Genomic DNA, 1100955 nt, shown 5'->3' with positions numbered 1-1100955 from the left:
GCTTTCTACCAGGATTATTGCCTTTTCAGACTTTCAAGAATCGTAGCTGGCCCTGGTTGGGAGCATACACCATGGCAAACATGAACCTCCTATTCCTAATGTACCCGAGACCATTAGGGCTCTCCCCTCAACATCCGACCAGACTTTATTAACTTCCATTTGAAGACCTTTCTTTACCAGAATGCCCACCCCAGCCTTTCTCAAGGGGCCGGAGCCCCAGAACTCTCGGCTGACCTTCCCGTATGGGACCTCGCCCTCCCCCGTTGGAGTACTTTGTTTCCTGGAGGAACAAAACGACCAATTCTGCCCTTACAAATTCCCTTGCCACCAGGGATCTGTTGGTGGGTGAGTTCAAACCTTTCACGTTTAGGGTGCCTACTCGTAGGTGCCTGTCCGCGAACATATTGCCCCTTGACGTGATCATGTTATCCCTATCCGGGGGTGCCCTGCACTCCCTCTGGGACCTCAATGCGTCAGCCTGAACCATACTCAAACCTCTCTACTGCCAGTACCAGTTGGGGGAGGGGGGGGGGCGGCCCATCCCAAACCCTCCCTCTGGCGTTCAGCTCCTCCCTGTTGACATCAATGGGGGAGCACCAAACCACCTATGGGGATCCCCCCGCCCCTGGGGAGGGCCCCTTCTTTCCACACCACATATTCTTGAGCCCCCTACTTTCCCCCATGCCCTTCACTTGCCCCCCCTACGGTTACCTAATCCTCCACACTCCACCCCCATACCACTAGCCTCTTAACACATCCAACTGCCCCCTGAAAACGTAACGTAAGATGCCCTCACCAATGGCGAGGGACTGAAACAATTACATGGGCCCTAGGTCCGGGCACCAATAGGACACTTCAACAATTGCTCTGTGTCATGGGCACAGGCCCGAAAACACAAAAACCAGACCATCTAGTGATGGGGCAATGGGTCACTTGACTCACTTATGTCCCTTTGGCACCTATAAACACAGGGGCCCTGGCGCCAGACTCATAGAGATGTGAGCAGGAACACTTTATTTCAGTGCTGGAGTGCTTTTTTTTTTTTTTTGCAAGAACTTTCCAGGAGTTGAAAGCCTTTATTCCAGATAACATTCTCATGTGCTGACTCATCGGGTGTGGCAGGCAGGCTGAACCTGGTGGGAGTGGCTTCAGAAGCTCAGCTATATAAGCTGCTCCATCCTCAAGGCCGGTGCTTTGCGTTACTGTGCACTCGCGTGCAACGTGATGCTCACCGCCGCTTGGACCAGTTTACTTATGTTTGGAAACCAGGTGTTCTCCTGCATACTCACCTCCAGGAAACCAGTGCTTCATTACTTCATCTGCAGACTCATCTCCTGACATCCAGTGATCTTGATCCCGGCAATGCACTCCGCATCCACGAAGTCGGACCCTGTGAAGAAGAAAGACAAGGTTAGAACATCCGTCCTTGGGCTGTGCCGCATTTGAACCCCACGCACCCCCTAGTTTTTTAAAAACTTTATTTATTGCCGCACAGAACATGCCTTCACATGTTCAAAAGTTACAAAGTATTGTACACAGTTATTCATTATCCGAATCTGGTCCATCTGTTGCGGCTTTATCTGTTGGGTACTACTTGTACCGGGCCCATATATTTCTGGGTCTGGCGGTGGGAAGCACAGAATCTATATACATTTCTTCCGTATCGTTTGTCCATAACATATCTCTGTCCCAATCTGCCTTAGTTGGGGGTGTTACACTTTTCCACTTCATCAATATTACCCTTTTGGCAAGCAATTATCAAGCTCAAATTCAGTAGCTTTCGCCACGTTGGGTTCATTTTCCCCACCGCACCCAACAAACATAGCCTTGGTGACCACTTGACAGGTTGATCTGCCATTTCATCAAGTGCTGTACAGACCTCCAGTACTGTTTTATGCATGCCCAAAGCATATGATATATATTCGCGTCCCCAGTGTGACATCTCGGGCATCTTACCGATGTGGAGGGGTAGATTTGTTTAAGCCTTGCGGGAGTATAATGCAACCTGTGTACTATTTTATAGTGTATTAGCTTATATCTGAAGTTGCATGAATTTAATTTGGTTAGTGTGTATATTTGTGTCCATTCATGGTCATCTATTTGTTGCCCCAGGTCTAGTTCCCAGTTGGTTTTAGCCAAGTGGATCACAGCTGGGCGTGTCTGGATTATGATTTTTATATAGTGCAGAGGCTGTGATTTTCTGAGGTCCGCCTGTGAACATATAGCCCAGCCCCATATTTATCTCTGGTTCTTCTGGGAAGGAGGGGCAAGCAATTTTTATTACGGCTTTGATATGGTTGTATTGCTGTTTCTGTATATTTGTGTTCCCCACCGTATCTCTAAGATCATCCCATGTAGCAAAGAGCCCTTCCCGGAATAACTGCCTCCATTGAGCGATGCCTTTGGAATTCCAGTCTATGGCCACTTCCCCATCTAGGGCGAAAGGTGATTGCGGGTCACCCAATATAGGCATACTCGGATGATATAACCTATCTTGACCAAATATATCCACAATTTTGGCCCAAGCTGTGGTTTTCACCTTTGCAAGGTCTAATGAGCAATGGAGTTTAGGGGTCGGTCTTGTTATCTTATGTAATGCCACTATCGATTCCCTTGCTAGCTGGTCAGGTGGTGGGAGCCCTGTGTTAAGGAAGTTCGTGGCCCACTGGGCTTCGTAATATGCCTGCGCTGAAAGGTATTAAAGCTCCAGATCTGGCGCCGCTAGCCTTCCCCGTTGGTATGTGTCAGTTGGTATCCTCCAGATGAGACTGGGCTGCCCGCCCCACACGAACATTATGCAAGCACTTTTCATTTTGGCAAACAGTGTGCGCCCAGGCCATACCGGGACTGTATGGAACAGAAAGAAAAGTTATGGTAGTATGATCATCTTAATGAGGGCTATTCTCCCCATCAACGAGATAGGAAGGGCGCTCCAGCGTTTCATTTTCGTGCACAAGGAGTCAGCCAAAGCCTTATCATTTAGTGCTTGAGACAGTTGGGTCGTTCTAGCTATATGTGCTCCCAAATAAAGTATGTGTGTAGGGCTCCACAAGAGACCATGCAAGTCCTGGGGTTCTGTTGTATTTTTCGTGAGTGGGGAATAAGCCGGAGTACCCGCCAAACTTTTTCACTCTGTCAGAAACTTGCCCAGTGTGCGGTCAGGATTCCGAAGATATAGTAAAATATTGTTGGTATACAAAGTAATAATCTGCTGCTTGCCTTCTAGCCATATCCCATATGCACTGTAGCGTGCCCTGAGAATGTCAGTCAGGGGTTCTGTTACTAAGGCAAATAGTAATGGCGAAAGGGGGCAGCCCTGACGGGTGCTGCCCAGTAACTCCAAGACATCCGTTAGAGTGCTGTTGGTTCTAAACTTGGCATAGGGGCGAGCATATAATGTATGAATCCACTTGATATTAGGGCCAAATCCATAATTGCGTATTACACCAAATAAAAAGGGCCAAAAGACTGTATCAAACGCCTTTTGCATATCTAGAGAGACCGCAATGCCTTGGGTCTCAGGGGGGATCGTTGCCAGAATTTTGTGGCATTGTCTAATATTGGTTGCTGTGGATCTGCCCATAATAAACCTTAACTGGTCTTCATGGACCATGTATGGCATCAGTGGTGTCAATCTGGTTGCCAACATATCAGCGAAAATCTTCGGGTCTGTGTTTATTAGTGATCTATATGATCCACATTCCTCTGGGGGTTTTCCCTGTTTAAGCAATAGTGTGATTTACTGCTTCCCTCATAGTTTTTGGTAGTTCCCCTTTATTCAAAGCCCCCATCCAAACTGCGTACAGCCTGGGTACAAGGAGATCGCTGAATTCTTTATAGAATTCTGCTCCAAGTCCATCTGTGCCAGGGGCTTTCCCATTAGGCAGTGTTATTATTGCTTCTGCTATCTCTGCTACAGTGATCGGGCTCTCGAGGGATTCTCTGGTGGCATCAGCCAAGAGTGTTGTTGGTATTTGGGAGAGATAGTGATCAATCTCTTCCTCCGTTATGTCACACTGGGGGGAAAACAATTTCTTATAGAAGTCATAGAACGTCTCCTTCACCTTTGTGTTCTCCGTGGTCACTGTACCATCTGGTAGCTTTATACAGGGTATGGTTGTCGTGCCTCTCACCCCTTACAATTCTAGCCAGGAGTCTCTCTGGTCGTTCACTCTCCCCATATCTATGTGCTGCCGCTTGCTTGACAAAGTAACGGATCACTTGTTCCGCCGCTTCCTTGTATTCGTCTAGCCTAGTTTGAAGTTGGGTGCTTGTCTGCGCTAGAGGGGAGTGTGCGTATTGAGTTTGTAAAGTGGCTATTTGTGTTTCTAAGCGCGCCAGTCTACCCCGGATGTCCTTTGGGACTCCACATTCAGCGGATATGGAACTGCCTCTGATGCAGACCTTGAATGCCTGCCACAGTATTGCCTGACTGGAGACCGTGCCCTCGTTGATTTCGAAATACTCCTGAATTTGCCGGGCCATTGCGGTTTTATAGATCAGGTCTTGCAAAGCCTGGGGCTTGAATTTCCACGGTGGCCTAGTTATCGTAACGTCGGGTATCTGTATTGTTAGCTGTATTGGGGAATGATCTGAGTACATTCTAGGATAGATGAGTATCTGTAACCCAGCCCAACACCTCACTGTCCACCAGCCACAGATCTATTCTGGAGTGCATGTTTTGGACTGAGGAGTAAAATGTGTATTCCCTTTTGGACAGATTTAGCATCCTCCATGCATCTTTCAGGTTTAGATCAGACATGTCGAAGTATTTTCTCTGCGCCTTGAGTGTTCTTGTTTGTGTTGATGTGCGATCTAAGTTTACATCTAGGATGGTATTAAAATTCCCCCCCCCCGCCCGATCAAATGGGCCGTCGGGTAGTTTGCCAGCTTTTCAAATATCCCGCATTAAAATTCTGGGTCATCAATGTTCCGCCCATACACATTAAGGAGGACTATTTCCCTGTCGCAAAGGGTGCTGTGGAGTAACACATATCTACCTTCGGGGTCACATTCTGAGGTATTATAGGAAAATGGGAGAGTCCTATGAATAAGGATCGCTGCCCCCCTTGCCCTCCGCGAATAAATTGTATAATATTGATGTGACACCCCAGTTCGGGATCAGCTGTCCTATTTGCTGTGGCCCTAAGTGCGCTTCCTGCAAGAAAACTATTTTTGGGCCCAGCCTGTTTATATATGCTAGTATCTTTTCTTCATTTGGGTCCCCAAGCCGCGTACATTCCAGCTCAGTATTTTCATGCAGTCCATGCCTTGTTTAGCCATTAATAGTTGGTTACGACCATATCTGTGAAATGTATATTTCGACTGTGTACTCAATAGCGGTAGTGCTTTAAGCCTTTGTGCTTTTCATTTTAACCTCTTTCCTTTTATAACTGGAGGCCCACTACTTCTGCCTCCCCCCCCCTCCCTCCTAGTTCCCCGAACTTCAACTATGTGTGTTAATCCCCCCCCCCCCCCCTTTCCCCACCCAACATTTTTACGTGCACCTGCTACAGGGGGGTGCTGTAGCGACCACCAGTGCCTATGCCGCTCATTGTCATTCACAATATGGCTGGTTCTATATTGTTGCTCTAACTCGTGTTGACATATGTGGGGTTGGACTCGCCTATTTGATTTGCAAATTTAGTAATCACCCTGCATGTGGGCTGCCCGGAGGGGGGGGGGGCTTCACTTTCTGCAATCTATTCTTTATCGTTACTGTGCTAGCAAAATGTCACCTTGATGTTTCATGAGTCTTCCCCGGTTCTTGGCAGCCCTGCCGGAGCGGGGATGTGTGTTTCGATGAAGTTTGCCGCCTCCTCAGGGAACGTGAAGTTTTGATGTATCTTAAATCTCGCCAGGTAGAGCATGGCGTATTTCACCTGATGTTCAAGCAGTAACATCTTAACCCCGGTGAAGAGTTTCCTTTCTTGCTGTACCGCCAGAGTGAAATCCGGAAAGATGCAAATTGTGTTAGCCTCCCACCTCAGTTCCCGTTTTTCTCTGGCCGTTTTCAGTATCGGGTCTCTGTCTCTGATCAGGCGTGCTATAAAAGGTCTGGGGTATGCTCCAGGCTTCGGTTTGGGGGCGAGTGATCTGTGTGCTCTCTCCATGGTAAACATCGCCGACCATCTAGTGTCTCCCAGGAAGCTTCGCAGGAGATCTTCCGCTGCCTTTTCCATTGACCCCTTCAGTGCTTCCTCCGGAACTCTGATTTATATGGATGTTATTTCGCCGAGATCTAGCTTCTAAATCTTCACATTTGGACTTCACCGTCCCCAGTTCAATTGCCATCGTGGACCCTGTGGTCTGCAAGGCCTCTAATGCGTCCTCCGCTCCCGATATTCTCGTCTCGGCCTCTGTAATGTGTGATCTAGTTTTGTCTAGCTGTGCTTTATTGGATGTGACATTAGATGTTATTCCATTCAGTTTTACGTTGAGTGCAGAAAAACCCTATTGCATAGCCAAGAAGACCGCTTGTGGTTCCATCATTGACACTGGTAAAGCCGGTTGCTCTTGTGGGGGTGTTTCTTCAGACATCTCGGGATCCGTTTCCTTGCTTATCGTTGTTGTAAATCTTTCAATGGTTCCTTTTCCTTTCTTGGGGCCAAAACTCCTGGGCATTGTTTATACAGAGTTGGTATACCTGGCGGCGGCCCGGCAGTTTTCCTCTTCATACGTCTTTTGCTTGACAGATGTTCCGTGACGATTATTCAGGGCTTATGAATGGTGCTTCTAGGTCGTCTGGGCTGATCTTATGGGCTCACTGGTATATCCTTACTTGCCTCCTGCTCTTCTGTGCCCTCTTGGAGCCGGTCTGTTTCCCTGGGTAGTGGCAATGTGGCCTGCAGTTGTGGGGAGCAGGGGAAATGTCTGTCTTTGAAATCCGCTACACCTACTGGGCTGTTGACCCCCTTATTCCACGTGCGGCGTGATTGCTGGTGGTGATGTTAGGGCATTCACCACCTGGATGCAGGGCTCCTACTCTTGCTGAGGGGGTCCGAAGTCACCGCGATTGCCAATAATTCTTAGTGTTGGTGGTGTCTAAGGTGCACCAGACCTGAAGCCTCCGAGGGCCGTTTGCCGTCTCCTCCTCTGGAGGGTCCTTAAAGGTACTGCCCAATCTGTGCAAAGTTGCAGGGCCAGCCTGTATTACTCTGGTGCTGGGCCACCCAGTTGTGGGGTGTCTCAGGGGGGAGCGGACTCATCGGCTCATGAATGTCCCGGGGAGGCGTGGGCCCCAGCTTTATGTGGGCGAGGGACTGGGGTTGGGGGGAATGCAGATCGCCGCCTCAGTCCTGTGGCCGTTGCAGCAGGGTCTCTAGGCGTTTGCCGGAAGGTGAGGGAGGGGGGGAAATGACCCCTGCACCAGTCCCCGGGGCACCAGTGTTTACTGCCTCTTATGGGGGCCTCTCCAGAGCCTCTACTCCGTTCCAGTCATGGGAGGCTCGCCATCTGGGTGGGGAGGCCTCAGCGCCAGGGGAGGGGACCAACCGGGCACAAGCGCCCTCCTACCTATGGGGCCGTGCCCCCCCCCCCCGCAAGAGCAGCCCGCTCCTCAAGGGATACGCCGCTGCACGCCCAGGGAGGTCAGCAGGCACTCGACGGCCTCCGGGGCACCCGTGACTTTCACCCGGCTCTGCTGGACTACGTCAGTGTCTTCCACTGCTCGCGTTGGTCAACGCGGGCTCCTCCTCCTTCCCCCAGTGGCACGCCCCCAGGCTGACTTGGCCCTCGGATGTATGATCTCTTCTGTGCCGCAGCTCAGGCAGCCTTGCTCGATTTCCTCCCGAAACTTCATATGCTGCTTCCAGGGATGTTGGTGCATGTTTGTAGCTATTTCTTCATGCAAACCGGGTCTGAAGTGCTATTTTCCCGGCATTATGGCCTTGGCCGTCGCAGGAGCTCACACGAGTGCAACCATTCCATCTTGTGTGCAACAGCGCCCCCCCTAGTTAACAATTTACCAGCTACTGTACTGCTGCAGCTTCGTTCCTCATTCCCTCCGGCTGTCGCCTCGAGCTCTGCAGCTTCTGCCGGGCCGGCAACATCACCTGCAAGGGAAGAAAGCCAAAGAGCAAACATCAAAAGTGGAACGGACAGCAATACAAGACAACAAACTTTACAATACAACAAAAACAGACAAGGAAAAAACAAAAGCAAACAGGGACACTTACCTGAAGTATAGTGGCTTAGTCACCGCAGGACTGGACTACCACGTCCAAGGGACCAGTGAAGCAACTCGCTCGAGATCATACAAGTGCCCCAGCCAGAAGCAGCAGGACGGCGTGCTCGCCAAAACTAATCAACAGGAGCAGTATCACCTATTACTACCAGTCACCACATAAGCACAGAGGGCGAAGTCAGACCCGAGGGACCTCGCCCCTGGAGGGCTGCAAGCGTGCCCTAACGCCTCTGCAGAGACCAGGTGAGCGTAACAGAACGCAGAGCCTCTTTGAATATCCGGCTGGGCGTTATGGAAACTTCTGAAACTGACTAGTTGGCCCGATTACTGGGAGAGTTACGGGCTGAAGTTCATGCCTCAAGATAGGAAACCAATGCCCTTAGGAGGGATCTAATTGTGAACCGGGAGCAGACAGATGAACTAGCAAGGCAAATGCTCCAGGCACAGGCAGGCCAGGCCCTACTGCCGGGATATGCCCCTCCTGCCGCGCCTCCACAGCCCATGCCAGTACAGGTGGTTCTTCCAGGGGGGTTCCCCTTGCCTCACCAGAACGCTTCACAGGCGATCCGAAGAAGTACACCAACTTTATGAATCCATGTCGCCTACATTTCTTGTGCAGACCTGGAGCAGTCCCCAACGATCAAGCAAAAGAGTGGCATTTGTACTCTCATATTTGGGAGGCAGTGCAGCGGATTGGTCAATACCCTTGGTAAACCAGGATCATCCTTTGCTTCGAGACTTCGGAGGTGTCAAATGTGAAATGGAGTAACTATTTGCACGGCATACTCAAGGGGTGGGCTCTGGACAATAAATGTATCACTACAGCAGGGTAATCAAGACCTACTAACATGTATCGCTTCCTTCAATCGTCTGATAACACAAACTAACTGGGCAGAGGAGAAAAGAACTACGCTCTTGTACCGAGACTTGCGAGGGGAACTTAAGGATGTATTAGCCCAAGTAGTAAATCCCGGAGAAAGATGTACTGAATACATCGACCTGACAGTGCAGCTTGATCACAGATTGCAGGATCGGAAGATGGATCGGTCCAAGGGCGAGGGCAGGTTGGTCTACGTGCGAGCCCCGTGAGAATCAAACCAAATCACGCGATCAGTCCGAGCCAATACAAATCGGAGGCTTGCGGAGCCCACTCACCAAGGCAGAAAGGGAGTAAAGGAGACAGCAGCAGTTTTGTTTGTACTGTGGTAAGGCAGGTCACTATCTCCGAAAATGCCCGTTGAAACCACCCAGGAAAGCAGTTGGAGCAACTGACAAGGGTGAAGAACAACCGGACTCTGGGGAAACTCCAACGCCCCCGGCAAGCGTAGCGGTCCACTTGTCGAGCGGTGAGAAGGAACCTATACAGACCTCACATCTAGTCATCCCTGTGCGCCTGGTAAACCACAAGCAACCGGCGAAAATACGTGCCTTGGAGGCATACATTGACAGTGGGCCTGTGGGAAATTACATGGCCAAGATCTGGCTACCCGGATAGGCCTTCCTCTCCGACAGAAGCAGGTTTCGGAAAACATCACAGCAGTTGATGGATCTCAGCTGTCATCAGGCCCAGTGACACATTACACCGAGAAGGTCACGCTTCTGTGTCAGGATGGTCACCAAGAGGACATTACCTTCGATCTCATTGGTGCTCCTCAGTTCTAGATAATATTGGGAATGCCCTGGCTGGAGACCCACAATCCCAGGATTGACTGGCGTGAACGAGTTCTGACCTTTATCCAAGACTGTGCCGACAGCTGTTATAGCAGGGAATTCTCATTAAAAGGTCTTAACAACCCAGGTTTGTCGAAGAAAGAAACCATACTGGGCCTCACCAGTTCACTACCACCTGAATACCTGCATTACTAAGATGTCTTTCAAAAAGAGCAAGCGAACACCCTACCTCCGCACTGACCGTATGACTGCCAAATTGATCTGGTACCTGGAGCTCAAGTTCCCTGCAGCTGGATTTACGTCCAAACGGAACAGGAAAACCAGTATCGGAAAACCTACCTTGATCAGTATCTGGCAAATGGCTTCATTCGTCCGTCCAAGTCCCCTGCATCCTCGCCCCTCTTTTTTTTGTGCCTGAAAAGGAGGGAGACCTGAGAACTTGCATTGACTACAGAGCACTTAACCAGATCACGGTAAAAAACTGGTACCCGTTGCCGCTTATCCCCGAGCTCTTGGATCAAGTAAAAAAATGCTCAGATCTATACAAAACTAGACTCACGAGGGGCCTACCATCTAGTAAGAGTCAAAAAAGACTACTAGTGGAAGACAGCCTTTTGCACAAAATATGGCCTTTATGAATATCAGGTTATTCCCTTTTGGATTATGTAATGCCCCGGCAGAGTTCCAATTTTTCATGAATGACATGCTCCGCGAACTGTTGGCTGTCTGCGCTCTTGTCTATATTGCTGATATTCTTATCTATTCGACCACCAAGGAGGACCACGTCAACCATGTCTGGGCAGTTTTTGAGATACTGCGGCAACACCAGCAATATGCCAAATTAGAGAAATGCTTCTTTCATGTGACAGAGGTAGAATCCCTCGGCTTTATTCTCACACCACGGGGAATACGCATGGACACGCGCAAGGTAGACGCTATCCTTAACTGGCCCTCACCGACATCCATAAAGGGAGTACAGAGTGTATTTGGGTTCGCCAACTTTTATCGCCTTTAGAAATACCCCCAGAACCTTGGCATACGATGTTAATGGATATTATTACAGACCTTACCTCCTGTAACTGATACAATACCATCTTAGTCGTCGTAGATCTGTTTTCCAAAATGGCCACTTTATTCCCCTGAAAGGTCTCCCAACTGCTTCTACACTGGCTACCGTGTTTTTGGAACACATTGTCTGGCTACATGTGTTCCCATCAATATTGATATCAGACCGAGCAACTCAGTTTGTCTCTTCGTTCTGGAAAAGGTGTTGTAAAATTGCCAAAATTGACCTCCGGTTATCTGCAAGTGAACACCCCCAAACCGACAGCCAGACCGGACTAACCAGACCCTCGAGCAATACAGAAGGTGTATGCTGCAACAAACCGAGGATACCTGGAAGGACATACTTTGGTTAGCAGAATAGGCATATAACAACTCCATTCACACCAGTACGGGACAAATCCCATTCTTCATAGTGTACGGTCGACATCCACGGACATCCATTTTCGACCCACTCGAATCCTTAGAAATGCCTGCTGTAACGACCTTACACAAAACCATCACCCAGGTTTTTAAGGAAGTAGCAGAGCATCTTTCCAGAGCCAAAGAGAAACAGAAGCTGTTTGCGGATCGACACCAAAAGGAAGCTCCCAACTACCAAGTCGGAGACAAGGTTTGGTCAGCATCCAAAAACATCCCCCTGAAAGGACCACAGGCGTTCCGTCCCAGATATCTGGGACCCTACACTATCAAGGCTGTGATCAACCCTGCGGCCATGAAATTAAGTTACCGGCTCACATGCGGATCCACCTGGTGTTTCATGTCTCCCTCCTAAAACCATTGCGACCAGGTACGCAGATCGATACGCCACCGGATACTGAAATAGTTGAAGGAGAACCAGAATACAAAGTTAAAAGGATCCTGGACTCTAAGATGGTCTGGTCCAAGTTATACTACCTTATAGACTAGAAAGGTTATGGACCCCAAGATCTGACGTGGGAACCCAGTGAGCATGCCACGATTAATCAGACCGTTCCACCGCAATAACCCCACTAAACCAGGGCCAGGGGGGATACCACCCATGAGAGGGGCCTTGAGGGGGGAGTGCTGTCATGGCCACAGGCCCCAGAACACAAAAACCACACCATCTAGTGATGGGACAATGGGTCACTTGACTCACTTATGTCCCTTTTGGGATCTATAGACACAGGGACCCTGGCTGGACTCAGTCCTGGTGCCTTTGGTGCCACACACATACAGAGATGTGAGCAGGAACACTATATTTCAGTGCAGGAGTGCTTTTATTTTACAAGAACTTTCCAGGAGCTGAAAACCTTTATTCCAGAGAATATCCTCATGTGCTGACTCATCGGGTGTGGCAGGCAGGCAGGCTGAACCTGGTGGGCGTGGCTTCAGAAGCTCAGCTATATAAGCTGCTCCATCCACAAGGCCGGTGCTTCACGTGCAACGTGACGCTCACCGCCGCTTGGACCAGTTTACTTACCTTTGAAACCAGGCATTCCCCTGCATACTCGCCTGCAGGAAACAAGTGCTTCATCGCTTCATCTACAGACTCATCTCCTGACATCCAGTGATCTTGATCCTGACGCTGCAGCACCGCACTCTGCATCCACAAACTTGGACCCTGTGAAGAAGAAGAAAGACAAGGTTAGAACATCCGTTCTAGGGCTATGCCGCATTTGAACCCTACGCGCCCCCTAGTTAGCAACTTACCAGCTACTGTACCGCTGCAGCTTCGTTCCTCATTCCCTCTGGCTGTTTCCTCGAGCTCTGCAGCTTCTGCTGGGCTGGCAACATCACCTGCAAGGGAAGAAAGCAAACAAACAAAGATCAAAAATGGAACGGACAGCAATACAAGACAACAAACTTTACAATACAACAAAAACAGATGAGGAAAGGCAAACAGGAACACTTACCTAAAGTATAGTGGCTTAGTTGCAGCAGGACTGGACTACCACGTGCAAGGGACCAGTATAGGAACTCTGTCCAGATCATACAAGCGCCCCAGCCAGAAGCAGCAGGAAGGAGTGCTTGCCAAAACTAATCAACAGGAGCAGTCCCGAGCAGCATCACCGATTACCACAAGTCACCACATAAGCGCAGAGGGCAAAGTCAGACCTGAGTGACCTCACCCCGGGAGGGCTGCAACCGTGCCCCAAAGCCTCCGCAGAGACCAGGTGAGTGTAACACTCTGCCACCTCATGGCGGCCTGCCGTTCCACGCTACATCAGGTCCCATCTGCTGGTAGAGTGTTCAGCTTCCTGAACTTCCATAAGCCCATGATGCGCCTTTTCCTTTATCCCTGTTTGCCACTGCCTTCTGTCCTGCTTCCGTTCCCTTGATGTGTGAGGGGTCTCTCCTTCCCCCACAATTCACTCATTGCCCTCTTAATCTCCTGTTTTGAGGTCTCCTGCCTCAAACAATATGGAGAAGGGGAACCCCCACCTGTATCAGATTCCTTTTTCGTTCAACCATCTGATGAGGAGAGCGCAGAGCCTTATCTTCGAGAGGGTGAGGGAAGACGGTGTTAAGATGGATTTCTGAACTCTGTCCTGGAGGGGCAGAGGTTCAGAAGGCCAGCCTAGTTTCTTGGAACAGGGTAACCTCTGGACAAGCCAGACCAATCAGGGTAGCTATGGCGGCGGTCAAGACTAGGTCTCGAGGGGTGAGGGTGACTGAAAGCCCGCAATGAGCACACAAATCAAGGACGCTTACAAATTACTCCAGTCAGGTGTTATATTAAAAATATAGGCACATTTATTACAAGGCCTTTGTAACATTGACCATAGTAAAGAATCACGTTAAAACTCCAATAAACCAACACATCACAAGCAATACAATATATATACAAGACTAAGGGGTCTAAAGAGTTAGAAGCACAAAATATGCAGACAACCTAGATGGGGGGGGGGGGGACGAACGAGCAGTGCAAGGAATCGTTAGACCCAGTTCAACATCAGAGGCCACCTAACTAGAAGGAAGTCCGAGCCCTACGAAGAGTGGAGCCTTGTGCTCAAAAGTACCTGCACACGCGGGTGCCAACGGCAAAGGGGAGTCTCTTCAGGGAAATCGGGCAGTTCAGAGAGGTGAATAAAACAATGATTAACTGATCCTTGCTACTCCAGCGCGGCCTCCACTTGTGGGCAGAAGCAGGGCGAGAGTGCGGAAAAGGGTTGCTGTTTACGACCGCGATGGAGAGCCACAGGCTCTTGCGGGAGGGCGACCGGTTAGGGTATTGACTACTCACCGGTCCCCGATGCAGGCAGACCCAGGCTTCTCTGGTTCTGTTTCGGCACTGGCAGGTTCAGATGCGATCAGCGGGATGTCTCACCGCTGTGTAGATTCCGCGACAGCAGGAGTCGGTGTCGAGGATGTCCCAAATGCAGCGAACACGCACAGGTTTGTTACCACAGCAGGGCAACTCGGCAACTGCGTGTATTCCGGTCCCAAAGCACACGTCTCACTTCAGACCTCGTGTGAGAGTGCCGAGGACTCGGAATTCAGCAGCAGCCAGACGGCGGTGACAGAGCAAGGTTCCTTTGTAGGCTGGTCAGTCCACTGGATGGCCCAGGGACGCTTCCGAAGCCTTACGTACAGGATTTGGTGAAGATGCCGAGAATAGTTGTTCCCACTATTTTAAAGGGTCGAAGCGCTTTTTCAGACCTTCTCGTTCGATCAGAGGCCGAGTGGTCTCACAGGACGACAGCAGTGCATGATGCCAAACCTTCAGCGGGTCACCAGCGATTCCTCGACTCAGCTTCTTAGTTGCAGGATACTTGGCTCCTTATCCTTTGTTCGTGAGAACTCGGGAGATCTACCTGGTAGTGGGGTGTTCAGCCTCCTCTTATCCAGAGTTCCCTTTGCGCCAAAACGGAGAGGGCCCAATGGTAGATCTGCTCACAAACACTCACACCATACGTGGACCTATCACGCACCACGGTGGTCCCAGGCATTCAGGACACTCTAGACTCTCTGGCACCCAGGATGTGTATTGGGAACAGACATCCCAGCCCACATCCTGGAGGCACACACAAGGCATGCATTAGCCCGCGAAAGCATTGTTTCGCGGGAAAGTGCATGACCAAATAAGGACTGCCCTGGGGGAAAGTGAAGGGGCAAGACGGTCAGCGGACAGGATAAAGAACCTCGTGGCATGGCCATTTTGGAGGCCAGGCCACCCATTTGTGCCAAACGCGGGAGGTGCGGTTAACATGGTAAAAAGGGGTTCAAAACACAAAAACGAGTTTCTAGGGCCATTGGAATAACTAGAGACCCAAGAGCGCGCTAATGTAAATTACGGTGCACTCTTATTTCATGTTGCTCAAAAGCTGCAACATGAGGAAAGGACTAAGGGAAACAAAGTCTCCCGGTACTGACTGTCTTAAGGGCATGTCAGTTTCCCCGTAAGAATGGAGCGAAAGCCCAGAGGAGTGCGGCGGAAGGCTGCGCTTCTCTGGCAAAGTCTAGATCAGGGTGTAAAACAGCAAAAAGTTTGGGGGTTGCCACATGGAAGGAAAATTACCTACAATTATGAAATCTTTCCTAACACTCGCCCCTCCCAGACTAAGGACCGGGGGAACTAATCCACCCCTGGATGAGTTTCTTGTTCAGGTCGGTTAAACATTCTGCACAACCCATCAGCATTGCTATGTTGGACACCTGGCCTATGCTCAATAGTGAAGTCAAAGCCTTGCAGACTTATGGACAACCTAAGCAACTTTGGATTCTCTCCCTTCATGTTCATTTGCCACTTTTAAGGGCTTATGGTCAGTTTGCAACAGTGAAGTGGATCCCATAGAGATAGGGCCTCAGCTTCCGTAGGGCCCACACAACAGAGAAACATTCTTTCTCTACTGTGGAACATCTGAGCTCTCTGTCCTTAAACTGGCGACTAATGAAACCAATAGGATGTTCCTTACCCTTCTCATCTACTTGTGATAGTACAGCTCCTATCCCAGTGTCAGAGGCATCTGTCTGCACAATAAAAGGTCTTTGGTAATCAGGGGCCCTGAGGACAGGGGCCTGGCACAAGGAGTCTTTTAAGCCATTGAAGGCCTTCTCACACTCGTCGGTCCAAGTTACCTTCTTGGGTTTCTTCGAGTGGTGACAGTAGTCAGAGGGGCAGCTATGGTACCATAGTCTGCCACAAAGTTGTGGTAATACCCTGTGAGCCTTAAGAAGGCTCTCACTTGGGTCTGTGTAGTGGGGGTAGGCCAGTCTTGTACTGCTTGTACTTTACTGGGTAGAGGCTGTATCCTCCCTCCACCTGCTTGATGTCCAAGGTAACCATACCAGGAACAGCCTCAGATGAGAACAGTGATGCAGACCCACTGGCTGAACATTGCAGTTTTGAATTTCAGATGTCTTGGAACCTCACAGAAATACAGCTTCAAGGTTGGCACCTGTGTTTTATATATTTGTAAGTGCTATCCTTTTGAGGTTGAAGTTCTGTGAAATAAACAACAACTCTGGAAGTGTATGTTATAATATTTAGGGATGGATTGCATTTGAGCATCAGGTGCTCACCTAACGGGAGTTCTTTCTATTTTTCTTTGTTTAGTAAGTGCTTCAATGTTAGGTGAGCAATTGTTGCATATATCTCCACAACAGAAAACCATCTTCAAAATCTTCACTAAGCAAGGTCAGAAAAGAGCAGGAAAATGTGGGAGGAGCTACTTAATGGTTTGGTGCCTTGAGGACCATTCAAGGGATAAAAAGGCGGCACTTCTTCCACAGTGCCCATAACAAGAACAGCCTCAGATGGGAACAGTGATGCAGACCCACTCGCTGAACATTGCAGTTTTGAATTTCAGATGTCTTGGAACCTCACAGAAATACAGCTTCAAGGTTGGCACATGCGTTTTTTTATGCTGCCCCCTTCCCAGCACTTGTCTGCACTTATACTGCACTTGCCACCAGCTGGCCCTTATTATTTATCTTGTATTTTACTAATCACTTTGTACTGCACTTTCCCCTCTCCCTTTCCCCCTTGCACTTTTCCTATCCCCTCTACCCATGCACTTGCGCGATCTGAATGACACCTGGCCTAGTAGGATCGTTTGTCTGTCTCCCCTTGTTCCCCCCTCCCTGCCTCGTCGCGCCTTGAAACACTTGTGTATAGGTGCGTTACAAATGCCATATCATATCATAACCACGGAGCCTTGTCCAATCTGGCATTTACTAGCCTTTATAGTCAAGTGTGCTTTCTGAAGAGCCTGTAGCACAATCCCGAGGTGTTTCACATGGTCTTCTCAGGTGGCGCTGAAAACTGCTATATCATCCAGTTATGCAAGACAGAATTCATCCAACGCGTTTAACACATGATTCACAAGCCTCTGAAAAGTGGCAGGTGTATTCTTCAACCCAAACGGCATTACCCTGAACTTGTAAAGACCGTCTGGAGTTGAGAATGCTGTCTTCTCCTTGGCATGTTCTGCTAGGGCTATTTGCCAATAACCTGCAGTGAGGTTAAACATGCTGATATACTTGGAGGCACCCAAGGTATCCACCAGCTTGTCTGTTCAAGGCAAGGGGTGTGCATCTGTCTTGACAGCATTCAGAGCCCTGTAATCCACGCAGAACCTCGATTCAGAAGTACCTGCCTTTGGAACCAACACCACAGGGCTGGACCAAGGACTACTAGAGGGTTCAATCACCCCATGATGTAACATTTTGTTGACCTCTGTCTTAATGTAAGACCGTACTTTGTCTGACATTCTGTATCCTCTGCTTTTGGTAGGTACGCTGTCTCCTGTGTCTGTTATGTTTGCACCAAGGTGTCAAACCAGGGGACTGCGAAAACATGGGGGAAAATTGCCTAAGCAAACTTTTCACCTCAGCCTGCTGATCAGAAGTCAGGTGAGGGCCCACTCGGACACTGTCAAAGGAGCTATCTGAAGGACTGCTTTGGAACAAGTCGGGGAGAGGTTCAGACTCCTCTTCCTCAACATCTGAAGCCAGTAGCAGTGCTGCAATTTCGACTCTTGGGACGAAAGCCTTCAGCCTATTTACATGGAACACTTTTGGAGCCTGTCCAGGCCTTCCATGGTCCACTAAATAGTTGACCTAACCCAGGGGCTCCACCACTGTGTAAGGGCCTGACCATTTATCCTGTAAAGCTCTAGGCCTTATGGGGATTCATGATCAGGGCTTGCTGACCAGGTGTGAAGTTGATGAGGCAAGCTTTCTGGTCATACCAATGTTTTACCAGGGCTTGTCCTGCCTTCAACTTGTCACTAGCCAGACTCATCAGGAGTACCATCCGTTTTCTGAGCCCTAACACATAGTCTACTATGTTGGTAGTAATAGGGGGAGTGGGCATCTCCCATCCCTCCTTGACTATGGCTAAGGGTCCCCACACAGGGTGACCAAACAGAAGTTCGTAGGGGCTGAAGCCAACACCCTCCTGTGGTACCTCTCGGTAGGCAAACAGTAAGCATGGTAAAAGAAGATCCCATTTTCCTCTTTGGGGGTATTCCAGAGCCCTAATCATACCCTTTAACGTTCTGTTGAACCGTTCCACCAGACCATTGGTCTGGGGGTGGTATGCGGAAGAGAACTTGTAGGTGACCCCACATTCGTTCCACATAGCCTGCATATACTTTGACATAAAGTTGCTGCCTCTGTCAGACACAACTTCTTTAGGGAAGCCAACCCTAGTAAAGATGCCAAGTAACGCTTTTGCAACTGACTTGGCAGTTACAGTTTTTAATGGGATGGCCTCAGGATATCTGTTAGCATGGTCGACCAGCACCAGGATAAACCTATTGCCTGAGGATGTTTGCGGGTCAAGGGGACCAACGATGTCGATCCCTACCCTTTCAAATGGTATTCCCACAACTGGGAGTGGTACCAATGGAGCTTGGATTGTTGAGCCACTCTTACCAGATAACTAGCAGGAGGCACAACTCCTGCAGTGACTTTCTACTTGCACCCCCATCTTGGGCCAGTAGAAGTGCATGGATAACCTTTGCTTGGTCCTCTTAATACCAAGGTGACCCGCAAGGGGCACTTCATGCGCCAGCTGCAGGAGGAAGGGTTTATAGCAAGGGGAACCACCAACCTCCTATGGTCTCCTTCTGTAGACTCTGTGGGCTCGCTATACAGGAGTCCACCTTCCCAATAAATCCGATGCTTCCCAGGAGGTTCACCCTCAAGCTTGGAGCAGGCCTGTCTCCTTAGGCCTTCCAGAGATGGGCACTCACGTTGGCCTTTACTGAATTCTTCCCTGTCAGGACCACCTTCTACTAACGCGGTAATGTAAGTTACGGTGCACTCTTGTTTCATGTTGCTCAAAAGCTGCAACATGAGGAAAGGACTAAGGGAAACGAAGTCTCCCAGTACTGACTGTCTTAAGGGCATGTCAGTTTCCCCGTAAGAATGGAGCAAAAGCCCAGAGGAGTGAGGCGGAAGGCTGCGCTTCTCTGGCAAAGTCTAGATCAGGGTGTAAAACAGCAAAAAGTTTGGGGGTTGCCACATGGAAGGAAAATTACCTACAATTACGAAATCTTTCCTAACAGACGGGTCCTGGAAGACCGTCAACCTTACAGAGCCATACATTACTGAGTCCTTCTTTCTTGCCTGTTCCAGAATTTGGAGTCTGTCACTATAGTTGTGAAAGCAGACAAAAACAGATATAGGGCCTTCAGCAGCACCCCTGGCTCTTTGTACCCGCTCAATCTTGACCTTGTTGATGGCATCATTATCAAAGATGAGTTTGGTGAGGTGAAAGGGCACTTTGCAAGTCTTTCTCGGTCTCCCCATCTTTCCCAGGGACCCCAAATAACCAGAGGTTGTTGCGCCTCTCGTGATTTTCTAGGTCATCCATCTTCAGGACAAATTCTTACTCCCTTCTACCTCCCTGAGACGCGCATCCATTTGGGTCTCCAAAGTATCCATGAAGGATTGGTTATGCTCTTACTCCACTAACCTTCCCTCCCCCCTCCAATGTCCGCCCTCCTACTTCTGATCTCCTCTAGGAGGGCTGCTACATCCTTTTTGGTGGCGCTGGTGTCCTCTCCCACCTTCCACTCTTTGGCCCCGGTCAGGCATTTTCTCCTCTGCGATTTGTGGGGTGTACACAAAGGTGGCCAGCTTCTTCCCTGCGTCCATGTACCTCAACTTCTCCCCACCCGAGAGGGGGAGGGGGCATGAGTCCAGGGCCCCGATATCAGACCCAAGCACCTTCTTGAACTCAATTACTGCTGGGGTCGGGGACCCCTTATGATATACAGGTGAGCGTCCTTTGTCCCGGACCCAGCTTAAGCATGGTGCGCTCCAGATGGCCCTACGTGGCTCAACATCCGACACAAGAGGAAACCTCTGTTTTTCCAAGCTTTTACTCCTCTGGGTCCAACCCTTGGCAGGGGGAATCTGTTGTAGTGGGGCAGGAACACACCCCGTCACGTGGGGGGGGGGCCCTCACACCACCTCCTCACCTATTTGACTGGATATAGCCTTTTCTCGTTACTGTTGGCGGCTCTGTGTACCAAATGTATTCCTCTGGGCGCAGAGTGTGATCAGATTCCCATCCGGGTGGGGCAGGCGGGCACATGCACCTGTGTACTCTCAGGGGGCCCACACCTCACCCCCCCAGTCCTGCTCCTCTTTGAAAGCTGCCCGTACTGATCGACCACTGCCTCCATATATGCTGGTGCCCCTCACCCCCCCCCTCTCCTTAGTCTGGGCCACTCCACCTGGCTGGGTCAGCAACTTCTGCAGGGTTCTCACCCAACCCTCCGGGGGGTTTCTGACTATTCCTCCTCCCCATAGACTGCACGTGTCTCCGGGTGCACTCCCCGGCCAAGGATAGGCAGGACTTCTACTCTGTAAGGTTCCTGCTGTGTCCCCCACGCCTCCCTTGCTCCTGGCACCTCTTATCCCGAGCAAGGGAAGTGAGGGAGAGCTCCATATGGGGCAGCAGCGCTATGCTGAGAGAGGGGAGGGCTGGTGCTGTCGTGTCCCACCGGTGGTCCCCCACTATGTTTGGGTGGGGGGGGGGGGGGGTTAGGGGACTGGTACATACTGTCCTGCGGCTCCAGGCATCTCCCTCTGTTAGAAGTTTTCTGCAGGTCATTCTAGTAGGGCTGAAGGGGGCTGCTATTCTAGGCAAGGCTAGGTCCTGTAACCTTCACTTGGCTCACCGGTTGTTAGCTGTCTGTAGTCCTTTCTTCAATGCCAAGCTTTGGGCAAACATCATAACATGTTACGGTTTTGAATAAAGAAGAGTGTACACCAGGATGCCTACAAGTGTACATCCCATTGGAGGTATGTGCCTATTTATATAGATTAAAAGTAACTTCTGGAGGTTCCAGTCAGTCGGTCTATGGATGGTGTGTTCTTGAGTTCCTCTTAGCTTTTTTATTGTTAAGGTTCAATCTGGGACAAGTTTGCTTTAGGTTAATCAGGGTTCAGTTGAGTCACTGTGCTTAATAGGAGCCCTTGGAGGGTAGCAAAAGTACTTGATTAATACCTGCTTAACCATGGTACAGGTCTCCCTTAGGTTAAAGATTGTGAAGGGGACTGAAATCAGATTGAGCAGGATATGGACCTGATTCAGCACAATTGGGGTAGGGTTTGGCGAGAACTTGTGGTTTGGAACTATTCCAGATACCTTGGGAGAAAGTAATTTTTTTTTCCCAGCTATCCAGTGCTTGAGACTGTGATTTGGACTTCTTTACAAGACTATAAAATGTTGAGGTATGTTGCAATGGGAGATATTCTGGGGCTATCCAATGCGCCGCTTGTGTTAAGGTACGATGTTGCCGAAGCTTCTGGCAGTCTTCAAACTCATTAATGTTATGTGGTTATGGCTGCAGATCGATCTTCAAGCGAAAAGGAGCAGCCGGGAGCCCCTGCATAATGAGCATGAAGGCCGGAGTTCAGTATAGACTGCTCTGGTCCAGTGGTGATCGAGTTACTTTGATGAAAGGTTGTAGGAGGACTACAGTGATGGCACTCGTGTAATGTGCACTCCTCGGATTACAGCCACTTTGGCCATTTGTGAGACCTGCAGCTGTTGATGATAACAATCAACTTCCTGGGCGTTTTGGTCCAGGTGCTCTCCTTTCTGCATTCATTTCTGCACAGAGAACAGGCAAGCAAGTGAAACTGTGTGGGTCCTTTAAGACAACGTAATGGTTTCTGAGATGGATGGGGATGCAGATCATACTTGGACATCAATAATCAGACTGACTCAGGAAGTTGGCAAACAGTATCTGTTTTAATAATTATTTAAAACCGGGAGTACAGCTGACAGAGCTTGCTCAACGAGTTCTCAAACATTTTAATAAAAAACCCACCTTTATACTAAAAATTCATCATAAGTGACGTCATACTACATGGCAAAATAATAAAATCTACTAGGGGATATGATGGGCTTAATAGGAACATCTACATATACTTTCTATGGGGTATGGTGTTGTGATTGTGTCTCTAAAGTCCGGTGGACAACTAAGCCCACCCCAAGTGCAAGTCATCTTCCATGTTAGACTAATACACAATGTTCTATTGGCTTCTCAAACTATAGGGCTCCTTGCTACATGGCCCTCTACAATTGGTTGGCATGCGTGTGCCCTTCTGGAATATTCCACTCGCTAGCAGCACGCATGCTGCTACCCCAGGTGCTGGGGGGTTGGTCTGGTCATGCCTCCCCACCCAATTAGCCCAACATCCATCATCACTCCTGTGGTCTGCCATTCAATTAAATGGCCCGCATTATGAGTTTGCCGGTAAAAAAAAGAAAATTACCGGCATGCAGGTGCTACCGTTTCTGTGTAGCACTGCTGCCGGAATCTACAGTAGATTCTGAATCAGCGTGCATGCGCATTCTGGCATGCTGGAAACGGTAGCAGCGGCATGCCTGTAACGGCCCCAAAACCCCTGATACTGGAATTGTCGATGCCACAGACACCGACTCTGGCACTGACAATGCCATAATTACCAGTGCCGGTATTACCGGCACCGGAAACATCATCGCATTGGTATGGGAAATGCACCGGCGCCCATCATTAAAATCAATCCATTGCAATCCTCATTGTACAAGAGTGTTACCCGAAAACCAAGTACATACCGATACAGAGGAACATGTCAGCTAGACAAGCTGCCGTCCATCGCCACAAACCACGGTTCAGTGAACAGGAAATGAACATGCTGGCAGACACACTTGTGGAGCATGCTGATGTGGTGTTCTGTGCTGATCTGCAGCACCCAGTACAACTAAGAAAAATTGCCATTTGGGAGGATGTGGCCCGCAAAGTCTTGGCAGTGGGGACAACAACCCAGATGGTCCGAGATTGTAGGAAGAGGTGGGATGACCTCCGTCTCCATGTCCGCAACCACCTCGCCGCAGAGCGCAGCCAGGGGCTGGCCACAGGAGGTGGTGCGCCATCCCCCATCAAACTGCTGGTGTGAGAGGAGACCTGCAGCACCGTCCTCCACATGGAGAGCATAGAGGTTGTTGGAGATGCGCACACGGGAGCAGTGACTGCCGATTATGCCGGTGACTGTAATCCCAAAAGTCACATCACACACCTTGTATCCCCAATGCCAATGCCAATGGTCAAGTCCAAATGTCAAGTAAGTGGCACAAGATCCCCGTTGCCATTCCACCCACCAACGACCTCCTTCCACACGTACAATGTACCTGGCAGGAAGACAAGAAACAAACCCCACTGACGCACCCCACATGTCCCCTGTATTGCCCACACAAGTACCATCTGCATTCACACAGACACACATCACTGTCCAACTGCTGGTGTCACCGCCATGCCACCACATGGCCAAATGTTAAGGATTCCAATCAGGCGTCACACATATAGGACACTTAGTCTTATACTGGGATGTGGCGCTCAATATGAATGCTTTTTCTTTAATTTCATTAATTCAAATTGAGCCTATACCCGACCCATCTCACACCCACTTTTACAAATACCCTGGGTCACAATGTACCATAAACCAGGGCGGTTGGTGAAAATATAGTATTTATATATTTAAATATTCACAGAAATCGCACACATTTTAATATTGGGCAGCAATCGCCAATGGGGTAAAATGAAAGCAATGCACTTGGTTAACCTTCTAGTAGACTATATCCAAAACACAATTGAATAGGAACACTTTTTGAATAAGGATAGATAGCACCCAAGTTAAGGTTTCCCGCTGCAATATTCCCTCAACCCCCACAAATAATCGAATTCTGAGTGGATAGAAAGAAGCAGCAGGTAATCGGGAGTAAGAGGCAGCAAAGGCCTAAAATGCCACTCTGATTTTGATAAATAATTAATTATATGTGTGTGTAAATAATGCTATGCATGTTGTATCACAGTATCAGGGTTGTTATATCACTAGCAACTATAAGGTAAGGTGTCACAGAAGCATATAGTTCACAAAACAGGTTGAAATTGAAAACACAGTGCAGCTGGATTTACACGTGGAAAAGTTGCATTTACACTTTTTTAGCTTTAAATGTCAAAATGTTTTGTTTTAAAAAAAACAGGTGAAAAACAATTAATTGGAATGCGGTTTTTGGGCTGGGGATAGAAGTATATCAAAGGGACAATATATAGGTGAAATTAGGTCTCTAGCTACAGAATTGGATGAGATTTGCAAGATAGAAGAAGGTTCGCTTTTGGTAAAATAAAGCTGTGGAAGAGAAAATCAGTTTAGAAACTGGACAGGTTTCACTTAAACTAGATTATTAAGGCTATATTGTTAAAGAGGGACACAGTAAGATCCAAGGTTGATTGGTGACGTCAACCTTGTCACCCCAGCATTCAACTTTATGTGGAAATTAGTTTGATTACTCAAAATATGACTATGGGCTTATGATCTACACAAGACAGAATTAATAGAGAGATGGCGCTAGCACTTAGAAAGTCAAGGACACGGTGCACAGAGAATTCTAACAGTTTTAACAAGTTACTAGGGTATGGGTAGGATTGCTTAGAAATGGGAATAAAGACAAAAGGGTCAAGATGGGGAGACTGTGTTTCTCTGGGATGGGGAAATACTCACAGTCCACGCTTTAGTTTTGGGATTTTGGAACAGTGAGGGTTCTGCTCACCGGATAGCGGGCTCTGCTGGCAAAAGACAGCCGGGCAAAGGTTTGGTCACCGGATAACAAGGACAGTTGGCTGGCAGGGTTGCAGCGGGCATGCAGATAGTGGGCAAAATGCCAGGCTGGTCTCAGAATGCTTCCCAAAAGAATACCACCGCTTTTCCCTTTGGTTATTGGGATTTTATAGTGGGATTTCAGAATTGAGGCCTTGCTGGAGATAGGATCAGCAATGCTTTGGCCTTGCAGTGGAATCCGCTATGCTTTGGCTTTTCAGTGGGATCTGGAATCAGCTATGCTTTGGCAGGATGAATTTAGAAGTTCAGGAACGCAGGCGCAGGAAATTCAGGAAAGAGTGTGTGGAGTTTTGTCAGCCATCCTTTTTATAGTGCATGGTGACATCATCGAATTATACGGCAGGGCAGGCTTAGCTAAGCATGCCTCTAAACAACTATATTGGTCAGGGGAAATGGTGACCGCCTTCCTCCCAGCTGGCTGGGTTTCAAGAGCATGATGTCAGATTTATGATGTGAGTTTTACAATGTCCAGACCCTCCCACAGTTACTTTTGCTAAAATCCAGTTTTGACATAAATGGCACATTTGTACAGCGGTAGCATTTTAACAAATTACATGAGCAGATTACATATTTTATGTGGCACATGCCAGTCCAACTCTGCAGTTTGTAAGACATTGGGCCTCATTACGACCCTGGCGGTAAGGGGTTAGCGCCAGCGTTAGCTGCGCCGACCCCTTACCGCCAATTACGGGGTCCCTTAGCGCCATGGCGCTTTTAACACCTGCTTTTAGCGGGTGTTAAAATCCATGGCGCTAAGGGACCATGGAGTTAATTACGCCACCGTAATTTACGGTGGCGTAATTAACGCCTTCCCCACTCCCATTATGCCCTATGGGGCAAAAATGGGAATGGGGAAGGGTAAATGGGGATTGGGGACTTACCGCCCCGCCGACCTCGGAATGGGGCGGTAAGTCCGCCAACCACCATGGCGTAAACGTAGTTTACGCCATGGTGGTAAAGTCACGGCCCAGGCGGTAACTTACCGCCTGGGTCGTAATGAGGCCCATTGTTTTGCCCTTCTAATCATTTTAGTTCATTTTTAGTGTGAAATAGTCTGCCTAAAATTTTATACGTGTGTGGATTATCATTAGGCATGTCAGCATTGAAATTCACGATGGAATCATGGAATACCCAATTCTCTGCTATTTCAGTTCCCAAGGTGGCAGTGAATGCTACAACATCTTAAATTATAAACCACAAAAATTACATTCACCCTGCTAACTTGGAGGCAAATGTTCAGTATTGTTCCCCATAAATGGGCATAGCTTCCAAGGCTGCTCTTGAGTTGGCTCTGAAACTCCCAGCAAAAGTCACGGGGAGGTGTGATTTCTCACTTCACACATCCGTGTACAAGATCTCCATTGTAAGAGGGCTCAGCCCAGACCCAAGTCTGCCAAGTTAGCAATTATCACTTGTGTGTTCTAGGATCTACTGTGAGGGGCCTTCTGTTGCTAGCATCCCCCGAAGCAGAAACCTGTTTGGGTGGTTTTCCCACCTGTAGCCACTGCCTTATAATTCCTTACTTTATTTATTTTTGTTATAAATCAAAATAAAGCTTGTTGAATAAGATCTCTCCTATTTCATTCAAAGCAAAAACCCCTTCCCATTGCTAGATCAGGGCAGGGCCTTATCCAACATACACTTTTAAACAAGTATTTTTCTTTATTTTTCAAAAGCACATTTAAACATGTAGTGTTGCTGGCCTTTTTCTTGCCAATTCGGTTTGTCTCTTCCCGCTGCATTTCCACATTGTGTTGTGGCCATATTTAGTTCCTTGTAGGCAGCAATTTGTTTGAAACACAGATGCACTGAAATTGACATGGACCTAGAGAGCTGGAGTTTCTTTGAATTATTGATCTTTGACACTTTGGGCCTCATTACGGGAGGGACGGTAAGGGGTTAACAGCATCGGTAAAGGTTCTGGCACCGTTAACCCCTTACCGCCCCATTATGAGGTGCCCTCGCGGGACCCGCTCTGGATACCTGGTTTCACCAGACGTCCTTACCGGGTCCCGCAAGGGGACCAGCATGCTAACAACGGGCCTGTCATTAACGGGGCCGTTGTTGGCATGCTCCCCATTCCTATTGAGCCCGGATGGTCCGGGTCCGGGTTCCCTGAAGGGGGAAATACTGGGCCCTCCAAGGTCAGAATGGCCCGGTATTTCCCCATTCAGGGAACCCGGACCCGAGTTTGGAGTCAGCCATGCCCTTAATAAGGGCATGGCTGCCTCCAAACTCATAATGAGGCCCTTTGTAACTCAAAAGTCCAGCGTTTCCCGTGCGGCTGAAAATGAAGTTTTTTATTTTCCCAGGTTTGGCTTGATAGAGCCTGTCATTCAGGGATACTGCTCTTTTCTGATGGAGCACAATGTGGATATGGATGGGCATTGCAAGGCCTTATTAATAAAAGTAGTTTGATGACAAACAGATGAAAATAGTGCCAGAGAAGCACCCTTTTCAATGTGAAATATTCCCTTTTTCAATGGGAACTTTGGGCTTGCAGCAAAGCAGCGCTGCTTTTTCAATCCCCTTATTTTTTTACATGTAAGCAACACACTGAGAGGCTTTTTCAGTGTGCCCCCTTGTTCCATCCTGCCCAATATGCCAATATGTGCTTGGCAAGATGGTGCAGCCATCTTTTTGTAGTTCCAAAACGCAGTTTTGGTGTGAGGCAGTGGTGCTCAAAGGAGCCAGCGCAGCCATTCTGCTGTTTCTGCACAAATGCAGCTTTGTTATGGATGGGAGTACTGCTGAGTAGGTCAAAGTAGCCCACACAAACCCACCTCATGTCCAGATGCACACATCAATGACACCAGTCGCACACTTGTCACACCCACGATGTCCCTTCCCACAAAGTCAACATCGACGCAGCAACATCCACAAGTGAAACACATCCGTTTCACAATCAAACTCTACATGTCACACAGCCCCTGTGTCATGGCCACAACACCCAACCCACTAGACACCAGTACCCAAGACAACACACTGCGCAAACCATGGCCGCACCACAAAGATGCTCCCACACTGCAGCCCCCACACATTCATGTGTGTACCATGCCATGCCCTCCACCATGTCCATGACTGTACTAGCATTGATGTCTGTCAGATGGATTCACACCCATTACTGATGCTCTGGCTCACTGTCCCCCACAGGCACATCATACGAAAGCGAGGGTGAACATGCCACCACACCCAGGTCTACTGGTGCATGCTGCTACCGCAGCAAATCCACAGCCTCTAGCCAGGAGCCAAGCACCTCCATAGCAAGAGCGGAGTGTGCCACAACATCTTCCGCACAGCCCCTCCCCCTGCCACCAGGAAACACCTGCTGCCCAGCAGCTGCCAACACCTGCCGGCAAGCAGCCCCGGCAGCTGCCAGCAACCAGGCCCATCAGCCAACAACACCTGCGGCCAAGCAGGCCCATCAGCAAACAGCGCCTGCGGCTAAGCAGGCCCATCAACAGGAAGAGCCTGAATGCCCAGACCACAAGCTTCAACAAGAGCCTGAATCCCTGCCATCCAGCCAGGCGCCCGAACCTGCAACACCAACAGAATACTCTGGAGCACACAGCACTGTAGAGGCCAGTGGGCTCGACACAGAGCGGCAGTGGCCATGAGGACGAAGCTGTGTTAACTCCCCCAGGCCCTCTGAGCCCACCTCCCTTGCCACTACCTGGACTCCGGGACATTCAGGGGGCCTCAATAGAATGTAAGAGCGGCACATGCAATGCACGCCTTGGTCACCCAGTACCTCACTGAGGCCCAACTGACATGGCAGACTATGCAGGACACCTCGCGTAACACAGGACGAATGCTCGGCAGAGCCACGGAGGGTGTGTACCACCTGGCGAGGCGTGTGTGGGAGGGAAATGGAGTGATGTCTGCTATGGCTAAGTCAATTAACATATTGTTGAACGCTATAGCCGAACAACGCACATCACCACCCCACTCAGCCCATCCTCTAGCACAACACCAACCAGTTCCATTCAGAGTACCCCTGTGCACCAGTCACAGCGACTCAATCGCCCGCCAGAGGCTCACCCCATCCTCCAAAAAAGGGGACGCAAATAGGCCATGTTACTAGTGCATGTGGAGAGGGAGTTAGTTGGGAAGGGTTTGTGGCGGTAATGGGAGAGTGGGTAGTGTGTGTGGGGGTAGTGGGTGTGGGGTTGTTGGGTGTGGTAGGGGAGGGGATGTGGGGGAGAGGGTAGTAGGGGACAGTGTGTGGGGTAAATAAAATGGGACGGTAGTGTTAGGCAATATAATTCACATCTGTACATAGTTCATCTTTATGCAATACACCTGGTGTTCCAAACAAACATGACTGGACATTGCTTATTCAATGTGAGTCTACTTAATCGTTTAGTGTCCAGTGCCCAGTGTGACCCATGACCAGTGCCGTGTCTTAAACAGTCCATCAAAAGTAGTGGTCAATTAATGCTTGCTGTGTCGCACGTCCATCATTGCCATTGTGGCGCGGAGGATTTCCCCCATCTTCCTCATCCTGTGGTGGCATCATGTCCATGTCAGGGGCAGGGGGACATTGCGCCGGAAGCACATGTGTAGCATGGCACATACCAGCACGATTTTGCCAACCGTCTCTGGCCCGTAAATGAGGCCCCCCCCCCCCGACCTACTGAGGCACCGGAATCGGGCCTTCAACAGGCCAAATGTCTGCTCGATGGTGACGCGCATGCGTACATGTGCACAGTTGTAGGCCTCTTTGTGCCTGTTGTGTGGTTGCCTGATTGGGGTCCTGAGCCAGCCCATCAGAGGATACCCGGCATCACCTGCATGGGAGTGAGGGAAAGGGTACTTGTGATTAATTTGGTCATTCCATGTTAGCACTGGCTGTATAGTGTTCATTGGAAAAGGCAACTAAGCACAGGAAATCATAACTGTACATGGCATGTGTCATTGTCTATGAACCCGGTAAGTGAACTTAGGACTGATCCATTGGGGAGAGGGGGAGTGCAGTTGCTGTCCCAATCAATGTGAAGCTGCACTCTCACAACTCAACCACAACAGACCAAAATGCACTAAATTTTCATTATTGTGTTACCAATGGAAATGGACTGTGCATATACAGTGGCAACTCACACATTTACCTAATTAGCTTTTTGTGATATGGTGGTATCCCCGGTATGCATTCAACACATACAGGTCTTAATGTGCATATACATCGACACCTTCGCCCACATGACTAGGTCAGATATTCTTTGGTAGTATGTGACACGGGTGAGGGGCTACGTTAAAAGAATACGGCTGGGTGGGTGTTAGCATGGTGGAATGAAGCTAAATTGGATGAGTTCTGCACCTCTCAATCAAATATTGGTGGTAGTCAATAATTGTGGTTTGCTTCTTTTTCATCCTTGACCCATTCTATTTGAAGGTGTCCCTTGAGGAGACATGACAGGTGTACCTGCGGTATACCTGTGGACTGAGTGCAGTGAGTATTTTCTTTTAGTGTGGCTGATGATTTTCTCTCTGACTGAGCATCAGGACTTGTGAATTTCTTTACTGGGTTCATGCATTGTCACTACAAAGTGGTGCATTGTGGTACATGTGGTTTATGTTTTGTGATGTTCCTAATACATGCGCTGATGTGAGCACTTTGTTAAATGCATGGAGACACGGCTGTGAAGACCTTGCACTTCTGCATGCATTTGCTGTGTTGCACATTCTATTGAATTTACATAAGTCACAGTACAAGGCACCCATTACGCTGTACCTGGTCTTCCATTCAATGTGTGAGGTTTTATGTTGTGCAGGTTGGTTATGATGAGGTTGCTTGATGTAATTCCTCATCTTACTTGGCCTTCTATTGGCCTACCCAGTCTCTCTGCACTTCAATGGATACTTTACGAGCATTTTGCAGGAGTGATGATGGATTAATGCAAGCAGTGTGCACATGTGCTCCTCATGCAAGCTATGCTATGTTTGTTTGGACACCCCTCATGGACCTGTGGTTTCACTCCCCCAGCAGACAAGTTGCCTATGCTGTTAACTGCCCTCCTCCCCAGTTCAACACCCCTCATGACCCTGTGGTTTCACTCCTCCAGCAGACAGGTTGCCTATGCTGTTAACTGCCCTCCCCAAATTCAACACCCCTCATGGCCCTGTAGTTTCACTCACCCAACATCCAGGTACGATGTCCAGCGTGTCGTGCCATGTAGCAGTGCAGTGGGGAGTTGCGCAGCACCATGGAGTCATGTGTGAAGCCAGAGAATCTTGCACAGCAATGCGTAATTATTTTGTGGGCATTGCACACCATCTGTACATTGAGGGAATGGTACAGCTTCCTGTTGCGGTACACTACCTCCACCGCATGCCAGACAACCAGCTCCACATTTGTACAGTTGAGCGCACCTATTACATTAGGCATGCCTGCAAGTGCATGGAATGCTATTTTGGTTGCATTCACCTTCTCTGCAGTCCGTGGTAAGCTAATGTGGTTACGTACTTGGGACAGGAGTACATCTAGCACCTGGGTGAACACATGGAAGAAACAGGGTTGGGAGATTCCGTGCAGCTGCCCACTGTGTGCTGATAAGTGCCCGTGGCAAAGTTGTGTAGCACACAAACTACCTTCAGCAAGGGGGGGTTAGGGGTGGCTGTCCGGATATTGATTAGGCACACCAGGTCATCATGTATGAGGTCCACTATAGTGGTGATGGTGTCCCTGTCCAGCTGGTACAGGTTGTGGATCTGAGCAGGGGTTAGATTGAATGGGCTGGCCCTTAGGCGAGGGATTGGAGGCTGCCTGCGGGGTACAACTGGCTGCACATTGGGTATCTGCTGGCCCATTATCGCCCTCCTTCTCCTCCTGCGCCTCCACTGCATCCGTGACTCCTCAATGAGTAGCTGTGCAGGCATGTCCTCCAGCTCCAGTACTGCTAGTGCTAATGGTAGCATTGTGGATTTGGAAGGAGTGTGTTATGCTGGAGTGCTCCTTTTGTGCTGTGCCACACTCCATTCCCTCCACCTGTGCTGATTGTGTGCACCTGTGGTAGGTTTGTACACACCAGATTCCTATTACTGCTTGGTCCGCAATGCTGGTGTTTCTGTAATCATTTTATCCCTTATTAATGGCATCTCCATGCCCATATTTGCATGTCCGTACACCTCTTAATGTGGATTTACTTGCGGCATGCCAATGTCACTGGCACGGCTGCCACGTGTGAACACTGATACCGGCAACGGTGTGGACGGCCACAGTGGGTCCCTGCCGGTGACACCGGCATCGCGACTCAGACTACTCCAGTCCGGTAAAAGATGCTGGTACCATAATACCGGCATCGATTTTACTGCAACAGCATACTTGAAATGAGGCCCAATGTGTTTGAACTCTGCCTTGTGAAGGCTCACTGTGCCTGAGAATAAAAGGGAGTGAAGGCATGGCCTTGTCCTCTGGTCTCTGTGTAGCTTGCCCCAAAGTCTATTTTCATCTGACCATGTGACTTAAGACCACATTTTGAGCTACTTCATTGCTTTTAATACTATTAAATGAAGAAACCTTGGCACTTCTAGTTTTTTCATTACACCCCACACAGAAGCTCAGCTCCCTTCTCACGTTATTCTATCTTCTTGAGTATATAACGGACTCTCGTTATATACTCGGGCAGCCCCGACTCTTGACACTGGGCCAGGCAAGTCTTTTCGAATCTTCCTTCGCAGTCAGCTATTCTATTCAGCTGCACCACACTTCCATCCCTTTCATTCACGGGGTCCAGGTTTGCTAAAGTGTGTCATGAAACATCCAGATTTATACATTCGGATATATATATATATATATATATATATATATATATATATATACATACATACATACATACATTGGCGCATCACCTGTACTCTATTCACTCTCCGCATGTGCAATCTTCACTTCGCTCCTGAAATGTTGCTTAATTCACTATTTTGTCATCCGATTCTGTAAGGTCTATATTCTTTCTTCATTGGCATCTCGTGTTCCTGTCTCTGCGCCCCGAAGCTTGCGAGCTACCGGCGCAATATAAATAAATAAATAAATCTCTTCTGGGTGCAGCATTTTTGCTCCATGTGACGTCACCAGTCTTCTCTTTCAGTCATTTTCACACTTCTTCCGGAATTTTCTCCAGAAGACAATAATTTCTCTCCAGATACAAATGTTTTCTCAATGGATTTCTTGTTTCAAAGATTCTTCGCAGTATAGGTACCATTACTGGCCTTGCGCATGTTGCAATTTCCGGGTGTCAACAAATAGGAAGGATGGGGGTGGGACTTCCGGTAGGGGTGCTTGGCTTCTCCTCTACAGTCCTCCCCAGGGTTGATTTATTGACCACTCTCCCACCAGTCTTCACATCTAGACATCCTTTTCTCAAGAAGTGCTTCTTGGGAGTCCATATCTTTACCACTCATTTCAGACATCCTGCTGATTTCACATGTTCGTCAACACTCCAGGTCATAAAACTGCATTGCCCTTTCGGGTTGAAGTAAATCCATCTTCCCACATAGTTCTTGTGGTTCTTCGGATATATGAACTTTGTTCCCTAAGGTGCATGAATACTGGCTTTTACAAAGTCTCTGATTTCTTCATCTGTCAGCTCTTTGGTTTCAAACCCAGACTCAACATCAATCATGATCTTCATTCCTGTCGCTTTCTTTGCGCTCTTCTTGTACTGCGATTATTATTCTGACCACACAGAATCCAAACATGATCATCACCAACAGGGCTCCAAGAAACTTGAAAATATTCCCCATCCATTGTGGAACCCATGAGAAGATTGACGCAAACCAGCTGTCATCAGCAATGTCTTCCACTTCATCTTCCATCTTGATGTGCAAGTTTCTCAACACCGTTATGGCCTCTGTCAAGGTCCTATTCTCTTAATCATGTTAAGGTATGAATGTGCAACATGATTCTCCGATTTTGGCACAAACACCTCCATCTATAGCTGTAATCATGTCCAGGACATATCTGTTCTGAAGAGTCATCAGTCGTATGGCTCTCAGCTCTTTCTTGATAGCATTGAATCCCTTTATGGTAGTGTTGATCGGCTGTCGAAGCTCCCATCTGGTTATCTGTAACCATATGGCATTTGCCATCATCTGGATCCCTGCCATGAAGATTGTTGCAAATGCTGCTGACGTCTGGCTAAACAACCTGTGTTCATATGGAATAGAATTGAAGGCTTCTATCAATTTAGCTGAGAAATAATTCTCCCTCCTTCGATTGAGGAATCCCCTTGATCTCCTCTTCCTTAAATGAGCATCTGCTTTTGGAAAATCACCAATGTTCAGGTCACTTTTTGGAATTACTAATACTGGAATATGAACAAGCACTATAGAACACAGTCCTCCCCAGTGTCTAGGCAGCTTCATGTATGCCCTGGATCCACAGGCCCAGTAGTAATCCATTATCGCTACTGTCCCATCCTTCATTCCTGGTAAATGGAAGATTCGACCTCACTACTGATTTTTTCCAACTTTTCTTGTGCCATTATTTCTGAAGCATAGCTCTGCACTAGCCAGAGGCACCCACTGCAATGGGCCTCCTTTGTCTTCGACCCATGTCGGCAACTTTGCAAGCCTCGGCCATAGAGGTTTGCATCCTTTTTCCACACAATCTATAACCAGTGGGTGATGTCCTGTTCCTGCCACAGCTCTGCATACGACTATGCTTTCTTCCCAGCCATCTGGAGAAAGTACTGTCCCCCAGATCTGCGTCTGGCCTCTTTCCTTGCATCTTCGTATTTCTTAATCAGTCTTTCCTTGGCAATTGAGCTTCTTGTTTATCTCCCATCAGATTCCTGCTCCCTTCATTCCAGGCTGTTCGTATCTTATCACATGATCTCTGGTGTGTGCTCTTGTCTTCAAATCTTGGACATAATCTTCTTCTGGGGCCGACCATTCCGTCACCCATTCAAAGGATGCTGTTCAACACTGGAACTGACCTCGTGTATGGCAGAGTGCAAGGTTAGTCGGGCAATTAGCTGTTTGGACGTCTATCTCTATAGCTATGAATATCATAGATTTCCCCATAGCATAAGGTAGGAGAGCACAAACATGGCAATCCTCCTCAGAGGTTCTGTTTCCTACCTCCTTCATGCGTTGATACCACATGTTGTTCCTCAAATGTGCTGTACTGTCTAGATAATTATTTAACTCATAATCATCCTCCCTTGCACTTCTCTTGGGGTCTCTTTCTTGTATAATGAGTGTGTACAAAATGATCATGCAGTTTGTCAAAAACAGACCTTCCTACAGGGAGAATCGTAGGAACACTTGTCAAAGAAATAGGTGACCTTACATGTGTTACTGGTGTAAGGATGATCGCATTTGGCCTCAGTCTCCTTACAACATCTAACTCTGCATACGTCACTGGAGTGGGGGCGAATCAAAGGGACTTCTACTTTTCTGCAACCAAAAAGGTAAGCAGCATGGATTAGCAGAAACGAAAAATGATAAATGCTGAGCATGCATATATTATGCACCAATACCTGAGAACCCACCACTATATGAGACTCCACCACTGGCGTCTGTGTACATGACGTTGAGTCTGTTCATTTTCTGGAACAGTATCATTCTCAATGGACCAAATTGTGCCTGTGTATTACTTTTTAAGGAAGGAAAACATCTTTTTAAACAGGCAGCCTCCTTAGATGCTCAGGTAGCTGCCGAATTTGCTCAATTATCGATGCCAACAAGCTAATCGCAGGGCCATTCTTGGGATCCTGCACAAAAGTATGAATGTCAGTGCTACGCCCAACAAGAGTAGGGAAAGCTCTGAGTATAAAAACAAAGACCGCGAGAAGCAGTCTATGGACATCGATGTCAGATAGGACCATGAATCTGACCAAAGAGAAACTCAGTAAGGAAAGAATCTGGAAACTGCTCCCTCTTGCATACGTCAAAGATAAAATCAAGATCTGGCATTTTTTAGCACATCTGTACTTTCTAAAGTCCCATAGAAAGGATTTCTGTGGCTCAAGAACAGTTACTTTCTGCACTCCTGCTAAAATATCTATAAAGAGTGTTTGAGGTGAGCCACAGTCCAAATGCACACTTGCATTTTTTTAATCAGCAATCTTAGCGTCCTTCTTTCTCGATCGAGTCTGTACGTGCTGAACTGCTTCTTCTTGTCTTGCTTCCGAATCGGGCGGGGGTGTATTTGTCTCACCAGCATATGGTTTCACGTCGCCCAATTGAATCCAGGCACGCCTTTCTTGAACGTTTACTGTGGAGGGAGTGACATTCTCCACAATGTATGGTCCACTGAAACGGGGCTCATGCCACTTCCTAGTGAAGTTCTGTATCAGTACAGAATCTCCAGAAAACAATATAGGTACTGGTAATCCCTTAGGTCCGGTTGCGGAATGGTCTTCTGTGTCCTAAGACTAACACCCCTTCTGCTTGATTCTTCTGCTTGATTTGATCTGAAATGACAGATATTAGCGGTCATACATGTCAACTACGCACAGCACTAACAATTCTGTAGTTGTCTGGGCATCACTTCTAATCCTTGAAGGAGGAGACAGGGGCGTTCTCATTTGTCTTCCTGTCACTAACTCATGGGGTGTGAGGTGGTGGCCCGACCCAGGCTGATTCCTTAATGCATATAATACAAGGGGCAGGCAGTACAGTCATTCCTTTTTCAGTGTCAGTTTGAGTTTTGCGATGCTTTCCTTGAGAAGACCGTTGAGTATCTCATAATTCCTGTTCACTTGCGGCTGATGTGCAGAAGAAAACTTGTGTTTTAAGGGAAGCAACAGGCTAATCTGTTTGAATACTTTATTAACAAAATGGAGCCCATTGTTGGATCACAGCACCTCACATACACCCCATCTAGGAAAGACTTTTTGGACTAAAAACTTTGCAGTGCTAGTGGCATCAGGGCATGTACATGGACTAGCTTCAATCCATCTCAAAAAGGGGTACACCACCATCATATACCTACATCCACTACATACTTGCAGCATGTCGGCATAGTCGATATGTAAATGCTGAAAAGGGCCATCCGGTCAAGGAATAACTCCTCTGATTGTTCGCAGTGTATGCCCAGCGGTAAAGCTTTGACCTACGGTGCAATTTACTACATAAAAGGTAACATGTTCTAACGAATTTGGTACGAACCAGTCCTTAGCAATAGCTGCTGCAAGGCTTTCCCTAGTTACATGAGCAAGGTAGTATAACTGTTCTAGCACTAGCCTTCATAAGGCTACAGGCATCACAGTGCTGTCCTGTTGCCACAATGCTTCAGAGGGGGATAAAGAACACCCCCCTCCGTGTCCATAGCTCTTTCTCTTCCTGGGAGCCCTTCTAGACAAATGATTAAATCCTTCCTTTACAATCACAATTGTGACAATTTCTTTCTTTACGTCTGGAGTATCAAAACTAGAAATATCTGGAGAATATGCAACCCTTTTGGCCTCTTAAGCTGCGGCTTTGTTACCGCGTGAGATAAAATCAGTTCTCTTAGTATGTGCTACGCATTTAACTATTGCGATGGCTACTGGGAGTTGTAGTGCTTTAATAAGCCTGTCCAATAATGCAGCATTTTGCACAGGAGTGCCGTCCGCTCTGAGGTAGCCCCTCCTTTTCCAACATGCTATCCCTGCGTCCATGGTTGACGTCACATAGGTGGAGTCACTGTACACCGTCACTTCTTGCCCTGCGTGTTTCTCGAGTGTGACAATAAGTGCCACCAATTCTGCAGCCGGTAGTCTTGCACTTGCTACCACTTTGAATTCCCCATTAGCTCTGTGCCTTACCACAACTGACCCTGAATGCCTTTCCCCATCAGTTTGATCAATTTTTTAAGACCCGTGAATAAAGGGAATACCCCTCCCTCCTGCTAGAGCATTCTCCTTCATCCTTGGGATCTCATCATAGAACTCCTCGTAATTGGAGCAATCATGCACTTGCTCATCCACTGTCACAAACGTGGCAGGATTCACTATTTTGCACCCAACTATTTTAATTGCTGGATTCGATATAACTACCTCATCTGCAGAAGCCCTCTGAGATGTGAGTGTATCCTTAGGTTTCTCCAAAACGGAAACAATGCATGCTCAACAAATAGTCATGCAACACGCCATCACAATGCTTCGCAAGGAAAGTGTCCTCTCATAACTGGATCTAGAATCCCACTATTATATGCCAGAGGTTTGTACCCTAATTTAGTCCTCTGTGTAAGCACTGCTGTCATAACTGTTCCATTCATGTGTGAAAACAGGAAGAACTCCTCAGAATAATTGGGAATTCCTAAAACTGGAGCAGTACAAATAGCTTTTTTCAGTTCTTCAAACCCTTCCTTCATTTCCTCAGACCATTCTATTTTCTCCTTGTTTACTTGGGCTTTCTTTAAAGCCTGCAAAAGGGTTCTTGTGTATGAACTATAATCAAATACCCATGCTCTAACATAGTTACACAATCCCAGAAACTGCTGCATTTGCTTTATCGTGTGCGGTTTTGGTGTTTTGATAATTGCCTCAGCCCTTTCAGGTGTAACCTTCTTTCCTTCATGCAAAATTAACTGGCCTATGTACAACACCTTTTCCTGTTAATATTGCAATTTCTCCTTGTCTACTTTATATCCCTTATCTGCAAGGATAGTCATGAACTGAATCGAATCTTACCTGCACTCTCCTGTCATGCTTCACACTAAAATGCACTTACGTACTGCAGCACAACACTTGGCAAATCAATCATTCTTAGGTCCATCTGCAGGACCCTATTAAATATCGTTGGAGACTCCCAATACCCCTGGGGCAAATGAATATTCTTCAGTTTAGTCTGATGAAACGTAAATGGCGTGAGGTCTTGAGAATGCTCATGCAACGGGATTGAGAAAAACTCATTTTTCAAATCAATCGCTGTGAAATATCGTGCCTATCTGGGGACAGTACATAAAATCGTCGCAGGATTCGGAACTAGAGGAAACTCTGCCTCTACAATCTGGTTAATTGGTCTCATGTCCTGAATGAATCTCCACGACCCCCCTTTTGATTTTTTTCACAGGGTACACAGCAGTATTACAGAGTGACTCTGACGTCAGCAAGATACCTTGTTCCATCAGTCCCTCATACCCTCATCCGCCTCTCGAGACATCGGGTAATGCATTGCTCGAGGTAAAATTGCTCCTGGTTTAAGCTTAATCTTAACTTCTCCCTTCCCCCCCTCAATACGTCAGTCAATCTATACCCTTCCCCAATGGCAAATACTGTTCTCCATGGCCTGCCTTCGTCATCAAATCCTTAGAGCGTGGCCAGTACCCCTCGTACTATGGCTGCCTGCAGCTGTAAGGGAATAATCTGTCCCCGCCCCCTCTTCGTCCATAGGTATCTGTGGCCTCAACAAAAACTCATCAGGTATTCTCATAATCTTTCCCACTAAACCAGGTAGCCATGTCAACAAAATGCATACCCCATAAAGAAAGACTTCTGGCTCCAATGGCATTCCTCGCAGAGCTATTTGCCCTGTAAATTTGCTCAAGTTTAAATGTATCCCTGGAGTGGAACACACTTAGGACCCTGGCGTTAAGGGGTTAACGGCACCGTAAAAGGTGTCGGCGCTGTTAATCCCTTAACGCCTTACTACGAGGTCCCTTTACGGGACCCAACCTTAATGGCTGGTCTAGACCAGCCGTTAAAGTAGGGGCCCGCCAATGGACTCTCGAGGTAAGTACGGTACCGCAATTTGCAGTACCGTACTTACCGCCTTCCCCATTCCGCCCTATGGGGCAAAAATGGGAATGGGGAAGGGCCATGGTGGCATGGGGAATTATCGCCCCGCCAACCTCGGAATGAGGTCGTAATTCCCCATTCCGCCATGGCGGACTCCGGCATCGACCATGGTGCTAATAGCATCATGGTTTTCCGCCGGAGTCCTAATGAGGGCCAATGCCTTCATCAGTAAAGGAAATCGTCATATATAGCTTAGTCATTAAATCTTGGCCCAGAATATTAACCAGTGTCTGCCTTGAATACAATAATGGAACAGACCTGTCACACTCTCCTATTGTGACTGGTAATTCATCAGTAAAAGGAACTCTACTTGTAGCTCCAGAGAAGCCCTGAGCATTCATGGCATTTCCTGATAACGGATATTCTCCAGCATGGGGTCTTGCATGGATTGACATGCTCATGAATATTCCCCATCGCCAGGCTTGGAATCCTCGGTAAAAAAATAAAACAGTTTCAGTTTCGTTTCTAAACTGTCTTTCTCCTATAAACCAATCACTGAGCTCTCGGTCATACTGCCCCCAGCCAATGACTGCCCTCTACCTAAGACCCTCCTCTGGCAGCCATCTTCAGATTTTTACTGCACGTTCAAGTTTTGGGAGTCCTCGCATTTCGCGCTTCAAGCTTTTGTGCGTTTATTTTCTCACTATTTTGTGTAAAAAAAACTCAATATTTCGGTCAATCGAGCCCGTGTGCTCCATCGATCATCCTTCTGATTAATGGGGACCTGTTTTTCGGTATCGTTCATGCCTCTCAAGGGCAGAAATCGTCGAGTGTTCTTCCTGGAACCTTCCAGAAGTTCTTCATGCCTACACCGCACAGATCATGTCGGATGAGAAGGACTGTGCTTCCCGCTTCAAGATGTGCACGAACTGCGACTTGCGGAATGTTCACAGATGACAAGCATTCCCAGTGTCTGTATTGCCTACACCCGACGAATACAAAAAGAAGATGGTGAGATCTGCTGTGGCTTCACCAAGCGCACAATGAAGCATCGACCCGTCCGGTTGGTGACGTGGCTCAAGACCAGGGCCTCTACCCCGGGTGATTCACAGGGGCATACCTCTTACAGATCCAGCCAACCTGAGCAGGCTTCTAAGTCCTTTGAAGGTGCTCCATCTGTGGGGGTCCAACACAAGGCCAAGCACTGCAAATCTGCTTCCTGCGGGTCCTGCGACGGTCAGGGAACGTTTGTCGTCTGCCTCGATCTCCAGTCACTGCTCTAGCTCTTCGTCCAAGAGGAAGCTGTGGGAGACGCCGGAGAAGGCCAAGCAGGAGAAGACCAAGCTGGACAAGGTATCCGGCCTGCCTGTGAAGGTCCAGGTGGCCGAGGCCAAATCGTCGTCCTCAATCGAGTTGGTGGTAGCCTCCCTTTCGAAGGCAAAAGGGGCTGACCCGATACAGGGTTCCCCTGTGGCGGCCAGATTGTGTCTTACTCCCAGGAGGGAGGCTTCGGTCAAGATGTTGAGAAGACTCCTGAGAGAGGATGCCATACAGCAGTCTGAGATGACCCCCCTCAGGACCCGAAGAAAGGGGGGGTGCAGAAGAACTCTGAGGAACAGGCATCTCTTTGTTGGACGAGGAGATACTTTCTGTCCACACCATTCAGGGTGGTGACAATGAAGCCGGGACCACACCCGCCAGAGGCGAGGGCGACGATGACCACAACACTGTTGACTGGGATGACATGGGAGCTGGGCCCAGTGACCCTGTCCCCCAGGTGCCTCCGAGAGACGTCTCGCAGGATATCTACTCAACACTCCACATGCTGGTGTTGGAGATTCAGAGGAGGATGACGACTGCACCACGAGCAGCACCATCACCGGTGACCCTGTTGACACCGGGGCAACTACCAGCGAAGAAGAGGATACATCCTATACCTGCATTCTAACCATCGCTGCCTCCCCGTAGCCCGCTAGGGGGACGGGGACGGACATGGCAGCAACAGACATGGACAACGACGGCGGCATGGGAGATCTTCTGCCGCCACAACCGAGAGCGTCTCCACCGGACAAAGTGGGATCCTTCCATTCCATGATCGCCCATGCATTGGGGCTTTTCCAGCTCACCACGGAAGAGAAGGAGGGCTTCCTGTACCAGCGCTGGGAGGCTAAGAGGAAGACCATCCTGTCGGTTACGCTCCTGGGCGATGTTTGGGATGAGGTTCTGGCCCTGCTGAGGAACCCCACTTCAGCCCTAGCAAAGAGAGACCGCCTTGAAAAGAAATACAGGGTGCAAGGGTCTGCACCCAAGTGTCTGCTGTCTCAACCATTGGTGGTCTCTGTTAGGGAGAATTCTCTGTTTAGGCTGAATTTCCTAACCTAGTGAGTCCCCCAGCAGCTTTGCTGGATTTCTGGAGTTTGTTTTTTCCATCCTGCCAAGAGTGAGACTCTTTTCCTCCCACTCTTGGACATGAATGTGTGTAATTCCTTTGAATATCAATGTGTTCTATGGGCTATGGGGTCTTTTACTCCATAGGGTCTCATATGTTTTTCTACGTGTGTTACACCGCACCCTACATGCCGTAACACTAGGGCGTCCTAGCGGAACTCCACCATAGACTCCATACCCGGGGACTGACTACTGTCTCCCCGGGCATGTAAAGTCACCATTGGCTTTACTAGACCTAAATTTACTAACAGAACTAGTACAAACCATCTTATTGTGGACGTGCTAGTAGGGGTAATTCGATTACTCCTGGGTCTGTTACTCGAGGGGGCACTGTCCTGTCCCCCGTCGTCGAGTTTTGGCTGGTGGCAGTGGAAACTACTTGTTATGTTCGACCCCGAACATAACCCTATGGGATTCGTCCCATTGTTGGAGATTGATATTTTTCCTCGTTAATCTCTAACGTACCACCGGTCTACTTATCTTAAATAAATTAAATTAAATTCAATTAAAAATAAATTAAAAATAAATTATCGGATGGTATTTTCTGCCAGAACTCGGTTTTTAAAATGGCGTCTCTGTGACTCCTAAACCAAAGGTTGAGCCCTTTGTTCCACTTTTGGCGGGCCTCTGTACAGAGAACCTCCAAAGTGGTGCCATTATGTCTGGGTTACCACAGGGGTGTGGGAGGGGGTTTAGGCACCCTGGACCGAGTTGCCTTGCCAACTCCGGTCGCACTCTGGAGTGATTGGCCCAAGTGGTGAGCCTCCCCGCTCACCACTTAGCGAGTGTTGATTGACAGCTAGGCTGAATGAATGGGGGTTTTCTGCATAAAAGCAGGGCTTTTGGGACTGGATCTTCAGAAGTCGCGACAGGACCTAAGAATCCGACGAGGGTAACGCTGAGCTGACCTGCAACGACGACACCTCCGGTGGAGCCCTGCTGAACCGACTCACCACTTACCGACGACAGAGGAGATCTCCCTGCCGGAGAGCCTCTTCCCCTGACTGGTGGGAACAACCAGTCCCCTTTGCTTTTTCTTCGCCTCAGGACGCGGTGGTCGAATTGCCCGTGCAGAGCACCCCGGCAACCGGATAGCCACTACCCCTGTACCGCGACCAAAGGGTGGTGCCTTGTGACGGAGCACTCCGCGGCTGGTCTCTTCCCTGGTGGTGCACCGGACTTCACTTTTCTTCGACGATGAGATCATCTCTACTCTTGGCAAAGACCCGACGTGCATCCACCACCAGGAACAACTGCCCCGGCCGGAGCTGTCTCTCCACAAACAAGGTACCGTGTCTGCCTGGCTTCCCTTTTGATCGGTTCGAGTGAGGTGTCTTAATCCTCGCCTTTCCATTGGGTCGCCTCCAAGCTTTCTCTAGCGTGTTGTTCTGAACTGGTTCAATCTGCCGATAACAATTTGCTACAAAGATTCAAACGCATTTCCACTAGAGACTTTTTGGGACATATCGCCTTGCCTCTCTCCGAGTGGGCCTAGCCTCTGAACTTTATGATCTATTGTGGTTCTTGCCTTCTTGCCCTGCATTTTACCCGTGAAGTATTGAACTGTGTTGATTTCGTAACCTGCCTATTTTTCTCTCCCGTCCTAACTAATATTAGAGTGCCATCTAGGTTGAGGCATACACCTCTGTCTGTAAATAAGTGATGCCGGTAGAACCTAGACTTGTCGAAATATTGTTAGGGGGTTTGATCGTTTCTTCTTCGTAGAGTAATTGTAGTTGAAGTGTTTGACGTGATAGTGCCATAGTGTTTTCTATAGATGTTCCTTTATAAATAAATACCTTAATATCTTTACACTGAAGCCGTGTTGCGTGTTTGCTTGTCTTACTGTGAAGAATTGTCCTATATTGTATACTCCACATTCTGCTTAACTCTTCTTGAGAGAAGTCTGACTGCTCAGCCACAGCTACCAAGTGAATCTGTGTGGTACAGACTGCTACCAAGTGGGTTTACTGCCAAACACCTGTACTCCTAAATCTTTTGCAGTGGTCCCAGAGGGAACTGCACAGGTTTCCGCCTAACACTCGTGTACAGCGGTGGGATTTGTATCGAGTATACAGTTTAGAGTGCTTTTCAACACTTTAGGATAACTAACCACAAAGCTTAGCACTAAAAAGCAACTTTCACAAACATGTCTACGATGGAAACTTACAGTCAAGAATCCTTGTCAGGTGAAAATACTGAGAGTTTGCGAGCTCTCTGTAGGCAAGAGAATCTTTCTGTAAGAGGCAAGAAGTTAGAACTAATAGAGAGATTGCTGGCGAACCAAAGTCTGGGTACTGGTTCAGAGGAACCAATTTCTCCAGCAAATGTAGATAACAGTGATGATGTTGATCTAAATCGTAATTCTGATGATAGCGATGAAGAGGCTGACGAGGACGGAGAGGCTAACGAAACTGTCTCCCCTGCTCCTCTACCTGCCTTACCAGCTGTACCTACGGGGCCCATACCAGGTCCCACAAGTAACCCTGCTTATTTTGAACTTGAAAAAATGAAGCTCGAATTAGAATACAAACGGTTCTTGGCTCAATCTGAACGAAACCAAGAGCTCGAGTTCAGACGGATGAATGCCCAGGCTGAGCAGAAGCAAGCTGAGTTAAGACTCAGGGAAATAGAACTTAATCAAGAGTTAGAAATGAAAAAGTTGTCTATAGAAAATGCTTCTCTCTCCTCTGGTTCCTCTAGGAGCTCCAGTCCCAAAAGACCCCGGATGCCGAAGGAATTAGTGGGTATGTAAGAACCGAGATTGGATGTGTTCGATTGGTTAAAACTGTTTGAGTACAATCATGGGCTCCAGGACATCACCGGGAATGATTTACTTCCCTGGTTGTTCTCTAGGCTCCCTCCTGTTGCGACTGATGTGGTAATGGAGTTGGGGGAGGCGGATAAGACGGATTACGAAAGTGTGAAACTAGCTTTGATAGCTAGATTCGGGAAGACCCCTTCCCAGTATCTTAAGAGGTTTAGAACCCTCAAAAAGCATGATGGTACCCCTTGGGCTACCTTGGTGAGTGAAGGGTTGAAAAACTTAGAGGGATGGATTAAGGGTTACAAAGTGAACACTTATGAGGGTATGAAGAATCTTTTTATGTTGGAATCGATTTATGATGCCTGTTCTCCTGAGCTCAGACATCACTTGGCTGATTCGAAGGAATTGGATTCCCGGATGCTAGCTAAGGCCGCTGACTTGTGGGTTGCCAAGAGGGCTACTCATAAGGATTCTGGGGCAACTCAGAAAAAGGACGAGGGAAAACAGCCTAAAAAAGACTCAAAAGAGAATTTGAATAACTCAAATTCCAAAGAGGGCCCCAAACAAAACCAGAAGGGTAAGCCACCAGGAAAACCACAGCAGAATAGTGTGCCTTCTGGTGCCAAACCGGAAGGAGGTCAGAACAAGCCACCATTCCAAAAAGCGTTCGGTAAATGCTTTGTTTGTGGCTCGACTGACCACGTGAAAGGAGATCCCAGATGTAAGGGTAAACCTTCAGGGGTCCAGCTTTTCTCCTTAGCCTTCGCTCCAGAGGAGGAAGTCCAAATGGCAAGTGGAAACTTTCTACTGCTAGCTGACAAACCCATTGGAGACTCAGCCAGTGTTTCTTTAGTATCTTTGGGGTTGTGGGAACAACAGAATTTAGATGTCTATAATTCTATCCCCGATAATACTAAAGAGTATTATAAGGACAGTGTCCAGGTGAATGGCCAGGAGACTCCTGCCATTAGGGACACTGGGGCCAGCATAACTGTGGTGGATAAATTGTTTTTTCAGGCTGAGGATGTTGCTAAGGCACCGAAACGCCTCACCAAGTTAGCTGGAGGGCCTGTGCAGATGCTTCCCCAATTACCAGATCTCATCCAGTGTAACGACATGACTGTAAAGGTACCTTTCAGCATACAGAGTGAGGTACCAGGACGCGTACTGTTGGTTATCGCATACTCCCAGACCTCCTAGTAAACGGTTACAGGAGCTGACCAGACCCGCGAGAGAGAGGACCATGCGCGGTACTCTCCAGGAGATGATGAAGACAGAAATCACTCCTGCTCCACTAGAATTGTCGGCAGCTGTCTCCAAGAAATCAGAAGCGAAAGGGAAACCTAAGACTTCTATCCCGAAACCAGCAGCCAGCATTTCAGTGCAGCCAACATGGACTTCCCCGCGGTTGTCCAAAGTTACACCCGTAACTCCACCTCCAGCTAAGGCTGAGAGGGAGGTACAACCCTGTGTCGTAGAATTAGACTCTGAAGAAGAGCTAATGGAAGGCCAGGAACTCATTGGAGATCTGGATCCTGTTGACCATCCTGAGCTGCAGTCTTTACTGGCAGAAGGTGGACCCAGCAGGGCAGACTTCAGTAAGGGACAGAGAGAATGTCCAACTCTGGAAGGTCTTCGCCACCAGGCAGAAGCTCAGGCTGAAGGGCAAGAGCCTGTGAAGTACAGGTTGCACTGGGAAGATGGCCTCTTCTACAGTGAACCGACCAAGTCTGCACCTGGAGACTACAAACGACTTGTAGTACCCCAAGAGAACAGACCACAGTTCTAGCAGTTAGCCCACGAGATTCCTTTGGCTGGTCACTTGAGTTTCAAGAAGACTAAGGAAAGGCTCTCTCTCTACTTCTATTGGCCAAAGATGGGGGCCGAAGTAGAAAAACACTGCAGGAGCTGCCACACCTGCCAGACATCTGGCAAGGTTGGCTCCAAGAATGTGGCACCTTTAGTGCCTCTCCCAGTTGTGGGAGTCCCATTTGAGAGAGTAGGGATTGACATTGTTGGTCCCCTTGATCCTCCAACCTCCTCAGGCAACAGGTTTATACTTGTTGTAGTAGAACATGCTACTAGGTATCCTGAGGCAATTCCTATGAGGACTGTTACAGCTCCGGCTGTGGCTAAGGCCCTCCTTGGTATTTTTACTAGGGTCGGGTTTCCTAAGGAAGTAATCTCTGACAGGGGGTCAAACTTTATGTCCCACTACATGAAAGCCATGTGGAAAACCTGTGGAGTTACTTACAAGTTCTCAACAGCTTACCACCCCCAAACCAATGGGTTGGTAGAACGGTTCCACCAAACCATGAAGAGCATGATAGGTGCTTTAGAAGAACCCCTTAAGCGTAAGTGGGACCTTCTACTGCCATGCCTTCTCTTTGCTTATAGAGAAGTCCCTCAGGAGGGATTAGTTACTCTCCCTTCGAACTTCTCTATGTTCATCCCGTCAGAGGTACATTGGCCCTGATTAAGGAGGGGTTGGAGAGTGCTCCTTCCCCCAAGCTAGTCAGAGTGACTAACTACATGATAGGTCTCCAGAGGAGAATGTCGCACATGATGACGGAAGAGAGTGATAACTTGAAAGCTGGACAAGCATTGGTCAAGCACTGCCACGATCAAAAGGCTAACATGGTTGAGTTTCCTCAATACCAGCTCGTTCTCGTTATGATCCCAACAAGGCAGAGGGCCTTGCAAGATAAATGGATGGGACCCCTCAGAGTTGTGGGTAAACTCGGAGAGGTTAACTATCTGGTGGACTTGGGCAATCCCAAGGAGGCTCTGACCGTCTTCCACACAACTGCCTCAAAGCGTATGTCTCACGACCTGATGTAGGAGCGTTGCTTCTAGCATCATCCGAGGAAGAAGAAGAGAGTGAAGCTCTTCCGGATCTCCTCAGAGGCTTACCTTTAGACGAACAAATTGAAGGAGTAAATCTCTCCTCCAATCTGACACCTGAGCAACAAGAAGAGTGCAAATCCATGTTGAATCCGTTTGCCTCCCTGTTCTCGCTTTCACCAGGCTTGACCCCTTGGGGCCAGCATGACATACTCACTGGTGACTGTCTGCCAGTCAAAAGCAGAGGATACAGAATTTCAGAAAACGTACGAACCCACATCAAAGGTGAGGTCAGCAAGATGCTTGATCTCGGGGTAATAGAGCCCTTTACTAGTCCATGGTCTAGCCCAGTTGTGTTAGTACCGAAGGCCGGATCTAAAGAGCTTAGATTCTGCGTGGATTATAGAGCTCTTAATGCAGTCACCAAGACTGATGGCCACCCTTTGCCAAGAACAGATGAGTTGGTGGATAAACTTGGCGCCGCCAAGTTCCTCAGCACATTTGACTTGACGTCAGGCTATTGGCAAATAGCCCTGACAGACCATGCCAAGGAGAAAACTGCATTTTCTACCCCCGTTGGCTTATACCAGTTTAAGGTAATGCCTTTCGGATTGAAGAATGCACCTGCTACGTTTCAACGGATGGTAAACCAGGTTCTGAATGGGATGGAGGACTTCTGCATGGCATACTTGGATGACATCGCAGTGTTCAGCAATTCCTGGGAAGAACATGTAACCCACCTAAGAGATGTTTTGCAGGCTCTTGGACGAGCCAATCTGACCATAAAGGCGAGTAAATGCCAAATTGGACAGAGTAAGGTAGTCTATCTTGGACATGAGGTAGGAGATGGAGAAATAAGCCCTTTGCTCAGCAAGATTGAAGCTGTGCAAAAATGGACAACACCTACTACTGAAACCCAAGTGAGAGCCTTCCTAGGCCTCACTGGGTACTACAGGAATTTCATAGAGAACTATGGGACCATAGCTTCTCCACTGAATGTCACCTCCTCGCCCAAATTTCCTAAGAAGGTTTAATGGAACGAGGAGTGCAATCAGGCTTTTGAAAACCTGAAAAAGGCTCTTTGCCAAGCCCCAGTACTCAGAGCTCCTGATTACCGCCAACACTTCATTGTGCAGACAGATGCTTCAAATGTAGGGATAGGTGCCGTACTCAGTCAACTGGATGGGAAAGGTAGGGAGCACCCCGTTTGCTTCATCAGCCGCAAGCTGAAGGATCCTGAAACAAGGTGGGCAACAATCGAAAGAGAGTGCTTTGCTATCGTGTGGGCTCTGAAGAAGTTTAGGTCGTACTTGTATGGTTCTACTTTTGTCATTCAGACTGACCACCAACCCTTGAGATGGTTAATGCAAATGAAAGAGGAAAACCCAAAACTATTGAGATGGTCGATCTGCCTGCAAGGGTTTGATTTCACCATTGAGCACAGGTCAGGATGTCACCACCAAAATGCTGATGGTCTCTCTAGGATGTATGTCATCGACTAGAGGTATGAGATTCATCCAGGAGTGGATTAAATCCTCCTGTCCCTTACTCTGGGGGGGGGCGAGTGTTAGGGAGAATTCTCTGTTTAGGCTGAATTTCCTAACCTAGTGAGTCCCCCAGCAGCTTTGCTGGATTTCTGGAGTTTGTTTTTTCCATCCTGCCAAGAGTGAGACTCTTTTCCTCCCACTCTTGGACATGAATGTGTGTAATTCCTTTAAATATCAATGTGTTCTATGGGGTCTTTTACTCCATAGGGTCTCATATGTGTTTCTATGTGTGTTACACCGCACCCTACGTGCCGTAACACTGGGGCGTCCTAGCGGACCTCCACCATAGACTCCATTCCCGGGGACTGACTACTGTCTCCCCGGGCATGTAAAGTCACCATTGGCTTTACTAGACCTAAATTTACTAACAGAACTAGTACAAACCATCTTGTGGTGGACGTGCTAGTAGGGGTAATTCGATTACTCCTGGGTCTGTTACTCGAGGGGGCACTGTCCCGTCCCCCCTTGTCGAGTTTTGGCTGGTGGCAGTGGAAACTACTTGTTATGTTCGACCCCGAACATAACCCTATGGGATTCGTCCCATTGTTGGAGATTGATACTTTTCCTCGTTAATCTCTAACGTACCACCGGTCTACATATCTTAAATAAGTTTATCGGATGGTATTTTCTGCCAGAACTCGGTTTTTAAAATGGCGTCTGTGTTCGTCTCTGTGACTCCTAAACCAAAGGTTGAGCCCTTTGTTCCACTTTTGGCGGGCCTCTGTACAGAGACCCTCCAAAGTGGTACCATTCTGTCTGGGTTACCATAAGGGAGTGGGAGGGGGTTTAGGCACCCTGGACCGAGTTGCCTTGCCAACTCCGGTCGCACTCTGGAGTGATTGGCCCAAGTGGTGAGCCTCCCCGCTCACCACTTAGCGAGTGTTGATTGACAGCTAGGCTGAATGAATGGGGGTTTTCTGCATAAAAGCAAGGCTTTTGGGACTGGATCTTCAGAAGTCGCCACAGGACCTAAGAATCCGACGAGGGTAACGCTGAGCCGACCTGCAACGACGACACCTCCGGTGGAGCCCTGCTGAACCGACTCACCACTTCCCGACGACAGAGGAGATCTCCCTGCCGGAGAGTCTCTTCCCCTGACTGGTGGGAACAACCAGTCCCCTTTGCTTTTTCTTCACCTCAGGACGCGGTGGTCGAATTGCCCGTGCAGAGCACCCCGGCAACCGGATAGCCACTACCCCTGTACCACGACCAAAAGGTGGTGCCTTGTGACGGAGCACTCCGCGGCTGGTCTCTTCCCTGGTGGTGCACCGGACTTCACTTCGACGAGATCATCTCTACTCTTGGCAAAGACCCGACGTGCATCCACCACCAGGAACAACTGCCCCCACCGGAGCTGTCTCTCCACAAACAAGGTACCGTGTCCGCCTGGCTTCCCTTTTGATCGGTTCGAGTGAGGTGTCTTAATCCTCGCCTTTCCGTTGGGTCGCCTCCAAGCTTTCTCTAGCGTGTTGTTCTGAACTGGTTCAATCTGCCGATAACAATTTGCTACAAAGACTCGAACGCATTTCCAGTAGAGACTTTTTGGGACATATCGCCTTGCCTCTCTCCGAGTGGGCCTGGCCTCTGAACTTTGTGATCTATTGTGGTTCTTGCCTTCTTGCCTTGCATTTTACCCGTGAAGTATTGAACTGTGTTGATTTCGTAACCTGCCTATTTTTCTCTCCCATCCTAACTAATATTAGAGTGCCATCTAGGTTGAGGCATACACCTCTGTCTGTAAATAAGTGATGCCGGTAGAACCTAGACTTGTCGAAATATTGTTAGGGGGTTTGATCGTTTCTTCTTCGTAGAGTAATTGTAGTTGAAGTGTTTGACGTGATAGTGCCATAGTGTTTTCTATAGATGTTCCGTTATAAATAAATACCTTAATATCTTTACACTGAAGCCTTGTTGCGTGTTTGCTTGTCTTACTGTGAAGAATTGTCCTATATTGTATACTCCACATACTGCTTAACTCTTCTTGAGAGAAGTCTGACTGCTCAGCCACAGCTACCAAGTGAATCTGTGTGGTACAGACTGCTACCAAGTGGGTTTACTGCCAAACACCTGTAGTCCTAAATCTTTTGCAGTGGTCCCAGAGGGAACTGCACAGGTTTCCGCCTAACAGTCTCGGCGGCCAACAGGAAGAAATTGTCGAGTTTGGTGTCCTCATCAGCCCCTCCAGACAACGAGGGGAAGAAATTGGATTCCATGGGTAGAAAGGTCATCTTTTCTGTGGTGACAGCGGTCAAGGCGGCCAAAGCCTTAGCTATCGTGGCCAGGTACGACCGGGAGTTTTGGTGCAAAATGACTCCTCTCCTGGATGTCCTCCCCGACGACAAAGGGGTTGAGGATTTGGAGATCCTCCAGGAAGGCGAGTTGGCGTCGGACCACGCAGTCACGGTGGCAATTGACATCGCAGACATGGGTTTCCGCCAGATGGGCAACAGGGTTTGCATTCACTGTCGTGGCTGGCTCAAGGCCACCAACTTCAGGCAGAAGGTCCAGACGAGGGTCCTGGGCATGCCATTCAACGGAGACAACCTGTTCGGGAAGGCTGTCGATGAATCCCTCCATGCCATCAAGACCGACATGGAGACGGCCCGTGCCTTGGGCACTCTGCAACAACACTGGCAGTCGTTTTGTTCCTCAGAAGGGAAGTCTAGCAGGTCTTTGAAGGGTTTCGGCAGGGGCTCATCCTCTAACCACCAAATCTCCCATTCCTCGACCCAGGAAGACAACCAAGGTCGCTCCAAGGCCTTCGGAGGTGGCTGTCGTCAAGACTCCCAGGGCAGCCCGCCTACCGCCAAGCAGGACTGAACTGGCCAAGACGTCAGGCTCCCACCCATGCACCCCGGTGGGAGGCTGGCTGACTAACTTTGTCAGCGTGTGGGAGACCATCTCCACCGATCAATGGATGCTAGACGCTCTTGCGCACACTTTAGAGTTTCAACCGAAGTGTCAGCGAATACCATTGGTGGCCCGAAAGGAACAACACATACCTCAGCTGGTGCTGGAAGTTTGGGCCATGTTAAAAAAAAGGGGCGATAGAGCTGGTTCCAAAGCAACTCTGGGGGCTCCAGAGTTTACTTAAGGTATTTTCTCGTAAGAAAGAAGACCGGGGCTAGAGGCCCATCCTTGATCTACGACGACTCAACAAGTACATACATTCCCAGAAGTTCAGGATGGTCACGCTGCAGCATGTGCTCGGCCAGCTGGAGGGCGGGGGACCTTGTCGTTGGATCTAGAGGACTTGTATTTCCATGTCCCCATATGCAAAGGACACCGCAAGTTTCTGCGCTTCGCCGTTCAAGGGAAGCATTACCAGTTCAATGCTCTTCCCTTCGGACTGAAGTCAGCGCCCAGAGTCTTCACCAAGTGCCTGGCTCCGGTGGCAGCCCATCTACAACTGCAAGGGATCCAAGTGTACTCTTACCTGTATGACTGGCTCATCCAGGCTAGGTCAAAGGACCTCGCCGTCAACCACACGGCAAAGACCATCTGACCGCTGGTAGAACTGTGGTTCTCTGTGAATTATGCAAAATCCTGCTTGACTCCATTGCAGGACGCGCTGTTCTTGGGATCCAGGCCCGTCATGGTGTACTGCCTGGTGTCACTGTTGGAGGAGAGGATATCGACCATCTTGGGCGAAGTGCAACGGCTGTTAGCACTGAGGGTCGCCATGGTGAGGACCAGCAAGTCGCTACTAGGCATGATGTTGTCATGCATATACCTGATTCAGCTCTGCAGGTTGCGGATGCGCCCTCTACAGGAATTCCTCAACGCCTGTTGGGTCCAGGAGTCGGGAGAGTTCCAGGACAGGATTGCACTTGAGGAGGAGTTCCGTCGAGCGATAAGGTGGTGGGGCGTGCGCTCCAAAAATGCCGGAGGCATGGATTTCCAGAGCCCCCCATACCAGGAGACAGTCATGCCGGGCGCTTCCCTGGAAGGATGGGGAGCCCATACCAGACATCTTCACGCCAGAGGCCTGTGGCTGTGGTAGAAGACACTACACATCAATGTTCTGGAACTACAGGTGGTGTTTTAGGCCCTTGGGTCATTTCAGTCGTCCCTCAAGGGCAAAATGGGGAGTCTTCAAAGACAATACCACCACAATGTTTTAAATCTGGAAACAGGGGGGTACCAGATCCCCAGCACTCTCCAAAGAGGGTCCTTGTGGCACTGGGCCGTCACCGAGGGGATGTTCCTCATTTTGTTTCACCTGGCAGGAGTAACGAACACCGTCGCCGACTCTCTCAGCAGGAAGCTGCGCTTTTGCCCTGAGTTGTCACATACCGGGTGGTATTTCTGGTGATGCTGCAGAAATCTGGCCCGTGACTTGATAGTAGAGCCCTTAGTTAGACCTAATCCAGGGCCTCGTCTCTGTTGAGGGAAAGAAAAACTCTTTTTAGCAATATGCCCCCAGACTGTTCAGAACAGACAGTCAAAGGAGACCAAACACCCAAAAGAGCGGGAACACACACCGCTATGGACGCTGGCTGTAAAGAAAACAACAATGTTTTAATATCAGGTAATGGTGATAGGTTAAGCACTGTTAGATTGCTATAAGTAATACCTACACTAAATAGCAGCTAAGTGTTCCTCTAGGTAACCTGACCCTGGTGACAGAGTGGACAATGGAGTAAGTGTTAAGCTCAAATAAACAGAACAAGGACAATGAGATAACTGGTATCTAGAAATGAGCCTCGATTCTTACCATGTTTGAAAGACAAATACATTTTAAAGAAGAAAAGAGAAAGTCCACAATGACTGGTACAAAACAACAAATAGGTATTGTTAGTAGGGGTACTAACCCCGACGTCACGCGGAACACACTAGAGTCAGGGTGGGGCACATCCCTGCAGAGCGTCCTTGTGTGCACATGAGGAAAGGTAATGTTTCATGAGGGTCAGAGGATGCAACCAGACTTGTAGGTAACGAAGACAACAGTAAGGTAATTTGTAAGTACTGGAAAACAACAGTAAGGTATACCCAGGTAAATAACAAAATATTTGCAGTGTTTCTTTAAGCCGCTGCAGAGAGGGAATGTCCAATGTCAATCCATATAGTAGTAAGCAAGGTCCGGTACACAGGAGGTAAGAGCAAAGACCATTTCAGATCCAATTAGGATGGTCCTAAGGCAGGCCGAAGATCCGGTACACAGGATGTAGAGACCAAGTACAAAATCAGTTCCAAAAGAGGGCAGTCTGTAAGCAAGCGAAAGGTCCGGTACACAGATAGATCAATATAAGCAAGGGAGTCCAAGATGAAGTCTAAGGACGAACAAGGTTAGAAAACCGGTAGTTGGAAAGGAATTAGGAGCCAAAGGAGTCCAAAATAACAGGCAAGGTTCAATGCAAGGTACGAGGTTCTGATTGTAATTGAAGACGGGACTTCAGAGGAAACAAAACCGTCGTAGTAACTTCAATATGAAGCGAACGTCCGCATTCCTTCGAGCGTGAAATACAGTTCAATGTGAGGCTCCATGTTTCCTATTGGAGGAAACAGAACGGAAACCCAACGATGATGGGAATCGTGGTTCTGCCGCACTACAGCTCATATTACTGCAACTTCCAGCGTCTATGCAAAGGGGCTGCAAAGCGCTGTATTCTCTGGAATAGAAATGTGCCATGCTTGGCTGAATGTCTCCGGACATTGTAACGGGTAAGTGTAGATGTACCAGGAGGGGCCGGCGCCTCCCGCATCATAACACGAGTGGGAGCTTCGGCAGGCTGATGCCCCATTCCTCAAATGCCCCATTCCTCAAATGGGGCAGTCCCCAGATCGATCTGCTTGCAACAGCGATGAACACCAAGTGCCGGAGATTTGCCAGCAGATTCTCCCAGCCGGGGAGCATGGGGGATGCATTCTCCTTCCCTTGGGAAGGCATGTTTCTGTATGCATTCCCTCCGTTGCCATTACTTCTTCGAGTCATCAGTCAACTCAGACGGTACTGGTGCAGGATGATCCTCGTCGCACCAGCGTGGCTGAAGCAGGTGTGGTACCCAGACCTCCTCAGTATGTCAGCGTCCCCTCCAGTGAAACTGCCAGTGGTCGCAGAGCTTCTCGCCAGGGAAGGGGGTGCAATTCTGCACCACATCCCGAGTTTGGTGGCTACGATCTTCCGTTGGACTACAGAGAGGTACTCGCCAAGGCCAGGGCTTAGTCTACTTTGAAGTGCTATGGACACAAATGCAAGTGCTTTGCGACTTGGTGCTGGTCGCTGAAGATCAACCCTCTGAGGGTCACAGCCCCTCAAGTGCTTCTGTATTTACTGTCATTAGCTAAATCGGGACTTGCTCATGCCTCCATCAAGGTACATCTGACAGCTATCTCCCGCTACACCAGATCTCCGGGACGGTTTTCACTGTGGTCGCACAGTCTAGTTAAGGAGTTCATCAAGGGATTGTTCCGCTCGTTCCTGCCGGTGAAGGCTCCAGCCCCGGCTTGGGAACTCAATGTGGTGCTGACTAGGCACATGGGGGCCCCATTCGAACCTATGCATTTCAGCTCTGCTCAAGATTCTGTCGTGGAAGACCACGTTCCTCATGGCCATCACCTCTTCAAGAAGAGTAGGTGAGATCCAGGCCCTGTCATGCAATCAGCCTTACTTGACGCACCCCTCCTTCATGCCGAAGGTTCCGTCGGAATTTCGTCTCAACAAGCCCTTCGTGTTACCTGTGTATTTTCTGACGCCTTTGTCGCTGGCTAAAAGGAGTTTGCACTCGCTAAATTACCCTGAATTTGCTAGATTCATCCTTAGATTTGTTTTAAAGTTTTTAGAAATAAATCGTGTATCATTTTACGGTTTTAACAGGCTGCCTTGTATATTTTTAGGAGTTTGATCTAATTTGTTTGTTGGGGTAGAAATTGCATTTCTAACATTCTAAATAACGACGTGAATGCCACGCGCTTTGCATTAGTTAACTTTTGTGTTTACATGGCACTCTTGCTTCCACGAGACGTGTAACCGCTCTGAACTACATTTTCCATCTATTCTGTAGTTCGGGTGTGTATTTCTTCACACGTCAGTCGCATAAGCGCTCCGGTTTGCGCCGGTGAGTGCTCTGCCCTCTCTTTTTTATTTTTATTTTAATCATCTTTATAGTACAATCTAGCGACCTGATATTAAAAATGCATACCGAGAAAAATAACGAGTGTGACCTAGTTTCCTCTATCCAAAGGAATTGTAGAGCACGCTTCTGATTAGAAGCAGATGAGTCAAGCTCTAGAAACATGGATAATGACTTGCTCTGCGCCAAAAATCGGGACGGGCATGATTTAACTCTTCTACCTGTCCTGATCAATGCTTGTATAAAGAGCACAGATCTAAACCTTGTAGTTGCACCACTAACAGTGAAATCTGTGGAAAATGTGTAGAGAATTCAAAACATACCAAACTGTCTATAGATGAAAACAATACTACCAATAAATGTGGACTCTTGAATACACGTTCTATGTTAATGCATGCTATTGAAATCGGTGACTGCATCACAGAGAATCATTTTGACATTCTCATTTTAATGGAGACATGGCTCCATGATGCAGCATTACACTCCATATCACTTGCAACACATGATGGATATAAATGCCTGCACACTGATCTAAAACCGGACTAGGGGATGGGGTGGATATGATTTTTAGACAAACTTTCAGATTTTTATATTTACACACCTCTTCATCTGGATTCGTGTGAGGCACTTCAACTTAAACTCAATATTGACTCATCACATTCATTAAGCATAATTTTACATAGGCCGCCACGAAGCACTCCTCTTTTTGAAGAACAACTGTTTCCACTTATTGGAGGCTTGTGTAAAATGAATACCGCAGTAACCATCCTGGGGGATTTTAATTTATGGGCCAATAATCTGCAGGATTTGGAAGTGCAATCTTTATTGCAAACACTGACATCTCTTGGGTTTTCATAACTGATGGACAACCCGACACAGAAAGCAGGAAATACACTTGATTGGATATTGGCCAAAAATCTGGCACTAACTCTACAGAATGTAGAACTATGTCCTGGTCAGACAATTGTTTGGTACATTTTAGCCTGCCATTAAAACTTGAGAATGTGCCGAAAGAACTAACGCCATGAAGGGAAATGCGCAACCTAAAGAAATATCACGTCCAAAGCTTTTCTATCAACTGTACGACCTTTACTACCACCCCTAGATGGTGGATTGTCTTTGGAGGAATTTACTGCTGCCTTTAGGTATGCGACTAACAAAGCGCTCGATATTCTTGCTTCTCTTCGCCCTTCTAAGAATAAGAAACATAAAGGCTACAAACTTTGTTTCTCTACTGAGCTAATTTTGGCCAGGAAGAATAAGAGGACATCTGAACGCCATTGGCGAAATCATCCCTCTCCTCTCACTCTGACTGCATGCAAACTATCAGTCAAGGAATATAAGGACCTGACACTGGAAGCTAAACGTTAATCTCTTAATACTAGAATTGAAAGAGCCTCTTTGAAATCCAAGGAACTCTTTACAGTTCTTATATAACTTAAAGGTCCTACTACAGAATCAAGAGTTAGCATTGATGATGACTGGTGTCGAGACATACGGAACAGTTTGTCAGAAAACTCAACTTAATTAAACACGCATTAAGAAAACAATAGAATCACAATGCCTAGTAGAGGATTCAGTGATTTCAAGCTTGGATGGCTGTGCTCAAACTATAAATCTATTTTCCTTCACTAAAATGACGGAACAAGAGGTTCTAAAGATTATAGAAGGGCTCAAGCCAACATCTTGCAAAGGGGACATGTTCCCCACTACGCTCTTGAAGAAATTTGAAAGTACTCTTACACCGTGGGTCACAGAACTTGTTAATCAGTCCTTTTCTGAGACTTTGATTCCACTGGGCCTCATTAGGACCCTGGCGGTAAGGGGTTTACGCTAGCGTTAGCTGCGCCGACCCCTTACCGCCAATTCCGAGTTCCCAGAGCGCCATGGTCATTTTTCCGGCCGCTTTTTGCGGGCGTAAAAATCTATGGCGCTATGGGACCTTGGTGTTAATTACGCCACCGTAATTTACGGTGGCGTAATTAACTCCTTCCCCACTCCCATTATACCCTATGGGGCCGAAATGGGAAGGGTAAATGGGTCAATGGGGACTTACCGCCCCGCCGACCTCGGAATGGGGCGGTAAGTCCACCATCCGCCATGGCGTAAACGGACTTTACGCCATGGCGGAAAAGTCCGCTGATGGCGGAAAAAATCCGCCAGGGTCGTAATGAGGGCCACTGTTATCAAGGAAGTCTGGATTGTCCCACTGTAAAAAAAAGGTTAATCTAGACCCCTTGGTAACGGAAAACTACCGCCCTATTAAAAACATTTTGTTTATACTAAAAATTCTCGACAAAATAGCCTATTCACAACTTCAAGCATTTGTCGAGACAAATAACATCTTGGAAAACGAACAGTCCGGTTTCCGAACCAATCATGGAACCGAGACGGCTCTGTTGGACCTGAAAGCCAATGTAACAGAAATGATAGAAGAGGGAAGTTCTGCATTATTGCTTTTGTTGGACTTGTCCTCTGCTGTCGACTTGGTCGACCACAACCTATTAGCAGAGTGACTTAAAAACATAGGCTTATGTTCTCCAGAAGCAGTATCTTGTCTAAAATCCTTCTTGGGCCCTAGAACTGCCTGTGTTGCTAAGGGAACCTCAGTCTCAAAAGGTTCCTGTTACTTGGGGTGTCCCCCAGGGATCGTGTCTGTCCCCACTGCTGTTCAAAATATATTTCGAATGCCTGTGTGACCTTCTTAAGTCTATGAGTGTGCAATTTGCCAACTATGCCGATGATACCCAGATAGTTCTTAAACTATGTGGGATCTAAGAGGAGGACCTGGTTACCATCAATGAGATGTTTGGGGCAATCCAGAAATGGATGGCCCTGAACTCTTTAGCTCTTGATGATAAGAAGACAGAGCTGCTTATCGTTAGCACACCGTACAGAATGCAGAACCTGGATACTTGTTACAAAGCCTTTGAGATAAATGGCAAAACTATCCTAGAGTCTGACCATGTTAAAACTCTGTGAGTGTTTTTTGATGCCCACCTCTCTTTCCAGAAGCATGTATCCTATCTCAAATCATCATGGGCTTTCTTCATACATCTTCTGTAGCAAATTCATCCTTACCTGTCAATTGCAGCAGCTGTAGTTAACACAAGTTAGACTACTGCAATAGCCTCCTCATGGGACCAACTAAGGGCAATATCAGGAGACTTCAGGTCATACAGAACGGCGCGGTTCGGGCTGTCTGTGGGCTGAGTCACCAAACACACATTACAGAATATCGGAAGAAACTACATTGGCTCTCCATAGAGCAATGGCTTAACTTTAAAGGGTTAGTCATTGTTTGGCTTTCAGGTGAAGCAACGGATTATCTTAAAGCTAGATTTAAAAAAGCCACACCAAAGAGGACTCTGCGATCGAATAATCAGATGTTATTGATCCAACCTCGCATAACCATGAAGAAACGGGGTGGAGCAAGCTTTACTGCATGGGCCCCTAATAATTGGAATTTGATCCTGCTACAAATAAAACCGTGTACGACATTGCAGCAGTTTAGAAAACGCCTTAAGACATTTCTCTTCGGCCTTTGATGCCTAGGTTCAACAACAAATAAACTACTCCTGACACCCTGAAACGACTGTCAGACACTATCTTTAGTGACTTTTTCTTACTCCCCCACTACCTCGGCCTGTTTGTTTTCTGTTGTCTGTCTATGTGAGCGCCACAAGACCTTTGGGTTAGTGTTGCGCTATATAAGAATTTATTTAGTTAGCTGGATGTGGCTAGAGTGCTGAAGTTTTATGTGGCCCACACGAAGAGTTTCTGGAAAACATCTCAGCTTTTTGTGAACTTTGGTCCTGTGAACCATGGGAAGGCCCTGTGCAAGACTTCCATTTCCAGGTGGCTCTCTGGCTGTATCACTCACTGTCACTGGTTGGCAAACCGACCGCTGCCTAGCCGTCCGATTGCCCATTCTACCAGAGTGATGGCTGCTCCAATGGCATTCCTGTCTGGTGTGCCCCTGCTGGATATTTTCAGGGCTGCTACGTGGAGGTCGACGCACACCTTGACGAAATTCTACTGCATCGACAGGGATTCCAGGGAAGAGTCCAGAGTCGGCCAAGCAGTACTGCGCAACATGTTCACCTGAAGGTGATCCTGGTGAGGAGGTAAGAGATTGCTTCTGTTGAGCCTTGCCACCTCCCGTGATTGTGCATGTATGTACCTCTATGTATTCTTTATTTATAAGCATGTGAATCCATGCCAGACCCCATGCTGGAGAAGGAACAAGTTACTTACCTGTAACTGTTGTTCTCCAGCATGGGTCTGGCATGGATTCACATGCGAACCCTCTCACCTGCCCCTCTGCGGCTCTTTTCTTGGTCCTATTGCCACTTTACGTGCTACCAAATCTGAAGATGGCTGCCAGAGGAGGGGCTTAGGTAGAGGGCAGTCATTGGCTTGGGGCAGTATGAATACTAACACACTGAAGGGTGCAGACTTTGAATGAACAGGATTTTGCCCTTACTCATCAGTGATTTAACATAAAAATAGGCAAAACGCATCTGTTTATAGTTTATCTGCAACAAAACATCTCAGTCACTAAGGGGCCTTCAGAGGCTTAGGTTATCAGAAAGACACAAGGATGGAGTGATTTTCTTACTAAGACTGCCTACTTGGTGACTAATGCTAGAAAGAGCTGGTGTGCCGCTTATCTAAAAGTGGACAGTATAAGAAAGGAAAGGGTTCTTATTACAACAATTTGTCCAGTGCTTTCACAAATGGTCAAAGCTCTAGGCAAGTATTCAACCTTGTCCGTCCTAGGCCACTATTTTACATGTATATGAATACATGAAGAAAAAATGTTAAAGAACACCTGTGGCATATAATCAGTAATCTATTATGGGTACATAGCAATTTAATAGCCTGTAGACTTACTGAATGAACCTAGGGTTACTTGGATTGAAAGAGAAAACCCAGTATGGAACAATGTTACGTTAGATTAGCAATACCTATTGTGGGGGAAAAGAAGACAAAACACTCCTCACTCTCTGTTCTTAAGTACTGTTTCTTAACAGGGAGCGTGAAGAATTGCAGGTTACTCAAAGTAGGGGTAGGCAAACTTTGGCCTCCCATATGTAGCAACCACTGTCTACCGGTTTCAGTGCTATTAGTGTTGTTATAGCCACTTTCTTCAGGACAGTCTTCACACATATCTGGTGCTATAGGACATTAGATAGCTAGATAAAGTGCTTTGTGGGATATACGTTACCACACTTCTAGTGCCATAGACTGGAGAGGCTCGAGAAAGAGACCTCTAAGCAAAAAAAGCATAATCCCGAGTCACTAATCTGCTGCAGCCCCAAATGAATTGGCTAAAGTCAATGCACTTGATTTTATGCATTCCCAGAGTGTACAATGTCTATGTTAAAAACACACAATTCTCAAATACAGAAGGACTGGAAAGCACTGGACAAATTGTTATAAGATCTCTTTTCTTTCTTTTACTGTCTACTTTTAGATAAGCGGCACACCACCGCTTTCTAGTATTAGTCACCAAGTAGGCAGTCTTAGTAAGAAAATCGCTCTATCCTTGTGTCTTTCTGATAACCTAAGCCGCCGAAAGCCACTTAGTGACTGAGAAGTTTTGTTGCAGATACACAATACATAGATGTGTTTTGCCTATTATTGTGTTAAATCATGGGGGCAGTATGACCCAGAGCTCAGTGATTGGTTGATAGCAGAAAGACAGTTTAGAAATGAAACTGTTTTTTCTTTTACCATGGATCCCCAGCCTGACGACGGTCAGGGAATATTCATGAGCATGTGAATCCATGCCAGACCCATTCTGGAGAACAACAGTTACAGGTAAGTAACGTGTTCCCTTTCCCTTTCGTATACATGAGCGAGTTGCCCCAGTGTCTTCTAAAAAGGTAAATGATTTGTCTCCTATGGTAACATCAACCCTTGGTTCCTCTTAAGGATTCAGTGTCACCGATAGTGCTGAACACATCAAGTCACCCTGTGAGCTGTCCTATTGTGGATACATGCTTATTCCCGTGCCTGTAAAAGGACTTCCTCCTATGACAGTGACACCCCCTACTCTAGGTGTCAATAACTGTCCCGTGTTTGCACTCTGCTGTATCTGCATGGGTGTGTGCTATGACTGCCTTTGCAGCGGATTCAAAGGTGCTTGCTGTGGTTGCAAAGCCTGTTGCATTTGCGGCGCTTGTGCTTGAAACACTGTCTGATATTGGGCAAACCCATCCCTATTTTGTGAGCTGTATGCTGGAGTATAAGATGCCCCCCCCCACTTGAGAATTGCCCATTTTGTACATACCTTTGGCTTCCACATGTCCTCGCAATGTGCCCTGTCATTCCACATGCCCAATATATGGGAGGGAGCCTTCTAATTTGCCCTCCTTGCATACTTTGTCATTCTGCATATTCTGAAATCCACCTTGGTTATTTTGAAAACCACCCTGATTACTCTGAAAACTGCCTCTTCCTCTGAAAGCCGTTCCTCTGCCTCGCGGCGAGAACCCATTCCCTCCCTGGTGCTGATTATTCGCCTGTGACATACCCACTGCTTGCTGCATTCCCAACCCTTCTCTTCTTGTCAGTACTGCTCCTTCTATGGCATACTTTGACAATTTCATCTGTATTAACTCCTCCTTCTTATTTTTCTCTTGCAGCAGCCTGCAATGATGCATGATAGTCCACTGTATTCTTGCCCATGGCTTTGCTTCCATTCCCACTAGTTTCTTGAGCTGTCTTTGTACTTGCTCTGGCAATCCCTGACACAGAATGTGGTAAAATACTGGCACTGATTTCCCATACAGCTCACTCGTTTCCAAGGTCCACCGTTCCTGAATACTTTGAAAATAAGCAAGCAGATCTTTCATTTTATGTGCCACAATTGCACCCATATCTGACGGATCTGGATTCTGTACCCTGAACACTTTCCAAACAGCCGCCTGACAATTATTAAATGGCGATCTGTCATGTGCTGTATTCTGTGCCATGATGCTTTAATAACCTATTCTCGTCCAAATGTCATCAGCCCTTTCCCCAAGAATGGCTGCTAGGAGACCCTTAATGTCCCCTATGGCTAGAGTATTTCCTCCTGTCATCTTTTCTTTAGCTCATAAATCAATTTTCCCGCACCTGCCGTTAAACTAGGGAGTTTACACCTTAAATTATCCTTGTCCATCTGAGGCCAAGGGATATACTGCAGTCTGGCCCCTCCTTTCTCCAATAAGGGTAACTGCGTGAACCCAAATCTGCAATCGGCTCCCATCCTATCCATAGTAGGGACAATGGTTCTGGATTTCCTTCTACCTGACAATGAGCTCAGCCTGTTCACATATGGTGGTGACTCCCCCCTCTCACTATGCGATCTTTAGGTTGCTCTGAGTAGGCCATGGGGTCTGGTGTCCTATCTTTAGGTTGGTCTAAATCCAACCATCTCACTTCCTTGTTTGTCTGCAGACATCCCTTAGGACGGGATGCACTCTCGCCTTCCTCCCCATGGAAGGTTTCTCTGTCTTGGTCTGACATATCTAGTCCCCAACTAGTATGGCTTTCATCTTTCTCATCCCTATTTAAAGTCAGCATGTCTAAAGACAAGGCTCTGCGCTCAAGACTAAACAGGCTTTCTTCTTTGCCTGGTGACTGGGTAACTATAGATCGATCTTCTTTTCCCCTGCTTCCCGATTCACCTTTTATCCTCATCTCCAGATAAGCTGTATCGATCCTATCTCCGATGCTTCCTATCTCAGAATTCTCATCTATGTTTACCCTAGACGGTCCTGGCGCTCCTTGCCACGGGAGAAACTCCTCTGTCGCCCCATGATATTACTGGACTCTGTTCCATCAGCTCTTTCTGAATACGATCAATGTTGCATGCCCTCTCTCCTTTTTCGTTCCATTGCTTCTTCTAATTCCCTTCGCTTCCCATCTAACTCTTTCCTCCTCCTGTCCTTTCTCTTCCCTTCTTTTGTTTGCCCTACGCATCTTCTCGTTTTCTCATCTTTGTCTTTGCATTCTTTTATCTTGTAATTTCTGTTCTTCTTCCTCTTCTTTTCTAGCCTGTCTCGTTCTTCGATTGTGCTCTACCTGTTGTCATACTTCTGCCCTTTCTTCCTTTCTTAGTTGCTCCTCCTAACATATTTCTTCTCGCCTTTGTCTATCCTTCCTTTTATGCTCATCTTTAAATTGTTTCTCTCGTTCCCTGTCTTTTCTGTCTTGTTTGTCTTGATCTTCCCCTTGCCTTACTTCTTCGATACTCCTCCCAACGAGCTTGAGCAATATCTGTCCACCCATCCATTCATTCTGTATGAGCATAACCTCGCCAGCATTATCTTTTTCTCCTTTCCATCTCTTAATCTCTCGGTCTATCTAAGGATACGTTTGGTTGTTTACTTTTCTCCTCATTGTCTTGTAAGACCTTAAAGATCACCTCCTTTCCTTTAGTCCCTTCTGGGCTCTCGTCACTGCTATAAGTAGGTGGTTCATGTATCGGATTACTATATCCTGTTGCTGCTTTTACTTCCCTTAATGATACATTCCTTCACATTTTGTACTATCGCCATTTACTTTGGGCGTGGTAGGGGGAGCAGAAAGCTCAACACCTTCTTCCCTACACTGATTAAGCATCCAATCCTCAGGAGGCAAATCTTCTCGTTCCTCCTGGTACATTTTCCAGAGCTCTAAACTAGCTAACTTTTTTCCAATTTCTTTCCTGTGTATGCAGCGTGCAGGTATGTGGTCATGTGTTGCAAAAACGCCTTTGACACTGCTTCCCCCTTGTGGCCACAGCATTAACATTTTGTCTGCGGTACCCTTAACCCATTCTGCACTATACTGGTTGAGTTTTGGTGTGTGTTTTGGCAGTTGCTTGTAAAGATGCATCAGTGGAGTAACATCCCCCATTATGACAAGTCTCAATTGAATGTCTATACTTACCGTTGATCTACACAAAATATGTTTCAGAAAAATAACAAATGAGCGTGCACCAACAGTCGCCGCTCAAAGCCTCTACTTCTCAGTTTACTCCAATCTACCTATTTCAGTCAGCGCTGACAATGACTAAAAAGATAGATATTCACTTTTGATCTCTACTCCAAACAGCCTCTCTTTGTCGCTCTTTGACACTTCACTTTTTTTAATACACAGACAAACTAGTTGACTTCAACATGTCCTCAGCGCTCCTGGCTGCTATCTCTTGCCCCTAAAATACTGCAATGAGTTTGAATCATTCCCTCTCACATACCTTGTCTGTGTGCCCCCTGAGTACCCACTGTGGGTTTTGAAATGACTCCTTCTAGAAGCTCCTTGAGCTTAGGATTTTGGGCTCTATATAGACACTCCTAGTCGTATATTAACCAACTAACCCCTCTTACCTTACACTTTTACAACAATCCCCATTCTCATTTTTTGCCAGTCCCCTCCATCTAATCACCATTCGCCTTTTGGCTCCTGACACTCTGGATCATCTCCTCCTCCAAATGGCCACTGTCTCCTTCGGTCCGCTCAGAGCCTGTAGAAACCAGGAGGTATTTCGTGAAAGAGTGACCCGTCCCAACTGTATCAGTCTTCTTGCAAGAGTTCTATATCGGCTGCTCTCCACAGGAAGCCTTACGATCCTCCAGCTAAATGGTGGAGGACGCCCGATGTTCCGAAATTTTAAAAGCCTACTAATCGATGGGTCTTTGAAACCATCCTCTGCTACCAAGCGAACCCGTGTGGGTCCTTAAGATGAGGTTACAGTATCTGAGATGGATGGGGATGCAGATCCTACGCACACCAATAATCAGACCGAATCAGGAAGTTGGCAAACATTAGCTGTTTTAATAACAATTCTTTAAAACAGGTAGTACTACAGACATCTACGGACGGCACACAGCTCGATCAACGATATATTTGTCATAAGTGACGTCATACTACGTGGCAAAATGAGAAAACCTACTAGGGCATATAATAGGATTAATAGGAACATCTACATATACTTTCTATGGTCTATGGTGGTGTGATTAGGTCTCTAAAGTTAGGAGGACAACTAAACCCACCCCAAGTTCAAGTCATCTTCCGTGTCAGACTAATACATGATGTTTTATTGGCTTCTCAAACTATAGGCCTCCTTGCTACGTGGCCCTCTACAATTGGTTGGCATGCATGCTTGTACCCTTCTGGAATTTGCCACTTGCTAGCAGCACGCAAGCTGGTACCCCAGGTGCTGGGGGTGGGCCTGGTCATGCCTCCCCACGCCTCCCCACACAATTAGCCCAACATCCAGCATCAATCCTATGGTCTGCCATTCAATTAAGTGTTTTTGAACTCAGCCTTTTGAAGGCTCACTGTGCCTGAGAATAGAAGGGAGTGAAGCCATGGCCTTATCTTCTGGTCTCGGTGCAGCTTGCCCCAAAGTCTATTTTCATCTGACCATGTGACTAGAGACCACCTTTTGAGCTCCGTAGTTGCTTTTAATACTATTGAATGAAGAAACCTTGGCACTTCTAGCGTTTTTCCATTACACCTCACACAGGAGCTCAGCTCACTTCTCACGTTATTGTATCTTCTTGAGTAGATAACCAGGCTCTCGGCGGCCCCAGCTCTTACTGGGCCAGGCAAGCCTTCTCGAATCTGCCTTCACCGTCAGCTATTCTATTCAGCTGCGCCTCACTTCCAGCCCTTTCATTCACGATGTCCAAGTTTGCTACAGTGCATAGTGGAACATCCAGATTCTATATATTCCTATGTGTGTATATATATATATATATATATATATAATAGGTGCATCGCCTGCAGTCTATTTGCTACGTAGCCAGCCTCAGGATTACTTTGTCTACTTGCGTTACTGCATTGTTACAATTGTAAAATGGTTTGGCATTTTCTTCTGTGCTTCTCCGGTCTGTATTCTTTCTTCATTGGCATCTCTTCTGTGTGCGTCAATTCTGTTTCATGTGACATCACAAGTCTTCTCTTTCACTAACTTTCACAGTCCTTCCAGAATTTCTTTCAGAAGACCGTCATTTCTCTGCGGATACATATAGGGGTTTCTCAATGGATACCTTGTTTCAAGGACTCTTCCTGGTATAGGTTCCATTGCTGGCCTTGCGCATGTCGCAATTTTCGCTGCCGACATATAGGCAGGATGGGGGCGGGACTTCTGGTAGGGGTACTTTGCTTCTCATCTACACAAGTCTTCCCTTAGGGCCAAGGTTTCAACAGGGCTTTTCTGCTCAATCTGAGTCATGCAGTCTTATTTTATTTATGCAGTGTTTTGTAATTAATTAAGTAATTAACCATGTGAATAGACGGTATGTCAAAGCATAGAGGTAGCAGTGGGCGGTGAAGAGTGGTGGGGGTTGCACAGGGGTGTGAAGTTGAGGAACTGACGCAGCCAAAAGAAATCAGACACATTACTTAGACCGGAAACATAAAACTGGCTCCCATCTCTGTTACAAAACGTAAAGAGGCCAGAAGACCTTAAAGGATGGGTTAACTCTTTGGAGTAGGGATAGTGTTTAATGGATATAACTTTGGAAATGAAGAAAACTGCCATCTTTTCTCTAGTGTAGAGTCTTGCTTCTCGATCCAACAGAGAGGTAGTTCGGTCAGTGTTTAACCCTTTCTTATAGATGGAGAAAACGGTTTTAGAATTGATTATGTTGCTTGGTTGCTGTAATGGTGAGTGATTGTAGCTTTTTCAGATTTATGGTGAGTATTGTTAGTGGCATGCTCAATGTTTTTCTTTTATCTGGGTGTTGTCCTCGAAGAGCCCTCCAATTTCCATACCTGTTTTATGTTTCAATAGTCTTTTGTCTTTACTGCCATCTTTGGGTTTTTGGAAAGCGGAATGACTAGGCTAGGATGTGGAGGCTCCAATGTCTGACATACTTACGGTCAAGTGAATAAAAGAAGAAAATGTTGCCGATGGATGCTTGAGAAACTTTTTCTAGTATGTAGGGGGGACTGTGCCTTGGGCATATAGCATATTTTTTAAAAATGTTTTATAAAAAGTGTATAATAGACTTGCCACTACAATATATATTTTTGTTTTATATGAGAACATAAGAAGTAAGAACATCATCGGAGTACAAACATATGGGTAACTGGCACAACACACCACAGTCTTCATGACAACTGGCAGGGACCATATAGTTACTATCGAAAAATAATTTTGCACCCGACGAAGGGAGCTCAGCCAATTAGGTGGCCGGAAACCTGGGTTTAACGACCACATTTTTCTGGCCACAAATATCTTTTTTTTTGGGTGCCTCCGCACCTTGATCCCCTCCACTTCTTAGTGAGGCGCTTAACAAGTCAGATTAATCGCTTGTACCGCCTGACAGGGGTTTGAATCTGGCATCTGCAAATTGCCCCAAATGTCACTAGGCACAGGTGGCACCTTCTATAAAAACGTGTGGCCTGTCTGTGGATAGTCCCACCAGTATGAAGTGTATCAGGTGTGAGCAATTCGGTAATCTTAATCAAAATCTGAAACACCCAATCCGCCTTCCCGCCTCTTCCTTCTCAAAATCCCCCCTTTCTCCCCCCACCCCGCATAACTTCAGGTTGCCTACCTGCCCACATACATTTTTTTAATTGAACGCAGCATGGGGAGGAGTACCTTGGAACAGTAAGAATTAAGGTAATCTGGGCAGTACAACCATTTGTATTGAAATGCCACCAATCTGGGACAAGTGCAGTTTTGTCCTGTGCTGTCCCTGGATTGAAGTGTAAACCGCTCGTCTGGATGCCACACCACCACAAAACTCTGTTGCCTGAGTTCTCTGTGAGGGGAAGAGGCTCAGATTTGTGTTTGTTAGTCTATAAACTGTAATGTTTACCAAATTTCCCCATCTCTTGTCAGCCTAGCACAATCTGCTCTGGGTCGCACACAAATGGTAGATGAACATATGAGGAGAGCATCAGCTTATGAAAAAGAATCTGCAACCCCCTATTAGGGTGTTCCCTAGAACATGGCTGCTGGAAGCGCAATCACTGCAAAAAGCAGGGGAGAAAGGAGACCTGCTTGTTGAGTCCTATATGGCCAAAAGCTCTACTATTTTTGATTTTCAAAAGGAGCTTGGTTCCTATAGTCAAAATTACTTTAACATTCTGAGATAAGGATGTGCCCTCTTTAGGTGCAGCATTAAAGAGATGGCTCTACACAAGGGCGTTGAAACAGACCACAACACACTAATGGAGATGGCTTATGAAGATGTTTTAAACCCGTTTTAACACGTCACATCACCGTGTGCATATCTATGTACCGGAAGATATTTTTAAAACCGGAGACCATTGCTTTTGTACATTCAGATGTGTACCAGGGTTGTCAAAAATGTTACTCAACGCTGTCCATACAATGATTAATGTACATAGAAGGGCGTGTGGGTATTTTCATAGAAGCAGCCTTACAAAGGGATGGCAAGCATAAGGTGGGCCAGGTACATTGGATCGTGGTTCAAATGCCGAGAACAAAAGGTTGACCTTGCAGATTCCAGGCAGAAAAGGCCGGCCTTTTGTTCCTGGCCCTCCCCAATCCCTTTCAGATGGTACTTGCCACACCTCCCCACCGCTACTCTGCCCTGCCCTCTCCGACTCCTACCCCCCGCCCCCCACCCCCTGCACTTACTTGCTTCTTGCTCTGGCTACTCCCATTAGCAGTCCGTAAACTAGGAACCAGAAGCCTGATGCACAGCATAGGGTGACCAGACGACCCGGTATTTTTGCCGGGACTGTCTGGAATTTTGAGCTCTATCACCTTTTGTCAAGGTTATGTTTCCATTGGAAACTGCAGTGATCCCGGTTTTTTGTAGTAGGTCTTCATAGCTGGCAGGCAGGAAGGCACAATGTCGCACAGAAAAAATGCTGCATTTTACAACTTAAGATAGTGTTAGTTTGTGATAAATGAATTATAATATGTGCTTATCTGTACAGTAACACTTAAACCCCCTTCTCCTCCAACCGCTACTGAAGTGTAGTGCCTTGACAGCCACTTTCAAGAGTTAGTCCTACTTTTATGTTATTTGCACTGCCCCAGTTTTTTACTTTTTACATCCGGACACCCTAGCACAGCAGGACATGCTTCTATGGACTGCTTTTTGTGACTTGGGCTCCCTGGTTCTTGGTCTACAGACAACCAATGGATACATTAGTTTGAGTTACAAATCTACATCTTGTCATTAACAAAACCGATATATCCTGTAGGCCCCTCTGGTATGAACCACAAGGATGTCAAAGCCATTGATCAGTAATTTTGTCTAATAAAATGAATGGTGTTTCGTCTGAGACAGTATTACTATCCTGTTTTACCAATGTGGATGGATGGTGAATTGCTTTTGTCACTGTCATGCCTGTAGAGAGTAAGGACATGTATTGTTGTAGACATACTGATAGTGGAAGTGTTCTTAGCTGCACGTGGTGTACACTCGGTGTATAATCGAGTTGCAGGTATTCTTAATAAAGGAGACTGCATAGATAAGATTGATTAACCTAGAATTTCAAGGAAATATCTTTGGAATTCTTTTTCCAGCATCCCAAGCTACATCTCCCTGAGAAACTTGAGGCCTTGGAGTACCCCGGTTGGTGTATCAGTGATGTCACAGAGGCACTGTACATTCAAAGATACCACAAAAAGGAGGTTGTACTTTTAAAAGCACAAGCGATAGAATGGTATCCCGCCAGAGCCATAATCACTAAAATCTATTTTGAATTCTTTCTGGGTAAAATGTGCGCGATTAACTAATTTTCAAAACACAACCATTATTACTGGTCCTAATACTCTGTACTAATACCTATATGATATGGCCTATGTGGTGTGTAGTTTTGATATCTTAGGCGATGAGGCCATATGCATGTGTTGAAAATATTGTAAATAAAGACCCACGACTTCCACAACGTCCACATATTCATTGGGTGCTTCACAACCACCTATGAGCGCTTGTATAACTATGCAATGTTAGGGGCCAGGTCGCCCGATAGAGACTGAGTTTTGTGGTGCCTGAGGGTGATCCGGAGGGCGATTTAGGAGCAAATCTCTGTGAACCTTCTAGGGGACTATCCCACAGTGAGCACATTGTCAAATTTGTATGGGAGGCCCCAAAGACATATGCCTATAGTACTTCTAATGGTAAGACATCTATGAAGACTGAAGGGATCACTTTAAACATTTGTAACAGCATTAAGATATCGTTTGCCAGACAGTTTAAAACAGGTGATCAGCAAGTACACTGGAGCTAAGGCCCCGGTCTTACAAACTCTAAGTATTGAAAATTCTAACATCATCAGAGTTATGAAGCAAAGGCAGATAACCACACAACTCTTACACAAGACCCTATGTGTTGTGTGTGATAAAATATTTCTCATACACGACTATAAAACGCTGCATTACCGGGATTGATGACGTTCGTATTGGGCATGTTATCAACCTCTTAACGGGCACTGCTGTTTACAGCATAATTCCTTGTGCGTCCTTGTGGGGGCATCTAAATGAAGTCAATCTTATTTTATCAAAAATATATCAAAATATTAAAAAGGGCTGCGGAAACACTGTCGCACCCGCTAACGGACACGGTTTGCATACACACATGTTGCAAAAAGGCAATACCCGACACTTTAAACAAGGACCGTCTTTTTCCGATGGCCCTTGTGAACCCAGTGATAGTAACTAACCTGATGGGTGAGGCCTGCGATAACGCAGATACTGGAACAATGTTCACACAATATGTAACAATAGAAACATGTGCACCTTCTATATGTCACAGAATTAACTTCAGAAGGGACTTTGCTCTAGATCTAGGAACCTTGGCTGCTCCTAATCTATATTGTTTGAGATCCGAATGTATTTCGTGGGTAGATGCATCCTGTACCCCTCAGCACTCCAGTTCTATTTAACAGCATTTGTGGAGACCACAAAAATCCCTTACACTTATCTTTTAGTTGAGAAAAACGCTCCCTTGTTCCACCTGTGATGACTTCGTGAACACCACTGCAGAGATCTCCCTCAATATCCTTAAAGTAAATGTACTGTTATCTCCCAAGCAGTTACACAGTATGCCAAAGAAAACCTCTGTGATCAAGAAGTTAATTCACTTTATTTATTTATTTTGCATTTGTTTCAGTGCACAAAACCCAGAGGCATCTAGGCGCTAGTTACAGAAAGTGCTTAGTACATTAGAGAAGTGCAAGATTTCTCATATTGCTTACAGACAGAATAGTTAGGTGTGTACAAACTATTGAGGCCTTGCCTCATGGGGGGAGGGGGGGTTTACATCAAGTGTACAGGTACAAATATGCATATACAGTATTGGGCTGCCTCACCTCATGGTGCAAGGGGCTACACAAATATGCATGGTCAAATAGGTAAAATACAGTATTGGGCTGCCTCACCTCATGGTGCAGGGGGCTACACAAATATGCATGGTTAAGTAGGGAAAATAGAGTATTCGGCTGCCTCAACTCATGGTATGGTGCAAGGGTCTATGTAAATATGTATGGTCAGGTAGGTAAAATGCAGTATTGGACTGCCTCACCTCATGGTGCAAGGGGCTATGTAAAAATGCATGGTGAGTAGGTAAAATACAGCGTAGGGTGATTGTCGATGAACAACCAGCGGGAAGGAAAAGATAAGTGTGAGTGCAAGTACTGGCAAATCCTCGCCTCCTGGTGCAGGGGCTACAACAGGCATGCAGACAAATAAAAATGAAAAGATCAGTGTGAGTTACAGTTGGGTAATACAAATGAAGCACACAGCTCAGTAACAAAAGAACCAATGTGTTATCTACAGAGAAATTGATAAAACAGTCTGTATAGGTGGTCTGCATGGCGTTTCCTCTATTCATCACTCTTTTACTGAACATGAGATGGAGCACAAGGAAAAGCAATAACTGCTGCCCAGACATCAGGTGGAACATCTAAGTTGTTTAATGATGCAGTGGCGTAGCAGGCTTTTGGTGGGGGGTGGGTGGCGGATAATAGGGCACCAGCGGGAAGCTGGCGGCGCACTATGCACCAGGGTTAATCAAGGGGGGGGCGCTCCCCTTACCCGCCTGGCTCTGCCACTGCCCTGATGATGACTGGGGCATTCGTAAAATGATGACCAATAACTTAAATTCCACATGGCTACAGTCTTCAACTGCATAGATATGTCAGAACGTGACAAGCTGTTTCTTTATAATGTTATTATTCAGAAGTATCTGGCCTACTTGTGCCACGACGAGGGAAGACCCTTGACTCATATCAATCTGGAGACTAAAGCCGCCCGGGACTATCCACACCACCTGCACTGCCTATACATGTTTATTGCATGTTTGAGAAGTATAGGACAATATTAACTCTTGCTACAAAAAAACTACACAGTTCCAACATTCTTGATTTATCATGCAGCCGGACACGGGCACGCCTCACCTAGACAGAGGACTACTACAGGGTAGGATTTGTCCACGAGGGTGGTCACTGAACTGAATCTATCTTCCACATTGGTGAGTAATGCTGGCATTGTGAACACCTGGATGAACTCTTTAAATCCAAGGTCACTGTCAGAACAATGTATACATTGCCGCAAATGTCTTCAATGGAAGATGGTCCTATTACCTGAGCATCCACGGGGAAAATAGGCCTTTAAACTTGGCTGGTGGTTGGCTCCGTTATGATGTAGATTGTTGTATTTCGGAGTGAATATGGAATTTTGGGAGTCGCAATTCTGGAGGTGACATTTTCGTGCATTTCCCTTACAGTTTAAAAGATGTCAGGCATGCAACAATAAACACATGTTTTCATATATCGTCATAATGACTCTTCCCTGGTCTATGCTCAAGTGTAAAGTCTAGCCCTTGCAGGCTAATAGACCACCTGAGCAGTTTAGGGTTTTCACCCTTCATCTGCATAAACCACTTTAAGGGCTTATGGTCAGTTTGGACCTTGAAGGTAGACCTCATATGGTAAGGCCTAAAATGCCTAAGGCTCCAAACTATACTGAAACATTCCTTTTAAACAGTAGACCACCTAAGTTCTCTACCTTTGAGTTGCCTCCTGATGAAGATGATAGGATGTTCCCTCCCTTTGTCATCTAAATGGGACAAGACAGCTCCAATTCCGGTGTCACAGGCATCCATCTGAACAATAAAGACTTTGCTGCAATCAGGAGCACACAACACAGGTGCCCTACATAGACTTTCCTTCAAGCCAACAAAGGCCCTCTGTGTCATGATCACTAAGGGAGTGCCATTGTTAAATCAACCCTCACATGGCATGAGTTGTTATACCCACGTGGGGGCTAAATGGGTTCTTTCCTGGCATTCCAGACATTCTTCACTATTGCAGGCACACAATGCCATTGCAACTCTAAGAAGGAGCAGGACTGCCTTGTTCACTCAAAATGGCTGCGCAGAGGGTCGTAGCTCTCATTCAGAGGAGGTCTAGTCTCTGGGTGTGGCTGCCTACTTAAGCCACGCCCAGAATCTCACTCGCACTTCGCGTTGAGACTCTAGACTGCAGCACAACGCGTACCAGCGCTCCGGCAACCTGTAAAGAAAGAAGACAAAGAATATCAGTTTAACTCGAACCTCAGCGAGCAACGAGTGTTAGGGAGAATTCTCAGAAGTGTGCAAATTCCCTCCACCTTAGAGACCCCCAGCAACTTTGCTGGATTTTGAGGACTTGATTTTTTACCTGGAGAGAGCGTGACCCTTTTTTTCCCCACTCTCTCATGTATTTTTGTGTACATTTTATCTCTGTGTTTCTTTTGGTTATGGAGTCTGACAAACTCCATAGGCATCATCGTTTACAATTGTGTCACAGAGCACCTTCAGTGCAGTGGCAAAGGGAAGTCTTTTAGAATTCCCAAGGTTTCCAAGGTAACCTACTTTTTCCCAAAGCAGTAAACTGAAATTGACTTTACTTAGCATTATACTTGCTATACCCAGCACACCCTATCTTACAATAGAGTGCTGGGGGGGGATTACTTAGTATCCCCTGTGTCTAAATGCTCATGTTACATATTTTATGTTACCCTTTCCTCACAGAATGGCTGGTGGCAGTGGTTTCATTCCAAACTACCAGGGTTTGCATTTAGCACGGCTGTTCACAGCTACGGTAACGCTAACTTCGGGGGCCCTCTTTTTCAAAATGGCACTGGGCCATCTTTGACAAAATGGTCCCCGGTCTTTGTTTTTCGCCATGTCTTTGTGGAAAGGTCCTTCTAGAGATTTTCTCTGCGCGTCAAACCAGGTTTGGTCTCTTTGTTCATTTCACATTTGGCGGGCTTCAGGAGTGAAACCCTCCTCTGGCTCCAGGGTGTCTGTGGTAGGCAGGAAGTGAGGGAGGTGCCGAAACTCCCTGTGCTTAGTCTCCTAGGAGACCCAAATGCACTCTGTGGTGGCTGGCTGACTATCCGGCAAGGACAGCCACCCTGCTGGCTCAGTGACAGCTATGCTGGAATGAATGGGAGAGAACAGAATAAAAGGCGAGTCTTTTGGTTTGGAAGGCAGAGTCGACCACTGGACGAAGGAACCGAAGAAGAGCTTGAAGAGGACGCCTGCTGCAACTCCTGGACCGTTGGTTTGCCCGGTGAAGCCCTGCTGCAGTGACTACTTGCCAAGTTCGCATCGACAGAGAAGCCCCTGCAAGGACGACTTCTCCCTTTGAGTTGGTGGGATCAATCAACTCCAAAGTAAGCCACCTGGACACCCATCTCGGAGCTGGTTGAATTTCCTCAGAGTTGCTGCAGGAAACCATTTAGCCAGGGAGAGGGACACCAGATTGTGTGCGTTATTTATAAGCTGGCCTAAAGCTTTTGGAAGATCCTTTGGACTCCCATGAAGCTGGACTGACCAAGCCTTAGCCCTCTCAGCAGAGAGCGGGACCCTAGAAGCAAAGACAGTCCATCTTGACAGCCAGGAGCCACGCTTATTGCTATTTGCTGTACCGCAAGGAGCTGAAACGCGAAACAGCCACTGGAAGTGAAGTTTGCCGGTTGCAGGTATTGACAATGCCAGTGCAGTGCAGGAGTCCCCCAAAGTCCTCCCTCTTGTCCCCACGACTGAGGCCCAGAAACAGTGATGTCTGCAGAGCTGCACAGGAACAGGAGTCATCAGCTGAATCTTTTCTTCTTTAACATGGTACTGTAAAACAAGTCTAAGAGAACTTACCTCTTACTGTAGAAGTGCTTGTAAATTCCACAACTCACAAGTCTAATCAGCTTGTGGCCCAACTTTTGATTCTTCTTTTCATCAAAGACTCCTAAGAACTTGTGCAAAGACTTTTCCATTACTTACCAGAAGTGCTTTATCCTATCCAAGACTTTTGCCCATTGACTTTGGCTTAGCCTATTGAATTGAATGACCCTTCTAGTGAACCCTAAAAGTATCTGAACTGCTTTGGAATATTTGTGGTCTCTTGTGTTCTAATAACCTTTTCCTTTTACCAACTTTTAAAGAGTATTCTGAATGCCAACAGTAAGGTATTAATGTCCCCAGCAATCTTGTTACTGAAGTCACCTGTGGGTGTAGGTTGTGTCTGTGGGCCATCCCAAACGGGCCTTTTCTGATTCAGAAACTCGGAGTGTACAGTATTGAAGTATATTTGTGTGTTACTATTCTATTGCTCTTTTCTGAAGAAGGCTTTATAACTGACTGATAAATAAATTATTAATTGTTTATGCAAGAAACCTTCAGTATAAGAGTTTATTTGAATACCTGTAACTGTGAATCTTTGTGTAACTCCACTACAGCTCACATTTCCCCTCTTGAGATAAGCCTGGCTGCTCAACACGCTACCAACACTGTGTAGTACAAGCTTATAGCAAAGGTTGGGCTGTCTATACCTGTAGTCGTAGTTGTCTGTAGTGTTCCCAGAGGGTACTGCATTCAAACTTTGCCTAACAGCAAGCAACAGATCTTAATAAGGACTTACCAGTCATGTCACGAACGTTCCGCATTGCCGCACAGCTGGGCTCCTCATTCTTCAGCTTCAAACTCCCGGCTCCTGTTTCGGACTCCAGTCGCCGAACATCCGCGCCTGTGGAAGAACAAAGAAAGAAGTAAGAATTATTGCATAAGCTTACTCTACTTGCGCTTTGAAAGAACAGCGCAAGCATTCCCTGATAGAACTTACCGGCACTGGCTTCACTGAGCGCGCACACTCGTGCGGATTCAGCAGGGCAGCGAACGCTACGCTAGATGCTGCTAACGGCTTCTGCCCTCGCCTGCATTAGGTGTGAGACAAAGACAAGTTAAGGACCGCAAATTCGTACCTGGCAACACACAAGCATTTCATACCACAAAGCTCAAGTAAGTACAATCAAACCCCTCACTCAACCTAAGGGGCAGAGACAAATCAAGACACAAGCTCCTAAATGAGTAGGAACCACAGGGGGAGGTGAGGGGACACGACAATTGGGTTCCATAAGGTAGTGATCCGTATCTCTTATTTGCAAGGGCCACCCTCCCAGAAAGCATCCAGTGAAACTGACCACAGCATCTGTTGATCCGAGGCTCTCAACGCTCCCGCAGACGTCAGGCAAGCATTACACTCTGGCATTCTTCCGTCCAATTAACCTTCCAAGGTTGTTTGGGCGATGTCAGACTTGTGCGAGGGGCAGCTATGGTGCCATAATCTGCCATGAAGTTACGTTAATACCCAGTGAGGCCCAAAACAGCTCTCACCTTCCCCTGAGCTATCTGGCACTTGGTGGCCTTGATAGGGAGGTTAACCCTTTTCAAGGCCTGCAACACCTTATCCAAATGAGTGAAATGCTCATCCCAGGTAGAACTGTAGACAGCAATGTCATCTATGTAGGCCACACAAAAGGCCTCCAGCCCACTGAGTGAATTATTGACCAACCTTTGGAAGGTGGCAGGTGCATTCTTCAACCCAAAAGGTATGACTCTAAACTAGTAGAGCCCATCAGGTGTTGAAAACGCAGTTTTTTCCTTGGCCTGGTCCACCAGTGCTATTTGCCAATAGCCTGAGGTGAGGTCAAAGGTGCTTACAAATTTGGCAGCACCAATAGTATCCACAAGCTCATTAGCCCTTAGCAATGGGTGCACATCAGTCCTGGTGATGCCATTGACTCCTCTGTAGTCCACATAGAACCCTCCAATCCTTGGTGCCTGCCTGAGAACCTGCTTTGGGGACAAGGACCATGGGGCACGACCAGGGATTGGTTGAGGGTTCTATTACACCCAGATCCAACATCTTGGCCACCCCTGCCTGGATGTGGTTCTTAACAGTATCTGACATCTGATAGCATCTGCTTTTGACAGGTACACTGTCGCCAGTGTCAATTTCATGCCTACACCACGTGGCGAGGCCTGGTGTCAGTGAGAACAGAGGGGCATACTGCTGGAACAAAGCCCTGCAGGCCCTCTGGTGTCAGATCTGGAGAGAGATGTACTCCCTCCACTGAGCCATCCTGAGGGTTGCTATGCAGCAAATCAGGAAGGTGCTCACTCTCATCCTCCTCTTGCTCTGAAGCTAGCAGAAGACATGGGGCGTCCTCTCCTGTGGAAAGGCTTGAGCCTGTTAACATGGAATAGCTGAGGGACTGCCCCAGGGACTCCCATGTCAACCAGATAGTTGACTTTGACCATCTTGGAGATTATCTGGAAGGGTCCAGTCCACTTCTCTGCTAGAGCTCGAGGCTTGGTAGGCTCCATCACAAGGATCTCCTGTCCTGTAGTCCAATCCACTTGTGAGGCCTTAAGGTCATGCCAGTACTTGTTAAATTCTTGGCTTGCCTTATGATTTGCTGATGATTTGCCCACCATCTGTGCATCCTTCTGAGGCCGAACACATAGCCCCGCCCCCACTTTCTTGACGGGACCTGGAAGGGTGGCTTCCAAACCTTGTTATGCTCACCTGGTCTCTGCGAGGACTTTGGGGCACAGTTGCAGCCCTCCCTGGAACTGGCTCCCCTTAGTCAGACTTCTTCCCCAGCTCCTGTGTTGTGGACTGCGCTGGTTGTTGGTACTGCGCCTGCGAGAATACGAGAGGCCGTGAGAATGCTGTGACATGACTGTGGTCGCCCTCGAACCCTTCTTCCCAGAATGTGGTGAGCATTCGCCGACCCATATAGTCTCACCTGTTTAATTATGATGGCGGATGGCGAGCTCTCCGTCCTGCTTCTCACTGCAAGGGCGCTTTTAGATAGACCGAGTTTCTTCACTGGTCCATGTGCATGCCAGCCCAGACCGGCTGTGGCTGAGCCAATTCAAAGGTAAGTATCCTTCAATGATTATTGTCCGTATCCTTTTGTAATGTCTTTTCCTTGATTATTGTCCATATCTCTTGTAATGTCTTTCCTTTTCCCCAATAGGTGATATGAGGCCCAGCGGTAGTTGCGATGCAAGAAGTGAGCCTCAATGGAAGAAAAGAGGGGGTTCACGATGTCCCAATAGGTGGTAAGTTTGGTTTTTAGGTCAAACGCGAGGATTGGTCTGAGCGTGACCTTAGCGTAATGTCTTTATAGTTTTTCTAACCTTATTTTGTCCTTTTCTCTTGCAGGGATTGTCTGGCGAAGTCAGACTGGAATGCTGTTATCCGAAGATCTGCCAGTGGATGAAGGATGCCTGGATCTGTGATGAAGCTGGCCGAAAGTGGACTCCCGAGTAAGTGTTGTGGCTGGGAGCCGGAATCAGGTAAGGATGCGCTCCAACTGCGGTTGCTGCTGGAATCAGGTAAGGATGCGCTCCTACTGCGGTTGCTGCTGGAATCAGGTAAGGATGCGCTCCGACTGTGGTTGCTGCTGGAATCAGGTAAGGATGTGCTTCAGGCGGCGGTGAGCGTTACGCTGCTATAAGCAGACTAACGCGAAGCACCTGCATGCGGGCGGGGCAGGCTTAAATAGCCTAGTCCCAGCCACGCCCATTTGTTCCGACTTGTGGCCCCACCCTGACACTCCTAGAGGATGCTGCACGTGCAGCCCAATAAACTCCTATGGCCATGCCAGACCTGGAGGCGCGTGGAGGCCCTGCAGGGAAAAAAAAGCATGTGCACCAGAATAAAGTGTGCAGAGCACACTTACTCATGAGCCTGGTGCCAAAGGCCCAGGACTGGGTCCAACTGGACCTTTTATGTAGTGGAGCTTGTGGTTCTTGCCCAGTGGCCATGACAGCACTCCCCCTCAAGGCCCCTCTCACAGATGCTCTTCCTCCTGCTCCTGGCATGGAAGCGGTTGTTGCGATGGAATTGTCTGATTATTCATGGAGCATGGACGAATTCACTAGGTTCCCATGTACGGTCTTGAGGTCCATAACCTTTCCAGTCTATAAGGTAGTACAGTTTAGATCATACTATCTTGGAATCCAGAATAGTCTTGACCTCGTATTCCGGTTCTCCTTCTATGATGTCGGACTTGGGTGGTGCCTCAATCCGAGTACCTGGTTTAATTGGTTTCAAGAGAGAAACATGGAACACCAGATGGATCCGCATATTAGATGATAAATCTAATTTCATGGCAGCAGAGTTAATTATGGCTTTGATGGATGATGCCCCAGGTACCTGGGCCGGAAGGCTCGTGGTCCTTTCAAGGGAATCTTCTTGGATGCCAACCAAACTTTTTCTTCGACCTGATAATATGGAGCCTCTCTTCGGTGTCGATCTGCACATTTTTTCTGTTGTTCTTTGGCTCTGGTCAGATTTTCAACTGCTTCTTCAAGGGTTCGAGTGATAGTTTTTTGCAAGGTTGCAACTGCTGGCATTTCAAATTCGTCAAGTGAATCAAAAGTGGACGTTCGAGGATGTCGACCATGCACTGTGTAGAATGGGGTCTGTCCGGTGCTAGTGTGGATGGAATTATTGTAGGCAAATTCGGTCAACCAAAGGATGTTTTTCCAGGACTACTCAGTTTGTTGTAACATACACCTCGGGTATTGCTCCAAGGTCTGGTTGGTCCGTTCGGTTTGGCCATCGGTTTGGGGATGATGACTTGTGGATAACCGGAGGTTCATTTTGGCTATTTTGCAGCACCTCCTCCAAAGTGCTGGGACGAATTGTGTTCCGCGATCTGAGATCAATATCGATGGGAAACCGTGTAACTTGACAATTTGCTCCAAAAACAAGGTGGCAAAGGCGGAAGCAGTGGGAAGCCTCTTCAATGGAATAAAATGGGCCATCTTTGAGAATAAGTCTACAATAACCAGGATCGTGTTAAACCCGTTGCAGGGAGGAAGATCGGTGATAAAGTCCATAGACAGTGTATGCCATGGTGCTGGTGGTACAGTCAAGGGATGTAGTAACCCTGCTGGACTTAACTTCTGAGATTTGTGTTGCGCGCAGACACCACAGGTCGCAAGTAATTGGGCAATGTCTTTTCTCCAGGTTGGCCACCAATAGCCCTTTTGTATTTGAGCTCAAGTCTTGGCAATCCCTGGGTGTCCTTCCACTAATGATTCATGGTAATTTGCTATTATCTGGCCTTGTAATTTCTTGTCCGGAATATATAGTCTCCCTTGAACAAAGGGTAGATGATTTTTGATAGTGTATTGGTCTCCGCTAGCTAGCCACGCCTGTTGTGCTGTTTGGTTCATCCGAGATTGGAGATTGGTTTTCAAGTCATCCAAACAGGCGGTTGCAGTGATTTGGTTTTGAATCCGTTCTTCAGGAATGATGGCCACAGGCTCAGATGTGGTGAAAGCTTCTTTGTCCTCACCCATGCGTGAAAGAGCGTCTGCTTTCCCATTGCATACTCCTGGTTTGTAAGTAATGACAAAATCGTATTCAGCAAAGAAGAGAGTCCAGCGAAGCTGGCGTGAGGATTGGGCCTTGGCAGTCTTCAAGTATTGTAGATTACAGTGATCTGTGATAACTGTGACCGTGTATCTTGCTCCCAGAAGATAGTGTCTCCATGTTTTGAAGACTCCCTTAATCGCTATTAGTTCCTTGTCAGTGATTTCATAGTTCAATTCTGGCGCAGAAAACATACAGGACCAAAACGCTATGGGATGTAATTGTCCCGTGTCATAATACTGCTTCCATGGCTACGTTGGAGGCGTCTGTTTCGACCAGGTATGGCAGGTCTGGTCGAGGGTGTTGAAGAACTGGTGCTGTGGTGAAGGCAAGTTTCAGCTCCTGGAAGGCATTCTTCGCTTCGGGAGACCAGAAGAATGTCTTATTTTTTCTCAGTAGGGAGGTTATTGGATGAACTATTTGCGAAAACCTTGGAATAAACCGATGATAAAAATGGGCAAATCCGAGCACACTCTGTACTCCTTTTATGGATGTTGGTGATGGCCATTGAAGGATAGCATCCACCTTGCGTGTGTCCATGTGTACCTCTCGTGGTGTGAGCATTAAGCCCAAAAATTCAACTTCCATAACATGGGAGAAACACTTTTCGAATTTGGCAAACAGCTGACGCTGTCGTAGCTTTTCCAAAACTGCTCTTACATGGCGGACGTGGTCCTCCTTGGAAGCCAAGTAAATAAGAATTTCATCTATGTAGAGGAGTGCGCAAACGTCCAATAATACATCGTTCATGAAGAATTGAAATGCAGCCGGTTCATTACATAATCCAAAAGGCATGACCTGATACTCGAAAAGCCCCTTTTTAACTCTCACAAGGTGATTGTAATACTCACCTTATTTCCGTGGGGGAGCTGACCCGTCAGGAGGGCTACTTCTGCTGAGGCGTCTGGAATTCCCTGCTACTATGGTTCCCCTAGCAGAGGAAGGTGTACCTGCAATATGAGGGTTCCGGATCAGTTCAAGCCACTGTTGTAACCCTGGGCCCGCCTCCCTTCTGCCCTTGTACGTGACTTTATTGCTCGGAATACTTCTTCTTACCTTCTTTATAGTGAAGGCGAGCTCTCCATCCTGCTTAATTCAGCAGGGGCGCTGTTTGTCCAGTAACGTCACTGGAGCTTTGTGTGGTGTAAGGTGCCCAGACCTGCTGTGACTCTTCTCAGGTATTAGTTTTTTATCTTGTAAAGTCTTTCTTGTATTGTCTTTCTCACTTCCACGTTCCTCTCACGTGTTGTGTTTTTTGAGTCTTTTCCCTGCCAATCTTTATTGTACTAATGTCTTTCTCATTTCCTTTGACAGTTGTTGCTGCAGTACCAACATGTATGACTGCTGTTGCTGTGATACCAATACGTGTGTCAACTGTTACTGTAGTACCAATACGTGTGAAGCACTTGGTGGGATCGAGACTTCAATACGCGGTAAGTATAGCTTTTCGTTACGAGCGTTAGCGAGTATTTTCCATGCTCACTAACCTTTTTCTTTTGTCTTGCAGGCACCAGTTTCAGAGCCGTGTTCTGGACCGGATCACAGATGAGCGAGGATGCGGACAGGTAAACGTGTGCAAAATGGAGCGGCCGCTCTATCGGGTGACTCTGGTAAATTGATCCGGATTGTGAAGATGTTGCGGTCGTGCAGAAGTAATCCTGATCAAGGTAAGCTGGTCCAGGTAGATGCAGAGATGGCGGTCGTTGCAGCGGGCGTTCCTGATCAAGGTAAGCTGGTCCGGGTTGGTGAAGAGATGATGGTCGTTGGAGCGGGCGTTCCTGATCAAGGTAAGCTGGTCCGGGTTGATGAAGAGATGATGGTCATTGCAGGTCATTGCAGTGAGCGTTACTGATCAAGGTAAGCTGGTCAGGAGTTGCTGGATCTTGGATGCTGAGCGGTGGTGAGCATGTGCTGCTGCTTGGAAGCAGAACAACGCGAAGCACGGATTTCTGGAAGGGTGTGGCTTATATAGACGGCCCCGCCCAAGGATGCAGCCACACCCTGAACAGTGGACCGCATGAAGGAGTTTATGCAGCTCTCTACCTGCCATGTTGGATCACCAAGAGTGTACTGGGTCCAGGTGGGTCCTTTTCCATTCCTAAAGGGGCTTATACCTTGGCTATATTCCTATTGTCGTGCCATGACCCCTAGTGTTGTCTTGGGGCAACACTGAGTCGTGACAGCACTCTCCCCCAAGGCCCCTCTCAAAGGTGACCTCCTCTCAGGTCCGGGTTTAGATGGGTTATTATGGTGATAGCGCTTGATTAACCGTGGCGCATGGATATGGTCACTGGGCTCCCATAACCTATCCTGGGGTCCGTATCCTTTCCAATCGAAGAGATAAAATACCTTGTTCCTGACGATTTTTGAGTCCTTAACCTTGTATTCGTGCTCGCCATCCATCATTACAGGAGCGTTTTCTTTTTTTTTTAACCTGAGTTCCAGGTTGTACTGGTTTAAGAAGGGAAACGTGCAATACTGGGTGAATCCGCATGTTAGGGGGTAAGGCTAGCTTCATTGCAACTGGATTTATAATTGCCTTGATGGTATATGGTCCCAGGTATCTGGGACGGAAGGTTCGAGGTCCTTTTAGAGCAATGTGCTTGGATGCCAACCGGACTGCGTCCCTATTAGGCAGAATTATATGCAGTACCCTTTGGGAACTCTACACACAATTAGGACTACAAGTGACAGTACAATTTCACCTTTGGTACAAGCATGTACTACACAGTTGTAACGGTAGCGGTAGCAGAGCAGCCAGAAGACTTATCTCAAGAGTAAGTGAGCAGTACAAATAGTTACACAAAGGACAGCAATTACTATGATTCAGGCAAACACTGACTCAAGGTTTCTAAGTAAAAGAATATATATTTATTTACTCAACAGTTGTATAACATTTCACTATTCTAAGCAAGTTAAAAATCACAATCATAAATACACCACACCACTTCCCTTAAATTCCAGACAAGTTAAGCTCACAAAATGAAGTGGGAGCAAAATGGCACTCCAGCAATTTAAAAGGGAGGGAAAGACAAAGTTATTAAAAATTAGGCAACACCAACAGGTAAGTACTCTGAGCAATTTGAGCAAGAGAGACTACATTGAGGGGATCAGCTAGAAAAGACTTAGGGCCAAAGTAATGGGTCAAAAGTCTTTTGCTCAAGATCACACGGTTCAGGGTAGTTCACGGAAAAGTTTGTGGCACAGATTCCGGACGAGGTTGGTTGGTAGAAAAGTTAGTTCAAAGAGAAGAGAAGAGCAAGCCCTCGGAGAAAGATTTCAAACACTTTCACCGCGGTTGAACGAAACGGACAACCGGATTTTCACAGTACCTTAAAACGGAGAGGGAGCTGTAGCTGAGGCAGACGTTCCTGGCGGTTCCTGCAGGCTCACGGTTCCTGAAGCGACTGTCGTACTGATCAGAAGTAGGTAGACTGGAGTTTCCTGTGCCACCCAGCGAAGAAGCCTACAGCAGATCCAAAAATGTCTTATGTCTTTCTTTAGCTCCGATCAATTGTGTTGTAGCTTCCTTTAAAACTCGAGCAATTGTAGTGTATAGAGTTGTCACTGCTGGCATATCTAGGACTTCAGGTGGATCGAAGTTGGAAGTGCGCGGATGATGTCCAAAAAGTACATAGAATGAGCTTTGTTTGGTGCTAGTATGAATTGAGTTGTTATATGCATATTCCGCTATCCATAATATGTCCTTCTAGGTGTTTTCTGCTTGGTCTAGCATGCATCTCAAATATTGTTCCAGCGTATGGTTTGTTCTTTCCGTCTGACCATTGGTCTGTGGGTGATGACTACTTGAGAGCTGAATGTCAATTTGAGCCAGCTCACAGCTTCTTTTCTAGAACTTTGAGATGAATTGGCTGCCCCGGTCAGAAATCAAGATTGACAAGAATCCGTCTAACCAGACAATTTGTTCAAGAAAAACCTTGGCTAGTGTGAGAGCAGTGGATAACCCTTTCAATGGGATGAAATGGGCCATTTTTGAGAATAAATCCACCACCACGAGAATGGTATTGTAGCCATTACAATAGGAAGATCTGTGATGAAATCAAGAGACAACGTGCGCCAGGGTGCAGGTGGTACCATTAACGGAGGTAACAATCCTGTTGATTTTTGTTTCTGGGATGTGTTCTGGGCACAGATCCCCCATGTTAATACGTGCTGGATTACGTCCTTTCGCCAAGTAGGGCACCAGTAGTATCTTTTAACCTTATCCAAGGTTTTGGCAGTTCCTGGATGACCTTCTACTAAGGAGTAACTGGTAATGACTTGATTCTGCAGTTCCTTACTTGGAAGATAGAGGTGCCCTTGGAAATACGGAAGCCCATCAGAGACTGTATGATGACTGCTCTTAGCCGTCCATGTTTGAGGTGTTTTCTCATTAAAACATTTTCACACGGTGGTTTGCACGTTTTCCAAGGCCGACGTTTTCTCCAGGACCCCTAGGATTATTTCTTCTGGGATAATTGACACGGGGTCAGGAGTTGCATATGCTGCTTCCCTTCTCCCATACGCGAGAGAGCGTCTGCTTTTCCGTTACAGACTCTTGGTCGATAAGTGATTATGTAATCGTATTCCGCAAAAAACAATGTCCAATGAAGTTGGCGAGATGACTGGGCCTTGGCTGATTTTAAGTACTGCAAGTTGCGGTGATCGGTGATTACTGTGATTGTATGTCTGGCCAACAGGAGGTAATGTCTCCATGCCTTGAATGCTGATTTTATTGCCAGGAGTTCCTTGTCTGTAATCGCATAGTTGAGCTCTGGAGCTGAAAACTTGCGGGACCAGAACGCCACTGGGTGTAATTGACCGGTATAAGGGTTGCGTTGAGAGAGGACTGCTCCCATGGCGATGCTGGAAGCATCAGTTCCTACTACATATGGTAAGTCTGGCCGGGGATGTCGTAGGATCGGGGCTGAGGTGAATTCTTATTTTAAACGCTGGAAGGCTTCTTCTGCTTCAGCTGAACAACTGAAGCATTTGTTCTTGCGTAACAAGGTTGTTATTGGATGGACAATCTGCGAAAACCCAGGAATAAAGGGTCAGTACAAATATGGGGAACCTAATTCACTTTGAACTCCTTTCACTGAGGAAGGGGATGGCCAGTTGAGTATGGCAGCATCCACTTTACGAGTGTCCATTCTGATCCCTTGTGATGTGAGGATGAAGCCCAAAAACTCCACTTCCGACACATGGAAAAAACATTTTTCCAACTTGGCGTATAGCCGATGTTCCCTGAGTTTTTCTAACACTGCCCGCACATGGATGATATGATCCTCCCTCGTGGCTTGTGGCTGAGTATATCAAGATGTCATCGATATATACCAATGTACACACATCCAATACTTCTCGAAGAACATCGTTCATGAAAAACTGAAATGCGGCAGGGGCATTACAGAGCCCAAAGGGCATGACCTGGTACTCATAGAGACCATACTTTGTACGGAAGGCGGTCTTCCATTCATCTCCCATTTTCACCCATACCACGTCGTAACCTCGGAGGTCCAGTTTTGTGTATATTTGAGCATCCTTGATCTGATCCAGAAGTTCTGAGATAAGTGGCAATGGATACCGATTTTTTACCGTGATTTGATTTAATGCCCGGTAATCGATGCATGTTCTCAAATCCCCCTCCTTCTTGGGTACGAAGAAGAGGGGGGAAGATACGGGTGACTTAGCAGACGGATGAAACTGTTGGCCAGGTATTGTTCCAGATAGGTTTTCAAGTGTGAGTTCTCTTGTTCTGTAAGGGCATAAATCCAACTGCATGGTAGCTGTGCGCCTGGGACAAGATCAATTTGGCAGTGGTAGGGTCTGTGTGGTGGTAGGGGTTTGCTTGTTCTTTCTCAAAGACGTCCTGGTAATCGTGGTATTCCGATGGTAGCATGCCAGATAACCCCAACATCTTCTCATTCCCTTGCCCTGGTTTAACTGATTGTTCCGAACATGAGTCTGGCTTGAAACATGAACCAAGACATTCTTCAGAGAAGGTCAGCCTCTTGGTGCGCCAGTCAATTTGCAGATTGTGTGTCTCCAACCATGGTATTCCCAGGATCAACCGAAACTGGGGTGCTCCAATTAGATCGAAGACGATGTCTTCCCGATGGCCGTCCTGACAAAGAAGAGTCACTACTTCAGTACAGTGTGTTACCGGGTCCAAGACCAACGGAGTACCATCAACAGCTGTGTGGTCGTTTTCTATCGGAGGGAGAGACCCATCCTACTTGCCAGGTCCTGGTCGATGTAGTTCCCGATTGCACCACTGTCTATGTACGCTTCCAAAGAATGCATTTTAGACTGTTGTTTGGCATTAACCAAGGTCACCGGTATGACTAGATGCGAGGCCTGTGATTCCTTCCTACTGCTCGGCAAGCGGACCTCTACTCTTGCCGGGCCCGGGAGTTTTCAGAGTCAAGTTTTGTGTCTTTATTGGTGGCTCCTACTGTTTTTCTAGGGGGTTTCACTGGACATTCGCAGAGGAAATGACCGGATTTACCGCAATACAAACACAGCTGCTGCTGGCTCCTTTTTTCCCTCTCTGCCTTCGTGACATGTAAATGAAGACATGCTAGTCAGTCAAAAACGATTTCTACATCTAAAATGCAAACAGTTTTTACATGTAAAATGCACATTTTTTTTCTCATCTGAAATGCCTCTGTTGCAGGAGACACATTAGAGAATTAACACCATTAACAGTACTAACATAATTTTAACTTTTAATATTGTAATGTGTTCTCCAGTGTAAAATGAGGCAGAAAAGACAGGCTCATTTTAAACGTGCATCCCGATTTTTTTTTCTTTTTGCTTCTCTCTGTGCTCTGTCCACAGTATTTGCAGGAAGCAAAAACTCGAATAAGCAGGAAATCAGTTTTGTTACAGTTGCTTGCTGTAAAAGTAAGCCATTGTTTTAAAAAGGAGGGTAGGACATGATAGAATTTTATTGGTTGAATGTCATCATGTAGGCGGTAACAGAGGTCTTCTGATGAATCTCGGAGAGAAAGAAAGGAAGAAGGCATTTGGCACAGCGGGGAGAATGACTCGGCTATTGTGGCTGGGGAGTTTCCTGATTGAGAAGAAGGTCCCAGTGCACTGCTACACAGGTTGGGAAATTCCAGTCAATAAATCCTGGCTTGAGTGACGGCAGATGCATATCCTCGCTGGGGTGATTTAAGAGGGGACACTGAGCCATTTCCAGAAGGCGACCAGCCTGAGGAATTCGCCTGCAGCTCAAGCTCGGTAAATATATTGCAGAGTGCGGGGGCGGTGTGTGTGTGTGCGCGAAACCTATTCAGGCAGAGTAGAAGAGGAAATTCCTGGATTTAATCAACATGTCTAATGTTGCAAATTGAGTGTTCTCTTGCTGTATTCCTTTTCATTTTGTTACAGATAAAGTAAAGTGAATATTGCTACTGCTGTGAAACTTCCAGTTATTTCTGTAAAAAGGGTAAGATGGTGTTGAAATGCAATTGTTTATAATACACTAAAATATCTGAAAACAGACGGGTAGTGTGTTTTTCTTTTTTTTTCTTTTCTTGGTGCATATATCATTATTGCACTGGTAATATGGGGAAGATTTTAGACAGTACATTTGTCAATTTTCATGTAGATAAAACAGAAAGAACAAGGTAGCTAAAAATCAAACTTGGCAGTGAAATAGCTGTGCGCATGGTTCCACTCAGTATACGTGTGTGTGACATTTGAGTGGGACATAATGGAATAGTCTGCTGGAGGTAAATGAGTCAGCAGAAAGAGAGACTTCTGGATATAGTTCACTAATGTAATAAATTAGTGATATACCACATGATTTAGCTCGCTGGTGTAGATAAGTCATGGAGAACAGCCCAAGGTGGCACTCCATATGAAAATGTGGTGTTTCTGAAATGTAGGCCAGAGGTCTCTCTAGTGATCACACGAACAATCTAAAGAAAAATAAGGGGATCTGGATGTTGGGGCCACAAATAAAACAAAGAAATCAGGCCCACAAGTAAAAATGCACACCAACTAAATATATCTGTGTACTGAAATAATGCTCACTACCATAATACCAACCCAATCTAAATGTAAGGAGTGATTATTGCTAAATTACTTTTATTTTGGCGGTAAGAAAATACCGCTAGGCCCCAAATCTACACAAAATACCCACCATATTTATGGTGCGTTGCAGGCCGGGAAAGTGATCACAGAGCACCTACTGGGTGTGGCAAGTGTGCTTCACACTGCCATCTGTACATAAAAGGGAATCCATTTCATAATAGCAGTGTGTCACTAAAAACGAATTTCAGAATGTCACAAAGGGAAACCACATTCTCAGACCTAGTGCAATATTTAGAGGCAAAGTTATTTGCACATGGGACGTGGTCATCGAATAGTACCTCAGAATGGCATGACCGCATTCAGGGTGAGGTGCAGAAAGAAAAACTAGACAATATTTTTGCAGAAGGCAGCATAATTCAGGTCTGCCTTACAAGGTTATTGAATGCAGCCGATAAAAATGCAGAGAAAGATTGTCTAATACGGCTATGCGCCAAGATCTGGTTTATTTTGAATAGGTCCCTGCGAATGCAGGAAAATGATACTCAGCTAATTAACAGGTTAAAGACTGACTTAGATGGGGCAAGTAAGAAAGAGGAAATGTTAAGAACAGAGTTGGATGTATGCCAAAAAGACATGCAGTTAAAATGCAGAGATTTTGATGCTCAATTGTCCAAAAGCAAGAAACAGTTTGAGGACAGTGAGCAAGAATTGGTACACTTAAAAGCATTAGTGGACCACATTAGACAAGATAAAGATGAGGTGGTTTCAGAGATGCAAGTTTTACAAAAAGAACATTTTGAAAAAGAAAGTGCCCTCCAAAATGTAGACAACAGGTGATTAAAATGCTTCAAGAAAGAGACAAGCGAAATACAGAATTTAATGAATGCCAAATGCAAATGTGCGACATGCATGAGGTAATTCATAAAATGAGTGACGAAAACAACTATTTGCAAAACGAAGCCGACAGGCTGCTTAAAAAGTGTAAGGACTTAGAACAGCAAATGTGCATTCCCAGGTCCCAGGAGAGGCGGCAGGGTACAACATTCAATGGAATGGAGGTGAATTCTATTTCTACCCAAAGAGCTAGTGCTCCAGTGATTGGGCCGGTGACTGAACTTGGTTGCAGCGCCCTTGGGGGATTTGATACTCCCTTTGGGGGCCGCCACCAATCCCATACACCTGGAACCAGGATTGAGTCACCAGGTAGTGCAATTCTATGCATTGCAACCAGTAGCCCCATAAAGATAATGAAATCTATTAAAGCCCTGATCAAACCATTTAAAAAAGGAGGGGAGTGCTGCATTGAGGATCACTTAGAAGAGGTTCATGACATCTTTAAAGCCCTCCAGATCCCTAAGGAACAGTACAGGCAATATTTTCATTTAACTTTAGATGCTCCGACGGCCAGCATCATAAGGGGATTAAATGAACAGCAGAATATGACATGGGCGGAGTTTGAAAAAGAAATTAGGCGTCATTATAGGAGGCAAAGAAAGTTGCTTACACAATCACTGCCGGGCCTAATACATCCCCTCGCCAGTTTTTACAAGACTTAAAAAGAGCATTTTCTCGCTTTGATGTATCTTTTGACCGCAATTCTAATTCATTTAAAACTGCCTACTTCTATGGGCTACAGAAATACATCATATCTCAATTGGTCCGTGCATTTGATCGTGACAAGTCCCTTGAGTGGATTGTGCATCAAAGCACAAAACTATATGAGGTACTCTATTGTCAGGGTAGAGAAAGTGATAAAATGAAAGATACTAGACCTAAATCTAAAGAACCCTCAGCAACAGTGATGGAAATCAGGTCAGCCAAAATGTCCCTTGAGTCTGCTCAAAGTCTAGATAAAAATAATTTGGCACCTGAACAAAGGATTAATCAACAAAGGTCATCACACTCTGCACCAATGTTTCAATCACATGATCCTAGTAATAGGGAGAGCTACATCAGCCCTAGGTATTTAGGAGATAGGCCCCGGGCAGGCTATCGGCCTGATATGTCCAATATGAACAATAACCAGAGACAAAATCAAGATCAAAGAAATGATGGTCCCTACCAGACATTGGGGACACAGAGCAAATTTGATCCCAACACCATGTTATATGGTAATCAGGATAGACCCCGATATGTGGATCGATTTGCTGATAATGGGAATCAACATAGGAGCCAGTACCCACAACATGGGAGACAGGACATGAGACAGAAGAACAAGTTACTACTTACTTCTTTCGACGGGATGTTCCGCCGACGTATTCCTTATCTTTGATAATATGTTTCCAGCTTGCTGGCCTCGGACATTTTTTCTGTAGAGGGCGCTGCGCGTCGACATCTGCCGAGTCGATGTCCCTCGACGGCCACCATATCGGCACCGACGTCACCATGCCCATAAATAGACACGCGCTGCGTACGTTGCTCAGTTCCGTTTTGTAGCAGAAGAAAAGATATGCCTGAATCGGTTAGTAACATTGAAGGAGCGAAAGCTGCAACCACAAGGGAAGTTATCACTGCGGGGATGGATAGGAGGGGCGATAAGGAATACGTCGGAGGAACATCCCGTCGAAAGAACGTTACCAGGTAAGAAGTAACTTGTTCTTCGAAGGGATTGTGTCCTCTGACGTATTCCTTATCTTTGATAGACTCCCATAGCAGTGGTATGTAATTGGAGGAGGGAGTGATAGTGTTATGTATCCCTTAGGGATAGACCGAATGTAATACGGCCTTGCCAAATCTGGTCTCTTGAGCAGTGGAGGAATCCAGATTGTAAAATTTTGTGAATGTATGAGCGGACGACCATGTGGCAGCCGCACATATGTCCCGGACCGGTACCCCTCTCTGGAGAGCCGAAGAGGCTGCGATACCCCTGGTTGAATGAGCCCTGAGATTTTGGGGTGGCTCTTTCCCTGCTAGTCTATAACATTCTAGGATGGCCAAAATAATCCACCTGGAGATGGTTTGTTTTGTTATGGGTAGTCCCAACTTGTGACCTGAGTATCCTACAAACAGTTGGTCTGCTTGCCTGATCCTAGACATTCTGCTGATGTAAAAGCTGAGAGGTCGCCTAGGGTCCAGCCTGTGTAGCCTTCCCTCCTCTTTCCCCGGATGGGGAGGAGGGTAGAATGAAGGCAAGGTAATTTTCTGAGTAATATGGAATTCAGAAACCACCTTTGGGAGGAAATTAGGCTTCACCTGTAGGACAACCTTGTCCTTGTGGAAGATTGTATGTGGGGGTTTACAGGAGAGAGCTTGTAGCTCACTCACCCTCCTAGCAGATGTTAGTGCTACCAGTAGGACAGTTTTAAGTGTGAGAAATCTCAATGCGCAAGAGTGAAGTGGTTCGAATGGAGTACCCATTAAGAAGTTTAAGACTAAATTTAAGTCCCATAATGCAACCTGGAATGGTTTTGGAGGGTAAACATTAGTTAGACCCTTGAGAAATTGTACCACTAGAGGAATTTTGAAATACGATGGTTCCTCCACAGTGCGCTTGAAGATAGAAAGCGCTGCGAGATAGCCTTTTACAGTGCCAACTTGAAGGCCTGAGTTTGCCAAGTAGAGTAGAAACGATAACACTGTTGGTGTACCACATGAAAAAGGGTTGATATTCTCTTCCCTACACCAGCTGCAAAACTTGTTCCAACGGCAGCGGTATAAAGACTTTGTTGCTGGTCTTCTGGCCGAAAGCAACACCTCCATGACGTCATCAGGGAGATCCCAATCCTTGTACCTCAACCTTTCAGAAGCCAAGCGTGAAGGTTGAGGGTTCTGGTGTCTGGATGGAGAACCTGACCTCCCTTCTGCGAGAGAAGATTCTCTTTGAGTGGAAGACGGATTGGAGGGCAGATGGACATATCTAAAAGGTCCGGGTACCACGTTCTCCTGGTCCAATCCGGGACAATTAGGATCATGGTTTTCCAGAATCTTCTCAACCTCCTGATCATTTGAGGAATAACAGGGACTGGTGGGAATGCGTAAAGGAGTGGAAACTCCCAGTCCACTACGAACGCATCTCCTAGAGCTCCTCTCGGGGGAAATTCCCTTGAACAGAACAGATCGCACTTCCTGTTGGTGCTTGTGGCGAACAGATCCACGTGAGGGGTTCCCCAAAGGGCGAAGATCTCTTGAAGGACTTCCTGAGCTGGCTCCCACTCGTGGGAGACTGTGCTCTGCCTGCTCAGAGTGTCCGCTGTCAAATTCTTCTCTCCGGCTAGGTGGACTGCCGATAGAGAGATTCCTTCCTGAATTGCCCAAAACCAGAGCTGCATTGCCTCTCTGCACAGTGGCAGTGATCCTACGCCTCCTCTTTTGTTGAGGTAGTGCATGGCCACCGTGTTGTCCGTCATTATCAGGACAGTTCTCCCCTGTACTGATGGCAGGAAAGCTTCCAGCGCTAGTCTGATAGCTCTCAGCTCTAATAGGTTGATATGTAGTCTGGACTCCGATGGAGACCAACGACCGCTGATGGTCAAGTCGTTGGCATGGGCTCCCCACCCTGTGAGCGAGGCGTCTGTGACTACTGTTATCTCCGGCCATGGTTGCCAAAACAGTTCTCCTTTCAAGATGTTCTCTGGATAGGCCCACCATTGAAGGCCGTGGGCTACCTTGTCCGGAATCCGGAGGAGGTCTGTCATTCTCCCTGAGAATTGTGACCACTGACTTCTCAGTGCCCACTGAAGAGATCTCATTCTCAGGTGAGCCTCTGGCACAAGGAAGATGCAGGATGCCATGAGGCCTAGCAACCTCAAAAAGTCGAAGGCTGGGAGACACTGGGCATTTTGGAACTTGGTGACCATCTGTAGAATATCTTGAGCCCTCCCCTCTGGTGGCGAGGCTTTTCCCAGGGAAGTGTCCAGGACCGCTCCGATGAACTGGAGTCTCTGAGATGGTATCATCTGTGACTTCTTTAAATTGAGGGAGAAGCCCAGTCTGTGAAGGAAGAGGCAGACATAATCTAGCTGGGTCTGGGCCTGTTCCGAAGATACGGCCCTGATCAGCCAATCGTCCAGGAAGGGATAGACGTGGATCCCTTCCCTCCTTAGACTCGCCGCCACTACTGACATCAGCTTGGTGAAGACCCTCGGGGCGGAGGTCAGCCCAAATGGCAGAACTCAAAATTGATAATGAGAGTTTCCAATTGCGAACCTCAGGTATTTCCTGTGCTTGAGATGGATTGGCACATGGAAATAAGCATCCTGAAGGTCCAGAGATACCAGCCAGTCCTGGAGCTGGAGGGCCTGAAGGATCTGAGAAAGAGTTACCATCTTGAACTTGTCCTTCCTGAGGAACTTGTTCAATTCTCGTAAGTCCAGGATGGGTCTCAGTCCTCCGTCCTTCTTTGGTATGAGAAAGTAGGGGGAGTACCAGCCCTTGTTCCTGTCCGCTACAGGTACCGGTTCCATGGCACCTTTCTCTAGCAGGTCCATAATTTCCTGCAAGAGGAGCGGATCTGGAACCTTTAGGGAGCTGTTCCCCGGTGGATGACTCTGAGGGATGTGTAGAAAGTGTAGGCAGTAACCTTGGGCAACTGTCTCCAATGCCCAAGCATCTGAGGTTATAGACTGCCATTCCGTCAGATGGTGAGTTAACCTGCCCCCTACAGGTGTCTTGTGTGTGAAGGCCTCAGAGTGGTTTGGGGGCGGCTGATGCAGATGCCGAGGGTAAAGAGGCACCTGCTGCGGTCTTAGTACCTTTGACCCGTCCACCTCGGGTGGATCTCCTTTGGCCTCTGTGAGCCGGCTGTCCTCTGCCTTTTCCGAATGCGGAATAATAGCGAAAGGACTTTCCTCTCCCAGAGGTTCCTGAGGGGCGAAAAGGAGTTTGGCGGATAGCAGCTCCTAAGGATTTTGCTGCTGCTTTAGAAGTCTGTAACTTTTCCAGACTGTCATCAGCCTTTTTCCCGAATAATGAAGAGCCGTCAAAGGGCATATTCAAAAGTCTGGCCTGTACATCAGGGGCAAAGCCCGACTTTCGCAACCACGCATGCCTGCGGATTGTTGTACTTGCCGCCATGGCCCTGCTGATACTGTCAGCGGAATCGATGCCCGTTTGAAGTGATTCGCACATGGCATCTTTGCCATCTTTAATGGTGTTAAGGAAGGCTTCCTTTTCCTCTCCATCAGGTATGCAGTCAGTCGCTGATGAAGCACACTCCCATTGTGTGTGACTGAACCTGGCGAGTGTACAGGTGGCGTTGATGGACTTCAACGCCATACTACAGGCAGAGAAGACTTTCTTTGCCATAGAGTCGTACCTCTTGTCATCCCTATCCTGCGGGACAGTAGGGTAAGCAGTCCTACTGCTGGATGAAGTAGCCGCTTGAACCACCAGGCTCTCTGGGGTCGGGTGTTTTGACAGGTATTCAGGGTCAGCAGCCGCTACCCTATACTTTGTCGACAATCTTTTATTGACTGCTGGGATAACTTCGGGAGTTTCCCAATTGGATGCAATTTTTCTTTGTAGGGCTGCATGGAAGGGGACCACCGGGTCCTCCTGTGGGCCTTTGTCCAATATATCTGTTAGATCATCCTGTTGGAAAACAGGTGAAGGTGCAGACCAACCCATAAACTCAATTATTCTTGTCATCAGGGTTCTATATGGTGTTTCGGCATGTTCCCCAGGGTCTGGCTTTACAAATTCCACTTCTGGGGAAGTGTCAAGTCCACTTGCCTCATGAAGTGACTCCTGTAGTTCCTTCAGCCTTCTTTCTTCAGAGGTGAAATCCTCTGCAGTAGGCAGTGTGGATCTCTGTAAACCAAATGTTTCCTGGTCAGAGTCTTCCCCTTCTTCATAAATTGAAGAAAGACCAGGGTATTCTGATCTTTGGAATGGAGTAAAGCCCATCTCTAGGGCCGAAGGAGCCAAACTCGTCGTTATTGGACGAGAAAATGTCGAAGTCATCGACGCCGATGTAACAGGCTTTGAAGGCGCTGAAAATGGCGTCGAAAAAACTGGAAGGGGTCTCGAAGAACTCGAGAGGATCGGGATCCTACTCGAGGGCATCGACGACAGTCTCAGCGTCTTGCCAGAGGCCCTTGAAAACACCGTTGGCTGTGGAGCCTTGGTCCTCTCTTTCATTGGCATCGACGTCGACGATGGCGTCGAGTCGATCGACCGATGCGTCGAGGAACCCTTCGACAGCGGCGTCGTGTCGCTGACCCGTGCGTCGAAGGAATCTTCGATGACGTCGTCGAAGACGGTGCCTTCTTACCCGATGGCTCATGACGCTCTCAGATGGAATGTTTCGCCGGGTGCTGCGACTCGCAGCGTTTTGATTTTTTGGGTTTTTCATCCGGGGTATCACCCTTCGCTGTCTACGAGGGGGTCGAGGCCGCATTCTCGAAGACGCTTAACATTTTCTTTCTGAATTCCTCCCTCTCAGCTTGAGAACTGTGTTTGGTGGGACAGGAAACTCTTTCTGGGGACACCGAAGACGACGAGGAATGGGACCTTCGACGTCTCTTTTTTGAGTGTCTAGATCTCGATGAATGGTGGGAGCTGCTTCGAGATCTAGAGTGGGAGGGTTTTCGACGGCGAGGAGACGAATGCCTCGACTCAGCCGACGAAACCTTCGAGGAGGATTTAGCTGACTTACCTCTCTCGAGCTTCCCCTTTCGCTCCTTCAGGGCTTTCAGCGTCATGGAAATGCAGTCCTCACACTCCGAACAATGGTGCTCGGACCCCAAGCACCATAAACAGACCCTGTGTGGATCCGTTATTGACATTTTTTTACCACAGTCTCGACATTTCGTGAAGCTGGATCGTGGCATCGTCGGTTCTGATGAAGAAGCCATCGAGACGATAAGGAATATTCGAGTCGAAATAGATAGATAAACCTGACTGAACTGAGCAACGACGCTCCGAGGCCCCACGAAGCGCCGAAAAACGGAACTGAACAACGGACGCAGCGCCTGTCTATTTATGGGCATGGTGACGTCGGCGCTGATACGGTGGCCGTCGAGGGACATCGACTCGGCGGACATCGACGCGCAGCGCCCTCTACAGAAAAGATTTCCGAGGCCAGCAAGCTGGAAACGTATTATCAAAGATAAGGAATACGTCGGAGGACACAATCCCTTCGAACATGAATTACACCCCACGGCAGTACAATGATTCCCCACCAGGGGACTATAACCAAAGGATGGGCGCACCCTGCTCCCCTCCACAAATGAATCAAGAGTTCAGAAACCATCCCAATAGAAATCACTCACCTGAAAGGTATCAGAATAGATCCAATCAGGGAGAAAACAACCAATATCGATCTAGGCCACAGAGAGAGGATTCTAGAGAGATGGAAAGATTCCAGTGTCTCAAGGCCCAAGTGAAGATGTTGGCTGAACAAATAGGAAGGCTCTGTACAGTACAAAAACAGTCATCAAAGGAGGGGGCAGATGGCCATAGCAATGACCGGGGAGCTTCTGAAAAGTGACTAAGTACTCAGGATACATACAGCGCCGAAAAGACAGATTGCTCTGATGTAATTTCGTATAATGACTCTGAGATGTTTAATGATTTAAAAGTGAAAATGCCAGTAAATTAACATGTAACAGAAAGTGCAAATACTTCTAAAAGAGAGGTACGGTTTAACCTAGAGCTAAATCAAACATTGAAGATTTGTACAAATGAAATAAGAAAACCTGAAACTCCAAAAGAACAAAGAGACAGATTTAAGAAAAATGACTCATCCATGAGGAATACCAGTAAACAGGGAGTAAGTGGGGATGCTATAATTTCTTCCCTGGACACTCAGAACAATGACCAACCACAGGCAGAAAAAGGAAATACTCAAAAGGAGGGTACAGGTCAATCACCTGAAGAATTCTTTGAGCCACATATTTTTGAAGTGGCTGAAAGGGCTGGTACCACACTAACTGATCACAAATGCACAGAATTAAACAATGACAGATTGCTGAGTGATGTTGTTACACATGTTCAGTTGGAGGGTTGTAATGTGGCCTCTGATGATACCTGGATGGATAGGCGAACAGTGGCCACACTCCAAAAAACCTCTGAACATAGAGAAATGAATAAAGTCTATCGCGCCGAAATGGACAAAAAGGAAGGAAAATTGTCTTTCCTTTTACCAATGTGTTAAGACAAAAGTGAAAAAGGCCTGAGGAATGTGAGCCCCGAAATCAGTAAGAATTCACACTTCTTATGTGTGTTAGAGGAAATTGAAGACAGGTATTGTGCTCCCATCACTGTAGAAGAAAAATGCCAAACATTTGCCACTGGCGCATAGGCCACAATTATGTCTAAGGAGCTGGTAAAGAGTATCAATGAAGGGAGATCCCCACAGAATCAGATCACGGTGAAGGAAAATCAAGGTCCAGTGCATAACTTTAACGAGGAGGAGGTGCCCATTATAGGTAGAACTGAGGTTGACATAAAAATAGGAAAACACAGAATGAAACAAGAGGTATTAATCACATCTCTTTGTGAAATTCCATTTCTGATGGGGACAGATTGCCTGAAAAGATTGTCTCCTCTCATAGATGGGGTGAATGGAGTGCTGTGGTCCTTAACCAAAAAACCATTGAGACCTAAGAAACTAAAATCACAAAACAGCAACATAAATGAATGTCACACCGTTGCCAAAACAAATGATGCAGTGGAGGTGTATCTCCAGAATAGTTGCATACCTAGTGTCACTGTTATATTAATGTGTCAAGACAAAATGCAGAGTGACAATGAAAAACTACCTGTACAAATATACTTGGACCCAAGGAAAAAATGGCAGACTGCCATAGATGAGCACACCTTACGTTTTTATTTAAAGGAAAAGACATACAAACAGGATACTGCTCCCAAAGTAGGTTCAGAAAAACACATTACCACTCTTGCTGAAATACACATGGAAGATGAGCAACCATGGGTTCATGTTGGTATAAATGACTGTTTTAAAACAATAAAAGCCACTTTAACGCTTGAATAGGAAAGGAGCTTCATTAATGAGAAATTGTTGCAAAAAATAATGGAGTGGGAGGAGATTCCGAAATTTAGGATTAAAAACCAGTATGTTTCTGGGTTGGACAGTCCAGACTTTGAAAACCGAATTGCAGGAAGATGCATGCTGAAAATTAGAAATTAGTATTGGGCAGAAAACAATTTACCATAATGTATGGATAGTGAGTGGAGCACAAGATGACTTTTACATGGGCAATGACATCATGCACAGAATGTGTATGGTGTTAGATTTTCTTAATCAAAAAATATGGTCACGCCTAGGTGGGCCGGTACCTGAATTTGAAGACAAAAGAAGGGCTTATCACTGTGCACAACTGGTCCCTTATGCAATTGAATTACAAATGTGGAAAGATACTATTATCCCTGCATTTACCAAACAGTTTGCAATAACACTGAAATGCAAAAATGGACAGCAGATAAAAGATTCTGATGCATTTGTGTGCCTGAATGAATCCATAAAACAGCAAGGCCTGGATTATGAATACATTCCATTGGTAGATATTGGTGAAGGGTTTGTAAAAATTATGATTAATAATAAAAGTTGCCAAGATATTCATTTAGAGGAAAATTCCCCATTAGGAATGGCCATACAAAAATCACATTATACTGCAGATCTAAATAACATGGTGATTGGAAATATCTGTCATGATCACTGCTTCCAAGGAGCTAGGACCAGCCCAACGTCCTTGGAAGCAGGCCCCTAACCTTCATCCTAGGCACCAGCCGGTCCCCACTGGGACCTTTTGGACCTTGTCCTGGCGCCGGTTGCACCAGGCTCATCAAAGTCACTGGTCCCGGCACTGGAAGCGCCAGGCTCATAATTTGTATGAAGATGCTTGGGTGGATTTACCTGCAGCAGACCATGCTGCTTACTTACCAGCCACATAGGAATCCTCTGTGAGCCGGGACTACTTTCTTACCTGGGTGGGGCAAGCTCCACTCCCTGGATACAACACTGGAACTCTTCTGGAACAGGAACTCTTTTCTTACCTAGGCGAGGCCGTGGAGGAAGACGCCTCATCACTCCAAGGCTATTTAAACCACACCCGATTGATGAAACGTGCTTCGCGTTATTCTGCATCTGCAGCAGAACGCTCACCGTGTCTGTTCCAGTTTTCTTCTTTCCGATCCTGAACCTGCAAGAACAAACGCTTACCATTCCTGTATCCAGCCTTCGGTAGCACCTGCAAAGACAAGAAACAACAGGTTAGCACGGCAACCTTCACGCGCAGCGCTTTCCTCACCTGATCCATCGGCAGCTACCATCTCTTCACGCTGCTCCTCCGCCTGTGAAGACAAAAGCATAGTTATTCCTGTGTGGAATTACTTACCGGCACTACGCGAATTCCGGTTTTCTTCAACGCTGCAATCCTGCACCTGAAAGACAAAAGAAGAGACATTAGACAGGTATTTTACTTACGCGCCATCGCGCCCGCCACAATAGGGCTCCTGCAAATACTCCGGCGTTTCCAGCGTCTCTTCGACACCCGAACTCACAACTGCAAGGGAAAAGAGACAGTTAGCGAACTTTTGAAAAGCAGGCAACTGGCATTTACTTACGCATTTCCAAGCGCTTCATTCCAAGACTCTGGCTCGAACTTCGGCTTTCTTCACACCATCTTCTACCTCAAGAGCCCTGCAAGACAAATAGAAAAAGCATTATACAGAGCCCTGTTCCACATTAACGTGCCCACGCACCTAAAGACTGTAAGGACTTAAAAGGTGTCCGGAAACTCACCGTTCGTGCAGTTAAGGACAGTAGCAATCCTCTGATGTCAAGAGGCCTACGTTTCACCCAGTGAAGGAACTGGCAACGGCACCCTGCACCAGACGCAGATGGAGAGTCCAGCATTCACCTATCTAAGGTGAGCACGTTGACCTTGGGGCTCCACGGAAAAGCGAGGAAGGGAAAGGGAGAGAGATACCCGACAACCCCAGATCATTAACCCCATATTCTTTCACCTGCAGATATCTCACTCTTCGAGTTAGACACACAGTGCGAAGAGGCTCAGCCCCGGAAGCCAACCGAGTCCTGCACTTCACTTTTCGAGTCACAGACACCATCCTGCCAAGACCGGCGCCTCCGTGGGAATCAGGTGAGCGTTACAGAACACGAAGCCCACCGCAAAACTCCTACCCAGGCGCAATGGAAACCTTGGATAATGATCACTTGGCCCAGTTGCTTGGGGAACTAAGAGCAGAAGTACATGCAGCTCGTCAGGAAACAAACGCTCTAAGAAGAGAGCTGATAATATCCAAGGAGCGAACAGAGGACCTCGCTAGGCAATTGCTACAAACGCAGGCAGGACAAACACCTTTGCCCGCTCCAGGAGGAAATTATCCTTCAGCATCCTCCTCAAATCCAGTGCAAATCAATCTACCCGGTAATGTGCCCTTGGCTCCGCCCGAACGCTTTTCTGGTGACCCAAAGAGATTTGCAGTGTTCATTAACCAGTGCAGCCTACACTTCTTATGTAGACCAGCTGCCTTCCCAACAGATCAGGCCAAGGTGGCTTTTGTGCTTTCTTATCTCAGTGGCAGTGCCGCAGATTGGTTGATCCCTTTAGTCACTCAGGATGATCCGGTTCTTCATGATTTCCAGGCCTTCCAGTCCAGCATGGAGAAACTGTTCGCAAGACATGCACAAGGACAGGCCTTGGACAATGAACTCCTTTCGTTACGACAGGGTAATCAAGACCTCTTGACTTACATTGCCTCATTCAACAGACTTATAGTGGAAACTCAATGGCCTGAGGATAAAAGAATAACGCTTTTCTACAGAGGCCTGCGTGGAGAGCTCAAGGATGTGTTAGCTCAAGTTGTGAATCCTCCACAAGAATGTTCAGACTATATTGACTTAGTTGTTCAATTGGACCACAGATTACAGAACAGAAAGGCTGATCGTACCAAATTTGATACCCGAGTGTTTTCTAAACCGCAGACCTCTACTAGGGGAGCTGACACCGTGGAACCCATGCAAATAGGGGGCATGAAAGGACCTTTAACCCAAAAAGAGCGAGAAAGGAGAAGACAGCTGCAATTATGCCTCTATTGCGGATACTCGGGGCACTTTCTTCGAGACTGTCCAGTGAAACCAGCTAAGAAGGCTGTAGGAGCCGCAGATACCTGTACCACAAATTCTGAGCAGGGAAACGACCTAGCCCGACAAGTGTAGAGGTCCTCTTGCCGAGCGTTAAAATCTGTTCCATGACCTCGCATTTCGTGGTGCCTATGGTCCTCATTAGCCCTGAACGTCCGGATCGTTTGCATGCAATTGAAGCTTACATCGACAGCGGAGCAATCGGTAATTATGTGGACCGTGAAATGGTATCAAGGATGAATCTACCTCTTGTCCCTAAGGCAGTAAAAGACGTCATTACTACAGTGGATGGCACAGAGATAGCCTCCGGACCAGGAACTCACGCCACCCAAGAAGTGACGTTAGTGAGCCAAGAGGGACACCGGGAGAAAATTGTGTTCGTTGTGATCGAGGCCCCTCAGTTCCAGATCATTCTGGGAATTCCTTGGTTAGAGAAGCACAATCCTCAGATCGATTGGCGAGCAAAGACGGTTCAGTTTCCAGAATGTATCTCCACTTGTTATCCTCGGCCTGATGTTTCACTGGCGGCAATCTCTTCTGAGGTTCCCAAACTACCTGCCGAATACCAGGAATTCCAAGACGTCTTTCGGAAGGACCAAGCTAACACCCTGCCTCCTCATAGGTCTTACGACTGTCAAATAGATCTGTTACCCGGAACAATTCCTCCTTGCAGTAGGATTTATGCCCTCACCGAGCCAGAGAATCTTCACCTCTGACAATATCTGGACCAATACCTAGCTAACGGATTTATCCGTCCTTCAAAATCTCCAGCTTCCTTGGCTTTGTTCTTCGTTCCGAAAAAGGAAGGAGACCTTAGGACTTGTATAGATTACCGCGCCCTGAATCAAATCACTGTTAAAAACAGATACCCGTTACCTTTGATCCCTGAACTCCTGGACCAAGTCAAAGACGCATTTATATATACAAAGTTGGATCTCAGAGGAGCCTACCACTTGGTACGAATAAAAGAGGGCGATGAATGGAAGACGGCCTTCCGCACCAAGTATGGGCTGTTTGAATATCAAGTTATGCCCTTTGGACTATGCAACGCTCCTGCCGCCTTCCAGTATTTTATGAATGATGTCCTTAGAGAACTCATAGATGTGTGTGTTGTTGTCTACATTGATGACATCCTCGTCTATTCATCATCTGAAGAGGAACATCAGAAACACGTTAAAGAGGTCCTCGAGAGATTACGTCAACATAACCTTTTTGATAAGCTTGAAAAATGCGTTTTCAACGTAACTGAAGTTGAGTTCCTGGGATTCATATTGTCACCAAACGGAGTCCATATGGATTCAAAGAAAGTCGATGCAATCATCAAGTGGCCTTCACCAACCTCTGTAAAAGGAGTTCAAAGCATGTTAGGCTTCGCTAACTTTTACCGCAGGTTCATTCCTGAATTCTCTCGAATAGTCCAGCCCATCACCGCTCTATTAAAGAAAAACAAACGTTTTGAGTGGTCTACCGAGGCGGAACAAGCTTTTCAGGACTTAAAAGCTAAATTCATCTCTGCACCTGTTCTAACACACCCTCGCCCAGAACTCCCCTACATCGTAGAAACAGATGCTTCTAGTCTTGTTATGGGGGCAGTTTTATCACAAAGAGATCCGGTCACACACCAATTACATCCTGTAGCCTTTTGGTCCCGCAAATTCTCGGCTCCCGAGATCAACTATTCAATTACAGACAAGGAACTTTTAGCTATCAGATCAGCCTTTAAAGCCTGGCGGCATTATCTTTTGGGAGCCAGACACACAGTCACCGTAATGACAGATCACCGCAACTTACAATATCTGAAGACGGCCAAAGCTCAGTCTTCCAGGCAGCTCCGCTGGGCTCTGTTTTTGGATGAGTTTGACTTTATAATTACTTATCGACCAGGCAGTAAAAACGGAAAAGCAGATGCCCTCTCCCGGATGGGAATAGATGAACACTTGACCAATCCTGAACCAATACCCGTAATCCCAGAACAAAGGATTTTGGGCTTGGTCAGCGCTCAATCCTTTGAAGACATCGAGACTACAGTCAAATCACCCCTAACTCCGGCAGAATTACAGGACTGGCAATTCAAGGGGAAGGATTTCTCAGTGGACCAAGACCTACCATATTTCCGAGGACGATTGTACTTGCCCTGTGAGAAAATACAAAAACAGGTAATCTCCTGTTATCACGACTCATTAATGGAGGGTCACCCTGGCATTACCAAAACCATGGAAAAGGTCAAAAGACATTTCTGGTGGCCATCATGGAAGAAGGATATTAGAGACTTTGTAATCTCCTGCGGTGTGTGTGCTCAGAATAAAAGTCAGAAGGAGAAACCAGCCGGCCTCTTACACCCACTGGACATCCCTCCCTGTCCATGGCATACCCTGTCCATGGATTTCATCACGGATTTACCTCCATGCTCAGGGTATAATACCATTTTAGTAGTCGTGGATCTATTCTCCAAGATGGCTCACTTCATTCCCCTGAAGGGCCTACCTTCAGCTTCAGTATTAGCCCGAGAATTCTTAGAAAACATCGTTCGGTTACACGGTTTTCCCTCGGTTTTGGTCTCCGATAGGGGAAGTCAATTCATCTCCCACTTTTGGCAAAGTTGCTGTCGCTTAGCCCAAATTGATGTGAGACTTTCAACCAGTCACCATCCCCAAACTGACGGACAAACCGAGAGGACAAATCAAACTCTGGAGAAATATTTACGTTGCATGCTCCAACAAACTGAAAACCCTTGGAAGGATATCCTTTGGATCGCTGAATACGCTTATAACAATTCGACCCATTCTGGAACCGGGAAGACTCCCTTCTTCCTATTATACGGAAACCATCCTAGGACCTCTAACCTGGATCCTCCCCAAGAATTCGAAACACCTGCTCTGGATCACTTGCACTCGGTGATCACTCGTACTTTTAAAGAAGCCACTGCCCATCTGCAAAGAGCTAAAGCTCTATACAAGAAAGGAGCGGATCAACACCGTAAAGAGGCCCCTCACTACGCAGTGGGAGATCAGGTCTGGTTATCCACTAAGCACCTGCCTCTAAAAGGACCCCGCACCTAAATCCCGAGAAACTTAGGACCCTATCTCATCTCTGCCATAATTAATCCGGTGGCTGTCAAATTGGAATTGCCTTCGCATATGAAAATACATCCAGTATTCCATGTCTCCTTACTAAAACCAGTACAAACAGAAACCCGATTGATCGAACTCCCAGAACCTGTTCTAGTGGATGGAGAACTTGAGTTCTAAGTAAAGAACATCCTAGACTCCAAAATCTCCAAATCTAAATTATATTACCTGGTTGATTGGAAAGGATACGGCCCCCAGGAAAGGTCTTGGGAACCCTCAGAACATGTCCACGCACCTCGTCTGGTCAAGAAATTCCATCTGAATCACCCCGACAAGCCAAAACCCCCGGAGAAGACACGCTTAGGAGGGGCCTTGAGGGGGGTGCTGTCATGATCACTGCTTCCAAGGAGCTAGGACCAGCCCAACGTCCTTGGAAGCAGGCCCCTAACCTTCATCCTAGGCACCAGCCAGTCCCCACTGGGACCTTTTGGACCTTGTCCTGGCGCCGGTGGCACCAGGCTCATCAAAGTCACTGGTCCCGGCACTGGAAGCGCCGGGCTCATAATTTGTATGAAGATGCTTGGGTGGACTTACCTGCAGCAGACCATGCTGCTTACTTACCAGCCACATATGAATCCTCTGTGAGCCGGGACTACTTTCTTACCTGGGTGGGGCAAGCTCCACTCCCTGGATACAACACTGGAACTCTTCTGGAACAGGAACTCTTTTCTTACCTAGGCGAGGCCGTGGAGGAAGACGCCTCATCACTCCAAGGCTATTTAAACCACACCCGATTGATGAAACGTGCTTCGCGTTATTCTGCATCTGCAGCAGAACGCTCACCGTGTCTGTTCCAGTTTTCTTCTTTCCGATCCTGAACCTGCAAGAACAAACGCTTACCATTCCTGTATCCAGCCTTCGGTAGCACCTGCAAAGACAAGAAATAACAGGTTAGCACGGCAACCTTCACGCGCAGCGCTTTCCTCACCTGATCCATCGGCAGCTACCATCTCTTCACGCTGCTCCTCCGCCTGTGAAGACAAAAGCATAGTTATTCCTGTGTGGAATTACTTACCGGCACTCCGCGAATTCCGGTTTTCTTCAACGCTGCAATCCTGCACCTGAAAGACAAAAGAAGAGACATTAGACAGGCATTTTACTTACGCGCCATCGCGCCTACCACAATAGGGCGCCTGCAAATACTCCGGCGTTTCCAGCGTCTCTTCGACACCCGAACTCACAACTGCAAGGGAAAAGAGACAGTTAGCGAACTTTTGAAAAGAAGGCAACCGGCATTTACTTACGCATTTCCAAGCGCTTCATTCCAAGACTCTGGCTCGAACTTCGGCTTTCTTCACACCATCTTCTACCTCAAGAGCTCTGCAAGACAAATAGAAAAAGCATTATACAGAGCCCTGTTCCACATTAACGTGCCCACGCACCTAAAGACTGTAAGGACTTAAAAGGTGTCCGGAAACTCACAGTTCGTGCAGTTAACGACGGTAGCAATCCTCTGATGTCAAGAGGCCTACGTTTCACCCAGTGAAGGAACTGGCAACGGCACCCTGCACCAGACGCAGATGGAGAGTCCAGCATTCACCTATCTAAGGTGAGCACGTTGACCTTGGGGCTCCACGGAAAAGCGAGGAAGGGAAAGGGAGAGAGATACCCGACAACCCCAGATCATTAACCCCATATTCTTTCACCTGCAGATATCTCACTCTTCGAGTTAGACACACAGTGCGAAGAGGCTCAGCCCCGGAAGCCAACCGAGTCCTGCACTTCACTTTTCGAGTCACATACACCATCCTGCCAAGACCGGCGCCTCCGTGGGAATCAGGTGAGCGTTACAATATCCCTGAAAAGTATGTAGATGCCAAGGGTGAGTTGCCAGAATACCTGGACTCTCAGCCCAAAGGAATATTTAAAATTCATTCTGTGTACCCTTATGATTCAAGTGAGACAGTGTGCTGTTATCAAGAGAATTGTATAACATTTGACTTAAGTGAAAATGAAATGGAAAATCAGCCCATTGAAATGGAAGCTGACATGCCAAAACATGTAAAAGTGGCAGCTTTACAAAGAGACACAGCCACACAGCTAGAGGAAAGCGCCGAGATTTCCCTACCAGAACATTTTCCGGAATTTTCCAAAATGGTAAAAGAGCAGATCTTATTAGCGGATGCGTGTGACAACGATGAGGATAGAAATGAATTGAGGAAGATATTTATGGAATTTAAAGATGTATTTGCCAAAGACACTTATGATTGCGGGCTAACTAATTTACATGTGGCCACACTTCCGGAAGGGTGTAGCAGAAGTCCAGTATTTGTATGCCAGTATAGACTACTGCTGGCATGTTTAGAATCATTGGCAGAGATTATTAAAAATTTAGAATCGTGAGGAATCGTTAGGCCTATCCATAGCACATCCAACACACCCATTTTAGGTGTGTTAAAGCCAAATGGTCAATGGCGGCTATGTGCAGATTTGAGGGAGTTAAATAAAAGAGTACCAGTGTCCAGATGGCCACTGCCATTCATTGATCAGGGCCTAGCTCAGGTACATGGTTCAAAAGTGTTTACCACATTAGATCTCACCTCTGGATATTGGTGCATGCCATTGGCAGAGGAGATACAGAATTTATTTTCCTTTACATTTGACAGGACTCAATACGCATGGGTTAGAACTCTGTTCGGGTACGTTAATAATGGAAGTGAATTTGGAATATTTTTGAGGAAGGCCATGCCTGATGCAGTGGAAATAGGAACCATAGTTTATGTGGATGATGTCCTGATAAAAAATAAAAGCTTAAAAAACCACTTTGATGAAATAAGACATGTTCTTGGCCAATTGCAGAAAGCAGGCGCCAAAGTATCTTTACAAAAAGCACAATGGTGCAAGAAAAAAGTGAATTTTCTAGGCCATGAAGTAACGGAACATGGACTAAATCCACAAAAGAAGAAAATAGAGGCCATACAAAAACTAAAAGACCCTAAAAATGTGAACGGGGTGAACAGTTTATTAGGAATGACAGGCTATAACAGAAAGTTCATTGAAAATTATGCTGAAATCACTCAACCATTGACTAAACTGCTAAAACTAAATACTTCCTGGAAATGGGAGAAAGAGCAGTCTGAGGCAGTAGCCAAATTGAAGGAATGTATTGTAAAGGCACCATGTTTAGCATACCCCATAAAGGATAGGGATTTCTTTATAGAAATAGGTTTCTCTGAACATTGTATGTCAGCAGTATTATCGCAAAAACATGATTTGAATCACAAAACCATTGCCTATGCAAGTAAGGCATTTTCCCAAGTTGAAATGAAATTTAATGAATGTGAAAAAGCCCTATTAACCACTGTGTGGGCGCTACAGCATTTCCGCCCCATTGTTTAGGGAGAAAAGGTGATTATTGAAACAAATCATCAACCTTTGCAATTTTTAGAGACTAAAAGAATTAGGTCAGGTAATCTAGCGCAGTCCAGAATCACTTCATGGACGCTGGCATTACAGGGTTTTCCTGTAGAAGTGAGATATGGGCAAAATAAAAAGAGCCCAATCGCTCAGGGTTTAGCAGATTTATATGACTGTGCAGCTGAACAAGTATCAAACGAACTAGAAGTGGAACCTAATTTACAGGAATTTGAACAATCATCACACAAAGCTTTTGATGAAAATACATGCAGTGAGTTGTCAACTGTATATGTTGATGGTTGTGCTTTTCACATTGAAAATGACAGTAATAAACAATTAGTGTCAGGCATAGGAAATGTCTGGTTGAAATGTGAAGGCATTCCCAGCATTGGGATGAGAATTGGAGCTAGGAGTAGTCAAATATCAGAATTGGCAGCCATTTATGAAGCAATTGCTACTGCAGTTGATAATAAATTCAGTGAACTTGTCCTAGTGACTGATTCTGACTATGCACAAAATAGTTTACCTGGCTGGAAAGAGAGAGGCATGATTACATACAACAAAAAGCCACTTAAACATGGGAAAATGATACAAGCCATAGATAAATTGGTGTCAGAAAATGATTTGACAATATACTGGAGAAAAATGTGTGGCCATTTAAAAACTCCAGAAGAGGATAAGGAGGGAAATGATAAGGCAGATCACCTGGCTAAAATTGGGGCTGTGATGGGAGAATTACTACCTATTGAACATTTACTGGGTGAAATACAGATTGATGCAGTAACACATTCTAAAGCACCAAAGGAGACAGAGCAACCAAGGGTACAATGGAGTTACAATACACCAGACCAAGATTTGATTGAGGCACAAAAGAATGATCGAATTTTGGGAATCTATTATAATCATTTGCTTGATCCTGAACAAAATCCTTTAACAGAAATGATTGTGTGGGAAAAGAAGAATTTAGGGTGCTATTAAAAGATAAAAAATGAATTAGATTACAGGATGGACTCATGGTTAGAGAGTCCATAACAGGACAGATACAATGGGTGGTACCCCTTTCATTCAGAGAGTTAATGCTACACCATGCACATGATGCTATAACTGCAGGCCACAGAGGTTCACAGAAAACATTGGAAATACTAAAAGATTATGCTTATTGGCCACATATGTCCCAAGATGTAGAATTATATACTAGACAATGTCTAGTATGCGCCCAATTCAAACCTGCTTAACCAATGCATAGAGCCCCATTCATGAAAAGAGGCCTAACTCTTGCATGGTCAGATTTGCAAATAGACTATGTATGGCCTGTGAAGAGGTCGAGCAGAGGGAACCGTTACATTTTAAGTGTGGTGTGTTTGATGAGCCACATTGCTAGTGAATCATGTGTTTTCGAGGTTCGGGTTGCCACAAAGAATTGAATCAGACAGAGGAAGTCATTTCACTAGTGCTCTAATGAGTAAGGTATGGCAAATACTGGGTGTGAAAAGAAAACTACATATTGCATATCTGGCGGCTTCTTCAGGTGGAGTTTAACGGGGCAATAGGTCTGTTATGGACATATTATAGAAATTTGTGGCAGAGGCAGGTTCCAGCTGGGATTTACGTTTACCTTTGGTTTTGATGGCAATCAGATCAACTCCTGCCAAAGCAACAGGTATTAGCCCCATGAGGTCTTGATAGGTAGGAAAATGGTGTTGCCACAACACCTGCTATACAGAACACATGAGCAGACACGTGTGAGTGCATCCACAGTTCATGAATACATTGATGAACTGAGGAAGCATTTACAACATGCATTTGCTTTTGTACAGAGAAATCTAGAAAGAGCTGCTGACAGTGCCAAATCATATTATGATCAAAAGTCAACAGTAAAGGAATATTGTGTAGGGGATCAGGTGTATAAATTTCATTTTGGAAAAAGTAAACAGAAAAATTCCAAATTCCTAGCAGCCTGGAAGGGGCCATTCCGAATTATAGATAAAATCTCTCCTGTAGTTTATACAATTTTAAAGACTGAAGGTGAAACAGCAACAGAACAGTTTGTGCATGTGAATCAGATTAAGCCATGCCATCCCAGACATGAAGTTAAACGCCTTGAGCGTGTAGAAACAGATAAAGTCCCTTGAACATAAAAAGTGAAATAAGTGAATCCAGACAGAAGGTAGCGACGGAGAAGTTAAATAAAGATGGTTGATTATTATAATGGCACATAAAGACTGTAATATATGTATATATATATTTAAAAAAAAAAAAATAAGAAGCTGATGTTTATGGAGTTGGTGTGCAGAATGAAAATGTATTAAATATTGAATGCTGTTTTATGTATGATTGTTTTCTTTTTAACCTGTGCTTAATTTCAGAAGGTGAAAGAAAAAGGGCGAAATGTTTTACAAAGCATGTTTTATTTTTGGCAAAAGGGTGAAATTAGTATTGTGCTATATACTTAATTTGTTTCTTTTCTATTTGATTTAAAATATTAACATATTTGTACCGGAGGTCACGGGAGACGATGGAGTCCTGGAGTCCCCTGGATGAAGACCGAATGATGCCTGCCTCCGGGTGGAGGTAAAAACAAAATTACCGGAATGCCAAAGAAAAGATGACTTCTATGGAAAAGGATTCAAGAGTACCAAGATGGAAGAGCACCCGAATGAACCAAATGGTGTGACATCGCCGGTCGGGACACGTATTTATTATTTTAATTAGTTATTTTAATCTGTTATATTAATTCTTTATTTTAGCTATTTGTTTTATTTTATTATTTTGTGACTGAACTCAAGTGCAAAGTAAGACACTGAACTATGGACACTTCCATTGGGAAGAAAGGTGTAGAACATTTTATAAGAACTAATGGATTCAAAAATGAGTTTTAATATTATGATGATTGAACAGTGATTTTTCGATTTTCATTTTTCACATATGGATATTCATTTCGTTGGATTGTATACATTTTAAAGGAATAAAAAGAGCAAGTTGGTTTTTTTCTCCAATTGGCTTGGATCATAGCCGAATTCTCAACAAAAAAAAAAGGAGGGAATATGTAAGATTATTTTATTTAGCATTTTTATGCAGCGCCACTGCATGGGTTTAATGCATTGCTATAATGTGGTACAGCAAGGCATGTGTTGCCAGTGTGACATGGACATGTAAATGAAGACAGGCTATTCAGTCGAAAACGATTTCTACATCTAAAATGCAAACAATTTTTACATGTAAAATGCACATTTTTTTTTCTCATCTGAAATGCCTCTGTTGCAGGAGGCACATTAGAGAATTAATGAACTAACACCATTAACAGTACTAACATAATTCTAACTTTTAATATTGTAATGTGTTCTCCAGTGTAAAATGAGGCAGAAAAGACAGGCTCATTTTAAACGTGCATCCCGATTTCTTTTTCTTTTTGCTTCTCTCTGTGCTCTGTCCACAGTATTTGCAGGAAACAAAAACTTGAATAAGCAGGAAATTAGTTTTGTTACAGTTGCTTGCTGTAAAAGTAAGCCATTGTTTTAAAAAGGAGGGTAGGACATGATAGAATTTTATTGGTTGAATGTCATCATGTAGGCGGTAACAGAGGTCTTCTGATGAATCTCGAATAGAAAGAAAGGAGGAAGGCATTTGGCACAGCGGGGAGAAAGACTCGGCTGGTGTGGCTGGGGAGTTTCCTGATTGAGAAGAAGGTCCCAGTGCACTGCTACACAGGTTGGGAAATTCCAGTCACTAAATCCTGGCTTGAGTGACGGCAGATGCATGTCCTCGCTGGGGTGATTTAAGAGGGGGCACTGAGCCATTTCCAGAAGGCACCAGCCTGAGGAATTCGCCTGCAGCACAAGCTCGGTAAATATATTGCAGAGTGCGGGGGCGGTGAGTGTGTGCGAAACCTATTCAGGCAGAGTAGAAGAGGAAATTCCTGGATTTAATTAACATGTCTAATGTTGCAAATTGAGTGTTCTCTTGCTGTATTCCTTTTCATTTTGTTACAGATAAAGTAAAGTGAATATTTCTACTGCTGTGAAACTTCCAGTTATTTCTGTTAAAAGGGTAAGATGGGGTTGAAATGCAATTGTTTATAATACACTAAAATATCTGAAAACAGACAGGTAGTGTGTTTTTCTTTTTTTTTATTTTCTTGGTGCATATATCATTATAGCTCTGGTAATATGGGGAAGATTTTAGACAGTGCATTTGTCAATTTTCATGTAGATAAAACAGAAAGAAGAAGGTAGCTAAAAATCAGACTTGGCTGTGAAATAGCTGTGTGCATGGTTCCACTCAGTATATGTGTGTGTGACATTTGAGTGGGACATAATGAAATAGTCTGCTGGAGGTAAATGAGTCAGCAGAAAGAGAGACTTCTGGATATAGTTCACTAATGTAATAAATTAGTGATATACCACATGATTTAGCTCGCTGGTGTAGATAAGTCAGTGAGAACATCCCAAGGTGGCACTCCATATGAAAATGTGGTGTTTCTGAAATGTAGGCCTGAGGTCTCTCTAGTGATCACACGAACAATCTAAACAAAAATAAGGGGATCTGGATGTTGGGGCCACAAATAAAACAAAGAAATCATGCCCACAAGTAAAAATGCACACCAACTAAATATATCTGTGTTCTGAAATAATGCTCACCACTATACTACCATAATACCGTGATTATTGCTAAATTACTTTTATTTTGGCGGTAAGAAAATACCGCTAGGCCCCAAATCTACACAAAATACCCAACAGGACAGAGTCAGGGCTTCCCAGGACTTTGGGAAAACAAGGTAACAGGCAATAGAAACTAAGAGGTCCCAGAGGTCATCTTGCCTTCTATCAGGAATCCATTGATTCCTATGGTAGGGCCTGGGTATACCAAAATGGAGAATACTCAGAGCACCTGTCACATCAGCATGAAGCTGCCACCAGCCCATACCCTGCTCTGTGGGCAACACACAGGTGGCAACAACATACACTAGAGGTACAGGGTTGTACCCCCACCCATCCTGCTCAACCGTCTCCGTGATAACCTGGGTATCACTGGTCAGGCTCTGGCGTGGCTGACTTCTTTCCTCTCTGACCGACCCTCCCAGGTCCAACTTGGGTCCTTCCGCTCCACTATCTTCTTCGCTACCTGTGGTGTCCCCCAGGGGTCTAACCTCTCTCCCTGGCTGTTCAACCAATACCTGGCACTCTTTGCCCACCGCATCGCTGCTGTCTGCCCCAACTTTCAGTGCTATGCGGATGACATCCAACTCATTTTTAGGTTACCCTCGGCCTCCTCCTCTCCTTCCCTCATCTCTGACTGTCTGTCTGCTATCCAGGAGTGGTGTGCCGCCAATGGCCTCTGCCTTAATGCCAGTAAGACTAAGATTCTCCTCATCAGCACACCCACTCCCTCCTTTCCTTTAGCTCTCTGGCTGGCCTCTTTGGGCCCTCTTCCTGCTCCCACCTGCAAGGCTAAAAACCTTCTTCGACTCCACACTCTCCTTCTCTCCTCACATCTCTGACATCTCTAAGTCACTCTACCAGCTGCACCTCCTCAGAGACATTCTTCCTTTCCTCTCCTTCCCCCAGAAGCTCACTGTCTCCAGAGCTCTGGTTCTCCCTGTGCTGGACTATTGCAACAGCCTCTTTCTAAATCTGCCTGCTTTTACTCTCTGCCCTCTGCAACTCATCCAGAACAGGACTGCGACACTTGTCCTTGGCCTCAAGCCCAGGGATCGTTATCTCCCCAGGACTGAAATCCCTGCACTGGCTCCCAGTGGCTGCGAGGATTAAGTTAAAAACCCTCTGCATCGTCCACAAGGCCTTCTGGGGCCTCAGTACTTTCAATTCCCTCTTCCTAAATATCTTCCTTCTCGAGCTCTTCGCTCATCCGCCTCCAACTCCCTCAGGGTCAGTCGTTTCTCCAAGCAACAAGTTGGTGGTAGATCTCTTTCTTCAGCTGGTGCCTCCCTCTGGAACAGCCTCCCTGCCTCCCTTAAACTTGAGGAGAACCATCTCCGTTTCCGGAAGCACCTCAAAACCTTTCTCTTTGCTTCTGCTTTTTCTCCTCCTCTCCTCAGCTGACCTCCTGGCTGTAACCGGAACTGCACTGGCTACCTGGACACACTCTGATCTCGGGGCCAGGACCCTCCCCCGCCAGTGTCACACACCTGCACTGCCCGCCTGGCAACACCCACACTTGGGCACTGTTTCTGTATCCCTACAGTCTCCCTACCAGCCCTTGACACCTGGTGCTGCACTTACCCATGCACTTGCCACATGCTGGCCATTACTTTACTTATTGTTATTATCTATTACCATGTACTGCACTGTCCCTGCCCCCTTCCCACGCACTTGCGTGATCTGAATGACACCTGGCCTAGTATGATCGCTGTGTGTCCTCCCTTTGTTCCCCTCCCTTGCCTCGTCGCGCCTTGAAACACTTGTGTATAGACGTGTTATAAATGCCATATCATATCATGGGTGACATAAGGGTATCCCAAGCGTCTCTGTTCACCATGACCAAATAAAGGAAGAGCTGCACGGCCAGTGGTCCCAATTGGACTCCTGTGCAGAAAAAAACACAGAACACACATGGCCCTGTCCCTCCAATGCATTTCCAGCATCACACCATGGGAGCCAGTCGCAGTGCTCCAGATGACTTCCACACTTGCAGGTAGCGCCCTGGTTGTTGTATGCCCAGGGTGCTTCATTTTGTAGGCAGGACCCTCAGATGGGTCTTCTGGCAAAGGAAGATCTGGCCATTGGGATAACAACCTTTATTGAAAAACAAACCTCCATACAGTCACATCTCCCTCTGGGAGGCAGTCACACTGTTCCAGATGGCTTACACACTTGCAGGCAGTCCTGGGTGTTGTAGGCCTAGCGAGCTGTTAGGGCGAATTCTCCAGAATGGCTAATTTTCCTTACCTACTGAGTCCCTCAGCAGCTTTGCTGGATTTCAAGATTTATTTTTTTTTTACCTTGTAAGAGTGTGAGTTTTTTTTCCCACTCTTACATGTGTTTTGCTGTGTGTGTTTAACATTTTTGTGTTCATAGACTGTGAAGCTTCACCTACTCCATAGGCATCATCCTTTTACTGTGTGTCCCACAGCATCTTTAGTGCAGTGACACAGGGTTGTCTTTTTCAGACTTCCCACTTTAAACTCCATATTCTGGGACTGACTACTGTCTCCCAGAACATGTAAAGTTACCATTGACTTTATTAGTCTTTTTAAATTCACAGACCCAGTACAAACTATCTTCCATAGAGTACCGGAAAGGGTTAATACTTATCCCTTTTTGTCTGTCTCTCGTGGAAAATTATTTAGTTCCCCTTTCATTAAGATTTGGCTGGTGGCAGTGGTATCTACACTATTTTTCCTACCGCGGTCTATTTAAATAGCCTTGGTACTGTTTTAGGCTAAGTTAGTATCCTCGAACTTAAATCCACCAGACCCCATTTACTTTTATTTGGTTCCGGCTGGGTGTATTCGCCATTTGTTTTTCTAAAGGTCTTTCTCGTGTTTTACTCTGCATGCAAAACCATGTTTGGTTCCTTTGTTCGCCGTCCTTTGGCAGGCTTCTGCACAGAAGCCCTCCTTAGGCGCCTGAATGTCTGAGGGGGACAGTATGTGAAGGAGGGGTTTGAGACTCCCTGCACAGGGTTCCCTTGGAGACTCATGTCGCACTCTGTATGACTGGCTGTGGTGACTGTCCCGCCAGGACAGCCACCCTGCTGTGTGATTGACAGCCAGGCTGTGTGAATGGGGGAAAACTGCATAAAAAGCAGGTCTCTGGTTCTAGGAAGGCAGAGTCGCCATTGGATCGAGAGAACCGAAGAGAAGCTGAAAGAAGAGGACCACTACCATGAGTGAACCTCCCGGTGGAGCCCTGTTGCGGGTCTGAATCTCCAAACTTTGATGACAGGGAAGATCTGCAAGGAATCTTCTCCCCTTGAGCTGGTGGGACCAACCAGTTTGCCAAACTGCAAGCCAGGCCTCCCTCCTCTGGTCGAATTTGCTGTGCACAGCTACAGTGAACCGGATAGCCAGGAGGATCGGACCCTGCTTGGGTTTTAAGGAGCGCACCTTTTATTTGTTGCTTTGCTCTGCTGCTGGTTTCTTCCCTGGGCAGTGCAGGACCCTCCAGTCTTACTACTTTGTGTCAGTCCGACAGTCATTCAGGAACCGTGAGCCTGAAGGATCTGCCAGGAACGTCTGCCTCAGCTACAGCCTTCTTCTTCATTTAAGGTACTGTTCAAACCCGGTTGTTCGTTCCGTCCGACCGCGGAGAAAGTGTTTGAAATCCTTTGCCAATCCAAGGGCGTTTCCTTCTCTACTCTTTTAAGTAATGTTTCTTCCGACCAACTTCGTTTCGAACTCTTGGCAAAGACTTAACCGCTAACTACTCTGAACTGTGTGATCCTCTGCAAAGACTCTGTACCATTAACATTGGCCCAGGCCGACTGATTTCAATCCTCATTGTAGCAAGCCTTTTCTAGATTGCACTCCCTACTTAATTGTTGGTGCTGGTTAATTTTGTATAACCTTGTATTTCCCTCCCTTTTAAATTGCTGGAGTGCCATTTTGCTCACACTTCATTTTGAGCTTAACCTGTCCAGAATTTCATCAGGTGTTGTGTAGTATATTAAGAGTGTGATTTTTCTGCTGCTTTACTTAGTGAATTATTTTACAAGTGATGTGTAAATAAATGTATATTCTTTTACTCAGAAACCTTGAGTCAGTGTTTGTTTGAACCATAGTAATTGTTGTCCTTTGTGTAACTATTGATACTGTTCACTTTACTCTTGAGATAAGTCTGGCTGCTCAGCCATCGCTACCACTTTACTGTGTAGTACAGGCTTGTACCAAAGGTGAATTTGTACTGTCACTTGTAGTCTTAATTGTGTGTGGTGTTCCCAAAGGGTACTGCATATGAGAGTGCCTAACAGGAGCTTCATTCTGTAGGCAGAACCCTCAGATTGTGCATAGAGTCTTTTGGCAAAGGTGGATGTGGCCATGGTAAAAAGGTTATTGAAAACTGAACCTCCAGACAGTCATATTAACATATGTCCCTGAATTTTGAAGAATGTACATAGCACTGAGTTACCTGGCAGAATAAACTGCATCTGGGTGCAGATGGAAACACAAAACACTTCATCACCAAAGAATGTTCATCAGCAATGCTCTGACCCTTATAGTGGCAGAGGAAAAGGAGAAATTACTTACTGGTTATGTTCTTTCTATGGATTTTTCTCCCGTAGATTCCTCATCAGATAGATATCCCTCTTTACTGTGCCACTCATTGGCTCCGGACATGACATTGGTCGCCATATGTACTATGTCACTAAACCCCCCACCTCAGTTCCTCACCTTTTTCCCCACGATCTCAGCAGCCACAGAGGAAGAATCCAAGGAGTTGGGCTGAAACAGCCAAAACAAAAAAACTTTTTTTTTTAAATGAGGAACTTGATTGCACTGAAAGTCATTGGCCCTCATTATATGTTTGGGGGTATCCTGCCAGTTACCGGCAAAGAGACCTACCGTTACCGGCGCCATACATCCCAGAATTTCTCGAATATAATAGATGCTGACACCAGTAGGTAAATCCACATTCCATGTAGTCCAGAGGTCTTCATGGGGGGGTTGCTAGTATTTCTGGCACGGGTTAAACCGGTGCCGGAAATATTGGCTGTTTTTTGACAATGGGGGCCTGATTTACCTCCAACTCTTGGTAAATCAGTCAACCACCACAGGCAAACTTTTAGTTTGGCAGTGCATAATTACTGCCACTTTTTTCCTGCACCGCCAAACTTGTGATGAAGGCCATTGACTGACAGCATTACCAAAGATAGGCCTCAAGCTCTGCCTAGAATACAACTATTCCAAAACCTCATCCCACCAGAAGAGGATAACCACCTATAGATTGCAGACCACTTTTATAGTGGGTCGGATGTTGAGGTGATGAGGAATCTGCAGGAGAAGAATCCATAGAAAGAAAATGACTAATAACTAATTTTTCCTTCAGTGGATTGCGTTCCACCGCAGATTCCTCATCAGATAGACTCCCAAAGCAGTACAGAGTGCGGAGGCGGGATGAAAGCCCTAAATCAAGGAAGCTCAACAAAACAGTCCTACCAAAACGGGCATTCGCACCACAAGCTACATTCAAGCAGTAAACTTGGTGAACGTGTGGAGCGTTGCTGCTTACCGTAATCTTTCTAAGGATTCTTCTCCTGCAGATTCCTCATCTTGATAGATATCCATCATCCAGCTCTGCTGCTCGGAAACGTTTCGACAGGGGGCGTAGTGGACCTCGACTCGGCCATTGAATCGCCTTGCTCGGTGCTCGATTGTCGGCTCCAGAAGTGACGCCAGGCGTTGTATATATAACACGTCACTACGCCCTATGTTTCAGTTCCTTCCTTTATTCCCCCGTGCCTGAACGCTGCAGTGGAAAACCAACAGGAGGAGGCTAATCAGCCTGTAAAAAACATAACAAAGGATGTCGGTGTCTCGGATGTATTGGGATGTGAAAGTAGGCGTCTTTCAGGTCTAAAGCCGCAAGATGTTCGTGAGGCTGTACAGCCTTTATGACGTCCTGTAGTGTGACCATTTTGAACTTTTGTTTCTTGATGTTTTGCTTTAATTTTCTTAAGTCCAGGATTGGACGCCACTTCCCGTCTGGCTTCTTTACTACGAAGTATCTTGAGCATACCACTTTTCCCCTCTCTATGAAGGAGAAACTCTTTCTATTGCCCATTTTTTTAAACATTTGACACACTTCTTGTTGGAGAATTCGAAGGTGAGGATGTAACACCGTTACGGGAGGTAAGTCTTCTGCGTGCGTTTGAACTCCAACAGATGGCTGTGTTGGATGGCATCTAGCACCCATCTGTCCTTTGTAATTGCTCACCATCTATCGAAATGAAACGTCACATTTCCTCCCACTGGTGTGCCTTTGAGGCAGTCATTGCTGGGCTTTGTTCTGCCTACCTCTTTACGAGGTGGCCGATCTGCATTTGCATTGTACTTGGTGGTAATCCCTGCTGCATTGGGAGGACTGGTAGTTCCTTCTATATCCCTGGGAGTAGTAGACCGATCTTCTGTGGTTTTTGTTGTCCCTTGTGGACAACTACCTGGTTTGATCTAAAGCTCCTCGAAAGGGACGAAAAGACCTTCTGCCCTGTAAGACAGTTAATAATCTAGCAGTATTGGAGTCTGCCTTCACTGCCTTAAGGGCCTCATCGATTCGGTCACCAAAAACGCGCTCTCCCTCCAATGGCATGTCAACAACCTTATGTTGCACCTCCTGTCTAAAGTTGGTGCAACATAGCCATCCTTTACGTCTCAGGATGACCCCATTACCAATTTGCTTGTATCCCGTCTCTGCGAGATCCACTGCAATGATGATAATGTGGTTTGAGGCCTCCTCACCTTCACGTACAACTGTCATGGCCTCCTTGCGCTGTTGTTCTGGCAAATGCCCTAATACGGGAGCCAGCCGGTGCCACATTTCGGGGTCATAGCAAGCCACTATTGCCAGGGCGTTGGCCGCTATAACTGTTGTTGCCCCGATGGTTAGCACTTTCTTGCCGAAATCAATGATTCTTCTGCCCTCATTCTCCAATGGTGTAGCGTATTTGTGCTGTGTACGTACTTTGGCACTTGCTGACACTACCAACTCTGGAGAGGGTTGAGAGGATAGACATTTTGGGGTCGTGTCTGGTGCCTTGGATTTCTTGTCTAGTCTTCCTTTTACTGCATGTTCAGAGAAAGGATGTTTTCGGGGTTCGCAACCCCTCTTGCAAAACATGATCTAGGATGGGTATTTCAAATACAGCCTTTCTCCGCTTACCCATGTGATGAAAAAGAAAACTGTCTTTCTTTTCCTCTGCAGGAGTTAGTCAAAATTCTTGGCATGCCTTTGATACCATGGCGTGGAAAGCACCAATGGCGTCTGTTGGAGAGGGATGTGCTGGGCTACCCTGTGTTTCCTGGTCCGGGTCATCTGTATCCAACGTATCATGTTGGTGAGGAGAGTTGGAAGAGGTGGTAGAGCTTGTGTCCCTTGGACCTGTGTCCTGATCTGTATCCACTAGCTCCCCTTCTTCTTGCTCGCCTATTAACGGGCTATCTCTTCTTGGAGGTGGAGGCCTGGGTGGAGATTGCGACCTCTGTGCCGAATGTGACCGTTTGGCTTGGTCCCTGGACGATTGCCCTTGATCTCTTTCTTGTACTGTTTGCCTGGTCTTTCCTGTATTGATGGATCCCCTGAGGCTGAAGAGGTGGGAGCCTAGCATTGAGTTGCCCTAGTAGACTTTGCAGAGTTGAAAGTACTTGTAGGGATAGTAGATATTGTGGATTTATAAGAGGGCATGTTGGTGCCATACCTCCTGTTTCCGATGGTGTAGAGGGAAACCCAAGGAGTGCACTCTTACTGGTGCTTCTTCCAGTCTTGATTGGAGCCGACTGGAAGAACTGTCCTGTACATGGGGTTGGATCCTGCATTCTTTGGAATCGGAATCATTGACCTCTGGACACTCCTCTCTTGGAGGTTCAAAGTCAGATGTTATCTCATGCTGTAGGATTTCATCAGGCATGATTTTGGTGCAGTTTATGGGTGACACACCTAGAGGGAGTAGCCTGGGCTCCGCTGGTTTCTCCGTTGGAGTTCTCAGTATTCCTTTACTACAGGATAGCATATTTTCCTGTTGTAGCTGTAGGATAGGTTGTCCAGTATGAACCATGGCTTGAGCCGTGGTAGAAGTTGTTGATGGGGGAGTGTGAACTACTGCTTCACTCCCTGGAGATTTTAATTTTTTTGTCGTTGACGAGTGGGTCATCGACGAGTGATGTCCCGATTTCATCGTCAGAGTATTTACCATCTACGATTTTGTCGGATGTCTCGTGGAGGACTCTTGTCTAGAGGAGGATCTATGCCCTTCTCTAGAAGTACAAGACTGACAAGTGATGTTTCTTCTTTGTCGATGAAGGTGGAGTCTTCGTGGACGATTTGGTCTTATGCTTCTCCTTCGTCGGAGAGGATGTTCTTGACGAATAGGAGGTTGACTTAATTGATGGGCGTCAGCCCTTATCCGTCTATTTTGATGGTATTTTCGACTACTGTTTAGACGTGGACTGGAATCCTTCGCTGCTAACCAGTTTCTTTTTAGTAGGAGACTGGGGTTGTGAGGCAGTCTTATCCTGGCTCCTCAGCGATTTTGGCTCACCTGTTTTTTATTTCTTCGTAGGTCTTTCTTCCGACCTGGACCTGTGGCTTGATGGTAAATGCCTATCAGAGTGGGTGGTAGCTCTCCCACTCCTTGATGAGCCCCCCTCCGACGCTGGGTATGCCCCTTCATTTGGCCAACAAATTTGTCAATGCTTCCTGTCTTTGAGGGTTTTCTGAGAGAAACCCTGACAGATCTCACATTCTTTAGAGGAATGGTTGCGGTATACGCACTATATACAGTCTACATGCCTGTCACCTTCATGGACATTTTTTAGGCGGCACGTCCCACAGGGCCTCAACAAGGATTTTTTAGATCCAACCGTCTCCATGGTCATAGCCGACACCGTAGCAGAGTAATCGGTTGCTCAGGTTTGAATGTAGTGTGAAAAAATATATTGTTTTTGTGTGTAAAGATAATTTCTTCTTGAAGAGAAGAACTCGAGGAATCCCAGCAGCTAGAAAGACGGTTTAAATCTCAGGGGAAGCTGCTGGGGCGGAGCTATACATTCAACGTCCTATTGGTGGGGACCAAAAGCACCCACAACAACGTCGATGGGACACTCAAGGTATCAAAGTTTTTCCAAAGGAAAAGTACTAAATCAAAGTAACCGGAAATTCCCAGCCTGATGACAGGGAATATTCACAGCATGTGAATCCATGAAAGATCCAATGCTGGAGAAGAATATTTTGCGAACCTGCAATCTATGTTTGTGGCCTTGAGTGCCATGCTGCCAGAAGTGAAAACTTTCTTGGCCAAAGCGTCTAACTTGTTTCCCTCCCTATCCGGAGGGAGATTTGACATGGATGCCGCGGGTATGGTGGATATCGTGGCAGCTTGCACCATAAGCCCTTCTGGGGAAGGATGTGTAGAGAGGAAAAAAGGATCAACTCTTGATAGTCTGTACTTCCCAGTGAAATTGGCATACAAGATGTTCGTGAGGCTGTACAGCCTTTATGACGTCCTGTAGTGTGACCATTTTGAACTTTTGTTTCTTGATGTTTTGCTTTAATTTTCTTAAGTCCAGGATTGGACGCCACTTCCCGTCTGGCTTCTTTACTACAAAGTATCTTGAGCATACCACTTTTCCCCTCTCTAGGAAGGAGAAACTCTTTCTATTGCCCATTTTTTTAAACATTTGACACACTTCTTGTTGGAGAATTTGAAGGTGAGGATGTAACACCGTTACGGGAGGTAAGTCTTTCTGCGTGCGTTTGAACTCCAACAGATGGCTGTGTTGGATGGCATCTAGCACCCATCTGTCCTTTGTAATTGCTCACCATCTATCGAAATGAAACGTCACATTTCCTCCCACTGGTGTGCCTTTGAGGCAGTCATTGCTGGGCTTTGTTCTGCCTACCTCTTTACGAGGTGGCCGATCTGCATTTGCATTGTACTTGGTGGTAATCCCTGCTGCATTGGGAGGACTGGTAGTTCCTTCTATATCCCTGGGAGTAGTAGACCGATCTTCTGTGGTTTTTGTTGTCCCTTGTGGACAACTACCTGGTTTGATCTAAAGCTCCTCGAAAGGGACGAAAAGACCTTCTGCCCTGTAAGACAGTTAATAATCTAGCAGTATTGGAGTCTGCCTTCACTGCCTTAAGGGCCTCATCGATTCGGTCACCAAAAACGCGCTCTCCCTCCAATGGCATGTCAACAACCTTATGTTGCACCTCCTGTCTAAAGTTGGTGCAACATAGCCATCCTTTACGTCTCAGGATGACCCCATTACCAATTTGCTTGTATCCCGTCTCTGCGAGATCCACTGCAATGTTGATAATGTGGTTTGAGGCCTCCTCACCTTCACGTACAACTGTCATGGCCTCCTTGCGCTGTTGTTCTGGCAAATGCTCTAATACGGGAGCCAGCCGGTGCCACATTTCGGGGTCATAGCAAGCCACTATTGCCAGGGCGTTGGCCGCTATAACTGTTGTTGCCCCGATGGTTAGCACTTTCTTGCCGAAATCAATGATTCTTCTGCCCTCATTCTCCAATGGTGTAGCGTATTTGTGCTGTGTACGTACTTTGGCACTTGCTGACACTACCAACTCTGGAGAGGGTTGAGAGGATAGACATTTTGGGGTCGTGTCTGGTGCCTTGGATTTCTTGTCTAGTCTTCCTTTTACTGCATGTTCAGAGAAAGGATGTTTTCGGGGTTCGCAACCCCTCTTGCAAAACATGATCTAGGATGGGTATTTCAAATACAGCCTTTCTCCGCTTACCCATGTGATGAAAAAGAAAACTGTCTTTCTTTTCCTCTACAGGAGTTAGTCAAAATTCTTGGCATGCCTTTGATACCATGGCGTGGAAAGCACCAATGGCGTCTGTTGGAGAGGGATGTGCTGGGCTACCCTGTGTTTCCTGGTCCGGGTCATCTGTATCCAACGTATCATGTTGGTGAGGAGAGTTGGAAGAGGTGGTAGAGCTCGTGTCCCTTGGACCTGTGTCCTGATCTGTATCCACTAGCTCCCCTTCTTCTTGCTCGCCTATTAACGGGCTATCTCTTCTTGGAGGTGGAGGCCTGGGTGGAGATTGCGACCTGTGTGCCGAATGTGACCGTTTGGCTTGGTCCCTGGACGATTGCCCTTGATCTCTTTCTTGTACTGTTTGCCTGGTCTTTCCTGTATTGATGGATCCCCTGAGGCTGAAGAGGTGGGAGCCTAGCATTGAGTTGCCCTAGTAGACTTTGCAGAGTTGAAAGTACTTGTAGGGATAGTAGATATTGTGGATTTATAAGAGGGCATGTTGGTGCCATACCTCCTGTTCCCGATGGTGTAGAGGGAAACCCAAGGAGTGCACTCCGACTGGAAGAACTGTCCTGTACATGGGGTTGGATCCTGCATTCTTTGGAATCGGAATCATTGACCTCTGGACACTCCTCTCTTGGAGGTTCAAAGTCAGATGTTATCTCATGTTGTAGGATTTCATCAGGCATGATTTTGGTGCAGTTTATGGGTGACACACCTAGAGGGAGTAGCCTGGGCTCCGCTGGTTTCTCCGTTGGAGTTCTCAGTATTCCTTTACTACAGGATAGCATATTTTCCTGTTGTAGCTGTAGGATAGGTTGTCCAGTATGAACCATGGCTTGAGCCGTGGTAGAAGTTGTTGATGGGGGAGTGTGAACTACTGCTTCACTCCCTGGAGATTTTAATTTTTTTGTCGTTGACGAGTGGGTCATCGACGAGTGATGTCCCGATTTCATCGTCAGAGTATTTACCATCTACGATTTTGTCGGATGTCTCGTGGAGGACTCTTGTCTAGAGGAGGATCTATGCCCTTCTCTAGAAGTACAAGACTGACAAGTGATGTTTCTTCTTTGTCGATGAAGGTGGAGTCTTCGTGGACGATTTGGTCTTATGCTTCTCCTCCGTCGGAGAGGATGTTCTTGACGAATAGGAGGTTGACTTAATTGATGGGCGTCAGCCCTTATCCGTCTATTTTGATGGTATTTTCGACTACTGTTTAGACGTGGACTGGAATCCTTCGCTGCTAACCAGTTTCTTTTTAGTAGGAGACTGGGGTTGTGAGGCAGTCTTATCCTGGCTCCTCAGCGATTTTGGCTCACCTGTTTTTTATTTCTTCGTAGGTCGTTCTTCCGACCTGTACCTGTGGCTTGATGGTAAATGCCTATCAGAGTGGGTGGTAGCTCTCCCACTCCTTGATGAGCCCCCCTCCGACGCCGGGTATGCCCCTTCATTTGGCCAACAAATTTGTCAATGCTTCCTGTCTTTGAGGGTTTTCTGAGAGAAACCCTGACAGATCTCACATTCTTTAGAGGAATGGTTGCGGTATACGCACTATATACAGTCTACATGCCTGTCACCTTCATGGACATTTTTTAGGCGGCACGTCCCACAGGGCCTGAACAAGGATTTTTTAGATCCAACCGTCTCCATGGTCATAGCCGACACCGTAGCAGAGTAATCGGTTGCTCAGGTTTGAATGTAGTGTGAAAAAATATATTTTTTTTGTGTGTAAAGATAATTTCTTCTTGAAGAGAAGAACTCGAGGAATCCCAGCAGCTAGAAAGACGGTTTAAATCTCAGGGGAAGCTGCTGGGGCGGAGCTATACATTCAACGTCCTATTGGTGGGGACCAAAAGCACCCACAACAACGTCGATGGGACACTCAAGGTATCAAAGTTTTTCCAAAGGAAAAGTACTAAATCAAAGTAACCGGCAATTCCCAGCCTGATGACAGGGAATATTCACAGCATGTGAATCCATGAAAGATCCAATGCTGGAGAAGAATATTTTGCGAACCTGCAATCTATGTTTGTGGCCTTGAGTGCCATGCTGCCAGAAGTGAAAACTTTCTTGGCCAAAGCGTCTAACTTGTTTCCCTCCCTATCCGGAGGGAGATTTGACATGGATGCCGCGGGTATGGTGGATATTGTGGCAGCTTGCACCATAAGCCCTTCTGGGGAAGGATGTGTAGAGAGGAAAAAAGGATCAACTCTTGATAGTCTGTACTTCCCAGTGAAATTGGCATACACGGGGAAGATGTGCAAGGGTGTTGCCATAAAGAGGCTAAGGGATCTGCAGTGGCCTGATTGACAGACACTTTATGGTCAACTGCCAGACCCTCATCTAAGATGTCTGTCAGGTTGTACCCCTGAAGGGGTGTGGTGGATGACTTCAGCCCAAAGGTGTCTACAACCTTCTCTACCAATGCCCTATACTTAACACTAGCATGAGTGTAGGGTTGGCTTTGCTGCATGTCAAGGTCTGGAGATGTGTCTAGACCACTGGCATCCTGGAGCCCTTGGGCCAGTGCCAATATATTAGCCTGATCACCAAACTGAACAACACCGTCGGCTGCCGCGAAAATGGGGTCAACATCATCATGGACATCGGGTTGGTCTCGCCGAAGATCGACCGCATAGAATTGAAAAACCCTGACCTCGATAGAGACTGAAAAGAACTGTCATCAGTAGTCAACGTCAAGAGTGTGTCCCCCTATGCAATAGTCTTGGTTGCCGATGTAGGGGGCTTTAGCGCTTGCAGTGCAGCTTTCGAGGCCGACGCATAGCTACCAGCGCCGATTGCTCTGATGGACGAAGGTCGTTGTGGGAGGCAGCCTTTAGCTGGCTTTCCGAAGGCAACTTTCCCGCCTTTTTTGGCGTTGACCCCGAAGGCTTTGACCACCTCGATTCGGGGGCTAGCGTGGGGTCCTGGGTCCTGAGTGCCGCTTTCGCTGCCAAGGCTTGCTGGCCGGGGGGGGGGCGGGGAACAGCACAGACAGCAGGCTGTTGTTTAAACATGTTAAGCATTCGTTTTTTTTTAAATCTCCCACTCTTCGCGAGTGGTGTGTAAGGAACTCAAGGTGGCAACAGTAAAGACAGACACAAGTGATCATAGTCCATGGGTGTTTATTAAACTGTATAGGTAGGTTGGAAAACACCTAATCTAAACCTAACCCTAAGATGGGAGCAAGCTACAACCATCAAATAATAATAAGGCAGTCCTAGTGGCGTCTTGTCAAATAAAAAAAACAATTGCCTATCCTTACGCTAAATACAAAAAGAAGTATGGGATAATGTTCTTAAGAAAGAAGGAAGTGTTCACAAATAATAGGTCAGGATGCAGTACTTGGGGTCTCCCATCCCCACGTTTTCAGCACGGGACAAGGTAGGACTTTTGGAGAAGAGCACATGCTTGAGCTTACCCAGCACAAGCTAACAGTACTGCTCTCAGCAATCAGGGCCTTTGGTGGTTAAGTCTCTTTTCTACAAAACCTCTCTTGCCGCCGTGGGCCTGATGTATTCAAAATTATAAACAAAAAGTTCCTCTCTGCTTGCACGTTGGGTGATGTCCTTTACCCCTGGGTCACCACTTCTGGGCTCAGACCATTCTCAATTGTTAGCCTCCCTCTGCAGGGTTCACTATGGCTTTCAACACAATCTTCTTTGTGTCATTCACAAATCTTAATGTCTTTTTAAACACTTCATTTTGGACATCCCTCGGCCGGGTTCACTCTTGTCAACACACTGGGCCTCATTACACGGATGGCGCTAAGGGATTACCGGCACCGGTAAGGGCATCGGTGCCGGTAATCTCTTAGCGCCATACTACGAGGTCCCTCAGCGGGTCCCGTCCTTAACGTGTGGCAGGACCACACGTTAAGGAAGGGACCCGCTGAGGGACTTCAGGGCAAATAATGGTACCGCTAATAGCGGTGTCGTTATTTGCTCCTTCCCCATTCCCATTGAGCCCTATGGGGGCTCAAATGGGAATGGGGAAGGGCCTTGGTGAATGGGGAATTACTGCCCCGCCAACCTTGGAATGGGGCGGTAATTCCCCCATTCACCAAGGCGGAATCGGTAAAATACCGGCGGCAACCATGGCGGTAATAGCACCATGGTTACCGCCGTCCGTGTAATGAGGCCCACTGTATTTTGAGACTTTAGACTTTGCTCCCTTTTATCTGCATCCCTCAATCTCGTCAATCGTGTCTTTCTCATTCAACTCTTACAATGCCGGATTCACTTCCCTTAGCTTCACAATCATCTGTCGGTCAAAGTTTTTCGACTGTACAGAGGATTTCACAAGACCCCTGTATGACCACTTTGACCCCTTCTCGCCTTTCCCAAGGCCTTCTGATTATGGTACTTTCAACAATTGGGTAATCGCCCAGAGTTTCCTGAGTGAGCAACCATGTGGTGCTGGACTTTTCTGTTGCTGGTTTCCCCTCTTTCTCATCAATAGCTCTTTTAATGGTTCACAGTTCAATTAGCTGTTTGCTACTTCTCGTTCGACACAGTTCGGTTTTTTATCGACTCTCCGCTCGACTCACCGACTGTGATGAACCTCTTGGCTTTCTTTCTGCTCGGAGTTAAGGTTGCTACCACGGAGACAAGCGTCTCTCCCCGGCTTGGTTATCAGCAGAGGAGGGTCTCGTGTACCGTTGGCATCTGCTGCGACACACGCTGGCTATTGTTCGTCGACTTACGATTCCTTCTACTGAGGTTTCACAGGCCTTGGTCGGAAAAAGCAAGGTTGCTTCTCTCCCTGTCACCCTCTCAGTAGGCACTGTCTTTCTCCTCCTCTTGAACTGGTGTGCTGAGTTAGCTCTCACGTTGTGTGGTCTGCTTTGCTCGTATTGCGCTCTTGTGCTCCACCTTTTATCCATGTGGGGCAGGGAAACGGCCATCAGGTGTGTGCGGTTTTGTCAAGTGCCTGACTTTGCCTGACCCTGGTGTTGGGACATGTCAGGTGAATGGCTCGAGTGTTAGTCCATCCTTCGTCATGTGCGAAAGTGTTTGCGTTGAAAAAACAGGGGGTAAAGTGTTTGTGTATCCTATGTGGAAGGTTGGGGAAAAGTTGTCATGAGAAGGGGGACACCGCGTCTCACCCGTCGGTGTCCCACTTCCACTCCGCAAGGACCCCCCATCCAGGTGATCCTCCCTCACTGGTCCACCCCCAGGAACTGGATCCAATAGCGATGGCCATGTACTGGCAACCTGGATGACAGACCCGCTGGGACTAGTTAGGGAGACACCTTCGGGTTTCTCACAGGTGGTGGCGTCGCTTCTTCTTCCGAGAGGAAAACAAAGAGGAATGGCTCCTGGAGTGAGACTGTTTCTTTGTTTTCTTTTGATGTCTTTCTTCACCCTTCTTGGGGTGGGCTCCTATTTCTCTGACCGGACGAGAGACCACGCTGCAGATTTCAAGGAAGGTCAGCCCAGAACCAATTTCCCGGCTCTCTCACACAGGGACTTCGGTTGCATCTTCGCACACTACGCACAGGCCTCCGTGTTGTGAGTCGTATCCAAACACTACAGACAGACATCGTGAGGGTCGGTCACCGACATTTTGGCCTTGCAATCAGTGTACTGTTTAAAGTCTGAGACCCGGTGGGTGGAAATCGTGTCGAGGTTCTACAAAAACAAACAATTTTGTGAGAAAAAATGTTGAGTAAACTCGAGTCGTGTTCCCGATGCAGTGTGCAAGCATGCAGGGAAAAGGAACTGAAGCATGGGTTGTAGTGAAGTGTTATATATACGATGCCTCATGCTACTTCCGGAGCCGACGATCGAGCACCGAGCAAGGCGGATTAACAGCCAAGTCAAGGTCCACTACGTTCCCTGTCAAAATGTTTCCGAGCAGCAGAGCTGGACGATGGATGTCTATCAAAATGAGGAATCTGCGTGAGAAAAGCAATCTATTTCCTTTAATTTCCTTTACTGGAATGCCCCTTTGTAAAGCAGATGATGATGCCATGTCCCTGGTGGAGTGCGCCCTGATGCCAGGTGTCATATCTTTCCCTGCTTCCTGGTAACACTGCAATACAGAGAGTTATCCACTGAGAGACTGTCTGTTTTGACACAGCCAACCCCTTTCTGGACAGAGAGAAAGCCACAAAGAGTTGGTAATTGCGTCTGAATTCCGCCATCGTTGCCACATAAAAAGCTGAGAGCCCTCTCGGGATCCAGCCTATGCAGCCTCTCCTCAACTTTGGAAGGATGAAGGGGGGGATAAAACGCTGGCAAATCGATGCTGTCACGTGGAATTCAGAGACCACTTAAGGCAGGAATCATGGCCGCACCTTGAGTGTGATTTTCTCCTTAAAGAACAGGTGGAAGGGTGGCTTACAGGATAAAGTCTGCAGCTCACTTACACGTCTTGCAGGCGTGATTGCCACCGTGAAGGCAGTTTTCAAGGTAAATAGCCTGATCGAACATGAACGCATGGACTCAAATTGAGATGTCATCAAAAATGTGAGCACCAAGTTTAGTGCCCAGCCCAGAACCACAAATGGGTTAGGCGGAAACCTATAGTCAAGGCCCTTCAGGAATATCTGGTATCATGAAGAAGGATCCTTGATCCAGAGAATTCTTAAAAACAAAAGCAAATCTGCCAAGTAGCTTTTGACTGTATCAACCTGAAAGTCTGAGGAGGCCAGTGACAAAAGGAACTCCATCACTGAAGTAGTGGGACAAGCGATAGGATCTATCCTGCGGTCCCTGCACCACACCTCAAATCTTCTCCATCTGCACATGTACAGAGATCTGGTAGATGGTCTATGTGCAGCTAATAGAACCTCAAGTACCATTTCTGAGAGGTACCAGTCATCGTATCTCATCCTCTCAAGAGCCATGAATGTAGGTTGAGGGATTCTGGGTTTGAGTGGAGTACTCAACCTCCCACCTGAGATAGGAGGTCCAGCCATCGAGGCAACCAGAGAGGTGGGCATGTGGTCAATTCTAGGAGTTCCGAGTACCATGTTCTCCTCGCCCAATACGGGGCAATCAAGATCCTGGTGGCTCAAAATCGCCTCAACCTCCTGCAAACCTATGGGATGACAGGTATCGGAGGGAAAACAAAGTGGACGTTGAAGACCCACTCCACTAGGAATGCATCCCCCCAGTGGGCCTTTCACTGGGAATTCTATTGAGCAAAAGTGTCTGAGCTTTGATTTGGCTCTCGCGGCAAACAGATCTACCGTCGGGGTATCCCACTGAGTGAAGATCTCCTCGAGAATTTCTGGCACACTTCACACTCCTGTGAGACCGTGCTCTGCCTGCTTAGAGCGTCCACCAGCCCGTTCTCTGTTCCTGCTAAATGGACAGCTGAAGCGGAGATCTGGTTCTCCAGCAACAAGAACCATAGTGCAGTGCCTCCTTGCAAAGGGGTAGAGACCGAACACCCCCATTTGTTGAGGTAGTGCATGGCCACCGAATTGTCCGTTCCATCTGTTAGGCATAAACCTGTGCAGTTCCCTTAGGGACCACTGCAAACGATTTAAGACTACAGGTGTTTGGCAGTAAACCCACTTGGTAGCAGTCTGTACCACACAGATTCACTTGGTAGCTGTGGCTGAGCAGTCAGACTTCCCTCAAGAAGAGTTGGGCAGTATATAGAGTATACACAATAGGTACAGAAATACAGTAGCACAAACAAACACTGACCAGAGCTTTGGTGTAAAAGTATATAGTTATTTATTTAAAGACACACTTGTAGATTACACTAGCACAAAGAGGTAAGTAAATTCAACACACAGTCACTATTATATATATACAACCCTAATTACTGATTAGAAAAGTCTTAATGAGAAACACCACTTATTTTCAAACAGAGGTGAGCGCTTAACATAAGATGGCACTCTAATAAGTTATTAAAAAGGGAGGGAAACAGGCAGAGTTATGGAAGCACACACATTTCAATACTTTTTAAAAGAACCACAGTAAGGCAGGATAGGCAGAGTTCTACTGGAGAGCAAGGAAGTCAGTTGCAAGGCCCACTCTTGGAGAGAGCAAGCAGAAGGAGTCCAGGTTCACCCAGTGGGGTTATGCCCAAAGAGTCTTGTAGATAGTTTGCACACAAAGAATGAAATTAAATTCAGGAAAAGTTAGCTAGGTTGTCCCAGGCCAGCCCAGGTTAGAAAGTCGAGGCTTTACTGTCACCCCGAACGATCTGTCGCAAGGGAAGCCAGGCGGGACACAGTACCTTAAGTGGGAAGGAAGCTTCAGCGGGGGCAGTTGTTCCTGGCAGCGGGTGCAAGTCGGTGTTTCGTCCAGAGGAAGAGGAGGTCTCGCCATGGCGGAAAGATGAAGGTCGTTGCACTGCCAGGGAAGAAACCAGCCGCTGAGTTCTCCGGTTAAAAGGTACTACTCTTCTCTTCGCGGTAGTGGTAAACCGTGGTATTCCGGCGGTTGCTGGGGTGCTTGGCACGGGCAAGGCGGACACGAGATGCTCCAGGAAGGTGAAAAGAAGGCAAAACTCGTTATCCCCACCAGTCAAAGGAAGAAGACTCTCCGGACTGGAGATCTCCTCTGTCGTCGGGAAAAGTGGTGAGACGGTTCAGCAGGGCTCCACCGGTGTGTCGTCTATGCAGGTCGGCTCAGCTTCTCCCTCCTCGGATTCTTCGGTCCTGTGGCGACTTCTGAAGTTCCAGTCCCCAAAGCCCTGCTTTTATGCAGCAAACCCCCATTCATTCAGCCTAGCTGTCAATCAAACATGCTAAGTGGTGAGCCGGCCAATCACACAAGAGTGCGACTTGAGTTGCCAAGGCAACTCAGTCCAGGGTGCCTAAACCCCTCCCACAGCCCCTGTGGTACCCAGACAGAGTGGGACCACTTTTGGAGGCTTCTGTAGAGAAGCCCGCCAAAAAGTGGAACAAAGGGCTCGACTTGGGTTGGAGTCACAGAAGAGAACACAAACGCCATTTTAGAATCGAGTTCTGGCAAAAAATACCAACCAGTGAATTCATATTAAATAAATTAACTGGCGGTATGTTCGAGGCTATAGGAATTAAATAATTAAAGTTGGTAGCCTCGAACAATGGGAAAATCCCATAGAGATATATTCGCGGTCGAATATAAAAAGTAGTATCCACTGCCACCAGCCAAAACTCGATCAGGGGGGGACGAAGACGTGCCCCCTTGAACAACAGACCCTGGGGCAATCGAATTGCCCGACCAGTACGTCCACAATATGATGGTTTGTACTGGTTTCTGTTCATAATTTGGGACTAGTAAAGCCAATGGTGACTTTACATGCCCTGGGAGACAGTAGTCAGTCCCAGGGTATGGAGTCTATGTTTGGGCGTTGCTACGACACCCCTGGGTTACGGCACGGAGGGTGCTGTGTAACCCACATCAAAAACACATGAGACCCTATGGAGTAAAAGACCCCATAGCCCATAAAGCACATGGAAAGACAAAGGAACACCTCAAATCATGTCTAAGAGTGGGAGTAAAAAGAGTCTCACTCTTAGCAGGAGAAAAAAAATAAACCCCAAAAATCCAGCAAAGCTGCTGGGGGACTCACTAGGTTTGGGAAATTAGCCTTTACAGAGAATTCTCCCTAACACCCTCATCCTCATGTTTTCGATGTTGGCCCACCAACCCACGTAGCTGGCCATTGACTTTGACACTTTGAGGATGTCCTTCATAGCATCGAAGTACTGGGACCCAGGGTCGGACTGGGACAAGAAATAGGCCCGGACACCCAAAAAAAGTGGCCCACCCCTCGCCTCACGACCCTTGACCTCTGATGGCATCACCAGAAGTTATGTCATTTGACCCCACCCGAAAGTGACATCCCGGGAAGCGATAAAACACGACCTTTCACCCCTTGACAAAACAGGAAGTGGCATCAAATAGCAGTGTTTCTAAGTACACTACGAAAAATATGGTTATGATTTCACTAATGTGATATACATTTCATACAATAATGGATGGATCACCATATGTATCATTAATATCTGTGTGTATAGATCCATATTGTCAAATTACTCTGAGACCCACAATGCATACAAATCAGATGCGCATTGGAAACTAAAATAAGGAAGAAAGAAACATCACCAGAAAAGGTCAATAACATTAAAATCCATTTTTATGTATGAAAATGAATTGTGTGTTTGAGGCTTGCTTATTTGTTTAGCAATTATTTAAATTAGACACTAAGCAATTTTAATTGCCTGCTCCACTGGTAAGACACATTTGCCGATGTATACGTCTGACCGGATGCTTCCAAGCACCTGTAACACCCTACATGCGCCATTAATCGATGGCTAGCTACTACATGATGCACTTGACTACACAATCAAATATTTATTAGAGGCTCCGAGCAGAACGCTCCCTGCATCTGAATCATGTCAGCTGCTATTTAGGCAAGTGGCGTGCATATCCTCCAGACCAACGAGCTCTTTGTAGCAAGATACTCTAAAAACTAAATATTTTCATCGCCCACGACAAGGCGTGTTTGCTTCAGGTTCAGTCAGAACACATGACTATGCAGAGCTAGGATGTCGTCAATTATGAAAGTAAGTGATGGCTGAAAGTTCACTTTACCGGTCCGAGACTCCCTTTAAATCCTCCCATGGCGAGAGTGGTCGGAAAAGCAAGGACGTAGGATCGGGCGGGGACGGTTTTAAGGGTTGTTTCATCATAAGCCCCTTTGTTTACACAGATGTCGGGTGAAGACCCTATGATCAGGTTTGAACGCTTACATGGAGACCAGAGCTGCCATGAATGGGGTCAATTAAAGCTTCATGGTGTGCTCTTAGTGGGAATGCAAGCAGACGTCCAAGGCCAAATGATAATATGTTATTGTATAACACTTAAGGTTAAGCTCTTTTTTATAGAACAAATATGCATACAATATCACCCAACCTGTGTTGGTACTCATTTATCGACCTCAAAAGGATGAACAGCTGAGATGTTCTTGCTGGGATGCGAACCTGCAAATCACACACACATCGCAGCAGTGAACGCTCAACCCACTGAGCTATCATATCGGCTATAGTAAAATGAGCAATTATTCTGTAGTGGATACAATTAAACTGGTAACTGAGATTTAACAGCAGACCTGTTAAATTCATTTGCAGGCCTGGTGCAAAGTTGGCCGCATGTCAACTACTTTCTATCTACTTTCAGGCTTCAGAGGTTGGCAAAATAGGGAAAGCAGCACACTCACAGGACATCCCATACTCAGAGCACTCGTTACCTCATACATGCAAACAAACATCCTGAAAAGCATGCCAGGGAGATGGGAAAGATAGGCACATTGCAACAAAGCATTCATTGTGGCACAATGAAGTCAATGGCCACTTGATGTTCTATGGTCAAATATTTCTACACTGCACAGAAGTTTTTAGGCACAAGGATTTTGTCAAGTGACCGAGGACACCGAGATGGAATGTCTTGTGATGATCGTAAGAGACAACGGCAGAAAAAAACATGCTATTAATGCAACTTGCGAAAAGCAAAATACATAGTCGAAATTGATGCTTATTCTACTCTAAAAGTGGTAGTTTATCAATAATACAACAGCACAGCTGGGGGTGGCTGGACAATACATACCCAAAGATGTCTTCTTACATCAGCTCTCAGGGCCAGGCTCCTAGAATGTCTCTGTCTCCGCTGACAGGCTGTGGCGCCTGTGGGTGGCCGGGCCGGCTGGCTGCTGGGCTGGCTGCCTGCCTGTGTGCCCTGGGCTGGCCTCAGCCTGGCCGCTGCCGGTGCTCCACTGCTGGCTGGCCTCCTCCAATTCATGGAGCCATTTAATGGGTTGATGGAGAAGGCTGCACATTCCCTGCTAAAGCTGCCCTTGCTGCAGTGTTCTTCAGGTGAAAGCTGTGTCTGCTCCAGAGGACAAAGCAGTGCCCGGCTGCCAATGTCACCCTGGTGAGTTGCTTTCTTCCAGCCCCTTCCATGCAATGGAGGGCACACATGACAATGAAATGGAGATAGCACTATCTGTTCCACCCAATGGGGACCAAGGGGTACTGCAGAAGGGACGGGTGCTTAGGGATAACAGCGAGATATATGCACAGCAACCTAGGCGAACGGGCCTGCGCCTTCTCTGTGTGTGTATGCTGGGCCCAGCTGGTAGAGCGGGTCACTGACTAGATGAAAGGCATGTACAAGGGGCGGCTGCAGAGCCCGCATACAGGTCTGTGCACCGTCCAGCATACTGTGCTCTGAAGCAATAAGTGCCGAGCTGGCTACAGAGGCTGGGCGCAAGTGGCCTGTGCACCTCCCAGCCAGCGTGTGCAGTCCTGGCTGCAGAGCTCGGATGCCCGTGGCCTGTGTATGGCCTCTGTAGCCTGCTCTGAAACATTGTATGTGGCAAAGAGCTTGATGGGACATGATCCCAGAGACAGCCCTGATGCCAACCTGGGATGGCTGGATTACAGGGGGTCCATTCCGACACAGGCCGGAAGTTCTTCCATCTCCTACTGCGTGTGCCATTGACCAGTGAACTGGCAAAAGCTCTTGCGAGCCTCTAAAGTCATCTTAACTTGTTGATGTAAAGCTCGCTAATGCCTGCCCTCCTCCTTTCTAGCAAGGTATCTGCCCCACCTTCGTGAAACTCTCTGAACATGATCATCGGCTCTCCTACCGCCTCCCCCATTGCTGTCACTTTCTATCTCTCCACGTCTTAATTGCCCTTTCATCCTCTACTCTGCAGCTGCATTTTCATTGGCCCAATGGCCCGCCTTTTGTTCCGGTGGCCCCCAGGCACACCAACAAGTTGCTTTCAACTTTGCAAAGTGCAACTAATTTGTTGCTTCCTGCAAAGTTGAAAGCAACTTAATGTGCGCGCTGGCGCCACTGTGCCGTGGTCCCAGCCAGGCCCAGCCCTGCCCTGCAGGCAGCATCCAAACTCCTGCTGCCCACACAGCCTGGTGTTACTAATTATGCTGTTGCGAGTTGTGGGTGCTGCGGGTGCTTTTTGCTTTTTTTTTTCTCACCAGCCCAGGCGTGGGCAGAAACCGGCCGCCAGGGACTCGCCTGCACATAAATGATTCGGCCCGGCCACAAGGAGAAACCAAAAAGCAGAGCAAAAATGAAAAGAGACATGCAGCTTTTCGAACAGACCTCGGAACTAATGTGATAATGAAGCTCCATTTCAACAAAACAATCAATACAACAGGACAGAAGTCCGGAAAAGAAACAATAGGAGGGGAGAGGGGAGAGGAGACATATGGAGCATCAATTTGCACAATGAGCTGTATCGGGAGTCTTTTTTACTGCGCAGTCTTAGGGCGGGAGGGAGGCCACCCCCTAGGTTCAGGTACGCCCTGCGGGCCGGGAGGTTGGGGGATGGACAGTGCTGGGCTCCGGCCTGGTCTCGGGAGAGGGTCTCCGCTTTGCCTCCGTCGATTGTCCTCAGTCGAGCTTCTCCATCCATCGCAGGGTTGGGGGCGGCCTTGCTACGCCCGGGAATTGCTGCGTATAATCTAGGAATGGGGCCCATGTTTGGTAAAATTTGCTTCTGTTGTCGAAGCGCACGGCCGTGATTTTCTCTGCTGCAACTATGTCCCAACATTTGGCCCACCACATTGGGATTGAAGGACCCTCGGGGTGTTTCCATAGCCTGGCGATAGATATTTTTGCTGCCGTTAGGAGGTGCAAGCAGAGGTCTGCCAGGCGACCTGTTAGCAGAAATTGACCATCGCCTGTCGTTCCCAGCAGGACTATTCCGGGGTCCCACGGGATTGTGAGGCCTGTGATAAATTTGATTTGGTCCAGGACATTCCACCAGAATTGGGTCGCTTTTGGGCATGCCGGTGATGCTCTCTTTGGGGGAAAAGCCGTCCCAACCCTCGTTTCCAGGACTGCTCAGATGAACTGGAGCTTCTGTGTTGGTGTGACGTGGGACTTACGGGCGTTTAGGGAGAAGCCCAACCTGTGACGCAGTGAGCAGGTGTCCCCGAGCTGAGCCAATACTCACTCTGGCGACCTCCCTTGGATCAGACAGTTGTCAAGGTGTGGGAATTAATGGAATTTATGGACACCGGATCTCCTGAGGTGTGCTGCCACCACTGCCATCAACTTGGTGAAGACCCTGGGTGCGGAGTCTAGCCCAAAGGGGAGCACCTTGAATTGGTAATGAGTGTCCCCTATGACGAATCTTAGGAAACGCCTATGCTTCCGATGGATCGGCACATGAAAATAAGTGTCCTGAAGATCCAGCGACACCAACCAGTCCCGAAGTTGCAGAGCCTGGAGAATTTCTTTCAACGTCACCATTTTGAACTTGTCCTTCCTCAGGAACTTGTTCATGTACCTGAGGTCCAACATGGGGCAAAGTCCTCCTCCGTTCTTGGGTACAAGAAAATAACGGGAATACCAGCCCGATCCTCGCTGCTCGGGTGGTACCTCTTCCACGGCACCCTTCAATAACAGGGCCCTCAGTTCTTCCTGGATCTCCTGAGCCGGTTGTTGGTGAGGGGGAGGTGGTCTGTATGAGGTTTGCTTAAAAATGGTAGACAGTACCCTCATTCGACGAGCTGTAATGCCTAGGTGTCGGAGATTATCTCCTTCTACTGGGGCAAATGCTCACAAATTCTCCCTCTAGCCAGAAAAACATGAGGCGTGCCACCTCCCCTGCTGCAGGATGCCTTCTTGCGAGTGAGACCGGAGTACTGGACTGCTCTGCAGACCTTCACCAAGTCTGGACCCTCAGGTTTCGATCTTCGATTCGGAATGGCGGGAGACCATACCAGCTGCCACTTCTCTGCAGGTGCCGACTCTGGACTTCCTCAGCCGTGCAAAAGTGGACAGATGTCGTGGTCGCAGTGCCCCTTGAAGATTTCTTCAGCTGGTTGGAACTTGGCAAGCGCTGGGCGTCGGGCAGCACTTTGCCAGTGTACCCCCTCTTCTGGGTGATACTCAGAAATCTGGCTTCCGAGCGGTCACAAACAGCCCCCAGACCCTGGATGATGCTGGTGGACTTTTTGGGCTCAAGATATCTGGACACTCCTCTACAACCCATAAAGATACTTCTGCAGGACAGCAGGCACAGGACTGGCTTCCAAGCCACTTCGGATGAAGAGCAGCAGTTGCACGATGTCCCCTCTCCATGTGCTCGCTGGTTCAGTCCTTGAATCAGCAAAGCAGCCTTTGGATTTGTTGAAGAGTTGTAGCCACATACTTCTTCCTCCAGCAGTATTCAGGATACAAGCTTCAGGAATACTCCAGGTTTCTGCTTCTGGTTTCTGACTTCAGCTTCTGACCAGGATGTGGGTGAGGGGTCCCTTGTTATACACAAATGTCCCCCATTCACTCGGGAGGAGCTAGGGTCAGCCAGCCAATCACGCTCTAGTGAATTCAGAAGGCAGCATGCAACCAGGTTCACAGGCATTTAGGCCATTCACCCAAATCAGTGAATGTGTATTGGTGAAACTCCCAACCTTTCAGAGCACACACTGCATTCATTCCAGTTTCAGTCAGGGCTGGCTCAGGCAGACCACGAGCATTGTGTCACACAGCCCAAACCAGACACCCACAACACAGAATGCAAATTGACTCTTCTCCCCATTCATACAGATTCCACCCCTAGGGTGTACCCATAACAAGCAGTCCGTGGGAAGGTCCTAGCCAGTCTAGCAGGGGCAGCCCCAGAGCCATATATGGTCCTTTCACCCATCATCCAATCAGGGGAAGCGAATAGAGCCAGGGCTTCTGAGGACTTTGAGAAACAGGAAGGAAAAGACAGAAAGAAAGGTGACCTCTTGCCTTTGTTTAGGAATCCATTGATTCCTATGGCAGGGACTGGGTGTCCAAAAATGGGGGAAACCCAGAGCCACTGCAGAATCTATCTGCATGTAGCTTCCACCAGCCTATGCCCTGCTCTGTGGGTATCAATCTTCTTAGTCTCCCTGTCTGTTGACAAGTTGGAGGTAGATGTGTCTGGTCTGGAGCTCACCGTAGCAGCTTACACTACTAGACCACCAGGAGCAGGGTGAGTAGAGAAAAACGGCAAGTCCCTCCTTGCCGATTTGTACTTTTTGGTGAGCCCCGAATCCACAGCTGTAGTGGAGCAAGGTTTTAGCCACATTGAAGAGCAACACCCTTTCTGTTGGGGGGCCTTTGTCTAGAATATCTGTCAGGTTATAGGCTGACAGGGGCTTTGCATGGGTGCCTGTTAGGCAGAATCCTGGGCAGTGCCCTTAGGGACCACTACACAAGATTAAGACTACAGGTGGTAGTACAATTTCACCTTTGGTACAAGCCTGTACTACACAGTTAGAGTGGTAGCAGTAGCGGAGCAGCCAGACTTATCTCAAGAGCAAATGAGCAGTAGTAGAGATTACACAAAGGACTACAATTACTGTGACTCAAGCAACCACTGACTCAAGGTTTTTGGTTAAAAAGTAAAAGTACATTTATTTTTAGACCATCTGTTTACAAAACACTTCACTTCTATTAAATTAAAACCACACTTCAAATACACTACACCCGACCAATTCCCCTTGTGCAGAACGATTCAAGGTAAGTACCTGTGGTTTTGACAGACCGGTGTTGTGAAACAAAGACGTTACCGGGTGTTGCTACGCAATCACTTTTTAACAGTTATGACAGTTCGGTCTTATGAAAGAGAAGCGTACCCGCGAGAAGAAATGTTACCGTAGTCAAAAACACTTAGCACATGAATTAACACAAGAGAGTTGGGGATAAAAATCATGGGCAATACTTTTGTCAAGGCAGATAGAATCAAGAGACACTTTCTAAAACGTAGATAAAAGTCAATAGGCCTCCGCCAGTGCCAATCGGACAGGGGTCCTGTTGTCGAGGATCACAAGGTTAGAACAGTTCACGATTCGAGATTCCCAGGAGTACTTAGATATTGTCAAACGAGGAAGCAAAAGCTATAAGAGGGAAGGAAGATAAGGGCAAGCTCAGGACTGCAGCAGGGCTTCACCGGGACTCGGGAGTTGCAGCAGCCGTCTTCTTCTCTGCTTCTCTTCGGTTCCTTGCAGTTCCAGTGGCGACTCTGACTTCCAGCCCAAGAGTCCTGCCTTTTATGCCAAAATCCCCCATTCACACAGTCTGGCAGTCAATCACTCAGCAGGGGGGTTGTCCGGCCCGGACAACCACCTCAGCCAATCGACACAAAGTGCGACTCGGGTCTCCAAGGAGACCCTGTGCAGGGGGTGACTAAACCCCTCCCTCACATTCAGCCCACCTAGACACCCAGACGCCAAAGGAGGGCTTCTGGACAGAAGCCCGCCAAAAGTCGGCGAACAAAGGAGGCAAACCTGGTTTGCCGCGCAAAGTAAAACACAAGTAGGACATTAGCAAAAAGAAATGGCAATAAAACCCAACCGGAGCCGAAATAAAAAGTATTTGGTCAAGCGGGTTTAAGTTCGCGGCTAATACAATACCCTAAAACAGTACCATGTTTATATAGTATAATCGCGGTAGAAAAGATAGGGTAGGTACCACTGCCACCAGCCAAGTATTAGTATTAAGAGAGCAAAATAAAGCTCAGAGAGGCAGAGACGAAAACGGATAGGAATTAACCCTTTCCAGTACTCCATCTAAGATGGGGTGTACTGGGTCTGTAGTTTAAATGACTACATAAAGTTAATGGCAACTTTACAGGTTTCCGGGGGACAGTAGTCAGCCCCGGAAAAATTGAGTCGGTGGGAAGTCTCAAAGACAACCCTGTGTCACTGCACTGAAGGTGCTGTGTAACATACACCAAAGTGGGGCTCATGGAGTGGTATAGCTCCAGAGCCCAAGATCACACAACAGTAGAAATACACATGGCAAAACATATGTAAGAGTGGGAAAAAAGGTTCACACTCTTACCAGGTGGAAAAATAAACCCCAGAAATCCAGCAAAGCTGCTGAGGGACTCACTAGGTGAGGGAAATTAGCCATAATTGAGAATTCTCCCGAACAGTGCCCAGACCCAATGCTTCCACCACCCTCTCAACTGGCCTGCGGTATTAGGCATCACCATGCCCATATGGTACGGCTTGTTGCATGTCTAGGTCGGGAGATGTGCCCAGGCCACTTGCATCATGGAGCCCTTCTGCAATAGCGGCCAAATCAGCCTGTTTGGCAAAGTAGTCATCCCCACTGCCCCTTCACCCAGATGCCCAAAGCCAAAAGGTACTTGGTTCCCGTCGGCTTCGAAAATTGGCCACATAGTATCGAAGAACATTGATCGAGACTCGCAAACAAAGGAACGTTTGTCCACCGTCGCCTATGTCGTAGTTCCCAGGCCTAATGGCACCAATGACATCAGGCCCTTAAGCGGTATGGCAGACTTCCCGGTAGTCGTGGTTGAGCACCAGGGTGTCAGACCAGACTTGGCTTCATTGGTGTCGGAACCTCCAGGCACAATTCAATTGGAGCAGTGTGAGCCTGCATCGAGACTGGAGTTGTACCGGTTCTGGCCGTTTGAAACATTTGTAGCATTTGCTCCTTGAAAGCCTCCCACCCTGCTTTCAACACACCTGGGCTAGTATAGGTCTTACTGTGTCCCTCCGACACATTGGAGTTGTGGCTGTATCAGTGGCAATGGATCTTTTTATGGGAAGATAAGGACAAGGAATGGCTCAGAGAATGGAACCTTTTCTTGGTCTTCTTCAGATACCTGTCCTTCTTCTCGGGCGTAGGGCCCTCTGTCTCTTGCCCCGATGACCTGGCGGTCGAACGAGCCAGTGATTTCGACAGAAGTCACATGAGCGTTAGCTTTCCTGACCGTTCCTTCAACGACTTGGGGTTTATCTGCTGACAAGAACCACAATCCTCGATGACAAGATCTTTACCCAGGTACCACACGCAGATTCCATGCGGGTCAGTGATCGACATCTTGGTGTTGCAGTTTTCACACCGTTTGAGCCCGGTTGCCTTAGGAGCAGACATATCGATAATAAGCAGTCAAAAAATGACAATTTTAGATTCATTTAATCGAATTAGCAATTTCTCCAAAAAGCGTAAAAATGAAATGAGGTCTAGGGCGTAGTGACATAGTATTTATGGCAGCTGACGTCACGTCCGTAGCCGACGAGTGGCAAAGTGGAGTCAAGAGGGATCAATGGTCGAGTCGAGTCGTACTATGCCCCCTGTCGAAAAGGTTTCCGAGCAGCTGGCGCTGGAATGGATATCTATCTGATCAGGAATCGGCAGGAGAATGCAATTCATTGAAAAGTTTATTTAAACAAAAATGTTTTAAGGGATGTTCAAAAGCATGTTAAATCTGTCATTTTACATGGATGCAAAAGTAAGGTGGTCCACAGTCTAGGGCCATAGATTTAGGACCACCGATCTCCCCTGGAAGAACAACGAGAGGGTGGCACCACCAGCAACAGCTTATCTGCTGACTGAAGAGGTTGGCTTGGTTGGTAAGAAATCAATTTGTCTGCAAGATAATGTGGTGCAAGGTTGTGAAGGCACCTGAAAACCAAAAATAGAATCTTAAAACTGATTATTTTCTTTTCCCGGGAGCCAATTTAAAGATCTGCAAAGGGCTGAAATGGCTGTGCACTTTAAAAACAAGCCAAACTGTGGCATTCTATGCTCTCTGGAGTCTAGTCAATTGTTTCTCCGGACTGCCTGCAAGCAGACTATTACCATAGTCCAGGTGGGAGTTGACTAATGCTCCCACTACCGTAGCATGATTCTTTTGTGGTGTAAAAGGGAGACCAAGACGAAACAGATGTAAAGAATAAAAAACAGACTGCACCTTGGCACTGACCTGGTTTCAAACCTGCGGTTCACTTGCCAAATACAGTCCCAAGTTTTTTAAATCTTGGATGCATAAACAAAGCTTGAGCCCAAAAAGCTGAGACGGGAAGGTAGTTTGGAAGCATCTGTAAGCAGATGTTTAGGTCCAAACAAGGCCACTTCCATTTTGTTTGCATTCAGCTACAACCAGTTATGGGACATCCAGAGATTAACTTAATTGAGACAGTCGTCAATTCTCTGGAAAAAATCATCAGTATTGCCCAGTTCTAACAAATCGGAGCATCATCTGCACCTGAATGGAAACTTAAATTGAATTGCCTGAAAATAATCGATAGGGGTTTCATATAAAGATTGAAAAGGAGAGGCAAGAGAGAAGAGCGCTGGGGAACGTCACAACTCAATAGGAGAGTATCCTAAAGGTAACCATTGCATTTAACTTGTTGATAACGGTTAGACAAAAAGGAGTTGTACCTTAACAAGTCCTTCTCCATAACTCCTCTATTGTTCTTAAGAGAGAGAATAAAATACTGTAGTCTACTGCATCAAATGCTGCTGAAAGATCCAGCATTACCAAAAGGGAAAGTTCACCCTTATCTGAACAATCAAGAAGACCATCCCACTCTGCCACCAGTGCCGATTCCAGTCCATGTTTCGGGAGGAAGCCGGACTGGAAAGTGTCCAGGAATTAATATTTCTCCCCATGGTCTTGGAGCTGCTTAGTCACCATTTTCTCCAGGATCTTTCCTGGCCATAAAGGCCTGCAACCGTTCCCTCTGGGAACCAGTCACAGTGGTTCAGATGGCTTCCACACTTGCAGGCAGAGTCATGGGTGTTGTAGGCCCACAGAGCTTTGTTTTCGAGGCAGTACCCCCAGAAGGTGTTCAATGAGCAGGGCCTGGTAAAAAACGTTCTAAAATGTATGTTTAATAAAGGCTGTGTACCGATCACTGGAGGCATTAACAGATGCATACAATTAATATTTCCATCGAGCAATGCATAAGACATCTCTGTAAGCAAGATCGTTCTCAACAATTTGATCTTTCTCAAAAAATGTTGTGATTTTGCATGCACGGATATTGATGTAGCTTTTAGGGGTCCCTTAACAAAATGGCTCAGAGGTGGATAAACATACCTCAAACTTTTTCTTTAATTTTTAGACACACCTGGGCCATTAACCAGCCACAAGAACTTGAGGACCTTAGACGAAAATCCCCTTTTTAAAATGGTCAAAATGATGGAGTGAAGGACATGGTATATGATAACATTCTTTGTACAAGACTGGTTGGAGGATGGATAATGAATTTCTACCTCCAACTGCCATTGCCATTGAATTCAAATGTGCTGGAGGAGGTGGGGAAAATGAAAGATAAGAGGAATGTATGCCTTAGATAAACCCAGAATGAATTGTACCTTAGAATGGGGAAAGTAGCCTTCTGTATTATTTCACAAAGGTCACAGTGCTAAATGGCCTTCTCCATGGTAAGTTCTTGATTTTAAGACATTTCACATTTGTAACTGAGGCAAAGGAAGTAGCGTTTGTGAAGATGATCTGTGAAGAAGAGTTAGTGAAACCACAAAGAATGTCAATCCCAGTTCTAACATGGTGCTAGTGCTGTCATTATAAGCTATTTGTGTGCAGTGTTTTTGGAGCAAGGCTGTCTCCTTATTGAGGGCAATGCATTTGTAGTCCCTTTAGGAATGTTATGTTATGTTATGTTATTTTGCATTTATATAGCGCCTTATATACCATTGGTATGGTCTGAAGGCGCTGGTAGGTTGAACGCCCTTGGGAACCGAAGTTCATATCAGTAGAGGGAGTAGAGAGGGTCAAAAGGTGCGTGTGAGCACCGGGTATGTGTGCAGCTCGTGCGGTATCCGTGTAATAGCTGCTTTCTAGCGGTAGGTGTGATGGTTTAGAGGTCAGGAGTATGTGTTCGTTCTGGCAGGATTTATCCAGATCGGATGTGGCTGCGTTAGGCCTGAGGAGAACGCCTGGCTGGGGGGTGTGTAACCAGCAGTGTTTACTTAGAATGATGTGGAGTGAGCGGCGGATGTTGATATGAGAACAGTTATACCGAATGGTGTCATAGTATCCCTGTGTTCTAGTTGAGTGGTGATGTAAAGGAGAGAGTAAGCATGATGGTGTGATATGATGGGTTATATGCTCTTTCAAACGTTATCTGCATTTCAGACCATAGTATACACGTCACGCAATTCTATGCGCTCCTGTCCGTTCCATGCACTCCTATCTACTCCATGCACCCCAGTTTGCTCTATACATTCCGGTCCGCTCCATGCACTCATGCATTCCAGCCCACCCTGCACGCTCGGGTCCGCCCTGCGTACTCTAGTCTGCCCCAACATTCACAATTCTGTCTAAGTGTGGACATGCTAATATTCACCTTTCTGTCTAAGTGTGGACATGCTAACATTCAAGGTCCTATCTAGATGCAACGCAGGCCAATATTCACAATTTTGTCTAAGAGTGGACATGCTAGTATTCACAATTCTGTCTGGGTGTGGACATGCTAATATTCACAATTCTGTCTGGGTGTGGACATGCTAATATTCACAATTCTGTCTAGGAGTGGACATGCTAATATTCAAAGTCCTATCTAGATGCAACGCAGGCCAATATTCACAATTCTGTCCAACTGTGGCCATGCTAATACTCACAATTCTGTCCAAGTGTGGATATGCTAATATTCACAACTCTGTCTAGGTGTGGACATGCTAATATTCACAATTCTGTGTGAGTGTGGACAAGCTAATATTCACAATTCTGTCTAAGTGTGGACATGTTAACATTCACAATTCCATCTACATGCGACGCAGGCCAATGTTCACAATTCTATCTAAGAGTGGGCATGCTAATATTCACAATTCTATCTAAGAGTGGACATTCTAAGTATCACAATTCAATCTAAATGCGACGCAGGCCAATGTTCACAATTCTATCTAAGAGTGGGCATGGAAGTATTATGGCACTCTATGTTATTGGTAGGTAAGATAGAGTGGCAGGGGTTTTCTGGAGTAGAGTGATTGCTCTACTCCCCACCCATGCCACACTCACGGTTTTTGTTGGTGTCTGTTGGCTGCTGGCTTCCTTGGCGTCCCCTTGCGGACACCTGCTGACACTTCCTGGAGCCGCCTCTGTTGGAGCCACCCTTGGCCTTGGGGCCCTTAGCCGGGGGCTGCATGGGCAGAGGGCTGCCCTGGGAGGACCAGTGATGAAGGGTGAGAGGACCAATGAGAACGGGCCTGAGCGGGTTGGGAGCCGGGAGGGAACGGAGAGAAGGAAGAGGGTGCGGAGTGGGAGCGGGCTGCTGGGGGATCAGAAAGGCCTCTGGATATGGGGTCAGCCACAAAAGCCTGCTGCCTCTGGGTGTGAAGGAGGCAGGCAGGGGGCACTGCGGCCGCTAGGCCCAACGAGGAGTCAGGCTCCACCAAACACGGGAGGGGGTGGGCCAGGAGGCGGGAGAAGGGACGCGGGAAAAAGGCAGGGGAAGCAGGATGGCGATCGGGGGCAGGGGGTCAGCCACACAGGCCGAGATGTTGCTCCCCAGGGCCCAGGAGGGTCCTGGGGGGGTGCACTCACCTGCTGCCTCTGGGTGTGAAGGAGGCAGGCAGGGGGCACTGCGGCCGCTAGGCCCAACGAGGAGTCAGGCTCCACCAATCACGGGAGGGGGTGGGCCAGGAGGCGGGAGGAGGGAGAAGGGATGCGGGAAAAAGGCAGGGGAAGCAGGATGGCGATCGGGGGCAGGGAGTCAGCCACACAGGCCGAGATGTTGCTCCCCAGGGTCCAGGAGGGTCCTGCGGGGGGTGCACTCACCTGCTGCCTCTGGGTGCGAAGGAGGCAGGCAGGGGGCACTGCGGCCGCTAGGCCCAACGAGGAGTCAGGCTCCACCAATCACGGGAGGGGGTGGGCCAGGAGGCGGGAGGAGGGACGCGGGAAAAAGGCAGGGGAAGCAGGATGGCGATCGGGGGCAGGGAGTCAGCCACACAGGCCGAGATGTTGCTCCCCAGGGCCCAGGAGGGTCCTGGGGGGGGGGTGCACTCACCTGCTGCCTCTGGGTGTGAAGGAGGCGGGCAGGGGGCACTGCGGCCGCTAGGCCCAACGAGGAGTCAGGCTCCACCAATCACGGGAGGGGGTGGCCAGGAGGCGGGAGCAGGGAGAAGGGACGCGGGAAGAAAGGGGAAGCAGGATGGCGATCGGGGCAGGGGGTCAGCCACATAGGCCGAGATGTTGCTCCCCAGGGCCCAGGAGGGTCCTGGGGGGGGGGTGCACTCACCTGCTGCCTCTGGGTGTGAAGGAGGCAGGCAGGGGGCACTGCGGCCGCTAGGCCCAACGAGGAGTCAGGCTCCACCAATCACGGGAGGGGTGGGCCAGGAGGCGGGAGGAGGGAGAAGGGACGCGGGAAAAAGGCAGGGGAAGCAGGATGGCGATCGGGGGCAGGGAGTCAGCCACATAGGCCGAGATGTTGCTCCCCAGGGCCCAGGAGGGTCCTGGGGGGGGGGTGCACTCACCTGCTGCCTCTGGGTGTGAAGGAGGCAGGCAGGGGGCACTGCGGCCGCTAGGCCCAACGAGGAGTCAGGCTCCACCAATCACGGGAGGGGTGGGCCAGGAGGCGGGAGGAGGGAGAAGGGACGCGGGAAAAAGGCAGGGGAAGCAGGATGGCGATCGGGGGCAGGGAGTCAGCCACACAGGCCGAGATGTTGCTCCCCAGGGCCCAGGAGGGTCCTGGGGGGGGGGGTGCACTCACCTGCTGCCTCTGGGTGTGAAGGAGGCGGGCAGGGGGCACTGCGGCCGCTAGGCCCAACGAGGAGTCAGGCTCCACCAATCACGGGAGGGGGTGGGCCAGGAGGCGGGAGCAGGGAGAAGGGACGCGGGAAGAAAGGGGAAGCAGGATGGTGATCGGGGGCAGGGGGTCAGCCACATAGGCCGAGATGTTGCTCCCCAGGGCCCAGGAGGGTCCTGGGAGGGGGGGGTGCACTCACCTGCTGCCTCTGGGTGTGAATTGTATACAGTCCAGAACTAGCAAACATGTTATGTCATTTGTAAGATATCCAGAATTTGTACAGCTGTCATTTAAAGGCAAGGGCATCGCTTTGCTGTAAAAAGAAAAAATGAAATGGAAGATAACTGTCCCAACACCATATAGTGAAAATCTGGTAAGAGAGATAATTATGAAACTCCTAAAAAGTTAGGATATTAGTTAAACTCCTTTAAATAAAATAAATGATAGACTTGCTTGGGTGGCAAATGTATATTATGTACAGCACACATTTTCCATGTATGATAATTTTAGAATTTTGTAAAACATCTTGGAAGGACACATGGCATCATGTAGTTTTGTATAAACAAGATCACTGCAGTCCCTAAATTTAACTTGAACATGTTTTTATATTATTTTTTCAACTCCATCATTCATTTTGCTTTCATTTTAGAATTCAAGTACAATCGTAAACCTTCAATTTACTGTGAGTTGCTCTCAATATGCTATAAGATATGTTTTTCGTAAAAACATGTGTGTGCCAGTTCTGCATTCTTTCTTCTAGATGTAAACACATTTACACTGAAAAGGTTTTTGCTGTAGTTGGCAATATTGTGAGAATGCCTGGTGATCACAGCACTGAGAAATGTATTTAATTGGACGTGGAGTTAGAATGGTCAACAATGGCAAGCATATTATCACAAATCCTTACGAACTGCCTATTGGGAGTTAAGAAAATGCATCTCTGGTGACGGTCCCAAATGTCCTAGGTTGGAGCTCAAAGGAAGATAGTGAGTATTCTGGAATCTTCGGTTACTCTAGGCAAAGTAAATTCCAAGGGTCTCAGTTGCCATCTACAGGCAGTACATTGCTGAAGCTGCTGCAGTCTGAAGATTTACAATTGAGTGCCAGTACATAGCATACTGCACAAATGAAATTAATATATTCTCACTAACTCGGTTAGCACACACGAGACAGTAAGAACCTGACTCTTAAGTGCACACTTACATTGTATGTTTAGTGATATAACTAAATGTAATGCAAATAATATGCAATAACCAACTTCACTAATTGTTAATTCATGGTGATTAATAATAGTTCTTAAAACAAAGTTTGTTTTATAATAATGATAATAAATAATATGCATTTTGTAAACGCTCATCAAAAACCTCAGGAGAGGCTTTTTACTAGTCTTATTTTTGGATGGAAACTACTCATCTCAATTATCTTTCAGCATTTATGAATTATCTTCTTTGAGTTTATACCAATATATGATCTCTTATCTTAGCTGTATTTTTGACACGGTTTTAGTGAATAATTCTTCTTCAGGAGGGAATGTGCCAAAAAATTATTATTTTCTATGGAATCAAAAAGGGTACATGATAGCAGCTTTCCTGGACTGCTTTTGGAGATAGTCTGGAATGCCACACTTGATGTTGTTCTTTAATTGTCACATAACAGAGTTTAAATATTCAATGGTGGCAGTGAACAGAGCAAATAAAACAATATGGGTACAGGCATGTCTTTTTGTGTTCTTACCAGTTACTCTTGTCTGCCTCCAGGCACGGTAGAGATTGATCAGGTACTCCTCTCCCGTGTGTGGTGTAAGTCGCAGCATTCTGGGATCCACACTGGTTTCTGTGCCCTGCATCGCACGCACACACATATCTTCAATACTGTGTGCATGCTGCCCTGCGTGCAGCCAAGATCTCCAATGGTGGCTACCGTAGAACATGTGGAGGGCTACCAGAGAACACATGGAGCCATCTTTGCCCCTATAATTTATGTGGATTGAGCCAGGTTCCTGCTTGCATAATACAACCTAACTGTTTGAAGTATTTGCAAAGGGAGTATAAACTCAACATCGTTATTCTTACCTATTAATTAATTAAATCAAGCAATGTGTATAAGATACTCATCGAATCAATACATGTTTATTTCATTATTAGAAAAACAATTTGTATGTGTACATTTTATTCAGTCATGAATCAATAAACAATCATACCTAAAAGTTAAAAACTGCTTAGTTCCATTTTCATCATATGTCACATTCATATTCTAAACTTATTTCACTAATCTACTTTCATACATTGAATTATTTTAATAAACCTATTTTCCAATATTCAGTGTCACTAACAATCCCATGAATTGATTAGCTTTAATTTTATTCCTGTTAGAGATTTAATGCCATCAATGTAATATTTTCCTTTTTATCTTGTTAGTCGTGAGCTTAACAATATGCTAGCATCTGGTTTGGAATGAAGGTTTATTGATGTGATTAGTATCTCAGTAATATAGACCTTGCTTGATTTAATGGGGGAAAAGATAGGGGTCATGTGGTATAGATTTTATACCCCTTTAGGAATATGTCTAAGGAATTGATCATTTTACCCAAGTTCCCAGTTGGGTTAGTTAGACCCTCTTGTTGCTTAAGAGCCATAGCAAAACTTTGCACCATCCATATACATATACATTCATTCCATACAATCACTGCTGTGCATGCACTTATTGGAGATCATCAAAATACAAAACATTGGCTCTTAATTGTACCATTGGTGTGTTACAAATGAAATATTTGTATTAATTACAGAATGGCTAAAATTATCGCTATCTTCTCACAAACCATGAGATCGTTTCTGTCCTTCCACCATGCAGAAGCTATCCCTGTGTGGTCTATGCATATCTGAAATAGGTTGGAATTTCTGTTGTATGTGTTATTGGGAATTTCTATAACATGATGAACACTCATTTTGACAGATACAGGGGGAAAAACTGTAGAAAATGTCCTCTATGCTTTACCACTGCATTATCATAGTACAATTTCAGGCTGCAAGAGCGGTACAGGAACACTACACTTAAGTTTCTACGCAGAAAGGTTATGATGATTTCAGGCATTGGGCCTCATTCCGAGTACGGCGCTAACCAATGGCGCTATTAACGCCTTGGTTGACGCCGTACCCGGACCGGCAGCGCCTTGGTGGATGGCGGAATCACCGCCCCATTCCAAGGTTGGCGGGGCGGTGATTCCCCATTCACCAAGGCTCTTCCCCATTCCCAAATGAGCCCTCATAGGGCTCAATGGGAATGGGGAAGATGCAAATAACGGTGACCGTTCATTACGGTCACCGTTATTGGCTTGCAGGCCCCTTTGCGCCCTCGACTTTAACACCTGCTCAAAGCAGGCGTTAAGGGCGAGGGCGCAGAGGGAACTCGGAGTATGGCGGTAAGGGAATACCGCCACCGGTCTCGTTACCGGTGGCCGCTATCCCTTACCGCCATACTCGGAATGAGGCCCATTGTATCATTATGATTATTAACCATTTTATCCAGCAATAGAAGAGATACTCTCTTATTGAGGTTTTTAATGAACCCTTAAACAGAGAAGATTACAAAAACAAATACTCACCTTGGATTACCACATAGAAAAGCTTATTGGTTAATATTTTTTTATTGAATGCTATTACTGTGGACAACAATAGAACATGGACAATAGGAAATGGGCATCACATATGTGTGCACTATGGCAAGGAAAAGATTCTCACTGTGATTGTGTAGTGTGTGTTTTTATCCCTAGCAGTTAGAGTGGTGAGAAGACAGCGCATGTGTTTGGAAGATAACAGTGTGAAATTGTTGCAGGGTACATTTGCTCTAAAAATATGATGTTCAAATATAGTGTTGGGATGTTAAGAAGGATATTGTTCTGAAAGATAGTACAGATTACTCACAATGCATACATTTCTAACAAGATAGTGATGTGAAGGTGCTCCTTTTGCTCCCTTTTTTAGAGACTGTTCCAATGAGAAATGCACCAGAAGAATGAATCTTAAAAATGAACATGGTATGAGCGTCAGTATGCGATTCATTCTTTCAAATGAGTCGCACTCCCATACGTTTGGTCTATTACCATGTTTTTTACACTGTCAGAGGTTATTCCTGTTACACTGGCGGGGGCCTTAGATAACGCAGCTGGATGTGAGGCCAGACCGTCATCTTCATTGATGTCCACATGTGCTCTCGGCCTGACTGTGGAACAGAGATGAGTAGCAGCAATATCCCAAACAGCAGAAGCAGCAGAAGTCCAGCAGCCAGCCAACTAAGGCATTGTCGCAAGTTAAAGATATGACAACTTGTCCAATTCCTGGAGCAGGAAAGAAAGACAATAGAGGTAGACCTTACAAAGTGACATTCTTTCACTTCGCCATTAACAGTCTATTCCAGACATACCTAAAATACTAATTACTGTATCAATCATATATTTATTTCTTTTGTTTATTATACATCCCAGTGGAAGGTGCATCTTAGTATGTTAGTATGGTGATGAAGGAGTGCTGTAAACAAAAAATAAAGGTTTTTAGCTTGTGGCTATCTAGAACAGAGATGCACTGCATGCTTCTAACCCTGGCCTAATAGGTACGTTCTTTGCAATGGGTATCTGCCCACATCCCCACTACATCACTCATTGAATTAATCAATGATTCTCCGGATATGGACCATGTACCCTTCTTCTTGACCAACACCATGTCTCGGATCAATTGACGCTTACCAAGGAACTGTGGTATCTCTGCACCTTTGGGTACTCAGAGGCACTAGTCGATTGTTTACAGGTACTAAGGACATGTCACAGTGGCTCCTGTGGAGAGAAACAGTAACACTTAAAAGAGAACAATGGATTAGAACTCATGACTGGGTGTTCCAAAATCTACTGAGAATCTTGCACTGCTGATAAGGCTTGGTATATTTTGTAAACACAGTAAGGAATACGTTACTTAGCTGTAATTTCCTGGTCTCCAGAATTGATATCTTTCATAGATTCACATGTAGTTTGAATATTCCCTGCTGTCAGGCTGGGAATCCTCAGTAAGATTAAAGCAGTTTACCTTTACGTTTTTTTAAAACTGCTTGTCGCTTTAGTGGTCTATTAGAGTAATTCTGGGTCATATTGCACAAAGACAATTAGACAAGTCTCCCTTAGCACCACCACTGGTGACCATCTTCAGATTTATTTACTGCACATTATTTGTTGAGAGTCCTCAAAAAATCTCTGTTCAATCTTTGATGATTTTGTCTCCTTTACTTAATTTTCATTTCAAGATTCTTGCATCATTTGTTGCCAAATTGTCTCCTCGCCGGCAGGTGTGGAAATTCGGCCCGTTCTGTTGCTTCCAGGGTTGTTGTCCTGCTTCTATCTGCTGAGGCCTTAAAGGGTCAGTTGACTGGAACATCATGGCTTCTATTATCTTGGTGACGGCTATGGCATCCAGAGCGTTCTCGGCAACAAAGCGCTCTACTTCTGAGAAGCAACGATCGTCCACGGCAACGACTGCTCCACCCACGTCATCCTCATCGACAACCTTGTCGATGGCCCAAGTCCACTTCATCGATGACCACCACCACCTTGGCGATGGCCACATCCATTCCATTGATGACCACGTCCACTCCGTCGACAATTACTACCTCATCGACGACCAGATCCACCCCTTTGACAACAAACATCTTGTCTGCCACCAAGACTTTGGTCTCTCCATCTACAGCTCAGAGAAGGGTTGAAGGGGATCGAGACTCTGTCAACACTGTTTGGCCTCCCGAGGCGGACTTGTTCTAACTGGCCCCATATGTGCCACCTGCCTGCCCGGCTATGACTCCTCCTAAAGAACTGTTGAAACAAGGGGCTGAGTCAGGCATGGACATTCAAGATAGGTTTTTTCCATATGATGATGACGGCAGTATGCTCCCGCCTACAAACATACTGCCTCCACATGCTCCATTGGCATCTACTGAGCTATCTACTAAGCATGTTCCTGTTTAGCTGGAACCCTCTCCCAGTGCAGATCCCAAGCAGACAACTGCTCAGCCAGACACCCCTTCAAGACCAGTTCAAGTCCCTATTCCTTCACGCTCACGGGTTGTATCCATATATATCTTGTCCACATTGCAGATGCTGGTCCCGGACCTTGATCAAAACTCTTCCTACTCCATCTTTGCCTGTTCCTTCAGAGCCTTGTGCTTTTCCTATAGAACAAGGCCTAGTTCCTCTGCCACCATCCGGATGCCCCTCACAGAAAAAGAAACATCCCTTCAGTCAAACATGTCTCCTGGTCATGAACCCTAAAATGTATGGTCCCCATTATAATTGGCGTGCAACTCAACTCTTCAAGGAGCCCACTGAACCATTAGGGATGAGTTCACTCCATCTTCCTAATCCTTCCCCTTTTTCTTACCGGCCACCATCCATACTGATGTACCCATGCTGTGAAATTCTGGTTGCCCAAAACACTGTCATACCTCATAGCTTGCAGTGCCCCTTTGAGAAACAGACATGGGACACGCTGCAAATTTGTATAGAGAGCATTTTACCAAGTGGGATTTGGCATCAGCATCGTTTACAAGAAGAGCAGCATGAGACAGCGGGACCTGAGAAGGAATACTCAACCTAATGGTCCTGCTGATTTCGGCAACAAACAATTCACAATGGCTTATGTAAGAAGAACCAGTAAGTGCATCCTGTGGTCAAATCTTGACTGATGTAGAAAAGAAAATTCAGCCTTGACATTGTATCACAATCAGCGATTAACAATAGCACATCTGGAATGATGTGACCTGCAAAGGCAGAGTAGTATCCAGCACGGTGTAATCAACGCGCAAATAGCTTGAATTTGCTAACGCGTAGTCCTTCACGCAAACTCTGCAGCAAAGCCCAAACGGATCGATACAATGTCGAGGCTGAATTTTATTCTATCCTGTTTACTAGCATTCAGTTCTACTTTGTAGAGAACTTGCTTTGTTGGTCCATATTCATTTCCCAGGATTTATATTCGGGAAGAGGTGACCAGCTCAAGGTTGAGATAATGGTACAACTACGGACTCAGTTTGCATCATTTTTATAGTTGAATGTATTATTGCCCTATATATATCATATATATTAAATTTTCTGCTGGCAAATACGCTGATGTGAGTGCGCCGTCCTGAAGAAGATGGGCATCAACTGAGAAATAGCTTAGATGCTTCGCACCATCAAAACTACCTCCTTCTTACATGTCAGACCTAGTGTACATAGTAGGTCATGACAGTTTAGTAGTTGACGTACGGCACCCCTTTTAGTTCTAGAAGAAACCATCATTGTTTTGTTTATATATTTATGGTTGTTTCTAAACTGGTAAATGTATCCGTAGCCTCTGACCACCTGTCAGATGATCCCTTTCATCCGGTTTGGCGTCCAGACAGTTCGGTATCATTTAGTTAGCATTGACTGAATTATCAGTCTCTTTTTTACATAAGCATTTCGTTTTTATCATGTATTATATTCTCATTTAACAAAATGCTGTTATTAGATATGAGCTCGAAATAAGATTTAATATGTATATGTTAAACCAATAATGAAATTTAAATAAAATATTCATGTTTTCTAACAAATTATTATTCTTTTGGTTGGTTTGATTTGTGATTCCGAATTTGGGGGCCCCTCTCCCTGTTTTCTTGCCGGTTTCCTTTATAATTTGTGTTTTGATTCCGCTGACACATTTTGTGTTTTCTACATTTGTTACTTCCTCTCTGTCAGCGAAGTAGAGGTCTACCCATTTTCTGTTTTGCTTCAAAATCTTGACTGATGGCCACAAAAGAGGCTGACAACAGTAAATACCAGACCCAAGTGAAATTCAAATTGGTGGACAACCCTTTTAAGGGTTCAGTCTGGTGAGCCATACTCAGAGGTGCAGAGCAACCCAAACCAGCTGTGAAGAACTTTTGGAAATATGGCAACCCATCCCCGTGCTCAGTCTTTGGGGCACCACAGATTAGCGTGGTTCCGAATGTGGGTATGCTCTCTATAAAACCAACCATCAGTTATTGTCGGGTATAAGGCATTGAAAGTGCAAAGTGAAAAGGGGAAAGTGTAAGGTTGATCGTGAGAAGAGAGGATGAGAGAGTGTCCTACCCACCTGCTAAACTTTTGGCACTCTTTTTGGTGCTCTTTTTGTTTGGCCTCCCCTCTCTTTGCCTTCTTAAAGGGATACTCTAGTAAAAAATTTTATTTCAAAAATAGATAGGCCACATTAAAAAAAAGAAAAATCGCATCCTCCGTTTTAAAACTTCCTATGTAAAATTTTGAGCTATTCAAGCGCAAAATTCGAAAAAGCAAGCACAGGGGGGCCGCCATTTTGTGAAATGGAGGCCCTCCTGTGCTGGCTTTTGCTTTTGCGGCACTAATGAAGGAAAAGCCAGCCAGCTGTAGTACACAAAGTCTACCGCTGGGTGGCTTTCCCTTCATTAGTGCCGGGACTCGGAGGACGCGGACCGGAGACCAGAGCAGGAAAGCTGGAGCTGAATCTCGGTAAGTGCTATTTTTTTTTTACAAAAAATAAGCACTAGCTACGGTTTTTTTTCTAAGTTTTCCGGGCTGGAGGAGCCCGGAAAACTTAGAAATAAAACCGCAGCTTTAAAAACGTTGTATTTATGTTTGCGGTCGCTTTTGAAGCGACCGCAAACATAAATACAACGTTATTGTGGTGGAAAACGCTGCGGTTTTAAAACCGCAGCGTTTTCCAACACAACCGTGTTGTGTCTGCCTGAATCTGCTTTTCCATTTGGGGCTCTCGGGAGCCCCAAATGGAAAAGCAGATTCAGGCAGACACAACGCGGCATGGCGGAAAACAACCGCGTTGTGTCTACTTGAATCTGCTTTTGCTTTTCCATTTGGGGCTCTCGGGCTCCCCGTGGGGAGCCCGGGAGCCCCAAATGGAAAAGCAGATTCAGGCAGACAACGTAGCATTTCCCATTTGGGGCTCTCGGGCTCCCCACGGGGAGCCCGAGAGCCCCAAATGGGAAATCAGCTGCAGGTAGAAACACTAAGCGGCATGTAAACATAACCGCGTGTGTTTCTGCCTGCTGTGGCTTTCACTTTGGGTCTCCGGTGCTGAGCACCGGAGACCCAAAGTGATAGCCACAGCAGGCAGAAACACACGCGGTTGTGTTGGAAAACGCTGCGGTTTTTCTTTCCAAGTTTCTCAGGCTCCTCCGAGCCGGAGCCCAGGCCCAGCCACACCCAAAACACTAGACCGCATGGCTTGGTTCTAAAGAACTGAGCTGTGTAATGGAACTATTTGGCCTGGAACTACTTTACCTGGGCTATTTAAACCGCACCGAAACAGCAGAACACGCTTCCCATTATTCTGCACTCCTGCAGCGTAACGCTCACCATGTCCAGCTCCTGCTCATCTGCTTCTCCGGCGGCCCGATCCTGAAGCCCTAGATCCGGATTCCATTAATATCCTGGAAGAACAAGAAAAGCATTAGCGAGCAAGAACACTTACCTGTGAAGTAACCGGTCTTGAATCCATCCTGCGCTTCACTTACTTCGCCGCAACCTGCAAAGGTAAAGAAACAAGGACAGCATTAATAACAATTCTTACCTGGGCAAGCAGCGAGTCCTGCCAGCACCCTGCGCTTCCCTTACCTCGCCCATCTCCGGGTTTCACCGCAACCTGCAAGGGAGAAGGAACAAGGTCAGCATTAACAAAGCACTTACCTGGGCTTCAATCGCTCATCACTCCGGAACATTACTGCAGCCTGTACAAAGAGAAGAGAACACAGGTTAGCAATTAACACCAATAAACAGCGCAGTGCTCCGCGCATCAATATCTCACCGTGGTCTTCGCCATCGGCGCGGCAACTCCGAGATCGCAACCATCCCCGTGAAAACAAAAAGAGACATTGTTAGGGAACAGCGTAGTGGAGCAAGACGCAGAGAAGACAGAAAATGGAGGGAAAGAAAGACATAATAAAGACAGAAAAGACATTATAACTCATCTGGAAGACAGCAAGCAAAGTCGGAGTCACAGCATGTCTGGACCCGACATAAGGGCACACGGACCAGTAAAGCAACTAGGTCCACGGAACGCGCACCAATCACGCGCCCCTGCACAGAGACGCAGGATAGAGAGTTCCATGCACAAAAACCTAAGGTGAGCTATAACCCCATGGGAGGGGATTTGGACCAGAGGGAGGTGGCAGTCCACCCATCACTGAACCAGTATCTTAACCCTCCACTCTCCTGTTGTAGGCTCTACCCAACGTCTGGCACATAACCAAGCAGAGAGGGGTCCGGGATAGCGCTTAGACCTCCATCCAGTATTGTGTGGTGCCCCCGTGGATACCAGGTGAGCCTAACAGATCCCAGGGGCAAATATTTGGAAGGAAGCACTTAAATATCATACTGGACAATCATGACAAGATCTGCATGCAGTGGAAGGAGCCTGACATAATCTCCCTTCCAAGGTTCATGAGAAAGTTATACACTTTTCAGAGAGAGGCCTACCTCTCTAGAAGTAGACTTACTTCTGTCTAGCCTTACAGGGTGTCCCTTTAAGCCCCCTGAGGAGGCTATCCTCCATAGACAAGTGTAACGCTCACCTGATTCCCGTAGAGGCGCCGGTCTTGACTGGGCGTATACCGTATCTTCAAAGGTGATGTGTAACACACGGCTGGCTCTTTGGGCTGGACCTCTGTGCACTGTATGTCTGACTCGAAGGGTAAGATGTCTGCAGATAGAAAATATGGGATTAATGAACTGGGTTATTGAATGTCTCTCTCTTCTTCCTTTTCTCTTCTCCTGTAGAACCCCGAAGGTTAACGCTCTCACCTTAGGTAAGTGAACGCCGTGCTCTCCATCTGCCTCGGGGCAGGGTGCTGTAACCAGTTTCTTCGCTGGATAAGGGGAGCAGGCCTCTTGACTTCAGAGGACTGCTGTCCGTCGTTTACTGCACGAACGGTAAGTTTCGAGTAATTCTAATGTCTTTAAAGTCTTTAGTAATGATGTCTCTTGTTTTGCAGGGTTCCGGCGATGGTGGATGACGGGCTGAAGTGAGTTGAAGATGGAGCCCGTGTGATGAATAGAAGCGCCTGGAAGCACGTAAGTAAGCGCTTGTTGCCTGCTTCACGATGCGCTCTAACTGTCTTTTTATTTTGCAGGTACCAGTTCGGAGTGGCTGCAGGGTGCCGGAATACCCACTGGGTTAGATGTGGAAAGGAGTAATGGCACGTGAGTATTAAAGTTCCCCAATGTCTTTAAACGCACCTTGTTTTGTCTTTCAGATGCGGGATGCAGCGCCGAAGGCCTCCGGAGCGTGCGAAGAGTTGGTAAGCTTTTGTCTTTCAGATGCCGGAATGCAGTGTGAAGACCTCCGGAGCGCACGAAGAGTAGGTAAGCCTTTGTCTTTCTGATGTCGGAATGCAGCGCGAGGCGTTGGTGACAGCCGATGGACCAGGTAAGTGAAGAGCTGTCACTGAAGACCGTAATGCTAACCTGTTCTTTCTTGTCTTTATAGGTGTTGCTGAAGACTGGATTCAGGATGGTAAGCCTTTTTCCTTAGGCCCAGGATCAGATGCAGAAGACACGATGAGCGTTCTGCTGCAGGGGATGCAGAATAACGCAAAGCAAGATTCATCCATCGGGTGTGGTTTAAATAGCCTCCTGTAGTGCTTAGGTGTCTCCTTCCACAGCCACGCCTAGGTAAGAAAAGAGTTCCTGCTTTCCAGAAGAGTTCCAGTGTTCTGAACCTAGGGAGTGGCTCCTCCCCCACCCAACAGGAAAAGTAGTTCCAAACAGAAGAGGATCAGAGGCTCAACTGGCAGGCAAGTAAGCAGCATGGTCTGCTGCAGGTAAGTCCACCCAAGCATTATGAGCCCGGCGCTTCCAGCGCTGGGACTGGGCATATTTATGAGCCTGGTGCCACGGGCGCCAGGACTGGGTCCAAAAGGTCCCAATTGGGACTGGCTGGCACTCGGAACCTGGGTTATGGATCTGCTTCCAAGGGAGTTGGGAAAACCCTGACCTTTTGGAAGCAGAGATCATGACAACAAGAAGGCTGACAGTGCCCTGAGGAAGACCTACGCTAGGTTCCACCTGTCCCTGCAAGCCTTTACCACTACCTCCTACCATCCCAATGCACTCATGGAGACTTTTGTGCTTTATTTGCCTGCATGTAATAGGGAGTTGATTGTCAGGCCATACTTGACACCATGCATAGGGAGGCTGACTTTCTCTCATGTTTAGCATTTGATGGGTTGATTGCCACCTCTCTCACCATGGGCACAGCTGTCCCAGCCAGACGACACATACATGTTAAGAGATTGGCAGACCGAATCAGTGCAGAAGTCGGTTGCACTACACTTACCTTTCCTGGAGGCAAAATTGTTTGAGCAGGAATAGATCCACTGAGTACACAAGGTAAGAAAACACTCAGGTACCCCCATGGAAAGCATGAATCCAAGCCTACAAGATAAAGGACAAAGGGCTAAAAGGCTCTAAATCAACTAAGCGTCCTTCTCAAGCATCTTCTTGATGTCGTTGCTTTAGGGGGAAGCCAAGGATATTGACGCAGAAATTGTCTCCTCCTCCCAAGACAGCTCCTTCCTAACTAGTCTAGCTCTCTCACCCGGGGCCCTGGGGGAGGTAGACTCGCTCAATGTGTGCCCCAATTGCCACTTTGCACGTCAGACACATGGATCCTGGACACTATAAGAAAGGGGCATGTCATGAATTCTCCTCTCCTCCTACAGGTCAGGAACATGGAACACTGCATGGCCAGGTAATGTGAGGAGGAGAGAGGGCTTGCATCAATAGAACCTCACTCTGTTTCAGAACAGGGCTACCAACTGGATGCATCTGGATGAAAGATCTGTGTTTCTGGTGCCCAAGGCATCTGGGGGTTTCTGTTTGGTAATCAACCTCACAGTGGTCAATCTGTCTGTTCTTATCAACAATATGGTGATTTTTCAATTAATCATTCCCCTGGTCTCCATTGAGTACTGGCTGCATCACTGTTTCTCAGCTAGACAGATCTCCATGTGCCCTTCAGGCCAGCACAGCCATAATATCTGAGGTTCACCAATGAGAGCCAGCATTTACATTGTATGCATTTGGCCTGCAATCCATCCACCAAGACTCTTTAGCAAAATCCAGACCCCTATGATGGGGAGGCACCGAATACGGGATAAACGTTTTTCCTGGATGACCTTCTGATTCTTGGTCCTACCCCAAAGCTGTCACAATGGTGTGTGCAGAAATCCCAATTGCTTAACCTCCCCTGGATTCCTAAGCAACAGCAGGAAGTCACACCCTTCACCCACAATAGATATCCAATAATTGGTGCACACTTTCTGACCAAACAGGGCTTGTTCTCCTGCCCTTTAGACAAGAGCATTTAAATAATTTGGGAAGTGACAAGCTTGTGTCAGCCCCAGAGTATATTGGCCTACCGTTTGTTAAGAACTCAGGGTCTCATGGCAGCTACAGTCTTCATCATGCCTTGGGTTCATCTTACTCTCACCACCTGCTCTTTCACCTCTACTGGCATTAAACTCTGCCATCAGGAAATTATGAGTTCCAGATTTCCCTCATCTCTCAAATTAGGCAGGCTCTACCTGAGAGGTTTTCCCCTTCGTCCCATAAACCTATCCTTTTACCACCAATGTAAGTGCCAAGGGCTGGAGTGCCTTCTCTCTGAGCATGACTATGTAGGGACTTTGGGCTCCCAGAAGTCGCTCAGATCGTCCAATTGGAGGGAATTGGAAGCAACCAGGAGATTAGGGACAGCCTGGTGTGAATCCTTATGGGCAACACAACTACTGTGGTTTATGTCAACCATAAGGGGGCATGGGTTCTCTCCAGCTAGCAATAATAGTCTCTCCTGTTTGGGCCTCGATGGAACAGAACCATCTGTCCCTGGAGGCATCTCACTTCCAAGGAGCTGGCACAACTCTAGCAGACTCCCTCAGCAAAGTGTTCCCTTCCGTTCAGGACCTGTCCACCTACCTGACAGCATTCTGGAAGATCACAGAGCACTTTGAAACGCCATCTCTGGACTTGTTTGCAACAACATCCACTGCAAAAGCCCCCCTCTACTTCTCGAGGTTCCCGGATGTCAGAGCTTGAGGAGCAGATGCTCTCTCCAGCAGATAGTAGAAAGTCCTTCTCTATTATGACTTTCTGCCCACTCCTCTACTCACAACTTCCCGGATGGATCAAGTACAGCAATACCAGAGTCCTCCTAATTGCCCCATAGCAGACAAGGCTATTGCGCTTCTCTCTGCTTCTCTTCTCTTCCACCTTCTCAGTTCCCTAGCTTTCCATCCTCAAGGGCCATTAAACAAATGAAGCTTGGTGGCCTGACTAGTGAGCGGGCAGTACTCCTGTGACAGGTACTTTCAGGAGCCCTCTTCTTAACAATCCAGGACTACCATACACATGCCCCATCTCTGCCAGGTAATGATCCCTGTCTGCTGCAAAAATCAGGTAAGGGAAGAGGAATGTATGTACCCTTTAGCACTGTTGTAGGTCTGTATTTTGAGCCTAGCTACTGTTTAGTACCATTGGCCTGTGTTTTGGGTCCAGCTGCATTTTGATTCTAGCTACTGTTTTTCTGCCACAACTTTGCATCTCTTTCTACAGGTATAGTGATGTAGGCCTGCCTTTTGAATCTAGCTGTATTTTGAATCTAGCTACTGTTCTGTGCCACTACTTTGCCTCCTTTTCCACAGGGATAGTGCCATGGGCATGTACTTTGGGTATGTATGCATTTTGAATCTAGCTGTATTTTGAATCTAGCTACTGTTTCCTGCCACTACCTTGCACCTTTTTCCACAGGGATAGTGTGGTAGGCTTGCACTTTGAATCTTGCTGCTGTTTTGTGCCTCTATCCTGCATCTTTTCCCACAGGGACAGTTTTGTAGGCTTGCATTTTTAATCTCGCTGCTGTCAAGTGCCCCTACCCTATATCTTTTCCCACAGGGATAGTGCTGTAAGCTTGCATTTCAAAGCCTACAGGGACTCTCTGGTACGTATAGCACTCCATCTCAATGGAATATAGCCATATCCCCCCTGGGGAACGGCCACTCACCCACATACATCTGCAGCAATTCACTACTCGATTTCATAACGCCCATTGCCTCTGCCATTAGAATGCAGCTTAGTCCCACAACAGAAATTAGGTCGAGTTGGGCACATAATCAGTCTCCTTAACTCGCCTACTCTCCTGATAGTCTATCACAGCACCCATCCACTAGCCAGATCCCCATGGGTCGCTATCAGGGACTTAGTAACACCTCCCTACCTTTGTGATGGCTAAAATGCACACACGCATTCTAAACATCCTCATACCTCGGGCTTTGGTCCTCCAAGGGCATTCACCCCAAAAAGCTTTCAGGCTATACCAATGGCATTGGGTGCTATACAAATGCCATATAACATAACATAACGCGCTTATGCACTTCATTGGCAGTCCTTCGTCGCTTGGTGTGGACAGAATGATTTACTACAGATAGATTGTGGTCCTCCCGTTTGCCCAGTTTCTCCAAGAATGTTTCAACATGTGCTTGACCAACTCATCCCTGCAGGCCCAGTAGGCAGCTATTCAAGAATTCTCAACCCCCTGGGTTCTCCTGTCCCCAGCTGATTACGTTGTCAAGCTCCTTGAGGGTTGTGCCATTTCACACCACATTGTGAAGAACCTGACACCTCTTTGGAATCTTCCCTACATTCTCAGAGCCCTACAGGCCCTTCCCTTTGAGCCTCTAATATCTGCAGCCGATAGCTACCTGACCAGAAAAAACATATTTCTGGGGGCTATCACTTCAGCAAGAAGAATTGGCCAGCTAGGTGCCTTACTATGCACTCTCCCTACCTTGTTATCACGCCTGAGGCAGTCATCCTCCGATTTGATCCCTTCTTCCACCCCAAAGTAGTGTTCACATTTCAAATGTGTGAGGACATTGGGGGTCATCATGAGTTTGCCATTAATGCATGCAGTAATTCTGCTCTGGTGGTATTACTGTTCCCACTGGGATTATCGTCAGATTTTCTGCTGTATCATGACCTGGTGGGCATGAGCACACCCCCCGGCAGAAACAGTAATACCTTCTGGTGGTATTACCCGGCGGCAATGGCCATTGCGTGGTAATAGTGCTAAACTCATGCCAGTATTACCATTACTGCAGACACACTGGCCGGTATTATCGTTACCACAGGCACACCGGCTGGTTTTTCCACCATTACCACCATGAGTATTACCGGTGGCGGAAATAACGTCACCACCGGAATAGGTAGTACAGCAGTGGCCATCTTTAAAAACTCAATCCACTCCGAATATCCCATTTCCTGTTGCCATCCAGTCCCCATACTTGTGGTAGCATCATGTCACAGGGGAAAAAGGCACTTCTCCCAGAACTCCGGCTGCAGAAGCCCAGGTTTACTTAGGCACATCTCACTGCACTGGCAGATGCAGTATGTGGAGCATGCAGAGGAGGTCTTTGGGAGTAGGCAAAGGAAGACCTTGGCACAGAGGAAGATGGCCATATGGGACGACATCATGGCAAGGGTGACAGCAGTGGGCACAGTAACCCGTCACACTAAGGAATGCCACAAGAGTTGGGATGACCTCTGGACGAGGGTGCACAACCTCATTGCCAGACACAGGAGGGAGAGTGCTGCCACAGGAGGTGGCATGGTGGAACCCCTCCAACTCATGCCTTGCGAGGAGACGGTCAGCTCCCTCCTCCACATGGAGCGCACTGAGGGGATTGGAAGCGCAGAGGCCGGAGCAGGGTCCCACAAAGAAGGCGGTATCTCTATCTGACCCCATGTACATGTGAATGTAGTGTCCAAAAGCATGCATCCCCAAGGAGAGATGTGCAAAATGGGCAATACAATGGGTCAACACATGGCAATCACAGCAAATGCTCAGTGAGTACACACATGTGCCATGGGAGGTGGAATCGTTTAGCAATGCACATGTACTGTAGGTGAAACGTGCATGCCAACATATGGACACATGTAACGCTCACCTGATTCTCGCAGAGGCGCCGGTCTTGACTGGGCGACTACCGTATCTTCAAAGGTGATGTGTAGCACCCGGTTGGCTCTTTGGGCTGGACCTCTGTGCACTGTATGCCTGACGTGTAGAGTAAGATGTCTGCAGATAGAAAATATGGGGTTAATGAACTGGGGTTATTGGGGTGTCCCTATCTCTTTCCTCTTCTCCTCTCCTGTAGACCCCCAAAGGTTAATGCTCTCACCTTAGGTAAGTGAATGCCGAGCTCTCCATCTGCCTCGGGGCAGGGTGCTGTAACCAGTTTCTTCACTGGATAGGTAGCGCAGGCCTCTTGACTTCAGAGAACTGCTGTCCGTCGTTTACTGCACAAACGGTAAGTTTCGAGTCATTCAAATGTCTTTAAAGTCTTTAGTAATGATGTCTCTTGTTTTGCAGGGTTCTGGCGATGGCGGATGACGGGCTGAAGTGAGTTGAAGATGGAGCCCGTGTGATGAATAGAAGCGCCTGGAAGCACGTAAGTAAGCGCTTGTTGCCTGCTTCACGATGCGCTCTAACTGTCTTTTTATTTTGCAGGTACGAGTTCGGAGCGGCTGCAGGGTGCCGGAATACCCACTGGATTAGATGTGGAAAGGAGTAATGGCACGTGAGTATTAAAGTTCCCCAATGTCTTTAAACGCACCTTGTTTTGTCTTTCAGATGCGGGATGCAGCGCCGAAGGCCTCCGGAGCGTGCGAAGAGTTGGTAAGCTTTTGTCTTTCAGATCCCGGAATGCAGTATGAAGACCTCCGGAGCGCACGAAGAGTAGGTAAGCCTTTGCCTTTCAGATGCCGCAATGCTAACCTGTTCTTTCTTGTCTTTATAGGTGTTGCTGAAGACTGGATTCAGGACTTAGGCCCAGGACCGGATGCAGAAGACACGATGAGCGTTCTGCTGCAGAGGGTGCAGAATAACGCAAAGCAAGATTCATCCACCGGGTGTGGTTTAAATAGCCTCCTGTAGTGCTTAGGTGTCTCCTTCCACAGCCACGCCTAAGTAAGAAAAGAGTTCCTGGTAAGAAAAGAGTTCCTGCCTTCCAGAAGAGTTCCAGTGTTCTGAATCTAGGGAGTAGCTCCAGCCCCACCCAACAGGAAAAGTAGTTCCAAACAGAAGAGGATCAGAGGCTCAACTGGCAGGCAAGTAAGCAGCATGGTCTGCTGCAGGTAAGTCCACCCAAGCATTATGAGCCCGGCGCTTCCAGCGCTGGGACTGGGCATATTTATGAGCCTGGCGCCACTGGCGCCAGGACTGGGTCCAAAAGGTCCCAATTGGGACTGGTTGGCACTCGGAACCTGGGTTATGGATCTGCTTCCAAGGGAGTTGGGAAAACCCTGACCTTTTGGAAGCAGAGATCATGACAACACATGAGCAGCACCCATGTGTGCCATAATAGTCCATGTCGGCAAGTGACACCCCACCTCACCCACAAAAACAAACCACCTGGCAGGCTAACAGGCAATGTGCACATGCATGCACCGCGTAAACCCTCATCAGGCATTACCACCACCTAGTAGTAGCAGCACTCACTGGACCGATATCACCCATTCCAACTATGCAAAATGTGCATCTCTGGAACACACACAATGTTGCATGAGCGTCTTGCAAGCCCACAGACATGCCTGCAAGATGAATGACAGCAGGTTATTTTAATCCCAACAGGTACAGAGTCCACGGACAGCAACATGGCAGGTCCCTCCACTGCAGGCACATCATCCACCTCCAGCCCTGCTCAGGCCAGATCCCTTGCCAGCAGGAGCAAGCAGCAGAGCAGGGCAGAAAGGCCACCACCTCCACCACTACCACCTACCACTGCAATGGATACACCAGCAAGTATGTAGGATGTCATCATTCACACAGCGGCGTTCAGTGCCCTCTCCACCAGCCAGGCAGGTGGCATGGCTGTCACTGAAGCTGTCACTGCCATGCCACAGCCAGCACCTGTTGTGGTACATACTGCTGCCGTCCCTGCCCTGGCTGGAAGTCATCATGGATCCAGCATGCCTTACTCACCATCATGGGCAGTGTAGGGACCTGTCCATCGTGGCAGGGCCCATGTCGAATACCACCGACAAGGATGAGGGGGATGAGGAGGAGTATGGCATGGGATTTGCATCAGTTTGCTTCAGCCCAGGCCCTCCACACAGCCCACCACCTGTGCATGTGCCCACTATGTCAGCAGTATGGGCGAGGCTGGATGCAATAAAGCAGCGGCAGGAATCCAGTGAGGCTATGGCCAGCAGCTTCAACAAATGCAGCCCATGCGTGACTGCCTGTAGGGGTGTAGCCACAGGATGTCCCGGTCAATCGTCCATGCCACCGCCACCATGACCTCAGTGGGACAGAGGGTGCGGGAGCTCACAGAGACATCCTCAACCTCTGCCGAGATCCTCAACCAATGCATGCAGCTCATCCTGCAGCTCATCTGAGCCCAGGAGTCAGAGCCCTCCACCTCTGTTACTCCCACAGAGGGCTCCCTACCCAGCACCCCAAGGCGCTATACACAACGCCACCTCACAGGCAAGTAGCCAGAGAAGGCCCCCATGCCCAAGAGGGACAGAAAGTAACTGTTGGACACAAGGAGGGTGTTTTTGGGGAGTATATTTTAGTGGAGGGTTTTTGAGGAGAGGGGATGGTGCTTTGGGGTTGTTAAACATTCCAACATTAAATTGTTTTTCACTTGAAGCAATGCTACGACATTCCTTATTGTGTGCAAGTTTTAATTAATTATGTGAATATGTACTTAGGTGCAGGGCAAGTGAATAACAATGGTGATAAACAAATGGCAATGAGTTATTGGCGAACCAGGCATCCGTCCATGCCCTCTTCCCGCTCAGTGCCTGCCAGCACAGCACCCGAAGGTACTGAGCCGTCTTCATCAGGTGGTGGAATGTCCTCATCCGGGGTAGGGGAACATTCTGCTTGATGCAAATGTAGTGCAACATTGCACAGGCAAGGACAGTTTGTCGCACCTTATTGAGCCTGTACATGAGGGGCCCTTCATAGCGGTGTAATCACTGGGAGCGAGCCGTCAACAGGCCAAAGGTACGCTCAATACAGACCCTAATCCAGACATGTGTCAGGTTGTAGGCGACCTCCTGTGGCGTCTGTGGATTCCTCAGTGGTGTCATAAGCCATGGAAGCTGGGGGTATCCAGAGTCACCGACAATGACAAAGGTCATAGGTGTCAGTCACAGTGCATTTTGGATGTGTTGCCTATTACAACAGCATGTTGATAGACAGTCTGTGCATGCATTTCAAAAGTAATGTCACACAACATGATTTCCAACACTAGTCCTTGCATATGGAATCATCTACTTAGGTGGTGCATTTGCTCTGTCGTGGTAAATCAACCACATAGCTCACAGCCAGCACTCATTACTTTCAGGTCTGTGACTGACAGGGCAGCATGCCAGTGTGCGTGTGTTGGGCCTGTGAGTTGCTCCCATGATGGGAGTTTGTTTTAACTTGTGCAGGTTGTCTTTGTCTATTCCATGATGGATTTCAATCCATGGTGACCTGCGTACATGGCATGTCATCTGCCAGTGTCAAATTTCTTAGTTGCAGTTTAGAAGCATCTCATTCCACGCATAGCACTGGTCTTTAAACCTTTTCATACCGAGACCCACTGGAGATCTAATTGTGCTTGTGGCCCTCCACCCAGGGTTTAGTCCCCTCCCTTAGGAGAGCCAAAGGATGTCTAGGGGGGCCCAAGCTCTTCAAATAAAGGCCTTGTTTTTGTACCTCTTCTATATTGTATATGATATGGCATTTGTAACGTGCCTATACACAAGTGTTTCAAGGCGCAATGAGGCAAGTAAAGAGGGATAGAGGAGGACAGAGACAATAATCTTACTAGGCCAAGTGACATTGAGATCGCGCAAGTGCAGTGGAGGGGAAGGGGAAACGTGCTAGGGGAAAGGGGAGGGGACAGTGCTGTACATGGGATCAAAACAATAACAAGAAGTGCGGCCAGCAGGTGGCAGGTGAAAGGGTAAGTGCAGACAGCAGGTGTCGAAAAGTGCAGGTAGGGGGCCTGTAGGGTTACAGATACAGACTCAGGTGCAAGGGTTGCCGGGAGGCAGTGCAGGTATGCAAATGGGCGGGCAGGGACCTGACCCCCTCACATTGCATGTCAACTGTGCTGTGAGAATAGTGAAACGGCAATTGTGCTCATCCAATATCCAGGTCCATTGCCCTCTGTGCCTCTCCATGTATCCCAGCAGCATGCTGTTCCGCAGAACCATGGCATCATGGGTGGAACCAGGGAAGTGGGTACAGAAGTGCGTGATGATGAGGTCTGGATCACAGGTGACCTGGACATTGACATTAAGGAAGTGGTACTGCTTCCGGTAGACCTCTTCCGATGCCTGGGATACCACCAACTCCAGATGGGTGCAGTCCAGAGTTGCAATGATATTGGGCATGTGGGCAAAGGTGTAAAAACATGCCGGGGTGGTGGGTAGGGAGATGTACTGTGACACATGGCGCAGGAGTGCTTCTAGCACCTGCATGACAACAGAAGAAAATGTGGTCTGCGACATGTAATGCAGTGTGCCCACGGTGTGCTGGAATGTGCCAGTTGCCAGGAAGCACAGGACCAACACAAGTTTCACCAGCGGTGGCATGGCTGTTCTTATGTTGATCCTGCTTCCAATGTCATCCTGGATCAGGAACAGCAGCTCAGCAATTGTCTCCCTGTTCAGCCCGTACAGGGTAAGTAGCTGGCTGTCAGTCAGGGTCCAGGGTGAGGGCCTGACCCGGGGTATGGGCGCTCGCCTTGCATGCCCCTCCGCTCCTCTACTTCTTTTACCCTATGTTGGTCCTCCAGCACCTGCAGCTAAATGCGGAGCTCCAGCAGCTGCATGTCAGCATGCACAGAAACCAGTGGCAGCATGACGTTGGAAAGTGTGTTTGGGGAAGGTGTTGCCCTTATGTACCCTTCCTGAATCCATTTATTTATTGTGCATCTGTAAGGCGCTTTTACATCAAGAAATTGTGTTGCAAAGCACACACAGGGCAAAGGGGGGGGGGTACAAGGGAAAAAGACAAGACAATGGAATAAAATAACAATGATGAGCCAAAGGCAGAGGCGGTCTTACTAGGCCTTGGGAACATTCGGAACATGCAAGTGGGGGGGGGGGGGAGAGAGAGAGAGAGAGAAGGGGGGGGGGAGAGAGAGAGAGAGAGAGAGACAGACAGACAGACAGAGAGAGAGAGAGAGGTGCCAGGCAGTGACCACGTGGAAGGAGAGTGGTCACATGCAAGTACAATAAGTGAAGGCCTGTGAGACAACACAGGCTAGTGGATGCCCTAAGGCAAGTGCAGGGGGAGGACAGAGACTGCAGGCAATTGAACAGAAGGCCAGGACCAAGAAGGACACTTGAGAGCCCAGACCACCAATCTCAGGAGGAGGAGGAGAAAAGGAAAATTTTGAGGAGCTTGCAGAATTTGAGGAGATCCAGCTCAAGACGGAGAGGAAGGGGGAGGCTGTTCCAGAGGAGGGAGCCAGCCGAGGAAAGAAATCAGCCACCTGCTCGCTGCTTAGAGAAGCGCTTGACAAGCAGAGAGTTGGAGCCAGAGTATCGGAGAGATCTGGAGGGAGAGTATTTGGTGAGAGCAAGTTGTAGGTAGCGTGGTCCCAGGCCCCAGACAGCCTTATGGATGATGCAGAGGGATTTGAATTTGATCCTTGCAGCAACTGGGAGCCAGTGGAGAGATTCTAGGGCAGGAGAGATACAGTCCCTGGGCTTTAGGCCAAGGATATGTCTTGCAAGCCCTATTCTGGATTAGTTGGACGGTGGGAAAGAGGAAGAGGGTAGATTAAGGAAGCAACTGTTGAAAAAGTCCAGCCTAGAGAGTACCAAGGCTCTTGAGACATTGAGTTTCTGGGGAAAAGTGAGGAAAGAGATGGTACCTCTGAGGAGGTATAGTTGGAAATGGGCCTTCTTGACAAGGTCCAGGATGTGAGGAAGGAAAGAGGGAAAGAAGAGTCGAAGATGACACCAAGGATTCTGGTTACAGAGGAAGGAGAGGGGGGAGAGCCCATAGAGGGTGGCAAGAGTGAATGCCTTGCTGGCATTGAGACAGAAATCATTAGAGGCGCACCAAGACTGGATAGCAGACAGGCTGTCGAGAATGCTAGAGGAGGTTCAGAGGGAAGTTTGAAAAAGAGTTGGGTGTCATCTGCATAACACTGGAAGTGGAGAAGGTGGAGATAAGGTGAGCAAGTGGGGCAAGATAGATGTTAAAGAGCCAGGGCGAAAGGGTAGAGCGCTGGGGAATGCAACAAGTGGAGATAGAGGTGGGAGAGGAGAAAGAACCTAGGATAAACTGGCAGGGACGGTCAGTGAGGAAAGAGGTCAGCCAGTCCAGTGATGCTCGGAGATACCCAGGGTATCATGGAGCCGTTTTATGAGATGGAGTGGTTGACCGTAACGAAAGCAGAGGAGAGCTCGAGTAGAATGAGAACAGTGGGTGAGTTAGATTCAAGAGATGCAAGCAGTTCTCCACAGGTGGTCAGGAGAGCAGTTTCCGTGCCTCTGGATGCTCGGAATCCAGATTGATGGTTGTGTAGGGAACCAACAAGCTCAGTATGCTGGGTTAGCTGCGGGAAGGCCAACTTCTCCAGATGTTTCCCAAGGAAGGGAGTGATAGAGATCAGGCGGTAGTTAGCCAGACACGAGGGGTCGGCGGAGGGCTTTTTCAGAACAGGGAGCACAAGGGAGTGCTTGAGGGATGAGGGGAAAGACCTGGTAGCAAGAGAATGATTACTGAAATCGGCAAGTGAAGGGGCAAGGGAGCCGATGTTGTCCTTAATAGTTCTGAAAGATCAGGGGGAGACCTGTTTGGAGGAGACCTTGATAGAGCAAACAACTCTAGTGAACTCATCCAATGTGATAGGAGAGAGGGTGGATGAGGGAGGATGAGAGGCCACAGATGGCTGGGGGATGGGAGGAAGAGCAGGGGACAGGGAGGAAGAAGGAGTATTCAGGATGTCCTAAGTTTTTGCAATGAAGTGGGTTGCCCGTGCTGTGCAGAGGGCCTGGGAGGGAAGAGGCGAAGTGGAAACTGCAGAAGGATTGGCTAGTTCCTTGCAGATTTTAAAGAGTTCAGCCGTGTTGATGGATGCTTCAGGGACACGAGCCTGGATGTGGGCCCTCTTCTTGGAACAAATGGAGAGATGATATTGCCTTTGAAGAAGGAGGCAGGCCAGTTTGTCAGAGGATGAACTCGAGGTCTGCCACTTCTGTTCAGCAGCTCTGCACTTGCGTTTCAGGGCTGCTAGATCAGAAACGTACCAGGTTTTAACGCTTGGTGGCAGGTTTCAAGCGGATCCTCATGACAGGGCAAGAATGTCGAGAGTGTTATTGATGGCGAGATGAAGGTTGTTGTGAGCCTAGTCAGAAGTAGAGTCAGCAGTGGGAGGAGAGGCGGGGATGAAGGTGGAAGCAAAGGCAACAACTGACACTCGTTTCATTGGACAAATGTCCACGAACGAGGCTGGCAGAGCTGGGGAAGGTGCGGTCAGATGGCAGAGAGTAACAAGGTGGGAGGAGAGGAGGGAGTTGCCTGACCAGGGGAGCACGTGGAGAGTGGAGCAGAGAGTAACAGATCAGTATGGATGAAGGCATCAAGAGTGTGTCCAGCCGAGTGGGTAGGACCAGAGGGGAGAATAGAGAGGGGGAGAGAGGTGCAGATGTCATGGAAGAGAGTGGAAGCCACAATTGAGGAGTCAAGGTGGATTTTGAAGTCACCTAGGAGGAGGAGTTTAGAGGTGGATGTCAGGATAGAGGAGGAGAAATCGGCCCATTCTGATAGGAACGGGGAGATAGGGCCAGGCAGCCTGTAGATAGTGGTAAAGGTCAGAGAGGAAGTAGGAGAGATGCTAAGCTAGCAGACCAGGCTTTCGAAGGAGGAGTAGGGCTGGGTGGGTATGAGGGAAGAAGGGACCCACTCAGGGAAGATCAAGGCAACCCCACTGCCAGCATGGTTACGTTGAGGCTTAGAGATGGGGCCTCATTTCGAGGTCGGCGGAAACACTAAATCTGCCGCCAGACTTCCCAGTGCCACTGGGACATTAGAAGTCCTGGCGGCACGGGAAGTCAGGCGGCAGGTTTGGTAACTCCCCATTCACGTGGAGTCCCATAGGACTCCGTGGGAATAGGGAGACGGAAGCACTGGCACCGTTGCTAACGGTGCTGATGCTTCAGTGAAAAGTCTGTCTGAAAGGGCCATTGTGCCCGGCAGGTCTGACCCTGCCGGGCGCAACGGCCCCTGCAGGCAGACTCGTAGTGTGGCGATCCGGAAACAAGGGTGCCGGTAGGTTTACCGGCACCCTTGTTTCAGGACCTCCACACTCGGAATGAGGCCCATGATCTTGTGTCATCAGGCAGAAGGGAGTCAAAAGCAGTGACTGAGCTGGCACTGAACCATGTCTCGGTAAGAGCAAAGACGTTGAGATCAAAGTCTTCAAGGAGGAGGCAGATGTCAGAAGAATGTTTGATAGCAGAGTATTTGATTTTTTGAATGTTTGATTTTTTAGTGCATTCGGTTTACCTTTGGCTTCATTTCCATCACTTGTATGCATTTACCTCCACCTTCTAGGTGGAGGTATCTCTGCTGTGTTTTTGGCAGTATTACTGCCCAATTTTGGCTGTGTTATCGCCATATACCAACTTGTAATAAGCCGGTAATATCGGCTTTCGCATTTCAACAGTATTACCATCGCCGGTAATACTGCCGACTATAATACATTCGACGGATTTTGCGCTGATGGTATTACCGGCGACGGTATTACCGGCGACTCATGATTCCGAGGTATAGTAAAAGTGGCAATCATTCTGGTTACTGCCACTTTTATCATACACCACAAAACTCATAATGACCCCTAATAGATTGCTCTTCCTTCCCCCCTCGCAGACCTCATGCAAGGGGAGGGAGAACCTTTCACCACACTAAATGTCTGATCGGTCCTTTCTTACCTTTCTTGTCCACATGGCCTCCTTCCAAACCTCCAAAAGCCTGTTGGGGGGCCAGAATGGGTCACAAGGCATACTCCTTCTACATCAGTCACTGACTGGAGGATGCTATCTCTTGAGCTTATTCCCTCATAGGATCTCCTGCCCCTGAACACAACCTGGGCACACTACCTAGGAACCTGGTGGCATCCTGGGCTGATCCAAAAAGGCCCACACTTATGTACATTTGTAAAGCTGCATCCTGGGCTACTCCAGATACATGCATCATTATCAGCTTCAGTTACCAGGCCAGGCTGACATTAACATTGCTGCTTCTGTCTTATGCAGAAGCTATTCCGTAAGAGTTCTCAGCTTCATTGAATAAAGTTGCCTGTTGCAACAAATTTGAGTCTTGCTTGTTTGAAGTAATCAAGGCGATCAACCAATTATTTGGTGTACTTGTTTATTACTTAGACAAGGAAGAGAGGACAAGGGGTAGTGCTCTGATTATTACCTCTTAATTTGTAACATATAGGCCGTTCCTTCATTAAGGAATTTAATGATGCAATCCAATTCCAGAGCTGATTTCGAGGTGTGTTTGCAGAGGGTTGGTCAAAAGAAAGATGGGTGCTTTATGTACATTGATATTTTAATGCAGACACTAGGTGTGGGAAAGCAATCACAATTTCCTCACTTTCAGCTTAAGGGTGTTATTCCCCAAGAAAAGTGGAAACAGAAGATTTCAGGACAATTGACAGGGTTCAAACAGACTTTGAACCAGCACATGACAGGGGCTTCATATCTAAAATTGTAAAGATACTGATTGCAGGTCTAACCCCATGCTTGATTGGGGCTTAAGCCACATGGCAGAAGCACTTTTAGTTCACTTTGTCAGATAACTTCTGGAACACAATTTGTGAAAAAAAAACGTCTGGTCCACCTTCACCAATCAATATAAACTATTTGCCATCAAGGATCTCCATAGGCGGCAACTCCCTCCGATCAGATTGGCCAAGATGTATTTGGGGCAGTGTGATAGATGTTAGATGGACTGCAGTGCCAGGGCTTCTTACTGGCATGTTTTGTAGGAGTGAAAATGTGTACAGCATTACTGGTCAGAAGTCCTTCGATGGATCCAAGATTTAGATCGCCTTGTGAGGGACCTTGATCCAGTGTTATTTCACTTTGGTCTTCTAATCAAGGAATAGTGGACCTTTGCCCTTTCCCAAATGGTTCACCATGGCGGGTCTGATCACAGTTTGGAGATGTCAGAGGACTCCCCACTAAATGAGAAAGATCCAGAAAGGATTGGAGCTCTGCCATATGGAGACATCCACTGCCCAATTTAAGGAATGTCCCCTAACCCTGGAGGCCACAAAGTTCCCCTTCTGGGAAGCTTATGGGCCTTTGTTCGCATCTTCACAGCTCACTATTGAGGTCAGCACATGATTAGATTCCTGTAATCTACCTTTGTTAATGTTTTTCAATTTTACTGTGAGTCCTGCAAGCTGGATGGAAAGGGGGAAGAAGGCAGGAAGGGGGGAAATGGTGTGGGAAGAGGATCTGGATGGAATTGATTTGGTTATGGTTTACGGATGTTCTTCTAGTATTTATATGGGTTTAATATGAAACCTATAGTTGTAGGAACTGTGACGAATCCAATGATGTTGTCACAGCCTCCGAAGGGAGAACCCCTTCCCATGAGGCCAGGGTGGTGAGGCTCTACCCGATGGTCCCCCTGGGGCTGGTACTCAGCGGGTGGATTTCATGGAAGAGGAGACCCCCTTTGGGACTAGTGATGACCACATTGGGAGAACATGGACCCACAGAACGCATGACCCAGATGTCCTTTTCCAGAGTCACCATGCCTTTCCTTCCTCCCCTCACTCCTCTTCATACTTCATCCCACTCCAGTACAGTATACTGAGACTAGGAGGAGCACTAGTGGGTTAGCATCCCAATACTCACTCAGTACTGAGACGAGGAAGAGGACTAGTGAGTTACCATCTCAATACTCTCGTGGGACTGAGACGAGGAGGGAATGCAGAGCAATACCGAATCCGCATTGGAACCACTTTCAGCAGTCTAGTGGTTCATGGTCAGTGATTGGCAGAAGCAAGATACAAACCGGCGAAGGAGTACAGTATCAAGCCCTGCCAGGAGGAACCACGTGAGCAAGGAGATGGGTGCTGACCGGGATGCTGTGCAGAGAAGGAGAGAATGTGGGGCTAGTCCAGGAAGGGAGGACCGCGCAGCCCAGAAGCGGAACGAGACGGCAGGCGTCCCAGAGATCGGGGGCTGTGAGGGCACAGCAGCACGCCATCACCGAAGGGAAGATACCGGCAGAGCCGCTGCAGGGGAGAGAAGCTGCAGGAAGCTACTGGAGTACAGTGAGGGAGTCCAGCTACATAAAGGGAGCAAGCACTTGCATGTACCACGTAATAAGGTATGCAGGAAGTCACAGGAGATCGGATACCTGAAAGAGGTCATCGTAGAAGCCGGAAAGGCAAGTCTGGGACTCGCACCCAAATAGTACACAGACTTGCACTAAGGTTTGGCAGGAGAGTGAACCAAGTCTACAGAAAGTGAGAAAGCAACTGGACAGGCAAGTCTGGGACCCAAATCATATATGGAACTATGCTTAGGCAGCAAAAGAATAAACCAAGTTTGCAGAAAAATGAAAATACAGCCAGAAAGACTCACACCCAAATCGTACATGTAACGGTATTAAGGCTTGGCAGGAGAATGAACCAGGTCTACAGCTTGGAGAGAGCGTCCAGGCAGTGGTGGACTGGCCTATAGGGAACTCTGGAAATAATCCCGGTAGGCCTCTGCACCCTGCGCCTCTTTTGTGTCGTATTCCCAGGAAAAGGGTTGGGCTTGCTGAAAATGTGTAACATGGGGCCACTTCCAATTTCTTTTGCAGGGCTTCTTTCGGTTCAAATTCCACCCCTGCGTCCTGGCAACGTTTTCAAAGTGCATCACTCTGTGGGAGGAAACCAGACCTGCATCAATGGGTCAGGGCCCCATTCAGCTTGGAGGAAGCATTCAGGCCACATTTTTACAGTGCATCACTTGGTGAAAGGAGACCAGGTGTACACCCAACGGTCAAAGACTCATCCAGCTTGGCGAGAGCGTCCAGGCCAGGCGTTTCTAGTGCATCACTTGGTGAAGGCAAACCAGGTCTACACCCAAGGGTCAGAGAACCAGCCAGCTTGCAGAGGGCATACAGGTAAGGCTTTCAGCGCAGTAGCTGCCGAGGCTAAGCCAAAGCTACCAACCAGGGTCTGGGACCCCAAAGGAAGGAATTTTAAGCCTGAGAAAGGCTGAGGAAAGACAGACATTTCTCCAACAGCCAAAGAGTGGCTGGAGTTAGGGGAAGAGAATCTGACATAACTACAACCCCATGGAGCGGCCAACACAGTCAGCAATATCCAGGCCTGTTTCCAAGGACTGCTTGGCAGTTTCCATCCCATCACCCACCAGCTGTATAAATCCGTCCCACATATGACCTTCCGGGACGTATTCTGCTGCATGATCTACTGCTTTGCACAAACCGTAAGAAAACTTTGTGAAACCGCAAGCTATGTTTGTGGCCTTAAGAGCCAGGTTGCTGGAGGTAAACACCTTTTTGGCCAAAGCGGCAATCCTTTTCCCTGCCCTGTCTATAGGTATATTCGACGTGGATGCCGCAGGCCTGGAGGATATAGTGGCAGCCTGAACTTCCAGCCCTTCTGGGGAACGGTGTGTTGAGAGGAAGGAGGGATCCCCTCTTGCCGGCCTGTACTTCCCAGTGACATTGGTACTCGCTGGGGCAAAGTGCATGGGGTCTGCCGGATCGAAGCCAAAGGGTCAGCAATGGCCTGATTGAAGGGCATGTTGTATTCAAAAGCCGGGCCCTCATCCAGGATGTCCGTCAGATCATACCCTTGATGGGGAATGGCAGACAACTTGAGGCTGAGTGTGTCAACCACTTTTTCGACCAATGTCCTGGATTTGACATGAGAGTGAGTGTAGGGTTGTTTCTGTTGCATCTAAAGATCTGGAGATGTGTCCAACCCACTGGCATACTGAAGGCCTTGAGGCAGTGCCATCAAGTTGTCTTGGTCCTCAAAATAGTTGATGCTGTCAGATCCCACAAAGATGGGGTCGACCTCTTCACATTCTTCGGCTTGATCAGCGCTGAAAATCGACCTCATTGAGTTGAAAAACCCTGTCCGTGACAGTGGTTGAAAAGTGCTGACGTTGATGGTCGACGTCGAAGGCTTATCTTTTGGCTCCACAGGTCCGGATGCCGAGGGCTTAGCTTGCAGCGTTGCCTTAGAGGCCGAAGGGTTAGATATCGACACCAGTGGCTCCGATGGGCGATGGGTGCTGTGGGAGAGGCTTCTAGAGGGCGATGTCCTGGCCTCGTAGGCCACGGAGCTCGAAAGCTCAGTGGGCACCGAAAGCATCGACTTTTTGGCGAGCATGGAGTCGGGGGTACCGAACGCCGCTTTTGCTGCTGAGGCCTGCTTGTCAGGGGTGGGAACTGCGGTGACAGCTGCCTGTTGATGAAACATGGCAAGCATTTCTTTTATAAACAAATCTCACTCTTCCCGAGTGGTCGGTCCCATAGAGGGCTTACCTCGCTCGTAGGAAGAATCTGACTCTTGCCGATGGTGGTGTTGCTTCTTCTTCCGCGAGGAAGAGGACGAGGAATGGCTTCTGGAGTGGGACCTCTTTTTCGTTTTCTTGCGGTGCCGGCTCTCTTCAGGATAAGTGGGCTCCTCAGCCACAGACGACTGGACGAGAGACCGTGCCGGAGACTTCAGCGACGGTCGTCCCAGGGCCAGTTTACCGACTCTGTCTCGCAGGGACTTGGGTTGCATCTTGGAACACGATACGCAGGCCCTCCATGTGGTGAGTGGAACCCAGACAACATAAACGGACGTTATGTGGGTCCGTCACTGACATTTTGGCCTTGCAATCTGAGCACCGCTTGAAACCCGAGAGCCGATGTGAAGACATCATCGAGGTAATCAAAAAAAATGTACTGAAAACCGTAGAGTGAAACTCAAGCAAGTTCCTGATGCAGCGTGTGAGCCTGCGGAAAAAAGGAACTGAGGCATGGGGCGCAGTGACGTGGTATATGTATGGCGCCTGTCGTCACTTTCGGAGCTGATCATCGACCACCGTGCAAGACGGATCAATGATCGACAGCCGAGTCAAGGTCCACTACGCCCCCTGTGGAAAAAGTTTAAGAACAGCAGAGCAATGGAGGGATATCTAACAAGATGAGGAATCTGCGGGAGAAAAGCAATCCATTGAAAGCGTTTTTTAGAATATTTAATGCATCCTGTTGGATAAATGTCCAACAAAAGGGAACTGCAGGATTTGTAAGTTTGGTCAAAGGAGCAGCAATGGTAGAGAATCCCAGAATAAAGCAATGCTAAACGTTAGCAAAACCAATAAAGGATTGCAAGGCCTTGACTGAGGTTGGTATCGGCCAGTCAAGTATGGTTTTCACTTGGGAGGTATTCATAGAAAGACCATCTGCGGCTATTAGGAAACCTAAAAATTCAATCTCTTGGACATGAAAAACGCACTTCTCTGCTTTGGCGAAAAGAGCGTTCTGACATAGTCGTAATAGTACTTCAGTCACATGAGGGACTTGTGTCTAGTATGATGGGGAGAATATCAATATATTGTCGAGGTATGCAACAACATAAGAATCCAGGATGTCATAAAAGATGTAGTTCATGAAATGCTGAAATGTCACAGACGCGTTACATAGAATGAAAGGCATGACGGTGTATTCAAACAGGCCAAAACCTGTGCAGAAAGCCGTCTTCCACTCTTCACCCTTTCCAATATGGATCAGATTGTATGCTCCTCTTAAGTCTAGCTTTGTAAATATAACAGCTCCCTGGAGTGGATCCAATAGGGCAGAGATCAGAGGGATAGGATACCTGTTTTTGATTGTGATTTGGTTCACCAGCCTGTAATCTGCACATGGTCAGAGGTCTCCTTCCTTCTTGGGAACGAAGAATATAGGACTTGCAGCGGGGCACTGGGATGGCCTGATATGCCTGTTGCGCAAGGCCAAGTCAACTCTTTCAATGCGTTGTCTTCTGTTGGAGTTAATGAATAAATACGACCACAAGGTATTTCGGCACCTTGGATAGGATCGATGGGGCAGTCGTACGAACAATGTGGTGGTAAAGACTCAGCCTGTGTTTATCAAAAACATCTAAGAAGGACGTGTATTCCTCTGGTACACCTGAGGTTATGGTGCACACCAGGTGTCTGACTGTAACCAAGGCTTGACAAGGTGATTGATGTGCATTGATAATGGTCTGACAGTGTTCATGGCAATAAGCAGTATTAAGGAACTGTGCTCCTAATCGATGACAGGTTTGTGCTTTTTCAGCCAGGGAATCCCTAATATCATACCAAATTGGGGAGCCGCAATGATATCAAATGTTATTTGCTCAGAGTGTTTCCCTTGTATGACGAGAAGCAAGAGTCTCGTGTCTGCCTTGAAATGAGTGTCGAAGATTTAGTCATCTGTGCTACTAAGAGGTCAAAATAAAAAAAGAACAGGACTATTGCCTTCCAATAAGGGATTAGCCCAGGTGGCCGCTATCCCACCCAGATGTGGCAATGTTAAGGCAGCCTTAGTAGTAGAATCAGGAAAGGCCTGGGGTCTGCAAAAGAAATGTAGCTTGCACTTGTTGATAAACGTTCAGAATTTGGGTGACTCTCCAAATGCTCTGGAGGAGTCAAAGGAAAGGAGTAGGTACATAAATCGGAGCCTGAGGGATTGGCACTGGAGCAACCCCAGATTGTGGGGGTGCTCCCTTCCCAAATTCATCATCTAGAGGTAATGGGTACCGGCCACTCTGGATTGCATCTAATCGTTGATGTAATACCATACAGGCAGCAGTCATGTCTGTCTTGAGTGCAGAAATGGCCTTAATCAAAGCCGCTATCGGGTCCTCAGCAGCCTCCATAAGTTCAAATGGGTAGCAAGGCTTCTCAGTCTGTCATGAACTGAGGTCCCAGGTGAACTTATGCCTTCTCCCACAAGTACCAGCCAGAGAAAAGCAAGCAAAATCTCTGGCCAGAAATTGAGGCAAAAGGTGAGACAGGATACAGCACTGCCAGGCACTCGGTAGTTAGAAGAAAACAGGGGTTAGTTGAACAGGCTGCTAACTTATAGAATTATGTAAACCCCCCATTATACATAACATACCTGGTGCGGGAATAGGCAGGCTTTGAAGAAATGATCCAGCCATATGTCGTCAGCACTCCAGATCAAGAAAACCTAACCCGTACGACAAGAGGGCGCAAGCTAATGAGGGAAGTATGTTCACTGTATTAGTCTCACCCAAGTTCCAGAAAAGAAGAACCTCCACAGGGTCCAATGTAAAAAGTACCAAATCCAGGTAAAATCCATAAGTAATCCAAAGTCAGGTACACAGTCCAAGTTATTGAAAAGCCAGTAAATATCCGGATTCACCAAATCCAGCAGGGAAAAGACAGTAGCAATCTAGGAAACGCCAAAGCCAGAAGTCCAAAAAGCCAGTGAAAATCCAGTTTGACAAATCCAGCAGGGAAAAGACAGTAGCAAACCAGGAAATGCCAAAGCCAGAAGTCCAAAAAGCCGGGCATGATAATAAATGCAAAAAGACAAGGGGCCACCCACAACACAGCTGAGAAGCACTGCCGTCCTAAAGCGCAGCGCTTAAATAGAGCAGAAAGTAATTCCTTCCTGCTACATCAGAAGACACATTACGTGATATGGCATTGCCGTGGGACTGCTTCGTGTTGCGTCGTTGCTGTGCACGTTGTTTTGCGTCTCAAAGGCGCATTGGCAACCTCCAGGAGCGCCATCGTGGAAGACCGGGCAGAGAAGAAAAGCATGGCTGTGGTCACGGCAGGACCCCCCGTGGCACAGAGGAGGTCCGCTTGGACCACTGCACTGTGGGTAAGAGCATGACACGAGGTATGCCCCTATGGTTGGGACTGCCTGGGTCCTGTATACCGCCATTGTTGAGGACATTGATCTGCCTCCAAAGCGAGCTGAAAAGGTGGTTACTGCACCAGTCTGTCTGCCAGCTGTTAAATTGCTCTTTTCAAGCAGTTTGGTCCATTTCAGGTCCCTCGCAAATGATATCCCCAAATGCTCAAAAATCTCCACAGAAGATAGTGGAGAGTTGTTCAGGTAGAATTTTTGTTTGGGTCTGCCCGGACCAGTCAGCAGACAACACACCATAGACTTTGTTTTTGATAGGTTAATAGTAAAATGTGTGGCCATGCAAAGCAGTCTAAAGGATGTGAGTTGTTGTTGATGGCCCTTAGGGCTTTTGGCCAAAAGCACAGAGTCGTCAGCAAATAGGAGGAGACTCCACTTGACAGAACCCAACCTTGGTGCATCCAGCGATAGTATTTGCATATCAGCAGCAAAGCTGTTGATATACAATAAAAACAGGAGGGGTGCCAGGACACAGCCCTTTCTTACCCCTATCTCTACTGGAAATTGATTTGATAGTTCTCCCCTTTCATTCCATTCAACAGAGTATGAATGTGTGTTTGTGGGTATGAATGTGTGTCTCTATCCGGTGAACAGTTAGATATCATTTTTTGTCACCAAACCTTTCCTAGATAGGCAAGACACTACCACCCACTAGGGAAATGCACCACACATAGAGATAGTTAGCTCTTTCTGGGAGATATAGCTAGTGTTAGCTTGAATGACGAATTGTTCATTTGAAGTGGGTTCCTTGTCCACTGTGTTTATAAAGTTTATCAAGGGAAGGTAGGGCTGCTTTGCAGAATCCTGTGCAGTTCCCTTAGGGAGCATTACAGAAGATTAAGACTACAGGCATGAGCAATAAATCCCCTTTGGTATCAGTCTGTACCACAAAGATTTAGTTGGTAGCTGTGGCTAAGCAGTCAGACTTATCTCAAGAGGGAGATTAGCAGTATTCAGGGTTTACACAATAGGGCTACAGTACTATGGTACAAGGAAACACTGACCAAAGCTTTGTATTAAAAAGAATATATATATTTATTTTACACACTTCTAGTTCAACACATTAATCACAGTTATTAAAGCAAGTTAAAATCAGTCAAGAAAAGTATACACAACTCCCTGGTTAAATTGTAGACAAGTTTGAGCAAGAGTGAAAACTGAGCAAAACGGCACAGTGAAAACCAAACACAAATGGCACTCTAGCAATTTCTCACAAGGGAGAGAAGGAACAAGTTATACAGGAATATACTCTTAGACACCCTAGCAACACTTCCCAATAAGTTTAGGCAAGGCAGTACTTTAGCATGTAGAATACTTAAATGAAAACCGAGCAAAATGGCACTTCACAAGTTTTAAAAGTGAGAAGGAAAAGGTGGCTATAAGAGTAAGGTGCACCAACACAGTTCTAGTTGAGAAGCAATCTAGAGAAGGCAGTTCTAACAAATTCAGCCAGAGTCAATAGGCCTGTGCCAGAGTCAGTGGTACAGGGCCAAGAGCCCAGGAGCAAAATTTTCTTGTAGCTGCAGTCAAGTCTTTGTTAAATGATTCGAAAAGGTGGTTGCAGAAGGTGAAAGACAATGTTAGACGATAGGGGCGGCCAACCCAACAGGTAGGTAAAGGATTTAAAATACCTTTAGCGCTACCAAACGAAATGGGAGGCCTGGCGGAACAAAGTACCTTGAAATGTAGAAGAGGCTCCTGCGATGGCGGTTGTTCCTGGCAGTTCCTGCAGTTCGGGAGATCCAGCAGAGGAACAGAGGCTCTCGTCGTGGAGGAAGGTTGGAGTTACTGCACTGCCCAGGGATGAAACCAGCCACGGTGCTGCCAAACAAATAAAAGGTACGCTCCTTTAAATCACGGTCTGGGTGGACGGGTGCCTGGCTATCCGGTCTCCGAGTGCAGGGCACTGGCGATTCGACCAAGGCAGGTCCGGGAAGGCGATTGGCAAACTGGTTAGGCCCACCAGCTCAAGGGAAGAAGGCGCTTGCAGATGAAGATCTTCTCTCGTCGTGTGGAGAAAAGTGGTGAGACACTGCAGCAGGGCTTCACCGGTGGTTTAGTTGATGCAGAGGTCTTTGGTTTCTCTCCTCTTTGGCTTTTTAGTTCCAGTGGCGACGTCTTGCTCTTCCAGTCCTCAGGACCATGCTTTTATGCAAAAAGATCCCCATTCATACAGCCTAGCTGTCACTCACACAGTGGAGTGGTCATCCTGGCGGGAGACCCTCCAGCCTATCAGGGCAGAGTGCGACATGGGTTGCTGAGGCATCCCTGTCCAGGGGTCCTACTCCCCCTCCCACACAATGGTTCCACCCCAGACTCAGTGGCACCGAAAGGAGGGCTTCTTGGCAGAAGCCCGCCAAAAGGATGAAGAAAGGCTCCCCGACCTGGGTTAGGAGTTTAGAGAAAGACACGAGAAAGAATTTATATAAAAGTTCGGGCAATAAAAACCTACCGGAGTAAAGTTAATATAAAAATAAACCGGCGGTATGTTATAGGCAGTCAGTAAATGTGGTAGCCTCGAACAATGGGAAAATCCCATAGGGAAATATTCGCGGTCGAATATTTTTGGTAGTAAACAGTGCCACCAGCCAGAAACTTTTTTTTTTTAATATCATTTTTATTGGTTTGTTACAAACCTTTAAAAAAAAGAAAACAACAAAGGGCCGAAACTAGAAGACAAGTTTGACAATGAAATGAAGTTCCGCCAAGAATGTACAAATGGGAAGGAACAAGGCATACTCTTGGAATTTGGCAGAGGTAAAGGACTAGCTTAGGCAAAACTAACTAATATTGCCAGTGCCCAAACTATATCGAGACGCTTTCATTATTAGAGTTCAGACTTTGCTTCTGCCTTTCACAATTTTTTCTCCAATGATTCCACGAAAAACGTGAGCTCAATTGTTAAACTACGATCCGAGTCTTGAAAGGATTGTCTCCACCATTCATCAATGGTCAATGATGGTTTTGCTGATATGAACGTTCCCAAATGTTTTGTGCATTCTTGCCTCAAGTTGGAACATAGTAATGTTAGATATTTCAAGGTTTCAGTATCTTCTCCACAGAGTCTGCATGACAAGTATCTTGTACCTGCTATTTCCCGTATACTCAAATTTTCCCAAGTGAGAAATTGATTTAGGCGATATTTCATAAAGATCGCTCTGCGCTTTGTATCTGGAAATTTTTGTAGGTATGGCTGAATCTCGTTCAATTTTCTCTCTTCACTGGGTATCAGCTTCATGATTCTATGTTTTTTACACAAATCACCAGTGTCTATCCAGTCTTGAGCCCAAAGCATTGATTTGACCTTGTTTGGATTTTCTTGTAGCAGGCTTCTGTCCGCTCCTATGTCATTTAAGAGTTGTTTGCAACGTTGAACCCACAAGGATAGTACAGTATCACAAGGCCCCTTGGCAAGATCTTTAAGGATGTTATATTGGGGTTGCGGTTTCTCTGCAGTTGCTTTGCAGTATTCATTTAGCGTGTTCCACGCTATCCTTCCATTAATGGATAGAAGACTGAGTTCATGTCTTATACAGTCGGTAGGAACGCCTAATGGTAATCGCAGCACTTTGGACCACAATGAATGTTCCAGTGAGGCCCACACTTCTGCAGGGCATCCAAAAGCACATTCGGCTCCATGGATTAAAGCCGCAATTACTTTCGTTTTATAGAAGGTCAGGACAGGTTTTAGTGAATGTTTACCATATTTCGTGTTCACAATACAGGTTTGCGCTGTCAATTGCTTGCCTTTGTCCTTTACTTTTTCAACCCATGGGGCGTCATTGATACTTGAACTCAGCAACATGCCCAAATACATCGACTGTTTTGTTAGCTCAATCTTTCCTTCACCCAGTTTCCAAGTAAACTTTTTTTTCCCGATAGGATCTTTGTTCTTTTGCAGGTCTTGAAGAATTAATATTTCTGATTTTTGTGTGCTGACATTCAGACCATTTTGTTGGATATAATGATCTAGGATGCAGAGTTTGCGTGGTAGACCTATTGGAGTGAGATCCAAAAGGACTAGATCATCCGCATACAGTATCCAGTTGATGTCTTTTCTTTTCCGTTGACTTTTGGAGGGAATATGTTTGCGTTTTCATATGCGTCACCTAAGTCTGAGATGAATAAATTGAAAATGATCGAGGCAAGAGGGCAACCTTGTTTTAGTCCTCTATAAGTTTTTATTTGATTGGATAAGGAGCCCCTTTTATCCATCCTTATTTTTATCTTAGTATCGGTGTGCAAAGCTTTTATTGCCAATAGTAGACTAATTGGGCACTTCCAGTCGAACATTTTCTTCCAAAGTAATTCCCTATCAATACTGTCAAAAGCTTGTGACAAGTCCACAAATGCAAGATAGATTTTTCTGTTCCTTTTTATTGCATCCATTTTCAGTATGTTCTGCAAAAAAAGATTTAGGCCACACCCTACACCTTTGACGAAGCCTGATTGTCGGTAATCCATATGGTTTGAAACTTGGATCCACTTGAGAAGTTGTTTCTGTAGTTGGGTGGCAAAGATTTTTCCCAAAACATCTAATAGGGCAATTGGCCTATAGTTTTCCGGTTCAGCTCTATTGCCTTTTTTGAAAATTGGAATAACAATCGCTGTTTTCCAGCTTGTGGGAATTGTTCCTTCGTTGGTGATTGAGGATAACAATTTTACTAGAAAGTCGACCCACTCTTCAGGGTTTTGTTTAATAACAAAGTTAGTTAAACGATTGGGTCCTGGAGCCCTTGAAGAGGAGAATTGTTGGATAGTCAGTAAAATGTCCTCTCTCTCAAACTGCAAATCCCATTTTGCAAGTTGTGGAAGTGGTGGGTCAATGGAGGTACTTTTTTTTTCATACACTGAATGGTAATGTTTAATCCACTCACATTCGCTCACCATGTTAGCTTGGATTGCATCTTGTCGACACTCAATGTTGTTTATCAACTTCCAGAACTCAGAAGAGTTCTTATTATTAAGGCTGGCCAGCATAGATTCGCTGTCGTGCTGGTACATGATTGCTTTATGGGAAATTTGCCAATTTTTGTACTTTTGTTTGCTGATTTTATTTGCCTGCGTACTTGTTCGTCAAAATGGTGTGTCGGTTGGAAAGATGGTTTTTTGGCTCCGTTGTCCTTGATTATGAACTGTTCCAGAAGGCAGGTATATTCTACTTTTTTATGTGTCGCATCACTTATATACTTATCGTATGTTTCTATAAGAATCTTAACTTCCTGCGGTTTTATTCTTAGCCGAGATCTGTTGGGTTCAACTGTGACTTGATTATTCCATTGCTGAGGCTTCGTAATGTTTGATGTCTGCAGCGATAATTTAAGTTGGCTGTGATCACTGGCTGAGACAGCTGTAATTTGTAGTGACACGGCTCGTTGTTGTAGGTTATCTGATATGAAGAAGTAATCTATAGTTGACGATTGCTTCATGCATCTCCATGTTTTCTCTGGAGGAATGTCACCTGTAATGTTTCCGTTGACGATGGTTAAGTTTCTTTCGTCAAGATCGGTACACCATTTCTTAACCAATTTTCGAAGTGAATTTTGGAGACCGGAAACATTTTTGCTGTCATTCAAACATTCTAGATTGAGATCACCACAGCAGATAATATTCTGTTTTTGGTGGACACTATTTATTTCATCAATCAAGTCGCACACCATTTTGATAAATGTAAATCTTCCAGAGTTTTTGTGATGCCAGTAGAGATTAATGATGTGGATTTGATTAATGATGTTGTTCATCTCATTTTTAGCAGCAACCACTGTATGCTGTATGAACGGTGAGTGGCTTGACGATTTTACCAGTTTCCAGCCAGAGTTTTTTCTGATCATAGTCAGAAGGCCAGCAGACGGCGTCCTTTAGTTCTTGTTATAGCTGGATTTATTGCCAGCTCATAATCATCAGAAATTGGGCAAGTTGCCATCCATGTTTCCTGAAAACAGATTGCAGTTAAATCGTCACTCCAACTTTTTGTATAATTGAACAGGTGTGCAAATCCTCTAGTGTTCCAGGATAGGATGTTTATGGTAGGACCAAATGGCCCTTGTTGGCATTAGCTTGAATTGCCACCCAAAACGCCAGCCAGCCAATTGCAGTTTGAGTTCTTACTTAAATCCTCTGTGGCTTTTGCTGCACTATTTTCATTTCTCACGGTGTTGACATTTCCATTTATCGTGATTTTGATTTGTTCACCGGGTGTGAAGTGTGCTTGACTTTTGGCGCTTTTATCTATTTCAGGTTGCTGCCTATCACTCTGGGTGGCTATCTGTACCATCACACTCGATGCATGGGAAGCACAATTCTCTGAACGTTTTTTGTTTGATTTCTGTCTGCTTCTTCACACTCTCTTAGTGACTCTTCTGAAGTTGTGGTTTGCAAGGATGCTACGACTTCCTCATGAATGTCAAACCCTAGAGATAGCAAGAACTGGATTGCATTCAAAAGGAGGTCACATAGTAGTCTAGAGTCTATGTGGAGTCTGACTTTGTCATTCTGTTGATCATTGACAAACTCAACTGTTTGGATGTCATTTGATTCTATGGAGCAAAGACCAGGCACGTGGTGCAATAGGCGTAGTACGTTGTTTATGTTTAGCGTTAAGCCATCCTTTGTGTCTAAAATTCGTTCGAGAATCAAGATATATCTTCCCGACTTTTTGTGTTTTTCATCTCGTGGGCTGTTTTTTGGATTTGAACATCTTCGTGTTCCATCATTTCTGTTAAGTGTTGTTTTTGGTGCGAGATCTCTTGGGCAAGATTGTGTAGAGGTGGAACAAAAAGGAATGTTAGGACTGTGAGTTTCTGCGACGTCCTTCACATTCACTTAATTAAATAAGGTTTTTAAAGAGTTTCTGTCATGTGATGTTTTTGCCAAACCACTTGATACTCCTTGCCGCTTTCTTTTCTCATCCATAGTCTCAAACTTTGCTTCTGGTTGTGTTGTATTTTGTGGTTTAGAGTCAACCAAGGGCAGTATCAATTGGCAGATTCTTCCACACTTAGTCAAATCTTCATGTGGTTTTGCCGTTTGGTTCTCTTCAGATGGTGCTACAGTGGGTTTAGCACAGTTTTCAACTATTTGCTCAACTTATCTTCATAGCAAGACTCTTCTTCATATGTAGATAGATTAAGAAGCTCGCTCTGTGAGGTTTCCACAATTTTAACCACTATAATTGTTTCTTTGGTGATTGTCTTATAATTTACTTTTGGTTTTGTGACATCTTTCTTATGATTTTCAATGCTCTGCTCAGTGTTTACAAAGACATTTACAGCCTTTAAATGTCTAAGAAATATTCATGAGCCCAGATTGTTTTGTTTCCTTTTACATTTTTGATTTTTTTTTTCCTGAGCTTGATTTGAGTTGGCTAGCAACGGCTTTTGAAAAATTTCATAGGTTTTGTCCTTACTTGTATTTTGCTCGGGTAAGGTTTCAGTGCTAGATCCATGACAGCCATCTCCATTTTTTGAAGTTGGAGAGAGCATATCGATCACGATTGGATCCTTGGGAGCGCCTGAAATCTTTTCCTTTTCACGTTGGTCAGTAAAATTTGATTTAGGCTGTAAACCCTGCGAGTTGACTTCGCCTATGATGCCATCAGCGTTTGGATGAGGTGGATGGTAGAGCCTCGATGAGGAGTGAGGCACTGGGGCCCTCAGCGGATTTCTTCTTTTCTTGATGGTTGATGTTAATTTGTATTGAAGGTGAAGCCTGTGAGCGATGGTCATTGATCAGGGAAATGAGGGGAAGGCCAGAGGAAGGTGGTTGAAGGGCCTGTGTCAACCGCGATTTTCCAGATTAAACAAAGCAATAACTTGTGCTTCTTCTGGACGTGCTTGTGCCGGTTCCTTCCCAATTTGAATGGGGAATGCTGTTATGGATCTTTCTATGTGTCTCTCATTCTGTAGACTCTGACCATTCTCAAATAGATTTTTGTTTTGAGCTGCTCTCAAGGGCAAGTGCGAGGTAAAGAGTGCAGCTAATTCAGCTTTGTCTCTTCTCAACTTTTGATTTATTTTCAGCAATCCCAAGGCTTCTCTTGTCACCTCAGCCAATACTCTCTTATCCTCAGAGCTGACACGCTTTTGATCTACTAAGTCCTTCAGTGACTGATCTATTCTTTGCATATTTCCCCATATTTTGGCTGTTTCGAAAGCTCCTTGGGGATCGACCGAAGGCATTTTGGAATTCAGGAGGGCAGACAAGGTTGAAAGGTCTTTTATGTTATCATTGATTTGCTCATACATCTTGAGCATAGGAGCCATCGCTATTGTCAATGAAGACATGACAAATGGTTTTAGGTCATTTATCGCTTCCTTAATTAGCTTCTGCACATGAGCATCTCTCATGATTTGGTTTGAAGAGGCTCTGTGAAGCATCCGTTTTGGTTTTGAATCAATCCGTTGTTTCTCTGGCTGGTTCAATATGGATTCATCATTGGAGGACAAGTCTGACCTCTCATCTGGGCTCCAGATGACATGAGACTTAGAAGGAGATCTTACACTCTGTTTATTATGCATTGATTTAGGTGGAGGAGTTTTATGATTTGACCTGGCTCTGTTTTGTGAGCATTCGAAGGGAGGTGAAGTGCTTGAAGCAACATGTCTCCTTTTTCTGGAGTCCATTGGCCAGTAGTTCAATGGCATAGATTCTTTAACTGGAAAAAATAGTTGCTGTGGTCTCCCTGGCTCCTTCTTGTGCTCCTCTCTGTCGAATTTCAGTTCACTGGAGGAGGGTGGTTTTGAGATTAATGACCCATTTAATTCTGTTAGGTCTAGCAATAGTGTGTTAACAATGGCCAAGGAATTGCCTTTTAGCTGGCAATTGTGAGGTTTCCCTCAATGTGATATTGTTTGTGAGAGGTGAGGGATCTACATTTTCCTGTAGACTCACACTCACCACCTCATCTTGACACAAGCCCACTTTGTGTATGTCTGTGTTTTCTGACGGGGCACTTTTCTTTCCACATTTTTATCCAGCACTTGCGCCACTAGCTGATCCTCAGTGGTTTCCTTATCATTTTCAAATTGCTCTGAGAAGCGTGTGGGGACAGCTGTATTTGTGGAATCCATCACACACTCCAACCATGCGCCGGTACTCTCAGAAGTTAGACGCCTCTCTCTGGGATCAGGCACGCCGTGCTCCGGGCCAGCAACTAGACTGGATGTCTGCGCGACACGCGCAGCCAACATACGGAGCTGAGGCAAGGAAGCCACTGTAGCGACTCCTTCGAACGCCACGAGGGGGACATCCACCCTCCCCCGTCCACCTAGATTACCGCCAACTGTATCCACTGGACAGGAACGGAACCCCAATTCCGGTACGGCAGACCAGCGGTCGGTAGCGGCAGCAACACTAGCCCCTGCAGTACTCAAAAACCCCAACCCCACAGATAAGTGCTCATAAGGGCACAAGGGCTCATGATTTTTTGAGGTGAGATGTGGGGTGAGATCTGTGTTGGCTGAATGGGGATTTATATGAAGCATGTGTAAACAGTCATCAGCATTATCAGAAATGTCTAATTCACTTAAATTGTTTTTGTGTGTTACTTTATGAGGTAAGAAAATTGTACGAGGCGTGGGGGAAGAATTACAAAGTGTTTTCCTTACTTGGGGAGCCCCGCATGCCACTTCTGGCCGGCTCATGATGTCGGACTACTGTTCTGAACCTCCTCGCTCAGTACGTCGTAGTTGCAGCCGCGTTAACGGATGATGGGATTTTCGCTGAGGGAACTTCTGACAAATCATGCCGGAGAAGGTGTTTGAAAATTGCCTGGTGCCTGCCAAGCCTCGTGAGCCTCCAGAGACTCACAAGACTCTGCACCGACTCTGTGCCGCTCCGCGGGTTGCAGGGGGTTTTATGAGCTCCACACTCCTTGCAAATTGATGGAAATAGAAAGAGGACAATAGACAGTCCACTAGGCAGCAGCTCCAGGAAACTTGAAAACAGAGTGACAGAGACTCACGAGACTCTGCATCGACTCCTCCAGCCAGAAACTTTTGAGAGAGGGACTGTACGGTACCCTCTCGAAAACGAACATAAGGGAAAAATGATGAACCCTTGCCAGTACCTCCATAGTAAGATGGGTTGTACTGGTTTTGTTCATAAAGATGGACTAGTAAAGTCAATGGGGACTTTACATGCCCTGGGAGACAGTAGTCAGTCCCGGGGTATGGAGTCTATGTTTGGGGGTCGCCACGACCCTCCTGTATCACTGCACGGAAGGTGCTGTGTAACACATGTGGATAAAGATGGTTCCTATGAGAGTGAGATAAACCCCATAGACATTAAACACAAAAAAATAGCCTAGAACACACATAGCAAATATGCCTAAGAGTGGGAAAAAGAGTCTCACTCTTAGCAGGAGAAAAAAACAAACCCTTTAAATCCAGCAAAGCTGCTGGGGGACTCTATAGGTAAGGGAAATTAGCCATAGAATGAGAATTCTCCCTAACACTCGCCCCTCCCACCCACAGACTAAGGGACAGAAGGATCTAATCCACTCCTGGATGAGTCGCTTACCTCTAGTTGGGTATAAACATCCTAGAGAGACCATCAGCATTTTGGTAGTGACATCCTGACCTGTGCTCAATGGTAAAATCAAAGGTTTTCCTTTGTAAGCTATATGACCTACAAGCCCTTTGAGAAACACCTTTCTTTTTAAATCTATAGGGGATCTGGTTGACCAGTCCCTCAGAAGTTGGTACAACTCCTTAACCTGTGATAGGCTTTTTCAAGGGGTCCTTATCAAGGATTCCCTTAAATCTAAAGGGTCCTCCAGGGTTCCTCCCCATCTCTCTGTTGGGAGCAGGTTGGGTCTTAGGCATCTTGGTTGGAGGGGCTGGGGAATAAGAAAGGTACATGCTTCCCCTTCCTCTCAGATCTCACCTTACCTACTTTAGGAGTTTAGCTCCTTATACTAGGATTTGGGTTGGAATCTTCTGTCGAAGGTCCAACAGACTGAAGGTTTTTGGCCTTAGACTTTTATTGAGAATTACCAGTTCTCTTAGGCCTAGAGAGGGGCCCAGTTGGTCTATCCACCTCTTCCTCAGAAGCAGGGGGAGTCAGAGACTTTAAAACTGGGGGAACAATGATGGAGCTTGGTTGGGGCTCCCATTTCCCTAATATACTAGCCTGAAATGTGCCTGGGTTAGAGGTCAACTTACTAACACCAGGGCTTGTAGTGGGGTTCTCTGTAGAGGTTCCCACAGGCTTAGAGTGGTCCCTTAAGGTGGCCTCTCTAGCCAATTTGGTTTGGTTCTGCTTCTCCATACTGGGAGGCCTGGGGGTACTGGATAGTACTCCTAGAATTTTTAGATCATTCCCCAACAGGACTCTCCCAGGCCCCTCAGTCTGAACACTGACAGGAATCCTTACTGTCATGTTATTACACTGAATGAGGGCTGGTAGAATAGGAACCAGCTGGACAGGACCTCTAGAAAACTTAGTGGGACCTTTGGGTGACTTAGCAACATCCTCAGGTTTGAAAAAGCTTTCATCCACTACTGTCCTGCTGGCCTCAGTGTCCCTCCTGGCAGGAGTATCCTGGCCATTGACAAGAACACTGTCCATGTAATATACTTTAGAATTTTCTGGTAGGGAGTCATACACACCCCTATTCTGTTTGCTAACCGGACCCATGGACTCTAAGGATGCAGTTGCTTGAAGACCCAAGGGTTCTTCAGCAAACAATTCATAATGGGCACTAGCCATTTGCACTTCCTCCTCAGGAGCGAAGGCTAAGGAGACTATGCTGATCCCTGTAGGTTTACCCTTGCATCTGGGATCACCCTTTATATGGTCAGTAGACCCACACACATAGCATTTTCCAAATGCTCTCTAGAATGGGGGTTTCTGCTGACCTGCCTCTGGTTGGGCCCCAGAGGGTTCACTAGCCCTATTTGGTTTCCCAGGTGGCTTACCCTGGCTATTTTGTTGTTTGTGGCCCTCTTTGGGATGGGAGGTATTAGAATTCTCTTGGTTCTCTGGTGGTGGCTGCTTCCCCTCATCCTTCTTCTGAGTTGCCCCAGATTCCTTGTGAGTAGACCTGTTGGCAACCCACAAGTCAGCAGCCTTCCCTAACTTCCTAGGATCCATTTCCTTAGAATCAGCCAAGTGCTGTCTGTGCTCAGGAGAGCAGGCATCATGAATAGACTCCAACATTACAAGATTTCTCATTCCTTCATAAGTGTTCACTACACTCGGTAACCCTTAATCCATCCCTCTAAGTTCTTCAAACACTCATTCACCCAAGTAGCCCAAGGGGTACTATCATGCTTTTGGAGGGTCCTAAACCTCTTAAGGTACTGGGAAGGAGTCTTCCCAAATCTAGCTATTAAAGCTAGCTTCACACATTCATAATCCATTCTTTCCACCTCCCCCAACTCCATTACCACATCAGATGCAACAGGGGGGGCCTGGAGAATAACCAGGGGATCAACTGATTCCCTGTGATATCCTGGAGCCCATGATTGTATTCAAACATAGCTAACCAATCTAATACATCCAACTTAGGTTCATACATACCCACAATCTCTTTAGGCATCCGGGGTCTTTTTGGACTGGAAGATCTAGAGGATTCGGGGAGAGAACTGCCTCACCATCGATCGCCAGGGCAATAATCGGATCAAGGCTAGACTACTGCAATGCTCTTCTTGTTGGGACCTCCAATAAAAACATTGGCAAACTCCAACTAGTCCAAAATAACACACTTAGGGCAGCCACTGGCACCGCAAGAAGAGATCACATCTCCGAAATCAGAAGACAGGCCCATTGGCTCCCTGTCAGAGAAAGAATTGTTTTTAAAACACTCGCACTCACCCACAAATGCCTCCATGAACTTGCTCCTCCTTATCTGACCCAAAGAATTACCAAGCACACTGCCACTAGACCCTTAAGAATGTGCTACTCCAACACGATTGTCACCCCTAAAACGTGCAAAATGCGCGCCGGGGGGTCTAGCCTTCCCACACAGGCAGCTACCCACTGGAACGCACTCCCATCTCACGTTAGAATGATTGAGTCCCACCAAGCCTTCTGCAAAGCCATAAAGACTAAACTATTTGTATGAAATGCTCCTTACGTCAGTATGGATCTGTATAACTCGTGTCATGCATCCTTTGTATCCCTGCCTGTATCTGTGTAACCAAGAGACCTTTGGTTAAATGTATACCCTCCGTATATCCCCTGAATAATGAGTCCTACATCTTCTTGTAACAGTGCCTCGATGCCCCTGGGCTGCAAGTGTGCTATACAAATGCAAATAAATAAATAAATAGAAGCATTTTCCAAAGACAATTTCTTCATCTCTAGCTCGTGATTGAGCTCAAATTCTTTGAGCCTTAGTTCTTGATGTCTCTGTTCAGTTTGTGCACTAATTCCTTTGAATTCTAGCTCAAGTCTCATTTTTCTAGTGTGATAAATTCAGGACTTAATGTGGGACCTGACAATGGTCCAGGAGCCACAGGTTGAGGCCTTTGAGCAGGCAGGGGGCCAGAGGGGGTGACATTGTTATCCTCCTCTTCCTCATCTGCTTCAATAATAACATCATTAACATTATCACCCTCAATGTTTGCTACATTTGCTGGAGTAGTGGGCACTACAGCACCACCATCCAGACTTTGTTTTTCTAACAGTCTATCAATCATTTCTAATTTCTTGCCTTTGACAGGAAGACCTTTCTGTCTACACAGATCCCTTAGATAATTAGCAGTATTAGTAAGGAGGATCTCCTGGCTGTAACTTTCCATACTTTTGCTTTGTTTAAAATCGACTTTTTGTGATTGTTAGCCTTGTGGTTAACTGAACCAAGGTACTAGCAGCACACTAAAATGTAAATCTAATACTTTTATCCTTGCCGCTGTACACCAATGTTAGGCAGAATCATGTGCAGTTCCCTTAGGGAGCACTGCAGAAGATTAAGACTATAGGTATGAGCAATAAATCCTCTTCGGTATCAGTCTGTACCACAAAGATTTAGTTGGTAGCTGTGGCTAAGCAGTCAGACTTATCTCAAGAGGGGGATGAGCAGTAGTCAGGGTTTACACAATAGGGCTACAGTACTATGGTAAACACTGACCAAAGCTTTGTATTAAAAAGAATATATATATTTATTTTACACACTTCTAGTTCAACACATTAATCACGGTTATTAAAGCAAGTTAAAATCAGTCAAGGAAAGTATACACAACTCCCTGGTTAAATTGTAGACAAGTTTGAGCAAGAGTGAAAACTGAGCAAAACCAAACACAAATGGCACTCTAGCAATTTCTCACAAGGGAGGGAAGGAACAAGTTATACAGGAATATACTCTTAGCCATCCTAGCAACACTTCCTAATAGGTTTGTGAACAAGTTTAGGCAAGGCAGTTCTTTAGCATGTAGAATACTTAAATGAAAACCGAGCAAAATGGCACTTCACAAGTTTTAAAAGTGGGAAGGAAAAGGAGGTTATAAGAGTTAGGTGCACCAACACAGTTCTAGTTGAGAAGCAATCTAGAGAAGGCAGTTCTAACAAATTCAGCCAGAGTCAATAGGCCTGTGCCAGAGTCAGTGGTACAGGGCCAAGAGCCCAGGAGCAAAATGTTCTTGTAGCTGCAGTCAAGTCTTTGTTAAACGATTCGAAAAGGTGGTTGCAGAAGGTGAAAGACAATGTTAGACGATAGGGGCGGCCAACCCAACAGGTAGGTAAAGGATTTAAAACACCTTTAGCGCTACCAAACGAAAAGGGAGGCCTGGCGGAACAAAGTACCTTGAAATGTAGAAGAGGCTCCTGTGGGGGCGGTTGTTCCTGGCAGTTCCTGCAGTTCGGGAGATCCAGCAGAGGAAGAGAGACTCTCGTCGTGGAGGAAGGTTTGAGTTACTGCACTGCCCAAGGATGAAACCAGCCACGGTGCTGCCAAACAAATGAAAGGTACGCTCCTTTAAATCGCGGTCCGGGTGGACGGGTGCCTGGCGGGGCGCTGACGATTCGACCAAGGCAGGTCAGGGAAGGCGATTGGCAAACTGGTTGGCCCCACCAGCTCAAGGGAAGAAGGCTCTTGCAGATGAATATCTTCTCTCGTTGTGTGGAGAAAAGTGGTGAGACGCTGCAGCAGGGCTTCACCAGTGGTTCAGCTGAGGCAGATGTCTTTGGCTTCTCTCCTCTTCGGCTTCTTAGTTCCAGTGGCGACGTCTTGCTCTTCCAGTCCTCAGGACCCTGCTCTTATGCAAAAAGATCCCTATTCATGCAGCCTAGCTGTCACTAACACAGTGGAGTGGTCATCCTGGCGGGAGACCCTCCAGCCTATCAGGGCAGAGTGCGACATGGGTTGCTGAGGCAACCCTGTCCAGGGGTCCTACTACACCTCCCACACAATGGTTCCACCCCAGAATCAGTGGCGCCGAAAGGAGGGCTTCTTGGCAGAAGCCCGCCAAAAGGACAAAGAAAGGATCCCCGACCTGGGTTAGGAGTTTAGAGAAAGACACGAGAAAGAATTTATATAAAAGTTCTGGCAATAAAAACCTACTGGAGTAAAGTTAATATAAAAATAAACCGTCAGTATGTTAGAGGCTGTCAGTAAATGTGGTCGCCTCGAACAATGGGAAAATCCCATAGGGAAATATTTGCGGTCGAATATTTTTGGTAGTAACCACTGCCACCAGCCAGAAACTTTTGAGAGAGGGACTGTACGGTACCCTCTCGAAAATAAACATAAGGGAAACATTATTAACCCTTGCCAGTACCTCCATAGTAAGATGGGTTGTACTGGTTTTGTTCATAAAGACTGACTAGTAAAGTCAATGGGGACTTTACATGCCCTGGGAGACAGTAGTCAGTCCCAGGGTATGGAGTCTATGTTTGGGGGTCGCTACGACACCCCTGTGTGACTGCACGGAGGGTGCTGTGTAACACATGTGGATAAAGATGGTTCCTATGAGGGTGAGATAAACCCCTTATACATTAAACACACAAAAATAGCCTAGAACACACATAGCAAATATGGCTAACAGTGGGAAAAAGAGTCTCACTCTTAGCAGGAGAAAAACACAAACCCTTCAAATCCAGCAAAGCTGCTGGGGGACTCTATAGGTAAGGGAAATTAGCCATAGAATGAGAATTCTCCCTAACCAGGGCTCAGAAAAGACTTAACCTAATCCACATCACCCAAAAAAGGGGAGGAGACATACCTGGCCTCCTTGGACACAGAGAAGGCATTTGATTGCGTGGAGTGGGAGTTTATGTGTGTTCTCTTTGAAAATCTGTATTTGGGTAAAAAATGTTTAAATGGGTTGCATCCCTCTATGACGGTCCTATGGCTAAAGTTATGGTCAACAGAGTTATGTCCAGCTCTTTTTCCCTGTTCAGGAGCACCAGACAGGGTGATCCCTGGTCTCTACTCTTTTTTGCCCTGGTGATAGAACCCCTGGTGGCGGCCATTGGGAGGAACACACATATTAAAGGAATCAAATGTGGTGAAGTAGAGTTTAAACTCACCCTTTTCACTTATGGCATCTTGGGATATTTGAGGAACCCAAAGGAATCGCTTTGAGAGATGATGGCTGCTTTTTCTGTTTATGGCAAACTAGCGGGTCTTAAAATTAATCTGGCAACATCAAGTATTCTACCAATAGGTGAAGAAGCGAATGAACATGTGGCGGCAAGTGAAAGCTTTGGGATGACCATAGAAGAACATGCAATAGTATACCTGGGTATTTAGGTGCCTCGACACCTTTGATTCCTTGATAATCTCTGCAGGCTTAATTTTGATCCCATAGAAGAAGTTTTAAAGATTTAAAGAACGACTTACAAAGATGAATTGGTCTTACCCTGTCATTGTTTGACCAGATGACAGCTGTCATCAGACAGCAGATGTTCAAGATGAACATCCTCTCACGACTCCTATTCTAGTTTACCATGCTCCTTATACTCCTTTCTGACATTTTATTTAAGGAAACAAACTTTCTGATCTATAGATTTATTTGGCCAGGCAAAAGAGCGATAGTTGGGTGATCCACCCTGACCCTCCATAAGGATTCCCGGATTCATTCAATTACTATAAGTCAGCCCAACTAAGGGTCATGGTGGAGCATATTTGAGATGACTTAAGGACCTACTGGACCTACCTCGAAGACTTTGTAGTCCATCCAAGAAAGGTCAGAGACCTTCTGTGGACACTTGAGAAACTAGTCCTCTTGGGAATCTGAGGCGATCCCACCTTGGGGGTGATATAGATGCAGTGGAAGGATAACAAGATGAACGAGGAATCTGTCTACCTCACCATCCCCTTTGAGCTCTATATGGGGTCCCCCTTTAGATTTGGAACAACTAGGGCTAAGAGCAACGCAAGCATGGTCTGATTTAGGGCATGAGCAAGTTGGACAGTTGCTATCAGGAGCGAGATTTAAGGGATTTGAGGTAGTCCAAGAGTTGTTGGTAGGTGATACCATAGGTATTTTTGACTACCTTAGGCTAAAGGAATGTGCGTTGGACCCCAAATGGAAAATGAATATTATGAGGGACCTTACACCATTTGAAAAGGTTTTGATGAAGTCGGGACAAGAAAAGGTATTATATCAAAAATATACAAAACACTTGTCATAAACAGTTTAGAAGATAGACAGAAGTTTAAAGCTTATTGGGAACTAATCAAAGGGGATATGGTCGCAGATGCTGTCTTGAGGAATATACATAAGGTTACATTCCATGGCAATCTTTCAACCCATGCTACGGAACACAACCTTAAAGTCCTTCATGGATGACATAGAGACCCAGTGAGGATATCTGAGATGTTTATGGGATCCACGCCATTTTGTAGTCGAAGATGTGACCTGGTGGGTACCCCAATTCATATGTGGTAGACGTGCCCTGTTATAAAGATATTTTGGGCAGAATTGTATTCAGCTGGACATTACAAGGTTCCCTCTTCTCCTGGAAACATTGACAACATTGCTGGGGATACACCTGAAACAATATGACACTTATAGACTACCCAGGATGTGTAATGCACTTCTGAGTGCGGGGATACTTGCGATTGCTCAAAAGTGGAGACAGCCTACCACACCAGATATACTAGATTGGCTACAAAAAGCTTGGAATATTTATACTCTTTGGAGAAATTAACTTACATGATTCACAAGGATTTATCTACATTTAACAAGGAATGAGGGGCGTTTATAGAGAATTTTAATACACGCTACTATCACACATCGGAAATTCAGTAAAAGAAATAGGTGGGATATTGAGTAAGTCTTGAGGTAACGCCTCGGCACACTTCAAATGTAGAAATACAGCCCTCAATCTTATAGCTAGAATATATACTGAAGGGAAAAGAAAAAATAACTTTCCCTTGGTAATGTTTCTTCTCATGGATGTTCCTCCCACGATTCCTCATCCTAGATATAATTTGCGGCAGCAGCACAAATTCAGACCCATTTCTGTCCACCAAAGGCCGCTGTGTGGCTTTGACATTGACAGCCCTCGACACTCATCTTCCTCGGGTCCGGACGTGATGTTGACGCTGATACAAATATCCGGCACCGCACCCCGTGACCTCAGTTCTCTCATTTCTTCCCATTACTCAGTTGTGCTGGGGAATTGTGTTTTGTACTTCTCAGAGACCATAGCCTAATTACAAGTTTGCCGTTGCGGCAAGATAATGGCAGTAATTCCATTACCGCCACTTTTCCTGTACCACCAAATTATAATTTTGGACGGGATTACCACCGGTGGAAATACCGTGCAGTAAATCCACTGATTTTCGGAGGAAAAGTGGCAGACTTACCTCCAGCTTTTTGCTGGAGGTAAATCCTCCACTTTATCTCAAAAGAATCACTGTATTTATGGCACAGTAATTCAGCCCATGGTTAATCCACCTGAAATTCCTATGGAGTCCTATGGACTCAAAAAATGGGGAATTACCAACACTTGTATTCCCGTGGTAACTCCACAGTACCAAATGGCAGTAACGGTAATTGAGTTTGGTGTGATTTCAGTGAATATTGCACTGGAATACTGCCAAACGTGGAATGAAGCCCATGTCTTATGCAGACCAGCATGGGCCTTCCGGCAGATAAGGAGAGATTTATTTGAGCAGTTAACTCTTTGATCGAGGGAAAGGTTGGGAGGGTGATGGGGAATCCGTGGGAGGAACATCCATCAGAAAGAACATTACCAGGGGTAAGTCATTTGCTCTTCTAATGGATTGTGTCCTTCCACAGATTCCTCATCTTAGATAAACTCCCATAGCAGTGTTCTTTCAGGAGGTAGGAAAGACAGTCACTCTTGTCATAATCCCATTACGAAGTATTCTGTAATGCTGCTGCGCCAAAACGGCATTGTGACCGTTCCAGGTGTCCAGGCAATAATGCTTAGTGAACGTGTGGAGAGAAGACCATGGGCCTCATTACGAGCTTGCCGGTCTGGATACAGCAGTACCGGTAAGCTTGCCGGTACTGTTGTATCCGGACCGGCAAACTCTGAGTTGTGCTCGCTGGTGCCTTTCATTCCACCAGGTCTGACCTGGCGGAATGAAAGGCACCCGCGAGCACAGCATTTCGGATGCACAGGCACTGTTGATAACGGTGCCTGTGCATCCGGCTTCCCTATTCCCATTGAGCCCTACGGGCTCAAATGGGAATGATGAAGAATTTTTTCCGGTGCCCAGGAATGGGCAAATACCGCATCCGGCAAGGCTGTAATGACCCGGTAATTGCCCATTTCTGGGCGCCGGAAGAAATGCAACTCCGGCGGCAGCCATGCCTGTTTTATAGGCACGGCTCCTGCCAGCGTTGTAATGAGGCCCCATGTCACTGCTTGGCAAATGTCTGTGGTAGGTACTCCCCTCTACAGAGCTGAGGAAGTTGCCACTCCCCTTATGGAGTGTGCCTTCAGTCCTTCCGGGACTGATTGGCACACTATATTGTAACATTCCAAAATTGCCACTACAGTCCAATCCACTGAGAACGCGTCTCCTACTGACTGACTCTCTGGGTACCTGGAGGCAAACCTTTCGCATTTCTTGTTGGCTTTGTTGGCAAAAAGATTGAGATGTGGATGGCCCCATAAGGCGAAAATCCGTTGGGCTTCCTTCTCGTCCAGCTCCCTTTCGTGAGAAGACGTGGGGGGTCATTCCGAGGTTGGAGGTAAGGAATTACGGGCACCGGTAAGGGTGCCGATGCCGGTAATCCCTTACCTCCGTATTCCGAGGTCCCTTTGCGGGTCCTTCCTTACCTCCTGCTTTTAGCAGGAGTTAAGTACGGGACCCGCAAAGGTACTTCGGAGGTAATTACGGTACCGTAATTTACGGTGCCGTAATTACCTCCTTCCCCATTCCTATTGAGCCCTATGGGGCAGAAATGGGAATGGGGAAGGGCAAAAGGTGAATGGGGAATTACCGGTCCCTCCAACCCTGGAATGGACCGGTAATTACTCCATTCACCATGCCGGATTTGGGACAGTTTCGGAGGCAACCATGGAGCTAATTACTCCATGGTTAGCTCCAAACCCGGAATGAGGCCCATTGTCCACTCCCGGAAGATGTTCCGCCTTGATCTGGACTCTGTGGTACAGGGCCCATGCACATAGTAGTTGAGCTTCTTGAGACAAGATCTCTGACCTTGTGCCTCCTTGCTTGTTTGTGTAGTGCATGGAGGTCGTGTTGTCTGTCTGCACAGTGAGTACCTGCCCCGCTACTACCGGGAGGAAAGCTTTCCGTGCCCACCGAATGGCCCTGAGTTCCAGCTCGTTGATGTGGAGTTGTGACTCTTGGGGTGACCAGGAGCCCTTGGTTTGTAGGCCCGCAAGATGAGCGCCCTAACCCCAAAGAGACACGTCCGTCCTCAAGAGAAGGGTTGACGTTGGTGCCTGAAACGGCGTTCTCTGTAAAAGGTTCTGCGGAGTGTTCTACCGTCGAAGAGCCCTGTGCATAGACGTAGGAATCTGGACGATGTCCTCCCACAAACCAAGAGCTTGTTCACATTGGTGGTCCAGTGCCTCCTGAACGGGCCTCATGCGAAGTCTGCAATTTGGAATATACATGAGGACATCATGCCCAGGAGGGACTTGTAAGAGCGCATCAATGTTGTTTCTCTCTTTAAGAAACAAGAAGTCAAGTGGAGAATTGCTGATGCTCCTTCTGCCGACGGTCTCACTCTGGGAATGTTGGTGTTGAGATCGGCTCCTAGGAAAGAAACTGTCTTGCTGGGAACTGGACAGGACTTTGCTTTGTTTATGGTGAAACCTCTTAGGAGATTTGTTGTCCTTGAAACCGCCAAGCGCGCGCTTGAGGCGGAACTCACGCTTATCAACCAGTCGTCCAGATATGGAAAGACTTCTGTTCCTGTCCTCCTGAGTTTTGCAGCCACTGGTGCTAGGCACCCTCGGTGCTGAGCTCAGACCGAACAGGACCACTCAGAACTGAAAATGAAGATCGCCCACAGTGAATCTGAGGAATTTTCTGTGTGCTGGATGGACGGTACGTGGAATAATACGTACTCCAAGTCTAGAGTGGCCAAGAAATCGTGCATGTTTAGCAAAGGGAGCACTCCTTGCAGAGTTGTCATCTTGAATTTGATGTGCTTGATATATTTGTTTAGCGCTCTCAGGTCCAAGATGGGTCGCCATTGACCATTCATCTTTTTGACAAGGAAGAAACGGGAGTAGAAACCCTTTAGAGAGTAAGGTACTGGCTCTATCGCTGCTTTGTGCAGCAGTTTCTGGATTTCAGACATGACTTGCTTTAACATATGTACCCTGCACGGAGCTGGGGGTAAGGAAGGGGGCTGGTCTAGAAATTCCAAGGTGTGTCCCTCACGCACCACCTGTAACACCCATTTGTCTGATGTTATTGACTGCCAGCATTGTAAGAACTGGCTCACCCTTCCCCCCACCGGGGTGTGACGTTGAGGGGGAGGAGCTAGACTGTCAGTTTTGCTTGCTCTGCGACTTCCCTTGAGCGGCGCCCCGCCTTCCTCTCTGGGCATACATATTGGAAGAATGGTATTTGGAGTCCTGGTATGAACTACCTTGCGACTTCTGGCTGTAGGATGGGTGGTTGAAACCTCTGTACTTCTAGGATGAACCTCGAAAGGGACGAAACGACCAGCGATCCTTGTCTTTCTCTTTTCAAGGAGCTGATGGCACGTGCCGTGTCTGTATCCATTTTGATCCCTTTGCGGCGGTCATCAATCTTTTTCCCAAAGAGTTCTTGACTGTCAAAAGGCATATCCAAAATCTGCGCTTGGACCTCAGGTCTGAAATTGGTAGCCTTCATCCAAGCCTGTCTTTTCAGGACTGTACCGTGGGCCATCTGCCGGAAACCTGACTCCGCCACATCGACTGCAGCGTCAATCATATGATCCGAAGCTGCTGCCCCATCGGCGATAATCGACCTGGCTTCCTCATGGAGTTCTACAGGTAGCTGTTTGGCTAGCTTGGACATACGGAGCCAAAGCTCGCGGTCGAATCTCGCCATCATGGCCAGCGCATTGCCCGCCCTGATGGTAAGCGATGCTGCTGCGGACACTTTCCTGCCCATAGCCTCTAGTTTGCGACTGTCCTTGTCCGGTGGGGCTGATAGAGGTGATGCTGGATTAGCCAACTTTTTCCTAGCTGCTACTGTGATAACCGAATCTGGTTTTGTATGACCTCGAAGACAAAGAGGAGCAGACTCTGGTGCCTTGTACTTTTTCTCTGGCCTGGAAACTAGAGCCGGAGTGGATAAGGGTGCGGCCAATATCTTGGAAGCGGACTCCCAAATGGTGTTGAGGAGAGGAATGGTAGTAACAGTTCTCCTACGGTTGTCCCTGTGCTCATAGAGCACCAACTTCTTTTCCTCCGATGTGCCCTGTAATTGGAACAATTCTGCGGCTTTGCCGATGATAGTATGAAAAGAGACTAGATCATCCGGTGGTGAAGAACCACCCAGAGAATCTTTCTTTCTGGGGTTTTCGACAATGTAATCGTCCCATTCACTAGTGTCCGGTTCTTGTGTGATCTCGCCTTCTTCCGGTTCAGAAAACTCTCTGAAAGGATCTTCTTGCCAGTCTGAGACCGAGACAGAGGATGGTACAACCGTTGGATCTCTAGGTGGAGACCTTGTCCTGTGCGACGATGCCGGAGAAGGGACCCTTGTCGGTGAAGCACTGCGTGTCCTGCTCCTAGACCTGCGCAGTGGCTCGGGTGAACGCACCCTTTTCTGTGGCCTACTCCTGGAAGGCGAATGTCTTGGCGTGCTTTGTCGAGCTTTGTGCTTTGGCGTGCATTGTCGAGGTGAAAACTCTGTCTGCGGAAGGTTAGACTCTCTCGGTACAGTTGTCTTGTTTTTTCATTCTGTCTGTTGAACTCTTCAATGATCCTTTGCATTGATAACATTAGCACAGGATCATAAGGATCAGCAGGCATCTCTGTAGTAGGTTGCCAAGGAGGACTGTGTTCCTTAGGTGTAAGACAGTGTTGTTCTTCAACAAACTCAGTGTCTGAAAATTGCTCTTGCAGGATGACGTCCGGCATTTCTCCTAAAGGAGATAATTGCATTCCCTGTGGTTCAAGAGTGTCCACAAACTGAGGCGGCGCTTCTAATGACTCAGGGAGACTGTCTTCATTGGTTGGCCTAACAGTGGCGTCAGCGAGGGGTGTTTTGGGCCCTACTTCCTCTGTCTGTAACAGCCTAGTCGAGGGTGAATCTTTGGACCAGGATTTCGTGGACGGTGGCTTGCCCTTATCCGTCGACGAGTGCAAGGAAGAAGATTTCGTGGACGGTAACTTCTCTGTCGACGAGTGCTTCGTGGACGAATGTCTCGTGGACGAATGCTACGTGGACGAGTGATGAGCCTCCTTCGTCGACGATTGTTTTGTGGACGATAAACGCGCTGACGAAGACTTAGTCGTGGACGATGCGGTTTGCGTGATGGTCGTCGATGAGGATGCCGTCAACGGCTTGGTGGACGACGGGCCTCTCCCGTTATTGCCGCTCGTAGACGGCCTCTCTGTTGACGACTCCCCCCCCGGTTTTTTGCAAACTCCTCCTTACCGTTGGAGGTAGTTTTTGCTGTAGAATGCTTCATCTTATGGCTTGTAGAGTCCAGGGGAGGAGGGAAATGTATAATTACCAGCTTCCTCTTGCTCTTGGGAGTGGGAGAGGAGCTCCTTAACACTGAAGAAGCCCTTCTTTTAGAAGTTTGCTTCTCAGCCAACTTGCTGGAGTGAACAGGGGCTGTCTTCGCAGATTCCTCAACAGAAGAAAGTTCCTTAGCTTCCAAATGAAGGAGAAGTCTTCTATGCCTGTCTTGTAGGGTTTTAGTTGAAAAAGACTTGCACATGTGACATTTTCTGGATGTCATGAGGATAAAGATAGTATATACAATGATCATAGGGATTTTTCATGTAAACCACCTTTCTCTTGCACCTACTGCAATCCCTGAAGAGGGAAGGCTTCTTGGTAGTCTGATGTCAGCCATCTGAAGAGAAAGTTCACTCGACGAATTCTGGGTCAAAACAAAGTTTTTTAACACCCCAAAAAGCAGTGGTGATAGCCTCTAGCCAGGGGAATGTGGTAGAGTATATCAAAAATATACACTACTGTGAAATTTGAAGTAAATTCGAAAAAGCTCAGAGAGCTTGAGAATTCCCTGTGTCAATTAGACAGCAGTGAAAAATCGGAAGATGGCTGCCGGGGGCAGAGCATAAGCCCTGCCACTCATTGGTTGGGGCCATAAAGGACCAAAGTGAGGTGGAGGTACTACACAATAGAATGGCTCATAGGCCATAATGGGCTATGTACATGCATTGCTATGTAGCAATGTGTGTATATTAAAACATTTGAATAATTATTTTTATCACTGAGGATTCCCAGTCTGACGACGGGGAATATTCAAGCATCTGAATCTATGAAAGATCCATTGCTGGAGAAACAACAATTAACTGCTAACCAAGAAAATAAAATTCAGAAGTTAAATCAAATCACTGTGCCAGTCTCGAAACATATTCTTTCGAGAAATTGAACGAGTGCAATTACGTTTTTAGTTCTCAGTCCGTCTATCAATAGGTTCCACCAAACCAAAGGGTCTGAGGCTATAGAATCAGAGAAGAGAGGTCTAAAATAAGTTGTGCGAACGTCTCTTAGCGCTGCGCACCTCGTCACGATATGGACCAATGTTTCAGTCTCATCAGTATTTCTGCATAACCGACAGTAGTTTTCTTTGGACAATCCCCAGATCCTTTGAATTTCATACGTGGGAAATAAGTTCAAACAGGCTCGAAGAAATTGGTCCCTTACTTTCTTGTCCGGGAATTGTTTCAAGTAGGGACATACGTTGTTCAATTTCCAACCCTCCAGAGGCAAGTGCGTCACTAATTTATACCTACTTGCTGCTTCAAGAGTTTGAATCCACTCAAAGGTTTTCAGTTTTATTTTCACTCGAGTAGGATTGGTCACCAGTTGCTCGAAGCGACTGCCAATGACGTTCAGGCAACTGGTCATATCTTGGAACCAGACTTGCAGGAATGGATTGCCGTTCTGCTTTGTTTCTGTTTCATTATAGATCAGGTCCAAGGTTGAAGATCTTGAGGTGGCGAAACATTTGCCAAAGGAAGCTAATCTATTCCAAGTGACTGAACACTTCAAGGATGAAAGGCCCAGTTCTCGGCGGAGGATCACAATTGGTGTGGATTGTGGGACTCCCAGCACTCGCTTCCAGAAGATTCCCTCAAGGTTTGACCAAAAGGGCTCTGAAATAGACAGCATAGCGTCCGCTCCATAGGTTACCGTTGGAATTACTTTTTTCTTGTAGAATCGGACAGCTGGAAGGATAGAAAAGTGCCAAAATTTCCTGTTTATCACACATGCCTGGCAAGTTAATGTTTTCATTTTACCAACGAGGTGGGATAGCATGGGTGCTTCTGATCTTAGGTTGCTTAACCAGACTCCCAGGTATTTGAAAGATTCGACCTGCTCGATGTTCTCACCACCAATGTGCCATGATGGTCGATTCTTGGTGTTTATAAAAAGGCTAAAGCTCATGGTTTTAGTCTTCCCTTAGTTAATCTCAAGCCTGTTTTGAGTGATGTAGTTTTGGAGGCATCGAGTTGCCTCTGTAGGCCCACCGGAGTATGGTCGATGAGCATTACGTCACTGGCATATAATAATCGGGGAAGATAGACACCACCCACCTTGGGGGGAAATGATCTTATAAACTGGAAAACGTCGGGCATATCTGGCAGGTAAAAATTAAAGAGTGGCAGGGCCATTGGGTACCTCTGTTTCACACCTCTGATTTCTTTGGACAAAAGCCCCACTTCATTTAGTCTGACTCTCAGGGAGGTGTCAGAGTGCATGGCCTTGATAGGTTCCAGTATAGCTGGTGGACATTGCTTCTTCTCCATTTTAGACCAAAGCAAGCCTCTGTCTACCTGATCAAAGGCGGGAACAAGGTCCACAAACACCATGTTCATTTTTGCCTTTCTTCGCCGGGAAGTTTCCTTCAAAACGTGCAGCAGAAAGATGTTCACGGCCATTCCCAAGCCCTTCACAAAGCCACTTTGAAAAAAATCGTAACCGTCAATGGACGTACACCAACCATGAAAGTAGTCCAGGAGAAGCGAACCAAACAGTTTGCCAATAACGTCAAAGAGAGCGATAGGGTGGTAGTTCTTTGGATCCTTCCGATCCCCTTTTTTCTGGCTCGGAACCACTATCACACTCCTCCAAGAACTCTGCACTTGGCTTTTAGGGATCTGACCAAATAAGGTGGCTATGAAGGAAGCCCAATCTTCTGGGTACTCCCGGAGCATAGCATTCGTTAGGCCGTTGGGGCCCAGGGCACGGGAGATCTTTAATTTCTTAATCCGATTTATAATGTCATTGATGTTAGAGGTCGTAACCCATGAACCCGAGATCTTTAAGTAGGGCTATGCGGCCTCTCTTGCCAGGGTCAAGGTGTATAACTTAGCACAATGGTTAATCCACGTGGTCACACTTATGGGGTTAGATTGGTCTGCCATCGAAGAGGCTGCGTCCATTGTAATAAGTGACCAGAAAGCACAGGCATCTTTTCCGACAATGTTTTCAACATTGACTCAGCGTCGTGCTGGTACATTTGATGTTCAGATGAGCGAAGTGAATTTTTGTAGCTAAGCTGGGTCAACTGGACCTCACTGACGTCCCTGGTTCAGTTGGTTTTCTTTGCGATCCGCCACAGTTTTCGGACCTGTCTTCTTTTGGTTACCAGAGCTAGGTCGAATGAGTGATTACCGGTGTTAGTAGCTAACCCTTTGGGTTTGGGTTGATGCTAAATTCTTCCAACAGCTGCGAATATTCGACCATAGATGTAATTTTTGCAAAGGTGGAGGATAAAGGTGGAATTTTTACCGAAGCCATTTTAAGGAGTAATCAGTGGATAATTCCAATCTACTACAAATGCGTCCTCCAGTGCACCTCTGGGGGAAATTCCCTGGAGCAGAACAGCTCCTACTTCTTGCTAGAGAGGGATGTGAACAGATCTACTCGAAGGGTTCCCCAGATACCGAACCCTGCCTGCTCATGGTGTCCGCCAACTTGTTCTCCTCCCCAGCCAGATAGATTGCAAACAAGGGCATTTTTCTTTGCAACACCCAAACCAAAGTTGCATTGCCTCTCTGTGCAGTCGTAGTGACCCTACGCCGCCTCTCTTGTTGAAAAAGTGAATGGCCACTTTGTTGTTTGTCATGATCAGGACCGTCTTCCCCTGTATCGAGGGCAAAATGGCTATCAAGCTAGTCTGATTGCCCTCAAGTCCAGATGATTTACATGGAGTTTTGCTTCTGCTGGGGACCACTGTCTGCAACCTTGAGTTCATTCAGGTGCACACCTCAGCTCTTCAGTGTGGCATCCGTCACTAATGCCACATCCGGCCAGGGTTGCCAAAAGGGTTCTATTTTTATCTACTTCTCCTTGCTGGACCACCACAGGAGGTCCTGTGAGATCCCGGTCGGGAGCTGCACCAGGTCCGTCATGTTGCCCGAGAACTGCGACCACTGCGATCTGAGGGTCCATTGAAGGGATCTCTTCCTCAGTCTGGCCTCAACACAGAGAACCCACAGGAATAGCCTGTGAAGATAGTTTAGCAACATGTTTTAATCATAATCTTCACAGCACTTAAAGCCTGAATGCTTCAGCGACAACATTGTGTCGAATAGTTCAGGTGTTTTTCAGAAAAACAAAGCTATCTTAAGGTGTGAGGTATTCAAATCGTAGCGTGCGGAGCATGTGGAAAAAAAGGAACTGAGGCCACGGGCGCAGCGCCAGCTACTTGTATCACGTCCGGACCTGATGCTGATGAGAGTCGAGGGCTCTTAAAGTTGAAGTCTCACAGCGCCCCGCCCCACACCCCCCCCTCTTGTGGAAGAAAAAAGTTTCTGAAATTGTGCTGCTGCCACAGACTATATCTAAAATGAGGAATCCGTGGGAGGACACAATCCATTAGAAAATGGGGGTGCACCCATGCAACCCCAAAGCATGTACCTTCTGTTCCTTCTCTTGTAATGATCCTTAATGTTAATAGACAATTTTTGTGAGAATTCTTTGTATTAGATCACTTGAATATTGCTGATATTCCAGGGTTGTTTGACTAATCCTAGAATTACACACTGAGTAATAACTGAAGCATTATACATATTTGTTTTGTTTATGTATGATGGGGAATTGTTTTATGTGCATCTTGATTTGCTGATGTATTTTTCTTTTTTGATAGTGTTAAAAAACATAATAAACAGTAATTAACAAAAAAGATAGACATGTATTTGTATTTAGTATTGCTATTGAGCTTTTATAGTGCTTGATGTCTAAGTGCTCTACAGAGTAATCAAAAAGGTACAATGTCTACACTTAAAAAGGAGTACAAGTTAATTAGAAAGAAGATAGAATTTCAAGTGAGATTTGAAGAGGCGAAAAGAGGAAATAGAGCGTAAAGACAGTGGGAGAATATTCCAGTGCTTAAGAGCGAAAACGAGAAGAAGAACAAAGGGGGCGAGGAATGAACAAAAGAAAAAGGGACTATGAACAAACGGCAAGGGCCGGGGAGTAGAAAGAGGCCAGAGAAGACAGATAGGAAGAGGCTAGACCATATAGACACTTAAAAACAAGACAAAAAAAATTAAAATGCAGATTGTATTAAAAAAAATAACCAACGCAGAGAAAGTAAAGCAGCAGAGATGGAAGCACAAGGGGACAGACTACAAAGAGTGTGACTCGAAGAGTGATAGATGAAATGGAGAGGGGTGTGTTGATAGGCAGGAAGACCAAGAAGGAGAGAAGAGCAGTAAAAAAGGCAGTAACAGACTACAAAAGAAATACAGAGCTCGGCCGCCTTGATGGTGAGAAATCGGCGAGATTAGTGAATGTTTTTAACGAGATGAAACCAGCAGGAATGGGAAATAGTCCAAATGTGAGTGGAGAAAGAAAGGGGTGAACGAAAAATGAAAAATGACACCCAGATTATGAGCAGAAGAAGAAATGGGTATGATGGAGGGGGAAAGGATAAAGAAGAGGGCGGGGAATAGTCGGAGCAGGAAAGAAAAGAAACTCAGTTTTAGTAAAATTGAGGTAAAGATAGTGGTTTGATGTCCAGGTCTTAATAGAGAGCAAACAAGCAGTGAGGAAAGACTGCAGTGAGACTGAGTGTGAAGAAAAGGAGAAAAAGATTTGAGAGTCATCTGCATATAGGTGATAAGAAAAAACAAAGGAAGAGATAATAGTCGCAAGCAGAGCCGTGTAAAGGGAAAAAAGGAGAGGACCCAGAACAGATCCTTGGGAGGACACCGTAAGAGAGAGGATAAGTAGAAGATGCGTGACCAGCCCAAGAGACAGAGTAGGAGCGATTAGAAAGGTAACAGTGGAACCATTCGAGAACACAATCATGAAAACCGAGTTGGTGCAAACAAGAAAGAAGAATAGTGTGGTTGACCATGTCGAAGGTGGCCGACAAGTCGAGAAGAACAAGAGAGGTGAGTGGGGAGTAGTGTGCAGATAGAAAATAATCAAGAGACAGCTAGAAGGAGGTCTGGGCAGCCTTTTACAAAACCAGCTACGCTGCAATACCATATACCCAAATATATAAGGGCAAAAGAACCGCCTCTTTAGAATGTATGAGTTTTGATATAGAAGATATATTATACTATATTTCAAAGTTAAGTGTTTCGCGTGCCCCGTGCCCTGATGGCCTCTCCAATTTTGTGATTAAGCAGCACTCGCTAGCATGGGCCAAAATACTAATGGTCATTTTTTAGCAAGCAATTGAATCTAGAAGTTTGCCTACGTCATGGAAAAAATCCATATTACTCCCTATCTACAAAAAAGGGGACATGTTAAACCCAGCAAATTACAGGCCCATCGCCCTGCTCGCTTTGCCAAAGTAGAGAAGGAACTGGAGAGAGCACCAGCGGAGAAAACTACTCCGGAGCAACAGAACCCGAGGCGGCTGTAAGACAGCGCAGCCGAAGGTAATACAGAGAAGGCGGGTGCGGAGGGGCCGCGCGCCGCAGGAGAAAACAAGCCGAGAGGTAAGGAGAAAGCGGGAAGGAGAGGCAAGGCAGAGGTAGGAGGGGAGAGAAATGGATAGGTGGTCCGAGGAAGGCAGACCGAAGAAACAAGGAAGTGACCGGGGCGGTCGAGGCTGGAAAACTAGCGTGCAGACCCAAAGATGCGAGCTAGCGCAATGAAGGGGGTTGCAACGTGGCGATCGCTGGGAGAGGAGGAAAGAAATACTTTCCAGCGGCGCCATGTTGGAAAACCACTAGACCGTAGGGTGCGCTGAGGAGAAATCACGTAGCGAAAACTCTGCTCGCCCTTCCAGCGCGTAGCCGCCAACGCAGATACAAACGCCAAACAGGACGGCGGATGACAGTATGCCCCCTCCTAGAGCGCAGAACCCCTGGTTTAAAGGGGAAGCGGGCATGAAACCGAGCCAACAATCGAGGGGCATGAATGTTGGAAGCTGGTTCCCACGAGTCCTCCGACCTAGGGTAACCCTTCCAGGACACCAAATATTCCAACCTACCACGGTAGTGGCGGGAGTCACGCAAAGTGGAGACCTCATATTCTATAGAGGATTCCACCTGAGGAAAAGGCTGTTCGGAGACAGCTCTCTGGTGGACGTCCCGAATGAAAGGTTTGAGAAGAGAAGCATGGAAGACAGGATGAATGCGGCTGAGGTAAGAAGGTAGTTTAAGCCGAAAGGTAACAGGATTTATTTTGGAAAGAATGGGAAAAGGACCCAAAAAGCGAGGGGAAAGTTTAGAAGGGTGAACCCATCGCGGAAACAATCTGGTGGACAGCCAAACCTTGTCCCCTTCCTTCCAATCAGGGCAAAGCCTACGATGTTTGTCCGCTTGGATTTTGTTGTATTGACGACTCTTCTCCAAGCACCTTCTGGCAGTGATGTGTGCATCAGAAATAGACTGCAGAACCTCTTCAGCCGTCGGGGAATTGGTGGGCGACGGAATGTAGGGAAGAAGTGATCTTGGGTGTACCTCATAGGTGCAAAAGAAAGGAGAGAGTCCAATGGCTGTATGAGATGAGTTATTACGTGTGCATCAGAAATAGACTGCAGAACCTCTTCAGCCGTCGGGGAATTGGTGGGCGACGGAATGTGGGGAAGAAGTGATCTTGGGTGTACCTCATAGGTGCAAAAGAAAGGAGAGAGTCCAATGGCTGTATGAGATGAGTTATTATAGGTAAACTCCGCCGTAGGAAGCAAAGAAACCCAATTGTCCTGAAGACGATTGCTGTAGCATCTAAGGTACTGTTCTAAGGTGGCGTTAAGGCGCTCAGTTTGACCGTTAGTCTGTGGGTGGAAACCAGAAGACAGGGCACGTTCCATACCTAGGCGAGAACAAAGAGCCTTCCAAAACTTCGAGATGAATTGGCTGCCACGATCAGAGATGATCTTGTCAGGGAGACCATGAAGACGGAAAATATCCTGGGCGAAAACCTCAGCCATCTCGGTTGCGGTAGGTAGACCAGGCAATGGGGAAAAATGAGCCAGTTTGGTCATGGTGTCAATTGTAACCATAATACATGTGCAGGAGTTGGAAACAGGGAGTGCCACGATGAAATCAGTAGAAATCAATCCCCAAGGCCAAGAGGGTACCTCAGGTTGGGTGAGAAGGCCCAAGGGTTTGCCAGTTATGGATTTAGTCATGGCACAAACAGGGCAACTGAGTATGTATTCCTCAATATTCCTTCTTGAGTTCTGGCCAAAAAAAAGAACGAGTGATAGATTCAGTGGTATTAAGCTTTCCTCGATGGCCTGCAGTGAGTGAATCATGACACCAATTTATGATCTTGAGACGTAATGGACCGGAAGGTATGTATAACCGATGGTTGAGGTATAGCAAACCCTCCTTTTTGGTGTAGGGTGTCTCTCCTCTGGGTTGTGGAACAGTACCTTCCGAAGCCACACCAGCTCGAACCTCTTGCAAAAAGGTATTGGTAACATTCAGGATCCTATTCCTGTGGAACATCGGCTCTGGGGTATGTCTTTTCTCCTCACATTTGGAACCCTTCCGAGAGAGAGCATCCGCAAGCGTATTGTTGGTACCAGGCAAGTAAGTAATTTGCAGATCATATTGGGCAAAGAAATATGCCCAACGGGCCTGCCTGGAGTTGACACACTCCATATTCTGCAAAACCTTGAGATTCTTATGGTCCGTTCTGATGATAACGGTCTGCCTAGCTCCCATCAGTAGATGTCGCCAAGTCTCACATGCTTGTTTAATGGCCAGCAATTCTTTTTCCAGTATGGAGTAGTTGAGTTGGCTGGGAGTCAACGTCTTAGAGAGGTAACAAATGGGGTGCTCCCGTCCCTCAAAAACTTGTAGCAGAACAGCTCCAATGGCCATGGCCGAGGCGTCAGCCTCGACGATGAACTGTCTGCTCTGGTCATGATGGCGCAAAATGGGAGCAGTACAGAAGAGGTTCTTGAGATCGTGAAAACTCTGTTCTGCTTCGGAAGTCCAGCGAAAGGGATTGTTGACTTTCTTGAGTAGACGAGTTATAGGGAGGACTGCTTCAGAGAAGTTTGAAATGAATGTGCGGTAGAAATTAGAGAGCCCGAGAAACCTTTGGACCTCTTTGATCGATGTCGGAGAAGGCCAGTAGGCCAGTCCAGAATAGCTGCTACCTTGCTGGGATCCATGGAGATACCTTTTTCAGAAAGGTGATACCCTAGATAGGGCACTGAAGTAGCAGCAAAAACACACTTCTCTGGTTTGACAAGGAGTTGGTTGTCTTTAAGCCTTTCCAGAACTTGTTGGACATGGGTTTTGTGATCCTCTAGATTGCCGGAATATATCAGGATGTCGTCCAGGTATATGATCATGGAGACAGACAATAAGTCAGAAAACATCCGGTCCATAAACCGTTGAAAAACAGCAGGAGCATTCACCAAACCGAACGGCATGACTCGGTACTCAAATAAGCCGAACGGAGTGCGAAAGGCAGTCTTCCATTCATCTCCTTTGGCGATGCCTAACAAATGATATGCATTTCTGAGGTCTAATTTCGTGAACCAACGTGCACCTTGAACAGCTTTGATGATCTCATGTATTAATGGCATGGGATACCGATCCCGGGTGGTAACCTTGTTGAGGCCTCGGTAATCGATACAAGGGTGCAAGTCAGTAGAGTCTCTCTTCTTGACAAAGAACAAAGAAACCCCGGCAGGAGACTTGGAAGGTTGAATGAGCCCATTCTGAACATTGGCATCAAGATAATCTCTTAGAACCTTTCTTTCTGCTTGAGTTAAAAAGAACATCCTACAGAAGGGAACCAGAGCATTAGGTTCTAGGTCTATGGTACAGTCTTCTGGCCTATGGGGAGGTAAGGTCGCTGGCTTTCTTTCAACGAACACCTCCAAGTAAGGGGAACAGTACAGAGGTACAGCATGAAACCCAGCCAGCTGTTTGGTAGACCCTGTAACAATCTGAGGAAGAACGTTGTCAGAAAAACAGTTAAGCTTGCAGTAGGAGGAACAAAAATTTAGCTGATTGTCCGCCCAATTGACATGAGGGTTATGCTTTCTGAGCCATGTGATGCCAAGAATAACCGGAAAATGAGCAGCTTGAATAATGTCGAACCGGATTGTCTCGGAATGTTGAAAAATGGTAACCGATAGGTCCTCGGTGGTGTGAGTAATGGGTCCTGAAGAGAGAGGAGAACCATCGACCCCTTCAACCTTTTGATCTTCTTTGCGAGGCAGTGTGCGGGGACCCATCTTTTTGGTCCAGATGATGTCGACAAAATTTCCGGCGGCCCCGCAGTCCAGAAGTGCAAGGCACTCAACTGCCCTGCCGTTGACCTCAATAAGAACAGGTAGGACCATAAGCCTGGAATCCTCGGGGATGTAAGGAGCCGAAATTGAGAGAGAAACATAGGGACTGGTGGATGAATCAGAAGTCCCTCGGAACCAGGTCCCTACTGGCGCCGAGGGAAACCGTTTCCCTGCCGTTTCTGAGGAAGTTTGGTACATTCTTTGAGGAGATGTTGATCCGACCCACAATAGGCACATAGACCCTTCTCCTTCCTTCTTCTTCTTTCAGCAGCGGATAGAGGTCGTCCAGTAGATCCAATCTGCATGGGTTCGTCTGAAGTATGGGAAGGAGAGGAAAAGACGGTGGAGGATGGGGCGGGATCGGCAAAATGAACAGTAGGTTGTTGTTTCCGACGCTCTGATCGTCGCTCCTGCAGTCTATATTCAATTTGTAAGGCTGCGGAGAGCAAATCCGGAAAAGAAGGCGGTCTGGATGCTCTGGCGAGTTCGTCCTTAATTTCCTCCTTGAGGCCTCGCTGGACTATGGCAAATTGTGCCTGTTCAGACCACCCAGCACCCGAAGCCAATCTCTTGAACTCAGAAATGTACGATAGGACATCCGATGACCCTTGTCGGATATCCAACAGGTCCTCACAGGCGGTGTAAGTCACTCGGGCCTCTCAAAGGTTTGCTTCAACAGGTTCTAAAAACCAGCAAAATCGTGTAAGATGGGGTTAGCCCCGGTAACCAGGGGAGTAACCCATGCCAGGGCATTGCCGGTCATGTTCGATATCATGAACCCGATCTTAGTCTGATCAGTGGCAAACAGCCGGGGCCTGAAAGTAAAATATACTATGCAGGCCTCCAAAAACTCTTTGACTCTTTTAGGAGTTCCATCGAACTTCCCTGCTGAAAGAGTCATGACAGGAAGTTCTGGGGATAGTGGTTTGCGGGCTGTAATCATCTGTTTCAAGACCACGTTCTCTGCCTTAACAGTTTGTAGCTCTTGGGACATTCCCTGAATGGCCTTCCATAGTTCTTGTATCTGCTCTTCTGACGACATTTCTTCTGATTGGCGTTGCAATCTGTCCCGTCTGGATGATTCCGCCAACTCCCGTTCCTCCCCACTCTCCTCACCTGATTCCAAGTCCTCTGGTTGCAGTTGCCTGTGAGAGAGATAGTCCTTCTTCTTTTTGTGTAGAACATATCTGTCTCGAGAAGAAGCCACAGTGAGCACTAAAGTGTAGCAAACCTGGGGCCTCCTTCCCGCGATCAGACAGTAGCGAAGGGAAAAAGCCTGTTCAGGCAGAAAAAAACCCTCCGATGAGTGAAGCAGCTTGAGAAGGTCCGGAGCAAGCAGCTGAAGTGGCATTCTTGAGGTAGGTAGCTGATGGGAGCAGGCGAAGCCGGATATCCAAAGTAGAGAAGGAACCGGAGAGAGGGAGAGCCACCGGAAAGAACACCAGCGGAGAAAACTATTCCGGAGCAACAGAACCCGAGGCGGCTGGAAGACAGCGCAGCCGAAGGTAAGGCAGAGAAGGCGGGCGCGGAGGGGCCACGCGCCGCAGGAGAAAACAAGCCGAGAGGTAAGGAGAAAGCGGGAAGGAGAGGCAAGGCAGAGGTAGGAGGGGAGAGAAATGGATAGGTGGTCCGAGGAAGGCAGACCGAAGAAACAAGGAAGTGACCGGGGCGGTCGAGGCTGGAAAACTAGCGTGTAGACCCAAAGATGCGAGCTAGCGCAGTGAAGGGGGTTGCAACGCGGCGATCGTTGGGAGAGGAGGAAAGAAATACTTCCCAGCGGCGCCATGTTGACCGTAGGGTGCGCTGAGGAGAAATCACGTAGCGGAACCTCCGCTCGCCCTTCAAGCGCGTAGCCGCCAACGCGGATACAAACGCCAAACAGGACGGCGGATGACAGCAACTTTGTATTATTCCTATGTCTCTTCCCCTATGTCTCTTCCCCTTTCCTCCATACTAATGGGTGATTTCCAAGCACTGGCGAACAGATATTGGGTGGAGGTATAAAACAGAGCCTACTTAAAGAGGTTTCTGAGTACAGCTTCACCAAACTGAGCATTCCCTCTAGAACTTAGATCATGACAATAATGCTTACAAAAAGCCAAAGCCGAAGTCCATGTAGCTGCTTTAGCGATGGATTATTTTTGGAAAGCCACTGAAACAGCCTTTCCTTGCAAAAGATGAGCGTGAAGACCCTTGAGTGTGGATATGCCTTGAATGGTATGAGCTTCTATGATGCAGGAAACAATCCAAGGGGAAATGGTAGCTTTAGAAGCTTGAGCTCCTTTTTTTTTTAATGTATTTATTTATTTATTAACTTTATTTCCATTTTCAACAATAATGAAAATATTACATATGTATAAACAGCAGATGAATCAGTAATACACTGTCAAATACATGTCATTAAAGCTTCGATCAAAGAAACTATCACATATCCGTTAAACCCTATTCACAAATAACAACCCCACATTCACAACCACACAGAACAAAACACAAACACCCACCCTCACAATATCATTCTTGAGACAAGATACAACACCTATAGACCCCATCAAACCAAACAACCTTCACCCATAAAGATCATTAAATGTCCCCCATTGTTCATCATAACATGTTTCCTTGTGCAATTTACAGAACATAGTCTTTTCGTAGGCAGAATGAACTTGCACATCAAAAATCCAGTCCTCTACCGAAGGTTTCTTCCTCGTCTTCCAGACTTTCAATATCTGTTTTGTAGCCACCAACAAAACCTTGGCGATCCAACTCGATGTTACCCAATCAATTTTATAACCCGCGGTCAATAATTGCGATGAGTTCCTTGGATAAGTAATTTCCCAGACCCGATCAATCCTATCAACCACATCACACCAAAAGTTCTTGACTCTCTCACAGCTCCATAACATATGGATTAACGTATCCTTCTCCTTCCCACAACCCCAACAACTATCATTATCAGTCATACCTAGAGTACACATACGAGACGGAGTCCAATAGATTCTACCCAAAATCCTCTGATGAATATATCGCAGTTGCATATCTACTTTCACCCTAATCGGGATCTTCCCAACCCTTTCCGATTCAACTGGGGTCAATTCTCTACCCAGTTCCTCTGTCGATGTAAACCTCAATTTATCCCACGAATCGGTCAACCGCACATCTAACTTCATGAATTTCAAAATGTCAGACACGTTACGCAGTCCACAGACTAATAGGTTAAGAACCTCAGGCTCCTGCAATATCGGCACTTCCAACATTCGAACCCTTTCCAATACCAAATCCACCAATATATTATATCTCCTCAACTCTCTATTTTGTAACCCAAACTTTTCCACCAGCCTCTCAAATGAAACTATTCCAGTCTTCCCCCTAACGTCTCCAACCTTCAAAATGCCTCTACTAATCCAGCCTCTCCAATTCAAAGGTCTATTATTAATCTGGAGACCTGGGTTGAGCCAAAGAGAGGCCCCTTTGTATACAAATAATCCCTGATCATTTCCCCCTATTAGCGATGTCAGTGCCGCCTTTGTCACCAGAATTGTTTTCGGTGACCTCAATCTCCCAGGCAACTTTCCAAATGAATACAAACATGTATTGTCAAAAGGTAGTAGTTTCTGCGACTCAATCTGCACCCACCAAGGCGCCTGGTTCCAAAATGTTACGAATAGGTTGGAGGACGACTTGAAGTTCTTTCTCCTATCTAGGTAGAACTTGAGGGGCCCTTCTCACATTCAAATTATATAGGACTCGTTCCACTTCAGATGATGGATTCGGAGAGAATACTGGTAAAACAATAGATTCATTGATATGAACATCTGATACAATTTTGGGAAGGGAAGAAGGATGTGTGCAAATACCAACTTTATCCTTGTGAAAGGACTTAAATGATTCTTCAGTGCAAAGAGCTTGAAATTCACTAATCTTCCTTAATGAGGTGATGGTGACCAGGTGAAAGAAATATTATTAATTGAAGATAACAGAGGGTTGAAACCCTTGTCCAAACACCAATGGCAGAACCTGGGCCATTTGCTCCTATACTAAGTACGTGTAGATTGAAGATAACAGAGGGTTGACACCCTTGTCTAAACACCAATGGCAGAATCTGAGCCCTTTGCTCCTATTCTGAGTATGTATAGATGACTTGCATGCTGCCTGTATGATGCCAAGATTATCCTCGGAAAGGTCCATGTCTGCTAGGGACCTGATTTCAGGAACCAGGCTGCCATGTTCAGTGATTGTGGGAAGGGATGCCACGCCTGTTTGTTGCTTTGATGGAGGAGGTTCAGGATCTCTGGCAATTGAATCGGAGGTTGGACTGAGAGGCTAGTCAGGTCTGAGAACAGAACCTGTCTGGCCACCGTGGGGCTATAAACGCCATTGTGCAGTTCTTTGACTCCCTTAGTTTCAGAAGAGCACAAAATAATCATGGTCATTGGTGGAAAAGCAAGCAGTGGCACATCGTCCCAGGAGATCTCCAGAGCGTCTCCCAGCTATGTGGACCTGGACCATCTCTGGAGGCATAAAAGGGGAACTTTTTGTTGCTGTATGTTGCAAATAAGTATATTTGAGGAAATTCCTTTTTACAGAAAATGTGGGAAAGGACTTTGTTGTTCAGTTCTCATTCGTGGTTTTCTGTTGCCAACTGGCTGTGAGTGTCCGCCACTGACTTATCCTAGACCGGGATGTGGACAACATATAGCCATATCCCTTTCTGAATGGCCCATTCCCACAACTGAAGGGACAGTAGGATTAAGAGGGGCATGGGGGTCGTGTTCTGGTGTGAACCACCTTGCTCATGATGCTTAATTGAAAAGCCTTGAAGTCCAGAAACATGGCAAACCGTTCTAGGTAATTTATGTGATATTTTCTTTTTGCTGGGACCAGAGGTCGCACACTTCTCGGTTCATACTTCTGGTGGTATTGGGATCAAGAGAGAATGGGGAACCGTTGCCTGGGACCAAGCTTGCCTTAAGGCCAGCTGAGTGCGTCCCTTCTTGAGCGTTGGTAATGGGACTGCAAACCTGTAGGAAGCCATCAGACCCAGGAGCCTCTGAAACCGCCATGCTGTCATGAGGGTGAACATTAGGAAGAGAGTACAAGCTTGAAGAAGATCTTTCCTCCGTTCCTCTGTAATATAATTTTATAAACTATAATTGGTTATTTATAACACGCTTAATACCCAGAGGTTTCTAAACGCTGACACAGGGATCGAACCTGTGTTGCTCCTCACTGTCTTGCTTCCAAGACAAGTACGTTGCCTCTGAGCTATCCTCCCAAAACAAAACGTTGTCCGTTATTGTGTTCCAGCGAAATCCAATCAAAATCAGGTCCTTAGTTACCCCTCATAGAGTACTTCCTCCAGTTCACTGATAAACCAAGGCGGAACAGAAGATGAAGTAAGGTTTGCCATTTGGAAATAGCCTTCTGTGGACAATGGGATCTGAGGAGCCAATCGTCCAGATATGGATACAAATTGACTCCTCACTGCCTGTGGAAGGCTGCTATGACTGACATCATTTTTGTAAAGACCTGCTGCGCTGAGCTCAGACCGATGGGCAAGACTCAGATCTGGAAATGATTGTTCCCGATAGAGAAACAAAGACATTTCCAGTGCTGTGGCCCTATTGTTATTTGGAGATATGCATCTTGAAGATCCACTACACAGACCCAGTCCTTCCTCTGCACAGAAGAGCAGATCTCTGCTGGGGTGATCATCTTGAACCTCTGCTATGGAAGATGGAGGTTGAGGTCTGACAGGTCTAGGATAGTGCGCAGGCCGGTCTGGCTGGGTTTGGGTACTGTGAATAGGCGGGAATAGAACCCACTCACCACTTCACCCAGAAGAACTCTCTCTATTGCAATCATAGCAAGGAGTTTTTGAATCTCTGAGCAGAGAGAGGGAGATCCTGAATGAGCCCGAGGGGGCAGTGATGGAAATAAAGACAGATAAGGAAGGCGGTAGCCCATGCGGACAACCAAAACGACCCAAAGATCTTTTATTGTGCTCCACAAAGCCTCCAGATGTAGAGAAATGCATCCCCCAACTGGAGTGGTCACTCCTGATAAGGAACTAGCTAAGTAGGGGAAAAACTCTCGCACTGCAGCCGTTTGCTGTTTGCGGCGGTGACCACTAGGGGAGTGGTTCGGCTGTCAGGACTTCTGGTCCTGAAAGCCACAAAATCCAGCTAAGTTTCTAAAACCGACCTCTGAGGGTACGAAGACTTTATGGTGGGGAGTTTTGCACAATCTTAAATTGGCGGCAGCTGGAACAGTTTCGGTGTTGGCCTGTCTAACCTTTGAAATTCTGTGAAAGTAGTTAGAACATAGTTAAGATAATTCCAACCATCGTAACAAAAAAAACATGAAATTCAATGGGTGTGGGAAGTGGTAACCATATTAACCCAGAGTCTTCCCCCAGTCGCTCAACCCATGAACAATGAGAATGAGATCACAGCAGGGATCAATAATGAGATACAAAAATAAGATGAATGAGGCATTTCACTGAAATATATAAACGAAACAGAAATGCTGGGAAAAGCAGACAGACCGCACTCCAAGGTCTGCGGGTGCTAAAAAACCACAAAAGTCTGTGAATGAATAACACGTAAATGTTATTGTTTAAAAACTTCATGAAGCAGGGTGCACCGAGACAGAATGTCCTGGGTGACGCGTTTTGCACTCAAAAGTGCTTGTTCACACAACGATTCATGTGGCCACAGTGTTATAATACAACGTTGTCCCTTTTCTCTTTTCTCTTTTGGCAACGTGGTAATGGAACCTTTAGAACAGGTAATGCAGGCAGACATGTTGGAATGGAGAGCTGCACAGGGCAGTAATCCATCTACAAGCAAGATCGTAAATATGCCAGACAGTCTAAATCAAACATAACAGTCTTAGTGAGTTGCTTGGTAACACAACATTACAAAGAAAGGTATGTGCATAGGAAATCTGAAAAAAGCAATAATTAAACAGACACCCTTACATAAAATGCAATAACTTAAGGCAAAAGTGCAAGTGCCACCAGCAGTAAACATTATTTTGAATGCATAAATACACATAATAAAGTGCATGTGCCTGCAGCTGCCAATATACGAAGTGCAAATGCCTAAATAGCTAATAAATCCACTATAATGCATAGATATGCATCATAAAGTACAAGTGCTAACAGCTGCCAATATATAAAATGCAAACGCATGAAAGGCTGGCAAATCCACAAATATGAGTACATAAAGCAAAAAGAATAAGATAGTAAAAGTACTACTTGCAAAAATCACTTAATAAAGTGCACGTGCTTCAGATGGCAATGTATTAAGGTGCATGTGCAAAAATAACTGGCAATAACACAAGGCTGAGCGCATACTACAATAAAACATGAGAATATAAAACATGTTGGTAAAAAATGTTGGTAAAAAATGTTGATATAAAAAACAATAGCAACTACCAGTCAAATATAGGCAATAGTGCCTTGCCAGGATAACTATGTGTACTAAGAGTAGGGGGGTCCATTCAAATAAATTGACACTGTACCAGTAAAGATATCTAGTCAATGTTATAGTAATAAAGTCCAATGCCTTTATGTACTGATATAATGCAAACATGCATCATCAGTGCTTAATTTGTAAAAAAAAATAAGTGCCAGGGCCCACAAAATCTGGGCTCACTAATGCTGCCCCGGCGGCGCTGCCCTCGCGGCTCAGTGCTAGATCGGCCCACCACCAGCCCATCACACTGCTGCTGCTCCATGTCACGTGTTTGACGCTGCAGCAACTGCTGGCAAGGGCTAGTAATGGGACGAGGAAGCATAATGCTCTAAAGTTGGAAAACAATTGTTATGATAGGTTTAGTGGCCCCCTTACACATCACCAGCCGACCCTGATTTGATCATTAGTAATGGGCGCATGTGGGCCACTTGAATTGGTGCCCGGGACAATGTTACGTGCCAGTCCGACTCTGGCTCCCGCACTGCTCACTAGACACTGAGCTACTTAGACCAAACACTGCTCGTACACTGAGCTACTTAGCTCGCACACTGCTCACAAAACACTTAGCTACTTAGCTCCTGCACTGCTCACGACACAGGGCTACTTAGCTCCAACACTGCATACAAGAGACTGAGTTATTTAGCTCCTGCACTGCTCACGACACTGAAGTACTTGGTCCAAACACTGCTCATACACCGAGCTATTTATATCACGCACTGCTCAAAATGCACTGCGCTAATAAGCCACACTATGTATGTGCTTTCACACACAGATACACAGAACTACAAGTACCATAATGTTAGTGGAAAACCAGGGACTGGATGAGCTAATGACTATCTCTAACTCCCACCTGCCTCTCCCCACCCAGACTCTATTCGGCGCCAATGGCATCCACTCGTCTTTAGTCTGCACACTGAGCACCCCGGGGGTCCTGAGTGGCCAACTGCTGCTAAGCAGGGGAACACTAAAACACGCCGATGGCACAGACCCCAGGGCACCCATTGACCGGCCAGAGAATATTCATCTATCAATAGTGACGCAAAGCAAGACATCAACTCCCGGGATGCATCAGTGTATTACAGAAAAGCTCTGAACTGGAGACCGGACGTCTCTGTGATCTCGAGCCCCCGTGTCTGTCCCTGCTGTGCCACTGATTCTTTGCGTGCTACATTAAGCGCAAGAAGTCAACTCGGGCTGCTCAAATGGCAACATCTTGCGCAGCTGAATAGATAACGCATTGACATTCCACTTACTGCAAAGTAGCTAAGTGGATCAATGCACGTGCTGCGGAAATCTGCAGGGCGAATCTCGCAGAAACAATAGCTCAGACTTTTAGAGGGCGATAATAGAAGTGTAAAAGCCACAGCTGTGTAGTCGTATTACTACAAAATCACTTCAATGCGACAGCAGCGACTATATAAAAATAAGTCACTTTCCATTTTTAGTCAGTAAAAAAAATGGTGCATCCTACCTACTGAGCCGCTCCTTCCTCTGTGTCCCCAGACAGCAAACTTCACACGGTTGCAGCTCGAATTCTCCACAGGTCCTTACACGGGTTGGGCCCATTCTCTGGGGGTCGGGCCCTGGGTATACCGGTTCACCTAGCATGGTTCTCAACAATGCCCAGTAGGCACAGTGCCCGAGGCAAGGCCTTTGACATGCCCCAAGCACCCTTGGACTGGGCTGTTTCCTCCAAAAAGGTTGAGTATCCAAGGAGGAGATAAGCCCAGATCTACCGCCCCCAAACCCCCACACACACACTACCCCGGGAGAGTCGCGTGGGCAGACAGGGTCTCGTCATTATATATACCCGCTTGTGGGTATTTATATTCCCCCAACCGCCATCAGGAGGAGGGGAGACAAGGAAAATGTAGGGGTCGCTGTTGAGCCCGGATGGGCCCTCACAATAAAGACAGGCACACCGAGGGTCTGGAAACACGTCTTCTTTATTCTCTTACAACTTTCGAACTGCCCGTAAGAACTCCCTCCCCCCAGCGTCACGCGTCACGTGTCGGGACCACGTGACACAGTCCGTGTCTCTTAAAGAGACAAGCCCGGCGTAACATCACCCCCGGACAAATGTCCTTGCAACAACAACATTAACATTCTTCAACTAGGCGTGACGGTTTCTTCACGACACGATGGGGTCGACCATTGGTGGCTTCTCCTGAATCATCTTCTGGCCCTTGCGCTCTCTTCATTCCTGGGCGAGGTAAAAATCTCGGTGGCGACCACAGTGAGTCTCTCGGGTCCAAAGGCATCGGTTCCGGATCCGGGGGTTCTTGCTCCTGCTGGCCCTGGATGGCAGTGAGCTTGAATTGCGAACAATTCCGGGTTATTTCCCGCTCTTCATTTTCAGCTGTCACCATGGTTCCTTTTGTGGCCGTCACGAGGAGCGGCTGTGGGGAGAACCTTGGGTCAGTCTTTTTGACCATCGTCTGTTGGACCAGTACTTCGTCTCCAACCTGGATCTCTTTTGGGCGAGCACCTCTTTTCTCATCTGTTTGGATGCGGGCCCGTTCCTTCCGTTCTGCATCTCTCGCTAGGACTTCCGGGTCTACTTCCGGTTTGTTGGTGGGATGTCTTATGATACGTGTGCGAACTTGGTATTTCACCATCATCTCAGCCGGTGTCCTGTTCGTTGCCTCATGTGGCGTGTTTCGATAGTCCCGAAGCATCCTGCACAGGGCCTGGTGAGGGTCAACATTTTCTAGTCTGGCTCTTTGTAGGGTCTTCTTGATAGACGACATGAACCTCTCGGCCATCCCGTTGGCTTGTGGCCACCTTGGTGTTATTTTCTGGTGTTTGAATCCCAGATGCTTGGCGAAGGTTGCAAAGTTGTGGCCACAAAACGGCGGGCCGTTGTCCGACTTGATGACTTCTGGTATGCCCCACTCACTCACAACTTCGTCAAATACAGCTGCTATGTGGGCGAAGGCTGTTGACGGCGACTTCTTCACGATTGGGAAGCGAGAGTGCTCATCAATGAACAAGAGCAGGTACTCCCCGGACTCGAGGGGCCCATAAAAATCTATTGCCACTCTTTCCCACGGGTGTTCAGGGATCTGAGTTGACTGTAGCGGTGCTGGAGCTTCGGCCCTGGCTGTGCATTGACATGCCATGCAATTTCGTACCCAACGGTCTACTAGCGCATCAAGGAATGGGAACCATACGTGGCACCGAAGTTGCCGTTTGGTGTTGTCCGCCCCGCGATGGCCTTCATGGGCCGTCTTTATAATGTCTGACCGCAGGGCTGCAGGGATTATTATTCTGCACCCTCGGAGGAGTATGGACTTGTCCTTGACAGCCAGCTCCGTATGAACTTTTGCCAGCCTTTCCAGTTCATCTCGATTTGCGTCTGGATGTTCCGTCAGAAACTTCCTGTATGTCTTCCATCTGTTGTGCTCCGTGAGGTTGATAGCCAGTGCTATGGACGGATTGGCAGCTGACGCCTCTGCGACAGTCTCCAGTGATATTGCAGGAGGCAGTGCGTTCGTGGTGACGTAACTAATGTATTCTACACCTCCCTTTTTCGGCGTGGCTTCTCCTGTGGGGTGTCTCGACAGGTAATCCGCTGGGTTGTGTTCCCCCCCCGGACGATGTATTATCTGATAGTCATATTCTTGCAGGCGGATGCCCCAACGTTCAATTCTTGGCGGCATCTTGGTTCGTGGGTTGCCGAACAGTGAGAGCAGGGCTTGGTGGTCCGTTATTAGGGTAAATTCTTTTCCTATGACGAAATTGTGAAAGTGTTCACATGCCCAGACTGCTGCTAGACTTTCTTTTTCCGCCTGCGAGTATGCGGACTCAGGTTTTGAGAGAGCTCTGCTGGCATAGGCCACCACATGTCTCGGGTGGGTGTCTGCTCCATTTGTTTGGGCAAGGATGGCACCCAGCCCGACTGGACTTGCATCGACCACGATTTCAGTGTGCCAGTTGGGGTCAAAGTAGGCAAGTTTTCTGGCTTCCGCTAGATATTGCTTGATAGAGTCGAATGCATCTTGGCATTCTGCCGTCCAGGCGAAAAGCATGTCTTTCTGAAGGAGTTTCCTGAGCGGTTCCGTGATTGTGGCATAATGTGGTATGTATCTCGCGCAGTATCCTGCCATCCCCAGGAACGATCGCACGTCTGCTATTTGCCTTGGTTCTTGTAGGCTGAAGATTGTCACCACTTTGTCGGGATCTGGTGTCATTCCATCCGCAGAGAATATGTGGCCAAAGAACTTCAGCTTGGTCTTGCTGAATCGACACTTGTCGACGTTGAGGGTGAGACCAGCGTCTTGAATGGCTTTGCAGGTGGCGCGGAGAGCTACATCGTGTTCCTCCTTCGACTTCCCGAATACTAGGATGTCGTCGCTGTAGTTAAGTGCCCCTCTGATTGGGCGAATGATTTGTCTGATGGTTTCATGAAAAATCTCTGCGGCCGACGAAATGCCAAAGTTGAGGCGCTTATAACGGAATAGTCCATCATGCGTGGCGAACGTGGTTATGCCTCTGGATTCTGGATGGAGAACCAACTGGTGGTAACCCTCATTAAGGTCCAGTTTTGAGAAGAGAGTGGACTTGTTTATCTGAACGATCATGTCCTCGATTCGGGGCCCGGGGTGTCACTCACGCTGGATCGCGGTGTTGGCGACACGCATGTCAACGCAGAGTCTGAGCTGTCCCACCTCTTTTGGCACGATGACCAGTGGGGAGACGCATGGGGTCGGACCCGTCGCTGGTTCGATTATATCATTTTCTAGGAGTTGTCCGAGTTCGGCTGACACTGCAGCTTGGAGATGGAACCCAACTCTCCTCGGGTGCTGGGGGATGGGCCGAACTGTGGAGTCAATATGTAGTTTAACTGAGGGTCCTTTCAATTTTCCTAGGCCTTTGCAGATGAGGGGGAATTCTTCCACGATGGTGTCTTTTGATATCACGTCCATCTCCCTGGGTTCCGCTTGGACGTTTGACACGCTCTCTTTCGCTACTTGAGTTGGCTTTGATGAATAGATCTTGTCACTGTCTCGGACGTGTATGTCTATGAGTCCCAGGGAGGAGGCCGTCCTGTAGCTGATGAGGCACCTTCCTTTCGTTGGACTGCGAATTACGTGTATGCTTGTCGTTATGGCACGGTTGCCGTGGATGAGGTGACGGGCGAAGAAGCCAATTGATTGTAGTGGAGTGTCGGCGCCCCATTGGTATATTTTGGATTCAGACGGCACTAAGGCTGGTTTCTTGGGAATTTGGTGGAACTCCTTTTCACCCATTATGTTGACCGTAGCTCCTGAGTCAACCAGGAAACAGAATTGGTGGCCTCCTATTTCCATTGGTATCTTGGGTGCTTCACGTGCTTGTTCTTCGTCCATGATGAGGTTGACGTACTCATCTTGCCGATAGTGATAGTATTGATAACCTTCATCTTCGAGGCGCTGTTGGTCTGCCTCGTAGTGAGAGATGGAAGCTGGGGGCCCGTCGTATTCATCTCTTATGCTGGATATTTCTTCATATTCTTCATTGCCTTGGGGTTCTTCCGATGGGTAGACGTCTTCAACTACTCTGACGTACCTTCTCGGGTTTTGTTGAAAAGGGCGCGATGGGTAGCTTTGGCCTTGTGGATTCCTGTAGGGTATTTTGAACTGCGGGGCGACTGGTGGTCTTTGGGTCGGGAATGGTTTGCCCTCTCTGCAGACCGATTGGAAATGTCCCTCTCTCCCGCAGTTGCCGCATTTCTGGGGCAATGCGGGGCATGTCCCTGCATGGGGATACAGCATTCCACAGCGGTAACACTGGCGTTGTGTTCTTGGGGTCGTTGAGTAGTTGAGATTGGGTCCTCTATCTGTTGTTCTGGCATTATTGGCCTGCATTGCTGCGATCGTCTCGTTTTTGTCATGTTTGGAGGAGGCGGTGCCAGTTATCTGCGTCACTTGTTTTTCGACTCTCTCCAGAATCCTTGCCATCTGGCTAACTTCATCAATCGTGACAGGTTTTTTTAAAAGTTGCTTCTTTAGTGTTTGGGATACACACCCTTCAATCACTCTCAACCTTATGGCCTCATCTAGGGAGAAAGCGTGGAACTGGCAGTTTGCGCCTTTTATTCGTAGGCGGGTGATGAACTCGTCGACCGTTTCGTCTACCCTCTGCGTGCACTGATTGAAAATGTATCTTTCATAGTCCCTGTTGGGTTCAATCACCAACCGTCTGTTCAGTGCTGCGATAAGGGCTGGGAAGTCAGCTTGTTCTGCTGATGGAATGGTTTTCAACAGTATTTTAATGTCGTTCCCCGCAAGGTTCAGAAACATGCTGCGTAGTCTTGGGGATTTCTCTTCTCCCGCGGCGTCAATGAAGGTGTTGAAGTCTTCCATCCAATCGACCCACCTTGGGCCTTTGTCTGCTGCGGCATCATGGAGAAGGGGGGCATGCGCCATGCCGTGGTTGCTGTGCTCCCCGCTGGGGCGGGGGGGGGGCCAGGGCCTGCTGATCTTGGGGTGCGCTCATTGTGACAGTGAGCGGTGCGGTTCACCTGTGGGCGTCTGTCTCTGGGGGTCCGTTGCCTGTCGATACAGGACAGAGGGTTAATGCACCTGCTTCAGCTATCGGTGTGTGACTCAAAGGCCAGGCGGCATTAGAGACACTTCCCTGTGGCCTGGCCCGTTCCCGGGGGTTCGACCCAACCCCCCCCTCCACTGTATCATCACTCCGAACATGAGATCGTAAAGACCAAGTGGTCAGAAACGGAATGTAAGGTCAAAGAGAGGCCAGGGGAAAATGCTGAATGTGGCACAAATGTGGGAGACAAGGCTATACAAATGGAGCCATGGTATAGCAATGGTGGCAGAAGGCCAGGGAGAGGAGGCATATCACACAATGCCAACATGAGGGCATCGGGACTGAATAACAAAAATCAATGACCAAATGGTTCAAAATACCTTTCAAAATTGATGGCAAAAATGAATACACGACAGGGACCTGAAATAAGGGTTGCCAGGAAAGAGATCAACTAACTAAAAAAATTAAAAAAAAAAAAACATAGGACATCATGATGGAAGCAACAGCAAACCATGCAACTTGGACAAATACATCAAGAATTGTTAAAAACAAAATGGGAAAGCAGTAATAAATGAGCAGCAAACCTACCAACGCAAAAACATGAGGTGACATAGTACAGATAAGATCATATGGACAGAAACCCCCTAATATAAATCATTGCTGAAGTCCAATATTAATTTAGTCTCTGCTGACATAGTTTTCGAGTTTAATATCGGCCTATTGGATGAATGGTCATGTGGGCAACACCAACAGAAGTAACAGCTGAGAATTGTTGTCATACTGTTCCTTAAAATGTTTAGCTATGAGATAAAACAGATGAGAGGTTTTAATAGCGTTGGCATGTTGAAGAATCCTAATCTTAAACTTGCAAGTGGTGCGGCCCATGTACCATTTATTACAAGGGAAACAGAGTACATAAACCACAAATGTACTGTCACATGTGATCAACTGTTGATGGCATGAGCATACACCTTGCATTTGTAACATTTCAGAAAAAACCCACAGGAAACACGGACAGCCATGCACTCTGTACAGGTGTTTTGGTAGTGGTCTGAAGAAAACTAGACACGAATGAATGTAAGGACAGGCCGTGGTGAAAGCAATGGCAATAAATCCTTATCCACTCTGAGGACATGCCAATGCCTCTGAATGATCTTCCTTACACTCTGAGATGAGGTGCTATAAGTGACAAGGCCACAAGGCCTTGACAACAAGAGACGGTGAGGCCCTAATGACAGGGGCGGGCGAAAGATAATTGCCCTCTGTGTCCCTGGGCGCATAAGGTGAAAGACCCCAGAACATTTGGCAAGCAAGCAGTGGGCCCAGAGACTAAAGCCTTGCACTGACTGGGAACAGCAAGGAAGTTGTGGGATCCCACCCTGCATGCCACGGGCGAGTTTCCCCACCGCGAGAGGCACGAAAACTCTCTCATAGCCACATTCCATACTCGCCCCAAAGCATACCGATCCCAAAACTGTTGTGGAAACCCCAGCCAAGGGAAAGCAGCAAGCTGGAAACAAGGACAAGGGAGGCAAGGAGTAAACACAATGAGCATGGACATTGATCTAAGAGAAGAAGAAATCACGCTCAAGCTGGATGACATGGAGAACAAGAAACGGAGGTGGAACCTGCAGATCCTGGTCCTAGCAGAGAAAGACGGGGAGACCCCTCAGGAAGTGGAAAGATAGGTTCAGGACATAATTAACCACCTATTCGAGGATGGAGGAAAGGTGGTAACAATTGAAAGAGCCCACAGGGGAGGCAGGGCATTCGGAAGTGGTCCGTGTTCAATTGTGGTCAAGTTCCTCTGTTACAAGGAAAAAACAGAAATCCTCACCAAAGCAAAGCAGAAACATGACATAGACTTCCAAGGCTCCAAAATAAAAAAATGTCAAGATCTCTCAAGCCTGACGTTGTCAAAAAGAAGGGCAAGCGGGCCACTCACCTTGTGGATCACAGAGCAGGCAATTCAATACAGATGGGGGTATCCATTTGACCTAACCTTTGAATTCAAAAGGGGAGGATTATAGCATTACCACACCTGAAGAAGCAAAACAGGTCGTCAATAGTTTAACGGACCAGATGAGCACCAGTTCTCAATTGGCAGAGCAAGAAGGCACCCCGCGCAGACAAAGGAGGGCGAAGGTGGGGAGGAAATACTGTAAACCGAATCCTCTGTCGCCATCAAAGCCGCCATGAAAAAGGTATGAAAGTGGATGTTGCAAGAGACGTGTGTAGCTGAACCTCAAGAACAATTTCGGAACACAGAAATAGAGATCTGAGGGGGGAAAAATGAGAAGTAAGGACAGGATAACTAATTGTGTCCCCAGGGGAGGGCGGTGTACAAACCCTGATGGCCCTCAGTTTAAGGAGGGCGTCAAAAACCCTGGGACCAGTGCAGCCATCTGGGGCACCGATTCAGTTTACACAGTTAACCAAGTTTATTGTTATGGGGGAAACATGGGGAGGAATCAGACGGGTAAGCAACACCAACGGGATACCATGGAGGGTGAAGATGCTTTGGCAATCACGGAACAGGGGCGAGAAGGGCAGAAGGCGACAATGGGACCCAACATTAAAAATGGCGGAACGAACTGACCAAGTGTCAGGGAGGCCTATCTTAAGGGTGGGTACTTTGAATGTCAAGGGGCTCAACTCGCCAACAAAGAGATCCCTACTAATAAGGGAATTTGCAAGAGCAGAATTAGACGTCCTCTATATGCTACAGACTAGATTTAAAGCAGGGGAGGAGAGACCATTGAGGGGTAGAGGACTGGGGCAAGTGTTCTGGGCATCAGGAAACCAAAAAAAAAGGTGGAGTGGGGATCCCGCTGAGTGAAAGGTTAAGGGTGGAAAACCCAGTAGTGGAACGGTCGGCAGATGGTAGACGGATAATAGTTTGGGGGGAATGGGAAACTGCACAAATCTCTCTAGTAGGGGTATACGCGCCCAATCAAGGCCAAGCCCCCTTTAACCAAGCAGCCCTGGCATCCCTGGGAAGAAGCAACAGAGAACTTGTGGTGGTAGGGGGCGATTTTAACACCTGGGCAGATCCCCAAATGGACAGGAAGCAGACAAAGATTCAGAAAAAGAGCACCCCTCGAGTGGAGGTCAGTAAGTTCGCAACCATCTTGCAGGGGGAGGGTTTGGTTGATCTCTGGAGGGCATGCAACCCGGGGAGAAAAGGCTATGGGCCTCATTACGACCCTGGCGCTAAGTGAAAAACGATGGCGGTGAACGGTTACCCCCATCGTTTTCCGCCAGGTCCGATCATGACCCGTGACCGTTAACTACGATGCCATTAGCGGCATCGTAGTTAACGCTGCCGCTAACTGCGCTAAGGGTGCACGCACGCGACCGCCCACACCGTACTTAGCGCCATGGCGGAAAGGTACGCAAATGCCGACCCAAGCGGACATGCACCTAACGCCATCACCCAGCCCGTTAAGTACCTTACCGCCATGGTGCTAATAACGCCATCGCGAACCAACCGTAAAGGGCCATGTCAAGTGAATGCAGCTGCCAAAGGTGCACAGAAACAGCCCAGATGAAGGCAATACAGACTCAGGAAGTACAAAAAGAGCACACCCCACCCCTTCCCACACCCAGTCACACTCCACAATGATACCAATACGACTAGCAATGTTGGGGCTGGAGGACCTGATAGCAATGCATGTGCTACAACAGCAACTACAACAACAACAACAACAACAACAACAGGCAGCACAGAGGAGACGCAGGAGGAGAAGGAGGGCAAGGCAGGCCCAGCAAGCCCCACCAGCACAGCCAGTGCCACCACGCAGGCAGCCCCCAATCCCACGCATCAGAGCCAATCCATTCAACCTCACTGCTGAGCAGATCCACACCCTGTACCGTTTGGACCGGGACACCATCACCGCCATCGTAGACATGACACACAACGACATCATCAGCATGATAGAAACTCCAACCGCCATCCCCCCCCTACTGAAGGTAGTGTCTGTACTCCACTTCCTGGCCACAGGCACCTACCAGCACACAGTGGGGCACCTGCATGGCATTTCACAACCATTATTCTCACGAACACTCATCCAAGTGCTCGATGCCCTCCTCAAGCACACAGACGACCACATCTCATTACCACGGACTGGCCAGGAGATTGCAAACACCAAAGTGGGTTTCCATGCACTAGCCGGCATACCCGGTTGCATTGGTGCCATCGACTGCACCCATGTGGAATTGGTGGTTCCACGTGCCATGGAGGTACCGTACCGCAACCGGAAACAGTTCCACTCAATCAACGTGCAAATGGTCTGTGACTCCAACAAGATCATCACGCATTGTTGTGCCCGATTCCCCGGATCAACCCATGATTCTATGGTCCTGAGGAACTCCACAATACCACGCTACATGGAGCGACATGCAGGGCCAAGATCCTGGCTACTCGGTGAGTCCAATGTCATGGAAGTGGGCAGGTGAATGACGTACCGATGCATACTCCACCTGGCAGAAAGGGGGGGGGGGATGCATACTCCACCTGGCTGAAAGGGGGGGATGCATACTCCACCTGGCAGAAAGGGGGGGATGCATACTCCACCTGGCTGAAAGGGCGGGGGATGCATACTCCACCTGGCTGAAAGGGGGGGGATGCATACTCCACCTGGCTGAAAGGGGGGGATGCATACTCCACCTGGCTGAAAGGGGGGGGGATGCATACTCCACCTGGCTGAAAGGGGGGGGGATGCATACTCCACCTGGCTGAAAGGGGGGGATGCATACTCCACCTGGCTGTGAGTAACACAGAGAACGGAGACAGAGGACGGGCACTCACAATGCACACAACCCCTCTGCATACATTGGGTGATGGCATGCAAAACAGGCCATGGGAGCCATGAGCATATACTGGTAGCATTGTGTGAATCAATTAGTGCATGTAGAAGTGATCCAAAGCAACAGTTGGATGCAAGCCATGGGGGAACATCATGTTCTTGATCAGACAACATGACTGACACATACATTCTCGCCTACATACAGGTGATGCAGGCTATCCCCTGAAGAGGTGGCTCCTTACACCAGTCCGGAACCCGCAGAACCAGCACGAGGAGGACTTCAACCGTGCACATACACGTACTCGTGTGGTCATAGAGCAGACATTCGGCCTATTGAAGGCACGGTTCCGAAGCCTCAGCAGGTCTGGTGGGGCACTCCTGTATGGCCATGAGAAGGTGGCAAAGATCGTCATGGCATGTGTCATGCTACACAATATGTGCGTCAGACGGAATGTGCCCCTGCCCCCTGACGCAGAACTGCAACCACCTGACGATGAGGATGGTGCAGATGGGGCGGCACCCCATGGAGGAGGCGATGCACAGGAGGGGCGTGTAATGCGCCAAAGTATCATCGACCATTGCTTCTAGCACACACGGCTGGTGTGTATCACATGGTGACTGCACTTGGGGCACTGTGTGGCTCTGGGACATGCACACTGTGGACAGTACACCAATAAAGCACACATACGCAATGAAAATGTCCACACAATTCTTTTTCGGAAAGAAAAAAGTGTATTCAAACTATGAAACGTCGTGACACACCCCCTCCCACCTCCCCCCTGCACACCCCAACACACCCCCCCACCTCCCCTCTGCACACCCCAACACACCCCCCCACCTCCCCCCTGCGCACCCCAACACACCGCCCCCACCTCCCCCCTGCACACCCCAACACCCCCCCCACCTCCCCCCTGCACACCCCAGCACCCCCCCACCTCCCCCCTGCACACCCCAACACACCCCCCCCACCTCCCCCCTGCACACCCCAACACACCCCCCCACCTCCCCCCTGCACACCCCAACACACCCCATGTAGGTGTCAACAGATGCCTGTGACAGTGGCCACAGGCTGTTACAAGCCCCCTCTCCCGGCCCCCGGGGCACCCCTGGCTGTGGAGCGCAGGTTACGTCCGGAACGTCGCACGGGGCTGCTCTGTGCAGAACTGGCAGTGGAGGTTGTCCCTGCCTGCCCCCGTGCATGCACGTCCTGTAGGGTGTGGGTGTGCTCAGTGAGCGCACGACGCAATCCGGCAAGTTCAGCACAGATGTCCCTGGACATGGCCTGCATGGCATCCCTCAGGGTGGCAGTGCTCTGCGCTACTTCTGCCCTTAGGGTCTCCGTGGCCTGTTCAATGGTTGCCCTAGCCCCCACACATTCCGCGGCATGCTCAGTCAGCATCGTGGACAGTTGTTGCTGCCGTTCTGTGATGTCCTCGAGGGACTGCTGCCCCTGCTGGCCCATGGCCAGTGCTGGTGGTGTGATGGAGGGGCTGCTCCCCTCCTGTGGAGTGAGGACTGGGCATGGGGTGGAAGGCCACTCCTCTACCTCTGTGTGCCCCTGTGTGTGATCCTCATGGGGGCTGGCGTCTGAGAAACAGGGGGAATGTAGTAGGTCAGTGGGGCTTCTGACCTCGTGCTCCATGTCCGAGTCTGAACATGCAGCTATTGCAGCTGTCTCACCGATGTTGCTGCTGGCCGCTGACCCCGGTGCCTTCTGTGGCAAGCAATGTCGGTAGAGGTGGAGCAGCTGCTGCTGGCCTGCTGCCTACAGGGGTGCTTGCCGGTGGGACGTCCGGTATGCTCGCAGTGGGTCCTGCTTGTTGTGGGGTCTGCCTCACTGCAGCTGAGGTTGAGGGTGCGGGGACGGTATTGATGGCCTTCTTGGCTCTCTTCGTCGCAGGGGTGTCCTGGTCCTCGGGGTGTGAATCTGTGCCTGTGATGGAGCAAAGGAGGGAGGGCGTTATTGATGGGTCTGCGGACTTTGGAATGACAATGATTGACATTATTCTGGTCAGTAGATGAGGCAGATTTCAGGCAGGGCCATGCAGGTTGTCTCCTTTTAGTGTGGAATGTGGATGCAGGTATGCGGGTGCCAGCAGTGTATACAGGGTGGTGCTCGCATGTGGCTATGGGCAGTGTTGAAATGTGTTGCATTTACACTGTAGGGCAACCTTGTGCTACACATGAATGGACTGCAGTGACTATGGCATGTCTTGTTTGAGGCACCTACCTTCATCGCCTGATGTCGGAGCTCCCCTTTCCATCCCTCCAACGCCTTCAATGGATTCCATGCCAATCGTGGTTGCACAGACCTCCTCCCACGGTTGGAGTTTTAGTGGGGATTCCGACCCTCCACCGGTACCCAGGGCAAGGTTGCGGTTTGCAGAGATGACGGCTCTGACCCGTATGCGTAGGTCATCCCAGCGCTTCCTGCACTGCTATGGGGTGCGGGGTACGGTCCCCACCGCGCTGACGCGCTCGGCCACCAGGGCCCAGATGGCCTTCTTCTTCGCTATCGCTGTCCTGGTCATTTCCGGGGAGAAAACGACACCTGCGTTGTCTTGCAGGGTCTCCGCAAGCATGCAGAGTTCCTCCCGGCTGAATCTCTCCTGGCGCTGCCGGTCACATGCCTTCTTTACAACTTTTGGCATTTTCGGGTACTTGGATGGGTGGCTGATTGGTTGGGACAGGTGTCAGGGTTGGGTCTGGTGTTGTTCGGTAGGATGGCAATGGATTGTGCTTTTAAAGATGGCCGACGTGCTGTTTCCCGTTCCGGCGCGATGACGCTATTTCCGGTTCTGCTTTTTACGGCCACCGCAAATTACAGTGACCGCTAATTACGGTGGCCGCTAATTACGGTGGCGGAAGTGCACCTTGCTCGCTTTACGATGCCGGTAGGGGCCTTTTCCGCCATGGCGTTAATTGCATTACCGCCATGGCGTAATGCTCGTGCGCGATGGGTCGTAATGTGGCGCTCTTTACGCCATCGGCCCACGGCGTAAACGCTCATTACGCCATGGCGGTAATGACGGAAGATTACCGCCTGGGTCGTAATGAGGCCCTATATGTTTAAATCAGAGGTTCATGATACCTTCACACGGATTGTCTACTTGTTGATCAATAAAGTAAAACAGATCCAGGGTGCAACGCACTATAATCCGACCAGTGACATGGACAGATCACAATATGGTCATAGCCACAATAGAGATAGATGGGGTGGGCCACAGAGACACCAGGTGGAAATGTAACGACTCCTTATGGTTGGATAAGCTATATGCCAGGAACTTAAGGAAGCAGTGGAGGAGTACTTCCAGATTAATAACAATGGAGAGGTAGGCATGGCCACGATATGTGAGGCGGGTAAGGCGGTGTGGAGAGGTCACCTTATGAGAGAAGGCTCTAGACGTAAGAGGGAACGTAAGCTAATGGAGGGCAAACTAAGGGGGGAAATTATGGAACTAGAGGGGAAGGGAATAGTTTCTTACCTGTACCTCCATTTTTCCAGCATTGGTATCTTTCATGGATTCACATGCTTAGAATATTCCCCGTCGACAGACTGGGAACCCTCGGTAAGCTTATTAAGCCTTTTCCCGTAGGAAAACGTTCAACACTTTTGTGTCCTATCTACGTCGTTTTGGGCCATGCACGCCCCACTAGGACGTAGTGGTATAAATGCCCCGCCCTCGCGGCTCCCTTCAGATTTCGACCCCTCCAAAGTGGAACGGGGTGAAACAAAAATTACAAAATGATTGCATTTTGGGGAGGCCGGAGGGCGCATGTGAATCCATGAAAGATACCAATGCTGGAGAAATGGAGTTGCAGGTAAGAAACTATTCCCTTCTCCAGCATTGGATCTTTCATGTATTCATATGCTTAGAATAGAATGCACAGCAGTGAACTTGAAACAATGGAGGAGGTGTAAATGCAATCCAGCATCCACCCCATCCTGCAAAAGGCGAATCATGATCACATAAGATTCGAAACTAACAACATGCCACAGTACTGCACCGAGTAACATTTATATAAGCCAAAAAAGCATACATAAAACACACACGTTTACCTCCATGCATATATTCGTACATATATCTATATACAAATACATATCCAAACCAGCATAGACCCTTCTCGAAGAGAAAGGGCTTACCTTATTGAAAAAGATGTCGCAAGACTGCTCGTCCCATTTTGTATCTCGTCCGCATGCTGTCGTTCGAGGCAGTAGTGGCGGGTGAATGTATGGGGCACTGACCATGCTGCCGCCCTGCAAATGTCTGTCAGTGGAATCCCCGGCCACAACGCCGTCGACGACTGGTCGAGTGAGCTCTCGGACGTCCTTGTAGCGGTTTTCCCGCTTTTGAGTGACAGAAGGCAATCGTCGACGAGACCCATCGGGCCAGTCCTTGTTTTGAAATTGCCTTCCCCTTTGCCGAAGGCCCATATGCAACGAAGAGTTGCTGCGTAGATCGAAGTTGCTGAGTTCGAAGAAGGTAAAATTTTAGAGCTCTCTTGACATCCAGGGTATGCAAGACCTTTTCCGCAGCTGATGAGGGAGTCGCGAAGAAGGTGGGCAGGACAATGGATGAATGTTTCTGATAAGTCGTAGGAACTTTCGGGATGAAACAAGGACTCGTTGACAAGATCACTTTGTCTTTGAAAAATCCGAGATATGGAGGGTCTATGACCAATGCCTGTAACTCTTAGATCCGTCTATCCGATGTTATGGCTATTAGAAAAGCCACTTTCCATGATAAAAACTTCATCGACGACGTGGCCATCAGCTCAAAGGGTGGTTTCATTAACTACTAAATACCTTCAACTCTCTCTTCCTAAATATCTTACTTCCCAAGCCCTACGCTCATCCGTCTCCAACTCCCTCAGGGTCAGCCGCTTCTTGAAGCAACGAGCTGGGGGTAGATCCCTCTCCGCGGCAGGGGCCTCCCTCTGGAACAGCCTTCCTGCCTCCCTGAAACTTGAGGAGAACCATCTCCGGTTCCGGAAGCACCTCAAAACCTTCCTCTTCACTTCTGCTTTCTCTCTCCCTCTCCCCTGCTAAATTCTTCACCAATACTGCACTGATTCTGCAACTGGGCCACTCTCACCGACCTCGGTCCTGGGCCCAGTCACTCTTCACTTGCACTGCCACCCTGGCAACCCCTGCACTGCGGGACTGTCTCTGTATCACTACAGCCCCCCCCCCCCTCGGCACTTGTCTGCACTTACCTTGCACTTGCCACCAGCTGGCCCTATTTATTTATTATTTTATTTCTATTCTACTTATTTGTACTGCACTCCCCCCCTCCCCCTTCCCCTTGCACTTTTTCCCTTCCCCCTACCCCTGCACTTGCGCGGTCTGAATGACACCTGGCCTAGTAGGATCGTTGTCTGTCTTCCCCTTGTTCCCCCCTCCCTGCCTCGTCGCGCCTTGAAACACTTGTGTATAGGTGCGTTACAAATGCCTTATCATATCATATCATATCATAACCCTGCAAGTACCATGTTAAGGCTCCATGTCGGTGGAAACCGCTTAACCGGGGGAAACGTCCGGAATAGACCTCTCATGAAGTGTTTCACTAACCTGTCACTAAACAAGGGCGTTGATTTCCTCCCTCTTGTGAACCTAGAGATGGCCGCCAGGTGAACCTTTAGTGATGAAAAAGACAAACCACTCTTTGCCAAATGTAGTAGGTACGGGAGAAGCTGTTCCGGAGTACCCCTCAGAGGTTCCACTCCTGCCTGTCCTTGGCATCACATACAGAATCTCCTCCACTTACACCTGTAGGACTTGTTGGTGGACGGGGCCCGCGCAACCTGTAATATCTTCCGACAGTCCGAGGGAATGTTCAAGGCACCAAATTCTGAAAAGTCAGGAGCCAAGCTGTGAGGTTGAGGCTGCTCGGGTTGTGATGCCACACTGTTCCTTCCTCCCGGGACAAGAGGTTGGGCACCTTCGGGAACGTTATCAGGCGATCCGCTGACAGATGAAGCAGGTCGGAAAACCATGGTTGCCTCGGCCAACACGGCGCTATCAAGATGACACGGCACCTGTACCTGCGTATCCACTGCAGAGTCCTCCGTATCAGAGGGAACGGAGGGAAGGCGTAGAGGAACTTGCCCGTCCACGGGAAGGAAAACTCTTCTCCCACCGAATCTTCCTGTGGCCACCTGCTGGCGTACATCTCGCACTTCTTGTTCGCCGTCGTGGCGAAGAGATCCAGGGGAGGTCGCCCCCATTTTTCGAAGACTTTCGACAATTCATCAGTGCCTATTTCCCACTCGTGAATCTGGTCCATATTTCTGCTGAGCGAGTCCGCCTGCTCGTTCCTCACTCCTGGCAGGTGATGAGCTACGATGGATATATTGTGTTTTCTGGATCGCGTGCCGCCTTGCTTCCTTAAGTAAAACACTGCCGTGGTGTTGTCCGTCAGAACTCTCACTGTGGATCCCTTGATGTGAGGCAGGAACGCCCACAGGGCCCAGCGGACTGCTCTCAATTCCAGAACATTGATGTTCAGGAGAGATTCCTTCTGAGACCAACGGCCTTGTGTCTGCAGAGTGCCCATGTGCGCTCCCCAGCCAGTTAGGGACGCGTCCGTCACCACGGTGAACCGGAACTCCGGCTCCTGTAGGGGTACTCCTTTGGAAATATTCTGAACTCTCTTCCACCACCGAAGAGTTGATAGGAGCTTGTCGTTGTCGACGCTCAGCCTGTCTGACCAAAGGCCCTGAGTCTGCATCCAACGATCCGCCAAAAACTGTTGCACTGGCCTCATGAAAAGGCGGCAGTTGGACACCAGAGGAATGCAGGACGCCATAGCTCCCAGGATTGATGTATATTTTCTCACCGACAGCCTGGAATTGATTTTCAACTGACTTGCCAATCGACTGAGCCTGGTGATCCTGTCGAGGGATGGTCTGACTAACCCCAACTGGGTCTCGAACTGTGCACCCAGAAACACCAAGCTTTTGGACGGCGTTAGCGAGGATTTTTCAAAGTTTATCGCAAACCCCAATCGTTGCAAGAGGCTCATGGTGTCCTGTAGACTCCTGTGCGTCGACGCCGGGGAGGACACCCTCACCAACCAGTCGTCGAGATACGGGTATACATGGTGGCCTTGCCTTCTCAGCCAGGCTGCCACCGGAGCCAGGCATTTCGTGAACGTTCTGGGGGAAGATTTCAGTCCAAAGGGAAGAACTGTGAACTGGTAGTGAGTCCACCCTACCACAAACCTTAGGTACTTCTTGTGTCGCTGACACATCGGTATGTGGAAGTACGCGTCCTGCAGGTCCAGAGACGCCAGAAAATCCCCTTCTTGAACTGACCTGATCACCTCCTGGAGCGTGAGCATCTTGAACTTTATGATTTTCAGCGACTTGTTTAGCTCGCGCAGGTCTAGGATGGGACGCCACTTTCCATTTGGCTTTTTCACCACAAAGTATCGGGAATAAACCCCTTGACCCCTTTGTGACGACGGGACCAGTTCTATAGCCCCTTTTTGTAGCATAAGTGCTACTTCCTGCAGCAACACACTCAGATGGGATTGAGCTACACACGCGGGTGGAATATGCGGAGGGTTGCTCTTGAATTGCAGGGAATGACCATATTTTACAGTGTCCAGCACTCATTGATCTGTTGTTATTAGCTCCCATTCGTTGATGTAACATGATACTCTGCCCCCCAGAACGTTCCGATGCCCGTCATTGCTGGTCCTTACTCTGTTTATCCCTCGTCGGCAACGAGTAACCTGCTCTCTTCTTGGGGGCCTGGTAGTCCCGGCGACATTTAGCCGCTTGAGAAGCTTGCCTGTATCCCTGAGAGGAATATGCTGGCCTACCGAAGGGTCGGTCCCTCGATGAAAATCTGGAATTCCCCGATGCCCCTCTGAAGGGACGAAAAGACCGGAAACTCCGACCACTCTGGAGGGCCCCCAAGGAACGCGCCGTGTCCGAGTCCTCCTTTATGCCCTTCAGGGCTTCGTCGATCTTCTCGCCGAAGAGGAGGTCTCCTTCAAAAGGCATATCCAGTACCTTGTACTGCACCTCCGGTCGGAAGTTGGTGCATTTTAGCCATGCCTGTCGTCGGAGAACTACGCCGTTGTTCACCTGCTTAAACCCCGACTCCGCAAGGTCTACTGCGATGTTAATGGCGTGATTTGAAGCCTCCTCACCTTCCCTGACCAGCAACATAGCTGCTTTTCGATGTTCATCCAGAAGGTGTTTGAGTATGGGCGCCAACCAATGCCACATCTCCCTGTCGTATCTAGCAACTATGGCGAGAGAAATGGCCGCCTTCACTGTGGTAGCACCTACCGACAGGACTTTTTTGCCAAATGCATCCTGGCGTCTAGCATCACTTTCCGGAGGGGTCGTACACTTGTGTTGAGCCCTTGCCTTTCTCGCCACCGCCGCCGATACCACAGAGTCAGGTGTTGGTTGTGAGGAAAGGCACTTGGGAGTAGAGTCCGGGGCTTTGAATTTTTTCTCTAGGCGACCCTTCATCGCTGGCTCTGAGAAAGGGTGACGCATGGTTTGAAGACCTTCCTTCCACACATGATCCAGGATGGGCACTGAAAACACCGACCTCCTCCTTTTACCCATGTGGTCGAAAAGAAAACAGTCCTTCTTTTCTTCTTCTTGGGCCAAGCCAAATTCCGTGCAAGCCCTGGCCATCATGTTGTGGAATGACACGATATCGTCTGGGGGAGACGGCTGAGCCGGGCTCCTCGGGGTTTCCAATTCTGCATTGGACTCCCAGGTCGGATACCTGGAGGGGGACAGGGAGACCACTGACGACGCTCTGCTACCTGATTTCGAATCCAACAGTTCCCCTTCCTCGCGGCGTGGGGCCGAGAGATTTGCTTCCGGAGGCTCTGCCGCGGGGGTTGAAGGTGGAGGGCGGCGAGAAGGGCCCGGGTCGTCGACGACCGACCTGGCCGGAGTTGTTCGGGGCAGTCTGTCATCCAGTATTTTCAGCAGCGTTTGCAGGTGGACAAAACCTCCAATGATAAAAACGATTGCGGATTGAGCAGGGGGGCAGAACCCGGAATTCTCCCAGAGAAAGGTGTGGTAACTTGTAACCCCAGGTCTACAGGGGCAGCTATCCTTTCACCCTCGTCTCCCGAGGACACCGACAAGGCCTCCTGCTGTAGAAGTGTGTCTGGCAAAATTGGGTCATAGACCTCTGGATGCCAGGCCTCTTGCGGGATATCCGTCGACGAAGCAATAGTCGGCCCCGTCGTCGACGTCATCGTCGCCTGCAATCCAGGAACGGTTGATGTCAACTGCGTCAGCGGCAGAGAAGTAGTTGACGACTGCCCAACCGTCGACGACGGTGGTGGTCGCGCAGGCTTATGCATTGCTCCCGCCTTTTCTGAACTCGTCCTGCGTTTTTCTGTCTCTCGACTCAAGGTCGATCTATGATGATCGCCCAAGGAGGATTTAGATTTTTCTTTGTCTTTCCTTGCTGAAGATGAGGACGAAGAGGGCTTCTTCGAAGAAGAGTCCCTGGAATGGCCTACCGACGATTCCTTGTCCACTGGTCGCGATTTCTTTACCGGGGGTTCCGATGATGATTAGCGGCGCGGGGCCCCTGAAGATTTTGACACCGAGGCTGCGCTGCGTGTGGAGCCCACTTCCGAAGGCGGGTATGCCCCCCCTCCGTCGTTCAACCATGCGACAAGTCTGCGACTCCGATCCTTAAGAGTCTTCTGGGAGAAGCCCTTACATATGTCGCACTTGTCAGCCGAGTGATGAGGGTGCAGACAGTAAATGCAGTCCATATGTCCGTCCCCCTCGTAGAACTTCTTTAGTCTGCACGTAGCGCACGGGGGGAACAGTGCTTTCCCCGACATTAGGAGAAAAACCACAACAGCACAACCTAACCAAGTAGAAAATACACAAGGTGTTCCCACTTTGGAGACGGTTGAAATGTGAAGGGAGCCGCGGGGGCGGGGCATTTATACCACTACGTCCTAGAGGGGCGTGCGTGCGCGGCCCAAAACGACATAGATAGGACACAAAAGTGTTGAACGTATTCCTATGGGAAAAGGCTTTATAAGCTTACCGAGGGTTCCCAGTCTGTCAACGGGGAATATTCTAAGCATGTGAATCCATGAAAGATCCAATGCTGGAGAAATTACATGCTCAGGGATCATACCGCAGAGAACACCTGGCAACTCTCAAAGGAAAACAGGAAGAATTGAAGGCGCTGGGGAATGGGGAGGTAATAAGAAAGCTCCAATTCTTAAGACAAAAATGTTATGAAAAAGGGGACAAGGCCGACAAGATGCTGGCCACTAGACTCCGGGCTCAGAAAGCAGAAAGATGGGTGGATGGGATACAAACAGAGGGGAAAGGGCTGGTGAGGTCACCAGAAGAAATAGTAGGGCAATTTGCAAAATACTATGAAACTCTCTATACCTCGGAGGTGGTCTGACGGGGAGGTGAGATGGAGGATTATATCAAAGCAGCTGGCTTAGCACATCTGACTGACGCAGAGCAGTCCTTTATGGAGTGAGACATCACTGCAGAAGAGGTGCAGGCAACCATAAAAAGGCTCCCACCGGGGGGGGCTCCTAGAGAGGATGGTTATAGCATGAGGTTCTATAAACAACTTGTAGACACTCTGGCCCCACACCTAGCAAGTCTGTTCAATCACATACAAGAGAAGGGTTTGGCACCACCGTCATTTTCAGTAGCACACATAGCAGCAATCCCTAAGGGGAGAAGGGACCCCACGAGCTGTAAATCGTACAGGCCCATATCGCTCCTGAACACAGAAGCCAAGGTTTATAAGAGAGTGCTGGACTCACGCCTGGAGGACGTTATGCCACGGCTGTTCCATCCAGACCAGGTAGGCTTCATAAAAGATAGACAGGGAGCTAACGCAATAAGGAAGACCCTGGATATCATGGAACATACAGGAGGAATCGAGGGAAACCATGCTCTCCCCAGCATGGACTCGGAGAAGGCGTTTGATAGAGTCGAGTGGGATTTTCTCTGGGCTGTGCTAAGGAACATGGGATTTGGGGAAACATTCACAAGAGGGGTCCAAGCCCTGATAGATTTCCAAAAGGAAGGGTGGTGATAAACAACAAAGTGTCGGACAAGATTGTTATGAATAGAGGGACTAGACAAGGGTGCCCCCTTTCGCCACTCCTGTACACTTTGTCCATGGAGCTGCTGGGGAACAATATTAGCAGAGTATAAATTGGCCATGTTTGCGGACGATATTCTGCTATATTTGCCAAAACCCTAGGAAGATATTTCGAATGTCCTACAAGCAATCTAGGAATACGGGAAGTGGGCGGGACTTAAAGTGAATAACGACAAATCTAATCTCTTTCTGTACAAGGCCTCCGAATGTGAGGGTGGGAACGCCTCAGTCATAGAGGGAATACCGGTGAACTACCAGCGTCTTAGGTATTTGGGAGTCAACATCACGAGAACCACTGATAAACTTTACGAGGCAAACCTGCCCCCCCATCTAAAGGAAATAGCCAACGATCTGGAGAGGTGGGCCAAGCTTACTATATCGTGGCTGGGCCGAGTGAATGCTTTAAAAATGGTGGTGCTCCCAAAGTTTATGTACCTATACCAAATGCTCCCGAATAGTATGCCAGGTCACCTCTTCACTGACGTAAAAGGGATGATCCGTACATTTCTATGGCAGGGAAAAAGGCAGAGGGTAGCGTACGAGGTGTTGACACAGCCAAATGAGAAGGGAGGGGTGAGTCTACTGGAAATGTGTACGTATTACGAGCCGCCCAGTTCAGAGCACTGGTGCCGCACTTGAGGGGAGACAAGCAAAAGCAATGGGTGGGCATCGAGAACCATCGATTGAGACCAGTCTCGTTAGTGGAATCGTTATGGGCCCCAAGGAAAGCCTACCCGAAAAGTGCCATCAATCATTTTGCAATGGGTTCCCTCCTAAAGTTGTGGTGGAGCAAGGGGGAAATGCGCAGACTTACAACTTGGCCATCTCCCATGAGCTGTGTATGGGCGCCACCGATTCAGGATGACATCGAAGACCCGATACGGTTCCAGGAATGGTATGAGGCAGGGCTAGAAAGGGCAGGTCAGATGATAAAACCAAGCAGGTGCATAACAATTCAATAGCTGGAAACAGGCTTGCAAATCGGGCCATTGGATGTGTTCAAATTCATGCAGCTCAAGGGGATTTTGTTGTCTGGTAAATGGAAGGAAAAGCTGGAGAGAGAACTTACCACCATGGAAAGAACCCTAAGCAAGTCCACCCTTACTAAAGGCCTCATCTCGACGATATACAGGGCCCTGCTTGAGGTGAAAGGAAACAAGATGGAGGGCCTCAAAAAGAGATGGGAGAGAGACATGGGCCCAATGATGACAGATGCCGTTTGGGTGCAAATTTGCACTGCAACGCACAAAACATCTATCTCTTCCCAATACAAGTCGCACGGACTGGAACTACTACATAGGTGGCAATTTGACCCCAAAAGACTTTTGAAAATGTTCACCCAAACAAGCCCAATGTGCTGGAGAGACTACTGGCATATGTGGTGGGCATGCCCTAAGTCACAAGCATACTGGAAGGAAGTCCTGGGCTGGATCAGAACGATTGAGGGGATCCCTAGAGACAGCGACCCCAGACTGGTCTTATTCGGCCTAGAATTACAAGACGATAGGTGGAAAAGGGTGCCCCATATAATACACCTCCTACTCATGGCAGCAAGTGCATGCTTAACGATATGCTGGAAATCTGAAACGCTCCTGACGGAAACAACTTGGGCTAGAAAGGCTAAGGACCTCTATGAGATTGAAAATATAACGGCCTTCCTACATGATATTACACCAAGCAGAGAAATGGAATGGGCTCCTTTAATTGAGGCCTACAAATAATCGAGAGGAACACTGTTCCGTGCCAGTCGCAAATGTACTTTCCCGATTAGCCATCAAGGCTCCCAATGGTGCCCCGTTTGAACATTGGAGACGGGGGGTGGGGGGGGAAATTTGGAATGTACTCTCTTGTGTTTCATGTTAAAGTTTTTGATTACGCTTTTGTTGCTGTATGAAACTCTTATCTGAACAATCTCTTGGCCTCTAATCCTGGCCTACCTATTGCTGACACCTACGTTAGTGCCACTTCCAGACAGACTATTACTCTACCACCCTGTTCCTATCACATTGGGCTGATTTCTCTCCCTCTCTCCTCACAACCACCTCTAAATTCCATTTCTTGGGTGATTTCAACATTCACCTGGACTCATCAATCACGGCATCCACTCTCTTCCGTGACCTCTGCTCCTCGCTCTCCCTCTCCATTCTCCCTTCTGGTCCTACCCACATGGCTGGACATACTCTTGATGCCTTCATCCACACTGATCTCTCACTCTCCTCCCCACTGATCACCCCACTCTCATGGTCAGACCACTCCCTCCTCTCTTCTCATCTGGGTCCTCTCGGCCCTCTGACAGCACCTCTCCCAGTCCTGCCAACCTAGTTCACGAACATCCGTCTGATGAAATGAGTGCCAGTTGCTGGCTCCGCATCTACCTTCATCCCCCCTCTCTCCCCACTACAGACTCTACCTATGACTATGCCCTCAGCAACCTCCATCTTGCCATTACTAATACCCCTGATATTCTTTCCCCAGTCATGAGGATCCGCCTGAAACATGCCTCCAAGCGTAACACCTGGAACAACTCCGAACTTGCATGGCTTGAAACGCAAGTGCATAGCTGCGGAACGGAAGTGGCAGACCTCAGGCTCACCGCTGACAAACTGGCCTGTTGCTTGCTCCAAAGGCAATATAGACTTTCCACCCACACCAAGAAAAGAGCCCACATTCAGGCTTGCGTCACTGGTGCATCCAACAACACGGCTGAACTCTTTCAAATCTGCAGGGAACTATCCAACCCTTCTGCAGTCTCCTCCTCCCCTCTTCCCTCACAGGCCCTCTGCAAAGCATTGGCCACACACTTCACTGCAAAAACTCAGGACATCCTGAGCACCCTTGAAGCCCTTTCCCCTTTCCACAACCCCCTGCCTCCTATGGCCTCCCACCCTCCCTCGGCCTTTCTCTCCTCTTTCTCTCCTATCACACCTGATGAGGTCACCGAACCTCCAAACAGGTATCCCCCTGCTCTTCCAGAACCATTAAGCAATATTGGCTGTCTTGCACCTGCACTGGCTGATTTCTGCAACCATTCTTTTGCCACTGGATCTTTCCCCTGTTCCCTCAAGCACTCACTTGTGCGCCCCCTGCTGAAAAAACCTTCTGCAGACCCCTCTTGTCCAGCCAACTAATGCCCCATATCTATCACCACCTTCCTTGGGAAAATCTTGGTGAAGCTCGTCTTCCCCCAATTTACACAGCATACTGAACATGTTGGTTGCCTCCACGACCATCAATCTGGATTCCCAGCATCCAGAGGCACGGAAACTGCTTGTCTGAACACCTGTGAGGAACTGTTTGCATCTCTTGATTCCAACTCTCCAACTGTTCTCATTCTACATGATCTCTTTTCTTTATTTGATACGGTCAACTACTCCACCCTCATAGAACGGCTCCAGGACACCCTAGTTATCTCCTTCTTCACTGACCGTCTGTCCCAGGTTACTCTGGGCTCTTTCTCCTCTCCCACCACTATCTCCACCTGCAGTGTCCCCAAGGGTTGCAACCTCTCACCCGGGCTCTTTAACACCTATCTTGCTCTGCATACCTCATCTCCACCTTCTCCCCTAGCTTCCAGTGTTACGCAGATGACACACAACTCTTCTCCAAACTTCCCTCTTATCCTCTCCTTACTTCCTCCATCATTCCTGATTGCCTATCTGCCATCCAGTCCTGGTGCACTTCCAATGATCTTTACCTCAATATCAGCAAGACTTAGATCCTTCCGATTGGGACTCCTGCTCCTTCTTTCTTCCCCCCACTCCGACTGTCTTCTATGGGCTCTCCCCCTTCTCCATCATCTAAAGCCAGAAACCTGGGAGTCATATTTGACTCCTCTCTTGCCTTCCTCGCTCACATTTTGGACCTTGCCAAGAAGGCCCACTTTCAACTCTACCACCTCAAAGAAATTCTTCCTTTCCTCACTTCCCCCAGAAGCTTAATGCCTCTTGAGCTCTGGTTCTGTCTAGGCTAGACTACTGCAATAGCCTTTTCCGTAACCTACCCTCCTCGTCTATATGACCCCTCCAGCTAATCCAGAATAGGCTGCAAGACGTATCCTTGGCCTCAAGCTCAGGGACCACATCTCTCCAGCCCTAAAAACTCTCCACTGGCTCCTTGGTGCTGCAATGATCAAATTCAAATCCTCTGCATCATCCATAAGGGTAACAGGGGGGCCGAAGACCATGCTGTCTACAACCTGCTCTCACTAAATACTCTCCCTCCAGATCCTTACGTTGCTCCAGCACCAACTCTTTGTGTGTCAAGCGCTTCGCTAAACATCGAGCTGGTGGCCAATCTCTTTCCTCAGTACACTCCCTCCTATGGAATAGCCTCCCCCTTCCTCTTCGTCTTGGCCGGATCTCCTCAAATTCCAGAAGCTCCTCAAGACTTTCCTTTTCACCTCATCCTTCCCTTCCTCCCTCCTCTGCTAAACCCCACAGCTGTTGAGATTGGTGACCAGGGCCCTTATGTGTCTTCATGGGCCCTGGCCTCCCTCACGCCCAATCGTCTTCAGTCTCCGCCCTCTCCCAGCACTTGCCTTTGCACCCACTGGCCTATGCCACCACAGGCTTCCACTTATTTATTGGCAGCTGACCACTCACCTAGGCACTTAGAGCTGCTCACTCCCTAGCACTTCCCTCCTGGTGCACCCTGCACTTATATCCCTCACCCCTCACCCCTTCTCTCTCTCTCTCTCTCTGCACTTGCACGTTCTGAATGCTCACAAGGCCTAGTAGGTCCGCCTCTATCTTTGTGATTGCTATATTTGATTTTCACTACCATGTTCCCTCCCTGTTGCGCTGTGGGTGCTTTCAAACACAATTTACTTGATGTATAAGTGCCTTACAAATGCACAATAATTCACTATTCACTATTCTCCCTCACATAATTCACTACTCACTATTCTCCCTCACAGGGACCACATCTCTCCAGCCCTAAAACCTCTACACTGGCTCCCGGGTGCTGCAATGATCAAATTCAAATCCCTCTGCATCATCCATTAGGCTGTCCGGGGCCAAGGACCACGCTATTTACAACTTGCTCTCACAAAATATCCTTCCTACAGATCCTTACGTTCCTCCGGCACCAACTCTTTGTGTGTGAAGCGCTTCACTAAACAGCGAGCCAGTGGCCAATCTATTTCCTCAGCAGGCTCCCTCCTATGGAACAGCCTCCCCTTTCCTCTTCGTCTCGTCAAATTATGGAAGCTCCTCAAGACTTTCCTTTTCACCTCATCCTGTAACGCTTACCTCAGTTGCCCTGCCGGAGCACCTGTTCTGGACTGTCAGAAGCATTGCCCTCAACAAATGGACTTGATATGATGAATTCCCAAACCACTCCTTTCCAACTGTACCACTGAAGAGCTATAGCCCAGTGACCAGTGTAGTTGGGAGTGGCCAGGTAGGATTTGGAGCCACTAGCAAGGATTATGAGGAGCCTGGATGAGGACATTTGGGTAAACAAGCAAGAGGATTTAGTATGTTTTCCCCTGCTTCCTTCCACCTCCCTCCTATTCTCCCCCAAGGTTTGCTGGCTGGCGCGCAGGCAGACTGGCTCACCTTTTGGTATGGAGCTGAAGACTGAAGGTGCCAGGTAAGCATACAATCCAGTTCCTTCACTGGAATTAGTGGCCCAGGCCAGCTGCAACGCACCAGATGCCCTGGAAGTGTGGAGGTAAGTGTTCATATATCGCTGCATGTGTAAGGAGTTCTAGCAGCTTGCAGCGCGAAGATCGTCTAGATTTGTATTGTTCTTGTCTCTTGTTAGTATTGTTCTTCTGTCTTTGTCTGTTGGTGGCGTGGAGCGCGATTAATGCAAATAATGTCTTGTCTCCTTTTATCCCTGAAGGTGCGTGATGCGGCGAAATGCCGTGCCAGATTGGAGCTGCTGCGCTTGGGATGATCGAAGCAACAGCTGATGAGAGTCCTGGCTGACCGGCAACATGCGCAGGTAAGCGAGTTCACAGGGAGAGGTTCAAGTGGGTGTTGTTGACTATTGAGCTCTTACTGCATGTCTTTCTCATTTTCAGGAGCTGGAGCTGCTGCAGAGCCCGATTGGTGAAGAGTCTCGCTGGTCGAGTAAGTATTGCAATAGGAACGGTTCCGGAGCACAGAAGTGCTTCAGGAGTTTACTGGATACCAGGTAAGAAAGATTGCAGGAAACAGTGTAAAGGTTGAAATCCTCCATGCACATGGAAATGGGATCGGTAAGCATTAGACTGCTCACACAGGTAGCAGAAGAAACGCTAAGCACCGGATGTGGCCCAAGGCGTGGCTTTGTAGTCTCGGGTTGCACCCTGCAACACTAGACCACCAGAGATCCCAGAAACATAGGCCAAATGGGGGCCATCTTGAGTTCTGCTCCAAGTCCTGCCTTTGTGGCCATGTTGGGGGGAGTTGAGACTCCCAATACTCTTCAATGAATGCCTGCGCCAGCCACCTTCAATGTCCAGTTCTTCCCCACGCTGCTATGTGAAGGTGTGACCTGTGTTCCAAGTGGGTTCATGACACATCCTTCCCTTCCTCCCATGTTCCCTCCATGTTGCCCTGTGGGAGCTTTGAAACACAATTTACTTGATGTATAAGCGCCTTACAAATGCACAATAAATAAAATAAATAAATACATTCTCTTCTCTGTCCCCTCTCCAGAGCTATGGACCTCCCATCTCATCTCTACCCTCTCCCTTTTTTCCTCTTCACCCATTAATGGTGACACTAGATGGGAAGTACTCTTGGTGCACTTCTCATCCTCTAGGTGCATCATTAATGTCTATCACAATGGCACTGTCATGGCCCAGGGTCCTCAACCCAATCTTTTTCTCTTCAACTTCCTACCTTCCTACCTTCTCCTGCTACTCCTCCTTCCTCTCCCTCTGCACATCCTTCACCACCTCTGACGGGTGTACCACCTCCATGTACCCTTCCTCAGAAAACTTTCAAAGGTGGTGACCGGCTACACTTAGCCACTCTGAACGCTCGTTCTGCTATCAAACATTCTTCTGACATCTGCCTCCTTCTTGAAGACTTTGATCTCAACATCCTCGCTCTCACGGAGACGTTGTTCAATGCCAGCTCAGTCACTGCTTTTGACTCCCTTCTCCCTGACGGCTCCAAGATACTCTCCAAGCCTCGGCTCAATCGACCTGGTGGTGGAAGAGGGGCAAGAGAGGAGGGTCAAACCTTTCAAAGGCAATACCCTCAGGGAATGCAAACACGATCAAAACAAAGAGGAAACACAAGGTAGACCTGATTCTTAATATCTCAGATCTGGAAATTAACCAACACCTAACCTCAGCATTAAACAAGGGACTTTCTTTTAGCCCCTCATGTCACCTAGACTATTTTCAAACACAACCAGATCTCTATAAATTCTGTAGATGGTTGAAACTTGAGAAATTCTTCGAAAAAACACCTAGAAGGCCTAATAATAAATCTGCAAAAGAGTTCCCATCTGCCCTTATAGTGAAACTCACAGAACAGACCATTGATCTCCTTAATCTAGCTGGGGAGAAAGTATTTACAGCTGAGCAATTTCTTGAAGAACAACAAATTGATACTTTTCTGTCAGAGGAAACATCACTCAAACTGAAGTCAAGATTTACTCCATTATTTAACTCTGACAATGTGATAGATCTGTTTCATAAGGCAATCCGAAAGGAATTACGAACCAACTATCTTTTGAACAAAAAAGGAAAAATCCTCCATAACCTCACACTGAAAAAAAGGCAAGCAGGACAAGATCTAGCTAAGAATGAGAACATTATAATGAAGATGGTAGACAAAGGCGGAAAGGTAGTGCTAATGAATAGATTGGGCTATGTTGAAGAAGGCAGAAAACACCTGAATGATCCAAACTGCTATGAAAAACTTAAACATGATCCTCTACCGGAATTAGCAATCAAATGGAAAGAAGTTTTAGTTACTTACCTGTAACTGTATTTCTCCAGCATTGGTATCTTTCATAGATTCAGATGCTTGAATATTCCCCGTCGTCATACTGGAAATCCTCAGTGATTTAAATAATTATTAAAAATTAAATATATATACATTATTTCCATAGTTAAAAATTCCCAGTACTTATTTCCACGTCAGGCGCGTAAGAGGTGCCCTGCTGCCTTCTCACCTTCATTTCATTGAATTTGCTTAGTTTTAGAACGCTGCTGCCATATGCCATTTGTATTCTATTTTTAATTGATTTTAGCAAGCTTTGTCTAGAAATTCTACTTTACTTTTAAATACCTTTTTTAGACCTTTTGGACTGTTAGAAATATTTGTGTAACACACGCCTCTGCTATAGTGTGGTTTATACTTAGTTTGTAGGAAACACTCTGCATTCTGCTGGACTTCGGTGCTAATCTACTGGTCGCAAACTACATTACCCAGAATCATTGTAGTTCCACGCCAGTACTTATTTCCACGTCAGGCGCGGAAGCGCCGGCAAGTTGGGGCCGGTGTACTACGGTTTCGTTCCGGTGAGTGCTCTGCTCTGCTAACTCTGTTTATTTTCTATTATCTACCTGTTTTTAAGTTCTACATAATATCTTTTCAGTAGACCTATTATGTATACATATGGATCCACTAACTGTGACCTTGTATCCTCAATACAGAGGAATCGTAGAACACGTTTACGACTTCTAGCAGATGAAGCTAAATATGCTAACCAAGACCTTGATCCATCCCTAGTAACAGTTCGGGGTATGCCTGACTCTACTCTATTGTATACTATACAGGAGTAAAATGCAAATATTGCACCCACCAAAGTCGAAATTATCATACCACTACCAAATTGTGGAAAAAATGTCTTGACAAAACAAAATATATCAATGCCATCTAATAAGGAAACCACTATTAAATGTGGTCTCCTGAACACACGCTCTATGGTAATGCACGCAGTGGAGATTAGTGATAGTATTGTGGAAAATAATTTTGATCTCCTTATACTAACCGAGACCTAGCTTCACGACACAGCACTACATGCTATAGCACTCGCTACACCCAAAGGCAACAAATGCCTACACTCTGACCGTAAATCGGGACATGATGGAGGAGTTGCAATGATTTTTAAAACCTCATTTGATCTTTATGTATCAACACCCCCTCAATTGGACTTATGCGAAGCAATCCAACTCAAACTCAATGTTGATGCAATGCATTCACTGAGTATAATAATTATATACAGGCCACCACGAGATAACCCTCTCTTTGAGGAACAGTTATTAGCACTCATTGAAGGCTCATGTAAAAAGAGCAGGGCTATTGTTATTTTAGGAGATTTTAACCTCTGGGCTAATAACCAGCAAGATATTGATTTACAATCTCTTTTACAAACACTCTCCTCCCTAGTACAAATAGTGGATAAACCAACCCACAAAGCAGGAAATACACTTGATTGGGTACTCACTAAGGATATTAATTCCTCTTTGAAGAATGTAAAACTATGTCCATGGTCAGATCATTCTCTGATAGATTTTGACATATCATTAGAACTTGACAAGGCTCTTAACAAAACAAATGCCCCTAGTAAAATGCGCAATATAAAAAGGCCTTCCAAACAACTATTCAACCTCTATTACCACCATTAGGTGGCAAGTTGTCATTGGAAGAATTTACTGTTGCCTTCAGAAATGCTATGAATAATGCATTTGACATTCTTGCTCCCTCTCGCCCGGTCAAAAATAAAAACGCAAAGGATATAAACATTGTTTTTCTCCTGAGCTAATTTGTATTAAGAAAAACAAAAGAAAATGTGAACGCCAGTGGCATAACCACCCCTCTCCTATCACTCTAGCAGCCTATAAAGCAGCTGCTAGGAAATATAAGGATTCTACATTAGAAGCAAAAGAACTATTTCTTAATGAAAGAATTGAGAATGCTTCTATTAAATCCAAATAACTTTTCTCAGTTCCTCTTAAGGAACTTAAAGGCCCCGTTATAGAATCTAGAATAAATATTAACAACGATTGCTGTCAGGATATACTTGATAGTTTTTTATTAAAAAAACACAGCTTCATCAATTGCACATCAAGGAAAAAATGGTATCACAATCTCTAGTTGAAGATACAATGACCCATACTTTGAGAGGATATGCTCAAGAGATAGACTCCTTTTCCTTTACTAAAATGTCAGAACAGGAGATCATGGCGATTATAGAAGGGCTCAAACCAACATCGTGCAATGGGGACATATTTCCCTCTACACTTTTCAAAGAATTTGCTATAATTCTCACACCATGGGTTACAGAACTTGTAAACCGTTCTGTTGATTAGGCAGTTGTTCGTAATGCTATTAAGGAGGCCTGGATTACTCCACTTTTGAAGAAGGATAATTTAGATCCCATGGCCCCAGAAAATTCTCAACCCTTTACCAATGTTTCGTTTATTCTTAAGATTTTGGACAAAATTGCTTACATTCAGTTCCAGAAATTTGTTGAAACTAATAAGATTTTGGCTAATGAGCAGTCTGGATTCAGGATTAATCATGGAACAGAAACAGCGCTCCTGGATCTGAAGGCCAGTATCATAGAAATCTAGAGGAAGGTAGTCCTGCTCTTTTGCTTTTGCTGGATTAATGCTCTGCATTTGATTTATTTGACCATAATCTCAGGGCAGACAGACTTCTGAATATAGACCACTGCTCTCCAGAAGCACTATTATGGCTAAAGTCATTTCTTGGTCCTAGATGCGCTTGTGTAGCCAAGGGCTCCCCGCAATCCCAGAAAGTTCCTTTTGATTGTGGTGTCCCTCAGGGATCATGCTTATCACCACTATTATTTAATATATAGGGTGGGATGACAGACCTGCGGAGAATGAACTTTAGAACCCTTGCAACATCAAGCGAGTGTAAGGATCTCTCCGCATCAGATGAGTGATTCATGAAGAAGGTTGGAAGTACGATGCGCTCGGTGAGGGTCATTTCTGACAGCACCTTGGGTACGAATTTCGGATGTGTCCTCAGTATGACGCAGTTTTTAAGAAACAAGGTGAATGGAGGTTCTCTTGCTCGCTAATCCTCCTGGCTGACGTGATAGCTGCTAAGAAAGCTGCTTTCCAGGATAAAAATGTTATGTCACACCTGTGAATAGGTTCGTATTGTGGCTCCATGAGCGCTGCCAGGACCGTGTTCAGGCTCCATGCAGGAACCGGTGTAGGAGATGGCGGGAAAGTACGCATCAATCCTTTTCAGAATTTTTGATAGCCTGTTTGGTGAGCAAGGATTATTGACCTGGGTTAGTCGTGTATGCTGATATGGTGGACAAATGCACCTTGATGGATGAAAGGGACAGCCCTGCCTTCGCTAGGTGCAACAGGTATGGTAGTATTTGTTCGATGGACACAGAGAGCGGGTTCACTGAAGATGTTTCGCACCACTTGGTAAAACAAGTCCATTTCCGAAATGTAAGTTGTTCGTGTAGAAGGGGCCCTAGAGGTCTTGATTTTGTCCCAGCATTATGCAGGAAGATTCAGGTTAATTAATGTTTGCTGCTCAGGAACCACGCATAGAGTGATAGGCTTGCTGGGTCGTGGTGGAAAACCTTTCGATCATGTTGCGTTAAGAGGCTCTGATGAACTTTGAAGCGAATCAAGGGCTATAGAGACAGGTGATGCAGGGCTGGGTACCAAACCAGGCAAGCCCAATCTGGCGCTATCAGGATCATCGAGCAGGCCTGTTCTTTCAGTCTGCGTAGCACTCTCGCTATGAGCGGGATCGGAGGGAAGGCATAAAGGAACTTGCCTGTCCAGTCCACTGAGAAGGTGTCCCCCATCGAGAGGTGTTCCGGATACCTGGAGGTGAACCTGTGGTATTTTTTGTTGGCCTTGGTGGCAAAAAGGTCGATCTATGGATGTCCCCACTTGTGAAAAATCCATCAGGCTTCTGCTTCGTCCAGCTCCCATTCGTGGGATGCTGAATAATCTCTGCTTAACTTGTCTGCCACGACATTGCCCACTCCTGGTAGGTGTTCTGCCTTGATGTGGACCTTGTGATGTAAAGCCCATGTCCACAGCTTTTGAGCTTCTTGAGTCAACAACTTCGACCTTGTTCCCCCTTTGTTTGTTCGTGTAGTGCATCAAGGTTGTGTTGTCTGTTTGAACCTCTGGTCTAAAGTTATTAGCCTTCATCCAGGCTTGTCTCCTCAAGGCTGTACCATGGGCCATTTGTCTGAAACCCGACTCTGTTATGTCCACAGTTGTGTCGATCATATGGTCGGAGGTAGCCTCACCATCCAATATGATTGCTTTGGCCTCCTCTTGCAGATCCGTAGGTAAGTGCTTGGTCAGCTTGGACATACGGAGCTACAGCTCATGGTCCAGCCGTGCAGTCATGGCAAGAGCATTTCCAGCCCTAATGGGGGAGAGGCTGACGATGATACCTTCCTGCCTATGGCTTCCAATTTACGCCCTTCTTTGTCAGGTGGAGCTGAAAGGGGTGATGATGGATTAGCCAACCTTTTTCTGGCTGCAACCTTTATGACGGAATCCGGTTTAGTATGCCCCTTAGACATAATGGTGCTGTGTCCGGTGCCTTATACTTCTTCTCCGGTCTTGAAACGAGTGCCGGTGTGGACAATGGAGTGGCCAAAATCTTCGCTCCAGTGTCCCATATCGTGTCCAAAAGAGGTATCGTAGTGACTGTCCTTCTACGTTTGTTTCTATGTTCATCGAGCACCGATTTTTTCTCTTGTGATGCAACTTGCAAATAAAAGAGGTCCGCTCTACCAATTATGGTATGAAAGGACACTAGATTGTCGGGTGCCGAAGCGTCTCCTGGGGAGTCCTTCTTCTTAGGCTTTTCTACAATGTAATCGTCCCACTCACTCTGCGTGTCTGGCTCATGGGTAATCGCCCCTTCTTCAGGGTTTGAAAAATTCTGCCAGTCGGAAACTGATACGGTGGATAGAACTATCGTGGGATCGATCCCTTGTGGGAGGTCTCCTGGGATCCCTTCTGGGAGGTCTTGGCATAGGCGATGATCTAGGAGGGGAGACTCTTGTCAGCGAAGCACTGAGCGTCCTGCTTCTGGACCTGCATGAAGGTTCAGGTGAGCGTGCTCTCTTATGAGGTCTGCTCCTGTTAGGAGAGCTTCTTGGAGAATTACGGGGTGGTGAAATCTGCCTTCGAGGAGATCTTTCAATCAGTGTAGAAGAATGATGCCTTTGTCTCTGACTCCTATTAAATTTGTCAATGATCCTCTGCATTGAAAGCATGAGTTCTGGATCATATCTGTCTGTGGGTTCGTCCGCTGTGGGATGGCAGGGAGGACTGTTCTTCTTGGGAGTGAGGATCGGTTGCTCAGGAAGGAGTTCGGAATCAGAGAAATCCTCCTGTAGGATGATGTCAGGAAGTTCTGTCATCTCTTTTAAGGGAGACAGTTGGGATCCTATTGGCAGATTGAGGGCTTCCGGTGTGGAGGTCTGTGTCCATTGGTTTTAACGACTCACTTTCCTTGGAAGGCGTGCTTGAAATATCCGTGGATGGTGTCTTGGACTTATTCTTCTCCGTCGACAAGGGGTCAATATTCGTCGAAGGTGCTTTCGTCAACGGTGGTTTGGGTGCTGGCTTTGTCAACGAGGATGCCGTCGACGAGGATTTCTTGGACGATGAAGGCTTCGTGGATGGGGGATACTCCTTCTCCGTTGACAATAGCTTTGTTGACTAGTGGTGAGATTCTTTCATCGCCGGTTGCTTAGTTTTGGCCGATTTCGACTGCGATGACTAAGTCGTGGACGACGAGGTTTGGAGCGTCGTCGTTGATGTCTTGGGTTTCGTCGACGGCTTGCTCGTCGACGGGCCTCTATTGCCGGTGCCGCTATTAAACAGAGTTTTCGATGTCGATTGCCCCCCCCGGAATGTTTGAAAACGTCTCCTTACCTTTGGAGAAGATTTTCTCGTCCAGGTGATTTTTGTTTTGGTCTCCAGAACCAAGGGAAGGTGATAGAGATGTTAATTCCATAATTTTCGTGCTCCTATGTGAATGAGAGGAGCCTCTTTCCACAGAGGAGACCCTTCTTTTTGAAGTTTACCTCTCTGAAGGCTTCATAGACAGCACAGGGGCTGTTTTAGCTGATTCTTCATTAGAAGAGTGTCCTCTAGATTCCAAATGCAACATGAGTCTTATATGTCTGTCCTAGAGAGTTTTGTTAGAAAAAGTCTTACAAATATCACATTTGTGAATGTCATGTGGATAGAGACAGTATATGCACTGCTCATGAGGGTCTTTCATGTAGACAAGCTTTGTCTTGCATCTTACCCAGTCCCTCAAAAGAAGGTGTCTTGGTAGTAGGTTCCCCTGACATGGTGTGAAGAGAGGATTCACTCGATTAATTTCGAGTGAAAACAAGTGTTTTCTGAGCACAGAAACACTGTGCAGGAAGAGTTTGATCAGGAGATCAAGATATAGTGGTTTTCTGAGAAAAATATTAAAGTTAACAATAAAGAAAATTCGAAAAGCTCAGAGAGCTGAGGAGTCCCTCTATTCTGTTAGACGGCGGTGAAAAATCTGAAGATGGCTGCCTGGGGCAAAGCTTAAACCCGCCACCTCATTGGTTAGGGCCATAAAGGACCAAACTAAGGTGGAGGGACTACACAATTGAATGGCTCATAGGCCATAATGGGAAATCTACATTCTTATTCCTATGGAAATAATGTATATATATATTTAATTTTTAATAATTATTTAAATCACTGAGGATTCCCAGTCTGACGACGGGGAATATTCAAGCATTTGAATCTATGAAAGATCCAATGCTGGAGAAATTAGCAATAACTGGCTGGACCAAGGCCTACTCCTGGAAGAAGAGTTTAATGATATGAACATACAGTTCCCAATAAAGACAACTATGTATTTACTGCCCAAAATACATAAGCAATACAATAAATGTCCCCATGTCGCCCCATCATTAATGGCAGAGGTTCACTCTCAGAAAGAATTTCCCAGTACATTGATATTCATATTCTACCCCTAACAACACATCTGGCCTCATTTATCCGTGACACTAAACACATAATCCAACAGCTGGATTCTCTACCTTGACAAGATAATTACAGATTTGTCACGTTGTCTCACTGTACACCAGTATTAAACATGATTTAGGCATCAAAAGCACAGAATTCTTTCTAAAATCCCGGTCAATATCTTACAAAAAGCAAAACAATATGATATTATTATTATTTATTATATTACAGATGTTAAGCTTCGCTCTCAGTAATAACACATTTTGCTTTGAAAAATCCATTTACAAACAGTTTCAAGGAACAGCTATGGGCTCACAATTTGCCCCAATGTACGCAATCCTTTTGATGGGCTTTTTTTAACTCAATTATGTCTGGAAACATGCGGCCTTCAACGACTCCAGAAACATTGTTTTCTGGGTTCTTTATATCAATGACATCATCATGATTTGGGAAGGAGGTATTTTAGAGTTAAACTCGTATGTGAAGTACCTCAATGATAATACTTACAACTTACAATTTACCATGAATGAGAGTACAGATAGAATACAATTTCTAGATCTGGAACTTTATGCAGACCAAAACAAAATTCTTACAAACCTCTTCACAAAACCCACAGCAGGTAACATCATTTTACATGCTAGTAGTAATCATCCGAGACATGTGACTGCCAACATTCCGTATGGAGAAATCTTAAGGCCGAAGAGAAAGTACTGTACACAAACAGCATATGAGGCCAATATTGCAAGAACAATAAAGAAATTCAGTCAAGGAAGATACAAACCCTGCAAACTCATAGAATCAATAACCAAAGCTGAGAATATCACAAGAGAATTCCTATTGACAGACAAGCCTAAAAATACTAAGCAAATACCAACTACCAAATTCATTACTAATTACAGTTCAGATGCACCAACCATCTGCAAAATTCTAAATAAGTATTGGAGAATACTGAAACTAGACGATAACGTTGGAAAACATATAGATGAAGCACCACGCATATCTTATCGGAAAGCACCGACTTTGAAAAACATAATTAGCCCAAGTCATCTGAAACCTCTAAAAACAAAAGATCTCAGAAGCTTGCTAAACCAGAACCCTTTATGTGGAATCTGCAGATGTGGAAATTGCAAGCTATGTCTGCAAATTGCAAATGGAACAAAGAATATCACCCTACCCAATGGAAAAGAGAAGCCAATTTTAAAGCTCATGAACTGTAATAGTACATTTGTAATATACGGCATAAAGTTTTTAAACATCTTTGGGCAATTAGGAATAATGACTCAAGATACCCCCTTGCAATCCACTGCAACACGGAGCATCCTGGCCTAAATGTAGAACAGATGACAATATATGGGCTAGAACAAATTAATGACCTACCTAGAGGTGCTAATAAAGAGTTAGTATTGAGCCATAAAGAAGCCAAATGGCTATACCTAATGGACACTTGTGAAACAGGTTTAAATTCTGACAATTAGATTTTTAACTGGCTGTGAATGTATGCAAAATCGCCCTGGCATTATACGTATTTTCTCTACCTTTATATTTTGTTGTCAGATGAGTAATGAGCAAGTGACTTAAAAAAACTTGGGAAATATACCCGCATTAGATCTAATCGGCAAACTGCTATAACAGTATAAATTGTAAATCTTCACAGCAAGTAAGAAATTGTTTGGTCTAAATCCTTATATGCTGACAATAGACTAAAATAACGTCTCTTTAAAATATAGATAAAAATCAAAACAATTTCATCTAAAATGGCCGCAATGCTCTAACGCGATGATGTCATCGCACACACACCGTACGAGCGTGATGATGTCATCGCGGCATCTACCGGCACTATAAAAGCCTGCAAATTGGTTTGGGCCTTATGCATCAAATCTGATGCATCAAAGGACAATCAGATCCCTTTAAAAAAAGCTGCCATTTGTGTTCTAAAGGTAAGTGCTCTGCATCCTAATCCTTGCAATAGCCAGCCTTAAAGATAGGAGAATTTACTTTGAGGTAATCAGAATTTAAGTTGTTCAGTTCGCTTACAACAGTCAAAATTTTGCTGTTTTTTTTCCTTTCTGACTTAGTTCCAGCCACTGAAAAGACCTGGAATTTTAAAAAGACATTTGATTATGAAATTGAAGAAAGATTATTACACTAGTGAAAGTGTACACTAGGATTCCCAAGTGTGTAGAAATAGGTGAGTAGCCCTCTCATAAAACTAATGCTTCTAGCAACTTTCTAGCTTTAAATAAGCCAAATAGTAAATTTTAACTGGTAAAGCTTGACAATGAAGTCTATAAGATCAAAAAGAAATTAGACTCTATGGTATCAAGATAGTTTGTTGTGTTTGAAATATGTAAACAGGATTTTATTTAGGTTTTTTTTCGTTTTCCATCTAAGCCTTATTGCATAAACAAATTACTTTATGTTTCCTTATCTTTGCTTTCACTTTGTTTAATTTCAATGTATGCTTAAATACATCAAGGTCTAAGAATGTGAAACTTCTTTTATTCACTAGATACTCTCCTGATGAGCCCTTTGACTCTAAAAGGGTGAAACACGTGTAGAGAGTTTTGAGAGTTCTGAAAATGTTAAACAATAAAGGATGTGCATATGAAAAATAAAAGAAGCAAAATAATGATTATTTGGCTCTCACCACTAAAGAATGTATTAAACTGATGGTTTGGTGCAACCAGGAGTATACTTACATTTGAAATCTGGTGGTGGAGTAGCCCTGCTCTTCCCTGGGAGGGTCTCTAACCATCCGACTCACCCAGCCCTACTCCTCCTTTGAAAGTCTTGTCTGCAAGCTTGGTGTCTCTCCGACTCTCTCTCTCACCATTGCTACTATCTACAGGCCCCCTGGTCCTGTGTCTGTATTCCTTTCAGAATGGGATGACTTGACCTCCTCTCTTCTGACCTCTACCTCTAAACTCCTCCTCCTTGGAGACTTCAACATCAACCTTGATTCCACTGTTCCTGCCTCTTCACTCTTCTATGATCTCTGTACCTCTCTCTCCCTCACTATTCTCCCCTCTGGCCCTACCAACTCCGTCGGACACACTCTTGATGTCCTCATCCCTGCTGATGTCCCGTTCTCCAACCCTCTCACTCTCTCCTCTCCTCTCTTCTCATCCTCCATTCCTCCCTCTGTCCCCCTGCCTCCCTTGGCCTCTCTTCCACCCTCACCCACTCTCTCCTTCTAACTATCACAACAGATGAGATTTCTATAGTAGTCTGCTCTATGAAGGTCTCATCCAAACAGGTGCCCCCTGCTCTTCTAGAAACATCAAGGACATTTCCTCCCTCGCTTCAGCTCTTGCTGACTTCTGTGACCACTCATTAGCATCTGGCTCTTTCCCTTCTTCTCTCAAGCACTCACTTGTGCACTCCCTCCTAAAAAAGCCTTCAGACGACCCATTGTGTACTGCCAACTACCGCCCTATCTCTACTACACCCTTCCTTGGGATACTCCTGGAGAAGTTGGCCTTCCCCCAACTGACTCAACACACTGAGCTCGTTGGTTGTTTATATAACTATCAATCTGGATTCGAGCATCCAGAGGCACGGAAACTGCTCTCCTGAACATCCGTGAAGAACTGTGTGCAAGTCTTGACTCTAACTCTCCTGCTGTTCTCATTTTCCTTGACCTCTCTTACGCCTTTGACACGGTTAACCATTCTATCCTCATAAAGCGGCTACAAGATACTCTTTATATCTCCGACCGGGCACTGGATTGGTTGACCTCCTTCCTCACTGACCGCCCTTCCCAGGTGATCCTGGGCTCCTTCACCTCCTCTAACACTCACTCTACATGTGGTGTTCCCCAGGGCTCTATCCTCTCACCTTGGCCTTCAACATTTACCTTGCACCTCGTGCGCACCTGATCTTTGCATTCTCTCATTTCCAGTGTTACACAGATGGCACACAACTCTTCTTAAAGCTCCCCTCTTCAGCCTCCTCTTCCTCCTTTATCATCCCTGACTGCCTCTTGTCTGATATTCAGTCTTGGTGCACCTCCAATGATCTCTGTCTTAATGCCGGTAAGACCAAGATCGTTCCTATCGGGACACCTGCTCCCCTTTCCCCTCCTGTACTCTGGCCACCCTCTATGGACTCACCTCCCTCTCTTTCCACTGAGGCCAGATACTTTGGGGTCATCTTTAACTCCTCTTTCTCCTTTACTCATCACACCTTGGACCTTGCCAGGAAGGCCCACTTTCAACTTCATCTCCTTAGAGTCATTCTCCATCTTTCCTTACCTTCCCCCAGAAGCTCAATGGGCCTCATTACAAGTCTGACAGTCAAAAAATAAGGGTGCTGGTAGCAGCGTACTGACACCCTTTGCGGACTGCCGGACTACAACTATGCCTGCTGGGGCCGTTGCTGGCATAGTTTTCACAGAAGCACTGTGCTTCTGTGTCCCCATTCCTGTGGAGTCCTATGGGATTTATCCTTGGCCTCAAGCCGTGGGGCTGTATCTCTTCAGCTCCAAGATCTCTTCACTGGCTCCCAGTTGTTGCAAGGATCAAATTAAAGACCCTTTGCATCATCCACAAGGCTGTCTTGGGCCTGGGACCACGCTACCTGCAACTCTTCCTTACTATATACTCTTCTTCCAGATCCCTTCAATCTTCTTGCTCCAATTCTCTGCTGATCAAACGCTTCTCCAAGCAGAGAGCTGGGGCAGATCTCCCTCCTCAGATGGCTCCCTCCTATATATCATGGAAGGAAACTTTCCACTACTAGGAAAATATCTTGACGCACAGGGATTCTCTGGGGCTATTGCCAAGGTTCCATGGAGTCATCTTGGACTCCTCTCTCTCCTTCCTCTCTTACACTCCGGACATTGCCAAGAAGTCTCACTTTCAGCTCTTCCTTCTCAAAGGAATTCTCCATTTTCTCACTTTCCCCCAGAGGCTCAATGTGACCCAAGCCCTGGTTCTCTCTAGGCTTGACTATTGCAATAGCCTCCTCCTGAATCTACCATCTTCCACTCTACGACCCCTCCAGCTAATCCAGATTATGTCAGCAAGACTTATCCTTGGCCTTAAGCCCAGGGACCACATCTCTCCTGCACCAAAAAGTCTTCACTGGCTGCACAGATTAAATTGAAATCCCTCTGCATCATCCAGAAGGCGGGCTGGGCCCGGGAACCACACTATATTCAACCTTATCTTATTAAATACTCCCCCTCTAGACTACTACGCTCCTCTGGCTCTAACTCTCTCTGTGTAAAGCGTTTTGCTAAACAGAGGGCTGTTGTTTGTTCACTTTCCTCAGCTGGCTCCCTCCTATGGAACAGCCTCTTCCTCCCTCTGCGCCTTAAATTCTGGAAGCTTAAAACTCTCCTCTTTATCTCCTCCTTCCCTCCTTCTCTCCCCTGCTAATCCCACAGTTGCTGCGATTGGTGTTCTGGGCCCTTAAATCCTCGGGGCCCTGACCACCCGCACCCAGTCGGCCCTGCTCCAGTCTATCTACATTTGCACTTACACCATCCGCCCTGGTGGCTCGCACTTACACCCCTCGCGGGTCCTGGCTGTGTAGCACTCAACATTCCTAACACTTCATCTTTGGCTCACCCATGAGCTCAGACTCCACAGCACTGACCCCCTGCCTTCTTTCTTGCTGCATGTGCAAGTCCTGAATACTCACAAGGCATAGTAGGTTCGTCCTGTTTTCCTCTTCCCCCCACTACTCTTATATATTGGGCCTCATTATAAGTTTGTCGGTCCGGGATCTAAGGTACGGTAAGCATGCCGGTACCGTAGTTCCCGGACCGGCAAACTACGAGTTGTGCTCGCGGGGGCCTTTCTGCCCGCCAGGTCTGACCTGGCGGGCAGAAAGGCACCCGCGAGTACAGCATGTCGGATGCACCGGCACCATTATAAACGGTGTCGGTGCATCCAACCTCCCCATTCCCACTGAGCCCTATGGGGCTCGAATGGGAATGGGGAGTAATGGATTCTGGCCCCTGGCAATGGGAACATACAGGGTCCGCCAAGGTCGGAATGGCCCTGTACGTCCCCATTTCCAGAGGCCTGAGAAAATGCAACTCCGGCAGCAGCTGTGCCTGTGTGACAGGCACGGCTACCGCCAGGGTTGTAATGAGGCCCATTGTGTTTTTAATGTATTTTAATGTATTTCCCACTACTGCTCCCTTCCTTGCCGTGTGGGCGCTTTGAAACAGTATTTTCTTACTGTATAAGCGCATAACAAGCAAACAATAAATACAATAAATACAAATACACTGAGGAGTTGGACGTAAAGGTAGGAGGGAAGTTAGTATGGGCACCCTTACTATATTCCGAGAGTTCCCCAGTCAATTTACTGGGTAAGCGCCTGCTCAGTAAGTTAAACATGACTATGGCCCTCATTACAATTTCCGGCGGTAGCCGTGTTGGTAAATCCGGCAACAGTTACCAGCGTCTGGCTTGCCGGTAACACTGGGTTATTACAACCCTGGCTGCCGGTAAGTCAGGTGCTGGTAACTATGTTGTTCGCCCTTCACACAGAGTCCCACAGAACTCTATGGGAGTGGGATCACTGAAACACTGGCACCGTTAATAATGGTGCCGGTCTTTCAGTGAAAGTCTGCAGGCGGGTGCCATTCCGCCCTCCAGAGCAGACCTGGCAGGCGGGAAGTCAACCCGCCCGCAGACTCGTCGTTTGTTTGGCAAACTTGTAATGAGGCCCTATATTGTTTACAGATCATGGAGTAGTCTGTTCCACGCCTGGGATGTGCACTGTACAGGCAATGTTGATAATACATACAATGACAAGGGAGGTGGTAGTCCGCGGGATTCCCGTAGACACGGACATGTTCATTTATGGTATTACAGTGCTTGTGAAGGCGGTGCCCCAGATTGCCAAAAAGTGTTGGCGAGTGCCTACTGATTTTCATTTTTCAGCCAGAGGTGTCACCTGAGGTGGTAGCAAGAACAATATTATCATTGGATCTCCAGGGGTTGTTGGTGTCAGACAAGAGGGTTGTCCTATTGGGAATGGACAAGGACGGGTGTGAGTGGCACACAGTGCTCTGCATAGATTCAATAGTGCAGCTAAAAGAGATGATGGATGACAAATTGTTTGAAAATAAAGACAGAGGGGGACATATTCATAGAGATCTGCATCCCATGTGACATAATGATACAGTACCGAAGAGTGCAGTGTCCCTGAATGGCAGCATTAACCCCATCTCTATTTTTCGATGAAGATCTGCAACACGTGCCTTTACAGTTGTGGACTACAAATCCACATGATGTAGGATTATTGAAAGATGTAACACCTGTGTGTATAACATTGAAGCCAGTTGCGGTGCTGCCCAGCGTAAGACAATATCCACTATCGAGAGAGGCAGAGGAGGGAGTTAGAAAAAACACAATACAGGCCCTACGGGGGATTATCGTGCCATCTACGTCCCCGTGTAACACAGCAATATACCATGTTAAAAAATCAACGGGGTTAATTGGAGAATGATTTAGGACTTGTGCTTCCTAGATGATGTGGTGCAGAAAGAATTTCCAGTAGTTCCAAATACTGCAACAATTTTATGCAGCATCCCCAAGGAAGCTATGCATATTACTGTAGTGGATTTGAAAAATGTATTTTTCTCGATTCCATTCCATCCGGAGTTGAGGTACCTTCTGTCATGTACACAGGGCCAGATGTGGTTTGAACACACTAGATTACATCAGGGGTACTGCGAGAGCCTGAGTATATGTAACAGAACACTGAATGCCGATGCTGGAAATATTCAAGTGCCTTGCATGATTATCCAGTATGTATACGAACTGCTAGTGTGTAGTGACTGTGTGTAGTGACAGTGAAGGGACTCCATTGGACTCTTACAATTGCTGGCCTATAAGGTCGACAAGGCCAAATTGTAATATTGTCAACAGGAAGCAATCTATTTGGGTCAGTTCATATCAGCGAATGGTAAGAGAATATTACCCGACAGGGCAGCATCCGTACGTGCCACCCCCAGACACGCCTCAATTAAAGAGATGCAGAAGTTTCTGGGCCTGCGTAATTACTGCAGGGCGTGGATCCTAGATTACACAGCATACACAAGACCACTTCTACAGGCCCTTAGGGAAGCACAAAAAACAAAGGACCACAAGTTACAGTGGACGGCTGAAATGATCAGACAATTTGACGACTTAAAATAAGTGATTAGCTCGGCACCCGTACTAGCCACCCCAGATTATACAAAGACATTTTATTTGTTTTCACATTGTGATGGTCAACCTATGACAGCAGTTTTGACGCAAAAAAGCACTATGGACCACAAACCATTGTCCTATTGTAGCAGCACTTTGGATGCAGTGATGCAAGGGCAGTTCGCGTGTGAACAGGCTTTAGCAGCTGCTGCCTTTGCAATAGAGAACAGTTTTATGATCAGTAACATTGTATGTGGAGCATTCTTTGTTTGTCAGTCTAGAAAGGTAAAAATCTACCCTGACTACGCAAAGGTCATCGGCATATGAGATCATTATTTCTAGTTCCCATATTCATGTGGTTAGGTGTAAAACAGTGAACCCTGCTACCTTTTTGACGGACATGCCTACTACAGAAGATTTGACGGTGCACGACTGTGCCACATATGAGGGGGAGGAGTTTGAGCATTGACAGAGGGTGAGATACTTTTTGTTGATGGATCTTCCACAATTGATCCGGAGGATGGGCAGAGGCGGACAGGGGCAGAGGTGGTACGACTTGAGGAAGGGGAGTACAAGACGGTGGTCATGAAAATGTTGCCTCCGCATTATTCTGCACAAGCGGCAGAAGTCTTAGTTACTTACCTGTAACTGTATTTCTCCAGCATTGGTATCTTTCATAGATTCAGATGCTTGAATATTCCCCGTCGTCAGACTGGGAAACCTCGGTGATAAATTAAATAATAATAACAATAATAATTTTTTTAAAAATATATATATATATATATATATATATATATATATACACTGCCACCTAGCAGTGCATGTACATAGCCCATCATAGCCTATGAGCCACTCCATTATGCAGTCCCTCCACCTCACTTTGGTCCTTTATGGCCCCAGCCAATGAGGTGGCAGGGCTTAAGCTCCGCCCCCGGCAGCCATCTTCAGATTTTGAACCGTAGAGATTACAGTATGATGGATGCCGAGCATAGGAGCAGCCTCTCAGGGGAGGCGGGCGGGCGCATGTGAATCTATGAAAGATACCAATGCTGGAGAAATACAGTTACAGGTAAGTAACTAAGACTTCTCCAGCATTGGATCTTTTATAGATTCAGATGCTTGAATAGAATACCAAGCAGTTAAAACATGCCACCATTATGAACAGATATGCATAATTACAGAAAAACATATTTCTGATCAAACCTTTACCATGCAGCAACACAACTGTTACATATTTCGGGAAAGGTGAGAAAGGAGGCTGGTCCTACCTTATACAAAGAGATGGCGGAGCACTGCCTGTCCAACTGCAGTTTCTTTGTTGGTATCTTCAGTCAGGCAGTAGTGTTTCGCGAAAGTATGCAGAGTGCTCCATGTGGCAGCTCTGCATATGTCTTTCAAGGCCACCCCTGCGTGGAATGCTGTTGACGCCGCCCTTCCTCTGGTGGAGTGCGCAGACGGCGGTCTAGTTAAAGGGTCGCCTTTCAAATGATGACAGTGGGTGATGCAGGACGATACCCACCGTGCCAAGCTTTGTTTGGATATATGTTGGCCCTTGGTACGGCCAGAGAAGGAAATGAATAGCCGGTTTGAGGAGCGGAACTCCTTGGTTCTTTGCAAGTAAAACTTCAACACCCTAGAAACGTCTAGAGAGTGTAATGTCCTTTCCGCTTCCGAAGCGTGATTCTGGAAGAAGGTTGGTAAAACAATGCGCTCAGTGAACGACATCTCCGAAAGTACCTTGGAGAGGAACTTCGGGTGAGGCCTTAAGATGACGCGGTCCTTCTGGAACAAGGTAAATGGAGGTTCCGAAGACAAAGCTTGCAACTCACTGATCCTTCTGGCCGATGTGATGGCTACCAGGAAGGAAGTCTTCCAGGACAAGAATTTAATATCGCATCTATGTATGGGCTCGAAGGGAGGTTGCATGAGGGCTGTTAAGACGGTGTTGAGGCTCCAGTCCGGAACTGGTGTAGGTGTAGGCGGATAAGTACGCATCAGCCCTTTCAGGAAGATCTTGATCGCTGGTAAGGAGAGTAAGGCTTGCGTCTCCGCGGTTACTGTGTAGGCCGCTATGGCTGACAGATGGACCTTGATAGAGGACAGTGAGAGCTCTGATTTAGCCAGGTGCAACAAGTAAGGCAGAATTTGATCAACCGAGGCCGTGAGGGGATCGATCGCAGAGGTCTCGCACCATTTGGAAAACCTGGTCCATTTTCTGGTGTAGGTGAGTTGCGTGGACGGGGCTCTAGCGGCCCTGATGATATCCCAGCATTCTGATGGTAACTTTAGGTGCATTAGTTTACGCTGCTCAGGAACCATGCTTTGAGGGACAGGCTCCTCGGGTCGTGGTGGAGGACCTTGCGCTTCTGTTGTGTCAGTAGATATTGATGTGATTTGAGACGAATCGGGGTTTTGCAGGATAGATGTCTCAGCGTCGGGTACCAGACTTGCCGTGCCCAATCGGGTGCAATAAGAATCAAGGAACAATCCTGTTCTTTCACCCTGCGAAGTACCCTCGACATGAGGGGAATGGGTGGGAAGGCGTAGAGGAGCTTCCCCGACCAATCCACTGAGAACGCGTCTCCCAGCGATTGGTGCTCGGGGTATCTTGATGCAAATCTCTTGCATTTTTTGTTGTTCCTGGTGGCGAAAAGGTCGATCTGCGGATGGCCCCATAAGGCAAATATCCGTCGGGTTTCTCTGTCGTCCAACTCCCACTCGTGTGACGCTGTGTATTCTCTGCTTAATCTGTCCGCTAGGACATTGTCTACTCCTGGAAGGTGCTCTGCCCTGATCTGTATCCCGTAGCGCAAGGCCCATGCCCATAGCTGTTGGGCTTCTTGCGACAGAATCGGAGATCTCGTGCCTCCCTGCTTGTTTGTATAGTGCATGGAGGTCGTGTTGTCTGTCTGGACCGTAAGAACTTGACCAGCTATAACCGGTAGGAAGGCTTTCAGCGCCAACCTTACGGCCCTGAGCTCCAACACGTTGATGTGGAGCTGGGACTCTTGTGCCGACCAAGATCCCTTGGTTTGGAGGTCCGCAAGATGAGCGCCCCAGTCTGATAGGGAAGCGTCCGTCCGCAGCAGGAGGGTCGATGTCGGTGCTTGAAACGGCATTCCCTGTAGAAGATTCCTCGGAACGTTCCACCATCGAAGGGCCTTGTGCAACGTCGATGGAATCTGGACAATGTCTTCCCAGCATCCGAAAGCTTGTTTCCATTGGTGGTCCAGAGCTTCCTGAATCGGCCTCATGCGAAGCCTGCAGTTCGGTATGAGGAATATGCATGATGACATCATGCCCAATAGGGATTTGTAAGAGCGTACAGATGTTGTCTCTTTCTGTAGGAAGTTCGAAGTTGAGCGTAGAATCGCTTCTATTCTCTCTGTGGATGGTCTCACTCTGGGAATGCTGGAGTCGAGCTCGGCTCCCAGGAAGAGAGCTACCTTGCTGGGAACGAGGCAGGACTTTGTCTGGTTGATGGAGAAACCTAACTCTTTTAGAAGGTTGACCGTCCTCGACACTGCCGAACGAGCCTTTGCAGCTGAACTTGCCTTTATCAGCCAATCGTCCAGGTATGGAAAAACGTCCCTTCCTGCTCTCCTGAGACTTGCCGCTACCGGTGCCAGGCACTTTGTGAAAACTCTTGGCGCCGATTTTAGACCGAACTGAAGCACTTGAAACTGAAAGTGGAGCCCTCCCACTGTGAACCTGAGGAACTGCCTGTGTGCTGGATGGATCGGAATGTGGAAGTATGCATCCTCCAAGTCTAAAGTGGCCAAGAAGTCGTGCTTGTTTAACCAAGGTAGCACCCCTTGTAGAGCTACCATCTTGAAAGTTATGCGCTTGATGAACTTGTTGAGAGCCCTCAGGTCCAAGATGGGCCTCCATTGACCGTTTTTCTTTCTGACGAGGAAAAATCGGGAGTAGAAACCTTTTCCCCTCTGAGAATAGGGTACTGGCTCTACTGCTGCCTTCTGGAGCAGTTTTTGCACTTCGGACATGACCTGTCTTAGCATATGCACTCTGCGGGGAGTTGGAGGCAGGGAAGGAGGTTGGTCCAGAAATTCCAAGGTGTGACCCTTTCGGATCACCTGTAACACCCATTTGTCCGACGTAATTGACCACCAGCGTTGGAAAAACTGGCTCACCCTTCCCCCCACCGGGGCGTGGCGAAGGGGGGGGGGAGATTGGTCGTCAGTTCTGCTTGCCTTGCGACTTCCCTTGGGCGGAGCCACGTCTGCCTCTCTGTTGGATGACTGATATTTATTGCCTTGGTACGTGCCGCCTTGTGCTTTCTGACCATAGGAGGAGGAACGACTGTATCCCCTGAATTTGGAAGATGAACCTCTAAAGGGCCGAAAAGACCGATGGTCCTTACTTTTGTCCTTTAAAGAACTGATGGCTCTGGCTGTGTCAGTGTCTGTCTTGATTGCTTTCAAATGGTCGTCTATCTTTTTCCCAAAGAGATCTTGACCATCAAATGGCATGTCCAGAATCTGCGCCTGAACTTCAGGTCTAAAGTTAGTAGCCTTCATCCAGGCCTGCCTTCTGAGCACTGTACCGTGCGCCATCTGCCTGAAGCCTGATTCGGCCACATCAACTGCCGCGTCGATCATGTGATCCGATGTTGCTTCACCATCCGCGATAATGGATTTTGCCTCCTCCTGGAGCTCCGGTGGTAATTGTTTCGCCAAGTTAGACATGCGGAGCCAAAGCTCGCGATCGAATCGTGCGGTCATGGCCAGTGCATTACCCGCTCTGATTGTAAGTGATGCAGAAGATGAAACTTTCCTGCCCATGGCTTCCAATTTGCGTCCGTCCTTATCCGGTGGTGCCGACAAAGGTGAGGAGGGGTTGGCGAGTTTCTTTCTGGCCGCCACTGTAATAACTGAGTCCGGTTTCGTATGACCCCTTAAACAAAGCAGTGCCGAATCCGGAGCTTTATATTTCTTTTCTGGCCTGGACACCAACGCCGGAGTCGATAAGGGCGTAGATAGGATCTTGGATCCGGAATCCCAGATGGTATCGAGGAGGGGAATTGTGGTCACTGTCCTCCTTCGTTTGTCCCTGTGCTCATAGAGCACTGATTGCCTTTCCTCCGAAGAAACCTGAATTTTAAACAGTTCTGCGGCTTTACCTATTATGGTGTGGAAAGAAACGAGATCATCCGGTGGTGAGGCCTTGCCCGGCGAGTCTCTCCTCCTGGGCTTCTCGACGACGTAGTCATCCCAATCACTGTGTGCGTCTGGCTCCTGAGTTATTTCTCCTTCTTCTGGTTCCTAAAATTCACCAAAAGGATCCTCCTGCCAGTCTGATACCGAGATGGTGGACGGTACCATGGTGGGATCTACGTCCGGAGATCGCGGTCTGTGCGATGACTGTGGTGACGGGACTCTTGTAGGTGAAGCACTGTGGGTGCTGCTCCTCAGTCTTCGAGCAGGTGATCTCATCCGTTTTTGCGGTTTACTCCTGTAAGGAGAGCAACCCGATGTGCCTGGAATCGGGGATGACTCTCTAGGAATGGGATTAATCGGAACTTGCTTCTCCCTTTGCCGTTTGTAAAATTCTTCTACATTCCTCTGCACGGATAACATGAGCACCGGGTCATGAGGATATTCGGATTCTCCCATGGACGGGTGCCAAGGAGGGCTGTATTGTTTCGGTAAGGGACCGCTGGACTCTTCCGCCACTTCTGCATCAGAGAATTCTTCCTGAAGAATTATATCCGGAAGTTCTGCCATGTGCCCCAAAGGTGAAAATTGTTGCACCAGAGGTTCAGTTACAGTATTCTTCTAAATGATATTGCTTGTAATGACAGGAGCTTCCAGAGTAAGAGGCAGTAATTCCTCTGTAACTGCCGAAATTTGCGGTGCCTCTGAAGGCGTTATGGATGGTGTTATTCTCGTCGACGACTGAGATTTTCCCGTCGACGAGGGCTTCGCCGACGACTGAGATTTTCCCGTCGACGACTGAGATTTTCCCGTCCACGAGGGCTTCGCTGTCGACTGAGATTTTCCCGTCGACGACTGAGATTTTCCAGTCGACGAGGGATTCGTCGTCGACGACTGACATTTTCCCGTTGACGAGGGCTTCGTTGACGAATGTGGAGTGTGCTCCGTGGACGACTGTGTCATGGATGAATGCTTTGTGGACGAGTGGTGTTTCTTGCTCGTCGACGATTGCTTCGTGGTCGACACGTCCGATGACAATGATCTAACTGTCGACGATGTCTTAAGCGTCGTCGTCGTCGACGGGCCTTTACCTTTCCCTTCATTCGTGGGCGGTTTACCCGCCAACGACTGCCCCCCCCCCGTTTTTTGCAAACTCCTCCTTACCTCTGGAGGCAGATTTTGCTGACTTTTTCTGGCTTGAAAGGTCAACTGGAGGCAGAAAGGGTATCAATTCCAGCTTCCTCTTTTTGGATTTGGGAGAGGAACTCCTTTCCACTGAAGAGGCCCTTCTCTTTGAAGCTTGCCTCTCAGATGGAGTGCTGGATTGGACAGGAGCTGTTCTGACAGACTCTTCGTCCGAAGATTGATCCCTGGATTCCAGGTATGAAAGGAGTCTTCTATGCCTGTCATGAAGGGTCTTGGTGGAAAAAGTTTTACAAATCTCGCATTTTTTAATGTCATGTGGGTACAGACAATAAATGCAATGCTCGTGGGGGTCCTTGTAGTAAACCAATTTCTTCTTGCACCTCGTGCAGTCCCTGAACAGGGAAGGCTTCCTGACAGCCTGAGGTGCCTCCATTTCTGAAGAGAAGTTCAGTCGACGATTTTGAGAGGAAAACAACAAGTTTTGCCACCAAGGTTAATTGGAAAGAAAGCCCCTAGGAAGGGGAACAAGATGGAATATATTTTACAAATATATTCCACACAAAAGTAGAAAGAATTTGGAAAAGCTCAGAGAGCGTGAGGATTCCCTGTGTCTGATAGACTGCGGTGAAAAATCTGAAGATGGCTGCCGGGGGCGGAGCTTAAGCCCTGCCACCTCATTGGCTGGGGCCATAAAGGACCAAAGTGAGGTGGAGGGACTGCATAATGGAGTGGCTCATAGGCTATGATGGGCTATGTACATGCATTGCTAGGTGGCAGTGTATATATATATATATATATATATATATATATATATATATATATATATATATATATATATATATATATATATATATATATTAAAAAAAAAATTATTATTGTTATTATTATTTAATTTATCACCGAGGATTCCCAGTCTGACGACGGGGAATATTCAAGCATCTGAATCTATGAAAGATCCAATGCTGGAGAACTTGTGGCGCTCATCGAAGCACTGGGAATGTCACAAGGGTGTCATGTCAAAATATATTCTGACTCGGCGTAGGTTACGACAACGGTACACACTGGTCTATCCCGCTGGAAGAGGAGGGGGTTTCAGAGGGCGATTGGATCCCCTGTGCAGCATTGTTAGAAATGATGATGGAAGCGTTAGTGCAGCCCTCTGCTGCTGCGGTCGTTAAGTGCGCAGTCCACACTAATGGGACAGACAAAATATCAATGGGAACGCAGCTGCCGATGCAGCAGCCAAAATGGCGACGTATCTGCCAAATGAAATACTGACTGAGTATGTTGTGACTGCCCCGCCCGCAAGCGAACTTCCAGTACCTTACACAGCGTTGCCTATCTCTCAGATTATCAAGCTATAAGGAAGGGCACCTGAAAGTGAGAAAGAGTTGTGGTTCCCGAGAGGTTGCAAGCAATCCCCGACAGATCTGTTATGGAGGCAGGTGACCTCTGGGAAGACAGTAATGCCCCAGGGGCTGCTGGCAGTAGCTTTTGAACAGCTACATTAACCATCCCACAGTTCGAATACATACAGGAGAACTGGCTTATACCAAACATCCAGGAAAGCATTACAGAAATCGTCCTAAATTCCACCACATGTCAGAGTTTCAGTGCAGGGATGACACTACAGATGTTATGGGGCACCTTGCCCCGCCCTACTGGGCCATTCCGTGAATTACACATAGACTGTGCTGATATGGGTGAGCGTTGTAATGGATCAAGGTACCCCATTGTGGTGGTCTGTCCTTTCTCTAGGTGGGTGGAAGCAGGGCTGTGTGCACATCTGGATACCAAGTGTGCTGCAAGATTCTTAGTGCGGGAAGTATTCCTGCGATGGGGGGTGTGCGAGATTTTGAGGTCAGACAACGGCACACATTATTCAATGCATTATTTCAACAGGTTACAGCACTACTTGGCATCAAGCACTGGATGTGGTTGATTTATCACCCACAGGCAAATGGTGTTGTGGAGAGAATAAATGGGCTCCTTAAAAGTAAAGTATCTAAACTGTGTACCACGTTGAAGAAAAAATGGGTGCACTGTATGCCACTGGCCCTATTCAGTTTATGCATGCAGCCAAGCAAAGACCACCATTTGTCACCCCACGAAGTGATCCTTGGCCGGCGTATGCATACTCCCATATCCCCTGTAAGGAGGGCTTCTGACGCACATAGGGCTGCAGCGGGGCTAGGGGAGGAGTTCAACGAATATTTGACTACACTAACTCGGGCCATTAAATGTGTCTCCCGACAGATTGCATCTCCCAGGATTGTGACGACAGAGACGCCAGGTGCCAAGACTACTACAGTGCAGATCCAGAGCATATGATCACGCAACCACTGCTGCCTGGGGACCGTGTTTATGTCCGCAATTTTGTACATAGGTGGAACAATCCTCGGTTCCAAGGCCCTTACGAGGTGGTGTTTTGTACTCCCCTCACAGATAAAGTGAAGGAATTGCGCTACTGGGTCCACCTCTCTGATGTCTGTAGGGCACCTCCAGAAAACACACTGGTGCATCAGTTATCTAAAAACGAGGGGTAGCAGTACTTGTACCCCAACTATTCCATCGGCCTGTCCATGGGCAATATGGGTGTGATGGCATGCTCAGGTGGCAGGCCATAGCTCAGCTGCTAGCTCCATATTTTTCTTTTTCAAGGAGCTCTTTCTTATCTCTCTCTCATTCTTTATCTCTCTTTCTCACATTTCTCTTTTTCCTGCACACTCTCTCTTTCTCTCTCTCTCTCTCTCTCTCCCTGTCTCTCTCTCTCCCTCTCTCTCTTCCTCTCTCTCTCTCGTTTCGTCTTCTTTTGTGCATGAAGTACATCTTGTACATTTTCCGCTTTTCGTTGTCTTGTGTGTCTGTGCTTCTATTTCAGGAAAGAAGAAGATGTACTACTGTAAATAATTCGTTAAATAGGGACCCGAGGCATAGACCCACGAATCAGAGATTATGGACCTATATCTATTATTGTGGGTGTGATATTGCTAGTACTACTGGGAGTGTATTGGGGAGGGTATTATAGGGGGAGGTCCTATAAATGGGGAGTGGGGGAAGTAGGATTGTATATTATCCAAATGGAACAATACACATAAATGTTAACAATACGAGTGGATTTACACATATCAGCACTAATGTGAAAACTAACAATAATAATGGAAATGTACTTAATGATTCTTATATATATAATACATCCGTGGGGTAAGAATAGAATAGGTTGTTTACAACAAGTAGGGGAGTGTCTACCACTATGAAATGGTATAATGTTATATTTGACAGTACTGCTAAAGTGGCCATCCTTGATAAGGTGTATAGCAGAATAAAAAGAGAAGTACGACACGTAACAAGGGCTGGGTTTTGATGTGATTGAGGATATTCATTACCTCGAGTTCACTAATTCATGGTACTCTGATACGAGTGGTTTGGCGAGAAATGCTGTGAATGGGAGCTGTTATATGTGTTCCCTCATTTTGCACGTGTCAGGTGCTCCCAAGGAGTTACTACCACAAGCAGTCCCAATTATAGAGGTACAATGCCTAGTTAATCTTGCATTATGCAGAATAAAAGGAACGTTCCAAGCACATAGTGTGCAATAGCAAATGGCCCAGACTTTGTGAAATGCAATGAAGACGCGAAAAACAACAAGTGTGTGGAGTTACCCTATCTGATGGCGAAAGGGCAGAAACATGTCAATAACAACTGGCAGGACATCACACTACCTTGCTTGGCAGAGGGACTAGTAACATATAGCAAGGAAAGGATAGCACGAGTGGTCACTTTCTTATTTTTTTTAAACTTTCTTTATTAAAGCACGTGATGTTACACAACAGTGCAGTAGGATGTCATTTACAGCGTTATTGAAGATGAGAGGACAGCAGTGTACAAAGACAGGTCTTACATAGTTCAGTAGTGGGAACAGGTGTATGCCGAGAGGGTGTTCCAATATAATCTCTGTGCATCCGGGGCATGGCTTCAAGGAGACAATTTAAGCCAGCTACAGCGACAGAGTCCCATCTGCGTTTGTCGCAGAGTGCAAGAGGTACAGTCTAAGGGGGTTCCAAATATCACTCAGTCTTGACTCAGGTGGCTGCATGTGTGCCCAATGTTCCTCCATGTCATTTGCCCATGTCACATCCCTCAACCAATGATCTTTATTAGAAGCATGAGTACCAGTCCAACGCAGAAGAATACAGTGCTTGGCCAGGAGAAGACAGAGCCATATAAGTTTACTGACAGTGCCAGGTGGTGATTTCGGGATGTGAAATAGACAGAGCAATGGGGTCGGGGGGACATCTGTATCAGTCATTTCGGACAGTATCGTGCACACATCACCGCAAAAGGTTGCAAGACGCGGGCAGTCCCACAACATATGGAAATATCCAGCATGAGCAAGATTACACCATGGGCATGCCCCAGCATCTTCATTTGAAAATATATGTATTCAATCCGGAATGTAGTGGTACCGGTGTAACACTTTAAGCTGTATTAGTCAAAAGCGGGAATTGAATGACACCCTCTAGGTCTGTGCGCACATATCGGCCCAGAGGTCATCAGTTATATCCAGTTGAAGATCCCTCACCCATTTAATGAGTGTTTTATGATGTGTCACATTCGAGCATGTTTGAATTGAGCGGTATAAGGACGACACTAGTTTTCGACTGTCGCCAGCTGTCAGAGCGAACCCCAGTAGTGTGCAGTTCTCGGGTTTAATTGGGAAACAACTCCACAGTTTCTTACATGCTCTGCGCAGGCCAGCATACTGCAGCCACTGGGAGGACGTGCCCCGTGTCAGCACTGGGATGGCAGAGAATTGAATGAAGTTATCTTCCGGGTATAATGATTCCAGTGTGTGTAATCCCTATCGTATCCATGTCACCCGCACACCTGGGTCAGCATGGGGCAGGGACGGGACAATTCCGTAAAGGAAAATCCTCATAAAATGGGGCATGTACATCAATTACCCTCCAGATTTAGCACCAGACCAGTTCTGTGATGCTAACAGGGTTGAAACAGCAATCATCAGCGAATACCTCAGGGAAAACCAGTGAGTACAGGTCTCTGCCTACAACCGAATGTCTCTCCATCAGTACATGAGGGGGTTGGGAGTGAGTTATCACTACACCACAGGGCTGCATACAGTATAACTCGAAGTCAGGAGCAGCAAACCCACCCCTGTCAAATGGTTGTGTTAGTGTGCCCCATTTGAGTCGTACCGCCCCAGAATGCCATATGAATTTGCTGATCTCGCTCTCCAATTCCTGAAAGAAGGGTCGGCCGGGCCACATAGGTATATTAAGGAAAAGATAGTTTAGGATGGACTGTCATTTTCTTTGTTTTCAAATATATTTGATTAGTGAATTTGTGCAGTCAAAACAGATATGAATGTTTTCACGCCATGTGTCATTCACTGTTATTTTTCTCCCCCCAACTTTTATTCTCCCACCCCCCCTCTATCCCTACACAAACCCCCCACTTCCCTTTCCTGCACACACGGTCCCAGGATGGCTGAGTCAGGTATCACGTTGGAGCCTTCTTTTCGAGCTCCTTCAATCATTTGCTCCACCTTTTGACAATAGACTTTCTTCCATATTCACTTTATGATTTTTCAAATGTCCTTCCTGGGTCTGGTCTAGGACACCCCTGTGCTGTTCGTTCCCCCTTCCCGCTATCACCAGTTCATGTTGCCTCTCACCACTTCTTTTCTTGTCGGTTGTGGCCTTTGTCCACGTTCTATTCCCTCCCCGCGAGGCTTTCTGTAATCACAAGGTCCCCAGTCCTGACATTTGTATGAGACCTCTCTGGGTCATACTTCTCAAGAAAGGCTGCCCAGTCCATCTCCCTTGTTGGGGTCAGTTCATGTATTTGCCTTGTCAGCTGTTCCATTCTATACATATCCAAGGATTTCAGGGCTCATTGTCGTTCACTCAGGAAGTTCTCTCTCTTCGATCCCCCTGCCAAGCAAGCCCTGGCCACCAACAGTAGGTCGTGAGGCATGTGCAGGAGTTTCACCCAATGCCCCTCCACCGTCTCCATTCCAAACGGGACAAGCAGGGGGTCCTGACGTCTCTCCACCCCATCCAGGGCCTTTATCCTTCCCAAAACCTCTTTACAATATTCCTGTACCTTCCCACATGCCCACCACATATGCCAGTAGTCTGCTAATTGCCCACACTTCCTCCAGCAGTGGGGGTCGGTCCACGGGTACATTTTAGATAGTCTTATTGGATCCCACTGCCACCTGTATAAGAGTTTAATTCTGTGCAACTTATACTGACAGGCCACTGATGTGTGTTCACGCATAACTTTCTCCACTAGTCAACTTCCATTTCTATCCCACTATCCTGCTCCCATTTCCTCCTGAATGTTCCTGTCTCTCCTCCCTGTGCCTCCAGTAGAGCCTGGTACAGTTTGGATAGTAGCCCCCTTGTTCCACTCGTCGTGTTCAATACCATTTCGGTATCCGTCAATTCCCTTTTTAATTCATCCTTCCATCTACTTGGCACAACACCCCTTTGAGCTGCAAGTATTTAAATACAGAGATCTTACCTATGCTCACATACTCTTCAAGTTCTGCCACGCTTATAGATTCATCTTTCTTGAGGACTTGTACTATTCTTTCCAACCCCGCTTCGAACCAATCTTGGAATCTCGCATGGTCCGGGATATGATCCCGTATTGGGGGCGCCCATATATGGCTCAGTGGGGATGGCCATGTTGTAACTCATGCCATTTCCCTTTTGGCCTTCCACAGTTTCCAGAGTGTGCCCAGAATTGTGTGTACCTTTACCCTTCTCTAGACATCTTTCTGTGGCGCCCATAGCAACTCCCCCAGAGTGACCGGTGGAAGGACTGTCATTTTAAGAAGCGAGATCCTACCTACTATTGTGATGGGGAGGTGAGCCCAGCCCGTGAGCACGTGTATGGGGTTGCTGGTGGCACTCTCGTTCAGATTGGAATTGCCATTGTATTTCGGTGCTGGACTGAACCTGGGCAGGACAAAGACTGATATGCAAATGGATATTTCCTATCTGTGAAAGGCACAGTGAGTAAAAGCAGTGGCTGCGAACTCTCAAGTGGTTAATAACCACTGAACAGGTTATCATGTCTGTTCTTGCGAGAGAGGGGCGCCCGCTACCTTTGTAAAACCAGCCCGTGAGCTTAGTTTGCAATTGGGTCATATAGGTGTTGTAGTTGTGGTCATGTAACATGGGGCCTTGTCTGGCTACCATCACGTCCAGGTAGTGCATCGTCGCCACAGCCCATTGGAATCCCTTTAGGTCTGTGGGAGGAGGAGTGCTATCTGTTAGTGGGAAAAGCTTGGATTTACTACAGTTTACTCGGACATCCGACACCTCTACAAACCTTACAACATCTTGCATTTATGGGCCTTAAGTGTTCCTGTGGGTTCTGTAAGTATATTAACGCATCATGTGCATAAAGGGAGATGATTTGCGGTTCGGCTGTCAACTGGACCCCTCAATGTTTGTGTTTGAGTCATATTAAGTTTGTCAGGGGTTCAATTATAATAGCAAATATTAGGGGCGATAGGGGACAGCCTTGACGGGTGCCATTTCTTATCACAAATGGGGCAGAGAGTAGCCCATTTGTATTAACCCTGGTTACTGGGTCAGCATAGAGGAGGCGTAAGGCCCAGAGGAACCCCGGACCGAACCCACACTTCAATAACACAGTGTACATGAACCACAAGGAGACCGAGTCGAACGCCTTTTGAATATCTAACGTAGCTGCTACCGTGTGAGCTTTGGGCTCGATCTGCACCAGTATATTAAAGAGGCGTTTGAAGGTTGAGTGCCGCGGATCTGCCGGGGATGAATCCCGATTGATCATGATGGATAATGTACGGCATAACTGGCATCAACCGGGTGGCCAATATCTTCGCAAATATTTTAACATCAGTATTAATTAAGGACAGAGGGCAGTATGAGCCGCACTGATCTGTGGATTCACCTTGTTTCAACAGGACCGTAATGACTGCCTCTCGCATAGTGCCCGGAAGTAATTGAGACTCGAGAAATTCGAGCCAGACCTGAAGGAGATATGGGGTGACAGTCTCCTTGTAACGTTTATAAAATTCAGCGGTTAGCCCATCCGTACCCGGGGCCTTCTCGGATGGGAGTTGTTCAATTTCTTGAGTAATAGGGAGATCTAGAAGGGCCCAGGCCTCCCGTGACATTTGACTAAGTGGTAATTTATCAAGAAACCCATCGATTTCCCCCTGCATGCACATGTCTTTATTGGCGTAGTGGTCTTGATAGAACCCAGCGAACACCCTGTTGATAGCTGCAGGCATGTGGGCTAGGTCACCCGATCTCGCACGAGTGGGATACAGCCACTACCTTCATCCTGTCGTGCCATACATGCAAGTAATCTGCCAGGTCTATCTCCCTCTCCGTATTTCCAAGCAGCCATGGGAGCATTAAAAAATGTCACCTCACGTTCTGGATGGATTCTAGAAGTGTCTACAGCCTCCTTAATCGGTGCAAGTGTGGTCATAGGGTGGTCGCCTGTCAGTTCCCATTCCAGCTCTTGCAAAGTACCCTCCCATTGTGTTATATTGTATCGAATTGTCTTGAGAACACTAAATTACGTGGACATTGCGATTCCTCGAATGTAAAATTTGAAGGCTTCCCAGAGTGTGCTAGGTTAGGGAACTGAGCCTACATTCATCTAAAAACACAGGCGTACGTGGTCATCCACAGTGGATGCAAATGCAACATCTTGCAGGGCTGATGATTTAAAGCGCCAGCTGCTTCGAGGTCTGGAGAGTGTAGGTAGACTCAGGGAGATACTGATCAGAGAGTGGTCAGAGTAGGTGCGAGGGAGCATGGAGATATCTACAACCCCTACCAAGTAGCGTATGAGAGATAACCCACATGTCGATGCGGGAGAAGGAGTCGTGGACAGAGGAGTAGAAAGTATATGCACGGTCAGAGGGGTGCAGTGCGTGCCAAGCGTCCACAAGTACAAGGGAGTTCATACCCTCTTTTATAGTAGAGGCGGCTCAGAAAGGGGCTCTGTGAGTGCATGTGAACCTATCTAGTTCTAAATCTAAAATGGTGTTGAAGTCGCCCCCCCCATGAAACAGGGACCAGTGGGTACTGAGCAAGTGTCTGTAAAATATCGGTATAAAATTGAGGATCGTCCACATTCATCAACAGCATCTCCCTACCTGCAAGGGTCCCATACAGCACTACATATCTGCCCAGTGGGTCTGCACGCATGTGGCTGCATTGAAACAGAACAGACCGATGTATCAATATCATCGCCCTCCTAGAATGTGTGTAGTAGGATTTATAGAATCAATTCTTCCCCCAGTTTCAGGCAAACTCTTCACAAATCGGCGAGAGGGCATGTGTCTCCTGCAAGTACAGGATTTTGACTTTGTGTCTCTTGTCGTACAGGTGTATTTACCGTTGTTTAATTGGGCAACCCAAGTCCCGGACGTTCCAACTTAGGCTGGTTATATCCCCCATCTGAATACAAGAGGATTCACATTGCCTGCCCACACAGTATCAAAACCTGTTCCTCCCCTGACCGTCAATTCGCCCCTCCTATCCACCTTTCCATTGTGTGTAAGCATCATGTGCACCAAGTGCAATTTTGTACATTTTAACAACCCCAACCATCCCTGGCCCCCCCCACCCCCACCCCACTGGGGCCATGGGGGATGTATTCCCACAAACACAACCCCAACTTAACAATTCAACATTGCATAGGGGAAGCTGTCACATGGACCCGCCGGGTCGATTAGGACTTAAGTACAGACAGAAGGATAATTGTTCACATGCTATTCATAAAATTGGCCCCATTCGGGGTAATCCACATATCGCCAGTTGAAGACATAGAAAAGCAGAAAAGCGTATACTTTCACCATCTCCAGGAACACCAACATGAGGAGGAAATATGCACTTTGCCATGCAGAGTAACCCCTAGAGTGTGTAAACCAAGAGGAGAGCAGGGCCCACCCGCAAGGATCAGTCTGGTCATTGCCCCCATTGTTCAGGGAGTCGGTAAGGCTTCATGCAGAAATTTCATAGCCTCGTCTGGCAGCGTGAAAAAGTATGTCTTGTTGTTCCTCTCAATGTGCAGTTTCGTTGGCTATAGCATTGCATATTTCAGGTTGCCATCACAAAGTCACTTCTTGACCGCTAAAAAGGATTTCCTTTCCTGCTGGACAGCCACACAGAAGACAAGATAAATATGGATCCTGTTCGAGCCCAGCATCAAGTCCCCTTGCTCTTGGGCTGCATGAAGGAGCATGTCGCGGTTGCGGTAGTTAAGGATGCGAGTTATGATAGGCCGCAGAGGCACACCCGGCCTAGGGTTAGGTGCTAGAGATATGCGGTCCCATTCCACCGCAAATTGCGGTGATAATGCCGGATTTCCCAAGAGTGGGAGTAGGGTAGACTGTTCTAGCGATGTTTCCGTGTTGCTTTAAGGGAACCCGATGATACGTATGTTGTTGCAGCGGAAGCGTGACTCGAGATCCTCGTTCTTCTTCTCCACTTGTAGCACCCGCCTGGCCAGAGCAGCAAATTCACCCCTCACAGCAGACAGGTCGTCCTCCACAGTGCCCACATAGGTTTCAGCCTCCGTGAGCCGAAGGTCAGTTTAGTCCATACGCGTTTTTATGGAATCAATAGTGGTAGTCATGTCATCCAACTTAGAGTGCACCTTGGCAAACCCCTACTGCATGCATGCCAACATGCGTTGGGAATTGGTGGGTTCCGCCGGGAGCGGTACGACATCCATGTCTGCCGACGATCCACCAACTAACAATGGTTTAGGAGCAGATTTGGTACATTAGTTTATTGTGCATTGGTTTTTGGCACCTCCTTTAGCCATGTTGTAAAAAAAGGGACTTTAGGACAACAATCCCCAGGTCGGGAGTGCTCCCTAGATGGTAAATAACTTGGACTGGCTGTTGTCCACCTGTGACGTGAGCCCCGTCTGAGGGGTGCTATATCGCCCGGTGGCAGCGGTGTGAAGGAGTCGTAACAGTGCAGGGCAAGGCTTGATTAACAACACAAGGGCGGGCGGAGTGGGGGCGGGAGCGAGCCCCGGGCCCGGCTGCCAGCAATGGAGTGAGTCGCTACGCTGCCAGTAGAGAAGTGGACGTCCAAGCTCCAGAACAATAGGTAGGCTGTAAGGTGGTCATGGTGCGCTGAAGCAAAAGAGCAGCGACAGTCCAAGGGGCCTAGGTACTCCACGTGGAGCACCAAGGCACTCCCAGAGTGCAAGGAGGTGCAGTACTCATATAGATGGGCGGGTGGGTGGGGAGGCCCATGAAGTGCAATGGACAGAGGCCCCAGGGTAGCTCAGGTGAATCCAGGCCCGGAGCAAAGTGATGCACCACAGACCCAGCTTTAATGGTATAATAGCGAGCCACCTAGTGACTGCCCCCAGGGCACTGGCTGGTGTAGTACGCAGCTCCCGACCAACAAGGATAGTCCCTAATAGTCAACTGTGCACTGGGGCAGTGCAACAAGCCTACTGAGGGGAGAGGTGATCCAGTCAGGGGACCGCAGCTTTCAATTTGAGGTGGTGGAAGGGCCCAGGGTTAATCTGCAAGGTGGGCAAAACCTAGGAGTGAGAGGTGCCGAAATGATAAGGAGAAGCGGGAGCTGCAGAAATCACTCCCAGTTAGGAAGAAACCGCACAACACGCCCCGCATTGTGAAGCTCCCACCTCTGCAGGACTCTGTAGATCACCTGTCCATGTTCAGTGCAGTAGCAGGAGGTAATTGTCCCGCCGGCATAGTGAGGTTCCAGTGTTCCTCGATCTGGCCGCAGTCACAGCAGCAGGGAAGTTGCAGGGCCTCAGGACACAGAGGGGGTGCCGTAGCGGGCAGCGAGATCCAGCCCTGTGGTTTGACGGCCAGGAACTCGTATTGATCACTGGGGAGCCGCCCAGGGCGCAATGAGGCTGACAGCGCTTTCAAGCGGAAAAAAGTAGAAAGGCAGCAGTATTTGGAATGATCGAGGCCGCCGCAGCACGTATGGGAATCTATTGCCCGATCTTCAAAGTCAGTCGTGGCGTAGCTCGTTTCAGGGTGCAGAGTCACAGGGAGCCCCTCAAGGCACAGGGGCACACTGCAGCGGGCTGTGCTGCCCACGGTGGGGGAGGGGGGGTAGAAATCAGTAGTACCTTGGCATTGCAGGGCACGTCGCACATGCTATGTTGTTAGTGCCGGCCGATCCACACGGCTAGCCGAGGCACTGCAACCACATAAATACGTGCAGTCCCTCACACGCGCCGGAGCACCAAGCTCCTGTTTCAAGCACCCCAGCCACCGATCAGGGGCGTGAAAGGGCTGCAGCATTGGCACAGGTATCAGAATCCCAATATATATATTTTCAACTGCAGCAGGATAGTTTAAAGCAGGAAAACCTCTGTCCCAATCGATCACGGGCACAGGAGCTCTAGACTAGAGCCGCCATCTAGGTCGCGGTGCAATCCGAGTGGCCACTTTCTATGCGCAAATCTGGACAGAGCATATCACAAAGTTGACATGAATTGTGACAATGGAAAAACAGGTGGGAGTGCACAAGGAAGAAGAATATAGACTGTGTTTCCGCAGCAAGGCTACAGGCTTTGTCGGCACAAATGAACACTGCAATAAAACTCTCTTGATCACATACATGAAGAAAGGAACGGCAGTGCTGATGGATTACTACTGGATCTGCAGCCGACAAGCTTAATTATACCTCCCACCATCATGGAGGGGCTGTTGTTCGATGGCCACGCTGCACTCAGCGCTATTACTAATCCCAGAAGAACACCTGAAGGGGGGAGCACTGACTGCAAAGGGACCCACGAATGTCCCCACAGTCGAAAATGAAGATAAGAGCATGGTACCCATACCAGAGCCCCACATTCAGCTAGGAAAAGGACAGTTTCAACAACCGCAGAGGATGAAAAGATGGAATTACATATTCAAAGACTCTTCAACATTGCTTTCTGAAATACCAGGAGAATTCACGCTTTTCAGCTCAGCAAAATCCTTTTTCGCATCTTTACTCTTGCCGGGAGTGCAGGCTGCAGCCAGTGCCGAATGGCTGCAAATATTGAGGTGGTAACTGGTCCAGCTCGCGAACGACACAGAGAATGGGTTCAACGTGATCAAGGTCACGTTGCAAGCAATGAGACTTATGAAAATGCAAAATCGCTACGTGCTGGACATGGAAGGTGGGGTTTGCAAAAAATGTGGCGATTCCTGCTGTGCATTCGTGCCTCCAGAGAACGCAGACAACACATCATTATCTAATATCATTGCAGCTGTCCATGGCCTGGGTGTTCGCATGAAGGAGGAGGGTGGAATACAGGACAGTGATTGGCTAACTGTGGCTTTTAACTGGGCCCTGTCATGGTTAGGAGCAATTGTGAAGATGTTAATGCCCATCATTGTGTTCATCCTGGTTATTTTCTGCACCTGTCAGCTGGTCCTTTGATGCTGTGCCACTGTGGCACCTGATAGCGTAAGAAGGATGGTATCAATTGGGGTTCTAAAAGCACCTCGCGAAACAAAAAATATTGAAGTGCAAACTGATGTCCCACAGGGTGGCCCGAAGTATGAAATGTTCCCCATCCCATATGGCGATGAAGTTGATACTCTATACCATACTATCATTTCCCCTCCCCCTGATCCAGAAAATTACACAGAGGTTTGGGTAGACCTGGCGGGGGAGGGGGATGCATTCCTGAAGAGTTTGCAATCAGTGTGTAGGGCTTGGGTGCCAATAAAGGGGACTCAGCCATCTGTGAACACAGCGGGAGCGCAGAAGCATTCCATAATTAGTTACTGTAGAAGTAACAAAAGGGGGAATGTTGGGAAGGGGACAGCCCCGCCCCCCAGGCGCTCTAGAGTGAGGCAAGCTGCATTCAAATCACTATGATGGGCAAGTGGGGACGGCAAGAGGGATGCCCTCCTATTTAACAGGGCCTTACTTCAGTATAACTAAATATAGTTTAACTACATAGTATAGTATAAGGCGCCAGCAGCATCGCTATTTTGTGTAGTTTTTAGTAATCATAGGTCAAAGGGAAGGCCTGAGCGGTAAATGCGGCATTGCATGCACTAGGCCCAAATTCGCGAGACCTCAGAAATCCCCAGCCATGCCCGCGTTTCCGGAAGGACAGTTAACACCCCCAACCGCCACAAGTCTATTCATTGTTCCAAAAGTGTTGCTAAGAGGCGTTCTTTCACCCAAGAAGAATGTGCGCTACAAGGCCACAATCACAGACCGGTGCCTGGTGTGCATGATATCTCATACTGGCCAAAGAATGACCCGGCTCACTCCCGGGTGACCATGAATTATAGCCCATTTAACTGACTAAACCCTAAGACCCCTGAATTCCATGGCACCAGGTGCCCTTTGACCACCAACCCCAAAGTAACAAGTCCTGAAATGTTCAAAGAGGACTGACAGGGAAATCGGCAAAGTGACAATTGTATGATTTGTTTTGCGAGGTGCTGGGAGGGATACAGTATAGATCAAAACGAGGCTGGAGACCTTGGAGCCGGATGGCGTGGAGGGAGTGAGTGAAATGTGTGTGTGAAGGTTAGAGTGCCCCAGAACCTCCTGTGTGTCTGTCTTAAGGCCTGCCAAGTGTACAGTATGAGTGATAAAACAAGCTGTATAGTAGGAGTATAATTAATTTGTTTTCTGACCTTTGACGTGAGAAGGTGAGCCCCGCAGGATCCACGTGATGGAAGACGGGCGGACTGGGCTGGGACCAATAAACTGCCATTCTTATGGATAAAGGTGGTACCTGTATAGGGTCCATTCAATCAGCCACGTGGGTTTTCACTGTATGTATTGCGTCATCTTTGACGATGTTTTCCTTTATAAGATTCTGCTTGTACTACTTTTCGGAAGAACGTTCTTAGCAGCAGAGTTCTTTGCTGTTGCTCTCCTCTGCGTGTGAGATTAAAACTTGTTATCCCTACAAGATCGACTTGGGCCTTTCTTCCCTAGCAGGTTGTATTCTCTCTGGTGTGAATGTTCAGCGGCGTGCCTTCAATTCTGCCTATGTTCTAATTATTATCTGTCTTTCTACAGTCATGTTTTATGAAGTAACCCATGCCTAATATTTTAAATGCTTTTTAATAACTGTCAGCAGTTGGTGCATTACAATTGAATTGAAAGGTAACAGTGGTACCACATAGAATTGTATATATTAGATTACCTGTTTAGGTTTCTAGCACAAAGTTAGTCTTATTTGTTTGTGTATATCTATCTGACTTTTATCCTTTAATAAAAGTACTGTGTTATCACCTAACACAGTGTGTGGCAATTCCATTGGGGGAGCTTGGAGATTCACTTTACCTAAGAACCAGACCACATCACCTCCCTTGAGTGTAAGGGCCGTATTATAAGTTTGGCGGTGCAAGTAAAATGTAGCAGTAATTCCATGACCACCACTTTTCCTGTACTGCCAAACTACAAGTTTGCCGGTGGGGGTTCACTGATTTATCTCCAGCCAAGAGCTGGTGCTGGAAATACCAGAAATCGGATTTTACCTACCGTCACCGGAAATGCCAGGATATCAGGCACCGGTAACGGTAGGTCTGTTTACCGGTATCCTGCTGGAATTACCGGCGGGATACCAACAAACTCCTAATGAGCCTCCAAGCCTTAGTTGCTCCTCCATAGCTACCATTAGAGAACCTTTGCTGGGGTGCTCTGTGATTCTACCCCAACTATTTAGTGGGCAGAAGTACAGATACCCACCTCCAGTCTTTATAGTAATTACGCCAGGCAGAATAACAGTTACTGCAATTGTGTCCGGAGGAATGTCCACCAAATCATGAGTAGGCAGGCGTACGCACCACACATCAGCAGTAACGTTAATTCTGCCAGCGGAATTACCGCCAAAAAACTGTAATTCCATGAAAAATCAGCCAAATTACCATTACAAGCACACATTCGGTGTTCTTCCGCCAGTGGAATTACAGCCGGCAGAATTAACACTGGCGGAATTACTGCCAGCTGAAATAGTGCCATCGCCGGAATGGAAAGCACGACAGCGGCCATCTTTAAAGATACAATCTACTGAAAATTTACTGGAAAGGAGTGTCATCCACCCCCAGAATAAAGCCAAATCATGTTAGGTGGTAAAGGCAAGTGGAAGGTCACCAAAATGCGGCAACGGAAACCAGCATTTATGGAAAAGGAGCTCACTGTTCTTGCAGAGCAGGTGTTGGTCCATTCAGGGGAGCCTGTATGGGTCACAACCCCGCAAGACGAGTCAGCTGCGCAAGAACACCATTTGGGCAGAGATCAGGGACATGGTGGTGGCTGTTGTGCATGCCCGACGGGACAGTGAGGACACTCGGAATGAGGTGGAACGACCTCAAAGCACGAGTCTGCACTGTGAGAAACCAAAGGGTGTCTCACCCGCTAGTCCTCGGGGGCTTGTCATCCAGATGGCCAGGACATGGCCATCGCTTTTGGATCCAGTTCCTGTAGGTGGACCAGTGTGGGAGGATCACCTGGGTGTGAGGTCTTTGGGGAGTGGGGGTGAGGCAACCGATAGTGAGATGCAGTATTCCCCCCTTTCCCGTACCCATGCCCTATCCTACCAGGTAAGATATCTTGAGACTTCAACTCCCCCACCCCTTTTCCTACATGAACACTTTCACACAGACAGTGCGCTCTGGGAAAAGACAGACTCACATCTGAGACTCTCATTGGACATGTCCCGCTAATCGGGTCAGGCAAAGTCAGGCACTCTACTTTAATCACGTACATCTGATACCCATCAGCTCTCCACACACAGATAAAAGGAGGAACATAGAGACACATTCTGAGCAAGGTAGAACACGAGAAGGAGCAGAACTTCTGGGGTGAAGGCGAACCTACTGGAGCAGAGCCACCGACAGTGGGACCAGAGCAAAGGGTAGAGAAACCCAGGAGATCCCTGCAGAAGGTTGTTGCTTTCAAAGAGCCGTGAAAGACATGTGGAGAAGGCCAACTCCCAGACAAGAAGACTGCATTGTGAATTAAAACTGCAAAGACAAGAAAGGAATACATACAGCCAGTGAGTTGGCGAGCGACATGAAAGACCAGTGTGTGTTAAGGAAAGATTGAAGTTGCAACAGTATACCTCACAATTGAAGGCTGCACGCGTGTGGTTGAGACGCAAAGGAAGGCAGACTTGTGGTGAACTTTAAATCACTGATAACTGTGAATGCAGTGATAAAGAGTAGCGGAGTGGTCTGGTGAAAGGAAGTAGTAAACTCGAAAGTCTCTGCGAAAGGTGACATTTTTTGTTATAAAGCAAGAATGTGAATGAACTTTAAAATGCGTGATGATCAAGATTAACCCTGGAGAAAAGGGGAAGTCAAAAGGCGATTATTGAACTGTTGTGCTTATGATACTGAACTACCCAGACCAAGAGATACTGGGGCAAATAACACAAGAGTGTGAGCTGAAGGGAAAGTCGAAGTGGTGCTGCGGAGGTCTATAGTAAAAGCCTCACACATTCGAAAGGCTTCGACATCAGGAAAAGGTCTGAGCTGACTGAGGGAGACCGGAAGTATGATAAGTTAGGGGAAGGGAACCCCTGAAGAATGTGAATTAAGGTTGGGGAAGGGAACCCCTGCAAGTGCTGTGATTAAGAGATCCGAGCCCAACAGAGTGAGACCTACGTGAACTTTTTGCTTTGAGAGGTCTGAGCCCGATCGAGGGAGACCTGCATGAACTTTGTTGAACTGTGAAATAACTTTTGAAAGCTGGAATTAGAGACTTTAACATGGAAGGCCAGGCATGCCTCGATCCACTTTTTGAACTGCCTTTGTTTTGAGAAGCTGAGCGTGTCATCCTGTTTACGGGGGACTGCCTTACTCCGTGCTGTCCAACGTGGGAAGGAGAGCTGTCTCAGCCACATTGGGCCTCATTACGAGGTTGGAGGTAGCCATGCCGTTTATACCGGCATGACTACCCCCAAACTCGTGTCCGGCTCCGGGTCCCGCAAAAAGGGTATTACCGGGCCATTCCAACCTTGGTGGGCGCGGTAATTCCCCTTGCTCGGAACCCAGAGCTATTACGTCCCCATTCCCATTTGAGCACCCAAAGGGCTCAATGGGAATAGGGAGGATGGTAGCATCGGTACCGTTCATAATGGTACCGTTGCTACCATCCAGTTCTGCTCGCGGGTGCCGCTTTGCACGCCTGGTCTGACCAGGCATCCAGAGAGCCACCGCGAGCAGAGCTTGTAATGTGGCGGCATGGTAACAACAGCGCCGGTAGCACTACCGGCGCCATTGTTGCCTTACCTCCACTATTGTAATGAGGCCCATTGATTCTTTTTGTTATAACACTAATTTTCCTTTATATACATATTCCCCTTTACACACTGTTTTGTATAAGAGATAGGGCAGGCATTAGGTTTTGTTAGTATAGGCCATCTTTTATTTGACATAGACTGACTAGGATTGCGTTTTCTTTATTATTTGATGGTAGAGGCTACTCCCATCATAGCTATAGGGCAAAGTACGAGTTTTTTCAAACCCCCAAAATTGAATAACGGTTTTGAAATTGTATCTCTTGCGTCAGTGTCATACTTGTGATACCATGCCTCCCTTACAGCACCCTCATCGCCAACCACTGTTGGACGACAGCAGCCACAGGTGGAAGAATAGTCGACCCGCTGCAGCTGACCCTGTGGGAGGAGACAGTGATCAGCATCCTCCATATGGCATGCCTGGAGGGTGTGGGCTCGGCAGAATTTGGAACCAGTAACCAGAAAGTACCCAGTGAGTACATGAGTGAATGATGTGGCCATTGCACAGCAATCCCAATAGCATGTTGACATACACACACTTCCATGCATCCAGGCGAGATTAACACAGACAATGCATGAGCCATCAATGAGACATCGCGGGCTATTATATCATGTGTCATGGAAGGCGTGAACCCCCTGACACACCCACCAAGTAGGATGATGATGGCATGAGGTTGGACACAACTACCATGGAACAGAAAGTAACAAGGACTGCCACCGATTCGCATGGCACATCACCACCACTCCTTGCCGGCATGCTGAGCACTCATGTACAGACACATCAGCCAAACTGACGGCACACATGTAGCGCATGTCAAGCAATGAACACCACTAGAAGTGTGTCTCTAACTAACAACCACAGCAACAGACCAGTAGCTGCAAGGTCTCCATGTATGTTGTGTCCCACTTAATGCCGCAATCACACCACCATAGCTAGCAGGGCACCTCTCCGCTGACAGTCAAAAAAGTAACAACCTTCTGCCACAGAGAACGTTATTTACAGCATCAAATGGCTATGTGGGATATATTACATTGGAGAAACATTGAGGAAAGTGAGACTTCAAATGAATGAGCATAACTCCTGCATCAGGAACAACAACCAAGTTTCATCAGTAGCCAGACATTTTGTAGAAAAGGGGCACACCGTGTCCCAGCAGAGATTCCAGATACTCGAAATCGTACACACTAAAGGTCATCATGTTAATGCCAAGAAAAAAAGAACCCAACGTGAAGAGTATTGGATTGAAGGACTAGACGCTCTATCTCCAGGGGGCATAAATGAGGAATGGGATTTAAATAGTTTTTTTATAATTATCCATATCACCTTCAGGATGATTAACAGTACACATGGACGTATTCCACTGATTGATGGTACCAAGTATCAACGATCTTCATGATATCCACAACATAGTTCAACTGGTTTCTTGGAATACTGTTCTTCCGAACTATAGAACCACACATACCCATATCATATATGGATTGACTTATAATGGTTGATGTATATGTTAACAGTGGATGTCTTCATAACAATGATTGATGTATATGCTAACAGAGAGTGTCTTCACAGTCTGGCTGATGAACAAGTTACTCACCAACTGTAACGTTCTTTCGACTGGATGTTCCTCCCACGTATTCCTTATCTTTCATAAAACCACTTCCAGCTTGCTGGCCTCGGAAAAAAAAAATTCAGTAGAGGGCACTGCGCGCCAACGTCTCTCGAGTCAGTGTCCCTCGAAGGCCTCTGTATCGGCGCCGACATCACCATAGGTATAAATAGTCTCGCGCAGCTTCCGTTACTCAGTTCCGTTTTGGGGTGCTGTGTTTGTCCAGTATGATATGGTTAGTACCCTTGAGGGAGCGTAGGCTGCAACTACAAGGGAAGTTTTACTGCGGGGAAGGATGGGAGGGGCGATAAGGAATACGTGGGAGGAACATCCAGTCGAAAGAACGTTACAATTGGTAAGTAACTTGTTCTTCGAATGGATTGTGTCCTCCCACGTATTCCTTATCTTTGATAGACTCCCAAAGGAGTAATGGAAATTGGAGTGGGAGTAAAATTAATATGGTTTAATTGTGCACAGAGTGCAATACAGCTTTCCCAAATTTAGTCTCCTGGCTAGTGGAGGAATCTAGGCTGTAGAATTTGGTGAAGGTATGTTCAGACGACCATGTGGCAGCCGCATAGATGTCTTTAATTGGAACTCCTCCCTGGACAACTGTCGAGGCTGCAATACCCCTGGTTGAATGAGCCCTGGGGTCTTGAGGAGGGTCTTTTCCTGCCAATTTATAGCACTCTATGATAGTTAGAATTATCCATCTTGAGATGGTCTGTTTCGTGATAGCTAGGCTTAGTTTATGTCCCGCATAACCCACAAACAACTGGTCTGCTTGCCTAATTTTTGCAAGTCTGCTGATGTAAAAACTCAAAGCACGCTTTGGATCCAGCCTGTGCAATCTCTATTCCTCTTTCCCTGGATGAGGAGGAGGATAAAATGAAGGCAAGATTATTTTTTGAGTGATATGGAATTCTGAGACAACCTTTGGGAGGAAATTAGGATTCACTTGAAGAACTACTTTATCCTTGTGGAAAATAGTGTGTGGAGGTTTGCAAGATAAAGCTTGTAGCTCGCTCATTCTTCTGGCAGAAGTTATAGCCACTAGGAAAACTGTTTTGAGAGTGAGAAACCTTAATGGACAGGAATGAAGAGGCTCAAAGGGAGTGCCCATTAGACATTTTAAAACTAGATTTAAATCCCACAGGGGAACTTGAAAAGGAGTCGGGGGAAGACATTAGTCAACCCTTTCAGAAACTGAATGACTAGAGGCATTTTGAAATATGAAGGTTCCTCAGCTGTGCGTTTGAAGATTGATAGCGCGGCGAGGTAACCCTTGATTGTGCCAACTTGAAGTCCTAAATTTGCTAAGTATAGCAGGAAAGATAACACCATCAGTGTATTGCATGAAAAGGGGTCAATATTTTTATCTCTACACCAGCTGCAGAATTTGTTCCAACCGCAGCAGTATAATGATTTGTTGCTGGTCTTCTGGCCGAAAGCAACACCTCCATTATGTCATCCGGGAGGTCCCAATCTTTGTATCTCAACCTTTCAGAAACCAAGCGTGAAGGTTGAGAGTCCTGATATCTGGATGGAGAACCTGACCCTCTTCTTGCGAGAGAAGATCCTCTCTTTGTGGAAGACGAATCGGAGGACAGATGGGCATGTCTAGAAGATCTGGGTACCATGTCCTCCTGGCCCAATCCGGGGCAATTAGTATCATGGGTTTCCGGAATCTTCTCATCCTCCTTATTAAGTGAGGAATGACGGGGACTGGAGGAAACGCGTACAGAAGTGGAAACTCCCAGTCCACCACAAACGCATCTCCCAGAGCTCCTCTCGGGGGAAATTCCCTTGAGCAGTATCATTCGCATTTCTTGTTGACACTCGTTGTGAACAGATCCACCTGAGGGGTTCCCCAAAGGGTGAAGATCTCTTGAAGGACTTCCTGAGCAAGTTCCCACTCATGGGAGACTGAGGTCTGCCTGCTCAGAGCGTCCGCCGCTGTGTTCTTCTCTCCGGCTAGGTGAACTGCCGATAGAGAGATTCCTTCCTGTATTGCCCTGAACCAGAGCTGTATTGCCTCTCTGCACAGTGGCAGTGACTCTACACCTCCTCTTTTGTTGAGGTAGTGCATGGCCACTGTGTTGTCCGTCATTATCAGACATTATTTTTCCTATACTGATGGCAGAAAAGCTTTCAGTGCTAGCCTGATTGCTCTTAGCTCTAATAGGTTGATGTGTAGTCTGGACTCTGATGGAGACCAATGACCGCTGATGGTTAAGTCGTTGGTATGGGCTCCCCACCCCGTGAGTGAGGCGTCCGTCACTACTGTTATCTCTGGCCATGGTTGCCAAAACAGTTCTCCTTTCAAGATGTTCTCCCGACAGGCCCACCACTGGAGGTCTCGTGCTACTCTGTTCAGGATTTGTAGGAGATCTGACATCTTCCCTGAGAATTGCGCCCATTGGGTCCTTTGAGCCCACTGGAGAGATCTCATTCTCAGGCGAGCCACTGGCACTAGAAAAATGCAGGATGTCATGAGGCCGAGCAACCTCAAAAAGTCGAAGGCTGGTAGACGCTGGGCATTTTGAAATCTGGTCACCATCTGTAGAATATTTTGAGCCCTCAACTCTGGTGGCAAGGCTTTTCCCAGGGATATGTCCAGAACTGCTCCAATGTACTGGAGTTTCTGTGATGGTATCATATGTGACTTCTTTAAGCTGAGGGAGAATCCCAGCTTGTGGAGGAAGTGGCGAGCATAATCTAGATGAATCTGAGCTTGTTCCGGGGAAACTGCTCTGATCAACCAGTCGTCCAGATAGGGGTAGACATGAATCCCTCCCCTCCTTAGACCTGCTGCCACAACCGCCATTAGCTTGGTGAAGATCCTCGGGCAGAGGTTAGCCCGAATCGCAGAACTCGAAATTGATAGTGAGAACTGCCAATGGCGAACCTCAGATACTTTCTGTGCTTGAGATGGATAGGCACATGAAAGTAAGCATCCTGAAGGTCCAGAGATACCAACCAATCCTGAAACTGGAGGGCCCGGAAGGATCTGAGAAAGTGTGACCATCTTGAACTTGTCCTTACTGAGGAACTTGCTCAAGCATCTCAAGTCCAAGATGGGTCTCAATCCTCCGTCCTTCTTGGGGATTAGAAAATAATGAGATTACCATGCGTTGTGCCTTTCCGTCACAGGTACTGGTTCTATAGCACCTTTCTCTAGCAGGCTCAAACTTTCCTGCACAAGGAACGGATTTGGTACCTTTAAACGGTGGCTCCCCAGTACTCTGTTAAAAGCACTCTCCTGACTATACTCCCTTTCACCATTTTACCGCACTCTGTGAACATCTAGTCCATACAGTCCCCCGTCCTGAAGAAGGCTGTATCAGACACGAGGCACATCCAGCCCATGTAGACGGCTGAAACACCCTGTTGTAGACAAACTTTTGTAATCATAGTGTTACCAATGCAGTAACGCTGGCATGTATATTTGTCCTTTTGTATTTTTTGTTTTTAAATGTTCACATGTTGTTTTTTGACACTGTCCGTTAGATGTTGACAGTAGAGAATTTGTACTCTGTTAAATGCACAAGAACTGGTGTTGATCTGTTTTTATGTTCTTGTTCGACTGTATGAAAAGATTTGATATCTCTGAGACGTGAGATGTTTTATACTGTACCTTACCTTATAACAAAAGAAATAACGATATAAAATACTAAAGATCACTATACTTAGGTACAGGTTCTCTGTGTGCTATTTTTGTGGTGATTGAATAGAAGGAGAGTCATTCAGTAAACCATTGACCCTTTAATTTGCACTTTTGTTTTTCCACAGTGGATGGTCCTAAGGCCTTTTTAGAAACCCTGGGCTACTGTTTCCAATGCCTATACATCTGAAATAATGCCTCGCCATTCTTGCAGATGCAGTGAGAGTCTGCCTCCCAACGGGGTCTAGTGGGCTAAGGCCTCAGAGAGGTTTTGTGGCGGCTGAAGCACCGGCTGATGGTAAAGTAGTCGTTGCTTGGGCAGGCTTTGCACCTCTCCCTCGTCTACCATGAGGGAATCTTCTCGGACCCCTTTGACCAGCCAGTCCTTTTGCTCTTCCAACTGAGGAGTAGAAGCGAAAGGACCTACCTCTACAAGACGATTCACTGGGATGAGAGGGTTGAGGCTGTCTGATAGTTGCTCCAAGGGACTTGGCCGCTGCCTTTGAGGTCTGTAGATTCTCCAGGCTTTCGTCAGCCATCCTGCCAAACAGCTGGGTGCCGTCAAAGGGCATGTTGATGAGCCTGGACTGAACGTCCAGTGCGAAACCTGACTTCCTCAACCACGCAAATTTGTATATTACTGTGCTTTCCGCCATGGCTCTGCTGATGTTATCAGCTGAGGCCAATCCTGACTGCAGAGACTCACACATTGCCTCCTTGCCTTTCTTACAATGCTCAGGAAGCCGTCCCTCTCTTCCATCACCTGTATGCATTTATCTCCACCTAAAAGGTGAAGGTAACTGCACTGTGTTTTTGGCTGAATTAGCACCAATTTCTGGCGGTATTTCAGCTGTATTTACACTTGTATTATGGTCAAAATACCATTTTTGTTTCTGGTGCTAATTCCACCAGGTCTCGACTGTAAATCGGCCGGTGGTAATTCTGCCAGGACTAACAGAGAATTATCCAGCGAGAGATTGTGTGTTTGGACACAGCCAAACCCTTCCTTCCAAATTAGAAAGCCACAAAGAGCTGGTTGTCACGCCTATACTCCGCCATCCTAGCTACATAGAAACTGAGTGTCCTCTGAGGGCCCAGTCTGTGGAACCTTTCCTCGTCCTTAGAGGGAAGTGGTGGTGGATATATGATTGGCAAATCAATGCTCTGGGACACGTGGAATTCAGAAACCACTTTTGGGAGAAATTTAGGACACATATTGAGAGAAGCCTTCTCCCTGAAAGGGCGGCTTGTGGGATAGAGGCGGAAGCTCATGTACATGTCTCGCTGATGTGATTGCACCAGGAAAGCTGTTTTTAGGGTTAGCAACCTGATTGAGCATGAATGCATGGACTCAAATGGAGCCGCCATCAAACATTTTAAAACCAAATTTAAGTCCCAAAATCGGAGTAGGCGGCAATCTATTTACAAGGCCTTTCAGAAATTGGGTCATTGCCGGGACCGTGAAGAAGGATTCCTGATCCGGTGACCTCTTGAATACAGACAAAGCCGACAAGTAGCCCTTGACTGTGCCTATTTGAAGACATGAAGAGGCCAGTGACAGAAGGAACTCCATCACTGTAGTGGTGGGACAAGCGATAGGGTCTATCCTGGGTTCACCTACAGCCCGCCTCCAATTTTCTCCACTTGTACAATGATCTTGTAGAAGGCTTGCATGCAGCCAGTAGCACCTCAAAAACCTGTTCTGAGAAGTCCCAGTCATCATACCTCATCCTCTCAAAAGACACGCATGTAGGTTGATGGGATCTGGGTTCAGGTCGAGCACCTGACCTTCTGACTGGGATAGGAGGTCTGGCCGTGGAGGAGAGGTGGCCGATGGTCAAGTCCAGGAACTCTGAGTACCATGTTCTCTTTTCACAATCCAGGGCGATCAAGATCATGGTGGTTCGAAACTTCCTCAACCTCCTGAGAACCCACAGGGTGAAAGGTATCAGAGGAAACACATAGTGGAGGTTGAAGATCCAATCCACCATGACTGGGTCTCCTAGTGTACCCTTCAATGGAAATTCCCTTGAGCAAAACTGTTTGCACTTTGCGTTGGACCTCAAGGCAAACATATCCACCAGTGGAGTACCCCACCAGGCTGAAATCCCTTTGATAACTGCCTGGCAATCTCCCACTCATGTGAGACCGTGCTCTGCGTACTCAGAGCGTCTGCTAGCCAGTTCTCTGCTCCCACCACACGGGCAGCTGAAGCAGAAATTCAGTTCTCCAGAAACTAGAACCATAATTGCAGCCCCTCCCTGCATAGGGGCAGTGACTGTACACCCTACTGCTTGTTGAGTTAGTGCATGGACACTGTGTTGTCTGGTATGTTATGTTATCAGTTTTTATAAAGCGCTAGTCCTGTAGGCATCTTGGCGCTAAAGACATGTGACAGGGCAAGCCCAATCCAGTATTTAAAAAAGTAGTTTTCAAAAAACGTCTAAATTGCAAATGATTAGCAGTGTCTCCAGGGTTGTTGCTAGGTCTGGAAAAGATCCAGGGATACACTAATGTCGGGAGTGTCAGGACCTCAGGCTAGCTAGCCTTTGGTTGTAGCTCCAGGGGGCTAAAACCAAATGATCCGGGGCTATAACCCCCGCAGGCCCACCACCTAGCAACACCTCTGAGTGCATCTAAGAGCAAGAGGGAGTACATTCCAGAGTCTGCCTGCTGCCACAGAGAAGGCACGACCGCCAATTCTGGAAAGGCGAAACCTAGGGACAGAAACTAGACATGCGCTCCCAGAATGTAGGGCTCGAGCCGGAAGGTAAGGGGGAACTCACCACAGAGATAGTCTGCACCATGAAGATAGAAAGCCTGATGGACTAAACAAAGGATATAAAACTTCACACACCTGGACACTGGAAGCCAGTGGAGAGAATGCAGAATAGGGGTGATATGGGCACCATTGTGGAAATAGCAATTTCTATGTTCCCTTTCATTTGCAATGTAGTACATGACTTTTAATTTCCCCACTGTATTCAATGTATTGCACAACTTCATTTTCCAAGGTATTGGGTGATTTTTGTTTTTCCCAAATGTATTTTCATCTGTGTCCCCTACAATGTGTCGGTGGGGGTTGTGGCCATGATCCCACCAAAGAACCAGTTCTATCTGTTGCTCAGTTGCAGCCTGTAACCCCATTCAACTCTTCCTCCCACTTGCCCCATCCTATAATTAATCTCCACTTTGTTTTGGCGTGAAGCCTCTCTGAACCCTGCAAAACCAGTTCCACTTGTGTCCATCATGGGTGAGGTGCTCTGGAAAGCAACTTCTCCACACAATGTAATTCTTGTGAGTCACCAAGCTAGCCCCTGTTCTGGGAACCCCCTCTATTCCCTAGTCCAACAAGTAACCTCCCTTTTGGCCCCAACTGCCCTCCACTGTATAATCTAATCTCCCCATGCCCCACAATTAACATCCCCTCTGGGATCAAACTCCCAACTCCCCTGACCTGGAAATCACACAGACTACCTGAAAGTGTGTGTGCCACTCTGCATCCCATCGCCCCTGGAACCGACCCTGGCAACACTTCCCATAATAAACAATTGCCTGGGTGAGAGGCCGGCCCTGCAGTCGATGGTTACAACAGCCTTATATAACTCTGTGGAGGGAGGACTGGGCTCTCTTTCTTTTTCCTTGGCTGCTGGCGGTGTGGTGTGCTCATGTGAGTTGAGGGCAGAGGCTGTAGAGGCCCATCTGGCAGGTAACCTTCCCCCTGTCTGGCCTTATCCTTTTCCCCTTCCACCCCAACCCTGCTTTATTTTTTCACCAGTGGGTCGCCTGGCCTCTCTTTCTCTTCTTCACCTGCTTCTGTACGCATGTGCCCCTGTCCCCCCTGTGCCCCTGTTCCCTCGGTCCCCTATACCTCTGTCGCCATGTGCCTCTGTACCCCTGTGACCCTGTGTGTCTGTCCCTGTTACACTCACCTGGTCTCTGCTGAGGCGTTGGGGCACAGTTGCAGCCCTCCCTGAACTTGAATCACCCCCTTCAGGCTTCTCCCTCAGTAGAAAAGCTGTGAGAGGTGGTACGTGGTGATACTGCTCCTGTGAATTATATAAGATAAGCCCACGTCCTGCTACTTCTGGCAGGGGCGCGTCGAATGGGATCTAGTTCCTTCACTGATCCCTGATAAGGATTAGTCCAATCCAGCTGCGACTATGCTTCTCCTTATGATTGGTAAGTCTTTCTTGAGCTCTTGTGATGCCGTTCGTTCTGTTTAATGTCTTTATATGTTGCTCCTATTTATGCCTGCAATAATGTCTCTCTTCTGTTTTCTTCCCTTAGATGGAAATGCGGCCTCAATGCAGCTGTGAGACGTGAGATGCGGCCGGATGGAAGATGGATGCTACCGCAATGTTCGACAGCAGGTAAGTGATGGTTTAAGGAAAAGCGCGAAGTATGGCGAAGTGCAACCTTGAACGGTCTGTTTTTTCGATGTCTAACCTTGTCTTCTGTTTTTCCTTGCAGGCGCTGCTGTCGACGATGGAGTGTGTCGTTCTGCGGTGCCAAGATGAAGATTTTGGCGTTACGGAAAGTGTAAAGATGAATACTTGGTTCGCTGAAGAGATGTACAGGTAAGAACAGCTTCCCCCAGTTGGTAAGTATGCCGGCAGGAAGCAGGATGTCCAGGAAGCAGGCTCTTCAAAGGTAAGTCTGACCGCAGGCGACGGGGAGCGTTACGCTGCTTGCAAGTGCAGAATAACGCGAAGCGTCTGTCTTGAGGATCGGGGCAGCTTATATAGCTGAGATCGTGGGCACGCCCATTAGGGCCGGCTTACCAGCCACACCCTGCCACTCCTAGAGAGTGAGCACGTGCAAAGGCAATCCATTAGCAGCCACACCCAAGAATACACTTGGGGCTGCTTAATGGATGGAATGTTCAAGGTTAATGCATCCTGCTTAATGGATGGAATGTTCAAGGTTAATGCATCTGAAGTGCTATGTCCATAATAAAAGCTTTTTGGTGTTAAATGGATGTTCTTGTTTACTTTTGTGCATGAGCCTGGCGCCCAAGGCGCCAGGACAGTCTCCACACAGGTCTCCTATGCATGCGACCCCTGCGTGCCTGTGCCCCTAACTTCATGACCATGACAGTCCCCCTGTGTGTCTCTCTCCCTGTGTGTCTCTCTGTGCCTCTCTGCGCCGGACTCTCTCTCATTTTCCCCCTAACCATCTCTACCAGCCCCCCCTTCTCCAACCCTTCCCTTTCTCCCTTGGTGTTCCTTCCCCCCTTTGCATCCAAGGGTAATCCCCAGGCCCCGGGTTCCATGTCAGTGGGTGTGTCTAGCAAGTCCAGTGTGTCAAAGGTATCCTGCTGGCAATGAGTTTACTCCTCTTCCTGTATTAAATCTGTTCTTGGTTTCTACAAAGACTTTGGTGCGTGCCTTCATTGTGTTCACACTTTTCAATGTAGCCTGCCTGTTATTGCCAGAGGGGGGGACTCAGTCCGTCTGCATACACAACGCATCCTCACTGGGTCTGTTGACTCCCTGGTCCAAAACTGTGGCCCTGTCTGGGGTCTCCCCCGCGGCCTCCCCATTTTGGCCGGCCTCCCACTTCCACACCATAGGGTGTGTTAGTGGCCACCCGGTCCACCAGATTCTGCAACAACTGAAGCCGGCGGATAAGCCCTGCTGGCTGAGCCAAAAACAAAGAGTTGCAATAATCTATATGGCTCAAAATTAGTGAGTCCACCACCAAAGGTCTAAGATGAAAGGGTAAGAACGGCAGAACCCGGCGCAGAATCCTTAGATGAAAATGTCCGACCTTACAAACTGCCTGAAGCTGAGGGGCCATAGACAGTGTCAAGGATAGAGTAACACCAAGATTCCAACCAGCTGTCAATGGAAGAGGAAAATCACCAAGTGCAACAGGCCAAAAGGATAGAATCCAAAGAGCAGGGTTAGGAGGACAGCCCACAACCAGAAACTCAGTCTTGTCCCCATTCAACTTCAGCCAATTCCTCCCCATCCAGTCCCACACGGCTGTCAGGCACTGACTCAGGCATGATGACACCTCCGCCTGGCTCAGATCTAAATTTGCCAGCATCTGGGTGTCATCGGCATATGAGTAGCACCTGATGCCAAAGGAGCGGATGACACAGACAAGAGGCTGAATATAGATATTAAAAAGCATAGGGGACAAGGTGGAGCTCTGAGGGACCCCGCAAGACAGAGAACAAGAAGCAGAAGAAAAAGGGGAAGAGAGAGAGATTGACACCTATCAGTCAGGAAGGAGTTAAACCAGGCCAGGACAGACCCAGAGAGGCCCACCGCGGCCAGGCGAGATAACAAAATAGGGTGGTCGGCGGTGTCGAAGGCCACCGAAATATCTAACAATATCATCGCAACCACTCCATCGCCGTCCACCAGCCTGGCCAAATCATCAACAACAGATATTAAGACACTCTCTGTGCCACACCCTCGATAGAAACCTGACTGAAAGGGGTCAAAGAACCCAGTGGTTTCCAGAAAGAACGAGAGAGGAGGGCACACCAAGGATTCCAAGAGTTTCATAAAAAGAAGTAAAAGAGAAATGGGACAAAAATTAGCAAGCACTGTAGGATCCAGTTATGGTTTCTTAAGGAGGGAGATTACTACAGCCCGTTTAAGCTCCAAGGGGATATAGCCAGATTGAAATGAAGAATTCATAACTTGGGAAACCCAAGTAACCAGGAAAAATATCCTTGAAGACCACCAAAGGAACAGGGTCAGAAGGACAGAAGGAGACGCCGATTAAAGCTGAAGAAGGAACAAGTTACTTACCTGTAACTGTTGTTCTCCAGCATGGGTCTGGCATGGATTCACATGCTCATGAATATTCCCCGTCGTCAGGCCGGGAATCCTCGGTATAGAAAAAATCAGTATCAGTTTCGTTTCTGATCTGTCTTTCTCAGTAGTAACCAATCACTGGTCTCTGGGTCATACTGCCCCCAGCCAATGACTGCCCTCTCCCTAAGACCCGCCCCTGGCAGCCATCCTCAGATTTGGTAGCACGTGAAGTGGCAGTATGACCAAGTGAAGAGCCGCAGAGGGGTAGGCAGGAGGGTTCGCATGTGAATCCATGCCAGACCCATGCTGGAGAACAAAAGTTACAGGTAAGTAACTTGTTCCTTCTCCAGCATGGGGTCTGGCATGGATTCACATGCTCATGAATATAAGAATACATAGCAGTATACATATGCACAACCACGGGAGGTGGCAAAAGGCTCAATATCAAGCAATACAACAACTCAACATTAAGCAACTCTTACCTCCTCATCAGGCTCACCTTAGGCGAACAGGTTGCGCAGCACTGCCTGGCCGACTCTGGACTCCGCCCTGGAATCCCGGTCGACGCAGTAGAATCTCGTGAAGGTGTGCATCGACCTCCACGTAGCAGCCCTGCAGATGTCGAGCAGGGGCACACCAGACAGGATCGCCGTAGTAGCAGCGATCGTTCTGGTCGAATGGGCCCTCGGACGGCCTGGCAACGGTCGGTTTGCCAACCGGTGACAGTGCATGATGCAGCCGGAGAGCCATCTGGAAATGGAAGTCTTCGAGAGAGCCTTCCCTTGATTCACAGGTCCAAAGTTCACAAACAGCTGTGATGTCTTCCGAAAACTCTTTGTGCGGACCACGTAGAACTTCAACGCTCTAGCTACATCCAGCGAGTGCAGAGTCCTCTCAGCCGGCGACGAAGGCGACGGGAAGAAAACTGGCAACACCAAGGGCTCGTTGAGGTGGAAGTCCGACGGCACCTTGGGCATGAAGGAGGGGTGCGTCCTCAGCACCACCCTCGTGTCATGAAAAGTCAAGTATGGAGGCTTGCACGACAGGGCCTGGATCTCTCCCACTCGTCGTGCAGAGGTGATGGCCACGAGGAATGCTGTCTTCCACGACAGAAACTTCAACGGCACTGAATGCATAGGCTCGAATGGGGCCCCCATGAGCCTAGTCAGCACCACGTTGAGCTCCCACGCCAGGGCAGGGCCCTTCACCGGCGGGAATGATCGGAACAGTCCTTTCATAAATTCCTTCACCAGTCGATGAGACCACAAGGACGCCCGTCCTGTAGTTCTGGTGTAACATGAGACGGCAGCCAGATGTACCTTGATGGAAGCATGAGACAGGCCAGCCTTGGCCAAGGACAATAGGTACAGCAATACTTGAGGGCAGGGGAGTTGGTAGGTCTGGAAAAGACCCGGGGCTAAGCTGATGTCGGAGCTGTTGGGACTGGGGGCTAGCTGGCTTTTTGGCTGTACCTCCTGAGATTCTATCCGGGGCTACAACCAAAAGATCAGGGGCTATAGCCCCCTTAGCCACCCCCTAGCAATGCCCCTGCTTGAGGGGCCGTAATCCGCAGAGGGTTAATCTTCTGTGCACGGCACCAGACAGAGAACCTCTTCCATTTGTGTCCGTAGCACTTGAGAGTTGAGGATGCCCTGGCCTTCGCAAGAACCTCTCTGCAGTCGGTCGGGATGTCGTATCCTCCAAACTCTAGTGCTGCAGGAGCCAGGCCTGCAAGTTCAGCGACTCTGGTTCGTGATGAAGAATGGCACCTCCTTCTCTGGAGAGAAGATCCGCGTCCGTCGGCAGCTTGACCGGTGTGGACGCTGACAAGTCCAGAAGGTCCGGGAACCAGATCTGCCTCGGCCACGCTGGTGCGACGAGGATCATCCTGCACTGGGACCTCTTGAGCTGGTTGACGAGCCGGAGTAGCAACAGCAACGGCGGGAACGCAGAAAGGAACAGGCCGTCCCAAGGGAACGAGAAAGCATCGCCCATGCTCCTCGGTTGGGGAAACCTGCTGGCGAAACTCCGGCACTTGGAGTTCGCCGCCGTCGCAAAGAGATCGATCTGGGGTTCGCCCCATCATTGGAAGAGTCGGTCCACTTGATCCTGGCGCAGTTCCCGCTCGTGGCACGAGTGCAGCTCTCTGCTGAGTGAGTTGGCGATGGTGTTTTTTATCCCTGCCAGATGAAAGGATACCAGAAACATCCCCTGGGCGACGGCCCAATGCCACAGATCCTGGGCTTCCTTGGATAGGGCAGGGGATCTGGTTCCGCCCTGCTTCCGAATGTAAAACATCGTGGTGGTGTTGTCGGTGAAGATCCTCACCACCTTGCCCTTGAGGGACGGAAGGAAGGACCTGAGGGCCCAGAACACTGCACGGAGCTCCAAGATGTTGATGTGGAGAGTCTTCTCCTCCGGGAGCCAAAGGCCTCTCGCGTGGAGACCCCCGGTGTGCGCTCCCCAACCTTCCAGGGAGGCATCCGTCGTCACCGTCACCTGGTGGGCCGGGGCTAGGAAACCTGTTCCCGCCGTCAGATGAGAGCGGACACCCCACCATCGTATCGCCTAACGGAAGGCTTCGTCGAGCGGGATCCTGTCCTCGAAGCTGCCCGTCGTCTGGATCCAGTGGGCGTCGAGGAATTCTTGCAAGGGCCGCATCCGAAGTCTGCAGTGGTGCACCAGATAAATGCAGAAGGACATCATTCCGAGGAGGGACTTGATAGACCTCACTCTGGCCACGTCTGTGGCCAGCAGACGTTGCACCTTTCCCAGGATGGTCCTTATCCTTTCCTCCGACGGTGAGGCCCGCCGCGCCACTGTGTCGAGCTGTGTTCCCAGAAACAGGGCGACTTGCGACGGGACCAGGTGGGATTTTGGAAAGTTGATGGAGAACCCCAGGTCCGTGAGCAGCTGGACGGTCTTCGCAGTGTGTTCCACGGCGAGCTCCTTTGTCCTTGCCCGTATGAGCCAGTCATCCAGGTAGGGGTAGAGGTGGATCCCCTGCAGGTGCAGCTGCGCCGCCACCGGTGCTAGGCACTTGGTGAACACCCTGGGCGCCGATTTTAATCCGAAAGGGAGGGCCTTGAACTGGTAGTGCCGCCCTTTGACCACGAACCTGAGGAACTTTCGGTGTCTCTTTAGAATAGGGATGTGGAAGTATGCATCCTCCAATTCCAACGACGACAGGAAATCGCCCTCCTCCAGCTGTCCCAGCACGTGCTGGAGGGTGACCATCCGGAACTTCTGTGCCTTGATGTATTTGTTCAGTTGTCGCAGGTCCACAATGGGACGCCATCCTCCTGTCTTCTTCTTTACAAGGAAGTATCTTGAGTAAACTCCAGAACCCCGAAGCCTCTTTGGAAGGAGCTTGATGGCACCTTTCCTGAGCATCGCTCTTACTTCCAACAGCAGTTGAGGGACGTGATTTTCCTTCCTGGCCACGGGAGGAATGCGGTGGCACCTCTTGTGGAACTCGAGGGCGTGCCCCAGGGCCAGGGCGTCCAGCACCCAACGGTCAGTGGAGATGGGCTCCCACATGCTGACGAACTTCGTCAGCCAGCCTCACACCGGGGTGCTTCGGCGGGGGCCCGACCCGACGGTCGGTTCAATCTGGCTTGGAGGCCGCTTTGCCTCCTTGACCACCTTGGCGACGACGGCGGGATCCACCTGACTTGCCGCGTCCCCTGTAGGCCTCCTGCGACGAAGATCTTGCCGCTTGACGGTACGTAGAGGAGCTGCTGCCGGCTCCCTTGGAGGCACCCTGTCTGCCTCCAGAACTCCGAAAGGACGGCCGTCGCTGTTGGAGCACACCCAGTGCACGGGCCGTCTCCGTGTCCGTCTTGATCGCCTGAAGGGACTCATCAACCACCTTGCCAAAAAGGTTGTCCCCATCGAAGGGCATGTCCAAAACCTTGGTCTGTACGTCCTGGCGGAAATCCGTCGCCTTGAGCCATCCTCGTCGTCTCAGGCAAACGCCGTTGCCCAACTGACGGAAACCGGTGTCGGCGATGTCCGTAGCCACCGTAATGGCATGGTCCGAGGCAATCTCACCTCCCTGTAAGATTTCCAGGCCCTCAGCCCTCTTGGCGTCCAGAAGGAAGTCCAACAGAGGGGCGATCTTGAACCACAACTACCTGTCGTAGCGGGCTACGATGGCCAGGGCGTTGGCCGCCTTGATGGTCGTCGCTGCAGATGAGATGACCCGTCGTCCCATCGCATCCAGCTTCCTACCCTCGCCGTCCGGCGGGGAGGTTGAAGTCGAGGCCAATGCCCCCCCTGCTTTCTTCTTGGTCGCCGCCAAAACGACCGAATCCGGGGTAGGTTGCGCCCTAAGGCACAAGGGGGCAGCGTCGGGGACCCGGTACTTCTTCTCGTACCGGTCCCTCTTCGCAGGAGCCGTGGCAGGGTTCTTGAGGAGGGCGAGCCCCTCATCCCAGATGTCATCAAGAAGCGGTACAGCGAGGACCGTCTTCCTTTTAGCCTCGCGCCGTTGGTAAAGGAACCCTTCCTTCTTCTTTTCTTCGAGGAAGAGCTGGACGAGCTTGGATGCCCTGGAAACCATGGCATGGAAGGATCCAATCTCGTCGGGCGGGGACACCCGGGCAGGGGGCGACGGGGGACACGTCCCGTCGTCGCCTCCGTCGTCATCCGTACCCGTCGTAGTCGTGTCCATGCCTGTATCATCCCCGTGGGTAGTGGACCGGGGGGAAGGCAGAGAAGGCCGCAGAGGTGGGAGAGGAGGCCTAGGATGCGTCCTCCTCCTCTTAAGTGGTGGGCTCTCCGAAGGTCCTGGCTCCGGTTCCCCCGTCGGGTCTGGCTCAGGTACCTCCGTCGGGGGAAGGGGCAACCTAGTCCTTATCTCCGAGCATAAGGACTGGATGGCTGACAAAATGGCCGCCGAGGTGTCCTGCGGCGTCGGAAACGACGGGAGCGGGGGCTCTTGAGGAGCCTCGTCTGCGTCACCGTCGCCCTCGTCGTCGCCCTCGTCGGGATCCCTCCCGATGGGCTGGGCCTCCTCCACGACTTGGATGAGCTCCTCTTCAGAGGTCGTGTCCGTATCCACGATGGCCACCAGCCCCTCCCCCACCCTTTCCAACGAGGACTTTGTGGGGGTCTTCTCGATGGGCCTGAAAGACGACTCCCTCCGCGGTGGCAGGGAGACTCTGGTACCTGAGGGCGCCTCCACTGGGGTAGCCTCCACAGGCTGAGCCAGGGCCGCGGCGACATCCTCAATCGAGGTCTTAGCAGGGTGAATTAAGGCCAACGTCACCTTCTGTACGCCTGGGGCCTTCACCTTGGGGGGAGGGTCCGAGCATCGCTCCCCCTCTGCCGGAATCTTCGAGATCGACCGGGGCCTCTCCAGAAGCTTCACCTGGGATTCTGATGGATTGGCACATGGAAATAAGCGTCCTGAAGGTCCAGCGACACCAGAGTTGCAGAGCCTAGAGAGTTTCTTTTAACATCACCATCCTGGTCTTGTCCTTCCTCAGGAACTTGTTCAAGGCCCTGAGGTTGAACAGCCCGATTTGTTCTGCTCAGTTGGCACCTCTTCTACTGCACCCTTCAATGGAGCACATTGTAAGTCTGATGGTATAAGTTAAAAGAGGTGGTAACAGTATTACTGCCATTTTACCATTCCATCAAATTAGGAGGCAACTGTATTACCATCGGCGGTAATACCATTGGAGGAATTAACGCTGGCGGATTTAATGTTGGTGGTATTACTGCTGAAATCACAAAATGGTATTACTGTTGTAATACAAGTTAGAAAATGGCAGTAATACCGTTGAAAATTGGTGCTAATACCGTCAAAAAAATCACACCTCCACCTAAAATGCATACAGAGGATGGAAATGAAGCGACAGGTGCACTCAATCTACCCAGGAAGGGTGCATAAGACACACACCTTCCCCAAACACACTTTCAACACCATCATGTTGCCACTGGCTTCTGTGCACATGGACATGCATCCAGGGGTTTTGCTAAGTCTTGAAACGATCTGGGGCAACGCTAATGTGAGGGCCACAACCAAACGACCCGGGCCTATAGCCCCCCTAGCAACGCCTCTGCATGCAGCTACTTCAGCTCCACATTGAACTGCAGAGGCTGGAAGAGCAGGATGCAGAGAACAGGAGGGGGAGGAAGAGTTGCCATGCAAGGCAAGCTAACATAACCATGTCTCCCAGCACATCTCCTTGCCTACCGCCCCGACACAGGAGAATGCCATAAAGGCACGTTTGTATGCAGCAGCTCGCATGCCCAACATCATTGCTGCTCTGGACTGCGCCCATGTGGAGTTGGTGGCACCCCAAGCATCTGAAGAGGTATACAGGCAACCAGAAGCAGTGCCACTCCCTGAATGTGCAGGTCACCTGTGATCCGGACCTCCTCATTACAAGCTGTGCCCGCTTTCCTGGTTCCGCCCATGAGGCCATGGTCCTGTAGAACAGCACACTGCCAGGATACATGAGTGGTACAAAAGGCAACAGACGTGGATATTGGGTGAGTACAAATGCCATCACACAGACTATTCCCGCAGCACAATTAACATGCCATGTGAGAGGGAGGGGATTAGCACAACTGAAGAATGCATGCCCTGTCAAGGCCCTGTACATGTAGGATCTGCCCTCTGACCCCACACATGACAGACTACAACCCACAGGACTAGGAAATTAGTGACAATGCTGCAGTAAATGGCCAAGGCTAGCAACACATACATTGGACTACAGGAACTACAATGCAACATTACACATCCCTATACATGGAACGACATGCTTCAAGACTGCAACTAAGTAATGCGACACTGGCAGATGTAATTCCATGTACTCAGGTGACCATGGATGTGAATCCATCATGAAATAGATGTAAACAACCTAAACAAGTACAACTAAACACCCATCAGGGCGAATGCATGGGAGCAACGCACAGGCCCAACACAGGCACCATGGCATGCAGCACTGTCAATAGCAGACCCTGAAAGCGACGAATGATGGCTGTGAGCTGTGTGCATGATGTTCCATGACAGGGCAAATTTACCCACTAAGTGAAATTCTCCATATACTTGTGAAATACATGCAGAGAGTATCAACATGCCGTTGTAATGAGCGATACATCCACAATGCTCTGTGACTGACACCTATGACCTTTTCCCTTGCAGGTGACTCTGAATACCCCCAGCTACCATGGCTGATGACACTAGTGCGGAAAGCACAGACGCCACAGGAGGTGGCCTACAATGGGGCACATGTCCGGACCAGGCTGTGCATTGAATGGACCTTTGACCCGTTTAAGGCTTGTTTCCTGTGCCTAGTCCAGTCTGGAGGGGCCCTACTGTACAGGCCAGAGAATGTGGGACAAATTGTTCTTGCCTGTGCCATGCTGCACAAGATTTGCATCAGACAGAATGCTCCCCTGCCCCCTGATGAGGACATGCCACTGCCGAACAGGAGGACTTACTACCTGCGGGTGCTGTGCTGCCACGCAGTGAGCAGGAAGAGGGTAGGGATGGATGTCTGGTTCAGCAAGAACTGATTGACAATTTATATATTTTATTATATATATTATTATATAGTGACATTATTAATTGAACACTTGCACACAATATGGAATGTCCTAGCATTGCTTTAAGTGAACAACCATTTCATGTGCAAATGTCAAACAACCCTCCCCATGACCCTTCCTAAAACACCATCTCCAAAACACTGTTGCAGTGTCACACAGTTGGCAGTTACTTCCGGTGCCTCTTGTGCATGGATGCCTGTTGCAGCACCTTGGGAGTCAGGTGAGGCTGTGAGTGGCATATTGGGGCTGGGTGGTGAACCCTCTTTGGTGGTAGCAGAGGTGGAAGGCTCTGACCCCCAGATATGCTGCAGGGTCAATAGCATACATGCATTGAGGGACTCAGCATAGGCTGACATTCCCTCAGTGTGTTCACGTATTAGTTGGCCAACTGTGGTCATAGTGGAGGTGGTCTAGTCGCGCGAACGGGACATCCGGCATCTAAACCCCTGCAGGCAGTCCCTCATGGCCTGCATATGTTGTACCTGCTGGCCCGCCATCATCTCTAGTGCTGCCTACCGCCGCTCAATAGCATCTAGCCATGACCATATGGGAGATATATTTCGCACATTCAGAAGTGGTGGTCTGTGGGGAGGGTTTGGGCTGAAACATGGGGAGCCGAAGCACATGTCCTGCACCTGCTCCTCTTCCTCCTCCTCCTCCTCCTCCTCTTCCTCAGTGGTGTCGACCGGGCCTGTGCCATGATGGTGTTGGGGCGGCACAACCTGTGATGGTGAGGAGGGTGTGCTGATGTCCTGACGAAAGAGAGGCAGAGCAGGGCCTGCAGCTGTCTGGATTGCCACAGGTGCCGGCTGTGGGAATTTCAGTGGCAGCCATGCCACCTGCATGGCTGGTGGAGGGGCCACTGGGCACCGCTGTGGATATGGTGCTAGCCTCCGGACCTGCGAGTGATTCCACTGCAGTGGAAGGTTGTGGCCTTGCTGGCTTGCTCTGCCGCATACTCACGCTGCCAACGGGTCCGACCTGTGCAGGGGGAGAGGTGGATGGTGTGGCAGCAGTGGAGGGACCAGCCTCGTCACTGTCAGTAGACTGTGTACCTGTTGGGAATACAATGACATGCTGTCAGTCATCTTGCAGACATGTCAGCAGACTTGCAAGACACTCATGTGACAGCGTGTGTGTTCTACATATACACATGTTGCATGATTGACATGGGTGGTATCAGGCCAATGAGTGCTACTACTACTAGGAGGTGGTAGTGCCTGCTGAGGGTGTACACGGGGCATGGTGCAAGCATGTGCATGTTGCCTGTTGGCCTGCCCAGGTCACTTGTTATTGTGGATGCGCTGGGGCTCCACTTGCCAACATGGACTGTCATGGCACACATGGGTACTTCTCATGTTTACATGTGTTGGCATGTGCATTTCACCTACTGTGCATTTCTACATTTCCCTGCCTCCCCTGGCACATGCATGTACTCACTGTGCATTTGCTGTGATTGCCATGTGTTTGCCCATTCCCTTGCCCATTTTGCTCATCTATGCTGGGGGACTCATGCTATTGACCATTGGATTCACATGTACGTGGTGTCTGATAGACTTACAGCCATAGCCGTGGCTTTCTGCCCTGGTCTCTGCGCTCCCAATGCCCTCTATGCCCTCCATGTGGAGGATGGAGCTGGCCTTCTCCTCCCACAGCATGAGGGTGTGTGGTTTCACTGTGCGATCTCATGTGGCAGCACTCTCCCTCCTGTGGCATGAGATCAGGCTGCAGACCATCCCCTTCAAATTGTTCCAACTCTTGCGGCAGTCCTCTGCATCATGTAGAATGGTGCCCACTGCTGTCACCTTGTCCATGATGTTGGCCCATATAGCTGCCTTCCTCTGAGCAGAGGTCTTTCTCTGCCTACTCCCGAACAGCTCGTCTACAAGGTCAACAACTGCATCAGCTAGAGCAGTGAGCTCTGATTCTGTGAACTTAGGCTTACGCAGCCTATGTTCTGAGAGCCGAGTCTTTCCCTTTTCCTGTGACATGTTGAATCCCCAAGTATCGTGGCCGGATGGCAACAGGAAATGGGAGATTCAGAGTGGATTCAGTTTTTCCAAGATGGCCACTGCTGTGATTCCCATTCCAACAGTGACGTTATTTCCGCCTGCAGTAATATCGCTCATACTGGCTGTAATGGTCTTACCGCTGAGGCAGAATTACCACTGTATTACAGTCAAACTCATAATGAGCCCGAATAACAGGGCCCTAATTTCCTCCTGGATCGCCTCACCCGTTTGTTGTGCAAGGGGGATCTGTTTGGTGGTTTTCTTAAGATTTGTAAACAGTGCCTCCATTCAACGAGCTACAAGGCCCAGATGTCCGGGGTTATCTCCTTCCACCTGTCCCAGTGCTCGGAAATTCTCCCTCCAATTGGAGAAACGTGTGGCGAGAACTCAAATCGGCTTGCCGCAGTCTGCTGGCCCTTAGAGGTCCCTCTGCCATGCCGGAACGGAGAAACGCCTATGCCCTTGCCTGCTTGTGGGATCTGCAACCTCTTTCCAAACAGAATATACCGTCTGTTATATCTGCCCCTAGAGGAGAAGCTAAAAGATTGTTTTGCTGGTTGCTGCACAGCTAGACCCAGTGACTTGGCAACTAACCTGGAGTCTTTCAAATTTCTCCAAGGACTCATCATCCTCTGGGCCGAACAGGTGATCACCATCAAAAGCTATGTCCAGAAATGTACATTCAATGAGACATTCAATGAGAATCTTGAGCTGTGGAGGTATGCTGACCTCCGTAGTACTGTGGGCGTCCCCATTGCCCGGCCTACACAATCTGCCGCGCCCAGGCCTGACTGCAGTTCTTGGCATACCACCTCTTTGCCATCGTCAATGATGCGTAGGAACCCATCCCTCATGTCACTAGCCGGGATGTTCTCTGCCGCTTCTGCTATTATTCTCCGCAGCCCATGAGAATACTTCAGGGCCATACTTCCGGAAGCAAAGCTTCTCTTGACCAGGGCATCCGCTTTCATGTATTCCCTGTCTGTAGCAAAGTTAGAGGTGGACGTGGCTGTCCTAGGGGTCACTAGAGCGGCTTGTACCACTAGGCCTTCTGACGGTGGGTGAGATGATAAAAAGGGTAGATCTGCTGTAGCCAATTTATATTTCTTGGTGAGTTCGGCCTCCACAACTGGCAGGGAAAATGGCATTTGCCACAGTGTGGTAATGGGTTCAGAGATATCCACATTAAATGGCAATGCCCTTTCAGTTTGCGGTTTCTTATGCAGGATATCCATCAATTCATATGCCGACAGGGGATTAGCTGGGGTGCACAGACCCAAGGCATTGGCCACTTTTTAATAGTCCTTCTAAACTGAGCATCAGAGTGGCCACAGGGGGGGCCTGTTGTAGATCAAGATCGGGAGGCGCATCTAACCTGCTTGCGTCATGCAAACCTTCAGCTAGGGCAAGCAAATATGCTGTAAAGAAATCATCCCCTTAAGCTCCCCCGCCCCTTGGTTCAAAGCCAAAAGGCACTTGATCCCCATCCTCATTATAAATCGACCTCATAGAGTAAAAAAACACTGACAGAAACTCTGGGTGAAAGCAACGTTCGACTGTCGGCACCAACATCGATATCAATGGAACTGTCCCTAAATGGCCTCTCAGCGCAGGTGCCTCATGGCTTCTCTGCGCCAGAATCGGTTTTTCGGTTGCTGTGGTCATGCATGAGGGTGTAGGACCAGACATAGTCACCTTGATGCCGGAACCTCCAGCGCAACTGGTGCCATATTTGCTTGTTGTTCCGCGACACGCCTGGAGTCGGGCATGTCTTACACTGTTCCTCCGACTAACTGGAGTCATGTCTGCACAATGGCATCTCTTCTTCTTGTAGGCGGATGAGGAGGACGAATGGCTTCGGGAGTGCAAATGTTTCTTCACCTTCTTATGGTGCCTGTCCTCCTTTTCAGGCGTGGGGCCTTGGGTGTCTTGGCCCAACAACCTGATAGTTGAACGTGCCGAGGACTTTGATGGAGGCCGCCCGAGCGCTAATTTCACTGATCGCTTTCTAATAGACATCTGGCTCATTTGTTCACAGGAACCGCATTGCTCGATATCGTGGTCTTTCGCAAGCCACCACACGCAGAAGCCGTGCGGGTCAGTGACCGACATCTTCGAGTTACAGTCCTGACAATGTTTGAAATCCGAAGCCTTAGGGCCCGACATCTCGACTAATTTTATCGAAGACATCTCGACTAATTTTATCGAATTGAACATTTCTCTCATGAGAACATTAAGAAAAGCAGTGTGCTGAGCATGTGGAAAAAAGTATGGGGGCGTAATGACGTAATATATGTACGGCCAACTCGAGGAGTGGCACAGTCGAATCAAGAGGAGTCAACCCTTGATGTCGGGTTGTAATACGCCCCCTGTCGAAAAGGTTTTGGAGCAGCTAGCACTGGAAAGATATCTATGATGAGGTATCTGTGGTAGAATGCAATCCATTGAAAGGGAGTTTATGGTCTCTGTGTACATCGTGTATAAAGGAGGTATTACTTAATCACTGCCCTGCCAGGGAGATAGTCTTGGTTTAGGGACAGGGGCCTGCTTCCTCCTCTGGACCATTTGCCAGCTCTAGTCCTCCCTTCAGTCTGCTCCGGCTCCCTCAAATATCAGCATTAGCTCCTGTGCACGCCTGTCAATAAGGCCAGCCACAAACATGCTGCCCCATGCTATACTTATTGTGCTGTAGCATTGTATTCCTTATTTCATGTGAATGCATGCAACTTGACCTTGTTGGGTTTTAACACTCAGTCATTGGCCTGTTGCTTTATGTATTTAATTTATACCGTGTGCAGTTTTATTTTTAACTCTGAACGAGGAAACATCTGCAACTGGAACTCACCCTATAATCAAGTAAGAACGTGCATTATTACAAATGCTTCATGTTGTTACTGTTACCGACAGACTAATAATGTTAGAATCACGAAAAACATGCAGTATTTCAAATGCTGTATGATGTTACTGTTACCGCCAGACTCATAATCAGAGCAATAATGCAACAGCAAATCTTTTTCAAAATAAATTGCGCATGTGGGCTGTGCACTACCTGCTTTAAAACTGCAATGTCCTTGGACTTAATTTGTTTCCGATTATATGTCTCAGTGGTGGGCAGTGCACAAAGCAGGAAGGGGTTCTTATGAGTAATGGTGACACTCTTGTGCACTCACCTTGTTGCTCCACTGGATCCTTGAGATCCCTGCCACCCGGCCTGCAGAAAGAAAGGAAACCGGACCATTAAGACATCAGCCAAGCATTGGATATTGTGGGAATAAGAAATGCTGGCAATAATGTATTTCTTATCCATACGGTGCAGTAAAGCATTTGCAGACACAAATGAAAGAAAGTTACTTACCTGTAATTTTACTTCTCTGGCATGGTTATGGTTATAATGCCTCGATACATATGCTTTACAATTCTCTGTAGAAGTAAAACCCAGAAAATACTTTCCTTTTAACCAGATGTAATTTAAAATGTAACTTTGAATGTGGTCATGGATCTTGACTCCCATGACCAATTCCGAGCTGCATCACTTTAAGAGAAATAATGTAATGCTGGTGAATAAGGGGCACCCAGAACGCTGTGCGCTAACTGTGCAGTCCTCAGATTACATTTTACAATGTAAGCGATGAGCACATACAGACAAACGCATGAATGGCTGAGTGGGTCACAAACTGTTATCCATGCTACAAAACTTCTATTACTTTTAAGTATTGTGGGAATAGGAAATAGGAAATAGCCCTCTTCAAAGCGGTCAAGGACTGCGTCAACCCGCTAACCAACCCTGCCATGCCACACTTCATCAAAAAATCCACCACCATCAACACCTTCTTCATTGACAAAATCAGCAAGATTCACCAGCACATAGACACCAGCTCTACATCCACAGACCCACCTCACGTCCCGCCTCGCAAAATCTCCACACCCTGGACAACATTCAAGACACTCTCTACAGAGGTCCTCGTAGAAACCCTGGCCGCCCTCAAAGCCACATCGTATACAGAAGACATCCTCCCAGCATCCATCCTCAAGACCTTCCCATCAGAAGCTCTCTTTCCCTACCTGGAGATCATCAACAGCTCCCTAACTCAAGGCACCTTCCCATCGACCCTAAAGACAGGACAAATCCTCCCTCTACTAAACAAACACATTCTGGATCCCGCGCAACTGCAGCAACACATCGACACCAACAATCTCATCCAAACCTACCAATGCAGGTTCAGACCCAGATGCAGCACAGAGACAGCAACCATACAAGTGGTCGACAACGCCCTCAACATCCTTGACGATGGCCACCCCGGACTCCCGGTTCTACTCAACCACTCTGCTGCTGTCGACACAGTAGACCACCAGGCGCTCACGGACCCCCTACATCGGCGCTTGGGGATCAGCAACCTTGTCCTATGCTGGTTCAATGCCTACCTTGCCAACTGCCAACAGTTTGTTCAGATGGACTCTTCTAGATCACCAATGCTACCCTTCACCTGTGGAGTGCCGCAGGGTTTCATCCCCTCCCGAGTGATCTTCAATGTATCAATGTAGCCGCTGGGAGCTCTCCTAGCTACACACAACATCCACATCCACCAATATGCCGATGACACACAGCTATACCTCAAGATCGACTCCATCAAGGACATCCACAGGCTCAAAACCTGCCTCTCACTAATCCAGTCTTAGGTGTCCAGTGCATACTTGGAGCTCAACCCCTTCAAGACCGAAATCCTACTCTTCACCAACATCACCGAACACCCAGACATATGGACCTGGCTATCAAACATGAACTCTGAGGGCTTCGCCTACTGTGCCAAGTCCCTTGGATTCCAAATCAACAAGCACCTCTCCTTCAAGATACACATAGATAAGAAAACTCAGACAGCTTGGTATTAGCTCTCCCTCCTGCGGAAAGTCACGCCCTTCCTCCCTCCGGACAGCTTTAGATCCACTGTTCAAGCACTGGTCCTATCCCACCTGCATGGGGGCAATGGCCTCCTCAAAGCCTCCCATCGTCCTCCCTTGTGTCCCTGAGAAGTGTCCTACGCGCAGCTGTGTGCCTCATCAAGGGTCTACACAGATACGACCACATCACCCTGGCCCTCATCGACCTTCACTGGCTCCCATTGCATGCGCAGATCACATCCAAGTCTTGCTACATCATCTATAAGGCAGTCGCCCTCAAGTCACCGAGCTACCTCGCAGAGAAACTCAGCATCTCCGGCACACAGCACACCGGTAGAAGCCAGGACACATGCAGACTTGAAATCTGTTGCTGCAAAAAGGAAAGTACCAGAAAAAAAGCCTTCTCTGCCTACGACTCAAGACTATGGAACCTCCTCCCATCAGCATCAGATTCGCCCCCACACTCCTACAATTCAGAAAAGAACTCAAGACCACCTCTTCAAGGAGTCTCTCCTCCTCAACACCTAGGCCATCACATCGCCCCTGCGCCACCTGACTCACTATGATTTCATAGTTTTTTAGTAGCACAACTTAACAATAATAACTTTTACTTTATGTACATGTAATATGGAACATACTGAACCCTTTCTACTGAATTTGACGGTCCGCGGACATGTTCGGACAACAGTACCAGCACCTAAAAACTCTGGGAGGGTATGTGTAATTGTTATATCATAACATAGGAACATTTAACAAATTCACAAAGCAGCACACATACAAAGTATTTGTAGTAATACTTAAGAAATGTAACCCATATATGTAACACACTAACCATTCATTTAAATACAATATGTTCTAAAATGGAATACACCAAAAGAAGATAAAGTGGCTTCCAACATAATTACCTCACAGACACTCCACAACTAACAGCAAGACCAGACGTATAGACTACTGATTACATATTTTACCAGAAATAGTAAGGGCAATTCATTTTACTCACATATTTATAAACTTTCTATATTAGAAAAAAAAACATATTACTTTTTTGTTTTCTCACAGAAATGTGTAGTACTCTGGACTGGCTAGTGGAGCATTTCCCACGAGGCGAAATGTTAGAAGATAGTCCACCTAATGGTACACACTTTACTATATAAACCAATTAATAAATATTATTTTGTATACATTCAACATGATCAAACAAAATTACATGCACACTCTATCATCAAATCTCAAAGAATAATATTTGTACAAACACATACTTGGTTTTAATTTTTTTAGTTTATATAATTACTTACATTTATATAGGACAAGCAGGCTATGACATAGCCTGCTTTTCCACATAAGAGGGAGTCAATCACATGGACTCACTATTACGTGGAAAAGCTTAGTTACATGAATAGTGGTATGCAGTGGTATATTATGATTTTGACAAGCCATAGTAAAGATATTTTCTTTCCTACAGTTAGTCATAAGATAGTTTTAATGGTTTTGAGGAAGGCGCTGAGCATTTCAATTCAAAAAATCTATGTCTAAATTAAAAACAGTGCTATATACAAACTGAATTACTAATTTCTTTCTTTTACCATTGCAGTGAAGACCATTGTCCTGAAAGTAAGCAGCCGAATTTCAATTACAAAGAACAACTAAGAAGCAAACTGCTCATTTTGGAAAAAAATGAAGTAGATTGTTACCATAATATTTGAATTATTACTCAAACACACTCTAAGGTTAATTCATGCTACTTCTGTGCCTAAAAATAGAGATTCTGCACCATTCTGACCAAAAATCCTCCTGTCTTAAACAGTGATTTACTGTCAGAATGGCCCACAAATTCCTATTTTTCACCACACAAATTACCCAACTCAGCCGCTAGAATTTAGATGTAGAAGAAACAACTGTTTTAATTGTATAGCTTTAGATATACTATTTATACTTCTCCACACCACTGGCTTACCTTTTTCTGTCATCTGAACCCCAGTTTATTAACACATTAATTCAAGAATACCCATCCCTAGTAGTTGTACTTCCCAATGCACAATCACACACCATTACATACATCTTTATCATCTCACTCAAACACTCATGCACACAACACACATGCATTGCAGAACACTCCAACCCATACCTTCTCTATTTTTTTCAACAGACCCTAAAGCATGCCTACCAAAAAGCAACTCCGTAGAAAGGAACGCAGAAGTAGAGCAAATGAAAAGAAATGTCTCCAACATAAACATCCATCTATAGCAGAATTTGTAAAAGAAAGTTGAAACACAACAGCTAATACAGTCATGTAGTGAAACAGAAGAAGTTTCTAGTACAAAAACTTTGCCTCCTCTATCAAAAAGTAAAACAAACCAAAAAACAATTAACTGAAAATCAACTATCACTGCAAATAAAACTTCTTCTATAAATCTTGATATAGTACAAAGTAAGCATACCAAGAAAAGTATTTTAGCCAAAATGTTCTGTCACAAAGTCCTTCAAAATCTTATAAAAACATGAGAGAAACCAGGTTTAACACTTCAAACCTATCGTAGGAAAGTAATCTTAGAAGCGTTGATAGACAGTGCACTTCTTCTCAAAAGAAAGTTATTTATTTTAGTGGTAAACAGAATGAAACCACTAACAAAACTAATAACTAAATTACAAAAAAGACTTCTCAATAAACGAAATGTCAACAGAAATAACTTCTTAAATATCTGTGGAGGTGAATGGAGTCACACTACAAGCACAGAACCATACTTTAATGAAGAAGCCTACAAACAAAAGCAAACAAATACAATTGCCATACATAGCAGTGGTCGAGATTATGAAAAAGTTAATGATACCATAATGGAACAAGAAGTACTCCTTACAAAAATATGCCCTGAAAACGTAGATTTACCCCTCCATTCAACTGAATCAGAACATCTAGTGTACAAATGGCCATGCACGTCAATGTGTAACATTCCCAAAAAATGTTCAAGTCTTTATGCCAATTCCTCAATCAATATGTTAAAAGCAAAAACAAAATCAAAATGAAACTACTGCAAAATATGGATGCTTGTCCAGTACGCAAGTACACAGGACTACAAGGACATTCATTGGCCTGCATTACAGGACCTACATGCAAAACACACTTCCATGATATCAAAAGGATATCAACACATCATGCAAGTATAAGAAATCTAGTTTATGAACTGTACTATGCTAAAAGTCCTGCTTTAGCACTAGCCAATTTAAATAACATTCTTCTACATGGTACAGCAAAAGACCTACTAGAAGGAATCGACTATATCCAGGCAAAATATTTTGGAAGTGAAACCCACTTACAAGATGAATTAGCTGTAAACCAACTTCGAAACAAATCTGCACATGGCAACCTTTCACTACACACATACAAAAAAGAAATACTAACATTTGAAAGTACTTCAGCTGAAGTACCAAACCAATCCTTGTACCTCAACCTTTCAGAAGCCAAGCGTGAAGGTTGAGGGTTTTGTTGCCGCAGAACTTTTTATAAAAGTAACATAAAAACTGTAGACCTATCATACAAAATAGAAGACAATGAAGATTCTAAATGGTTTGAATTAGCTCTCTACCTTATAGCAGAAAACAAATACGAAATAACTGACCCCATAATACTTTGCAGTTACTGCACTACAGAACTTGACAACAACCAAACTCCTTCACGTGCTATCACAAATAACTTGGAATTATATCCACTACCAAAACCCCTTCAACAACCTAATTTATATGAGAGCATCATAATTCAAACAGTGCACCCATTTCCAGCAATAATACGCCTTCAACCAAAAACTGCAAAATGACCTCCCTCTGAATTAGTAAAAGGTATTAGTGGAAAAGTAGTGTATTTCCCACTAGATCTAAAAGAAAATGTGCACACTCTAGGAGTGCAACGTCCAATGCCGCAATCTTTAATTAGCTTGGTAAATGGAGTACCTACAAAAGACGAAACAAATTGGCAACAACTGGTAGATTTACATAAAGTTAGAGAAGCGCTGCAATATCTTAAAGAGAATAATGAATATTACAAAGAAATTAATATTGAAGAAAACTTGAAAGATACAACTGAAATAATTCAAGAGACACAAGAAGCTGGTCAATTTGAGCTCCTAGATCCTGCAACAATATCAAACACTTTAGACCATTATACAATTCATCCATTGCACTCTAATGACAGCATAGAAGATGCATTGGAAACGTACCATATGTGTCAAACAAAAGGATCACCATTCAGCATATGGGAAAAAAGTATAGAAGCACGTGCTTTTCCTCTACTCTTTCCTATTGGCAAAGGAGGAAGATATGTGATAGACCTATTCAATTATCAGCATCAGAATATCGTTAATTACGAATGTATTCTGAAGATCCCAGATTTCGACAAAATGTGGAATACATATTCCACCTACTCTTTGATGAAAGTGAACTAGCAACTTTATGTTACGGAGTTGCACACATTATAATCAGGATCACACTTTCAAAATATGACAGCTACACAATTATTACAAAAAGTTCAACAAAAAGATGAGGTTTTACAAGCAAATCTTACAAATCTATTAGCAAATATGCGTGGTACTAAAGGGTACTGGTTTCGACGTCATGGAGATGTACGTTGTATGATCAGAAACCTTGGCCCACCCACTTGGTTTGTTACATTAAGTTGTGCAGAATATGCATGGGAAGATTTACATGCTTTCCTACGCATATCAAACGAAACAAACATAGATATACTAACACCTGGAGAACTTTGTTCACAGGATCCTGTTAATGTTTCAAGATATTTTCACCATTGCTTCATTGCTATGCTACATTTTATTTGTAACAAAACTGTTGCTCCCTTTGGAGAAGTGCAACACTTCTTTTGGAGAAAAGAATATCAAGCCAGAGGAGCACCACATGTCCACATGCTTTTATGGATTAAAGATGTTCCTAAATTTGGTCAAGACAGTGATGCCACTGTTTTACAGTTTATTGAAAAATATGTCACATGTGAAATTCCATCAGAATCCACAAATAGTGATCTTCACGCAAAAATGTTACAATTCCAAAGACAAAAATGTGGCAAATATCCTTGTCGCAAATACAAAAACAAAGGGAAATACTACACCAAATGCCGATTTGGTTTCCCTAGACCAGTTACAAATACAGGTCAAGTGAACAACCTCATGTCTTCAGTTAGACATAGTGTTAAAGGTAAGTCACCTAAAAATACATATTGCATAAAAAGAAAAGAAGAAGAAACATATATCAATGATTACAATGCAATCATTGCCCATTTATGGAATGCAAACATAGAAGTGCAGTACATTGCAGACAATTCTACTGCAGTTGCACGATATGTCACAGCATACTTAACCAAATCAGAAAAGACAGAGCTCCAAGATCTCTGGAATGACCTGTCATCAGATAAAACAGTGTCTCAGAAATTATACAGCTTGGGCATAACAATGCTGCCCCATAGAGAATGTGGATCCTATGAAGCAGCTGATCGATTAACTGGTACTGCATTGTATGGTAAATTTGCAAATATAGTATGGCTAAGTCTTGGTCCAGCTAAATCTAGAAAAAGAGTTCTAAAATCATACGAAGATATAGAAACAATAGCCAAACATGATCCCAACAGCCAAGACATTTTAAAAAACAATTTATTGGACACATACTACCCAGACAGGAGTACCACTTTGGAAACCATGTGTCTATACTGCATAGCCCAAAACTACACATAGAAAAATAATATAAAACCTGATGAACAAAACCGTAAATACAAAGTGCCAAACTGTGAAGGCAGCTTAGTAAAACTCACCAAACCAAATTTAATTAATCATATCAAATTGTCATTAAAGACTCCTGAACATAAAGAAGTATATTACATGTCCCTGCTACAACTCTTTAAACCATGGAGAAAAGAAGAACAAGTTACTTCTTATTTCCTTGTAACGTTCTTTCGACGGGATGTTCCTCCGACGTATTCCTCATCTTAGATATCTCCTTCCAGCTCTGCTGGCCTCGTAAAATTTTTCTCTAGAGGGCGCTGCGCGTCGACGTCCTCCGAGTCGATGTCCCTCGACACCCGCCGTATCGACGTCGACGTCATCCTGCCTATAAAGGCCGCGCGCAGCGTCCGTTGCTCAGTTCCGTTTTGTAGCCCACAATAATACTTTCTGGACTAGACTAATCACCCTGAAGGAGCGTAAGATGCAACCACAAGGGAAGTAGAACTGCGGGGATGGATGGGAGGGTCGATGAGGAATACGTCGGAGGAACATACCGTCGAAAGAACGTTACAAGGTAAGAAGTAACTTGTTCTTCGAAGGGATTGTGTCCTCCGACGTATTCCTCATTTTAGATAGGCTCCCATAGCAGTATTCTATTATTGTAGGAGGGAGTACTGACTTCACGCTGTCTTCTATTGATGAATAGAATGCAGTACAGCCCTTCCAAACCTAGTCTCTTGACTGGAGGAGGAATCCAAATTGTAAAATCGTGTAAAGGTATGGACAGACGACCATGTAGCGGCCGCACAGATGTCTTTAACCGGCACACCTCTTTTGAGGGCCGAAGAAGCTGCGATACCTCTGGTCGAATGGGCCCTAAGGTTTTGAGGTGGCTCTTTCCCTGCCAGTTTATAACATTCCAGAATGGCTAGAATGATCCATCTGGAAATGGTCTGCTTAGTTATAGGTAACCCCAGCTTGTGACCTGTGTAACCTACAAACAGCTGGTCTGCCTGTCTTATCCTGGCTAGTCTACTGATGTACAAACTTAAAGCCCTTCTAGGGTCTAGCCTGTGTAACCTCTCTTCCTCTTTCCCCGGATGAGGAGGAGGATAGAAAGATGGTAGGGTAATCTTCTGAGTGATATGGAATTCAGAAACCACCTTTGGGAGGAAATTAGGCTTCACTTGCAGGACAACTTTGTCTTTGTGAAATATTGTGTGAGGGGGTTTACAAGAAAGAGCTTGTAATTCGCTCACCCTTCTAGCAGATGTAAGTGCTATTAATAAAACAGTTTTAAGGGTAAGGAACCTTAGTGAACAAGAATGGAGTGGTTCGAAAGGTGTGCCCATCAGGAAAGTTAGTACTAAGTTTAAATCCCATAGTGGAACTTGGAATGGTCTTGGGGGATAAACATTGGTTAACCCCTTTAGAAACTGTATTACCAAGGGTAACTTGAAATAGGATGGTTCTTCCGCAGTGCACTTAAAGATGGATAGCTCTGCGAGATAGCCCTTAATGGTGCCAACTTGAAGGCCTGAATTCGCCAAATATAGAAGGAAGGACAAAACCATTGGTGTACCACATGAAAAAGGGTCGATATTCTGTTCTCTACACCAGCTGCAAAATCTGTTCCAACGGCAGCGGTATAAAGACTTTGTTGCTGGCCTCCTTGCCGAAAGCAACACCTCCATAACATCATTAGGGAGGTCCCAATCCTTGTACCTCAACCTTTCAGAAGCCAAGCGTGAAGGTTGAGGGTTTTGATGTCTGGATGGAGAACCTGACCTCCCTTCTGTGAGAGTAGGTTCTCTCTGAGTGGAAGTCGAATTGGAGGGCAGATGGACAAGTCTAGAAGGTCCGGGTACCACGTTCTCCTGGCCCAATCCGGGGCAATTAGGATCATGGTTCTCCGGAATCTTCTCAACCTCCTGATCATTTGAGGAATGACAGGGACCAGTGGGAACGCGTACAGAAGCGGAAACTCCCAGTCCACTATGAACGCGTCTCCCAGAGCTCCTCTCGGGGGAAATTCCCTTGAGCAAAACAGATCGCATTTCCTGTTGACGCTGGTGGCGAACAGATCCACCTGAGGGGTTCCCCAAAGGGTGAAGATCTCTTGAAGGACTTCCTGAGCTAGTTCCCACTCGTGGGAGACTGTGCTCTGCCTGCTCAGAGCGTCCGCTGTCAAGTTCTTCTCTCCGGCTAAGTGAACTGCCGATAGAGAGATTCCTTCTTGGATTGCCCAAAACCAGAGCTGCATCGCCTCTCTGCACAGGGGTAGTGATCCTACGCCTCCTCTTTTGTTGAGGTAATGCATGGCCACCGTGTTGTCCGTCATTATCAGGACGTTTTTCCCTTGTACAGCTGGCAGGAACGCCTTCAGCGCAAGTCTGATGGCTCTCAGCTCTAACAGGTTGATATGTAGTCTGGACTCCGATGGAGACCAACGACCGCTGATGGTCAAGTCGTTGGCGTGGGCTCCCCACCCCGTGAGTGAGGCATCCGTGACTACTGTAATCTCCGGCCAGGGTTGCCAAAACTGTTCTCCTTTCAGAATGTTCTCCTGACAGGCCCACCACTGAAGGTCTCGAGCCACCCTGTCGGGAACCTGAAGAAGATCTGTCATTTTCCCTGAGAATTGTGACCACTGAATCCTCAGTGCCCACTGGAGGGATCTCATTCTCAGGCGAGCCTCTGGCACTAGGAAAATGCAGGATGCCATGAGGCCTAGCAACCTCAAAAAGTCGAAGGCTGGGAGATGTTGGGCATCTTGGAACTTGGTAACCATCTGTAGAATATCTTGAGCCCTCACCTCTGGTGGCGAGGCTTTTCCCAGGGAAGTGTCCAGGGTCGCTCCTATGAATTGGAGTCTCTGTGATGGTATCATTTGTGACTTCTTTAAATTGAGGGAGAAGCCCAGTCTGTGAAGGGAGTGGCACACGTGATTTAGCTGGATCTGAGCTTGTTCCGAAGAGACAGCCCTGATCAACCAATCATCCAGGTAGGGGTAGACGTGAATCCCTTCCCTCCTTAGACTTGCCGCCACTACCGACATTAACTTGGTGAAGACCCTCGGGGCGGAGGTCAGCCCAAATGGCAGCACTCGAAATTGATAGTGAGAGTTGCCAATTGCGAACCTCAGGTATTTCCTGTGTTTGAGATGGATAGGCACATGGAAATAAGCATCCTGAAGGTCCAGAGATACCAACCAGTCCTGGAACTGAAGGGCCTGGAGGATCTGAGAAAGAGTGACCATCTTGAATTTGTCTTTCCTGAGGAATTTGTTCAATTCTCGCAAGTCCAAGATGGGTCTCAGTCCTCCGTCTTTCTTTGGAATGAGAAAATAAGGGGAGTACCAGCCCTTGTTCCTCTCCGCTACAGGTACTGGTTCTATGGCACCTTTCTCTAGCAGGTCGAAAATTTCCTGCAAGAGGAGCGGATCTGGAGCTTTCTGAGAGCTGATCCCCGGTGGATGACTCTGAGGTATGCGTAGGAGAGGCAGGCAGTAACCTTGGGCAACTGTTTCCACTGCCCAAGCATCTGACGTGATAGCCTGCCATTCCGCCAGATGTTGAGTCAACCTGCCTCCTACAGGTGTCCTTTGAGGGAAGTCCTCAGAGTGGTTTTGGAGCGGCTGATGCGGATGCCGATGGTAAAGAGGCACCTGCTGTTGCTGCGGCTTTTGAATATCTACCCCGTCTACCTCGGGTAGTTCTTCTTTGTCCCCTTTGAGCCGGACGTCCTCTACCTCTTCCGAATGCGGAGTAGAAGCGAAAGGACTTGCCCCTCGCAGAGGTTCCTGTGGGACGAAAAGGTGTCTGACGAATTGCAGCGCCTAGGGATTTTGCTGCTGCTTTTGAAGTTTGCAGTTCCTCTAAACTGTCATCTGCCTTTTTCCCGAACAAAGAAGAGCCATCGAATGGCATGTTCAAGAGCCTGGCTTGCACATCAGGGGCAAAACCAGACTTTCTCAACCAAGCAAATCTCCTGGTTGTTGTACTTGCCGCCATTGCTCTGCTGATACTGTCAGCCGAATCAATGCCCGTCTGGAGGGATTCGCACATAGCGTCTTTACCGTCCTGTATGATATTCAGGAACGCCTCCCTTTCTTCTCCTTCCGGGATGCAGTCAGCCGCTGTAGAAGCACACTCCCAAAGTGTATGGCTGAATCTAGCAAGGGTGCAAGTAGCATTAACAGATTTTAACGCCATGCTACATGCCGAAAAAACTTTCTTTGCCATAGCATCATATTTTTTATCGTCCCTGTCCTGTGGGACGGTAGGATAAGCCGTCTTGACATCGGTAGAAGATGCTGCCTGTACGACCAGACTTTCTGGGGATGGGTGTTTTGACAAAAATTCCGGGTCTGTAGAGGATACCCTATATTTTGTAGACAGTTTTTTATTTACTGCCGGGACGACATCTGGGGTTTCCCAGTTCGTCATAATCTTCCTCTGAAGAGCTTTATGAAAAGGCACCACAGGGTCCTCCTGTGGGCCCTTGTCAAGAATATCCGTAAGGTCATCCTGTTGGAAAGATTGTGAGGGTGCAGACCACCCCATAAACTCTGTGATCCTGGCCATTAAGGCTCTATAGGGGGTTTCAGCATGCTCCCCCGTGTCTGGCCTAGCAAACTCCACCTCAGGGGAAGTATCTAACCCACTTGCCTCATGTAAGGAATCATGAAGATCCTTTAACCTGCGTTCTTCAGAGGAAATTTCCTCTCTAATTGGGGTTACAGGTCCCTGCAACTCAAATGTGTCATCCTGTTCAGACAATTCACCCTCTTCCATAATTGAGGACATAGTTCTCAATTGTTCTGAACTCATAAAGGGTGTAAATCCCATTTCCAGGGCAGAGGGTGCCGAACTTGTCATAATCGGCCTCGAAAACGTCGATGTTGTCGACGCCGACGTCGAAGGCTTCGAGCGTGGCGTCGAAAACAAAGGCGGAGGCCTCGATGACCTCGACAGAATTGGGATTCTACTCGACAATCTCGAAGCCATCGACATCGAGGACCTGGGGATAGTCACTGGGTGTGTCGTGACCGTGACTTTTCTTGGCGTCGAAGACACCGACCTCGGCGTCGACGGAACCTTTGTCGACAGCATCGACGGGACCTTCGAGGAAGGTTTGGAGGTCATAGTCCTACTCGAGGGTTCGAGACACGCTCGGGAGGTTTCCTTCGCCGGGTACTGCGACTCGCTGCGTTTTTGACCTTCGGGTCTTTCGACCAGAGCATCGCTCTCGGCAGTCTTCGAGGGGGTCGAGGCCGCTTTCTCGAAGACGCTCATCATATTTTTACGGATTCATTCAGCCTGGGAACTATGTTTCGTGGGGCAAGGGATTCTTTTAGGCGAAACAGAGGAAGAGGAAGACGGAGAAGGGGATCTTCGCCGTCTCCTCTTCGAGTGCTTCGATCTCGAGGAGTGATGGGACCCACTCCGAGACCTGGAGCGCGAATGGTGACGAGGAGTCGAATGTCTCGACTTCGTCGACAAAGAAGAAGCTTTAAAAGTCTTACCTTTCTCCAGCTTCCCCCTACGCTCCTTCAGGGCCTTAGCTGTCATGGACATACAGTCCTCGCACTCCGAACAATGGTGCTCAGCTCCCAAACACCACAGACAAACTCTGTGAGGGTCAGTCAGCGACATCTTTTTCCCACAATCTCAGCATTTTTTGAAGCCGGATCGAGGAGTTGTCGGTTCCGACGAAGAAGCCATCGAGTACGGATCGAATAACTCGAGGTAAATAGATTAAATCCTGACAAAAAACTGAGCAACGGTATTCCGAGGCACTGAGTAAGCGCGGAAAAACGGAACTGAGCAACGGACGCTGTGCGCGGCCTTTATAGGCAGGATGACGTCGATACGGCGGCTGTCGAGGGACATCGACTCGGAGGACGTCGACGCGCAGCGCCCTCTAGAGAAAAATTTTCCGAGGCCAGCACAGCTGGAAGGAGATATCTAAGATGAGGAATACGTCGGAGGACACAATCCCTTCGAAGAAGAAATACTAGATAACTATGACTCATATGAAGACGCTTTCAAAGCAAATGAAAGCAGTATAACTGATGTAAACTTTGCACAGTACAAAACAATGTTGCACAATGAACAGCAACACGAAGATAAGGACACTCCTGACAGTAGTCAACCTTCTGTCACAGGAAGCCAAGAACCACTGGGAGACCCACTAATAACAAATGAGGCATAATTAGCTATGATAGAAGTAGAAAACACCATGTGTCAGTATGAAGAAAAAGAAGACTTAACTATACTACAATCAAAGCTAAACAATGAGCAATGTAGCATTTTTCAAGAAGTAAAAAAAGAAATTGCACATGGTGTACAACATGAAAACAAAGAATGCACCTGTCAAAATTACAAACCTATACTATTGTATGTCAGGGATGAAGCTGGCTCTGGCAAAACAGGTTTAGCTGCCTACAACATAGGTGGTGTCACTTTACACTGATTACTACTCCTGCCAGTAGAACACCAAAATAAATTAGATTATTACAAACTTTCTGAAGAAGCTGCAATGGAACTACGCAGAGTATTGAGACAAATGAAAATGTAATAATAGATGAAGTGAGCATGGTGTCCAACCTAATGTTGGCTTTGATTGACCTCAGATAACAAGAAGTACTCAAAACAACTATGAAGAGCTCTTTGCAGGAAAACACATTATTGTTTTCGGAGATCTTCTTCAGTTGACACCAGTAAAAGGTGAGCCTATTTTTAAAACATTAGGACACAAACTTTGCCGTAAAACTGCTGGCAGAATTGCAAAAATCAACCTTTGGCAACATTTCCAATACAGAGAATTAACAGAAAACACGCGCCAATCTGCAGATCTCACTTATGCCAACATCTTAAAAAGTATCAGAGTTGGTATACTTTCTAAAGCAGCAGAACTAATATTGAAAACCCGGCACATTCATGCACTTTATGGTGATAATGCATGTACTACAGATGTTATGGAACAATTAGCCCGCAGAAATGTCAATTGTATGGCCTTAATGCCAACTCTTGCAAGCTGTTTCAAATTCAATGAAATAATGTTAAGTAAAGAAATGCAACCAATAATGGAAATTAGCGCCACAGACAAACTAGATGTACATGGAATGACACTACCCATGTGTGACCAAGCCACAACAAGACTAAATAGTTTAGAAAAATCAATCTCAAACACACCAGGCTTGGAAAAGATATTAAAATTATCCTTAAATTGCAGAGTAATGCTGAAACGTAACCTTGACGTGGACCAAGGACTAGTTAATGGAGCACTGGGTACAGTTGTTGGCTTTCAAACATACCCACGTGACAACAAAATTCAGTTTGTCAATATTCTCTTTGACAAACTTTCAGAAGTAAAAAGAATAGGACGCTCAACAGCTCGATTCCTTCTCTTCAAAGACATGTGTGACATGTGTGTACGCAGAGAACAATTTTCTCTAACTCTTGCATACGCAGTCACCATTCATAAATCACAAGGTTTTACCCTAGACAAAGCAATGATAGACATTGGTAACACAGTCTTTAAAGAAGGCATGAGCTACGTAGCGCTATCACGCTTATGTACACTCGACGGTCTATTTCTAATCAACTTTGATGCAAGTAAAATAAACGCTGATATTCCTTGCATTTTAGAATACAATAGACTTCGTTCACTATACACTTCCCATCTAAACACATATTCTGTTCCACAAAAAGTAAAACATTATAAAAGAAAAATAAATCAAACAGAAAAGCAATAGGATGTCACTGCAAATCCTCCAAAGCGAGTAAAAGAAAGTAATACTTCATCAAGCGCCACAAGCAAAAAAGAATCAATTAGGGAAAGTAAACCAGGTACTTCTTCAAAGAAGGAAGACAAACTCCAAAAAAAGCAGTCAGATACAGAACTACCTGGTCCATTTAAACTCTCAAATATAGTTGGTGTAAGTTGCTACGCAAATGTAGCAATGAATATTCTATTTCAATTACCACCAATTGTTGAGAACATTTATTTACACAGTACAGACCCATTGTGTTTGCAAATGTTAGTACTTCACAGAAATGCAGCAAACAATCCTGACAACACGTATAGTGTTTATGGGATAAGACAACAATTGGACTACTGTGCTGGAATGGTGAAATTCACTATAAACTCACAGGAAGATCCACACGAATTTCTAATGTACTTACTATTAGTACTGGAAAACAAAAACATACCTATAAATGAAATCTTCTAGATTTCATACATGTGGAAACATACATGCACTCTCTGCAACAATGTGACACAAGAACAAATCCCCAATGAGCGCTTTGTGTACATATCAATACCTAATTGTAAATCCGTTCCATTTCAGCAACTTGTACAAAATGCAAACCACGGTAGATTATGTTCGACCTGCAATTCAGATAATCGCTCCACGTTAGTAATACAAACACATAGTAAATACGTAATACTAATGCTTCTACGTTACAATGCAGATGGTACCAAAAACAACTGCAAGCTGACTGGATTCACACATGGTCAAATATCACTTGGTAGGAAAACCTTCACAACAATAGGTATAATCTACCACGCAGGAACCACAACTAACTCAGGGCACTACACTGCATATATAAAAAAGAAATGTGGATGGTTTGAATGTAATGATAGTACCGTTACTCTAAAGCAGAGATTACCAGCAAATCTTACAAACACTTATTTAATGTTCTTAAAACCAACATTTTATAACTAAACTGTACTTAAACCTTAAGTACACTTGTAGTAAAAAAATATAAACTGTCACAATATTCCAAAAGCTACCTAACTGCCCAAAGATGCTACAACAACTAATCAGATAAATTAATAGTACTCAAATAGAGCAAAAAATAGACAGTTTGAATACGCCAATTGGTATCTAACTGTCCCAAAATTTAGAAATATCCAAATAAGAGCAAAAAATAGACAGTTAGAATACACCAATTGGTATCTAACTGTCCCAAAATTTAGAAATATCCAAATAGATAAAGCAATACCACGAAATTATATAAAAAAATAAACAGTTAGAATACGCCTACTGGTATCTAAATGCTCCAAAGTTTTACAATATCCAAACAAATACCTAATATCTTACTGCTCCCAAAAACTGGAACACTCCAATGTATAAAGCATTAGCCAGAAACAACAAGTAAACACTGAAAACAAACAAACAAATAAACTGTAGCATAACAGAAAAAGTTTTTTTTTTAATCCAACATGGATCTTTTTTCTCCTACCGACCCAATGATTTTAGCAACAAACACAGAAACTGAAAAAAAATTGCACAGCACTCTGGTTTGTCATCTACTAAATATGAGGGTCAAAAAAATGAAAAAATTGTGATTGTACAATGTAATAAGCCTTTATAAAATACTAATACTAACATGCTATTTTCTTTTATCACAGAAATGAACAAGAAAAACATGGACACCGGTTACTAAACCAAATAGTAAGTATAACATGATAAATACAACCATCGCAGCATATCACACCCATACTGGCTTATAACATTGTTCCTTATAAATTTGTTTTTGACCCAAAGTTATAAGTCACTATGAGTGTGATATGCTGCAGTGCTTGTGGCCAGGGTATAGACTCTTGGGTGCATGGCATATGAGTGTGATACGCTGCGGTGGTTGTGGCCAGGGCATAGAGTCTTGGGTGCATGACCAAATGGCCATGTACCCAACATTCTATACCCTGGCCACAACCACCACAGCATATCACACCCATAGATTCAAGCATTTCAACCATTTTAATGTCCGCGGACACAAGGAAGTTCCTAGAACACATTCAACTTGCCAGAGGATGATATGGACAGCGTCATCAGGACACCCCCATTTTCTTTATGTACGAACATTTCAGGACACCGCAAGTGTTCTTAGAACACTGTCAGCTTGCCAACAAACAATACAGACAACGTCTTTAGGACACCCCCTGCGAACATTCCAGGACCCCACGCGTCTTCTTAGAACACGTTCAACTTGACACCGAATCCATTCTGTTTATTTACGAACATTTCAGAACAGCCGTGTTGTCCGCAGACAAATCGAACACAACAAAGGCGTCTAGCACATAAAAAAAATACAACATTGCACCTATCTCATAGTCCCCCACCCTCCCCAAACACTCTTACACACCAACACACTCCACTAAATACAATTTTTAAACCAAGTTTCATCTCGCTGTCTGCGGTCGTCCGCGAATGCAAGATGGCGAGCGCCACCAAAAATCTGACGCGCTCCACGCCCCACGCCGTCCAATCAGCGAACACGTCGGATGTCCGCGGACGTCGCGCAAGCCGCTTGGCAAATCAGGGCACTGTCCGCGGGGCGAACAGGGTAGTCCGTCCGCGAAGCGAACGGAGATATCACTAATTTTTTTGCCTTACATTTTGGTCATTTTAAAAAAAACTACTGGACGGATTTACACCAAATTTGCAAAAGCACGCTTTCGGGACCAAGCCCCCGCTCCTGCCGCAAATTTAGTGTAAATCCGTCCAGCGGTTTGGGCTGTAGGCGTGCACAAAGTTTTTTCCCATTATGTCTATGGGAAAAAACACAAGTTTTGGGACCCCCCCTATAACTTTGCCCCCCCTGGACCAAACCTCTACAAACTTTGCAAAATAATTCAGAGTGGGCCATATACGTTTTTTGCAAAGTTTGGTGAGGATTCGTCCAGAGGGAGCGAAGTTATAAGCCACCCAAAAAATGCTCTTCCTATGGAAACACCAACTTAACCATAACTACATGGACGCTACCGCGTCCATGTAATATATATATATATACATATATATATATATATATATATATATATATATATATGTTCCAAAGGTAAAACGGTCAAGCCCTCGTTATGTGGAGCTGCACTCCCATCAGACTAGGATTTCACCAAACAACTTCTCCAATTGCCGCAAACATCAAAGGCTTCAGGAACACCAAATACTGCCCAACAAAGTTGTAGAAAAATAGAAAAAAAAAATGATTAAATCGTAGCAGTATTAAAAAAAAGGCTTCCCAGTGTCAGAGAGGCTGACTGACGCGTTTCGGCACACTCCTGTGGCTTGTTCACAGTAACTCCTCCCTGTAGTGGGAGCCCACTTTAAACACACAGAATCAATTGATAAACAGTAAAGAGGTGACTTACAGGCTGTTGTAATTGCAGTCAGCCATTTTGGAAAGGGTTCGTAAAACTTGCAGCATATGTGCGCATATAATTCACCGGACAAAGATAATAAATTCAGCTTTCACATTCGAAAATACATGCATTAAATATATATGCACACTTAACGGCGATGTAAAAGACTACCCCAACAATAATGAGAAAATTCCCAAATTGTTTCTGTTTATATCCGTAGTGGATTCTAAATATTCAAAATATTAAGAAACAGTACTTTTAATCAACCACATCATTCGAGCCGTCATGTAAAGTGTCAGTGCATAGTGCAAAAGAGAAAAAACCCATCGTCATCATTTTGCTTTAAGCATATGCCTATAACATATAACAAGATGCAAGTGCCTTGCATCACAATGATAGTCATATGCATGATATGAACAGCCGATGATAGAATACTTATATGGTCCCTCCGATGAATCAATAACAATGACAACAATATTCCTTGCATATGGATTGAATAGCACAATCTGTTGATAAAATAACAAGGCATAATTCAAAGCAAATCATCATGTTTGTACAGCTGAATACAAGTGTATCCATTGAAAAATATGGCACTGGCACCCCATGGACTCAAAATAGTCTTGTACAAGATACCCATAGCCCATGTTCAAATATTGATACTGTTTGTGCAAGAGATTAAACATCACCATTTTTATGAGAATTGATGCTGATGTGTCCATCGAGGACTAAAGTGCATGTGCATAATTCAACAACGATACAACAAAAATGGGTTTAGGCTGTTGAATGCAGCTAAGTCTACCAAGCTGTGACTGAATGCACACATGATAGTAGCAATTCTGTCATCATCTCTTAATATTATAATCACCATGGTAATATACAATATGTTCAAACCCATATCCAAAATGATAGTATCAATGTAAGTCACCAAAATGAAAATAAAAATGGGGGGGGGGGTATGAAGGATCAAGAACCCTCGAAAAATCTGTTAGGTAATCAACAAACAGATTTACAGAAAATTACTTAAAGGAACAAGCTGAAGGTGTCACAAAGTCAGGAATAGAGAAAAGCAGTGGAAGGTGATATAGTGTAAATTGCCTAAACTCCTAGAAAAGTACACAATTCCTGATCTATGTTATGCCCTGTCGGGTATTTACTTTCAAAGTCAATTATGTATTTCGTTTCTTCTTGTCTCAGTAGTTTTTCACTGTCACCTCCTCTTGGGCCAGTTACAACTTCATAGATACCAAACAGTGTAAGAGTATTTTGGTCGCAATCGTGGAACTCAAAGAAATGTTTGGCCATTGGATATGCATTGTCCTTGTTGATGATAGCTCCAATGTGTTGCAAATGCGCACTTTTAGTTTACATATGGGGGCCAATTCATAGAATTCGGCGCACAAGTGGCGCACGCGGCTGGCGCACAGTGTGCGCATGCGGTAGTCTGCGCCAGCCGCGTGCGCCGAAACACATTCAGGCGCACAGCGTATTCATGGATTCCAACATCCACAACCAGCCGTGGCGCAGAGTGGCGCAGCGACCCTGCAGCAGCGTCAGTTACGCCCCCAAGAACGCCCCTCGCGCAGGGAAAAGCCATCAAAATCCCCAATCCAGCGCAAAGGGCAGCAGCAAACGCAGAGCGGGGAGCGTGTATTTCAGGGGTGTGCGGGTGTCGCCACACGCGATAGGCCTGGGTACGTGTATTACAGGGGTGCGCGAGAAAATCTACACGCGATTGGCCTGGGTACGTGGATTTCTGGGGTGCGCGAGAAATTCTACACGCGATTGGCCTGGGTACGTGGATTACAAGGGTGCGCGAGAAATTCTACACGCGATTGGCCTGGGTACGTGTATTACAGGGGTGCGCGAGAAAATCTACACGCGATTGGCCTGGGTACGTGGATTTCAGGGGTGCGGGAGAAATTCTACACGCGATTGGCCTGGGTACGTGGATTTCAGGGGTGCGCGAGAAAATCTACACGCGATTGGGCTGGGTACGTGGATTTCAGGGGTGCGCGAGAAATTCTACACGCGATTGGCCTGGGTACGTGGATTTCAGGGGTGCGCGAGAAAATCTACACGCGATTGGCCTGGGTACGTGTATTACAGGGGTGCGCGAGAAATCCTACACGCGATTGGGCCTGTGCGAGTGGGGCAGTGTATTACGTGGGTGTGCGGGAAGTTGAAGAGGTGAATTGCCAGTGTGGGTCCTCCCAGGTCTCCCTTCTACCCCCTTCACGACCTCTGCAGGCAGCCCACACCACAGGGGACTACCCTGCACCCCTGGTCATGTCCTGCAGGCAGCCCATCCACCATGGGCATGCCCCCCAGCCAAGCCACATGTCCCCTTGCACCCCCACCCCCCAGCACCGTGGGGCACCTGCAAGCAGGCCCCCAACCATGTCCCATTCATGTCCCCTTCCACCCCCACCCCCCAGTCACCAGGGGCAGCCTCCACCAGGCCCCCACCCATGTCTCCCACCACCCCCACCCCTCCAGTCACCAGGGGCAGCCTCCACCAGGCCCCCACCCATGTCTCCCACCACCCCTACCCCTCCAGTCACCAGGGGCAGCCTCCACAAGGCCCCCACCCATGTCTCCCACCACCCCCACCACCCAGTCACCAGGGGCAGCCTCCACAAGGCCCCCACCCATGTCTCACACCACCCCCACCCCTCCAGTCACCAGGGGCAGCCTCCACCAGGCCCCCACCCATGTCTCCCACCACCCCCATCCCCCACTCCCCAGGGGCAGCCTCCACCAGGCCCCCACTCATGTCTCCCAGCACCCCCACCCCCCAGGGGCAGCCTCCACCAGGCCCCCACCCATGTCTCCCACCACCCCCACCCCCCAGTCACCAGGGGCAGCCTCCACCAGGCCCCCCACCCATGTCTCCCACCACCCCACCCCCCCAGTCACCAGGGGCAGCCTCCACCAGGCCCCCACCCATGTCTCCCACCCCTCCACCCCCCACTCCCCAGGGGCAGCCTCCACTAGGCCCCCACCCATGTCTCCCACCACCCCCACCCACCAGCCACCATGGGCAGCCTCTACCAGGCCCCCACTCATGTCTCCCACCCCCCCACCCTCCAGCAGTGCAGGGGCAGCCTCCACCAGGCCCCCACCCATGTCTCCCACCACCCCCATCCCCCACTCCCCAGGGGCAGCCTCCACCAGGCCCCCACCCATGTATCCCAGCACCCCCACCCCCCAGCCACCAGGGGCAGCCTCCACCAGGCCCCCACCCATGTCTCCCACCACCCCCACCCCCCCAGTCACCAGGGGCAGCCTCCACCAGGCCCCCCACCCATGTCTCCCACCACCCCACCCCCCCAGTCACCAGGGGCAGCCTCAACCAGGCCCCCACCCATGTCTCCCACCCCTCCACCCCCCACTCCCCAGGGGCAGCCTCCACTAGGCCCCCACCCATGTCTCCCACCACCCCCACCCACCAGCCACCATGGGCAGCCTCTACCAGGCCCCCACTCATGTCTCCCACCACCCCCACCCCCCCAGCAGTGTGGGGCATCCTCCACCAGGCCCCCACCCATGTCTCCCACCACCCCCACCCCCCAGCCACCATGGCCAGCCCCCACCAGGCCTCCACTCATGTCCCCTATCACCCCCACACCCCAGCCACCATGAGCAGCCTCCACCAGGTCCTCACAATCCCCAATCATGTGCGTTATGGTCAGCCTCCAAAGCCAAAAAGCCCTACCAAGTAACCCATTCACCCACATGGAAATTGAAATTACATGTTACACGCCCAAAGTTCATAAAGCAAATGAACCCATGTCCGTCACACACAATGGTTGCAATTGAATGGGAAAACACCCAACATGACATGCATGAAACCAATGAGATGATACCACACAGTGAAGTATGAAAACAAAATTGTATTAAAAAAAAAGAATGCAAATGAAATGAAACAAACTACAATGGCAATGAAAAAAAGAGAAGCTGCATGTCCGTCTAAAAAAATAAAAACTACAAATCCAAATCCAAAAAAATGTTGTCCAAAGTCACATTAAAAATATAATCAATCCAATGAAGAACTATGTATAAAACATCCAAGGGTCCATGAGCCCAACTGAACAAAGGAAACCTACAAAAAACCCTAACTAAAATGCATCTATATACAAAAAGTGGAGCAGTGTCCGTCGATTCCAAATCATAATAAGAAACAAAGGAAACCTAAAACTAAAGAACTATATACAAAGGGGGCGGGCAAGTCCAGCGGCTCACTCCGTGGTGTTCCGGGCCAGGGCATCATCGAACTCCTGTTCGATGTCCCGGAGGCGGTCCTGTTCCATGGCCCCGAGGGTCCGCAGGGATGACGCCGTCTCCTCCTCCAACCGCCTGCGGATTGCCTCGAGGCACTCGGCCCGCCTCAGGGCCCTCCGCATGGAGTTCTCCGCCCTGACCATTGTGAGCCGTTCCTCTTCCGCCCGCCGCCGCTCCGCACCTATCTGCTGGCCCAACCGCTGCCACACAGAAGACACACCCCGTCCTGGGTCAACCTGCCCTCCGGCCGATGCCTGCCCCTCCAATGTTGAAAGCCCCGAGCCTTCATGGCTCCCACCACATTGCTGTTGCTGCTGTGCCGATGCCCGTGCACTGCCTCCTGCTGCCTGCACATCCTCCGCGGGCTGGGGTGCAGTTGTTGATGTGGCCTCCCCTGCTGGACGTCCGACTCCCGACTGTGGCAGGGATGCCTCCTCCACCAGCCTGGCCGCACTGTCAGAGGCAGCTCCACAGGGCACCCAGGTGACTGATGGGTGGGAAGATGGCACAGAGGACGACTGGCGCGTAGGGGGTCCAGTTGAGGAGGGGTTCGGAGCAAGCCCCATCAGACGGAGGAATCCGGCCTGGGTGACCTGTCCCAGCAGGCTGACGTGGTCAACGAGCCATTCGAGATGACGTGCAGTCTCTCCATGAAAAGACTGCAGGTCACCTCGCATGGCCCGTTGACGCAACGCCACACCAGCCAGGACAGGCTCAACCCGGACCTGGATAGCCACGTCCGCAGGCAGAGGAAGGCCAGTTGACATCAGCTCATCCCCTGCCTGAAAACGGGTCTGGACGTAGGCATCCCTGCTGGTGCAAGATGATGCAGGGACATGATCGGGGACAGGATTGCACACAGGCACCTCCGCGGCGGCCTGTGCTGCCTCCTGTCCCTGGTCCTGCACTGCACCACTAGCACCAGTGGGATCCCCACCTCCAGACCCCGTCTCTGGTGCTTGCACGGCCTCCTCCTCCACCAAACCCCCCACCAACCTGGATGACTCCGTGCCATCTTCCCCTGTTGGGCCCTGTGGGGTCCCAGATGCCCCTTCTGCTGCCGAGGAGTCCAACTCCAACCTCCGCCTCTTGGACCTCCCCCCGGCAGCTGCGGCCTGGGACGCGGCACCGGACTCCTCACTCCCCGACGAGATGACAACCTGGGAGGGGAGCCGGGCCTTGCGTCTCCGGCCGGCGGTGGGATCCCTGCCGCTGTGCTCCACAGCACCTTCTCCGCCCTCTTCATCAGTTGACGCTGCAGACAGGGAGAAACAAAACACAGGCATCAGGGCACTGTACAATGGACACATACACACATGACAGTTGTACATGAGTGGCATTGGCAAACCTCAGACATGTCATCACAATCCCCAACACACATGTCATTACAACTCGCACACATGAGCCATACCACAGCCATATCGCAACTGCCACCACCATCCATACACATACAACAGCATGAGCAGCCAAACGTGAGCCAGACATCACATGCAACACAGGAAGTGCACCACACATGTTCACACACCACCACACTTGCATGCATGTGTACACCTCTGCCAAGTGTCGCACTCAGGCCCTCCGCATGGAGTTCTCCGCCCTGACCATTGTGAGCCGTTCCTCTTCCGCCCGCCGCCGCTCCGCACCTATCTGCTGGCCCAACCGCTGCCACACAGAAGACACACCCCGTCCTGGGTCAACCTGCCCTCCGGCCGATGCCTGCCCCTCCAATGTTGAAAGCCCCGAGCCTTCATGGCTCCCACCACATTGCTGCTGCTGCTGTGCCTCTGCCCGTGCACTGCCTCCTGCTGCCTGCACATCCTCCGCGGGCTGGGGTGCAGTTGTTGATGTGGCCTCCCCTGCTGGACGTCCGACTCCCGACTGTGGCAGGGATGCCTCCTCCACCAGCCTGGCCGCACTGTCAGAGGCAGCTCCACAGGGCACCCAGGTGACTGATGGGTGGGAAGATGGCACAGAGGACGACTGGCGCGTAGGGGGTCCAGTTGAGGAGGGGTTCGGAGCAAGCCCCATCAGACGGAGGAATCCGGCCTGGGTGACCTGTCCCAGCAGGCTGACGTGGTCAACGAGCCATTCGAGATGACGTGCAGTCTCTCCATGAAAAGACTGCAGGTCACCTCGCATGGCCCGTTGACGCAACGCCACACCAGCCAGGACAGGCTCAACCCGGACCTGGATAGCCACGTCCGCAGGCAGAGGAAGGCCAGTTGACGTCAGCTCATCCCCTGCCTGAAAACGGGTCTGGACGTAGGCATCCCTGCTGGTGCAAGATGATGCAGGGACATGATCGGGGACAGGATTGCACACAGGCACCTCCGCGGCGGCCTGTGCTGCCTCCTGTCCCTGGTCCTGCACTGCACCACTAGCACCAGTGGGATCCCCACCTCCAGACCCCGTCTCTGGTGCTTGCACGGCCTCCTCCTCCACCAAACCCCCCACCAACCTGGATGACTCCGTGCCATCTTCCCCTGTTGGGCCCTGTGGGGTCCCAGATGCCCCTTCTGCTGCCGAGGAGTCCAACTCCAACCTCCGCCTCTTGGACCTCCCCCCGGCAGCTGCGGCCTGGGACGCGGCACCGGACTCCTCACTCCCCGACGAGATGACAACCTGGGAGGGGAGCCGGGCCTTGCGTCTCCGGCCGGCGGTGGGATCCCCGCCGCTGTGCTCCACAGCACCTTCTCCGCCCTCTTCATCAGTTGACGCTGCAGACAGGGAGAAACAAAACACAGGCATCAGGGCACTGTACAATGGACACATACACACATGACAGTTGTACATGAGTGGCATTGGCAAACCTCAGACATGTCATCACAATCCCCAACACACATGTCATTACAACTCGCACACATGAGCCATACCACAGCCATATCGCAACTGCCACCACCATCCATACACATACAACAGCATGAGCAGCCAAACGTGAGCCAGACATCACATGCAACACAGGAAGTGCACCACACATGTTCACACACCACCACACTTGCATGCATGTGTACACCTCTGCCAAGTGTCGCACTGTTCAGACGGGCATCCATGTCACATCTGCCAATCAGGCTTCCACATACCGCTGTCACATGCATTCATGTTGCATCACTGTTGCACCCTTGTCAAATACACACACATGCACATGTACACAGTGCTGATACATGCAGCCGAAAACAACATACATGCGTGACATCACGGACATGTCTACTTACATACACATTCATCCAAACATGTGTGCCCACACAACTGCATTTGGCATGCAAGCCTACACACACAAGCACCATCCATGTCTCACACATCACAGCCCTCGCATGTGTCAGCCCCACGGCCCTGTACACCCCCACCCATACTCGACCCCATACAAACAGATGTGCAACCTGCACACTACCGAATAATCACCAAACGCACTGCTCACAATCAGGATGCATGTACACTCACCGCTCGACTCCAGACGGGTCTGCTTCTCTAGGACCTGGATGTGGAGCGCTGGGGATATGCGTTCCAGGACCCTCATCTGTTCTTCGGACAAGTGGCCCCGGCGCCCCTTGGCATCTGCTGCCTTCAAGAAGCGCCGGGCCTTGTTCAGGGTCCTGGACCTGAAGTCCTCCCAGCACTTCCTGACATGTTGTAAGTCGCGGACTGCCACCCCCTCCACGTTGATGGCAGTCACGATGTCAGTCCAGATCCGAGTCCGTCCTTCCTTGTCGGCGTGGGAACCTCCGAAGAGGGCATCATACTGCCCCAGGACTTGCTCCACCAGGACACCAACTTCGGTGGCACTGAAGCTGGCACTCTGCCTCTCTGGCCGGGGGTTGTCAGTGGTCACAGATGGTGTTTGGCCCGGCATGACAACCCCAGAGGCAGGAGTGGGTGGGCAACTGGGTCCTGGGGCTGGGCTGTGGGGCGATGGAAAAGCAGTCGGGAGTCTTCGGTTCCAGCAGGGGTGGTCACAGCAACAGCACCCCTGGCTGATGTGCAGGCAGCAAATGGCAGTGCACGTGGGCAGCAGGCAGTCAGGCAGCAGCAGATGGCAGGTGGGAGCGTGCTCGGGGCTCTGGGGGGCAGTAGTTCGGCCTTCTGGGCAGTAGCGTGGTCTTCCGTGTGCATACGCGTGGCCAGCTTGATACGGAGTGATTTGGCACGTGAAAAATCTGCACGTCAGCGTGTAATTCGAGGAAAGGCCCTTAGCGCGTAAGCGCGTCTGCACGCATACGCATTTTCATTGGAGGCCATGCAAGCACCAGAGACGGGGTCTGGAGGTGGGGATCCCACTGGTGCTAGTGGTGCAGTGCAGGACCAGGGACAGGAGGCAGCACAGGCCGCCGCGGAGGTGCCTGTGTGCAATCCTGTCCCCGATCCTGTCCCTGCATCATCTTGCACCAGCAGGGATGCCTACGTCCAGACCCGTTTTCAGGCAGGGGATGAGCTGACGTCAACTGGCCTTCCTCTGCCTGCGGACGTGGCTATCCAGGTCCGGGTTGAGCCTGTCCTGGCTGGTGTGGCGTTGCGTCAACGGGCCATGCGAGGTGACCTGCAGTCTTTTCATGGAGAGACTGCACGTCATCTCGAATGGCTCGTTGACCACGTCAGCCTGCTGGGACAGGTCACCCAGGCCGGATTCCTCCGTCTGATGGGGCTTGCTCCGACCCCCTCCTCAACTGGACCCCCTACGCGCCAGTCGTCCTCTGTGCCATCTTCCCACCCATCAGTCACCTGGGTGCCCTGTGGAGCTGCCTCTGACGGTGCGGCCAGGCTGGTGGAGGAGGCATCCCTGCCACAGTCGGGAGTCGGACGTCCAGCAGGGGTGGCCACATCAACAACTGCACCCCAGCCGGCGGAGGATGTGCAGGCAGCAGGAGGCAGTGCACCGGCAGAGGCACAGCAGCAGCAGCAACGTGGTGGGAGCCATGAAGGCTCGGGGCCTTCAACATCGGAGGGGCAGGCATCGGCCGGAGGGCAGGTTGACCCAGGACGGGGTGTGTCTTCTGTGTGGCAGCGGTTGGGCCAGCAGATAGGTGCAGAGCGGCGGCGGGCGGAAGAGGCACGGCTCACAATGGTCAGGGCGGAGAACTCCATGCGGAGGGCCCTGAGGCGGGCTGAGTGCCTCGAGGCAATCCGCAGGGGGTTGGAGGAGGAGACGGCGTCGTCCCTGCGGACCCTCAGGGCCATGTAACAGGACCGCCTCCGGGACATCGAACAGGAGTTCGATGATGCCCTGGCCCGAAACACCTGGGAGTGAGCCGCTGGACTTGCCCGCCGCCATGGTATATAGTTCTTTAGTTTTAGGTTTCCTTTGTTTCTTATTATGATTTGGAGTCGACAGACACTGCTCCACTTTTTGTATATAGTTGCATTTTAGTTAGGGTTTTTTGTAGGTTTCCTTTGTTCAGTTGGGCTCATGGACCCTTGGATGTTTTGTACATAGTTCTTCATTGGATTGATTTTATTTTTAATGTGACTTTGGACAACATTTTTTTGGATTTGGATTTGTAGTTTTTATTTTTTTAGACGGACATGCAGCTTCCATTTTTTCATTGCCATTGTAGTTTGTTTCATTTCATTTGCATTCTTTATTTTTTTTTTAATACAATTTTGTTTTCATACTTCACTGTGTGGTATCATCTCATTGGTTTCATGCATGTCATGTTGAGTGTTTTCCCATTCAATTGCAACCATTGTGTGTGACGGACATGGGTTCATTTGCTTTATGAACATTGGGGGTGTAACATGTAATTTCAATTTCCATGTGGGTGAATGGGTTACTTGGTAGGGCTTTTTGGCTGTGGAGGCTGACCATAACGCACATGATTGGGGATTGTGAGGACCTGGTGGAGGCTGCCCATGGTGGCTGGGGGGTGGGGGTGATAGGGGACATGAGTTGGACATCGGTGGGGGCCTGCTGGCAGGTGCCCCACAGTGCTGGGGGGTGGGGGTGGTGGGAGACATCTGTGGGGGCCTGCTGGCAGGTGCCCCACAGTGCTGGTGGGTGGGGGTGGTGGGGAACATGAGTTGGACATGGGTGGGGGCCTGCTGGCAGGTGCACCTGGTGACTGGGGGGTGGGGGTGTTGGGAGACATGGGTGGGGGCCTGGTGGAGGCTGACCCTGGTGGCTGGTGGGTGGGGGTGGTGGGGAACATGAGTTGGACATGGGTGGGGGCCTGCTGGCAGGTGCCCCACAGTGCTGGGGGCTGGGGGTGGTGGGGAACATGAGTTGGACATGGGTGGGGGCCTGCTGGCAGGTGCCCCACAGTGCTGGGGGGTGGGGGTGGTGGGGAACATGAGTTGGACATGGGTGTGGGCCTGGTGGATGCTGACCCTGGGGGGTGGGGGTGGTGGGAGACATGGGTGGGGGCCTGGTGGTGGGTGCCCCTGCACTGCTGGGGGGTTGGGGTGGTGGGAGACATGGGGGGGCCTGGTGGAGGCTGCTCCTGCACTGCTGGGGGGTGGGGGTGGTGTGAGACATGGGTGTGGGCCTGGTGGATGCTGCCCCTGGTGGCTGGGGGGTGGGGGTGGTGGGAGACATGGGTGGGGGCCTGTTGGTGGGTGCCCCTGCACTGCTGGGGGGTGGGGGTGGTGGGAGACATGGGGGGGCCTGGTGGGGGCTGGCCATGGTGGCTGGGGGGTGGGGGTGGTGGGAGACATGGGTGGGGCCTGCTGGCAGGTGCCCCACAGTGCTGGGGGGTGGGGGTGGTGGGGAACATGAGTTGGACATGGGTGTGGGCCTGGTGGATGCTGCCCCTGGTGGCTGGGGGGTGGGGGTGGTGGGAGACATGGGTGGGGGCCTGGTGGAGGCTGCCCCAGGTGGCTGGGGGTGCAGGGGGACATGAGTGGGGGCCTGGTGGAGGCTGCCCCTGGTGACTGGAGGGGTGGGGGTGGTGTGAGACATGGGTGGGGGCCTTGTGGAGGCTGCCCCTGGTGACTGGGGGGTGGGGGTGGTGGGAGACATGGGTGGGGGCCTGCTGGGGGGTGGGGGTGCAAGGGGACATGGTTGGGGGCCTGCTGGCAGGTGCCCCACAGTGCTGGGGGGTGGGGGTGCAGGGGGGCATGAGTGGGGGCCTGGTGGAGGCTGCCCCTGGTGACTGGAGGGGTGGGGGTGCAAGGGGACATGAGTGGGACATGGTTGGGGGCCTGCTGGCAGGTGCCCCACAGTGCTGGGGGGTGGGGGTGCAAGGGGACATGAGTGGGGGCCTGCTGGGGGGTGGGGGTGCAAGGGGACATGGGTGGGGGCCTTGTGGAGGCTGCCCCTGGTGACTGGAGGGGTGGGGGTGGTGGGAGACATGGGTGGGGGCCTGGTGGAGGCTGCCCCTGGTGACTGGAGGGGTGGGGGTGGTGGGAGACATGGGTGGGGGCCTTGTGGAGGCTGCCCCTGGTGACTGGGTGGTGAGGGTGGTGGGAGACATGGGTGGGGGCCTTGTGGAGGCTGCCCCTGGTGACTGGAGGGGTGGGGGTGGTGGGAGACATGGGTGGGGGCCTGGTGGAGGCTGCCCCTGGTGACTGGAGGGGTGGGGGTGGTGGGAGACATGGGTGGGGGCCTGGTGGAGGCTGCCCCTGGTGACTGGAGGGGTGGGGGTGGTGGGAGACATGGGTGGGGGCCTGGTGGAGGCTGCCCCTGGTGACTGGAGGGGTGGGGGTGGTGGGAGACATGGGTGGGGGCCTTGTGGAGGCTGCCCCTGGTGACTGGAGGGGTGGGGGTTGTGTGAGACATGGGTGGGGGCCTTGTGGAGGCTGCCCCTGGTGACTGGGTGGTGGGAGACATGGGTGGGGGCCTTGTGGAGGCTGCCCCTGGTGACTGGAGGGGTGGGGGTGGTGGGAGACATGGGTGGGGGCCTGGTGGAGGCTGCCCCTGGTGACTGGAGGGGTGGGGGTGGTGTGAGACATGGGTGGGGGCCTTGTGGAGGCTGCCCCTGGTGACTGGGTGGTGGGAGACATGGGTGGGGGCCTTGTGGAGGCTGCCCCTGGTGACTGGGGGGTGGGGGTGGTGGGAGACATGGGTGGGGGCCTTGTGGAGGCTGCCCCTGGTGACTGGAGGGGTGGGGGTGGTGGGAGACATGGGTGGGGGCCTGGTGGAGGCTGCCCCTGGTGACTGGGGGTGGGGGTGCAAGGGGACATGAGTGGGGGCCTGCTGGGGGGTGGGGGTGGTGGGAGACATGGTTGGGGGCCTGGTGGAGGCTGCCCCTGGTGACTGGAGGGGTGGGGGTGGTGGGAGACATGGTTGGGGGCCTGGTGGAGGCTGCCCCTGGTGACTGGGTGGTGGGGGTGGTGGGAGACATGGGTGGGGGCCTTGTGGAGGCTGCCCCTGGTGACTGGAGGGGTGGGGGTGGTGGGAGACATGGGTGGGGGCCTGGTGGAGGCTGCCCCTGGTGACTGGGGGTGGGGGTGCAAGGGGACATGAGTGGGGGCCTGCTGGGGGGTGGGGGTGGTGGGAGACATGGTTGGGGGCCTGGTGGAGGCTGCCCCTGGTGGCTGGAGGGGTGGGGGTGGTGGGAGACATGGTTGGGGGCCTGGTGGAGGCTGCCCCTGGTGACTGGGTGGTGGGGGTGGTGGGAGACATGGGTGGGGGCCTTGTGGAGGCTGCCCCTGGTGACTGGAGGGGTGGGGGTGGTGGGAGACATGGGTGGGGGCCTGGTGGAGGCTGCCCCTGGTGACTGGAGGGGTGGGGGTGGTGTGAGACATGGGTGGGGGCCTTGTGGAGGCTGCCCCTGGTGACTGGGGGGTGGGGGTGGTGGGAGACATGGGTGGGGGCCTGGTGGAGGCTGCCCCTGGTGACTGGAGAGGTGGGGGTGGTGTGAGACATGGGTGCGGGCCTTGTGGAGGCTGCCCCTGGTGACTGGGGGGTGGGGGTGGTGGGAGACATGGGTGGGGGCCTGGTGGAGGCTGCCCCTGGTGACTGGAGGGGTGGGGGTGGTGGGAGACATGGGTGGGGGCCTTGTGGAGGCTGCCTCTGGTGACTGGAGGGGTGGGGGTGGTGGGAGACATGGGTGGGGGCCTGGTGGAGGCTGCCCCTGGTGACTGGAGGGGTGGGGGTGGTGTGAGACATGGGTAGGGGCCTTGTGGAGGCTGCCCCTGGTGACTGGGGGGTGGGGGTGGTGGGAGACATGGGTGGGGGCCTTGTGGAGGCTGCCCCTGGTGACTGGAGGGGTGGGGGTGGTGGGAGACATGGTTGGGGGCCTGCTGGGGGGTGGGGGTGCAAGGGGACATGGTTGGGGGCCTGCTGGGGGGTGGGGGTGCAAGGGGACATGGTTGGGGGCCTGCTGGCAGGTGCCCCACAGTGCTGGGGGGTGGGGGTGCAGGGGGACATGAGTGGGGGCCTGCTGGGGGGTGGGGGTGCAAGGGGACATGGTTGGGGGCCTGCTGGCAGGTGCCCCACAGTGCTGGGGGGTGGGGGTGCAGGGGGACATGAGTGGGGGCCTGGTGGAGGCTGCCCCTGGTGACTGGAGGGGTGGGGGTGGTGGGAGACATGGGTGGGGGCCTGGTGGAGGCTGCCCCTGGTGACTGGGGGGTGGGGGTGCAAGGGGACATGAGTGGGACATGGTTGGGGGCCTGCTGGCAGGTGCCCCACGGTGCTGGGGGGTGGGGGTGCAAGGGGACATGTGGCTTGGCTGGGGGGCATGCCCATGGTGGATGGGCTGCCTGCGGGACATGATCAGGGGTGCAGGGTAGTCCCCTGTGGTGTGGGCTGCCTGCAGAGGTCGTGGAGGGGGTAGAGGGGAGACCTGGGAGGACCCACACTGGCAATTCACCTCTTCAACTTCCCGCACACCCAGGTAATACACTGCCCCACTCGCACAGGCCCAATCGCGTGTAGATTTTCTCGCGCACCCCTGTAATACAAGTACCCAGGCCAATCGCGTGTAGATTTTCTCGCGCACCCCTGTAATACACGTACACAGGCCAATCGCGTGTAGATTTTCTCGCGCACCCCTGAAATCCACGTACCCAGGCCAATCGCGTGTAGCATTTCTCGCGCACCCCTGTAATACACGTACCCAGGCCAATCGCGTGTAGATTTTCTCGCGCACCCCTGTAATACACGTACCCAGGCCAATCGCGTGTAGCATTTCTCGCGCACCCCTGAAATCCACGTACCCAGGCCAATCGCGTGTAGATTTTCTCGCGCACCCCTGTAATACACGTACCCAGGCCAATCGCGTGTAGCATTTCTCGCGCACCCCTGAAATCCACGTACCCAGGCCAATCGCGTGTAGCATTTCTCGCGCACCCCTGTAATACACGTACCCAGGCCAATCGCGTGTAGATTTTCTCGCGCACCCCTGTAATACACGTACCCAGGCCAATCGCGTGTAGCATTTCTCGCGCACCCCTGAAATCCACGTACCCAGGCCAATCGCGTGTAGATTTTCTCGCGCACCCCTGTAATACACGTACCCAGGCCAATCGCGTGTAGCATTTCTCGCGCACCCCTGAAATCCACGTACCCAGGCCAATCGCGTGTAGATTTTCTCGCGCACCCCTGAAATCCACGTACCCAGGTCAATCGCGTGTAGATTTTCTCGCGCACCCCTGTAATACACGTACCCAGGCCAATCGCGTGCAGAATTTCTCGTGCACCCCTGAAATCCACGTACCCCGCTCAATCGCGTATTTAACTTCCCGCGCGCCACTTTTTTGATGCGCTGGGACTCTACCGCCTGCCTTCGTGTGGCGGCCGTGTTTCAGCTTGTGCGTGTCTTTGGCTGTGCGTGGCTTTGCCCTATTCGATTCAATGAATACGTGTGGTTCGAGTGCGTGTGGTCGTTCCGTCTGCTTCCCTGCAGTACATCCCCAGTTACGCCCTTATTTTCGCGTGTTGTTCCCCATTCCGCGCGTTACGCCCCATGTCCCGCCCACTTTCTGGTGTGTGCGCTGAGGTTGTGCGCTTTCACTGTGCGCGTCGCGCACGCCTTTCGCGATGTTGCAGTGACGTGTGCGCCATGCACGGGTTTGGCGCACATCCCGAGGAAGACACGCGCAGGGACTTCCATGAATCGCACGCGTGCGCCTCTTTTTTTCTGCTTGCGCCTGCTTGCGCCTGCTTGCGCCTGCTTGCGCGTAGATTTTCGGCGCACGTTTGTTCCATGAATCGGCCCCTTAGTGCTGCCTACATACCACTTAAGGCATGGGCATGTCAGGACATATACAACTGACTCAGACTCACAAGTGATTTTACCCTTGATTTTCATAGGTGTCTTGAGAATTGGGTGAGTATAACTGTTACAGTTAAAAGCATATTTACAAACTTTGCATGTACTGCACTTAAAAAAGCCATCTCGTCCCCCTGAGAGCCAATTACTGCCCTTATGAATGTTGTCTGAGACCATATAGCTTTGTACTACTAGATCTTTGATAGACATACTTTTTCGGAAGGTTATATCAGGGCATTCGTGTAATACTTTGCCTAAATCATTATCCACTGTCAAAACTTTCCAGTATTTATTGATGATATTCTGTATGATCGGTGAATGACTTCCAAAAGTTAGAATGAGTCTAGTAGTACTCTCTTCTGTTGTGTCCTTGAGATCTGATTTAGATGTCATCAACAGGTCCTGTCTATTCATATCCCGGACTTTGAGATACGATCTTTCGATGACTTTTTTCGGGTATCTGTGTTGTAAAAAGTTTTGGGCTGTGACTTGGCTCGCTGTGACGAAGTCTTCAACATTGCTACAATTTCGTCTTATGCGAATAAATTTGCCATAAGGAATGGACCACAGAAGGCTTTTAGGGTGAGCACTGTTCACATGTAACGGAACATTGGCGCCTGTGATTTTTCTATGAAGTTCGCACCCTAGTTTTTGTTCCACAATTTTGACTTTTACATCAAGAAATACGATATCATGTGCACTGTGCTGTTCAGTGAATTGTAAATTCAAGTTGTTAATGTTAAGAAATTTAACAAATTCTTGCCATAGTTGTACTGTACCATTCCAAATAATGAACAAGAAATCGATATAGTGTAGCCATAATATTATTTTGTCAGTGAAGATTTCATTCACTTCCGTCCAAACCACTGATTTTTCCGAGTTGCCCATCATAAAGTTTGCATACAATGGCGCAAATGTAGCATCCATGGCGGTGCCCTGGATTTGACGAAATAACTCATTGTTAAAGAGAAAGAAATTGTTTTCTAGGCAGAGTCTCACCATTTCAAGGATCATGGTAGAATGTTCAAAATAATTGAGAGATCGAGTTTTCAGAAAGGTTTCACAAGCCCTTATGCCATCCTCATGTTGTATTGATGTATACAGTGACACCACATCCATGGTAGCCAATAAGTATGTAGGTTCTCAAGGCAATTAGTTGATTTTACATAAAAAGTCTGTGGTGTCTCTAATATATGAGGGTAGGGTGGAGACAAAGGTACAGAGAACTTCATCTACAAATGTGGACATATTTTCAAGGAGTGAGCCACATAGTGTCACTATAGGTCTCCCTGGGGGTCTAGTGGGATGCTTATGGACCTTTGGAAGAAAGTATATAGTAGGAATGACTGAATGTTTTGTGAAAAGGAATTTCAGCATTTCTTCCTCCAGAATTACCTGCATTTTGCCATTTTATTAAGAAATCCCAAACTTTATTTTCCATTCATTGAATGGGATTTTTTGCAAGTCTCTCATAGCATTTGATGTCATTAAGCTGCCTATAAGCTTCATTTACATAGTCTTGCTTATTCATTAAGACAATATTGCAACCCTTATCCGCTGGTTTTACTATATACTTATCCATTTTGCATATGTCAGACAGAGCTCTTTGTTGTTTCCAAGAGAGATTACTTTTAATGTTTTTTTATTTTTCCTTCTTTCTTGTTTGAGGTTGTCAATCACTACATTGGAGAACGCTTCAATGTGGATGTTCTGGGCACTCAATGGATTAAACTCTAATACCTAGTGTTTCCAAACCAGGAGTCTCTGAAATTGTAGATGCATCATCCAAAATCTGGTCACTTTCATGTTGTAAGGTGACTAGAGTGCAAAGAGTGTTTATATCAGCTATGATGATATCTGTCTGACCTGCCAGCGTTACTTTAGGTTTCTTTTTATATGTATATATAAAAAAGAACTTTTTCAAACGCAATTTGCGTATAAAACTGTCCAAATTCAGTCTTGTCTGCACATAGTCGTAACCTGCCAGTGGACAAAAGTTTAAACCCAGCTTGAAAACCTTGGTCTTTTCCAGGGTTAAGACATGATCAGATAAAATGACAATTTGTTGCTCATTTAGACTTTTCTTAATGTTTTCATTCATTTGCCAGAGCGCAATGATCTTGGCGCAGGGTTGCTGTTTATACTTGTTGCCCCTCTGCACCCTCCTTGTGGTTTTCTCCCTCCTCTTCCTCGTCCTCTTGTTGCGGCTGCGGATCCTCGGGTCTTTTTGTTGTTTGAGCGACCATCTTGACATAACAGCCTCATTTCCTCTAAATAATTGAGGCGCACTCTTGGTTCGTCATCTTCATTTTCCGTGATGTCTGAATCGGAAGTGGAGGCGGTTGATTCTTGGTTTGCTTCATTTTCTGACCCTGATGGAACTACTGTCTCCTTTGCCTTTTGTCTCATGTGATCAAAATGTGATCAAAGCGGCCACGTTAGTGGCCGTGTAGTTATGGTTAAGTTGCTGTTTCCATAGGAAGAGCACTTGTTGGACGGCTTACAACTTCGCTCCTCCTGGACGAATCCTCACCAAACTGTGCAATAAAAGTATATGGGCCACTCTGAATTGTTTTGCAAAGTTTGGAGATGTTTGGTCCAGGGGGGCAAAAGTTATAGGGGGGGTCCCAAAATATCTTTTTTTCCCCTAGACTGAATGGGTGAAAAACTTTGAGCACGGCTACAGTTCAAACCGCTGGACGGATTTTCACGAAATCTGCGGCAGGTACAGGGGCTTGGTCTAGAAAGTGTGCTTTTGTAAATTTGGTGACCTTCCGTGCAGTACTTTTCTTTAAAATTATCAAAAAGTAGGTCTGGAAAAATTAGTGAAATCTATGTCCGATTCGCGGTCACACTTCCCTGTTCGGTCCACGGACAAGACACCGATTGGCTAAGGGGCTGGCGTCATGACCGCGGACATGCGACGTCTCTGCCCATTGGCTGCTGCGAGACGTGTTCTGCGTCAGATTGTTTGGATGCGCCCGACATCTTGGATCCGCTGAAAGCGGAGCAACAACTAGCGTACATATGCTCTATTTATAAAACTCTTTTGCTGTGTCACAGACCGTTGGGAAAGGTTCAGACAGTAAGACATGGGTGATCAATGCATTTGTTCTGGGGGTCGGTCTTCATGATGTACTTTCCATGGACAGCTTGTACGCACAGAAAATGAGGGGTGTAATAACGATAGCACTTCAGTCCATTCAGTGGAGATGAAACTTCTAACTGTTGAAGGCACACGCATAGTGGTAGCCAACATTGAAATTGACAACATGCCGTGATTGCATTACATTTCCCAATGGCTATTACTATATTCATTAGTACGCTGCCATGGGTGTCACATGCTACAGTGGTTGTGGCCGGGGCCTAGAGTCTTGGATGCATGGCCATCGGCCCGAAGGCCGAAGGCCTTACTTCCGAGACTGTAGGCCTTGGCCACAACCACCGCAGCATGTCACACCCATGGATACACCCGTAGTATTGCGTTTCGAGTGCGTGCAGTCTTGGGTGCATGGCCGAAGGCATGCACCCAAGAACGAAGTTATAAGTACTAGACGTGGAAGCCACTGCACACCCATCACATCTAAGATGTATGGACATACAGCTAGGAGTGAAGCCTCTGGCCAGAAGCACTGAAGGATACTACACCTATAGAAAAAAAACCACTACCACACATCACTGAGGTGGTTGTGGAGAGACCCTGCACACATCACTGGGGTGGTTGTGGAGAGACCCTGCACTCAATAGCAAGTTATAATCTCTTCATGATGTATTTCCAATGCCCACCTTGTACGCACAGAAAATGTGGGGTCCAATAAGGGCAGTATTTCAGTCCATGCAGTGGGCAGGAAACTTCTAACTGTTGAAAGCACACGCGTATTGCTAGTCAACATTGAAATTGACAACATGCCGGGATTGCATTACTTTTCCCGATGGCTATTATTATATTCATTAGTACGCCGCCATGGGTGTCACATTCTACAGTGGTTGTGGCCAGGGCCTACAGTCGCGGATGCATGGCTGTCGGCCGAAGGCCCGAAGGCCTTACTTCCAAGACTGTAGGCTCTGGCCACAACCACCGCAGCATGTCACACCCATGGATACATCCGTAGTATTGCGTTTTGATTGGCAAGTTGTGGGGAGTGCGTGCAGTCTTGGGTGCATGGCCGAAGCCCATGCACCCAAGAACAAAGTTATAAGTACTAGACGTGGAAGCCACTGCACACCCATCCCATGTAAGATCTATGGACATACAGCTAGGAGTGATGCCTCTGGCCAGATGCACTGAAGGATACCACACCTATAGAAAACCCCCCACTACCACACATCACTGCGGTGGTTGTGGCGAGAGTCTGCAGTCATATGTAGTGTACTTACAAGGCACAATGGGTACAATATGGTGTGGTAGTGCATCACTCTGGCGGCTGTGGGGAGGGGCTGCAATCATGGGTGCATGGCCGAAGGCCATGCCCCCAAAAGTACATTTGCTCGTAGTGTACTTATATGCCACAATGGATGTCATATGGTGTGGTAGTAGTGGCCAGGATGCAGAGTATTTGAACAAAGTAATAAGCACTGCAGTTGTAAGTAACTATGCATTTTAAATACTGTATACCCATACATTCATAATGCTATGGCCTCAAACTCACCTCTGTAGCCTACGGCTACAAACTACTGCACCATATCACAGCTATTGATACACTTGTACTATGCAACATCATTAAGATGGTTGTGGGGAGGGTGTAGCGTTTTGGGAGCATGGCCAAAGGCCATGCTCCCAAAACCAAGTTTGTACATAGTAAAATGACAAGGCACAATTGTTCCGATATGCTGTGGTGTTTCTAGCCAGTACCCAGACTCTTGACTGCATGCCCAAAGGCCATGCACCCAAGACTGAAGTCATAAACAGTGGAGTTACAAGTGAATATGGGTGTGGTGTAATGCGCCATCTGCATTATAACGTAGAAGCATAAGTATTATGAAGGCACTATGTGTTTGTATTATTAAGGTGGAGTGATTGTCTGAATTGCAAATAGTACATAATCTGCCATGGTTTGAATTTTGTACAAGTTGCTAAAATGGAATGCTCTCACAATTTGGTATGGAAACATACACAAATTGCTCATTTGGGATTTCTTCCCGTATCACTTTGCTACAGAGAGTGCATGTATGTTTCCACATGTACGAAATGTGGAATATTTCATTTACAGGTATGCTTTTGTTTTCCAATACTAATAGTATGTGCATTAGAAATTCTTGTGGATCTTCTTGTGAGTTCATAGTGAATCTCACCATTCCAGCACAGTCGGCCAATTGTTGCCTTACTCTATGAACACTGTATGTGTTTTCAGGATTGCTTGTTGCATTTCTATGCAGCACTAACATTTGCAAACACAATTGGTCTGTACTGTGCAGGTAAATATTGTTAACAATTGGTGGCAATTGAAATAGAATATTCATTGCTACATTTGCATAGCAACTTACCCCACTTTCATTTGCAAATTTGAATGGTCCAGCAAGTTCTGTATCTGAGTGCATTTTTTGGATTTTCTGTTGCTTCTTTGCCGACGTCCCTGGTTTACATTCCCTAATAGGTTCTTCTATGTTTACGGTAATTGATGAAACTTTAGCTTCTTTTCTTTTCTTTCCGGCATTTGCTGTTGGATTCTGTTGCATTTCTGTTTCATTTAGTTTTCTTTTACCACGTTTTACTTTATCTGGAACAGGGTATTGTTTCAGATGAGGGGTGTACAGTGAACGCAATCTATTGTATTCTAGAATGCAAGGAATATCAGCCTTGACTTTACTTGCATCAAAGTTCGCTAGCAATAGACTGTCAAGTGTACGTAAGCGTGATAATGCTACGTAGCTCATGCCTTCCTTAAAGACTGTGTTTCCTATATCTATCAATGCTTTGTCTAGGGTAAGACCTTGGGAATTATGAATGGTAACTGCATATGCAAGAGTTAGAGAAAATTGCTCTCTACGTACATACATGTCTTTGAAGAGAAGGAATTGAGCAATTGAGCGCCCCTTCCTTTTCACTTCTGAAACTTTATCAAAGCGAATATTGACAAACTGAATGGTGCTATCACGTGGGTATGACTGAAAGCCAACAACTGTGCCCAGTGCTCCATTAACTAGCCCTTGCTCTATGTCAAAGTTACGTTTAAGCATTACTCTACAATTTAAGGATAATTTCAATATTTTTTCCAACCCAGCTGCATTGGAGATTGAATTTTCTAAACTATTTAGTCTTGTTGTAGCTTGCTCACACGAGGGTACTGTCATACCGTGTACGTCTAGTTTGTCTGTGGCGCTAATTTCCAGTATTGGTTGCATTTCTTTATTTAACATTGTTTCATTGAATTTGAAACAGCTTGCAAGAGTTGGCATTAAGGCCATACAATTGACATTTTTGTGAGCTATTTGTTCTATAACATCAGTTGCACATGCATTGTCGCCATAAAGTGCATGTATGTGCCGGTTTTTCAATACGACTTGTGCTTCTTGCGATAATACACCAACTCTAATACTTTTTAAGATGTTGGCATAAGTGAGATCTGCAGATTGCCACATGTTCTCAGTTAATTCTCTATTTGGAAATGTTGCCAAAGGTTAACATTACCTATGCTACCAACAGTTTTCCGGCAGAGTTTGTGGCCCAAGGTTTTAAAAATCGGTTCACCTTTCACTGGTGTCAATTGTAGAAGATCTCCGAAAACGATAATGTGTTTCACTGCAAAGAGTTCTTCGTTGTTACTTTTAAGTACTTCTTGCAATCTGAGATGAATCAAAGCCAACATTAGGTTGGAAACCATGCTCACTTCATCTATTAGTAGCATTTTCATTTGTTTCAATACTCTGCGTAATTCCATTGCAGCTTCTTCAGAAAGTTTGTAGTAGTCTCATTTATTTTGATGCTCTACTGGAAGCAGTAGTAATCGGTGTAAAGTGACACCGCCTATGGTGTAGGCAGCTAAACCTGTGGGGGCTGTTACAACAGCTGACAGTTTGTTATTTGTCAATTGTTGAAGGAACTTTCTGATGATTAAGAATGTTTTCCCTGATCCAGCTTCACCACAGACGTACAGCAGTATAGGTTTGTAATTTTGGGAGGTACATTCTTTATTTTCGTGTTGTACACCATGTACAATTGGTTTTGTTACGTCTTCAAAAATGGTGCACTGATCGTTGTTAAGTTTTGCTTGTTGTACAGTTAACTCTTCTGTATCTTCTTGATACTGATACATGGTGTTTTCTACTTCTGCCATAGCTACTTCAGCCTCATTTGCTATTAGTGGTTGTCCTAGTGGTTCTTGACTTCCTGTTACAGAAGGTTGACTACTGTCGGAAGAGTCCTTATCTAGTTGGGCCTGAAGTTCTTCTTCCTGTTGCTGCTCATTGTGTAACATTGTTTTGTATTGGGTAAAGTTCACATCAGTGATAGCGCTTTCATTTGCATTGAAAGCATCTTCATAGCAGTCATAGTTATCTAGTATGTCTTCCTCTTTTCTCCATGGTTTGAAAAGTTGTAACAGAGACATGTAATATAGTTCTTTCTGTTGAGGAGTTTTTAATGACAATTTTACGAGATTAATTAAGCTTTGATTGGTAAGTTTAACTAAGCTCCCTTCACAATCGGTCACTCTACATCTACGTTTGCTTTCATCGGGTTTTAAATTATTTTTGTATGCAAAGTTTTGAGCTATGTGGTATAGACACATGCTTTCCAGAGTGCTACTCCTGTTCGGATAGTATGTGTCCAGTAAATTGTTTTTTAGAATGTCTTGGCTGTTGGGATCATTTCTGGCAATTGTTCCTATGTCCTCAAATTTTAGCACTCTTTGTCTAGATTTTGCAGGACCAAGACTGAGCCATACTATGTTGTCTGATTTTCCATACAAAGCAGTACCGGTTAAACTATCTGCTGCTTCATAGGCTCCACATTCTCTATGAGAGAGCATTGTTATACCTAGGCTGTACAATTTCTTTGATAATGTTGTGTCTGATGCTAGGTCATCCCAGAGGTTTTGAAGCTTTGTTTTTTCTGCTTTTGTTAAGTAGGCTGTAACATATTGTGCAACAGTAGTTGAATTGTCTGCAATCTACTGCACATCTATGTTTGCATTCCATAAGAGGGCAATGATTGCATTGTAATCATTGATATATTTTGATTCTTCCCTTCTTTTTATGTAATACGTGTTCTTAGGTGATTTACCTTTAACACTATGTCGAACTGAAGACATGAAGTTGTTTACTTCACCTGTTTCTGTAACTGGTCTAGGGAAACCAAAGCGGCATTTGGTGTAGTATTTACCTTTGTTTTTGTATTTGCGGCGACAATATTTGCCACATTTGTATCCTTGAAATTGTAAAATCTGCCCATGCAGCTCACTATGTGTCTGTTGAGAAGGCATTTCATAAGTGACATATTTTTGGATAAACTGCAAAACAGTGCTGTCACTGTCGTGACCAAATTTCGGTGCACCTTTGATCCATAACAGCATGTGAATATGTGGTGCTCCTCTCGCTTGATATTCTTTTCTCCCCAAAAAGTTTTTCACTTCTCGAAGGGGAGGAACAGTGTTATTGCAAATAAAGTGTAGCATGGCAATGAAACAATGATGGAAATAGCTTGACACATTAACTGGATCTAGAGAGCAAAGTTCTCCAGGTGTTAATATATCTATGTTGTTTTTGTTGCTGTTTGCTATGCGTAGGAACTCATGTAAATCTTCCCATGCATATTCGGCACAATTTAGCGTAACAAACCAAGTCGGTGGTCCAAGATTTCTGATCATACAATGCACGTCTCCGTGCCGTCGGAACCAGTATTCCTTTGTACCACGCATGTTTGCAAACAAATTTGTTATACTTGATTGTAAAACCTCATCTTTTTCCTGTACTTTTTGTATTAACTACATAGCTGACATATTTTGAAAGTGGGTACCAGATTAAAGAATGTGTGCAACTCCGTAACATAGTGTTGCTAATACACTTTCATATAGTATGTGGAATATGTATTCCATATTTTGTCTAAATATGGGATCTTGCGAATACATTCGTAATGAACAGTATTGTGATGCCCCAATCTGAGTGGGTCTATCATCGTATCTTCCACCTTTGCCAGTAGGAAATAGCAGTGGAAAAGCACATGCTTCTATACTTTTTTTCCCATATACTCATTGGTGACCCTTTGGTTTGTCGCATTTGGTAAGTTTCATGTGCATCATATATGCTTTCATTGGAATGCAATGGATGAATTGTGTAATGGTCCAAAAGAGTGGGTACTGTAGCAGGATCCAGAAGTTCGAATTGTCCAGTTTCTGATGGATCTTGAATTATTTCAGTTGTTTCCCTTAAGCTTTCATCAATATTTATTTCCTTGTAGTACTCATTATTGTCTTTTTTTATTTTTATTTTTTTTATTTCATTTGTTTATACAAACTGTGAAATGTAATAAAAAAAACTCCACACATTATTTGCATTTCATCTATCCTTAAAAATTTCGAGATCATATCTGTTTCCTTTTTGGTTTACTAACACTAATTACAACGTGAGACTTTGGACAAGTAATGCTCATATGTTAGATCATATGTCCCCTGCTTTTTTCATCAGTTCTCCTGTCCTACAGGCGGATGATCTTCTCTATTCAAATGAGCTGACGTTGTCTCCAATCGAATTTGTAACTGTTCAAGGAATCTCATCATTGCAATCATTAACGTTTTACTTTCATTAATGTGTAATTGTTTCCACCAATCTTTCGAATTGTAAGTCTGGAAACGATTCAACTCTTTTCCCAAACATTTCGCATGTTGATCTCTTAGTTCAGAACAAAACAGAACTAGATGCTTTAAATTCTCTTCTCCCTTTGCGCAGAATCTGCATATTAAATTTTCAGTCGAAATCATCCGTCGGTTTCTCAGAGTATCTTTTGTTTCGAATATATCCAATCGAACTTTTAGGTACAGCCTTCTTAAGCGCTTACAGGGAGATATAATCAAATATTTCAGGAGTGTGTTGCGTTTTTTGGCTTCTGACTGTAAGGTTTGCATGGATTTTTGGGATGATCTTTTCTCTCCAATTTCGATCCAATCAAGATCTAACAATTTCCTTTTTACCAACTCTAGGTTATACCATAATGTTCGTTCATCTGATCCCAGTTGGTTTAGGATCCCTTTACATTGTTGTCTCCATTCACTCAGAGCTGATTTCCTTTGAGGCTCCCTTTCCATCAGAATTTTGAGAGGTGGCAAATTTGCTTCGTCAAATGGTTTTCTAAACAACGCTAGCTTGTTCCAAGTGATTCTTGCGTTGAGGGACGAGAGCCCCATTTCGTACAACACGCAGGCAGTCGGCGTACTTTGGGGGATCTGAAGGGTTTTCTTCCAAAAAGTGCCTTCACAACGTGCCCAAACTTTGTGATCACACCCAAACATGTTCTCTGCTCCATATGTAAGAATTGGTGTGACTTTGCTTTGATAGAATTTTCTTACTGGTTCACAAGAGAATTTTCCATATTTTATTTGTATTAAAATGCTTTGCAGAGTTAATTGTTTGCACCTATTTTAAGAGTTTTTTTCATCATGGGATCATCATTTATACTTGAATTAATGATTGTTCCTAAATATCTAGTATGTGGCACTTTGGTCAATCGTTTCGTTCCTAGCATCCAACTTGCTCCCAACTTGTTGGTCTTCCTTTCTCTTTTATTTTCTAATACTAGGATTTCTGATTTAGCCACATTGATTTCCAGTCCCAGATCTTCTATGAAACTCTTTAGGGCTGTCAATTTTCGTTGAAGGCCGATGGGTGTCTGATCTAAAATCACCATGTCATCTGCGTACAAGATGTGATTTATCTGTATTCCATTCACACGCGGAGGAAATAATTCCACGTTTGGCAGAGCTGCTCACACTTCAGATATATAGAAATTGAATAGAGTGGCTCCTTATGGGCATCCTTGTTTCACACCCCTCTCGGTTGGTATAGGGTTTGTTAAATTTCTTTCTCTGTCCAGGCATACTTGTATATGGGTGTCTGAGTATAGTTCTTTGATAGCCTGAATAAGACTCTCGTTACATCCCCTTTCCTTGAGTTTGTACCACAGAATCTCTCTATCAACTCCATCAAAGGCATTTGCCATGTCGATGAATGCTAGATATATTTTCTGTCCTGTTCTGATTGCATCGATTTTTAGCAAGTTCAAGATTAGAAGGTTCACGCCACAGCCTACACCCTTAACGAACCCAGACTGGCGTACATCAAAGATCTCTTGCTGTCGGATCCATGTTGTGAGATGAGCAAGAAGCTGTATTGCAAACACTTTCCCCACTACATTGAGTAGGGCTATCTGCCGATAATTTGCGGGATATGTGCGTAGCCCCTTCTTGAAAATCGGGACAATAATTCCAGATTTCCAAGTTGAAGGGATCCGTCCTTCTTTTATTATTGAACGGAACAAGATGTTGCAAAAGTCTGACCACTCTTCAATGTTCTCCTTTAAATCGGCGTTAGAAATGCCATCGGGTCCTGCGGCACGGGAGGCACTACTTTTTATTATTGTTGTTCGGATATCCTCTCTATCTATTTCAATTTCCCATGGTCGGTGTGCATAGCATTTTAAAGTGGTTGGGCTTTTTCTTTTTTTAAATAACTCTGTATAGTGTCTTTCCCACTCTTTTTCAATTACCATGTTAGATAATATCGCTTTTTCAGAGTTCACGGTTTCATTTATTATCGCCCAAAATCCTCTCGCATTCTTTTTGTTTAGGGCCACCAACATTGTCTCCGCATTCCGCTACTCCATCATTGATCTGTGTTGTTTGCACCAATTGTTGTATTGGTTTTTTACTTTTTTTGACAGACTCTTGCCGTCTGGCACTTTTGACGCAAGAATTCCTCTTAGTGTTTTCCTTAACTCCCTCTTTCTTTTTGCCACCTCCGGATCATACTGGTGTTTTTGATGCCTGGGTCTATTCAGGGAATTCCTCTTTTTGATTTTATAGATCTCGAATAACTGTTCATATTCAATTGGATTAGATTGCTCCGGCTCAAAGGACTGTTGCAAAAGTTCTGTTGCTGCCACAATATCGGTGTTCCTTAGTTGCAGTCTATTCCGGCCAGGTACCACTGAGATTTCTTGACTCCATTGATAGCGCTGAGACACTTTGACCTTATTCCATTGTATTGATACAATATTGTGGTAACTTTGGTTGGTTTCTGAAACTCTGAGTGAATCAATTTACAAAAATGTAATCTAATATGCAAAACGCACTCTCAAAAAAGGGAGAAGAAGGTCACTCAAATCGTGCTCACTCTCCTCCTAGACGGAGGGTGGAGAAAGCCGCCCTCCCCCCTACACGCAGAGATGGGTGCACGCCACCCGTGTCAAACGCAATCTGGCACGCTAAAATACGCCGAAAACTCCATCCCAGTAAACAAGCCTAAACACGGCCCTAATTCTAGTCCAAAGCGTGTCCCGGGGAAAACGGCCCCTCGCATTAAATCAGAGCGCACTTTTAAGATTGAACAGCTACCGGACAATAAAAAATACGTGGTTCTTAACCGCGGCTTTGTGCTCCAACTCTTTAAATGTGTGCCGTCGCTCAAACGAGTGGAAACCAATGACATAGTCCTGGTCGAACCCTTCCATGAGGGCAAAACTGCCAGCACATAATTACATGTGCCCTCCAGCTGGGCGAAAACTAGGATTTCCGTGGCGGCCGAAAATCTGCTGAAGCTGAGGTTTGACCTGCTCGAACTAGATGAGAGGGGCCTTTCTACCTCATCACGACCAACTTCTGAGTTAGCTAGGCCCCAAAAAACCTGCAATCTCACGAGCTCAAGCAGCAAGTCTAAAGTGTTCCGGAGGACCGCCGACTCGATAAATCATGATCAGCAAATTCAAAACAACGACTCAAACACATCAGGGGGCCCCACACGGGATGCAACTACGAGACCTTATTCAGCCCAGAGACCAGAAAGTGCGTATAAAGACCCCCTGGGGATAGGAAGATTCCCAGTTGGCCCAACGGCCAAGATCCTACGCACCGTCACCCAATGCCTCAAACCGGAGGACCCCGAACTCCTCCAAACTACTAAACAAATCCCACTTATGCAACTATGGGGCTGGATACCGAAGGCCCTTTCGCTCAAAAAGAACAAATAGCAATGCGCCAAGCGCCCCTCCACCCCGCTCTCCACAAAGACAATCATTGGGAAGGAAGAGATGACGCTGGGGTCGTGGAACACTCGGGGTTTCCTTCATCTGACAAAGAAAGGCAATCTGAATCTTGGATGTTTTGCCATCATTTGCCTTCAAGAGTCCAAGATGACAGAATGCCCCATAATGGACGGATATGATATAGCGTGTGCTCCAGCTGCAAAGGGGGTCTTTGGTCATCCTTCCTCCGGCCTGATAACAGCAATCCGTTGCGGCTGTGGCTTATACCTACAGAAAACATTGAAATCCTCCATACATCTGCTTGTTACAGAGATAAGCTGGGATCTGCCCTCAGAAGAAAAGGGCTTGTTCACCCAGCTGCTCTTAATTATCATCAACGTCTACTGGAACCCTGTAGCTACAAGCAATACCTCTTTCATAGCCTTGATTGGGCAGTCCATCGATGAAGCCAGTGTAAATTTTCCTGAGGCTCTCTTGATACTCTGCGGTGACCTGAATGCCACCTGGCCCCCGCAGGACGCAAGTTGCGCCTACAGTTCTCTTGCATCCCAGAGAAACAGCCCGGGATCTAAGTGGCTGTCTTTGATGTCCTCTAGAGATTTGTTATGCGCTGGTGACCTGTTCTTAAGACTAAATCGACTACCAACTTGGGAGAGAGGAAACTCGCACGCGGACATCGACCATATTTTTATAAGCAGGCATCTTGCAGCTCTAACAAACTCATTCGATGTACTAAAATCTACGGCCAGCGATCACAACTTGCTGGTCTTGAAGTGGAAGACCTGCTCAACCAACAAACTTTACATGCGTGCACAAGTGGAGACCAATAATAAAAAAAAAGTCTCAAATTATCGGTAACCTCCCTCATGAAGATCACAAACTACTATCTAAAAGAAGAAACCGAGCACTGTTCAAAGCACGAGCAATTACTACCAGATTACCAGCCCCTCCTGGTACCATATATATCCGTAAGTAAAAAGTCTAAACGTCCCAACAAACCTTTCAATCACGAGTACAGCAAAGAACTGGTGGAGAAAAGGGGTCTACTGAGGAAAATGAAAAGACAATTGCGTGAACATCTTACGCCAGAAAATCAAGCAAATTTCAACAAGGCTCAGCAGACCTATAAATCCTGGATAAGACAACATCGATTACATTTATACCAACAGGACGCAGAAGCCATGCTGAAGCTGATCTCTGGCCACCATCCGCGAGAATTTTGGTCTCTTTTAAGATCAACATCCGCCCCTATCGAGGATTCACAAACAAACCCAATCAGTGAGAAAGGCTGGACGAACTTTTACAAAACTCTCTTCCAGCCACCATCGGTGGAAACCTCTTCGGAGCCCAGCACCCAATTGGATCCCTGGGTCGATCTAACCGACGAAGAGGAGATAATCAAAGTTCTTCATAAGCTTAAACCATCGAGAGCACTGGCCCCGGACGGAATCACAAACTTTGACCTTAAACAAAACCCAAAGGAATGGGCCATGCTGATAAGCGCTATCTTCAAACGCTGCAAAAAATCAAGACAAATTCCCTCCTCATGGACTACCTCAACTGTGGTGCCTATATTCAAAAAGGGGTGTAAAGAAGATCCAAAGAACTACCGCCCTATAGCATTACTGGACACCATCGGTAAAGACTTTGGAGCACTACTGCTACAACATTTTCAGAGATGGGCTCTTTGGGCTCCATGCGCGGACCCGTTTCAAACTGGGTTTACAAAAAATAATGGTACAGTGACAAACATCTTGTACTTGAGCGCACTGAAGAGCAAAGTCCTTGGAGGAGGCCCTTGCGTCTTCTTGGCGTTTATCGACCTGGCCCAGGCCTTTGATCAGGTAAACAGAACAACTCTGTGGGACAAACTGAGACACTGGAACTGTCCCACAGAAATCGCCCAACCCATCCGAGTGTTGCATCAAAACACCAAGCTCCGAGTGAGGCTAAACCAAGGCGGCCTACTATCGGCAGAAGTTCCAGTGGGAAGAGGAGTGAAGCAGGGCTGTCCATTAGCCCCGGCCCTCTTCATTGCTTACCTCGGCGACTTTAAAGACTCCGAACAAGATATTCGCTCTTTTACCCCGTCTATGGATGAGCAAAAAACAACAAGGATACTGTACGCAGATGACTTGATCCTCATGGATTTGACCCCATAGGCCTCCAGCACCAGCTAAACAACTTGGCTGCTTATATTCGAGCAAACTATCTCACCATCAACGCATCCAAGACGAAGATATTGGTCCTGGAAAAAGTCAAACGCCCAAAAGAAAAACTGTCCTGGTACTTGGAGGGGACTGCACTAGAAAAAGTTGACAACTTCAAATATCTAGGAGTCACTTTCGACTGTTCAAGTATCAACTCAACCTTACAGTGTTCTCTAACGGACAAAGTAAAAAAACTGGCGGCACAAGCACGTGCAATGGATAAAAAATTCGGACGCTTCTCCCTGTTGCTGTTGGTTCAGTTCTATCGCTCAAAGGTGGTTCCGTCCCTCACTTATGCAGCGGAAGCTCTTCCGCATAGCCAGCGCCCCTGTGGCAGAAAATAGAAGGTTACTTCTGGCGCACGGTTCTAGTTCTGCCCAAATCAACCTCCATGTTATTAATCCGAACAGAGTTAGGTCTCCTCTCCTTGTGCGGGACGACGGAGGTAAAGAGCATGATGCTGTACAGGAAAACACTGCTCCCGGACTGCCCGCCTGTACTCGCTTTAATACGATCAGAAATTGTGAGTACACGCTGTGGCGTTCTAAAAACTTGGGAAGAGGCGTGCAAACTGAAACTATTGGAAATCAACTCTTCGGAGGTCGAGCTTTTCCGACATCCAAAAAAAATAAAGAGAAAAATTGCTGAGCTTGATTGGATCAAAACCCTGGAAAACGCAGCAAATGCAAATTCAGTCAGACCCCTTCCACCTTATCAAAGCAAACTAAACATCGTTCCAAACTACTTGAGCAAGTTTCCTAGTAAATCTGCCAGAAACCTGTTTTTGAGAGCACGCCTAAATCTTCTGGAAACCAACGAAATCCTAAAACTTAGAGGGCTAAGTAGTTCAGAAACCTGTCGCTTCTGTAAAAACGAAACAGAGGTCGAAACCATATGCCGTTTGTTACTAAATTGTCCAGCAACAAAGACAACAGGCGAAAATGTTTTGCTATCACACCTTTCGGGATCTTACACAAAAGAAGAGGATCTCTGGTGGAGTCGCTTGATCAGCGGAGAAAGGACCACCTGGACAATTGCCACAACTCAGACTCTCAAACACATTCTATCTCTGTGATGTAAACGCTGGGTTCTTGAGCAACTAAGCATACACAGCGACCTCGAGGACTCAAACTTATCACCTACATTATCTTCTGCAACTATGTTCTTCTTTCTCCTTGCTTCATCTACTTTATCTTTCTTCTTCTTCTCCTTCTTTTCACTTCTACATATGTTGTTCTATTTTGTTCTCAACAGTTTTCTTCTTCTACATTGTTTTGTAAAAATCATTAAATTGATTAAATCAAACAAATAAATAAAATAAAATATGGATTTTTGGCACCCTCTTTGCCATGTTGGCTTCGCCGGAATGTCACCTCTTGTTGCTCCATTCAGCATTACCAGATTTCTCTGAGACATTTCTTCCAGCCAGCATTCACATTTGTATCTCTCCTTAAGATTCACCAGAGCCTTCCTTTGATCAAGTTCAATTAATTTCATGTTGAATTCTCCAGACATTATCACCAACGTCTTCGGATCGACTGTTAGTATATTATCGATTGCCTCTAAGAGGTCATCCTCAAATTTTTGGTATGTTTTAGATGTTGTATTCCAGTAGACATTTAAAAGCTGGATAGCTTGCGCATTTGGCGTCCTTTGGTTCACTGGTTCAATACAGATCAACTGAAGGTAAGGCGATAGATTCACAGCTGACTTGATTCTCAACCCACAGTTTCTTTTGATCAAAGCTAATTGACCTGACATCAGGCGGCCCTTTTTTGTGCTAATCGCTGGATTTATTGCCACTTCAAATCCTTCTACACATGGTATACTCGTGAGCCACGTTTCTTGCATACATATCATATCAGCCTTTACTAAGGATTCATGAGTTGATCTCAACAGATGGGAAAACCCTCTCGCATTCCAAGAGGCTATCACCAACTTTGTCATTTCCTCATGGCATTAGCTCTTCATTGATCCATTTAGCGACTTTGCCAGCCATGCCCATTTTTTGTTTTCCTCTTCATCTGGTATTGGATTTAGGTTCATTGGTTCCTTTGTCTTTATGTACAGGGAATTCTCAACTGTTATTTTAATTTTCTTTTGTCTTGTCTCTTCGTTTAAGCTTGATGTCACCACTTCGCCATCCTCCAGATTTGTTTTGTCATTAGTCTGGGCTTCCACTCTTTTATTCATGTTTGGCAACTTTTTCAGAGGGAGGTCATTTCCTTTTTTCGTTGGTGTTTTTTTAATTTTAGGCTTTTCATGTCAGTTTCGCCCAAGGTGTTGTCCACCTCATATACTTGATACCCTACGTCAAGCAACTGTCTCTCACACATCATGACCAATTCTACATCCTTTCTGTCCATGATGTGTAGCAACACAAATTTCTTGTTTGATTCGGTTATGATCTCTTCACGCTCAATTTGTGAACTCTTTATCGTTCTTAACACAGGGGTTTTTTGGAATAACTGTAATACAGTAAATCTGTTTAAGGGGGCTTCGCTTTTCCTGTTTTCAATTTTTTCCACCAAAACCCTATAGGGTTTGAACCTTAGTGGGGTATTACCGGGGTTGGTTTTAGAGAGGGCAGACCGTTGGCGGTCGATCTTATTTGTCTCTTCAATTTAAGCCTCTTCTATTTCCTTTGAAATACATGATTTCTCTGTCTGGGACTCCTCGCTAGAAATACTTTTCTGCAAATGTTCTCTTTTTTTCTTCTGTATTTCTTCTGAGTTGTTAAGATTGATTTTGATTTTTGCATGCTTATCAGACATTTCTCTTCCAAGGTGTAGAAGATATGAGGTTCTTCTGCCTTCTCAGTTTTATTCACATTCGATGTGTTGGCCTTTTTTGGTGTTTGAGGCCACGTTTTCTCCTCTCTCGTTTTCTCAGGATCTTGCGTGGGCAATTGCGGGCAACTTAGGTCCACTTCAGGTTCTCCTTGACCACTTTTCCCATCGCTTTCTTGCTTTGCCTCTTCCACATTGTCTTCCTCCAGTTCCTCATCTACGGTGTCACTGTAAGTTGACATGTCTAATAATTCCTCGACCTCTCCATCATCATCTTCAATCACTACAGGAGCGATTTTACTCTTTGAGATTTTGTTGTTCTCAGATTGAGCTTCCTTAGCCTCAGATTGAATTTCCAATTTATCGCTTTCAACCAGCTCCATAGTTTATTCGGTACTTTTTTTCTTTTTTGTTGATAACTGCTCTGTATTGTTTACTGTGATGTTCAATGCTTTAATATTTCTGAAGAAGTTTGCTGATTTTTTGGCTTTTTTTGCCTTTGTTCTGCTTCAGTTCATCTATCTTGACTTTGGTAATTTTGACACTTCCCACTTGTGATTTCGAATTATCGAATATATCAAACCACTCCGCATCATTTTTCTTTGTTGCAGTGATGATAGCTTCGCTTTCGGGTGTCACGATTTCGACCTCATTATTCTTTTGCTCAAGGATTGGATCAGTTGGTGGTTGGTTGTTTCCTTTTCCCTCTTCGTTATTAGTTTGTACAGTTCTCGGTGGATCCACTATTGCCGTTGGCTTTTCCATTATATAGGGTTTGGACATACTTGCTTTCTTGGATCTGTCCTGTTTCTTATTCTTTTTCTCAGGACTATCACTGACCACAGTGCTAATTATGAGGTCCTTCTCATAGCAACAATTCTGGTACGAGTTTACTTAGTTGTTCTCTATCCTTTTCTCCTGTTGTTGGTTGATTCTCCTGGATCTTTCAGCGTTTTCAAATGGCACCAGATAGATCGGGTGATCGGATTTCGAGAGAAGGACGTTTTAGGTCAAGGTCGCCCTTATCTTCACGTTCTTTTTGTAATAACACGAGAGCCTGTCTCGTGACTTCTGCTAGAAGTCTCTTATCTTCGGCAGTGTTTTTTAGGGACTCTTTTAGAACTGTTAATGAGATATAGTTACCTCTTCTTGTCATTGCGACCTGTGATGTCACTTCGGTCATATCAACCTCAAGTTTTACAATTTTCGAATTGAGTAATGCGACCAGAGTTGTTTGATCTCGCAAGTTCTCATTTAAGTTCTCATATAACTTCACCAGAGGGGCCACAGCTATCGTTGTGGCTGACATCAGTATAGGGCTTAGTTTTGAGATTATCAACTCTAAGCCTGCAGGAATGTCTTGTGTATTGATTGGGTCACTCAAGTTCTTTGATTTTTCCGTCAGCCCACTCTTTTTATATTTATTCGGTGCCTTGTCATTATGATCTGACTCAGATAGTAAAGGCAGAGCTATGAGTTCTCTAGGGCTTATGGGTATTGATGTATCTTCCCCTCCATTTCTTCCATTTTTTCTCCTTTCCACCCGGCCTTTAAACCGTTTGTTCGAGCCTTCGTTTTCACTGTCAGAGCTTACTGATCTTCTACACCTCTTTTGTGAAACCACGATCTCCTCGTTTCTTGCCTCAAAGGACAGGGTGTTGGATTCCAACCTCATTACTTCGTAAATGCTCCTGTCCTTTATCAGTGGCCACTCGACTTGGGGCATTGTTCTTCCACAATTGTTCGATTGGGAAGTTCTTCGTGATTGTAATACTGTTGAGTTCATTTCAGTCAGGTCTTTTAGCAGTTGATCTGCAATCCCCAGCGAGTCTCTTCGACATATTGGTTTGGAGATGTTTTGCGTTGCAATTCTATCTTTCCAAACCTCAAAACGCGCCCACTCTTCAGTTAGTTCTTTAGTTGCGTCGATAGGTCTAGAACTCTCTTTTGCTATTGACTGAGAGAGTCTTGTAGCCAACCCCTGCTTCACATTTAGAATGTCTTTGTCCACCCTTACTTTCATATTCGATGTTTCCATGATTTTTTGCTCTGGTTTGTGCATCGGTGCCACTCGTAGCCATGCGAGCAGTTTTAATGATGGACCAGGCTTTGGAGGTTTTTCTGTACACGATTCTAACGGTATAGATTCACTATTACAATTTGTCTTCCTTCGGATTGGGACCTGCACCATTTGCATTGCTCTTGCGGATTCATCATCTTCTATGGAACTATTCTGGATACCCGGCTCTGCCGATGATTGGATACTTTCTCTTACATCTCTTGGTACTTCACCTGTGACCAGATTTAGTTCACCATTGTCATCTTTCTTCATTTTTTCATACGTCCACGCAAGGTCCGTGGGGGTCGTGGGGGTCTTGGGCATTTGGTTGTGCCTTGCTGGAGAATTTGGTTGAGAGAGTGAACTCGCTGCTGGAGCACGATGTATCATTACTAAACACACACATCATCCTCCTCTAACTCCACGGCTTCAAACAAGTTCTCTGTTTGCAGTGAGGCTTCTACTTATATTTTGTGCGTGAGTGAAAGTAACTGCATTTCTGAGGTCCATACTTTCCCACCTCCCACTGTCACCTTCTCACCCTCGACTACTTCTTTTCCCACGTCTTCCTCCTCTTCAGATTCTTCAGACACTTCGTCACTCTCATACGGGCTCTCATAATCACAGTCATTACTTCCTTTGCGGTCCTCTTTCGATGTATGCTTTTGTTTGACGTCCGCTCCTCTCGTGTTCCGAGTTCCGCAAGAAACCCTGCTCACAGAGGGTAGACGCGGTGAAACAGGAGGGGCGGCTGCAGTTCTAACAGTAACTTGTGATTTCTCTTCGACTATTACATGCCTATCGCTCATGGCATTAGCTGCGCTGCACCCTCGCTTTACTTGAGCGCGGGTGTTGCCCGTAGCACCCGTCCTCATGTTGGACGCTGTTCAGGGTTCAATGTTCAGTATTTTTTTTTTTAGCGGGATGACTCGTGCACAGGCGCGCACAGGCAACACGGCTCTTACCTTTCCTTCTTTTCCTTTTCCTGGATTTTTCCCCGGGGGGTCTCCTAATGTCAAAACATTGCTTCAACGGACAGGATACAGCAGCCCACGGACCACCAGGGAACACTGGACACACTCTGTCCACTCCGCTCCACTCCGCTTAGTGTAGCGAGGGGTTTTAGTAGGTGACTCTTCCTTCTAAGATCGCAATGGCAATGGCAAACAGACTGCCAAACACTGGAAACACTCTGTCCACTCCGCTCCGCTTCGTGTAGCGAGGGGTTTTAGTAGGTGACTCTTCCTTCTAAGATCGCAATGGCAATGGCAAACAGACTGCCAAACACTGGAAACACTATGTCCACTCCGCTCCGCTCCGCTCCGCCTATTGTCTTTTAGATATTGCAATGCTTGTCTAACTTTGTGTAAATCCACTAATTGTTGCCAAATTCTTTTGTCCTTTGTTGGTACTCTATTTACCAAGACTATTAAAGAATGCTCTATTGAACGTTCCACTCCTAGAGTGTGTACATTTTCCGTTAGATCTAAAGGCAAATAAACTACTTTGCCAGGAATGCCTTTCACCAATTCAGAGGAAGGTAATTTTGCTGTTTTTGGATGAAGGCGTATAATTGCTTGAAATGGGTGAACTGTTTGAATTATTATGCTCTCATACAAATTGAGCTGTTGCAGGATTTTTGGTAATGGAAACAATTCCAAATTATTTGTAATAGCACGTGAAGGAGTGTGGTTGTTGTCTAATTTTGTAGTACAGTAATTGCAACATATTAGGCGTTCAGTTAGTTCATATTTGTTTTCTGCAAAAAGGTAGAGAGCTAATTCAAACCATTTAGAATCTTCAATGTCTTCTATTTTGTATGCTATGTCCACATTTTTTGTGTTCCTTTTGTAAAACGTTCTGCGGCAACACACAAACACACATGGTTTGGTACTTCAGTCGATGACCTTTTAAATGTTACTATTTCTTTTCTGTATCTGTGTAATAGAAGGTTGCAATGTGCAAAATTGTTGCTTCTATGTTCTAAAACTGTTGCATTTTGTAAGTGGATCTCACTTCAAAAATACTTTCTCTGAATACGGTCAATTTCTTCTTGTAAGTATTTGGGTGTACCATGCAGAAGAGTGGTATTTAAGTTGCCTAATTCTGAAGCTGGACTTTTTGCACAGTATATTTTATACACTAGATTTATTACATCGGAATGATGTATTGATATCCTTTTGATATCATGGAGGGTGCTTTTGCAAATAGGCCCAGAAATGCAGGCTAATGAATGTCCTTTTAGTCCTGTGTATTTCCGCACTGGCGAAATATCCATATTTTGCTGCACTTTCATTTTACTTTTCTCTTTACCTTTTACATATTGATTGAGGAACTGACGTAAAGATTTGAACGCTTTGTTTGGAATGGTACACATTGATGTGCACGGCCATTTGTATACTGGACAGTGTGGTTCTGCTGAATCGAGAGGTAATTCTGAGTTTTCAGGGAATACATTTGTAAGCAGTGTTTCTTGTTCCATGATGGTAGTATTGATTTTCTTATACCCTCGTCCACTGCTATGGATGGCAATTGTGTTTGTTTGATTTTGTTTGTATGATTCTTCATTAAAATATGGTTCTGTGGTTGTTGTGTGACTCCATTCACCACCACAAACATGTAAGAAATGATTTTGGTTCACATTCCGTTTATTGCTGAGTTTCTTTTGTAGTTTAGTACTTAGTTTTGTTAGTGCTTTCATCCTATTTAACACTTATATAAACAACTTCCTTTTGAGAAGGATTGCACTGTCCACGAGAGCTTGTAGGATTAACTTTCTACCGGAGGTTTTAAGGGGTGAGGATAATTTCGGTCCTCTTCTTAGTAGATTCTGAAGGACTCTGTGACGAAACATTTTTGATAAAATACTTTTTTTACTATGCGTTCTTGTTACACTATCAGGATTATTGGGAGCATTATTAGCTGTACTGGTAGTTGTTTTTTGACAACATTTTTGTGTTTTGTGACACATTTTGATGGAGGAGGTAAAGTTTCGGTAGTTGAGACTTCCTTTGTTTTGCTAACCAACTGCATTAGCTGGTTTGTTCCAACATTCTCTACAAACTCTACAACAGGTGGATGCTTACATTGGGCACTTTTTATTTGCTCTACTTTTGCGTTCCTTTCTATGGAGTTGCTTTTTGGTAGGCATTCTTTGGTATCTGTTGAAAAAAAAAGGTATACTTGGTCTGTTGTCCAATGTCTGTGTGCTGTGTGCATGTGTGCATTTGTGCATGAGTCTGATGGGGAAGCTCTTTGTCATGGTGTGTCGATGTGCATTGGACTCTTGCAATGATTTGGTAAGGCTACTTTATTGTTTGTATACCACTACAATGTGCTTCAGATGAGAGTACAAAGTGGGCTACTTTGTGACGAGAACCATTATTAATAAACGAAATGCCATAAACTTGCAACAGCAACTTCTTTTCTAAATCTAACCTTCTAAGGATTACGTATGTTATTTGACTTCCAAACACACAGTGATATGTGAGCCATTCTGCCTGTTATTCTTTGTTCAATAAATGGATATTTGTAGGTAGAATGGTTTAGAAATCAATGTTTGCTTTGGCGCCCAAAATAAACAAATAACCCACACAGCCTTTTTGAGGAGTAGTTACAATATAAAGGTAGTACTGTACTTACATTTTTTTGTAAAATAACCAGGTTTCTTCGGATATGTCATCTGCAGTGTAGATGCTGTTGATTCTCAGGAGAGTAGTCTTCATTGCGGTGCAAAAAAACAAAACCAATTACTTTGTGTGTTTACAGCAGTGATGATACTGTACACATTAATTGTGCTTCTTTCATCACAGCATTCTACTTTCATAATTCAACCCAGTGTATGTGTGCATTTCACTTCACTCTGTGCAGTCTTTGCATGGTATTTGCAATATGGTACTTGAAAGTCCTTCAAAATTGCTAACAATTTTAAGTTCATGGAAATGCCTTGTTTTTTACACGGTGTACTATGTATAGGAGAGAGGTTTGTAAGCAATAGGGCACAGTAGTAGATGGGGAAAAATGTTCTACTTGCAAATTCAAAGCACGATGCCGAGAAATCGTGAGACCCTCAGAGGGAGATGTCACCACAGCAATCGGGAGCGCTTACTTTTCTCATACGATTACATTGCAAGTACCATTACTGTAGCCCGTACACAGTACACAACTCCGACAGTTTCACATACAAAATTGAGTTCCGCCCTAAATAGGCATGCTTGCAACGTATGTATAGGTTATGCGGAAGACAGTAAGCAGTCGTGCGGTTTGTCAATGATAAATCAGACATCTTGCACTTAAAAGGGGGAGCGTTGGTATGCATTGCCTATGCACACTTAGCGGCATTAATTTGTCTAAATTAAATCATAAGGGTTGCACATGTTCTCTGAATACAATATGCATACCTGTATTCTATACTCATGCATGTGCGCATGCATGGAGCTGTACGAAGAAATTCGCAATAATTGCACAGTAGCTTGTGAAGTAGGTGCTTTGCAATGATATGCGACTTCCATTCAGATTCATCGACAGTAATTTTGAAGTGCGCAATGTTGATGACGGAGTTAGAATTAGCGATGTTCAATGTGATTGGTGGGTGGTTGTGTGACTGCTTGGTTGTGTCCAATGAGGGACTCGACTTGCTACCGCTGTGGAAAGGGTGGAAGGACTGGGTAAGAGTTACGTGCCGCACATAGGCAACGCTTGTCAGCAGGTAGGTCGTGGCACATACAGGTTTCTACAGAAAACCCTGCATGGAAAGGGGACTGTAGGCATCAGCCAATCAGATGTTCATATTACTCTTTTGTGTCGAAAGACGGTATGTACACTGAAGATGCAGAGGTGGAGAGGGTCAGGGTTTTGGTGCTTGGAGACATTTTTGTGCATGGCTTACAACACTATGCCGAGAGTAGGCATGTGGCACACCATTTCGATGTGAGAGGAGTGGAGGTGGTGTGGAGCGCTGACACTGATGCCAATGCTGTGGCAATTCTGCAAGTTTGCAGAGACATGCGTACAATGACCACTCCTCATGTGGTAATTTTGCACTACAGTGCTTCCCATTTGGGATACGTGAGTTCACGTACTTTGTTGGCAGATTTGGCACAGTTGGTTGAAGCACTCATGACCATCTTCCCAACAACGAAAGTAATTTTTTCTGCTTTACTCCCTAGAGTGAAATGGGACAACAATTCTGTTTTCGGGCCAGATCAAAGTATTGGGAGGTGTATCATCAATCGCGGCATGCATGCATTCATGTTACAAGCTGGTATGTTTTTCTGCAGCCACGATAACATTGCTTCAAGCAATGCAGATTATTTTGAAGCAGATGGTGTTGCGCTATCTTCTTTGGGAAATGCGATGTTCTTTTGGAACGTAAGGCTTGCTTTAGAGAAGGTTCTGTAATGGTTGTAGGAGTAAAGCAAGGACAAAAAATACAAAAAAAAATAAAATACCAGATGTCTGTACGGTATCTGGCCAAAAATAATAAAAAAACGGCTCTTTTCAGAGCCCACCTTAAAGGGGAAAAAGGGGACTAACACTTTAATGTACCGTTGTCACGCTCTGATCCTATACATGTCCGCGAACATGGCGGTACTTTGCAGCCAGTGCATATCACCAATGGGGATTCAGAGGTGGAGACGCATGCAAATGAGAATGAGCGGAGCTAGGGATTGGTCTATAAAGCGGCGCACTTTAGTAAGATTGTCTTCTCCCTGACAAGAGACCACACAGCCGTGGCTTTCCATGCTCGAAAACAGATTATCTGGATTTTGGGAGACTCATGGGTACATTGGTTGAAGGTGCATGCAGAAAGCTGCAGTTTATCTGCAGATCTCGGATTTCCTCATGTGGAAGTGCACTGGCATGGCGTGAGTGGCATGAAGTGGCTGGACCTGGTACCTCTCTGTGTTACTTTACTGACAGAGCGTCCTCCAGATATACTTATCATTCAGTGCGGAGGAAACAGTTTAGGCCATGTCTCTGGAATATCTTTGCAATTTGCAATGAAGGAGGGGCTTGCGAAGCTCATGGACATGTTTCCAAATTGTCAAATACTTTTTTGCCGTATTGCACAATGACAAATATGGCTGCGTTCTTCTGCTTTTGGTCCACAAATGGAAAATGGAGAAAGCGAGACGCAATGTGAATAAGACTGTTTGTGCCTTTTTAAGAGATGTTGGCATGTCCTCCTTCCACAATGAAAACATTTTGTTTCGCAGCTCTTTCATTTTCCGCAGAGATGGAGTCCACCTCACATATGCTGGCAATCATATTTTTCTTTGCAATGTTCAAAATGCATTGCAACCTCTTTTGAATTCACATTAACCTATCTGACAATCCGTTTTCTCCAAGCCACAGTTTTTGACTCACACAACACACCACCGAAAGGCTCTTTTCAGAGCCACCACTTATTCCTAGCGTACACTTCATTGTGTTTGCTCCGCTTGCATCCTCCCTTTTTCCCCTACGACTGTCCGCAAACTTTTCCACCACTCTGCGGGGGTCTACGACTGTTACTTCATAGTTCTATCTTCAAACTGAGGAAGGCGGCTCTGAGAAGAGCCTTTTCAGTAATTTTTGTTGTTTTCACGTTTATTGCTTCACAGCACACGACACACTAGGAGAAGAGGCCAAAGGAGAGTAAGGAAGGGACACCAGCCACGGGGATAAGAAAGGCCAAGTGAACAGAGAAAGATATAGGGTGACCTTTATTTAGGTAAGGAGCAGATCTTCTGGTGCTCTGTGACCGTAGCCTCAAAAGCACTTAGAAAACTCTCCCCCCTGCAGAGTACTGCATCACAATACTTACACACTATTGTCACCTTTGAAAGGTAAGGGTCAACAGCATTGCGAATGGCTTGTGAGGCAGCTGGAGGGAGGCGTTCCCCCGCAGGAGTGTCTCTTGTGATGGGAGGATCGGGCACGGATGATGCTGTGGAGGAACTCAATCGACTACGCTCTTCACATGGCACCACCTTGCGAATGTCCGCAGTGTGGAACGAAGTGAGGTGTCGCTTCATGGTTGTCGTACCAAAGCTGTACGAACCAAGTCTCCCGCGACTCAGCACCACCTTGCACTGGTTACACTTCACCAGGTTTGCACGTGCTTTTGGAATGTTCCCATAAACGGAAAACAACCGCCACACCCACGACTCCCGGCGAGTGCTCCTAGTGCCAAGTTCCTCCACTTCATTCTCTTCCTCCTCTTCTTCCTCGCTCTCTACATCCTCACCCATATATCTCTCTGCAGGCCCTTGGGGAGGTGGTGGTGGTGGCGGGTTTGGGGGTGGTGCAGAGGCTAATGAAGATGCGCTCAGGGGTGTGGCCATTTGTAGGGGTGTGCCTCGTGACCGTCTTCATCACTGCAAAGCGGTACAAAAATTTTACACACCAAGTCCTCAGGTCACCTATTGTCTGAGATATGTGGAATTATATTTTTACACTCTACAATACTTTGCCTTGTGTCTACAAGTTCTTTTGGACTGTTGCGGAAGCACACAAACTGCGCAAATTAGTCCACATGCTCAGCGTGGGTGCGGTCACATGATGATGTCCTGAACACATCCGCGCCAGAAATGGAAGTCCGCTGGACAGCAAATGCAGAGTACCAAACTTGCGCATGCACGCAAGTGTCCCACGGACAGTGTTTGGGTTCTCAAACTAATTGAAAGTGCGACACAAGTGAGACGGACAGTTAGGGACAGGCGCGATGTTCGCTATAATTACGGTCGTACTGCGCATGTGCATACATGGTATGTTCACTGTACGGACAGTTCCAGTGTCCTTAGGACAACTCCATTTTGTTTGCCTATAAACTTGCCGGCCAGCGCGCCTGTTCTACGGACGGCACCATTTTAGCTGCACCTGATACGGACAGGTATACTGTCCTTCACACACTCCCATTTTGCTCATTTACAGCCATCCCGGACATCTGGTGTGTTCTACGAACATGTTTCATCTCGTTTACAAGCGGAACGGCGAGGTACAATGTCCTTACGATGCCCCTTTCTGTTTATGTACGCACAACTTCAACAGATGGTGCGGTCAAACATCAAGTCCATTTTACTTGACATTAGTAAGGGTAGGTGTACTGCCTATACAGCACCCACATTCCATTCCTTACGGACAGGTCGAACAGGCGTGCTGTTCGCAAACATTGTACGTCTGTTTAAAAAAAATGTTTTTACTCACATTCTTTCACTACAGCTACTGTACAAAAACATTACAAACACACACACACACACTTCAATCCAAAGACATAGCGGGGGAAGCGGACGCTGACACAAATATGGGGGAATTAGGATTCAACACGGGCTGGTTATTAGGAGAAGATTTGTGAGGGGAAGAAGGGATGGATATTTCGTCAAAACGTCTATTTTCCTCTTCAAGGTTTGGGGAAGGATCACTACGGAATGCAGAAGCGGGGCAGGTACAGGTGGGGCAATGGTAACACATTTTTCCTCTCACACAGTCCTCCACAAACTTCCGTAAACTTTTAAAATTCTCGTTCAATATGTCAATTTTCTGCTCAATCCTTTTTTATCCTATCTTCTTCTGTCTCGTGTGTTGCCCTTTCTTCTTTTCTTTCCTGGTCTGTTCACAAAAAATATACATATGTTAAATGCCTATAAAATACTGGTCATTATTTTGCATATGCAGAGCAATGTGTACCATTTTTGTCACTGTCTTCAGACATTTCCCCATGCGGGAAATACTCCTCCAGCTATTCCAAAGTACTAGCCATTTCTGAGTCAAAACAACAGAAAGAAATTATTACTTCTGCACCACATACCAAAAAAAAAAAATATACAAAAAAAGGACCTCCACTCACTCTTCCTTCTTCCTGCTGCATCCGTCCACTGTCGTTGCAGGCTGCCGAGTTTCTGTGAAGTGATTACGATGGAGGCATCCTTTTTTTTTAAATGTTACCATCTATTTCATTCTACAGGCTTATTAAATGTGTCCTTTTCTTTTCACATCTTCAGGTTTCCATAATTACTTATTACTACTTATAATATCTTTATCTCCTTCTTCTACGTTGTACACTTTTTCTGTAAGACAATAGTACATTTTCAGATACCCCCCGCCTCTTTGGGTAATGTTGATCCTCTCCGCCCCTGTCCGCAAACAGGCGCTCAGTCCGTCCCTTTCTATTATCAATAGGGAGGGAGTTCTGTATGTTCTATGTTCTATGTTAAATGTATATCAAGTACGTAGATTATACTACATATCTCCCAAAATCACATCATCACAGTGTATATTCCACACAACACCTTCATTGACACACTGTCATGATTAAGTTCCCCTTCCAAAAACCTGTACAATTCACTACAAAAAAAACTTTGTTAAGGGGACGTTATGGTTAAGTTGCCCTCCCAAAAACCTGTAAAATTCACTACAAAAAATCTTTGTTGAGGGGACGTTATGGTTAAGTTGCCCTACCAAAAACCTGTGCAGTTCACTCAAAAAATAATTTCAACCTCCCCTTTATGGTTGAAATTAAAACCGAAAAACCCCTGAAATTCAACAGTTATGGTAACCTAAGCCCCCAAACCTGCCACCGCCCCTGTGCACTGCTAACACTAACTCCGAGACCATGAAAGATGTCATCTCATGTTCAGTCCCTTTGTTTTCGTTCCCTGCCATATATATATATATATATATATGTACATACAGTAAAAAAACTTTGTTAAAGGAATGTTATTTTTCACAGCGAAACCAAAAAACACTGCTCATTCCCCCATTATGGTTAGATAAGCAACCATAACACGCACCATCTACGCGCATTGCTAAGACTAACACCCAGGACATCAAAGATGACATCACAAACATCATTGATGACATCACTGATACGCGCATGCTGATTGGATGATAGAAAACGTCAGCTGCGTCAGATTATTGGAAACGGTCAACATGTTCGATCCGCGGATAACCGCCGGTGTCCACGGATAGAGCAGTGAGGAAAAAGTGTGGAAAACACATTTGGGTTTCTTTGGTGGCTGAAAGAAGGTCTGGAAAGGGTGGGGGAGTGGAATAAAGTTGACATGGAGCTGTTTCATAGGTGAAAAAGGGGTTTGCGGGTGCCACTGAGTCTGCGGACATCGCTGCTGACCGCGAACAGCGCAGTGAGAAAAAAGTCTGGAAAACGCATTTTGGGTTATCTGGTGGCCGAAAGAGGGTCTGGAAAAGGTGGAGGAGTGAAATAAAGTTGACATGCAACTGTTTTTAGAGGTGAAAAAAAGGGGTGCAGGTGCCGCCGAGTCTGCGGTCAATTTTAGTGTCCGCGGACATCATTTGGATTGGAGGGGGTTTTGGGCAAGTCTTGTTATTTGAAGGTGTATTGTACACACTTGGTATATGGTTTAATTCTATTGTGGTGGGTGTGGCCAGTGGCCCCATGAATCTGGCCACTGGCCACATACAGTATAGTAATATGGGAATAGTTATTATAGATACTATAGGGGGAGTATACCGTATTTGTAATATGGTGGAATGATTAAATTGAAGTGTACACGGTATTTTTGATAGGACAATTAAGGATAGTGCTCTTTTATGTCTCCTCTGCCTTTGACACGGTCAACCATTGTATCCTCATTAAACTGTATATGATACCTTTAGCATCTTGGATTGGCTGACCTGTTTTTCTCACTAACTGCCCTTCCCAGCTACAAGGGGGTTGTTTCTACTGTACGACCTCACTCTCTACTTGCAGCGTACCACAGGGTTCTAGCCTATGATTGTGGCTCTTCAATATCTATTTCTTCCCTGTAGCTCACCTGATGTCCTTTTTCTTTTGTCATTTCCAGTGTTATGTTAATGACACACAGCTTTCTTTAAACTTCCCTTTACTAATTTCTTCTCCTTGTTTTTATCCCTGATTGTCTGACCGCCCTCAAAGGCATTGTGTGCGGTTAACAATCTCTGTCTCAATGCGAGTAAGACGGGCACCCTTCTTACTGTCACACTTGTGCCCTGTTTTCCTCCTATCCTCTGGCCGCCCTCTTTAGGCCCTGTACTCACACCTTCCTGTGAGGCCAAAAACCTTGGTGTCATTAAGTCCTCTCTGTCCTTAACTCCTTAGATTTTGGAGCTTGTAAAAAAGGCCTACTTTCAGCTTCATGTCCTTACATTCTACCGTTCCTCACCTTTCCCCAGAAGCTGAACATTTCTACAGCCCTGGTCCTCTCTAGGGTGGACTACTGCAACAGCCTCTTCCTCAAATTCCCCCTTTGTTGTATGGGCCCCCTTCGGCTAATACAAAATATGGCAGTTACTTTTGGCCTGAAGCCCAGGTATCGAATTGCTGCAGCCCTAAAGTGTGTACATTGGCTCCTGGTGGCTAGAAGGATGAAAATCAAGATCCTCTGTATCATTCAGAAGGCTTTGTGGGGCCTGGGACTACACTATCTCCAACTTTGTTTCCCTAAATACTCCCCTGCTAAAGCACTCTACTCTAATTATCTGCTTGAGAAATGCTTTTCAAAACAGAGAGCAGAAGTCATGTCTCTATCTGTCTTTGGAACAGCCTTCCTGCTCCTTTTATACTTGAGCTGGACTTCCTTAAATTCTGGAAACTTTTGAAAACTCTGATTTTCTCTTCCTGTTTGACTTAATCCCTTCCCTGCTAACTCATACCAGTGCTACTGAGACTGGTGGCCTGGTCCCTCATGAACCTGACAAGTTCCAGGCCCTATAGCTAGTCAACACCAGTGCACCACCTGCCCCCATTAGCACTTCCCTTGCGGGTGTACCACCTGGCGGCTGTGTATACCCCCCTTAGGACTCCCCTTCCCCAGCAGTTAGCCAATGCTCTCCCACCTTGGCATCTCTTGGCACTTTCCGCCTGGGCTCCTATCAGTATTTGGCAATCCCTACTCCCCTTTCTATTCATGCACTTTTCTAACTGTACAATGCATGTGTGCATTTATAGCAGCAGTGTGTACAATTTTTTGGGATAAATAAGGGGAATGCAGATGCAAGAGATTTCTAGAAGATTGGTAAGCGGTAGTTGGTGTGTGGAAGGTTAATATGTTGATAGGGTTATATGTAGAGTTTTTGGAAGTGATTGGTGGATAGATGTCTGACTGTTTGAAAGTAGGCAATGAGGGAGTGTTATAAACAGAACAGTAAAAAGGGTGGAAGGGCTGTGATGTGCGATGGTGTGCACGTGCAATCTAGGTTTTTTAATAAGGCATGGCCTGGAAAGGGGACTGCAGAGGCCGTGGATAGTCATGAAGGTGCATGGATTATGGTCCTTATTATATGCTAGAGAAAGTACTTGAGACAGAAAATTGTTTCTATGCTACTTTCTTTTTCTCTAGTATACAATTGTCCATTATTTTCATTAGCATAGTATAAAATGCAAATGGAAATGTTGGAGAATCTTATTGAGTCTAACTCCTTTACTAAAAAATGTAAAGTAGATGGAGTCTATAAGCTTATTTTTTTTAGTTCATTTTTTTAACTGTGAAAGGTGGTTCCTAAAGGAACCTTTTTTGCATTTTTTAATTTTGTATTTTTTATTTTTTTTGCAGGAGAGGCCAGGAAGTAAGGCGGGGGAGGCAAATAAAGGAAGGGACACCAACCACAGATATGGAGGGGCAGGTGGACAGGGGAATATGTTGGGTGTGTATTGAATCTAAGGTAGGGGGCAGTGTTTCTCATGCTCCTTAATTACAGCCACGAAAGCACTTCGAAACTGCTCCCCCCGCATAGTGGTTTGTTGCAGTATATACAGAGTGCTGTTGTCTTGGAGGTGGTCCCGTGGGAGTACTGCCCATGTTGTCCGCGACTGAGAACAATGTTGCACTCAGTACATTTCACCCTGGTAGTCTTAGCCTTCGGTACAACCCCAACAGTGGTAAAGAATCAGCACACCCATGATTCTCTCTGGGTACTGAGGAGGGCATTTCCTCTACCTCATCTTCCTGGTCCTTTTGATTGTTTTCTGCATAATTTCGCTTTTTCCCTAGTCTAGGTGTTGGTGGCTCATGCGGACGAGGGATGGCCATGGATGATGCCATTTTTAAAGATAAATAGCAGTTGTACTAATATTCTTCCAAGCATGTGCTCTGTCCTGGATTGCAGATGGTTAATCAGTAAGAATAGGTCTAGGAGCTGTGCAAGGGTACATTTTGAGCTTGAAATTTACTAGATCAGCTGGAAATGCAGTTTCAAACTATTCACGAAGCATTGACCTGTTCGCGAAGCATGGATCCGTTCGCAGACACGTCATCACACCGTGAGCGCGCGCATGGTCACGTGGCACTGTTCGCGATGATGTCAGACGTTCGCGAATGTTGGCGAACAAAAAAAACAGTGCAAAAGTTGCAAAAAGTTTATAAAATTGTTTCAAATGTTAGGAGGTGGGGAATGGCACAGTTTGAAGCTCAAACTTTCTACATCGGCCGAAAAAATGCTGCTATATTGGGGGTAATTATGATATGATATGATATGATATGGCATTTATGATGCGCCTATACACAAGTGTTTCAAGGCGCGACAAGGCAAGCGAGGGAACAGAGGTAAGACAGAGACAACGATCTTACTAGGCCAGGTGACATTGAGATCACGCAAGTGCAACGGAGGGGTGAAGGGGAAAAGTGCGAGGGGAATGGGGGAGGGGAAGTGCACTGCTAAGACTAACATCCAGAACATCTAAGATGTCACAAATGGCATAATTGATGACATCACATATCATATGAATTCTAATCAAAAGTACCTCCAGGGGGTTCTGTGTAGAGAGTTGCCAATAATATGTAAAGGATGATCAGGAGACGTCTCATAAACTACTCCTTGTATCAAAAAATGCACAAAATTAAAACCAAAATGTTATATTGAAGTGTTGTTGTTAACACAGCAAATTAATAATACATACACATAGGCAATGGCTGCAGCATCCACCATAGAAGTACAGTATTTTTAATCTGGTAATATTGGCGAGTAAAATAATAAATGCAAGCTTATCAGAATCTTGACTAATGTCAAACTTGGAATTAACAGCTAACAATACAAGACTTACTACAGACATGTGTTGGTACAAACAATACATTTGAAGAGCCTGAATGCATAGGCATATGAGGCACATACAGGGAAACTTGAGTAATGAGGAAAGAAACAGCATCACCAAAAAATGACACTAGCATTAGAGTTCGTCATCATGTATAAAAATGAATTGTGTGTTTGAGGCCTGCTTATCGCCCCATGTATGCGCACCATGAGCTGAGGCCAAACCCTAAGGAAAGTACCTTAACAACATATGACAAGGTTAACGTCTAGATATATAGCACCTATGCATTTTAAAATTCTCACTGTCACTGAATAAACACAACCGGCTCAGATGTGATGTCATCAGTGGTGTCATCAATGATGTAATTTGTGATGTCATCGTTGATGTCCTGGGTATTAGTCTTGGCAGTGCACAGTGGTGACACGAGTTATGGTTCGGTAGCTTACCATAACTGGTGAATTTCTTGGGGTTTTCTTTTTTTTTTAACTTTATTTTCAAATTCAGTGAAAGACATCCAACAACAAGGATATAGTGCAATTTGAATACATTCATATACTATTATTCAGCATAACTAATAACCAAATTTTCATCGCTAGTGCAAATTTACTCAGTCAGTGCAATCCCTCTGCTTGCGCAGAAAGTCTTTGAATGGATCCCATTTATACTTTGGTCTACACCTCGAGGTGATTAACGATAAGTATGTGTCCTCACATTCATTAGCATGTGTCATTTCCTTTAACCACAAATAAACAGTTGGGGCCGCATTTGATTTCCATTTAAGCAGAATACATTTCTTAGCCATTAGACAACCGATGTTGAACAATCGCCTCTTCTTCACCGAAATCTTACCTATATCTCCGAATAAGTACTTGGGGAATGTTAACAACGGAGGAACTGAAGTACATTCATATTGTATTGTAGCTATTTCGGACCAAAACTGGGCCACCCGTGGGCAGGACCAGTACATATGGTATGCATCAGCTGGGGTAGCATTGCACTTGTTACAGTTTGCAGTCACTGTGGAAGCAAATTTGGAGATCTTCTCAGGTGTGTAGTGGAGCCTGTTAAGCACCTTAAATTGGATCAACCTGTGCCGGGCATTCAAGGAAACCTCCTTGGTGAGGCAGCACCAGCGCGCCCATCTGGCATTGTCTAGCGGAGTGCCAAAGTAACCCTCCCATCCTGTCCTGGCTGCGCTGGGTGGGATTTGCACCTCCTGACATTTCTTATATAGAGTGGAGATCAGCGCCCGCATGTACCCTGAGGTTACCACCGACTCAAGGGGCTGGCATATGTCCGGCTCCTTAGGGAACGTCGCCCATTTTGCTCTGACCACAGCCCTCATACGATAATATTGCAGAGTCTTAATCGGGCCAGCTCCTATGCATTCCACAAAAATTGGTAAAGAAATAAAGGTGCCATCAGGGAAAACATCCCTCAGTGTCATCTCACCCTCAGGATCCCACACCCTCCAGATCGATCAGTCATATGTTGGGGGGAGCACCAGGCAACGACAGAGTGGGATCGAGCCAGCACAAGGCTCGGAAACTTGCAATCTCCTGAGAGCTCTTGCCCACGCATTAACAGTGGTGCAAACCGGATCATACGCACAAGTGTCCGGGTGATTATTTGCGAGAACAATAGAGCGCAGGTCAGTAGGTGAGGCACTAAATCTTTCAAGAACCGTATGCAGTGGGCGGGGTTGTGGGGAATACCAATGGCTGGCAAAATGGGCCTGCGCTACTTCATAATACAATGTGCAACTCTTTTTCTGGATGCAGCAGGACCAAGGCTTAGCCAGACTATGTTTTCGGATTTCCCATTCAAGGCAGTGCCAGTTAAACGGTCTGGCTTTGTAGCAGCCACATGCTCTATGGGAGAGCATTTTTATGCCAAAGCTGTACCATTTCTGTAACAGTGTTTTGTCAGATGATATGTCATCCCAGAGGTCTTTCAGCTCTGTTTTCTCTGCTTTGGTTAAGTAGACTGTGACTATCGTTCAACTGAAGTGGAATTGTCTGCAATGTACTGCACATCTACATTTGCATTCCATAGGAGGGCAATGATTGCATTGTAATCATTGATGTATTTTGATGCTTCGGTTCTTTTTATGCAGTATGCGTTTTAGGTGATTTGCCTTTCACACTGTGTCTAACCGAAGACATGAAGCTGTTGCTGAAACTGGCCAAGGGAAACCAAAGCAGCGTTTGGTGTAGTATTTGCCTTTGTTTTTATATTTGCGCTGACAATACTTGCCACACTTATGTCTTTGAAACTGCAACATTTGTGCATGTAGGTCGCTATGTGTACTTTCTGAAGGGATTTCGCAAGTGACATATTTGTGAATGAACTGCAAAACAGTTGCATCACTGTCCTGACCAAATTTAGGAGCATGTTTAATCCACAAAAGCATGTGGATGTGTGGTGCTCCTCTGGCTTGATATTCTTTTCTCAAAAAGAAGTGCTCCTCTTCTCCGAGGGGAGGAAGTGCTTTATTGCAAATGAAGTGCAGCATGGCAAGGAAGCGATGATGAAAGTGGTGTGAAACATTTACTGGATCGAGAGAGCAAAGCTCTCCTGGTGTTTACATGTCTACACCTGTTTTGTTATTGTTTGCTATGCGTAGGAAAGTGTGCAAGTCTTTCCAGGCATCCTCTCACAATTTAAAGTGACAAACCATGTTGGATAGGCCAAGGTTGCGTAGCATACCGTACATTTGCATGCTGTCGGAACCAATACTCTTCCGTACCACGCATGTTTGCCAAGAGATTTGTAATACTTGACTGTAACACTTTGTCCTTCTCTTGTACTTTTTTGAAGTAGCTGTGTAGCAGATATGTTTGGAAAATGGGAACCTGTTTTTAACGCGTGGGCAACTCCATAACATAGCGTTGCCAGTTCACTTTCAAAGAGCAGGTGGAATATGTGCTCCACGTTCTGTCTAAATCTAGGGTATTCAGAATACATTCGTAAACAGCAGTATTCTGATGCTGTTATTTGTGTGCATCTTTCATCATATCTTCCACCTTTTCCAGTCGGGAAGAGTAGAGGAAAGGCTCATGCTTCCACTCTTTTTTCCCATATACTGATTGGCGCTCCTTTGGCTTGCCGCATTTGATATGTTTCTAGTGCATCGTCTATGGTGTCTTTGGAGTGCCGTGGGAGAATTGTATAGTGGTCTAAAATATTGGAGGCAGCAGTAGGATCTAGACGTTCAAATTGGGCAGTTATTGAGGAGTCCTGAATTATTTCGGTTGTTTCTCTCAGGTTTTATTGAACATTTATTTCCTTTTAGTATTTATTGTTTTCTTTAAGGTATTGCAATGCTTCCCTAACTTAAGTCCACTAGTTGCTGCCAATTTATTTTGTCTTTTGCAGGTACACCATTTACCAGGATAATCAAAGATACATGTATTGGCCTTTGCACTCGTAGAGTGTCTACATTTTCTTTAAAATCTAATGGTAAATAGACTACTTTACCACGAATGCCTCTCAGTAATTCGGTGGGAGGCAATTTTGCAGTTTTCGGTTGAAGTCGTATTATTGCTTGAAATGCGGGCATTGTTTGGATTATAATGCTATCATACAAATTAAGTTGTTGCAGTGCGTTTGGCAGTGGAAATAGTTCTAAATTATTACTAATTGCCTGTGAAGGCCTTTGGATATTGTCAAGTTTTCCAGTGCAGTATGTGCACAGTATGGAGGTGCTCATAATTTCGTATTTGTTTTCAGCTATAAGATACAGAGCTAATTTAAACCATTGGGATTCCTCATTGCCTTCTATTTTCTGCATTATATCTATAATTTTGGTGCTCTTTCTATTGAAAGTTCTAGGACAACACACACATACTTGGTTTGGCATTTCAGCAGATGTGCTTTTGAACTTTTGTATTTCTTTTCTGTATGTATGATATAAAAAGTTGATAGCTGTACTGTTGTCAGTACTGTTGTCTCAAAATCCTGGAGTTTGTAAGTGGTCTTCAGTTCCACAATATTTCCTTGGGTTGTGCTCTATTTCATCAAGCACTTCTTTGGCTGTACCATGTAGGAGAATATCATTTAAATGTTGGAGTGCTGAAGCTGGACTTTTTGCATAGTACAGTGTGTAAACCAGATTTCCTATTGTTGAATGGTGGGTTGCTAACATTCTGATACGGTGAAAGGTGCTTTTGCAAGCAGGTCCAGAAATACAGGCTAAAGAATGTCCTTGTCTTCCAGTGTAGTTGCGCACTGGAGAGGAGTCCATAGTTTGTAATATTTTTATTTTTATTTTGTCAATGCCTTTGACATACCGATTGAAGAATTGCTGCAAAGATTTGATTAAACATTGGCAAATGTTACACATTGATGTGCAAGGCCATTTGTAGGTGAGGCATGTTGCTTTGGTGGAATGGAGAGTGACATCTAAGTTTGATGGGGATATTTTTGAAAGCAGTGTTTCCTCTTCCTTTATGGTAGTGTGTATCTTTTCATATTCTCATCCACTCCGATTTAAGGCAATTTGGTTTCTTTGTTCTTGTTTGTATGATTCTTCATTTAAGTATGGCTCTGTGTTGGTGGTGTGACTCAACTCAACTGTGCAGATGTGGGCAAAGGTATCTATGATGACTTTGCGTTTTTTTCGAAGTAGTGCTTGCAAGTTACCAATTAATCTTGTTAGTGGTTTCATTCTGTTCCAAACTACTATAAACAATTTCCGTTTCACGCTCATTACACTGTCTACAAGAGCTTCTAGGATGACTTTTCTGCGGTAGGTTTTGAGGGTTGAGCGTGATTTCTGCCCTCTATAAGGTTCTGAAGGACTCTGTGGTGGAACATTTTTTGTAAAATTACTTTTTTAGAATGCTTGCTTGTGGTTACATTACCATTTGTACGTGCTCTCTTAGCAGTAGTGTGCGTTGCACTAACCTTAGAGGTTTTCTTTTCATAATTGACAGATCACTACACTGTCTTTACTGGTGGATGCATCAGTTTCTGTAATGATTGAATTATCTCTTCTCCTTCAACTTTCTGTTCACGTTCAGCTTGAAGTGTATGGCTACTTTCTGTGTTTTTAGGTTGCACGCTCTCTTTCTGTGTTGCTTTCTATGGAGTTGCAATTTGGTAGGAATTGTGTAGTAGCTGTTGACGAAGAAAGGGAAGTGTGGGTGTACACATTTTCAAATGTATATGTGTGCAATGTGCGTGAGTGGGTCAGTAGGAGGGTAGGCATTTAACTTGAAGTGTGTTACTGTGCAGTGGTGTCTAACTTTCGATTGGGGACAGAATCTTACTATGTGGGGATTACTCTAATGGTAGCGACATAACAAACACTGAGCACCTATAGAGGTGTTATCAGTAACAATGAAGTACATACTGGTGGATGGCTGCAGATCTATATGCTACAATAGAAGAATAGTGCACTCTTCTAGTAAGACATATAACAGTATGATGGTATTTTACTTACTTTGTTGCTTGCTGACAGTAGGTTTATTGCTGGCTGTAATTTGAAGTGCACACGACAGTGGCTTTCCGGAGAGAGGTGGGTACTACACCTGTATAAGAAGATGGTAACAAAATATGTTGGCTAATGGAATAGTGCTTACATTTGTGCAATACATTCTTCAAAACTATAGGGGGATGTCTTGGCAGGAAGAGGAAGTGTGTTTGTGTATAAATGCAAGGCTTACGATATGAATGGGTTCTTGGGAGCATAAGCATGTTTGTTAAGGGGGTAGGTGGGTTATTTTGTAGTGTATTGTATGACTTGTTATGAAAGACATGTGTGTATTAGTGTAGGCCTATTTACTTTCAAAATTAAGTAGTTTGCATTGTGAAAGGATGACAAAAAGGTGCGCAAAGATGTACATAGTGCAAAGCAGAATGTTTTTGTGCGCTCATTTGCATGTACTTCTCTGCATATGTATGCTTGCTACATGAGTGAAGTCAAAGCTTCTGGGATTTAATTTCCTTATTCACATTTATGAATGTTACTGTTGTGAATGGACACATACATTTTTTTATTGCTTCACTACTGTTGTTATTTATGACGTGCAGCAGGAAACTGTGGTTATGCTTGCAATGTAGGCACTTGGTTCAGTTTGGTGGGAAAGGCTGCCTGATCATTTTGTGTGCGATTTTTACAAATTTGATAGGAGCTGCGTTAATGGGGGAAAGCATTGTAAAAATGACAAAACAAAAGAACAGAGTAACCGTTTTCCTATACCAATGGCTCTTATGGGCAAATGGCAACTTTGCCACAACCTACCACTGTAGGAGCCATTTAACGGTAGGTGATGGGAGAAATAACAGTACGCATTTTGAGTACGTTATGGACATTTACAGCTAGGTACCCTGTTGTTGCAAACTTACAACACAATTGCCACTGTACTGTGCAAAAAACAGTAACACCTACTAGGCCTGGTGATGGGTAGCGATGCGATGTATGTGGGTGCAGAACTCGTAGATCGTTTTAGAGTACTTTAACGTGCAGGTGCTTTTGATTTACAGGACATTTCACCTCTACGTGTTTAACGGTTGGTATGGACTGTTCAATAGATGCAGTAGTTACATGCATAATTCTTGGATGTAATTAGTGGATGTGTACATTAGCGTTTAACAGTATCCAATCAGGGAGTGCTGGTCAAAGAGTACTGGAAAGGGAAGAAGGACTGGCCCTGATTTACTGGGGCGCGGCCCTCGCAATAGTTGGGAAAAGCGCACATGCTACATGCGGTCCTACTTAATGTGCTTGCCATGGAAATAGGACCAGGGATTATCGATTCAGGTGTATGTCTGCTTTTCTGTTGCATGCTAGGATGTTGTTCTGTGCCCATGAGTACCTTACTGCTTCAAGTGTGACGATTGTCAGTGGCATTGATATTTTTTCCCCCTATTGAAATTACTTATCTGTTGCACTATGTACAATGTACGCTGCAGACAGTCGTGAAGTAATGTAAGGAGGAAAAGCAGAGAGCAATCCCTAACAAGGAGCACACAAAAAGGTGTTTCTTTATACGTCGCTTTAGCAAAATTAGAAGAAAACACTTTTCACAACTTCCAGCAAGACACCCATTTTCTATGACGCCTAAAATGTGTTTTTGCAGCCCCCCACACAGGGGAATATGTTTGCGAAAGCCGCGTCATTTGGAGGTGCGCACGTGCAACATCTGGGTGTTTTCAGGGTGGCAGCAATGGAAATGGGACTGTTCAGGAGTTGCGATTGGTCAATATAATTTCCTGGGTGTGGTGTGTAGCAACAGATTGTGCAAGAATGCCAGATTGCCAATAGGAGTGAAGATGGCTACAGGGACGGGTGTGCCATTAAGTAGGCGGACTATATGGCTTTTGGGCGACTCCTGGATACATTGGGTACAAGTTTACGCAGAATGCTGTGCACTGGCTGCACACCTTGGTTTCCATAATGTCGATGTGCACTGGTAGGGAAAATGTGGGATGAAGTGGCACCATGTGCTTTCTGTTTGTGCCAGTTTGGTGATCCTCGCTCATCCAGACATTATTATTGTGCATTGTGGATGGAACAGTTTAGGCCATGTTAGCGGCATTTCACTACAGTTTGCAATGAAGGAGACATTTCGGCTACTGATGGAAATGTTTCCAAAATCACACCTAATTTTTTCTAGCATTGCACAGAGACAGATGTGGCTGTGTTCTTCCTCGTGTGGCCCACAATTGGAGAAAGCGCAGTGCAATGCGAACAAGGCTGTTTGTGCTTTTTTGCGTGACATTGGCATGTTCTCCTTCCACAATGAAAACATTAAGCACCATTTTTCGTTCAGATGGAGTTCATCTGACTGATGCTGGCAATGAGCTTTTTCTATGTAATATCCAAAATGCAGTGCAGCGCTTCCTGCAAGTCTAGGAAGAATTTTCCCAGTGGTTGTTCACCACTTCCAACGTTGCAAACACAAACAGCACAAAAAGGTTCTTTTCAGAGCCACCACTTTGTTTTGCAGATGCGTACAATGCTTTTGACGGAGTCCCGCCGCCAATTGTTGCCATCTCTGTACGTGGCGCTCATAGGCTGCGCCACCGCCTGCATGCTTTCATTCAACTTCTATTTTTAACAGTTCAAGGTGGCTCTGAAAAGAGCCTTTTTGTTCCTCCCTCCCCCTTTCTGGTTGTGTAGCATTTTTCCTGTTTTTATAAGACACGCCACAAAAGCCAGCAATGGAAGGCAGATTTGGCAAAGGGTACCAACCACAGGGATAAGAAATCGTATGTGGAGAGCAGAAGATGTGCGGTGCACCTCACTTGGGTAAGAGGTACCATTTGTCATGCTCCCGGACCGAAGCCTCAAAAGCACTTTGACAATGTTTCCCCCTACACAGTACTGCGTCGCAGTATATGCACAATACAGTGACCTTTGAAAGGTATGGTTCTGTTGCAGTGCGTATATCCTCCAAGGCTGCTTGCGGGATGCGGTGGCCCACTGCAGTGTCCCTAGTGGTGGCAGGAACAGATGCGGAGGATGCTGTAGACAAAAATAACCTACTGCTCGCTTGGGAGGGGACAACCCACCGCACAGCTGCCTGGTGGTTTGCTTTCAGGTGCCATCGCATGGAGGTGGTGCCGTAGCTGTACAAGCCAGGTTTTCCGCGACTGAGGACTATGTCGCACTCAGTGCATTGTACCTTGTTTGCATGAGATTTTGGCACATCTCCAACGGTCCTAAATAGTTTCCACACCCACGACTGACGCTGGCTACAGGTAATGGGGATTCCTACTACTTTTTTCTCATTTCCTTTTCCATGTCCCTCCACATTATGATGCCTGTTCCCATGCTCAGGATCTTCAGAAGGAGGTGTTGGTGGTGAGGGTGCGGGTGCTCCTGAGTCATTGTTAGTAGCAGAAGCTTTGGTGGCCATTATTTCGAGAGGTACTTTGCAGTCACACAATTGGTGAGGAAGCAATTTCTGCAAGAACCAATGTGCACCACTGCTCTTTTCTGGAAAGCCAAACAGGGATTACAGTGCACTTGTGGGGTGTGCCCTTTTATAGGACTGTTGTGGAGCACGTGCCACTGCAAAGTGGGCCTAAGTCTTTCCCAACCAATACGTACATGTAAAAGGAAGAGTGTAGGATCTCTGTAAGTGTGCACTTTCACTGTAACACTGCATACATTGCAGACAATTGTCCCCTTTCGATGTGCACAGATCTGGCTCGTGTCGGCCAAATAAGGGACAACGCACAGCATTGTTCCGTTACCATGGTGATGTCGCCATTGTTCTCCATTTGGACGTCTGTGCGCCGTACGAATATTGGCCGTAATACTTTGTGACCACGTGCATGGCTCTCCAACGGATACTCTTGCCATAGCAAGACTACTTAAATGTACGGCACACGTGCATTGAACATTTGTACAAAAGCTTGGTGTGAGCATGATACAGTAGGTGGAATGCTTACGTGCACAGCTACTCGCAGGATATGGGTGCACGCTTCCACCTACTACAACTACATCACACATTTCTTCGCAAATCTTGACCAGGGATGGTGTTAGCAGGCGTCACGAGATACGCATGTGCGCAGTTGTGCGACCGCCAAACGTACGATCCCGCAATTACTTACAGGTGGTTCTGTACATGCAAACATGCGGCCTGTAGTGGCATCCTACGGATGCTTTCATTGTGATTGCGCATAGGGCATCCAGGTGCGGCAGTAGTACGACTCCTCCATTTTCCTCATTTGCAATCATCGCCACTAGTGCTGTGCCCTTCACACTTACAATGGCCTTCTTAAAACAAAGGAAAATGCACATATGCAATCAGTACACATTAACATATCAATCTTTATTAGCACTCATTCATAGCCACTATTCGGAAAGGGAAGGGGGACCAGAAACAGATACATATACTGGGGAGTTTGCCATTTCAATAAGTTGCTGGTGAAGGGAAGAAGGGATTGAGCTGGGGGGGTGACAAACAGAAAACATCATGCTTTCCTACTATTGTACACTACCGGACCTGGGCAAATTACAACATAAACTATTGTGTACGTTCTGCTGTCGGTAGTGGACGTCCCTACCTCTGCCTCTTCGTTCTTTCTTGGATTTTGAATCAGGTGAGCGGTAACATTGATGAAGGCAAACGTCACTTCTCTTGTTGGTGCTTTCCATTATGCTGCATACCCTATGCCTTTCCGCTCTTTGTTGCGAACGTACAGACTTTGTACAGCTACTGCATTTTCCCTTCCCATTCACGCACTTGCTGCTGTTTCTATATTTTTTTTCTCTTTGCTGCATGTTACCACTTTTTATGACCACCCCTCCCTTTCTCGCCACGTTGGACTCCACCCGATGTCCACAAACATATGCAGTTTTCCCAACCAATGTGCCTATTATTAGAGAGCCAACGGCTTCAGTATGCTGTACAGTGCATGTATACAAACTGAGCGTATCGTGTTAAAAAGTAATGGAATTCAGTGAAAGAAACATTATTAAAGGGACGCAATGCTTCAGTTGCGCTACTAAAACCCTATCACCTTTCCTGAAAAAACTATGATAAAACAACTTTATGGTTAAGATGCCCTACTAAAAACCAATGAAATCACTAACAAAAAATATTGTTAAAGGGATGTTATGGTTAAATTGCGCTACTGAAAACATTTCCCCTTTATTAAAAACACTAGCCTAATGGAACATTATGGTTAAAGGGCCCTACTACAAACCTATGAAATTCACTAACAAAAAACGTTGTTAAAGGAATGTTATGGTTAAGTTGCACTACTAAAAAACCTATGAAATTCAATGGAAAAACCGTTGCTACAGGGACGTTATGGTTACAGGTAAAACCGCAAAACCCCAGAAATGTGCCAGTTATGGTAAGGTACGCAACTATAACTCGCGCCACCACTGTGCACTCCTAAGACTTACACCCATGACATGAAAGATGACATCACAAATGTCATTGATGACATCACATGTCTGGCTTCCTTGTTTTGTGTTCACTGACATATCTAGGCCAGGTAGTTTTCTTCACTGACAGTCAGCAACTAAACACTCAAAAGGTACTACATTTGTAGAGCTTACCCTTCTCATATAGTCTTACACTACTTTCCTTACGCTTCAGGCACATTATTTGATACAAATAAATATAGGGGAAAAAGCAAGCCTGAAACACAGCAATTATGCATGTGTAAGAAGATAATCAGTTAGGTTATTACCACTTTCTGGTAATACTGCTACTTGTCTGCTAACTTTACTTTCCCTGTATATGCTCATATTTGTATGCGCTGTGGTGTCTTTATGTTTTGGGTGTAGTAGTACTATTATGAGGTAAGTGAGGCATTGTTAGCTACTTGTTACATGTTTACAGTACGCAAAACTTTGCCACTAAAGGATTAATCATTTCACAATCCAACATGGCACAATTTTGAATATTGCACCTCTATGATGCATGCTGCAGACAATGCCTACGTTTCTACATGAGTAGGTTCATGTAATGGAAAGAGGTCTGTAATGCAATGGTCTTTATAGGAGTGCATTGCGTAATGAACTCGGTATGTCATGGTACTTCTCCGAATGAACTCTGATAGTTTTCTACCAACATTACAATGACAATTCCTTGGAGAGGCTTTTCATGACAACTAAATGCAGATGTGATGTCATCAATGATATTTGTGTTGTCATCTTTCATCTCATGGGTGTAAGTCTTAGCAGTGCACAGTGGTGGCACAAGTTATGGTTGCGTACCTTATTACCATAACTGGCGAATTTCGGGGGTTTTGCAGTTTGACCTGTAACCATAACGTCACTCTAGCAATGTTTTTCCACTGAATTTTCTAGGTTTTTTAGTAGTGCGACTTAACAATGACGTCCCTTTAACAACGCTTTTTGCTTTATATATATATTCAGTGAACAAACTTTGTTAAAGAGACGTTATGGTTAAGTTGTGCTACTAAAAACCTATTAAATTCAGTGAAAAACTTTGTTAAAGGGAGGTTATGGTTCAGTTGTCCTAAGAAAAACCTATAAAATTCAGTGTAAAAACTTTTTTAAAAGGACATTATAGATACTTTGCACTAACAACAACTTATCAATATTATGGTTATTAGAAGTAAAACCGAAAAAAACCCCAGAAATTCACTGAGAAACCATAACTTGTGCCACCACTGGAAAGACTAACACCCATGACATCAAAGATGACATCACAAATGTCATTGATGACATCACCTGTGCATTTAATTTTCATGAAACGTCTCCACAAGGGATTCTTATTATAATGTTGGCAAGAAAGTGTCCAGGGTCATTGGAATGAATATCATGAGTTACGTAGTGCATTAAACAATGCATTGCTATAAATAGCATTGTATTATGGAGTTCTTTCCAGTATAGGAACCTAGTCATGTAGAAACATAGGCATTGTGTGCAGCATACATCATAGAGGTGCAATATTCATAATCTTGGCATGTTGGATAGTAAAATGATAAATGCTTTTGGATTACAGTTTTACATACTGTAAAACATGTAATAAGTAGCTAATAAAGCCCCACAAATGCTGACGACATAGAAGGAGCAATCCGCAAATTAAAGTCTAGTCGAGCACCAGGACCAGACGGAATAACTAATATCGACTTGAAAAACAATCCCAAGGAGTGGGCCGAGTTTATAAGCCTCGTCTTTGAAGCAACAACAAACACAAAGTCGATACCCCGCTCATGGACAACGGCAACAGTGGTCCCGATCTTTAAAAAGGGCGACAGATCCGACCCCAGCAACTATCTCCCGATTGCATTACTGGACACAATCGGAAAAATCTACGGCTCACTGTTACTAAAGGGCTTCCAAAGATGGGCAACAAACTCACCCAGCGGGGATCCATTCCAATCAGGTTTTACGAAGAACATTGGAACATCAGTAAAGATCATGATATTAAACATTGTAAAGAACAAAACCCGTGCACAACAACTCAAGGTCTTCGTAGCCTTTGTGGACCTAACACAGACTTTCAACAAGATTGACCGTGGCAGGCGATGGTCCAAACTGGAAGAATGGAAAAGTCCAAATCAACTTCTGGAGCCTATAAAAACACTTCACCGGGACACATCAATGAGGGTTAAGCTAAATCACATCGGAGCTCTATCAGAAGAAATCAAGATCAATAGAGGCGTAAAGCAAGGATGCCCGTTAGCGCCAGCAATTTTCAAGGCTTTCCTTGGCGACTATAAAGACTCCAGCAAAGAGCTCAGAACCTTCGTACATAAACTGGGTGGTACTCCAGTCTGAAGGCTCCTCTATGTAGACGACATTATCCTCCTCGACCAAACCCCCATCAGGCTGCAATGCCAACTAAACAACCTAGCAAGTTATATTTCAAAAAACAACCTTGAAATAAACATTGAGAAAACAAAAATTCTGATTCTTGAAAAAACGGCAGCCCGGAAGAAAAAACATCACTGGAACATCTAGAACATCGAAATCGAAGTCGCAAAGGAGTTCAGATACCTAGGAGTGATGATTGACAGCACAGGGAACGAGGCAAAGATGCAGCACAATCTTTGGGGAAAAAAACAGGAAACTTGCTGCCCAGGGTCGAGCCATGGACAGGAAATTTGGCTGCTTCTCGTTGCTGTCGGCCATAAAGTTCTTCAAAGCCAAAGTGATCCCCTCCCTGACATATGGAGGGGAAGCTTTCCTCACAATCCCACAAGGCATCTGGTACAAACTGGAGGGCCACTTCTGGGGAGAAGTGATGCAACTGCCTAAATCGACAGCGATTGCGGCAATCAGAAGAGAACTAGGACTATCCTCATTGAAAGCGACAGTGGCTGCGAACAAAATGTCGCTATACAGGAAAGTAATCAAGCCGGAAGCCCCCATACAATACAAACTGATTGAACAAGAAATCCAAAGAGGCCAATGCAAATTACTATCAGCCTGGGGAGCAGAAAAAGAAAACACCCTGGAAGAAATTGGCTGCACCAAAGAAGATCTACTCCTCAACCCTAACAAAGTCAAGAAAAAGATGGATCTACGTGATTGGATACTCACGCAAGACAAAGCAGAATCCGATAAACTCCTTGCCCATTTGCCACAGCAAAACAAAAAACTGAACGACAATGCCTCAGTCATCAGAAGATTCCCAGACAAAACCCTAAGGCAAACCTCCTGCCAACCAATGAAATCAGAGCATTAAGAGGTCTATCCAACTCCAATACCTGCAGATTGTGCAATGACTCGACACAAATTGAAACAGTATGCCATCTTCTAACAAACTGCACGAAAACCTTTGCCCTGAGGAAAGCTTTTCTAATCCCGCTACTAAAGCCTTTCAATCTACGCGAAGAAGAAGCCTGGTGGAATCGACTCATAAGCGGGAACAAAACCACTTGGACAATCGCGGCAGCTAAGATTTTAGAAGCAGCCCTTGCAGATTGTCTCAGAGATGAAAACCCTCCTGAAGGCCAGGCGGGCGAATAACTATGTACAACACCAGAAAGACAAACTGACTCACCTACAGAACGACAACCACTCAGCATTCAGGCGCGAAGATTCACTCACTCACTCACCTTCGCATCACTTTGTAAAATCAAAGAAATTTTATAAACACAAATAAAAAATAAATATTTTTTTTTAAAAGCCCCACTTACTACATAATTGTATTACTACAAACAAAACATAAAGAGACCACAATGCATACAAATATGAGCATATACAGGGAAAGTGCAGTATGCAAAAAAGCAGCAGACCAGAAAGTTTACATAACCTAACTGATTATCTTCATGCACAGAAATGATTGCTGTGTGTCAAGGCTGCTACTTCCCCTATGTATATGTATCATATGAAGTGACTGGACCCTAAGGAAAGTAGTGTGAGTACAACATATAGAAATATGAGCATCTACAGGGAAAGTAAAGTAAGAAAGAAACCGCAGTACTATCAGAATGTGTTCATAATGTCATTGACTATCTTTGTGCACATAAATGATTGCTGTGTTTGCAGCCTGCTTCTTCCCCTATGTATATATATCATATAATGTGACTAGACCCTAAGAAAATTATTGTAAGAACATATTTGAGCTCGGGACCTCGGGTAGCATCCACACTGCACTGCCCAAAAGCTCAGGTGTTCTATTATATTACTATAGCGTTTAAAAAAAGACACTCAACATATTGAAAGAGCAGCACATAAATGAATTACAAAGAAAAGTTAAGTAGGTCAACCAACTCCATACTTAAGAAAGCACCAGTGCAATCGCATAGGGTATGCAACATAATGGAATGCACCAATGACAAAAATAAACTGTGCTTCCAGCAGTATTACCTCAGTGCTGCTGTACACAGAAACTAAAAAGCAACTGTCAGCAGGACAACTGAAAAGTACTGACGGCACAACTGAACTAGAGGTAAGTGCACTACATTGTTTCCTATAACTGCGCAGTTTGTTCACTGTGCAATACTAAAAAAATAATTTCTCTTTTTTTACACAGAAATGGCAAGCACCCTGGAGTGAAGACAATTTTCCTCGAGATGAAATGAGTGTAGACAGTGACACTATTGGTATATACTGCAGTTTAAAAAGTAAGACAATTAAGGCTCATTGCTTCACATGTACCTCACAAATATTTTTTTCTTTACCCGTCTATACAGAAAATAAAGGGAATGCCCCAGAGGCAGTACATTGGCCACACGTCTATGACTACATAGAACAGCCTAGTAACTGTACAAATCACCTACTGCGCTTGGAAGAAAGAATTGATCAATTAATGAACACTTTTGCCGATTGAAAAGATTTTGTACAAAAACATATCATGGGCAATATTAAATATCACTGCCCCACTTGCACCTGTACCCCTTATCCCTTTCCCAGCCAACCATTGCCACAAATTCCCTGTAAAAAAAGACATTACGATGAGACCTCAATCCCTTCCTCTCTTGATGCCCAACTTGTAGAAAACCCCAATTCCCCTGTATATGTCTCCATTTCTGCTACCCCATCCCTTTCCTAATTATGAGTATTTATGTGTGTAAATGTCACAATGAAACCTCTGCGATGTCTATGGGTACCTCCGTCCCCAAGCACCAGTGAAGGAAAGAATAATATACTCCCTCACCAGTTATTGAGGCCACAGGTGCAAAGGGTCAGGAACACGGGCACCAGGTGCTGCAAGGGAAAAGCAGGTAAGTGTGAGTATAAAGCAGTAACCTGGGAATGACAAATAATCAAGAAAATGGAGTGGGACCTACCTAGCATGGGAGAAGAACCAGGATGGGGAGATAGCCAGGGGCGCTGGGGCCAGACCCCCCTCACTTGGGGCTTGACGTGGTGCTGAGCCGAAGTCCAAAACCACCTTGAGCCAAAGGGGAGTTCCAGAAGAAGTTCCAAAATGTCCAAAGCAAGAAGTGTCCAAGATCCGAGGAAGGCAAAACTCTAAAGTTCCAAAAGCCAAGTCCGAAATCCGTAAGAAGCAGGTCCAATGATGCAAGCCAGAAAGTCCAAAATCCACAAGGCAAAGTCCGGGCAACCAAATCCAAGGAGCAGGCAAGACAGTCCAAAATCACCAGAAACCAGGGTTCAAAAGCCGGAAGGTCAAGATCCAGGAAAAAACACAACGCCACTCGCAATGCTGAAAACAGCTGAGAAGCGCGGAAGCTCGGCTTTAGTGTACTTTTGAGCCAGTGCTTGGGTCACGTGATCGCTTCCTCACTGGGTCACGTGAGTGGCGTCGCGTATCACGTGACCGTTGCAACCGGGAAGCGGCAACAGGATTGGCTGGGTGGGCCGCCCCTTCAGCATCACGTGGGCGTTGAGCACGTGACCAGGAAGCCGGGGTGGTGAAGACCGGTCCACCCCAGTGCCACCGCGGCCACAGTTTCCATGATGCCGCGCCCTGCCTCCCCCACACGGGGGCCCACGACGCCACGGCCTCCGAAGGGGCGCACCTGGGAAGGACCACCGCCGCAGGTAGGGTGTCGCTGGGAGGCGGGCAGTGTTATGCGCTGGGAGGTGGGCGGTGTTGTGCGACTCGTGACAGAACCCCCACCCAAAGGCCCACGTCCACGTGGGCAGGACGGATGCTCCCGATGGAATTGTGACACTAAAAGGGGGGCGTGAACATTAGATGCAGGCTACCATGACCTCTCTTCCGGGCCGAAGCCGGCCCAATCAATCAGATAGTATAAGACCCCATCACAAAGACGCGATCCCAATATGTCCCTCACCTCATACTCATCTGAGGACCCTTGCACAAGAGGAGCTGGCGGCAGCTGTGGCCTCGTGAGGGGCCGACAAGGTTTTAACAGGGAAGTATGAAACACTGGGTGTATGCGCCATGAGGAGGGTATGGTCAGACGGAAGGCCACTTGGTTAATGACCCTCGAAATTCGGTACGGGCCAACAAAGCGGGGAAGGAGCTTACGGCAACCTGGTATCCGTAGGTGGCGAGTGGATAACCAGACCTCATTCCCAACCGAGTAGCAAGGGGCCGGGGCACGATGCCTATTGGCCGCACGGCACATGGCGGTCTGGGCTTCCTTCAAATGCACCAGGGTCTGAGCATGTATGCCCTTCAGATCCCTAATGCAATCGACTGCTGCAGGAGTCAATGTAGTGGAGAAGTCAGGAATGGGAAAGACTCTGGGATGTTGTCCATACATGGAATAAAACGGAGAGAATCCGGTGGCAGAATGAGGTGCGTTGTTATATGCGAATTCTGCAAGGTGCAGAACTTGGAACCAGGTATATTGGTGTTGAAGCGAGAGACAGCGAAGATACTGTTCTAGTGTCTGGTTGCAACGTTCGGTCTGGCCGTCAGTCTCTGGGTGATATGAAGACGAGAAACGAGCATCTATGCCCAAGAGACGAGTGAGGGAGCGCCAAAACTTAGAGGTGAACTGGGAACCACTATCGGATATGATCACCGAAGGTAATCCGAAGAGACAGAATACCGACTGAAAAAACAATCTGGCTAGTGTCGGTGCTGAAGGAATGCCGGTGCATGGGACGAAGCGTGCCATCTTGGTGAATGCATCCACCACGCCCATATGGTATCATGACCCTGGACCTTCGGCAAATCCGTTATAAAGTCCATCGTTACCGTGTGCCAGAGACGGGGAGGAATGGGTAATGGTTGAAGCAGATCCAACGGACGCCCTTTAGTATTTTTACATTGAGCACAGATTGGGCAGTTTGAAATATAGTTAGTTACATCTCTGCTCATGGACGGCCACCAACACCATCTCTTTAATAATGCAAGGGTTTTTTGTTGCCCCGGATGCCCGTTAACTGGAGCGTCATGAGACCACTCGAGAGCCTGAATGCGTGTGTCCGTGGTGGGGAGCAACAGTAGGCCTTGCATAAAGGGTAATCCCTCGTGATACACTAAATCCCATTCACTCATGTCATTGGAATGTGTAGAAGCCCAACTGCGGACAGAACTGACCAGGTCGGTTGAAGGAGTGCATAGACAAATAACATGATTTTTGCCCAGGAGGTGTTCAGGGAACACAGGAAGAGACTCTCCACCCTGTAAACGTGAAAGAGCATCTGCTTTACCATGACCGGTGCCAGGACAATGTTGTATGACAAAGTCATAGGTGGAGAAGAACAGGTGCCAACGGACTTGTCGACTGTTTACGCATTTCAGGTTCGCCAGGTCTTGTAGGTTACGGTGGTCAGAATAAACGACGATTTGATTTTTTGCTCCCAACAAGTGGTGTCTCCAAACCTGAAATGCGTCCTTAACAGTGAGCAACTCCTTTTCGGTTACAGTAAAATGTTGTTCTGCAGCGGTGAACTTGCGGGAATGATAGGCGGCGGGGTGCAGCATCACTGAGGCAGGACAATGTTGCGATAACACCGCCCCTAATGCAAATGATGAGGCATCTGCTTCCACTATAAAAGGTAAATCAGGGTTTGAGTGTTGCAGAATAGGAGCGGAAGTGAAGGCCACCTTTAATGTCTCGAAAGCCAGATCCTGTGCTTTCGTCCAAACATATGGTTCTCGGGGACTGGTCAGGCGAGTAAGTGGTGCAGCTATAGAGGAAAACCCTGCAACAAACCTTCTATAGAAATTTGCGAACCCGAGAAATGATTGCAAAGCCTTAATTGTCGTGGGCACTGGCCAGTTCAGAACAACGTCAACCTTGGCCGCATTCATGGACAGACCTTTAGGAGTGATGTGAAAGCCCAAGTAATCCACCTCTGTAACATGAAAGAGGCATTTTCCAGGCTTGGCAAACAGGGCTTTGGTCCTAAGCCTGTGGAGTACCTCTTTAACATGGATTACGTGTGATGAGAATGAAGAGGAATATATCACAATATCGTCTAGATAGACTATGACAAATGTGTCTAGGATATCATGGAAGATGTCATTCATGAATCTCTGAAATGTCGCAGAGGCATTGCAGAGTCCGAAAGGCATGACGGTATATTCAAAGAGTCCATGTCGGGTACAGAAGGCGGTCTTCCACTCATCCCCTTGTCTTATTCGAATAAGATTGTAGGCCCCCCTGAGGTCAAGTTTAGTAAAAAGTACGGCATGAGTAAGATTGTCTAGAAGGGGATTTATTAAGGGAATCGGGTATCGGTTCTTTATGGTGATTTGGTTGAGACGGCGGTAGTCTACACAGGGACGTAAGTCTCCTTCCCTTTTGGGGATGAAAAAGATGGGACTGGCAGCAGGGGACTGTGATGGGCGAATGTGGCCTATTCTTAAGGCGGTCTGAAGGTAGTCCTTGAGGGCCTGATCTTCTGTGGGAGACAAGGAATAAATCCGACCACAAGGGATGACGGCGTCAGGGACGAGGTCGATGGGGCAGTCATAAGGTCTGTGTGGCGGGAGATATTCAGCCTTTCTTTTGTCAAAAACATCCAGGTAATCCCTGTATTCTGCAGGTATGCCAGAAGCGGTGACTCCCACGACATGGTTAGGAGGATCAGACTCCATATCATGCTCATCCGTAAGCTGCAAATGTGCCAAAGCACCCAACGCTTGAGAAGGGGAGGTCACCGGCTCAGGGTATACCAGGCAAGGGAATAGTTTCTTACCTGTAACTCCATTTCTCCAGCATTGGTATCTTTCATGGATTCACATGCTTAGAATATTCCCCGTCGTCAGACTGGGACCCTCGGTACACATATATAGCCTTTTCCTATAGGAAAACTTCCGACACTTTTGTGTCCTATCTACGTCCTTTTAGGACCCGCCTACGCATGCTCCGTAGGCCGTCCCAGTATAAGAGGCCCGCCCCCGCGGCTCCCCTTCAGATTTCGGCCCCTCCAAAGTAGGAAGGGTTAAACTTATCACGCAAATACATTGCATTCCGGGGAGGTTGGCGGGCGCATGTGAATCCATGAAAGATACCAATGCTGGAGAAATGGAGTTACAGGTAAGAAACTATTCCCTTCTCCAGCATTGGATCTTTCATGGATTCACATGCTTAGAATAGATTGTATAGCAGTAACACCTGAAACGGCGGTGAGAATGTAATGTAATATACCCTCACCATAATACACAATGCATATGTACAGCAGGAATAAGTTTACTCATATAACCTTACCCACATAAAGTATACTGTCATCAAAAGGTAGAAAACAGATTCTCCACAGCTTGGAGCTTACCTTACTGAAACAGATGGCGCAGGACAGCTCTTCCCATCTGCACCTCGTTCGCAAGGCTGCCTGGCAAGGCAGTAGTGGCGGGTAAACGTGTGGGGCACTGACCATGCCGCAGCCTGGCATATATCCGTTAGCGGAATTCCTGCCCATAATGCTGCTGAGGAGGACGTTGATCTTGTAGAATGGGCTCTAGGATGCCCTTGCAGCGGTCTTCCGGCCTTGGAGTGGCAAAACGCAATCGTCGATGAGACCCATCGAGCCAATCCTTGTTTAGAGATCGCTTTTCCCCTCGTCGACGGACCATATGCGATGAACAGTTGTCGAGTAGACCTGAGTTCCTGTGTACGATGTAGGTAAAATTTCAGAGCCCACTTAACGTCCAAGGTATGAAGAGCTTTTTCTGCTGCCGATGATGGGGTCGCGAAGAAAGTAGGTAGAACGATGGACGAGTGTTTGTGATACACTGTCGGAACTTTTGGGATGAACGTAGGATTAGTTGCCAGGACCACCTTGTCCTTAAAGAATCTTAAGTATGGCGGGTCTACGACCAGCGCTTGCAGTTCCGAGATTCTCCTAGCTGATGTGATAGCAATTACGAATGCCAACTTCCACGATATGAATTTCATGTCCGACGTGGCCATAGGCTCAAAGGGTGGTTTCATTAAGCCTGCCAACACTGTGTTGAGACTCCAAGTTGGAGGGAAACGTTTTACAGGGGGAAAAGTTCGAAATAAACCCCTCATGAAGTGTTTCACAAGTCTGTCGCTGAATAGAGGAGACGACTGTCTCTTCCTCGTGAACCTCGAGATGGCCGCCAAGTGCACCTTTATCGATGTGAAGGATAAACCCCTCTCCGCCAAGAAAAGCAGGTAAGGTAGAACTTGCTCCGGCGTCACCGTCAACGGTTGTAGGCCTTGCTGTCCTCGACACCATTCACAGAACCTCCGCCATTTATAGGTGTAAGATTTGTTGGTAGAAGGGGCTCGAGCCGCCTGCAGAATTTTTTGACAATCCTCCGAAACGTCTAACGCAGTGAACTCCGAAAAGTCAGGAGCCAGGTTGCCAGGTTGAGACTGTCCGGGTCGTGATGCCACACCGTGCCTTTGTCCCGGGATAGTAGGTTCGGGACTCTCTGAAACGCTATTGGATGTTCCAGCGACAGGTGAAGCAGGTCGGAGAACCCGGTTGCCGCGGCCAGTACGGTGCCACTAGAATTACCCGGCAACTGTATCTGTGTATCCACTGTACTGTCCTCCGTATGAGGGGGAACGGAGGAAAAGCATAAAGGAGCATGTCCGTCCATGGGAAGGAGAATGCCTCCCCCATGGAACCCTCCTGAGGCCATCTGCTTGCGAATTGCTCGCATTTCTTGTTGTCCTTGGTTGCGAAAGCGTCCAGAGGGGGTGACCCCATTTCTCGAACACTGTCATCAGCTGAACTGTGTCCATTTCCCATTCGTGTATCTGGGCCATGCTTCTGCTGAGGGAATCTGCTTGCGAATTCCTCACTCCCGGGAGATGGTGAGCCACGATGGAAATCTCGTGCTTTAATGCCCAATGCCATGTTTTCTGGGCCTCCATGGAAAGAGTTATTGATCGCGTCCCTCCTTGTTTTCTCAAATAAAACATGGCCGTCGTGTTGTCGGTCAGTACTCATACTCGCGATCCCTTGATGTGTGGTAGGAAAGCCTTCAAGGCCCATCGTACTGCTCTGAGCTCTAACACGTTTATGTGTAGGAGTGACTCCGTTGGAGTCCAGCGACCTTGCGTTTGAAGAGTACCCATGTGAGCTCCCCATCCGGTCAGGGACGCATCCGTGACTATGGTTCGCTGAAACTCCGGTTCCTGTAGGGGTACACCGTTGTTCAGATTGTGGAAACTCTGCCACCACTGAAGGGTCCGAACCAGCTTGTCGTCGTCGATGGTTATCTTGTCTGACCACGATCCTTGGGCCTGCGTCCATCGGTCCGCGAGGAATTCCTGGACTGGCCTCATGAATAGGCGACAGTTTGCCACTAGATGGATGCAGGATGCCATGGCCCCTAGGACCGAAACGTATTTCCTCACTGAGAGCCTGTTGGTTTGTCGTAATCGGCTCGCCAGCTGATTGAGTTTTGAGGTTCTGTCGAGAGAAGGCTTCACTAGCCCTAACTGGGTCTCGAACTGTGCCCCCAGGAACACCAACGTTCTCGATGGCCGCAGAGAGGATTTTTCGAAGTTTATGGCAAATCCCAGCTGTTGTAGAAGCTGCATGGTGGCTTGCAAACTTGTGTTGGTCGACGCTGGGGAGGATCCCCTTACCAGCCAGTCGTCGAGGTATGGGTATACGTGGTGGCCTTGCTTCCTTAGCCAGGCCGCTACTGGGGCCAGGCATTTTGTGAACGTTCTGGGGGAGGTCTTGAGCCCAAAGGGAAGAACCGTGAACTGGTAGTGAGTCCGCGCTATTACAAATCTCAGAAATTTCCTGTGTTTCTGACACATTGGAATATGGAAGTACGCGTCCTGTAAATACAGGGACGCTAGAAAATCCCCTTCTTGAACGGCGCGGATCACTTCCTGCAGCGTGAGCATTTTGAATTTTAGGCTCTTTAAAGACTTGTTGAGATCATGTAAGTCTAAAATGGGACGCCATTTGCCGTTCGGCTTTTTTTACGACGAATTATCTTGAGTAGACTCCTTGACCTCTCTGTGATGTTGGAACTAATTCTATCACGCCCTTTGCTAACATGAGAGTTACCTCTTGTTGCAGTATCCTCAGATGGGAATGAGCGGTGAATGCAGGTGGAATGTGCGGAGGGCTGTGCTTGAATTGTAGAGAGTGCCCGTTTCTTATAGTGTCCAGCACCCATTGATCCGTCGTTATTAGTTCCCATTCGTCGACATATGCTGACACTCTTCCCCCCAGAACGGTGTGTTGTCTGTCACTGCTGATCTTTATTTTGCTTGTCTCTCGACGACGACGGATAGGATGGTCTCTTCCTGGACGTCTGGAAGTTCCGGTGTCCGTTTGCCGTTTGGGAAGCACGCCTGTATCCCTGGGAGGGGTAAGCCGACCTGCCAAAGGATCTGTCTCCAGACGCAGAGAATCTGGAATTACCTGAAGCCCCTCTAAAGGGACGAAAAGACTTGTAGCTTCGGCCACTCTGGAGGGCACCCAATGAACGTGCCATGTCCGAGTTCTCTTTCATTCCCTTTAGGGCCTTGTCTACCTTCTCTCCGAATAGAAGGTCTCCCTCGAAAGGCATATCTAAAACTTTGTATTGTACCTCTGGTCTGAAGTAGGTACACTCAAGCCATGACTGTCGTCGTAATACGACCCCATTATTGACTTGCTTGAAGCCTGACTCAGCTAGGTCCACCGCGATGTTTATTGCGTGATTGGAGGCTTCCTCACCCTCTCGGACAAGTAACATCGCTGCCTTCCTATGCTCTTCTGGAAGATGATCCAGCAACGGCGCCAGCCTGTGCCACATCTCTCTGTCGTATCTGGCTACAATAGCCAGAGAGTTTGCGGCCTTTACTGTGGTTGCTCCCATGGAGAGCACTTTTTTGCCAAAGGCATCCTGGCGTCTTGCTTCGTTTTCAGGCAGAGTCGTGCACTTGTGCTGGGCCTTTGCCTTCCTCGCCGCTGCCTCCGACACCACCGAGTCCGGCGTTGGTTGGGAGGACAAACACTTGGGGGTAGACTCTGGAGCCTTAAACTTTTTATCGAGGCGTCCTTTCACTGCCGGCTCCGAAAAGGGGTGACGCATTGTCTGCAACCCCTCCTTCCACACGTGGTCTAGTATTGGTAGTGAGAACACAGACCTCCTTCTCTTACGCATGTGGTCGAACAAAAAACAGTCCTTTTTCTGTTCTTCCTGGGACAAACCAAATTCCTTACACGCCTTCTCCATCATAGCATGGAATGATGCAATGTCGTCCGGAGAGGACGGGTGAGCTGGGCTTCTTGGGGTTTCTAACTCCACCTCTGACTCCCAGGTTGGATCCCTGGAGGGGGATGAAGAGATATCCGACATGACTCCCCTGTCAGAATCCGAATCTGGCAGCTCACCTTCCTCTTGGGCTACCAGTGCTGAGATTGGCGTGCGTAAGTGCGTCGGACGGGACGGGCCCGGCTCGTCGACGGGTGACTGTGGCAGGTTTGCCTGAGGTAGTCTCTGGTCCAACGACTGTACCAAAGACTGAAGCGTGGACAGAATTTCCAACGACAAAACAGATTGAGGATTGAGAAGAGGGGCAGATACCGGTATACCGGATACCCTCGTCGACGACTTGTCAACCACTCGTAGCCCTAGGTCTGCCGGGCCAGCTATTCTCCCGCTCTCGTCCTCCCCTGAGGACAGCGACACAGCCTGTTCTTGCAGTAAAGTATCCGGGGGGATCGGATCAAAAACTTCAGGAATCCAGGCTTCCTGTAGAACCCCTGTTGACGAGGCCACCATCGCAGTCGTTGACGGTGGGACGGTGGATACCACATGCGTCAATGGCAGGGTGGCCGATGACTGGACCGCCGTCGACGACGGTGACTTAGCAGGTGGTTTAGGCGGTCCCGCCTTTTCCACACTTGGCCTGCCTTTACTCGACTCTCGACTCGAAGTCGATCTATGGTGATCGCCCGAGGAGGATTTCGGCCTTTCCTTGTCATACTTTTTTGATGAAGACGACGATTTTTTCCACGAGGACTCTCTAGCTGAATGACTCCGAGATGACTCTTTTTCCGTCGGTCGAGATTTCTTCTCCGGTGGTTCCGATGAGGCAGCGCGGTGTGATGTTTTCGCCGATTGTGTGGAGCCTACCTCCGAAGGGGGGTATGCCACCGCTCCATCATTCAGCCATGCCACCAGCCGACGATTTCGGTCTTTGAGGGTCTTTTGAGAAAACCATTTGCATATGTCGCAGTTATCAGCCGAATGATGAGGGTGGAGGCAGTATATACAATCCATATGTCCGTCCCCCTCGTAAACTTTTTTCAAGCCGCACGTCGCGCATGGACGGAACAGCGCTTTTCCTGCCATGGAGGAAAAATTTCCTCCAACTCCTGGTACACAACCTTGTACAAAATAGTAAGACGACGCGAGGAGATCCCACTACTTTGGAGACGGTTGAAATCTGAAAGGGAGCCGCGGGGGCGGGCCTCTTATACTGGGACGGCCTACGGAGCACGCATAGGCGGGTCCTAAAAGGACGTAGATAGGACACAAAAGTGTCAGAAGTTTTCCTATAGGAAAAGGCTATATATGTGTACCGAGGGTCCCAGTCTGATGACGGGGAATATTCTAAGCATGTGAATCCATGAAAGATCCAATGCTGGAGAATGATTTTGACAATAGGGGGATTCGAATAACACCTTACTATGGGCCCAATCAACGACTGGATTGTGGGTTCGCAACCACGGAAGACCCAAGATGAGACCAAATTGTGGTGTTGTGATAAGATCAAATGACAGGGTTTCTTTGTGTTTTTCGTGGATGACCAGGGTCAATGGTGCTGTCTGCTGCTTGATTGGGCCTGAGACGAGCGATGAACCGTCAACAGCTTACACAGGTTCTGGTTGTCGTTTGTTCAAAACGGGTAAGTTAAGTGAAGCGGCTAAAGCTATGTCGACGTAGTTCCCCGTGGCCCCTGAATCAATTGCCAAGTGAACGTGATGTGGAGTGTTGCCGGGGGAAAGTAGAAGGGCCTGAATATGCATGGGTCCCGCTAATGTTGAAGGTGAGGAGGAAGAAAAGGGAGGACCCTTTCAAACCCCCTCACTTAGGGACGGGCTTTCCGAAATACCTCTGCTTTAGGTTTAGGACGTCGAGGACATTCCCGGACGTAATGGCCGTTCAACCCGCAGTAAAAGCATGCGTTGGAGGTTCTACGGCGTTCCCTTTCGGTAGCTGTAATAGGGCTACAGACCCCGCTGATTTGCATAGGCTCAGTAGTGGAGTCGTTGGTGCTTGGGTTCGAAAAAGGAACAGATTTCTTGGCCTCAACTCTTCTCTCAGCCCTTCAGGCATCGACCTGTAGTGCCAGATCCATGAGTTCGGGATATTGTGCTGGCAGCGAAGGCACAACTGCCAGTGCATCTTTCATAGCCTCATTTAGACCACGATAAAACACCATGGCCTTTTTATTCTCCGGCCATGCTGTCTCCACTGACAATTGGTTGAAGCGAGTAATGTAATCGACCAGTGGACTCTTACCTTGAGCCAATTCTAACAATTCTAGATCCCGTGTCTGTGCTTTGTGTCTGGTATCAAACACTCTCGTCATTTCCGCGATTAGCAAATCGAAATCGTATAGTACGGGGCTGTTTGTTTCTAGCAATGGGTTGGCCCAGGCGGCTGCTATGCCTCCCAGGTGTGAAAGTGCGAATGCCGCCTTCGTTGTGGAATCGGGAAAAGCTAGGGGGCGGCATAAAAAATGAAGTTTGCACTGATTTATGAAAGTGCGGAATTTGCTGGGATCTCCCTGAAACTTTTCGGGAGGGGCCAGGGGGAACGGCGTGGGAATGTAGACTGTGGCAGGAGTCGGAACAGGGGCCGGTGGGCTCATCTGGGAATAGCTATCCCCGAACTCAGGATCAGGAGGGAGTGCATGGCGTTCGCTCTGTATAGTGTCAAGTCGCTGATGGATAGCGGCCGTGGCAGCAGACATATCAGCTCTGAGAACTGTAATGGCCTGGACTAAAGCAGCCACCTGGTCCTCGGCGGCGGCATCCATAGCCAAGGCAGAGATGGCTTCTCAGTCTGTCACAACAAAACCTCTGCGATATCTATGGGTACCTCCGTCCCCAAGCACCAGTGAAGGAGAGAATAATATACTCTCTCACCAGTTATTGAGGCCACAGGTGCAAAGGGTCAGGAACACGGGCACCAGGTGCTGCAAGGGAACAGCAGGTAAGTTTGAGTATAAAGCAGTAACCTGGGAATGATCAATAATCAAGAAAATGGAGTGGGACCTACCTAGCATGGGAGAAGAACCAGGATGGGGAGATAGCCGGGGGCGCTGGGGCCAGACCCCCCTCACTTGGGGCCTGACGTGGTGCTGAGCCGAAGTCCAAAACAACCTTGAGCCAAAGGGGAGTTCCAGAAGCAGTTCCAAAATGTCCAAAGCCAGAAGTGTCCAAGATCCGAGGAAGGCAAAACTCTAAAGTTCCAAAAGCCAAGTCCGAAATCCGTAAGAAGCAGGTCCAATGATGCAAGCCAGAAAGTCCAAAATCCACAAGGCAAAGTCTGGGCAACCAAATCCCAGGAGCAGGCAAGACAGTCCAAAATCACTAGAAACCAGGGTTCAAAAGCCGGAAGGTCAAGATGCGTGCCGCCTCCCCCACACAGGGAGCCTGGCGCCACGGCCCCCGAAGGGGCGCGCCCGGGAAGGACCACCGCCGCAGGTAGGGTGTCGCTGGGAGGCGGGGGGTGTTATGCACTGGGAGGTGGGCGGTGTTGTACGACTCGCGACAGTAAATAAAGTTCTATATGTATACTGTGTACTTCTATATGTGTGTGTGTTTTCTTTTTTAAAACGCCTGTTAAAAGTCAGTGGAGCGCACGACTGTCCGGGATGTCCGCAATTAAGCAAAATGGAGGTGTACTACGGACCCTGTGCCTGTCCTGGATGTTCGAAATTGAGGTGTCCATAGGATACCGCGCCTGCCGCATGTCCGCAAAGTTGTGACACACCTTTAATTAGTTTGGGGACCCACGCCTATCCGGCGGACACCTGGGCGCGTGCGTATGTCATCCCCTGGGTCCTGCGAGCAACGCTCCTGTCTGGCATGTCTAGAAAAAGTGGTGACGTACTTTAATTAGTTTGGAGATCCCACCTATGTCCGGCGGACACTTGGACGCGTGTGCATCTCATCTCCTGGGTCCTGCGAACATCGCCCCTGTCTGGCATGTCTGCAAAGTGATGACGTACTTTCATTAGTTCGGGGAGCCCACCCATGTCCGGCGGAAACCTGGGCACATGCACATCCCACCTCCTGAGTCCTACGAACACTGCGCCTGTTCGGAACTCTCCACCGCATGTGTGTCACACTTTTAATTAGTTCAGGGAGCACAACCCTGTCCGTAGGACACCTATTCGCATGCGCACAATGGATCCCCCGCAATAGTTGTCCTACGAACAGCCGTTACATTCGCGGGCGTCCACGACGTCACCATGTGATCACACCCAAGCGGAGCGTAGGCCCTTATTCGCGCACAGGGTCCGGCCCCCAGACACCACAAAAGTGCTTTTCTGGCCTATCCAAGGTGTTATACTGTAAATCTTCACACCTGCAGAGGTCCCAGACTATGCCCCTGGCAATCTGGACAGTTTTTGGGACTTTTTGGGCCCTTTTTGGGGTTCGAAGTGTCCGTGGAGCACGCGACTGTGCATAAAGCGCTCCTCAGCACCCTTATAAAAGGCCACACCCCAGTGCTGCACCTCATTATGTTTTTGGCTGTCCAGGACAGAGCAGTGCTCAAGATTGCTCCTTGCTGCTGCAATTGCTTTCTGCTCAAATCTGCTGTGCTGTGCTACTTTTGCTACTGTGCCAGAACAGTGTTCCAGATTGCTCCTTGTTGGAATTGCTATCTGCTCAATTCTGCTGTGCTGTACTACTTTTGGAGCTGTGCTATACTAATGGCAACTGTGGCTGCTGCTGGCTCCTCAGCACCACCCCCACCCTTCCACCACCACCACCTTTCCAAGGGCCTGGGAAGGGGAACAGGCGTGGTGATGTAGAGAGGGATCAAGAAGAAGATAAGGCTGAGGTAGTGGTAGGCCTTACTACCAGCGGCCAGCATGAGTCTTTGGTTTGGAGGCTGTTTACCATCGTTGGGTGGGTAGCCAAGGCTCGTGCAGACAAGATGCGCTGCACTGAACCTGCTCAGTCGTGGCAAACCTGTCTTGTACAGCTACGGCACCACCTCCATGTGGTGACACCTGAGGTCGAACCATAAGGCGGCAATTCGGAGGGTCATCCCCTTCGAACAAGGCAGTAGGTTGAGTTCCTCTACAGCATGCTCTGTATCTTCTCCTGTCATCACAGGGGACACTCCTGTGGGGCAGCAGATCCCTGAAACAGCCTCGCAGGCCATACGCACCGCAGCAGACCCTTACCTTTCGAGGGTCACTGTATTGTGCATGTACTGCGACGCAGTAATCTGCAGGGGGTAGGAATGTCGAAGTGCTTTCGAGGCTACGGTCCAGGGGCATGAGAAAAACTGACACCTACCTAAGTGAGGCCCACCCAACATCTTCCTCTCTCCACCTGCTTTCTTATCCCTGTGGTTGGTGCCCCTTACCTACCCTCTCTTCCCTTCCTTTCCTTGTGTGTCGTTCCACCTGCCCTTTCTTTTCCCTGTGGTTTGTGCCCCTTCCCTACCCTGCCTTCCCTTCCTTTCCTTGTGTGTCGTTAATAAAAACACCCAAAAAAATACAAAACAACAAAAAACAAAAAAAAGGCTCTTTTCAGAGCCGCTTTTCAGCGTGGTAGTCTGCAGACTTCTAAAAGAAAGTGGGCGGTGACACCATCAAAAACATTGCACTCTTTTCCACGAGAAAGTGGTGGCTCTGAAAAGAGCCTTTTTGTGGTGTTTGTTTTTGAAAGGGTAGAAGTGCCGAACACCTACTGGACAAATGCTTGCTATACTTGCAAAAAGGGCTGCAATGCATTTTGGATATTTCGCAGAAAAAGCTGATTGCCAGCATCAGTAAGATGGTCTTCATCTCTGCGAAAAATGTTTGTGCTATGAAATGTAATATTTTCATTGTGGAGAGAGGACATGCCAACATCTCTCAAAAAGGCGCAAACAGCCTTGTTGACATTGCGCTTCACTTTCTCCATTTGCGGACCAAATTAAGAAGAGCGCAGCCACATCTGTCTCTGCGCAGTGCGAGAAAAAATTACTCAGGGGTTTGGAAATATGTCTATGCCTTTCCCAAGTACCTCTTTAATAACAAACTGCAGTGAGATTCCAGTAACATGTCGTAAACTGTTCCCTCCACAATTAATAATAATAATGTCTGGATGATGGTGTGTCACCAAAGTGGCACAAAGAGGAACCAAATGCCACTTCATTACGCAAACGCCATACCAGTGCACATTCACATGATGGAATCCAAGATGTGCAGCCACTCCGCAGTGCTCTGCATGCACCTCAAACCAATGTATCCAGGAGTCTCCCAAAATCCAGACACTCTGCCTCTTGAATGACACTGCCATAGCCAGAGCCATCTGCTCTCGTCTCAGCAAACAGACCTTCTTCCAAAGTCTCTCCTTACACATCACATCCAGGAAACCTTATTGACCAACCCCCTGGCCTCCAGAGTCACATTTCCATGCCTGCCAGCCTCAAAAGCATGTGGCATGTGCACTCCATGGGCTAACGCAGTGTTCTTTAGTGGTGGCTCTGAAAAGAGCCTTTTTTTTAAAGGTGCTTCTACAGAAACACCTTTTATTTTGTATTTTTTTCTCCAAATTTCTTTACATTAGCTTCTGTAAAACATTCCTTATATTATGAAATAACATGGTATTTCCCAGGGTGGATAAAAACATGCCATCTGCTTTAAAATAATTAACATTACCAGATTCGATGTTCTCATTGTTACAAGAGAACATCCCAGCTCTGAGCAAGAAAGCAAACATGCCTTGGTTAACCAAACACCTTGCACCATTTTCCTGGGGTCAAAAAAACATAACAATTGTCCCATTCTGCCCTAGGTAGCACCTCCGAAAAAATAACCTTGGCACTTGGAAGAACTTTCATCACTGCCTGAACCAATTTTTGCAAATCACTCAACACAGTAGGACCACTGACATATCCCAAATGCAGAGCACCACAGTGCAGCACTACTACAACAGGACCGTTGAATCTGGACATATCCTTACAAACTGCAAGCACTCCCTGCAAATTAAAACCAGGCACAGTGGACCACAAAACCTCCACTGCTTTAAAACCAAAATTGGCAGCCACATCTTTAGACTTAACATACATCTCCAAGCCATTTGCAAATATATCTCCAACCACCAACAACCTGACTTTCTCCACCTCTGCCATCTTCACTACACACTGCCTCTCTCCATACAAAGCACAACCTCAACACCTGATTGGCTAATCCCCACAGTACACTCCCATTTCCATGCCATGCATGCTGAGAAGCCCCGGATGTGGCACGCCTTGTCCGCGGACTACCGCGGTGTCAACGGACCTCGTAACACAGGGGCAGCCCTTCTTCCCTTTCCACTTGACTCTCTGCACCATTCCCTCATTGGTTACTGTTAAGCAGTCGCACAACCATCCACCAATCACATCCAAGAACTCTACATCTAACTCTGTGATCACAGTTCAGCACTTTAGATTTACTGTTCAACACTCTTGAGTACACGTCTCTTGTGATTGCAAAGCACCTCCAGCAAAAAGTACTGTAAAACTCTACAAGATTTCTGCTTCCAGATTCATCCACATCTGCAACCATCAAAACAGACTACAGGTATGAATATTTTGTGTACAGTACATTTGCAACTCTTTATTTGGACAGGCTATCTGACACTTACCCTGCATAACCTACTAAAAAAGCATACTGTCATTTGTCCCATCTCCTATCATCATGTGTCATTTGCAATGCTGTGTGCTTCAACGTTTTCATTTACCCATATCACCCATTGTAATGTGCAAACTATTATTCTCTTCTTTCCTTCTGTCATTTTTACAACCACTATCCCCACTAACACACCGGCTATAAAATTCTTAGAATGCACACAGAAATGGAAAACAGCATGTATCTTATCAAAGCATAGCAAGTACATAGATTGCATGCATGTGGACAGGGTGCCTGCCACTTACCTTGCATAAACTACCAAATAATCATACTGTCATTTGTCCCATCTCCTAACATCATGTAGCACACACTTACAATGCTGTGTGCTTACAAACTTTTCTTGTCATGCCCACTTGCATAACTGTTTCAAACTTCATATTTACATTTTATCACCACTCTCTCTAATGTATTTGTAAATGAAAAAAAGAAAACCACATTGCAAATTGAAGTGGCAGGTCCTATGTAAAATGCCCAGAATGCACATAGAAAAGGGAAACTGCATGTATGTTGGCAAAGCATAGCAAGTACATACTTTACACAATTGACAGAACACATCATTGTTTAAAAAGCAAAGAAATGCATGTGTACATTGAGAACAGTGCCATTTGAAACGTGGATAAATAGATCAAAGAACTGAAAGGATTTCTCCACTCATGTAGCAAGCATCTATGTGCGGAAAAGTTGATGGAATTCCACACATGGAAACATTCTCCTTTCCAATCTGTACATCTTTCTGAGCCTTTTTCTCATCCTACTACAACTTGCACTAATCAATTTCCAAACTAAATAGTGCAACAGCAACACACACACTTGCAAAAGTGCAACTCCTAGGACACACTTATAAATACACCACTAACCCCCTTAGAAATGATGCTGATGCTCCCAAGTCACCATTTATATACAAAGCTGTCCAATTTCACATTCACGCTAACTCTTCCTGCCAAGAAATCCTCCTACAATTTTAAATAATGTGTTTTCCAAGTGCAATTACTGTGTCATTAACACACATATGTACTAACTTCCTTCTTTCGCAATTGCAGTGAGAACCAGTTGCCTGAAAGCCAGTGGCGTCTCAAGTGGAAAATACAACCCAGAAGAAACCTACTCTCAATAACCAACAAAGTAAGTGCAATACTATCGTAGTGTTCTGCCTGTTACTCAGGATATCCACGTACTGGACCTGAAGGGTAGTCTAACACCCAAATCTTCCCTTAGTCATAGTAGTCCCACATTGTGATTCAGATGATTTTGTTCTCAAGTAATTTGCCAAGAGACCATTATTTGGTAATGTTTTGTTGCCTTTTTGTCATACAAAGACTGTCTTCCAAGTGAAACATGTTTTAGCTTTATTCAGTTTCTATGTAGGGCAGATTTTCTTTAAAATCCCACAGGTCCCTGGTTGCTATCGTAATATACCGGAACGCTATTAGCACTATACTATGTCGGGATAGACCCAAAAAGGAAGCAGCTATAATTTACAAGCGCGCCTCTGAAACCAAACCGGAATGCAACCAGTATAAAATCATGTCGGAGCGGACCACATGTTTCTACCAAGGTTACATCACATGTGGCTGATTAGCTCCAGCTCCTGCAGTGAGACTGAAGGCACTCAGTTACAGAGAAGGACCACCTTGAAAAGGGAGGACACCTCTGTTAAAGGCGGGTCCTCATAAACAAACAGCCAGTTCAAGCTGCAATCAAAAAATACTAATAATAGCATATTACTCAGTAACAGCTGTTCCAGCCCTGATGAAAGTGGTCTCAATACCACTGAAACCGGTCGGCTCATCTTTACACTATATCTGTGGAAAAATGTGACTAAAATCAAAACATCTGTGCCAGGTCACAGTTTGATCTCTCCACAGAGCATAGGAAAGACCAAGATTCATAAACATTGTTTGCGTTTGAAGTTCAGGAGAAGTAAATGACACTTCATGCATGATGATAGAAGAGAATTTCTATTACAACTTCGGTCCACCTAGCGACTTTCACCTATACCCACCTACACACACCATGGTCGCATGGTACGAATGTTACGATACCAACCAGGGACCTGTGGGATTTTAAAGAAAATCTGCCCTCCATAGAAACTGGAAAAAGCTAAACAATGTTTCACTTGGAAGACTGCCTGTTACTCAGACAGTGCAGTGTTCTTGTATTGTAGGCCTACACAATTCTATCAACCAAGCTCTCGTCGACAGTGCAATGCTCCTCGTAAGAACATTCTTTATATTAATTTTAAACAGAATGAAACCACTAACAAAATTAATTAGTAAACTACAAGTACTTCGCAACAAACGCAATATCAGCATAGATACCTTTAGAAATGTCTATACAGGTGAGTGGAATCACACCACCAGCACAGAGCCATATTTCAATGAAGAAGCATACAAACAAGAGCAAACAAACCAAATTGCCATACATAGCAGTGGGCAAAGGTATGAAAAGGTAAACAATACCATTACAGAAGAAGAAACACTGCTTTCAAGAATATTACCAGCAAACTTAGCATCAACGCTCCATGCCACCGAACCAATACGCCCCATCTACAAATGGCTGTGCACATCAATGTGTAAATTGGGCCAAAAATCTTTCAAATCTTTGCAGCAGTTCCTGAATCAGTATGTGAAAGCCAAAGACAAAGTGAAAATTAAAATATTACAAACTATGGACTCCTGTCCAGTGCGCAAATACACAGGACCACAAGGACATTCATTAGCCTGCATTTCTGGACATGCTTGCAAAAGCACGTTCCACCATATCAAAATGTTAGCAACACACCATTCTGCTGCAAGAAATCTCGTTCATAAACTGTACTATGCAAAAGGTCCTGCTTTAGCACTGGAGCATTTAAATGACATTCTCTTGCATGGTACAGCCAAAGAACTGCTCAAAGAAATAGACCATATCCAAAGCAAATATTTTGGAACTGAAGAGCACTTACACAATCCAGTAACTTTAGAAAATAGTAGCGACTACCTTGCAGATGTCAACCTTCTATTACACACATACAAAAAAGAAATAGCGCGGACTGCCGCTCTTATAGTCCCATATCCCTCCTCAATGTGGATGCAAAGCTATTCACGAGGATTATAGCAACGAGGCTGGACGGCCATATGCCGAACCTGATCCATCCGGATCAGGTGGGGTTTATACAGGGGAGACAGGGGGCCAACGCCCTGCGTAAAACCCTACACCTCATGCGGATTGCGGCTCCTATGGGTGAGAACCCAGTCTTAGTGTCCATCGACGCTGAGAAGGCGTTTGACCGGGTCGACTGGGAGTTCCTACATGGGATCTTAGAAAAGTTTGGCTTTGGAATAGGGATCAGACAGACCATTAAGGCCCTATATGTGTCACCATCTGCCAGAGTCACAGTCAATGGTCGCCTATCACGTACCTTTGGCCTCCAGAGAGGGACGAGCTAGGGTTGCCCGCTCTCTCCCCTTCTCTTCACTATGACCATGGAGGTCCTCGCAGAGTACCTCAGGGGTTCCCCCATGGTGAGGGGCATAGTGGTGGGAGACCGCACCTTTAAACCCGGCCTGTATGCAAATGACATCCTGCTACACCTGAGGGAACCCACGCACTCAGTCCCGGCGGCCCTTCAGATATTCGACCAGTTTGGTCATTTCTCGGGCTTCAAGGTTAATGTAGGCAAGTCGATGGTTTTCCCTTTTGCTTCAGACGCTGATAGGCGCGTAGCGGAATTACCCCCACTGGGCCTCCAGGTCTGCGAGAATGGGATGAAATACCTGGGGATTAACATTGTAAGACCCGATGAAGACCTGAGCAAGGCAAACTATCCCCCCCTCTTTGAGAAACTGTTCAGGGAAATGGAGGGTTGGGTGAGGGGGCAAATCTCATGGATGGGCAGAATAAATGCGATAAAGATGAACCTGCTCCCTAGAGTGCTCTACCTCTTCCAGATGCTTCCACTGGAGGCCCCTGAGGCATACCTCGGAGAAGCCAGGAGGCGCATAGTGAAATTTATATGGCAAGGCCAGAAACCTAGAATAGGTTACGAGACCCTCACCCTTCCCAAAGAAAGAGGAGGTGTTGCACTCCCAGACCTCGATACATACCATAGGGCCGCACAACTCAGAGTTCTTGCCCCCCACCTTAGAGAAGATCCTAACAAACAGTGGGTCTACATTGAGAACTCCCTTGTAAGCCCAGTTACCATAGGTGAATGGTTGTGGGTCCCTCTAAAAAAGCTCCTGAGAAGGATCAGGGACCACCCGATTATGGGAACGATGTGGAAGGCACTGGCAGGGAAGGGACACAAGGAAAGAGTCACAACATGGCCCTCCCCACTTAGTCACATATGGTCCACACCAGTTCTGGAAGAGATCCCCCAGGACACGAGCATTACCGGTCCTAGTTCGAAGCGGGGCTCTGTAGGGTTGGCCAACTGGTGAGGGTGGACTCCTTCATAACTATCCAGGAACTTGAGGAGGCTTTGGGTATCGGCAGACTTTCGCCACTCCTATACCTCAGACTTAAGGGAATCCTGATGAACCCAAAACTCAAGGAATGCATACAGAGGAAACTTACCCCGGTGGAAAAAATACTAGACTGCCACACGGAAATGAAGGGCCTCATCTCCCTCTTGTACACCACGCTTTTGATCCCCTGCGAGGGAACCACCAGGAACCTCAGGAGAAAATGGGAAAGGGACCTAGGCTGCACCATCGGGGATGGTCTCTGGGGGAAAATCTGTACTAGGCCTTCAAGACGTCGATTTCATGCCAATACAAGTCCCATGCTGTCAAGCTCCTCCACAGGTGGCAGTACGACCCGATCTCTCTTTCAAGGATGTTCCCAGATGTAGTCCCAAGGTGCTGGCACGAATGTGGAGAGAGGGCTGACTACTGGCACATGTGGTGGACGTGCCACAAGGTCCAGACCTACTGGTCAGAGGTGCTCAGTTGGGTTAGGGAGGCGGGGGAGGGGGACTACTGTTTGGACCCCATACTGGTGATTTTCAGCCTGCAACACAGAGATGAGCACTGGGAAAAGCTACCGGACGTGACACACTCGCTATTGCTAGCAGCTAGAGCGGCTCGAGCCAGGACCTGGAAAAGACCTGCCCTTCCAACAAAGAGGGAGTGGGTGGCAGTGGCCAAGGATATCTACCTCATGAATAAACTAATGGCCGCAATACAAGGCTCAAGTGCGCAGATCGAAACCGACTGGCTGCAATTCATGGAGGCGTTTCCCAACACGGAGGCCAAGCCCTGAGGGCAGCCGAGCTTCTCCACCCGGCCCGAAATGAATTCTTTTGTGTGGACCCCCTTGCATGTGAATCATGGGAGGCGATTGTACATAGTTGGCCACGGGCCCGGCTGGTGCTGTCCGAAGAAAAGACTTTTAAAATCTGTTAATTGAGACCCGAGAATAGGGGGAGGGGGGGCTTGAAAGCATTTAGCCTTATGACTCTGTTATACTTTGAAGTTGTTATGGGCGTGTGCCCAATGTATATTATATGCATAAGCTTGCTTTTCTTTTTCTTGAAAACTAATAAAAACTGAATTAAAAAAAAAAAATTGCAAAGTTTAAAAGCACCTCTGCTGAAGTACCAAACCAAGTATGTGTGTGTTGCCGCAGAACTTTTTGTACAAAGAGCACCAAAACTGTAGATATAATGTACAAAATAGAAGACAATGAGGAATCCCAATGGTTCCAATTAGCTCTGTACCTTCTAGCAGAAAACAAATACGAAATTACTAACCCCTCAATAATGTGCGCATACCGCACTGCAAAATTTGACAATGCCTTCACAGGCTATCAGTAATAACTTGGAAGTATTCCCGCTGCCAAAACCACTCCAACAGCTTAATTTGTATGAGACCATTATAATCCAAACAGTACACCCATTTCAAGCAATAATACGCCTTCAACCAAAAACAGCGAAGTTGTCTACCTCTGAATTACTGAAAGGCATTTGTGGCAAAGTAGTTTATTTGCCATTATCTCAAAGAAAATGTAGACACTCTAGGAGTGCAACGGCTAATAGATCAATCTTTGATTATCCTAGTGAATGGTGTACCTACAAAAGATGAAGAAAATTGTCAGCAACTAGTGGACTTAAACAAAGTTAGAGAAGCCCTGCAATATCCTAAAGACAACAATGAATACTACAAAGAAATAAACATTGTAAGAAAACCTGAGGGAAACCACCGAAATAATTCCGGACTCCTCAGCAACTGGCCAATTTGAACTTCTAGATCCTACTACAGCCTCCAATATTTTAGACCACTATACAATTCACCCACTGCACTCCAAAGACACCTTAGACGATGAACTCGAAACATATGAAATGCGGCAAGCCAAAGGATCTGCAATCAGCATATGGGAAAAAAGTGTAGAAGCACAAGCCTTTCCTCTACTTTTTCCTACAGGAAAATGTGGAAGGTATGATGAAAGATGCACACAAATAACAGCATCAGAATACCGCTCTTTATGAATGTATTCTGAAGACCCCAGATAAAGACAAAACGTTAAATACATATTCCACCTCCTCTTTGAAAGTGAACTAGCAACTCTATATTAAGGAGTTGCACATACATTGAAAACAGGTTCTAATTTTCAAAACATGTCTGCTACGCAGCTACTTCAAAAGGCGCAAGAAAAAGATTAAGTTTTACAGTCAAGTATTACAAATCTCTTGGCAAACATGCGTGGTATGAAAGACTACTGGTTCTGACGTCACACAGATGTACGGTGTATGCTACGCAACCTTAGCCCGCCCACAGGGTTTGTCACTTCAAGTTGTGCAGAGTATGCATGGGAAGACTTGCACGATTTCCGACGCATAGCAAACGAAAACAAAGCAGGTACAGACATGAAAACACCAGAAGAACTCTGCTCTCTTGCTCCTGTAAATGTATCAAGGTACTTCCAGCATTGCTTTATTGCCATGCTGCATTTCATTTGTAATAAAACAGTTCCTCCCCTCGGAGAAGTGGAACGCTTCTTTTGGAGAAAAGAATATGAAGCCAGAGGAACTCCACACATCCACATGCTTTTGTGGATTAAACATGCTCCTAAATTCGGTCAGGACAGTGATGCAACTGCTTTCCAGTTCATTCACAAATATGTCACTTGTGAAATCCCTTCAGAAAGTACACATAGCGACCTACAAGCACAATTTTCACAGTTTCAAAGACATAAGTGTGGCAAGTATTGTCGGCCCAAATATAAAAACAAAGGCAAATACTACACCAAATGCTGCTTTGGTTTCCCTAGACCAGTTTCAGCAAAATGACAGGTAAACAGCTTCATGTCTTCGGTTAGACACAGTGTGAAAGGCAAATCACCTAAAACACATACTGCATAAAAAGAACCAAAGCATCAAAGCACATCAATGATTACAATGCAATCATTGCCCTCCTATGGAATGCAAATATAGATGTGCAGTACATTGCAGACAATTCCACTGCAGTTGCATGATATGTCACAGCCTACTTAACCAAAGCAGAGAAAACAGAGCTGAAAGACCTCTGGGATGACATATCATCTGACAAAACACTGTCACAGAAATTGTACAGCTTTGGCATAAGAATGGTCTCCCATAGAGAATCTGGCTGCTAGAAAACCGCAGATTGTTTAACCGGCACCGCCTTTTATGTGAAATCTGAAAACATAGTCTGGTTAAGACTTGGTCCTGCTGCATACAGAAAAAGAGTTCTTAAATCATACAAAGACATGGAAACAATAGCCAAAAATGATCCCAACAGCCAGGACATTTTGAAAAACAACTTATTGGACACATAATACCCAAACAAGAGTACTGCTTTGGAAACCATGTGCCTATAGCACATACTTCTCATACAAAAATAATATTAAACCAGATGAGAAAAAAGGTAAATACATAGTCAAAGGATGTGAGGGCAGCCTGGTTAAACTTACCAAACACAGCCTGATTAATCATATGAAGCTATCATTAAAAACTCCTCAACATAAAGAACTGTACTACATGGCCCTACTGCATCTTTTTAAACCATGGCAAAAAGAAGATGTATTAGACACACATGCCTCCTATGAAGATGCTTTCAAGGCAAGTGAAAGCACTATAACAGAACTTTATGCAGTACAAAAACATGTTGGACAATGAACGCCAACAAGAAGAAGAACTTCAAGTACAACTAAATATAGACACTCCTGAGAGCAGTCAACTTTCTCTGACAGGAAGCCAAGAACCACTTGGGCAGCCACTCATATCAACTGAGGCAGAAATAGCCATGACTGAAGTAGAAAACAGCATGTGTCAGTATGACCAATCTGCAGAAGACTTTGCTCCACTGAAATCACAACTAAACAATGAACAGAGTAGCATTTTCCTAGAAGTAACTAAAGAAATTGAATATGGTGTGCAGCACGAAACTAAAACTTGTACCTGTCAACACTATAAACCTGTAATGCTGTATGTATGTGGTCAAGTAGGTTCAGGCAAAACAAAGGTCCTCCAACAATTAACAAACAACAAGCTTTCAGCTGTTGTAACTGCCCCCACAGGTTTAGCTGCCTACAACATAGGTGGTGTCACTTTACACCGATTGCTACTCCTTCCAGTAGAACACAAAAAAAATTAGACTACTACAAACATTCAACAGAATCTGTTATGGTGCTACGCAGAGTTTTGAAACAAATGAAAATGCTCCTAATAGATGAGGTGATCATGGTCTCCAACCTAATGTTGGCTTTGATTCACCTCAGATTGCAAGAGGTCCTTAAAACAGACTACGAAGAACTCTTTGGAGGAAAACACATTATTGTTTTCAGAGATCTCCTTCAATTAACACCAGTGAAAGGTGAACCTATTTTTAAAAACTTAGGAGACACAATGTGGCGTAAAACGGGCAGCATAGGAAATGTAAATCTCTGGCAACATTTCCAATACAGAGAACTAACTGAAAACATGCGTCAGTCTGCAGACCTCACCTATGCCAACATTTTGAAAAGCATTCGGATTGGTGTACTAAGGAAGCACAGTCTATCTTAAATACCATACGCATCCATGAGCTATACGGGCATAACACATATGCTATTGATGTCATTGAACAATTAGCACACATAAATGTAAACTGTATTTCCTTAATTCCAACTCTAGCAAGCTGTGCACAATTCAATGAAACAATGCTGAAAAAAGAAATGCAACCACTAGTGTAAATTTAGTCCACAGACAAACTGGACATGCATGGTATGACAGTACCTATGTGTGAACAAGCCACAGCACGACTAAATACCTTAGAAAACACTGTGGGCCTCATTACACGGAAGGCGGTAAGGGTTAACGATCACCAGTAATGCTACTGGTGAACGTCAACCCTTACCGCCTTACGAGTTCCCTTTGGGGGACCCGACTTTAACGGCTGGTTTTACCGGCCGTTAAAGTAGGGTGCCGCAAAGGGACCTTGGTGCTAATTACAGTACCGCAATTTGCGGTACCGTAATTAGCACCTCCCCCATTCCCATTATGCCCTATGGGGCAAAAATGGGAATGGGGAAGGGCCTTGGTGAATGGGGAATTACCGCCCCCGCTCACCTTGGAGTAGGGCAGTAATTCCGCCATCCACCAAGGCGGACACGGTAAAATACCGGCGGCAACCATGGTGCTAATAGCGCCATAGTTACCGCCTACCGTGTAATGAGGCCCTATCTCTAACACAGCTGGTTTAGAGAAAATTGTAACATTGGGCCTCATTAGGACTCTGGCGCTAAACCATGGTGCTATTAGCACCATGGTCCATGCCGGAGACCGCCATGGCGGAATGGGGAATTACCACCCCATTCCGAGGTTGATGGGTCGGTAATTCCCCATGCCGTCATGGCCCTTCCCCATTCCCATTTTTGCCCCATAGGGCTCAATGGGAATGGGGAAGGCGCTAATTACGGTACCGCAAATTGCGGTACCGTAATTAGCACCAAGCTCCCTTTGCGGGTCCCTACTTTAACGGCTGGTAAAACCAGCCGTTAAGGTTGGGTCCCGCAAAGGGACCTCGTAATTAGGCGCTAGGTGTTTAATGGCGCTGCAGCCTTTTACGGCACCATTAAACACTTAGCGCCTGGGTCATAATGAGGCCCATTGTGTTTAAACTGTAGAGTAATGCTAAAGCGTAACCTTGACGTGGAGCAAGGTTTAGTTAATGGAGCACTTGGTACAGTTGTTGGCTTCCAGACATACCCACGTGACAACATCATTCAGTTTGTCAATATTCACTTTGACAAACTTTCAGAAGTTAAAAGGATAGGACGCTCAACAGCCAGATTCCTTCTTTTCAAAGACATGTTTGTACGCAGAGAACAGTTTTCTCTGTCTCTAGCGTACGCAATCACTATTCATAAATCGCAAGGTTTAACCTTAGATCAAGCATTGATTGATATTGGCAGCACAGTCTTTAAAGAAGGCATGAGTTACGTAGCACTGTCACGCCTATGTATACTTGAAGGACTATTTCTAGTCAATTTTGATGCAAGTAAAGTCAACGCTGACATTCCTTGCATCCTAGAGTACAATAGACTACGTGCACTCTACACACCCCATCTGAAAATGTACCCTGTTCCTCAAAAAGACAAACTTTGTAAAAGAAAACTAGTGCAAACAGAACTTATACATGATCTCCCAACAGTACCACCAAGAAATTGAAAGCAGCTCATACTCCATCAATTACCACAACCACACAAGGATGTACTGAAAAGGCAAATGCATACCCAACTGCACAAATAAAGAAAACTACCTCTTCAAAGAAACCACGTGGACTTCCATCAAATGACTCAGACACAGAACTGTCTGATCCATTCAAATTTTCCAATACAACTGGTGTAAATTGCTATGCAAATGTAACCATCAATGTTCTATTCCAATTGCCACCAATTGTTGAAAACATTTACTTAAACGGCACGGACCAGTTGTGTTTACAAATGCTACTCCTTCACAGAAATGTAACAAACAAGTGTCTCAGGAATAAGGAGGGAATTGGACTACTGTGCAGGAATGGTGAGATTCACTATAAACACACAAGAAGTTCCACAAGAATTTCTAATGTACTTACTACAAGAACTGGAAAGCAAAAACATACCTATAAATGAAATCTTTCAGATTTCATACATGTGGAAACATACATGCACTCTCTGCAACCATGTGATGCAGGAACAAGTCCCTAACGAGTGATTTGTCTATGTATCTATACCTAACTGTGAATCCATTCCATTTCAGCAGCTTGTACTAAATGCAAACCATAGCATATTATGCTTTTACAATACAATGCAGTTGGTACCAAAAGAAAATGCAAGCTTAATAGCTTCACACATGGACAAGTATCACTTGGCAAGAAAACCTTCACAGCAGAGGGTATAATCTACCACACAGGCGACACAACCAGTGCAGGTCACTATACTGCATACATTAAAAAGAAATGTGGATGGTTTGAATGCAATGATACTTGCATTACTCTGAAGCAGAGATTACCAGCAAATCTTGCAAATGCCTACTTAATATTCTTGAAACCAAAATGTGCTCACTGATCTACAAAAGCAGAATAACCTACGGCCCAATACCCACCAGTACATATATAATTGCAAAAGGAAAATAACCTTCTACTCTGCGGAACTGGAACAACTTAGCATACAGCAACTAGCCAACAAAGCCATCAGTTGCACTGCTATACAATTTTTTTCTCCAATGACCCAATGATTTTAGTGAAAGAAACAAGTGTAGAAAAGACACACTAATATTATTTCCTACTGTTAGGCAGACTCCTGTGCAGTTCCCTTAGGGAGCACTACACAAGATTAGGACTACAGGTGAGAGCAATAAATCCCCTTTGGTATCAGTCTGTACCACAAATATTTTGTTGGAAGCTGTGGCTGAGCAGTCAGACTTATCTCAAGAGGGAGATGAGCAGTATTCAGGGTTTACACAATAGGCCCACTAGATTATGGAACAAGGAAACACTGACCAAAGCTTTGTATTTAAAAAGTATATATATATTTATTTTATACACTTCTAATAAAACACATGTATCACAGTCATCAAGCAAATTAAATTAAGTCAAAGGAAAAATATGTACACTCCCAAGTTAAATTGTAGACAAAGTGAACCAGAGTGGAAACTGAGCAAAACGGCACAGTGACAACTACACACAAGGGATCCTCTAACAATTCCTCACAAGGGAGGGAAAGCACAAGTTATATAGAAATAGGTTCTTACACACCCTAGCAACACTTCCCATCAGTTTGTGAACCAGCTTAAGCAAGGCAGTGCATCAGTATAAGCAATACTTAAATGAAAACTGAGCAAAATGGCATTTCACAAGGTTTAAAAATGGGACAGAAAGGGTAGTTAAAAGAAAAAAGGTACACCACACAGTTCTAGTTGAGAATCAGTCTAAAGAAGGCAGATCTAACAAATGTGACCAGAGTCAGTAGGCCTATGCCAAAGTCAGTTGGTACAGGACAAGGGCCCAGGAGCAAAATGTTCTTGTATCTGCAGTCAAGTCTTTGGTTAACGAAGTGGAAAAGGTGGATGCAGACGTTGAAAAGACAATGTTAAGAGAGAGGGTCAGCCAACCCAACAGGTAGGTAAAGGATTTAAAACACCTTTAGTGCTACCGCGACGAAAGGGCAGCCTGGCAGAACAATGTACCTTAAAATGAAGAAGTGGCTCCTGCGGTGGCGGTTGTTCCTGGTAGTTCCTGTAGTTTGGGTGATCCAGCAGAGGAAGAGAGGCTCTCGTCGTGGAGCAAGGTTTGAGTTACTGCACTACCCAGGGATGAAACCAGCCGCGGTGCTGCCCGCCGAATAAAAGGTACGCTCCTTTAAATCGCGGTCTGGGTGGATTGGTGCCTGGCTATCTGGCCTCCGAGTACAGGGTACGGGAGATTCGACCAAGGCAGGTCCGGGAAGGCGATTGGCAAACTGGTTGGCCCCACCAGTTCAAGGGAAGAAGGCTCTTGCAGGTGAAGATCTTCTCCCGTCGTGTCGAGCAAAGTGGTGAGACGCTGCAGCAGGGCTTCCCCGGTGGTTCAGTCATTGCAGATGTCTTTGGCTTCTCTCCTCTTCGGCTTCTTAGTTCCAGTGGCGACGTCTTGCTCTTCGAGTCCTCAGGACCCTGCTTTTATGCAAAAGATCCCCATTCATACAGCCTAGCTGTCACTCACACAGTGGAGTGGTCATCTTGGCGGAAGACCCTCCAACCTATCAGGATAGAGTGCGACATGGGTTGCTGAGGCAACCCTGTCCAGGGGTCCTACTCCCCCTCCCACACAATGGACCCACCCCAGACTCAGTGGTGCCGAAAGGAGGGCTTCTCGGCAGAAGCCCGCCAAAAGGACGAACAAAGGATCCCCGACCTGGGTTAGGAGTTTAGAGGAAGACATGAGAAAGAAGTTATATTAAAGTTCTGGCAATAAAAACCTACCGGAGTAAAGTTAATATTAAAATACACCGGCGGTATGTTAGAGGCTGTCAGAAAAAGTGGTAGCCTCGAACAATGGGAAAATCCCATAGGGAAATATTCGCGGTCGAATATTTATGGTAGTAACCACTGCCACCAGCCAGAAACCTTAGAGAGAGGGACTGTACGGTACCCCCTCGAAAATGAACATAGGGGAAAAACAATTAACCCCTTCCAGTACCTCCATAGTAAGATGGGTTGTACTGGTTTAGCTCATAGGATTTGACTAGTAAAGTCAATGGGGACTTTACATGCCCTGGGAGACAGTAGTCAGTCCCAGGGTATGGAGTCTATGTTTGGGGGTCGCTACGACACCCCTGTGTCACAGCACTGAGGGTGCTGTGTAACACATGTGAATAAAGATGGTTCCTATGGGGATGGGAAAGATCCCATAGGCATTAAACACAAAAATAGCTTAGAACACACATAGCAAAAATGAGTCTCACTCTTAGCAGGTAAAAAGAAACAAACCCTTCAAATCCAGCAAAGCTGCTGGGGGACTCTATAGGTAAGGGAAATTAGCCATAGAATGAGAATTCTCCCTAACACTTACATAGTACTAAAAAAGAAAAGTACTGAGTATGAGAGTCTACAAACTGTTCTCAATAACCTCTGAAACCAGCAACTAGTAGAATAAGGCAACAGCTGCCTAACAATGCCCATACCAATGGAAGAAATATGCAAATATCTTCAACTACACCCATAGTGCTGCAAAGGCACTTCACAATAGTGAAAAATGTAAATTTACCAACAAGACTGAACGTGCTTGAAAACATACCCTGCAAAACTGAGAAACTATCAACAGTTAGAATACTCCAACAGGTATCCAACTGCCCCCAGAGTTCTGCAACATTACTGTGCAATACCACAGTACTTAGAAAAAACCTCAACCGCAACCAAACGCATAAATAAATAATGCTAAAAAGAGGAAACAGATAAACAGAATACGCCAACTGGTATCTAACTGCAACCATAGTACCACCACTTCCAAAAGGAAAATCATACACCATTTCAATTCCTCCTACTGCAACAGTGCATCTTAAACATTGATGTAACTAGTGCACACGTCACTAAAACGGACTGTGCAACATAACAACAAATAAACGTAGAATGTTTTTTTTAATCCTGCATGGATGTTTTTCCCACAGACCCAATGATTATGCAAACAAACACAGTAACTGAGCACATTGCACAGTACACTTGTTTAAAGCGTAGTACTTATGAAGTACTAATTATGAGGGTCCACAAAGTATACAAATGTCTGAAATGCAATGCAATACATTACCAAGTACCTACCATAACATGTTATGTTTTCTTTTATCACAGAGAAGGAAACAACGATTGCTTCTACACTTCCACATACCATACACAGAAACTGCATAGGCCCTTAACAATACAAACAGTAAGTATATAATAATTGCTGTCATACTTCTTTGCAATCTGCAACTTGCATTCTGTACGCATATTTGTGCAATCCATATACCAGTATCACAATGTTGAGTGCATGGCTAGATTATACTGCAGTGGTTGTGGCCTAGAGTCTTGGGTGCATGGCCTATGGCATCGCCTCCGGCCATGCACCCAAGACTGTACTAGCTGGTCACAATCACCAGAGCATAACACAGCCATGCACCCAACAATCTACGCAGTGCCCACAAACACATACAACATCCACTTGAGACCCTGTCCACTTCTGTACACATAGGGCCTCATTACACGGTAGGCGGTGGACCAAGGTGCTATTAGCACCTTGGTCCATGCTGGTAAATTACCGGCAAGGCCTTGGCGGAAAGGGGAATTACCGCCCTACTCCAAGGTTGGTGGGGCGGTAATTCCCCCTTCCACCATTGCCCTTCCCCATTCCCATTTTTGCCCCATAGGGCATAATGGGAATGGGGAAGGTGCTAATTACGGTACCGCAAATTTGCGGTGCTGTAATTAGCACCAAGGTCCCTTTGCGGGTTGGGTTTTAATGCCTGCAAAAAGCAGGCGTTAAATTCCCCAACCCGAAAGGGACCTCGTAGTACGGCGGTAAGGGTTAACGGTCACCGTTACCATTAACGGTGACCGTTAACCCTTACCGCCGTCCGTGTAATGAGGCCCATAGTATTCCAGTACGTGCAACCAGTGAGCACACTATTGAGTTCAACAAGCCAGCCCCCTGAAGCCCTGTCCACTATTCTACACATACCATTACAGTACTTCAACCAGCAGGCACACTCTTGGACTCTTGAGTGCATCGCCTCCAGCCATGCACCCAAGACTGTACTACTTGGTCACAATCACCACACAACAATGTGCACACTGGCCACAACCCACACACATAAGCCATCCACCTGAGGCCCTGTCCACTTCTGTACACATAGTATTCCAGTATGTGCAACGAGTCAGCACACTCTTGAGTCCAATAAGCCAGCCACCTGATGCCCTGTCCACTTTTCTACACATACCATTACAGTTCTTCAATCTGTGGGCACACTCTTCAACTTTTGAGTGCAATTGCCCCGGCTATGCACCCAAAACTCTAGTAGCTGTACACAATCACCAGAGCATAACCCAGCCATGCACCCAACAATCTACCCAGTGGCCACAACCCGAACACATAACACATCCACTTGAGACCCTGTCCACTTCTGTGCACATAGTATTCCAATACGTGCAACCAGTCACCACACTCTTCAATCTAATAAACAAGCCACTTAAGGACCTATACACTTTTGTAGACATACTATTACAGCACCTCAACCAGTGAACAGACTGTAGCCAGCAACAAACACCACAGCACAATACAGCCTATACAAACATCATCATATCATCTACAATGCACTCCCCTACCCTAATGAAGCCTGCCTGTCGTCACCACATAAACTGCTTCCTCGAGAACCTATCCACGAATTGCTGCGGTGTTCGCGGACCATCCGAACACAACGCCGTCTTCTGTCACCTAAACAAATACATCATATGAACCATCTTTCACTCCCCCATCTTTTCCAGGCCCTCTTCCCACCTCCAGATGCCCCAAAACATGTTTTGGAGCCCCTTTCACTGCTGCGGTATACGCAAATATCTGCGGATACAACATGGTGGGCATTTTCGAAAATCATGACGCACATCACGCTTCCCTCCAGCCAATCAGTGGGTGCGTTGGGTGTCCACGGACATCACGTCATCCTCCAGGCCAATCGGAGTCTGGTCCGTTGGGTGAACAGGGAAATGGGTCCGCGGAGCCAGATTATGTACATTGCCTCCAGCCATGCACCCAAGACTCTAGTAGCTGGTGACAATCACCACAGCATAACACAGCCATGCACCCAACAATCTGTACACTGGCGACAAACCACACACATAAGCCAACCACCTGAGGCCCTGTCCACTTCTATGCATACAGTATTCTAGTACGTGCAACCAGTCAGCCCACTCTTGAGTACAATAAGCCAGCCGCCTGAAGCCCTGTCCACTTTTCTACACATACCATTACACTACTTCAACCAGCGGGCACACTCTTGGACTCTTGAGTGCATCGCCTCCGGCCATGCACCTAAGACTCTAGTAGCTGCTCACAATCACCACAGCATAACACAGCCATGCACCCAACAATCTGTACACTGGCCACAACCCACACACATAAGCCATCCACCTGAGGCCCTGTCCACTTCTGTACACATAGTATTCCAGTATGTGCAACGAGTCAGCACACTCTTGAGTCCAATAAGCCAGCCACCTGATGCCCTGTCCACTTTTCTACACATACCATTACAGTTCTTCAATCTGTGGGCACACTCTTCAACTTTTGAGTGCAATTGCCCCGGCTATGCACCCAAAACTCTAGTAGCTGTACACAATCACCAGAGCATAACACAGCCATGCACCCAACAGTCTACCCAGTGTCCACATCTCAAACACATAACACATCCACTTGAGACCCTGTCCACTTCTGTACAGATAGCATTCCAATACGTGCAACAAGTCACCACACTCTTCAATCCAATAAACCAGCCACCTAAGGCCCTATACACTTTTGTAGAGATACTATTACAATACCCCAAGCCTATACAAACATCCTCATATCATCTAAAATGCACTCCCCTACCCTAATGACGCCTGCCTGCAGTCACCACATAAACTGCATCCTCAAGAACCTATCCGCGAACTGCTACAAAACACCGTCTTCCTCCACCTAAAAAATACATCATATGAACCATCTTTCATTCCCCCACCATTTCCAGGCCCTCATCCCACCGCCAGATGCTCCAAAACATGTTTTGGGGCCCCTTTCACCGCCGCAGTATCTGCGAATATCCACAGATACAACATGGAGGGCGTTTCTGAAAATTATGACGCACATCATGCTTCCCTCCAGCCAACCAGCGGGCGTGTTGGGTGTCCGCGAACATCACGTCGTCCTTCGGGCCAATCAGAGTCCGGTCCGTGGAGCAAACAGGGAAATGGTGGAAATGACCACAAGGACTCCTTTTGGTGCACTCCAAAATTAAATTTATCTTCTTAAATGTGTATTCAAAGAGCCCCATTACGACCCTGGCGTTAAGGGATTACCGGTACCGGTAATCCCTTAGCGCCTGATTACGAGGTCCCTTTGCGGGTTCCCACCTTAACGGCTGGTTTTACCAGCTGTTAAGGAATGGACCCGCAAAGGGACCTTGGTGCTAATTACGGTACCGCAATTTGCAGTACCGTAATTACCGCCTTCCCCATTCCCATTATGCCCTATGGGGCAAAAATGGGAATGGGGAAGGGCCATGGTGAAATGGGGAAGTACCGCCCCGCCAACCTTGGAATGGGGTGGTACTTCCCCATTTCACCATGGCGGACTCAATAGAATACCGGCAGCAACCATGGTGCTAATAGCGCTATGGTTTAGTGCCGGTGTTGAAATGAGGCCCAAAATCATACATCAATTCAAAGTGCATTTAATAATTCCATTATTCGTTTTCCTTTTGGTTCATTCAAGTAGTTGCCTTTGATATGTATTTCATTCATACATGATTCCTTTTGATTCATACAGGTAGTTCAGCTCTGGTTAGATTTTCCCTCTATTCCAAGCAAATTCTTCCTCTATTCGCAGCTAGATTTTTCCTCTTCCTCTATTCCAAGCTAGATTTTTCCCACTACGCGTGTTTCCCCATCCTTTCAGGTGGTTCCTCAGGAGGGATATTATTTTCCTTGCTTTTAGGTAATTTTACCTTGAGATTATTTGTCTCACGGCTGTAGGAAGAAGAATTTACATGGAAGTAGCTAAAGACACATTTGATCCGTGTTTGTTTGCTAATTTGTGATTTGCACAAAACATTAAATTCTGATTGGTCATGTGTACTTACTTTAAATGGCGATTCAGTATCTCATTCGTATTTTCATAATATCGCCTGTTGAGTTCTATTGTTTCCTTTATTCAGACTGCTTTTCTTTTATTTATGGTATCACCTTGCGGTGTAGTTCAAATTACTCCAATGGTATTATGTTTATCATCTATTCTGGAGAGCAAGATGAAGTATATCATTCCTTTCCTGATGGTTTTCTGATTTAGCCTATCATTTAGATCTGTTTAAACACATCTTTCCCATTCCTCTTACCTCATTTATGTCTGTGTCAATGCATCCCGTTTGTATCCCAAACCGTATGGGGAATCCAATCGAATCATCTGATTGCGATTCTAAAATAGCTGTCTTTTTATGTACGTCATTACGCAGGAAGCGGAATAACATCATGGCATGCTAAACGTCATTTACGCAGTAGGCTTAATGACGTCATGGCGTGCTGGACGTGAATAACGTTGCAGTCGCCATTTTAGGTTGGGAAATTTGATCACGGCCCCAATTCATTGCGTTTTGCAAGTGTGGAGAATTCTTTATGTTGAGAGTATGATATTCATGTCACTGTATGTGAGGCATATGTGTAAAACGACCTTTCCATCATTTATTGGACAAAGTCATATTTACTATTATAGCTCTTGTTCCTCATGTCTTGTATTTTTTTCCTTTTTCATTTTTCAAATTTGCAATACAAATATTACCTATTTTTGATACAACTTACCTCTACCTGTTACCATACATTTTCTAAACTATGTATTATGAAGATTATATCATATATCTCATTTCAATATACTTCTGATGCATATGTCAACCATGTAGTTGTGATCCCCGCATATCTAAAATCATTTTACATTGTCACATTAATACGACATGATTATAGCTGAATATTTTTACATTGTACGTTTCATAAGAAGTGGCCCGTTTCCGTATCCAAATTCAAACCATTTCTGCAGCAGTCTAAATTACAAATCCAAATTGCTTCCCTTTGGTGTAGCACTTTTTCTCTGCTGCCTCCCCTGGGTGGGGCTTTAACTAGTTCCAGTACATAGTATCTTATTCCTTCTATGTTAGCTTTCAAGTGTTCAGATTCAAAATGTTTTCCTAATGGATATCTGATATCTTTATTTTTGATTGCTCTTAAGTGCTCTGAGAACATGATTTTCAGTGCTCTGACTGTACTGCCCACACACAGTTTGTTGCAGATACATTCTATCACATACACTACAAAATTTGAATTGCAGTTGATGAAGTCCTGTATTTCATGTTTCTTGCCATTTGGTAATGTTATTTGCTTTTTCCTATTTTCAGCATATTTACAGTAGTTGCACATTCCACATTTGTAGTTGCCTTTTAACTTTTCTGCTGACCATAGTTTGCTTTTACCTTTGGTCCCCTTTTCACGTACAAAATGTGAGGGACATAGTATTTGCTTCACATTCTTTACTTTTCTGTATGTAATACTTGGATTGTCATCGATATGATCTGTTAAGTCCTTATCAAGTTTTAATAGAAACCAATGTTTTTTTGAGAATTTTTCTCAAAATCATGTAATCTGTACTATATGTGTGATAAATCTTATTGCATTACTAGAATGCGTCTTTGTATCTCCAAATTTGTTTTGTAATAATTCACTTCTTGTCAATAGCTTGGTTTTCTTGTATGCTTTGATTAGTTGTGGTTTGCCATATCCTCTTGCTTGAAATGTGTTAAAGGCTGTATCTATATGTTTCATCATATCTTCTTCTTGTGAGGAGTTTCTTTTGATTCTCAAGAATTCTCCATATGGTATATTTTGAATGATGTGTTGCGGATGATTACTTTTCGCGTGCAAGATACTGTTTCCTGATGTTGGTTTGGTGTATAATGTGGATTGTATTTTGTTCCAGGTCTATAAAGTGAATTCTATCGGTTCTTTCTTCCATTGTTAGTTTTAAATTGTATTCATTGGTGTTTAGGAACCTACAATATTGTTGTAGAGATTTTTGGTTTCCGCTCCAGATGACCAGAACGTCATCTATGTATCTCCCCAAAATACAATGTTGTTTTCTTTGGTGAACGCCTGATGTGTCCATGCATGTTTTAATTCAAAACTACCCTTATATAGGTTTGCGTAGGACGGGGCGAATTTTTCCCCAAACAGGGAAATGGGTCAGCGGAGTGGAGCCAGATATCACTAATTTTTTTGGACCTATTTTTTACCTCTTTTTTAAAAAAACTACTGGACGGATTTTCACCAAATTTACAAGAGCACGATTTTGGGACCAAACTGCCGTTCCTGCTGCAAATTTGGTGAAAATCCGTCCAGCGGTTTGGGCTGCAGGTGTGAGCAAAGTTTTTCTCCATTCAGTCTATGACTTATATGACCCCTATAACTTTACCCCCCCTTGACGAAACTTAACCAAACTTAACAAATAGTTCAGAGCATGTCCTATACTTATTTTGCATATTTTGGTGAGGATTCGTGCAGGGTAAGTGAAGTTATAAGCTGCCCAAAAAGTGGTCTTCCTATGGGTTTAGCAACTTAACCATAACTACACGGCTGCTACTGCAGGCTGTGTAATTACTTGATGGCATTGTGGAATGTGTGACTTGGCTCAAATGGACTTTCCTACTTTCACATTTCAGGTGAAAGGTTTGTTTTTCAAATCATTTTAAACCCACCCTAACTTTCTTGGTGTTGTGTGTGTGTGTGTATATATATATATATATATATATATATATATATCTATTTATATATCTATCTATATCTATCTATCTATCTATCTATCTATCTATCTATCTATATATATATATATATATTCACTGACAAAAAACGTTGTTAAATCGACGTTATGGTTAAGTTGCACTAATAAAAACCTATGCAATTCACTCACAAAAAACATTGTTAAAGGGACGTTCTGGGTAAGTTGCACTACTACAAAGCTATGTAATTCACTGACAAAAAAAGTAGTTAAAGGGACAATATGTTTCAGTTGCCCTAAAAAAAACCTATCAAATGCAGCGCAACAAGTACTTGAAAGGAACATTACACTTAACTCTGCACTAATAACAACCTATCCATCTTATGGTACAAGTAAAACCAGAAAAGCCCCAGAAATTCGCCAGTTATGGTAACCTGAGCAACCATAACTCGCGCCACCACTGTACACTGCTAAGACTAACACCCCATATCATTGATGACATCACTTATGACATCACATATCTGGCCCACTTGTTTTTGTTTTGTTCAGTGAAATAACTATGCCAGGTGGTTTTCTTCACTGACAGTCACAATACTAAACTTGAAAAGGTGATGTATGTCTCCACGTTACCCTTTTCATATGTTCTTAAAGTACTTTCCTTAGGGTATGGTCTTAGCTCATGATGCACGTACATGGGGCAATACGCAGTCCTCAAACACACAATTCATTTGTATACATGAAGATAAACGTTAATGCTATTAACATTTTCTGATGATGCAGTTTCCTTCTTCCTTACTTTAGTTTCCCTGAAGGTGCCTCTGATTTGTATGCATTGTGGGTCTTCATATGTGTTGTTTGTAGTAGCACAAGTGTATAGCATAGTATGTCTTGAATTGTTACCTAGTTATTACATGTTTAAGATTACACAATCACCCCTGACATCATGTAAGCAACATTACAAACACATCCCCTTGTAGGCACTTTTCAGCTATATTAATTTGACATGTGATATCATCAGTGATGTCATCAGAAAAGAGTCTTTTTTTATTTTGTATTGTAGGTGCATCTAGTGTAATGCCTTTTTTCGGTTTTTATTTGCTTTTGTGTTTTCTTGTGCTCACATTGTTACAGTGAAGTCTTCAACGCATCCTGTAGATGGGCAAACAAAACAGCATTACCAATGCGCGACAACGAAATGCCATTTGCTTGGAAAAACTCAGCATTTCCACAACTAATGAGTTCATTGTTGCAGAAGAACATCCCACCAGCGTACACACAAGTATACATGCTTCAGTTGAAGAGAAACCTTCCAAACTCTGGCTCGGAACAACTTCCATGACCATTGTCCCATACTCTTCTTAGTGCTATAGATGAGAAAAGCAGCTTGGCAGTTCGAAAAAGTCTCTTCACGACATTGAGCAACGTCTTCAGTCGACGGAGGAAGCCTAAACAAGCCAGGTAACCCATATGCATACCACCATAGTGCATGACGATAACATCGACCACTATAAAAGTGGCCAAGTCTCTGCAAAGTGCATGCATGTCGGCAAAACTGTGGTCATACACAGCACACCACAATGCGTCCACTCCTTCCAAACCGAAATTGCCATCAAAGTGTCTTTCCAGGGCATACTTGTGCAGATCTATCTCAAAGACATCACCCAAAGTCAACTCAATGCGTTTCGCCATGTCAGCCAGCCTCACTACGCAGACTAATATACAACAGTATCACCGCCCCTTTCTGTGAACCACACCCACAGTACCTGATTGGGTAATCCCCACAGTCCCATTTCCATGGGCCAGCATGGTGAGAAACGCAGAATGTGGCACGTGCGCTTCCCATAATACCGCGAGGGCTGCGCCCCACGAAAGCAGAAGCAATTATTCTTCCCTTTCCACTTCCCTCTTTCCAGCACACCGTCATTATGTACTGTTAGAATGTTACACACGCATCCACCAATCACATTGAGGAGCTCTCCATGTAACAGTATCAGTGCTGTACACCAGTCCTCTGCGTACATACCACACCCAGAAACAGGAATGCACAATACCTCAGCCTGCACAGTCCCATTTCCACGGCCATCGTCAAAATCCCTGGATGTGGATTTCGTGCTGTGTGGGGATGTGGGGAAATAAATTGCAACCAGGATAGGGGAGTTCGATTTTAAGGGCGGCTCTGAAAAGAGCCCTTTTTAAAATAATTTTTTGTTTTAGGTGCATCTAGTGATACAACTTTTTCAGTTTTTATTTGATTTTGTGTGTTCTTGTGGTCACGTTGCTACAATAAACTCTTCAACGCATGCTGTAGATTGGCAAACAAAACAGCATTGTCAATGGGCAACAACGAAATGTCATTTGCATGGAAAAACTCAGGATTTCCACAACGAATGTGGTCATTGTTGCAGAAGAACTTCCCTTGAGCGGACAAACAATCAGACAGGCTTCTGTTGATGAGACACCTCCCAGCGTCTGGCTCGGAACAACATACATTAGCAGTGTCCCATACTCTTCTTTGTGTTATGGATGAGAAAAGCACCGGGGCAGTGGGAAAAAGGCGCCACACTGCATTCAGAAACTTCCTGAGTCGACAAAACAAATCTAAACAAGCCACATAACCCATATGCATACCGCCGTAGTGCACGACGACAACATTGACAGTCGCAAAAGTGGCCAGGTCTCTGCAAAGTGCATGCATATCAGCGAAACTGCGCTCAAAGACAGCGTTTCACAATGCGTCGATTCCGACCAAACCGTAATTGGCATCTAAGTGTCTTTCCAAGGCATACATGTATAGATCTATCACAAAGGCATCACCCAAAATCAACAAGATGTGTTTCGCCATGTCAGCCACCCTCACTACGCACAGTAATGTAACACTGTATGACTGCCCCTTTCAGTGAACCACACCCTCAGTACCTGATTGGATAATCCCCACAGTCCCATTTCCATTGGGCCACATGGTGAGAAGCGCACAATGTGGTACGTGCGCTTCCCAAAGTACCGCGAGGGCCGGCCCCAGTAAAGCAGGAGCAGTCCTTCGTCCCTTTCCACTGTTTTTTGTCCACCACTACCTCAATGGGTACGGGTAAACAGTTACACAGGCATCCACCAATGCCATCGTAGATGTTAGCATCTAACACTGTCAGTTCTGCACAACACTTCATATGTGTTGTGCGCAACAGCAGGCCCCGCAATTATGTTAGCCTTACCAGATGACTACATGCTACAAAGACTAGATCGTACCACCTCTCGAGGCGGAGGTCTTGCCATTATAGCTAAAACTAAATTCCCTCTGACCATTGAGTCACCAGCCAACATAGGATTGTGTGAATCCTTAACTGCAAAGCTATCCTTATCTAATACACAATCCATCTCCATTCACCTCATTTACCGACCACCTGGCCCCTTAGGATCTTTTGAAGAAGACCTCACAAACATCCTATCAAATAAACTCAAGAATTCCTCACAAAGTATCGTATTAGGTGACTTTAACCTTGGTTTTAGCGACCCCACCGATGCTAACGCCACAATAATTAATAATACTTTAGAGGAACTAGGCTTTACCCAAAAGATCACAGAGCCCACTCATACCAAAGGTAGAACCCTGGACTGGCTAGCTGTGCACAATTGCCCAGTCTTGATCTCTTCTATACTCACACAGCCCTGGACAGACCACTACCTGATCTCGTTCACCCTAGAGGCGACACCAGCGCAAATTGACAGCATAGCTCCAGCTGTTCAGACTAGAAATAAAAAGAACATCACCCCTGAAAATTTGATCCCATTAATCGCTCTGACCTTGAATGCCATTCCAGACCTTACAGATCCCTCAATGATGGTAGACATATATAATAGAGTCATGCTCTCTTCTCTAGATGCCATAGCCCCACTGAAGTTAAAAAAAAGCAAACCCAGAAAACACATCAACGCCTGGTTTTCTCCTCATCTTAAAGCCCTCAGACAAGAAAAGCGACGCTGTTAAAAAATTTGGAGATCACTTCCCTCAGAAAAAAATAAGAAACATTTGAGTAAACTAGCCTCTCACTACAAAAAAGAAATCATCCTGGCCAAACAAACGTCCTACAGTACTTGAATCTCACAAGCCAAATCCAATACTAGAGAGCTCTTTACAATACTAAAAGAGGTTGAATCTCCCATCCAAGCTCCTGAATTGTGCCTCAAGGACAAAAATTGGTGCAAGGGTATACAAAATTCCTTAGCTAACACAATCTCCTCTCTCAAGACTAAGATAAACATTAAAAAAGACTCCCTTCTCTCTTCTACCAAACCCAGTATCCCCACCCCTAAAAAGAGACACCCTACTCAGATACACCCCCTGTGCACATTCCCCACTTTAACTTCCACAGAGTATCTACTAGAGAGGTAGAAAAGGTCATCCTCACCCTCAAACCTTCGAATTGCTATGGGGACCTATGCCCCGCACAATTGATAAAGGATGCGGCTCGTGATCTTGCATCATTTATCACCAAACTAATAAATGGGTCATTCACATCAGGCAGCGTACCTAACAATCTCAAACAATCATGGGTCCTCCCCCTGCTTAAAAAAACAAATCTTGATCCCTCTACTCCCACTAATTACCGTCCCATCACTACAGTACCATTCCTTCTTAAAATCCTCGACAAAATAGCATACCAACAAATCCAACATTACCTTGAGCACTTCCATCTCTAGGAGTCAGACAATCGGGCTTCAGGCCTCAACACGGCACCGAAACCCCACTCATAGATCTCAAGGCACAGATAGATGAGCTGAGAGATCAGGGTAAAGTGGCAATACTGCTTCTTCTTGATCTTTCGGCTGCATTCGACCTGGTCGACCATGAGATCCTATGCGACCACCTTCAAAAAGCCACCCACTTTTCTCAAGAGGCAACTGACTGGATCCAATCCTTTCTAAATAACCGCACGATGAGAGTCTTTTCCCTACTAGCAGCAGCCGACCCAACACCCATCACCTGTGGCGTACCTCAGGGATCTTGCGTCTCCCAGACCCTATACAACATCTTCATGAAGCCCCTTTTCGATGATCTAGATGGTCTGGGTATCACCTACACTAATTATGCCGATGATACACAGATCCTCATCCCGTTGACGGGGGATTATGACAAGGATTTGGCCTTCGTCAACAAAGTGTACCTCATCATCCAGGCTTGGATGGCTTCACACGGTCTATGCCTGAATGATGACAAAACAGAACTCTTCATTCTAGGGTCCTCACATAACCTGAACAAACTAGACCAAAACTACCCCTCCTTCGTAATTGACAACAATAAGATCACGGTAGCCAAGGAGGTCAAAACCCTTGGCTTCTACCTAGACTCCACTCTCACCTTTAAAAAACAAGTTAATGCTATGGCATCTGCCACACCTTACACATGCAAACTCATCAGAGGAGCCAAACCTTTTCTCTCCCTGTCTAACTGTCTCACCCTAGCCAGGGCTCTGATCTTGTCCAAGTTGGACTATTGCAACGCACTTTATGTAGGATGCAACAAATATATCACAAACAAAATTCAGATCCATCAAAATAATGCCCTAAGAGTGGCCCTCAGTATCCCAAAGAAAACCCACATCTCTGATACTAGAAGGTCTGTCAACTGGCTTTCTACCAAAGACAAAATATTCCTCAAATCGGTTTCCCTGACCCACAAATGCCTCCACCAAGCAGCCCCTCAATACCTTATCTCTAGATTCACCAGACCCACCTCCGCTCGCCCCTCTAGAATGACCAATTCCAATCTCCTCCTGGTGCCCAGGTTTAAGCTTTCTATGTCGGGTGGGAACAGCTCTCCGGTTAAAGCAGCACAATATTGGAACTCCCTTCCACCTCCTTGCAGGGAGGACCTCCCCCACCACCTATTCCGAACTAAGACCATCCACTGGCTCAAGATTCATGACACTTAACAACCTCATGCTCTCTCGCGGCCCTGACACTCCACCAATATGATTGTAAATATGTATATTTTCGTTGCCAACTGATCAGTGCAGTTACCTTGTCACTAGACAACCGATGTATTGTATATAGTATCGCCTATGTTGTATATTTCTGTAACCCATGCCTCTTCGGCGCGCGTTGTTTCTTTTTGGCGTGTCCAGCATTGTAACCACGGCTGGACTTCATTACCCTGTATGTAACCAAGCTTTTCAATCCTCTTGTTGCCTCTGCGCCTTGCTACCCCTTTGGGGTTAGGTGCACAATATAAATAAATAAATACAAAATACAATACAAAATATGTACAATCAGCCCGCAAGTGTCCTGTCATTTGAAAGCACGTCCAGTAGAAAGTTTAGTAAAGGATTGCAAGATTTTTGCATCCACATTCATCGACATGAACACCCATCACCATAACATGGAGGTGTGCAAACCTTTCCCGCAGTATGTTTACAACTCTGTTATAAGTGCCTCTGCGCATGGTATGTGGCACTGAGCGTCCGTTACGTTCTTAAAAAGCATACTGTTTTTTTTCCATCCCCTACCATCAAGTGGCACTTCAATGGTATGTGCTTGGAACGTTTTTATTTACCCATATCATACATTGCAATATGAAAACAGCAAATCTCTGCTTTCCTACCGACAATGCTACGATTTGTTTTCCCCACTAACCCATCACCTACATAAATCGTAAAAATATGCCACCAAAAGCAGCAGTGAATGTCTCTTACCAACTTAAGGCAATTTTCCAAAAGGTCTCTGTGTGCACAACTGTGCTTCTCTGTAGGCTGCACTATAGAAGCTCTTTTTGAATGTGCCAGCTTCTACTCTCTGCCCTCTGCAACTCATCCACAAGAGTTTGCTATCCCTAACAGTCCCACCACCACCTGATGTCTGTACTTACCCTTCCACTTGGCACAATCGGGATGTATTTTTACTTACTGTAATTTCTTCTTCTTCCCATGTACTACACTTCCCCCCCACCCATGCATTTGGGTGCTCCGAGTGACACCTGGTCTAGTAGGTTCCTTATCTCTATCTCCCCTCTGTTCCCCCTCCCTTGCCTCGTTGCGCCTTGCAAAACATGTGCAAAGGCGCATTATGAATGCCATATCATATGATATCATACACACATTGCATTCATGACAACAGGTTGCCTGCCACTTACCTTGTACACTTCACAGGTTTTTTCCCCCGTACTCCACTTACTACACATTTTTCAAACATTATCGCACAAAAGCAACACTGAATGCATGCTACCAACTTCAAACAAGTACATACAGTTGCATACAAACAGGATGCCTGCCCCTTACCTTGCACACTTCCACTATCGCCATTTGCACTTCTTTCCAGAAAGAGACCTTCTGCCACAGTAATTACGTACACACCGCAACCACAAACCTTATTGAGCAATGTCTTCCACTCCACAGTCCTATTTCCATGGCTCCCATCCTGAAAATGTCCACATGTGGCACATATAATCCTGAAACTACAGTGGAATCCACTGATGTTTCGCACTAGGAAGGGAGGAGGGGGTGGAGGGAAGTGTGAAGCAGGGTAGAGGAATGGGTCTATAGTGGTCCTTCTGAAAAGGTTCTTTTTTTATGTGTTTTATTACGTGCTTGCCAACAACCTGTCATGATCTCTGCTTCCAAAAGATCAGGACTTGCCCGACTCCCTTGGAAGCAGACCCATAACCCCGGTTCTGAGTGCCAGCCAGTCCCAATTGGGACCTTTTGGACCCTGTCCTGGCGCCAGTGGCACCAGGCGCATAAAGATGCCCAGTCCCAGCGCTGGAAGCGCCGGGCTCATAATGCTTGGATGGACTTACCTGCAGCAGACCATGCTGCTTACTTACCTGCCAGTTGAACCCCTGATCCTCTTCTGTTTGGGACTACTTTTCCTGTTGGGTGGGGCAGGAGCCACTCCCTAGGTTCAGAACACTGGAACTCTTCTGGAAAGCAGGAACTCTTTTCTTACCTAGGCGTGGCTGTGGAAGGAGACACCTAAGCACTACAGGAGGCTATTTAAACCACACCCGATGGATGAATCTTGCTTTGCGTTATTCTGCATTCTCTGCAGCAGAACACTCATCGTGTCTTCTGCTTCTGATCCTGGGCCTAAGGGAACAAAGGCTTACCATCCTGGAATCCAGTCTTCAGCAGCACCTGTAAAGACAAAGAAAGAACAGGTTAGCACTACGGTCTTCAGTGGCAGCGCATCTCTTACCTGGTCCATCGGCTGTCACCAACGCCTCGTGCTGCATTCCGGCATCTGAAAGACAAAGGCTTACCTACTCTTCGCATGCTCCGGAGGTCTTCGCACTGCATTCCGGCATCTGAAAGCCAAAAGCTTACCAGCTCTTCGCACGCTCCGGTGGCCTTCGGCGCTGCATCCCGCATCTGAAAGACAAAAGAAGGTGCGTTTAAAGACATTGGGCAACTTTATTACTCACGTGCCATTACTCCTTCCCACGCCGAATCCAGTGGGTATTCCAGCACCCTTCAGCTTCTCTAAAGCTCCGAACTTGTACCTGCAAGATAAAAGGGACAGTTAGTGCGCATCGTGAAGCAGGCTACAAGCGCTTACTTACGTGCTTCCAGGCGCTTCTATTCCTCACGCGGGTTTGATCCTCAACTCTCATCAGCCCGCCATCCGCCATCGCCGGAACCCTGCAAAACAAGAGATATCATTACAAAAGACTTTTAAGACATTTGAAGTGCCCAGAACTTACCGTTCGTGCAGTTAACGACGGACAGCAGTCCTCTGAGGTCAAGAGGCCTGCACCCTTATCCAGTGAAGAAACTGGTTACGGCACCCTGCCCCGAGGCAGATGGAGAGCTCGGCGTTCACTTACCTAAGGTGAGGGTGTTAACCTTTGGGGTTCTACAGGAGAAGAGAAAGGGAAGAGGAGAGAGGCACCCAATAACCCCAGTTCATTAATCCCATATTTTCTATCTGCAGACATCTTACTCTTCGAGTCAGACATACAGTGCAATGAGGTCCAGCCCAAAGAGCCAACCGTGTGTTACACATCACCTTTGAAGATACGGCATTCACCCAGTCAAGACCGGCGCCTCTGCGGGAATCAGGTGAGCGTTACACAACCTTTTTTTTCTCTTTGTATGACTTTCTGCTTGCTTCTCCTACTTCAATTGTTACTGAATTGCAGTCAACGCTTCTTGCACAAAGTAAAAGAAAATCATATTGCCAATGACGTTCAAAGAAATGCCATTTGCCTTGAAGCACTGTATATTTTGCAACTTCATGCTCTCATAGTGCGTGGAGAACATCCCATCAGTGGACATAAATGCAGACATGCTTCCGAGCTCTGGCTGGGGACAAATTACACCAGCATGGTCCCATGCTCCTCTTGGTGCAATGGTTGAGAAAACGACCTTGGCAGTGAGAAGAATTTGGATCACTGCCTTCATCAACTTCTTCAGATGACGGAGAAAGCGTCCACACGACATGTAACCCAAATGTACACCTCCATAATGCACCACCACAACTTCAACAGTAGCAATCAAGGCCACATATCTGTAAAGGCGAACCATCCCGCCGAAACTTGCACGCATAGACACTGGCCTACAAAGTGTCCACTTCTTCCAACCCGAAATTAGAAGCAACGCCTCTTTGCACGGCAAACCTGTGCAGATCTTGCACAAATGTATCACCCACGTTCAGCACTGTGCGTCTGTACATCCCTACCAACCTCATTACACAGAGAGTATAGGGAAAAAGTAGTACCGCCCCTTCCTGTGAACCACACCCTTCACACGTGATTCCATTATCCGCACAGTTCCATTCGCATGCCCACCATGGTAAGAATGGCAGAATGTGGCGCGTGCGCATTCCCAGCTTCAGTGAGGGCTACACCCCAGTAAAGCACACACAGTCCTTCTCCCCTTTGCACTGTTATTCTTCCAGCAGTCCCTCATTGAGTACTGTCAAATTTTCACGCATGCATGCAGCAATCACAGGCAAAAACTCTTCATCCAACACTATCATTTCTGTACAGCCCCGCATATTTACCGTTCAACAGTCTGCGTACACGTCGCGTATGCTCCCAAAACACCTTCCGTACAAAGGTCTGCTAAAATATCCATGATTTTAGCATCCAAAATCATCCAGAGCGGCACCCATCACGCCTTTGACCATGCACACAAAAGTCTACTGCTTGCCCACACCCAGCACAACATAATGTAGCCATGCATGTGAACATGTGGCCAGAAACCACAATCCACAAACGTAAGTTAGGCAGCAGCACTTCTACCCAACCCCAGCACCATCACACAACAATACATGGAAACATGTAACAGTTAGCACATTCCACAAACATACGACTGCCTCCATCACCCCAAGCCACTTCCATTCACAAAGTATTATGTCACTGGCAATCAAATCACACAATCTTCACAACATTGGGCCTGCTCCAAGGAAGGTACACAAACCACAATATCCGAGCACATACAAGATTCACTTGAACCCTACCCTCTTTTATACTGACAGTGTTCCAACACGGCACCCAGTGGGCACACTGCAAGACTTTTCACTGCACAATCTCCAGCCAAACACTAAATACTGTAGGATGTTAGCACAATGACCATACCCATGGAACCAACAATATGTGCATGTCAGCGCACTTCTGGTTCCCTATGAAGAGTAAAATGTGCCCCTCAACCATTCTGTAAAGGTGACCACCCTCTGAGAGATGCAGTCAAAACTTCATTGCTGCAGTGGGTGTGGTGAAGGCCTTGGCTTTTGGGTGCAGGCACTACGGCCTACAGCCTTTGGCCATGTACCCAATAGTCGAGGCCTTTGCCACATCCACCGTAACATGATCCAGCCGTGCATGGCAATATGAGACCAACTGCCACAATCCACACACGTACCACAGCCACCGGCACTCCTACCCAACCTCCACACTGTTAAACAGCTTTGCATAGAAAGATGCACGTTTTTGCAGAATCTACAAACTTAACACAGCCTCTGGCACCCCTTCCCAATTTCATTCACATACAATGGTGTTACTGCCAACCGAACCAACCAACAGTATATGCATGTCAGCTGACTTCTGGTGCTTTAGTAAGTCTAAAATGTGCTCCACAACCATTCTGTAAAGGTGAGCACCCTCTGACAGATGCAGTCTAAACAGCATTGCTGCGGTGGATGTGGGCAAGGCCTAGACTATTGGGTGCATGCACCCAATAGTCTAGGCCTTACCCACACCCACCGCAACGTAGTGCAGCCATACATGTCAACATGTGCCCAAGCACCATAGTCCACACACATACCACAGCCACTGCCACTGCTACCCAACCTCTGCACCATAATACAGCTATGCATGAAAACATGCAACAGTTAGCACAATCTACAAACCTACCACAGCCTCCAGCACCAACACCCACCTTCATTCACATAATATTGTATTACGGTCAACCAAACCAAAAACATGTTCGCAACACTGCCCCTGCTCCCAGCACACTATTCAGAACACAAAAGCAATAGCTCATAGAGCAGTACAGTAGTCAGCACTCCACACAATGGACACTTCGCAATCCTCTGCGCTATGCAGTTTTCCCTTATCCACTTCTATGCACACACTACTTAAGTATTGCACCCACTTTACACACTGCAGTATCCATGCACATAGAAGAAGTACTTCAACCCTACCCTCTTCTGTACTGACAGTATTCCAACACTGTACTCAGTGCACACACTGCAGAACGGTTCACTCTATTAACTGCATCCATGGAGTAAGTAGTGTAGGATGTGCTAAGAAGCACCACACCCATGGAATGATGTGCTGACGAACCACACGCAGAAGCCAACAATGTGAAACCTAATTGCAACCACGGCACATAGTTGTCGGAGCAAGGCCTCCATCTGTGCGTCCAATGGGCTACGGCCTTAACACATGCAACACACCGCAGTACACGCTATCTTACAATGTGCATTTCATGTGCAATGCACTCCCCTTCTGCAATTGAGCTCCCACCACTCAACACGGAAAGAGGTTTCTGCACCAGCTATAGTGCCGCAACAAAGCCTGTCTGCATTCAGCACACATGGTAGGCGGCTGTGCAGAGACCCGAGAACTGGCGCTGTACACACGGATACTGCAGCCACATCAACAACTTCGTCCACCTATTGACATATCTCAGATGATTCACTTCTCACTCCTCCACCCTTTCCATCCCTTCTCCCACCACCACATGGCATAATATATGTTTTGCTATGCACTCCCTGTCTGCTATTCAACTTCCACCAGTCTGGACAGTAAGAGGTTGCGGCACGAGCTATCGTGTTGTAAAGAACACTGCCTGCATTCACCACATATGCTAGTCGCCTGTGCATGGATTGGCGAATTGGTGCAGTACGCACAAATACTGCAGGCACACCAACGTCTTCGTCCACCTAAGAATCACACATCTCACATGACCCACTTCTCTCTCCCCCCCTTTCTATCCCCTCCTCCGACCACCACATGCCGTACATTGTGTTTGTCAGTCCCTTTCGGCGCCGCACTGTCCTCCGATACATGATGGCAGCGTTTCCCAAAAACTTTAACGCACAGCACGCTTCCCTCCAGCCAACCACCGCTGTGTCCAAAGTTCACCACCAGCACGGCGTACCGCAAGCCAATGAGACTTCTGTCCGCGTAGCGAACAGGGAAATGGGTCCACGGAGCGGAGCCAGATAGCACTAATTTTTTGGGACGTACATTTCAGTTATTTGCAACAAAAGTACTGGACGGATTTCCACCAAACACACAAAAGCACGCTTTTCTGAACCAAGGACGCGCTCCTGCCAGAAATGTGGTGCAAATCCGTCCAGCCGTTGGGCTGTAGCCGTTTTTGCTCATTCAGTCTATGGAGAGAAATAAAATGTACCCCCCTATAACTTCTCCCATCTTGCAAGAAACCTCACCAAACTTACAGAAATAATTTGGAGCGGCCCATATACTTTTTTTTCAAAGTTTGGTGAGGATTCCTCCAGGGGGAGCAAAGTTATAAGGCACCGAAAAAGTGATCTTCTTATGGGTTTAGCAATTTAACATAACTATATATATATATATTTGGTTAAGTTGCACTACTGAAAATACTTTTTAATTCAATGGAAAAATGTTGCTGTTCATTGTGGTTACAGGTAAAACTGAAAAACCCCAGAAATTCGCAAGCTATGGTAAGGTACGCAACCATAACTAGCGCTACCACTTTGCACTGCAAGGACTAACACCCATGACCTCAAAGATGACATTAAAAATGTCATTAATGACATCACTGATGTCATCACGTGTGGTTCCCTCTTTTTTTGTTCACTGACATATGTTTATTGAATTTATATAGGGCTTTAAGCCAAAGCGCTTTACAATATAACAACAGGTACAAAAGTGAGAGAAGCATATTTACAAACATGAACAGGTCATTAAAACAATAAGTAGAACTATTTACATGGGGCGGGGGAATATGTAGGGCAGGTGGTTTTCTTCACTGACAGGCAGGGATTGAACAGTGAAAAGGTACAATATTTGTAGACCATACCCTTCTCATATGTCGTTACACTCTTTTCCTAATGGTTCAGTCACATCATGTGATACATGTACATAGAGGAAGAAGCAGGCCTGAAACACAGCAATAATTTCTGTGCATGAAGATAATCAGTTAGGTTATGAACACTTTCTGGTAATACTGCTGCTTTTTTGCTTACTTTACTTTCCCGGTATACGGGCATATCTGTGTGCGTTGTGGTCTCTTTATGTTTTGTGTGTAGTAGTAGAAATATGTAGTAAGTGAGGGTGTATTAGCGAAAGTGTATGTTGTAATTGCACAGGTCCGGTAGTGTACAATAGTAGGAAAGCATGATGTTTTCTGTTTGTGCACAGCAATGACTAGCACCCTAGAATGGCTGGAGATACATTTTCCACATGAAGAAATGAGTGAGGACGATAGCCCCATTGGTACCTGCCGCACTGGGAAAAGCAAAAGAGTTACTGCAAGTGCAAGCACCCTAGAATGGCTGGAGGAGCATTTCCCGCATGACGAAATTAGTGAGCATAGTAACCACATAGGTAGGGAACGCGGTGGCAAGATTAAGACAATTACAATATAGTGCTTCATGTAAATTAACCACATTGGTTGTCCTTTAACAGATCATACAGCAATGCAAAGGAGTACACCAGAAGCAGCACCTTTTGCACAGCAACATACAACCACTGAAACTGAAGTAAACGATGTACATATAAAAGTAGACCGCCTTGACGGCAAAATGGATGAATTGCTCCTCCAATTTGTCGCCTTGAAAATATTTGTAGAAGAACATATTATGGGGAAAATAAGATATCACTGCCCGACTTGCCACATGCCCGTTTTCCCCATTTCCCAGCCCCCCATCCCTGCAAATTACGTGTCATGAGAGACGCTTCGATGAGAGCTCAATCCCTTCTTCCCCTTACTAGCAGCTTGTTGAAATGGCAAAATCCTTAGTATATGTATCTGTTTCTGGTCCCCATTCCCTTTCCGAAAAGTGTCTATGAATGTGTGCTAATAAAGATTGATATGTTAATGTGTAATGATTGCATGTGTGTGTTTTAAGAAGGCCATTATAAGTGTGAAGGACACAGCACTAGTGGGGATGATTGCAAGTGAGGAAAATGGAGGAGTCGTATGACCGCCGCACCTGGCTGCCCTATGCGCAATCACAATGAAAGCATCCGTAGGACGTCACTACGCGCTGCATGTTTGCATGCACAGAACCGCCTGTAAGTAGTTGCAGGACTGTACGTTTGGCGGTCGCACAATTGCGCACATGCGTATCTCGTCCTGTGATGCTGGTAACACCGTCCCTGGTCAAGATATGCGAAGAAATGTGTGATGTAGTTGTAGTAGATGGAAGCGCGCACCCACGTGCTGCGAGTACCTGTGCACATAAGCATTCCACCTACTGTATCGTGCGCAAACCAAGCTTATGTAGAAATGTTCAATGCACGTGTGCCGTACATTTAAGTAGTTTGGGGATGGCAAGAGTATCCGTAGGAGAGCTATGCACGTGGCCACAGAGTATTACAGCCAATATACGTCCCACAGACAGGCGTCCAAATGGAGAACAATGGCGACATCACCATGGTAACGGAATAACGATGTATGTGGTCCCTTATTTGCCGAACACAAGCCAGATCCGTGCACATCAAAAGAGGACACATTTCTGCAATGTATGCACTGTTACAGTGAGAGTGCACCCTTGCAGAGATCCTACACTCTTCCTTCTGAATGTAGGTATTGTAGGGAAAGACCTAGGCCCACTTTGCGGTGGAACATGCTTCACAACAGTCCTATAAAAGGGCACACTTCACAAGTGCGCTGCAATCCCTGTTTGCCTTTCCAGAGAAGAGCAGCGGTGCACATTGGTTCGTGCAGAAATTGTTTTCTCACCAATTTTGTGCTTGCAAAGTAACCCTCCAAGTAATGGCCACCAGAGCTTCTGCTACTACCTCTGACTCAGGGGCACCCACAACCTCACCACCAACACCTCCTTTTGAAGGTCCTGAGCACTGGAACAGGCGTCATAATGTGGAGGCACATCGAAAAGGAAATGAGAATAATGTAGAAGGAATCCCCATTGCCTGCAGCCAGCTTGAGTCGTGGGTGTGAAACTATTTAGAACAGTTAGAGATGTGCCAAAATCTTGTGCAAACCATGTACAATGCACTGAGTGCAACAGTCGCGGAAAACCTGGCTTGTACCGCTACGGCACCACCTCCATGCGGCGGCACCTGAAAGCAAACCACCAGGCAGCTGTTCGGAGGGTTGTCCCCTTCCAACCAGGCAGCAGATTATTTTCCTCTACAGCATGCTCTGCATCTGCTCCTGCCACCACTAGAGACACTCCAGTGGGCCACTGCGTCCCACAAGCAGCCTTGGAGGACATACGCATTGCAACAGACCTGTACCTTTCAAAGGTCACTGTATTGTGCATATACTGCGACGCGGTACTGTGTAGGGGGGAACATTGTCAAAGTGCTTTTGAGGCTTCGGTCCGGGAGCATGACAAAGAGTGCCCCCTACCCAAGTAAGGTGCACCGCACATCTTCTGCTCTCCATGTACAATTTCTTATCCCTGTGGTTGGTACCCTTTGCCAAATCTCCCTTCCACTGCTGGCTTTTGTGGCGTGTCTTATAACAGGAAAAATGCTACACAACCAGAAAGGGTGCGAGGGGGAAAAAAGGCTTTTTTCCTGCCCACCTTGAACTGTTGAAATCGAAAAGTTGAATGAAAGCATGCAGGCGGTGGCGCAGCCTATGAGCGCCGCATACAGAGATGGCAACAATGGGTGGCAGGACGCATTTGCAAAAGGAAGTGGTGGCTCTGAAAAGAGCCTTTTTGTGCTGTTTGTGTTTGCAACACTGGAAGTGGTGAACACCCACAGGGAAGATTCTTGCTAGACTTGCTGGAAGCGCTGCACTGCATTTTGGATATTACGCAGAAACAGCTAATTGCCAGTATCAGTCAGATTAACTCCATATGAACGAAAAATGGTGCTACTACGAAACATAAGGTTTTCATTGTGGAAGGAGAACATGCCAACGCTGTGCAAAAAAGCGCAAACAGCCCTGTTCACATTGCACCGCGCTTTCTCCATTTGTGGGCTACACGAGGAAGAACGCAGCCACATCTGTCTCTGGACAATGCGAGAAAAAATGATGTGTGATTTTGGAAACATTTCCATAAGTAGCTGAAATGTCTCCTTCATTGCAAACTGCAGTGAAATGCTGCTTACATGCCCTAAACTGTTCCCTCCACAATGAACAATAATAATGTCTAGATGAGGCAGCGTCACCAAACTGGCACAAACAGGAACCACATGGAGCCACTTCATTGCACATATTGCGTACCAGTGCACATTAATATTATAGAAACCAAGGTGTGCTGCCAGTGTACCGCGTTCTGTGTAAACTTGTACCCAATGTATCCACGAGTCACCCAAAAACCATATAGTCTGCCTACTTAACGGCACACCAGTCCCCATAACCATCTCCACTCCTATTGGCAAGCAGACGTTCTGGCACAATCTGTTGCTACACACCACACCCAGGAAATCATATTGACCAATCCCAACTCAAGCAAAGCCCCATTTCCATTGCTGCCACCCTGAAAAGACCCGAATGTAGCACATGCACACCTCCAAATGGCACGGCTTTCGTGAACATATTGCACTATGTTGGGGGCTGCACAAACACATTTTAAGCGTCATAGAAAATGGGCTTTGTTGTGGCGCGAGTAAGAGCTAACTCACTAACATCTGACCTTTTCACGCTCTACAGGGGTACCAGACAGGGTTCCCCCTTCTCCCCGATCCTCTTTACAATGGCAATAGAACCAATGGCGGACTTTGTCCGTGCACGACACGCTCGCAGGGGAATAAGACTGCTAGAGGACCCCGAAATGATATCCCTATACGCGGACAATGTCCTACTATACGTCAGAGATCCCACAATCCACCTCGATCCCATACTGAGAGATATCACTCGCATCGGCACCCACTCTGGATTTACAATTAATTATTCCCGCTCACTAAATCTACACTACAGCCCACCACCGAATATCCCCTACGCTGGTCCCCGGAGGGTGTTAGATACCTGGGCGTACAGATATCCCTCACCAAATCCACCCTGCTTACCGATAACTACTCAGCGGTAGCACGAACAGTTGAGACTAAAATCTCACGATGGCGCACTCTTCCGTTGTCCATGGCTGCCCGCCTATCTCTTGTTAAAATGATTTTGCTTCCCAAGCTCCTATACACTTTTAGCAACATACCCATATTGCCTGGGAGTGCATACTTCACTAAATTACATACGCTATGTGCACAGTTCCTATGGCACTCTGGTGCAGTGCGCAAGAAGTGGACTGACATGGCGCTTTCATACAAACGGGGGGGTATCGCAGCTCCTGACCTGACACTATATTGGATTGCGGCACAGGCCCAGCATGCCACTCACTGGTACCCTGGCTCCCCAACGCACCCACATGTCAAACTGGAGCGGCTGACGACCGCTGGCATCAACATAATGTCCCTAATACTACACCGACACTATTCACACGACATCCAATAAACACGACCCTGTACGCCTGGACACACATGCTAGGCTCGACAAGCGGGTCCGCCCCCATACTACCAATGGCTCCCTGCGTGGGCCTTCCCTGGCCTGGAGCCCACGCTGGATACTGCCTTGGCCCGACACCGGGGAGCATTAGGATATCAGGCGCTATCTGACTTTTATCCTGAAGGCAGATTCATAGATCCCCAAACTTGGAGACAGGGGCACACCAGATCCCCCCCTAGAGACTCTCCAATACTACAGGCTCGGCGCCGCATTCCGCACCAAATGGCCCTCCTTTCCGGATGAGCCCCCAGATAACCCGGCGATGGCATATATCGCTAACTGGGGCGGCACTCGGGCGTCGTCTCTTCATTGTATCAAATCCTACAGAACATCACCCCCACCCCAGCTCTCAGGGCGCGCAACGGATGGGCGGCTGAACTGGGCCTAGAAATATCCGATAGAGTTTGGGAGGATATGTGCCTTCACACCCAAAAAGTCTCCCTCAACTTCCGTTTCCGCGCCATGCAATATAAACTCCTCAACAGGCTTTATTATACTCCACACAGGACCTTAGGGTTTACTCGCACCGCGGTGCACCTCTGCCCGCGTTGCGAGGCGGAAGATGCTGATCATTTACATATGTTCTGGTCCTGTAACAAACTGTCCGACTTCTGGGAAGGTGTTCTGAACACACTCACTGCAGTAACTGAAACCGAAATTGACCCTGATCCTTTAGCAGTTCTGTTTGGTGGCTGGAGGACTGACGACACCAAACGCCTGAAATTCTTTTTGAATATAAGCTGTATGATTGCCAAAAAATGTATACTCCAGAGTTGGAAGTGCTCCTCCCCCCCGGTCTTTCAGAGATGGCTCGGTTTGCTCACATGGTCACGAAACTGCGAGGAGGAATACTTGACCATGCTTCCCACCCATTCTCGCCCCAAGAACATTTTAATTTTGCTAAAGCGACGTGTAAAGAAACACCTTTTTATGTGCTCCTTGTTAGGGATTGCTCTCTGCTTTTCCTCCTTGCATTACTACACAAGTGTCTGCAGCGACCATTTATACATAGTGCAAAAGATGAGTAATTTCAATAGGGGGAAATAAAATATCAACGCCACTTACAAACGTCACAATAGAAGCACTAAGGTTCTCATGGGCACAAAAGAACATCCTAGCATGGAACAGAAAAGCACATACACCTGAATCGATAATCTGTAATCCCATTTCCATGGCAAGCACATTAAGAAGGACAGCATGTCCGAGAGCGATCCAGCTAATAGAAGAGTACGGTGCACTCTCGGGATTTAAAATCAACAAATCCAAATCTACTCTTTTCCCACTCCACGAACCATCATTGGAATACCGGAACACCCTTGCACAACTCGGGCTGATCGTCGGAGGCCCGACATTGAGATACTTGGGAATTAACCTGACGCGACATCTAGATGACCTCTACGAAGCCAATTTTCCCCACCTCCTCGAGGCTCTCAAGAATGATCTCAGGAAATGGAAACCGCTCACGATATCCTGGATGGGACGCCTGAACGCGATTAAAATGGTGTCCCTTCCACGATTTCTCTACCCCTTTCAGGTCCTGCCTATCACAATCCCGGAACACTTTTTCAAGCAAGTCAAAAAGGCCATCCTACACTTCTTGTGGAACGGGAAAAAACCCAGAATCTCCTACGAAGTCTTAACACTACCAAAAGAGCTAGGCGGGGTTGGCTTACCAGACATAGAACGCTACTACCAAGCGACACAGCTCAGGATCTTAATCCCACACCTCCGAGAAAGAAAAGACCTCCAATGGGTCCACCTTGACAACAACGTTCTATACAACGTGACGCTGGCAGAGTGGTTATGGGTCCCCAGGTCGAAATTATCGAGGAAGCTCCGCAACCATCCGATACTAAGCACGCTGTGGAACATATGGAGAAAGGGAAGAGCAATGTCAGGGGTTACCACATGGCCTTCGCCACTGAGCCATCTTTGGTCCCCGGGAATCAGAGAGGAAATCCCGGAACATGCCAGGTACCAATCTTGGTTCGATGCCGGCCTTGAGAGGGTCGGACAGCTGTGGAGAAAGGGGAAATTCATTTCGATAACGGAACTCGAGGAGGCCCTCCAAATCCGCCCGATACCAGTCCTCCTGTACCTACGGCTGAAAGGCGTCATATCTAGAAAAGAATGGAAGGAAACCACGCAGAGAGAATTGACACCCTTTGAGACGATCCTGGACACAAATACTACCTCCAAAGGCCTCATAGCGAAAATGTACAGAGCCCTAATCACCAAAGACAATGCACCCAACCATCGTCTAAAAGCAAAATGGGAACGAGACTTTGCCAGAGAGTTCGATCAGCAAGCCTGGAACAAAATATGCGAAACACCAGCCAAAATATCGATTGCGGCCCAGTACAAATTGCACGCCATAAAATTACTACACAGATGGCAATATGACCCGCAAAGACTGTCCAAAATGTTCCAGACCTCCAGCCCGAGATGCTGGCGACATTGTGGGATGATCGCCGACTACTGGCACATGTGGTGGAACTGCCCCAAGGTCCGCATCTACTGGCAAGAGGTCCTGGGATGGATCAAACAGCTGGAAGGCATAAATAGAGAACTGTCACCCCTCCTGATCCTGTTTGGCCTCGAAGAAGAGGACGACGAAATGACAAGAGTGAAAGGTCTGATATCCCCCCTCTTGCTTGCGGCGAGAGCTGCCCTTGTGATAAAATGGAAAGCTCCTCGCCTGCCTGATAAGAGGGACTGGATACAGATTGCGACAAATATCTACACCATGGAGAAAGTGACAGCAATATTACATGACAGAGCTGCGCGGCAAGAAGAACTCTGGTCCGACTTCATAACCGAATACATTTCGCGCCCGACCAAGGAAGACTCGACGCAGCAGGAAAACTGCCCTCGATCCGTGCCACCAATCACTGAAAACTGAAAAGCCCCCATGCTGACAACCCTTGCATGTCATAGACTACACAGGAGAACAATGATCGTTGGAAGTGCCAAAATGCGCGTCACATAGCCCACTACGACTCAGAATGCCAAAGCCCCGAAGGAAGCGGACATGGAACATGGGGATAGGGAGGGGGGTGGGAAGGAGGGAGGGAAGGGGGGCTTTTTCTTTTCTCTTCTTTATTCTCTTTTTCGTTCTTCTTTCTGCCTTCTCCTGGAATATGGAGGGTTAAGGTTGATAACTGTTGTTAAGGTGGACACGGAGTCTTTAATGCAGTAGTTCGATATGCACACTGTATAACCACCTGTATGTTCATATTCAGTGTTAAAAACAATAAAAATTAAATTTAAAAAAAAAAAGAAGGACAGCATGTAGCACGTGCGCTTGTCACAATTATCGCGAGGGCCGCGCCCCAGTAAAGCAGGGCCAGTCCTTCTTCCCTTTGCAGTACTCTTTGACCAGCACTCCCTGATCGGCTACTGTTAAACGATTACATAAGCATCCATCAATTACATCCAAGAATGGTGCATGTAACGCTACCACATCTTTTGAACAGTCCATACCAACCGTTAAACAGGCAGAGGTCAAATGTCCTGTTAATCAAAAGCACCTCCACGTTAAAGTACTGTAAAACGATCTACGAGTTCTGCACCCACTTACATTGACATCACTACCCATCACCACGCCTAGAAGGTATTACTATTTTTTTGTACAGTATAGTGGCAACTGTGTTGTAAGTTTTTAGCAACAGGGTACCTAGCAGCAAATCTCCATAACATACTCAAAATTTGTACAGTTTTTCTCCCATCACCTATCGTTAAATAGCTCCTACAGTGGTAGGTGGTGGCAAAGTTGCCATTTGCCCATAAAAGTCATTGGTATATGGAAACGGTTACTCTGTTCTTTTGTTCGGTCATTTTTACAATGCTTTCCCCATTAACGCAGCTCCTATCAAATTTGTAAAAACCGAACACAAAATGATCAGGCAGCCTTTCCCACCAAACTAAGCCAGGTGCATACATTGCAAGCATAATGACAGTTTCCTGCCATTCGTCATAGATAACAACAATAGTTAAGCAATACAAAAATGTATGTGTGGATTCACAACAGTAACATTCATAAATGTGCATAAGGAAATTAAAGCCCAGAAGCAATGCCTGCACTCATGTAGTAAGCATACATATGCAGAGAAGTACATGCAAATGCACGCACAAAAACATTCTGCTTTGCACTCTGTACATCTTTCCGCTCCTTTTTGTCATCCTTCCACAATGCGAGGTAAAGCATTTTGAAAGTTAAGAGGCCTACACTAATACACACACGTGTTTCATAACAAGTCATTCAATACACTGCCAAATAACCCACCTACCCCCTTAATAAACATGCTTATGCTCACAAGTGCCCATTCATATCGTAAGCATTCCATTTATACACACACACTTCCTCTTCCTGCCAAGACATCCCCCTATAGTTTTGAAGAATGTATTGCACAAATGTAAGCACTATACCATTAGCCAACATATTTTGTTACAATCTTCTTATACAGATGCAGTACCCACCTCACTCCCGAAAGCCCCTGGAGTGTGCACTTCAAAATACAGCCTGCAATAAACGTACTCTCAGCAAGCAACAAAGTAAGTAAAATACCATCATACTGTTCTATGTCTTACTAGAAGAGTGCACTATTTTTGTATTGTAGCATATAGATGTGCAGCCATCCACCAGTATGTACTTCATTGTTACTGATGACACCTCTTCAGTGTTTGTCATGTCGCCACCATTAGAGTAATCCCCACATAGTAAGATAATGGCCCCAACCGAAAGTTAGACACCACTGCACAGTAACACACTTCCAGTTAAATGCCTACCCTCTTATTGACCCACTCATGCACATTGCGCACATTTACATTTGAAAATGTGCACACCCACACTTCCCTTTCTTCGCCAACAGCTACTACACAATGCCTACCAAACTGCAACTCCGTAGAAAGCAACGCAGAAAGAGAGCCACGCACCCTAAAAACACCGAAAGTAGCCATCCACTGCAAGCTGAACGTGAACAGAAAGTTGAAGGAGAAGAGGTAATTCGGTCATTAAGGAAAACTGATGCATCTACCAGTGAAGACAGTGTAATTGATCTGTCAAATTGTGAGAATGAAAAGAAAACCACTAAGTACAGTGCAACACACACTACTGCTAAGAGAGCACGTACAAATGGTAATGTAACCACAAGCAAGCATTCTAAAAAAGAACAAATTACTTACCAACTGGTAACGTTCTTTCAATTGGATGTTCCTCCAACGTATTCCTCATCTTTGATGTATTCCATCCAGCTTCAGCTGCTTCGGAAAAAAGATTTCGGCAGAGGGCGCCGTGCGTCGACGTCGTTGAGTCGATGACCCCTCGAAGGCCTCTGTCGAGGGTGACGTCATCGGGTGTATAAGTAGTATGTGCGGCGCCCGTTGGCCTCAGTTCTGTTTTTCCCCCTTTCATTATCGATTTTCCACTGTGCAGACTGTGCCGGTAGACAGGTATTTTGCCTTGAGAGAGTTGGAGTGGCAACAGCTTAGGAAAAATCTACAGAGGGGTAGGTTAGGAGGGCGATGAGGAATACGTTGGAGGAACATCCAATCGAAAGAACGTTACCAGTTGGTAAGTAACTTGTTCTTCGAGTGGATTGTGCCCTCCAACGTATTCCTCATCTTTGATAGACTGCCAAAGCAGTAAGGATAATTCTTATGGAGGAGGGATTCGATTTTTTCTTTTTTTTTTTTCTAATATCTTCAGATGGCTGAGTATAGGACTTCTCTACCAAAATTTAGCTCCTTAGATTGGGAAGCATCTAGGTTGTAGAATTTTGAAAAAGTATGCAGCGATGACCAAGTCGCTGCTTCACAAATGGACCTTATCGGAACACCTCTTTGCAGGGCTGTAGACGAAGCGATGCCCCTGGTGGAATGAGCCCTTAAACCTTCTGGTGGGTCTTTTCCCGTCAGTCTGTAGCATTCCGAAATGCAAAGCACAATCCAGCGTGATATTGTCTGTTTTGTTACTGATTGACCCAATCTTTTTCCTGTGTAGCCAATAAACAGTTGGTTGTCCAAACTAAGCCTAGAAAGCCTAGAGATATAAAAGCTTAAAGCTCTTTTTGGATCCAACCTGTGTAATCTTTCCTCCTCCTTACTAGGATGGGGTGGAGGATAGAATGCATGTAACACAATTTCTTTATCTAAATGAAACTCAGATACCACTTTTGGTAAAAATGAGGGTTTAACCTTCAACACAACTCTGTCCTTATGGAACACATTATAGGGTGGCCCAGAAGACAGTGCCTGCAATTCGCTCACTCTTCTTGCAGGTGTTAAAGCAACTAGGAAAGCAGTTTTCCATGTTAGTAATCTTAATGGACACGTGTGCAAAGGCTCAAAAGGAGCACACATTAAGAATTTTAGGACCAAATTGAGATCCCAAATCGGTACTTGAAATGGGTGAGGAGGAAACACATTAGTGAGTCCTTTTAAGAATTGTACTATCAAAGGAATTTTGAAGTAGGAGCATTCTTCCAACGAGCGCTTGAAGATGGAAAGCGTCGCAAGATAACCTTTAATGGTTCCAACATTCAGACATCTATGTGCTAGGGTCAGAAGAAAAGATAGTACTTCCGGAATAGAAAATAGAAAAGGATCGACATTCTTTTCTCTGCACCAGTTGCAAAACTTTTTCCAACGGTAATGGTATAGAGACTTTGTTGCTGGTCTTCTTGCCGAAAGCAACACCTCCATAACGTCATCTGGAAGGTTTCAATCCCTGTATCTCAGCCTTTCAGATACCAAGCATGAAGGTTGAGCGTTTTGACCTCTGGATGGAGAACCTGACCCTCCATTTGAGAGAGAAGGTTCTCTCTCTGAGGAAGACATACTGGAGGACAGATGGACATGTCCAGAAGGTCCGGGTACCACGTTTTCCTGGCCCAATCCGGGGCAATTAAGATCATGCGGCTCCCGAACCGTCTCAGTCTCCTGATGACCTGAGGAATAACGGGAATCGGAGGGAACGCATACAATAGTCGGAAATTCCACTCCACCACAAACGCGTCCCCCAATGCTCCTCTCGGGGGAAATTCCCATGAGCAATACTTTTCGCACTTTCAGTTTATACTGATCGCAAACAGGTCAACCTGAGGGGTTCCCCAAAGGGCGAAGATCTGTAGAATGACTTCCTGAGCCAGTTCCCATTCGTGGGACAGTGTGCTCTGCCTGCTCTGAGCATCTGTCGTCATATTCTCTTCCCCGGCTAGGTGAACTGCCGTTAAAGAGATTCCATCTTGAATTGCCCAATACCAGAGTTGCATTGACTCTCTGCACAGAGGTAGTGACCCTACACCTCCTCTTTTGTTTAGATAATGTACGGCCACTGTGTTGTCTGTCATTATCAGGACATTCTTCCCTCTGACAGATGGCAGGAAAGCCTTCAGGGCTAATCTGATTGCTCTCAGTTCCAGAAAGTTGATGTGTAGTTTGGACTCCGATGGAGACCAACGACCGCTGATTGTCAGATCGTTGGCATGAGCTCCCTAAACCTTGAGTGAGGCGTCCGTCACTACTGTAATCTCCGACCATGGCTGCCAAAAGGGTTCTCCTTTCAGAATATTCTCTGAACAAGTCCACCATAGAAGATCCTGACGAACCTTGTTCGGAATCTGGAAAAGATCTGTTATTCGACCTGAGAACTGGGACCATTGAGTCTTTAGAGCCCATTGAAGGGATCTCATTCTCAGGCGGCACCAGAAAGATGCAGGAGCAACCTTAAGAAGTCTCAAGCCTGAAGATTTTGGGTGTTCTGGAATTTGGAAACAATCTGAAGAATGTCTTGAGCCCTCGACCTGGGAGGCAAGCTCTTTCTCAGGGATGTGTCTAACACAGTTCCTATATATTGGAGCCGTTGAGAAGGTGTCATTTGTGACTTCTTGAAATTGAGGGAGAAGCCCAGACTGTGGAGGAAATGGCAGGTGACTTTCAGGTGATCCAGTGCCTGTTCAGCAGATCGTGCTCTGATCAACCAATCGTCCAGATAGGGGTAGACATGAATCCCCCCTCTCCTGAGGTGTGCTGCCACTACTACCATCAAGTTGGTGAAGACCCTCATGGCGGAGGTCAATCCGAATGGAAGGACTCGAAACTGATAATGTGAGTCGCCAACCACGAACCTCAGGTATTTTCTGTGCTTGAGATGAATCGGCACATGAAAATAAGCATCCTGGAGGTCCAAAGGCACCAACCAGTCCTGAAGCTGAAGGGCCTGAAGGATCTGAGAAAGAGTGACCATCTTGACCTTGTCCTTCCTGAGGAACTTGTTCAAGTTTCTTAAATCCAGGATGGGTCTCAGTCCTCCATCCTTTTTGGGGATCAAAAAATATGGGGAGTACCATCCCATGTTCCTCTCCGCTGCAGGTACCGGTTCTATAGCACCTTTCTCCAGCAGGGTTAGAACTTCCTGCTGTAGGAGCGGGTCCGAAAACTTCAAAGGGTGTCTCCCTGGTGGATTGCTTTGAGGTTGCATTAGAAAAGGAAGGCAGTAACCTTGGGCTATTATTTCTAGAGCCCAAACATCTGAAGTAATGGCTTTCCATTCTTGCAGATGCTGTGACAGCCTGCCTCCTACAGGTGTTTTGTGATGCAAGTCCTCAAAGTGGTTTTGTGGTGGTTGCTGCAGCCGCTGATGGCAAACAGGCTGTAGTTGGAGCTGACTTTGCACGTTTTGCTTGTCCACCGCGAGTAGCCTTTCTTTGGCACCTTTAACTGGCCATTCCTCTCGTTCTTCCATATGAGTAGTAGTAACAATAGGATCGTCCCCTCCAAGATTGATTTGTTGCACGAAAGGGCTGAGGTTGCCTGATAGCAGCTCCCAACGACTTGCCAGATGCCTTTGAGGTCTGCAACCTCTAAAGCCTCTCGTCAGCCTTGCTGCCAAAAAGGTGAGACCCGTCAAAGGACATGTTCAGAAGACGGTTCTGTACCTCTGGTGCAAAACCCGACTTCCGTAACCATGCAAATCTACGCATTACTGTGCTAGTGGCCATGGACCTGCTCACACTATCAACAGTGTCCAAACCAGATTCAAAGGATTCCTGAATAGCTTCCTTTCCTTCTCTAACAATGGCTAGGAATCCTTCCCTTTCTTCCCCTTCTGGTATGTGCTCTGGCGCCATTGCAATGCACTCCCAAAGAGCGTACGAAAACTTTGCCAAGGCACAAGTGGAGTTGGCTGATTTTAATGCCATGCTCCCAGCTGAAAATACCTTCCGTGCCCAGCCATCCACACGCTTATCGTCCCTGTCTGGAGGGATAGACGGGTACGCACGTTTGTTAGAAGCTGTGGCTGCCTGTATGACCAAACTTTCGGGAGTGGGATGTTTAGACAGATAGCCGGGGTCGCTACTGGCAGGGCGGTATTTTGAAGTAAGGGATTTATTCACTGGAGGAATAGAATCCGGCGTCTCCCAATTTTTGGCCACCCTATTTTGTAAGGCCACATGGAAAGGTAGAATTGGGTCTTCAGTAGGACCATGGTCCAGTATGTCTGTAAGATCATCTTGGACAAATTGGGCTGTAGGCCTGGCCCAGCCCAAATAATCTACTACCTTAGTCATTAACTGACGGTATGATGGATTGGCATGTTCACCTGGCTCTGGTCTACCAAATTCATTTTCTGGGGACGTATCAATACCACTTGCATTGTGCAATGATGCAACCAAATCCTTAACCCTGCTTTCCTCTGAAATCAGGCATTCAAGAACATTTGGAGTACCAAATTCAAGCCCAAAATGTATATTATCCTCATCAGATCTTTCTTGTTCCTCAAAAATGGAGGTCAGGGATTTGAAAAACTCCTTCCTAGGCAGAGGCTTAAAAAACCTTCTCTGGCTGGAGGAGATAGAGGAGGAGTGTTAATGGGTCCTGAATGCAACCCAGGTGTTTTAGCCTTTTCTTTCTCTCTTCCTAGCTGATCTTGTCGAGCTGGAAGTTTCGGCATCGAGGGGTTCGACGTCGACAAAGGCGTCAATAACGTCGATGTAGTACCCGACTTTGACGGCATCGGCTTCGAGGGCGTCGAGGCACTCTTCGAAGACTTGCCCTTCGAGGTATGTTCGGTCTCAGACGGCGTCGGTGACCTCGAGCGGCTGACTCGACTCGAGCAATCTTTTTTCGCTCGACGTCCTAGAAGGTTCTCTATCCTTCCTCCTTTGATCACCCGGGCTCGAGGGCGCGCGAGTGTCGGAGCGATAACACTCCCGGCCGGCTTCCGAGGAAGGCGCGGACCGAGGCTTTGCTTTCTCGAACACCTCCATCATTTTTACTCTAAATGCTTCCCATTCTTCGGATGATGAATGTTTTGTGGGACATTTCATCCGTTTTGGGGATTCGCCCGAAGACAAAGTGAAGGGGGATCTGTGGCGTCGTTTCGAAGACGACGAGCAATGGGAATCGCTCCGGGACCTAGAGCGATGCCTTTCGCGTCGAGGAGATTTCTCCTCACGGGACTTCGACTCGACGCTAGAAGCTTTTCGGTCAGACTTATGACCTACCTGCAGTTTTCCCCTCCTCTCTCGCAAGGCTTTCCCCGTCATCGCTTGACACTTCATACAGGCCTCCATGCCGTGGCCTTCTCCAAGGCACCATAAGCACTCTCGGTGCGTATCGGTAATCGACATTTTTGAGCCGCACGATTTGCATTTTTTTAAACCCGATTTCGGGGTCTTGGTTGGCGTCGATGACGAAGACATATTTCGTTATTTATTCTTTCTTCACAGAACTCGAGGCGCGCCGAATCTCCGAAGCAACGTACACTGCGGAAAAATGGAACTGAGGCCAATGGGCCCGCGCGTGCTACTTATACACCCGATGACGTCACCCTCGATGGAGGCCTTCGAGGCACCATCGACTCGACGACATCGACGCACGCCGCCCTCTGCCAAAACATTTTTTCCGAAGCAGCTGAAGCTGGATGGAATACATCAAAGATGAGGAATACGCTGGAGGACACAATCCACTCAAAGTCATTTTACAAAAGATGTTCCACTACAAAGTCCTTCAGAACCTTATAAATAGAGGGCAGAAATCACGCTCAACCCTCAAAACCTACTGCAGAAAAGTCGTCCTAGAAGCTCTTGTAGACAATGCAATGAGCGTGAAACGGAAATTGTTTATAATAATTTTGAACAGAATGAAACCACGAACAAGATTAATTGGTACATTGCAAGCACTACTTCGAAACAAATGCAATGTCAGAATAGATACATTTGCCCATATCTGTACAGGTGAGTGCAGTCACACCACCAACACAGAGCCATACTTCAATGGAGAATTATACAAACAAGAACAAACAACCCAAATTGCCTTACATCGGAGTGGACGAGGGTATGAAAAGATACACAATACCATAATGGAAGAGGAAACACTGCTTTCAGAAATGTCCCCATCAAACTTAGATGTCACTCTCCATTCCACCAAAGCAACATGCCTCACCTACAAATGGACTTGCACATCAATGTGTAACGTTCGCCAATGCTTAATCAAATCTTTGCGATAATTCCTCAATCAGTAAGTCAAAGGCAACGACACAAGAAAAATAAAAATACTACAAACTATGGACTCCTGTCCAGTGCGCACTGGAATACAAGGACATTCTTTAGCCTCTATTTCTGGACCTGCTTGCAAAAGCACCTTCCACCGTATCAAAATGTTAGCAACCCGCCATTCAACAGTCAGAAATCTAGTTTGCAAACTATACTATGCAAAAAGTCCAGCTTTAGCACTGCAACATTTAAATAATATTCTCGTACACGGTACAGCAAAACAAGTGCTCGATAAAATAGAGCACATCCAAAAGAAATATTGTGGAACTGTAGAGCACTTACAAACTTCAGCATTTTCAGACAACAGTACTGACAACAGTGCAGCTATCAACTTTTTATATCACACATACAGAAAAGAAATACAAAAGTTAAAAAGCACATCTGCTGAAATGACAAACCAAGTATGTGTGTGTTGTCATAGAATTTTCTATAGAAAGAGCACCAAAACTATAGATATAATGCAGAAAATAGAAAGCAATGAGGAATTCCAATGGTTTCAATTAGCTTTGTACCTTATAGCTGAAAACAAATACGAAAATTACGAACACCTCCATACTGTGCACATACTGCATTGCAAACTTGACAATAACCAAAGGCCTTCACTGGCAATTAGTAATAATTTAGAACTATTTCCACTGCCAAACGCACTGCAGCAGCTTAATTTGTATGAGAGTATTATAATCCAAACGGTGCACACATTTCAAGCAATAATACGACTTCAACCGAAAACTGCAAAATTGCCTCCCACCCAATTACTGAGAGGCATTTGTGGTAAAGTAGTTTATTTACCATTAGATCTCAAAGAAAATGTAGACACTCTACAAGTGCAAAGGCCAATACATGAATCTTTGATTATCCTGGTAAATGGTGTACCTACAAAAGACAAAAGAAAATTGGCAACAACTAGTGGATTTAACCAAAGTTAGGGAAGCGTTGCAAAGAAAATAATGAATACTACAAGGAAATAAACTTTTAAGGAAACCTGAGAGAAACAACCGAAATAATTCAGGACTCCTCAACAACTAGGCAATTTGAGCGTCTAGATGCTAGTGCTGCCTCCAATATTTAAGACCACTATACAATTCACCCACTGCACTCCAGAGACACCATAGACGATACACTAGAAACATATCAAATGCCGCAAGCCAAAGGAGCGCCAATCAGTATATGGGAGAAAAGTGTGGAAGAACGAGCCTTTCCTCTACTCTTCCCGACTCGGAAAGATGGAAGATATGATGAAAGACAGAACGTGGAGTACATATTCCACCTGCTCTTTGAAAGTTAACTGGCAACGCTATGTTATGGAGTTGCCCACACATTAAAAAGAGGTTCCCATTTTCAAAACATGTCTGCTACACAGCTACTTCAAAAGGTGCAAGAGAAGGACGATGTTTTACACTCAAGTATTACAAGTCTCTTGGCAAACATGCGTAGTACGAAAGAGTGCTGATTCCGACAGCACGCAGATGTACGGTGTATGCTACACAACCTTGGGCAACCCACATGGTTTGTCACTTTAAGTTTTGCAGAGTATGCATGGGAAGACTTGCAGACTTTCCTACGCATAGCAAACAAAAACAAAACAGGTGTAGATATGAAAACACCAGGAGAGCTTTGCTCTCTCGATCCAGTAAATGTTTCACGCTACTTTCATCATCGCTTCTTTTGCCATGCTGCACTTCATTTGCAATAAAGCACTTCCTCCCCTCGGAGAAGTGCAACACTTCTTTTGGAGAAAAGAATATCAAGCCAGAGGAGTACCACTCATCCACATGCTTTTGTGGATTAAAAATGCTCCTAAATTTGGTGAGAAGAGTGATGAAACTGTTTTGCAGTTCATTCACAAATATGTCACTTGCAAAATCCCTTAGGAAAGTACACAGTGACCTACGAGCACACATTTTGCAATTCCAAAGACACAAGTGTGGCAAGTATTGTCGACGCAAATATAAGAATAGAGGCAAATACTACACCAAATGCTGCGTTGGTTTCCCTAGACCAGTTTCAACAACAGGCCAAGCAAACTGCTTCATGTCTTCGGTTTGACACAGTGTGAAAGGAAAATTTCATAAGACCATATACTGCATAAAAAGGAGCAAAGCATCATAGTACACCAATGATTACAGTGCAATTATTGCCCTCCTATGGAATGCCAATGTTGATGCACAGTACATTGTAGACAATTCCACTACAGTTGCACGATATGTCACTGCCTACTTAACCAAAGCAGAGAAAACAGAGCTCAAAGACCTCAGGGATGACAAATCCTCTGACAGAACACTGGCACAGAAATTGTAGAACTTTGGCATTAAAATGCTGTCCCATAGAGAATGTGCAGCTACGAAGCCGCTGACTGTTTAACCGGCACCGCCTTATATGGCAAATCTGACAACATAGCGTGGCTAAGCCTTGGGCCTGCTGCATCTAGAAAAAGAGTACTTAAACAAGGCCTAAATTAGTTTTCAAAAATTGATAGCAGAATTTGCTAATTAAAATATTTTTGATTAGCAAATAAACCTATTTGATTAGGCAATTTTGTACTTCTATTTTAAATGTCACTAGAAGTTAGTTTTACCCCAAGACATATAATTAGCAAGAATACAGCATTTCTATGTACCTCTGAAGTAATACATTTGTGAAATGAGTGTAAAATGTAAAGGTTCACTGCATGAATGGACTACATAAAAAGATATGATAAAAAAAGCCCTGTAAACATTTTTCAGTTCAAGGCTCTGTGCAGCTGGGTCATGCAGCAGTCAGTGGTGCATAGCGCAGTGTCCATCTCAACAAGACATCAATAAAGACGCAATTGTGCGTTTGTCCTTTTTATTTTATTATCAAGTTTCATTTAACTAGTGTTTGGCATAAAACAGTCACAAGCAACTGCCCAAGATGAAGACAGCAGCTACAATGAGTTTATGACAAATTGGGGACATTAGTTATCTTATTCTGCAGAACCAAATGGCTAGATGCCAGTCTCTTGGTCTGCCCAGGTCATTGAGGCCCTGATGCAGCACCTACCAGTTACTAGGGCCATAAAGTTTCATCTGCGAGACAAATAGGCCCAGCAAGTTAACATGTAATCATCCATTTGTGGTCTGGTTTATTGCAAGACAGCAAAAACTGAGATGATTTAAAAGATCAAAATAAATGATCTAAAGAGGGAGTGCCATCCCAGACACCTAAAAGCCAACAGAAAAATCATCAGGGTGCCCAAGAGGTCGGAAATCTCTTCTCTAAACCTATGGCGCACAGGCACTGCATTTTGTGACTCCACCACATTGTTTGAAGTACTGAGTGGCATGTTAGCAGCATATTGTGCAATGTAATGCCCATCAAACACCGCCTAAGGATAAATAATGCACATTCCTGTTCTTGCCAGCACACTGGTATGGCTAGGTTGGATCAAATGATTTGCCCAGGATCACACAGTTTGGTTAAGCAGTGAAGCCAGAATTTGCCAGCAACTTACCACATACCTTCTAAGCTCTAATTAGTACACATTTGTTTTGTGTTTGAAGAACCACAAAATGGTTGTTTATTTGCAAAGAAAACAAATCACTCGAAGCAACCACCTTTGGGGGAGTATTTGCACCTGACCACACTGAATATAAGACTACAAGTGACAGCCCCATAACACAATCTGCTTGCAAAAGGCCTTTTAAATATTGTTCCATTCTTGTAAGGCGCTGCCTATGGCACCAACACAAAAGATGTTTTTTTTGTATGCATTTGCCCTTCCAGCCGTCACTTCCCTTGGTGTATACAGAAGTGTTATCACCTTGTTGCCTTTTTACACGGGTTCCTCCACAGCAGGCACTTGCTGACATAGGATTTATAGCTTTTCAGTGGGTATTATTGTTTCAACTTCCTGCTGCCTGGCGCTTAGTGATAATCGGTGGCTGTTAACCCCCCAGAATATTTCTTTGTCATTTCATTGGGTAAAATTGATGTGACATCTACTGTGATGTCATCATATGCTACTTACTATTTTTGAAACTGGTCCCAGAATGTTGGCATGTCAGTCTTCTATCAGATTATCTAGATGGATAGCTGTGTGCTTTAAAACTGCAGGTATCTGACATGCAAAGACGTTCCAAAATGGATCAGGTTTCGCTGGAACCCTGGCTTTGTAATGCCCATCTGGCCACCATAGGTTGACCAAATTAAAAAGTAAAAAACTGGGACATGGCAACTAACATAAAAGTAGGACTAACTCTTGAAAGTGGCTGTCAAGGCACTACACTTCAGCAGCGTTTGGAGGAGAAGGGGGTTTAAGTGTTGCTGTTCAAAGAAACACATATTATAATACATTTATTACAAACTAGCACTATCTTAATTTGTAAAATAGAGCATTTCATATGTGCAAGATTGCACATTCCTGCCTGCAAGCTATCAAGATCTACTACAAAAAACCGAGACCACTGCAGTTTCTAATGGGAACATAATCTTGAGAAAGGGGGACAGAGCACCAAATACCGGGACAGTCCCGGCAAAACCGGGACGTCTGGTCACCGTAGGCCAACAACATAGCCTGCTTGCAGATGGCATTTTAAATATTCTTTCAGTCTCGTGATTAAAGCGCTTATGTCACCTTTAAGCACTAGAGTGAAAGAAAATGCAAAGTGCCTTCTGTAGCAGGCTATGTTATTAGTGCGAGCCTGGGTGCTTAGAAAGTGGCAGTAAATAATATGCCCCCGCCCATTTGGGCGGGTGAGATATTGTATACTTCCACTTTCTAAGCAGCCAGGCCTGCAGTAATAACATAGCCTGCTTGGAGAGGGCATTTTTAATTTTCTTTCAGTCTATTACTTAAAGGTGCCACACTCCCTTTAATCACGAGACTGAAAGAATATTTAAGATGCCATCTGCAAGCAGGCTACATTATTACTGCAGGCCTGGGTGCTTGGAAAGTGGCAGAAATAATATTTCTCCCATACCGGCGGGAGAAATATTATTTACCGCCACTTTCTAAGCACCCAGGCCTGCAGTAATAACGTAGCCAACTTGCAAAGGGCATTTTTAATTTTCTTTCAGTCTTGTGATTAAAGCGCTTGTGGCGATTTTAATCACGAGACTGAAAGAAAATGTTAAATGCCCTCTGCAAGCAGGCTACGTTATTACTGCAGGCCTGGGGGCTTGGAAAGTGGCAGAAATATTATTTTCAGCCACTTTCTAAGCACCCAGGCCTGCAGTAATAAGATAGCCTGCTTGCAGAGGGCATTTCAAATATTCCTTCCTTCTCGTGAATCACGAGAGGAAAGAATATTTGAAAGGCGATCTGCCAGCATGCCATTTTACTGTGGGGCTGGGTACTAGCAAGTGGCTGGAATTAATATTTCTCCCACCCAAACGGGCAGGCAAAATATTTCTTCCTGGCTGTGGCCACTTGCTAACACCCAGCCCTGCAGACAAGGGGCTTGCAGAAGGCCTGCAACCTCCTCCCCCACCCTCTCCTAAGGACCCCAGCATGACTCCTTACCTCGGATTGAAGCCGGGTCTGTGAGTGGAGCTGGGGTGCTCCTGCTGAAGTCTTCTCTGCGTGACTTCGACGCTGCCCCCGGGCTGGGCTCATACATTGATACAATGTATTTAGCCCAGCCTGGGAGTTTATGCCTGCTGCCTGCACACTGTCAGTGCACCGAGCGCAGAATTTAAATAAACAGGCACAGTAATCTGTGCCCTTTAAGCTCTGCGCACGGTGCCATAAATCATATCGCAGTTTCTGCGACATGATTCTAAAATTAAAACGCAAACCAATGGTACCGTATCGCAAATTGCGATGCGATACCGCTTATTTTATGCCTTGTTAAATCATACAAGACATATACATAATAGCCAAAAGCAAGCCCAACAGCCAGGACATTTTGAAGAACAACTTATTGGACACATACTACCCGAACAGGAGGATTACTTTAGAAGCCTTGTGCCTGTACCAAAACTTTGCATACAAAAACAACCAAATGAGGAAAAAAACCAAATGAGGAAAAAGGTAGATACAGTGTAGAAAGTTGTGAAGACAGCCTGGTGTAACTTACCAAACACAGCCTAATTAATCATATGAAGTTGTCATTAAAAACTCCTCAACACAAAGAACTGTACTACATGGCTCTACTGCAACTTTTCAAACCATGGAGAAAAGAAGATTTATTACCCACCCATGCCTCCTTTAAAGATGATTTCAATGCCAGTGAAAGTACAATTACAGATGAAAACTTTACATGGTACAAAACCATATCAGACAATGAACACCAACAAGAAGAAGAACTTCAAGCACAATTAAATGTAGACACTGAGAGCAGTGAACCTTCCCAAATAGGCCGCCAAGAACCACTTGGACGGCCACTGATAGCAAATGAGGCAGAATTAGCCATGACAGAAGTAACCACCACTACGCTTCAGTATGAGCACTCTGCAGAAGAGTTGGCAGTACTGAAATCCCAACTAAACAATGAACAGTGTACCATTTTTGTCGAAGTAAGTGAAACCATTGAACATGTTATACGGCACGAAAGTAAAACTTGCACCTGTGACAACTACAAACCTGTACTGTTGTATGTAAGTGGTGAAGCTGGGTCAGGTAAAACATTTTTAATAAAAATTATCATTAAATACTTCCAACAATTAACAAACAACAACCTTTCTGCTGTTGTAACCGCCCCCACAGGTTTGGATGCCTACAACATAGGCAGAAGCCACTCAACACCGATTGTTACTCCTTCCAGTAGCACACCAAAACAAATTAGAGTACTATAAACTTTCAGCAGAATCTGCTATGGAGCTACGCAGAGTTTTGAAACAAATGAAAATGCTCCTAATAGATGAGGTGAGCATGGTCTCCAACCTAATGTTGGCTTTGATTTACCTCAGATTGCAAGAGGTCCTCAAAACAGACTACGAAGAACTCTTTGGAGGAAAACATGTCATTGTTTTCAGAGATCTCCTTCAATTAACACCAGTCAAAGGTGAACCTATCTTCAAAACCTTAGGGCACAAAGGGCCTCATTACGACCCAGGCGGTAAGTTACCGCCTGGGTCATACCCTTACCATCATGGTGTAAACTGTGTTTACACCATGGTGGATGGCGGATTTACCACCCCATTCCAAGGTGAGTGGTGCGGTAAATCCCCATTTCCCATTTTACCCTTCCCCATTCCCATTTTTGCCCCATAGGGCATAATGGGAGTGGGGAAGGCGCTAATTACGCCACCATAAATTACGGTGGCGTAATTAGCACCATGGTCCCTTAGCGCCATGGATTTTAATGCCTGCAAAAAAGCAGGCGTTAAAATCACCATGGCGCTAAGGGACCTTGTAATCAGGCGTTAAGGGTCGGCGCCGTTTACGGCGCCGTTAACCCCTTAACGCCTGACTCGTAATGAGGCCCAAAGAGTGCCATAAAAGTCTTGGAAGCATAGAGAATGTAAATCTCTGGCAACATTTACAATACAGAGAACTAATTCAAAACATGCGTCCGTCTGCAATCCTCACGTACGCCAACATTTAAAAAAACATACGGATTGGTGTACTATCAAAGGAGGCGCAGTCTACCCTCAAAACTAGACGCATCCATGAGCTGTACAGGCGTAACATGTGCTACTGATGTCATGGAACAATTTGCTCGAAAAATGTCAACTGTATGTCCGTAATGCCAACTCTAGCAAGCTGTGCACAATTTAATGCAACAACGCTGCAAAAAAAAAAAAAAAACAATAGTGGAAATTCATGCCACAGACAAACTGGACGTACACGGTATGACAATACCTATGCGTCAACAAGGCATAGCACGACTACAAACCTTATGGAGTACTCCATCTCCAACACAGCTGGTTTGGAGAAAATGTTAACATTATGTGTCTGTAGAGTTATGCTAAAGCGTAACATTGACTTAGAGCAAGGGTTAGTTAATGGAGCACTTGGTACAGTTGTTGGCTTCCAGACATACCCACGGGACAACAGCATTCAGTTTGTAAACATCAAGTTTGACAAACTTTCAGAAATCAAAAATATAGGACGCACAACGGCACGATTCCTTCTTTTCAAAGACATGTATGTACGCAGAGAACAGTTTTCACTGTCGCTAGCTTATGCAGTAACTATCCATAAATCGCAGGCTCTAAGCTTAGATCAAGCATTGATTGATATTGGCTGCACAGACTTTAAAGAAGGCATGAGTTACGTAGCTCTGTCATGGCTATGTACACAGGAAGGACTGTATCTAGTGAATTTTGATGCAACTGCAGTCAGTGCAGACATTCCTTGCATCATTGAGTACAATAGACTACCTGCACTGTACACACCCCATCTGAAAATGTACCATATTCCTCACAAATGGAAAGGTTTGAAAATAAGGCTCATTCAATCAAGTTGTAAATGAGTTAGCAACAGTAGCATCAAAGAAATTGCAAGCAACTCATACTACATAAACTACCAAAAGCACATACAAAAGGAGTCAAAAAGAAAAAAAATACCCAATTCCACCCACAAAAAATAATGCCTCTGCAAAGAAACCACATACCCTTCTATCAAAGTGCTCAGACACAGAAGTACCTGGCCCAATCACATTTTCCAATACAACAGGTGTTAATTGCTACGCAAATGTAACAATTAATTTTCTATTCCAAATGCCAGCAATTGTTGAAAACATTTATTTAAATGGCGCAGACCAGTTGTGTTTGCAAATGCTCGTCCTTCACAGAAATGCAGTAAGTAATCCTGACACCATTTACAGTGTCTCAGGAATAAGGCAAGAATTGGACTACATTGCTGGAATGGTGACATTCACTTTAAACCGACAGGAAGATCCACAGGAATTTCTAATGTACTTAGTACATATACTGGAAAGGAAAAACATACTCATAAATGAAATCTTTCACATTTCCCACATGTGGAAACATACATGCACTCTGTGCAACCATGTAATTCAGGAACAAGTCCCTAACGAATGCTTCGTGTTTGTATCAATACCTAACTGTGACTCCATTCCATTTCAGCACCTGGTGCAAAATGCAAACCATAGCATGTTGTGTACGTCGTGCAATTCTGATAATCGTTCGACACTACATATACACTCACATAGTCAATATGTAATATTTATGCTCCTAAAATACAATGCTGATGGAACCAAAAACAACTGCAAACGTACTGCCTTCTCACACGGACAGGTATCACTTGGCAAGAAAACCTTCACAACAGTAGCCATAATCTACCACACATGTGACTCAACCAATGGAGGCCACTATACTGCATACATTAGAAAGCAATGCTCATGGTTGGAATGCAATGATACTTCCATCAGTCCAAAGCAGAGATTACCTGCAAATCTTGCAAATGCCTGCTTAATATTCTTGAAGCCAAAATGTACTCAGTGATGTACAAACCTACTATCCCTTACTCCCCAGCACCAACCAGTACCTTCTTAAGTAGAAAAAACAATATTTTCCTTCCACACTGTCCACCTAAAGCAACTTAACATACTGCAAGCATTGAGGAAATGCACTAAAGTGTGTGTTGGACAATTTTATCCCCAATGAACCCAATGAATACACTCACACAAACAATACGTGTACACATATCGCAGTAGCAGTATTTCCCACAGGATACGTGGAAAGGAAAGTACAATGTATGAGGGTTCAAAACTATCCTCAGTAACCTCTGAAACCACCACATACGCAAATCAGTCACCAGCTCTCCAAGAATAGTCATACAACTCCAACACATATGGACCTATCACCACGTATATCCATAATGGTACACTACCACTTCAGAATGTACACAGATGTCCAAGTAGCAACAGGAATGCACAAGCTTCTAAACGTACCCTTTACGAATGAGACACTGTAAACAGTACGAATATGCCATCTGGTATCTAACTGCAACCAGAATGCGACAATGTTATTTGCAGCATTAAAAGAACCCAACTCAACCTCCAACAACTACTGTGCTACAAACATATTGTGAAACACTTCCAAAGTATGACCAGTTACAGTACGCCAACAGGTACATAACTACCGTCAGAATTCTGCACTAGCACAGTACTTTGCCACAATACTTGCAAACCACCAGCAGCAACCAAAAGCATGAAGAAACAGTGGTACAAAAAGGAAGTAGGTAAACATTTACAAAATACCACCTGCTATACAACATCACCCATCCTACCAACATGTATAGGCCAGAAATCGTAAACCATTATATTTCCTCCTACTTCAAGAGTACACCTTGAAATATGCTGTAACCACTCTAAACGTGACTATCATTCATTGTGCACCATAGTAGCAAAGAAATTTGTAAGCTTTTTTTTTTAATCCAGCATGGATTTTATTCCCCACCGACCCAATGATTATGCAAAGAAACACAGGAACTGCGCTTATTGCACAGTACACTGGTTCAAAGCATAATACTTAGGAAGTACTAGTTATGAGGGTCCACAAAGTAAAGAAATGTATGCTAAGTAATGGACTGCAAACTAACAAAATATCTGCTCTAACATGTTCTGTTCTCTTTTCCCACAGATAATGCAGCAACCAGTACCACAACATTCCACACTCGATACACAAAACACAGTACAGGCCCTCCTCAATCCAAACAGCAAGTCTGCAACGATTGCTATTATACTTCTTTACAATGTCCACAGTGCAATATGTACACGTATAACTGCTATACACATAGCAATGGCACCATTTGCAATGCACACCTATATTAAACTATGCAGCTTCTGCCTACGCCCTACATGCTTCACTACACCCTGTACAGCGTAGGACCTCCAGCCATGCACTGAACATTGTACACCCCGCCCACAATTTCTGCTGCACTTTACAACTATGGATACAAACATCTACCCACGTACCACTAACCCCACACACAACACAGCCACCTACCCCTTAGCCACTGAAGTTGACATTGGCTGCCATTTCTTCCACACAATACATAAACTTTTTCCTACGTACACTGTTCACCTAAGCCTATAATAAGTGGACACACTGAATGCACAACACTACAGTAACCTAACCGACAATCTGCACAATCACAACAATACAACTTGATGAAGCCATCCATACATCTTATGTAACTGGTGTAACTGCTGCAACATTTGGCTCCTTGCTTTCCACTGACACTGTGTAGGTCATTTTCATTGTTATGTACACAATTTCAAAAAAAGCTATCCAACACATATTTCACTGCAGTGCATTGGTCATAGCTCGACAGCCATATTTCAACCTCTGCGTTATTGCTTAAGTTTTCATACTTCTGTTTCCCTTTCTTATTGTATAAAGGAAACACCATTTGACCACCATAACCCCCTTACAATGTTTGACGAACGTACACACTAACTCCTTTTCTTTGCAGAACGGCAGCCCCAAACAGGTTCATGCTGCATGACACCAAACTGTGTACCATGGGCCACCCACCCACGTATTCTGAGGCAAGGAACACACAGTCTGCCATCATCCACTGTTGCCTCGTAACAAACTGCACATATAACTGGTCCTTAGGCACTGTAAAAGCACATTTTATGTATGTTGCCATCTGTGCATTCACTGCACCATGTGTACGGCACCATCATCTCTACTTGTACGTCGTACTACCTTCACCAAAATTACACTACCAACATTTGTAAATGAATGCTACAATCGAAACACGTTGCCGGCTGATTCCTTTTTTTTCCAGGATCATCTCCAGAAAGCGAAACCTAACATATCTCTCCTTGAACAAGGCTCATTGTAAAACAGCCTTGAGGGGGAAGGATGTTTAGCTCCAAGGTCAGACATTGGATGGAAGTATAGCAAACAAGGATATAAAACTTACACTGCAGTTGCTCTGCCCATGTGCCCAAAGGTAGTCTGCCATGCTCCCATACGCCGTCACTGCAATATCTCTCCCACCCAATACAAGCATGGAATTTGCCGAAGTTATGTAAGTACAACTTTACATCATATGTGTATTACGAACAAAATGTATTAAGCTGCTGTTCTCTATGCATACTAAATTTACTCTACCGCACACTTTCTCTCTGTACATTGTACGGAACTTTGTGACAGCAGTAAGGACGTGCCGTTACAGTGCCATATCTCCACCATTCCCCGTAAATTGCAACTGTGATTGTACTTCCTTTTACTGGCATTCTTCCCCCCCCCCGATGCAAATGCAGACATAAAGGGCAAGACGAAAAGGGAATGCAAGTCGGGCACAAAAACAGCACACCTTCTGCTCACTCGTCCAGTGCTACATTCCCTGTTTTGCCCTTTCTATGCCCTTTCACACAATTACTAGGTGTACGCACCATCAGTGCATTGAACGTTATAACGGCCACAGGTGCACGCAGCGGTCAACCGGCACACAAACATCTACATCTCACATTTCATTGACGCACTTCTTAGCAAAGCAGCTCCTCCATTCTCCTGCAATCCGCGATGACCCCCATGAGGTGTCTTGTTGTATTACTTTCTTTGCAGACACAAAGACACATTGTGCCGTCGGTCGAACAACACTCGCTACCACTGTCATGTTTTGTAAAAAGGAAACACACCAAAAGAGCGTCTGGTGGCAACGTTTCCAAGACATTTTGTTTGTGTGGAGCTGTACAATCACAGTATCACCTACAAAACAGAGAGCAAGGCAGTGGGTTAACATATGACGCGACTCACTAACACAGTACATGGTCCATGAGGCAGCCAACTATTACGACATCCTTTCCGCAAACTCTTGTCCTGTACGCTGCCACTAATACTGGCTACTTACATCTACTCTTATTCCTCTTTCTTCTCAGATATCTTGCCCCTTACTGCGCGTGCCACTCCTTCCACTTTCCAATAGACGGGTGATGGACCAAGCATTGGAAGATTACCATAAGCGATTTCTTTTTCGTTCTTATTATCTGGGCCCACCGATATGGCCCGGTATGTACATTTGCGGTTCCGGCAATACGAAGCAACCTATAAACCTTTATGCTGTAAGGCATCCCAGAGGCACCAGCTGCTACCTTGGGCCTCATTCCGAGTAGGGCGCAAAGGGATACCGGGCACCATTAAGGACATCGGTGCTGGTAAACCCTTTGCGCCCTACTACGAGGTCCCTTTGCGGCCCCGTCCTTAACGCCTGCTTTTACCAGGCGTTATGGGCGGGATCCGCAAAAGGGACTTCAGATCTAATAACGGCACCGTAATTTACAGTGCCGTTATTAGCACCCTCCCCATTCCCATTGAGCCCTACGGGGGCTCAAATGGGAATGGGGATTGACATTTTCAATGGGGACTTACCTGTCCCGCAATGATCGGACTAGACCGGTAAGTCCCCATTGAACAAGGGCAGACACGGTACCGGTAATGGTGCTAGTCATGGCGCTAATGGCGCAATGACTAGCACCAACCTCGGAATGAGGCTTGTCTACCTTTCAAATAAAATGTTTTGTTCTACATGGCCCAACAAGCACCACTAAGTATTCCTTTTCCCACTTTGCTAGATGACAACAGAAGTACAGAAGTGCACAGACGGCATTGCTCACTAGATTTTGTTTGCAAAATAAAAGAGCAGTGAATACAACCAACTTGCACGTTGTCGTTAACATTCAGTAGCAAAATAAAGCACTTGCAACAACTCACTGTGGTGTTACTAAACTATGGGAATGTTCTGTGTGCGGATGTCTGCTTCTGCTTTTGTTTATGTTGTTCCTTTCCGGAGCTAGGTGCTCACATGACAGAGTGCGCTACGCTTGGCACGCACATAAAGAAAATACCTGCAGTGCACGCCGTGAGGAACGACTGTCCACAAGTAAAGTGACTGATGCCAGTGACTGCTGCGATGGTGTATGCCGCACACACGTATAGGTAATAAAAGCAATGCACACATTACAATTGCACATAGTAGAAGCGCCAACTGCGTTCGTTGCCCATCTCAACCAGTATGCAAAACAAAGCAAAGCTAACAGTCTGATGGCCTGCCGTCCTGTATATGGCTGGACTTAACGGCATTGATGATGTTGTCGGCTGAAAATGTACGTGGGTTGGTCTGTACATTATCCATACTTTACATGTGTAATGCTTATTAACTTATGTCATGTCGCAATATCTTCCTTCAGTCTCAAACCTCAGGGTATTATGAGAGGCACACCATACGAAACATAAATGGTGGCATCTCAGTCCATGAATGGCAACAAGGCCAATGACGTACACCATATGCAAGTGCAGGCACTTCACACCACCTCTACTGGTGTACCAACTGCAAAATGTCCTCCACAACCATTCTGTAATAATGAGCACCCACAGGAGACATACATATTTCCAAGAGTGTACGCTGGAGTTACTTATCAGTATAAGAATGGACCCAAAGAAGGCAACATTCTGAAACCTACTTCCAAGCAGTGTCTAGAATTATTAGGTCAAAGGGTTGCAGCCATGCGCACATGGCAGTAGGGGCTTGCCACTCCCAACACAGCATGGTACACTGATTACAAAAATCCCTATATCATCTGCAATACACTCCCCATCGCCAATGGGCTGTGAAGGTAGTCGCCTGCGCACCTACCCCACAATGAATTATTTGTCAGTAGCTGCGTACATGGGCCATGTCGCAAAAGTTAACCAGTAAAAAAATCCTTTCATGTCCCACTTTCTTACTACACTCCCTGAAGCAAGGCTGTGTTCACGGCCACACCATTCCTAACGCAACTGGTGTCTTATCTCACCAATGCTGCTGTAAGAACTATAACATGTTCTCCACAGTGATTTTGCAAAGGCGCTTACCTTAGGACACATACATATTTAAAAGTCTATGATATGTCACAAGGTATGGTTATAATAACTTATGCAAATGACCATAAAGGGAATACACTCTTTGTACATATGTGTGCAATCCACATACCAATATCACACTACTCCCATAAATGGCAGCATTGCGTTGCAGGTTTGTGGCCAACAGCCTACTCCTTCGCCACACACACTGCAAGGCAATAGAGCCATGCATGAGAACGTGTGACCACATACCTTTCCTGTCCACAGGCACATATGGGTACAGTAAGGCACGCAACCAAGGCAACATTCTGAAACCTGCTTCCAACCAGTGGCCAGCCTGTTACGTCCAAGGGCCCCAGCCATGCACCCAAGCCAGTAGGGGTTTTGCAGGCACAACACAACATAGCACACCGACTGGAAATATCCTCATATTGTCTCCAATGCACTCTCCATCCCCAATGGAGCCTGCCTGCACTCACCAAAAAAGGATAGTGTCCTCCACAGCTGCCAGCCAATGAAGCGTATGCGAGAACCTGCGTTAAAGGTCCATATCGCAAAGCTGTGATGGTAAAAAATTACTTCCATGTGCCAATGTCTGACTGCCCTCCCTGAAGCAAGGCTGTGGCCAAGGCCTTGACTTTTAGGTACATGTGCCTCTGCCCATGCACCCAAGAGCCTAGTCCTTCAACACACCCACTAGAAGGCAATAAAGACATGCATGCTACCATGTAGCCATGTAGCTTTCCTGACTACCGGTACGTATGCGTACACTAACAGACTCAAACAAGGCTACATTATACAACCTACTTCTAAACAGTGGCCAGACTGTTAGGTGCAAGAGCCCTAGCCATGCACACAAGCCAGTACACCTTTGCAGGCACAACACAGCATAATACATCAACTGCAAATACCCTCATCTTGCCTCCAATGCACTCCCCGTCCCCAATGCAGTCTACCTACACTCACCAAAAAATGATAGCCGCCTCTGCAGCTACCCCCCAATGAAGTACAAGTGAGTAGCTGCGTAATAGGTCCATATCGGAAAACTCTGATGGTACAAAATCCTTCCATGTGCCAATGTCTTACTGCCCTCCCTGAAGCAAGGCTGTGGCCAAGCCCTAGCCTCTTGGGTACATGCGGCGGCCTACGGCCTCCGTCCATGCACACAAAAGCCTAGGCCTTCCTCACAACCACTCCAATGTAATGGAGGCAGGCATGGGACCATGGCGCCCCAAACCATACTTGACAAATGTACCACAGCCACCTACACCCCTCCCCACCGCCACAACACAATGGTAACCCACAACGGCAACATAACCACCGGCACCCCTAGCAAACAGTGGGATGTCAAAAAGTATGGGTATAATAACTTATGCAAATGAGCAAAGGGAATGCACTCTTTGTCCGTACGTGTGCAATTCACACACCATTATCACAGTGGTCCCATACATGCCTGCATTGCGTTGCGGGTGTTGTACCAAGACCTAAGCTCTTGGGTACAGACTCCGCCCATGCCCCCAAGAGCCTAGTCCTAGTACACACCTACTGGAAGGCAATAGAGGCATGCATGGGAACATGTGGCCACGGACCTTTCCTGACTACAGGTACGTATGGGTACACTAAAGGACCCCAACAAGGCAACATTCGCACACCTACTTCCAACCAGTGCCCACACTGTTAGGGCCAAGGACCTTAGCCATTCACACAAGGCAGAAGGGGATTTGCAGGCACAACACAACATAGTACACGACAGGATGCAACGCTGAAGCTGCTTGCTTTGATGTACATGAGAGTGTTTATATACAACACACAGGTGTATATGAACACTTTCATTTACACCAAACAAGGCTTCTTGTGGCTAGTATAGCACACATATTAAACTGGCGGAGTGCCACAAGAATAGCCTTCCAAAAATCCAGTTTACGAATGTGGCGGTTAGTAGGTTGGTTTCCAACCCATCCTAGCAACCGCCACATGTATTCCGAAAGTGCCGCAAAACCTTTTAATGTCCTTTTCGGTACTTAACACCTTGATGAGAATATGGGCCTCAGTCTATGGAAAAAATATATATATATGGGACCCCCCCCTGTAACTTTGCTCCCCTGCACGAAACCTCACCCAACTTGGCGGAAAAAATTCAGAGCCTGCCATATACTTTTTTGCAAAGTTTGGAGTTTGGTGAGGATTCCTCCACGGGGGAGCGATGTCATAAGCCGCCGAAAAAGTGCTCTTCCTATGAGTTTAGCAACTTAACCATAACTACACGCCCGGGAATTTGTGGCAAATGGGCCCACCCCATAAAAGATTGAAAAAATATAAGGAGAACACTGTAAGCGCTCTGGCTTGTTCTGATCACTCTAGCACCCTATACAAAGCTCCTCCTTCTTCTTGCTATGATGGTCCACGTGGTTCTTCTTTGCGTTTTACAATTCAAGAGGGAGAGTTGGCCATAAGTAAGCAGCTCCCCAATCGCGCTCCCGGGCCAGATGCTATCCCTGCTGATATTTTTTGCATGGAGGTGGACCTTTGGGCTCCTTTACTGACCAAGTCCTTTAATGCATATTTAGAACTGGGCACCTATCCGGCAACATAGGGCCAAGCTATAATCTTCCCCATTTTCAAGAAGGGTGATCCTGGCAGCCCTCTTTCTTATTGTCCAATTTCCCTCTTGGATACCTCATTCAAAATTTTTGGTAGGGTAGTTTTGGCACGGCTCGAACAGTGGATTTCTGACTCAGGGGTTCTCACAGAGACCCAATATGGTTTCCGTCCAGGCCTGGGAACCAGGGACCAGGCTCTGAATTTATATTTGGTGGGTGCTTCATCAATATATGTTAGGGGCGAGCCACTATACTTGGCCTTCATGGACCTAAGCAAACATTCGATAAAGTGGACAGGGCGATGATCTGGGCCGTGCTCAGGTCCATGGGCTGCCCGGAGGATCTGGTCAAGGTGCTCCAAATAATACATGAAAACACATCAGCTTGTGTGAGATATGGTGACCAGGGGCAGTGTACAGCTTTTTTCGAGACCTTTTTGGGTGTTCGCCAGGGTTGTGTTGTGGCACCGGTGCTTTTTGCATTGTATATAAACGGTGTATACCAGGCCCTCTTTAATTCTAATGCAGACTTCATTAGAATAGGAGGTGTTCCCCTACCTGTCCTAGGCTACGCCGATGACATGGTTCTTATAGCGCATACCCCTATAGCCTTACAACGCCTGGTGGATGTTTACACTGAATATATGGCCACTCATAAACTTTCAGTGAACTCCAAAAAATCTGCCGTTATGGCTTGCAGGAGAACAGGCGTCAGATCCCTCAAGATGCGGAGGATATTGAGTGGTGGAGAACCCATTCCCAGGGTTAATAGTTTTGTATATTTGGGAATTACCTTTACCAAGAACTGGCGAGGGTTTGGCCACGTGGACAAACAATGTACGAGGATGAGAGAGGCCTTGGGTGGCATATCCCGTTTTCAAAATGACTGTCTAGTGCATCCACTCAAGCTTATCCTTGAAGTCTACAGGGCACAAACCAAAACAGCCACTACCCAAGGGGCTGCACTGTGGGGCATTGAAAAGATTCCAAGCATCGAAAAGTTTGAGAATAGTTTCTTAAAAAAACTACTTGGGCTTCCACAATGAGCATCCAATTATGGCATCCATTTGGAACTAGGGTGCCCCCACATTGGTGATGAATGGTTACTGGCCCCCCCTTGCGCATTGGCTGGCGTTATGGTCAAATCAGAAAGCCATTCTTTCACATAAAATCATAACTGCATTGATAAGAAGCCCGGCTGCCAAGAAAATACCGTGGCTCATTTATATTGAGAAATGTGTGAATCAGTTAAACTGTGCTAGCCTCATCTGCCCTCCAGCCTTTCTGACTCTGTGTGTTGTAAGGGCCCAAGGTATTACATTTATTAATGTTGCTATTCTCACATGTTCTTACACTACTTTCTTTAGAATTTAATCGCAGCGTTTGATGTACATATATAGCGGAAGAAGCAGGCCTGAAACACAGCTATCATTTTTGTGCGTGAATCCAATCATGTAGATTATGCACAGTTGCTAATGATACTGCCTCTTGTATGCTTACTTTACTCTCCACATATAAGCCCCATCTTTGTATGCATTGTAGTCTATTTATGTTTTGTGTGTAGTACTAGATATATGTAGTAAGTGATGCATTATTAGCAACTTAGTACATGTTTCACAGACCAGAAAAGTGTGATACAGAAACATTCACCTTTTTATTATACAACTTTGGAAAGTACAAACTTAGCACCTGTGTGGTGTATGCTGCAGCCAATACCTACATTTCTGTATGAGTAGGTTCCTGTACTAGAAAGAACACTGCAATGGAATTTTCTTTAGAACACTACATTACGTGATGAAGTATGTACTTTATTACACATGTCCCGATAATCTCTGATTTTTTTGCTAAAATTACATTCACATCCCCTCGTCTGAAAAGTAACTGCACATGTGATGTCATCAGTGATGCCATCAATGACATTTGTGATGTCATCTTTGATGTCCTGGGTGTTAGTGTTAGCAGTGCACAGTGGTGCGGGCAGTTATGGTTGCTTAGCCTACCATAACTGTCGAATTTCAGGGGTTTTTCGATTGTACTTTGAACCATAATGTCACGTTTATAAAGTTTCTTTACTGAATTACACAGGTCTTTAGTAGTGCAACTTAACCATAACATCCCTCTAACAAAGTTTTTTCTAGTGAATTTTACAGGTTTTTAGTAGGCCAACTTAACCATAACGTCCCTTTTGCAAAGTTTTTTTGCTAAAGATGATCGGTTTACAGTAGAGCCACGTAACCATAATGTAAAGCAACTTCTGACTTTTTTAAACACCTTGAGGAGAATACCACTTGACAATATGCTGGTGTACAGCACGGTAACGTGTCCCAGAATCCGTAAACACTTAACAGTAAGATGTTTGTCTCGTGGACAATGTGGAAACAGATTTTATATTGATGTAGGAACGTCCACCTGCAACATTTGCCTTGCACAGCGCCAACAAGTATTGGTAGTTAGCCATTAACAATGTAGTACACATTGCATACTTTCAGCAAAAGTTTTAGTTATCTGAAAATGACATCAGCTAAGGCCATCCCTCCTCCCCAAGAAACAGCAGCACTACTGTAATGAAGGAGCATGACAAACACTGCCCCAACCTTAGAAATAACAAACGCACAATATTTTTGCACCGGCCACCCACTCCCCCATATCACTGTTTGATGCGTCTTTCCTCATTTCCGTTCACAAATGGCCTTATTAGTTGTCCTACCAAAAAAGAAAGCCACCCTTTAACAAACTAAATGTTGCGTTAAGAACCACCTTTCACACTAAAGGACATAGACACAAAAAGATTTGACAATAATAGTGTAGATGTGCAAAGCATTAACGTGTGCTATGGAAAAATAGGATTTCTGCCACGGGCCGGATTACAAAACAAAATCCTTTTTCAAGATGGCCACCATCGAAAGGAAAGGCGGTTGTTCCATACCTAGCCCCTCTTCCCTTTCCATGGCCGCAATGAAAAAGCAACAGTGCGTACCGTGACGCGGAACCTGTAAATAAACATACAGCGACGTATAACGTGGTACCTTACATTTCGAAATGATACACAGGATTTTAAAAGAAAACGGTAACATTTTAGAATTTGTAAAGTACTTTTATTTAACAAACAATTGTCAGAGATCAACGGACTAATTCCATTTCCAAATAATTTGTAGCAATGAGTCTAAGGCCGACATTGAAAATGTTCATGGAGAGACACATGCAGTTAATTTCGCATACACAAAGTATGCGCGTCTGTTAAAGCACCCGCTTTGTTTGCACAGGTATTTCCAAGACGGCGCCATCACCGTTGCCTTACACCACCATAAATGATGTTATGTTGCCCCTTGTCGCTAGTTCAGCGTAGGGACAGAGCGGCCCTGGCCTGTCATCCCATAACATTATAATGGACAGGCACCCGGTCACCAGCAGTTGCATCTGGCGTGGAAAGAAGCTGTCACTCGGCATCTGGAAACCATGGCACGCACAGTACGGCAAAATGTAGCTAGGCGGAAAACGTAAGACAAAATATGTGTCAATACCCAACCTTTAGGAAAAAATTCAAAACAGACACAAAGATTGTGGAAAGTACTACACAAATATAAGTTGCCAAACATGACATTTTAAAGTAATATTAGAGTTGACCATGGGTACATATAAAGACACCCTACAAACGCTGATAAACAGCACTCGCCGTAAGGGTTAAAAAAGCACAACTACACAGTATGATGGTAATTCAGTTATGAAGGCAGCATGAATGGACAAGCAAGAAAAAATGACATGTCATAATGTTACACAAGACCAAAAGAACGTGCAAACTGATACACAAAGCTATGTGGGCAAGCATAACATTTGAAAGAAAAAGAAATAACGGTCACCAACGGTGACTCTAGTCATAACCTGCAAACGCGAACAATGTACACTCTCTGTTATTGGAGGAAAATTACAACTGCGCAAAAATATAATACTTCAGTTACATTGTCACAATTAGTGTACAGTCGTCAAAATTAAACTTACATCATCTTGACAGCCTCCATTATTTTTGCCAAAGTCAGACAGCAAAGTGTTCGCATCATAGAATATTCGTGAACTGATATTTCATGTTCTTTACAAACGTTTTTAAAATATAACCTTATCAAATAGTATTTTTTTTCCAAGCTTTCATTCCTTGCGTAGCTTTTAAAGTTTCCCTTTCGCTCAAGGTCAAAAAACAATAGCCCCTTATGAATTGACTTGGATGCGTGGGCCTACTGAGCTCGCAACCAAAAAAGCAAATCAACTGACCTTCACTCAGAAGGCAAATACATTCTCACTTTGCAACAACATATGAGCATCCAATCATGAGAACCGCTACTCCCATACGCTGCGTAAACCACTGTTTCCATCAAACATTCCAGGTGGCCGCCTCAGATTTCAAAACATAGGACGCCAGTCCGACTTCAATATTAATCTGAAAACATTGTAACACAGACGCAGGCATTGGTCGCCATGCATTGAGCACCAACTTCCACTTTACCGTATGAATTTGGTGGCAAGAAAACACCACTTTTTCAATTTTCCGCGGCCACATTCCATTCTAACCTAAGTAAAGCTCAACTTCGGAAACAGTATTTCATAATTGTAACAAGTGCATTAGTGTCTTGTTTTGTATGTGTTACCGGCGATGTCCGTGTACACCAAAACATGAACAAAATATGGCGGAGGCCGCGAAGAAATCTGCCGCACTTCACACTGTTCCACAACCAATCAGTGAAAGCGCTGCATGTCCGCAGACATGACGCTACGGATTAGCCAATCGATTTCTTGTCCGCGGAACGAACAGGGAAGTGTGACCGCGGAGCAGACATAGATATCACTAATTTTTCCAGACCTACTTTTTCATTGTTTTAGAGAAAACTACTGGACGGATTTTCACCAAATTTACAAAAGCACGCTTTGGGGAGCAAGCCACTGCTCCTGCTGCAAATTTGGTGAAAATCTATATTATAATGACCTGTAGTTTTGTCCAGATAATAGTTCAAGACTTTTCACAAAGACTGAGTGCAGGGGTGCTCGTCTTGTCACAGGTTTCCCCTTTTCTCACCTGTTTTCTCTGTTTTGCGGAGTCCTTTGTCAGGGTTTTCTTCCGAGCAGTTTGGGTCTTGTACAAGCCCGCTCGGCCGTCTTCGGATTCCAGGATTCGTTCAGCTTCTTCGTCCGGGATCTAGGAAACTCCAGCAAGCTTGGAATGGAGGCAGCACACGGAGGCAGTCTGCCCGGAACGCGGAAGAAACAGGATCAAGGAAGGTAGAAGGAAAGGAGAAGGAGGAAGGTCCGGGAACCAGGAGGCAACACAGTTCAAGAGAACGAACTACGGAGCACGTCAGGCCACAGCTATCGGTAGCGTTGAGACGCGTGGAACCGCAGGGAAGTGGCTAATTTATAGAACGTGCTGCATAGGACGTAAAGGTTGATAGACCGCGTTCCATGTATACGGCCATGTTGGGTGTACTACAGCAAGTAACCCCCGATGTGCCAGGGACCAGGAAGACCAGAAGGGGCGTGATCGACGGATCATGACAGTATGCCCCCTTCTAAAACCCGTTCCACGGGGTTTACCTGGATGAATTCGGTGGAACCTTCTGAGCAATCTGGGGGAGTTCAAATTTAACACAGGTTCCCAGGTACGTTCGCTGGGTGGATAACCTTTCTATTCCACCAGGTATTGAAGTTTGCCTCGTCTATATCGGGAATCACAAATACGAGAAACTTCATATTCCAGCTGGTCATTGACAAGCACAGGACTAGGTCTAAAAGTAGTCCGGGTAGTTTGGATGAAGGGCTTCAACAGGGATTTGTGAAAAACTGGATGTATCTTCTTCCAGGAATCCGGGAGTTGGAGTCGAAAGGCCACAGGATTGATGATCTCTTTTATAGAGAAGGGTCCATAATACCGGGGAGCCAACTTATTCGGTCTGAGATGTCGGGGTAGAAGTTTCGAGGATAGCCATACTTTATCCCCAATGGAGTATGAAGGTCCTGGTCTTCTCCTTGAATCTGCATAGTGTTTGGTTTGGACTTGCGATCTTTCGAGATGTTCCTTGGCTTCTCTCTGCACATTTATGAGTGACTCAATCCAGGATTCGACAGTAGGAACAGGTGTAAGGTGTGGAAGAACAGAAGGTAAGGCCGAATTCGGCTAATGGTACTAAAAGTGACCAATCATCCTGGACTTTGGTAGAGAAACAACGAAGATATTGCTCAAGGGTTTGATTTACTCGTTCTGTGACACCGTTGGTTTGGGGATGATATCCCGAGGAGAGAGCTTGTTGAATCCCTAGTATCCTGCAGAGGTGTTTCCAGAATTGAGATATATAATGGGGTTCTCTGTCCGAAATGATCTTGGAAGGAAGTCCATGTAGTCGGAAGACGTGTTCCAGGAAAATACCAGCAAGTTCTGAGGAGGATGGTAATTTATACAGAGGGGTAAAGTGAGCCATATGAGTGAATAGATCAATGGTGACCATGATATTGGGATAACCTCTAGAAGGCGGCAATTCCACAATGAAGTCTGTAGCAATGATTTCCCAAGGCCTGGTTGGTGGTGTAGGCTGTAATAAGAGACCTGCTGGTTTCTGGTTACCATGTTTGTTCTGATTGCAGACGGAGCAAGATTGAATATACAGTTGTACATCGGTCTTCAACTTGGGCCACCAGAATTGTCTTTGTATTAGACGGAGGGTGTTGGAAATACCACGATGACCGGAATGGCAGAGGCAGAGATTTATTATTCTTTGTTGTAATTTTTGAGTAGTAATGACCAGTTTGGTATCTTTGAATAAGTATCCGTCCTTGACTCTCAAGTTCCATTGATTCCTTTCTGAAATTCCTTTCAAAAGCTCCGAAGTCTGAGTTTGCATACAAATCTCTTCCAGGAGGTTGTTTGCTTGAGCTACAAATATGGTATGAGGAAACATCTTGGGATACGTCCGATCCTCCGGAGGTTCATAGTCTGGACGACGAGAAAGTGCATCAGCTATTACATTTTGGGTTCCAGAGACATGGTGAATCTGAAACTGATATTGGGCAAAAAAGAAGGCCCACCGAGCTTGGCGACTATTCCTACATTCCAGGGCTTGCAATACTTGCAGGTTTCGATGATCCGTGTGGACATGGACCAGAAATGTGGCTCCTAGAAGTAAATGACGCCATTCTGTGAAGGCTTGACGGATGGCAAGCAGCTCTTTCTCTAGGACGGAGTAATGGGTTTCAAAAGGAGTTAATCTCCAAGAAAGGTAGGCGATGGGATGTTCCAAGCTATCCTCGAATTGCTGTTTTGGGAAGGCTCCAATGGCATAATTGGAGGCGTCTGTCTCCACTATGAATGGTTGATTAACATCAGGCTGAGCAAGAATGGGAGCTTGTGTAAATTCAGACTTTAACTGTTGGAAGGCTTTCTCTTGGGCCATGGTCCAATGAAAGGGAACATCTTTTTTCAATAAGGCAATTATTGGTTGGACAATCTCGGAAAAGGAAGGTATGAATTTCCTATAGAAATTAGCCAAGCCCAGGAAGGATTGTACCTGTTTCACCGAGGCGGGGCTAGGCCAGGATAAAATAGCCTTGACCTTGGATTGATCCATACCGATACCATCGGGAGTAAGGACAAACCCTAGGTAGTGAACAGTAGAAGTATGGAAGATGCATTTCTCGGGCTTCGCCAGGAGTTTATTTTCGCGTAAGCGTTGTAATACTGCTTTCATATGTTCTTCGTGCTTGAGAGGGTCCTTCAAAAATATTAGAATATCGTCCAGCTAGACAATCACAAAAAGGAACAGCATGTCCGAGAATACTCGATCCATGAAACGTTGGAACACCGCTGGGGCATTAGCAAGTCCAAAGGGCATAACTAAGTATTCAAAATGCCCAAAGGGTGTTCTAAAGTCTGTCTTCCACTCGTCACCTGCCCTGATACGAATCAAGTGATAGGCGCCCCTGGGATCCAGCTTGGTGAACACAACTGCGCCTCTTACTGCCTCCGGGATGTCTGAGATCAAGGGCAACGGATAGCGGTCCTTGAGAGTACATTGAGTTAGACCTCGATAATCCAGAAACGGTCTGAGTTCTTTAGTGTCTTTTTTAGGAACGAAGAACAGGGAGGCCCCTGATGGAGATTTAGATGGTCGTATGGTGCCATTTGCGAGATTTGTATCCAGGTATTCACGAAGGGCTTTCTTTTCAGGTTCTGATAGGATGAACATCCTTCCAAAAGGAATCACCGCGGAAGGTTCCGTCTCAATAGCACAATCTTCAGGTCTGTGGGGAGGTAAGGCCTGAACAATGGCAGAGGAGAAAACATTGAATATTCCTGGTAAGCCTCCGGGACCCGGATGACGTTTGAAACTGAGATTGTGTTCTGATGAGTTGTAGGAAATTTCTTCGATGGTGTAGGATCAAGGTCTGGTTGTAAGCAGTGGGACATAAAAAACTCAGAACCCAGGAACAACGATCCCGCTGCCCAATTGATATTGGGGTTGTGTCTTTGAAGCCAGGGCATTCCCAAAACCATGGGGTAATGGGCTGACTTGTTGATGTCAAATCTTATCCTTTCTCGATGTTGATTTATAGCAAGCTCGATCTCCTTGGTCTGCAGGGTTATAGGTCCAGAAGAAAGGGGTCTTCCATCAATTGCTTCCACAGGTTGCATGATAGTCTCGGATTCGTAAGGAATATGGTGTTTTAAGACCCATTCATGATCTACGAATACCCCCATAGCTCCACAGTCGACCAGTTCCAGGATGGGGTATATTTCTTTCTTGGATGTTGTCAAGAAGGCCTGTAAGATTACCAAGGAATTTTGTCCAGGAGAGTTCAAGGATGGAATAGAGGTGGAGCAGACATCTCTCTCCCGAACCTGCGCTCCATTTAGGATCGGGAACTGGCGTTTCCCGAGCGCCGTGGGGGGGCAATCGGACATTCTCTTACTAAATGTTTGTCGGATGCACAATACATACATAATCCAGTATGAATCCTTCGCATCCTCTCTTGTGGTGTAATGGGTCCACGGAAGGCCCCTAATTGCATAGGTTCAGGCTCATTGCTTGGAGTAGAAATGCTTTCTGAGCTCGAAGGGATTCCAATGGGGTTTTTCTGGAGTGGTAACTTGGTTTTATTTTTTTCTGCCTTTCTCTCCTGAATGCGAAAGTCAATCTGTAGAGCGAGATCCATTAGGGCTTGAAAGGAACCCGGGCGTGCCACTCTGGCTAATTCGTCCTTGATCTCTTCGTTTAGCCCTCTTCGAAATAAAGTAAAACAAGCTTCAGAGGACCAATCCGCTTCCTTAGCCAGCTGTTTGAAGCGTGTGACATACATGAGCAAGTCCTGGGTACCCTGATGAAAGTTGAGTAAACGTTCCTGGGCACTGTAAACTTGTTCCGGGCTTTCGAACATGGTCTTGAGGGCCTCTATAAAGCCGTCATAGTCATCCAGGAGAGCATCACCAGAGTTAACCAATGGGGTGGCCCAGGTCAAGGCATTCCCGGAAAGATGCGAGATAATAAAGCCCACTTTAACCCTAGGCGTAGAAAAATAATAAGGCTTAAATGTAAAGTGGACCAAACAAGAATCTAGGAATCCATGAAGGCTCTTTGCAGAACCGTCGCACGACGCCGCCTAGAATTACACTCTCCTTCGTGGCGGAATCACAGGATAACACCAATTGTTTTAACACAGCGTTTTCCGCCTTTAAGTTTTATACTTCGGTCGTCAGCTCTTGCATGCCACGCATAAGATCCTGGACGGCCGCTTCCATGTCTGTATCGAGATCGGTCAGGTGGCGTCTCAATCTGTCACAGGTTTCCCCTTTTCTCACCTGTTTTCTCTGTTTTGCGGAGTCCTTTGTCAGGGTTTTCTTCGGAGCAGTTCGGGTCTTGTACAAGCCCGCTCGGCCGTCTTCGGATTCCAGGATTCATTCAGCTTCTTCGTCCGGGATCTAGGAAACTCCAGGAAGCTTGGAATGGAGGCAGCACACGGAGCCGGTCTGCGCGGAACGCGGAAGAAACAGGATCAAGGAAGGTAGAAGGTAAGGAGAAGGAGGAAGGTCCGGGAACCAGGAGGCAACACAGTTCAAGAGAACGAACTACGGAGCACGTCAGGCCACAGCTATCGGTAGCGTTGAGACGCGTGGAACCGCAGGGGAGTGGCTAATTTATAGAACGTGCTGCATAGGATGTAAAGGTCGATAGACTGCGTTCCGTGTATACGGCCATGTTGGGTGTACTACAGCGAGTAACCCCCGATGTGCCAGGGACCAGGAAGACCAGAAGGGGCGTGATCGACTGATCATGACAGTATGCCCCCTTCTAAAACCCGTTCCACCGGGTTTACCTGGACGAATTTGGTGGAACCTTCTGAGCAATCTGGGGGAGTTCAAATTTGAGACAGGTTCCCAGGTACGTTCGCTGGGTGGATAACCTTTCCATTCCACCAGGTATTGAAGTTTGCCTCGTCTATATCGGGAATCACAAATATGAGAAACGTCATATTCCAGCTGGTCATTAACAAGCACAGGACTAGGTCTAAAAGTAGTCCGGGTAGTTTGGATGAAGGGCTTCAACAGGGATTTGTGAAAAACTGGTTGTATCTTCTTCCAGGAATCCGGGAGTTGGAGTCGAAAGGCCACAGGATTGATGATCTCTTTTATAGAGAAGGGACCATAATACCGGGGAGCCAACTTATTCGGTCTGAGATGTCGGGTAGAAGTTTCGAGGATAGCCATACTTTATCCCCAATGGAGCATGAAGGTCCTGGTCTTCTCCTTGAATCTGCATAGTATTTGGTTTGGACTTGCGCTCTTTCGAGATGTTCATTGGCTTCTCTCTGCACATTTATGAGTGTTTCAATCCAGGAATCGACAGTAGGAACAGGTGTAGGGTGTGGAAGAATAGAAGGTAAGACCGAAGGGTGAAATCCTTGGCTGCAGAAAAAAGGGCTGGTCTTAACAGCCGAATGGTTTGAATTATTGTAAGCGAATTCGGCTACTGGTACTAAAAGTGACCAATCATCCTGGACTTTGGTAGAGAAACAACGAAGATATTGTTGAAGGGTTTGATTTACTCGTTCTGTGACACCGTTGGTTTGGGGATGATATCCCGAGGAGAGAGCTCATTGAATCCCTAGTATCCTGCAGAGGTGTTTCCAGAATTGAGATATATACTGGGGTCCTCTGTCCGATATGATCTTGGAAGGAAGTCCATGTAGTCGGAAGACGTGTTCCAGGAAAATACCAGCAAGTTCTGAGTAGGATGGTAAATTATACAGAGGGGTAAAGTGAGCCATATGAGTGAATAGATCAATGGTGACCATGATAGTGGTATAACCTCTAGAAGGCGACAATTCCACAATGAAGTCTGTAGCAATGATTTCCCAAGGTCTGGTTGGTGGTGTAGGCTGTAATAAGAGACCTGCTGGTTTCTGGTTATCATGTTTGTTCTGATTACAGACGGAGCAAGATTGAATATACAGTTGTACATCGGTCTTCATCTTGGGCCACCAAAATTGTCTTTGTATTAGACGAAGGGTGTTGGAAATACCACGATGACTGGAATGAAGAGTATCATGGCAGAGATGTATTATTCTTTGTTGTAATTTTTGAGTAGGAATGACCAGATTGGTATATTTGAATAAGTATCCGTCCTTGACTCTCAAGTTCCATTGATTCCTTTCTGAAATTCCTTTCAAAAGCTCTGAAGTCTGAGTTTGCATACGAATCTCTTCCAGGAGGTTGTTTGCTTGAGCTACGAATATGGTATGAGGAAACATCTTGGGATACGTCCGATCCTCCGGAGGTTCATAGTCTGGACGACGAGAAAGTGCATCAGCTATTACATTTTGGGTTCCAGGGACATGGTGAATCTGAAACTGATATTGGGCAAAAAAGAAGGCCCACCGAGCTTGGCGACTATTCCTACATTCCAGGGCTTGCAATACTAGTAGGTTTCGATGATCCGTGCGGACATGGACCGGAAATTTGGCTCCTAGAAGTAAATGACGCCATTCTGTGAAGGCTTGACGGATGGCTAGCAGCTCTTTCTCTAGGACGGAGTAATGGGTTTCACTAGGAATTAATGTCCGAGAAAGGTAGGCGATGGGATGTTCCAAGCTATCCTCGAATTGCTGTTTTAGGACGGCTCCAATGGCGTAATTGGAGGCGTCTGTCTCCACTATGAATGGTCGATTAACATCAGGCTGAGCAAGAATGGGAGCTTGTGTAAATTCAGACTTTAACTGTTGGAAGGCTTTCTCTTGGGCCATGGTCCAATGAAAGGGAACATCTTTTTTCAATAAGGCAATTATTGGTTGGACAATCTCGGAAAAGGAAGGTATGAATTTCCTATAGAAATTAGCCAAGCCCAGGAAGGATTGTATCTGTTTCACCGAGGCGGGGCTAGGCCAGGATAAAATAGCCTTGACCTTGGATTGATCCATACCGATACCATCGGGAGTAAGGACAAACCCTAGGTAGTGAACAGTAGAAGTATGGAAGATGCATTTCTCGGGCTTCGCCAGGAGTTTATTTTCGCGTAAGCGTTGTAATACTGCTTTCATATGTTCTTCGTGCTTGAGAGGGTCCTTCAAAAATATTAGAATATCGTCCAGATAGACAATCACAAAAAGGAACAGCATGTCCGAGAATACTCGATCCATGAAACGTTGGAACACCGCTGGGGCATTAGCAAGTCCAAAGGGCATGACTAAGTATTCAAAACGCCCAAAGGGTGTTCTAAAGGCTGTCTTCCACTCGTCACCTGCCCTGATACGAATCAAGTGATAGGCGCCCCTGAGATCCAGCTTGGTGAACACAACTGTGCCTCTTACTGCCTCCAGGATGTCTGAGATCAAGGGCAACGGATAGCGGTCCTTGAGAGTACATTGATTTAGACCTCGATAATCCAGACACGGTCTGAGTTCTTTAGTGTCTTTTTTAGGAACGAAGAACAGGGAGGCCCCTGATGGAGATTTAGATGGTCGTATGGTGCCATTTGCAGATTTGTATCCAGGTATTCACGAAGGGCTTTCTTTTCAGGTTCTGATAGGGTGAACATCCTTCCAAAAGGAATCACCGCGGAAGGTTCCGTCTCAATAGCACAATCTTCAGGTCTGTGGGGAGGTAAGGCCTGAACAATGGCAGAGGAGAAAACATTGGAATATTCTTGGTAAGCCTCTGGGACCCGGATGATGTTTGAAACTGAGATTGTGTTCTGATGAGTTGTAGAAAATTCCTTCGATGGTGTAGGATCAAGGTCTGGATGTAAGCAGTGGGACATACAAAACTCAAAACCCAGGAACAAGGATCCTACTGCCCAATTGATATACGGGTTGTGTCTTTGAAGCCAGGGCATTCCCAAAACCATGGGGTAATGGGCTGACTTGATGATGTCAAATCTTATCCTTTCTCGATGTTGATTTATAGCAAGCTCGATCTCCTTGGTCTGCAGGGTTATAGGTCCAGAAGAAAGGGGTCTTCCATCAATTGCTTCCACAGGTTGCATGATAGTCCGGGATTCGTAAGGAATATGGTGTTTTAAGACCCATTCATGATCTATGAATACCCTCATAGCTCTACAGTCGACCAGTTCCAGGATGGGGTATATTTCTTTCTTGGATGTTGTCAAGAAGGCCTGTAAGATTACCAAGGAATTTTATCCAGGAGAGTTCAAGGATGGAATAGAAGTGGAGCAGACATCTCTCTCCCGAACCTGCACTCCATTTAGGATCGGGAGCTGGCGTTTCCCGAGCGCCGTGGGGGGGTAATCGGACATTCTCTTACTAAATGTTTGTCGGATGCACAATACATACATAATCCAGTATGAATCCTTTGCATCCTCTCTTGTGGTGTAATGGGTCCACCGAAGTCCCCTAATTGCATAGGTTCAGGCTCATTGCTTGCAGTAGAAATGCCTTCTGAGCTCGAAGGGATTCCAATGGGGTTTTTCTGGAGTGGTAACTTGGTTTTCTTTTTTTCTGCCTTTCACTCCTGAATGCGAAAGTCAATCTGTAGAGCGAGATCCATTAGGGCTTGAAAGGAACCCGGGCGTGCCACTCTAGCTAGTTCGTCCTTGATCTCTTCGTTTAGCCCACTTCGAAATAAAGTAAAACAAGCTTCAAAGGACCAATCCGCTTCCTTAGCCAGCTGTTTGAAGCGTGTGACATATGTGAGCAAGTCCTGGGTACCCTGATGAAAGTCGAGTAAACGTTCCTGGGCACTGTAAACTTGTTCCGGGCATTCGAACATGGTCTTGAGGGCCTCTATAAAGCCGTCGTAGTCATCCAGGAGAGCATCACCAGAGTTAACCAATGGGGTGGCCCAGGTCAAGGCATTCCCGGAAAGATGCGAGATAATAAAGCCCACTTTAGCCCTGGGCGTAGAAAAATAATAAGGCTTAAATGTAAAGTGGGCCAAACAAGAATCTAGGAATCCACAAAGGCTCTTTGCAGAACCGTCATACTTATTGACGACGACGCCTAGAATTACACTCTCCTTCGTGGCGGAATCACGGGATAACACCAATTGTTTTAACGCAGCGTTTTCCGCCTTTAAGTTTTGTACTTCGGTCGTCAGCTCTTGCATGCCATGCATAAGATCCTGGACGGCCGCTTCCATGTCTGTATCAAGATCGGTCAGGTGGCGTCTCAATCTGTCACAGGTTTCCCCTTTTCTCACCTGTTTTCTCTGTTTTGCGGAGTCCTTTGTCGGGGTTTTCTTCCGAGCAGTTTGGGTCTTGTACAAGCCCGCTCGGCCGTCTTCGGATTCCAGGATTCGTTCAGCTTCTTCGTCCGGGATCTAGGAAACTCCAGGAAGGTTGGAATGGAGGCAGCACACGGAGGCAGTCTGCGCGGAAACGTGGAAGAAACAGGATCAAGGAAGGTAGAAGGAAAGGAGAAGGAGGAAGGTCTGGGAACCAGGAGGCAACACAGTTCAAGAGAACGAACTACAGAGCACGTCAGGCCACAGCTATCGGTAGCGTTGAGACGCGCGGACCGCAGGGGAGTTGCTAATTTATAGAATGTGCTGCATAGGACGTAAAGGTCGATAGACCGCGTTCCGTGTATACGGCCATGTTGGGTGTACTACAGCGAGTAACCCCTGATGTGCCAGGGACCAGGAAGACCAGAAGGGGCCTGATCGACGGATCATGACACGTCTGATTTAGATCAGTGATCAAATAATTGCCTCATTAACATGAAAATGCACAATTATGTTGGTGATGAAAGCTGAGTTAGTTTCTAGGGCTTGTTTATTTCTATTTACAACACAGGAATACCTCTGTAGTCAGAGTCTGATTTTCATTCACCAGATTTGTTTGAAAGAAATCCCCTTTAAGGGCGCAGTGCTTGGCATTTTTTACTGCATGAACTTTGCCCTGGTGGGGATATTTGCTGTGAAATTACACAGTGGCTGTTTTGCCTCTTGTGAAGGTTATTTATTTATTTATTTCAATTCTTAAAACACGCCACATCACCCGTAGGCCTCAAGACGCACAAAAAACATTAAAATAACACTCAACGAACATACAAACAGCGAACATCAGAAGGCAAAGAAACTGGCTAAAAAACAATGAGCAGGCTAATAGCCTTAAACAAGAAGGTTTTTTAATTCTTTTTTAAATCGGCCAGTGATGTGGCGGTTTAAAGACCCAATGGAATGGGATTCCAAGTGGCATGAGCCAAGACGTCAAAAATTGTCTTTCCAAACTTGACTGATCGAAACCTAGGTTGGCACAATTTAACCTGATCTAAGGACCTCAGGGATCGTTTAGGAACATACCTGTGGATGCGTTCACAGAGGGTAATGCACTTGCAAGTGAGTGTAAGGATTTTAAAGGAAACGTGATGATTGACTGGCAGCCAGTGCAGATTCTCCCTGGCAGCAGTAATAGACTGCCTATTGGAGATCCCCAATACTGATCTGACTGCCCCATTTTGCATAGCCTGTAGTGCTATCAGGTTAGATTGGGCAGATCCTGCCAGCAGACTATTGCAATAGTCTAGCCTCGAATGGACTAGGGCAGAGGCAAGAATGGACATATTTTGAACTGTAAGGTACGGGCGTAAGTGGGCAAGCTGTTTGTTAATCCAACCACATGAAGCCTGCATCTTGGCAACATGTGGCCTCATAGTCAACTCAGAGTCCAATGTGACACCCAGAGTCATAACAGTCTCAGCCACAGGAACGGAGACGTTAGAAATTGCAAAGAAAACATACTCTGGAGAGAGATTTTTTTGTATATGACACGAGGCCGCAATAAGTAGCTTGTTCTTGTCTGTATTAAGGCCCATGGAATTTTTGACCATCCAAGAATGGATGGTGGAATAGATTGCATTAATGGCCTGTGAATCCTGAGCATAAGTACCAGAGAGTTCCAGGATGACCTGGGTGTCATCAGCATAGTTGGTATACAAGACACCCAGGTCATCAAGCAAGAGAAGAACGGGAAGAATATAAATATTAAAGAGAGTGGGTGAAAGAGAAGAGGGATAGTGTGTTCTACTCCTGCCATACATTATTTGAATGTAGCTGAATTTATACTGGCATTTACAGGCAAATGGCTCTGCGAGGTGTCCCATTAGAACCAGAGGTTTTTCTTTATGGGGTGAGCATTCTGTTAACATGGCTACCTGGTTTAGTAGGAAAAACTATGAGAATACCTGATGAGTTTTTGTTCAGGCCATAGATACCAATGGATGATGAGGGGGGACAGACAATCCCTCTAGAATTAGATGCAGCTATAGTACGAGGGGAGATGGCGATGCTTGATGGAACAGATGATGAGGGTAGACCATGGAGAACAGTAATTGCGATTGGGGAAGGGTATAGATTGACTGACATCACTGACGATGACATGTTTAGAGATGACCCAACAGATGATGAAGTAGTGTTCTTTATGAGCATTACATATCAGATCAGAATCGAGAAAAGGGAAATTTCACAACGTATGGCGATAATGCAACAGCGTCCAGTATTTTTTTATGAAGGCTTGGAGATAAGCCAAGTACTTTATGGACTACAGGCCCTTATGATGTAGGCCTACTGAAGGGAATAGGGGAGGCTAAGATAAAGCTGAAACCAGGAGCAATTTCGCCTCGAGCAAAACAGTACCCAATGTGTCTCCAGAGGCAGATGAGGGTATTTTTAAGACTATCTCAGCACTGATGGAACAAGGAATTCTGGTACCGTCAGAATCATTGTGCAATACCGCAGTGTATCCTATCATGAAATCACAGGCAGGGTCGTGGATATTTATACAAGATATGAGACCGATTAATCAGATTGTAGATGCAGAATTTCCTTTAGTTCTGAACCCAGCTAGGATACTTTGTAGTATCCCAGTAGAAGCACAATATTTCACGTGATTGATTTGAAACATGCTTTTTTCTCAATCCCGTTGCACAAGGATTCACAGGATTTGACCTCATTTACGTTCCGCCAAACTTGTCTGAAACATACTAGTTTGCCCCAAGGGTACTGTGAGTCTCCATCGATCTTTAATAGGGTCCTTCAGGTGGACCTAAGCAACATTGATTTGAAAAGTGCAGTGATACAATACGTAGATGATATTTTGATCTGTAGTACCACAGAAGATGAGTGCAGACAAGACTCGATTCAATTGATGACTATCCTAGCAAAGGATGTAAAGTAGATAAAGAGAAGTTACAGTATTGTCAAGAAGAAGTGTTACATATAGGACAGCTGATTTCAAAAGAGGGAAAGAAAGTGACACCTGAAAACTGCAAAACCGCACACGGTAAAGCAGATGCAACAGTTTTTGGGGCTATGTAATTATGTAAGAGCCTGAGTGTTTGACCATAGTTCATACACAAAACCCCTTTTGCAGGCTTTGAAGAAAGCACAGGCAGATAAGATCAAAGTAGAATGGACTGAGGAAATGGAGGAAGGATTTGAAGAGTTGAAGAAAGCAATTTGGTCAGCTCCCGTTTTAGGAATTCCCAATTATGCAGAGTTTTTCTTGTTTTCACACACAAGTGGGACAGTTATGACTGCAGTGCTCACACAGAGTACTACACTAGGGAACAAACCCCAGGCGTACCATAGTGGGATTCTAGACCCAATCATGAAAGAACACTTTCCCTGCAAACAATCATTGGCAGCCGCTGCGCTCACAATTGAGAAATCAGCAAGTATCGTAATGGGCTGCTCTATGACTCTTTTTGTGGAACATGCTTTGTTTGCCATTTTAGAGAAACCCAAAGGCACTTTGACATCCAAGAGAGCTTCTGCTTACAAAGTAATAATCTCAAACCATTTGGTTAAAATTGTTAGATGTAAAATAGTGAATCCTGCCACATTTGTAGCGGATCCAATGGCTGAAGGCCAGCATGTGCATGACTGCGCGAATTATGAAGAGTTCTATTATGACATACCACACGTTAAGGAGAACGCATTGGCAGGGGGGGAGGGAATTCTCTTTATTGATGGTTCTTCGAAAATTGATCAAACTAGGGGAGAAAGGCATTCTGGAAGAGCTGTAATAAAATATAGAGCAAATGGTGAGTTTGAGGTTGTAGCAAGTGCAAGACTACCGTCTTACTTTTCGGCACAAGCAGCAGAATTAGTAGCGCTTATTGTATCGCTCAAGAATCATGCAGACCAGGAAGCGACAGTGTACAGTGACTTTGTCTACGTGACCTCAACCATACATACAGGATTAGCACGGTGGAAAAGGAGGGGCTCCCTCCGTGAGGACGGCACTCCAGTGAAACATGCATCCTTATTGGAAAGGCTTATTAAGGCACTACAAGTGCCAGTAGCCATAGTGGTCGTTAAATGCGCTGCTCATACTAAATGTACAGATTTTATCTCTTGCAGGAATGAAGCCACAAATGTAGAGGCCAAGATGGTTGCACATTCACCAGATATTTTAAATTTTTTACACTCCAAATGTTAAAGAAAATATAGTCATGATTATGATAGTGAATGAAAGATGTAATCATTTGCCAAGAACCCAATTGATGGAAATTCAAGGAAGTGCACCACAGGAAGAGCAGGAATTATGGAAACAGAGGGGGTGTTCTTTATCTCCCACTGAAGCATTACGGCGACAAGACAGCACTGGAAAGCCGGTGATGCCAATAGCATTATTAAAGGTAGCACTTGAACAGCTGCACTACCCTGTGCATGTAACTAGGGAAAGTCTTGCTGCAACAATTGCGAAAGATTGGTTTACACCAAATTTGTTAGAACACAATGCATTTTATGTAGTAAATTGCATCGTATGTCAAAGGTTTACTGCTGGGCATACAATGCGAATGATTAGAGGAGTAATTCCTTAACCAAATGGTCCTTTTCAGCATTTACATATCGATTATGTTGATATGCTGCAGGTATGTAGCGGATATAGATATCTGATAGTGGTGGTGTGTCCCTTCTCCAGGTGGATCGAAGCAGGTCCGTGTGCACACCCTGATGCTACTTGTGCAACAAAGCTTTTAGTATGAGAAGTCAGATGGGGTGTGTGTGAGGTGCTGAGATCCGATAATGGGCCACATTTTGTCAATGAAGTATTTGAGCAGATAAGTCTGTTATTGAGTATGAAACATAAGTTTTCTTCTGCTTATCACCCACAAGCAAATGGAATATGTGAGAGACTCAATGGTCTCCTTAAAGAGAGAATTGCAAAACTTAAGTTGACATTAAAAAAAGGGATGGCTCTATTGCCTGCCCTTAGCGTTATATACCCTAAGGAATCAGCCAGGTTCGGACCACCACCTCAGACCCCACAAGCTAGTGACAGGACGGCAAATGAGAACGCCTTTAACGCCTCCATTGAGGAGTAGAAGTGATGCCCAGAATACTGCAGAAATGTTAGGAAATTAGTTACGTGTGAATTTTACATGTATGACCGCTAGTATCTCTGTCATTTCAGATCAACTCAAGCATCAGGGGGGTCGGTCTCAGAACACAGATGAAAGCCTTTCAGCAACTGGACCTATCAAACCAAAGTTGTTTGTTGGTGACTCTATCCTAATCAAAAACCTTACCAGGAAGTGGCATGAGCCATGTTTCAATGGTCCTTACATTGTGGAGAACGTCACTCCTTCAGCAGTAAATGTCCAAGGCAGACGAGCTTGGATACATCTCAACGACGTCAAGCTCTACATCAGCGAGACCACAGTACCCCCAATGGTCGATTCGGAAACAAGACAAGAAGAAGAATTTCAGTGTGTGCAGACTCGATCGATGACAAAGAAGAAGGACGCAGGCACTCGAGGGACAAAGTTCCTGATAAATAAATGCAGATTTGCATTTGGACTGTAACTCCCCATGGACACTCTTTATAGATATTATACCAGGAGTGCGGGTCTTTGCCTGGAGTTGCAGGAATCATTTACAATGAACTTTAGAGAAATGTTGACACATTGTGATTATGCCTAAACGACAGCACTTAATTAAGAACTGGAAGCGTGGGCAGTACTATGATTAGTTTTTTACAGGATGTTTATTCGGCTAGCCCCATGGTCTTGACCAACAGAGATGCCCATAGACTTCTACTTGCTGTCTTCATATTTATTCTCCAGGCTTATCATATCCTTGTTAGACGAGTTGTGGGCATTCAGACTTTCTTACATGATCCTAAAAATAGTCCTGTGATTAGGAGGCTGCTTGTAGCGATAGTAGAAGAAATCCTGCAACTGCCAGACCTACTGTAAATTGCCTAATTTAAATGTTTTTTTCCTTCCTTAAATGAGTAAAGCAAACATGAGGAATGATGAGAATGGTGCACATTTATAAAATGAGCAAGTTCGAGAGATTTCAGAGTGGCATAAATGGTGGGGATTGATGTGTTGGTTCCTAATGTACGTGTTCACAATCATGCTTTGCGTCCTTTTATTTCTCATGATTCGATGTTGAATCAGGAGTCAGACCCAAGGAACTGACAGATAAAGAAATCAGAGAACACATAAAGACAAGTATCGTAGCACCAGAGGGGACACAGTTCCTGCATCCAAGAAACCACAAGAAGTATGTGGGATGATGGGTCTACTGTAATCTGAATGGCCAGTGCAGCTACATGACCTGGAGTATTGAGGAACATGTAAAATCAGCAGGATCTCTGAAGGGAGTGGTAAAGATCTGGACCCCAATGAAGCATTTCTTCAAGAGAGGATGTCTGAACGTGAAGATTAATGAAGGTATTGTTGATGAATCAACCAGAGGGGGGTGTGTAGAGGAGGAAGTCCAGCCCCTCTGCTACCTGTGTGCTGGAACCCAGAGGTTGTGCCAAGATTGATACTAGTAACTGTGACTATTCCGAGGAAGGTCTTTGAAACAAGGTATCCATTAAGAAGACCCTATATGATGTACCCTCGAAGAGATGACGATCTAATGGAAGCAGTCCCCGAAGGAATATGAAAATAAGAGAGAATGAGGCTGATGACGTCACAAGAGATAAGTGTGACTCATTGAGAAGAATGGTCAAAGGAGAAGATGCATAGACTATATGGAAACTGATGTCGAAGTAAAGAATCGAGTAAGCTTTCAAATGCGGAATGAAGATTACACATGTGAAGAACACTGAAGAAAACACGAGTCGTTTTACAATTGTACAGATGCAGTAACGCAAGTAGACGGAGTAATCATAAGGCTGGCTATACGTAGTGAATAGACTGCAGACGGTACCGCCAATATTGCCGCCGTGAGCCCTCAAAAGTGTTCTGGTGCGCTCATCTGAAGGGTTGCTCCTCAATCATTGATAACTGTAAGTACACTGGCCCTTGAGGCAGCTGCGTCTTCCGCCTTCCTTGGCATCCACATGGCTGCGCGCTGCACTGCCTAGCCTTCCCGCTCTAACAACCTGACTACTACCTGGTGCATGCTGCACTGTCCTACTCGATATGCCAGACATTCGAATCTAGCTGCACCGTATTTTGCACTGCATTCCCTGATGTGCCTGACATTCGAATCTAGCTGCACCGTATTTTGCACTGCATTCCCTGATGTGCCTGACATTCGAATCTAGCTGCACCGTATTTTGCACTGCATTCCCTGATGTGCCTGACACTCGAATCTAGCTGCACTGTATTTTGCACTGCATTCCCTGATGTGCCTGGCATTCGAATCTAGCTGCACCGTATTTTGCACTGCATTCCCTGATGTGCCTGACATTCGAATCTAGCTGCACCGTATTTTTCACTGCATTCCCTGATGTGCCTGACACTCGAATCTAGCTGAACCGTATTTTGCACTGCATCCCCTGATGTGCCTGACATTCGAATCTAGCTGCACCGTATTTTGCACTGCATTTCCTGTAGGTGTATTCTAACCTATGTACAATCTCGAATCTAGATGTGTTTTCAACTGTAGTGACTATAGCGCCTCAAGGCGTACTTTGACCAACTGTGCTGAATTTGGCTGTGTTTCTAGCCAAATATGTCATCTTGAAGATAGAGGTTGCCCCCCGCTCTCTAGTTTAAACTATCACTCCCTGACCTCAACTCAAAACTACTGCACCTCAGCTCGAGGGCATTACTCTTAAACCAGCTACTGCCCCTCTAGACCACTCTACCCAGTTCAAACTAGCCACTAACAATCATAGTTTGGCCCGCTCCCCCACTAGTGCCACTAGCCTCCAGCATCACGCACCACTATTGCCAGACCATGATCTTCTGGCTTGCCCTAATCATGTTCCCTTTCTGCATAACGCTGGACAACGTACCCTGTAGCAATAATAGTTACATAGCCTACCAGGATGGCCTGGCTAAACTAGGGTGCCCCAGACACCACCCCCTCCCCTGCCACACACCGTTCCTACCCTCTGTATCCCCCTTCCCACCTACTCACCACCACCCTCACACCTCCCAGGTCAACCCAAGCCCCCCCACCAACACTACACACAGCCACCCCAGTCCTATCGGTAAGTCCAACCAAACTAAACTGAATACTAAACTGCCCGCCCGCAACAAGCCTCCCGGCCTAACCCCCCCTCCTTTACTCCCAACCTCACAGCCCGAAACAACAGACTAGGCTCCAGGCTCCCCACTACAACTACTAGGCCCAATTCCAAACCCAACACCAAAACCATTACAAAGCACAATGCGCCAAATAAGCCCATAGCTCCCCCAGTAAAAGGTGCCCTACTCAATGTCAGATCCTTGGCTGCCCACCCCACAGAAATTGCAGATATCATCCTTACCAATGACCTCGACTTCCAAGCCCTAACAGAAACCTGGCTTCATGAGGCGTCTGGACCTCACTTATTGCTAGCCATCCCAGACAAATACTCTATCCTCAGAGCTGATAGACCTAATGCTAGAGGTGGAGGTGTTGCGATCATCTCCAAATCCTCCCTAGACCTCAGATCAGCCTCCACAGTGTCACTTACATCCTGCGAGACACTAACAGCCAAACTGCAAACCTCCCCCACAACCACGATCACCCTCCACCTCATATATAGACCCCCAGGCCCCCCTGGGGTCTTTGAAGAAGACATCACATCCCTCATCACCGAAAATTCCAAACCATCAGCACAAATCATGATCCTTGGGGACTTCAACCTCGGTTACCAGGACCCAAACGATGCACATGCCGCATCCATAGCCAATGTCCTAACTGAACATGACTTCACTCAACTCATTGTACTCCCCACCCACCAAAAAGGCAGAACCCTTGACTGGGTAGCAACCTACAATTGCAATACAACCTGCAAAGACCCCCAACCTCTGGCATGGACTGATCATCACATGATCCCTCTTGAGGTCAACACCAATCAGGTACTGCCCAATAAATACCCCCCGGCACCAGCCTGTCCCACCAGGAATAAACGCAACATCACTGCTGAAGCCCTACTACCATTGGTCCTACCCACCCTCAATGCTCTCCCAGCCAACGCTGACTTAAACATGCTGATTGACATCTTCAATGACTCCATGGCTAAGGCAATGGATACCGTTGCACCCCTGAAAATACGCAAAGACAAACATAAAGCTCATCTGAACTCGTGGTACAGCCCTGAGCTCAAATTACTCAGAAAAGAGAAAGCCAAGGCACAACACACTTGGAAAACTAACCCCTCCGCAGAAAACAAATCCAACCTCAAAAACCTATCCTCACTTTACAAAAGCGAGATAATTCGTACCAAAAAAGATGTATACAACACCAGGATTGCTCAGGCAGGATCCTCCACCAAAGAATTATTTAAAATTCTGAAGGAACTAGAAAACCCTATTTCACCTCCAGACACCTGTCTGAAAGACAAATCCTGGTGGACAAGCATCCAAAACGCCCTCAACAATAAAATCTCAGGACTCCAAACCAAAATTGAGGACAAACGCCAACAACTCTCCAATAACAAGGTCACCAACCCTAGTCTACCCACACCCAACAATACTAGTTCGGGCTTCTCGTTTAAGAAAGTCACCATTACGGAAGTCCAAAAAATCATCATCTCCTTGAAACCATCAAACTGCAAAGGAGACAGCTGCCCCGCCCAGATCATAAAAGATGCAGCTAGAGAGCTCTCCCCCTTCATCACCAAACTTATCAACCTATCCTTCACCAATAACTCAATCCTTAGCAACCTAAAACAATCATGGGTTCTCCCTCTCCTGAAAAAACAATCCCTCGACCCAGCCATACCCACCAACTACAGGCCCATCACCACAGTACCCTTCCTACTAAAAATCCTGGACAGAGTGGCCTACATCCAAATTCAGGAATACTTGGAATCCAACCAACTGCTAGGAATACATCAATCTGGCTTCAGACCTCAACACGGAACGGAAACCGCCCTTGTTGATCTCAAAGGCCAGATTGATGAAATTAAAGACAAAGGCAATTCCGCAATCCTACTCCTCCTAGACCTCTCAGCGGCCTTTGACCTGGTCACCCATGAACTCCTTTGTAGCCACTTAGCCACCGCAGCCCACTTCTCCTCCTCTGCCATCACATGGATACAATCCTTCCTGGCAAACAGAACCATGCGGGTTTTCTCAACAACAGCTGCAGCAGACCCCATCCCCATCACATGCGGGGTCCCCCAGGGATCCTGTGTATCCCCCACTTTGTACAATATATTTACAAAGCCTCTATTTGACCAACTGGACCATCTGGGTGTCACCTACACAAATTAAGCTGATGACACCCAGATACTCCTCACCACCACAGGCAATTACCAAGCAGACGTCGCCCGGATCAACGAAATATTCTCCATCATTCAGGCATGGATGGCCTCGCATGGCCTCTGCCTGAATGATGAGAAGACAGAGCTCCTCATCGTCGGCTCCCCCAACACCCTAACTAAACTCAATCCTAGCTACAATAACATCACGACCGATGGTCACACCATCCCCGTTGCCAAAAGCGTGAAAACCCTTGGCTTCTATCTGGATGCCAACACCAACCTCTCCAAACACACCAATATGCCCGCCTCAGCCGCTGCTTACACCGGCAAGCTCATTAGGGCCAGTAGACCATTCCTATTACCCAACAGCTGCCTCACCCTCGCCAGAGCCCTCCTACAATCCAAATTGGATTACTGCAACAGCCTGTACATAGGTGCTAACCAATCCGTACTCAACAAGCTGCAGGTACTACAAAATAACGCTCTGCGTGCAGCCCTCAACATTCCTAGACGAGAGCATATCCCCGCTACTAGGAAAGCCTGCAAATGGCTCTTCATTCGCCAAAAAATTGATTTAAAAACCATCTGCCTCACTTACAAGTCCCTCAATCACCTAGCACCACCATACCTAGCTAACAAATTCACCATGAAACCTGCTACCAGATCCACCAGATCATCCAACACTTTATGTTTGACAGTGCCCAGATTCCACCTAACAAGAGCTGGATGGGCAAGCTTCACAGTACTTGCCCCCCAACACTGGAACACCCTACCTCTCAACATCAAAACTATCAAATCCTTCCAGATCTTCAGGAAGCAGGTCATCAGCTGGCTCCTAAACAAAGAGTAGCCCCACTAACATCAGACCTCTCACCTCTTGCGCGGTAACTGGCTCATGTACTGTATGTATATTGCAACTGTATATTGATAAATGTATATATATATATATATGTATGTATTATAAGTATGCACGAAGTATGCAACACAAAGATACTTCTCAACGCTGTAACCGTATTCTTAAGCGCCCTTCTACCCGTGGGTTTGGAGCGCTATACAAATAAAATAAACAAACAAACACACAATATATATAGAATTCTAGACATTCAAGGTCACAATTTTAGTAAGCTCAACTCCATGGAGAAAGAAGGGTTGATAGATGTGCGTGTGTCGCAGCAAAGCATAAACTAGGAGCTTGAAGGAAGACCAAGAAGGCTATCTGGCTTGGTGCCAAAGGCTAGAAGCAGCCAACAACTGGTTATCAGTCTTCAAAGAACAGTGAACAGAGAAGCTGAGGTATCCCTTGTTAAGTTGCAAAGAAAGAACACCATGAGTGCCAAGTTTCTTCATTTAAGACAATTAAATGCTATAATAGGGGCCGATTCACAGTCTCCAGTCAGTTGAGCTGAGGATGAAAATAGACAGAGAGCATGGTGCAGCAGACTGAAGATAACGTATGCTCACACTCCCTTCTATCCACAGGAGCAAGAAGCAATTGCAAGGCCTAGTTCAAAGACAATTTCATGGCAGAGGGCATAAGTGATGAGCGATATAGGGCTAATTGAGTGGGGAGACATGGTCAAGTCCACTCACTGACACCTGAGGTACCAGCTTACATGCTGCCAGTGAATCGAATGTTCCAGAAGGGTACAAGCGTCCTAACCAATTGTAGAAGGTTATATAATGAAGGGCCTTATAGTTTGAGAGCCAATGATGTGTTGTGTATCTTATAACTAATGAAGATTACTTGCACTACGGGTGGGCATAAGCTGTCCACCTGACAGTAGAAACCCAATCACAATCTGTCCCTATATAGAAAGTATACTTAGATGTTCCCCTTAAATCAACCACAATCCCCTGTAGGTTTTCTTAATTTGCCACGTAGTATGACGTCATGTATGGCAAATGTTTGTCATGTAAGAATATCTTTCATGAAATGCATTGAGAACGGTGTGCGACGTCCGCTGATGTCTGTTGTAACTCCCTGTTTTAGATAATTGAAAATAAAACAGTCTGATGAAGACCTTTTGGCAACTTCCTGAGTCAATCTTATTATTTGGTGTTAGAGTTATTCTGCATCCGATCCATAGTACAATGTGTTACATAATTTAAGGACCCGTGTGGGTTCACTTACTCCTCTCAAGATGAAACCTCAAAGCCGTTCGAACATCCAAATGATAGAAAAATATACCAGCATCTGTCTGTGGTTCAGGGAAAAATACAGCTAGATATATTTCCTGGTTGCATGTGGATGTCTGAGACCACCTTTGGCAACAATGAATGGAGAGCCAGTAAAACCACTTTATCCTTGTGAAAGGAGAGCTAGGGATCCTCAATAGATAAAGCCTGTAGTTTGTTGATATGACGGGTTGAGGTAATTGCCACCAGAAAAGCCATTTTCGATGTAACCAGACACTGGCTCAAAAGGTTTGTATGCAAGAGCTATCATCCCTATATTAAAATCCCAGCTTGCAATAGTACGTTGGGTCGGGGAACAGATGGACAAGTCCCCCAAAGAAGCATCTGATAACTAGATTGGTAAAGGAGACTAGCCTGTCATTATTTGAGAGGTATGCCCTGACAGCTGCAAGATACGTTCTATACAATGAGACTTGAGTCTCTGCATGGACCAGACTTGTGAAGAAGGAAAGGATGTCATCTATTGATGACAATAGGGGATCCCTTGACTTTCCCAACATCGAATGGCAAAAACAAAGCAGTTTTTCTTTGTACTGGGATTGAGTAGAAGCTTTCCGGGATGTCCTCATTATCTCAAGGTTATCGGCTGATATTCCCAAGTGACCATAGATCAACATTTAATGTGCCAGAGCGCCATGGTATGCAAGGATGTATCCCCTCCCTCCCTGCTGTTGTAGCAGGTCTGGAAGGAGGGGACGATGGAGAGGTGATCACTTTGTCATAAGCAGTAGGTCTGAGAACCTAATGCCTCTGCAGCCAAAGAACAAGTTACAAGTTACTTACGCCTGGTATCGTTCTTTCGACTGGATGTTCCTCCCACGTATTCCTCATCTTTGATATTAGATATCCAGCTATAGCTGCTTAGGGAAAAATAAATGTCGGCAGAGGGTGCTGTGCGTCGATGTCGTTGACACGATGTCCCTCGAGGGCCTCCGTCTCGAGGATGACGTCATCGAAGGTATATGTAGCTTCAATTCTGTTTTTTCTTGCAGTAGCAGAACAAGTTACTTCTTACCTTGTAACGTTCTTTCGATGGGATGTTCCTCCGACGTATTCCTTATCTTTGATAATACGTTTCCAGCTTGCTGGCCTCGGAAATTTTTTCTGTAGAGGGCGCTGCGCGTCAACGTCCGCCGAGTCGATGTCCCTCGACGGCCTCCGTATCGGTGCCGACGTCACCATGCCCATAAATAGCCATGCACGGCATCCGTTGCTCAGTCCCGTTTTGTAGCATAAGAAAAGTCATGCCTGAATTGGTTATTGACCTTGAAGGAGCGTAAGCTGCAACCACAAGGGAAGTATTACTGCGGGGATGGATAGAAGGGGCGATAAGGAATACGTCAGAGGAACATCCCATCGAAAGAACGTTACAAGGTAAGAAGTAACTTGTTCTTCGAAGGGATTGTGTCCTCCGACGTATTCCTTATCTTTGATAGACTCCCATAGCAGTGGCATGTAATTGGAGGTGGGAGTAAGAATGTCATGTATCCCTTTAGGGATGGACCGAATGTAATACGGCTTTGCCAAATCTGGTCTCTTGACTAGTGGAGGAATCCAGGTTGTAGAATTTTGTGAATGGATGTGCGGACGACCATGTGGCAGCCGCACATATGTCTCTGACCGGTACTCCTTTTTGGAGGACCGAAGCGGCTGCGATACCCCTGGCTGAATGAACCCTAAGATTTTGGGGTGGCTCTTTCCCTGCCAGTTTGTAACATTCCAGAATGGCCAAAATAATCTACCTGGAAATGGTTTGTTTTGTTATGGGTAATCCCAACTTGTGACCTGAGTATCCTACAAATAGTTGGTCTGCTTGCCTGATCCTAGCCATTCTGCTGATGTAAAAGCTTAGAGCTCGCCTTGGGTCCATCCTATGTAGTCTTTCTTCCTCTTTCCCCGGGTGGGGAGGAGGGTAGAACGAAGGTAAGGTAATTTTCTGAGTAATATGAAATTCAGAAACCACCTTTGGGAGGAAATTAGGCTTCACCTGTAGGACAACTTTGTCCTTGTGGAAAATTGTATGTGGGGGTTTACAGGAGAGAGCTTGTAGCTCGCTCACCCTACTAGCAGATGTTAGTGCTACAACAGAACAGTTTTAAGCGTGAGAAATCTCAGCGAACAAGAGTGAAGTGGTTCGAATGGAGTGCCCATTAGGAAGTTTAAGACTAAATTTAAGTCCCATAAGGGAACTTGGAATGGTTTTGGAGGATAAACATTAGTTAATCCCTTGAGAAATTGTATCACTAGAGGTAGTTTGAAATAGGATGGTTCCTCCGGCAGTGCGCTTGAAGATTGAAAGCGCTGCGAGATAGCCTTTTACAGGGCCAACTTGAAGGCCTGAGTTTGCCAAGTAGAGTAGAAACGATAACACCGTTGGTGTACCACATGAAAAAGGGTCGATATTCTCTTCTCTACACCAGCTGCAAAATTTGTTCCAACGGCAGCGGTATAAAGACTTTGTTGCTGGCCTTCTGGCCGAAAGCAACACCTCCATTACGTCATCAGGGAGATCCCAATCCTTGTACCTGACCCTTTCAGAAGCCAAGCGTGAAGGTTGAGGGTTCTGATGTCTGGATGGAGAACCTGACCTCCCTTCTGCGAGAGAAGATTCTCTTTGAGTGGAAGACGGGGCAGATGGACATATCTAGAAGGTCCGGGTACCATGTTCTCCTGGCCCAGTCCGGGGCAATTAGGATCATGGTTTTCCGGAATCTTCTTAACCTCCTGATCATTTGAGGAATAACAGGGACTGGTGGAAACGCGTAAAGGAGTGGAAACTACCAGTCCACTACGAACGCGTCTCCTAGAACTCCTTTCGGGGGAAATTCCCTTGAACAGAACAGATCGCACTTCCTGTTGGTGCTTGTGGCGAACAGATCCACCTGAGGGGTTCCCCAAAGGGCGAAGATCTCTTGAAGGACTTCCTGAGCTAGCTCCCACTCGTGGGAGACTGTGCTCTGCCTGCTCAGAGCGTCCGCTGTCAAGTTCTTCTCTCCGGCTAGGTGGACTGCCGATAGCGAGATTCCTTCTTGAATTGTCAGTACCAGAGCTGCATTGCTTCTCTGTACAGTGGTAGTGACCCTACACCTCCTCTCTTGTTGAGGTAGTACATGACCACTGTACTGTCCGTCATTATCCGGACATTCTTCCCCCGCACAGAGGGCAGGAAGGCCTTCAGCGCTAGTCTGATAGCCCCCAGCTCCAAAAGATTGATATGTAGTTTGGACTCTGATGGAGACCAACGACCGCTGACTGTCAGATCGTTGGTGTGGGCTGCCCACCCCGTGAGTGAGGCGTCCGTCACTACTGTTATCTCCGGCCATGGTTGCCAAAAAGGTTCTCCCTTCATAATGTTGTCCTCACAGGCCCACCACAGAAGATCCCGTGCAACCCTGCTTGGAACCTGAAGTAGGTACGACATCTTTCCTGAGAACTGGGACCATTGGGTTCTGAGAGCCCATTAAAGGGATCTCATTCTCAGACGGGCTTCTGACACCAGAAAAATGCAGGATGTCATGAGGCCGAGCAACCTCAAAACATCAAAGGCCAGGAGACATTGGGCACTCTGAAATTTGGAAACCATATGTAGAATGTCTTGTGCCCTCACCTCGGGTGGCAAGCTCTTTACCAAGGATGTATCCACTACAGCTCCGAGGAACAGGAGCTTTTAAGAAGGTATCTGTTGCAATGTTAACTCTCTGTTGATTGTGGAGCTGCTGGGTGGAGTGTAGGGTTCTTTGCATTCTATGGAATGTTTGTGTTCAGTATAGAGGCAGTTGCTAATGAAGGAGTTGGTAAGGAAGTGGGGGTCATTTCTCTCCTGTGTAACTGAAGCAACATCAACTCCTACCTCGTGCATGAGCTGCCTCATTTCAGTGTCATATGGGACTTCTTTTAATTGATTGAGGTAGAAGCCCAGTCTGTGAAGAGAGTGGCAGGTGACGTTGAGATGATCCAGAACTTGTTCTGGAGAACGTGCCCTGATCAGCCAATCATCCAGGTAGAGTTAGATGTGAATCCCCCCACTCCTGAGACTCGCTGCCACCACCGCCATCAGTTTGGTGAAAACCCTTTGGCGGAGGTTAGCCGAATGGCAGAACTCGAAATTGATAATGAGAACCGCCAACTGCGAACCTCAGGTATTTTCTGTGCTTGAGATGGATTGGCACACGAAAAGAAGCATCCTGAAGGTCCAATGACACCATCCAGTCCTGGAGTTGGAGGGCCTGAAGGATCTGAGAAAGAGTGGCCATCTTGAACTTGTCCTTCCTGAGAAACTTGTTCAAGTATCTCAAGTCCAAGATGGGTCTCAGTCCTCCATCCTTCTTGGGTAATAGAAAATAAGGGGAATACCACCCCTTATTCCTCTCCTTTACAGGCACTGGATCTGGAATCCTTAAAGAGAGGCTCCCTGGTGGAGTGCTCTGAGGTCTCTGTATGAAAGAAAGGCAGTACCCATGGGGTATGGTTTCCAATGCCCAAGCATCCGAAGTAATGACTTGCCATTCTTCTAGCTGCTGAGATAGTTTTCCCCCCCACTGGTGAGTTGTGACTCAAGACCTCAGAGAGGTTTTGAGGTGGCTGATGCAGTGGCAGATGGTAAAGATGCCCCTGCTTGAACTGGCTTCGCATCTCTCCCTCGTCCACTACGAGGGAACTTTCTTTGGCCTCTTTGACCAGCCATTCCCCTTGCTCTTCCAACTGACGAGTAGTAGCAAAATGATGTACCCCTGCAAGGCTGTCCACTAGGGCGAAAAGGCTGAGGCTGCCTAATAGTGGCACCTAATGATTTGGCTGCCGCCTTCGAGGTCTGCAACTTCTCAAGACTCTCGTCAGCCTTGTTGTCAAAAAGGTGAGACCCATCAAAGGGCATGTTGAGGAGTCTGGATTGCATATCCGGTGCACAGCCTGATTTCCTCAACCATGCAAATCTGCGTATAACGGTGCTAGTATCCATGGCTCTGCTGATGTTGTCAGCAGAATCCAGAACTGACTGAAGAGACTCACACATGGCTTCTTTGCCGTCTCTAATTATGGCTAAGAACCCGTCTGTTTCATCCCCCTCAGGAATGTGCTCTGCCACCATGGAAATGCAGTCCCATAGAGTGAATGTAAGTTTTGCAAGGGCACATGTGGAGTTGGCTGATTTAAGCATCATGCTCCCTGCGGAAAAAATACCTTCCTTGACCATCCATCTACTCTCTTGTCATCCCTATCTGGAGGGATGGTAGGGTAAGCTGCTTGCTTAGAAGTTGCTGTAGCTGCCTGACCACCAGACTCTTTTGATTGGGGTGTTTTGACAGGTAGTCAGGGTCACTACTGAATGGGCGGTATTTCTTGGTCTAATTTGTATTCACAGCCGGATTGATTTCTGGTGTTTCCCAATTCGCTACCATCCTTTTTTGCAAAGCAATATGAAAAGGTAATATAAGATCTGACTGAGGAACCTTATCCAGGATGTCTGTCAGATCATTCTGTTCAAATGGTAACAGAGGCCTACGCCACCCCATGTACTACACTACCTTGGACATGAGCTGTCTGTATGATGCATCAGCATGCTCCCCTGCCTCTGGTCTTCCAAACTCTAGCTCAGGTGAGGTGTCTACCCCATTTGCCGTCTGCAGGTTGTCATAAAGGTCTCTCAACCTTGATTCCTCAGGGATAAAGCTTTCTGGTACATTTGACATACCAAACTGGAGTCCAAATGGTACCTCGCTATCTGAGGGTTCATACTCCTCATATATTGAGGTAAGGGACTTAACTAGTCCTTCCTCAGTTAAGCCACATACGCTTTTTCAGGCAGCAAGGGTTTAGTGAATAATGGATTGGACACTGGAAGAGCCATCAAAACTTTCTTTACTGGCGCCAACAGTATTAATGGGGCGCTCAGCGTCGATGGCACAGCCCGCAATGATGGCGCAGCTGGCGTTGATACGTTCGGCGTCGAAGTCAACGTTGATGTCGAGGGCTTGGCTGGCATCGAAGGTGCAGCTGGCGTCGATGGCGTGGACAACCACGACTTATGCTTATGCTTATGCTTTTACGGATCCTTCGATGACATTTCATCGGATCGAGGCCTAGACGGCTCCGATGAGGATTAGGCCTTCGTCCCGGGCTTGAGGGCGCTCAGGATTTAGGTTGAGCCCTTTCCTTCCCGGCTTCTTTGGAAGGCGCGGTAGGAGCATGGCTTGCATGCTTTTGTTTTTCAAATATTTTTAACATCTCTGCTCTGAAAGCCTCCCACTCGGCCGGAGTTAATTTTTTTGTGGGGCAAGATACCATCTCAAGGGAAGCGTACGACGATGAAGTCGAAGAAGGCGAATTATGGTGCCTCTTCTTGGACTTCTTCGACGGCGATGAGGAGTAGTGGGAGCCACTCCTCGATCTCAGCCTCTTAACTTTCTTCCTCTGAGGAGAGTTGCCTCTCGACTCGTTGGTCGAAAGTTTTTTGGTCGGGGTAGATGATTTGGGGGTTCGACCTACCGTCAATTTGCGCTTTTGTTCCTTCAAGGCCTTTCCTGTCATCGACTGGAACTTGGAGCAGTCCGAGGTTTTATGCTCCACCCCGAGACACCATAAACATATACGGTGTGGATCGGTAAATGACATTTTCGACCCACAATTTCAACACTTTTTGAACCCGGTCTTCAGTGTCGATGAAGACATACTCGATTTCTCTGAGCAATGAAGTTTTTACTTGAAGTAAAGAAGCGCGCCATATTTCTCGAAGCAATGGCATTCCCGAAAAACAGCACTGAAGCCAACGGGCGCTGCGTGTGCTATACATACCTTCGATGACCTCATCCTTGAGACGCAGGCCCTCAAACATCAAGTCGAGGCCATCGACGCACATCGCCCTCTGCCAAAAAACATTTCCGAAACAGCTAAAGCTGGATATCGAATATCAAAGGTGAGGAATGCATGGGATGACTTTTTTATATGGTAAAATCGTACAATACCCTGAACCTCTGCAAGACTCTCAGAGTCAGAGGAACAGCGGGAAATGCATATGGCAAATAGGTTGTTCCATGAAATGGATATTGCATCTCCCACTGGCCTTTTCCTTTCTCCTTCCATGAGCCTTAGTGATGACATTTTCTGTTCAGTTGCATCACAAATAGATCCACCGGGGGTGACCATCTCTGGTTCCGGAAGCACCCCAAGACCTTCCTCTTTGCTTCTGCCTTTTCCCTTCCTCTCCCCTGCTGATCTGTTCTGCTTCGGCACCCTGCACCTGGTTACCCTCTGATTTCGGGTCCAGGTTCTTGTCCACCCTGCCACGCACCCGCACTGCCTCCTGACAACCCTTGCACTTGGGTCTGTATCTGTAACCCTACAGTCCCCCCTCTTCTGCACTTATCAGACACCCCCTGTCTGTGCCTTAAACCTAGCACTTGCCACTTGATGGCTGCACTACCACTTGTTTTTTTTTTCATCCTTTGCTCAACACTTTCCACTTCCCCCTTCCCCCCTGCACTTTCTCCCTTCCCTCTCCCCTGCACTTGCGCGTTCTCAATGTCACTGGGCCTAGTAAGATCGTTGTTTTGTTCTCCCTTGTTCCCCTCCCATGCCTCGTGACGCTCTGAAACATTTGTGTATGAGCGCGATATAAATAAAAGATCTCCTGGGGTTATGCTTCACCCCGAGGCACCATAAACATATACAGTGTGGATCGGTAAATGAAATTTTCGACCCACAATCTTGACACTTTTTGAACCCGGTCTTCGGGGTAGTCAGTGTCGACGAAGACATACTCGATTTCTCTGAGCAATTAAGTTTTTACTTGAAGTAAAGAAGCCTGCCGTATTTCTCGAAGCGATGGCATTAGCGGAAAAACTGAACTGAAGCCAACGGGCGCAGTGTGTGCTCTATATACCTTCGATGACCTCATCCTTGAGACACAGGCCCTTGAGGGTCATCAAGTTGACACCATCAACGCACAGCGCCCTCTGTCAAAAAAACATTTCCGAAACAGCTAAAGCTGGATATCGAATTTCAAAGGTGAGGAATGCATGGGAGGACACAATCCATTCGAAGGGGGGCTTTTAGGAGAACTTTGCAGTGATTGGAGGCTATGAGAAATGTGCGAACCACAAAAGGTTTGCACATTTCCCATGCAAACACGCATCTACAAACCCACACCCCCACCCACAACACACCCACGACACACCCCCACCCACACCCTTAACACACCCCCACCCACACCCCCAACATACCCCTACCCTACTTACCTTTCCTTCACGCTGTCTCCCTGCGCGCCAGTTCCCTTTCAAATCCGTGATCGGGAACCAGCGCTGCAGGGTCCTTTTCTTTTTTTTGGAAGCTGCAGGGGTTTCCCCCGCAAACCCTGCTCACTATACTGTAAAGTATAGTGAGCGGGGTGTTGCGGGGGACACCTCCGCAGCCCCTGCTTTTTTTCATTTTTTTTATCGGATGTGCTGCGGGGGTGTCCCTTGCAATACCCCGCTCACTCTAGTGAGCGGGGTGTTGCGGGGGACAACCCCCCAGCCCCAACTCCGACCCCACCGACACACCTAAACACACACCATGAAAAGTTCAGACTTTTGGTAGTCTGAACTTTTCGTGGTGTTTATTTTAGGATTTTTGGTGGGGTCGGACTTTTTTATACAGTAAAATCGTACAATACCCTGAACCTCTGCAAGACTCTCAGAGTCAGAGGAACAGGGGGAAATGCATATGGCAAATAGGTTGTTCCATGAAATGGATATTGCATCTCCCACTGGCCTTTTCCTTTCTCCTTCCATGAGCCTTAGGGATGACATTTGCTTTTCAGTTGCATCACAAATAGATCCACCGGGGCAGACCATCTCCAGTTCCAAAAGCACCCCAAGACCTTCCTCTTTGCTTCTGCCTTTTCCCTTTCTCTCCCCGGCTGAACTGTTCTGCTTCAGCACCGTGCACCTGGTTGCCCTCTGATTATCCTTTGCTCAACACTTTCCACTACTCCCTTCCCCCCTGCACTTTCCCCCTTTCCTCTCCCCTGCACTTGCGCATTCTCAATGTCACTGGGCCTAGTAAGATCCTTGTTTTGTTCTCCCTTGTTCCCCTCCCATGCCTCGTCACGCTCTGAAACACTTGTGTATGAGCGCAATATAAATAAAATATCATATCATATCAGACCCCCCGAGGAAACGATCTTCCGGAGGACCTGCTCGCTCAACTCTGATTCGTGGTTAATGAAAGTTCTCCTGCTAGGCATGTCCGCTTGAACATTATCTGTAACTGCTAGATGAGTTCACCTAGAACATAGTCACCAGATTGTCCCAGTAGGATGAGGACATTGGAATTGTTTGTCAGTGCCAAGAATGGCTGCAAGGCCAGCAAGGCTGCCTTGAATTCTAGGAAATGTATGTGCTCTTGAGAAACCTCCTTGTTTCACCTGACGTGAACTTGGAGATTCCCCAAAGGTGCTCCCCACCCCAATAGGGAGGAGTCTGTTATGACTGTGAATCAGTGAGGAAGATCCTGGAAAGGTGTTCCTGTCTGGAGGTTATCGCTATCTGCCCACCACAGCAGATCCCACTGGAGCCAGGCTGGAATGGAGACCACCTTGGTTAGGAGGTCAGAAACCTGAGTCCAACTTGATGGCAGATGTATCTGGGTGCGATGCATTGGCAATCTGGCCATGGGTACTGGCAGAACATAGGCCGCCATCAATCTCAACAGAAGTAGAAACCACCATGTGGTTATTTGAGAATGAGACAGGAACAGGGCTACTATCTCCAAGATATTGTTTATTAGAGTTTCTGTAGAGAAGACCTGGCCTAATGTTGAATCCCATAGGAAGCCTATGAACGCCAACCTCTGTGTTGGAATGAGGGTAGATTTATTTATATTGACTGACAGACCCAGTGAAAACATCAGGTAGGGAATGAATTGCAGGTGGCAAGAGGCTTAGACTGGGGTCTGTGCTCTGATTAGCCAGTCGTCTAAGTAGGGATACCCGCAAATTCCTTTTAGGCATAGGGACACTGCCACCACTGCCATAGGCTTGGTAAAGACCCTTAGGGCTGAGCTGAGGCTAAAGGGTAAAACGTTCTACTGGTAGTGGTCATGGCTGATAGAAAACCACAGGTAATGGTGGCGAGGAGACCAAATGGGAATGTGCATATAGGCATATACAGCTACCAGCTAGTTGTCCGGCTGAAGGGATGATCAGATAAGAGCAAGTGTAATCATCTTGAACTTTCTGAAGGAGGAACTTAGTCTATTGCTTCCATGACCAACACCTTGTGTATCTCCTGCAAGAGAGAGTCTGAGCCTCTTTTTAAGAGGGGGCAGATGGTGGACTCAGGCAAGAGGAAGACGATAGCCACTGTGTAAAACCAATAGGGACTAGCTGTAGCTGGTTATGTTTGTCCACTTAACAAGGGAATGACCCACTCATCTTCCTAACAGTGAGCTGTAGATTAGCACCCTCATGCCACTTAAACTGCTTGGCTTCTGGAGTGGGGTAGGGCTGGGAAAAAAATCTCTGAGGTGACTGACATGCTTGCTTTTTGCACAGAACACTTGGAGATCTGTCTTAACCACTCCCGCGGTTTCAGACACCTCTAAAACCTCCTGAACTCTTGGAAGTGAATGACTGTGTCTGAAGGCTGGAGGACTCTGGCTTTGTGGGGGCTTTAATTAGAGCTGCTAAATACTTTGCTGTTTGGGCACTCCTTTCCTTTTTATTTAGCTCCTCTTCTGTATCAGGGTTTAACAGCTCCACCCCATCAAACAGCAGATCCATGATTCACTCCTGCATGTCTGATTGGAATTTGGTGGCTTTGTGCAGTGCTTGTCTCCTAAAAGATGCAGCTACTGCTATAACTATGGCAATTGTGCCCAGGTGGTGACAGGAGGCCTCCATGATGTCCTGTACTACTTGGCAAGCCTCTGCCAAGCCTGAGCGGAGCCCCGCTTCAAATTCTGGAGGAAGGAGGGAGTAGTAGTCACCCAGCTCTTTCCAGAGCTTAAGGTTGGCAGCGGCAGGGACTGCTTCCGCATTTGTCTGCCTGAAGCTCGCACAGAGGTTTGGTAAACCTTCTTCCCAGCGTTATTCAGGAGACAGTCCTCACGCCCCAGAAGAGGTAGAAGATGATGATGCATGGCTTTTTCCAAAGAGAGTGGCAGTTACCACCATAGTGAAATGTGCTTGAGGGTGGTGCATCACGCACAGTTTTTCTCCCAGAAGGGATCTGTATCTCATGTCCAACTTTTTGGAGAATCTGTGCACTGAAGCAGGTTTTTGACAGATTTGTATGCCCCGCCCCACTACATCAGGTTGAAGATGTACGGCCGACCATTCTGTCACTTTCCTCGCAAGAACTGAGGAAAGGTTCTCCTTGGTCAGTTGTGGGCTTTCTGGTACCAGAATCATCCACAAGTACTCCATAAGCCTTGCACCCTATCATAGAATGCTTTAATGGACATGGGCACTTTCTCTGTGCCTTCTGACAGACCATATTGGTCATCCACTGGGTCATAATCCGAGGCATCAGAACGAAGAGGCAGGGGAGAATCTTTTGGAAGCGGGGAAGGGGAGGGCACAGGGTCAGACAAGGCCACACTCCTGCCACCACAAAATTAACCCACTGTACCTCAAACAGTGACAGCGGAGGCACCACCACCTCCTCCAGTAGGGGACACAGGTGGAGAGCCTGTGTCCCCTGTTGGAGGATGTGGTGGTGCCTCTTCTGTCACTGTGTGAGGTACAGTGGGTTGATTTTGTGGTGCCACTGGTGGAGGAGTGTGGACAAGCACTTCCTTTATGTCGGACTTAAAATATTACCTCTTGATTCCTGAGTACATCAGGTCTTGAAATCTCATAAATAACCTGTCTTCCCTTGAGGGTACATGACTGGATGTCCTAGAGAGGCCCTTGAGGACCAACTGCTGGGAGGGACCGAATATCCCCTCACAATGGGTGACCATTCCACCTGTGGGGAAAAAGGCACGGGTGATATGATATGATATGATGTGCCATTTATAACGCACCTGTACACACGTGTTTCTAGGTGTGACAAGACAAGGAGGGGGAAACAAAGGGAGGACAAAAGAACAATCTTACTAGGCCTTGTGTCATTCAGATCGCGCACGTGCGGGGAAGAGGGAAGAGGAGAAGAGCCAGGGGGGAGGGGAAGGTAGAAGTGCAGGTAACTCACTAAGTGCAGCCAGCGGTTGGCTACAGGCGCTGCAGAGAGAAGGGACTGAAGGGTTGCAGATACAGACCCTTAAGTGCTAGGGAGCCCAGAGGCAGTGCAAAGGCAACTGGAGATGCAGGAGCCTGGGCCCGAGTTCAGAGGTAACCAGGTGACCAGTGCATTAAGCAGTCAGGTAAATTAGCAGGGGAGAGGAAGAGAGAAAGCGGAAGCAAAGGAAGATCTTGAGTTGCTTCTGGAACCAGAGGAGTTTCTGCTCAATTTTGAGGGAGGCAGGGAGTCCCCAGCCAAGGAGAGAGATCTGCCCACAACTCTCTGCTTGGAGAAGCGTCTGACCCTCAGAGAGTTGGAGGTGAATGAGCGGAGAGATCGAGAAGGAAGATGTTTTGGAAGAGAACATTGGAGGTAGAGCGGTACCAGGCCACAGAAAGCCTTGTGGACAATTCAGAGTGTCTTGAACTTGATTCTTGCAGCCACGGGGAGTCATTGAAGAGATTTCAGAGCTGGAGAGATACGATCCCTGGGCTTTAGGCCAAGGACAAGTCTGGCAGTCCTATTCGCGATACATTGTAAAGGTCGAAGAGTAGAGGCAGGCAGATTTAGAAAGAGGCTGTTACAGAAACCAGCCTATAGAGGACCATAGATCTGGAGACAGTGAGCTTCTGGGGGAAAGTGAGAAAAGGAAGAATACCTCTTAGGAAGTGCAGCTGATAGTTAGACTTCTTAGAGACACCATAGATGCGACGAGAGAAGGAGAGGGTGGAGTCGAAGATGACACCAAGGTTCGCAGCCTCACAGGAAGGAGCAGGAAGAGGGCCCAGAGTGGGCGGCCATAGAGAGAAAGGAAAGGAGGAAGCAGGTGTCCCAATGAGGAGGATCTCTGTCCTACTAGCATTAAAGCAAAGATCATTGGCAGGACACCATTCCTGAATTGCATCCAGACAGTCTGGTATGAGAGAAGGAGCAGAGGTGGCGGAGGGGAGCCTGAAAGAGATCTGGGTGTCATCCGGATAACATTGAAAACTGGAGCAGAATGTAGCGATGCGTTGGGCAAGAGGTGCCAGCTAGTGGTTGAAAAGCCAGGGAGAGAGGTCAGACCCCTGGGGAACACCACAAGTAGAGAGAGAAATAGAATAGAGGAAAGACCCCAGTTGGACTCGAGAAGGTCAGTCGGTGAGAATTGAGGTCAACCAGGCCAGGGCATGATCAGTGATACCAAGGTTGTCACGGAGGCGATTGGGCAGGATGGCATGCTTGATGTGTCAAAAGCAGAGGATAGATCGAGGAGAATGAGGACAGAACAGAGATTAGAGTCAAAATTGGAGAGGGAGAGCAAGTCTTCATTCAGGAGAGCAGTTTCCATGCTTCTGGCAGCTCTAAAGTCAGACTGGTGGTCATGGAGACAACCAACAGATTCAGTAGATAGATTAGAGATGCTTTTCCAAGAGAGTGATGAGATCGGGCGATAGTAAGCCAGAGAGGAAGTCTCGTTGAGGGCTTCTTTGGAAGGGGGTGCACAATGGAGTGCTTAAGTGGGGAGGGGAATTTCAAGTGGCAAAGCAGTGATTGCAAAAATCGGCCAAGGCTGGAGCAAGGGTGTGAATGTGGTCCTTGATGGTTCTGAATGAGCAGGGGAGAACCTGCTTTGACGAGACTTTCATGGATCGGACTTGTCTAGAAACATCGTCGGGGGTGAACAGGAGAAAGGAGAAGAAAGAAGGAGGAGAGACGGCCTCAGATGGGCCAGGAGTGGTAGAGGAGGAGGAAGAGGAGGTAGAGGAAGAGAGGGTGGACAAAATGTCCTGAGTTTTAATGTTAAATGAGAAGCCAAAGCCATGCAGAGGTCCTGGAAGGGAACAGGAGAGGTAGAGACTGCAGCAGGATTGGCCAGCTCCTTGCAGATTTGGTGGAAAAGTTCAGCGGAGTTGTTAGATGCCGCAGAGATGTGGGCTTGGATGTAGGCTCTCTTCTTAGAGAGGACAGAGAATCTTTACTGCCTTTGGAGCAGGCGGCAGGCCAGTATGTCACGGGGTGCGCCCGAAGACCTCCACTTCCTCTCTGCCGCCCTACACTTGCATTTAAGGGCGGAAAGGTTAGAATCGTACCAAGAGTTGCACTTGGATTTGGGCTTCAAGTGGATCCTCATGACAGGGGTGAGGACATTCAGAGTGTTAGCGATAGAGAGACGAAGGGTAGAGAGGGATGAGTCAGCCAATGGTACAGGAGGAAGAGAGAAAGTAGCAGAAAGCCTCAACTGACACACGCTTCATGGGTCGGATGACCGAGAAGGTAGGTGGCAGGGCTGGAGTTGGCTTGACCTAAGGGGTAGAGAGAGAAAGAAGTGGGAGGAAAGGAGAAAGTAATCACTCCAAGAGAGCGAAGTGGTGGTGGTGAGACGGTTAGAGAAGGGGGGGTCTGAGGAGATCAGAACATCCAGGGTGTGCCCTGCAGATTGAGTCGGGCCAGAGGGAAGAATAGAAAGAGAGAGAAAGAGAGAGAGAGAGAGAGAGAGAGAGAGATAGAGATAGAGAGAGAGAGAGAGAGAGAGAGAGAGAGAGAGAAAGAGAGAAAGAAAGAGAGAGAGAGAGAGAATCGCAGAGGTTGCGAAACAGTCCATAAGAAGGGCTGGTAGCATCCAGGTGGGTGTCAAGTCTCAGAGGAGGAGAAATTGAGAGGTAGAGCCAAGGAGGGAGGAGAAGAGATCAGCCCACACAGAGGGGCAAAGAGCGACCTGACCATGCCACCTGTAGATAGTGGCCACAGTGAGAGAGACCAGGAGACATTGAGAGCCTGCAGACCAGGCATTCAAAGGAGGATTAGTCCTGCATAGGAATCATAGAAGCAGGGATCCACTCCAGGAAAATCAAGGCTACATCCCCACCGGGACAGTTGGTTCTGGGTTAAGAGAGGATCTTGTAGCCATCGGGAAGGAAAGTGTCAAAACTCGACAGAGCTGGCCGTGAACCAAGTCTCGGTGAGACTGAGTACATCCAAATCAAGCTCTTCCAGGAGACGGCAGATTTCAGACGAATGTTTGACAGCTGAACGAGAGTTGAGAGTAGAGATGTGGAGCTTGTTGCCACATTTGAAGGACTTCCGTGGAGGGGTACAGGCCAGAGGTATGCCCTGCGGAAGGGTTGGAGGTGCCTGAGGATGTGCAAAGGCGGAAGGAAGAGAAGGCAGGGTAGTCAGAGAGGGAGAAAAAAGTGCCAGAGGGGTGGCGGAGGAGGGAGGCAACAGGGTGGCCAGAGAAGCAGTAGGAGTTGCTGAAGAGGTGGCAGAGGACGGAGGCGGCAGAGCGAGGGAGGGGTAAGAAGGGATAGCAGGAGAGGAAAGGAAGTAAATAAGGCGTGGGAAGCGTCCATCAAAAAGGAGGAGATTGGACTGAGGGCCCTGAACCAAAAGGGTGCAAAAACACTGGCGGGCAGCAGTGGAAGAAATCTGTCTGAGTCTTCCGATGTAGCCGGGGATGCTTCTCCCGGTGACTGGTCAGAATCTGATCCAGAGAAAGTGACAATTTTGGTAAAATGAGCCATGACCTACCATAGATTAGTTCTTGCCCCCGTCACTGTACAGGTCACAGTGCTCCCTGAATTAAAATGAGGAGCAGGGCCAACTGCTATCACAGGCGTTAACGGGCCCTCATGCGTCTGCCTGTTAAGTGGAGGAGGGGCAACCTCAGACTGTGGCCTGGTGTGATGCAAAAAGTCCTCAGGGACAGGGTCCCCGGGACCAGCCTTGTCAGGAACCAAAGTCCTCTCGGACCAAAGCCCGGTATTAGACACTCGTGGGACCTTGGTGTTAACCGTAAAAGGCCCTGAAGGAGCCCTCCTGCCTCAGCTAACCCCGGGAACCGTACTGCCTGACCGGGGTGCCAAAGTAAAAAGAGATGCACTTTCCCTCTTGGATCTGACAAAATGTCTGAGGTGATCCGATGCAAAGACTGAAAGACATCCTTCCACCGCGTCAGTTGACTCTTGAGGAACTTGTACAAAAGTGCGTCACAGAGTGCTTAGGCGTCCAAGCAGTGAAGTAGGCCAAAACAATCTAAGTTAAGAGTGTTAGGGTCCGCCACCGAGAACGACCTGTGGCACCCGGTGCACATAGAGAACACCGCTTTACCCATTATAAATGGGAGGAAGCAAGGGGAACGGAGGAAGCAAGGGAAGAGTGGGAAAAAAAGAAAGGACTAATGTTACTGTGGGGAGGCAGTCAGTAAAAAGAAAAGAAGAGGGCTGTGTCCAGCGTCCGACCAGTCTGACATGGAGAAAGGGACTGGGAGAAGGAGCGTGAAGGTGGGGAATAAGGCATGAACACGCTACATGCACATGGCCTACCTCTGTCCTCTGAATTCGAAAAGGGAATGCGTGCTTGGGCTTGCCATGGCTCTGGTCCCCACTCTGTGGGAACGCCCATAAGTAGGGAGGAAAAGGGAATGGGACATAAGAGTATACCCCCTAATCCTACAACTTGTGACAGAGACCCAGGGATACCTGAGGATCCTAAAAGAGTGACCAGAGGTGACTGCATCAAAATCCCAAAAGGAGGCATGACAAAGCATTTCAATTTCAACAATAGGCATTGAAGAGACTTTGAGTGCCTGGGGTAGAATTAACCCCAAACCCTTGAGAAATTTGGTAAGAGAATTGTTTAACTGATACCACTGGGGGTGAAAGAATTATGTTGACACATTGATTTGCTGGATTTGTCAAACCTTAGAAACTTGCTGAAGAAATAAATCTCTGGAACTGGTCTGATAAGGAGTCTTTTCTTTTCTGTTTATTTTTGTTGTTGTCAAAGGAAGGAGATGTAGAAGAAATCTAAGGGGCATCCTAGGGCAATCTTGCAGAAAGCAAGGGCACCGCCAGAGCACCATTCTGTTCCTGTCATTACATGTGTTGTCTAGGTGTATAATCACTGAAGAAATTAGACTTAAAAAGCTCTTAAACCCCCAAGATAAATGTGGTCTAGTTTTTGTATTTATGTCCATGGTATGACATCTAGTGTCAAAAATGGGATCAATAGACTTAGACAAGGTGAGCCAATCCTTAATAGCCTGAGCAGAGCAAAGAGGTATCAGGCTTAACACCTGGCTTGGGAACTACCTATTATTTTATAGAATGTAAGTCTATCCTGGAGGGACATCCTAGAGCCTTATCCCGATCTGGGGAGGACAGATCCTATGTTAGCCAACTCACAAGGAAGAGGAAGAAAAAGTGCAAACCACCTCTGAAGAAAGCCTTGACAGCAGTTAAGGCACTCATCTTCTTACCACTAATTATAGACTGGGATAGAACTTAATGGATATCCAGAAAAATACAGGACAAAGCAAAAGAATTCCTCTCAGGCAGAGCTATTTCATCAAAATCCTTTTTCAGTCAGTTTCTATTTCCTCGTCTAGAGCACAAGAAGGGGACAGAACTTTTTGGGGAACCAACTAGCAAACTTGTAAAGAGCAGGAAATCCAAGTTCACAACTTTTGAGACTACCCTGTCAGAGCCCAGACAAAGACAAGGGGCAGGCTCTGGAGGAGAACAGGTGGAGACAAGACATGGAACCCAAAACATTTATACTAGATATGTTAAAGACAGGCAGTCTAGCTCATCTTGGTCAATTACAGACTCATACACCAGTTCTACTTGTGTCCCTATTACAACGATATTCACCAAATGATGAACCTTCTTCCACCATTTTGAGAGGATAGTTGAAGTGGCAAAATGGGTGAAGAACAGCTAGACTCATTATATCAAACTCCTCCTGGACGGAGTTCCAGGCCGCATACCAGATACTGAATGCCAACGTACAAACAGAACATGATGCTCTATGAGATATCATTTTGGAAAGACTGAGAATGCTCCAGCTGAAATCTGACTGTCTCCATCTCAGGACTGTTATTAACCGATGGGCCAAGACATCTAACGTATAGTCTTCCCCACATTTCTTATGTGGCCATATGTCTTTGGAAATCTGCATTCATTTTATTTTCTTTTGTTCTTTGTATGCATTGAAAGAGTGTGGTTCATCCAAGTCCTTAGAAGGACAGGTATAAGAACAATTAGACTAGCCTATTTAGCGACCCACATGTCATTGGATGAGATGCTGCAAAATGGTTTTGTGCAATTCCTATGGTAGCCTTAGTGTAGGAGTGAGAAGGGCTATTAGAGGATGCGATATTAAGAAATGGGAGGTTTTTGTATGATTTGGCTGGTGGGTATCCTATTGACCTGTTGAATGTTTGTTTTCATGTTTTTAATGATACACAATGTGGCACAACGGGATTTGTCTATGTAGAAAAATATATTTTAATTTGATGTTGGTTCCATTTTCCTTTAAGTGTAAGATAGCTTACATTCTTTTATATATATTTTATTGTATAATGGACAAGACGTATATTTGTTGTTGTTGTTGCAATGGGTATGCCAGCAACTAAAGATTTCAAATGACTGGGAACATCAATGGCAGCAACTACAAGATGAACACATTACTTACATGGGTTAATGTTCTTTCTGATGGTTGGCTTCTCCCACAGATTCTTCCTCCGCAGTACCACCCTTTATTCTCCCACTTTGAGCCGCTGAGGAAACAGATGGAAAACAAAACTGTATCTGTCCTCCTCATACAAAAATGGCAACATCACCCTCTGATAGCGAGGATAGTTGGAAGGGCAAAGAGGAATCTGTAGGAGGAGCCATCCATAAGAAAGAACATTACCCCACATAATTAATTTGTTTTTCTAATGGTTGGCATCCTCTCCCAGGTTACTCCTCTTTCAATTGATTCCTAAAGCAGTATTGCACCATATCAGAGGCAGTAAGAGATTGAGGAAGTTTCCATTAGACCAAGAATTTGTAGACGAATGCTGGATCAAACTGAGCATACTGAGTATCCTTGGAGTCTAGACAGAAGTGTTTTGAGACGGTATGTACAGAAGCCCTGGTGACTGTGTGGCAAGTGTCTATCAATGGTACACTTTGTTGAAGTGCCGATGTGGCCACTATGCCTCTGGTGGAGTGTGCCTTGAGCTCTGAAGGGACTTCCTTTCCCGCTAGATTGTCGCAACCCGAGATACAGAGTATAATTCACCTAGATAGTGTATATTTACACACTTTTGTATCTGGTCTTGCACTGCATTCTTTCTAAAATGTATGGATCTAGAAACATTGAAACTTAAAGCCCCCATAGGGTCTTTTCTATGCAAAAGCTCTTCCTTCTTGAGGAATGATATCGAGGACAGAAAACCGTTAAATTGATTTTCTGACTGAGATGGAAATCCGAGATGACCTTCCGAAGGAAAGCTGTCCTGACCCTCAGTGTAACCTTTTGTCTCAAAAATACCAAAAAGCAAGGTTTAACTGACTATTCATGCGGTTTGTTAAGCCACCTGGCAGATGTAGTTGCCACCAAGATACACATTTTCAATGTCAGGGGGCAACAATGCAGTGGCCTGAAAGGGGTGCCCATCAGAAAAATGAGGATTAAATGTCAGTCCCATGAAGGAACCACAAATTGCCTCGGAGGTGGACCTACTAATCAAACCTCAAAGGAACTGTAGAACCATAGAAATCCCAAAATAAGAAACTGTGGTTCGGGCATCCTTTTGAACGCTGAGATGGCTGCCAAACAACCCTTCACTACTCTAATCTGCAAGCCCCCATGAGCTAGCAACAACAGAAATTGCAAGACCTAGACTATGGGGCAGGCTTCAGATTGCACACCCCTCGCTCTGCACAAGGAACACGATTTTTTCCAACAGCAGCTGAAAATTGCTTTGGTAGCGGGTCCCTGTGTGTAAAGGAGTACCTCCACGACCTCATCAGACAAGTCCCAGTCACTGTATATCAGCTTCTCAAGAGCCAGGCATGGAGATACTGGGTGCTGAGATTAGGTTGTAGAACCTGCCCCTCTGACTGAGAAAGAAGGTCCGATATCTCTGTGAGTTGTCAAGGAGGGTAGATGGCCATTTCTACAATATCTGAGAACCAAACCTCTGCGCCCCACCTGAAGCGATCAGAATCATCATGTTTTTGAATCTCCTCAACCTTCTGAGAACCTGTCGGATGACGGGAATTGGTGGGAGTGCATAGGAGGTCAAAACCCATATCTACTAACAATGTATCCCCAGTGCCCACTTTGAGGGAATTCCCTGGAGCAGAACAGCTCACACTTCCTTTGACACTGGAGGTGGACATGTCTGCCTGAGAGGTTCCCAAAGATTGAAGATTTCTGTAATAAACTTCTGGCACAACTCCCATTTATGGGAGACTGAACTCTTCGACCGGTGAGATGTGGTTCCCCAAAGATTTCTGTAATAACCTTCTGGCACAACTCCCATTCATGGGAGACTGAACTTTTACACCAGTGAGATTAGTTTCCCCAAAGCCCAGCACCATAGCGCATTGGTTCCCTCCAAAGGGGCAGTGAGTGACCCAAACGTTCACTCTTGTTGAGGTAGTTCATGGCCACTGTGCTATTTGTTAGGACCAGGACACTTCTTCCGTAATGGAGGGAATGCAGGCTTTCAGAGTGAGCATGATCACCTGCAGCTCCAGTACGCTGATGTGCAACGGGCCCTGGCCTTTCAGGGAAGCATCTGTCAGAACCGTCTCCTTTACCAAGGTGACAATTAATGTTTCTCTGCTTCATGTTGTCCCTTTGGACCCACAATGACAAGTCCTGAGTGACCCGAGTCACGACTCGAAGATGATCTGTCAGGTTGCCCAAAAACTGTGACCATTGAGCTCAGAAAAACCACTACAGTGATTTCATCTGAAGCTGGGCCTCTGGCACATGAAAGAATCAGGAAGCCATTAGTCCAACAGGATGAAGAAAGGCCAATACTGGTAAAAGCTGAGAATTCTGGAATCGCTTCACCATCTTTTAAATATTTAAATTTTGTACCCTGTCCTCCGTGTGGAGGGAGAGGCCTTCCCCTAGCGAGTATCCAACAAAGCTTAGATGAAGGGGAGTTTCTGAGAAAGTGCCACTTGAGACTTCTTGAAGTTGAGGGAGAAGTCCAGGCTCTTCAGGAGATGGCACGTCCAGTGCAAATGGTACACCGTTTGCTCAGGGGACTTGGCCTTGATGAGCCCGTCGTCTAGGTAGGGGAAGACGTGAATCTTCTCCTTCCTGAGCTTTGCCACCACCAACGACATTAGCTTGGGGAAGAGTCTCAGGTGGAGGTAAGCCTGAAAGGGAGCATACAAAATTGGTAATGCGACTTTCCTTTCATGAACCTCAACTACTTCCTGTGCTTCTGATGGATGGACGGATGGAAATAAGCGTCCTGAACATCTTTGGACACCTAGCAGTCTTGAATCTTCAGGGCCTGAAGGATCTGGATCAATGCCATCTTCAATTCATCCTCCCTCAGAAACTTGTTGAGACATCTCAAATCTAAGATGGAACAAAAGCCTCCATCTGTTTCGGGCACCAAAAAATAGCAAGAGGACCTCCCTTTCCCGATTCTCTGACTGAAACCTGTTCTATAGCCACCTTTAAGAGCAGTTTCTGAACCTCTTCCATCAGAACTGGGTCTGAGGATGGGACCCAATCTGGAGGGGTATGATCGCAGATTTGTGAATAAAAGGGAGAACGAAATGAGGGTGGCTACCTGGAGCGCCTGGCCATAAGAAGTATTGGCTTCCAATTCACTCACAAACACTCAGATCCTTCACTCCCACAAGCTCTGAGTGTTGTAGAGAGAAATCAAAGAGGTTTCTGTGAGGGGGTCGGTGATGGTACAGGAGAAATTACCTTACCGTAATGTTCTTTCTATGGATTCTTCTCCTGCAGATTCCTCATCTTGATAGATACCTCTACAGCTCTGCTGCTCGGAAATGTTTTCCACCGGGGGCATAGTGGATCTCGACTCAGCCTTCAATCATCGATCTGTCTTGCGCGGGTGTTGACCGTCAGCTCTGGAAGTGAGGTCAGGTGCCATACATATACCACGTCGCTACACCCCATGCCTCAGTTCCTCCCTGGTACCAGGAAAATGCAGGAGGCCATGATGCCCAAAAGGCAGAGAAAGGAAGCCGCTGGTAAGGGTTCCATGTGATAATATCCCCGCTAAAATTTCGCCATACAAGAATGGCGCCGTTTTATTGGCGGTGATATTACCACATGGAATCTGTGGGGGAAACCCCTATTTTTTTTAAAGGGAGAGGGGGACACCTGCCGATCCCCCGCTCCTTTTTACCCCATAAATTATTCCCATAAATAATGTCGCCTATGCCGTTTCCCGGTGACTATATTATGGCAACATTATTTATGGGGATAATATTACCTGATAACCTGCTAAGGTGGTGTGAGTCCGGAACAACTGGACCATCTATTGTATGTTGCCGGCTCTCTCCTCGGGAGGGAAGGCCTTCCCTGCCCGAGTGTCTAGGACTGCCCCGATGAACTGGAGCCTTTGGACCAGTGTCATGTGGGACTTCTTTAATTTCAGGGAGAAGCCCAGCCAGTGCAGTAGCCGACAGGAGAGTCAGATGAGTAAAAACCTGCTCCGCTGACTTCCCCCAGATCAGCCAGTCATCCAGGTATGGGAATACTTGGACTCCGGATCTCCTGAGGTGAGCCGCAACTACCGCCATGAGCTTGGTGAAGACCCTTGGAGCGGAGGTAAACCCAAAGGGCAGCACTTTGAACTGATAGTGCTTGTCCCCAATGAGGAACAGCAGGTATTCCCTGTGCTTCTGATGTATAGGCACATGGAAGTAGGCATCCTACAGGTCTATGGATACCAGCCAGTCCTGAAGCTCGAGAGCGTGGAGAGGTTCTCTGAATGTCACCATCCTGAATTTGTCTTTTCTCAGGAACTTGTTTAGAGCCCTGAGGTCCAGAATGGGACGTAGACCTCCTTCTTTTTTGGGTATCAGGAAATACCGGTAATACCAGCTCGACCCTCTCTGATCGGGAGGCACCTCTTCCACGGCACCCTTCAACAGCAGGGGTCTCAGTTCTTGCTGGAGCTCCTGTCCTAGTTGGATCGGTGAAGACAGGGGTCTTTCTGGAGGTTTTCTCAAAAAGGGGAGACAATAACCTCACCCACTTAACTGCAGGGCCCAGGCATCGGAGGTTATCTCCTGCCACTGGGACCAATGCCACGCCAAACGTCCACCAACCGGTATGTCGTGGGAGGGGAAAATCAAAGCATCTTTGAAGGCGCCATCGCCCCTGGCACAGCTGCTGTCTGATGGCTCTTAGAAGCTCCTCTGCCCCTGCCTGGCTTGTGGGGGCTGCACTTTCCTGCCATAAGGCACACAGCGCCTATAGCCTCTGCCTCTGTAGACAAAGCTGAAAGCAGGCTTAGCTGCTGCACAACCAGAACCAGCGACTTAGCAGCAATGTTATATTCCTTGAATTTCTCCAAAGAATCATCTGCCTTCTGTCCGAAAAGCATCTCCCCCTCAAAAGGCATGTCAAGAAGGCGGTTTTGTACATTGAGGGAGAAGCAAGAAGTTTTCACATAGGCCTGCCTTCTCATAAGTACTGCCGACCATATGGAGCGGCCAACACAGTCAGCAATATCCAGGCCTGTTTGCAAGGACTGCTTAGCGGTTTACAGCCCATTCTCCACCAGCTGTATAAATCCGTCCATCATATGACCTTCCGGGACGTATTCTGCTGCATGCTCTACTGCCTTCCACAAACCGTAAGAAAACTTTGTGAAACCGCAAGCTACGTTTGTGGCCTTAAGAGCCATGCTGCCGGAGGTAAACACTGTTTTGCCCAAAGTGTCAATACTTTTCCGTTTCCTGTATGTAGGGACATTGGACGTGGATGCCGCGGGCCGAACTACCAGCCCTTTCGGGGAATGGTGTGTTGAGAGGAAGGAGGGATCCCCTTGTGCCATTCTGTACTTCCACGTGAAATTGGTACTCGCGGGGGGCACAGTGCATGGGGTCAGCTTTGGCCTGATTGAAGGGCATGTTGTGTTCAACAGCCTGACCCTCATCTAGGATGTTTGTTAGGTCATACCTGTGATGGGGAATGGCAGACCACTTGAGGCTGAGCGTGTCAACCACTTTCTCTACCAATGTCCCGAATTTGACATGAGAGTGAGTGTAGGGTTGTTTCTGTTGCATCTCAAGATCTGGAGATGTGTCCAACCCACTGGCATCTTGGAGGCCTTGAGCCAGTACCATCAAGTTGTCTAGGTCTTCAAAATAGTCGACGCCGCTAGATCCCACAAAGATTGGGTCAACCTCTTCACATTCTTTGGCTTGATCAGTGCCGAAAATCGACCTCATTGAGTCAAAAAACCTGTCCGCAACAGCGATTGAAAAGCGCTGATGTCGATGGTCGACGTCGAAGGCTTATCTTTTGGCTCCAAAGGTCTGAATGCCAAGGCTGAGGGCTTAGCTTGCAGTGGAGCCCTAGAGGTCGAAGGGTTAGATATCGGTGCCAGTAGCTCAGATGGGAGATGGCCGCCACGGGAAAGGATAGAGAGGGCGATTTCCTGGCCTCATAGGCCACAGAGCTCGAAAGCTCAAAACATTTTGGTGAGGGTGGGGTACCGAGCACCGCTTTTGCTTCCAAGGCCTGCTGGTCGAGGGTGGGAGCCGCACCGACAGCTGCCTGTTGACGAAACATGTCAAGCATTTCTTTTTTAAACAAATCCCACTCTTCCCACGTGGTCGGTCCCTTAGAGGGCTTACCTCGCTCCGAGGAAGAATTCGATTCCCGCCGATGGTGGCGATGCTTCTTCTTCCGTGAGGAAGAGGACGAGCAACGGCTTCTGGAGTGGGACCTCTTTTTCGTTTTCTTGTGGTGCAGGGTCTCATCTGGACAAGCGGGCTCCTCAATCTCGGCATCAGACGACCGTCGAGAGACTGCGCCAGAGACTTGGACGATGGTCGGGCCAGGGCCAGCTTACCGGCTCGGTCTCACAGGGACTTGGGTTGCATCTTGGCGCACAACGCGTAGGCATCCATGTTATGAGTGAAACTCAGACACCCCAAACAGATGTCATGTGGGTCCGTCACCGACATTTTGGCCTTGCAATCGAAGCACCGCTTGAAACCAGAGATCCGATGCGAAGACATCATCGAGGTAATTGGAAAAAAATTCAGAAAAACATTGAGTGATATCAATCAAGACGAGGAATCTGCGGGAGAAAATCAATCCATTGAAGTGCTCTGACTTTGAGACTACTGCACCCCTCTGCCACTCCCCAGTCTGGTGAACTGCCTCTGTATGCCATTGGCTGTTGAGAGCCAAGACTTCTCTTTTTGCAAAAGTTTAGAATGGCCTGAAACCACAGCCTCTCACAAAGGAACTTGCAGATGAGGAAACATCTTGACTCTGTTCGTTAAACTTGCATTCCCAGCAATTTGGCAATGGGCGTCAAGGCTTTAAACTTTCCCAGCAATTCATCTGCTTTGGCACCAAACAACTGACCTCTATCGAATGGCATATAGGGTAATTTGTTCTGCATGTCGGCCGTGAAGCCAGAAGTCTGTAATTCATTAAACCCATCCAAAGGTTACCCTCGGTGAGGTATTTTAATGCCTCAGACCTCGCTTTCCACAGTCAATGCGAACATTTGGCCAATTGACAAGATGGATTTATTGCCTTCTGGTCCACACTACCTGCCCCAAAAACCTTCTTGCCAAATGCATAAATGTTCTTACGTTCCCCATCATGGGGCAATCATAGGAATATCGAACTCATATAACCCACTGTAGCTGCCTGGATCGCCAAGCCCTCTGGGGTGACATGCCTCCACAGGTATATTGGATCTGTTGAGGCTGGTTTGTACTTTCTCGTTTGCTTCATGCTTTATGTTGGCACCAGCATGGCATTCTTCATACCGTTATAATTGCAGCAGCTGGACTGAATGGCAAGAATGTCTCTCTCTACGGTCCTTTGTCAAAAATATCCATGAGTTTGTAGGGCTGAGCAGGTATAGATGGGGCTGCAAGATTTGCAGTTAGCGCCCACTTTTTGAATGGCCTGCTGGAAGAATGCGTTCAGGTGGTGGCACAATGAAGCCTCAGCAATATCAAGATCCGGGGAGGTATCTGGACCACTCGCATTTTAGAAGTTGGCTCGAGATCAAGAGATCCATCTCTCCAAAGATTGTATCTCTGCGCATTAATTTTGGAGTAACTAACATAGAGTCAGCTGCTGATTGGTCACGGGGTCGACCAAAGACTCCAGGCCAAAAGGTATTGCGTTCCCTTCTTCATCGAAGTTTGTTGTATTGTCTGAATATAACATCTTTTAGGTGCCGGAAACATACTGCAATGTGTCCTCAGTAAGTGGGAGGAACTTGGGGCCACTCTGTCTCAACAGGCTCATGGTGGAGGTTTTGGCTGCTGCAGGCCCCGTCATTAGTGCTTAGCTTTCAAACACCAGTTTCTTCAATGGTATGGGGTTCCATTCCCAGGGTGTATGCATGCCACTCTTTTTTGATACCCTGACAGCTTTTGCAGGCACAGTGGGACCTTCTGTAGTTGCCGGCGTCTAGATAGTGACTGTCAACACCTTCAAAAAAATATCCAACACTTGTAATCTACATTTTTCCCCACTCTTTCACAAAGAAGCCACAGTAGCGCATTTCACCTCTTTTGATGAGGCATTGGAAGACCTGTCGTCAGTCTCACCCTGCAGTGAATGGTGCTTTCTTTTATTTTTATCAGCTGAGTAGAATGAAAAGCCAGGTGTGGAGTACCACTTCTTTTGGTGTATTTATCATTTTTTTCCTTCCCTCACAAGCCTCAGAGGGTTCTTTTTCATGCATGGGATATTCTGCCACCCTACCAACCTCCAATGAACGGCTTCTGAAGGGAATCTCTCTAAACTACAGAGTGGGGCGGTCGATCTCTCTGAGAGCTTTGGGATTCATTGCTTGACAGGAACCGTACTGTGAGACATTGTGTCCTGTCCTCAAACACCACATACAGATCATGTGGTGGTCGGTTATTAACATATGTTGTGCTTGAACCCAAATACTTTCGAAGAGCTTGACATGCTGTTGTTTCACAAAAACAAAATTACGATGAGAAATACATTCTCAGAGAGGAGAGAGTGTTCCTGATGCAGCTGTTTGAGCGTGCAGACAAAAAGAATGGAGATCCTAGGGTGTGGTGTCGATATATGTATATATATGTGTATATATATATATATATATATATATATATATATATATATATATATATATATATATAAAAGTGAAAAACATTGTTAAAAGGGACGTTGTGGTTAAGTTGCGCTGCTAAAAACCTATCAACTTCAGTAAAAAAACTTTGTTAAAGGGACGTTATGGTTCAAAGTAAAACCGAAAAACCCCTGAAATTCGGCAGTTATGGTAAAATAAGCAACCATAACTCGCGCCACCGTGCACTGCTAACACTAACACCCAGGACATCAAAGATGACATCACAAATGTCATTGATGACATCACTGATGACATCACATGTGCATTTACTTTTCATGAAAACTCTGTAGGAGGGATTCTTATAATGTTGACCAAAAAGTGTGAAGGATTTTTTTGTTTTTTTTTTGCAGATGCTTGACAGACACCTGTTATTTTGTATTTTTTCTTTTTTTTTTCTTACTTTACTCCTAAAATCTTCACATAACCTTCTCAAAAGCAACCCTTACATTCCAAAACAGAATGGCATTTCCCATAAAAGATAAGGAAATGCCATCTTCTTTAAAATAAACAGCATTACTGGAATCAATATTCTAATTATTACAGAAGAACATACCAGCTCTAAGCGGAACTATTGTCCCATTTTGCCCTAGGTACTAATCAAGAAAAAATTACTTTGGCATTTGGAAGGATGTTCATTACTGCTTGAACCAAGTGTTCCAAATCTGCCAACAAAGTAGGGGCACTGACATAGCCCAAATGGAAAGCACCATAGTGCAAACCTACCACATGGGGACCTTTGATCCTGCCCATATCTTCACAAACTTGTACAATTCCCTGTACATTGCAATCAGGCACAGTGCTCCACACCACCTCCACTCCTTTAACATCAAAATTCTTTGCAACATGCCTGCATTGAGCATACTGTTGTAAACCATGCACAAACATATCTCCGAGCACCAACACCCTGACTTTCTCCACTTCTGCCATCTTCACTACACACAGTCTCTTTGAACACAAATCCACAACCTCAACATCTGATTGGCTGATCCCTACAGTCTTCTTTCCATGCTGGATTTGCTGGAAAACCCCAGATGTAGCACGCCCTGTCCGCAGACCGCATAACTCTTAGACAGCCCTTGTACCATTTCCACTTCATTCTCTGTGCCATTTCCTCATTGGATACAGCTAAGCAGGCACACAATACGGAGAACGTCCTCAGAAAACCCCCATTTTGTTTATTTTTGAACATTTCAGGACACCGCGAGTGTTCTTAGGACACATTCAACTTGCCAGCGAACAATACGGACAAAGTCCTCAGAACACCCCCATTTTCTTTATGTACGAACATTTCAGAACACCGCGAGTGTTCTTAGAACACTTTCAGCTCGACAACAAACAATACAGACAAGGTCTTCAGGACACCCACTGCGAACATTCCAGGACCCCACGAGTCTTCTTAGAACACTTTCAACTTGACACCGAATCCATTCTGCTTATTTACGAACATTTCAGAACAGCTGTGTTGTCCACAGACAAATCGAACACAACAAAAGCGTCTAGCACATAAAAAAAAATACTACATTGCACCTATCTCATACTCCCCCACCCTCCCCAAACACTCTTACACACCAACACTCTCCACTAAATACAATTTTTAAACCAAGTTTCACCTCGCTGTCCGCGGTTGTCCGCGAATGCAAGATTTCGGCCGCCACCAAAAATCTGACGCGCTCCACGCCCCACACCGTCCAATCACCGAACACGTCGGATGTCCGCGGACATAGCGCAAGCCGTTCGGCCAATCAGGGCACTGTCCGCGGAGCGAACCGGGAAGTCCGTCCGTGAAGCGAACGGAGATATCACTCATTTTTTTGCCTTACATTTTGGTCATTTTAAAAAAAACTACTGGACGGATCTACACCAAATTTGCAAAAGCACGCTTTCGGGACCAAGCCCTCACCCCTGCCGCAAATTTGGTGTAAATCCGTCCAGCGGTTTGGGCTGTAGGCGTGCACAAAGTTTTTCCCCATTATGTCTATGGGAAAAAACAAAAGTTTTGGGACCCCCCCTATAACTTTGCCCCCCCTGGACCAAACCTTTCCAAACTTTGCATAAAAAATCAGAGTGGGCCATATACTTTTTTTTGCAAAGTTTAGTGAGGATACGTCCAGAGGGAGCGAAGTTATAAGCCGCCCAAAAAATGCTCTTCCTATGGAAACACCAACTTAACCATAACTACATGGACGCTACCGCGTCCATGTAATATATATATATATATATATATATATTATGAACAACGTCATTTCCAGAGGAGAGGACCACTGAATCCAGTGGGCACCAAGGTACACAAGGCCCCCTGCTGGAGGAAATGCTTCCACTGCCAGATGTGCCAGACAGTATATATCTCAAGAAGAGGAATCTGTGATTATTAGATCCTGCAAGAAATCCTGGGACAGATGTCCTACAGAATTCACTTCCTCTAACAGAAATGGCTGTGAAAACTATAAATGGAAGAATTGAAAGAGCAACTGAGTTTAGAACAATTTTTCAATACTCTCCCTCAGAATTATAGGGACCAGTGTGACCACCTTGGAGCTTGCAGTTCAAATGGCTTCTAGGGACAGAGGGCCAAGCATTGGACATCTAGAAATCCAGATCTAGCACCCAGGACCAACACTGAAGAAGAAGGAGGCGGGCAATACCACTAAATGTCAGATCATCCTAACCTTAATCCTAAACGTGGTCTGCACCCAAATCCACTCTGGAGACCGGGCAGCATAGGAGGAATCAAAAATCCAACATTGCTCCCAACTGAGAAACCTATACTCAAATGTACTTCTTGTGGAAAGCCTGCTTGTATAACTTACTTACATCCAGCCATTTCCCAACCTGAGCACATGCACATGCACTACTGAGTGCTTGAGGGAGCACTAGGCAACAGTGAAGACTGCTAACTTGAGCCAGAATACCAAGACTTTCAACCTGTAGAAGAAATTGAGATACAAGCACAAGGAAGGCGCTGTAGAAGCCATTACTTTCTCATCAAGCTTGAAGACCAAAAATTATGGCTCTTCTGGTCTTTGAAAGTTGTGAAACAGGTCTCAGTTCCAATCAGGTATATTTCTGGAATGTGTGAGCTTGCATAGATTGGCCTCCTTTGCCTTGGAAGACCGCTCAGAGATGTCCACGCCAAAGCAAATCCTGCAATGGCACTACTCACACCTAACATTAGGGCAACATTAACTGAAAAATCTACATTGCTTTGCAGGCAATCTGCATATCCCAAGTTTGCAGAGTTCCATTTTGCACAAATGTTAATGAGTCCTATGGTAGCTCATATCTCTCCTGTACACTAACGTTTCACTGAGCGCTTGTATAGTCCCGCCCAACAATATTGGGCAGGGATGTTGCAAACAATTTTGTTTGCCCTGCAAAATATTTGTGTCTATGCATATTCAATTAATTTGTTGTCACTTCCTAAACTGCACAATAATATCATGGTGCAGCTTTACATTTCCGTTTGAATGCAAAGTATTGTGGTTATGAATCTATCCCAGTGGGCGTTGTACTGATACAATTCCCAGTAGAGCCATGACAACTACTACTGGAGGCCAACAGAGGAGGGGGTATAGGGGATATGATGGAGTGGTTAGTGGGGCAGAAGGAACACATTCCTTGGCGGTGAAGGACACATTAGCCACTTTCAAAATCCAAGTCAGATGTTTTGGCAGTACAGTATAGAGAAGGAGAAGTGCCATTTGTTTGCATTCATTGACAGTGATCTCTCAAATAATAGTATAAGAAACCTTTTCTTTCTTTTCTGTTCTCAGCTGTTGAATCTTTTCAATATAATCATGTAGTCTGTGTTTAGATTCTCAAACTCAAAGTGCAGAAAACAAGGGTCTTGGTGTTGTCCAAGTGTCTACACAGATGCACCCAGAATTGGAATAATCTATATAAATATATATCATCTGTGGACAGAGAAATACAATATAGTAAAACATATTGAGTGGGTTGTGTGTGACTATTAACCTCCCTGCCAAGTTTCCCAGTTCCAAGCGTGACACCTCGAGCCAATCCTGCCTTTTGCTTCCAATTGCATGCTGGAACTTGCAGTTTTGTTTTTCCCATTGCAAGGGTGGGCCTACAAGTCCCAGCATGCAGTGCGAAACAAAAACACAGGGCTGACTCAAATATTCCGCATGAAATTGGGAAACTTGGCAGCTATGCCTCTGCCCAGCAGCAGTCCCCGTCCCTCCCTAGATGGAAAAGCTCTAAAGAGCCCCGGCAGCGCTCCGTGCCAGACATCTGGTAGTTGGCCATAGGAATGAATGGAAGGACCAGTTGGCCGGCCTGCTCTGGAAGTCCGGATGGGCTCCAATTTGAAATGTTTCTCCAGTTCAGCCTATAAGGAGGCTGGACATTTTTGCTCCGACCTCCCCCTCTGTCGCACATGGTACACAGATTACAAGAAAGCTTAGTCACCTTCCTCTGGCTTAATGTAGACTGTGTATAGGTCCTGTCTGCACTCCGCTTGGTTCTCGCTGTCCAACCCAAACTCCATGGCAAAACCACCAGTCCCCGCTCAAGTCGGCCAAGAGCCATGCTCTACGGTGTTCCTGTGTCTTCACTCCAGTGAAAAGCTCTTCCGCTCGCTGGCCAGAGCACAGGACGTCTAGATGTGCTGCCTCTTCCCTTGGGTGTCTGCCTCCCACATGGGTCAACCGGCCGCCTGCCGAGCAGCGGACCCGGGGCAGGGTCTTGGTGCCTCCCTGGAGGGAAAAGCTCTAACATGCCCCAGCCAGAGCACCAGAACAGCCGGGTTTGCTGCACCCTCCCATGGACACCTGCCTCACATGTGGGTTGACTGTCTGCCTGCCAGCGGCAGACCTGGGGCGTTGATCTTTCGCTCTCTGGCCAGAGACCCAGGACGGCACGGGGTGCTGCCCCCTCCCTTGGGCGCCTGCCTCACACATGGGTCGACCGTTCGCAAGCCCAGCGGCAGTCCATGGGTGCTCTGGTGGAGTCCCCATCCCTCCCTGGAGGGAAAAGCTCTAATGAGTCACGGCCAGAGCTCCAGAACGGCCAGATGTGTTGCCCCCTCTCTTGGGTGCCTGCCTCCCACGTGGGTCAACCGGCCGCCTGCCGAGCGGCAGACCCGGGCGCAGCCTTTGTCCCTCCCCAGCCAGAGAGCTCCAGCACGGCTGGTGTTTCTGCTCCCTCTCTTGGGAATGCACCTTCCACGTGGGTCGACGGTCCACGTGCCCAGCCACAGATCCAGGGTACCCCAACTGGTGCCGGTACTTCCCTGGAGGGAAAAGCTCTAACGCGCCCCAGCCAGAGCTCCAAGATGGCCGGGGGTGCAGCACCCTCCCATGGGCACCTGCCTTGCATGTGGGTCGACCGTCTGTCTGCCCAGCAGCAGACCTGGGGCACCACAGCAGGGTTCCGGTCCCTCCCTGGAGGGAAAAGCTCTTTTGCTCCCTGGCCAGAGACCAAGGACGGCCTGGTGAGCTGCCCCCTCCCTTGGGCACCTGCCTCACACGTGGGTCGAGCATCTGCCTCCCCAGCGGTGGACCCAGGGGCGTCCCGTTTGGGGTCCCGGATGCCCTCCCTCGAGGGAAAAACAGTAACGAACGTGCCCTGACCAGAGCTCCAGGATGGCCGGGGGTGCTGCCCCCGCCTTTGGGCACCTGCCTCGCACATAGGTCGACTGTCCGCCAGCTCTCGGCGGTCCCGGGGTGCTCTGGCGGAGTCCCCATACCTCCCTCGAGGGAAAAGCTCTATTGCACCAGGGCAGGAGCTCCAGGGCAGCCAGGGTTGCTGCCCCCTCCCTTGGACACCTGCATTGCACGTAGGTCAACCGCATAGGAATGAATCGAAGGACCAGATGGTGGACCAGCTCTGGAAGTCCAGATGGGCTCCAATTTGAAATGTTTCTCCAGTTTGGTCTATAAATAGGCTGGACACTTTTGCCCAGACCTCCCCCTCTGTCTGCCAGGGTACACAGATTACAAGAAAGCTTAGTCACCCTCTTCTGTACTATTATAGAGTGTGTGTATGGGTTCTGTCTGCGCTCCACTTGGTTCTCACTGCCCAACCTGGGCTCCATGGTGAAACCAAGCCGGACAAGTGCCGCTCCCCACGAGATGTCCCAGCAGAGCTTGGCAGCTGGGGGCACCCTGCCGGCCCATGGTAGGGGGGGGGGGGGCAGGTAAAGCCTTTTGTACTTTTCCAGCAGGCCGAATTGTTTTCCGGGCAGCAGGGTGCCTGATCGACAAGAGAACCTCAGCTGACTTACACATGGATGGCAGGGCGGACTGCCTGTGTGTCTAACCTCTCACTCCATGGGATCGATTTGACGCACTTGGTCTGTCTAGGGTTGGGCTGCTTGGCCAGACTCAGCTGTTTCAAGCAATTAGCTTCCACTCGCCTTGGGATCATGTCAAGGGTATGCCCCCTTGGGGAGGGTCCCCTAATGTGGGTGGCTCTCCCCTCCAAGCAGAACGCAGAGCAGCCCTGCAGCTCTCTAGTGGTCAGATCTGAGTGGACTGGGTCAGGTGGTGGTAGCCCCGGTGCAGGCTCTGTAAACCATGTTGTGGTTCCTTCTCCACCGAGCACGTTTCTCCAGCAGTACGGAACGACCATTCAGTGGAGTGCTGACCCCCCTGTCACCACACTGGGGGTGGCTTGTGGAAAACCTGCCCTGCTTTAAGTTGTGCCTGGGCCCAGCCTCTCCTCCCACCCCCAAGAACAGGCTGGGCCGCAAGTCCCCTTGTGGTTGTCCTCTCCGCCAACCCCCTCCACCAACCCCCAAGTGTTAGGGGACATGCTCTGATACTTGTGTTCCGCATGCACTGAGGGTGTGAAGGTCTGCACAAGGCTAGGGAGGTGAGCCTGCTGTGCAACATTCCCTCTAGAAGTGGCGAAAAGCAGGGCCTCACAGGGAGACACTCACCTCATGGGGATAAGGACTCATGTTCCATGATGGAACTCCCTAACTCTTGTGCCCTTGAGACCATGAAACCCATAATGTCTGCTTAGAAACTATCTGAAAGCACTACTGTATGTCATTGAAATACTCCTTCCTTTCTTACTGTAAGAATTAATATCACCAAGACAGGGAAGTCCAAAACAAACATCAGGTCATCTTCATAGAATACTGTAAAGAAGAAGATTATTAGTGGAGTTAACCAAACGACTCCTTTGACAAGTACAGAAGGTACTGGTAACAGGTGGCCCCAAGAGTGCATGTAGAATACACTATGGACACAAAAAAAGGACTGAGGGCTTCATCAGGGGTTGGGCGGTATCCTGGCCCATAGCGTTACTGCAACTCAATTTGCACTGGATCCTGAGTGGCGGTGTGGAGATAAGTCCCTATTCCCATCGGGTCCAATGGGGGTTTCTTGGCGCTATTAGCACCGGCACAATTAGCGCAGCGCTAAGAAAACAGTTGGAAAGGGGAGATTTTTCCATCCAGCAAAAAGCTGGAGGTAAAACTCCCACTTTTGACCAACACAAGATTGGGTGGAGCTGTAAATGCGGCGGTAATAGCGTTACCGCCGCATTTTCCCACTCTGCCCAACTCATGATGCGGCCTTATGACACTCCGCTGTGGAGGACCCAGCTGTCTGACATAAACATGAAGAAAGGACTCAATGAAGAGTGAAGCAGGTGTGAAGCCTGGCTGACCCAGGAAATTTGAACCTGGGCGCAAGAAGTTACGTTGGGGAAGCAAATCTCCAGCGGGGAGGACACTGACAGCAGGTTGCAGGAGTCCTTTGCAGGCCTTACTGGAAGATAGGAACTGACAGACGATGGCGTGACCTTGCGTAGGTGGACCGAGCGGCCCATTAACTATGCCGACACCGCCTGGCCGGAGACCACGCAGAGCCAAAGTATGGCAGCAGAGAGCGAAACGAGAAGCACGAAGAGAGTGCAGCAGGAACACAGTAACCCAACACCCTAGGAACAACCAATGACTTGTCCCCACCACAGAAAAGGTAACGGGAGTCATGGGAGACGGGGTAGAGGGTCGGGGAAGGGTGCTGAATGTTACAAAGGCATTGGAAGTGATCTCCCTCATCTCAGTCTTTGTCCGAGACGTACCAAATGCAATGGGCATGATCCCCTTTGTCTAAGTCTTTGGGCCAGAAGTACTGAATATAAAGAAGTCATCAGGAGTAATCTCCCCTGTCTCAATTGTGGGGTTGAAAATATTGAATGGAAAGAAAAAGAAGGCATCAGTAGCAATCTCCCTCATCTCAGTGGTTGTGTCAAGAGTATTGAATGGAAAGAAAGCAACAGGAGTGATCTTCCTCATTTCAGTCTTTGTGCCAGAAATATTGAATGTAAAGAAGGCATCAAGAACATCTCCCTCATCTCAGTAGTTGTGTCAAGAGTGTTGAATGGAAAGAAGACATCAGGAGTGATCTCCCTCGTCTCAGTCAATGTCCCAGAAATACCAAATGCATCGGGAGTGATCTCCCTCATCTCAGTCTTTGTGCCAGAAGTACTGAATTTAAAGAGGTAATCGGGAGTAATTTCCCTCGTCTCAGTCTTTGTGCAAGAAATACTGAATTTAAAGAAGGCATCAGTAGTAATCTCCCTTGTTACCATCTTTGCCCCAGAAGTACGAAATGCATTGGGAGTGATCTCCCTTGTCTCAGTCTTTGTCAAAAGTACTGAATATAAAGAAGGTATCGGGACTAATCGCTCTCGCCTCAGTAGTAGTGTCAAGAATATTGAATGGAAAGAAAGCCTCTGGATTAATCTCCCACTTCTCCAGAGTTGTGACAGAAGTACTAAGTGTGGACATTACATCACAAGTGATCTTCCTTGTCTCAGTTATTGTGTCAAAGAGAGTAAAAGAGAAAAACATGTCTCCCTAAACATTCTAGCCTTAAAAGGGGCACTAAGGCCAGAGGATACCTCGAGAAAGGTCTCCTTTTTCATAATTTTAGAAGGAACCAAGGACACTATGGGAATGGTTCCCCTTGTTCTTAACAACAGGAAGAAGGTAAAGAAAGACAAGGATTACTATATATTGGAAACCAAAGGAGTGTATGACCTTTAAGCAAACCCTAAGAGAAACCTGGGAAGAATTGCAAAGATTGATAAAAAAACGGTTGCATGAAACTATCCAAATATAGACAGTGGCTGAACTAACTGAACCAGGAGAAGGGAGTCATTCTCCTGGGTTTTCACATAATTGTTGAATCAGAAAACTAAGGCAAAGGGTTGTCAAAACAGCAGTCAAGAAACTAAACAAGTTAACCAGGAGAAGGTTATTTTTATTTGCAAGGGAGAAAGATATCAATAACGGTCCTACTAGGCCTCATGACATTCGGATTGTGCAAATGCAGTAATAAGAAGTGTTGAGGGGGGCGTGCGATCTGCGCGAAATGTGAAAGTGCTAGGGTGGGAAGGGAAGTGCAGGGTAAGAGGACAGAGTGCAAGTGAAAGAGGGAGTGGAGGAGGGGAGGGTAGTAGAGGGCCACAGGGGCTTGGCGAATCTAAATGGAGGCCCAGAGAGCAAGTGCCAGGGATTGCATGGGGTGCAAGCAGTGAGTGTTCACATGCTAAGTGCAAGGCGGGGGGTGGCTCGGCGTGCGGGGGGGCTGTTTACCTGTACAACTCAGAGGGAGCCAGGCAGCCATTCACTGCAGCAGACGGGGGTGTTAGCAGGGGAGGGGGAGAGGGAAGGAAGAAGAGAAAAGGAGGGTCTTGAGGAGCTTCTAGAATTTAAGGAGAACCGGCTCAAGCTTGAGAGGAGCAGGGAGACCATTCCAGAGGGAGGCTCCTGTGGAGGAGAGAGATCTACCTCCACTCTCTGATTAGAGAAGCGTCTGATCTGCAGAGAGTTGGAGCTAGAAGACCGAAAGGCTCAAGCAGGGAGGTATTTAGGGAGAGAGAGTTGGATGTAACAGGGTCCCAGGCCCCAGAAAGCCTTGTGGCTCATGCAGAGGGTCTTGAACCTAGCAACAACCGGGAGCCAGTGGAGAGATTTCAGGGCTGGAAAAATGCAGTCCTTGGGCCTAAGGCCAAGGATAAGTCTTCCAGTCCTATTCTGGATTAGTTGAAGGCGGGCGAAGGGAGGATAAAGGAAGAGGCGGTTGCAGTAGTCCAGTCTAGAGAGGACCAGAGCTCTGGATAAATTGAGCTTCTGGGGGAAGATGAGGAAAGGGAGAATGCCTCTGAGGAGGTGCAGCTGATAGTGGGCGTTCTTGGCAAGGTCCACGATGGGGTGGGGGGGGGTTGTATAAGGAGAGAGAGGAGTCAAAGATTACACCAAGGTTTTTAGCCTCACTAAAGGGTGAGGGGAAGGGACACATAGAGGGCAGCCAGAGGGTAGGAGGGAAGGAGTCTGTTGCTGAACTGTTGGAGCAGGAGAAGGGAGTCATTCTCCTGGTATTCTCTACAAGTACAGAAGCTGAACTTTTACCAAAGGCTAACAGAGGTACGCCCATAGGGCTGATCCTAGTCAACCAGGAGAAGGAAGTCATTCTCCGAGAACTGTTTATGTTAATGTCTTTTGCTAGTGGTAGGGATAGAGTAGGCTAGTTTGGACAGTGGATGGACACTTTGATTTGGACAACCACCCTGAAAACGAGCACCCCAGTTACTCTTTAGTTAGGTAGGGAAAACCCTTTAGGGACAGGGAAAGATAGGCCTCTTTCATTATTATTTAAATAAAGATCACAGTGGAAATAGTGAAACTGTGAATGGCTAATTAAATCAGTTATGGTTCCTTTGATCGCTCCATTTGTTACTTGGATAACTGTGGTAATTCTGTGGTAATTCTAGAGCTAATACATGTCGATGCGTGTGCTGATCTCCCGGGATGCGTGCATTTATCAGACCAAAATCAATTCGGGCTAGCCCGGCCGCTTTGGTGACTCTAGATAACCTTGGACTGATTGCAGGTCCCCGTGACGGTGACGATGCACTTGAATGTCTGCCCTATCAACTTTTTGTTAAGCAATTGTCTCGCTGGTGCTGTGTACCTGTTTTTCCTGTTGGTTGTGGTGAAGAAGCCTGGCTGTCGAAGATGAAGGTACAGATGTCAGTGTGGCACAAGAAACCAACCCAAAACCTCCCAGAATACGACTAGGAAGTCCTGAGTCAGCTCCCCACACCACGGGATGGCTCTTCCTAGATTTTCATGGTGCAGGAACAGTGCAAGCATTGAAAGGGGAGGCCGAACTGTTTGGTATAGTCCAAGATGGTAGCTTGAGGTGATCAGAAGAGGAAAGAGCAGGAGCAACAGGCTGGATTCTGGAAGTAGTACAGGCAGAAGGATGCAGAGATAAGGAAACCGAGGAATGGTGCAGAGAAGTAACTGTCTAGAAGATGACAGTAGGACAGACTGAGGGTTGCAGAGAACTTAACAGATATTACAGGCAATAGCAAAAAGGGTGAGAGGGACTCATAGGGAAGGAGTAAACTAGGCTGGTTCAGAACTAAGGGGATAAGAAACAATAGGAGTAGAATGGCAGGGGACAGGCCAGAACAAGGAGCAAGAGAATCCAGGATCAAGGTCTACTGGAGAGCACAGAGAGGAGTGAAATGGGACCGATGCACGGTTCAGGGCCAAACCGCATTAAGACGCAGAGAACTGGCAAAAGCAGGAAGCAGATAAGGGCCTAGAATGACAACGAGGCTTGGACAGCAAGCTGTCGTTGCCACAAGGCCCTGTGCACCTTGCATGCGCGGTACATTGGACACGGCTGTTCGCGCAGGCGCAGACTCTGGAATATGGAAATGCCGACAGAAAGAAGAGCCTGCACAGAACCGACCCACGGGGACTCCAACGGGGGTATAACAGCCACATCTGAGCTGGATGTAAGGTAAGTGGTGGCTGGCGAACGGACCCCCTGGACTGGAGTGACACTTTTTGATGGTACTTTCTGTGCCTACCATGATGACCAAATCCAAGGAAGGCAGCAGAAGCGCAAATGACCCACTCCCAACTCGAGGAGGTTGTGATGAAAAATAACACTACAGGACTCTTTCGAGGGCTGTAATAGGAATGAGTACACTTTAGCAGCCGCAATAATTCCAGCTCCAAAAACGTATATTAAAGTTGCTACAATTAAAAAGCTTTTAGTTGGATCTTGGGATCGAGCTGGCGGTCTGCCGCAAGGAGAGATACTGCCTGTCCCAGCCCCTGCCTCTCAGCGCCCCCTTGATGCTCTTGACTGAGTGTTGTGGGGGTCTGAAGCATTTACTTTGAAATAATTAAGAGTGTTCAAAGCAGGCCGGAACAGTTCTCTTCTTCCCAAATCATAGTTGTAGTTTAGAGGGTCAATGCCCTTTCCTCCCTGAGCTAAAGGGTCTGATTGAGTAATCCAGGACTGGAGCTTGCAGCTTAATTAAAAATAAATGTTTTAAACATTATTTAAACTTCTCGTCATAAATATTCGAGTCACATTACCATTAAACACCATAAATCTTTTACTGATGATACTTCCATAAAGCATATCATTAAATGTCAAAAGTACAGTACAACTATACATATTCATGAAATGTCTCTACAACTCCTAATCAGAGCTGCCCTCCAGTCCCTTCGTGGAGATCATATAGACCTGGAACTGGCTCCAGATATCTTTAGGTCTAGATATGGGCGTTATACTAGAGATGTAAGTCTCTTCCATATTGTTAGTGTACACCCGATTGTTCAGCCATTCAGCATGTGTGAGGGCAGTGTTGGACTTCCAATACCTCAGTACACATCTTTTAGCCACTATACACACTATATTAAAAAAATCTCTGGGTAGTAATGGCAACTTTACCAATATCCCCCAATAAATACTTAATGGGGACCATCGTAGGTAAAATATTCGTGATATCTGTGATTATTTTCGCCACATTCGACCAAAACACAGCAATATGCAGACATTCCAAAACATGTGCATTAAGTCTGCCAGGGATGCCCCACTTTTAAGTCATGCATCACTCACCCCTGGTGCAAACTTTGCAACCCTGGCTGGAGTGTAATGTAACCGGTTTAATACTTTCAATTGAATGAATCTATATTTGGCAATCAAGGACACCTCCGTAGTTCATTCAGAATCGCATTCCCCATATCCAGTTCCCACTTCAGCTGCATTCCACTCGTATCTGTCAAAGGTTGCTGCGCCAGATTATACAGTCTGGACATCATTCTCGTGGCTTGCCAACCAGACGTGATTAAATCGGCACATGGGTGTGGCTCAGGTTCGCGGGAAAGGACAGACATTTCTACCTAAATGCTGCTCTTGTCCAGAAATCCTGTAAGACTACTATTGGCTTACTACCCAAATTCCTCATGAAATCCTCTAACGATACAAAGGTTCCATCAGGAAATAGATCTCCCAATACCAATTGCTCATCGCTATCCCATCCCATGCTGTATGTATATTCTCTTGGGGCAATATTGGAGATGTTCCACAATGGGATCCGCTTGCTGTTTGGAATCAAAATGCCAAACGTACGGAAAAAACTTGACTATGCGTTGGCAATAATACAAACTGGGTCAAAGGAGCATGCGTCAACATATTTATCACTGAAAATGATCAATTTCAAATCACATGGGGAGGCCCTGTATTTCTCAAGTGCAAGTGTGGTGCAGAGCAGGGGGATATGTACCAAAATATAGCAAACTGTGTTGAGCTACTAGAAAGTACAGTTCGAAATCAGAACCCCAAAGACCTCCCCATTCGAATGGTTCCACCATCTACACCCAGCTCAATCTGGCAGCACCTGACACCCACACAATCTTCGACGTGATTGGGCATAGTGTGGTAAAAAAAAAGAAACTCCTCTACCAAATAGGAATATTGGAGAAATAATATAATAGTTACGGAGGTTCACCATTTTCAATAAAGAGAGGCGCCCATACATTACAATTGCCAAATTAGACCATACATTCAGCTTTGCAGAAAGACACAGCATGTATGTCGCATAGTTTGCCACATATAAGGATTGTACGTTTCTGAATACCCAAACAACAAGATATAGAAAGACGTGGGGACTGTAAGGGAGGCATGGTATCACAAGTATGATACTGACACAAAAGGTACAATTTGTAAAACCTTTATTCAATTTTTGGGGTTTGGAAAAACTCCTACTTGGCCCTATAGCTAGGATGAGAGTAGTATCTATCATATAATAATAAATAAAACAGTCCTAGTTGAGTCTGTCAAATCAAAATGGCCTACACTAATAAAACATAATGCCTGCCCTATCTCTTGTACAAAACGTGTGTAGAGAAGAATGTGTATGCAAAGGAAAATCTGTGTTAGAATATAAAGAATAAATGTGGCTGAGTCAGTTCTCCTCCCACGTTAGACAGCACGGAGTAAGGCAGTCCCCGTAGACAGGATGACACACTCTGGCTCAGGTTCTCAAAACAAAGGCAGTTCAAAAATGTGGATGGAGGGGGGGGCGCTGTTGAGCAGCCAGCAAGATGGCTGCCTAGTCTGAACGCTCCGTGGCCCGAATGCATCATATCCGCCTGAATCAGCGGTTCTTTGAGCATCCGTGAGCTGGAGACCTGCACATCGTGTTCCCCAACACCCCGACATCGTCTGGACCGGCTTTGGGGCGAAACCGGACCTGTTCGGCGGTGCTGCCGCCAGCTGAGGCTCTCGGGCCGCGTGAGCCCTCGGCGGCCCATCCCCCCCTGCGGCCTCGGGGATCCGCTCTGCGGCGGCGGCTGACTACCCGGCTCCTCCATCTGCCTGGGAGGGGCGCGGCCGCCCGGGGCGCTGCGGTCCCCCCTCCGTCGCCCTCCCTCCCCGGACTTTATTATTGGACGCGGCTGGGTGGCGCTGCCCTTCGTGCCCCCGCTCCCTCCGAGGGAGGCGCGCCCGGACTCGCCGACCTTCGGCGCAACTTCCCTCGCCGGCTCACTCCTGCTCTTGGGCGGCGGCGGTGTTGGCGCTGGGCCCTCGGCGGGCGGGTACACTCCGTAACATCGCGGGGGCTGCCGGAGCGGCCCCCCACAACTACATTGTCCCGCATTTCCTGCCCGGCGGTCCGGCGCCGGCGACGCTGGTCCCGTGGTGCGGCCGGGGCTGGGCTGCGTTACTGGAGCCATCCTGGGTTCGGACTCCTGCTTTCGGGCTGAAATTTGAGGCCCTCCGGATCAACATACTATGCTTGGAGGCCCGCGCCCCGCCTGATCCGCCACCCATATAACGCCCTGCAGTGATCTGAGGTGAGGAGGTTGGGGGTGCGGGGCGCCGCTCATCGCGCCCACTGTTTTCTGCCTAATCCTTGTGCTACACCTGCCCCATTCTACGAGGGACTGTGGCCCCCAACGTTACCTGGCTCCCCCGCGAGCACCTATCACAGGCCTGTGCGGCCCTTGGCGCTCCATTGTGCTCCTCTCTCCGGACTGTGCGGTTATTTGCTGCGCCCTGGGTGCACCAGGCGCCCTGGTCTGTCTTGCCCTCCATTGCTGGCTCCTTCTGCTTGGGTCCTCCTGGCTCTGGGATGGGCGCCGCTGGACACTGTCCCCTCCAGGGCACACTGCCATTTTGTCACATCGCCTCCTCCTTGGAGCGGCCCTACTGCCCTATAACACACCTACTTGAGTGCTCATCGCTCCTGCCCCTGAGCTGCGGGTGGCCCTTTGCTGATTGTGGGCCGTAGCCCCTCAATTGAATCCCCAGGACCCCATAGCTGCCTTTCTGCACTACATACCCTGCTAATCTCGGTGTACACCCCAAACATGTCAGGCAAGGCACGTGGGGCCAACAGGGCTGGAGCAATGGACAAGTATGCCAAGTCACTTGCTAAACAAGACCAGGGTGGGGCTGCCCTCCCTCAGGACGACCCGGATGCTTCCCCATGCCCTCCTCAGCCAGACCTCACGACACTCATGGAGTCTATGGCCAAAAACTTTGCGGCATTTCATGAAAATCTTGACGACATAAACGCCAATGTAGCCTCATTACGCACCAAACTGGATCAGCATGGCACTAGACTGGTTGAGGCCGAGACCAGGATCGGGGCCACCGAGGACGAGGTACACGTGCTCCAGAATACAGTCTCTGACTTGGTACGAGATATGAAACAGGTCAAGGCGAAGTGCGACGACTTAGAGTCCAGATCCCGCAGGAATAATATCCGCATTGTTGGGGTTCCTGAGCCAGCCCTCAAAGGCAAAATGGAACATGCAGTCGAGACCCTTCTGAGAGACCTCCTGGGTGATCCTCAATCCTCCCTGTTTTTCACTATTGAACGCGCCCATCGCTCACTGGCCCCTCGCCCCAAGCTGGGTGATTTCCCCAGACCAATTATTGCCAAGGTCCTCAGCTTCAGGGACAGGGACCACATTCTACGTCTAGCCCGCGAAAAAGGGGAACTGAAATTTGAGTCCCAGGCTATCCGTATCTTTCCCGACTTCTCAGTCAACGTTCAAATGGAGCGCAGACAATTCAATGGGGTGAAAAAATTGCTTAGAGAGAGGAAAGTGGAATACGTCATGCTGTTCCCTGCAAGACTGAAGCTCACCCACCATAATAAACTGTACTTTTTCACAGTCCCAGAGGAGGCCGTAAAATTTATTGAGTCCCACATCCCGGTCCCGAGGCCGGAGGGTGACCCTGTGGATGAGGGCTGAGCCAGCTTTTCATGTACCCATTACTTGAATCATGGTGGTATCATTACCACGGTTGTCATATGCATATTTTCTTGCAATCCCTTGTATCCTTTCCTTTGTACATTCTTTCATTGCTGTAACTCATTGTGAAGTTTCATGTAATGCAATGTGGGTCAAAGTCGTGGGGGCTACGGGTCATTGCACTTAAACTGGGATCCGCTATTCCTATACCCCCCATTACCGTGCTTTACTATGTTGTCTCCTCGAAAACCTTATTTAGTCACCGCTGCAAGTTATATGGTGTAATCCACCGTCAATCATCTTGATCGGGCTCACGGCAGCAGCTACCCCCACTGCAGTTGCAACGCCGAGTTTGGCTTGTTTGGTTCACTGGTTGCTCCCTTGTTGGGTGTTGGGGCTCGGCCTGCCCCGTTGGGCTTGGCACGAATGCTATGAGACTTTGGGTGGGTTCCTGGGCACTGCTGTGTTGGGGAAGGCAGTGAGGGAGGGGGGGGTTCAGTTGGGGAATGTTTTAACAAAAATGGTGAGACAGTGGTAGCTTCTGGTTTCACGTATCTGGCCACGGTTTTAGCAGCCGGCACTTGTTCGACAAACTATGACACACATTACTTTGATCCCCCCCAAAGTCCTGCTGAATGGCCATTAGGCTAATGTCTTGGAATATCAGAGGGCTCAGCAATTTCACGAAGTCGCGCAGGATCACGGCTTATGTCCAGAGGCACAGGGTCAAAATACTTCTCTTACAAGAAACACATGCCCTCGCACATCTCTTGTCCTCTCTTGCCCCGGCATGGGGCCCCAACAAATACTTTACGGTGTTTTCCTCACAGTCCAGAGGAGTCCTCACCTTGATTCACAAGTCCTTGGAATTCTCCCTCCGTACCAGTCATATTGACGGCCAGGGTAGATATGTGATCCTCCACCGTTTCCTTGCTAATACAGAATGCCTCCTGGTCAACACATATGCCCCATGCATCGATGCACCCGATTTTTTCGACCACATCCTTGACATCCTCCTAGGGTATGTGGGGGTTCCCATTATTTTGGGGGGACATGAATCTCATCCTAGACTCCGACTTGGACAGATCTGGTGCCGCACCAAGAACACTGTCCAGAGCTGCTCGCCGGCTCCAGGCACATATGCTGAATGCCGGTCTTGTAGACGCCTGGAGAGTACTCCACCCAATGTCGAAAGAGTTTACATTTTACTCCTCTGTCCACGACAGCCACTCCAGGATAGATCTTTTCCTTCTCTCTGCAGGGCTCATGGGCAAAACACTTACCACACAGATTCTGCAGCGCACGCTATCTGATCAAGCCCCGATCACTTTGGACATTGCCTTGCACCCGGCTCTCTCCCAGCACTCTAACTGGCGGTTTAAGTCAGATGCACTGCTCGATATTGTCTTCAAGGCTGAAATTCTGGCAGATATCACCTCGTTTTTTGATAATAACAAACAGCACGACACAACTGATGGGGTAAAATGGGAGGCCTTTAAGGTTTTCATCAGGGGCATGTGTATCTCCAGGGAGGCGGGTGTCCTGAAAGATATTAGAAATTCCCTGCGCCGCTCTGAGGCCAGACTTGGGGAGTTAGAGCGCGATTATGCAACCAGCCCCTCTCCACCCAAGCTTGCACAGATAAGAACTGAACTGGATGCGTTCGAGTCCTTTGCCCTTAGTGAGGTTAGATACCTGGCTCGACCCATTGCGGCCAGGAAGTACGGGGAAGGAGAGAGGCCAGGCCTTACTCCTGCCCGCCTCGCCCAGACTGAGGGAGGTAGAGCTCGAATTGACAGCATCATTGACAACGACGGGGTGCGACATTGGGCTGACCGGCCCATTCTCGAGACCTTTGCAGATTTCTATGCAACCCTCTATGCCGAGCAGCCAGAGCACAGCCTGCAGGATCTGGATGACCTCCTAGACCGCATCCCAATGTCCCTCATATCTCTAGCCACCAAAAACCAATTAGATGTTCCCTTCACCCTCGACGAAATCACTGCTGTTATCTCGGCTCTCCCTAAGGATAAAGCCCCCGGTCAAAACGGCCTGACTGCCGAGTTCTAGCAGGAACATGTGGCCCTCCTTGCTCCGCGCCTTCACGAGATTTGGGAGGAGTCGCTGCGCCTCACTACCCGCCCCAGGTCCCTGCGTGAGGCTGTCATCACTGTGCTCCCCAAGCCGGGTAAGCCTTTGGATGAATGTGGCTCCTATAGGCCTCTGTCACTTATCAACACTGATACCAAAATCTTCACCAAAATCATCGCAAATAGGTTCCTCCCCATCATGAAATACCTGATCCACCCAGACCAGAGTGGATTTGTCCCCGCCCGGTCCACTGCCTTAAACATTCGGCGATTATTTAATGTCATCTCTAGAATAGACCCCCAAGCCAACGCCGTGGCCGTGACGCTAGATGCCCAAAAGGCGTTCGACATGGTCTCGTGGCAATATCTGTGGGCGGTGCTCGAGAAGATGGGGATAGGCCCATACATGATGTCCTGCATCAAACTGCTATACACTAACCCCGTGGCCAGGGTCCTAGTTAACTCTCACCTTTCGGCTCCCTTCTCCCTCCACAGGGGGACACGACAGAGATGCCCGTTTTCTCCCTTGTTATTTGCAATGGCCATTGAGCCTATGGCAGATAGTGTACGAAACAACCACGGGCGCAAAGGGATTCGTCTGCGGGATACCCCCGAAATTATATCACTGTACGCTGATGACGTGCTTCTATACATTAGAGACCCCTCAGTCCACCTCGACCCGATCATGCGTGAAATTATCAAAATTGGCACATTCTCGGGCTTCACCATAAATTACACGAAATCAGAAATCCTACCCCTTACGCCCGCAACGTCCCAACCTGCATGCGAATTTCCTCTCAAATGGGCACCGGGGGGCATCAAATACCTAGGAGTCCAGGTATCCCTCTCAAAATCCTCCTTATTGTCCAACAACTATGGGGCTGCCGCGCAATATGCCGGCGCCAGGATGGAAGACTGTCCCTAATAAAAATGATTATAGTTCCGAAACTCCTTTACATTTTCGCTAACGTTCCACTTTGGCCCGGTAAACAGTACTTTGTAGACCTTCACGCGGGGTGTGCCCGCTTTCTCTGGCACTTGGGTGCCGTGCGCAGAGAGTGGCAGCATATGACCATTCCTTATGAGAGAGGTGGCTTCAATGCTCCTGATCTTGCGCAGTACTGGATAGCCGCTCAAGCCCAGCATGGTACATACTGGTACCACCACCAGGACTCCCCCCCCCCACATGTTAAACTTGAAATCCTGGCGACCGAGGAGGTAAATGTTATGTCCTTGATCCTTTTTCACTCGTACCGCTCGGAGGCCCCTGCTGACCCAGTGGCCTCCACTATAAGGGCGTGGCGGCAGATTCTGAACCCCGGCTCCCCCCGTATTACAAGTGGCTTCCCCTCTGGTCGTTCCCTGGCCTCACCCCCACACAAGATAAGCTTCTCATGCGTCACTGGTCAGACCTGGGGTACAGATCATTCTCCGACCTCTTCCCGGACGGGAAATTCATCACCCCAGACACGTGGAAGCCAGGGCACTCCAAGTCCTCACTGGAGAAGCTACAATACTTTCGACTTAGGGTGACGGTCCAAGACATGTAGCCTTCATATCCGGACGAACCCCCTGAGTCCCCTGAGGTCTCCTACATTTCCGATTCCGCTGGTGCTAGGGGTATTGTATCCTCCTTGTATAAAATGTTGATGGCGCGAGCTGTATAACGCCCCCACAAGGTTCGGGATGCCTGGAGCCGGGATCTGGGATTAGACATTACAGATGTTATGTGGTCCAAGATGTGCATGCATACACGCAGGGTTTCGCTTAACTCCAGAGTTAGATGTGTCCAATACAAGCTACTCAATCGCCTGTACTACACTCGTCACGCGATTGGGAAATTTGCCCGGGATCAATCCCACCCCTGTCAAAGATGCAGATCTAACGATGCGGACCACGCTCACATGTTCTGGTCTTGTGGGGCGCTAATCCCGTTTTGGAGTGCGGTGCTTGAGACCCTCTCCAAAATAGTGGGGTTCTTTGTCGACCCTGACCCCCTGTCTCTTCTGTTTTGGCTCTGGGAGGGAGCTGTGGCGAAACGGGAGACTAAATTTCTGAATGTGGCGGCGATTGTGGCTAAGAAATGCATTCTGCAATGCTGGAAGTGCAGATCCCCCCCCCTCCCTGGAGATGTGGTTGAAAGCCCTCACCTGGACACAATCCTGTGAGGAAGACTACATTAATATGTTGCCCAGTAATGCTCGCCCTACAAACATATGGACAGAGTTTTGTAGTTATTTGAACCGCAAAGTTGACCTGGAGCTTCTGTCATCTCCCCCTTCTCCTGATCAGGGGACGGATCATACTACATGATGAATGCCTCTACTGTATTCCACCTCTGCTAGGACCATATGTGACCCTCTGTAGAATTTGTGTTTTATCATTCACGATTTAAATATGAAATGCGTGTTCGTTGTTTTGTTGTAACTTGTGATATGCCAGCTGCTACTTCTTGCCAATAAAGAAACGTTTTTTTTTTTAAAATGTGGATGGAGGCCCGTCTGACCTTCCACATTAAAGTCTCTCTTTCCAGCTTTCAAAACATAGTTCAACACAAAGTTCACGCCGGTCCCCCTCAGTCAGGCTCAGAACTTTCAAAGCACAAAGTTCACGCAGGTCTCCATCAGTCGGGCTCGGACCTTTCAAAACACAAAGTTCACACAGGTCTCCCTCTGTCGGGCTCAGACCATTCAAAGCACAAAACCTGCAGGGGTCCCGTTCCCCAAGCCTAATTCACATCCTTTATGGATCCCTTTCCCTAACTTATCACACTTCTGGTCTCCCTCAATCGGGCTCTGACCTTTTCCTGATGTCGAAGACTTTCGAATGTGCGTGGCTTTTACTATAGACCTCCGCAGGACCACTTCGACTTTCCCCTCAGCTCACACTCTTTTTGTTATTTGGCCCAGTGTCTCTTGGTCTGGGTAGTTCGATGTCATAAGCACAAAAGTTCAATGTTCACCCTTTTACCATCCCCCCCTTTTCCCAAGGCTTAATTTTGATCACTTTGCTTTTTATTGTTCCTTCACTTTATCGCTTCTTAACAAAAACATTTCACCTTTCACAGAGACTTTCGAGTAGGCTACTTCCTTTCGCCGGACCACTCCACTACTCACTATCGCTGGTTTCATAGCTATCAGTAATTCAAAGTTCATTGCATGTCTGCCATCCATCATATCTCAGCCACATGCGTGCAGCCTTCAATTGTGCGATATACTGTTGCAACTTCAATCTTTCCTTAATACACAGTGGTCTTTCATGCCGCTTGCCAACTCACCAGCTGTGTGCATTTCTGTCTTGTCTTTTCAGTTTTTAAGTATCAAGTCAAGGTTAAAACCACAGGCTTGGCCTTGCCTCCCCAACTCTGCCATTCATCTGGGAGGGTCGCTGGCATCCTTGAAATAAAATGCAGTCTTCTTGTCTGGGATTTGGCCTCCTCCACGTGTCTTTCACTGCCTTTTGGAGGCAACAACCTCCTGCAGGGAACTCCTGGGGTTCTCTACCCTTTGCTCTTGTCCCTCCGTCCATCGCTCTGCTCCAGTAGGTTCGCCTATGCCCCGGAAGTTCTGCTCTTGCTCGTGTTCCACCTTGCTCACAGCGTGTCTCTATGTTCCTCTTTTTATCCATGTGAGGAGAATTAATTGGTATCAGATGTATGCACTTAAAGTCAAGTGCCTGACTTTGCCAGACCCGAATAGCAGGACATGTCCAATGAGATATGTAAGGGTTAGCCTCTTTACTCTCAGTTGCCCTCTTCCTCGGCCCAGTGTTTGTGTAGACAGGGTGGGGAGGGGAGTTGGGACATTGGAGAATCCTATAAAATAGGATGGGTCATGTGTACGGGAAAGGGGGGAATACCGTGTCTCACCATCGGTCGCCTCATCTCAACTCCCAGGAGCTGGATCGAAAAGCGATGGCCGTAGCCTGGCCACCTGGATGACAAGTCCCCGAGGACTAGTGGGTGAGACACCCTTTGGATTCACACATACAGTTCCCCTATGCGAGGTGGATAGGTTTGTTCTTCTCTGAGGTCCTCCAGTTTGAGGGCCTTGGAGAGAACAAGGGAACATTTTATCCAGAGGCTCTTGCATATTCACAGTGTTTCTTTTCGACTGTGCTGGTAGGGGCTGGATGTTGACGTTAGTCCCCTGTAAGTAGCCCATGAACTGAGATCAAGGGGGTTTTATACAAATGACATGTTTGTGAGGGTCTGTTTCCGTCCATTCCCATACCGGAGAGGTCTGGGAATAGAAATCAGATTGCCACCGGTCTTGTGGTATACATTATCTGGGTGGAGTCAGAAGTTCTTGAAGAAAGGTGGAAAATTCAGGGGAATCCCTTCCTATAATGGCCTCTTCCGGAAGTCCAAGGATAATGGCCGATGATACTAGTCGTGAATCCCCAAGGATATTAATGTATACGAGTACTCTAGGATATATCTCGTTATCTGCGTGTAAACAGGTAATTCTAACCATAGTCGCATTTTCTAGATCTGCTGGAGTGACCAAATCGGCTCTTATGGCTGTCTGTTTACTGCCCGAGTCAATAAATGCCTTCACTGCCTTCCCATTTACCAGAGCTCTCTCATAGGTAAAATTGAATGAGGATTGGCATAAACATATGCTAAAGGTTTCTAAGTCTTCCTCTTGTTCTTCCTTTACCTCTCCTTTTAGGCATCCTATTTCCATAGGCTCCTCCCTTTGATTTCTGTGACAATGCTGAGCCAAATGACCTGTCTCTCTACATGAGAAGCAGATGGGTAGTGATGGTTTAACTCATCTGCACTCTCCTCTCCTTGGCTCTTCTTTACCCATAACGTTGTTTTGTTTTATTTCTACCCTTTCTTTCGGGGTCCACTCTGGGGCTTTAGAGAGTCCTCTTCCTTGTTCTAATGTCTGGTTCTGAGAGCGGTAGGTTGGTTTTTGATCTTTTTGGTCTTCGTTTTTATGTAAGGAGTAGAAATGTTTTACTGCGTCTGAATGATGTTGGGCAGTCTCAATAGCCATGCTAAGGTTGGGCCGATTTATCTGATACTGCTTTTTGTAAGAAAGGAGGTAAAGAGTTGGCAAATTGTTCCAAGATAATAATTTCCACTAGCTCCTGCAGGGATTTATTACCGACCCAAAGGGAGACAGTTTTTTTTATTCATTACCCTACTTCCAGGGGGGTTTCACTGGGGTTTAATGTGATGGATTTTAATTTTTGTCGATAAAAATTACTGGTCTGGTTTACTCTTTTGAGGAGTCCTTCTTTGATGGATAGGAAGGTAGCTCCCAAGGCCAGATTAAGCAACTGATAGGCAGTTTGTAGCTCACCTTTTAATAGAGGTCCCAAGTAGCATTTTTTTAAATGTTCTCCCCATCCCAGCTGCTCAGCTAATCGCTCTAAATTCAAAAATAAGTTCCTAGATATTCTCCTTCCTGGTAGGGTTGTAATATCCCTTGAGTTAATAGGGGTCTTGCTTGTAATTCGACCACCTTTGCCAATGTTTCTTTAAAACAAACTTCAGCCTGAATCTGATGGGTGGCCAGTTGGGCTACGACTGCCTCAATATTGCCCATATTTCTGGGAGGGGTAAGGGTTCCCTCTGTTGTGCTTTCTGACTCAGAGAAGAAAAGGGTCTCAACTTCTTCAGAGAAGGTTTCGAAGTCGTCTAACCCTTCCGAGTTTGAATCTGATGAAGGGGTTTGGCACCGAAAAAGAAAGGTTTGGGAAAAGGTGGGTTTAGGGCTCTAGGTCTAATGAAAATGTAGGAGGATCTTATTTTTAAGACAATTCGGTCCCATTGTATTTGATAGTGGACTATCGGTAGGGTATCTAATGGCATCTGGGTTTTGAAAAGCAAATCCTGTTGACTAACCAGGATGTGTAGTTGGGAGAATAAGATCTCTTTAATGGTGGATATTCGATCAGAATCAAGGACTTCAATAATCCTGTTTTCCCTTTCAGGTGGGATTACTGGCATGGGTTCTCAACTTTTATCAATTGAGTCAGTTCCCATTACTGACACCATATGTAAAGGAGACATGGTATCACAAATATGACCCTGACAGAGTGTCTCTTAGTCTGGGTAGTTCGATGTAATTCACTTTATCGCTTCATAACAAAAGCATTTCACCTTTTACTGAGACTTCCGAGTGGGCTACTTCCTTTCGCCAGACCACTCCGCTACTCAGTATCACTGGTTTCACAGCTATCGGTAATTCAAAGTTCATCACAGGTCTGCCTTCCTTCGCGTCTCATCCACACACGTGCAGCCTTCAATTGTTGCAACTTCAATCATTCCTTAACACACACCAGTCTTTCATGTTGCTTGCCAACTCACCGGCTGTGTGCATTTCTTTCTTGCCTTTTCAGTTTGGTTTCTCACAGGACCCACTTGAATCCCAACAAATCAACCATGGGTGTTAACCATGTCAGTCAGTGGAAACAACTGTGACTTGGAACTATTAACCTTATATAATACTTGGCAAACGCATGCACCTCCTCCATCATGGGCTTCAGATTCACCTCAGGATATCGAACAAACAACAAAGTATCATCCACATAGAATGCAACAATTTGGGGTGGACCCAGAACGCGAATCACCTTATGTCTGTGTTTAGCCCTTATAAGCTCTCTTCCTACTCCTTCCTGTGAGGCTAAGAATCTTGGTGTCATCTTCAACTCCATCGTCTCCTTCTCTCCTCACATCTCTGAGGTCTCTAAGAAGTCAAACTATCAGCTGCACCTCCTCAGAGGTATTCTTCCTTTTCTCACTTTCACCCAGAAGCTCACTGTCTCCAAAGCGCTGGTCCTCTGCAGGCTTGACTATTGCAACAGCCTCTTTCTAAATCTTCCTGCGTCTATTCTTCAACCTTTACAACTTATCCAGAACAGGACTGAGAGACTTGTCCTAGGACTCAAGCCCAGGGATCGTATCTCCCCAGCTCTGAAATCTCTTTACTGGCTCCCAGTGCCTGCAAGGATCAACTTCAAGACCCTCTGCATCTTCCACAAGGCTTCTGGGGCTTCTACCTCCAACTTTCTCTTCCAAAACATCTTCCTTCTCGAGCTCTCCGCTCATCCACCGCCAAATCTCTGAAGGTCAGATGCTTCTCCAAGCAGAGCGCTGGGGCAGATCTATCTCCTCGGCTGGTGTCTCCCTCTGGAACAGCCTGCCTGCCTCTCTCAAACTTGATCCAAACCACCTCCGGTTCCGGAAGCTACTCAAGACCTTCCTTTCCGCTTCCGCTTTCTCTCTTCCTCTCCCCTGCTGATGCAACTGACTGCTCCACACATTGGCCAACCTCTGAAATGGGGCCCAGGCTCCTGCATGTCCAGTTGCCCTCGCACTGCCTCCAGGCTCCCCAGCACTTAAGGGTCTGTATCTGCTACCTTACAGTCCCTTCTCTCTGCACCTATGACCACCCGCTGGCTGCACTTGTGGGTTAACTGCACTTCCCCCTTCGCCTAGCCCCAGACACTTCTCCCCTTACCTCGTACCTGCACTTGCACGATCTGAATGACACAAGCCCTAGTAAGATCGCTATTTTGTCCTCCCTTTGTTTCCCCCTCCTTGTCTTGTCATGCCTAGAAACACTTGTATACAGGCGCATTATAAATGCCACATCATATCATATCATATAGAAAGGGCAAACAGCAAGGGCAACAGAGGGCACCCCTGCCGCGTACCCCTACCAAGTGGAATGTTTGGAGATAAAAATCATTAGTACGAATCCTCGCCATAGAAGAGGCGTACAATAACTGCACACAGCTGATAAAATACGGGCCAAATTGGAACCGTCTCCAGACTGAAAAAAGATACTCCATTGGTACTGAATTGAATCCCTTCTCGGCATCTATGGAGGCTGCTACAGCTTGAGCTCCCAGGTTTATCTGTGAAATAATACAAAACAGCCATCTGAGATTTAATGCTGTTGAGCGAGATGGAATAAACCCAGACTGATCAGGATGAATAAGCGTTGTGATATACAGCAATATTCTTGTCGCCAAAATGTTGGCAAAAATGTTGATATCTAAATGTATTAAAGAGAGTGATCTATAGGAGGCCACATTATCTGTGGGTTTATTCAGTTTATGCAAAATTGTAATGATCGCTTCCCTAAGCGTTGTTGGGAGCACCCTGACTGTCAATGCCTCCTCACATAGTAGAAGAAGCTCAGGTGCCAAGCTGAGTTTAAATTACTTATATAATTCCAACACTAGTCCATCGGATCCCGACAATAGCATGGAAATAGAAGTCACAATCTCTTCCACTGTGACAGGCTCATCCTGTTGGAGCTGCAGAAGCTTAATATCCATCAAATAGTCTACAATGGCTGCACAAGAATATCTATCAGCCTTAGAGTAGAGACCTCTATAATATGATGTAAATATTTCATTAATGGCCAGGCTCTCAGTGACAACCATGCCCGTGGGCCCTATGATCCCAGAATTGGTCTGTGCCTTACCCTCCATCCGAATAGTGCGAGCAAGCAATCTCCCTGGCCTATACCAATCCCCCCTTATCTCAGCGCCAAAAATGGCTTGGTAATATAACACGTCTCCCTTTCTGCCAACAAGCAGAATGTAATCAAGTCATCTTTAATCCTTCCAAGCAATTCACAGTTTTTAGTAATACCATATTGATTTTGAAGGTGGCGTATCCTCCCCTCACAACTCAGATCTAATTTTCTTAAGTATACCCACCACCGAGGACAACAGTTCTTCTCTTACATATAGTTTAACTGCCTCCCACACTGTAGACTGCAACATTATTAGTAAATAACCCATGTATTTTATCTGAGAAGGAGTCCACCGGGTTAGAGTCTAATAACATTGATGGAGACATCCTCCAGATCGCTTGTTGCCTGGAAGTGTTCACCTGTTTGAGCGACAACATCACAGGCGAATGATCAGAAAATGTACAGGGAAGTATATAACCGTTGGACATGACCCGCAAAAGAGAAGACGAAATCCGCTAATAATCTATCTTGACAAAGGATCATGGGCAATGGAGTAACATGTATATTTTTTAGAAGACGGGTGAGCACACCTCCACGCATCCTTTAATTGTAGTTGTAACTTTGCCTGTATGATAGCCATGCCTGCTGCAAACAGGGCACATGGAACCGTAGCTGACCGAGCCAAATTGACATCCAGTATGGTATTGAATATCCCCCATGTGAGACAGGCATGGCATCAAGAGAGATGACACAGACAACAGAAATGTAATTCTAATCAAAACATTATTAATGATCAGGATGGTGCAACATCTAACTCGCCCTATAAAATAGTGGGATTTTCCCTGCCTAAAGAAACCTAAGGAAAGTCTTTGTCTGTAAGTCAAAAATGAAAGTCTTTCTGTGTCAAAACCTATGCTTGTCCTCACAACTATAACAAAACATGGTGTGGGAATCTTTCTCAACAAAATAGACGTGTTCAAAAGTAAAGACTGAACTACTTTCAGCTTCAGTGCTTCTTGGGTTCCCTGTTTCAAGTTCAATATAGTTCCAATAAAGATTCAGTTCAATAGTGCTTGATCAAGTTCTGAAAGTACCTTCACCAAGTTAAAATGTATAACAATTCACACACAACAGAGGTCACAGGACTCCCTTCCCCAAGACAAAGTCCTTCGCTCGTTTGACTCTCAGGGCTCCCTTCCCCAAGACTTTAACATAACATTCACTATGGGTTTCATCTGTTCAAAGTTCAAATGAAAACACTGGATCTGATTGTCCCTCCTTCAGGTTTGCTTCACCAAGTATTTCACAATTCTTTACAGTGTGTTCAGCGTCAGGGTTTCCTGGTCTAGGCGCAGTTGTCAGTCCACACGGTCCACCCATCATAGGTCACGCAACCAGTAGCCCTGCATATTAGGAGACTTTCTGGTCTAGGTGCAGTTGTCGAACCGCACTGACCACCCATCACAGGTCACGCAACCATAAGTCTTCCCAAAGCTGTTGGGCCCCTTGTAGACTCTTTTGCCTTGGGCTTTCATTTTCCACACTTGTATTCTTTGTAACCAACCCTCTTTCATACCAGTTCTTGGGTTGTAATGTATTGGTAACTCTTTCTCATGTTTGCAACTCTAATTGGCAGTCTTTCTAATCTTTGGACACATAACGCTCACCACAACTCTTCAATCCTTCATATGCCTTTGATTCTGTCCATACTGCCCTTAATTGATAGTGCCGGTGGACATAATCCTGAAAGGGTTCATTTACCATATTGTAGTTTGCTCATTTGGAAGCTTTCTTTCAGTTTGGCATTGAATATAAGTAGTATTTACTTGTGCTCGTTTGAATGGCAACTTTCTTTCAGCTCGGCATTCAATATGGGTAGCATTCACCTGTGTTTGCTCAATTATCAGTTTTCTTTCAATTCAGTATTCAACATGGGTGGCATTCACTTGGGTTTATTCAATTAGCGGTTTTCTTTCATTTCGGTATTCAATATGAGTAGCATTTACTTAAATGCAGGAACAGTTACTTATTTAAAGTTCCTCCGTAGTGCTCTGGTATCTTCAGTGTCTCCTGACACTTACCAGCTTTTGCTGCTCCTCCCAGCGGTTCTCTCCGATCGGGAAAACCTTCAGTTTGTTTGCCAGGCAAGTCCCCAGGTGTGGTCCAGCACCTCTGCTCTGCTCGACACGTGTCCCGCGTCCCGCATCCTTAGAATCTTCTGCCGCTCCAGCTGCACCTGGGCTTGGGTGCGGACGGCTTTTCTCTCACCTCTTCTACCAGGCAGCACCTGTTGCCTGCCTTCACATTAGAGGGTTCCCGGTCCTGCAAAGCTCCTCTGGCAGGTGTCCGGGAATCGTTGCCGGCATCTCTGCTCCTTGGCTCGGTCCCAACATGGCAGATTCTCTTCTCTCTCCTCTCTTTGCTTTTGGGCTCCAGCTTTTATACTCTTTGTCATTATTAACAGGCTGCAGGTGAAAAGGGTTAGACTCAATTGCCTGACCTTATGTAAGCCTGTTAGTGTGACATGCCTGACCTTCATTACTAAGTGCATGCAGGCCCTACTTCTTTGCCTCAGTACTAGAGTGGTGTTTACAATAGGAAGTGTGCATTGCTCTTAGTTGCCTCTTACTCTTCTCAGTACTTGACGGGTGATTATAGGGAAAAACTGGAAAGGACTGACAATATCCCAAGAAGACTGAGGGAGGATCGGGTACGTCAGTGTTAGTGAAGGGGGACTACCATGTCTCTCCTTCAGGTACCCTCTCTCCAATCACCAAGGACCCTCCACCCAGGTGATCCTCCCTCGATTGTCCACCCTCAGGGTCGGGATCCAAAATCGATGGCCCTTTCTTTGCCATCTGAACAGAAGATCCCTGGGGAGTAGATGTGAGAATACCTTCAGGTTTCTCATACCCACCACACCATAGGGATATCTGCTGTACTGTCTAACATAGACACCACCTGCCCATAGAAATCTGGGTCATCTGTATTAAGTCAGTTGGTATTAACTAACAATACATCCTTTCCCGCTAATGCACCCCAAACAACCCCATATCTCCCCACTGGATCAATACATGCATTACTAAAGTTGAATGGGACAGAATAATGAACAGAGGTTCTGACGCCACTAGCCTGCGAAGAATACTCTGTATAGTACCTCAAAGCTCCCCAATGCTGGCAAAGGCTTTATGTACCCCATCCCAATGCACTTGTTACCTGCAACATAATTACTGTAGGTGAATGACGTACTATATATGCCAAGAGCTTTCTCGCTTTGTGTCACGACCCTCATCCCAAATCCCCACTGGCAAGTCTATTGGCCAGGGGGAATCAGGACTCGGATCTCAAATAAAACCTGGCATCCACTTCCCAGGCCCTCTTGGGACCAGTCCTGGCGCCTTTGGCACCAGGCTCATACATCGTGAGAGACATGTGTTCAGGAACTACTTTTTTAGGCTATCAGCCAACATGGAGGCATCCACATAGCTTGGTTCTAGCAACCAAGCTATGCGGTATAGTCTTTTGGGTGTGGTGGCGTAGGGACTACTTTACCTGGACTACTTTGTTGGGGCTATTTAAACCACACCCAGACAAGACCACACGCTTCGCGTTACTTTGCAGTCTGCAACGTGACGCTCACCGTGTTCAGCTTGCTTCCGAGCCTGGGAAACCCAGAACCTGCAGAAAGACAAAAGAACATCGTCAGCAGCAGCATCTTACCTGCATTCTCCATCTTCATTCGCTCTCAGCACCCGAACAGCTCAGTTGGATCAGCGCGCCTCCCGTACTGCAGGACCTGAAAGAGGAGGAAAGACAACATTAAAGGAGGCATTAGAGACATCGCAAGGTACAAACTATTTGAAAGGCTTACCTGGTTGGTCGCCTTCCGGCTGGCATCGCTTTGAGAATCCACACACGCTGAGAGCACACCACTACCTACAAAAGAAGAAAAAAACAGGTCAGCAAATAAAGATTTCGCAGCGCAGCGTAAAGCGCTTACTTACCGCATCGTAGTGCTCGTTGGGCATCACCATTACCGGCGAGATCCAACTTAGCCAGTTCGCCTCGCGGACGCTCCGCACACCTAAGGGAAGAGAAACAGAGACATTACCAGACAGAGAAAGGCATGCAGGAATAACAACTCAAAACAGCAATAAGACCTACCTGAAAGACATTAATCGGGTTGCAGTAGGTGAAGTAACTAGACCGCACTCACCCACGAGAGACAATGCGCCCCTGCCAAGAAAGCAGGACGGAGAGCTCGCCCACTTCTACAACAAGGTGAGGAGAGGGCCCAGAGGGGCTGCGGTCACGCGGGAGGTGGGGGTAATACCACCTTGGTCAACCCGCCCTAAACACAACCCTCCTGTATTTCCAGGTGGAACTTACATCGCGGGCCACACCCTGGGACCATGGAGAAGGATACCAGCGACCAACTGGCTGGGTGGTGTCCCTGTGGATTCCAGGCGAGCGTAACAGAACGCGAAGCCTACCCTAACTAATCCACCTGGGCGCCATGGAGACATCGGAAATTGACCAATTGGCACAATTGTTAAGTGATCTTCGTGCCGAGGTTCATTCCGCCCGACAAGAGACTAATGCACTCGGAAGACACCTAATAGTGACCAAAGATCGCATCGAGGAGATCGGCAGACAATTCTTGCAATCGCAGGCAGGCCTGACTCCTCTGCCTGGAGGAAATCCACCGATGCAAAATCCTGCCCTACCATCTAAATACCCCCACACCAGTACAGATCACGCTACCTGGAACAGTTCCCCTGGCACCACCAGAAAGGTTTTCAGGCTATCCATGGAAGCACGCATCATTCATAAATCAGTGTCGCCTTAATTTCCTTTGTCGACCTGGAGCATTCCCAAACGACCAAGCTCGAGTAGCTTTTGTCTTATCATACTTGAGTGGAAGCGCAGCGGATTGGTCGGTGCCGTTGGTGACCCATGATGCTCCTCTGTTACGTGACTATGGGGGATTCCAGAGAGAAATGGAAAAACTTTTTGCTCGCCATACTCAAGAGCAAGCAGTAGACAACAAACTTTTATCCCTTTGGCAGGGGAACCAGGACTTGTTAACGTACATTGCAAACTTCAATAGACTGGTTGCTGAAGCCAGGTGGCCAGAGAACAAAAGAACCACGCTATTTCATCAAGGCTTGCGAGGCGAATTAAAGGACGTCTTAGCCCAAGTGGTTGATCCCCCCAGGGACTGTACCGAATGTATAAATCTGGTTGTGCAGCTAGACCACCGGTTGCAGGACCGAAAAGCTGATCGGTCCAAAACAGACTCTCGAGTAGTGTATGTTCGGCCAAGAGACAACGCATCACGCGTGCCAGAAAATGCTGTAGAACCCATGCAAATCGAAGGGATACGGCCTCCATTAACAAAACAAGAGCAGGATAAAAGAAGACAACAACAGCTTTGTTTATATTGTGGAAAGCCAGGACACTTCCTGAAGGATTGCCCAGTAAAACCCCCAAGGAGAATAGTCAGGGCCACAGAAAAAGATGAAGTTAAGGAATCGGAAAACTACCAAGCTCGGCAAACGTAGAGGTCGGTTTGTCGAGTGAGAAGAAAGAGTTGCTGACCTCGCACTTTGCAATACCAGTGATCTTAATAAACCACCAACGGTCGTCAAAAATGCATGCCGTGGAAGCATCCATCAATAGCGGAGCAGTTGGCAATTATATTGATCAAGAGCTGGCAGTAGAGATGGGGCTTCCTTTATGTTCCAAGCCAACCAGGGACAAGGTAACCACCGTGGATGGAACAGAAATCGCTTCCGGACCATTAACCCAGTGCACAGCCGGAGTAACCTTGCTGTGCCAGAATGGACATCGGGAGTGTATCTCGTTCGATCTCATTAAGGCACCTCAGTTCCAGCTAATACTAGGGATGCCATGGTTAGTTGCTCACAACCCTTTGATAGACTGGCAGGCACGGAAATTAACTTTCCCCGGCGACTGCTCCCCCACCTGCTATTATCCAGAGCAGAAACCCGATTTCTGTATCTCCATGACTCCCGGAGTGGCAGTATCAACCCTAGGAGTAACTAATACCTTGCCAGCTGAATACCACGATTTCCAGGATGTATTCCAAAAAGACCAAGATAACACATTGCCGCCGCACAGGCCCTAGGACTGTCAGATTGACCTTGTTCCAGGTGCGCAAATCCCTTGCGGCAGGATCTACGCACTCACAGAACCAGAAAACCTTCATTTGAAGTCCTATTTAGGCCAGTACCTTGCAAACGGATTTATCCGCCCATCGAAATCCCCGGCTGCCAGTCCTTTGTTCTTCGTACCGAAGAAAGAAGGAGACTTGAGGACCTGTATTGATTATCGCGTGATAAACCAGATTACCGTGAAGAACCGCTACCCCTTGCCACTTATTCCTGAAATGCTAGATCAAGTTAAAGATGCCCATATTTATACTAAATTGGATCTTCGAGGAGCGTACCACCTGGTCCGAGTCAGAAGCGGTGACGAGTGGAAAACTGCTTCCCGTACCAAATACGGCTTGTATGAATATCAAGTCATGCCCTTCGGGTTGTGCAAAGCTCCCGCGGCGTTTCACTATTTCATGAATGAGGTCTTGAGAGAATGAATCGACGTATGTGCCTTAGTGTACATAGACGACATCCTTGTGTACTCAACCTCGAAACAAGATCATATCAGGCATGTTCGTTCAGTCCTCACCAAGCTCTGCCAACATCGTTTATATGCAAAGCTTGAGAAATGCTTTTTTCACGTCACTGAAGTAGAGTTTCTTGGTTTCATTTTAACGCCAGGAGGCATCAGAATGGATGTAGATAAAGTAGACGCCATTTTCAAATGGCCATCACCGACGTCTCTGAAAGGAATACAGAGCATGCTAGGCTTTGCGAACTTATACCACCGGTTTATTCCAGACTTCTCTCAGGTTGTGCACCCGATCACTGTACTACTACAAAAAAACAATAAGAAGTTTGCTTGGACCAAAGAAGCGGAGAAAGCTTTTCAGGAACTTAAACGAAGATTTACCTCCGCCCCAATCCTGTGACATCCTCGTCCAGACCTCCCTTATGTCGTTGGAACTGATGCTTCAAGTATGGCAATGGGGGGTGTCCTTTCACAGAGGGACCCAGAAACGGGCCAACTACATCCTGTGGCCTTCTGGTCAAAGAAGTTCTCGCCTCCGGAGATTAATTATGCCATCACAGACAAAGAACTCCTGGCCATAAAATCCTCTTTCAAGGCATGGCGGCACTATCTTCTGGGGGCTAGACACACCATTACTGTTATCACAGACCACTGAAACCTACAATATCTCAAAACAGCCAAAGCCCAGTCCTCACGCCAGTTGCGGTGGGCCCTTTTCTTCGCTGAATAAGACTATGTAATCACGTTTCGATCAGGAGTCAAGAATGGAAAGGCTGATGCCTTATCTCGTATGGGCATAGATGAAACAGTGTATACAACCCCAGACCCGGTACCCATTATACCTGAAGACAAACTCTTGGGTATCACAACAGCCTTAACACAAGCAGAACTACAAGATGAAATTCTGCGGACAATGAACCCTGATGCTTACCTCGCATGGCAAACTCAAGGAGAACAATATTCCATCAAGGACCAACTACCCTTTTTTAGGGATCGGCTATATGTACCCAAAAAGGAATTACAACAGCATGTTATTTCTGATTATCATGACTCACTAATCGAAGAACACCCTGGGATCACCAAAACCCTAGCCAAACTGAAAAGGAACTTTTGGTGGCCTACCTGGCGTAAGGACATCCTCCAGTATATTCAGTCTTGTGGAGTATGTGCACAAAACAAATCACAAAAACAAAAACCATCTGGTCTCCTACATCCATTGGACATTCCTACCAATCCATGGCACACTCTTTCCCTTGACTTCATCACTGATCTTCCTCCCAGTCAATGGTTTAACACTATTCTCGTAGTCGTGGACTTATTCTCTAAGATGGCATATTTTATTCCTCTTAAAGGCCTCCCAGATGCATCCGCTTTATTTTTTTAATTTTTTTTTTATTTTTATTGAAACTTGACTTGAATGCCTCAGTGCAAACACTGTGGCATCAGACCTTTGTTACAACATACTGATTTTGTTGGTTTCTTCACTGAACACACAATTTAATGCAAAAATGACGACAATTTGTCGATCAATTATCATATAAAAGCCTCCAACTCTAAAGAGTCTATAAAATCCACCACGGCGCAAGTTAATTTCACAGAACTGCCAGCCATTGCATATGACCACCAGTCTCGGGATACAGGATTTCCTGGACTGAATTTTCCCAAGTGCAGAATCCGTTTTTGCATGGTCTGAGTACATTTGGTAAGAAGGTGTTCTAAAGATTCAATTTCTTTCAGGCAGAAGCGACACTTATTGTCATTTACATCCTTTCAGTGACGAAGCCACATCATCGCCCTGGTTTTTATTGAATTTAGATGAATACGCAAAAATTGTTCACGATGATGTCGGGAGGGACAATTTGTTAGGTAGCACCCAACTTATGTGCTCCCAATCCGGAATCTACGGTCGTTGGCATTTTTAAACGTTGGTCATTATTTTGAATCCAACATGAAAGTTCGAATTTTTTCTTCACGGATTGCGGTCTCATTACCAGAGCTTCTACTGTTAGATTGGCGTTTGTTAGGATCTGTTCCATACATTGTTTCCACTCTCCAAGGAGATTTGATTTTCCTGTGCCTGGTCTGGTGGAAAAAACTTGATAAGCTGGTGGAATTGGCGTCGAGATCATTTTCCACAAAGCCATCAAGGATTTCCACATGACACATGCATGAAGAGAATTCAAAGAGAGTTTGTATGTTAGCGGTCTCATTGAAATATAAGCCGGTAGTTTCAAGACTCGCCGCCAAAAGATGCCTTCTAATTTCTGCCAAAAGGTGATGTCAATGTTCCATCCCGCTTCAGACCCAAAAGTAATAGCCGGAACTACTTTTTGGGTATAAAATGTCAGTACAGGAGTTAAGGTGAATTTTCCGTAGGTTTTGTTCAACAGCTGCATCCACTTTAGCAAAAGTGTTTCTGGAGAACATTGTTAAGCTACATGGCTCCCCATCCGTCCTGGTCTCTGATCGAGGCAGCCGGTTTGTATCCAACTTCTGGAGAAAATGATGTGCAATGGCACAGATTGACGTCTGGTTATCTACCAGTCACCATCCCCAAACGGACGGCCAAACCAAGAGGACCAACCAGACCCTCGAGCAGTATTTACGGTGCATGCTGCACCAAGAATTAAGGGACTGGAAGGGCTTACTATGGATAGCCGAGTATGCATATAACAACTCATTGCATTCAAGTACAGGACAAACTTGTTTTTATACCCTTTATGGCAGACATCCAAGTACCTCAGAACTCGACCTTCCAGCCAGCTTGAAAATGCCGGCAGTAAAGACTCTTCACACAACCATCACTCAAGCTTTCAGAAAGGCGAAGGAACATCTCATTCATGCCAAAGAAAAACAAAAGCAATTCGCCGACCAACACCGAAAAAAGGCCCCTGACTACCAAGTGGGAGACAAGGTTTGGTTAGCCGCTAAATTTGTACCCATTAAAGGGAGCCGAACTTTCCATCCTTGTTACTTAGGGCCTTATACCATCAAGACAATTATCAATCCAGCAGCCGTCAAATTGGACTTACCACCTAATCTACAGATCCACCCAGTTTTTCATGTGTCTCTCTTAAAACCAATGCAACCCGGTACGCAAATTGGGACACCACCAAAACCTATACTTATTGACGGAGAACCTGAATTCGAAGTCAAAGATATCCTGGACTCCAAATACTCTAGATCTAAATTGTATCATCTTGTCGATTAGAAAGGATTTGGACCCCAAGATAGATCCTGGGAGCCCAGTGAGAACATTCATGTACCACAGCTAATCAGGAAGTTTCATCAGAACTTCCCAACTAAACCTGGACCAGACAGAAGGAATACCAGGGGAGGCGCCTTGGGGGGGAGTGCTGTTACGACCCTCATCCCAAATCCCCACTAGCAAGTCTATTGGCCAGGGGGAATCAGGACTCGGATCTCAAATAAGACCTGGCATCCACTTCCCAGGCCCTCTTGGGGCCAGTCCTGGCGCCTTTGGCACCAGGCTCATACATCGTGAGAGACATGTGTTCAGGAACTACTTTTTTAGGCTATCAGCCAACATGGAGGCATCCACATAGCTTGGTTATAGGAACCAAGCTATGCGGGAATAGTCTTTTGGGTGTGGTGGCCTAGGGACTACTTTACCTGGACTACTTTGTTGGGGCTATTTAAACCACACCCGGACAAGACCACACGCTTCGCGTTACTTTGCAGTCTGCAACGTGATGCTGTTACGCTCACCTGGCTCCCACAGAGGCGTCGATCGGAACTGGACAGCTGCGGTCTCCAACAATGTGACGCGTAGGGCCGAGATGACGGACTGGACTGGCCCACCTAGCTTCGTTTGCTTGGCCCGTAGGAATATTCTTCTGCAAATGGAGAAAGGGAATTAACCACCTGTGGAGTTGAGCGTAAATCCCCCCACCCCCACTGTTCTCCCCACAGATCGCCTTTGATGTCCCCTCTTATAGTCTCACCTGATGGTTTGAAAAGATGAGCTCTCCATCCTGCATTGAGCGCAGGGGCGCGTTGATAACCAGTTGCTTCACTGGCTCGAAGGAATTGGTGAGTTCCAGAACAATATTGACTCCGAGATTCCCGGCAAGACGCCGTAAGTATAAAGTTCGTAAGAGTTCAAATGCATGACTTTCACTCTTGTCTGATTCCTTGCAGGTTGCAGCTTGACCCTAATGAAGAGTTCCTCGTGGCAACCGGTAGTATTCTGGTAAGGATTTGTATTTCCAACACAGTTCGATAAAATAATGTCAATATGTAACCTGTTGCTTTCTCCCTTATTCAGGCGCTGAGAGAAAGTATGAAGTCTTGGGGAATAATACCTCCGGCGGTAAAATCAAGTAAGTCTATTGTGGTGAGGAGGGTTCCCCTTGTTAGTCCCTTTGTTGCTGTCCTTTTGTTTCCCCTTAAGGGCCGGGATTCGGCGAAGATGCAGTGGAAGCTGCGCCGACCCGTGAAGAGGAATAGTACCCCCGGTGGTAAAATCAGGTAAGTCTATGGGGGGGTAACTAATATTCCTCTGTGTATTCCCTTAGCTCAACTTGCTGCTCTTGTCTTCTCCTTAGGTGCCGGAGTGCGGCGGGAACATGCAGGAGGATGTGGTGGAATGTGAAGATTCTGCGAAGGCCGGTGAGTATAGCGCGGCGCTGCAGCAGGCGAGGCGACACGCATAAAATAACTTCTTTCTTCCAGCTCGAAGGTGCGATGGATCGGGAATTCAGGTAAGGATTAAAGGTATTGCTCTTATTCTAACCTTTTCTCCTTCTTTCTCCCTTTTTCTAGGAGCTCCAAACTCGAGGCGGGCGTGGCAGAAGGCTGGATGCAGACTTGCAGGCACGGTGAGCGTTACGCTGCTGGATGCAGAATAACGCGAAGCGTGTGCTGCTCTTCGGGCGTGGTTTAAATAGCCTCCAAAGTAGTCCCAGGTAAGTATTCCTCCCCAGCCCCGCCCGAGTAAAAAATAGTCCCTAAGTAAAGTAGTCCCTTCCAAGCCTCTTTTGGCTTGGAGCTCTTGCAGCATGGTCTGCATCAGGTAAGTTTGCAGCATGGTCTGCATCAGGTAAATTTTAATCTATGAGCCTGGCGCCTATGGCGCCAGGACTGTCTCTCCATATGAGCCTGGCGCCATAGGCGTCAGGACTGGACCCAAATAGCCACTAGCAGGGGTTGTTGGGCTTGCTTAGGATAACTTGATGCCTGCTTCCGGGGTTGCTGCATGTGGTCTGGGTCCCCAGGTGGGGAGGCATCATGACAGCCGCTCACCATGTCCAGCTTGCTTCCGAGCCTGGGAAACCCAGAACCTGCAGAAAGACAAAAGAACATTGTTAGCAGCAGCATCTTACCTGCATTCTCCATCTTCATTCGCTCTCAGCTCCCGAACAGCTCTGTTGGATCAGCGCGCCTCCCGTAACGCAGGACCTGAAAGAAGAGGAAAGACAACATTAAAGGAGGCATTAGAGACATCGCCAGGTACGAACTACTTGAAAGGCTTACCTGGTTTGTCGCCTTCCGGCTGGCATCGCTTTGAGAATCCACACACAGTGAGAGCACACTGCGACCTACAAAAGAAGGAAAAAACAGGTCAGCAAATAAAGATTTCGCAGCGCAGCACAAAGCGCTTACTTACCGCATCGCAGCGCTCGTTGGGCATCATCATTACCGGCGAGATCCAATTTAGCCAGTTTGCCTCGCGGACGCTCCGCACACCTAAGGGAAAAGAAACAGAGACATTACCACACAAAGAAAGGCATGCAGGAATAACATCTCAAAATAGCAATAAGACCTACCTGAAAGACATTAAGAGGGTTGCTGTCAGTGAAGTAACTAGACCGTACTCGCCCACGAGAGACAACACGCCCCTGCCAAGTCAGCAGAACGGAGAGCTTGCCCACTTCTACAACAAGGTGAGGAGAGGGCCCAGAGGGGCTGCGGTCACGCGGGAGGTGAGGGGAATACCACCTTGGTCAACCCGCCCTAAACACAACCCTCCTGTATTTCCAGACGGAACTTACATTGCGGGCCATACCCTGGGACCATAGAGAAGGATACCAGCGACCAACTGGCTGGGTGGCGTCTCCGTGGATTCCAGGTGAGCGTAACACTTTGACATAATTATTTAAACCCCGAACATTCCAAGTAAGGAATGATTTTACAGCACCCGTCAATCTAGACCCCATTGCTTGCATGAGATTCAAACCATCTGCCTTTATCCATCAATAGCACCTCTATAATTGTTATGACATACACACACATTTCCACCTAAACCTTTACTCACCCCCACCGTCACCATCCATCCAAACCTGATAATATTACACCCCAGCCCCCAAAACGTGAGAAATCAACAGAGGCGAGACGAGCTGTCACCCACCTGAGATATTAACAGGCACACCTCCCACAAGCCAGCGAGCCCTCACTCCACCGAATCCTACAGGCTTGCATTTAAGTTATGCCCCATATTAGGATGTTCGGAGTGCCCAGGGGGCACCATCGGAATGGATGCTTAAATATAGGATGTTGCTTCGCTCAGGGACCCAAAGAAATGCACTCTGCCCCTATGCTGCCGGAGCTTGGAAGGAAAAAGCATTGCATATAGGATATGATGCTCCCGCAGCAGGGCCAAAGGTTTTCTGAACCACCTGGACCCCAGCAGAAAAATCAGGATATATAAATACCTTGCCATATTAAAATTGTAGCATACCCCACTCTCTTGCCATTCGGAGGACCAGGTCTCTATGCCTATAATTCAAAAATATCTTGATGATCATGTGCGGCGGAGCACCAGGTTTAGGTACGGGAACCAGTGCTCGATGGGCTCATTCAGCCAGGAATTGTGATGAAAATGGGGGTCGACAAGCAGTGATTTCAGTAGCCCCTCCACAAACTGCTCCATAGGGCCTTTTTTGGAGTTCTCAGGTATACCCATAATTTGCACATTGTTCCGGCTTGATCGCGATTCAAGGTCATCGCACTACAGCCAAACTGCCTGTGGCTCCTTCTTATTTGCCACCAGTTCAGTGCAATGTTGTTCACTAGTGTTAGGCAGAAACCTGTGCAGTTCCCTTAGGGACCACTGCAAAAGATTTAAGACTACAGGTGTTTGGCAGTAAACCCACTTGGTAGCAGTCTGTACCACACAGATTCACTTGGTAGCTGTGGCTGAGCAGTCAGACTTCCCTCAAGAAGAGTTAGCAGTATACAGAGTATACACAATAGGTACAGGGATACAGTAGCACAAACAAACACGGACCAGAGCTTTGGTGTAAAAGTATATAATTATTTATTTAAAGACACACTTGTAGATTACACTAGCACAAAAGAGGTAAGTAAATTCAGCACACAGTCATTATTATATATATACAACCCTAATTACTTATTAGACAAGTCTTAGTGAGAAACACCACTTATTTTCAGACAGAGGTGAGCGCTTAGCATAAAATGGCACTCTAATAAATTATAAAAAAAGGGAGGGAAAAAGGCAGAGTTATGGAAGCACACAAATTTCAATACTTTTAAACGAACCACAGTAAGGCAGGATAGGCAGAGTTCTACTGGAGAGCAAGGAAGTCAATTTCAAGGCCCAGCTCTTGGAGAGAGCAAGCAGAAGGGGTCCAGGTTCACACAGTGGGGTTATGCCCAAAGAGTATTGTAGATAGTTCGCACACAAAGGATGCCATTAAAGTCAGGAAAAGTTAGCTAGGTTGTCCCAGGCCAGCCCAGGTTAGAAAGTCAAGGCTTTACTGTCACCCCGAACGATCTGTCGCAAGGGAAGCCAGGCGGGACACAGTACCTTAAGTGTGAAGGAAGCCCTAGCGGGGGCAGTTGTTCCTGGCAGCGGGTGCAAGTCGGTGTTTCGTCCAGAGGAAGAAGAGGTCTCGCCGTGGAGGAAAGATGAAGGTCGTTGCACTGCCAGGGAAGAAACCAGCCTCACAGTTCTTCGGTTAAAAGGTACTACCCTTCTCTTCGAGGTAGTGGTAAGCCGTGGTATTCCGGTTGCTGGGGTGCTTAGCACGGGCAAGGCGGCCACGAGATGCTCCAGGAAGGTGAAAAGAAGGCAAAACTGGTTATCCCCACCAGTCAAGGGAAGAAGACTCTCCGGACTGGAGATCTCCTCTGTCGTCGGGAAAAGTGGTGAGACGGTTCAGCAGGGCTCCACCGGTGGTGTCATCATTGCAGGTCGGCTCAGCTTCTCCCTCCTCGGATTCTTAGGTCCTGTGGCGACTTCTGAAGTTCCAGTCCCCAAAGCCCTGCTTTTATGCATTACACCCCCATTCATTCAGCCTAGCTGTCAATCAAACATGCTAAGTGGTGAGCCGGCCGGCTCACCACTTGGGCCAATCACACAAGAGTGCGACTTGAGTTACCAAGGGCTCAGTCCAGGGTGCCTAAACCCACTCCCACACCCCCTGTGGTACCCAGACAGAGTGACACCACTTTTGGAGGCTTCTGTGAAGAAGCCTGCCAAAAAGTGGAACAAAGGGCTCGACTTGGGTTGGAGTCACAGAAGAGAACACAAACGCCATTTTAGAATCGAGTTCTGGCAAAAAATACCAACCGGTGAATTAATATTAAATAAATAAACCGGCAGTATGTTCGAGGCTATAAGAATTAAATAATTAAAGTTGGTAGCCTCGAACAATGGGAAAATCCCATAGAGATATATTCGCGGTTGAATATAAAAAGTAGTATCCACTGCCACCAGCCAAAACTCGATCAGGGGGGACGGAGACGTGCCCCCTCGAACAACAGACTTCGGGGCAATCGAATTGCCCTGACCAGTACGTCCAAAATAGGATGGTTTGTACTGGTTCTGTTCACAATTTGACAGTAGTAAAGCCAATGGTGACTTTACATGCCCTGGGAGACAGTAGTCATTCCCAGGGTATGGAGTCTATGTTTGGGGGTCACTACAACACCCCTGGGTTATGGCACGGAGGGTGCTGTGTAACCCATATACCAAAAACACATGAAGCCCTATGGGGTAAAAGGACCCCATAGCCCATAAAACACATACGAAGTCAAAGGAACACCTCAAATCATGTCTAAGAGTGGGAGGAAAAGAGTCTCACTCTTAGCAGGAGAGAAAAATTAAACCCCAAAAATCCAGCAAAGCTGCTGGGGGACTCACTAGGTTTGGGAAATTAGCCTTTACAGAGAATTCTCCCTAACACCCCCCCCCCCCAACCTCCCAGACTAAGGGACAGGAGGATTTAATCCATTCCTGGATGAATCTCATACCTCTAATCGATGACATACATCCTAGAGAGACCATCAGTATTTTGGTGGTGAAACCCTGACTTATGTTCAGTGGTAGAGTCAAAGGTTTTCCTTTGTAAACTATATGACCTACAAACCCTTTGAGGAACATCAGACTTTTTAAAGTTATAGGGGATCTGGTTGACCAGTCCCTCAGAAGTTGGTACAACTTCTGAACCTGTGATAGGCTTTTTCAAGGGGTCCTTATAAAGGATTCCCTTAGATCTAGAGGGGCCTCCAGAGGTCCTCCCCACCTCTCTGTTGGGAGAAGGTTGGGTTTTAGGTCTCTTGGTTGGAGGGGATGGAGATAAGCAAGGTACATGCTTCTACTTCCTCTTAGATCTACCTTTACTTACTTTAGGAGTTTCCCCCTTAAGAACAGGAATTGGGTTGGAGTCTTCTTTGGAAGGTCCAACAGTCTGAAGGTTTTTGGCCTTAGACTTTTCTTTTCTGGTTTTCCACCAACACTGAGAATAACCAGTTCTCTTAGGCCTAGTTAGGGTTCCAGTAGGTCGATCCACCTCTTCCTCAGAAGCAGGGGGAGTCACAGACTCTATAACTGGGGGAACAATGATGGAGCTTGGTTGGGACTCCCATTTCCCTAACATTTTACCCTGAAATTGGCCTGGGTCAGAGGTCAATTTACCAACACCAGGGCTTGGAGTGGGGTTCTCAGTAAAGGTTGCCACAGGCTTAGAGTGGTTCCTTAAGGTGGCCTCTCTAGCCAATTTGGTTTGGTTCTGGGTCTCCATACTGGGAGGCCTGGGGGTACTGGAAACTACTCCTAGAGTTCTTAGATCATTCCCCAACAGGACTCTCCCAGGCACCTCAGTCTGAACGCTGACAGGAATCAACACTGTCATGTCATTACACTGAATGAGGGCTGGTAGAATTGGAACCGTTTGGACAGGGCCTCCAGACATCTTAGTGGGACCTTTGGGTGCCTTAGCAAGATCCTCAGGACTGAAAAAGCTTTCATCCACTACTGTTCTGCTGGCCCTAGAGTCTCGCCTGGCAGGAGTATCCTGGCCATTGACAAGAACACTGTCCATATAATAAACTTTAGAGTTTTCTGGTATGGAGTTGTACACACTCCGATTCTGATCACTAACCAGACCCATGGACTCTACTGTTACACTTGCTTGAAGACCCAAAGGTTCTTCAGCAAAGACTTCAAAGTGAGCACTAGTCATTTGAACTTCCTCCTCAGGAGTGAAGGCTAACAAGACTGTGCTGATCCCTGTAGGTTTACCCTTACATCTGGGATCTCCTTTGATGTGGTCAGTTGCCCCACAGAGATAGCATGTTCCAAATGCTCTCTGGAAGGGTGGCTTGGCCTGACCCCCTTCTGGTTTGTGACCAGAAGGTACACTAGCCTGTTGTGGTTTACCCTGGGTCTTACCCTGGTTATTTTGTTGTTTGGGGCCCTCTTTGGTTTGGGAGGTATTAGAAATCTCTTGGTTCCCTTTTGGTGGCTGCTTTCCCTCATCCTTTTTCTGAGTGACCCCTGAATCCTTGTGAGTAGCCCTGTTGGCAACCCACAAGTCAGCAGCCTTAGCTAGCTTTCTAGGATCTAATTCCTTTGAATCAGCCAAGTGCTGTCTGAGCTCAGGAGAGCAGGCATCATAAATTGACTCCAGCATTACAAGATTTCTCATTCCCTCATAAGTGTTCACCTTGTAACCCTTAATCCATCCCTCTAAGTTTTTCAAACACTCACTCACCCAGGTAGCCCAAGGGGTACTATCATTCTTTTTGAGGGTCCTAAACCTCTTAAGGTACTGGGAAGGGGTCTTCCCAAATATAGCTATCAAAGCTAGCTTCACACATTCATAATCCTTCTTATCCTCCTCCCCCAACTCCATTACCACATCAGTTGCAACAGGGGGGAGCCTAGAGAACAACCAGGAAAGTAACCCATTTCCTGTAATGTTCTGGAGCCCATGATTATATTCAAACAAACTCAACCAGTCCAACACATCCAACTTAGGCTCATACATACCCACCAACTCCTTAGGCATCCGGGGTCTTTTGGGACTGGAACTCCTAGAGGATTCGGAGAGAGAAGCACTTTCCACAGACCATATTTTCATTTCTAGCTCATGGTTGAGCTCCATTTCTCTGAGCCTTAGTTCTTTGTGCCGTTGTTCTGTTTGAGCACTAATTCTTTTGAATTCTAATTCAAGCTTCATTTTTTCTAGTTCCATATATTGAGGATTAAGTGTGGGACCTGATAAAGGTCCAGTAGGTACAGCTGGCAGGGCAGGTAGAGGCCCAGGGGAGACAACTCTAACATCTTCCACCTCCTCTTCTGCTTCTGACTCAAAGTTATCAATACTAACATTCATATCAATATCATTGCTGTTATCTACAGTTGCTGGAGTGATAGGTTTCTCTGAACCACCATCCAGACTTTGGTTTGCTAACAATCTTTCTATTAGCTCCATTTTCTTGCCTTTAGTCAGGAGATTCTTATGCTTACAGAGAACTCTTAAACAATCAGCAGTTTTTGTAGGAAGGGACTCTTGACCATAGCTTTCCATAGTTGACATGTTTTTGAAAATACTTCTTCAGTGCTAAGCTTTGTGGTTAGTTGCACTAAGGTATCTATAAGCACACTAAAATGTATACTCAATACAAATCCCACCGCTGTACACCAGTGTTAGGAAGAAACCTGTGCAGTTCCCTTAGGGACCACTGCAAAAGATTTAAGACTACAGGTGCTTGGCAATAAACCCACTTGGTAGCAGTCTGTACCACACAGATTCACTTGGTAGCTGTGGGTGAGCAGTCAGACTTCCCTCAAGAAGAGTTAGCAGTATATAGAGTATACACAATATGTACAGAGATACAGTAGCACAAGTAAATACGGACCAGAGCTTTGGTGTAAAAGTATATAATTATTTATTTAAAGACACACTTGTAGATTACACTATCTCAAAAGAGGTAAGTAAATTCAGCACACAGTCACTATTATATATATACAACCCTAATTACTTATTAGACAAGTCTTAGTGAGCAACACCACTTATTTTCAGACAGAGGTGAGCGCTTAGCATACGATGGCACTCTAATAAGTTATAAAAAAAGGGAGGGAAAAAGGCAGAGTTATGGAAGCACACAAATTTCAATACTTTTAAATGAACCACAGTAAGGCAGGATAGGCAGAGTTCTACTGGAGAGCAAGGAAGTCAATTACAAGGCCCAGCTCTTGGAGAGAGCAAGCAGAAGGGGTCCAGGTTCACACAGTGGGGTTATGCCCAAAGAGTCTTGTAGATAGTTCGCACACAAAGGATGAAATTAAAGTCAGGAAAAGTTGGATAGGTTGTCCCAGGCCAGCCCAGGTTAGAAAGTCGAGGCTTTACTGTCGCAAGGGAAGCCAGGCGGGACACAGTACCTTAAGTGTGAAGGAAGCTCCAGCGGGGGCAGTTGTTCCTGGCAGCGGGTGCAAGTCGGTGTTTCGTCCAGAGGAAGAGGAGGTCTCGCCGTGGAGGAAAGATGAAGGTCGTTGCACTGCCAGGGAAGAAACCAGCTGCGGAGTTCTTCGGTTAAAAGGTACAACCCTTCTCTTCACGGTAGTGGTAAGCCGTGGTATTCCGGTTGCCGGGGTGCTTGGCAGGGGCAAGGCGGCCACGAGATGCTCCAGGAAGGTGAAAAGAAGAAAAAACTGGTTATCCCCACCAGTCAAGGGAAGAAGACTCTCCGGACTGGAGATCTCCTCTGTTGTCGAGAAAAGTGGTGAGACGGTTCAGCAGGGCTCCACCGATGGTGTCGTCGTTGCAGGTCGGCTCAGCTTCTCCCTCCTCGGATTCTTAGGTCCTGTGGCGACTTCTGAAGTTCCAGTCCCCAAGGCCCTGCTTTTATGCAGCACACCCCCATTCATTCAGCCTAGCTGTCAATCAAACATGCTAAGTGGTGAGCCGGCCGGCTCGCCACTTGGGCCAATCACACAAGAGTGCGACTTGAGTTACCAAGGCAACTCAGTCCAGGGTGCCTAAACGCCCTCCTACACCCTCTGTGGTACCCAGACAGAGTGGCACCACTTTTGGAGGCTTCTGTGAAGAAGCCCGCCAAAATGTGGAACAAAGGGCTTGACTTGGGTTGGAGTCACAGAAGAGAACACAAACGCCATTTTAGAATCGAGTTCTGGCAAAAAATACCAACCGGTGAATTAATATTAAATAAATAAACCGGCAGTATGTTCGAGGCTATAAGAATTAAATATTAAAGTTGGTAGCCTCGAACAATGGGAAAATCCCATAGAGATATATTCGCGGTTGAATATAAAAAGTAGTATCCACTGCCACCAGCCAAAACTCGATCAGGGGGGACGGAGACGCGCCCCCTCGAACAACAGACCTCGGGGCAATCGAATTTCCCCGACCAGTACGTCCACAATAGGATGGTTTGTACTGGTTCTGTTCACAATTTGAGACTAGTAAAGCCAATGGTGACTATACATGCCCTGGGAGACAGTAGTCATTCCCAGGGTATGGAGTCTATGTTTGGGGGTCGCCCATATACCCCATATACCATATAACCCATATACCAAAAACACATGTAGCCCTATGGGGTAAAAGGACCCCATAGCCCATAAAACACGTACAAAATCAAAGTAACACCTCAAATCATGTCTAAGAGTGGGAGGAAAAGAGTGTCACTCTTAGCAGGAGAGAAAAATTAAGCCCCAAATATCCAGCAAAGCTGCTGGGGGACTCACTAGGTTTGGGAAATTAGCCTTTACAGAGAATTCTCCCTAACAACTAGTATCTTCGAAGTCACTAATTTTTGTCTCCGCCTGTGTTATATGGCCACTTTCTTTATCTAGTTTGGACTGCAGAGAGTTGATATTGGCCTCAAAATCATGTAGCTTAGAGTTCACTGATGCAAAGCTACTTTGCATAGCTATCACGTTCAGATCCAAATGATTGGGAGATACTGCAGTACTAGCCGCATTCCCACACCCAGTAGCCATCTCAGTGTGCCCTTTAGCAGCAGTACTTGTGAACGAGTCTGTGGGGCCCTTTATCTTCCCTGCACCACTCGTCATAGCACTGCATGAGTATATTTGTAGCACCCCGAGAAGGGAGACCTACTCCACCACACCTATATGAAACAGCCTCTAACTCCAGTAAAATATTGCTCAAAGGCCTTCAAATAATGTTCCACAGTAATACCATTCATGTGGCCTCACTAATGGATTCCCTGATCTCATTGCCAATCTCTAGGACTCCCCCAGTCTTCAACAGTAATGCCCTTGTAAGATGTATCAGGGCCAATCACACAGAGGATCCAGTGATCAGGGGATCTGTATGCCCAGAAGAGTGACGGCCCCGCAGAGACTCAGCCCAACGTTCCAACAATGGCAAGTCAATGATTGTCGTCCTTTACAGGTAACTGGCAATATATAACTAAATTCCCCTTGCTGGATCATGCTACACTCTGCCCTTAAAGTTTATGTTTATGTTTATTGAATTTATATAGCGCTTTAAGCCAAAGCGCTTTACAATATAACAACAGGTACAAAAGTGAGAGAAGCATATTTTACCCTCTGTTACTGTGATGGACGCCACTCTTCCCCTGAGCCCTGGGCACTCACTTCCTCTCCAATGCATTGTAGCGCAGCAAGCACATCTCCCTCCCGAAGCACTCCAAGCGCGGGGGTCCAGAGACAGGCCCGCCTAACCAAGAGCAGGCCTGCTGTGCGCCCCAGCCGACCCTGAATGCCAAGCCGAGCAGCACCCTACTGCCAGCCACAAAAGCTTGTGTGCTTGTCGTGCGCCGCAAAGTTTCTTGACAGTGCAATAGCACTCGTATTCAGTCGGCAAGAAACAAGAAACCAGCATGAGTTCAGTCTTGCTGGTGTTCACGGCCAGGGAATTGGCATCCATCCATCCCTGGATCAGAGAGTACACCTGATTGATGCGCTGTAGGTCCTTCTCATATATCCCAGACAGCTCAAGGACCACCTGGGTGTCGTCGGCGTAATTGGTGTATTTGACGCTGACACTGTCCAGGAGGTCAAAGAGCGGCCAGTTATAAAGGTTAAACAGGAAAGGGGAAAGACAGGCTCCCTGTGGAACACCACAGGTCAGCCACTCAGGGGTGCCCAAAATCCCTCTGCGGCAACACACGCCAACCTGGGCCCCAGGAAAGATTCCATCCATTGCACTGTTGATTGGGAGCAGTTAGCAATACCTCCCAACTTCTAGAGCAGAAGTCTACGGTCAATGAGATCAAAGGCTGCCGAGAGGTCGAGAAGCATCAACAGAGCTAACTTACCAGAATCCACAATGCTTACAAGATTGTTTCTAAGGACTAGCATTGCTGTTTCTGTACCATGTCTAACACGGAAACCAGATTGTAATTCACCAAATAGATTGTTTTTGTCCAAGTGGTTCTGAAATTGTAAATATGTTGCCCTGTCCACGATCTTTAGTAAAAAAACGGCATAATGCTGATGGGACGTTAGTTCCCTACCATTCCAGTGTCCAGGGAATATTTTTTAAGGATAGGCGTGATCCATACTTCCTTTAATGTGTCCGGAACCACTGATGATGCGAAAGAGGCATTGATAATGTTGGCGACATATGGGGCAAGATGAGCGATAGCATCCTGGATGATTATGGATGGACATACATCGCCAGTGCAATTGGTAGGCTTCCATTTTTTTACGATGTCTACGACATCTTCGTCCGATAGCTGGTTGAGAGGAAATTCAGGAGTGTTGTGATTAGGTGTGCGCAATTCTATTGGTACACTAGCCATCTCAAGATGGATAAGGGGGGCTGTCGCTCAGTGTACCTCAATAGTGGCCAGATAAGAATTTATTTTAGTAGGAAATCCTTGCTGGATTTTAGTGCACCACAGATCACTTTTGTCAACAGGGGGATGTGTGCTGGAACTCCCCTTATCTCCTTTAAGATGGTAAATAATTCCTTCTGATCAGATTTGGCAGAGGACATCCTATCTTCAAAATATTTATTTTTCTCAGTAATGATAGCTTTTTCATAAGTATTTTCAGCAGTCCGGTACTGGGAGAGGTTCCACTGGGACAGGGTCTTTCGCCATTTCCTTTCCTGGAATCTTTTCATTCTTCTGAGTTCCAGGATATTCTCAGAGAACCATGTTTTACCAGTGGTTTCAGTTTTAATCTTTTTAGTTATGATAGGCGCCAAGGTGTCGATAACCAATGAGGTTATTTTTGTATAAATTGTTCCACCAATATGCAAGGATAACAAGTCTTTGATGTTCTTAGATGTCCGGGGATGCACACGCGATACACTGAACGGATAAGCATGTGTCTACCCTTTGCTGACAAGTGCAGGTAACCCGCTGAACCCCATTCATGATAGGGATTGGGGATTGCAATTTTTTCACATGAACAAGGAATTCCCAGTAAGTGCAGGTCGTAAGGTTGCGTTGATTAAGTCCCTGCCCTTTCTACACACCAATAGTCGCTACTACCGATTGAATGGTTTAGTGAGGTCCTCAGATTGGCCCCGCTGGGGTCAGCAACGGCCTTGGCGGAGTGCCGAAAAGATGGTCAAACTTGACTATATAGAGGAAGTAAAAGTCATAACAAGGTTTGCGTAGGTGAACCTGTGGAAGGATCATTAACGGCAGAGCAGCCGGAGGGAGAGCTCGATTGTGACCCAGATGCGTACACACCCACAGCCTGGGACGCCCCTAGTGCTATGATCCAGCTAGCAGAGCAGTCCACGGCTGGGGCGCATGGAGGACCAGGCGCCGTGGAGCAGGATCCCTTCCAACGGAGGGGTCCATGACCCATAGGTGGAAAGGGATGTCCGGCAGGGTTGGGATGACCTGAAGGAACATCCCCAACCATGCACAGGAGAGGTAGACCCGAGTGCCCCCCTGCAAGCCGGCACCTGAGCTGCCATGGCGGCCAGGCGCTCCAGTCTCTCAGCCAGCAGCAGGTGGATGTTGGCAGGGTCCCCAATCCCGATTGGAAGGGAGGGCCGGAGTGGGGGCAGCCGGGAGTCAAGGGAAACCTGGCTGTTCTCGAAGGACACCTCCCCAGGCAGACAGGGGCCTGGCATGCTGGGCCAGCTTTGACCCATGGGGCAGCTGGGCCTATTTGACGGGCGGGCGACCTTCCCTCGTATCCAGGTACAGTCAGGTCGGTCACCTGGAATGGCGGATCCCCTTGTGGGACCGCTGCCTGTGTGCAACCGCCCCCCGCAGGGCGCGTTTCCTCTGTGGTGATGCACCGCAACCAGCTCCAGATCGGCTGGGAAGGTCCCGGGTGCAGGTGGCTCTCTGCTCGGGCAGAGTGTTATAACCCCAGGCAGCCATTTTGCCATGTCCACGGGTGCGAGGGAGATTGACCGCCGCCGCACCCTCCTATGGCAACTCTCCCGCCCCACTCGGGGGTCACCGCAGCGGCGTTGGGGTCCCCTGTTCCCGGTACGACTGTCGACTGTGGTGGCCTGTCCTCAGTATGTCCCACCAAGCTACCCCGCCGGGCGGGGAGGCTCACGATGGGTGCTAGGGGTCTGCGATGATGTTGGTTACCCACCCGACTCGTCTTGAAACACGGACTAAGGAGTGTAATACGTGTGCAAGTCAGAGGGCGGAACAAAACCCTGTGGCGCAATGAAGGTGAGGGCTGGCCATCACCTGCCCGTCTCGGCTGCTCAGTCAAGGAATTGGAGCATGAGCACATGTGATAGGACTCAAAAGATGGTGAACTATGCCTGGGCCATTTTGAGCATAACGTAGGGAGTGTGGATAGCACTGGAACAGTCTGGGAGGCCCTTGAGATGGTGGTTAGAGGAGCAGCGATGGGTAAGACTGGAGGCCTCAGGGGAGAGATTTTGGCTGAACTAGAGGGAGTAGAAAAGGAGGTCAAAAAGGCAGAAGCACGGGCAGGCGAGATGGGAGGAGAACTGGGAGATTTAACTATCTTGAGACAACAGTGTATAGCAATCTGGTAGAGGCTGGGGAAGCTGGACTATGGGAAGTATATACAGAGGCTACATGCAGAGGGGGACAAGCCCAGCAGGCCCCTAGCTTGGCTAACTAAACAGGAGGGCAAGCAGGAACCAATAAACGCAATTAAAAACTAACAGGGGGAGGTGATTAGGACCCAGGAAGGTATAAATACGGTCTTCTCGCTATTCTACGAGAAACTATACTCCCGGGTCCAGGAGGCAGAGGAGGGAGATATAGCTGATGCCTTGGCGGAAATCAACCTCCCACAATTAACAGAGGAGCAGGCCTGGCTGTTAGATGCGCCCCATACAGTAGAAGAACTTTCGGCAGTCATAGCCCAGCTACCGACAGGAAAGTCCCCGCGGCCCGATGGGTTACCAGGGGAATTCTACAAGAAATATAAGGACAGCCTGGCCCGAGACTACTGGAGACATTAGAAGAGGCATACGAGAGGGGACGGCTCCCGAGTAGTATGTCGGAATCCATAATACTACCAATACTGAAACCAGGGAAACCGCCTCTAGACTGCGGGTCCTATAGACCAATCTCCTTGATAAATCACGACTCCAAAATCCTCACAGCGGTCCTGGCCAACCGGCTCAAAAGGGTTATACCCATGCTGGTGCACCCGGACCAAACGGGGTATGTGCCGGTAAGGAATACCACGTGGAATCTCTGCAGACTCCACCACATCATAGATATAACGAATCAGGAAGAGGGGGAAAGCGCAGTGGCATCACTGGATGCCATAAAGGCATTAGACTTGGTGAACTGGGACTGGCTTCTGGGAGTGCTCGCCCACTTTGGGATAGGCGAAGGGTTCCTGCGTTGGATCAAGCTTTTATACAAGGATCCGAGGGCGAGGGTTAAGATGGCCAGACATGTTTCGGAGGAGTGGAGCTTAGCGTGGGGTATGAAGCAGGGGTGCCCACTGTCCCTGATGTTATATATCCTGGCACTAGAACCATTCCCAGCCTTTCTAAGAGCTGAGTACAGGGACACTGGAATAGTGATAGATGAGGAAGTACATCAAATATCAATCTATGCAGACGATAGGTTGCACTATGTCCAGAACCCACGGACTAACTTGCATGACCTGCGGGAAGCCCTGGGAGCATTTAGCAGGTTGTCGGGAATCACTATTAATAAAGAAAAGTCCTCGCTGTTCCCTTTGGCGGGCCTGAGAGGAGTGACACCAGACTGGTTCCCGGAACTGGGCCTCACATGGACCCCACTCACCTTCAGATATCTAGAAGTGGATACATACCATGACACTAAGGAAACACACAAGGCCAAAACGTAGTTGGCCCTGGATAAAATAGGGAAGGCCATGCAGTTTTGGAAGACACTACCGGTGGGGATGATTGGCTGGGCGGCCCTGTTGAAGATGACGGTCCTACCCCGTCTCCTGTATCATTTTACTAACATTACTTACAAAATCTCGGGGTCATTCTTCAAACTGCTACACACCATGACAAGGGATTTCCTGAGGGAGGAGGGAGAAACAGGATAGCACTGAACACAGTACAAAGGGGCTACGAGTGGGTGGGGGGGGCATCAGGCTCCCGGACTTTGAGCGATATTATTTGGCAGCTCAACTTCAATTCGTGGTGCAGTGGCTAGGCGAGGACACATTCATAGACTCAATACTTTTTCAACCGTCGCTACAGCGATATTACTTAAGAGAACTCTTGTGCACGGACACAGCTGCAGCCAAAGCACTCCCCAATATGGTTAAGCTGGGCCGAGCCCTAGGGTAAAGAGCGTGGAAACTCCAGAACATGAGGGACCCCTGCTCCAGGCAAATCCCCCTTGTGGGATTAGTGGATGCCCGCATTGCAAACCTGGCAAAGTTCAGAATACAGTGGGAAGACAAGGGAGTAGCCCAAATAGGAGATCTGTGGCAAAACGGATGCTGGGTGGACTTCCAGACCCTGTTAGAAGAGCAGGGCATACACAGGGGCCAATTCATATTGTACAACAGCATGGTCAGAACAATAAGGAGGTAGATGGGAGACCCTGCTGGAGGAGGATGACATAGGGGGGGCACTGGATGCATGGTACAATGTTTCGGAAGGGTGACACACAATGTACAGGCTTTACAAACAATTGCTATGAACTAACAACACAAGAGAATTACATGCACAAGCTAAATCGGAGGAAGAGCTTCAGAGACCCTTCAAGTATGAGGAATGGAACAGGGCCCTCCAGTATGCAAAGAAAGTCTCCAGGAACGTAAGGTTCAGACAGATGCAGTTCTATCTCTTACACAGAGCATAGGTAACGCCAAAAAGGATGTCAAGCATGGGGAATAGACAGACCTGGAGCAGCCCGCGCTGCGAGGCAGCGCTGGTGGAAATGTTGCACACGTTCTGGTCATGCCCAAGAATAACGATTTCTTGGGACACAATTAAGGAGAGAGCCCTGAAGGAGGGAATCCAAATGCAAGCATGGTCGCCGGCATCTTATCTCCTGGGCCTGTTCGCAAGAGGAGACAAGCAGAGAATGCACTTGGCAAAAATGAAAGACTTCATAACAATATTAGCAAAGTGCCGCATAGCAATGGCGTGGAACACAAGTGTGGGACCCTCGATAGAGGGGTGGTGGGCGGACCTGCTAAAATGGGCGATAGCCGAAATATCAGTGTGGACAAGGGCAATGCAAAGGGGAGAAGGCAACAGTAGGGCTAAGATATGGGCATGAACACCCTTGTGCAGAACCTGTTCGGAAGCAAGGAAAGGGACAGTATAGACGAGCCAGGTGACCTGGTTGAGGACTAACCGCACAACGGTGGAAGCCTGTGGACTACGGGCCGAAATGATTCAAGAAGGAGATGGCTGGCCCACTGACATTCGGGTGGAATACACAGAATAGCGTACGAACATCATGGATGGGAGAAAGGAGACCTAGCCGTGTACCGAGCAGATGAGAAATATTATGGACTCCATCTTGAAAGTGCCAGTAGAAATGTTTTGGGTGTTGTTTAAGTGGTTTTGTATTATGTTTTGTGTTGAAAATACAAATAAAAAGGTTAAAAACAATTTTAAAAAACTATGCCTGGGCCGGGTGAAGCCAGAGGAAACTTTGGTGGAAGTTTTTCTCAGGATAGTTGGCACTTGGAAACCCTAGTTTTATCTGGTAAAGTGAAGGATTAGAGGTCTTAGGCCCGAAACGTTCTCAACCTATTCTCAGACTTTAAATGGGTATGAAGCCGGGCATCGAATGCGAGTGCCCAGTGGGCCACTTTTGGTAAGCAGCACTGGCAATGAGGGATGAACCGAAAGCCGTGTTAAGGTGCACAATGCTGATGCTCATCAGACCCCAGAAAAGGTCTTGGTTGATTTAGACAGCAGGACAGCAGGACAGTGGGCATGAAGTCGGAATCTGCTAAGGAATGTGTAACAACTCACATGCCAAATCAACTAGCCCTGAAAATGGATGGCGCTGGAGCATTGTGCTGGCACTGAGAGCCACAGGGCTAAGCTGCGACGAATACGCGGGCCGCTGCGCTGTGCATGGAAGCCTGGGGAGGGTTCGGGCGGAGGCACCGCAGGCACAGACATTGGTGGTAGTAGCAAATGTTCCAGCGAAAACTTTGAAGGCCCAAGTGGAGTTCCCTGTGAACAACAGTTGAACATGGGTCAGTCAGTCCTAAGAGATGGCGGAGCGCCATTCGGAAAGGGACAGGTGATGACCTCCATTGCCCCCAACCCTCAGCCGATCGAAAGGGAGTCAGGCTGAGATCCCTGAATCCAGAGTGGCAGGGATGGGCACCGTTGCAGCATCTAGTGCAGTAACGCAAATGATCTCGGAGAAGCCGGCGTGAGCCCTGGGGAGTGTTTTCTTTTCTTTGTGAAGGGCAGGGCACCATGGAATGGGTTTGCTCCGAGAGAGGGCCCCGAACCTTGGAAAACGTTGCAGCTCTGGTGGCATCCGATGAGCTCTTGCTGGTCCTTCCAGGGGAGATGGTGTAAATCTCGCACCAGGCCATACCCATATCAGCAGCAGATTTTCCAAGGTGAACATCCTCTGGCATGTTGGAACTATGTAAGTATGGGAAGTCGGCAGGTCAGATCCATAACTTCAGGATAAGAATGGGCTCTTGGGGCTGGTTGGTCTGGCTGGGGTTGTGAAGCGTGGCTGTGTGCCTGCTGCAGCTGGACGAGGCATCTCCCCCCACAGGCGGTGGCGACTCTGGATGTGAGCCAGGCCCTTCCTTTGGATCGCCCCAACTACAGTGGTCGCCTCTCTCCGTTCCCCTCCCGGGTTTCGGGCCCAGTGTTTTGTCTCGCCCGATGCCTAGCAGCTGACTTAGAACTCATGTGTACCAGGGGAATCCAACTGTTTTAATTAAAAACAGCATCGCGAAAGCACGCAGCAGGTGCTGACGCAATGTGATTTCTGCCCAGTGCTCTGAATGTCAAAGTGAAAAAGTTCAATGAAGTGCGGGTAAACGGCGGGAGTAACTATGACTCTCTTAAGGTAGCCAAATGCTGAGTCATCTAATTAGTGACGTGCATGAACAAATGAACACGATTCCCACTGTCTCCTAGCTAGTATCTAGCGAAACCACAGCCAAGGGAACAGGCTTAGCAGAATCAGCGAGGAAAGAGGACTCTATTGCGCTTGACTCTAGTCTGGCCGTGTGAAGACACATGAGAGGTGTATGATAATTAGGAGGCCCTCTGGCAGTGAAATACCAGTACTCTTATAATTTTTTCATGTACCCAGTGAGGCAGGGGGGCGAGCCCCATGGGGCTTTCGCATCTGGCTTCAAACACCTGGTACCCACCGGAGCGACCCGCAGCGGGGACAGTGGCAGGTGAGGAGTTTGACTGGGGCGGTGCACCTGTCAAACGATAACGCAGTTGTCCTGAAGCAAGCTCTGGGATGAAAGAAACCTCCTGCGGCTCAGAAGGACAAAAGCTTGCTTGATCTAAATTTTCAGTATGAATACAGACTGTAAAAGCCGGGGAGTGCTCTTCTCCCTTCCTGGCCAGCCTAGCAGACCATATGGCCTTGGCCCAGCCAGCAGCAGAGTGGCAGGCCCAAGCCCAAGGGAGGCAGGGAAGAGAGGCTGGGCCTTGGATGCGGGCGGAAGCCTTCACTCCAGGGCACAGCGGTGGCAGCTTAAGACTTGGAGGGTGGCCTTAAGGCATGTACAACCTCATGGCCACCTGGCCAATCTGGTCAGGGAGTACCGTCCCGGGCTATCTGGTCCTTAGGCTTGGTCCGATCGCCCATCTGGCTGGGGCGGTCAAACCATTTGGCCCGAAACAAGGCTGGCCCGGCTGACTCCTACATTTGTTTCCGTCTGGGTTCCATACGCCCCCAGATGGAAAGTGTCTTCATGCGGGGCGGATGTATGGCCCAGGCGGCGGACACCTCCTCTGCCACTGGACCAGTGTCCCCAGAAGGCAGTGAGCAATCCCTCTGAGGAGACCAGAGTGCCCCTGTGCAGGTGGTGCCCAATGGGCCTGAGTGCAGGACGAAGCCGGCATCTGAGTCCCAGGCGGGAACTGAGGTCCAGCGGGAGTCCCATGGGAGAGCCGTCAAGGCTCCACAAGATGGACTGCGGCCCCCTGGGTTGGCATCCTAGAGCATGTGGCCATAACCGACTGGCCCCAGAGGGTCAGGGCAGAAGGCAAGTACCACTAAACACAGCAGCTGGACACCCAGATGTATGATAAGGCAGTCAGGGCGAGTCCCGGGTCCTGGCCAGGGCTCCAAGAGGCAGGCTGGGGTGTTCTGGGTTGGCACCCCACAAGAAACATTTGTGAGCGCTCACCCCCACCTGGCCATGGCAGAGGTCCCGCGCACCCTGGTGGTGGCCCTGGTGCCCTCCAGAGGGAAAAGCTCTAAATCTCACTGGCTGGCCGGTGGTGGTGTTCCTGCCCTTGCATGCCCTAGACTTATACCAAGGTCTAAGCTCTTATCACCTCGAGACTAGATCCTCGGGGGCCACCCTCTGCTGTAGCCCCCTTCCCCAGCCATGGGAGCCCAGCAGCAGCCAACATGGGCGATAGAGCCACCCGACCCTCCCAGCCAAGTTTCCTAGTTCCATCCAAGCCAATCCTGCTTTTTGCTTCCAGTTGCATGCTGGAACTTGTAGTTTTGTTTATCTAATTGCAAGGGTGGGCCTACAAGACGTAGCATGCAGTGCGAAAAAAGATTCTGCATGGAACTGCAAAACTTGTCGGCTATGTATTAAGCATATACTCAAACCATCATAAATTTATATAAAACCTGTGTAAAAGCTAATACATGAATTACAGTGACTCGACAACTTATTTGGAACTTATCTTAAATCACTACTGTCAAAGAACCACTTCACCAATTATCAAACAAAAATTAACTGTTCTAATGCACCTAGAGAACTAGTCAAACTAGTTGCAAGCTACAATAATTCAGCAGCGTCCAGCCCGATATGATCATGTCTCACTCCTTTCGTTTTTTACAAGTATTTGATCAGGGGTAATATCTACTGTCAGAAAAAAAGATTCCACTAGTACAAACCCTTAACATTTCCAAACTCCCCCACCTATGTTGCTTTATCAAATATCTCCTTAACATTAAAACAGATGTCTTGCTGTTAAAACAATGCTTTCCCAGCATTTCTGATGTTTAGCCGCATTCTATAACTTTAGAGTTTACATACATTCGCTGTGCTTCTCCTTCAATAACACATTTTTCTTCTTTAATAGGTTTGGCATAAAGCCTGCTTTTTAATCTCATTGTATCACTCACCTTAAAATATCTTCATGCCTGGAGCACCTTCCTATGTGTATACATTCTATATTTAGGGCCTGCAGCGTCTACTACATCTTGTAAAACTATTAAATGTGAATTACAGAAGGACCTTTGAGATGTGCAGCTAGTAGCTCATAAGGCAAATCTATGTGATTTTGTTTAAGGTGATGTGAGTCTTGTCACCCGTTCTCAACAGAGCCTTTTCTCCACCCCTATGGGACTGTCCAGGACCCTCCAGCAGGGTCTGTGGTAGGAATAGAGGTTGGGAAAAGCATATACCTGTCACTCTGCAGCAGTAAAGAGAGCATGCAATCAACCCCCTGCAGTGGGCAGCCATTCTGAGTCATCTGCACAGGAGTGGCTTACTGATGTCACATATATTTTATTGATGGTTCGCTGCTCATACCTTCCAGTAACCCTTGGTATGTTCATTAAAGACATGCACCATTTATAACATAGCAATACACAGTATTTCAAATAGATGCCCCACTCTTAAAGTTCATGCTCAAATGCTTCTGACAACATTCTAAGCAATGAACACTCAATGAATGCTTTTTACACTCTCATGTATAATGTACATCTTTTCATTATGAGGGATAAGCAAGTAAGAAACATTGCTACCATTATAGTCACTACACACAACACACTTAAAATGCAAAAAGTCAATAATCAATAAGCAGCAATCATTGTCATTGCCTCTACGTCTACTCAAGACTCAGACTAATCAACCTTCTCCGTGATATAGCCACCTTAAAAACAACTACCTGCCTCACCAGGTCTTGCTAGGCAACCTCACAAATCTTGCTGCGCAGTCTTCATAAACGCACCTGTCCTTTTAATACCGTATTTATTTTCCAATGTGATGGAAAAGAAGGGTAAAACACAATTCATACTCACTACTCCTTAGCGGTAGAAGGTAGGGAGGATAGCTCAGGGGCAATGCGCTCGCCTTGGAAGCAAGACGATGAGCAGAAACACAGATTCGATCCCTGGGTCTGTGCTTAGAAACCTCTGGGTATTAAGCGCATTGTAAAGAACTTCCTCGGCACTTGGTGATCTCAATGTCACTGGGCCTAGTAGGATTGTTGTCTTGTCCTGCCCTGCTCACCTCCTTGTTGCTCCTTGAAACACTTGTGTATGGGCGCGCTATAAATAAAATATCAAATCATATCATATCATATCAATGGAGGAGTGAGCCCATGCCTGTGGTCTTCACAACCCGAAAACAATATAAAAAATTCACCAATCAAATCACCATGGTCTCTTTCATCAAAAAGCAGCAAAAATAGATAAAAATGCTTCAGAAAGAGTCAATATCAATCTGGATCAACCATGATGCCAGCATCAGCCAATTCAGAATAAGATCTGTCCATAGGTGGTGAGCTGTTTTGCCTTGGTTACAAATGTAGAAATACTCCCCATATAGCTCAGTCAAAAACAATAGTTAATGTGCTCGCTTCGGCAGCACATATACTAAAATTTAAACGATACAGAGAAGATTAGCATGGCCCCTGCGCAAGGATGACACGAAAATTTGTGAAGCGTTCCATATTTTCTTTTGTAAAGCACTTTGGCGTAAAGCACTATATAGAAATGTAATAAATACAAATACAAAGTCTCAAAAGCAAAGAGAAAAAGTCCTCTTGCTACTCAAAAAGCCATGAAATTTAGTTTCAGTGGCTTTTAAAAAGTTAGGCAGGAAAAGTGTGTCAAGGAGTTCCCCCCTTCTCACCTGGGTCCGCAGTTTACCGGTGTCTTCGATCGCTGCCTTCTTGCGAACGCTCCTGGTTTTGAACAGCGCTGCTCGAGTCTCGGCTGGTTCCAGGTTGCGTTTAGTTCCGGGAGCGCGGAGTCCAGGAATCCGGGAGTCTGGAAAGGCTAGAAATGCTCGGAAACAGGAAGGGGGAAAGGGTAAGGAGCGGGTAATAACACTGGGACAAAGGAAACAATACCGCAAGCTACGAACACACGTCTGGGGCTACTCTGCAATAGCATTGAGAAACGGGGAGCCGCGGAAGGCGTGGTCTATAAATAGATCACGCCGCGCTCAGTGCATGGAGCGAGCAAGGGCTTCAGCTCTGGACGGCCATGTTGGAAGTAGTACGGAACGTAAGCCCCGTTGAGACAAGGACCAGGAGGTCCAAAAGGGGCGTGATCTGAAGTTCATGACAAAGTGAGGGTTTAGCCCCTCCCTGCTCAAGAGCGTTTCAATGGGAAGAGGTTCCAGCCAGGCTATAGGTGTCTTCCAGATCTCGTTCATCAGCCTCCTGTCTTCTTCCAGCCCTGGTTAGAACAGCCCCTTCTCTCCCAGAGTAAGCTCATTTTATAGACACTGCCCACTGCTTAGCTCACTTTCTACCAATCAGAGTAAGGAGAAGAAGGCAGCTGAAGTCACTTTCTACCTTTCAGTGTCAAGAGTAAAGATGCTTCTGAGGTCATCCTAATACAGTCAACATTTTACAGGAGTATGTTGCTTGTTTATAGCTAAGGCAAGGCCAACAGTAAATTGCTGTTACCCTTCATCCACTTACAAACATCACAGGAAGTGCTGTAGTGCCTTAGTTCATTTTCAATTACTGCTATTTTAGTTTTGTTTACTATTACCGAGACACTTACTGCACTTCCCAGATTCTCTGAAGTGCGCCTTAGTAATATTGTTTATGTTTTTGTTCGCAATGTTCCAAAACACTGGCACGCTTCCCATACCACCAAACATAATTCTCTGTTATTTAATAGTGCATTGGGAGCTCTTTCGCATCACATCGCCTGAATGTAATTGTAAATGTGTTTTCAAAAAATGCTCACGTTTAAGAAATATGACTATAGGCTTGGAATTACGCTCAGACATCAAGCTCTAAACATCACCAAACATGAACTAAACTGAAAATACATGTGACCTCCCCACCGCCCAATGAGCCATAAAACAAGCCATGGAGGCATCTTAGGAATCATGTAAATAAGAGTAAAGAGACAAAAGAACTTAAGAAGCATAACATATGACTTTTTCACTATAAAGTGTTCACTCAGGGTCCTCATGTGTTACTAATTACTAAAACATAAACATGTATCTTCTTGAGAAGAGCCAGCTGCAGCATGTACTGGCCAGCAGACAATTTTCTGTCGCTGATGGTTCCTGATGTATGTCTGTAGATGAATCAGAGATGGGTAGATGTTTGTCACACAAAAGGTTCCTAACATTTCTCATCTGTTTGTCAGGATACAGCTTTGGTGCATTGAACATGTTTTTTATTACTTGTTACGACAAAATAAAAAGATGATCAGGATGAATCCAGCTGCGATAATGTAGAACACAGGTGTACTCCCCAAGCCTATATTTCCAAAGAAGTTCAATAAGTTTTTCAATGGGTTGAAAGAAAAGATTCTATGTGATCCGGCCATGGCTGATTTTGCCGCGGCCGGAAATTTCGCATGAGAAAGGTGCGAACTATCAAAGGTTTGCACCTTTCTCATGCAAACACACATACATACTACGGAGGCTGCAGGGGTTTCCTTCGCAACCCCCGCTCACTATACTGTAGAGTATAGTGAGTTGGGTGTTGCGGGGGACACCCCTGCAGGCCCCGATTATTTGGGGTTTTTTTTCGGGTGTGCTGCGGGGGTGTCCCCCGCAACACCCCGCTCACTATGCCACACAATATAGTGGGCAGGGTTTTGCGGGGGACACCCAAGCAGCCACCGCAGTATTTTTTACATTTTTTTTACTTACATGCAATGCTACCACCAAAGGTTTGAACTTTTGGTGTTCGAACCTTTGGTGATAGCATTTTTAGGTCGTTTTGTACGGTCAGACCTTTTTTTTTCGGTCCAATCGTACACAACCAAAGAAAAGACTGGTTTAATCAGCCAGTTTGTAAAGGATCCCAGGATAAAGATCCCCATTTTTGGTTTGGATCTTTCCAGTAGGGCTTGAATCTCCGTTGGGCAGTCTGGTGTTCTCTCCAGCAGATTTCTGCCCATTTGCAGTGCTCTGTTTGATGCTTCCACTAAGGTTTCTGTGGTGCTAGTGATGTGTACTTTCATATTCAGGAGGCATGCCAGTTTCAGCGACACCTGCGGGAACTACAGAGGCGATAGTTTCACTACAGGCCGATTTAATAGCACCAGTTCAGTACGCACTGGGGGATGAAGGATGATGTTGCAGCATTTTATCACCTTTGAGACAGTGATCAAGCTGGCAATCCCCACAGTCATACCACAGCATGAAGCATTGAACCGCATGATGTAGGATCCATTAGGTAGCAGTAGAGCTTTGCTACTAAAGGTTTCCAGTCGAATTGCGCTCAGGGTACATTTGGTTGAGTTTCAATTCTGCTCACTTGGACTGATCTTGGAAATGTCCTGGCATCTTGCACGGTGTTCCCACACAGTCCTTCAAGGAGTACAGATGAACAGTAGAGTCCACCAGCATCACACATACATGGTATAAGGCACCTCATAGATGGCTTGTATCCATTGCTTGTCTACCTGGTGTATGGTGCCCCAGGACAGCAGTTTCTCACACAACAGAGGTGTCGTTGCTGGCACAGGAAGGATAAATTACTTGCCGTAATTTTCTTTCTATGGATTCTTCTCCTGCAGATTCTTCATCTGATAGATATCCTCATCCAGCTCTGCTGCTCAGAAACATTTGGACAGGGGGCGTAGTGGACCTCGACTCGGCCATCGGTCGTTGATTCATCTTGCTCGTTGCTCCATCATTGGCTCCGGACATGATGAAAGTTGTATATATACCACATCACTATGCCCCGTACCTCAGTTCCCCCTTTTTTCCCAGGGCTTAAATGCTTCAGAGGAAAACAATGGGAGAAGGCGAAGGCTAATCAGCCTGTAAGAAACTTGACAACGGGAAACATCCCAAAGGGTGAAAACCCCAAGAATTAAGGAAAAGAAGAGAGAGAGTTTTTTTTTTTTTTATAGGTATGCAACTAGCCAGAAAGGAGCAGTCACCTCAGAGCCATCACCAGGCATCCCTTCACTTAGACAGATGTGCCAAGCCACAAGAACTTTCTGAGCGGGATGGAAGGGAGGGGCGATGGAGAATCTGCGGGAAAAGAATCCATTGAAAGAACATTACGGTTATAATTTCTCCCTCAATGGATTACTTTTCTCCCACAGATTCCTGATCTGATAGAGTCCCCAAGCAGTTAGGATGATGGAGGTGGGTGGAAAGTGTCATAGTAGCAGATTTTGCAGCACTGCCCTATCAAAACGTGCATCTGCCCTGCATGCAACGTCCAGACAATAGTGCCTGGTAAATGGGTGCAAGGATGACAATGTGGCAGCACGGCAAATGTCCCTAATGGGGACTCCCCTGTAGTCTGTAGATGCTGAGACTCCTCTTGTGGAGTGTGCCCTGATTCCGGAAGGAAGCTCTTTACCAGCAGATTGGTAGCACTCTGCGATGCAAAGGATAATATATTTTGCGAAAGAGTCTGTTTTGTTACGGTTAGACCCTTGCGAGACAAAGAATGGGCCGTGAATAGCTGGTCAGATTTTCGGGACTCCCATTTCCTAGCGACGTAGAAGCTCAGGCTCTTTTAGGATATAAACGGTGGAACTGTTCCTCCTCCTTAGAGCAGTGCGGTGGAGGGTAGAAGACCGGTAAATCTATGGACTGAGAGAGGTGGAACTTAGGGGAAACTTTCTCCTGAAAAAACGGTATCCAGTCATTGCATCAAATACAAATCATTGAATGACAAAAGTATTGAAAAAAATGCATTAAAAAAGCATTGAATGCATTTTTTTCAAAGGTAAAGGTTTTATTTTAATTAAAATGCATTCAATGCTTTTTATTGTTGCTTTTTTTGATACTAAGGCATTCAATGCTTTGACATTCGATGCAATCACTATAAACCAACAAAAACACAGGAATGGGGACTTGCAGCACAATGCCTGCAAATCACTAATCCTCTTGGCTGACGTGATCGCAACCGAAAAGGCTGTTTTCAAGGACAACAGTTTCAAGGAACAGGAATGCATGGGCTCAAACGGAGCCGCCATAAAAAATTTCATAACCAGATTTAAGTCCCAGTCCAGGAAAACAGCATTGCAAAGAAAGAACCTTGATCTGGAGACCTTTTAAACACAGACAAGGCCGCCAAATATCCTTTGAGTGTGGTAACCTGAAGGCCTGCTGAGGCCAGTGAAAGAAGGAACTCCATCACTGTAGTGGTAGGACAAGAGATGGGATCGATCTCACGTTCCCTGCACCACGCCTCAAATCTTCTCCACCTGCACGCATACAGAGATCTTGAAGACAGTCTGCATGCATCCATCAACTCCTTGAGTAACTCCTCCAAGAGGTCCCAGTCATCATACCTCATCCTCTCAAGAACCCCACATATAGGTTGAGGGACTCTGGGGTCGGGTGGAATATCCGACCTTCCGACTGGGTCAGGAGATCCAGGTGCCGAGACAACCAGTGAGGCGGATAGATCCAAAAGATCAGAGTACCATGTTCTCCTCACCCAGTCTGGGGCGATCAAGATCATGGTTGCTCGAAACCTCTTCAGCTTCCTGAGAACCCATGGAATGATGGGAATTGGGGGGAGAGGGAAGGTCCAATCCACCTGAAACGCATCCCCATTGCACCGCTCGCTGGGAATTCCCTTGAGCAAAACTGTCTGCACTTCCTGTTGGATTCCATGGCAAACAGATCCACTGCTGGGGTACCTCAGAGAGAGAAGACCTCTTCCAGGACTTCCTGGCACACTTCCCCCTCGTGTGAGACTGTGCTCTGCCTGCTCAGAGCATACGCCAAACCGTTCTCGGACCCCACCAGATGAACTGCTGAGACCGAGATCCGGTTCTCCAGAACCACAGCTGCATTGCCTCTCTGCAGAGGGGAAGGGAGCACACACCACCTTCTTTGTTCAGGTAGTGCATAGCCACTGTGTTGTCCGTCAGAATCAGGACATGTTTCCCCTTGAGAAACGGGACAAAAGCTCTCAGGACTAGCCTGATGGCTCGCAACTCCAGCCTGTTGATGTGCCACCTGACTTCTGTTGGCGACCAAAGGCCACTCACCTGCACATCTTCGCAGTGAGCGCCCCAACCCTTCAGAGATGCATCTGTGACCACCCAGGCCAGCGGCCAAGCAGGCCAGAAGGGTTCCCCTACCAAAAGATTGCTGCGGTAGGTCCACCAGTTGAGGTCGTGGAGCACTTGGCTGGACACTTGAGAGGATCCGTGATTGCTCCAAGGTACTGTGACCACTGACCCCTTTGGAGCCATTGAAGGGATCTAATGCGAAGCTGGCCCCTGGCACCAGACAATTACAGAAGGCCATGATACCTAAGAGGCCGGAGGAAGGAAGCCGCCAGTAAAGTGGCGTGATTCTGGAACAAGTGTACCAACTGTGCTATGTTGCAGACTCTCTCCTGGGGAGGGAAAGCCTTCCCCACCCGGGTGTCTAGAACTGCTCCGATGAACTGGAGTCTTTGGACTGGCGTCACATGGGACTTCTTCATATTCAGGGAGAATTCCAGCCTGTGCAGTAGAAGACAGGTGTCCTCCAGATGAGACAAGACCTGCCCCGCCAACTTCCCTGGGATCAGCCAGTCATCCAGGCATGCAAATACATTGACCCCGGATCTCCTGAGGTGAGCTGCGACTACCGCCATGAGCTTGGTGAAGACCCTTGGAGTGGAGGTTAACACAAAGGGAAGCACTTTGAACTGATAGTGCTTGTCCCCTATGAAGAACCTTAGGAACTTCCCGGGCTTTCGATGTATTCGGCACATGAAAATAAGCATCTTGCAGATCTTTTGACACCAGCCAGTCCTGAAGTCCGAGAGTGTGGAGAATTTCACTCAATGTCACCAACCTGAATTTGTCTTTCCTCAGAAACTTGTTCCCAGCCCTGAGGTTCAGAATGGGACGGAGACTCCTCCTTTCTTGGGTACCAGTAAACACTGGGAATACCAACCCGACCCTCTCTAATCGGGAGGTACCTCTTCCACAGCACCCTTCGACAACAGGGCACACAGTTCTTCCTGGAGCTCCTGTCCCGGTTGGATTGGAGGTGGTGGGGGTCTGTCCGTTGGTTTCCTTAAGAAGGGCAGACAATGACCCCACTGAACAAGCTACAGGGCCCAGGCATCGGAGGCAATCTCCTGCCACTTGGGGCAATGTTCTGCCAACCGTCCACCAACCGGCAAATCGTGGAAGGGGCAATCAAAGCGGCTTAGAGTTTGCTGGCCTCTAGAATCCCCTCTGCCTCTTCTGGGATGTGAGAAACTCCTCTACCACTGCCTGGCTTATGGGAACTGCGCTTTTCCTGCCAAAAGGCACATAGCGCCTGTAGCCTCTGCCCCTAGAGACAAAGCTGAAGGCAGGTTTAGCCAGCTGCACAGCTAGGCCCAGCGATTTTGCAGCTATTTTAGACTCTTTGAACTTTGCCAGAGTCCTTAGCCTTCTGGCCAAAAAGAAACTCTGCCTCGAAAGGCATGTCCAGTAGCCTATTCTGGACGTTCGTGGAGAAGCCAGAGGTTTTTAGATAGGCTTGCCTTCTCAGTACTATCGCCGACCCCACTGAACGGCCAATGCAGTCGGCCACGTCCAGGCCCGTTTGCAACAACTGCTTGGCTACCTCCTTCCCATCTTCCACCAGCTGTGTAAACCCATCCTGCATTTCGCCTTCGGGGATGTACTGCGTTTCTTGGTCCATGGCTTTCCATAAACCAAAAGAGTACTTTGCAAATCCACCGGCCACATTGCTGGCTTTTAACGCCATGCTGCCAGAAGTAAAGACCTTCTTGGCCATTGCGTCCAACCTTTTACCCTCACTCTCCAGAGGCAGATTAGAAGTGGATGCCACAGGTCTGGTGGTGATTGTGGCTGCTTGCATAACAAGCCCTTCTGGAGTATGGTGAGAAGCCAGGAAAGATGGAAATCCTCTTGCCGGCCTGTAGTTTCGTGTAAAATTAGAGTTTACTGGGAAAATGGAGCAAGGATTCTGCTACAAGAGGGCTTAGGGGGTCTGCCATTGCCGGGTTAAGTGCCATGCTATGTTCATTCACAGGACCTTAATCCAAGGTATCAGTCAATTCATAGCCCAGAACAGGGGCTGAGGAGGACTTCAAACCTAAGGTGTCTACCACTCTTTCCACCAAGGTCCTAAATTTAGCATGGGTCTGCTTGTAAGGCTGGCCCTGCTGAAATTCAACCTCTGGAGACTTGTTCAGGCCACTGGCGTTGTGTAACCCTTGAGCTAAAGCCAACAGGTCAGCTTGGTCATCGAAAAAATCGACACTTCCCGATCCTGTATACATGGGATCAGTGTCCCCCTGGTCATTGTCCTGGTCGATGTCATGGATTCGAAGAACCCTGACCTGGAGAGCAAAACAAAAGATCAGTCGCCGATAGTCAGCGGCAAGGGTCTTTCTTTCGATGCTGATGGAACGGGCACCGGCGTCGATCAAGGCTTGAGTAATGCCGTGACGTTAGGGATGCCAACCTGTCGACGTGCAAGAGATGGACCAGGCATCGATGGTTTATGCACCTTTTTTGACATCGAGCCCAAAGGTCTCTCCGATGTCGATGGCATCAACGGATTGGCGTGCGTGGGCTGAGGAGTACCCAGCGCCGGTTTCACCGCCGAGGCTTGCTGTTCGGGGGGCTAGGGGGAGGGCACCTGCAGCAGCCTGATTTTTAAATATTTCAAGAATTTCTTTTTTTTAATTGTTCACTTTCCTTGAGTGGTCGGCCCAGCCGAGGGCTTACCTTTTTCTGATGATAAGCTGGACTTGTGTCGATGATGTCTCTTCTTTTTATGTGATGAGGACGAGGAAGAGTGACTTCTCCAGTGTGACCGCTTTTTGTTTTTTTGCCAATTCTTTTCCCTCTCCTTCTCCGGGTGAGCCCTTCCGTCTTGTCCTCGGAAGACCGGACAAGCGACCGTGCCAGAGATTTCCGGGACAGTCAGCCCAAAGCAAGTTTGACGGCCCGCTCACAGATAGATTTTGGCTGCATTTTGGAGCACGGCGCACATCCCTCTGTGTCGTGTTCTGCACCCAGACAACACAGACAAATGTCGTGCAGGTCGGTCACCGACATTTTGGAATGGCAGTCAGTGCACCTCTTGAAGTCTGAAACCCGATGGCAGGACATCGCGGTTGAGGAATTATGACAAAAATTTGACGATTTAGTCACAAACGCAGAGTCAAAGACTCAATGTTGTGTTCCAGAAGCAGCGGGCAAGCGCACGGAAAAAAGGAACTGAGGTATGGAGCGTAGTGACGTGGTATATATACGATGACTGACGCCATGTCCGGAGCCGACGATCGAGCACCGAGCAAGATGGATTGATGATCGACGGCCGAGTCGTGGTCCTTTACGTCCCCTGTCAAAAATAATTCTGAGCAGCAGAGCTGGACGGGAATATCTATCAGATGAGGAATCTGGGGGATAAAAGCAATCCACTGAAATGCTTTTATGCCCTCATCTATGTATGTGGTAGAGCATGTTAACGTTGCTACCATTTTTTGTACAGTCTGCTGTCTTGCAGACTGATCGGCAAGCGCATTGCCTGCACTTTACACAGAATTATTTCTGTTTGCTTTTGTATGCATAAGGCAGATGAGAGGTCTAGCCTTTTTGATGTCCCATACCTTTTGCCATATTTGTTTTGGACAATATTGGCTTCCCTTTAGAATCTCTGAATGTGTTGGCTTGTCACCATTAAAGGCCAAAATAATGACCTTGTTCTACATGGTCTGAATCAGATACAATACAAGTGGGCTTATGTGGGTCAATTTGTCCCAGTGCAAGGAGAAGGCCTTGTAACTCACCAACCAGAGTTGATATATCCCCTAAATGTTTTGTTTGGGTATCCTTGTGTTCATTCAAATCATCACATATCCAGCATGACTATATATCTTCTAAGCAGTATTGTATTGAACTTGAGAATCGCCCTGGACTTTTAGCCATTCACATGGTTGTCTACAGTGGCGTAACACAAGGTCTGGGGCCCCCCCTGCAAGCCATGCTGACGGGGCCCCCCAACTCGGCAACAAATCACCAGTAGCGCCACACTCTAGGCCGTCCTAGATTACTACGCTTGCGCAATACGCACAAGCGTGTTGCTGAAGGGGTATGCCACACACTGCACTAGGAGAAAGATATAAATATGTGTTTTAATGCAATGTACAGCAAACTTTCTGAGAAAAATTGGCTAAAAAGCCACAGTGTTTGCTATTGTTGTGTAGGGTAACAGCAATCCAATGCATGCAAGTCACCAACAGTGCACATGAACATTAATGCTTTGCTATTAAAAATGCCATGCCACAATAAAAACATGTCCAACTGGCTGCACAATGTGGACCAGTGTAGACACATAATAACATTACAGTAAAGCATGCCAGGCCACATTAAGACATGCCTAGACTGATTGTACCGAAATGCCAGTTGAAGCAATAAGACTCACCAAGAAGAGAGCACACATTCAAGCTTGCATCTCTGCGGCCTCTAATAACACAGCCAAACTCTTTAAAATCTGCAAGGAACAGGCCAATCCTGTTGCGGTTTCTACCTCTCCTGTTCCCTCAACAGACCCTCTGTACCTTTGGCCTCTCGCTTCTCCGCTAAAACTCAGGACATCCTGTCCACTATCTCTCTTCCTCTCCCTCTTCCTCTCTCGGCCCCTTCTGGGCATCTCTCCCTCTCCTCCTCCTTTCTCTTCTTTCTCTCTAACACCTGACGAGGTTTCTAGACAAGTCCCATCTATGGAAGTGTCTGCGAAACAGGTGCTCGCCTGCTCCTCCAGAACCATTAAGGACCACATTGACACCCTTGATCCAGCCTTGGCCGATTTCTGTACTCATTCTTTTGCCACTGGAACTTTCCCCCCTACCAAACTCTTGGAAAAGCTGGACAACTGCCAGTTTACTCTCCACACTGAATCTGTTGGTTGTCTCCATGACCATCAGTCTGGCTTAAGAGCTGCCATAGGCAGGGAAACTGCTCTCCTGAAAACGTGTAAAGATCTGCTCTCTAACCTTGATTCCAGCATTCCTTCTGTCCTCATCATCCTGGAACTTTCCTCTTGCTTTCGACACGGTCAACCACGCCATCCTGATCAATTGACTCTGTGAGAATCTGGGCATCATGGATCAGGCCCTGGAGTGGCTGACCTCCTTCCTCTTGGACCGCCCCTCCCAGGTCCAACTTGGTCCCTTTCACTCCGCCACCTCGCTCTACATGTAGCGTTCTCCAGGGCTCTATCCTCTCACCCTGGTTTTTCAACCTCTACTTGGCCCCTTTGACCCACCTGATCTCTACCTTCTCCACTAACATACAGTGTTATGCGGATGACACTCAGCTTTCCTTCCTCTCTCGCTCATTCCTGGTGTCATCTTCAACTCAACTCTCTCTTTCTCTCCGCGCATCTCGGACGTCGCCAAGAAGTTTCACTACCAGCTGCACCTCCTCAAAGGGACTCTTCAATTTTTCACTTTCCCCCAGAAGCTCACTGTCTCCAGAGCTCTGGTTCTCTCTAGGGTGGACTCCTGCAACAGCCACTTTCTCAAACTGCCTTCCTCTACTCTCCGCCCTCTGCAACTAATCCAGAACAGGACTGTGAGACTTATCCTTGGCCTCAAGCCCAGGGACTGTATCTCTCCAGCCATGAAATCTCTCAACTGGCTCTCAGTGGCTGCAAGGATCAAGTTAAAGACCCTTTTCATTGTCCACAAGGCTTTCTGGGGCTGGGATCCGCACTACATCCAACACTATCTTCCAAAATACCTTCCTTCATCGAGCCCTAAGGGTTAGATGCTTCTCCGGGCAGAGAGTGGGGGTTGGGTACATCCTTTTCGCCTGCAGGTTCCTCCCTCTGAAATGGCCTCCCTGACCCTCCCAAACTTGAGCCGGACAACCTGAAGCTCTGCAAGCAGCTCAAAAAGTTCCTCTTCTCCTCTGCTTTCTCTCTCTCCGTCCCCTGCTGACCTACCTGTCCGCTGTACCAACTGGTTGCTTGGCTACCCTCTGTCTCACTGAGTCCAGGCTCTTTCTTGATAAGTCACCCTTGAACTGCCTCCAGGCCTACCACGCAGTTAGGGGCTGTAACTGTAACCCTACAATCCCTTGTTCTCCTTGCATTACCCAGAGCCGTGCTGCCCTGGTGGCACTTAATCAGAGCATTGCTGCCCTGTTTTCCCCTCCCCTCTCCCTCGCATTTCCACCCTCCCTTTCCCCTTGAACTTCTGGTTCTCGCACTTGCACGACCTGAATGACACAAGGCTTAGTAAATTCATTTGTCTTGTCCTCCCTCAGTTTTCCTTCCCTTATCTTGTCGCGCCTAAAAACACTTGTGTACAGGTGAGTTATATATGACTTATCATATCATAACATATCATTTTATCACAGATGCCCAGAAAAATATAGAGTGCCGCAGTAAGAAACGGCTAGACTGGCAGAACCCAAATGCCAGTCTAGCCAGCTAATTACACTTAGCAGGACTGCTTTATCAGAAATGCCTGGTTAAAAAAAGTCATACCGGATTCCAAGATGGCCGCCGTGGTGAGAAGTCGCATCTGAGCTGCGCTCCGCCCGGACCGCCACACAAATTAGCATGGATTCAGCAGCATAAGTGGCCAGAAGTGAAGGATCGCCCATGCAGTAACGGAGACCCCCACCCCCAGGTGGTTTTGGTGTTCATCAAGAACGGTGGTCGTCTAACCGGGAGCGGGAGAGACATTGCAACCTACCCCTCCCCCACAGCGGAACTCAGAGGCGGGCACTGGAGGAGCTGAGAGGCCGAGGATTAACTTAGGCAGCGGGGAAGGACCTGGGGACCTCCCCCCTCCGCTACGAAGGACCGGAGCGCCCCTGAATCCGGCGACTGCGAGGAGACCGGAGAAGGATCGCGCCCCCATCCTCTTGCCTGCTGCGGGTGAAAGTCGCTGGTGGACGAGGAACCCGGGCGGCGGGAGGAGGGATGCGGGATCGCAAGAGAAGGAGACGGTGTCCTCCGAGGGCCCACACAGGAGGAAGGCGGCGGGCACAGGTGAGCGGCTCTCTGAACGCCGGCACACGGGACGGACCGTTCGGATCTCGGAGCGGGGCCCGCCCTGCGAACTCCACGGCACCGCAGGCCCCACATGACTGAGGTGAGTCCGGTCCCGTCGGGAGGGACCCGAGTCCTGGTCCCGCACTAGAGGAGGAGGGAGAACGCAGGGGGACGAAGCGAACCCCCAGGCAAGACCCAGCACACCATAAAGTCGGGGGACACCCCGGGGGGGGGGAGACCCATATTAGGACTCTCAAAAATTTGAATATGAACAATACAAGTGGATCGAACCCAAAGACACAATCCAACGCTCACCAAAGCAGGCCAGATACCCGCATAAAGCCCATCAAGCGAGGCAGATCCACCATTGGGAGAGGGGTGAACGGGATATACGAGTGAAGGAGACTGAGAAGGGGTTCTATCGCCCCCCAACACTCCCCCTGGATAACGCAGACACATCACACTGAAAGAAACTACCAGGAGTACCTCAAGCACCATACACGTGAACCGCACGGGGAGACAAGGCGGCTCCCGCAAGATCAGACACTTCTACCCCCGACTCATTAGGGGGTAGGAAAGAGAACATAGCCCAGAAGGAGCAAAACAGAGGAAGGCCAAACAGGTACTCCAGGACCGAGGGGGGAACCGATAAACCCAGGTTACGCCCCAGAAAATCATTATAATATGTCAAGGGCCAAGGGGAAAGGCAACACCACGCAACAAACGCCACAATCCTCTAGACAAGACGCAAGCATTATACAAATGTGGTTGACTGAAGGGATGACGCAAAACAGAAATCAGTCACACGAGGACCCTCAAAGGGTGGGGGACCCGCCGGCCCACCACCAACAGCCACCCACGAGAGAAGACATGCAGACATGGTTCCAGGACCTGCAAGAAAAATGTATGTCCACGGTGCAGGAACAATTCAGCACGATGAAGGACGACATGAAGCAGGCGGTTCAGGACATGGGAATCGACATGGCCAAACTAGAGGAAAGAACGGACATAATGGAGAGATCAATCCAACAGGTTGAGGAAGAAGCGACACAACTCAGTGAAACTCAGGAACACCTAGTAAGACTTACCCACAACCTGGAAATCCAGTGCAAAGACCTGGAGAACCGTTCCAGACGATCCAACATTTGCATTAAAAATATGGCGGAGACCGTCCTAGATAAAGACCTGAAGCTCGCAGTGATGGAAGTCTTGAGAGATGTCCTGGGTGCTCATGAGAAGGAGGAAATTGGAATAGACAGAGTCCACAGGGTAGGGCCGAAAAGGTCAGGAGCACCAGGAGAAAGACCAAGGAACGTCCTGGCGGCACTATCATCATACCCACAGAAAGAACAGATATTGAGGAGGGCAAGAGAAATGGAGCACATCAGAATGAATGGGCAAGATATACAACTGTATCAGGACCTCGCCCTGGTGACACTACAAAAAAGGAGAGCTATCGCCCCCTAGTCAAGGCGCTAGTAGCAAAACAAATCCGTTACAAGTGGACCTTTCCCTTTGGGCTGTTATTCACCTGGGAAGGAAAGCAAAGAAGAGCTACCTCGTGGGAAGAAGTCCTTAGCATGATGGGTCTGCAGGAAGAGGAGGCGGATTCGGAGGAAGCCAAATCTGGGGGAGAAAAATCGAGAAAGCCGAGAGGCTGGGAAACGGTCAAACAGAGAAGAACAAACCCAGGAAGAGAGAATCACAGGAAATAATGGATGGAAATGAGTTGAAAATGAACACTGATACCTGAATAAGGGAAAATACTAACTCTAGGCTCACTAACAGGGTCAGTGGGGAGATAAGTACAACAATTTATGATCAAGGGATGGCGGTCCGGGTAGGACCCACGGGCTTGGAATCGGACAAGAGAGGACGGAAATGGGGGGTTTAGAATTCCCTACAAACCTGCCCCCCCGAGGGTAAGATGGGCAGGGAGCGATGGGCGCAACGCCCTAGCATCATTAGGAACCCTCGCCCAACTCGGGGGCAAATTGTTCGGTTTAATGTTTTTTGTTGGTGGGGACAGTTAATGGGAAAGGGAGGGAGGGAAGGGGGCTCGGAGAAACTACACAGGGCAAACGGGGGGACTAGAAAAATTCGCATGAACACGTAAACAATGGGGAAGATACGTATTCTAAGCTATAATGTGAGGGGCATAAACCATCCAACGAAAAGGGTGAAGCTGGAGAAACAGCTTAAAAGGGAGAAGGCAGACATTTTAATGCTCCAAGAAACCCATATCAGGACGAGGGACAAGCGGAAAACTCGCATTAGGTGGTATATGTAACGCTCACCTGATTCTCGCAGAGGCGCCGGTCTTGACTGGGCGACTACCGTATCTTCAAAGGTGATGTGCAGCACCCGGTGGGCTCTTTGGGCTGGACCTCTGTGCCCTGTATGCCTGACGTGCAGAGTAAGATGTCTGCAGATAGAAAATACGGGGTTAATGAACTGGGGTTATTGGGGTGTGCCTATCTCTTTCCCCTTCTCCTCTCCTGTAGACCCCCACAGGTTAACGCTCTCACCTTAGGTAAGTGAATGCCGAGCTCTCCATCTGCCTCGGGGCAGGGTGCTGTAACCAGTTTCTTCACTGGATAGGTAGCGCAGGCCTCTTGACTTCAGAGGACTGCTGTCCGTCGTTTACTGCACGAACGGTAAGTTTCGAGTAACTCAAATGTCTTTAAAGTCTTTAATAATGATGTCTCTTGTTTTGCAGGGTTCCGGCGATGGCGGATGACGGGCTGAAGTGAGTTGAAGATGGAGCCCGTGTGATGGATAGAAGCGCCTGGAAGCACGTAAGTAAGCGCTTGTTGCCAGCTTCACGATGCGCTCTAACTGTCTTTTTATTTTGCAGGTACAAGTTCGGAGCGGCTGCAGGGTGCCGGGATACCCACTGGGTTAGATGTGGAAAGGAGTAATGGCACGTGAGTATTAAAGTTCCCCAATGTCTTTAAACGCACCTTGTTTTGTCTTTCAGATGCGGGATGCAGCGCCGACGGCCTCCGGAGCGTGCGAAGAGTTGGTAAGCTTTTGTCTTTCAGATGCCGGAATGCAGTGTGAAGACCTCCGGAGCGCACGAAGAGTAGGTAAGCCTTTGCCTTTCAGATGCCGGAATGCTAACCTGTTCTTTCTTGTCTTTATAGGTGTTGCTGAAGACTGGATTCAGGATGGTAAGCCTTTTTCCTTAGGCCCAGGACCGGATGCAGAAGACACGATGAGCGTTCTGCTGCAGAGGGTGCAGAATAACGCAAAGCAAGATTCATCCACCGGGTGTGGTTTAAATAGCCTCCTGTAGTGCTTAGGTGTCTCCTTCCACAGCCACGCCTAAGTAAGAAAAGAGTTCCTGGTAAGAAAAGAGTTCCTGCCTTCCAGAAGAGTTCCAGTGTTCTGAATCTAGGGAGTGGCTCCAGCCCCACCCAACAGGAAAAGTAGTTCCAAACAGAAGAGGATCAGAGGCTCAACTGGCAGGCAAGTAAGCAGCATGGTCTGCTGCAGGTAAGTCCACCCAAGCATTATGAGCCCGGCGCTTCCAGCGCTGGGACTGGGCATATTTATGAGCCTGGTGCCACTGGCGCCAGGACTGGGTCCAAAAGGTCCCAATTGGGACTGGTTGGCACTCGGAACCTGGGTTATGGATCTGCTTCCAAGGGAGTTGGGAAAACCCTGACCTTTTGGAAGCAGAGATCATGACAGTACCCCCCCTCAAGGCCCCTCCCAAACCGGGCTTCTCCGGGGGTTTTGGCTTGTCAGGAAATGTTCGGTGAAATCTTTTGATTAGGCGAGGAGCGTGGACATATTCAGCAGGTTCCCATGATCTCTCTTGGGGGCCGTAGCCTTTCCAGTCAATTAGGTAGAATAGTTTAGATTTGGAGATCTTTGAGTCCAGAATGCTTTTGACTTCAAACTCGAGTTCTCCATCAACTAGGATAGGTTTTGGAGATTTGGTTAGTCGGGTTTGAGGTTGCACGGGTTTTAATAGAGAGACGTGGAAGACCGGATGTATCTTCATGTGCGGGGGCAAGTCCAACTTGACCGCTACTGGGTTTACTATGGTAGTGATGGAATAGGGACCAAGGTATCTTGGGTTGAATGTGCGTGGCCCTTTTAGAGATAGATATTTGGTGGATAACCAGACTTGATCCCCTACTTGATAGTGAGGGGCTTCCTTCCGATGTTGATCTGCTCCTTTCTTGTATTGTTCTTTAGCCCTTTGAAGGTGAGAAACAGCTTCCTTAAAGGCTTGGGTGATTGTAGAATGCAGGTAGTCTACTGCTGGTGTTTCAAGATCTTGGAGGGGATCCAACTCCGAGGTTCGAGGGTGACTGCCGTACAAAAGAAAAAACGGGGTTTTTCCAGTTCCCGAATGGACAGAGTTATTGTAGGCATACTCGGCTATCCAAAGGATATCTTTCCAAGTTTTTTCAGTTTGTTGCAGCATGCAGCGTAAATACTGTTCCAGAGTTTGATTGGTCCTCTCGGTTTGTCCGTCGGTCTGAGGGTGGTGACTGGTCGATAGTCTCACATCAATTTGAGCCGACCGACAGCAACTTCGCCAAAAATGAGAAATAAATTGACTACCTCGATCCGAAATTAGAACCGAAGGAAAACCGTGCAGTCGGACGATGTTTTCGAGAAATTCTCGGGCCAGAGTTGCTGCTGTTGGCAAGCCTTTGAGCGGAATGAAATGCGCCATCTTGGAGAATAAGTCCACGATTACTAGAATCGTATTGTATCCGGAGCATGGAGGTAGATCGGTGATGAAGTCCATAGAAAGCGTATGCCAAGGACGAGGTGGGATGTCAATAGGGCGTAAGACGCCTGCTGGTCTTTCCTTTTGACTCTTGTTTTGGGCGCATACTCCACAGGACATTATAAAGTCTCTGATATCTTTTTTCCAAGACGGCCACCAGAAGTAGCGCTTGATCTTTTCTGAGGTCTTGGCTATACCGGGATGACCTTCCATTAAAGAGTCGTGATAACAAGAGATTACTTTTTTCTGTAAATCTGTGCTGGGTAGGTATAATCGTTCTTGGAAATACAATAAATTGTCCTTTACTGCAAAGTCCTTTCCCTGCAGATGCCAATTCTGTATGTCTGCTGGAGTTACAAGTTGCCTGGCTTTATCCTTAACTTCCTCTATGGATTCTGTGGCGATTACACCCAGAATTCTTTGTTTGGGAATGATTGGTACAGGTTTAGGGTTGATCAAGTGTTCTTCCACTCCCATCTGAGAAAGGGCATCGGCTTTACCGTTCTTTGTACCAGGTCGATAGGTAATTATGAAGTCAAACTCGGCAAAGAATAATGCCCAACGGAGTTGTCTAGAGGATTGGGCTTTTGCGGTTTTCAAATATTGCAGGTTTCGGTGATCCGTAATCACAGTAACGGTGTGTCGGGCCCCCAGCAGATAATGCCGCCAAGCCTTAAAGGCAGACTTGATAGCCAGAAGTTCCTTGTCAGTAATCGTGTAATTGACTTCAGGAGGCGAGAATTTGCGGGACCAAAATGCCACGGGATGCAACTGATTGGTTACCGGGTCCTTTTGTGATAGAACTGCCCCCATGGCAAGGCTTGAAGCATCAGTTTCCACGATGTAGGGGAGTTCGGGGCGAGGGTGTTTTAAGATTGGTGCAGAGATAAATTTAGTCTTCAAATCCTGGAAAGCTTGTTCCGCCTCGGTAGACCATTCAAAACGTTTGTTTTTCTTTAACAAGGCAGTGATGGGCTGGACTATTCGAGAGAACTCGGGGATAAACCTGCGGTAAAAGTTAGCGAAGCCTAACATGCTTTGCACACCTTTTACGGAGGATGGTGATGGCCATTTGAGAACTGCATCGACCTTCTTTGAATCCATACGCACTCCGCCAGGTGATAATATGAATCCCAAGAATTCAACTTCAGTCACGTTGAAAACACATTTTTCCAACTTAGCGAAAAGTTTGTGTTGACGCAATCTTTCGAGGACCATTTTCACGTGTTTCCGATGTTCAGATTCCGATGAAGAATAAACGAGAATGTCGTCGATGTAAACAACAACACACACATCTATGAGCTCTCTGAGGACATCGTTCATAAAATATTGAAAGGCGGCCGGGGCATTGCAAAGTCCGAAGGGCATGACCTGATATTCAAATAGCCCATACTTGGTGCGGAAGGCCGTCTTCCATTCATCGCCCTCTTTTACTCGTACTAAGTGGTAAGCTCCTCTAAGATCCAGCTTTGTATATATGCATGCTTTTCTGACTTGGTCCAGGAGTTCAGGGATCAAAGGTAACAGATATCTATTCTTAACGGTGATCTGGTTCAGGGAGCGATAATCGATACAAGTTCTAAGGTCTCCTTCCTTTTTTGGAACGAAGAACAAAGCTGAAGAGGCAGGGGACTTGGAAGGACGAATAAACCCATTTGCTAGGTATTGATCCAGGTATTGTCGAAGGTGAAGGTTCTCAGGCTCGGTGAGGGCATAAATTCTACTACAAGGAGGAGTAGATCCAGGTATCAGGTCTATCTGGCAGTCATAAGACCTATGAGGAGGTAGAGAGTTAGCCTGCTCCTTCCGGAAAACATCTTGGTATTCTAGGTATTCGGGAGGTAACTGGGGAGTCTCTGAAGAAATTGCTGCCAGTGCAACACCAGGTGGAGGGTGACAAGTAGAGACACATTCTGGAAACTGGACCGTTCTTGCTCGCCAATCGATCAGAGGATTGTGTTTCTCTAACCAAGGTATTCCTAGAATAATCTGGAACTGAGGGGCCTTGATCACATCGAACACGATCTTCTCATGGTGTCCATCTTGACTTACTAGCGTCACCTCTTGAGTGGTATGCGTTACTGGCCCGGAGGCTATCTCCGTACCATCCACCGTAGTAATGACGTCCTTTACAGCCTTGGGACAAAGAGTTAGATTCATCCTCAAAACCATTTCATGATCCACATAATTGCCGATGGCACCGCTGTCGACGTAAGCTTCAATTGCATGTAATCGATCCGGATTATCAGGGCTAATGAGGACCATAGGTATCACGAAATGCGAGGTCACGGAACTGGTTTTCACGCTCGGCAAGAGGACCTCTATTCTTGTCGGGCGAGGTCGTTTCCCTGCTCAGAGTTTGTAACTGTGGTAACTGCAGCTCCTACTGCCTTCTTGGCAGGTTTCACCGGACAGTCTCGAAGAAAGTGCCCTGAGTTTCCGCAATATAGGCATAATTGCAACTGTTTTCTCCTTTCCCGCTCCCTTTGTGTTAGAGGACCTTTCAGACCCCCTATTTGCATGGGTTCCCCGGAGTCTACTCCTTTGGAAGGAGTTGGCGGTTTGGAAAATACTCGAGCATCAAACTTGGAACGATCGGCCTTCCTGTTCTGCAGTCTGTGATCTATTTGAACGACCAAGTCTATATAATCCGAACAGTCTTGTGGGGGATTCACTACTTGGGCTAAAACGTCTTTGAGCTCTCCACGTAGACCTCTATAAAACAGCGTAATCCTTTTGTCCTCAGGCCATTGAGTTTCCACTATTAGTCTATTGAAAGATGCAATATAAGCCAAAAGGTCTTGATTACCCTGTCGCAACGAAAGAAGCTCATTGTCCAAGGCCTGCCCCTGTGCATGTCTTGCGAACAGTTTTTCCATACTAAGCTGAAAGGCTTGAAAATCATGGAGAACCGGATCATCTTGATTAACTAGAGGGATCGACCAGTCTGCCGCATTGCCACTAAGGTACGAAAGTACAAAAGCTACTTTAGCTTGATCAGTTGGAAAGGCTGCTGGCCGGCATAAGAAGTGCAACCGGCACTGATTGATAAATACCGCAAACCTCTTTGGGTCACCAGAAAATCGTTCGGGCGGAGCCAGAGGTACATTCCCAGGTAGGTTGATCTGCACTGGATTCATAGAGGATGTTGAAGGAAGATTTGCCCCTGATGCGGGTAGCGGGGTCTGTCCGGCTTGTGTCTGTAGCAATTGTCTAGCAAGATCATCTGTTCTCTCCTTGGAAATAATTAGTTCCCTTCTTAGAGCGTTCGTTTCCTGACGAGCTGCATGCACTTCTGCCCTTAGTTCCCCAAGTAACCGGGCTAGGTGGTCAGTATCCGAGGTTTCCATAGCGCCTGGGCGAGAGTTTTGCGATAGGCTTTGCGTTCTGTAACGCTCACCTGATTCTCGCAGAGGCGCCGGTCTTGACTGGGCGACTACCGTATCTTCAAAGGTGATGTGCAGCACCCGGTGGGCTCTTTGGGCTGGACCTCTGTGCCCTGTATGCCTGACGTGCAGAGTAAGATGTCTGCAGATAGAAAATACGGGGTTAATGAACTGGGGTTATTGGGGTGTCCCTATCTCTTTCCCCTTCTCCTCTCCTGTAGACCCCCACAGGTTAACGCTCTCACCTTAGGTAAGTGAATGCCGAGCTCTCCATCTGCCTCGGGGCAGGGTGCTGTAACCAGTTTCTTCACTGGATAGGTAGCGCAGGCCTCTTGACTTCAGAGAACTGCTGTCCGTCGTTTACTGCACGAACGGTAAGTTTCGAGTAACTCAAATGTCTTTAAAGTCTTTAACAATGATTTCTCTTGTTTTGCAGGGTTCCGGCGATGGCGGATGACGGGCTGAAGTGAGTTGAAGATGGAGCCCGTGTGATGGATAGAAGCGCCTGGAAGCACGTAAGTAAGCGCTTGTTGCCAGCTTCACGATGCGCTCTAACTGTCTTTTTATTTTGCAGGTACAAGTTCGGAGCGGCTGCAGGGTGCCGGGATACCCACTGGGTTAGATGTGGAAAGGAGTAATGGCACGTGAGTATTAAAGTTCCCCAATGTCTTTAAACGCACCTTGTTTTGTCTTTCAGATGCGGGATGCAGCGCCGACGGCCTCCGGAGCGTGCGAAGAGTTGGTAAGCTTTTGTCTTTCAGATGCCGGAATGCAGTGTGAAGACCTCCGGAGCGCACGAAGAGTAGGTAAGCCTTTGCCTTTCAGATGCCGGAATGCTAACCTGTTCTTTCTTGTCTTTATAGGTGTTGCTGAAGACTGGATTCAGGATGGTAAGCCTTTTTCCTTAGGCCCAGGACCGGATGCAGAAGACACGATGAGCGTTCTGCTGCAGAGGGTGCAGAATAACGCAAAGCAAGATTCATCCACCGGGTGTGGTTTAAATAGCCTCCTGTAGTGCTTAGGTGTCTCCTTCCACAGCCACGCCTAAGTAAGAAAAGAGTTCCTGGTAAGAAAAGAGTTCCTGCCTTCCAGAAGAGTTCCAGTGTTCTGAATCTAGGGAGTGGCTCCAGCCCCACCCAACAGGAAAAGTAGTTCCAAACAGAAGAGGATCAGAGGCTCAACTGGCAGGCAAGTAAGCAGCATGGTCTGCTGCAGGTAAGTCCACCCAAGCATTATGAGCCCGGCGCTTCCAGCGCTGGGACTGGGCATATTTATGAGCCTGGTGCCACTGGCGCCAGGACTGGGTCCAAAAGGTCCCAATTGGGACTGGTTGGCACTCGGAACCTGGGTTATGGATCTGCTTCCAAGGGAGTTGGGAAAACCCTGACCTTTTGGAAGCAGAGATCATGACAGTATACAATATGGGCGCAGGCAACAACAACAGAGAAAAAAGCGGGGGTGCTAATAGAGATAAGGGAAAGGAGAGCGGCCACCCTGGCGGATACTCTTGCAGATAACAAAGGGAGATATGTACTGGCTAATGTAGACATAAATGGTTTTCACATTACCCTAGCATCGATTTATGCTCCAAATCAGGGGCAGGATGGCTTCCTTAGAGATGTACTGTCGAAACTGGAAGGCTTTGCGAGGGGGGAGGTTATCATGGGTGGCGACCTCAACATGGCATGGAACCCATCATTAGACAGGAGCGCTGGAAATGCCCAGGGTCAGGGAGCACCATCAAAACGCCTCAAATAGCAGATGGACCACATGGCCCTAAACGCTGTGTGGAGGGAACTATATGGGGAACGAAAGGGGTACACTTACTTCTCGCATGCTCACAATTCCATGTCTAGGATCGACTACTTCTGGGCATAGGTGGGCCTTTTGGGAAAGATACAGGGGATGGAACTGGGAGCGATAGCACTCTCGGACCATGCTCCGATGTGGCTCGACTTAAACTTACCGGGAAAATCGAATGGCCTGTGGAGGTGGAGATTACCCCTGGATATCATCCAAGATCCGATAACAGGGGAAGCCATAAAGGATATGATGAAGAATACTTTGCACAAAACGATACCGGGGAGGTCTCCATGGACACAACCTGGGATGCGTTTAAAGCTGTACTGAGAGGGAAGCTTATAGCCCTGAAAATTACGAAGGAAAAACAAAGATATATGTGGGAAAAGGAGTTGGAAAAGACCATAGCGGAGCTTCATGAGGAAATCCTGACCCACCCCACTAGGGCCAACAAGAAAGCACTGAAACACACACAGGGCCAATTGGAGCAACTGTGCTCAAAAGGAGCAGAAAATAACCTAATGTACTTAAGACAGAGATATTATATAAAAGCTAACAAAGCAGACAGATTCCTGGCGAGACAACTCCGCACAAAGCTGAAAGAAATAACGATTAAGGCCGTACGAAACTCCAAAGGGGAATTACAGACTAGAACGCAGGATATTGGGGAGGCATTTAGAGAATACTATCAAAAACTATACTCCTCTGATCTCCCAGAAGCAGAGGCGCAGGACACATATCTGAAAGCCCTCCCCATCCCATGAATCTCAGAAGAGGATAGACAAACCCTAGAGAATCCAATCAGGGAAGAGGAAGTTAAAAAAGCAATAGCAGACCTCCCGGTAAATAAAGCACCGGGCCCGGATGGATTCTCAGCCCCTTTCTTTAAAAAATATGTGGATCAGATATTCCCAATCCTCACTAAACTCCTAAACACATTCAAAGATAATGCCAATGTGACTCCCACAATGAATGAGGCGAAGGTGTTAGTCTTCCATAAAGCAGTGAAAGATCCGACACTCCCCAAGGCATATAGGCCGATCTCCCCAAGTTAATTAATTTAGATCAATCGGGCTTCATCCAGGGAAGGCAAACCCATGATAACCTTAGGAGACTAATCCACTTAGTGGAAAAAACAGGCATAACACATATCCAGCGCTACTATTATCAGTAGATGCCGAGAAGGCGTTTGACCGGGTAGAATGGTCAATGCTATTTAGAGTCCTAACCCGCATGGGATTTGGGGAACAATATATAGCCATGGTGAGGGTGAACTACAATTCCCCTTCATGCAGGGTAGCAATCAATGGAGAGGTTACGGATAAGATTCTAATCTCTAGGGGTACGAAACCGGGCTGCCCATTGTCCCCACTTTTGTACGCTATATTCTTGGAACCATTCTTAATAAAAATAAGGGAGACTGCACTCATTAAAAGGATCGAAATGGCAGGAACACAGCATAAAGTAATAGCATACGCAGACGACATGCTGATAGCCATGGAAGACCCGGAGGCAACTTTACAGGTAGTAGTGAAGGAACTAGAAGAATTTGGGAACATATCAGGACTAAAAATTAACAGGAAAAAGTCAGAAATACTGATTCTGGCGGGAGACAGGGGGAAGATAGGAAGGGCAGTTAACCTACTGGATCTAAAACTGGGCGGGAAGAGCATAAAATACCTGGGGATTAGAATAACCCAAAAGATAGAGCACCCATATGGGGAAAATTATCTGCAACTCCTAGCAAACGTACGCAGAGATCTAGAAAGATGGAACACACTACATATCTCTTGGTGGGGCAGGATACAATCAGTCAAGATGACCACTCTCCCAAAGATAATATATTACTTTCAGGCTCTCCCGGTGGGCATCCCACACACCTTTTTCAAAAAGCTCTCCAAGGCTATCTCCGCATTTATATGGAGAGGAAAAGCCCCAAGACTAGCAAGGGCCACTCTCACAGCACCAATCAGGGAAGGGGGGATGGCGCTCCCCCACTTTAAGAAGTACTACCAAGCTGCGCAATTAAAGGTCCTGAGGGAATGGATGGGGGAAAATCCGCATCCGATATGGGCAAAACAAGACAGGGCGGTGGCAAGAACACCTCTGGTGGAAATACTTTGGAAGCAGAAACAACATAGACACCCTAATCTAGGGATAAGCGAATTTATGAAAACCACACTGGAGGCAAAGGACTCCCAAACACGGAAAGGCGTAATGACCACGGCGTTAGGCCCCTTCACACCCATCTGTCGAAATCCCAAATTCCCACCAGGGATGGAACAAGGGGCATATGAAAATTGGGAAGAGGCGGGAATAACGAAAATTGGGGAAATGTTTGTAGACAATCAAATTAGGTCACTTGACTCATGCCTCTTATCAGCATCACGTTCCAGACAAGATAAATACAAATATGAACAACTTAAACACTGGCTGAGAACACCGGACATTACTAAAGCGGCAACAAGGAGCCTTACCCCATTTGAAAGCTATGTCATTTCCAACTCGGGGGAATAAAAAAATGGGTGTCGACGTTGTACTCATTCATAAACACACAAGACGAGGAAATAAAATGGTCTTACATGATTAGGCGGGGCAGAACATTGGGGGAAGAACCAACGAAAGACCAATGGGAAGACCTATGGAAATGAATCCCCAAAATGACATGCTCCGCACAGACCAGAGGAATGTGGACCAAAATAGTGACTCAATGGCACTACACCCCAGAAAGACTACATGCCATGTTTCCGAAAACGTCAAATAAGTGCTGGAGAGGCTGTGAAGAAGTAGGAACATGGATGCATATATGGTGGGAGTGTAAAGGGATAAAACCATTCTGGGAGGAAATTAAGGGAGAGATGGGAACAATGTTTCCGGAAGTGGGGATGTTGAGAGAAGGAGTTTGGCTGTGCGGATTGAGAGACCAAACAGCAAAAAAAATCAAAAAGACACAGTGGAGAGGATTCATGGGGCTTCTAATTGCAGCATGGTCTACTATCGCCCAGAATTGGAAAAACAAAGACACCCCACTAATCTTCACATGGCTACAAAAAGTGTGGGCCCAAATAACTATGGAAAAGGTCACCCACTCACTTCAAGGCACGAGGGACAAGTTTGCAATGGAATGGGAAGGGGTTCTGAAATACCTACAGTCGGATTTTATGGAACAGTGGTGCCCCCATAATATTAAAGTATCGGACATCTTCAATGCCTGAATAAGTCCCTGGAAAAATGGTCATAAATGCCCCGGTGGGGGGAGTGGGAGGGGGGGAAAGTCTGTTTATTCTGTTGATGTTTTAGTTCTGTAAAACCAATAAACACATGTTTTAAAAACAAAAAAAAGTCATACCAAACTGATGATTGACTAGACTGGCTGCACCAAAATGCCTCTTTAGACACCAATACCACATATCATGCCTGCTTAGCATGGACATGGGCGACCATTATGATTTATTGCACAACCCCACCCCCCACACATCCCTTTTCCCTCCCATCCCCTACCCCAACCTCCAAAATCAGCTCATTGGCCCAGAATTACCTCCATGTCCCTCTTCCTTGTCCCAGTGCTTACGTATGAGGCTCCTTACCTCACTGGTAAGTATTAGGATGAGGAAGAGTGGGACTAGGAGTAATAAAGATTACAGGTAGCTAAGTAAGGCATTACCTTCATATACCTCTACCTTATCCCAGTACTTATGTATGAGGCATAGTGCCTCATACACAAGTACTGCCTCATGCACCAGGACTGGGATGAGGAAGAATAGGGCTAGGTATAAAGAAGATTACCAATAATTAATCAAGGCATTAAACACAAGTAGTGGTGCAACACCATTGAGCTGACTGGGCTTCAGCACTCCCCCTACCCCCCACTGAAATTGTGGGATATGTTGACTTGACCTGGCTGACCTACAGAGCAGTTGCCAGACAGAAAAGGACACAGATGTTAAACGGCACCTGGGTTTTGCCGTTAACAAGGGCCCGGCCCAGCAATTACTAATCTACAGCATTTCACTGTTAGTACCTGCATTCAAATGCCAAATTTTTTAAGCAATTGAAATTGTGATGTGGGTTTAGTACTTGCATGACAGGGGAGTGATTGGAAGGGTAGAGAGGAAACATGAGACCAGTAATTATCACAGCAGCCCCTAAGTGGGTGATTACAGACCTAAAGGAGACAGTTAACTGCTTGTAACATTGAAGCTGCACTAGAATAGTCTCATTAAAATGCGTAAAGAAGTTAGATGCCCCCACACAAATAAGTTTTCTCCTCCCCACCACATGTGAAGTTAGCGCCTCTCCCAACATTTGAAGGGTTAGCCCCCCTGAAATGTAGGTTTTGTTGCTCCCCTGAACACAAGCACACACACCATCACCATATATACACACGCACACCCAGCTATCCATATATTTAAGAGTGCACTCTTTCACCATACAGGCACACCCAGGTAGCCACCCGTACATTAGAGTGTGCAACCTTTCACCACACATGCACACACACCCACGCACCTACCCATACATTTAAGAGTGCACCCTTTCACCATACAGACACACCCAGGCAGCCACCCATACATTTAAGTGTGCATCCTTTCACCGAACATGCACATCCAGCCGCCCATACATTTGTGTGCACCCTTTCACCATACCCTCACACAGTCACCTATACATTTAAGTGTAGACACTTTCACCATACAGGCACACCCAGGCAGCCACACATACATTTAAGTGTACATCCTTTCACCGTATACACACACACACACACACACGCATAACCAGCCACTCATACAGTTGTGTGCACTCTTTCACCATACACTCACACACGTCATTGGTTGAGGGGAGCCATAATACTTCAGAAATAAATTGGGCCTCATTAGGACCCTGGCGGTGATGGTATGAATGGTGGCGGTAAGGCACCGGCACCGTTTATACCGTCCCGCCGCATTAGGAGTTTGGCTCGCTGGTTCCTGACAGCCTGCTAGGTTTTACCTGGCGGGCTGTGCGGCACCAGCAAGCATAACTCGTAATTGCGCCGGCACCATTAACAACGGTGTCGGCGCAACTATGCTCCCCACCGCCATTCTGCCCTATAGGGCAGAATGGGGATCAGGAGCCCAGCAATACCGCCACCCGCGAATGTGCAATTACCAACCCATTCATCTGGTAATGGGCCGGTTATTGCCCAATCGCGGGAGGCAGTGCCGGTAGTGTGCATGGCGGTAGCTACCACCATGCTCGTAATGAGACCCATTGTTTCTTTTTGAAGTCACTCTGACTTCTCAAAGAAATTATTTCTGTTAAGGACTGAACCATAATGGAAATAATTTCTTTATGAAGGCAGAGTGACTTCAAAAATAAACTATTTATTTTTGAAGTCATAGGGCTATCCTACCCCATGACATGGAGGCCTCCAGCCTAGGGTCTTCATGTCATGGGGTGGGGGTAGCCACCAGACATTTTGTATTCACTCTGGCTTCATAAAAAAATATTTCTGTTACAGAAATCATTTCTTTAGAAATGCAGAATGAATTAAAAAAGAAAATGTAAAAAAAAAAAGTTACATTTTTTTTTTTTTTTACTCCAAGTGGGGCCCCCTTCCAGAACATGTGGTCACGGGGCCCCCCGCACTGCAGGGGGTGCAGGGGCCCCTGTTACACCAGTGGTTGTCTAGTCAATGATATTATCCTGTGAGTCGGGTTAGTGCTTTTGCCATCGTCCACTCTCAAAGCTGCAGTTTGCTTCCTTTCTCCTTTCCTCTCCTCCCTTAGTGGGCTTCTGATCTCCCTTGAGTGGTAAGCTCTGTTTCTTCTCTTTCTGTGAAGGTGAAGGAGAGGAAGGATAGTTTTCATCTTTGTGGTTGCCCAAGCTCTGCCCTATCCCTTAACTTATAGGTACTTTCCTCACCACTTCTGCCCTTTGTAAAGAATGGAGGGGGGTATCTGTACTTCTGCCCACTACATAGTTGGGGTAGGGGCACAGAGCACCCCAGCAAAGGCTAGCAATTGGAAACATTGGGCAAGCAGCCAGGCTGAGACTCAAGGGAGGTGATGCAGGCTGGTTCTTAGGTACATTAAATCCCCAACCTGCCTGCTTCGATGGGCTTGTAAAAACCTGTTAGAGGTTCCACATTTCCACAGGGTATGCGCTGGTGGCAGCTACATGCTGATGTGACAGTGTCTCTAGGTATCCTCCATTTTTGGGATACACAGGCCCTGCCATAGGAATCAATGGAATCCTAAACAAAGGCAAGATGGCCCATGGTGGCCTCTTGTTTTCCTTTTCTTACCCCCTTGCTTCTCAAAGTCATGAGAAGCCCGAGCTCTGTTCCCTTTCCCTGAATGGTTGTTGGGTGGAAGGACCTTATATGGCTCTGGGGCTGCCTGCTGCATGACTGGCTGGAGCCTTTCCAGGTGCTGCTTGTTGTGGGTACACCCTTGGGGTGGAGCATACCTGAATAGAGTGAGTAGTCAATATGTATTCTATGTTGTGAGTGTCTGGCTTTGGTTGTGTGATACAATGCTCTAGCCTGCCCTGACAGAAACTGGAATGAATGAAGTGTGGTGCACTGAAACACTGGGGAGTAGCCCCAATCCACATTCTGTGTTGTGGGTGTCTGGTTTCTGGTGAATGGCCTGAATGCTTGTGAGCCTGATTGGCTGCTGAATGGGGTATGTTTCGAATAACAGGGAGCCTCACACTCATCTCCTTGTCAGAAGCTGTAACAAGAAACCTGAAACTGACACTGAAGTAATTTTAGGCTTGCATCCTGGAGTCTAGCTGGAGGAAGAAGTCTGCGGCTGCAATTCTTCAAGCAATCCGAAAGCTGCTTTGCTGACTCAAGAACTGAACCAGAGTGAACCTGGATAGACTACCTGTTCCCGAGCTATGAGGGAACCTCGTGCAACTGCTGCTCTTTACCCAAAGTGTCCTGGGAGCCAGTCCTGTGTGCCTGCTGACTGGAGAGGGGATCTTTATGGGTACAGAAGAGGAGTGCCTGAACATCTTTAAGCCAAGAAGTTCATCTGTGTCACCCCAGGTCTGGAGGAATGTTTGTGACCACTGAAAGCCAAGTTGCTGAGTGTTGCCCAGAAGAGGGGGTACACTTGCATAGTGCTGCTTGATATAAACAAAATAAAACTGAAGGACTTTGCAACCTGTCGGTCAACTGGGGTCATTTACAGTATCAAATGCCCATGTGGCCTCATGTATATTGGTCAAACAGTAAGATCTGCCGAGAGAGGTGGACAGAGCACAAATCGAACATTCACTGTAAGAATGAGAAATCTCCCGTCGCTAGACACTTCACCGAGGCTCGCCACACCATTGCACAGATAAGATTTACCATCTTGGAAGTAGTAAAGGGACCCTACAGGGGAGGTGACTATATGAGGACCTTTGCTCAAAGGGAGATGTTTTGGATTGATTCCTTAGGCACAATATCACCAAAAGGACACAATGGAGAGTTTTCTCTTAACTGCTTCATATAAAACTGCTTTCTCTGTAGAGTTATTTGGATGCATCTACTTTAATATTGGCTCACTGAAGTGTCACCAGTCCTGGATGAAGATATGTGGGTCCAAGCAGAATATGAATTGATTGACTCCATCTTTACTGTTTCTGTGTATCTTTGCCTATTCTATATGGATGGTTGGAGTTATTTGTCACTGCTTTTACTGTTTCCCTGTAACTCTTCTTTTGCTATATAGATGGTTGGAATTTTTGTTTACACTGGATTTTGGACCATCTAGGTCTACCTGTGCTGGTAGCATAGATGATCCTGTAGTTTATTTTAATGTAGGCCCATGTGACCCCAGACTCATCTTCAGATAACTCTTACTGCCCTGTATGGAGTTCTATCTGTTTCCACATCCCTCAGATTTCACTTCTTTAATTGCACTACATTTGGTTTAACGTCTCTACTTCATTTGCACTTCTTTTCTGATTGTTTCTCCTTTTGATCTTTTTAGGTGTAGTACTTTGGTTATTGCGTCAGTTTTTCATTCTTTAGCCCACATTCGTTCAATATCTCTTTTATTCGAGATTGACTGTAGGCTTCACATTTTTTCAATTTGGGAGGTCTATCCCCTTTGACTGTACCCAATGCGATACTTGGTTCAAAGTTGACTTAAATTACCGATGCATTGGGACGCTGCCATGTAAATTGCGTAAAGTGATGGTTACTCTGATTAGTTGGATGTGAGTGAAATTATTCATTGTTACGTTGGATATGGATTGCTATGGTACCGTAGTGTACACATGTGGTTACCACACCCCACTCATTGTCTGTATGCATCCATGGATATAACTATACTCTACGAGGTCTATGATCAGGCTTAGATGCTGTAGCCTATGAAGTTAAGGAGACGGCTTAGCTTATGTGTTTGAATAACTGTGTGTGATTAACTCTGATGGTATCTTTGTGTAATGTTCCTTACCAGCATTCCGAACGTCTGTGCCCAGTAGATAATGTACTCTGCACTTGAGAGGCATGCATATATTTGTATAAGTTCTGCGAAGAGATTGGTGGCACATTACCAGTGTGTAAGCGTCTCCTTCAAGGGTGTTTTTTGGTAGATTCTCGTCAATTATCAGCAGGCAGGGGTTAATTAGGTAAGCATTTTATTTAAACTATAGTGGATTCATCAGTTGACTACGTCCCTATGTATTTTAAATTGATCGCCCTCTACAATTTCTTTGTAGAGCACTTTCAGAATCCATTTGAGTACGGGCTACTTCATATTAGATACGACACATGGGACTCCTCTCGGTGGGTGCCAGTGTACACTCTGAACAGATTAAGTCTGTGAAGTCAGCATCTTCGGATGAAACTAAATCCTCAAATTGTGTTTGAGCAATACAGGTACATTTTAGGGTTAGACTTTTTTTATTTGTATTTTTTACTCCTCGGTGTTCAATCACATGTTTCCCTTTTAGTTTTACTTGTTGGAGTCACACCATATGTAAACTTGGTCATATTATGCATTGAGACAAGGTGCATTGTAACATGAATTATACACATGCAAGAGTGTAGTGTTATCTTTGGTATGTTGGTCTAACAATAATTTTTGCAATTAAATGTTTAGGTATTCTTTTTTTTAAAAAACCGTTTGAAAAATGGGCTGATGGATATTCTCTGTACATATGTGTGATTACAGATTACTTCTCTCCCGACGAAGGGGGAGTTCCCCGAAACGCGTAGAGCATGAATCTTCATCTCATCACAAGAACATTGTATATATTCCTTTTTCAGGTTGGCCATTGTTCATTTTCTACTATATGTCTATATTCAAATGTTTACCAGAAGCTAGAGGAAATATAATTAGTTGTGTGTTTTTTTGCTTAAAATTTGATTACAATATTGTAAAAACTCAAAGAGTGTCTTGACTGATTTTGTATCAGCTTTAATGGTGTGCAGGGGACGGGAGTGTCTTTAGAAATAGACACTTTTTTCTTTTTCTAGTGCTGCTTGATACCTAGAGTTTCAAAAATTCCAAATCATTAAAGTATCCTTCACAGGGCATCCCTGCCATGACATCTGTCCACTTGTCCATACCTGAGAGGGTCCAGGATCGCTGCCTGCAGGGGAGTGTACGCCGGTGGGTTTCCCACCAGCAAAATCTGAAGAAGACATCCCCAGTGTCCAGACTTGATGAGGGTCTGCAGTCCAGTCCAGTGGTCATGACCGGGTCGCCAGAAGTCATCCTGAGGTCTGTGTTGCGGCCGCAGCACTGAAGAACCGAAAGTCAGTAAACCGTGAAATCCCGAAACCCGCCACCTACTTCTGCTACTGCACCCGTCGTCCACAGCCAGTTTCACCCTTCATGGCACATCCGCAGCCAGCGTAACGACCCACCAACGGAGACCACTGCGAAGATCGAAAGTGCTGCCTTGTTTGGTTCCTTTCTTCTCCTCAGCATCCCAGCGACTCCTTCTTCCAAGGGGTATCCATCCTCGAGGGGTCTCGTTGAGTAAAGCCAAGAAACTCTACCACTTAAGCTGTCAAGGCACCTAAGGCACTGTGACGAGGAAGAGCATCTTCCATCCTCAGGAATCAACCAGGGGTCCCAGATTCATCTTGGATCCTCTTCTCCTGTTACTTCCCAGGTACTTTGGGGGTAATGGGTCCTGTAGACAAAGAAGCAGTGCATTATGAAACATATTTGGACTGGCCTGTAATATACAGGATAAAGTACACCTTCACTTTTCCATTAAAGTTTGCCCAGGTGGGGGGATCACACAGTATTGCCTATCTACTTTAAAGAAAGCATTCTGGCAATGTTCCTAATCTAACCTGCCTTTATACAGTAATGTCTATGCCATTATCCAATGCTTTATGATCCCAATGCTTTTAAATAACCGTCAACAGTTGGTGCATTCTAAATTGAATCTAAGGTATTTTGTGGTACCACATAGATGTGTATATATATACTATTATTAGGATAGTGTTACCTGAGTACAGAGTGTGTTATTTATTAATGTATATATTTATCTGAACATTATTTTATATAAAACATCTGAGGTAGCACATGAAAAAGTGTGCAGGCATTCCTTTGCGGGAGCTTAGGGATTCACTGTACTTAAGAACCAGCCTGCAACACCTTCTGAGAGTCGCAGCCTGTCTGCTCATCTAGCATTACCAATTGAGAGGCTTGGCTGGGGTACTCTGTGCCTCTCCCAACTGTATAAGGGGCAGAAATACAGATACCCCCTCCGGTCTTTACAATGTGTGCTTCGCTTTCTGCCTCTAGTTGAGAAGATGTTTCTGACAGGTACCTGTCTGGTACCAGTAGTGCTGGTAGGAGATGCCTTTTTAGTGTGCTTATCACACCCAATTCCTTCCTTGGTTCCTCCCTGGGACTTCTACCCAGGTGATCTTTAGCTAAGGTCCTGTAAGTAGCTGTCCCAATGTGACCAAACTGAGGTTTTCTTGCCTGTTCACCACACAACATTGGTAGGCGTCTGAAAACGTATAGTCTCACTGACTCACCATTTATGAGGAGTATGAGTACTCCCTCTACCATAGGATAATTGCCTCCAGCTATTGCCAGTCCTAAACTCATTGCTGCTTCTCCTGCCTGGGAGTTCAGTATCTCTCCCAGAATAGAGGTTAATGCTGTAATTGAAGGGCTCCCTATTAAATGCAGGTATAACCAACTATACACTGAAACCCAGCTGTCACAGTGTTTCATAGGTGGATTACAACCTGTTGGCATTATGATTGCTAAAGCCCTCTGTCTCTACTGAGGAGTGACTTGAGAGTAGGCTGTCGCTAGATGACTCAACTTAGAGGAATACCATCTAGGGATCTCTTCCTGCCTTGTGGGGCAACTGCCCAATAAGGCTTTGAGTGTGGCGCGACAGGAGTGTGGCGAGAGTGTGCCTGAGTGCTGTAGACTATCGGTAACACTTGTGAATTATGCTCTCTACAGTTGGAGTTGCTTGGGGATCTACACGGAGCATATGCGCTCAGCTGGCATGGCCAGCAGAGATCGTTCTGCACTCTGCTTAGAGCCCAGCACCTGTGGAAACACCGAAAACAAAAGACCATTCAACGTGTTGCAGCGCACGTGACAGGAGCGTTGCGAGAGTGTCCCTTAGTGCCTTGAGGCTTGAATTGCCGATACCAACCGTATCTCTGCAATGGGTTTGTGCTAGATTCTGGTAAGACTCATAAAGCCATTATAGTATTTTACTGGTGTATGGATGGTTTTGTGCAATGGTGGCGGGGAGGCTGGAGTAATCCTGCAGGCTGAGTCTGCTGACTAGGACCAGCCAGATGGTCTCCCTGGTCAGGATCGCACCTTGGGTCCCCCTTGTTTGATATTACGGCACAAGTATTGACTTTGAGGGAAGTTTCCCCCTGCCCCCCGTGCTTGCTGGGGGCGTTCATATCTCCCAGCACAGTTATGAAAGACTCCTGTAAAAGAAAATATTGCTTGCGCAGCGCATGCACTAAGGGTGGGAAGCAAGCCCACAGCCTGCTAGGAGTCACAGCTCAATTAAGGGCGCCCCGTATACAAAAAAGGGGTGAAGGTTATAGTTAACAATAAATCTGCATCCAACAAACTAGCAAAAATGACCAACTTTTTGGTACCGACACCGGCAGTCCCTCTGGCAATAGACATGCCACCAGAGTCCATGACTACAAAGACATCAATCACCAATATCCATGACTAATCACTCCTTTGCTATAGACAATAATGGATCGCTCTTGAAAATGTGCTATGATTTAAAACGGAACTCTCTTGGAACCTCACCTTTATACTGTGACAACTTAACTAGCACAAATTTATCGGCAAGCTCGAATTTGGAGGCGCTTGTCTCAAGTGAAGAAATATCCTATGAAGAAACTGTGCAGGATGAAGGGGGTGGCACTAGAACGCAGAAAACTGTCCTAAGGAACCTCGACTTGCTACCATCAAACTTTGCAATCATAGCGACTAAAATGGACCCCCTTTTGTCTCTATGTTCAGAGTGGGTAAAGGAGCTGTATGAACTTAAGTGTATAGTGGCCAAAATGGTTGATGTGATTTTGGCAAGCAGCTCGGTCATTGAGTCAGTGTGGCTCAGACAAATGGTTGACCATGAGACGAGTAAGGAAGGTGACAGAATGGTTAACTCAGAGTGTTTCATCTTGGAACAGCACCAGGATGTCTCACTGTGGGTCATCATGGAAACGGAGGAGGAAGCTATCGAAGCGCTTTGCGCTGAAATCTCATTGTTGAAGACTCCCCCCCAGAAAAAAGTCTAAACGTAGGAATAGAGTCACAATGGGAAAAGTACCTCCAAAGGAATTCCTGAATGCTACACAGGTGCCTAGATCACGTGATACTGTGGAATAGAGAGCGCCTTCATGGATGAGTACGACCTCTACATTTTTCCAGGATTAGGGAAACTGTACCAGCCGACAAATTGAACTGAGAGGCCCCTTAGACAAATGGCTTGGTCTAGACGCAACAGGGCTACCCAGGATACCCTTGCAAACCAGGGAGTGAGGTAAGGGTAAATGCACTGATCTCTATTCTAGTGCGAAGTCTCATGCAATCTATCCATACACCCAGACAGCGCAAGCAGAACCCATTAGGTCCATAAATGCCTGTTCTGGTATTGTAAGCAACAAATGTTGTGTTGTCGACAGTTCAACGTATCTGAGCTTGGGAACCCTGGTAAAGCTGGAAGAGGTGTCTCCTACATCGAACAGCCCCTTTCTAAACAGAACAGGGTTGTTATCACTCTGGAGCAACATCCCGTTGCTCAGTGCTATTAGAAGAAGTGATATGCATTGTGTAGCGGTCCCCTGGTGGGACAGTACAACTAATTGGGCGCTGATCCAGCTGGCGTCCTCGGCCATGGTATCTCTACTATGCTCCTCTGCAAGTACATTGCAGGCATTGGGATTTTCACTGATGGTCTGCGGTGCTCCTTCCTCGACAGAGGTCCCTGATAAAAGGAAGAGTCGATTTGACATGGAACAACCTAAAAATGGCCAGCTACTGTCAACGAGAGTAAGACCTTTGCTGCTGTATATAACGGCCAGCAATTTTACCATCTGCTACAGGGGGTGGGGGTGGCAGACCAAGTACTCTTTGTGGATTATATGGATATGAATCACACTGACATTCCACGCACTTGAGTTCCATCAAAATTCTTTTTTGGAATACTTGTAGTCTCCGCTCATTTATGAACCACCCATTGGGGGAGAGGATTGTAAGAGAGAGTGATATAATCTTGTTGCAGGAAACTTGGGTGGTTAAAGATCTATCTATAGATGGGTTTAGTCTATAGTCTCGCCATGCTGTACGTGGTATGCAAGGGAGTCCGTCGGGAGGGCTCATTATTGGAGCTTGATCGCATTTAAAATTGTCTCCCTTTGGGGCGGACCTTGTTTCGCCTTATGTTTTGTTGGCCACAATCAGTATCCAAGCATTTGATATTTATGTACTTGTCATTAATATCTACTTACCTCCAGCCGAGAAAAGGTTAAAAGAAATCCTGTATACACTTGAAAGAATCCTGGGTTGTTGGCTTGACAAATATCCTGAAGGAAGAATAATTATAGCAGTCGACTTGAATGCACCTCATTTATTTGAATGGGTTGCTCTTAGTAATGAGGATCTGATTTGGCCCAGTTTAATAAACACCTTCCTGCTAATCCTGCAGAGATACGGCTTCAGAGCTTTTTATGAATATGTTTGATTTGGTCTGCTTGAATTATAAGTACGAGACGAGAAGTCGTTCCCATATACCTGTACTAATTGTACCAGTTATTCTCATTTGGATTATGTCTTCATGGACAGATTAACTGATGGGGGCTGTGAACATTTAATTTCCTCCTCTACTCCCTTAAGTGATCATTCCATATTGACGGGGACTGTGACTCTTCCTCATCCTATAAAAATGTGTAAAATCCTGCACGTGATAACTATAAATGGACAATGTAACCGCATTGTCTGATCTAATAGGAATGTCCAAAAGATGTGTGTATTTATAAACTCGAATAGTAATGCCATTATTAGCTTGCTTAAAATGAAGCAGTGGAATACACAGAGCCTCATTACGAGTATGGAGGTAGCCCGGCCCTTAATAAGGGCATGGCTGCATCCATACCGGGTCCAAGTACCGGGTTCCTTCAATGAGGAATAACCGGGTCATTCCGACTTTGGAGGACCCGGTAATTCCTCCTTGAAGGAACCCATCCCCATTCCCATTTGAGCCCCCATAGGGCTCAGTGGGAATGGGGAGGGAGCTAATAACGGGCCCGTTAATTACGGGCCCGTTATTAGCTCCCTGGTCCCCTCGCGGGACCCGCAAAGGACGTCTGGTCTGACCAGGCATCCTTACCAGGTGCCGCAAGGGGACCTCGTAATAGGGCATCCCGTAATGAAGGGTGCCGGTCCCATACCAGCACCCTTCATTACGGGAGCACCTATGTTGTAATGAGGCCCACAGTCTCTTATGTTCAAGCTATATGTTCTGCTAAAATTACAATGTATTCATCCAAGAACATTGGTGTACCATTCTAATTGTTATGATCCCCTTATTCAGCAGGCAAAGAAAGCGCTCCGGAAACAACATAATTGAATAAGACTACTAGCTACTCTGTTCTGAAAAAAAGGCAATTAAATAACTTAGTTCAAACTAGATATGGAAATTGGCTGAAAAGCCACACATTTTCACTAAGAGTAGCTAATTGAAGATCCTGCTCTGAAATCTAAAACAATAACAATGATATCAAGTTTTGGGCAATGTCTAGAAGATTTCTTAATACAACTGAAAATGTAGACATGAACCCAATTGGTGTGACAGAAGCAAATGACCATATGGAAGCTATACTATAGCCCCGATCACCAATCCTCGATCGACTTTAAGTATGTCCCTATCCTGGTAATCCAGGAGGGCTTTTCGCTAGAAGATATATTCCTGATTATTAAACCACTAAATAACTCCCGCACCGCTGGTCCAGCTTCATTGTCTAATGCCATTCTCAAGGAGAATCTCCAATTTTGGGCATTTGTTCTAGCACAAGTCTTTAAAAAGTTATTGGAAGAAGGTGTTATTGCGGCTAGCTGAAGGCGGATGATTTTGATTCCTGTTCATAGGAAGGGTAATAGGACTGATCCATCGAATTACTGCCTCCTGGCAAAAGATTTTTGCTAGAATTCTATTGAGAAAGTTGGAAAAATGAGCGAAGGTGGCATGTCTGCTGTCTCCGTGTCAGACCGGCTTTCCGAAGGGTTTTAACACGATGCACAATATGTGTGCGCTACAATATGCTATTTCTGCCTGTAAAAGTACCCCAAATGGAAAACTTTAGCTCTGTTTCATTGATTTTAGTAAGGCCTTTGTCTCAGTCTCTCGCGCCTTGCAGTGGTCTAAACTGCACCAATGGGGCATTGATCAATCTCTTCTATAATTTATTATGCTTTTACATCTTGAGAATACTGTGATGATTCGTATGAATCGGGAGGGTGAACTATCTACAGAAATCCCTGTAAATATGGGAGTAAAACAGGGGGTTGTCCTTGCCCCCCTTTTATATAATTTATATTATAGTGATATGGGTGAGACGATTGGTTCCGGACGTAATTTCCCTCTGCATATAGGTACCATGTTGACATCTTGGCTTAGTTATGCTGATGATACTGCCTTGATTGATTCGACCTCTCTTGGTCTGCGGCGCACCTTAGGCGTGGTTGTTAGATATGCTGAGGAAAATAACTTTAAAATTAACTCGCAAAAGTCTAAAGTCTTAACTATTGGGATACCATCCATGAAGAATGGGTTTGTATGGTTCATGAATGGTATGACATTGGAAATAATATACCGATATGTGTATTTAGGATTCCCTATTTGGGATTCCCTAACTGCAGTGCTCTATAAGGATGTTATCTGTTCCAAAGCACTGAAGAAATTGTATCTTTTAAAAAAAAAAAAATTGCCTGAGAGACAGTAATAATATTGAAGGACAAATTGCGCTCGTTAGGCAGAATCCTGTGCCGTGCCCTTAGGGACCACTGCACACGATTAAGACTACAGGTGGCAATACAAGTTTAACCTTTGGTACAAGCCTGTACTACTATGTCAGAGTGGTAGCAGTGGCGGAGCAGCCAGGCTTATCTCAAGAGTATATGAGCAGTAGCAGAGATTACACAAAGGGACCACAATTACTGTGACTCAAGCAAACACTGACTCAGGGTTTCAGGTAAAAAATATAAGTACATTTATTTTTAAACCATTCGTTATAAACACAACACTTCTATTAAACTCAAATAAAAACCACACGTTAAATATACCACAACTAACCGATTCACTTTGTACAGTAAGTCTCAAGGTAAGTACCCTGTGTTTTAATGAACCGGTGTTACGAACAAACCACGTTACCGCGAATACGATTGCGATCACTTTTTGACAATTCGATCTACTAAACAAACGCTTATCTGTGACATGAAATGCTACCGGGGCAAAACACACTTTGCACTTGAGATACCCAGAGGGAGTTGGGGACAAAAATCACAGCCAATATTTTGGTTAGGCAGGCAGAATCAAGAAACGCTCAAAGACAGGTGTTCAAAAGTCAAAGGGCCAGAGCCAGGGTCGAAAGACACCGGGGCCAGTTGCCGAAGATCACACAGTCAAACAGTTCACCATTCAACGTAGCCAAAAGTACTTCGATATTGTCAATGTTCGGAAACAAAAGTTATAAGAAGGAGGGAAGACAAGGGCAAGCCTTGGAAATGAAGAAAAAGGGATTCACCCAGTTTCCTCAACAGAACACAGTGGGCCTCATTACGACCCTGGCGGTAAGGGGTTAGCGCCAGCGTTAGCTGCGCCGACCCCTTACCGCCAATTACGAGTTCCCTTTCCGCCATGGCGGTTTTTACACCTGCTTTTAGCGGGTGTAAAAAACCATGGCGGTAAGGGAACTTGGTGTTAATTACGCCACCGTAATTTACGGTGGCGTAATTAACGCCTTCCCCACTCCCATTATGCCCTATGGGGCAAAAATGGGAATGGGGAAGGGTAAATGGGGATTGGGGATTTACCGCCCCGCCAAGGTCGGAATGGGGCGGTAAATCCCCTTACCGCCATGGCGTTAACGTAGTTAGCACCATGGCGGTAAAGTCACGGCCCTGGCGGTAACTTACCGCCAGGGTCGTAATGAGGCCCAGTACCTTGTTCCAATGGTGCAGCTGGTGCCCTGGCAGTTGTTCCTGTTGGTTTCCCGCAGACCCACGATTCCTGGAGCTTCGTTGTGAAGGAGGACGTCTGAAGGGGGTCTGTACCACACAGGGATGAAGCCGGCAGCAGCAACGAGGAATAATAGGTGTGCTCCTTAAAAACAGGAGAGGCTCTTCAGGTGGCTATCCGGACCACTACAGCAGTGTGCAGCGATTTCGACCACGGAAGAGGATCCTCTGGCTGTGGAAGATGAGCTGGGTATCTCCACCAAGCTCAAGGGAAGAAGACTCCGGACTGGAACTTCTCTGAGTCGTTCAAGGGAAGATAGCTCTGGACTGCAGCATGGCTTCAACGGGATAGGGTAGTTGCAGCAACCACCGTTCTTTCCGCTTCTCTTCGGTTCCTTGTAGTTCCAGTGGCGACTCTCTGACTTCTAGCCCAAGAGACCTGCCTTTTATGTGAAAAACCCCCATTCACACAGCCTGGCTGTCAACCACCCAGCAGGTGGTATGTCCAGCCCGGACAACTACCCTAGCCAATCATGACAAAGGGCGACTTGGGTTTCCTAGGATACCCTGTGCAGGGGGTGACTAAACTCCTCCCCCACATTCAGCCCACCTAGACACCCAGGCGCCTTGAGGAGGGCTTCTGAGCAGAAGCCTGCCAAAAGACAGTGAACAAAGAAGGCAAACCTAGTTTGCCGCGCAAAGTAAAACACAAGAAGGACTTTAACAAAAAGAAATGGCGAATAAACCCAACCGGAGCCAAAAGAAAGACGATTTGGTCAAGCAGGTTTATGTTCGAGGCTAATATAATAGCCAAGAACAGTACCGCGTTTATCTAATATAATCGCGGTAGAAAAGTTAGGGTAGATACCACTGCCACCAGCCAAGTCTAAATGTTAAAAGAGCGAAACAATGCTCTAGGAGGTACAGATAAAAAGGGATACGAGTTAACCCTTTCCAGTACTCCAAGGAAGATGGGGTGTACTGGATCTGTGGTAGATTGACTAAGTAAAGTTAATGGTAACTTTACCCTTTTCTGGGGGACTGTAGTCGCCTCAGAAATGGAGTCGAGGGAAGTCTTAAAGACAACCCTGTTCCACGGCACGGAAGGCGCTGTGTGACACACAAAAAGAAGGGGGCTACTGAAGTGGTGTGCTTCTGAGTCCACAATCACAAAAACAGAGAGAAACACATAGCAAAACACAGGTAAGAGTGGGGGAAAAGCTTTCACTCTTACCAAGTGGAAAAAAATAAACTCCAGAAGTCCAGCAAAGCCTCTGGGGGACTCACTAGGTGAGGGAAATTAGCCATAGATGAGAATTCTCCCTAACACTCGCCCACCCCCCAGACTAAGGGACAGGAGGATTTAATCCACTCCTGGATGGACCTCCTACCTCTAGTCGGTTACAAACATCCTAGAGAGACCATCAGCATTTTGGTGGTGACTTCCTGCTCTGTGCTCAATGGAAAAATCAAATCCTTGCAGACAGATTGACCATCTGAGTAATTTTGGGTTTTCCCCTTTCATTTGCATCAGCCATCTCAAGGGTTGGTGGTCAGTCTGAATAGTGAAAGGAAGGTCCATACAAGTATGGTCTAAACCCTGCCAGTGCCCACACAATAGCAAAGCATTCTCTTTCTATTGTTGCCCACCTTGTCTCAGGATCCTTTAACATCCTGTTGATGAAACAAATGGGGTGTTCCCTACCTTTCTCATCCAGTTGACTAAGGACTGCACCTATACCTACGTTAGAAGCATCAGTTTGTACAATGAAGGGTTGGTGATAGTCAGGAGCTCTTAGGACTGGAGCTTGACAAAGGGCTTTCTTTAGACCTTCAAAGGCTTGATTGCACTCCTCATTCCACCTGAACTTTTTAGGAAATTTGGAAGAGGAAATGACATTCAAGGGAGAAGCTATGGTCCCATAGTTCTCTATGAAGTTCCTATAATACCCAGTGAGACCTAGGAAGGCTCTCACTTGGGTTTGAGTAGTAGGGGTGGCCCAGTTTTGTACAGATTGTACTTTGCTAGGCAATGGCCTTATTTCACCTCCTCCTACCTCATGTCCAAGGTAGACCACTGAACTCTGCCCAATTTGACATTTGCTTGCCTTTATGGTGAGATGGGCCTGTTCAAGAGCCTGCAATACATAACCTAGGCGTTCAACATGTTCTTTCCATGTAGGGCTGAACACTGCAATGTCATCCAAGTATGCCATGCAGAAGTCCTCCATCCCATTCAGAACTTGATTGACCATCCTCTGAAATGTAGCAGGTGCAATCTTTAATCCAAAAGGCATTACCTTGAATTGGTAGAGGCCAGCTGGGGTGGAGAATTCAGTTTTCTCCTTGGCATGGTCTGTCAGGGCTATTTGCCAATAGCCTGACGTTAGGTCAAAAGTGCTGAGGTACTTGGCTGCACCAAGTTTGTCCACCAGCTCATCTGTCCTAGGCAAAGGATGGGCATCAGTCGTGGTGAATGCTTTTAGAGCTCTATAGTCCACGCAGAATCTTGTTGACCTCCTTCCTTATGTGGGATCTGACATTGTCTGACATTCTGTACCCCCTGCTTTTGACAGGCAAACAGTCCCCAGTGTGTATGTCATGCTGGCCCCAAGGGGTCAACCCTGGTGAAAGTGAGAAGAGGGAGGCAAACTGATTTAGCAGTAACTTGCACTCATCCTGCTGGTCAGATGTGAGACTGGAAGAGAGATTAACTCCTTCCACTTGCTCATCTAAAGGTTAGCCTCTGAGGAGGTCAGGTAGAGGTTCACTCTCCTCCTCCTCCTGAGCTGAAGCTAGAAGCAAAGCTCCTATGTCAGGTCTGCAGACATAAGCCTTTAAACGGTTGGTGTGAAAGACTCTGGGAGCCTCCTTAGGATTGCCTAAGTCCACCAGATAGTTCACCTCTCCAAGTTTATCCACAACCTTGAAGGGTCCTATCCATTTGTCCTGCAAGGCCCTCTGCCTTGTGGGGACCATAACAACAACAAGCTTGTCTTGAGTAAACTCAACCATGTTAGCCTTCTGGTCATGCCAATGTTTAGCCAGAGCTTGACCAGCCTTCAAGTTATCACTTGCCTCTGCCATCATGTGTGACATTCTCCTCCGGAGACCTATCACATAGTCAGTCACTCTGACTGGCTTGGGGGAAGGAGCACTCTCCAACCCCTCCTTAATCTGGGCCAAGGGACCTCTGACTGGATGGCCAAAGAGAAGTTTGAAGGGACTGAATCCTACTCCCTCCTGAGGGACTTCTCTATATGCAAAGAGAAGGCATGGCAGTAGAAGGTCCCACTTTCTTCTAAGGGGTTCTTCTAAAGCACCTATCATGCTCTTCATGGTTCTGTTAAACCTCTCTACCAGCCCATTGGTTTGGGGGTGGGAGGAGGTTGAGAACTTGTAGGTGACTCCACAGGTTTTCCACATGGTTTGCATGTAGTGGGACATAAAATGTGATCCCCTGTCAGATATCACCTCCTTGGGAAAACCTACTCTGGTAAAAATACCAAGTAGGGCCTTAGCCACAGCCGGAGCCGTAACAGTCTTCATAGGTATGGCTTCAGGAAATCTAGTGGCATAGTCCACTACAACCAGGATAAACCTGTTGCCTGAAGTTGTGGGAGGGTCAAGAGGACCAACAATGTCAATCCCAACCCTCTCAAAAGGAATTCCCACCACTGGGAGAGGCACTAAGAGTGCCACATTATTGGATCCGCTCTTGCCAGAGGTTTGGCAAGTGTGGCAGCTTCTGCAGAATTTGTCTACTTCTGTACCCATTTTAGGCCAGTAGAAGTGCAGAGATAGCCTTTCTTTGGTCTTCTTAAAACTTAAGTGACCAGCCAAAGGTACCTCATGGGCTAACTGCAGAAACTGGGGTCGGTTCACTAGAGGTACTACACGTCTTCTGTAGTCTCCAGGGGTTGACTCAGTTGGTTCACTGTAGAAGAGGCCATCTTCCCAGTGCAACCTATACTTCCCAGGCTCAGTCCCATTGAGCTGAGAAGCTGCCTGTTGGCGAAGACCTTCCAAGGTAGGACACTCTCTTTGTCTCTTACTGAAAGCTTCTCTGTTGGGTCCACCTTCTGCCAGTAACGACTGAAGCTCAGGATGGTCAACAGGGTCAAGATCTCGTACCAAGGTAAGATCCTCTTCTAGATCTGATTCCTCAGTATCTAGTTTGACCATACAGGGTTGAACATCACACTCACACTCAGCCTCAGCTGGTGTGGGAGTCACAGGTTTGACTTTGGACAGTCTCGGAGATGTCCTTCTGGGCACAGGAGTGCTTGCTGGTTTCTTGCTGGCAGACTTAGGTTTCCCCTTTGTCTTTTCTTGTCCTGCAATGGCAGTAAGTAAATCCTGTGGACTTGGGGTGATAGCTTCCTCTATCATGTCCCCAGGAGAGCCTCTCAAGGTTCTCTCCCTTGCAGACCTTGCAAGCTCCTGCTTCCTTCTGCTGAGTGGCCTGGGGGTGCTAGACTCAACTCTAAGAGTTTTAAGGTCATTACCCAACAGGACCCTCCCAGGTACGTTATTTTGCACACTTACAGGTATTCTGCTAGTCATGTCATTACACTGGATGAGAGCTGGTAACTGAGGAACCATTTGCACAGGGCCTCCAGCTAACTTGGTTAAGTGTTTGGGTGCCTTAGCAACATCCTCCACTTTGAAAAAACATTCATCAACCACAGTTATGCTGGCTCCAGTGTCTCTGATGGCAGGGGTTTCCTGACCATTCACAAGAACACTATCTTTATAATACTCTTTAGTATTATCTGGGATTGAGTTATAGACATCTAAGTTCTGTTGTTCCCAAAGACCCTAGGACACTTAAGAAACACTAGCTGATACTCTCATGGGCTCATCAGCTAGTAGCTGAAAGTTTCCACTTGTCATAGGTACTTCATCCACCTGGGGGAAGGCTAAGGAGACAGTGTTGATCCCTGAAGGTTTACTCCTACACTTGGGATCTTTCACATGGCCAGGCAATCCACAAACAAAGCATTTTCCAAATGCTCTCTGGAATGGGGGTTTGCCTTGGCCTCCATCTGGTGTGGAACCAGGTGGTACACTAGCCTGATTCGGTTTACCTTGTGGCTTACCCTGGTTATGTTTGGGGCTCTCTTTTGGATTGGAATTATTGGAATTCTCTTTGTTGTCTTTCGTTGGCTGCTTCCCCTCATCCTTCTTCTGAGTAGCCCCAGAATCCTTGTGAGTGGCCCTGTTGGCAACCCACAGGTCAGCAGCCTTAGCTAGCTTCTTAGGATCTATCTCCTTTGAATCAGCCAAGTGTTGTCTAAGTTCAGGAGAGCAGATATCAAAAATAGACTCCAACATTACAAGATTCCTAAAACCTTCATAAGTGTTCACTTTGTAACCCTTAACCCAACCATCCATGTTTTTCAAACATTAACACACCCAGGTAGCCCAAGGTGTACCATCATGCTTTTTGAGGGTTCTAAACCTCTTAAGATACTGGGAAGGGGTCTTCCCAAACCTAGCTATTAATGCTAGTTTCACACACTCATAGTCCTGTTTATCCTCCTCTCCCAACTCCATTACAGCATCACTGGCAACAAGGGGGAGCCTAGAGAAAAGCCAAGGAATCAACTGATTCCCTGAGATACCTTAAATCCCATGATTGTACTCAAACATTGCTAACCAATTCAAAATATCAAGTTTAGTCTCGTAGATACCAATCATTTCCTTTGGCATACGGGGTCTCTTAGGGCTTGAAGACCTAGAGGACTCTGGGAAAGAAGCATTTTCTAGAGACAGTTTCTTCATTTCTAGTTCATGGTTCAGCTCCATTTCTCTGAGCCTTAACTCTTGATGTTTCATGGCAGTTTGTGCATCAATACGTTTCACTTCCAATTCAAGTCTCATTTTCTCAAGTGCAATACATTCAGGAGTAAGTGTAGGACCTGTGGGGGTCTCTGTGGACAGAGGTTGTGCATTCTGAGCAGGCAAGGAAGTTGTAGGGTTTCCTAGCAAGGACTCATCTACTTCTTCACAATTAACACTCTCAGAATCAGAAACATCAAAATCCACATTTGCTGGAGTGGCAGGTCCTTCTGAACCACTCTCCAGACTTTTTCCCATTAACTTTGCAACCAGTTCAGATTTCTTTCCTTTACCAGAGATATTCTTACCCCTACACATGTTTCTCAGAACCTCAGCAGTATAGAGTAAAAGACTCTCTTCAGTGTAGTTTTCCATATTTGACATGATATCTTAGTTAAACAGAATTAGTGGTGTTAGCCTTGTAGTTAGTTGAACCCAAGCAATAGCAGCACTCTAAGTGTAATCACTGTACTTCCAAATCCTCACCGCTGTACACCAGTGTTAGGCAGAATCCTGTGCAGTGCCCTTAGGGACCACTACACACGATTAAGACTACAGGTGGCAATACAAGTTTTACCTTTGGTACAAGCCTGTACTACTATGTCAGAGTGGTTAGCAGTGGCGGAGCAGCCAGGCTTATCTCAAGAGTATATGAGCAGTAGCAGAGATTACACAAAGGGACCACAATTACTGTGACTCAAGCAAACACTGACTCAAGGTTTCAGGTAAAAAATATAAGTACATTTATTTTTAAACCATTCGTTATAAACACAACACTTCTATTAAACTCAAATAAAAACCACACATTAAATATACCACAACTAACCAATTCACTTTGTACAGTAGGTCTCAAAGTAAGTACCCTGTGTTTGAATGAACCAGTGTTACGAACAAAACATGTTACCGCGAATACGATTGCGTTCACTTTTTGACAGTTCGGTCTACTAAACAAACGCGTATCTGTGACATGAAATGCTACCGTGGCAAAAACACAGTTTGCACTTGAGAAACCCAGAGGGAGTTGGGGACAAAAATCACAGGCAATATTTTGGTTAGGCAGTCAGAATCAAGAAACGCTCAAAGACAGGAATTCAAAAGTCAAAGGGCTGGAGCCAGGGTCGAAAGACACCGGGGCCAGTTGCCGAAGATCACACGGTCAAACAGTTCACGATTCAACGTAGCCAAAAGTACTTCGATATTGTCAATGTTCGGAAGCAAACGTTTTAAGAAGGAGGGAAGACAAGGGCAAGCCTTGGAAATGAAGAAAAAGGGATTCACCCAGTTTCCTCAACAGAACACAGTACCTTGTTCCAATGGTGTAGCTGGTGCCCTGGCAGTTGTTCCTGTTGGTTTCCCGCAGACCCACGATTCCTGGAGCTTTGTTGTGAAGGAGGACGTCTGAAGGGGGTCTGCACCACACAGGGATGAAGCCGGCAGCAGCGGCGAGGAATAAAAGGTGCACTCCTTAAAAACAGGAGAGGCTCTTCAGGTGGCTATCCGGACCACTACAGCAGTGTGCAGCGATTTTGATCATGGAAGAGGATCCTCTGGCTGTGGAAGATGAGCTGGTTAACCCCACCGAACTCAAGGGAAGAAGACTACGGACTGGATCTTCTCTGAGTCGTTGAAGAGAAGATAGCTCGGGACTGCAGCAGGGCTTCACCGGGACGGTGTAGTTGCAGCAGCTGTCGTTCTTTCCACTTCTCTTCGGTTCCTTGTAGTTCCAGTGGCGACTCTCTGACTTCTAGCCCAAGAGTCCTGCCTTTTATGCGAAAAACCCCCATTCACACAGCCTGGCTGTCAATCACCCAGCAGGGGGGTTGTCCAGCCCGGACAACTTCCCTGGCCAATCATGACAAAGTGCGACTTGGGTTTCCTAGGATACCCTGTGCAGGGGGTGACTACACCCCTCCCTCACATTCAGCCCACCTAGACACCCAGGCACCTTGAGGAGGGCTTCTGAGCAGAAGCCCGCCAAAAGACAGTGAACAAAGAAGGTGAACCTAGTTTGCAGCGCAAAGTAAAACACAAAAAGGACTTTAACAAAAAGAAATGGTGAATAAACCCAACCAGAGCCAAAAGAAAGATGATTTGGTCAAGCGGGTTTATGTTCGAGGCTAATATAATAGCCAAGAACAGTACCACGTTTATCTAATATAATCGCGGCAGAAAAGTTAGGGTAGATACCACTGCCACCAGCCAAGTCTAAATGTTAAAAGAGCGAAACAATGCTCTAGGAGGTACAGATAAAAAGGGATACAAGTTAACCCTTTCCAGTACTCCATGGAAGATGGGGTGTACTGGATCTGTGGTAGATTGACTAAGTAAAGTTAATGGTAACTTTACCCTTTTCTGGGGGACAGTAGTCGCCTCAGAAATGGAGTTGAGGGAAGTCTTAAAGACAACCATGTGCCATGGCACGGAAGGTGCTGTGTGACACACAAAAAGAAGGGGGCTGCTGAAGTGGTGTGCTTCAGAGTCCACAATCACAAAAACAGAGAGAAACACATAGCAAAACACAGGTAAGAGTGGGGGAAAATCTCTCACTCTTACCAAGTGGAATAAAATAAACTCCAGAAGTCCAGCAAGGCAGCTGGGGGACTCACCAGGTGAGGGAAATTAGCCATAGATGAGAATTCTCCCTAACAGCGCTTTACCTGAAGAGTATTGTGCTAGGTATACTCTACGGACTGGCCGTCCTCCTTGAAAGTCTTTTCGAGTGGATGGATAAACTAGAGGGTAAAATCTTACGATCTATCCTGGGGGTCAGGCAATCGGTCCCGGTGGTGGCATTACAGAGTGAACTAGGAGTATAATCAATTAAGCCACGCTGGCTAGTACAACGTTGTATTTTATATCTTTCGATCCTTACTACATCCAATGAATCGACTATGCTGTTTGTTTCGCAAGCTAGACCTTTCCAATGCTCAAATTCCAAAAAAATATTTTATGACCCACTTACATTTGTTTACTCTGAAATTGCTGTCCCACCTGAACTCAGAATATAGTATGCAGGGGTTCTGTAAAGATGCCCTGAGGTTGTGCTTAACAAAATTGTACTCGCCTGCAATCTGCAGATTTCTTATATACCTGCGTATGAGTATACTCCTAGCGCTAGATCATACTGGTAGATAGTTAATGTTCAAATTCTTCGGACAAGATTCTCAGTAATAAACACTCAATAAATGCTTTTTACACTCATGTATAATGTAAATCTTTTAATTATGAGGAATAAGTAATAAAGAAACATTTCTACCATTATAGTCACTACACACAACACACTTAAAATGTAAAAAGTAATTAATGAATAAGCAGCAATCATCATCATTGCCGCTACGTCTACTCAAGACTTAGACTAATCATTCTTCTCAAAGATATCATAGCCACCTTAAATACAACTACCTGCCTTTATCCAAGATATGATAGCCACCTTAAAAACAACTACCTGCCTTACCAGGTCTTGGTAGGCAACCTCACAAATCTTGCTAGGCAGTCTTCATAGAAGCACCTGCCCATTCAATACCTCAATATCTTTCTTCTTTTCCCGTTGTGATATTAAAGATGGGTAAAACACAATTCATACTCACTACTCCTTAGAAGGTAGAAGGTAGGGAGATGAATGGAGGCGGGAGCCCAAACCTTTGATCTTCACAATCCGAACAAATCCAAACAATATAAAAAATGTGCCTATCAAATCATCAAAAAGCAGAAAAAATTGGAAAATTTCCAGAATCAGCCACTTCAAAATAAGATCTGTCCATAGGTGGTGAGCAGTTTTGCCTTGGTTAGACATGTAGACAAATACCATACAGCTCAGTCAACAACAATAGTTCACCTCAAAGCAGAGAGAAAAAGTCCTCTTGCTACTCAAAAAGCAATGAAATTCAGTTTCAGAAGCTATTAAAAAGTAAGACAGGAATAATGAGCAGTTTAGCCCTCCCTCGCCATAGTGTTTGCATGGCAAGAGGTTACTGCCAGCTTCTAGGTGTTCTCCAGCCCTCGTTCGTCTGCCTCCTTTATTCTTCTAGCCCCGGTTAGAACAGCCCCTTCTCTCTCTCTAGAGCCAGCTCATGTTATAGCTCACTTTCTACCAATCAGAATAAGGAGCAGTAGGCAGCTGAAGTCACTTTCTACGTATCAGTGTCAAGGGTAAAGATGCTTTTGATGATATCCTCATACAGTCAGCATTTTACAGGAGTATGTTGCTTGTTTATGTCCTGTACAAGGCCAACAATAAATTGCTATTACCTTTCACCCACTTACAAGATGAGATGCTTCCTCATTGTATTCCGACATCGCAGGAAGTGCTTTAGTGCCTGTAGTTCAGTTTACCTTAACTGTTATTTACCTTAACTGCTATTTTAGTTTTGTTTATTATTATAGAGACACTTCTCGCATTTCTAGACTGTCTGGAGCGCGTCTTAGTAATATTGTTTATGTTTTTGTTAGCAATGTTCCAAAACATTGGCGCATTTCCCAGACCTCCAAAAAAACATAATTCTCAGTAGTTTTTTAATTGTGCATTGGGAACTCTTTCACATCGCTTTGCCTAAATGTAATCGTAAATGTATTTTCAAACAATGCTCGCGTTTAAGAACTATGACTATAAAGCTCCCCCACATTTCATCATGAGCTTTATTGATCTGTATGGATGATGCTAGATTGGGTTTTAGAGTGGAGTGAAATGGTCTATTTTCTAGGGACATAAATATAGGGGAGGGGGTTTGTGTTGTTTGTGTGGTTGTTTTGTGTGGTCCTGTTTGTCTGTTGTCATTTGTTTGGTATATCTGGTTTTGTTTTAGGTCGTCTAATGTTTGATGTGGTGGTATACAGAGTTATGGTTTGGAATTCTGTTATATTTATCATCCGCTGTTGTGTATTTTGCAATTTCAATGACCTATGATGTTAATTCTGTTGTTTATTGTATCTTGTTGATAATAAGAAATAAAGAGTTTAAAAAAAAAGAACTATGACTATAGGCTTAGAATTACACGCAGACATCAAGCTCTAAACATCGCTAAACATGAGTAAAACTGAAAATACATGTCAAAGGGGCCGCATGAGGGACCTCAGTGAGACTCATATTTGTTTCAACAGGGGTGAAGAAGGCCAGGCAAAACAACTATAAGCTACATTCTGTGGACATTCATTTTCTCTTCTTTTGACGCTGTTTCAAGCATTGATCCAGGCAAGATTTTTAAATGAGAGTATTTTGCTCCCTATTTTGTAAAGTTTGGAGTAAAAAGACTTTTCAGGTAAAAAGTCATATGCATTATAAATGGGGGGCAAGTAGAAATATATTTAAGTCCGTCCAAGGAGTTATGAGTTCTAGTCCTCTCAAGATAGAATCTCAGAGCAATACAAACATTCAAACAGTATAAGACCTGGTCAGCATCATATTGAGGGCCAGGAAAAACGACTTGGAATGTAACTTCTTGATTTCTATGGAACTCAAAACTACCTTTGGAAGCAAGGGTGAGTTTCCAAGATCACTTTATCTCTGTGGAATGAAGCATATGGCTCTACCTCTGATAATGTTTGCAATTGACTCATTCTACCCGCTGATATAATGGGCACTCAAAAAGCTGCAGTCCTCAAAATGAGCCACAGATCCACTAAGGGCATAGGTTCAGAAAAGCTTATGAGCCAACGCAATGAGACCTAGATTCAAGTCCCGGCCAACTAATCTGGGAAAATAGGAGTCCTAGGCCCAGAAATCGTGCTCAATAGCTGGGCTAGAAATCAAAATGATTAGGAACAGTTACTCACTAATTGTGACTACTGTACTGTATAACTTTAACGAGGAACACCAAGGATTCAGAGACTACAGGGATCCGTTGTGTTCCTCCTGCAATAGCACATTTTTCTTGTTCAATAGTTTTGTCATAAAGCCTAATTCATGGGCACTTGCTTTCTTTTTGTTAAGTTCACTCTCTCGTATTCAGATATAAGTGTTTGACCCTGTTAAATCCAAAATTCTCTCTTGCATGTCAGGCTGAAACTTGGTGATCTGCAAGACGGCCTGTCTATGGAGGGATGCACTTATGGCCGTGCTCGGATCAGCAGTGGATGGTGGTAGGATGCCTCCATCATGTCTTTAACCATATGTCAGCCTCAGGCAAACCAGAATGAAAAGCTGCCTGATACTCTACTGGGAGAGGGTCAGATTAGTCTCTGGATCCTATCAGAACATCACATTGGCGGTTGCTATTTCAGCCTAAGCGTTAACCTGTTCAAAACTCAGGGGGGAGTTCTGGTAAATCAAATATTCCCTCATCGCACCCAAAAAGGCCTTGAGAAGAGGAAGAAGAAGCCTGACCCTTTCCTAACAGAGTGTAGGCAGGAGGCTGCCCCATAACACCAAGTTTGATTGTTCTGGAAGGGCCCAGTTGTGATCGAGTTCAAGATTTCCTGGCATCTGCCATGAACCTCATGATGTCCTCAGAGAGCCTTAGGCGACACCATTTTGCTTTTCAGTTGCCAGACCTCCAAGGAAAATGATTAAGGGGAGTGATGCAATACTTTACTTGCCTCGTGGCAAAGAAGATCACAAAGGAGGGTGAAGGAGAGGTTGTACATGTGCCGAAAGCAAAGGATCTGAGAGTCATTGCCTCTGCAGCCAATTGTGGAGCAATCAGAAGGATTTCGCAATTCTTCGTGGTCCGTAATTTCTGTCGAACCTTGGGCACTAGAGGAAGAGGAGGGAATGCGTACTCACACATGTTGTCGAAGAGGATCAATAGGGGATTTCCCAACAACCCTCTTGCTCTCCCCTTCCAGCAGTAGTGGACTGGCCTACAGGGAAGTCTGGTGATTTCCCAGTGGGCCCCTGCCCCATGGGACACTTTTCTGAGAGCACTGAGAATTGTTTATATTCGGCATACAGCACACACCATTAGCATGCTACTTCTGCTTGTACAGTGCAATATGGGGCATCTTTGAACACAAATGGAGAGCCCCAGCAAAAGAACATTTTGGACAGTACATGTGTCTGTAACTCCCACTTAGGGTTGGTATGGGACATCCAGTTTAGTGCATCCTCTTGATCGTTGAATATACCCCTGTAAAGTGAGCTGCTTGTAGGATAATGCCGTACCTGAGGGTCCACTCCCAAAGATAGACTGCTGGAGAACACAGCTTCACTGACCTGGTGCCTCCCTGATTTTTACATAGTCTGTGAGAACTAGCACGCTGGAGTTCTTCACCACTGGAAGAAACGATTGAAAAGTGAGGAAGATTGCTTTGGGCTCCAAAAAATGTATATGCTCTATTGACTCATACTCCTTCCATTTGTCATGGATTTCGAGATTTCCCAGTGTGACACTTAAGCCAGACAGAGAGAATCCATTGTCAATGCGAGCTTATGCAGATGGTCCAGAAATAGTGTGCCCATCCTAAGATTGCTCCTGTCCAACCACCAGAAAAGAGTCTGTCGGAGCCACGCTGGGATAAAGATTGCTTTGGACTGCAGGTCCTTTCACTCTTCCCAAAAAGCCACTAAATGGAGATGTGAGTGACACATCTGAAGTCTGGTCAAGGTTACCACCAGAACGCAGCATTCCATGAGCCCCCATAGGTGCTGATACCACCAGGCTATGGTATGCGAATGGGACAGGAAAACGCCACTGTCTCTAGCACATTCTTGACCCTCTATTACCCTCTATTCTATTACATTGGAAACACAGTGCCTGAAGCCAAATATTATAGGTAACTTACAAACCTCAGTTTCTGAATTTGTACTAATGTGGAATTTCTGACATTGTCCGCAAGACCTAAAGAAAACATGATGTCCAAAAGGAACTGAAGGCTGGATGTCACTTGGTCTTGTGATTCTGTATTGACTTTCCAGTCGTTCAGGTATGGATACATGTGCATACATCTCAGCCGACGGGAAGATGGCACTATATATATAATGTATTCTGCCCCGACTAGAGAGCTGTGAACCTATACCCACACGTCGTTTGGACTGCTTTGGTTCTGAGGAAAGGTGAGAGAAGAAAAAACAAGGTTAGGTTTGTTGATGCTTGTTTCGCAGTGCACTTGGTGACCTGTCTGACCAGTTACATTGATTGTGAAACCCTCTGAAGCCTCCTGAATTTTTGGGAGGAAATGACTGCCTCTTCCAGCAAGAGGTATCAGTTTTGGTGGAATCTTCATGAATGAGGCTAAGGATTTTGCCATCTATGCACTGGCTTTCTTTTTATTGAGCTCTTCATTCAAATCCTGACTGAAGAGCTCCACTTCATTAAAGAGCAAATCCAAGATCCACTATTGAACATCTACTTGAAACTTCATAGCCTTTAATAGCGCCTGCCTGAGAAGGGATGCACTCATTGCCATGCCACGTGCCACTGTGACCATATGATGACAGGCAGCCACCATTATGCCCTATGCCACCTGGCATGCCTCAGCCAAGCCTGAACAGCATTCTGCCTGAAAATCAGGTGTGAGCAGTGAATCATACTCTCCTAACTTTTGCAAGAATTTGAGATTAGCAGCCGCAATAAATGCCTCATCATTAGCCTGTCAAAAACCCATGGCTGTATTCTGCTCGAAAACGCTTGCCAGCGGTGTCTGGGATGCCATTTTTGCAGCCAATAGGGCTCTGAGTGGTCGATGAAGAAGAAGCTTTGCTTTTGCCAAAGAAGGTCACAGCTACCACTAGGGTGGAGAGCATTGGAGGATGCCCTATAACACAAAGTCTTTCACTTGGCAGGAAGCAGTACCCCGAATCTACCTTATTTGCTACTGGAAGGATCAAAACAAGCTTTTGCCAGATTTGTACTGGGTCCCCCACCATGTCCGGTTGCAGATAAATTCCCAATCTATCTATTGCTTTTAAATAGAAGACGGAAGAGAAATCCTTGGTCGAAAGAGAGGGCTTTCAGGGACCGGAATCCGTCAGGTCCTGCACTCCGTTATGGAAGGCTTTGCTGACATTGGGATAACCTCTAAGGGACCTGTAATCCCCTTGGGAATTATCACCTGGTGGTCCAGGTGGGAAAGGAGGAAGTTAAGGTGGAGGGGCCTTGGGTAGAGGTGGTAAAGAAGGCATACACAGTAGACTTGGGCTCACAGCCCAGAGTGAAAACTGCACAAACCTAATGTCACCACTACTAATCAATTTCCTAAGAGTCTTCTTATACTGTCAAGTATAATCAACACTACTTCATGGCGTATAACAAATCATAAAACATCATCATTTATTTAAATGTGCAGGATGCCAAATGGTAATGCATTTCGGACCAAGGGGTCCTTCATCAGAGTAAAATCTATCCTGCACCTTAAACCACTATCAACACCAACATAAAAACACAAAACTGTTTAGGTTTCACCTTCACAAGATACAAATAGTTTGCAAAATCATGTTTCTCCTTGATCGATAAACACAGGTTTTCTTATGGTGAAGTAGCTGTCGGCAAGGAAGTACCTCCGGACACGAGTCTTCCTGGACATTTAAATAAATTATGATGTTTTATGATTTGTTATTGTTAGGACTGATTTTCTATACTCTTGGCCTGGTGGACAGATGTATAGAAGGCCAAACTATATTGTGACAGGGACAAACAACTCTGGGAAGCTGTAGCCAAACCAGTTTTGGTAGCAATGACAGGCGGTCTAGGCTAAGTTCTTCAGAGGTGGTGAGCTTGTAAAGGGTTCACAATGAGGTCACACAATGACAATCATAGATTACACTTAGACACTTGTGCCATTGCCCACAGGAGTTTAGAAAGGATTAGAAATATGGTAACAAATGAAAATTGACTTAGCCCGAACCACGCAGTGACATGTAATTGAGCATGTTGGTGACGTTCTGACTGCCCTCAACTTCAATGCACGATCAAAAATCATATGTGACATTATTGTTTTTTTAAATGGGACTTGAACACCCACGGCGCATGATAGCAGATCAGCCAATGTACTATTAGGTCAGCAATCCAGCAACAGCCTCTAACTGAGTAATAATTCTTCTGTTTATCATCAGCTAATATTCATCAGAGGAATGGTACACTAACCTTATCATCAGCTAACATTGATCAGAGGAATGGTACATTAACCTATTAGGGTGACTGCACATAATTATCTATCTTATATGATAGGAATGTGATCAGTACAGGGCTGACCAACGCGTATGCATGATGTTTCCGGACCTTAATTAATTTAGGTGATGCTCGCTGATAGGGATCGAACCAATTAATCAGCACTTATGTATTAGGGATTGATCACGTTACACCAACGCGCCTGACTCAATACCTATTTTAGTGACAACAGGTTTCAGGTAATAATCATATCTTAATATGTATGAGCGATATCAATTGCCTCACCAGACCGCACTAACTAGTTGGATAATTATATCAGTAGACAATTTACGAAACAAGTACTTTTTGCAACCTTCCTTCATTTTTGGAAGTGCAATGTATGTAACAATTTTGTTTGCTCACAGAGCATCATATTTTACACGCCCAATTTTGAAATTACAAGTTGGCTAATTATATCATTAGACACTCCACGAACCAGTCCATTCTGCCATTTCTTCAGTATTTGCAATTTGCGATGTATGTAACAAATCCGATTTCTCACAGAACGTCATATTCTGCACGGCCAAATTCCCAATTCATGCCACTTTAGCAAGGGAACACACTTTTTACCATAATTCTAGATAGTATGCTATTGCTATGGTTACTGCCGAACCGAACGTAACGCGACACACAACCATCATGGCATGTGCCGTACATAAAGCGTTTCCAAAATGGCGCCCGTGCTGACTCGCACACGGACGCCAGATGGAGGCAGAGACCTCTAACAAGGAGGTGCTCAACACAGACTGTACACATCTTAATTACTCGAGGTAAGATACATACCAAACCAATCTATACATCTAGTTAACAGATTGCACACAAACGTATTGGGACATGGTAAATAGAACCTTTATCCACATAACCCTTATAGGAATACCTACAGCATCCATTTAGAATCCAGGTTTTCAAGAATATCTTCTTCTGGGAACTATTGTCTTTGAGAAATGTTGAGAGGCTTATTCGAGGGTGAGTAACAAGCACAGAAACCATAGTTCTATATTTCTGCTAATGCCTTAAATGGCTTCACTACAATGAGCATGGCAGTTTTGACAAAACATTTTATCACTTATCTCTAGAATCACAGGGATATATTCCAACTCACCTAACCATACATTGACCATGTACTTCAATTGAATTTAGGGTAAGTGGCCACAAAAATGGGTTTTTTAGCACAGCGAATGTACTCAAGTACATGATTAACCATCCTGCTCTCAGGCACGTGGGGTGTTCCAATGTCCCAGGAGAAGCGAATCATGTGTTTGGAGAATGAGTCATCTTTTGTCATTTGTTATTCAATGGGCGACTTATAACACTTTACACAGTAACATTTTGAATACAACCATGGGCCTCCATAAAGAGATCAGGATGATATTATCAACAACTCACTGGATATAGATAAATAACGGGTTACTGTCCATTATTATCAAATTTTGAACACTACACAAACAGCAATATTATTAAGAGAATTGTTGAATTTTTAGGACTTCAACCATGTTGATTTACGATATTAGGAAATCCAGTACTTTTATAGTCACTATGCACAAATACATTTATGGCGCCTGCCAATGAACAGCCATCAGCCTCACAGAATGCGTTTGAAAATCTGTATACATTGTGATAGAATTAAAGGGATTAGATAATTTGATATAGAAGATGGTATGGACTGGTAACATTAAGAGGCCCTATGTTAAGATTAATGTTTAATCACTCAAGTGATGTCAAGATAATATATTTTTGCTTTTTCTCCTTGGCATTTTCTTTCTCCTTTTCGCTCATTATTGCCTTCCCCATTACCTGCTTTCTATTTGTATACCAACAATTATTTAGATGTAAACTGAATATTGTACAATATTTTCATTATGTTTGATGATCATTGATTATTGCTGGACGTACATTCATTTCTTTGATCAATACTGCTGGCATTGTTTGCATATCAAGAAATGTTTTGCCTTGAAAAAGACTGAATAGGTCGAAACATGTGTTGGCAAAACCTGAGGGCAAACCTCAAATATGTCAAATAAATCAAATTGATACTGTGAATACCTTGTGTTCATTTTTTTTTCTTTTTTTTTTATTTGTAATATCTAGTTTCTTACAAACTTTTATTACAATTTTATTGTCAACTTTCCTCATCAGTCTCTCCATTTTACATCTTGTGGATTGTCAAAAGTTCAGATTTCAGGAAACCTTTCAGTTTAGTGATTTCTCGAAAAAATGTATGACTGCATTTCATTTAGCCTTATTCTTATCGAGGTTAAATCATGCAAGGCTTTTATGGGATTTAGTATGTTATCTGGGCAATTCCATTTCTTCAGCTTTCCCCAAAGCTTGCCCAAAAGCTTGTTGCATGTCAATAAATGCAAGAAACAGTTTTTCTTTTCTTCACAAGGTTTCTAGTTTCAAAAGGTTCACTATGGCGAGATTGTTTTCGGTTCCAACTCCCTTAGTGAAGCCAGTTTGCCTTACATCGTTTAGTCCAAACTGAAGGGCCCAAGCTGAGATTTTTTTCTGTAAGAAAGTTGCGAATACCTTTCCGATGGTGTCCAATAAAGCAATTGGTCGATAATTGGAAGGGACATCCCTGCTGCCTTTTTTATGGATCGGGACGATTATTGCCTCAGACCAGGATGATGGAATTTTCCTAGATTTTGCTATTATCACGAACAGTTCGGCTATGAAATTGGCCGATTCATGAGAATGTTGTTTTAGCATCATATTCGTGATGCCGTCCGGGCCAGCTGCTCTAGAATTTTTTAGCTTTGCTATGGCACAGACTATGTTGTCCACCGTCTCTACTGTATCCCAGCAAAAATCGGCAGAGTTATTTTCCTCCTCCATCAATCGAGCATGGGATGAGAATACTTTCTGGAAGTGGCTCACCCATGTCGCCTCGGGTACTCCATTTGCCATTGTTACGGCTTGATTTAGATGGCCTAGATTTAAGATTTTCCAAATTTCTCTAGTGTTGTGTGTTCTTATCAAGGAGAGCATCACCTCACCGCGTTCTTGGTCCCGCTGGTGTGCGAATGCTATTAACCAGTTTCGGTACCTTTGTTTGCGTTGTTTGATTATGCTTGCACTATTGGTGCCAAATCTGGATCGCAGATCTTTTAAATCTTTCCTCAATTTCTTCTTTTCATTGTTCAAGCTGGTACTCCACGTATGTTTGTGGTTAGGTGCTGGAAGTGGATTTCTTGAGGGATGTGTGCTCAAGTTTAGAAGAATTGCTGGATAATTTGTAAAATCTGAGCTTTCTTTATTTTCTGACTGAAAAACAGAAGTTAGTTGGTGGATCTGTTTTGTATTCAGCTTGAGTCTGTTGCGACCTGAGTTAACGTCTAATTGAGTGCAAGACGTGCCACTCAAGCGCCTGCACCGAGGTTGCCAGGACATTTTCAATGGATAATGATCACTGTTATTCGTTGTGTTATCTGCAGGTTGGTAATTTTGTCCATCACGTTGTTCGAGGCCCAAATATACTCCAATGTTTTCTTTAACCCCATATTTAGCCACGTAATTTGTGGCGGAGAATTGCCAGGCACGTTTCCGTTTACCCTAGTACAATCTCTAGATTCCATAGCCTCGGTCCATCGTGCTCTTCTAGAGAAATTCCTGAGATCTTCAGGGCAACGAAGATTGCTTTTCTGTTGGTTTCCATTAAACCAGGATGTATTTAGATAACCACACACGATAATCCGAGGTTTTGGAGACCCCTCTGATTTTTGTCAATTATTGTAGTTATTGATAGAATAAATGCCCCTGCCGAAATCTTTGCTGGGTTCCAGTATACGTAAATTAACAATTGGTGTTGAGATGAATGTTGCACTTTTTCAGCTCCACTGTTTATTCTTTCGAGTAGGGTCGTTTGGATGTATCCATTTGGGTTTATTGATTCCACCACTTCCCAACTTGTTCCTATTTTTATCAGTATCAGGAGGCCAGAAAAAGGGCGGCCTCTTGTGTTTTTACTTGCAGGGTTTGTCAGTATTTGATATCCATCTTTTACAGGAGGTTGACGCATCCAAGTATCCTGCAGGCATATTATGAAGTTGTCTGATAGGTCCACTGGGAAGTTGTTGTTGTATAAGTGGCTCAAGCCTCTAGTATTCCACGAGATCAGGGTGTTAACAGTGTCCAATCGATCGTTGTCTAGTTAATGTTTTTTTTCAAATTGCTGAACGGTCCTGTTGTTCATGGCAGACGTCGAGTTTGAGTTCAAGTGCTTCCGAATCTGGTCGCGCCGATGACTGTCTATGCCTTCTGCTCTGTTCTGTCTTATTGGCTCGAGATATTCTGAGATCTCGAAGCCAAGGCATAAGATGTCACCCTTAACGCCCATCAATGACCTTCTGACTGCATGTGAATTGATGTGTAGCAATACGCAGTCGACCCGTTCTTCTGAGATATATTCAACAATTTGTATATCATCAGAGGTGATTGTCCGTAGTAGAGGCACTGAGTGCAACAGGCGCATTACATTGCCACAATTCAGATTTACATCAATATCATCTGCCAACACGTTTGCCAATTTTATTGTTTTAGATGATATGCACTGTTGCCCAGAGATGGAGGTCTTCGGTGTTGGTTCTCCAATTTTTTGTTTTTGAGCGGCTGTGCGCTTGGGATTTAATACAGTAACTAATTTTTCCTTGCTGTTGCAAGGATTATCCAACTTTCCTCCATCCCTTTGTTTAACAAACTCCACAAAGGCTGAAGCACAAATCTCTCCCATTTTTGTAGGAGGACGTGATTGAGTCTGTTTTGTTTTTGGTGTGTTTTGTTGACTTTGAGTTTGTGCTTCCTGAAAATTCATTCTTTTATTGGAAAGGTTATCGTAGGAAGCACTGCTACATTCTTCACTTACATCATGTGAGTAGATAGACAAGTTGCAAAGTTCTTCAAGTCCATCGATTGTCGGGTCGCAGCTAGAATCCAAATCGACTCTCCTCCGCTTGTTTGGATTTGATCTTACTGGCTTAGACGCTTGTCTTGCGTCATTATCGTCCAAAGTCGAGTCGGTAAGTGTTTTTTGCTTTTCTTTTCCATTGTCATTCTCTTTTGTTGGCTCCAAAATGGGAATTAACAATTGTTTATTTGTCAATTTCCCTAAAGACTTTTCTCGGGCAAATACCTTAGATTTGGGGGGGGTTGTTAAATTTCTAATTAATTTCCTCGAGTTTGAAGTATGCTTCGTAACAACTGTGTTTTTTGTCTTTTCTTTCCTTTTTTTGTGTTGAACACTGCTTGTTGCCCCTCCTTGTCCTTCATCTTGAGTGGTGCCCGGGTTTTTTCCAATTTGGAGGTTTTTTGCTCCTCCATGAAAGATTCAGAAGGACGCCTTTGAATTGGAACTACTTGGTGCCACCAATGGCATCTCCCAGGTACTGGAGGGGACTGATCCTTTTATGCCATCGCATGCTTGCCTCCCATCAATCAATTTTGGGGCCTCCACTATATGTGATTGAGATTTCACATGATTGTCAATTTTTGTTTCGATTTAATTTGTTTTTTGTGATAACATTTGCTGCGCTCACGTCAGAATGTACCCGATGAGATATGCTGACTTGGGCGCTAGCTGGAACATTATTATCAGTTTGTGTTCTTTGTGGTGGAGCTGTCTCGCTAAGACTTATGTCATTACGCCTACAGCTTCCTGGATAAGCCGGATTTGGAAATGCTGAGCCTAAGTTCAAGAAGGACTTTTTCATGAAGTCCAACATCTCATCCATTTGAGTCCTGGCTTCATTTGAGTTTTTTTCGATTAGCTGAAATATTTTTTTGAATCCATCTTCCATCTCAATATGTTCGTTTGCTCTTTGTTGTTGCTGAGAATGGAAATTGAGTTCCATCAATGATATTTTTTCTGCTAAATGTCCAACTATTGCTCCATTGTTATGTAACGTTTCATTCACGCTTTCATATAATTTTATGAAAGGGATTAAGGCCTGCGATGTCGCAGCTAAGACGTTGTTATGTATCTGTATTGCCGCAGCAACCGATAGGTTAGATTTGACTTCTGTGATTGAGTCCATTGGACTTACAGCCTTATCCTTGCAATGACATTTGATGTTGCAGCGTTCAGATTGTCGGGGCGGAAGTTGGCTCTCACGTCGTGTCTCTGCAAGTTCGACTCTGTGTACATTTAAGGGGGTGGAGCAGTTTGGGGTGTTATTTCCACCTTTTTTTATCGAGGACTTAGCATGCAGTACCGCCCCGCTCAGCTTTTCGGCCCGTCCGTCTCCAAAATCGTGAGACCGGTGTAATCCGAGGGCATCCCTCTCCCATCTCAGCGAGCTGACTACTGCGTACTCCTTTTGCTCCTGATGGGTTGTTTTTTGTGGGAGGTTTACATTTCCTGTTTCCAGAACGCTGAACTGCTCAATAGTCAACATTGTTCTGTTGCTGTGGCCATTTCCATATTTGTCCTTGGAGTAACTTTCTGCTAGCTTCGCCTTTATTAATTCGAAGTCGGCTTGCAGTCTCAGAGTGAGTCTGGCCTCTCGTCCTGGTAAATCAATTTCGTTGTTATTCAATCTCAACAAAGGAGTCATATGTGCAGTGCCGACTCGCATTTTCTCTTTATTATTGGACACTGATTTATCAATGTTTGTTGTGTCTAGATTCGACGTTATATCACTCACCAGCTGGTTAATGAGTGGATGACTCGTCTGGGTCAAAGGAAATACTTCTGTGTGAGCAACAGTTTGATCTGGAACCTGTTTCGGAAAATTAAATCTTAACATTTTGGTGTTTTTTTGAATACGCTCGGGATCCGAGTTCAAAAGCTCGGCGTCCGTCACATCAAATGGGAAATAGAATGAATCTTCTCCTTCCTCGTTGTTCCCATCTAGTGGGCCACATGTTTGTAAGATTTTACTTGAGGTTTCAGAACTCATTTTGCAGGCAGGCTGGACGGCACTTTCAACCTTTAGAGTGTCGACATGTTGCATATTTTGTTGAGTGTGATCTTGCTCGTTCAGAGTGTGTTTGGTGTTTTCCGCACTTCGTGGTTCACATAAAACGCCTGATCGAGCGTTCCATTCACGCCCGTTAACCTCATTTTCGGGACGCTTCGCCCGGCTTTTCCCGCTATTACGGGAACGTTGGAAGCTGGGCTCGCCCCGACGTTAGACGCTTCTGGCTGAATGCAGTCCCCCGCTAGGAACCGTCCTTTTGGTTCTTTGTCGGAGGTTATTGCTGAAACTGAGAGTGCTACTGAGGGCGGAGGGGGGATTGGAGGGGGCTCAAGAGTGACACACATCGATGGAACTGCCGCCGCCGGCCCCTGTGGATTGGGGCTCCGCGAACTAGACTCGTTCCCCACAATCCCCACTCCCAGATCACAAGTCTTATAAGCAGCCCATGAATCAACAGTCAGGAGGCTTTTATCCACTTCGGCGGTCACCGAGTTCAAAAGCATTTCACTCCCGATCGATAGTCTTACCTGGCAGCTGGCTTCCTGCCACGGACTGCAGCTGACTGAAACTCAGCGCGAAACTCCGCGCGCGCTCCGCGCTGCCCAGGCCTTTTTATGGAAAGTTGGCCTTTTTTCCCCTTAAAGGCACACTTCGTACTTCGTAGTCCAAGGAAACAATTGAAACAGAGAACGTGTTCATTTATTACATGTGACAGACCTGAGGGCAAACCTCAAATATGTCAAATAAATCAAATTGATACTGTGAATACCTTGTGTTCATTTATTACATTTGACAGAAACTCTACATATATAAATCAGGGCAAGCATATGTGACTTCTCTCAGTTTACTGTATAAAATACAGTTATTATTTATTGGCCAAAAATACACTATGAAAAATTACTACTAGCAAGTAGAGTTATCACAAGACTATTAAACTAAATACATATATGCATTCACTTTGCTATAGGGCATAATACATATTAGAAACTCCTGCAAAGGAAAGGTTACATCAGTATTATGCACTTTCGGTCCACGGAGATGACCCCTAACTAAAATTGTCCAGCCCTAAGTTGTCTGGGGCCATTTGCCCAATAGTTCAGATAAAAGTTCCACAGAAGTTATAAAGCAGGAAAAAATGCAGATAGGGTCTCTGGGGTCCAGGGTTAAGATACAAGTTTCACGAATGCCCAAAAGTAGCCCCAACAGTCAGATGTCTTGCGCAAGCAAGCACTGGCAAAGCCAATAATTTTAGAATTAAGGTTTATTATAAGCCCATTGACTTATAATGGGAGTATAGGGATAGGTTAGAAGCTCTGTAACTTACCACCATACTCCGATTCTTTCCCAGACTAGACTTGGCAGGACAAAGGAAGATGGTCTGAGGGTGCTTTTCCTGCAGAAAGTCGCAGTCCTCGATTCGCAGGAGTTGCAGTTTTGAGCTAATCTTCGGTTGGTGTCTTTCACTGTTGCAAAGACTCTCGATTGAAGAATGCAGCAAAACCTGACGCAGGACCCCTATCAGGACAGGACTCGGGTCAGGTAAGCTATTTCGTATGGTGGTCACTGCAGCACGGCGAAGTAAAAGGACTCAGCAGCCGTCATCAGACTTTCCCTCCTATCTCGGGTCCCTCGATGCTAAGACACCGGCAGCACAGTAACCCAAAATCAAAGCTGGTCAGCCACAGGACGGTTCCAGGGCACTTCCGAAGGCATCCTTTGGCAGGGCACCGAGTAGATGTCAGAAATGGATGATCCCTCCAATCCAAGGGTTGCAGCTCCTTTGCAGGACTGCTAATGATCACGAGCAAGATAGGGCACCTCCAGGACAGCAGCAGAAGTTGGTTGCTAGACCTCCTTCAGTCAGGTCTCAGGTTTCTTTCCGGGTCTCACAGCTGGACAGGATACTTGGCTCCTTCAGGTTTCTCCAGGATCGCTGAAGAATGGGTGCAGGGGTCCTCTTCTTATCCTAAAAGCCAGGTAAGAGATGCTGCCCTCAAGGTGCAGTAAAGAGAAATCTTTCCTAACAGTTATAAGCCATGAAGTGCTGTTTCTTATAATTGACGTTATATGAAGACTCTTGGTTAGGAATTGAATTAGCAGTGGTTCCATTAGGTTTGTGCAGTTTTTATTGTGGGCTGTGAGCCCAAGTCTACTGTTTATGCTCCTCTAGTGTCTATTGCGCAGCACTTGATGGAGACTTGCACCCTATAACATTATTATTATTGAGTTAACAGAGTTAAGATTATTTACTGTTTGTGGTACCCACCCACATCTCTAATTTCTGAGGTAGAGAAGGCAACCATATGGGAGCTGCAGGATCATGTAGTGGTGGAGTGGAGGTAGCCAAGACCGATGGAGGCACTGGGAGATGTCCTGATGGAGATGGTGCCTGGTACATGATGCTGCAAATCAGTTAGCACTTTATCAATGAGCAATTTGAAATACTTGCTCTTTGGAATGGAGGGCATTTGGTCTTGGAATGTTGCCATTTGAAATACTGCCTCATTGGTATGAAGTGCATATGGTCTTGGAATTTTTCCAAAAATGTGTTCTTCCACGAGTGGTCCTGAGTGCCTTAGGGACTGGGAGTGCTTCTTGGATCCCAAATGCAGGGTGGAACTGGCACAGACAGAACAAAGTACCCCTCCCCACGCATGCAGATCATTCTACGCAAGGAGTGAAAGGCGGCAGCCCTAAGGGCTCAGTTGGGACGGAGCAAGAAACCTGTCTGAAATGCCCACACCAGCTCACTCTGAGGTTGCTGGAGAGGCATCTCCCAGCTTAGCCCGACCCTGTCACAGTCACCATAGAAGAATGGTAAGTCATTGATGCCCACAGCTGGGGCATGGGAGTGGAATCCTTCTGGGCTGTGGAGTCCTTAGAGGAAGAAAATAGCATGGGTCCTTCTGCTATCGCAGGTCCCTGAAGAACCTGAGGCACAGAGGGGTGTGGGCCTTGGTACGGTTCTATGTGATATGGTCGCAGGAAAAATCCTGCGGCCGAAAAGACTGTTTTTTGTGTGCACTTTACAACGCAATTATGTGTGGAGGAGAACCCGCAAACCCCCTCCTACTCCTCTTACACTAAATGATTACCCTAACCCACACCCCACAAATAATTCCGTTCAAAAGTGCAAAAAAACGGTCTTTTCGGACGCTGGATTTTTCTCCCAAACCATATCATTGGACACCTTCAGGACTTCATATGTTATAAGGCAGAATGCCTCTGGTAATAAGTGTTAGGGAGAATTCTCTGTTTAGGCTGAATTTCCCTACCTAGTGAGTCCCCCAGCAGCTTTGCTGGATTGCTGGGGTTTATTTTTTTCTCCTGCCAAGAGTGAGACTCTTTTACCCTCACTCTTGGGCATGTTGAAGTGTGTTTTCTTGGTTAAACCTTGTGTTGAATGGGCTATGGGGTCTTTTACTCCATAGGGCCTCATATATTTTTGTGATGTGGGTTACACAGCACCCTCTGTGCCGTAACCCAGGGGTGTCCTAGGGACTCCCCAACATAGACTCCATACCCTGGGACTGACTACTGTCTCCCAGGGCATGTAAAGTCACCAAAGACTTTACTAGTCTTAAATCCTGAACAGAACCAGTACAAACCATCATATTGTGGACGTACTGGCTGGGCCAATTCGATTGCCCCAGGGTCTGTTAGTCGAGGGGGCACGTCTCCGTCCCCCCTGATCGAGTTTTGGCTGGTGGCAGTGGAAACTACGCTTTATATTCGACCGCGAATATTTTCCTATGGGATTTCCCATTGTTTTAGGCTAACACATTTAATTATTTATTTACGGTAGCCTTAAACATACCGCCGGTTTATATATTTATTATTATAACTCCGGTTGGGATTTTTTGCCAAAACTTGATGCTAAAATGGCGTTGGCATTCGCCTCTGTAACTCTGACCCAAAGTGGAGCCCTTTGTCCCACTTTTGGCGGGCTTCTCCACAGAAGCCCTCCAAAGTGGTGCCACTCTTTCTGGGGTACTTAGGAGGGGTGGAGGGGGATTTAGGCACCCTGGACTGAGTTACCTAGGTAACTCAAGTCGCACTCCGTCCTGATTGGCCCAAGTGGTGAGCCGGCCGGCTCACCACTTAGCATGTTTGAGTGACAGCTAGGCTGGGTGAATGGGGGCTTGCTGCATAAAAGCAGGGCTTTGGGGACTGGAACTTCAGAAGTCGCCACAGGACCTAAGAATCCAACGAGGGACGAGCTGAGCTGATCTGCTACGACGACACCGCCGGTGGAGCCCTGCTGAACCACCTCACCTCTTTTCCCGACGACCGAGGAGAACTCTTAACGGAGTGGCTCCTTCCCTTGACTGGTGGGGACAACCAGTATTCACCTTCTTTCCGCTCTTCGAGGTATCTCGTGGCCGCCTTGCAAGTGCCAAGCACCCCGGCAACCGGAATACCCACCACTTTTACCCCAACCGCGAAAGTCGGTACAACCCTTTAATCGGAGGACTCCGCGGCTGGTTTCTTCCCGGCCAGTGCAACGACCTTCTTCTTCTGCTCTTCAGCGAGATCTTCTTCTCCCCTGACCGACGTCGAGCCTTGCTGCCACTGCCTGGAACAACTGCCCCCGCTGGAGGATCCTTTCCGTTAAGGTACCGTGTTCCGCCTGGCTTCCCTTGCCACCGACTGTACGGGGTAGTTTTAGCCCCCGGCTTTCGATCCTGGGATTGCCTGGGACACTTTGGCTAAACTTTCTAAGCCTCTCTAACTCTTTTCCGAACTCTTTTGCAAGACTCTGAATCCCTACCAACTGTGTGATCTTGGGCACGTTTTCGCTCTGTCTGCTCTAAGAGTGGGCCCTGCTTAGTGACTTTTGCTCACCTGTGACTTTGTGCTTCTTTGAGCTTACAAAAAGTGTTCTTAACCTTAGAGTGGTGTGGTTATCCTAATTCTGCTCCTTCTCCCTTCTTTTTACCTACTAGAGTGTCATCTAACGTTAAGCGCTCACCTCTGTTTGAATTATGTGGTGTTAACCTAGAGTTGTCTAGATAGGAATAAGGATTGGGACTGCTTTCCATATAACTGTGTTTAGAATGTTTTACTATATTTTGCTAGAGTGTTTTCAACTTATGTGTTCTTGAAAATAAATAACTATATACTTTTGAAACCTGAAAGTTCTGGTCAGTGTTTGCTTGTGCTGTTGTGTCTGAGTACATATTGTGTATACTTTGCATACTGCCTAACTCTTCTTGAGGGAAGTCTGACTGCTCAGCCACAGCTACCAGGTAAATCTGGGTGGTGCAGGCTGCTACCAAGTGGGTTTACTGCTATACCTGTAGTCTTAAATCTTTTGCAGTGTTCCCCAAGGGAACTGCACAGGTTTCTGCCTAACACTGGTGTACAGCGGTGGGATTTGTATTGAGTATACATTTTATTGTGCTTTAGATACCTTAGTGCAACTAACCACAAAGCTTAGCACTGTAAAAGTAATCCTCTAACATGTCAGTTATAGAAAGCTATAGTCAAGAGTCCCTTGCAGCCAAAACTGCTGATTGTTTAAGAGTGCTCTGTAAACATAAGGATCTCCTGACTAAGGGCAAGAAAATGGAACTGATTGAAAGATTGTTAGCTAACCAAAGTCTGGGTGATGGTTCAGAGGAACCTACCACTCCAGCAACTGTAGATGACAGTATTGAAGTTAACATGGAGCAAAATGTTGATGATTCTGAGGAAGAGTCAGAAGAGGAGGGTGAGGCTGTTGTGACTGTCCCCCCTAGGCCTCTGCCTGCTCTACCTGCTGTACCTACTGGACCTTTACCAGGTCCCACATTTAGCCCTCAGTACTTTGAACTGGAGAAAATGAAACTAGAATTGGAGTATAAGAAACTTAATGCTCAAACTGACAAAGAACTAAGGCTAAGGGAAATGGAGCTCAAGTATGACTTAGAAATGAAGAAATTATCTGTTGAGAATGCTTCTCTCTCTGGCTCCTCTAGAAGTTCCAGTCCTAAAAGACCCCGGATGCCTAAACAATTGGTTGGTATGTATGAGCCTAAGTTGGATGTGTTGGATTGGTTGTCTCTGTTTGAATATAATCATGGGCTCCAGAACATCACAGGAAATGACTTACTCCCCTGGTTGTTCTCTAGGCTCCCCCCTGTTGCAACTGATGTGGTAATGGAGATGGGGGAGGAGGATAAGAAGGACTATGAATGTGTGAAGCTAGCTTTAATAGCTAGGTTTGGGAAGACCCCTTCCCAGTATCTTAAGAGGTTTAGGAGCCTCAAAAAGCATGATGGTACCCCTTGGGCTACCTGGGTGAGTGAAGGGTTGAAAAACTTAGAGGGATGGATTAAGGGTTACAAGGTGAACACTTATGAAGGTATGAAGAATTTGTTTATGTTGGAGACTATTTATGATGCCTGCTCTCCTGAGCTCAGACAACACTTGGCTGATTCCAGGGAATTAGATTCCCGGAAACTAGCTAAGGCTGCTGACTTGTGGGTTGCCAACAGGGCCACTCACAAGGATTCTGGGGTAACTCAGAAGAAGGATGGGGAGAAACAGCCTAAAAAGGACTCCAAAGAGAATTCTAATACTACAAATTCCAAAGAGGGCCCCAAACAAAACTATAAGGGTAAGCCACAAGGGAAACCAAATCAGGCTAGTGTACCTTCTGGTCCCAGACCAGAAGGAGGTCAGAACAAGCCTCCATTCCAGCGAGCCTTTGGCTCATGCTTTGTTTGTAAGGCTACTGACCATGTGAAAGGAGATCCCAGATGTAAGGGTAAACCTTCAGGGGTCCAGCTTGCCTCCTTAGCCTTCGCTCCAGAAGAGGGAGTACATATGGCAAGTGGAAACTTTCTATTACTAGCTGATGAACCCACTGGAGTCTCAGCTAGTGTTTCTTTAGTCTCTCTGGGGTTGTGGGAACAACAGAATTTAGATGTCTATAACTCTATCCCAGATAATACTAAAGAGTATTATAAGGACAGTGTCCAGGTGAATGGTCAGGAGACTCCTGCCATTAGGGACACTGGAGCCAGCATAACTGTGGTGGATGAATCATTTTTCAAGGCAGAGGATGTTGCTAAGGCACCCAAATGCCTCACCAAGTTAGCTGGTGGGCCTGTGCAGATGTGTCCCCAGTTACCAGTTCTCATCCAATGCAATGATATGGCTGTAAAAATACCTGTCAGTGTACAATGTGAAGTGCCAGGTAGGGTTCTGTTGGGTAATGACCTCAAAGCTCTTGGAGTTGTGTCACATGCCCCCAGACCACCTAGCAAAAGGTTACAGGAGCTCACAAAACCTGCAAGAGAGAAAACCCTGCGAGGGTTATCTCAGGAGATGATGACAGAAATCACTCCTCTCCCACTGGAGCAACTTACTGCAGTAACTACCAGATCAGGAGCAAAGGGGCAACCCAAGACTCCTAGGAAAAAGCCAGCAGCAAGCACTCCAGTGCTTCCAACAAGGACTTCCCCTAGGTTGTCCAAAGTTACACCTGTAACTCCACCTCCAGCTGAGGCTGAGGGGGAGGTACAACCCTGTGCGGTTGAGCTAGACTCTGAGGAAGAGCTAGAAGGAGGCCCCAACCTTATTGGAGATTTGGACCCTGAGGACCATCCTGAGCTGCAGTCTTTACTGGCAGAAGGTGGGCCTAGCAGGGCAGCTTTTCGTAAGGGGCAAAGAGAATGTCCAACTCTGGAAGGTCTCCGCCACCAGGCAGCTTCTCAGGCTGATGGGCAAGAGCCTGGGAAGTATAGGTTACACTGGGAAGATGGCCTCTTCTACAGTGAGCCGACTGAGTCTGAACCTGGAGACTACAAACGCCTTGTAGTCCCACAAGAGAACAGACAACAGTTCTTACAACTAGCCCATGAGATACCTTTGGCTGGTCACTTGAGTTTCAAGAAGACCAAGGAAAGGCTCTCTCTCTACTTTTATTGGCCAAAGATGGGGGCTGAAGTAGATAGATATTGTAAGAGCTGCCACACCTGCCAGACTTCTGGTAAGGTTGGTTCCAAGAATGTGGCACCTTTAGTGCCTCTCCCAGTTGTGGGAGTCTCATTTGAGAGGGTAGGGATTGACATTGTTGGTCCCCTTGATCCCCCAACCTCCTCAGGCAACAGGTTTATCCTTGTTGTAGTAGACCATGCTACTAGGTACCCTGAGGCAATTCCTATGAGGACTGTTACAGCTCCGGCTGTGGCTAAGGCCCTCCTTGGTATTTTTACCAGGGTTGGGTTTCCTAAGGAGGTAATCTCTGACAGGGGGTCAAACTTTATGTCCCACTACATGAAAGCCATGTGGAAAACCTGTGGAGTTACCTACAAGTTCTCAACCGCATACCACCCTCAGACAAACGGGTTGGTTGAAAGGTTTAACAGAACCATGAAGAGCATGATAGGTGCTTTAGAAGAACCCCTTAAGAAAAAGTGGGACCTTCTACTGCCATGCCTTCTCTTTGCTTATAGAGAAGTCCCTCAGGAGGGAGTAGGTTATTCTCCCTTTGAGCTTCTCTATGGCCATCCAGTCAGAGGTCCATTGGCCCTGATTAAGGAGGGATTGGAAGGTGCTCCTCCCCTCAAGCCAGTCAGAGTGACTGACTATGTGATAGGTCTCCGGAGGAGAATGTCACACATGATGGCAGAAGCAAGTGACAACTTGAAAGCTGGTCAAGCTCTGGTCAAACATTGGCACGACCAGAAGGCTAACATGGTTGGGTTTACTCAAGACCAGCTAGTTCTAGTTATGCTCCCAACAAGGCAGAGGGCCTTGCAAGACAAATGGATGGGACCCTTCAAGATTGTGGGAAAACTTGGAGAGGTCAACTATCTGGTGGATCTGGGCAGACCCAGGGAAGCTCCTAGAGTCTTCCACACCAACCGACTAAAAGCATACATCTCCAGACCTGATGTAGGAGCCTTGCTTCTAGCTTCAGCTGCAGAGGAAGAAGAGAGTGAATCTCTCCCTGATCTCCTCAGAGGTGTGCCTTTAGATGAAAAAATTGAAGGAGTCAATCTCTCTTCAGACCTGACACCTGAGCAACAAGAGGAGTGCAAATCTATGTTAAATCAGTTTGCCTCCCTGTTCTCACTGTCACCAGGCTTGACCCCTTGGGGCCAGCATGAGATACTCACTGGTGACTGTCTGCCAGTCAAAAGCAGAGGATACAGAATGTCAGAACATATCAGAACCCACATCAAAGGAGAGGTCAAGAAAATGCTTGATCTCGGGGTAATAGAGCCCTCTACTAGTCCATGGTCTAGCCCAGTTGTGTTAGTACCAAAGGCAGGATCCAAAGACTTGAGATTCTGTGTGGACTATAGAGCTCTAAATGCAGTCACCAAGACTGATGCCCACCCTTTGCCCAGGACAGATGAGTTGGTGGATAAACTTGGTGCAGCCAAGTACCTCAGCACATTTGACCTGACGTCAGGCTATTGGCAAATAGCCCTGACAGACCATGCCAAGGAGAAAACTGCATTTTCAACCCCAGTTGGCTTGTACCAGTTTAAGGTCATGCCTTTTGGACTAAAAAATGCACCTGCCACATTCCAAAGGATGGTGAACCAAGTTCTAGCTGGGATGGAAGACTTCTGCATGGCATACTTGGATGACATTGCAGTCTTCAGCCACTCCTGGGAGGAGCATGTGAACCACCTAGGACATGTGTTGCAGGCCCTTGAACAGGCCCATTTGACAATCAAAGCCAGTAAGTGCCAGATCGGTCAAAGTAAGGTGGTCTACCTTGGACATGAGGTAGGAGGTGGAGAAATAAGGCCTTTGCTCAGCAAGATTGAAGCTGTGCAAAATTGGACAACACCAACTACTCAAACCCAAGTGAGAGCTTTCCTAGGCCTCACTGGGTATTACAGGAATTTCATTGAGAACTATGGGACCATAGCTTCTCCACTGAATGTAATCTCCTCTCCCAAATTCCCTAAAAAGGTAAAATGGAATGAGGAGTGCAATCAGGCCTTTGAAAAACTGAAGAGAGCTCTTTGCCAAGCTCCAGTGTTAAGAGCTCCTGACTACCACCAAACTTTCATTGTACAAACTGATGCTTCCAATGTAGGTATAGGTGCAGTTCTAAGCCAACTGGATGAGAAGGGTAGGGAGCACCCCATTTGCTTCATCAGTAGGAAACTGAAGGATCCTGAGACAAGGTGGGCAACTATCGAAAGAGAATGCTTTGCTATTGTGTGGGCACTGAAGAAGTTTAGGCCATACTTGTATGGTTCTACTTTTGTTATTCAGACTGACCACCAACCCTTGAGATGGTTAATGCAAATGAAAGGGGAAAATCCAAAACTATTGAGATGGTCAATCTGCCTGCAAGGGTTTGATTTCACCATTGAGCACAGGTCAGGGTGTCACCATCAAAACGCTGATGGACTCTCTAGGATGTATATCATCGACTAGAGGTATGAGGTTCATCCAGGAGTGGATTAAATCCTCCTGTCCCTTAGTCTGGGGGGGCGAGTGTTAGGGAGAATTCTCTGTTTAGGCTGAATTTCCCTACCTAGTGAGTCCCCCAGCAGCTTTGCTGGATTGCTGGGGTTTATTTATTTCTCCTGCCAAGAGTGAGACTCTTTTACCCTCACTCTTGGGCATGTTGAAGTGTGTTTTCTTGGTTAAACCTTGTGTTGAATGGGCTATGGGGTCTTTTACTACATAGGGCCTCATATATTTTTGTGATGTGGGTTACACAGCACCCTCTGTGCCGTAACCCAGGGGTGTCCTAGGGACTCCCCAACATAGACTCCATACCCTGGGACTGACTACTGTCTCCCAGGGCATGTAAAGTCACCAAAGACTTTACTAGTCTTAAATCCTGAACAGAACCAGTACAAACCATCAAATTGTGGACGTACTGGCTGGGGCAATTCGATTGCCCCAGGGTCTGTTAGTCGAGGGGGCACGTCTCCATCCCCCATGATCGAGTTTTGGCTGGTGGCAGTGGAAACTACGCTTTATATTCGACCGCGAATATTTTCCTATGGGATTTCCCATTGTTTTAGGCTAACACATTTAATTATTTATTTACGGTAGCCTTAAACATACCGCCGGTTTATATATTTATTATTATAACTCCGGTTGGGATTTTTTGCCAAAACTTGATGCTAAAATGGCGTTGGCATTCGCCTCTGTAACTCTGACCCAAAGTGGAGCCCTTTGTCCCACTTTTGGCGGGCTTCTCCACAGACGCCCTCCAAAGTGGTGCCACTCTGTCTGGGGTACTTAGGAGGGGTGGAGGGGGATTTAGGCACCCTGGACTGAGTTACCTAGGTAACTCAAGTCGCACTCCGTCCTGATTGGCCCAAGTGGTGAGCCGGCCGGCTCACCACTTAGCATGTTTGAGTGACAGCTAGGCTGGGTGAATGGGGGCTTGCTGCATAAAAGCAGGGCTTTGGGGACTGGAACTTCAGAAGTCGCCACAGGACCTAAGAATCCAACGAGGGACGAGCTGAGCTGATCTGCTACGACGACACCGCCGGTGGAGCCCTGCTGAACCACCTCACCACTTTTCCCGACGACCGAGGAGAACTCTTAACGGAGTGGCTCCTTCCCTTGACTGGTGGGGACAACCAGTTTTCACCTTCTTTCCGCTCTTCGAGGTATCTCGTGGCCGCCTTGCCAGTGCCAAGCACCCCGGCAACCGGAATACCCACCACTTTTACCCCAACCGCGAAAGTCGGTACAACCCTTTAATCGGAGGACTCCGCGGCTGGTTTCTTCCCGGCCAGTGCAACGACCTTCTTCTTCTGCTCTTCAGCGAGATCTTCTTCTCCCCTGACCGACGTCGAGCCTTGCTGCCACTGCCTGGAACAACTGCCCCCGCTGGAGGATCCTTTCCGTTAAGGTACCGTGTTCCGCCTGGCTTCCCTTGCCACCGACTGTACGGGGTAGTTTTAGCCCCCGGCTTTCGATCCTGGGATTGCCTGGGACACTTTGGCTAAACTTTCTAAGCCTCTCTAACTCTTTTCCGAACTCTTTTGCAAGACTCTGAATCCCTACCAACTGTGTGATCTTGGGCACGTTTTCGCTCTGTCTGCTCTAAGAGTGGGCCCTGCTTAGTGACTTTTGCTCACCTGTGACTTTGTGCTTCTTTGAGCTTACAAAAAGTGTTCTTAACCTTAGAGTGGTGTGGTTATCCTAATTCTGCTCCTTCTCCCTTCTTTTTACCTACTAGAGTGTCATCTAACGTTAAGCGCTCACCTCTGTTTGAATTATGTGGTGTTAACCTAGAGTTGTCTAGATAGGAATAAGGATTGGGACTGCTTTCCATATAACTGTGTTTAGAATGTTTTACTATATTTTGCTAGAGTGTTTTCAACTTATGTGTTCTTGAAAATAAATAACTATATACTTTTGAAACCTGAAAGTTCTGGTCAGTGTTTGCTTGTGCTGTTGTGTCTGAGTACATATTGTGTATACTTTGCATACTGCCTAACTCTTCTTGAGGGAAGTCTGACTGCTCAGCCACAGCTACCAGGTAAATCTGGGTGGTGCAGGCTGCTACCAAGTGGGTTTACTGCTATACCTGTAGTCTTAAATCTTTTGCAGTGTTCCCCAAGGGAACTGCACAGGTTTCTGCCTAACAATAAGGTTCCTGGTATGAGCCCTCACAGAGACCGAGGCCTCTTTGCACTGTAGTCGGTAATAGACCTTGAATGACCCTTGTTGGGATTACTGGTAAAATCCTCCACAGACACCTTGAGAGAGCCCCGGTGGCACACTCCCTTTGGTTGCCATACTTCTGTCTGGCAAATAATGTATCATGTCTAAATGTTTTGCCAGCCGACATCGAGCCTTAGAAAAAAAGCACTCTTTCACTGGAGGCTAAGGGTTTCCTTTGTTTTATGAACCGGGAACCTCAGAAAAGGTTCACAGAAATGCCTTTAGAGGAAGGTAGATGGTACAGCCAGCAAGGTAGTCCCTAAGGGTAGGCAACTATGTAGTGCTGAGTGAACCTCCTCTGCTGGAACCACTGTATGAGAACAAGGATAAGACCTAATGGGCACCTCGGTACAAAAACAGGTCATTTGCCTCAGTGGGCACTTCAGAGAACACTCCAGTTACGTGTAGTGGGGGGACATTCCAGGAGTCAGAGAGTGCTAGTGGGACTCATAAAATTTGAGTATCCAGGTTCAGGACCGGGTGAAGGTGGGAGTAATGGAGTGTACGCAATATCCATCTTCATGGTAGTCCTTTGTGAGACCTCTTGAGACAAAGATCAGATCATCTGTAGGTGAAATCATAGGTCAGGTGGATTTCGGTGACAAGGAGAAAAGATGATCCTGTGGTATCAGTGTCTGTATTTGGTGAAATGTCTCTGATAGGTGTCCTAAGGGGAGACCTACATGGATCCGTTTTGTCTCCAGCCCTGGTAAACTAGCCACACAGGATTTACAGGAGCCCTTGGAAGTGACTATGGTCTTGGTGCCAGCATCTACAGTGGAGAAGAAGAATCCGTCTGCGACTCCTGAAGAGGCTGGTCATCTACCATAGGATATAAGACTTCTAGGGCTTCTTCTGTGGGTTCTAACCTTGAATAAATTGACTGTGCCATTGATGTCCTTGACAGCAAGTGTCTCAACATCAAACACCCCCATGCTGAAGATCTTGGCGTTCTTGGCGCCAAGCCAGTCCTCGTCTTCATGCACGTCACTTACAAGGCCCTTGACTCAACGTCAAATGATAGTGATGGTGTCGGTGGTGCTTACGCCAGGCCTCAGGCTCTGACTCCCAGAGTTTCCCTCAGAGTGTTCCCTCTTTCTAAGAGCGTGTTTGAAGATCTGACACACAGATAGAGATATTCAAGGTTTAATGCAAATAATTAATATACCCATGATGGACAACTGATTTTGCAAGGAATTATTGAGTTCATGCTTTTTTTCCATGCACCTGCACCAAACAGAATTAAGGTATGCTTGTTCTGATTTCCAAACTTACGGCCTGAAGCATGGAAAGTGGAATCAATATTTTTAGAATTAATTCAGCAACAAATATATTTTATAGACATTTACCTTTCTTTTTAATAAGTTTGAGCTTAGCATGCTGCATAACAAGTAATGGGAATAGAATTTGTTTCTCCAGATTGAATAATACCTTCTTTTCCATCTTGGCTCGCCTCCAGTCTCCACTTGCTCCCTCATCAGACTCCACAGTAGAGTATTGTGCCCTTTCCTCACGCAACTTCTTCTCTGATCTCGTCTCATTAATGTCTTCCTTTGTGCTAGAGGTAATCATTGTATCAGTTTAAGTGTATTGACTATACAGTTGCAAAATATATATTGAATGGAGACTACATCTTGGTCAAGTTGCAGTGTAACATTTATAAACATAGAACCGCAATACAGGCAGGAGTATGGGTTTTGATTCATGCTTTCGTTCTAATTTTGTCCATAGGCAAGTTTCTATGTAAGAGTTTGCAGTGGTTTATTCATTTCAGAATCTTGGAAACAATTACAGCTTGAAAATTCCCAAGAGCATGCACAATGTTGTTCACAGTGACCTAATTCAACGTACATCAACAGTTATATAATTTACCATGTCCATCCGTTACTTTATCATGTGTGTCTAAGTACTTACACAATCAATTAAAATGTTCAGCAGTGATAAACATAGTGAGTACATTGGAAAGAGGCACTAAGGTAAGCAGAGAAATATTTGGTGCTGTTAACCAAGTTCCGAACTTGAAGCAGCTTCTCAACACCAACTTTCCTGTCCACGAATGCCATCTTTTTTAAAAAAAACTTTTATTTATTTGGCTTGGCAACACAAGAACAGGCGAGGAGCATACAAGGCAATTACAATCAGAGCAGTGCATGTGATACAGGCATATAATGTAGACACAAATCCAGTATGTAGACTTCTGGGGTACAACAGAGGTGGGTACGGGGCAGAGGAGGAGCTATTCAGGTGATGGGGGGAGTGGCAGGGGGAGAGGGCCGGAGATGCAGTGCTATAAGGAGTGTCGGTGGGAGACATATATGACCGAAACTTTGACCAAACGTCTCTGGGTCTTGAGTGGGCTGGCTGTTGTACGGCCCAGGATTTTTCGGTGTCTGAGGCCCATGTGACCGCCCTGAGCCATTGTGCGTGGGTAGGTGTGGTAGGCCGAAGCCAGCAGAGTAGTATAGAGCGTACTGCGAGTAGCATGCAAAGGCCAGCTAGTTTTTTGGAGTCTCGGCGGAGTTCAGGGAATTCATGGAAGAGACATCTCATTGGAGACGGTGTGATAGGGACTTCGAGAATATCTGACATGGTCGAGCATACTGCACTCCATGCGTATTGGGTGATGCGAGGGCAGGACCAGAGCATGTGGATATAACAAGCGCTATCACAGCCGCACCTAGGGCAGCCAGAGAAGGTCGTTTGAAATATGGTGCAGTCTGTTCGGGGTGTAGTGGTATCTATGAAGTATCTTGAATTGGATCAGCTTGAAGCGGGAGTTGAAAGATACCCCATGAATGCGAGCACACATGTGGACCCACTGCTCGTCAGTCATTTCAGCCCGAGGTCGTCCTCCCAAGCTTGCCTTAGTTTGGTGAGTGGCGGGGTAGAGCTGGACTGCACTCGGGTATAGAGTCTGGAACCTTTGCCCCTCATGGGACAGGGAGAGGCTAACTCCGTGACTATGAGCTTGTCTGGTGGTATTGCCGGGAAACTGGGATATTTGTGTTTAAGGGTTTTCCGGAGGGAAGAGTACTGGAGCAAGACAGATGGTCTACGCCTCAGGGACAATGGGATGTCAGGCCACTCAATGAAGTTGCCCTGTTCAAAGACATCGCGGAGCAGTTCAAAACCAGCCTCTGCCCATCGACGAACAAGAAGAGGTATGTGTGGGACTCCTGGGAGGAAGCTCCAAAGTGGTAGGTTGCCATGAAACGGGTGGGCGATTCCTAGTAGTTTCCAAGTCTTTGATAGGGCCAATGATGTACAGGCCACCGGGTCGAGAGACCCTGATACCCTCGGCGTGGGTACGACAATCAGGAAGCGGATATCACGGTCGCTGACCGAGTCTGACGTGGGGTGGGGGGTCAGATGCATTGAACCAGTATGATGTGTATTGGAGCTGTGCAACTAGCCAATACTTGAGGAAATCGGGCGCACCGAAGCTGCCAACCTCCATTGGGGTGGCCAAAGTTTTGAGTTTAAGTCATACCGCACCGGAGTGCCAAAGAAAAGAGTTGAGGTTACGAGACAACGCCGGAGGGATGTTGGTGAACCTGTAAAGAAGCTGGGGTAGCACCACCATCTTCAACACTCCTATCCTGCCCGCAAGTGAGATCGGGAGTTTGCCCCAGCCCAGTGTCTTTGTGGTAAGGCTTGTAAGGTATTTTTGGTAGTTCTCCTCGAATACATGTTCGCCGTGACGGGAAACCACTATGCCCAGGTAGGTGAAATTTGATTGGGCCCATGTGAATCCTAGGGTGTCGGGAGGGGGGCGTGTGCAGGCTGTGAGCGGGAATAGGGTGGATTTAGAGCAATTCACTTTGAGGCCGGAAATACGCCCAAAACGGATGGTATCTTCCAGTATCAGAGCCAAGTTGGTATCAGGAGAACGAATGAAAAGAAGGGCATCATCCGCATATAGCGACACTATGTCTGACTGACCAGCCGTACGTAGGCCCCTGTGTGCGTGGGATTGGCGGAGCATGTCTGCACATGGTTCCATAGCAATGGCGAAGACTAGGGGGGAGAAGGGGCAGCCCTGCCTCGTTCCCCTAGCTATTTGAAAGAGGGGGGAGCATCGGTCTACAGTGTGGACCCTAGCTACTGGACTAGAGTACAGCAACTTGACCCAGGAGAGGAAACAGGGGCCGAATTTGCATTTTTCAAGAACCCGCCAGAGATACTTCCACGAGACAGAGTCGAAGGCTTTTTGCATATCAAGTGTCACGGCTACTGTGTGGCTGTTTGGATTAATTCTGCTTATAATGTTATAGAGGCGTCTCAGGTTCAGAGAGGTACAGCGTCCCGGGATAAATTCCGCTTGATCTGGATGAATAATGTGTGGCATGTAGGGGACACACGAATGCCATCTTGACAGCTCTTTCCCCAACAAAGCCTCCAGCGAGTGTCTCTCTGAAAATCGAGTGCCCCCTTAATGTTGATCTTTAAGGTAGCAAGGATCTTCCCTTCGAAGAATGCCCCAGAGAACAGACATGGGCTAGGAAGGCCCCAGCAGCTGCCACATCAGAGGTACTATGTTGGATAAGTAAAGGAATTTTTTTAATCGTGCTTGGTTTATTTCAAACCTTTCACATACAAAATTCATAAGATACATAAATACAATCCAACACTCTTAAAGTAAAGGAGCTTTTACCAAACCCATTGGTAGCAGTACAGCATTGCTCAATTTCTACGCAACATTTTCTCTCTCTCTCTCTCTCTAAAAGTCCTATCTGACATGACCCTGCAATAATTGAAGCAGGTGAATAGATTCCTTGTTCTCTTTTTCTCTCTTTTAACTATATTATATATTATACAAAAGGCTTTACGTAGAACCTATATTGATAGTTGAGGCAAAGGACAACAGGTTTTAAATGAATAGTTTTGCCCTAAACAAGAATGCAGAAAAACAGAGCCAAAAACTGGAAAAACATTTTTGTACAAAAGTGCATTGCCAGTTTCCGTGGTATTTCTGGCGATTTTTGGAAGAAATGTGTAGGATTGACTATCATGCTGGAGGTATATCCTGATTTTTGGATGAAAAGTGGAGGATTTATCTCCAGCATCATACTGGAGGTAAATCTTCCACTTTTCATCCAAAAATCGTCAAAATTACCACTCGGTAATACAAATCAGAAAAATTACCTTTATTGTTACTTGGGTCCTCTAAGTCCTTGCTCTCCCTCATGCACAACGTGGTTAGCTACCTCTGTAGCACTGGACAGACCCAGAGGCATTTCAATAGAATGTGCTGTCAGTTTACAGCCTTTAGAATGGGATCCATTTTCCATGTCCGCGCACGTGTGGTCCCTATCCCCTAATTAAAGGAGTCCCCCTTTGAGCCATAGGTTTTTTTTTTCCTGTACCATGTGTTACAAAGCCTAGTGGGATACAAAGAGGCGGACAACAAGGACACAGTTGCCATCAACCATTACTCTTTATCAACATATGAAGTTCATTCAAAGAAAAGGCGTTCATGATTTTACCAACAGAATATTGCAGTCCTCGTACTCTTTTCTGAGTGGTGAACCACATATCAGCTGGCTTTCCGGAGTACCGTAGCCCAGGACTATCTAAAAATACCAAATTGAAGGCCGGGCTTCCCACTAGTCCATTTCAGCTCATAGCTCAGTTTCTCTTAGCACAGCACACACAAATTTACATTTTTCTTTTATCTTCCATGACCTCCAATCGTTGGAAGGATCTCCTTGGGTACTCTGGTTGCACCCTTCTACTAATTTCCTAGACTTCATAGCAGTCCCACCCTTGCTGCATCTGTAATCAACTCCCTAATTATGAGTGTAACAGCACTGTCTCGTACCTCTTCTGCTGGCGCTGGTATCCTGCTCTCTTGCTTTTGTACTAGCTCCCCCCATCACACCCCTCAAGAGCAATGTTGTTAACATCTCTCATAACGATACCTTCTTCATCTCTTTGGGAAAAACGATCTCAATTCACCAACTCTTTCTCCCTATCACCTTTTTTACCCCTTTGGGCACAACTGTCTCCACTCTCAAAATCTCACTGTTGCCTTTTCACCCCATTGGGATGAACAGTCTTGACTCTCGAAATCTCTGCAACCCCTTCCTTCTCCAAACATCTTTTGAAAACTCCTCCTCCAAAGTTTCCTCTGCTGCTTCCTTTCGCTTGCTAGTCACTGTCAAATCGCCTTCTCCAGCAACTTCCCTTTCCAGCAGCTCTCCCTCCAAGAACGCTCTGTGGAGACTGGGTTTATATACTGTGGCGTCTCCTACCTCAGCAAGGGACTTTGTCTGAGTGTCTGCTGCTGTTTGGTCCTTGGATGAACTGTACCTGATTGGTTGATGTGACCTGGGTCAGGTGGGTTACAAGGGATCTGATCCTCATCTAGTCGAGGGCCAGCTGCTATTTTGGATTTTATTCCACCCTTTGGGAGCCTCCCTGATGTTGCCTCAAATGTTTCTGTCCTGCTAGTATCACACTTCCCCCAGACTAAAGATTAATAGCGAACAAACCACGTGTAAGTGTATAAACTCGTTGTTCTCTTTAGACAGCTTACCTGAGTGGGAGATTTGAAACACTGTACAGCATAGAAATCTTTTGCTGGGGAACAGTGCTCCGTGATGTCCCTTCCCGCATCCTTCTTTTAATGCCAAGGGAGCTGCATATTGGATCCACGTAGCGGCCACATTCATCGCATACACGTTTATTTATGTGAAATGATTCAGCTTGAACCCATGGTGTGCTATTAACTGTATCTAATCCTTCCCTACCTTTTCTGAGTGGTGGCATCTGATTTCATTTAAAGGAACATTTACCTTTTTCCACGCTATTGGTTTTGGGGTGGCTATGCAGTACTTTGGCTCTCCTGAGGCAGGATAAATTGAGAGGGTTTTTAAAAGTAAGTGTCCTCTGCCTTCAGATGGGCACTCAGTGTGGGTGGTCTTGGGATCCCTGCTGTACCTCCTATGTGCCCACATCATGTAGGTTGGGGTGGCACCCGGTCCATTTGATCAACCTCTTGACAGTCCCCCAAAGTTAGCCAGGGGACTTTGTCACATAACTCCTCCTCTTCGTCCCCCTGGCTTCCTTCTGAATGTTCAATAAGATATTGGGCCTCATTACGGGTTCAGCGGTATCCCTGCCCATGCTACCGGCAGGTTGCCGCCGGACTTGTGAAAATGTACCAGCGCATGACTTCCCGTGCCACCGGCTCATTACGGCAGCCGGGAAGTCAGGCGGTGGTATATTTGTTAATCCCCATTTCCCATATAGTCCCATAGAGTCCCGTGAAGGGTTTGCCTACCATGAACGCTGCGGCCGGCAGGGTCGGACCTGTCGGGTAAAAAGGCTCCGGCAGGCAACATGTAGTTTGACGGTCCGGAAACAAGGGTGCCGGTGAGCTTACCCTTACCTTACCCTTGTTTGCAGACCGGCAATAATGTAATGAGGCCCATTCGGCCTCATTACGAGTCCGGCGGTAACCCGCCGGATCCATAAAAATGTACTGGTGCTTGACTTCCCGTGCCATCGGCTCATTACAAGTCCGGCGGCCGGGAAGTCAGGCGCCGGTATATTTGTTAATCCCCATTCCCATAGAGACTCTATGGGAGTGGGGACATGGAAGACCGGGCACCGTTGCTAACGGTGCCGTTGCTTCCGATAAGGGTTTGCCTACCGTGACCGCTGTGCCCGGCAGGGTCAGACCTGTCGGGCACAGCGGCTCTGGCTGGCAAACATGTAGTTTGCTGGTCCCGAAACAAGGGTGCCAGTGAGCTTACCGGCAACCTTGTTTCTGGACCGGCAACAATGTAATAAAGCCCTGTCTTAAATAGTCAGCATTACTCTATTTGTAATCTACTTGATGGACTACCAAAAAGGAGTAGCGCTGCAATGCAAAGAGCCACTTCATAATGCAGGAATTGGTGTCTTTGGTCCAAACGAGCCAAGTGAGGGGGCATGATTCCTATTAAAACAAGCCTACGCCCTTTTAGGTCGTATTTTAATACTTCTGTCCATGGGTATACCCAAGCATTCTAATTCACTTATGGCATACATTTTCTCCTGAGGTTGCAATTTCTGGCTGATAAAAATCATTGTTTCTTACACCATTCTTACTCTTCAGAGGGCATAACCCCTGTGGCAGCCTGTGAAGCATCAGTTTGTAAAACAAAATTTTTCTCAGAAGCATGCATAATCCAGAGAGGTGACTGGAAAGGAGAACACTTCAACAGTCCGAGTCTCTATTTAGTCCAATGAATGTTTGGCCATCCATTTGATGTCTGCAAATTGTTGTGGGTAGAGTCTCAGATGTTTTTCCTGTGCAGGCATAAGGGCTTCTGGGATCAGACCTGTTAAAAGGGGCAGCCAATTCTGATTCTCCTCCTTGATGAAATGTGCCATCAGAATGGGTTCAGTCAGTGTCCACCATGCATTTAGCCAACTGACATGGTACACCTGGGTGTTGAATCTTTGATCATCCTGTTGGACTTGGTTTCTAGGGTCACTGAACACCTGTACCACTTTGTAGAGCCCTTGCCCTTTTGCCATGAACTTATTCTCCATAATGGGCAACAAGACCAATACCAGTTCTCCACCGTAACTTCTTAAGGTCAGCTCCTTGTTCATATCACTGTTTCTGTTTCTCCTGGTTGATCGTCAAGTGTTGTTGGACAAGGTCCCCGATCAGCAGCAGTCTCTCATGGGTGTTCCTTACAGCATCACTTGTCCCCTCTCTGCTGGATCTTAACTCTCCCATCCCTCTTTTAGGATACAGAGTACCTCTCGAGGCTCCCTCCCACAGACAACACAGACAAGTTCAAAGGGCAAAAAGCCTGTTGATGCTTCTGGTGCCTTTCTTGCAATTAATTCATCCCAGTTCCGGTGGTCGTACAGACCAACTTTCAAATAAAGTTCTTCAGTGTTTGATTAAAGCGCACCATTAGACATTTAAGGGTCCTAAATAGAGGGGCTAGTGGTCTTCATTTTTAAAGCTTTCTTGCGATAACTTATGAGATGGGAAATATAAGGGATTCCTTGGTCAGTCATATTTCCTTGAGAAAGCCCACCCAGGGAAGTAGAAATTACTTAACAGTAATGTTCTTTCTATAGATTGTTCTCCCACAGATTTCTGCTCTTTATAGATTATCCTCTCAATGTCAGCTGTTCGGAAAATATCAACAGGGGGCACAGTACAGCTCAACGGCGTCTCTTAACTCCCTCATTTTTCGTTAGTGCCACTTCTCCACTTCAAACGTGACGTCAGTCGTTGTACTTAAGGAATGCACTACACCCCCTTACCTCAGTTCCCCACCTTTTCCCCACAGCGGCACAGACTTCGAGAGCAAAAATCTCATGCATGAACGGAAGAGGACTGAAATACCTCAATCATTTTTCAACATCAATTCAAAATATTTTTATTTCCTGTGAGGAACGAAAGTCAGTTGAGCAAACACCCCCCAAACCAGGACACAATGCATTGTTGTTTTTGTATTTATTTAATGAAGTGGTATAGAGTGCTGTATCTTCTCTCCTTCACAATAAACAAAGAAAATAAACAGACATGCAAACAAGCTCATCGCCAGCTTCCACTGAAGGGTAGGAAGGGAGGGCAATGAGCAATCTGTGGGAGAAAAATCCATAGAAAGATAGAAAGAACATTACCGGTAAGTAATTTCTCCTTCAATGGATTGCATTCTTCCACAGACTCCCATCTTGATGGACTCCAAAAGCTGTGCCTTTAGCATGGTGGAGGGTATGAAAGCTAAACCAAGAAGCTCTCCAGCACCCACGTACTAAAACAGGCATCAGTGTCTCGAGCAAGGTCCAAGCTGTAGTGTTTGTCAAAGGTGTGCAACAAAGCACCCGTCGCAGCCTGGCAATTGTCTCTCACGAGCACCCCTCTCTGAAGGGCCTATCGCACCACCACACCCCTAGTGGAGTGAGCCCTTAAACATGTTGGCACTTCCTTCTGGTAGCATTCAGTAAACTGTCTGTTTTGTAACCGCTCAATCCAGCCTAAAATCAACAAAGAGCTCACCATCCCTCCTGAAGACACTAGTTCTAGCAAGATCAAAGCCACTCCTCTTCCTAGAAAGGGTGAGGATGCGGGAAAAAAAATGGAAAGACCACACTTTGAGAAATGTGAAACTCTGAAGCCACCTTGGGCAAGAAATTGGGACGAACAATCAAGGGCACATTCTTAAAGAACTTTAGGAATGGCGGCTTACAAGAGAGCGCTTGTAGCTCACTGATATATCTAGCAGACGTGATTGCCACAAGAAGGCAGTCGTCAAAGTAAGGAGCCTAATAGGGGCAGAATGGAAAGGCTCAAAAGGAGCGGCTATCTGGGCATGGCCAAGCGGCACTCAATGTAGATGTGCGTGCTGCAGGCTCCATCGGATGACGTTCCTAAACCCCTAAAATGCTGTATTATTCATATTAATACTTTCTCCTACCGTGACATGAAGATGCGCTGGCGGAATCTTGCGAACCTGGGAGCCTCAGAAGACGACATTCAGCGATTAAATAATTTCGGAGGCGAGTGAGCTCTGGCAATAGGGCAGCCTCCCCACAGTCCTGAGAGCCCGTGGAGTGACTCGGGGACGACTTGCAGATTGCTGTCAGCCCACCCCACGCTGCTGAGCGGGACCGGCTCGGGGACCTCCAGGGACAAGATGCATCACGAGAGGCATCATTGCCACCGGGGCAGGGAATGGTGCTTCGGGAAGCCCGGAGAACTTGAGCGGCTAAGAAGTAGGAGGAACCTGCATCGACAAAGCAGCGGGGGCGCTCTGCCCCGTTCAGATCCAGACACGGGGATCGAGTGCCTCTGTGCCCGACACCCATTCATCATGCCTTCCACTGGGAACCCCGCGGCGGCTGGCGGGGCCCTGAAGATCAACCCTGAGGCCATAAGAAGATCAGGCGCCGTCCGCCCGCATAGCCCCACGGTGCGGTGCAAATTCAGGGGCCGGGAGAGACAGAGCCCGAGAATGCTGCACCCGAAGAGGCACCTTCAGGTCGATCTAATGAACAAACTTGGGCATCAGCACTAACGCATATCCAATTTGAAAGGTAGCATACAACCGACAGTACATTGAATGACGTATGTAACACTGCACGAATTGGGGGCTCCCTCGCCAGCCTGATCACACACCACATTGCAGGCACAAACAATGGCCACCCACCTGGTGACCCAATGCACTACATAACCTCCACCCATCATGGAATACCGCCATACAAGATAACTAGAGTCCAGCTTCCCTGATATTAAGAGCGCACCCATTCTGACAACTCCTGCGCCATGCTGAGAACACTGGGCGAGCACGGAGTCAGTGTGCCGAGCACGGAGTCAGTGTGCCGAACACGAACCAAGAGTAAGTGGACATTATAACTATGCTGCAGTCACCCTGGGCTAGGGGAAGGCCTTGTAGGACCTTATTTGCCTTTGGGGCCCCAACCCCTAAATACCGGCAGGCACTTAGGCGCAGCTCCACAAGACACCCGGGCTGTGGAATTGAAAGACAGACGAGGGAAATGTGGCACCACTGAGCAATGACTTTCCACTGGAATAATGTCTAAGGCAGGGCCCAAAACAAAAGGGGGTGACATCTGGACACTCCTGGGAATGTCTGTTGAAGAAAGAAACGCTAGGGAGATCTGCGTTGAGGTCCACTCACCTCCCCCAACCCAGGCCCAGATATCACCAACACATATGGGGCTCTCCTGGTAGTAATATCCCTGCACTTTGCAAAGAGGCCAAAGAGACCCTCAAGCAATGTGACTTACAGGAGATCTCATGGTTGGGGCGTGCCGTGGCAGTCAAGATGACTTTGCTTCCGAGACTCCTATATACTTTCCAGGGCATGTCGTGCAGGGTCCTAGTGCAGGACCTATTAAACATGCAAAAAGCAATAGGACAATTTATCTGGTGGGGCAAACCCCTGAGAATCTTCTGCAAAATACTCTTGAGATCAAGAGGGTTAGGGGGTTTAGGGGTCCGTTCGATCCAGCAGTATTTCCAAACCTCCCAGATAGCCCCAATGCTGGACTGGGCGCCTGCAGACCGATCCCCAAAATGGAAGACTCTAGAACAGGTGGGCCTTCGGGCTCCTCTATCCCACCTCCCGTTTCTCCCCAAGTCTGCAAGGGCCACCTCACATGGGATAATAGAATCCATTGCCTCATCTCCATACCATTGGGACAAAGCCTGCTCCCAGCTAGGACTGAAACCTGGTCTGGATCCCCTCTCCCCAATACTTCAAAACCCTGAGTTCTCTCCGGACCGGGACAAGGGGGTGTTTGCGCATGGGAAACACCTGAGGTCCTGCGCCTAAAAGTTCTGTATCGGGATGGAACGCCACTCACTTTTATAGAGTACAAAGAAAAATGCAACCTATTAGACACAGGGCTTTACATATATACAACCACTACAGTGGGTGTCTAAAAACAAGGTCAAACAAGTAGGGTGCAGGACACAGGTGGGGATAGAACTTCGGATGCTAGAGGGTCTGGAAACACATAAGGTGTCCACCTGTTATCGCTTGCTCGAGAAGGTAGGGGTGGAAGACAGGCTACCCTAAATGGCCGCTCAGAAAAAGAACTGGGAATGGAAATCTCGGAGGAATCTTGGCACAGAATCTGGGCGCGTGTGCATAAGAGCTCACGATGCACCCTCATAAGGGAGGGGGCCATCAAACTGTGTTATCGGTGGTATATATTCCCCAGAGAGTACATGCGTTTTGCCCAGACTCGCGCCTTGAAACACTTGTGTATAGGCGCGTTACAAATGCCATATCATATCATATCATATTAGACTATTCGGACCAATGTTGGCATGGATGTGGGCAGTTGGGCAATCTCACGCACATGTGGTGGCACTGCCATATCATGCAAACATACTTGCAGGAGATTCGCTCAAGGATAAAAGAAATTACAGGTACCCTTCTCCCTATGTGCCCGCTGCCCTAACTATTAGGAGATGTCTCCGAAGATGGTACATACCCACTGACAGGAGCACAAGCTGAACTGACGTCAAACTTACTGATGGCGGCAAGAATAAATCAAGCACACTTCTGGAAGTCGGTGGAGGGCCCTTGCATTTCATATTGGTGGGTAAAAGTGCAGGAGATTATTGCCATGGAGAATCTCAAGGCACATACATCGGACCGCATGGCGAGGTTCTCCCACACATGGGTTCCCTTCTTGGACTTTGCTCGGGAGAGAGAACATATGCTGTTTTACCCACAAATCATGAGGCGCCTGTTTGAGGGCTAAGGGGGAAATGTGGAGGCATGGTACTTTAGGCCTTGCAAACCTATCAGTTTTTGCCCGTGTTATAACATTTATTTTATTTATTTCAGTTACCGCTCATTTGTTAGAATATGTACTTATGTTGGGCGGTTAAAATATAAAATGTGTAAATTAAGTTTCATTGTTCATTAATATTTGGCACTACCATGGCATCAAAATGCATTGTACTCATTGAGATTTCAATAAAAAGATACTTGAAAAAAATCAAAAGGAGCAGCTATCAAAAATGTCAAAACCAGATTCAAATCCCAAGCCGGGTCAAGGAATGGTGTAGGGCGCAATTTATGTTGATGGAAAAGAAGGAGCTTTGCTCTTGTGTCCTCTTGAAAATAGCTAAGTCAGATAACATTTAACTGTGGTCACTTGAAGGCCCGACTTGGCCAGGTTTAACAAAAGTTCCATCACAGTGGAGATCAGGCACGCCAAAGGATCTGCCATTTTCTCTTACACCGCACCACAATTTTTGATTAGGATTGAGTGGGCCCGGGACCTCCTCAACCTCTTGAGGTTGACGGGTATCCACGGGAACGCATCATGGAGATTGAAGACCCACTCCTCTAGGAACATTTCCCCCAATGGCCTCCTCGGTAGAAATTCCCTCAAGAAGAACTGTCTGCATTTTGCATTGCCCCTTGTCACAAACAAATCTATTGCCAGGGCTCCTCACTGGGAGAAGGTCTCTGAGATGACCTTCGGGCAAATCTCCCACTCATGAGAGACCCTGCTCCGCCTGCTCAGTATGTCTGCCAACCTGTTCTCCACCCCTGCCAGATATGCTGCAGAAGCTGAGACATTGTTCTTCAGTAACCAGAATCATAGCCGCATGGCCTCCCTGCACAGGGACAACAACCACACACTTATTTGCTTGTTGAGGTAATGCTTGGTCACTGTGTTATGTATTAACACTAGAACATGTTTTCCCCGAGAGAGAAGGCTGAAAAGCTGCCAGCGCTAGTCTGACCATTCGCAGCTCCAGCAGGTTGATGTGACAGTTACTCTCCTTCTGGGGCTAAGGACCCTCACCTGAAGGTCCCAGCAATGGGCAACAGAGTCGCTCAAGGAGGCGTCTGGACATACGGCCATGGTGCCCAGAAGGTCTCTCCCACCAACATGATGGCTCTGTTGTTCCACTAGGAAAGGTCGTCGGCAAACTACCCCCACCCGTGGAGGGCATCAGACATCTCGCCTGAGTACCTCGACCACTAACTGCTGAGAAGCCACTGCAGGAATCTCATCTGGAGTCTGGCCTCTTGCACAAGAAAAATGCATGAGGCCATGAGGCCGCAGAGGATGCCGGCAGACTGCTGGAGTTCTAAAAAAGGTTGACCATCTGTGCAATGCTGGTGACTCTCTCTTCGGGGGGAAAGACCTTCCCTGCCCGAGTGTCCTGGACTACCCTAATGAATTGGAGTTTCTGCGCTGGTGTAACATGCGACTTTTGAAAATTCAGGAAGAAGCCCAGGCCGTGCAGCAGTGAGCAAGTATCCTTGAGGTGCCTCGAAACCTGCTGTGGGGAGCAACATCACATCAATTAGGCATCTGAGTACAGGAATACAAAGACTCCAGATCTTCTGAGGTTAGCTGTAACTACTGGCATTAGCTTGGTAAACACCTGGGTGCGGATCTCAGGCCAAAGCGGAACACTTTGAAGTGATAATGAGTGTCCCCAAGGATGAACCTAGGGGAACTGCCTGTGCTTCGGGTGGATTGGCATGTGGAAATAAGCATCCTGATGGTCTAATGACACTAGCCAGTCCTGGGATTGTAGAACCTGGAGAGGTTCTCTCAACATCACCATCCTGAACTTGTCCTTCCTCAGGAATTTGTTCAAGACCCTGAAGACCAGGATAAGAAGGAGTACTCACCCCTTCTTGGGGACCAGGAGGTAGCAGGAGTGCAAACATCTTTCCCTGGCTGGCACCTCCTCCACTGCGCCCTTCAGCGGAAGAGCTTGCATCTCCTCCCGGAGCTTAGGTTCCAGATGTCAGGGGATGGGTGATGGCCTCTCCGGGTGCCACCTGAGAAATAGGGTAAGCAGTATCCTATTTCCACCAACTGGAGGATCCAGGTGTGGGAGGTGATCTCCTTCTACCTCTGTACGAGCCCGAAGACTCTCCCTCTTACCGGAGAAGCATGAAGGGGAACCCAAAGAGGTTTTTCTGTTGCCGGCGCTGCCAACGTCGATGTTGCAGCCGACTGGCCCTTTGATGCCCATCTACCCATACCAGGGGTGAGAATATATGTTGTCCCTGTTTGGCCTGTGTCAGCTGTGCTCTACTTGCAAATGTGGCATAATGTCTGAACCCCCTCCCCCTGAATCAAAGGAGAAAGCCTGCTTGGCTCGCTGTTGAACCATCAACCCCAACGACTTAGCTGCTAGTTTGGAGTCCTTACATTTCTCCAAAGACTCATCCCCTTTAGGCCCAAACAGATGTTCCCCATCGAGCACCAAGTCGACTGTTTTGCAGCACTGGGCATTCTGGTGCAGCGTGCAGGCCCTCTTCCAACTAAAATAGAACTGCTGGATTGGCCATAAAATCAGGCAATGGATCCCTGTCTGTCCCTACAAAGAGCTCCATGCCAAAGGGGATAGTGCCCCCTTCCTCATCAAAAATGGATCCCATGGATTTGAAGAAATCCGATCTGGACTCTGGTACGTAGTTCGGTACGCAGTTTGGTCCCACGGCTGATCCATCAAGAGAGGGATTTCGACATGAGCTGTCGGCGCCATTGAAGATGGTGTCTGCACCAATGCAGATGTATCCTTAATAGAGGTCAAGTTCAAGGGCTTTGGACTTGTTTTGGCCACCTTTGTGACGGATGAACTGGGCGCAGTCAATGCTGAACACGCTGATGGCATTGAGGCCGAAGCAGGACAAGCCGCAGTCTTCTCAAAAACCTGCATCATCTGCTTCTTGAACAAGTCCTATTCTTCCCTTGACACCCCCTTTGAAGGGTAGGACTTACCCCTTTCCTCCAACGAGTCGCGCCTGTGTCTGTGCTTCTTTTTCTTGTGAGAGGAAGAGGAGGAAGGGTGGTGGTACTTGCTACGTGAGTGCAACCTCATTTTAGATTCATCGTAACGCCTATTCTCCATATCCTTTTTGGGGGTAAATTGCTCTGTGTCTGGGCCCGAGGACTTTGCCGTTGACCTAGCCGTCCATTTTGATGGGGCCTCACTAGCAACAGTTTCACTGAGCTTTCCCTCACTGTCTTCATGGACTGACAGGAACCGCATTTCTTGTGCCATGCTCCACTCCCCGATACCACACACAGATGTTGTGTGGGTCCATGAGGGAGATTTTCGAGTGGCAGTCCCTGCAGCATTTGAATACTGATGGCTTCAGTCCCAATCTTCTGATGCAGTTTTTGAAAAGTTTCAAGTCATGTTCTGAACTTGCTGAGTGCACGAAAAAAAAGTGTCGAAGTGGCATAGTGCACTTCTTACGTACAACGATCAAAGTCACGTCCGGAGTCGAGAAGTGGTATGATCGAGACATGAGGGAGACGAGAGATTACTTTGAGCCGCACTACGCCCCCTGTTGACATTTTATGAGCAGCTGACGCTGAGGGAATAATCCATCAAGATGAGATATCTGTGGACGAAAGCATTCCATTGACATAGATGGAAAGAGGATTTAAGTTGTTCTTAGTGGTATTAGCCTCACAGGAAAAGCTTAAGGGTAATGATAATGATAATGATGTGTTATTTATATAGCGCCTTAATCCAAAGCGCTTTAAAGAGCACATAGGGCCTCATCACGAGTTGGGCTGCAGCCCTTAAATGCAGTGGTAACGGTATAACCACTGCATTTAAGGGCTGGCCCTATCACGAGTTGGGTGCTAAATCGGCTGTTTTACCTCCAGCCTTTCCCTGGAGGTGAAACTCCCCTGTTTTCGGCTGTATTACCGCCAGCTGTATTAGCCCGCATAATTAGCGCTGAAAATGCCCCATTGAATCCAATGGACCGAATGGGGAATGGGGATTTACCATTAACACCCAACCCGTGATCCGGCCGTAATACCAGCGGACCGGTCAGTGCTAGGGCTATTACAGTCGGGCGGTATTACAGTTGGGATACAGCCCAACTCGTGATGAGGCCCATAGAGTAGTTTAATCCAATATAATAACACTATCACGACTTTGGCGGTAACCCTTAAATCCGGCGGTAGCGCTAATGCCGCCGGATTTAAAGGGTCCGCCAAATCAGGACTTCGACGGATTTCGCCCCAGCTCTTAGCTGGGGGGAAATCCGCCTAAATTCTGCGCTATTACCGCCGGCGGGAAATCCGCCGGCGGTAAGAGCTCGAATTTCACCCATTGAGCCCAATGGGGAATGGGGCATTCCCGAATGGGCTCAATGGAGAATGGGGAATTACTTTACCGCCAAACTCGTGATCTGGCGCTATTAGCGCCAGGGAGTTCGGCGGTAGGGCTATTACCGCCGGCGGTAACACCCAAGTCATGATCAGGCCCTATGGGCCTTATCAAGAGTTGGGCTGCAGCCCTTAAATGCAGTGGTAACGGTATAACCGCTGCATTTAAGGGCTGGCCCTATCACGAGCTGGGTGCTAAATCGGCTGTTTTACCTCCAGCTTTTTTCTAGAGGTGAAAATCCCTGTTTCTGCGGTATTACAGCCGGCTGTATTAGTCCACAGTATTAGCACCGAAAATTCCCCATTGGATCCAATGGACCCAATCAGGAATGGGGATTTACCGTTAAGGCCCAACCCGTGATCCGGTGGTAATACCACCGGACCGGTCGGTACTAGGGCTATTACAGTCGGCGGTATTACAGCCGGGAATACAGCCCAACTCGTGATGTGGCCCCATATTTGCTCTAACCTTTGAAAGGGCTAAGGGGACCTATCATATTCATGCCTCTGAGAAAAAGGAGGGTAAAGGTTGTAACAGGGCTATGGCCCCATAAAATGTTGTAGTCTTTTGACAAACGGGGCATTGTAAGCAGTATTTTTCTATATCTGGATATGCCTGCCCAAAAGAACATGCTAAGTACATGAGCGTGAGTCTTCATTACCCAATGATGACCTGCAGATAGATGAGATTGTGTGAGGTCTAGAACCGCTTTCTTGAACTGTGATGGCACCAATAGTTGCTGCTTAGTTTAACATTTCTCTTGGACATTGTTTGTAACTCAATATAGGAGGCCCTGCCATTATTATAACATGAGGTAACATTAGGGTCAGGCCTTCTTCAAGGGAGACAACTGAATTGAAGGCTGACCTTAGGATTGGGGTACTCTGTTGCCTCTGGCCAAACTCCAATAGGGGCCTACAGCTTGAACCTATACCTTATCTAACCGGAATATCAGCATTTGATAGAGAGGGTGTTTGAAGATCTTCCCTCCCCTATGTACAAGTAAGGAGATAGAATGCTCCAAACCAGACCTCATCCCTTTTTTCTTGTCTAGCTCCAGGGTTTCTTCTGCCTCAATTGGAACATATATTTAACAGATAAATGGGATTGTCTTTCTACATTTTAAAGCTCTCTGGCCATGATTAACGAGAAGGACCATCACAATGTCCCAATAATGCATGTCTATAAGCCCCTTCCCATACTTCAATTCCAAACCTCACTGCTGGGCCAGATTCTGAAGCTATCCTTCCATATGTTCCCACTGGAAACACCACTCTTAGCCCTGGGCTCAATCCTTTGGGGGATCTCCAAGTCCTCCACACTGGGGAGGTGCAACACGGCAGATCCTGGGGTAGTTCTGGTGGGGATCTGGGCCATAGTTGAGGTAGAACAGTCTTAAGGGGAAAATGTGTGTGGGCGTCCATAACAGCCTCTCCACATCCCACTTCTGATACCATCTACGACAAAGCCAAGTGGGATACAAAGAGCTGGACAACGCAGTCACAGTTCTCAAGCACTGTTTATTCTTTGTCAGCAAATAGAGTTAATTAAAAGAAAATATGTTCAAGATTTTATCAACAGCAAGCGACACGTCTTCTTTCTCTTCTCCGGTCGATGAACCACCTATCTGCAGAATTTATGGGGTCCCATAACACAGGGCTCTCTTCCCGGTTTAAACAGTCATTTCCAGTCCATCAATGCAGAACACAAGAGTTTCAATTTGTTGCTCCTCTCCCCGTGCACCAATTGTCAGTAGTTTGTCCTCAGGTACTCTATAAATGATTGCCTTTGGCTTCTGGGATCCTGGTCTCCCCCGTGGTCCCACCTTTGCTGAAACTGTAATCAACTCCCTCACCCTTGGTCTGACAGAACAGATTTGTATCTTCTCCTGCCTCTAAATCCTGACCATGCTGGTCCACCGGAGCCTTTCTCTGCCTGCTAGCTGGATTCTCTTATCGTCTTTTCTCCCTATGCAGTCCAAATCTCTCCTAACATCACCTTCTTCACCTCTTTGGGTGCATTTATTTCCACTCTCCACTTTGTTCGCCAGTTTGGGCACAACTTTCTCCACTGTCCAAATCTCTCTATCAACTTCTTAACCCCTTGGAGAAAAAATGTCTCCACTCTCAAAATCTCTCTCTGACCTTCTTCACAAGTTTGGGCACAACTGTCGCCACTCTCCAAATGTCTTCCTCATTTTCTTAACCCGTTTGGGCACCACTATCTTCACTATAAAAATGTCCCTATCGCATTCTTCATCCCTTTGGGTGTAACTGTCTACCCTTTGAAGATCTCTGGGGATTCTCTCTACTCTCTTCTCACTATCACTATTGGATGATTCCAGCATCTCCTCCTCAATATCTCTGGATGTCTCCAATACCCCCTCCTCAATATCTTTGGGTGATACTGCACCCTTTACTGCTTCAAACCTCTTCCCCAAAGTCATCCAAATTAACATCTTCTGCTCCCCTTCACTTGCCAGGAACTGCCAACCCTCCTTCTCCAGCAATATCCCTTTCCAGCATATTGTTTCTCCAGGAACATCCCTGTCAGAATTTGCTTCTGGGCCTACATGCTATGGTTTCTTTTCCCCCCGAGTGGGGCATTCCTTGAGGGTGGGGGTCTGCACGTGTGTGATCCTGTGGTGCACTGCACTTGACTGGTTGATGTGATCTGGGTTAGATGGGCTGCAAGGGAACTAAGTTTCATTTATTTAAGCCCCAGTCATCACTTTGGAATTTATTCAACCCTCTGGAAGCCTCTTTCGTGTTTCTAGCATCGCTTCTGTCTAGCTAGACTCCCCTGTTCCCTTAGGGTATGGATTAATAGAGAACAACCCGAGAACAAACCCTCTCCCCAGCATCGAAATAATTTTCCAGAGACCAATGCTCCAAAGATTTGCCTTCTTGCTTCTTTCTGTCAATGTCTAGGGAGCTGTAGAGTTAAAATATTATACTCATGGAGATCCAACATTCTTTTAGTACACTTTTATTTATGTGAAATGAATTAGCTTTGAACAGTGAGGAATTTGGAACTGCATCAAATACTTTGCTACATTTGCTGAGTGTGTGGGAATGCTTGTGTGTGTTTTTAGTCATATTAAATGACTCAACGTTAACCCGCATAGCGCTGTACCGTATCAAATCTGTCACTATTCTTGCAGAGTGTTTTAAACTAATTCCCCTTAAAGTGAAATATATCTCATGCCATGCTAGTGGTGTTGGGTCTGGCTTTGGAGTACATGTGCTTTCCTGAGGTGTCTCTGGCCGACTTTTACTACATTGGGATTTTGTTTATGGTCCATGTCCCCTATTTTCAGGCAGGGTGCCAGTGAGGTTGGTCTAGGAACCCAACTCCCTGGTGTACCTCCTTTTGGCTCAACATCCTCTACTTTGGGTGCCATCTGGCCCATTCAACCACCATCCTGATAGTGCCCAAATTCATGCTGGGGACTTCGTTACCCATGTCAGTTGTTTTGAATATGTGGATCCAGAATCACCATGAAGATCATTTTTCCTTTCTCTGTTGTCCTGCTCTTTGTCCTTCCCAACCTGTTTAGGAACCAGTTTAAATATATGTTCCCCCTGGTAGGGGTAACATCATATGCCAATTGGATTCAAGGGAACAGGATGTAGAGAACATCTTGGTTAAAGGATAGATGTTTATGGAAAATCCCATGTCCCTAACAGTGTTGCTTACCTTGCGTAGAAATTCCTTGATCTGCTTGAAAGACAAAGCCTGAACTAGCCAGTAACTGAGATAATGGCAGAGATGAACACCCCATGATGCAGATGTGCTGCTACCACAGAAATATCTTTTGCGTATTGGCTTTGGGTTGCACTCAGGGTAAAGGGCATTCATCTAAGGTACGCAGATGATGTAGTCCTGCTGGAAAGCACACAGATTGGACTTCAGAGGTTAGCGAGTGGCCTGGAAAGATACGCAGAGCTGAATCAATTGGTGATCAACTGTGGCAAAAGAAATGTCCTAAGATTCTGTAAAAATAGTACAAAATCAATGGGTTACTCATTGACATTGTGTAGGGAAACCGTAGCAGCAAAAGCGAGCCTAACGTATCTGGGTTTTGATCTGCATTCAAGCCCAAATTAAGGTTTAATAATTAGTAGGTTTAAGTTAAAGGCAGTACAAATAGCGACCCAGATGAAAAAGATTTGTATGCAGTATTGCAGATTCCCAATGGTGCCGGTTTTTTATTTTTATAGATTAAAGGTGGGCTCTAATGTATGGAGTAGAAATCGCTGCAGTATTCCGAGGCTTAGATTGGGACAGGAGTGAAGCGTTATATAGAGGAAGGCCTTAACTCTTCCTGAGTGTCTGCCAATAGTTGTTTTGCACTTGGAGTTGGGCCTTTCATCTCTGTTGTATATTCTGAGATGGAAAATCTTGTCCCAATATAGACTTTTATTAATCTATTTGTCTGATTCTCTGTATAGTGACCTGGGGGCCATGATGAGTGGGGGAATGTATCTACCTTTGGCAGCTTTAAAGAAGTGGCAGATTCGATTTTGGCTGAATGCGGGGTAAAACCTGATCTTTTGAGAGTCAATCTAGGGCTGGCTAAAAAAAAGTCAGAGAACTTGTTTGGTGTCAGACGATAGAGAAAGCAAATTCATACAAACTGTATAGAACTTTATCGCCCTGTAATAAACCATTGGCCTATCTACCCCTATATTTGAGGAAGTTTCCCAAGCCACATTGGCATGGTGAATTCCTCAGATTCAGATTAAACATACTACTAACAGGAGAGTGTCGAAGTATCAGGGAAGGTAGAGGGAAACAGGAATTGGGAGGGGTGAGATATTGCTCGCTATTCAAAGCCCCTAACACGACACAAAGTCGGGAACATATATTGATAGAATGTGGGGCATTGCAGAGCCTGCGTAGAATATTGATTGACAGATTTGTATGGAATTCAGACTACATCAATTCCAAAGATTTGTTTTTTAGACTGGCCAGTAGGGAGGAAACTCTGTTGACAATAAAATCATTGAAGCTCTTGCTCCAAGCAGGCATAATATTTTACAGGGTCAAAGAGTGACCTCTGAACTAACACAGCAAATTGGTACATGAACTATGGGAAAGGTTGTCGGCTAGGCTGTCCAATATGATACAGTCTTGGAATTGGCCCGATATTGGTTTAAACTTTCTTACTGCGTATTTGAACAGAAGGAAGTAGAAACTACTTGCGACTAGATTAAAACATATCCTGGCCGGACAATACATTTTACGGCTGTATACAATTGGATTTGCACTGATTTGTACCGTGCATTTGCACAAGTGGGAAGTCTGGCAAGGAATTGTGGGAGTAGGTACTTCTATCCTTTTTTGCTTTTTGTGAACATTCGCTCCTTTATGGCAATGTATGGGGGGAAGCGGAAATAAAAGGTAAAATGGCAGGAAAATCAGTGAGGAATAAGGTCTTGAAACTTTGTGTTGCACACTTGCGTATTTGCACAATTAAGTTAGCATATTTGCACATATGTGATCTGGGAATATACATTTAGCGATGAATTCAGGAAAGTGATTATGTTTCTAGCCCAATATATGATAATAGGCAATGATGTGTATTTCAATATTTTTGTGAGGCTAGGTTTTCTTTTTTCTTCCCCCACCCTTTTTTAACATGTATTGTAGTTGTGCAAGTGCAGAGAGAAGAGAAGAGGGATAAGAGAGTGGGGGGGGGCGGTAAGTGCTAGGTGTATCAAGAGCTAGTGAGTGAGCAGCTGTAAATGCTTAGGCGGAGTGGACAGCCACCAATCAATAAGTGCAAGGCCTGTGGTGACATAGACAAGTGGGTGCTAAGGCAAAGTGCTGGGGGGTGGGGTGGGGTGGAGGCTGTTGGCGATCGGGTGTGGGAGGCCAGGACCCGGGAGGACACATAAGGGCGCTGGACACCAATCTCAGCCACTGTGGGATTTAACAGAGGAGGGAGGAAGGGAAGGAGGAGGTGAAAAGAAAAGTCTTAAGGAGCTTTCGGAATTTGAGGAGTTCTGGGTCAAGACGAAGAGGAAGAGGGAGGCTATTCCATAGGAGGGAGCCTGCTGAGCAGAGAGATTGGCCACCAGCTCGCTGCTCAGCGAAGCGCTTAACACACAGAGAGTTGGTGCCAGAGGAACATAAAGATCTGGAGGGAGAGAATTTAGTAAGAGCAGGTTGTATATAGCATGGTCCCCGGCCTCAGATAGCCTTTTGGATGATGCAGAGGGATTTGAATTTTATTCTTGCAGCAGCTTTGAGCCAGTGGAGAGTTTTCAGGGCTGGAGAGATGCAGCACCTGGGCTTGAGGCCAAGGATAAGTCTAGCAGCCCTATTCTGGATTAGCTGGAGGGGTCGTAGAGAAGAAGAGGGTAGATTAAGGAAACAGCTGTTGCAGTAGTCAAGCTTAGAGAGAACCAGAACTCTAGAGACATTGAGCTTCTGGGGGAAAGTGAGGAAAGAAATAATTCCTTTGAGGAGGTGGAGATAAAAGAGGGACTTCTTGGCAAGGTCTTGAATGTGACGGATGAAGGAAAGAGAGCAGTCGAAGATGACTCCAAGGTTTCTGGCTTCAGTTGAGGGAGAATGGGGGAGCCCATAGAAGATGGCCAGAGTGAGGGAGAGAAAGAGGGAGCAGGGGTCCCAATAGGAAGTATCTCAGTCTTGCTGGTATTGAGGCAGAGATCATTGGAAGTACACCAGGACTGGATGGCAGATAGGCAGACAGGAATGATGGAGAAAGTAAGAAAAGTAGTTGTATTGCATCTGGGCGCATTTCTTGAGGTTACAGTGACATTGTATACAGCAACACAACAACATATAATTTAAAAATTCAAAAATACTTACAAGATATTTAAATGATCTTACTGGATATTTACAAAGGAGTTAGTCAGAGCGTCAAGGCTTAGCAAAGCAGAGCATCAGACAGGCAGTGTGAATTGTTAAGGTCCATGAAGCAGGTGGAGGCTTTGACAGTCCTGCGCTATGAGCCACATTTTGGCTTTACTCTTGAATGAGTGAAAGGAGGATTCAGATCTGAGAGGATTAGGTAACGAGTTCCACAGTTTAGTGTTGAGAACTGGGAAACTGGTCCCCCCTGTTTTCTGAAGCTTAAACCTCAGTATTGAAACACAACGAGCTTGGGCTGTTCTCTGTGGACGTGTGGAAGTGTATGGTGTGAAGCTGTTCACTAGGTATATTGGAGCCTGGTTGGCCACACATTTGTGTGTAAGAGCGAGAGTTTTAAGGGAGATTCTTTGGGAGACCGAAAGCCAGTGTAGGCTGCGTCTGGTGTCAGAGATATGCTGGTTCCTATGGATATTTAGTGCAGCCCTGATGGCGTTATTTTGGGTAACCTGTAACTTGTTTAGGTTCCGTTGACTAGTCCCTAGATAAAGCACACTGCAATAGTCGAGTTTGACACAACAAAGGTGCCCTGCACAGACATGCCTTCAAGACATCACAGGCCCTCTGACAGTCTTCAGTCCAATGCACCTTCCTAGGTTGCTTGGGTGATGTCAGAGCTGTCAGAGGGCCAGCTATGGTGCCATAGTCTGCCATTAAGTTTCTGTAGTAATCAATGAGGTCCAAAAAGCTCTCACCTGGGTGTAAGTGGTGGGAGTTTCCCAGTCCTGTACATCTTGTACCTTACTGGGGTGAGGTTGGATATGACCCCCTCCTACCTCATGTTCAAGGTAAATGACCTTTCCCTGGGCTATCTGGCACTTGGTGGCCTGATAGTGAGGCTGGCCCTTTTCATGGCCTGCAACACTTTATACTGTACTGTAAACAGCAATGTCATCTAGATAGGCCACATATAATGCCTTTAGTCCACTGAGGACATGATTGACTAACCTTTGGAAGGTGGCAGGGGCATTCTTCAAACGAAAAGGCATAACTCTAAACTAGTAGAGCTCCTCAGGGGTTGAGAAAGCTCTTTTCTTGATGTAAGGTCAAAGGTGCTTACAAACCTGGCAGCACATATGTGGAGTCCATGAGCTGACCAGCCCTGGGCAATTGGTGAGCATCAGTCTTAGTGATTACATTGACTCCTCTGTAGTCCACACAGAACCTCCAATCTTTGGTACCTACCTGGAAACTGGTCTTGGTAACAAGGATCACAGGGCTAGACCAGAGGCATAGGCAGGGCAGGGCATGAGGGGCAAGGCCCACCCAAAATCTGTAAATGCCCACTCAGCAGCTCTGTGTGGGCATTTACTGATATTTTTTTCAGTGCAGTGGGCCCAACTACATTAGCGTCAGGCACCATTTGCTAGACAATCCTGGCTACGCCACTAGGCTAGACTATGGACTGGTTGAAGGTTCAATTACACCCAAATACAACATCTTGGTGACCTCTGCCTGGATATGGTTCTTTACAGTGTCTGACATCCTGAAGCATCTGCTTCTGACAGGTACACTGTCACCAGTGTCAATTTCATGCCTGCACTATGGGATGAGGCCTGGTGTCAGTGAAAACAGAGGGGTATAATGCTGGCGCAGAGCCCTCCACGCCCTCTGCTGCTCTGATGTCAGACCTAGAGAGAGATGCACTCCCTCCACTGAACCATCCTGAGAGTTGCTATGCAGCAAGTCAGGAAGGGGCTCACTCTTATCCTCCTCTTACCCTGAAGCTAGAAGAAGGCATGAGACATCCGCTCTTCTATGGTATGGTTTCAGCCTGTTAACATGTAAGAACTGGCGGGCTACCACTGGGGTCATGCCAGTACTTGTTCAGTTCTTGAGATTTGCTGATGCCTCGCCCATCATCTGTGAAATCCTCCTTCTGAGGCCTAACACATAGTACCCCACTTGTTTGACATGACCTGTAGGTGTGGCTTCCAAGCCTTCTCTAGCTAAGGCAAGGGCCACCCTCCCTGAATGTCCGAAGAGGAGCTTGAAGGGGCTGAAACCAACACCCTCCTGAGGTACCTCTCTGTAGGCAAACAGCAGCCATGGTAATAGAAGGCCCCATTTCCTTCTCAGAGGCTCTTCCATAGCACTCAACATGCCTTTGAGAGTTTTGTTAAATCTCTCAACCAGACCATTGGTCTGGGGGTGGTAGGATGTAGAGAATGTGTAAGTTACACCACACTCCTCCCACATTGCTTGCATATAACTAGACACAAAGTTGTGTCCCCTGTCAGAGACTACCTCTTTAGGGAAAGACACTCTGGTAAAAATTCCCAGGAGAGCCCTGGCAACCACCTTGGCAGTTATGGTCCAAAGGGGTATAGCCTCAGGGTATCTGTCACAAGTCTAGGCGGAGAGTACAGGCAGAGGCTATCTCTCACTGTATGCAAGTAGATTAAGGGAGATTCCGGAAACAATCCTAGAACATAACATATTAAAGGTACATACCAAGCCGTTAGTTGAAACAGGTATTCACAGGAACTGCAGGAGCAGGCTGTAAACAAAGAAACAGAGAAAAGGCAAAGACAAGCAAGTACACTGGGCAACTTCGATTGATCAGACATAAGGGTGTACTGGAATATGATAAGAGGTCTCCAGGGGTTAAGGAAAGCCCTTGGGTTAGGTACCAGCAGATTACTCTTAACAACAGTCATACAGCAACGTCATGACTTAGGCGTGCCGAGGACATTTTTGTACTCAGTGCAAGGGTAAACTGAAAGACCATATACTGAGGCAGGTACGACTTCCACGGACTAGGTGAGCGCAATAGAAGTCTTCCCTTATCTGATCTGAACGGAGACCAACCCAAGGTCACACTGTAAAATGGATTCAAGTGGAGACACCACAGTGGACCAAGATGTATACAAGTAGAAAGCAGCGTTGAAAGAAATAACCAGTTATAAGACATGATAGGATATCAGAAGTTAGAACAGGCAGGTTGCAAGGCAAGGAGCCCAGAGGAACAGGGCAGAAGGAAGAGGAGTGTGGCAAGGCTGCCAGGAAAGGAAGCCCAGAGGAGAAGGGCAGAAGGCAGCGGAGTGCGGCAAAGCTGTCAGGCGGGAGCCCAGAGGAAGAGGGCGGAAAGTAGCGGAGTGTGGCAGAGCCGCCAGGTGGGAGACCAGAGGAGCAGGGCAGAAGGCAGCGGAGTGTGGCAGAGCCGTCAGGTGGGAGCCCAGAGGAGCAGGGTGGAACACAGTGGAGTACGGCAGAGCCGTCAGGTGGGAGCCCAGAGGAGCAGGGCGGAAGGCAGCGGAGTGTAGCAGAGCTGCCAGGTGGGAGCCCAGAGGAGCAGGGCGGAAGGCAGCGGAGTGCGGCAGAGCCGTCAGGTGGGAGCTCAGAGGAGTAGGGCGGAAGGCAGCGGAGTGCGGCAGAGCCGTGAGGTAGGAGCCCAGAGGAGCAGGGCGGAAGGCAGCGGAGTGCGGCAGAGTCGTCAGGTGGGAGCCCAAAGGAGCAGGGCAGAAGGCAGCGGAGTGCTTTAGAGCCGTCAGATAGGAGCCCAGAGGAGCAGGGCGGAAGGCAGAGGAGTGCGGCAGAGCTGTCAGGTGGGAGCCCAGAGGAGCAGGGCAGAAGGCAGCGGAGTGCGGCAAATCCGCCAGGTGGGAGCCCAGAGGAGCAGGACCAAAGGCTGCAGCAGACTGGAGAGGGAGCTGCAAGCATCAACAGCAACAGGAACCAAAGGCCAAAAGAGGATTTCCGGGAAAGGTCAAAAACTGGTAACAGGAGCACCAGCACGAACTCCCAGTGGAAGCAGTTGACTGACAACTGCTTCTGTTCAAAGTGAGCTTATAAAGGCCCTCCCAGCCAGCAGGCTAGCAGGGTGGCGCTCATTGCAGACTCTGGCAGCTGTGTTCAACTAAGCCCAGCCCTGGCTTCAGTAGCCTGCAGCAGTAGCAGCAGTGGTTTAGTGCTCTCCAGCTCTCTGCAGCCTAGCCTGCAGTAGCTTGGAACAGGTGAATGCAATCAGGCCCTCTACATCTCTTAGTAGCTTGCTGCAAACAAATGTATTTAATATGCCTCCTCCAGCCCTCTGCCTTTTAGATAGCATACATGTCCCAGAATGCATCTGCTGGTTTAACCCAAAAGCCAGAATGGAGCATGCAATTAGATTAGTCCAAAACTGCGGCGGTAAAGCAAGGAAAGAAAGGCAGAGGCGCATGTAGCAGTGCTGGGTGGCAGGCAAGTAGGATCGTGACAGTATCTGGTGGCATGATAAACATGAAACAGGATGACCCTGTGTCAAACTGATGTAGGAGGGCCTAAGGGACCGACAATGTTGATGCCTACCCTCTCAAATAGTGTACCAACCGCTGGCAAAGGCTGCAGTTGGTCAATGACACTGCTTCCAGTCTTGCCAAACAAGGTTTTTGTTTCTTCTTGTAAAACTAGCATCACAATTTAAAAAAATATGTTTTTAAACAACTGACAAGTGGGGAAGGTCTTGCAGTGGGTTTCGACTTCTACTCCCACCCTGGGCCAGGAAAAGTGGGCTGAGAGCCTTTGCTTCGTCTTCTTGGTGCCGAGATGTCCAGCTAAGGGCACCTCATGTGCCAACTGCAGAAGGACAGGCCTGTAGATCTGGGGTACAACCAACCTGTCAACTGTACCAGGTACTGGCTCTGTGGGCTCTCTAAAAAGGAGCTCACCTTCCCAATAAATCTTAAAAGACCTAGGCACTTCATTTTGTGCCTGGGCTTGTCTTTACAGACCCTCAATAGAGTGGCACTCTCTTTGACCTTTACAAAAATCCCACCTAGATGGCCTACCTTCAGCCAGCAGGCATTGACGGTCAGGGTGATCCTCTGGGTTGAATCTCTCTCCCTGAGGAGAGTCCTTGGGCTCTTCTTTCTCAGTTGAGTCTAGGGTCACCACCTCAGGAGCTTGGTCCACAGTGGGCACTGCTGAAGCAGCAGGTATAGAGGGGCCCCTTCACAGAGGTGGCCTTCTTGACTTATCAGTCAGAGCCTGTTTGGCCTGTGACCTAGTTACAGCAGCAGCAGCCAGAGGTGGCCAATCATAGAATAACCCCAACTCAGCTAGGTCATTACCCAACAGCACCTGGGCAGGAATATTGTCTTGTACAACTGCAAGCAGTTTGGCTGTTGTATCATACATCTGGATGGTGACTAAGGCTACAGGGGAAAGTTTGGGAGGCCCACCAGCTAACCTGGTGGTTCTCAGAGGAGCACCTACATAGCCCTCTGGCATGAGCAGGATCCTGTCCACCACTGTCATGCTAACTGTTACGCTCACCTGGCTCCCACAGAGATGTCGATCTGAACTGGACAGCTGCGGTCTCCACCAATGTGACGGGTAGGGCCGAGATGACGGACTGGACTGGCCCACCTAGCTTCGTTTGCTTGGCCCGTAGGAATATCCTTCTGCAAATGGAGAAAGGGAATTAACCACCCGTGGAGTTGAGTGTAAATTCAACCCACCCCCGCTGTTCTCCCCACAGATCACCTTTGATGTCCCCTCTTATAGTCTCACCTGATGGTTTGAAAAGATGAGCTCTCCATCCTGCATTGAGAGCAGGGGCGCGTTGATAACCAGTTGCTTCACTGGCTCGAAGGAATCGGTGAGTTCCAGAACAATAATGACTCTGAAAAATATGTAGTTCGTAAGAGTTCACATGTCTGACTTTCACTCTTGTCCGATTCCTTGCAGTTTGCAGCTTGACCCCAGCAAAGAGCTCCTCGTGGTAGCTGACGAAGTTCAGGTAAGGATTTGGCTTATCCTACACAGTTCAATAAAATAGGGCCAGAATGTAAGCTGCTTGTTCCCTTATTCAGATGTGGCAAGAAAATATGAAGTTCGAGGAATTATGCCCCCGGCAGTAAAATTAGGTAAGTCTATTGCGGTGAGAAGAGTTCCCCTTATTTGTCCCGTTGTCTCACCTTGTCGTCCTTTTGTTCCCCTTAGGGGCCAGGGTGCGGCGAGGATGCAATGGAGACTGCGCCGACCCGTGAAGAGGAATAGTACCCCCGGCGGTAATCAGGTAAGTCTATGGGGGTAGTTACTATTGCCTCTGTTTATTTCCTTGGCTCACCTTTGCAGTTCTTGTGTTCCCCTTAGGTGCCAGAATGCGGCGGGAAAGTGCAGAAGGATGCGGTGGATCGTGAGGATGCTGCGAAGGCCGATGAGTTCAGCGCGGCACTGCAGCAGGCGAGGCGGCACGCGTAAATGCTTCTTTCTTCCAGCTCGAAGGTGCGGTGGATCCGGAATCTAGGTAAGGATCAAAGGTTTGCTCTTATTCTAACCTTTCTCCTTCTGTTCCACCCTTTTTCTAGGAGCTGCAGACTCGAGGCGGGCGTGGCAGAAGACTGGATGCAGGCTTGCAGACACGGTGAGCGTTACGCTGCTGGATGCAGAATAACGTGAAGCGTGTGCTGCTCTTCGGGCGTGGCTTAAATAGCCTCCAAAGTAGTCCCAGGTAAGTATTCTTCCCCAGCCCCACCCGAGTAAAAAAAATAGTCCCTAGGTAAAATAGTCCCTTCCAAGCCTCATTTGGCTTGGAGCTCTGCAGCATGGTCTGCACCAGGTAAGCTTGCAGCAGGGTCTGCATCAGGTAAGTTATACTGTATGATCCTGGCACCATAGGCGCCAGGACTGACTCTCCATATGAGCCTGGCGCCATAGGCGCCAGGACCGCACCCAAACAGCCCCTAACAGGGGCTTTTGGGCTTGCGCAAAACAACTTGATGCCTGCATCCGGGGTTGCTGGACCTGGTCTGGTTCCCCGGGGGTAGGTATCATGACAGCACTCCCCCCCCAAGGCCCCTTCTTAAATCGTTCTTCCCCGTGGTTTTGGTTTCTCTGGGAAATTTCGGTGGAATCTTTTCACCAATCGAGGTGCATGCACGTGGTCACTGGGTTCCCAAGACCTTTCCTGTGATCTGTACCCTTTTAAACTTTTAAATAAAAAAGTTTTGACTTCACCATCTTGGAGTCCAGGATGTTCTTAACTTCAAATTCGGGTTCCCCGTCTATAAGGACAGGGTCTAGTGGCTTGGTTAGTCTTGTCCCTGGTTGCACTGGTTTCAAAAGTGACACATGAAAGACGGGATGAATTTGCATATTAGCAGGTAAGTCCAACTTCACGGCCACCAGGTTGATAATGGCCTTAATAGAGTAAGGTCCCAAATATCTAGGGTTAAAGGTCCGCGTTCCCTTGAGAGGTATGTGTTTTGTGGCCAACCATACTTGGTCCCCTATCTGGTACTATGGAGTATCACTTCTATGCCGATCAGCATCTTTCTTATATTTCTCCTTCGCCTGTTTAAAATGTGCAGTTACCTCCTTAAAGGCTTGTGTAATTGTAGCGTGTAGATGGTCCACTGCGGGCATTTCTAAGTGTTGGGGTGAGTCAAAGTCTGAGGTTCGAGGGTGGTGCCCATATAGGGTATAAAAGGGACTTTGTCCAGTTCCAGAATGTACTGAATTATTGTATGCATATTCAGCGATCCAAAGGATGTCCTTCCAATTACTCTCAGTTTGATGTAACATACAACGCAGGTATTGTTCAAGAGTCTGGTTGGTCCTCTCCGTTTGAGCATCGGTCTGGGGGTGGTGACTGGTCGATAATCTCCCGTCGATTTGCACCAATTAACAACATTTCTTCCAAAAATGTGAAGCAAATTGACTGCCCCGGTCAGAGACCAACACGGACGGAAATCCATGTAAGCGAACAATGTTTTCGAGGAATTCTTTGGCCAGGATTAAGGCTGAAGGTAGTCCTTTTAAAGGAATAAAGTGGGCCATCTTGGAAAAAAGATCCACAATAACTAGAATGGTGTTAAACCCATTACAAGGAGATAGATCAGTAATAAAGTCTAACGATAAGGTGTGCCATGGTGTAGGCGGAATGTCTAAAGGTTGTAAGAGTCCAGCTGTTTTTTTCTTTTGACTTTTGTTTTGGGCGCAAATGCCACAAGACATCACAAATGATTTAATATCCTTTTGCCAGGTTGGCCACCAGAATTGTCTTTTAATCTTAGCTTCAGTTTTTGCAATACCTGGGTGCCCCTCCATTAGGGTATCATGATAATGGGAAATGACTTGCTCTTGTAGTTCCTTGTGTGGCAGTAACAGTCGCCCTTGGTAATAAGGCAGATCATTGGTGACAGAGTAGTCCGGGCCTTTCTTTACCCAGTCCTGCAGGGCTGTAAGATCAAAGAGTTGCTGGATCTTTACCTGAATGTCCTCTAGTGTCTGCAGAGTAGTCATGTCAAGGATCCTTTGTTCGGAAATTAAAGGTACTGGTTCTGGGTTCACTTCTGCCTCTCCCATCCCTATTCGGGATAAGGCGTCTGCTTTACCATTCTTACAACCTGGTCGATAGGTTATCACGAAATCAAACTCGGCAAAGAACAATGCCCATTAGAGTTGACGTGACGATTGGGCCTTGGCTGTTTTTAAATACTGTAAGTTCCGGTGATCGGTGATCACAGTAATGGTATGCCTGGCACCGAGAAGATAATGTCGCCAAGCCTTGAAGGCGGATTTAAAGGCTAATAACTCTTTGTCGGTAACCGCATAGATTAACTCGGGTGCCGAGAACTTTCTGGACCAAAATGCTACTGGGTGAAGCTGGCCAGTTTCAGGGTCCTTTTGAGACAGGACAGCTCCCATGGCTAGACTGGATGCATCAGTTTCCACTATGTATGGAAGTTCAGGGCGTGGGAGCTGTCCATGGCTAGACTGGATGCATCAGTTTCCACTATGTATGGAAGTTCAGGGCGTGGTTGCTTTAACACAGGTGCTGACGTGAATTTCGCTTTCAGCTTCTTCAGTCCATATAAAGCGTTTATTTTTTCGCAAGAGGGCTGTGATGGGATGTACGACATGTGAAAAATCTGGGATGAATCTGCGGTAGAAATTGGCAAAGCCGAGCATGCTTTGTACTCCTTTAACTGAACTTGGTGATGGCAACTTAAGGATTGCGTCCACCTTTCGTGAGTCCATTCGGACTCCCTTTGGGGTCAGGATAAACCGAAGGAATTCAACTTCTGTGGCATGAAAAACGCATTTTTCTAGTTTAGCGTATAGTTTGTGCTGGCGCAATTTTTCAAGGACTGCTAGGACGTGCTTCACATGGTGAGATTCTGAAGAGGAGTATACTAGAATATCATCAATATACACGACAACACAAACGTCAATGAGTTCACGAAGGACATCGTTCATGAAGTATTGGAAGACTGCTGGTGCATTGCACAACCCGAAAGGCATCACCTGGTACTCGAATAACCCATACTTAGTGCGGAAAGCAGTCTTCCATTCGTCGCCCTCTTTTACACGTACCATATGGTATGCCCCCAGGGATCTAATTTAGTGTATATACAAGTGTCCTTCACTTGGTCTAATAGTTCAGGGATCAGAGGCAATGGGTATCGGTTCTTAACAGTTATCTGGTTCAATGCGTGGTAGTCTATGCACGTTCTGAGGTCACCTTCCTTTTTGGGCACGAAGAACAAAGCTGAAGATGCAGAGGACTTGGATGGGCGAATAAAGCCATTGGCAAGGTACTGGTCTAAGTATTGTCGTAGGTGAAGGTTCTCAGGTTCCGTAAGGGCATAGATCCTGCTACAAGGGGGTTGTGCACCGGGTATGAGATCGATTTGACAATCGTACGATCTGTGAGGAGGTAAGGTGTTTGCCTGTTCCTTTTGGAAGACATCCTGGAATTCTTGGTATTCTGGAGGTAGTTGCATGACTGCTGTGGTTACTGTGGCCAGGCCTACGTTCTGATTTTTCTGTGGGTAATAGGTTTGTGCACAATCCGGGAAGGTTATTCTCTTCTCTTGCCAATCAATACAAGAATGATGTGTTTCCAACCAAGGTATCCCCAGTATTATTTGGAACTGTGGGGCTTTGATTAGATCAAACACAATAGTCTCTCGATGCTCATCCTGACCCAATAGTGTCATCTCTGCGGTGGAATGAGTTACAGGCCCAGAGGCAATTTCAGTTCCATCGACTGTGGTGATGACATCTGAGGTGGTTTTTCGGCAGAGAGGTAGATTCATCCTGGAAGCCAATTCATAGTCCACATAGTTTCCTATGGCCCAGCTATCAATGTATGCCCTTACTGCGTGCATACGCGATGGCTGCCCTGGATCTACGAGGACCATTGGTATGATGAAATGCGAGGTCTGAGTATCCTTCTTCAAGCTCGGCAAGCGGACCTCTACGCTTGTCGGGCGTGGTCGTTTCCCGAGTCTGACTCCATATGGCTTTTATCAGCAGCTCCTACCACCTTCTTGGGTGGTTTTACATGGCAATCCTTTAGAAAATGCCCAGAAGTTCCACAATATAGACACAATTGCATTTGGCGTCTCCTTTCCCTTTCCTTCTGGGTTAAGGGTCCTTTAACCCCTCCGATTTGCATGGGTTCTGAAGTATCTGCTCCTTTAGGGTTAGCTTGAGTTTTGACCAACACCCGATTCTCAAACTTGGCTCGATCAGCCTTTCTGTTCTGAAGTCTGTGATCTAACTGGACCACTAAGTTTATATTCAGCACAGTCTTGAGGTGGGTTCACCACTTGAGCCAAGACATCCTTGAGTTCTCCTCGAAGCCCTCGATGAAATAACGTGATTCGTTTTTCCTCAGGCCATCCAGTTTCCACTATCAACCTATTAAAGGTCGCGATGTAGGATAGAAGGTCCTGGTTACCCTGTCGTAGGGACAAAAGTTCGTTATCCAGGGCCTGTCCTTGGGAGTGCCAGGCAAATAGTCTTTCCATGCTAGTTTGAAAGCCCTGAAAATCCCGAAGAATTGGATCATCCTGAGTGACAAGTGGAACTGACCAATCAGCTGCACTGCCGCTGAGATGAACAAGTTACTTCTTACCTTGTAACGTTCTTTCGATGGGATGTTCCTCCGACGTATTCCTTATCTTAGATATCTCTTTCCAGCTTTGCTGGCCTCGGAAAAATTTTTCTCTAGAGGGCGCTGCGTGTCGACGTCCCCGAGTAGATGTCCCTCGACAGCCGCCGTATCGACGTCGACGTCATCCTGCCTATAAAGGCTGCGCGCAGCGTCCGTTGCTCAGTTCCGTTTTGTAGCCCACAATAATTCTTTCTGGACTAGACTAATCACCCTGAAGGAGCGTAAGCTGCAACAACAAGGGAAGTAGTACTGCGGGGATGGATGTGAGTGTTGATAAGGAATACGTCGGAGGAAGAAGTAACTTGTTCTTCGAAGGGATTGTGTCCTCCGACGTATTCCTTATCTTAGATAGGCTCCCACAGCAGTATTCTGTTATTGGAGGTGGGAGTACTGACTTCATGCTTCCTCTTATTGATGAATAGAGTGCAATACTGCCCTTCCAAACCTAGTCTCTTGTAAAAGTTGTAAAACCGTGTAAAGGTATGGACGGACGACCATGTGGCAGCCGCACATATGTCTCTAACCGGCACTCCTCTTTTGAGGGCCGATGAGGCTGCGATACCTCTGGCCGAATGAGCCCTAAGATTTTGAGGTGGCTCTTTTCCTGCCAGTTTATAACATTCCAAAATGGCTAAAATGATCCATCTGGAAATGGTCTGCTTAGTTATTGGTAACCCCAGCTTGTGACCTGCGTAGCCTACAAACAGCTGGTCTGCTTGTCTTAACTTAGCCAGTCTACTGATGTAAAAACTTAAAGCCCTTCTTGGGTCCAGCCTGTGTAACCTCTCTTCCTCTTTCCCCGGATGAGGAGGAGGATAGAAAGATGGAAGGGTAATCTTCTGAGTGATATGAAATTCAGAAACCACCTTTGGGAGGAAATTAGGCTTCACTTGCAGAACAACTTTGTCTTTGTGAAAGATTTTATGAGGGGGTTTACAAGAAAGACCTTGTAACTTGTTCACCCTTCTAGCAGATGTAAGTGCTATTAATAAAACAGTCTTAAGGGTAAGAAACGAGCAAGAGTGGAGTGGTTCGAAAGAAAGGTGTGCCCATCAGGAAAGTTAGGACTAAGTTCAAATCCCATAGGGGAACCTGGAATGGTCTTGGGGGATAAACGTTAGTTAACCCCTTTAGAAACTGTATTACCAATGGTAACTTGAAATAGGATGGTTCTTCCGCAGTGCGCTTAAAGATGGATAGCGCTGCGAGATAGCCCTTGATGGTGCCAACTTGAAGGCCTAAGTTCGCTAAATAGAGTAGGAAGGACAAAACCATTGGTGTACCACATGAAAAGGGGTCGATATTCTTTTCTCTACACCAGCTGCAAAATCTGTTCCAACGGCAGCGGTATAAAGATTTTGTTGCTGGCCTTCTTGCCGAAAGCAACACCTCCAAAACATCATCAGGGAGGTCCCAATCCTTGTACCTCAGCCTTTCAGAAGCCAAGCGTGAAGGTTGAGGGTTTTGATGTCTGGATGGAGAACCTGACCTCCCTTCTGTGAGAGCAGATTCTCTCTGAGTGGAAGTCGAATTGGGGGGCAGATGGACAAGTCTAGAAGGTCCGGGTACCACGTTCTCCTGGCCCAATCCGGGGCAATTAGGATCATGGTTTTCCGGAATCTTCTCCACCTCCTGATCATTTGAGGAATGACAGGGACCGGTGGAAACACGTACAGAAGCAGGAACTCCCAGTCCACTATGAACGCGTCTCCCAGAGCTCCTCTTGGGGGAAATTCCCTTGAACAGAACAGATCGCACTTCCTGTTGACACTAGTGGCGAACAGATCCACCTGAGGGGTTCCCCAAAGGACGAAGATCTCTTGAAGGACTTCCTGAGCTAGTTCCCACTCGTGGGAGACTGTGCTCTGCCTGCTCAGAGCGTCCGCTGTCAAGTTCTTCTCTCCGGCTAGGTGAACTGCCGATAGAGAGATTCCTTCTTGGATTGCCCAAAACCAGAGCTGCATCGCCTCTCTGCACAGAGGTAGTGATCCTACGCCTCCTCTTTTGTTGAGGTAATGCATGGCCACTGTGTTGTCCGTCATTATCAGGACATTCTTTCCTTGTACAGATGGCAGAAAAGCCTTCAGCGCAAGTTTGATGGCCCTCAGCTCTAACAGGTTGATATGTAGTCTGGACTCCGATGGAGACCAACGACCGCTGATGGTCAAGTCGTTGGCCTGGGCTCCCCACCCCGTGAGTGAGGCATCCGTGACTACTGTTATCTCCGGTCAGGGTTGCCAGAACTGTTCTCCTTTCAGAATGTTCTCCTGACAGGCCCACCACTGAAGGTCCCGAGCCACCCTGTCAGGAACCTGAAGAAGATCTGTCATTCTCCCTGAGAATTGTGACCACTGAGTTCTCAGTGCCCACTGGAGGGATCTCATTCTCAGGCGAGCCTCTGGTACTAGGAAAATGCAGGATGCCATGAGGCCTAGCAACCTCAAAAAGTCGAAGGCTGGGAGACGTTGGGCATTTTGAAACTTGGTAACCATCTGTAGAATATCTTGAGCCCTCATCTCTGGTGGCGAGGCTTTTCCCAGAGAAGTGTCCAGGATCGATCCGATGAACTGGATTCTCTGCGATGGTATAATTTGTGACTTCTTTAAATTGAGGGAGAAGCCCAGTCTGTGAAGGGAGTGGCAAACGTGATTTAGCTGGATCTGAGCTTGTTCCGAAGATACAGCCCTGATCAACCAATAGTCCAGGTAGGGGTAGACGTGAATCCCTTCCCTCCTTAGACTTGCAGCCACTACCGACATTAACTTGGTGAAGACCCTCGGGGCGGAGGTCAGCCCAAATGGCAGTACTCGAAATTGATAATGAGAGTTGCCAATTGCGAACCTCAGGTATTTCCTGTGTTTGAGATGGATTGGCACATGGAAATAAGCGTCCTGAAGGTCCAGAGATACCAACCAGTCCTGGAACTGAAGGGCCTGGAGGATCTGAGAAAGAGTTACCATCTTGAATTTGTCTTTCCTGAGGAATTTGTTCAATTCTCGCAAGTCCAAGATGGGTCTCAGTCCTCCGTCTTTCTTTGGAATGAGAAAGTAAGGGGAGTACCAGCCCCTGTTCCTCTCCACTACAGGTACCGGTTCTATGGCACCTTTCTCTAGCAGGTCTAAAATTTCCTGCAAGAGGAGCGGATCTGTAGATTTTTGAGAGCTGATCCCCGGTGGATGACTCTGAGGTATGCGTAGGAGAGGCAGGCAGTAACCTTGTGCAACTGTCTCCAATGCCCAAGTATCTGACGTGATAGCCTGCCATTCCGCCAGATGTTGAGTTAACCTGCCTCCTACAGGTGTCTTGTGAGGGAAGTCCTCAGAGTGGTTTTGGGGCGGCTGATGCAGATGCTGATGGTAAAGAGGCACCTGCTGTTGCTGCGGCTTTTGAATATCTACCCCGTCCACCTCGGGTAGTTCTTCTTTGTCCCCTTTGAGCCAGTCGTCCTCTACTTCTTCCGAATGCAGAGTAGAAGCAAAAGGACTTGCCTCTCGCAGAGGATCCTGTGGGACGAAAAGGTGTCTGACGGATTGCAGCGCCTAGGGATTTTGCTGCTGCCTTTGATGTTTGCAGTTTTTCTAAACTGTAATTCGCCTTTTTCCCAAACAAAGAAGAGCCATCGAATGGCATGTTCAAGAGCCTGGCTTGCACATCTGGGGCAAAACCAGACTTTCTCAACTAAGCGAATCTCCTGGTTGTTGTACTTGCCGCCATTGCTCTGCAGATACTGTCAGCCCTATCAATGCCCGTCTGGAGGGATTCGCACATAGCGTTGTTACCGTCCTGTATGATATTTAGGAACGCCTCTCTTTCTTCTCCCTCCGGGATGCAGTCAGCCGCTGTAGAAGCACACTCCCAAAGTGTATGGCTGAATCTAGCAAGGGTGCAAGTAGCATTAATAGATTTTAACGCCATGCTACATGCCGAAAAAACTTTCTTAGCCATAGCATCATATTTTTTGTCGTCCCTGTCCTGTGGGACGGTAGGGTAAGCAGTCTTGATGTCAGTAGAAATTGCTGCCTGTACCATCAGACTTTCTGGGGATGGGTGTTTGGACAAAAACTTCGGGTCTGCAGAAGATACCCTGTATTTAGTAGACCGTTTTTTATTTACTGCCGGGACGACATCTGGGGTTTCCCAGTTCGTCATGATTTTCCTTTGAAGAGATTTATGAAAAGGTACTACAGGATCCTCCTGTGGACCTTTATCAAGAATATCCGTGAGGTCATCTTGTTGGAAAGCCTCTGAAGGTGTTGACCACCCCATAAATTCTGTGATCCTGGCCATTAAGGCTCTATAGGGGGTTTCAGCATGCTCCCCCGGGTCTGGCCTAGCGAACTCCACCTCAGGGGAAGTGTCTAAACCACTTGCCTCATGTAAGGAATCATGGAGTTCCTTTAATCTGCATTCCTCTAAGGATAACTCCTCTTGAACTGGGGTTGCAGATCCCTGCAATTCAAATGTCTCTTCTTGGTCAGATAGTTCTCCCTCTTACATAATTGAGGACATTGTTCTAATTGGTCTGAACTCACAAAGGGTGTGAAACCCATCTCCAAGGCAGAGGGTGCCAAACTTGTTGTAATCGGCCTCGAAAACGTTGATGTCGTCGACGCCGACGTCGAAGGCTTCGAACGTGGCGTCGAAAACAATGGCGGAGGCCTCGAGGTCCTCGATAGAATTGGGATTCTGCTTGAGGATGTCGACAATCTCGACGACATCGTCATCGAAGACCTGGGGATAGCCACTGGGTGCGCCGCAACCGTGACTTTCCTTGGCGTCGACGCCGGTGTCGAAGATGGCGTCGAGTCGACAGACCCGTGTGTCGAAGGTCCCTTCGACAACGGCGTCGAAGACACCGACCTCGGCGTCGACAGAACCTTCGTCGACGGAACCTTCGAAGAAGGATTCGAGGTCTTAGCTTTACTCGAGGGTTCGTGACGCGCTCGAGAAGCTTCCTTCGCCGGGTACTGCGACTCGTAGTGTTTTGGACCTTCGGGTCTTTCGACCAGAGCATCACTCTCGGCAGTCTTCGAGGGGGTCGAGGCCGCTTTCTGGAAGACGCTCATCATATTTTTTCGGAATTCCTCCCATTCAGCCCGGGAACTATGTTTCGTGGGGCTAGGGATTCTCTTAGGTGAAACAGAGGAAGAGGAGGACGAAGAAGGGGATCTTCGACGTCTCCTCTTCGAGTGCTTCGATCTCGAGGAGTGATGGGACCCGCTTCGAGACCTGGAGCGCGAATGGTGACGAGGAGACGCATGCCTCGACTTCGTCGAGGAAGAAGAAGCTTTAGAAGTCTTACCTTTTTCCAGCTTCACCCTACCCTCCTTCAGGCCCTTAGCTGTCATGGACATACAGTCCTTGCACTCCGAACAATGGTGTTCAGCTCCCAAACACCACAGACAAACTCTGTGAGGGTCAGTCAGCAACATCTTTTTCCCACAGTCTCTGCATTTTTTAAAGCCGGACCGAGGGGTCGTAGGTTCCGACGAGGAAGCCATCGAGTATGGATCGAATATCTCGAGGAAATTGGATTAATTCTCTACGAAACTGAGCAACGATATTCCGAGGCACTGAGTAAGCGCAGAAAAATGGAACTGAGCAACGGACGCTGCGCGCGGCCTTTATAGGCAGGATGACGTCGACGTCGATACAGCGGCGGTCGAGGGACATCGACTCGGGGGACGTCGACGAGCAGCGCCCTCTAGAGAAAATTCTTTCCGAGGCCAGCAAAGCTGGAAAGAGATATCTAAGAGGAATACGTCGGAGGACACAATCCCTTCGAAATGACAATACAAAGGCTACCTTGGCTTGGTCGTTTGGGAAGGCTCCAGGTCTGCATAAAAAGTGCAGGCGGCATTGGTTCATAAATACGGCAAACCTTTTGGGATCTCCGGCAAAGTGTTCGGGTGGAGCTAATGGAATATTTCCTGGTAGGTTTATTTGCACAGGGTTACTCGATAACACTGGAGCTGGATTACCCCCAGAACAAGGTAGGGGTGCTTGTCCAGCCTGGCTTTGCAATAGCTGCCTAGCAAGGTCATCAGTTCGCTCCTTTGACAAAATCAGTTCTCTACTAAGAGCATTAGTTTCTTGACAGGCCGAATGCACTTCAGCCCTCAGTTCCCCTAGTAATTGGGCCAATTGGTCAGTCTCTGAGGTATCCATAACGCCCGGGTGGGAATTTGTGGGTAGGCTTTGCGTTCTATTACGCTCACCTGGCTCCCGCAGAGATGTCGATCTGAACTGGACAGCTGCGATCTCCACCAATGTGACGGGTAGGGCCGAGATGACGGACTGGACTGGCCCACCTAGCTTCGTTTGCTTGGCCCATAGGAATATCCTTCTGCAAATGGAGAAAGGGAATTAACCACCCGTGGAGTTGAGTGTAAATTCCCCCCGCCCCCGCTGTTCTCCCCACAGATCACCTTTGATGTCCCCTCTTATAGTCTCACCTGATGGTTTGAAAAGATGAGCTCTCCATCCTGCATTGAGCGCAGGGGCGCGTTGATAACCAGTTGCTTCACTGGCTCGAAGGAATCGGTGATTTCCAGAACAATAATGACTCTGAAAAATATGTAGTTCGTAAGAGTTCACATGTCTGACTTTCACTCTTGTCCGATTCCTTGCAGTTTGCAGCTTGACCCCAGCGAAGAGCTCCTCGTGGTAGCTGACGAAGTTCAGGTAAGGATTTGGCCTATCCTACACAGTTCAATAAAATAGGGCCAGAATGTAAGCTGCTTGTTCCCTTATTCAGATGTGGCAAGAAAATATGAAGTTCGAGGAATTATGCCTCCGGCAGTAAAATTAGGTAAGTCTATTGCGGTGAGAAGAGTTCCCCTTATTTGTCCCGTTGTCTCACCTTGTCGTCCCTTTGTTCCCCTTAGGGGCCAGGGTGCGGCGAGGATGCAATGGAGACTGCGCCGACCCGTGAAGAGGAATAGTACCCCCGGCGGTAATCAGGTAAGTCTATGGGGGTAGTAACTATTGCCTCTGTTTATTTCCTTGGCTCACCTTTGCTGTTCTTGTGTTCCCCTTAGGTGCCAGAATGTGGCGGGAAAGTGCAGAAGGATGCGGTGGATCGTGAGGATGCTGCGAAGGCCGGTGAGTTCAGCGCGGCGCTGCAGCAGGCGAGGCGGCGCGCGTAAATGCTTCTTTCTTCCAGCTCGAAGGTGCGGTGGATCCAGAATCTAGGTAAGGATCGAAGGTTTGCTCTTATTCTAACCTTTCTCCTTCTTTTCCACCCTTTTTCTAGGAGCTGCAGACTCGAGGCGGGCGTGGCAGAAGACTGGATGCAGGCTTGCAGACATGGTGAGCGTTACGCTGCTGGATGCAGAATAACGCGAAGCGTGTGCTGCTCTTCGGGCATGGTTTAAATAGCCTCCAAAGTAGTCCCAGGTAGGTATTCTTCCCCAGCCCCAACCGAGTAAAAAAAATAGTCCCTAGGTAAAATAGTCCCTTCCAAGCCTCATTTGGCTTGGAGCTCTGCAGCATGGTCTCCACCAGGTAAGCTTGCAGCATGGTCTGCATCAGGTAAGTTATACTCTATGAGCCTGGCGCCATAGGTGCCAGGACTGACTCTCCATATGAGCCTGGCGCCATAGGCGCCAGGACCGCACCCAAACAGCCCCTAACAGGGGCTTTTGGGCTTGCGCAAAACAACTTAATGCCTGCATCCGGGGTTGCTGGACCTGGTCTGGTTCCCCGGGGGTAGGTATCATGACAGCACTCCCCCCCAAGGCCCCTCCTAAAATCGTTCTTCCCCGTGGTTATGGTTTCTCTGGGAAATTTCAGTGGAATCTTTTCACCAATCGAGGTGCATGCACGTGGTCACTGGGTTCCCAAGACCTTTCCTGTGGTCTGTACCCGTTCCAGTCGATTAAATAAAAAAGTTTTGACTTCACCATCTTGGAGTCCAGGATGTTCTTAACTTCAAATTCGGGTTCCCCGTCTATAAGGACGGGGTCTAGTGGCTTGGTTAGTCTTGTCCCTGGTTGCACTGGTTTCAAAAGTGACACTTGAAAAACGGGATGAATTCGCATATTAGCAGGTAAGTCCGACTTGACGGACACCGGGTTGATAATGGCCTTAATAGAGTAAGGTCCCAAATATCTAGGGTTAAAGGTCCGCATTCCCTTGGGAGGTATGTGTTTTGTGGCCAACCATACTTGGTCCCCTATCTGGTACTATGGAGTATCACTTCTATGCCGATCAGCATCTTTCTTATATTTCTCCTTCGCCTGTTTAAAATGTGCAGTTGCCTCCTTAAAGGCTTGTGTAATTGTAGCGTGTAGATGGTCCACTGCGGGCATTTCTAAGTGTTGGGGTGAGTCAAAGTCTGAGGTTCGAGGGTGGTGCCCATATAGGGTATAAAAGGGACTTTGTCCAGTTCCAGAATGTACTGAATTATTGTATGCATATTCAGCGATCCAAAGGTTGTCCTTCCAATTACTCTCAGTTTGATGTAACATACAACGCAGGTATTGTTCAAGAGTCTGGTTGGTCCTCTCCGTTTGACCATCGGTCTGGGGGTGGTGACTGGTCGATAATCTCCCGTCGATTTGCGCCTATTAACAACATTTCTTCCAAAAATGTGAAGCAAATTGACTGCCCTGGTCAGAGACCAACACGGACGGAAATCCATGTAAGCGAACAATGTTTTCGAGGAATTCTTTGGCCAGGATTAAGGCTGAAGGTAGTCCTTTTAAAGGAATAAAGTGGGCCATCTTGGAAAAAAGATCCAAAATAACTAGAATGGTGTTAAACCCATTACAAGGAGGTAGATCAGTAATAAAGTCTAACGATAAGGTGTGCCATGGTGTAGGCGGAATGCCTAAAGGTTGTAAGAGTCCAGCTGGTTTTTTCTTTTGACTTTTGTTTTGGGCGCAAATGCCACAAGACATCACAAATGATTTAATATCCTTTCGCCAGGTTGGCCACCAGAATTGTCTTTTAATCTTAGCTTCAGTTTTTGCAATACCTGGGTGCCCCTCCATTAGGGTACCATGATAATGGGAAATGACTTGCTCTTGTAATTCCTTGTGTGGCAGATACAGTCGCCCTTGGTAATAAGGCAGATCATTGGTGACAGAGTAGTCCGGGCCTTTCTTTACCCAGTCCTGCAGGGCTGTAAGATCAAAGAGTTGCTGGTTCTTTACCTGAATGTCCTCTAGTGTCTGCAGAGTAGTCATGTCAAGGATCCTTTGTTCGGAAATTATAGGTACTGGTTCTGGGTTCACTTCTGCCTCTCCCATCCCTATTCGGGGTAAGGCGTGTGCTTTACCATTCTTACAACCTGGTCGATAGGTTATCACGAAATCAAACTCGGCAACGAACAATGCCCATCGGAGTTGACGTGACGATTGGGCCTTGGCTGTTTTTAAATACTGTAAGTTCCGGTGATCGGTGATCACAGTAATGGTATGCCTGGCACCGAGAAGATAATGCCGCCAAGCCTTGAAGGCGGATTTAATGGCTAATAACTCTTTGTCGGTAACCGCATAGTTTAACTCGGGTGCCGAGAACTTTCTGGACCAAAATGCTGCTGGGTGAAGCTGGCCAGTTTCAGGGTCCTTTTGAGACAGGACAGCTCCCATGGCTAGACTGGATGCATCAGTTTCCACTATGTATGGAAGTTCAGGGCGTGGGTGCTTTAACACAGGTGCAGACGTGAATTTCACTTTCAGCTTCTTCAGTCCATATAAAGCGTTTATTTTTTCACAAGAGGGCTGTGATGGGATGTATGACATGTGAAAAATCTGGGATGAATCTGCGGTAGAAATTGGCAAAGCCGAGCATGCTTTGTACTCCTTTAACTGAACTTGGTGATGGCCACTTCAGGATTGCGTCCACCTTTCGTGAGTCCATTCGGACTCCCTTTGGGGTCAGGATAAACCCAAGGAATTCAACTTCTGTGGCATGAAAAACGCATTTTTCTAGTTTTGCGTATAGTTTGTGCTGGCGCAATTTCTCAAGGACTGCTCGGACGTGCTTCACATGGTCAGATTCTGAAGAGGAGTATACTAGAATATCATCGATATACACGACAACACGAACTTCAATGAGTTCACGAAGGACATCGTTCATGAAGTATTGGAAGACTGCTGGTGCATTGCACAACCCGAAAGGCATCACCTGGTACTCGAATAACCCATACTTAGTGCAGAAAGCAGTCTTCCCCGGAGATCTAATTTAGTGTATATACAAGTGTCCTTCACTTGGTCTAATAGTTCAGGGATCAGAGGCAATGGGTATCGGTTCTTAACAGTTATCTGGTTCAATGCGCAGTAGTCTATGCACGTTCTGAGGTCACCTTCCTTTTTGGGCACGAAGAACATAGCTGAAGATGCAGAGGACTTGGATGGGTGAATAAAGCCATTGGCAAGGTACTGGTCTAAGTATTGTTATAGGTGAAGGTTCTCAGGTTCCGTAAGGGCATAGATCCTGCTACAAGGGGGTTGTGCACCGGGTATGAGATCGATTTGAAAATGGTACGATCTGTGAGGAGGTAAGGTGTTTGCCTGTTCCTTTTGGAAGACATCCTGGAATTCTTGGTATTCTGGAGGTAGTTGCATGACTGCTGTGGTTACTGTGGCCAGGCCTGGGGTGCTTGTCCAGCCTGGCTTTGCAATAGCTGCCTAGTAAGGTCATCAGTTCGCTCCTTTGACAAAATCAGTTCTCTCCTAAGAGCATTAGTTTCTTGACAGGCCGAATGCACTTCAGCCCTCAGTTCCCCTAGTAATTGGGCCAATTGGTCAGTCTCTGAGGTATCCATAACGCCCGGGTGGGAATTTGTGGGTAGGCTTTGCGTTCTATTACGCTCACCTGGCTCCCGCAGAGATGTCGATCTGAACTGGACAGCTGCGGTCTCCACCAATGTGACGGGTAGGGCCGAGATGACGGACTGGACTGGCCCACCTAGCTTCGTTTGCTTGGCCCGTAGGAATATCCTTCTGCAAATGGAGAAAGGGAATTAACCAACCGTGGAGTGAGTGTAAATTCCCCCCTCCCCCGCTGTTCTCCCCACAGATCACCTTTGATGTCCCCTCTTATAGTCTCACCTGATGGTTTGAAAAGATGAGCTCTCCATCCTGCATTGAGCGCAGGGGCGCGTTGATAACCAGTTGCTTCACTGGCTCGAAGGAATCGGTGAGTTCCAGAACAATAATGACTCAGAAAAATATGTAGTTCGTAAGAGTTCACATGTCTGACTTTCACTCTTGTCCGATTCGTTGCAGTTTGCAGCTTGACCCCAGCGAAGAGTTCCTTGTGGTAGCTGACGAAGTTCAGGTAAGGATTTGGCTTATCCTACACAGTTCAATAAAATAGGGCCAGTATGTAAGCTGCTTGTTCCCTTATTCAGATGTGGCAAGAAAATATGAAGTTTGAGGAATTCTGCCTCCGGCGGTAAAATTAGGTAAGTCTATTGCAGCGAGAAGAGTTCCCCTTATTTGTCCCATTGTCTCACCTTGTCGTCCTTTTGTTCCCCTTAGGGGCCGGGGTGCAGCGAGGATGCAATGGAGACTGCGCCGACCCGTGAAGAGGAATAGTACCCCCGGCGGTAATCAGGTAAGTCTATGGGGGTAGTTACTATTTCCTCTGTTTATTTCCTTGGCTCACCTTTGCTGTTCTTGTGTTCCCCTTAGGTGCCAGAATGCGGCGGGAACGTGCAGAAGGATGCGGTGGATCGTGAGGATGCTGCGAAGGCCGGTGAGTTCAGCGCAGCGCTGCAGCAGGCGAGGCGGCACGCGTAAATGCTTCTTTCTTCCAGCTCGAAGGTGCGGTGGATCCGGAATCCAGGTAAGGATCGAAGGTTTGCTCTTATTCTAACCTTTCTCCTTCTGTTCCTCCCTTTTTCTAGGAGCTGCAGACTCGAGGCGGGCGTGGCAGAAGACTGGATGCAGGCTTGCAGACACGGTGAGCGTTACGCTGCTGGATGCAGAATAACGCGAAGCGTGTGCTGCTCTTCGGGCGTGGTTTAAATAGCCTCCAAAGTAGTCCCAGGTAGGTATTCTTCCCCAGCCCCACCCGGGTAAAAAAATAGTCCCTAGGTAAAATAGTCCCTTCCAAGCCTCATTTGGCTTGGAGCTCTGCAGCATGGTCTGCACCAGGTAAGCTTGCAGCATGGTCTGCATCAGGTAAGTTCTACTCTATGAGCCTGGCGCCTATGGCGCCAGGACTGACTCTCCATATGAGCCTGGCGCCATAGGCGCCAGGACCGCACCCAAACAGCCCCTAACAGGGGCTTTTGGGCTTGCTCAAAACAACTTGATGCCTGCTTCCGGGGTTGCTGGACGTGGTCTGGTTCCCCGGGGGTAAGCATCATGACACTAACCCCAGTGTCTCTCTAACCAGTGGAAGGCTGGCCATTAATGAGGACACTTTGCAAATCTCTGGGTATTCAGTCGGATAGTAATCAGCCCTTCTGAGTACTGATTCCAAGCCCCAAGGGAAACTAAGGAAATATTTACAGGAGCACCAAAAGTAATTGCTGGAGAGGAGGTGAGGACAGTGGCCTCCACCTCAGGCACAGGGTAAGGGTAGGTCAGGCTGACAACCTGGACTCCAAGTGCCTTACCTTTACATTTTGGGGTCACCCTTCCTGTGATCCTTGGCCCCACATCCCCAACAAGTGCCAGGTATGCAAGGAACTGAATTAGGATCACTGGGAGTTTGCTTTACAGCAGGAGGGCCACTACCCTTACTCCCACCCCATTACACTTATCCCCACTAGGTTTCTGGAACTTAGGAGAGGGAGGTTTTGGTTTATGTGACTGTGAACTTAAAGGAATCTAAAATGTTCTGGTCAGCAGTGTACTGACGCAGCTCCGGTGAACAAGCTTTAGAAAAAAGCTAAACAAACAAGAGGTGGATTCCAAGATGGCCGCCGACACCAAGTAAATGTGTCAGCAGCGGCTTCATGCACACTGCACTTTCGGCAGGTTTCCATGCCACCCCAGAGTTAGGGACAAGCTGCTCGAGCCAACGGAAGGTACAGTGGGGCTCTGGCTCCAGGAAAGTTTTATTCAGAGCGTGGAGCGGATCACCGGCCACCTGACACACACTTGGCAGGCAAAGCCAGGCCGATCTGCCTGCGGGAGAACTGAGAGGCTGCCGCCGGGGGCAAAGGGCTCCCATTCCACCCATACGTTGCTGCCCGCAGATTCGACCCAGCAGTACCGAAGCGAACTGCAGTTTCGCCCTGTTGGGTCCCTGTTGAATCTGTGTGACTGCGGGACCGGAGAGGCTGGCCACATATGCCATTGCACCAGTGCCGTGCTCTGAGGTGGTGGGTTGAGCAGAGGAGACCATGCAGCCACCAGGAGTGCCACGCTTTGTGCCGGAGCCTGACGGGACACTGCACAGCAAAGGGGCTGCCTCCCGTGGTCAGAGCTGCAATGAGAAGGTTGGGAATGCGGGTGGAGCCCAGAAAGCGATGCAAGGACTCACAGGAGGAGTACCTACGGCAGAGGTGCTGCTGCCTCACTACATTGGGCACAGTGGATTTTGGCTGACCGCGAGGAATGAACTTGGGGAGGACAGCGTGGGCCGATGAGGAAGCCCCCCTTTCAGGCCTGAACACGGGTTCAGAGAAGATTATTAGTTACTCGAGGAGAGCGGGTGGGATCGCTGTGTGAGGCCCCCACAGCAGCAAGGGCCATCCCCAGCAGACACAACAGCGAGGCGGTCCACGACAGCACAGTGAGGATGGCTTCCCTTGCCACTGCGACTGGGCCAAGAAGCCTCAAATCAGGGCAGGACGTGTGAGTCTGAGCCCTCATTAAATAAGGTGAGACTGTTACCAGGCCCTTACACCAAGGTTCCTTGGCCACCTGTGGGTGGACCCCTGGGCACCCTAGGATGCCCATGTCAAAGGCCATGGAGTCACCATGGCCTTTGACACCTTGCAGATTCCCTCTGGCACCGGGTGATTGGAATCTGCCGCTGACATAGCAGGCACGGCCTGGAACAGGGACAGGTAGTGCAGGCCAGGCCAAAGTGGGGGGGGAGACAGATGTTTGAGGTGGAGGATCAGATCTTACTGAGGGACTTGAAGGACCCCAGCAGATACAAAGGGGTAAGAGCACAACCAGGCCCCAGCCCCAAGACTTAAGCGGCCCAGGACCCGGGAAGAGCCACTCGGATGTCGAAAGACCGCACCAAATCACAAAAGCAATGTTCCATTGCAGGGACCCGTCAGGCACCCTCCCCACCATATGGTGTCCTGGCGAAGCTAGAATCAACAGTAAAACAGGGGGCAGGGGAGCCCGGGGCGGAGACGGCCAGGGGGGGCCTTCTCACGGGATGACCTACACAATGACCTGAAGGACTTACAGTCCTCCCTGAGAAATACCTTTCAGGTCCAGTTTCGGCTGATGAGGTCAGACTTCAACACGGCGCTGGCGGAGATGAAGCACAACGTGGGGAACCTCCTCGAAGGACTTACTGTAATGCTCTTTCTATGGATTCTTCTCCCGCAGATTCTTCATCAGATAGATATCCATTCCAGCATCAGCTGCTCGGAAAACATTTCGACAAGGGGCGTAGTGCACCTCCACTTGGACGTCGATCCGTCTTGACTCAATGCCTCGGTCGTCAGCTCCAGATGTGACATTGGTCATCGTAGATATACTGCGCCACTTGACCCCTGTACCTCAGTTCCCACCTTTTTTCCACTGAGTTCAACCGTTGCAGAGGAAAACTAGCGATACGGTCAAACAGCCGAAAGTCAATAGAAAAACAAAAATCTCAACTGAGATTTTATTACTAATTTCTTTTTTTGTGGGAAATAGAGACCGCAGAAGGAATGTGGCACTGAACCAAAAGAGGATAGAAGTCTCTGAAACCATTGTTCACCTCTTTCCTCTCAAGAGAAAGACAGCCACTGACTGCAGACACTTCCACAGCTGGGATGGAAGGGAGATGTGATGAGGAATCTGTGGGACAAGGATCCATAGAAAGAACTTTACGGCAAGTAACTTCTTCTTCAAGGGATTGTTTTTCTCTGGCAAATTCCTCATCATATAGACTCCCAACACAGTACTCGTGTTGGAGGAGGGATGAAAGTAACTCACAGCAGAAGATTCTGCAAAACCGCTATTCCAAACCGAGCGTCGGCCCCATGGGTGATGTCCACGCTGTAGTTTTAAGTAAAGGTATCTAGTGATGACCAGGTCGCTGCCCGACAAATGTCCTTTACTGGTACTCCTCCCTGCAGCGCCATTGAGGTAGAGACCCCTCTGGTGGAATGGGCCCTGATGCCCGCAGGCAACTCTTTCCTCACGTTGTGATAGCATTCAGAGATGCACAGCATGATCCACTGTGAGATGGTTTGTTTTGAGATGGCTAAGTCCTTCCTACCCACACAGTAGGCCACAAATTGGTCAACTTTCCTGAATTCCGCCGTCCTGACCACATAAACACTCAACGCCTTCTTAGAGTCTACCTTGTGAAATCGCTCCTCCTCCTTAGAGGGGCGCAGAGGTGGATAAAACACAGGGAGATCATTGGCTTGGGACAAGTGAAATTCCAAAACAACCTTAGGCGGGAACCCGGGTTGCACCTTTAAAGAGACCTTCTCTCGAAAGAAACAAAGGAAAGGTGGCTTGCAAGACAGGGCCTGCAGCTCACTGACCCGCCTGGCCGATGTGATTTCCACCAGGAAAGCGGTTTTCAGGGTGAGCAACTGCAAACAGAGCCGCCATAAGAAAGGTGAGGACTGAATTAAGTTACCAGTCTGGAACGACAAAAGGAGTAGGTGGAAAACGTATTCACAAGGCCCTTCTGGAATTGGGCCATAATCGGGATCGTGAAGAAAGTCCCTTGATCCGTTGACCTATTAAACACAGACAAAGCCGCAAATTATCCTTTGACTGTGGTGACCTGAAGGCATGACGAGGCCAGTGAAAGAAGGAACTCCATCACTGTAGTGGTCGGGCAAGTGATAAGGTCAATCGCTCCTTCCCTGCACCACAACTTGAATCTTCTCCATCTGCATGGATACAGCGATCTTGTTGACGGTATGCATGCAGCCAGGAGCACCTCGAGTACCTCCTCGGAGAGGTCCCAGTCATCATATCTCATCCTTTCAAGAGCGATGCATGTACGTTGAGGGATTCTGGGCTCGGATGGAGCACCCAACCTTCCGACTGGGATAGGAGATCCGGCCGACGAGGCAATCGGAGAGGTGGGTAGATGGTCAATTCCAGAAGGTCCAAGTACCATGTCCTCCTGGCCCAATCCGTGGTGATCAAGATCAGGGTTGCTCAAAACCTCCTCAACCTGCTGAGAATGCAAAGAATGGCGGGAATCGGAAGGAAGGAATAGAGGAGGTTGAAGGTCCAGTCCACTAGAAACGCATCCCGTAGCGCACCTTTCACTGGCAATTGCCTCAAGCAAAACTGTCTGCACTTCCTGTTGGACTCTGTGGCAAACAGATCCACTGCTGGGGTACCCCAGAGAGAGAAGACCTCTTCCAGGACCTCCTGGCACACAACTCTCACTTGTTTGAGAGCGTGTTCTGCCTGCTCAGAGCATCCACCAAACCATTCTCTGTTCAAGCCAAATGGACTGTCGAGACAGAGATCTGGTTCTCCAACAGCCAGAACCACAGCTGCATCGCCTCTCTGCAAAGGGAAAGTGAGCGCATGCCATCCTGCTTGTTCAGGTAGTTCGTGGCCACTGTATTGTCTGTCAAAACCAGGACATGCTTCCCCTTCAGAGAGGGTCCAAACACGTGCAAGGTTAACGGATGGCTCACAACTCTAGCCTGTTTATGTGCCACCTGGCCTCCATCGCTGACCAAAGGCCATTCACATGCAAGTCCTCGCAGAGAGCGCCCCAACCTTTCAAGGACGCACCCGTGACCACCCTGCCGCCGCAGAGGCCAGAAGGGTTCCCCTGCCAACATGTTGTTGCTGCTGGCCCACCAAGAGAGGTTGTTGACCACTGACCTTGACACCCTGAGAACATCCCTCAAAGTGCCGAGGTACTGGGACCACTGACACTGCAGGAGCCATTGCAGAAACTGCATCCGCAGTGTGGCCTCTGGCACCAGAAAAATGCAAGAGGCCATGAGATCTAGCAGGCGGAGGAAGGAAGCTGCTGTTATGGTGACATGGTCCTGGAACAGCTGGACTATCTGTCCGACGCTGGTTACTCTCTCCTTGGGAGAAAAAGCCATCCCTACCCAAGTGTCTAGGACTGCTCCGATGAACTGGAGCCTCTGTGCTGGTGTTGTGTGGAACTTCTTTTTCTTATTGCGTATTTAGTTATACAACTTTTACACAAAACGTACAATCTTAAATATGAATAAAAAAACTAAAATATACAAAATCAAATTTCATCATATAACAGCATTTAGACAAAATCTACTTCAAACGTCATAAAAGACGCATAAAAACATATTTCATTATATACCCGTTACTCCTAACGAGTTAAGTCCCAATACAATTGATTATAACCACATGTTTTAATTCAAAGATCAAATAGTATGATCTAATTCAGTTAACCTGAGTGCAGCAGTTTTCAAAACCTGAACATTGGCAATTAACAATCCTCTACTATATCCAGACACACATCTTAAACAGAATTGGTCATTTCTGATCTCAATTATATGCTCAACATGTTTACCAGAATAAAGGAGATAGGATGTGTACATGGCCGGGCATAATGTAGTAACATGTCTGATTCATTTTATCTTTTGATCATCTTGGCATAATCAACATGTACGTTTCTCTTTATGAATGCAGAGTCATTCTCCTCTATTATCCAAACAAGTTTGTTGAACCTAAGTAACATGAGGAGTCACCTAATAGTAGGTGATGGCACAAGGCTAATGTAATCTTGAGGTTTTTTGAAGGTGAAAATCATTTGTGCAAAAGTGGAGATTGATCGCTTACTGGCGACTCTTTCGTGACTATTCACCCAGTCCCATTTTTCAGCAGACTTTTTAAATAGTTTCAATAAAGCGCCTAGGCCATATGCCCACGTAGGGTACCAACCAATCAAACAACAGAAAAACTCCTTGTTTAGTCTTTTAAAGGATTGCAATATACCATTTATATGACTTATCAAAGCTGTCTCAACAATGCCCAACAAGGATTCATCCTTTGCAAACATTATTATGATATACAAGATGCCCTGATTGATTTTTATAATAGTAGACAAAGATATCAACCCCAACTCTAGTCGCACAACTTCAATTGCGGATGAATTTGTAAGGCCCAACACTTTCCTCCATTACACCCTCAACTCCTTTCGCCCACACAGTGTGATCATTAAAGGATGTTTCTAGGTCATAAAGTATGGTGGAAACGAAGTTTCTGTTTGTAAATATTTATAATACCAATGAGGCTGTGACCAGCTGTGCTTCTTGAAAATGGTCTAATAGCAGCCGTAATGCACATAGCTCTAAAGCGCTTTTTCCTCAAAAGCGTAGGGGAAATCCCAATGACGTCAATCTCATAGCCTAGGTAAGAATAATTTAGCACGCTCTCTACACAACCTAATGTTGTACCTCACAGCACATTTCTTACCAAAGCCCATGAATTGTGTTTTTTTCAAATTCACGGTAAATCCATTATTTTCAGCATACAACAGGGTGGCTTGGGCACTGTGACAGAGACCCATATAGGTATTATCAAAAATAGCAAAGTCAGGTTTCTCCATGGGCTCGAGAGGGGTGTTAATGCTGATCAACAAGAAAACTCCTATTGAAATATCCAACATAATCCAAGATGCTGGGGGAAGATTTGTCTTTATACAAGGCACGCTGTGGAACCAGACCTTCGCCATATTAACGGTCTACTCCCCGCCGGCACTCATGACTGCTTTACTGGAAGACATCACACCAATAATAGCTAACAACACAGCAGATACCCTCATAATAGGTGGACACTTCAATGAAGAACTGCATGTGAACTGCATCCTATTTAATGCCCGATCCTTAGCAAAAAACAGATTCTCCATCTTTGACCTCCTCAACTCTGACAATCCAGACCTGGTTTTCATCACCGAAACTTGGTTCTCTGACGACTTCGCACCAATCGCCAGTGAAGCCTTCCCCCCTGACTACTCCCTCATCCCACTGAACTGTCCCTCTAGAGGAGGGGGAGTCGCATTCGTCTACAAGTCTTTCTTCCACGCCTCAGTCATCGACAACCATCCTTCCATTCCTTCCTGCAAATCACTCCTCGTTAAACTATCCCTCTCCCGGTCACTCTCGCACAGCTTCCTAATAATCTACAGGCCCCCAGGCTACGATAGACAATTTGCAAACAACCTCTGCGACTCAATCGCCACCCTTCAACTAAACCATCCCAACCTCACCCTTCTTGGAGACTTCAACATTTGGCTCGACATCCCCACCAACCCTATGACGCACTCTCTGGTTGATGCAATTAACCTCCAACCCCACATAAATGGCCCGACTCACTTTAAAGGACACACTCTTGATGCTAGCTTTAGCTCCAACACCCGGATTCATTTAAACCCCTCGACCCCCATCATCTGGTCCGATCACTTCATTCTCTCTTTCGCCATTCACTCACCCGACCCCACTCCCGTACTCGAATCTGAACCACCAAATCTATGCAAATGCTGGAAAAAACTAATAATCGTCCCGGACCTAGCCGACGCACTCCTCCAATCTCCACCACCTACCTGCCAGCTGACTAAACAACTAACCCCCGATGCCTTTGACTCATGGCTCAACGCATCTCTGATGCCGCTCACACCCCCTTGTAAACCATCATCCCGCCGTGGCCTTTTCCCCAGATGGTTCACTCCTGAGTTGAAGACCACTAAACAACTATATAAATACCTAGAACGCAAATGGCAGAAAGACAAAAGCAAGGAGAACAGGGCCATCTTGGCCCGACACCTTTATCAGTACAAGGCCGAAATCCGGAAATTAAAAAAAGCCCACTACAACTCCTGAATCGTAAACTGCGAAAACCCAAGCAAGGAACTCCACAAAATCATCTCTGAGCTCACCAAACCGGCTTGCACCACGACCGTCCCGACCCCCTCACAATCACTGTGTGACTCCCTCTCCCTTCACCTTTACACCACGGCTCTCGAAAGAACAAATACTCTAGCCACCAAACTGGCTCTCTCACATCCACCAGGCAATTACCCCCCCCCCTTAGCGGCCAACCCCCCAGCTGCGACCACTACGCAACCAACGTTCGAATCCTTTAGTCCAATATCACCAGAGCAATTTCTCAAACTTCTATCTGCCCGCAAACCATCTGGCTCCCCGCTGGACCCTGGCCCGGCCACAACCCTCAAAGAAACTTTCGCTTCCACCTGGCAGGAGAACACGCAAGATCCATCATAAATGCCTCCCTTTCCTCTGGTATCTTTCCGGACGCATTCAAAATGGTTCATGTCAAACCACTAATTAAAAAACCTTCTCTCGACCCTCTCCAGCCCAAAAACTACCGCCCCATCTCAAACACCAGATTCCTTGCAAAACTCATTGACCGAACCGCCTACTCCCAACTAAATGCCTTTGTCGAAGCCAACAATCTCATAGACTCTGCACAATCAGGTTTCAGAGCCCGTCACGGAACCAAAGCCACCCTAACCTTAATCTGGGATGACCTTAAAATGACGGCACACTCCGCCGGATGCGCGGCACTAATCCTTCTTGACCTATCACTCAATCCTCCTAGACCGCCTCCACTCCGTAGGAATTTGTGGAACCGCTCTTAAATGGATAGCTTCATTCCTCAAAGATAGGTACCAAATAATGATACTCTCCACCTATACCTCCCAAGCCCGACACGGGAGTCCCACAAGGAGCATGCCTATTTGCACTCCTGTTCAATCTCTACTTGATCACCCTCCTTCCAATAGTTCGTTCACACAATATCCTGTGTTACAACTACGCCGACGACACTCAACTAATTCTAAAACTAATGAACTCAAATCCCAACTCCCGACCTGACCTGGCCTCCTGCCTCCTCGACATAGAACTCTGGATGACCCAAAGCCACCTCTTGTTAAACCCCTCCAAAACTGAAATCATGGTATGTGGCAACTCCGAGCTTCTTCCGCGACCACTACCCTGGCCACCCGCCATGGGCAGCTCACCGACCCTCTGCAAATCAGTGAAAAATCTTGAATGCATCCTTGACTCTGACCTAACACTCTCGCGCCAAGTCACCAATGTCTCAAAATCCTGCCACTACCACCTTAAAACCCTTAGGCGCATCTTTCCATACCTCTTCTTTCCTAACGGACTCTCCGCGGTCCAATCAATTGTTATGTCAAGACTGGACTATGCAAACTCCCTATACCTCGGACTCCTTCGTACCAACTGAATAAACTCCAAAGGGCACAAAACGCGGCAGCCAAATTGCTGCTTGCGCTCGGCCCAAGAGACCACATCTCCCCAACCCTTAAGACGCTGCACTGGCTTCCAGTAGCCCGAAGGGTGACTTTCAAAACCTTATGCATCTCCCATCGAGCACTGTATAAAACCGGACCTCAATATCTTCAAAACAAACTAAAACCCTATCACCCCTCTCGCACCCTAAGATCAAGCTCAGCCGGCCTCCTAGTCATACCTAAGACAAACTCAGTCAGATTAGGTGGATCATCATTCTCAGCCTTGGCCCCCACCCTGTGGAACTCACTCCCACCCCACATCCGCAAAACTGAGGATTTAACATCTTTCCGCAAACTGCTGAAAACCTGGCTCTTCCTCTAAAACCAACCGGTAACCAAACTAACCCAAACAGACAAACAGCATCTCAACTACACCAACCCATCAAACTACCTGAGGCGAGAAATGGACAGCTGATAACCCCGAATATAAATTAGAAAGACAAACGGAATTAAACGAGTAAAGTAGATCAAAACAGTGAAGTGGATAATAAGAATAAATCATATAGAAACAGTAAGGAGATGTAAACTGCTGAAATGCACATAATGCATGAGGAGGGAACGAAGTGAATAGCATCAATGAAATAGAATGGATGAAGCGTGTGAACAGATGAATGCACTGAATGAAAGAATGCATGAGTTGAAGAACAGATGACTATATAGATTGAATAAGTGTGTAAATCGAATGAGTAAGTAAATCGGATAAGTATATAGAATGGATGAACATGTTAAGCGGCCGAGTGTGTAGAGTGGTTGAGTGTAAACAGTTGAATACACTAAGTGGAAGAATGCATGAGTGAGGAACAGATGACTACATAGATCGAATGAGTGTGTAAATCGAATGAGTATGTAGATCGGATGAAGGTATAGAATGGATGAACATGATAAATCGGATGAGCATGTAGAGTGGTTGGGTACGTAGATCAGACGAGCGCGTATGGCGGACGAGGGCATAAATGCAGAGAAGCGAATGTAGAACTGATGATTGCACAGAACGTATGAGCGTGTAGAGTGGAGGAGCGTGTAGAGTGGGGGAGCGTGTAGAGTGGGGGAGCGTGTTGGGAATGGGGGCGTGTAGAGAGGGTGGGAGCGTGTAGAGTGGGGGAGCGTTTAGAGTGGGGAGTGGGTAGAGTGGAGGAGCGTGTAGAGCGGAGGAGGTTAGAGAGCGGATGAGGTCAGAGAGCGGATGAGGTTATAGAGCCGATGAGGTCATAGAGCGGACTAGGACATAGAGCGGATGAGGCCATAGAGCGAATGAGGCCATAGAGCGGATGAGACCATAGAGCGGATGAGGTTAGAGAGCGGATGAGGTTAGAGAGCGGATGAGGTCAGAGAGCGGATGAGGTTAGAGAGCAGATGAGGTTAGAGAGCGGATGAGGTTAGAGAGCGGATGAGTTTAGAGAGCAAATAAGTGTAGAGAGCAAATGAATTTATAGAACAGGATTACTGCGTACTAATAAATGACTCTTAAGGTGCTGATGAGTGCATACTATTGTTGAATGCGGGGAAAGCATGAGTGCATAGAGCGGATGAGTGTGCGGAGCTGGTGAGTGCAGGGAGCTGGTGAGTGCCGGGAGTGGGGGAATGCGGGGAGCGGGTGACTGCGCACGGTGGGTGAATGCTAAGTACAGGCGCAGACAGGGTGCTTGCAAGGGCAGACAGGAGTGCGTGCGTGGGGCTGTCAGGAGCGCGCAGGGCAGACTGGAATGCATGAGTGCGTCGAGCAGACCGGAGTGTGTAGCACTGACGTAAACGCATGGAATGAATAAAAGTCCATAGAACGGACCAGAGCACATAGAACTGCGCGACGTACATAGTATGGTCTGGAATGCAGAGAACATATGAAAGAGCATGTAACCCATCATATCACACCCCACGCTTACTCTCTTCTTTACACCACCACTCAACTAGAACACAGAGATACTATGACACCAATCGGTATAACTGTTCTCATACCAACACCTCCCTCTCACTCCCCATCACTCTAAGTAAACACTGCTGGTTACACACCCCCCAGCCAGGCGTTCTCCTCAGGCCTAACGCAGCCACAGTCGGTCTGGATAAATCCTGCCAGAACGAACACATACCCCTGATCTCAACCACCACACCTACCGCGATGAAGCAGCTATTTAACGAATACCGCACCAGCTGCACACATATCCGGTGCGCACACGCGCCGTTGACTCTCCCTACTGTCTCTACTGACCTGAACTTCGGTTCCCAAGGGCGTTCAACCTACCAGCGCCTTCATACCATACCAATGGTATATAAGGCGCTATATAAGTGCAAAATAACATAACATAACAAGTAATGAATATCAACGAAGATCGCAATATAAGGGGAAGAAACCAAGCGATACCAGCCAAACTCGCCACCTTCGCAGCAGCACTGGGGCTAAGGGACGCATGGAGAGATCTTCACCCGGTGAAGCGGCAATACTCGTTCCACTCAGGCGCACATGCGTCACTATCTAGGCTAGACTACTTCTTTCTCCCAGCCGAAAATATACATAAGGTAACGGAAGCAACTCTGCACCCCCGAGAGATATCAGATCACTCCCCGCTAATGATACTACTCAAAACAGAAAAGCCCCTCCCCCGCCAACTTGGCGATTAAATGCCTACTTCCTAGGCTTTCCAGAACTGGTAGAGAAGATCCGAGAAGCTACATCATCATACTTTGAGCTAAACCAGAACTCGATAAATGACGACGGGATAATATGGGAAGTGTATAAGGCAACTATGAGAGGTGAGATCCTAAGTTGGACAGCAACACACAAAGAAATGCACAGAAAAGACGTGGAAGACACAGAAACCGAGGTGCAAAGAGCTGAGGCACAGTCTACAAACATAGGAGCAATCGAAGACAATAGAGCCCTACTCCTGGCGCAAAAGAATCTGCACAACATCACATTGACCTGTGCGAAACAAGCCACAGAACTATGCCCGCAAGGTTATATGCAGTGCTCCAGATAACATTTTGAGGTGGGAGTATTTTACGCATGCATTTTCAAATTAGAGAGTAAATGCAATTTCAAGAGAGTAAAAATGAGTTTTCTCCCCTGCAAGAGAGTAAAACGTATCCAACACATACTATTGAATAGTATATTTTAAAGCACAAATTGCAGAGAGGTGATGAAAGTGTTTTTTGAAAGGAACAGCTTTAAAGTTTTACTGCGTTTCTTCAAGTACATTTTTCTAAACAAACACAGTAAAACTTTAACACCGCCAGTTTCAGGGAAAGGCTTCCCTCATCTCTCTGCCTAACAAAATGCAAGTGCACACATCCAGGGGCGCACCCAGGCTAAAATTTAGGTAGGGGGCTAACCCTTCAAATGTTGTGAGAGGCACTAACTTCAGAGACGGTGGAGGAGTGGCAAACTTACTGTCTCTGTAATTCCACAGCCGAGCGACAATTGTGCGCGGTGGCGCTCCAGGCTTGGGGACAGGCACCAGTGCCTGATGCGCTCGTTCCACAAAGAAGTGAGCTGAGAAGTCAGCTTCCTCAAACAAGGTCTTAAGCAGACCCTCACCAAATTGCAACATGGGCCCATTCACTGGTGCCCCCGGAACTCCCACAATATGAATATTATTCCAGCGAGAATGCAACTCCAAATCCTTGCAGTTCGATCTAACAGTGGTAAGCTCCTTTGTGACCCCTTTCAGTAGCTGATATTGAGAAAGGAATGTATCATCAAGGTGCCCCATCCTCGTCTCAGTCTCTGTAATACACCCACTCTCCTTACCCATTCTAGCCTTCAAGGAGCTTATATTGGCAACAATATTTTCTAGCTTAGTGTTAACAGAACCAACTCCAGACTGCATGGCTGCTATAAGGGGTTCAATCCCCGTAGGCGCCACCATTGCACATGCCGGGCAATCTCTGCAGCAGATGCAGTAGGCACCTCCCTGCAAGGAGTGCTAGCAAAGGAATCCATCAGCCCACGTTTCTTGGCAGCCCCCTTCGTCATTCTCCAACACGCAATTTACTCTGGTAATGACAGGACCCAGTATTCCAGCAGCTAGGATGTCGAGACGCACCCAGTAGGCCAGAATCTGCACCGCACCACGCAAATCCAGCCAGGCACCCTCTATCCCTGTCAGATCCAGTTCACAATCCACTACCTGTACCTACAGCCAAGTGCTGCACCGCCAGGAGCAGTATATCAAACCCATAATATAAAGGTTACAGTCTTCCCCACTTCATCCACAAGGCTAATGTTAAGCTCTGCAAAAGGGTAGCTGGCCCACAAACAGCAATTCCTGTCCCTCAAGTGGCGTGCCAGGAGCAATTCAGCTACATATATGGGCAGAAATCAAAACCTCTCAATAATAACCACGGCAGGCCTGGGCTCAAAATAAGTAATTTAGCCAAAACGCTGCTATACCTCCAGCCTCATCCCAGGGCACCTCCAATCATGTGGCAAATCACTTGCCAAGATCACACCTGCATGGCCTCTCGCTCCCACAAGCTTCAGATCCCATCACCTGAGCCCGGAGCAGGCTGCAGCGTACCAGGCCCCTCGAGCACTGATAAATGACTGGTGTTCCCTGCTGGCGGCCTCCCAACGGGGTGCAGCATAGGATCTGCTCGGGGAACGAAGAAGGCACGTCCCCGCCGTAGCAAGCCCACTCCACACTCAGGCCTCAGCACTGCTGTCTTTTTGTCACGAAATTAACAAGCCAATGCAGGATTTATGGGCAACAGGATAGCCACGTGTATGTTGCATGCATTAGCAACGTGCATGTGGAACATGTTGGGCAATATGGTAATGGCTGGAGAGAAGCTCAAGAGCAGGGGAGTCGGGTGAGCTCTCCAAAAAGGCGATGGCAAGCATTGAGAGAACGCCTGAATGCTGGGACTTGGTAACAACATTGCGATTTTGCTAGTAAATATGACGGAAAGACGAGATTGTATCAAAAGGCACAGGGTTCCAAACTTTGCACAGTAGAATAAAATACCATCAGCTCTTGGGGTCCTACACACTGCAGGGATTTCATATAGATTTGTGTTCAAGTCTTTTCACCACAGGTGTTCAAAAAGGTTTTGTGTGCCAACTAAGAACAAGAATTATAGTGCAGGAACTAAAGGGTCCCAGCTTCGATAAGACACCTTTTAGTTCCTGCACTATAATTCTATGTAGTGTATTCTTATCCATTTGAAAATGTTTGATAACGCACCTCTGTGTCCTGCTCTATTTTGCTGGCACTTTGTGTTTGTTTTAACCAACGATGTTTTTGTGGGTAATAATGCCAACTAACTGTGTGGGATGTTTTGCAATTTGTAAAGGCACTCAATTGAAAATGTATTCTATTGGCAAAACTCCTGCGGCTGAACGTACCACATCTCTTCCAGTGTGTCACAAATGTGATGCAACCTTTTTCGTGTGCAACCAGTGCTATCGTGTGTGTGTGTGGGGAGCGATAGGGGGTGGCGGAAGGGCGGCTGGAGGGAGGTTTTGCTGTCTCTGCATTCGTTTTGCTCCAAGGCGGAGATGGCATCTAATAGCTACTTGGTGACTTTGAAACACACATGTTTGGATTCTACCACCTGCTTCCTTATTTGACCTACAAAAGTGTGATCCTGGACCATTCATTCCTTTAACACCCAATAGAGAGTGCTTAAAACAGACTGCAGCGTAATATATTGGCCTATTCTGTTCAGCCTGAAAAACCCTAGATGCATTCATATTGTCCTGTTTGGCTATTCCTCTCCGCCGCGCATAGAGTGGAGTTGTCATGGTTTGAATGTCTCTCTGACGTTACTCACCGAGCAGGCATGTGTTCAAATGAGAGCCATCTGCCAGGAGTTTTACATCTTCCCACGATCCCCTTGTAGCTGACCTGTAAAATGCCTTTCACGTGCTTGGATTAGGCCAGCAGTACAGGTGGACTTCTCCATTGGCTGACTTTTCTAAAATGGTGTAGTTTTGAGCCCCTCTGTTACTTGCCTGTATACTACACAACAAGAACCACCCTGTGATTAGCGCATGGACATACACTAAATATTGAAAAGGAACAGAATACACAAATGGCCTACCATACGAGCGGTTTGAATAGTGGCAACAAAAAAAGGACACTTTTAAAGAGTCACGGTTAAAACCTACGAAAATGGTAGTTCCAAACATTGGGACCTCAACATTAAAGGCATGGTCCAGTAAAAAATGTTATTGTCCCTACTGGTCGGCCATGTTTTTTTAAGCCTAAGTGGCTCAATTTTAGAAAACTTTCCTATGGACCTTACCCGAGTTTTCGTCCATTAAACGCACGCGAAAACAGGCACCAGGGAGTCGCCATTTTGTGATAATCCTATCACTTGTCGCATCGCTCTGGCTGACCTGCTTCTGCGGCACTAAATCAAATCCCCCGCCCCTGAGCCTGTCATCAGCAGACTCGTACCGCCCATTTCCCAACGCCAAAGCACGTCTCGTGTCAACAATCGCTGCGCCTCAGCTAATGACGTGTCGCCATGGAAATGGCAGGACGCCTCTTTCCTCAATAAGTATAAACAGACCGTTTCCAACACACAGCAGCAGATTTTCGATTCCATTCCTCTCTCTGTGTTACTTTGAGTATTCTGTGACTCGTTTCTGTGATCTGGTCAGCTACCTTCGCCGCTTGTAGCCCGTGTGAACATCTGTACCAGCTCTGTAAATTATTTTACTTTGTTTACCACACAATGGCTACAATAATGCCCTACATGTACGAGCCCGAGTATACCGAGGAGGAACTACTGGAAAGGGAAGCACGCGAAAACGATGGGGATTCGGACGACAGTTGGGAGGACGATTCAACAGATGAAGAGCCTGGGCCTAGTCGCATGGACAGCGTCTCCACCTGGTGCACATGCAATCGGTGCGAGCTAATGCCAACCGAGGACGAGAACTGCTGCTGCTGAGAAAATTCGGGATGCCTAGCCTACATTTCGGAAGGCGAGCCACGACCGCAATGCATCACCGAGCTGCCAGACTTCAGCGCAGCCTGCCTCAGACGGGCCGTGTTGAGAATAATGATGGTGCTTATGCACGAACTTCGCACAACTGTTCGTCCTCGTAATCCGAGTAACGAGTAAGTATACTCTGCTTGTCATGCCACTCCTATTTCATGTTCTTCTACTATATCCAAAATTATATATTCATATCATAGTAACGCATGAAAGTCGTTCAATAGTGTGCATTGTCTAGATAGCATTTGTCCGTGCAGAATGCCATTAGTTACAAGAATTTTCATTGACAACAAACGTTTATTAAACTTATCTTGGTCATTTAAAAACAGTTTGTTTCATTCCTTTTCACAGGTGGTACAGGCTGGTGGCCTATCGTTCCCTTACATGGTGGCTCCACGGGAGGCTTAGACACCGGGTTCGAAGAGTGATACCCGCCTGTGCCGTTCGTGCCATAAGAGAAACGTTCCCGAGTGACAACGGTGAGTACAGGGGATTTTCTCTCGATGTGCTGCAACCTGACCTGTATAATCTTTAAAGTCTTGTATTTTTGTGTCATGAAAATAAGATATAAAATAAAACACCACATATATTTTAACAACGGTTGTTTCGATTTTTTAAATGAATCAAGTGTGTCTCCATTCAAGGATGGACGTCAGACACCTGTGCTCCGAATGGGTGAAGGTCTGGTCGCTGTGAAGCAGGGTGGTCACTATCTATCTAAGCTAACATAACATATTCTCGATAATGCATGCACTAAAACACACTTGTTCAAAGTCTTTCAGTAGGTTATGTCTCTATAAAAGTCACACATATATCTATACTAACAATTACCATTGGATTATACAGGCCTTAGGGTCTTGACCACTATAATACACCGGTTGAAGTGTGGGTCTGTGCTCACAAGAATCTCCGGTATGTGGCATTTGTTATTGATAAGCAACGATATACTATCAAAGGCAGTTCGCACCCGTGGATGAGTGCTGGCATGTGGGGCTGTCTGTGACGCGAGCGGCCAAGGTGCCAAACAACATGTACACTTCAAAAGGTATCCCACGCCAAGCGGCCATCGGTCACATGGCCTCCTCAGACCACGTGTCTCCAGCCAGGCCTCCCCTTGAAGCAGGCCGCCCCCCTGCAATCCACATAAGTGTGTCTCCATTCAGCAGTCTTCCTGTGCCTTATCTGCATGCCCCAGGCCCCTCCATCCCACACACCCTCTATCAAAGGCGGTTTGCGCCAGTGGATGCGCGCTGTCAGGGGCGCGAAAGGCCAAGGCGCCAAACTACATGTGCACTTCAAAAGGTATCCCACGCCCAGGGGCCATCGCTCACATGGCCTCCTCAGACCCCGTGTCTCCAGCCAGGCCTCCCCTTGAAGCAGGCCGCACCCCTGCAATCCACATACGTGTGTCTCCATTCAGCAGTCTTCCTGTGCCTTATCTGCACGCCCCTGGCCCATCCATCCCACCCCCCCTATCAAAGGCGGTTCGCACCCGGGGATGAGCGCTGGAATGGGGGGCTGTCACGGGCACAAACGGCCAAGGTGCCAAACAGCATGTACACTTCAAAAGGTATCCCACGCCCAGGGGCCATCGCTCACATGGCCTCCTCAGACCCCGTGTCTCCAGCCAGGCCTCCCCTTCAAGCAGGCCGCCCCCCTGCAATCCACATAAGTGTGTCTCCATTCAGCAGTCTTCCTGTGCCTTATCTGCACGCCCCAGGCCCATCCATCCCACCCCCTCTATCAAAGGCGGTTCGCACCCGGGGATGAGCGCTGGAATGGGGGGCTGTCACGGGCACAAACGGCCAAGGTGCCAAACAGCATGTACACTTCAAAAGGTATCCCACCCCCAGGGGCCATCGCTCACATGGCCTCCTCAGACCCCGTGTCTCCAGCCAGGCCTCCCCTTCAAGCAGGCCGCCCCCCTAATCTGCTCGTCGTCGTGCTATCCGTGAACTTCTGTGACCGCTTAGAGGAAACCCATCAGTGTGCTACCTGTGGCCACCCACCTATTCTCCTGCAACATACTGCTCTGCTTGCTGAATCCAACTGTTTGTTGGTCAAGGTAAGGCCATGTATCCTAGTCATATTTCGCAGATTGTTAAATTTCTATCTATTTGCGAGTAGAGTACACAATAGTGCTATGTTCATTGGTCTCATTGCTATTGACTTGAGTTTCCATTGCTATGCTATCAATAGAAAATAAGATATAAAATAAAACACCACATATATTTTAACAACGGTTGTTTCGATTTTTTAAATGAATCAAGTGTGTCTCCATTCAAGGATGGACGTCAGACATCTGTGCTCCGAATGGGTGAAGGTCTGGTCGCTGTGAAGCAGGGTGGTCACTATCTATCTAAGCTAACATAACATATTCTCGATAATGCATGCACTAAATAACACTTGTTCAAAGTCTTTCAGTAGGTTATGTCTCTATAAAAGTCACACATATATCTATACTAACAATTACCATTGGATTATACAGGCCTTAGGGTCTTGACCACTATAATACACCGGTTGAAGTGTGGGTCTGTGCTCACAAGAATCTCCGGTATGTGGCATTTGTTATTGATAAGCAACAATATACTATCAAAGGCAGTTCTCACCCGTGGATGAGCGCTGGCATGTGGGGCTGTCTGGGGCACGAACGGCCAAGGTGCCAAACAACATGTACACTTCAAAAGGTATCCCACGCCAACGGGCCATCGGTCACATGGCCTCCTCAGACCACGTGTCTCCAGCCAGGCCTCCCCTTGAAGCAGGCCGCCCCCCTGCACTCCACATAAGTGTGTCTCCCTTCAGCAGTCTTCCTGTGCCTTATCTGCACGCCCCAGGCCCCTCCATCCCACACACCCTCTATCAAAGGCGGTTTGCGCCAGTGGATGCACGCTGTCAGGGGCGCGAAAGGCCAAGGTGCCAAACTACATGTACACTTCAAAAGGTATCCCACGCCCAGGGGCCATCACTCACATGGCCTCCTCAGACCCCGTGTCTCCAGCCAGGCCTCCCCTAGAAGCAGGTCGCCCCCCTGCAATCCACATACGTGTGTCTCCATTCAGCAGTCTTCCTGTGCCTTATCTGCATGCCCCTGGCCCATCCATCCCACCCCCTCTATCAAAGGCGGTTCGCACCCGGGGATGAGCGCTGGAATGGGGGGCTTCACGGGCGCAAACGGCCAAGGTGCCAAACAGCATGTACACTTCAAAAGGTATCCCACGCCCAGGGGCCATCGCTCACATGGCCTCCTCAGACCCCGTGTCTCCAGCCAGGCCTCCCCTTCAAGCAGTCCGCCCCCTGCAATCCACATAAGTGTGTCTCCATTCAGCAGTCTTCCTGTGCCTTATCTGCACGCCCCAGGCCCATCCATCCCACCCCCTCTATCAAAGGCGGTTCGCACCCGGGGATGAGCGCTGGCATGGGGGGCTGTCACGGGCGCAAACGGCCAAGGTGCCAAACAGCATGTACACTTCAAAAGGTATCCCACGCCCAGGGGCCATCGCTCACATGGCCTCCTCAGACCCTGTGCCTCCAGCCAGGCCTCCCCTTCAAGCAGGCCGCTCCCCTAAGACCATGACATACATACGTCATTCATTCACAAACACACCCCTGTGTCTAAAACTTTATAAACCACTTGATATGTCTCATGAGAACATCTTTGTGCTTTGCAAGTCAACTCCTGAACGTGCTACCTGGCAACCACTGAGATCTACGCTAATCTGCTCGTCGTCGTGCTATCCGTGAACTTCTGTGACCGCTTAGAGCAAACCCATCAGTGTGCTACCTGTGGCCACCCACCTATTTTCCTGCAACATACTGCTCTGCTTGCTGAATCCAACTGTTTGTTGGTCAAGGTAAGGCCATGTATCCTAGTCATATTTCGCAGATTTTTAAATTTCTATCTATTTGCGAGTAGAGTACACAATAGTGCTATGTTCACTGGTCTCATTGCTATTGACTTGAGTTTCCATTGCTATGCTATCAATAGATCTATTTATTTTCATCTTTGTCTATTGTCATCGAATTGCATCCTTCGGGGGTCCAGTCTATAATGTAAGCATGTTTCCTTCTCGTGCAAGACAGAACATCCAAGGGACGAGTCACATGTTCAGATTTTAGTCACATCATTTATACATTTCTGCAACTTATGCAAATACTAAGCCGCACATAATGAACTGGTATAGTTCCGGCGACCAAAACAAACCTTGCATTGATCATTGTATGATTCATTTACTTTTGTATCAAATCTTTATTTATGAAGATTGTATAATAATGTCGATATTTACTTTTCAGATTTATCAACAATGTCTGCCTGTTCGATTAGCGGTTGCCCTTCGAAGCCCCATGAGAAATCTGAAGGCACTACAATGCATGTATTCCCGAAAACTGTTGATCGAATAAGAGAATGGGTCAGACATTGCGGATATCCACTGGATGAGCTGGAAAGTAGAATCCAACAAGTCTTACAGGACAAGAGGGGTGATCGATACCGCATCTGCAGCCGGCACTTTTCCTTGGACATGTACACAACATCTTGGGTAACAAAGAAGAATAAAAGGCGAACGACACGGAAATTGCTTGAAAACGCTATTCCCACTATATTCGTCCACATTCCGCCACCGGTGAGTCTAGGGTCCTGATTTAGCTTTAGGCCTTGCGGTAGTGTGTAGGTAGCCGAATGGATTAATTGATATTGTAGGTGTTCTATCCCTTGTAATAATTTCGATATTGATATGAGTGTATAGCTTTTTGAATAATGACATTTATCAATATATTCTTTTTCGATTTCATAACCCACAAACGAAATGTATATATATGGGAACAGGGAACTGTGCTGTATTGAGCATTTTTCAAGTATTCTGTCGCCTTACATGGCTATTTTTAATATTGGCATTTCATTATCAATCATTAATTTACCTTTACAACTTCTTGACTATCCCTTGCATCTGAAGCAAGAACATTCTACATCCTTGACGTGGTCGCAGTTATCAACCACTTCTAGCGCGTATCAGGTAATCTTACTAGGCTAATCCGCTACAGACTTCTTTTATGCATGTCAAGTAATAGTTTTATTCTATCGTTTTATTATTTTACCGAATATTTGGTTAGTGCTTTCCAATTGATATACACCTTAGTTATCGTCCACTGGTGTTTGTTTTCAGTTATAATTAGTGTTATCCATACTAATGCAAGTACTGTCTTTCAGGGAGATGCTGAAGCATCCGCCACATCTACAACATTTGTAGATGTTCTACACCAGCAGGAGGTATGGATACTGACAGCCCCATCGAGCGTCATCATCAGAGCTGGAATTCTTGTCGTTTGATTGTTCTACACAATGTTTCATTCGTGGTTAGCCGTTGATATGTACCTGTGCTGTCGACCCCAGGTGTGTGTTATGTTTTCACTACTGTAATCCTCACTAATGCAAGTACTATGTTTCAGGCAGTTGATGGAGCGTGAACCCCTGCACTTGATGCGGAGCCTGACATTCAAGTAATTCCAGGGGAAGTGGAAGCGGGACCATGCGTATACGAATCGGCGCAACAGCTTTCGGAAGTGCGCACTACATTTGCAACATCCATAGATATTCTTCAGCAGCACGAGGTATGGATACTGACAGCTCCATCATGCGTGATCATATAACTGATTCCATTTGCTATACTTTCTTCCCTATTAACGCAAGTGCTGTGTTTCAGGGAGACGACGGAGCTTCCACTACAATCACAGCATCCCATTTAGATGATGCAGATGTAAATAAATCGGAAAAATAACTCGATGAAATGTGATCATATTTAGATTTTCCTTGATTCTTTTAGACAATGCATCATTTGTGGTTATCTATTTATATTTACCTGTGCGTTCGACCCCAAGTGTGTGTTATGTTTCCAATATTGAAAACCATACTAATGCAAGTACTGTGTTTCAGGGAGACGACGGAGCTTCCACTACAATCACAGCATCCCATTTTGATGATGCAGATGTAAAGGAATCGGAGAAATAAGTCAATGAAATCTGCATATGTATATTTTCCTTGATTGTTTTAGACAATGCATCATTTGTGGTTATCTCTTTATATGTACCTGTGCCGTCGACCCCAAGTGTGTGTTATGTTTCCAATACTGAAAACCATACTAATGCAAGTACTGTGTTTCAGGGAGATGCTGATGCCTCCTCTCCAATACAACCATTCATGGCAGTCCATGCAGAGCCAGAGGTATGGATACTGACAGTTCCATCGAAATAGATCATCACTGGTCGAATACTTGTCGTTTGATTGTTGCACACAATGTTTAAATCGTGTTTGGCTATTGAGATGTACCTGTGTGTTCGTCCTCACGTGTGTTTTATGCTAACAATATTTTGATACATAGTAATGAAAGTACTATGTTTCAGGGAGACGATGGAGCCTCATTCTGTGCTGTCTATGCGGATGCAGAAAATATAGTCGTTGCAGCGCAAGAGGAAGGGAGGACATGAGGAAACGAATCGGAGCTACAGCGTGCAGATGTTGAAGGTCGAGTCAAAAAAGTTGCAAAGAAAAAAAAACAAAAAAAGGTTAGTTACAAACAGTTCATAACTTTAAAAAAATGTTTGTGCTGGGGACTATTTTATGTATTTTTCCAGTCAATTGGACTACACTTTATCTTGTGTTTAAACTGAACATCCCTTTTCCAATCTCTCCTCTAGTTACCCGTGGGTGTCAGAACTATACATACACAGACAGTGAAGCAAATGAGAGATGTTGCTTGCCGGACCATGTACACTATGGAGGAACAATTAATCGAGGCGAGGCGTGTTCAGGCTCGAGATGCTCATGTCCAATGGCCAGAACATGAATTAACTGTGTTTGGAGAATACAGCAAAGTTGCATTGGACCATTGCTACAGTGCGACCGCACCACCACAAGAAGATGATATTGAAGGTATTGAAGATAGCTCTGAAGTAGTTGCAGATCAATTCACACAATCTACACCCGCCAAAAAATTGCCACCCAAAAACATGTCGACATTGTTGTGTTCTCCCATCAATGTTGAAGTAGCAGATGTCGAAATGACAGAGAATGAACCAGCCGCAGCATCCATAGACGCATCAGAACTTGATAGCAGCGATATTACTTTCCAATGTGTTGAAATCTCCGCAACGTCACAGGCCGAAACAACGTTGACGCAGGATGACAGTCTAATGAAAGAGAGCAAATACCTTGTATTCGACATTTGTTTGATGGAAATTATATGTATGCTGAAATGTGGGCATTCAGTTAGAGGGAAAGTATGTGGGAAGCCATTGATTAATGTAACTCGTCAAATAAAAGGCAGTAACGTCAAAATAAATGCTGCCTGTCGATTAAATTATAGGTTCTCATGGTCTGCACAAACGATGCTGGGGAAAATGCCAGCAGGCAATCTACTGTGTGCAGCTGCATCACTTTTTAGTGGCTCCAGTTTTAGAAAGTTAGAGGCTTTCTTTCAGTATGTGGGACTCCATTTCATTTCTAAATCGCTGTACTACATATACCAACGTGATTATCTGTTTACAGCCATTAGTGATGCTTGGAAAATTGAACAATTGTCTCTAGCAAGTACATTCGAAGGGAAACATTTCAGGCTAGCCGGCGATGGACAGTGCAATAGCCCTGGATTTTCTGCCAAGTACTGCACCTACCACTTTCAGGACATGGATAGTAAAAAAATTGTGCAGGTAACACAATGTACATCCTCAGTGGCCATGGAGAAACTAGGATTTATAAAATCAGTGGAATATCTACAATCAAGGGGAATGCACATCGACCTCATAGCCACGGACAGACACGTTTCAATTGCCAAGACAATGAGAGAGCAGTTCCCGCTTATTAATCATCAATTTGACGTATGGCATCTTGCTAAATCAATCAGTAAGAAAATCTCGGCTGCAGGAAAAAAAAAGGTTTTGAAAGTATTTTGCAGTGTTCCTAGTCTATCACCAACCATCTTTGGTGGAGCTCAAAAACTTGTGAAGGGTCAGTGGAAATACTACTTGCAAAATGGCGGTCACTGATGCACCACTGTACCAACGTTCACCGCTGGTCAGAAAACCTACATTTCCACCAATGTGAACATGACCCTTTGTCCCCAGAGCAGGCAAGGAAGAAGAAGTGGTTGATTCCATCTTCACCGACACACAAAGCCATTGAAAAGATTGTTTTCGACAAAACTCTATCAAGAGATTTCAGAGGACTGACAGAATTCTGTCACACAGGAGATTTGGAGGTGTCCCACAATATGTGCCTAAAGTACAGGCCAAAGCGCTTGCATTTTAGCTTTCGGGGCATGAAACATCGCATTCTACTAGCGGTCTTGGCCCATAACAGCAATGTCGGACCTGAACAATCTAGGACTATGGGTAAAGTAAGGATGCCTCGCTACACTAAGGTGTTTTCAAAAACGAAGTAAGCAATGGGTGATCAAACCAGTCTATGATGAAATGCAGTTCGACTTTGTGAAAGCCCTTATTGTTGCTGTGTTAGAGAAGCACAGATAAGGAATTTTGGACGTTTCTGTACAGAGCAGTGATCCATTGCCACCGAACATTGCAACTGTGCCATGTCCACCAGAAGCACAGCTGGTTGTGAAGTACAAATCCCGGTTTAAATAATTGCAATACGATTGTCTTTTTGTAAATAAATGTTATTGTACAGTGTACCTGTAACCCTAACCCCTACCTTCACCATCATGGGTGGAGAACAAGCTGGGTGTCATCTTTGAATTCTCTCTATTCACCTCATATATGTGTATGTATATATTTTTCTCATGTCTCATCTCATATAAATGGAAATGCTGCGCACTGTTCTGCACTGTTAACGGAGGGGAGGCTTGCGTATTGCAAATAATAAAACAAAGAAACAAACAATAAATCTCACTTTTAACTCAACTCCTGTGGTACTTTATACTTTCCCTGACCTTCCGCCAAAAATTAAATGTCTCCATAGTTATTATTTTTTGGTGCTGCAAAGCTCGCAGACAACGGGGACAAAATTGGGGGCCTTAGAACGCGCCAAGCGGGCCGTGGCATTTGGGAGAGAAGCCAGTTCGCATTTGCACATTGTGGCGCACTACATAGAGGGATTCTAAACTTCAAGTTCTCACAGATGCCTTTACTACGGGATGTTGCAAATAAAGAATGCGAAGGACAGCGACTTTGATTTTCACCTCGTGCCCAGAAGAGGCCCACAAGTCGCACTGGAAGTATAAGGGTCTATTGTTTTTTGACCTTGAGACAGGGACCATGCCGAAAGAACTTCATTTGAAGGGGGTGCGCAATAACGTAAGAGACGATAAGGCAGAAAATTCAGAAACTAGACCGAGTTTCATTTTAGTTCAGTATACGAAAAATCGTTGTCAAGAGCACGGTCGGATTTACAGACTGCATTACGCAGAGACACAATGGAAATTTCAAATATAATGTGAGTAAATCTTTAGACGCTTTTATACCGGAATGAAGAATTAATGAATGGATGCATGAATAAATGAATGAATTAAGAGCTAGGAAAAGCAAGGAAAACGTGTTCGTAATGGGCACATGGGCATGCAGGTCCACAGGTCTCACCGATCTCGGTCCTTGGCCCAGCCACTTTTCCCTGCACTGCCTACCTGCACTACGGGACTGTCTCTGTATCCTTCAGCCCCTTCTCCCGGCATTTACCTTGCATTTGCCACCAGCTGGACCTATTATTTATCTTGTATTCTACTAACCATGTACAGCACTTTTACCCCCCTCTCCACTTCCCCTTGCGCGATCTGAAAGACACCTGGCCTAGTAGGATCGTTGTCTGTCTTCCCTTGTTCCCCCCCTGCCTCGTCGCGCCTTGAAACACTTGTGTATAGGCGCGTTACAAATGCCATATCATATATCAAATCATTCCACACGCATGTAGACTAACTGTCGTTTCTCATTGTGTGTTGGCCTCGATTTATTTTGTTACTTTTCGCATTGATTTTAGAGCCGAACATACTCCATTGAACTATCCTTGCACGCAAATAGTTTCTGATCGGCCGTAATAAATAAAATCATTTTTTTGTTTTCATAACAGGTATTTGATCCCGTTCTGCTACTGTCATCGGTTTGAGACACCGGCAGACGGATTCTTCAATAGACACCTGCAGCTTCGTGTGAACAACTGGAGCACACTGACAATTTTATGGGACGATCGCCAAGGGCCCACATGCCCTTACGCTGTACTAGTGGCTAGAAGCAACATATCAACCTTTACGATGGACTAGTGCCTAGTTGATGGAACAGCCTTGCGGTTCACCGTGCTTCCAAAGTGCTTCTTTTAACGAAAAGCAACACCCTGTGTACCATAAAGGAACAGCGCGTGACTCAATATAAACATAGACGGATTTGCGGATACAGATAAAAGAAAATAAATTACTTTTGGAGTTCATATGGCAATTGCTGAATATTCTCTAAACATTTAATGTCAAATAAATGTACTTTACCAAATGTACTGTGTTGCTGTTTGATTTTAAAGTACAGTTTCATATTCCGAATTGTGGCGCGCTGTGTTGTGAGATGGTCTGTGTTGGTTTCCGGGTTCTGTGTGGAGTCGCGTAGAAGACGACTGGGCACGTTTGCCTACGCAGCACAGTAACGTCACGGAGAGAGGCGGGGAATATGAATGTTTTGATAATGTCAGGCTCAGGGGCGGCGGATTTGATTTAGTGCCGCAGAAGCGTGTCAGCCAGGACGATGCGGCAAGTGATAGGATTATCACAAAATGGCGGCTCCCTCGTGCCTGTTTTCACGTGCTTTTAATGGACGAAAACTCGGGTAAGGTCCATAGGAAAGTTTTCTAAAATCGAGCCATTTAGGCTTAAAAAAACATGGCCGACCCGTAGGGGCAATAACATTTTTTACTGGACCATGCCTTTAACATTTCAAACACTCAGTCCAGATGTACAATTTCCATAACGGGCTCCAAAATTGACACTCGCCAATAACCATTGGCAGGACTTTGGCATGCAATAAATTGTGTGCTTTGTGCCTTTGGAGAATTGAAGAGACAGGAAATGTTGTTATGCCTCGCGTCTGCTAGTTGAAATGTGTACCCCTGCCCTAATCCATACAACCTGCAACGCAATACAAATGTAAGCTTAACCTCTCCTTCAAATCACTTGATTGAATATTAGGTAACTGAAATCCACGCCATTGCTATAGTCAAAGCGAGTCAAGTTAGGTATTGGTGTGCTCCCATTTTTTTATGAAAGGGAACCATGTACTTGCTAATGTCATCCAAGCCCAGGGGGGTTGTATACATCAAGGGAGACTGCACTCTCATATTTGATAGGCAAACACCATCCCGCTTGACCATATCCTCTCCACTAGATTTTCTCAACCCTTTCCTCTTATCCATGTTTGTACCAACAGGGTTAACATTCACACTTGTATAGTTCTTATGTATTTTGATAAGCTAGGGGGCTCTAATTTAAGGCCTAATAAAACAACAGAGGCTGAGTCTCCTCTTTCAGATGCACTTTTACTCCGCTTTCCAAAATAATGCAATGCAAAGGAGAGGAAATGGGCACCTGACCTCCAAATGTGTTGGAATAGAAAGGGCTTTCTTTGCATTACAAACGTGTGTGGCTTTTTCACCCCACGACTATCCACATTACCAAACCAAGGACGAACACAACATGGGAGTGTGCCAAACACCAATAAGTGCACGACACCAAAAGACACGTTTCTGAATGACAACTATAGCTTATTTCATTCTACACAAACACATAGGATCCTAATAGATACCAATCTGCAAGGTTCGTTTCGTCCTTGTGCAAGTCCATAAAAAAGCACTTCACACAGTGGCATATTCTTGAAACGCACCGACTCACGGAGAGCAACACCACACTAAAATAGAGAGGCCATAGATGTCCAGTGAGGTCAAACACTTCCATTTCTAGACATATGGGCGTGCTTTCAAAGTTTTGACAAACCAGTGCTTCCCAAACTCGAAGTAGCTCCCCTACCCAACTTCCCACGGGTGCCTCCAACATGCAGAGGAGGATCCTTAAATTACATGAAGAGTACACTACCCAGCATACTTTTTATCCATTCACCGACTGAAAGCCAATATCAATGAGATGTAAGAAGCTCATTCCACTGAAGAACGGTAGTTGGGCACATCACATAAAATGCCATACCAGTAGCAGAAATAGTTTAGGAAAACAAAAAGAGATTACAAGAGTTCATATGTGCCACTGATTCAACAATCGAACCACAGCAAGACTGTCAGTTATCAAGAAAACAAACAGGCAGCTGTCCAATCGGAAGAAATGATACTCCTGAAAGGCACCGCAATAGGTCTGCAGGAAGGAAGATTTTGCTAGCTAACAAAGCGACCATGGTGCAGTAAAAGTAAAGTCCTGTCTCATGGAGAAAGTTTGGTTCCCAGGCATTGATGACAGAATTAAGACAACAATAGCCATGTGTGGTGTCCTATGCCAAGCTGCAAGGCACAGTGATCCACTCCTAACCCATTCGTTGTCAGAGCAGAGGCAGTTTACTAGGTGACAAGGTGAGTGCAGACTTTCGCATGTTACCCACTTATGATGAGCAATTGCTTCTAAAGGTACCTGAAGTAGAAGGAGTTAAGGAAACAGCGCAGTTGTATAATACCGAAAATGTAAAAAGTAACTGCAGCGCATTGAATTCCAAGGACGCAAAAAATCTACAACTGTCCACTTTATTGAGGCCGAGATTTGTACAACTGCTGTAACCCACTGAAGTAGAAATTAATTTCATACTGCAGTGCCATCTACTGGCAGAAAGAGGACTTTTTATAACAAAGAATTACAGTGACAATCCTGCGTAAATGGTACGCATTTAAAAGTGAAATGTGGCGTACTGGTAAGAATTCAATGCATAAAAGGGAACAATACGCCCCTTATCTGTAGGGCTTGTTATATGAGACCGGAGACAAAGCCAGCAAGTTTGGCATGGTTGGAGAAGAGAGACGAGGGGCACCTCCTAGTTCGAAATAGAAACACCGCAAATGCAGAACGGACCTCAACCGACCCTGGCATTGCAGAGTGCTTCGCAACCTACTACGAGGCACTGTACGCTGCCCCGATAACCCTGACAGATCCCAGCATATTAGACGCAATCGTCATCCCTAGATGACACACAAAGAACGAACTTAGAAACAGACATCACAGAAGAAGAGCTGGCAGCAGCCCTATCCCAACTTCAAAATGGAAAAACCCCAGGACCCAATGGATTCCCAGTGGAAAAATGGAAACAGATTGGTAGCAGTGAAATAGCACCCCACATGCTCAAAATGTTTCTGCACTCCAAAGAAAAAGGAATTCTCCCCCCGGACCTGAGAAAGGCCAGCAAGTGGTGATACACAAGGAAGGAAAACCACCAGACGCATGTAGATCCTACAGGCCGATCTCGCTCATAAACACAGAGGCCAAAATACTGGCGAAAATACTGGCCAATAGATTACAGAAAGTAATAACCTCCCTCATCCATCCAGATCAATGCGGCTTCATGCCGCAGAGATCCACACTAATGAATATCCACAGGCTCCATGCTGCCATTGAAAAGGCACCAGCACTACAAGATACACGTGCACTCCTCACCATTGACTTTGAGAAAGCATTTGACTCGGTCCATTGGGAGGCCCTGTGGACCATAATGGGTAAGATGGGATTCAGCGACCAATTCATGGGCTGGGTCAAACTACTATACAAGGCCCCGACAGCCGAGATCAGGGTAAATGGATGGCACTCACGCAGCATCAATCTAGGCAAGGGAACCAGACAAGGATGTCCCCTATCGGCAATGTTATTCGCACTGGCGATTGAACCCCTCGCAATAATGCTGAAAGACACGCAATCATGGAAAGGATTCCAATGGGCCTACGACTGGGAAGACAGGGTCTCCCTGTACGCCGACAATCTCTTGATTTACTTAAGTGATCCGTCAGAATCATGTCCCATAGTCACACGCATATTAAATAGATACAGACCTTTAGCGGACTGAGGGTAAACTACAATAAATCCATACTATTCCCGATTAAAGGACTCACTAATACAGCCCTAAACAACTGCCCATATCGAGTAGAAACCGATCAGTTTCGATACCTGGGCGTACAGATCATGACTGAACTTACAAAATATGTACCCAGAAATCTACACCCAATCATAGATAGATTTGCGAATGATGTGAAGCACTGGATGACTCTTCCCCTCACTTTACTGGGGAGAGCAGCTCTATTCAAGATGCTTGCCTTCCTGCGATTCCTATACATCCTGCAAAACGCACCACTATATATATACCTAAAATAGAATTCCGCAAAATAGATGGAATACTTAGAAAATTGTTGTGGGGAGGAGGACATCCCCGAATCGCCCTGGGCACCCTACAACGTTCCATATGGGAGGGAGGAATAGGACTCCCCCACATCCAAACATATTACTGGGCCTCTCAGATGGCAATAGTAAATGACATCCTACACAACAACCCTGAACTACCACACATCCGAGCGGACAGGCAGTCGGGACAGGGGCCCTCCACTCTGGAGAGTCTTTACCAAAACACAACACGTCTGACCCCCACCACAAAAATAGCCCATAGAACACAGATATGGAGAGACGCACACAAACACCTAGGCTGGGAGGGGAAGGTCACGCCGGTGCAGCCCCTGTGGAGAAATAGGCATCTACCAGAGCTCAACAAGCTCCCGAAGTGGGCAAGCTGAGAAGCAGCTGGAATAATAAGGCTAGAGAACGTGGTACAAGATGGTAAAATAGTGTCCTTTCAGATTCAATCTACCTCCCACAGAACACTTTCACTATAGACAGATGCTACACGCACTTACAACATGTGCGATAGACTTACCCAACATGCCAGAATGCACACTGATTGAGAGAAACATTGTAAATAAAATAACCTCCACAATGTACAATGCAATCTCTTCATTTGCTACACCTGAACTCAGTGACTTAAAAGCAAAATGGGAAAGAGATGTGGGGCCAATACAACCAGAAGACTGGACCACAGCCCTCATGTACCCTAGAGAAATCACCATATCTGCCAGAATTAGACTGATTCAACTTAAAATTCTTCACAGGATATACTATCCAAGAGAGGCCCTATACCAATGGGGGAGGGCAACAGACCCCAACTGTCTAAGATGTCAAAAAGCGAGAGGAACTTTTTTTCCACATCCTATGGGAATGCCCGCAAATTCGAATCTTTTGGAAGAAATGCTGCGACAGACTATCAACGGTCATAGGCCGAGTGATACCAATGGACCCCAAACTGTTACTATTGGGAATAGATGACGACATAGAAATATCCAGCTTTGAAAAACTTCTGCTCTCATCGACCTCAGGCCTTGCAAAAAGGAATCTGGCACAGCTGTGGGGCTCAAGCTCCCTCCCACAATATGAACAATGGATAACAGATGTAGACATGTGTATAACAATGGAAACAAGGGTATACACCACCAGAGGCTGCCCTGGGAAAGCGCAAAAGATCTGGCAAAGATGGGAGGACAACTAGAGATGCCAGTCAGCTGTGCATAAGACCTGCTGAGCAGCTGCGATTCACCCCAACTATATGAATAACAGAAAGCCACAGACTGAATCATACACAAGATCCCCTAGAATGTGCAAATGCATGAGCTGTGCATCGAGAATGTTTGTATGCCTGCATGTTTAGAATGTATTGATTAAGTGTTGTCTTTCAAAAATCAATAAAATATGTTATAAAAAAAAAAATAGCAAAGTCGTCAGCATACCCGAGCCAGCCAATGTCAGTGTAGTCCAGTTTAGGGGGTGAATTGTTGAATTTTTCCTTGGCCTGACCCAAATCTGATACAAACAAATTAATAGGAGGGGGGCCAAGACACATCCTTGTCTGACCCCCGCCTAATGGAGACTGGATTGGAAAGTTCCCCCAGTCCATTCAATCTTACGCAGGCCTTATTGTCATGGTTTAGCAGTTGGCATGCATAAAGCAAATCACGAGGGAGGCCCATTTTTTCCTGTTTGGTCCACAATTTATGTCTGTTTACTGCATCAAATGAAGATGAGAAGTCTACATACAAAATGTATAATGGTAAAGCATTAGCCATCTTAGATTGTTCAATTAGTGAATATACAACAAGTATGTTCATACTAGTTGAAAGCCCCTTCCTAAACCCAGTTTGTAGGCAACTAAGAACTGAGCTATTTTCCGCCCAGTCGTTTAACTCCTTCAACAGGAAGGTTAAAGACATTTTGCTGGCAACATCCGACAGGGCCAGTAATCTGTAGTTCTCAGGATTATCTCTTTTACCCTTTTTATGGGTTGGGATAAGATGCGACTTCCTCCAAGAATCCAGAATTACACCACTAACAACTACCATGTCAAACAACACTGACAAAATGTCTGCCCAAAGTAAAAGGTTGGCTTTTAGTACAATATTACAGATCCCATCAGGACCAGATGTCTGTGATTGCTTTAGACCCTTTGTGATGTCAACCAGGGAAGAATGTTCCAATTTTAGATTCAACTTAGTTTTACGCAAAATAGTCTGATCATTACTGGACATTTTTTTAGCTAAAAAACCAAGCCAAGCTACTTAATCGATACAACACAAAGGTTCAACAGATCTTTTTTGCGTGATCTTCTTATATGATGACCAGAGGTTTTTGCTACAACCGGCAATCAGGTCTTTTAGCATATTTTGCCAAACAACATTCTGTGAGGAAAACTTTTAGAGCTTTACCCAGTTGGCGTACTTGTTCCTAACTTTCTTAGAAAGTACCAATTTTTCCATTTCAGAATTTACAGTTAACATGATGTTACGTAATTCTTGGCACATTGACTTCTTTGCTTGACATATCTTCTTGTGAAATACCCTCCCGGCATGTTTACCTTCCTTAAGGAAGTTACAGCTGTCTATAGGGAGGAATTTGTAAGCAATTGATGTTAACCAATCTACCAGATTATTTGAGCTGACAAAGTACTTGAAGTCATCTTGGACTGAGAACATAAAATGATTGATCTTATCAAGATTTTTGTCCGACCAGCATAGTCTATTGCCACCTGAATTAACAGTGACCATGCCCATGTTGTCAAACCTCTTTGTTCTGAACCCGGACAACCCACAGTGTAATGTTAATATGGCATAGCCACTGAAATTAGTAAAGGAGGAACTTAATTCTATTACAGCCCCAAGACAATGATCACAGCAGAGGATGTAATCCATAGTGGAAAACCTAGTATAGCTTTTCCAAATAGGCGCTGCAGGAACATTCCCCTTTACTATACCCTTGAGCACATACAGCACAAATCTTTAAAAAATTCAACCCATGCAGCAGCCTTTTTCTTTCAGGTAGTTCTCAAACCAAACATTTTACCATTTGACAAAATACCATTCATAGAAATAGGAAGCAAGCAGTCAACATTCAAGTCATCGCAAATTATGATTCTTTCATCTTAGTACTGATCATCTCTAGAACACATAATTTCATAAATACTATGTTGTATACGTAAGGTGGCGGTCATAAATATTCACAACTAGTAATTTACTTTGAGCTTTAATAACCACTTTAACCATTAATACATTTGCATTACCATACTGCACGAGAATCTCCTTAGATTTTAAACCATTATAGACTAAAGTAGACAGGCCACCAAATGGCCGCACTCTCTCCTCCTTTTTTGCTTTGTTTAGGTAGCATGTATATTCGTCAAACAAAGCCTCTCCTAATAGCCATGTTTCCTGGAGTAAAATGAAGTCCGCCGGTACAGAATTAAGAGATCCATCTTGTCTAAACAAATGGGAATGGCCCCTTCTATGCCAGGATTTTATTATGCAGCGTGATCAGGATTTTGCTACCATAGACGGGATGAAGGAGCATAACCAGTCCCAATGGGATTTTGCAACAGGATCACAACCTGCGGAAGAGGTAGTTGGAATGGCTCTAGCCATACCAATTTTCTGCAATGGATTCCCTTTCACAGAATCAGACTGGTTTCCTTTCATTTTCAAACTACAAGACAGTTTATCTTCAACAGCACAATCAATGTCAAACGCCGATTTTAATAAGGATTCCAAGTTTTCTCTAACCAAAGAGGCTACTTCAATAGAGCGTCAATGAACTCTCGTTAGAGGAATTGAGCATGACTTTGCTTGTCAAAGTCTTCGCTTTTAAGAACTCGAAGTGAAGGAAGATGACCTAGTATATTCAAGAATCCAAATGGTTGATAGGAGTCTTATTTCTTCCAGAAAGATTAAAGAAGGTAAATGTAATGGATGGCAATGACTTTACAGTCGCTGGAGGCGGGAGCACAGCAAGGCTCTAAGAGGAAGGGCATGTGGCATTCACAATATCACTATCATTTATTGAGTGGTATTGTGTGGAGATGACGCCAAACAGTTCACTACATTTGTTGGAGCCAAAGCTTAACACATTCTTGCTGATGTTTATCAGCAGACCATTTCTTTTCCTTTTTACTCATTAGCCAATATGTTAAGTTACCCACTTTGTTGGTTGCTCCCTTCACCCGTCTAGCGACTAGTCTTTCTATGAGCCAGGTAGTCTTTTGTCATTCCGATCATTGCTTTGTTCTACAGAGCTTGCATTATTTTGGGAGAACCTAACTATGGCTGTTTTCAAAGACTTTGGGCCTCATTACAATGCTGGTGGTAAGGCAACAATGGCGCTACCGGCGCCGTTGTTGCCTCACCGCCTCATTACGAGTTCTGCTCGCGGGGCCGCCTTGTACGCCTGGTCAGACCAGACGTGCAGAGCGGCACCCGCTAGCAGAACAGGAAGCTAACAACAGCCCCGTCATTAACGGAACCGTTGTTAGCATCCTCCCCATTCCCATAGAGCCCTGTGGGGGCTCAAATGGGGATGGAGACGTACCGGGACCGGGTCCCGCGAATGGGAATTACCGGGCCCGCAAAGGTCGGAATGGACCGGTAATTCCCATTTTTCGGGACCCGGACCCGAGTTTGTTGGTGGGTAGCCATGCCGCTAAAAACTGCATGGCTACCTCCAAACTCGTAATGAGGCCCTTTACCTTTTTTAAATTCCTCCTTTTTTTTCTAGACAGGAATTGCAGCACTACTAACACTACCCTAAAGGGCATCCACTTTTGTTGATTCCAAAGGAGAAATTACCTTACAGTAATGTTCTTTCTATGGATTCTTCTCCCGCAGATTCCTCATCTGATAGATATTCCCTCCAACTTTGCTGCTTCGGAATATTTGCGACAGGTGGCGTAGCATACCTCCACCCAGCCGTAGACCATCGATCTGTCTTGCTCGACGTCTGGTCGTCGGCTCTGGACATGACGCCAGGCGTCGTATAAGTAGCGCGTCACAACGCCCCATCTCAGTACCCCCTTTTCTCCAGAGCACTACACACTGCATAGGAAACACTAGTAGTGTCAGAAAAATTGTTTCATTTAAGGATGTGGTAGGAAGACAGAAAATCGAAAAACAGAGGACCATCTCCAAGTCCAACCACCGAGTTTCTCAGCGGGGACGGATGGGAGAGGAGATGAGGAATCTGCGGGAGAAGAATCCATAGAAAGAACATTACGGTAAGGTAATTTCTCCTTCAATGGATTGCCTTTCTTCCACAGATTCCTCATCTGATAGACTCCCAAAGCAGTAATGAAAGAGGCGGGCAGAAAGGCAAACTAAGAAATTCTGCAGAACTGCCGTGCCAAAACGTGAATCGGTAGTGTGAGCCACATCCAGGTTATAGTGCTTTGCGAAGGTATGCAAAGACGACCATGTCGCAGCACGACAAACCTCCCGAACAGGGACTCGCCTCTGCAATGCAGTGGATGCGGAGACCCCCCTTGTGGAATGGGCCCTGATGCCTGCTGGTAATTCGTTCCCAGCGTTCTGGTAACACTCCTCTATGCAGAAGATTATCCAACAGGATAAAGTCTGCTTTGTTATGGTCAAGCCCTTACAGGCTAAGGAAAAAGCCACAAAGAGCTGGTCAGCTCTCCTAAAATCAGCTGTTCTGGCAACATAGTAACTCAGTGCCTCTTAGGGTCAAGCCGATGGAATCGTTCTTCCTGTTTAGAAGGGTGAGGAGGAGGATAGTAGACCGGAAGGTCGATGGATTGTGACAAATTAAATTCTGACACAACCTTGGGAAGGAAACCAGCCCTTACCCTGAGTGAAACTTTTTCCCGGAAAAAGCATAAGAAGAGTGTCCTACAGCATAAGGCCTGTAGTTCACTCACCTGCCTAGTAGATGTGATAGCCACCAAGAAGGCTGTTTTCAATGAGAGGAGCCACAATGGGCAAGAGTGCATAGGCTCAAAAGGAGCCGCCATCAGAAATATAAGGACCAGATTAAGAGTTAAAGGAGTTGACGGAAATGTATTTACTAGGCCTTTCAGAAATTGTGGCATTGGCGGGATTGCGAAAAATGAACTTTGATCCAGGTATCTTTTAAACACAGACAAGGCCACCAAATATCCTTTGACTGTGGTAACCTAAAGGCCTGCAGAGGCCAATGACAGCAGAAACTCCATCACTGCAGTGGTGGGGCAAGAGATGGTGTCAATCTAGCGTTCCCTGCACCACGTCTCAAATCTTCTCCATCTGCACGCGTATAAAGATCTTGTAGATCGTATGCGTGTAACCAGCAACACCTCAAGTACTTCCTCAGAGAGGTCCCAGTCATCATGTCTCAGCCTCTTAAGAGCCACAGATGTAGGTTGAGGGATTCCGGGGTCGGATGGAGTATCCGGCCTTCCGACTGGGTTAGGAGATCTGGTCAACGATGCAAACAGTGAAGCAGACAGATGGACAGATCCAAGAGGTGGGAGTACCACGTTCTCCTTGCCCAGTCTGGGGTGATGAAGGTCACGGTCGCTCGAAACCTCTTCAACCACTGGAGAACCCATGGAATGACGAGAATCGGAGGCAATGCGTATAGGAGAGGGAAGGTCCAATCCACCAGAAACGCGTCCCCCAGTGCACCATTCGCTGGGAATTCACTCAAGCAGAACAGATCGCATTTCCTGTTGGACTCTGTGGTGAACAGATCCACTGATGGGGTACCCCAGAGAGAGAAGACCTCCTCTAGGAGTTCCTGGCACACAACCCGCTTGTGTGAGACCGTGCTCTGCCTGCTATGAGCATCCGCCAAGTTGTGCTCTGTGCCGGCCAGATGCCGAGAACTGAGATTGTGTACTCCAGCAACCAGAACCAAAGCATCATCACCTCCGTGCAGAGAGGGCTGGAGTGCACTCCACCTTGCTTGTTGAAGTATTGCATCGCCACCGTGTTGTCTGTCAGAACGAGGACATGTTTCCGCTGCAGAGACGGGGCAAATGCTTTCAGGGCTATCCTGATAGCACGTAATTCTAGCCTGTTGATGTGCCACCTGGCTTCTATTGCTGACCAGAGGCCGCTCACCTGCAAATCCTCGCAGTGAGGGCCTCAACCCTTCAAGGACGCATCTGTGACGACTCGGGTCAGAGGTCACGGAGGCAAGAAGGGTTCCCCCTGCCAAAAGGCTGCTGCGATCCGCACTCCAGACTACTGAAGCAGACACTTTGAGGAGATTCGAAAGAGTTCTGAAGTACTGAGACCACTGATCTCTCAGTAACCATTGCAGGGATCTCATGCGCAGCTTGCCTCTGGCACCAGAATAATGCAGGAGGCTATGAGGCCTAGACGGTGGAGGAAGGAAGCCGCTGGTAGGGTGACATTGTTCCGGAATAAATGCACCATCTGTGTCAAGCTGATTACTCTCTGCTCGGGTGGGTAGGCTTTTCCTACTCGGGTAGGACTGCTCCGATGAATTGGAGCCGTTGGACTGGTGTCATCTGGGACTTCTTGAAGTTTAAGTAGCAGGGAACATTTGACTGATCACAGGTTGTGGTTACTGTTTTTTCTATGACAGAGGAAACTTCAGATCTCTCCACATTTGTCACTTCAACAAGCTGTACCTCGGCCTGAAGGGAGTAATACAAGTTGAAAAGAGAGTTATTGTTGTCTATTTTGGCCGAGGAACATGCTGTTGGGCTGCAAATAGGTTCAAGATTGCTAGAAACGTGATAGATTTCGACAGGACCAGTTACTACACCATAAGAATAGTTATTAATCGTGTCCCGTTTTACAAAAGTCAACGACTGCCCTGCCATTTTATCATGAGCCGTTGATTTTACAGGTACACAAGCAGGCTTTCCGATGGCAGTCATTGATTGTTTGGGTCCATTCCGCAAGTTGTAGATTTTCTTAGTGACTTTGCCAGGTATTTCGTACCCAAAACAAGGACGCGTCTGCTTATATAGTGTAATAATATATTAGCTGATCCAATAATCAGGTGCAGTCAATGGGTACCAATGTGGATTACAAACACTGACAGAAAAGTTGCAAGCAGGTTCTCGTCTTTACTTTCTTCCTTAGGTTGATAATGTTGTCTTGATACAACAACAAAAAACAATGAGCGATAGAGCTACTCCCAATCTCTTGCCCTCAAGGCACCAAAGCACACTCAGCTCACATTCGTCGACGTGCGCGCTGACGCATGTCAGGCAAAATAAATGTGCAGGACCAGGTCTAGTAGAGGAGGACTGAGCTTCCTGCAACCAGGATAGAGTAGTAGATGCTTGAGAAATTGATACAAATCCAGTACAAAGTATCCAAAAGCGACAAACTGCAGTTTCCTTGTGGAAATGAGGAGAGCTGATAGCAGCAAGAATTTCAGGCACCAAAGTACACCCAGCTCGGTGTGGGACTTCTGCTAGTTCTGGCAGAAGTCCAGCCTTTGGAGTAGCAAACAGACGCCTTAAAGATGGGACAGAACCTGCTCTGTTGACCTTCCCCAGATCAGCCGGTTGTCCAGAATCTCGTGAGGTGAACCGTGACTACCGACAAGAGCTTGGTGAAGAACCTCAGAGCGAAGGTCAACCCAAAGGGGAGCCCCTTGAATTAGTAGTGCTTATCCCCTATGAGGAATCTCAGGAACTTCCAATGCTTCTCGTGGATCGGCACATTAAAGTATGCGTCCTGGAGATCTATCGACACCAGCCAGTCTTGCAAATCGAGAGTGTGTAGAATTTCTCTCAACGTCATCATCTTGAACTTGTCCTTTCTCAGGAACTTGTTCAAGACCCTGAGGTCCAAGATGGGAAGGAGTCCTCCCCCTTCTTGTGTACCAGGATAAACCGGGAATACCAGCCCGATCCACTCTGCTCAGGAGGTACCTCTTCCACTGCACCCTTCTAAAGCAGGCCTTGTAATTCTTCCTGGAGCTCCTGTTCCAGTTGTTGAGGAGGTGGTGGCGGTCTGTTCAGTGGCCTTTTGAAGAAAGGCAGACATTAACCCCACCACAGAAGCTGAAAAGCCCAGGCATCGGAGGTAATCTCTCACCATTGGGTCCAGTGCTCGGATATCTTTCCGGCTTTGAAGGCAGAGCCGCCCCAGCCGCTGCTGCCGGACTCTGCAGGCCTCTAGAGGCCCCCCACCCCTTCTGGAGCACGAGAAATGCCTCAGCCCCTACCTGACTTGCAGGAGCAGAGCCTTCTTCCCATAGGGGACGTAGTGCCTGTAGCCTCTATCCCTTGATGAAAAACTAAAGGCAGGCTTGGCTGGATGTTGCACAGCTAGGCCCAACGACTTTGTAGCTAGCATGGACTCTTTGAATATCTCCAGAGAGTTATCAGCCTTGGGGCCGAAAAGATTCTTATCATCAAAAGCAATGTCAAAATGTTTTTTTTTTTACATTAGGTGAGAATCCTGAAGTATGCAGGTAATCCTGCTTTCTGAGCACTGTGGCTGACCCCATTGATTTGCCGACACAGTCTGCGATGTCCAGGCCTGCCTGCAAAGACTGCCGGACCACCTCCTTGCCGTCGTCTACCAAACGCTGGAAGCCTTCCTGCATTTCCCCTTCGGGGGATATACTGGACAGCCTCCCTAATAGCCGTCCACAACCCAAAAGAATATTTGGAGAATCCCGCCTTCAAATCTCAATGAACCTCGAACAGGCAAGCATTAGCAGGAGTTGCAACCCCCTACGAATAGAGGCTCTTAATTGCTCCCCCTCTTTGTATCTAGCTTTAACAAGGAACATGAAGGAATCAGAAACACAAGAGGGCCCTTTAAAACGGTAAACCACCCTAGGAAACCTGATAATTGGGAAACAGGGTTTGTTCTTGTACGAACCGCCAGGATACCTGATGGCCTGACTCTAAACAGAGCAAATGTCCTGAAAATGTTACATTGGATCTCAAAATTAAGATTAATAACAACAGATGATATTGTCAGAGTGGCTTTCCCTAATGAGGATCACCTAGATAAATTGTGATCTTCTTAGAAGACGCAGTAATCAAATACACTATACTTGAGGAGGCATCACTTATCTCCTCCATGGGTTATTCCCTTTCCGAGATAACAATAGCAACCAAAAATGGGGGGCCCAAGGAGCACCTTCGAGTACCAGATAAAACAACCAATTGCCCTGGTTACCTTCTTGGACAAAATCTTTAAATGCATCGATAAAGGAGACACCACACCCCGGATAGATTTGGAGGAATACAATTGAATCTCAGAAAGTGTTAGGCTCACCTGGTATCCACGGGGACGCCACCCAGCCCTGGTTGGATGCTTTGCACTCTCGAACCCTCTCCCGGTCCCTTGGTAATGCCTCTGGTTAAAGATGGGTCTTAATACTGTAAAAGGTGGATTCTCCGTCCTGCTCCTCGTGGCAGGGGCGTGTAGATGTGGGGGCGAGCAGCGACCAAGTTACTTCACTGGCGCAAGCCCCCCTGTGGGAATCCAGGCCTGCTGCGACGCCGTAGGTTTGCTGCTTTACAGTCTTTATATGCAGTTCTTATGTTCCGTTTAGTTTGAATAATAATGTCTTGCTGCTTTCCTTTTAGGTATGGAAAGGTATTTTGGTTTTGTCATGCAGTTTGAAGATGAGCATAGGCGGGTAGGCGAAAGCGCGGTGGGCGCGATGCTGTCCGGTGAGTAATGCGCGATTCGCGGCGCTGTTTCGCCTTTTATATTGCTAACTTGTCTTTTCTCTCCTTGCAGGTTGCGATGTTCCTCGCCGAGCGCCGTAATGTTCCAGCTTTGATACTGACCATGAGATGACTACCCAGGTTAGAATTGTGTGGCTTTCTTCATTCGGGAGGAAACGTGAGTAAACGCTTACTGATGCTGTCTTTCTTTCTCCTCTTTCCAGGTTATGGTATTTCAGGATGCATGCAGTGTCAGATGATGGAGTTCGTACCTTCAGGTGAGTGGAACTGAAGTCAACGATGGATTTAAGACAGGATACTGTTCCAGGTAAGTTTCGTAGTGTTCTTTCTCTCTCTGCAGGTCCTTGGTTTTAGGTAAACTGGCATCAAAGAACTGGACACGGTGAGCGTTACGCTGCCCACAGCAGAATAACGCAAAGCATGTTCTGTTGTTTGGGTGTGGTTTAAATAGTCTCAGGTAAAGTAGTCCAGGTAAAATAGTCCCAGGCCTGCCACACCCTAAAGACTAGACCGCATAGCTCAGTTCCTTGTAACTGAGCTATGTGTGTGCCTCCATGTTGGCTGAACCCCCCCAAGTTAAATAGTCCCAAGTAAATAGTCCCATTCTAATGTTGGTCTTCACAATGGTTATGAGCCTGGCGCAAAAGGCGCCAGGACTGACTCCAAGTGAGTCTTGGATGAGGTTGGCCCTAACTAGAAGGCTGACTTACCAGTGAGGGCCAGGGGCAAGGGTCATGACAGCAAGGCTCATTGAGGCTACGTTGCCAGGGATAATTTTGGGAACAGTTTTTGTGAATTTCAGTGGAAAGGTTAAAGACTGATGAAAAAGTCATAAACACCTTTTTAAATAAATAAAAAAATATGTATTTCGGAGGCAAGAGACTGTATGAAAGAGACTTGGCCACAGAAAGTCCTGATATCGCTGAAAGGAACTGTAACCTTGTGCTGGAGAAGCCCAGTTGTGTATTGTGTCAGGAGTCCCACCTTGTCCCGTGCTAAAAACGTGGGGAAGGGAGACCCCAGCTATACCATCCTAACTTATCATTTTGTAAACACTTCTTTCTTTTCTGGTGAACATTTTCCCACACTATTTTGTAACTAAGCGGTAAGGATTGGCAATAGTTTTTTTATGTATAGGCTCTTTCTATTTGACAAGATGCCACTAGGACTGCCTTATTATTATTAGATGGTCGTAGCTTGCTCCCATCTTAAATTTAGGCTTAGATTAGGTGTTTTTCTCACCCATTTATACAGTTTAATAAACACCCTTGAACTGTGATCACTTGTGTCTGTGTTTACTGTTGCCACTATGAGTTCTTTACAAGGGGTGTAGTGATGCAGTATTTGTACAACGACCAATGTCACGTCCGGAGCCGACGACCGACGCATCGAGTCAAGTCGGATCAACGACCGAGTCGAAGTGCACTACGCCACAGTTTTCAGAGCAGCTGATGCTGAATTGGATATCTATCTGATGAGGAATCTGTGGGAAAGAGGCAATCCATTGAAAGGGGCCTTGAAGAGGAGGAAACAGATTCCAGAGAACACAGAGAAGCAATTGAAAGGCTGAACACTGCCACGCAAAACCTGGAACTGCAAATGGAGGACCTAGAGAACAGGTTGCGAAGGATCAATATCTATATATAAAAAAACAACTGGAAATAGTCACGGACCAGGAGCTTAAGACACAGGTTCAGAAGGTTTTTGCGAATAACTTGGGAGGAATAGCGCTGGAAGAGGTGGGCCTGGACCGCGTCCACAGAACAGGACAAATGGCAAGAGGTCTCAACAGCAGAGCTAGAGAAGTCCTTGCAGCATTTATGCTGTATTCACTGAAAGAAGCAGTACTCTGTGCAGCACGGGCTAAAGAGCTGCTGTCTTTCCAGGGGACACTGATCCAACTATACCATACTATACTGATGGGCCCAGTGGCCCGAGAACTATCCAAAAGGAACATCCGATATAAATATAAATGGACATTCCCCTTTGTGCTGGTGTTTGAATGAGAATGATCGCAAAAATGCATCACATCCCACTGCCTTGCTTCAGCTAGATTTATACCAGGATGAACGAAAGGGCCTGCGTCCACCTTCTGAGGGCCGCTTCAGACGTAGGCCCTGGCAATGGGTGATGTTGGGGGCCCGCCGAGGAAAGGGGACCCTTCCACAGGGCCCCCCACTGAGAAATGATGGGATTGACCATGACGCAACCCCCCTCGGGCCCCCAAATGAGAGACTGTGGAAAAATGTTGAGTATGCCTGTGGATAAGCCAGAGGGGTAGTGGGAGTTGTGAGTGGAGACATTGGCCGGAGGGGTGCAGGAGGACAGAATATTTCCATCTTGGCTACCACAAGGGAGATAGGGCCCATAGAGGGAAGGAGGGCAGAGGGGTGGGTTAGGCAGGGAGGGGAAGGAGGGGGGATGCGAGACCTGGGTGTTAGGGGGCCGGGACAGGGGGAGGGTCTAGGGGGAGGTTGGGGTTATGACGAGAGGCTGGGGTAAGGGGTTGCAACGCACTGGGGAGATCTGAAGGAGGTTACAGAGCTGTAATAAGGTTGTGGGAATATTAGCGCAAGAGCCACATAGCTTTACACTTTCAAGTGGGCAACACATAATGAAAGGAGATTAAATTCCACTCTAAAGAGGAAGAAACTAGAGCAGTTCATTAAAACATCCAGACGGGATATGTTGGCCATTCAGGAAACCCACCTGATACGGAAAGATCAGAGCAGACTCCATCTGAAGGGCTTCTCCCTGGTCGTCCATGCTTTGGACGTGAATAAGACGTGTGGGGTAGCGCTCGCTTTTAGGATGGGGGACCTGCGAATCTCAGGCTCAAAAGCAGATAAAGGGATTGGTATCTAATGGTGATGGTAGAGTCTGTGGGGAAGGCCTATATAATAGATGCTATCTATGCCCCCAATGTGGGTCAAGAAGCGTTTTTGAGAGACCGGCTGGTCACGCTGGAAGGGTACGCGAAAGGACCCATCATAATGATGGAAGATTTGAATTTGGCCTGGTCAAGGGATCAGGAGGAGTTTCTCATTGGGATGGGGTGGCCTCGAAGTCACTGCGTGACAAATTTGATACCCTGTGCCTTCGGCATGCATGGAGAGGGGTAAGAGAAGGGGAAGAGGGTTCACCTTCTTCTCAAATGTGCACGGGTCCCATTCCAGTATTGACTATGTGTGGGTCTCAGCGCCTCTGTTGGGCGAGATCAGGGGTATTGAGGTGGGTACATTGGGGATAGCCGACCATGCAGTGGTGAGCAATGACCTGCAAATTCCCAAACGCAGACCTGGGGTCTGGGGGTGGAGGACCACAGGGATGTGGGGTTGGAGGACCACAGGTGAATTACTGAGGGATCCTGTCATAAGGAAGGATTTAGAAGGCATAATATCCTGTTTCTTTGACCTAAACAACCCAAAGGACACGGGGGAGAGTACTAGGTGGGACGCCTTTAAGGCCACCATTAAGGGGTAGCTCACTGCCACTAAGGCGATGAGGGATAAACACTTGAAGACCCTGGAATCCCAGTTATAAGCAGAGGTGGAGGCTGTTAGGGAGAATTCTCATAAATGGCTGATTTCCCTTACCCAATGAGTCCCTCAGCAGCTCTGCTGGATCTCTAGGATTTATTTTTTTCACCTGGTAAGAGTGTGAGCCTTTTTCCCACTCTTACATGTGTTTTGCTATGTGTATTTCTACTTTCTGTGTGATCTTGGGCACTGGAGCCTCACCTACTCCAAGGCACCATATTTTCCATGTGTGTTACACAGCACCTTCAGTGCAGTGACACAGGGCCTCATTATAATCCAGGCGGGACGGGGTTAACGGCACCGCTAAAGGTGCCGGCGCCGTCAACCCCATCCCGCCTGATTACGAGGTCCCCTCGCGAGTCACGCGAGGGGAGGAGGGAGCAAACAACGGGCCGCTCGTAATCGGCCCGTTGTTTGCTCCCTCGCCCATTCCCATTCAGCCCTATGTGGGCTGAATGGGAATGGAGAAGGTCCGGGTTCCTAGAAGGAGAAATTACCGGGCCCTCCGAACTCGGAATGTCCCGGTAATTCCTCATTCTGGGAACCCGGACCCGGACGCGATTTCGACGGCAGCCATGCCGCCATTAGCGGCATGGCTACCGCCAAGGTCGTAATGAGGCCCACAGGGTTGCCTTTTAGACTTCCCACCGACTTCATTTTCTGGGGCTGACTACAGTCCCCCAGAAAAGGGCAAAGTTGCCATTAACTTTACTATAGTCACTTTAAACCACAGACCCAGTACAACCCATCTTACATGGAGTATTGGAAAGGGTTAACTCTTATCCCTTTTTGTCTGTACCTCTTGGGCGTTGTTTCGCTCCCTTAACATTAACACTTGGCTGGTGGCAGTGGTATCTACCCTAACTGTTCTACCGCGATTATTTTATATAAACGTGGTAATGTTTTAGGCTATTATATTAGCCTCCAACATAATAGAAGTGATGAGTGATCAGCCTTAGAAACAGTGTTGGCGCTCTGAGTGGAAATTGTTAGGAGAGAATGAGGTAGCAATGGTAGAGATGCTGCAGTTGAGGGGTGCCACAGAGGCTGACCTGGGCTTGGACAAACTTTAAAAAATTGAGCACTCGTGTTGCACTTCTCTCACTTGAAAAAATTACTTAGATGGTAGATTTCAAAATTTAGTTTGTTTTATTTTGAAATTTAACAAAGATTAACACATATGGATCAAAAAGAAAAGATTTACTATCAAAATTAAATTATTATGAAAACATCAAAGTTAAAGCACATTTGTCAGAGTGAAGTCCTTGGTTATTGTCACTAGGGTTTAATCCTTGTAAGTTGAGAAGTCCTTAGTTAGATTCACTAGATCTTGATTTTGAAAACATCAAAGTTAAAGCACATTTGCCAGAAGGGAGTCCTTAGTTGTTTTCACTAAGGTTTGATCCTTGTAAGTTGAAAAGTCCTTAGTTAGATTCACTAGGTCTTGATATAAGTTGAAAATTAGTCTTTGTTGGTTTAAAGTTCTTAGTTCAATTCACTAAGTTTTATGAGTTAGGGGAATCCTTGTAGGTTAAAGAGTCCTTTTAAGTTTATGAAGAAGAGTTTTTTCTGTTTGGTAGCTTTTGATTCCGTTTTTAGATTACAAATGCAATAGGTTCTTCAATTGGAATGTTCACGACTGAACCGCCCGGTGAATCCCTGCTGCAAGTCCGAATCGCCAGAATCCGACGACAGAGAAGATCCTCCAGGAAACTTCTTAACCTTGAGCTGGTGGGACCAACCAGTTTGCCCAAACTACAAGCCAGGACCCGTCCTCAGGTCGAATTCGCTGTACAGAGCTACAGTGGGCCAGATAGCCAGGAAGGTCGGACCCTGCTTGGGTTTTAAGGAGCGCACCTTTTATTTGTTGTTTTGCTTTGCTGCTGGTTTCTTCCCTGGGTGGCGCAGGACCCTCCAGTCTTCCTACTTCGTGTCAGTCCAACAGTCGCTTCAGGAACCGTGAGCCTGCAGGAACCACCAGGAACGTCCGCCTCAGCTCCCTCTCCGTTTTAAGGTACTGTGCAAACCCGGTTGTCCGTTTCGTTCAGCCGCGGGGAAAGTGTTTGAAATCTTTCTCCAATCCGAGGGCTTATCCTTCTCTTCTCTTTGAACTAACTTTTCTACCAACCAACCTCGTCCGGAATCTGTGCCACGAACTTTACCGCGAACTACCCTGAACCGTGTGATTTTGAGCAAAAGTCTTTTGACCCATTGACTTTGGCTCTAAGCCTTTTCTAGCTGATCTCCTCACTCTAGTCTCTCTTGTTCAATTGTCCCGAGTACTTACCTTTTGGTTTTGCCAAAATTCTAATAACTTTGTCTTTACCTCCCTTTTAAATTGCTGGAGTGCCCTTCTGCCCCCATTTTGTGAGCTTAACTTGTCTGGAATTTAAGGGAAGTGGTGTGGTGTATTTATGATTGAGATTTTTAACTTGCTTAGAATAGTGAAATGTTATACAACTGTTGAGTAAATAAATATATATTCTTTTACTTAACAACCTTGAGTCAGCGAGTCAGTGTTTGCCTGAATCATAGTAATTGCTGTCCTTTGTGTAACTATTTGTACTGCTCACTTACTCTTGAGATAAGTCTGGCTGCTCTGCTACTGCTGCCACTATAACTGTGTAGTACAGGCTTGTACCAAAGGTGAAATTGTACTGTCACTTGTAGTCTTAATTGTGTGTTGTGTTCCGAAAGGGTACTGCATATAATTCTGCCTAACAGAGACCTTTAGGACAAGGTCCATAACCGCCCCCTCCAGGAAAGGGCACAGGGAATATAGGCAGGCCATGGGCCAACTGAATTGTGCTCAGAACCAAGAAAGCGGAAAAGTCCCTATTATTTGTGCGACAGCGCTTCTATGCCAAATCCTACAAGGCTGACAAGCTCCTGGCCAAGCTTCAGAGGGGTGCGGCTGACTCCAAAATCATCTCTGCTGTCGATGACGATCAGGGGATTAGGACATCCCGTACAGGCGACATCGAAGAGTGTGTTGCATGATTCTGCTCAGATCCCAACTCATCCCAGAACCCTGTAGAACACCAACAAGGGGAATTCCTGAAAAAGATTCAACTACCCACATTGGGACAGAGGCCAGGGACGGGATGGGAGTGGTTTTCTCAGAGGAGGAAGTTTGCGCTGTCATTAAAGCACTTCCCCTCAACAAATTGCCTGGGCCAGATGGCTTTACCACAGCGTTCTATAAGACTTTCGCCAGGATCCTAATCACGCCCCTGACAGGGCTATTCAACCACTTCCGTAGAACTAGCCAGATAACAGCATCAATATAAGAGGCATACTCATCCCCAAACCCAACAAGGAACTCACAAAATGCAGATCCTATAGGCCAATAGCCTTAATTAATGTTGATGCCAAAACGTACACTAAGCTTCGTGCCAATTTACTAGAAGGGCTCCTGCCCAATTTGACCCATGCAGACCAATCAAGGTTTATTCAAGGCCACCAAACTTTCGATAATATTCGAAGGGTCGCCCACTTACTGGAAAAGGTACATTGAACTTCAACCCCCGCGATTCTACTCTCCCTTGACGTGAAAAAGGCCTTTGACCGGGTAGAATGGTCCTTCATGTTTAAAGTAATGGACAAAATGGGTATAGGGATGGAATTCATCAGGATGGTTCAGGGAAATTACAAATCCCCCTCGGTGCAGCTTTTTAAAAAAAAGCTTGTTGTCCAGGACATTTTGTCTAAGTAGGGGTACCAAACAGCACTGTTTCCTCTCCCCCTTGTTATATGCGATTTACCTGGATCCTCTGCTACAGAACCTATGAGAATCTGGCAAGGTCCAGGGAATTCCCTTCAGGGGACCCCCAACACAAGGTGGCATCCTTCGCAGATGACATGCTGCTAACAGTCACGGATCCGGGGTCGTCACTGAGAGGGGTTAGGAGAGAGCTGGGCAGGCAAGAGGTCCAGGATTAGCCGCCACCTCTTAATGGCACCTTAAAAGAAAGGGGGGATGGCGCGTCCAAACTTCCAATTGTATTTCGAAGCGGCTCAGATTTGTATAATAAGGGAATTGTTCACAGTTAACTACAGGGAGTTGTGGGTGGGCATGGATTGTGCAGTAACTAAGCACACATTTTAGGATGTTCTTTGACTCCCACGACCCAACAGACGTCAACATATGTACCTGAGCTCCATCACAAAACTAATGGCAGACTCCTGGGATAAACTGGTTAAAAAACATGGCCTCACTTCCTTTCCCTCTCCATTCACGCCTATCTTCCTGAACATGGATTTCACACATGGAATGGAGTCGGGGCTTTTCACAAGTGGCTTACAAGAGGGTGTCAAATGCTTTGAGACATGTTCCAGGGGGAAATTATTCAAAAGGAGAGACTGAGGTATTTCCAGATCATACACTGGCTGTCAGGTCAGGAGGGAAAGGACACAGCGCTACGCCCGCTCACAACCTTTGTAAAGTTAATTACTACTCAGGACGGGTCAAGGGGCCTTATATTGGGTCTGTATAAAACCCTCATTGAGACTTGCCCGCAGGGATGTTGGGCACATATGGTGCAATGGGAAAAAAACTCTTGGAAGGGAAATACCCAGGGACAAATGGGAGAAGCTATGGAGACTTGTTCCCAGATTGGCTAAGTCATCACAGCTTCAGCAAGCATTGGTACAAGCTAATATGCAGATGGCACTACACCGCTGTCAGGCTTAAAAAGATTTTTCCAGAGTCCTCTCAAGTTTGCTGAAGGGGAAGCAGGGGTACGAGTTCTTGGTCCCACGTCTGGTGGAGATGTCCCTAAACAGGGCCCTTTTGGAGGGAAGTGCAGGACTCACAGGACCAGATCTTCGGGGAAGACGCTAAGACTCCCCCGAAGAAAATGCTGCTTGGGCTGGATTGGGTGGGGGAGGCCGGGCAGGCATGACTAGAGCACAACGTAAGACCTGCATTGTTCTCAAACTTTCCGCTATGATACTCATAGCGCAGCAATGGAAGGGGGTGGAAATCCCGACCCACCAAGATTAGTCCTGGAAGGTCAGGGACTTTGTGGCCCTAGAATGGGCGTCTTATGCTATCAATAACAAAGTGTTCCACTTCGCTACTGACTGGCATTTCTTAATGAAGATTTTTGGGTGCAATGGTGCCTGCAGCATCTGAAACTCCGGGAACTGAACTGAACTACTTCCATGAAGGGGAGTTGAATCTTGAATTTGTTTGGCCCAGAGAGCTCGTTGTGGGGGGTAGGAAGAGGAGGAGGTGAGGGGGAGCTTTGGTTTCTTGGAGCATTGTATTACTGTTGATGTGGTTAAAATGTGTACAATTTGCTCCCTGAAATTGAATAAACCGAATTTTTAAAAAAAACAAGAGAAGAGGTGAGATAATTCAACAAACGTTTTCACCTTGTATCCATCAATCCACCCCATCATGCTCATATGGGCAGCGCTCACCCAGTCAACCCAAGACACATTCTCTCTCTTCTCATGTTCCCTGAACCTTTTAAGGTACTCGGTAGGTGTCTTGCCAAACTTGGCAACCAGAGCAGCTTTCATACACTCATACTAGCCTCTTTCTTCGACACTCAGCTTCAGAATACAGTCATAACGAGTATGACCAGTACCTTTCTCCAGCCAGATATGGTCCTTCCAGCTGACAGCCATTCAGGGGGAGGGAACCGAGCCAGGGCTTCTCGGGGCTTTGAGAGGGGGTAAGGCTAAGGAAACCAAGAGGCCACTAGTGGTCACCTTGCCTTTGCGTAGGAATCCATTAATTCATATGGCAGGGCCTGGGTATCCCAAAAATGAAGGATGCCCAGAGCCACAGCCAAGTCAGCATTTAGATGCCACCAGCCCATACCCTGCTCTGTGGGCAACACATATGTGCCCAAAATACATACACTAGGGGTACAGGGTTGTACCCCTACCCATGGGTGCCCTAAGGGTATCCCATTGGTCTTTGTCCGCCAAGAACAAAATGAATAGCTGCACTGTCAGGGATACAAACTGGACTTCCCTCGGCAGAAAATAAGCAGAACACCCAGTTTAAGGAGATATAGGACAAGGAGGCCCTGTCCCTCCAATGCATTTTCAGCATCACACAGGTACCCCACTGAGCGAAGAGCGAAGATCCCCTCGAGAACCTCTTGGCACATGTCCCACTCATGCAAGACTGCACTCTGCCTGCTCAGAGCGTCCCCTTGCCCATTCTCCACTCTTGCCAGATGCACAGCAGATACAGAGATCTGGTTCTCCTGCCAGCAGATCCATAGTTGCAGTGCCTCCTTGCAAAGGGTTAGGGACTGAACACTCCCCTGTTTGTTGAGGTAGTGTATAGCCATTGTATTGTCTGTCATAACAAGGACGTGCTTGCCCCGGAGAGAAGGCGCAAAGGCCATCAAGGCTAACCTGATCACCTGCAACTCCAGCCTGTTGATATGCCACCGGCTCTCCTTTGGTGACCAAAGACCACTCACTTGCGGGTCCTCGCAGTGCCACAACCCTTCAATGACGCATCCGTGACCACTTGGGCCCCAGACCACGGAGGCCAAAAGGGTTCCCCCTTCCTCATGTTCAGTTCTCCCTGTTGGACCACCAAGACAGATTGTTGGCCACTCACCTTGACACTTTGGTATTGCCCAATTTAATCAAATGTACTTGACCTAATGGTAGATTTGACCGAATTCGGCCAGTACCATTTGATCGATTCAATTCAATCAAATTGGGTAATCAATACCGAACAGGGGGAGCGGGGTTTGCGGGGGTGTCCCCCACTACTCATGTACGGTATAAATGTTTTTAGAGAATCGCGGGGGTATCCCCGCCTCCTGAGGATTGGAGGCGGGGGACAGAAAAAAAAAGAAGAGAAAAGGGGACCTTGTGGCATCGGATTCGACCCGCGTTAGAGGGACGGAACTGACGCTGCAGGGCCCCGAGAGGCAGCAGACGTCCAAAAGGTAAGTGGGGGGAGGGTGGGGAATGTATTGGGGTGGTTGCGGGATCAAGGTTTTGGCAGATTTGCATAGCTCTCAACTCACACGCGTTTGGCGGGTGTCACCCGCCTTGTAAACAGCTGACTCACCCGCCGTGCCTCCTGCACGCCCATTCATTTCAATGGGCCTCTCACCCGCCAAAAATACAATCGGGTGTTTTCACCCGCCTTTGCGACACAAATGGTTGAGAGCTATGGATTTGGCAGTGGCAAAATTGTATACGCTGCGAAATTCCGCCGCAAACAATTCTGCCAACGTCAAATCACGCATATCCGACACTTTAAGGATGTCCTTCATGACATCGAAATACTGAGTCCACTGTTCTCTCAGCAGCCACCGCAGAGAGCGCATGCGCAATCTGGCCTCTGGCACCAAAGAAATGCAGGAAGCCATGAGACCTAAGAGGCAGAGGAAGTAAGCCGCTGGTAGGCTGTCGTGATTCTGGAAGAGATTGACCATTTGTCTTACACTGGTGACTCTCTCTTCAGGGGTTAGGAGGAGGCCTTCCCGGCCCGAGTGGTCAGGACTGCTCCGATGAACTGGAGCATCTATGTTGGTGGGACATGGGTCTTCTGAAAGTTTAGGGAGAAGCCCAACCTGTGTAGCAGGTAACAGGTGTCCTTGAGTCGATAATTGCTCTGGTGACCTCCGTCAGATCAGCCAGTCATCCAGGAACGGGTATACGTGAACACCGGATCTCCTGTTATGCCGCCACCACTGCCATCAGCTTGGTGAAGACCCTGAGCATGGAGGTCAGCCCAAAAGGGTGCACTTTGAATTGGTAATGTGTGTCCCTTATGATAGACATTAGGAAACACCTGTGCTTCCGATGAATCGGCACATGAAAATAGGGGTCCTCAAGATCCAGTGAAACCAACCAGTCCTAAAACTGCAGAGCCTGGAGAATTTCTTTCAACGTCATCATTTTTAACTTGACCTTCCTCAGGAACTTGTTCAAGGCCCAAAGGTCCAACATGGGACAGAGTTCTCCTCCTTTCTTGAGAACCAGGAAATACTGGGAATACCATCCAGATCCTCTATGCTCTGGTGGCACAACTTTCACGACACCCCTCATTAACAGGGACTTCAGTTCTTCCTGGAGCTCATGTTCCGGTTGCTGGGGAGAGGGAGGTGGTCTGTCTGGCAGTTTGCTTAAAAATGGTAGACAGTATCCCCATTCAAAGAGCTGCAATGCCCAAGCGTCAGAGGTTATCTCCTTTCACTGGGGCAAGTGCTTGCCACTTCTTCCTCCAACCAGAGAAACATGAGGGGAGAACTCAAAGTGGTTTGGCAGGTGCGCTGCCACCCCTGCTGCAGCTGACATGGTCTGCTGACATCTAGAGGCCCCTCTGCCTGTCCAGGATGCGAGAAACTTAGCAGCTAATTTGGAATCCTTGAAATTCTCTAGGGCCGAACAGGTGCTCGCCATCAAAGGCTATGTCCAGCAACTTAGCCTGGACTTTTGGAGAGAACTCAGAACTATGCAGATAGGCTGCCCTTCTCAGCACAGTACCCGATCATATTGTCCTGCCCACACAATCTGCAGCGTCCAGGCCCGACTGCAGTGCTTGGCAAGCCACCTCTTTGCTGTCATCCACAAGTAGCGGAAACTCATCCTTCATCTCGCCAGCAGGGTTGTGTTCTGCTGCTTGCTCGACCAGTCTCCAAAGACCATGAGAGTATTTGGCGAAAGCACAGGATGTGTTCATCGCCTTGCAGGCCATACTGACCGAAGCAAAAATATTCATCATCAGGACATCCGTTTTCTAAGAATCCCTGCCTGTTGGCACGTTTGAAGTGGATGCGGCTGGTCTGGAGCTCACTGTAGCAGGTTGCACTACCAGACCCTCAGGCGGAGGGTGAGTAGATAGAAATGGCAGGTACCCTCACGTCGGCTTGTACTTCTTGGTCAACTCAGAATCTAAAGCTGGAGTGGAGCAAGGTTTTAGCCACAAGGTGGTAATGGGATCAGCTATAGCCACATTGAAGGGCAACACCCTTTCCACTGGGGTACCTTTGTCCAGAATATCTGTCAGGTCATAGGAAGACAGGGGTGTTAGGCAGAAACCTGTGCAGTTCCCTTAGGGACCACTGCAAACAGTTTAAGACCACAGGAGTTAGCAGTAAACCCAATTGGTAGCAGTCCGCACCACGCAGATTTACCTGGTAGCTGTGGCTGAACAGTCAGACTTCTCTCAAGAAGAGTTAGGCAGTATACAGAGCATACACAATAGGGCAGCTAAACACAGTAAAACAAGCAAACACTGACCAGAGCTTTGGTGTAAAAGATATATAATTATTTATTTAAAAACACATCTATAAAAACACACTGGCACTAATATCAAGCAAGTTCAAAAACACAGTCACTAAAGTATATACACTCCCTTAAAAGAATATTAGACAAGTCTTAAGTAAAGCACCACTTATTTTCAGACAGCGGTGAGCGCTTAACGCAGATGGCACTCTAATAATTCGGTTTAAAAGGGAGAGAAAGGCAGAGCATAAATTGAAACAGATCCCAACACTTTCAGAAGAACACAGCAAGAGAGGAAGGCAGAATAAAACCGTGAAGTTAGAGTTCAGAAAGCCGGATCCACTTTAAGAGGATCAGAACGAAATGTGTCCAAGGTCACACGGTTGGAAAGTGCACAAAAGTCTCGAAAAGGTTCAGAAAGAAGTTGGACCAAATGAAAGGGACCAGTTAGATGGCCAAGAGACCAGCCCAATCTAGAAGGTTAAGGATTTACTGTCACCTTGTAGCAATCTATGGAAAGGGAGGCCGGCGGACACAGTACCTTGAAATGGTGAGAACGCTCCAGCGGGGGCAGTTGTTCCTGGCAGTGGGTGCAAGTCGGTGCTTTGTCCGGCGGAAGAGAAGGTCTCGTCAGGGAGGAAACCAGAAGGATGTTGCACTGCCAGGGAAGAAACCAGCCGCGGAGTTCTCGATTAAAAGGAGCAGTCCTTTTATTCGCGGTTCAGTGGTCAGTGGCTATCCGGTTGCCAGGGTGCTTGGCACGGGCAATTCAACCACTAGTCGTCCTGGTAGGTGAAAAAGAAAGCGAACTGGTTGTCCCCACCAGCTCAAGGGGAAGAGACTCTCCGGCAAGAAGATCTCCTCTGTCGTCGGGAAGTGGTGAGACGGTTCAGCAGGGCTCCACCGGTGGTGTCGTCATTGCAGGTCGGCTCAGCTTCTCCCTCTTCGGAATTTCAGGTCCTGTGGCGACTTCTCAAGTTCCAGTCCCAAAAGCCCTGCTTTTATGCAAGAAACCCCCATTAATTCAGCTTAGCTGTCAATCAAACAGGCTAAGTGGTGAGCGGGGCGGCTCACCACTTGGGCCAATCACGCAAGTGTGCAACTTGGGTTGGCAAGGCAACTTAGTCCAAGGTGCCTAAACCCCCTCCCACACCCCCTGTGGTACCCAGTCAGAGTGGCACCACTTTGGAGGGCTTCTGTGTAGAAGCTCGCCAAAAGTGGAACAAAGGGCTCGACTTTTGGTCTGGAGTTACAGAGGCGAACACAAACGCCATTTTAAAACCGAGTTCTGGCAAAAAGACCTACCAGTGAATTAATATTAAATAAATAAACCAGCGGTATCTTTAGCATTGCACCAAAAAGTGGTGCGTTTAAAATACATGGGAAAATCCCATAGCGTATATTCTTAAGGAATATTCCGCGTGGTAACCACTGCCACCAGCCAGAAACTCGACGAGGGAGGACTGCACAGTACCCCCTCGAAAAACAGACCCAGGGGCAATCGAATTACCCCTACCAGTACTTCCATATTATGATGGTTTGTACTGGTTCTGTTACTAAATTTGGGACTAGTAAAGCCAATGGCGACTTTACATGCCCTGGGAGACAGCAGTCAGTCCCAGGGTATGGAGTCTATGGTGGGGTGTCACTATGACACCCCTGTGTCACTGCACTGAGGGTGCTGTGTAACACACATAGTAAAAACACATGAGACCCTATGGAGTAAAAGACCCCATAGCCCATAAAACACACTAACAGTCAAAGGAACCCCTCAAATCATGTCCAGGAGTGTGAGGAAAAGAGTCTCACTCTTGGCAGGAGAAAAAAACAACTCCAGAAATCCAGCAAAGCTGCTGGGGGGACTCACTAGGTTAGGAAATTCAGCCTAAACAGAGAATTCTCCCTAACAAGGGGCTTTGCAAGAGTGCCCAAAATCCAATGCTTCCAGCACCCCCTTTACTGGCCTGCAGTACTGTGCATGCAGCAAGCTGCCTCGTATGAGCATGTCCAGGTAAGGAGATGTGTCCAGACCACTAGCATCACCGAGCCCTTCTGCAAGAGGGACCAAATCAGCCTGGTCGACAAAGCTATCATCTCCGCTGGCCCCCTCACCCAAAGGCCCAAAGCCAAAAGGCACCAGATCCCCCTTGGTGTCGAAAATAGACTGCATAGTTTTGAGATGATTGAGCCTCTGGGACAAAGGAACATTCGACCGCCATATTGCAAATCACCACAGTTCAAACATCTCAAAGGTAGCAATTTAACAATCCCACTAACAGTTTTTTAACTGAAAACCCCTGCCCCCCCACATCCCTCACAATCCGACCCCCCTCCGTCTCCCTCCATCCTTTTCCTGATCCGACCAATTATCTACTCTTAGTCCCATACTGTGCCGCTCTCAGATTTCTTTTGCAAATACTAATATTTCAGTTCCAGTTCTGGTATAGTTTCTTTCCATTTCCATCACACGGGGGTCAAACTCCTTCCCAATCCCTAATCCCTTATTCCCTTCCATATTTCTATTGCTTTGTTGTATGTATGCCCAACAGAAGTCTAACTTTTCTGCCTCCATCAGTCCATTTTTTCCATGGAGGGCCGCTGTTATCTGTTCCATCACGTATATATTTCGGGCTACGTAAATCCATTCCCTCTTCCCCAGCAACTGGACTCCCTTCCAACGTGTTGCCAAGCACGCCCTTCCCGCCTGGAGAAGGCTGTGTACCATACACGGCACCCGAAGATATTCTCCTTCCCTTTCTTTCAACCCAAAGAGGACCAGCATTGGAGCCTTCACTCTATTAACCCCATCCAGATCCCTGATCCAGCTCAAAACTTCATCCGAATACGACTGGACCTCCCGGCATCCTCACCACATGTGCCAGTGGTCGGCTCTCACTCCACATTCATGCCAGCACAATGGACTCACTTCCTGATGCATTCTTTTTTTTTTTAAACCTTTATTTATAGTTGCACACAGGTAGGTCTTATACACATCTTGCATCAATTACGAGACATTCACACTACAATCATTTACATTTCCTATCATTCTGGGTCGTCGGTTACAGCTTTCTCCGACAGGTATTGTCTATATCTGGCCCATATATTTCTGGGTCTCGAGGTGGGCTGTACTGAGTCTATATATAGTTCTTCGGTGTCAATTCTTCATATCATATCTTTATCCCAATCCTGCTTAGTGGCCAGGTTATTACATTTCCACTTCAGCAGTATGGCCCTCTTAGCTATCAATAAACTCAAGTTCAGTAGCTTCCTCCAGGTCGGATTCATCTTCCCTGATGCCCCCAATAAACATAGCGTTGGTGACCATTCGATGGATTGATCGGCCATTTCGTCTAAGGCAGCGCATACATCCGCCCAGTACTCCTTCAGTTGTGTGCATGCCCATAACATATTTCCTGATGCATTCTTGACAGCCTAACCGGGTATTATTGCAAACTGTGTAGTAACTTTACGGCGTGCAGTTTATATTGGCAGGAAACAGAGAATGTGAAGGCTCCCCGACACATCCTTAGCCATAATTCCGGGTCCAGTTTCATCCCCATGTCCCTTTCCAATTTCATCCTAACCCATCCACCAACCCCCCTTCTCGTATAAGGCCCTTTATATCATCCCAATAACTCCCGTACTACATTGGACTCTGCAAGTGTATCCAGTAGTTTCTCAAAGGGGGTGAGCTCCCTCTGTATCTTACTTTTCCATGCCTCCTTAGTCAAGACCCCCTTAAACTGCAAGTACGAAAATGGTAAGAGTGTACCTATCCCCAGGGCTTCCTCCAGTTCCACTACCGTAATACATCTCCCACCCTTCCACATTTTTCTGATCCTTTCCAGGCCCGCCTCACACCATGCCTGGAATCTGGAGGGATCCGGGACTTCGTCCCAAACACCCGGCAGCCAAAGATGGCCTAAATGTGCGTGCCACATTGTTACCACTGACATCCCTTTACCTAGTCGCCAGATTCTCCAGCTAGTGCCCAGGATTGGGTGCTCACATATCCTATGTATTAACTTTGCCCTGGGCACCCATAGCCACTCTCCCACCGTTGCACGTCTTAAGTAATGGTTGTCAAGTCCCACCCATGGTAGGTCCCTCTGTCCCCTAAAGTGTGGAATCAGTACTCTTAACTGGGTGGCCTTGTAGTATAAATATATATCTGGGAGCCCAAAACCCCCTCTTTCCTTAGGAAGACTGAAGACATCACTAGAGACTCGGTTTCCTTCCCTGCAACAAGAACCGTAAAAGAGTCCCCTTTGTCACTCTGGAGTAGTGGTCGGGAATCTGAACAGGCAGCATCTGGAACAAATACAGAATCTTTGGGAGCACTACCATCTTGAGCGCATTCAGCCATCCCATCCAAGAGATGGTCAGCCCCTTCCATTTTCCAAAGTCTTTCTCCAGGGCTGTCTTCAGAGGGGGGAAGTTGGCCTCATACAAACCCTCAAGCTCTCTTGTAACATTGATACCAAGATACCTAAAAGACCCCACGCTGACCTCCATGCCCAATGGGTTAAAGCGTCCCAGATCAGTGTCCTTCATTCTGTCCAGGAGAAACAGTACCAATTTGCCCTTATTAATTTTAAAGCCTGCCAGGAGTCCATGCTCCTCAATCAGCTCCACCGCTGCCGGGACTGATGTCAATGGGTTTACTAGATGGAGGAGCATGTCATCCGTGTACAGCCCTACCTTATACAACTTCTCACCTATCCTAATCTCCTCAATTCTACCATCCTCCCTCAACCTGTTGGCCAGTGGTTACAATGATAGTAAAAATAAAGTCAGGGAGAGCGGGCACCCCTGCCTTGTCCTTCTTTCCAAGTTAAACCACCACAAGTATCCCCCATTCACAGCCACACATGCCCTGGGGGAAGAGTAGAGAGCCATAATGCCCCTTATGAGAGCCTTACTTACCCCGAACTTAATTAGCACTGCCTCCAAAAATAAAACACTCCACCCTGTCAAAGGCCTTCTCAGCATCTACGGAGATAAGCGTGGGATCGACCTGCCATTCATGCACCTCATTAATCAAGTGTAGCGTCTTCCTCATGGTGGCGGCCCATTGCCTCCCTTTCACAAGACCCACCTGGTCCGAATGGACCAGCCTCGGCAGGTGTCCCTCCAGCCTTGCAGCTAGTACTCTGGTGTACATTTTGGCACCTATATTTAATAGGGAAATTGGACATTAGGAGCCACACACCCGGGGATCCCTTCCCTTCTTCGGTATCACCGTGATCAGAGCCCGCGTAAAAGAGTCTGGTGCTTTCCCTGTAGTCAGAATGTCATTAAACAATGTCGTTAGGAAGGAGAGCAGAGCCGCAAGGAAGGCCTTGTAAAATCCTGGTGTGAAGCTGTCCTCCCCCGGAGCCTTACCTAACTTCAACTGCCCAATAGCTGTTCTAATTTCATCCCCAGTGATTGGAGCTTCCCGGCATTCTGATTTCGGTTTCATGAGCCGGGGAAGATTGGAGTCTACCAGATAGTTCCCAATTTCCTTGCTGACCGCTGTCCCTTCACTCCTGTACAGGTCCTCATAAAACACTGCAAATGCCTCCTGGATCCCTTCCGCTGAGCCCTCAGAGGTCCTCCCCCGCCCCTCCACCTCCGCAACCCACCTCTCTGCCCACTGACCCCTAAGCCTAGCTGCCAGAAGAGGCCCTTTCTCGTAAAACCTCTGTTTCAAGAATTGTAGATTGCAGACTTTCTTTCCTTCCTCGAGGATTCTCAGTTCCTCCCTCACTCCCCTCTTGGAGGAGGTCCCCCCTTCCATCTGCAGTGAACTGCGCCTGCTCCTCCAAAACCCTTATTTTGTCCCTCAATCCTCTCTCTATGAGGGTGCGCTCCCTTCTTTCTGCGTCCGCCTTGTCCACTTTCTCGGAAACTTCTGTTTCAAGAATTGTAGATTGCAGACCTCTTTCCTTCCTCAAGGATTCTCAGTTCCTCCCTCACTCCCCTCGCCTCTTGGATGAGGTCCCCCCTTCCATATGTAGTTAACATCGTCTGCTCCTCCAAAACCCTTATTTTTAGTATTTTTTTTTTTTATTGAATTTTATTCAGGGAAACCTGAATTTTATCAAACTTTCGTATACATTTTGTTTCAACTTGTCACACCTGTCCTCTCTAAAGTCTATGCGGTAATCCTGCAGAGACTTTTCCCGAAATTCCCTCCTCACTTTTGTCCATAAGCAGTTTTTAGGTTCAACTGTTTTGGTTCAACTGTGGACTGGTTGATGAATGGTTGATTTGCAGAAATGCTAGTTCTATTAATTTTACCATGGCCACTGTCCATTTAGTCGTTTCTCCAGAGATTAGTCTGTTCCACAGCTCTTCTTCTTGCAGCATCCAGTGGTTTGTTGTCAACGGCAGGAGATATGTATTTCGTTTTTGTTTGGTTTTGGGGCAATCTATGACCAAATGTCTCAGGGTTTCAGTCACTGCTGTCTTTTTGCAGAGGCAACAGGCATTTTCACTCTTCGATCCCCGGATGGTTATGATTTCCAGTGTTAGTAATAAATTAAGTCTGGCTTTCATGAAGAGATTTCTCTTCTTTTTTTCAGGAAATTTGACACAAAAGTTTAGGGGACTTTTCCTCTTGTTGAAGGTCGGAGGAAGATGATTTAAGAGTTTGTTCCCTGTCGCTTTCTCAATCGTCTGGATCCAGTCCATCTCTTCCATTTTCTGTTTGATTCTGTCAGGATTATCCTTTAACTGCTTTCTTTTCTGTACAGGCTATTTCTATTAGCTTCTCTTTTCTGTTGTCTACCCATTTTTTTAGGGCTGCACATTTTCCGATCTCGATTTCTTCCATAATGATGTGATATGCAGGTAGTGTATCGGTCATGCTGATTTTCCTATATAGTCTCATGGCACTCTGGTCGACCATTGAGGCTAGTGATACTAAGCCCAGTTCTCGTCTGATGGCCGGCATGGAGGTTGACTTTGCAAGCCCAAGACTGCTTTCCAAACAAGCCCTTCCAATTTATTCCAGAGTGGACATGGGATATTCAGCGAGGCTTTCATTCCGTACACCAGTGCTGGGACAACTTTGGTCTTGTAAAGGTTTATCGCAGGGATTAGTGAGAACTTCCCAAACTTGTTGTCTACTGCTCTTGTTTGCGATGTTAGCCGTTTGGCTTTATCCCACAGTAGATCTTGCATTGCCATATCCCTTCCTGAGCTGTCCATTTGGACTCCGAGATATTTAATGTTCTTTACCATTTCGATTTTGGTATTATCGAGGAACCAGTTCAGCTGCTTAGTTACTTTTCTCGGTGCCTTCTCGATTACCATGATTTTTGATTTCGTTTTGTTTATCTCTAGATGATTGTCCTCCATGTACTTCGCCAGGTTATTTAATTTGCGTTGAAGCCCAATTTTCGTCTGGTCTATTAGGATAACGTCGTCGGCATACAGTAGTCTCGGAATGCTGGTTTTCTCGATTTTGGGAGGGAAGGCCCTAATTTTTTCTTTGGAATGTTGGTAATCGCCTAAGAACGTGATAAATAGGGCCGGGGCCAGAGGGCATCCCTGTTTGACACCTCTGTTGACCCTGATCTCTTCTGATAGTGTGCCTTGCTGGTTTAGCTTCACTCTTATCTTCGTTTGGGAGTGAAGAGCTTTTATTGGCTCTAGCACCATTGTAGGACAGTTCCAGCTGTGTAATTTCGCCCATAGTTTGTTCCGGTTGATCTTATTGAAGGCTTTAGAGAGGTCCACGAACACCAAATAGACTTCGGGTGCTCCGACCTTCACTTTTGCTTTTAAGATGTTTAATAGCATGATGTTGATCACTGTACTTCCGTTTCTCTGGAAGCCTGTTTGTAGGCTGTCTTTGGATGGAGCGTTTCTTTCCCAGTTCCTGAAGCGGTCGAGCAGGAGTGTTGCGAATATTTTTCCTATAATATCCAGTAATGCTATCGGCCTGTAGCTCTGGGGGTCCTTTCTACTTCCTTTTTTGTACACCGGAACTATGACAGCTTTCAGCCATGTTTCTGGGATCAGTTTTTTTTTTGCCACAATCAGCGAAGATCTTGCTGATCACTTCAGACCACTCTTTCGGAAACTGCTTTAGATCCACATTCATCAGTCCATCTGGATCGGGTGCTCTGGATGTTCTTAGCTTCCTGATTTTCATTTCTATATCCTCATGGATTTGTTACGTCAACCCAGGCTGAGTTGGGGTAACACTTCGTCGCGGGTGTATTTATCTCCGGTCCTTCAAATTCGGTCGCTAAGTAGTGTATCCACTTTTCTTCCGACACAGCATTGCCCTGTGTCGCGCTTGTTGTACTGTTCATGGTTCTTATCAGTGTCCAGAATTTACTTGCTTTTTTTGACGAGATTCTTCTCATCATCTCTTCAGCATCGTTTTGGCAAGGGGCAGCTCTATGCTGTTTCAGCCAGTTGTTATAGGTTTTTACTTCTAACTGCCATTTCTCCCAATCTTATTTGATGTTCGTTTTATTCGCTATTCTTCGCAATCTCCGCCCCCCTTTTCTTTTTTCGACCACTGCTTTGTCGTAGGCATGCTTTGAGTGCTCTGGTTCGGTGGTTTTTCTTAACCCTGGCTTTTGATAAGCCAGTAGTAGAGGTAAGTAGTTTGGTCTTTCGGCGGTCTTGTTTGGTGAATTGCTAGCCGCTGTCAGGTCCCAAGACAACTTGATTTTCAGGATTTCCGCTTCTGATATTCTAAGCCGTGTTTGTTGAGTATTTACTTCAGTACCCACGTGATAGTTCAATTTTTCAGGTCTCTTTCCTTGCCAGGTACAGGAGAGTAAGTTGTGGTCACTGTGCTTTGTTCTTTGCACTCTGAAACTCTCAATGCTCGGTATTAGACCTTCCGTTATAAATATATAGTCGAGAGTTGCTTTTGAGGACATTCTCTCCCAAGTCGGAATGTTGATTTGTTCTCGGAACAACAAGGCAATATTTTGAATGTTTCTCGATTTGATAACTTCTTTACATACGTTCCCTCAGTCCTTAGTTGCTTCAGTACCCTCGGGCCACTGTACCCCACTCGGCTTTGCCTCAGATGCCTCGTTACATTTGGCCTTGAAGTCCCCACATATAATGATTTCTATTTTGTCGAAATCTTCATACAGCTGTTCTATCACCGCTCCCATGTTGGAGCAGAAGGTTGCTGTTGACATGCGTTGTGGATTCCAGTAGCAGTTTATTATTGCTAGCTGGTTAAGTTGGACTCTTTGCTTCTTTGCGCATCGATGCAACCATGTGGTTAGAGTCACAAGCATTTCGTATGCTTCTTTCAATTTTCTGGGTTCCGTTAGGCCCAGGCCCGTTTTGATTGCCGTTAACAGGCCCGACGATGGTCGGCCTAAGAGACCCTTAACTGCTGGTGATATTTCCACCGTGAACCCATCAAGCATGGGCTTCTCCATCAGCCAAGTCTCTTGCAAGCAGACTATGTCATAGAGGCCTAGATTCACATCTCCGACTGTTGTTAAATGCGCGTGTCCTCTCGTATTCCCAGATCCCAGAGTAAATGTTTCATTTTCGGGCCACTCCACTCCACTTGTTGCGTCGTTGGGCTGGTCGAGGGCAGGCCCTAGTCGTTGCTATTTCTCGGAGTTCTTGTTCCAATTCGATGTTAACCACTTCCAAGGGCCTTTTGCTTGGGGTGACCCTGTCCTTTTCGTCAATTGGGTTTCCGTTGCCTTTCTCGTCGGCTCTTGCGCTTTGGAGCTAGATTCAGTATGAGTCTGATGCTCATTTTGTTCCTCTCTTCGTCTTCTCCATAACCCCTGACCGTTGTCTGGGTATTCCCTGTTATAATCGGTCTGTTGCCTGTTTTTTTCCTCTTCCTCCTTCCCAATGTTGTTGCTTTGTCGCTTTTCATTTCTTTGCATATGTTGGTTTGTCTACCAAGCTTCATCTTTTGCCTTGGGATTCCTCCAGCGCTTGTGTCGGTATAGGTCCTCGGTTTTCGAATGATAATGCTTTGAGTACTTTATCATTTCTTTCTTTTCATACTCCTGCTCCCTTCATCCCCTCCTTTTTATTTCTGTTAGGCAAAAGCCCATTTGTTCAATTTCTTTGAATGCAGAGCTATCGATGTATTTGATTCCGGCTGATTTAACATGAAGACATGCTTTGGCCGTTCTTTCACTGTGGTATGGTTCCACTAGTTTTAGATCTTCTGTTCTGATTTTCCATAAAGTTTTCATCTTCTTTGTTATCTGCAATAGTGTTGGTCGATTTAGTATTAGATCCTCATCCAATGCTTCCACTTGTTCTAACTTAAATACACGTGTCTCTTCTTTTATTTTAGTTTGCCTTTCCCCCTCCTCTCTTGATGTACAATACAGGCGTGAACACCCTCTGGTTCTGGTTCTTTGATTTTTTTCCTTTTCTCGTTCTTCACTTAAGTATCTTTTGGATTTATATTGTGAGTCATTTAATTTTTTCGGCAGTGCTGCGCAGCTTTTATCCTTTTTGCAATGTTCCTCTTCTTTTCTTACTTTTCCTTCCTTGTTTGCTCTATTTTTCTGGTTTGTGTCGTCCTCCTTTATCTCCCTCTCGTTTTGTTCTACGTGTTGTGACAAGTTCATTAGGTCAGACTTACTCATAAATTCCTCTGCCGTTCTTGGCGATCTTGTTGTGTCAATTTCTGTCTGCCGTTTGATAGCGCCATCTTTCTGCTCCCTTGTTTGCGGACCCGTTTCGCTGTGTGTTGATTCCGACCTTACAAAGATCGCCTTTTTTTCTTCGTTTGGCTTATTATTAGCCGCTAACTGCAGTACTATTTTTATGGGGTCCTTTTTTTGGTTTGGTTGGTGAGCTTCTTCGCTATGTCTTGCTACAGCTGAAGACATGATTTTATCCAAATCCATACGCTGTATCTGCGAGTCTGTGTTTTTGGACTTCAGAATTGTTTTGACTCTGTTAGTTTTCTATTTATTTGTTCCATAGTTTCGATCTTTCTTTCTAAGGCTTCAATTTTACTTTCCCAAATCTTCTGCTGACTGGTAGTTCTGTCTTCTACCGCCGTTATATAACTTTTCACATGTGACATTTTTGTTATCATATTCGCGAGAATCGCTGTGTTGTCTTGGATCTCCTCTTTAATGGCTTCGTAGAGTTTGCAAAATGGGGCTAGTGCAATAGTCATCGAAGACATGATTGCTAACATGTCTGGCTTTTTATTTGGTGATTCTTTTTGTATTGCTGTTGAGATGTCACTTAAGTCTTCGGTTTTTTGGTGATACTTGAATTTTTTCGGTTCTCCTAGTAACATTTGGTGATTCTATTGATGGGTGCTCCATAAACGACATTTGGTCCTGCTCTCTTACTGCTTGACACCTCGGTGGTCTTTTGGTCAATTGATAATCGTCCCGATTGCTTGTTTCCTCATTTGTTTTTTTCAAGGGTGTCATTTTTGTAAGACATTTGGTCAAATGGGGCTTAGTCCAGGCAAAGCACTGCTCTCTCTCGACCTGAATATGGTCCCTCCGTTGCGCCTCTGGCTTCGTTTGCTCCGCCTGTGCTGTCTCCATCGCTTGTCCCTCCATTATTCCTTCTGTTTCAGCCAATTTAGGCTGCGCCCCTTTCTTTAGTCGTTGAATCTGGTCGTTGTACGCTTTAAATCGGGGATCGCTCCTTGTCTCTGATTGGTTGGTAGCTGGCTTCTCTCCCCTCTTCGGGTCTTCTTGAGTTCCAGTACCTTCGTGGTTACTGCTGTTTCTACTTTCTTGAGGACTAGCCTCTTCATCCGCTGGTGTAGTTTTTAATAAACAGCCAAGGTCCGTTTTCCTCTGTTTAGAAACTGGTGGCGTTTCTTGCACCACTTCTAGCATCTCTGCATCAGATACTTCTATCTCCGGATTTATCTTTCTTTTGTGTTGTTGCGTAAAGAAAGCTTTTAACGGGCATGACAGGAGAGGGTTTGGCAAACCTTTTGAAGTGTACCCTCACCTTTTGGTCACCTTTGAACCCCCACTTTCTTTTGATATTACCTTTTTTCCATTCTGCTCCGTCAAAGGTAGTTTGTTTGTTGATCTCGTTTTTGAGGAATTTTTCGCCCCTGATTTTATTGGTTTAGCCTCCATTTTTGTTTTATTTCAATTTTTTTTCTTTCCTCTCGACGTCGTCGTTAGTATTTCCCCATCAGTCTCCTTATTGGAGTCTTCGGGCGCATCTTTCATTATACTTTCTGGGTCAGAATCAACCTCTTCTGACTTATCGTCCCTTTCCCTTTCCGTGTCTGTCTCATTTCCGGAGATCTCTATAATGTTTTTGCTGTTGTTAAGCAGCCTTTTCTCGTTTGTTTTGGGCATCACCCGCCCTGGCGACCCTTCGTGATACTCTCTACTATCACTATGGATCAATGCCAATATTTTTATTTTGTTTTGTGCATTTTCCTCTTTTTCAAATCCATTCAGCAGTACTTTATTAGGGCCGTTCTCTTTGTTTTTTACAGGCTTCTCGAGTTCTCGGATTTTGGGGTTTCAGCTGAATTTTCTGCCCCCTCGGGATGTGGCCCCAGAGCATCGGGACCGTTTTCCGCTTCTGCCGTATCGACTTCCGCCTCTCCTATGCCTGTCTGAAGGAGTGCGGCTTTGCCGCCTTCTGCCTCTTCCTGGTCCCTGTCCGGCTCCACTCCTCCACCTCGCTCCCCCCTGCTGTCGCAGGGACTCCACTTGGCGCCCGGCGGGAGCCGTCCTCCGACCCCTCTCGCTCGGGCTCCACTCGCCTTACCGGCGGATGGTGGGGTACAACCAGCGACAGAGGCAGCGGAGGAAGACGGATTCCTCGTCTCCTAGGTGATGTTCCGCTCATGGCCTTCGACACTGCTACAATCGGACGTCTCCCAGTCCGCTGGGCTTTTTCTGGCCTGACCTCAGCCCGGATGCCTCGGGTCCACCTCACCCGATGTCGCCGCCATCAGCTGCTCAGGTACGGCTGTTCTTTCCTCTCTGGGCACGTGATTTTCCGCTTCTTTCAAATTGTTTTCACTTTCCGGTGTACGGCCCGTGATTATCGGGTCCTTATGCTCGGTCATATACTCGTTCACTTCTATAGACGGAGCTCGTAGACCGGACCCCTTTTCCAACTTATCCTTCTCTTTGCGTCCTGGGGCCTTAGGTCGTGGCGACTTTGCTGTTGATTGTGACGGTCGCACATCGGGCTCCATGCAGCTCTGGCTGCGCGTCTGTGGCGGACTGCTGCAGACTGGCTCACAACCTCGACTCACCAGCTCCGCTCACCGCTCCGCGGTGTGTTAGGGTAAATATAGGCACCACCTCCTCAAAACGATGTGGCATGACTGGACTGCTGCTGCAGACTGGCTCACAACCTCGGCTCACCAGCTCCGCGGTGTGTTAGGGTAAATATAGGCACCAGCTCCTCACAACGATGTGGAATGACTGGACTGCTGCTGCAGACTAGCTCACAACCTCGGCTCACCAGCTTATTTTGTCCCTCAATCCTCTCTCTATGAGGGTGCGCTCCCTCTTTCTGTGAGCCCCTTCTCTAATCAGTATCCCTCTTCATGTAGCCTTCGCCGCATCCCACACAATGTCCTTACGTACTTCCCCTGTGTCTTTTAGTTAAAAAAACTCTGTGATACCCTTCTCCATTTCATCCCTACAACATGGGTCCTTCCATAGAGACTTATTGCACATCGACTTCGAGCCCCTGGGACAAAGGCCAGCCCAACCAATATCAATCGATACCATGTCATGATCAGACCAAATAATAGGATGGATGGCTGACCCCCATGCAGATTCCCATAGGTCCCTGGATATATAAAGGTAACCTATTCTCATCGAAGTTCCATGTGGGGCGGAATTTAAGGTGAACCCCCTGTCCTGTGGGTGGAAGTACCGCCATATATCCGGCATCCCGTAAAGCTCCTTCATCATTCCCATTTCCCTGCCTGCCTGATTTTGGGGCTCCTGCTCCCCTGCGCGCCCGGACTGCCGGTCCAAGCTGATATCCCTCCAGACATTGAAGTCTCCTCCCAATATGAAGTGACCACCTCCCTCATTCATTATTTTTCCCTGGGTTCTCTTTAAGAACCTCCATTGACATTGATTGGGGGCGTTCATCGTGGCAAATGGAAACCTGAGTCCCTGAATCAGACAGAGATCAGAATCGCCCTTCACTCCACATCAGACCACACTTTTGTGACTTTCAGTTGGAGCCCCTTATGGACCAGAATGCCAACCCCAGCCTTCCTCGTTATCCTGAGCCCCAGTATTCTCCCCCCACCAGACCACAAGAGATCCTCTGTTCTTCACCCCTGAAATATTTTGTCTCTTGTAGAAATAGGACATCTATCTCTGATCTTCTGAATTCCCTCGCGACCAGAGACAGCTTGGGCGGGGAGTTTAGCCCTTTCACATTCAGCGTGCATACCCTCAAGCTGTCCCCCTTATAGCCCCCTTGAGTCAGCCATACCTCAATCTTGTCTCCCACCTCATTGACTTCCTGGGAGGTGGCCCTCCCTGTTGTGCCTTCTGAGAATGGAAATGTGCATATATCGGTGTCTGATCAAGAAATTTCAAAACCCCGTAACCCTCAAAAACCCCTTCCGCCCTAACCCCCTCCCCTAAGGGGCCCGCCCCCTCCAGTTACTTTCACTAGAAGAATGCCGGACCACCGAGCAGGCCAGAAACGCAGGCTCCAGCTCATGCCACCTCAATCCCCAATGCCCCCACTCATGCCCCTGACTTCAACTAGCATTCCAAACGTACAGCTAAATCCAGACCCCATTGATCCCAGATAGCCCAGCTGCAGTAATAAGACCCCGAAATCCAATCCCCCAAGACCTTCAGTCCCATCTCCCTCAACAGGACGACCAACTCGTCAATCCCCTCAATCAACTACGGACGATATTCAACCCACCAAGTGCTCAGGGTGTGCCAGCCGGGGGATATTCAGCTTCTGAAACTTCCTTGATCCGGCGACCCGGTTCCTTCGAGGGCCCTTAATGCGCTATTGTCTGTCCACTCCACCGTCACCTTGTGTGCCCGAGTGTGATGTTGGAAATGCATCGGAGGGACAGGGCCTCCGTATCCTTGTCCTTTACTGCTTTTTATTGTGTGTTCTGTTGTGTTTTCCGCGCAGGAGTTCATGTGGGACTCCTGGCAGTGCAGCTCTCTCTTTTGGTTTCGGTGAACGGACCCATGGGATACCCTTCTGGCACCTATGGGTGGGGGTGCAACCCTGTGCCCCTAGTGTATGTTTTTGGGCACCTGTGTGTGGCCCACAGAGCAGGGTATGGGATGGTGGCAGCTCCGTGCTGAAATGACTGGTACCCTGAGCGTCCTCCATTTTGGGATGCCCAGGCCCTGTCATTGGAATCGGTAGATTCCTGATGGAGGCAAAATGGCCCCCGTGGCCTCTTGCCTTCCGTCACCTGTTACCTTGATCTTCCCGAAGTCCCGGGAAGCCCTGACTCTGTCCCTTCCCCCTGACTGGCTGTTGGGTGGAAGTTCCATATATAGTAGTGTGGGGAAGTGCCGACCAGACTGGCTTGTTGTGGATGTCTGGTATCTAGTGGTTGACACAATGACTGAGCTAGCCCTGCCCGAAACTGGTATGAATGCAGTGTGTAGTGTTGAATGGCGTGGTACTTGTCCGAATCCACATTCTGTGTTATGAGTGTCTGGATGGAGAAGAATGGCCTGAATGCACCGTGCGCCTGATTGGCTGACAGACTGCTGAATGCCCTTCGTAGTGATTGGATGCTCGAGTGTGACCCAGCGGAATGAATGGGAGATAAACAGTATATCTGGGGACCTCTGACTGCTAGGAATTGTGTTCAGAAGTGTTCAGAGCTGAAGTCCAAACTACGAAGAGTAACTGGAGTGAAACTGAAGCTTGACCTTGAAACCCTTGTGGAAGAGAAGAATTGCTGTTGCCCTTCTTCATCAATGTGAAAGCTGCTGTGTCTCCAAGGACTGACCCAGAGAGGACCTGGTAAGGCGCCCTCTTCCCGAGCTACGAGGGACCATCGTGCACCAGCTGATATTTGCCAAAGCTCCCTGGTAGACCGACCTACGACAGGCTGGCGACCGGAGACGGGGACTGCCGCGGAATCCGAAAGAGAAGCGCCCGGACTGTTGTCCACCACTGTCGACGACCGGCGTCGCCGAACGGAGCCGCTGTGCTCCCATTTGCCTAAGTGTTAGGCAAAATCCTGTGCAGTGCCCTTAGGGACCACTACACACGATTAAGACTACGGCCCTCATTACAACCCTGGCGTTAAGGGGTTAACGGCGCCATAAAAGGTGGCGGTGCCGTTAACCCCTTAACGCCTGATTATGAGGTCCCTTTGCGGGTTGGAGATTTTAACGCCTGCTTTTTGCAGGCGTTAAAAACCAACCCGCAAAGGGACCTTGGTGCTAAGTACGGTGCCGCAATTTGCAGCACCGTACTTAGCGCCTTCCCCATTCCCATTGCGCCCTATGGGGCAAAAATGGGAATGGGGAAGGGCCATGGCACCATGGGGAATTACCGCCCCGCCAACCTCGGAATGGGGTGGTAATTCCCCATTCCGCCATGGCGGAGTCGGTAAGTTACCGGCATGGACCATGGTGCTATTAGCACCATGGTCCAACGCCAGGGTCGTAATGAGGGCCTACAAGTGGTAATACAAGTTCACCTTTGGTACAAGCCTGTACTACTATGTTAAAGTGGTAGCAGTAGCGGAGCAGCCAGGCTTATCTCAAGAGTATATGAGCAGTAGCAGAGATTACACAAAGGGACCACAATTACTGTGACTCAGGCAAACACTGGCTCAAGGTTTCAGGTAAAAAATATAAGTACATTTATTTTTAAACCATCTGTTATAAAACACAACACTTCTATAAAGTCAAAACCACACGTAAAATACACTACAACCAACCAATTCTCTTGGCACAGAATTACTCAAGGTAAGTACCTTATGTTTGGCGGACCAGTGTTGTGAAACAAAAGACGTTACCAGGAATACATATGCGATAAACTTTTGACAGATCGGTCGTATTAATGAAACTCGTATCCGCGGCGAGAAATGTTACCAGGGCAAAAACACACTTAGCACCTGGGCTAACCAGAGAGAGTTGGGGGCAAAAATCATAGGCAATACTTTTGTCAAGGTAGACAGAATCAGAGAACACTCGTTGACAGAAATACAAAATTCAATAGGCCGGAGCCAGTGTCAAGTGGAACCGGGTTCCTGTTGTCGAGGATCACACAGCCAGACAGTTCAAGATTCAACGTTGCCAGGAGTACTTGGATATTGTCTACAGAGGAAGCAAAAGTTATAAGAAGGAGGGAAGACAAGGGCAAGCCTTGGATGAGGAGAAAAGGGATTCACCGTAGTTCCTCGAAACAGAACACAGTACCTTATTCAATGAAGAAGCTGGTGCCACGGCAGTTGTTCCTGGTAGCTTCCTGCAGACCCACGGTTCCTAGTGCTTTGGTCGTGGTGACAAGAAGGAGGACGTCTGGAGGGGTCTGCACTACTCAGGGATGAAGCCAGCAGCAGCGACGGTGAATAAAAGGTGCGCTCCTATAAAACAGGAGAGGCTCTTCAGATGGCTATCCGGACAAGTGCAGCAGGGTGCAGCGATTTCGACCATGAAGAGGATCCTCTGGCTGTGGAAGATGATCTGGTTGACCCCACCAAGCTCAAGGGAAGAAGACTCTGGACTGGATCTCCTCTGGTCGTCGAAGGGTAGATAGCTCAGGACTGCAGCAGGGCTTCACCGGGATGGGGTAGTTGCAGCAGCCGTCTTCTTCTCTGCTTCTCTTCGGTTCCTTGTAGTTCCAGTGGCGAATCTGACTTCTAGCCCAAGAGTCCTGCCTTTTATGCGAAAATCCCCCATTCACACAGCCTGGCTGTCAATCACGCAGCAGGGGAGTTGTCCAGCCCGGACAACCACCTCAGCCAATCATGGCAAAGTGCGACTCAGGTTACCCTGTGCAGGGGGTGACTACACCCCTCCCTCACATTCAGCCCACCTAGACACCCAGGCGCCAAAAGACAGTGAACAAAGAAGGCAAATCTGGTTTTCCACACAAAGTAAAACACAAGAAGGACTTTAACAAAAAGAAATGGCGAATAAACCTGACCGGAGGCAAAAGAAAAAGTATTTGGTCAAGCGGGTTTATGTTCGAGGCTAATATAATAGCCTAAAACAGTACCACGTTTATATAGTATAATCGCGATAGAAAAGTTAGGGTAGATACCACTGCCACCGGCCAAGTCTAAATGTTAAAAGAGAAAAAATAGGCTCTAGGAGGTACAGATAAAAAGGGCTAAGGATTAACCCTTTCCAATACTCCATGTAAGATGGGGTGTACTGGATCTGTGGTTATTTGACTATGTAAAGTTAATGGCAACTTTACCCTTTTCTGGGGGACAGTAGTCCCCCAGAAAAGGGTAAAGTTTGGGGTCACCTGCATGGCCCTGTGGGTCTGCGCCATGCTCCTTTCTTTAGAGTTTCGGATTCCGTCTCTGCCTGTTGGTCCAGGCCTGTCTGCTACCACCGGGAGATCCGCCTGTAGGTCAACACTGTTGTTCCGGGTGGCTACGAGAGCCATGTAGGAGGACGCGTTCTGGAGGAGCTCCCGAGATCCTGCAACGATCCGGGCAAATATGTGCGGTACGACGGATCGCTGACCACCGACGATACACATGATGGTGCGTGAAGGTATTGGCCACGCATTGTGAACTTCTGGAGAGAATGGGATCAACGGCGACGGAGATCGGTGGCTACGAGTTAAAAGACCCCGCGAACAAAGGGCGACTCAAAATGGCCGACCAGGGCCCGGGACTCGAATAGGAGCGAGTTGAACGATGGCCTGGCTGTGAAGGTGCACTGTACACAAACTTGCTACTTTAGCAACCGATCGAGTTCCTGAGTCATGTCGAGCAGGCCGGTGCGGCCGAAGGTGAAACAGCCTATCTTAGACGATTTCACTAAAACTCCCCCGAGCCAGGACACTACCAAAAGTAAGGATGCGCTGGCTGGGAGTGGCACGACGTCCTCGTGCACCAACCAAGAAATCCTGGCGGCGATTGTGGAACTGAGGGCGGCTTGGGAATCAAAGCTGGAACTGGCCGTTACTGAACTAAAGACTGCACTGGACCGCAAGGTTGGGGAGGTCCAGGAGGACGTTAATCTGCTACGACAAGATGTCAGGGCCCTGGCGGAGCGCACGGAGTCCCTTGAAAAAGAAGTTGGCCCGAATACAGCAGATTGCGCCACTCATAAGGCCGATTTGCATGCCCTGACACAAAGGATTGGCAACCTGGAGAGCAGAGCGGAGGAGGCTGAGGGACGAGCCCGTCGCAACAACATCCGCATCGTGGGCCTACCGGAGGGAATAGAGGGCCGTGACCCTACGGATTTCATCGAATCCATGTTCTTACAGGAGATACCTGGAGGGGCCCTATCTCAAGGATTTGCAGTAGAAAGAGCACATAGAGCCCTTACTAGGAGGCCACCTCCGGGGAACCCGCCTAGGCCTGTGATCGCCAAAATCCTTAACTACCGCGACCGGGAGAGGATACTGGAATACTTCCGTAAAGGAGGGACGATCACGAGAGGAGCGGCAAACATCACGGCTTATCCAGATTATACTCTGACTGTACAACGTAGTCGCATGAACTTCGGGTCTGCAAAACGAAGGCTGAGAGAAGCGGGCCACAAATATATGTTACTCTATCCAGCAAAATTGAAGGTCTTCAATGCACATAAAACTTTGTTTTTTGAAACCCCGGAGGATGCTATGGGATGGCTCGATGCGCAAGGATGCCCCCAGGAATCGGAAGTCCGGCCCAGAAAGGGCTCTGAAGAGATACGGGAATCGTAAAATGGCGTCGCAAGATGGCATGGCTCGAGGGACTTGAATATAGTCGGTGTGACACCTTCGGTAAAGAAGGTCAGATGATTGCACTATTTTGTCAAGACACTGTGATTGTTTATCTGATCGGGAGCCCTACGGGGCGATACTCTCTACCCCACAATAGTTTTAGTTGGGTGGCCGTTAGGGTGACCTCACCCTACTGGGCTCCGTTCACCGACCGGTGCTTGCGGAGCTAGATGTGGGGGTGCCTGAGCTCTGATGCTGGAGCTGGGCAGCAGTTGGGGTGTGTGATGTTGGGGAAGGCATGGGTGGGGGGAGGGGAGGGAAGTTGGGGTTTAGTTGTGTATATAGTTGAAGGGAGTTTGAGCTTATATGAGGAGTTACTGGACCGAAACTCTATCTGTGTCAGGTGGGCGGTTGGGGGTCGCTACATGGGAGGCAGGGAGGAACGTACTTGCCATGGGAGACCTTAAGATTGTCACCTGGAATGTCAGGGGACTTAATAGTTATTTAAAAAGGAATAAAGTTATGTTGTACCTCAACAGGCAGAGGATTGACATTGCACTATTGCAAGAAACACACCTGAACTGGCACAAGTTAGAACTGGTTGAGAAAAAGTGGAGTGGCATGGTGGTGGGCTCCCCGTACTCTGCCTATGCCAGGGGAGTGCTAATCTGGGTAGCACCGCACGTTCCGTTCAGAGTCACGTGGCAGGAGGTGGACACGGAGGGCAGGCTGGTTATGCTCAGAGCCCTGGTTGAGGATAGAGAGGTTTGCATTATTAACACATACGCCCCCAATCAAAATGCTGCTGCATACTTCAGGACCCTATGCACCCGTCTGGGCACATGCGTGGGGGGAGCGATCATTTGGGGAGGGGACTTTAACTGTGTTCTCGACCCAAGGGCAGATAGGCCCGATGATAGGATTGATCGGTCCACCCCGGCGGCCAGAGTATTACAGACGTTACTGGGCGACTTTGGGCTGGCGGATGTTTGGCGACTGAAATACCCTGATACCTCGCAGTATTCTCACTACTCTGCTCCACAGCGCCTACACACGAGATTGGATTACTTCTTTGCCACGTCAGAAGTGGTGATGGCGACCACTCAAATTGAATATAAAGCGAGGGTCCTGTCAGACCACTCGCCCTTAGTGTTGACCTGGCAGTATGGCCGCCCTCGTGCACGGATACCTACATGGCGCCTCCGTGCGGAGGCGCTTAGGGACACGGTTTTTAGGGAGGATATCAGGGAGGCGATCCAGCGGTACTTTGAGGTTAACACGGGCAGTGTAGATTCGGCTGGTACACTTTGGGAGGCATTCAAGGTTGTGTTACGAGGGGACGCTATTTCCAAGTCGAAGGGCCTGCAGGGTGGGGTTCTGATGGAGCTAGAGAAGGCGGAGAGACAATTGGAGCGCAAATGTAGCGAAGCAGGAGGGGACGCAGACCTAGTACTTGCGCTGCAGCAGCGGTGTTCGGAGCTTTGGGAAAGGCTCTGTAACCTTAACTATAGGAAATATGTTGAGAGGCAGCATGCGGGTGGAGACAAAACTGGCCGCCTACTGGCATGGCTATATAAGAGAGAAACCCCTAGGCCCCCGATCAGAATGATAGTTGGAGAGGACGGAGAGGAGGTAGACACCCAGGAAGGAGTTAATGCAGCCTTCCTTGATTATTATAGAGCACTGTATGAGGACAAAGGGGGAGAATATCAGGCAGAGATCAGAACTACATTGGAAGACATAGAGCTGCCCAAGATTAGTGATGAAGAAAGAGAGGAGCTGGACGCACCTATCACACTAGAGGAACTGGAGGAGGTAGTGAAGGGATTGCCCACTTGTAAGACTCCGGGCACGGACAGACTCCCGAGTGAGTTTTATAAAGTGTATGGTGCAGAGATACTCCCCCCGATGCTAGAAATGTTCAATGAATCTTTCGAGAAGGGTCGGTTACCGGAAACGCTCAGAGAAGCGCTGATAGTGCCGCTCCCCAAGCCTAATAAACCCCGACAAAGCTGTGGATCGTATAGGCCGCTGTCGATGTTGAACCAGGACAGCAAGATCCTGACGGCGGTCCTGGCCAACAGGCTACGAAGGGTCATCAGTAAACTGATACACCCGGATCAGATGGGCTATGTCCCCAACAGAAACATAACTCACAATCACAGGCGACTTCACCGGGTGATTGAAGAGGGGAACAGAAGTGATGAAGAGATGGTGGTGGTGTCCCTAGATGCAGTTAAGGCATTTGATTCAGTGAGGTGGCCGTGGTTGCTGGCGGCCTTGGAGGGGTACGGGTTTGGGCCTGGCTACGTGAGGTGGGCGAAACTACTGTACAGCGAGCCACTGGCCAGGGTGCGCACGGGATCTGTGATATCCAAAAGGTGGCGACTTAGCAGAGGCACCAGACAGGGATGCCCCTGGTCCCCGATGCTGTACATATTGGCCCTGGAGCCCCTGGTGGTGTACCTCAGACAACAATATGACTTGGTTGGCATCGAGGTGGGAGGAGAGAACCATTTGATATCCCTATATGCTGACGACCTGTTGTTGTACTTGAAGTATCCGGAGGAAAACCTCCAGTACATTTTAGAGGTCATGGAAAAGTATGCGGAGCTGTCCGGCATAGCGGTTAATCCCATTAAATCGAGCATGTTCCCGCTGGGGAGCTTCATTGGGGTCCCTCTGGAACGGTTGCCGGTGTTGCCCGTGCCCTGGGCAACTGAGTCTTTCCGTTACCTCGGAATTGATGTATATCATGCTGTGAAGGAAGAACACTTGCACAATACCGAGGCGGCGGTAAAGAAAATCCGTGATAGTATGCGGTTTTGGGAGAAGCTGCCGCTGGCAATGGTGGGCCGGGGGGCGATGCTCAAAATGGTGGTCCTGCCCAGGCTTTTGCACTTTTTCAGCAATATACCATACTTGATACCCAGGAAGTTCTTTGTCAAACTTGATAGTGTATGTAGGGACTTCCTGTGGCATCCGTAACAGGGTGGCCTTGTGGAAACTGCAAAATTTCCACGATAGGGGAGGCATCAAGCTGCCAAACTTTGAGGCCTATTATGTGGCCAGCCAGCTGCAATACGTGACCAAATGGCTCTCTGATGAGGAAACTCCTGAGTCTAGGCTGGTTGGGAGGGACTGCGCCCCGTTTTATCTAAAGGAGGTCGTCTGGGTCCCTAGGTCGGACTTGCAAGGACGCCCATGTATGTTGCTGTTGGGGTGGAGAATTTGGCGCAGAATGTGTCAGTTGATTGAGAACCCGTGCCCGTGTTCCCCGCATGTGCCACTGGCCGCCCTAACTACGGGGGACAGCCAGCTCGGGAAAATTATCAGGACATATTGGGAAACGGTTGGGCTGGCCACATTGGGAGACATATGGCAGGATGGGGCCATTAGAGAATTTGTAGACCTGGGTGAAGAAACAGGGCTGCACGGGGGCCAATATGTTACATATCTAAGGCTGGTACAGATCATCCGCAAGACTTGGCCGGAGACGCACTGATCGGAACAATATATGATATATCAGAGGGCGGGCATGAGATCTCCAGATTATATGAGGTGGTGATGACCCGGGTGGGGAAGGACTTGATGGATTTGAGGCTCGATTGGGAAGCGGAAGTGGGGGCACAGATGACTGATGGGATGTGGGAACGGGCCATGGGATACCATAAGAAAGTGTCTAGGAATGCTAGATTGCAGCAAATACAGCTGTACATCACGCACAGAGCATATATGACCCCGAAGAAAATAGCCAAGTTTGCGAGCGCAGGTAGACAAGCATGCCCGAAATGCGATGAAGAAGTCGCAGGTATGACGCATATGTTGTGGTCCTGCCCAGTGATTGAAAGCTTTTGGGGGGAAGTGGCACAGAAATTAGCAGATAAGGGTGTTCTGCTACGCATTGACACGGCCTGGGCCTGCCTCCTGGGAGGGTTCCCTAGACCACGGAACACCAAACATCTCGGGAAACTGAGAGACCTGGCGTATGTACTTGCTAAGAGAAGGATAGCTATGAGTTGGAAGCAACGCCATGGGCCAAGAATAGAGATATGGTGGCGGGACCTGCAGAAGTGGGCGGAGGCTGAAACGGTGGTATGGCAGGAAGCGTGTGGTAATTGTGGGGAGGAAGAAGTGGGCAACCTGGCGGCTTGGAGAATGTTAATTACGGGACTGTTTGGCACGGAGATGGACCCTGCTGCTTCCGAGAGGGGCGACGCCCGGCCCCACCAAGTGTACACAGAACTGTAAGGTTGATAAGCTCTTGGGGGGAGGGGGGGGTTTGAAGTGCAGTAACATGGCATTAATTGATGTTTACAGTGTGTAATGTATAATGCTGCTAGTTTGGTTTGTAATGTTTTATTTTGAAAATAAAAAATATTTAAAAAAAAAAAAAAAAAACTGTTGTTCCGAGGCCGTCCAGGCCTCTCCGGACAGCTCACCACCCCATGACTCAGCACCCCTGGAGGCAGGCACACGCCCCTTTATTTGGGGGCCCACACCGTCAAGGCATGTGTTCCGTGCAGCTGGCACCCTTCTCCCCTCTCAGGCCTTCGTCGTCGCCTGGATCCAGCAACCCATCAGCTGATGGCCCCTCCTGGTCAGTGGCACCCCAATCTCACAGCCACTTCCAGTTGGAGGGAAGTAAAATGGCCCCTGGAGCCCTGGGTCCCGTATCTGCCACGGGGCCACACTGCACCAGACAAAGGCGCTTTACTTCAGGACCTTACTTGGTCCTCTATCCCCCTTTATGTAGGCCTTATTCATGGCACAGCTCGGGTCGTCCCTCAATCCTGCACCGTCTCTCCCATCCAGCAGCGGGATGCCTGGTTGCAAGTCTCAGCTGGAGGGGCCAGGTGTCTGCGGAACTGTCCAGAAAAGACTCTAAGGAGACCCCGCCGTTTCTCTCCAGGTCTCTGGTCCGGGCCCATTCACACAGTTCTGATGGGGGTGGGGGAGTGGTGGGGCACCGTCAATGGCCCCACGTAACGGGGGGGGGCTAAACCCTACCCACCTCCTCACCTCTAAAACCAGAGGAGGTGAGAGAACCGGGCGGCCCACCTCAACGTCACAGGACTTATGAATCTCCTATGTTGTTCCTCTGCTCTTCACTCTGGTTCACCTTCGCGCCGGCAAGCGCGCGCGAGAGAGAGCTGGATCTCGCCCTTGCCGGGCACGATTTCTTCTGGGTTTTCACCAGGTTGGAGCCCGCCGGTTCGAGTGTTCACCTGGGGGGTCCGTTCCTCACCTGGGGGGCTATGAGTGGGGGGAAAGTTCACACAAACCGGCCTGGCTGACGGAGCAGCACTTTCATGTGACTGCCATCCGTGCGCCCCCTGGTGGCCTCTAGCAGTGGCTGTTTTAAACATTTGGATCCTCTGCTCCTTGAAAGCCTCCCACTCTGCCCTCAACGCACCCGGACACAGGTTAGTCTTACCGCGATCCTACGACGAATCAGAGTCTTGCCTGCGTCGGTGGTGCTGTTTCTTTTTGTGGGAGTATGAGGAGTGGCTCAGAGAACGCAAAATTTTCTTGGCCTTCTTGCAGTGCCGGACCTCTTTTTCGGGTGTAGGGCCATCTGTGTCCTGCTACAACGACCTGGTGGTTGAGTGAGCCAGGGATTTCGATGGGGGTGCCTGAGCGCTAGCTTTGCCGACCGCTCCCTCAGTGACTTGGGATTCATTTGTTGGCAAGAACCACAATCCTCAATGACGTGATCTTTCCCCAGACACCACATGCAGATACTGTGTGGGTCGGTGATTTTGGAGAGGATGCTGCAGAAGACCTTTCACGGGAAGTCCTATGGTGCAGGTTAGGTCTCGATGCTTTGAACTTCTTCCCAGCAAATTTACAGAAATTAGGTGCTTTTTTGGAATAGGAATATTAGAGAGATGATTTAGCTCTGAGATTCCAATCAAAAATATACATCCTTTCAATTATTTCAATAATGGGAGGTCACCACAGAACAAATTACTTACCTCTGATAATGTTCTTTCTGAAGGATGTTCCTCCCACGGATTCCTCATCTTAGATATTCTTTCCTGCCATTAGCAGATCTCTCAAACCTTTTCTCCCAGCAGGCGGCGCTGCACAGCTCGGCATTGAGGATCTTCGATGATGCTCATGGCCTCGGGTCCGGACGTGATATCGATAAAAATGGCACACACACAGCATCCTGTGATTTCAGTTATAGTTTTGCACTGTCGCTTTGGGGATTTTGGGTAAAGAGACAGATAAGCCTTAAAGTGTTAAAGGAAAAGACTAGAGGAGGGAGCTCCTTGTTTGTGGGGCAGGCTGGCAGGGCACTGACGTATCTGTGGTAGGAACATCCATCAGAAAGGACATTACCAGAGGTAAGTAATTTGTTCTTCTAATGGATTGTGTCCTTCCACGGATTCCTTATCTTAGATAAACTCCCAGAGCAATACAGTATGGAAAGAGGAGGGAGGAGTGAACTCTGCAACAGTCACGTAACAATATGCTGAAGGACAGCTCTGCCAAAATGAGATTCCTTAACTGACAGATTATCCAGGCAATAGTGTTTCGCAAACGTGTGGCTGGAAATTCATGCTGCGGCCTGACAATTTTTTTTTACAGGTACTCCTCTTTGTAGATCCAAAGTAGTGGCGTTGCCCCTGTTTGAGTGTGCTCTGAAGCCCCCAAGGATATCCCTCCCTGCTTGAGAGTAGCACTCAGAAACACAAAGTATAATCCATCTGGAAATTGTTTGTTTTGCCACACCCTTGCCCGTTTTTGGGCAGGTATAGCCTATGAAGAGCTGGTCTTCCAATCTGAAATGATTTGTCCTAGCAATATATAAAAGCTCAAGGTCCTTCTTGAGTCAAGACTATTTAATATTTAGAAGGGTGAGGAGGGGGATAAAAAGCTTGTATGCAAATGGTCTGAGATAAGTGAAACTCAGACACTACCTTAGGCAAAAATGAAGAGTGTATCCTAAGTGTCACCTTATCTTTGGAAAAAATCATGGCAGGTGGTTTGCAGGATAAGTTCTGCAATTCACTTACCCTATGTGCAGAAGATATTGCAACCAAGAATGCTGTTTAACATGTGAAGAGCCTCAGTGGGCACAAATGCAACAGTTTAAAGGGTGAAGCTATAAAGAATGTAAATACTAAATTCAAATCCCACGCCAGCCCCACAAAGGGAGTCGGGGAGAAGATGCGTGTCTGTCCTTTTAAAAATTGTATTGCTATGGAAATCGTGAAATATGACTGCTGCTTGGGTGTGCGCTTACAAATAGACACGCTGCCAGATAGTCCTTGACAGTGGCAACCTAGGGTCCTTGTCTCGTCAGATGTAAAAGGAATGACAACAGCGTTGAGATGTTGCACAAAAAAGGATCTACACCATTAGTTCTACAACAGCTGCAACATTTCTTCCACTGCAGCAGTACAGAACCTTTGTTGCTGGCCTCCTAGCCGAAAGTAACAACTCCATTACATCATCTGGGAGGTTCCAATCCCTGTACCATAGCCTTTTAGAAGCCAGGCATGCAGGTTGAACAGATCTATGCTCAGGTGAAGCATACATCCACTCTCTTGCGATAGAAGGTGTGATCTCTGGGGAGGACGCTGTGGAGGATACATAGATTAAGGACAACCAACATTGGACATTTTTAAGTGCAGGTAAGAGGCACGGCCAGCTGTGCTCGGGATTTGACCATGATGCGTGAAGTGCTAGAGTGGAGGCAGTGGAAGTGAGAGACAGGGGCAGGTTAGAGGCAAGGGAAATTCTTTAGCTAGCAGACAGGAGAGGTAGGTTTAGAGGGTAACTCGGAGGTGAGGAGGTAGGCTTTTATTTTGGTTTTAAACAAACCTGTGTGGACTGTTTCGCGGATGTCTGGGGGAAGAGAATTCCATGCAAGTGTAGCAAGATGAGAGAAAGAGCGGAAACAAGAGGAAGCACAAGGAGGGCGAGGATTCACAAGGGTAGTCGAGGAGGCAGAGCAGAAATCACGAGAAGGCTTGCAGAGTTGGACAGAGGAGGATAAATACAGTGGTGTTTTACCGTGTATAGATTTGTGAACCAGGAGAAGACATTTCAATCTGGCCCTGCTTTGCATCATAAGCCATGAAGCCTGAAGACGGTACGAGAGAGTAGGTGTGAAGTGAGGGAGTTCAAAGAGAGTCCTGGTAGCAAACTTAATGATCTTATTGAGAGGACAGAAAGCATAGTTGGGGAGACCAACAGGGATCCTAGTACAGTAGTCCAGTTTAGAGAAGACAAGAGTGGTTAAGAGATGCTTGGTGGTGTTGAAAGGAAGGAGGTGCCTGATTTTTCTAACATTTAGGAGGTTGACGTGAGCTGCTGCTCCAGTTTTGGAGATGAAAGTAGCAAAGGTGTGAGATGGCCCTATAGAGGACTTTAGGGTTTCTAGCTGAAGAAGAGTAGGGGAGAGTGTCCCCTAGGCTGAGGAAGAGATGACAGAGCACCTTTCACAGGGAAGACGAGTACCTCTGGTTTGGTAGAGTTTAACAACAGAGAGTGCGAAGCCATCCAGTGTTTAATGGCAGAGGGACAATTTTAAATGTTTATAGAGAGATCAGAGGAGAGTTTAGGAAAAGAGAATAAGATGTGGGTGTCGTCTGCGAATAGTTGGTACGTGAACACAAAGGAGGAGATTAGTGGCTCAAGAGCAGAGGTGTAGAGTGTTAGGAGGAGCTGACCCAAGACAGAGCCTTGTGGAACACCAACAGTTAGAGGAGTGAGTTGAGAGACAGAGAATTGGGAAGGTGCAAGGTAGGATTCAATCCAGGCAAGGAGTTGATCGCAAATCTCAAGAAGAAAGAGAGTATTAAGGAGATCAGAGTGATCGATAGCGTCAAAGGCAGCAGACAAGTCAAGGAGAATTAGGATAGAGGATAGGTTGCAGTACTTAGCAGTGGACACAATCCATTAGTCGTGAGCAAATGCAGAGGTTGTGGATTCAGCCTTCAATCCCAGACATCTTTTACAAAGACTTGCAGGATCTTGTCTTCAGTGCAGAGTGTGGCATTTTCAAAATGCTTGAAGCAACACCCCAACACCCATTAAACTCCAACCCAACCCCAAACTAAATAAACCATTATCCCCTTTGTACCTTTATACAAATGTAGATTGAGGGTGAATTTCATAGCAATGATGTTTCTGCACTGAAAAATGTCTTCAGTGAATATTCTGCATTGAAATCACTGGGTACCCCCGAGGCTTCCTTGACCAACATAGCTAATGCCATATAAATGCACATCCATTTCTTTTCACCCAAGCAAATAGAATTTGACAGTGAAACAGCTTCAGAAATACTAAAGAAAAAACACCACCTATGGGTTCTGTGCAAAATCGTCTATACTCTCTTTAATTCATACCAATGTTGGCAAGAGCTTTGCTTTGGATGACTTTCCATGGTTCAGCACTGCTACTACTTTCCAGGACATAGAGATAAGTCAGTGGCTGCCCTAGTAAACAAGGTGTACTTAATGAGCACCACCACTTAGGATTAAAGACCCTCTGGAGGCACACCTACATAATGTAGCACACACAGTGAGGCCTGTGATTAGTACTCACTATGTGGAAAAGCAAAATGATGAAGAGGGTCATGTAAGAGCCACAGTTCAGAACTTTTGTCTAAAATGCACCTTCCCAGTTCAGATCATTAGGCTTTTATTTGACCAATTTAGTAATTTGCCATAAACACGTATTATTAAAAACAGAATATTAAAATGCAAAGTTAATTAGTAAAACGGATTAATCAATCTCACATATGTCAACATTCTATATAAATAAACATGAAAGATGTATCCACATTAGTAAAACGTCAAAAACCAGTTTTTCTTTGTTGAATGGGCACAATACAAGGGTAATCGACCATTGGTTATGCTACGAAGTCTGCATAGTCTACATTACACAATAGTAATGTATGCATGAATATTATTACGGTGCTATAGTTACTGTGTCACCATAATGCAAAAAAGGAAGTAAAACAATAGATTAAATAACAGGATGGAGGTAAATTAATCAAGATATGAGAAAATACCTTTGGTCTGAAAAAAGAACTAAGATTCGTTCCATATCCTCAGCAAAAATAGAATATTGCATGAGATATGTTCTAGCTATATCAAGTAAGGTCGTTAAGTGCAAATAAAGCATATAAAGTGCATATGCTTCAAATTATGGGGTTTACTGCTTTTAGAATGTTCGTTCTTATTCGCCAGGCACAGTGAAGGTAGTTTGTCACAAAGAATACTACTTTTATTTCTTCACTGCACCTAAAGAGCGAGAGCGCGTCACCTGTATGGCGTATGCCATATATATTACATATGATTTTTAGGAACTTACATCTGGCCATTCGATAGCCTTGACAAAAGAGCAAAAAATGGTTCAGAGATTCTTTGAAAGTCCCACACACTGGGCATAAATCATGTCCTTGTGGTTTCCATTTTTTTGTGCGGAATGCTAAATTCAGCGAAGAAAATCTGAACCTCAGGTATAGGCTACGTGCCAATTGTGGATTAACCTGGCCTAAATATTCTTCAAAGCCCATAATTGATTTACTCGCCAAATATGTAAGTCCTGTAGCCAGCCCAGTACAAGCATTTACTAATTCAACCTCAATTAGTTCCCGTGAAACACTTTTAGCTTTCTCTACATTGCCTGGGTTAATTCCCATGGGATCGAGCCACAGACTCCACATTTCCATTTCCAACAAGGAGTTTTCGACGTGTTGGTAGCAAGGTAAGGATCTGCCTCCCTCAGCATTCAATATATGCCTGAGAGCCTCTTGATAATACTTCAATTCTTGAACGTGCCACAACCTAAGCCAGTAAAGTTCTGGTCTATATAGAATCTCGTTCTGTATTGCCATAAGACCGAGTTCAAGGTGTATAGGCACACTTGGGTATGATGTTGACAGCCTTAATAAAAGATTGTTCAGCCAAGGTTGGTTGAATAGCCCCAAATTCCGGCCCCATATAGCGCTGCTGGTTTAGCCTAGGCAGAATACAAGGTAATAGCCGGTGAAATAGGGCCTTGTCCATGTTTATGGAAAAATCTCCTTATTGCCCCCCCATATTTTCCTAAAGTTAGACTAGATCTGGTCGTTTGCGATGTCCAGTTACCTTGGTCATTGAATTTTATGCCCAGATAATCATAGTGTTATAGGGTGAAACCAATGATATTTACCACACGTTTTGTAAACTTTTTGAACTTGGGGCGAAAGACCAATGTTTTGGTTTTCTCTGGGGGTCATTACAACCCTGGAGGTAGCCATGCCGCTATTTGCGGCATGGCTACCCCCATTCCGGGTACCGGGTATTGGGTTCCTGGAATGGGGAAATAACGGGCCATTCCGACCTTGGAGGGCCCAGTATTTCCCCATTCCAGGAACCCAAACCCTGTACATCCCCATTCACATTTGAGCCCCATAGGGCTCAAAGAGAATGGGGAGCATGCTAACAACGGGCCTGTTAATGACGGGCCCGTTGTTAGCATGCTGATCTGCTCGCGGGACCCGCTAAGGACGCCTGGTAAAGCCAGGCGTCCTTAGCGGGTCCCGCGAGGAGACCTCGTAATGAGGTGGTAGGGGGTTAACGGGGCCGGCAGCTCTACCAGCCCCGTTAACCCCCTACCGCCAGGGTCGTAATGACCCCCTCTGTGTTGATTTCAATGTGAAGCTCTTAACATTTCCCCACAAATGCGTCAAGAGCAGTAACAAGCCCCCTTGCAGATGTAGCTAGAAGGACTGCATCATCTGCAAAGAGGAGTATGGGGGTGATCTCATGGCCCAATTTTGGTTGGTTCAAAGATTTTAATCTAACATGTCGGACCACTTCATCAATGTATAATAGGAATGCCCCTTTCACAGATTCAGAACAGAGGGATAATCCCAATCAGGACCTTTTTACTGTTCCTATCAGAGAAACCTTCTAGAAAGTCCCATGTGCACTACTTAACCCAGACCTATACGCTACGAAGAAGTCTGGCACTTGCTGGCTAATGGACCACCTGATCAAACACTGCATAACTTTCTTTGAAAGTTGGTCTCTGAAGATACCAGAAACTAGAATTTATTCTTTCCCTGAGCCCTCTTGGATGCCAGAAAGACACCACAAGCACCTGAGGAGTTTGGGATTATCTTCCGTCATGCTCAGAAGCAACTTTAAGAATTTAGGTTGACCATGTCGTACAGGGTCTCTGGGCCTCATCACGAGTTGGGCAGTCGGATTTAGCGTTACCGCTGGGACGAGTGGTGGTATTAGCTTCGAATCACAACCTGGCGTGAACTCGCGCCCCACTACAGCGGTAACACTAACACCACCCGGTGGAATCAGCTCCGAAACAAGGCACTCTGCCGAAATATCAGTACTGAAAGAGCTACCGCTGCCGTCTTCCTTCTCTTTTAGCACCAGTGCAATTAGAGCCGGCGGAAATAGCGTCATCGCCGGAACAGGAAGCATGGCGGCGGTCATCTTTAAAAACTCAATCCAACCTGAATCACCCACTTCCTGCAGCCATCCAAACACAAAACAAACTGCCAACATGTCTCAACATGTCTGAAACACTTGTGTATGAGCGTGATACAAATAAAATATCATATCATATATCATATATCAGGAGCGGACCTGAGGGAAGGTACAGAGAACCGGCTGAGAAAGCCAAAATTCAGTGAGGGAGAACTGGTAGTCCTCACATATGAGGCAGTAGCCCACTGTGAGGAGCTGTATGGCAGCAGACAGCGGAAAGCTACAGGCCAGCGCAAAACTTCCATCTGGCTGGCAATAAGCCAGAAGGTGACTGCAGTGGGCAGTGTCCCCTGTGATGCTATGGACTGCCGCAAGAGGTGGAACAACCTCAGGGTCAGGGTGCAGGGACTCCTCTCCCAACACCGGCAGGAGGCCATGGCAACTGGAGGAGGTACCACTGATCTCCTAGTCCTGACACCATGGTAGGGGAAGTGTAGCACCATCCTCGACATGGAGGGCATCGAGGGAGTCAGTGCAGCGGAGGTGGGTGCCAGCAGACAAGAGGCAGGAGGTGAGTCGACCCCACCCCTCCGCACAGCAAATAAGCATGCATAAATGTCAGCCTAGCACAAGATGCCGTAGTGGACGGGGACACATGCCAGCAGACCCAGCAGCTGGGCCTGCCAATCAGGGTGAAGTGACGGAGGGGGCAGGGCACCAAGTGCAACCCTGAGTGGTACTGCAGTGTGAAGGCTTGGCAAGTGACCAATCCAAGTGCAATGCAAACCACACCCCTGCTGGTGCATGTGGTGCATGAGTAACCACGTATTACAGGAGAACGGTCAATGGAGGAAAATTATTTACAACAGAGGATTCCCATCCATGTGGTATCTAGGTACCACTTGTTCATTCACACTAGACTGCTCTTCCTGTGGGAAAAAGACCCTATACCTGCCTATGCAGTGCAGGGTTTAGGGTGTTCAATATTCCTCCATTGACTGTTCTCCTGTGATATGAAGTATTAGCATTAATGGTTGGATAATGTTGGATAATGTTTCTGGGACTGTGAGTCCCCTCACTAACAAGCTCTTGGTGTTTTTGCATGAGTAACCACAACACTGTGAAGCAGTCACACCAACATGTTGCAGTCCCAGTTGGCTTGCCCCATGTTGGCATGGCAGGCGAGCCCCATGGAAGTACATGTACCCCTCCACCGACATGGGTGCAGCAAGCCAAATACAAAACAACGCAGGGCAACACTTCTGGCTGCACAGCAGCATCCCATAGAGCCATGACAGTGCCATAGACAAAGCTACCACACCCACTCCCACAAGGCGTGTGTCACAAGGGGAGGTGATGTGGGGGCATGAACACATACAACCTTCCCATGTGCTGCCATAACCAAGGCTGTGCTTGTATGCCAGCACTTGACCATGAGAGCATGCCACAACATGCTTGTCACTGCAGGACCACAAGCAAGCATGTAATACGTCAGCTGCCCCTGTATGGCTATCCTGCCTTCACCGCACATATGCCAAAGGCCACTTAGCCATGTGTCACACACATGGCTGCAACCATTCCCACAATATTGTGCCCACATAAATGTCCCCTGAACAACCATGCCCATCTGGCCAAATGTGTGGGGTGCCACTCTGTACCATAGCATATGTGTCTTGCATGCCAGCACACGTGAAAGAACCATAACTGACAACATTTCATATGTCCCCTACATGCACTCACGCATCTCCGAGAGAATCTGAGAAGGATGCAGGGGCAGGCCTGTCAGGAAATAGTGCCTTCAGGCCCTCAAGGTCCACCACCACCACCCCTCAAGGGCAGGCACATGCCACACTAAAGCGCAAGTACCACCATGCCACACCTAGACCCGGCAACGCCAAGCCTACTGGTGGCAGCCCAGGCCCTGCACCAATCCCATGTGCCACTAGGGCCACCTGCACACCCACTGCACCCACACTGCCAGCTGCAGTGGCTAACACTGAGACCATACATGCAGGCAGAGCTTCGGTTGACACCAAGCAGTAATCAAGCCAAGTGCCACAGGGTGATGTAGTGACACACACCCCTGAGAGCATTCCCCGCTGTCAGCGTGCCCAGACACCCGAGTCTGTCATTGACACCCCCTCATATGGCTCACCGACCTTCAGCTCTGACCCTCTGCAGAGCCCCCCTCCCATTTACCACACACCACTGAGCCAATCCATCCTCCGGTGGCTGGACTATATAGAAAGGCAACAGCGGGAGATGGAGGCCATAGACCACACACACTCACTGCATCTCCAGGCCATACGCGATTGTATGCAGGGAGCCACCCGCAGGATCGTGAAGACCATGGAGAGAAATTGGGCACAGGCGGCTACTAGTACTGCCGCCCTGACGGTGTATGGCCAGCGAGTCAGGGAGCTGACGGAGGGGATTTCAGCCTTTGCAGAGTCGATGCAACAGAGTTTTGAACTCACACTGCAGCACATCCGGGGACCAGGGTCCATTCCCTCAAGTTCAGCCAAACCCAGTGAGGGGTCACAGCCCAGCACACCCAGATGCCAGTCTGAGTGCTATTTGGGACCGAAATCACTAGGGGCAGTCCTGAGGGAGAAGAGGCCACGGAAGTGACAGTGACACACCGTTTGCCAACCATGAGTGTGCTAGAGTGTTGGTGATGGGTGGGGGGATAGTGTGTGGGGGTGTTGGTGGTGCGAGGGGGATAGTGTGTGGGGGTGTTGGTAGTGGGAGGGGGGATAGTTAGTGCACTTAATTACATTAAAATAGTTGAACTTCATCAATGCAAGGACATTCCTCATTGTGGCATGGTTGTGTTTATTCATTGACGTTCGTGTCAAACAGTGGTGCATGGCATGTGCCATGTGAATGTCTCAAAAAACTGTCTATCAGTCCCTGGTGAGCCAGTCGGCCATCCCTGACGTTGTCTCTGGCAATGCGTGCAGACGCCTCTGCCAGAGGCACTGCATCCTCATTCTCTGTGGGTGGCATGTCCACATCAGGGGGTAGAGGGCCATTCTGCTGGAGGCAGATATTGTGCAGCATGGCACATACAAGCACTATTTTAGCTTCTTTTTCTGGTGTGTGCATCAGGGCTCCTCCTGTACGGTTCAGGCAGCTGAAATGGGCCTTCAGGAGGCCAAAGGTTAGCTCTATGCACGCTCAGGTCCTGCTGTTAGTGTGGTTGTAGGCATAATCCTGTGGTGTTTGTGGATCAGGCACAGATGTCATGAGCCAGAGCAGCTGCGGGTATCCAGAGTCACCTGCATGGAGACAGTTACAGCCATGAGCCACAGTGTATTGTGGGGGGTTGGCCTTTCACAGCATCAGGGCGATGGACATCATGTGCATGCATATGGGGCTTCATTGTGTGGCATGTGTCTTTACAATGTTTGTGCATGTTGTATCACTCGCATCATGAATTGTATTTACTTATTTGTATTTGTTTTATTTGTAACGTGCACCGTCAGGCCCGGAGGCATCAGGGCGCAACTTTAGACATGGTTACATAACGAGCATACATATATTCAAACTTTAGATACAGTGCAAAGTATTCAGAGCATACAGCAATATACATCATTTACAGAGTAGAGATTAGAGCAGGCGTTTTACTGGGACAGGGCTCCCAGGTACATAAGGAATCTGAATTTCAAGGCTGATTGAAGAGCCAGGCTTTCGTTTTGGACTTGAAGGAACTAAAGCATTCTTCTGATCTGATGGTGAGGGAGAGGGCATTCCAAAGCTTGGAAGCTAGGACGGGGAAGCTTGATCCACCCGCTTTTTGTAGTTTGAACCTAGGGATAGTTAAACAGTGGGTCTGGGCGGTTCTTTGAGGGCGGGTAGGCGCGTGGCGGGATAGCCGGCTGCAGAGATACATGGGGGCTTGGTTGGCTAGGCATTTGTGGGTAAGGCCTAAGGCTTTCAGTGAAATTCTCTGTTTGACAGGTAGCCAGTGTAGATTGGATCTAGATTCCGAGATGTGGTGGTTTTGCGGGATGTTTAGAGCCGCTCTAATGGCGTTGTTCTGGGAGATTTGCAATTTGTTCCGATTCTCTTGGCTGGTTCCTAGGTAGAGGGCGCTACCATAGTCGATTTTGGCCATGATGAGGGTTCTGGCCAGTGTGACCGTGTTTGGGGTGGTCAGAAATGGCCAGCAGGCTGCATTGAATTTGCAGGTGTATGCTGAAGCAGATCTGACTTTATTTGTTTGTCTGGATAGGGATAAGGTGGCGTCAAGGTAGACGCCTTAGGTTTTAGTGTCTTACAAAACTCGGATGGTGTTGCCATCGATGATAAACGATTGTTAGGACGGCTCAAGTTTACTAAGGCATTGCGTAGTGCCCAAGATGAGGAGCTCAGTCTTGTCATCGGTGACGCATAAATGGTGTTGTGCCATCCAAGCTTGGATGACCAGGTAGACGTCATTCAGGGCCTTAGTGTCAGCCAAGTAGTCTCCAGTGATGGGAATGAGTATCTGGGTGTCATCAGCGTAGTTCGTATAAGAGACACCCAGATAGTCAAGTACATCAAAGAGCGGTTTTATAAAAACTTTATAGAGTGTTGGCGACACGCAAGAGCCCTGGGGGACGCCGCAGTGAATAGGGGAAGGATCTGCAGCTGCAGATTGAGAAAAGACCCGCATAGATCTATTACTCAAGAATGATTTGATCCAGGCCGTAGCTGACGGAGAGAAATGGGCGGCAGAGTGAAGATGCTTGCATAAGATTTGGTGATTGACCAAATCGAATGCCGCAGAGAGGTTGAGTAGAAGTAACAGGGCAAGTTTGCCGTTGTCCTTCAAAACTTCAATGTGAGTTTTTAAGTCTAGTAGAGCTCTCTCTGTTCCGTGTCTGGGGCGGAAGCCAGATTATCTAAGACCTAGAAGATTATTGCTGCCAAGTACTCTTGGATGTGCAGGTATGCTGTGCTGTCTAGGATTTTTAGCAGGAACAAGACAGTAGTAATAGGTCGGTAGTTGGTAGGTATGCTAGGGTCAAGGGAGGGTTTTTTGAGCAGGGGGATCACCCATGCGTCCTTAAGGTTGTCAGGGACAGTTCCTGTTTTAAAGGAGGCATTGATGAAGGATGTGATAAATGGGGCCAAATCGTGGGCAGATTCCTTAATGATTGGGGCAGGGCAGGGATCACCCTGGCAGTTGGACAGTTTGATCCTCAGGATAATGTTTTCCACCGCCGCAGTGGTGAGCGGTGAGAAGGCAAACCGTTTGAGATTGGGCAAGTCAGGGGAGAGGGCCCCAGCTGGGGAAGGAGGGCGTTTGTCCAGTTTCAGGCTGTCTTGTTTAGCTATGATTTTAGATTGAAGCGTGGTGATTTTATTCAGTAACGCTGCCTGAATGTTAGCACACCATTTGCTATCTTTAATGCAAGTGTCGGGGGAGGTAACAGGAGTTTCGAGCTCTTTTAGGATCTTAAAGAGTTCCTTAGAATTGGATTCAACTTGCAGGATGCGATTATTGAGGGACTCTTTTTTCGCCTCTATAATGGCTGCTTTGTAGGTGAGCGATGCCAAGAAGAAACCGTCTTTGTGCGTGTCAGAAGGGTGACTTTTCCAACGATTTTCGGCACAGCGTTTGGTTTTGCAGAGTACTCTTAACTGTGGTGTGAACCAAGAGTTAAGGTGTACCCGGGGTTTGGCCTTCCTCAGTTTGATGGGGGCAATAAAGTCTATAGCTGTGAGCATGCTCCAGATATAGATGTCAGCTAGAGTGGTGGGGTCATTGCAGGAGTCAGTGGCCTCTTTAAGCGAAGGGAGTAGCAGAGGGAGAAGTTTCTCCTTGGTTATGTCCTTTTTGTTTCTGTTCGGGAGAGCAGGCGCTATCAGGGTCGGGATATGGGGGGAAGCTTCAATATTAAAAGTTATGATGTGGTGGTCTGACCATAACCAAGGGGTATTGGCCAGGACATTGATATTGCAGTTAGAGCTGGCTAGCCAGTCAAGGTTCCTGCCTTTAGAATGCGTGGGCTCTTGGATGTGCAAGGTGAAGCCAGAGTTAGAAAGGGGGTTTTCCAAGTCTAGTGCAATAGGATCTTTGGGGTCGCCAAGTCCTAGGTTGAGGTCTCCAAGGATGATAATTTGTGAGTTAGTTTTTGCATTTTCAAGGAGGAGGGTAGAGATTTCGCCGACAAAGGAGGGTGCGGGTCCTGGGGGCCTGTAGATTAGCTGGAGGGTGGCTCTTTGATTAGGTGTTAGTGCGAGTTTGACTGTTAGTAGTTCAGCGGACTCGAATTTAGTATTGGTCGATACTCTTAAATCCAGAGTGGTTTTGTGCATGATGGCTAGGCCACCACCTCTGGTGTGGGAGGCATAGGTGCGGTCACATCTCATGATGCCGAAGCCGGGTGGTAGGGCAAGGGATAAGGAAGGACCGGATGCGGCATGAAGCCAAGTTTCAGCTATGGCAATGAAGTCGAGATCTGAAGATGTTATAAGGTCTGCTATATCTGGAGCGTGCGCTGGGAGGGATCTGGCGTTGATGAGGGCGCCCTTGATAACCGGCAATTTCGCCTCTGTAGAGGGGGATTTGCTATTGGTGGGTGCAGTGGGTGAGCACGGTGGTGTGTGTCGTGTTTGCAAGGGGAGGTTACTGTGGGTGGGGCGTATGCGGAATCTGGTGCCTAATCTTTTGTTTCTGAGAGATAAGGAACACGGTTGATTCGGAGTGGGTTTACTAGCGAAGTGTTCCAGCCAGAGGGCTGGGTCATTGAAGTATGGGTTAATGTCAGTGTTGAGGTGCTGGAGGCCTATGGTGGGTGTCATAGGGTCCATTGTGGGGGTCGCCATGCGCAGGGTCGGGGGGACAAGGCTTGGGAGAGATAAGGTGACTGATGGCTGAAGGTGTGTCGGCAGTGTCGGACGTGTGCGTAGCTGGGTGATAATTGCTGCTTCAAAGAGCAGAATGTGGTACAGTATAAGGAGCGCCCTAAAGAGCATGGTGGATGTGCACCTAGGAGGAGATGCATCACAGCAATAGGCAAGTTCGATTATGCTAGGGCAGTGCAAAATCAACAATAGGCAGTTTCGATTTTAGCTAGGGCAGTGCAAGATCAACAGTGGGCAGGTTCACTATGGCTGAGGCAGTGCAAAATCAACAGTAGGCAGGTTCGATTTTAGCTAGGGCAGTACAAGATCAACAGTGGGTAGGTTCACTTTGGCTGAGGCAGTGCAAAATCAACAGTAGGCAGGTTCAATTTAAGCTAGGGCAGTGCAAAATCAACAGTAGGCAGGTTCGACTTAACATGCATCCTGTTCCCTTGCAGGAGATGTTACGTCATGTGTCTGTTGGTGCACGTCAAGCTGACATGGTGGCTGTCTTGTGGCGAATTGGGGTGATTTTACCGCAATGCAAATGTCCGAGGGAGAAATGACCAAAGATTATTTGCTCTAAATAATTTTCAGTAATTTCTCCCCTGAACATTCATGATGCGCCCAAACCCCTACCCACACCCCCACCCCCTCCCCCTTACTTACATTGCCTTCCGTCATGCCGTGTCCCTGCGACACCGATTCCCTTGAACTTCCGTGATCGGGAACCGGCACCACAGGGACCTTTTCTTTATTTTAATTTTTTAAAATTTTTTGTTGTCGGGTCAGAACCCCTGCTCACTATACTGTATAGTATGGTGAGCATGGTGTTGCGGCGGCCGTGCCCGCAGCCCCCGCAGCCTTTTTTTTTTTGTCTGCAGGACAGCTGCGGGGGACACCCCCGCTCACAGTATAGTAAGCGGGGGTTGGGGGGACGCCCCCGCAGCCTTTTTTTTTTCCTACCTACTCCACCAAATAGATACTACCAAATGTCCTACGAACATTTAGTCACTAGGACATTTGGTAGTATCTATTTGTGGTAATTTGGTGGGGTAGGTAAATTGGATTCGGTCATTTTGCCCGAATCCCTTGTGGCAGTGTATTGTTCTCGTGCATGTGGCCTGATGGGTTTCCTATCGGCCCTCCCTAGGCTTCTGGGGGCAGCGGGTCTGCATTGTGGGCTGAGTGTACATGGGTACATGGCTGTGGTCCTGGCAGGGTTGATGTTGTGTGATGTGATGTGGCACTTTGTTTGACATTGGTTTAGGTTATGCATATTGCATAGTGGTACCTGTAGTCATGTGTGTGTTTGGAGTTGCTACTGTATGTGTGCATCAGCTTCTCTGTCCAGGTATGTCCGACATATGCATGTTCCCTGGGCTGCACTGTGACGTTGGTACGGGAGGTGGGCAGGTCAGACTTCCACATTCACTTGTCATGCCATGCTTTGTGGAGTTTTTCACATGCCCACCCCCATGTGGTCAGGTGCATCGCAGTGCCTGCGTGCCTACATTTTTACTCACCGACTATCCACGTCCATTGTCCTCTGTGCCTATCCATGTATCCAGGCACTGTTCTGTAGGACCATGACATCGTGGGTGGAACCAGGGTAACGGGCACAGCAGTGGGTGATGTACAGGTTGGGAACACAGGTCACCTGCACATTCAAAGAGTGGTAGTGCTTCCTGTTGCAGTACAATGCTTTGTGGGCCCGGGGGGCCACCAACGCAACATGGGTACATTCCAAGGCTGCAATGACATTTGGCATTTGATCAACGGCATAGAACTGTGCCTTCATGGCGTGCACCTGTGCTAGGGTGGTGGGCGTTTAGATGTGGCATGAGACATGCTGCAGGAGAGCATCCAGCACCTGGACCATCACTGCACAAAATGTTGGCTGTGCCATGCCATGCATCATGGCCACGGAGTGGTGGAAGGTGCCAGTTCTGAGGAATTGTAGGACAGACACTAGCTTTAGTAGTGGGGGCACAGCTGTCCGGGTGTTAATCCTGCTCCCTATGTTGCCCTGGATTTTGGTGAGCAGCTCACTAATGGTCTCCCTGTTGAGGCAGTACAGGGTCACCAATTGGCTGTCAGTGAGGGTCCAGGATGAGGGCCTGACCCTGAGGATTGGTGCATGCCTTGCTTGGCCTCTCCTCCTTCCTCAGCTCCCCCCTGTACTCCCTGTGCCCTGGGCCAGTTGTCCTGCCTCTGTACTTCCAGGCACAACATAAGCAGCTGCATGTCCCATTTTACAATGGCTAGTGGCAGCATGTGTTTTGTAACTGTGTTTGGGGAAGGTGTGTGCTGTATGAAGCCCTCTGGAGTGGATTGGGATCACCTGTGGCTTCATTTCTGCCAAATGTGTTAATTTACCTCGACCTGGAGGCTGAGGCTAATATGGCCATGCAGGGAATTGTGATACAGCGGTGATCGTGTTTCATGGTATCAGCTGAGATTCCGCCAGCTGTTTTGCAGTAAGGGGTATTTGCGCCGGCTCATGATTCGGCAGAATATTATTGGCGGTCCTAATTCCGTCACGGTCACTTTTAGGGATTACCACCCAACTCATGATTAGACCCTCTGTCTTCTTAAAGCCCCCACAATGGTGTAACACACAATAGTGGCCACTGTTTGTTCCTAACCCTTCAGGTGCCAACTGTTAAAGACTACTAAACGTTCTCTGCCCTTTTCATTGAAATTGTAAAAAGGCTGTGCGTTGTTTCCAAAGAGTTGGTTTTAACATTGAATTCCTTGTTGTAATCTGGTAATCTGACTAAGTGACTCTTCTGAGTGTGTAGATGATTGACTTTGGGAAGATTAACTAAGGCCAGTAACTGGCCTAGGAAACCATGGGATACATTTTGTGCAAACCGTAAGAGGCCTAAATTCTCTCATCGCATACATCTAAGGAGAGAAGTAGCATCCATAGTGAGGCCTGTTGTGGCGATTCACTATGGGAAAAGGTAGGTGGACCACTGAAGACAAGCAATATGATAAAAGGACTTAAAGGAGAGTGTCATGATGCCTACCCCCAGGCATCCGGACCAAGCCCATCCGCCCCGGGAGCAGGCATCTAGACATTTAGTGAAACCTCAGCAGCCCCGGCTAGGGGCTATCTGGGTTCAGTCCTGCGCCTTAGGCGCCAGGCTCATAGTAGGAATCGGTCCTGGCGCCTAAGGCGCCAGGCTCATAGTCATTACTTACCTCAGGCAGACCATGCTGCAAATGACTCCAATCCAACATGGCGCCTGAAAGGGACTATTTTTCTACAGGGACTATTTTTTACTCGGGTGTGGTTCTAGGGACTTCTTACCTGGGACTACTTTTGAGGCTATTTAAACCACACCCGACCAGCAACACACGCTTCGCGTTATTCTGCATCCAGCAGCGTAACACTCACCGTGCCTGCAGCCTTCATCCAGTCTTCTGCCACGCCCGCCTCGAATCCGGAGCTCCTAAAACAAAGAGGAAAGAAAGGGACAAGGTTAGAAAACGAACTTATTTCTATTCCACATCTGATTCTGGATCCATCTTGTCTCCGGACCTGTAAAGAACATCATTTCTGCACGCGCCGTACCTCCAGCTGCAGCGCCGCGCCATACTCACTAGTCTTCACAGCATCCTTCGGGTCGGCGCTGCCTCCATCATTTCTGCGCCGAACGTCGGCACCTAGGAGACAAAAGAAAACCACAAGGTCAGCCAAGGGAACCAACAAATATAATTCTTACCACCATAGACTTACCTGATTTACCACCGGAGGCATCCTTTTGTGACTCTCCATATTTTCACGTCCCGCATCTTTAAAGAGAGACAAAACAACACGTTTTCCTCGTGCAACATTTACCGGACAGCGCCGGGTAATAAAGACTCTTACCTGAGCGCCACCAGCTGCCACAAGAGCATGTTTTCACAAGCCAGCTGCAAGACAAGAAAGGAAGGGGGGAACAAGAGTGCACATCGGACATATTGAACTCTATGAACTTAATACTTACTGGTCCTCACCAGGAACGTCGGAGTCAATACTCTCCGGAACTCTCCCGAGCCTTCAAACCAGTGAAGTAACTCGAATCGACGCGCCCCTGCAAATCCACGCAGGATGGAGAGCTCATCTTTCAAGAATATAAGGAGAATATTTCTACGAGTTAAGCAGACAAGATTAGGAGGGCAGATCCAGTCAGTCATCGCTGCACTACACATCACGTGGGTGGAGACCGCAGCTGTCCGGGTCCGACCGACGCCCCTGTGGGAGCCAGGTGAGCGTAACACAGAGCTACAGTTCAGTATTTTCGCACTGAACGTATATGGCAAAGCGCAGGCATTTCCTGTGCTCATCCAGGATTGGAATGTAAAAACATTATGAAAATTTACTAAGCATATTTGGTTGTCCAGCTGCAATGCCCCCAGAATATGTGTAAGGCACACCAGGGGGAATGTTCCTACTAACAAGAACAGATTTAAGTAAGAAAGCTATATAATGGGCTGGAGACCCCTGACGTCCCGATCTCTGGCGCCAGCTCTATGTGATGGTTCTAATGAACAAATTACTTATTTTCTAATGAATACATTATTCCCCCAGATTCCTCATCTTCCGAAAGACTCCCAAAGCCGTGCCACAATATCCAATGTTAGCAGAAGGATGACACTGTGCCATCAGAAAAGGAAGTTCGGACGTACCCATAATTGCATCCTCAGCCAGGGTATCCAGATTGCAGTGCTTGTGAAAGCATGGAGAAACCCATGTGGCAGCCTGCCATGTATCCAGAATGGGAACGTTAATCTGCAAGACAGACCTATAAGTCTGATCACGTGTGGAATTGGCACAAAGCCCTCCTGGCACATATTTGTGACAGGTTTTGATGAATAAGACAATGGGGGTCATTACAAGGTGGGCGGTAAGGGATTACCGGCACCGGTATTGAGACCGGTGATGGTAATCCCCTACTGCCCAATTCCGTGGTCCCTTAGCGGGAACCGTAAGGGACGTGTGGTCGGACCACACGTCCTTTACTGGTCCCGCTAAGGGACCAGGGCACTAATAACGGGCTTGCTATTCGCGAGCCCGTTATTAGCGCCCTCCTCATTCCCATTGAGCCCTATGGGGGCTCAAATGGGAATGGGGAATGGTTTTTTCAATGGGGACTTACCGGTCCCTCCATGGTCGGAATGCACCAGTAAGTCCCCATTGAACAAGAACGGACTCGGACACGGTATGGAAGGCAGCCATGGTGCTAATAGCACCATGGCTACCACCCATCTCATAATGAGGCCCAATCCCTTCCATGGACCTGTAAATCCAACGAAAAGCTAGACTTTTAGGCAGTTTTCATTGGTTCAAAAATAATTTTTTGTATAGCTCTTCTCGGGTTCAATCTGTGGAACCTCTCATGGGTGAGGAGGTGGGAAGAATATTAGGCAATAAATGTGCTCCTGAAGATGAAATTCAGAACTTACTGTAACTAAAAATAAATGCCAAACATACATAGGGCCTCATTACACGGAATGCGGTAAGGGTTTACCGGTACCGGTAAGGGCACCGGCAGCGGTAAACCCTTATCGCCTTACTACGAGTTCCCTTTGCGGGACCGGACCTTAACGGCTGGTTTTACCAGCCGTTAAGGAACGGGCCCACAAAGGGACCTTGGTGCTAATTACGGTACCGCAATTTGCGGTACCGTAATTAGCTCCTTCCCCATTCCCATTGAGCCCTATGGGGGCAAAAATGGGAACGGGGAAGTGCCTTGGTGAATGGGGAATTACCACCCCTGCTCACCTTAGAGTAGGGCGGTAATTCTGCCATCCACCAAGGCGGACACGGTAAAATACCGGCGGCAACCATGGCGCTAATAGCACCATGGTTACCGCATACTGTGTAATGAGGCCCATAGTGACAATTATTTGGTAAATTGTAAAAATAGAAGTGTGATGGACAATGCGTGTAATTCTCGAGCTACAAGGGAGGTGGTCTTGAAGGACAAAAGCCTCAAAGGACATAAATGAATAGGCTCAAACGGAGCCACTGTTAGGAATGTTGGAGCAGAATTAAGGTTCCAAGGAGGAAAAACAAAGGGCTTGGGCAGATATGCATTTGTGAGGCCCTTAAAAAACTACAAAAACATTGGTACAGCGAAATCGGTACCTAACCCAGGCAATCCTTTGACTATTGACATAGCTGCCAGATAACCTTTTAATGGGCCAATATTCATACCTGATTTGGCTGATAACAACAAAAACTCCAGAACTGTTCAGGGAGAGCACAAAAATAGAACAAGCTCCTTCCACAGCACAAACTGAAAACATGTGCTTGAAACAACTTGGTGGATAGGTGCCCCACCCACACTGAGCTCTTCCCCAGAGGGATCCCAGTGATTGTATCACAACTTCTGAATAGTCAGTCATATAGGCTCAGTGTCCTGTCATTGAGGTGAAGCACGTTATTTCAGCCATTATCAGAAGATGTAAACTCCATGGGATCCTCCAAGGAAGACAAAGCAGCATGTCCAGCATGACTGGGTACCAAGTCCTCTACAGGATTGACCAAGATCATGGTTGTTTCACCCAGCTTCAAATTCCTCAGCATAAAAGGAATCAGCCATCAGGAACAGTGCAAACACATACCCACGTTAAATTCCCACAGAATCGCTAGCACATTGCTCAGGGAGATCTCTGCAGGAATCTCACTACAGCAGAAAGTCACATACTACCTTTTCAAGATAGAAGCAAACAGATCAATCTGGGGAACCCCCAAATGGAGAAGATCTGCTTCACAATCTCCAATTTCACCTTCCACTCATGTCAAACCCCTGCAAGCCGATTCGGCACATCCAACTGAGAGAGATGGAGATATGAGACACTGTCACCTCATTCTTAATAGTCCAATTTCATAAAGAATTGCCTCTCTGCACAACCTGAGCGACCTCCATCCTGCCCATCTTGTTAATGTACTGCATGACGATATTGTTGCGCACGAGGACTTGGACCGTGAAACCTCTGATTAATGGTGAAAAGGAGGGCAGTACTAGACAAACAGCAATGTGTTCCAACAAGCTGATGTAGAACAAATTCTCCTGGCCTTCCTAAAGATCACTCACTGAAAGATCCTGCAGATGCAGGACCGTCCGTGACCAGGGTGACTGTCGGCCAAGGCTGGCGGAATCCACCACCCTGAAGAAGGTTGGTCATGGATGTCCTGCAAAGCAGAACCTTTAAGACCTTTGGAGGGGCCAGGGTAATGTCCAACAAGTCTCTGTTAAACTGGGACCACTGGATGCTGATGGACGACTGTATTGAGCGCATGTGCATTTTTGCTTCTGAGACTATGAAGTGGCAGGACTCCATGAGCCCTAGCATCCTCAAAGAAACCACAGCGGGTAGTCCCCTGTTAAGATTGAAGAGGGCTATTGTGGTCTGAATGCTTGCCACTCTCCCTGGGTGAGGAAAAGGTGTGCATGGTTCTGTCTGTAGTACTGCACCTATAAACTTCAGTTGTCAGAAAGAAATCAGAAAGGACTTTTGTTTGCTGGAGAAACATAAATTGTGGAGGTAACAGCAGTCTATCCTGAGATCCTCTAATGCTGACTCTTCCAACTTGGCTGACAAGAGCCTGCCATAGATCTATGAAAAGACATACATTCCCCTCCTATGAAGATGGGCAGCGACCACTGCCACTACTTTTTCTTAGGGCCAAACTAAGGCTGAACGGGAGTAGTGCAAACTGGTAGTGTGCACTTCCCACCACAAAACAAAGGTATTTTCGAGGATTGAAGATTAATAGCAATGTGAAAGTAAGGGTCCATCAGATTTAAAGACATGAGCCAATCACACAACTACAAGGGCAGGAGGGTCTGCACCAGGGTGATTATCATGTATAGGTCCGTTCATAGGAGCTTGTTGAGGAGTGTCAGTTCTACAATAGGTCTGAACATCCCCATCCTTTTAGTGTACCTGGGAGTAATAGCAATACCAGCATTTCCTGACTTCCTCTGCTCCCTTCAGCAGTATCTGAACACTTTCCTGGAGGTGCAACAGTTCTGGAGGAGAATAAAGCCAAGTGGGGAGCTTCAGGAATGTATTTGCAAATAAGGGAGGCAGTACCCTTGATCTACTATATGTAGCACCCATCTGTCTTAAGTTATTTCCTGCCAAACCTCTTTGAAAAGTCGAATCCTGCCAACAACCCAAGACTTGTGTTTGCCAATGAAGAGGGTAAATTAGGAAGGTTTTTGAAGCCAATGTAACATATGGCAGTAAAACTGAAGCTGAAGGCTTTGATATACCTCTGAAGTAGCGAAACACCTACTTCACCTGCTGTAAATCGCATTGCTGGGAGCCCACACAGTGCTTCGGCAGGAAAGAACACAGCCTGTATCTCACACTCCCAGGAAAGAAGGAAGATGATTGAGGTTACAACCCTGAGGATTTAGCCATTTCGTGAGAGTCCTTACATTTCCCATGGCCCTTGTCAGCTTTAGTTGTAAGAGCAATCAAACAGTATTACTTAGCTTGGACATACACTGCAAAATGTGTCATCCGTATCCACGAGTGTTGACAGAACACTGGGGGTCATTCCGAGTTGGGCGGTAAGGGTTAACGGGCACCGGTAAGGATGCCGGTGCCGGTAAACCCTTACCGCCCAATTCTGAGGTCCCTTAACGGGAACCACAAAGGGCGTGTGGTCAGACCACACATCCTTCTCGGGTCCCGCTAAGGGACCAGGGCGCTAATTACGGGCCCTCTATTTGCGGGCCCGTAATTAGCACCTTCCCCATTCCCATTGAGCCCTACGGGGGCTCAATGGGAATGGGGAATGGTTTACTGAATGGGGACTTACCGGGTCCTCCAAGGTCGGAATGACCCGGTAAGTCCCCATTCAGGCAGACCGGACCCGGTATTGGAGGCAGCCATGGTGCTAATAGCACCAAGGCTACCTCCAAACTCGGAATGACCCCCACTGTCTCAGTACCCATTGTACACCCCATGCAGTATGTTGTATTTAGACCAGTCTGCAGTAGGTGTTTCACCACGTCCTTGCCATCATGTGTCAAGGAGTTCCCTCCTTCTCACCTGGGTCCGGAGTTTGCCGGTGTCTTCCATCGCTGCCTTCTTGCGAACGCTCCTGGTCTTGAACAGCGCTGCTCGAGCCTCGGCTGGTTGCAGGTTGCGTTTAGTTCCAGGAGCACGGAGTCCAGGAATCCGGGAGTCTGGAAAGGCTAGAAATGCTCAGAACCAGGAAGGGGAAAGGGTAAGGAAGGGGTAATAGCACTGGGACAAAGGAAACAATACCGCAAGTTACGAACACACGTCTGGGGCTACTCTGCAAAAGCATTGAGACGCGCGGAGCCGCGGAAAGCGTGGTCTATAAATAGATGGGGTGTCCTTCTTTAGCAGAGCCACTATGGGTTGTACAATCTCGGAAAAGGTGGCTATGAAATTTCGGTAGAAATTGGCTAGTCCTAGGAAGGATTGGATTTGTTTCACAGATGTGGGAGTAGGCCAGGAGAGAATGGCTTTTACTTTTGAAGGGTCCATGCCAATCCCCTTTGGACTAAGGATAAATCCCAGATAGTGCACAGAGGTAACGTGAAACAAACATTTCTCAGGCTTGGCTAAGAAGTGATGTTCCCGGAGTCTTTGTAGAACTGCCTTAACATGTCCTTCATGCTTCAGAGGGTCTTTGGAAAAAATCAATATGTCGTCCAGATAGACAATGACGGAGAGAAACAACATATCAGAAAACACCCTATCCATAAAACGTTGGAATACTGCTGGGGCATTGGCTAGTCCAAAGGGCATGACCAGGTACTCGTAGGTGCCAAAGGGTGTTCTAAAGGCGGTCTTCCACTAGTCTCCTTCTTGGTTACGGATCAAATGGTAGGCACCCCTGAGATCCAATTTGGTGAATATTACGGCTCCTCTCACAGCTTCCAGGATATCCGAGATCAGGGGCAGTGGGTACCGATCCTTGAGGGTGCATTGATTTTAGCCTCTATAGTCGAGGCAAGGTCTGAGTTCCTTGGTATCCTTCTTGGGAACGAAGAACAACGAAGCACCCGCTGGAGATTTCGAGGGTCTTATGGGTCCGTTTTCAAGATTAGTGTCTAGGTATTCCCGAAGGGCCTTTTTCTCGGGTTCGGAAAGAATGAACATTCTGCCGAAGGGAATTACAGCTGAGGGATCCGTATCTATGGCACAGTCTTCGGGCCTGTGAGGGGGTAAGGCTTGGACTATGGCAGTAGAAAATACATCAGCATATCCTTGATAGGCCTCTGGAACTTGATATTGGAAACCATGAGTGGTATTTCTTGGTCTCTAGGTGGTTCTTTAGAAGTTACCGAGGAGGGGTCCAGGGATAGGCAGTGGGACATACAGAACTCTCAGCCCAGGAATAATGATCCTGCTGTCTAATTGATGTACGGATTGTGCTTTTGTAACCAGGGCATTCCCAAAACCATGGGGTAATGGGCTGACTTAATATGTCGAATGTAATCCGCTCTTGATGATGGTTTATGGAAAGTTGGATCTCTTTAGTCTGCAGGCTTATGGGCCCTGAAGAGAGGGGTCTTCCGTCGATTGCTTCCACCGGCTGCATGGTGTTTCGCATTTCGTACGGAATATGATGACTAACAACCCAGTCTTGATCAATGAAAATTCCCATAGCTCGCAGTCCACCAAGGCCAGAATGGGATAGGTCTTGTCTTTGGAGGGCGACAGGAAGGCCTGTAGTATCACCAAACTGTTTTGTCCAGGAGAGTTCAAGGATGGAATTGATGTGGAGCAAACATCTCTCTCCCGAATCTCTGCTCCATTTAAGATCGGGAGCTGGCGTTTGCCGAACGCCAAGGAGGTGCCAGAGGACATTCCCTGACCAAATGTTTGTCTGAAGCACAATACATACACAAACCCGTAGGGATCCTTCTCAACCTTTCTTGAGGTGATTTGGGTCTACGAAAGGCTCCAATTTGCATGGGTTCAGGTTCTGGGGCTGGACTTGGGTTAGCGTCCGTTCTGACTGTGCTCTCAAAGGACGTCTTGGGTGGGTTTCCCTTGGATTTCTTCCTTTCAGCCTTCCTTTCCTGTATGCGAAAGTCTATTTGCAAGGCCAGGTCCATTAGTGCTTGGAATTAATTTGGTCTGGCCACCCTGGCCAGTTCATCCTTGATCTCATCGTTCAGGCCTCTCCTGAACAGGGTAAAACTAGCCTCAGAGGACCAGTCTGCTTCCTTAGCCAATTGTTTAAATCTGGTCACATAAGTGAGCATATCTTGGGAGCCCTGTTGAAAGTCCAGTAAGCGTCTTGGGCAGTATAGACCTGCTCTGGACGGTCAAACATGCCTTTAAGGGCCTGTATGAACCCATCATAGTCGTCTAGGAGGGCATCGCCGGAGTTAACAAGGGGTGTTGCCCAAGTTAAGGTGTTGCCGGAAAGGTGGGATATGATGAAACCCACCTTAGCCCTAGGAGTCAAGAAATAATAGGGTTTAAAGGTAAAGTGGACCAGGCATGAATCCAGGAATCCGCAAAGTGTTTTTGCCGAACCATCATACTTGTGAACAATACCGCCCAACAGGGCACCCTCCTTTGTAGCAGAATCCCGGGATAAGACCAATTGTTTGAGCGCGGCGTTTTCCGCCTTAAGATTTTGAACCTCGGTTGATCATTCTTGCATGCGTCGCATTAAGTCCTGCACAGCGGCTTCCATCTCGTTTTTAGGTTCGATCGGGTGGCGTCTCAAACTGTCAAGGAGTTCCCCCCTTCTCACCTGGGTCCGGAGTTTGCCGGTGTCTTCGATCGCTGCCTTCTTGCGAACGCTCCTGGTCTTGAACAGCGCTGCTCGAGTCTCGGCTGGTTCCAGGTTGCGTTTAGTTCCAGGAGCACGGAGTCCAGGAATCCGGGAGTCTGGAAAGGCTAGAAATGCTCAGAACCAGGAAGGGGGAAAGGATAAGGAAGGGGTAATAGCACTGGGACAAAGGAAACAATACCGCAAGTTACGAACACACGTCTGGGGCTACTCTGCAATAGCATTGAGATGCGCGGAGCCGTGGAAGGCGTGGTCTATAAATAGATGGGGTGTCCTTCTTTAGCAGAGCCACTGTGGGTTGTACAATCTCGGAAAAGGTGGCTATGAAATTTCGGTAGAAATTGGCTAGTCCTAGGAAGGATTGCATTTGTTTCACGGATGTGGGAGTAGGCCAGGAGAGAATGGCTTTTACTTTTGAAGGGTCCATGCCAATCCCCTTTGGACTAAGGATAAATCCCAGATAGTGCACAGAGGTAACGTGAAACAAACATTTCTCAGGCTTGGCTAAGAAGTGATGTTCCCGGAGTCTTTGTAGAACTGCCTTAACATGTCCTTCATGCTTCAGAGGGTCTTTGGAAAAAATCAATATGTCGTCCAGATAGACAATGATGAAGAGAAACAACATATCAGAGAACACCCCATCCATAAAATGTTGGAATACTGCTGGGGCATTGGCTAGTCCAAAGGGCATGACCAGGTACTCGTAGGTGCCAAAGGGTGTTCTAAAGGCGGTCTTCCACTAGTCTCCTTCTTGGTTATGGATCAAATGGTAGGCACCCCTGAGATCCAATTTGGTGAATATTACGGCTCCTCTCACAGCTTCCAGGATATCCGAGATCAGGGGCAGTGGGTACCGATCCTTGAGGGTGCATTGATTTAAGCCTCTATAGTCGAGGCAAGGTCTGAGTTCGTTGGTATCCTTCTTGGGAACGAAGAACAACGAAGCACCTGCTGGAGATTTCGAGGGTCTTATGGTGCCGTTTTCAAGATTAGTGTCTAGGTATTCCCGAAGGGCCTTTTTCTCGGGTTCGGAAAGAATGAACATTCTGCCGAAGGGAATTACAGCTGAGGGATCAGTATCTATGGCACAGTCTTCGGGCCTGTGAGGGGGTAAGGCTTGGACTATGGCAGTAGAAAATACATCAGCATATCCTTGATAGGCCTCTAGAACTTGATATTGGAAACCATGAGTGGTGTTTCTTGGTCTCTAGGTGGTTCTTTAGAAGTTACCGAGAAGGGGCCAGGGATAGGCAGTGGGACATACAGAACTCTGAGCCCAGGAATAATGATCCTGCTGTCTAATTGATATACGGATTGTGCTTTTGTAACCAGGCATTCCCAAAACCATGCGGTAATGGGCTGACTTAATATGTCCAATGTAATCCGCTCTTGATGATGGTTTATGGAAAGTTGGATCTCTTTAGTCTGCAGGCTTATGGGCCCTGAAGAGAGGGGTCTTCCGTCAATTGCTTCCACCGGCTGCATGGTGTTTCGCATTTCGTATGGAATATGATGACTAACAACCCAGTCTTGATCAATGAAAATTCCCATAGCTCGCAGTCCACCAAGGCCAGAATGGGATAGGTCTTGTCTTTGGAGGGCGACAGGAAGGCCTGTAGTATCACCAAACTGTTTTGTCCAGGAGAGTTCAAGGATGGAATTGATGTGGAGCAAACATCTCTCTCCCGAATCTCTGCTCCATTTAAGATCGGGAGCTGGCGTTTCCGAACGCCAAGGAGGTGCCAGAGGACATTCCCTGACCAAATGTTTGTCTGAAGCACAATACATACACACACCCGTATGGATCCTTCTCAACCTTTCTTGAGGTGATTTGGGTCTACGAAAGGCTCCAATTTGCATGGGTTCAGGTTCTGGGGCTGGACTTGGGTTAGCGTCCGTTCTGACTGTGCTCTCAAAGGATGTCTTGGGTGGGTTTCCCTTGGATTTCTTCCTTTCAGCCTTCCTTTCCTGTATGCGAAAGTCTATTTGCAAGGCTAGGTCCATTAGTGCTTGGAATTAATTTGGTCTGGCCACCCTGGCCAGTTCATCCTTGATCTCATCGTTCAGGCCTCTCCTGAACAGGGTAAAACTAGCCTCAGAGGACCAGTCTGCTTCCTTAGCCAATTGATTAAATCTGGTCACATAAGTGAGCATATCTTGGGAGCCCTGTTGAAAGTCCAGTAAGCGTTCTTGGGCAGTATAGACCTGCTCTGGACGGTCAAACATGCCTTTAAGGGCCTGTATGTCATGATCTCTGCTTCCAAAAGGTCAGGGTTTTCCCAACTCCCTTGGAAGCAGATCCATAACCCAGGTTCCGAGTGCCAACCAGTCCCATTTGGGACCTTTTGGACCCAGTCCTGGCGCCAGTGGCACCAGGCTCATAAATATGCCCAGTCCCAGCGCTGGAAGCGCCGGGCTCATAATGCTTGGGTGGACTTACCTGCAGCAGACCATGCTGCTTACTTGCCTGCCAGTTGAGCCTCTGATCCTCTTCTGTTTGGAACTACTTTTCCTGTTGGGTGGGGCAGGAGCCACTCCCTAGGTTCAGAACACTGGAACTCTTCTGGAAAGCAGGAACTCTTTTCTTACCTAGGCGTGGCTGTGGAAGGAGACACCTAAGCACTACAGGAGGCTATTTAAACCACACCCGATGGATGAATCTTGCTTTGCGTTATTCTGCATCCTCTGCAGCAGAACGCTCATCGTGTCTTCTGCATCTGATCCTGGGCTTAAGGAAAAAGGCTTACCATCCTGAATCCAGTCTTCAGCAACACCTATAAAGACAAGAAAGAACAGGTTAGCATTACGGTCTTCAGTGACAGTGCTTCACTTACCTGGTCCATCGGCTGTCACCCACACCTCGCGCTGCATTCCGGCATCTGAAAGACACAGGCTTACCTACTCTTCGTGCGCTCCGGAGGTCTTCGCACTGCATTCCGGCATCTGAAAGACAAAAGCTTACCAGCTCTTCGCACGCTCCGGAGGCCTTCGGCGCTGCATCCCGCATCTGAAAGACAAAACAAGGTGCGTTTAAAGACATTGGAGAACTTTAATACTCACGTGCCATTACTCCTTTCCACATCTAACCCAGTGGGTATTCCGGCACCCTGCAGCCGCTCCGAACTTGTACCTGCAAAATAAAAAGACAGTTAGAGCGCATCGTGAAGCAGGCAACAAGCGCTTACTTACGTGCTTCCAGGCGCTTCCATTCATAACACGGGCTCCATCTTCAACTCACTTCAGCCCGTAATCCGCCATCGCCGGAACCCTGCAAAAACAAGAGACATCATTACTAAAGACTTTTAAAGACATTAGAATTACTCGAAACTTACCGTTCGTGCAGCAAACGACGGACAGCAGTCCTCTGAAGTCAAGAGGCCTGCTCCCCTTATCCAGTGAAGAAACTGGTTACAGCACCCTGCCCCGAGGCAGATGGAGAGCACGGCGTTCACTTACCTAAGGTGAGAGCGTTAACCTTTGGGGTTCTACAGGAGAAGAGAAAGGGAAGAAGAGAGAGACATTCAATAACCCAGTTCATTAATCCCATATTTTCTATCTGCAGACATCTTACCCTTCGAGTCAGACATACAGTGCACAGAGGTCCAGCCCAAAGAGCCAGCCGTGTGTTACACATCACCTTTGAAGATACTGTATACGCCCAGTCAAGACCGGCGCCTCTACGGGAATCAGGTGAGCGTTACAGAACGCAAAGCCTACCGCAAAACTCCCGTCCAGGCGCTATGGAAACCTCGGATACCGACCAGCTAGCCCAGTTACTTGGGGAACTAAGGGCAGAAGTGCATGCAGCCCGTCAGGAAACGAACGCTCTAAGAAGGGAACTGATTATTTCCAAGGAGCGAACAGATGATCTCGCTAGACAATTGCTACAGTCACAAGCCGGACAGACCCCGTTATCCGCATCTGGGGGAAATCTTCCTTCTACATCCTCTATGAATCCAGTGCAGATCAACCTACCTGGGAATGTACCTCTGGCTCCGCCCGAACGATTTTCTGGTGACCCAAAGAGGTTTGCAGTATTTATCAATCAGTGCCGGTTGCATTTCTTATGCCGGCCAGCAGCCTTTCCAACTGATCAAGCTAAAATAGCTTTCGTGCTTTCGTACCTTAGTGGCAATGCGGCAGACTGGTCGATCCCTCTAGTAAATCAAGATGATCCGGTCCTCCATGATTTTCAAGCTTTTCAGCTCAGTATGGAAAAACTGTTCGCAAGACATTCACAGGGGCAGGCCTTGGACAATGAGCTTCTTTCGTTGCGACAAGGTAATCAAGACCTTTTGGCTTATATTGCGTCTTTCAACAGACTGATAGTGGAAACTCAATGGCCTGAGGACAAAAGGATTACGCTGTTTTATAGAGGTCTACGTGGAGAGCTCAAAGATGTGTTAGCCCAAGTAGTGAATCCCCCGCAAGACTGTTCGGACTATATAGACTTAGTCGTTCAAATAGATCACAGACTGCAGAATAGGAAGGCCGATCGTTCCAAGTTCGATGCTCGAGTATTTTCCAAACCGCCAACTCCTACCAAAGGAGTAGACTCCGGAGAACCCATGCAAATAGGGGGCCTGAAAGGTCCTCTAACACAAAAGGAGCGGGAAAGGAGAAAACAGTTGCAATTATGCCTCTATTGCGGAAACTCAGGGCACTTTCTTCGAGACTGTCCGGTGAAACCTGCCAAGAAGGCAGTAGGAGCTGCAGTTACCAAAGTTACAAACTCTGAGCAGGGAAACGACCTTGCCCGACAAGAATAGAGGTCCTCTTGCCGAGCGTGAAAACCAGTTCCGTGACCTCGCATTTCGTGATACCTATGGTCCTCATTAGCCGTGATAATCCGGATCGATTACATGCAATTGAAGCTTACGTCGACAGCGGTGCCATCGGCAATTATGTGGATCATGAAATGGTTTTGAGGATGAATCTAACTCTTTGTCCCAAGGCTGTAAAGGACGTCATTACTCGGTGGATGGAACGGAGATAGCCTCCGGACCAGTAACGCATACCACTCATGAAGTGATGCTAGTAAGTTAAGAGGGACACCATGAGAAGATCGTCTTCGATGTGATCAAGGCTCCTCAGTTTCAGATTATTCTAGGAATACCTTGGTTAGAGAAACACAATCCTCTGATCGATTGGCGAGCAAGAACGGTCCAGTTTCCAGAATGTGTCTCTACTTGACACCTTCCACCTGGTGTTGCACTGGCAGCAATTTCTTCAGAGACTCCCCAGTTACCTCCCGAATACCTAGAATTCCAAGACGTTTTCCGGAAGGACCAGGCTAACTCTCTACCTCCTCATAGGTCTTATGACTGCCAGATAGACCTGATACCTGGATCTACTCCTCCTTGTAGTAGAATTTATGCCCTCACCGAGCCTGAGAACCTTCACCTTCGACAATACCTGGATCAATACCTGGCAAATGGGTTTATTCGTCCTTCCAAGTCCCCTGCTTCTTCAGCTTTGTTCTTCGTTCCAAAAAAGGAAGGAGACCTTAGAACTTGTATAGATTATCGCTCCCTGAACCAGATCACCGTCAAGAATAGATATCCGTTACCTTTGATCCCTGAACTCCTGGACCAAGTCAGAAAAGCATGCATATATACAAAGCTGGATCTTAGAGGAGCCTACCACTTGGTACGAGTAAAAGAGGGCGATGAATGGAAGACGGCCTTCCGCACCAAATATGGGCTATTTGAATATCAGGTCATGCCCTTCGGACTTTGCAATGCCCCGGCCGCCTTTCAATATTTTATGAACGATGTCCTCAGAGAGCTCATAGATGTGTGTGTTGTTGTTTACATTGATGACATCCTCGTTTATTCTTCATCGGAATCTGAACATCGGAAACACATGAAAATGGTCCTCGAAAGATTGCGTCAACACAAACTTTTCGCTAAGTTGGAAAAATGTGTTTTCAACGTGACTGAAGTTGAATTCTTGGGATTCATATTATCACCTGGCGGAGTGCGTATGGATTCAAAGAAGGTCGATGCAGTTCTCAAATGGCCATCACCATCCTCCGTAAAAGGTGTGCAAAGCATGTTAGGCTTCGCTAACTTTTACCGCAGGTTTATCCACAAATTTTCTCGAATAGTCCAGCCCATCACTGCCTTGTTAAAGAAAAACAAACGTTTTGAATGGTCTACCGAGGCGGAACAAGCTTTCCAGGATTTGAAGACTAAATTTATCTCTGCACCAATCTTAAAACACCCTCGCCCCGAACTCCCCTACATCGTGGAAACTGATGCTTCAAGCCTTGCCATGGGGGCAGTTCTATCACAAAAGGACCCGGTAACCAATCAGTTGCATCCCGTGGCATTTTGGTCCCGCAAATTCTCGCCTCCTGAAATCAATTACACGATTACTGATAAGGAACTTCTGGCTATCAAGTCTGACTTTAAGGCTTGGCGGCATTATCTGCTGGGGGCCCGACACACCGTTACTGTGATTACGGATCACCGAAACCTGCAATATTTGAAAACCGCAAAAGCCCAATCCTCTAGACAACTCCGTTGGGCATTATTCTTTGCCGAGTTTGACTTCATAATTACCTATCGACCTGGTACAAAAAACGGTAAAGCCGATGCCCTTTCTCGGATGGGAGTGGAAGAACACTTGATCAACCCTAAACCTGTACCAATCATTCCCGAACAAAGAATTCTGGGTGTAATCGCCACACAATGCATAGAGGAAGTTAAGGATGAAGCCAGGCAACTTGTAACTCCAGCAGACATACAGAATTGGCATCTGCAGGGAAAGGACTTTGCAGTAAAGGACAACTTATTGTATTTCCAAGAACGATTATACCTGCCCAGCACAGATTTACAGAAAAAAGTAATCTCTTGTTATCACGATTCTTTAATGGAAGGACATCCCGGTATGGCCAAGACCTCAGAAAAGATCAAGCGCTACTTCTGGTGGCCGTCTTGGAAAAAAGATATCAGAGACTTTATAACGTCCTGTGGAGTATGCGCCCAAAACAAGAGTCAAAAGGAAAGACCAGCAGGCCTCTTACGCCCTATTGACATCCCACCTCGCCCTTGGCATACGCTTTCTATGGACTTCATCACCGATCTACCTTCATGCTCCGGATATAATACGATTCTAGTAATCGTGGACTTATTCTCCAAGATGGCGCATTTCATTCCGCTCAAAGGCTTGCCAACAGCAGCAACTCTGGCCCGAGAATTTCTCGAAAACATCGTCCGACTGCACGGTTTTCCTTCGGTTCTAATTTCGGATATAGGTAGTCAATTTATTTCTCATTTTTGGCGAAGTTGCTGTCGGTCGGCTCAAATTGATGTGAGACTATCGACCAGTCACCACCCTCAGACCGACGGACAAACCGAGAGGACCAATCAAACTCTGGAACAGTATTTACGCTGCATGCTGCAACAAACTGAAAAAACTTGGAAAGACATCCTTTGGATAGCCGAATATGCCTACAATAACTCTGTCCATTCGGGAACTGGGAAAACCCCGTTTTTTCTTTTATACGGCAGTCACCCTCGAACCTCGGAGTTGGATCCCCTCCAAGATCTTGAAACACCAGCAGTAGACTACCTGCATTCTACAATCACCCAAGCCTTTAAGGAAGCTGTTTCTCACCTTCAAGGGGCTAAAGAACAATACAAGAAAGGAGCAGATCAACATCGGAAGGAAGCCCCTCAATATCAAGTAGGGGATCAAGTCTGGTTATCCACCAAATATCTACCTCTAAAAGGGCCACGCACAATCAACCCAAGGTACCTTGGTCCCTATTCCATCACTACCATAGTAAACCCAGTAGCGGTCAAGTTGGACTTGCCCCCGCACATGAAGATACATCCGGTCTTCCACGTCTCTCTATTAAAACCCGTGCAACCTCAAACCCGACTAACTAAATCTCCAAAACCCATCCTAGTTGATGGAGAACTCGAGTTTGAAGTCAAAAGCATTCTGGACTCCAAGATCTCCAAATCTAAACTATTTTACCTAATTGACTGGAAAGGCTACGGCCCCCAAGAGAGATCCTGGGAACCTGCTGAATATGTCCACACTCCTCGCCTAATCAAAAGATTTCACCGAACATTTCCTGACAAGCCAAAACCCCCGGAGAAGCCCGGTTTGGGAGGGGCCTTGAGGGGGGGTACTGTCATGATCTCTGCTTCCAAAAGGTCAGGGTTTTCCCAACTCCCTTGGAAGCAGATCCATAACCCAGGTTCCGAGTGCCAACCAGTCCCAATTGGGACCTTTTGGACCCAGTCCTGGCGCCAGTGGAACCAGGCTCATAAATATGCCCAGTCCCAGCGCTGGAAGCGCCGGGCTCATAATGCTTGGGTGGACTTACCTGCAGCAGACCATGCTGCTTACTTGCCTGCCAGTTGAGCCTCTGATCCTCTTCTGTTTGGAACTACTTTTCCTGTTGGGTGGGGCAGGAGCCACTCCCTAGGTTCAGAACACTGGAACTCTTCTGGAAAGCAGGAACTCTTTTCTTACCTAGGCGTGGCTGTGGAAGGAGGTACCTAAGCACTACAGGAGGCTATTTAAACCACACCCGATGGATGAATCTTGCTTTGCGTTATTCGGCATCCTCTGCAGCAGAACGCTCATCGTGTCTTCTGCATCTGATCCTGGGCCTAAGGAAAAAGGCTTACCATCCTGAATCCAGTCTTCAGCAACACCTATAAAGACAAGAAAGAACAGGTTAGCATTACGGTCTTCAGTGACAGCGCTTCACTTACCTGGTCCCTCGGCTGTCACCCACGCCTCACGCTGCATTCCGGCATCTGAAAGACACAGGCTTACCTACTCTTTGTGCGCTCCGGAGGTCTTCGCACTGCATTCCGGCATCTGAAAGACAAAAGCTTACCAGCTCTTCGCACGCTCCGGAGGCCTTCGGCGCTGCATCCCGCATCTGAAAGACAAAACAAGGTGCGTTTAAAGACATTGGAGACCTTTAATACTCACGTGCCATTACTCCTTTCCACATCTAACCCAGTGGGTATTCCGGCACCCTGCAGCCGCTCTGAACTTGTACCTGCAAAATAAAAAGACAGTTAGAGCGCATCGTGAAGCAGGCAACAAGCGCTTACTTACGTGCTTCCAGGCGCTTCCATTCATCACACGGGCTCCATCTTCAACTCACTTCAGCCCGTAATCCGCCATCGCCGGAACCCTGCAAAAACAAGAGACATCATTACTAAAGACTTTTAAAGACATTAGAATTACTCGAAACTTACCGTTCGTGCAGCAAACGACGGACAGCAGTCCTCTGAAGTCAAGAGGCCTGCTCCCCTTATCCAGTGAAGAAACTGGTTACAGCACCCTGCCCCGAGGAAGATGGAGAGCACGGCGTTCACTTACCTAAGGTGAGAGCGTTAACCTTTGGGGTTCTACAGGAGAAGAGAAAGGGAAGAAGAGAGAGACATTCAATAACCCAGTTCATTAATCCCATATTTTCTATCTGCAGACATCTTACCCTTCGAGTCAGACATACAGTGCACAGAGGTCCAGCCCAAAGAGCCAGCCGTGTGTTACACATCACCTTTGAAGATACGGTATACGCCCAGTCAAGACCGGCGCCTCTACGGGAATCAGGTGAGCGTTACACTGTATGAACCCATCATAGTCGTCTAGGAGGGCAGCGCCAGAGTTAACAAGGGGTGTTGCCCAAGTTAAGGTGTTGCCGGAAAGGTGGGATATGATGAAACCCACCTTAGCCCTAGGAGTCTAGAAATAATAGGGCTTAAAGGTAATGTGGACCAGGCATGAATCCAGGAATCCACAAAGTGTTTTTGCCGAACCATCATACTTGTGAACAATACCGCCCAACAGGGCACCCTCCTTTGTAGCAGAATCCCGGGATAAGACCAATTGTTTGAGCGCAGCGTTTTCCGCCTTAAGATTTTGAACCTCAGTTGATCATTCTTGCATGCGTCGCATTAAGTCCTGCACGGCGGCTTCCATCTCGTTTTTAGGTTCGATCGGGTGGCGTCTCAAACTGTCAAGGAGTTCCCCCCTTCTCACCTGGGTCCGGAGTTTGCCGGTGTCTTCGATCGCTGCCTTCTTGCGAACGCTCCTGGTCTTGAACAGCGCTGCTCGAGTCTCGGCTGGTTCCAGGTTGCGTTTAGTTCCGGGAGCACGGAGTCCAGGAATCCGGGAGTCTGGAAAGGCTAGAAATGCTTGGAACCAGGAAGGGGTAAAGGGTAAGGAGCGGGTAATAGCACTGGGACAAAGGAAAAAATACCGCGAGCTACGAACACACGTCTGGGGCTACTCTGCAATAGCATTGAGATGGGCAGAGCTGCGGAAGGCGTGGTCTATAAATAGATCACGCCGCGCTCAGCGCATGGAGCGAGCAAGGGCTTCAGCTCTGGACGGCCATGTTGGAAGTAGTACGGAATGTAAGCCCAGTTGAGACAAGGACCATGAGGTCCAAAAGGGGCGTGATCTGAAGTTCATGACATCATGTGCTAATTGCTGGAAAGAAGTCTGCATCTCAGGCAGAAGATGATTGCCCAATATCTCGCCTGCCTCCCAAAAAGCATGTGTGTAGAGATATAAGGGGCCTCATTACACGGTAGGAGGTAACCATGGCGCTCTTAGCGCCATGGCTACCCCTTACCGCCTTCTGGGTCCGGGTAGGCGGTATGGGGACTTACTGGGTCATTCCAACCCTGGAGGACCCGGTAAGTCCCCATGCCAATTACCATTCCCCATTCCCATTCGAGCCCCCATAGGTCTCAATGGGAGTGGGGAAAGAGCTAATAACGGTACCGCAAATTGCGGTACTGTTATTAGCTCTGAAGTCCCTCAGCGGGTCCCTTCCTTAACGTTTGGTCTGACCACACGTTAAGGACGGGACCTGCTGAGGGACCTCGTAGTAGGGCGGTAGGGGATTACCGGCACCGGTGGCCTTACCGGTGCCAGTAATCCCCTACCGCCTACCGTGTAATGAGGCCCAAGATACTCTTTATTCAGCGAAATGGCAAGATTTTGTAGTGCCTGGGGGCCTCATTCTGAGGTGGCCGTGAAGGGATACCGGGCACCGTTAAGGACTTTGGTGCCGTAATCCCTTTGTGCCCTATTCCGAGGTCCCTTAGCGGGTTCTGCAATGGGCGCCTGGTTTTACCAGGCACCCTTAGCGGGAGCCGTTAAGGGACCAGAGAGCCAATAACGGTACCGCAAACTGCGGTACCGTTGTTAGCTACTTCCCTATTCCCATTGAGCCCTATGGGGCCTCAAATGGGAATGGGGAATGGATTTTTCAATGGGGATTTACCGGTCCCTCCAGGGTCGGAATGGACCGGTAAGTCCCCATTGAACCAGGTCGGACCCGGTATGGGAGGTAGTCATGGCGCAAATAGCTATTTGCGCCATGACTACCTCCATACTCGGAATGAGGCCCTGAATCTCTTGGTGTTTCAACCAAAGATAAATGCCACAAAGGCACGTTTTTACGCAGCAGCCCACCTGCCCAACGTAATTGCCACTCTGGACTGCACCCATGTGGCGTTGGTCGCCCCCCAGGCATTCAAACAGGTATACCACAACAGGAAGCAGTATCACTTCATGAATGTCCAGGTGACCTGCGATGCTGATCTTGTGATAACACACTGCTGTGCCCGCTTTCCTGGTTCCACACACAATGCCATGTTCCTGTGGAACGGCACACTGCCTGCATACATAGAGAGCCAAGGAGACATGGATACTGGGTGAGTACAAGTATCATTACACAAACTGATCCTGCAGCACCAGTGAAATTCTATGTAAGGTGGGAACATTACCACCACTGAACAATGCATGCCCTATCAAGGTCCTGTACATGCAGGACCTGCCCTCTCACCCCGCACAAGAGTCACCAACCCACAGGACTAGGCCATGCAAGACAATGCAGTAGTATGTTGGTGATGCACATTTCCTCAAATACCAAGCAATACCCACAAAGAGGACACACAGGAACCACAATGCAAAGGAACACATACCTACACATCGAATGTCACAGGTCAGTGCTCAACAATGCACAAAGACAATGCAGCACTGACAGAAAGTAATGCCATGTAACCTGGTAAACATGTATGTGAAGCCATAATGGAAGGAATGTAGACACCACAAAAATGCACAAGGAAAACAAATCACCCATCAGAACAAATGAATGATAGCAGGTAGGAGACCCAATACAGGCAATCTGCACACAGCAATGCCAATCACACACCATGAGAGTGATGATTGATGGTTGTGAGCTGCGCACAAGGTATAACACGGCAATGCATATGTACCAACATAGTGAATGGCACTGCATGTTGCATGCATCAACTGGGATGGTCAACCATGTCGTAGGACAATACATGGAAAATGCATGCACAAAGTGTCCATCAAAATACACTTACAAAAGGCAACACATAATTTTTTTTGTGCCTTGAAACACTTGTGTATAGGTGCGTTCTAAATGCCATATCATATCACAATGCACTGTGACTGAGACCTGTGACCTTTGCCCTTCACTCTCGATGTCCCCAGCTACCATGGCTAATGAAACCTGAGCGCAATCCAAGGACGCCACAGAAGGTGGCCTACAATGAGGCACATGTCGGGAACAGGCTGTACATAGAGCAGACAGATCTCTGCTTAAGGGTTGTTTTTGGTGTCTACACTGGTCCGGAGGGGCCTTGATATACAGACCAAAGAAGGCTGGACAAATATTTCTTGCCTGTGCCATGCTGCACAACATCTCCCTCAGGGAAACTGTCCCCCTCCCCCTGATGAGGACATGCTACCTCCAGAAGACAACACTCACTACCTGCAGGTGCAGTGCTGCCACACAGTGAGCAGCAGGAGGGAAGGGATGGTCGTCTGGTGTGGCAAGAGCTAAAATACAATTATTTCTGAGCACATCGATAATCACATGCTGCTCGCCTTTCTACATAGCAACACATTGAAAACATTGTATTCACACAATAAGGAATGTCCTTGCATTGCTTCAAGTGAAAGTGTGAAAAGAGACATCCCCAACACACCCACCACCCTCCTTCCCCCATCCCAACACACTATCCCTAACACACCAATGCCCTCCCACCTACCCCTCTACAACACACCATCCCCAACATGCCATCCCCAACATACCCTCAACACCCTCCTCCCCATCCCCAACACACTATTCCCAACACACTCCCCACCCACCTCCCCAACACACCATCCCCAATAACACAATGGGCCTCATTACGCGGTAGCAGGTAGCCATGGTGCTATGAGCACCATGGCTACCCCCTTACCACATACTGGGTCCGGGTTCTCAGAATGGGTACTTACCGTGTCATTCCAACCTTGGAGGACCCGGTAAGTCCCCATTCTGAGAACCATTCCCCATTCCCATTGAGCCCCCATAGGGCTCAATGGGAATGGGGAAGTAGCTAATAACGGTACCACAATTTGCGATACCGTTATTAGCTCTGAAGTCCCTTAGCGGGTCCCGTCCTTAACACCTGTCAGACCAGGCGTTAAGGAAGGGACCCGCTAAAGGACCTCGGAATATGGAGGTAAGGGATTACGGGCACCGGCACCCTTACCGGTGCTGGTAATCCCTCACCTCCTACCTCGTAATGAGGCCCAATGTCATCCACCTACTCCCTACCCAACACGCCATCCCAAAAACACCCATGCCCTCCAACCTCCCTTGTGCTTATACACAGAGTGCCATGAAATGTCACTTCCATGGCTTCTTGCCCCTGCCAGCCTGCTCAGGCACCGTTGGGGTCAGATGACACAAGGAGCTGTGCCTTGGGGTGCTGGGCACAATCCCTCTGTGGGGTGGATGGAGGTGGAGGGCTCAGACTCCTTCCCCGTATGTGCTGCAGTGTCAATTACATGCAGGAATGAAGGGACTCAGCAAAGGCGACATGCCCTCAGTGTGCTCCCTAATCCTCTGCCGAACAGTGGTTTGGGTGAGCTGCCAGCCCAGAGCAATGCCAGAGGTTAAGATGAATTCTAAACTTTCCAGGCCATCACCTCTTTTGTTTTGGTCCAGGAACCGGGAAATCCTCCTGGATGATCCCTGGACGCTGTCCCTGATGGCCTGCAGATGCTGCATTTGCTGCCCAGCCAGTTGTTTCCTGGATGACTGACGCTGTTCCATGACATCCAGCCTCACCCATATCCCCGTTAGTGTGTCCTGTGGCACTAGCTGTGGGCTCTGGAGAGGCATAGGGGAATTGCCTCCAGTGTCTACCCCAGCCTGGCGCTGGCGGTGCCTGTCCGACACAGGTGACAAGGGGGCATCAGGGGACAGAGATGGGTGGGTGCTGATGTCTGGACAGCACTCTTGGGAATCTCCACAGGGGCAGGCTTTGGTGTGGCTGTCGCAGCACCTGCATCAGCATGTGCTGTGTCTCCTGTGCTATCTGCATGGCTGGTGACAGGCCACTGGGCACCAATGTGGGGACTGTGGATGTCTCCAGGCATAGCACAGCTGACACTGTATGGTCTCCTGTGGCCTTGTTGCCTCCATCCTGCTCTTTGTCTCGCTGCTCGCACATGCAGCCTGTGCAGGGGTGGAGGTGGATTGACTGGCAGCAGTGGTTTTGTCCTGGACAGTGGAGGGCCCAACCCCTTTAGCATCAGTTGACTGTGCAACTGTTGGGTGGAACATGACATGCTGTCAGTCATCTTGCATACATGTAAGTGGGCTAGCAAGACACTCATACAACATGAGGTTTGTTATTCATACACACATTTTGTATGATGGGCATGGTTGATTTCAGGCCATTGAGTACGCTACTCATAGGTGGAAGTAGTGTCTGCTGAGGGCTTACATGGCTCATGCATGTGAGCATTGCCTATTGGCCTGCTAATGTTGCTTGTTGTTGTGGTGGCAGAGGGGGTTCACTTGGCAACATAGACTGTCACAGCACACGTAGATGCTTCAGATGGTTCCATGGCTTCACATGCACATTTGTCCAAAATTGCATGTGCATTACTACATTATCCCACCTTGCCTGGCACATGCATGTAGTCACTGTGCCTTTGTACTGATTGCCATTTGGTTACCCATTCCCCTGCCCATTGTGCTCATCTATGATGAGGGACCCATGCTTTTGCCCAGTGCATTCACATGGGAGTGAGGACTGATAGACTCACTGCAATCCACTTGGCTTGCTGCTCCAACTTCAGTGCTGCCAATCCCCTCTATCCTTTCCATGTGGAGTATGGAGCTGGCCTTCTCTTCCCATGAAGTCAGGGCAAGGGGTTCCACAGGGCCACCTCCAGTGGCTGAGGTCTCTCTCCTGTGGCTGGCAACGGGGCTGCAGACCCTGGCCTTGAGGTCATTCCATCGCTTTCAACAGTCTTCACTATCCCGTGGAACTATGCCCACTGCCACCACATTTCCCTGATGGTGGTCCAGATGGCAACCTTCCTCTGGCCAGAGGTCCTGCGCTGCCTGCTCCAATAGAGCTCCTCGGTGTGGCAGACAACCTCTACCAACACCTCGTGCTCTGCCTCTGTAAACTTGTGTTTTCGCAGTCCCCTCTCAGTCACCCCAGGCTTTCCCATTTCCTGTGACATGATTTGCCAAGTATGGTGTTTAGATGGCAACAGGAAATGGGGGATTCAGAGTGGATTGTAATTTTCAAGATGGCTGCTGCTGTGTTTCCGCCGGCTGCAATGACATAAGGAAAAATTATTTACCAGTAATGTTCTTTCTATGGATTCTTCTCCCGCAGATTCCACTGGAGATTCGGTTGAAAACAGCCACGACTCAGGTTAAAACCATAACATTAAAAAAAATGTTTAGCAATAGAACCGTAAGAAGCTGTAGAGAACGGAACAATTATAAAGGCATGATAAGCCTACTAAGAAGTTGCTCATCTACTCCTCTCCTAAGAGAAGGTTGTTCGTCAGAAAATGCAGGCACTTTCATAGCGGGCTGGATGGGAAGGTGATGAGGAATCTGCTGGAGAAGATTCCATAAACAGAACATCACCAGTAATTAATTTCTCCTTCAATGGATTGCTTTCTCCTGACGATAACTCATCAGATAAACTCCCAAAGCAGTACCTAATGCGGAAGTCTGGATGAAAGACCCTACACCAAACAATTCAACAGATCCGCCCTTCCAAATCGTGCGTCAGCGCCACATTACACAGGGCACGTCCAGGCAGTAATGCTTGGTAAATGTGGGCAATGACGACTACGTCACCGCCCTGCAGATGTCTCTCACCGGTACGCCCCTTTGTAGTGCCAAAGACGTTGCCATCCCCCTAGTGGAATGGGCTCTGATGCCCAGCAGTAGCTCTTTCTCTGCCTTCTGGTAACACTCAGAGATACAGAGGTTTATCATCTGGAGAGGATCTGTTTTGATACAGTCACACCTTTTCTAGACAGGGAAAATGCCACAAACAGCTGGCCATTCTTCCTGAATTCCCCTGTCCTCGCTACATAAAAACGAAGGGCTCTCTTAGGGTCCAACCTGTGAAACCTCTCCTCTTCCTTAGAAGGGTGTTGAGGAGGATAGAACACTGGTAGGTCTATGCACTGGAACACATGAATTTTTGAGACGACCTTGGGCAAGAAACCAGGCCACACCTTAAGTGACACCTTTTCCTTGAAGAACCCAAAAAAACAGTGGCATGCAGGACAATGCCTGCAGCACACTAATCCTTATGGTAGATGTGATTGCCACTAGAAAGGCAGCCTTCAATGTGAGCAATCTAATGGGGCAAGAGTGCAAGGGCTCAAAAGGAGCCGCCATCAAAAAGGTAAGGCCCAGGTTAAGGTCCCAGTCCGGTACAACAAAAGGAATGGGCAGGAACTTATTTACAAGGCCTTTCAGGAATTGGGCCATAATCTGGATCATAAAGAAAGACCATTGACCTGGCGACCTCTTGAAAACAGACAAAGCCACCACATACCCTTGGACTGTTGTAACTAGCAAGCCTGATGAGGCCAGTGACAGAAGGAACTCTATCACTGAAGTGGTGCGGCAAGAGATAAGATCGATCTTCCGTTCTCTGCACTGCGCCTCAAACCTTCATTATCTGGACGCATACAGAGATCTTGTAGATTGTCTGCGTGAAGCCAGTAACACCTTAAGCACCTCTTCTGAGAGATCACATTCATCATATCTCAACCACCCAAGAGCCACACATGTAGATTGAGGGACTCTGGGTTCAGGTGAAACACCCAACCTTCCCACTGGGAAAGGAGGTCTGGCCGTCGAGGCAGTCGGAGAGGCAGGCAAATGGTCAATTACAGAAGCTCTGAGTACCATGTTCTCCTCGTCCAATTCGGGCGATCATAATCATGGTTGCTTGGAACCTCCTCAACTTCGTAAGAACCCGTGGGCGGACAAGAATTGGGGGGCATAGTGGAGGTCGAAGTCCCACTCCACTAGGAATCCATCCCCCAGTTCACCTCTCGCCAGGAATTACCTCAAGCAAAACTGTCTGAGCTTCCTGTTGGATTCCGTGGCAAACATATCGCCCATCGGGGTACCCCACTGAGCGTCACCTCCCTGCACAGTGGAAGGGACCGTACACTTCCTTTCTTGTTCAGGTAGTGCATGGCTGCCTTATTGCCTGTCATGACATGCTTCCCCATGAGAGACGGTGGAAAAGCCTTCAGGGCCAAACGTATTGCTCAGAGCTCCAACCTGTTGATATGCTACTGGCTCTCTTTTGGAGACTAAATGCCGCTCACCTGCAGATCGTAGCAGTGAGCACCCCAACCTTTCAGGGACGCATACATGACTACCCTAGCCTGGGGCCATGGAGACCAGAAATGTACCCCCGCCATCAAGTTGTCTCTGCTGGCCCATCAAGTGAGATTGTCGGCCACCGACCACTACACCCTGAGAAAATCCTTTCCGGTGCCGAAATACTGGGACTATTGACCCCTCAGTAGCCATTGCAGAGATCGCATTTGCAACCTAGCCTCTGGCACTAGAAAAATGCAGGAGGCCATAAGTACTAAGAGGCGGAGGAAGGAGGCCGCTGGCAAGCTGTCATGGCTCTGGAACAGATCGACCATTTGCCCGACACTGGCGACTCTCTTCTCGGGGAGAAAGCCTTCCCCTCTCAAGTGTCCAGGACCGCTTTGATGAACAGGAGCCTCTGCCTTGGTGTCGTGTGTGACTTCTGAAGGTTTAGCGAGAAGCCCAGCCTGTGCAGCAGCAAATAGGTTTCTTCGAGGTGAGACAAAACCTCCTCCGACAACTTTCCGCCTGAGAACAAATGAACGCCGGATCTCCTGAGATAATCTGCCACTTCTGACATCAGCTTGGTGAAGACCTCGAAGCAGAGGTTAACCCATAGGGGAGCACCTTCAATCGGTAGTTTCTGTCCCCTATGAGGAATCTACTGTGTGTCTGGTGGATGGGCACATGGAAATATGCATCCTGTAGATCCAACAACACCAACCAGTCCTGCGGCTGTAGAGTCTGGGGAATTTCTCGTAGCGTCACCATTTTGCATTCGTCCTTCCTCAGGAACTTGTTCAAGGCCCTAAGGTCCAAAATGGGACAGAGTCGTCCCCCTTTCTTTGGTTCCAGGAAATACCGGGAATACCAGCTCGATCCCCTCTGCTCGGGAGTTACCTCTTCCACTGCACCCTTCAACAACTGGGTTCTCAATTCCTCCTGGAGCTCCAGTTCCGGCTGTTCGGGAGCTGGGGGTAGTTCTTTTATCTGGAGGTTTTTCAAAAAAGAGAGACAGTGCCCTCATTAGACGAGCTGGAATGCCTAGGCATCGGAGGTTCTCTCCTGCCATTCAGGCAAGTACTCGCCAATTCTCCCTCCAACCAGGGAAACATGGGGGGAGAGCTCAAAGCAGCTTCATAGGCGGTGCCACACCTGCCTCTGCTAGCGCTGTCTGCTCGCCCCTAGAAGCCCCCCTGCCTCTTCCAGAGCATGGGACACGCTTCTGCCCTTGCCTGAGTTGTGGTTGCTGTGCCTTCTTCCCAAACAGTATATACCGCCTGAAGCCTCTTCCTCTGGCGGAGAAGCTAAAAGATGTTTTGGGCAGTTGATGCACTGCCAGGCTCAATGACTTTGCCGCACCTTGGAGTCTTTGAATTTCTCCATAGAATCATCAGCCCTAGGGACGAACAGATGTTCGCCATCCAATGCGATGTCAAAGAGTTGTGCCTGGACGTTAGGGGAAAATCCAGAGCTATGGAGATAAGCTTGCCTTCGCAACACTGTTGCTGACCCCACACCCCTGCCAACGCAGTCCGCAACGTCCTGGCCGATTGCAGAGACTGGAAGGTTACCTCCTTCCCATCGTCCACGAGGCGCAGAAAACCTTCCTGCATTTCCCCTTGAGAGCTACGCTGCTAGAGAAGACTTTTTAAGCAAGAGCGTTATATTTTTAAGACTCCTTATCCATTGGTAAATTTGATGTGGAAGGTCTTGTGTTTATAGTGGCTGCCTAAACTACCAGGCCCACCGGCATAGGGTGGGTTGAAAGATAGATTGGATCCCCCTCGCAGGTTTATATTTTTTCGTCAGCTCTGAGTCCACCGGTGGAGTAGAGCAGGGCCTCTGCCACAACAACGAGATGGGGTCGGCTATGGCCACATTAAATGGAAGTATCCTTTCTGCAGGTGGAACTTGGTCTACAATATCAGTCAGCTCATAGGCTGGTAGAGGTTTTGCTGGCAAACATAGACCTAGATCATCCACCACACTTTCCACCGTTCACCTATACTGGGCGTTAGCATGCCCATATGGAGTAGCCAGTGGGGTGTCCAGGTCAGGGGAGGTGTCCATTCATCCAGGGATAAGAGATTGGCCTGGTCGGCGAAAGAAATCGCCTCTGCTCGACCCCTCCCGGCACTGGCTCGAAGCAGAGTTCTTGATTACCGTTGTCGAAAATTTACTGCATCGTTTGAAAAAACGAAATCCTTAACTCAGGGACATATGGTTGCTTGATCCTCCGCACCAACATCGACTTTGATGTAGACAGCATCGAGACCAGCAGTGCCAACTGCAGATTCGGTGGGAGCGTCGATAGAACGACGGTCAGCATCGATCCCAAAGGCGTTGTACCCGACTCAGTATCCTTGATGTTAAGAAGGATTTCTGAACTCTGACCAGTACGGACAGAGGTTCAGAAGGCCAACCTATTTTCTTGGAACAGGGTAACCTCTGGACAAGCCAGACCAATCAGGGTAGCTATGGCAGGCGGTCAAGACTAAGTCTCAAGAGGGGTGAGGGTGACTGAAAGACCTCAATGAGCACACAAAGCAAGGACACTTACAAATTACTCCAGACAGGTGTTATATTAAAAATATAGACATATTTATTACAAGGCCTTTGTAACATAGACCATAGCAAAGAATCACAGTAATATCAAAGTAAATCAATACATCACAATAAACACAATATATATACAAGACCACAGGCGTCTCAAGGATTATAAGCACGAAATATGTAGACCTCCTAGATGGGGAGAAAAACAGGCAGTGCAGGTAATCTTTAGACCCAGTTCAACATCAGAAATACACCTAACTAAGAGGCAGTCCAAACCCTACGAAGAGAAGAGCCTATTGCTCAATAATACATGCACGTGCTTGTGCCAATGGACAAAATAGGGTCTTTTCAAGGGTTTCTAGCACCTCCGGAAGGTGTATGAGGCGATGAAGAACAAGTTCCCACTATTCAAGCAGGACCTCCACTTGAGGGCAGAGGCAGTTTGAGAGTGCGGGATGGAGTCGCTATTTTGCAATAGCTGTGGAAAGGAAAGGGGCCCTCAGGGGCCACTTCGTGCGTAAAAATGAGCTCCTGCGCTAAGAGCGACCAGTTGGGGTAAGGATTACTCACCGGTCCCCGACGCAGGCAGGCCCAAACTTCGCCAGTAGAGTCCACTTCGCTGGCAGGTTTGAATGCGACAATCAGGACGTCTTGACACCGTGTAGTCTCAGAGATACAGTGAGGATTCCCAAACGGGACAGTGGCGATTTCTCCACTCCGGGAGGAGGAATGGGCCCAATTCCACTGCAGCAGGCTTCAGGGGCGAGGGGGTCACAAATGCAGCAAACTTGCACAGCTCGTTGCCGCAGCAGGGCAACACGGTAACTGTGTTTACTCTGGTTCGGACGCACTCGTCTCACTTCAGACCTGGGAATGCCAAGTGTACGAAATTTGGTGTGAGGGTGCCGTGGACACAGAGCAAGAAGTATACCACGTTTCGAGGGCCTCCTCAAAACTGCGGCGGTATCAGAGCAAAAGTCCTGTGAAAGCTGGTCAGCCCACTGCTTGGTCCAGGGACTCTTCCGAAGAGGCTTACTTGCAGGGTTTGTTGAAGGTGCCGAGAATAGTTGATCCCACTATTCCAATGGGTCGAAGCGTCTTCGCAGGCCTTCTAGGACGAAAGGAGGCAGAGGGGTCCCACGGGACGACAGCGGACTCAGGCTGCCAAACTTTCCAGCGGGTCACCAGCGGTTTCTCGACTCAGCTTCTTGTTGCAGGATACTTGGCTCCTTATCCTTTGTTCGTGTGAACTCAGGAGATCGACATGGTAGTGGTGTTTCCAGCCTCCTCTTATCCAAAGTTCCCTTCGCGCCAAAACGGAGAGGACCCAATGGGAGATCTGCTCACAAACACTCACTCCATACGTGGACCAATCACGGACCATGGTGGTGCCAGGCATTCAGGACACTCCAGACTCTCTCGTACCCAGGATGTGTATTGGGAACAGAACTCCCAGCCCACATCCTGGAGGCACACACACAAGGGATGCAGAAGCCCGCAAAAGCTTTGGGTTTCGCGGGAAAGTGCATAACCAAATAAGGACTTACCCGGGTCGGCTCGACCCGGGGAAGGTGAAGGGGCAAGATGGCCAAAGGACAGGACAAAGAACCTTGTGGCATGGCCATTTTGGAGCCAGGCCATCTATTCGTGCCAAGCGCGGTAAGCGCGGTTAACATGGCAAGAAAGGGTTGAAAATACATGAAAACGATCGCTGCCACCAGTCCTGCCTAGGACACATCTGCACAGTTCATAAAAAGTCCAGCGAGATTTTCTAGGGTGCTGTAAAGTAAGTTACATTGCACTCTTGTTGCATGTTGCACAAACGTTGCAACATGAGGAAAGAACTAAGGGAAACAAAGTCTCCCAGTACTGACTGTCTTAAGGGCATGTCAGTATCCGCATATCAAGTGAGCGAAAGCCCAGAGGAGTGTAGCTGAAGGCTGTGCTTCTCTGGCAAAGTCTAGATCAGGGTGTAAAACAGCAGCAAAGAGTTTGGGGGGTTGACACATGGAGGGAAAATTATATACAATTATGAAATCTTTCCTATCCACCCCTGGATGAGTTTCTTGTTCGGGTCGGTTAAACATTCTGGACAACCCATCAGAATTGCTATGTTGGACACCTGACCTGTGCTCAATAGTGAAGTCAAAGCTTTGCAGACTTATGGACCACCTAAGCAACTTTGGATTCTCTCCCTTCATGTTCATTAGACACTTTAAGGGTTTATGGTCATTTTGCACAGTGAAGTGGGTCCCACAGAGGTAGGGCCTCAGCTTCCTTAGGGCCCACACAACAGAAAAACATTATTTCTCTACTGTGGGCCATCTGAGCTCTCTGTCCTTAAGCTGGCGACTAATGAAGCCAATAGGGTGTTCTTTACCCTTCTCATCTACTTGTGATAGTACAGCTCCTATCTCAGTGTCAGAGGCATCTGTCTGCACAATAAAAGGTCTTTGGTAATCAGGGGCCCTGAGAACAGGGGCCTGGCACAAGGAGACTTTTAAGCCATTGAAGGCCTTCTCACACTCTTCAGTCCAAGTTACCTTCTTGGGTTTCTTTGGAGTAGTGAGAGCAGTCAGAGAGGCAGCTATGGTACCATAGTCTGCCATGAAATTTCGGTAGTACCCAGTGAGTCCTAAGAAGGCTCTCACTTGGGTCTGTGTAGTGGGGGTAGGCCAGTCTTATACTGCTTGTACTTTACTGGGTAGAGGCTGTATCCTCGCTCCACCTACTTCATGTCCAAGGTAAACCACTGAGCCTTGTCCAATCTGGCACTTACTGGCCTTTATGGTCAATTGGGCCTTCTGAAGAGCCTGTAACACAATCCCAAGGTGTTTCACATGGTCTTCCCAGGTGGCACTGAAAACTGCTATATCATCCAGATATGCAAGACAGAATTCATCCAACCCATTCAACACATGATTCACAAGCCACTGGAAAGTGGCAGGTGCATTCTTCAAACCAAAAGGCATTACCCTGAACTGGTAAAGGCCCTCTGGAGTTGAGAAAGCTGTCTTCTCCTTGGCATGTTCTGCAAGTGCTGAGGTACTTGGAGGCACCCAAGGTATCCACCAGCTCATCTGTTCTTGGCAAGGGGTGTGCATCTGTCTTGGTGACAGCATTCAGAGCCCTGTAGTCCACACAGAACCTCAATTCAGAAGTACCTGCTTTTTGAACCAAAACCACAGGGCTGGACCAAGGACTACAAGAGGGTTCAATCACCCCAAGATCCAACATTTTGTTGACCTCTGTCTTAATGTAAGACCGTACTTTGTCTGACATTCTGTATCCCCTACTTTTGGTAGGTACACTGTCTCCTGTGTCTATGTTATGTTTGCACCAAGGTGTCAAACCAGGGGACTGTGAAAACAGGGGGGAAAATTGCCTCAGCAAACTTTTCACCTCAACCTGTTGATCAGAAGTCAGGCGAGGGGCCACTCGGACACCCTCAATGGAGCTATCTGAAGTACTGCCTTGGAATAGGTCAGGAAGAGGTTCAGACTTCTCTTCCTCAACATCTGAAGCAAATAGCAGTGCTGCGATTTCAACTCTTGAGATGAAAGCCTTCAGCCTATTTACATGGAACACTTTTGGAGCCTGTCCAGGCCTTCCAAGGTCCACTAAATAGTTGACCTCACCCAGTGGCTCCACCACTGTGTAAGGGCTTGACCATTTATCCTGTAAAGCACTGGGCCTTATGGGATTCATGATCAGGACTTTCTGACCAGGGGTAAAGTTGATGAGGGAAGCCTTCTGGTCATACCAATGTTTCACCAGAGCTTGTGTCAGGGGTAAGACTGGCCTTAGACCCAGTACTATTGGGACTGTGGGGCCAGGGACCATGAAGAAACCCGGATCCAGAGGATTTCCGTACTTTAAAGGGCTGTTGTGCCCTTTCTGCAGACTGATCCAGCGTTCAGCCCGCCGGAACTACAATTCCCAGCAGGCTTCACGGGCCCGCAAGCAAATGGGAAGCCGCGCTGGGTGTGGCGCGCGACGAATGCGCATGCGCAAGCTCCAAGGCACTGGGCTTGTGCTCGAGACGCCGAGGAGAGAGGACGTAAGCCCAGCAGCTCCCCGGAATCCATACGTGAGGGGCCTAGAGCCACAGGATCAACGATCCGGCCCCTCGCTGACACAAGATAAGTGCCTCTCAGCCCAGGCAGAGTCTGGGATCCTAGGGGAAGCGCAGGGGGCATAGCCCGACCCCTTCCAGAGCCCCTGCGCATCACGCAAAAGCTAAGTGGGCGGATTCACGGGGAAAGTCGTGTTTGCTAACTGAAGGAAGTGTGCATGGTTTCGAGTGCATTCGTCTCATGGGAAAAGCGCCGGAAGGGCGCGTGAGATGAAGGAGCACTAGCTTGGGGAACCCGGTCTGAGGAAAGGCCGCGTCCTGACACCCGGTCTGAGGGAAGACCGTGTTTGTGGGCAAATAGTAACATTGGGGGCTTGATAAGCCATGTGCGGCAGCGCACCCTAAGATTCCTGGAATAATTATATGAAAAACGCTGAATGCGTGTTGAGAGAGTTTGTGAGAGTGTATGAGACCAGCAGAACGTAAGACATACGCTAATGCTTGTCCTTTGTTTTCTTTTAGTTTGAACCTGATTCGAACCGGAATCTCGGACTGCAAGGACGTGGCACAGGACTTGACAGCCTTTGCAGGACAGGACTTCAAAGAGTAAAGCAAAGCTAAGTGTGCTAGTGCGCATGTGACTGTGTTCATGAAAATGTAAATGGGCTAATGTCAACAATTGTTTGTTGCTAATCCTGGTATGCTGCTGTAGAGCTCAAAAGAGCACCTTCATGTTTGTTCAAGGGGTCTGGTGAGGGTGGCAGCACCTTTACATGTAGAGGTGTTGCGGCAGTTCCATCAGCCAGTTTTGAGGAAGGTGTGCAGACATCGTTTACCCTAAAATCCCCAGTCCTGTCCATAACCTCTTCCTAACCCTCGATCCGGTTATCCTGAAATCCCTCTACCTATCCACTCATCGAGATCCTAACCCTCCTTCCCCGCTCTGGTTAAGGAGGTCTGTGTAAAGCTCTGTCTTGCAGGCACTGAAACCATTGAGGGGGTGGTTGGTACTGCGTCGCTCCTGCGCCTAGGACCTGAGCAGCCCTGACAGCTTGTCCTGCCTTCAACTTGTCACTAGCCAGACCCATCAGGAGTACCATCCTTTTTCTGAGCCCTAGCACATAGTCTACTACGTTAGTAGTAATGGAGGGGGTGGGCATCTCCCATCCCTCCTTGACTATGGCTAAGGGTCCCCTTACAGGGTGACCAAATAGAAGTTCAAAGGGGCTGAAGCCAACACCCTCTTGCGTTACCTCTCTGTAGGCAAACAGTAAGCATGGTAATAGAAGATTCCATTTTCTTCTTTGTGGTTCTTCCAGAGCCCCAATCATACTTTTCAAGGTCCTGTTAAACCTTTCCACCAGACCATTGGTCTGGGGGTGGTAGGCGGAAGAAAACGTGTAGGTGACCCCACATTCTTTCCACATAGCCTGCATATACTTGGACATAAGGTTGCTGCCTCTGTCAGACACAACTTCTTTAGGGAAGCCAACCCTAGTAAAGATGCCAAGTAAAGCTTTTCCAACTGACTTGGCAGTTACAGTTTTCAATGGGATGGCCTCAGGACACCTGGTGGCATGGTCGACTAGCACCAGGATAAAAATATTGCCTGAGGATGTCTGGGGGTCAAGGGGACCAACAATGTCGATCCCTACCCTCTCAAATGGTACCCCCACAACTGGGAGTGGTACCAATGGAGCTTGGATTGTTGAGCCACTCTTACCAGATAACTGGCAGGAGGCACAACTCCTGCAGTGACTTTCTACTTGCACCCCCATCTTGGGCCAGTAAAAGTGCATGGATAACCTTTGCTTGGTCCTCTTAATTCCAAGGTGACCAGCAAGGGGCACTTCATGCGCCAGCTGCAGGAGGAAGGGTCTAGCCACCAACCTCCTATGGTCTCCTTCTGTAGACTCTGCGGGCTCACTATACAGGAGCCCACCTTCCCAATAAATCTGATGCCTCCCAGGAGGTTCACCCTGAAGCTGGGAGCAGGCCTGTCTCCTTAGGCCTTCCCGAGATGGGCACTCACGTTGGCCTTTACTGAATTCTTCCTTGTCAGGACTACCTTCTACTAATAAATCATTTAGTTCAGGATGGTCATGGGGGTCCAATACTTCAGGCATCACCACCTCCTCGTCAGGTCCTGGTGATTGACCAACTACCTCCACCTCAGTGGTAGGTGAGTTAGGGGGAATATTTTCTTTCCCTCTTTTTGATTTTCTGACTCCTTTAGCCTTGGGTTTCCCCTTTGGCTGGGCATTGGTCTTGGCCAGAGCTGTCCTTGTTTGAGACCTTGTGCAGGGTCTGTCAGCAGTGTCTCCCACAAGCCCTAAAGCTCTGAGATCATTTCCCAACAAGACCTTTCCTGGGACACTCCTCTGAATGCTCACTGGAATCCTGACTGCTGTACCATTGATAGTAAGATTTACAGGTATTACTGGGAATATGAGAGGTGGGCCATCCACCAACTTAGTGGACATCAGGGAAGCTCTGGCAACTTCCTCTGGGTCTACCAAGGTAAAATCCACTACAGTTTGACTGCACCCACTATCCCTAAGAGCTGGAGTATCTACTCCATTGATCAGCACACTGTCCTTAAAGTAGTGCTTGGTGTTATCTGGAATCCCAGCATACGTCTCTGAGACTTTAGGCTCCCATGAACCCAGGGAAACTAAAACTACCTCAGCTTCTATCCCAGTGGGGAAGGAGTCTGAGGAGAAGGATGCCCCTGTAATCTCTTCTTCATCATAGGAGGAGAAGGCCAGATCAGCAGAGTGGACCCCCAAGGGTTTAACCTTACATCTGGGATCCCCCTTCACGTGGTCAGTTGCTCCACAAGCAAAACAAGATCCATTAGGTCTGCTTACATAGGGAGGCTTATTATAACCAGAGTTCTGTTTTGGAGGCTGACCTCCACTACCCTGTGAGTTCTCTTGTGTCTTACCCTTATTTTTCTTTTTGTGGCCCTTATGGGAGGAAGTTTTATCAGTTTCCCAACCCTCTTTATCTTTGGACTTTTTCCCCTCCTCCTGCTTACCAGAATGAGTCTTGTCCTTATGGGACACTCTATGTGACACCCACAAATCTGCTGCAATGGCTAGTTTCTTACGATCTATCTCTTTTGAATCTGCTAAGTGCTGCTTAAGCTCAGGGGAAGAAGATGCAAAAATATGTTCCAGCATGACAAGACATATCATACCTTCAAAGGTAGAAACTTTATAACCTTCAACCCAGCCAGTTTTTTAAGGATTCAGTTACATAAAATACCCAAGTACCACCTTCTTTCTTTTTATACTCTCTGAACCTCTTTAAGTATGGGGCAGGATTCTTTCCAAACTTTAAGATGAGAGTCTGCTTCAACATTGGAAAATCTGCTCTCTCAGCTTTTGACATTTCCATAATGGCACTGCAGCCAGAATGGGGCAGTCTGCTAAGTAACCAGGCAATCTTATCAGCATTGTCAACTTGTTGAACTTCACATGCATACTCAAATGTATACAACCATTCCATAATGTCATTCTTTTCCTCATACACACTGAGCAGATCTTTTGGAAACCTTGGATGAGAGGAGGCCCCCGACCCATGTCCAGGACCCTTGGATCCATTGGCAACTTGAAGCTTGGCCAGTTCCAACTGATGATCCCTGTCTTTCTGTTTTTCTGCTTGCTCTAATTTTAGTTTGGTCATATTGAACTCAAGCTCCTTCTGCCTAAACAGCAGTTCTTGCTTCTTGAATTCAAGCAGGGCCTCCCCATCAGCACTGGCAGAGGAAACATTAGACATTTCATCCTCCATGTCCTCATGATTGCTGTGAATCAGTGCAGCGGTAGAACCATCAGTTCTACCAGTGAGAGCGGCCCCACCTCCTTCTGCACTGTCCTCAGAAGCTCCAGCTCTAAGCTGAGCTTCCTGCCAACCTATGATTCTCTGGATCATTTCTCCTTTGGTGCCTTTAGAGGGGACACCTCTCTCAGCACACATATTTCTCAATGTTTCAAATTTAGAAGCATTTAAAGTTAACAATCTACCTGTTTCCATACTGTTAGATAGGACTATGGCCTTTCAAAGGTTATACCACAACAATTCACTATGTGTCCCGGTTAAAATAACTTGAAATGCCTTCACTCGCGTGCAACACTGGATACCTTCAGTCCTATCCCACCGCTGTACACCAATTTGTTAAGAAGGATTTCTGAACTCTGACCAGGAGGGACAGAGTTTCAGAAGGCCAACCTAGTTTCTTGGAACAGGGTAACCTCCGGACAAGCCAAACCAATCAGGGTAGCTATGGCAGGCGGTCAAGACTAAGGGCCTCATTACACGTTGTGCAGTAAAAATCTCCAATTACCGACATGGCGCTCTTAACGTGTCCGCCCTCGCAAGAGGGCGCTAATAGCGTACCATTACGAGTACGCGGACACGAGCATAGCGCCATGCCGGTAATGACCCTACCGCCATGCCGCTAAAGACCCCAAAAAGTGACTTACCGCCCTCGACGAAAGTGCAGATAGCACCTCCGCCCTCATGCTGCATGCAAATAGCAGTCACCGCTATTAGCGGTGACCGTTAAATTGCGGAACCGGAAATAGCGTCATCGCACAGGAACGGGAAAGAGCACGGCGGCCATCTTTAAAAACACAATCCATTGCCATCCTCTGCCCCCTGGACCTGTTTGGAGTAGGTTGCAGTTTCAAATCATCAGGGACACCCTTAACATGCCCAAGGCATTGAAAAAAAGCACCGACAGGCAGCGCAAAGAAAAATTTACATCAGAGGAGCTGATCATGTTGACCCAGACCCTGGCTGACAATGCCGCCGTTGTCAACAAAACAACGGGAGACAAAAAAAGGCCATCTGGGATGAAGTTACGGTGAAAGTTAGTGCAGTGGGCACCACCACCCGCAATGTGCGTGAGTGCAGATAAAGGTGGGACGACCTCAGACTACGGGTGAGGAGCATCCTTGCCGAAAACCATAGAATAGCCACTGCAGGTGGACCTGGTTCACCCATCAAACTAAAGGAATGGGAGGAGACCTGTGCGAACCTAATCAGAGTGGAATGCATTGAGGGAGTCGGCACTATGGAGCATGGCGTGGCAACCACTTCAGATGGAGGTGAGTGTACACATGACAGGATGCTATTTGAATGTACTGGTCCCCCCAAATGTGAACACAGAATCATCTCATGGATGGACAAACATCCACACATGCATCCATCCCTGCCCATGTCAGTGTCAGACCCAAACACACGCACATGCACACATCACCAGAGACAAGTGCCAAACACAACCATGCATGGATGAAGCACTGAACTGACACATCACTTGCATCCCAAACAATGAAGTTCCAATGGCCACAACTGCATTATTGATGTATTCTGCATAAAGTACATAGAAACGTAACCAATGTCATCCTCCTTCTTGTCTCTGACAGGCTCACATACAGACGGTGAGGATGCCGGAAATGCATCCCAGGCACCCCCTGCAAGTAAGAGACCAAGGGCACAGGACTCTGAGGACACCCCCACGACATCAAGGGGCAAGGGGGGAAGGTTCCACATGATGAGTGTCAAGCATCGGAGGAGTGCCACTGCCAGGATAGAAGTAGCCACACCACTAACTACAGCCCCACCACCGGAGGTGAACCCACAACCACCAATCCCAGCCACGGAGGGCCCACCATCAGCTGCGCCAAGCTCCGTAGGAGAGGCAGCAGCCACTGCCCCACTATCTGATGTTGAGGACACAACAGATGTCACAATGGAGATGCACACCCCAACCCCCCCCTGGAACCACTGAGCCATCACCACTCCAGACACCTGGGTCTGATGCCACTGACGAGGACAACATTCTAGGCTCAATGTCCCCCATGGTGGCTTCACCTGCTGACATGGATGCATCTGAGGGCACAGCAGCCACTCCACCAGCACCCAGCACTGCCCTCGACCTGGCCACCATCAGCCAGCGTCAACAGGAACTAACTGTGCTGGTTGGCCAGCATGTGGAGGAGGCTGCCCATCTCAGGGAGGAGATTGTGGAGACGGCAAGGCACTCCAGTGAGAGGATGGGGGCCTGTATAGACAGGCTGTGTGAGGAGATAGGCAGACTCAGGGAGGTCCTCACTCGAATAGCAGACACAATGGACTGCCACTTCACACCACCAGGACAGTCAGCCACGTCGTCATCCGCCGGTTCAACGTAGACAAGTCCCCTCCACCGCTCCACACGCACCACCAGGCGCATGTCTAGCCAGCCTCCAAATGCTGGCGCAGACAATGGCCAATAGGGAGTTTATGGCGAAGCTTCTGCGTGCATGGCCCGACGCAAACATAGTGGCAGACACATGAGGAACTGTTGTGGGGGGTGGGGGAAAAGGTGTTATGGGTCTGTTGTGGGGGGGTGGGTGGAAGGGTGTTATGGGTCTGTTGTGGGGGGTGGGTGGAAGGGTGTTATGGGTCTGTTGTGGGGGGTGGGTTGAAGGGTGGTGGGGTGTTTGGGGACATGCACTTTTTCATCTTTCCCTTACTTAATACACTGGTGTCTGATCAAAACACAGGCTTGGACATCTTCATTGTGTTTGTGTACTTTATTGGCGACAGGGTCCATTGCGTGCTTCCAAACATACACCCGTGCATTCATACCCATATCCATGTGACAGTAAAAAAACACGTTACTCAGAATATTTGGTTGATCAGATGTTGTCTCACAGCACGTCCCTCTTGACCATCCCCTCTTGCATGTCCTGCATCCCCTTCACCTCCGTCCTCATCACCATCATCATCCTCATCAGGTGCTTCCATTTCAAAGTCAGGGGGCAGTGGCACATTCCGTCTGATACACATATTGTGCAGCATGACACATGCCATGGTGATCTTGGCCACCTTCTCATGGCCATACAGGAGAGCGCAACCCGACCTGCTTATGCACCTAAACCGTGTCTTCAAAAGGCCAAATGTCTGCTCGATCACGACGCGGGTACGGGTATGTGCACGATTGTAGTCCCCTTCATGCCTGTTCTGTGTGTTCCGTACAGGGGTAAGGAGCCACCTCTTCAGGGGATAGCCAGCATCACCTGTATGGGGGGACAAATGGGGACCTGTTACTGTTCAGCACAAGTGCGGCCAGTTCATTTCAGGCTTTTTTAATTTGCATTGTGATTGAAGTGCACAATTAACAGCATAAATGCAGACTGTCTGTGTGACAGGAATGCGCAAAGGTAAGGGCGACCCTGCAAGTACACATGCCCCGTCAATGGCTACAACAGTAATGGACATGTCCTGGCTGAAGCCGTGTGTTAGGGGTTCCTTGGTCCTAAGCAGATTTGGTATCAAACTGCTGGTGTACTGCCATTCCAACATTGATGTTGCCATGCTGAGAGGCATCACTTGAGTTGTGCTATAAGTGCATGGTGTAATGCTATGGCTAGGGGTGATCCCTTTGCATGCATTCAAGGCCACAATGCATTATTGCTGTTGTGCTGCGCTCATTTTGTAGGACTATGTGGGTGGCATGTATGAGATTTGTGTATTTTGAGGTGTGGAATGTTGTGCAATGTGGATGTGGATGGATGTTTGATTTTTCTAGACCTGGATTGCCATCTATGTTATGTAGCTCACACTTGCATGTCCATTCATCTCTCGTACGTTTTGGGCCTACCCAGATGGATGTTGGCGTACATCTGTATGTGCATTTGTCCAACGGACAACAAGCTACACCCAATCGGAGTATGTATCTCCGCCCCCAATCACACTGCCATGTGCTTGCCCTGCTACTCACCAAGTAGCCACGAACGTTGTCCAGCTTGTCGCTCCATGTAGCGTGGGATAGTTGAGTTCCGCAGGACCATGGAATCATGGGTTGATCCAGGAAATCGGGCACAGCAATAAGTGATTATCTTGTTGGCGTCACATACCATTTGGACATTGATGGAGTGGAATTGCTTCCTGTTTCGGTACACTACTTCATTGTGATGTGGGACCACCAATTCCACATGGTTACAATCGATTGCCCCGATGCAACTTGGGATGCCTGCCAGTGCATAGAAGCCAACTTTGGTGTTTGCAAGCTCCTGGGCAGTCCGTGGCATGAATATGTGTTGAGGTGCATGCTTCAGGAGGGCATCGAGCACCTGGGTCAGCGTGCGTGAGAATGCTGGTTGTGAGATGCCATGCATCTGCCCCACCGTATGCTGGTAAGTGCCTGTGGCCAGGAAGTGGAGCACAGTCACCACCTTGAGTAGAGGGGGGATGGCAATTCGAATGTCTATGAGCCTCACAATGTCGTTGTGTATCATGTCTACAATGCTGGTTATGGTATCCCGGTCCAGACGGTACAGGGTGTGTATCTGCTCCGGGGTTAGGTTAAATGGATTGGCTCTGATCCTGGGGATTGGTGGGTGCCTCTGTGGTATGATTAGGTGCCGTGGTGGTGCTTGCTGTGCCTGTCTTGCCCTCCTCCTCATCCTCCTCCTGCGTCTCCTCTGTGCTGCCTGCTGCTGCTGTGCTCCGATCATGTCCTCCAGCCCATGTAATGCTGCTAGTATTGGAACCATCTTGGTGTGGGAAGGGGTGTGGTGTACTCATTTTGTGCTGCCTCAGTCTCCATTGCCTCCACCTGTGCTGATTGTGTCCACCTGTGGCAGGTGGGAACACTGCTCAGTTCTCTTAACCGGTAGTTCGCGATGGCGGTATTAGCGCCATGGCGGTAAGGGGTTTTGGGTGCTTTTCCATGCCGCTATTGGCACGTCCGCCTGGCTTGTGATGATGTGCTAATAGTGGCATGGCGTAAATTACGGACTCGAGGGTCGCGTGCCTGCGGACTGGCTGCTATTAGTGGCACCGTACTTAGCGGTGCCGCAAATAGCGGTGAGCCAGGTCATAATTTGGATGGGGATTTAACGTTAACGGTATTCCATTACCGGTAACGTTAAGTCCCTACCGCCTACCGTGTAATGAGGCCTTAAGTCTCAAGAGGGGTGAGGGTGACTGAAAGACCTCAATGAGCACACAAAGCAAGGACACTTACAAATTACTCCAGACATGTGTTATATTAAAAATATAGACACATTTATTACAAGGCCTTTGTAACATAGACCATAGCAAAGAATCACAGTAATATCAAAGTAAACCAATACATCACAATCAACACAATATATATACAAGACCATAGGGGTCTCAAGGATTATAAGCACGAAATATGTAGACCTCAAAGATGGGGAGAAAAACAGGCAGTGCAGGTAAACTTTAGCCCCAGTTTGACATCAGAAATACACCTAAGAGGTAGTCCAAACCCTACGAAGAAAGGAGCCTGTTGCTCAATAGTACATGCACGCGCTTGTGCCAATGGACAAAATAGGGACTCTTCAAGGGTCTCTAGCAGCTCTGGAAGGTGGATGAGGCGATGAAGAACAAGTTCCCACTATGCAAGCAGGACCTCCATTTGAGGGCAGAGGCAGTTTGAGAGTGCGGGATGGAGTCGCTATTTCGCAATAGCTGTGGAAAGGAAAGGGGCCCTCAGGGGCCACTTTGTGCGTAAAAATGGGCTCCTTCGCTAGGAGCGACCAGTTGGGGTAAGGATTACTCACCGGTCCCCGACGCAGGCAGACCCAAACTTCGCCAGTACAGTCCACTTCGCTGGCAGGTTGAAATGCGACAATCAGGACGTCTTGACACTGTGTAGTCTCAGAGATACAGCGAGGATTCCCAAACGGGACAGTGGCGATTTCTCCGCTACGGGAGGAGGAATCGGCCCAATTCCACTGCAGCAGGCTTCAGGGGCAAGGGGGTCACAAATGCAGTGAACTTGCACAGTTTGTTGCCCCAGCAGGGCGACAGGGTAACCGCGTTTACTCCGGTCCGGGCGCACTCGTCTCACTTCAGACCTGGGAATGCCAAGTGTACGAAATTTGGTGTGAGGGTGCCGTGGACACAGAGCAAGTAGTATACCAAGTTTCGAGGGCCTCCTCAAAACGGCAGCGGTATCAGAGCAAACGTCCCGTGTAACTTGGTCAGCCCACTGGTTCGCCCAGGGACACTTCCGAAGAGGCTTACTTGCAGGGTTTGTTGAAGGTGCCGAGAATAGTTGATCCCACTAGTCCAATGGGTTGAAGCGTCTTCGCAGACCTTCTAGGACAATCAGAGGCAGAGGGGTCCCATGGGACGACAGCGGGCTCAGGGTGCCAAACCTTCCAGCAGGTCACCTGCGGTTCCTCGACTCGGCTTCTTGTTGCAGGATACTTGGCTCCTTATCCTTTGTTCGTGTGAACTCAGGAGATCGACATGGTAGTGGTTTTTCCAGCCTCCTCTTATCCAAAGTTCCCTTTGCGCCAAAACGGAGAGGACCCAATGGGAGATCTGCTCACAAACACTCACTCCATACGTGGACCAATCATGGACCACAGTGGTCCCAGGCATTCAGGACACTCCAGACTCTTTGGCACCCAGGATGTGTATTGGGAACAGACATCCCAGCCCACATACTGGAGGCACACACACAAGGCATGCAGAAGCCCGCGAAAGCTTTGGGTTTCGCGGGAAAGTGCATGACCAAATAAGGACTTACCTGGGTCGGCTCGACCTGGGGAAGTTGAAGGGGCAAGATGGCCAAAGAACCTCGTGGCATGGCCACTTTGGAGCCAGGCCATCTATTCGTGCCAAGCGCAGTAAGCGTGGTTAACATGGCAAGAAAGGGTTAAAAATGCATGAAAACGATCGCTGCCACCAGTCCTACCTAGGACACATCTGCACAGTTCATAAAAAGTCCAGCAAGAGTTTCTAGGGCCTTTGGAAAGACTAGAGACCCAAGGGTGCTGTAAAGTAAGTTACATTGCACTCTTGTTACATGTTGCACAAAAGTTGCAACATGAGGAAAGAACTAAGGGAAACAAAGTCTCCCAGTACTGACTGTCTTAAGGGCATGTCAGTTTCCCCATAAAAAGTGAGCGAAAGCCCAGGGGAGTGCAGCTGAAGGGTGTGCTTCTCTGGCAAAGTCTAGATCGGGGTGTAAAATAGCAGCAAAAAGTTTGGGGGGTTGACACATACAGTTATAAAATCTTTCCTAACACTTGACGCCAGACGTACTGGGCGTAGCTGGGACTGTCATGGCCTGCTGCTGCGAGGCCAGAACGGTGCCCGCAGTGGCCTTCTTAAGCATCTGGATCATCTGCTCCTTAAAGGTCTCCCACTTTGCCTTTGAAGTACTTAGCCTGGGTGGGACTTACTCCACTCCTCTGACGAGTCTGACTCATACCTGTGTCGATGGCAGCGGTTCTTCTCATGGGACGAGGATGATGAGAAATAGCTCCTCAAGCGGGATCTTTTTTTGGCCTACATTCGACACCTGCCCTCTTTTTCTGGGCTCAAGCCATCCACCTTCTGTTCAGTTGTTCTAGGAGTCAAACGAGTCGGAGACTTCGAAAGTGGATGCCCAAACTTAAGCTTTGCCGCCTACTCCCGCAACGATTTGGGGTTAATTTTTTGACACAAACCGCAGTTCTCGTTGCTGTGTGGGTCGGTTAGTGACATTTTCGAGTTGCAATCATTGCATTTCTTGAACCCTGATGCCTTGGGATTAGACATAGTGGCAAGCGTGTCGAATTTGGAAGCGAATTGAAGAAAATTGAGTGAAGAAATATTTCTCTCACAAGAGCCGTTCCTATGAGCAGCGTGCTGAGCATGTGGATTTACCTGAGGTACAGGGACGTAGTGACGTAGTAAATGTACGTCGATCAACGTCACGTCCTTAGTCGATGAGCACCACGTCGAGTCAAGATGGATCGACGGCTGAGTCGAGATGTACTACGCCCCCTGTTGAAAAAAAAATCTGAGCAGCTGATGCTGGAAGGGATATCTATCTGATGAGGAATCTGCGGGACAAAGCAATCCGTTGAAACTTATTTTTGAAGTAATTCCACAAAGACAGAATTACCATTACCACCAGTGGTGTTTATGAGATCCCCACAAGTTGTAACTCAACTGTTATTCTGCCGGACACCACATCGCTAATGGTAATTCCGCCTGTTATTACTGCCAAACTCATGATGAGGCCCTAAGTTCTTTGGTACTGAGGAAAAGGAAGTATCAGGCGCTGGGGCAGAAGGCGCTGATGACACCCAACTCTTCCAGTGACTTAATTAGGCCAAAGCTCTTAGGTATGCAGGAGTAGGGTTTGTAGCGCTCTGAAATGTCCTTAGAAGAAGCAGCTGGGATAAAAGCCACAGGTGCTCGTTTGAAAAGCTTTACCATAGCCTGACAGAATGTATCCCACTCCTATGGCATGGAGGAGGAAGTAAGGAACATACATTTGTTACCTACCCCAACTAACTGCAGCACAGACTCATCAACCTCTGAGTGCCATGATCTATATTGTTGCTTCCACTATGAGTGATGATGGATCTAGGAAGAAAAGAAACAATATTTGAGTGGTGATACCATTACATTTTTCTTGTTATCCTTTTGCTTGTCACTGCAATGATGCTCTACAACCTGTGTCTTAGGTGTGGACTTGGTCTTCTTTGTGGTCTCCAGAATTGTTTTCCCAGAAGTTGAAACTTTTCTAGAGGCCAACAAAAGTCTGGCCCTATGCTCTACCGTCACTTCTGGGTGCATTGACTGTAAAGATTGATACTTCTAGTCATAAGATTCTTTTCCTAAACTGAAAAGACAAGGGTGTGTGAATCCCTTAAAAACATGGAGAAATGACATATCAAATAGGCTTTAAAGACTCATACTGGAGATGTTCTCAAGAAAAAACAAATCTTCAAGTGACTGTTCCTGTGTGGAAACATGTTCCTGTGTATGTGAGGCGTAGGCGGGGACATAGTGACGTAGTATATGTACGATGACCAACGTCACGTCCTTAGTCGATGAGCACCACGTCGAGTCAAGATGGATCGCCGGCTGAGTCGAGATGTACTACGCCCCTTGTCGAAAAGAAATTCTGAGCAGCTGACGTTGGAAGGGATATCTATCTGATGAGGAATCTGCGGGAAAAAGCAATCCATTGAAACTTATTTTTGGCAGTAATTCCACCAGACGGAATTACCATTACCACCAGTGGTGTTTGCGAGATCCCCACAAGTTGTAACTCAACAGTTATTCTGCCGGACACCACATCGCTAATGGTAATTCCGCCTATTATTACTGCCCAACTCATGATGAGGCCCTAAATTCTTTGGTACTGAGGAAAAGGAAGTATCAGGCGCTGGGGCAGAAGGCGCTGATGACACCCAATGTCATGATGCCTACCTCCAAGGAGCAGACAAAACCCAGCCACCCCAGAGGCAGACATCATGTCTTCAAGGGAAGTCACAACAGCCTCAAGTAGGGGCTCTTTGGACTCAGTCCTGGCGCCTTTGGCGCCAGGCTCATATCGGGCCACAGTCCTGGCGCCATAAGCGCCAGGCTCATAAAAGGGGACTTTGTGTTAAAGGTGCTTAGTGTTAACTTACCTTACCATGCTGCAACATCCAGGCCTTCTGAGGCCTGAATGGGACTACTTTATCTTTGGAACTACTTAACCACACGGGTGTGGTCAGGGGAGGAATACATACCTGAGAGGAAGGATACATACCTGGAACTACTTTGAAGGCTATTTAAGCCACGCCCAAGCAGCAACTCACGTTTCGCGTTGTTCTGCATCTAGCAGCTGGACGCTCACTGTGTTTGCTCCTGCATTCTGTCTTCTGCCACTCCTGCCAGCATCATGGAACACCTGCAAAGAGAGAAGAGAAGAGAAAAGGGTAAAGAAGAGTCCTTACCTGCTAAATCCGCATTCCGGAGACATCTCGCCGACGGTCCTGAAAAGGAAGACATCCATTTAAAAGCACATCGCATCGATCGCTGCAGCGCCGCATCTCACTCACCTGTACAAGGTACCACCACGTTCTACGGCGACATCTGGACTCGCAGCCACATCACCGTGCCTAGGGAGAAAAAGACAAGAATAAAGGTGAGAGGGGAAATAAAACAAGGAAACCTTAATTTCCATTACAAAGCTTACCTGTTGGGTTATTCCAACGTCATTTCGGGTCAGTGCCGCATCCTGGCATTTCCGGACCCCGGCCCCTAAGGGGAAAATAAGACATCAGCGTTAGTGGGCGCATGAAAAGACATTACCCAACGCCCATTAAAGACTTACCTGATTTCTTCTGGATTGATCTTCGTTTCGGGTCGGTGCCGCATCCAGGCATTTCCGGACCCCGGCCCCTATGGGGAAAAAAGACATCAGCGTTAGTGGGCGCATGAAAAGACATTACCCAAACGCCCATTAAAGACTTACCTGATTTCTTCTGGATTGAGCTTTGTTTCGGGTCGGTGCCGCATCCAGGCATTTCTGGACCCCGGCCCCTATGGGGAAAAAAGACATCAGCGTTAGTGAGCGCATTGATACAAGGACACTGAGAGAACTCTCATCAAGCTCACCAGAGTCTCATTCTTCGGTTCCACAGCTCTTCTCGGAATAGTTTCTGCACCTGAAAAAGAGACAACGAACAATTATTATTGCGGAAGCATTCTCATTAACAGAATCCTTACGGTACTATACCGGGAAAACAAAACTTGAACCCTCTACAATCAAAATCCCAGTGAAGTAACTGGATACAACGCGCCCCTGCATGAGAAGCAGGATGGAGAGCTCAACCTTTCAAACCCTAAGGTGAGACTTCACGTGGGGGTCGCAGGAGGGTTTCGTAGAGGGGTGAGAAGGGAGCAGGAGGCTTATACTTTCTCCTGCAGATTGTTAATACTCCCTTTTCACATACAGAAAGATATTCCTGCGAGCCAGACAAGCCAGATTCGAAGGTCCGGTCCAGTCCATCTTCCGGGTCCTGCGCTTCACCATAGAAGAAGCAACAACACTCCAAACCAGACCTGTGCCTCCGTGGGAGTCAGGTGAGCGTAACACCCAACTCTTTCGGTGACTTACCTAGGCCAAAGCTCTTAGGTATGCAGGAGTAGGGTTTGTGGTGCTCTGAGATGTCCTTAGAAGAAGCAGCTGGGATAGAAGCCACAGGTGCTCGTTTGAAAAGCTTTGCCATAGCCTGACAGAATGTATCCCACTCCTATGGCATGGAGGAGGAAGTAAGGAACATACATTTGTTACCTACCCCAACTAACTGCAGCACAGACTCATCAAGCTCTGAGTGCCATGATCTATATTGCTGCTTCCACTATGATGAGTGAAGATGGATCCAGGAAGAAAAGACACAATGGCCCTCATTACTAGTTTGGAGGTAAGAACCGTCCCTTACCGGCATGGCACAAATAGCGTGTCCGAGCTGGCAGTAGCCCGCTAAAAGTGCACTATTACGAGTTTGCGGGCACGAGCTTTGCGCCATGCCGGTAAGGGACCTAGCGCCATGCCGCAAAAGGGCCCGAAAACCCCCCTACCGGCATGAATCGCACCGTAGACAACACTTCCGCCATAGACCAACGCATCATTAGCGGTGACCGTAAATAGCGTCCTTTCTGCGAACAGAAACCAGGCCTTGGAGACCGCAGGAGGCCCAAGTTCGCCAATAAAACTCATGCCGTGGGAGGAGACATGTGCGGCCATGATAGGGGCCGAATCCATTGAAGGGGTCAGAGAAATTGAGTGTGGCGCGACGTCATCCGCTGATGGAGGTGAGTGTCCAAAGTAAATACTGCCAAGGCAAATGTGATGAAAGTCACTGCTAAGGTCTGGCCAAAGAGTCACGCCATAGTCGGCCACACCCCCCCCCTGTAAATCATGCCGAAGCGAGACCCAAGCCAGTGCCAGGTGCAAGGCCGTAACGTACATGACACATAACACAGAAAATTGCTCATTCCATGAGGCACACAGGGTAGTTGATGTAAACAGTGTGCATGTTAGACAGCACAGTACCTGGCCAACATGAGTGACACCGACATATGCATGCATTTACCACCCAAATATGGAATGACGTGCCGTTCCCTAGACAAATGCCGATTACCCACAATTGTCTGAATGTGCTATCGTAGCCATGTATGAATGCTGGCTATCCAAACATCACTCATGCCGTCCCTCTCTTCCACCCCCACAGGCAGTGAGCATGACAGTGAGGAGCAGGAGAGCAACCATCCAAGCACATCCAGGGGCCAAGGCAGGGGCAGCCGTCTCCCAGCGACAACGACAACACTGGGACGTACACCACCAGCACCAGCAAAGCCCGTGGAGGGTGCACCACCTCCACCCCTCCCTGCAGACACCTGCCCAATGCCACGGTCTGAGGAGGCCAGTGTGGTTGGGAAGGGGGCAGCCACGGCCCCCCTCGAAGTTGAGGACAGCCCCAATGACATCTGAGGAACAACTGAGGACGACACTGTGGAAGTCGTGCACACCCCTGAAGACTTCTCGAACCCCCAGGTATCCTTCAGTGACTCTGGTGAGAACGACACACTGGAGCAGTCTGGCCAAGGACAGACACAGGGACATGGGAGTCCTGTGTACAGTCCCGTTGAGGAAGCGCCGGCAGGACATGTCAGCCCGATCCCCAGCAGGGCCACTGCTTCATCTGCCGATGCACAGCGGGCTGACCAGCTCACTGCCCTGATGTTAATGTTAATGTTAAAGGACATTTGTACCGCACACTATCACCACCGAAGTGGTCCCCTGGCGCTCTGGCGGCTCTGAAAAAGGGGAGAAGAGGGGGTGGGTTAGTGGGAATAAGCTGGAAAAGTGCAAGAGAGCAGTGATGTGCTGTTGGCAGCCTCAGTCTGGTGGGTCCGTTAGCCAGGCTTGGGGTGTTTTACGGTCGGTAGTCGTCGTGTGCTGTTGTGCAAGTCTATGTGTGGTTTGTTTTGTTGTTGCATTGTTGTGAAGTTTGTGCGGATTGCTGCGTTTTAGGCTTGTGGTTGCGTTTGGTTAGAGTTTGAGAGGTGTATGCAGAGGGATAAATTGTTAGTTGGTTAGTTGGCTCGGCTGTCCTTGCAATTATGGGATTCCATCTAGGTGCGGTACATGCTGACTTTCACATTTCTATCTAGATGCGACCCAAGCTAGGGTTCAGAATTCCATACGAGTGTGGCACATGCTAACGATCACATTTCTATCTAGATGCGACGCAAGCTAGGGTTCAGAATTATAAGTGCGGTGCATGTTTGTGCAGAATTCGTGCAGGACAATCGCCAGGCCAGGGAGGAGTGGCATGCTGATTTGAGGGCACTGAGCCAGTCCATAACGGAAAACACTAACCGCCTCTGCGAGGTGCTCGGCCGCATAGCCGACGCTTTGGAAGCTGCTCATCCTGGCCAACAGCCTCAGCATGAGGACACACCGTCCACGAGCAACTCCACCCAGACCAACCCGCTCCGTCGGTCGCTCCGTGCGCAGCGCCGACGGGACATCCCTCCCCCTGGCTCCGGGAGCACAGAGTGACTATACTGGCAGCCACATGTGGGCTACGTGGACCCTATGGGACCAGTGTGGGGTTGTTGTGGTGGGATGGGGAGGGGATGAGGGTGTGTGGGAGTTGTGGGGGGAGGTGGAGGGGGTGAGGGTGTGTGGGGGGGTTGTGGGGGAGCGGGAGGGAGGTGAGGGTGTGTGGGGGAGTTGTGAGGGGAGGGAGAGGGGGGTGAGGTGTGTGGGGGAGTTATGGGGGGAGGGGGGTAAGGGTGGTGGAGGGTTTGTTTTTCACATTTATATTTTCACTTTTAATACACCGGTTGTGTTACAAAACAATAACCAGAGTGGACATTCATCATTGCGCATGTGTCATTTAATCTTGCACAGTGCATAGTGTACATGTTACGATCACCTGGTTCCCACGGGGGCGTCGACCGGAACTGGGCCGCTGTTGTTCCCACCAGCGTGACGTGTAGCGCCGAGATGACTGACTGGACTGGCCCGCTCAGCCTAGTTTGTCTGGCTCGCAAGAATATTTTTCTGCAAAGGAGAAGAGGAATTAACCACCCGTGGAATTGAGTGTCAACCCACCTTCCCCACTCCCGTTGTCTTCCCACAGATCACTCTTGATGTCCCCTCCTTAGTCTCACCTGATGGTTTGGAAGGATGAGCTCTCCATCCTGCGTCGACCGCAGGGGCGCGTTGATGACCAGTTACTTCACTGGCGTAGAGGAATTGGTGAGTTCCAGTATTGACTCTAAAGTCCAATTGTTCATAAGAGTTCAAATGTCTGATCTTCACTCTGTCCGATTCCTTGCAGGTTGCCGATTAATCCACTCGAAGATTTCCAAATGGCAATTGGTAAGATTCAGGTAAGTCTATTGTGGTTTTCCCCTTAGGGGCCGGGGTACGGCGATGAAGCTGAGTTGACTGTGCCGACCCGAGATGAGGTGAGACCCCCGTGGTAAATCAGGTAAGTTTTGTGGGGGGGTAACTGGTATTGTCTTTGCTTTCTCCCCTTAGGGGCCGGGGTACGGCGATGAAGCAGAGTTGACTGCGCCGACCCGAGATGAGGTGAATTTCTCCCGTGGTAAATCAGGTAAGTCCTTGGGGGTAGCTTGTATAGCCTTAGAGAGTCCCCTTGCTCACCTTGCTGTCTTTGTCTCCTTAGGTGTCAGAGGGCGGCCGCGAGATGGAGAGAGCGTGATGGAATGCTGAAGCAGGTGAGTTCAGCGCGGCGCCGTAGGAATGCGAAGCGATGCTTCAAAGACTTCTGTCTTTCAGTTCCGTGGCGAAATGGATCAGGGTTCAGGTAAGGATTAAAGTTAAAACTCCTGTTCTAACCTTTATCCTTCTTTTCTTCTTGTTTCAGGAGTCCCAGGACTGAAGCGGGCGTGGCTGAAGACTGGAGCTGCTGAAAACACGGTGAGCGTTACGCTGCAGCAAGCAGAATAACGCGAAGCACGTGTGGCTGTCCGGGCGTGGTTTAAATAGCCTTGGAAGAAGATCCAAGTAAGTATTCTTCCACAGCCCCACCCAAGTAACAAAATAGTTCCTTCAGTAAAATAGTCCCTCCTAAACCTCATTTGGCTTGAGTCTTCATGCAGCATGGTCAGCCTCAGGTGAGTATGCAGCATGGTCTGCTTCAGGTAAGTTATCAATAATGAGCCTGGCGCCCATGGTGCCAGGACTGACTTTATCTTTATGAGCCTGGTGCCACAGGCGCCAGGACTGCACCCAAACAGCCCCTAACTGGGGCTTTTGGGCATGCTCCAAGTGGCATGATGCCTGCTTCCGGGGCTGCTGGGCCTGGTCTGGTCTTCCGGGGGCAGGCATCATGACAGCACTCCCCCTCAAGGCCCCTCCTAAAGTCGTTCTCCCCCTTGGCCGTGGTTTGTCTGGAAATTCCCGATGGAACCTCTTCACTAAACGAGGTGCATGCACGTGGTCACTAGGTTCCCAAGACCTTTCCTGCGGACCATAACCTTTCCAGTCAATTAGGTAAAAGAGTTTTGATCTCACTCTTTTTGAGTCCAAAATATTCTTGACTTCGAACTCGGGCTCCCCGTCTATGAGGATAGGTTCAGGTGGAGTGGTTAGCCTAGTTCCTGGTTGCACTGGCTTCAAAAGAGACACGTGGAAGACCGGATGGATTCGCATATGAGCAGGTAGGTCCAACCTGACGGCCACTGGGTTAATAATTGCCTTGACAGAAAAAGGTCCCAAATACCTGGGGTTAAAGGTCCGAGTCCCCTTGAGTGGTAAGTGCTTAGTGGCTAACCATACTTGGTCCCCTATTTGGTATTGAGGAGCTTCACTTCTGTGCTGATCCGCATCCTTTTTGTATTTTTCCTTAGCCTTTTGCAAATGGATGGTTGCTTCTTTAAAGGCTTGTGTAATAACAGCGTGGAGATGGTCCACTGCGGGCATCTCTAAATGCTGGGGTGAGTCCAAATCCGAGGTTCGAGGATGGTGCCCATAAATGGTAAAAAAAGGACTGTGTCCAGTTCCTGAGTGTACGGAATTATAGTACGCAGACTCTGCGATCCACAGAATGTCTTTCCAATTCCCCTCAGACTGATGTAGCATACAACAGAGGTACTGTTCAAGAGTCTGGTTGGTCCTCTCCGTTTGACCGTCGGTCTGAGGGTGGTGACTGGTTGAAAGCCTAACATCAATTTGTGCCAGTTGGCAGCATTTCCTCCAAAAATGTGAAATGAATTGACTGGCCCGATCTGAAATTAACACTGAAGGAAAGCCATGCAGGCGGACAACATTTTCAAGGAATTCCTTGGCCAGGATTGAAGCTGAAGGTATCCCTTTTAAAGGAATGAAGTGGGCCATTTTAGAAAAAAGATCTACAATAACTAGAATGGTATTGTAACCTTGGTACGGGTGGTATGTCTAATGGTTGCAATAATTCAGCAGGTTTTTTCTTTTGCCCTTTATTTTGTGCGCAAATGCCACAAGACATGACAAATGACTTGACATCCTTTCGCCAGGTGGGCCACCAAAATTGCTTCCTAATTTTAGCTTCGGTTTTTGCAATACCCGGATGCCCTTCTATTAAGGTGTCATGGTAATGGGAAATGACAAGTTCCTGTAGTTCTTTTTGCGGTAAAAATAGCCGGCCTTGGTAATAAGGTAAATCATCGATGACAGAGTACTCTGGACCTTTCTTTGCCCAGTCCTGTAGGGCAACGGAATCAAAGAGTTGGTGGATCTTGTTTTGAATGTCCTCCAGTGTCTGTATGGATGTCAGGCCAAGGATTCTCTGTTCCGGAATTATGGGTACGGGTTCTAAAGTTATTTCTGCTTCTCCCATTCCAATCCGGGACAAGGCGTCTGCTTTACCATTCTTACAACCTGGTCGATAGGTTATTACAAAATCAAACTCGGCGAAGAACAATGCCCAACGGAGTTGGCGCGAAGATTGGGCTTTGGCTGTCTTTAGGTATTGTAAGTTGCGGTGATCGGTGATGACCGTGATGGTATGTCTGGCATCCAGTAGATAGTGCCGCCAAGCCTTGAAGGCGGACTTGATGGCCAGCAGCTCCTTGTCGGTTATGGCATAGTTTAATTCAGGGGCTGAAAATTTTCTTGACCAAAACGCCACTGGGTGAAACTGGTTAGTTTTGGGATCCTTTTGGGAAAGGACTGCTCCCATGGCTGAACTGGATGCATCTGTTTCCACTATGTAGGGAAGCACGGGGCGCGGGTGTCTTAATATGGGAGCAGATGTGAATTTAGCTTTTAACTCTTGGAAGGCGTTCTCGGCTTCCTCTGTCCACACAAAGCGTTTGTTTTTTCGCAATAGCGTTGTAATGGGATGTACAATGTGCGAGAAGTTCGGGATAAACCTGCGGTAGAAATTGGCAAAGCCAAGCATGCTTTGAACTCCTTTGATTGAACTTGGCGAAGGCCAATTAAGAACGGCATCCACTTTTCGTGTATCCATCCGGATTCCTCTCAGGGTCAGAATAAATCCAAGGAATTCCACTTCCGTATTGTGGAAGATGCACTTTTCCAGTTTAGCATATAATTTATGCTGGCGTAACTTCTCTAGGACTGCTCGGACGTGTTTTACATGCTCAGATTCTGATAAAGAGTATACTAAGATGTCGTCGATGTAAACGACCACACAAACATCGATAAGCTCTCGGAGGACATCGTTCATGAAGAACTGGAAGGCTACTGGTGCATTGCATAGTCCGAAGGGCATCACCTGGTACTCAAATAGTCCGTACTTGGTGCGAAAAGCAGTCTTCCATTCGTCACCCTCTTTGACACGTACCAGATGATATGCCCCCCGAAGGTCTAGTTTCGTGTATATACAAGCGTCCTTCACCGGGTCTAGTAGTTCTGGGATTAAAGGCAGTGGGTATCGATTCTTGATGGTTATCTGATTCAGTGCGCGGTAGTCTATACATGTTCTACGGTCGCCTTCCTTTTTCGGTACGAAGAATAAAGCTGAAGATGCAGGGGACTTGGACGGGCGAATGAAGCCATTAGCAAGGTACTGGTCTAGGTACTGGCGCAAATGGAGATTTTCGGGTTCCGTAAGGGCATAGATTCTGCTGCAAGGTGGTTGTGCTCCAGGTACAAGATCTATTTGACAATCATACTATCTGTGAGGTGGTAAGGTGTTTGCCTGTTCCTTTTGGAAGACATCCTGAAAGTCTTGGTATTCAACAGGTAATTGTATGGCTACTGGAATTACTGGGGCCAGGACTGAGTTTTGAGTTTTCCTTGGGTAGCAGGTGTGAGCACATTCTGGGAAGGTTAGTCTCTTCTCTCGCCAATCAATACAGGGATTATGTTTTTCCAACCAAGGTATCCCCAGTATCAGCTGAAACTGTGGGGCCTTGATTTAGTCAAACATCATAGCCTCTCGATGCCCATCTTGACTCAGCAATGTCATCTCTGCAGTGGAATGAGTTACGGGTCCAGAGGCAATTTCCGTTCCATCTACAGTGGTGACAACATCGGCTGTGGTCTTGCGGGTGAGAGATAGATTCATCCTGGTAGCCAATTCCCAGTCCAAGTAATTTCCTATGGCTCCACTGTCTACGTACGCCTTTACCGCGTGCACGCGTGATGGCTGCTCTGGATCTACAAGGACCATGGGTATGGTGAAATGCGAGGTCAGAGTGTCCTTCTTTAAGCTCGGCAAGCAGACCTCTACGCTTGCCGGGCGTGGCCGTTTCCTGAGTCAGATTTCACATGGTTTTCGTCTGCTGCTCCTATAACTTTCTTGGGTGGTTTTACAGGGCAGTTCCGAAGAAAATGACCAGTAGTTCCGCAATATAAACATAATTGCAGTTGCCGTCTTTCCTTCTGGGTTAAGGGTCCTTTAACCCCCCCGATTTGCATAGGTTCTGAGACATCTACTCCCTTGGAGCTTACGTGGGTTTTAACCAACACCCTGTTCTCAAACTTGGTTCGGTCAGCCTTCCTGGTTTGAGGTCTGTGATCGAGCTGGACCACTAGATCTATATATTCAGCACAGTCTTGAGACGGGTTCACGATTTGGGCCAAAACATCTTTGAGTTCTCCCCGAAGTCCTCGATGGAATAATGTGATTCGCTTGGCTTCAGGCCATTCGGTTTCCACTACTAATCTATTGAAAGTTGCAATGTAAGATAAAAGATCCTGGTTACCTTGACGTAGGGATAATAGTTTGTTGTCCAAAGCCTGTCCTCGGGAGTGTCGGGCGAATAGTCTTTCCATGCTTGTTCGGAAACCCTGGAAATCTCGAAGAATCGGGTCATACTGGTTAACTAGTGGAATGGACCAATCCGCCGCACTGCCGCTGAGATATGACAGTACAAAGGCTACCTTGGCCTGATCGTTTGGGAAAGCTCCAGGTCTACATAAAAAGTGCAAGCGGCATTGATTCATGAATGTTGCAAACCCTTTTGGGTCTCCGGCAAAGCGTTCAGGCGGAGCCAAAGGAACAGCTCCAGGTAAATTTATCTGCACCGGGTTACTCGATGGTACAGGAGCTGGACTTGCCCCAAGTCCTGGTAGAGGTGTTTGTCCAGCCTGGCTCTGTAATAGTTGTCTGGCCAACTCATCAGTTCGTTCTTTTGACACTATCAGTTCCCTCCTGAGGGCATTGGTTTCTTGGCGGGCGGAATGCACTTCGGCCCTTAATTCCCCTTATAATTGGGCCAACTGATCAGTTTCCGAGGTCTCCATGACGCCCAGGTGGGTATTTGTGGGTAGGCTTCGCGTTCTGTTACGCTCACCTGGTTCCCACGGGGGCGTCGACCGGAACTGGGCCGCTGTTGTTTCCACCAGCGTGACGTGTAGCGCAGAGATGACTGACTGGACTGGCCCGCTCAGCCTAGTTTGTCTGGCTCGCAAGAATATTTTTCTGCAAAGGAGAAGAGGAATTAACCACCCGTGGAATTGAGTTTCAACCCACCTTCCCCACTCCCGTTGTCTTCCCACAGATCACTCTTGATGTCCCCTCCTTAGTCTCACCTGATGGTTTGGAAGGATGAGCTCTCCATCCTGCGTCGACCGCAGGGGCGCGTTGATGACCAGTTACTTCACTGGCGTAGAGGAATTGGTGAGTTCCAGTTTTGACTCTAAAGTCCAATTGTTCATAAGAGTTCAAATGTCTGATCTTCACTCCGTCCGATTCCTTGCAGGTTGCCGATTAATCCACTCGAAGATTTCCAAATGGCAATTGGTAAGATTCAGGTAAGTCTATTGTGGTTTTCCCTTTAGAGGCCGGGGTACGGCGATGAAGCTGAGTTGACTGTGCCGACCCGAGATGAGGTGAGACCCCCGTGGTAAATCAGGTAAGTTTTGTGGGGGGTAACTGGTATTGTCTTTGCTTTCTCCCCTTAGGGGCCGGGGTACGGCGATAAAGCAGAGTTGACTATGCCAACCCGAGATGAGGCGAGTACCTCCCGTGGTAAATCAGGTAAGTCCTTGGGGGTAGCTTGTATAGCCTTAGAGAGTCCCCTTGCTCACCTTGCTGTCTTTGTCTCCTTAGGTGTCGGAGGGCGGGCGCGAGATGGAGAGAGCGCGATGGAATGCTGAAGTACCGCCAAGCAGGTGAGTTCAGCGCGGTGCCGTAGGAATGCGAAGCGATGCTTCAAAGACTTCTGTCTTTCAGTTCCGTGGCGAAATGGATCAGGATTCAGGTAAGGATTAAAGTTAAAACTCCTGTTCTAACCTTTATCCTTCTTTTCTTCTTGTTTCAGGAGTTCCAGGACTGAAGCGGGCGTGGCTGAAGACTGGAGCTGCTGAAAACACGGTGAGCGTTACGCTGCAGCAAGCAGAATAACGCGAAGCACGTGTGGCTGTCCGGGTGTGGTTTAAATAGCCTTGGAAGAAGATCCAGGTAAGTATTCTTCCACAGCCCCACCCAAGTAACAAAATAGTTCCTTCAGTAAAATAGTCCCTCCTAAGCCTCATTTGGCTTGAGTCTTCATGCAGCATGGTCTGCCTCAGGTGAGTATACAGCATGGTCGGCTTCAGGTAAGTTATCAATAATGAGCCTGGCGCCCATGGCGCCAGGACTGACTTTATCTTTATGAGCCTGGTGCCATAGGCGCCAGGACTGCACCCAAACAGCCCCTTACTGGGGCTTTTGGGCATGCTCCAAGTGGCATGATGCCTGCTTCCGGGGCTGCTGGGCCTGGTCTGGTCTTCCGGGGGCAGGCATCATGACAGTACATGTATCCCCACACCCAATTCCTACGTCCTAACATTATGTCACCCTCTGCTGATTTGTGTGTCAGAAATATTGTGCAATCAATGACTGCCGCACGGCAGGTCCCTCCTGTGCATCGGCACCGTGATGATGTCCTGCCACATCTTACTCCTCCCCTTCATCATCAACAGGTGGTAGCAGTTCCATGTCAGGGGGCAGGGGCACGTTCCGACGGATGCACATATTGTGCAGCATACACATGCCATGGTGATCTTGGCCACCTTCTCATGGCTGTAGAGGAGTGCCCCACCCGACCGGCTGAAGCAGCGAAATCGTGCTTTCAACAGGCCAAAGGTCTGCTCTATCACCACACGTGTACAGGTATGGGAACGAGTGTAGTCCTCCTCGTGCCTGTTCTGTGGGTTTCGGACAGGGGTCATGAGCCACGGCTTCAATGGCTAGCCACCATCACCTGCATGAGAGTGGAATGAAGGTAAGTGTTCGCACATTCATGTAGGACAACTGTACTAGTCTCACATGGTAGCAGGTAATTTGTACCCACACGCATATGTCCCTGGATGCATTGACCCCATTTCTGGCCCGCTATGTGTCCTGTGCAATGGACTAATGGTGTGGGTTGCATCTTCAAGATGGGTCATGGTATGCACTGAGATCTTGTTGCACGTGCATAGTATATGCATACAACAGTGTTGGTGTAAAATCAGTGATGAGTAGTGTTCTGTGGAATTTGGTAGTAGGGAGCGTTGGCTGTAGTCAGTTCTATATTGGGCATTCTGCACTGATCAGTTCCATGGTGACATGCAGCACTCCTATGGGTGTGCCAAACCAGTGACACACTGTGGTATCCCTGCTCGACTCAGTTCAACGCATGTCCAGGGATGACTGTCCTGTGTGGTGATATGCTGGAGACAGCAACATAGTGCATATGCAGTGCATAGTGCAGGATGACCTTACGGTGTGTGAGAGCCGCTGATGAGTGGTGCATGTGTTGTGGGATGTGGGCTGGTTACCCGTTAGTTATGTAGTGATAGGTGTCGGCCTTACTTCATCACTATGGGATTTGGTTGTCATGTACCATTTCAGTTGCTTTGGGGCACAGTGTTCGGTGATGTGCACATCGTGCACTGACGTCAACATTCCCACCCAGGTGGAGTATGCATCCCACCCATTCCCACCCAGGTGGAGTATGCAGCCACCCACCTCACAACCCCAATGCACTGCCCTGCCCAGTCAGGCAACTCACCAAGCAGCCAGGCACGTCGTCCAGCATGACGCTCCATGTAGCGTGGAGTTCCGCAGTACCAAAGAGTCATGAGTTGATACTGGATATCGGGCACAGCAATGTGTGATGATCTTGCTGGCGTTGCATACCATCTGCACATTGATAGAGTGGTATTGCTTGCAGTTGCGATACACCACCTCCATGGCATGCGTGACCACCAACTCCACGTGGGTGCAGTCGAGGGCACCTACACAATTTGGCATGCTTGCCAGTGCATGGAAGGCAACTTTTGTATCGAATATTTCCTGGGGAGTCCGTGGTAGGGATATGTAGTCCCTTGTGTGCTTGAGGAGGGCATCCAACGCTTGGTTCAGTATACGGGAAAATAAGGGTTGTGATATGCCGTGCATGTGCCCCACTGTGTGCTGGTAGGTGCCTGTGGCAAGGAAGTAGAGCACAGGCACTACCTTCAGTAGAGGGGGGATGGCGGTGCGTATATCTATGAGGCTCACAATGTCGTTGTGTATCAGGTCCACTATGGTGGTGATGGTGTCACGGTCAAGCCCGTACAGGGTGTGGATTTGCTCAGGTGCTAGGTTGAAGGGGGTAGCTCTGATGCAAAGGATTGGGGGCTGCCGGCGTGGAAACGGTCGCTGCACTGGTGGAGCAAGCTGGGTCTGTCTCACCCTCCTTCTCCTCCTGCGTCTCCTCTGTGGTGGTGGCTGTTGTTGTTGTTGTTGAGGCATTCCAAGCAGGGCCTCCAGCTCCAGTAATGCTACTACTGTTGGTATCATCTTGGTGTGGGAGGGGGTGTGGTGTGTGCTCCTTTTGTACTGGCCCTGACTCCATTGCCTCCACCTGTGCTGATTGTGTGCACCTGTGGCTCTTGGAAACACTGCTCAGGGTTCTTAACGCCTGGTCGGAGATGCCGGTATTAACACCATGCCGGTAAGCACTTTTTCGGCCTTCAGGAGACCGTTATTTGCATGTCCGCATCACTTGTGATCTTATCCTGTTTACGGCATGGTGTGTCGCGTGCGCGCGCCCTGACCGCTACTTACGGCATCGTACTTCACGGTGCCGTAAATAGTGGTCTGGTTGGTCAGAATTGCCCGTAGCGGTAAGCGATGCCGGTAATCCTTTACCGGCATCGTTTTTCCCTTACCTCCAACCTCAGAATGAACCCCTATATTTGAGTGGTGATACCATTTCATTTTTCTTGTTATCCTTTTGCTTGTCACTGCAATGATGCTCTGCAGCCTGTGTCTTAGGTGTGGACTTGGTCTTCTTTGTGGTCTCCAGAATTGTTTTCCCAGAAGTTGAAACTTTTCCAGAGGCCAACAAAAGTCTGGCCCTATGTTCTACCGTCACTTTTGGATGCATCGACTGTGAGGATCAATATTTCTAGTCATAAGATTCTTTTCCTAAACTGAAAAGACAAGGGTGTGTGAATCCCTTAACAACATGGAGAAATGACATATCAAATAGGCTTTAAAGACTCATACTGGAGATGTTCTCAAGAAAAAACAAATCTTCAAGTGACTGTTCCTGTGTGGAAACATGTTCCTATGTATGTGAGTCGTAGGCGGCTGCAAATATATGGGTGACGTCACTACTGGTGCCTGAAGGAGTCAAGAACTCACAGTAACTACTCCAGTTTTGTACTTCTACAAGAACCCTGACATCGATGTCACTGTGAAAGGTAGTGCATGACTAGTCATTTCTTCTCATCTTTACAGTTTAGTTAAGTGCACTAGTGAAAGTATCTGTCAGATATTTATTAATGCATAGCTGCTGTAGACCAGCATCTTTCCCTACTGAGAGCCAGAAGAACAAATGACTTATCTATGGTAATGTTCTTTCTGGTGAACACGTAAATTCCTCCTACAGATTCCTCATCTTATGAAATATATAATTCGACACAGTCTGCACCTGAACACATTTTGTAGCTACCAGGTCACGCTGTTAGACTCTGGCCTACATCTCTTCATCTCGTTGATTACATCTTTTGCTGAACCATTGGTGTGTATGTACAGAGCCATCTAAATCATTTTCCTAAGTACAGACTTTTTACTTGAACATCAATGCAAAGGAACAGCAAAAACAAAGACATCTTGGTCACTCTTCAAATTCAATTCCACTCATACCTAAGGAAAGTTCCAAAAGTTGGGCAGGTGAGAGGGCGATAAACAATCTGTGGGAGGAATTCACATGCCCATCAGAAAGAACATTACTAAAGGTAAGAAATGTGTTCTTCCAATGGACACATGAATCTGCGTCTGAATCCCGTGTTTAAAGGCCGACGTTGCAGATGGCTGTTTTGTATTGGCCGCCTCCAGCAAGGCCCCTCGTATCTCTCTGCTCCTTCCCTCTGCTTTCAGACGAGTCCCCCATCCCCTCTTAATCCTATGTGGCCCTCTCCCAGACCGACCCTGCCCCCTACCATACTCCCCCATACTTACCATATCCATGACATCAGTCCGCCGCACGCCTCTGACATTTTCCTGGGGAAAGCAAGGCGCACAGTTGTGTGTCAGTCTTTTTCCAGCACTCTTCTGTGCACCGCACTTCCCCAGCGCAGTCCACAGACAGCAGACTAGACACATTCCTCTCACAGATTCCTCGTCTTCTGAAAGACTCCCAAAGATGTTTTGTACTCCTATAAGGAGACTAGTAAGGAACAATCCACAGAGTAACAGGACAGATGTTCCCATTTAACGCATCATCCTTAAACATTGAATCTAAAAAGTAATATTTTGAAAAGGAATGGAGAGAAGCCCAAGTTGCTGCTCTATCCTTTGCAGACCAGACATCACTCCCACAACTCTCGTATAGTCTTGATATTTTATTTCTATCACGCTCGTACACAAGTGTTTCAGAGCGTGACAAGGCAAGGGAGGGGAGCAGGGGAGAACAAAACAACAATCTTACTAGGACCAGTGACATTGAGAACGTGCAAGTGTATGGGAGAGGGGGAGGGGAAAAATGCATGGAAGGGGGAGAAGTTGAAAATGCGGAGCAAAGGAGAAACAGATAAATAATAATAAATAAATAAATAAATAATAAAGGCAACAAACAGTGGTAGTGCAGCCAGCAAGTGGCAAGTGCTGGGTTTAAGGCAGCAGACAGGGTAGGTCTGATAAGTGTAGGAAGAAAAAAGGGGGGACTGTATGGGTACAGAAACAGACCCCAGTGCAAGGGGTGGCCCGGAGGCAGTGCATGAGGGTGGCAAGGTGAGCAGCTATCTGGGCCCAGAGGACAGAGGATGGTCAGGTACACGGTACCAAGAGAGAACAGATCAGCAGGGGAGAGGGGGGCGAAGGCAGAAGCAAAGAGGAAGGTCTTGAGGTGCTTCCAGAACCGGAGATGGTTCTCCTCAAGTTTTAGAGTGGCAGGGAGGCTGTTCCAGAGGGAGGCCCCAGCCGAAGACAGAGATCTACCTCCAGCTCGTTTCTTTGAAAAACGACTGACCCTGGGGGAGTTGGAGGTAGAGGAGCAAAGTGCTCGCGAGGCGAGGTATTTGCGGAGGGATAGATGAAGGCATTTTGGACCCAGGCCCCAGAAAGCCTTGGGACAATGCAGAGGGTTTGCATTTAATCCTTTTATCCAATGGGAGCCAATGGAGAGATTTTAGAGCTGGAGAGATATGATCCCAGGGCTTGAGGCCAAGGACAAGTCTTGCAGTCCTGTTCTGGATTAGTTGCAGAGGGCGGAGAGTAGAGGCAGGTAGATTTAGAAAGAGGCTGTTACAATAGTCCAACCTAGAGAGAACCAGAGCTTGGGAGACAGTGAGCTTCTGGGGGAAGGAGAGGAAAGGCAGAGTACCTCTGAGGAGATGCAGTAGGAAGTTTGACGAAAGTTGAGAGTGGCAAGATGAAGAAGGTTGCCAGCCTTAAAGACCTTCCAGGGAGGGGTACAAATCAAAGGTACACCCTGCGGAGGAGTGGAGGTTGGCTGAAGTGAGGCAGAGGAGGAGGGAGGAGTGGGCAAGGTAGCCAAGGAATGAGAGGAAGAGACAGCCGGAGATGAAAGGAAGTTGATGAGGTGAGGGAACCGCCTATCGAAGAGGGTGATATTGGCATGAGGACCTTGGACCATGACAGTGCCATTAAGGTAGACATTAAGGATGACTCTGGAGGAGTCGAAGGAATCCATTAGGACTTCCCAGGGAGTGCCACCATTAATGGGAGAGGATGAGACAGAGCTCAGAGATCATGAGCTCTAATGTCCTCAGGTACTTCTTTATCAGCTAATCCATTGCATGAAGTGATGAAGAGAATTCCCCAGCTCGCGATTGTCCTTTTTATTATAGCCTTGCCTTTTTGGGGCCAGAATACCTTATGAATAGCTGAAAATCTATCCTCAATTCCTTAGCCCTTGACAGATAGAATTTTAACGCCCTCTCCTCAGCCTTAGAAGGGTGAGGAGGCAGAAAACATACTGGTAGATACATTTTCTGGGATAAGTGCAAATCTGGTAACACATTTGCAAAAGTAAGGGTTTTATCCATAAGGCGATCAGGAAAGCAACTTGAATTGAAGGTAGTCTGAGAGAACACATGTGTAGTGACTGCCATTAACAAAGGTAATCCAGATTTAGATCCCAAACTGGAACCACACATGCTTTAGGTGGGAAGGAATTTGTGCAAACCTTCAAGAGTTGAATTACCATGGTTACCATGAATAAGGATCCCTGTATAGGCGTCTCTTGAAAATAGATGGAGCCGCTAAGTAAGCTTTCACGAAATGTACAATCAGGCCTGTTCTAGCAGGAAAAAGTAAGAATTCCCAAACTGCGCAGGTGGAGCAAGATAACAGATCCTTCTCTTTATCCTGGCACCAAATCTTACATTTCAACCAGCTACAAGCCTAAATTGACTTGAATGATGGGCACCTCACAAAGAGGATCACACCAAGAACCACCTGTCAAAGATCCCAATCCTTGTAGCTTAACCTCTCAACATCCAAGCATGAATGTTGCAATTCCTGGTGTTGTGGTGAAGTATTCTGCCACTTGATTGGGTCAGTATGACCTTCCTCCATGGGATCCTCCAGGGAGCACATAGTAGCCGGTTCAACATGAATGGGTAGCAGGTACTCGGTGCCCAGCTCGGTACAGTAAATATCATGTTTGTCCCACTCCAGTTCAACTTCCTCAGCACAAAAGGAAACAGCGGGAACCGGGGGGAATTCATACATCAGGTTGAACTCCCAAAGTATCATTAATGTGTCACGGAGAGTGGTGAGACACCCCCAAAATAAGGCTGGTACTAAGAATAGTACCTGAACCCAAGGGCAGTGGTCGATGGGCCCACAAACCCTGCAAAGGTGTATTTCAGGGTAGTCGCCCATTTGTGCCATTTGACTTGTAAATAAATAAGGCCTGTCCTAGGTGAAGGTGGACTCTAGAACAGAAAAGACTGAAAGAATATGGTCCATAAACCAGATTTTGGCCGAAATACACATATAATATGTGCTTGTAAATTACATTGATTTCTATGGCCAGTCATTATTTTATATGGACCTTCATTACATTCAATGGATTGCTTTGATTTCAATGGGATGGAATTTCCCAGTACACCAGCTTTGCTGCACAGCCCACCCTCCAGATCCTGTTTGCAAGACTTTTCAGTTTTGACAGATGGAAAATGTTACTTGTTTTTTTTGTCCACTCTCCCTCGCCCTATAATGGAGCATGGTTTCAGACTACCTTCTCCCCTCTGAAAAAGAGGCGGCAGGATGTCAGTTGGACAGTTTTCATAGTCTGTGAAAACGTTTTATCATTTCATTAGTTATTCATTTAAGTGTTCCATTTTAATGTTAAGAATGTTGCTTTAATATGTTTTATTCTATTGGCAATTTATTATGTAAAAGTACAAATTAACCCCTGGTAATGGTCTTTCTGATGGATGTTCCTCCCATAGATGCCTCATTTTAAATATATACCCCCAAACACCCCCCGTACATTCATTCATTAAGGTATGGAGTCATTTCAGGACAGGACATTCCGGAAAGGCGAAAGAAAAAAAAAGGAGGGAAGAAATAGCAAATGTTGATAGGTATACTATAGCAGCCATCAGTATGAGTCCAATGCAATATGGGTGGCAAGCCCAACGACCCACAATTAACACTCTCGGGAGATTCAAGCCACATCATGGCATCCGCTTAGTCCCAAATCTAGACACCAGTGTTGTCCCACAGCAATGTGTACTTTGGTCCGTAAATGGAACACAGGTCAATAGGCGAGTGTCTCCCTACTGGACAGGCTGAGACAGACACTCCTGCGGTGATAGGGATCCGGTACCCCCTCCACTTGGCTGCTTGAGGAGATATAGCGTATATGCATCCCACATCTGCCTGTCTCCCCAGCATGTCCCCTTCATTGCGCCCCACCTAGTCTCCATATCATTACAATATAAAATGTCTTCAGTCCATTGGGCGACTGTCGGGCTTCGTTTCCTACTCCACCACATAGCCCTCTGCGTTTAGCCAGGAACAGGAGGAGGCCTATCAACTTCCTGGTCTCTATAGGTACTTGCTTGGAATACCCCAATAGAGCCATTATGGGATCCGGCGTGAGCAGTTGCCCCACAATGTCACCGATCACCACAAACACCTGCCCCCAGAAGTGCTCCAGCTCCCTACATTCCCAAGCCACATGAAGGAATCCCGCCGCATCTCGCCCACATCTAACACAGGCCCCCAAGCTTTGAGGGAAATACTCCTTCAGCTGAACTGGGGTGTAGTAGCATTGATGCAAAAACTTAAAGTGAATCAGCTTGAAATTTGTATTGACAGCCCCCACTCCTGGTCATTTCACAACAATAATCCCAAGTAGCTGCCGATATTTCCTCAGCCAATGTCTTCTCCCACAATTCTCGGGATGACGTCACAGCACCAGATCTGCTCCTCAGGGCCATCGCATACAATTCCGAGAGGACACGCTGCCCCATACCTCCCCCTATCATTTTATCAAGCATCACAGCCAGTGGGGGTGAGTGGGGAAAGGATGGGATCAGCCGCTGTAGCGACATCCGCAGCCTATAGTACAAAAACATATCTAATCCTGAGAGGGCCCCATTTTCCCTCAGTTGCTCAATTGAAATAAACCTTCCACTCGGGAACAAATCCCCAAATTTAGCAACACCCAACCTCTTCACCATCGCCACGTATCGTGCCTCACTTGTCAGGGGAACACCAGGGATAACTATAGTTGGGAGCTCTGGCAAGTAGAGGATGCCACCTACAGACACAAATTCCAGGAGAGACCAGGCCCTGCATGTCAGCTCAACCAAATTCCGCGGTCTCTGCGAGCGGCTCGGAGCGGTCAGAATGACCGACCGCAACAGTGCTGGTGATGCAATTGACCTCTCTATCTCCACATGCCGACGCTCCGCCGCCATCCCATAGCAATAATGGAGAAAACCAGCCTGCGCTACCATATAGTATAGTTCCAAATCTGGCAATGCTAGACCGCCCTCCCGAACTGGCGCAATGAGCTTATCCCAAGAGATACAAGCCTTCTTATCAGCCCAGATAAATTTTAAACTATAAAGTTCCACACACATCCATTACTGCACCACCCAAAAAATATTGTTCAAAAGCAGTTATGTTTGTTCATTTTCAGCCTTATTTATTTTTAGTTGCAGCCCATATTGATGACACGTGTTTCGGCACTCTCACTTTGCCTTTCTCAAATCTGGGCAATTATTCTTATACAAATTACTATCCAAACTGATCAGTAAAGAATCAGTAAAGAACCAACAAAAAAACAATTTTCACAGTTATTTTAAAAAAAGGAAAATAAATTCAGAAAGCATTATTTTAAAACATATCATAATGCAGAGCAAAACATATTTGTCATCATAAATATCCATCATGAGAAAATCAAAGAAAAAAATATAAATAAAAAGAGCACATACCAAAATATTGTCCAGTTGCAAGGTAGGTCCATGCATGATGATTTAGTGTTCCGATGGAGATGGAGAAAGAGATGGGTGGGGTAAATTAAATTAAAAGAAAAAGAGAGAGTAGAAATAAAAGGGATTAAACGAAATTTTAAATTGAATGAGAGGGGTAGGGGGCAAAAATAGTATAGCAATATGGTTAATGCCGTTTGTCCTTCCAAGTATCATTTGTTTATTAAGTGCAAGTATTATCTAAGGCTATCCGGGAACAAGCATCAAAACGGCATACCAGAAAGCTCACCAAATAACAAGATCACAAACTCTTTTACAACGCAACAAACCTACTCAAGACAAACAGGTACAATTCATTACCACCTTTTGTACCAATAACCAGTTGATTAAAAGAACCCTCAGAAGACACTGGGGCCTGCTCAAATTGGACCCACACATTGGACCACAAATACAAGATTACCCAAGATAGTGTATCGACGGGCGAGAACCTTAAAACTGAGCCTTAGTCCATCATTACTACCTGACGAGAAAGAGGAGAAAACAGAGAACTGGTTACATCCCAAAGTGGGGTTCAGAAAATGTGGAACATGTACCATGTGCAAGCATGCGGTTCCCATGACTGACCGCTTCGAGAATAAAGATGGCATCAAAATGAAAATAAGGGAGCAGATCAATTGTCGCACGAAATATGTGATCTATGCGATTATATGCATTTGCAGCAAAATCTATATAGGAAGCACGATCCGAGAAATACGCACAAGAATACGAGAACACTTGGCAGTGATTGGAAACCAAGATAAGAATCTACCATTGGCAGAACACTGGCAGAGTCTTCATCAATTGGATTGCAAGCAGGACATCAAATTTATTGGTCTAAAAAAGGTATCCTTGGGATGCCGAGGTGGAAACCAGGAACTAAGATTGCGACAAGAAGAAGCGAAGCTAATCAAGTATTTCAGATGTATTGAAACAGGTTTAAACACAGACAATGAGATGTCCAATTTTCTATAATAATAACCCAAAAAGAGTGAACCAAAAAGGACTTATGTCCGAAAATGTAGAATCATGCCATTGAAAAGATTGAATCATACACTAACCTTTGTGTTTTTATTGAAATAAGTGCTCTATGTATCAGTTGTTTGTATGAAAATGGCAACTATTGGGTTTTCCGTGTATATTTGTGGACATATATTTAAAATCAGAATAAAAACAACACATACAGAGCTAATAGACTGCTATCCCAAAAAAATTCACTTAATACAGCAGTAACTACAGTTCCCATAAGACATTGGGAGAAATAGATGCACGTGAACTTACCACATATAAAAACTACATTGTTCCCATAAGACATTGGGAGAAATAGATGCACGTGAATTCACCACATATAAAAACTATATTGGTTTCACTAATGAAACAATGTTTAATTTTGATAACAATCAAAAAGTGTGTGAACCAAAAAGGACCCACGCAATAAAACTTGTAACTATGCCATTGATAGTGTTGAACCATTTATTAAACTTTGTGGTTATACACAAGCAACTGCTCCTATGCACTTACCGTTTGCACAGAATGTGTAAGTAATAGCATTTCCCTGTATATTTGTCCACATAGACTGCACTAACAATGTAAAAATAAGAACAATACACACTGAGTTAAAGGACAGATAAAAAGCTACTAAATATAGCAGAAACTACATTTCCCATGAGACTATGGGTGAAGGGATTAAAAGCCACTAAATATAGCAGAAACTACAGTTCCCATGAGACTATGGGTGAAGGAGATACATGTGACTTTACCATACAATAATAAAGATTTACTAGGTTTTCACACGAGCCAACAATAAAAAGGGCTCCGTTTGTAAAGCTAAATGCATAACTATGCGTTTAAATTGCATAATGGAATTAAATTTCGTGTAACCTCATGACACAGGTCAATAGAGGCATAGTATCCCAATCTATGGCCGACGGCAGGGAGAAGGTGGAAAGCGAAGTAGGACGAACAAGTTACCTTGGTAACAGCATACATACTCCCCATTCAGTAGGAGGCGAACGCCTAGTAAACACACGACGCTTGATGCCGGAATTGTGACTTTTCAGGTAAGCTCTAACTAAGCATGAGACCACCCATTGCTACCTTCCTATCAGTCTCAGATCCGCAAAAAAAGACGAGACGGCCCATGGAGCCGCATTAACTCTAGAATGAAAAGTCAAACATATAATGAACTGCTGTTAAGAAATGAAAGTGTGTATGTGCCGTAGCCGGCCTCCATGCTATATAAAAAACGCATTGTGAATGGCAGAACACATAGAAAAAGGATTACTTATGAACGTTGCAATTTTTATCAATTTATAATTTCGTATTGTAACTAAAACCCCTAAAAAAAGCAAATGCACCTGTCGCCTAGATTCGAATTCCTAAACCAGTAAATGGTGAATTGCGAGCGGGATAATGAGGGAACCAACCCATTCCCAATATTTCATTTTTTTACCTTACCAGGACGTACCTCGTCCACGAGTCTGACGGGACTCTCTCCATTTGTATCACCCACGTCATTTAGAGAAACCATGAACAACAAAAGATCGGTAAGCTCTATTTTAGATAATACTTGCACTTAATAAACAAATGATACTTGGAAGGACAAACGGCATTAACCATATTGCTATACTATTTTTGCCCCCTACCCCTCTCATTCAATTTAAAATTTCATTAAAATTTCGTTTAATCCCTTTTATTTCTACTCTCTCTTTTTCTTTTAATTTAATTTACCCCACCCCTCTCTTTCTCCATCTCCATCGGAACACTAAATCATCATGCATGGACCTACCTTGCAACTGGACAATATTTTGGTATGTGCTCTTTTTATTTATATTTTTTTTCTTTGATTTTCTCATGATGGATATTTATGATGACAAATATGTTTTGCTCTGCATTATGATATGTTTTAAAATAATGCTTTCTGAATTTATTTTCCTTTTTTTAAAATAACTGTGAAAATTGATTTTTTGTTGGTTCTTTACTGATTCTTTACTGATAAGTTTGGATAGTAATTTGTATAAGAATAATTGCCCAGATTTGAGAAAGGCAAAGTGAGAGTGCCGAAACACGTGTCATCAATATGGGCTGCAACTAAAAATAAATATGGCTGAAAATGAACAAACATAACTGCTTTTGAACAATATTTTTTTGGTGGCGCAGTAATGGATGTGTGTGGAACTTTATAGTTTCATTTTTGACAAGCGAAGTGGGGGAACTCTGTGTCTTCGCTCTCTACACACATCATTGCGACACGATTGAGTTATTACTTTTGTATTAAGTCGCGGAGGTTTAAGAGTGCAGCTAGAAAAGCTCCCCAAGTTTGCAAACAGATAAATTTTAACACCAGCGAGCGGAGATCTCGAAAATATTTTTTGGGAACCTCTATAGGCACGTTAAGAAACACATGCAGGAGCTTGGGTAAAATGGTCATTTTGATGACAGCGATCCTACCATATAAGTTGATCTGGAGGGAGTCCCACCTCAACATCGCCAATTTGGCTGACTCAAGGGCTTACCCATAATTCCTGCGATACACCACCTCCTCCTCCCTAGATACTGTGATCCCCAAATAGCGAGTGCTAATCAGGTCCCATTGAAATCCCCAGGCATCCTGGAATTGACACAACCCACCCGTCAACGGATATATGACCGACTTACTGGTGTTTACCTTAAGCCCCGGAAGCTCAGCGAATTGTTGACCATCCACCATGATCGGGTCTGGGTTGACCTGCGGATGGCGAACAAATAGGACCATATCGTCCGCATACAACGAAATCACCACCTTATGAGTATGCAACTGGACTCTCCGATGCAGGTGTAGCTCCCTAGCCCATTCAGGCCAAGGCTCGATTGCAAGGGCAAATAGTGAAGGAGACAATGGACAGCCCTGGCGTGTCCCCCGTTCAAGTGGTATTAACCCAGTGGTCAGTCCATTCACCCTCACCCTTGCTACCGGATTTGTATACAATAGCTCCACCAAGGAGATAAAGAACCTACCTAGACCCATCCTGTGCAAAACCGTGAATAAGAACGGCCATTCAATAGAATCGAAGGCCATGGTGGCATCCAACAAAACCGCCACCACTGGGTCATCCCTCAGTAGTGTCGCCATCAGACCAAACATCCTCCGCAGCCCAAACGAGGTCGACCAACCAGGAATGAATCCTGCTTGATCTGCCCTCACCATTATCGGCATCGACGGTGCCAGCCTTGCCAAGATCTTATTATCCAGATTGATAAGCGATATCGGGCGATATGAGGAACAATCTCCCCCCCGGCTTCCCTGGCTTTAACAATACAACCACTACCGCCTCTTTAAGAGAGTCCGGCAGCCGGCCCACAGACACTGCCTCCTGATACACTCGCAGAAGATATGGCGCTAATTTGTCGGCGAATCATTCATAAAATTAGTCAGTAAAGCCGTCTGGGCCTGGGGATTTCCCACCCGGTAACGATTTAATGGCCCCCACCACTTCCTCTAGCGTCACTGTTAGGGAGAATTCTCATTTTATGGCTAATTTCCCTCACCTAGTGAGTCCCTCAGCAGCTTTGCTGGACTTCTTGAGTTAATTTCTTTCACTTGGTAAGAGTGTGGGCTTTTCCCCCACTCTTCCCCATGTTTTGCCATGTGTCTTTTACCTGTTTTTAGGATTGTGGACTCTGAAGTACACCACTTCAGTAGCCCCCTTCTTTTGTGTGTTACCCAGCACCTTCAGTGCAGTGACACAGGGTTGTCTTTTAGACTTCCCACCGACTCCATTTCTGGGGCTGACTACAGTCCCCCAAAAAGGGTAAAGTTGCCATTAACTTTACTTAGTCAATTAACCACAGATCCAGTACACCCTATCTACCATGGAGTACTGGAAAGGGTTACTTCATATCCCTTTGTATCTGTACCTCCTAGAGCATTGTTTCGCTCTTTTAACATTTAGACTTGGCTGGTGGCAGTGGTATCTACCCTAACTTTTCTACAGCGATTATATAAGATAAACGTGGTATTGTTTTAGGCTATTATATTAGCCTCGAACTTAAACCCGCAAACCAAATACTTTTTCTTTTGGACCCGGTCAGGTTTATTTGCCATTTCTTTTTGTTAAAGTCCTTCTTGTGTTTTACTTTGCGCGGCAAACCAGGTTTGCCTCCTTTGTTCACTGTCTTTTGGCGGGATTCTGCTCAGAAATCCTCCTCCAGGCGCCTGAGTGTCTAGGTGGGCTGAATGTGAGGGAGGGGTGTAGTCACCCCCTGCACATGGTATCCTAGGAAACCCAAGTCGCACTTTGCCATGACTGGCTGAGGTGGTTGTCCGGGCCGGACAACCCCCCTGCTGCGTGATTGACAGCCAGGCTGTGTGAATGTGGGATTTTCACATAAAAGGCAGGTCCACAGACAATGCCTCCTGATACACTTGCAGAAGATATGGCGCTAATTTGTCGGCGAAGCATTTATAAAATTCGGCAGTAAAGCCGTCTGGGCCTGGGGATTTCCCACCCGGTAACGATTTTATGGCCCCCACCACTTCCCCTAGCGTCACTGTTAGGGAGAATTCTCATTTTATGGCTAATTTCCCTCACCTAGTGAGTCCCTCAGCAGCTTTGCTGGACTTCTGGAGTTTATTTCTTTCACTTGGTAAGAGTGTGAGCTTTTCCCCCAATCTTCCCCATGTTTTGCCATGTGTCTTTTACCTGTTTTTAGGATTGTGGACTCTGAAGTACACTACTTCAGTAGCCCCCTTCTTTTGTGTGTTACTCAGCACCTTCAGTGCAGTGACACAGGGTTGTCTTTTAGACTTCCCACCGACTCCATTTCTGGGGCTGACTACAGTCCCCCAAAAAGGGTAAAGTTGCCATTAACTTTACTTAGTCAATTTACCACAGATCCAGTACACCCTATCTACCATGGAGTACTGGAAAGGGTTACTTCATATCCCTTTGTATCTGTACCTCCTAGAGCATTGTTTCGCTCTTTTAACATTTAGACTTGGCTGGTGGCAGTGGTATCTACCCTAACTTTTCTACCGCGATTATATTAGATAAATGTGGTATTGTTTTAGGCTATTATATTAGCCTCGAACTTAAACCCGCTTGAGCAAATACTTTTTCTTTTGGCCCCGGTCGGGTTTATTCGCCATTTCTTTTTGTTAAAGTCCTTCTTGTGTTTTACTTTGCGCGGCAAACCAGGTTTGCCTCCTTTGTTCACCTTCTTTTGGCGGGCTTCTGCTCAGAAGCCCTACTCCAGGCGCCTGGGTGTCTAGGTGGGCTGAATGTGAGGGAGGGGTGTAGTAACCCCCTGCACAGGGTATCATAGGAAACCCAAGTCGCACTTTGCCATGATTGGCTGAGGTGGTTTTCCGGGCCGGACAAACCCCCTGCTGCGTGAATGACAGCCAGGCTGTGTGAATGGGGGATTTTCGCATAAAAGGCAGGTCTCTTGGGCTACAAGTCAGAGAGTCGCCACTGGAACTACAAGGAAACGATGAGAAGCGGAGGAGATCTCGACTGCTGCAACTATCCCATACCGGTGAAGCCCTGCTGCAGTCCTGAGCTATCTACCCTTCAACAACTACTAAGAGAAGATCCAGTTCGGAGTCTTCTTCCCTTGATCCTGGTGGGGATAACCAGCTCGTCTTCTTCAGCCAGAGGAATCCCTTCGTGGTCAAAATCGCTGCACACTGCTGTAGTGGTCCGGATAGCCATCTGAAGAGCCTCTCCTGTTTTTAAGGAGCGCACCTTTTATTCATCGTCGCTGCTGCTGGCTTCATCCCTGTGTGGTGCAGACCCCTCCAGACGTCCTCCTTCACCTCGAAGCTCCAGGAACCGTGGGTATGCGGGAAACCAACAGGAACAACTGCCAGGGCACCAGCTTCTCCATTGAATAAGTTACTGTGTTCTGTTTGAGGAATTAGGGTGAATACCTTTTCTTCATCTCCAAGGCTTGCCCTTGTCTTCCCTCCTTCTTATAACTTTTGCTTCCGAACATTGACAATATCAAAGTACTCTTGGCTACGTTGAATCGTGAACTGTCCGACTGTGTGATCCTCGGCAACAGGCACCCGGTGTCACTTGACCCTGGCTCCGGCCCTATGACTCTTGAATTCCTGTTTATAAATGTTCTTCGATTCTGTCTGCCTAACTATAATATTGCCTATGATTTTTTGCCCCCAACTCCCTCTGGGTATCTCAGGTGCTAAGTGTGTTTTTGCCCCGGTAGCATTTCTTGTCACGGATACGTGTTTATTTAGTAGACCGAACTGTCAAAAAGTGATCACAATCGTATTAATGGTAACGTGTCTTGTTTCATAACACCAGTCCATTCAAACACATGGTACTTACCTTGAGTCATACCGTACAAAGTGAATTGCTTAGTTGTAGTATATTTTTCGTGTGGTTTTGAATTTAATAGAAGTGTTGTGTTAATAACAAATGGTTTAAAAATAAATGTACTTATATTTTTCTACCTGAAACCTTGAGTCAGTGTTTGCTTGAGTCAAAGTAATTGTGGTCCCTTTGTGTAATCTCTGTTACTGCTCATATACTTTTGAGATAAGCCTGGCTGCTCCACTACTGCTACCACTTTAACATAGTAGTACAGGCTTGTACCAAAGGTAAAACTTGTATTGCCACCTGTAGTCTTAATTGTGTGTAGTGGTCCCTAAGGGCACTGCACAGGATTCTGCCCAACTGTCACCGGCACTGTTCAACCACTCTCTTTGCTCCTCTGAACACCAATACAGGCCCACCTGGTCGAGATACGCCTCAATGTCGGCATGCGCGGTCTGCAGCTGGGACGCATTCAGGTGACTATAGAATTCCTGGAACTCATGAAGTATCCCCTCATCTTCAAAGTGATCTATACCTCACTCATCTGTGATCACCGCTACCCTGTTCTCTTGGCCGCGTATCCGGGTGGCTTTAGCAAGCGACCTCCCCGGGGCTTGACCTTCTCCTTACTTGCGGGGGGCTGCCCTATCCCACATATACTTCACCTCCCTCTGGACCAAAGCATTAAATTCCTGTAATTTCCGCATGATGTTCCCCTGCTGGGTTTTTGTCGGGGCAATGCCCCGCCCCTGGAAGACACGTAACTCCCCTTCTGCAGCGGCCAGGTCCCTTCGTATCTTCGACAAGATCCCCAACTCCTTAGCTATGCACTCCCCCCTTTTCGCGCATTTAAATCCTTCCCATAAGATGCCAACCAATGCCACTGACCCATCATTCACCTCGAAATATCCATCTATGGCCCTCGCCAATTCCTCCCTGAAGACCACATCCATGAGCTCATCACTATTAAATCGCCATGGGGGTCTTGCCCTCTCCTGACCCCCCAACCGGATAGACAAAAGAACGGGGGCATGATGCGAAAGAGTCCGGGCTAGAATATCCACCCCCGCAGACCGGCCCATAATCGCATCAGACACCAGGAAATAATCTAACCGAGCGGCCGAGCCATACTGTGCAGAGTAATGTGTGAAGTGGCTCACCCCCGGATTTCTCACCCTCCATATGTCCTCAATACCGCACACGGTGAGCATGCCCCGAATTCTCACAGAGCTTTTACTACTCAAACGTGTAGTGTTACCTTCCCGATCCCAAGTCGGATCCAGAACAGAGTTGAAATCCCCTGCCCAAACAATTTCCCCTTTGGGAAGTCCCCCCAACTGCCTCTCCACCCAATCCAACGAGTCTGTCGTATCTAGGTTGGGACCATAATAACAAATTAGCGTATATAGCTTCCCTTGAATAATCCCCTGCACCACCAGAACCCTGCCCTCCTGGTCCTTCACAACTTTCGTCAGTCTGAATCCCACCGAGCTGTGCACCAAAATACAAACACCCCTGGAATAGGAGGAATAGGAAGAAAAATACCTATGGCACCCCCAGCTCTTGCCGGATTTAGACTCAGTGGCTGCTGTCAAGTGGATCTCCTGGAGGAAAGCCACCTCCACCCGATGTCGCCTCAGGTATTGCAAAACCTTCCAGGCCTTAGGTTGGCCATTAAGACCCCTGACGTTCCACGTCATAAGGTTCAGTGTCGCGGGGGGCGTGGTCTGCATGCATGCTGTGAGGACAGGCTCCCGTGGAGCTCCTTCCCTTGATCCTTGCAAACACAAATAATATCGCTTTCACAGGGCTGTGAAACAAGAACAAACCAAACGATATTGGAGGGGAACCGCATCCCACCATTCGACACGATTCTGGAGGCAAACCGGAGTGAATTTACTGGTAAACGAGTACTTTAATCTGGTGCCCCTGGAACACACAAGATGGCGGCGCCCGCTGCGGAATGTATCTGAAGGCGCGGCCGGCCCGGGTTACCCTCCACAGCGCCGCAACACAGGACGCGCTGCCCTGCCAAAGCTGACAGGGCGGACCGTTTGAGCCTCAGCTCCACCCCAGCTTCAGAGACTTTGCGGTGGAGTCGCTGGGGTTGCAACTAGAGCCCGACAGCGTGAAAAACAGCCCAAGGAAAGCACGACATCGAGGAGCGAACAAGGCGGGGCGCCTGCCCCTCGGGCCGTATTTCAGCCCATGCTAACGCGTATGGCCGCAGGACCTGGGGACCGGGACACCGAGGCCAACTACGCTGTCGTCGGAGGAGGAGCTCAGGAGAGCTAAGCAACAGGAGGCACTGCAGGACGTCGAGGGACCGGGATCGCCAGCCAGCACGGACTGCGAGGAGAAGGCGCCTGCGACGGCCTTGTAGGCAGAGGGAGAAATAGCGGGGATCACCGGAACAGAGGAAGCGCATTCGGGCCCCGGCGGGCTGCGGGGGCGGCAAGTGAGAAGAAGCGGGGCCCCCCCTATCCAAGTAAGTCAGACACCCCGTAAGACAGCCAGCACACTGGGGGTAACCACTCGACCCACCAACCCCGAACAGACCGCGGAAGATACGTGCTCGCACGGAGCAGGAAGACCCCCAGTAACTGGGGAGACTCGAGCCAGGGCAGTGGTTCCAGCTGCAAAAGCTGGGCTGCTGAAAGGGCAGAACGCAATAACCTCCGGTTTGGCCACAACAAGCAACGAGGAACAATCATTTTTTAACATCTTTCCTCCCTGCTGCACCGCGGGGCTCTTGTACCTGAATCCACACTTCAAAGGGCCCGAGAGTCATCGAAGTAAGACACTCCATGCGACTCAGCAGCAAGCAGACGCACCACTCGCTGGGTTGGTGTGGCAACATCTGGTTAACTGACGCTTGGCCTTCCAGACACACACTTTCAGCTATAAGCCCATAGTGGGGCAAGATCTACAAGGTAGGAGGGATGCAAGATGCAGTGACCAGCTAAACCCGGGCGAAGTGGCCACCTAGGCGGCGCCCCAACCACTTGATCAGGTCACCAGGATAGCAAGTTAGGACTGGTCGCACCAACTGCAGTCGCGGCAGAGCTGGGGCAGGGCTCCTGAGGCCAGGGAACCATTGGGGGCTACACCTAGCCAGTTCTAGCGGTCAGTACAGCTGAGGTAATACCCCAACTAATTATCCTGAAAACATAGGAAGCTGTGTTGGGCGATTACTGTCACACCTAAGCCACCTGACACTGTCCTGTTGGATGACCCTGTCTAAAGGGGTCATAGCTCCTGCTAAAAGAACTGAAACTCGAAATAGGGTCCGCAGAATAGACCTTCATACCGCACGGACCCGACCCTGCAGATCCAGAAGCAGGGGATGTCTCCCCCTAAAAGTAAACTGAAATTGGTCACAATGGATTCCTTCACTACAGATAGACCCCAGAGACAGTCACAGCAGGACCGGGAAGCCTCGGAAGAACCGTCCAAACAAGGGGAGGACCTTAGACATGCGCAAGTCCTACAAGCAATAGCGGCCCTCCGCACATCACTCGAAGGGCGGATGGAAGAGATGAAATCGGACATACAACTTATGCGCCAGGACGCCCGCAACCTGAATGAAAGGGTCACTGTGGCCGAAACCACCCTGCAGGATAATGTAGAGAGTACCCGAGATCTCAAGACAAAGGTCCAAGAGCTGGCACAACAAGTGGCAAGGCTGGAGGCGCGCTCCGAAGATGCTGAAGGGCGAGCCCGCCAAAATAACATTCGCTTACTAGGCGTCCCTGAAGATTTGGAAGGCCCAGATCCGACAGACTTTATAGAAACATTGTTGCTACAGGAAATAGGACCCGGGAACCTCTCCCAGGGGTTCTCTGTTGAAAGAGCCCACAGATCCCTCCAGAAGCGTCCCCCGCCCGGATCCCACCCTCGCCCAATCATAGCCAAAATTCTAAATTTTCGAGACCGGGAAATCATACTGCGATACTCCAGGGAAGGAGGAGAGATCAAGAGAAAAGATTCGACAATAGTCATATATCCTGATTATACCCGCGCAGTGCAAAGGGCGAGAAACTCCTTCATCCCAATAAAGGCTCGACTAAGGAAACTCAACTTAAAATACATGCTGCTCTACCCATCACGCCTTAAAATCCTCTATAAAGGAAAAGCGATATTCCTGGAGACCCCAGCCGCAGCAAACATGTGGCTAGAACACAACAATCTGGCTGACGACAAGGAAGATCCACCAAGATCAGATCAGGGCTGACCCCACTCTCGCCGCGGAGGGGATAAAGAAAATAGGTGTTTTTTCCCCACATAAAAACAGGCAGCAGACAAATATACCACAATAAAGTCTTATTGCAAAGTAAGCTAAACCGGACGAGAGCTCGGAGGAACACACGGGCGAAGAAAAGTCAACCCCCCCATCAGAAACTACGTAGGCAGTTTGCTTACACGCAACCTGATCCGGAAGGCCAGGAGTGGCCTGGAAGGCTCAGGATCCCCTGAGCGCTGCAAGTTAAAAGCACCTGCTAGGGGGCAGTTCGAGTTGTTTTGTTTGTTTTCCCCATTCAATACAATGGGAGTTACCCAAGTTAATAAATCTCCAACAAGTGAAGCAGAAGATGCTGGGGGAGGGACACGGAGGGGGGGGGCGGGTCTGGGCGAACATGCTGAGGATGCTGCTGGTGTCCGGTCTGAAGCAGTGGAAATCCCAGTAATCCGATATGGCAGCGAACGCTAAAATAAAGATAATGACTTGGAATGTGAGGGGCTTGGGAACTTACTTACGTCGGAACAGAATCAAGTCCTATTTGAACCGAAAGGGAGTGCAAATAGCACTGCTACAAGAGACCCATTGCACGGCGGACTCCCTGGCTAAACTGGGTGAACACTGGGGAGGACAAGGCATTGGAACCTCCTACTCCAGATATGCTAGAGGGGTATACACTTGGATTCACCCCCAACTCCCATTCCTTTTAATTAGGTCCGAAATAGACCCGGAGGGCAGGTTTACAATTATATGGGGCCGATTGGAACAGGAGGAGGTATGTATAGTGAACACCTACCTCCCCAACACTAACATTCCAGCATACTTAAATTCCATGTATGCCCGAATTACACCATACAGACATGTCATCTTTTTCTGGGGGGAGACTATAATTGTGTCCGTGACCCGAACCTTGATAGGTCCTTGCCTCACCCGAAGGGTGCCTCAGCAGCAACGTTGGCCCTGTCCATATTAATTGACAGATTGAACCTCGCTGACACTTGGAGAGAGCAGCACCCCGACGCCCGGGGTTACTCGTATTTCTCCTCCCCGCCTGGTCTTCATACGAGACTAGACTATGTTTTCATAGGTAAAGAACACCTGGCACAAATAGAAGGAGCACAGCACCTAGGGAGAACCATCTCTGACCACTCGCCACTACTAGTAGAATGGAACCATGCTGGCCCCAGACCCCCTATTCCTATGTGGAGAATGCCGATAGATGCCCTGGGAGATCCAGTGTTTAGGGAGGAGCTACTCGAGTTCATAGACAGCTACATTGAGAGGAACACAGGAAGTGTTGACCACCTGATCACGTTGTGGGACGCCCTAAAAGTAGTAACGAGGGGGGAAATCATAACGAAAGCTGGGGGCATTAGGAGACAGATTCGGGGAGAATTAGACCACTGGGAACAAGAGATTGAGCAACTTGAGGCCACCCCAGTGAATACTTACCAGAGGGAGGACAACCTCCAAAAAATTAGAGTTAAATGTACCTTAGCATGGGATAGGCTAAATAAATTCGATTATGCCACCAAGACTAATAGAATATACACAGAAGCCGACAGACCAAGTAGAATGTTGGCCTGGCTCTGCAGGAAAGAACACCCCAAGCACACAATCAACACGATACAAGATGATGCAGGGAAGATAGTGCAAACACAGCAAGATATAAACGTGACTTTCAAGAGCTTCTATGAGAACCTCTACTCTCACAAGAACCAGGTCCCCCGAGAACAAATCATAGACACCCTTGAGGAGGTAGGACTCCCCAAACTGACGCCCGAACAGTCTGAGGCCCTGGACGCAGATGTTACAGCTGAGGATATAACGGAGGCAATTAAGTCACTGGCCACCGGTAAGACCCCAGGGAATGATGGGTTACCCACTGAGTTCTATAAAACATACGCGACCTCCTTAACACCCCTATTACACACAGTCTTTCAAGAAGCACATGTGAGAGGGATATTGCCTGACAGTATGAGGGAGACCCTATTGATCCCGATCATTAAGCCTGATAAACCCGCTGACAAATGCGACTCTTACCGCCGAATAGCTATGCTAAACTATGATGTAAAAATATTTACAACGGTATTAGCAAGTAGATTGGCCAGAATCATAGGGGACGTAGTACACGGGGATCAGTGTGGCTTCATACCGAGCAGGAACACGACCATGAATTTACGCAGAGTGCAACAGATTATTGTTCATACTGAGACTAGCAAGGAGACATATGCACTGTTGTCTCTTGATGCCATTAAGGCGTTTGATTCTATATTTTGGGAATGGCTCGTGGCGGTTTTAGAAGATTCGGCTTTGGCCCGGGGTTCATTAGGTGGATTAGGATACTTTATACCAAACCTAGGGCCAGAGTAAAAACAGGGAAATACATATCTGAGGCCTTGGACATATGTAGAGGCACCAGACAGGGATGCCCACTTTCCCCCATGCTCTATGTACTGGGACTGGAACCTATTGCTATCTATTTCCGAAAACTATTCTTTGATGCTGGGATACGACTGGGAGGCATAGCCCACATTATCTCTCTTTACGCGGCACGACGTGCTACTATATGTCAGGGACCCATACAACAATGTACCCACGATGTTGGACGTCTTAGACAACTTTGCGAAGGTTTCGGGCATACAATTCAGCAGGGCGAAGTCCTGCCTATTCCCTCTGGCAGGCCTCAAGGACAAAGACGTAAAAGAACTTCCTTTAGTGGGAATACGGTGGGAGCTAACCTCGTTCAAATATTTAGCGATACACATAATGCATACCCCCACACTAATGCATGAACACAACACGAAGGCCGCAATCCCCTTCATGAGAAAATCCATGAACTTCTGGGCAAAACTTCCCCTATCCATGATGGGCAGAGCCTCAATAATTAAAATGATTGTCCTCCCCAGATTTTTGTACGGGTTTCAAAATGTACATTATTACATCAATGTGCCTTTTTTCCGCCTATTAGAAAGAATACTCCGGGATTTTCTATGGGGGAAGGGAAGACGTAAAATAGCACTTACCACCTTGGTGCTACCGTACAGCCAGGGGGGAATCCAACTTCCAAATTTTGAAAAATACTATTTGGCAGCACAGCTCAGCTTTGTCACCAAGTGGTTGGCAGATGACGCCACATCCGAGACGCCATTACTGCAATCCTTGATGTCTCCGTTGCACTTGAAAGAACTTATTTGGTCCCCCAGTCACCTGATGCGTGAAGCCCCCTTCATGGCCGTTCTAGGTAGAAAAATTTGGCGCAGAACAGAAACAATTGCCCATGCAAAACACCAATACTCCCCAGACATACCATTGATCTCAGATCTATGCCAATCTGTTGTAGATCTACAACATCTCAGACACTGGGAAAAGAAAGGGATATACTCATGGGGTGACCTATATGCTGATGGCTCTTTTAAAGAATTTGAAATGCTCCAGGAGGAAGACGGAATCCACACAGGCCAGTTCCTATGGTATCAGAGGATAAGAACTACTGCACGTACCAAGTGGACAACTTGGCCGGAAGAACCAGAACCAAACCCCCTGATTACATTATTGTATAGCTTGGGAGAAGGATGGAGACCGGTGTCCCAGATCTAGGGCCACCTGAGCGACACCCCTAACCCCCAAAGTGCTGATCTGAAAAGAAGTTGGGAAAAGGACTTGGGCCGGGAAGTAACGGATGGGGAGTGGGAGAGAGCTCTGGCGCATCCCAAGTCAGTCTCCAGAAACCATAGATTTAGGCAAATTCAACTGAACCTGCTACAACGGACATACCTAACCCCATCCAGGCTGGCAAAATGTAATAAATCACCACACTCCAACTGCACATGGTGTGGAATGGATAATGCAGACCTTATCCACATGTTCTGGTTGTGCACTAAAACGCAGTCCCTGTGAGCCACCATACAGCAAACAAGCGAGAAACTAGGGTCGACCGGATACAAATGGACCCCAGAGGAATGCCTACTAGGCACGTACCACAGGCCGGCCAACCTCAAGCACCTGATCAGGCTAATGGACATTATGTGCATACTGGCAAAAAGGACAATCGCAATGTCTTGGAAGAAATCAGCCGGGCCTCATCAGAAAACATGGTACAGTGAACTGGAACGTTGGGTGCGAGCAGAAACAAAGGCCTGGGAAGACAGTGTTGCCAGATCTACGGACGCCTCAAGCATGTCCCTAACGGCCTGGAAAGAACTCACAAGCTCTCTGTTTTACCCCTCAGACGACAAGCCCCCATGAATGGAAACAAACCCGCTGAAAAAACGGATTTAAGAACCAAATCAGAAGTCCCCGGGACCGAAACTTACTGTGTCCTTGCGGGCCTGGGCCCCTCCCCCCCCTTTTTCTACCAGCTAACCTAACCCCCCCTGGATCACCAATCTGCTCTGGCATACGAAGCAGAACATTTGGAGACAGTTAAAGTTGTATTGTTAACCTGTTAATGTGTTATTTGGAAATGTTTATTGTCCTCTATTCGATGACATAATCTGAGTCATGTAACTGTAAAACATAACAAATGCCAATAAACAAATTTTAAAATAAAATAAGGTTCAGTGTCGCCATCAGGGAGTATCTTGGTTTATGCCGACCAATCGCCTCATGGCACCCCACATACCAACACCTTCAGTACCGCCTAATCCCTCCTCCTCCCCTACCACACCACTCCCTCTACCAACAACCCCCCAACTTGTCGGTGATCCCCCCCACATGCTGACTCACCCCTGCTTAACCCCAACACAAACCCCCGCCCCCTCACGCTGGATACCCCAACCTTCCAGCACCTTAACTGCCCTTAGCATGTGCGCAGACAGCTTTCGCTCAAGGGGCGGCTACGAGCCCGACCCTCCCATGCACTATTACAGGAGCATTGTCTCCCAACATATGTCTATCTCCAACTATTCAATGACATCACGCTACCTATGTTTCATCCATAGTTAAACAGCCTCAATCATTATTATTTGTTGACCCGGGGGAATTTGGTAACATATCAAGGAAGGAGGCGGCTTCCTCCGGGGTTTGGAAAAACAGAGCCTTTCTCTTATGCATAATCCGCAACTTGGCCGGAAATAGCATGGCATATTTTATATCCCTGTCCCGAAGCCTCCTCTTCACATCCAGGAACGTTTTCCTAGCCACTTGCACTTTATCCGAGAACTCAGGGAAGAACTTGATCACATCACCTTTATAGGATACGTTCCCTTCTCCCTAGCCTTTCGGAGTGCTGTATCCCTATCCCGGTAATTCAGTAGCCGGGCAATGAGTGGATGCGGAGGGGCTCCTGGGGCAGGTCTCCTTCCACTCGGGATCCTATGTGCCCTCTCCACGATGCACAGCGGGGAGAAGCCTTCAGACCCCAGTGCTTCTCGTAGTATGTCATCCACCAGTGACTCCATTCTCCCCTGGCTCTCCGACTCGGGCAAACCTACAATCCTGATGTTATTTCTACGGGATCTCGATTCGAGGTCTTCTTGCTTCTCCTTGAGTTCCCGCAAATCCTTCCTGACCACAGACATTTCTCCTGAGACTGAGGTTGCCACATCCTCCACTCCGGATATTCGCCCCTCCACCTTGTCCAGTCTTTCCCCATGCATGTCCAGACGAACCAGCATGTGGTCCACTTTGCAGGTTAGCGTATCAAGTTTGCCGTCCAGAGATTGTATACCGGACTGCAACTGCGTAAATATGGCCTTTATGTCCTGGAAAGCAGTTGCGGGATCCGGCTCAGACACTACCGCGCTATCCATTGTTCCACTATTTTTGGCTGGAGTGGCCGTCTCAAAGTGCAGCTTCGACTGCTGCTTGCCTCCCTTGCCAGACTTGGACATGATACCTGGGGCAGACGGGCCACCAAAGCAATTTGCAGTATGTAATGGCTAGGGCCGCTGGTTCCCCTATAACCGCCACCACTCTTCCCTCAGGGGTCCAGGCCCAACATTGCGGCCAATCCCAAATTCCACTGCCGATGACACGTGCAAAGGAGAAGTGACCCCCCAGTCTGCAATGATCTTCTCATCCCACCGGTAGCGCGCCAGACCCAGGCGTCCTTATGTCCACAGAAGCGGACTGTCCGTAATTGCAAATGTCGTAGGTATGACCGCTCTACCTAAGGTCAGTTCCTCCAACCCACCCAGCCAGAACACAACTGTGCACCCAGATTGCAGGAGTATCAAACAGACGCCCTAGAGGCTGTTACAAGACACTCACAATCCTTATGATGGCTGGACAGTGTCCCTTACAGCCCAGATTCATGGCAGGGCCACTCAAGTAGCTGGTTCCAGCATGGGTCCCCACAGTCCTGGCTCGGCGTCCCCCTCCTTCTACAAATCACCAGCCTCCACAATCCGCTACCCCGTCCTCCCCAGTGCTTGACTGAACAGCTACTCTCCATCCCTGGAAGCTTGCAGCAGGGCCCGGGCAGTTCACTAGCCCCCTTCCTTTAATGTCCTCACCTGTGGCCGCGTCTGCCTTGGAGCCTCACTGGCACAGCCCCGCTTGCCTCAGCCAGCTGCACACAGAGGGCCGGCGCAGCTTCGTGCATCCCGCCGAGTCGCTCCGCCAGAGGGGAGCAGACCCCAATGGCACCTGTTTGCCACCCGGAGCTTCCCCGGCGGGTGCAAGGCAATTGTCCTCCGATTCGTTCCATCTGCGCGGGGTGCCCGACCCCCACGGCACCACCCGAGTGCAGGGCTCACCTCCTACCGCCGTCTGGGTCGGTCTAATGGTCCCCCCCGGCACACTTTGCAGCCCGGCGCCACCGCCTCACGATCCTCTCCCGGCGAGGCACACCATCAGACACCAAGCGCGGTGCCGCCTCCGAGAGACTCGGTCCCAGGGCGCACACCCCCGGGGTGCCAGACATTCTCCTCTGCCCGCCCAGTCAGCGGGCACTCCAAATGGAAAATTTGGGGCGCCACACTCCACCAGGCCTGCGGCAGGACCGCACCTCCCCCACTCCTCTCCAGCTCGGCCCACGGCAATACCGGCACAATGGTATCACCGGCATATCACAAGCAAGGACTTGCTGGTAATTCTGGTAAAAATCTGGCAAAAATCGGCCAGTACCACCGGCAAATCCAAGCCTCAGCGGTAAATGGACATAGGTGTGGGAAACAAGACTACAGGTGCACACAATCCACTGAGATGCACCCAATGCACGCAGAAACAGTACTAAAAGTACGAAAGAGCCACACCCACCGCAAGAACACTTCCCAACACAGCCATGCTGCCACTCATTGTCGCTGCCATGGACCTGGAAGCGCTGCATGCTGATGTGCAACTGATGGTGCTGGAACAGCAACAGCAGTGGGGACAGGAGACCAGGGACAGAAGAAGGAGGAGGATACCAGTGATTCAGGTGGCAAGGAGGAGGCGAGCTGTGATCCCTCGCACAAGGGCAACACCATGCACAGGCAGCCATATACACACCCTGTACTGCCTAAACAGGGAGACTATTCTTGACCTCCGGACCCCTTATCCAGGATGACATTGGGAGCAGGATCGGCATCAGGACATCCATACCACCGCTGTTGAAGCTGGTGTCAGTCCTGCACTTCCTGGGTACTGGCACGTTCCAACACTCTGTGAGCCAGCTACATGGCATGTCGCACCCAGCCTTCTCCAGAGTGTTGGGTGCAGGTACTGAAGGTCCTCCTGTGCCATGTGGGCCAGCACATGGCCCTCCCAACCACCCAGACACAGGTCAAAGCCACCAAAGCCCGCTTCGATTTGATTGTGGGCATGCTCAATGTGGTGGCAGCTAGAGCTTGTGGCCCCCCTCGCCTCAGAATAGGTGTACAGGAACTGGACGCAGTAACATTCTGTCAATGTCCAGGTGACTGGTGACGCCGACCTGACTACTGTGCCCGACTCCCAGGATCAACCCACAACTTCATGGTCTTGCGGAACAGCACCCTGCCAGCTTACATGGCATGTCACGGAGGACAAAGGACCTAGATGTTGGGTGAGCATTGCAGCATGGGTGACAGGCAAAGGGTGGTGGGGGGGATTCAAATGTCACAAATGCATGTCCGTCAAGCAGGACCAACCAGTGAATGCTTCAATTGATAGGCCACAACACACTCAGGAGTAGCATATGACTGGAGATGTAGCAGTCACTCACTGACTAGGCCATTTCAAACACAAAAGGACATCCACATGCAATGCACTGCAGGTAGCAGAATGCAACACTGCCTTCCCTCCAATGTAAGTGAATCAGTAGAGTAGGCCACCTAGCGCCATGAGATGCATGTCCGGGTGAGACATGGGGCATGCATGCACAGACTGTTGAGATTCCGCTGTCACAGGCAACACCACTCCCGAGCATCATTATTCACACATTACCGTCAATGACAAAGGGTCTTGTTTAGCACACTGTTGCCACTTGCATAGTGTCTGCATGGAATAAGTGTTGGGGCGGATTATTAGTGGAATTGAGAGGGAAACGAGCCAGGGAGCATGATGTGCTGTTGCCAGCTCCACTTCAGAGAAACCGGTCACTGAGCGCTGGGACGTTTTTTGCCTGGTAGTCGTCATGTGGTGTTGATGCATGATCGTGCATGGTTGGTTATCATGTTGGGTGTCGTGAAGTGCGTGCAGTCAGTAGTGTGGGTGAGGCATGGCTTTGTACAGTCCATACATTTTATTTTTGGTGCGTATTTTGAATGCTGAGTTTTCACTATGGCTACTTAGTGGCAATACATTTCCTGCCCCCAACAATCTGTCTCAGGGAGCAGAACACAGCATGATACAGATGTTACATAGTGCCTGTTCCAGGAGCAGCAGAGAGCATATGTCTGAGCTATACCATCATAGCAGATGCATGTCGTGGCTAACCTACACATATAGCCAAGTGTAATATATGGTTGATTGACACAGTTCAGCTACATGCACGATGGGGCTAACCTTGTGTCCTTACCTCTTGCAGGTTACTCAGGATACCTGCTGCTTCTGTGGCTGATGACCCCTCTGAGGTATCCCCAGACACAGAAGGAAATAGCAAACAACAGGTCGCATGTGAGGACTGGGGCGACCATCGAGAAGACCTTTGGGCTCTTGAAGGCACGTTTACGATGCTTACACTGGGCTGGGAGCGCACTCATGTACAGGCCAGAAAAGGTGGGGCAGATAGTCCTGGCCTGTGCAATGTTGCATAACATCTGCGTCAGGCGCAACATACCCTGCCCTCAGATCTGGACATTCCTCCGCCAGAGTATAATGATGATGATGACGATGCACCACCAGCCAGGCCCAGGCACGTGCGCATGGAGGCCAGGGATGGGCACATGGCACGTCAAGAACTCAAAGATAACTTTTTTTGAGTACCCCTTCCATGTTGCACTTCTTTTGCACCTCACTGCATATGATGTGCACACACAATAAATACTTGCAGCAAAATAAAGAATATCCCCTCATTGCTTCAGGTGTAAACTATGCATTGAAATATTGAAGGCAGAATGTAACACCATGTGCCTCCCTGCCCCTGCACAACCTGCTCCCCACACCCTGACCCTACACACACCCTGTCCCTATGCACCGCCCTTCCCCACACACCATGTCCCAACGCACACTCTCCCTAGCTCCACACACCCTGTTCCCACACACACCCCTCCCCACACACCCCAAACAACCATATGTCAGTGTCAAACACAAAAGTGTAACTGATTGAGTCATTTTTTAGGCCCTTGGATTCTCCAAGTGTTGTCAATAGCTGTTGGGAGAGGCACCTCGGGCTACCCTACTGTGAGCTTCCTGGGGTGGTGACAGTTGTGGGTGGGTCAGACCGCTGGGGCCCCAAGTGCTCCAGGGTGACCTGCAGGGTGTGGGAGAGGGACGCAGCCATTGTTGAGACCCCCTCATTCCCCTCTCTGACACTTTGGGCGAGCATGACAATGGCAGCGGTGGTGCGTCCCAGGGCCTGTGTGCGCCTGAGGGTGCTGGCTTGAATGTACTCCTGCAGAAGCCACATCTCATTCAGTTGTTGCTGAATGATGTTGGCCATTGCCCCATGCCGGTCCTCCAAGGCACGTAGGCACACATCCATGTCCCGGATGTTGGGCGTGGGTGGTGGAGGGTGGCTGTCAGAGGAGCCGCGCTGAATGATGGTGGGTGTCGGGTAGGGGGTGTGCTCTTGCTCATCCTCCTCCTCCTCCACCACCTCATGCACCTCCTCCTCCTCCTCTGTGCCATACCTGCCAGGATAGGGCAGTGGCTGGTGTGGCATTGGTGTTTTGTGGGGCACGCGAGGGACAGTCGGGCCACTGCCAAAAGGTGATGTCTCACTGCCATTTGTCAGTGGTGGTTGGACCAGCTGTGCAGCACTCCTGACAGGTGGTGGTTGTTTTGCATGGGGTGGTGGTGGTTGTTCTGCACAGGGCGGTTGTTCTGCATGGGGTGGTGGCGGTTGTTCTTCATGGGAGGGTGGTGGTTGTTTTGCAAAAGTTGGTGGTACGGCCTTACCCCCTGCACTTGTCCGGCCAGATGAGTACTAGCCGTGTCGCTGTCGGAGGATGTGCCTGTTGGGGTAGCATGCAGTTAGTCTTCAGTGAATCACATCTGCAGCCTTTCATTACACTGATTGTACATTGTCTGTGTCCTGCTTCTGTCATGCTGTTTGGTTGGTCGGTTTGCTCCGATACATGCTTCTACATGTGGGTGGTGGGAGCGCACATTGACTGTTGGTCTGCCACAGTGACTTGTTATTGTGTGTGTGTTGGGCCTAGGTTTCCTGTCCTGTACTCCTTTGGCGCACAAGGGCGCTCGCCATTTGTCCATGAGTGGGGCAGTGAATTTTGTTTACAGTGCTTGTGCATGGCTACCTCTGCCCACAACCCCTGGCATGTGTGTGTGTGAGATTGGCCCACTTAGTGTGACTGGCATGTGTCAGACCTGTTCCCTTGCCCATCTAGTGTTTCTCTGTCTAGGGATTCATGTATTTGGACACATGATTGGCATTTAGATGAGTTTTATTGTACTTATCACCATCGCCTTGTGTCCCGGCTCAGGCCTGTGCTGCCCTGACTCCCACGATGCCCTCTATGTGCAGCATGGAGCTGCACAACTCATCCAAGGAAATCAGGGTTGCGGGTGCCACCGTCCCTCCTCCTCCTGTTGCTGCAGATTCCCTACTATGGTTGGCCAGGATGTTCTTGACCCGCAGCTGCAGGTCATCCCACCACTTGTGGCAGTCACAGCCCGTGCTTGGTACAGGCCCCACTCCAGTGACCTTATTCGCCACTTCCATCATATGGCCGTCTTCCTCCTTTGGCTGGCACTATGGTTTCCAGCTCTGAATAGTGCCTCTGCATGTGCCACGACATTGGGCCTCATTACGAATCCGGCGGTAGCCGTGCCAATAAAACCGACAGGCTGCCGCCGGACCCGTAGGGATTTACCTGCTGCGAACTTGGCAGACTTACCCGGCATTACAGCCCCAGTGGTCCGGTAATTCTGTTACTCCCCATTCCTGTGGAGTCCTATAGTTTCCACGGGAATGGGGGCCGTGGAAAGACCAGCACCATGCGGTAATGGTGCCGATGTGTCCATGTCCGTCTGCGGCCGGTGGCGTTATGCCTGCCAGGTCAGACCTGGCGGGTGTAACACCACACAGCCACACAAGTCGTAGTTAGACGGCCCGGAAAACAGTGCCGGTACGGTTTTACCGGCACCGTTAAATCCAGACCGGCTAACTTGTAATTAGATACATTGTCTGTCAAGGCACTGAGCTCCGGGTCAGTGAAGTGCGGCTTGCAGAGCCGTACCACTGGCAGCCTGGATTTGCCAATCCCTGGCAAGTCTGCAGTGTTGGATGGGGTGAATGACAGCAGGAAGTAGCTGATTTTAAATGGATTTGGGTTTTCCACATGGCTACCGGAGAGCTTCCCATTCCGGCAATGATGCTATTTCTGGTGCCGGTAATTCCGGCGCTGGTAGTTCCAGCTTTAGAATGAACAGGAACAGTGATTCCAACAGTCTATGTGCCGCTATCGGTGTTTCCGGCAGATGTTTTGCCGGAATCACCAGCATTTCTTAGTATTTGCTGGTAATTCCGGCATGACAGTAGTACCATTTCTGTCAAAGGGGGAAACACGATGAAGTAGCCAGATGAAGATGAAAAGACAACACCCTTGAGATGTCTTATAAAAAGGGATCCACATCCTGTGCTCTACACCAGCTGCAAAACTTTCTCCAACGGCAGCGGTACTAAGCCTTAGCTGCTGGCCTTCTGGCCCGAAAGCAACACCTATATCACGTCTTCCGGAAGGTCCCAATCCTGTACCTTAGCCTTTCAGAAGCCAGGCGTGCAGGTTGAGCGGTGTACACTCGGTTGAACAACCACTCCCCTCTCCTAATCAAGAAGTTCTGGCTTCTGGGGAAGACGACGTGGAGGGCAGAAGGCAATATCCAGAATGTCCAGGTATCACATCGTTCTGGTTCAGTGTGGGGCAATCAGGATCATGGTCGCTCCATAGATCTTCAACCTACTGATCACTTGAGCTATGACGGAAATCGGTGGAAACGCATATAAGAGCCGGAAGTTCCAGTCCACCACCAATGCGTCCCCCAGTGCTCCTCTCAGAGGAAATTCCCCTGAGCAGAAAAGTTTGCACTGGGCAGGAGCAGATCCACTTGAGGAGTCCCCAGAGGGTGAAGATCTCCAGAAGGACTTCCTGCCACTGCTCCCACTTGTGGAAGACCGAGCCCTGCCTACTGAGGGCGTCCGCCATTGTATTCTCCTTCCCAGGGAGGTGAATTGCTGACACAGAGATCTTGTTCTGTAATGGCCAGAACCAGAGCTGCATCGCGTTTCTGCACAGGGGGAGTAACAAGACGGAACTGCTCATTGTTGGCTCCCAGACCCGTCTTAACAAACTTGACCCCAGGTACCAATCATTCACTATTGACGGTAATGTTATAAAAGTCTCAAAAGAAGTCAAAACGCTGGGCGTGTATCTTGACTCCACACTTTCGTTCAAAAAACAAATAAATGTTACCATCTCATCCACGGCCTACATGAATAAACCTATCAATGCTTGTAAACCGTTTTTATCGACGGCCAGCTGCCTTACCTTGGCCAGGGGCTTGATACTATCCAGTCTGGACTATTGCAACACTCTCTTCATAGGCTTGACTAACCACAACTTGAACAGACTACAGATTCTACAGAACAACGCCCTTACATGTGTGCTTAACCTCCCCCGTAAGGCCCACATCTCCACAATCAGAAAGGAGGTTCACTGGCTCCCGATCAGTGATAGAATCAAACTACGCACACTAGTCATTACTCATAAGTGCCTCTCCTTGACAGCCCATCCCTACCTATCAGATACATTTTCCAGACACAGCTCCTCTATACCAACCAGATCCCCATATCTACACCAACTTAACATCCCAAAGTTTAACCTCAAAACAGCTGGGGGATCAAACTTCCTGGTACTCACAGCAAAATGCTGGAATGCACTTCCTATGACAATCAGAGCCGATACCTTGTTCTGGTCGTTCAGAGCTAAGGTGAAAGAGCTGCTCCTAACCCAGCAATAGCGGGCTGGTTGCCCTCAGCATATTCATGCACTCCTCATTACTGTATTTGCTACAACTGCAGACTATTCTGTAACCTGATCCTTACTGTCAAATTTGTGCTTCCCTATTGTCATGGACCATCCTGTAACCCGGTCTCTCATGCTATTTATTGTATTGTATCGTCCTGTGTTGTGCAACCTTCTGTAACCCATGCTGTTCTAAAAGATCAATGTGCCCAGTTACCCCAGGGTTTGGCTGCGCTATACAAATAAACAAACTAAACTAAACTAACCCTACACTGTCTCTTTTGTTGACATAGTGCATGGCCACTGTGTTTTCCGTCACAAAGACAGTCTTTCCCTGTATGGAGGTCAAAAAGGCCATCAGTGCCAGTCTGAGTGTCCTCAGCTTCAACATGTTTATATGAAGTTTTGTTTTCACAAGGGACCACAACCCGCTCACCGTCAACTCGTTCAGGTGAGCCAGAAAGATGCAGGATGACATGAGACCGAGCAACTGTAGGAAGTCTAGGGCTGGCAGGTATTGGGCGTTATGGAATCTGGTGACCATCTGCAGGATGTGTAGAGCCCTGTCCTCTGGAGGAAAAGCCTTGCCCGAGGTTGAATCCAGGAGCGCTCTGATGAACTGAAGCGTTTGCAAAGGTGTCAGCTGAGACTTCTTTAAATTGAGTGAGAAGACCAGTCTGTGAAGGAGGTGGCAGGTGCGATTGAGATGATCCAGTGCTTGATCTGGACACCAGGCCCAGATTAACCAATCGTCCAGGTAGGGAAGGACAAAAATCCCCTCTTTCCTGAGACTGGCTGCCACCACCACCAATAGCTTGGTGAAAATCCTTGGGGCGGATGTATGCCCCGAAAGCAGAGCTTGAAACTGGCAGTGAGTGTTGCCTATGATGAACCTCAGGTATCAGTGGCATAAGTGTACGAAAAGAAGTAGTGGAACTACTTTCCCTGCTGGTCTGTCCCCTCCTCAAAAATCCCATCACCCCTCCCCCTCCTGCATGCTATGCAAACCCCTAAACAAATGCACCTGCTGTTTAAGGGAACGTTCAGTGCAGTGCACTGAAGTGCAAGTTTCAACTACTTCTTACACTTTTATTTTCAAACGAAACAATTCCGGAAAGATCTTTTTAAAATAAAAGCAGAGGAACATTAAAAAAGTATTAACAAAAGTAGAGGAGCGCCGCTCCCGCCCACTTCGACCACTGTCAGGTACTTCCTCTGCTTTGGATGGATCGGCACATGAAAGTAAGTGTCCTGTAGGTCGAGTAACATCAACCAATGCTGAATTGCTAGGACTTGGAGGATCTATGAGAGTGTTACCAACTTGAACTTGTCCTTCCTGAGGAACTTGTTCAAGCGCCCCAGGTCCAAGATGGGTTGCAGACCTCCATCCTTTATTGGGACCAAAAGATAATGGGAGTACCACCCCCTCCCCATGTTCCTCTCCTGTACAAGTACAAACCCTATGGCACCCTTCTCTAGAAGAGTGGAAACCTCTTTCAAGAGTAGTGGATCTGGGATAGGAAGTGGTCTGGACAGAGAGGGGCAATCTGGCGGTCACCTTAAAAAGGGGAGGCAGTAACGTTGAGAAATCACCTGATGTGCCCATGCGTCTAAAGCAGTAGCGCACTGTTCTTGAAAATGGTGTGATAGACACCCTCCTATTGGCATAGAAAGGTACCCTTCTCCAGAAGAGAGTAAACCTCTTTCAAGAGTAGTAGATCTGGGATAGGAAGTGATCTAGACAGAGAGGGGCAATCTGGTGGTCGCCTTAAAAAGGGGAGACAGTAACGTTGAGAAAGCACCTGATATGCCCATGCGTCTGAAGCGGTAGCGCACCATTCTTGAAAATGGTGTGATAGACACCCTCCTATTGGCATAGAAAGGCAGATGTCCTCAAAGAGGTTTTGAAGCAGGGGCCGTATTGGAGGGGACAGACGCGGAAGTGGTCTGTGTTTGACCTGCTCTACCTCTTGAAGGGCGAGAGAAGTATCTCTGACCTTGGCGGGCAGTGGTTTGCTTCCCCTTTTGGCCACAGTTAATAAGTGAAAGGGATTGCCCTTCCATTGTGAGGAGGTTTGAGCAGGCGGTCTTACTGCCACATCTAGGGACTTTGCCACAGCCTTGGAAGCCTGCAATTTCTCAAGGCTGTCGTCTGCCTTTGGTCCAAATACACGTGACCCATCAAAAGGCATGTCAAGCAACTTTGTCTGGACATCCTGCGCAAAGCCCGATTTTCATAGCCAGGCAAACCTTCTCATGACAGAACTCACCGCCATAGATCTTCCGACACAGTCAGCTGTGTCAAGTCCTGACTGTAAGGCTTGGCGCATGGCTTCCTTACCATCTTCAATGATATTCACAAACCCATTCCTCATTTCCCCTTCAGTGATGCGCTCTTCCGCCTCAGCAATAACAGACCACAAGGGAATGTGTACTTGGCAAGGGTTTCCTGTCTTTTTTGCGAAGTAATTTATAACGAATGCCCATATATCGAATCTTTTATCTTGAAAACTTTTATAGTGAATGCATTTTGGGGGTGGGGCGTCCCCACCAAACCCTGTTTTCAACCCCTATAAACCCATCCCAACCGTTTCTCAAAAATATTTAACCCTTTACCCCACCCTAAATACATTCACTATAAAGGTGTTCAATATAAAATATTCGATATATGGGCATTCAATGTAAAGGATTTTATATAAACACTGTATTCCCTTGGCAAGGGCACAAGAAGGGTTTACTGCTTTAGTTGCCATGCTGCCAGAGCTAAAGACTTTTTGGCTAGAGCATCATACCGCTTGTTGTCTCTGTCTGGAGGCAGAGAGGGGTAGGTGTTTGCCTTTCTAGACAGGGGGCCAAATATGACAGTCATGCCCCCCATACAACTCTCAGCACAAAGGCAGAGAAATGACAGATGTGCCTCACTCTTAGGCCCATCACTGCGATCCTCGATGTATCGCAGGTGTGAGAAACGTTACTCTCTCAGACAGCCATTCAGACCATACCCAATCGATGATTTGGGCGATATGGAAATGACATCGATTGAGCAAGTCGACTGACTGCAAAACCAGAAATCAATGCTATCACCACTGACATCACGACATAACTGCACTTATACATGAAGTACATATTGATCCATTCATGAAGTTACACAAACATGCACTAGTTTATTGCACATAGGCACTAAGCACATACTTATGACCCATGTAGGTAGAGGACGGACACACATTCATATGTATGTATTCGTATTCTTTGCCAAGGCTGAAACCGCAAGATGCAAAGTATTCATATATTTAGCTTGCACATGCTTGACTGCTACTAACATAGAGAAGCGATAGGGAACAGTTTCGAAGCTATGGGCCTATGAAGAGAACAGAGAAGGATAGACTGGCTTTGGGTACATGGAAAGGCTGACATGATCGCTGCAGCCAGAGGCTAGCAGAAACAAGGCATCCAGCCAAGGACAAGTGGAGACAAGTGGAGACGGGAAAGTTCCAGTTACCAAGGAAATGAGCCGCCTGCAGAAAAACAGGCTAAAATACTCATAATTACAAGCAGGACAGCATTTTGTGGTCTCGACATACGTGACCCAGCCGAACAGGACAATGCCCATTTAACTGAGGTAGAAGAAGCGGACTGTTCTCATCTAACCACAGGGGAAAATCTACAAGTGTTGCCCACAAACTGCTAACTGAATGCACTCTCCCAGGCTTAGGTGATCAGAGATGGCAACATAAGGGAACACTTTGCACCTCCATGTTCATTCCCATTGCCTTGAATAGGTAAACTCAGTCTGGTAACCCTCCAGGGTCCCAGGGATGGGAGGACATATTCTGCCCAATCCAGATTCACCTTGCACGTGGGGATATCATTTGTTGCAGGGGCCAATAACCTCTCTGCGACCCTGCAACATTGTAGATTGACACTAGTAGAGGTGGTCCTAGGAGGAGCCACTAGATATGGCTATCCAATGGTAGAAATAAACCCTATAGCTCCTATATGTAACTTACCCAAACTGACCAATGTGCATGTCTGATAGGTTTTTGGGATGGAACCTGGATTTGTGACGTCATAACGGGATAAAACCGGGTGACACATGCTTAGAAGACGAGAGCTCCGGAGGATACTTGTTTTTCTGGTGTGATCCCTGTCATTTTGTTTGGAAATAAAAGACATTGGGCCTCATTACGAGTCCGGCGGTAACCGAGGTGGTAAAACCGCCTGGTTACCGCCGGACTCGTATTACCATTCCGCCTCCGTGATTCCCGGAATTACCGGGGCATTACAACCCCGGTTTTCCGGGAATCACGGAGGCGGAATGGTGTTAATCCCCATTCCCATTGAGTCCTATGGGACTCAATGGGAATGGGGATCATGGAAACACAGGCAGCATCTCGTAATGCTGCCGGTGTTTCCTCGTCGGCCTGCAGGCGGGCAGTGTTAAACCCGCCAGGTCAAACCTGGCGGGAACATCACCTCCCGCCTGCAGGAGTTGGGATCAGGCGGTACGGAAACAACGGTGGCGGCGGGTTTACCGCCACCGTTATTTCCAGACCGCCTGATATGTAATGAGGCCCATTAACTTTGTCCCATGGCTGAGTCTTCTGTTTTTGTGGCGGAGAGTCTTTGATCGCCAAAGTCTTCTCTGCTGATAATTGGGGTGACTGCTAGAGAACCCCGGCCACAACCCATATAAAATGGTAGAAGAGGAGGGTCGCTAGGATTTTTCGGTGAGAAACCGTCTCGTCCCGCCGCATGCCTGGGGGCTGTGTGGTGACCTGCGATAATCAATTTCTAAAAACACACGTGTATGAAAAAGTCAACAGGAGCTGCTTTTGGAGGAAAATTCCTGCGTGCTTGCCATGGGACGCCTATCAGACAGAAGCAGAGTGGCAGATTGTGGGAGAGTCGTGTCCGAAAGACCTCAGCGGATCACGGAGTGTAAGTACAGACTCAGCTATATGGCAAATGTGGGGAGGGAGTGTCCGTTTTGATGTTATTGTTGTCTTTGTTTGATGTAAGGATATCTGTTTGTTAGGCTGTCAGTTTGGGTGGTCATCTTAGAGAGTCAGCTTAGCTTACGGATGAAAAAAAAGTTGAAAGAAATATATATATATATATATATATATATATATATATATATATATATATATATATATATATATTCAGTAAAAAAACTTTGTTAAAGGGACGTTATGGTTCAAAGTAAAACCGAAAACCCCCTGAAATTCGCTAGTTATGGTAAGCTAAGCAACCATAACTCACGCCACCACCGTGCATTGCTAAGACTAACACCCAGAACATCAAAGATGACATCACTGATGACATCACATGTCTGAATCGCTCTTTTTTCCTTTAGTGATATATCTTGGCCAGTAATAGTTAGGAACAAAAAATTCAAAAAGTACTATATTTGTACACTTATACTTCAAATATGTTCTTACAATAATTCCCTTAGGGTCCACTCACAGCATATGAAACATATACATAAGGAAAATACACACTTGAAAGACAGCAATGCTTTCTGTGTATGAAGAGAATCGGTAAGGTTATCAACATTTTCTTATTGTTCTGCTGTTTTTTTATTACTGTACCTTCTCTGGATATGTTCATATTTGTCTTTGCATTACTTTCTTTAGGGTGCGGTCACATTATGTGACAGTTATACATAGGGAAGTAGTAGGTTTGAAGCAGAGCAATAATTTCTGTGCATAAAGATAATCAGTTAGGTTATGAACACTTTCTGGTTCTACTGCTGCTTTATTTGCATACTTTACTTTCCCTTTATATAGTCATATTTGTATGTGTTGTTCTGTCTTCGTGTTTTGTATGTAATAATGACATTGGGGGTCATTACGACCTGGGCGCAAAGGGATACCGGGCACCGGTAATGACACCGGTGCTGGTAATCCCTTTGCGCCCTATTCCGAGGTCCCTTTGCGGGTCCTTCCTTAACGCTTGGTTTTAGCAGGCGTTAAGAACGGGACACGCAAAGGGATACCGGGGTCAATAACGCTACCGCAATTTGCGGTAGCGTTATTGCCGCCTTCCCCATTCCCATTGAGTCCTATGGGGGCTCAAATGGGAATTGGGAATGGCATTTCAAATGGGGACTTACCGGTCCCGCAAAGGGCGGAATGGACCGGTAACTCCCCATACCACCACGTCAGTGGCGGTACCGGTATTGGTGCTAGTCATGGGGGCCATTATGTAGTAAGTGGGTTTTATAAGCTACTTATTACATGTTTCACAGTACGCAAAACTCTAATCAGAAAGCAGTTATCATTTCACTATTAAACATGGCAAGATTATGAATATTGCACCTCCTTCATGTATGCTGCACACAATCTCTATGTTTCTACATGAATAGCTTAGTATACTGGATAGAACTTCATAAAAGAATGCTATTTATATCAATGCATTGCTTAATGCACTAAGTAGCTCATGATATTTATTCCAATGATCCTTGACACTTTTTTGTCAACATTATAATAAGAATCCCTTGTACAGACTTTTCATAAGAAGGAAATGCATATGTGATGTCATCAGTGATGCCATCAATGACATTTGTGATGTCATCTTCGATGTCCTGGGTGTTAGTCTTAGCAATGCACGGTGGTGGCGCGAGTTATGGTTGCTTAGCTTACCATAACTAGCGAATTTCAGGGGTTTTTCGGTTTTACTTCGAACCATAACGTCCCTTTAACAAAGTTTTTTTACTGAATTTCATAGGTTTTTAGTAGCGCAACTTAACCATAACATCCCTTTAACAAAGTTGTTTTATTGAATATACATTTTCATAGTGTAAATTGGATAGATGTTTACTAGGATTCCCTTACTTTATATACATGTAACATAGAACATACCGAACACCCTGCTAAAGATTTTGATGTCCGCGGACGGTCACGGACGGCATCAACACTACCCAAAAACGCAGGGGGTATCTGAAATTGTTCTATCATACCATATAAACACTGCACAAGTTCAGAAAGCAGCACATAAACACATTATATATAATAATAAATAAGCAGTGGAACCTACATATTTAACACATCAACCATCCATTGAAATACCATATGTAATAAAAATGGATTATACCACAACAAAAAATATATGCCTCCAACATAATTACCTCACAGAAACTGCAGAGCTAGAAGCATCAATAAACCTACACAGCACTACGATTACAATTTACCAGAAACTAGTAAGTAAACTTAATTTTTCTTATATATTGCTATACATTTTGTATGATGTACAGTATAATTAATATATTTTTGTTTTTCACACAGAAATGTGCAGTACTTTGGAGTGGCTTGAAGAACATTTTCCACATGAGGAAATGTCTGAAGACAGTGATACTAATGGTAGACACTTCTCTATATAAGCAAATTAATAATCATTACCTTATGTGTACTTAACATATATATATTTACTTTTAGCAGACCATACAAACATTGAAAATATTACACCAAAAGACACATTGGAAAAGACTCTGGAACGCATGGAACAGAAAATAGACATGCTGAAGGAAAATTTCAATGGTTTGAAACAGTTAGTGGAAGACCACATAGAAGAAAAAATTAAATACCATTGTCCCACCTGTACCTGTGGCCCCTCTCCATGTCCCGTCCCAGTGAACTATCCCCAAACCCTCAACAAGATAAACGTTTTGATGAAACTTCCATCCCTTCATCCCCTCCCATCCACCTCTCCAAACCCCTAATTCCCCTGTTTTTGTATCAGTTTCTGCTTCCCCCTCTCTTTCATAATTTGTGTATATGTATATAATAAAAAAATGTTATGTTTCTTTTAATGAAAATCTTTGTGTTTTATTTTTTTTTTCTGTCCGGCCTGTCCATAATTAACAAAATGTGGATGTCCTAAGGACACTACACCTCTCTGTACCGTTCGCAACCAAGATGAAACCGTTCTTAGAACACAACAGGTGAACAAAATGGGGGTGTCCTAAGGACACTATACCTGTCCGTACCATTCGTAACCAGGATGCAACTGTTCGTAGAACACACGCGGTGTCCGGGATGTCCGTTGTCAAACAAAATGGAGGTGTCCTAAGGACACTATACCTGGCCGTACAGTCTGCAGAACATCTACGCACATGTGCACCACACCCGTAAGTCCTGCGAACATTGCGCCTGTCCGTAACTGTCCGTCTCACTTGTGTCGCACTTTTAATTAGTTACAGGACCCGAACACTGTCCGGAGAACACCCGCACGCATGCGCGTGACCACTCCTGTGCGTTTGGTGTCCTGCGGACACCCATTCCCTTCACGGACGTGTTACCAACGTCATCATGTGACCGCACCCACGCTGAGCGTGTGTCCTAATTTGCGGACTCTGTCCGGTTGCCCAACATTTTAAAAGAACTTATACAGACAATCCAAATTATTTTACAGTAAAAATTCACCATTTCACATGTCCCAGACAATGGCCATGGCTTTCCACATACTTTTTGTAACTTTTTGAACGCTTTTGAGTGTTTGATATGTTCGCGAGGTGCACCCCTCCATCCCTATAAAAGGCCACACCCCAGAGCTGATCTTCATTGTCCTTCTGGCTATTGCAGATTGACTTTTCCTGCCTTTGCTGCTCTTGCTGAGATTACCTCATCAATCCTAATGGCATCCATGGCTGCTGTTGCTACATTTACCTCAGCACCACCCCCAAACCCTCCATCACCACCACCTCCCCAAGGGCCTACAGAGGGGAACACGCGTGAGGATGTAGAGAACGAGGATGAAGAGGATGAAGAGAATGAGGTCGAGGAACTCCCTACTACCAGCACTCGCTGGGAGTCTTGGGTGTGGCGGTTGTTTACCGTTTATGGTAACGTACCAAAAGCACGTGCGAACAAGGTCACCTGTAACCAGTGCAAATTGGTGCTGAGTTCCTCTACAGCATCCTCCGTTTCCGCTCCTCTCACCACAAGAGACACTCCTGTGAGAGAGCGCATCCCTCCAGCTGCTTCACAGGCCATTTGCGATGCTGTTGACCCTTACCTTTCGAGGGTCACAATATTGTGTATGTACTGCGATGCAGTACTCTGCAGGGGGGAGAGTCTTCGAAGTGCTTTCGAGACTACGGGCACGGAGCACCAGAAGACCTGCTACCTACCTAAATAAGGCCACCCTACATCTTCCTCTCTCCACCAGCCCTTTCTTATCCCCGTGGTTGGTGTCCCTTCCTTACACTCCTTTCCCCTCCTCTCCTAGGTGTGTCGTGTATAAAAAAGCAAACAAAAATATAAAACAACAAAAATAAAAAAAAAGGCTCTTTTCAGAGCCGCCTTTCACAGTTTAAAAATAGAAGTGTCAAATAAACAGTGCAGGGCCCTGCACATTTTTTAAAAGTATGCGGACAGTCCTAGGACAGATAACATTTTGGGGTGCTGCCTTAGCAAAACCAATGCACTTTTCTCCGGGAGTAAGTGTGGCTCTGAAAAGAGCTTTTTGGTGGTGTTTTTGTGTGTTTGAAAAACGGAATCATCAACATCTACTGCAAAATAGATCACTATAATTCCAAAAAAGGTCACAATGCATTTTGTACATTTCTCAGAAAAATCTGACTGCCAGCATATGTAAGATCGACTCCATCTCTGCGAAAAATGTTTGTGCTACGAAACATAATATTTTCATTGTGAAAAGAGGACATACCAACATCTCTTAGAAAGGCACAAACAGCCTTATTTACATTGCGCTTCGCTTTCTCCATTTGTGGACTAAATGAAGAAGAACGCAGCCACATTTGTCTTTGCGCAATACAAGAATAAATTACTTTGGAAACATGTCCATGACCTTCTCAAGTCCTTCTTTCATTGCAAATTGCAAAGAAATTCCAGACACATGTCCTAAACTGTTCCCTCCACAACGAATTATAATTATGTCTGGATGATGCTCTGTCTGTAAAGTAGCACAGAGAGGTACCAAGTCCAGCCACTTCATTCCACGCACTCCATGCCAGTGCACTTCCACATGAGGGAATCCAAGATCTGCAGATACTCCATAACGTTCTGCATGCACCTCCAACCAATGTATCCATGAGTCTCCCAAAATCCAGATAATCTGTTTTCGAAACACACATCCATAGCTATCTGTTCTTCTCTCAGGAAAAAGACGCTCTCACAAAATCTCTCCTTACACAACACACCCACTAAACTTTACTGACCAATCCCTAGCTCCGCTCATTTTCATGCCTCTCCACCCCAGAATCCCCATAAGTAATACGCGCTGTCAGCAGACTACCGCCATGTCCGCGGACATATCGAAGATCTGAGCGTGGTGAATGTACATATAAATAGTGCGCCCCATTTCCCCTTTGAGGTGGGCTCTGAAAAGAGCCGTTTTTTTTGGTTTTTTTTGCAGATGCCTGACAGACACCTGTTATTTTGTATTTTTTGGGGGGTTTTTTTCTTCTTACTTTACAACTAAAATCTTCACATAACCTTCTCCAAAGCAGCCCTTACATTCCAAAGCAGCATGGCATTTCCCAAAAAAGATAAAGAAACACCATCTTCTTCAAAATAAGCAGCATTACTCGAATCAATATTCTCATTGTTACAGAAAAACATACCAGCTCTAAGCATGAAAGCACGCATGCCTCGATTGATTGCACACACAGCAATGTTTTGCTGAGGACAAAAAACAGAACTATTGTCCCATATCGCCCTAGGTAGTAATCCAGAAAAAAATTACTTTCGCATTTGGAAGGATGTTCATTACTGCTTGAACCAACTGTTCCAAATCTGCCAACAAAGTAGGAGCACTCACGTAGCCCAAATGGAAAGCACCATAGTGCAAAACTACCAGATGGGGACTGTTCAGCCTACGCATATCTTCACAAACTTGGAGAATTACCTCTACATTGCAATCAGGCACAGCGCTCCACACCACCTCCACTCCTTTAACATCGAAATTGTTTGCCACATGCCTGCATTGAGAATACTGCTGTAAACCATGGACAAACATATCTGCGAGCACCAACACACTGACTTTCTCCACCTCTGCCATTTTCACTAGACACACTGGGCCTCATTACGAGTAGGGCGGTAAGGGATACCGGGCACCGGTAAGGAGACCAGCGCCGGTAATCCCTTACCGCCATAATACGAGTTCCCTTAGCGAGTCCCTCCTTTAATGCCTGGTCTGACCAGACGTTATGGACGGGACCCGTTAAGGGACTTCAGAGCTAATAACGGTACCGCAATTTGCGGTACCATTATTAGCGCCTTCCCCATTCCCATTGAGCCCTATGGGGGCTCAAATGGGAATGGGAATGGCTTTTTCAATGGGGAGTTACCGGTCCTGCAAAGGTCGTACTACACCGGTAAATCCCCATTGAACGAGACCGGTGCCAGACACGTTATTGGTGGCAGTCATGGCGCAAATAGCGCCATGACTACCACCAATCTCGTAATGAGGCCCACTCTCTTTCTACACAAATCCACAACATCAACATCTGATTGGATGATCCCTACAGTCCCCTTTCCATGCTGGATTTGCTGGAAAACCCTGTATGCGGCACGGCCTACCCACGGACAGCCGCAGTGTCCGCACGGCACGTAACTGTTAGCCAGCCCTTCTACACTTTCTACATCACTCTCGGTTCCATTCCCTCATTGGATACAGCTAAGCAGTCACACAACCATCCACCAATCACATCCACGACCTCTACATCTAACTCCATCATCAGAGTTCCGCACTTCAAATGTACTGTTGATCACTCTGCGTACAAGTCTCATATCATTGGAAACCACCTACAACAAAAACTACTGTACAAGTCTCGAAGATTTCTACTTACAGCTCCATGCATAGCCACATGCATGATTACAAACTACAGGTATGCATATTTTATTCAGAGTACATGTACAACTCTTATGAATCCATATAAAAAGACTAATGCCACTAAATCTGCATAGCCTATACATACATGCCAACGCTCCCGATTTAAGCGCGAGACTCCCAATTTTTCATTGAAAAATTGCACCATTTTTTACTGTCTCCCGCCTAAATTAATGCTTATCTCAATGCAATCCTATGAAAAAAATAAATGTTCCCGATTGCTGTGGTGAAATCTCCCTCTCAGGTGCTCCCGATTGTTGGCATGTCTACCTATAAAATTAACTCATTCAAATTTATCACATCTACTATAATCAACTATCACTTCCAAACCTGTCTGCTATCTACAACACAGCTTTAAAAAACCAAGTGAATTTCATGCACTTAAAATTCTACTCATTTGCAAAGCATGTTGAACTAACATATTGTAAATAAAATATAAAGGCTGCACATAGTCAAATGAAATGCATGCACACACTATGTTCAGATATCAAACAAGAATACTACTACAAAAACATAAAAACCAACGTCTAAATTAACATCAGTGCTTTAAACACACAAAATTACTAACTTTGTTCTTTTACAATTGCAGTGAAGACCAGTCTCCTGAAAATCAGCAGCATCTGAACTACAAACAACATATCTGAAGAAACCTGCTCATTCCACAAAAAAAGAGTAAGTACAATACTACCTTAATATTCTTACTGTTCCTCAAACACACGGTGTGTTTCATTCATGTAATTTGCGCACCAAAAAAACAGAGATTTCTGAACCATTCTGCCCACAAATCCCCATTTATTAAACAGGGATTAGCAGATAGAATGGCACACAAATCCCAGTTTTTTTGGAACACAAATAACATACCCAACCCTAGAAACGTTGCCTCCTCTATCAAAATGTAAAACAAAACTAAAAATGCTTACCAAGAGTTTGGCTACCACTACTGCTAAAACTGCTCCTATAAATCTAGATATACTAACAAGTAACCATACCAAAAAAAGTATTTTAGCAAAAATGTTCCGCCACAGAGTCCTTCAGAATCTTATAAAAACAGGAGAGATATCATGCACAACCCTTAAAACCTACCGTAGAAAATTAATCCTAGAAGCTCTCGTAGACAGTGCAATCCTTCTCAAAAGGAAGTTATTTATTTTAGTGTTAAACAGGATGAAACCACTAACAAAACTAACTTCTAAACTACAAAAAAACTTCTCAATAAACGGAATGTCAACAAAATTAACTTATTAAATATTTGTGGAGGTGAATGGAGTCACACCACGAGCACAGAACCATATTTTAATGAAGAAGCATACAAACAAAACCAAACAAACACAATTGCCATCCATAGCAGTGGACGAGGTTATGAAAAAATTAATAATACCATAATGGAACAAGAAACCCTGCTTACAAAAATATCCCCAGAAAACTCAGAATTACCTCTCCATTCGACTGAACCAGAACGTCCAGTATACAAATGGCCATGCACGTCAATGTGTAACATTCCCAAAATATCTTTCAAATCTTTACGCCAGTTCCTCAATCAGTATGTGAAAGGTAAAGACAAAGGGCCTCATTACACGGTAGATGGTAAGGTTTTACTGGTACCATTAAGGGCACCGGTAGCGGTAAACCCTTACCACCTTACTACGAGTTCCCTTTGCGGGACCCGACCTTAACGGCTGGTGTAGAGCAGCCGTTAAAGTTGGGACCCGCAAAGGGCCCTTGGTGCTAATTACGGTACCGCAATTTGCAGTACCGTAATTAGCTCCTTCCCCATTCCCATTGAGCCCTATGGGCCAAAAATGGGAATGGGGAAGGGCCATGGAGAAAGGGGGAATTACCGCCCCGCCAACCTTAGAATGGGGTGGTAATTCCCCTTTCCTCCATGGTGGTACCGGTATGGTACCGGCAGCAACCATGGGGCTAATATACCGCATTCCGTGTAATGAGGCTCAAAATCAAAATGAAAGTGCTGCAAAATATGAATACCTGTCCAGTGTGCAAATACACAGGACTACAAGGATATTCATTAGCCTGCATTTCAGGACCTATTTGCAAAAGCACATTCCATGATATCAAAATGATATCAACACATCATTCAACTATGAGAAATCTAGTCTATAAACTGTACTATGCTAAAAGTCCTGCTTTAGAACTAGCCAATTTAAATAACACTCTTCTACATGGCACACCCAAATACCTACAAGAAGAAATCGACCGTATCTAGAGAAAATATTTTGGAAGTGAAAGCTACTTACAAAATGCAATAGCTTTACAAAAGACTAGCAACAATTCTGCACATGGCAACCTTCTACTACACACATACAAAAAAGAAATACTAAAATTTAAAAGTACATCCGTTGAAGTATCAAACCATGTGTGTGTGTTGCCGCAGAACTTTTTACAAAAGTAACACAAAAACTATAGACGCAACATACAAAATAGAAGACAATGAAGATTCCAAATGGTTTGAATTAGCTCTCTACCTTTTAGCAGAAAACAAATACGAAATAACTGACCCCTTAATACTTTGCAGTTACAGCACTACAAAACTTGACAACAAGCAAACTCCTTCACATGCTATCACAAATAACTTTCAATTATTCCCACTACCAAAACCCCTGCAACAACTCAATGTATATGAGAGCACCATAATTCAAACAGTGCACCCATTTCAAGCAATAATACACCTTCAACCAAAACAGCTAAATTACCTCCCTATGAATTGGTGAAAGGCATTTGTTGCAAAGTTGTTTATTTACCATTAGATCTGACATAAAATGTGCACACTCTAGGAGTGCAACGTCCAATAGAGCAATCTTTAATTGTCTTAGTAAAGGGTGTACCAACAAAAGACAAAAAAAATTGGCAACAACTCGTGGATTTACATAAAGTTAGACAAGCCATGCAATATCTAAAAGACAATAATGAATACTACAAAGAAATAAATATTGAAGAAAACTTAAGGGAACAACTGAAATAATTCAAGAGTCACCAGAAACTGGTCAATTTGAACTTCTAGATCCTGCTACAGTATCCAATATTTTAGACCATTATACAATTCATCCATTACACTCTAATGACACCATAGATGATGCACTAGAAACGTACCAAATGTGACAAACCAAAGGATCACCAATGAGCATATGGGGAAAAAAGTATAGAAGCATGTGCTTTTCCACTACTATTTCCTACTGGCAAAAGAGGAAGGTACGATGATAGACCCACTCAGATAACAGCATCAGAATGCCGCTCCTTTCGAATGTATTCTGAAGATTCCAGATTTAGACAAAATGTGGAATACGTATTCCACCTACTCTTTGAATGTGAACTAGCAACTCTATGTTACAGAGTTGCACACATATTGAAATCAGGAACCCACTTTCAAAATATGTCAGCTACGCAATTAATACAAAAAGTGCAAGAAAAAGATGAGGTTTTACAATCAAGCATTACAAATCTGTTTGCAAACATGCGTGGTACGAAAGAGTACTGGTTCCAACGTCACAGAGATGTATGTTGTACGATCAGAAACCTTGGCCCACCCACTTGGTTTGTAACATTAAGTTGTGCAGAATATGGATGGGAAGATTGACATGATTTCCTACGCATAGCAAACAAAAACAAAACAAGCATAGATATACTAATACCTGGAGAACTTTGCTCTCTAGATCCTTTTAATGCGTCAAGATATTTCCACCATCGTTTCATTGCTATGCTATACTTTATTTGTAATAAAACTGTTCCTCACCTCGGAGAACTGCAACACTTCTTTTGGAGAAAAGAATACCAAGCCAGAGGAGCACCATATATCCACATGCTTTTATGGATTAAAGATGCTCCTAAATTTGGTCAGGACAGTGATGCCATTGTTTTGCAGTTCATCCAAAAATATGTCACTTGTGAAATAGCTTCACAAACGAGACATAGTGACCTTCATGCACAAATTGTACAATTTCAAAGACACAAATGTAGCAAATATTGTCGTCGCAAATACAAAAACAAAGGGAAATACTACACCAAATATGCCACTTTGGTTTTCCTAGACCAGTTACAGAAACAGGTGAAGTAAAAAACTTCATGTCTTCAGTTAGACATAGTGTTAAAGGTAAATCACACAAGAACACGTATTACATAAAAAGAACAGAACAATCAAAATATATGAATGACTACAATGCAATCATTGCCCTCTTATGGAATGCAAACATGGATGTGCAGTACATTGCAGACAATTCCACTGCAGTTGCACGATATGTTACAGCCTACTTAACAAAAGCAGAAAAAACAGAGCTTCAAGACCTCTGTAATGACCTATCATCAGACAAAACACTATCTCAGAAATTGTACAGCTTAGGCATAAAAATGCTCTCTCATAGAGAATGTGGCTCCTATGAAGCTGCAGATCGTTTAACAGGTACTGCTTTGTACGGAAAATCTGAAAATATAGTATGGCTAAGTCTTGGACCTGCTAAATCTAGAAAAAGAGTTCTCAAATCATATGAGGACTTAGAAACAATAGCCAAAAATGATCCCAACAGCCAAGACATTTTGAAAAACAATTTACTAGATACATACTACCCGAACAGGAGTGCCACTTTGGAAACCATGTGTCTATACCACAAAGCCCAAAACTTTGCATAAAAAATAATATAAAACCTGATGAAAAAAAAAGTTGTTATAGAGAGTGACAGATTGTGAAGGCAGCTTAGTGAAACTTATCAAACGAAGCTTAATTAATCATATGAAATTGTCATTAAAAACTCCTCAACAGAAAGAACTATATTACATGTCCCTGCTACAACTTTTTAAACCATGGAGAAAAGAAGAAGAGATACTAGATAACTATGACTTCTAAGAAGATGCTTTCAAAGCAAATGAAAGCACTATCACTGATGTAAAATGTACACAGTACAAAACAATGTTGCACAATGAACAGCAACACGAAGAAGAACTCCAGGCCCAACTAGATACGGACACTCCCGACAGTAGTCAACCTTCTGTAACAGGAAGCCAAGAACCACTGGGACAGTCACTAATAGCAAATGAGGCAAAATTAGCTATGACAGAAGTAGAAAACAACATGTGTCACTGTGAAGAAGATACAGAAGACTTAACTGTACTAAAATCAAAATTTAACAAAGACCAGCGCAGAACACCAAAACAAATTAGACTATTACAAACTTTCTACAGAAGCTGCAATGGAACTACGCAGAGTATTAAAACAAATGAAAATGCTACTAACAGATGAAGTGAGCATGGTCTCCAACCTAATGTTGGCTTTGATTCACCTCAGATTGTAACAAGTACTTAAAACAAACTCATGAATCACAAGCAATATTAAAAACCCCGCACATCCATGCACTTTATGGCGATAACTCATGTGCTACTGATGTTATGGAACAATTAGCGCACAAAAATGTCAATTGTAAGTCCTTAATGCCAACTCTTGCAAGATGTTCCAAATTCAATGAAACAATATTGAAAAAAGAAATGCAACCAATAATTGAAATTTGCTCCAAGGACAAACTGGACGTACATGGTATGACACTACCCATGTGTCAACAAGCTACAACAAGACTAAACACCTTAGACAATTCTATCTCCAACACAGCTGGTTTGGAGAAAATATTAAAATTATCCTTAAACTGCAGAGTAATGCTTAAACGTAACCTTGACGTGGAGCAAGGACTAGTTAATGGAGCACTGGGTACAGTTGTTGGCTTTCAAACATACCCACGTGACAACAATATTCAGTTTGTCAATATTCTCTTTGACAAACTTTCAGAAGTAAAAAGGATAGGGCGCTCAACAGCTTGATTCCTTCTCTTCAAAGACATGTATGTACGCAGAGAACAATTTTCTCTAACTCTAGCATATGCAGTCACCATTCATAAATCCCAAGGTCTTACCGTAGACAAAGCATTGATAGATATTGGTAACACAGTCTTTAAAGAAGGCATGAGCTACGTAGCACTATCACGCTTACGTAAATTTGAGGGTCTATTTCTAATCATCTTTGATGCAAGTAGAGTAAACGCTGATATTCCTTGCATTTTAGAATACAATAGACTACGTTCACTATACACCCCCCATCTAAAAACATATCCTGTTCCACAAAAAGGAAAATATTGTAAAAGAAAACTAATTCAGACAGAAATGCAACAGGATCTGACTGCAAATCCTCCAAAGAGAGTAGAAGAAGCTAATACTTCATCAATTATCACAACCAAAGAAGAACCTGTTACTCAAAGTAACACAGGTACTTCTTCAAAGAAGCAACACACACTCTGAAAAAATGACTTGGACACAGAACTATCTGGTCCATTCAAATTTTCAAATATAACTGGAGTAAGCTGCTACGCAAATGTAGCAATGAACATTCTATTTCAATTGCCACCAATTGTTGACAACATTTACTTACACGGTACAGACCAATTGTGTTTGTAAAGGTTAGGCCTTCATAGAAACGCAACAAACAATCCTGACAACACATATAGTGCTCATGGAATAAGACAAGAATTGGACTACTGTGCTGGAATGGTGAAATTCACTATATACTCACAAGAAGATCCACAAGAATTTCTAATGTACTTACTAAAGTACTGGAAAACAAAAACATACCTATAAATGAAATCTTCGAGATTTCATACATGTGTGTTACGCTCACCTGGTTCCCACAGGGGCGTCGATCGGACCCGGACAGCTGCGGTCTCCACCAACGTGATGCAAAGTGCTGAGATGACTGTTTGGACTGGCCCACCTAATCTCGTCTCCTTGATCCGTAGAAGTATTCTCCTGCAAGTGGAGAAAGGGATTTAGCCACCCGTGGATTTCAGTGACGGCCCCCTCCCACTGTTCTCCCTTCTGGTCACCTCCGATATCCCCTTAAGAGCCTCACCGTATGTTTTTAAATGATGAGCTCTCCATCCTGCATGGATTGCAGAGGCGCGTTGAATGCCAGTTACTTCACTGGTTTGAAGGCGTGGGAGAGTTTGCAGCGAGTATTGACTCTGAGGTTCCTGGCAATAACCAGTAAGTATCAGGTTCATAGAGTTCAATATATCCGATGTTTCACTCTTGTCCCCACTTCCTTCCTTGTCTTGCAGCTGGGACCGTGAGAAGATACCCTCGTGGCTGGTGGCGTAAGAGTCTGTGTTACCCGACGCTGTCCGGTAAATGTTGACGTGTTTAACGTGTTGTTTTCTATCCCTTTGCAGATGCGGCACGTGAAGATGTGGAGAGTTATAGAATAATGCCTCCGGTGGTAAATCAAGTAAGTCTATGGTGATAAGAGTGGTATTTGTTGGTTTTCTCTGCTCAACTTGTTGTTTTCTTTTGTCGCTCAGGTGCGGGAGTTCGGCGAAGAAATGATGTAGGCAGCGCCGAATCGAAAGATGCTGTGAAGACTGGTGAGTATGGCGTGGCAGTGCAGCTGGAGATGCGGCGTGTACAGAAATTATGCTGTTTCCAGGTCCGGAGGCGATATCAGGTGAGGAATTCGGAAATAGTTTGTTTTCTAACCTTGTCCTTTTCTTTCCTCTTTGTTTTAGGAGCTCCAGATGCGAGGCGGGCATGGCAGCAGACTGGATGCAGACTACAGGCACGGTGAGCGTTACGCTGCTGGATGCAGAATAACGCGAAGCGTGTGCTGCTGATCGGGCGTGGTTTAAATAGCCTCCAAAGTAGTTCCAGGTAAGAAGTTCCCAAGAACCACACCCGAGTAAAAAATCGTTCCTGTAACAAAATAGTCCCACCCAAGCCTCACGTTGGCTTGGACTCACTAGCAGCATGGTCTGCATCAGGTAAGTAAAGTCTATGAGCCTGGCGCCTATGGCGCCAGGACTGATTTCCATGATGAGCCTGGCGCCTAAGGCGCCAGGACTGAACCTAAACAGCTCCCAACCGGGGCTGTTGGGGTTTTAGCAAGTATCTCGATGCTTGCTCCCGGAGCTGATGGACTTGGTCCTGATGCCCGGGGGTAGGCATCATGACAGCATGGAAACATACATGCACTCTCTGCAACAATGTGACACAGGAACAAATCCCTAATGAACACTTTGTATATGTATCCATACCTAATTGTGAATCCGTTCCATTTCAGCAACTTGTACAAAATGCAAACCATGGTAGATTATGTAGTACCTGCAATTCAGATAATCGCTCCACCTTACTAATACAAACACATAGTAACTACGTAATACTAATGCTTCTACGTTACAATGCAGATGGTACCAAAAACAACTGCAAGCTGACTGGATTCACACACGGTCAAGTATCACTTGGTAAGAAAACCTTCACAACAATAGGTATAATCTACCACGCAGGAGCCAGAACCAATGCAGGTCACCACACTGCATATATAAAAAAGAAATGTGGATGGTTCGAACGTAATGATAGTACCATTACTCTAAAGCAGAGATTACCAGCAAATCTTACAAACGCTTATTTAATCTTCTTAAAACCAAAATTTAATAACTAATCTGTACTTCAACATTAACAAAAATGCAATTAAAAAACTATAAACTGTTAGAATACGCCAACAGGTATCTAAATGGCCCAAGATTCTATAACAACCAAACAGATACATAAATACCACTAAATTATAACATAATATAGACAGTTAGAATACACCAACAGGTATCTAACTGCTCCAAAAATCTGCAACAAGCCAACAGATAGAACATTAGCCAGAAACAACAAGTGAACACTGAAAACAAACAAACAAATAGACTGTAGCATAACAAAAAAAGTTTTTTTTTAATCCGACATGGATTTTTTTTCCCACAGACCCAATGATTTGAAAAACAAACACAGAAACTGAGCAAATTGCACAGTACACTGGTTTGTAAACTAAATATGAGGGTCCAAAAAAAAAAGCTGAAATGTCTATTATGCAATGTAATAAGTCTTTATAAAATACATACACTAACATGTGCTGGTAGTACAGGCTCACACAACCAAACTAGAAATACGTGGTTTGCCAGTGGACGAGAGAATGTTTATTGAAGGACTAAAGACACTGGCCCTCATAGATCCTGAATTAAAAAGAATGGATTGGAGAATTCCGGCGGAGTTCCTCTTCCGCCCGATAGTGTACCCTGACATAGCACCAGGATCAGTGGTATCATTAGATTTGCACGCTGTACAGGTATCTGCGAAAAGGATCGCTGTGATTGGAATGGATATAGAAGGATGTGAATGGCGTACAGTACTGTGTACCAATGCCAATATTGCACTGAGAGACTTAACTGATGAGGATCTCTTTTCAGATTCGGAAGGGGATGGTGAAATAGTAATGGAAATAGCGATGCCCTGTGACATTCTGATTCAGGCTAGAGAAATTCCTGTCCAGCTGATGGCAGTGGTGGGAGCACCACCGTCATTCTTCGATGATGACATGAGGCTAGTACCAAATAATTTGTGGACAACAGGCCCCCATGACGTAGGGTTGTTGCATGGAGTACAACCAGTGATAATAAAGCTCAAACAAGGAGCGATTCTACCCCGAGTGAAACAATATCCATTGTCCCGTGAAGCTGAAGAAGGGATAAAAGAGACAATAAATGCACTACTAGCACAAGGGATAATAGTGCCTTCAAACTCCCCATGTAACACATGCATTTACCCAATTAAAAAAGCAAAGGGAGGGTCTTGAGGATGATCCAGGATTTACGCCCCCTAAATGATGTAATAGAGAAAGAGTTCCCTTTGGTCCCGAACCCTGCATCAATATTATGCAGCATCCCAAAAACGGCATCACATTTCACGGTGGTCGATTTGAAAAACGCATTTTTCTCCATCCCCTTGGCTGAAGAGAGCAGATACCTGACAACATTTACACTAGGGGGGAAGAGATATGAACATTGTAGATTACCACAGGGATACTGTGAGAGCCCGAGCATATTCAACCGCATACTACATGAAGACTTAGGAAACTTATCAGTTGAGAGCACAATTATTCAGTACGTAGACGATTTACTCGTCTGTGCACAGGATGAAGAAACATGCCGACAAGATTCGATAACACTCCTGACCCTGTTGGCTAATAAGGGGTACAAAGTAGACAAGGAAAAGCTACTATATTGTCTGACAGAAGTTCTATACTTGGGACAGCTAATATCAAAAGATGGAAAAAGAATAATCCCCGACAGGGTAGAAGCAATAAGATCAGTAAGAAAACCCACAACGGTGAAGGAGATGCAGAAATTCTTGGGAATGTGTAACTATTGCCGAGCATGGATATTAGATTATGCAGCGTACACCAGACCCTTACTGCAAGCGCTCAAGGAGGCCCAACAGGAGAACAAGAAAATAGAATGGTCAGAAGAAATGAGCGCCTCCTTCAACTCATTAAAAGAGTTGATTTCAAGCGCTCCAGTGCTCGCAAATCCTGATTATGGGCGCAAATTTTACCTGTTCTCACACTGCAAGGGGACACTCATGACAGCTGTACTGACACAAAAGACGTCCCTAGGACACAAACCTTTGGCTTACTATAGTGGCACTTTGGATGCTGTGATGCAAGGACATTTCGCGTGCGAGCAATCGCTCGCTGCAGCCGCGTTCGCAATTGAGAAAAGTGCCACAATAGTAATGGGATGCCCTGTGACATTGTTTGTGGAGCATTCATTTTTGCAATACTGGAGAGGTCAAAGAGTACACTGACCACACAGCGGGCAACCGCCTATGAAATAATATTGTCCAGCGCCAATATCCATGTGGTGCGATGCAGGACAGTGAATCCGGCAACATTCATTACAGAAGCATGCACACTGGAGGACATGCAGGAACACGATTGTGCAACTTACACAGGAGAAAGGGGGGAGGACACAGTGGTGTGCGAGAATGCCCTGAGCGAGGGGGAAGTGTACTTTGTAGACGGATCAGCATCAATTGACGTAGACACAGGAGAAAAACATGTGGGTATGGCAGTGGTGAGGTTAGAAGATGGTGAGTATGAGACACTAGTGCAGTACCGCCTTCCATCATATTTCTCAGCACAAGCAGCAGAACTCATTGCCCTAATAGAAGTATTGCACGCAGCAAAAGGGTGCGCGGTGACAATTTACACGGATTCAGCTTATATGACGACAACAGTACATGGAGGTCTGGCAAGATGGGGACGGAGGGGGTTTCGACGAGCAGATGGGACTCCAGTGCAACATGCAGAATTACTGAAGGAGTTAACTAAAGCCCTACGAGATCCCACCATGGTAGCAATAGTGAAGTGCCAAGCACATACGTCCAACACAGACATTGTGTCTTTGGGAAACGCGGCAGCGGACGCGGCCGCCAAAGAAGCCTCATACTTTGAGAAATGTGAAGCAGGTGAGTGCATGCTACAGCACAAGACAAACGAGGAGCTTTCAGAAGGGTACAACACAATGCCTCTATCACAAATACTAGAGTTGCAGGAAGGAGCAATTGCAGATGAAAAGGCGATGTCGGTGAAACGAGGGTGCAGCCAATCAGCAACAGACTTACTGTGGCGACCAAATAACTCAGGAAAGGTGGTAATGTCAGTAAAATTATTAGAAATAGCGTTTCAACAACTACACTTCCCAGCACACAACACGAAACAACACATTGCAGCAGAGATACAGGAAGAGTGGTTTGTGCCCTGTCTTCAGGAGCACTTATCTAGATTGACATTGGAGTGCACAATGTGCCAGATATACAGTTCAGGAATGACATTACGTACACTAAGGGGAACAATTCCAAAACCGATTGGGCCATTCAGAGAGCTACATATTGACTACGCGGACATGGGAGAGAGGTGTAATGGGGCACGTTACATGATTGTGGTTGTGTGCACATTTTCAAGATGGGTGGAAGCAGGGCCATGACCTGATGCTAAAAGCGCTGCGAAATTCCTAGTGAGAGAAGTATTTCCGCGCTGGGGAATTTGTGACGTGATTCACTCAGACAACAGCACTCACTTTGTAAACGAACTCTTCAAAGAAGTAACGACACTATTGGGAATAAAGCATAAGTTGTGCTCTATTTATCATCCTCAAAGTAATGACGTGGTAGAAAAGATGAACGGCCTGTTAAAAGGAAGATTATCGAAACTATGCTTTTCATTAAAAAATAACTGGATTTACTGTTTACCCCTTGCGCTGTTTGAGCTGAGAAATCAGCCAAGCATGGACCACCATTTGTCCCCGCAAGCAATCGTGACCGGGAGACGAATGCACACAGCACACTCCCCACTGCGCGAACACTCAGATGCACACAGAAGCGCTGTGATACTGGGAGATGAGTTCACGGACTACTTGAAAAAATTAACAAGGGCAGCGCGCGTAATATCAAAGCAACTTTTACCACCATTCACGAGAGAAGAGGGGAACACAACAGGGTCAGTTACAGAGCCTGAAGCACAGGTACAACTGACGCCGGGTGAATTCATTTATGTCCGGAGCTTTGTGCGCCGGTGGAATGTACCACGGTTCCATGGCCTATACGAAGTGGTGTTTTGCACCCCTACGGCTGTAAAAGTGAAGGGCCTCAAGTATTGGATACATTTGACGGATGTACGAAGAGCATATAATAATGTGCAGGAAGAGGTAGATGAACAGGCACAGACAACAGCAAACAATGCAAATGAACAGAATGTGTGAATATGAACTTGTGTGTGACAGAAATGCACCTGATTGAGAAAGTTGCTGACAAGTATAATTACATTTAAGGGTATTTAAAAAAAAAAAAAAATGTTATGAACTTATATGTAAATAATGATGTGATAAAAATACGTAGTGTTTACTCCCTTGTCTGTGCATCCCCAACCCTACTGCCCTACCCGCTTCCATTCCCTTTCAATATATACTGGCACCGGTAGTGCCAACAAAATGTTTACATTCATGCACTTAATGCACTTTTATATCTCAAACAGGAGCTACCATGGCATCTAACGGGCAGCCTGCAACGGATAGATTTATTAGATATAGAGAATTGTTAGCTGAGAGATGCAGATATTCGTATGAGTGTGGATTGTCTGTGTGCATTACATTGTTTTTTACAATCATGTTTGGCCTGGTTACATATTGGTTCATAGCGTTCATCTCTATCGAGATGAACGAGGGGGGAGGGATTAACAGCACTAATGTGACCAATGCAACAGCAAGTGTAAATACTAAAGAAGGTGATTTTTTGGTATGGGACGGAACTAAACTTGTATGGGGATATTACACCTCACCATCCAATGCTGTCATCTCGAAAAATGAAGGGCCACAGGGAGAAATGCAAAACAACACAGTGTCTCCGCCAAAAAAATCTAATTACAATGCCCGCAGTTTAAATGATCGAAACCCCTGCGCCATATCCTGGTTGTATAACACCCCCACCAGCCAGCCTGCCCCCATAGCCAAAAACACACTGTCAGATAACATAAAGGAAGAAAATGAAAGAATGACAGCAACACATGAAATATTATATGATGATTGGGCAAAGGGGGGCGGGAAGGAGAAAGGGGGGCCCACTTTGTCCATCGCCCATGAAGCCGGGAAGTACATTAGGAACAAAAATAACAGACGAAAAAGGGAGGCGGGAAGGAGGAAGTATGATGAGTATTATGGGTTAGGACTAGATAAAATGGAAGACCCGCGACACCCCCACCAGACAAATAAATGGTATGCGGACATGAGTGCAACAGCTAAACAAACAACAAATGAAAGCTGTTATGTCTGCTCCCTCATTCCCCATGCTTCAGGCACGCCCAAAGTATTGTCACCCAAAGAGTTGCCTATTGTAGATGCCCAATGTCTCCTTCATCTCACGTTGTGCAGAATTAAGAACACCTTCCAGGCACATGAAGTTACTTTTAGAATGCTGCAGAACGAGAAAACTTGCTATCCAAAGACAGTAGGAGTAGTATGTCTGGAAGAACCATTTTTTATAATACAAGGGACACTTTTTTCAGATAACAAGTGGAAGGACGAAGATGTAATGTGTAAGGCTGAAGCGCCGAGGGGTGTGGCACCAGAGAAATTGCAATGGATAGAAGAAACGTGCACACCAGTATGGAAGGAACACATTTCAAAACTAACTTTGGTTAGCTTCAAGCTGCAGAAGGAAATAGACTATGAACTGTGTTTTAAAGGAGAGGGGAAATCCTCCATGGGGACAAACAAGAACTGTAACAAGACCCTCACCATCCCAGATTTAAGAAAAGGGACAGCGGCCCTGATGGACACGTATTGGGTATGTGGCAACCAGGCATACCTGCACCTCCCACAATCATGGAGTGGCAGCTGCTCGATGGCCACTCTGCACTCAGCACTAATGGTAATCCCGGAAAGCCACATTGATGGGAGCAAAAGGGCGCGAGAAAACACCCAACAGAGTGCGGCCCAGCTAACTGCAGAGTCACAAATCTATGTCCTGTCTTCCGGGAACAAGGAAGAGGTGCTGTCCCGAAACAGACGAGCATCGAACTACATATCAAAGGCATCGTCAGAGTTGCTGGCACAGATCCCAGACAGGTATCGATTATTTAGCTCGGCAGAAACATTCTTCGCCTCACTCATCCCAAGTATCCAGGCACGAGCAAATGCAAAATGTCTCCAGATAACACGTTGGGAGCTGATCCAGCTGGCAAATGACACTGAAGAAGGGTTCAACGTAATAAAAGTGGAACTAAGAGCATTACGGCTGATGACCATGCAAAACAGGTATGTCTTGGACCTGTTGACAGCGATGGATGGAGGTGTTTGCCGAAAAATCGGAAGTGCCTGCTGCACTTTCGTACCTTCCGAAGACGCAGACAACGGCTCCCTGTCCCATGTGATCGAAGCAGTACATAACCTAGGAGAAAGAATGAGAATGCAAGGTGGAGCGGAAGAAAGCACTTGGTTCGACAATATTTTCTCCTGGGTTCCATCATGGCTGGGAATGACTGTGAAATTTTTGATGCCGGCTGTGGTGTTCCTCCTCTTTATTTTTTGCTTGTGCCAGGTGGGTCTTCGATGTTGTGCTAACGCAGTACCGAATGGTGCAATGATGATGGTGACAAATGGCAACACCCGTGGTACAATACAAGCTATGCAGGAAGTGCAGGTACAAACAGGAACAGATGACACACCAAGATATCAGCTAGTGCCTAGGTATCACGACAAGTATATAGTAGATAAATTGTGGCATACTACCATTAGAGAGCCCCGTACACTAGAATGGTACAAGGAGGTATGGGTAGACTTGGAAGGAGAGAGGGGATGTATATACCTAACTTGTACCCCAGATGAGTATGCTAGGAGAGGTGAAAGCTTAAGGGGGGTGTGCAGAGCATGGATGCCCATAAAAGGCACACCTGCATGGGATGACGCAATAATTGACGAGGAAGAGTGCAGGAGATTGGAGGATTTAAAGAATTTGTTACTTAAGTAATGAAAGGGGGAAATGTAGGGGAGGTTTGGTCCAAAAGACCCCCCTTGCCTACATCCCCTCCCCCGGTGAGGGCCATGGCTCATCAGGCGTCCCCTCCTTACCACCAGGGCCCAGGTGGTGGATGGCTCACCTGGTGAAGACATTGCCCAAACATATTGAATTTAGCTAGGCCTCAGGAACCGTTTTGTCTAATAAAGATGGTGTGAGCTCGGCGCACTGCAGCGCGGCCCCCACCTTTGGAGAGTTTCAATTATCCCTGTGGCCACAGCTCCCTGGCAGATCCGCTGTGAGCCCGTTCCCATGAACAAGACGGACATGAGCTAGTGTAAGATACCAACACTGTAACATTTCACCTTCCGCAGTGTATCACTGCTCCCAACATGACCCGGCCAGCAGAGCCTGGGTGGAAAAAGAACTGTAAAATGGCCCTCAGATAAAAGCAAAAGCTCCCAAATACTAATGCCAAAACTACCTGCGATGGGCGCATTTTCTCCACAAACCTCTTTGATTAGAAAACCTGTAAGATGTATAGATATGGCAGAATGCATGTTCACATGGCATTAACAATGAAGAAGCACCCACACCATTGCAGTTATGTACAAATAGTAGAAGCGTCCCGGGGGGTTATTTGTTATGCGTATCATTGAAAAGTTTACACCCCACGGTCCCGCACCATAACCGAACTAATGCTGCTAGAGTGCAAAAGAAGACAAATGTAACCATACTGAGGGCTCATGTGAAGGACGCGCGAGAATGCATCCTTCATGTGTGTATGTCCAAGCCCCTTATGTGCCACTACCGTCACGTACGGTGGCGAGTCGTTTTTTATGCGCTCCACCAACCTCACTACTACCTCACTTACTGCAAATGTATATGCATATAACAAAATGTTGTAGTTGTTAAAACATAGTGTACAAATAATGTGCTCGGACTGGCTATATCTGAGAGACATTAGCAAAGTTAAAATGTAAGCTTTGGAATGATTCAATGAGTATTGTATAGTATTCGAATGTTTATGATACTTTCACCTAAAATCGGCAACACACGAGGAAGATACCTTTGTGAATATATGCAAGGCCATTCCCCCTCCCTCCCTGCGAAGCCTGCCAGACAAGAGAGCAGAGGCCCGTGCCGCGCTGCTCCACCTCCCCCCAACTAGGCTGGAGCCGCTTCAAAGATTTGTAGTTCCCTCTGCAGCACCCAAGGCCACGGCCCGCCACCTGCATTATTTACAGCCCAGCAGTAAACCTCCGCCTGAATACACAAATCCAGAGGCGCCCTCTCTTAAACCCCACAACCCACCGGATCACCTTAGGTTAATGGCCCCTGTAAAATTAGGACACCCAATATTATGGCAACATTACAGCAACACATTCATAACGACTTCTAACAAGACAGGAGGACATGTACCGTCTATCCCATGCCCTGAGACCCAGCCCCACGACCTATGGTACCCGGTCAACAGGACACTGGTAACCATGTACTGATGAATCGCCATCAAACCCCTCTCAAGGTGCATTCCTACTGTGTTGCATTAACCTGTAGAATAACCTATTGGAAGATTTACTAAAGAAGATAATATTGCAAAAGACTGAATGACTGCGGTGTGCATGGCATAGGGCAGGGAAGTCAGGAAAAGACATTAATCTCTGGCACTGGCCACAATGGCACAACAACACCGCCCAGATGGACCCAGCTGACCCGCCAGGCCCAGCCCAACCCACGAGGCTGACCAGTGACGTCCTCCAGCCCAGACCAACCACATCACAGCAGCACCTATAGCTAGTCGTCGCCACCCAATCCCATTGAACTTGTGCCCCATATAGTGTGTAGGTTTTTGATGACGTTTTTTGTAAATATATACGCCTGTCTTTGCTATTGTCAGACAGAGCGCTCTCGGAGTTTGCAGAGTTCTTTGCATGCCCTATTCTGATTGATAAACTCCCATTTAAGCTCACCCGCACTTTGTCTTGGCCTTATTCCCATTCTGGGAGAGTCCATCATTGTCTCTCATTACGGGGAGGATCGTGCTGGTTGGGGACGCTTGCGTTCACATGCTCTTTCCTTTTATCACAGAAATTGAAAAAGAATATTTCCTCCAGTTACCAAACTCATGAAAAAAATATATCCAATCTCAACAAATCAAACAGTAAGTATATTCTAATACAACGCATAAATACTGCTGCATAACAGAACCATTGAAGCAAACAACTAACCATACACCACAATACAAAATGTTCACTTCCATGGATATGTTATACTACAGTGCTTGTTACCAAACTCTACAATCTTAATGACATAAACGTAGCCAAAACTTCACATAAAAACTATACAAATCAAACAGTACAGAAACTATAGATTTCAAACATTTGATAGATATTCGATTCTATCGGTGTGATCTATGAGTGTGATATGCTGCAGTGGTTGTGGCCAGGGCCTAGAGTCTTGGGTGTATGGCCTACAGCCTACGGCTTGCGGCCATGCACCGAAAACTCTAGGCCCTGGCCACAACCACGGTGCCTTATAACTACAGTACTTATAACTTAGGTCTTGCACCCAAGACTCTAAGCCCTGGCCACAACCACTGCAGCATATAACACCCACAACCACGACAGCATATCACACCGATGCTGGCTTATAACTTCAGTGCTTATAACTTCAGTCTTGGACACAACCACGGCAGCATATCACACCCATGCTGGCTTATAAGTTCACTGCTTATAACTTCGGTCTTGGGTGCATGGCCTCAGCCATGCACCCAAGATTCTAGGTCCTGGCCACAACCACCGCACCATATCACACCCATGCTGGCTTATAACTTCACTGCTAATAACTTCTGTCTTGGGTGCATGGCCTTTGGCCATGCACCCAAGACTCTATGCCCTGGCCACAACCACCACAGCATATCAGACCCATAGATCACATCCATAGAATCAAACATTTTAACTGTCTATATGGGCCCACCCATATCACACTTTCTGCACAGTTTGGTGAGAATTCATCCAGGGAGAGCAAAGTTCTAAGCCACCCATGGTGACTTATAACTTCAGTGCATATAACTTCAGTCTTGAGTGCATGGCCTTTGCCCATGCACCCAAGACTCTAGGCCCTGCCCACAACCACCTGATAGATATTCAATTCTATGGGTGTTATCTATGGGTGTGATATGCTGCGGTGGCTGTGGCCAGGGCCTAGAGCCTTGGGTGTATAGCCTACGGCCTTTGCCCATGCACCCAAAACTCTAGGTCCTGCCACTACCACCGCAGCATATCACAACCACAACCACTGCACCATATCACACCCATGCTGCCTTATAACTTCAGTGCTTATAACTTCGGTCTTGGGTGCATGGCCTTTGGCCATGCACCCAAGACTCTAGGCCCTGCCCACAACCACCGCAGCATATCACACCCATGGTGGCTTATAACTTCAGTGCATATAACTTTGGTCTTGGGTGCATGGCCTTTGGCCATGCACCCAAGACTCTAGGCCCTGCCACAACCACCGCAGCACATCACAACCACAACCACCACAGCATATCACACCCATGCTGGTTTATAACTTCAGTGCTTATAACTTCGGTCTTGGATCCTGGCCACAACCACCGCAGCATATCACACCCATGGTGGCTTATAACTTCAGTACTTATAACTTCGGTCTTGGGTGCATGGCCTTTGGCCATGCACCCAAGACTCTAGGCCCTGCCCACAATCACCTGATAGATATTCGATTATATGGATGTGATCTATGGGTGTGATATGCTGCGGTGGTTGTGGCCAGGGCCTAGAGTCTTGGCTGTATGGCCTACGGCCTACGGCCATGCACCCAAGACTCTAGGCCCTGGCCAACCACCGCAGCATATCACACCCATGGTGGCTTATAACTCAGTATCACACCCATAGAATCAAAAATTTTAACAGCGGCATATAGTCAATGTTAATGTCCGCTGACACCAGGCGTGTCCTTAGAACAGTTTCAACTTGCCCGCGCACAGCATGAACGGGAATACTATCCTTAGGACACCCCTCATTTTCACTAATTACGAACATCCTGGACAGCGCGGGCATGGCGAATACATTAGTAGCACCTGCCACCTAAACAAATACAGTATTTCACCCATCTCTTACTCCCTAAACCTCCCCAAGCACTCTTGCACACCAAAACATTCCCCAAAACTGCATTTCGCCTCTGTTCGCCACCGCGCTGTCAGCGGATGCAGATGGCGGGCGCATCGGAACAATCTGACGCACATCACACCTCACTCCAGCCAATTGGCCGACACGTTGCGTGTCCGTGGACATGACGCGAGCCGATTAGCCAATGGGTGTCCTGCCCGTGGAGTGAACAGGGAAGTGTCTCCACGGAGCGGACATAGGGCCTCATTACACGGTAGGCGGTGAGCCATGGCGCTATTAGCGCCATGGCTCATGCCGGTAAAATACCGGCACCGCCTTGGCGGAAAGGGGATTTACCGCCCCATTCTAAGGTTGGAGGGGCGGTAAATCCCCTTTCCGCCATTGCCCTTCCCCATTCCCATTTCTGCCCCATAGGGCTCTATGGAAATGGGGAAGGCGCTAATTACGCCACCGCAATTTTGCGGTGCCGTAATTAGCTCCGAGGTCCCTTAGCGGGTTGGATTTTAACGCCTGCAAAAAGCAGGCGTTAAATCCTCCAACCCGCAAAGGGACCTTGTAGTACGGCGGTAAGGGTTAACGGTCACCGTTGCCATTAACGGTCACCGTTAACCCTTACCGCCGTCTGTGTAATGAGGCCCATAGATATCACAAATTTTTGTAGATCTACTTTATGATCGTTTTAAAGAAAACTACTGCACGGATTTTCACCAAATTTACAAAAGCACACTTTCGGGACCAAGCCCCTGCTCCTGCCGCAAATTTGGTGAAAATCCGTCCTGCGGTTTGGGCTGTAGGCGTGCGCTAAGTCTTTCCCCCATTCAGTCTATGGGAAAAAAAGAAATTTTGGGACCCCCCCTATAACTTTTCCACCCCTGGCCAAACCTCACCAAACTTTACAAAATAATTCAGAGTGGGCCATATACTTTTTTTTGCAAAGAATGGTGAGGATTCGTCCAGGAAGAGCGAAGTTATAAGCCGCCCAAAAAGTGTTCTTCCTATGGAAACAGCAACTTAACCATAACTACACAGCCACTACTGTGGCTGTGTAATATATATATATATCTATACATATATTGATTTCCCTATGAGTTAGGCAATTTAGCTTGGTTCATGAATGATTATGATTTCCCTGTGAGTTAGGCAATTTAGCTTGGTTCATGGATGATTATTTAATGGTTTATCTGGGTTTATCGGTTAGCGGAATAAGCTACCTTATATCGCGGAAGGTGGTTTCTTGACTTACCTCTTTAAGGCAACACTACAGAAAAAGGACCACACGATTTATTGGATTATCCTGTTAGGAGACAGGAAGGAGGCCGTATACATGTTATGTTGTGTTTGTCATTGTGCTTGGGGCAGGTCATAAGCGGACATATCTATTGAAAGATCGAGTATCGAAACTTCTACATCTACAGTATTGGTGACATCACCTGTGAGATTGTTTAAAGGGGATTTGAAGTGCACAGAACATGGTAGAACTTGGTGGGTAGTTTGCCGATTGTGATTGAAAATCAGTGTTGTGCCATTTGGGTGGTGCTTGAGAAGCTCACGAGTACAAATGTGATTTCAGCCTTCAAGGCGGAAAAGCCACAGGGAGGCGGTGTGAGGAGCATGCCTGTGTTTTTGGTGGTGAGCCGCAGAGGCTAAAGAAAAGATTTGTTATATTGTATTGATTAAAATTGGATGTATCAAAATCACAATTTGAGGTCAAGTAAGTATTGATCTAGTGTTGCATAGGGTGGCAAAAATGAAGAATACAATTCTTCAGCATTTGTGCAAGTCCCTCGCGTGGTATCAAGACAAAATATGCAAGTTTAGCGCAGAATGGACTTGCGACACAGAGGGCAAGTTGGCAAAGCCATGGCCCAAAGACGGATGTGTTTCCAAATGGTTGCAGAAACAAATGATTACTTATTTGCATGCAGCTTATAAGTGGAATAAACTGAGTAAACGATTGACCATATTAGAGTTATGAAAAATGTTTCAGAACGAGGAAGGGGACCCGGTTCGGTGGCATTGGATGCTGAGCCAACAGGATATGTGGAGCAAAGACCCCTCAGCTCGCCCTACTCCTCCTCAAACAGCGGACGTAGGCACAGCAACAGAAACAAGTGATTTTATCCCATGAAGGAATTAAAAGCAGCGACGGAATACACCAATCCCACTTACGCACCTCCAGAGTATAGTGGCGAAGACGCACCTGATGACGCAAAGATAGCAAGTAGAACACCGCGAGACAGTAAAAGCGAACGTAGGGAACGCAGCGAGATGCAAGCGAAGCTAAACGAGAATGGCTTGGGGAAAACAGGGCTTAGTGGAGGCCAAAATTTGGCAGTACCGAATGAATGGATAGGTGGACAGTTATTGCTCAAAATGGACAGGACAACATAAGTGAGACAGGGCACGCAGGGAATGAATTACCAAAGACACAGAGGAGGAAGCTAAAGAATGGGCTGAGAAGATGGAGGAAGTGCATAGAAGAGAAGGGGAAGAGAAGGAGGAAAGTGAAAGATTGCAAAAAGAAAGGAAGCAAACAGAAGCACGAAAGAAACAGGAAAGGGAGAGAAGAGAACAGAGAGAGCTAGAAAACATAGCAAGGAGGAAAGCAGAAGAAGATCGGGAAAGGCAATTGCAAATAAAGAAGGCAAAAAGAGGGTGAAAAGTCGAGCTCTCGTTAAAGAATGCTGATGCAGGGAAAGAGGAGGGCAGAAGCGAACGAGACAGACGATAGCAAAGAAAGACGCTCTTCGAAATCAGTAGAAATTAAGATGGACCTGCCACGTTTAGATAATAAGGATGGGTAAGGTATATGATGAAGGATAGGGGAACTCTATAGGAGCAGGAGAAGCAGAACAGTTGCCCCACCGGGCAGACAGGAGTGCTGAACCCTTGGTGAGGGGGGAAAGCGGAGTTACAGACCGAACAAAGGGAAAGCAGAACTAACACATGACATTAAGGAGATCAACTTTGTTGAAGACAGTGAAGGGGACACTGACAGTAGTATTGGGACCATGGGTTCAGACAAGGATTCACAGGGGAGTGAGGACGATGAGGAGAGAAGGCACTCTCGCTTCTCCAGGGAAGCAAGCCCAGATAGAGACACAATATGGGGAGAGGAAGGCATTGCAGGGCGACTACTGCATCCCGAGGGTGGGTCGCGGAGAGTGGACAATATCACTCCGTATGCACCACGGCTCAGGGCCCTGCCAGGACCGAAAAGGACAGAGATGGCAAGGGTGTTCACAACTACTAAGGACATAGGGAGACAGGACGGACGGATGACACTGACACAGGTCCCATTACTGGAAAAGGGTGGAGGTGACCTCAGTATATCCCCTGGCAGCAGATGGACAAAGACAATTTAAGATGAAAGCTGCCCTTGTTAACTGCTGGGGCTGGCAAGTGGATTTATGAGATCGAAAGACTAACAGTAGGAATGACTTTAGCGGTAGGGGAGATGAAGAGTCTACTCTCAGCCATTCTTGGGGATACATTATGCCGGGGTTATCCGAGCAAGTACAAAAGCAGCTTAAGCAGCTTAAGAAGCTAGTGGAGATGGAGACTAAACCGTGGTCAGAAATTCAGCTAACCATAGTGCACTATTGCAGACTAATGCAAGAGAATGCAAGAAAGAAGTGTGAGGAGAGGAAACAAGAAAAAGCAAAGTTAGTACAGAAGAAATGATCCAAGTATACAATGGAAGGGGTAATATTAACGAGCAGAGAAAAAGTCGTTACTCAGCATGCGCAGAACGAACTGCAGATGATAGGGGGAGGTTTTGCAGGACGCTGCCATATGAATCAGTGGCCAAGGGGAGGAAGAGGGATACCTCGGTGAAGAGGGTTCAGACACCCAATGCAGCAGAATGCAGGAGGGTTTCATGGGGGACAGCAAAGACTGATGGGGTCCCACACAATATTGGGTGTACGGACAAATTGGCCACATATCGTGAATGTGCAGATACAGGGGTAGGATGCCTCAGAATGGGGGAATGCAGCAACAGCCCCATACCAGACAGAGCAGACTATTATGCTCAAGAGCATACACAACTGCAGATGTACGCACCACAACAGACGCATCCCCAAAACATGCAAACACAGCAATATAAGCCTATGACACATGCATTACAGACACAGGGACACATGCAGGAATCACAACCAGCACAGAAGACACTGGTTCAACAGAACATCATAACCACGACACATGCAGGCTACACAATGTCGGCTCTCATGCAAAAGCTGGGAGGGGCAACTGTTGTAGGGGGCAATCCATTTACAGGGACGGGAATGTCATTATACCTGCAATAGAACAGCCCACAGACAGACCTGATGTGTTCAATCCTATTTGTTACACCCAATTTGGCTGAGGAACGAGGTATAGGTTGACTATAGGTGACAAGACTTTTTCCTTTATCGTGGCTACGGGGGCGACTAGGTCCTATATAAGGGAGAGGGGATACCCAATGTCAGGCATTGCCATGAATGCACAGGGATTCTCTGGGGCCATGGATTTGGTTCCTTTTACTGACAAATTACCAGTTTATTGCGAGAAAACATGACTTGACCATGCCACTGTTATATTCCCAACAGACACAAATGAATATAATGGGTAGAGACATGATGAGCCGACTTAACATGACCATTTCATTCACAGAAAAAGGGATAGTGTGCTCAACGCCGGGGATTCATTACATTCCGGTAAAATAGCTCAGTGGGTTGAACGCTCGCTGCTGCGATCTGAGCGTGATCTGCAGGTCGCAGTTTCGAATCCCAGCAATGCCAACTCAGCCTTTCATCCTTCCGAGGTCGATAAATGAGTACCAATTTCGGTTGGGTGATATTGTATGTAAATATGTGCTCTGTAAAGCGCTTTGGATCAAGGCGATATATAAATAATATCATTATTATTAAATGTGAGGGAAATTCTCCAAGCTTATTGTGGCCTGACGGTACAGAGGGGTAGGTAGATATTGAACTGTTTTCATATGGGTAGAAGTGTTGATCCCATGGCTCCCAGGGATACAGGGTAGACTTTTATGCATACCCAATGAGTTCCTATTCAGACCAGAGGTTCCCTTAGAAGAGAAAAAAGGAAAGGTGATCCCAATAGAACACAAGTAAGTTATAGTGAGAGACGAGAGAATAGTACTGCATGGGACTGACGATAGAGGATGATCATGGAGAACTGTAATCGCAGAGGGGGAAGGATACAGGTTGACTGACGTGACAGATGAGGAGCTATTCCAAGACGATTGATCGGATAGTGAGGTGGTGTTTGACATGAGCATTACACACTGGGTGGAAAATACATTACAGGGAAGAGCCGCAGAGAATGGCTGTGTTGCGAAAACCGCCACCACCATTTCTGGAGGAAGACTTAGGGCGGGTACCGAGTGTCTTATGGACCAATAGCCCCTATGACATGGGTCTGTAAAAAGGGATAGGGACAGTAGAGATAAAGCTTAAACCATGGACTACTTTACCAAGGTCCAGACAGTATCCTCTATCAAGGGAAGCAGACAAGGGTATTTATGAGATAATCGCTGCATTAGTGACGCAAGGCATTCTGGTACCTTCTGAATCGCAGTATAAAACTGCAGTGTATCCGGTGAAAAAAGCAGCAGGGGGATCATGGAGTCATCAATTTGTCGAAGCAGAATTCCCATTAATTCCGGATCCAGCTACAATTTTGTGCATCATCCCAACAGAAGGTACGCACTTCACGATAATAGACTTGAAGAATACCTTCTTTTCTATACCACTCCACGAAGAGTAGCAGGACTTAACCTCCTTTCTATATAGAAACCGGAAGTGGAAACACACAAGACTCCCACAAGGGTACTGTGAGTCAACTTCCATCTTTAATAGGGTCCTTCAGATGGATCTAGGCAACATACAAATATTGAGGCGTCATACAATACATGGAAGACGTTTTAAAGAGGAACAGTGTCGAAATGACTCTTTGTACTTGCTGACAGTATTGGCAGAAAAAGGTTACAAGGTGGACAGGGCAAAATAACAATTTCTTTTTTTTATTTTTTATTGTAGCTTTAGTTTTACAAAAACAACAAACTTTTTCGCTACATTATCTCAATACATTTCATCTCAATTTCACTACTAGTAAATACAGTTTATAAGAAACTATACATAGATATTCCACTCCTCATCATGTCAAGCAAATTCCATTCTCCGCGAGAATTGCGTCCATTAAATAAATTAATGCACAAGTTGCAAGCACATTTTGCCCATTTACTAGAAAGAGCCACCATTCATCCATGTTTTCGTTTGCAGGGGCATATTTCTGCAGATGTGTGGATCGATGCGACGTTATTTTCCCACATTCTACAACTAAATGTTTTACTGATTCGACAGCATTTTCAAAGTGTCTGCATTGGTTGTTTAGTATTTTCTTGTGTTTCAAAACCCTTATTTCGTTGGTATTATAAAGGTGTAATCATAATCGTATAAACTGGTCTCTGTGGTGCCGGGATGGACATTTTGTCAAATATTTCGGGATCACATCTAGTCCATACGAAATGTGGCCGATGTCCAATGTAGTCACCATTTTGTCACGTCTTTCGATGTTTATTATCCAATTCCATCGCCTCCGTTTTTTCTTTGCTATTTGAGGTGTTGCTAGTACTGTCTCTGTTGCAAAATCAGCTTCATTCAAAATATTTAGCAATTTAAGCTCCCAGCTTGCTATCAATTCTGGCACCTTTTTATTTTTTTCTGTTTTTAGGATCTGAAGTTATTGTCGAAGTTATTGTTAATCGCATTTTTTGCCATGCCATGACAGATTTCCACAGCACCGTTCCATACAGTGATTCGATTCCTAGCTGAACACGGATTGCAGCAATTGATACACTTTTTGGCAGTCTCAGCACCTTCCGCCAAAAGTGCCCCTCAAGTTGAGACCATCATATCGTAGCATTGATGTTCCAGCCTGCCTCACTTCCAAAGGTTATCAAAGGCACCACTTTTTGTAAAACGATCGTTTTGGAATTAATTAAAATTTCCCATAAGTAGCATGTAATTTAGCACCTTGTAGTGCGAACATCCGCATTCGTGAGGACAGATCTTGTGTCCAACTCCATTCTCTAATCAAGGTGTTAAATAGCACTCCCAAATAACGTCTACTGGATGTCTCTTCCAGCTGTTTGCCACCCACCGACCACTTAAAAGTCATATCTCGTTTCTGGGTCATCGGGCCAAAGGACATAATTTTGGATTTCTCCACGTTAATTATCAGGTCACTTATTTCTAAATAACCATGGAGCGCATTCAAGAGTCTCTGAAGCACAATTTGGGTTGAGTCGATGAGTACAATATCATCTGCATAGATGATATAGCTAAGGTTGTGACCATGTATTCGCGGTCAAAAACATCTTGTTTGTTTCAGTGCATTTGGCAAGTCTGCAATGAACAATTTGAACAATAAGGCTGCCAACGGATAGCCTTGCTTCACTCCTTTCTTTGTTTGTATTTCGTCTGTTAAGTCACCTTGGTCATTGAAACGGACTCGAATTGAGGTGTTAGAGTACAGAGCTATTAGTGGGAACAACAACTCATTTGGACAAGCCCATTTTTGTAATTTTTCCCATAGTAGGTGTCTGTTTATGCAGTCGAAAGCTTGTTTTAAGTCTATGAAGGCGAGGAATCATTTTTCCCCCCCTTCAAGGCCTCCAACTTTAAAATATTCAGGAGAAGCAAACTGAGTTCCAACCCCTACTCCTTTTGTGAATCCCGTTTGACGGCTGTCCACAATCCCTGCATTTGTTGCCCATTTAGTTAACTTTTCTTGCAAGAAAGTCGCAAAGTTCTTTCCTATGGTGTCAAGGAGGGCAATCGGTCAGTGGTTTGTTGGATCGGCACGATTGCCCTTCTTGAAAACCGGGACCACTACCGCACCTCTCCATGAATCAGGCAGGCTTTGTGTTCTGCATATTTTATCATACAATGCTTGTATGAAGGGAATCCATTGAGCCTTGTTCGACTATAGCATTATATATGTTACGCCGTCAGGGACGGCCGCTCTTGAGTTTTTTAATTTTTGTATTGCACTTGCGATATCGTCATATGTTTCCACCACGTTCCAACGTACATTACTTGAGTTATTTAATTTTGCGTAAAAAACTTTGGAGGAATGACATCTCCAGTCCGTTGGATTTACTCCATTTGATAATAAACATTTTTGTTTTATCTGGCCTGTGTTTATTATCTGCCACATTTATCGACTATCATTTTTGGCAATTAAGCGTAGCATATTTTCTGCTCTTTCTTGATCACGGAGCACTTCAAAGGATTTCTTCCAGTTCTGATATTGCTGGCGTCTCTTTTTAATTTACATGCCCTGATTTGGTTGTTGTAATTCTTTTATTAAGTTCACATCCTTCTTCAAGGTTTTTTTTGCCTCATTCAGCAGCTTACTAAATGAATGCTTATGTTCTTCATTGCAGCGTTTGTCATTTGCTTGCTTTACTTTGAATTGCAGCAACAGCGGAGCATAATTAACATCTGATTGTAAGACTCATTTTGGAAACAGATTTTAAGTCAACATTTTTATTTCTTTTGCTTGAATCCGAAGTCTATTTGCTCCGCTGTTAATAGTTACTTTTTCCAGATATCTTAATGGGACTTGCCAAAGCTCCACTGCCAGGTTACAACTAGTGCATCATGGTCACTTTTCATCGTTTCAATCGTTTTTAGATTTTCTATTTTATTTCTTAAAATACTAGATGCCCAGATATAATCTAGAGTTTACCTAGATGCCCCTCGAGTTCAGGTGTCAGCAGCTGGTATGTTAACCCGAGTACAGCCATTTAGCATTTCACAGTCTCTGCTAAATAACGTGCTTTCCCACCATTGACCTTTATCTGCTCGCGACACTGGTTGGTTCTTTAAATCTTTGCTTATAAGTTCTTTGTTTTCATCAAACCAGCAGTAATTAAGATTGCCACAAATAAGTATTCCTAAATTGTTAAACTTTAAGAGATTGTCATCAATTATTGAGGTCACTGCCCCAATAAATTTTCCTGTGGAGATCATCGCTGAGTTCCAATATGTATTTATGATCAATAGCTGTTGGGCTTCGCCATCCATTCGGTCAGTATGTTGTAAAATTGTCGCTTGTACAAACAAATTTGGATTATCCGAGCTGAGCACCTCCCAGTCACATTTATGTTGGATCATTGTTATCAGACCAGAAAAAGGGCACCCAAATACATTTTTCCCAGTATTATTTAAGTGCACCGAGTACCCACCACAATCAGGGACCTCCCTCAGCCATGTTTCTTGTTAACAGATTATGAAGTGTTTGCTGAATTGTTCGTGAACATCCGCAAATAGATGGACGAAGCCGCTGGTGTTCCATGAGATCAAGGTGTATTTGAAGTCACTTTCCTTTTGTATATGCTACTTTTGCATTCTACAGGGTTTTTGGGCCACAAAGGGACTAATGTCTCATCTCACCGATTCCTTATATGTGTTTGGAGAAGATAGGTTTGCTTTGAAGTGGGCCCATTACTCTTTTCGTCTTTTGTCATTCGTGTCCTCAATAAATGATGCCGACGATGTGGGAAATTGGAGTCGTTCTTAAGTTTTTATTTCAAATCCGTAGAATAGCAGCTCTTCTTTCGCATCGGTTAAGGACTTTGCAATTAGTTTTGACTTTGTATGCAAAATCACCCAATCCGAGCGACTCTCTGAGACATATTCAACAATTGCAATGTTGCTGATCTTATAGTCCGAAGTGACTGAATTGTATGAAGTAAAGTCATTATGTTACTTCTATTTAAGTTCACTTTGTTTTTTTCTTTTAAGATGTTTTCTAGTTGCAATTTCCAAATACTTGATGTTGTAGGGATGATTATACTCCGCTCCACTTTCTTCGATTATTGTTCTTCTTTCAGGGATTGTGCCTTAGTTTGTTTTGGGTTTAGTTTTAGGGCAGACATACTTCCCTTATGAGTGCGCCCAGCGCAATGTTCTCGTTGCAACTTTGGATTCAAGTCCTTGCCGCTAGACTGTATCTTTTGCAGTCTAGTGTTTATTTTTGGGGATGTATCACTGACTAAGTCGCCTCGCCTTTTCTGATTGTTTAAGTAGGCGTGAGGGGCAATCACTCTTGACTCGTGTTCAAAGCATTTGGACCCAATTCTATGTTCCGGTCCATCCTCCTGGTCTTCAATTGAGCATGTTGAAAATTCACAGGGGTCAATTACAGACAACTCGCTGGTGTCTTCTGCGTCTTCCATTTCAACTCTTGGCCGTTTATTTGGATTTACAACTTCATTTGGATTTGATTTATCTGGTTGCCTGGTTCCAGAACTTTGTTCCTGTCATACTTTGTTGTGTTTCCGTTCAAACAATCCTACTCTCGGAGGCTTAGATACGTTTCTGATAATTTTTTTGCTTCATTTGAGCGAGTTGTGTGTGAAGTTCCTTTTTGAATCTTATGTTTTGTTTGACCTTTGCCTTTAGGAGGTTTTTGAGAGCTAGATTTGTTCGATACTGGAAAGGTTTTTGCCATGTCGGTAAAAATTCCAAAGGATATTTTCTGAGCAGCTTTGGACTTCTCAATTTGATGACCGGTCTGAGCGTCAGAAACCAGCACCGACACAACCTCACTTGGTAAACTATGCGGCTGTTGTTTGTCTTTTTTTCTTTCAGCATCAAATTGCACGCTTTGTAAAGGGCCTACTTCTTCACCATTTTGCTGCTGATTGCCAGTCTTGGGCCCCAATTTGACTGGTGGCAGTTTATCCAGGGTTAATTCCTTGCAATCCTTCTTGCTCATTGGCATTCTCGATGATAATTCTTGTCCATTTCTGCCGCCGTTGTCTATTTTGTGTGCGGTATTATGAACAGGTAAGTCAGCTGTCATGTCTGTGTCACTATGACCTTTTGGGCATTCACACTGGTGGCGTTTTGAATCGCCGTTATTGCAGGCATCTCTTGATATGTTGATGTTATGCCTCATCCATTTTGTGCATTCCATTACTGCCTCAATGAGGTATGTTTTTTCTGTCACTTAAGCGTGATTGCCACTTCATTGATGTTTCTGCCTGATAGTCAAGTCTTTGATTTATTTGCTGGGTGAATTTATCTAAATCTTGTAGTTTATTGAGTATTACGGCCAGTAATGTGCCTTGATCTTTGACGGCTTCATTGAGTGATTCATAGAGCTTTGTGAACGGAATGAGAGCTATTGATGTCGCTGCTAGGACGTTATTATGAATTTGGATGCCGGCGGCAATCAATAAGTTGCCTCGATTGTTTGACTCATTTTCAGTCCCCCCTTGATTCGCTTGTGAATGACTTACTGGTGTGGTACATTCTTTTGACCGCCGGGCGTGGATTATGTTTTTTCCATTTGTTGTTTCCCTGTACCTCTTCTTTTCAGAGTGACCATTTGTCAATTCTCTGTAAGTTATTTGTGATGGCTTTGTTATTGGCGTTAACCCACATGGTGTGCTTGTTATAGCTGCACGAATTTCATGTTTAGCATGCATAACTACATTGCTTTGTCCTGCCTTGTTTGCCAATCTGTTTAAGAAGCTATCGTTTAGCCGCTCTTTGATCAATACGAAATTGGCTTTCAGCCTTTCTGTTAGTCTCGCTTCTCGAGCTGCGTCCTCATTGAAGGGAGTTCCGTTTTTACATCTTTGCCGTTCTTCTAAGCCGGGCATTTGTACGCTAGTAATTTTTGGATTTTCAGGTGATTCTCCGTCGCCACCTAAGATTATAATGTCTTTGGTCGTGTTTGCGATTGAACTCACCTTCGGTTCTAATAGCATGGAGTTTCTGCGTTCTAACTTATTTCTATGCGTATTTACTAGTTTGTCAGCTTTGTCCTCCTCGCCTGCACCCCTTTGGGAGCAAGCTAATTTGGCTGTCTCACATGCTGATTGGAGGTTGCAGTGTACGTTTTGTTTTGTCGCAAATGAACTTGCACTGGAAACTGAAATTTCGCGGGCTTGCATGTCAAACCCGTGACTCCGGTCTCCTTCACATGACGTTGTACTTGATTTTCCGCAATGCAGGTGTCGAACTGTGGAGCTCGACCGGCATCCGCATTGCAAGTAAGTCTGAATCCGTTATATCAAACTGCTGAGCCCTGGACTCCTCCAAAGCAGTGCATACTGTAGGCGTTTCCAATTTGCGACCTATTTCTTCGCCGTCAACATTCTGTTTATCTTCGCAGTACTTTATACTTTCACTCATACTTAAACTTGCCAGTGCCAAAGACGCTAATGGCGGAGCATTTATTTTTGGTGTGTCAGCGATTATATAAGAGACATCACCTAATATGCTTACCTCTAGAGATGGTTCTAGCGCCATGTCGGTGGTTAGCATTTGTCGATGTTGCAAGGATTTGTGTCTCGTAAGCGGCCTGGGAGCAAACAAAGGGGCCACCATTTTGCAGTAGATGTTGTTGTGATTTTAAACCTTTCGATCGACTGCTAGTCGCCCTTGGAGCTTCTTGAGCGGCCTGGAGTGGACATAAGCAGATTGAACTCTGCATCCGAACTCCGCACTGCGCTCTGCGCTCCAACGACCTTTTAAAGGTGTTCCTTATAATTAAAGCAACAGTGTTCTTTGAAGATCAGGTGTAGCTGCAGCTCCTCTCACAGGGTAACACCACACACACTGAAGCAGACTGAACTCTGCGTCCGAACTCTGTGCCGCGCTCCGCGCTCACAAGGACCTTTTAAAGGCGTTCCTTACAATTAAAGCAACAGTGTTCTTTGAAGATCTGATATGCTGGGAAATTTCTTCTCTGTGAAAGGGACAGTGAGCTAAAGACTTGGTAGAGTCTCTCCCAGGGGTTACTCACCCAAGAACAGGTAATTGGGCTGTGTTCGTGCTGGTAGAGAGATTCCCAGACCCCCCCTTGTTTTGCATAAATTAACTTTGGGTCTCACCCTAAGTTAAAAGGGCAATCCAGACGTCGACCCCTTGCTCACTGTTCTTAGAGAGGCGCAGCTTCACCTCACTGATGATGCCCAACAAGGCTGAAACACGTGTATGGGGTTGCTGTTGCTACTCTTGTTCACAGGAGAATTGCCTAGTATTTCGGTGCTGGACTGCCCCAGGGCAGGACAAAGACTGATATGCTGGGAAATTTCTTCTCTGTGAAAGGGACAGTGAGCTAAAGACTTGGTAGAGTCTCTCCCAGGGGTTACTCACCCAAGAACAGGTAATTGGGCTGTGTTTATGCTGGTAGAGAGATTCCCAGATGTTGTGACTTGACTGTCGTGTAGGCAGAAGAAACCTCTGTCCCCAAGTGTCGCACAGAGAGAGTCCAAGTCACTCCATGTGCAACCCTTGAGGCCACAGGTGAGAGATGTTACTTCCGGAACCACAAACGTCTGGAGACCCCAAGCCACTGCAAAGAAAGCACCGGTTAAGTACCAAGCCAAAACATCAATCACAGTAAGAAAGACAGTATAAACAAGCGTGGAACGGGTTTACCAAAAAAGGGTAGAGATGGCGCTGCTGACCCTTTAGGGTTGGAGGTTCCAGGACTCACAGGGGCAGCGCTCCCCAATGCAGAGAAATGAGCCCAGTTAGGAGTGTGGTAGTCAAGCCCACCTGATCAAAAGGATCCAGATCCAGGTAACTTGAAGAGAGTTGACAAGAGGATCAGAAGAACAAGGTGCCAAGGGATAATCCAAATACAATCCAAGAAACAGTCCGTGGTCAATGATCAATGTTCATCCAAGATGCCAATAACCAATGGGTTTTCCAAAAGAAGTCCTTGTTCGTAAGCCGAGGTCGAGTTCCAGAATACAAACAACGATCGTATTCAAAACGCCAGACAGAGTCGTAACTAACAGCTGTGAAGCATTGAGTGTCCGGACGACTCTGTTTAAATGCTGGCGCTACTGGAACTACTTCCTTGTCACGTGACGCGCGACCGCATCACGTGAACAGGTTTTGGAGTCACGTGAGCGGGAAGCGCTAGTCACGCGACGCGGAAGCGAACCGCAGGATAGTCGTACTCAGGCGCCAGGGGATATGCCAGTGGAACGGGCGCAATCGAGAATGTGTACCGTTGCGGATGAACCGTGCTGGCACACGGGGAGTCGAGGGCTGCACACGTGAGTCCTGGAACCTGACTGAGGAATGGGATGGGGTTGAGGGACAAGGGCGAGCCAGGGAAATTCCAGGGTTACTAGTCGATGCGTGCATGACAGAGCCCCCCCCAAAGGCCCACGACCCCGTGGGCATGAAGGATTGTCCCGATTAAAGCAGGCCACCAGCCCGGGAGCGTGGACATCGACAGCAGGGACCCAAGGCCGTTCCTCTGGCCCGTAACCAGACCAGTCAACCAGATACTGCAGACGCCCCCTACACACACAGGAACCCAAGATACCAGAGACCTCAAACACATCCGGAGAAGACAGGGACACCGGGGCAACAGGGGCATGGAGTCGGGAGGGACCGGGACAAGGCTTGAGCAAAGAGACGTGAAAAACAGGGTGAACCCGCCAAGACCCCAGGAGCACAAGACGATAAGCCACTGGGTTGATCACCTGGGAAATCACATAAGGCCCCACAAAGCGGGGCATGAGTTTGCGACAACCCACCAGGCGCAGATGTCGGGTGGACAACCAGACACGGGACCCCACAGAATGAACTGGGGCCACCACCCGCTTCTTATCCACCTGAGACTTCATGGACGCCTGGGCCTCGAGAAGATGCGCCGAGGTCTGAGCGTGGATGGAGGACAGGTCCCTAACACAAGCAGAGGCGGCTGGATTGACAGAAGACGGGAGGTCAGGGATGGGTAGGACACGGGGGTGCTGGCCGTACAAGACATAGAAAGGGGAGAACCCCGTGGAGGAATGGACAGCATTGTTATAGGCGAACTCAGCGAGGTGCACGACCCGCAACCAAGTGGTCTGTTGCTGCAGGGTCAGGCAACGCAGGTACTGCTCCATGGTCTGATTGACCCTCTTGGTCTGACCATCCGTCTCCGGGTGATAGGCCGAGGAGTACCAAAAGTCGATACCAAGCAGCTTGGTCAATGCCCGCCAGAAGCGGGACGTAAACTGAGAACCCCTGTCTGAGATGAGAACGGAAGGCAATCCAAATAAACAAAATATGCCCTCAAAAACAGTTTGGCCAGTGCAGGGGCAGAGGGGATACCTTTACAGGGAATGAAGCGGGCCATTTTAGAAAAGGAGTCTATAACCACCCATATGGTATCGAAACCCTACACCCTGGGTAGATCTGTGACAAAATCCATGGTTATTGTATGCCAGGGTTTGGGAGGTATGGGTAAAGGAAGCAGGAGACCCATGGGATGTCCCCTACGGTGTTTGCATTGTGCACAGACTGTACAGGTGTTGACGTAGCATTCCACGTCCCTCTTCATGGACGGCCACCAACACCAACGTTTCAGCAGAGCCAAAGTGCGACGCTGGTCAGGGTGTCCGTGAACAGGGGCATCATGGGACCATTCCAGAGCCATATTGTGGGTGTCTGTGGTGGGCAAGAACAGACGGTCCAAGACAAAGGGCAAACCGTCATGGGATACAGGGTCCCACTCGGACAATTGGTCGGGGTGAAGAGACACCCAGCTCCGTACAGCCTCCAACAGGGGCATGGACGGAGTGCATAAACAAACCACCTTACCGCAGTCCAAGAGAGTATTAGGATACACCGGCAAGGCAACAACCCCAGGAGAACGTGATAAAGCATCAGCCTTTCCGTGGGCAGAGCCCGATCGGTGCTTAATATGGAAGTCGAATGCCGCAAAAAATAGGTGCCACCTCACTTGCCTACTGTTGACGCATTTTAGGGATGCTAGATCTTGTAGGTTTTGGAGATCCGAGTATACCGTGATCCGGTGCTTAGCACCTAAAAGGTGATGACGCCAAACACGGAAAGAGTCCATGACCGCCAGCACTTCTTTTTCAGTAACCGTGTAGTGTGTTTCAGTCACAGTGAATTTGCGGGAATGGAAGGCCACGGGATGTAACCGACCAGTGGAGGGGCAAGTTTGTGATAGTACCGCACCCAAGGCAAAGGAGGAGGCATCAGCTTCAACGACAAAAGGGAGTTCCGGATCTGGGTGTTGGAGGACAGGGGCAGTGGTAAAGGCTGTCTTTAATGCCTCGAAGGCTTTCTGGTGTTCCTCTGTCCACAAAAAGGGTACATGGGGACTGGTCAAGGAAGTGAGGGTAGCCACTACACAAGAGAACCCGGAGATAAAACGCCTATAGAAGTTGGCAAAGCCAAGGAATGACTGGAGCGCCTTTAGAGTAGTAGGAATGGGCCAGTCTAACACGGCCCTCACCTTAGATGAGTTCATGGCCAGACCACCAGGCATGATGTGGAAGCCAAGGAATTCCACGCTATCAGCATGGAACTGGCATTTTTCTGGCTTGGCGAACAAGGAGTGTTTCTGCAGGCGTGAGAGCACTTCACGAACATGCTGTACGTGTTCATCCAGATTCTGGGAAAAGATCAAGATGTCATCGAGAAAGACCACTACAAACACGTCCAGGATATCACAGAATATGTCATTCATGAATCTCTGGAACGTGGCTGGGGCGTTGCACAGGCCAAACGGCATGACTGCACACTCATACAGCCCATAACGAGTACAAAAGGCAGTCTTCCATTCGTCTACGGTGCAGACGCGGACCAGATTGTAGGCACCGCGTAGGTCCAACTTAGTGAAAATGGATGCATGTGCCAGGCGATCGAGTAACGGTATTATGAGGGGGATGGGATACCGGTTCTTTTTTGTAACTGCATTGAGTCGACGGTAGTCCACACATGGACGGAGATCACCCTCTTTCTTAGGGACAAAAAATATGGGACTAGCCGCTGGTAAAGTGGAGGGATGGATATGACCTAAACGGAGTGCTTTCTGGATGTATTCCTTTAAGGCTATGTCTTCAGTAGGAGAAAGGGAATAGATCCGGCCAGTGTGAACAGTGGTGTCGGGGATCAGGTCTATCGGACAATCGTTGGGGCGGTGTGGTGGAAGAACTTCAGAGGAACCACGGTCGAACACCCCTGCATATTCCTGGTATTGTGTGGGAACACTTGTGGCGACCAGCCCTACCACATGGTGTTCTGACGGTTGAAAGGGGCCCCTAGGGGTCCGGGCATTCCTCCCTGGTGCTGCCTACGTTGTGTTTCAACAAACTCTTGTTAGCCTTGCGGCCCTGCGGACTTGTCCTTTCACGTTCAGTCAACAATGTTTAACAGTCGAGCAGTGTAAGCAGAAAATGTGCTGCGAAGCAATAAGAACAGAAAGCAATGAGCAATTGTTAGAAAACAAAATGGCGATCCTTGTTACATTAAAATGGTCGTTCATTGGTAAACTCGGAAACCTATATGTCTATCATATCGTGCATGAGACAGTTGGCCCACGGCCACCAAAATACGTTTGCTGTCAATCATGAGAGGTATCCATTTTTCTAGACTGACAAACCCTCCTTTGGCCATATGCCAAACGTTTCATTCATTCATTGTATCCTCCTCTGATGACGATAAGTCTGAAGTACTTATGTCTGAATTTTGCATGCTATTGTAAGCATCGTCATCTTCATTAATATCTATAGCCATTAATTCTTTCACTGTTTTCATCTCATTTGTGTCTTGGTCAGCCCGACCATAAGTTTGTTTTCTTTTTGTTATCATATGCATACATCCCTTCGTACATCCCTCAGTTACCTCAGTGCAAACTATCGGTAGGCAGCGTATGCAACAACAGCACGTTATGAATATTCCAAACACCACTACTAATATCGAGATCAGCTTCCATCCCCAAGAACGCAGTATTCCCCAAAACCAGTACCCTATTGCCCAGCCCCCTTCTCCAATAGGGAGTTCGGAGCTTAGGACATGCATTTTCTTTATTGCTTCAAAAATCGTAGGGGAATAGTCATCTACAAATACACAGCACGCTGATCCGACAATCTTGCAAATTCCCCTACGATCAACCAGGATCACATCGGAAGCCATTCTATTTTGCAGCGTCATTAACCTGATTCCTTTTTCTTCCAACGTCATGTTAAATAGTACATCTGTTGTTATATTTATCGTATCCTTTAGTATTCTAGACAGCTGCCTTATGTTATAGGAGTTTACTATCTGGGACAGAAATGGTACGAAGGATTTTGCTAAGTCCGTCGCCATCAAAACACCTTCGCTACTCCTTCGGTGTCTAGATCTGGATAGCCTGGCCATGTCTGCTGTTTCTAGGAGGAACACTCCCAGGAACAGTAGACCTAGGTAACATGTACCTCCCCAGTTTCTGGGCAACCAAGGATATGCTTTTTCTCCACATATAAAATAGACAGGATCTCCCACATATACTATACTGGTTCTATCTCCCATTTTAATACCACTGTATTCATGGATCCAGTAAATGTTCCAACTGAATAGGAGCCTTTCTTTTTTAGACAAAAAGGGACAGTTTTCGGGTTATAATTCACCGTGTAAGAAGGGGGAACTGCATCTTTGTTCCCATCTGTTCTTACACGAAAATTCATTACTGATGTATTAACTGGTGGGGACAATCTATCTTGTCTATTTTGTCGTGTTATCTTTCGCGTGCTTTTAGCCGTTGGCTCTGGGATCATCACTCGCGCTTTATGGAATATGGAACAACCCACAGGCTTCATAATTATTTCCTCAAACTCATTCATGTCTGTTCTGACTAATTGACCCGTACCACTCTTATTCCATTTCCCATAGAACATTGCACTTAAAGATGCACTACATGCAGAACTTAATGGTAATGGCTGTACATACCAACCTATTCCTTTCCCAGCATGCTGTGGTAAATGGGCACATACCCAGCAATTTGTTTTCTTTAGAATCGCATGTGTCATATTCATGATCAATAACAATGTTCTGTTTCCACACCCTTCCCTGTGTCTTTCTTCCATTGGGGACAAGGTATAAGTAATCACCTGAACCGGGCTTTCAGTAGTGGATATATTAACTATTGGTAAAAATATTCCCAATGGGTGTATCGATTCCACATACCATAATACTAGGGCTGTCGTTATTGGGGCTACCGCACTCATAAAGCACATAATTATTGTCAGTGCCAGCATACAATTCTTTTTATCATGCGTTTTTCTTAAGTTTACAGTCTTTACAATTAACTCATTCTCAGCAGCGGTGCAGGAAGAGGCTGAAACCGGTCCCGACATGTTTCTCATGGTCCTTCTTCTTCCTTATTAGCATTCGTCGTGGATATCTCTCTTCGATGCACTTGCTCTGATGTCAATAAGTTCAACGGAATTGTCACAGTTCAGTTCTGCCAGTCCTTTATAGCCTGGATTTGCTTATTTGTTTTTAGGCAAGATCACTTGTCCTTTCTCATACTGCTCAGAGGACTTTTGATCAGTTATCTATTGCCTTAGTACCATGTGCGCCCAGCTTGTCCGTTCTGGTTCCAGACACATGTACTTTTTATGATCGCACCGAGGAGCCGCGAGTCTTGAATTGTCCGATTTGCACAATTCTCACGCTTCTCTCCTCTACACCTCTAGTTCCTCCTCCGTCCATGAGCAGAACCAGAGGTTGACATAAACACCAAAGAACTGTGGATCACTTTGTCTTTCGAGGCAGAAAATCATATCGCCTCACTCCTGGTATTGTGTGACCCGTGAACAGTGCCGGTGCACTTCCAGATCCAGGCTCAAAGTCAGCCTGTGGCGCTACTGCAGGTGCTGGTGGGCGCCGCGCCAGTGATGCAGATTCGGTCTTTGGCATGCTGGCAAGTGCTGGTGGGCGCCAAAGGGGTACACGTTTAGTGTCTGCCGGTATTTGCAATGAAGATTTTGTGTCAGCCAACAGTGATGTAGATTCTGCTGGGCAACGTTGGGGCACTCTTTGCCATTCCCCCTTTTTGGCAATCGTTCCAGGCTTTGTTTCGAGTTTCACTTCTCGCTCGGGCAGGCTTACTGGTAACAGTTTCTTTCGTTTCTGGGACCGCTGTCTCTTTTCAGTCGTCTGGTCAGGCAAGTCTTTCAGTGAAGTTGGAATCTTTTTTGGCATGGGTGGCATGGATCCACGACTTCCGTCCATCCACCCGTATCGCCGTCTGCCTTGCCAAGAGTACTTGATAGAGGCCGTGCCACCTGGGTGCTAACTATGACTTTCTTTCAAAAATTTTTAGCAGCACCCAGTCACCTGGCTCCAGCGCGTGCCCCGGACCGGTATATCTCACAGGTAAAGCCTTGTGCACCTGCTGATGAATCAAATGCAATTTCTGCATTTAAAGGCCACAATAAGTACTAAGCACAGGATGTTCTACCTCGCTAAGGTGTTTTGGCTGAGGTGCACACCAAACATTTGCCGGCCTCCCCATTACGATTTCGTACGGGGAGAGCCCAGTTTTAGCCTGTACAGACGTACGCATGCATAATAGCGCTATTGGTAATGCATCCACCCAACTCAACTTGCTTCCTGCACATATCTTGCTTATTTTTGACTTGAGAATCCTGTTGTGCCTCTCCACAAGACCGGCCGAACTCGGATGCCTTGAACTATGGAATCTCTTATCAATCTGAATACCCGCACATATCTGTAATACCACTGCGCCCACAAAATGTGGACCATTATCTGACCATAGGACACGGGGCAGGCCAAAACGGGAAAAGTATTCTTTAAGCATTACTTTTGCCGTGCTCATTGCTGTGCAATCTTTTAAGGGATATGCCTCCACCCACTTGCTGAATGCACAAATCACCACTAAGACATATTTCAAGTTTTGGCATCCCTCCATCTCTATGAAATCAAAATGTTCTACCTCAAAAGGCATAGAGGGCGGCCAAAACTGTCTACCGGAGTCACTGTTCCCTTTCCTACATTGTGTTATAAACACGTGATACAGTTCTGCACCAACCTCTCTGCATTCTTCTTTATGTTTACATTCTGCCATACTGTGGATAGGTGCTGTATTATCTTTTTCGCACAGATGTGAGTAGGACTGTGGGCCATTGTGACCATTGCAGTCACATAAGAATTTGGCAACATCCAGTTTCTAGTTCCCTTGTCCACCCAACAACCCTCCAGATCTAACTCAGCAGAGCCCTCTGGCAAGTTGTAGGGGATTATTTTGCTTTCTACAATGCTGTCTAGGGTAGTGATAGCGTAGGCGGCAGTTGTCGTGCCATCAGGTAATTTAAAACAAGAGCCGTCACAAAATAACTCTCCATCTGGCTCTTTCTGTGGGGTATCACTTAAATCAACTCTCCCCTTTGTTTCTTCCTCAGTGACCATTAAGCAATCATGGGGGGGTGATTTGTTGTCACCAATTTCTTTTATGGGCAGTATTAGCCGCCGCGACAGATCGCAAACATCGTGGTAGTGCGCGCGCTACAGGCCGCACGGCCTATTTCTTCCACCTTGTTCCTGTGTCAAAACCGCCAATGCACATCCTTCACTTTGACACACAAACAGTCTAAAAACCTTTTCATAATTTGGTGTGCCCAAAACTGGAGCAGAACATAATGCAGTTTTCAATTGATCAAACGCTCTCTGACATTCCTCATCCCACTGTAAAGGCATAACCGCATCCTTCTTAGTCAAATTCACCATCGGTTTCAAAATTAACGCAAAATTACCGATCCATTGTCGGCAATATGAAGCCATGCCTATTATTGGCTCTGACTCCTTTCTGTGACTTTGGAATAGGCATACAAGAAATACTTTCTATACGTTCTGGCGTTAGCCTTCTCCCCTCTTTCGAAAGTAGGTAGCCCAAATAAGCTACCTCCTTTCGATTATATTGAAACTTCTTCAAACTAGCTTTATGGCCATGTGCCGCTAGGTGTGACAGTAGTAATACAGTGCTTTCTTTACAAATCTCCTCTGTGTCAGCTGCTAACAATAGATTGTCTATGTATTGCAAGATTACGCAACCCACTGGTAATTCTAGCATGTCTAGCTGCTCTTTCAATGCTCTATTGTAAATAGTCAGACTTTCTGTGTAACCTTGCAGAATCCGCGTGAATGTAAATGATCGTCCTCCTAATGTGAACGCGAACAAATATCTGCTGTCCTTGTCCACCAGAATGCTAAAGAACAAATTTTGTAGATCAACTACACTGAAGTATTCTGCCTAGACAGGTATCATTGTCAATATTGTAGTGACATCTGGCACTAAAGGAAATTGTGGATCTACTACTTTGTTTAGCGTGCGCAAATGAATTATAAAACGGTATGGTACTTCATTGCCTCCTTTTTTATAAACTGGAACAATCGGGCTGTTGCATGTACTGCCTTTAATTTCTTCAATCATCCCTAATTTCACCAAATCTGTAACAATACTCTTCAATCCTTTTTCACCTTCAGCCAAAATTCTGTATTAGGGAATTCGCGGTAGTGTAACACCCTCTTTCAAAATGATCTTTACTGGCTCTATTTTCAAGCATCCTACATCATTATCATGCATTGCTCATGTACAGGTTGGCACTTTACTTAGTTCTCCAGGTAAAGTTTCAGACATGAATTCTAACACAGGGGCATCTTGTGGCCAAATCGTTAGGAACACCCCGTCTGCCATGCAATGTATAACGGAATCTAACCAAATTTAATCCCAACAGGTTCTCCCCACAATATTCTGTTAAAAGGAAAGGACAATGTTCAGTGAATGGTCCTATAGTAACTGGGACTGGTTGGGACACTGGGTTTATGACTGGTGTCCCTGCGAACCCTACGGAAACATTATTATGCCCTGACAGTGGTATATTCGGAACCAAGTGATGGTCTATTGAACACTTTTGCGCTCCTGTATCTATAAGGAAGCTCCTCATTCCCGACTCTCATTTCTACGTAGGGTCCTCTCTGATTCACGGGAATAGACACTGGTTCCGACCCCTGTCCTGGGCTGTCCTATTGGGGAAATAACACATTGTCCGATGTGTAATCATTACTATTACTGTAATACGTGTTTGGCAGTGTATCGAAAACGTTCCCACTCTTCCCTCTATTTCCCCCACTCTTGTTCCCATACTGTTGGTTTTGCTGTCCCTGACTCTGGTTAGGGGCACTTTGGTTTTGGGCTTGGTTTTGATTACCTCCATTATTGTGGTGCTGCTGCATACTATTCCTATTGGGTCCATTCGCTCCTTGGTGCCCTCGGTGCTGTCTCCTCTGACCAGACCCATTTCTATTGTGCAGATGTGGACATTGCACTCGCCAGTGTCCTTCCTCCTTACAATACGCACACTGATTTGGTCCCACTGGCCCCCCATGTATATTCAAATTACTCCTTCCTTGTGCATTCCCTCTCCCTCTATTATGTCCTGCTACTTGCTGCAGTTGCACCCGTGTCTTCAGATTTACCCTATCCTTCTCCTCTTTTTCTTTCTGTGCAGTCACTCTGTTCTCATAATATTGGGCCATGTGTAATACATCGCCCAGCGTTTTTGCTTGTCTCTGATGTCATAATTAGGTTCTGGATTGGAAGTTTTAACCCCCTCACATATTTGTCAACGAATAACCTCTTTCCCGCTTCCGAGCTCACATCCAGCCCACTGAAGTCTGTAAATACTTCTTCAAACCTATTAAAATAATCTGTAGCTAACTCATCCTTGCTTTGTACACATGCAATCAATTTTTCCCATTGAATTCTTTTCTCTGGGACAATTTCTTTTAATTTCTGTACTTTGCGTGCTTGTAATGCTACCAGGTTTGGTCCCGGTGTTCCTCCAACCGCTTTATTCCTGTCTTCTATTATCAAGTCCGCCCATGTGGCGCCAAAGGTCGTTATGTCATCTACCTTTCTTATTTGCTTCCATATGTCTGTTGGCAGGATCACTGGGAATATTAGGTCTATGTCACCCATGGTAAGCACTCTACTTCCTTGTAAAACCCTGCAGGATTCCTTCTTATATCCGGAATCGTCTGCTTTATGTTGTTCACCTCCTGTCTGGAAAAGGGGACATGCACATATTGGGCGGTATAATGGGCTGGTGTTACCTGCGGCGCTACGTTGCCCGCTGAGGGAACCTCTACTTTGGGCACAAAAGTAGGTGGGACCTCTCTCATAGGAAATGCCCCACTTACTGTCCCTCCCCCTTCTCTCATGTGCAACAATATTCCCAGATCAAGCGATAAGGCTGTTTCTCCTGTCCCTCACTCTAGTGCTCTCTTATATACTGCCATTATTTCGGGTGGGCTGACCTTGTCGTTTTTTATATCTTTGTCTAGTAAATGTTCAGCCATCGACTGCAGTGCTTTTCTTTTCATGGGCATGGAATATTCATCAAATATCTCATGTATCTCCATTGTGGGGATACTGGGATCCGACATCCATCTAAATGCTTCTCGTATACATACTTTCAACTTGTCGCCCCTCTGTACTGACGACATTGAATGTCGTCGTTGTATATATGGCTCTACCGCTTCCTTCCTATGTCTCCCGATATCCTTACCCCTGTACCCAGGTGTAGTAAACATTTCGGCATAATCATTATCTAATTCATCTTTAAGTTCAAAAAGTCCATATACATGTTCTTTCACTTCTTCATCCCTCTCTCTACAGCGTGCTAATGCATTCAAATCCAACAATCGCTGCGATGGTAATTTCCCAATTAACTGTTTCCATCTCTCCACCAAATATTCACTCATACATTCCAACACTACCTGTCTTTCGTTGCTTCTTCGGAAGTCATACATCGAAGCCAATGCTGCCGTCCCATCATTCCCATCTATGTACATTTCTGCCTGTTGCTGCAATTCCACCTTCCTTTCTTTGCTGATCGCACTGCGAGTTACCCTCGTGTATCCACTTTGTTCAGTCCCGCCTCTCGCCCCCGTGGTTTCTATTTCACCCCCGTGAGGGACGGACGGTACCGAGTCTGTATCTAAGGCGGGAGGTGCAAATGGGACAACAGAAGCGGGGAGTGTCTGCTGTGGGCCTGGTTGGCTAATAGGAAGTGTTACGTGTGCAGTCTGTGGCTGTGGGAGGGCTTGAGCTGCGGGAGGGAGAGTTTGAACTCCGGGCGGGGTTTGGGCAATAGTTACTGACGTGTTTGGCCTAGCTTCTGATCTTGGGCCTTGTTTTGTATGGATCAATATGTTTTCTATCAATTCATCTGCTATGTGCAATTCTCGTTGTGGGTATATTTTTTCTATATTCAACTGGTCACGTCTACCTGACCTCCTTAGACTCTCAGTCCACTCCTCCTCTTCCTTTTCTTCCGCTACTTCACCTTTCGATTTATGCCTGCGCGCATGCTTCGCTCTACTTCTAAATCGGAGCATTGCTTCCCTTCTCCAGTCCTTAACGATATCAAATGCTGCAGGACGCGCTTTCTTTCTTATCAACACCCTTTCCAAGTTATCTATTCTCGCTATCTCAAAACTACCATTAATCGGCCACTGATGGTCTTGTTGCTTTCTGGTTTGCATATGCCAAGTCTCACAGAATATTATTGCACCCACTCCATACTTCACATACATCTCATATGCCGGCGTTCCCCCAGGTGGTGCAATTAGGCCATCTTCCAAAGATTGTCTACCACAGCAGAAAAGCCCTGCTAGGGTGGACAATACCCCAGGCATGTTTCAACCTTCCCCCTGGTTAATCAACCTTACCTAGGGCGTTTGATTTTGCAAAGTCAACTCTCAACCAATATCAGGATTACTTTGAATCGGAGAATGAATCACCTGATAAATCAATTTGTCCTTCCGGACACAAGTCGTCCGTATACTGACGCAACCAATGACGTTGTGTCTGCGTTTCTTGGCTTCCGCCTCGTTTCGGGACCCTCGCCTCCTTGTTCTCTAGCCAGGCACGTCGATCAGGGATCAGATGTGTGCAGATCTGCAAAGGAATCTCTCATCACTTCTACAGGGCCCCCCGAACACCTCTTGATCCCAGCTCGATCGTCACATCCTCGCCGTTCTCCGCCTTGACTCAATTACAACGTATGCGATGGAACAAGTGGGGGAGGGTCCCTATTCGGGCGCCATCTTGAAAGGGGTACGTCTATGGAAACAAGGCAAGTCACCACACACGGTAGATACAGGCCAAACTGAGGCATGGAAATGAGGTCAAAGCTTAAGGTTTCTTTATGAACAGATTGTATTGTCATGAGTAATGGTGTTGTCTGTTGTTTAATGGGGCCGGACACCAATTGAGGTACCGTCAACCGCCTGCACGGGTTCTGGTCTGGGCTTGTTCAGAAGGGGCAGGTTTAGAGCATGAGCTAGGGAGATATCAATATAGTTGCCCGTGGCCCCTGAATCGATTATGATAGTGACTGGATGTGTGATACCAGGTGTGGGTTGGAGAACAGCCTGCACGTGGATTGGCCTGATACGGCCAAATGCTGGGATTGGGTTCGGGGTATAGCAAGAGGAGCTCGAACCATCCCCCGGTACTAGGATCGAGCAGTCCGAAAACCCGGTGTTTTGGGCTTTGGGCGACGGGGACATTCCTTAACAAAATGACGGGTCAGGCTGCAATAAAAACAAGCATTGTCTACCCTTCTGCGTTCTCTCTCGATGGGGGTGATAGGGCTTCTTATACCTCCAATTTGCATAGGTTCGTGACTGGTGTCTGAGGAAGAAGCGGATGATGGGGCAATTGAGTGAGCGAAACCGACCTCTGTTCTGCGTTCAGAGCGGCGGGCATCCACTTGGAGGGCCAAGTCAACCAGGTCCTGAAAAGGCGTTGCTAGTGAGGGAATGACGGAAAGGGCATCCTTCATGGAGTTATTTAGGCCTCTATAGAACACTACCGCCTTCTTGCTTTCAGGCCAGGACGTCTCTGCCGATAGTTGGTTAAATCGTGTTATATACTCGATAAGGGACCCCCTTCCCTGACCCAAATCGAGGAGCTCTAAATCTTGGGACTGAACCTTGTGTCTGGTGTCGAACACCCGAGACATTTCTGTGATGAGCAGGACAAAATCATAGAGAGCGGGGTCGTTGTTCTCAGCAGAGGGTTGGCCCAGGTGGCGGCCGTGCCGGCTAGATGTGAGAGTGTAAATGCAGCCTTAGTAGTTGAATCAGGGAAGGCCTGAGGTCTGCACAAAAAGTGCAGCTTGCATTGATTAAGAAAGGTCCTACATTTTCAAGGGTCCCCATGATACCTCTAAGGGGCCGCTAATGGGAAAGGGGAAGCGAGTAACACGGGTACGGGGTTCTGGGGAGGTGGAACAGGGGGTAGAGTGGGTTGTAGGACCGGTGGTGCATCCCCGAATTCTGAGTCGGGAGGCAAGGGGTGTCTGGTGCTTTGGATGTTGTCTAAACTTTGGTGAATGGCAGTGTTAGCTGCGGCCATATCTGCACGTAACACGGTGATGGCCTGGACCATAGCGGCCATGGGGTCATCCGTGGCTCCCTCTATTGACTACACGACAGGATGCCTTCACAGTCTGTTGTGACTTGACTGTCGTGAAGGCAGAAGAAACCTCTGTCCCCAAGTGTCGCACAGAGAGAGTCCAAGTCACTCCCTGTGCAACCCTTGAGGCCACAGGTGGAAGATGTTACTTTCGGAACCACAAACTTCTGGAGACCCCAAGCCACTGCAAAGAAAGCACCGGTTAAGTACCAAGCCAAAACAGCAATCACAGTAAGCAAGACAGTATAAACAAGCGTGGAACAGGCTTACCAAAAAAGGGTAGAGATGGTGCTGCTGACCCTTTAGGGTTGGAGGTTTCAGGACTCAGGGGGGCAGTGCTTCCCAATGCGGAGAAATGAGCCCAGTTAGGAGTGTGGTAGTCAAGCCCACCTGATCAAAAGGATCCAGGTAACTTGAAGAGAGTTGACAAGAGGATCAGAAGAACAGGGTGCCAAGGGATAATCCAAATACAATCCAAGAAACAGTCCGTGGTCAATGATCAATGTTCATCCAAGACGCCAATAAAGAATGGGTTTTCCAAAAGAAGTCCTTGTTCGTAAGCCGAGGTCGAGTTACAGAATCCAAACAACGATCGTATTCAAAACGCCAGACAGAGTCGTAACGATCAGCTGTGAAGCATCAAGTGTCCGGACGACTCTGTTTAAATGCTGGCGCTACCGGAACTACTTCCTTGTCACGTGATGCGCGACCGCATCACGTAAACGGGTTTTGGAGTCACGTTAGCGGGAAGCGCTAGTCACGCGACGCGGAAGCGAACCGCGGGATAGTCGATCTCTCAGGCGCCAAGGGATATGCCAGTGGAACGGACGCAATCGAGAATGAACCGTGCTGGCACACAGGGTGTCGAGGGCTGCACACGTGAGTCCTGGAACCTGACTGAGGAATGGGATGGGGTTGGGGGACAAGGGCGAGCCCGGGAAATTCCAGGGTTGCTAGTGGATGCGTGCGTGACACCAGACGCCCCCTTGTTTTGCATAAATTAACTTTGGGTCTCACCCTAAGTTAAAAGGGCAATCCAGATGTGGACCCCTTGCTCACTATTCTTAGAGAGGCGCAGCTTCACCTCACTGAAGATGCCCAACAAGGCTGAAACACGTGTATGGGGTTGCTGTTGGTACTCTTGTTCAGAGGCGAATTGCCTAGTATTTCGGTGCTGGACTCGCCCCTCAGTCCTTTTCTCCGCTCAATCGGGGCCGGACGCACTTGCATCCTCGGAAGATTTTCTTCCCTGTTTTCCTCTCTGGCTCTCGCTAGCGTTCGTCTTCTAGTCGTCTATGTCTTTTAAATTAGACTTTCCAGACTGCTCTTCGTGTCATCGTCGCTTCGCGAGGGCGGATCCCCATCCTCTTTGTTTAGAGTGTTTGGGTCCGGAACACCGCTGGGACTCCTGTTTTTACTGTGACTCCCTTTCGGTCTGGGCTCTTCAACGTCGGTTGGAACGGTGGGAGGAGGTGTTCTAACGCGCTCCTCCATCTCATTTTCAGGCGTTCATCGATGAGAAGAAGAAGCGCCCGGTAAGTTCTTTAGTTTTCAGAGCACCCCGGCCGGGGGATACGTTCCCGGTTTCCTCTCGAGCCTGGAGGGGAGTTGATCGCTCTGTCACCGGGGTTCGCCCTGAGGTGCCTGTCGGGCCTAATAATTCTACCGGAGTTTTCTCCGAGGGTCTCCGTAAGGGGCCTGTGTATAACCGAGCAACTTCCGAGGCCCCTCCTGTGGGGGCTGTGTGTAGACCCAGTGCTGCTGAGTCACAGGGTACCGGAGCTTGCTCTGAGGCCTCTCTTTCGGATTCCCTTAAAAACAAGACCGGGGTGCGCCCCGAGGCCTTGGCTGGGCTTGTGTTTACCGAACGGATGTTCGAGGCCCGTGCCGATAAGGCTATTACCGGGCCTAGGCCCGAGGTCCCTCATACAGAGGCTAAGGCTACCAGCAGTTCTGAGGGGCCGGGCAGGGCCCTGTCGGCGAAAGCGGTTTCTCACCGTTCCCGCTCTTGTGGTGATACCAGATCTGTTGAGGGGGCAAAGAAGCAAGGTTCTTCTTTTACCGGCAGTACCGAGGTCCTTCCTTCGAAGGCTCAGTTGGCAGTTGGTATGTCGCAGAAACATTCCAGGCCTCATAGTACCGGCTCTGCCGAGGTTCCTTATGTTAAGGCTAAAATTAAGACCCCTGATCCATCAACGGGGACCCCTGCCTCACCTCCTCACATGCCGCAGTTCCCCTCAGATGAAGACAAAATGGCGGCCGTTCCCGCCACGACCATGGCGGCCATTTTAGGTACTACCCCTACAACTACGCCGTCGGTCTCTGGTGTAGGGTTCGGTCCCTTGGGTGAACATAAGGTCACTTGTGCGTATCCTTACCAGCCCGTTTATGATTGGAACGCCCGGATGCCTCTTCCGCACAATGTTTTGTTGCCTGCAGGGACGGCCCCTTTGATTTATGTGGATACGTCGGCGGAGGTTCCCGGCATGGCACCCTTCTCCGTTACGTCCCTGGATTTGTCCACCTCATGAGAGGCCTCCTCAGGTTCCGAAGCAATCGCCTGAGGACGCTTTTTTCAGTAAATTTCAAGCGCTTATGCGCACCGACCCCATGAGGGAGTATTTCAAAGGGCTTTTTAAGGAAATTTGTCCACCAGCGCCTCCGGCTCCACCCGTTCCTCTGGTGGTTCCGCCAACGCCTCCTTTGCCCGTGGTGCCTGCCCCTGCTCTTCCGCCTTTGCCACCGTTGTCCCCAGTGGACAAGGCAGTGCCTGACACGGTTCAGCAGGATCCTGACCTGTCAGATGACCCTCAAGGCGAGCAGGACAACGAGGACCTTCCCTGCTCTGTTAGAGCTTTTCATGACCGGGAACTGGACATGATGAATTTCTTAGATGTCCCGGTTCCCGAGGCACCTGCTCCACAGGAGGGTGTGCTTTCTGGGGCGTTCACCCTGTCTCCTTTGGAGCGTACCGGCCTTTTCCTGCAGAAGGATATTTTGGCTGAGGTCCAAAGAGTCTGGGAGAAGCCACACTCAGGACTTTTTGTCAATAAAAAGATTGACGCGAGGTACAGGCTTCACTCTTCGGAGGAAGTGGCCTTGTCGTCTTGTCCGCCAGGTCTTGGGAAAGGAGGACAAGCTCCTGGACTCCATAGGGAGGAAAATCTTTGCCAATTCGGCCTGGCAGCTCAGGCAGGCCAATGCCGAATTGATTTTGGCGGGAGCTAACATGCGGATGTGGAAAGGTCTGTCGGAGTTTGAGGAGCACATTCCGGTCGAGAAGTTGGAAGATTTCAGAGGTGGCCTTTCCGATGCCAGGGTCTTGGCCCAGGATCTCCTGGAGGCTGCGGCTCATCACGTAGACTCCTCAGCTCGGGGCATGATGCTCGGGGTTGATACGTGGTTGCATGCCACTAAGTTTTCGAAGGAAGTGCAAGACAAGGTTTTGGACCTTCCATTCGATCTTCTACTGATGTAGAGCTCACCAAAACCAAGGATAGCACTCAGACGGCTAAATCATTGTCTGTTCTGGTTAAAGCTCCTTTCAAACCTCAGAGACCGTTATCGCAGAGTCGACCTTCTTCTGGTTTCCGGGGCTTCCTCGACCGCAAATCGCGCAGAGTGGACACTCCTGCAGGAAATAACCGCCGTAGACAACAGCGTACGCTGTATTTCTCCCACTCCTCAGCCTCCTCATCAGGTTCAGGTGGCACTGCCACCGATAAACCTGCCAAATGAGGTTTTTCCGTGCTCGCACGAGACCCCGGTGGGAGGACACATCGTGTCTCATTGGGAGGCATGGCAGACCATCACAGAAGACAGATGGGTCTTGTCAGTCGCTCAGACGGGCTTCCACTTACCTTTACCCCCTACCCCACCCCTCAACCCTCCTTTTCAGCTGTCGGGCTCACCCTCCCTCAAGGCCGAGGTTCAGAAACTTCTGCTCCTCAGAGCTGTGGAACCCGTTCCCCTTGGGGAGCGAGGGGAAGGCTTCTACTTCCGGCTGTTTACGGTGCCCAAACCCAACCAGGCTGGCCTGCGTACCATCCTAGACCTTTCCCAGTTCAATCTTTCCTTACCCCAAGAGAAATTCAAGATGATCACGTCCGGCCAGATTCGCTCCTCGTTGCAGGCGGGCGATTGGCTCAGCATGGTGGACCTTCAGGATGCGTACATGCATATCCTGATTTGGGCTCCACACAGGAGGTACCTCCGTTTCTCTTTGGGAGAGGAGCACTTCCAGTTTCGGGTGCTTCCTTTTGGCCTCAGCTCGGCGCCACGTGTCTTCACGAAGATGATGTCAGTGATTGCGGCCTATCTTCGTCTTCAGGGTATCCATGTGTATCCTTATTTGGACGATTGGCTTCTACGCAGCCCTTGTCCGCTGGCGGCAGCGGGCAACCTCCAGTCCCTCCTTCAGCTCCTGTTCCATCTTGGGCTGTCGGTGAACTGGCGGAAATCCTCCATGACGGTCTCTCTGGACCTGATTTTTCTGGGTTTTCGTTGGAACACGATCGACTGCAGAGTATACCTGACCGGGGACAGAATGGCGGATCTGTTGGCCACGTGTCAGATGTTTGCGCAGTCGGAGAGTATGTCGGCCTGGTGGTTCCAGAGGCTTCTGGGCCTCATGGCCTCGTGTGTGCTGGCTCTTCCTCTTGCTCGTCTCAAAATGAGACGGACCCAGATAGCCCTTCGGAATTCATGGCGTCAGGCAGTGGACCCAGACTCCATGCGGATAATGATTCCGGATTCCATGAGAGTAGACCTGGACTGGTGGTCATCTCTCAGCAATCTGTCTGGGGGCGCAGGGTTTCAGGACCCGGTCCCTATGGTGACGATCACGACGGACTCCTTCCTCCTAGGGTGGGGTGCGACGTTAGATCTCCTTCAGGTCTCGGACCTCTGGTCGTCTCAGGACAAACTCCTGCATATAAACCATTTGGAGCTTCTGGCAATTTTCTTGGCGCTCAAGCCGTTCAGCCGGTCATTGTCAACAAAGTGGTCCGCATAATGGACAATGTGGTGTCAATGTATTACATCAACAAGCAGGGGGGAACAAAGTCTCCCCCCCTCGTGGACCTGTCCATCCAGATTTGGGAGTGGGCCGTGCTTCATGGTGTCTGGCTGCTTGCAGTGCACATCCCGGGCCAGCTGAATGTCACAGCAGATGCCCTCAGCCGGCGGCAGTGGTCAGCTACGAGTGGGAGTTGAAGGCGGAGGTCCTCTCAGGGATTTTCTCGCGCTGGGGCACACCGCAGGTGGACCTCTTCGCGACGGCGGCGAACAAGAAGCTTCCTCTGTTTGCCTCCAGAGGGGGGCTGGGAGCCTCCTCTCTGAGGGATGCTCTAGAGATTCCATGGCACAACATGAGAGCTTACGCCTTCCCGCCTCTGCCTCTAGTTCACCGGGCAATTTGGAAGTTTAAGAACTCGGTGAACTGTTCTCTTCTGCTGATAGCCCCGTGATGGCCGGCCAGGTTTTGGTTCTCAGAACTCCAACACCTGTCGGTTTATCCGCCGATCAGGTTACCGGTAACTCCCGATCTTCTCCACCAGGGGGAGCAGCAGGTGTGGCACCCCTCCCCACAATCGCTCAGCTTGGCGGCTTGGTGCCTGAGTTCAGGTCTTTACAGTATCTGAATTTGTCTGCGGATAACATGCGTATTATCCAGGCAGCCAGAAAACCTTCGACCAGATCTCAGTACAAGAGTAAATGGCTCAGGTTCTGTCATTGGTGTCTAGAGAAGAAATTGGATCCAAGGGGGGCCACGGTTGACGCTGTGTTGTCCTTCGTGTCCTCCCTAGCAGAGTCAGGGGTTCATGTTCTGTCATGCAGGACTTACCTGTCAGCGGTCTCTGCTTATCTCTCTACGGATCAGTGTTCGTACTCTCTGGCTAACCCAGTGGTAAAGAGGCATTTCACTGGTTTAATACGCCTTTACCCTCCAGTTCGTAATCCGCACCCGCCATGGGACCTGAATGTTGTCCTGACGGCGCTGTGCCATAAACCCTTTGAGCCGATGGCTACTGTGGACCTCAAGTACTTGTCTTGGAAAGTGTCCTTTTTGGTTGCCGTCACATCGGCAAGGAGAGTGAGTGAGCTCCAGGCATTGTCGGTGGAGCATCCTTTCTTGGTTTTTCACAAGGACAAGGTAGTCCTTCGAACTAATCCGGCTTTTCTGCCGAAGGTGGTGACCGAATTCCATTTGAATCAATCGATCTCCCTATCGGTCTTTTTTCCGAACCCCGCCTCTGAGGCGGAGAGGGTTCTACACTGTCTTGATGTCCCAAGAGCTCTTAAGTTCTACCTGGATAGGACTTCCGAGCTTAGAAGTTCTTCTCAACTTTTTGTGACTTTCGGCAACCCTCAAGGCAAACCGGCGTCTAAGGCAACTATTTCTAGGTGGATTGCCGCCTGTATCACGGAGTCTTTCACTGTCCAAAAGCTGAAACCTCCTAAAGTTATTCATGCACACCTGGTGCGGGGCAAGGCAGCTGCGGTTGCTTTTCAGAAGTATGTTCCCTGGGTGTCCATCGCTAGGGCAGCTACTTGGGCCTCTCCATCTGCTTTCTGTAAGCATTACTGCCTCGATATGAGTTCTAGAGCTGATGCTCAGTTTGGTCAGGCTGTGCTGAAGAATTTTTTTCAGTAAAGGGTATTTCCATTCACCCGTAGTTCCTGTAAGAAGTGCTTGGGAATCTCCCACAAGTATGGAGGAAAGGGGACGGGACGTAGGAGTATTTCCAGGTTACTCACCGTAGTGACCGCCTTACTCCTAGTCCATAGTCCCCTTTCCCCCATACGCCCGCCCGCTGTCCCCTCTAATAAGGTTCCTCTGTATTGATAATGGGTCTCTGACCTGGCAAAGAAAAGGACTGAGGGGCGATGCACAGGGCGGAGCCAAGATGGGCGGGGTTACTGCCGCGCGCCGGGCCTCGCGCAGGAAAGAGAGGAAGGACACATTTTTGGAAAAATGTGGATGCTTTTTACAAAGTGCTCCGGTCCCGTCCCACAGGACGGAGAGATGTCCCACAAGTATGGAGGAAAGGGGACTATGGACTAGGAGTAAGGTGGTCACTACGGTGAGTAACCTGGTAAATCCAGACATGGACCCCTTGCTCACTGTTCTTAGAGAGGCGCAGCTTCACCTCACTGATGATGCCCAACAAGGCTGAAACACGTCTATGGGGTTGCTGTTGGTACTCTTGTTCAGAGGAGAATTGCCTAGTATTTCGGTGCTGGACTGCCCCTGGGCAGGACAAAGACTGATATGCTGGCAAATTTCTTCTCTGTGAAAGGGCCAGTGAGCTAAAGACTTGTTAGAGTCTCTCCCAGGGGTTACTCACCCAAGAACAGGTCATTGGGCTGTGTTCGTGCTGGTAGAGAGATTCCCAGACCCCCCTTGTTTTGCATAAATTAACTTTGGGTCTCACCCTAAGTTAAAAGGGCAATCCAGACGTGGACCCCTTGCTCACTGTTCTTAGAGAGGCACAGTTTCACCTCACTGATGATGCCCAACAAGGCTGTAACACGTGTATGGGGTTGCTGTTGGTACTTTTGTTCAGAGGAGAATTGCCTAGTATGTCGGTGCTGGACTGCCCCTGGGCAGGACAAAAACTGATATGCTGGGAAATGTCTTCTCTGTGAAAGGGACAGTGTGCTAAAGACTTGGTAGAGTCTCTCCCAGGGGTTACTCACCCAAGAACAGGTCTTTGGGCTGTGTTCGTGCTGGTGGAGAGATTCCCAGACCCCCCCTCGTTTTGCATAAATTAACTTTGGGTCTCACCCTAAGTTAAAAGGGCAATCCAGACGTCGACCCCTTGCTCACTGTTCTTAGAGAGGCACAGCTTCACCTCACTGATGATGCCCAACAAGGTTGAAACACATGTATGGGGTTGCTGTTGGTACTCTTGTTCAGAGGAGAATTGCCTAGTATTTCGGTGCTGGACTGCCCCTGGGCAGGACAAAGACTGATATGCTGGGAAATGTCTTCTCTGTGAAAGGGACAGTGAGCTAAAGACTTGGTAGAGTCTCTCCCAGGGGTTACTCACCCAAGAACAGGTAATTGGGCTGTGTTCGTGCTGATAGAGAGATTCCCAGACCCCCCCTTCTTTGAAGATCAGGTTTAGCTGCAGCTCCTCTCACAGGGTAACACCAAACACACTGAAGCAGACTGAACTCTGCATCCGAAATCCGCGCTCCCCGCTCACAAGGAACTTTTAAAGGCGTTCCTTACAATTAAAGCAGCAGTGTTCTTTGAAGATCAGGTGTTGCTGCAGCTCCTCTCACAGGGTAACACCAAACACACTGAAGCAGACTGAACTCTGCGTCCGAACTCTGCGCTGCGCTCCCGCTCACAAGTCAACAGTGTTCTTTGAAGATCAGGTGTAGCTGCAGATCCTCTCACAGGGTAACACCAAACACACTGAAGCAGACTGAACTCTGCGTCCGAACTCTGCACTGTACTCCGCGCTCACAAGGACCTTTTAAAGGCATTCATTACAATTAAAGCAACAGTGTTGTTTGAAGATCAGGTGTAGCTGCAGCTCCTCTCACAGGGTAACACCAAACACACTGAAGCAGACTGAACTCGGCGTCCGAACTCTGCGCTGCGCTCCACGCTCACAAGGACCTTTTAAAGGCATTCCTTACAATTAAAGCAACAGTGTTCTTTGAAGATCAGGTGTAGCTGCAGCTCCTCTCACAGGGTAACACCAAACACACTGAAGCAGATTGAACTCTGCGTCGGAACGCCGCCAAAGGGAATAGTGCTATAGATAGGGCAGTTGATCTCACAAGAAGGCCGAAGAAGTAACTCCAGAAAGGGCTGAGGCGATCAGTAAAACGCTGATGCCAAAGACAGTGAGAGAAATGCAGCAGTTTTTGGGCCTTTGCAATGATTGCAGAGCATGGATGTTTGACTATAGCACATACACAAGACCCTTGTTGGGTGGGTTTAGGGAGGCACAGAGAGAAATGGTAAGTTGGTATGGGCACATGAAATTACTGATATATTTGAGGAACTGAAGAAAGCAATATGCACAACTCCAGTACTAGGGATACCATACTATCACGACAAATTGTATTTGTTCTCACACTCCAATGGAGGAGTGATGACTTCGGTGCTCACGCAGAAGTCTATCCTAGGAAACAAGCCATTGGCTTATTAAAGCAGATGTTTAGACCCAGTAATGAGTGGATATTACCCTTGTGAGCAAGCTCTGGCTGCTGCAGCATTCGCGGTAGAGAAGTCAGCGAGTATCACCATGGGGTGTAGCACCACCCTTTACATGGGGCATGCCCTCTTTGCAATTCTCGAGAGACCCAAGAGTACGTTGACCAAACAACGAGCTTCTGGATACGAGGTGATTATCTCGAATACAGCAATCAAGGTAGTCAGGTGCAGGACTGTCAATCCGGTGAAATTTTTAGCTGAGCCAATAGAGGAGGGAGACTATGTACAAGACTGTACTACATACATGGAACATTATGACGACCTTCCCAAGGTGGGGGAGAAGCCACTTGAGGGGGGAGAAATGCTCTACATTGACGGGTCGTCGACAATAGACCTGACAACAGGGGAAAGACAAACGGGGACGGCAGTAGTGAGAGTAAAAGCAGGCGGTACAGCAGAATTAATAGCAAGTGTGAGATTGCCTTCACATTTGTTTGCACAAGCAGCAGAATTGTTGGCTCTCATAATGGCATTAGAAGCACGCAGGGACCAGGAAATTACAGTGTATTCGGATTTGTCCTATGTGAGGTCTACAGTACACTTTGGGCTGTCCAGATGGCAAAGGAGGGGCTTCAAATAAGCTGACGGCACACCGGTACAGCATGCACCCCTATTGGGTAGGCTCATAGACGCGCTTCAACTTCCAGAAGCAATAGCGGTCGTAAAGTGCCAGGCCCACACGAGGGGGAAGGATGCAGTCTTCCTGGGCAATGAACTAGCAGACGTGGAAGCAAAACGCGCAGCATATTTTTCAGGAGTAACAGACTTCCCCATCAAACACGTGTCCATGTGTGCAATATGATTCTAAAGGAAGGCTACAATACGTTAATAGCCACACAGATAATGGAGTTTCAGGGAAGGGCTCAGACAGAGGAGAAGGAGATGTTCAATATCTCCTATGGATGCTTGATGGTGACAGGAAAGCCCAGGCAAGCTAGTATCCCAACTGCATTATTGCAGATTGAATTCATGCAACTGCATCATCATACGCATATGGGTAAAGAAGTACTTGCTGCTCACATTGGGGAAGATTGGTTCTGTCCTAATCTAGCAGAGCATATAGCAGCTTTTATGGAAGATTGTATCTCCTGTAAAAGGTTCACTGCAGTCCACTCTTTACATGTAGTGAGATGAGCCATACCCTGCCCAATCAGGCCTTTCCAACATCTCCACATCGACTATGTCGATATGATCCAGATGTGGCAGGTCTACCGCTACATGAAAGTGGTTGTATGCCCATTCTCCCGATGGATCGAACTGGTCCCTGTTCACACCCCGATGCCCTCAGGGCAGCAAAATTCCACGTTAGAGAGCAATTCCCATGATGGGGGGTGCACGAGGTCCCGCGGTCAGACAATGGGCCTCATTTCATGAATGAGACTTTTGAGCACATCGCAACCCTACTGGGGATAGAGCACAAATTATCCTGTGCCTATCATTCAAAAGCGAACGGGGTGTGTGAGCGCTTGTTAGGCAGAATTACACGCAGTACCCTTTGGGAACACTACACACAATTAAGACTACAGGTGTAAGCACAATCTCACCTTTGGTATAAGTCTGTACTACACAGTTTTGTGGTAGCAGGGCTGAGCAGCCAGGCTTATCTCATGAGGGATGTGAGCAGTGCAAGGTGTTACACAAAGGACTTCCAATCACAGTGGTTCAAACAAACACTTACTCAAGGTTTCTTGGTAAAACAATATTAATTTATTTACACAGTCATTTAGAAAACATTCCACTAGGGGGGCGCTGTTGTGCGCCGAGCAAGATGGCCGCTTGATGCGTGAGCTCCGAGGCGAGCGGACTTCATAATCCTGCTTTTTGGCACTTTCCTTGTTTGCCACCGTGCACGGAGTGCACGATTCTTTCGCTGCGGCCCCGCTGATCCTGCGGTGCCAATCCTGCATCGATTCGGAGCCGGGAGGGATATTCCCCGACTTTGTGGCGCCCATCCCCCCGCCTACGGAGCTCCTGCGCGCCTGAAACTAGGCCCGGGTGGTGGGTGTCGTTCCCGCCCGAGGCCCTGCGGCGCTGCTTTCCACGCCTGCCGGGCGTCCGCGGGGGCCGGCGCGCCACGATCCTGTCGGCGATCCTTTTGGCGGCGGGGCCGGTGGAGCCCCTGTGATGTGATCTGCCGGGTGCGCGGCGGCTCCGATTTGGACGGAGAGGCCTGGGGCGGGCTGCCCCCTGGTCCCTGGAGGGACGTCGAGCCTGCGGCGCTCTCCCCCTCGGCTGCATACCATTTCACATTGCCCTTCCTGGTGGACCTCCTTGGCCTGCGGTGGGGTTGCTGGAGCATCCCCCCCCCCCCCCGGTGTCCGGATCCCGCGCTGTCCGCCTTGGTGCTCCTGCGGACCTCGGGCCCTGCTGGGCCGCCCCTCTCCTGTGTGGGCATTCCTGTGGTCGGCAGCCGGCGGACCTGCCTGGAGCCGTGCTGATCTCTCCCCCCCTGCCGCGGTCGGCTTGGGGGACCGGGCTCTCATTTCCCCTGGTGCTGGACGGGCTGGGGTGCGCCCGGCCCGGCTTGGTGATCTCTCTCCCCCTCGGCGGCATATTATTCCTTGGCCTGCGGTGGGGTTGCCGGAGCACCCCCCCCCCCCCCCCCGGTGTCCGGACACTTGCCGCGCCGACCGCCCTGGTGCTCCTGCGGACCTTGACTACTCGGCTGGGTGATCTTCTACTCGTCCTCCGCCGCCTGTGAGCCCTGTGCCCGGGGGGGCTCTGCCGTTCTGCCGGACCTGCTGCCGCCCTGCCCCGGCTCTTGAAATCGCCCCTCCGTGGCCCGCGGCCGGCGATGTACGGCTCTACCTGGTGAGTCCTGCCCCCCCCTGGCTCTCCTGCATTGACCCGCAGCTTTTGCTCTCCCCCCCCCCTTGGGGGGCTGCTCGATTTTCACCAGCCCTATACTGTGACCGCCCTGGCCTGAATCCCTTGCTCTGCTTGGCCCTACAGTGCACTGGGGGCTGGCCTCCCCCCATCTCGGTTCTCTGGAGGCTGTTGCCACTCCATCCGGAGCGACATTCCGCAGAAGGGATCCGTTAATACCGCGGGTCCCTACCTTTTCAGCTCCGAGCATCTCCCACACCTTCCGGATCGGGCGGGTGCCCGCGGCCTACACCTCTCCGGCATAGCCTCGTGGCCACGATACCCCCGGCTTCCCTCACTTGTCACGCTCCCTGCTTTGATTGTTGTCTTTCACGACCTGGGTTCCCCCCTGCTGCCTTCTCCGGGCTACTGACGACTCCCCTTCACCCCACTCGTCCAGCGTCACTGGCAAAATGACCAGGGGGGGCGCGAGGAAGCAGAGCTCCATTAACATGTTTGCGAGGGCAGCTGCGAGATCCCCGGAGGACCCCACTGAACAGGCCCCGGTGGAGTCGTCACCAGCGGCGGCGCCTGAGGCCCAGGGCATGATGGACTTTATCAGGGAGGGTTTTTCTGCCCTACATTCGAAACTGGACGATATGAACGGCACAATATCCTCAATCAAAGCCCACATCGAGAGGACCGATGGCCGCGTGTTGGAGATCGAGACGCGGGTTGGCTCCGCCGAGGATGCATTGGGGGCGCTACGCTCCGAGGTTGTTGCCCTCTCGAACCGTGTCCTCGTGGTGGAGAAGAAGAACGAGGACTTGGAGTCCCGCTCACGACGCAATAACCTTCGCATCATCGGGGTCCCTGAGAACGAGGTGCACGAGCCAATGGAGGACTTCGTTGAACACACATTAATGTCTCTCCTGGATTCGCCCAGGCTCTCCCCTCACTTCGCTATTGAGCGGGCACACCGTGCCCTTACTGCAAAGCCCAGGCCCGGGGCCCCGCCTCGCCCCATCATCGCCCGGGTCCTGAACTACCGGGATCGCGATACCCTACTCAGAGCTGCAAGGGAAAAGGGCGAGCTCTCATTGGGGGGCGCGAGGATTCATCTTTATCCCGATTTCTCGGCTGCCGTCCAGCGTGAGCGCAAGACCTTCCAGGATGTGAAGCGGAGATTGCGAGATCACTCCATTAAATACGCCATGCTCTACCCTGCCAAACTGCGCATAGAACATGTTAATCAGGTGTTCTTCTTCACGATCCCGGAGGAAGCCTCCAAGTTCATTGACGAACACTTCCCGGGCTAACTTTCTCCCTTCACTTGCACACGACTCAGCAGCTTCCACCTCGAGCCCTTCGGGGGGCGGCCGTGCCCGGCCCTTCTCCGTCATTGGCACCGCATTGATCCTCTTTCTCGGATTCAGCTTGTTCAAACTCTCCTTTCATCTCAACGATGTGCCACACTGCGGAGTGCAAGATACTTTCTCTCAGCTATACTCACGATCCCGGAGGAGGCTTCCAAGTTTTCGGCTGAACACTTCCCAGGTTGACTTTCCCCTTCTATCTACAGACTTGCGGCTTCCCCCGCTGGGCCGTTTGGGGGGCGACCGGGGCCGGCCTTCCCCCTGTTCTGTTGCCGCATCGATCCTCTTTCCCGGATTCGACTTGTTCAAGATTCTCCTCTTATCTCAACTATGTGCTATACTGCTAAATGCAAAAAGCCTTTCCTCAGTTGTATAAGTTATTGCAGTTGCACCTCGAGCTAGACTGGTTCCGCTGCAGCCCGGAGCGCTGCGGTCAGCAAGGCCTACAGGCCCCCAGGCGATGATGCCACTAGTTTGGGTTTGGCTGAAGGGGTTTGGGATTATCATTCCTCTGTTTGGGAGGGGGATGTGGGTGGGGGTGGGACATGTTAGGGGTGTTATTGTTAGAAAATTGGCACTGGCAGCGAAGGCGGACCGTGACGCACCACACACCCACTGGTTCTGGTCACCTTTTTCGACTATACCACTACCACATCTATGGCTGATGGGGACTTAACCTTTATGAGTTGGAATGTACGGGGGTTGGGGAATTATAGAAAGATGAGACAACTCCAGCTGCAGGCCGAGCGCCATGGGTCCAAGATCCTCTTTTTGCAGGAGACACACGCCAGATCGGCCCAATGCGCCCGATTTGCCAGGACCTGGGGCTCTCACAGATTCTTCACAGACTACTCGACTCAAAGTCGTGGGGTCATGACTCTCATCCATAAGAGCCTCCGGTTCACTCTCTTCTCCTCCCACGTTGACCCCCTGGGTAGGTACGTTCTGTTACACGCTGCGATCCAAGGGAGGGAGGTGGTCTTGTTGAATATTTATGGCCCCAATCTCGATGACCCGGAGTTCTACAGACAGGTCACGTCTCTCCTAGATGGCTTCCCCCTTGTACCAATTCTCTGGGGGGGGGACTTCAATACTATCTTCGATGTAGCCCTTGATAGATCTGGGTCCAAGCCCCGTCATCTTTCCAGGGCAGCTTATGCTGCACTATCATCCCTGCCCCGGTTAGCCATGGTGGATGCATGGAGATTCTTCTACCCCGATTCCCGCATCTACTCATTCTATTCTTCAGTCCACGATTCATACTCCCGCATTGACCGCTGGGTGATCTCCAATATCTTGGTCAAGGACGTGAAACAACTAATGATTTTACCCAGAACCTTGTCCGACCACTCTCCAGTGACCATCACCGTGAGCTGGGCCCCCGATCCTGGCCGGTCCCGTTGCTGGAGATTGAAACCCCTAGCCCTGCTCGATCCAGAGTTCCACTCCGAGCTCGAGGACTCAATCGTGGAGTTCTTTGAGCTGAACACGGGCTCGGTATCATCGCTTGCCACACTGTGGGAATCTTTTAAGGCCTACGTCAGGGGGATTGCACTCTCCAAAGAGAACGGGGTTCTCAAATCAATTCGAAGAGATATAGCCTTGAGTGAAGCTAGGTTGTCGTCACTGGAGGCTGCGTGTCCGCTCGATTCTACCACGGGTGGCCTGGCTGCCATCGGGGAGGAGCTGGACACATTTCGTTCCCTAGCCGACCGTGAACAGAAGTTTCTGGATAATCCAGGCATCGCACGGAAATACGGTGAGGGCGAACGCCCTGGTCGCTTCCTCGCAAGGTTGATCCGGTACGAGACAGGTTCCCCACACATTCCCGGGATTGAGAGACCGGATGGTTCCTTGGCTGCCTCCTCCCGGGACGTCAACACGGAATTTTATAACTTTTACGGGTCCCTATACTCCAACTCAGACGAGGTGTCAGTGGAGGAGATTGACTCTTTTCTCGATTCCCTTCCATTGGCAACATTATCCCCTGAGGCCGCGGACTCTCTCGACTCTCCGTTTACGCAGGAGGAGCTCTCCGACGCTATCGATGCCTTATCCTCCGGGAAGGCTCCCGGGTCGGACGGTATCCCAGTCGAATTTTATAAGTCCTATAAGGCACTTCTCCTTCCCCACTTGTTGGCAGTATGGGAGGAGTCGGTGGAGACAGGCAGGTTCCCCCCCTCACTGCGTGAGGCCACGATCACTGTATTGTTAAAGGCTGGTAAACCCCCTTCACGTTGCGGTTCGTACCGCCCACTCTCCCTCATAAATTGCGACGCCAAAATATACGCAAAAGCCCTGGCCCTAAGGTTGGCTCCCATCCTTCCATCCATCATTCACCCCGATCAAGCGGGCTTTGTCCCGGGGCGGTCTACTTCCTTGAATCTAAGGCGCATATTCAACATAATTGACAGAATTAGTCCGGAGACTTCGGCTGTGGCGGCCACGTTGGACATGCAAAAGGCCTTCGATTCGGTGTCGTGGCAATTCCTTTGGCGGGTTCTCGAAAACTGTAAATTTGGTCCCTCCTTTCTCTCTTGGGTCAGGCTACTTTATTCGTCTCCTGTGGCTAGGGTCCGCACGGGCGACCACTGTTCTCCTCTCTTTGGGATCGCCAGGGGAACAAGGCAGGGGTGTCCATTCTCCCCCTTGGTTTTTGCGGTCGCCATGGAGCCGTTTGCGGACATGCTTCGTCACCGCCATGCTCACAGAGGCCTTCGCTCTGCCGGGAAGGCAGACATAGTTTCCCTATACGCAGATGACGCGCTGCTGTTCATCCGCTCCCCATCTCTTAACTTATCTCCGGTCCTTGAAGACATCATCTACTTTGGTCGGGTCTCGGGCCTCAAGGTGAACTGCTCGAAATCCACCCTCTTTCCACTCACGGAGTGCACTCTTCCCCCTCCGGACACTCTGGGATTCACTTGGGCTCAATCGGCATTCACCTACCTGGGAGTAGAGGTGACGCGTCAACAGATGCTGACCCTCGAAAAGAACTTTCGGAAGTACCTTTCACATTTGACCGTTAAGGTTGCAGCCTGGGACAAGCTCCCGATCTCTCTTGCGGGCAGAATGGGTCTACTGAAAATGGTGGTGCTGCCTCAGTTGCTCTACAGGTTTGCCAACGTACCCTTGTGGCCAGGCGCAGACTTTTTCCGAGACTTGACTCGCACAATTACCTCCTTCCTCTGGCACTCGGGGGCGGTTCGACTTAAATACGAGACCTTGTCCACCTCTATGGCTAGGGGGGGCTTCGGGGCTCCGGATTTTCTCAGGTATTGGTTGGTATCTCAAATTCAATATGTATCTTATTGGTTCGACACAACTGACCCCCCCCCTCATCTCCGGCTGGAGAGGTTGGCGGTCTGTGACCGCGAAATCCGCTCCTTACTTATCCAACCCGCTCCTCAGGTACTGGACTCACAGAGTCCGGTCGCCTGCACATCCCTGGCTTTGGCCAAAACATGGAAACTGCTCGGAGTAACCCAGGCTTTCCACGGCAACCTCCCTCTCTGGAACTTCCTCCCGGGGGTTCCTCAGGTTGCACCATCTGCCGTTCGACGCTGGGCCGAGGCAGGCTACGAGCTGTTGCGGGATGTGTTTGACCAGGGCACATTCATCGAGTGGGCTGATCTCCCCTTACCCTTGAGAAGTGACCGGAGCGTCTGGCTTCAATACGCGTCTCTCCGAAGGACCCTTAAACGCAGCTACCTAACATTCCCTGCGTTACCACCGGACGACCCGGCCATTGAGGAGCTCACTTCCCCTTCACCCATGAAAGGCAAAATCTCCAGGTTGTACTCCATGCTACAGTCCAGATCCTTCCCAGGTTTTGCTAAACTTAGGGGGTCCTGGGAGGAAGACTTGGGGGTAGAGATATCGGACGATCGCTGGGCACACTTATGCGACCGTACCCACCGGGTGTCCTTTAACTCCCGATTTAAACTTATTCAGTTCAAAGTGTTGCACAGGTTCCACTACACCCCGACCAGACTGCATCGCATGTCCAGCGAGCGTTCATCTTGCTGCCCCCGCTGCGGGCACGTGGACGCGGACTACATCCACATGATCTGGTCCTGCCCCCGCCTCTCACAGTTTTGGAGTATGGTTTGTTCAACGGTTTCCGCTGTACTCGATCACCCCATCGATCCTTCCCCTGCATTGTGCCTTTTTCACGATCTCCCGGGCCTCCCCCGAAATTCCAGGAAGCTGGCCGGCCTCTGCATGCTCTTAGCGGTTCGGTCCATCTTGCTCTGCTGGCTTCGCCCCTCTCCCCCCACGCATGCCCAATGGCTGAGGGCGGTCACTTGGGCCTCTGACATCGAGGAAACTTGGGCACACACGCAACCCACTCACTCCAGACCTAGGGACATTTGGCTCAGGTTCCGCTCCTACATGTCCGACCTCGTCACCTCTCCGGTGGCTTCCCCGCCTGCTCCCTCTCATTAGTCTGGCATATCCCCGATGGACCCCCCACCACCCCCCCCCTCCTCTTTCACTGGTCTGGGAGCTCCTCCCGTGTCGCTTGGTTTAACTACTTCCCCTCATATGTGGATTGAATCTCTGTGCCTGTATCATTTTGTATGAAATCCCTATGTGACCATATCATGAACTGTAACGTTAATCTATATTTGCTGGGCGCTGTTCGCCTATTGTTATGCTGCCATGCTGCCTAATAATAAAAAGAAGTTTTAAAAAAAAAAAGAAAACATTCCACTAGCAAAAAGCAGCTCAATATCACACTATAATACACTCCAGTAACAAACCAATAAGCTTCTGAACAAGTTAGGCTCCCCAGAGGTGAGAGCAAAATGGCACTTCAGTAACTTTAAATGGGAGTAAAAGACAGAAGTTATACGAATTAAACACAAATACTTTCTTAGGCAGGGCAAATAGTTTCAGTTCACTATTAGAGGCAGTTCAATTCAATAGGCCTGGGCCAAAGTCAATGGACCAGTTTCTTGGATAGGATAGCACAGTTCTGGTAGTAAATGGTTAAGCCTTTGCCAATGTTCTCAGAAGTAGTTTGCATGAAAAAGAGTTATATGTCAGATTAGGAGCGAACAAGACTCCAGAGAGGATTTCTCAACCGCGTTTGCACAGTACCTTGGTAATGAAGAAAAGCTGTAGCTGAGGCAATTGTTCCCGGCAGTTCCTGCAGATCTTGCTGTTCCTGGTCCTCAGTCCTAGGGACAAGAGGGAGGATGTCGGGAGGTTCCTGCACTGCACGGGGACGGATCCACAAGCTTGGCAAAACGTCGGTTTAAGGAGTGAGTGCCTTAAAGTCCACAAGCTGGTATCCTTCTCACTGGCTATCCGGTTTTCTACAGCACTCTGATGAAAATTCGAACAGTATAGAGACGGTTTCCAGGTGGCTAGCGAGTTGGTTGTTCCCACCAGCTCAAAGGAAGAAGTCGTCCTTGAAGGGGCTTCTCTGTCGAGGGAGTTTCAGGTGATTCGGACCTGCAGAAGGGCTTCACCGGGCAACCAACGGTCCAGGAGTTGCAGCAGTCGTCTTCCTTCAGCTCAGCTTCGGTTCTTTCGTTCCAGTGGTCGACTCTGCCTTCCAGTCCTGGAGACTCGTCTTTTAAACAGTTTTCTCCCATTCATTCCAGCCTAGCTGCCACTCAGCCAGCAGGGTGGCTGTCCTTGCCGGATAGTCAGCCAGCCAATCATGCCAGAGTGCATTTGGGTCTCCTAGGAGACCGAGTACAGGGAGTTTCAGGCACCTCCCTCACTTCCTGCCCACCCCAGCCACTCAGACGCCAATGGCGGACTTCAGTCCTGAAGCCTGCCAAAGGCTCACGGACAAAGGGACCAAACTTGGTTTGGCACCAGAGTTAAACACCAGAAGGACCTTTCCACAAAGAAACGGTGAAAAAAGATGACCGGAGTCTGTTTTTACAGAGGGGTCTTGAGCGCCATATTGAAAAACATGGCGGCCACAATTTTTAGCTACCGGTGTTCGTGGTCGGGAAAAATCATGGTACTTCCTTATAAAACCACTGCCACCAGCCATTTCAATAGCTTTTGACAGCTACAAGAGTGTTTAGACCTAGGGGATACTAAGTAACCCCTCCAGCACTTTATAGGAAGATAGTGTGTGCTGGGTCTATGAATTTAAAAAGACTAGTAAAGTCAATTTAACTTTACATTCTCTGGGGAACAGTAGTTCATCCCAGAGAAGGTATTTAAACATTGGGAAGCTCAAAGGACATCCCTGTGCCACTGCACTAAAGGTGCTGTGTGACACAAACATGAAAAGATGATGCCAATTGAGTTATCTATAACTCCATAATCAAAAACAATAAAACACAGAAAAACAACAGAATTAAAAGTTCAAAGTCCCAAAGGTCAGCAAAAGAGCTGGTGGTCTCTAAGGTAGAGAGGAATTAGCACCTTTATGAAAATTCTTCCTAACAGCGCTTTAACGGACTGCTCAAATTAAAGATTGCAAAGATAAAAGCCACTTTAAAAAAATGGTTGGCTTCACTATTTACCTTAGCACTGTTCGCATTGCGCAATCAACCCTGATCCGATCACCACTTAACGCCCCATGAGGAGGTAAAAGGACGGCACATGCAACTACCCCTGGCTCCTCCAACTAGGGCATTGACAGATGCAAATGCAGCCTCTGATGTGTTTGGAAATCAAATGTACGAATATGTGGCCTCCTTGATGGTTAGTGTCTCTTGTATTTCTAGCCAACTGCAGGCGCAGGGGGAGAGGTCGAAGAACAGTGAGGAAAATACCATCCCAGCTGTAAGTGAAAGACTCCTCAAGCAACCACTACTTTATTCGGGGGACACTGTCCTGCATTAGAATATTGTAAGGCACTGGTTCAAACCAAGATTCAAGGGCCCTACACAGTAAAGCAATCAACATAGCATGCAGTAAAATTACATGGAAATAAATTGTGGAACTACATTGGAGACGTTAAGCCCTGCCGAGGTGAGACCTCTTCCCGTCTAAAAGAAGATGATTTGATGCAAGAAGAAGACAAAGGCAAAGAAGAAGAAGAACAACAACCACGGATAACACACTCCAGAGCCAGAGAGTTAGGGAAGGACAATATGCACACCTAAAATAGACACACTATCTTTTCCTTACAATAGGTATTCATCAAGAATGTACAGACCGTCCAAGCTCTATGGTTTTTTTATAGGCGTAACTCATTTCAGGAATGTTTCATCCGCTTTGTGATATGGACAGAAACTGAATGAACGATTCCTACAAGGATATTTTGTCATGTCTTTCTGTTATATGTTGCCCACATCTACCCACAATTGACCTGTGGAAATCTATCATTACTCTGCTTGATGCTTCGAGAATCTGTATAGGGTGGGAGCGATTGTGCTTTGCAGAACTCACCCAAAACTACAGGCGTAGAGCTTAATTTAACATACACAACACTATAATAACGCATTTCTCAGGCTTTTGAGGTGAGTTGCACAAACCCTTAGATCAACACAAAGAACCACTCAAGAATAATAACATGGGAAATATATCATGTTGATGTTGTGTGCCTTCTGCTATCTCTACCTTTTTACACCCCTTGTTCTACGAACATTGTTGTCTCTCCGAAGCACGAAGCACAAGCATTGGCCCTCACTAACGTAACCCTGATCCATGCTGTTACGGAAGTCATATCTTGGCAGGCAATAAGCAATGCTAAAGAAGTAAAGAGAGTTAGACGCAGTACAGAAGCAGATTTTAACCAGGTAAAATCCAATATAGCTGATTCAGCCCATATATCAAACAACATGTGGTATAGCCACATGGCCAAAGTGAGGAAACAAACGACAAAAGAGAGCTGTTATGTCTGCTCTCTTTTCCCCTATGCCATGAGTGCATCCAGAATATTCGTGACAACTGAAATTCGAGCGGCAAGAGCACAATGCTGCATGCATTTATCGCTCTGCACCACAAGAGGACGATTTCAAGGGAAGCGTGCCACACTAAAATGGATGTCCAAGAAGATGTTTCCGTACGAAGATAACTACATAAAGACTCAGGAAATGTTGGACGATTACTGGAATACAGACAAGAGTATAGAGTACATCACAGAGGGACCGCATGAGGGGCAATTAGTGACAGTGACTCAGAAGGAGTTACAGTGTCCCAAGACAGGACCCATAGAAATAAAAGGAATGTCAGGCTGCTGGGAAATACCGCAGATGCTGGTTTATGGATATGTATACACAACAGACGGATGGAAAGAAGGAGTTGTTGGGAGCAGAGCACATCCTCTCCTAACCGTTCCAGTGGAAGTAGTACAGCAAGAAAATAACAAGTGACTCAGGGAATGGGAAGCAAGTGCCAAACTGCTCACATGGGTTGAAAACAAAGCTGGGTCCATCGAACCGCTCAAGGGAGCAGCTTTATGTAACCAGAATGATGGCGAAGTAGAAGTTGGGGAAAATGAAGGATGTAAGCAGATTTTGAAGATACCATGCATGAAGGTCGGAACAACAGTGCTCATGGACCCCTATTGGGCCTGTGGATCGAAGGCATACCTGCAGCTGCCACCCAATTGGGAGGAATATGTTCACCTGTACATCTGAACACCCCAGCATTGGTAGTACATAGGAAAGACATACACATAGATGGGTTCGCTAAAATGATACAAGAACAAGAAGTCTTAGTTACTTACCTGTAATTGTATTTCTCCAGCATTGGTATCTTCCATAGATTCACATGCTTGAATATTCCCTGTCGTCAGACCGGGAATCCTCTGTGATTTAAATAATTATAAAAAATGTTTGTATATTACATGGCCACGGTAGTGGCCATGTAGTTATGGTTAAGTTGCTGTTTCCATAGGAAGAGCACTTTTTGGGCGGCTTATAACTTCGCTCTCCCTGGACGGATCCTCACCAAACCAAACTTTGCAAAAATAGAAGTTGGGTCACTCTGAATTTCTGTGCAAAGTTTGGTGAGGATTCGTCCGGGGGGGGAAAAGTTATAGGGGGGGTCCCAAAACTTTTTTTTTTCCCATAGACTGAATGGGAAAAAACTTTGCGCACGGCTACAGTCCGAACCGCTGGGCGGATTTACACCAAATTTGCGGCAGGAGCGGCGCCCTGGTCCCAAAAGCGTGCTTTTGTAAATTTGGTGTAAATCTGTCCAGTAGTTTTTTTAAAAATGACCAAAATGTAAGGCAAAAAAATTAGTGATATCTGTGTTCGCTTCGCGGACGGACTTCCCTGTTCGCTCCGCGGACAGCACCCCGATTGGCCCATGGCCTTGCGTCATGTCCGCGGACATGCGACGTGTTCGCTGATTGGACGGTGAGTGGCGTGGAGCGCATCAGATTTTCTGTGGCGCCCGCCATCTTGTATTCGCAGTCGACCGCGTACAGCGCAGTGAAACGTGGATAAAAAAATTGCATTTAGTGCCGTGTGTTGGTGTGTAAGAGTGTTTGGGGAGGGTGAGGGAGTATGAGATAGGTTCAATGTTTTGTTTTTTTATGTGCTAGACGTTTTTGTGCGTTCGATTTGTCCACGGAGAACACGGCTGTTCTGACATTTTGTAAATAAACTAAATGGTGGGGTGTTTAGAGGACGGAGTATGTGTCATTTTTGTTCGCAAGGAAGGTAAAAATGAGATATGAACACTCGCCGTGTACTTAATTGTTCGTAAATACACAAACTGGGGGTGTCCTCAGGACGCTGTTCGTATTGTAATCTGTCTAGTTGAATGTGTTCTAAGAACACTTGCAGTGTCCCGAAATGGTTGCAATTACACAAAATGGGGGTGTTCTGAGAACGTTGTTTGTATTGTTCGTTGTCAGGGTGAAAGTGTTTTAAGACCACTCCTTTTAACCGCTAATAGTACAATTTCCTAGGGGCGTCAATCGACTTTTTGTCCACTAAAGAAACGATAAATCCGGCTGGTGTGCGCCGACATTATGTGATAATCCTATGACTGGCGCTATTGACCTGGCTGACTTGCTTTTGCGACACTAAATCATATCTCCCGCCCCTAAGCCTGATATTATCAAAGCATTCATATTCCCCGCCTCTCTCCGTGACGTTACAGGGTGCGTAATCAAACGCACCCAGTCGTCTCCAGTCCTACGCGACTTTACACAGAACCCGGAAGACAACACACATTATGTCACAACACAGCGCGCCACAATTCGGAATATGAAACAGTGATTTAAAAGCAAACAGCAAGATTGTAAATGTTGTAAAGTACATTTATTTGATATCAAATGTTTAGAGAATATTCAGCAATTTGCATTTGTCTTTGTTGTCGATCCGCAAAAGTTCAAGTTGAGGCACGCGATGTTCCTTTGCGGTACAGAGGGTGTTAGATCAGCTTACAACTCAGTGCGCCACAATTCGGAATATGAAACTGTGGTTTAAAAGTAAACAGCAGGATTGTACATTTGGTAAAGTACATTTATTTCACATGAAATGTTTAGTGAATATTCAGCGATTTGCTATTGTCTCTGCTGTCGATCAACAAAATTTTATTTGGAGCCACGCATTGTTCCTTTGCGGTAGATAGGCTGTTGGTTTATGATAAAAGCAGTAAATGGTTGCTCTGATAATCGGAAGGTTGCTCCAACAACGAGCCATTAGACCACCCTATTGGTTGGTATGTTGTTTGTAGCCGCTAGTACTGCGTAAGGGCATATTGGTCCTTGGCGATTGTCCCATAAAATGGTGAGGGTCATGAAGTTGCATATTTGGACCTGCACCTGGCAGTTGAAGACCCCATCCGCTGGAGTCTGTAAATCGTGACATAGGCAAAATGGAGCCACATACCTGTTTTAAAAAGCATAAATTAGTCTCACCAGCCGATCTTCATTAAAAATCATCATTTTATTTATTAGGGCGTGAAACTATTTGCTATCGAAGATAGTGCAACAGAGTATGTTAATACTAAAATAATAATATTTTCCCATTCATATAGCGCTAAGAACCGTGAGGTATCGAAGCGGTGCTTATTATTAACCACAGTGTGTGGTGCTCATTTATCGACCACGGAATGATGAAAAGCTGAGTTTGGCCGTGCCGGGATTCAAACTTGCGTTAGCAAGCTGTGCACGGATGTCAAAGCGAGCGCTGTACTCGCTGTGCCACTTGACAGGCTACAGTGAAGTGGCACAGCGAGTAGGGCGCTTGACCGCCTATAGACCGGTTAAATTATTTCTATTAACCCACCCTGTGTCATCTGCCTTTTTCAGAGCCCTCTAAACGACAGGGGATCAATTCGGCGGTGATAGTGCGCGGTAGAAAACATTATGCCACTTTCAATGAACAAGTTCAACTTGAGCGGTCTTTAATGCTACGCTATTGTAATTATATTTGGTATAAAATAATCTAAAGGGTTACTTACAGTACAATTGCAATTTCCATTGTCTACGAGTGGTGCAGTCCCAAAATACGACTCCGCGTGTGCCAACGATCTTTCGCATAGTGATATAATATATAAAAGTGGTTTCGTTTCAGAAATTTCATCTTTATCTTCTCTTACGTTTTAGCAACACTCCTTCAAGAGAAGTCTTTCATCACAATCTCTGTCTGTCAAGGTCAAAACACAATACAACCTTATAGTCTGCTTCGTGAGCCTCTCCGGGGCCCGAGAAAAAAATGGAAGCAGCTGACCTTCACTGTGAATGAGCATACATTCTTACTTTGCAACATTCTGTGTAAAGCCATCTGTAGAAGTTGTGGAAGCAGCTGACCTTCACTGTGAACGAGCATAAATTCTTACTTTGCAACATTCTGCGTAAAGCCATCTGTAGAAGTTAGTTTTTGCACGCCATGTTTGTATATTGTTTGCGTGATATTAAAAAAAGTTTGTTTAAAGGACGTTATGGTTCTAAGTACAGCCGAAAGACCCCTGAAAATCGCAAGTTATGGTAAGCTTTGAAAAATAACTGGCGCCACCACCGTGCACTGCTAAGACTAACACCCAGCACATCAAAGATGACATCGCAAATGTCATTGATGAAATCACTGATGACATCACGTGTGTATGTACTTTTCATGGAATTTGTGTACTAGGGATTTTTATTATAATGTTGCGAAAAAAGTGTCAAGGATATTGCAATAAAAATCATACCGTTATTAGTGCTTTGAACGATGCATTGATATAAATAGCATTGTATTATGGGATTCTATCTAGTATACTGAGCTACTAATGGAGACACATAGCATTGTGTGCAGAGTACAAGATGAAAGTATAATATTTGTAATGTTAATATGTTGAATAATGAAATAATAATTGTCCTGAAATGTTCGAAAATTCACAAAATGGGGTTCTTCTGAGGACGTTATTCGTATTGTGTGATTGCTTAGCTGTATGCAATGAGGAAATGGCACAGAGAGTAAAGTGGATGCCGTCCGCGGACACCGCGGCTGTTCGTGGACAGGGCGTGCTACATCCGGGTTTTTCCAGGAAATCCAACATGGAAAGAAGACTGTACGGATCAGCCAATCAGATGTCGAAATGTTGTGGTGTCCTGAAATGTTCGCAAATAAACAAAATGGGGGTGTTCTGAAGACGTTTTTGAGAACACTCCCGGTGTCCTGAAATGTTTGTAGGGGGTGTCCTGAGGACGCTGTCCGTATTGTTCTCTGTGAAGTTGAATGTGTTCTAAGAACACCCGCGGTGTCCTGAAATGTTCGAAAATAAACAAAATGGGGGTGTTCTGAAGACGCTTCTAAGAACACTCGTGGTGTCAGGGGAGTGTTCGTAGGGGGTGTCCTGAGGACGCTGTCCGTATTGTTCTCTGTCAAGTTGAATGTGTCCTAAGAACACTCGCGGTGTCCTGAAATGTTTGCAAATAAACAAAATGGGGGTGTTCTGAAGACGCTTCTAAGAACACTCGCGGTGTCCGGGGAGTGTTCGTAGGGGGTGTCATGAGGACGCTGTCCGTATTGTTCTCTGTCAAGTTGAATGTGTCCTAAGAAAAATCACGGTGTCCTGAAATGTTCGTAAATAAACAAGATGGTGGTGTTCTGAAGATGCTTCTAAGAACACCCCGGTGTCCGGGGAGTGTTCGTAGGGGGTGTCCTGAGGACGCTGTCCGTATTGTTCTTTGTCAAGTTGGATGTGTCCTAAGAACACTCGCGGTGTCCTGAAATGTTCGCAAATAAACAAGATGGTGGTGTTCTGAAGACGCTTCTAAGAACACTTCCGGTGTCCTGGAATGTTCGTAGGGGGTGTCCTTAGGACGCTGTCCGTATTGTTCGTTGTTAAGTTGAAAGTGTTCTAAGAACTATCGAGTTGTTCTGAAATGTTCGTAGGGGGTGTCCTGAAAACGGTGTCCGTATTGTTCGCTGGCAAGTTCAAAGTGTTCTAAGAACACTCACATTGTTCGTAGACATTAAAAGTTTCCCATAGATCATAGTTGAAATGTTTGACTCTATGGATGTGATATGCTGCGGTGGTTGTTGCCAGGGCATAGAGTCTTGGGTGCATGGCCATTTGGCCATGCACCCAAGGCTCTATGCCCTGGCAACAACCACCGCAGCATATCACATTCATATTTGCTTATAACTTTGGGTGAAAAACAAATGTATAAGGAACAAAGGTATTAGATACTATGGATGTGATATGCTGCTATGGTTGTCCTTATTATTGTATACTTACTGTTTGGTCTAGTAATGGGAGTCCATGTTTTTCTTCTTTATTTCTGTGATAAACGAAAATAGCATGTTAGTATTAGTATTTTGTAATGACTTATTACATTGTATAAGCAATATACTTTTATTTTTTTTCGACCCTCATATTTAGTACAGTACAAATCAGAGTACTGTGCAATTTGCTCAGTTTCTGTATTTGTTGCTAAAATCATTGGGTCTGTGGGAGAAAAAAAAATCCATGTTGGATTAAAAAAAAACACCTTTTTCTGTTATGCTACAGTTTATTTGTTTGTTTGTTTTCAGTGTTCACTTGTTGTTTCTGGCTAATGCTTTATACTTTGCTTTGTTGTATTTTTTTTGGAGCAGTAACAGATTCTTCATTTGTTTTGATATTATAAAATTTTGGAGCAGTTAGATATCAATTGGCGTATTCTAACTGTCTATTTGTTTAATATATTTTAGTGGTTTTGATTTATCTATTTGGATATTGCTAAATTTTGGGACAGTTAGATACCAATTGGCGTATTCTAACTGTGTATTTTTTGGTCTAATTTAGTGGTATTCATTTATCTGATTAGTTGTTGTAGAATCTTTGAGTTGTTAGATAGCTTTTGGAGTATTCTAACAGTTTATATTATTTTAACACAAATTTATAATTTTGGGACAGTTAGATACCAATTGGCGTATTCTAACTGTGTATTTTTTGGTCTAATTTAGTGGTATTCATTTATCTGATTAGTTGTTGTAGAATCTTTGAGCAGTTAGATAGCTTTTGGAGTATTCTAACAGTTTATATTTTTTAACACAAATTTATTTAAAGGTTTAAATAAAAGTTTATTTATCAAATTTTGGTTTTAAGAACATCAAATAAGCGTTTGTAAGATTTGCTGGTAATCTCTGCTTGAGAGTAATGGTACTATCATTACATTCAAACCATCCACATTTCTTTTTTATATATGCAGTGTAGTGCCCTGAATTGGTTGTGGCTCCTGCGTGGTAGATTATACCTATTGTTGTGAAGGTTTTCTTACCAAGTGATATTTGACCATGTGTGAATCCAGTCAGCTTGCAGTTGTTTTTGGTACCATCTGCATTGTAACGTAGAAGCATTAGTATTACGTATTTACTATGTGTTGTATTACTAACGTGGAGCGATTATCTGAATTGCAGGTAGAGCATAATGTACCATGGTTTGCATTTTGTACAAGGTGCTGAAATGGAATGGAATCACAATTTGGTATTGATATATATATGAAGCGTTCATTGGGGATTTCTTCTTGTGTCACATTGTTGCAGAGAGTGCATGTATGTTTCCACATGTATGAAATCTGAAAGATTTCATTTATAGGTATGTTTTTGTTTTCCAGTACTTGTAGTAAGTACATTAGAAATTCTTGTGGATCTTCCTGTGAGTTTATAGTGAATTTCACCATTCCAGCACAGTAGTCCAATTGTCGTCTTATTCCAAAAACACTATATGTGTTGTCAGGATTGTTTGCTGCATTTCTGTGAAGTACTAACATTTGCAAACACAATGGGTCTGTACTGTGTAAGTAAATGTTGTCAACAATTGGTGGTAATTGAAATAGAATATTCATTGCTACATTTGCATAGCAACTTACACCAACTATATTTGAGAATTTAAATGGTCCAGGTAGTTCTGTATCTAACTGCTTTTTTTGGAGTTTGTCTTCCTTCTTTAAAGAAGTACCTGGTTTACTTTCTCTAATTGATTCTTTTTTGTTTGTGGTACTTGATGAAGTATTAGTTTCTTTTACTCTCTTTGGAGGATTTGCAGTGACGTCCTGTTGCATTTCTGTTTGATTTAGTTTTCTTTTACAACGTTTTAGTTTTTGTGGAACAGAATATGTGTTTAGATGGGGAGTGTATAGTGAGCGAAGTCTATTATATTCTAAAATGCAAGGAATATCAGCGTTTACTTTACTTGCATCAAAGTTGATTAGAAATAGACCGTCAAGTGTACGTAAGCGTGATAGTGCTACGTAGCTCATGCCTTCTTTAAAGACTGTGTTACCAATATCTATCATTGCTTTGTCTAGGGTAAGACCTTGTGATTTATGAATCGTGACTGCGTATGCAAGAGTTAGAGAAAATTGTTCTCTGCGTACATACATATCTTTGAAGAGAAGGAATCTAGCTGTTGAGCGTCCTATCCGTTTTACTTCTGAAAGTTTTTCAAAGAGTATATTGACAAACTGAATTTTGTTGTCACGTGGGTATGTTTGAAAGCCAACAACTGTACCCAGTGCTCCATTAACTAGTCCTTGGTCCACGTCAAGGTTACGTTTAAGCATAACTCTGCAATTTAAGGATAATTTTAACATCTTTTCTAAGCCTGCTGTGTTTGAGATTGATTTTTCTAAATTATTTAGTCTTGTTGTGGCTTGGTCACACATGGGTAGTGTCATACCATGTACATCTAGTTTGTCTGTGGCGCTAATTTCCATTATTGGTTGCATTTCTTTACTTAACATTATTTCATTGAATTTGAGACAGCTTGCAAGAGTTGGCATTAAGGCCATACAATTGACATTTTTGTGGGCTAATTGTTCCATAACATCTGTAGCACATGCATTATCGCCATAAAGTGAATTAATGTGCCGGGTTTTCAATGTTGCTTCTGCTTCTTTAGAAAGTATACCAACTCTCAAACTTTTTAAAATGTTGGTATAAGTGAGATCTGCAGATTGGCGCATGTTTTCTGTTAATTCTCTGTATTGGAAATGTTGCCAAAGGTTGACATTTCCAATGCTGCCAACAGTTTTACGGCAGAGTTTGTGCCCTAATGTTTTAAAAATAGGTTCACCTTTTACTGGTGTTAATTGAAGCAGATCTCCAAAAACAATAATGTGTTTTCCTGCAAAGAGCTCTTCATAGTCTGTTTTGAGTACTTCTTGTAATCTGAGGTGAATCAAAGCTAACATCAGGTTGGAGACCATGCTCACTTCATCTATTAGTAGCATTTTCATTTGTTTCAATACTCTGCGTAATTCCATTGCAGCTTCTGCAGAAAGTTTGTAATAGTCTAATTTGTTCTGGTGTTCTACTGGTAATAGTAGTAATCGGTGTAATGTAACACCACCTATGTTGTAGGCAGCTAAACCTGTGGGGGCAGTGACAACAGCTGCCAGTTTGTTGTTTGTCAATTGTTGAAGGAACTTACTAATGATTTTGATTAGGAATGTTTTCACCACTGACGTACAGTAGTATACGTTTATAATTATGGCAGGAACATTCTTTATTTTCATGTTTTACACCATGTGCAATTTGTTTTGTTACTTGTTGAAAAATGCTACTTTGCTCATTGTTTAGTTTTGATTGTAGTATAGTTAAGTCTTCCTTATCTTCATACTGACACATGGTGTTTTCTACTTCTATCATAGCTAATTCTGCCTCATTTGTTATTAGTGGTTCTCCCAGTGGTTCTTGGCTTCCTGTTACAGAAGGTTGACTACTGTCAGGAGTATCCTTATCTAGTTGGGCTTGGAGTTCTTCTTCATGTTGCTGTTCATTGTGCAACATTGTTTTGTACTGTGTAAAGTTTACATCAGTTATAGTGCTTTCATTTGCTTTGACAGCATCCTCATATGAGTCATAGTTATCTAGTAATTGTTCTTCTTTTCTCCATGGTTTGAAGAGTTGTAGCAGGGACATGTAATATACTTCTTTATGTTGAGGAGTCTTCAATGACAATTTGATATGATTAATTAAATTTGGTTTAGTGAGTTTAACTAAGCTGCCTTCACAGTCTGTCACTCTATATTTACCTTTTTTTTCATCAGGTTTCATATTATTTTTGTATGTGTAGTTTTGGGCTATTTGGTATAGACACATGTTTTCCAAAGTATTACTTCTGTTTGGGTAGTATCTGTCCAATAAATTGTTTTTTAAAATGTCTTGGCTGTTGGGATCATGTTTGGCTATTGTTTCTATATCTTCATATGATTTTAGAACTCCTTTTCTAGATTTAGCTGGACCAAGACTTAGCCATACTATATTTTCAGATTTACCATACAATGAAGTACCAGTTAAACGATCAGCTGCTTCATAAGATCCACATTCTCTATGGGTGAGCATTTTTATGCCCAAGCTGTATAATTTCTGAGATACTGTTTTATCTGATGACAGGTCATTCCAGAGGTCTTGGAGCTCTGTCTTTTCTGCTTTAGTTAAGTATGCTGTGACATATCGTGCAACTGCAGTAGAATTGTCTGCAATGTACTGCACATCTATGTTTGCATTCCATAGGTGGGCAATGATTGCATTATAATCATTGATATATTTTTCTTCTTCTTTTCTTTTTATGTAATATGTATTTTTAAGTGACTTACCTTTAACACTATGTCTAACTGAAGACATGAGGTTGTTTACTTGACCTGTATTTGTAACTGGTCTAGGGAAACCAAATCGGCATTTGGTGTAGTATTTGCCTTTGTTTTTGTATTTGCGACAATATTTTCCACATTTGTGTCTTTGAAATTGTAAAATTTGTGCACAAAGATCACTATTTGTGGCTTCTGATGGAATTTCACAAGTGACATATTTTTCAATAAACTGTAAAACAGTGGCATCACTCTCTTGACCAAATTTAGGAGCATCTTTAATCCATAAAAGCATGTGGATATGTGGTGCTCCTCTGGCTTGGTATTCTTTTCTCCAAAAGAAGTGTTGCACTTCTCCAAGGGGAGGAACAGTTTTATTACAAATAAAATGTAGCATAGCAATGAAGCGATGGTGAAAATATCTTGAAACATTAACATGATCCAAAGAACAAAGTTCTCCAGGTGTTAGAATATCTATGTTTGTTTTGTTTTTATTTGATATGCGTAGGAAATCATGTAAATCTTCCCATGCATATTCTGCACAACTTAATGTAACAAACCAAGTGGGTGGGCCAAGGTTTCTGATCATACAACGTACATCTCCATGACCTCGAAACCAGTACTCTTTAGTACCACGCATATTTGCTAATAGATTTGTAATATTTGATTGTAAAACCTCATCCTTTTGTTGCACTTTCTCTAATAATTGTGTAGCTGTCATATTTTGAAAGTGTGATCCTGATTTTAATATGTGTGCAACTCCGTAACATAAAGTTGCTAGTTCACTTTCAAAGAGTAGGTGGAATATGTATTCCACATTTTGTCTAAATCTGGGATCTTCAGAATACATCCGTAATGAGCGGTATTCTGAAGCTGATATTTGAATAGGTCTATCATCATACCTTCCTCCTTTGCCAGTAGGAAAGAGTAGAGGAAAAGCACGTGCTTCTATACTTTTTTCCCATATACTGATTGGCGATCCTTTTGTTTGACGCATTTGGTAAGTTTCTAGTACATCTTGTACGGTGTCATTACAGTGCAAAGGATGAATTGTATAATGGTCTAAAGTATTTGATATTGTAGCAGGATCTAGTAGCTCAAATTGACTAGCTTCTTCTGTTTCTTGAATTATTTCAGTTGTATCTTTCAAGTTTTCTTCGATATTAATTTCTTTGTAATATTTCTCTTTAAGATATTGGAAGGCTTGTCTAACTTTATATAAATCTACCAGCTGTTGCCGTATTTTTTTGTCTTTTGTAGGTACTCCATTTACTAATATAATTAAAGATTGCTGCATTGGACGTTGCACTCCTAGAGTATGCACATTTTCTTTTAGATTTAATGGTAAATAAACTACTTTTCCACGAATGCCTTTTACCAATTCAGAGGGAGGTAATTTTGCTGTTTTTGGTTGAAGGCGTTTTATTGCTTGAAATGGGTGTACTGTTTGAATTATGATGCTCTCATATAAATTAAGTTGTTGTAGAGGTTTTGGTACTGGGTATAATTCCAAATTATTTGTGATAGAACGTGAAGGAGTTTGGTTGTTGTCAAGTTTTGTAGTGCAATAACTGCAAAGTATTAAGGGCTCAGTCATTTCATATTTGTTTTCTGCTAGAAGGTAGAGAGCTAATTAAACCATTTAGAATCTTCATTGTCTTCTATTTTGTATGATAGGTCCACAGTTTTTGTGTTACTTTTATAAGAAATTCTACGGCAACATACACATACATGGTTTGGTACTTCAGCTGATGAACTTTTAAATTTTAGTATTTCTTTTTTGTATGTGTTTAGCAAAAGGTTGCCATGTGTAGAATTGTTGCTTAATTGGTTTAAAGCTATTTCATTCTGTAAATGGCTTTCACTTCCAAAATATTTTTTCTGGATATAGTGAATTTCTTCAAGTAGGTCTTTTGCTGTACCATGTAGAAGGATGTTATTTAACTTTGCTAGTGCTAAAGCAGGACTTTAGCATAGTACAGTTTATAGACTAGATTTCTTATAGTTAAATGATGTGTTGATATCCTTTTGATATCATGGAAAGTGGTTTTACAAGTAGGTCCTGTAATGCAGGCCAATGAATGTCCTTGTAGTCCTGTGTACTTGCGCACTGGACAGGTATCTATATTTTGCAGTAATTTAATTTTGATTTTGTCTTTGCTTTCTACATATTTATTGAGGAATTGGTGTAAAGATTTGAAACATTGTTTGGGAATGTTACACATTGACGTGCATGGCCATTTGTACACTAGACGTTCTGATTCAGTTGAATGGAGGGGTAATTCTAAGTTTTCAGGGCATATTTTTGTAAGGAGTACTTCTTGTTCCATTATGGTATTATTCACTTTTTCATAACCTTGACCACTGCTATTTATGGCAATTGTATTTGTTTGCTTTTGTTTGTACGCTTCTTCATTAAAATATGGTTCTGTGCTCGTAGTGTGATTCCATTCAGCTCCGCAGATACTTAAGAAGTTCTTTCTGTTGACATTTCGCTTATTGAGAAGTCTTTTTTGTAATTTAGTTATTAGTTTTGTTAGTGGTTTCATTTTGTTTAACAGTAAAATAAATAAATTTCTTTTGAGAAGAATTGCACTGTCCATCAATGCTTCTAAGATTAATTTCCTACGATAGGTTTTAAGCTTTGAACCTGATTTCTCTCCTGTTTTTATAAGATTTTGAAGGACTTTGTGACGGTATATTTTGGCTAAAATACTTTTCTTGGTATGCTTACTTTGCACTATATTAAAATTTGAAGAAGTAGTTTTATCTGTACTGATAGCTGATTTTCTGTTCATTGTTTTTTGGTTTGTTTTACATTTTGATAGAGGAAGCGAAGTTGTTGTACTTGAAACTTCTTGTGTTTCACTAAATGATTGTATTAGCTGTTTTGTTTCAACTTTTTTTTACAAATTCTGCTAGAGATGAATGCTTATGTTGGACACCTTTATTTTCATTTGCTCTACTTTTGCGTTGCTTTCTACGGAGTTGTCTTTTGGTAGGCATTCTTTAGGGTCTGTTGAAAAAAATAAAGAAGATATGTGTTGGGGTGTTTTGGAATGTATGTGTGCTGTGTGCATGAGTGTTTGAGTAAGATGATAAAGATGTATGTAATGGTGTGTGATTGTGCATTGGGAACTAGAACTAGTAGGGATAGGTATTCTTGAATTTATGTGTTACTAAACTGGGGTTCAGATGACAAAAAAAAAGTAAGCTAGTGGTGTGGAAAAGTACAAATAGTAAATCTAATGTATACAATTAAAACAGTTGTTTGTTCTATAATATGAAAATTGTAGCGGTTCAGTTGGCTAATTTGTGTGTCCAAAAATAGAAATTTGTGGGCCATTCTGGCTGTAAATCGCTGTTTAAGACATGGGCATTTTTGGACAAAATGGTACAAAATCTCTATTTTAAGAAACCAAAATAGCTTGTATTAATGTTATAGTATATTTGATTAATAATACAAATATTATGGTGATATTTTACTTACTTTTTTTATTAATTAACAGGTAACTTCTTAGTTTTTCTTTCTTCTTCGAATTTGGCTGCTTCTTTTCAGGAAACTGGTCTTCACTGCAATTGTAAAAGCTTCAAATTAGTAACTTTGTTTGTATATAGCACTGTTTTTAATTTAGATATTGATTTTTTTTAATTGAAATCCTCAGTGCCTTCTGTAAAACCATTAAACTAATGTATTTACATAAGATACATTGCATCAGTTCAGTACATATGATATGTTCTTAATGAACAAATTGTATTGAATGACTAACTGTAGCAAAAAAAAAATATCTTTACTATGTCTTGTGAAATTTATAATATATTAGTGAATACCACTATTTCTGTAAGTAAACTGTTCTAGGTAATAGCGCCTCAATGTCATGTCTAATTTAAAGTAATTAAGTAAATAAATAAATAAAAACAAAAAATATGAAATTGTATAAGTATTTTTATAAAGGTTTAAACATAGATTGTGTTTGCATGCAATTTTGTTTGAATATATGTAGTCTATATATTTCATTTAAAAAATGTTAGTTTAACATGATTTGAGTGTGTGTGTATAAAGAAAGTAAAAAGTATAAAGGTTTATAAGTGATAGTTGATTTTAGGAAATTGAAAAAAGTACAGTAAATTCATTTTACAGATTTTACAAGGTAAAAGTCTGTTTGAAAATGTGTTCATCTACCATAGCTCTCAACTCACACGCTTTTGGCGGGTGTCACACGCCTTGTAAAGGGCAGACTCACCCGCCAAGCCTCCTGCACGCCCATTCATTGCAATGGGCGTCTCACCCGCCAAAAACAAAATCGGGTGATTTCACCCGCCTGTAAAACAAAAATGGTTGAGAGCTATGTCATCTACTATACAGAAAATATGCATACCTGAAGTTTGTGTTCATGCATATGGGTATGCATGGAGCTGCAAGTAGAAATCTTGAAGACTTGTACAGTATTTCTGGTAGATGCTGCTTGCCAATGATATGACACTTGTACTCAGAGAGATTCAGAGTACATTTGCAGTGCTGATCTATGATGATGCAGTTAGATGTAGAGGTCTTGAATGTGATTGGTGCATGGTCATGTGATTTTTGAGGTACATCCAATGAGGGAATGGCAGAGAGAATGTAGTGGAAATGGTAGAAGGGCTGTTCATGTTACGATATGTCCGCGGACATGGCGGTAGTTCGCAGACATCGGGAGTTACATCCGGGGATTTTTGGGTTCAGAAGTCATGCAAATGAGAATAAGCACTGAAAGGGATTGGTCAGGAAAGTTTGGTGGGTGTGTTGTGCCAGGAGAGATTTTCTCAGATACTCTTTTTGCTGAGAGAACAAAAGATAGCTATGGCTGTGTGTTTCAGAAAACAGATTGTTTGGATTTTAGGAGATTCGTGGATACATTGGTTGAAGGTGCATGCAGAAAGCTGTGGAGTAGCTGTAGATCTTGGATTCCCACATGTGGAAGTACACTGGCATGGAGTACGTGGAATGAAGTGGTTGGACTTGCTACCTCTCTGTGCTACTTTGGAGACAGAGCAACATCCAGACATAATTGTAATTCATTGTGGAGGGAACAGTTTAGGACATGTGACTGGTATTTATTTGCAATTTGCTATGAAAGAAGGACTGAGGAAGGTTATGGACATGTTTCCTAATTCTCAAGTGATATTTTCACGGATTGCGCAGAGACAAATGTGGCTTCGTTCTTCTTCATTTGGTCCACAAATGGAAAAAGCAAGGCGCAATGTTAATAAGGCTGTTTGTGGCTTTCTAAGAGATTTTGGCATGTCTTCTTTTCACAATGAAAATATTATGTTTCGTAGTACATACATTTTTCGCAGAGATGGAGTCCATCTTACTTATGCTGGCAATCAGATTTTTCTGAGAAATGTACAAAATGCATTGCGACCTTTTTTGGAATTACAACAACGATTTTGAAGTAGATGTTAAGCATTTACAATTTTTGACTTACAAACACCACCCAAAGGCTCTTTTCAGAGCCACCACTTCTTTCCAGAGAAAATTACAATGTTTGTGATGGAGTAGCAACCCAATTTTTTTTAATGTTCGCGAACTGTCCGCGGACTTCTAAAAAATACAAAGAGCCCTGCTTCATTTATTTTCACTTCTATTTTTTAACTGGGAAAGGCGGCTCTGAAAAGAGCCTTATTTTTTTTTTTGATTTTTGTAATTTTGTATTTTTTTTGGTTTTTCAGACACGACACACTAGGAGAGGAGGGTAAAGGAGGGTAAAGGGGGGGACACCAACCACAGGGATAAGAAAGGACGAGCTAAGAGAGGAAGATGTAGAGTGGGTTTTATTTGGGTAGTGAGCAGGTCTTCTCGTGCTCTGAGACGATAGTCTTAAAAGCACTCCGAAGTCGCTCCCCCCTGCAGAGTACTGTGTCACAGTACATACATACAACTGTGACCCTCGAAAGGTAAGGGTCATCAGCCTTCTGTATGGCCTGTGAGGCAGCTTGAGAAAGACGCTGTCCCACAGAGGTGGTCCTTGTGGTGACAGGATCAGAAACAGAGGATGAAGTAGAGGAAATCAACCTGCTACGTTCTTCGCAAGGTACAACCCTGCGAATAGCCCCAGAGTGAAATGACCTCAGGTGTCGCTTCATAGTAGTGGTCCCAAAGCTGTAGTTACCGTGCTTCCCGCGACTGAGTATCATTTTGCACTCATTGCAGGTAACATGGTTCGCACGAGCCTTAGGACCATTCCCATGAATGGTAAATAACCGCCACACCCAAGACTCTAGCCTAGTGCGGGTAGTAGGGATTTCCTCTACCTCATTCTCATCAACCTCTTCTTCCTCCTCCGCATCCTCAGTCCTGTTCCCCTCTTCAGGCCCTTGGGGAGGTGGTGGTGGTGAAGGGGGTGGTGGTGGTGCTGAAGCAGGTGCAGCACCAAGTGGCAGTTCAGCAGCCAAGGATGCCATCTAGATGATGGTGTAGTCTGCAGGTGGCAGCAAAAATCACTGGCCCTCATTACGACCCAGGCGGTAAGTTACCGCCTGGGCCGTGACTTTACCACCATGGCGTAAACTACGTTTATGCCATGGTGGTTGGCGGACTTACCGCCCCATTCCGACCTTGGCGGGGCGGTAAGTCCCCAATCCCCATTTACCCTTCCCCATTCCCATTTTTGCCCCATAGGGCATAATGGGAGTGGGGAAGGCGTTAATTACGCCACCGTAAATTACGGTGGCGTAATTAACTCCATGGTCCCTTAGCGCCATGGATTTTAACACCTGCTAAAAGCAGGTGTTAAATCCGCCATGGCGCTAAGGGACCTCGTACTCAGGCGGTAAGGGTCGGCGCTGTTTACGGCGCCGTAAACCCCTTACCGTCTGAGTTGTAATGAGGGCCACTGTGTTCTGAAGAATAGCCAGAAACACAATGGGAATAAGCTCTTGGGCGTGGTCTTTTATAGGGGTGCTTGTGCGCGGTCCACGGACATGCGCACTGTGCGCGGACAGATCGAACACAAAAAAAGGATCGGAAAGTTTCAAAAGGTATATAGAAACTCAAGATTGCTATGTGGGACTTGTGGCATGGTGAGATTTTATTGAAAAATATTATGGATTAACTGAAAATGTACTTTTAAATTGTTCGGGGACACGAAGAGTGTCCGCATTTCAGGACACACGATGAGCGTGGGCGCGGTCATATGATCTGTTTGTGAACTAGTCTGCGAAGGAAGCGCCTGTCCGCAGGACACCAAGTGCACGGAGATTGGTTAGCGCATGCGCATTGATGTCCTACGGACACTGTTCGGGTTCTGAAGTAATTAAAAGTGCGTCACACGTGAAACGAACATTTCAGGACACCGCGTGTGTTCTTAGAACAGTTTAAACTTGGTAGCGAACAGTAAGGACAGATATAGTGTTCTTCAGGACACGTGTAATTTAGTTTATGTACGAACATTTCAGGACACCAATTGTGTTCTTAGAACAGTTTCATTTGGGTAGCGAACACTACGCACAGGTATAGTGTTCTTCAGGACACCTCCATTTTCGTTTACGTATGAACATTTCAGGACACCAATAGCGTTCTTAGAACAGTTTGAACTTGCTAGCGAACAGTACCGGACAGGTATAGTGTTCTTTAGGACACATTAATTTTTGTTTGTTTACGAAAAATTCAGGACACCGCGTGTGTTCTTAGTACAGTTTCATGTTGCTAGCGAACACTACGAACAGTTGTACTGTTGTTCAGGACACATCATTTTCGTTTATTTACGAACATTTCAGGACAGCAATTGTGTTCTTAGGACAGTTTTATGTTCATAGCGAACATTACGGACAGATATAGTGTTCTTTAGAACACTTTAATTTTTGTTTCTTTACGAACATTTCCACCACGTGTGTTCTTAGAACAGTTTCAACTTGCTAGCGAACAGTACGAACAGGTGTGGTGTTCTTCAGGACACCTCCATTTTTGTTTATGTACGAACATTTCAGAACACTCGCACTGTCCGCGGACACTTATATTGTTTTTTTAAAAAAAAAACAGAAACTATTCACAATACAATATAAAAATTAAACTTTATTTAACATATATTAATAATTTATGACAGAGAAGGTGAGGCAGAAACAGAAACAAAAACAGGAGAATTTGGGGTTTCAACATGATTGGTATTAGGTGAAGAAGGGATGGAAATTTCATCAAAACGTTTTGGATTATGGAGAGGGTTTGGGGATAATTGACTGGGATATGGTGAGGAGGGACAAGTACATGTGGGGCAATGGTATGACGTTTTTGTTTTAAAATGATCTTCAACAAAAGTTTTCAAATTATTAAAATTGGTCAACAGTAAATCAATTTTTTCTTTTATGTTGTCAAGCGTGTTTTCCATAACAGCTTCTTCAGAGGTAGTTTCTATTTTGTTATGCTCTGTACAAAAAATATATATATATATGTTAAATGTATACAAAATAATAATATTTAAATGGTTTATATTATAAAGTGTTTACCATTAGTTTAACTATCTTGTGACATTTCTTCATGTGGGAAATTGTCCTCTAGCCATTCCAGAGTACTAGACATTTCTGTGAGAAAAAAAAAAAAAAGAAAATATATTTTTTAATCTAATACAGAAAGTTTATAAATATATGAGTAAAATGAAGTACACTTACTATTTCTGGTAAGATAAATCCTATGTATTCAGTGGGTCTGGTCGTGTTCTCAGTTCTGTTGTGTCTGTGAGGTAATTATGTTGGAAGCCAATTTATGTTCTTGTGGTATATTCCATTTCAGAACATATTGGGCCTCATTACAACTCAGGCGGTAAGGGGTTTACGGCGCCGTAAACAGCGCCGACCCTTACCGCCTGAGTACGAGGTCCCTTAGCGCCATGGAGGTTTTAACACCTGCTTTTAGCAGGTGTTAAAATCCATGGCGCTAAGGGACCATGGAGTTAATTACGCCACCGTAATTTACGGTGGCGTAATTAACGCCTTCCCCACTCCCATTATGCCCTATGGGACAAAATGGGAATGGGGAAGGGAAAATGGGAAAATGGGGATTTACCGCCCCGCCAAGGTTGGAATGGGGCGGTAAATCCGCCAACCACCATGGTGGTAAAGTCACGGCCCAGGCGGTAACTTACCGCCTGGGTCGTAATGAGGCCCATTGTATTTAAATGAATGGTTAGTGTGTTACATATATGGGTTACATTTCTTATGTATTACTATATATAATGTGTTTGTGTGCTGCTTTTTGAATTTGTTAAATGTTCCTATATTATGATATAACAATCAAACATACCCCACCACCCCACCACAGTTTTTAGGTAGTGGTACTGTTCTCTGAACATGTCCGCGAACATTAAATAAGTTCACGGACATCACGTTCATAAGAAGAGATCTAGTCAGTTCCATATGACATGTATATAAAGTCAAAGTCATTATTGTTAAGTTTTGCTACTAAAAAACTATGAAATTCAGTGAAAAAACTTTGTTAAAGGGACGTTATGGTTAAGTTGCGCTACTAAAAACCTATGAAATTCAGTGAAAAAAACTTTGTTAAAGGGACGTTATGGTTAAGTTGCGCTACTAAAAACCTATGAAATTCAGTGAAAAAACTTTGTTAAAGGGACGTTATGGTTCCAAGTAAAACCGAAAAACCCTTGAAATTCGCCAGTTATGGTAAGCTAAGCAACCATAACTCGCGCCACCACCGTGCACTGCTAAGACTAACACCCAGGACATCAAATATGACATCACAAATGTCATTGATGACATCACTGATGACATTACATGTCTGGCTCACTCTTTTTTCTTTTGCTGACATATCTAGGCCACATGGTTTTCTTCAGTCACATCAATTGAAACATATACATACGGGAAGACACAAGCTTGAAAGACAGCAATCCTTTTTGTGCATAAAGATAATCAATAGACTTATGAGCACTTTCTGATAGTTCTGTTGTTTTTTTTATGGCTGTACTTTCCCTGTATATGGTCATATTTGTATACATTGTACTCACACTACTTTCCTTAGGGTCCAATCACATCAAGTGATACATATACATAGGGTAAATAGCAGCTTTAAAACAGAGCAATCATTTATTTGCATGAAACTAATCAGTTAAGTTATGAATTGTTTCTGCTACTACTTGTGCTTTTTTGCTAACTTCACTTTCCCACTCCGTGTCTGTCTCCTGTTCCCCCCACCCCCCGCTCATGCCCCGTGTCTGTCTCCTGTTGCCCCCCACCCCCCGCTCATGCCCGTGTCTGTCTCTGTTGTTCCCCCCACTCCCCGCTCATGCCCCGTGTCTGTCTCCTGTTCCCCCCACCCCTCGCTCATGCCCTGTGTCTCTCTCCTGTTGCCCCCCACCCCCTGCTCATGCCCCGTGTCTGTCTCCTCTACCCCCCCACCCCCCGCTCATGCCCCGTGTCTGTCTCCTGTTCCCCCCACCCGCTCATGCCCCGTGTCTCTCTCCTGTTGCCCCCCCGCTCATGCCCCGTGTCTGTCTCCTGTTCCCCCACCCGCTCATGCCCCGTGTCTCTCTCCTGTTGCCCCCACCCCCCGCTGATGCCCTGTGTCTGTCTCCTGTACCCCCTCAACCCCCCCTCATGCCCCGTGTCTCTCTCCTGTTTCCCCACCCCCTGCTCATGCCCCGTGTCTGTCTCCTGTACCCCACCACCCCCCACTCATGCCCCGTGTCTCTCTCCTGTTGCCCCCCACCCCCTGCTCATGCCCAGTGTCTGTCTTCTGTTCCCCCCACCCCCCGCTCATGCCCCGTGTCTGTCTCCTGTTCCCCCCACCCCCCGCTCATGCCCCGTGTCTGTCTCCTGTTGCTCCCACCCATGCCCCGTGTCTGTCTCCTGTTCCCCCACCCGCTCCTGCCCCGTGTCTCTCTCCTGTTGCCCCCCACCCCCCGCTGATGCCCTGTGTCTGTCTCCTGTACCCCCTCAACCCCCCCTCATGCCCCGTGTCTCTCTCCTGTTTCCCCCACCCCCTGCTCATGCCCCGTGTCTGTCTCCTGTACCCCCCCACCCCCCACTCATGCCCCGTGTCTCTCTCCTGTTGCCCCCCACCCCCTGCTCATGCCCAGTGTCTGTCTTCTGTTCCCCCCACCCCCCGCTCATGCCCCGTGTCTGTCTCCTGTTCCCCCCACCCCCCGCTCATGCCCCGTGTCTGTCTCCTGTTGCTCTCACCCATGCCCCGTGTCTGTCTCCTGTACCTCCCCACTCCGTGCTCATGCCCCGTGTCTCCCTCCTGTTGCCCCCCACCCCCCGCTCATGCCCCGTGTCTGTCTCCTGTTGCCCCCCACACCCCGTGTCGGTCTCCTGTTCTCCCCAACCCCGCTCATGCCCCGTATCTGTCTCCTGTTCCCCCATCCCCCGCTCATGCCGCGTGTCTGTCTCCTGTTCTCCCCACCCCCCGCTCATGCCCCGTGTCTGTCTCCTGTTCTCCCCACCCCCCGCTCATGCCCCGTGTCTCTCTCCTGTTGGCCCCAGCCCCCGCTCATGCCCCGTGTCTGTCTGCTGTTGCCCCCCACCCCCCGCTCATGCCCCGTGTCTCCCTCTTGTTCTCCCTCCTGTTCCCCCCACCCCCGCTCATGCCCCGTGTTACCCCCACCGCCCCACTCATGCCCCCTGTCTCTCTCCTGTTGCCCCCCACCCCCTGGGTGTAATGTATATATATATATATATATATATATATATATATATATATATATATATATATATATATATATATATATATATAATTTCCATAGAAAATGAATGTAGATTGCCCATTATGGCCTAGGAGCCATTCAATTGTGTAGTCCCTCCACCTCACTTTGGTGCTTTATGGCCCTAACCAAGGAGGTTGCACGGTTTAAGCTCCGCCCCAGGCAGCCATCTTCCGATTTTGAGCCGTAGAAGACTACATGTATGATGATTGCTGGGCGCAGGAGCAGCCTCTCAGGGGAGGCGGGTGGGCGCATGTGAATCTATGAAAGATACCAATGCTGGAGAAATACAGTTACAGGTAAGTAACTAAGACTTCTCCAGCATTGGATCTTTCATAGATTCAGATGCTTGAATAGAATACCAAGCAGTTAAAACATGCCCACATCATCTGTGCATATATATGAATAACCTTCTGCAAGCCTTTACTATACAGCAACACAATGGTTACATTACTAGGGAAAGGCGGGAGAGAAGGCTGATGCTACCTTACGCAAAGAGGTGGCGGAGCACCGCCTGGCCAACTGCTGATTCTTTGTTGGTATCTTCTGTCAGGCAGTAATGCTTGTCGGACGTGTGCAGAGTGCTCCAGGTGGCGGCTCTGCATATTTCCTTCAATGCTACCCCTGCGTGAAAAGCCACTGAAGCTGCTCTTCCTCTGGTGGAGTGAGCCGAAGGAGGCCTGATGAGGGGGTCACCTTTAGACTGATGACAGTGGCTGATACATTGAGAAACCCAACGTGCCAAACTATGTTTTGAAATATGTTGACCTTTAGTGCGGCCAGAAAATGCAATGAACATCCTGGTCGAGGAACGGAAATCCTTAGTTCTTTGTAAGTAAAATTTTAGAACCCTTGCTACATCCAGTGAATGCAATGATCTCTCTGCATCAGAAGTGTGATTCGGGAAGAAAGTTGGAAGGACAAAGTGCTCAGTGAGAGTAATTTCTGACAGGACCTTGGGTAGGAATTTAAGATATGTTATCAGAATGACAAGGTGCTTATGGAACAAGGTGAATGGAGGTTCTGATGACAGGGCCTGAACTCACTAATCCTCCTGGCCGATGTGATAGCTACCAAGAAAGCCGTTTTCCAGGATAAAAATGTTATGTCACATCTATGAATTGGTTAGTACGGCGGCTCCATGAGAGCTGCTAGTACCGTGTTCAGACTCCAGGCAGGGACCAGTGTAAGTGTTGGCGGGTAAGTATGCATCAACCCTTTCAAGAAGATCTTGACAGCCAATTTGGTGAGCAATGACTGTTGATCTGGATTTGTTGTGTATGCCGATATGACCGATAGATGAACCTTGATAGAGGATAGGGAGAGCCCTGCTTTAGCTAAATGCAATAGATAGGGTAGTACTTGTTCGACCGATGCAGTGAGTGGATTCTTCGAAGATGTTTCGCACCACTTGGAGAAACGAGTCCATTTTCGGATATAGGTGACTCGAGTAGAAGGAGCCCCTGAAGCCTTGATAATGTCCCAGCATTCTGCAGGGAGGTTCAGGTTAATTAGTTTTCGCTGCTCAGGAACCAGGCCTTGAGTGACAGGCTTGCTGTGTCGTGGTGAAGAACCTTGTGGGTCTGTTGCGTCAAAAGGTGCTGATGAACTTTGAGAAGAATCGGGGGCCGACGGGAGAGGTGTTGTAGGGTTGGGTACCAGACCTGCCGGGCCCAATCCGGCGCTATCAGGATCATTCTGTTCCTTTGGTCTGTGAAGCACTCTCGCTATGAGAGGGATAGGAGGGAAGGCATATAGGAATCTTCCTGTCCAATCCACTGAGAACGCATCTCCTTTTGAAAGATGCTGTGGATACATGGAGGCAAATTTGTGGCATTTCTTGTGGGCCTTGGTGGCGAAAAGGTCGATCTGCGGATGACCCCATTCGTAAAATATTAATTGGACTTCGGTTTCGTCTAGCTCCCATTTGTGGAATGTCGTGTAGTCCCTGCTTAACTTGTCTGCTAGGACATTGTCCACTCCCGGAAGGTGTTCTGCTTTGATCTGGACTTTGCGATGTAAGGCCCATGTCCATAGCTGTTGAGCTTCTTGAGACAAAATCTCTGACCTCGTGCCTTGTTGTTTGTTCGTGTAATGCATGGAGGTTGTGTTGTCTATCTGGATGGTCACTACTTGCCCGGCTAATACCGGCAGGAAGGTCTTCAGTGCCCACCGTATCGCCCTAAGCTCCAGAGCATTGATGTGTAGTTGAGACTCCTGGGCAGACCAAGTACCCTTGGTTTGGAGGGCCACTAGTTGTGCCCCCAGCCCGATACAGATGCATCTGTCCTGAGGAGAAGTGTAGATGTCGAGGCCTGGAAAGGCATTCCCTTTAACAGGTTTTGTGGTGTACCCCACCATCAAAATGCCTTGTGGAAGGTCGTTGGTAGCTGGACGGTATCCTCCCATGACCTGCGTGCTTGCTTCCATTGGCGGTCCAGGGTCTACTAGATTGGCCTCAAGTGAAGCCTGCAATTTGGTATGAGAAATATACATGAGGACATCATGCCCAGGAGAGATTTGAAAGAGCGTACCATGACTGCCACGTTGTCTTGGAACCATGAGGTCAAGTGGAGAATAGCTGCTATTCTGTCTGCCGATGGTCTTACCGTGGGTATGCTGGTGTCGAGGTCCACACCCAGAAAGAGTACTGTCTTTCTGGGCACTGGGCAGGATTTTGCTTCGTTTATTGAAAAACCTAACCCCTTTAAGAGGTTTATCATTTTTGAAACAGCTACGCTCGTGACTTTGAATGAGCTTGCCCTTATCAACCAGTCGTCCAAATATGGGAAGACTTCCATTCCTGTTCTGAGTTTTGCCGCTACCGGTGCAAGACACTTGGTAAACACTCTTGGTGCTGACTTCAGCCCGAACGGAAGGACACGGAATTGAAAATGTGACTCCCCTATTGTGAACCTGAGGAACTGTCTGTGGGCAGGATGAATGGGAATGTGGAAATAGGCCTCTTCCAAGTCAAGAGTGGCCAGGAAGTCGTGCCAGTTTAACCATGGTAGGACGTTCTGTAGGGATGTCATCTTGTTTTTGATGCTCTTGATGAATTTGTTGAGCGCTCTCAGGTCCAGTATCAGTTTCCACTGACCGTTTTTCTTTTTGACAAGAAAGAACCGGGAGTAGAAGCCTCTTCCCTTCTGTTTGCCTGGGACCGGTTCTATAGCTGCTTTTTGGAGCAGTTTGTGAATTTCGAACATGACATGTTTTAAGAGATGTACTTTGCGTGGGGTGCGAGGAGGGGATGGAGGTTGATCCAGAAATTCGATGGTGTGACCCTCGCGAATCACCTGCAACACCCACTTGTCCGATGTTATTGTCTGCCAACGTTGGTAAAATCGGCTTACTCTTCCCCCACCGCGGTGTGTCGTGGAGGGGGAAAACAGGATCTGTCAATCCTGCTTGCCCTGAGATTTCCCCTAGGTAGAGCCACGTCTTCCCCTCTGGGTGTATCTACTAAAAGAATGATGGTATCTGTTGTCCTGAAAGGTGTTGCCCTGTGTCTTTTGACCGTAGGAGGGGCGATTAAAGCCTCTGTATTTGGAAAATGTACCTTGAAAGGGACAAAAGGATCTGCAGTCCTTGTCCTTGTCTTTAAGAGAACTGATGGCTCAAGCTGTGTGTGTGTCCGTCTTTATTCCCTTGAGGTGGTCGTCCATCTTTTTCCCAAAGACGTCTTGTCCATCGAACGGCATGGTCAATATTTGAGCTTAGACCTTTGGTCTAAAGTTCGTAGCCTTCATCCAGGCTTGTCTTCTCAAGACAGTACCGTGGCCATTTGTCTAAAGCCTGATTCTGCCACGTCCACCACCGCGTCAATCATATGATCGGAAGTAGCCTCCCCATCAAATATGATTGCTCTGGCTTCCTCCTGAAGATCCGCTGGTAAATGTTTGGCCAGTTTAGACATACGAAGCCGTAGCTCGCGGTCAAACCAAGCTGTCATGGCTAATGCATTGCCCGCCCTGATGGTAAGAGAGGCTGATAAGGGCGATGATGGATTAGCCAATTCCTTTCTGGCTGCCACCGTGATGACAGAATCTGGCTTAGTGTGTCCCCTTAGACAAAGTGGTGCTGTGTCTAGTGCTTTGTACTTCTTCACTGGTCTTGAAACCAGAGCAGGAGTAGATAGAGGCGTAGCCAATATCTTAGATCCAGAGTCCCATATGGTATCCAGAATAGGTATCGTAGTGACTGTTCTCCTATGCTTGTCTCTGTGCTCATAAAGCACCAACTTCTTTTCTTATGATGTGACTAGCAATTTGAACAAGTCTGCAGCCTTGCTGATAATGGTATGACATGATACCAAATCGTAAGGTGGTGAAGAGTCTCCTGGAGAGTCTTTCTTTCTGGGCTTTTCCACAATGTAATTATCCCATTCGCTATGAGTGTCTGGCTCATGCGTAATCTCCCCTTCTTCAGGGTATGGGAAATCCCTGAAAGGGTCCTCTTGCCAATCTGAGACCGATGCGGTCGACGGCACAGCTGTAGGATCCCTAGCAGGAGATCTTGGCCTAGGCGATGATCTCAGAGGAGAGTTCATATATTAACTTGCACATGCTTGACTGCCACTAAGATAGAGAAGCCGTTAGGAATGATATGGTAGCTATAGGTCTCTGAAATGAGTGACAGAAGAGAGACAGGCTTCAGGTACATGGAAAGGCTGACATAATCGCTGCAGCCAGAGGTGAGCAGAAACAAGGCGCCCAGCCAAGGACAAGTGGAGACAGGAAAGTTCCAGTTACCAAGACAATGAGCGACCTGCACAAAATCAGGCTAAAATACTCATAATTACAAGCAGGAAAGATCCATTTCGTGGTTTCAACACACGTGACACAGCCAAACAGGACAATGCCCATTCAGCCAAGGTAGACAAAGAGGACTGTTCCCGTCGAACACAAGGGGAAAAGTTACAAGTGTTTCCCACAAACTGCCACCTGAATGCACTTTTCCAGGCTTAGGTGATCAGAGATGGCAACATTAGGGAACACTTCACACCTCCATGTTCATTCCCATTGCCTTGAAAGGGTACACTCAGTCTGGTAACTGTCCAGGGTCCCAGGGATGGGAGGACACATTCTGCCAAATCCAGATTCACCTTTCATATGGGGATATCATTTGTTGCAAGAGCCAATAGTCTCTCTCAGACCCTGCAATATTGTAGATTGATACTAGTAGAGGTTGTCCTAGGAGGAGTCACTAGATATGGCTATCCAATAGCAGAACTAACCCATATACCTCACATATGTAGCCTACCAAAACTGACCAATGTAAATGTGTGATAGGTTTCTAGGATGGAACCTGGATTTGTGACGTCATACCGAGATAAAAACCAGGTGACACATGCTTAGATGATGAGAGCTCCGGAGGATACTTGTTTTTTTGGTGTGATGCCTGTCATTTTGTTTGCTCATAAAAGACATTGGGCCTTATTCAAACCCTGCCGGTCCGGAAACAACCGTGCCAGTAAGCTTAAGGGCACTGTTGTTTCTGGACCGGCATATTACAGGTCTGCCTGCCGGAGTCGCTTTGCCCGACAGGTCTGAACCTGCTGGGCACATTGGCCACGGTAGGCAGACCGGTTATGGAAGCACTGGCACCATTAACAACAGTGCTGGTGCTTCCGTGTCCGCATTCCCATAGAGTCCTATAGGACTCAATGGGGACTTACATTTTACCGGCCCGTGACTTTCCGGCCCGCCAGAGTTGTAATCTCGCGGTGGCACCGGGAATTCAGGTGCCGGTAAATATTTACTGGTCCGGTGGCAACCCGCCGTTAGCACCGGCAGGGTTACTGCCAGACCCATAACGAGGCACAGTAACTTTGCCCTATGACTGAGTCTTCTATTCTTGTGGCGGGGAGTCTTTGATGGTCCCAAATGTTCTCTGCTGATAATTACAGTGACTGTTAGAGATCCCCAGCCACACCTATACACCACGCATGTAGGTTGAGGGATTCCTGGTTCGCATGAAGCACCCAGCTTTCTGACTGGGATAGAAGATACAGCTAACGAGGCAACCAGAGAGGTAGAGAGATGGTCAAGTCCAGAAGGTCTGGGTACCAAGTCCTCATTGCCCAATCCGGGGTGATCAGGAGCAGGGCTGCTTGAAACCTCTTCAACCTCCTGAGAACCCACGGGATGATAGGAATCGGAGGGAAGGCATAGTGGAGGGGGAAAGTCCAGTCCACTAGAAATGCGTCCCATAGCGAGCCATTCGCTGGGATTTCCCTCAAGGAAAATTGTCTGCACTTCCTATTGGACTCCGTGGCAAACAGATCCACCACTGGGGTACCCCAGAGAGAGAAGACCTTCTCTAGGACTTCCTGGCACACTTCCCACTCATGTGAGACCATGCTCTGCCTGCTCAGAGCATCCGCCCAAGCCATTTTCCGTCCCTGCCAGAGGAACTGCAGAGGCAGAGATCTGGTTCTCCAACAGGCAGAACCACAGCTGCATCGCTTCTCTGCAAAGGGGGAGAGAGCACATGCCACCCTGCTTGTTCAGGTAGTACATGGTCACCATATTGTCCATCAGGATCAGGAAATGTTTCCCCCTTCAGAGAAGGCGCAAATGCCTTAAGGGCTAACGTGATGGCTCGCAACTCCAGCCTGGTGATGTGCCGCCTTGCCTCCATTGCTGACCAAAGGCCACTCACCTGCAAGTCCTTGCAGTAAGCACCCCAACCCTTCAAGGACGCATTCCATGACCACCCTGGCCTGGGGCCATGGAGGCCAGAAGGGTACCCCCGCCAACACGTTGCTGATGACAGCCCACCAGGAGAGGTTGTTGATCACAGACCTGGACACTCTGAGAATGTCCCTCAAAATGCCAAAGTACCGGGAACATTGACCCTGCAGGAGCCATTGCAAAGACTGAATCCGCAGCCTGGCCTCTGGCACCAGAAAAAGGCAGGAGGCCATGAGACCTAAGAGGTGGAGGAAGGAAGCCGCTGGTAAGGTGGCATGATTCTGGAAAAGCTGTACCATCTATGCAATGCTGGTGACTCTGGTGACTCTTTCCCGAGTGTCTAAGACTGCCCCGATAAACTGAAGCCTCTGTGCTGGCGTTGTGTGGGACTTCTGGAAGTTCAGGGAGAAGCCCAACCTGTGCAGTAGTGAGCAGGTGTCTCAGAGATGAGGCAAAACCTGCTCCACTGACTTCCCTCAGATCAGCCGGTCGTCCAGGTATGGAAATACATGGATGCCCGATCTCCTGAGGTGAGCCGCAACTACCACAATGAGCACTACATTGAATTGGTAGTGCCTGTCCCCTATGAGGAATCTCAGGAAATTTCTGTGCTTCTTATGTATCGGCACATGGAAGTATGAGTCCTGAAGATCTATGGACACAAGTCAGTCCGGCAACTTGAGAGCATTGAGAATTTCTCTCAATGTCACCATCTTGAGTTTTGAAATGTGTTCAAAGCTCTGAGGTCCAAGATGGGACGGAGACCTCCCCACTTCTTGGGTACCAGGAAATACTAGGAATACCACCCTGATCGTCTCTGCTCGGGTGGGACCTCTTCTACGGCACCCTTCAATAACAGGGCTTGTAGTTCTTTCTGGAGCTCCTATTCCGGTTGGTAAAGAGGCAACAGAGGTCTGTCCACGGGTTGTTTTAAGAAAGGCAGACAGTAATCCCACCGTACAAGCTGCAGTGCCCAGGCGTCGGAAGTAATCTCCCACCATTGGACCCAGTGCTCGGTCAACAGTCCTCCAACGGGGGAATCGTGGGAGGAGAAATCAAAGCGCCTTTGAGGGCAGAGCCGGCCCAGCCGCTACTGCAGCTGTCTGCTGGCCTCTAGAGGTCCCCCTACTCCTTCTGGAGTGTGGGAAAAGCCTCTGACCCTGCCTGGCTTGCGGGAGCTGAGCCTTCTTGCCATAGGGGACCTAGCGTGGATAGCCTCTTCCCCTCAACGAGAAACTAAAGGCAGGCTTGGCTGGCTGTTGCACAGCTAGGCCGAGCGACTTCGCAGCAAGCTTGAACTCTTTGAATTTTTCCAAAGATTCGTCGGCCTTCAGATCAACGAGATTCTCACCATCAAAGGCGATGTTCTGGACATTGGGTGAGAATCCTGAGGAGTGCAGTAAAACTGCCTCCTGAGAATCGTGGCTAAGCCCATTGATCATCCAATACAGTCTGCCACATCCAGGCTCATCTGCAAAGACTGTTTTGCCACCTGCTTTTCGTCATCAACTAACTGCAGGAAACCCTCCTGCATCTCCCCCTCAGGGATGTACTGGGAAGCCTGCTCAACCGCCTTCCATAAGCTGGAGTATTTAGTGAAACCACAGGAGAAATTAACCACTTTCAAGGCCATGCTACCAGAGGAAAATATTTTCTTTACTAAGGCATCTACTTTCTTGCCCTCCCTATCGGTTGGCAAGTTGGATGTGGAAGTGGGTGGTCTGGTGGACACTGGCTGCCTGTACCTCCAGTCCCTATGGTGTAGGGTGAGAAGAGGGGAATGAGGGATCTCCTCTTGCCAGCCTACATTTCTTAGTAAGGTCTGAGTTGACCAGATGTATGTTGCAAGAGCGTTTCCACAAGGTGGCAATGGGATTGGCGATAGCTGCGTTGAAAGGCATAGCCCTTTCTGTAACAGGACCCTCATTGAGGATGTCTGTCAGGTCATAACCTTGCACTGGCTGGGCTGGGGTATTCAATCCCAGAGTATCCACAACTCTCTAAACTAAAGCCCTGAACTTAGCATTGATATGGTCATAAGAATGGGCCTGTTGCATTTCGACGTCCAGAGACTTGCCCAGCCCACTAGCCTTGCACAGTCCCTCAACCAAAGTGCTGAGGTCTGCCTGGTTGACAAAATAGTCGGTACCAACAGCTCCAGAGTATATGGGGTCGATATCATCCTGATCGTCGTCATTGGTGCCAAAGATGTCCGCCATGGAACCGAAAAATATCAGATCTCCATTTCGGCATGAAAGACCACTCAATGGCGGTTGGGGTTGACGGTTTGGTGATGGGCGCCAAGAATGTCTTTGGTGCTAAGGGCGCATCGACAATCAGTGCCTGTGGTGCACGGGACGGTCCCAGCGTCGAAAGCAGCACCGTTCTGCCCGGCGGTGAGCCCAAAGCCTCCGCCGATGCCGTTGGCACTGATTTTGCTCTGGGGCTGGATTTAGCGGATTTGCGGCGGTGACGGTGGCGTCACTTCTTTTTGTGAGAGGAAGATAATGAAGAATGTCTTCGGGAATGCGATCATTTCTTGGTCTTCGACTGATGCCTTTCTTCCTTCTCCGCGGGAGGCCCTAAAGTTCGGCCTCCAATGACCGAACGATCGACTGCACCAGTGACTTGGAGGGTGGGCGACGTAGTGCAGGCTTTGTTGCACGGTCCCTCAAGGACTTCGGGTTCATTTTACTGCAAGACGTGCAACTCTCTGAGTTGTGATTGGAACCGAGGTACCACACGCATATCTGAGCCACAGTCTGTTCAGCACTTGAAACACGAGACCCGGGGCGCGTACATGGTTGCTCAGGTGAATGACAAAAATTCGACAAACATTGAGTGAAAAATCGAAGGATTGTAATCTTAGTGTTCCCCACGAGCAGGGTGCTGAGCATGTGGAAAAAAGGAACTGAGGTACAGGGGCGTAGTGACTCAGTATATGTACGACGACCAACGTCACGTCTGGAGCCGACGACCGAGCATCAAGTCAAGGCTAGTCGACGGCCGAGTTGAGGTCCACTACGCCCCCTGTCGAAGAGTTTTCCGAGCAGCTAAAGCTGGAAGGAGTATCTATCTGATGAGGAATCTGCAGGAGAAAGGCAATCCATTAAAATATCCATTGATAAAGTTGTGCAATTAACTTTTAATCTTATTAAATATTTATATAATGATCATTACTGTTTGTTGTTGATGTGACTTTCCAATTGTGATTTTGATAAAGTTTATTCATAAGTTGGGAAAAGTTCACCTGATGAACTATGACATAATAAAAAAATAAAACACTGTTGGTCATTTTTCTGAAGTCTTTGTTTCTGTTTAGACAAAACTTCAAAGCTCTAATCCTTTCCAGTCTATGTTGTCTCAGCTACACTTTTAAAGGGTGAGTGGAAGGTAAAAACACTGGTAAATGCCACTTTGGGCTATGTGAAATTCGATACATCGTTGCAAAAAATGAAGGTTTTTTTTCCTCAGTGAGACTTTATCTTCAAAGAATTGTATAAATTCAGTCAAACTTGATAAGGCCTGTATTTCCAAAACTCTCCTCACAGACGTTAATGCAATCAGGAATGCAACATTGAATGACAAAAGCCTAAAAGAACATGAATTCAGAAGCTCAAAAAGAGCTGCCATTAGGAATTTCAACACTAAGTTTAATTCCCATGGAGGAACTACAAATGGTGTAGGAGGAAACATGACCAAAAGTCCTTTACAAATTGAATAAATAATGGTATCTTAAAATAAGAACCCTGTTCTGGTGTGCGTTTGAATACAGAGAGTGCTGCCAAGTACCCTTTTATTGAATTTACATTAAGGCCTGACTTGGCCAGCGAGAACAAACATTCCAGAACTGTGGAGGTGGGGCATAGCAATGAGTCTACCTGTTTTTTTCCCTGCACTAGATTTGGAATTTGTTTCCCCAACGACAAACATATACAGACTATAGCCTCATTACAAGTTTGGCGGTGCGGGTTCAATGCAGTGGTATTACCGCTCAACTATGAGGTGGGCGGAGAGTTGGAGGATTCACCTCCAGCTATAGTGGTAAATCCATCTATTTTCAGTGGAATTACTGTTGCAGAATAATCTTGAAACTCTCCTTTTGCAGGAGCTTGTTTAGGAGTCTCAGGTCTAAAATAGGGCTGAGGCCTCCATCCTTCTTTGAAATTAAGAAGTATTGGGAGTACCAGCCCTTCCCCACTTCCCCTCTGGCACAAGCTCCTCTGCTCCTTTCAGTAGAAGCTGAGAAAGTTCTTTCACTAGAAGCGGTTTCTGAGGCAAAGGTAAAAAGGGGAGGTTTTGGCGTTTTTTTAAAGAAAGGCAGGCAGTAGCCCTCTCTATCATGCTATACTATGAAGAGTCTGATCCTGCCCCCAAGAGGAGACTCGTGTTTTAATTTGGAGCAATTTAGAGACGTTTTGGATCCTGAGATTCAGAAGGAACCGCAATTGCAGGCTTTTGTCTTTGAGATACCCTACCCCATGATGGTCTGTAGAACCCCTTTTTCTGAATAGTTATTGCCTTCGAGTGAGACCTCTACCTTTTGACAGGTAATTATACCACCTACATCTCCCCCTGCCAAAAATAGTAGTAGTAGTAGTAGTAGTAGTAGTAATGGGGGTAGCTAAGGCAAACCCTAAGGGCCATAGCAAAACAAAAGAGGTGATGGCTGGAAGGTTTAGAATAAATCTTAACCTCTGGCATTGCTCTGGGCAACCCTCCAGACCATTGTTCTTCACCTGCCAAGCCATTACAAAAGTGGAACAACCATATGCAAATCAGGCTTGGTCCCACCTCCAAAGGGGCAGTCCAGTCCTAATGACCGAGCTGCCTGCTTAGATTCCTTAAACTTTTGTAGGCTTTTTTCAGCCTTAGTGCCAAAAAGGTCTGATCCTTCGAAAGGCATATCAAATAAGTTAGATTTCACATCTTGAGTGAAGTTGGCTGCGAGCATCCAAGAGGGCCTTGTCACCATTGTTGCTATATCCATTGAGCGTCTAATACAGTCTATGGTATCTAGCCCAACTGCAAGCATGTTTGTTGCAGTGTTTTTTCCATCTTCCACCAGCGGTCTGAATGAATCCTGAATCTCAGGTGGGAGATGAGCTGCAGCTGAATCTGCCATTTCCTACAGGGAATGGGAGTGTCTTGCTAATGTGAGGCAGGAATTGGTGGTTCTCATCCATAGGCTACTTGCAGCAAAAGGTCCAGTTTTTTGGGATTCTCTATCCAGAGGCGCTGATGGGAATGCTGTAGATTTGGAACTTGTCACAGTAGTTTGGATAACTAGACTATCTGCAGAGGGACGATGGTCCAAAATTGTGGATCAATAGGTCCAGCACTATGTTTTTGAGTGACATCTTTATTTACAATGGACAATAAGGCTAGTTTCCCCCAAAATGGTTTAATAACCTCAACCAGAGTGCCACCGAAAGGCTCTTCAAAAAGGTTTTCAAGGTTTTAATCTGTCCCTGGGTTTGTAGAAGGAATCGTCTGGTTCCGACGGCTCTTAGATGGATTCCTCGATAAGTCTTCTTTTAACCTTTTGAACAGTGCCGATGGAGTTTTCGAAATTACTTTTGTCGGCGTCAGAGCAGATATTGAAGCTGACGGCATCAGAGCAGATATTGAAGCTGACGATGTGGTTGGCACTACTGCCTTAGACGTCTTTTAGTGAGTGTTTTTCCTTTATCTTTTTTACCGGAACTCAATCTCATGGTATGTGGGAGCAGTGCTAGCTTTTATTTTTTTTCTTTATCATCCAGAGAAAGTGATTTTTTCACATTTTCTTGGGACAGCTTTAACATCTTTTCCATGGAGGTTCTAAACACCTCCCCTTCCTCCTTTGAGGATGATGCTGTGGGGAACTACTCTGGCTTATCTGCTTCTTTAGAGCTATTGGTGTCTTTTATGCTTCCATGGAGAGAGCCGAACAACTCCTTCTCAGGTAAGATGAGGAGCTTCTCGAATGGTCTCTGATCATTTTGGGGTTGGTGCAAAATGTTCTTAGGGAATGGCTTCTCGGCCCTCAATTCACTGGGGTTGATTTTGACAAGGTCATAAATAGCCTTTCCAGTCTTTCATTAAGTGCATTTGGTGACATCATCCAACAGAACCCACACTCCTGGGTTTCATGGTCTTTTCCTAAACAGAAAAGACACGAGGAGTGAAGATCCATCACCGACATTGACTGACTGCATGTTTTACAGGCTTTGAAGCCTTATTTTATTAGAAGACATGTTGATTTCAAAATTTCTTGACAAGCCAATGTCTCAAGTTACAATGCGTTGCCGCTGAAAGAAGGAACTGGAGAAAATGGCGCTGATGGCTCATTAGCATGCCAATGACGACACCACGGCACGAGACAAGACCAATGTGAGTTATTTACCGAGGATCAAGCCTAACAGCGCCTTATACTAGGGCAAACATTTTTCTGGTGTCAACTAATTCGGCTCGGATATTTCAAAGACCGGAATCCTTGGGAGGAATGTGTCCATTATGATATGATATGATATTTTATGATATGATATGATATGGCATTTATAACGCACCTATACACAAGTGTTTGATGGCGCGACGCAAGGGAGGGAGAACAGGGGGAAGAGAGAGACAACGATCCTACTGGGCCAGGTGTCATTCAGATCGCGCAAGTGCATGGGAAGGGGGAAGTGGGACAGTGCATGGGGGAGGGGACAGTGCAATACATGGGATAAATAGAATAAATGACAATAAATCAAAGTACGGCCAGCTGGTGGCAAGTGCAAGGGTAAGTGCAGACATCAGGTGTCAAGTGCTGGTAGGGGGACTGTAGGGATACAGAAAACAGTCCCCAAGTGCGGGGGTTGCCAGGAAGGCAGTGCTGGTGTGCGACTGGCGGGGCAGGGGACCTGGACCCAAGATCAAAGGCTGGCCATGTAACCAGTGCAGTTTCAGTTTCAGCCAGGAAATTCAGCAGGGGAGAGGAGGAGAGAAAGCAGAAGCAAAGAGAAAGGTTTTGAGGTGCTTCCGGAACCGGAGATGGTTCTACTCACGTTTCAGGGAGGCAGGAAGGCTGTTCCAGAGGGAGGCCCCAGCCGAAGAAAGAGGTCTATCGCCAACTCGTTGCTTGGAGAAGCGACTGACCCTGAGGGAGTTTGAGGCGGATTAGCGAAGAGCTCGAGACGGAAGATATTTAGGAAGAGAGAGTTGAAAGCCTTGTGGACAATGCCAAGGGTTTTGAACTTAATCCTCACAGCCACTGGGAGCCAGTGCAGAGATTTCAGTCCTGGGGAGATACTATCCCTGGGCTTGAGGCCAAGGACAAGTCTTGCAGTCCTGTTCTGGATGAGTTGCAGAGGGCAGAGAGTAGAAGCAGGCAGATTTAGAAAGAGGCTGTTGCAATAGTCCAGCCTAGAGAGAACCAGAGCTCTGGAGACAGTGAGCTTCTGGGGGAAGGAGAGGAAAGGAAGAATACCTCTGAGGAGGTGAACTGGTAGTGTGACTTCTTCGAGACATCAGAGATGTGAGGAGAGAAGGAGAGTGTGGAGTCGAAGATGACCCTGAGGTTTTTAGAACCCCTTTTACATAAGTCTGACAGCCATGTTCTCAAACACCTCAACGCTAAACAGCAGCATAAGGTACCAGAGGGACATTACAGAGGCACATCAGAGAGGCGCACTAATGGACAGTCTTGGAAAAATGCCCACTTCAACTAATACACAACTTGAACGCGGCATGTGGTGAAAGAGGTGCCATTAATAACAGAACAGCTGGAGTGTGAGCATAAGTGAAGAACTTTTCAAAGACATATTACAAAAGAGTTTTGAGAATAAAAATGCACCGCCAAACGAACAAAGATTGTGACAAGGTAGGACAGCTGACAGGAAAGGAGGGGCGGCTGTGGCAAAATTGATTTGCGTGGGGACAAAATGAAGAGAAAATGGAAAACAAATTGTAAGGGTTGGATGCTTTATTTTTTGAGGCCAAAGAATGTGTGTGAGGGGAGGAAGTGCACAGAGCTCATTCGAGAATATTTGAATTGACAGCAGATCTTTTAGAAATGTTTAGTAGCTTGGCCAGTGGTGGACGAACATCCTTACTAGGTTGTGAAGAAGGGAGAGAAGTGTTATAGGGCTCTGCGCCATTAAGGGACAGCCAGGGTGCAGAGCGGGAAGCGGAGGATGAGAAGGAAGAGGAGGAGCCTTGTGACAGGAACGGTTAGTTCCTCCTTGTATGTTGAAGTGAACGGACGAAAAAAAGAGAAGGTCTGTTTACAACCGGTGCCGTGTCCTTACTTGTGACCAAAGGGTCAACACCTGGCGACAAGGTGCTTCCCACACGCCGGTGAGGATAAATCCCCTGCGCTGAGCGACATGTTGATCAATCTAGTAGGGGGGAAATTTATTAAAACCATACTGACGACTACCCCCAGAAGAAAAGATATACTACGCCTCCTTGATCAATTCTCAACCATGACTATGAACGCTACGTGTTTAACCAGTGCACAGAGAAACCAGAATACACCATCAATGAGTGTGAAAAGCACCCACTGCCAATTCCACCTATTCTCCGCAGACAAGGCGATCAGACTGTGCGTAATTGAAGGTTGCACATCACCCGACTTACGGAAGCAACAACTCAAAAAGCCTTTGACCATCGACGAAGTCAGCGAATTAACCAGAATATCCGAGAGGGTCGATGCCCAAGCTGCCTCCATCGAAGGAAACCCGGGTCCCAAACACAAAAAAAGCGAAACAATTACTGCGATCCAACCCCAACCACAGAGACCAGGAGACCGGGGGATGTCTGTGGGAAGACCAAGCGGGCAGATACCGCCCAGGACACACAGACAATGCTACCGTTGTGTGGAATGAATTTCCTGCACTTTGGGACATGCCCAGCCCATACACAAAAGTGCTCCAACTGTGGCAAGGAAGGACATTTTCAGTTTGTCTGCAGGGAAGGGATACCATTTCCCACTCCACAACCGTACATTCAACCGCAGGCAAGGCCATATAGCCGGCAACCCCCACCATCAGGGTACTCACAAAGGTTCAAACCGACGCGCTACCAAGGTCAAAGAAGATACGTAAGGGCACTAGAGGATACGCCACCCGAAGACCTGAACCAAAGATATGACTCGCACAACCCTTACGCCAGGTACGGCAACAAATATGATGAACCCCTGCACCCATGTCAGCAATACAGGGACCAACAGTACTACTTTCACTATGACTATGACACTTAACATGGCCAGACTCAACTTGGTGAATGAATCAATCTCATCCAGGATGATCGAGATGCGAGAGAGGCACCCAGGATCTCTGTCAACATAGGAAATAGGCTCTATTGCTTCCTGATCGACTCAGGCGCGACAGTGAATATCATGGGGGAACAGGAGTTCCCACAGATACCAAAGTGACCGGAACTCAAAAGGAACGACACAAGGATATTCCAATGGGGCGCAACATGGCCCCTACACTCGATCGGCCAATTTCATCTGAGACTGAAGCACAATGGGCGAACACTTGACACCACCATCCACGTCATAAGAAGCCCCACGAAAGGCCGCTGCATACTCAGCTACCACACAGCGCGCTGCCTTCGACTCATAGCATTCGATTCCAGGAAGGGGACGTGACCCAATCAACCAAAGCTCCTTCGGCCAACGGAGAGACAATATGCGCAATCAGCAGAAACCCGGAGGTAGATGGCGCTATCACAAAGGAGGTGACCGAAGCTAAATTTCCCGACCTATGCAAAGGGCTTGGAAAACTCAAAGGAACACTTGTCAAGTTGCATATTGATGAAATAGTGGGTTTCCATCTTCAGAACGCTATGTCACAAGAACTAGATCAACTACTCGACAGTGAGACCATATAACCTGCCACTGGACCCACCCTGTGGGTTTCACTACTAGTAATTGTCCCGAAAGGAGAAGGCCGAATAAGACTCTGGCCCTCATTACGACCCTGGAGGTAACCATGCCACTTTTTGCGGCATGGCTACCCCCATTCCGGGTACCGGGTCTGGGTTCCTTGAATGGGGAAATACGGGGCCATTCCGACTTTGGAGGGCCCGGTATTTCCCCCATTTAGGGAACCCGGACCCGGTACATCCCCATTCCCATTTCAGCCCCCATAGGGCTTAATGGGAATGGGGATTATGCTAACAGCGGGCCCATTAATGACGGGCCTGTTGTTAGCATCCTGGTCTGCTCGCGGGACCCGCTAAGGACGCCTGGTTCTAATGAGGCCCTCTGTGCCTACATGAGAATGGCCAACACCACCATCCAGCGAAAACGACACCCAGGCCCGTGTATCGAGGACATGATACTTCAGCTGAACAGAGCAAAAACTTTCTCCAAGCTAGACCTCATACAGGGGTACCACCAACTCATACTACACCGGGCTCGAGAAGTATCACACATTCACCACACATGAAGGACTGTTTCGATACCGCCGGTTGAACTTTGGCATCTCCTCCTCCGCAGACATTTTTCAGGAGGCCATTAGGAAAGTCATCCACCCAATCAAATCAGCGCTAAATTATAGCAATGACATTTTAGTCTTTGGCACATCACAGGAGGAGCACGGCGCAGCCCTGTTGGAAACCTGAGACGCCTTACACAATGCAGGCCTGACACTGAATTTGGACTGATGCAGATTCAACAAAAAAAAACTCAGATTCTTTGGGCACATCTTTTCAGACCAAGGGATGACCCCGACCTAGTCAGGACCATCACCGACCTCCAAGCTCCGACCCAAGTGGCAGACGTAAGGTCTTTCCTCGGCATGGCCGGGTACTGCATGAGGTACATCCTGCACTATGCGACCCACACTGAGCCCCTGAGGAGACTACTACAAAAGGACAATGATTTTCTCTGGTCGGAGGAATGCCAGGTGGCATTCAAAAACATCAAAAAGGCACTTGCAGAGGCCTGACGACTTGCATACTTTGACCCCACGTGGCACATGGAGATCATCGTAGATGGCAGCCCGGTAGGACTGGGTGCCATATTTGCCCAGACCAGCGGAGAAGACACACACCCAGGCACATTGTCGCTTACGCGAGCTGGGCACTCTCGCACACAGAATCAACCCGCTGTCATGATGCCTACTCCCGGGAAGACAGTTCAGGACCAGCGTCCCCGAAAGCAGACATCATGTCCCCAGGGAGGGACCCAGCAACCCCTTATAGGGCTCTTTGGACATTGTCCTGGCACCTTTGGCGCCAGGCTCATAGAAGGCATCAGTCCTGGCACCATAGGCGCCAGGCTCATTATGGGAGTGCTTGGATGGACTTACCTGATGCAGACCATGCTGCCGGATCCAGACCTCCTTGAGGTCTAAAAGGGACTATTTTACCTATGGGACTATTTTACCACTCGGGCGTGGCTGAGGAAGAATACTTACCTGGAACTACTTTGGGGGCTATTTAAACCACGCCCAGACAGCAGCTCGCGCTTCGCGTTGTTCTGCATCTAGCAGCTGGACGCTCACTGTGTCTGCTCCTGCATCCTGGCTCCAGCCACGCCCGCCTGCAACCTGGAACACCTGAAAAGGAAGGAAAGGAGAGAAAGGTGAATAATAGAACTTTACCTACCTCCATCCGGAGTCCGGAACCATCACTCCGACGATCCTGAGAAAAGACATTATTTTTAGAAGCGCATCGCATAGCTCGCTGCAGCGCTGCGTTTCACTCACCTTCACGAGGCGCCCTCGGGCTCTTCAGCGACCATTGGCACCATCCGTCGCCTTTCAGCGCCTAAGGAGAAAAAGAGACAAAACAAAGGTGAGCGAAGGAACAGATTGAGGAAGGCTTGATTCTTCCACCTTAAGACTTACCTGATTATTGTTGGGACAATCTTTCCTCACCTTGGGTCGGCGCTGCTTCTTTGGCACTTCCGTACCCCGGCCCCTAAGGGGGAAAAAGACACACGCATAAGTGGGTGAAAGCAAGATCACTAAGGGAACCATCCATCAAAAAGACTCACCAGAGTTTACCTTCGGCGAATCCATTCCTCAACGTGTATTCTTCATCCTGCATCTGAAATAGAGAAAAGGACAACGGACAATTAAGGCTTGAACTTTTGCAACTGAATACTTACGGCCTCATATCGGAAAAGTCAAGCGGAGTTGAATACTCACCAAACCCGAGATCCAGTGAAGTAACTGGAAATCAACGCGCCCCTGCATCGGAAGCAGGATGGAGAGCTCGTCCTTTCAGACTCTAAGGTGAGACTCTACGTGGAATCGCGGAGGGGGTTCGAGGATTGTGAGGGGGGGAATCCGACACATTATCAAGCAGTCAGTTAATCCCCTTTTCCATCTACAGAAGGATTCTTCTACGGGCCAGACAGGCGAGGTTTGGGGGTCCGGTCCAGTCCGTCTTCCGAGTCCTGCGCATCACCTTAGAAGAGGTCATAGCAGTCCAGAACAGGTCGGTGCCTCTGTGGGAATCAGGTGAGCGTTACACCTACTCCTAGGCCAAAAAAGAGAGCCTCGCGGCTGTCTGGGGGTGCGAACATTTTCACAATTTCATCATTGGCAAGAGCTTCACACTGATAACTGACCATCAGCCTTACTATCACTATATGGTAACCCTCGCACAAATATGCCGCCCAGAATTGAGAGATGAGGCATCAGACTGCAGGAATTCGACTACAGAATTATCCACAGACCGGGGGGGTGATCAGAACCCAGCAGACTGCATCTCGCGCCACCCGATAGATGCCCCAACGACAAGGAAAGGAGACACCAAATACATCAACTACATTGCAGCCAACGCCCTGCCACCTGCACTGTCATTGGATGCCGTTGCAAGCACGTTGGCAGTGGACCCATCCATGGTCCTGGCCATCGCCCTCACAAACTACAACAAATGGATGAATTACCGCTGTGCCATCAAAAGCCACCCGGGGGTGAGCAAATACGAACTAGAGAGACTTGCAAATGTACATAATGAATTAGTGGTCAAGGACCACTCAATACTGCTGAGAGGGTACAAGCTAGTCATCCCGTCACCCTCAAGGCCGAAGTCATCTGAACAGCACACGAGGGACTAACAATACGAAGAAAAAGCTATGATGCAATGTCTGGTTTCCATTCATGGACCCACTAGTGGACAGTTGGGTGAAGAGCTGTTTGCCATGTCAGTGCACCGCGAAAGCAGAGGCCCTCACACCACTGCAGACAACCCACATACCAGAGCGACCATGGGACTGAGTAGCAGTTGACTTCTATGGGCCTATGGAGTCAGGAGATTATCTGCTCGTATTCATCAACGAATACTCCCGGTTCCCCATCGTGAAGAAAGTGGCGACCACTGCATACCCCCCGGTAGTTGCCGTTTTTGATGAGGTGCTCAGTGAATGGGACATACCTCGCACAATCAAGTCAGACAATGGGCCCCAGTTCAACAGGCATGACTGCACAGCATTTTCAAGACAAATGGGTTTTCCCCCACCAAAAAATCAAGCCCAGATAGCCCCAAGCCAACAGGATGGTGGAGCGCTTCATGCCATCAATCAATAAAACCATCCAGAGATCACACGTTGAAACCACAAACCTGCACCAGGCCTTATGCAGAATGCTCAGGGACTAGCGGAACACCTCCCCATGAAGCCACCAACAAGTCACCGGTGGAAATAATGATGCAGTAGAAAGTCCACACCAGGCTTGTGAGAAACACAGGTGATCGAGAGGGAGCTGACAAAGAAGTCATTCTGAGAGACACCATTGGGAAGGAACGGGCCAAGCATGACACAGACCACAGAAGGAGAGCCGAGCCCAAAGAGTTCTTGATGGGGCACGAAGTCCTGGTGAGACAGACAACTAAAAGGAAGACGGACCCCCAGGTACTCGCCAAGCCCCTTCAGGGTAACAGCCCTTAACGGGTCCATGGTGACGGCACAGAATGCGGCTCAAGAAATAACAAGGAACAGCTCACAGTTCAAGCATCTCATTAAAAGTGAAGAGCAGGGGCACACCACCAGCGGAATGTGAGCCAGGCATGAAGAAAACCCGAGATGATCTGTGGACGCCGCAGCAGGGAATAGAAAACACCCCACTGGAACTGCCCAGAGGCCCGGATACTCCGTGAACATGTGACTCATATACTCGCCCGCAGCGGGTGATATGAAGGCCCACGCGCCTTGTGGAAGAATGCTGAACACGACCTCAGAACATTTGTCGGGGGGTGATGTTATTGGGCTCAGCGCCTTTAAGGGAAAGCCAGGGCGCAGAGTGGGAAGTGGGAGGATGAGAAGGAATGGGAGGAGCCTTGAGAGAGGAACGGTTAGTTCCTCCTTGTATGTTGAAGTGAACTGACGAAATAAAGAGAAGGTCCGTTTAGAACCGGTGTCGCGTCCTTTCTTGTGACCAAAGGGTCAAAAAGAAGGACAAAAGAAAAACTATTAGTAATCTTTAGTCAAGTAGTAGTGCTATTATCAGAAATGCCCGTGCTGTTTTGACAAATAAATCATCCACACCTAGTTATAAATGTTGGGGTCTTATAATAAATCAGTTTCTCTCAGTCTAATAATAATACTTGTATTCTTTTGTCATGCAATTGTTCCTCTTCCTCCTACTGTTATCCGTTGTGCACTTGCCATAAATGAGTGCTACTTATTCCTTTAATGACTGTGTAATAAACTCATCTGTATAATAAAAGTAATTCTTAGAAAATGCATTTGTTTTTCGGAAAGGTAAAATGTGTTTGCTATACCTTTTTCTGGTAAACATGGAAGCTGTTTTCTCTTTTTTATCCAGCTGTTTAAACCTTTGAAGTCCAATCCTCAGCTTGTACAAGTATTCTTCCCATTTCCTCTTCAATTCAGCCAGGTAGGTAAGCCTCTGCAGATAGATTCCACTTCGCTCCTCCAACTCTTGCCTAATACTCTGTACGGGTAGATAAATTACAAAAGCAGCATAACGCAAATTCAGTGGCAAGGACAGGAACCAAGGAAGTACATTTGTGATAGTTCAAAGGAAATGCTTCTTACCTGCAATTATAGTTCTCCATCATTAAATCAAGGAAGCACATATGTTCTCCATCATTGAAGCAAGGCCGTACCTTTGTGATGCTTCAAAAGAAATGCTCCTAACTGCATTGCTAGTTCACATTTATTGGGGTCTCCCTAACATGTATAATCTATTTAAACCTATTCATAACAAATGTAGTTTTCCATGCAGGAAAGGTTGGGCTTAGAGAAAGGCAATTATTGAAGGCCACCTAAGTTTTCCCCAGCAGGGGACCATCATATCGTACCTAAAAGCAGAAAGCATGCCTACAGTAATGGTGAGGAAAGCACACAAAATGTAACATCGTCTCCAGCATAATTTATCTTTCCAGTAGCCTGGCACAGTAGCACAAAGATCGTGCAACAGGCTTAAAAGAAAAGGTTCTATCAAGTATACCAGAACCTTCAGGGTGTCTTTACTGAACAATGATGATAGGAGACTTAAAAAATGTAAAGTTCTAATGAAAGTCTTTCAATTCTTTTGGAACAAATCAGTACTCACGGATTGTTGTATAAAAAAGGGGATCAGCCTGTTGGACTAACAACTTTATTTCTGTAACAACATTCAGCAGTTGAAAGTAGAATGGTTCTTTAAATGACCACCTTTTTAGACTATGGGCCTCATTACGACCCTGGCGGTAGCCGTGCCCTTATTAGGGCACGGCTGCCGCTGGTAATGATTTTTTACTGGAGCCCAGAAAAGGGCAATATCCGGGTCATGCAGACCTTGGCGGACCCGGTAATTGCCCTTTACTGGGCTACGGTAAAAATGAATCCCCATTCCCATTTGAGCCCCATAGGGCTCAATGGGAATGGGGAGGATGCTAACAATGGGCCCGTTAATGACGGGCCCGTTGTTAGCATCCTGGTCTGCTAGCGGGTCCCACTAAGGACGCCTGGTCTGGCCAGGCGTCCTGAGCAGGACCCGCAGCAGACCTCGTAATGAGGCGGCCCGGAACGAACAGTGCCGGTCCCTTACTGGCACCGTTCATTCCGCGACTGCCAGTGTCCTAATGAGGCCCAATGTGTCTACACTAGGGACATTAAAATCCACTTTGAAACACAGCAACCAGTGTGAGAATCTTCTTATTTACAAGGTTCAACACAAATCTTCCGTTGCAAGGTAACCAGGACCTTCTACTGGTTCTTTAAATGTCCAGGAACTGAGGCAAGTAAGTAATTTAGGACATGGCAAGTGATGGTGTCCAATATTCGTCTTTTAGATCCTCTCATAGGAGGAGCGCTGGGAGCACAACTACCTCTGTCTCATTCTCACCTTCCTAATTGTTTCTGCGCATACTTTGCTCGCTCTCGCCGGGTCACGCAGGAAGTCTTGTGAGACGACGCCGTAGTGCGTCCCGCAACGTCCCAACAGACCTCCCTTTCATAACACAGCGAAGTCATCATACTTCACCGGTCTTCTGTGCTCCCTTCTCGGACGATCTTCCTTTCTACCACCCGTGTCGTGTGCTTGACTCGCTTCATGGGATGTTTCCGATGCTTCTCTTTCTGTCTCTCCCTCTGTGATTTCTCTCATGGGGATTTCTAGTTCTCGCTCTCTTGTGGCATCTCTGTCAGGGCTTTTACAAGGGGTGAATTCCTCTTCGGTTGTTTCCGCTTCGCGATGCTTCTCAAACATCACCACATGCTCCATGTTCCACCTGCTGCCATCATCTGAGTGAACGTGATTAGTCCCTCAGTGGACAACTTTTATTGGTTGACTGAACTTCAAACTTGTCATTAGATCCTTTCTTCGGTAGTCGTATTTTGAGCCAATCGCCTTCCTCAACTTCGTGGCCTTGGGTCGTTCTTCTCTGATCATTCCATCTCTTCATCCATGCTTTGCTGTTTTCCAGCCTCGACACTACTTCAGCCATGTCTACTTCATCATCTTCTCTTACTCTGGTCAGCCATGGTGGTACCAGTGTGGATGCTGCTCTCGTCCCCCTCAGCATTCGAAATGGCGATATTTGGGTGATACCGTTGGAGGTTAATCTGTGAGCCGCAACAGCCTCCTTGACTGTTTTGAGGGGATCCATACCGGAAGTGGTTGCTAACTGGATAGCCCCTTTGATGAACCTATTCGCCCTCTCCACTAGTCTATTCGCTTGGGGATCGTACAGTGCAGCCTTCCTCTGTTTTATGTTGTGTTTGTGCAGGAATGACTTCATTTTCCGTGACACAAGCTGTACTCCATTGTCCGTGACTAAATCTTTAGGGAGACCTTCCCTCTGAAAAATGGATGTGAGGACTTCTATGACAGTAGCTGTGGTAATGTGGGGACAAATTCTGCTTCTACCCATTTCGAAAGGTAGTCTACCAGAACTATACCATACCGATGCTCGGGAGCCATTGTCTCCAAGGGTCCTATGAAGTCCAACCCCACCTTATGCCACACTGCTTCTGGGATCTCCGTGTGAATCATCAGGGCTTGTCTGGTCTTCAGGCGTTTGTCACTTTTTAGATACTCGTGGCATCTCTCAATCATGGAGAGTATTTCCTGGTCCATGGCAGGCCACCAGCACACCTCTCTCACCCTTTGCCGTGTCATGGTGTTTCCTAAATGCCCTGAGTGGGCCCTGCACAGGATGACTCTTCTCATTCCCACTGGCGCTATTACTTGATCTCCCTTAACAAGCAATCCTTCCACTTCTGAAATTTCTTCAGCCATTTTCCAATACAGCCTCATGCCCTCTGTTATGGACCTTTCTTCTGGCCATCTGTTCCTAACCCACTCTCTAAGTCTCACCATGGTGGGGTCTTTACTGTCCACCTTGTTCTAATGTCCTTCACTTAACTCTAAGAATTCTGGGACCCTGAGGTCTTGGATTGATGCTACAATGCATTCATCTTGCAGGAACATGGTGGCCTTCTCTTTGTTTCCAGGTAACCTTGACATGCAGTTCGCCTGGGCATTTCTCCACCCGGCTATGTGGGTAATTTCAAATGTGTATTCCTGAAGTTTGGCCGCAATGCGTGCCAATTGGGGTGTAGACGATTTTGTCCCACCTGGTCTGAGCATATGAATGAGAGGCTTATGGTCGGTGACCCGTATGAACTTGGTGCCCTATACATTAGTCCTGAAGTGCTCAACGGCCCATGCACAGGCTAGCATCTCTTTCTCCACTGTAGAGTAATTCTTCTCAGCCGTGGACAGGGCTTTAAAGGCGAATGTCACAACGTGTTCAGTGTCCCCTTCTGGGTGAGTATGGCACCTAGCCCCCACGCACTGGCATCCGTAGTGATGACTGTATCCCATGCTGGATTCAACGGGTGTAGGCATGGTGCTTCCACTATCCGTCCTTTTATATTCTCTACGGCATCTTTATGGGTCTCCAGCCTTTTTTCAGTAGGTTTCTCAGCAGCGTTGTGATTTCTGAAATGGTGGGAATGAATTTGGCATAATATTCTTCGAGTCCCAGAAACAACCTCACTTCTTCCTTGTTGGTTGACTCCAGGGCTTGACAATGGCTTGCACAAGGTTTTGTTTGGGGCATATACCATGGGAAGAAATCTTGTACCCCAAATATTCAATTTCTTGTGCTCTTAGGACGCACTTTTCGTATCTCAACTTGACTCCGGCATCCTGTAATTTGGTGAGAACTCTTTTGAGAGTGACGTCATGCGTGTGTTCATCCGCGGCATAGACGAGTATGTCATCCTGGAAGTAGGACACGTTTCGTACTCACGTAGTAGTAAGTCCATCATGCACTGGAACACCGAAGCTGCGGACGACAAACCGAAAGGCATATTAGTGAATTGATACGTGCCAAACGGGGTGATAAACGCTGTGAGTGGCTTGGATTCTTTGTGCAGGTGAATTTGATGATATGCATCCCTCATATCCAGCTTGGAGAACGCTCAGGCTTCCTTCATCATGAGGATGAGTTCATTTATGCTGGCCAGGGGGTAGCTATCTGAAATGACCTCCAAGTTAAGGCTATGAAGGTCAATGCACACCCTCAAATCTTGTGAGTTTTGCTTTTTGATAATAACGATGGGGCTCAACCACTCTGAGGCTTCTACCTCCTCAATGGTGCCCTCCTTCACCATCTTGTTGAGCTTGGTTCTGAGTATGTCCCTGGCTGTCGCTGGCACCGGCCTTACTTTATACTTTACGGGGACTGCATTTGCCTTGAGCATTATCTTATGTACAACATTCTTGATTTTGCATGGCCATTCTGAAAACAGTTTGGGAAAGTCTTCTTTAACTACCGCCACTCCTTCTGTGTTGACTGTTAACACTTGATCTTCCATGCTGGGATCCAATTTGATCTTGAACTTGGCCTGTCATCCCATCCTAGGACTGCTGTGCCTTCTTGGGTGAAGTATATTCTCGTGGTGGTCTCTCTCCCCTTGAACTCCACTTTCCTTTGATGTATTGTAATAGGTCTACTAACGCACCCCCAAATACTGTTGGTTTGTGGCGTGTGCTGAGGACTTCAACTATTTTGGTGCCCATCATTTCTTTGTATGTGCGTAGGGGAAGTATGGTGAGATCGGAGCCCGAATCCACCATGACTCTCGTCTCCATGCCGTTCACGCTGATTGCGCAGTGGGGCTTTTCCCTCCTGGCTCTTGGGCTCTTGTTTACCATTAACATTGTGGGTCTCCCTCCTTCTTCAGATGAAAATTCTCCCTCTGCGATAATGTTCGTAACTTTTCTATTACTCCACCTGCATACCACTGAAGAATGTCCAATTCTTTTGCACACCAAGCATTCTTTGTCTCTTGCTGGACATTCTCTGTCATTGGCTAAGTGTTTGGTGCTGGTGCACCTGTGACATTTCAGCATTTCCTTCTTTCCCAACTTCCCTTCTCTTGCGTCAGTCAGTTACGTCCCCTTCTTATTCCGATAGGTGATCGATTGGACATCTGCTGGGCCGGAGCTTCCTGCATACTTCTTCCGTCGTCCTGCGTTTTCTTCCACTGTTCTCGCTATCTCAATTGCCTTTTTCCAGTTGGAGTTCCTTCTCCAGAATAAATATGTCCTGCACGTTTCTGCTGTTGGTTTGGACTGTCAGCATGTTGCAAATTAATCCTTCTACATTATTGCCAAAGTTGCACAGCGCAGCTAGTTTGCGCAACTTGGTCACGTAGTCGTCTACGGGTTCAGACGCTTCTTGTTTGCGATTGTAGAAACGTATCCTGTGCAGCACCATATTTTCATTGTTGGCAAAGCACTTAATTATTCTCCTGACGGCCTCTTTATATATGTCGTCATTTTCATCAGACCCTGCTTTGAGGGTAAGGCCTGCAAACACTCTTTGACCTTCCACACCCAGCACGTTTAATAACATGGCTCTGTGCCTTGCCAGTGTGTACCCCGTGCCTCCTAGTGCTTCCAGGTAAGTAGTGAACCGAGGATGCCCTTGTGGCCATGGAACTGCAGGCCTACCTGGTGTTTGCAGAAAAGGCGGGGGGTGTCACTCCTTGCATGATGGTGCGTGAGTTCAAGTCTTGATCCTCGTCGCCAAATATGTTGTATAAAAGAGGGGCTCAGTCTGCTGGATTTAACAACTTTGTTTCTGTAAAAACATTCAGCAGTTCAAAGTAGGAGGGTTCTTTAAATGTCCAGGAACTGAGGCAAGTAAGTAATCTAAGACAGGGCAAGTGATGGTGTCCAATATTAGTCTTTTACATCCTCTCATATGAGGAGCGCCGGGAGCACAACTAGCTCTGTCTCATTCTCGCCTTCCTAATCGTTTCCACGCGCGCTTTGCCGGGTCGCGCAGGAAGTCTTAGGAGACTACCCCGTAGCGCGTCTCGCGAGGTCCCAATACAGAAATTCTCAGTTATAGCCACTGGGGAGGCATGGAGGTTCAGTTAGTAATCAGAGGAATAGGAAAAATGACCTTTATGGTGATTCCGGTTCTCTTTGTGATTACTCTCCCTCCTTCACAACATGCTAGAGATTGCACGCACTGCAGGCAGTCCTTGGAAAACATCTCTAAAAGCACGCTGTCACATAAAACCTTTAGACCACTTGAAGTATCTGATTGTGTAATGTTTCCTCAGTTGAAGAAGCATAAGTTCTACAGTGAAAGAATGGTAAATGATGGAAACGTAAAAAAACACCACTTTCCCTTTGTGAAAGACAATAAAAGGCTCCTTCGAGGAAGGGGCATGGAGTTCGCTAATTCTTCTGGCTGAAGTTTTGTACTCAAGAAAAATGGTCTTCCAAAACAGTAAGTCATGATCATAATAAGCCATAATCTGAAAGGGTTTGGTCCTTAGCAAAGCGAACACTATGCACGGTAAATTCAATTGAGGAGCAGGTTCTCTTATGAGAGGATTAAGATGCAGAAGGCTATCAACATGGAGTCAATGATAATCCATGATTCAGTCAAATAAGTGATAAAGGACATGTCATTGTCTAACATAGCTAGAAAGGGGTTTATCTTGTAGATTATAGCCAGCAGCTAAAGATGCTCTTGTACCGGTCATGCGCACTCTTCTGGCAGAACCTATGGTGCATGCAAACTTTCCAGGTGCCAGGCATTCAAGTTCAGCGATAGCGGGCAGGGGTGTAGAAGGCACTCTTTCTTTTGAGCCAGTAGATATGGCACCAGAGGGATTGTCAGGAACCTGCCTCAAGGAGGTGGGGACATCTGAAAATCAATTTTGGCAAGGTTTGACTCACCAGAGTCAAAGAAGAATTAGAGAGTCCTCTCATGAGGAACATGGTGTAGCCTGCTGAGAACATCTGCTCTCACATTGGGCCTCATTACACGGACGGCGGTAACCATGGCGCTATTAGCGCCATGGTTGCCGCCGGAATTTTACCGAGTCCGCCATGGTGTGTAGGGGCGGTAATTCCCCATTCACCATGGCACTTCTCCATTCCCATTTTCGCCCCCATAGGGCTCAATGGGAATGGGGAAGGCGGTAATTACAGTACCGCAAATTGCGGTACCGTAATTACCTCCAAGGTCCCTTTGCGGGTCCCGTCCTTAACGGCTGGTAAAACCACAAAGGGACCTTGTAGTAAGGCGTTAAGAGTGTACCAGGACTGGTGCCCTTACCGGTACCGGTAAACCCGTACCGCCATCCGTGTAATGAGGCCCATTGTTTCTTCCTTCTTAATTGATCTCCAGAAATGTCAAATGATGCTGACCCAGATCTCTGGCGCTACATTCAGAGGGTAAACAGCCCAAGGCATCCTTGTTACCTCAAGTAGAACATTGCAGCTGTGTTGAATGTGTTTATTTTAACTGCTTTTTTTCGGAGACTGAAGTAGAAAGGACTAATGCTAGAAAGATTGCTTTAGATGGAGCCCATTCTGAAGATCCAAAAGGCTGTATGTTTGTAGGCCGTGGCAAAGGGCCTGCCATTCAAATTCTGAGGAATCCATTTTTAAAGAAATCTAATAAAGAGGCACATCTTCGAAGACTGCACTCCTGATACGACCATTCAATGGACTGAACAAATGCGGAAGGAATTGAGATTTTCTTGAGCAGGCCTCAGAGGACTGATTACATTTGTGGGTCAGATGTCACTGTAACAGGCTCAATGTGAATGCAAGATGCCATTAGGCTAATGAATCTCTGTAATGTGTTCTGGATTGATGATTCCCCGTCCAGATGAGAAAAAAGATTTTTCCCAGCAAGCAATCGATGACTACTCAAACAAATTGAATATTCTGTGTATGCTATTGGAATGATTTGGATGGTTTATTAAATAACCCAAACATGTCAGGATATTGCACTCTTTTTTGAGAAACCCAGCCACCCTTTTTTAGATCTGCTAGGGTGCCTGCAGACCCTGCAAATGGCAGAAGTGTGGTATAAATCCAAATAACATGATATAACATAGAAGGAGAAATTAATCACAGTAATGTTCTTTCTATGGATTCTTCTCCCGCAGATTCCCCATCAGATAGCTACCCATTCTATTGTCGTCAGTTCCCACCTCCCGCTCCCCCTCCCCCCCCCAGGCCACCAAGCTCATTCATTGCAGAGGAAAACTAGCGATACAGCCAAACAGCCATAAGTCAGTAGAAAATTAAAATCTCAACTGGGATTTTATTAACAATTGTTTCCATTTTTTTTTGGGGGGGGGGATAGAGACCGCAGAAGAAATGCTGCACTGAAGAGGACAGAAGTCCCTGAAACCATCGTTCACCTCTTTTCTCTCAGGAGAAAGACAGCCACTGACGAGATACTTTCATAGAGGGGATGGACGGGAGGGGTGATGAAGAATCTGTGGGACAAGAATCCATAGAAAGAACATTACAGTAAATCATTTCTCCTTCAATAGATTGCCTTTCTCCTGCAGATTCCTCATCAGATAGACTTCCAAGACTTCCTGGCACACCGCCCACTCGTGTGAGACTGTGTTCTGCCTGTTGAGAGCATCGGCCAAACCGTTCTCTGTCCCCGCCAGCTGCAATGCTGAGACCGAGATCTGATTCTCCAACAGCCAGAACCACAGCTGCATCACCTCTCTGCAAAGGGGGAGTGAGCACACGCCACCTTGCTTGTTCAGGAAGTGCATGGCCACCATATGGTCCCTCAAAACCAGGACATGCTCCCCCTTCAGAGAGGGTGCAAACGCCTTCAGGGCTAACCTAATGGGTCGCAACTCCTCCCTTTTTATGTGCCACTCTGCCTCCATCGCTGACCAAAGTGCCCCAAACCTTCAAGGACGCATCCATGACCACCCTGGCCTGGGGCCACGGAGGCCAGAAGCGTTTCTCCACCAACATGTTGTTGCTGCTGGTCCACCAAGATAGGTTGTTGACCACCGACCTGGTCACCCTGAGAACATTCCCCAAAGTGATAAAGTACTGGCACCAGTGACCCCGTAGAAGCCATTGCAGAGATCGCAGTCTGGCCTCTGGCACCAGAAAAATGCAGGAGGCCATGAGACCGAAGAGGCAGAGGAAGGAATCCGCTGGTAAGGTGGCGTGGTTCTGAAAGAACTGGACCATCTGACTGACTCAGGTTACTCTCTCCTCTAGAGGAATAGACTTCACTACCCGAGTGCCTAGGACTGCTCCGATGAACTGGAGCCTCTGTGATGGCGTTGTGTGGGACTTCTGAAAGTTCAGGGAGAAGCCCAGCCTGTGGAGTAGCGAACAGGTGCCAAGGAGATGGGACAAAACCTGCTCCGTCGACCTTCTGTGGATCAGCCAGTCGTCCAGGTACAGTAACATATGGACGCCGGATCTCCTGAGGTGGGCCGCGACTACTGCCATGAGCTTGGTGAAGACCCTCGGAGCGGAGGTCAACCCCACTTCCGGTGCTTCTGGCGGATCGGCACAAGAAAATTTGCATCCTGGAGATCTATCGACACCAGCCAGTCTTGCAACTCGAGAGCGTGGAGAATGTGTCTCAACATCACCATCGTTTCTCAGGAACTTGTTCAAGGCCCTGAGGTCCAAGATGGGACAGTGTCTTCCCCCCTACTTGGGTACCAGGAAATACCAGGAATACCAGCCCAACCCTCTCTGCTCGGGAGGTACCTCTTCCACTGCACCCTTCAAAAGCAGGGCTTGCCGTTCTTCCTGGAGTTCCCGTTCTGGTTGTTGAGGAAGTGGTGCCAGTCTGTCCGGCTGCCTTTTTAAGAAAGGCAGAAAATAGCCCCACTGCATGAGCTGAAGAGCCCAGGCGTCGGAGGTAATCTCCTGCCATTGGGTCCACTGATCGGCTATCCTCCCTCCAACCGGGGAATCGTGGGAGGAGAAACCAAAGCGGCGTTGAGGGCAGAGTTGCCCCAGCCGCTGCTGCCACAGTCTGCTGGCCTCTAGAGGACCCCATGCCCCGCCCGGATCACAAGAAACACCTCTGCCCCTGCCTGGCTTCTGGGAGCAGAGCCTTCCGGCCATAGAGGACATAGCCTCTGTAGCCTCTACCCTTTGATGAAAAACTAAAGGCAGACTTGGCCAGCTGTTGCACAGCTAGGCCCAACGACTTTGCGGCTAGCTTGGACTCCTTGAATTTCTCCAGAGAGTTGTCAGTCTCGGGGTTGAAAAGATCTCACCATCGAAAGCAATGTCAAGAAGTCTGTTTTGGACATTCGGTGAGTATCCTGAAGTATGCAGGTAAGCCTGCCTCCTGAGCACTGTGGCTGACCCTATCGATCTGCCGACACAGTCTGCGACGTCCAGGCCCGTCTGCAAAGACTGCCAGGCCACCTCCTTGCCGTCGTTTACCAAATGTTGCAAACCTTTCCACATTTGCCCCTCAGGGGTATACTGGGCGGCCTCCCCAATGGCCATCCACAACCCAAAAGAATATTTGACGAAACCGCAAGAAGCATTGACTGCGTTCAAGGCCATGCCGCCTGATGAGATCTTCTTTGCCAGGGAGTCAACCGTTTTGGCCCTTCGTATCAATTGCAAGACTGGATGTAGATGTGGCTGGCCTGGTAGATAAGTGTGGCCGTCTGCAACACTAATCCCATAGGTGTTGGATGAGTAGAGAGATCCGACTGTACTTTTTTCGAAAAGTCGGAGTTGACTGCAGTGTGGAACAAGGGTGTTGCCACAAGGTGGCGATAGGATCAGTGATAGCTGCGTTAAATGGCATAGCGCTCTCAGTAGCAGGACCATCATCAAGAATGTCAGTTAAGTCATATTCTGAGACTGGTCTGGCTGGAGCACTCCAGCCCAGAGTATCCACCCCCCTGTGAACCAATGCCCTATACTTGACATTAGTGTGGTCATAAGGTTGTGCCTGCTGCATCTCCATGTCTGGGGATGTGTCGAGCCCACTGGTGTTGTAAAGACCTTCAGCCAGTGCACTAGGTCTGCGTGGTCGACGAAAAGGTCAGCTCCTCCAGACCCTGAGTACGCAGGGTTGAAGCCACCCTGGTCGTCGTCGTCAGCGACGCTGAAAATGTCAGCCATGGGGCCGAAAAAAGTAAGTCCAGGAGTTCGGCACGAAAGACCGGTCAATGGCAGACGATGGCTTAGCAGCCGGCGCAGACAGAGTTTTCGACGCCGCGGGTGCGTTGGAGAGAAACGGCCCCCGAGGTGCGCTTGCAAGCACTGGCGCAGAAGATGGTCCGGCCTTTCTCTGCTTCGAGCCAGATGGCTCAGCGACACTGATGGTGTGGTGACAGTTTTTGCTCTTTTATTTATTTATTTTCCACTTGTTAGGTGCTTATGCAGGAAGTAAATACTGTTGCAAAGCACCCACAGGGCAACAGGGAGGGGACAAGGGGATGAGAAACAATTAAAATACATTAAATTGAATGGGATAGGTGCTGGGGTGCTCATGGGAGAGCAACAGGTGAAGTGCAATGTAAGTAAAGTGCGAGCCTCCTGGGTGGAGGGTGAGCCGAGGCAAGTGCTGAGGATAGACATAAGCTCTGGCCGATTCGGTGTGGGAGGTCAGTGCCCCGAGGATGCTTAAGGGCCCTGAACACCAAACAAGCAGCTATGAGATTAGCAGAGGAGAGAGGGAGGGAAGAAGGTGGTAAAGAGGAAAGTCTTGAGGCGCTTCTGGAATTTGAGAAAGTCCTGCCCAAGACGAAGAGGGAGACGGAGGCTGTTCCATAGAAGGGAGCCAGCTGAGGAAAGCGATCAACCTCTGTTTAGCGAAACACTTTACACACAAAGAGTTGGTGCCAGAGGAGTGCAAAGGTATAGAGGGGGAATATTTAGTAAGACAGAGTTGCAAATAGTGTTGTCCCCGCCCCAGACAGCCTTGTGGATGATAAAGAGGGATTTGAATTTAATCCATGAAGCAACTGGGAGCCAGTGAAGATGTTTTAGGGCAGGAGAGATGCGATCCCTGGGCTTGAGGACAAGAATAAGTCTTGCTGCCCTATTCTGGATTAGCTGGAGGGGTCACAGAGTGGAAGAAGGTAGATTCAGGCGGAGGCTATTGAAATAGTCAAGCCTAGAGAGAACCAGAGCTCGGGTAACATTGAGCTTCTGGGAGAAGGTGAGAAAAGGTAGAATTCCTTTGTGAAGGAAGAGCTGAAAGTGGGACTTCTGGGCAATGTCCTAAGTGTGAGGGAGGAAGGAGAGAGAGAGAGAGAGAGAGAGAGGAGACGATGATGATTCTGAGGTTACTGGCTTCAGAAGAGGGAGACAGGGGAGAGCCCATGGAAGAGAGCCAGAGTGAGGGAAAGAAGTGGGCAGCAGGACTCCCAATGGGAAGGATATCCGTTTTGCTGGCACTGGGGCAGAGATCATTGAAAGTGCACCAGGCCTGAATGGCAGAAAGGCAGTCAGGGATGATGGAAGTTGCAAGAGGGGTGCCACTGGAGCTACCGGGGCCTGCTGCATTGAGGGCTCACCTGTACCCGTAGCCGCCTTTTTAAACATCTCTAACATCTGGGATTTAAATTCCTCCCATTCAGCCCTGGATGTGGAACCTGCCGACGACTTACGCGTTCTCTGGAAGAATCGGACTTGCGCCAGTGTCAGTGGTGTTGTTTCTTCTTGTGGCAGGAAGAAGAGGACGAATGGCTTCGGGAATCGGATCTCTTTTTGTTTTTTTTCTGCTGCCTCTCTTCCTTTTCTGGAGTCGGCCCCTCCGTTCTGACTACCAACGACCGAATGGTTGACCGCTCCAGGGCTTTAGAGGGAGGCTGACCTACCGCGAGCTTCGCCACCCTGTCCCTTAGGGACTTCAATTTCATCTTGCCACATGAAGTACAGCCCTTTGTGTTCTGAACGGTGCCGAGGAACCACACACAGATGTTGTGCGGATCCATCACATACATTTTCGAGCTGCAATCCTTGCAACATTTGAATCCGGAGAGTCGGGGCGCGGACACTGCCAAACTTGCGTCAAGCAAAAACGACAAAAACATAGAATGAATTCAAAGTCATCGATCAGTGTTCCTCTCTAGCAGCATGCTGAGCACGCAGAAAAAAGGAACTGAGGTACAGGGACGGAATGACACAGCATATGTATGACGACAGATGTCACGTCCAGAGTCAACGACCCAGGCATCGAGCCAAGATGAATCGATGGCTGAGTTGAGGTGCACTACGCGCCCTGTTGAAATGTTTTCCGAGCAGCTGACGCTGGAATGGATATCTATCTTATGAGGAATCTGCGGGAGAAAGGCAATCCATTGAAGAGCCTGGTCTACAGATGAAACCAAATACAGCAGTCGTGCAAGTGGAGTTAAAAATGCACACTTTTATGTTAATGATTCATGAAGATTCTCCAGGCTGTGTTCAACCCAAAAGTTAGAGATGTGAAATGATACTGAATTTGGTACACTGTAGGGCTTGACCTGAAAATAAGGCTGTAGGTGTACTGAAAATATCCAGTAATCTAGCTGCAACAACCAAACAACCGTGGGCAGAAAACCCACGTGGAAAGTCTTTATGATTATAAATTTAGATTGTCATGGTCCAGAATAGGTCTAGGTCCCCCATATCACTTGACCCTTATGGTGTTCTATGAGCAGCTATATCACATAGATTTGAAGAAGTGCTTTGATCTCCTGAAGTAACATTGAGATTTTGGAGGGGATGATGATGGCATTGGTGACAGAGCAATCAAATCATCCTGTGTCCTCCTAATTTGAAGAGACCAGGGTTCTGTCATGGTCATGAAGTCAGGGGCACAGGCATGCAGGGGTAGCATGCACAGGAGACCTGGGTGGACACTGTCCTGGTGCCTTTGGTGCCAGGCACATGAACAAAGGTAAACAAGAACATCCATTTGACACCAAAAGCCCTTATTATGGACATAGCACTCCAGATGCATTAACCTTGAACATTCCATCCATTAAGCAGATGCATCAACCTTGAACATTCCATCCGTTAGCAGAATGCATTAACCTGAACATTCTTTTCATTAAGCAGCCCCAAGTGTATTCTTGGGTGTGGCTGCTAATGGGTTGCCTTCGGGTGTGGCAGGCAGGCTGAACCTGGTGGGCGTGGCTTCAGAAGCTCAGCTATATAAGCTGCTCATCCTTAAGGCCAGTGCTTTGCGTTATTCTGCACTTGCAAGCAGCATAACGCTCACCGTCGCCTGAGGTCAGACTTACCTTTGAAGATCCTGCTTCCTGGACATCCTGCTACCTGCCAGCATACTTACCAACTGGGGGAAGCTGTTCTTACCGGTACATCTCTTCGGCGAGCCAAGTATTCATCTTTACACCTTCCGGAACGCCGAAATCTTCATCTTGGCACCGCAGCACGACACGCTCCATAGTCAACAGCAGTGCCTGCAAGGAGAAACAAAAGACAAAGTTAGACATTGCAAAAACAGTCAGTTTAAGGTTGCGCTTCGCCATACCTCGTGCTTTACCTTAAACCTTCGCTTACCTGCTGTCGAACATTGCGGTAGCCTCCATCTTCCCTCCGGCCACGCCTGACGTCTCACAGCTGCATCTAGGCCGTGTTTCCATCTAAGGGAAGAAAACAGAAGAGAGACATTATGGCGGGCATAATTAGGAGCAACATATAACAACATTAAACAGAGCGAACAGCATCACAAGAGCTCAAGAAAGACTTACCAATCTTAAGGAGAAGCATAGTCGCAGCTGGACTGGACTAATCCTTATCAGGGATCAGTGAAGGAACTATATCCCATTCGACGCGCCCCTGCGGACGTAGCAGGACAGAGAGCATATCTTCCATAATTCACAGGAGCAGTCTCACCATGTACCACTGCTCACAGCTTTTCTACTGAGGGAGAGGCCTGAAGGGAGGTGATTCAAGTCCAGGGAGGGCTGCAACCACGTCCCAACGCCTCCGCAGAGACCAGGTGAGCGTAACAGAACGCAAAGCCTCTAATACTCTCTGCCTGGGCATTATGGAAACTTCAGAAACAGATCAGTTAGCCCTCTTACTAGGGGAATTACGGGCTGAAGTACATGCTTCAAGAAAAGAAAACAATGCATTATGGAGGGATCTTATTGTAACTCAAGAAAGAACTGAAGAATTGGCAAGACAAATGCTACAAGCACAAGCAGGACAGGTTCCACTGGCTGGAATGAACCAATCTTCTCATTCTTCCACACCACAACAATCACAGTGCCTCTAGCCCCTCCTGAACGCTTCATCGGCGACTTAAACAAGTTTGCTGTATTTATGAACCAATGTCGTCTTCATTTCTTGTGCAAACCAGAAGCCTTTCCTAATGACCAAGCCAAAGTGGCGTTTGTACTCTCGTATTTAGGAGGTAGTGCGGCGGACTGGTCTATACCTCTGGTAAATCAAGATGACCCTTTACTCCGGAACTTTGGAAATTTCCAACATGAGATGGAGAAATTGTTTGCCCGCCATACACAAGGACAAGCTCTGGACAACGGGTTGTTGTCACTCAGACAAGGGAATCTAGATCTATTAACCTATATTGCAACCTTCAATCGTCTCATAGCCCAGACCAACTGGCCAGAAGAGAAGAGGACTAGACTCTTTTACCAAGGGTTACGTGGAGAACTTAAGGATGTGTTGGCGCAAGTGGTGAATCCCCCTGAGAGGTGTGAGGACTACATAGAGCTGACGGTGCAACTTGATCATAGGTTGCAGAATCGGAAAAGGGATCGAGCTAGATCAGAGGGACAGTCAGTTTACGTACGACCTCGTGAGAATCAGACTAAACCACATGAACAGTCTGAGCCAATGCAACTTGGTGGATTACGAAGTCCCCTTACCAAAGCAGGAAGGGAAAAAAGAAGACAACAACAGCTTTGCTTATACTGTGGACAAGCAGGTCACTTCCTCCGTGACTGCCCGGTAAAACCACCCAGGAAAACGGTTGGGGCAACAGACAAAACTGAGGAAGAACAACAGAACTCGGGAAACACCAATGCCCAGCAAGTGTAGGGGTCCGCTTGTCGAGGATGAAAAAGGAATCCGTGCAGACCTCACATCTAGTCCTTCCAGTGCTTTTGGAGAATCACAAGCAACCATCAAAAATACATGCCTTGGAGGCATATATTGATTCTGGAGCTGTGGGTAACTACATTGACCAAGATTTGGCTCACCGAATAGATCTTCCTCTTCGACAGAAGCAGAAATCGGAAAACGTCACTGCTGTGGATGGTTCTCAGCTATCATCCGGCCTAGTGAAACAATACACCGAGAAGGTCAAGCTTTTATGTCAGGACGGGCATCAAGAGGAAATTACTTTCGATTTCATCGGTGCTCCTCAGTTCCAGATGATATTGGGAATGCCCTGGCTGGAGACCCACAATCCTAGGATCGACTGGCGAAAACGAGTTCTGACATTTCCTCATGATTGTGCCGACACATGTTACAAAAAAGATGACACCATTCTGAAACCGAAGAAAGGAATCGTGTTGGGCCTCACTAGCTCCTTACCGCTTGAATACCAAGATTACCAGGATGTCTTCAAAAAAGAGCAAGCCAACATTCTGCCCCCGCACAGAACCTAATATTGTCAAATAGATCTTCTACCCGGAGCCCAGATCCCTTGCAGCCGAATTTACGCTCTGACAGAACAGGAAAATCAGCACCTTAGAACTTACCTGGATCAGTACCTGGTGAATGGTTTCATTCGTCCGTCCAAGTTACCTGCCTCCTCGCCCTTATTCTTTGTGCCTAAAAAGGAGGGGGACTTAAGAACTTGCATCGACTATAGAGCCATCAATCAGATCACAGTAAAAAATCGATATCCTTTACCGCTTATACCAGAGCTCCTGGACCAAGTGAAACATGCCCAAATCTACACTAAACTTGATTTAAGAGGAGCATACCATCTTGCAAGAGTAAAAGAGGGAGACGAGTGGAAAATCTTTGAATACCAGGTCATGCCCTTTGGGCTATGCAATACCCCTGCAGCGTTCCAATTCTTTGTGAATGATGTACTTTGTGAACTACTGGATGTTTGCGCTCTTGTTTACATTGACGACATTCTTATCTACTCAAACTCCATGGAAGAACATGTAGGCCATGACCAGGCAGTCTTAGAGAAGCTTCGACAACACCAATTGTATGCCAAGTTGTAAAAATGTTTTTTCCATGTAACCGAGGTCGAGTTTCTCGGTTTCATGCTCACACCACAAGGCCTACATATGGATACACGAAAGGTGGATGCAATCCGACAATGGCCCTCACCAACATCCACGAAAGGATTGCAAAGCGTGCTCAGGTTCGGCAACTTTTACCATTGGTTTATACCTGGGTTTTCACAAATTGTACATCCAATTACCTCCTTGTTAAAGAAAAATCTAAAGTTCCATTTGGTCGACAGAAGCTGAAGAAGCCTTCCAGAAGTTGAAACTAGCATTCACTACAACACCAGTCCTTCGACATCCACGACCAGACCTACCTTACATAGTTGAGACAGCTGCTTCAGAAATCGCCATGGGAGCAGTATTGTCACAACGAGACCCCGAGAGAGGACAACTACACCCAGTCGCATTCTGGTCCTGCAAATTTTCAGCTCCCGAGTTGAACTACGCAATCACAGATAAGGAATTACTGACGATTAAGGCAGCATTTAAGGCCTGAAGACATTGGCCCTCATTACGATACTGGTGCTAAACCATGGCGCTATTAGCACCATGGTTGGTGCCGGTATCGTAACAAGTCCGCCAATGTTCGATGGGGAATTACCACCCCATTCCAAGGTTGGCGGGGCGGTAATTCCTCATTGAACATTGGCCCTTCCCCATTCCCATTGTTGCCCCATAGGGCTCCATGGGACTGGGGAAGGCGCTAAGTACGGTACCACAAATTGCGGTACCGTACTTAGCACCAAGGTCCCTTTGCGGGTCCCTACTTTAAAGGCTGGTCTAGACCAGCCGTTCAGGTTGGGTCCCGCAAAGGGACCTCGCAGTAAGACGCTAAGTGTTTAACGGCGCTGCAGCCTTTTACGGCGCCGTTAAACACTTAGCACCAGGGTCCTAATGAGGGCCATTACCTTCTAGGGGCGAGACATACAGTCACTGTTATCACGGACCATCGTAACTTGCAATACTTGAAAACCGCCAAAGCACAATCCTCGCGCCAACTGCGTTGGGCTCTCTTCTTCGCGCAATACGATTTTATTATCACTTATAGACCTGGAGGACGCAATGGGAAAGCAGATGCTCTATCACGCATGAGTGAAGAGAAAGAGGCTTTTACAACATCCGACCCTGTGGCCATAATTCCTGAGGAAAGGATTCAAACCATAATAGCTGCCACCACGCGTGTGGATGACCAAAGAACCAGTTTGCAATCACTGATGGATCAATCAACACAACAGGAATGGCTGTTAAAAGGTGACCAGTACACCATCAAAGACAATCTACCGTATTTCCAAGGACGATTGTATGTCCAAGACCAAGAACTGCAAAAAGCAAATCATCACAAATTACCACGATTCATTAATGGAAGGACACCCAGGAATAGCCAAAACTCAGGCTTAGTTAAAACAAAACTACTGGTGGCCAACCTGGCGAAAGGACATCGCTCAATTTATTGAAACCTGCAGAGTCTGTGCACAACACAAGTCTCAGAAACAGAACCCCGCTGGCTTACTACATCCCCTAACAGTACTGCCAGCACCTTGGCATACCCTGTCGATGGACTTCATCACAGATATTCCACCCTGCAAGGGATACAACACCATATTAGTCGTTGTGGATTTATTCTCCAAAAGGGCCCATTTCATTCCTCTGAAGGGACTCCCAACTGCGTCAACTCTCGCTTCTGTGTTTCTAGAGCAAATTGTTCGATTGCATGGATTTGCATCAATATTGGTGTCTGATCGCGGAACTCAATTTGTTTCTGCCTTTTGGAGAAAGTGTTGTACGATTGCCAAGATCGATCTCCGGTTGTCCACAAACCATCACCCTCAAACTGATGGGCAAACTGAACGAACCAACCAAACTTTAGAGCAATATCTCAGGTGTATGTTGCAACAGTCCGAGGACTCTTGGAAAAATGTACTCTGGATAGCTGAGTATGCATACAACAACTCAGTTCACACAAGCACAGGGCAAACTCCATTCTACACATCCAAGGACATCAGTATTTGATCCACCCGATACCCTGGAAATGCCAGTCATAAAAAACTTGCATAAAACCATCACTCAAGTTTTTAAGGAGGCGACAGAACATCTGATCAAGGCTAAAGAAAGACAAAAACTGTTTGCTGATCGACATCGGAAGGAAGCTCCCGCCTACCAGATTGGCAAAAAGGTGTGGTTAGCATCCAAATATATTCCCCTGAAGGGGCCAAGAGCTTTCCGCCCAAGATACCTGGGCCCCTATACTATAAAGTCCATAATCAATCCTGTCGCCATGAAATTGGAGTTACCATCTCACATGAAAATTCACCCCGTAACTCATGTCTCCCTCCTCAAACCAACGAAACCCAATACACGGCTTAGTTCTCCGCTAGAACCCGAATAATAGATGGAGAAGCAGAATATGAAGTCAAATCCATCCTGGATTCCAAGGTGGTTCGATCAAAATTGTATTACCTAATTGACTGAAAAGGTTACGGACCTCAAGACCGAACTTGGGAACCCAGTGAACACGCCCATGCTCTACGTTTAATCAGACAGTTCCATCGCAATAATCCCACCAAACCAAGACTGGGAGGAGAACCACCCTTGAGAGGGTCCTTGAGGGGGAGTGCTGTCATGGTCATGAAGTCAGGGGCACAGGCATGCAGGGGTAGCATGCACAGGAGACCTGGGTGGACACTGTCCTGGCGCCTTTGGCACCAGGCTCATGAACAAAGGTAAACAAGAACATCCATTTGACACCAAAAGCCTTTATTATGGACATAGCACTCCAGATGCATTAACCTTGAACATTCCATCCATTAAGCAGATGCGTTAACCTTGAACATTCCATCCATTAAGCAGTTGCATTAAGCTTGAACATTCCATCCATTAGCAGAATGCATTAACCTGAACATTCTATTCATTAAGCAGCCCCAAGTGTATTCTTGGGTGTGGCTGCTAATGGATTGCCTTTGGGTGTGGCAGGCAGGCTGAACCTGATGGACGTGGCTTGAGAAGCTCAGCTATATAAGATGCTCATCCTTAAGGCCAGTGCTTCGCGTTATTCTGCACTTGCAAGCAGCGTAACGCTCACCGTCGCCTGAGGTCAGACTTACCTTTGAAGATCCTGCTTCCTGGACATCCTGCTTCCTGCCAGCATGCTTACCAGCTGGGGGAAGCTGTTCTTACTGGTACATCTCTTCGGGAAGCCAAGTATTTATCTTTACACTTTCTGGAATGCCGAAATCTTCATCTTGGCACCGCAGCACACGCTCCATTGTCGACAGCAGCGCCTACAAGGAGAAACAAAAGACAAGGTTAGACATTGAAAAAACAGTCAATTTAAGGTTGCGCTTCCCCATACCTCTACCTGCTGTCGAACTTTGCGGTAGCCTCCATCTTCCCTCCGGCCGCGTCTGACATCTCACAGCTGCATCTAGGCCGCGTTTCCATCTAAGGGAAGAAAACAGAAGAGAGACATTATTGCGGACATAATTAGGAGCAACATATAACAACATTAGACAGAGCGAACAGCATCACAAGAGCTCAAGAAAGACTTACCAATCTTAAGGAGAAGCATAGTCGCAGTTGGACTGGACTAATCCTTATCAGGGATCAGTGAAGGAACTAGATCCCATTAGACGCGCCCCTGCCAGAAGTAGCAGGACGGAGAGCTTATCTTCCATATTTCACAGGAGCAGTCTCACCATGTACCACTGCTCACAGCTTTTCTACTGAGGGAGAGGCCTGAAGGGAGGCGATTCAAGTCCAGGGAGGGCTGAAACCGTGCCCCAACGCCTCGGCAGAGACCAGGTGAGCGTAACAGTTTCTGGGTCCATTACTGTTAATGTGGGAATACTCTGATTTTTACTAGGGAAGATAATAATAACAGGCGACGGTATTCGCCTGTCTGTTTCCTTTTCTTTCCCACTCTCCCCTCACTTCCTTATCTATGTCTTAGCTCTTGCACTATCTGAAATGTCGTCAGGCCGAGTACGATAGTTAATTTCACATCCTTACTGTTCATGGCCTGTAAGAATGTCATTGTATTTTCCCTTGTTCCCTCCCTTGCCTTGAAGTGCTTTGAAACACATTGTGTATAGGTGTTATATTAATAAACTATCATATCATATCAATCATAATTTGTTTTCTTATATGAATGTGTCTCACCCGCTAGTCCCCTGGGATCTGTCATCCAGGTGGCCAGGACACGGCCATCACTTTTGGATCCAGTTCCTGGGGGTGGACCAGTGCGGTAGGATGACATGGATGAGGGGTCCTCGGGTAGTGGAAGTGAGATGCGGTATCCCCTTCCCAATAACACCTTTTCCCCATCCTACCAGGTAGGATACCTAGGAATTCAACACCCCTTCCACCCCTTTCCGATACAAACACTTTCTCACAGACAGTTCACCGTGAGCGACAACAGACTAAAACCAGAGCTGTATACCTGACATGTCCCAGCACCATGGATAGGCAAGGTCAGGCAATTACGGATTATTACACACACCTGACTTCCATCACGCTTCCCCACACGGCTACAAGGCGGAGCACGAAAGCACATTCTGAGCAAGGCAAACCACACGAGGAAACAGCAGTTCCAAGTTGGCAAATTAATACAAGGAGAAAGGTGGCCGACCAGAAGGAAACGCAAGGAGGGAAGTACCCGTGACCTCTAAAGACCGTTATTTTCGTAATCCTTGGAAAGTAAGAAACTGAAGACCAGGAACTAAGGCTGACCAAACCGGCAAAGTGTGTTGTAGGTACTCGGGGCTCTCCTGCGTCGATAACCAAGGCAGGGAGGAGCGATTGCCACCGTGGTAAAGTCCTTGGCTCCTACAACAAAGCAGCATCAGAAAAGATAGCAGAGCCAGTGAGTCGGAGAGACTGATATCAAACCAGCTTGTGTTTTGAACCAAGGTTGCAAGCAGCAACATTGTACAAAGAACAGTGTGTGAGAAGTTTGCAAAGAGCAGCGCAAATATAATTGGAACCAAAGGAGTAATTGAACTTTACATTTTGAACTTTGGGGGGCCAACAAAAGGTACCATACACAGAGAGTGGTCGGGCACCACGTGGGCACACATTCTAAAGTCTCTGTCAGGTATCCAACTGATGCTGAGTGTGAGAAAAAGGAATAATGAAATCGAAGTGGTGATGCAACTGGTCAAGCTAAACCATGTGCACATTCGAAAGTCTTAGATAGTTAAAGGTAAATCACAATTGGTCCGAGCCCGGTTGAGGGAGACTAAATGACCGAACTAGAAAGGGATCTGAGCCCAGCAGAGGGGGATCCGGGGTGAACCGTGAGTCACAATAGAAAGAATTCTCTGAACATTGGTTTAAAAGGGATTTGAGCCCAGAAGAGTGGGCACCTTCTTAGAACTTATGAAAAGGATCTGAGCTCGGCTGAGGGGGATCCAGGGTGAACACCCAACTTTGAATACATTTGAAAGGAAAATAACGTTTATGTATTGTTTTTGCACAGCAGGCCCTTTTGAGTCTAGAGAATTAAAAGTAGTAAAGAGGCTTCGACCCAGAATTTCCTGAACTGTGAAGATTGAACTGTATCCTCGTGCCGCAGAAACCAGAGTGTGCGCTTTGCTTGAGTGAACCGCCTTGCCCTGTGCTGAAAACATGCTGAAGTGAGGCCAACGGCCCATTATTATATGTCAGACCATTTGCCCACTTTTGTTGAAATCTAGATCCCTGACAGGTTGCTTTTCACAAACGGCTGCGGATATAGAACATGCATTGTTCATGCATGTGTGCAGGAGGCAGTAGTGGAAGTGACGGCAGCCAAACACAAGATGTAAGGAGGGGAGGAAGGGTTGAGGGGGAAAGACAGGGGATGGGCAGAGTCACAAGAAGGAATCAAGTATGGTGCCTTGGGGAGACCAAGGGTTGCAGGGTTGTCCCCATAAAGGAATAGGTACCAGAGGGGGAGTGAACTACGAACTATGACTCATTGATGCAGGAAAGCCAGAGCTGGGAACACAGGCTTCGGCCAATCCACTGTGATTAGACATCATGGATCCACGGGAGGTAGAGGAAGTGATGCAAAGAGTAAATCTGAAAGAACCAGATGAGCAAATTACTTACCTCATTGATAATGTGTTTTCTAATGAACTGTCCTTTCACGTATCCTCCTCTATAGTATTCTATCTAAAGTGCAGCGGTCTTACAGAAATGTATTTTCCACTAAGGGGCGCAGTGCAGCTCTGCGTCAGCTCTACTTGATGCCTCTACGTGCCCCACACCAGAAAAGATGTCAGGGCCATATCGAGGCACAACGCCCCACAACCTCAGTTTGGCCCTTTTCCTTGCCACTCAGGTGCTGAGAGACCACAGAACTGATAAGGCATACAAGCTATTCGCAAAGAAGGGCAGCATTGGAGGGCAATGAGGAATCTGTGGGAGGAACATCCATCAGAAAGAACATTAGAGAGAAGTAAATTATTTTTTTCTAATGGATTCCTTCCGTCCACGGATTCCTCATTTATGACAGACTCCCATAGCAGTACATGGATCTGGGGGAGTGAGGAGAGAGAACAAGAGGACACCACCTATACCATAAAAGTCTGGAGGAAGGTACTGGTGAAGGGAGCATCCTTCCCTGACAGCAGAATGTTTGGTAAACATGTGCAACAAGGCCAACTTCACTGCCTGGTTAATGTCCAAGACAGGGACTCTCTGTTACGCTCAGCTGGTATCCACAGGGACGCCACCCAGCCAGGTTACTCGCTGGTATGCTTCTCAGCTTTGCCCTGATGTGGTCTGCGGGGAAGGTTCTGCCTGAAAATACAGGAGGACTGTGCTCAAGGCTGACCGACTGGGGTAAGTATCCTCCCTCCACCCCCGTATGATTTCAGTCCCTCTGGCGCCCTCTCCTCACCTTGTGGTAGAATTAAGCGTGCTCTCCGTCCTGCCTTCTTTGCAGGTGCGCGTTGTCTTTCATGGGCGAGTGCGGTCCAGTTACTTCACTGACGCCGGCCCGTTTGATATTGTTCAGGTAGGTATTATTGCTGTTCTTTAGTTTTGTTGCTATCTTGCATGCCTTTCTTTGTTTAAAATGTCACTTTTTCTCCCTTAGGTATGCAGAGCTTCAGCGTGGCGAACTGGCTTGGTGGAGCCCCGCTAGTAAATGATGGTGCATTAAGAGCGCTGTGATGCGGTAAGTAAGAGCTATGCGCAGCGCTGCAAAGTCTTGCCTTTGCTAACCTGTGTTTTCCTTCCTTGTAGGTCGCGGTGTTCTTCAGCGCGAGTGGAATGTCCGGAGTGGTGCCAGCCGAGAGGCGACCAGCCATGTAAGCCTTTTGAGCAGTTCGTAATTTGTAAATGTCTCTACTGCTTTCTTTAATGTTGCCTCTATCTTCCTCTTTCAGGTCGTTCTGTGCGGGAGGCGTGCAGATTCGAGGAAGCTGTTCTCAGTAGCTGCAAGTGTTTAAAGATGAAGACTGCAGGTAAGATGCTGCTGCTAATGATGTTCCTTTTGTCTCCTTGCAGGTTCTGCTTCTCCGAGGTTCGAGGGAATAGCTGGACACGGTGAGCGTCACGTTGCAAGCTGCAAACTAACGCGAAGCATGTTGTCTTACTCGGGTGTGGTTTAAATAGCCCCAACAAAATAGTCCAGGTAAAGTAGTCCCTAGGCTACCACACCCAAAACACTAGACCGCATAGCTTGGTTCTTAGGAACCAAGCTATGTGGATGCCTCCATGTTGGCTGACAATAAAATAAAGTAGTTCCCAAGCACATTGTTTTTCATGGTGTATGAGCCTGGCACCATAGGCACCAGGACTGGCCCCATGAGGGCTTTTGAAGAGGATGCCAGGCTCTAGAGGCCCGAGTCCTGACTCCACCTGGCCAATGGGTTTGCCAGAGGGGGTTTTGGGCAAGGGTCGTGACACTCTCTGGCACATGGCAAATGTGGCAGTCAGCCCTCTGGTTGAATGAGCTCTGAGACCCTCATGCACATCTTTCACAGCCAGTCTGATCATTCTGAGATGCAGAGAAGATCCACCTTGACAGGGTCTGCTTAGTCACAGCTCTGCTGTAAGTCTGGTGGATGGACGTCTAGGTACCGGTGATGTACCATGCAGTTTTTTCTGAACATCAATTAGCTATATACATATATGAATGGTGTTCACTGTTTGTTTTTTTTTATTTTTATATTTTGTATTTTGCTGCACGGGTGAAAAGCACCTTGATATGTCCAAAGTTTAATTTGAATGTTATTGCACATGCTATCAACTCAACAAAAAATTAAATTAAGTATACATGGTCCATGTCTGTGAGTATTACATATGGGAATTGATTTTTCTTAAAAATGCTTTGCTAAGAAGGATTTCTGAACTCTGACCTGGAGGGGCAGAGGTTCAGAAGGCCAACCTAGTTTCTTGGAACAGGGTAACCTCTGGACAAGCCAGACCAATCAGGGTAGCTATGGCAGGCGGTCAAGACTAAGTCTCAGGAGGGGTGAGGGTGACTGAAAGACCTCAATGAGCATACAAAGCAAGGACACTTAAAAATTACTCCAGACAGGTGTTACATTAAAAATAAAGACACATTTATTACAAGGCCTTTGTAACATAGACCATAGCAAAGAATTACAGTAACACTAAGTAAACCAACACATCACACTCAATACAATGGGCCTCATTACGACCCGGGCGGTAAGTGAATAACGATGCCGGTAAAGGATTACCGGCATCGCTTACCGCTCGACACGATTAGGACACGCCATCCCGCTATTAGCGGAACCGTAATTTACGGTGCCGCTAATAGCGACAGGAGCGCGGGCACGCGACCCTTCATGCCGCCAATACCGTCATGGCGCAAACAGGGGAAGATCACAAGTCAGGCGAACATGAAAATAACGCCCTAGTGAAGGCCGAAAATTACCTTACCGGCATGGAGCAAATACCGGCATCGCGGACCACCAGTAAATGGCCATGTGCAGTGTTCCCAACTGCCACAGGTGCACACAATCAGCACAGGTGGAGGCAATACAGACTGGGCCAGCACAAAAGGAACATACCCCACCCCTTCCCACACCCAGCCACACACCAAAATGATTCCCATACTACTAGCAATGCTGGGGCTGGAGGACATGATTGCATTGGAACTGCTGCAACAACAACAACAACAACAACTACAGGCAGCACAGAGGAGATGCAGGAGGAGAAGGAGGGTGAGGCAGGCCCAGCATGCCCCACCAGTGCAGCCCGTGGCACCACGCAGGCAGCCCCCAATTCCTCGCATCAGAGCCAGTCCATTCAACCTAACCCCTGAGCAGATCCACACCCTGTACCGTCTGGACCGGGACACCATCACCACCATTGTGGACATGATACATGATGACATTGTCAGCCTGATTGAAACACGCACCGCCATCCCACCTCTACTAAAGGTAGTGTCTGTGCTCCACTTCCTGGCCACAGGCACCTACCAGCACACAGTGGGGCACATGCATGGAATATCACAACCATTATTCTCACGTACGCTGAACCAAGTGCTTGATGCCCTCCTGAAGCACACAGCGACCACATTTACTTACCACGGACTGGCCAGGAGATTTCAAACACCAAAGTTGGTTTCCATTCACTGGCCGGCATCCCTGGTTGCATTGGCGCCATCGACTGCACCCATGTGGAATTGGTGTTCCCACATGCCAAGGAGGTAGCGTACCGCAACCGTAAGCTGTACCACTCAATCAACGTGCAAATGGTATGTGACTCAAGCAAGATCATCACACATTGTTGTGCCCGATACCCCGGATCAACCCATGATTCAATGGTCCTGCAGAACTCCACGATACCACGCTACATGGAGCGACATGCAGGGCACAGATCCTGGCTTCTCGGTGAGTTGCTTGTTAGGCTCATGGAAATGCGATGTGGGTAGGTGATTTGGGGAGAGATGCATACCTCACCTGGCTGAGATGGGGGGGAGAGATGCATACTTCACCTGGCTGAGATGGGGGGGAGAGATGCATACTTCACCTGGATGAGATGGGGGGGAGAGGTGCATACTTCACCTGGCTGAGATGGGGGGGTGAGATGCATACTTCACCTGGCTGAGATGGGGGGATGCATAATTCACCTGGCTGAGATGGGGGGGGGAGATGCATACTTCACCTGGCTGAGATGGGGGGGGGAGATGCATACTTCACCTGGCTGAGATGGGAGGGGGGAGAGATGCATACTTCACCTGGCTGTGAGGGCCTGAGAGAATTGACCATGCTCATACCCCAAACCAGGCCAGACCGGACCTGACCACATAATGCAAGATCAAAGCTGCCCCACCATGTAAATGATGCAGTGTCACGACCATTCCATAGCCATCTACATGTGCACTGTACTCAATCAGACCGTATCCCCCTCACCACTATGCAGCTACAAGTAATTACCATGGCCAATACACAGCACCAAATACCATCAACTGAAAGGACTGTCCCCCATTACTGCGTACAAAGGAGTCACATGAGGGCCAAATACATCAATACACCACTACACTGACACAGAGGTCCAACAAAAGTGCATGTCACCATTTGTTGTGCATAGCGAAATCATCATGAGGCTGACATCAACGGTGCCAGGATGAAAGCATACAAATGACTGGACATCAGCCAGATCATAGAAACAACCGGCGTAGACTAACACAGTGCATGAGCACTCACAAGGAACTGGACCCACCTGCGCCCACTAGTTGATGGCACGCACACCAGTCCATAAGAGGAATACACACATAGCAGTCACATCGTGTGTCTCCATTCATGCATGGGAATGTGGTTGCAATCAGGAAATCAATGCATGCTATGGTGTCATTGATACAGGTACCATATGATGTGATGACTTACACATATACATTGTTGCCCACATGCAGGTGATGCAGGCTATCCCTTGAAGAGGTGGCTCCTTACCCCAGTCCGGAACCCACAGAACAGGCACGAGGAGGACTACAATCGTGCACATACACGTACCCGTGTGGTGATTGAGCAGACATTTGGTCTCTTGAACCGCCATGAGAAGGTGGCCAAGATCGTCATGGCATGTGTCATACTACACAATATGTGCATCAGACGGAATGTGCCCCTGCCCCCTGACGCTGAACTGCAACCACCTGACGATGAGGATGAGGAGGGTGGGGATGGGGCAGCGCCTCAGGGAGGCAGCGATGCACAGGAGGGACGTGCCATGCGTCAGACTCTCATCAACCAATGTTTCTAGCACTCATGGACAGGGAGTGTGACATGGAGGTGGCAATCGGGGAACTGGGTGTGTCAGGGACATGGACACTGTAGACTGTTCACCAATAAAGCACACATACGGAATAAGCAATGTTCACACATGTGAATCATGATTTAACCAAAGGTGTATTAGAGAAATAAAACACAGTGCACAAGCCCTCCACCCCACACACCCTCTCCCCCCTCCCCCCTCAACTCCCCCACGCACCCTCTCCCCCCTCCCCCTCAACTCCCCCACACACCCTCTCCCCCCCTCAACTCCCCCACACACCCTCTCCCCCTCCCCCCCTCAACTCCCCCACACACCCTCTCCCTCCTCCCCCCTCAACTCCCCCACACACCCTCTCCTCCTTCCCCCTCCCCCCTTGACTTCCCCAAACATGGTCTGCACTGGCATGAACCATAGGTCCCCATGGGACCAGTATGGCTGGCTGTACCTACAGCCCTCCCCCTCTACCAGCACCAGGTGCGCCCCTGTCCGATCTGCGCAGATTCCTGCCAGACCTACGCACAGGGCTGGTCCTAGTAGAGCTGGCATTAGATGATGCTCCAGATTGTCCTGGCAACTGTGGTGGATGCATGGCCTGCATTGCTGCCACCATTTCTGAGAGGACATGTCGGACTGCTGCCAATTCGGCACAAACATCCTTTCAGGTGGACTCGATGGCTGTTTTTATGGATGCAGCAGAATCCCTAATGTCATCCCTTGCACGGGTGCATTCCGTTATATGCTGTGTCAACAGACCTGTGAATTCCTCCTGGCGCCTCTGTATATCCCTGATCCCCTCTTGGGTGGTTGTCACTGGGGTGGAAGTGTGAGGCATTTCAACCATGCTTTGTTCATCAGGCGCAGTTTGCGTGGGGCTGAAACTTTCCGGCCATGAATCACCAGGTGACAGCCCGTGCATGCTGCCGTCCTGCACGCTGCATGGGGATAGTTGTGGTGAATGCAGCGGGCCTGTGGGGGGGGTTGCACCATGCAGCTCTACGTCTGCCTCGTCGTCCGATATGGCTGCTGTGGCAGCTGTCTCACCGACTGTGCTGCTGGCAGCCGATGCTGTGCCCTCCTCCAATGCCTCCTGGGTGATGGTGGCTGGTGTGGGTGCAGTTGTGGGGGCCGTGGTGCACATTGGTGCTGTGACCTTTGTGGTTTTCTTGGCCTTCCGTGGTGGTGCAGGTTGGCCTCTGCCCCTTGAGGTTGAGGGGCGGTGTTCTCCCTCCTCGGCCCTGGCCTTCTTCTGTGGGGTGGCTTTTTTCTCCCTGGTGTCCTCATCGCCGCTGTCAGAATGTGTGCCTGTGGGGGACCAATGGAGGGAGAGGGTTAGTGATGGGTCTACAGGCATCGGGCATGCATTGGGGTGGCTGCATTGATATGGAATGGTAGATGATTAACATTGGGGGAGTGACATACGGGTTGCTTCACTCTTGGGTGGGTGATGCATGGAGGCGTCTGGGTTGCAACACATATGGGGTGCATTATGCATGTGGACAAGGTAATGCTCTGCACTGCCTGTAGGCACTCTTGTACTTATGTGTCTGGTGGACCCTGCTCTACATCATTGCACTGTCAGTTCAGGTGGACATCATCGTGGTGGTATTAGCATTGTTTCATTTGGGACACCTACCTGCATCGGCTGATGACGGGGCTCCTCGCTCCATGTCCCCGACTCCCTCAATTGTCTCTGTGCATATGGTGGTGGCACATATCTCCTCCCATGTTTGCAGTTTGATGGGGGACTCCGCACCTCTGCCTGTCGCCATTCCGATGTTGCGGTTGGTGGAGACGCAGGTCATCCCAGCGCTTACGGCATTCTTTGAGTGTGCGGGGTGTGGTGCCAACGGCACTGACTTTCTGGGCGACCTCCGCCCAAATCTGCTTTTTATGCTGCAGTGCTGGACGGAACATCTCGTTTGAGAAGACCACATCTGCATGTTCCTGCAGTGTCTCCGCAAGCATTGTTAACTCCTCTCTGGAGAAGCGCTCCTTGCGCAGGCAATCTCCTGTTTTCTTCACAGCTTTTGGCATGGTTGAATGGAACAGGTAGTGGTGGAGGTGTGTTGGAGTTCTGGGGTCAGATGGCTCCTGGTTGTGGTGGAGGGCAATGGATTGTGTTTTTAAAGATGGCCGCCGTGCTCTTTCCCGTTCCTGTGCGATGACGCTACTTCCGGTATCGCTTATTAACGGTCACCGCTAATAGCGGTTACCGCTATTAGAGGTGGCCGCTATTAGCGGTCACCGCTAATGCCGATGGCTTTGATGCCAGAGGAGCTATTTCCACTACAGACGATGCCGGAAAGGGGGATTTTTAGTACTTTAACGGCATGGCGGTGGGGTCATTACCGCCATGGCGCAAAGCTTGTGCCCGCGTACTCGTAATAGGCCGATTTTAGTGGTCTATTGCCAACACGGACACGGTACTTGCGCCATGCCGATAATGACCGGTACTTACCACCCGGGTCGTAATGAGGCCAAATATATATACAAGACCATTGGGGTCTAAAGCGTTAAATGCACGAAATATGTTGACAACCTAGAGGGGAAGGAAACAGGCAGTGCAGGTAATCTTTAGACCCAGTTCCACATCAATAATACACCTAACTAAGAGGCAGTCCAAGACCTACGAAGAGAGGAGCCTTGTGCTCAATAGTACATGCATGCGCTTGTGCCAATGGGCAGGATAGGGTCTCTTCAAGTGTCTCTAGCAGCTCAGGAAGGTGGATGAGACGATGCAGAACAAGTCAAGAAGGACCTCCACTTTAGGGCAGAGGCAGTTTGAGAATGCGAGATGGAGTATCTATTTTGCAATAGCTGTGGAAAGGAAAGGCGCCCTCAGGGGCCACTTGTGTGTAAAAATGGGCTACTGCGCTAGGGGCCACCGGTTGGGGTAAGGAGTACTCACCGGTCCCTGACGCAGACAGACCCAAACTTTGCCAGTTCTGTCCACTTCGCTGGCAGGTTTGAATGCGGCAAAAAGGACGTCTCGGCACCTTACAGTTACCAAGATATAGCGATGATTCCCAAACGGGACAGTGACAATTTCTCCACTCCGGGTGGAGGAATCGGCCCAGTTTCACTGCAGCAGGCTTCAGGGGCAAGAAGGTCACAAATGCAGCGAACTTGCACTGGTCGTTGCCGCGGCAGGGCAACACGGTAACCGCGTTTACTCCGGTCCTGGGCCACACGTCTCTCTTCAGACCTGGGAATGCCAAGTGTACGAAATTCGGTGTGAGGGTGCCGTGGACACAGAGCTAGCAGTATACCAAGTTTCGAGGGCCTCTTCGAAACGGCGGCGGTGACAGAGCAAAGCAACTAGGTAAGCTGGTCAGTCCACTGGTTGGCCCAGGGACACTTCCGAGAAAGCTTACTTGCAGGGTTTGATGAAGGTGCCGAGAATAGTTGGTCCCACTATTCCAATGGGTCGAAGCATATTCGCAGACTTTCTAGAACGGTCAGATGCAGAGGGGTCCAGGGACGTCGTTTCACCAAAATGCCAGGGGTAGCGGAAGTGACATCTGTTAGGGAGAATTCTCTGTTTAGGCTGAATTTCCCTACCTAGTGAGTCCCCCAGCAGCTTTGCTGGATTTCTGGGGTTTCTTTTTTTTCTCCTGCCAAGAGTGAGACTCTTTTACCCTCACTCTTGGGCATGTTTGAAGTGTGTTTCTTTGGTTTACCTTGTGTTGAATGGGCTATGGGGTCTTTTACCCCATAGGGCCTCATGTGTTTTTATGATGTGGGTTACACAGCACCCTCCGTGCAGTAACCCAGGGGTGTCCTAGGGACTCCCCAACATAGACTCCATACCCTGGGACTGACTACTGTCCCCCAGGGCATGTAAAGTCACCAATGACTTTACTAGTCTTAAATCCTGAACAGAACCATCATATTGTGGACGTACTGGCTGGGGCAATTTGATTGCCCCAGGGTCTGTTAGTCGAGGGGGCACGTCTCCGTCCCCCCTAATCGAGCTTTGGCTGGTGGCAGTGGAAACTACTTTTTATATTCAACCGCGAATATTTTCCTATGGGATTTCCCATTGTTTTAGGCTTCTACATTTATTTATTTATTTACGGTAGCCTCGAACATACCGCCGGTTTATATATTTATTATTATAACTCCGGTTGGGATTTTTTGCCAAAACTTGATTCTAAAATGGCGTTGGCGTTCGCCTCTGTAACTCTGACCCTAAGTGGAGCCCTTTGTTCCACTTTTGGCGGGCTTCTCCACAGAAGTGGTGCCACTCTGTCTGGGGTACTTAGGAGGGGTGGAGGGGGATTAAGGCACCCTGGACTGAGTTACCTTGGTAACTCAAGTCGCACTCCGTCCTGATTGGCCCAAGTGGTGAGCCGGCCGGCTCACCACTTAGCATGTTTGAGTGACAGCTAGGCTGGGTGAATGGGGGTTTGCTGCATAAAAGCAGGGCTTTGGGGACTGGAACTTTAGAAGTCGCCACAGGATCTAAGAATCCGACGAGGGAAGAGCTGAGCCGACCTGCTACGACGACACCACCGGTGGAGCCCTGCTGAACCGTCTCACCACTTTTCCCAACGACCGAGGAGAGCTCTTAACGGAGTGTCTCCTTCCCTTGACTGGTGGGGACAACCAGTTTCCACCTTCTTTCCGCTTCTTCAAGGTATCTCGTGGCCGCCTTGCCAGTGCCAAGCACCCCGGCAACCGGAATACCACACTTTTACCACAACCGCGAAAGTCGGTTCAACCCTTTAACCGGAGGACTCCGCGGCTGGTTTCTTCCCGGGCAGTGCAACGACCTTCTTCTTCTGCTCTTCAGCGAGATCTTCTTCTTCCCTGACCGACGTCGAGCCTTGCTGCCACTGCCTGGAACAACTGCCACCGCTGGAGGATCCTTCCCGTTTAAGGTACCGTGTTCCGCCTGGCTTCCCTTGCCACCGACTGTACGGGGTAGTTTTAGCCCCCGGCTTTTGAACCTGGGACTGCCTGGGACACCCTGGCTAAACTTTCTAAGCCTCTCTAAATTCTTTCCGAACTCTTTTGCAAGACTCTGAATCCCTAATAACTGTGTGATCTTGGGCACATTTTCGCTCTGTCTGCTCTAAGAGTGGGCCCTGCCTAGTGACTTTTGCTCACCTGTGACTTCGTGCTTCCCTGATCTTACAAAAAGTGTTCTTGACCTTAGAGTGGTGTGGTTACCCTATTTCTGCTCTTTTTCCTTCCCTTCTTTAGACCTACTAGAGTGTCATCTAAGTTAAGCACTCACCTCTGTTTGAATTATGTGGTGTTAACCAAGAGTTGTCTAGTTAAGGAATAAGGGTTGGGGCTGTTCTTCATATAACTGTGTTCGGAGTGTTTTACTATATATTGCTAGAGTGTTTTCAACTTATGTGTTCTTAAAATAAATAACCATATACTTTTGAAACCAAGCTCTTGTCAGTGTTTGCTTGTACTATTGTGTCTGAGTACATATTGTGTATACTTTACATACTGCCTAACTCTTCTTGAGGGAAGTTTGACTGCTCAGCCACAGCTACCAGGTAAATCTGGGTGGTACAGACTGCTACCAAGTGGGTTTACTGCTATACCTGTAGTCTTAAATCTTTTGCAGTGTTCCCCAAGGGAACTGCACAGGTTTCTGCCTAACAACATCACATGACCCTTGACCCCTGATGACATCACAGGAAGTGATGTCATTTGACCCACCCCGAGGTGATATCGCGGGAAGCTATGGAACACAACCTTTCACCCGTTGACAAAACAGGGAGTGGCATCACATAGCTATGTACACTACGAAAAATATGGTTACGAAATAGCTATAATGTGATGTACATTTCATACAAGAATGGATCGCCATATGTATCGTTAAGATAAGTGTGTATAGGCCCATATTACCAAATTACTGTGAATGCAAGCAGACGTCCATGACCAAATGATAATGATGTGTTATTATATAGCACTTACGCTTAAGCGCTTTATATAGAAAAAATATACACCCAATTTCACCCAACCTGTGTTGGTACTCATTTATCAAACTCAGAAGTATGAAAGGCTGAGTTGAGGCGTTTAAGAGCAGACTAAATCAGTGATTCACCCCCTGAAGTGTGCCTGAAATAAACCTTTAATGAGTGTAGCAATTATTGTATAGAATTCCAGAAAGACACATTATTTTGTATTCCTATTCTTTCTTATTTAGGGCCAGTGCTGAAAGTGTTAGACTTGTGGCACTCCTGCTCTTATTTTTCTTTTTTTTAAGGGGCCCGAAAAAGAAAGCCAGCTACTCCAGAAGTAAAGAGCCACATGGTGCTGGCCACAGCCCAAGAGGCTGCATTACAAAAAAAAAAAAAAATGTTTTTGGGGATTTTTTTTTTTACCAGAGGTCGCAAGGGAGACCACAGAGGTCGCAAGGGAGACATCAGAGGTCGCAGTTGTGACCTCTGGTGACCCGTAAATGATGTCCCTTGAGGAGTCCGAGGGGACGACAGCGGGCTCAGGGTGCCAAACCTTACAGTGGGTCACCAGCGGTTCCTCGACTCAGCTTCGTGTTTCAGGATACTTGGCTCCTATCCTTTGTTCTGTGTGAACTCAGGTGATCGACATGGTAGTGGTGTTTTCAGCCTCCTCTTATCCAAAGTTCCCTACGCGCCAAAACAGAGAGGACCCAATGGGAGATCTGCTCACAAACACACACTTCACACGTGGACCAATCACGGACCACGGTGGTCCCAGGCATTCAGGGCACTCCAGACTCTCTGGCACCCAGGATGTGTATTGGGATCAGACATCCGAGCCCACATCCTGTAGCATTGGGATTTGCGGGAAAGTGCATGACCAAATAAGGACTGACCTGGGTCGACTCGACCTGGGGAAGGTGAAGGGGCAAGATGGCCAAAGGACAGGACAAAGAACCTTGAGCGTGGCCATTTTGGAGCCAGGCCACATATTCATGCCAAACGCGGTTAACGCGGTTAACATGGCAGGAAAAGGTTAAAAATAATGCGAAACAATAGCTGCCACCAGTCCTGTCCCTGACACATCTGTACAGTTCATAAAAAGTCTAGCGAGAGTTTCTAGGGCCTTTGGAAATGACTAGAGACCTAAGTGTGCTGTATGGTAAAATACATTACACACTTGTTACATGTTGCACAAAAGCTGCAACATGAGGAAAGGACTAAGGGAAACAAAGTCTCCCAGTACTGACTGTCTTAAGGGCATGTCAGTTTCCCCCAAAAAAGTGAGCGAAAGCCAAGAGGAGTGCAGCTGAAGGCTGTGCTTCTCTGGCAAAGTCAGTCAATGGTGTCTAAACAGCAGCAAAAAGTTTGGGGATTGACACATGGAGGGAAAATTACATACAATTATGAAATCTTTCCTAACACTCGCCCCTCCCAGACTAAGGACAGGGGGAACTAATCCACCCCTGGATGAGTTTCTTGTTCAGGTCGGTTAAACATTCTGGATAACCCATCAGCATTGCTATGTTGGACACCTGGCCTATGCTCAATAGTGAAGTCAAAGCCTTGCAGACTTATGGACCACCTAAGCAACTTTGGATTCTCTCCCTTCATGTTCATTAGCTACTTTAAGGGCTTATGGTCAGTTTGCACAGTGAAGTGGGTCCCATACAGGTAGGGCCTCAGCTTCCTTAGTGCCCACACAACAGAGAAACATACTTTCTCTACTGTGGACCATCTGAGCTCTCTATCCTTAAGCTGGTGACTAATGAAGCCAATAGGGTGTTCCTTGCCCTTCTCTTCTACTTGTGATAGTGCAGCTCCTATCCCAGTGTCAGAGGCATCTGTCTGCACAATAAAAGGTCTTTGGTAATCAGGGGCCCTGAGAACAGGGGCATGGCACAAGGAGTCTTTTAAGCCATTGAAGGCCTTCTCACACTCTTCAGTCCGAGTTACCTTCTTGGGTTTCTTTGGAGAAGTGAGAGCAGTCAGAGGGGCAGCTATGGTACCATAGTCTTCCATGAAATTTCTGTAGTACCCAGTGAGTCCTAAAAAGGCTTACTTGGGTCTGTGTAGTGGGGGTAGGCCAGTCTTGTACTGCTTGTACTTTACTGGGTAGCGGCTGAATCCTCCCTCCACCTACTTCATGTCCAAGGTGGACAACTGATCCTTGTCCAATCTGGCACTTACTGGCCTGTATGGTCAAGTGGGCCTTCTGAAGAGCCTGTAACATAATCCCAAGGTGTTTCACATGGTCTGCCCAGGTGGTACTGAAAACTGCTATATCATCCAGATATGCAAGACAGAATTCTTCCAACCCATTCAACACATGATTCACAAGCCTCTGGAACGTGGCAGGTGCATTCTTCAACCCAAAAGGCATTACCCTGAACTGGTAAAGACCCTCTGGAGTTGGGAAAGCTGTCTTCTCCTTGGCATGTTCTGCAAGGGCTATTTGCCAATAGCCTGCAGTCAGGTCAAACGTGCTGAGGTACTTGGAGGCACCCAAAGTATCCACCAGCTCATCTGTTCTAGGCAAGGGGTGTGCATCTGTCTTGGTGACATGACAGCGTTCAGAGCCCTGTAATCCACACAGAACCTCAATTCAGAAGTACCTGCCTTTGGAACCAAAACCACTGGGCTGGACCAAGACTACCGGAGCGTTCAATCACCCCAAGATCCAACATTTTGTTGACCTCTGTCTTGATGTAAAACCTTACTTTGTCTGACATTCTGTATCTCCTACTTTTGGTAGGTACACTGTCTCCTGTATCTATGTTATGCCACCAAGGTGTCAAACCAGGGGACTGTGAAAACAAGGGGGAAAATTGCTTAGGCAAACTTTTCACCTCAGCCTGTTGATCAGAAGTCAGGTGAGGGGCCACTCGGACACCCTCAATGGAGCTGTCTGAAGAACTGCTTTGGAACAGGTCAGGGAGAGGTTCTGACTCCTCCTCCTCAACATCTGAAGCCAGCAGCAGTGCAGTGATTTCAACTCTTGGGATGAAAGCCTTCAGTCTATTTACATGGAACACTTTTGGAGCCTGTCCAGGCCTTCCAAGGTCCACCAAATAGTTGACCTCACCCAGTGACTCCACCACTGTGTAATGGCCTGACCATTTGTCCTGTAAAGATTGAGGCCTTATAGGATTCATGATCAGGACTTGCTGACCAGGTGGGAAATTGATGAGGGAAGCCTTCTGGTCATACCAATGTTTCACCAGAGCTTGTCCTGTCTTAAATGTTTCACTAGTCAGACCCATCAGGAGTACCATCCTTTTTCTGAGCCCTAGCACATAGTCTACTATGTTGGTAGTGATGGGGGGAGTGGGCATCTCCCATCCCTCCTTGACTATGGCTAAGGGTCCCCTTACAGGGTAACCAAACAGAAGTTCAAAGGGGCCGAAGCCAACACCCTCTTGTGGTACCTCTCTGTAGGCAAACAGTAAGCATGGAAACAGAAGATCCCATTTTCTTCTTTGAGGTTCTTCCAGAGCCGCAATCATGCTTGTCAAAGTCCTTTTAAACCTCTCAACCAGACCATTGGTATGTGAGTGGTATGTAGATGAAAACGTATAGGTGACACCACATTCCTTCCACATGGCCTGCATATACTTCGACATAAAGTTGCTGCCCCTATCAGACACAACTTCTTTAGGGAAGCCAACCCTAGTAAATATGCTAACAAAGCTTTTGCAACTGACTTGGCTGTCACAGTGTTCAATGGGATGGCCTCAGGATAATTGGTGGCATGGTAGACCAGCACCAGTATAAACCTATTGCCTGAGGATGTTTGGGGGTCAGGGGGACTAACTATGCCGATCCCTACCCTCTCAAATGGTACCCCCACAACTGGGAGTGGTACCAATGGAGCTTGGATTGTTAAGCCACTCTTACCAGATAACTGGCAGGAGGCACAACTCCTGCAGTGACTTTCTACTTGCACCCCCATCTTGGGCCAGTAGAAGTGCATGGATAACCTTTGCTTGGTTCTCTTGATTCCAAGGTGACCACCAAAAGGCACTTCATGTGACAGCTGCAGGAGGAAGGGTTTTACAGAAAGGGGAACCACCAACCTCCTATGGTCTCCTTCTGTAGACTCTGTAGGCTCACTATAAAGGAGCCCACCTTCCCAATAAATCCTGTGCTTCCCAGGAGGTTCACCCTCAAGCTGGGCGCAGGCCTGTCTCCTTAGGCCTTCCAGAGATGGGCACTTACGTTGGCCCTTACTAAATTCTTCCCTGTCAGGACCACCTTCTACTAACAAATCTTTTAGTTCAGGATGGTCATTGGGGTCAAATACTTCAGGTATCACCACTTCCTTGTCAGGTCCTGGTGATTGACCAACTACCTCCACCTCAGTGATGAGTTAGGGGGAATATTCTCTTTCACTCTATTTTATTTCCTTACTCCTTTAGCCTTGGGTTTCCCCTTTGGCTGGGGCATGGCGTTGGTCTTGGCCAGTGCTGCCTTTGTTTGAGACCTTGTGCAGGGTCTGTCAGCTGTATCTCCCACAAGCCCTAAAGCTCTGAGATAATTTCCCAGCAAGACCTTTCCCGGGACACTCCGCTGTATGCTCACTGGAATCCTGACTGCTGTACCATTTATAGTAAGATTTACAGGTATTACTGGGAACATGAGAGGTGGGCCATCAGCCAACTTAGTGGGCAACAGAGGAGCTCTGGCAACTTCCTCTGGGTCTACCAAGGTAGAATCTACTACAGTTCGACTACACCCACTATCCCTAAGAGCTGGAGTATCTACTCCATTGATCAGCACACTGTCTTTAAAATAGTGCTTGGTATTATCTGGAATCCTAGCATAAGCCTCTAAGACTTTGGGCTCCCAGGAACACAGGGAAACTAAAACTACCTCAGCTTCTATCCCACTGGGGAAGGAGTCTGAGGAGAAGGATGCCCCCGTAATCTCTTCTTCCTCATAGGAAGAGAAGGCCAGATTAGCAGAGTGGACCCCAAAGGTTTTGACCTTACATCTGGGATCCCCCTTCACATGGTCAGTTGCTCCACAAGCAAAACAAGATCCACTGGGTCTGTTTATATAGGGAGGCTTACTATAACCAGAGTTCTGTTTTGGAGGCTGACCTCCACTACCCTGTGAGTTCTCTTGTGTCTTACCCTTATTTTTCCTTTTGTGGCCCTTCTGGGAAGAAGTCTTATCAGGTTATCCATCCTCCTTATCTTTGGACTTTTTCCCCTCCTCCTACTTACCAGGATGAGTCTTGTCCTTATGGGACACTCTATGTGACACCCACAAATCTGCTGCTATGGCAAGCATCTTAGGATCTATCTCCTTTGAGATAATACACCTAATACCTAATACACCAGTCCAAGCTCTACGAAGAGAGGAGCCTTGTGCTCAACAGTACATGCACACGCTTGTGCCAATGGGCGGCAGAGGGTCTCTTCAAGGGTCTCTAGCAGCTCAGGAAGGTGGATGAGACGATGCAGAACAAGTTCCCACTATTCAAGAGGGACCTCCACTTGAGGGCAGAGGCAGCTTGGGAATGCGGGATGGAGTCGCTATTTTGCAATAGCTGTGGAAAGAAAAGTGGCCCTCAGGGGCCACTTGTGCATAAAAATAGGCTCCTGCGCTAGGGGCCACCGGTTGGGGTAAGGAGTACTCACCGGTCCCCGACGCAGGCAGACCCAAACTTCGCCAGTTCTGTCCTCTTCGCTGGCAGGTTCGAATGCGGCAAAAAGGACGTCTCGGCACCTTACAGTTCCCAAGATACAGCGATGATTCCCAAACGGGACAGTGACGATTTCTCCGCTCCGGGTGGAGGAATCGGCCCAGTTTCACTGCAGCAGTCTTCAGGGGCAAGAGGGTCACAAATGCAGCGAACTTGCACTGGTCGTTGCCGCGGCAAGGCAACACGGTAACTGCGTTTACTCCGGTCCTGGCGCACTCGTCTCACTTCAGACCTGGGAATGCCAAGTGTACGAAATTCAGTGTGAGGGTGCCTTGGACACAGAGCTAGCAGTATACCAAGTTTCGAGGGCCTCCTTGAAACGGCGGCGGTGACAGAGAAAAGCAACTGGGTAAGCTGGTCAGTCCACTGGTTGGCCCAGGGCACTCCCGAGGAAGCTTACTTGCAGGGTTTAATGAAGGTGCCGAGAATAGTTGGTCCCACTATTCCAATGGGTCGAAGCATCTTCGCAGACCTTCTAGGACGACCAGATCAGAGGGGTCCCACAAGACGACAGCGGGCTCAGGGTGCCAAACCTTCCAGCGGGTCACCAGCGGTTCATCGACTCGGCTTCGTGTTGCAGGATACTTGGGTCCTATCCTTTGTTCGGTGTGAACTCAGGAGATCGACATGGTAGTGGTGTTTTCAGCTTCCTCTTATCCAAAGTTCCCTTCGCGCCAAAATGGAGAGGACCCAATGGGAGATCTGCTCACAAACACACACTCTATACGTAGACCAATCACGGACCACAGTAGTCCCAGGCATTCAGGCCACTCCAGACTCTCTGGCACCCATGATGTGTATTGGGATCAGACATCCCAGCCCACATCCTGGAGGCACACACGCAAGGCATACAGAAGCCCGCAAAAGCATTGGGATTCGTGGGAAAGTGCATGACCAAATAAGGACTGACCTGGGTCGACTCGATCTGGGGAAGGTGAAGGGGCAAGATGGCCAAAGGACAGGACAAAGAACCTCGTGGCATGGCCGCTGGAGACAGGCCACCTGTTTGTGCCAAACTCGGTTAACATGGCAAGAAAGGGTTCAAAATAATGCGAAACGATAGCTGCCACCAGTCCTGTCCATGACAAATCTGCACATTTCATAAAAAGTACAGCGAGAGTTTCTAGGGCCTTTGGAAATGACTAGAGACACAAGTGTGCTGTATGGTAAGATACATTGCACACTTGTTACATGTTGCACAAAAGCTGCAACATGAGGAAAGGACTAAGGGAAACAAAGTCTCCCAGTACTTACTGTTTTAAGGGCATGTCAGTTTCCCCATAAAAAGTGAGCGAAAGCCCAGAGTGCAGAGGAAGGCTGTGCTTCTCTGGCAAAGTCAGTCAATGGTGTCTAAACAGCGGCAAAAGGTTTGGGGTTGACACATGGAGGGAAAATTACATACAATTATGAAATCTTTCCTAACATGCTTACATTGTGCTTTTTTGTTGTTAGTCACAGCTCTGGCAGCATAACCCACAAAAGCAGGTAATCTTCCCTCACATCCCTCATTATAGAGACACAGAAGCCGACGGGCCACACCAGGTCCAGCCAATGGAATAGCTGCCTTAGAAGGATGCAGGAAAAAACACAGGAAGATGGATTTTTTGCGAGAGATGAAAACCCATGACTACCTTTGCAAGGAAGAACAGCCTCACTCACAACGTCACCTTCTCTTTGGAAAGAAAAAGTGAGGCTGAGCAGACAATGCATGGATCTGGATTACCTGTCTAGCAGAATTGATTGCTTCCCGGAAGATCATCTTAAGTACTATAAAGCTTTACTGAGTCAGAACCGGCCCCCTCAAACCCCCCACGAACACAAAGTATCCCATCTCCCTAAATTCTCCCATAAGGACATCTCAGAATCTGAAGTTACAGACCTCCTCAAACACCTTAAACCATCGCTATGCAAAGGCGACATTTGCCCACCTAAGATTATCAAGGATTGTGTCGAGGCCCTGGCCCCTCTCCTGATTGCCTTCATCAACTCCTCATTTAAACAGGCGCCGTTCCTGACAGCCTCAAAGAGGTGTGGGTGCGCCCCCTCTTGAAGAAACCTACGCTAGATCCTGCCCAGCCTGACAACTACTGGCCCATAACCAGCGTCCCCTTTCTTCTCAAAATTCTGGACAAGGCGGCTCACAGTCAAATCCAACTATACTTGGAAACAAACTCCATCCTAGGAAAAAGACAGTCCGGGTTCCGTAAAGGGCACGGCACTGAAACAGCATTATTATACTTCAAAAACCAAATCACTCAAATCTTGGACAAAGGCAAGCCTGCCGTCCTCCTCCTCCTAGACCTCTCGGCGGCCTTCGATCTTGTAGATCACAAGACCCTTACTGCCCACCTTAGTCAAGCAGCACAATTCTCCAAACAAGCAGCCTCCTGGATCATCTCCTTCTTAGAAGGTAGAGCAATGAAAGTTTTCTCTAACATAGCAAATGCAGCCCCTACCATTCACTGAGGAGTCCCACAGGGCTCTTGTACAGCCCCACCTCTATACAATCTCTTTACGAAGCCCCATTTCGACATGCTTGATGCACTTGGGATTGCATATACAAACTATGCTGACGATACCCAAGTACTCTTACCACTGACGGGCTCATACGACCAAGACGCAAAGGCTCTACACCAAATCTACATCACGATCCAAGCATGGATGGCAGCAAACGGCCTATCCCTAAATGGAGATAAGACCGAGATCCTTATTCTTGGCCAAAAGGCTACACTAGCCAAGCTAGACTGCCTTTACACCAATTTCAACATAGACAACTACATCATTCCTGTCTCATCGTCTGTAAAGACCCTAGGGTTTCACATTGATGCCACCCTATCTATGAACAAGCAAGTAAGTGCCATTAATGCCATAAAACCCCATCTAATCAAGCCAAACTGCCTCTCAATAGCCAGACCACTATAGGTGCTAAGCTAGACTATTGCAAGGCGCTTCTAGCAGGCACTTCTATAAAAAACTTAAACAGACTTCAAATCACCCAAAACAACTCGCTAAGAGCAGCATTAAGCATCCCAAGAAGAGATCACATCACTCAAGCCAGACAGGCAGTTCACTGGCTCCCGGTCAAAGACCGCATTACCTTTAAAGTCCTCACTACCACCCACAAATGCCTCAACTTCACGGCACCCACATACCTATCGGAAAATGTATCCAGAACCTTCTCCTCTCGGCCCACCAGAACACGTGACACTAATCAACTAAACATTCCGCACATCAACAGGGCAAAAGCAGGTGGGATAGGCTTCCCGTACATAGCCACCAAGCTCTGGAATGCGCTTCCCACTGCCCTCAGAGCCGAGACCTCTCTTCCAGCTTTCTCGAGAAACCTGAAAACCTCCCTTTTCAACAAACTCTTACCCCATGCATACATCCACACTAACCTCATACTTCTCCTCCTCTCTCTCATCTGTCCTCTCAATATATAATGTAAAATATGTTCATCTCAATGTATAATGTAAATTATGTAAGAAATGTATACCTGCTTCTCATCTTCTAACCAAGCTCTGCTCACTCTCTGTAACAAGCAACACGATGCCCTCGGGCTGTTGCGCGCTCTACAAATATGAATAAATAAATAAAGTATTAGCAATCTTAATGAACCTGAATGCAGGGGCTAAAATGGAGCACTCATCAAGAAAGTAAATACTAAATGTAAATTCCACACCAGAACAATAAACTGGCCTGGGGAAACTAGTTGCACAACCCATGTAAGAATTGCATAACAGTAAGGACTGTTCCAGAGTTCTCTGAAAGACAAAAATAGCCCCCAAGAACCCCTTAATTGTGAGAATCTGCAGGTCCACCCAGGCCAGAACAAGTAGATAATCCAAAACAGAGGAGGTAAGACAGTTAAACGTTTTCCAAATCCTTCTCCCGACACCAAGCTGAGAATGTACACTACCTGCAGGCATACAGTGATTTTGTTGCCGGCCTCTGAGCTGACAAAAGTACATCCAGGACATCATCCAACACATTCTACTCCTTGTCTCTCAGTCCCTCTGCAGACAAGCATGAAGTTTGAGGCTGCAGAGATTCGGATCGAGCATTCATACCTCCAACTCAGATAACAGGTCTACCTTCAAAGGGAAGTGTCAGGTGGGCCAATGGACCTGTCCGGAAGTTTTGGGTACCATGTCCTCAGGGCCCAGTCCAGAGCCATCAGAATCAGCTTGGACCTGAACATGCAAAGTCTGCTGAGAACAAACAGTATGACAAAGATCCGCGGGAATGCCTAAAGCAGATAGATTGTCTGTGTGTTCCCAGAGCTCCCTGCCACAGGAATTCCCTGGAACAGAACAAATAGCACTTCCTGTTCACACTGGAGGTGAAGAGATCAACATGAGGAGTTCCCCAGAATGAGAAGATCAACTCCAGAACTTCCTGGTCGGTTTCCAATTTGTGGGAGACCGAAGTCTACCTGCATCATCTGTGAAATTGCCTGACCCCGCCACATGGGTTGCTGTTACAGACACGTTCTTCTGCAGAACTTCAAACCACAGTTGCATTTCTTCTCTGCACAACAGCAAGGACCCTACACCACGTCGCTTGTTGAGGTTATGCATGCCTACCGTGTTATCCATCACGACCAGTACACATCTGCCCCGTATACAGTGGCGAAGGCAACCAGGACCAGCCTGATTATTCCCAATTCCAGCAAGTCAATGTGCTCCTGAGAATCCGAGGTGGGCCGCAGTCTGCTCACAGTCAGATCTTGTAGGGGAGTGCCCCAGACTTTCTAGGACACATTCATAAATACTGTCAGTTGCGTCCAGGGTTGCCGGAGCAACACCCCCCTCAGTAAATTGTCCCTTAGGGATCACCATATGAGGTCTCATGACCTATTGCCCGAGAGTCGCAAAAGGTTTGACGTGTTTCCCTGAAATGGAGACCACTGACAACCGAGAAGCCACTAAAGCAACCTCATACGCAGTCGAGCAGCAGGCACCACCTGGAGACCATGAGGCTCAGTAAACGCAGAAAGACCAAGGCGGGAACCCACTCTTGGCATTGGAAGACATGAAAATAAATGCAAGATGTTTACCACTTGGTCCTCAGGCAAAAAGGCCGTGCCCAGGCAGGTGTCCAGGACCACACCCATAAATCAGAGAGCCTGTCACAGCGGAACTTGAGAATTCTTGGGGAAGCCCAAACTGTGCAAAAGGCTGCATGGTTGGTGGAGCGAGCTCGGAAGAGTCAGGCAGCCATGTAAGGAAAGACATAAATACTTTCCCCCCCAAGGACAGCCGTAACCACTGCCAGCAGTTTGGGGAAAACCATGGGTGTCGAAGAAAGGCTGAATGGAAGGACCTTGAATCTCAGGTACTTCCTGTACTTGGGATGTATAGGCACATGGAAGTAGGCATCTTGAAGACCCAGAAACAGCAGCTAGTCCTGCATATCAAGGGCTTGATGGATCTGGACAAGGTTGACTATCGTGAGCTTGTCCATGCACAGGCACAAGTTAAAGAGCCTCAGATCCAGGATGGGGGGCAGACCCATCCTTCTTCGGACTCAGGAAAATACACAGAATACCAGCCTCTGTCTCGTACAGAGCAGAGCACCAGTTCTATGGCACCCTTCCCATTAGGCTGAAAAAACCTCCTCCAACTGGAGAGGGTCAAGAGGCAGACTGGAGCTGGCGGGTGGATGGTCCGGAGGACGTTGAAGAACAGGGAGGCGATACCCATGATTCACGTCTGCAAAGCGCAAGAGTCGGATGTGGTGCAATACCACTTCTCATTGAACAGGGATATTCTCCCTCCCCTGGGGTACAGTTTAAGAAGTCCCCTTCAAGGGGGCTTCATGCCTGGTGGGGCAGAGGGCACTGCAGTGGTAGTGTGGCCTCTTCTCTGAGCTCCATGACTTCAATCCTGGGGGGGAGGATGGAGCAGCTGCTGCTTACCGAAGGGTGCCTTTCCTCTTCTGTGGTGGGCGTTAGCTTAGGGCTTTTGAACAGCTAATCCCCAGAATTTAGCCCCAAAGAGGTTGTGCCCATCAAAAGGCATGAACAGAAATGTTGACTGAACGTCTGGAGGGAAACCTGAGGCACACGCTACATAGTCGCAGTGTCTAGGCCAGCATGTAAGATTTGACATGACACCCATCTGCCATCCTGGACAAGTGTGTTAAAACCGGTTTATAGTGACTTTTTCGAATGGCATATTTTCGAATGCCATTATGTCGAAAAAAACTTGCCGAAACAAAATATTTCGAATGTTTTTTTTTTTTTAAACAGGGGATGGGGGGGTTCCTCCCAAACCCCCCTTTTTATGAAAACACTTTTTTTTACTTTCAATACCCCAAAAAAACATATTAAAACATATTAAATAAAAAAATAATACATTCAAAATATTTTTTTTCGGCAACATTTTTTCAACATAATAGCATTTCAAAGAAATGCATTCGAAAAAATGACCGGATACCGTTAAAACCATGTCACATATCTCTCTCCATGAGATTCTCAGTCACCTCTGACATCACAGTCCAAATGCTGAAGCAGAATGTGTCCAGAGAGCAGGATACGTTCACTGCCCACAGGGCAAGGTTGCCTGAGGCAAAAACCTTCCATCTCTAGGCATCCAACCTCTTGTTTTCCCCATCAGTGAGAAAAGAGGGGAAGGACGTTGTCTTTAGGTTGTTTGTACAGCCTGCAACTCCAAGCTTTCAGGAGAGGGTTGGGATGAGAGAAACTCTGTCCGGAAGGCCCCAGACTGTGCTTTCTGGCTAGGTCCTTGTCCACAAAACAAGGAACTCCTATGCCACTTTACGGTAACTATTATTTAGGTGTCACTGAAGACCATTCCATAATTCATTACAAAAATATTTATTTTTCATTTTTCATAATTGGTTAGTCAAATGGAACAAATATTGAATATTAATATCAGCATTGGCCACGGTATCTGAAGTTATCATTATTCACAAAACCATACTCTCACAATCGAACACATACACTCAATATTTTAGACAATCAGATACCAGCTGCATATCATTATAATCATAATTGTTCTTTTATAATGCGCTTCCTAAGCGCCAGCCTGGGATTCAAACGTGTGTTGCTATGCGTTGTCTTGCTTCCAAAGCCAATGTGTTGCCCCTGAGCTATAATATACAAACCGTAATGCCAAGTGAAGCATAAGCGGCTATTTGCAGAATTGGTATACACACAAATCCTTCTGGAGAAAATAGTAAAAACAAATGAAAAAACAGAATTGATAGCGGGGTGCTGCAATCTGCTGGCAGAAATTAATCAAACTGTCATACATCAGTGCAAGGGATGCCTATCATACATCAAAAAGCCCCGTGGTGTAGGCAAAACAAAGCTGCATCGTTCTGGCTGGAAATTAATCAAAAATCTTCTTGCATTGATTTCCAATTGGTAAATGGCCTACTCGAGTTTCGGCTGTAATGGCTCTTTCTTAGTCAACGAGCCCAGCCTTCGTCAGGGCAGAAAAACAGTCTGTGGTGGTTTTGTGGTGGGAGTGATGAATAAGACCTAAGTCAAAAGAAGAAGAGATCAGTGTCAAAACCAAACTCCCCTATCACTGGAATGGCATGAGGTGGATAACCAAAGACATCTGAATAGCTGGTAAAACCTGGAGAAACTCCAAGGGTGGTCACATCTATAGAAAGAGGCCTCAACTTGCCTGGGCAAGAACCGATGACCAACGTAGAGAACCGGTACAAGGAGAAGCCTGCAGACATGAGTGCAGAAGAGAAAATGTGTAAATGTAAAAGTCATTCAGAGAACATTTGTCGGCTGGAAGCTGAGATGTCTACTTTGCCGCCTGTCCTCTCTTTTTTAACTGAATGCCCTATCTATTAATAAGGCAGAGCTTCACCTTGTTTTCAATGTGCATATATATGTGCACTTCTAGCTGTCAACTAATGAGACCAACATTGAATTACACGCGTTGAGATTCCCGATTTTCATCTGCCTCAATTTCGTGTCAGCCAGTCGGTAATCGACTACAGGGAAAGGGAAAAGGAGAGGCTCAGTCATGCTATACCTACAATTCTGTATGTACACACCAGCCTACCACCCTGTTGTCATTACACAGTGTGCTGTGACACAAAGGCTATGTAAGTAGATGTATTACTCACCTATATTTTAATTAATGAACGCCTGCTCACTGGTTGAGACCTTAAACAACTTCTCTATACATTAGTGGTGCACCTGACTATGGGAGGACGTCTGTGCATGAAAACTAAAATGAGAGGATATGGCATCGGTATTAGTATCAGTGTGAAAATCGGGGGCCACGCTGCTCCATGCCTATGTGGCTCGTATCAGAGTGGTGTTGTATTAGAGCAAAGCTTTCCCTTAATTTTGCTAGGTCTGTATTTATTTATTGGTCATTTGTGCCTATACACAAGTGCTTCGAGGCGGAGACGTGTGGGTGAAGCGCCGGTAAGTGGTACAGTGTCAAGCTTGTACACAATGGTCAGGCATCTGCACATTGCCTAAATGAAAGATGCAGAATTTATAATAAACATGCTGCTCATAACACAAGCGAACAATGCAGTGGTGTCTACGACATGCATAACCAGAGTTAGTCTGACGTGGGAGCATCCGTGTTAGCGGCATATGTGTTTTGACGCCGTTTGCTACAAATATAACCATGTCGTGCTGCTATCTTGTTATAAACATTATTATTATTTATTTTTGGTTTTTTTGTGTTTAATCATTACGATTTTTTACAAAGTGATCATGTTGAGAAACAGATTCTCTTTCTCACGGATTCTTTAAGCAAAAGAGAAGTACTTTTAGTTGCTAGGTGTCTGACAAGGGGGGTTTTGTGGCAGTAGTACAGAGTTTACATATTTTACGATGTTAAAGGTTGCCAGTTGCCATCGTGTTCTGTCCCCCCCTATTAACTTAGCCCAACAATTTTCTTGGTCGCTTAAAGCAAACTCGCTTAGAATGTCCGGAAGATATGATGATCTTAAACCTCTGGTACTGGGACACTCAAGGATCAGGTGACGAATTGATTCCGTTACTGATTGATCAGTACAAAAACGACATTCTTTTTTCGATGATAAGCCTCTAATGAATAGGATTTCGTTAGTTTGTAAGAGGTTCAATCTCGCTCTCATAATCAGGTCTCTCGCTGGTTTTGATGGAAATTTCTTAATGTAAGGCTGCACTTCGTTTAACCTCCTTGTATTTGGTGGCAAGTGCTGGATTAGTTTGTTTTGCGATGCTATTTCTTTCGTTTTGATCCAGTCCAGTTCTTTCAATTTCTTTTGTATTTTTGTTGGATTTAGGAACAGAGTTTCTTCGTCGCATTCCACTGATGCTAGATATTCACAATTCCGGGTACACCAGACCTTTAACATTTTGTTGGTTCCACTTTTAATTTCTCTTAGTATCAATTTATGAATTGACTGATCTTCTGCCATTCTGCATTTGCGAAATAGCATCAAGGAATTGATTTTTACTGTGCCTTCCAGAGATAGTAAACTTAGTTCCTGTCTTATCACTGCCATAGAGGTGGAATCCGGCAGGGCTAGTATTGATCTCCAGAATTGTGCTTCAAGTTTCAGCCAAAATGTAGTTGGAAGAGTTGGCATTGCATCTGCCCCATATGTTAATGATGGAACAACCTTTTTTTTGTAAAATTCCAACACAGGCACTAACGAAAAGCGGCCAAATTTCCTGTTAATGGCTTTGCCTTGCCCAATCAGTTTCTTTACCTTCAGTTTTAAGTGCATCTGCACTGCATTTTCTTTTTTCGAGCTGTCCACGATCACTCCCAGATATCTAAATTCCGGCACCTTTTCAATTGGTTCTTTCGTCAGGTGCAGTGATATCTTTTCCGATTTTTTGGAGCTAATTGAGATAATCATGAATTTTGTTTTTTTTTTCGTTTATCTCCAAATTGTTTGTCCTCATGTATTCCTCCAGATTGTTGAGCTGCCTCTGCAATCCAATTGGAGTGTGATCCATTACGATTAGATCATCAGCGTATAGCAGACTATTTATATGGGCGCTTCCTATTTTGGGCGGAAAGCATCGAGTCGACAAATTTACTTCTTGTAGATCACCCAAGAAGGCCAGGAAGAGCGCAGGCGCCAGGGGACACCCCTGCTTGACTCCTCTGGCCATTGGAATAGCTTTAGAAAGGAGGCCTTGTGGAGTTAACTTCACTTTCATGATGGTATCTGTGTATAGCGCCTTAATTGGGTCCAAGATATCTTGTGGACATGCCCAGGCTTCCAGTTTTTTCCACAGAAGAATTCGGTCAACACGATCAAAAGCCCGTGTAAGATCAATGAAAATGACAAACAGCCTTGGGCCGCCTTCTAAGACTTTGCTCTTTAGGGCGCTCAGTAACAAAATGTTAGCCAAAGTCCCCAGGTTTTTTTTAAAGCCTGTTTGAAGGTAATCGCTGCACGGAGCTGATTTTGCCCATAAGTTAAATTCCTCCAAGAGCAGGGAACCAAAGACTTTTCCAATACAGTCCAATAAGGCTATTGGCCTGTAATTTGCCAGGTCGTCTTTGTTCCCTTTTTTGTAGACAGGTACCACAATTGAGGATTTCCATAAGGGTGGGATAGAGTGTAATGTTGCACATCTATTAAAAATATCACTCAAGAGACTTGCCCACTCCGCTGGAAAGGCTTTAAGATCTATGTTGGTTATGCCGTCTGGACCCGGAGATCTCGAATTTTTCAATTTCATTATTTGTCTTGTTATTTCTTTTTTGTCATTTAGAGGTCTCCACGCTGTTGGAATGGTCTCTTTAGCTGGTCTTGGCCGTGTTTGCGTCTTCTCAAAAAGCGTTTGGAAGAAATTCACCCATGTCCCTTCTCTGTTTGAGATAAACGCTGGCACAGATGGAGAAGAGGCCGTTTTTAAGAGAGACCAAAACTCTCGGGTATTGTTAGCTGTTATTGCAGTTATGATGCTCTCGGCGTCTTGTTGGTATAAGGCAAAACGATGGTTATGAACCCAGATTTTATATTCTCGTTGACCTTCGTTCGCTGCCTTGATTGCGAGTCGTGTACCTAGTTTACTGGCTTGTCGTTTCAATTTTTGCATTTCTCTCTTTTTAGTCGCCACTTTTAGGTCATACCTATGAACATGTGATCTTTTGGGATCCTTATTTCCAGTTTTATGGCTGTATACGAGTAGCAAAGGAGAATAGTCGATCTGTTTTTCAGAGGTAAGCTCTGACTGGGTGTTATACTTTGACCTGAGGTCACAGATCGCTGCTGCTGATAGCTTCAGTCTTGAGCGTTGATTGTTGACACATAATGGTAATTCCCCCGTAGATTTTACCGTCCTTTTTCTGGGCCACGTTGCACAGAGGAGATTGTGGTCACTTGCTGCTGTTTCGATTACTTCAAATGCCGTCACAACTGATAGCAAGGTTGTGGATATGAAAATGTAATCTATTGTGGCCCTGGTAGACTCTCTTTTCAAAGTTGGCAAGCGCAAGGGGTCTGGGAAAACACTGTATATGTTGTGCATTTCTCTAGATTTCATCAATTTGAGCCAAGCCGTACCTCTTTTAGCTGTTGCGCTCATGGAATCGTGGGGTGCTAGCTTGTTTGAATCTTGTATGCACGTGGCATTGAGATCACCACAAATCATAAGGTAGGGTGCCACATGGACACCTATGGCTTCGTCAATTGCACTTTCCAGCATTTCCAGGTACTCTAAATCAGTGAGGGTCGCCGGGTTCCAATAGGTGTTAGCAATTATAATTACTGGTGGTTTGCCTTTGTCTCCTTTCTTGATACCCTCTAGCCATATGGCCTTGACCAATAGCAAAGAAGGGTTACTGATCAAGGTTTTTTCCAAAGTGCAGCCACTTCCCTGTCTGCAGGCTATCAGAAGCCCCGAAGATGGTCGTCCCCTTGGTCCTTTTTTTGCTGGAGAGAACGCTATTTCGTAGCCATCCAATGTTGGTGCTTGTGTTAACCACGTTTCTTGGAGGCACAATAGGTCTTAGTCTGCTAATTGTATAGGTCCTTGTGCTGTCAAATGAGTATGGCCTCTGGTGTTCCATGAGCCTACACGGAAAATGTGCCTGTGTGTTGCTACTTTGTCGTTGACGCCACTCTTTAGATTTTGATAGTTGGATTGCTATCTCTTAGATTCCCTTTGGAGGGCTTTAGGTAGCCAAGACCAAATGCTGTGTGACAATTTTGACTCTAGATTAGGTCCATTGTTGTCTTTGGCTGCTACTTTCTTTATAGTTCTCGTTATCGTAATGACTTTGCTTTTATCACTCCGTCTTCTGGTACTTCTGTTTTCTTGCGTCTCATGCTTGTTGTTGTCCACGCTCTTGTCATCTTCTTCTGAGAATTTATCAGTATGGGCTGGCGGGCTAACCGATTTATCAGATTGTTCATTAAAGTCTTCCTCATCAGTAGGACACCGGTCGTACTCCCGTTCCCTTTCCTCCTCACCTGAGCTTGAATTAAACTTCTTTCTTCTGGCGTGGAGAGTGGGAAGACTCTTCTTCTGTAGAAGGTAAGGTCGGCCTCGAAAGGAAGCCACCGCGGCCCCGATAACAGGAGGCACGGTGACCCCCCTCCGCGCCGGACTAACAACGGAGTGAGGGGAAAAGCCCGAATGGCATAAAAACCCCTCTGGAGTACTTGAGCAGGCCGGAACCAGATAACAGGGAAACTCGGGGAGCACAATCCGAAATATATCCAACGGTAGAGAGAGGGTACACAAGGGACCAGCTGAATAAGAGAAAGGAGCCGAGATAGAGACAGCCAGGAAAAGGAGAGAAATCGGATACCAACTGGGAAGAGAAACACTGGGAAGGCTGAAAGAGAAAGAGCACAAGGGAAAGAGCAACTAGGGCCAGGGAGCCCCAACACAGCAAGGGCGGAGCACCGCCAAGGAGAAAACAATAAGGGAGCGAGAGCAACAGAGGGAAATCCGAAGTTGCAACACGCCGAATTGCCTAGTGTGTGGAAGTAAATACGCATAGGCAGCGGCCATGTTGAAAAAGACTAGACCGATAATACTGTCAGGGAGAAAACGTGGCGGCACAAATCAATGGCGGCCTCGCTTCCACCTCTCCCACAGCTGCCAGTGCCCAGCAGTCGTGACAGAATTGTACAAAGTGACGATCCTGGATATGTCCACGAAGTACTGTTTCGTTTCTGTCTTTTTGGGCCGGGATCTCTTCCTCTTGGTTTCCAGATTTGGTGGGTGACCTTTTTCCATAACGAGTCCCTCGCTGAGCTGACTTGGAGTTTCTTGTTCTTGATTTAAGCTCCTTGTCGCGCCTAATTTTTGGCATCAAGGCTATCGACCTTGACAAGTCGGCAATGTCATAGCCCATTCGTAACAGCGATTTGGTCTCTTCTTTTAACAGGTCGTGCACCCTTTTGGAAGAGAGGTATAGGTGTGATATGGCCTTTTGATGTATCTTGCTGGGGTCGGCAATCAATAGGTCCTCCGTTTTAATAGAGTCTTAGTTTCGGGATAAAGGCAAAGAGCCTTAAAACTGACCCTCTATTCAGAATCACGTCATCTTCGTTCCCTGGGATCTGTTCCAATTTGATCACCCATCTCTTTTTCTCGGGGTCAGTCTCCTTTATTTTGATGTTCTCCTTTTTTCTTAGAGGCTGATCATTTCCCCTTTTCTTCTCATGTCTCCTGTTTTCACCTGTTACTTTATGCGTGTGATAAATACTTGGCGAAGCTCTGTTAGACCTTTTCCGTTCTCGAGGGCTCTCATTTTGATGTAATTCCCGGGACTTCCTCCTGATTTCCCTCGGGATAGGTTCTTGTGGTCTCGCCTCTTGCATGCGATTGCAGTATTCTGATGTGCCTTGAGTCCATCCATCCTTCTTAGCTGCCTTCTTACATCGATCTTCCAATGTTAAGAAACCGTCAGCTTTAGTTTTTTCTCTAGGCTCCTTTTTCTGTAAGGCGGTCGCAAGTGTGGGGGATGAAATAGCCTCCCCTCTATTTTCATCCATTATATGTTAGCTTAAGTTCATCATTTCCTTGTCTGCCAGGAAATCTTCTACCGACCTTGGGGAGCCTACAGGTCTAAGAATGACCTTGGGACTTTCAATTTGTGATTCAGTTTCATTCTTCTCATCCATGGTCGGTTTAGGATCACCTTTGTTCGAAGTACAAGCTGTAGATGTAGAGGATCTAGTAGCCTTCGTGATGGGCACTTTTTTAAACATTGGGGCCAATGGAGTTTCATTACCCGCCAGCACGATCGTATTTATACGTTCTTTCGTAATTGCTTTTGTTGTTTTCTCACCGGTAGTTTCATCACGTTGTCCCAATGTTACTTTTCTAGACTTTATTGCACTTAGGTTGTTGTTTGTCGACTCTTCTGTAATACATTCCTTCATATTGCTAATGCACGGGCCCCAGATATTTGAGTTTTTTGTCCACACGTTGTTAGTCTCCTCAGTCAGATCAATTTTTATTTCTGTTTGAGTGCTACTAGATGTTTTAGTTTCCAGGTGTGTCAGATCGCCTTGTGTGGATTTGTCAAAGGAGCGTGATTCTAGCCTACCTGAGAGCAGCGCTACCTCCAGTTGCTCTTGTGCCAGGATATGAGCCTCCAGGCAGATTAGATTTTTGTTCATTGTAGTTTGAATGTTAGTGTGGTCATTTAAACTGTCACTGATTGTTTCATATAGCTTTAAGAAGGGATTTAAAGCTATTGTAATTGCTGACATTATCGAAAGCATGTCACCTTTCTTCGTTGGTGTGTCTGGAGGTGACAGGTTTTGTTGGCCATTGCTTCTTGTTTTCTCTTGGAGTTCCTGTATCCTGGGCTGTCTCATTGGTTGGTAGATGCCCTGGCTCCCCACTACCCCAAAAGAATGTCTTTGAGGATCCTGTGGTCGTACATTTTCATTTATGGTTGAAGAACTTATTGAAGGTAAGTTTACATTTTCTTTACTACTTTTTTGAGGTCTTTGTTGAAGGTTCTCCAAGCTTGCAGGGTCTTTTAACTTTACTGGGGTCGATGTCCCCTTGTTCGTCACTGACTTTTTCACAGGTGTTGTGTTTGTTCCTGTGTTCATGTTTTTCTCACCAATTCGATCTTCTGTAAGGGGCTTGTCGTTTTGTGCCATGACTGCAAAATCTTTTTGACTTACTGGAGGTGAATTCAAGTTTTCAGGACCTGGGCTTTGGAAGGGTGCTGTGGTTGCTCCTGTCGATCTGTTTTCCTCGCAGCTGCGTTTTTCCGTGCGGGACGCTATGGAAGATGAGTCTTTAGGGGCTACGAGTGTGGTAAGATCTTCCTCTGTTGTCTGTGGGCCTGCTTTTGTTTGGGCTGTCGCATCGCCCCTTGACGGTGTTGCATCGTCGATTTGGCCGGTTGGAGCAGAGCTCAATTTTGATCCCACTTTCTTGCTTGGTGTCAAAAACCTTTCCATTAATTCCTCGGGTCCCATGTTTTCTTCTCCTCTTATAATGTCTGGGGGGTCTCCCCGAGGAGTAAAGTTTGTTTGAGGCCTTGGCACATCCGTTCTATGACGTTTCGAATAAGGCCAACAATCCTGAACAGCCTGGAGGATTTCTGCGTCTGAAAGTTCCTCTATCAATGGCCTGTGTGTTTTGTGGGAAGGTTGGAAATAGTTTTTTAAATTATATCTTTCATTTCGATCCCCTTGAGCATACTATTGTTTTGCGGCCCCCCGCTGGATGTCGCTCGATTTGGTACTTTTCCTTTTAAATTTCTTTTTGGTGCGGCTTTGTTTTTACTCAAAGAGTTCCTATTAATCTGTCTTTTCTTAGATTTCCCCCTATTTACTGTGTCAACCTGTTGCCTTTTTCTTTTTAGGCATTTGTTTCTTTCGACCGCCAGGGAGTCCGGGGCTCCTAGCTCCTGCTCGCTCTCCTTAGGGTTCACCTGGTCGGCCCTGACCTCACGGGGTATCTAGGGAAGGTGGATCATGGCTTCAATCAAGATTGTTCGTCCTGCAAACTCCTGGATTTGCTTTGAATTTGTAGGAGGGGCCCTCGGGACGAGCTCCTTTCCTTCTTCCCAGTTTATGTTTGGAGGCGGGGCTCTAAGGGGCAGCCCCCCCTCGTTAGCCTCTACGGCCCTCGATGGCGTAAGCTTGTTGATGGGTATTCTATCCCTTCCTGCACCTCGGGCGGCTTCCGAGATGCATTTGCCTGGGGACGCGGAGTCGAGGCAGAGGAAGCCCCCCCCCTGTCCCCCTCGTCCTCTGCTGCTGCCGACTCCACTCCGTACCCCTCCTCTTCTCTCCATACGCCAGTCCCACTTACCGCCACAACCGTCGCCAAGTTAAGAGCCCCCGGACTGGTGGGCTCTGGGTCGCCAGCCACGCTGGGGGAGGGCAGCGCAGGATTATGCTGATTGGGCAGGGGGGGGGGATACACTGGGACATTTGTCTGTGTCGCGCTTTGCATAGGTGACAATGTTAGTTTTGAATGATTTGTGCTTTCATTAGGGAGCGTGATAACAGTTTTATGAGGCAGTTGTGATCGCTCACCTCTTTTGCCAGAGACTGGCTTGGCAATCACAGCGTCCGAGCCCAGGCGTAGTCGAGAACTGCGTAGTCTCCTGATGTCGTCTTCAGCTTCACACACAGAAGGTGTAGGGATCATTCCTTCATGCGTTCCTGCCTGCATGACTGCAGGACTGCACCTACTCAGCACCTACTCCGCTCCGCTGGAGAATGGAGTTTTTGACTGTTGAATTTGCTCTGCTTTGCTCCACCCACAGTAGACACTGCAAACAGACTGCTCCAGAGTAGACTGCAGGACTGCACCTACTCAGCACCTACTCCGCTCCGCTCCGCTGGAGAATGGAGTTTTTGACTGTTGAATTTGCTCTGCTTTGCTCCACCCACAGTAGACACTGCAAACAGACTGCTCCAGAGTAGACTGCAGGACTGCACCTACTCAGCACCTACTCCGCATTATAAAGAAGTTTCGGATGGAGCTTACCCGCACGGGTTTTGCTGCATTTGGAAGTAGGTCAGTACAGTCGGCTGCTTGGGGAAACCGATTGGTGTAACCGATTGGTGTAGTCTTTGTGGCTGAAAAGCATAGTGGTCTCCTAGTAACGGGAGCGGACGCCACACCCTGCGCATCTTGCCTAGACTAGTGCAGGAACTACCTGCTAGGAACGCAACATGCCATGTTGGAAGAGGGAGCGTGATATAGAAAGAATAGCCAGGACCTGTAAAAAGTACAGGGGTATACAGAATCAAGTGCAGTGGCGCGTTCAAGGGTAACGCATCCCAATATATTGGAATGTTTTGGCTAAGGCTCTTATTCTAAAAGCGTGCAACCGGGTGTATCGTGAACTATACAGCAGGTGCAGCCCTTGTGGCTGAATCAATTGCCTGTTCCACTCGAACATGTAGTATAAATGCATATGAGAGTTATTGTGGGGTGGGAAACTTCAGCCATTTCAATCACCCAATTAGGTGTTAACTTCCACTTTAGTGGTATCACTTTGGATCAGAACCGCCAGGGGCTCCGCTTGTCCAATACAGATTTCGGGCAGGACTGGACTGGGTACAACCATCTGGTGGCCATGTGTATTCGCACCAACATTTGGGTGTACCCTGTTCGAAACCAATGTGTGCCAAGGCCTAAGGGTACTTTAACTCAGTCATACTTTGGTCTTCCACCCCTCCCAGAGGCACAATTCAAAAGGGGAATGCGTCTACTTCATCATCAAAAATGGTCCTCATGGACTCAAAGAATCCAGACCTGGACTCTGGTAGAAAACTCTGGTGCATCATCGACATTGACAGAGCTGCTCTGACAGGGGCTCTTGACATCGATGCCTCAAGGGTCATCGACGCCGGTGTCAGCTTCGAGAGCGTTGAGGAAGCCACCTTGGCACTGGAACCTCTGGGCGCAACCTGTGCTGCCTGGGGCACAGAGGCCGAAGGCGTACCAGCCGCAACCTTCTCGAGCAACCTGACCGTCTGAGTTTCAAACACCTCCCACTCCTCTCTCTACAACCCCTTACTCGGGTATTACCTACCCTGTTAATCTGACGAATTGAAGTCATGTCTGCATTTACGCTTTCTTTTTTTCTTGTGGGAGGACCAGGAGGATGAATGGTGGGATTCACTCTGCGAATTAGATTATTTTTCGCTTTTTTGTAATGTCTGTCCTCCTTCTTGGGTGTAGGAACTTCGGTGTCAGTGCCGGAGGACTTGATAACTAATCGAGCCGGAGACTTCAGAAGGGGCATCCCGAGCACTAACTTCACAGAGTGCTCCCAAAGCACCTTCAGATTCATATGCTGTCATGATCCTCATTGCTTAATGTCGTGTTCCATCCCGAGAAACCACACACAAATGTTGTGTGGGTCCGTGAAGGACATTTTTGAGCTGCAGTCCTTGTAGCGCTTAACACCCAACAGCTAAGGGTACCACATGTCAGCGTTGAGTATAATTCTTTTCAGTCATGAAAAGATTAAACATGTTCCGTACAGTCTGGTAAGTCCGCGGAACAATCAAACTGAGCTATGGCGACATAGTGATGTGATATATGTTCCACTGATGTTTGGTCCGGGTATAGGAGTGGCGCAGTCGAGGCATGCCGAGGTCAAGGGACAACACTGAATCGCACTACGTCCACTCTCAAAATGTTCAGAGCAGATGGCGCTGGATGAGACATCTATCAACATGAGGAATCTGCTGAAGAGTGCAAACCATTGATTAGGGATGACTAACTTCACCACTGACTTTCTAATCACATCTGAAAGGATGAGAATGTTGTCCATCGGTGAAACACACAGGGAGATGCACTAAAGCGGAGTACTCACTCCGAACCAAAGTGGTTGGAGATTGCTTTTTGGAGCATGAGGAAAGGGTTGTGTAGTGGGTTTTGGAGGTGTCAAAGGTCTTTGAGGCATGATATCTGAAATGATGAGGGTTTGTGGGTAAGGAATATAGTGGATCACGCTTCAGTATACAGGTAGGTTAATTAAAAGTCCAAAATGTAACATGTAATGGACGACAAACCACTGATCACCCACACCCTGCCAGTCCAATCCTTCTCAAACTGTCACTCCTAGAATCCCTACTCGCACACACCCAGGGTTCCACGACATCATAGACTGAGCTCATCAACCCAATACGTAAGATCACTGCAATATCCCCTGATCTGGGGATAGGTCAAGGTCTAGGAAGTGTGAGAGTGCTAGAACTGTGTCTCTTTGTGGCATCCTTTGCCCAGTCAGGCTTCTCAGGGTCTTTCGGTGGCGCCATGGGATCCTCTGTCATGTCTACATGCCTAGGCAAGACAATCCTGTCTCTTGACATAGGCTTTTACATCAAGACAGATGGAAACAATAGTATTGACACTAACGGTAAGGGATCCCTCAACATTGGTATTCTCGACACTGGTAATGGTCCCGACATAAAGATTTCCTCAATGGCGAACATATCACTGGTATGATTTTTCACACCGAAGAACTCAAATCCTACTGGTGACTGAGATCCTTGCTCCACCAATGGTCAAAATGAACTGAGGCTCCAACTGTCAGCATGCTGCATAATGTGATATGAGGGATGCTTAGCTTCCTTAAAGTGTTAGCATCCCTATTAAATTCTAGCTGCAGCAAGCTTTGCTCAATACCAGGGAGAGCCAATGAAGATCAGAGACGTCTTTATGGGAGGACAAAAGGGGCACGTGCCCCTGGCCTCCACCTTGGGGGGGGGGGGCAACTAAATGTCTAATGTAAAGAAGACAGTACACTATTTTAGAAAATATAATTAACACATTGATATTCGATAATGTGTGTTGCTGAGGCTCTGTGTCTGCTGCATAGCTGTTGTTACCAACTATGGTCTGATTTGACCAATTAATCCTGTAACACATACTGTGTTCACTGTAGTACTGTATGTGTGTTTACTATCGCACAGCTTTTGTAGTGTTTTGACCTTCCTTTGGGGAATGTATTGATCTCATGCAACAAACCAAAGTTGAAATATATATTTATTTATAAACATGAGTGCCACAATGGTTCAGAAGAAAGCTCAGTGAGTTAAGCACATGTTGCAGATATTTGTGTTTATATTGACAGATTACACCTCTAAATCCTGGCATGGCAGATTTCACCTATATCCTCTCTGGTTTTAATACACATGTGTACATAAACGTTGATAATGATAATAAATACTGTGCGGTAAAACAACATACTTGCACCAGAAAGCATTAGTTATAAGGAATAACATAGCATCAGTATGATGCAGGTTTAGCACTCAGTCCCTCCAAACATGGGTTGTAAAAACTGAGCAGCCACACCAATGAAGAACATAAGGGGCATCATTACAAGTTTGGCGGTAATTCCATCGGAATTACCGCCAAACTTGTTTACAGTTACTACCACTTGATATTGCAGATTTAACACAGGTTTACATGTGGGGTAACAGCAGACTTACTCCCTACATTTGGAATCCATAGGACTCCAAGGGGATTTTGGCAGATTTACCACAAGCAGTAATTCTTCAAAGGTAAATCTGATGCTTTTTTAAGGAAAAGTAAAGGTTTTACCTCTAGCTTTTTGCAGGCGGTGATTCCTCCACTTCACCTCCAACCTCGTAATTTGGTGGTGCAGGAAGCTGGTGATAAAGTGTCAGAATTACATAACAGCTATTTTACCACCATTTTTCCCATATTGCCGAACTTGCAATGAGGTCCAATGTGTTGGTTGGGAGAGGTGATTATGAAGCTAAATTCAGGACAGTTCAGCCAAAGTGTCAAGTCTTTACCACCGGAAAATACTGTAATCCTGGAGAGATCATCTTATCCGGATGTTGACTTAAGTGAAAAATATTGCCTCCTCACATTATGATTACATTTTTAATCCATTGCTTGCTCTATCTTTTCATATAGGTGAGTTTATTTTAACGAGTTCCTGACAGGTGAAAGTTGCTTAAATGTCACAGTCCTTTGCCTTCCTAACCAGTATTCTTCTCTACCTGTAAAACATTATATAACGTCTCTCCATGTCCTTCAAAGTCTTCATTAAAAGTCTATTTTTAGACTCCAAGTGGATCCATATTATTGTACCCTCTTAATGTCTTGTAGAGCACTCTTTAGCTTCACAGATATTTTTGTGCTATGTAAAACATAACACATACAGGCCTCTAGCATGCAGGGTTTTTCAGGCCTGCTTATTTGACACAAAACCAGATGGGATTTTTCTACAATTTCATATGGTCTTATCACAGTTTCTTTTTTGGGGGTCTTTTCAAGTCTTTATAATACAGAGGTAAAACCGAGATGGGATATTTTTGGTTCATGTAAATTAGCATTTGGTACTTGCAAACTTTCATTTATGATGGTGAAAATACGTCTTCAATTATTATGATTTGCATAACATTATATTATACAGATATTTTGTAATATTGTATTATTGGTTTATCATGTGATATGCGTGCTTTCCAGGTCAGGTCTACAAAACAGATTATTATTTTGAGATTACGAAAGTCCACCATTCACCAATAATGTCACCTTGCAGTATGACAAGAGCCAGGAAACAAAGTGATCAAGTGCAGACATTGCAGACTGTGCTCAAATTTCAACTTCACAAGTTAACCAAAGTGCTTTATGCTAGAAAACACATTGAATCTCAAAGTACCTAAGTCCTCAAAACTGCCAGTGACAAAGTATTTCAAAATGGACAGCCCCTAAATGGGATTTAGTTCCCTCTTCAAAAAAACTTGACTCATTGTTTAATTCGCTATAGTATTATTTCATATATAATTATTGTGCGATTGTAAAGCAAAATGTTGGATGTTTTTTGGCACACTCATGGCAATACTACTTGAAAACCATGGTCCTCTCTTTAATCTCAGTATATGTTCAGCTATGTGTTCCCTTAGGGTAACTTCCTA

General features: G+C 47.1%; 1 protein-coding gene and 1 non-coding gene across 2 annotated transcripts; one reads left to right on the top strand and one right to left on the bottom strand.

The window, feature by feature from the left end:
• Nucleotides 1–153220: 153220 nt before the first annotated feature.
• LOC138554053 (uncharacterized) lies at nt 153221–1040974 on the bottom strand. The gene is made up of 6 exons (XM_069642576.1): nt 1040735–1040974; nt 1039026–1039198; nt 681155–681281; nt 320375–320415; nt 154324–154410; nt 153221–153918 (listed from the first exon to the last, which is right to left on the bottom strand). The coding sequence occupies exons 1-6, from the start codon at nt 1040972–1040974 to the stop codon at nt 153717–153719; spliced, it is 870 nt and encodes a 289-aa protein (XP_069498677.1). The 3' UTR covers nt 153221–153716.
• LOC138565199 (U6 spliceosomal RNA) lies at nt 604030–604136 on the top strand. Its single transcript, XR_011301104.1, has one exon. It is a non-coding gene; the product is annotated as a U6 spliceosomal RNA (small nuclear RNA).
• Nucleotides 1040975–1100955: the final 59981 nt, after the last annotated feature.

The sequence above is a fragment of the Ambystoma mexicanum genome, chromosome 1q (genome assembly GCF_040938575.1).
Source record: "Ambystoma mexicanum isolate Mex_15411 chromosome 1q, UKY_AmexF1_1, whole genome shotgun sequence".
NCBI lineage: Eukaryota > Metazoa > Chordata > Amphibia > Caudata > Ambystomatidae > Ambystoma > Ambystoma mexicanum.
The sequence above is the reverse complement of the archived record's forward strand: the minus strand, read 5'-3'. Positions and strand labels throughout refer to the sequence as shown.

Excerpts from the sequence above, each read along its gene's own strand:
- LOC138554053 (XM_069642576.1), bottom strand. The coding sequence starts at position 1,040,974 with ATGGAGCATGTGGTGATGTTTGAGAAGCATCGCGAAGCGGAAACAACC. Across the intron at positions 1,039,199-1,040,734 it reads GAAGGGAGCACAGAAGACCG|AGTATTAGGCAAGAGTTGGA; the intron begins GTGAAGTATGAT and ends CTACCCGTACAG. Across the intron at positions 154,411-320,374 it reads GGATCCAGTGGAGCAACAAG|GAGCCACTGTGACATGTCCT; the intron begins GTGAGTGCACAA and ends TTCTCTCCACAG.